Here is a 1,153,433-nt window from a genome sequence, read left to right on the forward strand (position 1 = left end):
ACATACTTTTCTTTATAGAATACTAACACAGTGCTCCTTTTACAGTTGTGGTAGTGAACTTCAGAGTGGTAAATGTGATGCAGCCCATAGGAACTGAATGGTCTGAGTCATATTTGCTGTGTGGAAATCACTACTGCAACTTTGTAAAAGGGACCCATAGCCAGGTAGAATACACATGCATACAGTTATGCTAGCCATAGAGCCAACATGTGTGCTTCTATATACCACAGATATGCATGTAGCTTTAGGGCCTGATTCTGTATAGGACGTCCAGTCTCAGCATCTGCCTAAGCAGCTTTTGAGAATTGCACATGGGTATCCTATATAGAATCACGTCTGTCCATTAACCCCACCTAACCAACCCGTTTTTCTAATCAGCATCCATGTCACAGATGCCATTTAGAGAATCGTGTTGCCGCTGAGCTGATTGTGTCAAGGGAATTTCCCTGCCACAATCAGCCGAGTGGCAGCCACAGGGAACCCTCGAACCCCCCTTCCTCCCCCCCACACACATATTGTCCGTGGCAGGAGGGATGACCACTCATCCTGCCGCAAACTGCAAAACAATCCCAAGCAGGAGAGATGCCCACTCCCTCCTAGCACCCCCCAACATCCCCAGCAGGTAGGATACCCACTCACTCCTGCCAGCACACCCCACCAGTACCTTTAAGAGGAAGGCTGGCCGGCCGGAGGAATGCCTACTCCCTCTGGCCGGCAGGGCCGCCTCTTCAGAAAAGTGAACCTTACCCTTCCCAGTGCATCCTGAGATGCATTGGGGAGGGGCCTAAAGCCCTGATTGGCCCAGGTGCTTAAGGCCCCTCCCATAGGAGGGGCTTTAGGCACCTGGGCCAACTAGAGTCTTAGGCCTCCTTTCCAGTGAATTCTGGGATGCACTGGGAATGGCCTAAGACTCCGATTGGCCAGATACCTAAAGCCACTTCCATGGGAGGGCTTAACTCAGCACTTAACTCAGTCAAACTCTTCCCCCAAATGCACCCCTCACTGTAGCTACTTTCCGGTGGACATCTCAGAAATGATAGGCGCCTACCGAGTTAGTTGCCTACCTGTAAATTATTTTTTAAATTGTTTTTTAATGATGCTTTCAGTTATCAGCAGCAATTAAGCCAATTAAAAAATTAAGTTAGGCACCTTGATTGGCTACATGCACCAATCTAGGTGTCTAACTTTAGGCATCTTATATTGAATCAGGGCCTTAGTGCCTCCTAAATAGGAGGGTGTAAGTGCTCCCACAGCCAGAAATAAACCAATAGAAAAAAAGCCCTTTTTGACAGCCATGTTAGGAATGTGCTTAGCACGTAAAAAAGGGTACTAAGCCTATTTCTCTGCACAGCTTAGTACAAGGGCCCTGAGGAAAGCAACTTCAATTGAGTTCTAAGGGTTACATGAAGCTAACGGCTTTCCATACGCAATAAAGCAAATGTGGTCATAATACTTAGCAGAGAGAAAAAAAGTAAACTAACTGCTATATTTTGAACAAGTTGCAACCTTTCCAACAAAGCTTGCTTAAGACCATTGCATAAAAAATAAGAGTAATCCCGAAAGTGGAATTATGAGAGCTTAAGAGTAATCAGTGCCTTTTTACCTGAAAAGACTTGAATAGACGTACCCCCTCTTTCTAGCGCAGAAAGCCGTGCTGAATGGCCCGTGCTGCTCCCGATACTCATAGGAACTTAGTGAGCATTGGAAGCAGAACGGGCCATTCAGTGCGGCTCCCTACGCTAGAAACTGCTATCGCAGTTTCATAAAAGGAGGCCTTAATCATTTGAAGAAAATAAAACAGGATTTGATTACTGAAGAGATATGAGCATCAAAACAACTAAGAGACCAGAAAACAACCTAGTACAGGGGTAGGCAATTCTGGTCCTCGAGAGCCGGAGCCAGGTCAGGTTTTCAGAATCTCCCACCATGAATATGTATGAGATGGATTTGCATGCACTACCTCCTTGAGATACAAATCTATCTCATGCATATTTATTGTGGATATCCTGAAAACCTGACCTGGCTCCGGCTCTCGAGGACCGGAATTGCCTACCCCTGACCTACTATCTTCAAGGAACTAGTGTAGGTTAGTTAGCTAGTGAAAAGGAACAAAGAAAGAGTGAGAGGCCACTTCATGAGCCACATGGCAGTAGATTTACTAGCATTTAAATGGTGTTTATTCTCTGATATCCAATTATATACAGCTGCTAAATAATCATTCGAGAGAAATAAGATCCAGCTCCATAGGATCCCCCAAATGAACTAGCTGATCGTCTAGGGCAGGGGTAGGCAATTCCGGTCCTCGAGAGCCGGAGCCAGGTAGGTTTTCAGGATATCCACAATAAATATGCATGAGATAGATTTGCATCTCAAGGAGGCAGTGAAAACCTGAACTGGCTCCGGCTCTTGAGGACTGGAATTGCCTACCCCTGGTCTAGGGTTACCATATGGCTCCAGAAAAAGGAGGACAGATTGAGAAATCTGTGTTTTACTTCCATTTTACTTCCCCGGATGCTAAGCTAAGACTTAACATGGCATTATTTAGGGTTTTTTAAATATATATTTTTTGGTCAATCCCGTGCTAATTTTTCCTATAGTGCTCCCATGTTAAATCTATGGTATCCAGATACCATACACTAATACAAACATGCTAGCAGGATAATATTTCCATGCCCATTCCCTGCCTATAACAAGCTTTTCCCAAAAATATTTACAAAAAACAAATAAATAACACACAATTAGCATTGCACAAACTGACAAATGACTGCAAAATGCTTTAGCACATTTTGTGGTGCCTTTTTCATGCATTAAATCTGCATTCGGCTTAACACGCTTCAGTTAAAAGCCCATAATTTTGGTACCTAGAAGCTGGGGCACGGGCAGTGTGTCTGGGAGGGAATGCATGGATGGGAGAACATCGCAGGGGAGGAGACATAGGCATCCTGGGACTGTCTGCCAAGTCTCTTCCCTGAAGAAGCCCTTTCTGGAAACGTCAATCGCTCCTCCTAAACTTACTTGCTCCACTTCATCACTGACGCTGAAACCGTGGATTGAAGACAAAGTTTTATTTTATTTTTCTTTCCAGCTTATGATTTATCTTTAATCTTACCTATTGTTTTGCCTTTTGTCTTTGTTTTGTTCTATTTCTATCATTTAAATTTCTCCAGAATTCTACTGTTCAACGGCTCCCCCTTCTGCTTCTATTCCTTTCTCTCCTCTCTTCTACCTTCCAAAGTATTTAGATCAATGCTGTCTTGTTAAAATGTTTATTTTATTTTTATTTTTCCTCTAACTCTACTTTTCACTTCTCTATTACCCTCCAGGTACTTTAGTTAGATTGTGAGCCTTCGGGACAGTAAGGGAATTTTTCAAGTACCTTTCTTATTTCTAATCTTAATGTATATTTTCTGTAAACCGCTTAGAACCTAACGGATGTAGCGCTATATAAGAAATAAATTACATTACATTACATAAATAGCAAACATACTAACATGAATGTTTGTGTACAGCACACATTTATATTCTTTTTCCTTGTTTCAACATAGAAAGATATTGTACATGAGAATGCCAAATTCCAGAATAATATTTAGCAGCAAATTCACTAGCTCTATTTTATTTTAGCCAGCTATCTCTTTTCACCGAAATAGTTGTCTAAGTATAACTGGCTAATGCTAAAGGCCCCCTTTTATCAAGCCACGTTAGGGTTTTTTTATCGCTTGTTGTGGTAAAAGCTCTGACGCTCATAGAAATTCTACGAGTGTCGGTGATTTTACCGCAGTGGCCGTCAATACAAAAAACCCTAATGCAGCTTGATAAAAGGGGGCCAAAATGTACTAACTGGCTAATTCTTTCCCTGCTTCCCCACCTTCCTCCAAGACCCAACCATGTGTCCTGGAATGAATAGTAGTTAAATACAATACCTCTTGAAATTAAACAGCTGTATTTGGCTATTCTTTACTAGAAACCTTTCAGCTGGCAGATCTAGTTGACCATTTTTGGCATCCTTAATGCAAAACTTACTATTCGTTTGGTGCTTTTAGTGTTAGTTTATAAAACTTATTAGGTGGCGGTATGATGGTTAATAATGTGCTATAAAAATGACCAAGTTCACACTATTCCTGTACAATCCCTACTCTGTTATGTTTACATAATTGAAATTTATTGTCAAAAATATATATATATCATACCTTGAATTCCTCCAGAATCTTGTAACTTTTCCCATGGTACTCACAAAAGTTTTTCACTTCTTTGCATTCCGGACAGCAACCATTATGTTCTACTTTGGTACACTTGGGATGGATTTTAGGGCATTCTGGTTGGTCACAAACAGGTCCATCCTCAGTACACACACATGGGCAATTAGAGTGCCCTGGGTAAAACTTTTCCCCCAGTTTGTATACAAAGCCACTGTCGTCCACGCACCCTTTTCCTCGATAGTCATCGAAGATCAGATTGTCATTACTGGAGGTCTGATCTCCCTCATCAGCGGGATAGTCTTCATGATTAATAGCAGCTGGGATGACCAAAGCAGATATTGCCAGCAAAAGCACGCATGATGTATCAATATGTAGAGCCATCCCCTAACACAAAGTCTTTGCAGTAGTTCTCCAACTTTAAAAGTCCTCCGCTGTTTCCATTTGTATACTGAAGTTGCTAGAAATAAAACATTGAAATATTAAAAGGAAACAGATTCAAACTTTTATCATATAAATTAATGGAGGTTAAACGGTATTTCAAAATGCATTAGTAGTAAGCAGTACTTTATTCTAGCACAAAAAAAAAAATGCTAGTACTTGCATACAGAGACATCCTTAAGGGCTGCAGAGACCACCGAGGTAGCACCCCCCGCAATACCCCCCCCTAGCAATTAGCCACAGAGTTAATAAAAGGACAACTCTGCAAATACTACAACGGTAGGGAAAGCATGTGGAACATGGCTCTTGAAGTTTTCAAACTCCTCTGCATGTAAACATATATGATATTTCTGGAATCCAGTGGATTACAGGACCCGAGGCAACATGGGTGATCAGAAAATTGGATAGAAGGAGAGTGCTAGATGTGGTGTATTTAGATTTTAGCAAAGCCTTTGACAGTGTTCCACACAGGCATCTAATAAGCTTCACAAAACAGTATAGGATGAAGTTAAGGAAATACATTTTTACAAAAAGGGTGGTAGACACTTGGCATAGTCTCATGGTAGAGGTGGTGGAGACAAAGACTGTGTCTGAATTCAAGAAAGAGTGAGATCTCTTAGGGAAAGGAGGAGATAGTGGATGCTGCAGATAGGTAGACTGGATGGGCCATTTGGTTTTTATCTGCCATCATATTTTTGTGTGTGTGTATCATGGGAAGGGGTCGGTGTGTGGGTGTGTACACATTTGTGTATGTCTGTGCATGTATGTGTGTATGTGATGGGTACAAGTCTGCTTGTGTCTATATATGTGTGTTGGTATGTCTGTGATCAAGAGAGGACATGAGAGAGAAAGGCAGTTTGCAATGTGCAAAATTCCCTAATCATATTCTAGTGAATCAGAGTATGTATATTTGTAGCTGTTAGAGCTGATGTGTCCATAGAAATGTATTATGGCATTTTATAGAGAGGGCTCATTTCTCTTCTACCTTCCACCAGATGCAAAAACTTCACCTGTACAGAATAGAAGCTTTCTCCAGATCACCTCTTTCCTTCCTGTGAGTAGATTTTACTTCCAATCCTCTGCACTAACTGGTTTTCTGTTGGCTGGATCCTACCTCGTAAAGAAAGTCTCTGCTGCTACTTAAAATGCACACAGGTAGGGCAGGATCACTCTTTCGGGAGAGGAACTAGATAACTGCAGATAGAGGTTTCAAAATGTCCAGATATATTACTTATCCTTTTTGCCACTAATATAAAATTATGCTGACTTCTGAAAAAAAGCCACACAGTTGGCAACCCTAATCTCCTGAGTCCTGAGAATATTTCACAGGACCCCACCCTAAGCATGTGCAAAGCTGCCTATGGGTTCAATATTTCTCTGCCCACTACAGTGGTGTACCCAGCTTTCTGGCTACCACGGGAGGAGCACTTCCTTCTCCGATCGGAGCACACTCTCCTTCAGGCAGTAGAAGGAGTATGTGGAACAGCATGGGGCTGCAGTCTGCAGGTCCCCTGCCTCAAAATAAGGAGTTTACGTCAGAGGAAGCAGGTGCCGGCAGAGTTGACGGCTGCACGCACGGAGACCATGACCTTGTGACTCCTCCAGCACCCCCAGATCCCTGCACCTGAAGTGGACTAGTCCCACTGCTTTGCTCTTGGGATGCTAGAGACCCTCTGTAACAGATATTACTTGGTAATACAGATAGCTCCAATAAGAAAACTGCCTGATTCTTGAAGTAATTTTCAGAGCAGAATCAAAGACAAAAAAATGAAATAAAATTATAAGGAATAATTTTTTTTTTTTTTGGAGCAGCTGAAAAGTCCTGTTTATTCTATACACTATCAGTGTCAATGTAGCCCAAGATGGATGGCATTTTCTTTACATTAAACCAGTACTTGTGCACTAGATCTTCACTTGACAAGATCCTTCAAGTAATTCCAGCCATCTTGGGTGTATTCAGTAATCTTAGCTGGAGCTAAATCAAGTGCTGACACAGTCTTGTCTACTCCCCAGTTCCAGGGATAGGGAATAATTAATATTCACATCTGTGGAATCTTCACTTGTAACATAGTAGAAGATGGCAGTTCATCCAGTCTGCCCAACAGTCACACTCATGATCAATTCATAATTATCGATCACCTAGAGTCTTCTTAAATGGCTAGAACAAGTTTATCTTAATTCTGATTAGGCTATATATTAAGGAATTTTGGTATGTATAATTTATACTTTCATTCTTTTTCATATTTATAGTATTTGTAAACGCATACCATCCATGCCTTGAAGAAGCTCTGTTTACAGCGTGAGAGCGAAACGGAGATCCTCCGTCACTGGTTTTGAGGCCGGGTAGAAAATCACACCCGAGCTAAGTATCTTATACAAATATTATGGCCCTGATAAGGGTTCATATACTTGCTTGCTAGTTGGGTAAAAGCCCTTAGGCATTTATTTATTTATATTTGAGAAAACAAGATTAAAAAATAAGTAATAAAATTAGAAATTAAGTAGCTCTCAACAAGAAACCCTTTGGATCGATGATAGCTCGCATTTAGGCTAGCAAGCCTAGACAAGTTCAAGTGGCTACTAGCTGTGAGCACTTGAGATCCATAGTCTCTAATAGAGTGCTAATGAGATTAGTTTGCTCTGGCATTAGCCTATGTCCAGGCAATTCATAATTAAACCAGGTGTGTCTATGTGTTGGCCATATGTTCCTATGGGCTAGGAAGCTTAGGTTGGAGGCACTTGTGGGGTGATAAATTTGATTGGAAGGACTAGTTTGAACCATGTAGGGGTAGTAGTTTACCCCAGACTCAGATTCGAAGATTACAAACTATTCAAAATAAAGCTATTTGTCTTCTTTTTAATGCGTCACGTTATCACCATCTTGCTCCTTTATATCTTCAATACCATTGGCTTCCAATTTAGTTTCATATTAAATTTAAAATTCTTATTTTAACTTTTAAATCAATTCATTGTAATAGTCCGTCTTATCTTTCTTTACTTATTCATCTTTATTGTCCAACAAGAGTTTTACATTCTTTGAATGATCAGCATCTTCATATCCCTTCTGCTCGTTCAGTTCATTATGAACTTACTAGAGAGAGCACAGTTGTTGTTTTTTGTCTTTCACTATCTCTCTGGAATTCTCCTCCATCTTCAGTATGTCTTGAATTTACATATTTAAGATTTAGAACTTTGTTAAAGACTTTTCTTTTTAAACAGGCTTTTCTATTCAGTTGGATGGCTCAGATTTACTAGCAATGCGGCCTGCAATTTTTATTTTTTTACTTGAAATGTAGCTAATTTTATTGTATGTTTTATTGATTATGTGAACCGCTCTGTTATTATATAAGGAAGGGTGGTATATTGAATAAAATAAACCATAAGTTATGGCTCTACCTAAACTCCTCCTCCAGACTATCTCTCACCCAACTGTTTAGAAAATTGCCAGTAAATAGCAATATTCAGCAGCAGTGCCTAATTAAGTGCTTCTGAATATCGGCAGTCAACCAGCTCAGCAAGGTTTAACCGGGCAGGAGCCTCTCCTACTCAGTTAAACCCATTTGAGCATTGACCCCTACTTGCTCACAAAATGCCTCACCTCAGCCACATATACACAACATGGATAAAGCCTCACTAAACACTAAGGGCTCCTTTTACTAAGTTGCTTCAGCGTTTTTAGTGCACGCAGGATTTTAGCGCACGCTAAACCTGCGCTACGCGGCTAGAACTAACGCCAGCTCAATGCTGGCATTAAGGTCTAGTGCGCGCGGCAATTCAGCGTGCGCTATTCCACGCGTTAAAGCCCTAATGCAGCTTTGTAAAAGGAGTCCTAAGGCTGGATTCTAGCAAGGAGTCCCAAAGAAAGGAGGTGGTAATCTAACTAATCAGATTGCACATATTTAAAAAAAAAAAAAATTGATGTGGCGAATGGCGCCTATGTTGAAGGCTCCGTTCTCATGCCTATGGAAGCATCTAAGCATGCCTAAGGATGTCTGAGGCTAGTGTGAGTGTGGTTTATGCTGGAAGAAGCCTTAGGTGTCCTTATGCGACTTTAGGCATTTCTGTGGGCGCAAGACAGGCACCTTAAATGTAGGCCTATAAAATGCTGGCCTACATTTAAGGCACCTGTTTTAAAAATAGCCGCAGCCGAAAGCCTGAAGTCATAATGCCGTTGTACAGGGCCATGGTGAGACCTCATCTGGAGTACTGTGTGCAATTCTGGAGGCCACATTACAGTAAAGATGTGCGCAGAATTGAATCGGTTCAGCGGACGGCCACCAGGATGATCTCGGGGCTCAAGGGTCTCTCGTATGAAGAGAGACTGAACAAATTGCAGCTCTACACTCGAGGAACATAGGAAGAAGGGAGACATGATCGAAACATTTAAGTACCTCCCGGGACGTGTCGAAGTGGAAGATGATATTTTCTTTCTCAAGGGACCCTCGGCCACAAGAGGGCACCCGCTCAAACTCAGGGGCGGAAAATTTCATGGCGACACCAGAAAGTATTTCTTCACAGAGAGAGTGGTTGATCATTGGAACAAGCTTCCAGTGCAGGTGATCGAGGCAGACAGCGTGCCAGACTTTAAGAATAAATGGGATACCCATGTGGGATCCCTACGAGGGTCAAGATAAGGAAATTGGGTCATTAGGGCATAGACAGGGGGTGGGTAAGCAGAGTGGGCAGACTTGATGGGCTGTAGCCCTTTTCTGCCGTCATCTTCTATGTTTCTATGTGATCGAGGCAGACAGCGTGCCAGACTTTAAGAATAAATGGGATACCCATGTGGGATCCCTACGAGGGTCAAGATAAGGAAATTGGGTCATTAGGGCATAGACAGGGGGTGGGTAAGCAGAGTGGGCAGACTTGATGGGCTGTAGCCCTTTTCTGCCATCATCTTCTATGTTTCTATGTTTCTATAAACAGCACTGATGTGTGATTGACACATGATCAGTAACCATTTTTAGGTGGCTGCCAATACTGGCACTGTTTATAGAATATGGGCCTAACAAAATTACCATAGATAGAAATGTGCAGATTATAACTAAACTGGACACTTCCAAAGACTCGGCAAGCAGTGCTACACTAAAGAAATAGAAACAGAAATGCATTTCTTATTGCACTGAGCAAAATGTAGAGAGAAAAGGGATGCTGCACATTCAGATTCCTAACGTTGACATATTCAAATAGCTAATTCAAGGCTGCCTTTATTATCTGGACAGCTCAGCCTCTGTTATTTTGTGCTGGCTGCAGAATGTGTGTCCATAGTCTCTCATGGGCTTGCGGAGGTTGGTTGATGACACCGATTCTCTCAATGTGAGGCAATGGGGCATTCTCTGTGCAGAGCTTGGGCTCTTTCATGAATACTCAAGGACCATGGATCAAATCTAGCATGTAATAGAAAAGGTGCCGGTAGTCAACACTATCAGGAACCCACTGAAAAAAAAAGCTCTGGTATTAGGCAGATATTTATTAGCCTCTTTCATCCTTCTTGCTGTAAAAAAAAAAAAGCCAATGGCCATGAAAGTAGAAAGGTCATAAGAACATAGGAATTACCATGCTGTAACAGACCAAAGGTCCATCAAGTCCAGTATCCTGTTTCCAATAGTGGCCAACCCAGGTCCCAAGTACCTAGCTAGATCCCAAGTAGTAAAACAGAATTTATGCTGTTTATCCAAGCAGTGGATTTCCCCAAGCCATCTCAGTAATGGCCTTTTTAAATCCCTGCTAAGCTAACTGATTTCACCACATTCTCTGACAACGAATTCCAGAGTTTAATTACACGTTGTGTGAAGATATATTTTCTCTGGTTTGTTTTAAATCTACTACTTAGTAGCTTCATCAAATGTCCCTTAGTTCTAGTATATTTTAGAAAGAGTGAACAAGCGATTCACATCTACCCTTTCTACTCCACACATTATTTTATAGACCTCTATCATATCACTCCTGAGCCATCTCTACTTCAAGCTGGAGAGCCCTAACTGCTTTAGCCTTTCCTCATAGGGAAGTCGTCTCATCCCTTTTATCATTTTTGTCGCCCTTCTCTGTACCTTTTTTAATTCTGCTATATCTTTTTTGAGATATGGTGACCAGAACTGCACAGCTTTTTATGTGGTCACAACATGCCCTATTAGTCTGCTTTGAGCATTTTGCTGCAGGTTAAACAAATCCATAAGCATTCACAGAGGTGTTCTTTATAAGTTATAGCCATGATGTTCTTTATTTTTTACTTTTTATTTCATTTTGTTCGTTGTTCCTCAATTTTCACATTCTTATTTAAATTTTTTTATTCAACATGTATTTTGCATTCAGTTTTATCATCATGTTTTTATACTATATTCCTGAATTCTTTAAGAATAAGATGTCTGGTTATCAACCAACAAGATCATTGTGATCTGAAAATTCTGCGTTGCTGAAGATAAGTGTCAACCCAAAATATGTGGAAACTAACAGCTTCTCCTACAAAGCCACACTAGCGGCTGCCCTAACGGCCCCAAAGCCCATAGAGATTTAAAGGGCTTCGGGGCTGTTGCCGTGCGGCTCTGTAAAAGAGGCTGTAAGGCAATGACCTTCTCATGTGCAGGAGTAAAATTGAGGAATCCCCTTGTTGGGCAAATTTGGAAGTGCAGTGATAGGGTGTTACTTAAAATACAATCGTTTGTTGATGCATTCCTTTGAATATTGATTACACTTGTTTGATGATTTGCTGCAACAATTGAATCCTGTTTTTATTTGTCTTAATTTGTTTTAACATTTTATGTATGTAATAGTTTTGTAAACCGTTTTGGCATAAAACGGTATACAAATTATTAAAATAAATAAATAAATATATTGTTTTATGAATTGTTTTGATGTCATCAGATTTATTATATAAATGTATTAAACCATATGCATGTGATATGATCTGTTTATACGATTGTTTATATGTTGTTTTTGTTTAATTTATCATTTTTAGTATCTCACTAGCCCCCTGAGAAAGGCTTGTGCCGAAACTGGGATCCTAACTGGGACCACAACAGATGAGAGTGTTTCTCTTTGTTGGACTAATAAATGTATCTCATTTGGTTGTTTTGAGACATCTCACTTGCCTCTTTTTTTGTGTTTTGGACCAGAACTGCACACAATATTTGAGGTGCGGCCGTACCATAGAGCAATACACATAGGTAAACAATATTTTTCATTTTATCAATAACTCTAACATATGATATATAAAATCACCCTTATTGTTATACTATAAAAATATTTATTAGTCATATTTATGAACACTAATAGATCAAACTAGAAATGTAAGTAGAATTTATGAGACTTACTATTAGCAAAGCTTGCACTGCTTAACTTGTATTGTAAAACACAATTGCATGGCAAGAATCCTATTTTTCTTTTTATATCACAGAACAAAAAGGCTACAGTGTTTCCAACTTGGTCTTAATGCAGAAAGCACGTTGAAGCTGCTGAGCTGAAAAATAGCCACAAGGACAGTAATATATCACTGTAGTACAATTGCCTTGATATCTCTGGACACTGGAGTTTTTCTAGATGTATTTTTACAATTGATTTATAAAGTGCTTTTCAAGTTTCTTAGTGAGGGTGATGATGGAAGTGGTTGAGGGATACTGGGAAAACAAGGCAAGCTTTGGCATCTAGTGGCAGAGTTCTTGATGTGTTAAACCAATTGACTGAAATATTCTTTTATTAAAGTATTACCTGATAGACAAGGCGGTATCAGATAAACACCTAGACATGGAAACCAACTGACATAACTAAGCATCTTACAACTGGAGTATGCTATTGCACAATGAGAAAACAAACAGTGCCATGCATGGGGATGATGAATTTTTATTCAATATGATTGTCATAACCAGACTACTAATTTATCATAGCGTGGGTAATTTTTAAATTCATTTCCATGGAAATGGGCTTTTCTAAAACTGTCTGCCCTGTATGAATTTAAAAGTATGCATACTACACCACTTTGCACGTGCTTTCACCCACTGTACTGGAGAGTGGTCATTTGTGTTTTTACCATTGTATTTGTTACAACTGTTGTGTTTGTTACAATTTAAGAAGCTTTTGAAAACTCACTTTTTATGCAAGCTTTTTCAGTATGATTATAGAATAACATTTTGTGTTGAGTTTTATATTGAATCAGAACATGTAACTGGAAAAACCAGATCAGAGTATCAGGAGATTAAAAGTGTGGCAGAAATTCCAACCTCGACTGGGGATGCTTCTGAGACCAGGCATCCTATACAGAATCTGGCCCATAGTGTCAAACTGATAAAACTATTCAGGCCTCTTTTGGCTACTTACATATACTACATTGTTTAAAGCCGATGCTAACACCTTTTGATTTTAGAACTGTAGTTCAGGAAATAGTTATCTCCAGATTGGACTACTGTAATGCACTGTACCGTGGAATAACTAAAACAAGAAGCAGTGCATTGCAGTTGGTCCAAAATGCAACAGCATGGTTTATGGGCGTTTTCAACATGTTTAAATGGATTTGCATATAAAATAATGTTAATATGTATTTTACACAATAAAACTAAAGTTGTTTTCCAAGATTTATTGTGGTTTTGGTTAATTTGTTTAGTTCTTTGGGAAGAAAATAACCTTAGTGATCGGTGTTGCGAAGAAAGAAGGTGGATACAAAATGGGAGTATCAGAGGAAGATTGGAAAAAGGACTTCAGAGGAAGGAAATGGGATACAACTTTAATTCAGAGTGGAGAGAATAAGAGGAGGAATAAAGGAGCCAATGAAGAAAGGATCATAAGGATTAGGAAGAAGAATGAAGGGAAAAATAAAAGGGAGATCCTGAATTGAGCAGGTGGATATCCTGAATCAAATGAGAGAAGGAAAGAGGATCCATTCTTACAAACCTCCTATAGCCAATATTTCTCTCAATTATTTCTTCAATGCCCTTCCTGGTTCCATCACTCTGCATCCCCTCACTCTAATCCAGTGGTCTCAAACTCAAACCCTTTGCAGAGCCACATTTTGGATTTGTATGTACTTGGAGGGCCTCATAAAAAAATAGAGGGGCATAATCGAAAGGGACGTCTAAGCCACAAGTTTTCATCTAAGTCACAAATCGTCCAAAGTAAAAAACAGCCTAGGACACATTTTCGAAAAATACGTCCAAATTTTTTTTTCTTTAGAAAATCGTCTAACTATATGTTCTGCCGATCTGATCGTCCAAGTCGCTAAATCGTCCATCTTTATACCACATTTTCGTCCAAGTCAAAAACACTTAAAACAAGCCTTGTTGGACGTGGTAGGGGTCTGTAAAGTGATGGACTGAACACCCAGACATGGCACCTAAATAGTGGGGTACTTTACAAGGCACTGCTGTGAAATTCACAAAAAGGATGCCATGTCTTCTCCTCACTACAGCTCCCTTATAGGTCATGGTGAGCCCCCCAAACTACCTCCAGAATCCCCTAGACCCACTTATCTACCACCCTAATAGCCACTTATATGCCAATACAAAAGGGTTTTGGGGGTGTATAATGAAGTGCGCATGTTTAAGTATCAATGCAGTGATTACAGGGGCTTATGGGCATGGGTCCTCCTCTCTATGGTTCCCTAACCCACCCCCAAGACGACTTAAGCTGCCTCTGTGCTGGACGACTAGGCTTTCCTAAGCCAGGCGGCCAGGTGATGATGGTCTGGAGGCTGAATTTTAAAGGTGTGATTAATATTTTTATGGGGGTGGGGGATCTGTGATCACTGGGGTAGTGTGTGGGGGTCTGTTTTATGTGTTTGCAGTGCTTATCTGGTGACTTTAGGTGGTTTTTTTTTGTGACTTAGACCATGTTTTACATCAGGGCTGCCCAAGTCCAGTCCTCGAGATCTACTGGCAAGCCAGGTTTTCAGGATATCCACAATGAATATGCATGACAGAGATTTGCATACCAAGAAGGCAGTGCAAGCAAATCTATCTCATGCATATTCATTGTGGATATCGTGAAAACCTGGCCTGCCAGTAGATCTCGAGGACTGGACTTGGGCAGCCCTTTTTTACATGGTCTAAGTCACAACATCCAAGTTCCGTTGATCCTGGGCTGTATAACTCGGTTATACATGCTGTACGACTAAGTCTAAGCCGGTCCATGTCCTGCCCAACTCCCGCCCTCGACACTCCTCCCGAAATGCCCCATTTAGCTTTGGTCGTTCAGCAGCACTATGAAGGCCTAGGTCATTTAGAAATACGTCCAAAACCCGTTTTTATTATCGGCACTTGGACGTATTTGGGAAATGTTCGTCCAAGTGACTTAGGCCAGTTTTTGGACGTTTTTCTCTTTTGATTATGAGCCCCTGAATGTCTTATTAAAGACATGACAATTTTGAATGAGGTGAAACTCTTTCCTTTTGGCTGTCTTAATAATAATATTGTAATTTATAGCTAAAGAGACATATGATCAAGAAACTGTTTTATTTTACTTTTGTGATTATGATAAACATACCAATGGCCTCAAAACAGTATCTGGTGGGCTGCATGTGGTCCTCGGGCCACAAGTTTGAGACCACTGCTCTAATCCCTTTATTCTAGCCCAATACTCCCTCCCATTCCCTCATTTATATTCCCTATATATTTCTTCCACATTCCTTTTCTCTACTGGGTCCCCTGATCTACTATTCACTCAATCATTATCCATAGCCTTTCCAATATTTACTGTATTTTCTCGCATATAACGCGCGCGTTATACGTGGTTTTTACATACCGCGCATATCCTTGCGCGTTATACGGGTGAGCGCATTGTACAAATTTTTTTTTACATAGTTCACCCCCCCCGCAGGACTGCTTGCACCCCCACCCCGAAGGACTGCTCGCACGCACCCACCCCCCCACCCCGAAGGACCGCTCGCACGCACTCCCACCTGCACCCGCACCCCCACCCTGAAGGACCGCTCGCATCCCCACAGCCTCCCGACCCCCCCATCATGTAGAAGCTCCTACCGGTGTCCTGCTGCTTCTTCTTGGCGGTCCCGACACCCGACACGATCGGGGCAAGAGGGAGCTCAAGCCCTCTTGCCCCAGCCAACCGCGGCACCCCCGACACGATCGGGGCAAGAGGGAGCTCAAGCCCTCTTGCCCCCCCAACTCCCCGACACGATCGGGGCAAAAGGGAGCCCAAGCCCTCTTGCCCCGCCGACTCCCCAACTCCCTGACAATATCGGGCCAGGAGGGAGCCCAAGTCCTCCTGGCCCTGGCGACCCCACCCCCTGCTAGTTGTTCGAGCCAGGAGGGAGCCCAAACCCTCCTGGCCACGGTGACCCCCTACCCCCACCCCGCACTACATTACAGGCAGGAGGGATCCCAGGCCCTCCTGCCCTCGACACAAACCCCCCTCCCCCCAACGACCGCCCCCCCCCAAGAACCTCCGACCACCCCCCCCAGCCGACCCGCGACCCCCCTGGCCGACCCCCACGACACCCCCACCCCCCTTCCCCGTACCTTTGTGTAGTTGACCGGACAGACGGGAGTCAAACTCGCCTGTCTGGCAGGCAGCCAACGACAGAATGAGGCCGGATTGGCCCATCCGTCCCAAAGCTCCGCCTACTGGTGGGACCTAAGGCGCCTGGCCAATCAGAATAGGCCCGGGAACCTTAGGTCCCAAATGGGGGCGGGGCCTGAGGCACATGGACCCAACCCGACCATGTGCCCAAGGCCCCGCCCCCAGGAGAGACCAAAGGCTCCCGGGCCTATTCTGATTGGCCCAAGCGCCTTAAGCTCCACCAATAGGTGGAGCTTTGGGATGGATGGGCCAATCCGGCCTCATTCCGTCGTTGGCTGCCTGCCGGACAGGCGGGTTTGGCTCCCGTCTGTCCGGCCAACTACACAAAGGTACGGGGAAGGGGGTGGGGGTGTCGTGGGGGTTGGCCAGGGGGTTGCGGGTCTGCTGGGGGGGCGGTCGGAGGTTCTTGGGGGGGGCGGTCATTGGGGGGAGGGGGGTTTGCATCGAGGGCAGGAGGGCCTGGGATCCCTCCTGCCCATAATGTAGTGCGGGGTGGGGGTAGGGGGTCGCCGTGACCAAGAGGGTTTGGGCTCCCTCCTGGCCCGATATTGTCGGGGAGTTGGCGGGGCAAGAGGGCTTGGGCTCCCTTTTGCCCCGATTGTGTCGGGGGGGGCAAGAGGGCTTGAGCTCCCTCTTGCCCCGATCGTGTCGGGGGTGCCGCGGTTGGCTGGGGCAAGAGGGCTTGAGCTCCCTCTTGCCCCGATCGTGTCGGGGGTGCCGCGGTTGGCTGGGGCAAGAGGGCTTGAGCTCCCTCTTGCCCCGATCATGTCAGGGAGTCGGGGAGTCGGCGGGGCAAGAGGGCTTGACGTTAGAGAAAGGGCGAACCGCTGGAAGAGGAAGCAGCGCAGGCGCAGGGCTCACGGAAGGGCCGGGACCGCCAAGAGAAAGCAGCAGGACACCGGTAGGAGCTTCTATATGATGGGGGGAGGCTGTGGGGGTGCGAGCGGTCCTTCAGGGTGGGGGTGCGGGTGGGAGTGCGTGCGAGCGGTCCTTCAGGGAGGGGGTGCGAGCGGTCCTGCGGGGGGGGGGGTGAATCGGACGTCGGGGGGGCATCAGGCTTTCAGGATGGGGACAGGACTTCAAGGGGGAGAGGAGAGTCGGGGCGGGCGAAAGGAGAGTCGTGCGGCGACGGGAGAGTTGGGCAGCATGCGCGGTATACGGGTGTGCGCGGTATATAAAAATTTCTGTACATAAATTTGTGTTTTCCGCACGCTATACCCGTGTGCGCGTTTTACACGGGGGCGCGTTATCTACGTGAAAATACGGTACTCTTATTTAAGATTTATATCCTGTTCTTTCACAGTTCCGGGAAAGGAACATTACTATATAACATCAATCATTCTTTCTATACCCTTTCTCTCTCCACCCAGAGCACAATACTGCAAGCTACATCCTTCTCTTCCGCTGTGTAATGGTGTAAATACATGATTCAAACTATGATACTCAATTCCTTAACTCCAAAAGAAGAGGAAGTGGCTCAAGGCACAACACTGCCACTGTTCTAGTCCCAAGTCAAAATGAAATGGGAAAGAAAGATACTGTACTTCACTACAAGTTACTTTAATCCAGACCCCAGTCTCCTACATAGATTCTGCTGAAGAGAAAATAATAACTGAAACTGCCGCATTTAGATTTAACAAGGGAAACCATGATCACTTGAGCAACTTAGGTATAATTTAAAAAAAAAGCTACAAGAGTTAAAAATATGCATACAGCATACAGTCTGCTTAAAAAGAAACCATCTTCTAAGTCCAGAGAAAATTATTCCAAATTTTATAAAAGCCCAAAATGAAAGACAATTTACTGGTGACATTAAAATCTGTAACAGTGCCTGAAGACTGGAAGGTGGTCTAGGGCACCAGTGATCTGAGATTCTATAGACCAAAGAATTTAAAGTCAGTGCTGAGCAAATTGATGGAAGGTATTCATAAAGGCAGAATTACTAGGCATATAGAGAAATATGACTTAATGAGACAGAGCCAGCATGGAATTAGCGAAGTGTAGTCATGCCTTACTAATCTAGTAGAATTCTTGGAAGGTATAAATAAGCATGTGGACAAGGACAAGCCAGTTGATATATCTGGATTTAGAAAGGTATTTTGAGAGACTACTGAGGAAATTTAACAGTTATAGGATAGGAGGCAACATGGAATGGTAACCGATCAAAGAATAGGAAACAAACAGTAGAACTAAAAAAAAAAAAAAAAAGCTGAATAGTGGAGTGCCTCAGTGATCTGAATTAGGACCAGTGTTGTTTAATTTATTCATTAATCAACTGGAAATGGAAGTAATGAGTGAGGTGACCAAACATACAGATGAAATAAATTATTCGCAGCCGTTAAAAAACATGCAGACTGTAAATTTTAAAATAAATAAAATAAATTTTAAAATAAATAAAAATAAAATAAACTGCACAAGGACTTTGACACACTGGAGAAATAGACATCTAAAAATAGCAGATGAAATCTAATACAGACAAGTGAACAACAAGGCACATGGTGAATAATTATCCTACATATGGGGACCGATTTATTAGTTTTTTGGCACGCTTTTGCCTCCAAAGACGCTGCTTCACTATCAGTACGTTTACCCATATTTACTGCCAGTTTGTATTCAGTCATCTACGGTAGTATATTTATCATTACACCGGAAGTTTGTGTGTTTGTGGGTGTTTTTTCACCTATAAGAATCTTAAGACTCCTGAGGCAGGCCGATTGATGTCGAAACATGTACATGTCGAGTCATTGAGTTTGAACTATATAGTTGATGAATAAAGGACTTTTATGTAACAAATAGTGTTCACCAATCTTATTAGGACATAGTCACTCTTTGTTTTGCGACCGATTTACTGAATCATATTAAAATTGAACATTCACTGTGATATTTAACACCTGATTTCTGAAAGGTGTTAAGCTTTTAGTAACTCTTACATTAAAACCAAATTAAATGCAGCTGTGTTATTACAAATTGTAATGCGAGTTCCTGTGGATGCTCCAATTTTTTCTCCATGCTTTAACCCCTTACCTACTTGATATCCCTGATGCACAATCATGGTTCATTGAATCTTATGTGTAACCACTCATCATCCGCAATTCATAATCAACACTTGATTGGGTAGATAGGAGACATCCTATCCAGAAACCAGAGAGAGGACCTGAGGTGTTTCATTGTCAAGTAAAGCCTTGATATATTTGGGACTAGTGGGGGGATTAAGGCCTTGGAGAGGCCTTGATTGTGTTTCTGATGAGACAATAGTCCGAAGGGGCCTCGATTGTGCAGCAGGACAGGTGATGGGTCAGGACTTTAAACATACACATTTATGGATTTTTAACCAGAAGGGCCTTATTGTTGACTAGATTCATAGTTAAAGTTTTGCATAATTGGCAATCCAACACAAATTCTTTTGATTAGCCTGCTTTGTAATATCCACTTTAATCAATTAGCTTTCATTAAAATAAGTTTTTGTCCTTTTTTTATATATTTATGATAATGCAGTTAATTCCACTATTGTATTAAATCATGGCACGCTTTTTCTCTTCCCTTTCATTTCCACTCATGTCCTCATTTTCTCAGTCCTCCCTTCTTTCCCCTTTTACTCACCTCACATGTCTTCCTGATCTTCCACTGATGACCCTGCCCATCCTAACAATCACTTTTTAATTGGCCCAAAAAATCTGTGTCAAGAATTATTTGGAAAGTTATAGAAAATAAGAATATCATAATGCCTCTCTATAGATCTACATTATGACCAAACCTTGAGTACTGTGTACAGCTTGGTCACCCTATCTCTAGGAAGTTACAGGATAAATAGGAAAAGTAAAGAGAAGAACATCAAAAATTTAAAAAGGGTATGGATAGCTTCCTAATACAGGAAGGTTTACTGTAAATGGTTAGGGCTCTTGAACTTGAAGAAGAGATAACCAAGAATAGTATAATAGTGTTATGCAGTGGCATAGCCAGATGACAAAGTCTGGGTAAGCCAATGGGTAAAATGGGTCAGTGTGACACATTTCCACTTTGCCCTCAGGATAACTTAAAATTTAAATACTGTCTCCAACCCCTGAAGCCTGCCATAATTCCTCTAAGACAATCATAGCAGTTAGCAGAAGCTCTATCAGCTAACACTGCCACAGGCATTCCTTGCATTTTAAGTTCTTGTAGTACAGAAAACAAGGCAAATCAACCCAGTCAGTATGCGATAAAAGGAAATTGGGAAAGAGAATATACACATCAACCTTGGGATATCATAAATTTTATTAGATAAAGTCAATTATTACAATATAAAATAACCAAACTCTCTTATGGATCCTTCCAGACCCGACACGGTCCGTGTTTCCGCTCCAAAGAGAAAGCCTGCCTCAGGGGTATGGATGGTCATCCAGTAGATGGCACAAAAGTACTTAAACATCTAAATATCATGTCGTGAGAAACTCCCAGGACAGCTCTGAATAAAAACTGTATCTGTAAACAGTGTATCACTTGAGTGCTACCTTGGTTCAAAACCAGAAACTGTGCATGAACTGAGCATGTATGAAAACTGAGCATATGCTGTGTGCTGGCTTCATTGGCCAAGGAACTGATGTTGACTGCTGAGGTTGGCTGAGAGGAGTTATGGTAGAATTCAGATGTGTTCATCTGGTGGGGTTTTGGGTTCCCAGTCAGTATACCAAGAGTACAGCACTGCTGGGTGGACCTAAGCCAAAAGTGGATAAGTCCAGGTCCTTCTGGTTATTGATTCTTTCAAATAGGTCCAAGATGTTCCATGGAACTAATGCAGAAGATTTAAATTTAAGAAACCACTTTTTTTTTCAGTCAATGCACAACTAAGTTGTTGAATGTGTTTCAAGTTTATTCAAAATTTTGATAAAACACAAATCAAGGCTTCTAAGCGTTTTACAATTCATATTAGGGAGACAATATTTGACCAACATAAAACAATGGGAAAACTTGGGAGAGCTACAAAATATGAGTAAAGAGTACGTAAAAGGTAAATTACAATATGGAAAATAGGGAATAAGAATTATTGAGCCACTCTGGCTGTAACCAAGTCTGTTTAACAGTCAAATGCATCTCTAGAATTCCCTTAAATTGATCTAAAATTTTTCCGCCAGGATGTAAAGAGGTATGGGATTCCATATCGTAGGTGCCGTTATTGTGAATGAGGTGGCCCGACGTGTGCTAATGATTTTTAGAGATGGTGTATGAAGAAGGTGCTAGGAAGAGGATCTTAAGGACTCTTGTAGGTTCATATGGAATAAGAAGTTTGTGGATAAGGGCCGGTTTTTCAGTAGGGGTGTGCAGCCAGAAAAGTTTTATTTTGTGTTGTTTCCCACATCATTTTTGGGAATAATCATTATTTTTCATATAGTCATCATGAGAGCAAAGTTATTAAGAGTGTGTACTCTTTTGGGAAGAATGTATGCTCTTTTGAAAGAATATGCAGTTGTTCTCGATAGCGCATGCACACACAAACTACTGTGCAAGCATGTGTGCATATGAATGAACTGTCAGTAAAGAGTGTACACCATAAGCTCTTGATGACATATGACAACAATTACATTTTAAGGGGGGGGGGGGGTGTTCCTGCTTGTTTTCATTTTCCAGAGACATGAAACGACATGGGATATGTCATTGACGTTTCCTGTGATTTCTCTAGGGATCTATTGCTAGAGACTATTGTCAAGGTTAGTAGTATAACTGTTTCAAAAAAAGGCTTGGAAAGTTTCTGGAGGATAGGTCCATTAGCAGCTATTAGCCAGTAAGACATGCTAATTGCCCCTTCTATGTATGAGCAACATGGAATGGATTACCCCTGCTTCCCCTCTGTCTCATGCTGCACATGGAATATATGGCAACAATCATTACTACTATGAGTCATTGCTTAAATAAAACAACATGATTCTTATCTGAAATAGTAATATTATATCGAAAAAGCAGTAGTAATAAGCTCAACCAGCTGTTTACATTAAAGGGTTCTTAGAACCGAGCACCATCACCTTCAAAATTCTAGATTTGCGAAGGAAGGTTTGTAAAAAGTACAATTTATATTATAGTACACATCAAACTGCATTTATGATAGAATCTGAGCCATTTGACTGGATGGGATACCTGGTTTTAATTTTCTAGAAAAGCCTGGCTTAATTGAAATGTTTGTTCAATCTCCCTTTAATAATAGTAATAATAATAAAACAAGTAATTTATAAGACCAATAGTTCTCAGTAGACTGGATATTCATTGTTAGTCAAAGTCTGTCTAGGGCAAAGACTCAAGAGTACAGTTCTAGACAGAGATTAACTGGTAATACATGCCCTGTCCATCAGAGATTATTGCTTAAACCATATAAAATCTCACTTGGGTGATGACATCATCCATTCTAAAACTATGCTGTGAATAGAGTACTACTGAAATTAATCAGCATGTTTACAGTAGTAAGGAGCAGCTCCTAGATGGTCCTGATGAGTGATGTTAAATGGGAGGAGGCATGTCTTGCATTCCCCCTACAAATTGGCAAATACAAGTTTGGAAAAAATACAATACGCCTTACAAACAGCACTGAGTGCCTGCCACAGTATAGCCATCAAAATATTTCTTTTTAACTCTTTCATTCTATATCTGCAATTTTAGGGCTCCTTTTACTAAGCTGCGATAGCGGTTTTAGCGCGTGCTTAGCACATGCAGAATTGCCACGCGCGCTAGGCGCTAATGCCAGCATTGAGCTGGCATTAGTTCTTGCCGCATAGCGAGGGTTTAGCGTGTGCTAAAATTCTGCGTGCACTAAAAACGCTATTGCAGCTTAGTAAAAGGAGCCCTTAGTCTTATTTTCTGAGGTCTAACAAAAAAAAAAAAAAGTAGTCTTCAGATTTTCATACCTTTTGAAAAGATTTCATGTACAGTGTTCTTAATGTACTTTTTGATAGTGGAAAAGGAATTTCTGCATGAAATTGTTGTACATGGATCTGGTTTACTACAACTTTAAGTAATATTGCGTTACCTTCTTTCCACAGCTATCTTGTTATTTTTATTTTATTTGATGTATAAGATTGATGGTTCTTCATACATGCGTATTAATATTCCCACAACTTACATATTCAACAATAATTCTATGTAGTTTTATTAGTTACCTTAGCAAATGTAAATTATTTTCCCTCACATAAGAAATGGGAACACCTGTAGTAATTCAGACCCCTCAGTTTTTAAACCAGGTATAAATCCTATTAAAATTATTGATATGACATGATTTTGCATTGAAACCCTAAAAATAGGATGCCACTTTAAATTCAGGTTCTGCACAGCATTAAACAAGCAAATAAGTATATCTGTACAAATAAGGCTATCAGTTTTATATTCTGGTTCAAATCACAGTGCATTAGAACCAAGAAATCACCTGACCCCAATGGTGGCATTATTCTTTTGCAGCTTGTGATGTTTTAAGTCAAATATTATTCATAAAATGCATACCCTGTAATAATCAATGTTCATGGTAAAGTAACTAAGAGGGGCATAATAAAAAAAAAAGCCTAAGTCCCCTTTTGGCCTAAGGCCCTAAACGTTGAAAGTAGAAGCAGGGAAAATGTCCATTATCCAAAAAAACATCCAAAAGGAGGTTTTTTTTTATAATGGCCTGCCTCTACGTTCAGCTGTTTAAACGCCCAGACCACCACTACATCTACACTAACAACATATAATCAATCAAAAAAAGCCTTCGCCTAAAAGCTGCATTCCGTAACTGGTGTCTGTCAAAAATAACACCGGTTACAGAATCCACCCCCATCAGGGTAGGAGGGAGCCCAAGCTCTCCTGCCCCGGGGAGCCGCGACCCCCCCCCCCGACGACATCAGGGCAAGAGGGAGCGCAAGCCCTCCTGCCCAGTTGAGCCGCGACCCCCCCCAATGACAGGGCAAGAGGGAGCCCAAGCCCTCCTGCCCCGGCAAGCTGCGACCCCCATGACGACATCGGGGCAAGAGGGAGCCCAAGCCCGCCTGCCCCAGTGAACAGCGACCCCCTCCCCCCCCCCACTGACATCGGGCCAGGAGGTAACACAAGCCCGCCTAGCCAGGCGATCCCCCTACCCTGCACAGGAGGGGCCCAAGGCTACTGGGCCTATTCTGGTTGGCCGAGGCACCTCAGGCCCCACTTCTGGGTGGGGTTTGAGCTGCCTGGGCCAATCAGGCCCTAAGGCCAGCCATTCGAGGGATGGCTAGCCTACCGGACGGATGGGCTTGGCAGGTACGGACGGCTGGACTGCCGGATGGATGGGCTTACAGGTACAGGGAGGGGGATTGGGGGTGGTTGAGGGGTCGGTGGGGGGGTCTCATGGGTCAGCAGGAGGGTGGCCGATCGGGGGTTTAGGGGGGCGATCGTGGGAGGGGGTGTGTCGAAGGCAGGAGGGCCTGGGATCTCTCCTGCCCGTATCTTAGTGGGGGTAGGGGGTAGGGGGGTCACCTGGCCAGGAGGGCTTGGGCTCCTTCCTGGCCCGATGTTGGCGGGGGACTCATGGTTCACTGGGGCAGGAGGGCTTGGGCTCCCTCTTGCCCCGATGTTGTCGGGGAGGGAGGTCGCGGCTCACCGGGACAGGAGGGCTTGGGCTCCCTTCTGCCCGGATCGTTGTCGGGGGGGGGGGGGGGGGGAAGCATCACGGCAGGAGAAATTGGCTATCTCCCCTGCCGTGATGCGATTACCCCTCTACTCCTGCTGCAGGATCACGGCAGTTCGGGTAGAGGGGTGATCGCATCGCGGCAGGGTAGATGAGCCATCTCTCTTGCTGCGATGGTTGCGGTGGGGGTGGGTATGTAGGTTGCTGGGCCACTGAGCTGATCGCGCCAACCACTATCAGCTTAGCGGGCCCTTTTTCGGCACTTATACCTGTTTTGACTTGGTCTATGTCAAAACGTATAAGTGCCGTCAAGGCAACCTGTCACAATGTTTGGTTATACCTGCTTTACTCCTAGGTGTAGAACGGCCCACCTCCTGCCTTTTCCCCTCCTGTAAAAATGCCTCTTTTCGCTCTATGCATTTAGAGGCAGTAGAAAGGCCTAAGCTGGTTTTAGATATGTCTAAAATCAGCTTTGGTTATGGGTACTTGGACGATCAGGCTTTTTGATCGTCCAAGTACCCATTTAGGCAGCTTTTTAGACTTTTTATTATTCTTATGAGCCCCTAAAAGATCACTTTTTGTGGAAGAAATAGTTTAAGCACAAACCATAAACCAAAAACACATTTCATAAGTTTCAAGCAAGACAGCTCATTAGAAGTGTACAAATCTTTTCCAATGGTAATGCTTAAACTAGGGGATGTAACACAGTTTGTACTATAAGGTGGGTGTAAAACTATGAGCTGCTAAAAACTGACACTTCCCCTTTTACTAAACCGCGATAGGGCTTTTTGGCGCAGGGAGCCATGCTGAATGCTCTGCGCTGCTCCCAATGCTCATAGGAACTCTCTGAGCATCAGGAACAGTACGTAGCATTCGGCATGACTCCCTATCGCGGCTAAGTTAAAGGGGGTGGGGGTGAGACTTGATACATATCTTTTTAAGGGGAAGGGGCAGAAAATAGAAAACACTGTGACTCATGAGAAAAGAAATAGAAAGCATTCAAGGCCTTATGCTCTAAGCATTTTCCCTCACATAAGAAATGGGAACACCTGTAGTAATCCAGGCCCCTCAGTTTTAAACCAGGTATAAATCCTATTGAAATACCAGCTGTGTATTCAGTTGCAGCAATGGAGAGGCTATGGATCCTTTAGTACACCTGCCATAGCAACATTAGCTGTTGTGGTCTTAAATTACTTGTATAAATGAGATTTTCTCCACTCAAGAGCTACAGCACTATAGTTCCCCCACCCTTTTTTGGGGGAAGGGGACATACAGCATCTACTACAAAAGTGTGTTTACAGCTATTACAGAGAACACATGCTATCAGCCTGAAGGATGAGAAAAGACTACCAGCCTGTATGCTACAGGTAGACTTTAGCTCACCATATCTAATATGCTGAAGTAGAAAGTGAAGACTACTGATATTCTGCAACTTACATCTTAAATTACTATCAGATTTTTTGGTGTATATTTCAAGATACAAAAATAACATTTTCTCAAAGTCAATAGTATTTCATTGCATAGTTTCTATCAGTTCTAAAGGTTTTATCCAATAAATTATATCTAATTAAATCAAAATATATTTTAACATTTTCAATATGTATTCAAGACTATAGATTACTTTTCAACCTTTTTTTTTTCTCCTAAAGCAAAACAATTGTATCAGATGCTTAGTGCAGTAACAATTTCCCACTTACCTAATCCGTGTCAGAGATCATGGGGAGTCACGGAACAATACGAAATAAAAGATTAGGTATGCTTTAATTAGCCACTCGTCTTAGTGACCCGAAGGAGACATTCACCAAGGAATGCTGGCTCTTCCTTTATGTCTACGTCCCATGTCAAAAACAGAGAAAGCCAGCACTCTTAGGAAAACACACACCAGAGTGAAAGAAATAGCGTTACATCCCAGCGTTCAGCATAAAGACATTCATTCAAAGCCTTACTGTCTTGAATAAATCCACAACTAAATGTTAGGAATCACATTGAACTTCTGATTTCCACAGACACGTTTTTCTGAATCATTTTCCTGGTTGCTTAGGATTTTTGAAAGCACAGATCCCTGAATGTTTGCAGCAGCAGTGGAGGCGTTCGCTAGGATTTCAGTAGCACGAACAGCATCAGTACGCTGGAGCTCAGTGCTAGCCCAGCTTGAAATGCATTCGGCACCATGACAATATGTTGCTTCAATAACCACCTATAAACAGAAAGGACCAGAGCATAATACTGGACAACATTTACCAAGAAGCTCTATTTTAAGTTTCATTGAGCTCCATTGTCACCAGCGCTGTGTTTCAGGGGGCGTTTTGGTGCTCATGCTTCATGAAAAATAGATCTCTTCAGCGTCAGGGATAAAGCCAACTGCAACCATCAGTGCCTTCGACAGAATAGCACAGAAAATGCAGGATCTCTTTCAGATTCAAAAGAAAATAATTCACAGGCACTCAGATTACAAACTGAGTCTTTTAATTATTATTGGAAAATATATAACAGAAGAAATTATAGCTTTCTAGTAAGTTTAGAAAGTAACTGCAAAATTAATTCTAATTTGAGCATAAAATTAAAACATAATAAACCTGAAATTTTGTATAAAATTATTATTGGTGCATAAAGTAAAAAACATTAAAAATGAATGAAGAAAAATCCTTCTATAAAAAATAATGCCACATCTCAAAAACGTAATTCTCCTTGCCAAAATTTCTATCATCTTCATGCTGGCAGCGATGGCCCTCCGAGCATGCCGCTGATAACATGGTGGCTGCTCGGAGGGAGCTCGGCCCTTCGCTCTGCCCCATTTCCCGACTTCCCATGAGTCTCTCGGACGTTACCCCTGACATCAGAGGCGAGGGCCGTGCCCTCATTGGATGAGTCGGGGAATGGGGGCGGAGCTTCCCCTTTGGCGGGGGATTCAAATACCGAGCGCCGGGAGCAGCAGAAGCTTTTTCCTTCGGGCTCCCCGGCACTCAGTCTGCCAAAAAAGCTCTTGTAAGAGCTCCTATTAGAGCAGTGTGCTGCTGCTTTCGCGGCCATAAAAGCTCTTGTAAGAGCTCCTACTAGAGGAAAACTCTCCTGCCTGCAGCCCAACAGCTCTTTTCAGAGCTACTCTCTCCCAGCGCTAAAAGGCTCCTTTATGAGCTTTTGCTGAGGCGGCTGCTTGGTGGCACAAAGGCTCTTTTAAGAGCCCCTATTTCTAACCAACAGCTCTGTTAAGAGCTTTCCCTCCCAGCAAATTAAGGCTCTTTTAAGAGTTCCGTAGAAGAGCTCAGTCTGTTGCTTTGCAGTTTAAAGGCTCTTTTAAGAGTTCTTTCATAGCTATAAAGGCTTCTTTTGAGCTAAGAGCTCCTTCTTTAAAAAAAAAAAAAAAAAAAGGGGTCTTTTCAGAAAAAGTAAGATGACCAGGCAACGCCAGACAGCGCAAGAGTCTCAAGATCTGACTAGAGTGGCTGCCGTGCCTCCTCGTTCTTCAGGGCGCTCCAAAAGGAAGCCAAGGAGGTATATCAATTCTGCAGATCTTCCTTTGCCTAGGCCCCCTTGCATGCCAGCACATGCCCTTCTGCACCATCCAGAGAGTCCCAAGGAAACAGCGCAGATCTGCTAAACAACAACTCCCCCTCCCCTCCCAGATGAAGATCGGGCATCCAGCATCATACAGAATGATCAGGCCTCACGACAAACTGACACTCAGCCTGATCTCTGCACCAACAATCTTATTCAAGGAGCACAACACTCAAGAGCTTCCCACTGGCAGTTCTCCGTTTCAGAGAATCACTGAGACACTGCTTCTTCATGACGGCAGAAACCGTTCCCCATTGTCCCATCAGGTGTCCTTGCTATGTGAACCAAGCGAATCCAGCGCTGGATCTACCTGCAGCAGGTCCAGATCTTGGAACAGATGGTGTTCCAGGAAGGGCTGCTCGCAGTATCGTCTTCCCAGGTCTCGTGACAAGCAACACCGACCCCCTTCTCACTCCAGGTGGTCGGGTCTGCTCCGCGATCTTATTGAAAGGGAAAGATCCAGATCTCGCTCTCATCATCGTTATGCAGAGGGCACAGGGAAAGGCATAACAATCATAAGTCAGAGCATCACATCTATGGACAGCGGGCTTGCCAGCCTGATCACGGATCAAAGACACGCTACAACCACAATCCCTATCGAAAACCTTGCAGATCATCTCCATCCCAGGATCCACAGAGATCTCCTCTTCCAAATCTCCTCTGGATGCAGCCATCGGTAAATGCAGAATCCACTGCATGCATGGGCAGGCAGTGCTCTCTTGACTTCCATGGTTGGGCCTCCCAACCACGAGCAAACCATGGCAGCCGAATGCCTACCCTGCCGGGCAGGTCAGACCAACACATCAGCTTGGAAGGTCCCGATGAAGTCAACCGCCTCCTCCCAAACATTCAAACCAGCGTTCCCAACTTGGTGACAGCGACAGCCGAGCCCTCGAGACACAGAAAAAGCAACACAACAGTGAAGAAGGGTAAGAAAAAATATAGGTGGGCGTCTTCTTCCTCCTCTTCCTCTTCTTCTTCCTCCCTTCCTCCTCCATGTGCCCCGCCCGCTGCTCTGGCCCTAACACCTGCTTATGGGATTCCCCCCGAGCGCCTGTGGCAGAAAGTCCCCAGGTCCCTCAGAAAAAAGGTGACCAGGCGGGAATATTTTGACATCTTCAAACTCACAGAAGGCAGACGCAGAAGAAACTTGAAGAAGCGTGCAAAGAAAGGTGACCTTCCTACAGACCACAGCAAGCTTGTTCCCCGAAATCTGGCAAGCTTGGTGATGTCGTACACACGTATGATGAGCATCACATGGTGAAAAAGACCTGATTTGATGGACGCCATGCTGAGATGGTGATCAGTATTTACAGGGAACACGAAGGAACTGCCTGATTCTCTTACGACGAGTAGTTCAGAGATAAAATGGAATCTTACCCACACCTACCGTGGGACATGGATGACGGGGGCCTCTGGCTGCGCAATGTCTTCAATCGCAGTACTATTGCTCCAACCTGTTCCCATTTCTAGCGAGCAGTTCCCGGTTCCAAGAACAGGAGGCCTGCCCCTTTGCTACGAGAAGTCTGCTGGAAATATAACAGATATTCATGTAATACTCAAGGATGCAAATACAAGTACCTGTGCGGCAGTTGTGGATCCCAGCACTCCTTATCCATATGCCCCAAGAAATCCCAACCTCAGCAAGGACCCAGCGGTAGGGCCTGATACTTTCAAGAAACCTTTTTCCCGATCCTCCTTCAAAATATGTTCTCCTGGTTGAACCAATACCCAAAACAACCAGAGGCACAGTTACTTGGCAAGGTTTCACTGAAGGTTTCTACATCCCTTTCAAGGGCGCCATTCCTCGGGCTTCCCCCCTATCCAACGTACCTCGCAGACTGTATCGACTTTCAGCGATTGCTGACAAGTTATCAACTGAGACTGAGGCGGGTCGAATAGCTGGACCTTTTACCAACCCCCCTTTCTCAAGAATGTTTGGCTCCGTGCTGTCTGCAATCCCAAAGAAAGAAAAAAGAAAGTTCCGGTTAATCCACAACCTGTCTCACCCCCCAGGCTCTTCTGTCAACGATAGCATTCCCGAAAGCGCCTCTGGCGTTTAGAACATGTCCTTCAACTCAGCAGTACAGGTGGTCAGAGAGGCCGGTCGAGGAGCTTGGATGGCTAAGGTCGACATTGAATCAGCCTTTCGGTTGCTACCCATTCATCCTTTCTGTTTTCCTCTACTTGGTTTCTCCTATGTGGGTTCTTACTTCTTTGACAAATGCATACCCATGGGATGTTCAGTTTCATGTAACCTGTTTGAAACCTTCAGCACCTTCCTGCACTGGGTAGTTGCCCAGCAATCACCAGCTACTAGCATCATGCATTACCTCGATGACTTTTTCTTTGTGGGCCCCCAAAACATGGGAATCTGCAAAGATATCTTGGACATTTTCATGGCAGTCGCCCGGGATTTTGGGGTCCCTATTGCAACCAGTAAGACCATTGGGCCTTCCCAGAGGATCACTTTTCTTGGAATTGAAATTGATTCCTCTCAGATGACCACCCGACTGCCCGAAGAAAAAGTAGACGACCTGAAAGAAAAAATTAGGAGGGTGGTTGCCTCGCACAAGCTCACTCTCTACCAGATGCAGTCCCTCATCGGATCCCTTAATTTTGCATGCCTTATCATACCTATGGGCAGAATTTTCTTATGCAGACTGGCAGCAGCAACAGCGGGCATCATCACCTGCGTATTTCCCAGCACCTGAAGTGCGACCTCTGAATTTGGCTCCAGTTTCTCATTGAATTTAATGGACTGTCACTCATCCAAGCCCCGCCGATAACCAGTGCGTACATCAATTTCACAGATGCGGCCGGCGCGGTTGGATGTAGTGCATACTGCAATGGAGCCTAGTTTGCCTCCCCCTGGCCCCAATCATAGAGAGATTCTGGCCTCACCAGAAACATCACCTTTCTTGAACTCTTCCCCTTAGTTGCAGCTTTGTACTTGTAGGCTCATCAGTTGGGGAACAGGAGGGTAGTCTTTTGGTTAGACAACGCAGCAGTAGTTGAAACCATCAACAGACAGTCAGCCCATTGCCTTCGTGTGGCAGAGCTAGTAAGGGCATTTGTGTTGCGCTGTCTACAAATAAATCTAACAGCACGAGCAAACCATGTGCCAGGAGTGGATAACCAAATAGCAGATGCTCTATCACGACAACAATTGCTTCTCTTTCGACAGCTTGCTCCAGCAGCAGAAGAGGAGCCGATGCAGATCCCTGAAGAGCTGTGGAAGCTAGGAGATGTTCGGCTGAACTGCTGATTTCTGGGTCACTTGCGCCAGTCACCTGGCGAGCATACAAAATGCTTACTAGAGAGTGGCTACACACCTACGCTCCCTGGTTGGATCTCCGGACTGGTGAGTGAGAGCCTCATCACACACTACATCACGGATGCGTTCAGCAGAGGCATCTCCAGATCAAGAGTCTCCTCCCTTCTGGCAGGCTTCACCTTTTTCTCCAAACTCTTGGGTTGGGGCAACCCGCGAGCCAGTTTCCTGGTAAAGACCCTGCTTAAAGGTTGGGCCAGGCAAATTCCAGTTCCTGCAGACTCCCGCCTGCCAGTTACCCATGCCTTGCTTCAGCTCCTCTGGAGTGCCTTAGGGGGTGTATGAAGTTGAAGTTGGCCTCTTCAGAACAGCTTTCTCCCTGGCTTTCTTTGCGTCCCTACGCATCAGCGAGTTGACCGTGCAATCAAGGCAGCGCCCGACGGGAGGTCTCTGTCTCCAGGATGTCACCTTCCTGGACAAAGCAATCTCCATTCACATCAGCAGGTCCAAGATGGACCAGAGGGGCACAGGGCAGATGATCATCTTGCACTGAGTCCCGGGACTGCGAACGTGCCCTCTTGATAATCTACGGAAGTTTATGGCAGTCCGCCCAACGGAAAGCCATATCTTGCTGATTCACCAGGATGCGAGCCCGCTCATGAAGTTTCAATTCACTGCTGTTTTTCGTAGGGCTCTATCAGCAGTGGGGCAGTGCCCTGAGGGCTTTGGTATGCACTCATTCCACATTGGAGCCTCCACATCTGCCTTCCCGAGGCAGCAATCAGAGGCCTGGGCCATTGGAAGACTTCAGCTTACCGCAGCTACATCAGGCCCCTACCTATAGGAGCTGCCTCCTCTACTCCACTTAACCAGTAGCTTCATCTCTTTCAGGAACTTGGATCATCGGACAAGATCACATTCTGAGAGCGCGGGAAAGGCTACTGGAATGTCCTAGCAACAAAAGCCTTGGATTTGACTCAGGAACGACGGACATCCTCTGGGTGGGTGCCCCCAGGATGAGATGGCATCAACTCTTCCCTTGCATTTGCAAGCTTCTAGAGGACAATCATCAGCCGCATGCTATGATAATACACCTAGGGGACCACGACATCGAATCGTCTTCCTGCTCATCTCCACAGCTAAAAGAGACTTATTCAGCCTAGTTCTCCTCCTTCAGGACACACAGATCCTCTGGTCAGACATCATTCCCCGTCCAAAACCAGGTGCTGCAAGGCTATGGGGCCGGAGGTTAAAGAAGGTAAATCGCCAGATAGGTCAATGGACTGAGCACCTGGGAGGAAGAAAGATCTGGCACGAATGGGACGTTCCCATCCTTGCAGGACATTACCTTTCAGACTGGACCCTATTGTCAGACATAGGTACCGATCAACTCATTAATGACTTCCAAGAGGCCTTGGAAAAATTCTTTCTGGGGGAGGGGTCAAGGGTGACTATGGGGACCTAAGACAATTGTCTTAGGTTGTGGCAGATGCATCCGAGCCCTGAAAATTCCGGCTAATTTTGAGAATGGACTCTCGCAGAGAAAGCATACTACGCCTACAGTCAAGGCATGTCCATCTCACTGGCTTGCATGGCAGGTGGACTGACGGAGTGAGGCAGTGGCCTTGCTGGAAAACGAGGAGGGCAGGTCACATAAGCAGCTAAATGTGGATGCTCCCCCCTGGAAGGCAGGGCGGGGAGCAGGCCTAGAGAGGGATTATGGCTCAGGTGCTTCCTAGGGAGTTATTTCCTACATAATGTTAATAAAGTTGTGGCCTATTATTCCCAATGCTATGTCTCTGTGACTTCTGTTATAGGCCTGTGGGCTGGCGTGAACGAGGTGGTGCAGCCTGCCTATGTTAATGCCGGCAGCAATGGCCATCCGAGCATGCCGCTGATAACACGGCAGTTGCCCGGAGAAAGCTCGGCCCTTCGCTCTGCCCCATTCCCCGACTTCCCACGGGTCTCTTGGACATCACCCTTGACGTCAGAGGCAAGGGCCGTGCCCTCATTGGATGAGTCGGGGAATGGGGGCAGAGCTTCCCCTCTGGTGGGGGATTCAAATACCAAGCGCCAGGAGCAGCAGAAGCCTTTTCCTTCAGGCTCCCGGCACTCAATCTGCATGGCTCCCTGCATTAATAACCGCTATCGTGGCTTAGTAAAACGGGGTGGGGTGAGACTTGATACATATCTTTTTAAGGGGAAGGAGCAGAAAATAGAAAACACTGTGACTCATGAGAAAAGAAATAGAAAGCATTCAGGGCCTTATGCTCTAAGCATTTTCCCTCACATAAGAAATGGGAACACCTGTAGTAATCCAGGCCCCTCAGTTTTAAACCAGGTATAAATCCTATTGAAATACCAGCGTGTGTTCAGTTGCAGCAATGGAGAGGCAATGGATCCTTTAGTACACCTGCCATAGCAACATTAGCTGTTGTGGTCTTAAATTACTTGTATAAATGAGATTTTCTCCACTCAAGAGCTACAGCACTATAGTTCCCCCACCCTTTTTTGGGGGAAGGGGACATACAGCATCTACTACAAAAGTGTGTTTACAGCTATTACAGAGAACACATGCTATCAGCCTGAAGGATGAGAAAAGACTACCAGCCTGTATGCTACAGGTAGACTTTAGCTCACCATATCTAATATGCTGAAGTAGAAAGTGAAGACTACTGATATTCTGCAACTTACATCTTAAATTACTAGCAGATTTTTTGTGTATATTTCAAGATACAAAAATAACATTTTCTCAAAGTCAATAGTATTTCATTGCATAGTTTCTATCAGTTCTAAAGGTTTTATCCAATAAATTATATCTAATTAAATCAAAATATATTTTAACATTTTCAATATGTATTCAAGACTATAGATTACTTTTCAACCTTTTTTTTTTCTCCTAATGCAAAACAATTGTATCAGATGCTTAGTGCAGTAACAATCTCCCACTTACCTAATCCGTGTCAGAGATCATGGGGAGTCATAGAACAATATGAAGTAAAAGATTAGGTATGCTTTAATTAGCCACTCGTCTTAGTGACCCGAAGGAGACATTCACCAAGGAATGCTGGCTCTTCCTTTATGTCTACGTCCCATGTCAAAAACAGAGAAAGCCAGCACTCTTAGGAAAACATACACCAGAGTGAAAGAAATAGCGTTACATCCCAGCGTTCAGCATAAAGACATTCATTCAAAGCCTTACTGTCTTGAACAAATCCACAACTAAATGTTGGGAATCACATTGAACTTCTGATTTCCACGGGCGCGTTTTTCTGAATCATTTTCCTGGTTGCTTAGGATTTTTGAAAGCACAGATCCATGAGTATTTGCAACAGCAGTGGAGGCATTCGCTAGGATTTCAGTAGCACGAACAGCATCAGTACGCTGGAGCTCAGTGCTAGCCCAGCTTGAAATGCATTCGGCACCATGACAATATGTTGCTTCAATAACCACCTATAAACAGAAAGGACCAGAGCATAATACTGGACAACATTTACCAAGAAGTGCAATTTTAGGTTTCATTGAGCTCCATTGTCACCAGCACTGTGTTTTCAGGGAGCGTTTTGAGCTCATGCTTCGTGAAAAATAGATCTCTTCAGCATCAGGGATAAAGCCAACTGCAACCTTCAGTGCCTTGGACAGAATAGCACAGAAAATGCAGGATCTCTTTCAGATTCAAAAGAAAGAAATTCACAGGCACTCAGTTTATAAACTGAGTCTTTTAATTATTATTGGAAAATATATAACAAAAGAAATTATAGCTTTCTAGTAAGTTTAGAAAGTAACTGCAAAATTAACTCTAATTTGAGCATATAATTAAAAACATATTCAACATAATAAACCAGAAATTTTGTATAAAATTATTATTGGTGCATAAAGTAAAAAGCATTAAAAATTAATGAAGAAAAATCCTTCTATAAAAAATAATGCCACATCTCAAAAATGTAATTCTCCTTGCCAAAATTTCTACCATCTTCTTACACAGATTCAGTTATCCCGGATCACAAGCTCCCAAATTCCCTTTAATAAGGCTCTTTAATGAGGCTCTGCAGAACTTGCCTCAACACCCTTCCTGATGTTTTTGTGAATCCTGTTTCCAAGTGTTTCCGAGCTTTTCTCAAGATGGGGTTTGCAAAATTTATTCAAGCTCTGAAACCCCACTGGAAAGAGTTCTTTAGGCTCTCTCTCAACCCAGTTTCCTGATGTTTGCCTGAATTCTATCCCCCATAGTTTCCACCAGTCTTTTAACATAAATTCAGCTGTCTAAAGTCACAAGCTTTCCCATTATAGAACTTCCAAAATCTAGCTAAGTTCTAAAACTCCCTCTCTGAATAAGCTTCTTTAAGGATGTGTTGGGCTATTGTGCACTCTGTTAGCTCACATGAAAAATCAGTTTCCTTGCAATTCATGTAGTCTGTCAATAGGCGTCATTGTACAGCTATGTATGTTATATATATATATATGTATATATATATATATACATATATATATATATGTATATATATATATATACATATACATATATATATATATATATATATATATATATATATATAACATATACACAGTATACAGCAGATAGATAGATAATTTTAAAAAGATCACAACACAACACAGTTATTTCACGATAAAGTTTAATTTTTATTCATAAAAATGAGTAGAGAATTAGTTCATGACATTATATCAGGAAATCTGAAAACTCAAACAAGCAATATATGTTAATTGTAGATGTACTCCTTTTAATATTTATATATTTGAAGCAAAATCAGACTAACACATGTTGTTTTTTAAAGCCATACTATAACTACTCCATCAGATCCCCCTGAGAACATATAATCCCCCTTTTGATCAAAAATCACACTCTGTACACTTTCTTCATGGCCTGTCATTTTGTCCATGTTGCCAGTTGCAATATCTAGACACTTTATCTCACCATCATTGCTTGCCATACATACCATCTGACCTGAAAAGGTTAAAAAAAAGAAAAAAACGAGTTATAAGGTAGTCATAGTTTGCAAGCATGCAATATGTTCTGTTTCTAGCTTGGGTTGATGAAGTTGATGAACTGAATTTTAATTTCAGTTAAGACAAGGTTTTGCATGCTGATGCATACAGACTCTCAACTATCACCAAAGATAGAATAAATGAATGGGAATAATATAGTTCTACCAGAACAATTAAGTAAATGGAGGATCTACCTTTATAGATGCTGCTTATAGGGAGATCCTTAACTTCTATGATGTAATATATTTATTTTGAAATTATTACGTGAACAATATTATTGTAATTACATTGCACATCGGCATAATAAAAATGATGAAAAATGGCCGACAATAAAACTTTATTGACTGGAAGGTTTATAGACTTTTTAAGACAGGTTTATAGACAGATTTAAGGTTTAGGGCTCCTTTTATGAAGGTGCGCTAGCGGTTTTATCGCATGCACCGGATTAGTGTGCGCTGTAGCGCGCTAGCCAACAAAAATCTACTGCCTGCTCAAAAGGAGGCGGTAGCGGTTAGTGCACGCGGCAATTTAGCGCGCGCTATTCCGCATGTTAAAGCCCTAGTGCACCTTCGTAAAAGGAGCCCTTATAGACATTTCGCTAGTTTTGTCTCATATGAAGGATAATTTTAGAGCTACTGTAGCTGAGTTAAGTGGATGTAACCAGCATTCATGTAAGTAGCAGCAGTTTTCAAAAAAGAAGGTACAAGAGTACATTACATTAAAAATACAAGGCCCAATATTCAAAGAGCTCTAAATTTTATATCTATATTGCCAATCACTCTTGGCATAATATCTCTTCATTAGTAATGTGATCACGGTAGTTAATACCTAGTATTCTCTGCAGGCTGCATTCATGAAATACACTTAGGGAGAATTATTTAAATTACACTCAAACCTTGTATATGTCCCAGCACCCAAGCTGGGCACAGAAATTCAACATTCACTAACAGTGCATGCAACTTTTTAGAATGCCCATGACTTACCCATGCCCCTCCCTTGACCATGCCCCTCCCATGACATACTCGCTTTTGAGTTGCACACTATGGGACTTAGAGGCACAACGTTATAGAATGGTGTGCAGCCAGGTGCACACATAAATCCTTATTTGTGCTAATTAACATCAATAGCTTCCAATTATTGATGGTTAACAGCTAGATTGATATTGGAGGAGAGCAAAGAACGTTAGGCTAACCTGGTGCTTACTTACACTGCGCACAAATTTGTAAATTCTGTAATTTTATTTGACAACATTTAAACAATACAATATTTTCGCTAATTATTATCCAGAATTTCAGTACAATTCGGTATTTTCATTAAATTATACTAGAAAAATCAAAGGGCCTTCAAGATTTTCTTGCTTAATGACTTTCTTCTAGCAGCACACCTTTGTAAAAACTCACTTTAGTGAAGTTTGGTTGGTTTGTTTTCATAGTACTTCACTTTGCCTTTATGTTGTTGAAAAAATGCTGACATATTTCAATAAACATTTTTCTCTATTTTGTTATCTGAGCAGTTTATTTTTCCATTCACTTAGGTCCCAGAGTCCCTTTTTCTGCTTTTCATAGTTTTTTCTTAACTGACTTCCCAGGATTGCCTGTCCATTTTACATTTGTCTCTATCTATCCTGTCCAGTATCTATCCCCCCGTCTCTGTCCTGAGCTTCTTCCCTATGTGTCCCTCTCCATTCCCCTCAGTCAGAATCACCCCTTTTCAAGTAATGTCCCTGTGTCTAGCAGTCTTTCTATGCTGCTGTCTCAATGCACTCTCACCATCATTTTTTTCAGTGGTGTAGTGAAGGTGGTGGCGCCCGAGGCAGTGGCACACCCACACTCTTTTCCACCCCATGCCGTACACCCCTTCCTTTTCCCCATACCTCTAACTTCCCCGGTGGAAGCAGCATCTCCAACTTGCTTCCTGCGCTGACCCAGATCTCTCTCTGATGTCAATTCCTGCTCGTGGGACCAGGACGTGTCATCAGATAGAGAGCCGAGGCCAGCACAAACAGCTTCTGGGAGTGATGCTCATGAAGGCAAAGAGCTGGAGGTACAGAGAAGTGAAGGTGCATTTGTGGTAGGGTAGGGGTGGAAAGTAGTGGGGGAAGGAAGAGAGGTGCCAGTGCCCCCACCAAGATGGCATCCAGGGTAGTCCACACCTTGCCCCCCTCCTTATTACACCACTGATTCTTCTTCATGTCTATCTCTCTTCCATGCCCAACACTGCTTCAGTGTCCCTATCTACGTTCAGTCCCTGTCAAGGATCTCTTATCTATGTTTCTGTGCCTTTCACTGTGCAGGATATTCCACCCCTGAGCCAGCTTCTCTCCCCTACCCCCTCAAGTCTGTCTCTCACTCACCCCTATCCCTTCCCAAGCCAGCATCTTTCTCACCCCTGTACCTCCAGTGAGCATCCCTCTCACCCCTGACACTCCCCAGACATCTATCACTCCTATTCCCCACATCCAACATCTCTCACCTCTGTCACCTCCAGCCAGCATCTCTCTTAACCCTGTCCCACTAGCGAACATCTCTTTCACTCCTGTCCCCCCAGCCAATATCTCTCATATTCCTGTCCATTCAACCATCATCTCTCTCATCCCTGGTCCCCTTCAGCCAGCATCTCACTTACCCTTGTCCCCCCCAGCCAACATCTCTCACTCTCTCGCCCCTGTCCCCCAGCTAATATATCTCTCACCCCTGTCCCCTTCATCCAGCATCTCTCACCCTTGTCCCCCAGCCAACATCTCTCACTCTCTCAGACCTGTCCCCCAGCCAATATCTCTCTCACCCCTATCCTCCCAGCCAGTATCTCTCTCACCCTTGTCCCCTTCAGCCAGCATCTCTCACCCCTGTCCCCCCAGCCAGCATCTCTCACTTTCTCTCCATTGTCCACCAGCGACACTGATTCCAGTCAATGGCAGCCTGCCGCAGGCTCTGCAGGCTTCCCTCTACTGCAGCATAAATAATTTGAAGTTCAAAATCTTTTGTTGAGCTTGTTTTAACTCTAGACATTTATTAACTTTTTTAATAAAAACTTTCAGCGTTTTAACATTTAATAATTTAAAAAAATGTTGCATTGTCTTTTAAGTGAGAACAGAATGTTTACGCTATCTGGGAAACTCATGCTCAAATTTCCTCTACTGCTTGAATTAGTATCCATAAAGGGCTAATTCTATATATGGCACTAAGAGCAATTCTATATAAGTTATGTGCACCTTATAAAATCATGCTTAGCACCAGTGTGTGTCATAACTTTTAGGTGGACCTATTTAGGCTAGCTAAAATCAGGCCTAAATGCCTGTGCCTAAGTTATGCACAAGTTGTTTGGTGCTTAGCTTTTAGAAACACCCACAATCTACCTATAATCCACCCTTGGCCATGCCTTCTTTTCGATTCATGCACTGGGCATGGCATATAACATTTTGTGCAATGTACCTACCAAGCTATGCGTGCAATTTCATAGGTACAGAATTTGGGGAAAATGTGTTTTAGTGCTGAATATGCTTAGTAGTGCTTTAGAAATGGTTATTAGTAGTAGTAGTACTACTATTATTTCAGAAGTTGAATGCAACACTGCCATCTTCTGCAGCTGTTGAAAGATAATTTTCATTCTTTATTTTCACTGCATAGACGGAATCAGAAGTGAGTCCCAGTAGGGCAAATGTGACATAGCCAATAGGAACTGAATGGGCTATGTTGCATTTGCCTCACAGGGATCGCTACCGCAGATTTGTAAAATGGGCCCTTACTGTAATATTTAATACTTATATTTTAAGTACCGTACTTCATCAAAAAAGTATTTACTTTGTATTTTAAATACTTTGAAGTTGTAGTTTAAATAATTTAAAAAAGTATTTTACTCAATACTGGTGGCCATGTAATTCAAATTTGTGTATCATATCTGCAGTTAAATAATACAACTACAGTACTATCAAGCATATTGATGTCAATCTGTTCTAGGAATTAAGTTCTATTTTTTGTAGTGACCCTGAAAAGGGTCATTTGAACAGTTTTGGCTTCTATTCCTTAATTGTCTAACCTTTGGTCTTTTTTTTATCTGTCAGCCTGGCATGGAGTGAACCATCTCTTAGCTATTGCTAGTGACATCTTATGTGAATTCTCACTTGGATTGAGATCTGGAGACTGTGCTGGCCATTGAGTAATCTTCACCCAATTCTTTTTCTTCCAGTCTGCTACTGCTTTTGCCTGAAGGATGGAACATTGTCATCCTGGAAGAATTAATCTCTGAAAAATGACTGCTGAGCTGATGGCAGCATGCACTTGGTGAGGATTTCAATGTATTTGCATGGGTTCATAGAAAAAACCGCGGAAGACAAAGGCGTGCGCCGACAGCTGAACGCAAGACGGAGGCGCGCGCTAAAGAAAATGACAGTTTTTAGGGGCTCTGATGGGGGGGTTTTGTTGGGGAGCCCCCCCACTTTACTTAATACAGATCGTGGCGGCATTGTGGGTGGTTTGGGGGGTTGTAACCCCCCTCATTATACTGTAAACTTAACTTTTTCCCTGTTTTTAGGGAAAAAGTGAAGTTTTCAGTAAAATGTGGGGGGTTACAACCCCCCAAACCCCCCACAATGCTCCCACAACGCGGCGCGATCTGTATAAAGTAAAGTTCCCCCCCACACACCCCTGTTGGACCCCACACACCCCCGTTGGAGCCCCTAAAAACAGTTATTTTCTTTGGCGCGCGCCTCCGCGCTGCGCTCAGTTGTCGGCGCACGCCTTTGTCTTCCGTGGTTTTGACCTGACACCATTTGCATGCACTGACTATACTACCAATGATGTGCAGTCTGCCAAACTCACTGGCTGCAATACCAGGCTTTACCAAGAGATTCAGCCACTCTGGTTTATATTTTTCTTCTGAGAACTTACTTTCTCACAAAATGTTTTTCCATGACTTCCAAGGATGTAGAAAGTGCTTTCACCACTTAATACACTTTCCTCCATGCCTTCTTGCTCCAATTTCTTTGCCCATGTCACATGCCTCTTTTTCTGGCCATCGTCAGCAGTGGCTTTGTCATCACTTTGCAACTTCTCAGCCCAAATTCCAAATATCATCTCCTTACAACTGAAGTGCAAACATCAACTGAGTATTTCTTTTCCCATCTTCTGAAAAACTGAGGCCTGATGAGCTTTCTGTTTCTCAAGGTTATCCAGAGGACAACATAAGCCTCTCTTTTTGTCAACTTCTTATGCTACCCACATCAATATCTGCTCTTCATGCTGTCAGTCTTTTTATGCTTTTGTATGAATTCTTAAGGCTGATTACATCTAACCTTTTTAGCAATCCCTCAACTGGAATATCCCTCCTCATACAAAATTACCACACAAACCTGGTCTTTCCGAGACAAATGCAGCCTGCACTTTGAATTTGTTTTCATCTTTGAACCACTTTCCAGACTGGCCAAAAAGCATTAAGGGACTGATATTCAAAGCAATTTAACCAGTCAGAAACTGCTCCTGGCCGGTTGAATCATCTGTTGATGTCTAACCACTAATTTTCTCTGTCACTTAACTGATTAGTGCTGCTGAAAATAACCAGTCACTGTCAAAATATTTTTTGGGGGGGGAGTTTTGGGGTGTTCTTGAGTCATCAGTTGGCCAGTTAAATGTCAATATTCAGCACCTAACAGGCCAGGTTAACCACAATAAAGTCAGTCCTATCTTTATGCAGTAACTCACAGAGAGTTAAGTTAGGGTTATTATATGGCTCCAGAAAAAGAAGGATGGATTGAGACATCCGGGTTTTATTTCCTTTTTCTTGGATTAATGCTAAAAAATAAGAAGGAGTGGAGGAATTGAACGGACACGTATCAGAACTTTAGTAAGTGTCCTTAGGCATATGTTGTTTAAAGATGCAAAGGTAGGCCCTGTTTATCTTTCCCTTCTTTGAAGATGGTATAAGGACATCTATGTTTGTCTTTCTTTCTTTGACATGAATGTTTAAACAGAGTTGTAGTGAAGTGAATTCAATTGTTTTGTTAAGCCGTATTTACAGACAGCTTTAGTTAAGAAGCTCTGCTGGTCAAGGCTTTTTCTTACCTTTTGGACTTCAATCTCTAGATAGGAAAAATGCTGATGTGTTTAAAGTTTCATGTGACCTTACGTCACATGCCATCACATGCTGGCAAACCTGATTCGTATAAATATGTGAAACTCATAATAAAAGACGGACATATTTGAAAGATGGTTTCTGGTCTTTAAGATGTGTCCCCAGGTACCTGACTTACATATGACAGAGACAGAGAAAGTATGGGGCAGGAATTGGGACCTGAATCCTTTTCAGGAATAAACTATCACTATTACACTACCAACTCCACTAAAGTAATAATTTCACTCGCAGCACTGCTCACAGGCAAAATAATTTTTTAACGGAGGAAAATAGCTCAGGTTTAAAGAGACCCAAACAATCAGCTCTACTTCACAGATCATAGGCCAGTGGTCTCAAACTCAAATCTTTGGCAGGACCACATTTTGGATTTGTAGGTACTTGGAGGGCCTCAGAAAAAATATTTAGGGCTCCTTTTACTAAGGTGCGCTAGCGTTTTTAGCGCACGCACAAAATTACCGCAAGTTACACCGCGTGGTACGCTTCTAGAATAACGCCAGCTCAATGCTGGCGTTAAGGTTTAGCGCGCACTATTCAGCGCATTAAGGCCCTAACGCACCTTAGTAAAAATAGTCCTTAATGTCTTATTACAGAAATGACAATTTTGCATGAGGTAAAACTCTTTATAGTTTATAAATCTTTCCTTTTGGCTAAGTCTTAATAATAATATTGTAATTTATAGCTAAAGAGACATATGATCAAGAAACTGTTTTATTTTACTTTTGTGATTATGATAAACATACTCAGGGCCTCAAAATAGTACCTGGCATGCCGCGAGCTTGAGACCACTATCATAGGCATTAAAAAACCATTGGAACGCTAAATAAATTGTGAACTTAAGGCAATGCAACCATGTGAACACCTCTTACACAAAACATCCCCCTACATGGACACGCATTTCATGGAAAAACTGCCACTTCTTGAGGACAATGGGGCAATAAGTGTGCAGCGTTATTGCTTCCCTCAGTCAGCTTCAACTCCTTTCTCTGGAGCCATACGTTAACCCTCAGTTAAGTGCCGAATATCACACTTAACTGGCTGTTAGTCAGATCCAGAAACCCGGAAATTCAATGGTGTTGCTCAGACATGGTTCGGCATTGAATTTCTGGATTAAACACAGGTGGTGGTCAGCAAAACATTGATTGCCGCCAGCTGAATATCAGGCCTTAAGGCCCACATTCTAGAAATGTCACTTTAACTTAGGTACCAGTAGACACCCTATCAGCACCTAGGTTAAGAGGGAAATGCTATTTAAAATGCTAATTAAAAAATATTTAAAGGAGCCAATAGGTGTCTCCGAAGGTGTGCTCCATGTTAAGAGTAGGCGCTGGAAATGTAGGCCTTGAAAATGCTGGCCTACATTTTCAGCGCCTACCTTTGCCAGAGGTGCGATTCTCTAAACGGCACCATAGTGTGATTTACATTGCCACCAACAATGGCACCATTTAGAGAATCCGAGCCTAAATGTTTTAGTAATACCACTACCACTTCCCAATTCCCCAAAGCAACCTCATCCACTCTTTATCTCCTCTAGAAATTACCAGATATCTTCTTCTTGTAATACGTTTTTTGTAATTCTTTTGTAATCCGCCTTGAACCGCAAGGCAATGGTGGAATAGAAATCTCTAATGCAATGTAATTCCCACCAAAATTTATACTCTCTGAGCTGTGCTTCTAGCTGCAGTGTGAGTGGCTAAATGTTCTGCATTTTTACTGGAAAACAATCCTATTATTTGATTAGTCCATTTCAATGTTGGTTTGGTGAGAACCCTTGCATTCTACAAACTCTGCAAATCATCTGACATAAAAGCACACAAAATGATTCATTTCTGAATGACATGTATACGTACAGTATATGTGAGTTAACGAAATATGTAAAGGTGACATTTTGCTTAGGTAATGCAAAACTTTTTCACAGCACTGCAAATATAGACTTAACCCAATTTAATTTGATCTTTAGGCAACAGAAGCTGTGAATCAGTACATACAGTAGCTGAAATGATACAAAAAGTGGACATGGCCCACTTGTGCTGTGAAGCACTCAATTTAAGTAGCATTGCGGTTTTAGGTGTGATTTCTTTGCTGTACTTTTAGTGACACGTCAGCTGTTAGCCACAAATAGCGACATATGAGTATATAGCTCTCTGTAGTCATTAGTGGCAATATGGTTTAGGAAAGGGGTGCAAGAGTTTCATTGATCAATTAAAGGGATGCAGGAACCCAAAAATTTAAGAACACCTGCTATACATGATGATATGTATTAATTACTAGGATATACCCTGAGTTAGTGTTTAAACCTCACTTTGACAGATGTTGAAAGTTTTCAAACAGTTTTTGTTTGGGACAGGAAAATGGATCTAGAAGGCAATTCTATAACTGGGTGCCACCATTTAGGAACCCTGATGCTGCATGATGACTTCCTATTCTATAACGGCATCTGGGTGCCTTGACTATGTTATAGAATACTAGTGTAACCTGGCAACTGCATGCATAACATTTATCCACCTTCAGCTACACCATAGACATAAATGCAAGCACCTAACTGCAGGAGATGCTCATGTGTATGACAGAATTTTGTAAGTTATGCATATAAGTGGGAGCCCACCCCATGTATGCCTACCCCTTTTTCATTTATGTTATTTGCTCATTAAAGGTGCACACTACTTGCACATTAGAAACATAGAAACATAGAAAAAAGCAGCAGAAAAGGGCTATAGCCCACCAAGTCTGCCCATTCCAAGTATCCCCTCCCCTGAATTTACTCCCTTAAAGATCCCACATGAGTATCCCATTTTCTCTTAAAATCCGTCACGCTGCTGGCCTTTATCACCTGGAGTGGGAGTCTGTTCCAATGATCCACTACTCTTTCGGTGAAGAAGTACTTCCTGGAGTCGCCATGAAACTTCCCTCCCCTGATTTTCAGCGGATGCCCTCTGGTGGTCGAGGGTCCCATGAGCCAGAAGATATCATCTTCTGACTCGATGCGTCCTGTGATATACTTATATGCTTCAATCATATCTCCCCGTTCTCTTCTTTCCTCAAGTGAGTACAGCCGCAATTTTTTAAATCTTTCTTCATACGTGAGATCCTTGAGCCCCAAGACCATCCTGGTGGCCGTTCGCTGAACCGACTCGATCCTCAGCACGTCCTTTCGGTAGTGTGGTCTCCAAAACTGAACACAGTACTCCAAGTGAGGCCTCACCATGGCTCTGTACAACGGCATCATAACTTCAGGTCTCCTGCATTCATTTATTATTCATGTTTTGATTTAAATGACATGAAATATGTTAGAGAGATATTTCTTATAATGCTTGGTTTTCATTGAATTGTGAATGTGTTACTTTGAATGGTTTATATGTTTATTCAAAATTCAATTAAAAAAACAAACAAACTTACATTGTGATCCCACTAGGGACAGACAAAGTATAGTGGAATGCCGATTATCCGGACTACTTTTTGCAGAGGGTAGTCCGGATAATCAAAAATCCGGATAATTGGATATTTATTTTGTCTTTTGTTTTTAATGTAAAAATATCTTCAGCGAACCCCCCCCCCCCCGACAAGAAAAGGCAGCATTGCCCCTCCCTCCCTGAACAGGCACTACCAACCCCCTCCTGGACCCAAAGGAAAGACCCCAAGCCTACCTTGTTTGCCGGTGGTCTAGAGACTATAGTCTTGCGATACTGCCCCTGGAAGTCTCAGCAGATATTTTTGTCGCTGACAGAACAGGAGTAGGATCGCTCCTGACCTAGCGCTGCCACTAGACCATCAGTGAAACAAGGTAGGCCTGGGGTCTTTCCTGTGGGTCTGGGAGGGGGTTGGTGGCGTCTGTTCAGGGAGGGAGGGGGAATGTTGCCTTTTCTTGTTGGGGGAGAGGGTGCACTGAAGGTATTTTTTATTAAAAACATAAGAATAGTTCTTTGGAATAGTATTTCAGGGGGAACTCAAATATAAACTGAGACCCCCTGAAACAATCCGGATAATTGGACATCCGGATAATCGGCGTTCCACTATACCTGCATATAAAGTGTATAATGCCCTGTATGTCCAGTATAGAAATTATTATTATTAGTAGTAGTAGTAAATTGAACATGGATCCCCTAAATTCTGTAACACTGACAAATCTAAGAAATGACCTTGACCCATGTATACCTCTCTAATGGCCATGCCCCTTTTTCAGATCCACTTTTACTCATATCGCTATAGAATAGCGACTGCAAAGACAAATGAATTCTAATTAGCACTTATTAGAACAAATAATTGTCAGCGCACAATTATCAGACTAAATGGTTCATAAAGCAATTAAATTGCACACACAATTTGGGCATGCACCCAATTATGCATGCATAATTTTTGAGTGCTATATATTAAGAATTAGGTAGTATATGCAAATAGTGTACATTATTAATGATATTCATCAAGAAAAACAAGATAAAACATTTCTGGCTATGCATCCCTGTGTATTAGCACTTACATGCATGATAGTATTCTTTACCTTCATACATGCAAGGGGATGTGTAAATACAGACACTAACTATGGAATTAGGAAACTAGTGTCTTTTTCACACTAGAAAGCAAATCTCTTCCATTTAAAACTGGATGAGCTCCTAGTGCAGTGATCTCCAATGTGTGGCCTCCAAAGACCTCCATTGCAGCCCCTCGAACAGTCAGCTGATATGCTTTTTAAATCCTTAATATGTATAAATTTCAGTCTTGCTTACTTGATATAGTAACTGCAAACATAACAACATAGTAAGTGACTTCATATAAAGACCCAAATGGTCCATCCAGTCTGCTCAATCATACATGCTCCATAAATTAATCATTTAATTTAAATGGTCCTTTTTCTTAGATATTTCTGGGCCAGAAGCCCAGAGCCCTGCCAAGTAGTGTGCTTAGAGTCTCCATCTAAGCTCACTCCAGCCCATCTTAACCATCCCAGCCATCAAAGCCCTCCCCAGCCCGTCCTTAACTGAATGTCCATATATGGGACACAGACCATGCAAGTCTGCCCAGTACTGGCCTTAGTTCCTTCAATGTATACCCATTATTTTCTGATTAGAGATCCTCTGTGTTCATCCCACGCTTGTATGAACTCTGTCAACGTTTTCTTCTTCACTACCTCCCTCGGAAGCGCATACCATGCATCAACCTCCCTCTTCATAAAGAAGAATTTCCTAACATTACTCTTGAATCTACCACCCCTCAATCTCAAATTATGTCCTCTGGTTTTACCATTTTCCTTTCTCTGGAATAGATTTTGTTCTACATTAATACCTTTCAAGTATTTGAGTGCCTGAATCATATCTCCCCTGTCCCTCCTTTCCTCTAGGGTATACATATTCAGGGCTTCCAATCTCTCCTCATACATCTTCTGGTGCAAACTTCTTAACATTTTCGTTACTTTCCTCTGGACCGCTTCAAGTCTTTTTATGTCCTTTGCCAGATACAGGCTCCAAAATTGAACACAATATTCCAAGTGGCGCCTCACCATCGACCTGTACAAGGGCATAAACACCTTTTTTCTTCTACTGGTCACGCCTTCCTCTATACAGTCTAGTATCCTTCTGGCAGTCTCTTAAGTGTGCTAACATTACTCAAGTGTCTCATTTATGGAATTTGCTACTGTTGACAATCCAAAATAAAGTGAGTTTTTAAAATATATCCTTAAGTGTTGAAGAATCAATATTAGTATGAATTTTTAATGTTTAATAATTAGTAGCATGTGTAAGCTTGAAATCTTTTGCTGGCCCTCAGAACTTTCTTGTATTCTCACTGCAGTCTTTTAAATGAAAGAGGTTGGAAACCAACTGTTCTAGTGGAATCTCTTCTGGAAGTGAAAGAAACTATCCAGAAGATTCAGGGAAGTCAAAGTTACCCTTCCAACATCCAAGCTATGAAGGCTAGGGGGGCTCAATTTTGGGATGCACCATTGTGTAATCCATGTTGTAAAAAACTCTGATCTCATAGGACTTCTAATGGGGAGTTTAAGGACAGAAGGGAACCAGATCTGCTTTGGACAAACAGAGACTATGAGAATCATGGTTCCCTGGCCTTGTTTGAGTTTCTAAAAAGTTCATGTTTTGAGAAATAAGGGAGGATACTTATACAACAGTCCCTCTCCACAATCTAGGAGGAAGACATCTATGACTAGATTGCCATGCGCTCCTATTCTGTGGCAGAACTTAGGGACTTTCTTGGTGAAAAGTATGGTAAAAAGGATCTATTGAGAGGGTGCCCCATCTTAAGATATGAATCACTTGTGCAGTTATAAAAATTGGTTCAGTTTGTCTGCCGGGTAGTTTTCTTTGGCAAAAACATATATGTGAGGGAATAGTCTTCTGTTACCAAATAGGGATTATAATTGAAAACTAAGAAATTAAACTAATAAACCCTCATGCACATGTAGAATTTTCACCATGCATTGAAAAAGTAATATGCTCAATATAATGCAGTTTTACATATGCTCAAAGACACGAAGCTCTTTTGGGAATGTAATCCCCTCTGAAGAACTTACGACCCAATCACTGCATATGAAAGTAATTGAATCTTCTTATATGATCAATCTTATTGAAAACCATAAAATAAAAAAATAAACAAACACTTATCTTAAGGACATTCAAAGGATCCTGATGCAGATCATGTTTCACTGTCTTCCTCAGGGAACCCAATAAAGGTTTTAATGTGATTATTACTCTCTATAGATGAATGAAGTTCAAAGCTCTGTGGATAAATGTTGATCAAAGCCCATCTAGAGGGTCTACAGTCGAATCCACCTAAGTACACATCGGTTAAGCGTACGCTTCGGTTATCCATAGCCTACCACCATGGTCCCGTTTTTTTTACATTAAACTCAATGGACGTAAACTCTGGATAATTGCAATTCTGATAAGCACACAAACCGTTTATGCGCACTGAAGTTATAGGTCCCACCTCTATGCATTCACGTTATGTTCACTCCGGTTAAAAGCAATCACATTCTCACGTTGATGAGCCACATATTTCGGATCAGCAGTCTAGACCTGGCCAGGTATTCGAACTTTCGAAACTGCACCATGGCGTCTCATGGAGGAAAATCTTTGTCTTTGGCTGGTCAAAAGTTATTGTCTCTGGCTGAACGTGTCCACCACGCTGGACAAAAGTCATTGTCTTTGGCTGAATGTGTCGATGTCTTAAAGAGACTTGACCAAAGGGAGAGTCAGGTCTCTATTGCAAAACATTACAGCGTTCATCCTAGCTAGATTTCTCATATTCACAAAAAAAAAGCAAGCCATATTGAAAGACTGGCAATACAACAGCAATCCTACCAGGAAACGGAAAAGAATTGGGAAGGCTGGAGACGTTGAACAGGCATTGCTGCGATGGTTTGCTGAAGCTAGAAGTTGTCAACTGTCAGTGGGCCTCTGCTGATGGAGAAAGCAGCACAGCTATCTGAAGAACTGGTGTAGAAGACTTCAAAGCAACCAACGGATGGCTAGAGAGGTGGAAAGTTCGTAATGGCATAAAATTTAAGAAGCAGCATCTGACAGCACTAATTCCGATTTCTGTACAGTCATAAAGGACACTGCAGACAACCAAGAGTCTGATGAGGACAGAGATACTGCTGCTGTCATCACTACTAATGAATCACCTGCAGAGATTGTTTCCTTCTCAGACGTGCTGAAGTCCCTACATACGCTGCATTGTTATCTGGAGATAAATGGATGTCATGACTATGGACATCATCTGACAGCACTAATTCCGATATCTGTACAGTCATAAAGGATACTGCAGACAACCAAGAGTCTGATGAGGACAGAGATACTGTTGCTGTCATCACAACTAATGAACCACCTGCAGAGATTGTTTCCTTCTCAGACGTGCTGAAGTCCCTACACACGCTGTTATCTGGAGATAAATGGATGTCACGACTATGGCCAGTTTTACAGCATCAGTAGTCAGACACACAGCCTGAATCGTGCAATCTGTGTGCAGAAAACGACTGATTATTTCAGTTGAATGTTGGCTTAAAAAAAAGGTTGACAGTATTTTGCATTAGATGGAACAGTGCTGATTCTAAAACTGAACCGTGTAGAATTGTTTTATGTGTATTTTTTTTTTTTTTTGCTGAATAAAAGTTTTATTGCATTTGACTACAGCCTACTGTGATTTTTCATGACTAAAGAGTGGTACTCCGATTAAGCGCACACTCTGTTTAAGCGCACTTGGCGGTCCGGTCCAGAGGCCTTACACTTAAGCAGAGTCGACTGTATAATTATATGTTATATGTATGTTATAATTCCCAGTATGATTCACAACTCATCTATGTGTTCTTGCAGTTCCCTTTAGCCAGTCTCTGTGAATAATACATTATCCAAATAAATATAATTGTTACTAAATTATAAACAATTCCTCATTTATAATCCTTATATATACTTTTAGCAATATCGAGTAGGTACCAGTGTTCCCGCTAAGCTGCGTTGGCCTGCGCTCGCGCACAAAATATTACATCGCAGCGCAAAGTTTCTCTTCACAGCGCACACACGCGTCGGTAAGGTAAGGGGACGCATTGGGGGGATTGCACTTCCCCACAATTGCCATGCTTCGGTTCCTCTTCTTCCTTCCTTCCTCCCCCCCCCCCCCGCGGGACCCTGCGGCACCATCAACTCTTACTCCCTCTAATGTCGGCCCTGCAGCTCCAGACTTCCTCGCACCTTCTCCCCTCCCCCTTTGGATCGCTATTATTTTAAATGTTATAGCCGCGGAGCTGTATCCATCAGTGGAGATGTCTAACCTCGGCCTGCCCCGGAACTCTTACTGCAGCAGACGCCCGTCTAGGCAGGAACAGGAAGTCACTGTTGCAGTAAGAGTTCCGGGGCAGGCCGAGGTTAGACATCTCCACTGATGGATACAGCTCCGCGGCTATAACATTTAAAATAATAGCGATCCAAAGGGGGAGGGGAGAAGGTGCGAGGAAGTCTGGAGCTGCAGGGCCGACATTAGAGGGAGTAAGAGTTGATGGTGCCGCAGGGTCCCGCGGGGGGGGGGGGGGAGGAAGGAAGGAAGAAGAGGAACCGAAGCATGGCAATTGTGGGGAAGTGCAGAGCTGCAGGGAAGAGTGTTGCGGTACCCAGCTGGAGGGAGAAGGAAGATGAGGGAGGGAATTAAAGGAGATGCCAGGGCTTGGAGCGTAGGAGGAAGGTATGCCAGTCTAAGGGAAAAGGAAGGGGGAGAGGTGAGAGCATGGAGGGGGAGCGAAAGATGGAAGAAAAGGAAAGGAGAGAGATGCCAGAGAATCAGGGAAGGGGAGATACCAGACTATGAGGAGAGGTGTGGGAGAGGGAAGGCGAGGAGAGAGATGCCAGACCAATGGGGTGAAAGGAGAGATGGAAGGGGGAGGCATACAGTTTCTGGAAGGGGCATAGAAGGAGAGAAGATGCCATATAGGGGAAGAGAGACGGCAGACAGTGGATGGAAGGAAGAGAGTTACAAGAAGATGAGGAAAGGAGAAACCACAGAAGACAAAGGTAGAAAAAAATTTCTATTTATTTATTGCTTTAGGAGACATGTGTCACTGTTTCTGTGAAGCATTGTATGCAGAGTCCAGCTTCTTGCTGGTTCAATTTAACCTTTGTCTATGTATTTTTATTTTATCCCCCCTTTTACAAAACTGTGAAGCGTTTTTAGCACCAGCCTTGGTGGTAGCAGCTCTGATGCTCAGAATTTTATGAGCATCAGAGCTGTTACCTCCGTAGCTAAAATCCACACTACAGTTTTGTAAAAGAGGGAGGGGTTAGTTTGTGATTACATATTCCTTACTAGGCGAAGGTGTTTTCTGTGTTCTATGTGTTCGAAAGACATGGTTTTCTGTTAGGATTGACGGTGTAGGATTGATCTGTGCTGGTCTGGCTTGTTTAGTTTTACAATGGGTGTATTGATGTACTGCTCACTGCAATATGTAAGATGCTGCCTTTTCCTAGGTACTCATGTGTGACGTGTGGTTTGTTACTAAAAATCATGTTTTTCTTACAGATGGGGGGGGGTGCCAAAAAATGATGGGCCCCGGATGTTACATATGCTAGGTACGCCACTGTATGTAAAGATACCAGAAAGCTGGCGTAGCAAAAACTTCTAAGTTTTGAGTATTTAACCCTCCCACAATCTCACGGGCACTCGTTTCAAGTTTATTGAGATTTTGATTTAAACGCAATATCAAATATTTTCAATGCGTATAACAAAAATAAATTTGGGGAAATAAATAAAACCATTTGAACCAGTGTTCCCGCTAAGCTGCGCTGGCGTGCGCTGGCGCACAAAATATTACATCGCAGCGCACACGTTTCTCGTCACAGCGCACGATCGGAAGAGGCGTACGGCAGATGGCAGGGCGGCGAGAGGAGAATCGGGCGAGTTGGCTCATAACTTGCTGGCGCCCGATATTTTTGGCTCACGGTGAAAAAAGTTTGCTCACAACACCCGCCCGCTTAGAGGGAACACTGGTAGGTACCTGTTATGAATACCAGATTATAAAGTTATTTCAAATTCTTCTGCTGTACCTCCAAAACTTTCAAACGCCAAAAAACGCCGTCAGTCTCCTTTGAAATGAGAAACCTCATCACGTGGGGAGATCGTACAGACATGGTGATGTCATGAATTAAAAGCCAGTAATATGCTATCAAAAGGAAAAAACCTTCACAAAGAAAACCAATATAAATGTTCAAGAAACCTTTACAAAAACGTGTGCTACTCAATTTCATTATTGAGGCCGCTTGGATAGAGAATGTTTAATGTGATTATCCATCACTGTTCATTAGTACACAATACTCACACTAAATCTTCTCCCCTTGGCATGTATGGAATGTCCAGGACAGAATATCGTATTTCTTCAAGTTTATGTTGTTTGCACTAGAGGCGCTTCCTTCACATTTGATTTGATTCTACTAATGTTCTCCCTGATCCATGTCTTAACATTCCTGAAGACATGCCCTACATATTGAAGAAAGCACAGACACTGTGTACATTATGTACATGCCACTGGAATGGCAGTCTGAAGTCATGTGTTTTCCCTTATTCCATACCCACATAGGTAAATTCAATTCATGGAAGGCTACACAAAATTGACACATTTTGCTGTGTCCGCAGGCATGATAACCATTCATAATGGGAGCGACATCGTCAGGGGTCACTGTGAATTGAGACCTTACTAGATGTTGCTTCAAATTCTGTCCTTTAAGCAAATGCAAAGTTAGGTGCTTCTTGGAACACAGAGTGGTATTGCAAAATATTCCACCGTGCCTTAATGATCCATTTAATCTGAAACATGTGCTGGGAATATGGCAAGATGCACACTAGTGATTTTTCTTCCTCTTTACCTTGAGGTTGATTGGCATATCTAAAAGCTCTTTTGTTTGCTTTGTTTATTACTGGACTGGGATAACCTCTCTCCTGAAATCTAAGTTTCATGTCCTTGGCTTTGGTCACAAAATCCTCCGTAGAGGAACACAGTCTTTTGAGTTTTAAAAATTGACCCATAGGGATGTTGTTTCTTAGGTGATGCAGATGGAAACTGTCATACTTCAACATATTGTTTTTGTCTGTACTTTTTCTGTAAACGGTAGTTGTTAATTTCCCATTCTCAAGTGTAATTAAAATGTCCAATAATGGTAGCTGTTTGTAACTTGTCTGAATAGAAAACTGTAAATTTGTATCACATTTATTGAGTCACTAAAAAAACTCATCCAGCTGTGTGCGAGTGCCAACCCAAAGGGCCAAAATGTCATCTATGTATCTCTTTCAAAATTCCAAATGCTTAAAAAATTCTGAAGAGTATAGAAATCTTTTTTCAAACCGAGATACATACAAACAGGCAATTGATGGGGCCATCTTGGCCCCCATCGCTGTACCCTTTATTTGTTTAAAAAAAAACATTTTGACCAAATTGAAAGTAATTCATTTTTAGAGCTACTGTGACCAATTGGACCAAAAATTCAACCTGAGTTGTGGATAGTTCCATCTGTTCCAATTGCTCTCTAACAATATCAATGCCTGCATGCTGTGGCATGTTTGTATATAACGCTGAAATGTCCATTATTGTCAGAATGGCATGGGAGGGAACCTCCTGTATTTCTACCAAAAAACTGATCATGCTGGCAGTGTCTTTCACATATGAAGTGATTTTAGAGACTTCATGCTTGAGAAACGAGTCAATGAATGCCAAAAAAGGCTCCAATACAGAACCAATGCTGGAAACAATTGTCTTTGCCTATCAGGTATGTGGCTCTGAGGGTCATCCCATGAAAAATGGCTTTGCTTCAAATGCTGATAATCTCCAAGCTCCCTACTTATTGATGTAATTCATGGCTACCTGATTGTTGGCTTGAATTAATAGAATTTTGTTGGCCAGTTGATCTTTGAAAGCCTTAGATCATTCCATATCACTCTCAATTCCAGGAAATTTATCTGATGGAGGTTCTCCTGGAAGAACCACATCCCTTGAGTGTGAAAACCATTCACATAGGCTCCCCAGCCCAGTTTGGATGCATCTGTCAGTAACCATGTTTGAATAGAGGAATTTTGAAGAGAATACCTTTCATTTGAATTGATTCCTCTACCAGGACAGTGAGTTCTGGAGATAAAAATTGGTGATAAAAATTATGTCTTGGAGCTGTTCAGTGGCCTGCATTCATTGAGTGTTGAAGATCTATTGAGTCTATTTCAAACTGAGATGTACCAGGGATGTTACATATACAGTTGAGGCCTTATGGCCCAACATCCTCAACTATGATGATATATGCTGATTTGTTTGGATTTCTTCCACTATACTGTAGATAAAGTGGTGATCTTCACTGAGGAAGAAAGGTTGTTGCCTGATTAGTAGGGCTCCTATGAATTCTAATTGCTGGGATGGGCTTAGATTATATTGGGGGGTAACTTATGACAAACCCTAGTAACTCCAGAAATTTCAGTAGTTGTGTACACTGAACCTTTTTCACCTTCTAGATATGCACTCTTGAATAACCCATATACCAAACAGGGAAACGTATGCACTCTCAGTCTGTGTAGATACACTGCTATAACCATAAGACATTTTTCTCCACTGAAAGCTGCACTCTGAATTTTGAGTACATGCCTAAGATGTGCATACAACTGAATTGATCAATGGGCCCTTAACTAGTAATAACTAGATACTAACAACCAATTATTGCAGTTAATTGGTTCTGATTAGTAGTAGTATGAGCATCTTGCTGCATGTTATACTGTAAAGATCTGAATGCAATTTTTATAGCTTGTGAAAAGGGGGAGTGGCCAGGGGTATAACGGAGGCCTTCCCAAAAATTTAAGGGCAGAATTTTAGAATTAGGTCAATCCATGCCAAAGTTATATGCTGATATTGACATCTGCTTTTAGCAGGCTTAAGTTCCAAGCCCTGTTAGGTGCACCTAAGCTCAATTCTATAGTATAAAACATGCATGCCCTTTACAGAATCATGTTTAGCACCAGTTTTTTGAGGCTCAGAATTATGAACATTATTTACTGAATTCCCTCCTTTATGACTTCCTAAGGAACTGATTTGAGACTATAAAGCAGGGTGGCATATTGGCAGAAGTGTAGTTCCATAACAGATCTGAAATAGTTCCTAATCTAATCTACAATTTATGAGTCACTCTATGCCTAATTAAGTTCAAGGCAACATATAATTCAAGAGAAATACAATAAGTATGGAAGAATACAGTAATTATAAGAACACAGTATACTGGTGGAGATAGAGGAAAATACAAAGGAATTGAGCCTATTACAAGGGGAGAAGACATTGAAAGTACAGTTTACGCTGATTGAAATTATGACGTTCATTGTTGATAAGCATAATACTGATTGTCAATGGAGTATATTGTATCAGAAAGAAGAGTTTTTAGTTTCTTCTGAAATCTAAGTTAATAGGGCTCTGCTTTGATACTTATCGGGAGGCCATTCCAAGTCTTTGTGCCGATGTAGGTGATAAGCGTGTTAAATATGTACTTGTATTTAACTCCTCTTGGCGATGGAAGGATCAGAAGAAGTTTCTTGATGTTTCTGGTCAAAGTAGACCAGGAATTGATGAAAAGATTTATGAGAAGTTCAACAGAGCTCACATATAAGATGTGATATATTATGCATTATATTTTGAAGTTAATGCATGCAGAGATGGGCAGCCAGTAAAGAATGCTGAAATAGGGTGATATGGATTCAATTTTTTTCAGTTTGAAGATATGTCATATTGCTGTGTATTGAATGTAGTTTGTGGATATACTGATTTTGCCAACATTTGCTTATTTCTGATCTGAGGAAGAAGGGGTTACCTTTGAAAGTTAATCATAAACTATATTAAAGCTAGTCCAATAAAAAAAGGTATTATTTTTTTTTCCTTTGTGTTTTTATTTTATTTCTACATATTACCTGGATGAGGGTGGTGTTTATACCTGCATAAAGGGATTTTCAGAATTCCAATTGAGACAGTACTAGCATTTGTGTCAATATAGAGAAGTGATGATTATGGAAGAAAGGTCTGGTCAGTCTGAGTTGTCTCATGCTATAGAAGGTTTTTCATCCATATATTGGAGATTTGGGGTTCATAAGAAAGGGTGGAGTCCAATGCGACTAAGAGTATTTTTGGAAAATTTGTCAATATCTAGTTTGGTTCCTGAGGGTAGGGTGATAGCTGTAGGGACTGTTTGCAGGGAACTATGAAACCATAATACGTTGGTCTTTGCTGTGTTCAGTTTGAGTTTTTTTAGTGTAGCCTATATATGTATCTTGTCTATGCTATTGGCTATTCTCAGAGGTATCACTATTGTTCCATTCAATTGAGATGAAAAGTAGTAGGTCATCTGCATAAAATAGTAGACACTCGTTGTTGAAGGTAATACTGCGTAGGGAACTCATGAATAGGTTATAGAGTGTCGGGGAGAGGGACGAACCCTCTGGAATGCTGCAGAATGCTTGCCAGCTTCTTGAGAATATCTCATTTTTTCAGACAAGGTAATTTCTGCTCTTTAGGGAGTCTTTGAACCAGATAAATATTGTGCCTATGATGTCTATTTCATTGAGTCTGGTTAGGAATAGGTGGTGGTTGACAGAGTTGAACACGGTTGAAATATCAAATTGAAGAATGACAGCTTGATGTTCTTTGCTTAATGCCTGTTTGATTTTGGTGGTTAAGGTTAGTAGAAGAAGTCCCTTGCTATGTTATGTGAGGAATTCAAACTGTGTAGGATGAAGACAGGAGTGTTTTTCAATATAGGTTGAGAGTTGTTTACCCACATGTTTCTAGAAGTTTGAGTATTGGGATGCCAGTGATAGCTCTGTAGCTTGAAGGAGTTGATAAATCAGCATTTGACTGAGATGTATCTCTATGTGATTGTAATTATCCTTTAAGTACAGAGAACGTAGCCAGTCTCCTTTCTAAAGAAATGGAATTAGGGTACTTAGAAAAATCATTCTGAACTTTTCTTTGAGAAGGAATTTCTTCAGGGCCTTTGGAATAGGATGGATGCAATTGCCTTGTCTTCACTGTGATTAAGAAATACTTACAATAAAATATCTGCCCTCTTTCCCCTGGTGAAACGGGTTCTACCACATTGACTTCCAAGAAGGAACAGTGTTCATATGTATGTCCTAATGCTGAGAACTTGACCAAGGAGCTCTCGGTAGGCAATTTGGAGGGAATTCAAATCAACAAAGATCGTATTCTAGTTGGATGACCTATAAAACCCACTGATTAGAAGTTATAAAAGACCTGAGCCACCCTCCTACTTGTTGGTCTCCACAGCAGAACCCTATCCCCCCTCGCCACCACTGGCTATGTTTCATGAAAGCAATCAAGGGTCCATCCCAAGCTTTGACAATGGAGCTGGTTGGGGCTTTGAATCCTCTGCTTTCTGGAGCAAGAGTAAGAATCTTGTCTTGCTTGGGATGAAATAGATAGAGAAGGATATCTACAGTTGCCTTTTCCTTCCACTTTGATATCTCCTAGAAGAGAAGGTCAGGTTGGAAGTGGGCCTAATGGAGGTTTTAAGAGTGCCACTAAGTTAGATCAAGGCAGTGGCGTACCTAGCATATGTGACACCGGGGGCCCATCATTTTTTGACACACACCCCCCCCATCTATATGAAAAATATGATTTTTAGTAACAATCTACATATCGCACAACAAGAGTGTACCTAGGAAAAGGCAGCATCTTAAACACTGCAGTGAGCACTAGAACACCAACACATACATTGTAAAACTAAACAAACCAGTCAATTGATCCTGTACAGTCGATGCTATCAGAAAGCCATGCCCCTTTTATACACACAGACAGATACACCCTTGCTCAATATGGAATAATCACAAACTAAAAATAGAAATATGTAGACAAAAGTTAAACTGAACTGCCAAGAAACCAGACTTTGCATACAATGCAACACCACAACACCACAAAAACAGTAATACATGTCCTCTAATACTGTGCAAAATATAAAGACAGTAGATGTAAATTTGAAAAAACTGATACATAACAATCACCACTTTACAAATTAACAAATAAAAATAAAACAAATAATGAGAAATAAGAAAATACCATTTTATTGGACTAATCCCCCTAAGCTTGGTCCCCATCCCAGCAAACCACCTGATTCCATCCACACAAGCCTTGAATTGTTTTATATTGAACTTATATTAAAGTATAAAAAGAAACAATATTCTGTACAATTGTCAATTTATAAATCAGCGTCTTCTCCTACTCTCTCTTCCCCATTTCCCTTCAGAGTCCTCAGTCCACTCTCTCTCCACTTTCCTTCAGCGCACACACATAAAAAAAAGCAAGTAATTTTATATCATTTTCATTCTATTCATTCATAGAAATTAAAGTCTAAATAATGCCAGTCACATAAAAAAACATGATTTTACAAAAATAATTCCCTGCACAGTCAAGCCTGCAAGGATTATTAGATGTCTTTCAGCAGCTCCCCTCTCTCCCTCCCCCTTACCGTCGTGGCCAAGTCAAAATGATCTATCAATAATAAAATTTTAAAAACACAAAGCACACTGTACGCAGAGAAAATGTTAATTATCATTTATATTCCATGGGTTTTCAAAGAGGTCAAGGCAGATGACTTTATGCAATGTCACCTCAGTAACAACTATACAAAAATAGACAAATATACCCCCTCCCTTTTTACTAAACTGCAATAGTGTTTTTTAGTGCAGGGAGCTGCGCTGAATGCCCCACGCTGCTCTCAACGCACATAGGCTCCCTGCGCTAAAAACTGCTATTGCGGTTTAGTAAAAGGGGCCCATAGTGCAAAATATAGAAAGCATACATAAATTCTCAAAACGAACACATTTTGATCACTATATTGAAAATAAAATCATTTTTCCTACCTTTGTTTGGTAATTTCATCAGTCTCTGGTTGCACTTTATTCTTCTGACTGTGCATCCAATATTTCCTCCCTTCTTTCAGCCTCCTGTATGCTTCCTCTTCTCCAGACTTCATTCCCTCCCCCAACTTTTTCTTTCTTTCACCCTGCCCCTTTCTTTCTTTCTCTCTCCATGCCCCCTTTCTTTCTCTATGTCTGTCTTTCTCTCTCTTTCCCCATGCCCTATTTTTTTTCTTTCTTCCCTGCCCCCTTTCTTTCTTTCTGGATCCCTGTCCTCCCCCCCTTGCTTTCTTTCTGGCTTCCTGGCTCCCCCCCCCCTCCTTTCTTTCTTTCTCCCTTCCCTCCCCTATGCCACCGCCGCTACCATCACCATGCTGCCACCACCGCTGGGGAAAGGCTGCACTGGCCATCGGAAACAGGCCGGCGCCAAATTTGCCCTCCTTCCTTTCCCATGGGCAGACCAACTCTGGCTGCCCTCCTCCCTCCATCCCCACCCCGCAGTGACTGTGCACAGAGAGAGCCGAGAGAGGGAGGGAAGAGCCGCACAAGAGGAGTACCATTAGCAGCAGCAGCCGCCCTGCCCCGCCGTCTCCTCCTTCTACCCTGCCCCATGTTCGAGCTGATATCGCAGTCCTAACATGGCCACTACCGCAACGTGCACCCGCTTCACCTACGACTACCAGCTCTACGAGGAGCTCGGCAAGTACGGGCCACGGGAAGCAGCGCCGCCAAGCTCCGTGTCCCGTGCACGATCCCCAACCTCCGGAGGATGTTCAGGGCCAGCCAGGCAGCGATTGGCTGGCCCAGAACGTCCTCTCCGATGTCAGAATTGACGTCGGAAGGCTAGAGTTACTCGGCTCGGGGAAAAGAAGCAGCAGGGAAGGAGAATTCGGCGCCGGCTTTCAGTTGACAGTAATGGCAGCCTTTCCCCGGCAGCAGCATATTGCCCGGTAAGTGGCCAGCTGAACCCCTCGGGCCATGCACCTGGGGCGGACCTCCCCCCCCCCCCCCCCCCCGCGGTACGCCACTGGATCAAGGTAGCAGCTTCTTTCTCCTTATAGTTGAAGAGATTCTCTCCATGACATAGCATGTCAGTAAGCTTTTCCTGCACATCATATTTTAGGTTCAAAGCTTAAAGCTAAATGAGTCTCTGGGTGCCAATCACTCAGACTATATATTTCTGCACTCCTTCCCTTTGCCTACTAGTGAACAGTGTCAGCCTTTACTTAAAATAGAGTGACAGCAAACTCAGCCACACTGCACACAATGTCTTGAAAGTACATACCCATGAAGAGCTGATAAGAAGCTATGCTGGGTGTCAACTTAGCATTCGGAATAAAATCTTCCTCCCAAAAGACTCTAATGTCTGAGAATATTTTCAGGAGCACTCAGAATCCAACCCAGAAAAATACGCCTTAGAAGTTAGGATTTCTGCCTGTCTTCATGTAGTAACATGAGTGTCAGACCTTGACCCTGGGAGTAGAGACACTGGGGTTCTCTGATGCACCAGTGAAGCCTCTTCTCTCGGACTGGCGAACAAAAACAGTTCAGTAGATCTTAATCACACAAGACCTTCAAGATCTCTGAGTTAATGTCTCCCTTGGGTGAGGGTCTAAGATAGTCACATGGTAAGAAGACAGAGCAGTTCTGTGTTTGAGTTACAGATTTACTTTAATTCTATTACCAGGTTTTGTTTTTATTTTATTATGCTGAAAAGGTGAGGTAAGCAGCAGACCTCTGCCTGTCTACAGACTACTCTCCAACAAGCCAAGATTATCGACTTTACCATAGCCATGTCTCAGGGTGTATCAGCTGATGCAGGCAACAGGCAAAGCCTGAACCTAGAAAGTGACATAACGCTCAGCCCTTTGGGTCCTTGGGCACCTTCAGCCTCTGGACTATCAACATTGATAGCATAGCAACATGAGGCTATAAAGAATCTGTTGCAGATTGTAGCAGCAGGTGGGGTCCAAACACCAATGGCTTGAATGAGAGAATCAGCAATGGAAGGGGCATCTCAGCCAGGTTTGTCAAATATTCTTCCCTAAATGGAGGTGACTGTTTCAGGGGGAGAACTAGGGCTGGAAGTGATTCTTTGCCCCCTGGTTAGACCATCTTTAATTACACTGAATTCAATTTGATGCTGTACCAAAGAGCGGTCTATAAATACAAATAAACATAAACAATGGACTCTATCTATAAGGTATGCACTGGACTGGCACCCTCTACTGCAGAAAAACTCCTCTGATATTTAAAAATTGAAACAAATCACCATCCAATATTCTCTTTAATTGTCTGAATTATCTGGACAAATTCAGCAAAATAAATCTGCTCAAACTTCAGTGTTTCAGTGAAAGCTGGTACTTTAAAGGAAAATATAAAATGTTGATAATTATGCAAGGCAATTGCATATAAGACTCTTGAACTTTCCTCCAGTTATAACAACTATACCTAAGGGAACTGTTTAATTGGTTTCTTAAGAAATGTTTTAAGAATTCTGTATCTACTTTAGTTCCATCGCATAAAATCTATTATATTCCTAATCCTCAAAGGACATAAGAACCACAATCTAGTTCTTTAGAGGAGGCTTCTTCTGATAGTCTTAATCTGAGTGATATTTTAGAAAGTTCTAGCGAGGAGGTCAAAGCACATTCCATTCTATAGGTCATTTTTGTGGGGGGGGGGTTGCACTATTGACTGTATATATATATATATATATATATATATTTTTTTTTTTTTTTTTTTTTTTTGTTGGGGGGTTATAATATCAAGTTTCAAGTTTTATTACCATTTGATGAATCGCTTATACAAAATTTCTAAGCGATGTACAATTTAAAAAGCCACTAGATAGTGGTCTCACATACAATTGGACAAAAAAAACCAAACAAAAAACAACATACAAATTAAATAAATCAACTAACATTTTTGAAGTCATATTAAAGACAGACATGATTGAAGAAGGAAGGGGGGGGGGAAGTTACAACTTCATTCTATATTGGAAATTACATAAAAGGAAAAAAACAAAAGGGAGGGAAAGGGGTTAATGTGGTTGATATCTGTAACAAAATGTGAAAGGTCCAAGATAAGGTATATTAAACATCAAAAGCGTCTTGAAACAAAAAAGTTTTTAATAATTTTTTAAAAGATGAAAGATCTTTTTCATTTCTAATATAATGTGGCAGTGAATTCCACAATTTAGGAGCCATAACAGAAAACATATCATTTCTTATTGTGCCAACGATTTTCAAAGAGGGAATTGTTAGTATGTTTGAAGAAGATGATCGTAGAGAACGCGTGGACATGTATCCGAGTGGACATGAAATAGGAGAAGGAAGTTTCTTTTCTATCATCAACATGTGTTGGCTCTTTGTGTCAAATTGCAACTTGTTTTTCCTACAGGTATGAGTATTACCATTGCTGAGACCATAGGCGTCGGAACGGGGGGGGGCCACAGGGGCCATGGCCTCCCCCAAAATTGCCCCTCCTCTAGGTGATACAGTGTGTGGGGGGGAACCCCCACTTCTTGCGAGGCTGGGAGTGTGCTACCGGTCAGCGTGCATCTCTAACGCACCCCTGCCGGCATCTACTTCACCCCCCTCCTCCCTCCCACCTGCTCACCTGCCAGTCGCGTTTAACTTTTTAGAAAAGCACTGTGCTGTGCTGCCGCTGGCCTCGGTATCTTCTCTCCACTGTGGCACGCCCTCTCTGACAACTTCCTGTTTCTGCTAGGACAGGCCACAGTGGAGAGAAGACGCCAAGACCAGCGGCGGCACAGCGCAGCGTTTTTCTATGAAGTTAAATGTGGCGGGCGGGTGAGCAGGTGGGAGGGAGAAGGGGAGGAGGAGTAAATGCTGGCAGGGGCATATTACAGAGTGCCGACCAGCAGGTACACTGGCCGATAGCTAGGTGTAGAAGGGAGGAGCATATGGGACTGGGGAAGGGGGAGATATGGACAGAGGAAGTAAGAGAGGGAGAGAAGGACATGAGGGAAGGCGGTGGGGAGTAGGGGGAAATGGATATGGAGGGGGAAAAATGGGGAGAGGGAGAGAGATTCATGGAGGGGACAGAGGGGGGAGGGAGTGATGAACAACTCGGGGAAAGCAGAGAAGGAAGAGAAGACATGGCTAGGAAAAGGCAGAGGCAATATGGACTGGGGAATGTAAGATGTGAGAGATGTCATAATTGGGAGCATACCAGGACCTCTGGCCATACTCTGCTGCTGCTGCCTTTGGTTTTATGAAAAAAAGAAGTGCAGCTGGAAAGAATGAGAAGGAAACCTACTTGGATGTTTTAGAGCGAGCCAGAACACAGGTACACACTCTTGGGAAGGGGCATGAACTTGAGGCACAGAAGGGAGGGAAGGAGGCATGAACTTGGGACAAAGGATGCGAGAAAGAGATGCTGAGGTAGGGGAGGGAATAGAAAGGGAGAATTGTTAAGCATGGGTGTGAGTAAGAGGGAAAGAGATGGTGTGGATGGGGAAAGGAAGAAAGAGGAAAATTATTGGACACGGTGATGGGAGAGGTGTGAGGTAGAGAGAGATAAGAAGGAGAAATGTTGGATGTGGTGATGGAGAGGAAACAGTGGGACAAATAGAAATGGATGCAAGAAGGAGGAATGTTGGCCATGGTGGTGGAGGGAATGGAGGAAGAAATGTGGCATGGAGCTGGAGAGGGGTGATAGAAGCAGAAATGTTAGACATGAGGCTGGTGCGAAAGATGCTGCACACAGTCCGGGGGATAAGAGGGAGAAATATTGGATGTGACAGTAGAGGGGGTGGGAGAGAGGCATCCTGGATCCCTTTCTCTCTCTCTTTCCCCACTCCTTTTGCAGCAAAGGAGGACATGAGAGAGAGAGAGAGAGAGAGAGAGAGAGAGAGAAAGACGTTGCACATGGGGATGGAGGAGAGAGGAAGAAATGCTATGCTGTGGTGGGGAGGGGAAAACGAGTACACTTTATATAGTTTAATTTTGTGGTTACCATTGTGTATTATTAATAAGATTATATTGTGTGTATATGAAAAATGAATGGAAGAAATGGTGTTTACAATTAGTACTATTATTATGGGGGTGAGGTCTGGAGAGGAGCTTGGGCAGGTCTGGGGTGGGGTCTAGGGTGGAGCTTTTGGGCCCCCCCCACAAAAATGCATTCCGCTGCCTATGGCTGATACTAATTATGAAGATCTGCTTCCTAGAACACAAGCCCATTTCTTAATGCATTTAGTAACTACCCCCCCCCTTTTACAAAACTGTAGTGTGTTTTTTAGCACTGGCCGCAGCAGTAACAGCTCTGTCGCTCATAGAATTCCTATGAACATCAGAGCTGTTACTGCCGTGGCCAACACTAAAAACCATGCTATGGTTTTGTAAAAGGGGGGGGGGGTATGTCTAAGTTTGCAGTATATTTAATGCTATGGAGATTAAGTGATTTTCCCAACATCACAAAGGGCAGTACTAAGATTTCGACTGGGCTTCCCTAGTTATCAGCTGGTGCTTTAACCACTAGGCTACTCATCCACTCAATATGCAGGAAAAAAAAAACAAAACACCCTAATTAAGATACTAGTGTTAAAGCCCGTTACATTAACAGGTGCTAGAAAGCAGCCCCCTTTCCCTCTCCCCCTCCAGTTCCTCCCTGTCTCTCCATGGCCCCCTTCTGTCTCCCCCTCCCCCAAGCAAAGCTGTCTGCCTCCCAACACACCCCTCCCCCCAAAGCAGCCTCCTTTCCCCCTCCTTTGAGAATTTTTACCTGCATGGGACACCTGCAGCACCAGCACCATACCCTCCAGCTATTCCTCTGAGCGAAACTGCCACCACCGCTCAAACTCCTTCACGCGCCGCCCACCTACATGCTGTTGAGGCTGCCGCGCACCGTCCCTGCAGTCTGGCTGGCTCCCTTAGTCCCTTGCCGCTCCCAGCCCCCTTTCCTTCCTGTGGTCCCGACAAACGTGCAGACTCCAGCAGCGGCTGCAGCACTCTAAACATGCTGCTTCGCGGCCTTCTACTGCCCTGACTTGCTCTGCCATGTGCCGGGGAGGGGGGCGAAGACGCCACCGATGAAGACGAACTATCTTACAGGGAGGGGGGAAAAACTCTAAGCGTGCATGCGCACTCCTGCAGCCACAGACCTACAGATCATGGAAGCACGAAGTTAAGAGTGCGCATGCGTGGCTAGGGTTTTATTATATAAGATGTATGTCTTTCTCTCTCCCTGGCCCTTTTCTTTCTGTCTCTTTCCCTTAACCACTGTCTGTCTTTTTTTTTTGTTTGTTTCTCTCTTTCTTTACTTGGCTTCTGGCTGTCTGTCTTTATTTCTGTCTGTCTCTCTCCCTTTCTTCTGTCTCTCTGTCCCCCTGTCTGCTGGCCGTCTGTATGTCTTTTTTTCTTTTTCTCTCTCTCCTTGGCCGCTGGCCGTCTGTATGTCTTTTTTTCTTTCTCTCTCTCTCCTTGGCCGCTGTCTGTCTCTCTGTATTTTTTTTTCTTTCTCTCTCTCTCTCCTTGGCTGCTGGCTGTCTGTTTTTCTGTCTGTCTGTCTTTCTGGCACCCTGTCTGTCTGTCATTGTTTCATTCTCTCTCTCTTCTTGGCCGCTGTCTGGATGGCTGTCTTTCTTTCTATCTGTCTCTCTGGCCCCTTGTCTGTTTGTCTTTCCTTCTGTCTGTCTTTCTCCTTTTCTGTCTGTCTCTCTGGCTCCTTGTTTGTTTGACTTTCTGTCTGTCTTTCTCCCTGTCTGTCTCTCTGGCCCTCTATCTGTCTGTCATTCTTTCTTTCTCCCTGTCTCCTTGTCCGCTGTCTATCTGTCTGGTTTTTTTTTTCTTTCTCTCTCTGTCCTTGGCTGCTGTCTGTCTGTCTGTCTTTCTAGCCCACTGTCTGTCTGTCATTCTTTCTTTCTTTCTCTCTTTCCTTGGCCACTGGGAGGATGGCTCTTTCTTTCTGTCTGTCTTTCTGCCTAGCCCCCTGTTTATCTTTCTGGCTGTCTCTCTGCCTGGCCCCCTGTCTCTCTCCCTGGCCCCCAGTTTTTGTTTGTCTATCTCTCTGTCTTTCTGCCTGGCTCCCTGTCTTTCTGTCTCTCTCTCTGCATGGCCCCCTGTCTCTGTCCTTGGCCCCCTGCCTGTATTTCTCTGTCTCTTCTGGCCCCCTTCTGTCTTGTCAGCCTTCAAGCACACCCCTCCCTCCAAAGCAACCCCCTTTCCCTTTCCCCCTCCACTTCCCTGAGCCGTATTTTTTTTTTTTACCTTGTAACAGCGGCTGCACACCCTTCTGCAAAGCAGCACCGGAACCGACACTCTCCACTAACAGGAGAGAAAATGCTGGTGCTGCCACTGTGAAACCGCAACCACCACTCTCCTGCCCTGACAAACTGCCAAACGCGCCTGAAGCCGAATGCGCTGACACACAGTCGCGCGCCTTCAGCCACCGCACGTGCCTCCAGCCCCTGCAAGCGCCGTGAGGTGTAATAGAATACTGCCACAGAAGCACACCTCACGGTGCCTGGACTCACGAAATTTCAAGAGCGCATGCGCGCTCTAGGGTTTTATTATTATAGATGGTTCATTTTACTATTGGTGTAACCTGCCTTGTACATTCCATTGAATTTAGAAGGTGGAATAAAAGTTGGTAATTAAATTAAATTAAAGTGTCCAGAAAACACATTAATGCAGAATATTTTGGTCTAAGAATTACAGATAATGACAAGTTACCTGTATAAAATTCAATAAATTAATTCAAAGGAGAGGTGATCCCGCCTACATTATTGCAACTTATAATCTTGGTAAAGCACCCTGCGATCAATTGAGAAGGTTAGTAAAATCTTGCAATTACAGCACCTAATTTTCTGTCAGACATTTTATTCTCATCAATGTAAATGCAAATCACCAGCAGCACCTGGATTAATGATAATGTTGTAGAAGTCAGAGAAATTCGTGAGGTGTAATAATTTACAGTGTAGATTAGAAAGAAATATTAGAAGAAATGGAATTCCCTCTGAATGACCTTTAAAAATATGTGAAATAACAAGATTTCTACTTGACTTCTGATTTTCAATTTCATCTGGCGTTAGTGCTGTCAGTCATTCCCACTTAATTGCTAGCAATAATGTTGATTATCTTACCTATCGTATAGGTATCCATAGATTCTTTTTAGAAGTGTCAGATAATATTTTGCACATCATTACTTACTGGAGATAAAATACACTTAAAATACAAGATAATTATTCTGAACATTTTATTTTTTTTAAATTCTTTATTTATTTTTAATCAAAAACAGTGTCATACAAATGAAAGAATAGTAGGTATTACACACATTACACTAATATCTGTACAGGTATCATAAATGTCATTCAATAATTTCATTTTCTTGCATATAATAATAGCACTATTAACCTAATATATAATACAAATGAAAAATAAAGTTACCCAAATATCACTATCAATATTTACTCCCCTCCCTTCAATCCCCCCCCCCCCCCGAACATTTTAAAGGAATGGGTGTTCTAGGAGAATTATAAGAATGAAGTCAGTACCTTATGAGAAGAAAGAGATACTTTCCAGAGCCAGTGTTAGGGTATTAGATACTCAAGATATACCTTCAGCCTTGTGTGCCCTCAACTTAACATTTAGGCTCCTTGTGCAACAATCATGACTAGCACACCCCTCCTAGAATAAGTAGGATAAATGGCATGCTTGAAAACTGCCCACTCTCCGTAATGGTAAAAGTACTTCCTATTAGTTCATTCAGTTTCTGTGGATCTCAGGATCTAATTTGCTTTGACTCCAGCTGCTCTTTGCATCCTCCTAAAAACAGCTGCCCTAGGTGATTGCCTATTCCTACTGACAGGTTGGGTTAACCCTTTTGCTTCCACCCTCCATTAGTCTGAGGTATGGATCTACATTATTGAAACTACATGGGAAAAACAAATGACACTACTCTTGTGGTTTATATAATTTCTAACTCAAAATAACAAGAATAAACCCCAAATTGACCGGTTTCTTTACACTGTTGTTAAATTTCAGCTTGACTTTCCCAGTGTTAATAGCTACAAAGTACCACCCAGCCTTCAACCTGTGATCTTTGAGTTGGAAAGTAGCTGCCTTCCAGGAACAGATATTTTGCTTTGAGAAACTACTCTAGACAGCCCATGCCTAGCTCTATTTTGAATGTATGCTAATTTTATTTCTTGTTTCTTGACTTGCTAGTTGCTTTCAGTAAGGGGCATTTTCAAACACTAAGATGTCCAAAAGATGGAACAAGTCTGCGCTTGGACGTTTTTCTCACCAAAATGTCCAAATGCCAATTTTCAAGGCTGATTATCTGGATGTTTTGCTAGGCTTCTTAGCTGCTATGCATCCAAAGTTTGAGGGGAAGTGTTGGAGGCATGTTATGGGCAGGCTTTGGGCATGTTTAGCACTTTGACGTCTTACAGTGATAACCAATCATTTCCCAGGACATCTAGAATGGAACTTAGACATCTGGAGCTAGACCTGTTTTAAAAGCGTCTTAAGTACCAAAAAGAATCCCAAGCTGACCAGATAACCACTGGTGAGATTAAGTAATGACCCCCCACATTCACCCAGTGAACACTAACCTCCTCCCACTGACAAAGATCTGAATAAAAGAGTACACACCTGTCTCTCAAATAGTAGCACCTGATACAGGAAAGCCTAGTAGAGTAGCACACAGGTGTCTTAAATAGCTGGAGGGTGGGCTAGTGAAGAATAGAGAGGAGGATCCAGACCCCATAAGTCACTCTAACCACTGCATTTATGGTGGAAAGTGTGAGGCCACCAAAACCCTACTATACTGCTATATAGGTGCCACCTGCAGCCATAAGGGCTACTGGGGTGGTAGACAGGTGGGTATAGTAGGTTTTGGGGGAGTTTTGGGGGGCTCACCATGAATTATAAGAGGTTATGTTGAGATGTATATCTGGCACCTTTTATGTAAAGTTCACAGCAATGTCTTCTAAGGTGCTCCACTGTTCTATTGGCATGTCTTTATGGCTAGAGCATTACAATGCTGGCCCCTCCCATGTCCAAATAGTCTGGAATTAGATGTTTTGAATTTGGACATTTTTGTTGTTGAAAATGGTGAAAAAAAACTAGGTATCCTAAGGTTGGACGTACTGATGGCCAAGACATCCAAATAGGCCATTAAAAAAAAAAAAATTGGATTTCTTGCGGTTTCAAAATTGGACGTTCCCCACCTCGACTTTTGGATATCTTGTGAGAAATGTCCAAAGTTAGACCTATTGAAAATGCCCCTGTTAACTTTTTTGAAAATGAGCCCTGTAGTTGCAGAGATGTACAACATAACATGCATTGTGTCGATAACAATATCCACAGAAAACAGGAGGTGTGAGTGTCTGCCATGGTCCCTATACTTTTCTCCTGTGTCTCTACCTAATTAATTTTAGTCTTTTTTTATCAACTGTTTATTCAATGCAATAATAACAGAAAACACACAAAGGCAGATACAAACTTCTTCACATTTTTAAAGAATATATCTAAAACAATCAAGGCCAATGGCCATACAAAAGAGAAGAGAAAATCCAGGTTTGGACACATGACCTGGATTCAATGAACAAAATAATACCCCCCCCCCCTCAGTGACTAAGCTCTGGTAACAGAGGAAGCACCGGTTTCTATAATCTATTTAAGATTTGACTCCTGAAGAAGTGGGCAGACAAAGATTCCCATGGCATCAAAGTATGGAATTTATTCCTCTGGTACCATATGGTAAATGGGGGAATCTTGCAGCCAATAGTTAAGAATACACTTATTCCCCAGAATATAACCTTTACTCAGAAGCAGGCTATCTTCTGAAGATTGTTCCCCCCCCCCACCAAATGACCCATGGAGAGAAAGATTATGCCTTCCAAAATTATGAGGGAGGCTGTATCCCAGTAAAGATTGTAAATAAGTTTGTATGTCTAGCCAAAAGGCTCTGATTTTTGTACAGAGCCAGATGATATGACAAAAGGGGTTATCTGTGGTTTGACATTTTAAAAAACAAATAGGTAGGTGATCTTCCAAAATGGAAGGCCTCTCAGAGATATATAGGCTCTATGTAGGATATGGAACTGGTATTCCTGGAGCTCCGCACTTTGGACCAAACAAGGAATAGCAACCACAAGAGAGAACAGGGAGGTAAGCCAAGGACGACTATCCAGGTCTTGCGCCCATTGATCTAAAAGTTCCTGAGAGGCTTTTCAGGGTGATAATTAGCACATAGGGCCAAAATCTGTATAGGACGCCTGGTGAACCCAATTCTCTTTTAAAATCTTTATTAACTTTCAAACAATCATAGTGCACAACAGATATTTACACAAATAGTGTTACAACAAAAGCACTTTTAACTAATAGATGTACCTAACAATCACTTTAACCGCCTACCCCCAAATTAATAATCTATTACACATAATCAGGTTAGAATTATCCTGTAAATCCCCCTCCCCCTACTCCCTGTGTATAATGAAATGACCAAATCAATCCTTACAATAACTTATCAATGGTTCCCAAATCCTCAAAATTTTTTTATAATTTCCTTGTTGTACAGCCAATACCCGCTCCATTTTAAAAATATGACACAACAATTCCCACCAAAAACTGTAGCTCAACCTGTCCCAGTTTTTCCAATTTCTCAAAATCAGTTGCATAGCAACCCCTGTCATTATCAAAAGAAGTTTATTGTTGTGAGAGGAAATTTGACTTTTAGCTCTTAACATTGTACCAAATAATACTGTGTCATATGTTAAAGCTACAGGATTCTTCAATAATTTATTTATTTGATTCCAAATAGATTTACAAAATTTTTGTATCAGTGGACAGTAAAACAGCAAATGATCCAATGTCCCTGCTTCAAGATGACAGTGCCAATATCTATTAGTTTTAGAACTATCCAACTTATGTAACTTAACACTATGCAACCAAGATTGTCTCATAGATGTTGACACCGTACATCTCATCCTCCAAGTCCAAATCTGTGGCCAAAATTTGTGCGTCCTATACAGAATTGCACCTACAGTGAACCCGATTCTCTAATCGACATCCATGTTACAGACGCCGGTTAGATAATCAGGTTCATTGTAGGTGTGGCCGCTGAGCTTATCGCGGCAAGGGATCTCCCTGCCATGATAAGCTTAGCGGCCGCCAATCCCTATCCATCAAACAAATACGGCAGGAGGGATGCCCAATATCTCCTGCCGGAACACCCCCCCCCCTTGAAGATCTTGGCAGGAGGGATGCCCAATCCCTAGCTAGAAACCCCCCCTTGAAGATCACGACAGGAGGGGTGCCCAATATCTCCTGCTGGAATACCACCCACCCTCCCACCCCTTGAAGATCGTGGCAGTAAAGATGCCCAATCCCTCCTGCTGGAACAACCCCAAACTTCTCCTACCTGAACAAAACTGGCAGGAGGGTGCCTAATCTCTCCTGCCGGAAACCCCCCACTATAGATATCCATCAAAATGAGGCAGGCCTGCCCATTCCCAGTGCAATGTGGGATATACCAGGGAGGGGCTAAAGCCTGATTGGCCCAGGCGCCTAAGGCCTGCCTATTGGCGGGGCCTTAGGCACATGGGCCAACCGGAATCTTAGGTTAGCTCATGTTTCAAAGGCCCTTCCCAAGTCCCACTCCTCTTTCATGCTGAAAGATCTTCACCCCTAAACTGTACTGTTCCCTTGGGTTTTTGCAGCCCAAATGTATGACCTTGCATTTCTTAGCTTTAAATCTTAGCTGCAAAATTTCAAAACCATTCTTCAGGTTTCGCTAGATCCTTCCTCATGGTATTCACACCACCATGGGTGTTTACTCTATTGCAGATTCGTTATCATCTACAAAGAGGCAAATCTTACCTGACAGCCCTTCAGCAATATCACCTACAAAAATGCCCAGGGTCACAAGGAGCAGCATGGGTTTGAATCCACAACCTCAGTGGAGTGCCGCAGGGTTCGGTGCTTGGGCCTGTGCTCTTCAACATATTTATAAACAATCTGGAAATTGAAACGACGAGCGAGGTGATTAAATTTGCAGATGATACGAAGTTATTCAGAGTAGTGAAGACGCAGGAGGATTGCGAAGACCTGCAACAGGACATAAACACGCTCGAGAAATGGGCCGCGACATGGCAAATGTAGTTTAATGTGGATTAGTGTAAGAAACCATGGAGAAAAGGGAGCGAGAGATCAGAATATAATCGATACAAGACATAGTAGCATGAGCCCTAGATATATGTGTAAAGTCCCTCTCTATTGGATGTAGAGCTCTCCAAGAGTCCACCAAATCCAATGAGGAACATAAGGTGGAAACTCCAGTGGTTGTTTTAGAAGACTCTCTCCCCACTCCTTTAGATCTATCCCTTGCCGGGTCGGCCACCTCATTAAGGTCTCCCCCCAATACCAATGCAATGTCCCCAATGGAGGTAAAAAGATCTGCCAAGCAATGAAAAAATTCCAAACCAGGGTTATTAGGGGCATATACATTATAAAGTACATATGGCTTAGAATTTAAACTCATTGAATCTATGATAAATTTTCCCTTAAGATTCTGGATAACACTATGCAGCTCTACCTGTATGGTTTTCTGAACCAAAATGATCACTCCCGTTTTCTTTCCTTGGGCTGGGGACTCAAAAGTTTCAAGTTTCAAGTTTAATAAAATTTTTGATTAATCGCTTAATCATATTTCTAAGCGATGAACATTTTAAAATTTTAAACATCCCCTATCCACCAAGTATGCAGTTTAGCATGTTCAATGGAATTTAGATGAGTTTCTTGCAGGAAAGCCAGGACAGCGTGATTCCTATTTAATAACTGGAGTATGTTCTGTCTTTTTATCGGTGAATGTAATCTCCCCACATTCCAGATCAGTTTAAGGGACATTAAAATGAAACAGATAGCTAATGCAGAAGACCAAAGTTCTAGCAAAAGGAAAGGGAAGAGGCGTACCAGCCTGCACCTCCTCCCAGATGAAAATGTGTATAGATTGTAGGTGTTGATATCCCCTCTCCCACCCCTCTGCTCCTCCTCCTTCTACTCAACCAGCCCCGAGCCCAAAGCATCTCAATGCACTCCTCAAGTGCCACTTCTTGGGAGCCAAGGGACCCCGCACTGAGACATTATAGAAAGACACATAATAATGGTCTTATGAAGAAACCAGTGGTTAACTAGGAAAGAAGAGGAAAAACCCTCTCGGCCACTATAAAATAAAGCTCCCCATTGCAGCAACCATAGAAAACAAAATAAAGGAGTTAACTGAGATGAGTAACAATAGCCCTTCAAGGTAATAACACAAACAAAATATACCATTTAATTCTTGGCTATAGAGTACAGAAAAACTGTACGGTTAGAAGATGACAATCTGGGCAAGACTCAGACAAAAGTTGTAGAAAAGAAGCATGAATGAGCTGCTTTAATGCCCAACCCATAGCCAAAAAAAGGGTAGAGAAAAGCAAGAAAAAGAAACAAGAAAAGAATAGGAATAAAAAGAGAAACATCACTCTCCACCACTGTGTAGTAACAGTATACACATCAATATCAGTTGGCCAGCACCACAGAGATAAACTATGAAAACTAGAAATAACTCAAGACACCATGCCGCCCAAAGCTAAATAAAGCCAAAAGAAATGTCAGCTCTAGTCAAGATGTAGGCAAAGTTTGCAAAAATGAGCTGGCAACAGCCGCATCCTCGAACAGGTGAGCAGAACCTCCATGAAAGATTTTCAGCCGAGCAGGGTACTTCAAATTAAAGTGTACTTTATCACAAAACATCTGTGAACCTAAAGGAGAGAATGCTTGTCTTGCTTGCATGACCTTGGGTGAATAATCCTGGAAGCATAATACAGGTTGATTCTCATATTGCAATGATGTCCCTGTTCTGATCACTCGAAGGATTGCTGTTTTATGTGTATAGTTGAGGACCTTAAAGATAACAACTTATGGCCTATCAGACGCATCATATTGCTGTCCCAACCTGTGTGTGGAGTGGGCCTGACAAGGAAGTGAGATGAAGGGCATCCACCAACCAGGTTTCCAAGAATGCGTACAGATTTTGCACTGGTACTGCCTCTGGAAGGCCAACCAGTCGAAGATTATTCTGGCTTGACCTGTTTTTCAGGTCTTCTAGTTTAGCCTCCAACTTGAGCAGATGAGATGTGCAGGATTGAGAACCTGTCATTAGCACTTGCACCGAGTCATCTACCAAGCTGACTCTTTGCTGCACTTCCTGCAGTTCTGTTTCCAACTTGTCTAAAATTAATTGGAGCTGCTTGCCAACCATATGTTCAAGGGTTGCTTGGATCTCATTCATGACTTCAGCTACCCACAATGAGCTTGGCGAATTCGGGGAGGGTGAAGATGGAATAACTGGATCTGCCATCTTGGCTTCCTGTTGCTTCCTCTTCTCCTGATCTTTGTGTGGCAATTTTGTAGCCATTAAGCAATGTTCTCAAGAGCTTCGATGGTAAGTAAGCAGCCGGGAAAATTGCCAAGCCATGTGTGAGTGAAGGACCAGCAAAAGACTGAGATTTAAGAAGTGTTCACTGCGAGGTCTTCTAGATCTGCTACAGCACACGTCTTCACAGCTCCATGGTTCCACCGGAAGTATCTAATTTTAATATTTTTTTATTCTACATTTTAAAGTACATTGTCTGGCATTTCACAGTCAGTGCAGCTAGTAGCCAATGACTAACAAATATGACAACTTTACAAAATTTGATTTGGTGAGCTTGAAAGGCTGAGAAGTACTGACCTAAAGTTTGAGTTCAATAAGGGTTCAAAAAACATTTACAACACACTGTGGGTTCTCTCTGCAATAGCCATGAATATTTACAGAACAGAAAAAACAATGGGAGCAGAGTTAACCATGATAAATCTCCTCTATTTGCAATTCTTTATAACTACCGGTTTCCTCATCTAGAACAAAGCCTGACACAGCAAAGATCTTTAGGATGGATTAGGGTGTCCAAAACAGCAGATGTGAATATTTATTATAAACTTGGTTCTAGAGATCCTTGCTGACAGAAGCATTACATTTGGATTTCACTTGCAGACACTCTCTGTAAGAATTAGTTGTTGCATCTTCCTTCAGCATCCAAAAATGACTTCTTGTGACTAGCAAATGGATTTGCGAAACAGATTTGAGCTGTTAATGGGCAATAAGCCTTCCTACATCTAAAATACTCTGGTGTCTGCTGTACTACTTATCATCAGAATGGTTCAAAAGCATAGCTGGAGGTTGATTAGTTAATATAATTTTCTTATCTTAAAACTATTTCATGTTTTAAAGCCAAAACCATAACCGGGTATTGAAAAGAAAGGATTTGCAAACTTACATTTACATATAGAAAATTATTGTCAGCTACTTACTATTTAACCATATTCACTTGATAAATTCATTAGCTAATGTACTATATAACATTGTCAGTAAATTAAGAGGCCCTTTTACTAAGCCACACCAAAAAGTGGCCTATGCTATTTTTTATTTTTTCTATCAATTTAGATTTACAATCACATCAATATATCTATGATAGAGAAATATTTGCAAATGAAATAGAAATTAAGATAAAAGGAAAAAACAAAATATTATAACAATCCACAATATAGAGAAAATAGGATCCAAGATACCAGGCAATGTCATTAAAATAGCACATAACTCCAACCACCCATCTTAGCCTGCCTTACTACAAGGAGTACACATTCTTTAAGAAAATCATACAGCCCCTTTAGGTTCCTCTTTAGCTGAAATAAACTTTAAAAGCTGTTTAGGGTCAAAGTAAGTCACTACTTCAAAGCAGTGGCATAGAAAGAGGGGAGGGGGGCAAGGGGGCAGTCCACCCTGGGTGCCATGTTGATGGGTGCACCGGCACCCCTCCTTCTCTCCGCCTCTTCCCATTCCTCCCCTCCATGTACGTGCCCCCTTCCCTTTCTCCATACCTCTGGTTGTTGTTGTTCACAGCAGTCAACAACATGCTCTTCGCAACCCCATTGGCTCTCCCACTGATGTCATTTCTGGGTGCCACGCATAGGAAGTAACATCAGAGGGAGAGCTGATGGGGGTCATGTTGTTGACTGCCGTAAGCAACAACTTCAACTAGAGGTATGGGGGAAGGGAAAAAGGGAAGGAAATGGAAGGGGAGGCACCCGCAGCAGGCGGGATCAGGGAAGGAGCAGGGGGCGATGAGGGTGGGGGAGGGGTGCCACACCCCGGGCGCCTCTCTCCCTCGCTACACCACTACTTCAAAGAGAATCACACATATACAAGGAAATTCAGTATGAAATTGGCTCCCAAAGCAGTCACCTTGGCTTATAGGCCAAGAATGCCTGGCACAACTTCTGTGTATCATGAGAAAGATCAGGAAATATACATATATTTGATCCCCATAAACTGCTGATTTATATTGCAGAAACACAAATGCAAAATATTATTGTGATTCAGTTCCAAGGCAAATGTAACAAATGTAAAGTCAACCTCTGTGTTACTATCTCATGTGAAGACTCAAGAAAACCAGTTAGGTCCATAACTGGAATAGTTCTTCCCAAAGTCTCAATTCTTCAAGTAGCTCTCCCAAACACATGTTGAGCTCTTATATTTGGTGGGAGAGATTGTTCTGGAATCTTGAGAACTTCCTTAAAGTAATGCCTCACCAAGTTCACTGAAAATTACATTGGGGTCTTGGGAAAATTCAGAAATTGCAAATTGTTCCTTCTTAACTGATTTTCTAGCTATTTTATCTTCCTTTAAATCATTTTTATCTTTCACCAAAGCCACTCCAAATCTTCAACTTCCCCAACCTTATGTTCCAACGAAATGGCCTTTTCAGGCTGTTGAACTAACTCTTCGAACTGGGAAGCATCTTTATCAGAAAAAAACCCTTGTCACCCTCCATTTTTAACACAGTTTAAGAAAAAGAGGAATTCAGGTTCTGTATAGCATCCCAGAGTACCTCTAAGGCAGTGATCTCAAACCCACAGCCCAGGGGCCACATGTTACCCGCCAGGTAATATTTTGAGGCCCTCGGTATGTTTATCATAATCATAAAAGTAAAATAAAACAGTTTCTTGATCATATGTCTCTTTAGCTACAAATTACAATATTATTAAGACTTAGCTAAAAGGAAAGATTTATAAACTATAAAGAATTTTACCTCAGGCAAAATTGTCATTTCTTTAATAAGACATTAACTATTTTTTCTGAGGCCCTCCAAGTACCTACAATTCCAAAATGTGGCCCTGCAAAGGGTATTTCCTCTCCGCTTTGTTTAAAATGTGGCCGGAACCCTAACACTTTTGTTCATTCTTTATATGATTGCTGGACTATTTGTTCCTTTTGGGGGTCTATCATGATTTACATACAACGCCTTTACTCATGCACCCTCTCAGGTACAATGGAGCAGTTGGTCCTGGACTTCCCAGGAGCTTTCAGAGGTTTTCCTAAAGGGGGTTCCCTCTGGTGTCATAAGGTGTGTCTCCTTGCTCATAAATGTATCTTGCAGTCTTGGACGATGTCCAAGCCGCCATCCTTTTGGGGATGGAGATCTATGGTGCATAACCTGGCCTTGTGAGAGGCCCGTGAGGCAATGGGCTGCCCACACAGGTGTAGTCATTTTTTACTCATTTGGAGAGCTTATTTAACTTCTTTATCCCTTAGAAGGCGTAGCATCCTGTTAAATCAGGGGTGTCGAACTCAATCAGAGAAGGGGCCAAAATCTAAAATCCAGCCTAAATCGCGGGCCGAATGGTTTACTGAACAGTCATAAACTGACAATGTTAACCAGAAATGTGAATTTAAAATGAGTGGAACAATCTTTTCCTTAACAGTGCTGTTAACCAACTCACATGCTATCAAGCAAAACAGTAATATTGGTATCAAGCAAAACAGTAATATTGGAATGTACCTAAAATGCTCATTGTTTTGTTTTCTAGCTAGATGTCTGACACCGTTTTCCCCGGATCAATGAGTCAATGTTCGGTTTTATTTCTTGGGCTGTAGCAACCCGCAAAACAGCATGGAGGTTGTCATCGGTAATGCGTGATCTGTGCTTGTTTTTGTTCAGATTCATTATTGAAAACATCTGTTCACAAAGATAGGTGCTCCCGAACATGGATAGAATACGGGCAGCATGAAGTCGGAGCTCTGGCATTGAGTCAGGGGGCAGTAGAGAGTAGAAGTCCTCAATTTCAACATCCTGAAACCTTGATTTCAGGCCACTGTCAGACTGAAGCTCTATTATCTCCATCTGAAGGTGATGGGGCACATTGTTGACATCAACTGTAAAAGGATTGGCAAAGATGTCAATGCCTGAGTGCTGTGTTCTAAAGTCAGAGAAGCGCCGCTCAAATTCACTTAGTAAACGGCTAACTTTGGTAGCCAGCCGACTGCAAGGAAAAGTACCAGAAATAGTGGTTGAGATACTCAAACAAACGGGAAAGTGGGCAAGATTGTCCTGTTCCAGTTGGGACTTCCATAGTTGAAGTTTACGCTGGAATGCTGTGATCATGTCAGACATCTTCGTGATGACTTGTTTGCGTCTCTGCAGCTTCAGATTCAGTTGGGCGAGATGCTCGCATATGTCACACATCATAGCAAAATCACATAGCCAGGCGGGATCCGACAGTTCAGGCAAGGGCTTTCCTTTACTTTCCATGAAAAGAGCAATTTGTTCTCTGAGCTCAAAAAATCTTTTGAGGACTGCGCTCTTGCTCAGCCATCTTACTTCTGTGTGGTATGGCACGTCTCCATGCTCTGCACCCACCTCCTGTAAAAACTGCTGGAACTGGCGATGATTCAGGCCACGTGCCCTTATAAAGTTAATAGTTTTAATGACTGTGGTCATTATGTCATTCATGTCCAGAACTTTTCCACACATAGCCTCTTGGTGGATAATGCAATGATAAGTAATCAAGGGTGTGTGGCAGTGACTTTTTTGCATTCTTTCCTTCATTAGTCCAACCAAGCCTTTCTTTTCTCTGCACATTGAAGGTGCGCCATCGGTAGTTAGCCCCACCAACTTTTCCCAGGGTAATTTAAAATTATTTATAGATTTCTCCACAGCCTCAAATATATCTCTACCAGTCGTCGTCCCATGCATGGCAGCTACATCCAAAAGTTCCTCAGTGACAGAGAGGTCGGTCTTCGTAGCACGTATAAAGATGGACAGCTGCGCTGTATCAGTGTTGTCTGTGCTTTCATCGATAGCAAGTGAAAAAGCGAGATAACTGCATGCCTGTTCGGCCAGCTGTGATGATAGATTTCCTGAGAGTTCTTGAACTCTGTCTGCAATGGTGTTTCTTGACAAACTGACAGTTTGAAAACTCTGTATCTGGTCTGGGCATACTTTCTCACACACTTTTAGCATGCATTGCTTCAAAAAGGCACCCTCTGAAAAACACCTTGAAGTACGGGCAATTTCTTCAGCCACTATAAAGCTTGCTTTCACTGCAGCATCATTTTTCGCTGTAGCCTTTGTAAACATTTGCTGCTGTGATTGTAGTTTGCCTTTTAGTTCTTTAACAATTTTATGCTTTTCTTCCAAAGTATATTTGCCATACTTAACATTATGTTTGGTGTCAAACTGACGACGTATATTGTACTCTTTCATCACCGACACTGTCTCATAACACAATATACACACTGGTTTGCCCTCACTAAGCACAAACATGTATTCATTTTCCCATTTGTCATTAAATTGTCTGCCTTCACCGTCAACTTTTCTTTTCCTGGACATTTTGGGATCAATATTGGCAGTAAAAGATGTAGTTTATTGGAAATCTGCGTTAGAATGAAAAAGTCAGTCAATAAATGCCTGGCTGGGTACAGATAGCAGATTCTGTTGCGATTTTTATGCCTACACTTTATGCCAGGAACTGGCAGCTTCTGCTGTGTATTTTTTTTACATAGTTCCCCCCCCCCCCCGACGTCCGATTCACCCCACGCAGGACCGCTCGCATGCACCTGCACCCCCACCCCGAAGGACCGCCGACTCCCCGACTCCCAACACGATCGGGGCAAGAGGGAGCTCAAGCCCTCTTGCCCCCCCCGACTCCCCGACACGATCGGGGCAAAAAGGAGCCCAAGCCCTCTTGCCCCGCCGATTCCCCAACTCCCCGACAATATCGGGCCAGGAGGGAGCCCAAGTCCTCCTGGCCCCGGCGCCCCCCCCCCCCCCCGCTAGTTGTTCGGGCCAGGAGGGAGCCCAAACCCTCCTGACCACGGCGACCCCCTACCCCCACCCCTCACTACATTACGGGCAGGAGGGATCCCAGGCCCTCCTGCCCTCGACGCAAACCCCCCTCCCCCCATCGACCGCCCCCCCAAGAACCTCCGACCCCCCTGGCCGACCCCCATGACACCCCCACCCCCCTTCCCCGTACCTTTCTGTAGTTGGCCGGACAGACCGGAGCCAAACCTGCCTGTCCGGCAGGCAGCCAACGACGGAATGAGGCCGGATTGGCCCATCCGTCTCAAAGCTCCGCCTACTGGTGGGGCTTAAGGCGCCTGGGCCAATCAGAATAGGCCCGGGAGCCTTTGGTCTCTCCTGGGGGCGGGGCCTTGGGCACATGGTTGGGTTGGGCCCATGTGCCTCAGGCCCCGCCCCCATTTGGGACCTAAGGCTCCCGGGTCTATTCTGATTGGCCCAGGCGCCTTAGGCCCCACCAGTAGGCGGAGCTTTGAGACGGATGGGCCAATCCGGCCTCATTCCGTCATTGGCTGCCTGCCGGACAGGCAGGTTTGGCTCCCGTCTGTCCGGCCAACTACAGAAAGGTACGGGGAAGGGGGGTGGGGGTGTCGTGGGGGTCGGCCAGGGGGGTGGTCGGAGGTTCTTGGGGGGGGGCGGTCGATGGGGGGAGATAGATAGCAAGTACGGCCGGCGAGATCACAAGCCTCCTATGTCACCGCGCGTCATTGTGATGGAACGCAGTGGCGTGCAGTGATGACAGCGCGGTGCGGGCCACATTGCAAGGCCTGGCGGGCCGGATTTGGCCCGCGGGCCTTGTGTTTGACACATGTGTGTTAAATACTATCTGATAGGCTGTCTGTTGGTTATTGAGCTCTAGTTTGGGACCAGACACAGCCCCTTCTATTTTTTTTTTTTTGAGACAACCTTTTGGATGACCAGGGGCCATAAAAGTACGGACCTCTGGCGTATCTGATGCCTATTGGTAGCCACCATTATTGACTTCATTGGGGGGTATTTTGTTTTCACGGGGTGGTTTTGGGAGGATATGGAAGGGTTGCATTGTACTGGAACTGTTATGCCTTGTTGATTGTTTCTTGTTGTTTGTATTTTCTATTTATGTTCATAATAAAAACAGATTTGAACATAAGATGCTGGGGGGTTGCTAGAGGTATCTGGAGTCAGCAGATTGCAGTGCATCTGACAGTTGCTGGTGGTGGATCCAGTCATCGAACATATCAATTGAGGTGGTTCCCTATGTGCTCAATTGGGTTAAGGTCTGGGGTATTCGGAGGAAGTAGCTGGAACCACTTGCAGATAATTCTGGTCATATGACAGTTGCATTGTCCTGTTGAAAGATCCTATTGGCCATAGAGAAGACTGTCAACATGTACGGGTGTACTTCAAAATGAATGGAAAAAAATTGCATTACAATTAGTAAAGGGGGCGGGATCTGTGGAGGAGCTTTGGAGGTCTGTGGTTGGGGGTACTCAGTTGATATTTGTTAGACTTCCCTGCTGGCACAACCTACTGGCATTTCAGAGCCTGTTTGGAGGGCCTCTGCGCATGCGTGGATGTCAATGTGATGATGTACACATGTGTGATGTCATCATGATGACGTCCATGCACTTCTGAGTGCCTCAAGCCGTGATCACTACCTTTAGTGTGCCCCAGCTTGAGAAAGTTTTGAGAGACACTGCTAAAATGCTAAAATGCAGCACAGCTATAAAAAAATTATCACAGAATACTAACCCATCCTACTCATAGGGAATATACTTTTTATTCTCTTCTCCTCACAAAACTTACACTAGAATTGATTATTTTCTAATATCCTCATGCTTCTCTTCTAACATTGTTCATACTACTATTCATCCCATAATTATATATGACCATGCTGGAATTTCTTTGTCTATAAATTTAACAAATTACCAACATAAAAAAAATACTTGGAAACTTAATAATTTTATATTAGTTGCTCATGATGACAGTTCATCCTAGGGGTCTCTGTCTTTTATATGGATACTCATACATACAGCATAACAGCACCAAAAACGTCATCGGTCATATTTTTAAACTTTTTTTTTTTAAGTTCAGTAAGTTTTATTAACTTTTTAAATTATTTAATGAAATAACTTTTTAGTAGTTTTCAAATAGAGTAAGTATTTTTAAGAGTGAAATAGTACTCATCTTAGTCTACGTGGAAGGGGGTCACTCCGACATAGCACTACGTTTCGCCTAAATAGGCTTTATCAAGGAAATCCCCCTTTAACTCGGCAAGTACAAGTCCCCCGTGCAAAATACCTTAGACCCACGGGGGGGTTCATAGTCAGTGGTGCGCATGACGCCAGCGCGGCGACAATCCAGCGCCAACAATTTGGCACAAGACAGAAGCGCGTGGGGGAAAAAGTAATTTTTAAAGAGCTCCGACGGGGTGTTTGGGGTGGCACCCCCCCCACTTTATTGGTTAGTGTTTGCGCTGCTGTTAGAGGGAGGTTCGGGGGGTTGGAAACCTCCATTATAGAAAAAACAGAACTTTTTCTGATTTTTTTCAGGAAAAGTTCCGTTTTCTCTATAATGTGGGGTGTTTCACCCCCCACACCCTCCCGCAACGGCAGCACAAACACTAACCAATAAAGTGGGGGGTTGCCACCCCAAACCCCCAGTTGGAGATCTTTAAAAATTATTTTTTTCCCCGCGCGCTTCTGTCCTGCACCAAATTGTCGGCGCACTGGCATCTGGCGCGCGATTATCCAGTCACCCAGAGGGACATGTTTTTATTGCTGTTGTTGCTACTTGTTTTGTAGTTTTATTTGAAACCTTATCCACCTGGGACCTCTGATGAAGGCATGTTTACCGAAACACAGACCGTGTCTGGTCCTTTGGTTTGGTACAAGGTGGTAACATTAACCACATTCATGATTCAGGGTTTAGTAAATTTAGCCTGAATCTTTGTACATCTGTCTGCAGTTCTCTTTGTTTTGGTATGTATGAAAGTATAATATGCATACTGGCTGCACCGCTGAGATCTAAAAATTACTCTAAGGCTTTCTCCTGTATGAGTGTGCACTTGTGTAGCCTTAGTAGACTATTTCAGTGAAGTGTTATAGCCGATTGGTGCTTGTTTTATATGGCAGAATTGTACATACATTCTCTATGCACTAAGTTTGCATGGTTGTTAATGCAGAAGCATAATGGGTTAGAGAGGATCCTGAAGAAATCCTTACAATTATTTTTTAAAATTTCTAGTTCTCTTTCAATGGACTACTATCATCTATTATCCAAAGAACAAATAATACGCATTCTGTATTTGATAGAAATGGAAGTACCATAGATGAATTTCAGTAATTTCTCACTGCAACTGCTTATAGTGGTCTGAAACTATTATGTATAAACACAATGAAATAACACCATAGAAAGAAAGTAAGAAAGCTTTGATCAATAGGGAAATGATTTTTATATGCATCAGAACCAATTTAAAGCAGTCCCCTCAATCAATATAGATAGAGAGAAATGCTTCTCAGCTTTTATTACTTGTGGAGGGAATTATTGATTTCTCTTATGCATGCGGAGAGGCATCTATTCTCCACAAAGAAACTTCAAAATGAAAGTATTTGCATTTTAAGAATCAGCACTAAGACTATGTTATTATCAGAGCAATTCTGTTTTACTGAATTTAAGGGGCTGTGATTAACCATATTATAAAATTTTTGACCCAGTAGTTTCCTCCTGCTCCTTTGGACTTTTACTGGGTTGCAAAATAACAAACGTTCAACTGCAGCTACTGGGGGTTTCCCCTATTTTTGTATCTCCTTCCCAATTTACTTAGGATGTATTTATTAATCCATGTTATGGTTTTGCATTTAACACACATTAACTGCAAAAGTTAACATGTAATAACAGCAAAAATTCCACGGTAATTATAGGAAGTGTTCCTGGAATGAGGGGAGAACAGAGAATAAAAGAAAGGCAAGATATAGCACACATGCAAGACTGACAGAAAAAAGTGTGCACTAAGGGCTCCTTTTACTAAGCTGCGATAGCGGTTTTAGCATGCGCTGAATTGCCACGCGTGCTAGACCTTAACACCAGCATTGAGCTGCCGTTAGTTCTAGCCATGCAGCGCGGGTTTAGCATGCGCTAAAATCCTGTATGTGCTAAAAACGCTATCGCAGCTTAGTAAAAAGAGCCCTAAGTTACAAGCAATTGCTAAAAAAACGGATTTAGGGGTGTTAAAATACTGTATAAATTTTCGCAATTACAAAAAAAAAAAAAAAATTATCAACATTAATCCTAAAAATCTTATGGCTGAGTCTTTTATTAAATAATTTACTTTAAATCATGATACATTCCAGATTAATTACTTGAATGAATGACAGACACACAACTGGAACTCTGAAATCTTTAGGGTGTAAAATCATTTGGCCCCATTAAGGACTCATTTATCTGCTAGAAAAAGGCATCAACAAGAGATTGTTGGGCTGGGGGGGTGTTTGGTCCTGAATTGCAACTTTTAAAACAACTTAGGGCTCCTTTTACTAAGTTGCGCTAGCGTTTTTAGCGCACACAGGAAATTACTGCGCGCTATGGGGCAACTAATCAAAAAAAAAAAAAGTCTAAAAAGTGACCTAAATGGGTACTTGGATGATCAAAAAGCCTGATCGTTCAAGTACCCATAATCAAAGCTGGTTTTAGATGTATTTAAAACCAGCTTAGGCCTTTCCCCTGCCTCTAAACGCACAGAGAGAAAAGAGGCATTTTTAGAGGAGGGGAAAGGGCGGGAGGTGGGCCGACCTAGACCTAGGCGTGCAGCAGGTATAACCAAAACTTTAGGCAGGTTGCCTAGTCGGCACTTATACGTTTTGACTTAGACCAAGTCAAAACAGGTATAAGTGCCGAAAAGGGGCCGCTGAGCTGATCGTGGCTGCTGTGATCAGCTCAGCAGCCCCAGCAACCTACCTATCCCCTACAGCAATGATCGCGGCAGGAGAGATGGCTCATCTCCCCTGCCGCGATCCACCCTTCCTCCCCCCCCCCCGACAACGATCAGGGCAGGAGAGAGCCCAAGCCCTCCTACCCCACGGCAGCCCCAAGCCCCCATTGAAGATTGGGGCAAGAGAGAGCCCAAGCCCGCTTGCCCCGCGGCACCTCCGAACTCCCCGACACTATCGGGGCAGGAGGGAGCCCAAGCCCTCCTGTCGGGGAGTTTGGGGGTGCAAAGGGCAGGAGGGCTTGGGCTCCCTCCTGCCCCGATTTTGTTGGGGAGTTCGGGGGTGCCCAGGGCAGGAGGGAGCCCAAGCCCTCTTGCCCTGGGCACCCCCGAACTCCCCAACAGGAGGGCTTGGGCTCCCTCCTGCCCCGATCCTGTCGGGGAGGTCGGGGGTGCTGTGGGGCAAGAGGGCTTGGGCTCCCTCTTGCCCCTATCTTCATCGGGGGTTCGGGTCTGCCGCGGGGCAGGAGGGCTTGGGCTCCCTCTTGTCCCGATGTCATCGGAGGGGAGGGGGGGTGTGGATTCTGTAACCGGTGTTGGTTTTGATAGATACCGGTTACAGAATCCAGCTTTTAGGCGAAGGACTGGCTCCTCCTTCGCCTAAAAGCCCTTGTTTTGGACGTTTGGGGCTTAGGCTTTTTCAAAGTTGATTATATGGTATAAGTTTAGACGTAGTGGTGGTCTGGGCGTTTAAACAGCTGAACGTAGAGGCAGGCCATTATAAAAAAAACCTCCTTTTGGACGTTTTTTTGATAATGGACATTTTCCCTGCTTCTACTTTCAACGTTTAAGGCCTTAGGCCAAAAGGGGACTTAGACGTTTTTTTTATTATGCCCCTCCACGCTTCTAGAACTAACATCAGCTCAATGCTGGCATTAAGGTCTAACGCGCGCAGCAATATAGTGCACACTATTCCACGCGTTAAAGCCCTAACGCAACTTAGTAAAAGGAGCCCTTAGACATAAAGGTCCCCATTTATGAAGCCGCAGTAGAGCATTTTACCACAAGCCAGCGAGGTAAATGTTCTGATGCTCATAGGAATTGAATGAGCATTGAAGCATTTACCTCTTGCCCCACAGTAAAATGCTCTACCATGGCTTCACAAAAGAGTCCCTTAGAACAAAAGGAGTGTCATGTCAAAAGCCCTCTATGCGACACCCCCCCAACTGATGCAGTGTGCTCCTGCCCTACCCACTTTGATGACATTAGTGCAAAGGAAAGCCAATAGACCAATGGTCTTCATCAATTTTTAAGCTGGGGCTACTTTAGATTCTAATGAGCTGAAGGAGAGCCACTAAATATTTTTCCATTTTGGGGGGAGGACACAACACTGCTGATATCTATCCCTACAGCCCACCTTCAGCCTTCATTTGGAAGTATTTTCAAAGCTGTGACCGTTTCCACAGGTATTCTCTTGTCTATTGAAAAATGCCTTGGTCTTCTTGCAGTGGCGTAGCGAGGCTGACTGCCGCCTAGGGTGGTGGTGCCCCTCTCCCACCCTCTTCCCCACGCGCTACGCCACTTCCACATACGTTTTTTACTTCAGCGCAAGCAGCAAGAACTTGCTGCCTGCATCAGCTTCAGAGCTCTCTCTGATGTCACTTCCTCCTGGAAGTAACGTCAGAGAGAGTGCCGAGGCCAACGCGAGCAGCAAGTTCTTCACTGCTTGCGCCAAAGTTAAAAAGTATGGGGAATGGATGTGGGTAGGCGCATGTGCTCAGCAGGGCAAGGAGTGATAAGGGGGGCAGAGAGGAGGAGGGGTGCCGGCACCCCAAGGAAGACCGTGCTCGGTGCAGACTGCCCCCCTCGCACCCCCCTTACTACACCACTGCCTTCAAGCATGTGATCTTGCCCCTATCTATTTTCCCTTTCTGTCCTGAGCCTGAATATAGAGGCAGAGTAGCAGAAAAGAAACAACCTGAAAGGCAATGAGGGCTGCCAAAGAGGTCTCTGGGGGGTGCCCATTGACCCCCATGGGCCTTGCAATGAAGAACACTGCAATAGATGTTTTCCCTGTGCTTTGAGCAGCTGCACAGGCTGCATATTACTTGCAGCCCTGGTTTTTGGCATAAGTATAACACTCTTATCTAAGCAGATAAAAATCCCAGGCTAAACTCTACAAGATTGCTATCCAGAACACTAAAAGGAAATATTGATCCCAAATAATACTGGCCCGTCATAAAGGAAAAATGTACCAGATCCTAAAATCTTTCACCTCACCACCCACCACTCTGCTGATGACCTGGAAAATTCTTTGCAATTGATCAACATTCCCTAACCAAGCTATTTCAAACGCCCTATCCTCCCAAATATCCCTGGCCTCTTATTGAGCAGTCAAATGGGAACATTCAACCTTCCCATGGTCCTTGCTGTTCTAGAAGCAATGAAGGCAGTTAAAGACACCACAGCTCCACATGACCCTATGCCAGGGGTGGGCAACCTGTGGCTTGCAAGCAGTATGCGGCTCTTCTCCCATGGCCTCCCAGATTTACTGAAGTACCTGATGGCCCAGCGGGGGTCTTCCTGGCAGGAGTACGGGCCTCTCGCTCCTGCTTTATTGCAGCCGCCTTCTAAAATGGCTGCTGCGACCTCTCATGGTAGCAAGCAGTACTACAGGAAATGCCACAAACAGCTATGAAAGGTCACAGCAGCCATATTAGAAGGCAGCCGCGAGGAGGCAGGAGCGAGAGGGCCATGATCCTGCCACAAAGAACCCTCTTGGACCCCCAGGTACCTTGGTAGGCCCTGGGGGGGGGGGGGGGCTACATATACATAGTGGAGTGGAGAGGGGCAGGGGCATTGTGGGATTGACCTGCCATGAGAGGACTATGCTCCTGCCTCAAAGAACCCCCGCTGGACCTGGTACCTAGGTAGGCCCTTTGGAGGAGATAAAATCATGGGGGAGGGGGAGGGATATCAAAGGGGATGGACCTGGAGAAAGGAGATAGCCTTGGCTATGGGTTGGGGCAGGGGCAAGGGAGTGAGGGATGAGAGGTACAGAGACCTACGAGGGGTTGGGGGGAGAAATAGGGAAGAGAAGCTAGACCTTGTGGAGGGAAGAGAGTGAGAGACCTGGAATATGTCAAACTCCCTTCTCTAACCATTGCGGCTCTTTGCAAACCTTGAGTCAAACATTTAGGATAAAATGGCTCTTTGCTTTAAAAAGGTTGCCCACACCTGCCCTATGTCATCTTGCTTCATATGACAATTTCAAGCAACTCTTATTTCTTTCTTACCTGCTAATGATAACATTGCATCTTTAACATGACACATTTCCCCACTCTGTATACTTGCTTATTTCTACTTCAAATTGAAGGGTCCCAAACTTGCAATATCTGTAATTACTAACTATTGTCCAATTGCCCAAGTCCTCTATATTTCCAAGATTAATGATCATATTGTATTAAATAAGCTAGGGAACTATTTAGAAAAAGCAAACATCTTCTACCCCAATCAGACTGGATTTAGAAAAATTACACAGTACAGAAACAATTCTATTTGGGATCACCACCTATATTTACCTGGTGTAGACCAAGACAGAACACCATTTTATCTATCTTTAGTCATTTCCTTGACATTTGACTTGCTAGATCATGGCCTTCTACTGGATAGGCTACACGACAGGCATCAGAGATATGACTGTTTTCACCCATCTCTCAAACAGAACTAATATTGTAAGCTGGATGAGTTCTACATCTCACTCTTATTCCCTTCCTTGTGGTGCCCCCTCGGGTTCTATCCTAGCCACCATACTTTTTAACATCTTTATCTCACCCTTACTAGCCCTCATTCAATTTCTAAGCTTAATACCATTCATATATACGGATGATATCCAAACTCTAGCAAGCTTAAACTGTGATGACAGGGAGGAAATAAAAAATTTTAATTGCAATCTTAATTGTAAAGTCCAGTGTTATAACTTATTGTCAGATGCCATGGCAATCCCACTCACCTAGCTCCAATCTTTCTGGTAGGAACACCCAAAACCTTTGGGCAGGAACACCCAAAACACCAAAATTCTGGGAGTTCTTCTAGACATCACTATGAGCTTCAAACCCTAAATCTCAAACAATATTAATACTGCTTCTTCAAATTAAAACATATTTATTCTGTTCACCATTTGTTCAATCAAACTACCCTCTGCATTCTCATTCATCCATTTGTCATAACTTGTTTTGACCACTGCAACTCCCTGCTATATGGTGCCAGAATAGAGACTATTTGTCGCCTCCAGACCATTCAAAACTCAGCCATAAAGCTTACCACAGCCTCTAAGAAATATGACCATGTTATTCCCCTCATCTATACAGAATACTGGCCACCAGTGTCCTATAGAATGACTTTTAATTCCATATTCTCCCACAAAGTCTCTCTGTTCATCAAATTCAAATTTATTTGTTGTCCCTTCACTTTGACAGTTTTGCTACAATTGCATTCATTCATGAATTTTTAGTACAATTGACTCTATTCTCTGGGATGCACTTCTAGTTCTTCATCTTCAAGTCTTCAACAGTGGAGCGGCCCTCCTACCTACCAGCTGCTGCTTCTTGCTTATTGGGGAGATGCCGACTCTAGCTGTAACGGCAGTTTGTCCTTTTTCAGAACCGGCGAAGCTCCGGTTTCACCTTGTATGCGAGCGGCAGCTGTCGGATGCTGTACTCAGAGGTCGGCGATGGTTGCGCGCTGCTTCCCTGTGGGTGGAGTCTGCATTGCTGGCAATGATCTGCCTCTTCTCCTCTCTGCCACTGTCTTTGGCCTGCTTTGCCGTGTTCCCCAGATGCCTGCGGCTATCTCTGCGGCTGTGAGCGGTTTGGGTGTCGGCTTCCTGCTTTGCCCGCTGGTGAGGGTCCTGTTTTCGGCCTGGGCCGCATCATGGAGAGATCTGCAGTCAATGGTGTCCCAACTGTTGGGAGTGGCTGACCATTGGGCCCTGTAGATGCTTTGGTGCCAAGGATTGCCCCCTCAATGTTGCTGGCTCACCTCATCTGTCTTGCTTGAACTGCTTTGGGACTTTGAAGTCGAACCCAAAAAACCAGTGAAGTTGAAAAAGAACTGAACTTTTATTTTGCATTTTTAAAATTTTTCCTTACACTCTGCTTCCCATTCTATTTATCTTTAATTGTAATCTAATACTATTTCTTTTCCCATCATTCTTGGAATTTTGCTGTATCTTCCTTTTTTTCTTTTTCTTTATATTAAGAATTGTTTGTCCTGGAAAGATGGTTGAAGCACTGATTAAAGACAGCATAGTCCGGCACTTGGATACACACGACCTGATGAGAGCCAGTCAACATGGCTTCAGGAAAGGGAAATCATGTTTGACGAATTTACTTCAATTTTTTGAGACCGTGAACAAACAAATTGATAGTGGAGAACCGGTGGACATAATATAGTTGAACTTCTAGAAAGCGTACGACAAGGTTCCACATAAAAGACTTCTCAGGAAACTACAAAGCCATGGAATAGAGGGGGATATAATAAGATGGATAGGCAAATGGCTGGAGAACACAAAACAGAGAGTGGGTATAAATGGGAAGTTCTCAGACTGGGAGAAAGTGACTAGTGGTGTGCTCCAGGGCTCGGTACTTGGGTCCATCTTATTTAATATTTTCATCAATGACCTAGAAGAAGGAACATCCAGTGAGATCATCAAGTTTGCAGACGACACAAAGCTATGCCGGGCAATCAGATCGCAAGAAGGATAGCGAGGAACTCCAGAGTGACTTGTGTCAGTTAGAGAAATGGGCGGAGAAATGGCAGATGAAGTTTAATGTGGAAAAGTGCAAAGTAATGCATTTAGGCAGAAAGAACAAGGAACACGAGTATAGAATGTCAGGTGCAACTCTGGGTAAGAGCGAACAAGAAAAAGACCTGGGTGTACTGATAGATAGGACCCTGAAACCGTCGGCACAATGGGCGACAGCGGCAAAAAAAGCAAATAGAATGTTAGGCATGATAAAGAAAGGAATCATGAGTAGATCGGAGAAAGTTATAATGCCGCTTTATAGAGCGATGATCAGACCACACTTGGAATACTGTGTCCAACACTGGTTTCCCAACCTAAAGAAGGATATAAAACTGCTGGAGAGGGTGCAGAGACGAGCAACGAAGCTAATAAAAGGTATGGAGAACTTGGAATACGAGGAACGACTTAAGAGACTGGGATTGTTCTCCCTTGAGAAAAGGAGACTGCAAGGAGATATGATTGAAACTTTCAAAATACTGAAAGGAATCGACTAAATAGAGCAGGAAAAAAAATTATTTACAATGTCCAATGTGACATGGATAAGAGGACATGGACTGAAGCTAAGGGGGGACAAGTCCAGGACAAATATCAGGAAGTTCTGCTTCATGCAACGAGTGGTGGACACCTGGAATGCTCTCCCAGAGGAGGTTATTGCGGAATCCACCGTTCTAGGAGTTAAAAGCAAACTAGATGCACATCTCCTTACGAGGCATAGAGGGATATGGGTGACTAAAATTACGCCAGGTGTACACCTGGCTGGGCCTCCGCGTGTGCGGATCGCCGGACTTGATGGACCGAAGGTCTGATCCGGAGATGGCAGTTCTTATGTTAGGGAAATTTTAAGTACCTGTATTTTATGGTAACCACTTTGATCTGTAATATGCCTAAGCGGTATATCAAATATTAATAAACTTAGACATACTAGATTTATGTTTAAATCATTTTTATTGAAAAGAATAAACAATTAAGGCTGGTGTTAGGGGAAAGAAAACTGGGCCCCACAGCCCCAGGGGGCCCAGGTGTGGCAGCCATTCTCACAAGTTGCCAGTGGCTGCCCCAAAGCTTTCCTTCTGTTGCAACTTCTTGTTTACACCTGGGCACATTGTAGCAGATGGAAAACTTTGGGGCAGCCACCACCAACTTGTGATAATGGCTGTTGCATCAGTGCATCTCTGAAAAGGAACATTTGGATGTTGAAAGGAGACTGATGTGAGGGGAAGTGAGGGAGATGGACAGAAGAGGACGAAATGTCCAGACCGTGGGATCTCCTGGAGCTGTTTTAAGTTGGCCCATGGGTGGGGGTGGGGAGGGATGAGAGAGATGAGAAAAGGCAGACCAGAGGTGGGGGGAGTAATAAGAAAAACAAATTAGAAAAGGGCGAGTGAGGAGAGAGAGATGGTGGACAATAAGAGGGAGGGATTACAAGGGCTTAGGCAGCCCTCAAATTTGGAGGGGGAGCAGGGGTAGATTGTGGGGTCCATACATTCCTCTCAGTGAGTTTTTTTCCTCTCTCATCTCCTATGATCCTTTGTTTCTCCCCTTTTCCTCCTCCCCATGGTCTGGCATGTATTTCCCTTTATGCATGGTCCAGTGTCATGCAGAGAGGAAGCTTCCGGGTCAGCTAAAGGAGAAGCCAGACCATGGGAAGGAGGGAAAAGAGAGAGATACTAGACTGCATAGTTTGTGGGGTGGGGGAATGCCAGACAGTATATGCACTGCCACTGGGGCAGCCTGAGCCAAGAATTGGGGGGGTGGGGGCTGGGTTCTCAACTTCTCAGCCTCTCCCATGGCTACACCCCTGGGATGGAACTGAATGGCAGATATGTTAAACCCATGGGAGACAGGCAGGTCTGGGAGGGGAAGATGCTGAATGGAAGGGTAGTCAGGAAGAACAAGAAATATGTTGGAGCAGGAGATGAGGAGGGAGAGAAGGGGAAATGTTGGGTGGGTGGAGGAGGGAGGGCGGCTGGATCATAGGGTGAGAGGAGGAAAGAAAAGAAAGGAAAGAGAGTAGGAGCAATGTTGGACCATGAGGGAGATTGAAGATAGAGAAGGTGATATGATGGATTATGGAGGGAGGGGCCAGGAGGGAATAGAATAAAGATAGGAAGATAGTAGAGGAAAAAGGACAGAAGAGATGTTGGGCTACAAAAATTGATGGAGGGGATATACTGGAAATTGTGGAATCATGTGGGAAAGACCAAGGGACGGGGGTAGTAAGGAGATTAATGAGAGGAGGATAATGAGTATAGAAGTAGAAATGTGGTAATGAGGAGTAGATGAAAGATAAACAGGTATAGGAGACTGGAGAAGATGTGGGATAGGAGAGCTACAGCATGAGAAAGGGAGATGGGAAGTTGGTAGGTAGCTGAAAAGAAGAATAGGGTGACATTTGAGTGGATGGAGATGCAGAAAAGAAAAAGAGAAGGGAAAGCAAAAAAGGAATGATCAGTGATGTATAGTGATGGAATGAAACAAGACAGGTCCCTGTAAGAAGAGAAAAGACATAGAAGTGAACACAACCACTGGAAAAAAAATTATCAGAAGACACAGGAAAGAAGAGACAAAATGGGTCCTGCATGATGGAAAAATAAACTGTCCAGACAACAAAGATAGAAAAAAAATGTTTTATTTTGAATGTATTACTTAGAATATGCTAGCTTTGGGATATGTGGATCACAGATGTTTGTATTGTGTCCAGTGGCTTACCAGACAGCTTATGGAGGAATGACGGAGAAGGGTGGGTAGTGGCCCTGAGGGGGAAGGGTGGGCACAAAATTTTCTTTCTGCCCTCTCTCATGCCCCCTGCCCAAATGCAAAATATATATACCTAAGCTGGTGACCATTCTTTTAAATTTTGGTTAAAAATATATTTTAACTAGGGATGTGCAATTAACGTGTTAATAATTTAACACCGTTAAAATTTTTAATGTGATTAACACTCCCCTCCCCCTACTTGCAATCTACATCTTTTTTTTCTCTCTCTCTTTTCTTTTTTCTATGGGCGCCTCTTCCTAATTCACCATGCACTCCAGCAGCTCCCTCTCTCTGCTGCTCCTTTTTTTCTGAGCCCCCCGTAGCTCCCTATCGAACACAGAATCACTTTTAAAATTATTTTACTTACATTCAAAACCATAACATGTAACCATAACATGTAACCAACTGGAATTCATAAACAGACATCTTTTTCCCTATACCCCCCTCGGGTCGCTCCGCTCTGCTAAACAACATCTTCTTAATATCTCCTCTCTGAAAAAGCAATGTTACTTACCGTAACAGTTGTTATCCAGGGACAGCAGGCAGCTATTCTCACTAGTGGGTGATGTCATCCGACAGAGCCCCGATACGGACATCTTGAAAGCATGTCTTGCTTGAAGAAACTTAGAAGTTTCGAGATGCCCGCACCGCGCATGCGCCAGTGCCTTCCCGCCCGATGTACCGGGCGTGTCTCCTCAGTTCAGGTAGCTAGCCTGAGAAGCCAACCCAGGGGAGGTGGGTGGGACGTGAGAATAGCTGCCTGCTGTCCCTGGATAACAACTGTTACGGTAAGTAACATTGCTTTATCCCAGGACAAGCAGGCAGGTATTCTCACTAGTGGGTGACCTCCAAGCTAACCCCAATGGGATGGTGGGAGAGTTGGCAACTTAAGAGAACAAATTTTGTAATACAGTTTGGCCAAACTGTCCATCCCGTCTGGAGAAAGTATCCAGACAATAATGAGAGGTGAAGGTATGAACCGAGGACCAAGTGGCAGCCTTACAAATCTCCTCAATCGGTGTCGATCTGAGGAAAGCTACAGAGGCTGCCATTGCTCTGACCTTGTGGGCTGTGACCTTACAGGGAAGGGATAATCCAGCCTGGGCATAGCAGGAAGAGATACAAGCTGCCATCCAGTTAGAGATGGTGCGCTTCGATACAGGTCGTCCCAACTTGTTTGGATCAAAGGAGACGAAAAGTTGATGTGCAGTTCTGTGTGGCTTTGTGCGATCCAAGTAGAAAGCCAGAGCACGTTTACAGTCCAGAGTGTGCAAAGCAGATTCCCCAGGATGAGAATGAGGCTTTGGAAAAAACACTGGAAGCACGATGGATTGATTGATGTGAAATTCAGAGACCACTTTAGGTAAGAATTTTGGATGAGTACGGAGAACCACCTTGTCATGATGGAATACAGTGAAGGGTGGATCCGCCACTAGGGCCTGAAGCTCACTGACTCAGCGAGCTGACGTGAGGGCCACCAGGAAAACCACCTTCCAGGTGAGATACTTAAGAGGAGCCGTTTTGAGAGGTTCAAACGGAGGCTTCATAAGATGAGACAGGACAACATTGAGATCCCAAACCACAGGAGGAGGTTTGATAGGAGGATTGACATGAAAAAGTCCTTTCATAAATTTGGAAACCACAGGATGAGCAGACAAAGGTTTCCCCTGTAGAGGCTGATGGAAAGCCGCAATAGCACTCAGGTGGACTCGTATAGAGGTAGACTTGAGACCAGACTGGGACAGGTGTAGAAGATAGTCCAATACAGACGATAGAGAAGCTTTCTGAGGTTCTGTAGCATTGGAAATTCACCAGGTCGAGAATCTCGTCCATTTTTGGGAATAGCATTGTCGAGTAGCAGGCTTCCTGGAAGCCTCCAAGACCTCCCTTACAGCTTGAGAGAACTGGTGAGGGGTTATGTTGAAAGGAACCAAGCTGTCAGGTGGAGAGACTGCAGGTTGGGATGAAGCAGTGAACCTTGATGTTGAGTAAGCAGTGAAGGAAACACTGGAAGAAGTATTGGCTCCCTGCTGCTGAGTTGAAGTAGAAGGGAGAACCAAGGTTGTCTGGGCCACCGAGGAGCAATCAGGATCATGGTGGCATGGTCTGATCTTAACTTGACCAGAGTCTTCTGAATGAGAGGAAAGGGAGGAAACGCATAAAGGAAGCGATTCCCCCACTCCAGTAGAAAAGCATCTGCCTCGAGGCGGAGAGGAGTGTAGATCCTGGAGCAAAACTGAGGCAGTTTGAAGTTGTGGGGCGCTGCAAAGAGGTCTATCTGAGGCGTTCCCCACTGAGCGAAGATCTGATGAAGGGGTTTGGAATGGAGCGTCCATTCGTGAGGCTGGAGAAGACGACTCAATTTGTCTGCCAAGACGTTGTCCTTCCCCTGAATGTAGACAGCTCTGAGGAAGGTGTTGTGGCGAACCGCCCAATCCCAGACTCGAAGAGCTTCCTGACAAAGAGGGACCGAGCCCGTGCCCCCTTGTTTGTTGACATAATACATGGCGACCTGATTGTCTGTGCGAATAAGGATCACCATGTCGTGAAGCAGATGCTGAAAGGCTTGGAGAGCATTGAAGATGGCTCTGAGCTCCAGAAGATTGATTTGATGGAGTCGTTCCGCAGTGGTCCAGAACCCCTGAGTGCGAAGACCATCCAGATGGGCCCCCCATGCATAGTTCGATGAATCGGTCGTGAGAACCTTCTGGTGGGGAGGAGAGTGAAACAGCAAACCTCTGGATAGATTCGAAGAGGTCATCCACCAGAGAAGAGACTGCCGTAGAGCAGGAGTGACGATAATGTGACGGGACAACGGGTCGGACACCTGAGTCCACTGAGATGCCAGGGTCCATTGAGGAATCCTGAGATGTAGTCTGGCAAAAGGCGTCACATGAACTGTAGATGCCATGTGGCCCAAGAGGACCATCATGTGTCTCGCCGAGATGGACTGGCGAGAAGACACCGACTGGCAGAGTAGAAGGAGAGCATCCATGCGTTGAGGAAGAAGGAATGCTCGAAGTTGAATGGTATCCAGAACAGCCCCGATAAAGGGGAGACACTGGGTGGGCTGAAGATGTGATTTGGGGAAGTTGATCTCGAAGCCCAGATTCTGCAGTAAAGAAATTGTGGACAAGGTCGCCGAAATGACCTCTGGGGCCGAAGGTGCCTTGATGAGCCAGTCGTCGAGGTATGGAAACACCTGGAGACCCATGTTCCGGAGTGCAGCGGCCACCACCACCAGACACTTCGTGAAGACTCTGGGAGACGAGGAAAGGCCGAATGGAAGCACTCGATACTGCAGATGGAGATGTCCCACCCGAAATCTGAGAAACTTGCGGGAGGCCGGATGTATCGGGATGTGAGTGTAGGCCTCCTTGAGATCCAGAGAGCATAACCAATCGTTCTGCTCGAGTAGGGGGTAAAGAGAAGCAAGGGTCAGCATGCGGAACCGCTCCTTGACCAAAAACTTGTTGAGGACTCGAAGGTCCAAAATGGGACGCAGATCGCCCGTCTTCTTCGGAACCAAGAAATACCGGGAGTAGAACCCCCGGTTTTGCTGATCTACTGGCACCGGCTCGACGGCTCGAAGCCGAAGCAGAGCCTGCGCCTCCTGTAGAAGAAGAGCGGTCTGCATCGAGTTGGAAGGATACTCTCTTGGCGGGTGGTCCGGGGGGACCCGTTGGAAATGAAGAGAGTATCCCTCTCTTACGATGGTAAGGACCCAAAGGTCCGAGGTGATCGACTCCCATTGATGATAAAAATGGTGGAGTCGACCCCCGATGGGGAAAACAAGGGAAGACAGAACGTCGGTTATGCTCCCTGGAAGAGAGTCAAAAGGGCTGAGTGGCCTTGGGCGCAGCCGGCATCTGAGGCTTCTGCTGAGACTTCTGTGGAGGCTGCCTCTTCGCAGGCTGTCTCGCTAGGGGAGCCTGTCTTGGTTGATAACGCCTCTGGTAGATTTGAGGCGGTCTAGATGGACGAGACTGTTGAGGCTTAGGCTTAGGACGCAGAATGGATTGAAAAGACTTCTCGTGGTCCGAAAGCTTTTTAGTGACAGTCTCGATAGACTCATCGAATAGATCCGCTCCCGCACAAGGCACATTAGCCAATCTGTCTTGGAGGTTCGGATCCATATCAATAGTGCGAAGCCAGGCCAGGCGACGCATGGCGACTGAGCAGGCCGCAGCACGTGCCGAGAGCTCGAAGGCATCGTAGGAGGATTGCATCAGCTGCAGCCGCAACTGGGACAGGGTTCCACCACCTCCTCAAACTGGAAACGAGCTTCAGCATCGATGAAAGGGACGAACTTGCGGAGGACCGGCAAGAAGAAATCCAAATAAGAAGAGAAGAAAAAATTGTAATTGAGCACTCGAGTCGCCATCATCGAATTTTGGTAAACTCGTCTACCAAACTTGTCCATCGTTCTCCCCTCCCTGCCTGGAGGCACAGAAGCGTAGACCTGGGAAGGGTGAGAACGCTTGAGAGAAGACTCGACCAGCAGAGACTGATGAGAAAGTTGAGCTCCCTCAAACCCCTTGTGGTGAATGATGCGGTATCGAGCATCCAGCTTGCTGGGAACCGCAGGGATAGAATACGGTGTCTCAAAACAGCGCATGAAAGTCTGGTCCAGCAATTTATGCAAAGGAAGCCGAAGAGTCTCCGCCGGAGGGTGAGGCAAATGCATCGTATCCAAATACTCTTTAGAATATTTAGATCCAGTATCCAAAGTCACATCTAAGTCATCCGCCATCTGTCGGAGAAAAGATGAGAAAGACAATTGGTCCGCCAAGGCCGGCCGCCGAGACGGACTAGACGAAGTGGAAGCCTCCGGGTCTAGGGAGAGCTGAGACCGGCATGGAGAATAAGAGGTAGATGGTTCCTCATACTCTGGTCCCTCCGGTTGGGAAACATCGGACGATGAGTATCCCAAACGTTGCATCTTTTTCTGTGGGGACACTTCCGAATGACGTGAGGAGTGTCGAGATGAATGACGAGAACGATGCCCCTCCCGGTGCCGGGATGGGGAGCGAGAACTTCTGTGCATCGCACGATCCCCCGAAGCCTCTAAGGAATGGATGGGGCTCGAAGCGGTGGATCGCAGAGGTGGCAAGGACGCGGACTCACGCAGCGCCACCCAAGTCTGGTATGGAGTGCGGAAGAACTCTTCCTGCGATGCAGTATGCCCAGGACTCCGAATATCAGGGACCGTCCCAGCGCCCTGTTGCCTTGGAGGAGTAATGGGCTCTAAAGGTGGCATATCAGGAAGGGAAGCCCTCCTGGAGGCATCCGCCGCCCTCCGCCGATCCCCCTCGTCGAGCAGCGAGATCGAACGGCGAGGGGGAGGGGGCGGACCGCCCTCAGGGACCGGTGCTCGGACTTCACCCTGAATGTTGGCGATAAGCCGGGGTCCCATAGTTTGCATAAGCTCGACAAACTGAGCTTCCAGCAGGGATCGAAGCGAAGCCGATATGGAGGGATCCGCACCGAAAGGGGGTCCTCCTGCACGGTCTTCGCGCTCCTTCGCGGCCAAGTGCTTCTGCTTAGTAGCTTTGGGCACCTTGATGACCACGGGAGGGACAGTGGAAGGCGGTACCTGAACCGAAGAGACAGAGGCAGGCGCCGCAGCGGAACTGGAAGCCGCAGCCGGTGTAAACGATGCTGGCTTCACGATGCCGGATGCGGAAGTCGTCGATGCAGGTTTCGAGCGGACCGGTGAAACCTCAGCAGATGTAGAAGCAGACAGATCCTTGGCAGTCTCCATCTTGAACATCGACTCCCAAAGTAAGCAACGCCGCTTGAACGAGCGCGCAGTGAGCGTGGAACAAGGCCTGCACGATTTCGGAACGTGGTCCGGACCAAGACACTGAAGGCAGCGTCGATGCGGGTCCGTTAACGAAATCGCACGCTGGCACTTGCTGCACTTTTTAAAACCGGTGATTGGCCGTGACATAGGCTGGAAAATCGACGCTGCAATGTCGAAAGAGGTAGGCCGCAGCCACGAGGCCGGGCCGGCCGAACCGCCGGAAGAAATAATTTAGAACTTTTTTTTTTTTTAAATAAAGTAAAGTAAAGTGAATTCAAAGAAATAAACCAAAACGCGGGTAAAGAAGGCAAAGAAAAACTGAAATTCAGTCAGGGCAGATTGAAGATAACTTCTCAGCTCCGCGGAAAGAAAAGAACTGAGGAGACACGCCCGGTACATCGGGCGGGAAGGCACTGGCGCATGCGCGGTGCGGGCATCTCGAAACTTCTAAGTTTCTTCAAGCAAGACATGCTTTCAAGATGTCCGTATCGGGGCTCTGTCGGATGACATCACCCACTAGTGAGAATACCTGCCTGCTTGTCCTGGGATAAATATTAATACCATGCGCTTAAACATCTTCTCGGTTACCGCACCTACCCTCTGGAACTTCATAAGTGAGGAAACAAACTTAAACCAGTTTAAATCCAAACTAAAAACCTTCTTATTCAAAGACGCCTTTGATTAGCCCTTCTCTTTTAAAATGCTGTTTAATAGCAACCGCCCTTCTAAGGACAATCTAAGCACAATTTGAGTCCCTTTCTTTTAGCCTCTCCCCAACCTTTTGTTCTCTCCTTCAGTGTTTCTTTCCTATAAGACTGTAGTTCGATCCCTTCTCTCCTTTTGTACAAGTCTGTCTGTTTAGTTAACTGTACCTCCAAATATGTTTGTTAACTTGAATGTTTTCATTGACTAATGTACACAACCTGGAAGCCTGATTAGGCGGTATAACAAATTTGAAAATAAACTTGAAACTTGCTTTGATGCAGTGGCATTGAAGGCAGGTTGTTACTTGTCAGACCCAAAACCTCTCTCTCTCTCGCTCACTATATTGGAAACAGGAAGTCGCAGAACCACTTTGGCACCACCATCATATTATTATTGCTATTTTTCCCAGTAAAGAGAGAGTGTAGGTTTTCCAAATATGTAATATGTAAGTTTTGTTTGCTATGGAATGGTCGATATTTAAAGAATATAAAAGAGACAGATCATGAGGAATCTTCACTCCTAAATGAAATAGTCTGATGCCCACTCCGAAGGGAACTGTCCCGCCCACTTATGCTTAACTTCTTATTGTAACTATAAAGCCGATGATTTTTGTTTGTTAAGGACTAACTTAGAGAACAGGCTAAACTCATCTATAGTTTTCAAAGCTCTAAAAAGTGATTTCTGAGGGTTAGCCAGGGAAAGAAAAAATGTCATCTGCAAAAGCTAACACTCGCTATTGTCCAGAACCTTCAGCTAAACTTTCCATCTTATCGTCCCTGGTAAAAGTTCTCAGGAGGTGTTCCAAATATAGTAAAAATAACATAGGAGACAGCGGATGTCATACCTCTAGCTATTGGGGGGATGGATAGGTGAGGCATTCCTGCATCTTCCAAATAATCATTTATATCTGGGAACCCGTCCCCTTAAAATATTATTTCATAGAGCTTCTTGCAGCCCTTCTAATGTCATAACAACCCTTCTATGGATTGTCTTAATTTTGTCTCTATCCCTTTTGATGTTTGATTTCCAGAATTGGGCACACTTCACCCCCAATAATTTGTGTGGGAATTTTATACCCGAAGTTAAAAATTTAGCATATTTGAAATTGATACACATTGTGACAATAATACTACAATCACTGTTCTGAGATTTTTTTTTTTTTTTTTTTTGCTATATTGTTGCTAAGAATGTGAACACACTACTAAAACTATCCATCTCCTGCTTAGACAACTTCAATTTGCTCCACACATTCAATACTACTGCTAGGGGACAGGTGCCATTTTGAAGGAGGTGCCATCCCATTGGCAGGGAAGAGGGACCACTGCTACCATGGCTGACATATCCATTGTACAGACCCCCGGTACAGATAGGGTAGGTTGTCTGTTATGGGGTGGGTTTATGTGGTGACAAGCAGGATTGGAGACTAGAGGTGAGGTACTTGTGAGGGGTTCCTGGATTTATGAGGGGGTCAGGGGATTTGACTGGCGGAGGAAGAGCGTGAGTTGATTTAATGAGTTCTGGCTTGCGGCTTGCCATGTCTTGTGCCAAAACTCATTTGGCCATTGACAGGGCTTGAGTTAGGAAGGGGGGGTTGACTTGGAAGGGGAATTGGAAAGTTGCGGAGTGCAATGCACTGCGAAACCTATTTTGGCAGCCATGCTAGTGGTAGTGCAGCTGCACTTAAGAACATAAGAACTGCCATCTCCGTATCAGACCTTTGGTCTATCAAGTCCGGCGATCCGCATACGCGGAGGCCCAGCCAGGTGTACACCTAGTGTAATTTTAGTCACCCATATCCCTCTATGCCTTTTCTACAGGAGTTCAGCTGCACTATCAGCAGTCATGACAGCTAGCAGGTGGCACTGACCCAAACACTAGCTGTCATACCTAGCCACACTTCTGCTTCCCCATTTTAATCTCATATCCCACCCACTACCACATTTCAGAATCTATATGGGCGACAAGTGAGGTAAACAACCTTTGTATTAGGCAGGCGGGCTATCAATTGATTTTCATGCCCACCAGACACCCATCTATTTTCCTAATGGTTAAATCACCAACTACAACATTTGTCCAAGTCCCAGGGCTATCTCAACAGAAGAGCTGACAGGCAAGCAGTGGCGTACCTAGGGTATGTGGCACCCGGGGCCCATCATTTTTTGACACCCCCCCCCCCATGTAAAAAAATTTTTTTTTTTTTTTTTTTTTTGCAATAACCATGAAATGGAATAAATGGTCAGAATAGAAACAGGCAGTGAAAATTTTCTTTTATTGAACCTCATATATGTAACCATTATTCCAAACATAACAAAACATAAATTATGTCTAAATTGTCATGACATTAGAAGTACATATGGAGTAGTTGCAGGCAGTGGCGTACTTAGGGTATGTGGCACCCAGGGCCCATCATTTTTTGACACCCCCCCCATCTATATGAAAAATATGATTTTTAGTACCAATCTACATATCGCACCACAAGAGTGTACCTAGGAAAAGGCTGCATCTTAAACACTGCAGTGAGCACTAGAACACCAACACATACATTGTAAAACTAAACAAGCCAGATCCCGCACAGTCAATTGGTCCTGTAGTCAATGCCAACTGAAAACTATGTCTTTTTCATACACACAGAACAGAGATACACCCTCGCCCAAAATGGAATAATCACAAACTAAAAATAGAAATATGTAGACAAAAGTTAAACTGATCCGCCAAGAAACCAGACCCTGGATACAATGCAACACCACAAAAAACAGTAACACATGTCCTCTAATACAGTGCAAAATATAAAGACAGTAGATGTAAATTTGAAAAAACTGATACATAACAATCACCACTTTATAAATTAACAAATAAAAATAAAACAAATAATGAGATATAAAAAAATACAATTTTATTGGACTAATCCCCGTAAGCTCGGTCCCCATCCCCGCAAACCACCTGATTCCATCCACACAAGCCTTGAATTGTTTATATTAAAGTATAAAAAGAAACAATATTCTGTACAATTGTCAATTTATAAATCAGCGTCTTCTCCCCACTCTCTTCCCCATTTCCCTTCAGCATCCTCAGCCCACTCTCTCTCCACTTTCCTTCAGCGCACGCACATAAAAACAAGCAAGTAATTTTATATCATTTTCATTCTATTCATTCATAGAAATTAAAGTCTAGATAATGCCAGTCACATAACAAAACATGATTTTACAAAAATAATTCCCTGCAGTCAAGCCTGCAAGGATTATTAGATGTCTTTCAGCAGTTCCCCTCCCTCCCTCCCCCTTACCTTTGTGGCCAAGTCAAAATGATCTACCAACAATAAAATTTTAAAAACACAAAGCACGCTGTACGCAGAGAAAATGTTAATTATCATTTATATTCTGCGGGTTTTCAAAGAGGTCAAGGCAGATGACTTTATGCAATGTCACCTCAGTAACAACTATACAAAAATAGACAAATATTCCCCCTCCCTTTTTACTAAACTGCGATAGCGGTTTTTAGCGTAGGGAGCTGCGCTGAATGCCCCACGCTGCTCTCGACGCTCATAGGCTCCCTGCGCTAAAAAACTCTATTGCGGTTTAGTAAAAGGGGGCCATAGTGCAAAATATAGACAGCAGATATAAATTTTCAAAACGGACACATTTTGATCACTAAGTTGAAAATAAAATCATTTTTCCTACTTTTTTGTCTGGTGATTTCATGAGTCTCTGGTCCTTCTTCTGATCCTTCTTCTTTCTCTCTCCCCCTGGCTCCCCTCTTTATTTCTGCCTTTCTTTCTCTCTCCTCCTGGCCCCCCTCTTTCTTTCTGCCTTTCTTTCTCTCCCCCTTGACCCCCCTCTTTATTTCTGCCTTTCTTTCTCTCCCCTTGGTCCCCCTCTTTCTTTCTGCCTTTCTTTCTCTCTCCCCCTGGCCCTCCTCTTTCTTTCTGCCTTTCTTTCTCTCCCCCTTGACCCCCTCTTTATTTCTGCCTTTCTTTCTCTCCCCTTGGTCCCCCTCTTTATTTCTGCCTTTCTTTCTCTCCCCTTGGTCCCCCTCTTTCTTTCTGCCTTTCTTTCTCTCTCCCCCTGGCCCCCCCTCTTTATTTTTTCCTTTCTTTCTCTCTCCCCCTAGCCTGCACAAAGCCATCGTGCCGATTTCTCCACTTCCACGATTCTTTCCCTACCCTCACCCCCAAGCCAGCAGCCGATTTCTCCCTGCTCCTTCCCCGATGTCCTGATGTCCTGAACTTCATCGGGCAGCAGCAGCATTCACAATTCACTGATGTTGCCCGCTTCAGGCCTTCCTCTCTGTCGGGTCCTGTCTTCATGAAAACTGGAAGTAGGCAGGACCCGGCAGAGAACAAGGCCTGAAGCCGGCAACAGCAGCGAATTGTAAACGCTGCTGCTGCCCGAAGAAGGTAATGGAGCACCGAGGCAGTCCGCTTCTCCCCCCTCCCAGCCGAACCCCCGCTGACCCTCCTATCTCCCCCCCCCCCGTGAACCTTTCCGACCTTCCCAGCGAGAGCAGCAAACCTCCTTCGCGGCTTTCTCCTCCCTCTGCCGCGTTACTGATGACGTCATCAGTGATGCGGCAGAGGGAGGATAAAGCCGACGCTACTGGAGGGAGGTTTGCTGCTTTCGCTGGGAGGGTCAGAAAGGTTCACTTGGGGGGGGGGAGAGAGATAGGATGGTCAGCGGGGTTTCGGCTGGGAGAGGGGAGAAGCGGTCTGCCTTGGTGCTCCAAGGCCTGGCGCCATTACCTTTTTCGATAATGGCGCCGATGCTGCTTTCGCTGGGAGGGTAGGAGCGCGATAGGGACCGGGCCAGCTGTGCACCCCCCCCTAAGGCGGCACCCGGGATGGACCTCCCCCTTGCCCCCCTTGGTACGCTACTGCCCTGGGGAAACAGCCTGCAACAAGATCGCGCGATGCCAGAGATCTTTGCCTGCTTCGGCTGTTTCCTCCGCCGCGGTCCCGCCCCTCCTCTGACATCAGAGGAGGGGCAGGACCGTGGCGGAGGAAACAGTCGAAGCAGGCAAAGATCTCTGGCATCGCGATCTTGCTGCAGGCTGTTTCCAGACGCGACACCCGGCGCAGGGGGGGTAACTGGACCGGACCGGGAGCACCCCCTCAGGGCTTGGTACCCGGGGCGGACCGCCCCCCCCCGCCCCCCCCCCCTTGGTACGCCACTGCAGGCAAGAAAAAACATATATTATTAGTGAATAGGTGATAATGTATCCCAAGATCTTTTACAATCTTACAAATTGGCTGAAAGTAAATATTAAAATTAACAGCAGAAAACACACAACCTTAAGGCACATCATTATCGAGAAGAAACCATAAAGAAAATTTTCTACCCATTCTAGTCTGCTCAGTGTGGTCATTCAGAAATGAACTGAACCAGGCCAAGACAATTGAGTCTATGCCATGACTGTACAGCAGAAAAGCGATATATCAAATCCCTTCCCCCTTTAAGCAACTTCAATTTGTTAAGCAAAATGTCATGATTAAGAGCGATGAATGGTAAGGACAAATCAAGAAAAATCATGATAAAGCCTATCTAAAAAAGAGGCTACGTACTGTGGAATCTAAGATTTCACTTTCATCCCAAAAATCCAGTAACTGTGCTGGCAGGACCACAACCAAAATAATTTTTGGCAAAAATTATTGATCAGGGGAGATGAGACAATTGCTACACTGATTGGGGATGTCTATATAGGCTTTAAAAAAAAAAAAATACCAGATACTTGAATGTTTAAGACAAGAGAGACAAGATAGCTGATTATACAGATGTTTTAAAATTTGAAGGGCCCATTTACTAAGCACAACTTAAGAATGGCCAGCTCTATCCCCAGAATGGGATTTTCCTGTGGGCTGAGGCCACTTTTCTATTATTCCTTTTAATGACCACACACTAATTTCCCCATTAGCACGTGAGCACACTAAGATCCATTTTCTAGGCAGTAAGGGCTCATACATTAATCACGTGCTATTCGGTTAGCATGTTGTGATGTAGCTGCATTAATCAATTAGCGCAGAACATATCTATTCTCTATCACCAGATATGCCCTCAATACTAAAATATAAATTCTATCTTTTTAGCACATGGGACATGCATGCTCATTTCTAAAACTACCGTGGGATGCCTGAGAGAGCCCTGCAGAAGCGGTTACTGCAGCTTAGTTCAAGGACCCCTAGGATTCCATGCTAAACAATTAAACTTCCTGAACCCTCAAAACAGTGATAGGTGGATACAGGTAAATAATCAACTTACTAGCTTTTTACCAAACAGGTTTTCAATAATCAAAGTAAAACTGCACAAGCATTTTTGCTAAAATTATTGCTTCTCTCCAAAGTGCCTGTAGAACTCTATGCTTGCTTTTTGTGTGAATGCTCTTATGGAAAACCAATGCATATGGTACTGAATATATAAAACTATGCCTGTGGTTTTGCCTTTCTTAACCAAAATTTGTCCTGTGAAGGCCTGCAAAAATATTCAGATGACAATACTGTATTATTGACATGCACATATATTTTTATCCATGGATGAGGTGAGCAACAGTTAAACAGTCCATTTACAGGGTGAAGCACTATGGTGTCATTATTGCCTGTATATAACTTACAATTAGAAATTTTATTCCAGGAAAATAAACACAAATTCATATGGGCTATGTTTTCAATTGGTATATAATCTCCCTATAAGCAACCACTACTGCTGTCAATAATGATATCTCTATTAGGTTTTTTTTACAACACAAACACTCCTATTACTGTCATCTTACTTGTTTGACATATCCAATAAACAGACAGCACAAACACTGTGCAGTAAAACCTGTCAAAGGCCCATAGCTTTCTTGCATTTTCTGACACTTGCGGCTTATTAATATGAGCCAGCAACAACACCTCAGAGAAAGGTAGGTGCTTACATATCTTAAAACATATCTTGTGATTTCTAGCTCACATCTACTTTCATCATTTAACTTTTGACTGTTAAAAATTCTGACTGCTTTTGAGTGTTATGCCTGAAAAAAGACATAGGAGCATTGCTTACAGAATGGAAAGTGATAGTCTGAATATACATTACAGAACTTATTTCTTGAATTTTTAGCTAAAAGCTTTCTGTTAGCTGAGTTGGTCATTTAATCCTAAGAAATTACCAAGATAATTCCTAAGTATATCCATTTAAGTGCCTTTAAATATGGATCTTTCTGTTGTAACTATTGCAAAAAAAAAAAAAAAAAAAAAAAAGGCTCTAGCATATGATCTAATCAAATACCATGACTCTGCTGTATACGGTATATTCTATCTATATTAATAGGAGTTGGAGGCATTACTAAATAGCAGTGATATTTAGATGCTATCCAGTTAAAATTATCTGGATAAATCAATTGCAGATGTAGCAGACCTAAGGTATCTATGGGGGTAATAATAAAAAAACAAACAAACGTCTAAAAAGTATCCTAAATGGCTACTTGGACGATCAAAAAGCCTGATCGTCCAAGTACCCATAACCAAAGCTGTTTATAGACGTATCTAAAAACAGCTTAGGCCTTTCCCCTGCCTCTAGATGCACAGAGAGAAAAGAGGTGTGTTTAGAGGAGGGGAAAGGGCGGGCAGTGGGCGGGAGGTGGGCCGACCTACACCTAGGTGTACAACAGGTATAACTAAAACATTTACATGTTGCCTAGTCGGCACTTAGACCTTTTTGACTTAGACGTAGTCAAACCAGGTCTAAGTGCCGAAAAAGGGGCCGCTGAGCTGATGGCCGCTGGCACCATCAGTTCAGCGGCCCGGCAACCTACCCACCGCAACCATCATGGCAAGAGAGATGCCTCATCTCCCCTACCGCGATGCCATCACTCCTCTACCCGAACTGCCGCGACCCGCGGCAGGAGAGATGCCCCAGTGACCACCCCCCCTCGCGACTCGTTCGGGCCAGGAGGGAGCCCAAGCCCTTCTGGCCCCGGTGACCACCCCCCTGCGACTCGTTCGGGCCAGGAGGGAGCCCAAGCCCTACTGGCCCCGGCGACCACCCCCCCATGACTCGTTCTGGCCCCGGCGACCCCCTACCCCCACCCCCCACTACAATACGGGCAGAAGGGATCCCAGGCCCTCCTGCCCTCGATGCAACCCCCTCCCCCAAATGACCGCCCCCCAGAACCCCCGATCGCCCCCCCCAGCTGACCCCCGACCCCCCCGACCCCCGACCCCATGGTCCCCCCACCCCCACCCCCCTTCCCCGTACCTTTTTTCAAGTTGGCCGGACAGACGGGTGCCAAACCCGCCTGTCCGGCAGGCAGCCAATGGCAGAATGGGGCCGGATTGGTCTAGCCGTCCCAAAGCCCCGCCCACAGGTGGGGCCTAAGGCGCCTGGGCCAATCAGAATAGGCCCGGGAGCCCTAGGCCCCTCCTATGGGCAGGGCCTTAGGCACATGGCCCGGGTTTCTGTGGACAACACTTATTCTCCTTGTCTTGTCTGCTCACAATCTCGGGGTCATCTTTGACTCATCTCTCTCCTTCTTCACCAGATACAACATATCGCTAAAACCTGCCGCTTCATCTAATATTGGTTCAAAGGGTATCAATACAAAAGAACTGTTCAATTTGGTTACAAATTTATTTGATACCACACTTTACACTCAGTTCATACATAATATTAAGTTACCTTCAGCAAATGATTTAGCACAGCATTTTGATTCATAAATTAAAAATGTAAGAAATAATTGTTCAATAAATGATACGTATGAATATCAAACACTTAGGGCTCCTTTTACTAAGGTGCACTAGCATTTTTAGCGTACGCACATGATTAGCATGTGCTATAGTGCGCGCTAGCTGAAAAATTACCGCCTGCTTAAAAGGAGGCGATAGCGGCTAGCGCGCATGGCAATTTAGCACGCACTATTCCACGCCTTAAGGCCCTAACGCACCTTTGTAAAAGGAGCCCTTAATATGCAAGGAAGTGTAATATAAGTAGACATGATTTGGAGTTCCTTTCATGATCTAGAATAGAATAATTATATTAAATTATATAGTAAGTATGCTAAATCATATTGTGTTTTGGACTCATCCTCCGGAAATTATGAAAGCAGCTCCATTAGATTTTAAACTAAATTTGCTGAATTATTTGACTGATAATTTAAAGAATGGAAAATTCATTACTAATAATGGTCACATTATAATAACTCTGATTCCAAAAAAATCATAAAGAATCATTAGCATTAATAACTAATTATAGACCAGTAGCATCCATTCTACTTTTTGTAAAAATTATGGAAGGATTGGTACATTTTCAACTAATGGAATATCTTGATCAGTTTTCTCTTTTGCATGGATCTCAATCTGGTTTTAGACAATTTGCGTTCTTTGTTCAGTAGGGGCCTTAATGTCTTGATCATGCAATTTGATATGAGTTCTGCATTTGATTTAGTGGACCATGGGAAACTGTTACAATGCTTGGATGCTTAGCATCTTTGCTAAGGAGTTTATCTGGTCATTAAAAGTAAGGGAGGAATCCAAATAATGCCCAAGACTCTAGATGTGAAATCAAGTTGTAATAAGATACCTGACTTCAGTAGGATTCTAGTCTTGGCCTGATCCACAGCAATTTAGTTTTTGAAGCATTTAATTTAATTTGGATGGAATTAGCCCACCTCTGAAGTTTGGAGATGCAATTGTCTATGCCTTTAACCAGGTCACAAAGATTGTGATTAACTTCTAATAGGATAAAAATATCATCTGCATAAGTATATATTGTCCCTACGGACAAGAGGCAAAAGTTTTTTAATGAGGTCATATAAATGCTAAACAGAATGGTGAGAGAGGGGAACCCTGTGGTACCTCACATGTGGGTGTCCATGAAGATGAAACCTCACCCTTTAAACATACCTCATAAGAACGTTGCGATAGAAATTTGGTAAACCAATCCAGGACCACATGATTCAGACCTATGTCAGCCAACATACGGATCAAAATATTCTGGTTGACCACATCGAATGCTGCCAACAGATCAAATTGTAACAATACTGCATATTTGTTCTGCAACTGTAAATTTTGAATCTTTGCAATTAATGAGTTTCTGTGCTGAAATTTGGTCCGAATCCATGTTGAAATGGTAATAAGATAGAAAATTTCTCTAAGAAGTTGGAAAGTTGACTAGAGATAATTGATTCCAACATTTTTGTCATTAGAGGAATATTCACAATAGGGCGATAATGAGAAGAAACTGAAGGATCTAAATCAGCACCTTTCAACAGGGGCATTAGGATTATATTACCCATTTTCAGTGAGAAATGACCATTACTAAGAAGATGGTTTAATAAAGAAGTCAGCCAAGTAATAGCCTGTGAAGGTAAAGTGTCATAAAGGTAGGAAGGAAAAGGATCCAAAGTGTAACTACACCTCTTCAGTTTTACACATAATTTTAGTACTTGAAGTTCTGATACAGGGTCACATACATTCCAAAAATGATCCACATGGGTTAATATAGACCTATTAGAGCCTAAGGAAAAGTCATCAGGATTGATGGCTGGAAAGGTATCTCTTATTGAACAGACTACAATCCATCGGCATTACGGAGCAAGCCCTACTTTGGTTTAGATCTTATTTGGACAATCGTTCTTCAATAGTTTCCTTTAATGATTCTACCTCTGCTAGTTTCTTAGTTACATATGTAATGTAATTTATTTCTTATATACCACTACATCCGTTAGGTTCTAAGCGGTTTGAAGAAAATATACATTAAGATTATAAATGAGAAGTAAGAAGGTACTTAAAAAATACATATGGTATTCCACAAGGCTCTATCCTCTCCCCACTTTTGTTTAATATATTTCTTGCTCCTTTTATGACTCTTTGCCAATCTATTGTCTTCTCCGTATTTGCCTATGCAGATGATATACAACTTTTGCATCCTCTGGACCCTAATAGTTCATCCGAAATTTCAGCTATCAATGAGAAATTAAATCAGATTCATTTATGGCTTGATAATAATAGATTATCCCTAAATATCAATAAAACAAATATCTTGCTCTTCCCTTGGAAAGACAATCATAAGCTCGCTGTTCCAATTTCCATCCAAGGGGTTACTCTTAAGCAGATAAATAAGATTCGAATTTTAGGTGTGATATTAGATGAAAATCTAACTTATCATGACTACGTTAGTTATGTGGTTAAAGCTACCTTTTACAGACTTCGCCAAATACGGGCCATTTCAAAATTTTTATGTCCAAAATCATTGAATATATTAATTTGTTCAATGATTATCTCAAAAATTGATTATTGTAATGCATTATTCAAGGAAATGGCTCAAAAAGAAATTAGAAGATTACAGATAATCCAGAATGCCTCTATCAAATTAATTATGGGAGCAAAGAAGTTTGACCATGTAACTCCTTTACATCAAAATGCACATTGGCTTCCGGTCTCCCATCGTATTCTATACAAATTATCTTTACTTACATTTAAATCTCTATTATATAAAACTCCAGCTTTTATTTATAAAGCATTGATACCTTATAATTCTCCCAAACTTCTGAGATCAAACGTCCAACTCTTGTTGGTCATCCCCTCTCTTAAAATTATCAATACTCGTAGGCAATTTATTTTTACTGTTACGGCGCCTCAGACTTGGAATTCACTCCCGCTATACTTAAGAGAGGAGAAGAATTTGGAAAAATTTAAGAGCCAACTTAAGAGCTTTCTTTTTAAAGATGCATTCAATACTTAATTGAAATATTAATTTGCTCTTTCGCTAATTGCTCTTTTGTTTACTTTTATCTTACTTATTTATTTGTCCTTCCATTCCTGTTGTGTTTAATCTTTAATTGTTGACTCTTTCTTTTCCAAGATTGTATTTTTATCCTACCTTCCCTATTGTATTCATGTCTTAACTTAATTAGTTTGTTTTTTTTTGTGACTTATCCCCTTGTTAATTATGTAGGTCTATTTTATGTATATTTTAGATAATGTATTTTACCAATTTGTACATCTCTTAGAATTTGGAATAGGCGATTAATCAAATAATAAATAAACTTGAAACTTAAAAAATGTTGCTAATTATTCAGCAATTGGAATACAGTCTTGCTTCAGTTTTATATTTACTGAAGATAATGAACGCTAAAGTAATTAGCTCATGCCACCCTTACAAATCTGTAGCTGATACATCAGTTCATAATTGTGAATAAGCTGAACAGAACTATTAGATCGACTATGGCACTTAAGCCATAAAGATCAAAAAGTTGACAACTATATGTAGTTTATATTTAAGATATCTGTCCTAGAAAAAATGTCATTACACAATGGATCTTCATGCTGAGGTTAATAGCATCTATAATAACCTACCTTCTATGAAGGATTTCTGTATCTCGGGTGTGGAGATTTCTTTATTGTAAGTGTGAAGATGGAGTAACAAAATAAAAGCAAAGGAAAAACAATTGGTACTGGTTTGATGAAAGATTGGCTTGAATTATTAGAAAGGAATTTTACTGACTAGAAACTATGGGACTGACATTGAGACCACAGAAGACTGCCCATGTTCAATGTTGGGACGTTTTTGGTGACTGGCATTGAATATTTAGTCTATCTTTGGCCAGCTCAAACTTAGCAAGCTATATCAATTTTAAGTACTGGCTGGCTAAGTTATAGAAGCCAAAGATAGACCTGCTTTTTGTATAGTTCAATTTGGCTATTAAACTTGGCTAGTCAGCACTTAAAATTGACATCTATCGTGCGATATAGTCAGCCACATTTAAGCTGCTAACTGCTAATATTAATGCAATAAAAAACTGACTTCAATAGAAAACAATTTATAGAGTGTGATCAATTAAATATATAAAATGCTCAGAGACATGAAACTCTGAAGGGAAGGCTGCTAAACCTCCCTAAAGAAAGAGTTCACCTTCCAGTCACTGCAGTCATTGCGCCTAATACCACTGTAGGCAAGTCTCTAACCAGCACCATCAATTGATTGACCCATGATCAGCAGCTGCCGACAATAGTGCCAGTTAGAAAATCTGGACTTTATTCCTTTTTCTGTATGCATCTCTGATTCTTTTATCCTCTTACTTACAGATAAGTTCCTGGCCTAGCTGACTAACCGCTAATATTCAGTTGAAGATAGCTAGCTATGTCTCCTTAATATTAGCAGTTCTTTCCTTATGAGTAGGTCAGGGTTATTGATTTTTATCCAAAAAGAAGCCAGAAAGGAATTTTAATGCATCCAAAAACTGACTTCAATAGAAAACAGTCTATAGAGTATGATCAATTAAATATATAAAATGCTCAGAGACATGAAACTCTGAAGGCAACGCTGCTAAACCTCCCTAAAGAAAGAGTTCACCTTCCAGTCATTGCAACTTCATAAGTCCATGATCACACCCTAAGATGCTTAAGAACAATTTGTGTGAGTTTCAAAATTCTTATAGTTCTTCAACTGTATTGAGAGTGATATCTTCTCTTCTTTTAACAAAAAACAGCCATCACTGTGTTCATGAGATGTATAAATATTCACTTAGCTTTTGAGTTTGATTCGAGGGGTCCCAACGTGGCCCCGTTTCGATCTCTACTTCAGGAGACCTGATTTCAGGTGTTCTAAAAGCTTAGTGCTGTGAGTTGTAATAATTCTCTAAACTTCGTGATGATCAGTCACATCGCTGCTGGATCTTAGTATTAGTTCTGAAAAGTTCCAACTGGAGTTCCAGTGGAGGAAGATGTACTAGCAACTCAGGCAATGCCCCTCACATAGCCTGGGACAGATGACAATGGGTTGCTTGTAGGAACAGCTAGGGAGGAAATGGCCAACACGGCCTAGGTGGGTTGTGAGCTGGGGTGGGCATAGGGCCCAAGGGTGGCCTGGTGGCCTCTGTGTGGAGCATTTGTATTGTTGGAAGTAGGTGGGGATGGTCATTCAGGACAGTCAAGTGAGGTTTGAGGTGGCTGACTGAACTGTAGTGACATAGCCCCAAGATTGCTCTGACTATGTGAGACAGGAGGGGGGATGGAAGGGGTCTTCTATCTGTGGAGCTCCTCATGTTAGCAGGGCAGAGGTGGGGCAACCCTTTGGGTTTTTCAAGTCTTATTGTGTGGATTGACCATGAGCATTACAATGATCCTAGGGGTCACAGATTCCCATTCACTTATATAGGTTGCTGCAGACGGCTCTCCATGCCCTCATGGACACTGATGGAGGGGTAGGTGGTGTTGGTGGTACTTGAATATGTGCCTTCTGTAGCAGAGGCACAAGAGCAATAGGGCTTCAGTTTCCTAGGAGAGTAGTTGGGCTCCGTCCTGATTGACATGCTTCTATTTGTTGTCCCTATCTCCCCTGTCTCTATCACCACCTCTCTCCTTCCTCCTCTTTCTCTCTTCTCTTCTTCTCTCCATCTCGATCTCTTCCTCCTTTTCTCTCCTCCTCTCTATCTTTCTCTCCTCTCACACCCTCTCCTACTTTCTCTTCTCCTACTCTCTCCCACTCTTTCTTACCCTCTCTCCTCTCACCCTCCTCCTTTCTCTCACTCTCTCTCTTCTCACTCTAGTTGCTTTCTCTCTCTATCTCTCCTCTACCTCCACTATCGCTCCTCTTCTCTATAACTCCTTACTCCCACAAAGAAATATTTCTTCACATGTAGCGCTATATATACACATTTAGCAAGGCACAATAACATTGTTTCGCCACCAAGGTACTATCTAGACATCATCGCTGATGTTCTCCATATCCGATCATACAAAAGATGCTTTGCATGGGGCATTTTCAATGTGTGGTGACATTTATCAGCAAAGTTATACTGTCTGTAGATGCCAATTTTCTAGATGTGTATCTTGCCAATTTTTAAACATACCATGGGCTCCTTTTACTAAGGTGCGCTAGCGTTATTTAGCACGCGCTGCATTGCCGCGAGCGCTAACCCCGTGCTACGCAACAAAAACTAACGCCAGCTCAATGCTGGCGTTAGCATCTAGCACACACGCTAAAACCGCTAGCGCACCTTAGTAAAAGGAACCCCATATATTTTTGCCGTTTTTTGATTATCACTGTTAGATATTAAATGTCTTCTGGGTGATGTCTATCTTTGGAGTAAGAGATTATATTGAAAATGGCCCTCCACATTAAAACCATGTATATCCACTTTTCAAACATGTAAACAGTGCAAACAGCTTCTAAAATTCACCTTTTAGGTTTATAGAGGCTCTATATCCAGAAACAAAGGAAATAAGCATCAGGCTGAAAAACTGCAACATTGCATTTACTAATGCACAGAAATTGTACCTGCAGGCTTTAGAATAGTTTCACATGAAATATGTATAAAGGCAGCCCTTCATTCTCATTGTACAGTTTATTCCTGGTTTTCTTCATAAATTGATAAAGCTTTGCCATGGTACTTGCTGTTATGTTCAGTACTGTAGTGATAATAATGTCTTAATGATTAAAATAAAGATTGCTCAAACTGATCATTCTAACAATTTTATTACTGCTTTGTATTAGAAATAATCTAAGGTCCTTATGTGCTTCCAATTACTATGCAACATGAATCTGAAGAAATGGACATCAATCAATTGACTGCATAACTAAATTGGATCTCCAAGCCATGGTCGGGATTCAGTCAGCTACAGATGATAAAGAATGCTATTAATCAGGGGAACTGAAAACCAGTATGACAATTTTTACTCCTTCCTAGTTTTGATTTAACTTGTATTTTTAAACTTGTTATTCTATGACACATATAAGCTTTATTTTCCCAGTTCCACATTGAGAGAAAAGTACAAAGCTAAAACGCTGCTGTTTTGCAGCTTGTTGGAAGCATGACTAGAATACTGCTAGAAATCCGTTGTTGTTAGAACTCATCTGCCCCCACCTGGTATCATAAAATGGGAAAACTCCTTTATATATGAGATTTCATACATGCATTTTCAGATTCTTTGAAGATAAAAGGCACAGTATAAAAATAAGACCAATAAAAATTTCATTCTACCATATATTATTCTTGCTAGGATTACTGTGCTAATTAAAAAACAAATCAGCATTTTTTTTTTTTGTAGAGCAATTTCCCACAAATAGATAAAGAGCAAGTAACGGTGTGTTGCACCAGCACTGTAAAATGGATGAATGTGAAAAAAAGCATGTGGGGAGTAGAAACAATTGTATAAAACATATTTTGCATGTAACATATACAAATCTGTGTCTAAATAAATGCATAGCTGATAAAATCACACATGCCTATGAGTGTGTACCAGGATATAGGTGTTCCTGTTGGCATAGTTTAGGGTACAGTAGGGAAAAAGTGTTTTTTTTTTTACATATTAGATAAAATACACAAATCCACTCAGAGAAAATATGCACAAATTCGTTTTCTTAGCAGGTATAGATTTGTACATGTAACTTTGTGTGCTACTAGGACTACTTCTGGGTTCCTATTTTATTAAAGGCATGCAGATGCCTATGTTGCATTTATAAAACAGATGTCTTTTTAGAAATTTGACACAGGTGCTTTTTTTTTTTAAGCATCCCTTATGAAGGGGTGCCTATTTTTAGAAGACCAGCATTTATATTTGTATATCCATACATACCAATAATTCAGCTATGTTATTCTAAAATGGCACCTAAATGCGATGGTCTAAACCAGTGTTCTTCAACCTTTTGACACTTATGGAACGGCAGAAAAAAATAATTATTTTGTGGACCGGCACCAGTTCACGAATCGGCAGTTGAAGAACACTGGGCTAAGTCGTGCCCATCTCCACCCAATCTCCACCCCAGACCCCGTCCCCATAATGGTACTAATTGTAACACCATTTTATCCATTCATTTTTCATATACACACACACACACACACACACACACACAATATAATCGTATTAACAACACATAATGGTTAACCACAAAATTAAAATACACAAAGCATACTTTATGCTTTTCAACTTTCATTCCTACCAAAAAACAGATAACCTCATGCAAATGCAGGACCAAAAACTAATATTTATAAACAAACCCTAAGATGCAAGACTCTGATGCAGTACAACCCCAGAGGAAAAGAAACAAATGCATTTCTTCCTGAACAGACAGCAGATGTAAATCAATCACTAAATAAAAAAAATAAGAGCATTCCCCCTACCGCTGTTGTCTCTCTCCCTCCATGCTGTGCCTTGCCTTCTGGCCTGTCCCCTGGTGTTATCTTCGGGCCGGTTCACGGTGTGATCAACGTGGCATCTTCGGTCCGACTCCCTGAGTGCTGCATTGCATAAAGCTGTGGGCAGCAGCTCCTCGCGCGCATCCCGTGCCTCATCTGGAAGCCTTCCCTCTGACGTTGCGATGTCAGAGAGAAGGCTTCCGGTTCAGGTGCAGGACGTGTGTAGGAGTCTTTTCCCACGGCTTTGTGCACTGCAGCACTCAGGGAGCCGGCCCGAAGACACCGCGTTGATCGCACCATGGACCGGCAATTGAAGAACACTGTCTTCTGCCCGATGGACGTGCCGGCCCTGTGGACCGGCAGAAAATTTCTGAGGACCGGCAGTTGAAGAACACTGGTCTAAAAAAAAAAGGATGGAAGAAACCACACAATATCTGGATGACAACAGGAATACTAAAAAAAAAAAAAAAAAAGTATATTTAAAAAAATCAAGTTAGCAAACCCACAAAGGTGAGGTAGCACGTCACATATAGCATGGTAACCAGTTGGACTCAACACATTCTGTGTTTTGGCAAGTTCTGCCTTCCTCAGCAGTCCTTGAAAACAAGACCACAGAGGTTATATTACACAAACAACTGTAAGAAAAAAGTCAAAAGTCTTGGAAGCTTCAGTATTGAAAGATGTAACTGTGTCGTGCAGTAAATTAAGGTGAAAGAAGGGAAAAAGACTGTGAAATTATGGGCTCCTTTTACAAAGGTGCAATAGCGTTTTTAGCGCACGCATCGGATTAGCACGCACTATAGAGCATGCTACCCGAAAACTAGCGCCTGCACAGAGGAGGCGGTAGTGGCTATCGTGCATGGCATTTTAGCACACGCTAAGCGCATGCTAAAACCGCTAGCCTTTGTAAAAGGAGCCCTATGTGTGGTGCATTTAAGGGAGATACTTTCATATGCAAATGAGTGAAAGCAGACAACCAATTGTGCTAGTGTTAACAACAAAGTAAAAAAAGTGATCTGAGTTGGTAAAAATAGAGTGCCGGCAAGAGACAGTGGTATCTATGCATATAGTCTGAAGGTATGTTAAAGCCTTAAATATATAAAGTCTCTATAGAAGGGTAAGTATTGCGCTGTAACCAAAAGGGCTGTTGTAGTTCAAACTTCCCTTGAATGCCTCCTATTCCAATGTGATTTATCAAGTTGTTTCCCAGGCCCTCAGAGGTGCCACCAACAGTTCAATATACTTTCATAACTATTGGATTTATGCCCCCAATCATCATTGGGTACCTAGTATTTTAAAGATATGATTTTTTGTATGTTTTCAATAAATAAGTTAGATAAGTTAAATAAATAGTGAAGATACTTAAATAGTAATGTGCACTTAGCTTGGGTGGTTAGCCAAGAGGGACAGAGTCGCCAACATGTTTCACCCTGTTAAGGTTTCCTCAGGGCACAATCCCTCACAACTATACATTCATCACGACGTGGCCATCCGTAATGTGATCAAATTATGGATGGCCACGTCGTGATGAATGTATAGTTGTGAGGGATTGTGCCCTGAGGAAACCTTAACAGGGTGAAACATTTGGCGACTCTGTCCCTCTTGGCTAACCACCCAAGCTAAGTGCACATTACTATTTAAGTATCTTCACTATTTATTTAACTTATCTAACTTATTTATTGAAAACATACAAAAAATCATATCTTTAAAATACCAGGTACCCGATGACGATTGGGGGCATAAATCCAATAGTTATGAAAGTATATTGAACTGTTGGTGGCACCTCTGAGGGCCTGGGAAACAACTTGATAAATCACATTGGAATAGGAGGCATTCAAGGGAAGTTTGAACTACAACAGCCCTTTTGGTTACAGTATAGTCTGAAGGTGGACATACACGAGTGGAGTCTGAGCAGAGTACACCATTATGTGCATAATTATATACATAGTAACATAGTAGATGACGGCAGATAATACTATAATTTAGGTTTATTTTTCGGTTTCAGGTTTATTTAAAATTTGATAGTATTAAAATTTCTAAGCGATGTACATAATAAAAATATAATCATTATATTACAGCTTAAAATTTTTTTGAGCTATCTAGGTGTGAACATTTATACCAGCTCTATGGCTGGTATAGGTAGTTGTCCCTAAACTATATGTATATATTTGCCTGCTGCATTAGTATTCTAGAAAAGGAAAGTAGACACTTAGGGACAAATTCTATAAATGGCGTCCTGATTTTTTTTTTTTTTTTTTTTTTTATATTGTCTTTATTAGCAATTGCAAAGGGAACATACGACCAGGATCAGAACAAGCAGAACAAATTCTGCCGGGGGATGCTTCGGAGGGGTGGTGGAAGGAGAGAGTGGGCATCCCTCTTGCCGCCTGACTTTGCCGGGGGTGAGGGGGTGAGAGTATGTTCCCTGCTGTGGCCACTCAGTTGATTGTGGCAGTGAGATTTCCTTACTGTGATCAGCATAGCGGCCATACCAACTATTAACCTGCAATCTAAGTTTAAATGTTTCAAAAAGGCCTAGAGACCTATCTATTTCAAGAATTTGTTACTAATAATTCCTAAATATTGTTATACTTATTTTTTTTTTTTTCAATATCTTTATTAGCAATTTGTGTTGGGCATCAAATCTCAATGCATTTATATAGTCATCTCCTTACTATAAGGAGTAAGGAGATGACTATATAAATGCATTGAGAGACTGAAAGTTTTTTTGAGCCGGTGATGATAAGACCACGTAAAGCTCACCGCGATGAAATATATTGAGGCGGTGAAGTGGTGGGGCTGAGGCTCAATAAATAATTAATTAACAAAAGTCTAAATAAAAGGGTTTTTTTGGGAGGTAATTTAGAAGATAAGACCTGCTTTTCTTAGGGCATGAAATGGGGACAATTTGCAGTTTATTATATCAGTCACCCAGTGACTTAATGACACAGTATGGGGCTCATAATCAAAAGAAAAAAAAAGTCTAAAAAGTGGCCTAAATGGCTACTTGGACGATCAAAAAGCCTGATCGTCCAAGTACCCATAATCAAAGCTGGTTTTAGACGTATCTAAAACTAGCTTAGGCCTTTCTCCTGCCTCTAAACGCACAGAGAGAAAAGAGGCGTTTTTAGAGGAGGGGAAAGGGCGGGCGGAGGGCGGGAGGTGGGCCGATCTAGACCTAGGCGTGCAGCAGGTATAACCAAAACTTTAGGCAGGTTGCCTAGTCGGCACTTATACATTTTGACTTAGACCAAGTCAAAACAGGTATAGGTGCCGAAAAGTGGCCGCTGAGCTGATCGTGGCTGGCGCGATCAGTTCAGCGGCCCGGCAACCTACTCCCCCCCTCATTGCAACCATCGCGGCAGGAGAGATGCCTCATCTTCCATACCGTGATGCAATCACCCCTCTACCCGAACTGCTGCGACCCGTGGCAGGAGAGATGCCCAATCTCTCCTGGCGTGGGTTGTGGCAATTCGGGTAGAGGAGTGATCGCATCGCGGCAGGGGAGAAGGCCAATCTCTCCTGCCGCGATACATCACCCCCCCCCCCACACACACACACACACACTATCGGGGCAGGAGGGAGCCCAAGCCCTCCTGCCCTGCGATCTCTAATCCCCCCCGAGTCTGATATGGCCAGGAGGGAGCCCAAGCCCTCCTGGCCACGCGAACCCCACCCCCTACAAGATTGGGTAGGAGATTCTGCCCAGGTGGACCTCCTACCCCCTACCCTCACTAAAATACGGGCTGGAGGGATCACAGGCCCTCCTGCCCTCGAATCGCCCCCCCACGACCACACCCCCCAAACCCCCGATCTGCCCCCTCCTGCCGACCCGAGACGCCCCGCCGACCCCATGGCACCCCTACCCCCAATCCCACCCTCCATACCTTGTCAACGTTGGCCGGATGGACGGGTGCCAAGCCCGCCCTTCAGGCAGGCCAGCCGGCTCCGGAATGGGGCCGGATTGGCCCAGGCAGCTTAAACCCTGCCCACAGGTGGGGCCTGAGGTGCCTGGGACAACCAGAATAGGCCCGGGAGCCTTAGGCTCCTCCTGTGGGCGGGGCCTTAGGCACAAGGGCTTGCCTAGATGGAACTTATAAGTTGTGATTTAGGCAATCTAAAAACAGGTCTAGGTGCCCAGAAGGTATCCAAAATGACCAGATAACCACTGCAGACACAAAGTACGGACCCTCACACATTCCCCCGGTGATCACTGACTCCCAACACTGCCATAAAAATCAGAATAAAAACATACATACCTGCCTTCAGAACATCAAAATCTGGCAGAGGAAAGCCTAGTATAGCTGCACAGAAGTGACTTACGTAGTTTTCGGGGTGGTCTAGTGAACCATAGAGAGCAGGATCCAGGCCCATAAGCCACTCTAACCACTGCATTCATGGTGAGAAATGTGAGTTCACACAAAAAACCCCAAACCCTACTCTACGGTCATATAGGTGGCAACTGCAGCCATAAGGGCTATTGGGGTTATAGACAGGTGGGTATAGTACATTTGGGGGGGGGAGGGGGCTCACCATGACCTGCAAGGGATTTGTGGTGAGATGTTTATGTGGCACCCTTTTTGTGAAATTCACAGCAGTGCCCTCCCTGTAAGGTGCCCCACTACTCTGTTGCCATGTCTGGGTGGTCAGTCCCTCACTTTGCTGGCCCCTCCTACATCTAAAAGCTCTTATTCTAAGCATTTGGGACTAGGACAATTTTTTTGGATGAGAATGTAGTGGTCTGGACGATCAAACAGCTGGACGTAGAAGTAGCCGATTTTTGAAAAAAAAAAATTGCGGGACGTATTTTTTGAGAATGACCTTTGGACGCTGCTGACTTTGAGCAACTATTGCCCTAGGCCCAAAACAGACTTAGACATTTGTTTTGATTATGTCCCTTCTCATCAAGTAAACATAAATAGTCAAATGACAATGGACTCCTTTTATAAAGGCACAGTAGAGGTTTCTAGCACGTGCCAGCGAGATAAATGCTCCAATGCTCATAGGAATTTTATGAGTGTCAGAGCATTTACCTCGATTGTGGGAGGTTGGGACTACACAAGTACCCAGCCCTCAGCACATCATCACAGGTTTATAAAAAAACTCCGTTTACGATTATATAAACAAAATTTTCATTCACTCAAGATCACTTTTTTCCATTTTTCAAATTATTTTTTTAGAAAAGGTCTCATTATAGGAGAAGCAACTGTCCGAATGTCAAAATCTTAATGATATGAACCCCAAACTTAACTAAATTAGTAATGAAGGCTACAGCTCAATTTCATTTGTGCAGGAATTTTCAGAGGCACAATATGCAACAAAACCACACTAAAGGGAAAAGAACACTCATCTGAAGAGGTGAAAAATTCCAAGGAGACCATCCGCTCCTAATCCCGACAGAAAAGACTTTCTGTTTCGCCTCAACTGGCTACTTCAGGGGATATCTGCCATCTTCAGGTGTCTCCTTCTTTCCTGCAATCCCTACAAACGCTGGCTCTTCTCAAAATGGAGTCGGGACTGTGAGACGCGCCCAGTTCGAATATCAAACGAACTGGGCGTCATGACGTCATCACAAAGCGTGATGCGTGATAGGCCAAACATCGGCAATTAAACAGACCACCCTGTCAGCTGTCATAACAAGAAATTTACTAGTTCAAAGGAACGGTTGCCACTCATAAGTTGTATTCAGCCCTAATGGTTCAATTGTCTGTAACCTGTTGATCCAACGTTGTTCTTTCTGCCATAATATTCTTCTAATGTCCCCTCTTCTTTGAGTCAAGGGCAGTTTTTCAATCACCCAACATCTCAAATTTTCAAATTTGTGATCGCACTGAATACAGTGAGCTACCATAGGCGCTGTTAACTTCCGGGTATTAATACAACTTTTATGTTCAGTCATTCTAACTGTTAGAGTCCGTGATGTCTGACCTATATATAAAAGGTCGCATGGACATTGAACTGTATAGATGATATTAGTAGATTGACATGAGGATATATGATATAGAGTATAATTTTTACCATCAGAAGGATTAATAAAAGAAGAAACCTCAGCCATTATCTTGCAATTTGAGCAATGGCCGCATGGCTTATGCCCCGGTGTGTTGCTAAGATCTTCTTCTATAAATTTCTCTTTAGCAGTATGACACAGCCAGTCACTTAAATTTTTATTCCTTGATTGAGAAAAAATAAATCGTTTATTCTCAAAACAGGGTAAAGTTTGAAGAAGAGGAAGATGTTTTTTATATCTTCTAATAATCTGAGGTGACATACGAGTTTGTTTAATCACACAAGGGATGATTGTTTCTTCAACTTGAGATTTCTTATAATCCAGCAATGTTTCTCTAGGATTGTGTAATGCTCGTTTTCTAGCTCTTTTAACTAACTTAGCAGGATAATCTCTTGATATCAATTTATGTTCTAATGTTTTTGCTTCTTGTATAAATCTTTCTTTAGTATTGCAAATCCTTCTGTATCTAAGAAATTGTGCAAAAGGAATGCTCGTTTTTAGGTGAACTGGATGCATACTATCAAATTTTAATAGTGTATTTCTATCAGTTTTTTTATGAAAAACCGAAGTCTCCAAACTGTTATTTTTCTTCTGAATGAGCACATCTAAAAAACTAATGCTCTCATTACTGTGTGACATAGTAAATTTGATAGATTGATGACATTGATTTATTTTTTCGGCAAATTCAAAAAGTTGTGGTAAAGTACCCGACCAAATGACAAAAATGTCATCTATGAAGCGCCACCATTTGGCAACATATCGAAATTCAGGCAGTGAATAGACAAAAACTTCTTCGAACCAGGACATATAAAGATTGGCTATTGTTGGTGCAAACGACGCACCCATTGCTATCCCTGTAAGTTGTTTAAAGAATTCTCCATTGAAAATAAAATAATTATTTTTCAACGCTACTGTACATAGATCTCTCAGAAAGATAGTATGTGTAGTATTATGAGAAGGTTGAGAGTTCCATAAATCTACAAGTACTGATAGAGCTTCTTCTTGCGGGATACTAGTATACAATGAGCAAACGTCGAAAGTTGCCAGTATGTAATTTGTAGATGTTCCAGATGTAAACTCATTCAGTAAACTCCTGAAGATGGCAGATATCCCCTGAAGTAGCCAGTTGAGGCGAAACAGAAAGTCTTTTCTGTCGGGATTAGGAGCGGATGGTCTCCTTGGAATTTTTCACCTCTTCAGATGAGTGTTCTTTTCCCTTTAGTGTGGTTTTGTTGCATATTGTGCCTCTGAAAATTCCTGCACAAATGAAATTGAGCTGTAGCCTTCATTACTAATTTAGTTAAGTTTGGGGTTCATATCATTAAGATTTTGACATTCGGACAGTTGCTTCTCCTATAATGAGACCTTTTCTAAAAAAATAATTTGAAAAATGGAAAAAAGTGATCTTGAGTGAATGAAAATTTTGTTTATATAATCGTAAACGGAGTTTTTTTATAAACCTGTGATGATGTGCTGAGGGCTGGGTACTTGTGTAGTCCCAACCTCCCACAATTGAGGTTTATTTTTCTCCGTATTCTTCTTATTATTATTATTATGATTTCCATATGTTCTCAGTGATATCAATGCTTCTGTCGGATGCAGTTTGAATGAGCCTCTGCTATTAACTATACTTTACAATACGTATAAAATATACATTTATTGATTATTACGATTGTATTCCAAAAAATTGCTAGTAGAGCATTTACCTCGCCAGCTTGCAGTAAAATCTCTACCACAGCTTTGTAAAAGCCAGCATATATTAACATTAAAATGTTTTTACATAAATAATTTTATTATGTTTCAATTGCTTCAGCAGAATATCATCTACTATAATAAAACGCTAAGCGCGCATGCGCACTCTTACCTGCGTGTTCCCTGATCCCTGATCTGTATGTCCATGGCAGGTAAGAGTATGCATGCGCGCTTAGGGTTCTATTCTAATGACTGGCGGCAGGTAACACACTGCGACTCCCCCCCCACCGGTGCCGGCGCGGCAGAGGAAATTAGGGCAGTAGAAGGACGCGAAGCAGCGTGTTTACTGTGCCTCAGACGCTGCTGGAGCCGGGAGGTTTGTCAGCTGTCTAGCTGTGGGAGGGTCGGCTGGGAGGGTCAACGAGGGTTTCGGGTGTCCCGGGTAGGGTTGGCGCGTGGGGGGGGGTTAAATGGAAACATGCTGCTCAGGGGGATGTGATGGAGGCAGGCAGGCTGGCATCGGGGTGTGTGGGAGAGGGACAAAATCTGGAAGATAGTGATGGGGACATAGGAAGGAGGCACTGGGGGCTCTAAGCAGGACAGAGGCACTGGGGGCACTAAGGACAGGGGAAGGAGGCACTAGGGCACTAAGGACACGGGAAGGAGGCACTGGGGGCACTAAGGACATAAAAAGGAGGCACTGGGGGCACTAAGGACGTAGGAAGGGGTACTAAGGACATGGGAAGGAGGCACTAGGGGTACTAAGGACATAGAAAGGGGCACTAAGGACATAGAAAGGGGCACTGAGGGCACTAAGGACATAGAAAGGGGCACTAAGGACATAGGAAGGAGGCACTGAGGGCACTAAGGACATAGGGAGAGACACAGACAGAAAAAATGACAGACAGATAGGCAGCGTCCAAGGTGAGAGAGAAAGAAAAAAACCCAAAACAGACAGACACACATCTACTCTAGCACCCGTTAATGTAATGGGCTTACACACTAGTTAAAATATATAATAATCTGACAATCAAATACATTTTAAAGTTGCCTTGTTTCTTATCTAATAAGATATGGTAGTTGCATTTCAAAAATTGCTTTTTTCCTCTTCTCAACACATTTAATCCTATACTGTAGCAACACATATGTACATTATCAGGCTGTACAATAGCTCTGTATCAGAATACCTATAGTCTTCATTTTCAAAAGTTGTGAAAAAATGAATTTTTTTTCACACTCCTTTTCCAATTACTTCTCAACACATATCCAGATAGAAAAGTGGAATTTCTTCAACTACTTTTTTTTTTTCTTTCAAAGATAAATTGCTTGTATGCTATCAAGGATACTTAGGATTTAAGAATAGAACATATTAGTCTGTCACTCTCCAAGACACGCAGGCCTTGAAGGGTCTGAAAAAGTAGTCTTTTAGTGACAGCATAATAAGGATGTCAACATTTTTTTATATTTTTGAATGGCACTTACCCTGTAGGGAAAATTAATATACTTCAAATGCTAAAACATGAAAACATATATCACTCATCAGTATATTCTCTTGAAATTGATTTGATAGGCAAGTTATACATATTTAATGACTTTGTAAAAATATATGTATATCAATATTTGAATTCTATTTATAGAAGTCAGCCTATATTATCTTAGCTGATAATGTAAAAAAGTTAAATTTTGTATTAGTATTTCTATTTCAATCTGATACAATGTGAATTCTGACTGGCTTATGTATTTTCCCATAGATTGGGTATGGTTTCTTATTATTGTAAATCAGCTTGAACCTATATGGTATAAGTATGAGTAACAAATCATGTATTAGATTAGATTAAATCCTGCCCTGTTAAACCCCATCAAGGCCTGTATCCTGTGTCCAACAGTGGATAAACAGTATATCTTCCCAGGTCCATTTGAATGATGGTTTATGAGCTTCTGGGTCTAAAACAGGTTTGTACAAACTTCTAACCTTTTTTAAAATCTTAAGTTAATTGCTTTTTCTGCACTCTCTGGCAATGCATTCTAGAGTTTAATAACATTGAGTGAAGAAATATTTTCTCCAATTTGTTCTTAATTTACTATTTAATAACTTTGGTTGTGTGCCCCCTAGTCCTTGAATACAGTGGTGCCTCGCATAACGAACGCCTCACACAACGAACGCTGCACACAACGAACTTCATGTCTTGATTCACACAACGAACTTCGTTTCACACAACGAACTTCACACAACGAACTTCGTTTCACACAACGAAGTCGCCCGAGCTGACGATGTATTGCATCCTTCCGCGCAGGCACTGCACTTAACTGCCCTCTCTCACTGTATACAGTCGTCTTTTTAAGATAAACTCAATATTTTTTATATATCATGAAGCAGGAAGGTGATTTCTGTTGAAATGAAGCGGGAAATAATTAGAAGGAGTGAATGTGGGGTAAAACAGTGTGACCTCGTCAAAGAGTTTGGCCTCAGCAAGACCACCATTTTCACCATTTTGACAAATTTATCTTTTTTTATGTCATCTTAGCATATTTTATGCTGCAGAACGAATTATTTTTTTTAACATGTATTGTTATGGGAAAACGCGTTTCACATAACGAACTTTTCGCATAACAAACTTGCTCCTGGAACGAATTAAGTTCGTTGTGTGAGGCACCACTGTATTTAGAAAATGTATACAAGTAATTGATGTCTATCTATTTCACTCCACTCAATATTTTACAGATCTGAGATACAGCGACCAGAATTGCACACTACATTTGAGAGTGTGATTGCACCATGGAGTGGTGCAAAGGCATTATAATATTCTCTGTGTTGTTGCCCATTCCTTTCCTAATAATTCCTAACATTCTATTTTCTTTCTCAGCTGTTACTATACACTGAAAAGAGGGTTTCAATCTATCATCAAAAATAGTGCCCTGTTACTAAAACTTAGCACACCCTAACAGAATTAAAGTGTGTTCAATTCTATGAAGTAGAGGTCTGCACGGGAATGGGGATCGCGGGAATCCCATGGGTCCTTCGGGAATCCCCCCTAACCCACGGGACTCCCACGGGGATCCCCTCTGGCCCACGGGACTTCCACAGGGACACCCCTCTAGCCAACGGGACTCCCATGGGGATGGAAGGCTTTGGAAGCAGGGTTCGTCCATATAATATAATGGACACGTCAGCCTTAGTAAAAGAGGGGGTTTATAAGTTAATTACCTGAACAGAAAACAAAGAAAGGGTTCCACCAAAGAGATTCCACAAGGAAAACAGCAGCGCAAACACAAAATAAACTGTGGAATTGATGATCCTGTCAGAAGTAATTGCTGCTTTTTATGGGGACGGGCGGGGATGGATGGGGACGGAGAGGATCCTAGCGGGGACGGGCGGAGATGGGTCGGATTTCTGTCCCCGCAAAACTCTCTACTAAGAAGCCCATTTTATACTTCATATAATTTAGGACCTAATTTTATAAATGATGCTGAAAAATCAGCACCAATACAATGCTGTGCTAAGCACTATTCTATAAACAACACTCAGAATTGGGTGCTGTTTATAGAACAATGTTTGGCACACCAAATACCTTGTGCAAATTCTTGTGCCTAAATTATGCGTGGATTTCCCTTATTCTATAAAACTACATGTAACTTCCAGGAAGGCCTCCAATCCGCCCAGGTCCCTCACATGGGTAAGCTTCCTTTTTGGAAAGAGGAGTGGACTAGTGGTTAGAATCCCTGCCTTAGCACCCTCAGGTTGTGAGTTCAATCCCATGTTGCTCCTTGTGACCCTGGGCAAATCAGTTAATCTTTCTTTGTACAGGTACCACAGTTAGATTGTGAGCCCCCCATGACAGCTAGGGAGAAATACTTCAGTACCTGAATATAAACAGCTTTAAATAGAAGCAGTACATAAGAAATGTAAAATAAATAAATAAAATACATGTGTATTACTGCTGATAATTATTAGCCCCCAATTATTGCTGTTAATTGGCTTGCTATTCAATTAAATTGTGCCCAGAAATTGGGCACACGCCCAAATTTCCATACAAATTTAAGCTTCAGTAAAAAGACTCCAGTGATACCTAAATTCTTTTCCTGGGCAGTGACTGCTAATGTGCAACCTTGCTATAGCTGGGTTCCTCTGTCCTATATGCATCACTTTCACTTGCTCACATTAAGGGGCTCATTTTCAAAAAGGATCATCATCCAAAAAGTGGCATAAAGGGACAGACAGACGTTTTTCTCGGTAAACCCTTCCAATTCACTATTTTTGAAAACTATATTTTAAATGGATATCTATGCTGTTCATCTGTAGTTTGCCTAAATCTCAAGAGGGCTTGTTAGAATTATGGTTTGCATGGGACTAGGGTGGGCTAAAGACTTGGACATTTTTCTGCCATTATTGAATATTTAAGAACATGTCCAGGGCACAAGTTAGACGTTTGGAGCTAGACCTATTTTAATTAATTAATCTATATATATAAAATCGGAGGTATGTATGTGTGTATTATTGCTGTTAATTGGCTTGCTATTCAATTAAATTGTGCCCAGAAATTGTGCACAGAAATTGTGCCCAGAAATTAAATTGTGTGTGTGTATGTGCCGCGATCACGCAAAAATGGCTTGACCGATTTGAACGAAACTTGGTATGCTGATCCCTCACTACCTGGGGTGATATGTTCTGGGGGTCTCGCGGCCCACCTACACACGTGGGAGGAGCTACAAACAGAAAATCTTATTTCACCCATTCATGTCAATGGAAAAAAATGTAAAAAGCTGCCATTCTCACAGTAATTCCAACTATAAAACACTTTCTATGACACTATAACCACTAGGGACATCGTTTCTATTCTACCATGGACACCATACATATAGAGTTTGTATGTTCTAACTGTGTTTGTAACTGTTTCCTTCATGCACCCCAGTTCATAATGTACATGAGTACTCACATATGCTGAACTAGGAACACAGGTTCCATTCTGAACCGGGAACAAACTACATGGAGTTTCTTTTCAACCTGAGTTTCCACATATTGAGTTGTTTAAATCAATACTGAAACTTTTGGATGCCACTTATTCCAACAGATCTTCCTTTTCAGTTTAAGAGATTGCAAATTCCAGTGAGACTTGCATTCTCTATCACAATCAACAAATCACAGGGACAGACTATTACATACTGTGGAGTGGATTTAAGATCCCCCTGTTTTTCCCATGGACAACTCTATGTTGCTTGATCAAGGGTGGGTTCACCCAAGAATTTATATGTTCTTGCTCCTGGAGGTGAAACTAAAATTGTTGTTTATAATCAAGTTTTGTGTTAGTTGTATTGTATTCATTTTGTCAAATATTTCACATTATAATTTGATTATTGTACTTTTTATAAAGCTGTAAAAAAATAATTTCATTCACCACTATAAAGTATCTTTATTTCAATCCATTTACTGTGTTATAGCTATAATTAAATACCCGTGCAACGCCGGGTCATCAGCTAGTAACAAATAAGTGCCAGAAAGGTGCCCTAATCAACCAGATGATCACTGGACGGATGCAAGAATGAACCACTCACACACACACACACACTACCCCACATGGCTCACCACTTTCAGAATCACCCTCCCTCTCTCCTTTGGTCAGGCTATAACTCCCTGTCCTTTCTTTCTATCTCCTAGCATCTTCTTAGCCCAGCTCTCTTCCCTCCTGCCATCCTATGGGTCCATTTCTGCTCCTCTATCCCCCATGGTCCAACATTTTGCTCCCTCTCTTTTCTGTGCGGGAATCTGTGGGACCGTTGGATGACCAAGGAGTGAAAGGGGTGCTCAGGGAAGATAAAGCCATAGCAGAAAAACTGAATGAATTCTTTGCTTCGGTCTTTACGGAAGAAGATATGAACTGGAAATGGTTTTCAAGGGTGATGATGCGGAAGAACTGAAAGAAATTTCAGTGAATCTGGAAGATGTACTGAGCCAAATCGACAAGTTAAAAAGTGATAAATCACCAGGACCAGATGGTATACATCCCAGGGTACTAAAAGAACTCAAACATGAAATTACTGACATGACGCTAAAATTGTCTGTAGTACCTAAAGATTGGAGGGTGGCCAATGTTACGCCGATTTTTAAAAAGGGCTCCAGGGGAGATCCGGGAAATTACAGACCGGTAAGCCTCACTTCGGTGCCAGGCAAAATGGTAGAAACGATTATAAAAAATAAAATTGTGGAACATGTAGACAAACATAATTTAATGAGATGGAGTCAGCATGGGTTCAGCTGAGGGAGATCTTGGAATATTGCTACACTTGGGTTTTGGCCAGGTACTAGTGATCTGGATTGGCAAATGTGAGAATGGACTACTGGGCTTGATGGACCATTGGTCTGACCCAGTAAGGCTATTCTTATGTTCTTACTATACTATACGCCATATTTACCATACTGTGTCTGTCACACTATGTCTACCTGCTACAATCTCTCATGCCATGTTTACCGCATAATGTTTCCTGTTCCATGTCCTTCATACTATGTTTCTTCATGCACACTTACCATTTTTTCCAAGTCGTGTCATCCTATATTAACCGTCCCCACAAGCTCAGTCCCCATCTCTGCACCGTCCCCACAATCTTGGTCTCTGTCCCCACAAACTATCTGATCCCATCTGCACAAGCCTCGAATAGTTTTATAGTGAACACAGCTACAATACTACTTTATCGTAAAGTACTATATATTCCATACTATATTAACCATACTTTGTAATATTATGTTTGCCATGCTATGTTTTGCCGAACTATACTCACCATGCTATGTTTCACCATATCATGTTTTATCATATTATGTTTTACCATGCTTTGTTAGCTATGTTTTGACATCTCTGTCAATGTTTGCCATGCTATCTTTTACCATACTATGTCTGAGAATGCAGCACTGTGGGTGGAGCTGCAGCCTCAGCACTCTGAAGTTGTAGATGCAGGCTCATGCTGCTCCTTATGACCCTGGGCAAGTCACCTGCTCCCCCATTGCCTCAGGCTAGACTGTGAGCCCACTGGACAGACAAGGAATACTGTTTGAGTACCTGAATAAATTCATGTAAACCGTTCTGAGCTCCCATACGAGAATAGTATAGAAAATTGAATAAATAAATGCATGTTAGCTTTGTCCTATTAACTATGCCTATATATATACTTAGTAGTTTTGTTTTTATAATGGTCTCTATCATTTTAACTGGTACTGACGTCAGACTCATCAATACATAATTTTGGGAGTTCCTCTGAAACCCCTTTTAAAAACCAACATTATACTGGCCACTTTCCAATCATCCAGTTGCTTGATTTTTAAAGATAAATTACAAATTATTCATAGTAGATATTTCTTTTTTTTTTAATCAGTACTCTAGGATGTAAACCATATGGTTCAGGTGGTGGTCTAGTGGGTACTCTGGGCTTCAATGAACCCCACTTGCTCTTGCCCATGAAGATTTTGGCTGAAAAATGGCAGCCACAATCTCTAGTGGTAGTTTTCTTATACTACCACCAGAGGTCAGCCTTTTTTATATCAGCCAGGTCATAACTAGATATTTAAAAGAGAATGACATAGGGAAAAAATTTGTCCCCCTCTCTGCCCCATCCACGCAAACTTGGTCCTGTCCCCACCCCGTCCCCGTGATTTCGGTCTCCATCCCCACCCCGTCCCCACAAGCTCGGTCCCCTTCTCCTCCCCATCCCCATGAGCTCGGTGCCTGTCCCTGCCCCGTCCACGCAAACCATCTGATCCCATCCACACAAGCCTCAAATAGTTTTACAGTGAACACAGCTACAATACTACTTTATCCTAATTGAAAAGAAATAGAAATTTTTTCTACCTTTGTTGTCTGGTTTCTGCTTTCCTCATCTTCTCGTCTTTCTCTTCCTTCCATCTACTTTCTGCCTTCTCTCTGCCTCTTCCTTATGGCATCTCCTCTATTTCTATGCCTCTACCACAAACTGTCTGTCTCTCCCTTCCACCCCTCCATCCCCCATTGGTCTGGCACCCATCTTCTTCCCTCTGCTCCCTCCATGATCTGGTATCTCTGTCTTATTTCCTTCCATCTCTCCCTCCCTCCTCCAGGTGGTTTTTGAGCATCTCTCTCTTCCTTTCCTCTCTTCAGATCTGGTATCTGTCTCCTCCCCTCCCCCAATACTCTGGTGTCTCTCTCTCCTTTCCCTTTCCCTTCCTTTTCTTTTCTGCTCTTCCTTCTCAAGTTGTTTTCTACTTCTTGTCTACTTACTTTCCAGTCCTCAATTTCCCTTTCCTTGTGTCTACCTACAGCTTGCAACCTCTTTCCCTCACCTCTTCCAGTATCTCACTAAATCTATCCTTTTACCCCAATCCCGCATGTGCTCTTTTCATTTATCCCCTCCTTCTATCCAGTATGTACTCGCTCTCTCCTCTCCACTTCCTTCCAGATTCTGCTCCCCACTCATAGAAACATAGAGTATGACGGCAGAAAAGGGCCGACAGCCCAACAAGTCTGCCCACTCAAGAACCATCCCTCCCTCCCACGAGAATCCGTCTATTAAGCATTCCTCTTGAGCAACTGTCTGTCCCATCGTCCCTTGAAGTCAAGCGTGTCACTGGCCTCGACTACCTGACGTGGAAGACCATTCCATCGATCAATTACCCTTTCAGTGAAGAAGTATTTCATGGTGTCCCCATGAAATCTTCCCCCTCTGAGCTTTAGCGGATGTCCTCTTGTCACCATGGGACCGGTAAGAAAAAAGATTTCTTCCTCCACCACATTGCAGCCTGTGATGTATTTGAATGTTTCTATCATGTCCCCCCTTTCTCTACGCTCTTCGAGAGAATACAGGCGTAGTCTGCTCAGACGTTCTTCATATGGGAGATCCTTAAGTCCAGAGACCATCCTAGTGGCCATTCGCTGAATCGACTACATTCTCTTCACATCCTTCAGATAATGTGGCCTCCAGAACTGAACACAATACTCCAGGTGAGGTCTTACCATGGATCTGAATAACGGCAGTATAACATCAGGCTTTCGGCTGATAAAGCTCCTTCCCAGGCAACCCAACATTTGTCTAGCCTTTGATGAAGCTTTCTCCACCTGATTGGCAGCTTTCATATCTTCCCGGATGATTACTCCCAAGTTCTTGTTAGGTTTTCACCATTCAGGGTGTATGTTCTGCATGGATTTATGTTCTGCATGGATTTCTGTTCCCCTCTCTCTCTCCCCTCCCATTCAGGGTCTGCTCCCCTTTCTCTCCTCCCCACTTCCTTTTAGCATCTGCTCCCTCTCTCTCCACTTTCAGCTTCTGTTCCCCACTTTCATTCTCCCATTCCAACCAGCATCTGCTCCTCTCTCTCTCTTCCCTCTTCACTTCCGTTCAACATCTGTTACCCTTCCCTCCACTTCCCTTCAGCGCCACTCTACCCCTTCCCCTCATCGGACCACCTTCCTCCCTTTCTCTCACGTTCGCAGGCGCTCTTCATAGTTTTCTCTTTCTGAGGTGTCTGGACACAGCAACATTCTCACTAAGTCCCACGCAACTGCCCCAAAACTTCTCCTCTGACACACTTCTTGTTTCCGCCTGGGTGACTTGTGTCAGAGGAAAAGCTTTGGGGAAGTCACGCAGGACTTGGTGAGAATGTTGCCGCGTCCAGACACCTCAGAAAGAGAAAACTATGAAGAGCGCCCACGAAGGTGAGGGGAAGGGAGGGAGTTGGCTAGGCGAAGGGAAGAGCTGCCTGGATGGGTTGTTTTGTGGGGGGTTTGCAGTTGGTGGGTGGGAGGGAGCGAGTGCTGCGATCAAGTACAGCTGGAAAGGGAAGCAACACAGCAGATTCTTTACTGCAGGGACAAGGCCATTCACCGCTCCACTCCCTGTAACTGCGGTGACCAGTTTTTTTCCTCCCTGTTTCGGTATGTTACCTATGGCTAGCCACAGGTAACAGTCACTGTGTCATTTTCTAATATTTATTGTTGGTGCCCAGACACGGTCTAAAACTGATATCTGAGTCTAATTTAACCAGTGAAGGTAAGTGCTTAAAACCCTACTGATTGCCACCTGCTAAATATTGACTGGAAAACTATGTATGTATTTATATTTTATGTGGGTCCTGGCTGAATATTGGATGGGACCCGCATAAGTCCTGGCTGGCAGGAGAAGTGATGCTTTCATATTAAGTACTATTGCCTGTCCATGGTCTGGCATTGAATATCCAGGCTAATTTAGTCAGTGATGGTCAGCTGAATATTGACTTGTTTGTATTTTGCAAATGATATGTGTAAACCATGAACTCTGTCCAACTATGCTCCAGCAACTTCCACTTAAAAATATTTAAAGGTATGCAAGTGATTTTTACCTATGGATATTTTTACACACATTATTTTAGAAATGGCGCTTTCCATTTTTTCAAGTGGAAAGCCTTTCTAAAATAATGTGTGTAAAAATATCCATTGGTAAAAATCATGTGAATACCTTTAAATATTTTTAAGTGGAAGTTGCTGGAGCATAGTTGGTCAGAGTTCATGGTTTACACATATCATTTGCAAAATACAAACAAGTCAATATTCAGACTAATTTTCAAGAGCTAACATTCCCTTCTTCCTCATCTTTTGCTCAATCTATTCTGAAATGAGAAAGGATATTAGCTTCTGAAAGCTAGTCAAGAAATGCATGAGCTAAGATAGTTCAATAAAAAGGTGTTATCATATTTTTAATCATTTTATAAGTCATTAAAGATAGATTGAGCCTTTGCTATTTTTTATATTCTCATTCTACAGTATTCTATGACTTACAGTCACATTTTAGTGTAAAAGCTGAAAAAACGTTAAAGAATGCAATTGAAATGAGTTCAAGTAATCTGTTCTTACTATAATTTTATTTGGTATTGGTTATCCTTGTTTTATGCTTACTGAATAAATTTGACCTCAAATGCCCCTGTTTTATTATGCAGGTATATTTGATGAAATAGGACTTGACAGTTTGAAGTTTTTATAGAAAAGCATCAATGCAATCTGGATTCATTTATGAAAAATTAACTTCTTCTGACCCTGATTTGCAAAATCTATATAATGTGATGCACTGGATTTAGAATATTTCCAATTTTCTTCTGAAATCAGCAAATCATGACTTTAAAATATATATAAGAACATAAAATAAGAACATAAGCAATGCCTCCACTGGGTCAGACCCGAGGTCCATCGTGCCCAGCAGTCCGCGCACGCGGCGGCCCAACAGGTCCAGGACCTGTGCAGTAATCCTCTATCTATACCCCTCTATCCCCTTTTCCAGCAGGAAGTTGTCCAATCTGCTCTGCCCTATTACGTCCTCTGGAAGCGCATTCCAGGTGTCCACCACATGTTGGGTAAAGAAGAACTTCCTGGCATTTGTTTTGAATCTGTCCCCTTTCAACTTTTCCGAATACCCTCTTGTTCTTTTATTCTTTGAAAGTTTGAAGAATCGGTCCTTCTCTACTCTCTCTATGCCCTTCATGATCTTGTAAGTTTCTTTCATATCCCCTCTAAGTCTCCTCTTCTTCAGGGAAAAGAGACCCAGTTTTTCCAATCTCTCAGCGTATGAAAGGATTTCCATCCTTTTTATCAGATGCGTCGCTCTCCTCTGAACCCTTTTGAGTAATGCTATATCCTTCTTAAGGTACGGCGACCAATACTGGATGCAGTACTCCAGATGCGGACGCACCATCGCCCGATACAACGGCAGGATAACTTCTTTCGTTCTGGTTGTAATACCCTTCTTGATTATGCCTAGCATTCTATTTGCTTTCTTAGCGGCCGCTGCGCACTGTGCCGTCGGCTTCATTATCATGTCCACCATTACCCCCAAGTCCCTTTCTTGGGTACTCTCATTCAATAACATCCCTCCCATCGTATAGTTGTATCTCGGGTTTCTGCTTCTCACATGTAATACTTTACATTTTTCAACGTTGAACTTCATCTGCCATCTCATTGCCCATTCCCCTAGTTTGTTCAAGCCCCTCTGCAATTCTTCGCAGTCCTCCTTAGTCCTAGCTCCACTAAATAGTTTGGTGTCGTCCGCAAATTTTATTATCTCACACTTCGTCCCTGTTTCTAGATCATTTATGAATATATTAAATAGCAGCGGCCCGAGCACCGAGCCCTGCGGAACACCACTCGTGACCCTCCTCCAGTCCGAGTAGTGGCCCTCCACCCCTACCCTCTGTTTCCTACCCGCCAACCAGTTTCTGATCCATCTATGTACGTCTCCATCCACTCCATGGTTCTTCAGTTTCCGGAGTAGACGTTCATGAGGCACCTTGTCAAAGGCTTTTTGGAAATCCAGGTATATGATGTCTATGGGGTTTCCTCTGTCCATCCGTTTGTTAATTCCTTCAAAAAAATGCAATAAGTTAGTTAGGCTTGATCTCCCCTTGCAGAAACCATGTTGGCTGGTTATCAGAAGTTTGTTTCTTTCAAAATGTTCATCGATGCTTTCTTTTATCAGTGCTTCCGCCATTTTCCCCGGAACCGAGGTCAAACTCACCGGTCTGTAATTTCCCGGGTCACCTCTTGATCCCTTTTTAAAAATGGGCGTAACGTTGGCTATCTTCCAATCTTCCGGGATCACACCTGTTTTCAGGGATAGGTTGCAAATTTGCCGCAGTAATTCCGCTATCTCCTCCTTTAATTCCTTCAGAACCCTTGGATGGATTCCATCCGGACCCGGAGATTTGTCAGTTTTTAGTTTTTCTATCTGCTTGCGCACATCTTCAAGGCTCACTTCCATGGATGTTAATTTTTCTGCTTGATCTCCATTGAAAAATTGCTCAGGTTCTGGTATGCTGGTTGTGTCTTCGTTTGTATATATAGACGAAAAAAACGTGTTTAGTCTTTCCGCAACTTCTTTCTCCTCCTTCACCACTCCCTTCCTTTCTCCGTTGTCCAGCAGCCCTACCTCCTCCCTAGCTGGCTGCTTCCCTTTAACATATCTAAAGAATGGTTTGAAATTTTGTGCTTTCCTGGCTAGTCTCTCTTCATACTCTCTTTTGGCTTTTTGAACCACACGGTGACATTCTTTTGATACTTCCTGTGCTCATTCCAGTTCCCCTCAGTTTTGTCCTTTTTCCATTTTCTGAATGAATTTTTCTTATTGCCTATCGCTTCCTTCACTATTTTAGTTATCCATGCCGGATCTTTTGTTCGACTCTTTTTGCACCCCTTTCTGAATCTGGGGATATACAGATTTTGCGCCTTGCTTACTGTGTCCTTGAAAAAAGACCAGGCATGTTCTACCATTTGCCATTTTTTGGAAGTTTTCCTAAGTTTCTTCCTTACCATATACCTCATTGCTTCGTAGTTTCCTTTCCTGAAGTTAAAAGTTGTCGCTATGGTTCTCTTCCCTTTCGGTATTCCTACCTCAACCTTGAACTTGATCATGTTATAATCACTGTTTCCCAATGGTCCCACTACTTCTACTTCCTTTGCAGGTCCCTCTAACCCATTTAGGATTAGATCCAGAGTGGCATTTCCTCTCGTCGGTTCCCTAACAAGCTGCTCCAAGAAGCAATCTTGTGTAGCCTCCAGGAATTCTGTCTCCCTAGCGCATTTTGATCTTCCAAGACTCCAGTCTATCCCGGGGTAGTTGAAGTCTCCCATAATAACCGTGTTACCGCTTTTGCATTCTCGCTTCATCTCGGCTTCCATTTCTTCATCGATATCTCCGGTTTGCCCGGGTGGATGATAGTATAGGCCCATCTTTATTTCAGGCCCTTTCCTTCCCGGTATTTTAACCCATAGTGATTCCAGCCTGTTTGTCTTCTCTGCTGTGTCCATTCTTGTCGATTGTATGCTTTCTTTTATGTATAGGGCTATTCCACCTCCTTTTTGCCCTGACCTATCCTGGCGATAGAGCTTGTACCCCAGCAGAGCTGTATCCCATTTGCTTTTCTCATTCCACCATGTTTCAGAGATTCCAATGATGTCTATGTCCTTTGCATTGGCCATGGCTTCTAATTCCCCCATTTTATTTCTTAGACTCCTTGCATTAGTATATATGCAATTTAGATCCTGGTATTTTGTTGTCTTCATTTCCTTTCCCTGTGCTGTGGTCTTTAGTGTCTTCTCTTTTACTACAATCTTTCTAACCTCTTCTTCTGGGTTAGTCGACTCCTGTTTCCCCTCAGACTCCTGTTTCCCCTCAGTATCTTCATGGGATACCTTCTTCCGAATCGTCGACGCTTGGTCGACTGTCAGCTTTCCCCTTTTTCTCAGTTTAAAGCCTGTTCTAGTCCTCTCCTGACGTTATTTGCTAGAAGTCTAGTTCCCGCCGCGCTCAGGTGTAGTCCATCTCTCCTGTAGAGCTTGCTCTTGCCCCAGAACACTGTCCAGTTCCTCACGAAGTGGAATCCTTCTTCCTCACACCATTTCCTCATCCACGCATTTATTGATTGTAGTTCCTCTTGCCTTTTCACATCTGCCCTCGGTACCGGTAGGATCTCTGAGAATGCTATCTTCTGGGTCCTCATCTTCAGCTTTCTTCCCAGAATCTTGAATTGTTCTATCAGTGTGCTTCTTCTGTAGTATCTCCTGATGACATAATTCGTCCCGATGTGGATCATTACTGTGGCCTCTTCCGTCTCTGCTCCTTCCAGGATCCTTCCAATGTGTCCACGATGTCCTTGGTTCTGCTATAATATAGGTGATAGTGTTGGAGGATCTTAAAGCAGAAAAACAATGTGACAAGGCAATGGCTGTAGCCAGAAAGATGACAGACTGCATAGAGAGAGGCATATCCAGTAGAAGAAAGGAGGTGCTAATGCCTTTGTGCAAGGCCCCATTTGGAATAATGTGTTCAATGATGGAGGCTGTATATAAGAGCATAAAATGACCTGAGGTGGCCTTAGAGGAAGATGAAAATAACTGATATAGAGCTTGTGCCAAAATATATATAAGAAGAGACTTGAATACCTGAATATGTATGCCCTAGACTGGAAGGGAGAGATGAAGGGATATGATTCAGATGTTAAATACTTTAAAGGTATTAATATGCAAAGTAGTCTTTTTCAGAGACAGGGAAGCGGAAGAGACAGAGTCATGAGCTGAGGTTGCAGGGTGTAAAACTTAGGAGCAATGTCAGGAAATACTTTTTCAAACAAAAGGTGTTTGATGCCTGGAATGAACTCCAGCAAGATGTTGTGAAGAGAGAAACATTGATGGAATTCAAGAATACATTGGATAAGCACAGAGTAACACTATATAGAAAAAGGATGAAATGTTACTATGTTATGTAATTAAAGCAAAACTTACATGACCTCATTACTGTCGTAAGTTTGGGGATTTTTTTTCTAACATTTCAAATTTACAATCACTTCAATATATCCAGGATAATAAAATTTCAGTAATATAACAAAAAGAAATCAAAATATCAGAAAAAATCATCGATTTATGACAATCCACAATTTATCGGAAATAGGATCCAAGATACATAGAAATAAAGAAGAAAAAAAAATACTTTCCCTGGAGGCTTCCCCACATAATTGTTTCAGCCTGATCACGGCATTTCCTTCCCATTGGAGAGTCATATGGTCACCTTAATCTCCTCTTTAGCTACAAGAAAATCCAATAGCTGTTTTGGGTCAAAACAAGTAAAAGAAGAACCCTCAAGCAATGCAATATAAATATAAGGAAACTTCAATACAAAATTGGTCACCAAAGCATTCACTCGTGGTCTATAGGTCAAGAATGACTGGTGCCTATTTTGTGTGTGTCTAGATAAATCAGGAAAAATCAGAATATTTGATCTCATAAACTGCTGATTAATATTACAGAAATATAAATGTAAAACATCATTGCAATCCAGCTCCAAAGCAAATGTTACAATTAGAGTCAGTCTCTGGGTAACTATTTCAAGAGATGATTTCAGAAAGTCAGTTAAGTTCACCATTGGATCTGGTCTTCCTGAGGTCCCAGCACCTCCCATTTCTGTCCCAGAAACATACTGAGCTTTCATAATCAGTGGAAGTGCTTCATCCAGTATCTTAAGGACCTCCTTCAAATATCGTCTCACCAAGTTCAAAGGGGACTTGGGAAAATTTAAAAATCTCAGATTATTCCTTCTTAACTGATTTTCCAAATATTCAGGGCTCCTTTTACTAAGCTGCGTTAGCGTTTTTAGCGTACGCAGCATTTTAGCGCACGCTAAACCCGCGCTATGCAGCTAGAACTAATGCAAGCTCAATTCTGGCATTAGCATCTAACGTGCACGGCAATTTAGCGTGCGCTATTCCGCACGTTAATGCCCTAACACGGCTTAGTAAAAGGAGCCCTCAATCTTTCATTGGGTTAAGGTCTTATCTTTCACCAAAGCTACTCCCAGATTCTGTATCTCCTCCACTTTCTGCTCCAAAGTTGTTACTTTCTCCAATTGCTGAACTATGTCTTGGGACTGAGAAGCAATTTGTTCAGAATCATTTTTCATTTCACCCTCCATTTTATCCACTCTTTTCAAAAAAGGGAATTTAAGTCCTGTATAAGCCTCCCAAAGTACCTCTAAGGTTATAATGGCTGGCTTATTATTTTTCACACCTTCAGAACTTTCAGATGGGTCTTTCCCCCCTCATGCCCCACTCATAGTTTCAGCTGGATACAAAGTCTGTGGAGTGGACACCTTCATCGACACATCTTGCTGTGGGGAATAAAACTCTATCGGGGAGAGATTCTCGGACAGCAATAGAGAAGTCTCAGTTCTCCCCAGGCTTCCACGCTGATGCTCTCGATCCAATAGACTCCTTCCAGGGTGCATGGGAGCTGTTCCATTCTCAGGACTCAATGAGATCCCACTGCTGCAACTCACACACGCATATTGCACTTGATCAGAAAAAACAACCGACATGGGTCAAGTCAGCATTCCATAATCCTCCAAGGTAGTTTATTTCATCGGCGGTATTTGGCTAACCGCCGGGACTCAGGCTTTTTCTGTTCCCTTTCTCTTGCCATTTTTCTGGCAAGAGAACCAACACACTCACCACCACGAAGCTCCAGAAAAACCGACCTCTCCAGCCTTTCAGCAAGACGCCATCTTGGATCGAAGAAATTACCTAACTGTAGTGAGTTTTGATGGCAGCTTCAAAAGTTGGGAGGTAAGACAAATGCTGGGCAGATTTCTATGGTCTAGGTCCCATAAATAAATGTTTCCCAACTTCTTCAAGTCAAGTACCCTCTAAGTCTACCAAATATCAACCAAGTAACCCTTCTCAAGCTCCAGCCAAGCTCTACCCTGACCCCACCCCCTTAATAATAGTACTAATTGTAATGCAATTTCTTCCATTCATTTTTCATATGCATACAATAAAATCTTATTAACAATACATAATGGTAACCACAAAATTAAAAAAAACAAAGCACGTTGTATGCAGAGAAAATGTTAATTATCATTTATATATGGGGGTTTTTCAAAGAAGTCAAGGCAGATGACTTTAAAATATGCAATGTCACCTCAACAACAGCTACAAAAAAATAGACAAATATAGACAGCAGATATAAATCCTCAAACTGACACATTTCAATCATTAAATTGAAATCATTTTCACTACCTTTGTTATCTGATGATTTTATTAGTCTCTGGTTGCACTTCTTTCTGACTGTGCATCCAACATTTCTTTCTTTCTCCCCCCTGCACGCTTCCTCTCCTCCAGACCTCATTCCTTTCCCCAACCAACATCCCTCTTTGTCCCTCCATGAGTCCAACTTTTCTTTCTCTCTTCTCTACCCCCATTGGCAACATGTCTCCCTCTCTTTCTCACTGTCCATCTGTCTTTCTCTTATTCCCTCCCTTGATGCAAAGGGAGTGGGGAAAGAGAGAGATCCATGATGCATCTCTCCCACCCCCTCTACTGCCACATCCAACATTTCTCCCTCTCTCATCCCCTGGACCATGTGCAGCATCTTTCACCAATGTCCACTAGCCTCATGCCAAACATTTCTCCTTCCATTACCCCTCTCCAGCACATGCCACATCTCTCCCTCCATGCCCTTAGCCACTATGTCTGTCCCACTGTTCCCTCTCCACAACCATATCCAACATTTCCCCCTCTCATCCTTCTCTTCTTCGTGCATCTCTACCTCACTCTTCTCTCTCTCTCTCTCTCTCTCTCTCTCTATGTCCAACAATTTTCCTCTTTCTTCCTTTCCCCATGTGCACCATCTCTTTCCTTCTCACTCACACACTTATGCCCAGCAATTCTCCCTTTCTATTCCCTCCCTCCCTTCTGTGTGCCAAGTTCATGACCCTCCCTTTCCTCCATCCATATGCATCTTTTCCCCTCTTCCTTTTCACTTCCAGCCATGTTTATCTCCTCTATTTCCTTCCATTCCACTTTATCCATGTGCACCTTCTTCCTCTCTCTTCTTTTCCTCTTCATCCATGTACATATCTTCCCTTTCTCTTCAGTTCCCCTTCCCTTTCCTCCATCCATGTGCATTTCTTCCTCTTTCTTCCCTTCCTCTCTATCCCATAAGAAGCATATCCCTTCTCCTCCATTCATGTCCAGCATTTCTCCACACCCATCTATTCAGCCAGCCAACCATCTAGCCTTACCAACTTTCTCCATTTCTCCACATCCCTCAGTGCAACATTGCTCCCTCTCTCCTCCCCCGCAGCAAGTCAAGCATTTTTCCTCCTCTAACTTCCCTTCTTCTGCTGCCCTAACACTGCTTGACCCAGAATCTGGACTCCACATAGGACCTGGCACTGGCGCTAACTTCAACGAAGAGCCTTAACATCCACGTAATCGGGAAGGCTCTGTCAGCTCCACCCACTTTGACAAGTTTGTGTCATATGGGAAGTACCAACAGGGCAGAAAACAGAAGACCAGAAAGTCAGCCAGTGTGGCCCCACAAACCGGGCAACACCATACTAACTCCAGCGATGAAAATCCCTCAGTCTTCTGCCACCTTCCCGCTGCCTGGTGCTAGCTTAACTGATGTAGAGCCTTCAGGTCTATCACTTGAGAGGTCCTGTTGGTACCGCCCCTGTGATGCAAAGTTGTCAAAGTGGGTGGAGCCAACGGAACCTTCCTGAGTGCGTGGACATGAAGGCTCGTTGGCAGAAGGGGGCATGCCATTGGAGGAAGGGTGGGTGCCATAAATGGTAAAAACAGATCAGAATCAAGGTTGGATTAGGCTTTAATGGCAACTCCAATAATGAAAGATTAGGTTCTTACCTGAATAATCTTCTTTCTGTTAACATACACAGGAGTCTGTATGTTAGGTGATCAGTCCGTGCTCGCGAATTGCTTTGCAGAAGGGTGTCAATCACATCTTTAAGCTCCTTCTCCTTCACCAGTGGAGTATAGTGACCTCTTTAATTTATACCAAAACAATCAATCTCCACTGTAACAGACCAAGGGAGACAGAGGGGCATGGGGAATTTCCCCAGAGATATCATATATATTCTATTCTGCTTTGTAACTCATGGAAAAAGAAGAATAATTAGCATGACCTTCCAACATTGATGTAACCATGAACCAACCTTCTGTATGCACTAACACATATGAAGCTCCAAAACTCAACAATTTTATTAATAATTTATGCATACAGGTTCATTCAATTGACTGGAGAAGAACTATAGAGTTGTCTGAGGCAGAAAGCAGGTGAATTGCAAAACCCACAGGGCGGGCCACACAGATTTCTGTGTGTATTAATAGAAAGAAGATTATCCAGGTAAGAACCCAATCTTTCGTTCTATTACATAAACACAGGAGTCTGTACATTAGATGATGTACCAAAGCAATGTCAGATGTCTGGGGTGGAACAAATGAGCCTGCCCACAAAACTGAGCACCCAAAAGTGGCATCCTCTTGAGCCATCACATCCACTCTGTAGAACCTTGTAAAGGTATGGAAAGTAAACCAAGTAGCTGCCATACAAATCTCCTTGGGCAGAACTGCCTGGGATTCTGCTCATGAGGATGCCACACTTGTAGTCAAATGAGCTTTGAGAGAAATAGGTGGCTGTTTGCCACAGCCAATGTAAGTCAATGAAATTGCCATGCAAATCCATCTGGTGACAGAAATCTTGGATGCTGGTCTGCCTTTTATGGGCTGACAGGTTAGAACAAAAAGATGGTTGGAATGCCAAGAATCATTGGTCTTTTCCAGGTAGTAGAGTAAAATTCTTCGCACATTCAGTCTCTGCAATATCTTATCTTGCTTAGTCAAACCTGTAGTCTGAAAGGTGGGAAAATGAACCTTTTGTTTGAGGTGGAAGGCAGACACTACCTTCAGTAGGAAGGATGGTACCGTATGCAGTGACACCCCCACCTCTGTGATCCTGAGGAAAGGGTTTCTGTAGGAAAGAGCCTGAAATTCTGAAATTTTTCTCGCTGAGACTATTGCCACCAGAAATATCATTTTCATCGTGAAATTCAGAAGGGACACCTCTTGTCTGAAAATAAAAAACAAAACAAATAGAGCAGAGCAGAACACGACTTCTCAGTTTGCTTGCAGAAGGAAAAACTGAAGAGGGCACTATACTTCACCGGTGAAGGAGGAGGAACTGAAAGATACGATTGACACCTTTCTGCAAGCAGTTCGCAAGCACGGATTGATCACCTAACATATAAATTCCTGTGTTTATATAACAGAATTGGGATGTAGGAGCGGGGCCAGGAAGACTTCTATGATCTGTGCCCCAAAATTGTCAGGAAGAGATGGAGATAAAGTATACCATTATTTACTCATGAAGAACTGAAATCTGTAGAGTGCCAGATTCTACTCGGGTCACCTTGATGGGCAGAATTGATGGACTTACTATGTTACTTTTTTTTTTTTTATAAATTCTTTATTCATTTTTAAACTTTCAACAAGTGATTAGAAATACAATCATATACATTTTAATATCACTTATTAATCAAACATATATTGAATCATAAAATAATTCCTCCCTCCCTCCCTTCTCCCATATAAACATCCTAGTTTCATATACCTTAAAATTAAACCCACCCTCCTCCTACCCTATGCTTCAATAATTAAAAGGGGAACAATTAAATTATTAGATATAATCAATCTTTACAATAATTTATTAATGGTTCCCAAACATCATTAAACTTTTTATAACTTACTATGTTACTTTTGGGTATATTAAAAAAAAAAAATTAAGACATCCCAAAAATGGCATACATTGGCACTCGGACGTCCTAATTGCCAGGATGTCCAAGTGCCAATTTTCAAAACCGTCTTTCTGGATGTCTTGTGAGGCATTCTACCTGTTGTGCATCTAAGACTAAAGGGGGGAGGGCATGTTGGAGATGTGTTCTAGGTGGGCTTTTGGTGGGCTTAGACTTGGATGTCTTGTGGTAATAATCAAATGTTTCCCAAGATGTCCTAGATGGAAGTTAGATGTCCTGGATGGAAGCTAGACCTATTTTAAAAGCATCTAAGTGCCAAAAAGGTACCCAAATGGACCACTGTATAAATTAAGTTATGACCACCAAAACTCCCCCAATGGTCACTGACCCCATCCCCACTCCCTGAAATCTGAATGAAACAGTGCATACCTGTCTCTAGTATGCACCTAGTATGGTAAATCCTAGTACAGCATTATACAGGTATTTTAAGTAGCGTGGTGAGTCAGCTAGTGAGCCATAGAAAGGACCCAGGCCTATAAGCCATTCTACTATACTGCCATATAGTAGGTGCTACCTGCATAAGAGCTATTGAGGTGGTAGACAGGTGGGTATAGTAGGTTTTGGGGGAATTTTGGAGGGCTCACCATACATTATAAGGGGGTTATGGTGAGATATACTTCTGGAACCCTTTATATGAAGTTCACAGCAGTGCCCTCTAAGGTGCCCAACTGCTCTATTGGCATGTCTATATGGCCAGTCTATTACAATGATGGCCCCTCCTATATCCAAATCATTTGGATTTGGATATTTTGAACTTGGACTGTCTGTGTTTGAAAATGACAAATAAAGTTGGATGTCCTAAAGTTGGACGTTCTGGTGACCAAGATGTCTAAGTAGGGGATTTAAAAATAATAACAATAATTTGATACGTCTAGTGGTTTTGCTGGTTTCAAAAAATAGCCATTTTTCCGCTTCTGACTTTGGATGTCTTGTGGGAAACGTCCTAAGTCAGCTACAAATCTCCTTAGACGTCCTATCAAAAATGCCCCTCCATGTAATCATCACTGGGGTCAATATTCAGAGTTCTTAAACTGGGTAGGAATGGCATCTATCCAGTTAACTCATGCTGGCAAGGTCCGGCCCAGATATTCAGTGGAACTTAACCAACTATAGCCGCTGAATATTTGCTCAAAATACCTTGGCACTATCCAGTTAGCTCCAGGATGGTCCAGGGACAGAGGCAGAGCTAGGATTTAACTGCAGTGGTGATTTTCAAACTAGAGACTACCTGGATAAAGTTAGGACTGCAGAAAGGCTGTCAACTTTATCTGGGCAGTTATTTGGATACTGGTATGAATACTGCTAATACGTGGATAAATGCTGAGGTTGCCCAATCCCAATCCCTGAATATTAATTTGGCATCTGAGGATGTCCTGGCTTTTGAATATTCAGGTATATAATACCTGTGGCAGTAAGCACAAAAATAATTACTGTATTTGCCGGTGTATAGGTCGTACTTTTTTCCCTCAAAATACGCTTAAAACATGGGGTGCGTCTTATGTGCCGGTAATCAAAATTATGAGTTGAAATTTCAGTCAGTCTAAAACTTCTGGTTTATATTAATAAACTGTCAGGTTGTTTCTGCTCTCTCTCGGATGCCTCAAGTTTCATAAGTACACAGTGTACACACACGTCACGTTGTTACTGCTCTCTCTCAGATGCGAGGTCTCACAAATACGCAAGTATGCACTGTTCACATGCCTTACATTGTTTTTGATCTCTCTCGGATGCTGCGAAGTCTCACAAGTATGCACCGTACACGCGCGTCACATTGTTTCTGCTCTCTCTCTCAAACTCTGTGAGGTCTCTCAAGTACGCACTGTATACACATGTCACAAGTACGCACTGCAAAAAGACCAGTAAAGGAACAAACGGAAGTACTTTAAATACCTTTTTAAACTTAAGTGGCGCTCAGAATCCAAGATGGAATGAAAAAACTCGATGTGGGGAACAAACCCCTAAAGAGCTTCTTACAGAATCTATCATTGCACCATTTTGAAGTAAAAGGTAATTAAAAGTGCTTGTTGAAAAACGCTCGTAAATATTTTTATGTCCATATAGTGAAATAAGTATTCAACTTCTAAGTGACTTCAAAAAACGTGAGTTCAAAAAAACTTAGCTTAAATGTTCAGTCAGCGTTGGTCCGGCGAGGTTCTGACGTGTTTCGCCAAACTGGCTTCTTCAGAGAACCCGCTATGCTGCTTATGAACTGCGATTTGAAATATATCCTGATCGAAAGGAAAAAATTTTTTTTCATTTCCTTTGGATCAGGATATATTTCAAATCGCAGTTCATAAGCAGCATAGCGGGTTCTCTGAAGAAGCCAGTTTGGCGAAACGCGTCAGAACCTCGCCGGACCAACGCTGACTGAACATTTAAGCTAAGTTTTTTTGAACTCACGTTTTTTGAAGTCACTTAGAAGTTGAATACTTATTTCACTATATGGACATAAAAATATTTACGAACGTTTTTCAACAAGCACTTTTAATTATCTTTTACTTCAAAATGGTGCAATGATAGATTCTGTAAGAAGCTCTTTAGGGGTTTGTTCCCCACATCGAGTTTTTTCATTCCATCTTGGATTCTGAGCGCCACTTAAGTTTAAAAAGGTATTTAAAGTACTTCCGTTTGTTCCTTTACTGGTCTTTTTGCAAATTACGGATTTTTAGGAACAATTCCTTGTTTGATTATTACCCAGTTGTTTGTATTGGACAAGTACGCACTGTACACAAGCATCATGTTGTTTCTGCTCTCTCTCGTATGCTGCAAGGTCTCACAAGCATGCACTGTACATGTGTGTCACATTGTTTCTGCTCTCTCTCGGACCTAAAAGGAACCTAACTACAGTGCTCCCTAGTTACATTTTTTGTAGACCTAAATAACTATAAAATTAGTACAGTAAATCATTATGGAAATTGATGAAAAAATGTAGAAAAGTATCCTTTTTTTCTTAAAAATGTGTATAAAAAAGGGGGTGCATCTTATATGCCACTGTGTCCTCTACGCCGGCAAATAAGGTTAATAAAAATGCTAACTGCAGGCTGAATACTGCCCAGACTGCTTTTAGTGATCAAAGTGGGTCTGCAAAAATGTTATAATAACAGGATTCATATATATTTATTTGCCAGGTATTTTTCTTGGGAGGCAGGAAGAATTTGAAACTCGATACCTCAGGACTCAACTTAATTCTATCATACATTCAGCTGCCAAAGATTCTTAATGCTTGAATAGCTCCATAACTCCCATCTGGGCCTTAAAAGCAAATCAATCAAACCTGACAGCTTCTACATTGAACACAGGCATTTAGCAAGGTGTCTAAAACTGGTGATGTTTTATCAATGTTTAATTTGTTTTGTCACCCATTGACACTTCACAACAATTTAACAAAGGCCTGGGCCTCCTATAGCATATCTGTTCTTAGGGAGACAGAATGAAGTAAATGGATGACATGACAATACAATCTAATATGATATGCCACAGAAGACTCTAAAGTATATTATTATAATGTCCAATTTATAAGGATTACCACCCTGGAGTATGATATTGTAAATTATGGTAATAGCCCATATATACTGACATTTCTGCTGGACATGACTATAAATAAACAAAAACCCTCTAAAGAACTTATCAAATATGTTCTCTGTTTATAGTGGATAGGAACTGTATTGTAATGGCTCTTCTGATCAAGTCTAACAATTTATTGATAATAGTATTAGGAATTTAAAGAAAAAGTAAAGCTGCACAATGGAAGAACAGAGTTCATATCAATTACTAATTACTAATCAATGTTAATACTAGGATGGTAACACATTTTAGCTAGGATATTTTAGGTATAAATTCTAGACCTAACTTGAAATGGCATGGTTCGCGTGGAATTCTGAAACTACTTTAGGGAGTGATTTTGGAAATGTTCAAAGGATTACCCTGTCGTGATGGAACGTTGTGTAGGGAAGATCTGATACAAAGGCTTGAATTTCACTCACTCAGCATGCAGACATGAGGGCTATGAGGAAAACAACTTTCCAAGTGAGTAGCAAAATGTAAGTGGCTCAAAGGGAGATTCCATAAGAACTACTTTAAGATTCCAAGTGACAGGAGAAGGTTTGATAGGTGGTTTTGTGTGAAATGGGCCTTTCATGAAACAGACTACTAAGGGATGTACAGAAAGTAGTTTGTTGTCCAGGTGGGAATGAAACGTACTGCTAGCACTGAGATGAACTCTAACTGAGTTGTATTTTAGACCAGAATTAGAGAGGTAGAGAAGATAGTCGAGGATGGACAGAAATGGACAAGAGTCATATGAGCTCCAGAGAATGCAATAAACACCAGGACGAGAAGAGTATCCACTTGAAGCGATAACAGTGCTAAATGAAAGGTTTCCTAGATGCTTCAATGGCAGTGGATACTGCTGCCAAAGGAAGAAAAGGGACTAAGTAGGGTTGGAAATTAAATGTTTTATAAGCAGTGTTAATTTAATTAAGAAACAAAGACTTTATTGGACATCTGGCTGTTGACCATGAAATGCCTCTATGCAAGTTGCAGTTCAGAATCCTCCATCACTCGTCATGAAGCCATCCTATGTGTTTACCTGCCTTCTAATTGGGGTACTAATTGATCACCAATGAACAGCAAAAAAATCTTGACTGTAAAGTGGTCAGTGACATACCGTGCTCCCATACCAGAAGGCATATTGCTCTATTAACATATCTGGGACCCAGAGTTCTTTGAAAACCAGTCAAACAAAAAAATCTCATTTGTTATGTAATTTGGTTTTATGGGACTAGAAAGGAAATAAAAAGAGGGCTGACTTGTTTGATTAGCACCATGTCAGATTTCAAATTGTCAGTAAAGTTTAAAAAATATTTTATAGCTAGTTCACAAGGCTCATAATGGGGGCTGAGATCATGTGATAAGGAGTGAGACTGTGCAGTCCATTCCTGTTTAGGAGAGATGATTAATTGCCAGAAAGCATTTACCTATTCGGTAAAGAAACCATGCTCTTAGTGCTAACAAGTATGTGTGTGTGTGTTGGGGGTGTGTGTGTGTGTGTGTGGAGGGGGGTTGGGATGAAGTCGGGACACTTCATTCTGGATTAACAATGTTAGAAATGCTTTTAGTTTCCATGGTTTCCTGATTAACTCTAGGAGGATTGGAAACCAAACCTGGCAAGGCCAAAGAGGTGCTATTAGAATAAAATTAGGTTTTTACCTCTGCTAATCTTCTTTCTTGTAAATCCTTACTTTATTCCAGGACCAGTGGGTTGTTTAGTTCCTCCTGTCAGGGATCTGTAGGAAGCTTCAAACATATGAAGCTTTTACCCCCTCCCTCTCACACTCTGCCACTGATCATGCTCCTTCTGTACCTTCAGTCAGTCTTTAAGCAGCCAGGAACATCTGTAGAGGAGAACAAATGAGAGAGAGAGAGGAACGGGGAACTCCACGAACAAGCAAATCAATTCTGCTCATATAACAAATGCAATAGCAATGTGAAAACAAAATAACAAGTTAGGAAACATTGAAAACATGAACGACAAAACAGTGCTAAGGGGAAACAACAGCCTGCACTTTTAGAAGGGGGCGCCTGAACTAGGTAGCCCCCCAAAATTAGTGCTAAACCTAGTCAGATGGCGCTCTTAAAAAGGCTGGTCAGGAAACAGAACTCCAGCCTACCAGTACTCGTAAAGCAGGCAAACAGAGAATCAGCAAGGCATAGGGCGGGTTCCCGGAATAAAGTGAGGATTTACAAGAAAGAAGATTAGCAGAGGTAAGAACCTAATCTTTCGATTTTGTACAATCCCACTTTATTCTGGAACCACTGGGATATAACAAAGCAGTCCCAAAAATTCAGGGTGGGACTGATGAGCCTGCTGCCAATGCAGAAAAACCAAAAACGTCATCCTGCTTGGCCGCCACATTGATCCTGTAAAACTTGGTGAAAGTGTGCAAGGTAGACCATATAGCAGCTCTGTAAATCTCATCCAGAGACACAGCTTCCCAAGAGGAGGAAACTCCTCTGATCGAATAAGCTCTGACTCCTTGGGCTGGCTTCTTCCCTGCTGCTACTTAAGCCGCGGAAATGGCTGAGCGAATCCACCTGGAAATGGTAGCCTTAGAGGCAGGCCTACCTTTGCAGGCAGGACCCGCCAGAACAAAAAGATGGTCCAAAAGATGAAACTCATTGGTAACTTCCAAGTACAGTAACAAAAGCCTGCGCATGTCTAGGGACCGCAGAACTCGGTCCTGGACCTTTGAGCCAGAGGAAGCAAACTCAGGGATCCAGACTTCCTGCAGGAAGGGATCCCTGCAGCAAAGAGCCTGGCACTCCAAAACCCTCCTGGCTGAAGTGAAAGCCACAAGGAAGACTGTCTTAACCATGAGATCCATTAAATACACCTGCTCCAAAGGCTCATATGGTAGATGAGCCAGAGAACACAGAACTAGATTTAGATTCCATGTCGGACAGGGAAGATGCAAAAGAGGCCTCAGCCAAACCACGCCACACAGAAAAAGGACCACATCCGGATGAACAGCCAAGCAGCCCCTCAATGCAAGAGGGCCCATACACGAAATACCTGCAAACTGACATGGAGTGAAGCTACTGCAAGGCCCTTTTTCAGGCCATCCTGCAGAATCTCCAGAACCTGAGGATTCGAAGGAAGAGAAGAATCCTTCTGCTGGAGCATGCACCATGCTTGGTAGCATCGCCAAGCCTTCATGTAGGCCGCCACCATGGACTTCCATTTACTGTGAAGCAATGTTGCAATCACTGCCAAAGAATAGCCCTGGCCCATCAAGGCAGCGCGCTCAAGAGCCATGCTGTAAGACCAAAGAAGTCCGAATACTATAGAGCGATTGGCCCCCTGCGTGAGGAGGTGAGAGTGACACAGCAACCGAAGCCCCGATCCTGCTGGAGTTGAACCACGTCGGCATACCACGATTGCCTCGGCCAATTAGAAGCCACCAGGATCACCGGCCACTCGTGATCTGCTATCTGTCTCAACAGACACCCTATCATGGGCCATAGAGGGAAGACATAAAGAAGACCCTCCCGGGGCCAGGGCTGAACCAGAACATCCAGGCCTATGCTACCAGCCTCTCTATGATGACTATAGAACCGATCGGCCTTCTTGTCTGCCACAGTCGTCACGAGATCAAACATGGGGAATCCTCACCAATCCACTATACAATTGAACGCTCTTCGAGAGAGTGACCACTGTCTGGAGTCCACTGTCTGATGACTGAGAAAATCTGCCTGAACTTTGTCCACACCTGTAACATGTGCAGTCAGTGCCACAAGGTGCTTCTCCCCCACCAAAACAGCAGCTGAGCCTCCACACAGAGAGAGACTCTTTGTGCCTCCCCTGACGAGTGACATAAACCACTGCTGTGAAACTGTCTGAGAACACCTGGACTGCTCAATGAGGGAGGCAACCTTGGAAATAGAGAAGGGCCAGCCGTATCACCCGCAGCTCCAGGTGATTGATCGACCACTTGTGCTCCAAGGGTGCCCACCAACCCTGCACTGAGACAGATATGAACAGTGCTCCCCAGCCCTTGGGGCTTGCATCCATCGAAAAGATCAACTAATCCGAGATCTGGAGCAGAAGGCCCCTGGACAGCGAGAGGGGATACAACTAACACTCCAGACTGTTGCATGCCACCACCGTCCAGGGCAAAGGTACAAGTATTGGGACCCGCTGCAGATTCCAATGCGACAGCAGAGCCTCCTGCAGTGGACACAGCCTAGCTCTGGCCCATGGGACCACATCGATCGTTGCCACCATGGTCCCCAAGACCTGGAGATACTGCCACAACTTCAGGGGTCAGAGTGTCCAGGGAATCTTTGATGACCTGGCAAAGCTTCTTCTGACGGGACACAGTTAGAAACACCTTGTTCTGACCCATGTGAAATTGAACTCTCAGATACTCCAAATCATGGATGGGCTCGATGTGACTCTTCCTGAGGTTTATCACCCAATCCAGATGTTGCAGCAATTGTACCACCTGCCGTACTGCCTGAAGCCCCTTGGACAGCGGGGGAGTTTTGATCAAGCAATTGTCCAGATACCAGTGAGCGAAGATGGGCTGCCACCACCATCATCACTTTGGTGAAGGTCCAGGGTGCCATCGCCAATTCAAAGGGGAGAGCTGCAAACTGAAAATGCTGCCTCAAGACATGGAACTGCAGAAACCTCTGGTGGTCCGGGAAAATGTGAATGTGGAGATATGCCTCTGTCAGATCTAGGGAGGCTAGAAACTCCCCTAGTGCCACTGATGCTATTACTGAGTGCACTGTCTCCTTGCGGAAGCAGGGCACTTTCAGAGCCGCATTGATCACCTTGAGGTCCAGAATTGGTCTTCAGTCATCGGCCTTTCTTTGGAACGATGAAGCATATCGAGTATCTCCCTGAGCTGAAGTTTCGCTCTGGCATTGGTTTGATTGTTGCATGATCCAAAAGTCTGTGGACTGTGGACTCTGTCCTGCACCTGAACCACCTTCTCGGAGTGGCCCGCAGAGGAATCCAGAAAATACTTGGTCAGAGGACACAGAAATTCCAATTTGTGGCCATAGCGGAGGACCTCCAGAACCCAGTGATCGGAGATGATGGTCTCCCATTCTGCCAGAAAAGCCAATAACCTCCCACTGATGCATGGAGGAGGAGACAGTGGCCTGGCGTCAGAACTGTTTCTTAGCAGAAGTTGCCAGCTGTCCTGTCACTGACTGCTGCCTGTTAGTCCCACTGAAGCGTGGTCTGGCAGACAAAGAGGACCACTGTCCTGAGGAAGAACAGAAGTAAGGACGGGAATGCCATAAGGGACAAAAACGAGAACACCCTAAACTCCTGGAAGGGCGGGACTGACTCCCAGGCAATGCCTTGGGTTTTCGATCTTGAACATTGGCCTTAGGTCATCCAGACCCTGGTTGAACAGAAGCTGGCCCTTAAAGGGCAAACTGCTCAATGTGGCCTTACAAGAAGAATTAGCAGACCACTGATGGAGCCAGAGCATCCTTTGTGCCAAAACTGAATAGGCGCCCAGCTTGGCGAATACTTTCAAAATGTCATACAAGGCATCGACCATGTAATCCACTCCAGAGATGAGAAAATCTAAATCATGAAGCACATTTCTTATTCTCCTTTGCTGTATTTGACTCCAATAATAAATCACGATCATTAAATAAAGCTCCTTTAAAGGCTTTATGAACATTCTTCTTCAGATACCCCCTATCTTCAATTTTTTTTCTTTAGGGCAACAGCCATGTCCTTATATTGTTAGGTGGAATCACATATAAGCCTATATCACAAACTGAGAGAAAAGAAGACTAGTTTTAATATGATGAGGATGCATACTTTCAAATGACAGAAGAGTGTTTCTATCAGTCAGCTTAACAAAAGCTGTAGAATGAAAATTATCTTCTTCATATGTAACAGCTACATCCAAAAAAGTCACAAAACATTTCTCCATTGTTAAATCAAACTTGATGGTAGCATGTTGACTATTAAGTTCATTCACAAACTGCTTCAACTCATACCCAGTTCCAGTCCAGATTGGCCTGCTTAGATGCTTTAGGATTATAAGACAACGTTCTCTCATGGTTTAAAGGGTTTCTTAAATCAAGACTCTATCAGGTTAGGTCTAAAAATCAGCTTTCTACTATTTGGAAAAATCCATTTGGAGTCCCTCAGGGCTCTCCACTTTCACATATATTATTTAATGTGTACCTTTCTTCTTTGGGTCTTCATTTGAGCAATTTGGGTATAAGACTGTTCAGCTATGCCAATGATATTACAATCATCATTCCTTGTAACACAGCTTTTTATCCAATAATACTCATATGATTGAGTCTGTATTGAAATTGATGGACTCATAGATGCAGGAATTTAAGCTCAAATTAAATCATGATAAGACTAAGTTTTTCTTCACGTCACTGCACAAAATTCTCTATGAACCATCAATTATTATAGAATCAACACTGTATACAATTCACCCGCCAATTAAAATATTGGGAGTTGTTATTGATCAACATCTGACTATGAAAAATCAGTTAGATGTTTTGTTACAAATGGGTTATTATACTTTATGGAAGTTGCGTACCATAAAACCGTATTTTGAGTTTTCTGCTTTCAAACTCCTAGTTCAGTCATTGTTGTTGAGTCTCCTTGATTACTGTAACATTGTTTATTTGACAAGTACTAAGAAAGAGATGGCTAGACTTAGATTAATTCAGAATACAGTGGTCAACGCAGCATGCCCTTCATATACTAGACGTAATCGCAGAGATTTCAATTAAAGACAGTCCACTCTTGTCCATTTGGAATAACCCCAAAATCCAAATCAATAGTAAATCTCTTTCATGGAAAAGGTGGCAGCGGGCTGGTTTGTGGTCTCTCCATCAGATAACCACTCTCACTTCGTTTGTTCCCTTTGTCACAATTTGCTCTACTTACTCATTGTCGGGAAGGGGTAAAACGCGGACCTCACGGACCTGACGGACCTCGCGGATCTAAACCCGTACGGCCTTAAAAATCTGAGGTCCGTGTCGGTCCGTGTCCCTGCCGCTTGTAGCTTCTGTCGCTGACAGACGTTGATTGAGATTTTAGCGCTGATGGATCCGTCTCAGCATAGGGAGGGAAAAGTGTTAGGATCCGTCGGCGCTAAAATCTCTTCGAGGTCTGTCAGAGCCAGAGACTAGTGCTGGAGTTCGGAGACTTCTTTTCCATAACGCACGTCCAAAACCTATGTCCCCGCTCTCTTGGCTTCTGCTCCGCCGCTCCAGCACTAGTCTCTGGCTCTGACAGACCTCGAAGAGATTTTTAGCGCTGACGGATCCTAACACTTTTCCCTCCCTATGCTGAGACGGATCCGTCAGCGCTCAAATCTCAATCAAGGTCTGTCAGCGACAGAAGCTACAAGCGGCAGGGACACGGACCGACACGGACCTCAGATTTTTAAGGCCGTACGGGTTTAGATCCGCGAGGTCCGTCAGGTCCGTGAGGTCCGCGTTTTACCCCTTCCCCTCATTGTCTCCTTCTGCTTACTCACAGTGGCTTTCTCTTACTAAGACGTTATCTTCTATGTCTATACGCTTTGATTATATGACATCCATTCACACTTTGTATCACTGGTCCACATTGGCTATATCAAAAGGTAAAGCGATATCTCTCTTTTATAGTATTCTAAGAGATCACTCTTTCACATTTTCCTCTCATTCCATGAAACATTGGGAATCTATGCTGACAACCTCACTTACTGATGTTGACTGGGAACTCTTCTGGTCATCGACAAACCGACCTCTTTTATCATCCAGAGTCTCACAATCAATGTTCTTCATTATGTGGAATGCGGTATGGACACCCTTTCGGATGTGGAAAGCTAACCTAAAACAAGACTCTATATGTTGGAATTGTATGAAAGAAGCTGGGACTCTTGATCACATGCTTTTCCACTGTGCTAAAGTTCGTTCCTTTTGGACATGCATTTGGGACACCATAAAGTCTATTACCAATTGTTCAGAAGAAATTTCCTTTGACATTATAATTCTCCGATCTCAACACCCTTGTTTTACACAGTCTAACTGTCCTCCTAAACTCATTGATGCAATGTTTGTGACTGCCCTTATGCACATCTTGAAAAATTGGAAGTCCTCTTCATTACTAAACTATACCTTTTGGTGGAATTCTTTGAGCATGTATCATAAATTTGAATCATATGCTTATGAAAAGAAAAATATAATTCGACTTTCCAAAAGTTTGACACAATGTAAATCACCCTGGAAATTCCTAGACTCATATGTTCAATCTATTTCATAGACACTCCTCTCTTCTTCTTCTTCTTTTTCTTTACCTTCATCTTTTTCCTCATTTTATTCTTTTTCTTTCTTCTTTCAATTTCTCTTTCCTCTTATCTTTTCTTTTATTATCTTTTCATGAACAGTCCTAGTACTTTAGATCTTTTAAAACGATTCAATTCTACATTGTACAATATAACTGAATATTTGTTATACTAAATGTTTTGTTTTATTTTTTGATACCCTGTACTTGAACTGTTTCTTATATTTTTTCAAAAAACTCAATAAAAAATATTGAACAGAATACAGTGGTCAAACTGATTTATGGCCTGAAGAAATATGACAATGTGACACTGTTCGACTGCGAGTTGCATTGGCTTCCAATGGAAGCTCACATTTTGTTTAAATTGGGTTGTCTTTTCTATAAAGTCGAGTATGGTACTGCTCAACTTTAATGGCTAACAGATTCCTTATTGCATCTTATAAGTATAGTAGAAGATCGCATGCCGCGTTCATTTTCCTATCTGTTCAGTGTTATAAAAGCAAGAAATTTTTGGATCATACACTAGCATTTTAGGCAGCTTCCTATGATAAAGAATTTCAATTGTTGTTGCATAGAGCTTGTTCTTATAAACATTTTAGAACCCAGTTGAAAACCTATCTTTTCTCAAAATATCTGGCCAAATAATTTTATGTATTTCTTATGTTATCTTTATTTTTAATCTTTTATTAACCACGTTGAACTTATGGTTACGCGGTTTAGAAGCACGATATTATGTTATAGCAAAAATATCATTAACATTAAAAATATTGAAATCCTTCTATTGAATACACATATTTACTTTACATTAGTGACTTATATTTTGCCAATACGTTGCAGTTCTAGGTGGATTACAAAAGAAGATAACTGGACATTTCTAGGAAAATTACAGATTAGGGTGCTAATTACATGTTTGAGATTTAGCTGGGAAATTTACAATATTGGGAATAGTCAAGGAGATATATTAGTTTTTCTTGATAAATTTTCTGAATAGCAGGGTTTTAATTTCCTTTCTCAAAATCTGCCATAAAGATATTAGCAACAGAGGGGGCAAATGATGCTTCCATTACCACACTCTTAGCTGCACATATATATTATGGTCAAATACAACATGATTATTAAGTAAAGGAGTTGCCGTACAGTGAGAGATAAGAGAAACTGGGCCTCTTCTCCCTTGAAAAGAGGAGACTGAGAGGGGACATGATCAAAACATTCAAGATAATGAAGGGAATAGACTTAGTAGATAAAAACAGGTTGTTCACCCTCTCCAAGGTAGAGAGAACGAGAGGGCACTCTCTAAAGTTAAAAGGGGATAGATTTCATATAAATGTAAAGAAGTTCTTCTTCACCCAGAGAGTGGTAGAAAACTGGAACGCTCTTCTGGAGGCTGTTATAGGGGAAAACACCCTCCAGGGATAAGTTCCTCTGAACTGGAACGTATGCAGGTAAGGCTAGTCTCAGTTAGGGCACTGGTCTTTGAACTAAGGGCCGCCGCGTGAGCAGACTGCTGGGCACGATGGACCACTAGTCTGACTCAGCAGTGGCAATTCTTATGTTATTATCCAAAAGTTGCACTAAAAAGTAGGTAGGTCTTGGACGATTTCCCAAAGCAGACACCATTGCATTCCAAGCTTCTCTCACAGGAATTGAAGTATACAAGGACTGCACTAAGGTTGCCATTAGCATGTGGCAATTAAAAATAATTACACGACGGACACCAAGCTCATTATCTACACCAGTGTTCTTCAACCACCGGTCCATGGACCAGTGCCGGTCCACAGAAATTTCCTGCAGATCCACAGGGCCAGCATGTGCATCAGGCCCAAAACAGTGTTCCTCAACTGTTGCAACGTCAGAGGGAAGGCTTCCAGATGAGGCACGGGACGTGCAAGGTGCAATTAGTACTATAATGGGGGCGGGGTCTGGGGTGGAGATTGGGTAGAGATGGGCTTGGTCTGGCCCACGACTTAGCCCAGTGTCCACAGAATAATTATTTTATTTCTGCCGGTCCATAGGTGTAAAAAGGTTGAAAAACACTGATCTACACTATGAAAGCTAAGTTGTGATTCACATGATTTATTGTATCATTTGAAAAAAGCATGGAATACCATCCAAGTAATGCAACAATAGAACTTAAGCTGATGTTTTTGTGATATTGAGGAGGTTTTTCTGACTGATTATAGCTTTAGGAATTAGTAACAGGATTTCTATAATTGTCAGCTAGCTCTGAGATGAATCATATATAGACTGTTGTTGATATTAATTTAAAAAAATATCAATAGAGCGCTTACTGCCACTCCTTTTAGAGGCAGTAAGGGCTCACACGATAATCTAGGGCTAACTAGTTAGCTACATTGATTAGCACAGGAATGCCTTTTGACATGCCCTCTCCCCCCAAAAATTGAAAAATGCTTTAGCACGTGGATTAGCGTATGCTAAAATGGCACTTACCATAAGTCTGAGAACATTCCATGGTATGCCATTTTAAAAAGCTTATAGCATGTGTTAGCACCTAAAGCCACTTAGGGCCTGTTTTGCAAAGCCGTAATGGCCCCGAAGCCCATAGAGATTTAAAGGGCTTCGGGGCTGTTGCCGCGTGGCAGACGCTAGCGCGGCTTTCTAAAATAGGCCCTTAGTAAAAGGACCCATTAAATAGTAAAGCAACAATATTATTCTTGTTGGAAGCAATGGAGTAGATACAGCAAAATAACATCCTAGAATTTCAGATTAAAAAAAAAAAAAAAAATTGTACAGAAATGGTTTTGTATTTGTTCAAATGCAGAGGCTTGCTAGAAAGAACAATATGGCTTACAATGGATCAGAATATGAGGAGGAAGTGAAAAACAGCCTATGGTATAACTAGCATTTCCTCTAGATGATAAACATTGTTTCTTTTATAAATAGCTATAGGACAAAATTATTCCAACAATGAAGCATGAGATAAAAATGTTGGTTAAGTAATGAATCTTCAAGTTTCCCAGCTGATTAACCTCTTGACTTTTAGAATTTAACAATGATTAAAAAAAAGTCATTTACAAAATAAGGGTGCATAGCAACCTACATTTACAGATGCATCTTATAATGCATCAGGGGTATTTAAATTTTATATGAGCAAGGCTCCATGCCTAGAAAAATCATTTTATACACATATGTTTAATATTTATGCAGTATTTAAAAATGGTGTAATAAATTTTGCATGCAACTGATTGTTTCTGCTGCCAGTTAATCAAGTTGTGGAATTGATTTACTTCAATATTCCTCAAAATTATTATAAACTATGAATTAAATATAGGCAAGATTAATCAAGCATTGTTGATCTCATACACTATTTTTTTTAGATGTACATGAGTGAAGCATTTTTTTTGTCATTTCTTCAGTTTCAAAAAATTAGAGCTATTTGTTCTACTTTTTTTTAACTGCACTGCATAACTACATATTTAAGAATAACCCAACCATTTTTTTTTCAATATGTATGCAGTGACAGTTTACTTGGAGTTGCAGATCCTTCTCTTACTGTCCATGCCTGCAATCATGGACAAAAGAATATGTAATCTGATAGCTAGCTGTGCTACAGCAGCTAGAAGCAAAATGGTATAAGTCTGGAACAACTTTGCAGTGCCTTCAATGAGCACTTTGGCCCAGATTCTATAAAAGATACCAATCTAGGCACCTAACGATTTTTTTAAATGGCACTGATAATTGAAAGCAACATTAAAAATCAATTTAAAATGATTTTTAAAAAATTGCCAGTAGGTACCTATTACTTTCATGTAGGCATCTACACTAAAATGCCTACTGGCAAGTAGGCATAGGGGCAGATTTAGGGCAGATCCAGAGCAGAGTCTGGGTGTAGATTGAGTTATGTGCATTCATTTAGGCCAAGAAAATCCTGGCCTAAGTGGCAGTGTGCCTAATGATTTAGGGGTCCTTTTATTAAGGTGCGCTAACTGATTTAGTGTGCGCTAAATGCTAAGGCGCCCATAGAATATAATGGATGCCTTTCCGATTAGCGCACCTTAATAAAAGGACCCCTTAATGCCTACTGGTGCCTAAGAATGCTTAGGCACTGCTTGGTGTGATTCTATAAACAGTGCCTAGTGGTTGATTGACAATGGTACTTAACAGCACCTAGGAGTTAGACACTATTTATAAAATCAGGGCTTTTGTATCAGAGATTCTGGAATGTCTACTCTCATTGGAATCCTTTTAATAAGCTGTGCTAATAAATAGGCTTAAACTGTACTTATGTGGGTCTTTTCTGTATGCTTAGCCAATTTCTAGAGTGGCTGTAAAATACTCCATACACTGTGAAGGAGTAGCCTAATGGTAAGTGCAATGGACTTTCAAACTGGCAAACTGGGTTTGATTTCCATTGCAGTTCCTTGTGACCTTGGGCAAGTCACATATCCCTCTATTGCACCAGGTACAAAACTTAGATTGTGAGTTAACTAGGGACAGGTACCTGTGTATAATGTGTACAGTGCTGCATATATCTAGTAGCAATGTAGAAATGATTAGCAGTAGTAGTATGTACCAATTTGAAAAAAATTACATTGCAGCCCTTACTGCTGCTTATTGTACACTTGAACTGAAGTGGTGGTTTTATCTAATCATTTTATTTAGTTTTAATTGTATTGTGGTATTTGCTTTATTTTATTGGGTATGTTATTTTGTACTCTGTCAAATATAGTTGATTGTGCTGGATATAAGTTTTATAAATAAATAAATAAAATCCCTATATAGAATCTCTGTCCTAACAGAATACCTGGTCTCTGTCATGCACTTAAAACATAAGATGGACCCTCAGAGAGTATAGAATAAGTGACCACAGATTTAATATACATAGTAACATAGTAAATGATGGCAGATAAAGACCCGAGTGCTCCATAAATTAATTATTTAGTTTAAATGGTCCTTTTTCTTACAATTTCTGGGCCAGAAACCCAGAGTCCTGCCTGGTAGTGTGCTTAGGTTCCATCTACTGGAGTCTCCATCAAAGCTCACTCCAGCCCATCTTAACCATCCCAGCCATCAAAGCCCTCCTCAGCCCATCCTCAACTGAATGTCCATAAACAGGACACAGACCGTACAAAGCCTGCCCAGTATTGTACTTAGTTCCTTCAATGTATTTCCATTATTTTTTGATTAGAAATCCTCTGTGTTCATCCCATGCTTGTTTGAACTCTGTCACCGTTTTCTTCTCCCCCACCTCCCTCGGGAGCCAATTCCACGTATCAACCACCCTCTCCGTAAAGAAGAATTTCCTAACATTACTCTTGAATCTATCACCCCTCAACTTCAAATTATGCCCTCAGGTTTTACCATTTTTCTTTCTCTGGAATAGATTTTGTTCTATGTTAATACCTTTCAAATATTTGAATGGCTGAATCATATCTTCCCTGTCCCTCCTTTCCTCTAGTCTAGGGTATACATATTCAGGGCTTCCAGTCTCTCCTCATACATCTTCTGGTGCAAACCTCCTACTATTTTTGTCGCCTTCTTCTGGACCGCTTCAAGTCTTTTTATGTCCTTCACCAGATACGGTCTCCAAAATTGAACACAATACTCCATGTGGAGCCTCACCATCAACCTGTACAGGAGCATCAATACCTTCTTTCTTCTACTGGTCACGCCTCTCTCTGTACAGCCTAGCATCCTTCTGGCAACAGCCACCGCCTTGTCACAGTGTTTCTTCACCTTTAGATCTTCAGACACTATTACCCCAAGGTCCCTCTCCCCATCCGTTCATATCAGCTTCTCACCTTCCAGCACAAACGGCTCCTTCCGATTTCTAATCCCCAAATGCATCACTCTACACTTCTTTACACTGAATTTTAGTTGCCAGATATTAAACCATTCCTCTAACTTTTGCAGTTTTCCACTCTCTCCTCGGTGTCTACTCTGTTACAAATCTTGGTAACATCTGCAAAAGGGCAAACTTTTCCTTCTAACCCTTCGACAATGTCACTCACAAACATATTGAACAGGATCAGCCTCAGCACCTATCTCTGAGGGACTCCACTACTCACCTTTCCTTCCTCCGAGCGAATTCCATTAACTACCACTCTCTGGCCATCAACTAATTTCTAATCCAGTTCACCACTTTGGGTCCTAACTTCAGCCCGTCAAGTTTGTTCAAGAGCCTTCTATGAGGAACCGTGTCAAAGGCTTTGCTGAAATCTAAGTAAATTACATCTAGCATATGCCCTTGATTCAATTCTCTGGTCACCCAATCAAAAAATTCAATCAGATTAGTCTGACACGATTTACCTTTAGTAAAATCATTTTGTCTCGGATCCTGTAACCCAGGGGTGTCAAAGTCCCTCCTTAAGGGCCGCAATCCAGTTGGGTTTTCAGGATTTCCCCAATGAATATGCATGAGATCTATTTACATGCACTGCTTTCATTGTATGCTAATAGATCTCATGCATATTCATTGGGGAAATCCTGAAAACCTGACTGGATTGTGGCCCTCGAGGAGGGACTTCGACACCCCTGCTGTAACTCATTTGATTCTAGGAATTTCACTAACCTTTCTTTCAGCACTGCTTCCATTATTTTTCCAATAACCGAATATACAGAAATTAAACTAAACCTCCAAGAAAACACACTCTACATGCAGTATAACACCAGAGAAATAGGAGCTGCAACTCCCTCTGTACTATTTAGGATTTAGGAGTCAATATTCAGCTGGTGGCACTTAATATTTTGTCAAGAAATTCAATGCTGGGCAATGTCAGGACTTTGACATTAAATTTTCAGAAATGGAGCTGGCTAACTCATAGCTGGTTAAGTGTGATATTCAGCACTTAATTGGCTATGGTTTACTGTGTAAAGATAGAACTGAATTTTATGTGGTCCTATTTATGTAGTAAATCTGGTTGATTCAGTGCTAAATATCAGCACTTTATTGGTCAAGTGGTGTCTCCATCCCTGGAACACCCCTGAATTAGCCAATTTTGAGTTCAGGTCTAAGGGGCATATTCTATAAACAGCGCCTGTAAGCACCATACTGGTGCCTAACTTCATTGAAAAAGTCATTAAAAAAGAATTTAAAAATTGTTTCCGGCATCTAAGGAGGTACTTTAGAAGCCTAAAATTTAAAGCTTGATTATATTTCTGAATTGATTGAATTTGTACTCTATCCCTGTTTATAACAGGGACGATTAAACATGTTGTTTAGACATGTCTATGTTATATGTGGTAATCGCAAGGAAACAAGATTTTAAGTATGTGATAAGGAAACTGCATAGTTGTATGTGGTATATAAATTTTTAAATAAATAAATAGGTGTTCTTAGGTGCCTCCATAGATGTGATTCATGTCAAACATAGGCACCAGAAATATAGGCCTTCAAATCCTTGGTCTACATTTCAAGTGCCTATGTTTGAGTAGCCACAATTCTACATATGGCACTGTTGCATGATTGACATGTGGTTAGCAGCTGTTTTTTAGGCAGCCACCGATACTGGAGCTGTTTGTAGAACCCGGCCCTAAATAGTTATGTTCAGTGGCACTAACTGAACATAACCTGACTACACGTTTGTACTGAGTCTATAGCGATAATAATCTATCTGCCAGTTGGGTAAACCCATGCGGAGTCCCGCAGGGCTCCCTCCATCCCCCACTCTGCTTAACATTTATCTAACCTCTTTGGGAAATCTGCTGCAAAGCTTAAAAGTCAAATTCTATATCTATGCTGATGACATCACCATAGTTCTTCCCCTAACAAGTCTGATTTCTGAGACCAAGAACCACCTGGTATCAACTTTAAAGCAAATCGAATCTTGGATGGCCGAATTCAAACTAAAACTCAACTCAGAAAAACCCAAATTCTTCCTGGCGAGTCCGAATGACAAAATAAAAGATAGATGAATTTCCTTCAACGGCCAGATCTTTCCTATTATTGACACCATAAAAATTCTGGGAGTGACGCTGGACCGCTACCTCACTCTAGATGCTCACACTGAGTTACTGGTTAGAAAAGACTTCTCGACATTGTGGAAACTAAGAACCATCAGAAAGTACTTTGATGCAGCATCATTCCACTTACATTTCGCATACATTCCGCTTACATTTTAAGCCTGTTTGACTATTGCAACATCATTTATCTAGGGTCCTTCAAGAAAACCATCCAAAGACTCCGAATCATACAAAATTCGGCATTTTGACTGATTTTTGGTATAAAAAAATAGGAACATATAACCCCCTAATACCAAAAACTTCACTGACTGCCCCTGGAAACAAGAGTACTGTTCAAATTTGCCTGTCTATGTTTCAAATCTATTCAAGGTTTGGCCCCCATTTATCTGGTTTCCCACTTCAACTTGGACTGTTCCACCAGGCCTACTCACAGGGTACACAAGTTTAGCCACCCAACATTAAAGGCCTGCCGATTCAAGAGATATCTGGGCAGAACTCTTGCCTTCCAGGCAGGCCAACAGAATGGTTGGCTGGGTAACATCATTAAGCATGCCTCATCCTATCTTAACTTTAGAAAACTAGTTAAAACAAACCTGTTCAACCGATTTGTAACCAAGAACTCTTAATGCCTTACCATGTACACTTCCTACATTTACGCGGCGCCTCTACTCTGTGTCTATCACTCTGACTTACTCCTACTCAACTTGTATCCACCCTCTCCACTTGTACTTGACAATGTCACTGTAATTATTTTTCGCTGATTGTCCAGCTCTTCTTGTTGTAAACCGCCTCGAACTACCATGGCTTTGGCGGTATATAAGAATAAAATTACTATTATTATTATTATTAACCCCCTCTTTTACTAAGGTGCGCTAACTGATTAATGCATGCTAATCAAATTAGCGTGTGATAAACACTAACACGTCCGTAGACTAACATGCATGCGTTAGCGATTAGCGCGCGATAATCGGTTAGCGCACCTTAGTAAAAGAGGGCCTCACTGAATAAGAATTATTGAAAATGGTCGATTACCTCTGACTAGGGTATTTAACTGTCCAAGAGCTGTTTCCGGCTAGTTAAATCAATTTGAATATCAACCCCTTAAATTCCAAAAATCAACATATTCAAATCATCAAACTGAAAATAATTTTTTTCTTCCTTTGTTGTTTGGCAATTTTTCTACATGTTGATTCCAGTTTCTGATTCCTGGTGTCCTATGTCTTCTTTTAACTCTTCTTCCAGGTTTACCAGTCCATCTGATAATTCTTCTCTCCCTCCATGGTCTCTTCACTTTCTTTCCAATATCTATCTTGGACACTGGTAACTACCTCTCAGTTTACTTTCATTTAATTTTTTTTTTCTCTCTCTATCCACTAAAATTTCACTCCTTCTCCTTATCATCCATTCCTTGGTCTCCCTCTTTTTATCTCTTTTCCTTATCCTAGCTACCATTCCCCATCTCTTTTACCTTAGCCTTTCATCTCTCTCCCTCTGTCCAAAATCTCCCCCTTACTTTCTATTCCATTAAGGGGGAAGTTATCAACATTGCTCAAGTCATGGTACATGGGCTTGTTGTGCCACTGGTAAGCATCTGATAAGCTGAAAGCTATGCCATCAGTAGTTTCACTACCAGCAAGTCCTCCCCAAGGTGGGCAGGTTTCAGCGGAGATGTCAAACTAACGATGTACCACCAATCTGGGCAGCAGCAGATGGACAGAGATGGAGGATTGCGTTTGATGTGACAATGACAACAAAATTGAATTTATACTGCACAGAAAAGAGGCCTGGCAATTTACTTCTGTACTCTGCCATGAAAACTTGATGATGTTCATCAAGTCACTGGGACTTAAACACAAGTCAATGGCTCCTAACCTGTCATCATTGGCTACTGTTATTTTACCTCAAATCATGCTATTATAGCACAGGGAGGTTTCGTCCAACAGACGCTGAAGGCCCAAGAAGCAACTGATAATGTGGAAGCCATGTGGTCAACCCTAAAATCGACCCTTCACGAGGCAACTGTCCGCTACATAAAATCGGCAAATAAACAACAAAGGAAAAAGAAACCCCGATGGTTCACTGATGAGGTCTCATACCTCGTCAAGGAGAAGAAAAGAGCGTTTCTTTCATACAAACGAACCGGGGCAAAAGAAGCTAACATCGAATACAGGACAAGGTCTGCAGCGATCAAAACAGAAGTCAGGGAGGCCAAAGTTCAAGTGGAAGAAACTCTAGCAAAGAACATTAAGAAAGGGGACAAATCCTTCTTCAGGTATATTAGTGACAGGAAAAAGAACACAAACGGGATAGTACGCCTTAGAACGCCAGACGGGAATTATGTGGAAACAGATTCTGATAAAGCCAGACTACTGAATGATTACTTCTGCTCAGTCTATACCTGCGAGGCACCAGGGCATGGGCCACAGCTGGAAGCAAAGCAAAGCAAGGAAGACCCATTTAAGAATTTTGAATTCACGACAGCTGAGGTTTACAGCAAACTGTTAAGACTCAAGGTGAGCAAAGCCATGGGACTGGACAAATTGCACCCAAGAGTGCTCAGAGAGCTGTGTGATGTACTGGCGGAACCGTTGGCCATGCTCTTCAATCTCTCCCTGAGTAAGGGAAGAGTCCCCCTGGACTGGAAAACAGCCAACGTCATTCCTCTGCACAAAAAGGGATGCAGAGCAGAGGCTGCGAATTACAGACCAGTGAGTCTTACATCAATAGTGTGTAAACTCAAGGAAACACTACTTAAAGGAAAATTAGACACGATTTTGGACGAGGGGAATCTAAGGGATCCCAGTCAACATGGATTCACTAAGGGTAGGTCATGCCAATCCAATCTTATCAGCTTCTTTGATTGGGTAACAGGGAAGCTAGACTCGGGAGAATCTCTGGACATAGTGTACTTGGATTTCAGTAAAGCTTTTGACAGCGTCCCACACCGTAGACTGTTAAGCAAGATGAAATCGATGGGGTTAGGTGAGACACTAATTGCATGGGTTAATGATTGGCTGAGTGGTAGACTTCAGAGGGTGGTGGTCAACGGCACCCTTTCTGAGACATCGGATGTGACCAGCGGAGTGCCACAGGGCTCAGTCCTGGGTCCATTCCTTTTTAACATATTTTAAAATGTATTCGTTGAATGTTAATGGACTCAATCACCCTATAAAGAAAAAGAAAGCCTTATCTTTTCTTAAAAGACAGGGGGCAGATATTTATTTCCTGCAAGAAACTCATTTATCTGCATTAGAATCAAGTAAGCTGGAAGGGGGTTGGGTTAAACAGTGTTTTTTTGCCCCTGCTGTAGGCAAAAAAGCTGGTGTGGCTATCTTGATACATAAAAAATGTATGGCTACTTTTACTATGTTATCTATGGATCCTTTCGGAAGATGGGTCCAAGTAAAAATGAGCTCAGGGAAAGATACCTTGATACTGTTCAATATCTATGCACCTAATTTGAATCAATCTGAGTTTTTTAAAAACCTTCAACAAATAATTTTACCATCATCTTCCTCCAATTTAATTTTGGCAGGGGACTTTAATGCAGTAATGGACCCTATTTTAGATAAAAAGCCTAGTAAAATTTTAAAATCTTTAGGATTAGATAATTTGATAAATTCTTGTGGTTTAAAAGATATTTGGAGGATTTTTCATTTCAATGATCAGGAATTTTCATTTTATTCCCATGTTCAGAAATCATTTTCTAGAATTGATTATTTTTTCGTTTCAGATAATTTAGTACAGAAGGTTAAGAAGGCGAATATAGATTCAATTATACTTTCAGATCATGGGGGTATTTGGATTGATTTTGAGATAGATGAACAAGAAAATAATAGACCTGTTTGGAGGTTTAATAATACATTGCTAGCAGATTCCAATTTTACAGAAAATTTTAAGTTAAAAATAAGTGAATTTTTTCAGTTTAATGAATCAGAAGAAATGTCTCAGGAAATTTTATGGGATGCCTTTAAAGCTACCTTGAGAGGACACATAATTTCGTACTCAGCATATGTTAGAAAACAACTAAATAAAGATTTTTTAATTTTAGAACAAAATATTAGAGAATTGGAAATTAAATTAAAGGAAAAATGGGAACAAAGTATTTATCAGAATTTGCTAAAAGTAAAATTTAGATACAATGAGATATCATCACAATTGGCTAGAAAGGAGTTTGTGTCCTATAAGGCATTGTATTATGGAACCTCAAATAAGGCGGGAAGATTACTAGCTAACTATTTAAAAGCAAAAAAAAAAGGAAAGCTAATATAATGGCTATTTCAGATGATAATGGAATAATTCATTCTCAAATTAAAAATATTTTACAACAATTTTTGAAATTTTATGAAAGCTTGTATTCTTCTGAGCATTATTTTAATAAAGAGAAAGATGGTTTTGAATTTTTAAAGTTGATTAATGGGCCTAAAGTTCCTGATCATATGAAAGAAAATCTCGAAGCACCTATAACACAAAAAGAAATTCAGAGGGCTTTAAAGTCCCTTAGAGTTGGATCCGCTCCAGGAAGTGATGGATATACGGTAGAATTTTTTAACTCTTTTCAAACTATTTTGTTACCCCATCTTTTCAAATTATATCAGTTTCAACTAAATAAAGGTTGTATTTCAGGTACTATGGCAGAAGCTTTAACAATAGTTTTGCCTAAGCCAAACAGAGATCCCATGTTGGTTTCAAACTATAGGCCTATTTCTTTGATTAATGTTGATGGGAAATTGTTAGCTAAAATATTGGCTTTGCGTTTGAATAAGGCTCTCCCTTATATTATTGGTATGCATCAAACAGGTTTTGTTGCTCAAAGACATTCTTCAAATAACACCAGATTAGCTTTTCATATTTTACATTTAACAAAGGATATGAAAGATCCGGCTTTCTCTGTTTCTTTAGATGCAGAGAAAGCATTTGATCGGGTAGAATGGACTTTTATGTATCAAGCAATGGATTGGTTTGGTATTGGTTCTCGATTTATACAAATGATTCAATCCCTGTATAGCTCCCCATCTGCTAGATTATATATAAATAATACTTTTTCAGAAAGGTTCTTTTTAGAAAGGGGAGTTAGACAGGGTTGTCAATTATCTCCTTTGTTATTTGATATTGTTTTGGAACCTCTACTTTTAGCTATTCAACAATCAAAGGAGATAGAAGGTATTCCTTATGCAGGTCGGGAATATAAAATTTCTGCTTATGCAGATGATATTTTGATTCATTTGAGAAATCCGGAGTCAACCATTCCACATTTATTGGATTTGATTGATAAATTTGGAAAATTTTCAGGTTATAAAATAAATTGGAATAAATCAGAAATTCTTCCACTAAATGTACATTGTATAAAAGGCTTATTTGATTCGTTTCAGTTTAGTTGGAAGAAAGATGGAATAAAATATTTAGGAATTTGGATAAAAAGTACATTGGAAGAAACAATGAAGGTAAATGAAAAATCCTTATTACTAAAAGTTACAGAATTGTGTGAGCAATGGAATCCTTTGCATATTTCTTGGTGGGGGAGAGTGCAAACAGTAAAGATGATGATTTTGCCTATAGTTTGTTACCAAATGAGTATGTTACCAGTTTATTTTCAAGAGTCCTTTTACAAAAAATTAAGTAATATTTTGACAAAATTTGTTTGGCTTGGGAAAAAACCAAGAATTGCTTTAGTATCGTTGCAAAAATCAATTGTGGAGGGTGGGGTAAATTTTCCAAACTTTTATAGGTACCATCAAGCCTATATATTGCATCAAGGTATGCATTGGATCCTCCCTGAGCTTATTGATCATCAACCAGATTGGTTATATTTGGAACGGAATTTGGTGTCCCCTATGAGACTTCCACATGTATTAAGTATCAGATTTCATAAATATGCTAAGGACAATATAATTTTATTAGATACTTGGAAAACTATTAAATTTATTGATAAATTAACAGAGGTACCAATAATGAAATCTACTTTACAGTCCTTATTGTTAAACTCCAAGATTCAAATAGGCGGTGCTGGAATCGCTTGGAAGAATTGGATGCAGGCAAATATTAGGACATTAGATGATCTTATTTCTAATGGTAATCTGCTTGAGTTTTCACAACTGCAGCATTCATTTGGTATTTCAAACACTCAACAATATAGGTGCTTGCAGTTGAAGCAGGCTATTCAGATGGGGTTCCCTGAATGGAAAAATTTGAAAACTTATTTTAGCTTGCAAATCCTTTGCTACCAAACAGATTTAATAGGACATCAGGCTGCCCAGTGGTATAAATTGATTTCTGGATTTTTAAATAAAAAACCAAAAAATAGTCTTAGAGATATTTGGAGTATCGAGTTAAAACAGCATATTTCTGTTTCTCGTTGGCCACGAATCTGGACTTGGAGATTAAGATGTACAATGTCAGCATCTATGAGACAAACATGGTTGTTTTTATTACATAGAATTTTTTGGACTCCAGTTCGGTTGAATAAAGTAGATAGTTCTAAATCTAATAGATGTTGGCATTGTCATATTGATATTGGGACTTTGGATCATCTTTTATTTTTTTGTCCATTGATACTTGGCTTTTGGAAGTCGATTTGGGGGCAAATTAATAATATTCTTCAATCCTCTATTCCTTTGACATATGAAGCAATAATTTTTGGAACGATTCTGCATGATAAACCCACTTTGAATAGAAATAATAGTCGCCTTTTCATGATCTTATCAGGAATAGGGGTTCAAATGATCACATCTAATTGGAAAAATCATGATAGGATTATTTTTAGTTTTTGGTGGGCAACTGTATGTGCAACATATAAATATGAAAAGATTATGGCAGAGCGTTTTGGGTTTGTTAAATCCTTTAAGGGGATTTGGGGTCCATTAACTAATTTTGTCACATTATAATTAAAGTGATTCCTTTTTCTTTATGTTAGATTCCTTTGCACATCCAGGGTGGGTGGGGGGGTGGGGGGTATTATTTATTTAGAGGTATAAATTTCATAATATTCTATAATATTGATGAGTATAATATAATATCATTACTGTTATAGGTTAAGAAGGGATTTAAAATTTTTATTGTAATATTTCTGATGTTAATAGTGTATTTTCATATAGTTTTTTTTTTTTGATTTTTCAAATGTATACATTGTCAAGTTTAAAATATCAATAAAGAAATTTTAAAAAAAACCATATTCATAAGGGACTTGACACAAGGGCTTCAGGGTAAAGTAACACTATTCGCTGATGACGCCAAAATATGTAATATAGTAAGTGAAAGCAATCGGCAGGATAGTATGACGCAGGATCTGCTAACGTTGGAAAACTGGTCCTCGACATAGCAGCTGGGCTTCAACGCTAAGAAATGTAAGGTCATGCATCTCGGCAGCGGAAATCCATGCAAAACTTACACCTTAAATGGAGAAACATTAGCTAGGACTTCAGAAGAACGAGACTTGGGAGTAATCATCAGTGCAGACATGAAGGCTGCCAAACAAGTAGAGAAGACCTCATCCAAGGCAAGGCAAATGATGGGATGTATCAGTAGAAGCTTCATCAGCCGCAAACCTGAAGTCATAATGCCACTATACAGAACCATGGTCAGACCTCATCTGGAATACTGTGTGCAATTCTGGAGGCCACATTACCATAAAGACGTGCTTAGAGTTGAGTTGGTTCAACGGATGGCCACTAGGATGATCTCCGGGTTTAAAGGTCTCCCGTACGAAGAAAGACTAAACAAATTGCAGCTCTACACTCTAGAGGAACGCAGGGAAAGGGGGGACATGATTGAGACATTTAAATACATCACAGGACGTGTCGAGGTGGAAGACGACATCTTCTTTCCCAAAGGACCCTCGGTCACAAGGGGGCATCCGCTCAAACTCAGAGGAGGGAAATTTAATGGTGACACCAGGAAGTATTTCTTCACAGAAAGGGTGGTAGATCACTGGAACAAGCTTCCAATGCAGGTGATCAAGGCCACCAGCGTGCTTGACTTTAAGAATAAATGGGACATACACGTGGGATCCCTACGAGGGTAGAGTTAAGGAACTAGGTCATTAGTACTCAGACTTAATGGGGTGGGTCAGAAGAGTGGGCAGACTTGATGGGCTATAGCCCTTTTCTGCCGTCAAATTTCTGTTTCTATGTTTCTATTTTGGTTTGGTTGTTTCTGTTTTAAGGAACTATTTTAAGGTACTATTCGGTTTAGCCCCTAAATACATAACGGACCTTTTCTCTTTCTCAGCCAACAGACATAAGAGAAGCTCACACTTGAATTTTGTTTCCCCTCTGGTTAGAGGATGTAAATTTAAAAGATATCATCAACATCTCCTCTCACATCAGGCAGCATTATGCGGTAAAGATCTAGAACAATTGCTTACGTCTACTACTTATGGGGAATTTAGGAAACGCCTAAAAACATATCTGTTCCTAAAGTTCTTAGGCAACTAATCTGCACAATCTCATTCCACAATAACTGATCCCTAGAGCTGTTAATCACTAGCTTCTAACTTTGTTAATTTGTAGCATCTTTCAATCAATGTTAACCGGCAGAACATTGTTAAATCCACTCAATCTGTAACATCTTTTAATTATTGTAAACCGCATAGAACTTCATGGTCCTGCGGTATATAAACTGTTATATTATTATTATATTTTATGCAAGAAGACCCTGTGTTAAAATAGAATAACTTGTGGTAAAATAACCCATTTTAACAGCAGCCTGATAGCATCTCCTCTATTTTGCTCTCTCTCCCTAACTTCCTCACCCTTGTGCACAGCATCTTACTTGCTATCCCTTCCCTGTATCCAGCATCTGTCTTCCTCCTTCTCTCCTTTCTGTATCCAGCATCTGCCCTCCATCTCCCTTTGCCCCCAAAGTCCAAGATCTTATCTGTCTCTCAATTCCAACCTCCCATGCCGAGCATCTGCTCTCTTTCTTTATCCCTCCCAATGTCTAGCATAACCTGTCCATTTTTCTATGCCCTCATGCCTAACATTCCCCTTTCACCCTTATGTCCCCTTATATCTCCCTGTCTTCATATGCTCTCCTATATCCAACCTTCCCCCATCTATGTGTATCATCTTCTTTGCCCATGGGGTCAACATCTCCCAATGCCCTCCTCATGTTCAGTATGTCTCCTTCATCTTCATATGCCCTCACGTCCCATAGCTTCTTTCCATCTTCCTATCTCACAATTCCCACCTCCCCATGTGTCCACTATCTGCACTTGCTCTCCTGATCTCTCCCCATACACGACATCTGCACTCTCTCCCATCTTTTCTCAGATACATCTTCTCCACATTTCCTTTTCTGTATCCAGAATCTTCCCTCCATCTCCCTATGTCTTCATGTCCATCTTCATTTACTACCTCCCCCTTCTTCATCTAGCATCTGTCCTCTGGCACCTTTGACTACTTTCTCCCCCATGTCCATCACTCTTCAGTCTCCCTATGTTCTCCCATGTCCAGCATCTTCTCTACCTCCCCTCTACCCCATGATCTAACATCACTTCATTCCCTCCCTCTCCCCCTCTCTTTTTTCCTCCTTCCACCCCATGATCTGACATTTCTCCTTCTCTCTTCCTTCCATCCCTCCCCTCTATCCCTCCACTCACTGTCCAAACCTCTTTACCCTCACTCCCATTGCCAGCATCTCTCTGTCTCTGCCCTGAGGTTCAACATTCGTCTCTCCTTCCCACTGTTTCCCCATGGATGGAGCTGAAAGAAGACATTGGGCCAGCCTGTGTAAATTCTGACACATGATACCACTACCAGTACTAAGTGACAGGGTGACAGAAGTGTTGAAAGGTGTACCAAGATCTCACACGAATGTGTACACATTGGGGTGAGGGGGGGGGGGGGCAGGTTTCAAGAGAGAGAGAGAGAAAGAGAGATTGTCCCCAGATCAGCAAAGAGAGATTCTATGGCAGCAAAGAGTTGGCCACTGGGGACCAGGTGAGGCAGGCTTGGCACCCTGAGCCAGTGTTCACCTGGTCCATGTCTTGAGCTGGCCCTGCAGAAATCAAGCCCATAAAGGCCATATATTTTACTTCACAGTTTCTAAGTGTAACCACAGTGCAATGGCAAAGCTAAATCTTCTATATGTCCTTGAAAGGTACTAGTCTAGTATAATTCTTGGCAAGTGATTTCTGGGTTTATTTATAGTAATATTTAAAAAATAATACATGGGAGTTTGCATGAGCACCTAAAGAGAGCATTAATCATTTGTAAGAATCTGTTAAGCTTTTTATTGCTGTTTATAGAGCCATTTTGAAGTATATTCAGTGGTGAATTTTAAAGCAGCACTAGTTTTTATAAAGGCCTCTTAACATAAATTACTTAATTTTCTCAACTCATATATATAAAAACTCTTATATAGTATTTATTGCAAAATTCGCTAACTGCAGTAAGTAGGTAAAGACATAAATAACCTGCAATTAAGAATTCACAGAAGATAATTAGGTGAATTATGCTGAGTCAGAGAACTAGTATGCAAATCCATAATCCTTACATATCTAGGGCCATGACATCTGTGTCACAGCACAAACAACTAAATTAGCATAGCAAGAATTAGCAATCAAACTGTAAGGATTAAGATCAGCAAAGAGAAAATAAATCATAACATAAAAATATACTCATACTGGGGGATGCACAAAACTTACCAATCATGTCCCGATCGTCGCTGAACCGGTTTCACCAGTTTAGCGATCGATTGGATCGGATTCCACGATGCACATAACTGCTCACCACATATTTTTCCCTTAAATCGCCCATTTTCCGATCTGATCCGATCCATGCAAATTAGTAAAATCCCATGCAAAATAGCCAAGTGACTGATGCACTAACATCGCTTGGCTATTTAGCATCGGGTTTTACTGATCGTAAAACCCGATTGCTCTAGACCTGCTGGTAACAGTCCTCCTGGTTTTTTTCCATTTTCTTTTTCAGTGGCACAGATATTTTACGTGTATTATGTATGTGTCAATAGTTCACTGAGCGATTGACTCTGTCGCGTTTGAATGCAAATCATTTGCATGCAAACTTTTTAGTGCAGCGATCGTTGTTGGGGAATCGTCCAGGGAATCGGTCAACAGCGATCCAGTCAGTAATACTGACTGACTTTTCTGCATCTAGGCCTTAGGGTCAATTTTCAAAGTGATTTAACTGGCCAGAAATGGCTCCTGGTGGTTAAATTGCCTATTCGGGGTTAAGTTCTCATTTTCAGTTGCGCTTAAGAAGTTAGTGCCGAAACACAAACTAGCTATTTTTGGGGTATTCTAGGGACAGAGTCAGCACATGGCCAGTTATGTACTGATATTCAGCACTTAATTGGCCAGGTTAATCACATAAACAGGGCCAGCGTTAAGGGAAGGCAAAGAGGGCAAATACCCTGGGCCCCACTCCAGGGAGCCCCATGGTCCAGGCATCCCTTCCCCTTGTTGGTTCAGCTCCCTCCCTTCCCCTCACCTTCACGGTCATCTTTGAAAACCAAAGTTTTCCTTTTCAAAGGGGTCCCGACACAGCAGTCATTCTCACAAGCAGCTGGAGGTTGGCCTGAAGCTTCCACTCTGACGCTACTTCCTGTTTCCGTCTGGGCAGATCGCAACAGAGGGAAAGCTTTGGGGCAGCTACTGGTAGCTTGTGAGAATGGCTGCTGCTCTGGGGCCCCTCTGAAAGGAAAACTTTGATTTTCAAAGGTGACTGCGAAGGTGATGGGAAGGGAGGGAGCTAGACCAACAAGGGGAAGAGATGCCCAGGCAGCGGGTTCCCCTGGAGCTACTTTAAGTTAGCCCAGGGGATATGAGATAGAGGGGGAAACGTGGACCAGAGGTGAGGGAGGGACTAGAAGAAAAACAAGTTATTAAAGGGGGGGGGGGTGCAATGAGGAAGAGAGGCCAAGAGATGGTGGGCAATTGGATGGAGGGAAGGATTTTATAGAGGCTTAGGCAGCCCTCCAATTTGAGGGGGGGCAGGGATAGACTGTGTGGGGCAGCACATTCCTCCTATCTTCTCTACTCCCCCTCCCGCGGGTGGTCATGCATTTTTCCCTCTCCCACCTCCTATATTCCTGTCTCTCTCCTTTACCTCCCTACAGTCTGGCGTCTCTTTACTCTCCCCCCACCCCATGCTGCCGCTTTAGTTCTATAGCCTCATCTCTTTCAAAGCAGCCTGCCTCTTGCCGATCTAGAAGCTATCTCTTTGCACAATCCTGAAGAGAAAGATTCTAGGTTGTCAAGAGGTGAAGCTGCCTTGAAAAAGCTGATTCTGGAGAACTGAAGTGGCAATGTGTGGGGGAGGGGAAAATGAAAGAGATGCCAAACCACGGGAAAGGGGAATGAAAAGAGAGAGACACTGGACTGCATAGTCTGTAGGGTTGAGACAGTCTTTAGGCTGGGCAGTACATGCACTGCCACTGGGGGTGGCAATGCATATACTGAGCTAAGAATGGGGAGGGGGGCTGGGCCCTTGAGGCCCCACCGTGGCTATACCCTTGGCAAGGGAAGATAATAGCAGAGACGTTGGACACAGGGAAGGCAGGCAGGCAGGACTTGGGAGGGGAAGATGCTAGGTGGAAGGGCAGTTGGGAAGAACAAGAAATGTGTTGGAGCAGGGAATGAGAAGGAAACACATTGGATGGTGGAGTGGGGTGGGAGTACTGATTTCTCATGGAGCATGAGGAGGGAAGAACGTCAGGAAAGAGCGGGAGTAATGTTAGACCATGAGGGGGAGGAGAGAGGATGTAAGATGATAGATCATGTGGGGGGGAGGGACAGGAAGGAAGAGTGATGGGATAGGAAGATGGTGGAGAAAAAAGGACATGGAGATGTTAGACCTTAAGGGGGAGAGGGACAGGAGAAGCTGGGTTACAATAACGGAGTGAGGGGACATACTGGAAATTGTGGAATCATGTGGGAGAGAACTGTATTACCTGGAATATGTTAGCTTTGGGATATGGGCATCACAGATACAGTATTCGTATTGTGCTTAGTGGCTTATCAGACAGCTGATATTTGGGGGGCGGGGGGCAGTGGCCCTGAGCCCAAAGTGGGTGGGTGCTAAATTTTCTTCCTGCCATGTCCCATACCTCCTGCCCAAATGCAAAATATAAATACTTAAGTTGGTGGTCTTTCTAATGCCCTGCTAACTGATGACCTCTTCCTCTAGTCTGCTGGCCAGAACTCTTCAAGCTCTGCAGCTAGTGGCAGCTCAGGGACACTGCCACTAGCTGCACAGCTTGGAGATTTCTGGCTGCCTGACCGGAGGAGATAGTCTTCAACTGGCTGAGTTTTAGGATAACCACCAGCCATAGCAAGGGAGGTGGCTAATATTTATTTGGTGGACCTGGGCCTGGGACCCCTTTGTGTTCAGTACAGTGTGTTTTTATTTCTCCAGAGTTGTAATACTTTATGAGTTTAATTTCTTGGGGTTTCCAGTTCAATTTCTATTTGTGATCCCTTGTTTTGTATTTAGTAAAGGTCTCTCTGTGTTTTGTGTGTGGTCGTAATGGGAGATGGAGATATCGGGAGAGGGTGCAGAGAGGAGAGGGGGTCAGGGGCCCCCCTCCTTAATTTCTGCCCTGTACCCCAGCCCTATACATAAAAGCAGTAAACTCATAGCCGGTTTAGTGGTGAGTATTGCAAATAACTGGTTATGTGTAAGCTTGCTTTGTAATTTAATGCCAGGGTGCTCGGACATGGCCTGACTTTGAATTTCCACATTGGGGGAGCAAACGGCTGATTCCACCGGCTGAATATCAGGCCCATAGGAACAGGATAAGAACACGTTTTCAGCGGAAAAGTAAATACACATCTTAAAAAAAAAAAAATAGCAATCAACAAAAAGTTAAGACATTGTCAGGCGCAGCAGAGAAAAAAGTGCACAGGCACTTTTAGGATATCTGCTTTTTACTACGCAATTTTCAAAGCGATGAGAGTAAAAGTGAAGGCATAAGACCCAGAGCCATATTTGCATTTATATATGTTAGATAAGCTACACTTTAGGGTCTCATATTTTAAGGGACTTCACACTTCACTAGCATGGGAACTATTAAACCTTACACCTACTTTATCAAAAGGATCTTTAAAATGCATAAATCCAGCCCTGATTAATTCTTTATGCATGCACTTTTAACCTCTTACTACTGCTACTACTACTTATCATTTCTATAGTGCTGCTAGCCACTCTTAGGAATAAAGAAGTGTTGTTTCTGTGCTGTACCTTTTTTATTGGACTAAAAATTCGTTTTTTTTTTTACTTATCTTTTGAAGAACAGAACCTTCTTCCTCAGATCAGGAACATATCAGGAGCACTGTTCATTCTAATGCAATAAACTGTAGTTCCCCACAGGCAGGATAAATCAGAGTGATGCCATCCAACAATTCTTTCTGAACTCAGAAAAGCCTTGAAGGCCTTCTCTAAAAATGTAGAAAACCTCCCATATAATCACCACCTCACAATTCCTCTCAGTCTGATGAGAAGTTTAGGAGTTATTCTCCAGGTCAGTGGGTATGTGTGTGTCTGATTTATCCTAGAATCCCTGTTACGTATAGGGGATGACTATGCTTTTTCTATTTTTTTTTTTTTAAGAATATAAATCAGCCATATAAGTGGGACCTTGCAAGCAGAAATAGCAGGGAGAAGTTGACCAATTAAAGAGCTCTTGTAGAACTGTTTGCTAACTCCACAGGTTTCTTAAGATTTTTGTCCATAGAGAAGTGGGATGTAAAGGTAAGAACAAATAACCACTTTAGACAAGTATTTCAGCATAAAAAGGGTAGCTTAGAACATTGTGCATTTGTACTACAAGTTGATAGTTTCTTTTTTTTAATCTTCTGGCCTTTGATCTTCCATCTGCTAGATGGATAATGCCCATTACAGAAACCTATTCCAAATGCTAAGATATGGCTTCAAGAGGGACTCTCTGTTTTATAGTCAGTCTGCTGCTACCAGAGCCTCCCACAGATTATATTATACACTCCTATGCTTCAGGCTGTTTCTTAATGGGGCCAGCAACTGCTGGGCACGATGGACCTCAGATCTGACCCAGCGGAGGCATTGCTTATGTTCTTATAGAATTGTAGTCTCTCACGTGCTACTCTTCCCCACAAAAGCTGTTATTGTAGTCCCTCAATTAAGCTCCCACAATAGTGCCCCACAACTAGATACCCTCACCCAAAGAGCCCCCGAAGTTACAAACTACCACCCAGAAGTACCATCCCAAGCCAATAATGCCCCTAAAGCCTTCGCTCCAACCATACCTTAAAAATTCCCTGGGTTCTAGTGAGCAGGCAACAGTGATTCCCAGTTGCTCCTGCCTTCACCAGTACCAGAATCTAAAATGGCACCAGCAAACTTTGCGGTACTCTCACAGTACTACTACTAGGGGTCATCTTTCCACCACAAAACCATAAGTCATGGTATAGGATTTACATAATAATGAGCAGCTTTATATATATTTTTATGTTTTGTATCTCATTACTATGTAATATGGAGTGACTTATTTAGCACAGTGTTAGGCCACTACAGGCAGTGTTAGAGCAAATAATAGAAACATAGAAAGATGACGGCAGAAAAGGGCTACAGCCCATCAAGTCTGCCCACTCTACTGACCCACCCCATAATGTGGGTTAGTGCCCTAATAATGCACCTTGATAACTTCTTCCATTCAATTCTGCCAACAACTTAGGGTGTTGCTAGAAAATATAAGATGAAGATATGAGAATGCATTAAAAAAATGAAGATCATCTAAACAGGATTTTATGCTTTATAAAGGACATGAAAACATGTTCACTGACCTAACACTGGCAAACTTAATGGGGTCAGCCATTATGCAGCAGTACTAAGCAAAACTATTTTATTTGGTCTCCCACACATAAGGAACAATTGCTGAGTTGTAAAATCTTGCTTTAGTTTTTTAAGGATATTCATCAGTGAACAGAGAAGGAGAGTAAACTCAAAATAATATTCATGGTCAATTTAGATAACAGATTTTCTTTTTTATATCTATAATATAATACCAGGAAGATCATATCACATCTTTAATTATAACTTAATTAACATCATTTATAACAAAAAGTTCAGCATGAACAGTATAAAAATACAAATTCAAATTAAATCATAAAATACAATAATACTAATAAACATGGATCACATAGAAAGGATCACATAATAGAAATTTATTTTTTGCAATCATCTGAATCTGAAATAATTTGTTTTATATTCAATAGAGGGTCCCTTTCACTAAGCTGCAGCAAAAAGTGGCCTTAGCACTCTTTTGCACAGGCTTTTCATGCAAGCTATGGCCAAGTTTGCTGATTTTCCATTTGTTGCTCTAATGCACTAATGTTGCCATTAGTATGCAACTGTTAAATAAAATTACTACCGTTTCCCCGAAAATAAGACCTACCCCTAAAATAAGACCTACCCCTAAAATCAACCCCCGAAGACCCCGCCCTAACACTCCCTGACTCCATCCTTGACACTAGTGCTGCCTGATTTGCAGAAAAAAATTGGCCTCGTCAATTCAGCATCCCCCACCCCTGCTGCTTTAGGAGGCCTCGGAGCGGAGGTATATCAATCTCACGGTGGGAGAGTCGGTGGGGTTCTGCTGCACAAGGGGATGGGTGAGAAGGGAGGAATGATGCTGCACGTGGGGGGGGGGGAGGAAAGAGGAAAAATTGGGGTAGAGGAGAGGAAGGGAAAGATGATTATTGTACATGAAAAAAATAAGACATCCCCGAAAAGAAGCCCTAGTGTGTTTTTTGGACCCAAAATTAATATAAGACACTGTCTTATTTTGGGGGAAACACGGTATGTGAGTACTTACCTCAACTAATTTTATAGGTGATAAGGGCTCATGCGATAATCCTGTGTTGACCAGTTAGTGTGCGGTAACATAGCTGGGCTAACTGATTAGCACAGGAAAGCCCTTGACATACTCCCTCCCAAAAAATAGAAAAATACATTAGCATGTGGATTAGTGCTCGCTAAAATGGCATGTATCACAGGACACTTTTCACAATTAAAACACCATTGTATATCTCACTGTTACCACCACTACTCCATGGATTATCAAAAAACGTTTTGGGTAGGGAAAGCCTCAGAAATAATCAAGGAACTGTTACTTGGTGCTTAATTGCACTCAAATGCCCCTTTCTTTCAGTCATTGGCATAAAAACCTCCCCAATCAGTTTCATCAATTTTTCAAAAAAGAAAAAAAATATATATTCTTCTTTTACCATAGGACGCCTGATATGATATGCAGCATATGCAGGAACAGAGTACAGCAAACACAATACAACAAAAAAAGCACAAAGGGCCTCAGTGAACAAGGACTTGTTTTTTTATTGACTGACACGACCTGTGTTTCGGCATGCAATGCCTGCATTAGAGGTCAGCCAAAGAGCAAAATGCAATTAACTCGGGAATCAGGATCAGCAGCCTCAACACCCATTTTTGCTTCAACAGGTGACTTAGGTGAAAGTAGGCATGGTTATGGGCAGAATTGACCTTAGGCACCTACGAGACGCAATTCTCTGTAAAACATAGGTGCCAAAAACGTAGGCCTTTAAAACCCTGACCTACATTACCAGTGCTTACGTTTTTACTTAGGCTTCGGTAGCTGCAATTCTGTTACTAGTGCCTAGGTGTGATCGACACAAGGCCACTCCCATTTTTGAAAGCACCAGTCGATTTAGGCACTGTTTACAGAATCCTGCCCTCTGTATTGAGTCAGGAAGTAGGCTGACTTGACTCCTGTGGTTGGCGAAGATTGTGGATATTCAAATCCAGGCTTTATTCAGTGACCAGCATTGAATATTCATTTTTGGGGGGAGGTCAGCTTAAACCTATCTGGCTATGTCAATATTCAGTGTTGGCCAGTTAAGTTATAGTGACCAAAGTTAGGACTGCTATTTGTACAGCTGGATTTGGCCACTAAACTTGGGACAGTCAATGCTGAAAATTGCCATTTATCACGTGATATAGTCAAATTTTAGCCTCTGCGTATATTCCGCAGAGATAGCAAAGTTACTTACCTGTAGCAGTTCTCCATATTCTCACATGTGGATGATGTCATCCATGGAACCCAGCACAGATAGTCAAAAAGTGTACTATCACTTTAAATTTTAAGGACCACACTCATTGCGAGCATGCTGGTGGGACCTGCAGTTCAGTAACAAAGCTAAGAAGTCAACTAGGAGAGGTGGGTGAGTAGTGAGAATATATGGCTGCTGTCCTCGGAGAACACCTGCTACAGGTAAGTAACTTTGCTTTCTCTGAGGACAAGCTTGTATATATTCTCATATGTGAGACTCCCAAGCTGCCAGGATCATGCCTCTATGACAAGGGCTACAGTTAACAACCATGAGCCTGGCAAGGTTGGAGGGAAGTTGGTATTTAGCCAGAGAACAAATTTTGCAGAACTGCTTCCTGAAACTGACTCATCTGGAATGATTCTCCAAACAGTAATGGAAGTGAAGGTATGGCTTGAGGACTAAGTGGCTGCCTTACAGATGTCCTCAATGAAAGTGGAGCGAAGATGGGCTACCGAAGTCATCATAGCCCGATCTTTATAAGCAATGACACATCTTTCAAGTGTCAGTCCAACCCAAGTACATGTGAATGAGATACAGTCCACTAACAATATGAGAAACTATCAAGGTGATTCTAAAACATGCAGATCTCTAGTGCCATTTTGACCCAAATTCTATAAACGGCGCCACAATTGGCAGCCATCCACAATAGTGGCGCCGATTATGCAATGGCACTGTTTATAGAATTGTGACTATATCACAGATAGATACCGGAAATATACATTGGGGGTTTTAAAGCATACATGTACAGTGCCTATCTGCGATGAGATTCGTGACCACGGAAGCTCCTACCGATGCCTAAGGGTACTTCCGGTGTTAATCACACCTATTTTACCCTTAGGCGTCGGTAGGTGCCTCCGTAGTTGCGGTTCCGGCACCATTTGTGGAGATGCCATCTTTTTAAATGAGCTTTTAATTGCTTTTAAATGACACAATCAATTATCACTTCAATTAAAAGACAATTAAACCAATTAAAAACGGTGCTGTTAAGGTGCCTAACAGCACCATTTATTCAATTGCACCAAATGCCACAGTAAAATATTTTCTTTTAGGAACTGGTACATGGTGTGTTGTATGTTAAGGGTTACCGTATGGCTCCAGAAAAAGGAGGACGCGGTGGTTAGAGCTACAGTCTTAGCACCCTGAGATTAAATCCCTTGCTGCACCTTGTGACCCTGGGCAAGTCACTTATTCCCCCTATTGTCCCAGGTACACAAGATAGAGTTTGAGTTCACTGGGACAGATAGGGAAATATGATAAATTACCTGAATGTAAACCACTTAGGATATAAGTAGTATATAAATAAATAAATAACAAAAAAAATTGCTTTCAATGAACATAAAACCCAGATGTCTCAATCCGTCCTCCTGTTTCTGGAGCTATGTTGTAACCCTATGTATGCTGGGAGTTTGCAAGAAGACTTTTTCCACTAGTCTAGGGCCATGAAAAAGACCAGACCACATGTCTGACTAAAGAGTGGAGCAATAACTACACAACAGTGATACTTTTCAACAGATTATTATTCTACCCTGTGTTCTCAGTCTGTGTATATTAGCTTCAAACATTTTCAGTGTCAGCAGCTCAATATTGGCTTAAACTGAGCAGTTGTAGCTGAGAAGATATAAGCTAATTTTGGACTAAGTTTAACATCTGTGCTTTTGTTTTAGCTGTTAAAGATGTTGGTCTATGAATGTACTTATTCATAATCATATCATTATATGAACTCAGATGCCAAAAGATTAAAACAAAAGTTGGCTAGATATCTATTTCTAACAATACTCGGCTAGGCAAACTTAAAACAAAGATATACAAATTCAGGCCCAATACTTTAAAAATAACAAAGAATTTGAAGCATTGCAAAACAACTCACTAAATTACTATAATTTAAGACATTTAAGGGAGGACTTCTCAACAGAGGTTGTTTACTTGTCTAAAAAGGAAACTGTGGGGGAAATCTGATTATGCTATATACAAGTATAAATAGTGTACTGTGACCAAAGGCTTTATCAGGCGCTTACAAAGTATGTAATGAAGGTAGCAAAATTTCATTAAAAATCTAAAGCCATTTAAAGATGACGTCAACATACATTCACTGGGATATTTAGGATCTACTGTAGACTAAAAAAAAAAAAAGCTTGAAGCATGTCCTTTCTAAAATCTGCTTCAATATAACAAAGACCACTGACCATTTTAGTAGCTGCCTTCTGGACTGACTATATGATCCAACAATTTTGATTGAGCTGTGCATAGCTCAATGAGACAGTTACACCTCAGTCTGACATGTTACAGCTCAGTTTAACTAAAATACCAGAAATACCCCAATCACTACCTGCTCCCTACCCCCAGGTCCCCAAATCTAAACTAAACTAAACCTTAAGTTTATATAGCTCATCCTTTCCATAAAGATAGAGCTCGGCATGGTTTACAGAAACTTTAATATAAGGAAGGAAAAACGTAATAAGAATTAGTGATTATAAAGAGGGTAGCGAGATTTACATTTTTGAGAATAGCCAAGTTTTCAGATGCTTACGGAATAATTGGAAGGAGCCCAGATTCCACAGCAGGACAGGAAGGTTATTCCAAAGCTCAGTGATTTTGAAGAAAGAGATTTCCCTAATTTTCCCTTTTAATGAGGGGAAAGATAGTTTAAGGTAGTGTCAGGTCTCGTAGAATTCCAAGATAGTGGAATTAGGGAGGGGGGGGAAGAATGCCATGCAGGATCTTGAATGTTAGGCAGGCACATTTAAAGTGAACCCTAGAAATTACTGGAAGCCAGTGACGTTTTGACAGACCTAGCCGCAGTATTCAGGATCTGCTGAAGTCTTTGAAGACTTTTCTTGGTTAGACTTAGATAGATGGAGTTACAAGTCACTGATGCCTCCGGGTAGTTCTTGGTTGTGTTGTGGCTTTATTGCTTGCCTTAATAAAGATATTATTAAAAAAAAAAGAATGATTGATTGTACAAGGAAAGAAAAATGTTGTTGGTGGAAGCAGGATTTCACTTTTCTCAACATGTGAAGACTAAAAAAACATTTTTTTTTTTTTTTTACCAGAGAGTTGAGATGGTCATTAAATGAAAGTGTAGAGTCAATAATGATGCCCAAAACTTTGCTTGACAATTCAATCTGCAGCGTGGGACCAGAAGATAATGAAACGAGCGTGGGTAGTGATCTAATTTTGGGCCAAGCCAAAGTAGTTTTGTTTTGGATTCATCCAGCTTCATTTGTACAGTGAGGGCCCAGGATTGGAGTTTCATTATGCATGCTATTATCATCAAATATATTTATTGAGCTTGGCAAAGAAAAAGAAAGATACAGCATAACACAGCAAGAAACAAGCTTACAATTTGGAAAATAGAACCTCAACACAACACCCCCTCCCCACATTCCTCCTTCAAGCTATAGGCCACAATGTGAACCACATGAGAAGGCATAGACGGAGTCTCTGACAAAGGCAATGAACACAAGAAGTTACAAAAAAACGCACATCAACAGTTCAATAAGCAGCTGCGAGCCATGGGGATCATAGTGTTCCAAAAAGGCTCCCAAATACGTTGAAAAAGCAGGTGGCCTTGTCCGCTGAGCCCTTAAGAAGGCTGGAAGGAAGGTGGACCGGGTAATGAGGGAAGTGGCCTGGTTCGCTGAGCCCTTAAGAGGGCTGGAAGGCGGACCAGGTGAAGAAACGGCTGCTGGGGGCGGGGCTTCCCGCCAAACGCGATTTGCCCTCTGGTGCAGTAAAGGGGGACAACTCGATCTCCCTTCCCTTTCACTGTGCTGCGAGTAAAGATGGCCTGGTCTGCTGAGCCCTTAAGAGGGCTGGAAGGCAGTCCAAATGAAGAAACAGCTGCTGGGGGTGGGGCTTCCCGCCGAATGCAATCTGCCCCTTCACTGTTTCACCTTAGAGTGCCGCACAACAAAGAAAAATGGGGAGACCCAATGGTCCACAGTGAAAACAATCCACCGATGAAAACAAAAACAAAAACTGTAGGATACAGATGTTCTAGAGATAATTTATTAAACACTTAGGACATGTAGTATTTCCTTTGAGCTTAATGAGATGGGCCTTACTAGAGGAGATATACAGGAGGAAATATTGGAACTACTACAGCAGATTTGTAATATATCCCTGAAAACAGGCGTGATCCCGGAGGATTGGAAGATAGCTAATGTTACACCCATCTTTAAAAAAGGGTCGAGAGGTGACCCGGGGAACTACAGTCTGGTGAGTTTGACTTCGGTTCTGGGGAAGATGGCGGAAGCGCTGATAAAAGACAGCATCGATGAGCATCTAGAAAGGACTAAACTGATGAAACCAAGCCAACATGGCTTCTGCAAGGGAAGATCGTGCCTAATGAACTTATTGCACTTCTTCGAAGGAATAAACAAACGGATGGACAAAGGGGACCCCATAGACATCATATACTTAGATTTCCAAAAAGCCTTTGACAAGGTACCCCATGAACGCCTACTACAGAAACTGAAGAACCATGGGGTGGAAGGAGACGTACACAGATGGATCAAAAATTGGTTGGCGGGTAGAAAGCAAAGGGTAGGAGTGAAGGGCCACTACTTGGACTAGAGGAGGGTCATGAGTGGTGTTCCACAGGGGTCAGTACTCGGACTGCTGCTGTTCAATGAAATGATCTAGAAACAGGGATGAAGTGCGAAATACTAAAATTCGCACACGACACCAAACTATTTAGTGGAGTTAGGACTAAAGAGGACTGCGAAGATTTACAAAGGGACCTGAACAAACTAGGAGAGTGGGCAACGAGATGGCAGATGAAATTTAATGTAGAGAAATGTAAAGTCTTGCATGTAGGAAACAGAAACTCGAGGTACAGCTATACGATGGGAGGGCTGGTAATGGGTGAAAGTACCCAAGAAAAGGACTTGGGGGTAATAGTGGACAAGATAATGAAGCCATCGGCACAGTGCGCAGTAGCCTCTAAGAAGGCGAATAGAATGCTAGGTACTATCAAGAAAGGTATTACTACCAGAACGAAAGAAGTTATCTTGCCGTTGTATCGGGCGATGGTGCGCCCGCATCTGGAGTACTGCGTCCAATATTGGTTGCCGTATCTTAAGAAGGATATGGTGATACTCGAGAGGGTTCAGAAAAGAGCGATACAATTGATAAAAGGTATGGAAAACCTTTCATATGCTGTAAGATTAGAGAAACTGGGGCTCTTTTCCCTGGAGAAGGGGAGACTTAGAGGGGACATGATAGAGACTTACAAGATCATGAAGGGCATAGAGAAAGTGGAGAGGGACAGATTCTTCAAACTTTCGAAAACCATAAGAATGAGAGGGCATTCGGAAAAGTTAAGAGGGGACATATTCAGAACCAATGCTAGGAAGTTCTTCTTTACCCAGAGGGTGGTGGACACCTGGAATGCGCTTCCAGAGGGTGTGATAGGACAGAGTATGGTATTGGGGTTCAAGAAGGGATTAGACAATTTCCTGAAGGAAAAGGGGATAGAAGGATATAGATAGAGGATTACTATACAGGTCCTAGATCTGATGGGCTGCCGCGTGAGCGGACTGCTGGGCATGATGGACCTCTGGTCTGACCCAGCAGAGGCACTGCTTATGTTCTTAACAAGATCTTATATTGCAGTTCCCAATAGTACAAATAAATGGGTAACAAAGATAGCTGTTTTATCGCAGTAAGAATAATGTCTTCTGGGAAGATACAATTTAAATCCCCAGACCAGGCTCCCTGAAGCTGTAAGTAATCAAGTGTAATTGTCCCACCCTTCAAAAACCTATGATGGAATCTTAGAGGCACCTTTATCTGGGAATCTAAGGTAAATGCTGTTGATATTAAATCTTGACGATCAAAGTCAAGATCAGCCGGGGACAGCCTGCGTATAATGGTGAATCTGAAGATAGGCAACACATCCCCCTGTGGCAAGTTAAATTGCCCCTGAGATGAAAAGGACAATGGTTACCATCCTCTATAATTAACTGAGAAAGAAACCATATCCCCTTAAGGTCCCAAGCCAAAAATGTAGGGCTATCCAAACCTGGCAGAAAATTATCATTATGAGCAGGAAAGGGGAAATATTTGTATTAATCCTAAGAAATATACAAACCCATCACCAGATCCATCTCAATGGCTTATAGAGTACATAGTGGTCAACTACAGAAGTTTTCAGGGAAGGCACTGCATGCAAATAGGCACTGAAGTGCTCTCTGTGGAAAATAGATAGTATTTGTAAAATCCTTGGTACTCCTAAACCACAGATGTGCACAGATGGATCAAGCACTGGTTGTCGGGTAGACTGCAGAGGGTCGGAGTGAAGGGCCAATATTCTGACTGGCGGGGAGTCACGAGCGGTGTGCCACAGGGATCGGTGCTGGGGCCGTTACTCTTCAACATATTTATCAATGACCTGGAAAAGGAGGCAAAGTGCGAGGTTATAAAATTTGCAGACGATACCAAACTGTGCGGTAGAGTTAGGTCCAGGGAGGAGTGTGAGGACCTGCAAAGGGACCTGGACAAGCTGGAAGACTGGGCAAACAAATGGCAAATGCGCTTTAACGTGGAAAAATGCAAGGTCATGCATATAGGGAAAAAGAACCCGTTGTTCAACTACAAATTGGGGGGGGCATTGTTGGGAGACAGCAGACTTGAGAGAGACTTGGGTGTGCTGGTGGATGCATCACTGAAGCCATCTGCACAGTGCGCAGCAGCCTCGAAAAAAGCCAACAGGATGCTGGGCATCATAAAGAGGGGCATAACAACCAGGACGCGGGAAGTCATCATGCCATTGTATCGAGCGATGGTGCGTCCACATCTGGAATACTGCGTTCAGTATTGGTCGCCACACCTCAAGAAGGACATGGCGGTACTTGAGAGAGTCCAAAGGAGAGCAACGAAACTGGTAAAAGGGCTAGAACACTGCCCATACGCCGAGAGGTTGGATAGGCTGGGGCTCTTCTCTCTGGAAAAAAGGAGGCTCAGGGGAGATATGATAGAGACCTTCAAGATCATGAGGGGCATAGAGAGGGTGGATAGGGACAGATTCTTCAGACTGAAGGGGACAACAAGTACGAGGGGGCATTCGGAGAAACTGAAGGGAGATAGGTTCAAAACAAATGCAAGGAAGTTTTTTTCACCCAAAGGGTCGTGGACACTTGGAATGCACTACCGGAGGAAGTGATCAGGCAGAGTACGGTACAGGGATTCAAACAGGGATTGGACGGATTCCTGAGGGATAAAGGGATCGTGGGATACTGAGAGAGGTGCTGGGATGTAACACAGGTATAGAAAGCTAACCAGGTAATAAGTATAGAAACCCAACAGGTCGTGCATGTGCAAGACTGGAGGGTTAGGACTACGATGGAAAGATAGGACTTCAATGAGAAACCAAGGTGGCAAGGGAGCCCCTTCTGGTAATTCAGACCTGTTTGGGCCGCCGCGGGAGCGGACTGCCGGGCAGGATGGACCTATGGTCTGACCCGGCGGAGGCACTGCTTATGATCTTAATCATTAATATATCTCATACCGCAACTGATTGACATGGATCGTAAATTCAACAGTCATAGAGGAGAGCCTGGCTCGTTTCACTTTCCACAAATAAAGTTGAACCATTTTAATGAGCTTACTACACTTGTCAGACTCTGTTAAATACAAGGGTAGCACCTGGAAGATGTAAAGCCAATGCAGTATTATTAGCATATTATAGAGGCTTATTCTGCCCATTAACAATAATGTACCTGCCATAGCTGTAGCAGTAAGCAAGTAAATGAATTTAGGGGAGACACATTAAGGGAGTACAAATGTGATAAATCAGACTGTATGTGAACCCCTAGATATTTGAAGGATTTCACTGCCCATTGCACTGTGTTTGTACTTCAGGTAAAGAGGGCAGAGCTACAGACTTCATAAGATTGAGCATAAATCCAGATAAGAAACTATATTCATCTATAAGTTCAAGAGATAATTTCAAAGAAAGCTCCAGCTCCAACAAGTAAGAGATCATCCACAAATACTAACGTTTTTATTTCTCCCATAGCCAAACGGAGTCCTCCAACTTCTGCAAATTGATGTAAAGTACTTAATAGAGACTCTAAAGTAAGAATGAATATCTCTGGCAGGTATCCTTTTCAATAGGGAATGAGTCAGTATGGATACCATTAATGAGCAATGATGTGCTGGGGGCAGAATATAGTGCCCTAATGGCCTCAAGGTACCATCCCTGCAGGCCAATGTATTGTCAAGTATGAGAAAGGAAGGACCAGTTGACATTATCAAACACTTTAATAGTGTCCGAGCTGGCTAATATGGCGGGAATGTGTGCATGCTGACAATGTGCTAATGCAAGCAAAACCTTATGAACATTACAAACAGATTGATGACCTTGACAAATCCCACATGATTTTCACCTACAAGGTCTGGAACATATGAGGCCAAACGATATGGGCCTATAAGAGTCTGAAGAATCAGCTGATTTTCCGGGTTTCAAAATCAGAGAAATCAAGGCCTCATTGGCGAAACATGGAAACGTTCCCTGTTTGATGGCCCCAATATAATAGGATAACAAGGGGGCACAAAGTCTAGTATCCAAAAGTTTTAGTACTCTCCTGTTAACCCATCCAAGCCAGGTGCCTTTTCAGTTTTAGTGCCTTTTATGGCTCTCAATAATTCTTTGGGTTGCAACGGAGCATTTAAACACTCAGTTGTATCAGGAGAAAGCTTGGGCATTTCAGAGGAATCAATATATAATCCAGAGTTAAACTACCAGAGACAGATTCCCTTTTTTTGTACATTTCTTGAAAGAAATTATAAAAGTACTGCACCACCTCCTCCACCCATGTTACCAATATCCCATTTGAATCTCAAATTGAGAGGATTGGACTCCTACTCTGCCAAGTAGCTGCAATTTTGGTCAATAGTCTGCCAGGTTTGTTACCATACCTGCAGAAGTGATATTTACGATAAGTAGCCATCTTCTGATATCTCTCATGGAACAGAGAATTCAAAGCAGCATGTGCAGCTAGATAATTTTCCCAGCAAGAGGAGGTGGGGTTATGAAGGTACATTCTTTTGGCTTTGCAAAGTGCTTTTTCCAAACTTATAATAACCTGAACTAGTCTGCAATTTCTAGCACTAGTGTAAGAGATAATATGTACCCTAAGTACTGCCTTGGCAGTCTCCCAAGGTGGTATATGGCCCTAACACCTCAGAGCTGACCTTCATACAGTAGTTGGCCACCCTCTGAGCCTGTTATCCTGATAAATCTGTACTGACAGTGGGAGATTTTAAATTGGTTCTGGACCCAAGTATAAATAGATCTAGCAAACGATCCTCCACTTTGGAGACCCTAGGCAAAATTTTTTCCACTTTCTGTTGTGCACTAGGAGGGGGTGGGGGGGTAGACCCCTGAAAGCTGCTATATCTTGAAGCATGGGACTATACTCATCTTTTCCGGGATCATGGCAGCTGGTCCCATATAGACTATATCTTTCTCTCTACATCCTTTTTTCCCTTAGTTCAGGCAGCTAAAATCGACTCCATGAGTATATCTGATCATGCCCCAATTTGGGTGGAACTACAGAAAGACCCCTATTAATGTCAGGCCCACCACTGGCGGTTTTCCAACTTATTTGCACCATGATCAAGAGTTTTGTAAATTTCTGATTACTCAGTGGGATGACTTTCTTCAGCATAATGTGCACTTTATTATATCTATTTGGATTAGACACTACGTGTTTCAGTCCTGTGGCCTGCTTTAGGAGTCTGAATGATATAACTGTGAAAGAAATTGAAAAGTGACAACTGATTGTTGCCTTTTAAAGAATGTCCTTGATACTGTAGATCCATCCAAATTGGGATATGAACAGATATACTCATGGGGCTGATTTCAGTTGCCTGGATTAAAGGAAAGAAGGATGTAGAGAGAAAGATCTGCTGTTAGGGCTTTTTTTGTTTTTAATGGCACAGATGTGTGCTTGTTATATACTCATAATCTGCCTCATAAAAAAAAGAAAAAAAGCCCCCACCCCCCACAAATTGGCACCCCATGGCAGTGAAAATAGCAGGAGGAATACTAACTCCCTCCTGCCAACAGAAGCCCTCCAAATCATCTCCTACCCACCCCCCTTTCCTCCTGAGAAAAAAAAAAGCAGGAGGGAAGCCCACTCCCTCCTGCCACAGGATGTTGCTTGCACAGAAGTAAAAGATTTCAAGGAGTGTCCCAGACAGTGGTGTAGTAAGGGTAGTAGGCGCCCCACCCCCTCCTCTCTACAATCCCGCTCCTTCCATGCCCCTTCCACTCCTTCCCATTCCCCACTCCAAACTTGTGCTTTCCCTTCCCCCCCATAACTCTACATCTTCGCCAGTGCAAGTGGCTTCTCCAGCATGCTCCTTGCGCCAGCGTGGGATCTCCCTATAATGTCTGATTTCAAGAAAGTCTGGGATAGGCATGTGGAATCTCTTAGAGAGAGTAAGAGATAATGGCTATTGTGGATAGGCAGACTGGATGGGCCTTTATCTGCTATCATGTTTCTATGTTACTTCTTGACCCCGTGACCTAGAGTGATTCAGAGGGGAACCAAGCTGGTGCGAACAATAGGCAGAAGTTGCTCATGCTAGCGAAGATCTACAGAGGTATGGGGTGGGAGTAGGGATGACGTGAGTATGGCATGGTGGGGAGGTGCCGGCGCCCCCACTGACACAGTGATCGGGGCGATCTGCCCCCTTTATTACACCCAGTGGCATAGGAAGGAGGGCGAGGGGGCAGTCTGCTCTGTGCACCATGTTGATGGGGGTGCCGGCACCACTCCTTCTCTCTGTCCCCTGCCTCTTCCTATTCCTCCTCTCCACATGTGGCCCCCTTCCCTTTCCCTATACCTCTAGTTGAAGTTGTTGTTCATGGCGGTCAACAATGTGCTCTATGCGACCTTATCAGCTCTCCCACTGCCATCACTTCCTAGTGACGTGCATAGGAGGTGATATCAAAGGGAGAGCCGGCAGGGTCGCGAGGAGCACTTTGTTGACCACTGCGACCAACAACTTCAACTAGAGATACAAAGGAAGGGAAGGGTGTGCACACGGCAAGCGAGATCAGGAAAGAAGTGGGGGTGGAGATGAGGGTGGGGGAGGGGAGCCACCACGCTGGGCACCTTTCACCCTCACTACACCACTGGCTATGCCACTGGTCCCAGATAAACTTTAAGCATGGCTGGATAGAGTAACAAAACTAATGTTCTTTTCACATAGTATGGCACACAAAGGAGTAAATCCTACACACAGAACAAGGAAAGCTCAAAGCCTATTCACATACCCCTCTTTCAAGGGTACCAGACGAAAGAAACTCTACGATAACCTTCTAGCGACACAGGCAGCGAAAACTGACCCAACAGTCTCCAAACTGCTGACCAAAACATCAGACATCAAAGTTCTCCGAAAAGAAATCAAAACGCTTCTATTTAAAAAACAACTACCATCACTCTAACCTCCTGCCTACACATACACAATTACTCCTTCATATTCATCATTCCTACAACATCCATCAACGCCATGTAAGCAACCTCCATATGTAACCAATATTTCTTCCTCAGCGCTATGTAATAATCTCCTTAACAGCTATCCTTACCTGTGATTTAAACCTGATATGTAAACATATTATATTCCTGATATGTAAACTTGTTATATTCCTGATATGTAAACTTCCTGGAAATGTCCAGTTCTCTTCCAATTTTGTAATCCGCTTAGAACCGAAAGGCACAAATAAAAATCTCTAATGTAATGTAATGTAATGTAAATTGTCTCCTGCGCACTTATAATGCCATTGAGTAATTTTGGAAAATTTTTATAGGAGATCCTTCATAGTTTAGGCTGTCATGTTTTTTGTGATATCATACCTTTCCTCTCAGAACACAATACCAAAATCCTTATCCATACCCTAATCACTTCTTGCCTAGATTACTGCAACTTGCTTCTCACAGGTCTTCATTTTAACCATATGTCTCCCCTTCAATTCTTTCAGAATTCTGCTGTGTGACTGATATTGCACAAGAGTCACTATGCTCATATCATCCCACTCCTTAAGTCACTTCATTGGCTCCCTATCCATTTCTGCATACAGTTCAAGCTTCTCTTACAGACTTACAAGTGCATTCACTCTGCAGCTCTGCAATAGCTCTCTTCTCTTATGTCTCCCTATACTCCTCCTCGGAAATTCTGCTCATTGGACAAGTCTCTTCTGTTTGTACCCTTCTCCTCTATTGTCAATTCCAGACTATGTCCCTTCTCTCTTGCTGTTCCTTATCGTTGGAACAGACTGCCTGAGTTAGTATGTTGGGGATGGGTGGAACTGGGCAGGTCTGTAGCATGATATGATTTTATAATTCTGCTTGGAATTAAAGTATAAAGTTATTGCCTGACCCAAGAAAGAATTTCTAAATTGGATTCTGAAAGATTGAGCCATTTGCCTTCAGACAGTGTTAAATGCACCTATTTAGGGATGACAAAGAAATGGCTAAGTGCAGCTCACTATCTTCTAAGACTAATCAGAAAAGCATGGCTAGGCGTGCCAGTAAAAGGAAATTCCCCCCAGTCTACATACCATTGTAAGCCACTCAAGTAGAGATAAGAAAATTCAATCAGATGATACCATCCACCTATTTAAATACTGCTCTATGCTAGCCTCAGGGATTGGACAATTGCCTCTGGATTCTGACGGCTCATGGGAACCAAACACATCTATAAAGCCAGAAGATTTACCCATGCTTCACCCTTTTCTTTTCTGCTGGGGATCATCGTGCTGCAACATCTCTCCTAGTACCACGTGCTTCCAGGCCATGTGCTCAGCTTCAAGACCAAGCGGTCTCTCCATCTAAGGACTTTTCTACCAGCAGTTGTAACTTTAATCAGTTGGCCTTGGGTAATATCTTGTAACACATTCTCCTTGCTTAAACGATCCTACTTGTTCTATCTGCCTGATCTTATAACTAATTCTGCTCTGTAAGAAATAAATTTTCAGTTTGCTTGTAAATGTTCTGAGTCTTAGTTCTTGAATAAATATTCACATATATTATATTTAATACATATTATAGAGCTAAGTTTGAAACAGGCAGAGCTATATATTCTTTCCCCAAATTAATATTTATTTATAAGATATTTTTCTCTCAGTCAGAGGGTGATATATTTTATTAGTAGAGATTCATCCTAATAAATCCATCCAATTAATAATAATAACAGGTCTAGGGGTCTGGATTTTCTGTTTGGAAAATATGGTAATCCTAATTAACCATTAGCATATACTAATGTGAATGTACTAGCTGGTTATCACTTCCACACCCATGCCATGCTTCCTCCCATAAATTAAAAAAAATATAGCTTGAGATTAGCACATGCAAACAGAAAAATACTGTAAGATTCTTTAGCACATTCTGCGGTAAGCTTTTTTCAGTGCGCTAAACCCATGTTAGATCCAGTGCCTCTTAGTAAAAGGGTCACTTATTTTGAATGCTGCTGCTTTGATTTTTTTGAAAAAGTGTGAACTTAAATTATGGAGATCTATTGAGTAATAATATTGTACCTAAATATTTTGTGTTTCTGATAAGCACAAAAAGAGCATTGAGGCTACAAGTTGTTTTCTACAATGCAATCAGTTTGACAATAAACAAGTTGAAAGATGATGTAAATCTTAATGAGATCAAATCTGTACATTAAAGACAAAATTTAACAATGTCAAGTACTTGCACAGTGGTGTAGGTATCTGCCATATAACAAAAAGACTCCTGGCAAAGCTTGGCTGTTACTGACATACAAAATTGCTTGAGTTCTGCATATAGTCAAGTGCATTCCATTCACGTGCATGTCAAATCTATACAGCATTTTCCTTTACTATCCACTTCATTTTGTATTGGTTATGTAAACACCATCTGCTAAAATGTGACTGTAATGAGCAATTTATACCACTTGACGCTGGAGATAGTTATAAATAATTATGATACAGTCATGGTCTATGACTGCAATTTGATAAAGTTCACCCTCAGGAAAACTCTTGGATTAACAGCAAAGTGTAGGATTCTGGTTCTAAATCTCATTTCGGTATCTATCTCTACTTAATATGCCTACAAATTACTATAGTCTGCAATTAACTTTATACTCATTAATATAATTCAAAGGCATATTGCTATCAATGGTCCACATGTACGAAAAGGATTTTCCCCATTTTGTGTCTATGGGAAATAATATATTTAGTACATCTGACCTAATGTACTGATCATAAATCCAAACTTATCTATGGGAATATCACAATTCTAACAGATTGGTCTTAAAATTAAATAATATGAAACATAATTAAAATTTGGAAGACACATTTATTGCACGCTTTCAAATTTCAGTGCCATATACATACACAATAATACAACACAGCAGCACAGTAAAAGGACATTTCTACAACAGCATGCTTAAAATTAGGCACTTACTTTCATTTATAGAATACCAGCCTGTCCAGTATATATGTGCTTAACATTTAGCAGTGAAAAGTGACTGTATTAGTTAAATATTGGGTAAAAATGTATACATCTAAGCAGCAATATTCGACTGTTTAGAGAATAGTTTTATAATGGATTGCTTAGGTTGAAAGGTGAAGTAGGCACCTATAATAAGCTTAATTTATAAAGATGTATAAGCAGTTATGTACCCTTTAAAAAACATCCTCACAAAATCTGCAGAAATTGTAGCTATAATGAAGCACTATTGAATTCTTTGGAGAGTTAGAAAAGATTTGGAAAAGAAACAAGGAAGACCGAAATGTGTGAGCTAAATCCAAATCCAGAACAATGGCAATATGTAGTAAAGTGATTTCCATAAAGAAGTCTAACTCATGCACTGGAAAGCCTATCTAGATTGAAGAGATTCCATAGGACTCAATCAACAGAGGTCTGTCATAAGGTAGCTGGGTTGGTATCAACAGACTGTACTGTAATACTCCAGGAAGAATTTATTAATCAAGAATATATAAATGGTTTCTACTTCTGTCATTCAAACTTTCAGTTTGCAATCATCTTATGCAACCTGCCAATTATGGCAGCCATGTAACTGATCCTTTTTTTAATTATTTCAATATGTCTGATACTGTATTAATGATCACTACTGGAAAATTTAGAATTTTTGTCAATGATTTTGATTTTGTTTAGCTGGAAAAATATTTGGGCTATGCATCATTTTGGCAGGTTTGGGGTTTTTTTTTTCCACTTTTTATATTTCCAGAGATGCTGCCTCTGTAAAGAATACAATATTTCAGAATAGATCTATTCATTTTAAGTGATACAACTGGCATCTGTAGCATTCATTAACACTGAAGCTGGCAGAGAAACTGAGAAGTGACTAACTAATTGGTATCAATCTTTTCAGTCTCATCCTGGCTGAAAGCTTTGGATGGTTGCTCATAGGTATAAAAATCATGTTAAGGTTTTTATTTTTGTGGCATAGTTTCCCAAGTTAATACAATTAGAAACCACTCCCAATCAAACACATAAACAATATAAGTTCTACAGCCATTGATAGCGGACAGAAAATTTTAAAATATATATCATAAAGATAATCCCCAAAACTTTTTTATTTATATAACAATGTCATCATATCATCAAGTATAAAATCCATAAATATTAGCATATACACATATAGGACAAAACATAAAACAAAGACAAGGGCTTCATGATCATGAGAAAAAAAGGTGGAACAATAAATGCAAAAAACTAGAGATCAAACCAAAAATAATTAAAGCAACAGCAAAAGTAAAAACTTGAAATCAGGTCAGAAGCTGACCAGAGCAGCAGCACAGGTGGAATTGAAGTTATTCAAAATTCAACAAAAAATATAAAAAAAAACAGGTCTAGATACATCCAAGTGTACAGAGAACCAGTGTAATCAATTGAACACCAGAAAAATCCAGGTGTGCAAAGAGCCAATTAGTCAGTGAAACAAAGGTGCAAAATAAAGTTCACAAAAAAGAACATCATCAAATCTTCACACAATCAGGAAACACAATCTGTGTCAAGGGAAGAAGGAAAGAGGAAAGTTGAGTTAAGAAGAGTACTAGGATCAGTATCCTATAATTTGTTGGGTTTCCTGATTGTGTGAAGATTTGATGATGTTCTTTTTTGTGAACTTTATTTTGCACCTTTGTTTCATTGACTACATTGGCTCTTTGCAAACCTGGATTTTTCTGGTGTTCAATTGATTACACTGGTTCTCTATACACTTGGATGTATCTGGACCTGTTTTTTATATATTTTTTGTTGAATAAAGATGTTGAAAAGCACGGATCCATGCACCGAGCCCTGCGGCACCCCGCTGGTGACACTCTTCCAGTCTGAGTATTGTCCATTTATCCCCACTCTCTGTTTCCTATGCTCCAGCCAGTTTTTAATCCACATGAGTATTTCACCCTCGATCCATGGTTCGCAATTTTCCGAAGTAGTCGTTCATGTGGAACCTTGTCAAATACCTTCTGAAAATCCAGATATACAATATTGACCGGGTCGCCCTAGTCTATCCGCCTATTTACTCCCTCAAAAAAAGTGCATCAAGTTAATCAGGCAAGATCTGCCTTAGCTGAAACCGTGCTGGCTGGTCCTCATTAAACCGTGTCTGTCAAGGTGATCAATGATGTGGTCCTTTATCAGCATCTCTACCATATTTCCCGGTACCAAGGTCAGACTCACTGGTCTGTAGTTTCCCGGATCTCCCCTAGAACCTTTTTTGAAGATCAGCGTAACATTCGCCACCTTCCAGTCTTCCGGAATCTTTCCCAATTTGATCGACAGATTGGCTATTAATTGAAGCAGTTTAGCTATAGTCCCTTTCAGTTCCTTGATGACCCTCGGATGAATGCCATCCGGTCCCGGGGATTTATCGCTCTTAAGCCTATCGATCTGCCTGCATATCTCTTCTAGACTGACCGTCAACCCTGTCAGTTTCCAGTCTTCTTTTCCAGCATATAGCCTGATGGGTTCTGGTATGCTGTGTATATCCTCTTCAGTAAATACAGATGCAAAAAAAATGTGTTCAGTTTGTCTGCAATTTCTTTGTCCTCCTTTAGCACTCCCTTTATTCCATGGTCATCCAACGGTCCCACCGCTTCCTTCGCAGGTCGTTTCCCTTTAATATATCGAAAGAACGTCTTGAAGTTTTTTGTCTCTTTAGCTATTTTTTCCTCATAGTCTCTTTTGGCCCCTTTTACCGCCTTATGGCACCTGTGTTGATGTTGTTTGTGATTATTCCAGTTTTCGTCCGTTTTTGACCTTTTCCATTCCTTAAACGAAGTTTTCTTGTCTCTGATTGCTTCCTTCACCTCTACAGTTAGCCACGCCGGTTCTTTGTTCTTTTTCTTCTTGGATCCTTTGTTGATACGCGGTATATATAGATTTTGCGCCTCGGTGACTGTGTCCTTAAAAAGGGACCAAGCTTGCTCTAGCGTTTTTACAGTGCTTATCCTCTTCTCAATCTTCTTCCCTACTATGAGTCTCATCCCTTCGTAATTCCCTTTTCGGAAGTTCAGCTCTGTGGCCATAGTTCTGGACCGATGTTTCTCCCCTGCATCCAGGTCGAAGTGGATCATATTGTGATCGCTGCCTCCAAGTGTCTTTTCTACTTGTACATCTTGTGCTGGTCCTCGCAGTCCATTTAGAATTAAGTCCAGAATTGCATTTCCTCTTGCATTTTCCTTTACAAGTTGTTCCATGAAGCAGTCGCCTACAGCATCCAGAGGTGCCTAGGTTCCAGTCTATCCTCGGATAATTGAAGTAACTCATGATAGCTGTGTTGCCTCCCTTGCAGTTGCGTTTAATTTCTTCCATCGTTTTCTTCGGACTGCCCTGGGGGTCGGTAGTAGATGCCAATCTTCGATTCCAGTCCATTTGTTCCTGGAATTTTGACCCATAGAGACTCTAACTTATCCGTCAGTTGTGGTGTAGTCTCTCCAGTAGATTCAATTCCCTCTTAGACATATATGGCAACGCCCCCACCTTTTTGAGTAACTCTGTCTCTGCGGTATAGTTTGTATCCCGGTAGCACAGTGTCCCAGACGTTTTCCTCAGTCCACCATGTTTCCGTGATGCCGATGATGTCCACATTATCTTTTTGTGACATAGCTTCTAATTCGCCCATCTTATTCCTTAGGATCCTTGTGTTCGTGAACATACACTTGAGTTTGCGGCCTGTTCTTTTCTTGCATTTTCTTCCCTCTTGAATTACTTTAATTGAAAAAAAAAAAAAAATCAACTCTTGAGATCCCAGTTTCAACATATCTGTGGATTTACATCTGCACATGGAAATTTGGGATCCCATGTCTAATATTCCATCATAACGTCACTTGGTTGTGTTCTCTAAAGTAGAGATCAATTAGTCTCACTTCTTTCCGTACAGTCCCCTAATAAGGAAGTCAGAGCTGTACCTGCCACCTTGTACAGGTTGTAGTAGGGTTAAACAGAAATACCTAAATCTGAAAAACTATGTGAATTTAAGTTTTTCATATGAATTTGATTGTGCTTGATCAGAAAATAATTGTTTAACATTTTTTGAAGCCACTGATTACATAAAAATCTGTTTTTCTTATAATTTGCTATTATTTCTGCTATTATTGGAGCAAATTTCTTGGTATAATAGCTGTAACTTTTATGTTTTTACATTCAGCAATGATACATTGATAAAAAGACATTTTGGCCCTGATTCTATAAAGCGCGTCTAAAGTTAGCTGCAGTTCAGGCGTCCAAGATAGGCATCCTTTGTTGAATTGCACTCAGTGACGCTCAGTACTGTTTAGACATCCAAATTTTGAGACGTCCTTTAGAGAATCGGGTTTTAGATGAGAGGTAAACATCCAAACAATGTACTTAATGTTATAATATTTTATTATTATGATGCTATTAGAATGGTTCCTCAGGCAGCAATGTCTCCTCTCTCACAGTCAGCTGTAGGAAGCGGCAAAATCTCATCTCTGGTGCTTGCCCCGCCCACTGGCATCAGCGAGGGGCCTCAGAAGCAGATGTTACACGCCAAACACAGCCACCGAATACCTCTTCTCCTTAGGCAGCAATGTCTCTCCTCTCTCATTATCTTCCAAGGGGCCAAACAGTTAATGCAGAATACTACTGTAACTTGCTGTGCTGATTAAAGGAGACATTGAAAGAAAAAAGGAAAGGGAAGCTGCGGAAAGGAGATCTCTTTTAGCAAGGCAATGCATCTACTCACAAAGCTGGCAAAACGATGAATGTTTTGATGCAGTAGGGGTTTCAATGCACAGACCATCCACCCTATTCACCAGATCTTACTCCATCTGACTATTTTCTGTTTCTAAACCTTAAAAAGAGTTTGAAAGGGTGATAAGATTTGTGATTGCAGCAGCAGAGCAGTATTTCAGTGATTAGACATCAGAGCATTTTTGGAAGAGTTACAGAAACCTCAGACACAATGTGCCAAAAATCGCAAATAATTTTTTGGGGCTGGCTCTGACCCAACCCTGCCTCCCTCCTGCGTACATGACCTTACCTGGTGATGCGGGGCAGAAGCGATCTTCCTATGCTCCTGCCCTGTGCAGAGCCATCATCAAAATGTCTGCCATGAGTTACCGTTGTAGTCTTCTTCCCAACGTTACCGCTAGACCACCAGGTAAGATCCAGGAGATTCGGGCAGCCTGCAAAAAGTAGTCCAGGGAGGTTCGTGCAGCCTGCAAGAATCGTGAATAATCGAATTCACGAGTAGTGAAACCGCAAATCCGGAGGGAGAGCTGTATTCATACAGGCACGTATTTTAGGAAAGAATCTACATTGGAAGACTCTTTACTAAAATACTTGCATAATTATAGACTTCCAAACCTGGGCATCTTAAATCCAATTTGTGTGTCCATTTCCATTTAATTTCACTGGAAAGATGATAAAACTGGGGGCTAGCTCCAATGGTATACTCTGAGGATGGCAAAGAGGGCAGATGCGTGGAATACCCTCCTGGACACAAAAATAACAACAGTATACTATAGATAAACATAGAAGACTCCAGTTATAAGATCAAGCACTGGATAAGCCTGTATGGGCTAATGATTCAACACAAAAGAGCAGTGATATGACTGTAATATGTTTCCAAGAAGAGAATTTTCATAGAAACATGATGGCTGGCAGTTAAAGGCCAAATGGCCCATCCAGTCTGCCCATCCATAGCATGCACTATCTCCTCCTCTCCCTAAGAAATCCCGTGTGCCTTTCCCATGCTTTTTTGAATTCATAGTTTTTTTTTTCTCCATCACTTCTACCAGGAGAATATTCCACACATCTACTACTCTTTCTGTAAAAAACGTATTTCCATAGATTACTCCTGAACCTATCACCCTCTTAATGTCATCTATGCCCTGTCATTCCAGAGCTTCCTTTCAAATGAAAGAGACTCACCTCGTGTGCATTTATGCCACATAGGTATTTAAACGTCTCTATCATATCTCCTCTCTCCCGCCTTTCCTCCAAAGTATACATATTCAGATCTTTAAGTCTGTTCCCATACGCCTTATGACGAAGACCACTGACCATTTTAGTAGACTTCCTCTTGATGAACTCCATCCTGTTTATATCTTTTTGAAGGTGCAACCTCCAGAATTGTACATAGTATTCTAAATGGAGTCTCACCAGAGTCTTATACAGGGACATCAATACTTCCTTTTTCCCACTGGTCATATCACTCCCTTTGCATTCTAGAATCTTTCTAGCTTTTGCCATCACCTTTTCAACCTGTTTGGCCACCTTAAGGTCATCACATACTATCCCATTCACTCCCTCTCTTCTTTTGTGCACAAAAGTTCTTCACCCCCTAAGCTGTAGTTTCAAGTTTTAAGTTTTATTTTAGTTTGATGAATCGCTTATTTAGTTTTACTAAGCGAGATACAACATTAATAATAATAAAAAAAGAAGGCATATATTTAAACATATCGTTTAAAATTTAAAACAATGGGTTAGACCGACAGACTTACAGACTAATCAATACACAAGGTAAAGAGGGACAGAACTACAATTCAATATTTTAAAGTACAGAAGAGAACCATAAAAGGAGAGAACATTAGGGAGGGTAAAATAGAAACCTGAAAGAAACTAATGTAAAATTTAGACATAATTTAAAGATTAAAAGCATCTTTAAAAAGGAAACTCTTTAAGTTACTTTTAAAACGACTCAAATTATTTTCCTTTCTTACTTGCTGAGGTAAAGTGTTCCAAAGTTGCGGAGCCATCACTGAAAACATATCATGTCGTCGAGTTCCAATAATTTTCAGAGAGGGGACTACCATGAGCTTTTGACTAGTGGACCGAAGAGAACGTGACGTATGATAAGGAATGAGTAAATTATTAATAAATTGGGGTTCGTTAGTGGAAAGGGTTTTAAATACTAGGAGTAAAATTTTAAAAGTAATACAGTGGTTAATTGGAAGCTAGTGAGATTTAGTCAGAAAAGGAATGACGGTCATATTTTTTAGCATTATGAATGAGTTTAACGGCACTGTTCTGGATTATCTGAAAACACTTCTTTTCGTGACATTTATTAATAAAGAATTACAGTAATCAAGTTTAGTGATAATTAAAGAGTAAATTAATATATTTAGTGATTTTGGTTCTAGAAAGAGATCGAGTGAATCATTCTCAGTCTATAAAAACAAGATTTTATGGTATTACTTATGTGCTCATGGTAAGAAAATTTATCATCGATGATGACACCCAATATTTTTAATGATGTTACCAACTCCAGATGAATGTTATCAAGGGTGAAAGGGGTACTCAAGTTTATTCCCTTTTTCCATGGGAAAAGAAGAGCTTTTGTTTTCTGTATGTTTAGAGCTAACATGTTACAACTAAGCCACTGTTTAACCCTCTCTAGCTTTTTATTAATCTCGAGTATTTCCTCCTTATTTTCTGGATTTAGAGGGTGTAAAAGTTGTATATCATCGGCGTATGTGAAGGTGATGAAGCCTATTGACTGACATAGACTTAATAGAGGAGACAGAAAAATATTGAACAATAATGGAGATAGGATGAATCCTTGAGGAATACCATAATTAAGAGTATAAGATTTAGAGACGGTGTCTCTAAAAGAGCTGAACCAATCAAGTATTTGGTCACAGACACCTATGAACTTCAGTCTCTCAAGAAGTAATACATGATCAATAGTGTCAAATGCTGCTGATAAATCTAAGGAAAAGGGAATGACAGAGTTATGATGATCTAAGTCATAAAGTATATTTGTGGTCAGACCGATCAGTGAGTACTCTGTAGAATGTTTTTTCCTAAACCCTTTCTGGTTTGGATGTACAGCATTAGTTGATTCGACAAAATCTGATAATTGATCAAATACTATTCTTTCTGTGAGTTTAGCTAAAAATGGAATATTAGCTATGGGGCGATAGTTTGAGGCATCCTCAAGGCTAGATTTATAATCCTTATTGAGAAGATTGTGGCAGTTTTCCATGAGGATGGTAATAAACTGGAGTTAAGGCTATTTAAGATAAGGGAATGTATAAAGGGACCGAAGCATGAAAACATTTTTTTAAAGATGAATGGAGGAATGATATCTAATTGAGAGCCCTTTAAATTGACTCTTTGAAAAAGATGCTCAATATCAGCTAGTGAAGGAAGATTAAAAGTAGAACATTTAGCAAGAGGTAGTTGGCAGTCATTTGGGATACTAGTGGGATCACTGGATACAATATAATCAAATTTTTTCCGTATATCTCAAATCTTTTTGCAAAAATAGTCAGCGAGAGTTTGGGCTGCTGGGCCAATCTTAAGGGTAGTATCTTGTTTCTGAGGGGAAGGGGGAAATAGATTTTAAAATAGAGTAGAGAATGGAAGGATTTTTTGCTTTTAAGATTTTAGTAGAATAATAATTTATTTTAGCACAGTTCCCTTGGATCTGTGCAGCCCAAATGTGAACATCCCAATGTTTAGAGAACAATACCATTATATCAGGATGCCAGTAAAACAAATGACTAGGCTCTTATTCTGTTCATTAAAGAGCAGGGAGCATAGGGAACCTGCTGGGAGACAAAAATTAACTCCTGCAAAGAATCAGTAACAACATTTAACAGAGCTGATGGTCTTAACAGTCAGCTGACCTTGAGGGCTGTCTGGCACATATGCACCTGAGCTCACTTTGTGGCCATAAAGGCATAGAAAAAGACATTTCATCCTCCCTTGTAAAGGTCCATCAGAATCTGGCCAGCCTCTGAACTTGAGGCAGATGCATCCTGGGAGTCCCAATCCCTTGCTCGCCTCCTGGATTGCTGCCAGACTCTCCCTGTGGAATTCAGCCATCCTGAAAGGCTCTCTAAACCAGATTTAAAAATTCCAGAGAAAATCTGTATTAGGCAGTGCGGAATCTCATTTAGAGAACTTCAGCTTGTGTCTCTTGGACTCTGCGGCCTCCCAAACCCTGTGTTCAGGACAACCATCATTCCAGGGCTGTTGAAAGAATTTGGCCCCAACCAATGGGCTGTCTGCCCTATCCTCGGCCTCAGAGAGCAAATGGGAGGCTAAGCCGACCACTCCTGCCCCTTCACGTGCTGCATGTCACAAGGTGCACTCATACAGTACAAACCTGACATAAATTAGGGGTAAAGGAGCCTGAGGACTCAATCCCTGCCAGTTTTGAGGCAAAACAAGGTGATCTGGAGCTTATGGAGAACTTTGAAAAAATATTTGGGAAATCCAAGATGGCCACTTTGGCAGCTAAAATAAAATGAAAAAAAAACCCAAAAAGCTCAAAACCTAGCGATTTTAGGATTTTAGAGAAGGAAAAAAACTGTATGGGGCAACAGAGCTCTCTGTGAAATAGGAGGGATTCAAAAAACAAAGAGGATTCCTTCTGCATACTTTGTGGGCACAGGGATATAACCCATTTGTCCAGCATGACACACCTATTGCATTAGAATGATACATAAGAACATAAGAATTGCCTGTCCTAGTATTTTGGGAAAGAGTGAAAAAGTGATTCACATCTACCCTTTCCACTCCACTTATTATTTTATAGATCTCTATCATATCACCCCTGAGCCGTCTCTTCTCCAAGCTGAAGAGCCTTAGCCGCTTTAGCCTCTCCTCATAGGGAAGTCTTCCCATCTCTTTTATCATTTTTGTCTAGTCTAATCTAGTCTAATCTAATCCTTAGGTTTGTATATCGCATCATCTCCACGTTCGTAGAGCTCGACGCGGTTTACAGTAGGAGAAATAGGAAGGAACTACAACAGAGGGTTAGAGGTAGAAGTGTGAAGAAAATTTACAGCACTTGGGATGCCAAGATATAAGAGTTTCCTTGATTCCTAAGTTGGAGGGAGACTTACATTTTTTGAGAAAAGCCAGGTTTTCAGATGTTTGTAAAAAAACTTGGAGAGAGCTCAAGTTCCGAAGAGGGGAGGTAAGGTTGTTCCAGAGCTCAGTGATTTTGAAGTGGAGGGAGTTCCCTAACTTTCCTGTGTGGGAAATGCCTTTTAGCGAGGGGAAGGATAGTTTTAATTTGTGGGAGGATCTGGTGGTATTAGGGTTTGAGGAATTCCAAGAAAGAGGGATAAAGGGAGGGAGGATACCATATAGGATTTTGAAAGTTAAACAGGCGCATTTATAGTGGACCCTGGCGATTATCGGAAGCCAGTGGAGCTTGGCCAAGAGCGGGGAGACATGGTCAAATTTACTTTTAGCGAAGATGAGCTTGGCTGCGGCATTCTGAATCCGTTGGAGTCTGTGGAGGTTTTTCTTAGTTAGGCTTAAGTAGATAGAGTTGCAATAGTTCAATCTTGAGAGGATGATGGATTGGACAAGGAGGGTAAAATGTTTTTGATGGAAGCAGGATTTTTGTCATCCTTCTCTGTACCTTTTCAAATTCCACTATATCTTTTTTGAAATATGGCAACCAGAACTGCACACAGTATTCAAGGTGCGGCTGTACTATAGAGTGATACAAGGACATTATAACATTTTCATCTTTGTTTTCCATTCTTTTCCTAACATTCTATTTGCTTTCATAGCCGCCGTACATTGAGCTGAGGGTTTCAACATATCCTCAATGATAACAACTAGATCATTTTCCTGGGCAGTGATTCCTAATGTGGAACCCAGCATCATGTAGCTATAGTTTGGGTTACTCTTTCCCACATGCATTACTTTGCAATTGCTTACATTAAACATCATCTGCCACTCAATCTCCAAGTCTCACAAGGTCATTTTGCAATTTTTCATAATCCTCTTGTGAACAACTTTGTTGTAGTTAATTACTTTTTCAGCTTTCTAACCATTCTGAGCTCCCCTGGTAGAACAGTATAGAACACTGAATAAATAAATCAGTCTAATTAGTTTAAGGAACTATAAATCAGTGATCAGGCCAGGGATGGGTTGGAGCTTGGGAGGGTCGGCAGGAGGTAAACACTAAACAAGACTTTCCTCAACTGTTATTTGTGCCCTAATCTGATTTTATCTTAAACTCTGAAATGCAATCTAAAATACTAATCTAGACCATTGTTCTTTAACCGCTGGTGTTGGTTGGCAAAAATTCCCTGCCAGGACATGCCTCGGGCCTGAGACAGTGTTCTTCAACTGCCAGTCTGCGGTGTGATCGATGCAGCATTATGTTCTGGCCGGCTCCCTCTTCCTCACTGCCGCAGTGCACAAAGCTGCGGGCAGCAGCTCCTACGTGCGTCCTGCGCCTAAACTGGAAACCTTCTCCCTGATGTTGCAACATCAGAGGGAAGGCTTTTGGATGAGGCATGGGATGCGCGAGGAGCCGCTGCACGCAGCTTTGTGCACTGCGGCAGTGAGGAAGAGGGAGCCAGCGGAAGATAACACCGGGGGCAGCATAAAATGGCCAGGTGGGAGCAGGTCAGAAGGTAAAGCACCTAATTGAGGCACAACATGGAGGGAGGGAGGGAGACAACAAAGGTAGGGGGAATGATTTTATTTTCAATTTAGTGATTGAATTGTGTCAATTTGGAGAATTTTCATCTGCTGTCTATATTTTACACTGTTCAGAAAGAAATGCATTTGTTTCTTTTTCTCTAGGGTTGTACTGCATACAGTCTTGAATCATAGGGCTCCTTTTCTCAAGCCGCGCTAGCAGTTTAACGCGCATTAAACCGCCAGCCGCGCTAGCCTCCTCTTGAGCAGGCGGTAGTTTTTAGGTCAGCGCGGGGGTTAATGCGTGATGAAAAGTTGTGCGTGTTAACCCCACTAGCGCGGCTTGATAAAAGGAGCCTTTAGGGTTTCGTTTGTACAGTATATATTAGTACTTTTGGTTTTTGGTCCCTTATTTGCATAGGGGTTATCTGTGTTGAAAAGCATACAGTGTGCTTTGTGTAGTTTAATTTTGTGGTTAACCATTATGTGTTGTTAATAAGATTATATTGTGTGTATATATGAAAAATGAATGGAAAAAATAGTGTTACACAGTACTATTATGGAGGCGGGGTCTGGCCCATGACTTAGCCTGTGTTTTGGATTTTGGCCCCTTAATGTGATTGAGTTTGATACCTCTGAAATAGACCTTACCAAAGTGGAGAATCTATGTCTGTGCAATACACCAGGAAGCTGAACAGTGTCTGAGGGGGGAGATTAAAGGAGATTTAAAGCGATTTTGTAGAATAGGATATTTGGTTGGTTTTGCTGTAATAAACTCTATAATTACTTTCAAATTTAAGTCTGCAAAGCAGGACTATGACAAAAGTTATGCTATATACCAGTGTTCTTCAACTGCCGGTCCACAAAATAATTATTTTATTTCCGTTGGTCCATAGGTATAAAAAGGTTGAAAAAACTGATCTAGACTAAAACACTTTTTATACAGAAACCCTAACAGAGACTCTAAAGGCTACACTTTTGCCTAAACTGATTTTGCTGTAAAAGCAGAGTACTGAACTATTTATATAGAAATTCTAACAGAGACTCTAAAGCAGTGTCCTGAAAACTTTCTCGAGCCGAGGCACACTAAAGGTAGTGGCCGTGGCTTGAGGCACCTAGAAGTGAGCGCATATCGCTGTGATGACATCCCACACATGCGTGACATCATCATGTCAATGTCCGTGTGTGTGTGAAGGCCCTCCAGGCGGGCCCTGAGACGCCACTGGGGAGTGCCAGAAGATGAAGAGGGCAAGAGAGAAGGATAGGTGCTGGCACCCACTGATTGCCTTCAGAACGTGCCTCTCGCCACAAGAGGCACGTCCTGTAGGCAGTCAGCTGGCGCCGGCGCCTTTCCTCCTCCCCAGTGTACCGCGGCACACCTGAAATCTCAGGAGGCACACAGTTTGAGATACACTGCTCTAAAGGCTACACTATTGCCTAAACTGATTTTGCTATAAAAGAAGAGTACTGAACTACAGTAAAACCTTGGATTGCAAGTAACTTGGTTTGCAAGTGTTTTGCAAGACAAGGAAAACATTTGATTAAATTTTAACTTGATATACAAGCAATGTCTTGCAATACAAGTACATACAGTATACACAGTATACACACACCACAACTGAGCCAATGGTTCTTCTCTCTGACGCTGCAGGAGTGTAGTGGCTGTGACCAGAAGGCCTTGAGCATGCGCAAATGCTCAAGGCCCAGTCCAGCCCAGCACAAGCAAGAGGAAGGATCGCCGATGCACTGCCCAGCTCAGCACAGAAGAGGGAGGATCTTCGGGCACCGGCACCGGCATGTCCTGTGCATTGGTTCTGGTGCCGGTGCCTAATTGGGGTACGGGATATCGTTTTATTGCTCGGGGGAGCATGTAAGATCGCCGGGGGGGGGGGGAAATGACTTGAGCGGGGGGGGGGGGGATGCCGGATCGCTGGAGGGGGGGTATGGAGCAGCACCGGTGGCCTCAAGGGGGGGATTGGAACAACGCCGGTAGCCTCGGGTGGGGGGGGGGGGGGGGGTTGGTGGAACGAATCAAAGCGAGTTTCCATTCATTCCTATGGGGAAACTCGCTTTGATATACGAGCAATTTGGTTTATGAGCATACTTCTGGAACAAATTATGCTCGTAAACCAAGGTTCCACTGTATTTTGTATTAAAGTTTTTGGATTGTGGAATGAATCTTCTGAGTTTCCATTATTTCTTATGGGGAAATTTGCTTTGATATACAAGTGCTTTGGATTACAAGCATGTTTCTGGAACAAATTATGCTCGCAAACCAAGGTTTGACTGTATTTATATAGAAACCCTACCAGAGACTCTAAAGGCTGCACTATTGCCTAAACTGATTTTGCTATAGAAGCAGAGTACTGAACTAAAAAGGAAAAAGAGAAGGACAATAAAATAACCTACTGAAGCACAAGTTTTACCTTTTCCCAAGTTCGAATGCTAGCAGGTAAGATATGCCTATGGGGTTTTTCTTCCCCTTAGCAGATCCTCACTCAGCACCTCTTCAGGACAAGGATCAGTTGATTATTACATGTCCCTCAGAGGAGTTTTCGTTCTGCTGAGGGGAACCTATAGTCTGTTCCAGCCTTGGCCATGGCATGTAAAGCAATAGCAAGAGTAGGGGCCTTCTATTACCTGGCACCGGGTTCTATGGAATGCTCTCCCTGCAACCTTAAGGGTGGAAGTTCCCATAAAGGTTTTCACAGATTGCTTTTTTTTACTGTGGAATTTGGTATACTCCTTCATGGTGGTGAGGTGATTATTGGCATTCTTTTTTACTTATTAATTTTATTCTGTACACCACATTATTTTTGCTAGAGGTTAAGTAATATTGCAAATTCATTAAACTGTAAACTGTAACTATATAAGATATGAACACCTTATAGTGCTTAGCGCTAAATTTTTTGGGCACATATGTTTCAGCACCATGTATTGAATTCTCTCTTAACTAATTAGCACAGTATTACTGCATGAATCCTTACCACCTGCAAAATGGGTGGCAGTAAGTGCTCATGTGTAATAGTTTGTAATGGCCGCACGCTAATGGCAACATTAGCACATGACCTTTAATACTGAAAATAGAAAATTGGCCATTTTACTGCTGTAGCATAAGGCTACTTTCTACTGCATCTTTTAAAAGGACACCTTAAGTCTTCACAGTAGCATTTTGTATTATGCAGGATGAGGGATAATTGACATCTAAGAAAATTGGCCATCTAAATCATTATGGTTCAGAAATATTATGGAAAAATGCTTTCTTAAACTCATCTTGACTGTCAGACCCATTCAATTAATTTTACCATTTATTTTCATTATTCTGCCTGCTTATTCCCAAGCCAAATTAAAATGTGAACAGAGAATATTATAAAAACTAGGGTTTGATAACAAGCAGTAAGACAAGAGAGGAATGGGATGAGTGAGACATTTGCCTGTTTAATGTGAATAAATCACAGTATAAAATATTATATATACATACACACACATGTACACTTGTAGACCCTTATTTTAGAATCAGCAGCAATAATGTGAAGACTGTACATATGTGCAAACAACAGTTTTAAATATCCACTGTATTTGGATGTAGATCCCTGAGATTCAATGTTTCTAGGGGGTGTGGTGGGGGCATAATTGGGTATGTTTTGGAATTCTGCTCTTTGGCCCCCTTTTATGAAACCGCAATAGACTTTTTTTTTATCATCAGCCACAGAGATATTAGCTCCGATGCTCATAGAATTCCTATGAGCATCAGAGCTACTACCACCATGGCTGGTGATAAAAAAGCCTAATGCGGCTTCTTAAAAGGAGGGTTTATTAGGTGGTTTGATCCCTAGTAGTTGTCCTGTAAGAATACAGCAAAACAGATCTCAATCTACCTAAAATGGAGAGAAAAAGCCTCAGAGGTCCAGAGGAGAATAGCTATAATAGCATATATAACAACACCACATGTGTGTTTTTCATAGGCACAAAAAAACCTCCATATAATTAATCTAAACTCAGCATTTGATGCAATATGTAAATATAAATAACAAATCAGCACTCCATCTTGTGGCATGAATCTTGAGTAAAAGAGACCAAGGACTCCATCCCAATCAATTTTGAGGCAGAAATTGAAGTTTTGGAAGTGCAGGGAACTTTTGAAAAAAAGATTGTTAAAATTTCAAGATAGCCATCGGCAAGCTTTTCACACCAACAAATGCTAAAAACTAACTAACTAAAGTCAAAATCCAGCAAATTTAGGATTTTTCAGGAGGGGGGAGGAAAAGCATTAATCCTTAAAAAAAACCTGTTTTTCAGAACTCCCTTATTCAACTCATAGGCTGTAACAGCCTTACTCATTGTGACCTGTGCTGGCAATGTGCTTCAGCCTGCCTCAGCTCTTTACAGTAGCTAGAAAGGAGATGAATCACTGCCTCATGCTGGAAATGCTTCTTCAATGCTGATCTTCGGGCTGCCAGACACGGTGATTGACCGCACCTCCACCCCCACGGTCCGACAGATCCACTACCAGAAGGAGGAAGGCAAAACATGCAGCTGGCACACTGCATGACACCACCTCCTACAGATGCTAAACAGCCTGCGCTCAAACCCCTGCTAAGCAGTAGGTGATAAGGTAAGCAGGTTGGCTCTGAGCTCCAAAATACTTGTGCATGCTGGCTAATAGGTACCACCAGGGAGTGACTTGTCAGCTGCAGACTAGAGAGTTGCGCGGGAACAGAAATCCCACCCGTCCCCGCCAAAATCCCACCCGTCCCCATCCATCCCCGTGAGGAATCCCTCTGTCCCCACCCATCCCCGTGAGGAATCCCTCCGTCCCCACCCGTCCCCGCGAGGAATCCCCTCTGTCCCCACCCGTCCCCGCGAGGAATCCCCTCCGTCACCATCCTTCCCTATAAACTTCAGAAATAGTTATTTTATTTAATTATGCTACTGAATTAAAGGCTCTGGTAGAGACCCATTTACAAATAAGCAAAGAGACTTTATTAATTTGGAAATATTAATTGGGAAGAATACATACTTTGTAAATGGGTTTCTACCAGAACCTCTAATGTAAATATAAAATATAAATACTCAGCTGATGAGAACCCACAAACTGTCAGCTGAGGACGTCCTTTGCAGTTGGCCGGGGGTCCCTTTTGCCAAGCTTGGCAGGCAGCAGTAGCGTCCCTGAGTCACAGATGCTGGCACCTCAGTGGCTCATGGATGCTGCCAGCGACTGCTGCGCTTGGTGGAGGGGAGTTCTCGCCATCTCTAGAGGAGGTTCTCTGCTGGCAGTGCTTGGGGATCCCCACCAGTCACAGCAAGGGTCAACAAGTACTTCAACACTGTAGAAATAAAACCAGAAATGCATTTCCTTTTCTTTTGAACACAAAACAAAGACATCTGCCATATACATTTCCCAAAGCTAACATATTTTAGTCAATAAATTCCGTTTTTTACCTTCGTTGTCTGGAGACTTATTTTTCCATAAAGTTGGTCCCAGTTTCTTTTTTCCGCTTTCCCATCTTCTGTAAATTCTTCTGTTGCTGTCCATTGGTTCCCCCTACCATGGTCCAGCATTTATCTCTTTCTCATCTTTCGTGCCTGCCCACCAGCCCCATGCCCAACATTTCTCCTTCTATCACCCCTCTCCAACACTATGCCACATCTCTCCCTCCATTCCCTTCACCACTGTCCAATATTCCTCCCTCTTGCATCCCTTTCAATCTGTCCCATTGTTCCCTTGCCACATTTCTCACTCTCATCTTTTTCTTCCCTATCACATTCTGTACCTTCCTCCCTACGACCAAAAATTCTCCTCTTTCTTCCATTTGCCGTGTGTGTGCCGTGAGGGAGGTCTGGTGCCCCAGAGTAAGAGCAGGGGTGCCCACACTTTATGGGCTTGCGAGCTACTTTATTATGACTAAGTCAAAATGATCTACCAACAATAAAATTTTAAAAAAACATAAAGCACAATGAAAGGCAGAGAAAATGTTAATTATTCATATTCCGGTTTTTTCAAAGAGGTCACGGCAGATGACTCTATGCAATGTCACCTCGGTAACAAAATACAAAAATAGACAAATACACCCCCTTCCTTTTTACTAAACCACAATAGTAGGTTTTAGCACAGGGAGTTACGCTGAATGCCTCGCGCTGCTCTCAATGCTCATAGGCTCCCTGCGCTAAAAAACGATATTGCGGTTTAGTAAAAGGGAGCCATAGTGCAAAATATAGACAGCAGATATAAATTCTCAAAACAGACACATTTTGATCACTAAATTAAAAATAAAATCATTTTTCCTACCTTTGCTGTTTGGTGATTTCATGAGTCTCTGGTTGCACTTTCTTGTTCTGACTGTACATCCAATCTTTCTTCCTTTCTTTCAGCCTTCCTTTGTTTCCTCTCCTCCAGACCTCATTCTCTCCCCCCAACTTTTTCTTTCTGTCTCCCTGTTCCCCCTTCTTTCTGTCTCCCTGTATGCCCCCTTTCTTTCTTTCTCCGTGCCCTCCCCCAAGCCACTCGGTTTGCTGCCACCGCCATCGGGGAATAGCCCCCAAGCCACCGCTGACCCCAGCTTTCCCTGCAGAAGCGTCGCGCTGACCAGCATTCCGCTCCCTGACGTCAATTCTGACGTAGGCGAGGAAGTTCTGGGCCAACAAGGCATTTCTCCTCATTCCATCCAGCCTGAGCCCCATCTCTCCTTGATCCAGCATTTCCCTTCTGTGTTTGTCAGAATTACCATTCCACCTATTTTCCAGCATCACCCTTCTTTGTGTCCATCTCACCTATATCCCTATCTCACCACTTTTTCAGAATATTCATTTGTCTCTGTCCTTGTCTTTACCCCATGTTCACCATTTGCCCTTTCAATGTCTTTATCTCCCCCCACACACTTTTTCAGCATTACTTCTATGTCTCTATTTCACCTCCTCTTCATGTCCCCTCTGTATCTCTATCCTTATTCAGTAGGTCCTGCTTACTCTTTCTCTTCTTTGTGTCACTATCTCCATTTTCAGCTTTCCCCCCTTTTCCTTTTTTACTGCACCCTGTAGCCAGAATCTTTCCACCCTCCCTCCACTCCGGCCCAGCCCAGTATGAAATATTTCCTTTTGTTTCCCTCCCCTCTCTCTTCTCCTCCCTCGCCCACGAGTCCTGCATCTGGCCCTCTCCCTTCTACCTGCACCTGGCAACACCCCCCTGCTCCGCGGCTCTCTTCAGCAACTCGTCAGCAGCGGTGATCAAGACAAGCTGCCGACATCGAGGCCTTCCCTCTACGAGTCCCACCTTTGTGGAAAAAGGAAGTTGAAACAAGCGGGACTCGCAAAGGGTAGGCCCCGACATCAGAAGCTTGTGTCGATCGCTGCTGCTGAGTTGCCGAAGAGAGCCGCGGAGCAGGGGGTGTGGCCGGAAGCAGGTAGAAGGGAGAGGGAGATAGGAAGGCTGTAGAAGCTCCGGAGCATGACACCGACCCCGGCCAGGATGATTTCTTTTTCAGGCGTGCAGCTTACAAGTCCGGCGTCGCGGCGGGAAATAGCCATGCTGAGCAGTGAGCTCAGCACGTACACAGATGAAAGCCTTGCTTGCTGATTGGTCCGGCGGCACGGTGGGGCGGGGCCGCCGGACCAATCAGCAAGCAAGGCTTTCATCTGTGTACGTGCTGAGCTCGCTGCTCAGCATGGCTATTTCCCGCCACGACGCCGGACTTGTAAGCTGCACGCCTGCATCGCCAGAATTTAGGTAGGCTGTTTTCATCCCCGTGGGAGTCCCGTGGGCCAGGGGGCGTCCCCGTGGGAGTCCCGTGGGTCAGGGGGGGCATCCCCGTGGGAGTCCCGTGGTCCAGGGGCCGTCCCCGTGGGAGTCCCGTGGGCCAGGGGGGGAACCCGCGGGATCCCCGCGATCCCCGTTCCCGTGCAGACCTCTACTGCAGACTTTAGTCTATTTCTTTATGCAGGCAGAGCTGACACTAAAGGTGAGAAGCTCTGAGCACTTAAAAACACCGAAAAAAATAAGAAAAAGGAGAGAGCAAAATAGAAACACTCCTTCCGGCTTGCGGGCAGAAGGAAAAGTCTGCAGGTGGCAGTAGAGCTCTCAGTGAAGTAGGAGGATTACAGATTCCTTCTACATGGTTCGCGGCTATGTGGAGATAACCTCCTGTCCAAAATGACATACCTATTGCACTGGAAATGGCCATTTTCAAAACAAGAAGATGGTCGTTTTTCTGTTTTAAAAATAATCATGTTTGCTACTGGATTTTTGTGCATGTTCCACAAAATGTCTAAACTTGGATTTAGATGTCATATTAAAAAATGTCCCTCCACATCAGCTTTCTGTATATTGACTTTGACACATCATCAATATGTTGTTAGATGTGGATTATTATTGTTATTATTATTATTTCTGTATAAGAAAAAAAATAGAGCCTTATCAAATGTATACATCTGGGTAATACTGAAAACATATATTTAAATTACAAGATCAGCACATTATGGGAAACATTATTTCTTCAGCAGCTTCATTTCCATGATAAATGCTTAAAAATGGCTATCAAGTAATTCACAGTTTAATGCACACCAGCATTTGTAGTTTGAAGTCCATCTATGCTCTGAAAGAGACAAGTATAACCTCCCTGACATGATGAATAACATGCATTCAGCTTTTAATGGCCTTTGTGATTTTCTTTATGTGAGCAGCATAAAGATGTCATAATTCCCCTCTGTCTCTGAGATCTGAAAGCTCTCCTATTATTATTCCACATTAGCTGCATTTGCTGATTTGCTGACTAGAGGCCGAGTGGCCAGATGCAAATATGCCTTTCTGATGTTAATCTAACAAGCAGAAAAGTCCTGAGCCTATCACTCTGCAGGCGAACAGTCTGAGCAGTCAGGGCAAATCAATAGATGAAGTATTATGCATTGTTAGATGCAATAACTTTTGGAAGGCTTGTATTTTTTCTAGGACAAAATAACCAGATGCATTCTCTTACTAGAGATGGGCAGCCAGAAAATGTTCATTTCTTGCCATTTCCCATATCATTTCTGAGAATGTTTATTTTTATCCAATTTCATTTGGCCATTTTGTTGTTATGGGAGCAAAGTACACACTCTTTCGTAAAAGTGCACAGTGAACTAAATTCTATAAATTTGGGCACTGAAAAAAATGCATGCTAAGCACTGTTCTATAAATGGCACTCCAAGTTGAGAATCATTTACAGAATAGCACTCCTAGTGCCAATTTCCATGCTCCCCCAAATCCCCCCTCCCCCCACATACATGCTGATCCATTAGCAGAAAGTTTTTCATGCCAATTTTCTGCATAGATATTTCTGTGCTAAGATCATTGCCAATGTTGATTCTTTATTTATTTATTTAAAAATTTATATACCGCATACAACTATGCGGTTTCCATATCACATACATAAAATCTTGTTTCCTTACAATTATCACATATAACATAGACATGTCTAAAAACATCATTAATCGTTCCTGTTATAGGGATAGAGCGCAAATTCAATCAATTCAGAAATACAAGGAAGCTTTAAATCATACATTGATATTAGGTGTGTGGAGACAGTAGGAAAATTGGCAACCACCTGAAGGAAGCTAACACCCACCTAATAGCCAGGATGATTCTAGAAAAGCCATCACCCCTGGCTATTGGAGGAGGTCCTATATGCAATACATGAGGGCCTGACAGAGGCTGGTCACCTCCTATAACCTGTGGCATCACTTCCTAGAGATTTAAGTGCAAGCAGAGTACAAGAAAACACTGTTTGCTTTTTTTTTTTTTTTTTAACTTAAGGCAAGACATAGTGAAATGAATAGCTCAGATAACAGGTAGGCAGTGGTGGGATTTGAACCAGTCATTCCTAAAATCAAGTTCACTGTTCTACTACCTCCACTCCATGCCACACTGTGCCAGGCATCATTACTGATCCATCAGGGGTGGAGCATGCTAATTTCAAAATTTAAGCTTGCCTTTGCTACATATGTTCTGACCAGGAAATAAGATTGCAGTGAACAGCAAGGCATCGTTGTGAAACATTTGTCATGTACCTAACAATCAATCTCCTTTTCTCTCTCCCTTCCCATCCCTTGTCTCCACACAGACTGAGGATTTGAAGAAATGGGCCCTTTACCTGCAGGTTATTTCGGGGGGGGGGGGGGGGGGGAAGAGGGGATGACACTACTGCAGCAGGCACAGACAGACAGTAATATTGCAGTAATATCTCTATGGCAACCAAATATGTGAAGGTAATCATCTATGATACCACAAAGTATAGGTGGTAATGTATAACCAATAGGCAAAGATTGGTCCCTAATTGATATACTGTGGTCAACTCCAAAACTACAATGCCCATCATAGAATATGTAACGGTCAAATACACAACTGATGAAAAGCATGACTGTAACCAATGTCCATGTTTCCCAACTTTGTAGCTCACCCACTAGCTGCAGCACCCTCCAGACCTGCTGCCACATGGCCATGCCCAGAAGTCCCTAGGGGGGTACAGGAAGAGGAGGGAGGGGGTGAAGAACAAGAAAAGGAAGGGGAGAACAGAAATCAGAAATAAAGGAGGAGAAGAAGAGGAGAAGCAACCACAGACAAACACATCATGTCCCCTCCTCTCTTGCCCATCCAGCTTTCCCCAACTCCCCCATTACAGAGAGCTGAGGCTCCTTGGCAATTCCAGGAGAAGGAGCAGGGACAGGTAAACCCACTTTGGCCTGTACCTGCCACTAGAACTGAAGCTGTGCTAGACAAGATGTGGTTAATGTGCAAGGCCATTGACAAGTATCTAAGTGTCCTGGAAGCTGCTATGGCCAGGATCGAGCATGCTCAAGGGCACATATCTGCCCTTGAGCATGCTGGAATCCTAGGACCTGACCTTTTCCAGGACTTTTAGTCTGTCCCAGTGGTGTACCAAGGGCGGGGAAGGGGGGGCAACCACCCCAAAGGGTGCCCAGCCAGACGGGTCTGGAACCTCCTGGGACCTGCACCTCAGTGTGGCTGCCTGTCCACCCCCGCCGCCTTACTTGGAAACTAATGTTTGTTTAGAATAAAAAACACAAGGAAGACAGGAACCTTTTCCCAGAGTGTCTGGAGCAGGCAAGCGATGAGCTAGCAGCCAATCAGTGGGTGGCATCTGCTGTAAATAGAGGGAGAAGCAGTTTCATTTCTGGGTTCTAAGGACCGCTGAGCTTTCGGGGGGGGGGTTGGGGGGAGGGGTTTGGGGGGAAGGCTTGGGTTCGAGCATGGCTGAGCAGCAGCTTCCGCCGCTGCGCCACCTCCTGCTCCAGGCATGGCCAAGAAAAGGGCTAGGAAGCCAGCTGGAGCGGCAAAAGCGTGCAAGGCATCAGGCCCCAGCATCTCCGCGCTGATCGTGAAGGTGGTATCTGCGTCAAAGGAGCACAGTGGCATGCCCTTGGGGCTGCCCTGAAGAAGGCTCTGGCGGGATCCGGCTACGATGTAGAGAAGAACAACAATTGCCTGAAGAGTCTGGTGAAGAAATCGAAAAAGGCAGCAAGGGCCAAAGTGATTCTCTCCCCTCCCACCCCGTTAAACCATTTTAAGGAAGCCTTTGAGATTGATCCAGTTCAAGATTCTCATGTACCAAGGGTGGGGCGGAGGAGGGGAGGCGTGTCAAAAAAATGATGGGCCGGGGGTAGGGTGGGGTGGTGTGTGTAAAAAAATGATGGGCCCAGGGTGTCACATACCCTAGGTATGCCACTGGTTTGTCCCATCTCCTGAAACAGTTTCTGCAGCTCTTGGAAGGCTCCCTCCCCCAACTCCTTCCCCTTTTCTTCATCATGTTTTAGTTTCACATTCATTTCTTACTTTCCCCTTCCTTAACCCCTCTGTAAATATGTCTTCTCACTTTTCATTTTAAAGATTGTGTTCTAAAAGATTTAATTGTATATAAAAGTTTGATTTTGATTCGGGTGTCTTGTGTTTTCATGTCAATGCCTATGGTTGCCCTATCTGATATCTAATCTAATCTTCTATTTGTGCGTCGCTCATCCCTATACAGGCTCAAGGCGACTGTAAAGAGAGGTAAGAGGGGAGAGAAAGAGGAAGGAGAATTATTCAAATATCACATGGAGCGTTGTGAGAGATATTCACATATCACACACACTTGGTGAAGGAATCCTGCGGAGCCACAACATATGACCACCCAAACTGGAGAGGATAAGATAAGTGCTATTACAACATTATTAAGAACATAGGAGTAAAAAGAGCTCCAGCCGAGGTGATAATGTACGAGGTTAAAATTAAGAAATAAGGTATATCAGCTAAAGGGACCTATAAGTATCATGATGGTCCCAAAATAATCTCGCTGTAAATATCATAAAATCACATAGTTTCACACACATGCTTTTTAAACAAATATTTATTTGATGAATCGCATAAATATTTTTACTAAACATAAATAAATAGTAAAATAAACCAGTGATTAGTCTTAAAAAGTTTGACATATATACACTGGTATTGAATATTTTGTACTCCTGACAATAATAAGTTTAAAGCTGCAAGAATCAGCCATTTTGATTCCTTTCAGGATGGCAGATCATGATACAGATGGAATCAAAAGTTAAGCTGCTGCAAGGATACCCTGATGCAGTGGGGAAGAAATCAATACCCAAGAAACGCAGGCCGCGTTGGTTGCTGGAAAGCGGCTTAAAAAGTATAAAGAGGAACTAAGGAACTAAGGAACATGATAAGCATAAGCTAAGTTACATTTTTCCTCTACGAATAGAGATTGAACTGCTGTCTCTGTGCTTAAAGTCATTTTCTCAACACAAGGGGTAATGAACTGGGAATTTTAGAATAGCACATAGATACATGGGTCATAGGAAAAGTATTTTTAAAGTTATGAAAAAAGTTAAGCAATAGTTGAAAAAATAAAAAAGAATACATAAACAAACAAACAAAAAAAAATACAATAAAGGATTTTTGCCTATGACTGCATTTAGAGCTGAGTGAATTATCACGTTTGGATTAATTGACTCTGACTCTGAGGCTTTTCCCTATTGAATTAGAAAAAAAATGAATATAACATACGTAGAATAACCCCTTTTGATTAATGACAATTTTTTAGTGGGTTTATTTATATGATTACTGTACAAGGTGCAAGAATCAGCACAGAATAGTACTCAACAGTGCTCCAAGTTGAGCACTATTTATAGAATAGCACATAATGCTGGGATCCATGCCTAATTTTGAGTATAAGGATTTTCACACCAACTGAAACTGATGTAAATCCTCATATTTAAACTAGGTGCAGATCTAACCTATTCTGTAACACTTTGTGCAAATTCTTGGAACATCCCTGATTTATCTATGCCCCATCCAATACCACACCCCTCCCCCCCCTTCAGGATACGCAAGTACAATTAAAGCAAACATTTTTATAAAACATCGCAAATGCAAATTGTTGCCAATTAGCACCAACAACACCAACTCAAATATTAGACCTGTTTTTGGGTATATTTGACCTGCTGATTCCAAAAATGGCACCAGTTTTTTCCTATCAGCTCTAGTTTTGAGATACAGATCATGTGCCATATACCACTCTTTACTCTGCTCGCCCATTAAAAAAATCAGAATATTTTAATGTAGTGTTTAAATTAATATCTTTTTAGCATGGAGGAAACATATTAAAAATTAAACGAAAAGTGTACATGAAAATCTACTTTATTTCATACCAAAAGCACAAGCTTATGATATAAACTTTCCAGTCATTCGACACACAAGAAGCTCCTTTTGTACAACTTCCGAGAGTGGGATCTGCCAGGACAATCCTGTATAAGATTCCAACAATAGTCCGACTGTGCAGATCATGGACTTTATCACTCATGTTACAGCCAAGCCTGTTGAAATGAAAGAACATATCCTCTACTAATTGTGTGTAGTTGTCTGCCTTTTTGTTGCCAAGAAAGATTTTCACAACAAGAACAAATGAAGACCAGGTACATGATTCAATTTCATTCATTGATGCTATGAAATGTGGGTCATTTATAAGTTGTCTGATCTATGGACCATCAAAAATTCCTGTCTTCAGTTTTTCCATGGTAAGTCCAGGTAACATATGTGCCATGTATTCAATGCACAAATCATCTTTATTCAAAGCCTTTACAAATTGTTTCATCAGGCCTAGCTTTATATGTAGTGGTAGCAGTATGATTCTATCTCATGCTACCAAATGTTCATTAATTACATTTTGTCATCCAACCACCATATATTCCCTCGGAGGACAATCTATTTTTTCATGTTTTCATGTCAATCTACAGTATATTTCATGTTTTCATGCCAATCTATATTTCATGTTTTCATGTCAATCTATTTTTCATGTTTTCATGTCAATCTATTTTTTCTATGTTCATGTTTGGCTCTACTATTCCAAACGTATAAAAAACAAGGATCTTTGTGTAGCCACTTTGTTGACCAGGAAGAAAATTAACCATCTTCAATTCTGTACAAATCACCCATTGATGTTCTTGGTAATGTATCTTTTCCAAGACTAAAAAAAGATGGCCTTGTACTCTTCTTTCATCTCGGTGGAGTGACTGATTGGAATAGAACCATATTTGTTGCTGTTATTTAAAAGAACACATTTCAAACTATGTTTTGAACTGTTGATGCAAAGACACCACTCACTTGGGTTGTATTCTGAAAGACCCATTTTCTTCAGAAGGTTAGGGCCTTAACACGTGGAATAGCGTGTGCTAAAATGCCACGCACGCTAGCCGCTACCACCTCATCTTGAACAGGCGGTAGTTTTTTGGCTAGCGCACACTAATCTGGTGCGTGCGCTAAAAACGCTAGCGCACCTTCGTAAAAGGAGTCCTAAGTTGTTGTCTTCAATAAAGAAAGGTAGCATACAATACAAACCAGGTCAACTCTTTTAGTTTCATGTATCAATGATAAGGCATTGATAATGAAATTATATTTTCAGAATAAACAAGCAATGTTCTGCAATGCTAGAATTCAAATATTTCCAGATGTGGCGAGATCAACACAGCTCAGACAAAAGGCTTTTTTGGCTCTTAAGTCTAAGGTTGTGGAATCTGGAGCCACTCTTTTTTTTAAATATCCATGTAAATGTTTAGTAACAGCTCGAGAAAAGGATTATGTGTTTTTCGATCTGCTTCAATTGGAACATTTCCTTGAACATTGAGTTTTTCTTTTGTTATGATGCTTGAATTGGAAGTTGTGATATTTCACTGAAATTAGTTCATAAATGCTAACCTTTCTTAAAGTAGAGGGTATATATCCTTTTTTGGATTTCCTTATTATTTCATTAAGATTTTTCTCTCCCCAAAATGTGGGCTTGATGGGATTTCTTTATTGACTATCTGTGATATAAGTTGTATACATAAGTTTGTTTTATTTCTTATTTTTGTACATTTACTTGGTTGATGTAAATTGATAAATCTGCAATTAATAAAAAAAGAAAGGTAGCAAGTTCTTTTCTCTTCTTTGATCAAATGTAATTTTCATTCCAAGCTGAAGTACATTATTTTCATTTAGTCTGGAGGCAAGCAATTTAGAAGACTCCTTGGAAAGATTTAAGTCCCTGATCAGATCACTCAATTCATTCTGGTCATAACATTCACTATGTGAAATTGTTTGGGAATCACTGTCACTGTTCCCATTTTCTTTACCTTGTGTGATATCAGACATGCAAGACTCATCTTCTGAGAGCTGTAGTAGTTCACAGAAAGGTGTAATAGGTACAAGATCCAAGTGTGGAACGGGTCTCCTGGCTGAAGGCAGATCAGGGTAAGAACAGTTCTCACAATTATTTTGATTGATGCCTATGATATTAACAATACAAAATAACAGTCATCGAAGTGGTTTTTCAGTTCCTCTCTAAACCATTGGTATTCCAAATTTCAGGCAGCTTCTCTTTCCATTTGTCCATGGCCGCAAATGCTCTGTACAAGTTTTGCATACAATACGAGAAGCCCATGGCTTATCTTGATATCCAAGCTTGACACCAAAATAACCTACATATGCTCTTTTTACAAACTTAGAAATAGGTTTCCTACTTGCTTTCAGTGTGTACTCCTCACAAATATAGCAAAATGCATTGGGATGATTCAAGCAGCTCAATCTTGAAGTATCCATAACCTCTACAGTGTTCAATCTACAAAAATGAAATGATATGAGTGGGAATACACAAACACACCTCCTATATGATCATAACTATTATACAGTTAAGTTACTTACCTTTTACAATCCAATGAAGGAGAAGGAGTGATGACTCTTGAGTGCTGAGTCATGGAGGTGTTCGATGGTCTAAACTAAACTAAACCTTAAGTTTGTATACCGCATCATCTCCATAATGATAGAGCTCGGCACAGTTTACAGGTAAATTCAATAAATGAGGGAAGGACATAATAAGAAATTAGAGGTTATGAAGAGGATAGATAGCTTTACATTTTAAATAGATAGCTTTACGTTTTGGAGAAAAGCCAGGTTTTCAGATGATTTCGGAATAATTGGAATGAACCTAGGTTCAGCAGCGGGGCAGGGAGGTTATTCCAAATCTCAGTGAATTTGAAGAAAAGGGGTTTCCCTAATTGAATTTGTGGGCGGATCTGGTACTGTCAGGTCTCGAAGAATTCCAGGATAGTGGAATTAGGGGAGGAAGAATGCCATGTAGGATCTTGAATAGTAGGCAGGTACATTTAAAGTGAATCCTAGAAATCACCGGAAGCCAGTGAAGTTTTGACAGGAGCGGGGAAACATGGTCAAATTTGCTTTTTGTGAAGATCAACCTAGCCGCAGTGTTCTGGATCCACTGAAGTCTTTGAAGATTTTTATTGGTTAGATTTAGATAGATGGAATTATAATAGTCCAGTCTGGAAAGAATAATTGATTGTACAAGGACAGCAAAATGTTGTTGGTGGAAGCAGGATCTTACTTTCCTCAACATGTGAAGACTAAAAAAACATTTTTTTACCAGAGTTGAGATGATCATTAAAGGAAAGTATAGAGTCAATAATGATGCCCAAAACTTTGCTTGAGAATTCGATCTGCAGTGTGGGATCAGAAGGTAGTGGAATGAGCGTGGGTAACTGATCTAATTTTGGGCCAAACCAGAGTAGTTTTGTTTTGGACTCATTCAGCTTCATTTGTACAGAGAAGACCCAGGATTGGAGTTTCGTTATGCAAGCTGTTATATTTTCGGTGAGGTTAGCGAGGTTCGAATCTATCTCGAGAAGGACAAGGATGTCATCTGCATATGTAAATAGAGTTTCAAAGAGAGATAGATGGAAGAATTTCAAAGAAGACATATAAATGTTGAAAAGAATAGGGGACAGAGGTGATCCCTGGGGAACACCACATAGTGGACTCCAAGGAGAAGACATGGTTCCATTCATGTTAACAGTGTAAGAGCGGGATCGTAAAAATTTTAAGAACCAGTCTAAGACTGTGGAATCAATGCCTATCTCAGAAAATTGGTAAATTAGGATATCGTGGTGGACAACATCAAAGGCCGCAGATAGATCTAATTGTAGTAGGATAGCAAACTTATTACGAGAATGAAGTTGTTGGATCTTTGAGATTAAAGAGGCCAGCAGGGATTCAGTGCTGAAATTGGGTCTAAAGCCATATTGGCAAGGTAATAGAATGGAGAATCTCTCTAAGTAAGATGAGAGCTGAGTGGATATAATAGCCTCGAGCATTTTAGTCAGGAGAGGAATATTTGCTATAGGACGATAGCTGGAAGGGGAGAATGGGTCTAGATCAGCTTTTTTCAGAAGTGGGGTCAGGGCAATGTGTCCCATTTGTATGGAAAATAGGCCAGATAGTAAGGTTGAGTTGATAAGTCTGGTGAGAGATGAAATAGCCTGCGCGGGAATTTTCTCATAAAGATAGGAAGGGAACGGGTCCAGGGCATATTTGCAGGATCTTAATTTGTGACACAGTTTAGAGACCTGGGCTTCGAATACATGCTCAAAGACTGTCCAGGATCAGTCTCCTGGGGTAGGGTTAGTGTCGTTGGGCACCAGAGAATTGTAAGTGACTGTTGATGGAAAATAACTTCTTATAGTAGCAACCTTTTAGTTGAAGAATTTTGCTAGCTCGTCCACTGCTAGAGAGGAGGGGAGAATAAAAGAGTCATTTTTAGAGGTTAAGGAGTGCCAGATGTTAAACAATGTGCTGCTCTGGTTATTGGATCTGGTGATTTTGTCACCGTAAAAATTCTTCCTTGGTCTGGTTTGTTTTATTTGGTTTATTGATGCCTGTTATTGAGGCATCTTGTATGACTTATAGAATTTTATATTTTGATGTATGTGTGGGTTTGGCCAGTTTTGGCCTTAAAAGATATCTGTCGTTGATGCGACATGTATGTTTTAATGTAATTTGATTTGATATGTAAGTATGTAATTTGTTACAGTGTGTCTCTAAAGCAGGGCTGCCCAAGTCCGGTCCTTGAGATCTACTGGCAGGCCAGGTTTTCAGGATATCCACAATGAACATGCATGAGAGAGATTTGTCTGCACTGCCTTCTTGGTATGCAAATCTCTCTCATGCATATTCATTGTGGATATCCTGAAAACCTTGCCTGCCAGTAGATCTTGAGGACCGGACTTGGGCAGCCCTGCTCTAAAGTGTTTTGTCGATAAATGTAAATCTTTTATTTTGTATGTTAATATGTAACTCGCCCTGGATAAGGGTGGGTGAGAAATAAACAAACAATGTTTCGGATGTAAAACTACAGTTGGAAATATGTAAACACTCTAACTATATATGCTAACTTGTACACAAAAACAAAACCAGGTAACAGAAGACAAAGTTGAAAAAACAGTTAGAATTTAAATCTATGTGTAATTGTTTTAAAAAGATCAGGCTGAGAAACCTTTGACATACAAACGTATGTAGTCTAAGAATATCATGTTTACCATCTAAACCTTTTGTACATAATTATGTAATATAACTGAACAAAGGTGATTTTTATGCCAGTGTGCATTATAGGAAAGAAAGTACCGTATTTGCCGGTGTATAAGACGACTTTTCAGTACCTTAAAATCCTCCCCAAAGTCGGGGGTCGTCTTATACGCCGGGTACTGTTTACATCACAGTTCTTCAACCGCTGGTGCCGGTCCGCAGAAAATTCCTGCCGGTCCGCACAGGACCGGCGAGATGGACCCGTTAAATTTTCTGCCCCGATGGTGTTTGCAGAAATCTTCTGTTCCTCCCAGCCTCGGGCGATCAAGACAGGCGGTCATTCCCTCTGTGAGTCTCGCCTATGCAGAAACAGGAAGTTGAAACAAAATAGGCGGGACTCAGAGAGGGAAGGTCCCGACGTTTGCAGCCTGTCTTGATCACTGCCCCTGCTGAGTCGCCGAAGAGGGCCCCGGGGAAGGTGCAGATAGAAGGGAGATGGTCAGCGTGCGTGGGGGGGGGTCAGCGTGTGGACTGGGGCCATCAGCAGCGTCTGTGCTGAGAGTCTGCCCACGTGCAGGATGCGGCGGGTAGGATGCCTCCGGCTCGTCTTGGGCGGCAGGGCCTGCGGTGCAAAGCTGTTTTTGCCGGCTTGGGGGGGGGGGTCGCGAATGTGCAGGGCACAGCAGGAGTAAGATCATGGGGAGCCTTCAACAGTGGCTGTCTCCTCTCCTAGCAGCTCTGTACTTACCAGGGCAGTGATTCACTTTGGCAACTTCCCCTTTCCTCAGAGGCGGCAACGGACCCAAGGCTGCCTAAGGAAATCACTGCTGCAGGCAAGTACTGAGAGCTGCTGGAAGGAGAGGAAGCCACTGTTGGAGGCTGGGAAGCTGATGGATAAAGGGAGAGCTGCTACTGCACCTGGAGAGAGGTAGAAAGAGAGATGCTGCTGGGAGGGGAAGAAGGGGTAGTCTTATACGGCGAGTATATAACAAACTCTATATTTTAACTGTAAAAGTTGGGGGGTCGTCTTATACGCCCAGTCGTCTTATACGCCGGCAAATATGGTAGATAAATAGTTGTGAAACAAGCTTCATTATACACCAAAAAATGTGGGTAATTTAAATATATAAATTTCCCATCCAAAAAAGAAAGCTTGTTATGACATCCCGATTCTGCAGAAGAGATCTTTCAAATAGTGGAAAAAAAATTAATAAATTCAACCATATCTAAGAAACTAGAGCTGATGTGATCTATCCCAGTGGTTCCCAACCCTGTCCTGGAGGACCAGCAGGCCAGTCAGGTTTTCAGGATAGCCCTAATGAATATGCGTGGAGCAGATTTGCATGCCTGGCACCTCCATTATATGCAGAGCTCTCTCATGCATATTCATTAGGGCTATACTGAAAACCTGACTGGCCTGGTGGTCCTCCAGGACAGGGTTGGGAACCACTGGTCTATCCAATGCAATTTTCTGAATTGGCACCCTATATAACTCAAGGAACAGGTCAAAAAACCTAAGGCACCAAGGAAAAATTTTTGTAATTGATTGTTAGCATCCAATTATCACCAATTAACTGATAATTTTTCAATTAAGTTGCATGCACGATTATAGAATACGCCCAGTGCATGCCAAATTTTGGCACACAGTTTTGGGTGCCATATATACATGGAGAGGCATAATCAAAAGAAACGTCTAAGTCCGATTTAGATGTAGGGCGCTAGTTGTCTAAAGTCGAAAGCGGCTTAATGTCCATTCTCAAAAAGTACATTCAAAATATTTTTTCCAAAAATCGTCTATCTATATGTCCAGGCATTTGATCGTCGATACCACCACTACATCTATCTTTATACCAAATTCTCGACCAAAAATTTGTCCAAGCCTGTAATGGCCAAAACAAGACATTTTGGACATGGGAGGGGCCAGCATTGTGATGGACTGGCCACCCAGACATGGCATCAGAGCAGTGGGGCACCTTACAGGGCACTGCTGTGAACTTCACAAAAAGGGTGCCACATAAACATCTCACCAGCACTTCCTTATAGGTCATGGTGAGCCCCCCAAAACCCACTATACTCACCTCTCTACAACCCCAATAGCCCTTATGACTGCAGGTGGCACCTATATGAGTACAGTAGAGTTTGGGTGATTTTTGTTGGGCTCACATTTTCTACCATTGATGTAGTGATTAAAGTGGCTTATGGGCCTGGTCCTCCTCTCTATGGTTTAGTAGCCCACCCCCCAGACTACTTAAGCCACCTCTGTGCAGTTCTACTAGGCTTTCCTATGCCAAGTGTTGATGTTCCGGAGGCAGGAATGTACATTTTTATTCTGAACTTTGTGGGGGTGCGACGGGGTCAGTGAACATATGAGGGGGAGGGTCTTTACTTTGTTCCTATAGTGGTTATCTGGTCACTCTGTATACTTTTTGGGCACTTATATGTGTCTTTACATCGTCTAAGTCACAATGTATAAGTTCCATCTAGGCTAGTGGTCTCAAACCCACATGCAGCCTGCCAGGTACTATTTTGAGGCCCTCAATATGTTTATTATAATCACAAAACTAAAATAAAATAGTTTCTTGATGATATGTCTCTTTAGCTATAAATTACAATATTATTATTAAGACTTAGCCAAAAGGAAAGATTTATAAATTATAAACAGTTTTACCTCATGCAAAATTGTCATTTCTTTAATAAAACATTAACTATTTTTTCTGACGCCCTACAAGTACCTACAAATCCAAAATGTGGCCCTGCAAAGGGTTTGAGTTTAAGACCACTGATCTAGGCAGCCTCGTTAAACCTTCGATTATCCCTGCAGGATGACTAAGTCTAGGTCCCGCCCTAACCACTCCTCCAAAAACACCCCTTTCAGTTCTGGGTGCACAGCGGGATTCAGAGGCCTAAAAAGTCCCTGGATACGTATAAAAAGCCATTTCGATTATTGGCACTTGGATGACCTGTCTTTTAGATCATCCAAGTGCCGACTTGGGCGGGTTTTTAGACATATTTCAGTTTCGATTATGAGCCCCATAGAATCCAGGAGTGTATGTCAAAGATAGCACACTCTTTTCCTGATGCGTGCATGTGCGATGGTTCATGAATATACAGTGGTTCGAATGTGTACACTATCAAAGAGAGTGCCCCTTTTTGTGCATAGTGCATACTCTTTTGAAAGAGTGTGCACTATTTCAATAAAACATGAATTGTCATGTTCTTTTCTGCTCATTTTTGTTCAATAACTACTGTATATGACATGACATGAGAAATCTCCTTGACATTTTTCATGTTGTTGCAAATGGCAGCCCATCCATGACTCTTAAAGACAAAATGCTTTCTATATGGTTGAGAGACTGAGGGGAGAAGCTTAAACATAAAAACAAAGAATATGATGTCGGATGAAGATTAGACATAGGCCTGGATTTAGTCACAGTTATCATAACTACCTGGAGCATCAAAATTTGAAAGCAGCAAATATTTGGGCTAAACAGAAATATAATTCTGTTTATTATAGGACTGTGTTCTCTGATTCCTGGAGGGGCTCTTATTCTCACCGCTTTCTGGTCTTTCTTGTACATACCAGCATCTTAAATATGGCCCTAAATTTAGTCTGCTCAATTCACTTCCTGGTGCAAACCACAGATGTCAGACAATCTCTGGCTTCAATTTAGTTTAATGGCACATTTGTATTTTGCCTAATCAAATCATTAATTGGCTCAAAATGGAGCACATTTCCCTAAGATTCTGTAATAGCATTATTACAAATCAATATGTTTCTAGGCATTTAAACTAGAAGATGGGGTGGCGTATGTATGAAGGACAATTATGGAGGCTACCCCAAACAAAAGACAAGTGATGGCAGTAAAGATAGCAACTCACTTCTTAGCGATGCAACAAGAAGCAAAACTAAACAAGAAACTATAGAAAAATGGAGTTTACCACTGAAAGATAGCTGGAAAGCAATGACCACAAATGCTCGCAACAAAGTTCATGATTGCAAGCCCTGGTGTTAAGAGGCAGACCTGGATATTGTTGCTATCACAGAGACATGGTTCAGTGAATCCCATGGATGTGATGCAAACATACCAGGATATAATCTTTTTAGGAAGGACAGAGATGGTCAAAAAGGTGGAGGGGTAGCTCTCTATGTAAAGATCAATATCCAAGCGACCGAAATGCAGAAGACCTGGGTAGAGGAAGAAGTGATATGGATTACTATGAAAAGAGAAGATGGAACTTCTATCTATGTGGGTGTAGTCAACAGACCTCTGTCTCAACCACAACAAATTGATAAAGTTCTGATTGCAGATATCAAAAAGGTTGGAAAGAAAGAGGAGGTGCTGCTATTGGGTGATTTCAATCTGCCGGATGCTGACTGGAAAGTTCCATCTGTGGAATTGGAAAGAAGTAGTGAGACTGTGGATGCCTTTCAAGAGGCTCTGCTCAGACACATGGTGATAGACCTACAAGGGAAACAGTGATACTGGATGATAGTAATTCTTAATGTTTGAGTGGGTGCCAACCTGGGAAGTAGCGATCATCAAACAGTTTGGTTCGATATGACATTTAAAGGGAAGGGTAGCCACACAAAACTCAAAGGCCTAGATTTCAAAAGTACAGACATTAGTAAAATGGGAGAGTACCTGAAGGAAGAGCTATTAGGAATGGAGGACATAAGAGAAGTGGAAAATCAGTGGCCTAAGCTGAAAGGAGCAATAAAAATGGCTACTGACCTTTATGTGAAGAAAATAAATAAAAACAAGAGAAAAAGGAAACCAATATGGTTCTCTAAAGTAGTGGCAGAGAAAATTAAGGCAAAAGAGTTGGCATTTGTGAAATATAGAAAAAACTCAAGAAGGGGTGTGCAGAAAGGACTACCGGGTGAAACTGAAAGAAGCCAAGAAAGAGATACGACTGTTGAAAGTGCAAGCAGAAGAACAAATGGCTAAAAATGTAAAAAAAAAAAAAAAAAGGGAGACAAAAATCACAATTAGACTATGCTAATTCACTTCATGTTTGTTTGAACAAATGTAACCTGAAAAGGTTACAGCTCATTCAGAATACTGTGGCAAAACTGATATTTGGCAAGCATAAATATGATCATGTCACCCCTTTATTTAAGGCACTTCATTGGCTTCCTGTCTTCTGGAGAATTCAATTTAAATGTGCTTGTGTGATATTTAAAATTCTCTATGGGATTTTTCCCCCTTTAGTTCCTGTCTTTCTCAATTCCTGAAATATTCAGAAATACAAACTTGGCTTTCTTACCGTAAAGAGAATAAAAGCTATATCCAATTTTTGTTGATCTTTTGCCTTCTCATTTGTAAAAATTTGGAATGAGCTTCCATCTGAGATTATATTACTCTCTAAATTACCAATTACCAATCTTTCGGAAAATGTTAAAAACTCATTTATTTCAGAAATCTTTAACAGATTTATCTATTTCAAATTAATGGTTGGATTAGAAATTATCTTTCATTCTCTACGTGATTTAAGGAAATCTTGTTAACCAAGTCGAGCCCTTTCTGAGGGATGAATTGGTATATAAAACTAAAGAGTGGATTGGATTGAAATATTTTTCTAGATATATTAGTGAAAAGAGGAAGATGAAGAATGGAATTGCGAGACTAAAAGATGCTATGAACCGATATGTGGAGAGTGATGAGGAAAAAGCAAACATGCTAAACAAATACTTCTATTCTGGAGTCACAGAAGAAAATCCTGGAGAAGGACTGAGATTGTCTGGCAAAGATACATACAAGAATGCTAAAGATACATACGAGAATGGAGTAGATACTGCATTGTTCACGGAAGTGTTTATGAACAACTTGAAAAATTGAAAGTGGACAAAGCGATGGGACTGGACGGGATCCATCCCAGGATATTGTGGGAGCTCAGAGAGGTTCTGGTGGGTCCTATTAAAGGTTTGTTCAATAAGTCTCTGGAGACAGGGGTGGTTCCTGGGGATTGGAGAAGAGTGGATGTAGTGCCAATTCACAAAAGTGGTTGCAGAGATGAAGCGGAAAACTACGGACTGGTAGGTCTCACTTTGGTTACTGGAAAAATAATGGAAGCGTTGCTGAAAGAAAGGATAGTGAAATTCCTAGAATCTAATGGATTACAGGATCTGAGACAACATGGCTTTACTAAAGGTAAATTGTGCCAAACGAATCTGATTGAATTTTTTGATTGGGTGACCAGAGAAATGGACCAAGGACATATGCTAGATGTCATTTACTTAGATTTTAGTAAAGCCTTTGGCATGGTTCCTCATAGGAGGCACTTGAACAAACTTGATGGGCTGAAGTTAGGACCCAAAGTGGTGAACTGGATTGGAAACTGGTTGATGGACAGACGCCAGAGGGTGGTGGTTAATGGAATTTGCTCAGAGGAAGGAAAGGTGAGTAGTAGAATCCCTCAAGGATTGGTGCTGGGGCCGATCCTTTTTAATATGTTTGTGAGCGACATTGCTAAAGGGTTAAAAGAAAAGATTTGCCTCTTTGTGGATGATACCAAGATTTGTAACAGAGTAGACACTGAGGAGAGAGTGGAAAACATGAAAAAGGATCTGCAAAAGTTAGAGGAATGGTTTACTATCTGGCAACTAAAATTCAATGCAAAGAATTGCAGAGTAATGCATTTGGAGTTTACAAATTGGAAGGAGCTGTATGTTTTGGGAGATGAGAGGCTGATATGCATGAATGGGGAGAGGGACCTTGGGGTGATAGTGTCCAAAGATTTAAAGGCAAAGAAACAGTGTGACAAGGTGGTGGCTGATGCTAGGCTGTATAAAAAGAGGTGTAGCCAGTAGAAGAAAGAAAGTATTGATGCTCCTGTAAGGCCCCACTTGGACTATTGTATTCAATTTTGGAGTCTCTATCTGGAAAAGGACATAAGAAGACTTGGTTCAATACAAATTATCAATAAAAGGCACCCCTGATCAAATTGTATGTTTCAATGAATACCTAACTGAATAAAAACTGGCAAAACCTCTACATGACACATAATTAAAAACAACTAAGCCAATATTCAAAGGGATTACTAAGGCAAGGGGGGGTCTATTTTGTATAGACACCTATGTATCTTTATAAAATTACTCCTGAAAGGTTTTAGAAATTGTAGCTAAAATGAAACCAAAGATACTGTATTTACACCTTATAGTGTAGCCTCAGAAGTCCCTTAGAACTAATTTGTTGAGTCTTCATGAGAGCCTGAGGGGTCTTTTTATCAAGCCGCACTAGTGGGGTTAGCGCGTCGGACATTTCTTCAAGCGCTAACCCCCGCGGCCGGCTAAACAACTAACGCCTGCTCAATGCAGGCGTTCGCGGCTAGCGCGGCAGGCGGTTTAACGCACGCTAAACCCCTACCGCAGCTTGATAAAAGGACCCCTGAGAGTCCTACTATACTAATAAATATTCAATTTAAAAGGTTATTCCTTTATAATCTATGCTTCAACTTAATTAAGGTTGCTGATTTAAAATGCCATAAGGTGGGGGGGGGGGGGGTTCCCCCAAAAAATTTATGTCTGCTGCCTCTGTTTCTTCTGCTGCTTAAGAGAAACTTATCTGCTGTAAACAAGTATTGAATTAGAACTTATAGAGAGAATAAAAGCAGCCTAAAAGCAGCACTTACTGCATCACTGTGATCAATCATGGGCATTATTGATTTTCTCTTACAATTTTTTAACAAACATGTAATGCAATGTCTCTTTAAAGGATAAAGCAAAGCTGTTTACCCATAACACGTAGTAGCTGAAGACTGCATTTCATCAGTCTTACAATTAGGACACGTGCATATACTTCCAATTGTTTTGCTGCTCATTTGATGCAGTCCCCTACACCTCACCCTCTTTGGGGGGGGGGGGGGAGAACAACTTCAAAGATGGAAGGGATTGTTGAATGGTGAACTGCTGTCTTTAAAGAACCCTTGCTACAGGTAAAAACTTTGCTGAACTCAAGCATGTTTATCATATCACAGAAAATTAAGGGCTCCTTTTACAAAGGTACGCTAGTGGTTTTAGCGCGCACTAGCTGCTACCATCTCCTTTTAAGCAGGCGGTAGTTTTTCGGCTAGCGCACCTTCGTAAAAGGAGCCCTAAAAGAGAATAGAGACAGCAACTTTCCACAGAGGCATAATGCAGTGGTGGCCATGATAGTCCATTTTCCAAGGTAATATATAGAAATAAAACAAAACCAAAGGAAATAAGGTAATACCTTTTTATTGGACTAACTCAAATGCATTTTAAGATGAACTTTCAAAGGTAACCTTCAGATCAGAAATAAGCAAATGTTGACAAATATCAATATACCGTATTTGCCGGCGTATAAGACGACTGGGCGTATAAGACAACCCCCCAACTTTTACAGTTAAAATATAGAGTTTGTTATATACTCGCCGTATAAGACTACCCCTTCTTCCGCACACCTTCTGCACAACAAATAAAACTTAAAAGAACATCAGAATTTATTTCAACAATTTTAATTAATTCACTAAAGCTGAATAGAACAATAAACCCATGGGAGCTGCCATGCTATTTGTTTTCTAAATTGTTAACCAAACTGAAACTGTCAATGATAGAAGGAAGATAACACATAGAGGGAGAGAGCAAGTGCCGGGCAAGTCCCTAGCAAGTTTGCTGGCATGACAGTTTCCCTTTAAAAGCCTTCAAAAGCCTCCTGTTCGCCCCCGCAACTTCCTTAAGGGCATCTTTATCCCTCTCTCATTTCTCTGCTGACCCCATTTCCAGCATCAATCTCTCTCTACTTTCTCATTCCTGTCTCTCTCCTTTCCCTCCTCTAATCTCCCTGCCAGCTGTTTCCTTCCTTTTTACCTTCTCCCTTCCCTCCTCCCCCCTATCCAACAGTAGCTCTCTTCCCAACTCTTTCCCTCTTCCCCTCCCAGCAGCATCTCTCTTTCTACCTCTCTCCAGGTGCAGTAGCAGCTCTCCCTTTATCCATCAGCTTCCCAGCCTCCAACAGTGGCTTCCTCTCCTTCCAGCAGCTCTCAGTACTTGCCTGCAGCAGTGATTTCCTTAGGCAGCCTTGGGTCCGTTGCCGCCTCTGAGGAAAGGGGAAGTTGCCAAAGTGAATCACTGCCCTGGTAAGTACAGAGCTGCTAGGAGAGGAGACAGCCACTGTTGAAGGCTCCCCATGATCTTACTCCTGCTGTGCCCTGCACATTCGCGACCCCCCCCCCCAAGCCGGCAAAAACAGCTTTGCACCGCAGGCCCAGCCGCCCAAGACGAGTCGGAGGCCCCTACCCGCCACATCCTGCACGTGGGCAGACTCAGCACAAACGCTGCTGATGGCCCCAATCGACACGCTGACCTCCCTGCGCACGCTGACCATCTTCTCTCTGCCTGCACTTTCCCCGCGGCCCTCTTTGGCGACTCAGCAGGGGCAGCGATCAAGACAGGCTGCAAACGTCGGGACCTTCCCTCTCTGAGTCCCGCCTATTTTGTTTCAACTTCCTGTTTCCGCATAGGCGAGACTCACAGAGGGAATGACTGCCTGTCTTGATCGCCCGAGGCTGGGAGGAACAGAAGATTTCTGCAAACACCATCGGGGCAGAAAATTTAACGGGTCCATCTCGCCGGTCCTGTGCGGACCGGCAGGAATTTTCTGCGGACCGGCACCGGTCCGCGGACCGGCAGTTGAAGAACTGTGATGTAAACAGTACCCGGCGTATAAGACGACCCCCGACTTTGGGGAGGATTTTAAGGTACTGAAAAGTCGTCTTATACGCCGGCAAATACGGTACTAGCTGATCACCTGGCGTTGCCCAGATATTTATTTATCCCTATCTTCCAGTATCGATAAACTTGTATTCAGTGATTACGCCTGGGAAAATGGGAAGTATTTGATTGTTTATTTCGTGGACATCTTCATTTTTAGCAGCAAGAATGGCCCTTTCTATGGGGCTGAACTTGGACTTAAATGGCATTGGGAGTGTGAGCATCCATCTCAGCGAGCCTGAAAACTATGGATAAGTTTTTGATAATTTTTACATGTCACCCCTTTCCCACCCCCATGGTATTTTTCTCCCAGATAGTAAGCTAAATAGCTCTTTGGGTTTTTATTTTTGCTTTATTAAGCTCAAAATACATTTAATAAGCCATCACATAAACAGGATACATCAATACAAAGATATTACATGCAAAACCTTCTATTTTTCTGGGCAACCATTAATGATATTTGCTAATTTAGAGGAAAAGATCCATTAACTGAAGAACAGCACATGAAAAAAACAGCTTTATGTTTCTTGCTAAAAGGCTACCCTTTTTTTTTCTCACTACAGATTGCTCCAATGAAACAAGTGGATTCAGCAAATAAAGCACTTGAAAAAATATATAGATTGCATACATAACTTCATTTGCAAAAGGTTAAAAACAAAACAAAAAAATAGATACAGACCTTAACATGGCATCTACTTCATTGCAAATGGAGATTTACAGCTGCACAATGGTGACCTCATTGTGAGATCAAGGTGCACCAGGATGTAATGGTGCTTAAATGTAGAGAATCTTATAAAAGATAACTCAGGTAATCCGTGAAAGACTTGCAATGTAATGCTCCTGTCCAGCCGCAACTTGCCAGGGGGGAGGGGGAGGGGAGAGATGGGTTTCCGCTAAACTTATTGTGTCACAATATAATAAACCCATGTGAATTAATTGTGATAAGGTGACATGTACATAAAACAATGCACTTGGGGGGAGGGGAGGGGGGTTTGGGGTTGGGATGGGTGGGGATTCTTGTTCTTGAATTTATTGTCTTGGTTGACCGTTGTCATTTTTCTTGAAACTAATACAAAGATTTGAAAAAAAAAAAATAAAACAATGCACTTACATTAATATTAGAAGTAATAATAGTGTACCCTCAGTGTGGTTTTACAAGCTAATAGGACGCTGGACACGGCCAGTGTTCCAGGCTTATAATTCAAGCCGACACTGTTTCATGCCACGCTACACACCATCATAGGTATACACGGTGTGCATCAAAATAAAGTGCAAAATACATTTAAAGTGATTGTGCTAATATTACTCTTAATTATATATCATTTGCCAGGGTAGCCAGAACGGGCTTGAGCGACTGGTCCTCAGCAGTCGCTTGGGAGTGATCGGCCAGCCCAGTCGGTGTTGTAGGGTTTTGGTTTGTGAATTGGGTCCCTGCCTACTGCCCTCATTTACATGCGCGGATCGGAGGATGCTCGGCAGAGAGGTAAGTGAATCGGGCCAGAGGGAAATGTGGTCGCTAAGGGGTCGCAAACCGATCGGTACACGATCGGTTTGCTTTGTGAATCTATCCCTTAATCACTTAAGTTGTGCGTGTACATGATAACCCTATGTTTTTATGTATTTCTGATAATCTATATAAAATCTAAATATTCTTCTGAAATGCCTTATATCTATTTATAGATTAAGGTAAAGTTAATCAATGGATTCCACTTTGCTGGAAAGTCTGCATTTTATCATCATTTTTTTAACTCAGAGCATTTGAAATTCATTTTAAACTCTAAAGAATATGATTATTAGCCACCTTGCTATTTCAGATATATTGTGAGGGAAGTTAATAGACCATGTACAATAACTGTTTTATTATACAATAGGCTTCTAACCAAAAAATATATAAACAGGAATTATTTCAGAACATTTTTTAAATATGTTATGAAATATGTAAATGAAAGCAAATATTGTGTGAAAAATAGTTTTCTACTATAAATATCCTTAGTTCCTTGTAAAATTTGTTCACCTAAGGTGTAGTACGCCTCTGAGAACAAGAAGGTACTAAAAACAGATGGGCTCATATAAGCAGAATAGACAGTTGCATAGGTAACTGGTTTTTATTATGTACAATGACTTGGGGGTCTACTGGGGCTTTCACTATCTCTTTACTTAATGCTTTCTGACATTTTGTCCACTTTGCAATTTCACAAATGCAAGGATGGACAAATCTGAAAAAAAAACCTAGCCCAAGGATTATTTAGAGGAAATGCTAAGAAAGACATTTCATACCCCCCCTGTTTGACCTGTAACTGGTGGCTTACTTCACCGGCCCGTGGTAGAAACCTCTAATGCAGCTTTGTAAAAGGAGCCCAAAGTGAGCTACCATTAAGGCATGTTATTTTACCACTAACTCATGCTATTTTAGCACAGGCCCCATGTTAAGCAATGATCTAGTTACTAAAAACAGAGGCTAACAGTAAAATAACACATCTTAACAGTTGCATACATTGATAACTTTCCCTTTATGTTATCTCTGTAAATTTAAAGTCATGTTTTCCTAGTTAATCAGTTGAGGCCTGATTTTATAACAGAATGCCTATATGAGAAGTTCAAAAGACCTCTATTTTAGTTATATTATTTTTAAGGGTTCTTTTTTTTTACTAAAGAGTTAATATTCGCTAACATAATTAGCATGCACTATGGGGCTCATAATCAAAACAAAAAAATGTCTAAAAAGTGGCCTTAATGGGTACTTGGACGATCAAAAAGCCTGCTCATCCAAGTACCCATAACCAAAGTTGGTTTTAGACCTATCTAAAACCAGCTTAGGCCTCTTCCCTGACTCTAAACGCATAGAGTGAAAAGAGGCATTTTTAGAAGAGGGGAAAGGGCGGGAGGTGGGTTGGAGGTGGGCCGACCTACACTTAGTCGTACAGCAGGTATAATCAAAGATTTAGGCAGGTTGCCTAGTCGGCACTTATACTTTTGACTTAGACCAAGTCAAAACAGTTATAAATGCTGAAAAATAATAATAATAATAACTTTATTCTTCTATACTGCCAATAATTGGTTCACATTGTAGAGAGCTGGACAAACAGCAAGTTACAGTATTGCCTCCAATCTTCAGAGTATCTCTTTGGTATGATGAAGTATATCGAATATCTCCCGGAGCTCGAGTCTTGTAGCGATGTTGCCATGGTAAATGCACTAAAGCCCATAGGAATTGAATGGGCTTTGGAGTGTTTATCGCAGCAGCATTGTTACCGCATTGTTACAAAGACTTTTGAAAATACATATAACTATAAAACTATTTCCTATAAAAGTCTTTGGTTCTAGATACTAGTTTCCAAAGGTCCAGAAGAGAAAAATTCTGTCTAATTGAAGAAGTCTCCTCCTTCACAGTAAAAGCTGTCAAAGGAGACACCATTTAGTATTAAACTAAGAACCTAGAGCAGTCGACATTCTATTAACTGCTAGATCCAGATGTCAAAGACTGATAAATAATATTTGCAGTAACTGGTTGGGGATGAGGAAGTAGGGCTCACAAGGCTCAAGAATGCCCTAGAATCAAAGGGGGTAGATGTAGTTCCCTGGCCTTTCTATTTAATTAATACATGTTGGTCCACTAATATGAACTGCTGCAGGTTTATTTTTTATTTTCCACGCTTTAGTACTAGCACTCTCCAAATCCTACTCAAAAAGGCACAACAATTTCCAGGCTGATATAATTGCACTCCACTGTGCTCTGCTAGTGCTTAGGGCATCAAAGGGGAAAGGTGTGCCCCTTTTGGACATACTCATTTGAGCACACAGCTGAGGCCACTTGCAATAACAGTGCTCATAATTTAAAGTGCCAGAAGTCAGAAGAGTATATGGGCCCAATAGTTATCCTGGTTGTCATGGGTTCACTCTGGGCACACAATATAGCATTCCTATTTACAGTAGTAGCAGAGGCGTACCTAGGGTATGTGGGCCCATTGTTTTTTAAAAAACCCCTGCCATCATTTTTGACACCCCCCAATGTAAAAAATATTTTTAGTAATGTTCCCCCCAGGTACCAGACACGAAGGGGTGTTCCCGGCCTAGGAGTCATGATCCGGGAACTTCCATTCTCACGGCCCGGTGCCAAGGCTCTGGATCGTCCCCGTGGCCCAGCATGTTCCCAGCCTTCTCTCCCTTTACCTTCCATGAAGCTGAAAAAACTGCTACGTCGCCTGCGGCTCCCCTTCCTGCTTTCTGTGTCTGCCTCTGCAATCCACCCGGGCGGAAACAGGAAGTTGTGTCATTGGCAGACCAGAAAGCAGGAAGGGGAGCTGTGAGCGACATAGCTGAATCACTGCCGAGGCCTGCAGCTTTTTCAGCTTCATGGAAGGTAAAGGGAGAGAAGGCTGGGAACATGCTGGGCTACGGGGACTATCCAGAGACTTGGCACCGGGCCGTGAGAAGGGAAGTTCCTGGATCATGACTCCTAGGTCGGGAACACCCCCCTCATGGCTGGCACCCGGGGCGGACCGACACCCCCCCTCCCTTGGTATGCCACTGAGTAGTAGACACCTCTATTTTATAAATACAACTTAGATGCCTATTGTGACACACTTATCTCTTGCTCTAACCAGCAGAGGGACTAAGTGTGCTGAGTTCTGGCCTGTCGGCGTGGCCTCCTCAGGTTGGAGGAAGGCTTTTCAGGGTAGAAAAGACCTAGGCGCCTACCTAGTCTGCCAGGCCACACTGAGAGTAACTTATAAAGAGAAGACCACACAGGTAAGTCTTGTTACAAAAGAATGTTCTTGAGCTTTATTGAACCCGGGGGTCTGAATACCATCAGCCACCCGTATGTCATGGCAAAAATTATAAAATACAAAATAACTTGCAGTTGTCAGAATGGCTTGCTATAAATGCCACATACAGTTCAATACCCTGGACTTTCCAGTTTAACTACAGTCCTCTTCACCAGGGAAAAAGGCAAATGAAAAATATCAGGAAAATAAAACTTTCAAACTTGGCACACCTTGTGACTACAGCCAGAGAAATTACAGTTTCAAAACCTAGTACTGAATTTCTTAAAGTTTCAGCTTACCTAGCTGAGACACGGACAGGCTTGCAGAGCAGGCTTCACAGCTCGTTATAATCAGCTGGGCTTCCTGACCGACGGAACACAGTAAGGCATTATATAAACTGTGAACTTTACTTGGGTTTTTCCCACGGAGCTTTCACACCCCTACAGATAAAGTTCTTTGAACAAACACAGCTCTCCCGGGCAGTCATACAGAGTAGTGGAGAGATTTTCCTGCTCTTCTCCTAAGCTCTGTCAGCTGGGCTTGGGTTACGGGAGACAGCACAAGCACAGCCTTGCTTCCTTCCCCTTAGTAACTAACCTCCATGTCAGTGGGGAAATGGCTAGCTTCCAGCAATGGCTCAGCGACGTCCATAGCCTCTGTCTGCTCAGCAGCCTCTGGGGTGGAGTTGAGGTAGTCCTCTGTCATCTCCACATCCTCACTGCTGCGGGCTGGGGGAGAGAGACTTCTCCTCTCATCTGACTCCAAGCTCTGCTGTCTCTCCTGCCGCTACCTGAGCTCGTTAGCCCTAGCTCCGTCCCGGCTTTCCCTGCTCTCCTTCCTCCTGCTGCTCTCCTTACTGAGATTTCATACTCTGTTTTTATGTTGGTTAAAGCCCCACCCCTCTCTCCTCAGAGCAGCTGTGTTAGGCAGGAAATCCCTAGGGACATAACTCAGGTTTCTCCTAGGCTGGTAATGAGCATATCTTTCAGCTCTAGGACTCCACTCCTCAATAAGAGTCCTCCCAGGCTTTCTAGGGTACCTGTCCTGAGATGGCGCTCTCTGCTAGATGTACCTATGTTCCTGCCTCTCTTGCTCTACCTCACTGTCTGAGGGGTAGTCAGCCAAAACCCAACTTTTACTTTTAACCTGGTCAGCCCTTCTGACCAGGGACCGTGTTTTGCTTTTATCCCTTACAGGGACAAAGCTGGCCACAGGTTTGTCACACTATGTGGCTTTATAAAATAAGCACCCAGAAGCAGCACTTGTAGAATGCACATACTTACCTTACTCCTGCTCCAAAGCTGATATAAATCTCTCTGTGTTTGCATATTCTATAATATATATATATGCACATTTCAACTCTGCTCCTGTTTTACTCAAACTACGCTGTTGGGAACATATAAACAAGTCATGCATTTGTGGCCACCCAATTTAATAAAACACTTTTTCTACATGTACAACAGATTATGTATAGATAATCCTTTATAATATTACCTCCTTAGGTTACAATAAATATTTGTTAATATCTGCTACTACAAATTCAAACATGTTGATAGAAACTGGCTGGATATCTTTTTCCTTTACATACACGATGATGAGTATTGATTTGGGATTCTGTTCATAATAATGCACAGAAAGAAGAAACAGCTATCGAAATTATAAGTAAAGCTGTACAAAAGTGTTTAAGTTTCCCATTCCAGCAGAAATTGTGGAAACATAAGATCCTGTCCACTAATAAATGGCAAAATGCAACAGTTAATTACTGTAACATTGTATGAAGAAACCAATCACTTATACCAGATTCCAGATAGTTAAACTGACAGACATTTATGCATTCATTTCATAAGTATGGAACATACAGATTGACCACATGTAGTTATGAATTGTTTATAAGGACAGGCAAAAATCATGAAAAATTATAAAAGACAAGCTCTTAAGTAAACATATTAAATCAGTGAATGCTTTCAGACATAAAACTGTGAAAATGTATGTTCTTTATTAATGAGATGAAAATATTTGCAGTTACCCAAGTTTTAATGTATTTCATTAAATCCATTGGCTGGCTTGGCACAATCTAAGAGCTCCTTTTACAAAGCCGCGCTAGCAGTTTTAATGCATATACTGGATTAGCGTGCACTAGCTGGAAATCTACCGCCTGCTCAAAAGGAGGCGGTAGCGGCTAGCGCGTGCGGCAATTTAACAAGTGCCATTCCGCGCATTAAGGCCCTAGCATGGCTTTGTAAAAGGAGCCCTAAGTCTACTAAAACATGCTTCAAACTGAGCAAATTATAACAAATTCGACACGATTATAAAAAGGCCATGGGCTCCTTTTACAAAGGCACGCTAGCGTTTTTAGCGCACACTATAGCGCGCAGCTAGCTGAAAAATTACTGCCTGCTTAAAAGGAGGCGGTAGCGGCTAGCGCGCGTGGCATTTTAGCGCGTGCTAAGCGCGCACTAAAACCGCTAGCGCACCTTTGTAAAAGGAGCCCCATGTTTGGAATTTTAGACAGTACAGTTTTCCACAATTTAAAGGGTTGTTTTCTTATTCAATGAGCAACTATTTGTTAACCCCATACTTACTTCTACTGAGAGCTTGTTATCAAGCACTAGACCTGAGGAACAAACAGATGCTCTTTCAGTTCTTGATTGTTTAACCAGAGCAGTTTTATCAGCATATGTGCAGTCATCTGAATAGTGACATCTGCTGTCTTATGGATATAAAGCAGTGTTCTCTCTCCCCCATCCCACCCCCAATTGTCCTTAATTTTTTAAAATTCTCTTGCAATGCTCAGAGTAATACTGAAAGAACAAACAGAACAATTAGTCAAAAAGTAGTGGGTGCTTTAAAAATAGGTTGACAAAATTTTGTGGAGATTTGGTTAGAATTTTTCCTGATGTCTCAAGAGCTACGCAACTAAGAAGGAAATAATTTTTGAAATTAAGAACAAGAGTTCTAGCTCTTGAGGCATCTTTTTATCTAAAATTTCCATGCAAATGTCTTGTTAAATTACAAGACATTGAATATGTATTTTGGGATCCTATTCAATTGCAACAATTTCTAATAGCTCAAGAACAGAAATGATTTTTCCTATTGTTTTAATGATTCATTACTGAGAAATTGGTGGATATAAGATTCCCAATAGTATTGAATGGTCAAGATTCATTATGAATCAAGAACCAATTCTTGTTTTCCTTATTTTTTGTTAGTTGGAAAATTGCATGTCTCCCCACTATTTATGGGCTTGAAAAGGAATGTTTGTGTTGTATAAATATTGTCAAAACTTGGTGTAAGAACCCTTTATCCTTGATATCTTTTAATATTGTTAATCATTAAATTTATTAAAAAAAAAAAAAAGTAGTGGGTGCAATTGGAAAAGGTGACATTTGCCTAGTTTTTACTTCTTCAGAGAAAATCACAGAGCACCTTATGTCACATCTTTCTTGAATAAATGTATTTTATATATACTGTATATACAAAATATCATACACTAATTGAAAAAATATCAGCAACACAATTTACAATAGAAATACTACAAAACAAAGTGCTTTCGATACGGGTTAGTAAGCAGGTTTTGGAAGGGATGCAATGTAGTATTCTTCGCTTTATTTGGGCTGGACGTCGGCCACGGGTGGGTCAGCAGGTTCTTCATTTGGGACGGAAAGAGGGGGGATTGGCAGTCCCTAATGTGCTGAAATATTATCAGGCTGCTCAGCTGCGTGCTCTTTTGGAATGGCAAGCACAGGACCCGAAACCGTGGGTGGTGATCGAGCAGGAATTGGTGGGGGGAGTGCTGTTGTTACATCGCCACTGGCTGCCTGGGAGGGTGAGGACGGAGGGGGGTTTGTCCTCTGTGGACACCTCTCTGAAGTTTGGTGGATGGCTCGGAAGGTGCTATTATCGGGACGGCACCACTCGTGGTATACCCCGTTGCGTTATAATACGGATTTTGTGCTTGGTAGGGGAGATGAAGTGTTTGCGCTCTGGGAGGCTGGGTTGGTGTGTGTGGGACAACTGTGTGATCTGGTTTCGCGCTGTGTACAGTCCTTCAGGGAACTTCAAACCCGCTATGGGCTGCCTTCTAGATATTTATTCCCCTATCTGCAAGTTCTTCACTATATACAGACATCGGGGATCTTGGGTCAGCTGACTGGGGGAAAGACATCTTTTGAGTCGTTGCTCGGTCCGGTGCTCCGGAATGGCGCATTGTCGGCCCTGTATAGATGCCTTAATGTTCGGGGAGCTGCCTTATATACAAGCCTGGGAAGGGGATTGGGGATCTGATATTTCTCCAGAAACTTGGGAAGTTATCTGGAGGGAGGTGTCCACAGCGGGTATAGTGGCCTTGCTGGTTGAAAATGGATATAAGGTCCTTTTTCGGTGGTATTATATCCCTCAAGTTTTCGCTAAATGGTGAGGGGATGGGGAGGGGGTACCTATCTCCATATGAGGTGCTCTTGTGGGAGGGTGCGGTGCTTTTGGACTGGGGTTTTTGCTCATATCTCTCAGATTATTCATAAGCCGGTCCCAGCTTCTTGGCGCCATGCCCTACTGTTTTGGCATCAGCTAGATCTAGAATGGGGAGAATCCCTGTTTTGCAAGCTGGCTATCACTGCTGCTCAGTTGGTTCTGGCTGCTGCCTGGAACCGGTCGGCACCTCTCATCTGGCAGTTGGTGGATCAGCGTCTGCAGAACTGGCAGCTTTTGTATCATCTTACGGCCTTGCAGCATGGCAAACAGCATGGGTATGCCTCTATTTGGCGAAACTTCCGGGGGAGCTCTGTGTAGAGTTCCATAGTAGGGTTGGGGATAGGTGGAATGTGTCTGGCCTACTGGGTTGTGGGAGTAGAGGGGAGATGCTCTTCCGCTGTTTTGGATCTTCTTTTTGTTTAAAGAGACTGCCTATTTGTCTGTGACTTGGGTTTTGTGATCTGTCCGGGTGGGGGGGGGGGATTGTTGTGGATTGGCTATTGTGGGATTTTCTCGGTACTGCTTTGTTCTTTTGAGTGTGTTGTGGCTGTTTTTACTGATTGTCATATTCTTCAAGTGCTGTACTCTTTTGTACACTGCATTAGTTTTGTTTCTAATTGATGCTGTTTCCTATTATATTTTCAATCAATAAAAAGCTTTTATTAAAAAAAGAAACACTACAAAACAAATAAAACAAGAAATGACTCTCTCTCACACACACTCAAACATCATACAATAAACAAACTAAAAAGATTGCAATCTGGTGTGAGGACAGTTCAAGAAACAAAAAACAAAACAAACATAAATCTCTCTGTAGAAGCCAAATTCACAGCAGTCTTGGTGACTTTCAAAGGCCTTTTATATAAGTAGCAGTTAGAGGAATTCAGCAGTGATTAGACTGCCTGAATCCTTGGTGCTGTTGTTATCACTATATTGCCATTGTCCTCAGTGCTGTTATTATAAGATTCAGTCCTGATAAGATAATCCACCAATAAGATAAATGTACGTATCTGTCTGACATCATCATCATCAGTCAGTCAAGCAAGCAGAATCTTTTGAGTTAACTTTCTTTGTGCCTTCCAGAGAGGGTAGAAAGTATAGGAAAGCCATAGAACCTGCAGAAAACTTGTAGAACAACAGGAGTGGCAGCAGATATCCTGTTCTGACTATAAAACAAGCATCTGTCAAGTAACAAGTGTCTTAGGTTTGAATCTCCCACCCCTGCTCAGGCAAGAAGGATAGAAAAAGCTTTTTATTCTGAATTTTACTGAAACATAATGTACCTCTGCACATCTACCTACATCCAATATCTGCTTTTTTGGATCTCCGCGTACATCTAGGCTGATACATACAAATAATTTCCTTAAAATATGTAGGCAAGTGACCATATATCCCCTGGTGTATCGATTTCATAATCTTAAATTTTATACAAAATTGCACTGGAAGTCAATGAAGTTTTTTCATTATAGGTGAGATATGATCAAAATGTGATACATTCATCAACATTTGTACAGCAGAATTCTGTATAACCTAAATATAAGGCATTACAATAATCTAATTTTTACAATACCATGCTTTACAGTACTTCCCGTAAATCCCATCCAGTTAGTACTGACTTCAGCTGATAACATTCTGAGAGCAAAGTATGTCTTCTGAACTACTTTCATCATCTGTGCACTCATTGTCAATTCTACGTCACGTATAATGCCCAACAAAATGATTTCCTTTTTCACCATAATTAAGTGGTCATTAACACGCATGTTGTTGGCCACAAATGTTCACTAATTTTCCCCACAATCATAACTCAGTCTTTGCTATATTTAGCACAAACCCATTTATACTCAGCCATCCAGTAATCTGACTCATGTAAAATAATTCAGTTGAGAGGCCAAATCTTCCCCCCAACCCTTTACTTCATAGAAAAACTGAACATCAACAGCATGCATACGAAAAAAAACCTCCCATATCTTGTAACAATTTCCTGATTGGTACCAAAAAGATGTTGAACAGCACTGCCGATAGTGAGGACCCTTGAGGCACCCCCCTTAGCACAGGTACCCTTGGCAAGATTACTCCTCTACTATGCACACACATTGATCTCCCCATCAAAGAACATAAGAACATAAGAAGCGCCATCTCCAGAATAGACCCTAGGTCCATCAAGTCCGGCGATCCGCACACGCGGAGGCCCTGCCAGGTGTACCCTGGCATAGTTTTAGTCCCCATATCGCTCTAAGCTTCTCATAAAGAGAAGTACATCTAGCTTACCCTTACCAGGGGTATCCAACCTGCGGCCCACAGTATTTTGTGTGGCCCCGGTCGAGGGCGATGCAGTGTTTTCCTCTGCTGCCCCCAGGTGTTTATCGTCTTGCCGGTTCCCTTCTCTGTCTTGCTGCAGTGTTTGCGCGTTTATGTGGCTCCAGAAACATTTTTTTCGCCCAATGCGGCCAGGGAAGCCAAAAGGTTGGACACCCCTGAATTCTAAACCATTTCAAGACAGTTTTTGTGACTCCCTGTATTCTCAACCTTACCAACAACAAGTTCAGTTCTACAGAATCAAATGCTGATGAAATATCTAAAGACACAAGACCAAAGCATTTACCTTGATCTACATTCACAGTAGATATTAAAAGTGTTTTCACACGGTGAGCTTCCCTAAATTCAAACTGATTGTTATCCAATCATTTGAATCTACAATCTCCCTTTATTGAGGGAGCACTGTCTTCTCAATTACCCTTGCTAGAAAAGGTAAAATTGAGATTGGTTTGAAGTTACATATCTGAGTATCATCCTTTTTTAAAACAGGCCTATTTTATACTTCTCAGGAAAAACACTAGTTTGTAGACTTATTCACAATCATCATCAAACTCTCATCAAACTTGGAGATATTTTATCTGATAACTGAAATAAAATATTGGAAGAACAAGGATCTGTATTTGCCCTTGCAACTGTCATAAGAACATAAGAACATAAGAACATAAGAACTGCCATCTCCGGATCAGACCTTCGGTCCATCAAGTCCGGCGATCCGCATACGCGGAGGCCCCGCCAGGTGTACACCTGGCGTAATTTATAGTCCACCATATCTTTATATGCCTCTCTTAAGGAGATATGCATCTAGTTTGCTCTTGAAGCCTAGGACGGTCGATTCCGCAATAATCTCCTCTGGGAGGGCATTCCAGGTGTCAACCACTCTCTGAGTGAAGCAGAACTTCCTGACATTAGTCCTGAACCTGTCCCCCCCCCAGCTTCATTCCATGTCCTCTAGTCCGTGTCAAATTGGACAGTGTAAATAATCTTCTCTGCTCTATTTTGTCGATTCCTTTCAGTATTTTGAAGGTCTCGATCATATCCCCACGCATTCTCCTTTTCTCAAGGGAGAACAATCCTAGTGTTATAAGTCTATCCTCATATTCCAGTCTCTCCATACCCTTCACCAGTTTTGTTGCTCGTCTCTGCACCCTCTCCAGTAGTTTTATATCCTTCTTTAGGTAGGGAGACCAATGTTGGACGCAGTATTCCAAGTGTGGTCTGACCATTGCCCTATAAAGCGGCATTATAACTTTCTCCGATCTACTCGAGATTCCTTTCTTTATCATGCCCAACATTCTATTTGCCTTCTTTGCCGCTGCCGCGCATTGTGCCGACGGCTTCAGGGTCCTATCTATCAGTACACCCAGGTCCCTTTCTTGTTCACTCTTCCCCAGAGTTGCACCTGACATTGTATACTCGTATTCCTTATTTTTATTGCCTAAATGCATTACCTTGCATTTCTCCACATTGAACTTCATCTGCCATTTCTCCGCCCATGTTTCTAACCGACACAAGTCGCTCTGGAGTTTCTCTCTATCCTCCTGCGATCTGATCGCCCGGCATAGTTTTGTATCGTCTGCAAACTTGATGATCTCACTGGATATTCCTTCCTCCAGGTCATTGATATAAATATTAAAAAGGATCGGCCCAAGTACCGAGCCCTGGGGTACACCACTAGTCACTTTCTCCCAGTCGGAGAACTTCCCATTTATGCCCACTCTCTGCTTTCGGTTTTCCAGCCATTTGCCTATCCATCTTTGTATATCTCCCTCTATGCCATGGCTTTGTAGTTTCCTGAGAAGTCTTTCGTGTGGAACTTTGTCGAACGCTTTCTGGAAGTCCAAGTATATTATGTCCACAGGCTTCCCACTATCAATTTGCTCGTTTACGGTCTCAAAAAATTGGAGTAAATTCGTCAAACATGATTTCCCTTTCCTGAATCCATGTTGACTGGGTTTCATCAAGTCGTGTGCGTCCAAGTGCCGGACTATGCTATCCTTGATCAGTGCTTCAACCATCTTTCCAGGGACAGACGTAAGGCTCACAGGTCTGTAGTTGCCCGGTTCCCCTCTCGATCCTTTTTTGAAAATTGGCGTGACGTTCGCTATCCTCCAGTCGTCCGGTATCTGTCCAGTTCTGATTGTCAGGTTTGCAAGTTTGTGCAATAACTCTCCGATTTCAACCTTCAATTCCTTTAAGACTCACTACATCCTTTTCTTATACATCTTTAAATTCAAGTCATATCTCCTTTTCTCTACCATACATACCATAATCTATATTGCAACAACAAGCAAATTTTGCAATTAATCACTCAGAAACTCAGCATATTGATCTGTATCCAGATCTTTTACCTTAAATCCAGTATCTGCTCTACCTGTCAATTTCTGAACTATTGAATACAGCTCTTGTGGGCAATTTAAATCCATTTTAATTCTCATTTGAAAGTACTTACATCTCTCATCCTCACATAATCTTAAATATTCATGCAAGCGCAACTCATTGCTCTCATAATCCACACTCTCTTTCATCTTTCTCCATTGCCTTTCAGCTCTGCACAACTCACGCCTTACCTGAAGTACAGGTGCAGTTCGCCAAGTCTTTACCTCAACCCCTTCATTCCTCCATACCTCCCTCTCTGGGGCTTCCACATCTAAAGCAAACTTTAAAGATGTAAACCAGTTCTTCACATCCTCACCCAGTGAACTATTCTCATCACATCTGAAATGTTTTTACCACTCTTCCCACAATTCCTTACATTCAAATTGTGGCCTTAACATCTGCTTAAATCTTTCAGCAGATCTAACATTTTGGGCTCCTTTTATCAAGCCGCGCTAGCAGGGTTAACGCGTGCGATGTTTCATCATGCGCTAACCCCCGCGCTGGCCAAAAACTATCGCCTGCTCAAGAGGAGGTGGTAGCGGCTAGCACGGCCGGCTGTTTAACGCGTGTTAAACTGCTAACGCAGCTTGATAAAAGGAGCCCTTTGTCTACAGTAAAAAAAAACAACTATCTTTATACTCATTAATCTATGATCTGACCATTTCACCTGCTCTGCAACTGCTCTCTCATTTAAAGATGGTATAATAGTAAGGGGGGCGAGGGGGTGGCCCATCCCAGGAGCCATCTTGCTCAGGGCGCCGGAATTCCTCCTCCTTTCTGCCCTTTTCCCACTCTTCCTCCTGCTGCATGCAAATCCTCTCCCTTCCCCCATACCTTTTTAACTTCAGCCCGAGCAGCCACCAACTTGCTGCCTGCTTCAGCTTCGGCGAGTTCTCTGATGTCACTTCCGGGACCCACACTAGGAAATGATGTCAGAGAAAGCACCGAAGCTGACATGGGCTGCTCACACCAAAATTAAAAAAGTATGGGGAAGGAGCACGCACATGCAGCGGGTGGGGGGGAATAGGGCAGGGAGGTGCGCCACTGCTCCTGGCACCGCTCACCCTTGCTATGCCACTGGTAGCAGCCTCAACAATCTGTTTTTAATCTGCAGAACTCAAAGACTAAAAAAGCAATTGGTCTTTCTCTGCCTGCAGTATATCTTCAGGAGACAATGGGATTTTAAAATCTCCTAATAAACATAAACTATTAAAATCTATCTGCAAATTCAATTTAAAAAAATCTAACAATGCGGACACATCCCTCACAATCCCTTACTTGCTAGTGGCCGATTATTGGTGCTGATTGGCTCATTAATCAAATAAGTTGCGGGTGGAAATTGGGCACATCCCTGCAGGAATACCACATGAACCCTTACTGCCTACAAAATGGGTAGTGGGAAGCGCTCACATAGTAATTTTTAAAAATGGCAACATTAGCATATGGCTATTAATATATAAAATATAAATCAGCCACACAAGAAAGATCCATGTAAAGGCATGCTGAAAGCCACTTTTTGTCGCAGCTTATTAAAAGATCTGTTAGTCTTTTGAAGGCTATTAACAGGTCTGGTTTTCATGGTAGCTAAACTTAACCGACTACATTGTTCAAATACATCTAATAAACATTCAGTGATTTAATCCTGAAAAAACAAACGACAACAACAAAAAAAGAATGGCATGCATTCCTCAGGGACTGGAGTTATCTACCTCTGTTCTACAGAATGACTCCAAGACAGCAATATCTTCTCATATTAAAGCCTGTAAATGATTAATAACCTGTCATAGTATTTACTTTTCAATATTCAAGTTCAATCTATGGTAAAGAATTTATCTGAGTGATATAGAGTAGCACTTGCTATTCATAGGGTAATGATATGAACTGATGACATTTATTTGCTAACCTACGAAGGCACTATTTTACAGATCAGCATGTAGGAAATCCAAATATACTGGGAATGGCAAACTTCCAGATTGTTATAGCAAGACAAGTCTGGCAGCAGTCCTGGGCTCCTTTTCATCTCTCCTCTTTCTCCTAGAACAAACGACTTGTCCATTTCCAAAGTAACTGATTTCATGCCAGTATCACTGTAACACCTGCTTTTTATTAGAGAAACCAGTGATGGAAGATTCAAACCAATGTTAACACAACAAACAGATTTTGTTTCTCTATAATGAAGCACTGCACTGGTCTCCAATACTTTGTTATGCATATACTGTACATGAGAAGGGAATATTTAATATCATGGATTCTGTTCAACAATGACCTGATTTGGGTAAATAGCTGTCCATCTTCTTTTACCCGTGGGAAGACAACAGGCATCTCTGACAAAGACGAAGAGAATATCAATAGGACTAATCTCTTCAAAAAGCTCAGAGCTCAAAGTAATTGTGTCCTGTGGTACACAGCTATCTCTGTCTCATTAATTCAACTCAAGGAATATGTTCACACATGCAATACATAAAAAGCACTGCTATGCATCCTGGGCATTATAAAAAAAAATATGAATGTTGGTCCTAACACTGCTTATCCACTATTTGTAAAACATTATCACAGAAACATAATGTGTACTCACAACAAATATTGTGCATTAGAATATATTCATTCTAATTAGGGATGTCTATTCATAAATGTTAGACACTGAAATAAGGGCCAATGCAGTGATTGATTCCTTTCTCCTCACTGTTGTGCCATCATCGACATTTCTTTTTTAAAGTACACACCAAACAAGAGGAGGAAAAAGGCACCAAGAACCAGATTCTGTATAGGATGCCTACATTAGGTGCCGCTAGGTGCCCTAATCAACGATGCTTATACATCGACCTGAAGAGGCTGACATGGTCAAGATTCTGCACGGGAGAAAGGAATTCTGTGTGACTGTGCAATTCTGCAGAAATTTTCCATTGTACAGTCACACAGAATTCTGCCAGGAGTAAACAATGGCCCACGCAGGTCCCAAGAACCGCGTTAGATCCCAAGTAGTAGTAGTCTGAAATTTGGCAGCTAAAATGTAATGCTAAGAAATGCAAGGTCATGCATTTCGGCTGCAAAAACCTGAGGGAACAGTACAGTTTAGGGGGTGAAGAATTTATGTGCACAACAGAAGAGCATGACTTGGGTGTGATTGTATATGATGATCTTAAGGTGGCCAAACAGGTTGAAAAGGTGACTATGAAAGCTAGAAAGTGCTATGTTGCATAGGGAGAGGTATGGCCAGTAGGAAAAAGGAGGTACTGATGTCCCTATATAAGACTTTGGTGAGACCTCATTTAGAATATTGTGTACAATTCTGGAGGCTGCACCTTCGAAAAGATATAAAAAGGATGGAGTCAGTCCAGAAGAAGGCTTCTAAAATGGTGTGTGGTCTTCATAATAAGGCATATGGGGACAGACTTAAAGATCTCAATCTGTATACTTTGGAGGAAAGACAGGAGAGGGGAGATATGATAGAGACATTTAAATACCTACACAATGTAAATGTGCATGAGTCAAGTCTCTTTCATTTGAAAGGAAACTCTGCAATGATAGGTGATAGGCTCCGGAGCAATCTAAGGAAATGCTTTTTTACAGTAAGGGTGGTAGATGCATGGAACAGTCTCCCGGAAGAGGTAAAGGAGACAGAGACTGTGTCTGAATTCAAGAGGGCCTGGGATAGGCACATGGGATCTCTCAGAGAGAGAAATAGATAATGGTTACTGTGGATGGGCAGACTAGAAAGGTTGTTTGGTCTTTGCCATCATGTTTCTATGCTTCTATCCTAGGAATAAGCAGTGGGTTTCCCCAAGCCATCTCAATAATGGCCTATGGACTTCTCTTTTAGGAAATTATCCAAACCTTTTTTAAACCCTGCTAAGTTAACTGATTTCACCACATTCTCTGGCAATGAATTCCAGAGTTTAATTATATGTTGTGTGAAGAAATATTTGCTCTGGTCTGTTTCAAATCTACTACTTAGTAGCTTCATCACAAGATCCCTAGTCCTAGTATTTTTGGAAAGAGTAAACAAGTGATTCATATCTACCCTTTCCACACCACTCAGCATTTTAGAGACCTCTCTCATATCACCCCTGAGCTGTTTCGTCTCTAAGCTGAAGAGCCCTAGCCGCTTTAGCCTTTTCTCATAGGGAAGTCATTCTATCCCTTTTATCATTTTTGTCGCTCTTCTCTGTACCTTTTCTATTTACAGTATATCTTTTTTGAGAACTGCACACAATATTTGAGGTGTGGCCGTACCATAGAGCGATACAAGGGCATTATAACATTTTCATCTTTGTTTTCCATTCCTTTCCTGATAATTCCCAACATTATATTTGATTTCTTAGCTGCCGTCATACATTGAACTGAGGGTTTCAATGTATCCTCAATGATGACACCTAGATCCTTTTCCTGGGTAGTGACTCCTAACACAGAACCCAGCATCACATAGCTATAGTGCAGATACCTCTTTCCCACATGTATCACTTTGCACTTGCTCACATTAAATGTCATCTGCCATTTTGACTCCCAGTCTTCCAGTCACAAGATCCTCTTGCAATTTTTCACAGCCTCTTGCAATTTAACAACTTTGAACAACTTTGTGTCATCAGCAAATTTAATTATCTCACTAGTTATTCCCATCTCTAGATCATTGATAAATATTTTATAAAGCAGCAGTCCCTGCAAAGACCCCTGGGGAACTTCACTATTTATAATCAAAACCAAAACCCTGTACCAACTAGAAATTATATCACTGAAAATATAAGCTGGATCTGTGAATTAGAACCAACAGAAGCAACACAGAAACAACTGTTAAAGAGGGAAAAGCCTCAGACCCCTGTGGGGAAAATCTCTTCCAACTTAAGAGGGTTGGTTAGCGTCACTGGCAAAAACCTCCTATCCACCTGTGTTACAGCTGCTGAATTTAAAGAGCTGCATTCATTACTGCAGTCATAATTATATTCTAAAGTGCATTGCTGAACACTTCTTAAAATGCTGGTATTTGTAAGTGCTTTCAAAGTGCTTCTCAACGTGCTGGTCAAATGTTCACATAACCAAATGTAAACGCTGCTTTCAAATGGCTCTTGAATGCTGATATGGAACATTGTGTCAACAAAACTACAAAAACTTATCTGTGGCTCTTATGCAGGCTGTGTCACAATCTTATCTCTTGCTCTATGCAAGCTTCTTTTCCTGCTCCATCCGAAGCTCGCCAAATAGCATTTTGCCAAAAGGCTGCTTCAGGGATTGGAAGGGATAGTTTCAAAAACGGCACCTGTAATGCTCAATGCCCACGCTAAGCTTTTTTTGTGAATATTGGGGTAGTTGAAATCACCCATTATTACTGTGTTACTCAGTTTGTCAGCCTCCCTAATTTCTGATAACATTTCAGCGGCGGACGGTAGTACATTCCTATCAATATCCTTTTCCCCCTTACACACAGAATTTCTACCCATAAGGATTCCGGGGTGCATTTCTGCTTCTGTAGAATTTTTAGTCTATTTGATTCAAGGCCCTCCTCAACATACAACGCTATGCCTCCACTGATTCGATCCATCCTTTCACTACGATATACCTTGTACTTCGGTATGACAGTGTCTCATTGGTTATCTTCCTTCCACCAGGTTTCAGAGATGCCCATCTTTTAATTTAGTGCAATATATTCTAACTCTCCCATCTTGTTTCTTAGGCTTCTGGCATTTGCATACAGACTTTTCAAGGTGTTGTTATAGCTATTTACAATTTGCTTAGCATTTGGCATATATAATTAGCAATTTTTAGAATAAGCCTGTTCTGAATTTCAGGAAACCTAGTCTACTTCGGCCTATATTGCAATCTCACTATCAGGATGCTCTGTCTTCCCTTTTATGATGATATATTTTAAGGATACCTTGTCCTGAACCAGGCTCTTTTGAGCAATTGTTGGCCTTCCCCCATTTTCTAGTTTAAAAGCTGCTCTATCTCCTTTTTAAATGTTGACACCAGCAGCCTAGTTCCACCCTGGTTAAGGTAGAACCCATCTTTGCGGAATAGAATCCCCCTTCCCCAGAATGATGTCCAGTTCCTAACAAATCTAAAACCCTCCTCCCTGCACCACTGCCTCATCCTTGCATTGAGATTCTGGAGCCCTGACTGTCTTTTAGGACCTGCGCATGAAACAGGGAGCACTTCTGAAAATGCTACCCTGGAGGTTATGGATTTTAACTTCCTATCTAAGAGCTTAAATTTGGCTTCCAGAACCTCCCTACCACATTTCCCTATGTCATTGGTACTCACATGTACCAAGATAGCAGGTTCCTCCCCAGCACTGTCTAAAATCTTATCAAAGTGACATGTGAGGCCCACCACCTTCACACCAGGCAGGCAAGTAACCAAGCAATCTTCACGTCCACCAGCTATCCAGCTATCTACATGCCTAATGATCGAATCTCCTCTCTTGGGCATCACTTTATACTTGCCCACATTAAAAGCTATCTGCCATTTTATGAGCTTGAGACATAGGACATGAATGACCATGTTACTGAGCCACTAAAAGGAACTCGTGGTGACCTTCATATTGAAGAGAGGTATGAAGGTCTAGAGCATGGATGTGGGGATCAGGAGGCATTCTTGGAGGGCTTGGGAGGGCGCGTGTGGGAGGGGGTCTTTGGGGGCAGCGAGTCACAGTCCCCTAGACATGCACACAAGAGTTGTGCCTACCACACAGCTCTTGTGGGCATGTTCCAAGAAATTCTGACACTTTAGCGATAGATGCTCAAAACCAACAGTGTGCATATAATTTGCTGTTAATATTGAGCTTCTGTCGCTAAAATTAGGCCAGTGTTTCTCCAGTGCTATAGCTTTACAGTGCTTGAGTTTTGTGCATCTGCCTCTAGGAGACAGGAAACTACTATAACGTTTATGGCTGTAGCCTTACAATTAGGAAATGAAAGACCTCTTATATCCTGCATGTCTACCAGGGCTCAACATCTGACATCCTTTTGAGATCTGCAGAACTGTAAGTCTGCTCCAATTTAACATCCAAATTGTGCTGGATGTATGTAAGACTTGACAGGAGAAGAAGAGGGATAGACTCTTCTTAGAGTCACACCTATTGAGAGTAAAATAAAACATTGTAAAGGAGACGTAAATATTTTCTAAAGCTTCTGCAATGTTACTGCCTTTGCTTAGTGTTCCAAGAATGTTTATGCTGTCAACACTAGGCAATTGCCTAAGCAGATACCAAAGGTCAGGGCTTACATATGATTAAGTTAATTATCAAAATCTCAGGGGGAGAGCTTATAGGCCAAGCCACAATTCTTTTACATACATAGAAATTCCAATGATCTGTTACATTTCTACCATCTAAAATGCCTTAATATTGAATACCAGTTTTCAAAGAGAGTATATTTTAAAGTTTGGCACATAGCACATATTTTCATCTCCCTGTTTTCTAAAAGGCAATATTTGCAAACATTTTTTGACTGTCCTTTGTTTTCAAATTGTGCTATAACTGAACATAAACACAAAACATGTCTTCTCTAGCTGCCTACATCTCTGAATAACACTATTTAACTATTGTCATATCTGGCAGGATAGCAATCATCATCCTTACACTGACCTTTTGCAATACAGTACATCAATTACTTTATGATCCTTAACTGGCAGAGACTCAGCTGTAAAACACTGACAACTTTTGAAAGATTTTCAACACAATTTGAGAACTGTAGCAGAGCTATTTATAAACAGCATATTTACAGACAGTAAATACAAACAGAACAGTTGGTAACAGTGAATTATATGAGTTGTAGTCTTAAAGAGGTTCTGATGACATCAACTGCTAAATGAATGTTTCCAGAACCAAGATAATGATTTGCAGCCTTGCCTACAATCAATTTGTCTTTTTGCAATTGTGTTTATTGAGTTTTGTGATATACTGGGCTATAACATTGTAGTAACATTTTTGGGTCAATATTTATACCCGGCAGTGAACTTTATTTTTTTTCTTTTTTCAAACATTAGCCACAATGTTTATAAAATACATATATTTAGCACTGCTGAATATACTGCACGTAGAAAATGCCCAACTTGTAACTATACTAAGCTGTGGTAATCATTAGCGAATGCTTGCCGCAGGTTAAAGTTTACTACTACAGGTTGTGTTAGGAATCCCTCAGTAGTTTTAAGATGTGTTTGTGCTTCGCATGTGCTAAAAGTGACATTTTATTTTTTAGCACTTGGGCATGTTTGGGAGCAGAGAATAGCCAGTACAAATTGGCTAGCATAGCTACAGCACTGCTCATTAACCGGACAGCGCATGGTTAGCTCAGGAGCCTTTACCAGTTAGAAAACAGACACATAAAAAAAAATTATGGCAGATAAAGGTCAAATGGCCTATCCAATCTGCCCATCCGCAGCATCCACTATCTCCTCCTCTCCCTAAGAGATCCAATGTGTCTGTCCCATGCTTTAATTCAGACACAGTCTTTGTCTCTACCACCTCTACTGGGAGACTACTCCATGCATCTATCATTCGCTCACTCTTGAGTTTCCTTTCAATTGAAAGAGATTTGCCTCATGCGTATTTATGTCATGTAGGTATTTAAATGTCTCTATCATATTTCCCCTCTCCTGCCTTTCCTACAAAGTATACATATTGAGATCTTTAAATCTGTCCCCATATGGCTTATGATAAATATGCACCATTTTAGTAGCCTTCCTCTAGACCAGTAGTCTTAAACACGTGGCCCATGGGCCGCATGTGGCCCCCCAGGGACTATTTTGCGGCCCGCGATCTGTCTTCTCCACTTCACAAGTTTTCCAATTGTGGAGAAGACAGTCGCGTACAGACCATGACTGCGGCTCGCCTAAAGCAGGAGTCCCTAATCTGCTTCCCTTCCCTTCTCACTGCCCTCCCTCAAACCACTGCAATCGGGGAACAGGCCAGCACCGAGATCTTAGCTCTCCCTGCTTATCTTCCCCAGCTCAGAGCCAACCAAATTTTGCCACCCGACGTCAATTCTAACATCGGGGAGGAAGTTCTGGGCCAGCCAATCGCTGCCTGGCTGGCCCGGAACTTCCTCTCCGACATTAGAATTGACATCGGGTGGCGAGAATTGGTCGGCCCTGTGCTGGGAAAGATAAGCAGGGAGAGCTAAGACCTCGGCGCTGGCCTGTTCCCCAATGGTGGTGGCTTGAGGGTGGGCAGGGAGAAAGAAAGAAAGAAAGAAGGGAGACAGGACACAGACAGAAAGGGGCATGGAGAGAGAAAGACAGAAAGAAAGTGGCATGGAGAAAGAAATAAAGAAAGAAAGGGGGCACGGAGAGAGAGAGAAAGAAGGAGGCAGGGTGAAAGAAATAAAAAGTTGGAGGAGGGAAGGAGACAGATGCCAGACCAGGGGAAAGGAAGGAAGGAAGGAGGGAGGGAGGGAGAGAAAGGAAAGAAAGAGATGTCAGACCATGGAAATAAGGACGGAAGAAGAGAGAGATAGAAGGAAAGGTAAGACATGGAAACGTAGATTTTGAAAAGAAAGCAGAAAGTGAAGACATAGAGAAAAACAGTCAAAGGACAAGAAGGCCCTGGAAACATAGTTAAAAGAACAGAAAAATATAGTCACCAGCCAATAAAGGTAGGGAAAATGATTTTATTTTCAATAGAGTGATTGAAATGTGTCAGTTTTGAGAAAGGAAAGATATTACACTTTAAATGTGAGGGCTGCAGAAAAAATAAGGTACTTGGAGGGCCTCAGAAAAAATAGTTAATGACAATTTTCCATAAGGTAAAACACTTCATAGTTTATAAATCTTTCCTTTAAGTGTTAAATGAAAGATTTATAAACTACAAAGAGTTTTACCTCATGCAAAGTTGTCATTTCTTTAATAAGACATTAACTATTTTTTCTGCGGCCCTCCAAGTACCTACAAATCCAAAATGTGGCCCCACTAAGGGTTTGAGTTTGAGACCACTGCTCTAGACCAACTCCATCCTGTTTATATCTTTTTTGAAGGTGCAGTCTCCAGAATTGTACCCAATATACTAAATGAGGTCTCACCAGAGTCATATAGAGGCATCAATACCTCCTTTTTTCTACTGGACATTCATTTCCCTATGCACCCTAGCATCCTTCTAGCTTTCACAGTCAACTTTTCAACCTTAAGATCATCAAACTCAAGTACCGCTCCTCTTTCGTACAGAAAAGATCTTCACCCCCTAAACTGTACCGTTCCCTCGGGCTTTTGCAGCCCAAATGTATGACCTTGCATTTTTTAGCTGCCAAATTTCAGACCAGTCCTCAAGCTTCACTAAGTCCTTCCTCATATTATCCATACCACCAGGGGTGTCTGCTCTATTGCAGATTTTGCTATCATCTGCTAAGAGGCAAATCTTACTAGATAGCCCTTCAGCAATATCGCTTACAAAAATGTTAAAAAAAAAACAGGCCCAAGAACTGAACCTTGAGACACACCACTGATAACATCTCTTTCCTCAGAGCAATCTCCATTGACCAATACCCTCTGTCGCTTACTACTTAACCAGTTTCTGACCCAGTCCATCACTTTGGGGCCCATCCCAAGGGCACTCAGTTTATTTATTAAACACCTATGTGGACACTGTCAAAGGCTTTGCTAAAGTCTAAATACACCACATCTAGCGTACTCCCTTTATTCAATTCTCTGGTCACCCAGACAAAGAAATTGAGCAGATTTGTCTGACATGACCTGCCTCTAGGGAATCCATGTTTATCTTATTTATTTATTTAATTTTCTTTACCATTCTCCCAGGGGAGCTCAGAACGGTTTACATGCATTTATTCAGGTACTCAAGCAGTTTTCCCTATCTGTCCAAGTAGGCTCACAATCTATGTAATGTACCTGGGGCAATGGGGGGATTAAGTGACTTGCCCAGGGTCGCAAGGAGCATCATGGGTTTGAACTCCCAACCTCAGGATGCTGAGATTGTAGCTTTAACCACTGCGCCACACTTTCTAGTCCTGCAATCAACTAGATTCCAGAAACTTCGCTATTATCTGTTTTAAAAGAGTTACCATTAATTTACTTAGCACATAAGTCAGACTTATGGGCCCTACTTCTTCCTTACTTCCACTTTTGTGGAGAGGGACCACATCCAACCTTCTCCAGTCTTCCAATACCACTCCTGATTCTAGAGAAACACTGAAAAGGTCAGCCAGCGGAGTTGCCAGAATTTCCCTAAGTTCCTTCAGTATCTTTGGATGTACACCATCTGGCCTCATTGATTTGTCCACCTTTAGTTTATCTAGCTCCTCATGAACTCAATCCTCTGAAAATCAATCAGCGTTTACCACACCTCCAGCCCTATTTGTCTTCTGCAGTCCCGCTCCCAGCATTTCAGCTCTAAACACAGAACAGAAATATTTGTCCAACAATTCAGCCTTATCTTTATCAGATTCTACTTATTCGACTTCCTCTCCTTCCAACTTCTGGTCCAATCACTAATCTTAAGCATCCTGCCATATTATATACCTAGGATCCTTTAAAAAAACCATCAAACGCCTAAGAATCATTCAGAATGCTGCAGTGCACCTCATCTACAACCTCAAAAAATCAGATCATGTAAGCCCTTATTACAAAAAACTACACTGGCTACCGATGGAGGCAAGGATCATCTTCAAATTTGCTTGCCTCTGCTTCAAAACCTTAACAGGCTCATCTCCAATCTACCTATCGGATCACTTTGAACGTTCAGGTCTCACCCGCACTCGTAATACTCACCTGTTTACCTTCCCGTCCCTAAAGGGCTGTGTCTATAAGAGGTTCCTCGATAGATCCCTGGCATTCCAAGCAGGCAAATAGAATAAATGTCTTACCACTTTCATCTCTAGCTCCTCCTACCAAACTTTCAGGAAATCAATCAAAACCTATCTCTTTGACAAATTCCTCTGACTCCCCCCACCCCGCCTTGTAACCCTGCCTTGTATCTCCGACATACCTCGGGATTTCCTGACCACTCCCGACTTGCTAAGCTAAGCTGATTGACTTATTTGTAACATCACTGTATATGTACAGTCTTTTACTCTGTTAACCGCTCTGAACTGTTATGGTACTGCGGTATACAAAAATAAATTTATTATTATTATTATTCCTCTCTTCATCTTTGAGTCTTACAATGCCATTTTTGCACTTTCTTCTTTCACTAATATACCTAAAAAATGTTATCCCCTTGTTTTACCGTGTAGGCTATTTTTACTTCAATTTCCATCTTTGCTTTCTTGACTACTTGACCAGCCTCTCTTAACTTTTCCAGATATTTTTGTCTGTTTTCCTCTTTCTGCAATCTTTTATACTTTTTGAAAGCTAACCTCTTTTTCCCTACCTTCTCAGCTAGTACTTTTGAGAACCAAAGGGGTCTTCTTTTACTTACTTTCCTTATAAAATGTCTTGTTGCCCTTTCAATAGCTTCTTTCAGTTTTGCCCACTGTTTTCCTACTTCTTCCAGATGTTCCCATTCAGACAATGCCTTGATATAAAAAAAACAACTAACTTTGTGTAGATGGAAGATTAAGTCTAGAACCTTCACTTTTGAATGAGCATTCTCTACACCAGTAGTCTCAAACTCAAACCCTTTGCAGGGTCACATTTTGGATTTGGCAGTACTTGGAGGGCCGCAGAAAAAAATAGTTAATGTCTTATTAAAGAAATGACAATTTTGCATGAGGTAAAACTCTTTATAGTTTATAAATCTTTCCTTTTGGCTGAGTCTTAATAATAATATTGTCATTTATAGTGAAAGACACATATGATCAAGAAACTGTTTTATTTTACTTTTGTGATTATGATAAACATACTGAGGGCCTCAAAATAGTACCTGGCGGGCTGCATGTGGCCCCCAGGCCGCGAGTTTGAGACCACTGCTCTACACCAAATATTAAACCCTATCATGTTTATGCTTAGAATCTTAATAGTCTCGATTTCGAGTACTTTCTCTTAATCCAGCACACATCCAGTAGAGAACACATTTTTGCAGTGATGGATAGTGATATACGAAAGTAGTATACTATCCTATTTTCAATGGTGTTCCTTTTTATATATGTTTTATTTGATGTATTTTATTGTAAACCACCTTGAATTGTGCTGTAACTAAGGTGGTATATCAAGTTTAATAAACGATAACTGATGTAGTGATCACTGGATGCCACATAATAACCTACTATAACTTTCCAGTATGGCCCCATCCCATGTGGGTTCCATTATCAATTGCTGGAACAGTTTTCCTGTAGAGAAACCAGGATCTCCCTACTTCTATGAGATCCTACAATAGGGATATCTCAATCAACGTCTGACACATTAAAATCACCTATTAGTAGTACTTCCCCTTTTACAGCTATATTTTGAATGTCTTCTATTTTCTAGTCACTCTTTTCAGAATGAGCCATAGTGTCTCTTCCTTACCATGTAGATCCTGCAATTGTGTGGCTTTAATATGATCTTTAACATATAACGCCACTTCCACTCCTTTTCTTCCTGCCCTGTCTTTCCTGAACAGATTATAGCCTGGTATAACTATATCCCAATCATGGTTTTCCATGAACCATGTCTCCATGATCACCATTAAATCCAACTCAGCTTCTGCCATCACAGCTTTTAGATCCAGAAACTTGTTTCCCATACTTTGAGCATTAATATATACTGCTTTCCAAACACTGACCCTATTTATCATTTGTGCAGAGGTAAAGCACAGTTGTTTACCATAACAGGGAGAGCAGACAGATATTCTCACATATAGGTGATGTCATCAACGTAGCCCCGGTAGTATCACTTTAAGTTTTTAGAAACTTCATGATTGCCCACACCGCGCAAGCGCGAGTGCCTTCCCGCCCAACGTAGGCTCGTGGTTCTTCAGTTCCATAAGCAAGCTAAGAAGCCAACCAGGGGAGGTGTGTGAATTTTGAGAATATTTGCCTGCTCTCCCTGGATAACACCTATTACGGTAAGTAATTGCTTTATTCCAGGACAAGCAGACAGCATATTCTCACATATGGGACTCCTTAGCTTACCTCAATGGGATGGAGGGAGAGTTGGCCATTAATAAAATAAATTTAGCAAAACTGCTTGGCTGAAGTGACCATCCCATCTGGAATAGGATTCCAGACAGTAGTGAGGTGTGAACTGAGGATCAAGTAGCAGCTTTACAGATCTTATCAATGAGAGTGGAACATAAGAAAGCAACTGAAGCTGCCATGTACTGTTACATGACCCCCAGTTGCAACCTAGCCTGAGCATAGCAGAAGGTAATACAAGTTGCCAACCATGAATAAATAGTTCTCTTGGATACAGGCCGACCCAACCTGATAGGATCAAAGGCGATGAACAGTTGAGAAGATGTTCTATGTGGTTTAGTCCACTGTAAGTAATAAGCCAAATCTCATTTGCAGTCCAAAGTATGAAGAGCCGTCTCTCCAGAGTAAGAATGAGGCTTTGGAAAAAACACTGGATGCACAATGGATTGATTCAAATGAAAATCTGTGACTACTTTTGGGAGGAATTTTGGATGAGTGCGAAGCACTACTTTATCATGGTAGAATACTGTAAAACAACAACGAAAAATGGGGAGATCCAATAATCCACAGTGAAAACAATCCACCGATGAAAACAAAAACAATACTGTAAAAGTCAGGTCTGCCACCAGTACTTGGAGCTTACTCACTCGATGAGCAGAAGTAATGAAGATTATAAATACCACTTTCTAAGTGAGACATCAGAGAAGAGTCTAAGACATTGGTTCAAAAGGCGGATTCATCAGTTGAGAAAGAACAATATTAATGTCCCAAACCACTGGAGGTGGTTTGAGAGGCGGTTTGATATTGAAGACCTTTTATGAATCTGGAAACAAGAGGATGAGCAGTCAAAGATTTACCATTGATTGGTCCATGAAAAGCATTGATAGCACTAAGATGGACTCTGACTGAAAAGGTTTTAAGACCTGAGTTGGATAAATGAAGAAGATAATCCAGTACTGAAAATATATAGGACGATGAAGCATCATGATGATGAAGAGTACACCATGTAGAAAAACATGTGCACTTTTGCAAGTAGCATTACTGTGCAGAAGGTTTTCCGGATGCATTTAAAAAGAGTCGGACAGGATTGGAAAGATCAGTGTCAGCTGAGGTCATCCCAAAAGTTACCAAGCTGTCAGGTGCAAGGGCTGTAGAATGGGATGTAAAAGAGATTCTTGACTCTGTGTGAGAAGAGATGGAAAGATCTGCAGAGGCATTGGTTCCTTGACATTGAGCTGAAGTAGAAGGGAGAACCAATGTTGTCTGGGCCACCGAGGGGCTATTAGGATCATGATGGCTGACTCTCGTTTGAGCTTAACTAGCGTCTTGAGAATGAGAGGAATCGGTGGAAATGCATAATAGAATTTGTGCATCCAATCCAAAAGAAAAGTATTCGCCTCCAGATATTGCAGAGTATTGTCTGGAACAAAATTGAAGGACCTTGTGATTTGGGGGGAACGCAAAGGAGTTCCTCAAAGAGAGACTATCTGACATAAGACCGTAGAATTGAGCATGCACTCATGTGGTTGGAGAAATCTGCTGAGTTTGTCGGTGAGAGAATTCTTCTCTCTTTGAATATAGACCACTTTGAGGAATATGTGAAGAGCAATAGTCCAGTTTCAAATCTTTTTGGCCCCTTGACATAGAATGAGAGAATCTGTTCCTCTTTGTTTGTTTATGTAATACATTGCCACTTGATTGTCCATGCATATTAGTAGGACTTGATTGGATATCATGTGCTGAAAAGTTTTCAGAGAATTGCGAATGGCCCTGAGTTCCAAGAGACTGATGTAGCATTGCTGCTCTTGGGCAGACCATCCAGATAAGCTCCCCAAGTGTATTTGGACAAGTTTGTGGTCAGAACTTTCTGATGTGGAGGGATCCGAAACAGCCTTTTGGAAAAATTTGAGGAATTCATCCACCACTGCAAGATTAACGAAGTGAAGATGTGACTAAAATCTCTTGCGAGAGTGGATCGAGATCTTGAGCCCATTGGGACGCTAGTGACCACTGAGGTGTCCTGAGGTGGAGTCACGCAAAGGGGGTAACATGGACTGTGAGTGCCATGTGACCCAATAGTATTATTATCTGTTTGGCTGAGATGGACAGAAGGTGATAAGCCTGGTTGCAAAGTTGAATCAAATTTTCTTGTCTTTGATGAGGTAAGAACGACCTGAGTTGAATGGTGTTGAGCAAGGCTCCTATGAATTGTAGAGTTTGAGAGGGTTGAAGTTTAGATTTGGGAATACTAACTTCAAACCCCAGCTGCTGAAGAAACAGGCCCCACACGTGAGAATATGCTGCTTGCACAGAATATGCAAAAAGCACAGAATATGATAAAGCACAGTTATTTACTGTAACAGGTATTATCCAGGGACAGCAGGAAAATATTCTCACATGTGTACTGTCACTTTAAGTTTTGAGAAACTTCGTGAGTGCCTTCCCACCTGATGCTAGCTCACAGTACCTCAGTTCCGTAAGCAAGCAAAGCAGCCAACCAGGGGAGGTGGACGGAGGGTGCCAGCAGGAGGGCTTCGGATCCCTCCTGCAGGTATTTGGGGGGGGGAGTGCGCCTTTGGCAGGAGAGATTGGGCATCTGTCCTGCCGGTATTGGGTTTGTTGTGGGAGAGATGCTAGCAGGAGAGATTGGTTATCTCTCCTGCCGCGATCGTTGCAGGGGTGGGTGGGCAGGATGCCGGGACTGTTAATGACGTATAAGTTCCAACTGGTCCATCTCCCTACACTTTTGGTTATACTTGCAGTATGACTAAGTCTAGGTCGGCCCACCTCCCGCCCTTTCCCCTCCTCTAAAAACACCTCTTTTGCTCTAGGCGTTCAGAAGCAGGATAAAGGCCTAAGCTGGTTTTAGATATGTCTAAAACCAGCTTTGATTATCGGTACTTGGACAATCTGTCTTTTTGATCGTCCAAGTACCAATTTAGGCCACTTTTTGAACGCTTTTTTAAAATTATTATTATGAGCACCCTAATGTCTTAAGATGCTGGCCAAAATATAGTCAAATAAAAACAATCAAGAACTTATTTCCATGTCAAGGTCCTCCTCTGCTGCTTTAGGACTGTTTTCTTCAATCCCTCACTCACAAGCCTTGTCTAAATCCATATCTTCAAGCCATTTCTCAGTGTTTTGGTTTTGAGTCTCTATTTTCATGGGCTGAGTTTCTTCCTCTGATTCTGCTTATCCTCACCCTTCCTCCTCCTTCTGGCTAGCTACATGTGTTTTCAATACACTCACCTGAGGCCACTCCTTCTTTTGATTAACATATAGAAGTTTAGGGAATCTGGAAACCCTACCCTTCAAACATGTTCCCTGTTTCCTAGGGGTCTTATCTTTGACTTCCTCACAATATCTTCATTTTTATTTAAATGAACCAGTTTATAGCATATTTGTAGGTGACTTAGTAACATAGTAGCTGACGGTAGATAAAGACCCGAATGGTCCATCCAGTCTGCCTAACCTGATTCAATTTAATTTTTTTTTCCTTTTTAGCTATTTCTGGGCAAGAATCCAAAGCTCTACCTGGTACTGTGCTTGGGTTCCAACTGCTGAAGTCTCTGTCAAAGCTCACTCCAGCCCATCTATACCCTCCCAGCCATTGAAGCCCTTCCCAGCCCATCCTCAACCAAAAGGCCATATACAGTTGATAAGTCTGAAAATCGAGCATTTTAGACCCTGAAGCCATATGAATTTTCAATGTGTTTAACATTTGAAGCTTACATTACTTTCTTAAACTTCTGGATAGACCTTGTTATTGCAGAATACAGTTGTCTGAAATAGTGTAGTTTAGGTAATAACACAGAAATAACATTTTGTGGCTGAATAATCATTTCTGTTAGATTAATTCTGCCAATAAATGTTGATGATAGAGCCAAATTACTATGCTTTACTGGGTTTTTATCCAGTATTCTATTTAAGATCACATTTTCAAGTCACTTTTATGCCAAGAAATATAAAATGTTTATATTGGACAGATTAGAAAATGCACTATTTACATTAGTTAGACCACGCATTCCCAAACCAGTCCTAGTAAGCCCACCACTAACATTTTCTCAGGATATACACAATGAAGTATATATATCCATGAGACAAGAAATAAGTTTACATATACTAGATTGCCAAAATATGCAAATTTTCTCATGCATTTCCATTATAGATATCCTGGGAAGGCAGGGAGGACAGATGTTCAGGGGGTTGGGAAAGACAGATACTGCACATACTGGGAGAGGGTTGGGAAGGACAAATGCATGGGCTGGGGGGGCGCTTAGGAAAAGAGGAAAAGAGGTAGAGTAGTGGGAAGGAAGATAAATAAATGCTGCCATGGGGGAGGGTAAAGGAACGGAGAACTACTGGACATAGTTGTGTGGCATGAGAGGGAAAGAGAGATGATGTATCTGGGGAAAGGAAGAATAAGGGAGAATTGTTAGCCATGATAGTGGTGGAGAGGGAGGGAGAAATGTTACACTGGGAGGGAGGAGAGATGACCCAAAGAAGGGAGAGATATCAGACCACTGGAATGGGAAGGGAAGAGAGAGAGATGCCAGACCACAGAATGGAAGGGAAAAAGGGGAGAGAGAAATGCCAGACCGCAGAAAGGAGGAGAGATGTTAGACCTTGGGAGGAGGGAGGGAAGGAGAGAGAGAGAGATGCCAGACCATGGGAGAGCAGAGAGATTCCAGGCTATGGGAAGGAGAGGAGAAAGATGCCAGGCCATATGAGGGGGGGGGGGGAGGGAAGACAGAGATGTCTGACCATAGGAGAGGGATGAGATGGTGTATAGGGATGGAGGGGAAGAGGAGACAGAAGGGAGTAGATGCTGCACAACGATGGGTACGACAGGGAACAGATAAGAAGAAATGCTTCTTATGAATAGATGGGAGTAGGGGAGAAGAAAGAGGGAGGAGATGGTACACATGGATAGATGGGAATGAAAGGTAGATTTTGAGAATAAGTAGAAAAATAGAAGAAAGTTGAATGTTTAAAGTTAATGTTAAAGACGGATGTATGGCAGAAAGTGAAAGAGAGAAAAACAGCAAATGGATAAGGTGGCCCTGGATACACAGTTAAGAGCATAGACAGAAGGACGTGCAGCCAGAGACTGGGAAAGATGGTTTGAAAACCAAAATCACCAGGCAACAAAGATAGGGGAAATGATTTTATTTTCAATTTAGTGATTGAATTGTTTCAGTTTTGAGAAATGACATTTGCTGTCTATATTTTGCACTGTTCAGGAAGAAATGAATCGTTTCTATTTCTCTGGGGGTTGTAGTGCATGCAGAGTCTTGCATCTTAGGGTTTTGTTTGTACATATTAATACTTTTAGTTTGTGGTCCTGTATTTGCATAGGGGTTATTTGTGTTCTGCATGTGTGACCAAGGCCAGGTGCTCTGGTAAGAATGAATGTTGAGAGACATACAATGTGCTTTGCGTAGTTTAATTTTGTGGTTAACCATTATGTATTGTTAATAAGATTATTTTGTGTGTATATATGAAAAATGAATGGAAAAATGGTATTACAATTAGTACTATTATGGGGGTGGGGTCTGGGGCGGAGATTGTGCAGGGTCTGGGGTGGAGCTTGCGGGCCCCCTCCAAACAAAAAAGCATTCTGCTGCCTATGACCTATTTAATCTACAAGTTTCCCTTATGATGGATAACATTGGCTTTTTGTGAAAGAGAAATTAAAATCAAAGGCTAGACTGGAGCTTAACAAAGCAAACTATTCAACTTGGTGAGAATGAACACATAGAGAAGATAATTAATCTTACCTGTTGGGCTGAAAGCCACTTGATTGCCAGGATGTGGTCCTGCATCGAAAGATAGTGTGACAGCTACTTTTCGAACATCCCACAGCTTCAATACCCCATAGGAATCACATGATACAATGGTGTCACCCTATGAAGCATCAAAGACCATAACTGAACAAACAAATGATCTCTGCAAAGTTTCAGACATTAATTTTTTAAAAAAGCAATATTTAAACCAAAAGTGCTTGAGTGTGAATGTTAACTGAACAAGTTTGTCCAGTTAGTGGATAAAAATTGTCTGAATAATTTTAAGATAGCTATCTAATTAAAAGTTACTTGGATAACTGTCTGGATAGTGTTGAATATTAATGCTGAACAAAGTGATACTACACCCCAGGAATATCCCCAAACTGCCTCTTTTTATTCATGGAAATCTGAAGGTGATTAAAGCTGTTAATGTGCAAATTTGCACACACTGATTGCTACCACACAAGTGTGCCAACTCTTAGGGCTCCTTTTACAAAGCTGCGCTAGCGATTTTATTGCACGCACCAGATTAGCGCACACTATAGCGCACGCTAGCCGGAAATCTACTGACTGCTGAAAAGGAGGAGGTAACGGCTAGCGCATGCAGCAATTTAGCGTGCGCTATTCCGCGTGTTAAGGCCCTAGTGCGGCTTTGTAAAAGGAATCCTTAGTGTAGTTTAGTGTTTCTTAATATGCGGTATGTGTACACTTAGGGCAGGGGTAGGGAACTTCGGTCCTCAAGAGCCATATTCCAGTCGGGTTTTCAGGATTTCCCCAATGAATATGCATTGAAAGCAGTGCATGCAAATAGATCTCATGCATATTCATTGGGGAAATCCTAAAAACCCGACTGGAATACCGCTCTCGAGGACATGAGTTCCCTACCCCTGCCTTAGGGGTACGCGAGCCGCTTGTTGGGGGTATGCGGCACTAGCCGCCGTTGAAGATATTGCCTGCCCACCCACCGAAATCGTCTCCCAGGATCCCTCCTTCCTGCCCTCCACCCTCCTGTTGGGGATCCCTCCTGTCAAGCCACTGCCGGGGATCCCTCCTTCCCACCCACCCCCTTCACCCAAAGCTGACACAGAGGGCTTCCTTCTGATGTCAGAGCTGACATCAGAGGAAACCTCTCCGACGTCAGAGTTGATGTCAGAGGGTAAGCTTGTGGGTCAGCCACATGCAGCATGTAAATCACTGCCTGCGCTTCCCTGCAATGAGTGCCGCTGATGGCAGAAGGAGCAAGTTCAGCTAGAGCAAGTAAGGGAGAGAGGGGACATGATCAGGGACACAGGGAGAAAGGAGGGGGGGAGGACACATTGGGACATGGGAGAAGCACGATTTGGGGACAAAGGCTGGAAGGCAGGGAGGGGGCACGAACTTGGAACACAGAGGAAGGGAGGGGGCATGAACATGGGACACAGAAGGGAGGGAGGAAGGGTGAACTAACTTGGGACATAGGAGGGAGGGACTAGAAAGGGAGAATTGTTGGGCATGAGTGTGTGGATGAGAGGGAAAGAGATGGTGCACACAGGGAAAGAAAGAAAGAGAAAAATTGGGCATATATAGAAAGAGGAGTGAGGTAGAGATGCATGGGGAACAGAAGGATGAGAGGGAGAAATGTTGGATATAGTGGTGAGGAGGGAACAGATTGAAGGTGATGCAAGGGGAGGAATGTTGGACATAGTGATGGAGGGAGAGATGTGACATTGTGCTGGAGAGGGGTGATAGAAGGAGAAATGGGCATGGGGCTGGTGGGCAGTGGTGAAAAATGCTGCACATGATCTAGGGCAGTGGTTCCCAACCCTGTCCTGGAGGACCACCAGCCAGTCGGGTTTTTGGGATAGCTATAATGAATATGAAAGAGAGAGATTTGCATATAATGGAGGTGACAGGCATGCAAATCTGCTCCATGCATATTCATTAGGGCTATCCTGAAAATCTGACTGGCTGGTGGTCCTCCAGGACAGGGTTGGGAACCACTGATCTAGGGGATAAGAGAGGGAAAAATGTTAGATGTGGCAGTAGAGGGGGTGTGAGAGATGCCTGGATCTCTCAAGACAGATGGACAGTGAGAGAGAGTGTTGCCAATAGGGGTAGAGGAGAGAGGAAGAACTAAACTGAGCCAAAGTAGGAGCCTGCCTTAACTCCATAGGAACAGCATTCCAGCAAACTAGACCCTGTATGGAAAACATAGTTTTATGAATTATGGATAGTTTCGCAAAGGTCAAAGATGGCACTTTCAAACTTGCCCCGTCTATGGAACCTAATGTGCATGATGGTATCTAGAAGCTACTGATCAGATGTTCAGGAGCAAAGCTAGATCAAGCATCCCAAGTTTGCCTTTATCGTGAAGATTTTCCTTACTGAATATGAGTTTTTACAGAAGAAATGCTGTAATCCCTTTGACAAGATAAACCATAATATAAACAGGCTTGGGAAACTGTGGAAAAGAAACCCACCTGTGGCTGTTGTTGCATGGCTATTGGGCATAGCCCCTATGGTGATGGGGATACTGGTTGCTCATTTGGAATTTGTAGTAGCAAAACCTCCATGGATCAATGCAACACTTATTTCATATACATTTTCTAGGCTTGTGATATGTTTATATCATGGGCTGTACACACAAAATACCCCACATTTTTAAGCAAATTTATATTTCAAAAGTGTTGCATTACAAAACAAATAAATATAAATCTTGTAGAGTAATATTCAGGCAGACTCATTTTTAAAAAAATAATTAACCCTAAAAATAAATAAATTTCAGCCCTTGTGTCAATGGTGCAAAATTGAATTGCTGCAAATTTGAGAGTGTAGTATTCTGTGCAAAGATAATCTATGAGAAAAATTTTATTCTGTATCTACTTTTGCTCTGTAACAAGTTTTAAGGCACACTTTGAGCAAAACTATTAAGCGGGCTTTTGTATCCATGATGCTCAAACTAGCATCGCTGAAACTAGCATTAAAAGTTGTGCTGGACTGCCAAAAATTAGTATTTTCATCAATTATTGTCATCTTTATGAACAGCTAAAAATGACATTTTATTCACTGCTGTGCATGATGCTACCAGCACACAGTAAAATAAGGGGGGTCTAGCTCAGTGACTACTTCAACTAAGGATCTAAGATTTTGGCAAACTTTTTTTTTAATGCTGTACTAGTTTTGCAAATAAATTTTAACAAAATCTGAGACATAATGGTGAGGAGCTTTTCTTTTAATTTATTTATTTAGCTAGTTAAAGGATCTTTTACTAAGGCGTGCTAGCCGATTTAGCACGTGCTAAATGCTAACACGTCCATAGAATATAACGGGCACGTTAGCATTTAGCGCACACTAAATCGGCTAGCGTGCCTTAGTAAAAGACCCCCTTAGTTAGCAAGCTAGCTAGTTAGTTCAATTTATATCCCGTCCTCTCTGAGGAGCCCAGAACAGATATGGTAACATACATAACAATTAACAACAAGGAACAGAAGGCTAAGGCGATACAGTGAGATGAGTCCAGTTCAGTTGTTCTGGATTAGTAGACACTTGGAGCCTGAAGCATGCACAGGAAGAGAGCCAGTGTGTGCAAAGGGAGAAAGTCAGTTGAATTTCTATTAAGAATAACGAGGTTTGGGAGTAACAGTCTGAATGCTAGTTTGTCCTGAGGAGTCAGGTGAAGAGGTAGGATTTTATTGCTTCCTAAAGCTCAAAAGTCCATTAAAAGATTTGATGTTAGGTGGTAGCTGATTCCAGTGCTTTGCTAAGAAGTGAGAGTATGACCTTCGTCTGACACTTTCTAGTTTGAGGCTCCGACCAGGGGGAATTTGAAGACGCATTTCCTCCTAGAAGCAGAGTGTCTATTTGGGACATAAGGCAGGAGTTTGGCTGATATGTAACCAGGCACCATGTCATGTAAGGACTTGAATGCAAGTACTAAGCCTTTGAAGATGCAACATTTGGCTACAGGTAGCCAATGGGCTGACGCTAGTGCTTGGGATACTGAATCACAGGCGTGAAGATTCTTCAGTAGTCTGATTTCTGCATTTTGTACACATTGGAGAGGCTTAATATTTTTTGCCTCAGTCCGTTTAATAATGCATTGCAGTAGTCCGTACGGGAGAGGATGGAAACATAGAGTTGTGAAAAGTCCAGTTCAGAGAAATAGTTTCTTATTTTCTGTAGTTGTAGATGTAGAATGAAGATAAGACCACTTGCGAGATATGGTCGGTAAGTGATAAGTTAAAGTTGAGAAGTATCCCTAGGCTGCGGATTTAGGGCTCCTTTTACAAAGACGCGCTAGCGGTTTTAGCGCTAAAATGTCGTACATGCTAGCTGCTACCGCCTCCTTTTAAGCAGGTGGTAATTTTTTGGCTAGCGCACTTGTGCGTGCACTAAAAACGCTAGCTTAACTTAGTAAAAGGAGCCCTTAGTCTTTGGTGGTTATGGTAGATGATTGTCCCGGACAGGCGTAATATAGAGATTCAAGTTTCAATTTTCTTTATTTTTGATATACCGTCTATCAAAACACATGTCTAGACAGTGTACATTATAAAAGATTATAGGAAACAATTAAAATAGGTAAATAAAAAACAATCAAATATTAAAAATACTAGACAAATTCAGATTAACGTACATGAAACGAAAGGAAAGTAGGGAAGGGAAAGGTTGTTTAAAATACATTTGAAGTAAAATTAATTAAAAAAGGACGGTAAATGGGGAGTGGCAAAAACATTAGGATGGGAATCACTTCAAAAGAAGTATTAGATGTTTCAAAGCTTCACATAGATCAGGGAATTAAGAGGCGGAGGCTAATACTAAAGAGTAAAAGCATCTTTAAAGAGGAAAGTTTTAAGTTTGGTTTTAAATTTTCCGAGTGAGTTCTCTAATCGAACGTCTAGTGCGGGGGTCGGCAACCCGCGGCTCCAGAGCCGCATGCGGCTCTTTTCCACCTTTGCCGCGGCTCCGGTAGTGTGTCACGCAGGCATGCAGCTTACAAGTCCGGCGTCGCGGCGGGAAATAGCCATGCTGAGCAGTGAGCTCAGCACGTACACAGATGAAAGCCTTGCTTGCTGATTGGTCCGGCGGCCCCGCACTTCCTGCAGTCCGCTAGGAAGATCAACTGCTTTAACACCTAAGTAGCAGCAAGACCAGCTGCCTATAATAGGAGCCCTTGCCCCGATCCAACCAGGCATGTGAGCTCCTCCCCTTATATCCCGTTTAAGAGATCAATCTACCTGCTTTAAATATCAGCAGCAGTAGAAAAACAACTGCTTTTACATACAAGCAGCAGCGAGACCTACCGCAACCACCAAGAGCCCACAGACCCGATCCTGCCAGGAGTGTGAACTCCTCCCCCTGCAGTCCATTGGAGAGATCAATCTGCCTGCTTTTAAATATCAGCAGCAGTGGAGATCAACTGCTTTTACACCTAAGCAGCAACGAGACCAGCCACAACCACCGAGAGCACACAGACCCGATCCTACCAAGAGTGTGAACTCTTCCCCCCATGCAATCCGCTAAGAAGATCGACTGTCGGCTCCGGGCGGCTTTCCCGCAGAGGAGAGAATCCTGCATTCACCGTGGGCCTCATCTGGGGCAGCCTCCTTGGAGTGGCTGGGGCACGGGCAGTGTGTCTGGGAGGGAATGCATGGATAGGAGAACATCGCAGGGGAGGAGACATAGGCATCCTGGGACTGTCTGCCAAGTCTCTTCCCTGAAGAAGCCCTTTCTGGAAACGTCAATCGCTCCTCCTAAACTTACTTGCTCCACTTCATCACTGACGCTGAAACCGTGGATTGAAGACAAAGTTTTATTTTCTTTTTCTTTCCAGCTTATGATTTATCTTTAATCTTATCTATTGTTTTGCCTTTTGTCTTTGTTTTGTTCTATTTCTATCATTTAAATTTCTCCAGAATTCTACTGTTCAACGGCTCCCCTTCTGCTTCTATTCCTTTCTCTCCTCTCTTCTACCTTCCAAAGTATTTAGATCAATGCTGTCTTCTTAAAATGTTTATTTTATTTTTATTTTTCCTCTAACTCTACTTTTCACTTCTCTATTACCCTCCAGGTACTTTAGTTAGATTGTGAGCCTTCGGGACAGTAAGGGAATTTTTCAAGTACCTTTCTTATTTCTAATCTTAATGTATATTTTCTGTAAACCGCTTAGAACCTAACGGATGTAGCGGTATATAAGAAATAAATTACATTACATTACATATAGTGAGATGGACACAAAGAAGGGTGATGCTGGAAAATAGGTGGAATGGTAATTCTGACAAACACAGAAGGGAAATGCTGGATCAAGGAGAGATGGGGCTCAGGCTGGATGGAATGAGGAGAAATGCCTTGTTGGCCCGGAACTTCCTCTCCTACGTCAGAATTGACGTCAGGGAGCGGAATGCTGGTCAGCGTGACGCTTCTGCAGGGAAAGCTTGGGACGGCGGTGGCTTGGGGGCTATTCCCCGATGGCGGTGGCAGCAAACCGAGTGGCTTGGGGGAGGGTATGGAGAAAGAAAGAAAGGGGGCTGACAGGGACTCAGAAAGAAGGCGGAACAGGGAGACAGAAAGAAAAAGTTGGGGGAGAGAATGAGGTCTGGAGGAAGAAAGATTGGATGCACAGTCAGAAGAAGAAAGTGCAACCAGAGACTCATGAAATCACCAAACAGCAAAGGTAGGCAAAATGATTTTATTTTCAATTTAGTGATCCTGTATATAGCATTAAGATAAGAAACAATATATGCAGTGTTAGATTTGTTTTATAATGGTTTTGCGGCTCCAAGTTTTTTTTTTTCTTTTCGAAAACGGGTCCAAGTGGCTCTTTATGTCTTAAAGGTTGCAGACCCCTGGTCTAGTGGAAGAGCATTCCACAAAGAGGGGGCAGTAACTGAAAAGATGGATTTGCTAAATTTAAAGAAACACTAAAGTTGGGTAAAATTAAAAAATTTAAGCACGATGAACGTGATTACCAACAAGATAGAGTATACACGTGGATGAAGAAAACAGTTAATAGAAATATGAATATGAAAGAAAGATCTGGCTCTAAAGCTGGAAATAAAATAGTGGCATTTGAAGGATCCTCAGGCACTACTGATGCTAGTAGTGATGAGGGAAGTGAATCATTAGGGGCTTAAGGGAATATAGACGGGTCAGGCAATTTAGCCCGATCGGTGGATCAATCAAAAGGGAGAGGGAGACAAACACAAAAATCAAAAGAAGCGCAAGGACCGACTGTAAGAACACGAACGAACCTACGATAATAATAAATATCTCATCAGGTACACTTTCAGCTGATCAGACCCAGGTTTTGCAGTATGGATTGGGGTTTGTCCCCACTACTACATATGATCCTTTCCGGATGGGAATCGCTTTCTTTAAATTTGAACTCAAGGTCTTTTTTGATGAGAACCCTCCTACTTTGGATATTTCTATTTTTAAAACTGAATCTAGATGATGCCCTCTGAGAGCTCTGCAATATTTCCTTAATACATATCGAGATCTGGTTTTGAAAGATTTGGATGCTATTGAGAAGCTATACTATTTACAGTATAGGAAATTTAACCTATCTAAAAATGAGGCTGCTGCTTTGAAAGAACTCCAAGAGAACTTTGACCTACTAATTATAAGAGCAGATAAAGGTGGTGCTATTACTATATGGGACCGTTCGGACTATCATAAGGAGGTTATGAGATAACTGGATGATACTACTGCATATTTGAGATTGGATGCAGATCTGGTTGATCAATTAAAAATGGAGATAAAATAAATAGTGGAGGAAGATTCTAAAAGGAAATTGATTACTAAAAAAGAGGCTCAATTTTTGATGGAGCTATATCCATCTACTCCTAAAATCTATTTGCTCCCGAAGCTCCACAAGAATCTCAATAAACCTCCGGGCGGCCTATTGTGTCTACAAGGAATTCAGCTTTAGAACTGTTATTTAAGTTTGTAGACTATTTTTTGAAATCGGAAGTAAAGAAAGCCCCATCTTATCTGAAAGACTCAGCTCATTTGCTAAGATTTTAGAGGCAGTAGAGAATACATCTGAGATCACTTTTTTTTTAACCCTTGATATTAAATCTCTGTATATTCAAATTCCCCAAACTGCTGCATTGGAGATAGTAGAAGAAACCCTAGGTCAGGGGTGCCCACACTTTATGGGTTTGCGAGCTATTTTTATAATGACTAAGTCAAAATGATCTACCAACAATAAAATTAAAAAAAAACACAAAGCACACTGAAAGGCAGAGAAAATGTTAATTATTCATATTCCGGGTTTTTTCAAAGAGGTCACGGCAGATGACTCTATGCAATGTCACCTCAGTAACAAAATACAAAAATAGACAAATACACCCCCTCCCTTTTTACTAAACCACAATAGTAGGTTTTAGCACAGGGAGTTACGCTGAATGCCTCGTGCTGCTCTCAATGCTCATAGGCTCCCTGCGCTAAAAAACGCTATTGCGGTTTAGTAAAAGGGAGCCATAGTGCAAAATATAGACAGCAGATATAAATTCTCAAAACCGACACATTTTGATCACTAAATTGAAAATAAAATCATTTTTCCAACCTTTGCTGTTTGGTGATTTCATGAGTCTCTGGTTGCACTTTCTTCTTCTGACTGTGCATTCAATCTTTCTTCTTTTCTTTCAGCCTCCTGTATGTTTCCTCTCCTCCAGACCTCATTCTCTCCCCCAACTTTTTCTTTCTGTCTCCCTGTTCCCCCTTCTTTCTGTCTCCCTATCTGCCCCCTTTCTTTCTTTCTCCGTGCCCTCCCCCAAGCCACTCGGTTTGCTGCCACCGCCATCGGAGAACAGCCCCCAAGCCACCGCCGTCCCAAGCTTTCCCTGCAGAAGCGTCGCGCTGACCAGCATTCCGCTCCCTGATGTCAATTCTGACGTAGGAGAGGAAGTTCCGGGCCAACAAGGCATTTCTCCTCATTCCATCCAGCCTGAGCCCCATCTCTCCTTGATCCAGCATTTCCCTTCTGTGTCTGTCAGAATTACCATTCCACCTATTTTCCAGCATCACCCTTCTTTGTGTCCATCTCACCTATATCCCTATCTCAACACTTTTTCAGAATCTTCATTTGTCTCTGTCCTTGTCTTTACCCCATGTTCACCATTTGCCCTTTCAATGTCTTTATCTCCCCCCCACACACACACTTTTTCAGCATTACTTCTATGTCTCTATTTCACCTCCTCTTCATGTCCCCTCTGTATCTCTATCCTTATTCAGTAGGTCCTGCTTACCCTTTCTCTTCTTTGTGTCACTATCTCCATTTTCAGCTTTCCCCCCTTTTCCTTTGTTACTGCACCCGGTAGCCAGAATCTTTCCACCCTCCCTCCACTCCGGCCCAGCCCAGTATGAAATATTTCCTTTTGTTTTCCTCCCCTCTCTCTTTCTCTCTCTCTTCTGCTCTCTCACCCACGAGTCCTGCATCTGGCCCTCTCCCTTCTTCCTGCAACTGGCAAAACCCCCCTGCTCCGCGGCTCTCTTAAGCAACTCGTCAGCAGCGGTGATCAAGACAAGCTGCCGACATCGAGGCCTTCCCTCTACGAGTCCCGCCTTTGTGGAAAAAGGAAGTTGAAACAAGCGGGACTCGCAGAGGGTAGGCCCCGACGTCAGAAGCTTGTGTCATCGCTGCTACTGAGTTGCCGAAGAGAGCCGCGGAGCAGGGGGTGTGGCCGGAAGCAGGGAGAAGGGGGATGGCTGCTGGAAGAGGTAGAAGTTCCGGAGTATGACACCGACCCGGGCCAGGATGATTTCTTTTTCAGGCTGTTGCTGCTGCCGCCGCCACGCCACCACGCCCCCCCCCCCCCAAAATGACTAAAACGTCCGGCGTCGGCGTCTTTTACGTCGGGGAGAGGAAGGCTGATAGGCCCGGTAGATCGGGACGGCAACACGAGTCTATCACAGAGTCCGGGATGGGCTCTGGGATCGACTCAAGTTGCCTTCCTGAGCTACCGGTAGATTGCGATCGACGCGTTGGGCACCCCTGCCCTAGGTAGTATAGATCTGGGTCGTTTAAAAAAAGATTGGCTTATGAAGCTAGCCACGTTAGTGGTAAAATCTAACTACTTTTGGTATCAAGATAACTTTTACTATCAGATTCAAGGAGTCTCGATGGGGGCGACGTTAGCCCCCTCAGTGGCCAATTTGTATGTCTCAAAATTTGAAGCAGATTATATATATTCAGCACCTATTTTTCAAAATGTGAAATTATAGAAAAGCCATCTGGACGATGTGTTGATCTTCTGTGGGGGGGATCATATGTGGAATTAGAAGACTTTCTATCATGGATTAATACCTTGGACCCACATCTCACCTTTACTATGACATATCACCCAAATAAGATCGCGTACCTGGATTTAATGATAATGAAAGATCAGTCAATTAGAACTACTCTGTATAGGAAAGAGGTTGAATGGAATAATTTTTTACATTTTTCAAGCTATCATCTGTATTTCTTAAAATACAATATACCAGTTAGTCAATTTTTGAGGATACGACGTATCTGTTCAGATCAAGCGGAATTTGATAAGCAGGCAAAAATTATGACTCAAAGGTTTCGAGAAAAAGAATATCCAACAAAATCTATTAGGAAAGCCTATTTTTGGGCTAAATTCGCACAGAGACCTTTACTTAATCAAGAGAAAACTATAAATGATATAAATGAAAACTTGATCTGTGTACTCCCCTATACAGATATAAGTGGTAAATTGTTTCAAAGCATAAAAAAGCACTGGTCAGTACTGCAACTTCATCCATGTTTTCACCAATATCCGATTGTATCCTATAAGAGAGGATGGACTATAGAGGAAATATTATCCCTGCAGAAATTTGAGAAAAGGAGTGCAGTAGATAAAGTTGATCAAATGTTTACTCATAAAACCTGCGCACAATGCCAATGGTGTAAACAAGCTATAGTGGGACCAGAATGGACCCATCCAGGTATGAGGAAGATTTTTAAATCTCGGTTGAATACCTCACGTGTGAGTACTCATGTAGTATATATTATCCAATGCCCATGTGATCTGGTATATGTAGGCAGAACAAGTAGGAAAATTAATGTTAGGCTTACCGAACATAAATCTAAAATTAATACTGGGAGTTTGGATGCGCCCCTTGTTCAACATTGGCAAGCGCTAAGGCATAAAATTACGGACTTGAAATGGAGAATTATAGACTATATTGAAGTAGGGTGGGAGGGTGGTAACGTTATAGAATGTCTAAACTTTAAAGAACAAAAATGGATTTTCCTATTGGATACGGTTAAACCATGGGGTCTTAATACGGAAGTGGAATGGATGACATTAGTCTAAACTTGCGATTGAAATAGCTCCGTGCCTGCCCTGAAACCGAATTGGCTACGTGTAAATGAGATCATTACGTATAAATATTTCCAAAAAAGCCGCAGCCATGTTTGCTGAAGAAACAGATTGTATAGCATTCATGGAACCGGCATAACAAAGGTATTTGGGAGAACTTTAAAATTTAATTAGATTACCTTTATAGATCTTAAGTTAAGTTTCTGTGAGGGTAGCTAAAAATTTGCTATGATTAGTTATGGCCAAATTATATTTACTGTTATTTTTCTCTTTTATCATCAGGGGGAAACACCTTGATAAAGCCCTATGGGCGAAACATAGCCTATGTTGGGAATGAAGAACCCCTGTTATGCTTTATGAAAGACATGAGTATTAAAATAAGATAAATATAGAGCTATAAAATTATAAATTATATATGGAAAATTACTAAAAAATAGACCGATGAAGACCTTGGTGCTAATGAAACTGTGAATGAAATGTACAGACAATATGCACCGCTGAGATCCTAAAGCGAGTTTAAACTGAAAAGTATCTAAGGTTGCCTGGGGTTTCTTGATATATTAGAAATAAAACCTTAGAAAAATACTGCTGTATTGCCGTATATAGTTGCATACTTCTTCAGGCCATAAATCAGTCTAACCGCTGTATTCTGAATCAGTAGTAATCTGGCCATGTCTTTCTTAGTAATTGTCAGATAAACAATGTTATAGTAGTCAAGAAGACTCAATAACAAAGACTGAACCAAAAGTCTAAAAGCAGAAAACTCAAAATATGGTTTGATAGTTCGCATGGTGGACAAGAAGAACTCAGACTTAATACCTGAACATTGATTCAGACTTAATACCTGAACATTGAGCCAGGCCCGCATAACTTTTTTTTTTTTTTTAATAAAATTTCAAAAACTCACTCTGGAAAGGGCAGCTCAAAAGCTGACCTAAATAAGGCCACTTAGCTATGTGAGTGTTGGCACTGAATATTTTGGACAGGCACCCACATAACATAAAAAAATATAAAGACTACTGTTCCTGACTCTCCCGACCATGCCTTGTTGCCCTCCCCCAGCCCATGACAAACCCCATCCCCCAAAGACACCCCCCCCCCACCATGTCTTGGTAAGATTTCCCAGGTATACTTTTGTCCCTGGTAATCCAGCGGGAGTTGGTGGGGGCAGGAGTGCAGTCTTTTCACTCCTGCTCCTTGTGACAGTTCCTTAAAATGGCTGCTATGAGAGACTGTTCCAGGTAGGAGATGTCACTGGCTGAGGGAGAGCAAGTGGGACATGGCCGGGAGGCTGGGAGTGGGTTTTTAAAATTTTATTTTAATTATTTATTTATATATTTATTTGGAAATAATAGCAAGCATTACACTTGTTCAGGTAACACGAAAGGAAATAATACAGCAAAATTTAAAATCTAATAAGTAACAGTATAACTTCTTCTTAGACTCCAATTAAAAGACCAAGGGGGGAGGGGGAATTGTCCTCAAACAGAGACAGGTTAATACAACCAAAGGTAACAAAAGAATGAAAGAATTGGCTTTAATGGATACAACTTCTCTTTTATACAATATCACCCATTCAGTCCCTAATGATCTTTTTCATGTCTAGAAAGCTCCTAAGATGTTTTGGAGCAAAAAAAGTATAATTCGTTCCCAAGTATTTGATGAGGCATTTGCAAGGATATGCCCGTTGGAAAGTGGCTCCTAAATCCTTCACTTCTTGTCTCATTACAAGAAATAATTTCCTCCTTTCATGTGTCTCTTTATTTATGTCGGGATATATCCAGATACGCTGTCTGATAAAAGGAGCCTGAGCTTTTCAAAAGTAAAGCTTTAAAACAGCGTTGCCGAAACACGAATGAAGTGAACAAAGTGGCTCTCTCCTCACTTGTCATAGCAGATGTTTCTAAAATTTCTGAAATATTTCCCAAGTCCAATGGTTGATTCAAAAGTTCTTGAATTACTCCTGGCGTTTTGCTCTGTTTTCTTTATGGTACCAGATAGATAACAAATTTTATTTAAAGGAGGAATAGCTTCGGGAACAAAACCTAATATTTTAACTAAGTAATTCGTAAACATTTCAACTGAAGAAATCCCCAGTAATCTTGGGATATTAAGTAATCTCAAATTTAATCGTCTATTATAGTTCTCTAATTGCTCTATTTTCTTATGAATTAAAATTGTATCTTTAATTAAACTTACATTAACCACTTTAAGAGCAATTATTTCTTCATTAACTGTGTGAAACCTGGTTTCATTCTCCATTTTGATATCCTCTACAGTTTTTGCAAGAGAGTCTACCTTTTTCACCAATGTCGATGTTTCTTCCGCTGTTTTCCGAACAGTTCCGTCCATCCTCTGGAGCATTTTCCAACACATCAACCAGGGTTATCTCCGGAGGGGTCAGGAGATTACCTTCCATCTCAAGTTGAATTTAACTCTCCGCTGCTCCTTCCTCCATGACCTCGGTTCCAGGGAAAATGGCGGAAGCGCTGATAAAAGATAGCATCGAGGAGCATCTAGAGAGGCATAAACTTATGAAAGCAAGCCAACATGGCTTCTGCAAGGGAAGATCGTGCTGACAAACTTATTGCACTTCTTCGAAGGAATTAACAAACGGATGGACAAAGGAGACACCATAGAAATTGTATACTTAGACTTCCAAAAAGCATTTGACAAGGTACCCCATAAACGTCTACTTCGGAAACTAAAGAACCATGGGGTGGAAGGAGACGTACACAGATGGATCAGGAATTGGTTGGCGGGCAGAAAACAGAGAGTAGGAGTAAAGGGCCACTACTCGGACTGGAGGAAGGTCACAAGTGGTGTTCCGCAGGGGTCAGTGCTTGGACAGCTGCTATTCAATGTATTTATAAATGATCTAGAAGAGCGAAGTAATAAAATTTGCAGATGACACCAAGCTATTTAATGGGGCTAGGACTAAAGAGGACAGTGAAGATTTACAAAGGGACCTAAACAAACTAGGGGAGTGGGCAACGAGATGGCAGATGAAGTTCAATGTAGAGAAATGTAAAGTCTTACACGTAGGAAACAGAAACCCGAGGTACAGCTACACGATAGGAGGGCTATTATTGAGTGAGAGTTCCCAAGAAAGGGACTTGGGGGTAATAGTGGACATGACAATGAAGCCGTCGGCACAATGCGCAGCGGCTGCTAAGAAAGCAAATAGAATGCTAGGAATAATCAAGAAGGGTATTACAAGTAGAACGAAAGAAGTTATCCTGCCATTGTATCGGGCGATGGTGCGCCCGCATCTAGAGTACTGTGTCCAATATTGGTCGCCGTACCTAAAGAAGGATATGGCGATACTCAAGAGGGTTACGAAGAGAGCGACACGTTTGATAAAAGGTATGGAAAACCTTTCATACGCTGAAAGATTAGAGAGACTGGGGCTTTTTTCGCTGGAGAAGCGGAGACTTAAAGGGGATATGATAGAGACTTATAAGATCACGAAGGGCATAGAGAAAGTGGAGAGGGACAAATTCTTCAAACTTTCGACAACTACAAGAATGAGAGGGCATTCCGAAAAATTAAAAGGGGACAGATTCAGAACTAATGCTAGGAAGTTCTTCTTCACCCAACGGGTGGCGGACACCTGGAATGCGCTTCCAGAGGGAGTGATAGGACAGAGTACGGTATTGTTGTTCAAGAAGGGATTGGACAATTTTCTGAAGGAAAAGGGGATAGAAGGTTATAGATAGAGGGCTAGTATACAGGTCCTGGACCTGATGGGCTGCCGCGTGAGCGGACTGCTGGGCATGATGGACCTCAGTTCTGACCCAGCAGAGGCATGGCTTATGTTCTTATCCTGCTCCCCTCATTAGAAAAGCCTCCCACAACCACCTCGGTATCGGAGTCTCTCTGTAGCACGAACGAGTCAGCAGCGAGACACGGAGGAACTACTGGATCTGGAGGCGAAAGAGAAACTTCTGGCTCTGGAGTGGTGCCTAAGTCCCAAGACGCCGACTCTTGCAAGCCTTGCGTTCCAGCCAGGAGAGTGGTTCTGGTGGTATAATCCAGCACAATCTGTCACAAAGGTGTAGAAGTTTCAGCTGACCGAACTGAGCTTTTCCGTTTGGTATGCGGCATAGCGTCTGGGGGAAAAACAAACAGGCTTACCAACAGCACACCAGTCACGTTGCCATATTGGACACTCACCCCCCCCCCCCTAAATTTTATTTTAAAAAAGTTATGCAGGCCCAACCCAATATTTAGCCGGGGCCGCAAAACTCTGGCCCGTCTGAATATCAACTGGGCCCACATATGCTCTGGGAGGCCAGCCTGCCCAGAAAATCATCCAATATTCAGTACTGGTGCCTGAACATGGCCCGGCACAGAATATCAGGGGATAAAGTAGCTGGCAGCAATTAATGCTAAAAAATAAACAAACTTGAGTGCCACCAGCTGAATATTGGGGGCTATATGTTTGTTATTCATCTTTCTTGTACTATCTCACTCTATTCCTAGGCAAGTGGGTAAAGCATCCCCAGTGGCACAATTGCTTTAGGAAGCTCATTTACATAATTTTTAAGTCCATCCCCTCTTACCTCAGGACAGCCTTCAGGGATTCAGTTGCTTTCCTACAAGTGGGAAAATTGGAGCTGGTCTTCTCTGCTCATGTTTATTTTTCTTTAAAGTTAATATTTTTTGCATTTCGCGCTTTCAGTGCTGCAGAGGTTCCCAGCAGGGACGGCTCTGGCTTTGGGAGATCACAGACTTTGAGGAAAAATCTGTTTCCAGGGGTTGGCTGCCTGGCAGTTCATCCTCTGGAGTCTGCACTTCAGATTGGGGCTTAGGGACTATTCCCTTGGGAGCTGGCTCACCCCAGGATCATCCATTTGTAGGTTTGAGCACAGGCTACGTGGTTCTATTGAGGCTTTTCCAGGATTGGGGCAGACCACGTGTCTCCACAAAGTCAAGTGCATGGCATGTTCTGTAGGTGGCGGAGGTCCTTGGTCATGGAGCTCAGACCAGAGGGGCAGTAAGAAAACTAGCAGTTCAGTTATACAGCTTGTTGAGGCCGAGGATCTCCCTGTAAGTTGTTTCAGCTTACTTTACTGCAGCTTCCAGCAAAGCATGGCACAGTGAGTACAGGCTGACAGCCTGTTTCAGCAATTTTTTTTTTTTTTGGGGGGGGGTGTCTTCAAAAGTTAGTTTTGCGCAGTTTGGGAGTTAGCCCTAGTAACCCCCCCCCTCTAAAATCCTAAAATGGTTGTGTTTGGGGGGGTTCCTGTGATTTTCACAGGCTGTTTTTTTCTGTAAATTACACCCAATGGTAGACATCTTGGATTTTCCTGATTTGAATTTAAAGTTATTTTTTGCCTCTACAAGCTTTGTTTTTGCAAGAAAACCACTCAGATGGATTCCCCATGGCATGATACTTCAGATTCATGCCCTGTTTGTGGTGGAAAGCTGTCCGGCAAGCGGCCAAGTTCCATATGCGATGCAGCATAAGAGGGGAGCAAAATATCATTGGACCAAGTTCTATTGACCCCTGAAGGGGGTCCTGTTGCTCTCTCTAGCTGGTAGCAGGCCAAAAAGTCAAAAGCAGGCCACGGAGACAGTACATTAGATAGATTGTAAGCCCACCGGGACAGATAGGGAAAATGCTTGAGTACCTGATTGTAAACCCCTTAGATAACCTTGATAGATGATATAAATACCTAAAATAAATAAATAAATACCCTTGCAGCCCTGATGAAACGCAGCCATGATTCAGTGTCTAAGGTGCACATGTCCTCCAAAATTTCTAAGAGGAGTTCCCAGGTGGCAGCTGCTGCCTCGAATGATAGATTTTCCCTGGACTTTATTAACATGAGTATCAGGTTTATTTGGCCAAGAGAAAGGTGTTTTTCACACCTCCTCTATCATCCTTGATGGATACAGGGGTTCCCCCTTCCCAGGACACGGGTCTTAAGTCCAGTCTTCCTGAGCTGCCCAAAGATGCTTTGCCGGTTGATGACACAGACAACCAGGATGACCTGACCATCTGTTTGCTTACGCAGTCTGGTACTACCACTGCAGGGGATGTTGTGGCACTCGCAGACCTCCTTGATCCAGATCTGGGTAAGATTCTGGATCTGAGAGAGGACCCCAGAGTGTGGAAATTTTTCAAAGCCACAGAGTTTAAAAATGCATGGGATAGACATAAAAGATCCCTAAATAGAAAGAGGATAGTACTGACACAAAACTCAACAGATCAAAAACTGAAACTTAATTTATGTTGCACAAGAATGGTGCTTAAATGGAAGCCCCAGTAGCAGGGAAGTGAAGATGATGGCAGATTGACTTCAATAGTCTGTGCTTCCTATTTGGCAAGACAGGTCAGGAGAGGCTGGAGTTAGCTTAGATGGCAACTCCAGAAGTGGGCCAATGTAGCCAATGCCAGACAAATTTCTATGGTCTCCTTCTCATATGTAGCAAGAAGGATTAGGATCCCTTCAAATCATCTAAGTACAGGTCTTACCTATCTTGGGGGTGGAAGAGGGGAAGACACCTAATACTGGAGCTTAGCAGCTAAAATGAATTATTACTGGGTTTTTTTCCTTCAACATTGCCTTGAGAATAAATGTGAATGTTACACAGACTAGATGGACCACACAGGTCTTTTATTTGCTGTCATTTACTATGTTTCTATGTGATTAACCTTGTGAAAATTTATCCAATAGATATAAGAACTGTGTTAGAATTTATTTTTACATGAATAATGAATTAATTTATTCCTATTTTGTTCAAATCACTTTCATAACTGAGGCAAGTTACATGCTGAAGAATAATTATGCACACCTGGGCCAATGAATGTGCTTAATTGCACATAATTACATTACAATGCAGGAAATGGATTGTCTTATTGAGGTAATGAAAGAAATGAACAGGAAAAAAAAGGTATAGAGGCCCAAATCAAGATTTGTAACTGTTTAAACACAGTTATTTCTACTGTGTTCATTTCTCAAGTCGCGTGCAGCTGCACTGAAACTTCTCTGACACAACTTCCTGTTTCTGGTTGCGTCAGATAAGAAGTTTCAGGCAGTCGCGTGTGACTTGTTTAAAGGCTTGTGTTGCTTGGAGGCAGAAAAATGAAAATTGCCAGTGAAGGTGAGGGGAAAGGAGAGAGGGAGATGTTCGGATTGCAGAGATTGGGAGGAAGGATATAGGGGGCTGCTGGACTGAGCGATCGCGAAGGGTGATAAGTGAGGCAACGCGCGCAAAATACTTAACTGCGGGAACAAGGCCATACCCGCGACAACCATTTTTCTTTTCCTCCCCGTTTCAGTGGGTTACCTGCGGTTAGCTGCAGGTAACAGTCACCATGTCATTCTCTAATTCAAGGTTGATATATTATTGCTAACATACAAGTATTTCATTAAAATATTTTTAAAATGTTATACCTTCAGAGCTTCCAGAAGCCATGGGCTAGAAATCAAACTGTTTTTGTTTCTTCTAAATAGGAGTATAGACTGCATATCAGAAAAGCATTCTATTGATGTAATAAAGGATGAATGCTGTTAATCTGTATACCAAATAGGCATTTCAATTTTATTTACTTCTCCTACAATCCAGCCTGGTGTCAGTTACCATCCAGCTATTCCAATAATGCTGAATATTTTATGTCAGTTCATATTCATTACTGTAGTCAGATGATAAAACACTCAAATCAGTATGAAATTCCCCATCAGTGAAGGAAATGAATAAAGAAGGACTACAATGGAACAAAAACAGCACAAAAAAGAATGCATTATAAAAATAAGAATTTACCATGATCCCACTAGATCCACAGTAGACATGGGAGAAGATCCTGAAAGTCCCATTAGAAACCCTGTTAGGAGAACTGTGAGATATCCTGAAGCTAAAGTAAATCCTGTGCACAGCCTTAGTTGGGAGCCTCCACCTTTAAGAAAGGGTGATGAATCAAAAGCGTACGGGACAATTGCGCGCCGACAAAGCTGCTTGGACATATGCGCACAGGACGTCAGCGTGACGATTAAAACTTAACATTAATTAATGGCCGCTGCCTATGCGATCGGGTAATGTGCATCCGATCTGAGCTCGCTGACTGTTTTATTTTATGCTGGTGATAGCTGTTTCCAGCTTAATTACATTCCTACCTGAACGCAATGCTGAAGAGGAGAAGCCGGAGCACTGCTGGTGCCTCGCTGCGCTCAGGAGGGCCGACTCTCGGCAACATTGAAGACTTGCTCTGGAGGATGCAGGGAGCTGCGTCTACAACTCCGGAGGTTGGCCCGCTGAGGACCCGGGTGTGGGCGAGACTGGCGGGATTTCTCTTGGGCCAGATACTACTCTCAGCCCAGAGATAAGAGCACCGCCTCCTCCACCACAGATAGCCAGTTCTCCCAGGGGCGAGGAAACCCCAAATGAAGAGGCGGTCCTATCCCCAAAGGCAGATTCAACACTAGGGAGCCTGGGAATGGAGATCTCGGTTCGGGTAATCTCTGAAGAGGACTCTGTGGAAATTAGAGCAGCAGGAGGTTTGACCCAGAAGGAACAGAGTCATGGATATCTTAAGGAAGGTGAGAGTCTATGCACTTCAATACAAGTTTCTTTTTGGGATAAGCCTGCTGAGGATGACCTTAGAAGCTCTTGAGACCTGGTAGCAAATTTTGGGAAGACAATTAGCTCCAATTTCCAACAAATTGAAAATAAACGGATTCACCATTCAGAAGAGCTAGAAAAATTAAAAATGGACATGACTTCTTCAAAAAATATACTTCAAAAGACTCAGCAAGACATGGCTTCAGTAAAACAACTTCAGGAAACTATAATTAAAGATAATTTAAATCTTAGAAGAAAAGTAGAGACATTAGAGAACCATGCGCGTATTAATAATTTGAGATTGATAAATTTTCCAAGAGTAATCATGGTTTCACCTAGAGACATGCTTAGGAGATATTTAACAGAAATTTTTGAAGTTCTGGAGGGAAATCTTCCACCATTCTCTCAGGTGTATTATCTCCCTAGCAAAATTCCGCATCAACAGCAACCTGTACCTACTCAAGGACAAACATTAAATATTACTGAAATTTTGGAGAAATCAGACACGGAGGTGGCAACACCAGCAACATTAGTTGTTACATTGGTTCTATCTATTGATAAGTCATGGTTATTGAGACTATTTCTTAAGAATAAACAGAAGGAATTTCTTGGTTGTAAAATTCAAATGTTCCCTGATGTTTTAAGGGAAACGCAAAAACGTAGGCGTGATTTCCTTTTTTTAAAACCAGGGGTCATCTCACTAGGAGCTACATTTTACTTAAGACATCCTTGTAAGTGCATTGTTCAGTATCACTCAACTAAATATGTATTTTTTGAACCTCAACAATTGACTAATTTTGTGGCTATGTCCCATCTGGACAAGGATAAAATTCAATCTTGAGCTCTAAAAAGGAAAATAGTAGCTTCGTTCCCAATGTATAGAACAGCATTACTTTGATGTATTGATTATATCTCTTCTTATTTCTTGCCAATATAATTCTTGGATCTAAAGAGGACTTGAGCTAATTTCACCATAATAATTCTTCTTGTAATTTTACTTAACTTTTGTTAAGTAAGGATTTATTTTTAATGATTAATATGCTTTGGTTAAATTTGCTTTCTGTACAAGTTATACTTGATAATATATTGAAATCAATAAAAATACTTAAATGTAAAACTTAAAATTAAAATGCTCTGACTTTTTTTTTGGGGGGGGAGGGGTAACCTACTCCTACAGGAGCATTGGTCCAGGACTTGGCAACTAAGTTTCAATGCCAAAAAATGTAGTCATGCACCTTGGCAGCCAAAATCCATGCAAGACTTACACCCTTAATGGTGAGATCCTAGCGAGGATAGTAGCAGAACGAGACTTAGGGGTGATCATCAGTGAGGACATGAAGACTGCCAAGCAAGTGGAGAAAGCTTCATCTAAGCATAGACAAATCGTAGGTTGTATACATAGGAGTTTCGTCAGCCCTAAGCCAGAATTCATTATGCCATTGTATAGATCCATGGTGAGAACACATCTGGAATACTGTGTACAATTCTGGAGGCCACATTACCGCAAAGATGTGCTGAGACTTGAGTCGGTCCAGCGAATGGCCACCCGGATGGTCTCGGGACTCAAGGATCTCCCGTATGAGGAACGGCTGGATAAATTGCAGCTATACTCACTCGAGGAATGCAGAGAGAAGGGAGACATGATAGAGACGTTCAAATATCTCACGGGTCGTATCGAGGATATCTTCTTTTTCAAAGGTCCCACAGCAACAAGAGGGCATCCGTGGAAAAGCAGGGGTGGGAAACTGCACGGTGACATCAGGAAATACTTCTTCATCGAAAGGGTGGTTGATCGCTGGAATAGTCTTCCACTACAGGTAATTGAGGCCAACAGCGTGCCTGATTTTAAGACAAAATGGGATCGTCACGTGGGATCTCTTCACAGAGAAAGGTAGGGGAGGGTTATTTGGGTGGGCAGACTGGATGGGCCGTGGCCCTTATCTGCCGTCTATTTCTATGTTTCTATGTTTCTATGTGTTGCTGCCATTGGGGGTGGGTGGGGTGAATCTTCAAAGCTCCTAAAAAACAGGGAAAAATTACACTTTCCTCTGTAATGGAGGGTGGTTCCCCCTCCAACGGCAGCGGCAACACTTCTAAGTAAAGTGGGGGGTTCCCCCAAAAAAAACCCTTGGAGCACTTTAATGTTAAGTTTTAATCTGGTGTGCTGACGTCCTGTGCACATTTGTCCGAGCGACTTTGTCAGCGCGCAATTGTCTTGCACATTTTAGTCTATGTACTTTAAGATAGCCTTTCTTGCGCGCTTTAGTCTATGTACTTTAAGAAAGCCTACAGCTCAAGCTGACAGCAGGAGTGCAGGGTTCTTTAAGAACTTCTTTGTCCCTACTAGGAGTAGGCGGGGCTTCATGCGGAGAATACCATTTCATGAACCTGCCTTGTCAGACAGGGGAGAGCACAGCTGGAGCAGGAAACAGAATGGAGCTTGGGAAGAAATCCTATCCTTCCAGCAGAGCATGGCACAGAACAAAGCAGTTATCCTGCAGAGTCCTCAGACTGGGACAAGAAAGAATTAGCTGATTGTGAAGCTAATCCAGCTGCAGAGGAGTTGGGGGAAGATTGGCCTATGGATTATGTACAGGATTCTGATCTGCCTGACTTTAAGGAAGAACACATGATATATGAGTAAGACTACAAAGCCATACAGTTTATTTTTGCCTTAAAGTTTTTTCTTTGTACTTGTCCTGCATGGGAGTTTGTGCAGGCAGCTTCAGTAGGGGTGTGGTAAGCCACCCATTCAACTGAGAAAAGAAACAGAGTTTTTGTTTTGTTTTTTTTGCTGCCATCCTGTTTAAGCAATGCACCAGCAAGAGCCTGGGACTGTGCTACAAAGGAAAGGAAAAAAAAAAGTTGGGCTTTTTTTTGTGTAGTTTAAATCCTATGAATGGACTGTACTTGCTTGGCAAGTTGACTGGTGCCAGAGGAAGTTTTACATTTCTCCTTCCGAATTTGCGAGGGTTAGGGGCAGAGCCTGCCCGTGAATTTGGAAAATCGTGAATAACTTTTAGGGCTGATTTTGACCCACCCCCGCCTACCTCCTGCATCCCGCATCTCCTCAGACCTTACCTAGAGTTCTAGCAGTGACACCCGGGGCAGGAGTGATCTTCCTACACTCCTTCCCCGTGCAGAGCTGTCAACAAAAATGGCTGCTGTGAGTTCCTGTGGTCTCACGAGACTACAACGGGAACTCACAACAGTCATTTTTGTTGATGGCTCTGCACAAGGCAGGAGCGTCATCACTAGACCACCAGGTAAGGTCTGGGGAGATCTGGGATGTAGGGATGGATCACAGGCAGCCTTTAAAAATTAGGAGGCAAAAAATCACGAATAACTGAATTTGTGAGTTCTAAAATCGCAAATTTGGAGGGAGAAGTGTATTTCTGAAATGAGTTGTCTATTACCACTAAGATAAGTGGCTTTTCATACATTTTCTAGTATTTAAATATTTAAATTGTAGATGGATTGTTTTATAACTATTTATACACATTGATTTGCATGAAATAGTGGAGGAGGACCAATGATTATAACCACAATATGTATCGGCTGAACGGCCATTGGCTGGTATTTGAAACAAAGATATGGTTTGAAGTCTTTTCAATCCTTTATCAAATTTATTGATTCATAACCATTTTTGGTAACACCAAATACAATATCAAATACTGAGGACACATTTTATACTTAGAATTGAGGTTTGAATTCCATTTTTGGTTTTGAATTTTGCCATTTTGGTTTGTGGAATTTGGAACATTGTGAAGTTGAGCCAGGTTTTTTTGGTTGACTGCCAGATGCACAATATTGCAATAGTCCAGAGTACTCAGGACAAAAGACTGAACCAACAGTCTAAACAATTTGTCATCAAAATATGCTATAATCCAGTGTTCTTCAACCATGGACCAGTGCCGGTCCACAGAAATTTCCTGCCGGTCCACAGGGCCAGCACATGCATCAGGCCCAAAACAGTGTTCTTCAACCGCTAGTCCACGGTGCGATCAATGCGGCGTTATCTTTGAGCCAGCACCTTCAGTGCACAAAGCCACGGGCAGTGGCTCCTACGGGCATCCTGCGCCTGAACCGGAAGCCTTCTCTCTGACGTTGCAACGTCCGTGGACCGGCGGTTGAAGAACACTGGGCTAAGTCGTGGGCCAGATCCCACCCATCTCTACCCAATCTCCACCCCAGACCCCGCCCCCATAATAGTACTAATTGCAACTTGCACGTCCCATGCCTTACCTGGAAGCCTTCCCTCTGACATTGCAACTTCTGAAGTGGCGTTAGACGATCTAAAGCGGCTAACCAGGCGTGAATCACACCAAGATATATGGCTGAAATGTAGGCCTGGGTAACCCTGGCCTATATTTCAGCTGCCTATCTTTGCCTAGACCGCAGCAGCCGATTGCGGCAGGGGAATTCCCTCCTGCCCCATCAACTGAATGTCAGAGAATTTCCAAAGCTGCGATTCTGTAACCGGCACCCAGGTTCTGGGGGCCAGTTACAGAATCACGGCTTTGGGGAGTCCCAGCTGCTCAGCTGATGGGGAGGGGGAATTTCCCTGCCTTGATTGGCTGAGTGGCTGCGACAGGGAACCCCCAAACCCCACCGCAAATCAGTCAGCAGAAGAGATGCCCACGCCCTCCTGCCGGCACCCCCCTCCCCGCTAACATCCCTGAGGGATGCCCAATCCCTCCTGCCCCCACCCCCGCAACACACCCAGCAGGAGGGATGTCCAATCTCTTCTGCTGGCAGCCCCCCTAACACAACCGGCAGGAGGGATGCCCAATCCCTCCTGCCGTCAACCCCTGCTAACATTCCTGGCAGGAGGGATGCCCAATTCTTCCTGCCAGCACCCATCCCAAACCCACCCACTCCCTGAAACTCACCTGTACCCTCCCCTGTACCTTTTTGTAGAAGGCCAGCCCGAGTGTTGCCCACTCCCTCTGACCAGCAGGCCCACCTCTTCCGAATGGTGGGCCTTCCAGTGCATTCTGAGAAAGTTCTTTTATTTATTTTAAAAACTTACAACAAATACAAGACAAAGCAGTACCAAAAGGAAGACCAATCAGAAATACAAATATAGAAGAACATAACCTATCCCATCCCCAACCTTCTACCTGCTAACAATCCCTCCCCAGCATAGCTAATACAAAGGAAACTAACCAATGAAAACCAAACTGCAACTAATACCAAAAAATGGTCTGACTAATCTAGACCCGGTTAGTCCAAGCATCAATCTAGCACCCTATTAAGGCGCACCACCATCCACAGAGTCTGTCATTGAGCTTCATAATACCTGGCTCACTCATCTTCTGCAACTTTATAGACATCCTCAATAATGTCAGAGCAAACAGTCTCTGGCATCAGGAACTGCTGTCGAATGGATACTTGACAACGTGACATCCATAAATAAAACTTCATGACAGCCAAAATCAAGAAAAATGTGTACACATGAACCCCCTCAAAAGACCTCCATCCATAGACCCAATCAGTGTAAGACAGTTGTCCAAAGCACCCATACCCAAACCCCAGCCTTCAAGCCACCCTCCTCCCCACCTCCAAAGTGAATGGACAAGAAAACAGGAAATGATCCATGGTTTCCAATTTCCCTTGGCATTCTCCCCTTGGGCAGTTCCTATCTGACAACGACCTGCACTTCAGATTAGCGTGAATGTACAGTCTACCCTGAAAGGTCAACCAAATGGTGCTGACAAATTGGGAGGGGGGAAGACGAAACATAGAGAGACACCAGAGCGCCTGCTGCCTCAAGGTCTTCGGACAATCCCTCAAGCTTGGAGCCATCCAAGTAGAACGGCCTTCCCTAACCTCTCCTGGAATCACCCCCTACCTCTTGACCAGCCTTACCAACCCTACGAAGTGAGAAACTCCCCGAGAGACCCCTAAATGTGAAATAGCTGACATATCTTAATTAAAGTGGACCTAGCACATCTGCGCTAATTTTATCTTTCAACTGCAAAAACATAGGAATAATTATTTTCTGTAATAATTTGACAGCTGACACATTTTTACCACAAGTTCTACTGCCTAGCTTGCTTAGTATATAGTTAATTAATATCTTTGCAATTATTGTTTTGAAAATTATTCTCCTTCCTCCATTTAATCAGCATCACCCTGGCTCTTCCTTTTCTATTAATTCACTCATTCAGTGTGTCAACCGATTTACTGAACTCACATTTTAATGCAAGTTGGAGTGCTACTTATTAAACCAATATTCTTATCTTGAGAATTCTCACCATGTCATGGTTCTCCCTTAATTAATTATAGTTTATTAAAGACATTCATTTTAATACATTATCTGAAAATAAACCGCACTGACATTTGTATCTTGATAGGCAAACTTATTTACCTATGCAAATGTTTTATAATAATTACCTCAAGCAGGACTAAATACAGCCATCATTATTTAGGTACACATTTTCAAAAAGTTCCAGCTTTCACAAGGTTTGGCAATTTTGGGATTTAGGAAGCTAAGCTTTACTAGTTATAAATATATCTACTACTACTGCTACTTATCATTTCTATAGCACTGCTAGACATACACATCACTGTAATTAAAACATCTCTGCTGGGTATCTAGCTGTCTGTTACTAACCTGCCATATTCAGCCACTCTAGAACTGATGCAACAGGCTGCATGCTAGAGCTGTGAACTAATCGTTAGAGTCTCAATGCATATGTAAAAATATGTTTACATCCAATGCAGCAAACAAATTATATGAAAATAATCTATGCAGGGAAAGTATACTTATACCAATTGCAATGGAAATGAGTATGATGGCCATGTGTGGTGGCATAATCAATACTTTGTGCAGAATTGTAGCAACACCTGGAGGAGCATGCATAGTATGAAGGTAATTTTATAAACCATTTTTTTCAAGATGCTGAATTACATGCGCAAATGGTCTCTTATAAAATTAGGTAACAACTGAAACAGAAATGGTCCTTGTATCTCTACTAGATGATCTAAACAGAAACCAAGACAGGGGATTTTCCTTGGTATTAATACAGTGGTACCTTGGATTATGAGCATAATCCGTTCCAGGAGCATGCTCGTAATCCAAAATGCTCATTTATCAAAGTGAGTTTCCCCATAGGAAATAATGGAAACTCGCTTTGATACGTTCCCCCCCCCCCCCGAGAACCGGCATTGCTCCCCCGATGGCTCCCCTGTGATCCGGCACCCTCTCCCCCACGATCCAGCACCCCCCCTCGTGGTTCGGCACCCCCCGCCGCGATTAGGCACCCCCCACCGCGATCCGGCACCCCCCCAACGCGATTGGCACCCCCCGCCGCAATCTGGCACCCCCCCACCGCAATTGGGCACCCCCTCGCCGCAATCCGACCCCCCCCCGATGTGATTGGGCACCCCCCCGCCGCTTCTTACCGTCATTTGGGCACTGGCACCGGCATGTCCTGTGCGTTGGTGCCAGTGCCCGAAGATCGGCCTCCTCTTCTGCTGGGCCTTGAGCATCTGCGCATGCTCAAGGCCTACGAGTTCACGTTCTATCTCGGAGAGAACGTGAACTCCCAGGCCTTGAGCATCCGCAGATGTTTCCTTTATTATTATCATGTTCATGAACGTAAAGCAAAATATGATTAATAATAGACTTCATTAAGAAGTAAAATCATGAGATGTTAGGTCAGGGCCTTTACTGGAAGAGGTAACTCATGGTAGCTGAGTATTCACCTCATGAAATAAGCTTGTCTTCTTTATTAGGAGGGCAAAGCATGGGTGTTTTATACTCAGCAAGAAGCAACCATAAAAACGGAGAAGCTTAGAATACAGGAAGGGAAACAGAAAGTAGAATCCTGGAAAGAATCATCAATATCAATAGTCCCCTACCCAGTGGTGTAGCGAGGGTGAGTGGTGCCCGGGGCGGTGGTGCCCCTCCCTTGCCCTCTTCTCTGTCCCCAATCCTTCCCGACCCTCACCCTATCCTGCAGCGCACACACCACCCTTCTCTTCTCCTGTACCTTTTTAATTTTCCAGGTGTAAGCAAAAGCACAAACTTATTGCCCGCATCATATCAGCTATCCCTCTGCCATCACTTCCTAGGCACGGGGCACGGAAGTGATGTCAGAGAATGGTGACACCAAAATGGGCATCTATACTAGTATTCTATAAAGAAAATTAGGCATCCTCTTTTCTTTATACAGTAAGGGGGAAATTCTGTATAGGACGTTGGTCTCAGCAGCCGCTTAAGAAGTAGCTGCGAATTGCAGACTGGCATCCTAACGGTGCCCATATCACAGGTCCTGGTTAGAGAATTGCGCTTGATCCCTTGCCATCAGCTGATCATGGCAAGGAAATATCCTTGCTGCGATTAGCTGAGCGGCCACAATATGCTGGCCTACATTTCAGGTATCTATAGCGGCCCTAGAGAGATGCCTAGGGCCACTTAAGCTTGCCCATGGGTAATTCTGGACAAAACCATGTCCACACCCACTCTTGGGCGAGCTTAAGTGTCCCAACGCGTCTCCCTGCACTCATGACAGACACTTACAGTGTAGGTGCCTGCCTCGGTGTTTGTTTTTTTTTTTTTAAGAAAATGTGCATCTTGATTGGCTGGTTAGACACCTACCACTGCCTACAATAGAGATGCCATTTACAGAATTTGCCTCTTAAGTCCAGATAGGTACCTTCATGGCACATAAGAATAGGGGACTTTTCATACTGTAGAATTGCCCTCCAAAAGGTCTATAATTTAAATTATAGCATGCGTGTAAGATATTTTGTGCATGCTAAAAAGTAAGAACTTTGCAGGACAGCCTTAATGATTTTTCTAGTGTCTTTAATATCGAATTACCATGTGAATGCAAATGTGTCCATGTCACACATGTAACTGGAGGAATGTCATAGGAAAATAATGTGAGCTCAATAACCCTTTATTTTCCTATGACATTGCAATATTTAATAATATGATTTTTCACCAAGTGATATAAACTATACATGCAGGAAAGATCTGTGGTAAATTTACTGAAAAAGATATTGAACATCCCATAAAGTCAGTAATGGAAATTGAAATTTATTTAAGATGTAAAAAGAAAGTAGAAAATAATTCATTCAGGAAACTTACCTTCAAATTAAATGTGGCATCGTTGCAGGAATGCATGTGACCGTAAAATGTCTGTGCACAGAGGCCCTGAAACAAATGAGTAAAACAATGAAACTGATCAACAACAACTAGCATATCCACAAAGCATTGTGGACCTTTTATCATGCTGCATAGTAAATGCACTGAAGCCATTTAAATCCCTATGGGCTTTGGTGCATTTACTGCACCAGCCCGCATTATTTGGCTTGATAAAAGAGGCCCTTTATGTAGCTATCATAAATCAATTAATTTGATATGTCTTTCAGCTGCAATCTGCTCCTAATAGATCAATGGAGATGCACTGATGTACTTGAAACTCATTTTAGATTTCACCAAAAATAATTTATTTTCCCAGTATTTGTTTAAATAACTAGGCACTCATGTTCAAAAGAAAAAGACGTCAAATGTGACACAAAGTGGCAGATGGAGGTTTTCAAGGGAAAACATCAAATTGCAATTTTCAAAACTCAGGTTTGGGATGGTTTCTCTGCATTTTGTCTAAATCACAAGAGGGTATGTTGGAGGCATGTTTTAGATGGTATCTGGATGGGCCCAGAATTTGGACATTTTTCCTGGATAATGAAACAAGATAAAAATGTCTGGCACAAAAACTGGGACATCAGTGAGCGTAGGAGCTAATACCACTGCAACTGGCGATAAAAATGCCTAACGCTGCTTCATAAAAGAGGGTGGGGGTAGGGTTATTTAGAAGAAATGTAATGAAACTTAGCTAGTACAATAATGAACTTAATAAATACCTCAGAATTATCTAGAATAAAAATTGTACAGATTCAAATTACAACAATTATTATTAAAACTGTCATATAGAATGTCTGCTAAATAATTCACCCTCAAAGTACCCCCTCCTGAGGGTTTATGTTCTCCTCCATGGAAGCATCTTCTAGTGCACATCACAAAGGAAGCCACATCTGCCACTTTCAGACTCAGAGGTAAAGCCTCAAACTGTCTTTTGAGGACCAAGTCTACCCTGCGATCCTGTGCATCCTTTATTATCATTCCTCCCTTACTAGGGAGTGAACTATGATTAGTGATTTGTGCTACTAATGAATCCACCTTGGGTGAGGCAAAAACTGTTGAAAATCAGGAGCCATTGGGTACAACTTTGTCACAGCCTTGGTAAACCACAGAGGGCCCTCTGGCATCTCCCAGTTCTCTATCAGCATCATGGTTATCTCTGGATGTGAAGGAAGAAATGTGGACTAGGTCTCAGAGCTGTTCATGAGCAAAATTTGAGCTGTGGAATTCTGCAGCAGTTCCAGCTTTAACTCTCTAAGAGATACTGTAATGACTTCCATTAAGTCAGCCAGTTTGAAAGGTCTGCACACCCTGGTCCTCTCCCTGGTCTAGAGCTGCCATAGACTTTTGGCAGTTATCACCTACCTGAGACCCAGAATCCTCCAAATCTGAGAATTTACTTTGAGGGAATAAAGGCATTGACCCTAATTCCCAGTCTTCCCCATTCCTTTATCAACTGGACCTCTGGTTCCTGCAGCAAAACTTTTCGCTGAGGAACTGCCCTTTGCAAAAGTTAAACCCCCATGTGCCACCACCGGTGATACTCCAGACTGTGCAGATGCTTTATACTTCACATAAGCTTCCAACATCAAACTTAAAAATTCAGAGTCAAACCCATGTCCTGGATCTCCTAAGGATCTCTGCAGGTGAACTTTTTGTGCCCTCATGGGTTCAGAGGTGTCTCTGCATTTGCGTTTCACTGCCAACATCGAGTCACCATTCAAGGACTCTATGGAGAATTTATGCCCCAACAAATGAGCTTACTGTGACTAAAAGACCCTAGAAGGACCAGAGGGGGCTGAACCCAATGCTCCTGCCCCCCTCACATGCCCTGTAGCATCTGGCACATGGATGCTTCTCAGCCAACCATCCAGTCCTAAGCTGGCACAATACAGGGGTAAGAAAGGGAAAGGCCTGGGGAGCCTATAAAAAATCATTTATTATAAAAAATAAGGTGTTTGGGGGGTAGATAGAGGCTTTTGAAAAAAACCTGGAAAATCAAGTATGGCTGTCATGGCAGTGTTTTGGTGCCTGAAAATGGCCTGGAAGAGCTATATAAAACTTCCAGAACTTAAGAAAAGTGATTCTGATAGAGGGGGAAGCCCCAGAAACCCTCAAAAGTCCAGTTCTTGAACCACCCCAAAGTCTCCCATAGACAGTACTCATAGAACTGCTTCGTGATGTGATTGTATCAGCTCACACTGCAGCTGAACAATGGAGATTTCTGCCTCAGACAAGCATAGATAATTTTTCAGCCACTTGTCTCTTTGGGCTTCCTTTTAGACAGGCTCTGAAAGCCTGAAACCCTCAATCTCATTAGCTCTTCACACATCTTCCGGGGGTGGGGGCGGTGCAGTAGGTACCCACTACAGCCTGCATTCAAGCACTTGATAAATCAGGGGTGAGCCGAGCTCCTAGGGAAACATGCCCCAAGCTATGATATGAATTAGTGCATGCCGGCTAGGTAGGTGCCTTGCACAAGGGTTGTTCCTCTACTCCCCTCCCGCCAACTATAGCCCTCTCAGAGACTATATCTTTTCCCAGGCAGAGCTATCCCAGAAATCTTGGGAACATCTGAAGCCTCAAACATCGGATAAAACCCCCCAAAAATCATAAATCAGATGCAAAGCAGAAGAAAAGACACCTTTTCTACTTGAATGGAGAAGGAAAAACTGAGGCTCTGCCCAGTAACATAAGGCGGCAGAATTGAAAACTGTAGATGATTCCTTCTGCAGTCTTCATGGGTGAATGGAAGAAAGCTACTTGTCAAGCCTACTATATGCTTTGCACTAGAAATACTGATACTTTCACATCTGGGGGGAGGGGCATGAGGGAGTCATTGACCACTGGGGAAGTGTGTAATTTTCATGACTTAATCCTTAGACGCGTTTAAAACAGGTCTAGATCAGGATGTCTAAATGGCATCTTGAACATCTTGGGAAATGTTTGATTATTGCAGCAAGACGTCCAAGTGCTAAGCATACCCAAATATCGCCCATAACATGCCTCCGAGTCCCCTTGAACTTTGGATGCACTTCAAACAAAAAGCCTAGCAAGATGTCTAGGAAGTTGGTTCTGAAAATCGTTACCTGAACGTTTTGGCAATTAAAATGTCCAAGTGCCAATTTATGTCATTTTTTGGATGTCTTTTTTTTTTTTTTTTTTTTAATGAACCCCTTAGCATACAATTAGGAGTTAATTCTGTAAATGGTGTTCAAAATTTGGAACCAAAAATAATTGGCACTGAACGGTATTCTATAACAGGCATTCTGGGATTGGTGCTTTTTAAAGAATAGCGCATAGCATCAGAATTCATGCTCAATTTTGGGTGCATGGAGTTACACCAACTGAAACCAGGCATAAGTTGGGTGCAGATCTCACAATTTGTAAAACACTTCATGTATTTTAAAGGAACACTCCTGACCTGTCCATTCAGATCTACACAAAAACACACACTATTCTATAAATGGGCATGTACAGTGTTTTCCTATGGATTTGATGGGTTTTGCCCTGTTTTGGCACCCTACATCTATTAGAATGCTTTTTCACGCAGAAAATTTGGCATGGAAGTAGCACCTAATGTTCAGCACCATATATAGAATTTCCCCCTCAATGCATGAATTAGGATATACTGTCATGTCTGCACAATAACAGTTACCATGCTCATGGTCTAACATTGCACATTAATTTGTGCAATAACTGATTATGGTACCTTAGCAAAAGGGTCCTCTAATGAACTATACACATATGTTATGCAATTAGCAAACAAAATACAGTGGTGCCTCGCATAACGGACGCCTCGCACAGCGAACGCTGCGCATAACGAACTTTTTGTCTTGCTCCCTATAACAAACTTCGTTTCACACAACGAAGTCGCCCGAGGGGCCCGGGGGGGGGGGGGGACGGAACTACTCTCGCCGCTTCCTAATGTGAGCCGGGAACAGCAGCACCCTCCTGTCTGAATGCAGTGTTCCATCATCTCCCTCCACCTTACCTTAAATGCCGAGTTTTCCGGCTTTCTTTTTCGGCCAGCCACACACTTTCAAAGAGCAGCACATGCGCGCATGCTCTGTTGTTCAATCTTCTCCTCTGACGCAACCGGAAACCGGAAGTTGCAGGAGAGGAGAACATTGATCAACTCCAGCAGCTGCGCGTGCACAGCTTTTTGAAAGCGTGCGGCTGGGTGAAAAAGAAAGCTGGCAAACTCTGCATATAAGGTGAGGTGGAGGGAGGGAAATGTAGGGCTGCAGAACGAATTATTTTGTTTTACATGTATTCTTATGGGAAAACAGGGCTGCAGAACAAATTATTTTGTTTTACATGTATTCTTATGGGAAAACGCGTTTCACACAACGAACTTTTCGCATAACAAACTTGCTCCTGGAACGAATTAAGTTCGTTGTGTGAGGCACCACTGTATTACCTAATCTTTTCAATGGATAATATTTGTTAACTGCTAGAGCAATATACCATACTTCTTTCTTTGAATGCTGATATTCAGGCCTGCCACTGAAAGTGCCTAACTATGTATTTCCATTCAATTTGGATATCTCCATGAGGGAGTATTCCTTGCTCCTGCGATCTAACAGATTGCACTGACTGGTACAATGGTACTAATAATGGTAGAGAAAATTGACAGTCTCCAATCTTCAGAGTTTGACATTCTCCAATCAAAATAGTGACCTAACATTTAAAAAGTCACTCACTGGGCATACTCTTATTCACGGCTCTAAATGACTGGGCTAATTCTCACAACCCTAAACTGAATGCATCAAAAATTACCCCCCACCCCTATCCTTTTACAAAAACATAATGCAGTTTTTAGCACCAGCTGGGCTGCAGTGGTAACAGCTCAAAAGCTCATAGAATTCCTATGATTATCAGAGCAATTACCGACGTGGCCGCATTAAAAACCATGCTACGGTTTTGTAAAAGGGCTGGGGGGTGATATTCTCTGCTTTAAAAAGAATGGACAATCAATTCCTGACAGTGTTGTGTTACAAACTGGGGAGATTATATTACATAGAAATTGACGGCAGAAAAGGGCCACGACCCATCTAGTCTGCCCATACCAATGTCCCACCTCCTAACTCCCTCCGTGAAGAGATCCCACATGCCAATCCCATTTTTTCTTAAAATCTGGCACGTTGCTGGCCTCAATTACCTCTAGTGGAAGACTATTCCAGCGATCAACCACTCTTTCGGTGAAGAAATATTTCTGGTGTCACCATGAAATTTCCCACCCCTGAGTTTCAATGGATACCCTCTTATTGCCGTGGGACCTTTAAGAAAAAAGATATCTTCCTCCACCTCGATACGGCCCATGACATATTTGAACGTCTCGATCATGTCTCCCCTCTCTCTGCGTTTCTCGAGTGAGTATAGCTGCAACTTATCCAGCCGTTCCTCATACGGGAGATCCTTGAGTCCTGAGACCATCCGGGTGGCCATTCTCTGAACCGACTCAACTCTCCGCACATCTTTTTGGTAATGTGGCCTCCAGAACTGTACACAGTATTCCAGATGGGGTCTCACCATGGATCTGTACAAAGGCATTATGACCTTGGGCTTACGGCTGACGAAGCTTCTACGGATACAACCTATGATTTGTCTAGCTTTGGATGAAGCTTTCTCCACTTGATTGGCAGACTTCATGTCTTCACTAATGATCACCCCCAAGTCTCGTTCTGCTACAGTCCTTGCTAGGGTCTCACCATTTAGGGTGTAAGACGTGCATGGATTTTTGCTGCCAAGGTGCATGACCTTGCAGTTTTTGGCATTGAAACTTAGTTGCCAGGTCCTGAACCAATGCTCCAGTAGGAGTAGGTCATGTTCAAAATCAGTTCAGAAATCAGCAAAAATATTAGGTATTGTGTTAGATTCTTTTTTGTTATTTGGTTTGCAGATTCAGAATTTGTGTAAAAAGGTATTTTTTACATTATATAAGCTGAGAGCAATCCAAATCTTATTTCATGAGGAAAGCTTTGCAAGGCTGACTCAACAGCTAATTCTGTTTCATTTACATTACTGTAACACTATATATACGAGTTTAACAAATAGGAACTATAAGAGATTTTAACTATTGTAGAATATCTCAGCTAACATGATCTTTAAGCAATCATGGTAATCGCATATGACTCCTATCCTGGTTTCTCTTCATTGGTTGCCAATTCATACACATATTGAATTTAAGATGACATCACATGTTTACTTTCAAACAATTTTATTGATAACAATACACACCACGGGGGGGGGGGTCACATGATGGCAGCGCTGTGAGCACACGTCTCGAGCTCGAGCTCCGCTTCTTCTCCGCCTACAACCCCGATTATCATTGCTTGTCAGCCATCTCTCTTTTTTCGGATGGTACTATTACCCCTTGCAGAGTCCCTGTTTACCTAAGAAGGATTCTCCAGAGCTCTTCGTGTCGGGGATAGGCAGTTATGCCTCTTAAAGCGACGCGCCCTGGTAAAGATAAGCCTGTCCAGACTTCCATCATGGTGGCATCCAATGCGGCGCCATGCAGCACACCCCAGCATGAGGACGATATGCAGGTGTCTGTCCGCCATTTATCTACATTGCTCGACGAAAAGCTGTCCAAACTCCATGCTGTCCTGGAAGAGGTAAAGGACAGTATAGCCGGCCATGCAGCGCGACTTGACCAGGCTGAGGACAGGATTTCGGCCCAGGAGGACTGGGCTGAATCGGCAGAGCAGCGTATTGCCCTGCTGGAGACCAAGGTAAAAACTTTGGCGGATCGGGCAGAGGACGCTGAAAATCACAGACGCCGGAAGAATCTCCGTCTGATCGGGCTACCAGAGACGGTTAAAGACGCAGAATTGGGACAGCTGCTAGAGACCTGATTACCGCAGACCCTGGGCTTAGCTGCCACGTTGGGTCAGGTGCAGGTGGAACGGGCCCATCGCATCGGAGCACCGCGGGCGGACGGCACACGACCTAGGCCAGTGATAGCATGCTTTCTCAATTATGCTACTAAGGCAAAAATCATGGACGCCTATCGCAAGACCCGCACTTTGGATTACCAAGGCTCTAAGCTCCTGCTGTTCCAGGATTTCTCCGCCCAGCTGTCCGAACGTCGACGAGCCCTTACTCCATACTGCACTCAATTACATTTGAGGGGGATTCGATTCGCACTTCAATACCCTGCCAAAGTTCGTATTCAGCATAACGGGACGGTTACCTTGGACACCCCTGCGGATCTTCAGTTCTTTCTGGCTAAGTTACCGGTGCCCTGACTGGGGACCCTCATACACGCCGTGGGTCTTGCACCTGGACTGGACCCGATTATCCTGGCATCAGCTTTCCTGGTGAAGCCTAGTTCTAGTTTTGGGCAGTTATTTTTTTAGCTGCCTGCTGCAGGCCTCTTTTTTTTCCTGTTTTTCTGTCTGGGGACAGTCCGGCCTGATGTCATCTTCAGTCCTCGTTTCTGGGGGGAGAACTTTGTTTGATCTGGCTATGGGTTTTTTTTTTTTGTTTTGTTTTTTTACCCTGATCCCCCCCCCCCCCCCCCGGATATCGTTCCGGTGCTGGACCTCTTGTATGCTGACAAGCTTGGACATCTTGCTCCTGATTTCTGTTGATGGGGGGAGAGGGGGGCTGGGGGGACTGTATGTACTATTTTGGTTCCTTAGGGTGGTCAGTGGGCTGTTTTGCTGATGTGTTTTTGGGAGGGGGTTGGGATTGAGGGTGGGTGGGGGGAGTGCGAAGGGGGGTATGCATGGGGCTGGGTGTATGTTAGTGTGCATGGGGGTTGTATGATGGCTAGCCTGAGAGTGTGAGGTTTGGTTTCCTTTCTGGATCTGCTTTGCAATTTTTTGGAAATCCCGGAGGGTATGATTCTCTATTGGTTTGTGGGGGAGGGACCTGACTGGGGGGGTCCATCCCCAATTTTTTGCGGGTTGGACGTGCATTTTCTCTCTCACCACCATGGGCTCGTAGAGTATGGTTCAATTGAAACTTTCCACCCTTAATGTGGATGGGATTCACTCCCCTATCAAAAGGAAGAAGGTGTTGACCTGGATGCGAAAGGCACGTGTAGATATAGCTTTCCTGCAGGAGACGTAGAGCATGAGAAATTAAGGGACTGGGTGGGTGAAGTCTATTATTCTTCGTACAGTAGCCGCCATCGGGGGGTTGCTATCTTGATCCACAGGCAGCTGCCCTTTCATTTGCTTAAGGTTGTCCAGGACGGGGAGGGTAGATTTGTGTTGGTATTGGGGGAGTTATGGGGACATAAATTGGTGCTTTGTAATATATATGCACCCAATATTTACTCTCATCTTTTTTTTTCGGGGTTGATGGCACAGCTGACACAGTACCCGGGCTACCAATTTGTGCTTGGTGGGGACTTTAATATCACTGCTGATCCCACCTTGGATAGTGCTCCCCCGAAGACTTTTCCGCGGGGCCATGGTGGTAAAGGGGTGAATTTTCTCACTCATCAACTCGGGCTATTGGACATCTGGCGGGTGTTACACCCTATAGAACACACTTATACTTTTTTTTCTAACCCCCATAATCTTTATACTCGTTTAGACTACTTTCTGCTGTCCTCCTCCCTACTCCCGGTGGTCGCCGATGTTGACATTGTAGACGCACCCTTGTCGGATCATTCCCCGGTATTGCTTTCTCTTCAGATTACGGCGGACCCCAAGGAACGCACCTGGTGATTCCCCTGTTATCTGTACAAGGACCTTACTTTTTGCAGGTATCTCCGCGATAGGTGGTTGGAGTACTATGATAATAATTTCCAGCCCGACATTGATCCGAGCCTCTTTTGGGAGGCCTCCAAAGCCGTTATTCGGGGCTTTATAATAGCCTATACTGCGGGCAGGAGGCGGCGACAAGAGCGGGAGTTGCTGGAGTTATCAGGCGAACTGCAAATGTTACGCCGCAGACATCAGAGTAGTTTGTCCCTTACAAATAAAGCTAGATTGAAGGAACTTCGGCAGCAAGTAGATCTTATTCTATCAGCTCAAACGGAACGGGATATCTACTTTCATCGCTATCGCCTTCACCGCTGGGGAGGCAAGGCGGGTAGCTTACTAGCACGCTTAATTCGACCATCCCGCAAGAAGCAGGTGATCACGTCCATTACAGATTTGCAGGGTCGGAGGCATTCCACAGAAGCTGCTATTCATCAACAATTTGTGAAGTATTATCGGGAGTTGTACGCCCATCGACCTTTCGAAGACGGGAAGAGAGATTTGTTCTTCCAGGACGTCATGCTTCCCCAACTCGCGCCCGCACAGATCCACCAGCTGAACACCCCTATCACCAGCTTGGAAGTGTCCATGGGTATCAAGGGGCTCAAACTTACCAAATCTCCGGGCCCAGATGGCTATTGGCCTGAATATTACAAGATTTTATCGGAAGTCATCGCGCCATCTCTTGGGGCGGCTTATAATAATTCACATTCCCAGAGAGCCCTCGACAGCTATAATATGGCCCATGTTGTTCTACTGCCCAAACCTGGAAAGGACTCCTCCCAGGTGGGATCCTATAGGCCCATCTCCCTTTTTAATCAAGACGCGAAACTGTTGGCCGCTATACTGGCGAAGCGTTTGAACAATTTTCTGCACCTACTCATCCATGAGGATCAGGTGGGCTTTGTGCCTGGTAGATACGCTTCTATGAACTTGACCCAAGCACTTATGGCTATTCACTCTCGGCGGGGGGGGAAATAGTAAAGCGGCTATAGTTGGCCTAGATATGGAAAAGGCGTTCAACAGCATTTCGTGGTCGTACCTTTTTTGGGTCATGGGCCGCTATGGCCTGGGCGGCGCCTTTTTGGAGTGGGTTCGTAGTCTCTATTTTTCTCCCTGAGCTCGACTTCTGGTAAATGGTCATCTCACCACCCCTTTCCCCCTGGAGAGAGGGATGCGTCAGGGCTGCCCGTTGTCGCCGCTTCTATTTCTCCTTGCTATTGAGCCTTTGGCGGTTAAAATTTGATCGGATCCAGTTATCCAGGGCATACGGATATGAGCGCGAGAGAGTCGCCTTAATCTTTTTGCGGATGACATTCTCCTCTATTTCGAGGATGCTTCGCTTCACCTGCCCAGGGCCCTACAGGTTGTTCAGGCCTTTGGGAATATTTCGGGCCTTCAAGTCAACTGTGCCAAATCTGAACTACTTCCTTTAGCGTCCGAGCGCCTGGAATGTTGGCATGCTGGGCTTCCCATTCCACCCGTACGGAAGCCGATGCGCTATTTGGGGGTTTATCTGAGCACACAACCCTCTCTTATATATCGCTATAATGTTCTTCGCCATCTCGAGGCTATCTGTGCCCTTTGCGTCAAGTGGAAAGATTTGCCCCTGACCTTATGGGGGCGGGTGGCTTTATTTAAGATGGTTTTGCTCCCTAAACTGTTGTATCCATTACAGACTATTCCTTTGTGGATCACTACCAAAGATGAGCGGGCTTTTAAATCTATCTTGAGCTCTTTTATTTGGCGGAACAAGGCAGCCAGAATTAGCTCCAGTACTCTATCCTTGGATGTCCGGATTGGGGGAGTTTGAATTTGCCGGATATTCGGCTGTATAATGTGGCGTCTTTGATACGGTTTGTGCATGAAGGTATTACGGGAGACTGTAGATTTTCCCCATCGGGCTGGATGTCCGCGTGGTGCGAACCCCACTCCTTTCTTTCCCTGCTGCATATGGAGTCGCGGAGGGTGATGGGGGCGGGTCCTCGGTTCGCTTTTTTGCGTCCCCTGCGCATGGCGTGGAGGTGGTGGCGCTGGAGACAATGCCGTACCCCTCAGGCTTCTCCTTTTCTTCCTTTGGTTGGTAATGCTGCCTTTCCCCCGGGGATGGGCGCCTCGGGATTTAAGCTGTGGGAGTTACGGGGCTGTGTCAGTTTACGCCATATTCATGAGACGGGCAGGGGGATTTTTCCTACCTTTGAACAGCTCAGGGCCAGATGGGACCTTCCCGCTACTCATTTTTGGGCCTATTTACAGGCGCGCCATTACTGCTCCTCACTGGAGCGCCAATGGGGGATGCAGTGGTCCTTGGGTAGATGGGATGCCCAATTGGTGATGGTACCAGAGCAGATGAACCGGCTAGCCACCTGGTACAGGGTCCTCAAGTTCGCCCCTACAATGCCTTATTTGGAGAGGGTAGCTGGCCTGTGGTCTCGGGATTTGGATGGTGACTACACGGGGGCCCAAGTGTTGGATCTTTTTGCCAACATTTTTCTCCTGGTGGGGCCTGTTGATCTTAAGGAAATGCAATTCAAAATTCTGCATCGTGCCTATATTTCTAGAACCAGGGGCAAGATTATGGGTCTCTGGGACGATGCTCTCTGTTCCCATTGCCGGAAGGCCCAGGGCACCCTAGTTCATATGTTTTTGGAATGTCCCCATGTGGCTCTTTGGCTCCAGGTCCTTCCTTTTTTGGACGACCTGATTGGGAGAGGGGTGCCTAGGGACTACGGCTTGTTGTTATTGGGGGACCATAGGGACCTTCTTCTTGGTGGGTTTACTCTCCCGCAACGGAAATTTCTATATACTGCGCTTTTGTTGGTGAAGAGACTGCTGTTGCACCACTGGGTGACGCCGACTCCGGCTTCTTTCCTCCAGTGGCTCCAGAGACTGTTGGAAGTTGCTTCCTTCGAAATCCATGCTTACCAGGATGCCCTCTCTGGTGATCACCAATCTTATGTTTTCTTGTGGAGAGCGGCCAAACTGGCGGCGGAGGCGGCGGTTTCTGCGGCCTCTTCTTGACTCAGTTTTTTGAATTTTAGGCAGTGGGGCTTTCGCCCCCCCCCCCCCTCTCTCTCAGGCTGGTTTGCGTGGATGGTATGTATGGGTTGGTACGACTGGGGCTGTGTGGGGTGTTGTATGGGTTTCCTCTGTGTTGCGATTAGTATGGTATGGTCTGTTGGGGTGGTGCATGCTGATGGTTTGGTTGTGTGGTGTGGCTGTTCTGGGGTTGATAAGTTAAATGTTTATTGCGGCTATGGCTTACTCTCCCACGGGAGGTTTTTTCTTTCCCTTGCTTTCACTGGTGGGAGACTTCTGCTTCTAGTGTCCGGGCTTTGCTGATATATTCTTCTTATCTTTTTTCTGAGAGTGTACCTGTTTGCCCTTGAATCTTTGTTCCTCATGTTTATTGGTAGTTTATGTCTGCCGCCTTCGTGGGCGTGCTATCTTGTTCTGGAACTTTTGTTTATTGCTTGTTACAGGGCTACTGGCTCTGAGTCTTGTATTGCTGTTGGCTGCTTTATCAATAAAAATTATTTACAAATAAAAATAATACACACCACAAGGATTAAAATATCCAACAGATAATACAATGCAGCATAGATGTAGAATAAGATCAGGAAAACACCAGGCATCAAAAACTACAACATATCCCACTATGGAATTGTGACACCTTGAGGTCCTATCAATACTTATTTTTATTTCTTTTTATCTTCTTTACAAAATAAACATCATCTAAGATAGCGTGCATTAAATAATTTAAGTTTTTGTACAATCCCACTTTATTTTACCTCTTCCCGCCAGGGATCTGTAGGAAGCATCAAACATTTGAAGCTTTTATCTCCTCCCTCTCATACCTTACCGCTGTATGAATTTATCTTTTCTGCTTGTGTTTCTTTTTGCATTTTTTTCAGTATTTTGGTACTTTTCAGTCATGGCTTCGCCCTCGTGCTGTGGAGGTTCCCTGCAGGGACATCCTTGCTGGGAACCAATATGTGGAAAGTGATGTGGAGAAAGCGAATGTGCTAAACAAATACTTCTGTTCTGTTGTCACAGAAGAAAATCCTGGAGAAGGACCGAGATTGTCTAGCAAAGTTACACGGGAAAATGGAGTAGATTCTGCGCCGTTCACGGAGGAGGGTGTTTATGAGCAACTTGAAAAACTGAAGGTGGACAAAGTGATGGGACTAGACGGGATCCATCCCAGGATACTAAGGGAGCTCAGAGAGGTTCTGGCGAGTCCTATTAAAGACTTGTTCAACAAATCTCTGGAGACGGGAGTGATTCCTGGGGATTGGAGGAGAGCGGATGTGGTCCCTATTCATAAAAGTGGTCACAGGGATGAAGCAGGAAACTACAGGCCGGTGAGCCTCACTTCAGTTGTTGGAAAAATAATGGAAGTTTTGCTGAAAGAAAGGATTGTGTACTTCCTTGAATCTAATGGGTTACAGGATCCGAGGCAACATGGCTTTACAAAAGATAAATCGTGCCAAACGAACCTGATTGAATTTTTTGATTGGGTGACCAGAGAGTTGGATCCAGGACATATGCTAGATGTAATTTACTTGGATTTCAGCAAAGCCTTTGATACAGTTCCTCATAGGAGGCTGTTGAACAAACTTGAAGGGCTGAAGTTAGGACCCAAAGTGGTGACCTGGGTCAGAAACTGGCTGTCGGACAGACGTCAAAGGGTGGTGGTTAATGGAAGTCGTTCGAAGGAAGGAAAGGTGAGTAGTGGAGTCCCTCAGGGATCAGTGCTGGGGCCAATCCTGTTCAATATGTTTGTGAGTGACATTGCTGAAGGGATAGAAGGAAAAGTGTGCCTTTTTGCAGATGATACCAAGATTTGTAACAGAGTAGACACCGAAGAGGGAGTGGAAAAGATGAGAGAGGATCTGCAAAAGTTAGAGGAATGGTCTAATGTCTGGCAACTAAAATTCAATGCAAAGAAATGCAGAGTAATGCATTTGGGGATTAATAATAGGAAGGAACCTTATATGTAGGGAGGAGAGAAGCTGATATGCACGGACGGGGAGAGGGACCTTGGGGTGATAGTGTCCGAAGATCTAAAGGTGAAAAAACAGTGTGACAAGGCAGTGGCTGCTGCCAGAAGGATGCTGGGCTGTATAAAGAGAGGCATAGTCAGTAGAAGGAAGAAGGTGTTGATGCCCCTGTACAGGTCATTGGTAAGGCCCCACTTGGAATATTGTGTTCAATTTTGGAGACCGTTTCTGGCGAAGGATGTAAGAAGACTTGAGGCAGTCCAGAGGAGGGCGACGAAAATGATAGGAGGCTTGCGCCAGAAGACGTATGAGGAGAGACTGGAAGCCCTGAATATGTATACCCTAGAGGAAAGGAGAGACAGGGGAGATATGATTCAGACGTTCAAATACTTGAAGGGTATTAACGTAGAACAAAATCTTTTTCAGAGAAAGGAAAATGGTAAAACCAGAGGACATAATTTGAGGTTGAGGGGTGGTAGATTCAAGAACAATGTTAGGTAATTCTACTTTACGGAGAGGGTGGTGGATGCCTGGAATACGCTCCCGAGAGAGGTGGTGGAGAGTAAAACTGTGACTGAGTTCAAAGAAGCGTGGGATGAACACAAAGAGTCTAGAATCAAAAAATAAGATTAAATATTGAACTAAGGCCAGTACTGGGCAGACTTGAACGGTTTGTGTCTGTATATGGCCGTTTGGTGGAGGATGGGCTGGGGAGGGCTTCAATGGCTGGGAGGGTATAGATGGGCTGGAGTAAGTTTTAACAGAGATTTCGGCAGTTGGAACCCAAGCACAGTACCGGGTAAAGCTTTGGATTCTTGCCCAGAAATAGCTAAGAAGAAAAAAAATTAAATTGAATCAGGTTGGGCAGACTGGATGGACCATTCGGGTCTTTATCTGCCATCATCTACTATGTTACTATGTTACTATGATGGCTGTCAGATGCGCAGCCATGCTTCATGTGCACTGCACAATGGGGCTGCAGTGCACATGCAGTGCCTTCTACCTCCCTGGAGGTCCTTCAAGTGCCTTCTGCCCCGATTCCCACAAAATTGGCATCTGGGAACCCTGGGGGGTATGATGGTGGTGTTTCAGCAAAATGCAAGCATGGATCTGGTGAAAAACTTTGCAAGTCTTCCAAGCATTCCAGAAGTTCCCCACCATGGGGGAACTTTTTCCTCCGGATTTTATGACTATGCTTTATCAGGCATACTTAGTTAAAGTCTATTCCTGTTTCCATTCCTCCAACATCTGGGCCGGTCTGCTCCACTGGACCAGGGTCTTTCCCCTTGTCTTCCTGTGGGGGCTCCGGAGTGCAAGACGGCGGTGCCTGCAGTTGTGGCGGGCAATCTTTCGATTCCACTGATTTCACCGGGTGGTACTGTGGTGGCCACGGATGTTGCAAATCTTGTGCATCTCCACGATCCAGATCTGTGTAGGACCTGTGATTTGGGGGATGACCCCACAGTGCGCAGATTTTTCAAGCCCACACACCTCATGGATTTAATTTCTGAATCTCTGCGGCAATTGAAGCTGCAGTCGGATCAGCCGGTCACTGCTGAATGCTCTCTCATGAGTGACCAGAGGCCACAATCTGCCTCTTTTCCTTGATAATCTTGATGTGGTTCATATCCTTTCAGATATCTGGGACAATCCGGACGGTCACTCTATACAATATGCAGGAATGAGAAACAATCGTGTTCACAAAAAATACCCCTTTGCTTCAGATTAAGGTCCGTCAAACAGCTTTGAAATATAAAGGGTGTTCTATGTCACTGCTACATTTATAATGCTGAACAAAATATGTTAAAGGAGGAAATTTTTCAGGAGGAAATACGTCAGATCCCCGTATGCTGCAAATGCCCAACTAAGCAAGCATACTAGAAAGGGAGATGATTTTTTCCCGGAACTGCACTTGCAAAGATTTAAAATAAATGGATATGTAAAACTGATAGCCCATAATTCTGTTCATATTCTGACTGGAATATGTGCTTCCTAAAATAATCTAATGTTCTGTCTTCTCTGCCTGGAAGAGCAGAAGCATAAAATCATGAGCTGCATGAACACTTGAGGGCAGATTCCACAACTAGTGAATGGTGTTGAAGCTGAGCTCTGTCAAATCATGAACATGTTTGAATTCTGTACATTGTGTCTATTTATCTAGGAGCTACTTGGACTGATAGGAAAGTCTCCCAGTTTTTGGACTAGAGTGACCTCTTTTGAATACTTTTAGAGGACACAGTTAATGACCAGATGATCAGGACCTTGGCGTTGGACACACCAATTATGCAGGTCAAAGCATGAAATGGTCCAATTACATCGAGAACATTTTTTAAAGCCTCTCGACTGATACAAAATTAAAGGGTTCATTGGCCCAGAAACTTGAGTAAAAATTATCCTGAAAACAATTGATGCTCCTGAGAAGAAAAGAAGGTCCGAGGTGGCCTTAAAGCCAAACACAAAAAAGTTGACAAAATAAAATCAAAATTAGTACAAATACAGGGACATGGTAAAAACAAAGAATTATGACCCAAAATACTAAAAAGAAAGATGGGAAGGAAAAAAATAAAATGAAATTTTGATGTGCTGAAGAGAACACTGAAGACACAACTTCTCAGCTCCAAGGAAAATGAAGAAGTGATGGTCTTGTGAGCAAACATTGAGCAGGAAAACCCTGACATGCACATGGTGTAGGTACTGCTTTAAAAAACTTAAAGTGACAATGCACTTGGTAGTGTCCATACCAGGTTCCATGGATAACATCACCCACATATGAGAATATAATGCCTGTTTGTCCTTGGAAAATGGGCTTACCTCAAATTGAGCTGAGTGCTCTGATCTAAGATGGCCTCAAAATCCATGAAAAAATAAACTTTAAAATAGTTGAAAATATTTTTAAGGTAAAAGGAATAGAATAAAATAAAACTATGTGAGAAAAACAAAAATAAACCCACATGTGAAGCCAAAGTACCCAAAGAGAACAGCCAGATGAAATATCCTAGCTCTGTTGGAAAAAACAGGACTTAGAGTTCCGCGCTTATGCATCAGCTAGGAAGGCACTCATGTATGTGTAGTGAGGCCTCCCTCTTAAAGCTATAGAGCGCTGGGTAGCATCCACACTGGGCTCCATTGGAATGATGTCACCCAGATGTAACGATAACTGTCCTGCTTTTCCTTGGAGAATACATTCTTTTTCACAGTAACCCACCTAGACTAGTAACTGTAACATATTCCTGTTTTCAAATGAAACTAGTGACATAGTAACATAGTAACATAGTAAATGACGGCAGATAAAGACCTGAACGGTCCACTGTATTATTAATTACTTTTGGAAAATATGAGACTTACCCAACACTGGTTACTCATTACTTTTAAAAGTAATATATTACCAGTGATAAGTTTCCAGTAATATATTACTGGTAATATTACGTTCTTACCCTTTCTTCAATTTCATTCCTTTGATAATTTTTTGCTTGCAGATTAGATTTATTGTCTATTGTAGAGGTCTGCATGGGAACGGGGATTGCGGGAATCTCGCGGGGATACCTCAGCTCTACAGGACTCCCACGGGGATCCCCCCCAAGCCTATGGGGATAGAAGGGTATAGATAGAGGATTACTATACAGGTACTGGACCTGATGGGCCGCCGCGTGAGCAGACTGCTGGGCATGATGGACCTCTGGTCTGACCCAGCAGAGCACTGCTTATGTTCTTACCTATGCCAGATGGTAGAACCAGATTTGTTTGCTCTACAGATATGAGCTTTATATTGCCAAAAAATCCAACTCTTTTATTTCTTTTAACAAGAAATGGTCAACCCTACTGTCACCTGACCTAATTTTTATTCTAATTCTTTTTGGTGATGTATGCATCTCTTATTTCTGTTCACTGTTATTTGTTTATATTGTTGGTTTAAATAAACTAAGACTTAAAAAAAAACCCTGTCAGAAGTAATTGCTGCTTTATATGGGGACAGATAACTTTTATGGGGGGATGGGTGGGGACAAAGGAGATTCCTTGCAGGGTTGGTCGGGGACAGGGCAGGATTTCTGTCCCCGCGCAACTCTCTAGTCTATTGTTCACTGCTTTATCTCCTGAGAAAAGATGGAATATTAAACCATAAGACTACTTAGTAATATATTACTTATTCAACACTGCCCAAGAAGGATTACAATCTACTGTAAATCATACGTGATCAGTAGAGGGAAACAGGATTTGAAATCTGACTTTGCCAGCTCACATTTTGCTGTTTCAAACACTAGCCATTCCATACAGAGCCCCAAATGAATTAACAGATAAACAACTGACTTACTCTCACATAACAGTTGGAAATATAATTGCATAAATATTTCTATACTTTGAATATTAAAATTTTCCAGAAATTATCTTAACCAGCAGAGGCCAGTTTAAAAGAGGCAATATGGTATCCAAACTATAAAAACAACCACTGGTGCAGAATATCCAATTTTATTCAGGTAATAATCAACTTATAAATGTTCCCATGTATACAATCATTACTAGTGCAATTGTTTTGAAATCAAACTTTTACTAACTCTGTCCTATTTTCACATTAACAATGCACACCATTTCAGATATTGCTTTTACCTTTATTCTTTTAGTGTGTGTTAAAGTTGTACTATTCTCTAAAAAAAAAAAAAATCTTCCCAGTTTAATGAATGAGGTGTCAGAGAACCATAAAAAGCCTAACTGATGGGACCATTGTTCTTAGGCTCTGATATGAATAATATTCTCATTAGGATTCTGCCTGGGAAGTAACGCAAGTCCATTAGTCTGGGAACTAATTTTCCTGGCTCTTCAGATATACAGTATGTGATGCATATTAAAAATTCAGTTTTCATAATTGCCAACCATCAACTACCTAGTTCTTAGAAGTTTTAATTATTTACTTCATTTGCATAGATGCTTCAATTTATGAACAGGCATTTGGTTATCAAGGGACAGCTTTAGCTATTTTTCTTCTAGATAGTTGTTTTTTTTTTTTCCACTTTTTATTGTAAGTAAACTTAACAGATACTTCTTGCCACATACTGAGCCTTGTTGGGAGTATATACAAAAACAATAATGATACAACTATGTAACAAAATTTTGTTTTATTTGTTCCTGGATAATAAGGGGCTCATAATCCAAAAACCGGCCTATGTCGGCACTTGGACGATCATAAACGAAAGATGTCTAAGTACCGATAATCAAAATGGATTTTGGACGTGTTTACAAACGACCTAGCCCTTCATAGAGCCGCTGAACGACCATAGCTAAATGGGGCATGTCAGGAGGAGTGTCGAGGGTGGGATTTGGGCGGGACGTGAGCAGGATTAGACTTAGTCGTACTGCATGTATAACCGAAAGTTATACAGCACAGGATAGACAGAACTTGGACGTTGTGACTTAGACCATTTAAAACATGGTCTAAGTCACAAAAACCATCTAAACTCACCAGATAAGGACTGCAAACACATAATACAGAACCCCACACACTACCCCAGTGATCACCGACCCCCCCAACCCCATAAAAATCATAATCACACCTTTAAATTTCAGCCTCCAGACCATAATCACCTGGCAGCCTGGCATAGGAAAGCCTAGTCATCCTGCACAGAGGCGTCTTAAGCCGTCTTGGGGGTGGGTTATTGACCCATGGAGAGGAGGCCCCCATGCCCATAAGCCCCTGAAATCCCTGCATTGATACTGAAACATGTGCACTCCCCTATACACTCTCAAAACCCTTTTGTACTGGCATATAAGTGGCTCCTGCAGCTATAAGGGCTATTAGGGTGGTAGATAAGTGGGTCTAGGGGATTCTGGAGGTGGTTTGGGGGGCTCACCGTGACCTATAAGGGAGCTGTAGTGAGATGATGACATGGCACCCTTTTTGTGAAGTTCACAGCAATGCCCAGTAAGGCACCCCACTATTTAGGTGCCATGTATGGGTTTCAATCCATCACTTTGCAGATCCCTCCCACGTCCAAGAGGGCTTGTTCTAGATGTTTTTGACTTGGACGAAAAGTTGGACGAAAATATAGTATAAAGATGGACGATTTAGTGACTTGGATGATCAGATCAGCAGGACGTATACTTGGACGATTTTCGAAAGGGGAAACAATTTGGACGTATTTTTCAAAAATGTGTCCTAAGCTGTTTTTTTTTTTTACTTTGGACAACTTGCGACTTGGACAAAAACGGACTTAGACGTTCCTTTTCTATTATGCCCCTCCACGTGTTCGTTCTTAATTACATATGCCACAAAAGTATAGAAAATGGTTATCATTCCTCTCAGACTTTGCTTTTGTGACCAGGACATTGATATTTTGAAATTTACCATTTTTGCAGAACATTCCAGATTGATTCCAAGCTGAATAAACTTAGGGGTCCTTTTACTAAGGCACAAACATCTGGCAGATGCATATTGCTATCTATACAGCCAATTTATCAAGACAAGAGAAAAAAAGTACTCCATAGAAGCATCTGCTAAGATGAGTGATGCCTACAAGGCATATTTCAGCATGCCTGTTAAGGATAAAGACAAACCTTGGGTACCTCACTTCACATGCAAGCATGACTAAAAAAACTCTACAAGGTAAGACAATTTTGTTTCTCACTAAGATGATGGAACTTTCTGCTGTAAAATTTTTTAGAATGTTTAATTTTTTTTTTCAATGTTATTTGAAAATATATTACATATGAAATATGTTGTGAGAATCTTGTACACATTAGTCATAGATGAAATAAATTTATTGTTTTCATTACCACAATTTCATTGTGTTCTTCTACAGGATGGTACAGAGAGGAAAAGAGAGCCATGGTTTTCTATCCCAAGAATTTGGAGAGAACCCACTGAACACTCCAGCAACTGCTACTTCTGCATGGTGGACTCTTCCAAAGATTAAACTGGCAAGCATGCATCTGCAATCACATATCCAGGCATTTTTTCATCCATCGCCCCAATGCCACATTGCTCTGAGCTCCCCATACCCTTCCCCAAAGATAGAGAGCAGCTGTCTTCAGAAGATATCAGCAAGTCAGAGATAAAGGGAAACATTGCAGATCCAGTGGCATAGTAAGGGGTGGGGTGGGGTGGGGCAGACCTCTCTGAGCACCATCATGGTGGGGGCGCAAGCACCTCTCTACCTCCCATGCCACACTCATGCCCTCCCTTCCCCCCTACACCCTCTTTAAATCTTCACCAGCATGAGCAGCTTCTCCAGCTTGTCGGATGAAAGTGTATAATTCACAAATCAGAAGAAGTATCACCAAACTTTTTTCCACCTTCTTAACCCATCACAATGGACTCTGCTTATGCTATAATGTGACCAGTCTGTTTGAAGGAATTGGAATTGCCTGTAACCTGAAAGAGTGGTGTCCCTTGACAGTTCATCCAGGAGCATCAAAACCATGCTGCTCCATAACGGAAACAAATACCTGTCTCTTCCACTGGCTCACTCAGTGCACCTCAAACAGGATTACACCAGCATCAAGACATTATTAGGTATCTTGAAGTATGATGAATATGGCTGGGAGGTCATCAGAAACTTCAAAATGGTGGCATTCCTAATGGGTCTCTAAGGCGGTTTTACCAAGTTTCCCTGCTATATCTGCCTTTAGAACAGCAGGGACACAAAGGTGCACTACCAAAGGTGGGATTGGCCACGGCAGACCAAGCTCTCTGTGGAGAAAAACATCAAATGAAGATAAACAACGTCAAATGGAAACTACTGGTGGACTCTCAGAAGGTGCTGAAGCCACCACTGCACAAAAAAATGGGCCTAATGAAACTATTTGTCAGAGCTCTAGATAAGGAGCAGGGCAGCCTTCAAGTAACTTTAAGACATCTTCTCTAATCTGTCTGAGGCAAAGGTCAAAGCTGGTATCTTTGTCAGACCACAGATAAAGAAGATCCTGGAGTGCAAGAAATTTCCCAAGAAGCTAACTAGGAAGAAGAAAGCAGCCTGGAACAGCTTTGTCACAGTGGTTTGGGGCTTCCTGGGCAATCACAATACTGAAAACTACATGGAGTTGGTTGAGAATCTGGTGAAGAATTACAGTAAAATGGGCTGTAGAATGTTTCTCAGAATCCATGTCCTTGATATTCATGTTGAGACATTCAAGAAGAACATGGGAGCATACCAGAAGAGCAAGGTGACCACTTTCACCTGGCTATACTGGACTTTGAATACCACTAGCAAGGATAATATAATGAGAACATTTATTTATAATATTTCTAATCCACTTATGTTTAAATGATTTTTATTATTCCAGCAGTAATAAGCAAATACAAACAGTAGTACCATTCAGGAAATAACATTTTCAACAATATAATCAGTTCCCCTCCCATCCCCCCTCCCCTCCCCAAGAGTCCATGGCCAGTCCCAGGGCCGCCATCAGGGCAGTACTACCAGTCCTGCATTCAGGGGCCCGGAGCTGACAGGGGGCCCGGGCTTCCCCAGGGTCGCAAGCATAGTCTCCTCTCCTTCTCCTTACCTGCCCTACCGCAGCACACAGCCAACCGGAAGTCTTCCCGATGTCAGCGCTGACGTCGGAGGGAGGGCTTAAGCAAAGCCCTCCCTTCCTCCGACGTCAGCGCTGACATCGGGAAGACTTCTGGTCAGCTACTTGCGGCAGGGCAGGTAGGGAAAAGGCAGTCGTGTACCGAAGGGGGGGGGCAGTCCGCCCCGGTGCAGCCATGGGGGGGAGTGTGCACAGCCGGTCAGGTCCCCTTAGCCTTGTGGCGCTTCCCCCGACCGACGGACAATAGGCCCGGCCGACAAACCTCCCTGCCCTGTAGCAGTGAATCTAAATTACCTTCTTACAGCAGCTCCAGCTGCTGTAAGAAGGTAATTTAGATTTGCGGCTACAGGGCAGGGAGGTTTGTCCGACCGGGCCTGTTCTGTTGTCAGTTGGGTGGGGAAGCGCCACAAAGGTAAGGGTCAGGGAGGGAGAAAGGAAGGAAAGGTGGATTGGAGAGGAAAAGACGCTTAAGGGAAATGGGTAAAACTGAGGGGGGAGAAGGCCGCTGAAAGCACTGGGGAAGACAAAGGGGTGGAGAAGGACGCTGAAAGGACATGGGGAGGACGGGAGGGGGGGAGAAGGACGCTGAAAGCACATGGGGAAGACAGAGGGGGAGAAGGACCCTGAAAGGACATGGGGAAGACAAAGGGGTGGAGAAAGACGCTGAAAGGACATGGGAAGACGGGGGGAGAAGAACGCTGAAAGCACTGGGGAAGACAAAGGGGTGGAGAAGGACACTGAAAGGACATGGGGAAGACGGGAGGGGGGGAGAAGGACGCTGAAAGCACATGGGGAAGACAGAGGGGGGAGAAGGACCCTGAAAGGACATGGGGAAGAAGGACGCTGAAAGGACATGGGGAAGACAGGGGGGGAGAAGGACGCTGAAAGGACATGGGGAAGACGGACGATGAAAGGACATGGGGAAGACAAAGGGGTGGAGAAGGACGCTGAAAGGACATGGGGAAGACAGGGGGAGAAGGACACTGAAAACACATGTGGAAGACAGAGGGGGGAGAAGGATGCTGACAGGACATGGGGAAGATGGGAGGGAGAAGGACGCTGAAAGGAAATGGGGAAGAGAGAGTGGGGAGAAGACGCTGGCAGGGAAGAAGACAGAGATGCCAGACTATGGGGGGAGCTGAGGGAAGAAGATGGGTGCCAGACCAATTTGGAATGGAGGAGAAAGGGAGAGGCACAGTAACAGAGCAAATGGAAGACACAGAAAGAAGAGAGACAGTGGATGGAAGGAATTAAATGAGAACATGAGGAAAGCAGAAACCAGGCAACAAAGGTAGGAAAAAAATTCTTTTTTTTTAATTTTTTTGCTTCAGTATAAAGTAGTATATTAGTTGTGTTGATAAAAATTTATAAACATTAGAGGCTCTGGTAGAAACCCGTTTACAAAGTATGTATTCTTCCCAATTAATATTTCCAAATTAATAAAGTCTTTTTGCTTATTTTTAAATGGGTTTCTACCAGAGCCTTTAATTCAGTAGCATAATTAAATGAAATAACTATTTCTGTAGTTTATAGGGATGGGCGGGGATGGAGGGGATTCCTCGCAGGGACGGGCGGGGACGGAGGGGATTCCTCGCGGGGACGAAGGGATTCCTCGCGGAGACGGGTGGGAGTCCTCACGGGGACGGGTGGGATTTCTGTCCCCGCGCAATTTAAACATGCACCTTTCTTCCTCCATCCCATGCACCTTTCTTCCTCCATCCCATAACACACACAGCCTGGTGGTGATGATTATCAGATTGATTCATGAATATATAATGATGTTATGAGTGTGCACCTCTTCCTTCCCATCCTCCTTAGCATGTCACATACAGCATGTTACATTACACAAAGTCTGTGTAATGTAACAAGCTGTATGTGAAATGCTGAGTAGGATGGGAAGGAAGAGGTGCACACTCATAACATCATTATATATTCATCCATAGCTGCATGTTAATGATGTGCTCATATGCACTTATTTATCATCATAACATATATATCATCATTAACATGCAGCTGTGGATGTGTAAGGACAGGCTGAGGAGGATGGATGGGAAGGAAGGAAGGTGCACTTATCAACATATCGTACATTTTTAACATGCATGATGCAGCTATAGGCAAGCTGAGGAGGATGGGATCATACAGATGTGTATGTTCAGATATGCGCTCAGATGTGTATGTTTAGATATGCGCTGACATATGCGGTCAGATGTGTATGTTCAGATATGCGCTCAGATGTGTATGTTAAGATATGCGCTCACATATACGGTCAGATGTGTATGTTCAGATATGCGCTCAGATGTGTATGTTTAGATATGCGGTCAGATATGTATGTTCAGATATGTGCTCGGTCAGATATGTAAGGGCTAGCAGACACATTAATTATTTTGTCAGATCAATCAGTTCTGATCAATTAAATAATCCATTGTAAATAATTTTGTACATTTTTATTAATCCGTTTGATCAATATCGATCGGAATTCTTTTTCTGTTCGATGGTATCCGATTAGAGCAGCTAATCCTGCAACAGAGACCTCCAGTGCAATTGTGATCTACTTCTGGCCTACAAAGATCAAAAGAAATCCTTAACTGAGATTTTACATTCAAAAGTGAATTATAGCTACTAGCACTATTATTTATTAGTTATTTATCATGCATATGTTTGTTAGTTTGTTATTAGTTCAGTATTAGACATATGTTAGTTTAGAATAGATAGGTATAGATTAGTTTAGTTTAGGTTAGGTTAGGGCCCTGCTGAAAGAGTCTACCTTGACGTGGTTGCAGGCTTATAAATCTTTTGGTCAAAGAGTGCGGCGACAGAGAAAAGTATGTGTGTATTCGGCCCATGGAAGAAGGGGGGGAGGGGGGGAGGGGTGCGTGGGGGGCCCAATAGGATTGCTAAGTAAGGGGCACAGAAATTTCTGATGGCGGCCCTGGCCAGTCCAACAGCTGGGAGTGGGAATAAAATCTTAAAGATTCAAAAGTCTACTGCGAGCACTCGGTGTGAGGTCCTGCCAGAAGTGCTCCCACACCTGACAAAATTTGCAACCTGGGCCAAGAGTCAAGTCTTCCACCATGCGTCTCTCCAGTGTTGCGTGCACTATCATTAGGGATCTCCATTGTGCATATGATGGGGGATCACAGGAGAGCCAGTTGGTGAGGATGGCTTTTTTTCCCATCAAAAGGGCTTTGGAGATAAATGCTGACATTCCCCTGGGTTTGGGCGAGGCTATATTATAAAATCCAAATAACGTCCTTGGTTGCGGAAGCCATCGCCTTCCCCAAAGCGATGTAGTATATAGGCCAAGATGTCTCCAAAACTGCTGGATTGCGGGGCAGGTCCAAAACATGTGACTCAAAGATGCGTGAGCCTGATTGCATTTCGGGCAAGAATGCAACACAGTAATCCCCATCCGGGCTGCACGTTCCGGTGGAATGTAAAGTCTAAGAACAATTTTCAATTGCATTTCCCAGTGAGTAATATTGGGTGACACCTTCTGAATGTTCTTCAGGACCCATTGTAACTGTTGAGCAGTCAACTGGCAATGCAAGTCCTCAGCCCACGCTGTCGTTAATATATCCAGATTCGTACTTGGTTGGCAATCCCGGATCCCCACAATATGAAATCGTAGAGGAATCCTCTGTTGGGCTGAAAGGCTGAAGAGTTCCGAAAGCGCCTCCCTGCAGACTTCAGTAAGGGCAGCCACTGGGAGGGACTGAACATAGTGACGGATCTGGTAATAGGCGAAGAGATCATTAGCCTGAAGGTCAAAAGTCCGTTGCAGCTCGGCAAATGTGACCAGGCTCCCCTCCTCTGAAAACAGGTGAAAAAGATATTGTAGACCTTGTGCTTGCCACCTAAGAAAGGTGGCATTTTGCATGCCCGGCTGGAAAGCTTTCTAATCCACTTAAAACTAAGCAGCTTACAAAAATACATTCATAATTATCAAACACACAACATATTTAAAACCAACAGTCTATAAATTCATTACAGAATTATACCTTAATTAAAAGCTTCTGTAAACAAAGTAGTTTTCAAAACCTTTTAAAATTTTTAGAAAATCTGAAAGTGAAACATGATGGGAGACTGCATCTGGGGGGCTGATTCGTGAAAGTGACTTACAATATAATTGCAAATCTCAAAAAACTACTCACCTAAATCTTCAGTGGTCATCTTTGTATAACTTTAATAAAAATACATGTTAATTGTGATTCATATGTTGCTTTTTATGACTATAAGAATGAAAAGATGAGAATTTTGCATTTTCACGTTTTAAATATCTAAATTACAAAATTTGACTATCCTGGTCACAAAAGCAAAATGTTATGGGAACAGACATTTTCTATACTATTTAGGCATGAGCAATTAGAAAATTACACTTATTTGCTAGGAACAAAATTCATATTACATAAGTGCATCTTTCGGCTTTGGCTTTAAATATGATACATAACAGTTTAAATAAGGGTGAGGTCCTAGAATGCTGGGAAAAGATAGGTATTAAACCTATTTTGAAGAACAAAGATCTAGATATATTTAATCCAGCTAGTTATAGGCCAGTTTCAAATCTTTGCTTTTTAGCAAAACTGACAGAGCGGATAGTTTTAGAGCAACTGGTCTCTTATATCGAGTCAAAGGTTCTAAATCCAAGACAAGCAGGATTTCAAACTATACACAGTACTGAGACAGTTTTAGCAGATTTCCTTAGTGAAGTTCACTCTATCTTGGATCACGGGAACTTTGCAATGGTAATATTTTTCGATCTGAGCTCAGCATTTGATCTAGTTAACCATGAACTTCTATTGAGATTGGTCCATGAGATAGGTTTAATAGTAATAGAATGGTTTGCAGCCTTTCTCTGGGATCGTATTTTAGAGTAGTTACGGATGGGTCAACATCCAGTGATAAATTATTGGACTGTGGGGTACCACAAGGCTCAGCCCTTTCACCTATTCTGTTTAAATATTTTTGAGTCCTCTTGCAAGACAAATTCAGGAATTAGGAATCAGTACATATATCTATGCAGATGATATTTTGTTGGTATATGATTTATCCCCTTCAACATTGGGTCTGAGCCCTCTTTTGAATGGTTTGGATAGGATAGAAGAATGGTTGGGGGAACATGGACTAGTATTGAAACTGTGAAAAACTGTAGCATGTAGTATTTCCGGTGACAAGGTAACACCATAACTAGATCTTTCACTACACCATTAGCATATAGAGATAGTAGAAAGTTTTAAGTATTTGGGAATTATAATTGACTGTCATTTGAATTTTGAGAAGCAGGTTTCATCTACAGTTGCGAAAGGATTTGGGGCATTAAGACAACTTAGAGCTATTTGAGATTTCCTAGATAAGAAATTGTTACATACTTTAATCCATGCTTTTGTTCTATATAAATTGGATTATGGCAACTTGGTATATGTAGGAATAACAGTAGGGCAACTGAAACATTTACAAACAGTACAAAATGCGGCAAATTGGCTGTTAGGTCGCGCACACATCTATGATCGTGTAACTCCATTATATTTGAAATTCCATTGGTTACCAATGGAATTTAGAATTAAATTTAAAATTCTGATGCTGGCATATAGGGCATTATTTGAGTTACACACCTAGTCACTCGTTGAGATCTTTAAATGACAATAGAGTAGCTGTTCCCCCATATCTCAAAGGCTCACCTTGCCTCAACCAGAAATGGTGCATTTTTCTACTTAGTTCCAATATTGTGGAACAATTTACTAGTACAGTTAAGGAAGGAAGAATCATTTCAAAATTTTAAGAGACATCTAAAAGCACATTTTTTCAAATGGCTCTCCCGAATTTAATGGAATGGGGACCGCAATCTGCCTTAATTTGTATTAATTTGTACTGATTCATGTTGATTTGGGTTTATTTATTTCATATAACAGTTTAGTGGATATATTTTAGAAATGTTAATTTCTTTGATGCTCTCAAGCTCTGCCAGTGACGGATCTGTGAAGTGTGCTAAGCTGGGAGTTGTATTAAGGCCTGCACTAAAATATGACTGTTTGTTATCAGGCCGCTTCAGACACTTTTCTATCTCTTAAATTTGTTTTATTTTATTTTTAATTTTTTATCTTCTTTCTTTATTTCTATTTTCTATCTCTTTGATTTTTGATCTTAGAAATGTATTATGGGCTCCTTTTACTAAGTTGCAATAGCGTTTTTAGCGCACACAGGGTTTTAGCGCGCGCTAAACCCGTGCTATGCGGCTAGAACTAACGCCAGCTCAATGCTGGCGTTAAGGTCTAGCAAGCGCTATAAAACTCTATCGCAGCTTAGTAAAAGGAGCCCTATATGTTGTTATTATATATTTTTAGTTTATCAAGTACTTTAGCTAGATTGTGACAGATAGGGTAGTTTTTCTCAAGTACCTAATTTCATTTTAGTTTGATACATTGTAAACTGCTCAGGTCAGTATAATGTGAGTGGTATATCAAATCTTAAATAAACATAAACATGTATGGATTAGCAAAATAATTCTACAATGTAACACAACTATGCTATTAATAGTCTCTCTCTGCATTTTGTTTGTTTTATTATAGGTTAATTTATCCAGTTAAGACATGATATACAGATACTATAAACTCATTTTACATGTAACATTTAGATTGAAATTGAGACATCCAGTTTGGGATGTGCTCAGTTCCAGCAGTATTTTAATAATAATAATAACAACTTTATTCTTTTATACCACCATAACCAAAAGTTCTAGGTGATTTACACTAAAAAGAGCTAGACAATCAGTGAAATACAATAATACAGTAAAAAATACAAATATTTGTAAAATAGAATTTCAATAATAAAACTCACTAAGTAATAAACTTATCGAACAAAGTGGTCTTAATTAATTTCCAAAAACTGCAATAGGATAACATAGCTTGCTGAATACATTTACCTAACCAAGATTGTTGCCCACCAGCTTGAAATGCTAGGGTCCTATCTAAGAAGGTCTTATATCTACAACCATTAATTTTTGGATAAGCAAATAAGTAGAAGTTTCTAGTTTCTCTTGATGGTCTATGCAACACAAAATGAGGAAAAAGGTAAGCTGGAGACAATCCCGATATTAGCTTAAAGCAGATACAGGAAATGCTTTGCCAGTATACAGTCTTTTCTAAAATACCTGCAGAAGCGCACAGGTATTTGCTGGCACACAGAACAGAAGCAGCCATTTTACAAACAAACATGGGGAAAAAATAGACAACACAGACACAGTAGCTTCCACATATGAGATCACAGTACTCCACATACCCTGGCATAGGAGTGAGGTTAATTACTGTCACTTTATACACAAAAAGAAGGAAAGAGGGGTAATTATTAGCAGGATATAAAAATAGATGCTTTTGTTAGGGCTAACCACTTAGTAGTTGACAGCTGTTATGAGTGTTGTGTCCTCCATCCTCTGAAGCATGACTACTGTATGCTAGAAACTGAGCATTTTCCTGGAATGAGGGAGAGGTCCAGCGGCTATGAGGAGAGGTGGCTATGGGCTGTGGGTGGGTCTCACTGTAAACAAAGATTGGGAGGGGGGGATCTGATCCACAAGGGGAGTGGTTTGGGAATCAGTGGGAAGGGGTAACTTTAAAGGATATAGTGGGATTGGAATCTAGGCATGGTGGGGGTAAATGAGTAGGAGAGACTGAAAGGGGAAAAGATTAGATGTAGGAGAGGCAATGGGAGAACTGGAACAGAGAGGTTGCTGATGCTTGTGAAGGAATGGGAGGACCAGAAAATGGGGAAGTCAATGGATCGGCTACCTGGTAGTCATATTCACTGCTGGGTATATGAGTTAGGACTGCTTTCTGTGCAGTTCCATATGTCAACTTAGCTATGTGGGCACCAGCAATGAATACTGTTAGCACTTGCATAACTACTGGCTCCTCCCTAACTCCACCCCTATGCAGCCCAGTTCTAAAATGGCTTGTTAGTGCTGCTATTCAGCAATACTGCCCAGTTAAGAGTAGCTGAATTTCAGTAGATAGCAGACCTCAAATGATTTTAGAATACAGGAACCTCTCCTGATCAAATCACTTTGAATATCATCCAGTAAGTTTCTGGGATATCCATGCTAGGTCTTTTTTTTTTTCCCAAGAAATTTCTTTATAAATTTTCAGAATAATACAGAAAAATTGAAACAGTCTGGATGTACCAAGAGAGCTATAAGAGAGCTATAAAAGGTACAAAAATACATAATAAACTTCAGTAGACATCAATTATTGCTGTAGAGCAAGGGTGCCAACCCACAGTCTGCCAAGGTGTTTTGTGCGCCCCGGCTTGAAATTAGTGCTGCCCGATTCACCGATTCACTTTGGTGAATCAATTTATTTTCTTAAAAAATCGGACTCACCGATTCAGTGAGTCCTGAGTCTCTTCTCCTAAAGCAGCAGCGGTGGTTGGTGAACAGGCTGCTCCTGGCCTGCCCGGAGAGCTTTCCCTCTGCCGCACCACTGATGACATCACTGATGACGTAGCAGAGGGAAGCCATAGTGGACAGGCCAAAAACAGACTGTTTACTGCTGCTGTTTTAGGAGGCCCAAAAGTTGTAGTCTAACCAAGGGGGGAGAGAGTCGATCGGGTAGTACTCCACAAGGGGATGGGAGGGAGAAATGAAAAACTTCTGCACAGGGGGATAGGAGGGAGGAAAGAATGGAATTCCCTTTTCACCCACCGAATTTCGCTGGCCGTGTCAGAATTGAATCTTGTCATCCTTTCACTTCTTCCCTTTCCCTGTGCCACCAACATTTATTCCTCTCCTCTCCTCCACTCCAAGGTTTGCTTCTTCAGGTTGTGGTATCAGCAGCAATTCCCATACGCTGCCTGTCGCTGACCCAGAAGTCTTTCAGCGGCAGAGGGGAGACTTCCAGGTTAGCAACAGGCAGCATGTGAGAGTCACTGACGATACCTCGACCTGAAGACAAATTTTTTTTCTTCCAATGCGGCCCAGGGAAGCCAAAAGGTTGGACACCCCTGCTGTAGAGCATTCAAAAGGCATAGTATATGAGAATAATATCTAAACAAATTAGTCTCATTACTTAAGAGGAAGGAGAACAGTAGGAATCCAGAAGATACAAGGATTCCTGAAAGAAGCTTGAGAACCTCTCTCAAAGGCTACAGTTTCCTTATATTTTCTGAAGGGGAGAGTGTGGCGCAGTGGTTAAAGTTTCAAGTGGTGGGCCTTCTCCTTCCCAGTGCATTCAGGGATGAACCGGGGAGGGGGCCTAAGGCCCTGATTGGCTCTGATGTCTAAGGACCCTCGGGTCTTAGGCACCTGGGCCAATTGGATAAAAAAAGTGCATCTCCCAAAACATGTAAAGTGACATACTACATTGACAAACATCAAAAATAATATGAGCAAGGGTGACTGACATCCTTTGGGACTAATGGATCACTTGCCTACTTATTTTCTGTGACCTTCCTCAATGGAAAACATTGGCATTATTATAATAACCATCAGAATTTCTATTCATCCATTTGCCAATTTTTAAAATTTTGCAGTTTTATGTCACTCTGCCTGGCAAATGTTTATCTAAATCATTCTAATATTTCTATTTTTTCTTTTACACACATTCAGTGTTAAGAAACTCCCTCCATAACAGTGCAATTATAAGTTAATTAAGAAATTAAAGGAACAGAAAAGTAATTACCTTATTTCAAAGGCATTTGTTTCTTTTTGGCATATTTACAAGACGAGGAATGGGATGAAACTACAGAAAAATGGCATATAAGAGAAACATAATACACCTTTGTTAGAGCTAGTCAGTTATTGAATGTGACGGGAAATGCCAATGAGATTAACAAAAGCTGTCCTTTTTCTAATGTGTCATTGAAAATGAGTTATGTAATCCTGTTGGCTTGTTGTGTGCAATTGATTATTTACAGCACAATTACTACTATTACGTCTTACTTCTATTGTGATTGCTATAACTCTGATTCTAAATTAAACAGAATGACTGCCAGCCACCTAAATACAACTACAATAACAGCAGTTTGTTCAGCACTTTGCTCTAAAAGAAAAAAAAGCTGAATTTGATCATGACCTGCTTCTATGATGTATAATTAAACTCTCTGGAATTCGATGCCAGAGAATTTGGTGAAAGTAGTTAGCTTAGTAGGTTTGGATAATTTTCTTTTAAAAAAGTCCATAATCCATTATTAAGATGGACTTGGGGAAATCCACTGCTTATTCCTAAAATAAACAGCATAAAATCTGTTTTGACTCTTGGGATTTTGCAAGGTACTCGTGACCTGGGTTGGCCACTGCTGGAAACAGGATACTGGGCTTGATGAACCTTTGGTCTGTTGTAGTATAGCAACTCTTAAGTTCTTATGATTTGTATGCATTACTTAACTAACTGGCCTAATTGGCGCCAATAATTTATGCTAATTCAACCTAAATAAACATTATGAGTCTCATAATCAAAACATTGAAGCGTTCAAAAACCTGCCTAAAAGTCAGCATTTGGACATCCTAATAGCAGTGCTGATAATAAAAAAACAACTTTCTGGACATTCAGCAGCACTTCTAAGCTGCTGTGCGTCCAGAGCTCAAAGGAGTGTGTTGGGAGGTGTGTTATGGGTGGGCATTGGGTGGGCTTAAAACTGGACATCCTGAAGCAATAATCAAAGCGCTCTCAGGATGTCACAGGTGAAACTTACACACCGAGATTTAGACGAATATAAAACAGGTCTAAGTGCCCCAAAGGTGCACAAACTGATAAGATGACCATTGGAGGGATTAAGGCATGACCCCCCCTTGTGGCTCTGTGGTTGAAGGCGCTGCTTCTATCTTCCCAATGTGATGGTCTCAAATCACCCCAGCACAAATTCCTATTTTTTTTTGTGACAATCTGCCATCTAGATGCATATTGATGATGTCACAATGATGTCAAGATTATGTGTCAAACATGTCCACTTGCCAAAGCCACTGTGAGTAGGGTTTCTCTTCTTATTTTCTTAAACTTTAGGAATGAGGTTTAGTATGCAATATATATATTTTTTTCATGTGCTTTGATTGAGTAATACATTTTTGAACATCTTAAGTTGAAGTTGAACTCTGACAAAACCAAATTCTTATTACTAGAGAAGGACAAAAAACCATCCCTAACAGAACTGGAAGTAAACTCAATCAAGTACCCTATACAGAACTCCCTTAAAATCCTAGGAATACATTTAGACAGATGCTGCACAATGCAAACACAAATCCTAAAAGTCACCCAAAAAGCATTCTTCACAATGCAAAATTTAAGAAAAATCAGGAAATTCTTTAACAAAGACCAATTCAGGATCATTGTCCAATCCCTTGTGCTAAGTATTGTCGACTATTGCAACAGCCTCTACCTACCTTGCCCGACCAACACAATAAAAAAACTACAGACCATCCAGAACACAGCCCTCAGACTCATATACTCACTCAGCAAATACGACCACATTACCAATGCATACCTAGAATCTCACTGGCTACCAATAAAAGCAAGAACACAATTCAAACTCTACTGTCTCATTTTCAAAGTAACCCATGGCACGGCACCCAGTTACCTAATTAATCGCTTCCATCACTATCAACCACCAAGAAGAAGGAGAACACAGAACCTTTTCACCTACCCACCACTCAACGGAACTTGTCGTAAGAAACTATACGACAACCTCCTGGGGACACAGGCAGCTAAAATAGACTCTGACATCTCAAAATTACTGACCAAAACAACAGACATAAAAGAGTTCCGCAAAGAAATAAAAACACTACTGTTCAAAAAATATCTCCCATCACTCTAACCACCACCCAATGAGTTCCCAACCAACGACTTCGGAAACACCCATCTATACTATCTCTTTGTCTGTGACCTAAAATGTAATGTAACTCTTCTACTTTACACCCGATTTAAACGATCGAGTTGCCATGTATTATCTCTGCAAAATGCACTATCTTCTGTTATATGTAATAACTTCTGTGACAAGTATTATCTTCTGTGAACTTGAAGTATCATAACTCTTTACTGTTACTGTAATATACTCCTATCCTGAAATGTAATTCTACTGGAACTATCCAGATATCTTCTATAATGTAATCCGCCTAGAACCGCAAGGCACAGGCGGAATAGAAATCCCTAATGTAATGTAATGTAATAATGAAAGAGGAGTCCTCGTTACACCAAAAAACAGAAGGTTTAGTATGCTATATATCCTATATAATAAAACGCTAGCCGCGCATGCGCACTCCTATCGGCATGCTTCCATGATCAGTAGGTCTGTGGCCGCTGGAGTGCGCATGAGCGAATCCCCAGCACCTACCTACACTTGCCGGAAGGACTGGACCCCAGCGCTGGACATCCTGCTCTCCTGTCGGCTCCTCTCACAAGCCGCACCAGCGTCGGAAAAGGCTTCCGACACTGGCGGGGATCGAGAGGAGCTGCGGCGACACCTCAAGGGGTGGGAAAGGAAGCGCCAAAAAAAGATTCCAGCCGCTACTTTCTTCGCGGTCCCGACTCCAAACGCCAATTCAAGCAGCGTGTGCAGCACTCTACACACGCTGCTTCGGGGCCTTCTACTGCCCTGATTTGCTCTGCCGCTTCTCTGAAGATGTCATCAGGGACGTGCCAGAGTAAATCAGGGCAGTAGAAGGCCCCGAAGCAGCGTGTGTAGAGTGCTGCACACGCTGCTGGAGTTGCAGGTTTGTCGGGAAAGGGGAGCAGGAGAGAAGACATTCACAGCCACTTGCAGCAGGAGCTTAGAGGGCAAGAGAGCTGCAATTGGACAGACTGAGGAAGGAAATGTTCAGATAAATAAGAGCTGAGACTGAAGAAGGAAAGAAAATTGGAGAGACTGAGGTAGGAAATGTTCAGATAAAGAAGGGCTGAGACTGAAGAAGGAAAGAAAATTGGAGAGACTGAGGTAGGAAATGTTCAGAGAAAGAAGAGCTGAGACTGAAGAAGGAAAAAAAATAGGAATAAATTCCCACAGGGAAACATAAGATCAGGAGCATACAGAGAAAAAAATACAGCAGAGGTTTGCAGGAATAAGGAACACATAGAGAAAGTAGAGCAGAGATTCCTGCAAGAAGAGAAAAAGAGCAAAGAGACTGGGGATGAGAAAGAGAGCAGACATGCTTGCAGGAGAAAAAGCGAGGCAGTAATGTTACAGCTGGAGAGTGCAAAGTGAGGAAGAAAGCAGAGACAGCGCTACACAGGGAAATGGAGGGGGAGAGAGACAGAAAGAAAAAAAAAAGACAGACATATATTCTAGCACCCGTTAATGTAACGGGATTAAAGACTAGTATATATATATATATATATATATATATATTTTTTTTTTTTTTAAATATATATATATATATCTTTTCATGTGCTTTGAGGAACGCAGAGGCCAAAGGAGTTTTTTTTTGGGGGGGGGTTTAAACAGCAGAGGAACTGGATAACTGTTGAATGTACGTGTTTGATATGTATCCTAGAGAAATGACTGCTTGTGAATCAAGAGGATATAAACTTGTTTTTTGAATTGACAAGCAGTTTAATATTGAGTGTGTGGCACAGTGGTTAGAGCTACAGCTTCAGCAACCCTGAGGTTGTGAGTTCAAATCCCTTACTGCTCCTGGTGACCCTGGGCAAGTCACTTAATCCTTTCATTGCCCCAGGTACACTAGATAAGAGTTTGAGCCCACCAGGACAGAAGGGAAATATGATAAAGTAGACGAATGTAAATACCACTTAGAATATAAGTTAGGACATTGGTCTTTGCCAAAGGGCCGCTGTGTGAGCGGACTGCTGGGCACGATGGACCACTGGTCTGATCCAGAAGCGGCAATTCTTATGTTCTTATAAGTGCTATATAAATAATTAAAAAATATATAAATAAAATATAATAGTGGTGCTTCCTGGGGAGATAGAGCTTGGATTCCCTCTCTGCAAAATTGGGCTGCCTTTTCCATGCAATTTTACTGCACACAATTTTAATGTAAAAAAATGGCAAAAAATTGCCATTCTAATGACATCATTATGCTAAAACACGATAACATTATAGATGTTGTCAGGACGTCTATGCGACACCTAAAAGGTGATTCTATAAAGGACACCTAACTATGTATACACGCTTAAATTCGCTGGACGCCGCTGAGTGCAATTCTCTACTTATGCGTCTATGCAAAATAGAATCGCACTGAGTGTTGTACTGCTGGACATCTAAATGTACTTCACTCTAATCAAACTGGCTTCCGTCACTGTCATTCTACAGAACTTTCTTTGCTAGGACTCACTACCAAAATACTAAACCATCTTGATCATCATCAATCAGTACTGCTTATTTCCCTAGATCTCTCCTCTGCCTTTGATACTGTAGATCACAGCCTGCTTTTAATGCGACTTCACAAAATTGGTCTGGCTGACCAGGTCATGGACTGGTTTGTTTCCTACTTTACTGATAGATCATCTAAGGTCATCTTTAATGGCATGTCGTCTGAACCTTTTTCCACTAAACATGGAATACTACAGGGATCCATTCTGTCACCATTGCTTTTCAATATCTTCCTGTCACCCCTTCTGACGGTGGGCCAATCTATTGGCTTTACCACATTTGCTTACGCGGATGATGTGCAATTAATCCATCCCATTGATCTTAACAATACGGAAAAGGTAGCTTCCATTAACCATAAATTAGGAAAAATCAAATCATAGTTAGACTCAAATAAATTGGCTCTCAATATCAACAAATCAAAACTCATGATTTTTCCTTTTAAAGAAGGAATAACACTTCAGGCTCCTCTGAAGCTCGAATCGTTCCCCATCAAAATTGTCCCTACTTTAAAACTATTAGGAGTTACTTTTGACAGTAAATTTTCTTATCATTTTCATATTAGCACGGTCGTTCAGAAATGTTTCTATCAACTCAGGATGATACATTCCCTTGCTAAGTTACTTGAACCGGCTTCCTTGAACACATTGATCCACTCCCTAGTAATCTCTTATATAGACTATTGTAATGCCCTGTATAAGGGCATTACAAAAAAGGAAATTAGATGGCTTCAGAATATACAAAATACAAAAACAATGAAACAAGTCCTCAAATATCTCGCGATCTAATTCAAAAAATAGACTTGTAAAAATTAGAAATATAAGACAATTCATTTACCAGTACTCTCAGACACCTGTTGTGGCTGATCATCAAAGATCTCAAACGCCAATATTACAGGTGAAGGTATCAATCATTGAGTACTGATTTGAAAAGTGCTCAAAGTGCTTGAAATAAATCAAAATAAATCAAAATAACTTATCTTAATATTGTTGCAGTGCTTTTAAAACCCGTTTTAAAAGCACTGCAACAATATTAAGATAAGTTATTTTGATTTATTTTGATTTATTTCAAGCACTTTGAGCACTTTTCAAATCAGTACTCAATGATTGATACCTTCACCTGTAATATTGGCGTTTGAGATCTTTGATGATCAGCCACAACAGGTGTCTGAGAGTACTGGTAAATGAATTGTCTTATATTTCTAATTTTCAGATTATACAAAACACAGCTAAGATCATTTGAGGCGCAAAGAAATACAATCACGTCTCTCCCCTTCTGATTAGTGCACATTGGTTACCAATTGAACATAGAATCAGTTATAAAATCCTACTTTTAACATTTACAACAAAATTAAACAACCAACCAGAGTTCATCAGCAGACTTTTAATTCCTTACAATACTTTAAAATCTCTTCGTTCAATGTCTCAGAATCTTCTTGTTATACCTTCTTTAAAATTGATTATTATGTTGCGCTCTACTCTCTGGAATTCGCTGCCCAACCATCTGCGCAATGAATCCGATTTAAAACAATTTAAAGCAAAACTAAAAACATTCTTGTTCCAGGACGCTTTTGGACAACTGTCCTCTTAAGGACAAAATTAAATCAAATTGTTACTTTTTACCCTAACCTACTGTGCTTTCACTTTATGTTGCACGCTTCTTTAATGATTGTAGTTCTTCCCCACTTTCCTATCGTTTGAAGTAGGTCCGTAAGTCTTATCTGTGCCTTATTATGACACTCGGATTTTATTCAGTATCCCCTGTTTTAATATGTTTTTATGTAATTTTATATTGTACACCGCTTAGAAACCTGATTAAGCGATTTAAAAGACTTTTTTAATAAACTTGAAACTTGATGATGCCTAACTTCTAGGCGTTCTTTATAGAATTTGCCCCTAAGAGTGTAGGAGCAATGTATAGAAATTCCCTGAATACTTCAATACCGTAACCAATGTCACTATTCTTGTTGAGGCTAGACCCAAGACCCAAGTCATTTGAATTTCAGGTCTCATTGAGGCAGGTAGCAGGCAAATTCTCCATTGACAGAACTGGCTTCAGGAATGGAGTGTATGTCTACTAGAAAGAAGATTATTGAGATAAGAACATAATCTCTCTTTCTAGTATGACAGATACTCTATTCCTGAAACTTTGGGAGGTAACAGAGCAATCCCTTAAAGATTAGGGTGAAACAATGAGCTTGCCATCAAAGTTGAACATCCAAATGTGGAATCCTGCTTGGCCATCACATCTACTCTGTAAAACTTCATGAACTAATGCAGAGGACCAAATGGCAGCTCTACAGATCTCTTCTGCGGAAACCGCATGAAAATTCTGTCCATGAGGAAGCAACTCCTCTCGCGGAATGCGCCTTCACAGAAACAAGTGGACATTTTCCACTGCTGACATAAGCGGACTAAATGGCCATAAGGATACATGTGGAAATACTAGCTTTTATGCTGGCCAGCCCTTACGGACTGTACCTGCCAGCACAAAGAGATGATCTAACAACCTAAATTCATTTGTAACTTTCTAGATACCAAAGAGTCCATGCACATCCAATGATCTTAACACTTTATCCTGTTTCTCAACCCTGAGGGTGTGAAGGCAGGCAAACGCACTTACTGGTTGATGTGGAAGCTGGAATTCACTTTTGACAGGAAGGAGGGTACTGTGCACAAAGTAACTCCTGCATCTGTAATCTTAAGAAAAGGATTTCTGCAGGACAAAGCCTCTTCGAGTGGAGGTGATACCACCAAAATACTATCTTGATGGTAGGGTCCATCAAGGAAGCTTGGACTATGAGGGACACTACCGTAAGTCCCCTTGTCAAGGCCAGCCTGGAGGAAAGCTATCCCCACAGGCTCCACCTTCTCTTTAATGCACCAGTGTTGAAATGTTTACCAACCCTTAGCATAAGCAGAGACCACTGTAGGTTTTTTGGCTCTGAACAGAGTAGTAATGACCACTTCTGAGAATCGCTTGCGCACTCAAGAGTCATGCTGTAAAAGCAAAGCAATCCAGATCTTCTATGACCACTGGTCCTTGAGAAAGAAGGTCTGGCTATATTCGCAGTCTGAGATTCACACCCCTCTGAAGACACACTAGGTCTGCATACCATGGTCTGCGGGGCCAATGTAGAGCCACAAAAATGACCTTTCCTTATGGCTTGCAATCCTGTGGAGTATCTGGCCTATCATGGACCATGGAGGAAACATGTGAAAGAGCTCACTCTTCAGCCATGGCTGGATCACAGCATCCAGCCCTGCACTTCAAGGCTTGAACCTTCAACTGAAAAATCAATCTGCCTTCTTGTTTCTTGCTGTCACCATCAGATCAAACTTTGGGAAACCCCTGTGCTAAACAATAGATTGGAAGGCTGCCACAGACAGTCCATTCTCCCAGATTCAGTGTATGTCTGCTGAGGAAATCAGCCTGGATAAAAACATAGAAACACAGAAATAGACGGCAGATAAGGGCCACGGCCCATCTAGTCTGCCCACGCCAATGACCCTCCCCTATCTTTCTCTGTGAATAGATCCCACGTGTCTATCCCATTTGGCCTTAAAATCAGGCACGCTGCTGGCCTCAATAACCTGAAGTGGAAGACTATTCCAGCGATCAACCACCCTTTCAGTGAAAAATAATTTCCTGGTGTCCCCGTGCAGTTTCCCGCCCCTGATTTTCCACAGATGCCCTCTTGTTGGCGCGGGACCCTTGAAAAAGAAGATATCTTCTTCCACCTCGATGCGGCCCGTGAGATACTTGAATGTCTCGATCATGTCACCCCTCTCTCTGCGTTCCTCGGGTGAGGAAAGCTGCAACTTATCCAGCCGTTCCTCGTACGGGAGATCCTTGAGTCCTGAGACCATCCGGGTGGCCATTCTCTGGACCGACTCCAGTCTCAGCACATCCTTACGGTAATGCGGCCTCCAGAATTGCACACAGTATTCTAGGTGGGGCCTCACCATGGATCTATACAATGGCATAATGACTTCAGGCTTACGGCTGACGAAACTCCTGCGTATGCAACCTATGATTTGCCTTGCCTTGGATGAAGCTTGCTCCACTTGATTGGCAGTCTTCATGTTCTCACTGACGATCACCCCTAAGTCTCGTTCTGCTTCAGTTCTTGTTAGGATCTCACCATTAAGGGTGTAAGTCTTGCATGGATTATGGCTGCCCAGGTGCATGACTTTGCATTTTTTGGCATTGAAGCTGAGTTGCTAGGACCTAGACCAGCGCTCCAGTAGAAGTAGGTCATGCATCATGTTGTCGGCCATTTAATTTATGTCTGTTGTGCTTTTGCCCACTACATTGCTTAGTTTGGTGTCATCGGCGAATAATGTTATTTTACCTCGCAGCCCTTCTGCCAAGTCTCTTATAAAGATGTTGAATAGGATCGGGCCCAGGACCGAGCCCTGCGGCACTCCACTGATTACCTCCGTCATTTCGGAGGGGGTGCCGCTATATGTGCCGCTAAAGGCACCTGAAGATGAAACTCGGCCCACCTGAATAGTAAGTGGGCCCCCAGACTCAATTACGCACGCTTGGTGCCTTCCTGGCAACTGATATATACCACTGCAGTAGCATTGTCCAAGAAGACTCAGACCGCTTGTCTCTCCAGACTCTTTTTCAGCCTTGCAATGTCAATAGAATGGCATGAAGTTCCAGTCTGTTGACTGACCATTTCCTTTGGTAGGCTGACCAACGACCCTGGATTGGCTGTCCATTGCAGACATGTGCAGGTGTTCTGATACAGGGGACCACCTCAACAGTAATGTGCTCTAGAGAGGATGCATGTGTAAAAAAAAGGTTTTAAAGATTTCCCTCCCCCCCTTTTTCCTCATAGACTAACAGCCTTACTTACTGTGACCTGTGCTGGAAATGTACTGCAGCCTGCTTCAGCTCCAAAGGTAGCTGGATCTTGGAGAAGAAGTCACTGCCTCAAACAGACAGCTCCTCCAATACTGAATTTTTGGGTTGCCAGTCATACTGGTATCTGACTGAGCCTCAAACTCCACAGACTCTCGGAAATGAAAGGGGGGGGGTGAAACGCAACCAAAACTTTCCGGAACCCTGCTGAGCCTGACAGCCTGCAACCAAGCTCCTGCAGCACAGTAGGTGAGCAATGCTACAAGGGGAAAGGATCCCAAGCTTCAAAAAGTTTCTGTACGCTGGCTAACAGGTACCACAGAGGGACCTGTCAGCTGCAGACCTCGATCTGCTTCTCCACCATGCAGGCAGAACTGAAAACAAACTGGCATTGAATAGTATTCTATAATGGGTGTTTCAAGATCAGTGCTCTTTATACAGTGGCATGTAGTACTGGGCATCTGCACCCAACTTTGGATGTGAGAATTGCACCAACTGAAACAGAGTGTAAATCCTGGCACATAAGTTAGGCACAAATCCCAGTATTCAGTCATATTGAGCAAATCTTTAGTGAATGCCCCTGACCCACACATGCCCCTCCCATGGCCACACCCCATTTTGAATTGCATACTAGCAAGATATGTACACAAATCCAAACTGTTACTAATTAATGCCAATAATTGATTGTTAGCACCCAATTATTTGTGCTAATTGATTCATTAGTCGATTTAGTTACATATGAATCACAGAATAGTGCACAATTTTATACGGCATTTATAGAATTCAACCCTTAATTCTCCATTGCTTATAGATTGCACACTCTCTGGAGACAATTAAATGCCTAGTATATCTATGTGAATGTAACTCACTTTGAGCTTCTACTGAGAAAGATGTGAGCTTAATCCAAGTAAATAAATAAATACCATTTGGGGGTAGAAAATGAACAGGGACTGCATTGTAACGTTAATATGCAGGTTCTCATAGCATATTAACTGAACTGCATCCTACAGCTGTACAGTTGATATGACTTTTCTCTTTTGCCGGAAATGCCTCAATCAGTTAACAGGTTTTTTTTTTTTCAATTATCACTTGTTAATTTTGGCTTTTACTGTACAATAATTGCAAAATCTTCGTACAAGGGTCTACAAATCCCAAGTATTATATTGCCACAGCAACTAGAAATTTCATGTTGAATCCTGCTATTTTTGTGCACACTACAGAATGACATGGGACACATTTTCCCGTCCTGTTCCCGCGAGTTCTTTTCCTGTCCCTGCCCCATTCCTACAAGTTCCATCCTCATCTGCAGAAGCCTCAAACACTTTAAAATCATAAGTGTCTGAGGCTTGTGCGGTTAAGGCAGAGCTTGCAGGAATGGGGCAGGGACAGGGACATCGACAAAACTTATGGGGAAAGGACGGGAAAATTGAGTTCCTGTGGGGACGGGGACAAATTTATTCCAGTTTCTTTCTCTAGTGCACACCCCACTAAAAAAAAAAAAGGGGGGGAGGAAAGCAGGCAGGCTGATTGGCTTGTAGGGATAAAGCATGGGGGTGGGGTTACTGACTGGCTTACTATGGTAGGGCCTCGGGGGTAGGAGTAAATGATTATCTTGCTGGGGTAGGGTCTGAGGGGGTGGATGAATAGCTTGCTGGGATAAGGGCTTGGGGTATGGCTGACTGGTTCACTGAGATAAGGTTGGGGGTAGCAGACTGGCTTGCTGGGTGATAAGAGCTAGCTTGTCTGGGAGGTAGATTTCATGAGCGCTGAAGGACAGTTGGGTTGGGAGTAGCTGATTGGTTTCCTTAGTGGTGAGGACTAGCCAAGAAAGGGCTGACTAGAATACTGGGTGATGAGGCCTAACTGGTTTGGAGGAGTGACTCATTGGTTACCTAGGTGGGTTACTCTGAGGAGTAACTGACTGGCTTACTGGGTGGTGAGGGGTCAGGAGTTAGGGGTTTGGGGCTATATGCTTTTTGATGCTGTTTTATGGTTTGCTTGGGGTTTTTTTTAAAACATTTTTTTGCCTTGTGATCTACCTTCAATAATGATTGGAAAGTTAGAGTGTAAATGGAAACAAATAAATGCAATTATATAATGACCCAATTTGGTTTTCTCCTCACCGTTCTGGCATCCCAAATGGACAGAGTCTTGTCTGCAGAGCTGGTAAGGATGATATTTGAAAACGGAAGAAATTCAATGCTGTTGACTGAATCCACATGACCACGCAAGGTGTATCTACATCTTTCACTGGAAAAAAATATAGGCATTGAGCATTCCTGAACCACTCTGATTATCTTTAGAAATCTGACATAGAAAAAAACAGAAAACTATGACAGTTTCCATAAATTTAAAAATTTGGTAAGTGTACTTAAATATAAATCTGAAAATCTTACTGGGAAGTGTTTGCACTCAAGGTGAGTAGTATAAAAGGTACAACTCATGTCAAAATGATTGACAGCTGTCAAAGATAAGGATCGACCAATCAGTGTTATTTTCCAGGTTAAACCATGCCCACTATTTGCCTACACCATACCCACTCTCCGCCCACACCACGCCCATTTTCTGCCCACTTTTACCTAAACCATGCCCCGCCCACACCATGCACACTTTTGCTTAAGCCCCGCCCATACCATGCCCACTCCTGTTCATGCTTGAGAAGGGAGGAGAGAGAGAGAGAGTGAGAGTCCTATACAGGTGACAGGTGAAGAGCCTCCCCTGAAATCCCCTAACATATTAGGCCAATAAACACAACTAAAGGCCTAAGATGGCTGAGAATGCTCTGACTAAAACTGTCAAGCCTTTGCACAATCTATGCTTGCTGAAATCAGTAAGCCAAGCGAAACTTATCCTAAAAATGAGCGAGTGAAATGAAACTTATTATTTTACATGGCAACTGGTGTCACATCTGCTGTAATGCCAGGGAAGTGAATCTAAGAAGGATGAGAACATGTCTTGATCAAGAATATAAAAGTACATTATTTTGCAAGAATACCTTGTGACAAACAGGCTTTTACTGGCCGATAGTTTTAAATTGCTGACATGATAATTAAAACGGCATATGCGGGAAAAGATAGATTTTCTGGTAAACAAGACATGCATATGGTATGACACAGATATTATGAACCAATTAATAAACTGATAAATGTAATGAAGTTATAAGTGACCAATAAAAACTAACAATATGATATGTGCCAACGTGGCCTCAAGCTGTCAAGAATTGTATAAGAGACGGCCTTTGTGATTATGAAAACAGGACAGACATCCAGGTATACTCAAGTGCTTGAGGCATACTATCTGTCAGCTCTATATGCTGTAAAGATTTGTTCTTGTAACTTGTTACTGATTGTTAATAAAATAAATATATATTAATTATAACAGCATATTGAGTTTCCATGAAGCCAGTGGTATTGAAAGGCCGTAAACGAGGCGGCTTTTCAGTGGTGACATTCCTGACTGTGAAATGGGGAACTGCGCTAGCCTTAGGCTTTATGTCTGCCTTTCAGATAGCCTCCCCGCTTGCGCCAGCGTTTGTTAACTGTTTTTATTCTGCTTTTTACAGATCTATCTTGATGCGCACATAGTTTTGTTTCACCCCCTTAACATTACTTCCTTTACTACAGATCGGCCAGAAGAACAGCCATTTGATAGTGGTGTCTAACAAGAGACCTATAGATTTGACAGCCATTTGTTAGCTGGTGCTAACAATAAGAGTTATCATTTTAGTTTAATAGTTTATTGTTAGCTGGTTCTAACTATATGAGTTACAGGCTTAGTTTGATGGTACATTGTTAGCTGGTGCTAACAATAAGAGTTATCAGTTTAGTTTAACAATTTATTGTTAGCTGTTTCTAACTACATGAGTTATAGGTTTAGTCTGATAGCACATTGTTAGCTGGTGCTAACAAGTGTCATTGGCTTCATTCGGCAGTACGATGTTAGCTGGTCCTAACACCCAGAATTGTATAATTAGTTTGTCAGTACGTTGTTAGCTGGCACTAACAGAAGTTATGGGGTCTATAGGATTAGGATTGACAGTCAGTTGTTAGCTCAGACCAACGACAGGGTCATACAAATGATAGGGTTTTGACTTTCATGATATTTAACCTTCCCTTTTCCTTTTAACATAGCATCAGCATCTAACAACTCACTACACAGGTACCTGTTCTTCTGTGATCACATTGCTTCATTTTGTAAGTATTCTTTCTTTTCTTACATTAGTTAGTAAAGGCCTTATTAGTTTTATTTTTAGACTCATTATTTTGTTAATCGTCAAATTTGTAGTTGGATATATTGCTTATTTCTCCCGTGTTGTCTGCTCCCGCAGTCTCCCGCCCAGCCTCAGTTCCTATGCTACATGATTGCATTGATACCACTATACTGGACCCACCCCCTTATTCTCACGCTTCTCCACTTTTGCTGCTAGTATCTCAGTCCTCCCGTTTGTACCCCTCTCTGCCACTGTCAACTGCCCCTTTGCTCTCCCCAGCGCATACTCCTGCACCATCTGTCTCTCTACCTACCTTTGCATGCCAAGTGCAATGGCAGGCAGATCGCACTCTTACAACACATACTGGTCGTTACTCTCCTGTCACATGGGCCACTATCTCTCAGGCATTAGATGATATCTGTGAAACCATTCAACAGCAATGCACCCCGTCCCCACCTTCCCCCACTTTACAGGAAACTGTGGTTAGGCAGTGTTCCTGTCTCGGGAACCCACATCTTGAACAGAAATGCCCGCTATGTCCGATTCCTCCCGCTACACTTGATGACATTATGAATCCCCTGTCTTATACTTCTCTGGCCGCCAGTGCTAGCCCTGATTATTTGTCCTGTGCCCCTAGCCTTTCTTTCTTTTGCCTGTTCCCTCCTGATTCCATCTGCCTCCCATCCCTTTTTCCTACTTCTTCTACTCCCGCATTTCAACCTTTGGTACTGCCTGCCCAAGGCCCATCCCTGATCTTGCACAGTGGAGTGCCGCAGGGCTCGGTGCTTGGACCCGTGCTCTTCAAAATCTTTATAAATGATCTGGACATAGGTACGACGAGCGAGGTAATTAAATTTGCGGATGATACGAAGTTATTCAGAGTAGTGAAGACGCAGGAGGATTGTGAAGATCTGCAACGTGACATAATCAGGCTCGAGGAATGGACATCAACATGGCAAATAAGATTCAACGTGGATAAGTGTAAAGTGATGCATGTAGATAACAAAAATCTCATGCACGAATACAGAATGTCTGGGGCGGTACTTGGAGAGACCTCCCAGGAAAGAGACTTGGGAGTTCTGATCGACAAATCAATGAAGCCGTCCGCGCAATGTGTGAACAGAATGCTAGGAATGATTAAAAAGGGGATCATGAACAGATCAGAGAAGGTTATCATGCCGCTGTACCGGGCCATGGTGTGCCCTCACCTGGAGTACTGCGTACAGCACGGACATGGTACTATTCGAAAGGGTCCAGAGAAGAGCAACTAAGATGGTTAAAGGGTTGGAGGAGCTGCCGTACAGCGAAAGATTAGAGAAACTGGGCCTCTTCTCCCTCAAACAGAGGAGATTAAGAGGGGACATGATTGAAACATTCATGGTACTGAAGGGGATAGACTTAGTAGACAAGGACAGGTTGTTTACCCTCTCCAAGGTAGGGAGAACGAGAGGGCACTCTCTAAAGTTGAAAGGGGATAGATTCCGTACTAACGTAAGGAAGTTCTTCTTCACCCAGAGAGTGGTGGAGAGCTGGAACGTTCTTCCGGAGTCTGTCATAGGGGAAAACACCCTCCAGGGGTTCAAGGCAAAGCTAGATAAGTTCCTGCTGAACACAGACGTATGCAGGTAGCAGTGGTGTACCTAGGGGAGGGGAGCGGGGGGGCAGTCCGCCCCAGGTGCACGCCCCAAGGGGGTGCACAGGAGAGAGCTGGACGTGGGACCTGCGGAGTTAAATACATCTCGAGCCGCGAAGCTCGTCTTCTGTTCCTACCTGCCCTGCCGCTCACATATAGCCGATCGGAAGTGTTCCCCAATGTCAGCGCTGACGTCAGAGGGAGGGCTTAAGCAAAGCCTGCCCTCCGACGTCAGCGCTTACGTCGGAGAATACTTCCGGTCGGCTATTTGTGTGCGGCAGGGCAGGCAGGAAACAGGAGACAAGCCTCTCAGCTCGAGCTTCGTTTTGCTGAGAAAGTTGCAAAGATGGGCTGGGAGGCAAACACGGAACACAAAAGGGGGGAGGGAGTGCGTTTTGGACACACACAAGTTCTCTCACAAGGCATGAACTTGGGAGAGAGGAAGGGAGGGAAAGAGATGCTGAGGTGGGGGATGGAATGGGTTTTTGGACACAGAAGGCATGGACTTGGGAGAGAGGAAGGGAGGGAAAGAGATGCTGAGGTGGGGGAGGGAATGAGTTTTTGGACACAGAAGGCATGGACTTGGGAGAGAGGAAGGGAGGGAAAGAGATGCTGAGGTGGGGGAGGGAATGTGTTTTTGGACACAGAAGGCATGAACTTGGGAGAGAGGAAGGGAGGGAAATAGAAGAAAGGAGAATTATTGGTCATAGGGAGGGAGTGAGGTACAGATAGTGGCATACCAAGGTGGGGGAGGGTGGGGGGGTGGTCCGCCCCGCCCCGCCCTGCCCCGGGTTTACGTCCCAAGGGGGTGCACAGCTGGCCACCCTCCAGTGTTCTCCCTAGGCCGGCAAACTGCGGCTCTTTAGCCACTTGAGTGCCACCGCCGCCATCGGGAACAGGCCGGCGCCAAGTTCTCCCTGCTTTTCCCTGTGGGGCCGACCAACTCTCGCCACTCGCGTCAATTCTGACATCGGAGAGGACATTCTGGGCCAGCCAATCGCTGCCTGGCTGGCCTAGAACATCCTCTCCGACATTAGAATTGACGTCGGGTGGCGAGAGTTGGTCGGCCCCGCGGGGAAGAGAAGTAGGGAGAACTTGATGCCGGCCTGTTCCCTATGGCAGCAGTGGCAGCCTATTCCCCAGTGGCGGTGGCAGCATTTTCCCAATGGTGGTGGCATAGGGGAGGGCAGGGAGAAAGAAAGAAAGGGGGGACAGGAAGCCAGAAAGAAAGAAAGGGGGCAGGGTGAAACAAAGAAAAATGGTGCACGGAGAGAGAAAGACAGACATACAGAACGAAAGAGGGTGTGGAGAGAGAAAGAAAGAAGGGGGTAGGGTGAAACAAAGAAAGAAATGGGGCACGGAGAGAGAAAAAACAGACATACAGAAAGAAACGGGGTACGGAGAGAGAGAAAAAGAAAGAAGGGGCAGGGTGAAACAAAGAAAAAGTTTGGGGAGGGAATGAGGTCTGGAGGAGAGGAAGCATACAGGAGGCTGAAAGAAGGGAAGAAATATTGGATGCACAGTCAGAAGAATAAAGTGCAACCAGAGACTGATGAAATTACCAAAGGTAGGAAAAATGATTTTATTTTCAATTTAGTGATCAAAATGTGTCTGCTTTGAGAATTTATATATGCTGTCTATATTTTGCACTATGGCCCCCTTTTACTAAACCGCAATAGTGTTTTTTAGCGTAGGGAGCCTATGAACGTTGATGAGCGTGGGGCATTCAGCGCAGCTCCCTGCGCTAAAAACCGCTAACGCGTTTTAGTAAAAAGGGAGGGGGAATATTTGTCTATTTTTGTATAGTTGTTACTGAGGTGACATTGCATAAAGTCATCTGCCTTGACCTCTTCGAAAACCCGCGGAATATAAATGATAATTAACATTTTCTCTGCGTACAGCATGCTTTGTGTTTTTAAAATTTTATTGTTGGTAGATCATTTTGACTTGGCCACAAAGGTAAGGGGGAGGGAGGGAGGGGAGCTGCTGAAAGACATCTAGTAATCCTTGCAGGCTTGACTGTGCAGGGAATTATTTTTCTAAAATCATGTTTTGTTATGTGACTGGCATTATTTAGACTTTAATTTCTATGAATGAATAGAATGAAAATGATATAAATTACTTGCTTGTTTTTATGTGTGTGCGCTGAAGGAAAGTGGAGAGAGAGTTGGCTGAGGACGCTGAAGGGAAATGGGGAAGAGAGAGTGGGGAGAAGACGCTGATTTATAAATTGATAATTATACAGAATATTGTTTCTTTTTATACTTTAATATAAACAATTCAAGGCTTGTGTGGATGGAATCAGGTGGTTTGCGTGGATGGGGACCAAGCTTACGGGGATTAGTCCAATAAAATGGTATTTTTTTATTTCTCATTATTTGTTTTATTTTTATTTGTTAATTTGTAAAGTGGTGATTGTTATGTATCAGTTTTTTCAAATTTACATCTACTGTTTTTATATTTTGCACTGTATTAGAGGACATGTGTTACTGTTTTTGTGGTGTTGCATTATATCCAGGGTCTGGTTTCTTGGCGGTTCAGTTTAACTTTTGTCTACATATTTCTATTTTTAGTTTGTGATTATTCCATATTGGGCGAGGGTGTATCTCTGTTCTGTGTGCATGAAAAGAACATAGTTTTCAGTTGGCATTGACTACAGGATCAATTGGCTGTGTGGGATCTGGCTTGTTTAGTTTTACAATGTATGTGTTGGTGTTCTAGTGCTCACTGCAGTGTTTAAGATGCTGCCTTTTCCTAGGTACATTCTTGTGCGATACGTGGATTGTTACTAAAAATCATATTTTTCATATAGATGTGGGGGTGTCAAAAAATGATGGGCCCCGGGTGCCACATACCCTAGGTACGCCACTGGCAGGTAGGGCTGGTCTCAGTTAGGGCGCTGGTCTTTGACCTGAGGGCCATCGCTTGAGTGGACTGCTGGGCATGATGGACCACTGGTCTGACCCAGCAGCGGCAATACTTATGTTCTTATGTTCTTACAATAAAACCTCTGTGAATGGATAAATTCTGTAGAGAGTTGTAAGTGTATAAAAATATGCCGTGACAAGACCAATGAGCGTTCTGGTTTTTGTGGATGTTACACTGGATACCCCCCCGGATACATCAACCGCTAACATGGTAAGTAGGAAAGGGGTTTTCTTTTATTTTTAGGAATTCCAATTTTTCTGTCACTGAATCTATTATTGTATTTAAAAACAGTAGTGAAAATCTGAATGTAGAAATCAACTATCTCTTACCAGAAAAAGACAACAGAGATTGTTAAAAAGTAAGTTAACAGTTGTATTTTCTGGCACGTATAGTGTTTGTTTTTTTTAAAAGCAGCATTTACAAAACATTCTTTATATGTTATGATTAGACCAAGAAACGGCTGGAGAATCAGCACCTTCTACAGCAACAAGTTCTAACCAACAGCTGGTTCCTTACCGGAAGCCAAAAGATAAACAAAATAGTAGGTATCCTGCTTTTGTAAGGAGACTAGTGTTAAAAGAAAATTTTTTATACTTTTATAATTGTTGATCAAGAAAATGTTAAGCACAGTCAGAACCCTGAAGAAAATGTGTATTAACGGTTATGCTATGTTATAAATTGTAGATCGGGAAAATGTTAGAAAGTCGCAAGCAGATACTGTGAACCCAACAGAAAAGTCCAACAGGAAAAGGTCACATAGTGAAAGCTTCTTAGATGGTGAACCAGAGTCCAAAGGTGCTTACCAGAAACCGAAAGATAATAGTAAGTATTCTGGTTTTGTAAGGAGACTAGTGTAAAAAGAAAATGTCATTACTTTTATAATTGTTGATCAAGAAAATGGTAGGCAGTCAGATCCCCAAAGGAAAAAAAAAGGTGTATTAACAACGATGCTGTTTTGTAAATTGTAGATCAAGAAAATGTAAGAAAGTCGCAAGCAGATACCGTGAACCCGACAGAAAAGTCTAACGGGAAAAAAGGCACACAGCGAAAGCGTCTCAGAGCTGGCCTGCACAGAAGATGGAGAGCGTTATGAAATTGATAATTATTATGATAGCAACAATGTGATAGAGAATGGGTCAAATAATGGTGCATTAGGCCCTTCTGAAGATTCAGAACCAATTAGCTTTGTCCAGTTTGTGAAAAGATGGGATCGTAAACTGGACAAGTTTCATAGAGTACTTTATTCAGAAGAATTTTGTTTCATTCATTTAGACAGGATAACTTCATTACTTGAGGCTCAAAATGCCATAAGCCAAGTTATTCAACATATCCTGGACGAAGTTAGCAACAGAGTTTCGCCCGGTGACTATGTACAGATGCATCCACATTCATCGCTTTTTCACAACTCCTTGCTTTCTGGTAAATTAAATCCCGAATTGCTAGATGCTGATGATGTCTTAGACCAGGTTGCTAAACTCCTTCAAAGTCACAGAGAAATACAGGTCTGTAATTTATTCCGTGTTGTTGCACTTGTAATAAGAAACAAGGGTGGTGGGGCCCGTAGGGTGTTAAATCTATATTGTTTAGCCAAATTTTACAGAAAAAATATGTATTTAATAGATTTGAATAACACAGGCAATAACCTGTGTTTTGCCGGTAGTCTTACAGCACTTATGTCTCCGGTAAAACTCGCAGATACTGAGCTGTTAACAGGTGCTGAAAAGCTACATAATGATTTGGGATGGTCATGCTCGATGATGTAGCAACAATTGACCACGTCTCCCCTCTACTTACCAATCTTCACTGGCTCCCAGTACTTTCCAGAATTCATTTCAAATGCTCTTGCCTGGCTTTCAAGATCATTCACGGCATCCTTCCGCCCCTAATCCCTCTATCCTTCCTCGCCCCGACACCAACTACCACCAGATCTGCCCACAGACATAAACTATCCTTCTCCTCTCTACACGGCATCCTCCACGCAGGTAAACTGGGTAGATCCCTCCTCTCCAAAATCACCGGCCTCTGGAACGACCTCATTGTCCCGCTGTGGAACCTGGACTCCCTCCAACTATTTCGAAAATAACTGAAAACCTGGCTTTTCTCTAGCATATAATAATCTCTTCTCCTGATTACATCCCCTCTTTTTATGCTTTGTAAACTCTTTCTCTTCTCTCTTCCCATATTTTTTAAACTCTGTAAACCGTGTTGAGCTCCACTTCAGTGGAGAAGATGCGGTATATAAACCTAAGGCTTAGTTTAGTTTAGTTTAAATATAAGAGTTGTGTTTTATACAAACTCGTAGAGTTGCTTTAAACATCAGATCAACCCGTGAATCCTAAAACTGTTTCCTTGTTGCTACTCGATGACTATTTCTACGGCATAACCGATCTCAAAAAAATTCTACGGGGAGCATAACTTCTGTACTTTTTGCCAGAAGCCTTTTAGTCACAACCACTCCTGTACATTATGGTGTCGTCTTTGTTTGATACAGACGTGTTTGAAGAATGTCGGTGTACAGCAGAGATGTCCTAAATGCAAGATGTGTTGTCGCTCTAAAGACTGTCTAGATCAGTGGTTCCCAAATCTGTCCTGGGGGACCCCCAGCCAGTCAGGTTTTCAAGATATCCCTAATGAATATGCATGAGAGAGATTTGCATACCTGTCACTTCCATTATATGCAAATCTCTCTCATGCATATTCATTAGGGATATCTTGAAAACCTGACTGGCTGGGGGTCCCCCAGGACAGGTTTGGGAACCACTGGTCTAGATAGACATATGCAGCTGGGAGTGGGCGAGGCATGGGCAGAGCTTAGGCAAAAGTAAGTGTGGTGTGGGTGGAGAGTTGGGGTGTGGGCAGAGAGTGGGCATGGCTTAACCCGGAAGTGAACACTGATTGGTTGATCTTTATCTTTGACAGCTGTCAATCATTTTGACATGAGGTGTACCCATTATACTACTAAGGTGTAATGGACTAACAGAAAAAAACTTTTAAGAGTCATGGTGACAGAGTTTGCAGAACTGAAGAACAGAAGTGATTCAAATCTTTGAAAAGAAAAAGGAAATACAATTTGATGTCTGGAAACTTTGGCTTACTATTTCCAGAATATGGCACATCTAGAAGAAGAAAAGTACTAAAGTAGAAACTCTACCACTCAAGAAGATATGCATTCTGTTTCAGCTAGAAAAGAGAGAGGATCTATAGCTTCGAAGACTTAAGCTTCAGGGAAGAAAGACCAAAGCTTCAGAAGAATCATAAAGAATATTGAGTGGGTATTACACTAGATTCTATGTTATCTTTTCGGCAACAGATAAATAATCTAGTTAGACAATATTTTCTAAGCTTACGTCACCTGAAGTTGGTACGAGCCCTATTTTATCAACATCATTTTGCCATGATTGTTCAGTCAACTGTATTAGCTCAGCTGGAGCATTGTAATTCAGTTTATTGTAGTATTAGTAAAGGTAATTTAAAATGTCTACAACTGATACAGAATACAGCAGCTCGGTTGATTGTTAACAAAATTAAATTTGAATATGCCATGCTCATCTTGAGATCATTACATTGGCTTCCTATTCAGTCAAGAATCAGATTCAAATGTGCCTGTCTAGTTTTTAAAATATTTTATGGACAATTAGGTGACTCAGTTGTACAGGTCTGCCATGGCAAAGTGGCCGTAGATCTTCTACTGCTTATAAGCTGTCTTTTCCATCGTTTAAATGTGTTCTGCCAAGGAGTCGTCTTCTGTTCTTGCTCTTTTCTACAGTATTTACTACTTTATGGAATGAATTACTCATCAGTCTGCAGTCATGCATTACTTATCAAATCTTTCAAAAAAAATTAAATAATTAATATACTGTGCAAATTCTTAATGTAAACCACATCGAGCAACACTTGCACAATAAATAGGATTTTCTAAACATTTCTAAAGAAATGCATCACTCAAATCCACGGTATTGGGGGAAGTATCACATATTCAAAGGAGATACGAACAACCTAAACAAAGCGAAAGAGGTCCCTGCTAACAAGCTGAGACGCCACTATGGACTCCTTTTACAAAGCTGCGCTATGTGTTTTAGCGTGCTAAACGCTAACACGTGCATGTTAGTCTATGGACGCATTAGTGGTTAGCGCGTGCATAATTTCAGCGCATGCTAAAATGTAAAGCGCACCTTAGTAAAACAGGAGGGAAATTTTGGGAGACTTGTATGGCATTAACAGGGGTTCTACTTGAAAATAGCACTGCTATCTGCCAGAAAAGTAGAAAAGAAAGAAATACATATTTCTGAAACAGATACTCAGGAACTTGTGGCTATATTACAAAAAGCACTCACAACGTATTTCAACAATAACTTACCCCCTCTTTTATAAAGGTGCGCTAAGCTTTTTAGCGTGTGCTAAATATTAGCATGTGCAAAATGCTAACATGTGCATGTTATCATATGGACGCATTAGCGGTTAGAACAGACATTGATTTAGCATGCGCTAAATCCACGCTAACATGCTTAGCGTGCCTTTGTAAAAGAGGGTCCTAGTGCTTATATAATTCACTTTTTTAAAATTTTTTCATTCAATATATTGAATATATTAAAGTATTATTTTAAAAACTTTTTATTTTAATAATGCGAGTGTGCTCAGTGCCCCAACACAACAGTCAAGTCGATATTAAGACCAATGAAAAAGAACCATCACTGCTCCACTCTTGTTCTCATTAATCCTCTATCCGTTTAAAGAAATGTTTATATATGATCAAAAATTTTAAAAAGTGAATTTTAAGAAGATTAACAAAACTTTTTATGGAAAAATTGAAAAAAAAAAAAACCTTATTCTGGAATGAAACAAATTCACTTATCTGTTAGTTGATGTTCATATATAACAAATAGTTTGGTCCTCCGCTGGTCTCGATCTTCCTTATCAACCAGCTTAGCGTGAAATCCCCATATCCAAGTGATTAACCACCTGTTTTACAAAGATGCACTATGCGTTTTAGCAAGCGCTAAATATATGCGTGCGCTAACCGCTAATGCATCCATAGACTAACATTACACATTAGCGTTTAGCACGTGGTTAGTGCGCACTAAACCGCTTAGCGCACCTTTGTAAAAGGAGCCCTAAGAGCTCCTTTACAAATCTGTGCTTGGGCCTTAACGTGCGGAATAGCGCACGCTAAATTGCCACGTGCGCTAGCCGCTACCGCCTCTTTGAAAAGGCGGTAGATTTTCAGCTAGCGCACGCTAATTTGGTGTGTGCGCTAAAACGCTTAGCGCACTTTCATAAAAGGAACCCTAAGTATCCAACAAAATAGTGACATTCCACCAACAATCACTATTGTCCATTCATATGTCCATTCATTATAACATTCTTAGTCTTGTTAACCATCCCTTTTTTAATAATTGCTGAAGTTACCCAGAAATAAAAGCCTATGAGTTGGGGCAATGAACTTAAGGAGGTCCAGAGAGGCAATGGTTTAAATGGTGTTGGTCTAAGACCATATTCCCAGACAAAGACCATATTCCCAGATTAAGCTGTGAAATAGTTGAAGTAGAAGTAAGGAAAAGGAGTTTTTTGTTTTTGAAGTGGGTTTTTTTTAACCTTTTCATGTGATGCACTGTTGTTTGACTGATACCAAAATAGTGAGCCTAAGTAGTACTGTATCAGAATTTGGTTGTGAACATCCTTTGACCAAGAATAAAAGAGTTTTTGTTCCTGACATGCATTATGACTGGTGAACATTATTTTTCCACAGTACCTCACTCTCTACCAACTTTAATAATTCACTTGGTCAGGTGTGTGTGTTGGGAATAGGGGCTTGACTCACACTATCAGGCTCACCCCCAGCCACAACTGTAAATTTCAAACAATATTCCATGCTATTACAATTCTGACTGATATAACAATAATATAAGGATTCAGTGCTGTTGAATATAGCTGGTCAGAGAAAGACTGCTGAGTAGCTCTTAACTGTGCTAAATGGAATTGCTTACAATATTCTCTTTAGGGGGCTGTCAACAAAGGAAATTATGGATTTGATTTTTGTTCTGATCCACAAAACGCTAGACAGCTCAAACAGCTCCTACAGCTTTTCTTATTAACTACACTGGAGCTCAGATGCAGGCCAGTAGAGCTGAGAAAATTTTTCTGGAGGCTAATACAGTTTTGAAAGAACTGGTGTATTATGAAGCTACTTAATCCATACTAAATAAATATTTTTTTAACTTCTACATAATAAAATTGTATAAAGCAAGCAAGGAAATGACAGTTACTTTTATAAATAATAATGACAAATTTTGATATACTGTATATTGTCGAATTTAAGTTGATCAGAATATAAGTTGAGGTACCCTTTTCCTCCAAAAGGGGAGGAAAAAAGGTTGACTTGAATACAAGCCATGTGTGTGTATGTGTCCTTCCAGGCTCTGCACCCAACCAATCTCACTCTCTGCCCTGCCAGGGTCCCACCCTGTCACCCCTCCCTCCCTGCCAGGTTCTGCACCCTGTCTCACCTCTCTGCCCTGTACCACCCTCTCTCACGATGTCCTGAAGGCCTCTACCGAACCTGCCGTATTGACCTGGTAGTCCAGCGGTAGGACAGGACAGGAAGGATCCCTCTTGTCTCCTGTCCCGGCCGACTCTGACAGTTTTTTTTACCTTCCTCCCGCCTCCCCCGTGTACCTTTTTGAATCCCTGGTGATCCAGCGGAGCACTGGGCAGAATTGAGCTTTTTGCACTCCTGCTCGGCGCTGAGCTGCTCCCAGTTCTCACAAGTTCCACGAGAACATTATGGTGGCAGACATTCAGTGAGCAACTCAGCCCCGGGCAGGAGCACAAAAAGCTCACTCCTGCCTGGTATACCGCTGGACCACAAGAACTCACAGCAGCCATTCAGAGGGGCTCAGCGTGGGGTAGGAGCACTGAAAGGTCGTTCCTACCCGGTACAACGTTGGACCACCAGAAATTCAAAAAGGTACTTGGGGGGAGGCGGGAGGAAAGTAAAAAAAAAATTGTCAGTCATCCGGGATAGGAGACAGGAGGGATCACTCCTGTCCCGGCCCACCAGGTCATATATCAGGCCGGCAGAAGCCTGCAACAAGTCTGGGGGGGGGAGCGGGTGGACACTGACCCAAATATAAGACAAGATCCCCATTTTGGGGCCTATTTTTGTCCCAAAAATCTCATTTTATATTACAGTATATACAGTAGGTCCTACAAATCTCAAACTTATATGAGTTAAGTCATAACAAGCAAAACAACCAACCAAAGGAGTAACGTATTTTCACGTAGATAACGCGCACCCGTGTAAAACGCGCACACGGGTATAGTGCGCGAAAAACACAAATCTATGTACAGAAATTTTTATATACCGCGCACACCCGTATACCGCGCATGCTGCCCGACTCTCCTGTCGCCGCCCGACTCTCCTTTCGCCCGCCCCGACTCTCCTCTGGCCACCCCGACTCTCCTTTCGCCCGCCCCGACTCTCCTCTCTCCCTTGAAGTCCTGTCCCCACCCTGAAAGCCTGATGCCCCCCCCGACGTCCGACTCACCCCTCCACCCACAGGACCGCACGCACCCCCACCACGAAGGACCGCTCGCATGCACCCGCACCCCGAATGACCGATCGCACGCACTCCCACCCGCACCCGCACCCCCACCCTGAAGGACCGCTTGCACCCCCACAGGCTCTCGACCCCCCCATCATGTAGAAGCTCCTACCGGTGTCCTGCTGCTTCCTCTTGGCGGTCCCGACTCCCCGACACGATCGGGGCAAAAGAGAACTCAAGCCCTCTTGCCCCAGCCAACCGCGGCACCCCCGACACGATCGGGGTAAGAGGGAGCTCAAGCCCTCTTGCCCCAGCCAACCGCGGCACCCCCGACACGATCGGGCAAGAGGGAGCTCAAGCCCTCTTGCCCCCCCGATTCCCCGACACGATCGGGGCAAGAGGGAGCTCAAGCCCTCTTGCCCCAGCCAACCGCGGCACACCCGACACGATCGGGGCAAGAGGGAGCTCAAGCCCTCTTGCCACAGCCAACCGCAGCACCCCCGACACAATCGGGGCAAGAGGGAGCTCAAGCCCCCTTGCCCTCCCAACTCCCCGACACGATCGGGGCAAAAGGGAGCCCAAGCCCTCTTGCCCCGCCGACTCCCCAACTTCCCGACAATATCGGGCCAGGAGGGAGCCCAAGTCCTCCTGGCCCTGACGACCCCCCCCCGCTAGTTGTTCGGGCCAGGAGGGAGCCCAAACCCTCCTGGCCGCGGCGACCCCCTACCCCCACCCCGCACTACATTACGGGCAGGAGGGATCTCAGGCCCTCCTGCCCTCGACGCAAACCCCCCTCCCCCCAACGACCGCCCCCCCCAAGAACCTCCGACCGCCCCCTCCAGCCGACCCACGACCCCCCTGGCCGACCCCCACGAAACCCCCACCCCCCTTCCCCGTACCTTTGTGTAGTTGGCCGGACAGACGGGAGTCAAACTCGCCTGTCCGGCAGGCAGCCAACGACGGAATGAGGCCGGATTGGCCCATCCATCCCAAAGCTCCACCTACTGGTGGGGCCTAAGGCACCTGGGCCAATCAGAATAGGCCCGGGAGCCTTAGGTTCCTCCTGGGGGCGGGGCCTTGGGCACATGGTCGGGTTGGGCCCATGTGCCTCAGGCCCCGCCCCCAGGTGGGACCTAAGGCTCCCGGGCCTATTCTTATTGGCCCAGGCGCCTTAGGCCCCACCAGTAGGGGGGAGGGGGGGTTTGCGTCGAGGGCAGGAGGGCTTGGGCTCCCTTTTGCCCCGATCGTGTCGGGGAGTCGGGGGGGAGCAAGAGGGCTTGAGCTCCCTCTTGCCCCGATCGTGTCGGGGGTGCCGCGGTTGGCTGGGGCAAGAGGGCTTGAGCTCCCTCTTGCCCCGATCATGTCGGGTGTGCCGCGGTTGGCTGGGGCAGGAGGGCTTGAGCTCCCTCTTGCCCCGATCGTGTCGGGTGTCGGGACCGCCAAGAGGAAGCAGCAGGACACCGGTAGGAGCTTCTACATGATGGGGGGGGGGGGGTCGGGAGGCTGTGGGGGTGCGGGTGCGGGTGGGAGTGCGTGCGAGCGGTCCTTCGGGGTGGGAGTGCGAGCGGTCCTGCGGGGGGTGAATCAGACGTCGGGGGGGGACTATGTAAAAAAAATTTTGTACAACGCGCTCACGCGTATAACGTGCGAGGGTATGCGCAGTACGTAAAAACCACGTATAACGCACGCGTTATATGCGAGAAAATACGGTAGATATTGGGATGGTGGCAGTGAGCAATTTTTTAGCCACTTCCAGCATTATTCCAGGATATTCAATGTCAGGTCATGTCCAGGCACTAGCACTGATATTCAGCACTGCATAAAGATAGGACTAAATTTTATGACATCCAATTTGGTCAATGAAGTTAGGTGGCTTAGTGATGAATATTGGCACTTTACTGTATAAGTGCCAACTCCTCCCTCAGACCACTCACAAAATAGCTCTCAGGTGATATTCAGTGGCACTAACAGTTAAGGGCTATTGAATATAATAATAATAATAATAATAATAACAGTTTATATACTGCAATACCGTTAAATTCTATGCGATTTACAATAGATTAAGCGAGGTACAAATTGATTGAATTTAAGAGGGGGGAAGAAGAGAGTTAATAGGACCGGAAATGCGTTGTTGAGGAAAAAGAGATTAATAGGACAGAGGAATCACTATGGAGGAGAAAGAAGATGAGTGGGTCAGTTGTCTAGATACTTTAGGAACAGTTGAGTTTTTAGACGTTTTCTGAATTCCTCATAAGTAGTGGGCAGTGGACATCCTCACACAAGCAATTTAATTGGCCTGGAGCCTTTTTCTTGCCAGTTAAATCATTTTGAATATTGAATCCAAAATCTCTAAGTAGCTATAATTCACTTTCATCATACATGATCTAAAATGGAGATAAGAGATAGGTCATAGCTAGTGCATCTCCTTTCTAAATACAATTTATCTTGAAAAAGATAATAACTTTAGGGGCCTTTTACTAAAGCCATAGCAAAAGTGGCATTATAATGTGCACCACTTATGTGTATCTTTCCTGTGTGTTGCTTACACATGTGTTTCCTACACACTAAGACCACTTGTGCAGCAGCTGGGTAATGACACATTTTCCCATTTTCTGAATTAATGACCACATCCTAATTTTAGGAGAAAAAAAAAGAAGGAATCTTGCCTCATATATATTACAGTACAACAAAAGATGCAAGCAAGATGTCTAAAATCAACCAACAGTTATATTTCTCATAAAACTAGTCCAAATAGACAAATGTTCTAACCAAAGTACTTGAACATATAGGTGTATATCAGGATGTATCCAGAAAAAGTCCCAACCTGGATCTGAGTTTCGGCAATGATATTGCCTTCTTCAGGGGACAAGTAGCTAAAATAATTATACAAAATAAAAACTTACAACATAAAAAATGAAAATAGAATACATTAAATATGAAACATAAAAACAAACCACATTACATTAAAATGAACACCTCAGTGGATTCACACATGTACATTTCTTTTGGAACATTCAGGGCTCCTTTTACTAAGGTGCGCTAGCGTTTTTAGCGCGTGCTACAATTCGCACGCTAACCCCCGCTTTGTGCCAAAAAATAACGCCAGCTCAATGGTGGCATTAGCATCTAGCGCATGCGTTATAACCGCTAGGGCAGCTTAGTAAAAGGAGCCCTCAGTTTCTGAAGACGCTGATACGGTAAGCCTTTGGCTGTCCTTTCTACCCCTTTTATGTAAAAATATTTAGCATTTTATCTCCTTTTATAGGTTGTTGATCATTATCTGGTATCTCCCTTCTTTTATACAGAATTATACTTTTAGCCTCTTTTTGCCAAAGGTAGGCGTTTTTTCTTATCCTTCGTTTCCTATCAAGTATCTCTGTCACCATCGTGCATTTTTATATACATCTATTTCAGTTTATGTTTAACAAATACTACATATCTAGAAGGTTAATAAGTTGGCGTCACTCACTGTTTTCTTTTACTCGTATTTTTTGTCTTTCATTTGCCACCCATTTACGGTACTGGTCCATTCATGCACTAAGATTACTAAGATTTTATTTTGTACAAAAGTTTAATGCATTTTGTTTGTCCTATAATATTTAATGCATTCCACTGAGTTGTTCATTTTAATATGTGGTTTGTTTTCATGCGTTTCATTATTTTATATAATTTGTTTAGTTACATGTTATCCCATGAAGAAGGCGATATCATTGTCAAAACTTGGATCCAAGTTGGGACTTTTTCTGGATACATCCTGATATTTATGGTATGTTTCTAGTACTTTGGTTGGAACATCTGTCTACTTGGACTAGTTGGTTGGTTTTAGACATCTAACTTGCCTCTTATGGTGTACTCACGTGCTAATTTTGCTATTGTCAGGCAGCCATTAAAAAAAGTTAATGCATGAGCCCATACTTCCTATTTTGTAGGCAGTAAGGACCTACATGCTAACCCCGCACTAATCAATTAGCATGTTTCAATGCCTCATGCAATAACTGATTAGCGCTGCCACATCCACATCCCAAGAAGAATTGGGAATTTGTTTTTAGCACATGGTGTACGCATGCAAAAGACAAATTTACCATGATATGCCAGTGCATGCCCCCTGGTAAGCCCTTTTATCGTGTGGTATGCGTGCACTAGTGCTTACTGCTGTTTAGTAAAAGGACCCCTTTGTAAGGCTTAATTATATAAGTTTTCTTATGTGAGTTATCATATTTCATAGTTTAATTGCTGAGATTTGTAATCAAGATGACAAGATTCAGCTATGGCTATAAAATGGAAGTAATTAGTAATTGGGTAGGAGGTTGCTATAACAACCTAATTGGCAATGTAAAATCTGTACAAAAAAACAATACTCAGCTCACTAAAGTCTTCCAGTGCCAAAAAAATTTTAAAGTACAGGTACAAGATCCTTTATCTGAAATCCTTGGGACCAGGCATAATTCAGTTTTTGGAATTTTTCTGTTTTTAGAATAGTAATGTTAAGTCAGAGAAAGACAGATCATAAGGCAGTGGCATACCTAGCATATGTGATACCCGTGGCCCATCATTTTTTCACCCTCCCCCCATCTGTATGAAAAACGATTTTTAGTAACAATCCACACGCCAGACCAGGAAAAGGCAGCATCTTACATACTGCAGTGAGCAGTACCTCAATACACCCATTGTAAAACTAAACAAAACCAGACTAGTACAGATCAATCTTGCACAGTCAATCCTAACAGAAAACTGTGTCTTTCGAACACACCTTCGCCTAGTATGGAATATATAGTCACAAACTAACCCCTCCCCCTTTTACAAAACTGTAGTGTGGTTTTTAGCCACAGTAGTAACAGCTCAAATGCTCATAGAATTCTGAGCATCAGAGCTATTACCACCACTAAAAAGCACTCTACAGTTTTGTAAAAGGGGGGATAAAATAGAAATACACAGACAAAGGTTAAATTAAACCACCAAGAAGCTGGACTCTGCATACAATGCAACTCCACAGAAACAGCAATGCATGTCCCCTTTCATCCACTGTCCAGCCTCTCTCTCCCCCTTCTATATGGCATCTTCTCTCCTATGCCCCTTCCGGAAACTGTATGCCTCCCCCTTCCATCTCTCCCTTCAACCCCCTTAGTCTGGCATCTATCTTCTTCACTTCCCTCCTCCAATGGTCTGGCATCTCTCTCCTCTTCTCTTCTTCCCTTCCCTTTCCCACACCCCCATGGTCTGGCATTTCACTCTCTCCTCTCCCTTCCCCCCACCCTCCCCTTTCCCTGCACATCAATTCCATCAGCATCTGCCCCCTTTCTCTCCCTCTGCCACCATTCCATACCACACTGCTCCCTTTCTCTTCCTCCACCGCCCTTCTATGCTCTTTTTTCTCAAGTCCCACAATGACTGCAACTGCCGGCTCTGCTCAGGAAGAAGTACATGATGTCGGATGGGGTGGACCGGCAGATGCAGGGAGTTGCGGCAAGGTCCCGGCTACCGGTCTACCCCCTCCAACATCATTTACTTCTTCTGGAGCAGAGTCGGGAGACACAGTCATCGCGGGACCTTCCTGCACTTCAGCACAACTGTCAACTCTGCTCCAGAATAAATAAGGCAGCCACGCTGAGGTGCAGGTCCCATTGAAGAGTAGGGTGGATGGATCCGGACTAGAGAATGACACGGTGACAAAATTAATCACTGTTCCCGTCCCCGCGGATAACCGCGGGACATAATCCCATGTCATTTTTTTATGTCTATTTCAACCTCAGTCCTTCTACATTAGCATTCTTCAAAGCAAAGCTTGAGGGTCAGTGGTTGTGGCGATTCATATTCTGATTCTTCCCTCTCTCCTTAAAGAATGACATGAAGATGGTTTCCCGCGGTTATCCGCGAGGACGGGGACGGTGATGAATTTTGTTACCGTGTCATTCTCTAATCCGGACCCAGCCAGCTGTGCACCCCCCAGGGCATGCATCCGGGGTGGTCCACACCCCCCCCCCAGCCCCTGGCAAGCCACTGCCATAAGGCCATAAAATCACCACCAAACTTTTTTTTAAAAAATTTCAAAATAAGACAAACACTAAACACTTCAAGCACTTCAAAAAACATACTTGTTCACCAAAGTGCTTTCAGTCTGTCATATGCCTGCACTGGCTGACATGTCCCTGCCTCAAATTTTCATGAGGGACAGATATAAAATAAAATATAGGAGTGCACATCCCAACATTTTTCCAACATTGACAACAGTTGAACAAGCAACATGTTGTTTATGGAAAGAGTGTGTGCACAACTGAGAAAAGAGTCGCACTATTCACAAAGAGCCCCTTTTAAAAAGCTGCTATCACAACTTTGTAAAAAGAGGCCGAAAGAGTGTACATTACTAGGAAAAGAGTCTCAAACACAAACTTGTTCCAAACATACCTCCCACACACACATACTTTTTTTTACTAAAAAGCGGTAGAGGTTTCTACCGTGACCCAGAGCGCTAAATGCTCCAACGCTCATATAATTCCTATGAGCGTTGAAGCATTTAGTGCCCCAGGTAGCAGTAGAAACCTCTACCATAGCTTAGTAAAAGAGGGCCATAGTCTTTAGACATAGGTGGTCTTTCTTAACCAAAAATATCAAATAAGCATCATCTTCTGTTTGTATTCGGCTATCTGATGATGGTGCAGGAACAGTGGCATTCTCTTTAAAGACTTCTTCCAGTGTCATCTGTCTAATTAACAAAGGTTTTTGTTTCAGTAGTCTCTCTTTGGATTGAGTAGACTGTCATAATCTCATACTCACTGATAAATGCAAGTTGTTCCATGCCAGCAATTAACTGGTCACACATTTTCACCATATCATCTCTAGAGGTTTTTTTCTCCAGTGTTCACAAGATCTTCATCATCATTACTATCCTCAAACTTTTCTTTGTTTAACACTATTTCAGCAATCTCACCATCACTGAAGGAATGCACAACAGGTGCATCTTTGTCAGTATTCAGCTCTTCATTAATATCAGCTGCCTCTAACTTTTCAGATGATAGACTTCTGGCATAATCAATGAGGTTTGATATCATCACTGACTCGGAAACTAGAGAATGACACGGGGAAAAAACCTGTACCCGTCATCGGACCACCGTCTCCTTCACTGCCCCATCCCCGCTGACCCCTTCATCGCCCCATCCCCATCCCTGCAGCATCCACCCTTCCCTCTCGCCACCTCACTGCCCTTCAGTGGCCCGAGAATCTCCCTCCCTCCCCCTTACCTTCACGGCGTAAAGAAACTTAAGGGAGGGAAGGCGCATGGTCACCGATCGCGCTTGTGGCCCTTTCCCTCACTCCAGCCAAATCTATCTCCCTCCCTCCCTCTCCCTTATCTTCACAGCGCTTTAGAAAAGAAACTGAAGCCGGCGAAGCCTGCCTGTGCTGCCCTGCAGTCGCGTGTGTGTGGGTGGAAGCTTCTTCTCTGACGCAACCGGGTTATTGCCTGCACTGCCTTCTTGGTATGCAAATCTCTCTCATGCATGTTCATTGTGGATATCCTGAAAACCTGAGAAAAGACTCAGGCTGCTGCTCGGAGACAGAAAAATGAAAAAATGAGGGGAAGGGAGATGCCCGGACTGTGGTGATCGGGAGGAGGTTGCTGGACTGCATGAAGGGCACTGAAGGGAAGTGTTAATATTGAGACTATCTTGTAGTACTGGTTAACATTGAACTTTGGAGGCAGTACTTATGTAATTCTGCATTAACTCCATGTTATATAAGCTTGTCACAATAAACCCCCAACACTGTTAAATCTTATAAAAATTTGTTTTATACATCCTCAGCTGGCTCTCCAGAGTTTGTGTTCATACATTCTTTGTATGAGTCGCTCTTGTAATTGGATCAGTTTTCCCTTTTAATTTAATTAATTTTACTTTATATTACTTTTATTCACTTTCACTGTATATTAATCAATTCCAAATATCAAAGTGACTTATCTGTTTAGAATTTTGGACTTTTTAATTGGAGTGTCTCTCCCAACACGATCGTGTTTCATTTACACTTCCTCAGGGTTGAGGCTTCTCCAGCGCTCTAAATTATTTTACTCTTTGAAGCTACCGCAGTGTCTGTTTCTTCTTTTCTGTATTTAATTATCACAGGTTAAATCCTCATTTCACGATGTTAAGCCATTTCTTCTTTAGGTTTAGGTGCTGGTAGACACTTACAAAGGTAGGTGTTGTAATCACATCTAAGCAGGTGCCTAGCGGCACCTAAGGCCAAAATAGGCATGGTTAGGGACGGAGATAACCTTAGGCGCTGTTAGACATGATTCTCAGAAGAACTTAGGTATTTGCAATGTAGGCCTACATTACAAGTTTTGTAACAAGTGCCATTAGCCACAATTCTTTAAATGGTGCCTAAGCGTGATTGGCATGCGGCTGGCACAGTTTTTGTAGGTGGCTGCCAATTTAGGCGTTGTTTATAGAATCTGGCCCTTAGCGCATTTTTTAATAAAAGAGCATATCTCGGTTCTAATACACAACCTATTATGCTATTACTTTGTTTCTGAAATCAAAAACATGTAGAATTACTTCCATAATATACACTATTCTATAATACACATACTATATTGTTTTCTTAATGCATGCTCAAATATGTTGTTACTTAGAGGGACATTCTCAGATGTTTGGTATATCTTCAGTCTTCAGGCAATTTTTATCAGTCTTAAAAGTGATTGTTCGAACCCATGTATTTTTACTTTGAAAAATCACAAAAGAGAAAAGTACCTACACACCCCTGAACTTATTTACTGAATGACAACTTTTCTAAAATAAAGAAAAACATGTACCTTTTTAAGCTCTACCCTTACAAATATCTCACCATTTTACCCTAGCTTTGAAAATTGTCCTCTAAAACGAACACCTCCAAATATGCTATTGCTTCCTCACACCCTCTCATAAAAACACTACTATGCTTTAATACTCCAAGAATGCATACTGCTTTGTGTGTTATTGCTTCCTTAATATCCATTGTATTCTGTTAATGCTTTCTTAAAGTACATCCTTTTGCACTATTGCTTCCTTAATGTACATCCTATTGTGTTATTGTTTCCTTAGCATGGGCCCTATTGTTTTATTGCTTCTTTAAGATATAGTCCATTCTATATCATTTGTCCTTAATGTGCATTGAACTGTCTGCTATTGCTTATACTTCTAGGAGATATATACTAAAAGTGCTTATTTATACAGTCCCAATAGAAATAAATTGCAAGATAAGGCAATTGAATCTTCTTGTGTTTGCTGTTTTAAAGGATCACATAGTGTATATATTACCATGTAAATTAAACTATTTTCATAAAGAAGGCTTGCTGTGTCACAAAAAAAAATCACTAAACATTGCATCTTCAAGGATGGAGGATGGGGGAATTTTTACTTCTTCCACGGGTGTCAAGTCCAATAGGACAAAACATCAATATAAATGAATTATTTTGGAAAGCAAAGTCACTACTCATTTGCAGGTAAGCATTTACTAAGTATTCATTCTAATAAGAAAGGCAATAACAAGCCTCTCTGTGGATTCTGTAGTCCCACAAGTACTTTGTACCCATGGGACTGAAAACTCATTTTCAAAAGTCAACTCTTAGCAGAGTTTCACTTTGAAAATCCATCTGATATGCAAATGTTGGTATAGAAAGTGCTAGATCAGAAATAATGAGATCATATTCAATGTTTTCAGCTTCTCAGAATAATATCACTGTTTCCAAACAAGGGTGAAAGCTCATCTGGTCCAGTTTCAGGTAAACCACCCTTCTTTAGGAGGTTAGGCAAGAAGAAACCTTCCTTGAGGAGGCAAGCTGCAGGTTTGTAAGATGCTGCTGGTGAGACCAAGTAAGGTTTCTTCTTGCCTAAGCTCCTGAAGAAGGGTGATTTACCTGAAACTGGACCAGATGAGCTTTCACTGGGCCTTCGGACCCTGTTTGGAAACAGTGATATTATTCTGAGAAGCTGAAAACGTTGAATTTGAATCAGACTGGCAGCCACTGCAGATAAGTTCTATTTTTCGCTGGTTTGAGTCCTAACTTTGAAATGTTGACAGCACTGTATTTTTACTAAGACTGTTTGATTTTTCTATCTATTCATTCATTATTGCACTTGCACTTAACATTCACTTTAAGTTGTGCACAGGTGAAGCTCATGATGGTGCACAGCGTGACTTGAGAAAGAGCCCCACTCTCAAATGGTAAGCCAGGAGCACTGGTAATCAGAGCACCATAGCTTTTACTATAGCACTGAGGCCTCACCTTTAATATTTAATTATATATATATTTATAGTTATATTGCCCTTATTTGGGGTTACGGCTGGTTGATATGCAGTGCTGTCTACCTTTCTTAGTTTATATTTGGGGATTCTAGCCTTTTATACAACAATCACAGCAGAGCCAATAAAGTCATACTGTATATATCATACAATAGAACAAATGGCGTTTTAACAATTTTTTTAAGGCCTGCAAACTCTTTTGTTGCTTAATGAAAGATGGAAGCTTATTCCATTCTTCTGGACCACTACATGAAAAAATCTTTTCTCTCATCGTCTGCAAACTTAGCTCCTTTCTAGATAGTATAGCTAAGTTGGGTTATTGGCAAATTTCTCTTACTGCCAGCGCCAAGCACAAAACAGCCTTCAACACCCCTCATAGCCTATACCAATTCAAGTGGATGCCATTTGGATTCCATGGGGCAGCCACTAATTGTTATAAAGGGGTCAATGAGGTCTTGCAGGATCACCATGCCTACGCCGAGGTGTACCTAGATGACATAGTAATATACTCTCAGTTGGGCACAACACCTAGAACACATAGCTGTTGTTATACAGTTGCTTAAGAAAGCAGGGTCTACGATCAACGCCATGAAATGCTTCTTAGATCAAAGGAAGGTGAAGTACCTAAGTTACATGGTAGGAAGGGACAAATAAAACCCCTAGTTCTTCTGCACCCTAGTTGATAAAGTGCAATGCATCAGGCCTTATCCTCAGCCCTCCACAATGAAACAATTATGTGGGTTCCTAGGCCTTATCAGGTACTACAGGAGGTTCATCCCTAACGTTGCCACTAGGGTGGAAATATTAACAGATATGTTGAAGAAATAAAGGTTGGACACCTTGTGGTGGGAGCTAGACAGCCGAAAAGCCCTAGAGGACCTTAGGTAGAGCCTCTGTACTCATCTCGTTCTGACAGCCATTGACTTCAGGAAACCCTTAATTCTGCAGACCGATGTGTTTGGTAGTGGGTTAGGGGCTATACTTAGTCAGAAGTACCAGTGGATAGAGCACCCTATATTATATCTCAGCCACAAGCTACACTCAAACAAAAAGAATTATGCCACGGTGGAACTGGAGAGTTTGTACATCAATAATGGACCACACAGCCTTCAAATGACTCAGTATCATGAGGAACAATAATGCCAGGTTGACACGTTTGTATCTGGCCTTTCATAAATTTCGTTTTAAAGTGTTAATCGCCCATGGTGACTTAATACTAATGTGGACATTCTCTCATGCATCCCAGAACACAGGAATAGTGAGGACACAGAAGGATTGAGAAGACCTACAACAAGACATAAACATGCTCGAGGAATGGGACGCAAAATGGCAAATGAGGTTTAACGTGGATAGGTGCAAGGTGATGCATGTTGGTAACAAAAATCTTATACATGAATACAGGATGTCCAGTGCAGTACTCGGAGAGACCCCCCGGGAAAGAGACTCGGGAGTACTTGTAGACAAGTCAATGAAGCCGTTCGTGCAATGTGCAGCGGCGGTGAAAAGGGTGAACAGAATGCTAGGAATGATTAAGAAGGGGATCACAAACAGATCGGAAAAGGTTATCATGCCGCTGTAGCGGGCCATGGTGTGCTCCCACCTGGAATACTGCGTCCAACACTGGTCACAGTACAAGAAAAAAGATATAGTACTACTCAAAAGGGTCCAGAGAAGAGCGACAAAAATGGTTAAGGGACTGGAAGAGTTGCCGTACAGTGAGAGATTAGAGAAACTTGGCCTCTTCTTCCTTGAAAAGAGGAGATTGAGAAGGGACATGATCAAAACATTCAAGATAATGAAGGAAATAGACTTAGTAGAGAAAGATAGATTGTTCACCCTCTCCAAGGTGGAGAGAACGAGAAGGCACTCTCTAAAGTTAAAAGGGGATAGATTCCGTACAAATGTAAGGAAGTTCTTCTTCACCCAGAGAGTGGTAGAAATCTGGAACACTCATCCAGAGACTGTTATAGGGGAAAGCACCCACCGGGGATTCAAGACAAGGTTAGACAAGTTCCTGATGAACCAGAACATATGCAGGTAAGGCTTGACTCAAATAGGGCACTGGTCTTTAACCTAAGGGCCGCCATGTGAGCGGACTGCTGGGTACGATGGACCATTGGACTGACCAAGCAGCGGCAATTCTTATGTTCTTATGTTCTTTAAGTGTGGAGGTACTGACCAACAAGGATCTGCTTCTGCTTTTAAAAGCCAAATGAAAACAAGTTCTAGGGTGGGAAAAGCTCACCAAAAAACAATCTCATGCTTGCTGACAAATTTGGCTGCCTATCCTGATATACCCACCCTAGAGCATGAGCCCTGGCAGTATGAGATCACTTATAGTGAGGGTAAAGATACTCCCAGGCAGAAAGAAGAAACATAAAGAACTTTGCCCAGAAAACAATAGCAACTCCTTGTAAGTAGAAAGTGTAAGGATTTGCAGAATGACCGGGGGGGAGCCCAAGAGAACCAAGTTTCAGACCAGTTCCACATGGGTTTTGGTGGGACTCATACACTCAAAAGGAGAGAGTTTTCACATCACAGGAGGCATAGGAGGAAGACTCACTGGGGAGTCAACTCAGTCCTGGGCAAGGTAATGAAGTAGAGATGTTAGAGGCTGAAGAAGCTGCTCAGCTATCTCAGACAGAAACCCTGAACCAGGAAGAACCAATGGAGGTTTCAGGTCAGCTTGCTGCAGAATATGAACTAATGGAGGCCATAGATGTGAGTTAAAGTGGGACAAGCTAATGCCTTTGCAAAGATCCCCCCTCACCATGCTGGCTTGTTTGCTTCACTTGCCGCTCATGGCTGAATGAGTGCTGTCCATTTAAAGTTACAGGTTCCTGAGGAAGGGACCTAGAGTCCCCGAAACCGGTCTGGTTGAACCCTAACCTGAATTTCATCTGACTTGGCAGTTTACTGTGTTGCCTTGCCTCTGTTTCCATCTTCGGACTATGCCTGCAAGCTAAGTTTTTCCGTTTTGATCCTGGGAGTCAGCTGGGGGGACCTTCAAAGTATTTTTCTCTGTTTCAGCACTGTGAATATGTGATTGATTATTATCACTGTTGAATTTCATGTTTTCACTTTATTTTGTGATTTGGTTGGTGGGTGCACACAGGAGGGACTCGATGATGGTGTGCAGGTGGAGGTTATTGGACCTTCACCTCAGTATGTGAGTGTTGGAGATTTTTTCTCCTTTCGCTGTTCCTTCACACTGAAACTCCCTCCCCCCTTCTTTAATTATTTAAATATATCTTATTGTATATGATTGTTAGTCCAGTGCCTGAAATAGAAGTTAGTTACTTTGAAGGTCCATTAGACCTTTTTTGCTGCTGTTTGTGGCTTCTATTTAGTATCGTGTGCAGCTTTTTTGTTACTAGTGGAGTTAGCTTTGTTTGCAAAGATCCTGCCTGAGCTATTAAGTGACTGTTATTGACTAAATGGTGTTGGCTGGAACTTGGGAGGTTTTCTGCTGTTTGCCAAACCTGAGGACAGGAGAAGCTATTCACTAAGTTCTGGTATTCTGGAAAGGAAGAGGACAGTAATAGCAATATCTGTTTGCACAGGTTGGGGGATGGGCTGCAGACCTGTGCTGAAAAGAGAACTGTTTTGAGTTTTTGAAGTTAAAAAGTTGTTGTTGTTTTTTTTGTTGTTGTTGCTGTTTGTTTTGGGCTCAGTGTTGAGCTGAGAATTGTTTGTGGAGGAATCTGCTATTCTACCTAGCATAGGGATTTGTGGAAGCTTTAAAGAAAAGCCATTGTATAAGCAGGTTCAACAATTCTCCCTGCCAAGTCTTAGGAGCTGGAGGCTCAAGCTGATTAAAAACAGACCCAATGAAATGAACTTTATAGTACAGCACTAATGAGCTGAATTGGAAGATATTCTGTTTTTTGTGGGTCTTATTGAAAGAATATATTTTTAAAGAAAGCCTGGACTAAAACTGGGACTTGGGCGGGACACTCCACCTATATTGAAGCCTAGCTTCAGTGTGCCATGTTTGATCTTATTTTTGCCTTTTTGGAGTATTGCTTGAATGCTGAAGGGCTTTACAACATTTGACATGAAAGCAGGCATCCAGCGCAGTGCCTACACAGATTTGCAAGGTTCCCAGCTGACTTTCTGACCATACTACAGACGTGACTTTCTGACCATACTACAGACCATACTACACCTTTTGAATGTTGAAAGGTTTCACAGAATCAGATGTGAAAGCAGGCATCCAGGGAAGTGCCTGTACAGTCTTGAGGAAATCAGCTGTGAACCCAGCAAGACTGTGCAGACACTGCCCTGGACACCTGCTCTCACATCTGACACTATGAAGCCCTTCAACATTCAAAAAGCACACCTTTCACATTCTGTTTGTGAATTAACTCTGAATAATTTTGTCTCTGCCCTAGTGAGGTTTAAACTGGAGTAGAATTTGCTTCTGAATCTGAAGAAGTCTTAGCTGATAGTGTCCAAATGCTTGGGAGGCAGAAAGCAGACAGGATGTGCCTGGCAGTTTGTAAAGTGAGAGATTGAGAGATGGGGTGGGGGATCTCAGGGCTTTAGAGGGAACTTTGTTTCTGTACTAGAAGGTATGTTTGTCCATGTTTCCTTAATCCTGCAAACTGCCCTAGTAAAGTTTAAGCAGGAGTAGAATTTGCTTCTGAATCTAAAGATGTCTTAGCTGGTAGTGTCCAAATGCTTAGTGCTATTCTATAAACTGCCTCCAGAGTTAGGCATGGTATATAGAATCACATGTAGTGTTCATCTGCATGAGTAAAATTTACGTGCAGGCATTTATGCCAATGAAAGCCAGGCCTAATTGCCTGCATTTATTTTGTCCGCGGATCGGGAATATTGTATAACAGTGCAGCTAACTTTTAGGAATGCCCATGACCTAACCATGCTCTTTCCCTGGCCATACCCTCTTTTGACATAAGCTAAGAAAGTTGTGCATATAAAATTAATATTATAAAAATTTTAATTAATGCCAATAATTGCTTGATAATTGGCAATTACTTGATAATTACTTGGCAATTGCTTGATAATTGGCAATTGGTTTCTTAATCAATTAAGTTGTATGCATAAATCTACAAAACGCACAGATATGCACATGCAACTTTGGTCACAGTATATAGAGTCAGGGGGCATGTGTGCAAACATTCTATTCATCCTAATAGTCCATATTTAGAATGTATTTAGAACATTTGTTTATGGAACTTGCAAATTGTTTTAACAGACAAATAAAAATGGGAAAATTACAGAAGTGATCAATCTGCAATAGTCTAGGTCAGTGTTCTACACACATTAGACATTAATGACATATTTTCATTTCAACCATTATTGTTTTGTGCACACAACACAGCACTGAAACAAAAATGACCCAAAAAAAGAAAATAAATAATTCCCTGCATATGGCTATTAGACACTACCACATAGGAAATTTAATTTGACTCTTGGCTTGAGATTCTATTCTACCAACTGGTACCTTTAACAATGATGACTCCAAAAAGAAGTCCTGGAGAAGCAATAGAGAGGGCAAGACAGATGTGCCTCTCCTAAGTCCCATCCAACTTTTACTTCTCTCCCCCCCTCAAACACACAGTGTTCAACTGCCATCTTTGATTAGTTGGTACAAAGGCAACTCCTTCTTATAGGGGACACATCATGCCATATGATTCAATCCTCTTCTCTTTGAATCACAAGGCTCTGTTTCTATGAAGACTTTTATGATTCAAACATCACTATTTTCAACCACACGATTTAAACAGATAATGTTCTAACTGTGCTGGGAGCCATATACATGGGGTCCTGTGATTCAGAGAGAATAGGATTGAATTTCACAGCCCAATCCTCTAGGACACAGTTCTTCAACCGCCGGTCCACGGACCAGTGCCGGTCCGCAAAAAAATCTTGCCGGTCCATGAAGGATTCGGGTCCCCGCTGCAACAAAAGGTGCCGGGTTCAGCTGAAATGCAACTTTCTGTTGCCGTCGCTGTGCCGGGACTCCTGCCTTCCACCACCAGGACTCCTGCCGCATATGTCTCTTGCTCCTGCCTTTGTCTCCACACCCCCAGACCAGCAGCGGCAGCTCTGTGTGCTTTTAACTTCGGCACACAGCTGCCCCTAAGCAGTATTTTAGCCGCGGTTTCATGAGACAGCCTCGGGGCCTTTGCTAGGCCGGCCCGCTTCAATGATGCGATGTGGGCCAGCCTACCAAAGGCCCCGAGGCTGCCTCATGAAACCGCAGCTAAAATACTGCTTAGGAGCAGGTGTGTGCCAAAGTTAAAAGCACACAGAGCTGCCGCTAGCCTACATAGAGGAAACATTTGCTGGAGAGGGAAGGGAGAAGGGGTACTCCTGGACAAGGGAGGGGAAGGGGATAGTGCTGACAGGGGAGAAGGGAAAGGGAAGGGACGAGAGTTACTGTTGGATAAGGGGAGGAGAAAAGAGAGAAGGTACTGCTGGACAGGGGAGGAGGAAAATTGGAAGGAAACAGCTGGCAGGGAGATTAGAGGAGGGGAAGGAGTCAGGATGGAATGGAGAGATCAGATGATGGAAAGGGGAGAGCAGTGGCGTACCAAGGGGGGGGCGGGAGGGGCGGTCCGCCCCGGGTGCCAGCCCTGAAGGGGTGCTCCCGGCCTGGCCGTTCAGTCCCCCCACACCCCCGAAGGACCGCTCGCCCCACTGACCTTCCTGCACCACCTGTGAAGCAGCAAGCAGCAGGATCGCGAGGTCAGCTATCCCTGAGCTGCTTGGGTGCTGCTTCCTGCGCCGCGGTCCCGCCCCTCCTCTGAGGGGGAGGGACAGGCCTTCAAGGGGGGGGGGCAGGCAGGCCTTCAAGGGGGGACAGGTCTACAAGGGGGTGGGCAGGCCTTCAGGGAGGGTGCAGGCCTTCAGGGGGGGTGCAGGACTTCGGGGGGGTGCAGGCCTTCAAGGGGGGGGCAGGCCTTCAAGGGGGGGACAGGCCTTCAAGAGGGGGGACAGGCCTTCAAGGGGGGGACAGGCCTACAAGGGGGGGACAGGCCTACAAGGGGGTGGGACAGGCCTTCAAGGGGGGGACAGGTCTTCAGGGGGTGCAGGCCTTCGGGGTGGTGCAGACCTTCAAGGGGGGGGGGACAGGCCTTCAAGGGGGGGACAGGCAGGCAGGTCTTCAAGGTGGGGGGACAGGCCTACAAGGGGGAGGGACAGGCCTTCAAGGGGGGGGACAGGCCTTCAAGGGGGGTGCAGGCCTTCAAGGGGGGACAGGCAGACCTTTAAGGGGGGACAGGCCTTTGGGGGGGGACCCTGGTTTAGAAGTACACGGAGGGAAGGGGGTGTTCAAAGAGACGTGCATATGCCAAACTTTGGGGGGGGGGGATGAAGAAATAATGGGTCTGAAAATAGAGGAGAGGGAGAGAAATGATGGACCATGGGATTTAGGGAGGGAAGGAACTGAAAGGGAGAGAAATTGGACACAAGGGATGGTGTGGAGGAGGGATAGAGATACTGGATAGGAGGGTAATTGGGAAAAGAAAGGGAGAGATGGTGGATTCTGGGGTGGTGGGGAAGGAGGGAGAGATGCCGGATGAAAGGGTAGTTAAGAAAAGGTGGATCTGTGGAGGGAGATGAAAAAATGGAAAGATACCAGACTTCCTGGGGAGGGAAGGGAAATGGAAAGGGAGGACAGAGTTGGCAGATGGATGGTTAGCACGCAGAAAGAAGAAAGAAGGAGACCCTGGCAAGCAAGTTATCAGAAGAAAACCAGAGCCTTGGACCAAAAAGATTTGAAATATAACCAGACAATAAAAGGTAGAAAAATTAATCTTATTTTCTGTTTTGTGATTATAATATGTCAGATTTGAAATGTGTATCCTGACAGAGCTGGTGTTGGACTGCAAACGTGAGCTAGGATTTAACAGAGAGAGGAAAAGTCCTTTTTGTTTCTTTATTTTATTTACACCACAGCGCCAGTGTGGTTAGGAGAAGCCAAAGGGGGTGAAAAAGCTATAAAACCCACCAGGAGTTTTGAAAAAAATCACCCAACTAGGCAGGAAAATCGAATTGAAAAACCAATTCAATAGGCTGAATCGAATCGAAAATTTTTTTCCTGAATCTGGCAGCATTAGTTTGCGCTACTGTCTTAGACTTTAGGACCTGGGATTGGGGAGAGATGGCATCCTCAGTACTTTATAATGCAAGTGAAATGAGGATTTGGTCAGACTTTTGAAGGGTCTGCAGAAAAAAAAATATTGTATAGGCCGGGGACATGAAACAGCAGGAAATGGGAACTTTTCTTCCTTCTATTTTTATGAATGGAAAGGCTGAGGATGTCAGAGAGTTCAGTTAAAATATGTGCTTTATAAGAAAATATAATAATGTGTTTTATAAAGTTTATAGCATAGCTGGCCTACCCAGTGAGGTGTTTCTAGTGGTGGTGGTGGCAGCGTGTCAATGTGTTGAGAGGAAGAGGTGGTCTGGGAAATTCTGCTGAGCAAACTCTGGGCCCATTTCCACCCCCCAGTTAGTCCACTCCACTCAACTGGTTCACACACTGAGTGGGTCTTTGGGTGTTGTGTTGGGATCTCTTCCAGTGGTTTATCAGTATCTCCTTCTGGTCCAAGGAAGGAAACTTTGTTATCCTTAGCATTGACCTACAGAATATGTTTGTAACAGCGCTGCTTGTGTGGCATTAGGCTATGTAGTGATCGAAAGAAAAAAACAGACCTTTGCACATTTTTGCACTATATGGTGGGTGTATGAGGAGATTCACATTTCCTGCACAGCTAAGTCCATGTGAAGTTACCTTGTGCTGTATTTGACATCTAGCAAGGTCTCTGTTTGAAAGGAAAGATCTAAACTTAAAAATGAAGTGGCCAGAAGTTATGGTAAAAGCAGATAGTGTAGCTGGTTTTAAGAAAGATTTGGACAAATTCCTGGAGGAAAAGTCCATAATCTGTTATTAAGACATGAGGGAAGTGTCTGCTTGCCCTGGATCGGTAGCATGGAATGTTGCTACTCTTTGGGTTTTGACCAGGTATTAGTATCCTGGATTGGCTACCATGAGAATGGGCTACTGGGCATGATGGACCATTGGTCTGACCCAGTTAGGCTATTCTTATGTTATGTTCTCATCTGTAGGGGCCTTTGTTTTCACTTCTTATTTTAATGTATTTTTTTTCTGGGAACTTATCAGTGTTTTTTATAATGGGAACAAAAATGGAAGAGAATTAATGTGTGTGGGATGAGGGGGTAACTAATTTCTTCAGCTAAATCCACTTCAAACAGACATAGGAGAACTCACGCACCATTCACACACCCTCCAACCAAAAACGTCAAAAGAAAAAAACTGTTCGACAACCTCCTAGCCATTCGAGCTGCAACACTCGACCCCCAACCCTACAACCAATTGACATCGACCACAGACTGCAAAACCTTCAAAAAGAAATAAAAACCATTCTATTCAAAAAACACATAAAACCGAACTAACACAATCAGAACTGTCCCAAGCATCACCTGCAACTACTCCATATGTACTTCTGATGTCATGACAATTCAGACATAATTTATGTTATGTTATGTTTGGAATATAAGAAAATTTTCACTGCCTGTTTCTATTCTGACCATTTATTCCGTTTCATGGTCATTACAAAAAATATTTTTTTACTTGGGGGGGTGTCAAAAAATGATGGGCCCCGGGTGCCACATACCCTAGGTACGCCACTGGGGGAGAGGCAGAGAAATGACAAAGTAGAGAGAGATTGATGCTGGGAAGGGAGGTCAGATGAGAAATAAGTTAAGAGGGACAATGATGCTAGATCTGGTGTAGGAGAGAGGGGCATAGAAAGAACGCAGATACCATATGGGAGGGGGAGAGGTAGAGGCAGACAGTGGGTGGAAGAGGCAGATGCTGGATTGAAGAGACAGAGGGCAGACGCTGGATGGAAGAGAGTGAAAAGACGATGAAAGCAGAAACCAGAGACGACAAAAGGTAGAAAAAAATAATTTTATTTCTATCTTGTGATTAGAATATATCAGATTTAAAATATGTATCCTGCTAGAGCTGATGCTAGACATAACTGGGGAGTGCAAAGTCCAGGCAGTGCATCTTTAGCTTCCAGCTGGCTTAGGGCTCTCTCTGACCAGGAGGCAGTTGCCCTAGTTGCACTCCCCCTAACACCATTCCTGCCATGTGCGACTGCAGTATTCTGTTAGCATGATATTTGTGTAACATTATGTAATAATTTGGCTTATTCAGTTTTCTTGATAGCAGAGGGGATATATGTGAAGGGGAGGGGAGATGGGGGTTTTGTTGATCCTTGCCCTGTATTATTTATATTTACAAAATGACAATTGTACAGAATATTGTTTCTTTTTATACTTTAATAAAATATGTTCAATATAAAATCATAACTATTTGAGGCATGTACGGATGGGATCAGATGGTTAACGGGACCGAGTTCGCGGGGATGGGGTGGTGATGGGGTTTTTCAAAATTTCAGTCTTATTAGTTTGCCAGTCCACGAAATAATTATTTTACTTCTGCCGGTCCATAGGTGTAAAAAGGTTGAAGAACACTGCTCTAGGAGCTGCAGCTCCAACCAGACCAGCTTTTAGATCTGGTCGGGTCCTTATAGGGGTAGCAAAGGGAAGGGGAGACAACTTTTGGGGGTGGTGTTTGCCACCCAAATGATCCCATAACAACATTTACAGACATATCCTCTATGCTTACTGTGCATTAGTTTTTGCTGTTACAGCCTGGTAGCTGCAAAAGCTTACTGCATTTTATAAACAGAACCCTTACTAATGCCAAAATATATGTTATTTGGAATCTTTTACCAAATAAAATCTGTTATTGCAGAATCTTAAAAAAAAAATTTAAAAAAATCATGCAGTCAATATCTGATGCTGTCCAGATAAGTGGTTTTGACTATTGTCCCCACTGTTTTTACAATAGTTTGTATTAAAATTGAAACAAGGTATCTTCAGAGAAGTGTAAAATGCTGCCAAGAGTACTTACCTATTAATATCCCAAATTTTGCTGGTTTTATCCATGGAACTGGAGGCCAAAAAATCACCACATGAGTGCCAAGAACAATCCCATACAGCATGACCATGTCCTTCTAGAGTCAGAATGCATTCTGCCTTTGCAAAATCCCAAATCCGTATAGTAGTATCACCACTTGAGGTGGCTAATTTGGTGCCTCTGTTATGAAGTTGAAGAAAAAAAGAATGTCTTAATCATTTACATAAAGAAAACTTATTACAAAAATTGGGCTGGTTTATTGTTGTAATCAGAATTTTCCAATCTTTTTTCATATCCATGTCCTTTGTTTTAGGTGCTATCAGACTGCTTGGCAAGCCCTATTTACACTTAGGGCCTCTTTTATGAAGCCAAGTAGCGCAGGCCGGTATGGTAAATGCACCAGTGCCCATAGGGACTGAATGGTCTTTGGTGCACTTGTTACCACAGCTTGATAAAAGAGGCCCTTATTTTCTGTTGCTACTATACCACTTTATAATAGCCACAAACATTTATAATATTTATGAGACGTTTATATTAATTCCTGAATAAAGTACTATTACTACTACTACTACTACTAACCATTCAGTCGTGTCCTACCCTTGGATACTTTATAGGTCAGTCCTCAACATGCTTCCCTGTTTTCCATGGCTTCTTTCAATTGCTTGATGTACTGTACAGTGGTTGAAAATTTAGTCCACTTGAAAACAGAGAAATTACAGCCACTGTAGACTGAGCAGAGGTTTTCAAAATATCATCAACGATGACACCTAGATCCTTTTATTGGGTGGTGACTTTTAATGTGGAACCTTCCATCACATACTGTAGCTATAGTTCAGTTTCCTCTTCTCCACATGTATTACTTTGTACTTGCTCACATTATACGTTAATTCCATTTTGATGCCCAGTTTCCTTGTCTCTCAAAGTGCTCTTGTAATTTTTCATAAACTCTTGCGAGTTAACAGCTTATGGAAGCTTTTCTTACTCTTTCTACCATGCTAAATGAAAATAAATTGGGTCCATGAAGTGTTGATAATTTTCAGAATCTTATTTAGGTACCACATTGATGCATGCAAGGTTTAAAAGCATAAACATAACAATGAACTTAGGAAACAAGCTTTTCAAATATAACCCTCCACCCCTCCATCCATTACAAAACCATGCAAGCGGCTGCTGCACAGCAAAAGCCCCACAGCCCTTTAAGTCAGTGGTTTCCAACCCTGTCCTGGAGGACCGCTAGACAGCTGGGTTTTTGGGATAGTCCTAATGAATATGCATGAGAGAGATATGCATATAATGGAAGTGACAGGCATGCAAATCTGCCCCAGGCATATTCATTGGGGCTATCCTGAAAACCAGACTGGCTGGTGGTCCTCCAGGACAGGGTTGGGAACCAATGCTTTTAATCTCTAAGGGCTTCAAGACAGTTACCGCAATGGCAGCCGCTAGCACAGCTTTGTAAAAGGGGGGAGGGGGAAAGAATGGGCCTATAATAAAAAGGTCATTGTTTTTATAAACACATAAGAAAACTGTATTAGGATATACTGTAATAGAAAGAGGAAGCCAGAAAATGACAAACAAACCAGATAACACAAAGTCATTAAATACCAAATGAATGCTTTCAAGAACAATCTAGTCAGCACTGATGCTTTAAAAAACCTATGCTGGAGATTTGAGGCAAGATGGCGTCCTGAGTAGAAGCAGTGTTGTGAGCTCCCGTTCTAATGGCAATTTTCTTTTTGAATTACTACCTTAGTAAATTGGTTTCTATGCCTAAAAGGGGAAAACAGAGGGGTCTTCCTCCACCTACCGCTGGCTCTTCAACACCCTGACAGAGTATAACAGCCTTTACAGTCTAACCCTACTCAGCAGGCATATCTGCTGCTGTGACTGGGGCAGAACACAGCTTGGACGGTGAGCTCTCGCTGAGCCCGCGAGGACCTCCCTCATCCCCAAAGCCTGGGGAAACATCGGGAGAGCAGACGATGCAGGAGGGCTTGCCGAGTATATCGAGCAGAGCACCCAAAATGAACCCAGAAGTGACTCTATCGATGCCAACTCTTGGACAAGAGCTGTTGCACTTTGGGAGCTTGGAACCTATAGGAGCCAGAGGTGGGGAGGCTGAGGGAGCCCGGAGTTTGCTCTCTGGGGAGCTAGCCCAAGGTAATCAGGCAGCCATCTCTCCCCTCAAGCCGCTTGAGAAACCACAGGCAGTGACACTTGACTCTATCTGGTCAGTGATTGAAAACCTACACTCGGTTTATACAAACTTTATTTCTATTACTTTAAACTCTTCATCCAGGATATCCCTTTTGGAGACTTCAGTTCAACAGCAGAAGGCTGAACTTTCTAAATTAGAAAAATTAACAACTAAGAATAAAAATTTGGTGACCAAACAAATGACTGATAAAATGATGTTTCTGAGGAAGATAGAAACCTGGAAAATCAACAGAAAAATTTAAATTTAAGAATTCTTAATTTTCTGATAGCCAGGTTTATGACTCTACAGGAACTTTGTAAGAACTTTTTGATAACAGTCTTAAAAGTTCCAGAATTGAACCTTCTCCCGACGCAGAAAATCTATTATCTAAAGAATGTGTAAAAAGAAAAAGTTTTAGAAGCTGAAACTATGCAATTAGATGTATCTACTATAGTGCAATCTTCTGAAATTGAAACATTGGGTTGGGTGACATTGTTAGTCTCTCTGGTATTCTTACAGGATAAAAAAATACTATTGAAATTGTACTTTAACTTAAAACAAGTCACCTTTTTAGGTAAAAGGGTATATATATTTCCAGACGTCTCGAAATGGACACAATCCAGGAGGAAAGAATTTTTGCAATTTCATCCTAAAGTGATTTCCTTGGGGGCAACTTTCCAGTTAAGGTTTCCCTGTAAATGTTTATTTCCTATCATGGGAATAAATATATATTTTTTGAACCTGCCCAATTAGGTTTTTTTGGGGGAGAGTAAAGGGACTCCAAAGCAGCCAGAATGAATCAAGTTGTTCAGTGTGGGCTTTAGTTAAATAGTAGGTTAACACCTAATTACTGCTCTTTTCTTTAATTATTTTTATTGTACTTGTATCCCCTCTCCCCAGGGGTTTTTCTGTTTGTATTTTGCCTTTCTCCTTCAATTGAGGACTATATGAGTTATATATTGCTTTGTATACTTTTCTTCAGTCAAGTTATTTCTTGTACAATTTTTGGTTGTATATAAATAAATGAGTTTAAGAAAACCATAAACCTTGCTGCCAGAAACTGGAAATAATATAATTTCTAAGTACAAGGATTAATGGCATAAACACCAATATGAAGGCAATATTAGAATGAATAATAAAACCATTTTAAACTAATTGATTTATTTGTCTTGCCATAATCTTTTAATAAAAAAAGGAAAAAATAGGGTACATACGTAGGTAGGGCTAAGAGTGAAGAATAGTAGATCTGAATGGAGAAGGGAAGTTAAGCTTTGTAAAGGTTAAAGAAAATGAAAAAAGTAAACATTTTAATAAAATCCATTACTAGGTTATTGATTTCTCTTTGGCAGACTGATCCAGCTCATGTAGGATACTTTTAGAGCTCCTGACATTGAGATGTTTAGTCAAATCTATTGGATTAGTCTAACTGAAACCCAGCTTCTGGTGTTATCTCGCCTATTTCATTTCTATGAGATTTGTTTCTTTGTCCATATCAGGCCCTAGTTATTGATAAGAAAGATGAAACAGAGACTCTCCAAAGGCAATTTGATGTGTGCAGGCTCAAAATAAGTTTTGAAATATGTTCTGAGTTTATTAGGCCTGAAAAAGAATGCTATTTTATAGTGCTCATTTGTATAGTAACACAATAAATGATAGCAGAAAAAAAAATTCATATTGCTTATCCAGTCTGCTCAGTTATTTTTATTTAAACTTCCAAGGATATATTTTAGCAAACTGAAGCATTTGGAAGGAGGCAATGTCATTTTGTATTGGTAACTAGCTGAAGGATAGGAAACAGAGTTGGACTCTACTGTTAGCATCATTGGTAGAAAACATAGTGCCTACAGAATCAACAATGCAAAGAGCATTGCTTAACTAAGTGATTCTCACCAGATCACATGATACACTAAGCTAATCAGGTTTCAGGATATCTATAGTGCATATGCACGAGGCAAAGGCAAATTTGCCTGCATTACTTCCATTATGGGGATAATTCTATAAGGAACTGCCTAATTTTAAGCATCAGATATGGACACAAAGTCCCGGATTCTATATAACACCCAACGGCCATCCTATATAGAATCGGGCCTAAGGCCACCTAAAGTAAACCCGATTCTCTAACCAATGTCCATGTTACAGATGATGGGTAGAGAATTGAGTTATTGTAGATGCGGCTGCTAGGCTTATTGTGATAACTTTAGCGACCAATCATTCCTGCCCAGAACACCCTCCACCCTCCCTGAAGATCACCGGCAGGAGGGTGCACAATCCTTCCTGCTGGAACAAACCCCCCCCCACCCCCCACCCCCAATGAACGTGGCAAGAAGGATAACCAATTTCTCCTGCCGGAATGCCCCCTACCTCCCCTGATGATTGTTGGCAGGAGGGTGCCTAATCCCTCCTGCTGGAAACTCCCCACCTCCCACCATAGATATTATGATGACCGCACCCCCATGCACAGACCCCCCCACCCCTTCTAACCCCCCTACCCTCCCTGGACCCCCCCCCCCCCCGCTAACCTTTAATGATGGCAGGACGGATGGGTCTTCTCAGCGTCCGGTCGGCAGGCCTGCCTCCGTCGAAATGAGGCAGGCCTGCCCCTTCTTGGTGTATTGTGTACCGGACAGGGGCCTTAGCCTGATTGGCCCAGGCACCTAAGGTCCCTCCTAAGGGTGGGAACCTTGGGCACATGGGCAAACCTAAGATTCCAGTAGCCCATATAACTAAGGCCCTGCCCATATTTTTGGCTAAGCTATTGAGCTTTATTGAATAAATAGCATAACAGGCAGGTTGGGACTGGAGAGATTGGAAGAGAGCATCCACCAGCGGAGAAAGTGTCTCAACGAAGGAATGATTGTAATGTGTCAAGAGAGTGGATCGCAAGCCTGCATCCACTGAGATGCCAGGGTCCACTGAGGAATTCTTGGGTGAAGTCTAGCAAAAGGAGTCACGTGAACTGTTGAGGCCATGTGACCTAGTAGGACCATCATGTGTCTTGCTGAGAGTGACACTTTGTGACAGAGCTGAAGACACTTTGTGACAGAGCTGAAGAAGAGCATCCATACGTTGTTGAGGAAGGAATGCTCTGAGTTGGACAGTGTCCAGAACAGCCCTGATGAACTATAGATTTTGAGAGGGCTGAAGTTGGGATTTTGAGAAAGGCATCTACACACTCGATGCAAGGAGTAAATTCTTTGTGAGTGTCTCGACAGGAATCATCACACTCCCATACAAGGAGCAGAATCTTTGGGAGTGCTTCAAGATTCCTCGATCCAAACCATTGAGTTTCGATCTACAGCTTCCAGCCCTATTCATTCACCAGCAACATTGCCTGTTTCCATACATAGGGCGAAGTCTCCTCGATCTTACTTGAGACCTGCTTCCAGGCATCACTCTCATCGTCGATCGAGGCCCTCATCGAGGCACAGGTCTCCTTCCAAAGAGCAGCCTTCCTCGTCTAGACCTCATTCCAGACCTTCCAGCTCCTCGAGGCCTCCAACTCCTCGATCGAGGTCACCGCTTCCAGACCTAGAGGAGTCAACTTCTTCCATTGCCTCCTCCAAGTCTCCATATTCTTTGGATTGCTACTTCTCCAGAGAGGCTTCGCCTTCGTTCTCCACTCGAGGCACCTCGAGGTCATCGAGTCCCTTTCAAGGCAGGGCCCTGGCGGATCAGCTCTCCTTCTCTTCCTTCCTTCGTCAGATGGCTGATGACCTGCAAATTCAATTAGATGCTGGTTCTAAATACTTTAAGGAGTATCTCAAGGTCACGCATCTGCCTCAACCTCCTGCAGAGTCACTTAAGCTTATTTTTCATAAGCTTTTGTCTCAAACATTTAAATGATGTCTGTAGACTCCTTATGCTATACCTGCTGTTCAAGGCAAGTTGGACTCGAGGTATAAACTCTACATTGCAAAGGGTTTGAGAATTCACAGTTATCTCACCAATCCTTCCTTATGGAGTCCTCGTTGAAAACAACCCATCCTTCCAGGGTCTATGCTACAGTTCCTCCTGGAAGAGAGGGTAAGACCATGGACAGTTTGGATGTCATCTTTATCAAAATGCTATGATGTCCTCCAAAGTCCTCAACTACAATTTTATATTCATTACTTATCTCAAGTTCCTCATTGATATTCTTCCAGGTTTTCTCCAGAACCTGGATCAACATAGGCATTTCGAGTTCAAAGAAGTCAAAGAAGCTGATTAGATTGGATTGGCAGGACCTTCCCTTTGTAAATCCATGTTGGTGGGGATCTCGTAGATTCTCATAGTTCAGGATCGTATCTAATTTGTGTTTGATTAATGTTTCCATAAGTTTACTCACTATTGATATGAGACTTACCGGTCTGTAATTTGCAGCCTCTGTCCTGTATCCCTTTTTGTGCAGTGGAATGATGTTAGCTGTTTTCCAGTCCAATGGGACTCTTCCTATACTTAGGGAAAGATTGAAGAGCGCAGATAACGGTTCCGCCAGGACATCTCTCAACTCCCTATGAACTCTGGGATATAGTTTATCCAGTCCCATGGCTTTGTTCACTTTGAGCCTTGATAGTTCATGGTAGACGCTGCTGGTCGTAAACTCAAAATTTCAAAACGGGTCTTCTGAGCTTCCCTTGTCTGCAGCTGTCGGCCGGATCCCGGCACCTCACAGGTAAAGACTGAGCAGAAGTATTCATTTAGTAGTTCGGTTTTATCAGAGTCCAATTCTACATAGTTCCCGTCTGGTTTCCTAAGACGCACTATCCCATCTGTGTTTCTTTTTGTCACTAATATACCTGAAGAAGAATTTATCCCCTTTTTTAATGTTCCCCTTTTTTAGATATATTCTAAATGTCTGTGAAGGAGGCCTCTATATTACACCAATGTAAATATATTTACCATTCCCTCTTTCCAAATTGATCCATAGTGCCTCTTTCTTGGCCTGCAGATCCTGCAATTGTGTGGCTTTAATATGATCTTTAACATATAACGCTACTCTCCCTCCTTTTCTTCTTACCCTGTCTTTCCTAAACAGATTATAGCCCGGTATAACTACATCCCAGTCATGGTTCTCCATGAAACACGTATATGGTTTCTTTTAATAAAGATTCCTGTCCTTGTACATTCCCATCTGCAGTTTCTTTCTTGTTTTTGAGTCTGTATTCCATGTATATGAGAGCCATTTTAAAAGGATTACAAATTTATATGGTTTTTTTTATAAAGATTCCTGTCCTTGTAAATTCCCATCTGCAGTTTCTTTCTTGTTTTTGGTGTTCGCTTTTTACTGCAGACTGTTTGGATTTTTCTTTGTTTTGTCACGTATTCATTTCCAGAATGCGTGCTTCTCTGACCTGGAAGATGGACGAGAATACCACCTGCGCACGTGACTGCTTTACCTTCTCTCCCAGAGCCACTAAGTCACTTTTTATACATTCACAGGGTACCTGGTAGTATCATTAGTGCCAATGTGGATGAGAAGAATCAGATAATAGTCATTAGGTTTGATGAGTCTAAGCAATCTCTCCATAACATCTTGGATTTTGGCACTAGGAAAACAGCATACCTCCCAGGACATCATATCTGGTCTGCAGATGGACGCTTCTGTATCCCTCAGAACGGAATTGCCAACCACTACTACATTACACCACCTAGTGGTCATGGATCCAGAAATTTGGAGGATTTTAAGTTTTGGTCCTGCCTCTCCCTGGGATTCTCTTAGCTGCTCCACTTCCAGGGCAGCATATCGGTTCTTCAGTTCAAGGGCAAGTAGAGTTACAGTACCAATCCTGCAGGGTTCCGTAATCTTTGTCCAGCTGTCTTCCCTCAGCACAGCCTCTTCTTCCCCACTGCTGGAAATCTTTGACACCTCATGAACCATTTCATTAATATATCTCTCATTCTCAAGGATGCTTCTCAGTCTTGCCATATCCTCTCTCAGTTCCTTTACTTCCTTCATGAGGGATTCAAACTGAAGATAGCTTGCACATGGAACTACTCCCTCTGCCTGGGTAACATTTTCTGTCTCCATAGAGACAGAAGTTGTAACCTGAGCAGCAGCTTTGGTGACACAATGTTTTCCAGCCATACTATGGTTGCAGAAGTACTTACACCTGGAAGAAAAAAGAAAGAGCAAAAAATCATACCAAAGCAATGCCCTGTTCCTGGTTGTCTGAAGAGCCAAAAAAGTTCCACCATGGGGTTGGTGGGAGGGAATTAACCTCAAGGGTCACCCACAATCCATACCCAGATATGCCCCATCCACAAAAAAATAAGATTTTTTTATAGCACATAGTATGCATGCACAGAGTGCAAAATTATCATGTGACCAAAAGTTAGGAGCATAAATCTTTGACTGTTGGCCTCTTAAATTTTTCTTTATCTAAAATTATCCTTTGGCATTGGACCAAGCATGTGATTTTAAGCATATTAAAATAAAATGCAGAGGAGAATGACATGTATGCATATAATTTTAGTCTCTTGTTTTAATCCAAATTAAACTTGGTCCAGTTTCCCAGACTAAAACTAGACATATGTGAAATTAAGAAGACACTTTTCAAATTCCCCACTTAAGTACAGAGTCCACTGATACAAAGTATTGTATAATAATTCTCTCAATGCCATGCAACTTGAGAGTAAATTTGTATTATGGCTGAATAATAATGTACCTCTCTTTCAATTTCAAAACCTGAATAGGAATAGGGGAGGAATTTTGAAAGGACAACATAACACTAATGAGAAAATCTTTTACAGCTTTTGAAGGCTGAGTCACCAGATGTCATGGTAACAATGAATTATCAAAATCTGATTAGTATGCCCAACAGCAGCATATGTGTTAGCATTTTCTTTTAATTCTATTTTCTAAGGGTAGAGAGATGAGTTTTCTCTTCATAAAAAGGTAAGTGCTCTATTTATGTGTGTTTTACATGAAATATTTTAACAACTTTGCAAATTTAATCAGGTTGAGCCAACAGTTGTGGGAAAAAATATCATCCAGAAGCCTCTAGGGGCTCCCAAATGAGAGATGACTTAAAATTAGAAAAGAGTATGAAAAAAATCCATCTAATCACTGATTCAAGGGATCACGGACTACTATGATACTAAATAATCAACACAACAACTATGAAAGCATTAGCCTTGATGACCTTATTGCACTGAACTGTGTATGTCGGTATTATAGCATAGCTAACTTTCAATCTAACTGGAATAATTTCAAAATAAAGCAATTGTACTTTTTCAGAAAGCCTGCACAGCTGCGAAGTATATAGGTACCTGGTATTTGCATGTATATCGTGAAAAAGATAATGTTAGGATGGAGTAAGGCACAATTTTAGAAAGGTAATTTTTCTTGAATAAATCAGCATCTTTTGGGGTAAATGGTTTTAAAGAATGTCTTCATTGTTCCAGAAGTGCTTAATTATTTTGTTATTTATTATTTTATGTTTATGGAAATTGCTTTTTAATTTTTCAGTGGAGAGGAAGTATATATGAATTGAAATTAATAAAAGGTTGTATATTAAAAGGTATATTGATAGTACCACCATTAAAAGAAATTTATTTTAACACTCATCTTCTGTCAAACTACTAAGGGCCTCTTTTATTAAACTGCGCTAGCAGTTTGTAGCATGGTGAGCCACGCTGAATGGCCCGTTCCTATGAGCGTCAGGAGCAGCGCGGGCCATTCAGCACGGCTCTCTGCGCTAAAAACTGCTAGCACAGTTTGATAGAAAAGGCCCTAAATTCTTTCTAATTTTATGAGTGGAATTATATGCAAGCTGAACAATATTCAAAGATATTTATGCAGGTAACACTGGGTATTGGTTCCATGTGTTTGCATGTCTATTTCTGAGTTACACACAGGTAAACTCATGATAGTTTCATATTTTCCATAACAAGGCTATAGAGATTAGATTCCTATATTAAAAATATTTTCACATACTTTGGATGGAAGGAGCAGCCAGAAATCCAATCTGTATGACCATCGCCTGTCATGATGAGCTCCCCTTTAATGATGGACCACATCCTCCACAAGTGGTCATCACTACCAGTGACTAGGATTTCTTTGCGTGGATGCAAGGCCAAGCTGCAAACAGAAAAGAAAGGATGGTATAAACAAGGGTATATAAAAGTAAATGATTTAAGTCATAATGATATTTTTTTTCAGTGCAGAGGAAAGCCAAACACAGATGGTTTGTGACATAGGCATTATGGATATTTTTTTTTAATGTAATATGACTGATCATGAGAGCTGAGAGAAAACAGATACTGCCAAATTTTAAGTAACAATGAAAAGGAAATAAAAAAGGCTTACAGTTTTACTATTGCAAGTAAAGTAGAAGAAATGAACAGACTAACTAATATCAGTCAATCAAGTGATTATTAAATAGGCATAGGCAGCACTTCAAACTCAAATAAATATTAAAGTGGCTAAATAAGAGAAATCAAAATACATATCAGCTTTTCAGGTACACCTATGGTTCTGAAAGAGGTAATTATTTCAATACAGTGTTTTTCAAGTAAACCTATATGACCTTTCTGAGCACAACATGGCACCAGGCTACATAACAACCAAGCTTCTTACATACTGAACAGGCCACTCCGCCCCCAGGGTGAAACGCCCCCTGGTCATGCCCTTCAACTGAAAACCGCTAAACAATATTCCTACTGCCACTTTATACCAAACCACTGGAATCAATTTCCCCCACAGATCAAATCCCTTGAAGGACTCCTGAAATTTAGGAAAGCAATAAAAACATACCTCTTCACTCAACTTCCCTGCCAATGGCTGGTGGATTACAAAGAAATGCATATTGGTACTAGATCCTCAGTATATGTCACGTTAGAATATAAACTTGTATTGAAAATCTTGCACTGTAGCTATGGCAAATTGTAACCCATTAACTGTATATTATGTATGTTAACCTGTAACCCGTTATGAGCTCGTTGGGGAGAACGGGATAGAAAATGAATTAAATAAATAAATAATAATTGTTTGCTTAGTTTGGACTGTTGACTGTGCTGCACCTATGCCCCTATTTACTAAAGCTCATAATTTAACATATCTTTGAGCCTTGCCTTGAACACAGTAGCTAGTAATGGTCATTGCTACATTAAAGCTTATGCTACCATTAGCATGTGGATGTTACAAATGGCACCAGTAAAGATAAAGTCCTCACCCATTATTTTTCTAAAAGGGCTAGCAGAGGCTTTAAAAGTAACTCCAAAAATAGAGGCAAAGTCTAAGAGAGTCCAATATAAAGTAATCTCAATTGTTCATCAAACGCTTTACCATCCAATACCTTTATATTTTAAGCAATTGCTGATGTTATACTGTCCCAGTAGAGCACTGCATTCAGAAAATGCCTTGTTCTTGTACAATCCTGCTCTATTCCTGGACAAATGGATTATTTTCCTATGGTTGCCAGACAGCTTGTAGAGAGCCTCAAGCAAACAATGTTTTGAGCCTTTCCTCTCTTACTTCAGGACTGCCCCCCAAGAATCCAGTTTCTTTTCTACAAGCCAGACTGTAGAAGCTTGTCTTTTCTGTTCACGTTTATTTTTCTTTAAACTCAGTATTTTTGTTTGCAAACTCCCCCCTTGTGCTGCAGAAGTTCCCCATGGGGACAGTCTGTTTCCAGGGAGTTGGCTGCCCATTAGTGCACCCTCTGGAGAGCCTGCACTGTTCAGGGACTGTTCCCTTGGGAGCTTGCTCACCCCAGGTTAATCCGATAGTGGGTCTAAGCACAGGCCGCATAGCTCCTTGGAGGTGTTCCTGGGATTAGGGCCAAAATTGCATTCCTCTGTAAGGTCACGTGTGCGATGCATCCAAGGGTAGTGGAGGTCCCTGGCTATTCGTGTCAGACCATGGGGGAGGGGGGGGGGCAGTCGGAAGACCAGCAGTCCAGTTGGCGTACTTGTAGAGGCAGAGGATCTCCCAGTAAGCTGTTTCAGCTTCCATTGCAGCAGTACACAGAACCACATCACAGTAAGTATGGGGCTGACAGCCTATATCAGCAATTTTGGGGGGTCTCTAAAAGTGGTTTTGAAAAGGTTTGGGAATTTGCCCTAGTCACCCTCCCCCCCTAAAATCCAAAAATTGCAGCATTTAAGGGTTTCTGTACTTTTCCTGGGCTGATTTATTCTAAAAATAATTTCTGCGGTGGCCATCTTGGATTTTCCCGATTTTAATTTGAAGTTATTTTTAGCCTCTACAAGCTTTGTTTTTGCAAGAAAAACACTCAGACTCCCCAGGGCAGGATTCTGTGGATTCACGCACTATTTGTGGTGGATGGCTATCTGGAGAGCGACCATGTTCTACATGTGCTGTGGCAAGGGAGGGAGTGAAATTTCAGCGGCCCAAGTACCCTTGACCGCTGAAGAGAGACCTGCCTCTGTTTCTGGCTAGGAGAGCCTGAAAAAGTCGACCACGAGCCCCAAGGATGGCGAAATTGCCGTTTCTGCTAAGTGCAGCTGTAATTCATCGGCCAAAGCTCATAAATTCTCCAAGCATACTAAGAACAGTCCGCAGGATGTGGCTCCTGCCACGGACAGGCTTTCCTCTGAATTTATTAACATGATGTATCAGGCTTATTTGGCAAAGAAACTGATGCCAGCCACCCCTCTGCCGGTGCCCTCACTTGCTGAGGGGACCCCACCTTCCCAGGACACAGGATTGTACCCAGCTGTCCCATGGTGGCCAAAGCTAGTGTGTCAGTAGTTGCAGTGGTTGACCAGGATGCCTTGACCACGTCCTTACTCACACTGGCTGACACTATCACCTCAGGGGATGTTGCAGCCCTCACGGATCTCCAAGATCACTATCCTTGTGGACCCCAGGATCTGGGTGAGGATTCCATAGTGCAGAGATTTTTTAAAACCGCTTATCTGGTTTATTTGATTTCTGAGTCCCTCCAGAAGTTGAAGCTGGAGATTGGTCCGTCCGTCACTGCCCTCTTATGAATAATGAGAGACCGCAGGCAGCTTCTTTTCCTGATCATCTGGACATAGTCAAGATGCTCAAGGACATTTTGGAGATGCCTGAGGACCCCTTGAAATGTGCCAGAGCCATGGCTCGGCTCTATCCGATGGTGGATGCCTTTAACCAGTGTTTTGCGTCTCCGAGAGTTGATTCCTTGATGGCAGCTAAATGTACTTCTCTCCTTAGTGATGGGGTGTGTGGTGCTGAAGGATGTTCAGGACTGTAGAGTGGATTTTATCCTCAAGTGACTCTTTGACAGCGACTGCCGGGCCAGAGCATGCCATTCTAAGCTCCGCCACGATCCAGACACTATTGTAATCTGGGATCTCGCCTTTCTAATCTCAGGGGTGGACTACAAGGCAGATGCCCTGTACGACATGTTCAAAGTCTTTAGCAAATTGTTGGCTAAAAGCGCAGAGGATGTTGTGGATCTAGCAGTGGTCCTGTGATTTATCCTTGAAGGTGACCTTAAGCAGGTTACTTTTTAAGGGACAACTTCTGTTTGGCAAAGGTCTGGATGACCTCATAGTGAGTGTGCTTGACCGCAAGCCCAAGTTCTTGCCAGATAACAGGCCCCAATCCTCCAGGGGATCGGAGCACCCTAGCTTTTGTCCCTTCAGATGTTCCATCAGTACTTTGGGGGCTCCTCTGGACCGCGCCCTTCCCAGTCTGCCACGCAGAGATTCACTAGATCCCGGTGCCAGCCATCAATGGGGAGCTATCTGATGGTGACCTCTAAGAAGCAATTTTGATGCCAGACCTCTTGCTGATTGTGGACAGCTCTCAGCCTTTCTGGCAGAATGACAGCCCATCACCTCAGACCGTTGGGTCTTGGAGGTTCTTCAGGATGGTTACAAGCTTGAGTTTCATTGCTCCAGGCAGATTATTTGCTGGATTCCCCTGCAGAGAAGATAGAAAATGCAGCCCAGGTGGAGTCCACGGTCTGCAGGCTGCTGGACATTGTGGCCATAGAGTCCATTCTGGAGCAAGTTTCAGGCTCCAGGAGATACTCAATATACTTCGTGCCAACGAGAGGCTCCGACACCTGAAGGATAATCCTGGACCTCAAAGTGATCAATGCGGAGCTGAGAGTGCCTCATTTCTTAATGGAGACCATGTGTTCAGTGATCACCTCGGTGGCTATGGGGGAATTCTTGGCTTACCTGGATCTGATAGAGGCATATTTCCATATTCCCATCTTTTGCGAACATAGGAAGTAACTGAGATTCCATGTTCTACAGCAGCGTTATCAGTTTGCGGTCTACCCTTTGGTTTGGCAATGGTGCCAAGGACCTTTACCAAAGTGATTATGATGGTGGAAGCTCATCTGCGCATCTTAGGAGTCACCTGGTACACTCATATCTGGACAACTGGATGATCAGGGCCTCATCGGATTCCAAGGGGCATCGAGTGGTCTGCCAAGTCGTTCAACACCTAGAATACTTAGGAGTTCGCTGCCACATGAGTCACAAGATGTTCCTGTCCAAGTCACGCTAGAACAAAAGAACATAAGAATAGCCTTACTGGGTCCATCAAGCCTAATAGCCCATTCTCATGGTGGCCAATCCAGGTCCCTAATACCTGGCCAAAACCCAAGGAGTAGCAACTTTCCATGCTACCGATCCAGGGCAAGCAGTGGCTTGCCCCATGTCTTTCTCAATAACAGACTACAGACTTTTCCTACACGCATATTTTTCATTCTATGTTAACCTTCCTAGGCATAAAAACTTGGAACGACCTCCCAGAAACAATCAGAATAGAAATATGCTACACCTTATTCCGTAATAAACTGAAAAAATCTTCTCTTTTGTACCTGAATCTACATGAAACTCTTATATTCTCTCCCTACAAGTCCTTTAAGTCCTCTCTTTTCCCCTACCTCCCTTACTCCATCCTTCTCCTCTTTCTACTTTCTTTCTGTAAGTCACCTTGAGCCTGCATAGGTATGCGCAACACACAAATAGAAGATTAGATTAGAAATTGTCCAAATCCTTTGTAAAACTAGCTACACTATCTGCTCTTACCACAACCTCTGGCAATGCATTCCAGAGCTTAACTATTATCTGAGTGAAAAAATATTTCCTCCTATTGGTTTTTAAAGTAACTTTGAGTGTCCCCTAGTCTTTATAATTTTTGATGGAGTGAAGAAACAATCTACATCTACCAGTTCTACTCCACTCAGGATTTTGTAGACTTCAATCATATCTCCCCTCATCTTCGCCAGTTGGTCAAGGACTTTCTGGACATTCCGGTCCCAATGGTCTGGCAGTATCTCCAGGTCCTAGGGCCCATAGTGGCGATGACTGAAGTGGTCCCTTAGGCCAGGGCACATTTGTGCCTGTTGCAGGATGCTCTGATTTTGTGCTGGAGTCCGCAAAGGGATCCTTTGCATGCCTCACTACCCTGGACGCCAGTGGCTTGGAGCAGTCTAGCCTGGTGGCTGAGTCCTCTTTCTCTATATAAGGGTCTCCCCCTACAGATTACAGAGTGGGTGATCTTGGTGACAGATTCCAGTCTCAAGGGCTGTGCTGCTGTTTGCATATATGCTCCAGTTCAGGGCCAGTGGGCCCTCTCAGAGTGACAGTGATTGATCAATTGTCTGGTGCTTCAGGCAATCTGACTGGCTCTCCTACACTTTGAGGTTCATCTCCAGCATCAAGTCATCCATGTCTTTTAAGACATCTCCAGGGAAGCACCAAAAGCGCCTCCATGAGAATGAAGGTCCAGCTTCTCTTTTGGTGGGCAGAGAGACACCTCATGTTGCTTTCAGCTGCTCATGTGGCAGGGGTGGACAATGTCCAGGCAGATTATCTCAGTCGTCCTCCCAGAAAAAGAATGTCTTCTTCCCTCTTTTCTCTCCTCTCAGAAAGAAGCAAGTTGTTGAGTGGTGCTTTTACAGGAAGAGATGCTTCACTCCAATAGTGGATGTAGATGAGAACCAGTTCTTTGATATCCTACCTTTCTTTGGCAGTAAGAGAGAACTGCTGCTGGAACAGAAATATCTTAAATACTGTAGATGGCCTATATAATAATAATAATAATTTTATTTCTTATATACCGCTATACCCTAAGTTCGAAGCGGTTTACAGTGGAGTCGTGTCTAGAGAGAGTACAGTGTTGACAGTAGGATACAGGATAATACAAAGTGAGCAGGTACTGGGGTGATTACAGTAAGGTACGAGATATTAACACGAAAAAACAGTTACAGTATGTTTACAATGAGGTACAGGGTACTGGGGTGTTTACAATAAGGTACAAGATATTAACAAGAGAGCAGTTACAGGATGTTTACAATAAGATACAGGAAGTACCAAGTACCAAATAAGGTACGAGATATTAACACGAAAAACAGTTACAGTATGTTTACAATGAGGTACAGGGTACTGGGGTGTTTACAATAAGGTACAAGATATTAACAAGAGAACAGTTATAGGATGTTTACAATGAGATACCGGAAGTACCAAGTGAGCGGGTACTGGGGTGATTACAGTAGGTTCAAGATAACAAGAGAATAGTTATAGGATGTTTACAATCAGATACAGGATGTTATACTAAGTTATAGGAGGATACAATATGAACAGTTACAAGGGCTCAGTGCTGTTTACAGCTAGATATATATGATGAGCGTAGGAGAGGTACAGCATTAAACGTTGGGGAAGGGGAAAAGGAGGGGGAGGACTTTCGAGGCGGTTTATAATTGGTAGGGGGGAGAGTTTAGGTGGTGTTGAAGAGGCGGGTCTTCAGAGATTTTCTGAAGTCCGCGTATGATGTGGTTTCGAGTATAGGTTTTGCTAGCCATGTGTTCAGTTGGGCTGCCTGGAAAGAGAGCATTCTGTTTAGGTACTTCTTGTAGTGACATGATTTCAGGGATGGGTAAGTAAAGAGGTTTGTTCTGCGGGAAGTCTTTTTTGGGCAGTAGGTGAGGAATTGGGAAGCTAGGTAAGTTGGTAGCATCCCGAAGATCGCTTTGAAGCTGATGCAGGCAAACTTGAAAAGTATTCTGGATTCTACTGGTAACCAGTGGAGTCTTTGGAGGTATGGAGAGACATGTTCCCATTTCTTGAGTCCGAAGATGACACGGACGGCAGTGTTTTGGATTAATCTTAGCTTTTGGAGGTACTTTTTGTATGTTCCCAAAAATATGATGTTGCAGTAGTCCAGAGTACTCAGGATGGAGGCTTGTACAAGTAGCGAAAGGATGTTTCGTCAAATAATTTTTTGATGGTGCAAAGTTTCCAAAGGGTAGAGATACATTTTTTGAACATTAGATCGGTGTGTTTTTCTAGTGTTAGGTGTCTGTCAAGGGTAACCCCTAGTATTTTAATAGATTGATCAATTTCATAATCTTTGCCATTCACGTGGATCTTGTTATCTTTTATCTGCTCGTTGGGAGAGGCTAGGAAAAATTTGTTTTTTTCTGTGTTCAGTTTGAGTTTGTAGGCCTTCATCCAGAGCTCTATTTGGTTTAGGATATTGGATAGGTAAGTGATGAAACTTGGAGAAATATCGGATAATGGAAGTACGACGGTGATATCGTCGGCGTAAATGTGGAAGGTGAGATTAAGCTCTGTAATAGGTGTCCCAATGAGATGAGGTAGATATTGAAGAGGGTCGGTGAGAGCGGGGAGCCTTGGGGGAGTCCACAGTTGTTGTTCCAGCTGAAGGAAAGATTATCATCTTTGAATACTTGATAAGACCTGAGTTCGAGAAATCCCCGGAACCAGGAAAGGGTGTTTCCTGAGATGCCTATTGACTCTAAACAGTTCAGCATGATGGAGTGGTCAACTAGGTCAAAGGCGCTGCTTAGATCCAGTTGGAGGATCAAGGCGTTGGAGCCTTGACTGAGAAGGGAGTGTAGGAAGTTTAGAAGGGAGGCCATTATAGTTTCGATGCTGAAGCCGGGTCTGAAACCAGATTGGTTGGTATGCAGTAGGTTGAATTTGTCTAAGTATTTGTTTAGGTCAGCATTTACCAGGCCTTCCATTAATTTGGCAGCCAGGGGGATATTTGCGACAGGTCTGTAGTTGGCGATGTTGTTGGTTGTTTCTTTTTTGTTCTTTTTTATTGGGGTAATAATAATTTGGCCTAGGTCTTCTGGGAATTTCCCAACGGATAGTTGAAGATTGACCCAGCTTAGAAGGTTGGTTTTGAAGCTAATGGGGGCTGATTTCATCACGTTGGGGGGGCAGGGGTCTAATTTGAAGTAAGATTTTGTATACTTATTGTAGTACTTGATGAACGATAGCCAGTCAGTTTCCTTGAAGTTGGACCAGTTCATGTCGGCTTTAGAAGAGGAGTCAGGATCCTGGAGGATGGTGTAGTTCCAGTGGGAGTCTTGAGTGTTTGGGAGGGCAAGTCTTGATTTAGATATTTTTGAGATGAAGAATTCAGCCAAGTCGTGTGCTGTGATCGTGGAATCTTCTACTGGGTTTGTGTAGGGGTGGGTGTCAAACAGGTCGTTGACAAGTTTGAATAGTTTGCTACTGTTTAAGGAGGTGTTGCCTATAATGTTGGCGTAGAAGGTTTTTTTCTTTTTAGAGATGGTGTTTTTGTAGTTAGCTAGCATTTGGCGCCAGGCGTCTCTATATCATCTATTGTATATGGTGGAAGGTCCTGGGTGCTCAGAATGATGGCTTCGTTTTATCTGCATCTGGGCAGCCACCAAGAAAAATTAAATAGAGCTCAAGCAGGGCTGTAGGTATAAAAGATATCATGATAGAACTTTTTCTTTTCAGATTGCATTGTGGGATAAAAATTTTAAGCGGCTCTTATCCTCATCTATTTCTTATCTTCACTATAGGAAACTCGACTTTCTTGTTCTCTAAGTTTCTTGGTTCTTAATATTAATGTATCCATCATTTTAAATAATATTTTGTAGTTAATCTTTTGTTAACCACATTGAACTTTAAGATAATTGTGGTTTAGAAATAAATTCTTATGTTATGTTATGTCTTCCCTTGTATATGATGAATTCATGGCTGTTCTGTAGAAAGTTGCAATTTCTTACTGAAGGACTGATGTGTCTGCATCAAATAAATCATCCACAGCAACCTCATCTGGTCTCTATATGGCCAATTTTGCTTAACATAGAGAAATGCAAGGTCATGCATGTAGGGAAAAAGAACCCGATGTTCTGCTACAAAATGGGGGGAACATTACTGGGAGAGAGTAAGCTTGAAAGAGACTTGGGTGTGCTGGTAGATACAACAATGAAATCATCGGCGGCCTCAAAGAAAGCAAACAGAATGCTGGGCATCATTAAGAAGGGTATCACAACCAGGACGAAGGAAGTCATCATGCCGCTGTATCGAGCGATGGTGCGCCCGCATCTGGAATACTGTGTCCAGTATTGGTTGCAGTACCTCAAGAAGGACATGGCGATACTTGAGCGGGTCCAGAGAAGAGCGACGAAAATGATAAAAGGTATGGAAGGCTGTTCATACGCTGACAGGCTGGACAAGCTGGGGCTCTTCTCCCTGGAGAAGCAGAGACTTAGAGGAGACATGATAGAAACTTTAAAGATCATGAATGGCGTAGAGAAGGTAGACAAGGAAAGATTCTTCAGACTACGGGGAATTACAAGTACAAGGGGGCACTCGGAGAAACTGAAAGGGGACAGGTTTAGAACTAATGCCAGGAAGTTCTTCTTCACTCAGCGGGTTGTGGACACATGGAACATACTTCCGGAGGATGTGATCGGGCAGAGTACACTACGGGGATTCAAAGAGGGATTGGATAGATTCCTGAAGGATAGGGGGATTGAAGGGTACAGATTGAGGTAGATAGGGATATAGGGCTAAATCAGGAAAACCTGACAGGTCATGGACCTGATGGGGCCGCCGCGGGTGCGGACTGCTGGGCGTGATGGACCTCTGGTCTGACCCAGTGGAGGCAACTTCTTATGTTCTTATTTTGAACACTGCAACAGCTGGTCCTCCACTAACTCTAAATAGTTGGGTGAAGAAACTTCCAAGCACCAGTTCTATCATATGATGTCAATAGGCAATCCATGCTAACTCTTGTCCTATTGATGATTCAATTAAGGTGCATGCACCATTCTTCAGGCCTGTATTACTCGCAGTGGTATCAAACAACATCTTCAAAGACTCCACTCATCCAGTACTATAAGACAAGCTTAAGTTTACTATTTCTCAGTGCCATGGCCAATTTTTGGAACTCCAAGTAACCTCTTCTCTGTTGCCAGTGACTGGTACTGCAGTTCTGTCAATCATTTCTATGCTTTCAGTAATGTCCAGGAGTTTTCTATCTCAGTGCAGCAGTAATGGAGTTTCTATTTTGTCAAGGGATTCATCCTTCAGAGTGATATCTCCTCCTGATTCTTGCACCATGAACATTTATTTAAATCATGGCCAAGTGCTTTGGCAAAAGCACCAATGACAAATGTGGCACCCGTGTCTGGCAAATTAACATGATCTAACACTCTGGCAACTTCAGGATGTGCAAAGATGTTTACCTTTGGCCATTATGCCTGAGCATTGGAACAAGGGATTCTGCCGACTTCAAAATCTGCATCTGAATTTGAACAACTGTCAGTGTCAACTTCATCAATATTCTTGGAATAAGATAATCCACTAGTCAGAGGGAGCGATGTAGTATACATTCCCCCTATTTGTCCTGTTTGTCACAATTAGATTCTAAGAGCAGGGACTGTCTTCTGTGTGTTAATGTACAGTGCTGCAAGTGTGTGGTAGTACTATAGAAAAGTCATTCTTAGTCATGAGAAACTTAAGACAAGTTCGGAAATTCTTTGAGAAAACTCAATTCCAGCTCATATTTCAGTCCTTAATACTAGGCCTACTTGACTACTGTAATATCCTCTACCTCCCATGCCCTACAACCATAACAAAACAACTACAAACTATCCAAAACACAGCACTAAGACTCATCTACTCATTAAAGAAACATGATCACATTACAGAAGCATATCTCCAATCGCACTGGCTTCCGATCCCAGCAAGAATACAATTTAAATTCTACTGCCTACTATTTAAGACTTTATACGGAGACAGTCCAAACTACCTGAATAACCGCCTCATCCACAACACCGCAACCAGACATAGGAAAACTCACACCCCATTCTCATACCCCCCAATTAAGGAGGTCAAACAGAAAAAACTATATGATGGCCTCCTGGCCACTCAAGCAGCCAAACTTGACAACCAAATCGCCAATCTACTGATGGCATCCATCGACTACAAGACTTTTAGAAAAGAAATAAAGACCATACTCTTCAAGAAAACTCTGAAAAAAGAAATAATACCGCAAGTCTCAAACTCCACCTCTCACTAAAGCCAACTACCCCAAACAAATAACCTTACCCATTTCTTACTCTTTTTGAAAATGACCAAATTTTTTTTTTTTTTTTTTGTAAGTTCTTGTTGTAATACATCTTGGATAATTCTTTTGTAATCCGCCTTGAACTGCAAGGTAATGGCGGAATAGAAATCCCTAATGTAATGTAATATAATGTAATATGTTGAAGTAGTAGTTGGCTGTGTAGAACTACTGACAATGACATTTTCTGCCTCTACTTTGCTTGCAAACTTACTAAACCATTCTTTTATGTTCTACAGTGTCAATGCTGCATGACAAAACATCTTGCTACTGCATGATTAGAAATTATCTGTCTTCTTCGATTTTCACTGTGTTTAATGCATCACTGGTAGCAACATCAAAAAGATGGGATGAGACATTCTTTGAAGGCTTCTTTATTCACCAGATCATGTTGATTGCATCTGTTCCAGTTCTTTTTTGGCTTCTTATATTCATCATAAAGTTTCTTCAATATGTGAATCCCTGAGTCTATTCGCTGATGTGATATTCTTACATGCTTTCAAATTTCCAAGATCTTGAACATGACTAAATGAGCAGCCTCTTTCAAAACAGCATTTTTGTCAGTGTGTAACTACATCATCACTCGAAAAACATCCCTATTGGTTAGAAGATATGAACTGAACAGTTCATCAGTGTCCTTCTCCAGGAGCCATACTTCAGCCCTACTTCTAGTCTTTGACATTCTTGCTTCTTAGTTTTTATCCTAAAATGTGACAGTTTTCAACTGTTTATGTATCACTAAACTTTCTACTTTGCAGCAGTACTAGTATTAACTTGTTATTATTTAAATAACAATAAAAAAGTTATCAATAACAACAGCTTTGAAGAATAGATATTTGGTATCCAAGCAATATTAAAGGGCTCCTTCTACTAAGCTGTGATTGCGGTTTTAAGCGCACGCTGAATTACTGCACGTGCTAGACTTAATGCCAGCATTGAGCTGGCATTAGTTCTAGCCTCATAGCGCGGGTTTAGCGCGCGCTAAAATCCTGCATGTGCTAAAAACACTATCGCAGCTTAGTAAATGGAGCCCTAAGTTTCTAACCACATTATTCAGACTTGTGGAGGCATGTTCTCATAAGGATGAATTTTTACCACAGTCTTATCAACCACCCTAGTACAAAGATTCGGAATATTTGGATTAAGAGGGTAGTAATAAGATTAGTTACAGAAATTAGGTGCATTATTTACCCTTTTATGCATGGTAAATAGCAATAACGTACACTGTATCACAAATTAAAGTTAGCCTGGAGCACTTAGTAATGATATACAAGGCATACAAAATATTTCATTACTATGAAAATTAAAAACATGACTTTCAGTGCATACAAGCTGTGTTATTTATGAGACAGGCACTAATGAGTAATCTCTTTCTTCCCCAGATGCCCCATCTCAAAATCTCCTCACAACACTTCCCCCCTCAAAACCCCCTAAATTACAAATCAGCCTGACCCCATTAGACCCCCAAGAACTTGTAAATATAGGTCCAAAGGGGCCTACAGGACAGTGGAAGGACTTTGGAAGAGATGAGAGTGTTTTTGGGGAGGGGCTGTGGGTCTCTTCTGGAGGGGATGTGATACATGGTGGCTTTGAGGGAGGAAGTATTCTGAAAGAAGCTTTGGAAGGATAGTTATGGGAGGCCTTGGTGGGGTTTGTGATCGGAGGAATATAATACAACAGAAATAATTTTTTTTTTAAATAATTTATTCTATATTGAATTTCAAATTTTTATGATCGCAAATCATATTGAAAATAACAGTATCACTGGAACTACATTCTTAATAAAATACATAGGAAAATATAATATGTTTCTAATGTACATTAGTCCACAATACATGGAGAAGGAGTTTACAAATAGTCAGATATTGTTACTTCATCATAATTGAAAAATCAAAGGAAAAAAGGGAGACAGGCTGAAGTGGACCCCAAAATTCCCAGTTACGAGCGTTACACTTGTCTATTGATAGGGGTACTCACTGTCACCACTGCATTATCTACAATAAATCTAGATAATTGTGTGGACTCAAAGAAAATATACCCAATTCCTTTACAATTAACCAAACATTTGCATGGAAATCTTAATACAAAAGTTGCTCCTAATTTTAAGACCTGGGGTCTCAAAAGCAAGAATTGTTTCCTCTTTTTTTGTGTTATTCTAGAAATATCTGGGTACATTCTAATTTTTTTATTTAGAAATGTAATATCTTTATATTAAAAAAAAAAACATTTTTAATAACCACTCTCTATCTGAATCAAGTGCTAATTGAACAAAGAGTGTTGCCACACTAATTTGATCTGACAGATGTTTCAAGTATATTTGTCAAATCCAATAAATCTAATTGTGTTTCTTGCTAGTCTTCTAGAGTCTTCTTCTTTCCCAAGGAAATATAATAAATTTTTGAAATGGGTGGAAAATAATTTTGTGGGACTTTCAGAATCTCCAGAAGATATCGTTTTATCATGTCTAATGCTGAAATTGCAGATAATTTAGGAAAATTAATCAATCTTAAATTTAGTTTTCTTTTCTTGTTATATTTTCCAACACGTCCATCTTAAAGTTGATCTTCCCATTTTATTTTATTAGGAGCTGATTTTGTGCTCCCAAAACCTCAAACTTTTTTTTCCTGGTCCAACACTTTATTTTCTAGTTTGTCCACTCTTTGTTGTAGCTTTAATGTCTCAGAAAGTACCCCAGAACAATTAGTTGTTAACATTTGCCTTCCCAGGGATAGTTGTAGGTTAGAAATAGCTTCCCAAATTGAATTTAAATCAATAACCGGTGGTTTAAGCAATGGAGTTAAAGAACATTTAAATTCAATATCTTTGAGTTCCACAGAACCTGAAGGAAATTTTTTCAGCGGTGATTTGTGAACCTCTCCTACCATTTCCAAGGTTCCCTGTGGCAGCAATGATGAAACAGAAGCAGCTGAAACTTTCCTCAACAAAAATAAAATTAAATATATACGTATATATTTAATTTTCTTTCTGTTGTATTATATTTATTTAAAAAACATCTTAGCTGTCTTTAAACATCTCCCCCATAACACCACAACAGGAAATATCAAAGATTTTGTCAGCTATTGAATATATGGACTGTTCAGAATTACTCATTTCATATTTGCTTGGTAAATGATTTTCAGTACGATCTACCTTCATTCTCATCTACTTTCTCATCTACTAAGAATAATTATGCTCTGTGAGAAAAGATGAAGCAAAAATCTATACAATATTGAATTGCCAAAAACAAAGACAAAGATACCTAATTAATGATGCTTCATGTACCTTCTGCATGAATGTACTCCCCTCTGAGAAGCTGCTCAGCAGTGGTTATGTTTTCTCATCATCTGTTATTTAAATGATGCTTTCTAAATTGCATGCCTCTGCAATTCCATGAATATGTTCCTTAGTAGCATTATTTATCTGAACATCATCAAAGCAGAAACTTAGGTGGCAATTCTAGAAGTTGGCACCATAAATTAGGTGCCACAACAAAACTCACACTTAGCACCAACTCTATAACAGTGCTTAGGTACATAAAACGGCATTGGTGCACTAAACATTATGCATGGTCACTCATGTCAACTTAATATTAGATTTAAGTAGATGTGCCTAAGAGTACCATTCTATGCACACAACATATATTATTCTATAAGTTGTATGTGTTGCTAGATGAAACACCCATACTCCGCCTATGTTAATGCCCTCATTCAGTTACATGCTAAGCAACTTAAACGTACATTTTTTAGAATAGTGCCTAGTGTGTAAATATATAACTGCCAATTGTAAATATAACTGCCAATATAACAACAATCATGCAAGTAAGTGCTATCTAATATAATAAAACGCTAGGCTGCGCATGCGCACTTCCTAAGTGTGCGCCGGTTTTCCGTGAGCTGTAGTGACACATAGGAAGTGCGCATGCGCGGCTTACGATCTGTCCTGCTCCCTGTTGAAAGACATGCACACTCGCGCCGCGTGTTCGCGCATCACAAAAGATTCCCTGCTCTCCACTTCACAATACGGCCCTACCGGCCGAAGAGCGAGGGAGCTGCGGAAGTGATGGTGGTGGTGGGCGCCCTCAGGTATTAGTTTGACGTTAGGATGGTGTGGTGGGGAGGCCTGCGGAGCCCAGCAACTTTCCGCTGCCCGGGACCCGAGTCATTTGCCGCCTCCCCCTTCCCTTCCCGTGGGCCCGACTGGCGATTTAAGCAGCGTGTGCAACAGTCTTCACACGCTGCTTCGGGCCCTTCTACTGCCCTGATTTGCTCTGGACGTGCCAGAGTAAATCAGGGCAGTAGAAGGACCCGAAGCAGGGTGTGAAGACTGCGGCACACGCTGCTTGAATCGCCATGTGTAGTCGGGCCCAAGGGAAGGGAAGGGAAGGGGGGGGCGGCAAAGGACTCGGGCCCGCGTTTGTAGTCGCCACTGTGGGAAGGGAAAGGGGGTAGAGGAAACGCTAATGCTGCTGCACAGGGAACTGGTGTGGGGGGAGGGAAATGGAAGGGGGAGGGAATGCTGCTTTGGACACACAGACAGAGGGAGGAAGGGAGACAGAAAGACACAGGGGCAGGTGCACAGGGAACTGGTGTGGGGGGAGGGAAATGGAGGGGGAGGGAATGCTGCTTTGGACAGACAGACAGAGGGAGGAAGGGAGACAGAAAGAAAAGAAGAAAGACACAGGGGCAGGGAGATATACAGAAAGACAAACAAACAAAGGGGGCCAGGGACAGAGACAGACAGAAAGAAAGACAGCGGGAATCGCATAAGGAGGGGTGCAGGATGGTAGTGGACAGCCAAGGAAAAAGAAAGAAAGAAAGAAAGAAATACAGAAAGCGGCTAAGGAGAGAGAAAGAAAGAAATAAAGACAGACACACACACATATATTCTAGCACCCGTTAATGTAACGGGCTATAAGACTAGTTATTCTATAAATATCTATGCATGATTGGCACCCAAATTTAAGCATCTCTAATAGGATTGTCCTTTTAGTTTTTGAATCAAATAGAATGCATATATACTTCAAGAAGTCATGGAAGAGGGTGTGCTTGTGAAAACATTGCAAGGGTAACTGCAGATCAGGAAACCAGAATAAAAGTGTTTAAAAATGTGTATTGTATGCCCATTTTATAAAAGCAACAGACAAGGCCTGTGCACCTTTATAAAATGGGTTTGTACAATGACTGCCAATACTGCATAAATACTCCTGGAAAAATTTTACACTCGATCTGAGACAGGTGTAATTGTAGGCATGTATGCTATGGGGGAATTTTATAAAGCTAAGGATTAAGAGAAGCCATTTTGAACATGGTTTTGAACATCTAGGGTCACTCCTGCTTCATTTGACCCGACACCAGGGATTGGCCAGATATATGTGTGGGAGGGGGGGGGGGGGGGCCTTTTCTAGGAGTTCTCCAGAATTGTCTTTTTAGAGGGGTCCTTACTGGAGGGAAGGAGGAACGTGCTTAAATATTAAACCTGCATCAACTACTTTAAGATGACACCTAGGAACATCACACAGTTTATTAGCAGCACAGTACTCCCTTCCAAATAGGAAAAATTACTCAAAGGGCTCGTTTTATCAAGCCGCACTGGCGGGGTTAACGTGTGTGATGTTTCATCATGCATTAACCCCCATGCTGGCCTAAAAACTAACGCCTGCTCAAGGGAGGCGTTAGCGGCTAGCACGGCTGGCGGTTTAGCGCGCGGTATTATGCGCGTTAAACTACTAATGCAGCTTATCAAGCCCAAAGTGTTTTATTAAATTTCCATAGTAATGAGGTACTTTTTATGCATTTGCATCTCATTATCATGTTATAGTAAAATAATGTACAATTTTGACTTTTATTGCATGTTGAGGCAAATATTGTTTACTATTCTCTCTCAGCTACAGCCTAGAATTTTGGAATGATAATTAGCAGCTCAATTTTCATGGGCAGTATGAATAATATTGATTGTAAGAGGCCAGGTATTAGTTTCCCCCTAATACCCAAGCTTGGAGCATGGTTTATGTCTTTAACCAAATAGCAACAATATTCAGTGCCTTTACTTAAAATAACCCAATTAAGACAGGACACCAATAAACATAAATTAATCAATCATCTTTATTTGGGAATATTCATTTATACCTCTGAAAATCCTGTAAACTTTAACTGGATAAAACACACTAAATATTGACTTCATATATTTTCATTTTATAAAACTTGCTGAGCTGAATATACAACTGGATTTTCAGCCAACTATAACTGGCTAGAATTCTGGTTGAAAATTTTATCCTAAATCTATTCTAGACAAAATTTGATCGGCTTGATTTAGGACTTCCATTTTTCCACTCATAATTAATTAGGTAATTTAAACAGTTAGCCATCCCATGATTTATGGCTCCTTTTACAAAGGTGCGCTAGCGTTTTTAACGCATGCACCAGATTAGTGCACGCTACTGGAAAAACTACCGCCTGCTCAAGAGGAGGTGGTAGTAGCTAGCGTGTGCGGCATTTTAGCGCATGCAATACCGCACATTAAAGCCCTAACGCACCTTTGTAAAAGGAGCCCTTAGCTGTGCTAGTAAGTTCAAAGGTCTTTTAAAAAGCTGGCTTTTTAAGGATGCTTTCAACTGAGCTGCTTGAATTCTATAAAACTCAAATATTCTACAGTGGACTAAAATCCTTTAAATGAAAATGGAGTAGGTAACAATTCCCCATCCTATTGTCTTAACCTCTATGTTATCTTTATTTTTTTATGCATTATAGTTAAACCTGTCCTCCTCTTGTTTCATGTAGTGTCACAGTTTTAAAGTAAGTGTGGTTTTTATTAAATCCCTGTTTTTACTATTATTTGTAAATCACATTGGAATATGATATTGCGATAAAATCAAATTTTTAAATAAACTTGAAAACTTGAAACTTTTGACATTGTTTCAATTTTTAACATGGTAAATTTACGAGGGGGTGCTGAAAAGTTCTAAGCACAACCAACTTTCTAAATTCTGAGCCTTTGATTAATTCAATTTGAATACCGTCGATACCAGGTGACTTATTTCTCAATAAAGCTTTAATTGCTGTTATGACTTCTTCTTTTAAAATATCTGGTTCCTCTTTGGAATCAGTTTCCTGTTCAATTTCCCCAATGTTATCCTCATTGCCTTTTTTTTTTTTTTTTTTTTTTAGTTCAATAAATTTTATTCAGTATTTTAAAAAATACAAGGAGCAATTCAAATACATAAAAGTAGTATAACATTTTGCATTAATATACAGTTAATTATAAAGGCCCATATTATTAAGAAAAGCTCAGAGTTGTTTTTGGATTTGTTTGTGGTGATGTATGACAATAGAAAGTGAAATAGGACAAAGTAAAAATTGAAAGAGAGAGGAAAAAAGAAGAGAGAAAGAAAAAAAAAATATATATATATATAATTTTTAAAGAGAGGAGAAGACAGGAGTGTCTACATAGTAGAATGTACATATGAATCTAAAAATGACCAGGGTGATTTTTTGTTTTTCCAATTCATGGATTTATGGAGTGAAATTTTATTTTCATATGCATATGATTCAAATCTGTGGTACATACATAGAGAGTTCCACCAAAAAGTATAATCTAATAACGAAGATGATTTCCAATTTTTCAGAATATGCATGAGAGCAGTCACAAACATGGTATCAATAAGTTTAGGAGGACAATTTGATTGCGCGAAACAGGGGTGTTGAGATCGAAGGATTATAATGTCCATAGAAATCTCTTCTGAGCAGTTGGTGATAGATTGTATGGTATTCCAGATTTTGGACCAAAAAGAACGGACCAGAGTACAATGGAAGAACATATGATCAAGAGTTCCTTCCTCTTTCAAACAGTTCCAGCAGATAGAATCTTGTTTTAATTTGGCTTTCCACATACGAAATGGGGTCCATATTGCATTCCACATTACAAAGAGCATTGACTGTGAAACTCTAGAAGATAAAAGTGGGCGATTTGTTGAAGACCAAAAGAGTTCCCAGTCAATGTCAGAAAGTGGAATGGTTATTATATTATCCCAGTGTTTCATAGCATGATATGAGAAAGTGAAGGATTGGTCTCTTAGAATATTATAAAAAAAAGATATAGCTTTCCCTTTTGATAGAGACCGTAAAGACCAATGGTAAATAGTATTGCCTTTTTAATATAAATTTTCTGTATATTATTTCCATCTCTTTTTAATGCTTTCTGGATCATTCAATTTCATTCCATTGGTATCTTTAAGCATCCCAATCGAGGCTGCCATAATCTCTTAACCTCCTGATACACTAATCTGGTTTTTCCATTTACATATTTCAATTCAATGTTCTGACAAATATTCTTTAGATATCATTCTTTGTCTTGCCAAACATGACGCTGAAAACACTCAGTACATTTGTGATACTTTTTCGGTCCTGAGGTATATTAACTGATATTATTATTATTATCACTGTAAAGTTTTGCATGTCTTCTTTGTTCTGCTACTTTTCTGCTTTCTTCTGAGATCTAATGCAATTTCTTGGCTCTCTCTCTCTTCTGGAGTGTTTATTTAGCTTTATTACTAATTACTTGTTTAGATGTCATTCCACAACTCTCTGTCTCCTGTATCAAGAGAGGCAAATCTGTTGTCTACTTCTATCCAATAGTTTGATGGAATATTTTCAAAGTCATGTTTTGGGAGGTCTCTAATGATCTTCTTGTGAAGCTTTACTTTGATCATGCATGTCAAAAGCTTGTGGTTGCTTCCACAATCAGCTCCTGGTTTACTCCTTGCAATCAAAACTGCAGATTTCCTTCTCTGTCCTATGCAGATGTAGTCAATTTGATTTTAATACTTGGCATTTGGAGAAGTCCATGAGTACACAATCAGAAATAGAACCACATATTGTAGGATTCCCAATTGTCTGGTGCTTGCCATGGCTACTATAGCACTTACCAAAAATTATTTCATGTTTCAGGATAAAATAAAACAACAGATAAAGGGCACCGCAATGGGTGCCACTATGGCACCCGATATTGCTAATTTGTATGTTGCCAATTTTGAATCTATTCATTTGCAAGACTACCCCTTTAAAGAGAATGTCCAATTCTATAAAAGATATATAGATGACATTTTTTATTATGGAAGGGATATTAACACTTTGAATGAGTTCTTAGTATGGCTTAATACGTGTGACTCTAATCTTAATTTTAAAATGCAACATGATCCCTCTTCAATATCTTTTTTAGATCTTATGGTCAAAAAAGGTGATCAGAACTTTATAACCACATTATATAGAAAACCAACAGACAAGAATGCATTTCTTCACTATTCAAGTTTCCATAATCAATCTCTGAAAAGGAATTTACCTTTTTCTCAGTTCCTAAGATAACATAAGAATATAAGAAATGCCTCTGCTGGGTCAGACCTGAGGTCTATCGTGCCCAGCAGTCCGCTCACGCGGTGGCCCAACAGGTCCAGGACCTGTGCAGTAATCCACTATCTATACCCCTCTATCCCTTTTCCAGCAGGAAATTGTCCAATCCTTTCTTGAACCCCAGTACTGTACTCTGCCCTATTACACCCTCTGGAAGCGCATTCCAGGTGTCCATCACACGTTGGGTAAAGAAGAACTTCCTAACATTCGTTTTGAATCTGTCCCCTTTCAACTTTTCCAAATGCCCTCTTGTTCTTTTATTTTTTGAAAGTTTGAAGAATCTGTCCCTCTCTACTCTCTCTATGCCCTTCATGATCTTGTAAGTCTCTATCATATCCCCTCTAAGTCTCCTCTTCTCCAGGGAAAAGAGTCCCAGTTTTCCCAATCTCTCAGCGTATGAAAGGTTTTCCAAACCTTTTATCAGACTTGTCGCTCTCCTCTGAACCCTCTCGAATATCGCCATATCCTTCTTAAGGTACGGTGACCAATACTGGACGCAGTACTCCAGATGCGGACGCACCATCGCCCGATACGGCAGAATAACTTCTTTCGTTCTGGTTGTAATACCCTTCTTGATTATGCCTAGCATTCTGTTTGCCTTCTTAGCAGCCGCTGCGCACTGTGCCGTCGGCTTCATTGTCATGTCCACCATTACCCCCAAGTCCCTTTCTTGGGTACTCTCATTCAATAAAATCCCTCCCATCGTATAGTTGTACCTCGGGTTTCTGTTTCCCACATGTAATACTTTACATTTCTCAACATTGAACTTCATCTGCCATCTTGTCGCCCATTCCCCTAGTTTGTTCAAGTCCGTTTGCAATTCTTTGCAGTCCTCTTTAGTCCGAGCTCCATTAAATAGTTTGGTGTCGTCCGCAAATTTTATTATCTCACACTTCATCTCTGTTTATAGATCATTTATGAATATATTAAATAGCAGCGGGACCCCATTCGTGACCCTCCTCCAGTCTGAGTAGTGGTCCTTCATTCCTACTCTCTGTTTCCTTCCCGCCAACCAGTTTCTGATCCATCTATGTACGTCTCCTTCCACCCCATGGTTCTTCAGTTTCCGGAGTAGGCGTTCATGGGGCACCTTGTGAAAGGCTTTTTGGAAATCTAGATATATGATGTCTATGGGGTCTCCTTTGTCCATCCGTTTGTTAATTCCTTCGAAGAAGTGCAATAAGTTTGTTAGGCACGATCTCCCCTTGCAGAAACCATGTTGGCTGGTTATCAGAAGTTTGTTTCTTTCAAAATGTTAATCGATGTTTTCTTTTATCAGTGCTTCCGCCATTTTCCCCGGAACTGAGGTCAGATAACTTCTAGCTCTGCCAAAGCTCCACCCACAGACCTGTATCCGCCATTTTCCCCGGAACTGAGGTCAGATAACTTCTAGCTCTGCCAAAGCTCCACCCACAGACCTGTATGATAGTGACAAGTGGTCAGACGAAATGTTCAGTGGCACTGTCCATATAGTGCTCATAAATAACATTTCATTGCCAGTTATCCAATTAGCAGTTTTTCTAACTAGGTAAGTGCCTTTGAAGAGCTACCCTGTACCTTTTATTAGATGATGCAGTTATGTGCTTGTTGACTATTTCACAGTACATAAAGAGAGTAGTTTTTAAGCATGCCAAAACCTAATCATATCTTTTTAAGAAAATTCTGCCAATTATTACCAAAGTGTTTTGACATTGTCTATAACAGTTTTAAGAGGGTATTATTTCCAACTTCATGAGAGGGATCCCCTCTATCTAGTATTCTTTGAGTTGCTTTCATCAAGGTGTCAAGGAGCTGACATATTAGCTTACTTTATAGATCTGGCCATAAATTTCTATAGCTGACAGTACTGAGGGCATTAAGTTTTGATTTAAACTCTGACACAGATAGTTGGCATTTAAGGCTGCCATCCTCAATTTTGAAATCTAGAGAAAGAGACAGAAATCCATAGCTTAAGTTATACAGACAGAAAAGGTTTTAAAATACAGCTTAAGTTATACAGACAGAAAAGGTTTTAAAATATTATAAAACTAAAATAGAAAGAAAATGACAGAGAAACTAGTGTTATAAACAGTTCTTGGTACAATATGTTTGAAAGGATCGTCCTTTCTACAGAAAAGCACAGTAAAGTTAATTTTTGTGGTCTAATTAGAAAGCAATTGCTATACAATCCCATGTTATGACTTTCAGCTTTGACTTTTCTCAGTAGATACAGCATGTCTTCTTTGCTGCTGGTGATGACCATTGTATAATCTGCATAGTGCAGGTTGTCCATATTTCGGCCACCAACTTTGAAACTAACGCTCACTTCTTCCAAATTTGCTTTTCTGAAAATGGCTTTGCCATAAAGGTTGAACAAGTAAGGTGACGATAAATCTTTGCCTGACAAATCAAATGGCCCCCGCCCCCCAAAAAATAAAATTTGATTTGATTTGATTTGATAGGGATCAGTGAACTCAAATGGACAGGACAGGGCTATTTTCAACCAAATAAGCATTGGATCTGCTACTCTGGTCATGAAACACACAGTTTGGCATCCATCCTCAACAATAAGCTTTCAAAGATGGTACTAAAGTACAATGTTATTAGTGAAAGCCATCTCCAGTGAAAGTGGATCAATGTCACCTAGATCCAAGTATATGCTCCAACAACAGAAGGAAAAGATGAGGATATAGAGTTGTTCTATGAACAACTTCAAAATGAAATAGATTAAACACTGAAACAAGATCATTTGGGGGATTTCAATGCAAAAGTAGGAAGTACACCTGAAGATGCAGTGGTTGGAAAGCACAGCATAGGAGAAAGAAATGGAGTTGGTGATAACTTAGTACAATTTTGCAAAATGAACCGTCAATCATGAATGCACATTTTCAATACCACAAATGTTACCAGGTCATGTGGACCTCTCCAAATGGAATGTATCGAAATCAAATTGACTACATCTGCATAGGCCAGAGATGGAAATCTGCAGTTTTGAATGTAAAGACTAAACAGGAGCTAATTGTAGAAGTGACCATGAACTTTTGGCATGCAAGATCAAAGTAAAGCTTTGCAAGAAAAAGATCATTAGATACCTCCCAAATTAAGGCATTGAAAATATTCCATCAGACTGTTGAATAAAACTAGACCAAAAAGACAAACAGGAGAAACTGCCTTCACAACAGTGAGTGGCACGAAAACAACAACGAAGGAGACCAGATGGTGCTCAATCCTTTTTATTATAAAATAGACTCGACACAATCATGTTTTGACCCAAGAAGGCCTGCCTCAGGAGTCTTGGTGTTGAATGATAAAATCAAATATGTGTTAATCCAAATGTCCAGCTTTCAACATATTTTTCTTCAGATAATTTGTAGCTCTCGGACTTGTTCTCCATTTCTCACTCTGTCTGGAGGGACAGAGAGAGAGATGTTGGTTGGGGAAGGGAATGAAGTCCAGAGGAGAGGAAGCATGCAGGAGGCAGAAAGAAAGAAAGAAAGATTGGATGCACAGTCAGAAGGAAGTGCAACCAGAGACTCATGAAATCACCAGCCAACAAAGGTAGAACAAATTATTTTATTTTCAATTTAGTTATTGAAATGTGTCCGTTTTGAGAATTTATATTTGCTGTCTATATTTTGCACTATATTTTTCTGTTTTTCTATAGTTGTTACTGATATGACATTAAATCTGCCTTGACTTCTTTGGAAAAAAAACCCCAGAATATAAATACCGTATTTGCCGGCGTATAAGACGACTGGGCGTATAAGACGACACCCCAACTTTTACAGTTAAAATATAGAGTTTGTTATATACTCGCCGTATAAGACTACCCCTTCTTCCGCACACCTTCTGCACAACCTTCTGCCTACCTGTCCCCCCCTTGAAGGTCTGCACCCCCCGAAGGCCTGCACCCCCCGAAGGCCTGTCCCCCCCCTTGTAGGCCTGTCCCCCCTTGAAGTCCTGCCTGCCTGCCTTTCCCCCCCTTGAAGGCCTGTCTCCCCCTTGAAGGCCTGCACCCCCCCTTGAAGGCCTGCACTCCCTTGAAAGTCTGCACCCCCCCCCCCCCGAAGGCCTGTCCCCCCTTGAAGGCCTGCCTGCCTGCCTGTCACCCCCTCCCCCTTGAAAGCCTGCCTGCCTGCCTGCCCGCCCACCCCACCCTGAAGGCCTGATGCCCCGACCCACCCCGAAGGACCGCTCGCCCCCCTGGCCTCCCCGCACCACCTATGAAGCAGCCGCAGCAGGATCGCGAAGTCAGCGTCAGCGATCCCTGCGCTGCTTCCTGCGCCACGGTCCCGCCCCTCCTCTGACGTCAGAGGAGGGGCGGGATCGCTGATGCTGACTTCGCGATCCTGCTGCGGACTGCTTCACAGGTGGTGCAGGAAGGTCAGTGGGGCGAGCGGTCCTTCGGGGGTGGGGGGGGATTGAACGGCAAGGCCGGGAGCACCCCCTTAGGGCTGGCACCCGGGGCGCACCGCCCCCTCCGCCCCCCCCTTGGTACGCCACTGCATGTAAACAGTACCCGGCGTATAAGACGACCCCCGACTTTGGGGAGGATTTTAAGGTACTGAAAAGTCGTCTTATACGCCGGCAAATACGGTAATTAACATTTTCTCTGCATATAGTGTACTTTGTTGTTTTTTTTTTTAATTTGTGGTTTACCATTATGTATTAAGATTGTATTGTGTGTGTATATGAAAAATAGATGGAAGATATTGCATTACAATTAGTACTATTATTATGGGGGTGGGGTCTGGGGCGGAGCCTGGGCGAGGTTACTCGGTTGATATTTTTTAGGCTTAGGGGGTACTTGGCTTGAAGAAGTTGAGAAACACTGCCATAGACAGTTGTAGACTGTACTCACAGAATTGCTTGGTGCTGTGACTGAATCAGCTCACAGTGCAGCTGGACAATAGAGAAGATGTCTGCCTCAGACAAGCCTCTAGGATTCTTCAGCCACTTGTCTCTATGGACTACCTTTTAGACAGGCTCTGAGAGCTTGAAACCCTCGATCCCACTAGCTCCTCATGCGTCTTGGGGGGGCGGGGAAGGGAGAGACACAGCCAGTATGCTCAACTGCTTAAAAAATCAGGGGTGAGCCGATCTCCCAGTGGAACATACCCGAGCTACCTATGAATTAGTGCAGGCAGGCTAGATAGGTGCCCTGCGAAAGGGTTGCACCCCCCAAAAAAACAAAACTACAGCCTCTTATCCAGAGACTGTATCTTTTCCCAGGCAAAGCTGTCCCAGAAATCCTGGGAACCTCTGTAATACCAGGAAGCCTTAAAAGTCGGATAAAAACTCCAAAATAATAAAACAAATGCAGAGCAAAAATAAAGACACCTTTTCTCACTTGCAGAAAGAAAAACTGAGGAGCTAAGGTACTGCCCAATGACACAAAGGGATGGAGATGAAAATGCAGCTGATGCCTTCTACAAACCTTGCGGGTGAAGGAAAGAAACCTACTAGTAAAGCCTTTGCACTAGAAATTAAAAAGAAAATTATTTTTTCTACCATTATTGTCTGGCCATTTCTTTTTTTCCTAATTGCATAGGTTGCAGTCTCTGGTTATTTCCAATCTTCTCTTAACTTATACAGGGTCTCATTCATGTAAACCGTTCTGAGCTCTCCTGGGAGACCGGTATAGAAAATTGAAAATATAAATATATAAATAAATTCATTTTACATTTTTTTATTTCCTCGGGTCTTCTTCATCTCTTCCACTAAATCCATCTTCGACAATGATTAGAAAATATCAGCTATCTTCTATTTTACTGACTCTGTCCACTCAGATATCATTCATTCTTAGTATCAAGTCTTTAGTCTCCTCTCTTTTTTCTGCTTTTTGTCTCTATCACCCAGGCCCTTCCATGCTGCTTCTCTGACTTCTTAGTCTTTCACTAACTCTTTGCTCTATTCCCCCCACCATGCAGCACCTCATGTCTATGTATCTCTGTTTCCTCTCATCCATTCAGCATATCCTCTATGACTCTTCCCTCTCCCCAGTCATACACAATCTCCTCTGTATTGGCGGACGGTATCCCGAATGATGAGAACAGGTTAAGGCAGTGGGGCTGGGGCATGATGTTGCGGAACTCTGTAGGCATGGGGGCGGGGTTATGGGTCTGGATTTTATTTAACAATAATCTGGAAACCCTAACCAGAGGGAACTTTAAAATGCCAACGTTTCACAGCACTAAGCCAATTCTTCAGGGCTAATATGGCGAAAAGGGCAAACAGAATGCTAGGAATGATTAAGAAGGGGATCACGAACAGAACGGAGAAGGTTATCATGCCGCTATACCAGGCCATGGTACGCCCTCACCTGGAATACTATGTCTAACATGGGTCGCCGTACATGAAGAAGGACACAGTACTACTCGAAAGAGTCCAGAAAAGAGCCACTAAAATGGTTAAGGGGCTGGAGGAGTTGCCATACAGCGAGAGATTAGAGAAACTGGATCTCTTTTCCCTTGAAAAGAGGAGACTGAGAGAGAACATGATAGAAACATTCAAGATACTGAAGGGAATAGACTTAGTAGATAAAGACAGGTTGTTCACCCTCTCCAAGGTAGGGAGAACGAGAGGGCACTCTCTAAAGTTAAAAGGGGATAGATTCCGTATAAACGTAAGGAAGTTCTTTTTCACCCAGAGAGTGGTGGAAAACTGTTGTAGGGGAAAACACCCTCCAGGGATTCAAGACAAAATTAGACAAGTTCCTGCTGAACTGGAACGTACGCAGGTAGGGCTGGTCTCAGGGCACTGGTCTTTGATCTAGGGGACGCCGTGGGAGTGGACAGCTGGCATGATGGACCATTGGTCTGACCCAGCAGTGGCAATTCTTGTTCTTATGTGTTGTGCTCATTATCTCACCAGTGTCCTGTAAGCTGAACTTCAGCTGAGACACTGAGGTTCAGCATGCAGGACACTGGTGAGATCGTGAGCACAACACTGTCACTCTGTGAAGATTCAAGCAAGGTCATATTAGCCCTGAAGAAATGGCTTAGTGTTGTGAAATGTTGGCATTTTAACAGACTGCTTTAAACACTCACAGTGATTTCAGTTGCAAAATATCTCAGTCCTCAATTATTTTAAACCTCAACAACGAGTTGTTACTCTATGGAAGTTTTTAGACAATCATGTGGAGGTGGTGGTTTGAGCTTGAGCTCTTCCAATAAAACGTGAGGCTTTTTCTTCCATTTGAGCAGACTCTCAGCTACCTTTAAGTGGAGTTTTTTTACACTACTAAATTTGTGTGAGAACATTTGTGCATTATTGGAAATAGTTCTATTTTGCCTTTATAAAATGGGAATACAAGCAGATGTATTTTTGGAAAATGTAGAAAGGGCAAGTGCAACTTCTGTAAGTTGCATGTGTAAGTGGTAGACCATGTCCCTCACAAGCTCAGCTCATGCATTATAGATCCATAAATTTATATGCATTATAGATCTCTAAATGTACTTTTACCTAGGATTCTACAGTAAATACTACCTCATAACAGTATAGGTACAAAGTATAAAAAAGCTTTTAATGGAAGTTTTAAAAGGAATTGAGTTTTTGAAGTAATTTTATCCAATGTTTAATCACTTAGAAGACAATTTAAAGCAGGTGTGCTTATGTGTTAAAATAAAACTTCATATCAACATGTGACTCAAATCATACAGTTCAAAGACTTAAGACATTTCATAATTAAGTCTAATTTATTCATGCCAAATCAGTGATGAATATTTCATAACATTTTTTGTGCTAGTATAAGAGGTACCATATTCTTATTGTTTTTTGGCTTGTTCCAGCTGTCAGATTTTGAGCATTGTGTGGGAGGAAAGAAATGAAGTCAGTAGTTAAAATGTTTAAACAATGAGGATCTATTATATTCTTCTCTAGTCCCAGATTACATTATGGAATATGGGTGTTTTTTCAACACAGAATGCCTCACTCATCTTAGTGGTGATTTCTATAGTGTTTCATGAGATAGGAAATCTATAGCACTAAGGGATTGGGTTTTGCCCTTGCTGTGCGTTAATACCAAAAACTAGTGTATCATAAGTGCAAAGCCTGTGTGGTAAATGCAGAAGTGGAGGTGTAAAGTATCTGCACTATATTTGCTGTAGGTACCTGTGTTATCTATTGCAGCAATGCTCTCCTACACACACAAACATCTGATCTCCCCAATGAATCCCACTTACATCCATTTCTACCCTTCTTGACATTCCCACCACCCCCTGACTGCACTGTCTGACCCTCTTAGTAGATGCCCTGATTCCTCCCAAATCCCACAAAACAATCGAACAGATGAGCTCTCCACTGAACCAAATCAATGCCCACAAGATGTCAAGGAAATATGCCCTCATCCCAGCCCCCAAACTACCCTAGTTACCTATCCGGATATGACCTCATATAGTTGAGTTGATTTGTGCTTTACGTTACTGAGGTTACAAACAACTAGAAAGGGCCACAACTGTCCTTTGCAAGACCCTTATGCCAGGAGCAAACGAATCTCACTCAACCATTCCAGAATAGACATAAGGATACATTTTTTATTTTTTTTTTAATTACAGCAGATGGGAATCTCAGCAAACAGGTAGATACTCAGGTATAATTAATTATTCAACAGCAATTAGATGAACAGGTGGACACAGCTATTTTCTAGGTAATTAGAGCAGGAGAAATCAGCACAATTAGAGGTTAATGATTATCAGAAGTTGTAGAAACAGCAGAGGCCTTCCTTTACCCCTGCCCTGGGCATCTGAAGGCAGCAATAGCAAATTACAGACACCAGATCTAAAGTCATGAGACCTCAAATAGGTCTTGGCACTAGCATTGGAAAAATTCTAACAGATTCCAGCAGCTGTTATTGGAGGCAAACTAAGATGGAATCCAGGTGAATGCCACAAGTGTCCCAATGAAAGACCTGACAAACAAAATCTTACAAGAGGCATGTGGTTCCTCTAACCCAGGGGTACCCACACTTTTTTGGCTTGTGAGCTACTCTTAAAATGACCAAGTAAAAATGATCTACCAACAATAAAAATTTAAAAAACACAGAGCACATTGTACGCATAGAAAATGTTAATTATCATTTACTAGTCTTTAAGCCCGTTACATTAACGGGTGCTAGATAGCAGCCCCCTTTCCCTGTCCCCCTCCAGTTCCTCCCTAACTGTCTCTCCATGGCCCTCCCTTCTGTCTTCCCCCGATAAGCAAAACGATCTGCCTCCCAGAACATCCCTCCCCCCGAAGCAGCCCCCTTTCCCCCTACCCCTCCAATTCCTCCCTGACAGTGTCTCCGTGGCCCCCCTTCTGTCTCCCCTCCCAAGCAAAGCTTTCTGCCTCCCAGCACACCCCTCCCCCCCAAAGCAGACCCCTTTCCCTCTACCCCTCCAATTCCTCCCTGACTGTCTTTCCATGGCCCCCCATTTTGTCTCCCCCCAAGAAAAGCTATCTACCTCCCAGCACACTCCTCCCCCAAAGCAGACCCCTTTCCCTCTGCCCCTCCAGTTCCTCCCTGACTGTGTCTCCGTGGCCCCCCTTCTGTCTCCCCCCCAAGCAAAGCTGTCCGCCTCCAAGCACACCCCTCCCCCAAAGCAGGCCCCTTTCCCTCTCCCGCTCCAGTTCCTCCCTGTCTCTCTGTGGCCCCCCTTCTGTCTCCCCCCCAAGCAAAGCTGTCTGCCTCCAAGCACAGGCCTTCCCCAAAGCAGGCCCCTTTCCCTCTCCAGCTCCAGTTCCTCCCTGTCTCTCGGTGCCCCCCCTTCTGTCTCCCCCCAAGCAAAGCTGTATGCCTCCAAGCACACCCCTCCCCCAAAGCAGGCCCCTTTCCCTCTTCTTCTCCAGTTCCTCCATGTCTCTTCGTGGCCCACCCGATTTTCTCTTCTCGCGGTCTGGCCAGCTCCCCTAGTCGCTTGCCGCCGCCGCCACCCCCTTCCCTTCCCGCGGTCGACAAACCTCTTGGCTCCAGCAGTGGCCGCAGCACTGTAAACACGCTGCTTCGCGGCCTCTACTGCCCCGATTTGCTCTTCCGTGTCCCTGATGATGTCATCAGAGACACGGAAGAGCAAATCAATGCAGTAGAGTAGTCTTGTGGCACTAACTCTAGGAAAAGCATCCTTCCATATAGAGATTCCTTATATGAGTAGATGTCCTCTAGTGGTAGTACCATGATACTACCATTAATAATAATAATAATAATTTTATTTCTTATATACCGCCAAAGCCATAGTAGTTCGAAGCGGTTTACAACGAAGAAGGACTGGACAATCAGCAAAAATGGTACAATGTTACAATCAGAGAAAAAAATGGTACAACAGAGAGATAAAATGGTACAAACAGAATCGGCGAAGGATGGTACAGTCAGCAAAGATGGATACAATTAGGGGTCATTGGGTTTATTTTGTTCAACAGAGATGGATGAGGAAGGAGATGAGGGGGCTTCTTTTGTCCTAACCCACTCAACTACCAGGAATCAACTCCTGGTAAGCCCTGGGGATGGCAGGTAACCATTCGGGGGAGGGGGGCAATGTACCCTTGATATCTTGTGGGTGTGAAGAAGGTGCTTATCTGTTAGATTGTTTCAGGATTAGGACGGGACCAGAGAAGATCAGTCCATGCAATCATGGGGGTGGGGTGTCAGAGATTAGATCAGGGGTTATCAGGGAGGGTGGTAATAGAGGTCAAAAGGGACCAGATTGGGGAAGGAGGAACTGAAGACCTGGATCATTCAGGCCATGTAGCTCAACTTAGAGCGTTCTCTTGGAGTGATGGCACATGCAGCTGCACTATTAGTAGTTTTGACTGATAGCAAAACAGTCCCAATCCACATGCTAGCTGTCACAGCTGGCCACTCCTCCAACCTGCCCATGTCCCACCAAGCTCCCACACCTACCCGTATTAGGCAACTAGTAAGGGTATTGTCATTTTATTGATGGCTTTAATGCACAGTAGCCATCTGCTAATTTCTACTGCTCAGTAAACCCCATGATAGCTGCTTAACACAGCTTAATAAAGGGTCCCTAAGCTCAAACTGACATGTAAAATCGTGATATTTTTCTTCTCTACTGAATGCTGAGTTTGTTGAATGAATAAAAGAATATTAAAAAGTACAGCTCAGAGCCAATAAGTATGGCTGCCAGAATCATGTAATTTTCATTGAACTTATATCAGAACAGAATTTGAAAAATCTGATTCACAGTTGCATTTTAAACTAAAACATAAGTAGACAAAAAATCTAAATGCTATGCATTTTACACCTAAAATAAACATTTTGTCATGCACCATTATGCTTCTTGTAATGTGGAGGATCTGCAGGGTTGCCAAGTACTTGTCAATTTAGAAACTACTCATAAAATATCCAGGCAAAAAAAGAACTGTCCTTTGATCATAGTAATATAGTAACATAGTAGATGATGGCAGATAAAGACCTGCATGGTCCACCTGTTTAACTAACAAGATAACTCATAGCATATGATATGGTAACATATGCATTCTTGATCTGTCCATGCCATTTTCAGGCTACAGATTGTAGCAGTCCACCTGGCACTGGCTTAATTTTCAACTATCTGAGTTGCCAGCAAAATTCACATTAGCCAGTGGTGTAGCAAGGGGGTTGCGGTCTGCCCCGGGCACAGATCTTCCTAAGGGTACGGCACACATCCTCCTCTGTGTTTCCCCCCCCCCCTCCTCTCCTTGCCATGCGCACGCACACCTTGCCTTCCTCCATCATCTTTTTTACTTACCTGGTGTGGGGTTGCTGCTTGCATTGGCATCGGCGCTCTCTCTGACCTCACTTCCGGGACTCATGTCTAGGAAGCGATGTCAAAGAGGGAGCCAACACTGATGTGGGCATGCTGTTCATGCTGGAGAAGTTAAGTTTGAAGTTTTATTTAAAATGTGATTGATCACTTAATCAAAATTCTACAATATTCAAGGGGAACCAACTGGCAGACTTACAAAATACGTTCAGGACTTACAGCGCCCAATGGGAGAGGAGGGTAAGAAATACAATAATGGATAGGAAAGAAAGACAGTAAAGGGAAAAACATCAGGATGGATAAGTAGAGAAGAAGCAAAAGTAAAGAGAGAGATAAATAGAAATAAGAGAGGAGGAATAGAGAAATAGATGAAAAATAAAACGGCAGGAAACACAGAAGGGAAGCAACTCTGCGGAAAAGCAAAGATGTGAGTAACCATTTGAGATCCTGACTTAAAAAGCTTAAAGATCAAAGGCATCTCTAAAAAGAAAGCATTTTAGATTACTTTTGAATCTATCTAGAAAGCGTTCTTCTCTTAAATGATTAGGAAGAGAGTTCCAAGTTTGTGGAGCCGTGACAGAAAAGATGTTTTGCCAACGGGTATTGATAATTTTAAGGGAGGGAACTGTCAATAAATGTTGATTATTGGATCTGAGTAACCTGGTGGTGGCATGCGGGATAAGGGGAAGGGAAGAGGGCCGCATGCGCAATAGGAGGGCACTGCTCACCCTTCCTAAGGCAGACTCTAGCCCAACCAGATCTGTCTGGCCCTAATTGAGACACAGATTTTATAAGTCTGCTTAGTACTAGCCTTACTTCTCAACTACCGTATTTGCTTTCTAGGCATGGTTAAGTTTTGTTTTGATTTCATTATGAAGTTAAGAACATAAGAATTGCCATACTGGGACAGACTGAAGGTCCATCAAGCCTAGTATCCTGTTTCCAACAGTGGCTAACCCAGGTCCCATGTCTCTTTCTATATAGAATCTTTCATCTTTATCTCAAACATTCTTTAAGCTCTGTTACTGTTTTTGCCTCTACCATCTCCCACAAAAAGACATTCCAAGCATTAACCACCCTCTCCATAACAAAGGACTTCCTAACATTACTACTGTAAGTTGACCTCTCCCCCTCCCGCAACATCAATTCATATCCTCTAGTTCTACTACTTTCCCTTCTCAGGAAAATATTTGTTTGCATATGATTATCTTTCAAATATTTAAACATCTGTGCCATATTATCCCTATCCCTCCCTGCTCTATCCCTCTCTTCCTCTAGGGCAGTGGTCTCATATCAGCCAAGTGTCCCCTGAAGAAGGCGTCCTCTATATGCCGAAACTAGGATCCTTATTGGGACTTACTGTTTTCTAATAAAGACTTGCTTTGGTTGTAAAGACATCCTCCTTGTCTTTCTTTGTTTTTTCTTAGTGCGATACGGGCTCCATCATTTAGATTAGACTGCATATAAGCACGGTATTCTGTTTCTCCTTTCCCAGCTACAGTGAAAAGCACAGGCTACAGTTTAACTACATGTGCTATCTAGTTTTCACTGATATCATCTATATGAGGTCTAAACTCGCATTTAAAAGGGACTATGGCCTCAAGTAGTAAAATGAGGGCTATCTAGTGTTATGCACTACGGGGAAAATTCTATAACAAGGAATCTGGTTCAGACCCTATTCTATAAAAGAGCATAACTACATTTCTTTATAGAAATACTAGCATAACCAGATATATATGCATCTAAAAAAGTTGAATATAAGAACTTATGCCAGCCATAGACCCAGTGTTAAATGTTAATGCCTGTGTTAGCGAAACATGCATAACTTTTAGTATGCTAGTATACGTATACCCCCTCTTTCTATAACAGGTCGCCTAAATTTAAGCACCTGTTGTGTGCTTGCATTTATAGAACATATTATATGTTGTGCGTCCTCGTATAATTTATAGAATAGTGCAATTTACATGAATAAGTGTACACTTAAAGGGAGTGTGTGGCGCAATGGTTAAAGAACATAAGAACTGCCACTGCTGGGTCAGACCAGTGGTCCATCGTGCCCAGCAGTCCACTCCTGTGGAGGCTCCTAGGTCAAAGACCTGAGCTCTAACTAAGTCTAGCCTTACCTGCATACATTCTGGTCTAGCAGGAACTTGTCTAACTTTGTCTTGAATCCCTGGAGGGTGTTTTCCCCTATGACAACCTCCAGGAGAGCGTTTCAGTTTTCCATCACTCTCTAGGTGAAAAAGGACTTCCTTACGTTTGTACGGAATCTATCCCCTTTTAACTTTAGAGAGTGCCCTCTTGTTCTTCCTACCTTGGAGAGGATGAACAACCTCTGTCTTTATCTACTAAGTCTATTCTCTTCATTATCTTGAACGTTTCAATCATGTCCCCTCTCAGTCTCCTCTTTTCAAGGGAGAAGAGGTCCAGTTTCTCTAATCTCTCTCTGTACAACAACTCCTCCAGCCCCTTCACCATTTTAGTCACTCTTCTTTGGACCCTTTCGAGTAGTACCGTGTCCTTCTTTAAGTACAGCGACCATTGCTGGACGCAGTATTCCAGGTGGGGTCGCACCATGGCCCGGTACAGCGGCATGATAACCTTCTCCAATCTGTTTGTGATCCCCTTCTTAATCATTCCAAGCATTCTGTTCACCCTTTCCACCACCGCCACACATTGCGCGGATGGCTTCATCCGCTTGTCGACCAGTATTCCCAAGTCTCTTTCCTGGGGGGTCTCTCCGAGTACTGCACCAGACATCCTGTATTCCTGTACAAGATTTTCGTTACCGACATGCATCACCTTACATTTATCCACATTAAACTTCATTTGCCACATTGTGGCCCATTTCTTGAGCATGTTTATGTCCTGTTGCAGGTCTTCGCAATCCTCCTGCGTCTTCACTACTCTGAATAACTTCCTATCATCTACAAATTTAATCACCTTGATCGTCGTTCCAATTTCCAGATTGTTTATAAATATGTTGAAGAGCACAGGCCCAAGCATCGAACTCTGCATCATTCCACTGAGGTTGTGGATTCAAACCCATGCTACTTCTTGTGACCCTGGGCAAATCACTTAATCCCCCCATTGCCCCAGGTACATTAGAAAGATTGTGAGCCCACCAGGACAGACAGATAAAAATGCTTGAGTATTTGAATAAATTCATGTAAACCAATCTGAGCTCCCCTGGGAAAATGGTAGATTGAACAAATAAATACATGGCAATTGGGTGCTCACCACTGTTCTATAATTACATGTTAAAATAGCTTAGTGCATAATTGTAAGAGGGCATGGGTGGGACAGAGGTGGGGGCTGACATTTTCAAACTTAAATTACAGAATACTGTAAGTTATATAACTGCTGTATTTAGATGCTAACATTAACATCAGCCATAAACCTGGCACCAGTGCCAATGTATTCTATAATAGTATCTTGTCACATAGATGATGTTATAGAATTGGCACTGGCAAATGTACAGTAAACGGAGGTGCCAAGTTACAGAATTGTCCCCATAGTGCCACTGAATCTTGACATAATATGAAATATCTAGAGCAGACATGTTCAATTATTTCCAATAAAATCAATTATTTAATGCAAAAACAGCTCAAAGAAGAGGTGAAATTCTTTGAAGCTAAGTTTGTTTTCATATTAAACTTTTGATTTCATTCCAAGTGGACATTGTAAAAAAATGTTTAAAATATTAACTTTGAACCAATTATCCCCAATACATTTTATTGAAAACTGACCCAAATAAGATATAGAGATTATACTGTGCACTGCACTGTACATCTTGGGAATAATCAGACATTAGACATTTCAAATTATGACTGCATTTTGTGGCATTAGCATTTTGCCCAGGCTGGACTGAATTACAGTAGTTATTTTTCCTTTGGGGATTAGATTGAACTAAGAATAAGTGTGACATTACAACTTTACTCATAGAAACTGCGCATATTGAAATGAATTCTTAAGTTGTTATATTGTGAAATTGAACAGGACTGATGTTAAATTATTTTTTTAAATGCATCTAAAGTAGCATTATCCTTGAGCACCAAATGTTTGGCACACTGAAAATAATGTCTAGTATAACAGATACATGCAATCAATGTTCCTGGTTTATTTTACAAAATGTACAGCCAGATTAAAAACTCAAGTATGATTTTTCTTGTAGCCTGCTTGCTTAGATTAAAAAAAGCTGGGTTTGGCAGAAGGTTTTATATTCAACTGTAATTGGATAATAAAATATTGGGAGCCAGTGAACCAAAGAGAATGATTAATGAATGCATGCATTAATTGATTGTTTTATATGGCAGCTTGCCCAGGAAACTCTATAGTGAAAAGCACAAGTATAAAAAAAAATAAAGGGAAAATTTAAGAAGATATAAAGAGTTACGTAAGTATTTGGATATGCACACTTTACAACTGTGGAAGCAAGTTCCAAAACTACCTGCGCTAATGTAATATCCCTAAGTATTTTACTAGTCAAGTTTGGAAAAAGCATCCACAAATATTTACACCTGTTTTTTTTTTTTTCTATGAAGGTTTTTCTTTTGAAAATAATGCATGTAGATTTGAAAATGTTTTTCATATGTATTATTTTCTTCCTCATCTTAAGCCATAAGAACACCTAGGGCTCCTTTTACAAAGGTGCGTTAGGGCCTTAACATGCGGAATAGCACGCGCTAAAATGCCACGCGTGCTAGCTGCTACCGCTTCCTCTTGAGCAGGTAGTAGTTTTTCGGGTAGCGTGCACTAATCCGGTGTGTGCGCTAAAAACGCTAGCGCACCTTTGTAAAAGGAGCCCCTATTTCTTACATAGTTAAACAGATTCACACATACTTTTGCATAAGTAAATGATGGACAATTGACTCAAGTAAATAGGTATTTTCTTATGCAAATTGCTTCTGAAAATTGTCTACTGCATTTTCAACAAGGAAACAGAGATAATAAGGAAATGTCTATAAGTTCAATGGATAATTTATCCAAAGAATGAGTATTGGAAAGAAGCCACAGAGGACAATATTCAACACACAGTCATTATTAAAAGTTATCTAGATAAGTTTATCTAGTTAGTCAGAAGATTTATTCAGTTGTGCTCTGCAGCTAAAAATAATTTACCCTGTTTTGACGGACTTGTTTTAAATAATTTAAATTTAGGGCTCCTTTTACAAAGGTGCACTAGCATTTTTAGCGCACGCACCGGAATAGCGCCCACTACCTGAAAAACTACCGCATGCTCAAGAGGAGGCAGTAGCGGCTAGCGCGCCTTGGTAAAATGCGCTAAATACCTTAGTAGAACAGCACTAAATACTCAGTTAAACTAAAACATGCCCTGGAACTTCCAAGTGCTGTCTTTATACAATCATTAGTAAACAGAATTTAATGAAGGAGAGAGAGGTCAATACTGGAGTATTTGAAAAATCAATCTTGTATAATATCTTTGTGATAAAACCATAGCGTTTTTTCACACCACTCCGTCTGCACAACAGTTATATTTGTGACCTGTTCAAGGACATGTATACCATTTTAGTCAACTTGTTTTTTTAATCTGTGATCTTTATACCCACTGGACCTCTGAGGAAGGCATGCTTGCTGAAACATGGACCGTGTAGGGTCCCGGTAGGACAAATTAATGTGGACTATTTACTTATATTTGTATTTGTTTTTATCCACAGTTTTTTTGGTTTTATCATTTGGATTGTTCTCACTGTGGAATATTGGGTCTTCTTTTTTTTTTTTGGGGGGGGGCAATATCTTTGTGAGCAATATTGCTTTGAATTTAGTGCAAGCAAGAGATTCTAATGAGGAACGATTTATATTTTTTAAGGGGGACATGCCTTGAGACAGCCTTTTAGTAAAACGTGATATCATGTTGCAGTCCCTACCGATTTGACTGAAGACTAAAAAAGTGATAAATTATTCATTAAAAAGATGAGTTTTAGACTAGTCTATTAAATAGTTAAATAATGTTAAAAACTTCATTTGTTTTTGGTTTTTTTTTTTTTAAAAAGCCTTTTTGAACTTGTGAAGAATCTGGCTTACTTTCACTCAGTTTGGACAAGCTTTTGTTCTCTCAGTGTAGCTGCTGAGGTCTGTGGTAAACATTTAAACTGATGAATGAGAGAAGTTTTTGTTGAATAATCAAAATCAGAAAGTGGCTGTGGGTTATCATGAAAAAAGGCTTCATTGACCTGGTACACAACTGAACTTTGTGAAAGAAGATGTTTTGGCTAAAACTGAAGATATCCATGGTGATCTCAATGAACTTGGCACACAGGTAGAGGAGATAAAGTTGAAAACAGAGGATCATGTTGAAATGCTTGCCTTGCTGCAGGCCAAACTCAAAATAATCCAAATTGCACACAAGAACCTAACATATAAAATTGATGTTATAGAGAATTGAGATAGAAGAAAACATTTAAGAATCAGAGGAAAACATTTAAGAATCAGAGGATTCCCTCAAGCACCACCAACTCAGAAGAAACTTTGATTACTGCACAAGAAATTTTCAGGGCAATGATAGCAAAGAAAAATGATTAAACATCACCCCCCACTCCCACCCCCACCCCCAAAATCTATATTTTGCATGGAAATTTGGGCTCCTGCTCAAATTCCATATATAATTTAGTTGAACACTGAGCCAATAATTGGGAGTTAATAACAATCAGCACTAACTGTTAGGCATATTCTGTTAGGCCACTAATTGTTAGGTATTTTCTATAAAAATAAGCACATAAATTCTAGAATGTGTATCTGAAAAGGGGTGTAGCCATGGGAAGGGCATGGGTGTGTCATGGGCATTACATGAATTTGCAATACTATCACAGAATATTCCTGATCCTTGCCTAATTTAGGTGTGGGGATTTATACCAGGTTTCAGTTGGTGTAAATCCTTGCATCTAAAACTTAAGTGTGGATCCTGGTGCTAAGTACTATTCCATAAACAGTGCCTAACTCAATGCTTACAATAAAAAAAATTCATAATCATAAAATGGACAAGAAACAATTGTCTAAACATAAACAATAACAATGGAGTTATTACAAAAAATTCCTCTCTTAAGCTGTTCCTATACATTATCATTTACATTTTATCTGAATGCAGAAAATCATCATTTCAGCCAAAGGCATGAACAAAAAAAATGTTTTAAAGCAATGTCCTAAATTGTAACACATTTTTACACAAACGTATTGTTCCAGGAATCTGATTCTTAACATGCAGGGTTAGTCCTGAACCGGGCAAGGCAAGGTACTTTAGGAAGTGCACTGGGAAGGTCAGAAACCAATAAGAAGCAGGAATTTCTTTGATGTATCTGGCAAGGGAGGAGCTGAGAGCCCACATGGGCTAGGGCTCAGCCCTGAAATGTTCCTGAGATACAGAGCAGGGTGTGCCTCTCAGCTGTTTGAATGGAAGGCTGCCCTAACTGCAGAGTCAACAGACACTTTTTTTTTTTTTTGAGATGTCATAAAACAACTAAAGAGCTACTTTCTTGAAACAAATGATAAAAGACCACTTCAAATCGATAATGTCTATGACAAAATGTCATCTGGATAAGGGTTAAAACTTGGTCTGAGTTACTTCTATATAGTCCCAACCAGGACCCAATTTTGGCATCCACAGACACCTTTAGAATCTTAATGTGAACTGTGTTAAAAAGTATGAACTTGGTTGGGAGAAGTCCATAGCAAGATAAAACCTGGACTGGATTGTTGGGAAGTTTTGCACCAGAAAGATGGTAGTTCTGGCTGCTTAAACTTTGAAACAGAGGGGACACTGTTTTGTCCGGAATCCCTCATTTGTAGAAAATTTGATGCAAGATGGCCACGCTGAGAGACCATTCGTGGGATTGAAGGAGTCTGCTCAATCTATATGCTCTCACAGGGAATCCTCCTGTGAGCCACAGTTCAAACACTGACGTGACAAATGTGAACAGTAATAAGCCTATTGCTAAGCCTAGTCACAAAGAAAGAAGCTGGAACTGGCAAACACCTATTTATTCGTTTCTAGAGAAGCTGCTAATAGGGCTGGCCAAGAAAACTAAACAAAGCACTTTTGTCCACTCTTGTTCCATAGCCTGAAAGCAGCTGCTAATAGGTGCACTCACTACGCCTCAGAAATCTCATCCAATGAGAGTAAAGCTTACACCTGAAGCCGAAACAAATTACCCTAGCAAAGTAAGCCAGAGAGGAGCAATTCAGTCCAGGAGTTGGAAGGAACAGCTCACTGAAGCCAAGCAAGTCTCACTGGAACAATACAAAAGATAAGGGAGAAAAGCTCACACAATCCAGGTATTTTCAAGAGCATGTGTGTTCTGGGACTGAATTAATTGAGGATAAAACAGAACCAATTGGGTGTAATGGGAGTGATATAGAATGCAACCCTATGGAAAGCTGATTTTAAAAAGAAAGGCTACAAGGTTAAAATAGAGTTTACCAGGATCAGTACATAATCTCTTTTTCCAGTGCAATAGGAGAGACATTCTAGACAGTAGGGATGTACAAAAGCAGTGCCCCCAAAAACTAGGGTGGGCTTCTTCCAAGGCTAGACAAATGATGGGTTGAATCCACAGAAGTTTCGTCAGCCGGAAGCCCGAAGTGATAATGCCATTGTACAGATCCATGGTGAGACCTCATCTGGAATATTGTGTACAATTCTGGAGGCCACATTACCAAAAAGATGTGCTGAGTTGAGTTGGTTCAACGAATGGCCACCAGGATGGTCTCGGGACTCAAGGATCTCCCATATGAGGAAAGGCTGAGTAAATTGCAGCTATACTCACTCGAGGAACATAGAGAGAGAGGAGACATGATTGAGACGTTTAAATATATCATGGGCCGTATCGAGGTGGAAGATGATATCTTCTTTCTTAAAGGTCCCACGGCCACAAGAGGGCATCCGCTGAAAATCAGGGGCGGGGAATTTCATGGTGACATCAGGAAGTATTTCTTCACCGAAAGGGTGGTTGATCATTGGAATGAACTTCCACTGCAGGTGATCGAGGCCAGCAGCGTACCAGATTTTAAGAGAAGATGGGATAGGCATGTGGGATATCTTGGGGGGTGAAGTTGGGGGGTGGGTCATTAGAGTGGGCAGACTTGATGGGCCGAGGCCCTTTTCTGCCGTCATTTTCTATGTTTCTAACCTGTAAGACCGAGGATCCAAAGGCGGAGTCTTGTCTTGCTGCCATGTTCACTCTGTAGAACTTGGCAGACATATGAAGAGAAGACCATGTTGCCAGCCCGCAAATCTCCACAAGATACAGCTCTAGCTGCGGCCCACAAAGAGGCCACACAACTGGCAGAATGTGCCTTGACTGAAACAGGAGACTGAGTCCATGCAAGAATGTGTGCTGACGAAATGGCCCTATGAAGCCATCTGGAAATCATGGCCTTGGATGTGGGAACACCCTGCTGAATGGAATGAGTCAGCACAAACAAATTGTCAGAGACAAAATTTGTTGGTGACCTCCAAGGAATACAGAAAAACTCTGTGCATATCCAATTTCTCCAACAGGCAATCCTGTGACTGGGAATCTGTCAGCTGAAGGTCAGGCAAACACACATCCAGACTGACCAGGAAAATGAAATTGTGTTTGGCAAGCAGGAAGGAACCATCCAAAGGAAAACCCCCATGTCCAAAATGTGGAGGAAAGGTCCCCTGAAAGACCAAGTCCTCAGTACCAATACCCGATGCGCCCATGTAATGGCCACCAGAAAAATGGTCTTGAGTGCCAAGGCCAAGAGGGTGGCATCTCAAAGGGGCTTAAAAGATGCATTAGCAAGGCTAGATAATATCCGGTTAAGGTCCATTAAAGGGAAAAGGTGCTTAACCGGTGGTCGATATGAAGAGCTCCCTTCAAGAGTCCAGTGACATCAGGATGAGACACCAAGGAAGACCGATGCTTCCCGGATCTAAAACAGGAGAGTCCGGCCACATGGACTTGAAGAGAAAGTACAATAAGGCCTGTATCCAAACCAGCCTGTATAAAAACGAAAATTAGTGAGATCAGCGCTGAATAAGGGTCTACCTGGACCTGTGCACACCAATTGTGGAAGGCCTTCCATGCATGCAGCATAAACCAACATCGCAGATGACTTTCTGGACTTCCAAAGAGTCTAAGGTTCTAAGGCTGCACACTGAAGAGTCAAGCTGGAAGAGCAAAGTGACCTGGATCCTCCATGAATACTGAATCTTGAATGAGAAAGACTGGAGAGAGGCTCAGCTAAAGGCTACGACCTCTGCCGGGCACAGCAAATCTGCATACTATGGACTGCGACGCCAATCTGGAGCCACCAGAATGATGCAGCCTGAAAGTGTGTGTGTTCTCTTACAGTTGGGCAGACTGGATGGACCACACAGGTCTTTATTTGCCGTCATTTACTATGTTACTATGAAAGCTACATAGATGCTATCCTGATAGAAAGGTGCTAAAGTGAATTAGGGGCCCATAATAAAAAAAAAACATAGATGTCCAAAAAGCATGCTAAATCAGCACTTGGACGTCCTAATCCCTAGGACATCCAAAGTGTTGATAATCAAAAACGTCTTTCTGTACATCTAGCAAGGTGTTCCAGCCTCTGTAAGTTCAGAGTACGGATGGGTGTGGTGGAGACATTATGGACAGGCTTTGAGCAGTCTCATGGGTGGGTTAGACATGGATGTCTTGCAGCAATAATCAAACATTTTGCAAGACATCCTGGTTATTGCTGCAGTACATCCTGGACAGAACTTATACATTTAGAACTAGACCTATATAGAAGGATCTAAGTTTATGTTTATTTACCGTATTTTTACATAGATAACGCGCACCCGTGTAAAACGCGCACATGGGTATAGCGCGCGGAAAACACAAATTTATGTACAGAAATTTTTATATACCGCGCACACCCGTATACCGCGCATGCTGCCCGACTCTCCTTTCGCCCGCCCCGACTCTCCTCTGGCCACCCCGACTCTCCTTTCGCCCGCCCCGACTCTCTTCTCCCCCTTGAAGTCCTGTCCCCACCCTGAAAGCCTGATGCCCCCCCCTGATGTCCGATTCACCGCCCCCCCCCCCGCAGGACCGATCACACCCCCACCCCGAAGGACCGCTCGCATGCACTCGCACCCGCACCCCAACCTTAAGGACCACTCGCACCCCCACAGCCTCCCGACCCCCCCCCCCCCATCATGTAGAAGCTCCTACCGGTGTCCTGCTGCTTTCTCTTGGCGGTCCCGGCCCTTCCGTGAGCCCTGCGCCTGCGCTGCTTCCTCTTCCAGCGGTTCGCCCTTTCTCTAACGTCAAGCCCTCTTGCCCCGCCGACTCCCCGACACGATCGGGACAAGAGGGAGCTCAAGCCCTCTTGCCCCAGCCAACCGCGGCACCCCCGACACGATCGGGGCAAGAGGGAGTTCAAGCCCTCTTGCCCCAGCCAACCGCGGCACCCCCGACACAATCGGGGCAAGAGGGAGCTCAAGCCCTCTTGCCCCCCCCCCCGACACGATCGGGGCAAAAGGGAGCCCAAGCCCTCTTGCCCCGCCAACTCCCCGACAATATCGGGCCAGGAGGGAGCCCAAACCCTCCTGGCCACAGCGACCCCCTACCCCCACCCCGCACTACATTACGGGCAGGAGGGATCCCAGGCCCTCCTGCCCTCGACGCAAACCCCCCTCCCCCCAACGACCGCCCCCTCAGCCGACCCGCGACCCCCCCTGGCCGACCCCCACGACACCCCCCTTCCCCATACCTTTGTGTAGTTGGCCGGACAGACGGGAGCCAAACCCGCCTGTCCGGCAGGCAGCCAACGACGGAATGAGGCCGGATTGGCCCATCCATCCCAAAGCTTCACCTACTGGTGGGACCTAAGGCGCCTGGGCCAATCAGAATAGGCCCGGGAGCCTTAGGTCCCTCCTGGGGGCGGGGCCTTGGGCACATGGTCGGGTTGGGCCCATGTGCCTCAGGCCCCGCCCCCAGGTGCCTGAGCTACAAACTGAATATCACCCCAGGTAGTGATGGATCTGCATACCAAGTTTCGTTCAAATCGGGCAAGCCGTTTTTGCGTTGGCAGCTTTTTACATTTTGTCCATTGACATGAATGGGTGAAATCTGATTTTCTGTTTGTAGCTCCGCCCATGTGTGCAGGTGGGCCGCTAGACTCCCAGAACATATCACCCCAGGTAGTGAGGGATCAGCATACCAAGTTTTGTTCAAATCGGGCAAGCCGTTTTTGCATTGGCAGCTTTTTACATTTTTTCCATTGACATGAATGGGTGAAATCTGATTTTCTGTTTGTAGCTCCGCCCACGTGTGCAGGTGGGCCGCGAGACCCCCAGAACATATCACCCCAGGTAGTGAGGGATCTGCATACCAAGTTTTGTTCAAATCGGTCAAGCCGTTTTTGCGTGATCGCGGCACATACACACACACATACATGCATACATACATACCTCCGATTTTATATATATAGATTTTGGTACTTTTCGGCTGCAGTTTCGCACTAGTGCTCTGGAGATTCCCTGCAGGGACATCCTTACAGTGGGAGATCGCAGACTGTTGGAGAACGTCTGCTTCTGGGGAGGTTCCCTTTTCTGCAATAAGTCCCCTGGATAGCCTGCACATCTGATCTGAGCTCCGGGACCTTTTCCTTGGGAGCTAGCTCACCCCAGATTCATCCATTAGTGGGTGTAGAGCAGGATGAGCGGTTCTGTGGAAGCGCAACCGGGATCAGAGCCAGACTGCGTTCCTCCGCCAGGCATTTGCGCAGCATGTCCACAGGTGGTCTCGCGGCCCACCTGCACACGTGGGCGGAGCTACAAACTGAAAATCAGATTTCTACCATTCATGTCAATGGCTAAAATGTAAAAAGCTGCCAACGCAAAAACGGCTTGCCCGTTTTGAACGAAACTTGGTATGCAGATCCCTCACTACCTGGGGTGATATGTTCTGGGGGTCTCGCATCCCTCCTGCACACGTGGGCGGAGCTACTAACTGAAAATCAGATTTCACCCATTCATATCAATGACAAAAATGTAAAAAGCTGTCAACGCAAAAACGGCTTGCCCGATTTGACCGAAACTTGGTATGCAGATTCCTCACTACCTGGGGTGATATGTTCTGGGGGTCTCGCCGCCCTCCTGCACACATGGGCGGAGCTACAAACAGACAATCAGATTTCACCTATTCATGTCAATGGCAAAAATGTAAAAAGCTGCCAATGCAAAAATGGCTTGCCCGATTTGAACGAAACTTGCTACACATCTTCCTTTTCAGTTTAAGAGATTGCAAATTCCAGTGATACTTGCATTCTCTATCACAATCAACAAATCACAGGGACAGACTATTACATACTGTGGAGTAGATTTAAGATCCCCCTGTTTTTCCCATGGTCAACTCTATGTTGCTTGCTCAAGGGTGGGTTCACCCAAGAATTTATATGTTCTTGCTCCTGGAGGTGAAACTAAAAATGTTGTTTATAATCAAGTTTTCTGTTAGTTGTATTGTATTCATTTTGTCAAATATTTCACATTATAATTTGAATATTGTACTTTTTATAAAGCTGTAAAAAAATAATTTCATTCACCACTATAAAGTATCTTTATTTGAATCCATTTACAGTGTTATTGCTATAATTAAATACCCGTGCTACGCCGGGGCATCAGCTAGTTACTGATAAAACCAGAAAATAAAACATGAGCAGAAAAGATAAGCTCCTATAGCTTGGCCTGTAGGAATTTAGACTGGAATTCAATGGAGCATGCTCAGTGGTAAGGTGTGTGAGGGAGAGGGTAAAAGCTTCAAATGTTTGAGGCTTCCTACAGATCCCTGGCGGGGGGAGGTAAACAACCCACTGTTCTCGGAATAAAGTGGGATTCTACAAGAATAGGATATTTTGCATGATAGGCCCTATGCCTTGGAATGCCCCACTGATGCTGCAGTTGGAAACTTTTCTGCCAACCTTTAAAGCTTATTTTAAAGCTTACATACTTACCAAGTCCTTCATTGCCAGACATTGCCTAAGCTAGTTCAAGCAAAGCCACATACAGCATTTTTCCCCACTCTCAGTAAGATCTTTGTAGTACCTATGCCTCCCTTGTTTCCCCACTTAGATATTTTATGTTCTCTTTATCATTCCTATCTTTATTGTAGCTTCTTTCTATCTAATTAATTTATTTGCTTTGTAAACCGCTTCAATATCAAGACTATGAATAAACTTGAAACTTAAACTTTAAAAGTGGTACCAACTGCCAGGCTTCTGGTGGAGGAGGGCTTCTATTGGCAGGAGATGGGGGACCCCTGTTTGCCAAAGCAGCAAACAGTGCCTCAATTTTTTTTTTCGGGGGGGGGGGGGGCAGGCCACCAAAGACACCCCCCCACACACACCCATGGATACACAACGTTCTTCAGCTCCTTTGGTTCAGGCTTCTTTGGACTTAATCTTTCATTTTTTTTTCTTCAAAAGAACAGCAATGGAGTTGATTTTATTATTGCTAGGAATATTGGCCAAGTACCATGCAGGGCATCATTGTCAGTAGAAAGGCAGCCAAACCATAAACATAAGCAGTAGATTTGCATGCATTACATATAAAAATACTACGAGCTACTAAATTCTTTGTTTAATACTCTTATTAATGTTTCATTTTTTTTCAAGGACACGTGGTGTTATATTTGACAGTGATTTCACTACTGCACAAATAGAGCTCTTAAACCTAATACCAAAGAACCAGATCTCTACAGAGCTTGAATGTCTAAAAAAAAAAAAATCCTTTTGTGTTTCTGTAAGTTGCTGGAGTTTAATAAATATTCATAGATAATCTTTGGCAGAATCTAAGAACAGAGCGAGAGAAAATATTTCTAAATGAATGCACTAGAGAAAGGAAACATGCAAGTCAGCAAAAATACATCTATGCTTTTTTCAGTTTTTTCCTCTCCCTAAGTTAAAGGGGCAAATTAAAGAGGAGAAAATGGCATAACAGCACATCTATTGATTTTGAATTAGGCACATGCTGTCATAAACCCGTGGAAGGGCATAATCAAAAGAAGCGTCTATGTCCATTTTGGCCTAAGTTGCAAGTCGCCCAAAGTCAGACACAGGAAAAGGTCCATTTTCGAAAAATATGTCCAGCATATATTTTTTTAAAAATCGTCCAACTATATGTCCAGCCGTCTGATCGCCCAGACCGCTGTTGTCCATCTTTATACCCCATTTTCGTCCAAAAATCCGTCCAAGACACAAACGCCTACGAAAAGACTTTTCGGGCGTGGGAGGGGCCAGAAAAGTGATGGACTGGACACCCAGACATGGCACCAGAGTAGTGGGGTAACTTGCAGGGCAATACTGTGAACTTCACAAAAAGGGTGCCACAGAAACATCTCACTACAGCTCCCTTATAGGTCATGGTGAGCCACCTAAACACCCCCAGAACCTACTAGACCCACCTATCTACCACCCCAATAGCCTTTATGGCTGCAGGAGCCACTTATATGGCAGTACAAAAGGGTTTGGGGGGAGGTTTAGGGGGTGCACATGTTTCACCATGCATGCAGTGATTAGAGTGGCTTATGGGCCTGGGTCCTCCTTCATGGTTCACTAACCCACCCCCAAGACCACTTAAGCCACCTCTGCAGCTCTACTAGGCTTTCCTATGCCAGGCTGCCAGGTGCTGATGTTCTGGAGGCAGATATGTAAAGTTGTTATTACGATTTTTATTGGGGGGGTTCATTGATCACTGAGGCAGTGTGTGGGGGTTTGTACTTTGTGTCTACAGTGGATATCTGGTCACTTTGGATACCTTCTGTGGACTTAGACCTGGTTCTGTGGACTTTAGACCTGGCCTAAGTCACAACGTCCAAGTTCTGTCTAGGAAGTGTTGTAAAACTTTTGGTTATATAAGCACTACGACTAAGTCTAGGACGGCCCACGTCCCGCCCAAATCCCGTCCTCACCACTTCTCCTAAATCTGACAGTCTCAGCAGTGATTCAGCAACGTTGTCCATGGCTCCCCTTTCTGCTTTCCATCTGCCGTGGTTCACCTGGGCGGAAACAGGAAGTTGCATTATTGGAGACAGATTACAGCAGATGGAAAGCAGGAAGGGGAGCCGCGGACAATGTTGCTGATTCACTGCCGAGGCTAGCAGATTTTTCAGCGTGATGGCGACATCGGACCGTGCAGGGGGAAGACATGCTGGGCCGAGGAAGCCTCCTGGACTAACTGGTTCTTTGGTTTGTATTTTTAAGTAGAAAAGGGGAGGGTATTAAAAGCAGTGCCAGATTGAGATTGGGGAAAGAGCTTATGGAGCCAGAAACAGAGGCCAGAGAGAGAGAGATGGTGGGCAATGATCTGAAGGGAGAGAATTTGGACCTGGGGTGGTGTGGAGGAAGAGGGAAAAGATACTTGAAGGGAGAACTGTTGAGAAGAGAAAGGGAGATATGGTGGACCTAGAGGGTGGGGGTGGGAGGAAGGGAGGTAGGCAGAGAGGGGGAGAGATGGGATTGGGGGCAGTTGGGAAGAGAAATGGAGAGAAGTTGGATCTGGGGATAGAAGAGAGGGAGAAATGTTAGACCTGGGATTGAAAGGGACAGAGAAATGGAGCATCTCTTTTTCCTTCCGTCTCATTGTTCAGCATCAAGGGAGGAGGGAAGAATAACACAGAAAAGAGAGGGAACAAAATGTTAGACCACAAAGAGAGAGAGATGTGGTAACGGGGAGAAGATAGAAGGAAATAGGAGGCTGGGAAATGAGTGAGATGGGAAATGGGAGAGCTAGAGAATGAGAGGAGAAGGAAAATTGAGAGGTAGCCAAAAATTTAAAAAAGAAGGGTGAGAAAGAGAGCAAGATTTGAGTGGACAGAGGCAAAAAAGAAAAGGAAAAAGTTAAGAAAGTTGGAGACAGGCATAAGGAAGGAAAGGAACAAGAGAGGAGAAAAATGGACAGCAGACACTGGAAAGAAAATTAGTAGAAGATAGAAAAAAAGCAGAAAGAGAAACTGGGGCCAAGATGATGGAAAAACAAAATGACCAGACAACAAAAGATAGAAAAAATAATTTTATTTTCTATTTTGTGATTACAATATGTCAGATTTGAAATATGTATCCTGTCAGAGCTGGTGTTAGACAGCAATCGTGAACTAAGATCTAAAAGGGAGAGGAAAAGTCTTTTTTATTTATTTTGTTTACAGCACAGAGACGGCATAGGATTGAAGAGGTTGTAACCCTATACTTCTACTAAGACTGATTTAGCAAGCGCTAAATGCTAAGATGCCCAAAGGAATATAATAGATGCCTCAGCATTTAGCGTGCGCTAAATTGGTTAGTGCACCTTAATAAAAGGACCCCTGAGTATCTTAGTAAAAATTCAGCCCGCAACATAGCCTGTATTTTAGATTCCAGCCCCTTATGTGATTGAGTTTGGCACCCCTGCTCTATGAAAATACACAATATGTAGCATTTTACAAAATATGTATATACTAGTCTTATAGCCCGTTACATTAACGGGTGCTAGAATATATGTGTGTATGTCTCTCTTTATTTCTTTCTCTCTCTCTCTCTCCTTAGCCGCTTTCTTTCTTTCTGTCTTTCTTTTTCCTTGGCTGTCCATCACCACCCCTTGCCTGCTCCCCCTGTCCATTCTCCCTTCCTTTTACCACCACCACCACCCCTTCACAGCTCTCCTTATGCAGCAGCAGCCCTTCTCCCTTTGTTTTACCTCCCCCCTGTCCAGCAGCACCTTCCTTCTCCCCCTGTCCAACATTAGGCCTCCGTTCCTTTTTCTTCACCCCCCCATCCATCAGCACCTCTTTCCTTCTCCCCCTGTCCAGCAGTAGGCGTCCCTTCCTTTTTCTCCCCCCTCCTCCTTCTTATCCCTATGATACACTTACCTTGCTCTGCCCCTGATCAGAGGCTCCGGACAGCCGCCCAGTTGCACCCATTGGAAAAGTTCCCTCTGCGGCATCCCGCACCCCTCCTGACGCGACATCCCCCCGGCTGTCTCTGTCCCTAGCCCCCTTTGTCTGTTTGTCTTTCTGTATATCTCCCTGCCCCTGTGTCTTTCTTCTTTTCTTTCTGTTTCCCTTCCTCCCTCTGTCTGTTTGTCCGAAGCAGCATTCCCTCCCCCCACACCAATTCCCTGTGCACCTGCCCCTGTGTCTTTCTTCTTGTCTTTCTGTCTCCCTTCCTCCCTCTGTCTGTCTGTCCAAAGCAGCATTCCCTCCCCCTTCCATTTCCCTCCCCCCACACCAGTTCCCTGTGCAGCAGCATTAGCGTTTCCTCTTCCCCCTTTCCCTTCCCACATTCGTGACTACAAACGCGGGCCCGAGTCCTTTGCCGCCCCCCTTCCCTTCCCTTCCCGCGGGCCCGACTACACATGGCGATTCAAGCAGCGTGTGCAGCAGTCTTCACACGCTGCTTCGGGTCCTTCTACTGCCCTGATTTACTCTGGCACGTCCGGAACAAATCAGGGCAGTAGAAGGGCCCGAAGCAGCGTGTGAAGACTGCTGCACACGCTGCTTAAATCGCCAGTCGGACCCGCGGTAAGGGAAGGGGAGGGCGGCAAATGACTCGGGTCCCGGGCAGTGGAAAGTTACAGGGCTCCTCGATGGGGGCGCTGAGTGGCTGCGATCCCTCTCCTCCCAGACCCCCCCCCCCGGAGGAACGGAGATCGGCCGCTACAGCCACTGGCTTCGGCGACTTCTATCCACTGCGGCCAACCCTAGCGGAAACAGGAAGTAGTCAGAGAGGGCGGGCCGCAGTGGACAGAAGACAGCAAAGCCAGCTTTAGAGCGGTGCAGCGCTTTTCTCTTCATTTAAAAGCGGGTGAGCCGGCGAGAAGGAGGAGGTGGTGGTTTTGGAAGTGAGTGAGGGAGTCGCCTGCTGTGCTGTGCTTTCCCGATCTGTCCGCAGTATACGCACTCTGGCCACGGACCTATGGATCACAGATCAGGGATTACAGATCACGCAGGTCTGAGTGCGCATGCGCGGCTAGCGTTATATTATATAGGATATCACAACTCCATCCTTGCTCTATCCAAACTATTCTCCCAGCAACACCTACACGCAGGTTTCAGAAACAGTAGATGCAATCTTGTGGTGTGCCTACATTTTATGCATTTATACCTGTGTGCTGTTTTATACTAGCCATTTTCCACATGTAAAACAATGCTTTACATGTGAAAAATGCTTCATAAAATTTCCAGCTTGAAAGCAAATTTTATCATATCTATGAAATATATCTATACTAGCTGATGCCCCAGCGTTGCATGGGTATTTAATTATAGCAATAACACTGTAAATGGAATCAAATAAAGATACTTTATAGTGGTGAATGAAATTATTTTTTAACAGCTTTATAAAAAGTACAATATTCAAATTATAATGTGAAATATTTGACAAAATGAATACAATACAACTAACACAAAACTTGATTATAAACAACATTTTTAGTTTCACCTCCAGGAGCAAGAACATATAAATTCTTGGGTGAACCCACCCTTGAGCAAGCAACATAGAGTTGTCCATGGGAAAAACAGGGGGATCTTAAATCCATTCCACAGTATGTAATAGTCTGTCCCTGTGATTTGTTGATTGTGATAGAGAATGCAAGTCTCAGTGGAATTTGCAATCTCTTAAACTGAAAAGGAAGATCTGTTGGAATAAGTGGCATCCAAAAGTTCCAGTATTGATTTAAACAACTCAATATGTGGAAACTCAGGTTGTAAAGAAACTCCATGCAGTTGTTTCCCGGTTCAGAATGGAACCTGTGTTCCTAGTTCAGCATATGTGAGTACTCATGTAATGTAATAACATTATGAACTGGGGTGCATGAAGGAAACAGTTACAAACACAGTTAGAACATACAAACTCTATATGTATGGTGTCCGTGGTAGAATAGAAACGATGTCCCTAGTGGTTATAGTGTCATAGAAAGTGTTTTATAGTTGGAATTACGGTGAGAATGGCAGCTTTTTACATCCTTTCTATTGACATGAATGGATGAAATCTGATTTTCTGTTTGTAGCTCCGCCCACGTGTGCAGGTGGGCAGCGAGACCCCCAGAACATATCACCCCAGGTAGTGAGGGATCTGCATACCAAGTTGCGTTCAAATCGGTCAAGCCGTTTTTGAATTACTGAGAGAATGGCAGCTTTTTACATTTTTTTCCATTGACATGAATGGGTGAAATCTGATGTTCTGTTTGTAGCTCCGCCCACGTGTGCAGGTGGGCCGCGAGACCCCCAGAACATATCACCCCAGGTAGTTGGAATTACTGTGAGAATGGCAGCTTTTTACATTTTTTCCATTGACATGAATGGGAGAAATCTGATTTTCTGTTTGTAGCTCCGCCCACGTGTGCAGGTGGGCCGCGAGACCCCCAGAACATATCACCCCAGGTAGTGAGGGATCTACATACCAAGTTTCGTTCAAATCGGTCAAGCCGTTTTTGAATTACTGTGAGAATGGCAGCTTTTTACATTTTTTCCATTGATATGAATGGGTGAAATCTGATGGTCTGTTTCTAGCTCCGCCCACGTGTGCTGGTGAGCCACGAGACCCCCAGAACATATCACCCCAGGTAGTTGAAATTACTGTGAGAATGGCAGCTTTTTACATTTTTTCCATTGACATGAATGGGTGAAATCAGATTTTCTGTTTGTAGCTCCGCCCACGTGTGCAGGTGGGCCGCGAGACCCCCAGAACATATCACCCCAGGTAGTGAGGGATCTGCATACCAAGTTTCGTTCAAATTGGTCAAGCCGTTTTTGCGTGATCGCGGCACATACATACATACACACATACATACCTCCGATTTTATATATATAGATTATCTATGAAAAGACAGCACTGTAGCTATTTCATTGGGTCCTATAGCACCAGTATACCACTTAGTGAGAAGAAAGAAGAAACAGGACTGCTACATATCTCTAAACAGAAACTATAGGCTAGCCAAATACTGAACCTTGTTCACAAGTGGAAAATAGACAGACTCTCAACAAATAAAAAACAACAGATCTCAGATCATTAATAAGAAATATGAAGACAAAATTTGAATTGGAAATCTCAAGAAGTCAGATTCTGCATGTGGAGAAATACTAAAGATATACAGTAGAAACTGAGATGCAAGATATCAAATATGCACATTTCTCAAAACTGAAACTTTCTAATTAATAAATTCAGAATAGAATACTTTTTTCTTTGTTGTCTCAGAATTTTATTTTTCAACTCACTTTGATCCCAATGTCTCTTTCTGCTTTTCTTTGTTTTTTCCCCCAACTCTCTTTCCAAGCCTCCTCTCCATTTGACATTTCCTTTCCATTTGACTGGAAAATAGCAAATGTCACGCCCATCTTCAAGAAAGGCTCAAGGGGAGACCCAGGAAACTACAGGCCGGTGAGCTTGACCTCGGTCCCGGGAAAGATGATGGAAGCACTGATTAAAGACAGCATCTGGGAACACATCGACAACTATGGGCAGCTAAAGTCGAGCCAGTATGGCTTCTGCAAGGGCAGGTCATGCCTCACAAACTTATTATACTTTTTTGAGGGGGTAACCAGCCAGGTGGATAAAGGGGAATCCATAGATATCATTTACCTTGACTTCCAAAAAGCCTTCGACAAGGTGCCACACGAAAGACTACTAAGGAAGCTATGGAACCATGGGGTGCAAGGGGAGGTCCACCGATAGATCAAAAACTGGCTGGCGGACAGGAAACAGAGGGTTGGAGTAAAGGGACATTACTCAGACTGGCAATGGGTCACGAGCGGAGTTCCACAGGGGTCGGTGCTGGGACCGCTCCTATTCAATATATTCATTAACGACCTGGAAGCAGGAACAAAATGCGAGGTTATTAAATTTGCGGATGACACCAAACTATATCGCAAGGTCAATAATATGGAGGACTGCGAAGATCTCCAAAAAGATCTGACAACACTGGAAAAATGGGCCAAAAAGTGGCAAATGAGTTTCAACATAGGGAAATGCAAGGTCATGCATATAGGGAAAAAAAACCCGATGTTCACTTACAAAATGGGGGGATCAGCGCTAGGGGTGAGCGACCTTGAAAGAGACCTGGGAGTGATGGTAGGCACAACATTGAAGGCGTTGGCGCAGTGTGCCAGGGCCTCAAGGAAAGCAAACAGAATGTTGGGTATCACTAAGAAGGGTATCACGACCAGGACAAAGGAAGTTATCCTGCCACTGTATCGTGCTATGGTGCGCCCGCACCTGGAGTACTGTGTTCAGTTCTGGTCGCCATACCTCAAGAAGGGCATGGAGGTACTTGAGAGGGTCCAGAGAAGAGCAACTAAGCTAATAAAGGGCATGGAGGACCTCTCATATACTGACAGACTGAAAAAGCTAGGGCTTTTCTCACTGGAAAAGCGGAGACTTAGAGGAGACATGATAGAAACCTTCAAGATCATGAAGGGCATAGAAAAAATAGACAGGGACAGATTTTTCAAATTAAGGGGATCAATAAGTACAAGGGGGCACTCAGAGAAATTGAAAGGGGAGAGGTTTAGAACAAATGCCAGGAAGTTCTTTTTCACACAAAGGGTGGTGGATACATGGAACGTGCTACCAGAGGATGTGATAAACAGGAGCACGCTACAGGGGTTCAAAGAAGCTTTGGATAGGTACTTGGAAGACAAAGGGATTGAAGGGTACAGATAAGAGTAAAGGAAGATTATAGGGATGGGATTAGAGGTAGGTTACAAAATTAATCAGGGACCACTGTTCAGGCACTAGGCCTGATGGGCCGCCGCGGGAGCGGACCGCTGAGCAAGATGGACCTCTGGTCTGACTCAGCGGGGGCAACTTCTTATGTTCTTATATCTAACAGCCGTCTTCTCTTTGCATCCCTATCCATCCTGTCCAGCAGTTCCCCATGTGTTTCTATCCTAATCCTCCTCCCATGTATAGTATCTGCCCTCTCAATTTCACTATTTTTCCACCATATTCAGCTTCTCCCCTCTGTGTTCCTGTTCCTCTCCCTAGGTCCAGCATTGAACTGTCATGTCCCCATCCCCTCCTTCTCCATTATTGTCCTACTATGTTCCTTTCTGAATTCTCCTTCCCCATCCAGCATTTCTTCTCTGTGTCTCATTCCTTCTCCATGTCCAGTTTCTCCCTTCACCTCCTCCTTTATCCTCCACCTTGGAACCAGCACCTCTCCCTCTCTTTATTCCACTTCCTCTCTCTTATTTCACTCCCCCCCCCCCTCACCACCATGTAAGTCCAGCAATATTTAAATAAATGCATCAATAAATAAAAGTTTGGAGAGCCACAGGGAAGGGAAGGAGGTAGGGAGATATGCTGGACCTGTGGGGAGGGAGAACAAGGGAAGGCAGAGTGCCAGAGTGAGACAGAGATGCCAACTACAGGAGCGAGAATGCATGAGAGGATGGCACATCTGTGTGTAAGCTGAAGGAGGGACAAAATTTGTATGTCATATGCCTAATGTATGTGGCTTTGTATGTCTGTGGCTTTGAAAGAAAAACTCCTTATGGAATTTGTCATCTGAAATCTGCTTCCAGGCACATGAATGAAAAGTACCTGTAAGTTTGCAAGCAAAGTGAAAGGGCTAAAACTTATTCTCCCCATAACCAATGTAAAAATGTATTAAGTATGAGGTAAGAGCACATATGTATATATGAGAACTGAAATATCTGTTATTATATATTCAAAATGCTTATAGATGTGTGGCATGTTGGTAATTTGGCCTGTATGTTTAAATGGCAAACTATTTTTAATGCAGTGAACTTTCCTTGCTTAGATGGAATGCAGTAAAATACTGTTCTGTATTATATACTATTATTGCACACAGCAGGTGCCTGAAGCATCTCTACCCATATTGTTCATTCGTAATTGTACTGAACACTAAAGATAAGTATACTTGATTTTACTCAGCACTGAGATCTTCATTTGGAAAGGGCTTTTTCACATTTTGTGTGTACAGGAAAAATCTTTATTAAGAAAGACCCTAAATCTTTTATGAGTCATTGACAAATAGTTTAATAAAACAAAGTTTAAAAAAAAATAAAAAATGGATAAACAGGAACCCAGATGCATAATTAATCCAAAACTTAATACATATACTTATTCTTAGCTGCTGAATCCTATATCTAACCTGTCGTAGTTGATAACTCACTCATTTCAGCTACGTTGCTTTACAAATGCATAAATTTACACAAAAATGCCAATACTGAGAACTTGGGAGGTAGCAATCCCAGATATTCAATGTTGGAGCCGTATCCGGTCAATGGCACTGAATATTTGGGACAAAGTTTGCCACTACAGACTTAGCTAGCCAAGCCAATTTTCATTGTCTGGCCAGCTAAGGTTAATAGCCAAAGACAGACATACTCTTTAGGCAATTCTATATGGCTATGTACTTTAACTAGCCAGTTGATGAAAATTGGTGGTGACCAGCTGTGTTGCTGGGCTAGACGGCAAGCTGGATATTCAGCGGGAGATAGCTGACTATCTTCCACTGAATATCAGTGGATAGTCAGCCAAATAGGACTTAGGAGCTATTCCTGGCCAGCTAAGTCCCATTGAATATCAGGAGATTTATCTTCACTTTGTGCCATACACTCCAACTCTTCAATGTTATTTGTCAGACTTCTTTCATTTGAACATACTGTAGATACTTAAATTTATTCTTTCTATTCCTTGTCACAATACAGTTATTAATAATTAAATATTTGACTCCTAATGTACTATTTATGTTCCTTTATACTTATCAACTCAAAAGGAAGGAGGCCTGGGAGTTCTTGAATAAAACCCCCTTCTAAAACTAACCCCCTCTTCTACAAAGCAACAGTCCCGAAGCCCTTTAAGTTTCTATGGGCTTCGGTGCCATTATAGAAACATAGAGTATGACGGCAGAAAAGGGCCATCTGCCCAACACGTCTGTCCACTCAAAAGAACCCTCCCCTTAAAAGAACACTCCCTCTAAGGCTTAGAGTCTAAGCAAATCCCCTGAGTGTACCCACATATTTATCCCTTCGTTTCTTGAAGTCGGGCACATTGCTGGCCTCAACTACCTGACGTGGAAGGCCATTTCAACGATTAACCACCCTTTCGGTGAAGAAGTACTTCCTGATGTTACCATGAAATCTTCCACCCTTGAGTTTGAGCGGATGCCCTCTTGTTGCCATAGGACCCGTAAGAAAAAGGATATTTTCCTCCACCTCGGTACGGCCTGTAAGATATTTGAACATCTCTATCATGTCTCCCCTCTCTCTGCGTTCTTCGAGAGAATATAATTGTAGCCTGCTTAGACATTCTTCATATGGGAGATCCTTGAGTCCTGAGACCATCTTAGTGGCTATTCGCTGAACCGACTCCATCCTCTTCACATCCTTCTGATAATGTGGCCTCCAAAACTGAATACAGTACTCCATATGAGGTCTCACCATGGTCCTGTACAACGGCATTATGACTTCAGGCTTTCGGCTAGTGCGGCTTTGTAGGAGAGGGGGTAAATCTACTTTATTATTTTTTAGCTTAACCTAGTTTTCTTATCAACAGTTTATGTTTTGACACTATAAGTAACATTTGCAGAAGAATAAACCTTCCAGCATTACAGGTTAATTTTATGCATGAAATGGACAGGAAATCTTCCAATAATGCAATGACGGTATACTCTGTCCTAAGACTGTGTTTGCCAGGAAAATGTAATCAAACATACCAGTGTGACTCCAGTAGCAAGCTGAGAGGTAATAAGAAGAATCAGGGGGGCCCTAATCAAGCACTATCAAATCTTCATTATTACTATTATTATTATTATTATTTGAACGAAAGATGGCCTCATTATAAAAAAGCACATACTTTAAATTTGAACTTCAGTGCACTAATGTGATTGAAAGCTACGTATACTGAGAATATTAATATATATTTACCGTATTTTTCGCTCCATAAGACATGCTTCTTCCTCCCAAAAAAGTGGATGGAAATAAGGGTGCATCTTATGGAGTGAATACTCTCCCCCCGTACCTTTTTTTTTTTTACTCCCAGTGGTCCAGCGCTGTGTCTGCAGGAGCTTCCCATGCTCCTGCCCCTCCCTCCTGCCGATACAGCGCTGGACCAACGGGAGTAAAAAAAAGGTACCGGGGATGGGCTGCCATCAGAGAGGGGACAGGATACAGTGCAGGGCGGTGGGCAGAATTTTTTTTTCCTTGGTTTTTCTCCTCTACAGGGGGGTGCATCTTATGGTCAGATGTGTCTTATAGAAAAAAAAAAATACGGTATTTTCCAGGAGTCAATGACTGCAATAAATATACCACTTAGGTGGTCATTCATTAACGTTTAGCAAACTATATTTTCTATAGTGTCTATAGTAATAAATGGGCGGTGTGGCGTATAATATTTTCTAATAGCATCAGTATACTAATCTTTAGTATACAATCCCCTTGATCAGAAAACTGTCAGGAGTTCTTATTTATGTAAATATAACATTACCTATGAATTAATATGCATTTAATTTCAGATTTTTAGCCACAGGCACCAGTGAAATGGGCTTATTGTTTAGAATGTTTGAATTTATGTAGCAATAAGTATGATAAGATATTAACAGTTACATACTGATTCAGTTCTATTTTATTCTTACTATATAGATACTGTATACTACACATTTTATTCATAATTTTTAAATATTTGTACTTTGATTGACAGAATTATACGCTATTGCAATTCACATCACTTACCCCCTCCTTTACAAAGCCATGCTAGCATTTTTAGTGCCAGCCATGGTGGTAACAGCTCGGACGCTCATAGGAAAGGAATACTGTGAGAGTCATTGTTGTTACCGCAGCAGCCAGTGCTAAAAATGCTAGCGCAGCTTTGTAGAGGGGGTTAATTTTCCCTATTAATTTCAGATTAAATAGTACAAGTTTCCCAATTGTAAATACATGTAACCTTATAGAAACAAAGATTTAAACAGTGTAAAGCAACAGCAAAATGGTGGGTCACTTTCATATCTACTATGTTTTGTCAATGAAGGTCGGCAAGAAACATACTAAAATGTCAAACTGAAATGGTACAATGTCTGAACAAAATTTTTTTTATTGAACTTAGATTTTAATCTTTAACCGTAAAGAATATTGGGATCTTGTTTAGAATGGTGTGACTACTGTTATTGTTAAAGAGCCCTCAATCAGGACCTGACTGCTATCATCTTCCCTCTGAAGATCAAGTAAAGATTAGGTACTTACCTCGATAATCTTCCTTCTGGAAGAAGGACATATGAGTCCTGACAGTAGGTTATATTCCCATACTTGTGAGTTGATTGCAGAAGGATGAAATTTACATTCTTCAGCTCTACCTCCTTCTCCTGTGCTGTACCAAAGCAATCTAACAGCACTAAAATAGAGAAATACGAAGGATGGGAACATAGAATTTCACTACAGAAATGTTTCTGTTCTGCTCTGTAAGAAATAATTAACAAAATTAAATATGATAAATAACATAGGTGGAATGAAAAACAACCACTGAAGAGAAAGCCCAAAAAGGCCTTGACGACCACAGAAGCACAGTACAACGGAGGAGTCGTGAGGATAAGATGTCAATAATTCAGCCACGGGTATACAGTTCAAAGTGTGTCAGAATCAATACCTTTGTCAAGAAACAACCACCCATCAAAATGCAACCAGCATTATGGGGCTCATAGAGTCGCCTTTATTTATTTATTTAAAAAATATTTAGACTGCTTAAATCTAAGCGGTTTACATAAGCACATACACAGTATTAAAACAAACAACATATAGCTCAGATATATCAACTGTAGTGCTTTGTGTTTCTCATTAACTTGATGTTATAAAGTTACTATATCAAAATCCAAGTCCTCCCTTTCTTTACATCTCTCGCAAACTTATTGTTAGTCACTATATCGAGATCAATGTCCTCCCATTATAAGTTACATAAAAGCATCCATGAATAATTGTCAAGTGATCCATACATAGCCTCAAGGTTCTGGGAACATAACTTTATGCTTTTTTCTCTTTCACCTTTTTTTTTTTTTTTTTTTGCATATATCTGATTGACAGAGGGAAATCTCCAGCTTTGGACAAACGTGTTTGTCAGAACATTAAGCAGATGAACTTCAGACTGAAAAGGCAGTGTGTCAGGACTCATGTCCTTTTTCCAGAAAGAATATTATTGAGGTAAGTACCTAATCTTCCCTTCTGGTACAAAGGACATACGAGTCCTGACAGTAGGTGACATACAAAAGTCTAGGGTGGAACATTTGAGCTTGCCCATAACACAAAGGACCCAAAAGTGGCATCCTCTATCACTGCCACATCTACCCTATAAACTTTGTAAATGTATGGAGCGTGGATCATGTAGCTGCTCTACAAACCTATTCAGGAGGAACTGACTTCATTTCTGCCCACAAAGCTACTACACTTCTAGTAGAGTCTGATCTCAAGGCAAATGTGGCTGTTTTCCACACCCATGTATGCTGATGAGAGAGCCTTATAAATCAATCTGAAGATGGTCACCTTAGATGCAGGCCTGCCTAGTCTCACCGCATTGGTTAAGACAAAAAAATGATCTGAAAGATGAAAGTCATTTGTTATTTCCAAGTATAGAAGAAGACTTCTCTGTACATCCAGCAAGTTTCAACACTTTGTCTTTCCTCTTGGAACCCGTGGTTTGAAAGGCAGGCAACCCGACTTCTTGATTGACCTGGAAAGATGACACCATCTTCAGCAAAAATGAAGGCACCGTACAAAGAGAAACTCCAGCTTCTGTAAACCTAAGAAACAGTTCTATAGATGAAAGCATTTTGCTGGCCTATATTGTACATGAATCCCACTGGCCTAGGGAGATGCTTAATGCCGCCTAGGTCCGCCTAAGGCTACTGCCGAGCCAAACCGCACCCACACCTAGCTTTAGGTGGACTTGCGGGCTTCTCTAGGCTCCTGGAGGCACCTCCAATGTAGGCGGCCTGCCTCGGGAGACTTTTTTTTTAGGAAGCGTGCATCCTAATTGGCTGGTTAGGCAGCAGTTGGCCACCTAAAATCAGGACACTGTTTATAGAATCCGGGCCATAGTATTCAAATAAGGTAACCAGCACAAATTAATTAAAGCACAGTGTCCTGGTACAAAGCTTGCCTAATCACCATGTATAAGAATGGGTAGGTAGGTTTCAATCTCCTTGCCAAAATGACTGCCGAAAGCTTAGCATCTTGATTAAGGAGTGATATGGGTCTAATGATCCCTCCTGTGAAGGACCTTTGCTTGGCTTATGCACCAAATTGTGATAATTCACTCCCACAGTTCTACATGACTCATTATAGGTATTACACAAGGATCCAGTTATTAAGTCTCCCTATAACTTATAATATTCCAGCCCCAAACCATTGAATCCAGGAAATTTAGTAAGTTTCACCTCTTTATCAGAAATAAGGGCATTAATCACCTCTAGCTGTTCTGGAGTGAGTTGTGGGATCTCTAATTTTGCAAAGAAACTATCTCTCTGTTTCGTTTAATTCCCTTTGATTATATAGTGCTTTATAATATTGGACAAAGTGGTCCAAATTTTGGTTTTCATTACTACAGGTGTTATCCCTGCCATCTTTCACAGATAATACCATTTGGCACTTCCAATATGGATGCACCAGGTTGGCCAATAACTTCCCTCTCCAATAATACAGCTTATAAAGTTGGTATTAGATATCCCTATTAGCTCTCTGGTTCAAGATTTCATCTATTCATCTCCTAGTTTCTAGTAAACACACTTTAGTAATCTCATTCAAATTTTGTTTATGATTTTTTCTAAGGGTTCCTTTTACTAAGGTGTGCTAGCGTTTTTAGTGCACGCATAAAATTACTGTGTGGTACGCTTCTAGAATAACGCCAGCTCAATGCTGGCGTTAAGGTCTAGCGCGTGCTATTCTGCGCGTTAAGGACCTAAAGCGGCTTAGTAAAAGAAGCCCTAAGTGTTTGTAGTTCACCAGGTAATTTAAGTAACTCAGCCACCTGACCACATAAACAATAATATTGCAGGGAAACTATTGGATAAAGTGTATGACAGAGAAATGGAGCAAAGTGCAACAGATCTAGAGAGTAAAACTGTTAACCTATGTCTTGATGGGTAGAGTAATGCCCACAATGATCCTGTTGTATGTGCTTGTATAACAACAGAAGAAGGGAATGTCTTTTTTTTTTTTGCAGAAACAATTGATAACTCAGGAACATAAGCAGTGCCTCTGCTGGGTCAGACCAGAGGTCCATCATGCCCAGCAGTCTGCTCACACGGCGGCTCATCAGGTTCAGGACCTGTATAGTAATCCTCTGTCTACCTTCTATCCCCTTTTCCTTCAGGAAATTGTCTAATCCCTTCTTGAACCCCAATACTGTACTCTTTCCTATCACACCCTCTGGAAGCGAATTCCAGATGTCCACCACCCTCTGGGTAAAGAAGAACTTCCTAGCTTTGGTTCTGAATCTGTCCCCTCTTAACTTTTCCGAATGCCCTCTCGTTCTTCTCGTTTTCGAAAGTTTGAATAATCTGTCCCTCTCCATTTTCTCTATGCCCTTCATGATCTTGTAAATCTCTATCATGTCCCCTCTAAGTCTCTGCTTTTCTAGGAAAAAGAGCCCCAGTTTCTCTAATCTTTCAGCATATGAAAGGTTTCCCATACCTTTTATCAATCATGTCGCTGTTTTCTGAACCCTCTCGAGTATCGCCATATCCTTCTTAAGGTACGGCGACCAGTATTGGACGCAGTACTCCAGATGCGGGCGCACCATCGCCCGATACAACGGCAGGATAACTTTTTTCATTCTGGTTGTAATGCCTTTCTTGATAGTACCTAGCATTCTATTTGCCTTCTTAGAGACCGCTGCGCACTGTGCCGACGGCTTCATTGTCTTGTCCACTATTACCCCCAAGTCCTTTTCTTGGGTACTTTCACCCATTACCAGCCCTCCCATTGTATAGCTGTACCTCGGGTTTCTGTTTCCTACATACAAGACTTTACATTTCTCTACATTAAACTTCATCTGCCATCTCGTCGCCCATTCTTCTAGTTTGTTTAGATCCCTTTGTAAATCTTCACAATCCTCTTTAGTCCTAACCCCACTAAATAGTTTGGTGTTGTCTGCGAATTTTATTATTTCGCACTTCGTCCCTGTTTCTATATCATTTATAAATACATTGAACAGCAACAGTCCGAGTACTGATCCCTGTGGAACACCACTCGTGACCCTCCTCCAGGCTGAGTAGTGGTCCTTCACTCCTGCCCTTTGCTTTCTACCCGCCAACCAATTTTTGATCCATCTGGGTACGTCTCCTTCCACCCCATAGTTCTTCAGTTTCTCTAGTAGGTGTTCATGGGGTACCTTGTGAAAGGCTTTTTGGAAATCTAAGTATACGATGTCTATGGGGTCCCCTTTGTCCATCCGTTTGTTTATTCCTTCAAAGAAGTGCAATAAGTTCGTTAGGCACGATCTTCCCTTGCAGAAGCCATGTTGGCTTGGTTTCATCAGTTTATTCCTTTCTAGATGCTCATCGATGCTGTCTTTTATCAGCGCTTCCACCATCTTCCCCGGAACCGAAGTCAAACTCACTGGTCTGTAGTTCCCCGGGTCACCTCTCGATCCTTTTTTAAAGATGGGCGTAACATTAGCTATCTTCCAATCCTCCGGGATCACGCCTGTTTTCAGGGATATATTACAAATCTGCTGTAGTAGTTCCGCTATTTCCTCCTTTAGTTCTTTCAGTACCCTAGGGTGGATTACGTCCGGGCCCGGAGATTTCTCAGTTTTTAATCTATCTATCTGCTTGTGTACGTCCTCAAGGCTAACCTCGATGGATGTTAGTTTTTCTGCTTGATCTCCTATGAAGATTTTTTCAGGTTCTGGCACGTTGGATGTGTCCTCTTTTGTAAATACTGATGAAAAGAACATGTTTAGTCCATCACTTCTTTTTCTTCCTTCACCACTCCTTTCCTATCTCTGTCATCCAGCGGTCCCATCTCCTCTCTTGCAGGCTGCTTCCCTTTAACATATCTGAAGAACGGTTTGAAATTTTGCGCTTCCCTGGCTAGCCTCTCTTCATATTCTCTTTTTGCTCTTCTCACCACGAGATGACATTCTTTTTGATGCTTCTTGTGCTCTTTCCAGTTCTCCCCGGTTTTGTCCTTTTTCCATTTCCGGAATGAATGTTTCTTATCTCCTATTGCTTTCTTCACTTCATTAGTTATCCACGCTGGGTCTTTTGTTCGGCTCTTTTTGCATCCTTTTCTAAATCTGGGGATATACAGATTTTGCGCCTCACTCACCATGTCCTTGAATAAAGACATTGCTTGCTCTACAGTCTGCAATTTCTTTGAACTGTTCCTAAGTTTCTTCCTTACCATTACTCTCATTGCTTCGTAGTTTCCTTTCTTGAAGTTAAAAGTTGTCGCTGTGGTTCTCTTTCCCTTTGATATTCCTATTTCAACTTTGAACTTGATCATATTGTGATCGCTGTTTCCCAACGGCCCCACTACTTCCACTTCCTTTGCAAGTCCTCTTAGCCCATTAAGGATTAGAGCTAGAATGGCATTCCCTCTCATCGGTTCTCTGACAAGCTGCTCCATGAAGCAGTCCTGTATAGCCTCCAGGAATCCAGTCTCCCTAGCGCATTTTGAGTTTCCAAGACTCCAGTCTATCCCGGGATAGTTGAAGTCTCCCATAACAATCGTGTTCCCGCTTTTGCATTCTCACTTCATCTCAGCTTTCTTCATCGTTTGCTTCGGTTTGCCCAGGTGGACGATAGTACAGGCCCATCCTTATCTCGGGCTCTTTCCTTCCCGGTATTTTAACCCATAGTGATTCTAATTTGTTGGTCGTTGCCGCTGTGTCCACTCTGGTCAAGTGTATGTTATCCTTTATGTATAGGGCTATTCCTCCTCCTTTTTGACCTGATCTATCTTTGCGATAGAGTTTGTACCCCGGCAGTGCTATGTCCCATCTGTTTTCTTCATTCCACCATGTTTCAGAGACGTCTAGGTTCTCTTTTTTGGCCATGACTTCTAATTCTCCCATTTTATTCCTTAGGCTCCTTGCGTTAGTATACATGCAATTTAAGTCCTGATATTTTTTTGTCTTCATTTTCTTTTCCTGTGCTATGATCTTCTTATCATCCTCTTCTTGATCTGTCAACTCTTGTTTTTTTGCCCATTGTATCTTTCCAGCATTTTTCCCACTCAGTATCCTCTCGGGATACCTTTTTCCGAATCGTCGACACTTGGTCGTCTGTCGGCTTTCCTCTTCTTTTTAGTTTAAAGCCTATTCTATTCCTCTCCCGACGTTGTTTGCTAGAAGTCTAGTTCCCGCCGTGCTCAGGTGCAGTCCATCTCTCCTGAAGAGCTTGCTCTTGCCCCAAAACGTTGTCCAGTTCTCACAAAGTGGAACCTCTCTTCCTTACACCATCTTCTCATCCATGCATTTATTGACTGTAGTTCCGTCTGCCTCTTCACATCTGCCCTCGGTACTGGTAGGATCTCTGAAAACGCTATCTTCTGAGTCCTCATCTTCAGCTTCCTTCCCAGAATCTTGAACTGTTCGATCAGTGCATTTCTAATGTAGTCTCTCCTGCTGACATCATTTGTCCCAATGTGGATCATCACTGTGGTCTTTTCTGTCTCTGCTCCTTCTAGGATCTTTTCAATTTTGTCGACGATGTCTTTTGCTCTTGCTCCTGAGAGGCAGGAAATGCACATACAGCAGAATACTTACAGGAAGTATCAGCAAATGCTATAATAAACTGTGAACAAAAATTCAAATGTCTCATACGCAGGCTAGTCACAGATAATGCTGCAAATGTATCCAAGATAAGGATAAATTTAGAGGAGTATGGTGGAATACCAGGCTAATAACATATGGTTGCAATGCTCATTTGCTGCACCTCCTAGTTCCACCTCCTTCAGTATCCCAGAAATAAAGACTAATGTCATTGAATAACAATCATTTTGCAGCAGCAGCTATGAAAAGAAAGGGTGAAACCAAGCTAACGCTCCCACAAAATGTTAGATAGAACTCTGTAGTGGACTGTTTTGAACAGTATATCAAGAACTGGCCTATTCTAATGACAGTTTGTGAACAGAACTGAGAAATAATATATGACACTGTTACAGCCAAAATCCTCAACATTGGGCTAAAGAGAAATGTTGACGATATGCTGAGAATCTTGAATCACATTTCTGAAGCTTTAAACAAAATACAGCTGTTTTATTACTGATGCTGTTAAAATTGCATCAAAATGCAACCAGCATTATGGAGCTCATAGAGTCTAACTTATTTATTTATTTTAAAAATATTTAGACCGCTTAAATCTAAGCGGAAATGAGTGAATACTTAAAAACAGAACTGCACAATGACAGAATTAAATTACAAGCATTAAAAAAATTAATGGCACAAATACAGCTCTTTTTCTTGCAAATATTGTCAGTATCCAAAACCAGGGTCATACCTTAAGTTCTGAAGAAGAGGGGATAGCTATTATAGGGGTATCCAGGAATCAACTATCTGTAATGTCAACTATAATATACTTCAGGGCTAAGGGGGAACCATTCAAGAAATATGTTTGCCAATGGTGTTTTAAAGAAAGTCACGCCAGTGAACTGGTAGAGGTCATTTATTAAGCAATTTAATTTAAAGGCTGTTGAAGTAATGATTTCACTTTTAACAGCAGTAGCTTCTTCTGATGGCATAGAAAGAATATTCTCTTCCTTTGGACTTATTCATTCCAAATTGAGAAATCATTTGGGACTCAATAAAGAAGGAAAGCTTGTTTTTCTTTTTCAGATTATGAGCAAACAAGAAGATGAAGATGAGTGAGCTACAGAAGACAGTATTTTCATGTTTGGCTTGACTGATTAAGCACATTAGTTAGCATGGAGGTTTAAGCAAATACAATAATACATATGCTATAAGGTTATTATTTTGGCTAAATGAAACTATTTAAATTGTTATTAAGGTAATGATTATTTTTTTCTCCTTTCAATACAGTATAGCAGAAAAGTTGTCCAAATATGAATAACCTATTAAACTGGATATAGTATATCTCATTATTTATCTAGGTATATCTAATAGTATAGTCAAAACAGTCATTTTATTATATAACTGTAAAACTAATCTGAAAAGTTATTTATCAAAAAATGAAATCGTCATCTGGTTGTAAATATTAAGATTATACCAGCAAGAATGAGTTTTTCTGTAGAAAACCATGATTTAAATAAAGTCTGACTAGTGATTTAAATTGATTTGATTTAATTTAAATCCACCCTGGATGCAACTCTATCAATAGTTGTGTATTCCTTATTTTTTCTGTTCCAGATTATTGTAATGTTTATTATATTGGTATTTTGACAAAATTTTAGAACAAATTACAAATGTTTAAAAATTTGGTTCTTCAGCTGATTTTTAGATTGATTAGGAGGGCAATCCTAATCAGTATTCAATTTGGTTACATTGGCTCCAAATACAGAAATATTGTAAACTTAAATTAATGACTATACTGTTTAAATTTGATAGATACTTTTAAACCATTTTCTCTTAGAGACTTGTTACATAGAACCATATATTCCAAAGAAAACCTTTTTTTTGAACTGCCAATTTGGAAGGACATGATATATGTACTATGGAAAAAGCGAGATTTAGGGTGAACTAAAAATTCAACAGTCCTTGTTATCTTTTAAGAAGGGACTGCAAACATTTTTTGAGGACTATAGCGGTTTGATAGGATGTTCAGTACTATGCCCTACTGCTGCCTAACTTAATTGGTTTTAATTGGCTTAATTGGCATACTTTTATTTATTTCATTTTCTATCATGTTCTCCCCAACTAATTGGTTGCGCTGATTAAAAAGCAATCCAATCACAATTTGAAAAAAAAATCGAAGCAACCAAAGGCACCTCCTAAAAAGCCACCGATATTCCATCTATGTAGGCGATTTATGATGCCTAATGTCATTGTAAGTGTAGTTAATGCCAGAAGTGACATTTTGCATCATAGAGCGCCTATGTGGATGTGATTCTCATGGAAGATAGGTGCCAGAAATGTAGGCCTTTAAAACCCTAGCCTACATTTCTGCCGCCTATATTCCACATAGCTGTGATTCTGTAAACGGTGCCATTGCATGATTGACACATGATAAGCTGCCATTTTTAAGGTGGCTGCCGATAACAGTGCTGCTTACAGAATCTGGGCCTTAACTCTTACTTTATTATATTTATTGTAAACTATTTTGAATGAATTTTGTCCATAAAATGGTAAAAAAAAAAAGTAGGCTAGGCTCCAAATAGATGCATTTTTGACACTTAAAAATATGTATCCCTTTGTAGAATTATCCTATGTAAAGGTGGCAATTCTATAAATGGTGGTAAAGGTTAGTGCCATAAAACTAGATGCAAAGCTAATATTCTATAACTGCAGTTATGTGTCAAACCTTTTATAGTATAGAATATTTGTGTAAGTCCACAGTACATATGTTAAATTTTAGGTGTGATCACTTACGCCATATCTATTGCCACTGTAAATGGTAGCACTTATATGTGGCAGTTGATCATGTAAATGCAACTATTCTATGAAGTATTTGCAAGCACAGTCAGAATGCCGCTGACATGTTAATGCCCTCTTTGTATTAGCACACAAGAGAAATTAGGTGTATTGTTTATGGAATAGGAGCATAAGTCCATTACATGAACAACTGCAAATATTTTTACATATTCATTAAACATATGCATCTTTTCCTGGAAAACATCTCTGTTTTCTTCTTACGTTAATAAGGAGCTCTGGTACTACTGAGATGTTAACTTGGTGATATTTCTTACACAGGGGAAGTAACAAACTAGAAAGGGCTAAATATTTCTAGTTATTAGCTTCACAATATTCTCTAGCCATCTCCTTTAATTATACCAGACAGATGAATCTCATCTTTAGATGACAATTCTCTTCACAATCCTGGATTGTAAATAAGTACTGCATTGTAAGAAAAACAGAACCTAAGGCTGATAAACATGTCAGGACTCAGCTGCTGCATTTCATAAACTAGACAAAAAAGCACAAAGGAGTGGAAGATGCAGGGATGACATTATGAGATGATGAGATGCGAGTGTATCTGTTTATTTGTTGGGATTTATTAACTGCTTTTCTCGTATTAAGAAATTCATCCAAGGTGGTGTATAGCAAGTATAGTTTAACATAAAACTCACAATTTTAACAGCATAAAAGTAATAGAATGAAAAATTATAAGCATAAATACAATCAATAAGGGGATTTGGGGAAATAGTAAATTGAGATCTAGTAATAGGACTAACATGAAACAGTATCAGAAATATACCCATTCAACAGCACTGTAGAAGAGTCATATAACAGAAATATGAATAATGTCAGTACAATACAAATGAGACCATATTAGACATCATGGAAGAACATTCAAATATCACAAATATAATACAAGGTCAGTATAATGGCAATGAAACACCTAATAGACACACATGAGAACATTCAAACAGCATTGATAAGATGCTAATGCAATTTCCACAGTGCAATGAAATATCTTACTATGTAGCCAAGGGACCAAGCGCAGATATATAGATGGGGACATTTTCAAAAATGATAGACATCCAAAAGACAGCATAAACCAGCACTCGGATGTCTTACTAGACAAAACGTCCAAGTGGGCATTCTCAAAGATGACTTTCTGGACATCTAGCAGAACTTCTAACCCACTGTAAGTCCAAAGTTGAAATGAGAGTGTTGGGAGGCAGGTTATGGGCGGGCTTAAGTTTGGACATCCTGCAGCTATAATCAAACCTTTCCTTGGCTGTCTTGGACGGAACTTTATAGACATTTTCACCTAGACCTGTTTTAAAAGCATCTAAGTGCCAAAAAGATACCAAACTGACCAGATGACCACTGGAGGGATTAAGTAATTACACACACACACTCCCCCAGTGGTCACAGAGCTTCTCCCACCCCACAAATTTTTGAATAAAACAGTACATACCTGGCTCTAGAACAGCAGCACTTGGTATGGGAAAGCCTAGTAGAGTATCACACAAGTGTCTTAAGTAGTCAGGTAGGTGGGCTAGTGAACCATAGGCAGGCCCATAACCTACTCTAACTATTACATCTATGATGGACAGTGTGAGCCCACTAAAACCCTACAATATGGCTGTATAGGTGCTACTTACAGCCATAAGGTCTATTGGGGTGGTGGATAGATGGGTATAGTAGGTTTTAGGGGAGTTTCACAGGGCTCACCATACATTAGAAGGGGGTTATGGCACTGTTTATGTAAAGTTCATTAAGATGTTTTCAACTTAAACGGTTTTGTGGTTGAAAATGAGGTATAAAGTTAGATGTCCTGGTGGACAAGATGTCCAACTAGACAGATTAAAAAAAAAAAAAATTAGACATCCAGCATTTTTGAAAATGGACACTTCTGAAAGTCTAATTTTGGATGTCTAGCGGGGAACGTCCAAAGATAGACTTAGATGCACTGTTGAAAATGCCCCTCTATGTGTATTACAAAGTCATTTAGGAGTAATAGATGAGTGGCTAAGCTGAAGGCAAATTATATGTACAGTTATAAAAGATAAGAGGAAGTGGTTGAAGTTACAGGGTGTGCAGCAAGCTAGTCCAGATGCAGAGTAAATCTAAGATTAGAATAAATATGTTGCCTTAAAATAGTGAAAGCCCTAAGATGTTCAAGTTAATTCTAGATAGGTCCATTGTCATGAGTTCAACTAAAAAAAGAGCCAAGGAAGATTAATTCTGCTCACTAGTCTGCACATCAACATTAATTTGCTTCTCATGCCATTAGACTCAGTGACTTAATACAACCTGCTCAATGACATGTAGCAGTCCCCAACTAATCAATGAGCTGTATGCTGCCTATTAAGCAAACTTCTGTTTCATGCTACTAACTGCTAGCATGATGTTCTCACAATATTGGGAAAATCAGCGAAACCCATATGTAAAGTTTTTCTGTTTGAGTCATCACTCAGGGGAGGAGTCAAGATGATGGTGTGACTCTCAAGGTGTTGCGAGTGTGTTGGCATCTGCTGTGAAGTTTCTTATTTCCTTCAACTTTGCATTATGCCTACAGATCCCTCCCCTCCCCCCTCCCATAGCAGGATACTGGGAAGAATGTCTTTGCTGTAGTTTTGGTTGGAGGAGAATCTGAAATCTTGGAGCGTGGTATCACTCTGTCTCCTCTGGTTACTAATCCACCACCACACCCACCTGACTACACACCCAAGAAAGACTACCCACAACAGAAGTCACTTGTGAGGAAGTCCTTATTGGGGCGAAGGAGCCGCAGTCTCAAAAGTGGAAGAAAATAATGCAGGAGCTGATGTTTCAGCAGTGAAACCACTAGAAACCAAGAATCATGTGATGGTTACTCGAGTGCATGTGGGATGCCCTTTAGAAGCTAGACCATAAGCAGTGGAATGCTCTTTTGTTTGTTGGGGGATGCACAAAAGCTCTGCCACAGACCCTGCACCCATAATAGTAGTAATAATAATTATTATTATTATTATTTATTTATAACCCACTATACCTTAACAGTTCAGAGCGGTTTACAACAAAGAAGTTCTGCCAGTCGCAGATGAAATACAATTGGAATTATATAACTAGCATGGTTGGGTTTCTTTAGCCATAATTGTCATACGAAAGAGATTTCAAAGGTTTCCTTAAACATAGAAACATGATGACAGATAAAGGCCAAATGACCCATCTAGTCAGACCATCCGTAGTAACCATTATCTCTTTCTCTCCCTGAGAGATCCCACGTGCCTATCCCAGGCCCTCTTGAATTCAGACACAGTCTCTGTTTCCTCCACCTCTTCTGGGAAGAATTCACAAAAGAGGTTTCTCAAACAAATTTGTCATATAAATAAGATTTCACAGTACTAAGTGTAATGCCATTTTTTTGTATATACACACAATATAATCTTATTAACAATACATAATGCTTAACCACAAAATTAAACTACATAAAACACGCTGTATGCTTCTCAACATTCATTCCTACCAGAATACCTGACCTTGGTCACACATGCAGAACACAGATAATCCCTATGCAAATACAGGACCACAAACTAAAAGTACTACTATACACTAACTAAATCCTAAGATGCTAGATTTTACAATATATGCAGTCCAACCGGAGAATTAGAAATAAATTTCTTCCTGAGCAGTGCAGAGCACAAATAGCAATCACTAAATTGAAAATAAAATCATTTTCCCTGCCTTTGTTGTCTGGGGTATTTTATTTTTCTAATCATCTTTTCCCAGTCTCTGGTTACGCTTCCTTCTGTCTGTGCTCTTAACTATGTTTTTTGTACAATCCCTCTGGAGCCTGAACTATCGGGTAGTGCATCCATTCCAGCCTTGGCTGCAGAACTTAAAAATAACACCAACTCCCTCTGCGAGGTCACCTGTGTGGCCACTCCCCTTGAAGTTCAGTAGGTAGCAAAGCCAGGAGTATCTAATACAAACAGGAAACACAAGAAAAAGAGAGGGGTGTGTGGGGACTCCCCGATACAAATCAATGCCGCTCATGATATCCAAATACATAATCAACAACCGCCAATAAAAGGCTAAGTTAGCATAATAAGAAACTGAAACATTTCACACCTGCAAAACTGAGGAACAGGTCATTAAAGAAGACCCAACCTAAAGAGCAGAAGGGGCACCATCCCAAGACCCCTAAAACCCCATAAGCTTAAATAAAAGGACACTCAGGGAAATGTTAGCGAGGCTGGTCAAAGAGAGAAAGCCAACTTACCAGTTACTGGCAGGCAACCTGCAAATTGGACAAAACAGATGGGCGAGAGTTCAGGCTCTAGAGAAGATATACAAGAAGGAAGATTAGCAGAGGTAAGAAACCTAATCTTTCACTCTTGTACAATCCCTCTGGAGCCTGAACTATCAGGACGTATCAAAGCAGTCCCAAATCTCAGAGGGACCCGCTGCAAGAACAGAAGGGCCAAAGGCTGCACCATCAAGGGCCATAGCTGCCACATCAAGCCAGTAAAACCCAGAAAAACAATATAAAGGGAAACCCACGTGGCCGCCCGACAAATCTCAGGCAAGACCACATGAGTCAACCCACGAGGAAGCCCTTCCTCCAGGAGAGTGAGCCCTCACTCCAAGGTGAGGCTGCTTCCCCGCCACCTCAAGGGCCGCGGAAATGCCTGCATGCAATCAACGCGAGAAGGTAGCCTCAGAAGCAGGCTGACTCCGACGTGCGGGGTCCACCAGGACAAACAGATGGTCCGACAGACGGAAGTCGTTAGCAGCCTCAAAGCATCTCAAAAGGAGACGCCACACTACTAGAGACTGCAAAACACGGGTCTTAGACTTGGAACCTGACAGAACAAAATTGGGTAGCCAAACTACCTGGGTGGCATGGACTGCTGACCCCATGTGCAGAAGAAAAGAAGACATGGTATACAAGATATACAAGAAGGAAGATTAGCAGAGGTAAGAAACCAAATCTTTCATTCCAGGCCTTCTTATCCATCTGCTCTTTTTCTCTCCTCCTCTACTTTCTGCCCTACATCCATCTTTGGAATTAAATTTTAACATTCAACATTCTTCCACTTTTCTGTTTTCTTCTCAAAATCTATCTACTTTTTGATGTTTTACCTTCCCTTCTCATCTATCCATGTGTACCATCTCCTCCTTCTTTCATCTCTCCTATTCCCATCTATCTATAAGAAGCATTTCTTCTATTTCTCTTCTTTTCCACACCCATCACTGTGCACAATCTCCTCCCATTCTCTCCCTCTCTCATTGTCTGACATCTCTATCTTCCCCTTTTCCCCCTCCTATGGTCTGGTATCTTTCTCTGTCCCACAGTCTGACATCTCTCTCCTCTCCTAAGGTCTGGCATCTCTTTCTCCTTCCTTCCCCCTTCCCATGGTCCAACATATTTCTCCTTCTCTTCCCGCAGTCTGTCATTTCTCTCTTCTCCTTTTTGCAGTCGGGCACTTCTCTTTCATCTTCTTTTCTTCCATTCTCTGGTCCAACATCTCTCTCTCCCTCATTCCATCACCTTTTTCCAGGATCTGACATTTCTCCATTGAGTCATCTCTCCTCCCTCCCTGTATAACATTCTCCCTCCCTCTTTTCTGCCCCCTGCAGTCCAACATCTCCATTCTGGCCCCTCTCCAAATCCAACATTTCTCCTCCTTTCCCTTCACCAGTCCAACATTTCTTTCTCTCTACCTCCTGCATGCTTCCTGTTCTCTGATCCTCAGCCCCTCCCTCAACCAACATCTCTCCCTCTATGAGTATAACTTTTCACTGTCTGTACTCTCCCTCTTCTCCTGAGTGTGACATTTCTCCTTCCCTCCTTTCTGCCTTCCCCATCCAGCATCTCGTGTTCTCTCTCCATGAGAACAACACTTTCTGCCTTCTGCACACTTTCTCTCTCCCTTTGCATCCTTCCCTCAAGCGTGACATTTCTTCCTCCACCCTTTTTTCTTGTGCGCTCTCTCTAATCCGGCTCTTCTCTACTTCGCCTCACAATCTACCTTCACTTGCTGTCCAAAGGACGTCACCGATGGCAGCCATTGGTGCCATACGCTACCCATCCACCAGTACTGGCATGTATTCTCTACTGTGGGCCCACCTCTGATGAAATGGAAGCTATGTCAGAGAGGGCAGGCCATAGTAGTGAGAAGACGCAAGTGCTGGCAGCATGGCAGTGTATGTCACTGGTTACCACCAGCTATGTCCTTAGTGCTGCAAATGAAGGTAGGACCGCCCCTGCTCCAAACGATGATCATGCCAATTTTTTTTTTTTGGGGGGGGGGGTCGCCCTGTATAACACTCTGGTCAGGACCTAACACAGAAATGTAGAAAATAAAAGCATATAAAGGTCATTTAGCCTATCCATTCTACCCTCCATGCCATCCTTTCCCTTAAAGATCTCATACGCATGTCCCATGCTTTCATGAGGTCAGATAAAGTCTTTGTCTCCACCAACTCTTCTGAGAGGTAATTCCACCCATTCACTGCCCTATCCATAAAGAAGTATTTCCTTAGAATTAGATTACTCCTTCAACCCATGTCTCTCATTCCAGGGCTTCCTTTCAGTTGAAAGAGACTTGCTTACTGTGCATTAATATCAAGGAGATATTTAGATATCTCTATCATATTTCCCCTCTTCCACCTTTCTTCCAAAATATACATATTGATTTCTGCTCAGTAGTAGTCATCATAAAGTGTATGGAGTCTGGCATCTCTCTATCCTTATCTTCCTCCTCCCAGTGGTCTGCCTTCTCTCTCTTTCTCTTCCCCCCTTCCCATTGTCTGGTATTTCTCTCCCCTGCTTCCCCCTTTCCTGTAGGGTCTGTAGTTCCCAACTTCCTCCTCATTTGTGGAAAGAAATCATAGTAGCTTTTCTCCAGTCTTCCAGGACCACTCCAGACTCCTAAGGAAACATTGTCTGTGAAAGAGTAAGGGGTTATCTTCCATTAATGCTACCATTCCACCTTCCATTCCTAGGTCTGGCATCTCTCTCTCTCCTTTCATCCCCCCTCTTATGGTCTGGCACCTCTGTCCTCTCCTTCCCTTCCTCAGGAGGTCTGGCATCTCTTCCTTACCCTTTCCGCCTTTCCTGGGGGATGGAGAAGGGAGTAGGATCTGGTATAGGCTGTATGGGCTGCCCAAGAAGTCTCAGAGGGCTCATGGGCCTTGCAATGAAGACCACTGTCCTAGACTGTACTTTGCATATTTTAGCATTAAATCATAGCTGCCCAAATCTAGACCATTCTTCAAACTTGCTAAATTACTCCTCATATGTTATCCACATCATTAAGGGTATCTACCCTATTGTGGATGTTGCCATCATCCCTAAAGATGCAAACCTTATCAGACAACCTTTCTGCAATATCACTTAGAAAAATGTTAAAAAGAACTAGACTGCATTAGAATTATGGTAACTCTCTGAATAACATTTATCACTACCCTTTGTTGCATTCCACTCAACAAGTTTCTAATCTAGTCATTTTAATGCCAATACCAAGAGAAGTTAGTTTGTTTGTAAATTACCTATGTGGACCTGTGTCAAAGACTTTGCTGAAATCTACGCACCCCCATCTAATTTTCTCTCTCGATCCAGCTGTCTGGTCACCCAATCAAATAAATTTATCAGATTCATCTGACAAGACTTGCCTCTAGTAAAACCATGCTGTCTTGGGTCTTGCAATCCATTGGATTTCAGAAACCTTACCACCCTCTGTTATAGAAGTGTTTCCATTATTTTACTTACCACAGAGGTCACACTAACTGATTGCAGCTATCAATATCAATACATGCATGAGATCAACAAAAATAATAGCCGATATGAAAAATACCCTCCAAGGGCCAAGGGCTGAATTTTTTAAACGGTGCTACTGTTGGTGGCTGCCTAAAAAACAGCCACTAATCACGTGTCCATCATGTAACAGTGCCTTTTCTAGAATTGTAGCTTCATGAAAGCTAGGTACAGGAAATGTAGTCCAGGGTTTTAAAGGCCTACACTCCCGGTGCCTACCTTTCACAAGAATTGCAGTTACAAAGGTGTTTTATGATGTCTAATGCCACTTCTGGCATCAGCCACGCCTACAGTGGTATTAGGCATTATAAAGAGCCTCCTTCTTACCCTTCCTGTTCCCAGCACTGTACACTTTCATGGGAGAATGGCTGTTATTTTGGAAATACTTTTCGGTACTTCCATTTTTTCAAAGTTGTTTTTTAATTGGTTTTAAATTACATATTTTCTAGGCATTATAATATTCTTGGTCTTATTTACCATTCTTTTCCTAATAATTAAATGCATCCTATTTGCTTTTTTGGAACCTCTCGTAGTATCTTTTATAGGTAATTTAAATATAGGAAAGAAATGTGACAGCTATGATGCAGGTGTGATGTGCTGAAATGTCATTTGGTTTGCCCCCTATACTTGCTGTTTAGTTAGAGAAACACCTGACTATACAGTACCATACCCATAGAGACACAATGGCCTTTCTTTTTTATGTATCAAGTTTCAAATATTTATCAAGCATTTATATCTTGTAAAGAAAGAATGGATCTGATCATATTCCTTACAAAAGTAATCCCAAAACAAAGGAAGAAAAGAAAAATAAGAAAAAAATGTTTAACTGAGCATTCTCAAGTCTACAAAACTTGAATCCAAAATTCCAACGAGTGGTTTAAAAAATTTCTTTAACTATTTTAAGGAAAAAATAAAGCAGATCGGTTGAAGCATTACAAGAGAGACATATTTATCAATAAGAGCTCAACATTCACTCTTCTTCAAGGCGTTTCAAAGATAAGAAAGTTTTCAACTGAGAAGGTTCAAAAAATACATATTTTACAGAATGATATTTTACAATACATTTATACAGATATCTAAGGAAAAAAGTCCCTCCCATAGAAGTGACTCCGGACTTCATAAGTAGGAACTGGCATCTCCGCTTCTGAGTCTCATGGGCCACATTAGGAAAAATTTGTACTTTTAGCCCTAAACATTCTTTGTACCTATTTTTAAAAACCAATCTCAGGATCCACATTTTATCTGGTAATAAAGCCACTGAAGTCAACGAGGTTGAAGGTTTGGCAATCTCTTTATTGGAAATCTCTAATATATCCGTTATATCTAAACGTTGAACTTCTTGGCCTTGTTCAGAAGTCTGTTGATCCTGTTGACACATAATAAACCTGAGCAAAAGGTGGAATTGAATTTTCAGGTGCCATCAAAACTTCTAAGAAATATCTTTTTAACATTTCTCTAGATGTTAGAGCATACACTCTAGGGAAATTCAAGAAATGTAAATTATTACTACTAAAGTTATTCTCCAAAACTTCTAATTTCTTAAGTAGGTATTATCTTTAATCATAGCCTCTTGCATTTATCAAATCTCCAATAATCTTTGTCCATTTTTCCAGCATGCACTTTAGAAGAATTCATTTCCCATTTTATTTCCTTTAATTCTTCCTTTTGCCCACTTAATATACCCTCTAAGGCCTGAATTTGAGGGCTTAAAGATTTTCCTAACTTTATCATCAAATCCCAAAGGGAATTTAATGTCACTTCGATGGGTTTCTTTACTATAAAAGAATGCAAATGCACAGTAGAAAATAGCTCACCGCTTTGTTCTCTATCTCGATGTTGTTCCCTTTCCACTGATGGAATCGCAGCAGATTCTCGGCTCTCCAACTTCTGTGGAGAGTCCACCACCAATTTCGGCAATAATAATGGACTAGCCTCCAGGATAAGGGATGCTTCCTCTTTGAAAGCGTCTCTATCCTGCGGCGAACTGATACTCTGTAGATGTTGAGGCATGGCTCAAGGTAGTATCGAGCCGTTGGAGTATCGCTTATGTGCTGCTCAACACTTGCATCTCCTGTGGGCTGGCCCCCAACAAAACTGAGTCTTTCTGGCAGACGCCGTAAGAGTTTGTCAATAATTACCTGAAGTTTCCGGGCGCCGCAAGACTCTGGCAGTGCTCCTGGCCCTTTTTTTTGGCATTTTCCAGGTAAATTTTTCTCCAATAAAAAACAGCAAGAAGTCAATAAAACAAATGCTTCAAGGCATCTGACAGCGTTCAATAGATCACCCTACAATGGCCTTTCTGATAACTTAAACTGCCTAGTCAATACATTACAATTATTGTTAATATACAGTGGTACCTCGGAATCCAAACGCCCCAGAACTCGAACGTTTTGGAATCCAAACTTTTTTTAGTAAATTTTGTCTCGGAATCCGAACGCTGCTTTGGAATCCGAACCCACGTTGTTCAGCCCAAAGCTTCCCCTCCAACGCAGCTTCCTGTTTCCGCCTGGGAGGAAAGCTTTTGGCTGAGCAATGGTTGCAGTTCCTATATGCTTGGATCTTGCTGCCTCTGCCACGTGGGACCGATCTTGCTACTTCTTCCAAGGGGACCCGATCATGAGGCCTAAGACAGATGGGCCCGATCTTGCTGCTTTTTCCAGGGGCCCGATCTTGCTGTGTCAGACAGGTGGGCCCGATCTTGCAGCCTCAGCCAGGGGGACCCGATCTTGCTATTTCAGCCACAGGGGACTCGATCTTGCAGCCTTAGCCAAGGGGACCCGATCTTGCTGCCTCTGCCAAGAGGATCTGATCTTGCTGCCTCTGCCAGAGGGACCCGATCTTGCTGCCTCTGCCAAGAGGTCCCATTCTTGCAGCCTCAGCCAGGGGGACCCGATCTTGCAGCTTCTGCCAAGAGGACCCAATCTTGCAGCCTTTACCAAGATAACCCAATCTTGCTGCCTCTGCCAAGGGGACCCAATCTTGCTGCCTCTGTCAAGGGGACCCAATCTTGCTGCCTCTGCCAGGGGGACCCGATCTTGCTGCCTTTGCCAAGAGGACCTGGTCTTGCTGTTTCTGCCACTAAGCCAATCTTGCTGCCTCTGCCAAGGGGACCTGGTCTTGCAGTTTCTGCCACTGAGCCAATCTTGCTGCCTCTGTCAAGGGGACATGGTCTTGCTGTTTCTGCCACTGAGCCAATCTTGCTACCTCTGCCAGGGGGACCTGGTCTTGCTGTTTCTGCTACTGAGCCAATCTTGTTGCCTCTGTCAAGGGGACTTGGTCTTGCTGATTCTGCCACTGAGCCAATCTTGCTGCCTCTGCAAGAGGGACCTGGTCTTGCTGTTTCTGCCACTGAGCCAATCTTGCTGCCTCTGCCAGGGGGACCTGGTCTTGCTGTTTCTGCCACTGAGCCAATCTTGCTGCCTCTGCCAAGGGGACCTGGTCTTGCTGTTTCTGCCACGTGGGTCCTATCTTGTTCCTGCACAGCCCTCAGGCCACCTATATTAGCCATGTGTCCAGCGGAAAATAAAAGCAAGAGGAAAGCTGTTAGAGCTACAATCGAAGTAAAGAAAGAGCTTATTGCTAAGCATGAAAGCAGTACATGTGTGGTTTATCTTGCTGCTATGCTTGGGATGCCTAAATCGACTGTTTGTACAATTTTGAAAAATAAAGAAGCTATCAAAGCAGCTAATGTGGCCAAAGGGGTTACAACACTGACCTCTAGGAGATCAAAAAGCACGGAAAAGATGGAAAAACTGCTCTCTATTTGGATTAATGAAAGACAGCTTGCTGGTGATGCGATTTCAGAGACAATCATTTGTGAGAAAGCCAATGTTCTTCATGAAAATCTGGTGAAAGGCCTGCCTGATACTACTGATGAAAAGGAGGAGTTTAAAGCCAGTAGAGGGTGGTTCGAGAACTTTAAGAAAAGGACTGGGATCCATAGCGTTGTTATACATGGGGAGGCAACCAGTTCTAATGTTGAAGCAGCTGAAGAGTTTGTAAAGGAATTTAAGGAGTTTGTGATCAGTGAGGGTTATGTTTTGAACCAAGTGTTCAATTGTGACGAAACTGGCTTCTGTATAAGGACGCTTTCAAAACATAGAAAGCATAACTTCCCAAGTACTAAATCTTTAGTTTTTAATGAGTCTTATGAGTAGGTCGCCAAATTATTCTTTTATATTCTGGTTATGTGCTCCCACCATATGTGTTCTTCCCTAAATGTTTCTTTTTCTTTCCTTAAAGATTGCAGTTCATCCCCTCTGCCTTTTGTACCTGTTTGTATTAGAACATAAATAATTTGTTTATAATGTCTTGTTTTGCCTTTCCCCTTTTTTTTATTTTTATTTTTATTTTTTTATTGAAGTATATGATATTGCGTATCTTAATAAACTTGAAACTTGAACTTCTTTTGGAAAAAGATGCCCAGACGAACATACATCTCAAAGGAAGAAAAGTCTGTACCTAGCCAAAAGCCAATGAAAGACTGCCTTACTCTTTTGGTGTGTTGTAATGCTAGTGGGGACTGCAAGATCAAACCTCTCCTTGTATACCATTCAGAAAACCCACGGATCTTTATGAAGAATAACATTATTAAGAGCAAACTTAATGTTATGTGAAGTTCGAATGTGAAAGCATGGGTTACCAGGCAGTTCTTCACTGAGTGGATACACGAGGAGTTTGTTTCTCATGTAAAGGCTTATCTGCGGGAGAAAACCTCCCGATCAAGGCTCTCCTTGTCCTCGACAATGGTCCTGCATATCCACCAGGGCTGGAGGATAATTTGGTTGGCGAATATAGCTTCATCAAGATCAAATTTTTGCCCCCCAATACCACTCCTCTTATACAGCCAATGGATCAGCAGGTGATCTCAAACTTCAAAAAAATTGTACACCAAGGCTATGTTCCAGAGATGTTTTGAAGTTACAAATGAAACGGAATTGACTCCGCGAGAGTTTTGGAAGGATCACTACAATATCCTCCATTGCCTAAGAATCATTGAGAAAGCATGGAGGGTAGTGTTTTTGAGAACATTGGTCTCTGCCTAGAAAAACCTCTGGCCAGAATGTGTTGCTGAAAGGAAAACTGAAGGCTTTGAAGAACCACCTGTTGTTCCTGACATTGTATCTCTGGGCAAGTCCATGGGTTTGGAAGTCAGCGAAGAGGATGTCAACGAGTTAGTGGCTGATCACAAGACAGAGCTGAAAACGGAAGAGCTTCAGCACCTCAATCAGCAGCAGCAGAAAGAAGTAGCCCAAGACATTTTTTCAGGGGAGGAAGAGGGAGACGCAGGTACCATACCCACAGCTGAAATCAAGGATATGCTCAGCATGTGGTCAAAAACAAAGGCAGTCGTAGAGAAGTGGCACCCCGATAAAGCCCTTGTTAACAGGTGTGTTAACTTATTCAATGATAATATCATTAAACATTTTAGAAAAGTTCAAAAAGGTCATCAGCATCATCAAACCACTTTGGAACGTTGGTTCGCAAAAGACACCACCAGAATACAGACACCAGAAGCATTTGAACCACTTGATGCCAACACAGAAGGTGATCCCAAGCCCTCTACAAGTGGTACTTGGCAAAGAGCCTAACAAGGAGCAGAATAGAGACACCAGAACCATCTGAAACACCTGATACCAACACAGGTGATCCCAAGCCCTCTACAAGTGGTACCTTGGTAAAGAGCATAAAAAGGAGCAAAATGAAGACACCTAAACCATCTGATGTCAACACAGAAGGTGATCCCAAGCCCTCTACAAGTGGTACTTTGTCAAGGAGCATAATACAGTGGTGCCTCACACAACGAACTTAATTGGTTCCAGGAGCAAGTTTGTTATGCGAAAAGTTCGTTATGTGAAACGCGTTTTCCCATAACAATACATGTTAAAAAAAATAATTCGTTCTGTAGCATAAAATATGCTAAGATGACATAAAAAAAGATAAATTTTTTGTTATTATTTTTATTTAGATACATCTAAAAACATACATCTCCCTGTCCTTTTACTTCCACTATCTTCCTATCCCATCTCTATTCCCTTTTGTCCCTCTCCCCATGATCAATCATCTCACCACCTCTCTCTTCCCTCACCCTCAGGGTTCAAGATTGCTTCCACTCTTTTTCCTGTTGTTCTCTCTGCCTGTCACCCTATGATTTAGCATCCCTTCTGCCCTTGTCCAATATTTCCCCTTCTCTCCCTCCCTCTCATCCCCTGCTCCAACATACCGTATTTCGACTGCCCTTCCATCCCCAGGCCTGCCAACTTCCACTCATTTACTGCTTTCTCCCACCTCTGCCAAAGCCCCCCCCCCCGCTGACTATGATACAAGCAGGAGGGATCCCACCCGCCCGCCGACCTGTGACTCCCTGCTGACCCCCCCCCCCCCCGTACCTATAAGGTCTTGGCTGGCAGTGGGAGGTGAAGATATGGGAAAGCTTCAAAAATGGTGCGCAGCTCAAAGAAAACGTCGCTAAGAGTTGAGAGATATTTTCCAAGATAAGGTGGGGGGGAGGGTCTTGAGTCATACGTGGTCACGCAGAGTGGGTGGAGTTTCTCCTGACGTTTCTGTTGCTCGGCGCGCAGTTGGTAGTGCGGAGTGTGTTGCTGGCGCGTGCTCTTAGAGTCGATTTTTCTGCCGGCTGTAAAGCAACCATGCTCGTTCTATTTTCTAAAGCGCTCGAGTTCCTCTGGCGGCGGCAAGAGAATGACGAGGCAGAGGCAAGACCTATGCAAGGTACTTCTGGGTAGATTGTTATTTCTGGGCAGAGTCTGAGAAGTAGACGGATGGATATATCAATGTTCTATCAAAAACTTATTGTACAAATAGGTACGCCAATTTCTGTTCATGTAGCAAATGTGCGTTGTCTTTGGGCCTTGATTAGTCGAAGCAACGGCCCGCTGACTTTAGTCCATGGATGCAGCTTGGGCGACTTCGTTGTGTGAAACGAAGTTCGTTGTACGGATCAAGACATAAAGTTCGTTGTGCGCAGCGTTCGCTGTGCGAGGCGTCCGTTATGCGAGGCACCACTGTACTGACACCAGATCCACCTGATGCCAACACAGAAGGTGATCCCAAGCCCTCTACAAGTTGTAATTTGTCAAAGAGCCTAAAAAGAAGCAGAATGAAGACACCTGCCTGGTAACACATGCTTTCACATTCTATCTCCACCTGAACCACCAGAGGCTAATCTGGAAAGTGACTTGCCTTCCTAACAATAATCTACCTCATGTTCCAGGTTCCAAATTATGATTGGTAATCATTGGTTACTTTAAATTACTGTACTGAACATTACTCTACTGCAGGGGTGCCCACACTTTTTTGACTCGCGAGCTACTTTTAAAATGACCAAGTCAAAATGACCTACCAACAATAAAATTTTAAAAAAACACATCGCACACTGTACACATAGAATTGTTAATTATCATTCCTATTCCGGGGTTTTTTTCAAAGAGGTCAAAGCAGATGACTCTATGCACTGTCACCTCGGTAACAACCATACAAAAATAGACAAATACTCACCCCCCTCCCTTTTTACTAAACCACAATAGCAGTTTTTAGCGCAGGGAGCTACGCAGAATGCCCAGCGCTGCTCTCGATGCTCATAGGCTCCCTGCGCTAAAAACCTCTATTGTGGTTTAGTAAAAGGGGACCATATTGTAAAATATAGACAACAGATATAAATTCAGACACATTTTGATCACTAAATTTAAAATAAAATCATTTTTCCTACCTTGTCTGGTGATTTCATGAGTTTCTGGTTGCACTTTCTTCTTCTGACTGTGCATCCAATCTTTCTTCCCTTCTATCAGCCTGTATGCTTTCTCTCCTCCACACCTCATTCCCTCACTCAACTTTTTCTTCCTCTCTCCCTGACCTTTCTTTCTTCATGCCCCCTTTCTTTTTTTCTGTTTCTCTTCTTTCCTTCTGTCTCCCTGCCTGCCCCCTTTCTTTCTTTCTCCCTGCCCTTCCCCAAGCCATTGCCACTACCGCTGCCATCGGGGAACAGGACCCAAACGCCAATGGATAACAGGCCCCAAAGCCGACGCCGACGCCGCCCCATGCTCTTTCTGCTTCGGGCCGATCAATCTTCCTCTCCCCGACATCAATTCTGCCATCGGAGAGGAAGTTCCGCCCAGCCAGGCAGCGATTGGCTGGCCCGAACTTCCTCTCCGACGGCAAAATTGACGTCGGGGAGAGGAAGATTGATCGGCCCGATAGGTCGCCAAGGCAAAGTGAGTCCTGGATGATCGACTCACTTTGCCTTGGCAAGCTACCGGTTGATCGCGATCGACCTATTGGACACCCCTGCTCTACTGTATTACAGTATCATTGGTTAAGAGTGTTATAAATAAAAAATTACAAAACAAGTTGGACTTATTTCACAGAGGCTTCAGTGTTGCCGGTCTTGTCCACTGCTTCTTATTGTTTTAAATGCTACAGCGCTGAAACTAGACGAAGGCCAACGTTTCACGATAAGATAATAATTTCTTCAGGGCTCTGGAATTGCGAGAACAGTAGGTGTTCCGCGTTCAGTTCTCTAGTTTCAGTGCTGTAGTGTCTAAAACAAGAAGCAGCGGACAAGACCGGCAACACAGAAGCCTTTGAAAAATAAGTCCAGCTTGCTTGCTTTTCTTTTTCACAGACTGGTTTCTTTACATTACTGTACTGAAAATTACTGTACTGTACTGTACTGTATTATCATTGGTTAATATCTGAGAGTGTTATGAATAAAACATTACAAAACAAAACTAGTGTGTTTACTGTTATATTTATTTGAAAATGCAGTTTCTATTGTTTACAATGGGAACTGAGTTCAGGAACAGATGAATGCTGTTTCTATTGTTTTCAATGGGAACAATTGTCTTGGAACTCGAACATTTCAGAACTCGAACTGAGTTCGGGAATGGATTATGTTCGGATTCTGAGGTACCAGAACGGATTAATGCCGTTTCTATTGTTTTCAATGGGAAAAATTATCTTGGAACTCGAACGTTTCAGAACTCGAACTGAATTCCGGAACGGATTAAGTTCGGATACCGAGGTACCACTGTATTCATTTTTAGTAAGTAAGAAACAAGTTCTATGAAATACTTGTATTTTCAGGTTTGTTTTTGCTATGTACTATATCCATTACATTATGGGGTTCATAATCGAAATGGAAATACATCTAAAAAACTGCCTAAATCAGCACTTAGACGATCAGTAAGACAAGTCATCCAAGTGCCGATAATCGAACTGGGTTTTAGACGTATCTAAAAACGACTTAGGCCTTTTCAATGCTGCTGTATGCCCAGAGCTAAAAGGGGCATGTTAGGAGAAGTGGTGAGGGAGGGATTTGGATGGGACGTGGTCTGACTTAGACTTAGTCATACTGCAGTATAACTGAAAGTTAACAAGCTACCTAGATAGAACTTATACAGAGCAACTTAGGCGATTTAAAACCAGGTCTAAGTGTCCAGGAGGTATCCAAAGGGACCATATAACCACTGTAAAGACAAAGTACAGGCTCCCACACATTCCCCCAGCGATCACTGACCCCCCTCCATAAAAATCATAATAAAAACTTCACATATCTGCCTCCAGAACATCAGTACCTGACATTTGAAAGCCTAGTAGAGCTGCACAGAGGTGGCTTAAGTAGTCTGGGGATGGGCTAGTGAACCCAGGAGGACTCAGGCCCATAAGTCACTCTAACCACTGTATTCATGGTGAAACATGTGCACCCCCTAAAACCCCCAAACCCTACTATAATGCCATATAGGTGCCACCTGCAGCCATAAGGGCTATTGTGATTGTAGATAGGTGTGTCTAGTAGGTTTGGGGGGCTCACCATGACCTATAAGGGAGTTCTGGAGAGATGGTTATGTGGTACCCTTATTGTGAAGTTCGCAGCAGTGCCCTGTAAGGTGCCCCACTACTCTGTTGCCATGTCTGGGTGTCTAGTCCATCACTTTTCTGGCCCCTCCCACATCCAGAATGTTTTGTTCTAGGTGTTTATCACTTGGATGAATTTTTGGAAGAGAATGGGCTTTTTGGTGGTTAGAGTGGGCTTAGCAGTCTGGACAATCAAACAGCTGGACGGGCAGGTAGATGATTCTCAAAAATAAAAATATTTTGGACTTATTTTTCGAGAATGGACTTTAGACACTGTCGACTTTTTTGCGACTAGCAACTTAGGCCCCAAACAGACTTAGATATATTTTTGGATTATGCCCCCCTCCCTATGTACCTTTAAAAATCCCACTAATTTTAAGTCTTTCTAGTTATATGAAACCAGTTTGCTAAGAAATTTAAAACATTGTTGTAGGAGTATAGAGGGGGAAAATATTTGAACACTTCAGCTAGTTTGACTAATTATGTCTAATAATTAACTTTTCGGTAAACATAATATGTAGTGTGCATCATCCACTTTAGAGAGTATATGCATGGGCTGAATTGCCTCATTAAGTTTTTTAATTATACACAAAATTCTAAAGGGATTCGCAAATCACTCAGTTGCACTGTATATGCCTCTTGTATAAGATAACTATGGCAAGATACAACAAAATATTTAATTGAATGTACCGGTATCTCTTGTTCTTTATACCTTTTCAATTCAATGTTAACAAACTAGGAGAAGAGAAAATATTCCCCTATAAATACATACTTTGATATACATATACATATTGGGAGGGAAATTCTACAAATGGTGCCTAAAAAGATAGGCACCTATCTCTTGTTAATCACACTTGGAGGACCATTTTTGATACAAAATCTATAGTAAATCCTACTGGACATTTCCCACAAAACATCCAAAGTTGTAGGCGGAGAAATGGCTATTTTGAACAGGATGTCCAAATTATTATTATTATTATTTTTTTTTTTTTTTTTTGAAAATCCCCTGTTTGGACATCTTGGCAGCCAAATCATCTAGGTGGAGGACCACCAGGCCAGTTGGGTTTTTGGGATAGCCCTAATGAATATGCATGAGAGAGATTTGCATATAATGGAGGTGACAGGCATGCAAATCTGCTCCATGCATATTCATTAGGGCTATCCCAAAAACCCGACTGGCCTGGTGGTCCTCCAGGACAGGGTTGGGAACCACTGATCTAGGTCACCAGGATGTCTAACTTTATTCACCATTTTCAACCAAAAAAAGGTCCAAGTTAGAAACGTCCAAATAAGCACCATTTAGATGTGGGACAGGTCAGCATTGTAATGGCCTGGCAACACATATATCCCAAAAAATAAAACTACAGACCCTGTACAAGATGCAGGTAATGGCTATTTCAATAAACAATTTGTTGCAAACAAATAAACCAACTTTTAATAGATGAAGGGACCCGACATGGTCCATGTTTCAATCAACATGTCTTCATCAGGGGTCCCTAAGATGGTCGAAAGAGATATATGCTCGCAACAATTTTGCCTGATCTATGGGCTTTGGTGTTTGTGGTGGCGTCACTGCTGTGTCAAGTTCCTTTACCTGTTAAAAGGTGATTTATTTGTGCGCAACAAATTGTTTAATGAAATAAACATTGCCTGCATCTTGTACAGTGGTCTGTAGTTTTCTTTTTTGTCTTGGATTCACTGTGCCTTCACTGCAGACATGTTGGATTTTGTTTCTTTATCTGATACCCTATAAGATTCTAGCCATCTCAACATTGAACATTGATGGTGCAGAGCCAAGATCTAGCTCTCAATGGCAGCTTGGAGTGTTGCTCAAACTGGTTTGGAACTGAATGTATCAAGGTAGGTACCTGCACTGGTTGTAACTGCAGCATCCCAGTCAACTCCAAATGTACTACTGTAATTTTCTAATCTGTTTTTTAGAGAAAGCACCGGTACCAAGGTAGAAATCAGTACAGAAGACGTAGAATGCATCAGGTGTCTAGGCATTGGTGACCTCAGTCAAGGTAGACACTAATTGGTGACCTCAGTCAACGGAGACACTAATTCTAGAGAAAGCAAACTTTTCTTAGTGTGTCGATGCTTGATACAATGCTGATGCATGTTTGGAGGGGGAAAGATGTTTGTGCCTTCTTAGTCTTTTTACATAACTCATCCAATGGAGGTAGGGCTGAAGATATAGATGTTGACCAAGGTGTCGATGTTGAAACCAGTATTGATGCTATAGTTAGTCCTTAGGCATCAGTATCTGAATCAGCAGTTTGCTAAGAAATTTAAAACATTGTTGTAGGAGTATAGAGGGGGAAAATATTTGAACACTTGATCCTCCTGAAATTGAGCCAAAAAGTTTTTCATATTGGAGCCATCTAGCCTTAAGTGCCCTCTTTTGTAATTTAGAGCTGCACTGACAAAAGTCAATATGATGGTCAGTACCAAGGTACTGAACACACCAGTTATGTGGGTCAGTGCTTGAAGCCACTAGAAGGTTTGGACATTAAGGAAAAAAATGCCAATGCAAAATCAAAGGACTAAATTGTCTGGGGAGGTCAAGTAGATGATATGCCAAAAAAAATCTTGATACTCCCAGACTGAAAACAGGCTGTAAGAAGCCCGAAGGCCCAAAATCAAAATCGGTCAAAAATTGAAATTTTTTAACTGGATGAAAGAAAAAGAAATAAAAACAAAATTATGAAAGGAAAAAATGTTGGAAAAATACATCTTCTCAGCTCTGCAGAAATCTGAGAACTGATGGCCCTGCGAGCTGACATAGGGTGGGAAGGCACCAGATATGGGCAATCTCAAGACGCTTCAGCCTTTTAAAGTGACAGTACTCTTTTGCACTGTCCGTATTGGGCTCCCTGGATGATATCACCAACATGTTAGAATATGCTGCCTGCTTGTCCTAGGATAAAATCTGACTACATAGGGATGGGAAGTCAAAGAAATCTTCTCCACCTCGAGCCCTAAAGCATGAAAGGCTTACCATCTGTACCTTGAAGGAACCAACAGCTTGAGCCCATCCTAAATAAATGCTAGGACCATGGACATCGGAACCTTCTGCTTAGCACACCAACACTGGAATATTTTCCAAGCTTTAGTATAGTCTACTACAGTTGCTGGTTTCTTAGATCTTAAAAGGGAAGCTATGACAACCCCCAAGTTGCCCATGCCATAACTCAAGAGCCATGCCATAACCCAAAGCTTTCTGGATACGCCAGGGCAAGTGGAACATGCGAGAAAAGAGTTGGATGAAGAGACAGTTTGAGAACCTTGTCCCTGTGTAGCCAAAACAGATCCGCATACCACGGTCGACACAGCTAATCTGATGCAGCCAGGATTACCAGTGCTGGGTGAACTGCTATTCTTCGAATGACCCAGCCTTTCATGGACCACAGGGGAACATGTACAACAGCTCTTTTGCTGGCCAACTTTGAACTAGAACATCCATACTGGTGCTTCCAGGCTCAAATCTTCGGCTTAAAAACGAAGAAATTTTTTCTGATGGCTGCTAATGCCATTGGATTGAACATTGGAAGACCCCAGCACCTCACAATGCTGTTGAAGGTCTTCTGGGACAAGGACCACTCCCCCGGATTCACAGTCTGCCGGCTGAGATAGTTGGCCTACACATTGTCCACTCCCACTACATGTGCTGCTGACAGAGTCTGCAGGTGGACTTCTGCCCAGCAAAACCACGACTGTGCCTCTAGACTCAAAGAAGCACTCTTGGTCTGTTGACAAAACCCACAGCTGTGGCATTGTCTGAGAAACCCTGACTGCTTTGCCTTCCAGGGCGTTCTCTGACTGTAGCGCTAGACAAATGGCTTGCAGCACCAATCTGTTGATGGACTAATTCCTCTGAGGAAGGACCCGTCCGACTGGTCATCTAAAAAAGGTTATGGGGGAGTCCGGGTGGGCTTGGGGGATTTGGGGGTGGGCGGTGGGGGTGGGCTACCTTTGGGGGTGTGGGGGCTGTCCGGCAGGAAAGATTGGGCATCTCTCCTGCTGGCCATCATTCGAAGGTTCAGGGGGGTCCGGAAGGAGAGATTGGGCATCTTTCCTGCTGGTGATTGTTGCATGGGGGTGGGGGGCTGTCTGGCAGGAGGGATTGGGCATCCCTCCTTCTGTAGTTTTCGGGGGGGGGACAGGTTCCCTGTTTCTCTAATTGGTGCTTATGACATATGCCGGTTAGAGAATCGTGCTGTTAGGCGAAGGACTGGCCTTTCCTATGCCTAAAAGGTCTTAGTTTGGACATTTGGGACTTGGGCAAATTTTTGGTCGTGAATATGTCTTAAAGATAGATGAAGTGGTGGTCTGGGCAATTAAACGCCTGAATGTACAGGTAGGCCATTCTCGAAAAAAATATATATATATTGGATTTTTTTTCGAGAATGGACATTTCTCTGCTGACGACTTTGGGCGCCTAGTGCCTTAGGCCAAAAAGGGACTTAGACTTTTTTTTATTATGCCCCTCCAAGTATCATATTGCTTGATTTTATCTTTATGGTTTCTGACTTTTATCCATTTTTATATCTCAGTCTTTTCTGTTGTGTTATATGCAAAAACATTTCTCAGTTTTTAAGGTTTATGTCAGGGAAGCAAAGAGGTTAAAAGGAGACAATATAAAGTTAAATGATGTATTAAAACTTATGACAAAAATGTCTAGTCTTTGTAGATTGGCTTACAGTGATAACCCAAGGTTCTAACCTCAGTTTAAATTTGAGTCAATCTTTTTCCCTTTTTTTTTTTGAAGGGGGGAAGGTTACTTCAGTTTATATTCGAGTATATACGGTAATGTGATCTTGCCATTTCAAAGGTGCCTTTGTTTTGTCAATAATTGATAACACTTGCAGATATCTCAATAGTTTAAGCACCATTGGCCTAGAGAATTTGGAGGTAAGTGGCGTACCCGAAGGCACCTGATGATGTCTCTCAATTTCCATTGTAGGATCAAAATTAATGTTTAGAAGCTCTGGGAGAAATTTAACAAAGAAACCAATTGGATCATTCATTTCAGCATTCTCCAGAATGCCTAGAATGCAGACATTATTTATTCTACTGTGGTTAGCCAAGTCCTCTATTTCAATTTGAAGTCGAGCGATCATTCAAGTGTGAGAATCCAATATGGTAGTGTGAGGAAATTTATAGGATGCTATCACGCTCCCTGCTGGATACTGCCTCACAATGTCAGAACAATCTTAATATAGGTAGCTCCTTCTTAGGGGGAAGTGACACGGGCAGGAGGAGTCAGGGAAGCAGCTACCAGGAAGTATATAAGGCAGCATCAGAGCTAGGTTAAGGAGGAAGAAGTCCCCGCATACTCCTTGACAACAACTTCTAGACATTCTGCTTGGCTGATGTAAGCCAACTTCTTGTACTAACTGCATGGGAGTCCTGTTCCAATGTCTGGATAGGACCAGACCTGCTATCTGTGTTTGGGACGTGGTGGTACTAGCTACAGGACAGCTCAGGACTTTTATTTATCAAAACAAAAGACTGTTGTCCTGTGTGCCTGATCCTGTGAGATAACAGGATTCAGGGAGTTTTGTTGAGTCAATAAAGAACTTTTCTAACATAGTAAAATAGTAGATGACGGCAGATAAAGACCCGAATGGTCCACCCAGTCTGCCCAACCTGATTCAATTTAAATTTTTTTAATTTTTTCTTCTTAGCTATTTCTGGGAAAGAATCCAAAGCTCTACTCGGTACTGTGCTTGGATTCCAACTGCTGAAATCTCCGTCAAAACCTACTCCAGTCCATCTACACCCTCCCAGCCATGGAAGCCCTCTCCAGCCCATCCTCCCCCAAACATATAGACACAGACCGTGCAATTCTGCCCAGTACTGACCTTAGTTCAATATTTAATATTATTTTCTGATTCTAGATCCTCATCCTACATTTCTTTGAACTCAGTCACCGTTTTCCTCTCCACCACCTCTCTCGGGAGCGCATTCCAGGCATCTACCACCCTCTCCGTAAAGTAGAATTTCCTAACATTGCTCTTGAATCTACCACCCCTCTACCTCAAATTATGTCCTCTGGTTTTATCATTTTCCTTTCTCTGGAATAGATTTTGTTCCACATTAATACCCTTCAACTATTTGAACGTCTTAATCATATCTCCCCTGTCCCTCCTTTCCTCTAGGGTATACATATTCAGGGCTTCCAGTCTCTCCTCATACGTCTTCTGGTGCGAGCCTCTTATCATTTTCATCGCCCTCCTCTGGAAGCTTCAAGTCTTCTTACGTCCTTCGCCAGATATGGTCTCCAAAACTGAACACAATACTCCAAGTGGGGCCTCACTAATGACCTGTACAGGGGCATCAACACCTTCTTCCTTCTACTGGCTATACCTCTCTTTATACAACCCAGCATCCTTCTGGCAGCAGCCACCGCCTTGTCACACTGTTTTTTTGCCTTTAGATCTTCGGACACTATCACCCCAAGGTCCATTTCCCCGTCCATGCATATCAGCTTCTCACCTCCCAGCATATACGGTTCCTTCCAATTATTAATCCCCAAATGCATTACTCTGCATTTCTTTGCATTGAATTTTAGTTGCCAGGCATTAGACCATTCCTCTAACTTTTGCAGATCCTTTATCATATTTTCCACTCCCTCTTCGGTGTCTACTGTTACAAATCTTGGTGTCATCTGCAAAAAGGCACATTTTTCCTTCTAACCCTTCAGCAATGTCACTCATAAACATATTGAACAGGATCGGCCCCAGCACCGAACCCTGAGGGACTCCACTACTCATCTTTCCTTCCTCCGAGTGACTTCCATTAACCACCACCTTCTGGCATCTGTCCAACAGCCAGTTTCTAACCCAGTTCACCACTATGGGTCCTAACTTCAGCCTTTCAAGTTTGTTCAAGAGCCTCCTATGAGGACCCATATCAAAGGTTTTGCTGAAATCTAAGTAAATTACATCTAGCATATGTCCTTGATCCAGGTCTCTGGTCACCCAATCAAAAAATTCAATCAGGTTCGTTTGGAACGATTTACCTTTTGTAAAGCCATATTGCCTCGGATCCTGCAATCCGCTAAGAAGATCGACTGTCGGCTCCGGGCGGCTTTCCCGCAGTGGAGAGAATCCTGCATTCACCGTGGGCCTCATCTGGGGCAGCCTCCTTGGAGCGGCTGAGGCATGGGCAGTGTGTCTGGGAGGGAATGCATGGATGGGAGAACATCGCAGGGAAGGAGACATAGGCATCCTGGGACTGTCTGCCAAGTCTCTTCCCTGAAGAAGCCCTTTCTGGAAACGTCAATCGCTCCTCCTAAATTTACTTGCTCCACTTCATCACTGACGCTGAAACCGTGGATTGAAGACAAAGTTTTATTTTATTTTTCTTTCCAGCTTATGATTTATCTTTAATCTTATCTATTGTTTTGCCTTTTGTCTTTGTTTTGTTCTATTTCTATCATTTAAATTTCTCCAGAATTCTACTGTGCAACGGCTCCCCCTTCTGCTTCTATTCCTTTCTCTCCTCTCTTCTACCTTCCAAAGTATTTAGATCAATGCTGTCTTGTTAAAATGTTTATTTTATTTTTCCTCTAACTCTACTTTTCACTTCTCTATTACCCTCCAAGTACTTTAGTTAGATTGTGAGCCTTCGGGACAGTAAGGGAATTTTTCAAGTACCTTTCTTATTTCTAATCTTAATGTATATTTTCTGTAAACCGCTTAGAACCTAACGGATGTAGCGGTATATAAGAAATAAATTACATTACATTACACATTACATATCCTGTAACCCATTAGATTCAAGGAAGTACACTATCCTTTCTTTCAGCAATACTTCCATTATTTTTCCAACAACCGAAGTGAGGCTCACCGGCCTGTAGTTTCCCGCTTCATCCCTGTGACCACCTTTGTGATTAGGGACCACATCCGCTCTCCTCAAATCCCAGGGAACCACTCCCATCCCCAAAGATTTGTTGAACAAGTCTTTAATAGGACCCACCAGAACCTCTCTGAGCTCCCTCAGTATCCTGGGATGGATCCCGTCTGGTCCCATCGCTTTGTCCATCTTCAGCTTTTCAAGTAGTTCATAAACACTCTCCTCCATGAACGGTGCAGAATCTACTCCATTTTCTCGTGTAATTTTGCCAGTCAATCTCGGTCCTTCTCCAGGATTTTCTTCTGTGAATACAGAACAGAAGTATTTGTTTAGCACATTTGCTTTTTCCTCATCACTCTTCACATATCGGTTCCCAGCATCTTTTAGTTTAGCAATTCCATTTTTCATCTTTCTCCTTTCACTAATATATCTGAAAAAATTTTGTCTCCCTTTTTTACATTTTTAGCCATTTGTTCTTCTGTCTGCACTTTCGCCAGACGTATCTCTCTCTTGGCTTCTTTCAGTTTCACCCTGTAGTCCTTTCTGCACTCCTCTTCTTGAGTTTTTTTTATATTTCACGAACGCCAACTCTTTTGCCTTTATTTTCTCTGCCACTAGTTTGGAAAACCATATCGGTTTCCTTTTTCTCTTGTTTTTATTTATTTTCTTCATATAAAAGTCCGTAGCCATTTTTATCGCTCCTTTCAGCTTAGACCACTGTCTTTCCACTTCTCTTATGTCCTCCCATCCTAACAGCTCTTTCTTCAGGTACTCTCCCATTTCATTAAAGTCCGTACATTTGAAATCTAGGACTTTAAGTATCGTGCAGCCGCTCTCCACTTTAGCCATTATATCAAACCAAACCGTTTGATGATCGCTACTTCCCAGGTGAGAACCCACTCGAACATTAGAGAGACTCTCTCCATTTGTGAGGACCAGATCCAATATCGCTTTTTCCCTTGTGGGTTCCGTCACCATTTGTCTGAGCAGAGCCTCTTGAAAGGCATCCACAATCTCCCTACTTCTTTCTGATTCCGCAGACGGAACATTCCAGTCCGCATCCGGCAGGTTGAAATCTCCCAACAGCAGCACCTCCTCTTTCCTTCCAAACTTTTGGATATCTACAATCAGATTCTTATCAATTTGTTGCGATTGAGTAGGAGGTCTGTAGACTACACCTACATAGATAGAAGTTCCATCTTCTCTTTTCAGAGCGATCCATATCGCTTCTTCTTCTCTCCAGATCCCTTGCATTTCAGTTGCTTGGATATCGATCTTTACATAGAGAGCTACTCCTCCACCTTTTTGACCATCTCTGTCCTTCCTAAAAAGATTATATCCTGGTATGTTTACATCCCATCCATGGGATTTACTGAATCACGTCTCTGTGATAGCAACAATATCGAAATCTGCCTCTAACATCAGGGCTTGCAGATCAAGAACTTTGTTGCTTAGACTGCGAGCATTTGTGGTCATCGCTTTCCAGCTATTTTTCAGCAGTAATCTCCTTTTTAGTATAGATTTTTGTTTCGTTTCTGCACTATTTCTGGTCGTGTCTGGTTATGTGTTCACTGGGCCAAAACCCAAATCCTGCTTGTGCTGTTACAGGCGGATTTAGCTTCAAGAGCTGTTGTATGGGAGTCTAGAATTTCAAATTTCTGACATAGCTGAATTTATTCCGTTTGAAATTCAATTCCGGCTTGCAGCTCCTTTATGGCTGAGTGATTATTTTGCAGGAGCACCTTTATTTCAGCATATTCCTCCAGCATCGTTGACGTGAGAATGGAAACCAATATTTCTTTACTTACACTTGCCTTCTGTGGAGATGGAGAATCAGTTTGGATCTTTTTGAGGATTGAGCTGCTGCAAATGCCACACTGATGTGCTGAAGTTTAGACTCAGCCATTCAGGATTGCACTAAAATATAAAATCAGGTCAGATTTTTATGATATAAGCTAATCATATCAAAATTAAGAGTAGGCTCCATGGGAGATCAACCGTACACGTCCTCTCACATGTTCAGTTAGACAGCGGCCCCCATCCATGGGCACTTTTATCCAGGAATTTCTCATCTGTCTGTACAGTTTTTAAACTTGTTCTAATCTTTTTTTCTAGTTCTGAATCAGTTTGTAAATTTATTTTGAAAAACATCATATTATTGCAGGAAATACACCGGGAATAAATAGAAATTATCCACTAAAGTGCATTTCTCATTTGCTGTGTGGTCCTGGCACAGTGCACAAGATTAATGTGTCTTGTAAGAGGGTACATTGTTATTTTATGCTCACAAAGAAGATGATATATATCTTAAATTAGGCATCAAAAATTGGTATTCCATCTTTAAAGGAAAAAAAAATTACCATAATGTAATTTGTTCAAGTACAAGGCACTTGCATTTGATGTGATGATAATCTAAACCTAGCACAGACACATTTTCAGTTTGTGTTCTCCCAGGCTCTAAATAACAAAATAACATTTCTAAGGAACTAGCCATATACTTTGTGCCACTTTTAACATGCCAAGTTTCCAAGTTTCCAAGTTTCCAAGTTTATTATAAGATTTGATAAATCGCTTATTCCATATTCTAAGCGATGTACATCTACAAATTTACAAAGTTAGGGTATACATACAAACTAAAATCACTTAAAATTAAACAGATTAAAATTACATAAAAATACTTAACATTAAATTGCATGATTAGACAAAGGCAACAAAACTGATTAACATGTTTGATCACAGAAGGGTAAAATTATGGGGAGAAATACAATTCAATATAAAAGTAACATTTAAGGTTAAAAACATTAGGGAACAGGGAGAAATTTAATATAAGATATAAAAAAAGAAAAAATTCAATTAGTCACTAAATGCGTCTTTGAAAAGGAATCCTTTAAGTTTACTCTTAAATTTATCTAGCATTTTTTCCTCTCTCAAATAAATTGGCAAAGCGTTCCAGGCTAGAGGGGCCGTAACTGAAAAAATGGAATGACGTCGTGTACCAATAACTTTTAACGACGGAACAACTAATAAGTGTTGTTCAGTTGAATCCAAAATCATCACTACAATTATAAATTGCTTATGTCCTGTTACACTGGCTATATACCATTGTATGTGAATTTCTTTAAAAAAAAGGTGATATATAAACTTTAATAGATTACCATTCAAATTGTTAAATACTGTAAACATCATTAATGCTATATGAGAAATACCGTATATACTGGAATATAATATGATCTGAAAATAAGTTAAGGTATGCTTTTCCTCCAAAAGTGGAAAAAAATGTTGACTCAAATATAATCTGGTGGGGGAGGGGAGAGTAAATATTCATGTGCTCTGCCCTGCCAGGATCTGCATCCAGCCCCCCTAACTCCCTGTCAGGCTCTTTTCACGCCCCCTCACTCCCTGCACTGCCAGGCTCTGCACCCTATCCCACCTCCCTGCCCTGTACCCCCTTTTCTCCTGATGTCCTGCAGGCCTCCACTGAGCCTGCCGTATGACCTGGTGGTAGGCCGGGACACAAAGGATCCCTCCTATCTCCTGTCCCGGTCAACTCTGACAATTTTTTAACCTCCCTCCCGCTTGCCCCTGTGTATCTTTTGGAATCCCTGGTGGTCCAGTGGTATACTAAGCAGGAGCGAGCTTTTATGCTTCTGCCCCATGCTGAGCCCCTCCCTGAATGGCTGCCTCAAGTTCTTGTGGCCCAGCGGTGTACCAGACATGAGCGAGCTTTTTGAGCTGCTGCCCAGCCCTGAGCTGCTCCCTGAATGGCTGCCACCAGTTCTCAAGTGTGCTGCGAGAACTGGTGGTAGCCATTTAGCGAGCAGTTCAGCACCAGGCAGGAGTGCCAAAAGCTCAAATCTGCCCGGTACACCACTGGATCATGAGAACTTGCAGCAGCCATTCAGAGGGGCTCAGCATGGGGCAGGAGTACAGAAAGCCCACTCCTGCCCGGTACATCGCTGGACCACCATGGATTCAAAAAGGTACACAGAGGCCTGCAACAAGTCCAGGAGGGGGGCAAGTGGGTGCTGACCCAAATATATGATGAGATCCCCATTTTTGTGTCATTTTTTGGCCCAAAAATCTCATCTTATATTCTCATCTTTCTTCAATAATTTAAAAGAACAGCATATATTTCTTATCATAAAGCTTGTTCTTCATAGTACAAAATAGACAGGCTTCTCTGCACTCCTTGACTGCCTCCAAAAAATCTTAACATTTTGCAATGTGATTTACTAACTGCACTACTAACCATCTAAAGATAGGTGCCAGGATGCTGCGCACTAGCCCCCAAATTCTATATAATAAGACTTGCCCCCTCTTTTACAAAGGTGTGCTAAGCATTTTTAGCGTTTGCTAAATCTACGCGTGCACTAAACGCTAATGCGTCCATAGACTAACATGCACGTTAGCATTTAGCACGTGGCTAGTGTACGTTAATATTTAGCGCACACTAAAACGCTTAGCACACCATTGTAAAAGGAGCCCTAAAATTGTGTGCATAGCCGATGTATGCATACAACTTAATTGATTAATTGGCTTTATCGGCGCTGATAGCTAGCAATCGGGGGGGTCGCGGCTTCAAAACCACAAAGACTCTACCTAAAATACCAATTATAATATAAACCATTACATCTTTTATGCAAATACCCCCCTTTTAAAAAACCATAGAATGATTTTGAGCACTGGCTCCATTGTTGTTAGGAATTCTATGAGCGTTGGAGCTGTTACCGCTTCGGCTGGCGCTAAAAACCACGCTATGGTTTTGTAAAAGGTGTGGGGTAAGTTAATAGGGTTTTATTTGATATGTTGTTTATTATGGGGCTCATAATCGCAAAAGAAAAACGTCCAAAAACCGGCCTGTCGGCACTTGGACGAACATTGTCCAAATATGTCCAAGTGCCGATAATAAAAATGGGTTTTGGACATATTTCTAAACGACCTTGGCCTTCATAGTGCCGCTGAACGACCAAAGCTAAATGGGGTGTTTCAGGAGGAGTGTCGAGGGCGGGAGTTGGGCGGGATGTGGGCCAGCTTAGACTTAGTCATACAGCATGTATAACCGAAAGTTATACAGCCCAGGATCGACGGAACTTAGACATTGTGACTTAGACCATTTAAAACATGATCTAAGTCACAAAAACCCACCTAAAGTCACCAGATAAGCACTGCGAACACATAAACAGACCCCCACACATTACTCCAGTGATCACTGACCCCCCCCAACCCCATAAAAATCGTAATCACACCTTTAAAATTCAGCCTCCAGACCATCATCACCTGGCAGCCTAGCATAGGAAAGCCTAGTCGCCCATTAGGAGGACCCATGCCCATAAGCCCCTGTATCACTGCATTGATACTTAAACATGTGCATTCCCCCAAACCCTTTTTTAATGGCATATAAGTGGCTCCTGCAGCCATAAGGACTATTAGGGTGGTAGATAAGTGGGTCTAGGGGATTCTGGAGGTGGTTTGGGAGGGCTCACCGTGACCTATAAGGGAGCTGTAGTGAGGAGAAGACATGGCACCCTTTTTGTGAAGTTCACAGCAGTGCCCTGTAAGGTACCCCACTATTTAGGTGCCATGTCTGGGTGTTCAGTCCATCAATTTTGCAGACCCCCTCCCATGCCCAACAGGGCTTGTTCTAGGCGTTTTTGACTTGGACGAAAAGTTGGACGAAAATGTGGTATTAAGATGGATGATTTAGCGACTTGGATGATCAGATCGGCAGGACGTATAATTAGACGATTTTCAAAAGAAAAAAATTTTGGACGTATTTTTCGAAAATGTGTCCTAAGCTGTTTTTTACTTTGGACGACTTGCGACTTAGACGAAGATGGACTTAGACGTTCCTTTCGATTATATTATTTTTTCATTTTTTTTTGTATTTAGATTTGTATGTAGAAGTGATGTCTTATTTATCATTATACAAACACATTTATACATTGCATTTGTTTAAAAGATTGTTTAATATTTTTTTATTATATTTTAATTTATATTATATTAATTATTTTATAATTCATATGTTTTAATGTATGGAATAATTGTATGTATATGTATTTATGTTTTCAGAACTATAGACTCCTGATGCAGGACACTTTGGCCGAATCACGTACATGTCAAGTCTCTGTTTGAATGAATAAAACACTGTAGCACCCAGAGGTCACCTTCACTATCCTTTTTGACTTTAAATTTTAAGACAGTGCCCATACTGCATGTGTGCCGTTGCATTCCTGCCTGATGTCAGCTTATGGGACTTGCATTTCAATAATAAAGCTAAAAAGTAAACTAGGGCAGGTGAGTTGTGACAATGTCCTCATGTCTTCAAAGAACACCTGCTATAGGTAAGTACCTTTGCTTTCTCTGAGGACAAGTAGATATAATATTCTCACATGTGGACTCCCATCCTGCCAGGATTATGACTCTGGAAGAGTTTTAACATTGAATGTACATGAGGCTGGTGAAACCCCAGAGGGCTGGATATAAAGTTGGCACTTAGGAAGTAAATAAATTTTGCAGAACTGTTTGCTTAAACTGTCTCTTCTGGAGTTTTTCTCTAAACAGTAGTGTGAAGTAAAAATATGAATTGAGAACAAAGTGGCTACTTTGCAGATGTCCTCAATAGAAGGGATGGCCCTGAGCCCTAGAGAAAACTATGCAGGCTGGCTAAAAGGTACCCAAACCAGAGTCTCAGCCTGCCTGGATGTCTCACCGCCATCTAAAATTGAATAAATTGAATATGGCTAAAACAGAGCTGCTCATCTTCACACCTAAACCCACCTAATTGCTTCCCTCATTCTCTGTCTCTCTGGACAACACTCTCATCCTTCCTGTTTTATCTGCTCATAATCTCAGGGTCATCTTTGACTCCTCTCTCTCCTTCACCGCCCAGATACATCATATTGCTTAAACCTACCTTCTTCCTCTATAACATTACCAAAATCTGACCCTTCCTCTCTGAGCACACTACCAAAACACTTATCCATGCCCTCATCACCTTGCACTTAGACTACTGCAACTCGCTACTCTCAAGCCTTCCACTTAACCTTCTCGCTCTCTTCCAATCCATTCAGAATTCGGCTGTATGACTCCTAAAGTCACTTCATTGGCTTCCCATCTGTTTCTGAATACAATTCAAACTCCTCTTACTGACCTTCACTATCTCTCTTCATTTATCTCCCCCTATGATCCCATGAGCTCCACTTAGCTGGTAAGTTCCTCCTATCTGTGCCCTTATCTAACCTAACCTGGTTTATCCTTCTTCCTTTCTCCATACCCTAGACTTCATTGTAACTAGCCTCTTCATTCTTTCCTCATGTTCCTACTTATGCCTGTAGACCTTGTCTTTAACGGTCTTAGATTGTTTCCCCACCCTTTTCTTTTATGATACTGTAAACTGCTTAGATTTTATCCCAGGTTTTATATTTGTGGTATACCAAATAAATTGAACTTCAACTGCCAACCCCAGACTCCGTCCCTTCTATCTTGCTATGCCATATGCTTGGAACAAGCTGCCCGAATGCCTATGATGGGCTCTGTTTCTGGCAGTGTTCAAGGCACAGTTAATAGCCCACCACTTCATGAGTGATTTCAACTCCTAACTCATCTCATCTCACATTGGGTTCTACATCTCTAACCCTATATGTTATGTCTGTCTGTCCAAGTTAGATTGAAAGCTCTTCTGAGAAAGAACCATCTATAAATGTCAAAATGTACAGCACTGTACGCCTTTTAGCGCTATATAAGTGATAAGTAATAGTAGCAGTAGGATCGGCCTGTCAGCTACAGGCCGAAGTCTGTGAATTCTCAAGTAGGCAGAGCTTCAAATTCACTCCAAGCACCAAGTTACCTGAAAAAGGTTCGAAATTACATCAAATTAAAAATAATAGAGCTAGAAGGATTATACTTTGAAGAAATTGTTCATTTCTGTATTTTTTCATTGTGTTTATCTTTATTCTTTACTGTTCTGTATGAACTGTATCAAGAAAAAATTATATATTAAAAAAATTTAATAATAATACTAATAAAATGAGGAGAGAAAACAAACACTCCTGCAGGTAAGTGTGCAGAAGGAAAGAACTGTAAGTGGAGCTAGAGAACACAGTGAAGCACAACAGAGGCAAAGTGAAAAATCCAGAGTGGATTTCTTCCACAGCAGCACGTGGCTATGGGGAAATAACCCATCTGTCTAGAATGTTTCACCTATTGCACTGGAAAAATGGGTTATTTTACCACAGATTGTGCTATTTTAGCACAAGGTTTCATTGGATTGGGGACCCTGTGCTATATCCTAAAATAGCATGACTTGTGGCGGGACCGCTGGATGAAAGAGATAGGAAAGAAGTGGTGAAGGAGGAAAAAGAAGTGGCGGATAGACTAAACATGTTCTTTTCGTTAGTATTCTCAAAAGAGGACATATCCAACATGCCGGAACCTGAAGACATCTTCAAAGGAGATCAAGCAGAAAAATTAACATCCATGGAAGTAAGCCTTGGAGATGTACACAAGCAGATAGACAGATTAAAAGCTGACAAATCTTCGGGCCCAGACCCTAGGGTATTGAAAGAACTAAAGGAGGAAATAGTGGAACTACTACAGCAGGTTTGTAATCTATCCCTGAAAACAGGCGTGATCAAGGAGGATTGGAAGATAGCTAATGTTACGCCCATCATTAAAAAAGGATCGAGAGGTGACCCGGGGAACTACATACCGGTAAGTTTGACTTCGGTTCCGGGAAGATGGCGGAAGCGCTGATAAAAGAAAGCATCGACGAGCATCTAGAAAGGAATAAACTGATGAAAACAAGCCAACATGGCTTCTGCAAGGGAAGATCGTGCCTAACAAACTTATTGCACTTCTTCAAAGGAATTAACAAACGGATGGACAAAGGGTACCCCATAGACATCGTATACTTAGATTTCCAAAAAGCCTTTGACAAGGTACCCCATGAACGCCTACTACGGAAACTGAAGAACCATGGGGTGGAAGGAGACGTACATAGATGGATCAAAATTTGGTTGGAAGCAAAGGGTAGGCGTGAAGGGCCACTACTCAGACTGGAGGAGGGTCATGAGGTGTTCCGCAGGGGTCGGTACTCGAACCGCTGCTGTTCAATGTATTTATAAATGATCTAGAAACAGGGACGAAGTGCGAAGTAATAAAATTTGCAGACGGCATCAAACTATTTAGTGGAGTTGGGACTACAGAGGACTGTGAAGATTTACAAAGGGACCTGAACAAACTAGAAGAGTGGGCAACAAGATTGCAGATGAAGTTTAATGTAGAGAAATGCAAAGTACAGCTATACGATGGGAGGGCTGGTAATGGGTGAAAGTACCCAAGAAAAGGACTTGGGGGTAATAGTGAACAACACAATGAAGCCGTTGGCACAGTGCGCAGCGGCCTCTAAGAAGGCGAATAGAATGCTGGGTACTATAAAGAAAGGTATTATAACTAGAACGAAAGAAGTTATCCTGCCATTGTATCGGGCGATGGTGCGCCCGCATCTGGAGTACTGTGTCCAATATTGGTCACCGTACCTTTAGAAGGATATGGCGATACTCGAGAGGGTTCAGAAAAGAGCGACACAATTGATAAAAGGTATGGAAAACCTTTCATATGCTGAAAGATTAGAGAAACTGGGGCTCTTTTCCCTGGAGAAGGGGAGACTTAGAGGAGACAGGATAGAGACTTACAAGATCATGAAGGGCATTGAGAAAGTGGAGAGGGACAGATTCTTCAAACTTTCGATAAATACAAGAACGAGAGCGCACTCAAAAAAATTAAGAGGGGACAGATTCAGAACCAATGCTAGGAAGTTCTTCTTCACCCAAAGGCTGGTGGACATCTGGAATGCACTTCCAGAGGGTGTGATTAGATAATTTCCTGAAGGAAAAGGGGATAGAAGGGTATAGATAGAGAATGACTAAACAGGTCCTGGACCTGATGGGCTGCCACATGAGCGGACGGCTGAGCGTGATGGATCTCTGGTCTGATCCAGCAGAGGCACTGCTTATGTTCTTATATTCTTATAACCTGTCTTAAGAGTAGCACACATTGATGAATTCCCTCCTAAGTTTTATTTTTTGTTTCACTGAAATATGATTTGATTGAAAGGGATGATTACAAGTTTTTAAATGGGTACACCAATCTTGTCATATCAATAATTTACTGAATCTCAAAATTGTATTATACCTCTCATTTATGCAGTGTTTCTCTTCTAAATATTCTCGTCTAATATTTTATTCACGGCAGTTTTTATATTATTTTATGAGACATTTTATAAGTATACCACATATGCATAAAAATGACTTTATAAAATCATCCTGTTAATGTGCATTATTTGGCAAATAATGGGGTACTTTTACTAAGCTGCAGTAAGCACTAATATATACTTACTGCAGATTTAAAAAGGCACTACCATAGAATGTACACAGGCATCCCGTGGTAGTTATGGAATCGACATATGCTACCCACACATTAAAAAATAGGTTTTATTATCACAGAGGGTGTGTTTAGAGGCAGAGAGGAGGCATCCGCTGCACTAATCAGCACATCTATATCACCTTCTTCTAATTAGAACATAGTTAGTGCGTGGGTGCTTAACGTATAGTAAATAAGTGGCAATAATGGTTATGAACTAATTAGGAAATCAGCATGTGGTTATAATAGGACAAATAGGAAATGTGACCATTTTACAGAAGTGCTAAAGGTGGCATTAGTGTGCGGGAAACCTATGCACTAATTGGAAAATTAGTGTGTGGCCATCAATAGGAAAAATGGAAAATGCAGTTACTTTATAGCTATGCCAAAAGAGGTCTCATAGTACAGGAAACCCATGCAGGCCTCTTTTTAGCATAGCTTAGTAAAAGGGCCCCAATATGTGTTATTTTATTAATACACCATAGCAACCCTACTAGTGAACAATTTTAATTATTGTATATTATATACCTTATTACTATATAGTTGTGTTTATGTTTTAATTTTGTAAACCAATTTGTTGGAATTTACACTGTAAACTACTTTAGATAATTTTTCAAAGTGGTGACACATTTTTAAATAAGCAAATCATAGATATACAAATGAGTAGAAAATTAAAAGATAATATGTAGCAGTCCAAAAGGGCTCTTCATGGGGCTTCATCTAGGTAACTGTCTGTTGTCTTGCTACAGAAAACATCCACAGTATAAAATATATATTAATCCTCTTCAGACTCCTGTATCTGTCCAATTAACTACCTGACTGGGAAATAAGTTGTATGGTAGTTATATTAACCCTTACCATATTCAGGCATCCTCCTAATTTCTCTGAATTCTTGATCTGTTGTGGGAACAACATCTGATAATGGCTTTTCCAAGCATTTTGATGTATCTGACATAATTGTGTTCTATCCTGTCCCAGAGAAGCTGCTTGAAATTACAGTATATTACCATTACAATATTAGGAGTTCATTCACTCACTGACCTTACAAGTGGGAATCAGATGAGAGTTGAACTTGAAGAGACAGCTTCATTTGGAAATCATGTCGATTATAATTCAGAAGTGATCCCCATAGTGTTGAAACTGTTAGATTGCTTTAGAAGAGATCAGCATAGAAGACTAGCACTAAGTTGAAAGAGACAGAATGAAATGTAGTATTTCTATTCCCCTGGCACTTGCATTCATGGTTTATGTGGTTAAACAGCAATCTGCAGGTGACAAAAGTGCCCTACAAACCCTCAGACATTCTACTTTCTCAAGATTTACATTTCACATAACTTCATCCTTTATATTGACTAAAAAATAGTTTGGGGGGATGTAAAGAAGTTTAAAATTCATGCTGTCCTTTCCTTTTCTACAGTCATTTGGTTCTGCATGTGATACTTTATTTATGAATAATGCACTGGTGCCTTGAGGGCAAAAAGGTTTAATAATTTTTAGATAAAATATTTCAAGATTTTTCAAGCAAGCAATAATCTCAAAAGATCCGTTATATGATGTTTATATGTGAAAATGATTAGAATAATGGCATATACGCATATACAAATTTGTAAGCACATAACTACAAATTGCAAAATTCCACTATGTGCTTATTCTGTAAATATGTGGATCTGCAAATACATGCATATCTTACATAGAGGGGCATAATCAAAACTTTAGAACATCCAAAAACCTGCCTAAGTCAGCACTTGGACGTTCTAATAGCAGGGACATCCAAGTGCCAACAAAACAAACTTTCTGGATGTCAGCAGCACTTCTAAGCTGCTGTGTGTCCAGAGCTCAAAGGGGCGTGTTTGGGAGGTGTATTATGGGCAGGTATCGGGCGGGCTTAAACCTGGACATCCTGAAGCAATAATCAAAGCTTTCCCAGGACATCATAAGAACATAAGAATAGCCTTACTGGGTCAGACCAATAGCCAATCTAGCCCAGTATCCCGTCTTCACGGAGGCCAATCCCAGTCATAAGTACCTGGCAAAAATCCAAATATTAGCAGCATTCTATGCTACTGATCCATGTATGTCTCAACAGCAGTCTATGGATTTTTCCTCCAGAAATTTGTCCTAACCTTTTTTAAAAACATCTACATTAACCATTCTTACCATATACTCTGGCAACGCATTCCACAGCTTAACTATTCTCTGAGTGAAAAAATATTTCCTCCTATTGGTTTTAAAAGTATTACATAGGAACATAAGAATTGCAGCTGCTGGATCAGTCCAGTGGTCCATCGTACCCCGCAGTCCGCTCCCGTGGCGGCCCTTAGGTCAAAGACCAATGCCCTAACTGAGTCTAGCCTTACTTTCGTACGTTCTGGTTCAGCAGGAACTTGTCTAACTTTGTCTTGAATCCCTGGAGGGTGTATGCACCTATAACAGCCTCCGGAAGAACATTTCAGATTTCTACCACTCTCTGGGTGAAGAAGAGCTTCCTTATGTTTGTACGGAATCTATCCCCTTTTAACTTTAGAGAGTGCCCTTAGTCTTTCTAAACTTTGATTCAGTAAAAAATCGATCCACTTGTACCCATTCTACACCACTTAGGATTTTGTAGACTTCAATCACATCTCCCCTTAGCCATCTCTTTTCCAAGCTGAAGACCCCTAACCTTTTTAGGCTTTCCTCATACGAGAGGAGTTCCATCCCCTTTACCATCTTGGTTGCTCTTCTTTAAACTTTTTCTAGTGTTGCTATATCTTTTTTGAGATAGACCAGAACTGAACGCACTACTCAAAGTGAGATCGCACCATTGAGCGATACAGAGGCATTATAACATTCTTAGTCTTGTTAACCATCCTTTTTCTAATAATTCCTAGTATTCTATTTGTCTTCTTGGTTGTTGTCATACATTGGGTGGAAGACATCAGCATATTATCTATGATGACACCCAGATCCTTTTCTTGAGCGCTGACACCCAAGGTAGTCCCTAGCATCCGATAACTATGATTTGGATTATTCTTCCCAATGTGCATCACTCTGTATTTGTTCACATTGAATTTCATCTGCCATTTGGACGCCCAGTCTTCCATTTTCCTAAGGTCCTCCTACAGTTTTTCACAGTCTGCATGTATTTTAAAAACTTTGAACAGTTTAGTGCCATCTGCAAATTTAATCACCTCACTTGTAGTTCCAATTTCTAGATCATTTATAAATAAGTTAAATAGCACCGGTCCCAGCACAGATCTCTGCGGCACACCACTATTTACCTCCTCCACTGAGAAAAATGACCATTCAACCCTACCCTCTGTTTTCTGTCCGATAACCAGTTCTTAATCCACAATTGAATATTGCTTCCTATCCCATGAGTCTTTAATTTTCTCAGGAGCCTCTCATGAGGAACTTTGTCAAAAGCCTTCTGGTAATCTAGAAACACTACATCAACTGGCTCACCTTTATCCACATGTTATTCATACCTTCAAAGAAGTCAAGCAAATTGTTGAGGCAAGACCTCCCTCGGCTGAACTCATACTGACTCTGTCTCATTAAATCATGTTTGTCTATGTGCTCCACAATTTTATTTTTTATAATTGTTTCCAATATTTTACCCAGCACTGAGGTCAGGCTTACCGGTCTGTAATTTTCCGAATCTCCCCTGGAACCCTTTTCAAAAATCAGCATAACATTGGCCACCCTCCAATCTTTAGGTACTATAGATGATTTTAACGACAGGTTACAGATCACTAACTGCAGATAAGCAATTTCATGTTTGAGTTCTTTCACTACCCAGGGACGTATACCATCCGGTCCAGATGATTTATCACTCTTTAACTTCTCGGTTTGGATTAGTATATTTTCCAGATTCACCGAGATTTCTTTCAATTCCTCCACCTCATCACCCTTGAAAACCATTTTTGATTCAGGTAGATTTCTTACATCTTATTCCGTAAAGACCGAAGCAAAGAATTCATTCAGTCTCTCTGCTATGGCTTTATCCACCCTGAGCGTACTTTTTACTCCTTGATCATCCAAAGGTCCCATGGATTCCCTCACAGGTTTTCTGCTTTTGCTGTACATAAAAAATTGTTTCTATGAGTTTTTGCCTCTTTGACAAGTTCTTCATATTCTTGTTTAGCTTTCTTTATCAATGCTTTACATCTAACTTACCAGTGCTCATGTCTCTTCTTATTTTATTCATTGGGATCCTTTTTCCATTCTTTAAAGTAGGGATCTCAAAGTCCCTCCTTGAGGGCCGTAATCCAGTCGGGTTTTCAGGATTTCCTTATGAATATGAATTGAAAGCAGTGCATGCACATAGATCTCATGCATATTTATTGAGGAAATCCTGAAAACCCGACTGGATTGCGGCCCTCGAGAAGGGACTTTGAGACCCCTGCTTTAAAGGATGTTTTCTTGACTGTAATAGCTCTTTCACTTCTCCTTTAAACCATGCCGGCTGACTTTTTCTCTTCTTTCCACCTTTGTTAATACATGGAATACATCTGGTCTGCGCTTCCATGATAGTATTTTTGAACAATATTCTTGCCTGGTTTACACTTCTGACCTTTGCACAGACCCTTTTAGTTTCTTTTTAATCATTTTCCTCATTTTATTGTAATCACCCTCATGAATATTAAATGTTGCTACAGTAGATTTCTTTAGCAATATCACTCCAGTTATCAGCTCAAATTTGATCATGTTATGATCACTGTTTCCCAGCGGGCTCAACACAGTTACCTCCCGTACTATGTCCTGCATTCCACTAAGAACCAAATCTAAAATAGCTCCTCCTCTTGTTAGTTCCTAGACCAGTTGCTCCAAGCAGCAGTCATTTATGACATCTAGGAATTTTACCTCCCTAGCACTCCCTGATAAAGTATTTATTCAGTCAATGTTGGGGCAATTGAAATCACTCACAATACTAGGATATATGTCCTATATAAAAAATGGAGGGGAACACCCAACACAACATGGCTTCACACCACCAGCCACACACCTGTCTCAGGAAAAAACAAACCATGAGATTGTTTCCAGTTATTGGGAGTGCCTTTGAGTGTTCTACATAGCAACTGGTATCCATAAATTATAACTGTGACAGTAGAAATCCACCCGACAGCTTTTGCAAAACGGCAATTTCACCATTGGGTTCTGTGGCCGCAGTGCTCCAGATTTGCAGATTTCAGTGTTTGGTCCCAGTGTGAGCTAACTGCAGCTAAGTGTGATTTCTTCTATTTTCCTACAATTTCTTTTGGGACTTGAAATAGTTTTCTGTAGTAGTGTGATGCTCACAATTTTTGCTTTTGGTGAGCTGGCATTACATCTAAAGAGGGGTGGTTCCCTCAGACTACAACAGTGCTTCACTTGTGTTCCAGCAATATTCAGGACATATTTTGAACATTTGATTGAAATGAAGCTATATGAGAAGTGGAGGGTTGTTGTTTTGTTGTTTTTGTTTTACCAATAAAGCCGAATTGAGGTTTTTTCTCTACTTCTCATAGCTTGTTTTTTTCCTGAGATAGGTGTGTGGCTGGTAGTGTGAAGCCATGTTGAGTTGGGAGGTTCCCCTCCATTTTCTACATAGGACATATATTCTAGTATTGTGAATGATTGTTTGTGTCCTTTCCTTAAATTAAGTTGGTAGTTGAAATCACCAATTATTATACTGCTGCCCAATTCGCCAGCTTCCCTAATCTCTGAAAACATTTCTTCATCTGTCTGCTCATTCTGTCCAAGAGGATGGGCAGCATAATCCCACACATATATTCCTTCCCTTCCCATATGGAATTTCTATCCATATGGATTCCATACTGCTATCTGTGTTGATCAGAATGTTTATTTTGTTTGATTCAATTCCCTCTTTCACATATAGCACAACACCCTCCTCCTCCAATTTGATCTATTCTATCATTGTGATATAATTTGTACCCAGGTAACACAGTGTCCCATTGATTGTCCTCCTTTCACCAAGTCTCTGAGATGCCTATTATAACTACCTCATTATTCAGTGCTATATACTCTAACTCCCCTACTTTATTTTTTAGACTTCTAGCATTTCACGCCGGAACTTAGAAAAATGTAAAACAGGTCTAAGTGCCCCAAAGATGACCAAACTGCCAAGATGAACACTGGGGGATTTAAGACATGATCCCCCCCCTCATTCCCCCAGTGGTCACCACCCAAAGAGTGGTAAAAAAACAGGCTTTCCATCAGCTGATCGCAGAGGAATCCTGCACTATGAGGGGCCTAAGGGTCCCTGATTGGCATAGGTACATAAGGCCCCTCCCATCATTCTTCAAACAGAGGTAAGAGAGATGAGAAAAAAAAACAAAAAACCACTGGCCAAGTGAGGTATTTCAGATAAGCTGAAGACATTGGTTCAAAAGAAGACTTCATAAGTGTAATGGAAGAGAAAACAACATTGAGATCTCAAACTACTGGAGGTGGTTTGAGAGGTGGCTTAACCTTAAAAAGGTCTGGCTTTTTACAAAAAAAATTGTTTGGTAGCAATGACAACACAGACTGTACAGTCAACCAACAATACAGATATAAACTTCATGGTACAGAGGAGAACAGGCATTAAGCAAGATACAACCAATACAAAACTCGAACAAGAGTCAGTCATCTGTTAATGAATCTGGACAAAACAGGATGAGCAGTTCGATGTTTAGTATCAGCTGGGGTGTGAAAAGCAGACCTAAATTGGAGAAATGTAGAAGAAATCCAATACTGTAGATATAGAGGAGGATACAGCATCATGACGATGAAAAGTACACCAAGTGGAAAACCACATCCATTTCTGCTGGTAACACTGCTGCGTAGATGGTTTTCATGACGCTTCTAAAATACGGCTGACAGGATGAGAAAGATAAAACTCAGTCCGAGAGGAACCAAGCTGTCAGGTATAAAGCCTGTAGATTGAGATGCAGAAGACATCCGTGACTCTGCATTAGACTCTGCATTAGAAGAGATGGAAAAGTCTGAAGAGGCATTGGTTCCTTAATACTGAGCTGAGGTACAAGGGAAAACCAAAGATGCCAGGAGCACCAAGGGATAACAGAATCATGGTGGCCTGACCTTGGAAAAAATAACTGTCATTTCTTGAGCACATCTGAATGTGTGTTGAGTGTCTTCATTTTAGTGTTATCTTTTTATATTTGAATGCACACCAGTCTGGAAAGCTACAAGAGAGTGTAGGTGTCTGAGTCTCCTGCCTGACCCCAGGTGAGAGGCCATGCCTAAGGACAGAATCCACGGTGATGGCATGAGGATGGAGCAGAGTTCATGGGCATAGGGCAAGGATAGGGACAGAGCATGGGGGGAAGGGGAGAAACTTTGTCCCTGTGTCATTCTCTTTGTGTCGTAGCATAGAAGGTAATGTTCTATTGTGGATTAAGAATTGGTTACTGGACAATAAAAACAGAGGGTAAGATTAAATGGCAATTTTTCTCAATGGAGGAGAGTAGTGAAGTGCCGCAGGGATCTGTATTGGGACAAGTACCATTTAACAAATTTATAAATGATCTGGAAATTGGAACAAGAGAGGTGATTAAATTTGCACTATTCACAGTTGTCAAAACACATGAGGACTATGAAAAATTGCAGGAAGACTTTTGGAAATTGGAAGTCTAGGCGTCCAAATGGCATTTGAAATTTAAGGCTCCTTTTACTAAGGTGCGCTAGAGGTTTTAGTGCGCGCGCTCACCGCACGCTACAATATCACACGCGCTAAATGCTAACGCCTCCATAGAGCTTGCGTTAGTATTTTTCATTTAGCACGTGGTTTGCAAGCGCTAATCTTTAGCGCGTGCTAAAAACATTAGCGCACCTTAGTAAAAGGAGCCCTTAATGTGGACAATTGAAAAGTGATGCACATTGGGAAGAATAATCCAAATCATAGTTACCTGCCCATCTTAAGGGTCAGCACCCAAATAAAAGTTCTGGATGTCATTGTACACACTATGCTGAAATCTTCTGCCCAATGTGTGGCTGAGGCAAAACAAAGTAAACAGGATGCTAAGAATTATTAGGAGAGGGATGGTAAATAAGACCAAGAATATTATAATGCCTCTGAATCACTCCATGGTGCATCCTCACCTTGAGTATTGTGCACAGTTCTGGTTGCTGTACCTCTAAAAAAAATATAGCAGAATTAGAAAAGGTTCAAAGATGAGCAAGATGGAACTCCTGTCATATGAGGAAAGACTAGAGAGATTGGGGATCTTCAGTTTGGAAAAGAGACAGCAGAGAAGAAATATGAATGAAATCTACAAAATCCTTAGTAGTGCAGAACAGGTAAAGTGAATCAATTTTTAATCCTTCCAAAAAGTACAAAAACAAGGGGACACTCAATGAAATTACATGGAAATACTTTTGTTTGTTTATTTCTCACCCGCCCTTATCCAAGATGAGTTACATATTAACATATAAAATAAAGAATTTACATTTATCATACAAAACACTTCAGAGACACGCTATAACAAATTACATTCTTACATATCAAATCAAATTACATATAACAAACACGTTGCATCAACAATGAATATCGTATAAGGCCAAAACTGGCCAAACCCACACATACATCAAAATATAAAATTCCATAAGTCATACAGGATGCCTCAATAACAGACATCAATAAACCAAATAAAACAAACCAGACCATTGAACACCTTTGGTTGGTTTCATGGCCCCAAGTAGGAAGATATTTGTTGATGCTCCTTCTCTTTTGAACCCAAAATAACCCAAATTTAAATTAGGAACCCCAGTCCGAATTAGCAAAGACCACTACAACTTTACAAGGTTAATGACTTTCTTTACCATTTTCTCACTTAAAAAATATAAGCAGTTAACAATGTTAAAAATCAAAAGAATAATTAAGAAAAAAAATACAATATTAAAATAGGAAAGCTCTTTCCCAAAGCCACCCAAAGGAAAAACAGCCATAAAAAAATTTTTATCAATTAAAAACAATTCATAGCAAGAAAGCTCTCCCCCCAAAAAAAACAATCAGAAATACTGAGCCTTGACACAATAATTCCAGCAAAATAGCAAGAAAAAAGTCATACTCGCAATAAAGGCAACTAACAAACATCCAGTAAAACCCCATAGGCTTGTTTAAAAAAAATCATGCTTTTAATAGTTTCCTAAATCTGGGGAACAAAAGTTCCTCCCTTAAATCTAATGGTAAAGAATTCCATGTAGAAGATCCAACAAAAAAGAATGCCCTCTTAGGGGTATATTCCAAAGTTGCAGATTTTAATTGGGGCACATTCAACAGGGAAACATGAGCCAAATGAAGATCCCTAGAGGGGGTGTAAAATTCTAAGATATTAAAAAATGGTCTGGGTATTCCTGAGTGCATCACCTTATACCATAGGTGCGTCTGAACAACAGGCCCTAAAATCCATAATGCTATTTAGCAACCCTTTTATACATAATTCCATAAGCTACAATTTGTAATAACTACCAATCAGAAGTAAATCAGTGTTACTTTTTATTTAAAGCAAGAATTATCTTAAAAGGAACTGTCAATAGAACCATAACTGATCCTTTTCCAACTTTTCTCCAAAGTTTCATGACATAGTTTGTTGACAGTTTGCTAGTGACACATTGACAGCATGTGCTTTCCTGGTTTATTCAAGTTGACAACATAATTCCACACTCTCTAAAAGTAAACTACTACAGCAGTCAGCATTTATGTTTTCATTTGTTTTTGTAAAAAAGAAAAAAAACCACACAGTTTTACATATTTGTAGCCTTCTTTTTCCCATGTTCTAAGCTGGGTACCTAGCATCTGAAATCACATACAGAAAAATATTATACTTATGAAAAAATACTAAGTTCCAAAGATACACTGAAATCATCCACATAAAATAATTTCATCTACATAAAAATTAATTCATCCACATAAAAATAAGCTATCCACATAAAAGCCTTAAAGGACCTAGTCCGCTGGGGATACAGGACCCAACACGGTCCGTGTTTCGACAAAAAGTCTTCTTCAGGGGTCCCTGGGGGTCCTATAAAGGTGAATATGTGGGAAACAATTGTGTGGTGAACAGGAAGTGAGACACTGCTTGTATTTGCAATAGAACTAAGTCCATTTTAGTTGCATCAGAAAAAAAATCAATTTTCCATATAAACAAATATTTTTTTCATTTTTCACAAGAGGTGGAATATACAGTACATTCAAAAAACTAAAATAGTTCAAGTTCATTGCATTTGCTATACCGCCTAAAGGCCCCTTTTCAAAGCTGCGCAAGTGCCTTAACGCACGGAATAGCGCGCGCTAAATTGCCACGCTAACTGCTACCGCCTCCTTTTGAGTAGGCGGTAAATTTTCAGCTAGCGCGCTATAGCATGCGCTAATCCTATGCATGCGCTAAAACCGCTAGCACAGCTTTGTAAAAGGAGTCCTAAGGCCCCGATTCTGTAAACTGCGCCTAACTTTAGGTGTGCTTTATGTGTCCTTGTGGCGCAACTGGCAATCAGCGTTATTTAGGCACTACATAGGCATCGTATAGACATCTCTAATGCACTAAGAGTATCTTAGGCATGTATTAGGCACGCGTTCCAAAAACCTCCATATAGACGCCAGATAGACATCCCTACGATGTTATATATAAAAAGGTGGTTTTTACTGATTTGTTGTCATTATTTCAGGACTGTAAGCTTTATCATAATTAACCCAAAGTATACCATCATTAAAAGGATAATAAAAACACAGTATACCATGTTTAAAAGGATATTTATAATATATTAGTTTCAGTGGGAGTTGATCTGGGAACATCAGTGTGCATATTGAAAAAATGTGACATGCTTACCTTCACTCTAATCTGCTATACTAGACAATGAGCTGTACAATAATAGCAATTCTGATTTGATTATACTACTCCTTATAGGTAGTGAATGGCAGTTAATTCTGCTAGGAGACAGAACAAGGTAGATCTCACTTTCCTGTTATATCCTTTTTCTTCATTATTTCAGAATTGTATACTTCAACAGTATAAAAACAAAAAAAGTCATAAAGTATGCCATGTTTAAAAGGAGAAATATAAGATTACTGTTTGACTGAGAGGTACTAAGTGGGAGTTGATCTGCAAACATCAGCATGGAAGGGGGAAAGTTTCACTCCTGTGCTATTCAGAAACCTATATAGCAATGATATCATTAGCTCCTATAAGAAGTGTAAAGCATAGGACTTTGAGCTCCCTATAGGCTTCAAATAGAGGTGGTTTAAGCTCCAGAAAGGCTTTAGCACAATACATGCTATTTAGGTCATCCAATCAGCTTTCTCTGGGCATCCCAAAGACGTTATTTGAGAGAGGTTTTTAAAAGCGATTCCTTACTCTAAATAACACTCTGTTTGTCATGAAACATTGCTACAATCAGCTCATTCTTCAAAGCAAACAGAAAGCCTATAACTTCAATTGGCCAAACTTAAAAACAGAATAAAACACAGAATAGACCTAAATGTGGCTTCTAGTTCATTGCAAATGAAGGTATGCAGCTGCACAATGATGACCTCATTGTGACATCATCAAAGTGCACCTGCAAAGTAGAATGCCACAAGTAAAAGACAAGCCAGGAATTGAACTCACAACCTCTGGAAGATCAGTGCAGCGCTTTTACTCATTGAGCTACAGCACCTTCCACTCCAGTTTCTCTGACTCTCCTGTCATATCATAGCTTAGTGATCTGCTAAGGTAAAATCTGCTTAGCTATCATCTCACAGTTAGCTGAGAAAAAAGACTGGTAGCTCAATGGCTTAAAGCACTGCTTTCATTGTCCCAAAATCCAGAATCTCAAGTCAGGTTCAATAAATGTGACATGGATTTATATACTGCCGTTTTTATCAAATGCAAACTCAACTTTTGGAATAGATTGTGCAGTTTGAGATGAAAATTAGATGTGATTGGTCTGTAGCTTGTCATTTTAATTAAAATGAGTATTTTGTCAGCTGAAGGACATGAGGGAGTTGAACCCAGACCAGGCTCACACCCCAACCTTCATCCTAACCGCTGTGCTACAGAATCAGCAATAAAAGCATAGCAATTCTAATTGGATTATACTGCTCTGTTTAGGCGTCCTTTGGGCAGTAGCATCGGTGTGCTTACAGCTCCATAACGGAGCACCCAAAGCATGCCAAATCGGCCGCAGTTCAGAATATCTCAAGCTGTCAGGGTAGGAAACTGATTGAAAGAAACCACCAACTTAAGGCACCTGGTTCATCCTCTCCACCTCTCATCTAATCTTATGTTCTCAAATATTATGCTGGTTGCAGGCTGTGAGGCAGGAGACATGCCAGCTAGTCTGTTTCCCCACCCCCCACCCCTCTGCAACCTGGGCCTCATGGAACACTAGATAAGACAAAGGTCAATGTGACTAAGTAGCTGAAGTGGTGCTTATTAAGGAAACACTAATGCCCGGCTGCTACTCAATATAAATAAGCACAAGGTGAAAAATGGTATAAGATTTTTATTGCACAGTCCAGGAAAGAAGCATGCAAGTGTAATATCAGGCAACAGCAGTTCGATGAGATGAATGATAGGTTTTTATGCCTGTCTACTGGAGATGTAGGAGATAACATTCCCACATATTGTCACTTTATATGACAGCGGAATCACAGTCTCCAGAATCAGATTAATATGTCCCCAAATAGATCTCCAGAAGTTAAGTATCAAAAGACAATAGAATAATAAATGATCCAGTGTCCCTATATCCAGGTGACAGTGCCAGCATCTATTTGACTTAAAACTATCTAATTTCTGCAAATGAACAGGGGGGTCTAAAAATTTCTATGCAACAAAAAAAACCCAAGTTTGTCTCATAGATGCTGACGCTGTACACCTCATCCTCCAAGACCAAATCCGTGGCCACTGAGTAGCAGAAATCTGCTGCTTAATCTCAATGCTCCAAATATCTCTCAAACTTGTTTTTGGTTTCTTATTCATATAACCAGATATTAATTTATACCACTGGGCGGCCTGGAAGCATAGGACCGGCAAGCTATACTGCTTTTTTAGATTTCGCCAATCAGGGAACCCCTTCTGAATGACTTGCTTCAACTGGAACCACTTATATATTTGAGATTTTGAAATACCAAATGATTGTTGCAGTCATGAAAAATCAAGCATTTTTCCATCAGATATCATATCATCTAGCACAGTGGTTCCCAACCCTGTCCTGGAGGAACACCAGGCCAATCTGGTTTTCAGGCTAGCCCTAATGAATATGCATGAAGCAAATTTGCATGCCTATCACTTCCATCATATGCAAATCTCTCTCATGCATATTCATTAGGGCTAGCCTGAAAACCAGATTGGCCTGGTGTTCCTTCAGGACAGGGTTGGGAATCACTGATCTAGCATACGTATATCTTCCTGCAAACAATGCTTCCAGAGGATCTTAGACTCGCCAATTTGAATCTTGGAGTTCAACCATAAGGACTAACACATGGATTTTTCTACTGGAATCTCTGTTAAGTTGTTAATAAATTTTAAGGTGCTCCATGTGGCAAATAAGGACATTGCTGAAACAAGGCTGCCCTGTGAACTTCTAAAAGCTAAGTTACTCAGCATTTCATATTCTGCTCTTTTCACTGGTTTTCAGCATTATATCTGCTTAATTTCTCTTCTCCTCCCTGTTTCTTACTAAAAAAAAATATAAAAAAGCACAAAAAAATCCTTCTCTTTCCTCTGTTAAATCTTATTTCCTCTTCCTGCAGTTTTGTTTAAAATACTGTGTTTTAGGTGGTATAGAGCCTATATTTCTGCCTTACTAGTAGTCTTACTTATAGTCCCACCAACCCCAGGGACCACTATTCATATATAGAGACCCATATAATCAGGACTTCACAACCAATCAAGATGACCTTTATTCTATGCAATCACTGTGGTGCTTTAATTCCAAGACATACTATTTGGAGGCTTAAGGCTTGCCCCATCTGTCTTCAACTTGCCAGTATTAAGGAGGAGCTCTGCAAACTTAAACAGGAATTGAATACAATTAAAGCAGCTTCCATTACTCCACAAAATCATACCAACTTACCACCTCTACCTCAAAGAATAAAACAGCCCAGGAATAAATGGGTCACAGTAGGCTCAGGAAGACTGCGACATGTAACACAGAAACATCCACCTTCACTAATATTACCTCTACAGAATTCCTTCGCTCCACTAGTGCACTGCGATACTCAGGAAAACAGAAGGGAGGTGGGACTGGAACCAATGAAGGTAACTCAAGAGAACAAGTGCACCCTAAGTACAAATAAAAAAGCCAAAAACAGAAAACTATTACTGTTGGGGGATTCCATCATCAGAGGCATTAACCTTGGAACACAGGGCGAGGAGTCCAAAATAGTGAAATGTCTTCCAGGATCCTCAGCTACCAGGAGTTCCAGGCAAATACTGACTATAATTAAGGAAGAAACTAAGGATTTTAACACTGATGTTGTTATCCATCTGGGAACAAATGACCTTGCCAACAACTCCACACTTGCAGCACAGAAAACTTTTCGGGAGCTTGGTGAGGGCGTGAAACCTTTTGTAAAGACTTTAGCTTTTTCTGAAATACTGCCTGCATATGGAAAAGGAGAGCAAAGAATGAAAAACACAGAGGACTTTAATAGATGGCTCAGAGCCTGGTGTCATCAAGAAGGCTTCAGGTACATAGGAGGATGGGGAAATACATGGAAGGACAAGAAGCTATATTGCACTGATGGGCTACATATTACTACAGCAGGAAAAAGAAACCTTGCAGAGAAATTTAGACAATATTTTTCTAGGCATTTAAACTAGAAGGTGGGGGTGGTGTATGTACGAAGGACAATTATAGAGACCACCCCCGGCAAAAGAAAAGATGTGATAGTAGTAAAGGCTGCAACATAAGCAATATCAGCAACTCATTTCTTAGTATTGCAATGGAAAGTGAAACGACACAAAAATCCATACAAAAAAGGAGATTATCGCTGAAAAATAGCTGGAAAGCGATGACCACAAATGCTCACAGTCTAAGCAACAAAGTTCATGATCTGCAAGCCCTGATATTAGAGGCAGATCTAGATATTGTTGCTATCACAGAGACATGGTTCAGTGAATCACATGGATGGGATGCAAACATACCAGGATATAATCTTTTTAGGAAGGACAGAGATGGTCATAAAGGTGGAGGAGTAGCTCTCTATGTAAAGATCAATATCCAAGCGACCGAAATGCAAGGGACCAGGGGAGAGGAAGAAGCGATATGGATTGCTCTGAAAAGAGAAGATGGAACTTCTATCTACGTGGGTGTAGTCTACAGACCTCCGACTCAATCGCAGCAAATTGATAAGGATCTGATTGTGGATATCCAAAAGTTTGGAAGGAAAGAGGAGGTTCTGCTATTGGGAGATTTCAACCTGCCGGATGCGGACTGGAATGTTCCGTCTGCGGAATCGGAAAGAAGTAGGGAGATTGTGGATGCCTTTCAAGAGGCTCTGCTCAGACAAATGGTGACGGAACCCACAAGGGAAAAAGCGATATTGGATCTGGTCCTCACAAATGGAGAGAGTATCTCTAATGTTCGAGTGGGTGCTCACCTGGGTAGTAGCGATCATCAAACGGTTTGGTTTGATATAACGGCTAAAGTGGAGAGCGGCCGCACGATACTTAAAGTCCTAGATTTCAAACGTACGGACTTTAATGCAATGGGAAAGTACCTGAAGAAAGATCTGTTAGGATGGGAGGACATAAGAGAAGTGGAAAGACAGTGGTCTAAGCTGAAAGGAGCGATAAAAATGGCTACGGACCTTTATGTGAAGAAAATCAATAAAAACAAGAGAAAAAGGAAGCCGATATGGTTCTCCAACCTAGTGGCTGAGAAAATAAAGGCGAAAGAGTTGGCGTTCATGAAATATAAAAAAACCCAAGAAGAGGAGAGCAGAAAGGACTACAGGGTGAAACTGAAAGAAGCCAAGAGAGAGATACGTTTGGCGAAGGCACAGGCGGAAGAACAAATGGCTAAAAATGTAAAAAAGGGAGATAAAAATTTTTTCAGATATATTAGTGAAAGGAGGAAGATAAAAAATGGAATTGCTAGGCTAAAAGATGCTGGGAACAAATATGTGGAGAGTGATGAGGAGAAAGCAAATGTGCTAAACAAATACTTCTGTTCTGTGTTCACAGAAGAAAATCCTGGAGAAGGACCGAGATTGTCCGGCAAAGTTACACGAGAAAATGGAGTAGATTCTGCGCCGTTCACGGAGGAGGGTGTTTATGAGCAACTTGAAAAACTGAAGGTGGACAAAGCGATGGGACCAGACGGAATCCATCCCAGGATACTAAGGGAACTCAGAGAGGTTCTGGCGAGTCCTATTAAAGACTTGTTCAACAAATCTCTGGAGACGGGAGTGATTCCTGGGGACTGGAGGAGAGCGGATGTGGTCCCTATTCATAAAAGTGGTCACAGGGATAAAGCAGGAAACTACAGGCCGGTGAGCCTCACTTCAGTTGTTGGAAAAATAATGGAAGTGTTGCTGAAAGAAAAGATAGTGTATTTCCTTGAATCTAATGGGTTACAGGATCCGAGGCAACATGGCTTTACAAAAGGTAAATCGTGCCAAACGAACCTGATTGAATTTTTTGATTGGGTGACCAGAGAGCTGGATCGAGGACATATGCTAGATGTAATTTACTTGGATTTCAGCAAAGCCTTTGATACAGTTCCTCATAGGAGGCTGTTGAACAAACTTGAAGGGCTGAAGTTAGGACCCAAAGTGGTGAACTGGGTCAGAAACTGGCTGTCGGACAGACGCCAGAGGGTGGTGGTTAATGGAAGTCGCTCGAAGGAAGGAAAGGTGACTAGTGGAGTCCCTCAGGGTTCGGTGCTGGGGCCAATCCTATTCAATATGTATGTAAGTGACATTGCTGAAGGGCTAGAAGGAAAAGTGTGCCTTTTTGCAGATGATACCAAGATTTGTAACAGAGTAGACACCTAAGAGGGAGTGGAAAATATGAAAAAGGATCTGCAAAAGTTAGAGGAATGGTCTAATGCCTGGCAACTAAAATTCAATGCAAAGAAATGCAGAGTAATGCATTTGGGGATTAATAATAGGAAGGAACTGTATATGCTGGGAAGAGAGAAGCTGATATGCACGGACGGGGAGAGGGACCTTGGGGTGATAGTGTCCAAAGATCTAAAGGCGAAAAAACAGTGTGACAAGGCAGTGGCTGCTGCCAGAAGGATTCTGGGCTGTATAAAGAGAGGCGTAGTCAGTAGAAGGAAGAAGGTGTTGATGCCCCTGTACAGGTCATTGGTGAGGCCCCACTTGGAGTATTGTGTTCAGTTTTGGAGACCGTATCTGGCGAAAGACGTAAGAAGACTTGAGGCGGTCCAGAGGAGGGCGACAAAAATGATAGGAGGCTTGTGCCAGAAGACGTATGAGGAGAGACTGGAAGCCCTGAATATGTATACCCTAGAGGAAAGGAGAGACAGGGGAGATATGATTCAGACGTTCAAATACTTAAAGGGTATTAACGTAGAACAAAATCTTTTCCAGAGAAAGGAAAATGGTAAAACCAGAGGACATAATTTGAGGTTGAGGGGTGGTAGATTCAGGGGCAATGTTAGGAAATTCTACTTTACGGAGAGGATGGTGGATGCCTGGAATGCGCTCCCAAGAGAGGTGGTGGAGAGTAAAACTGTGACTGAGTTCAAAGAAGCGTGGGATGAACACAGAAGATTTAGAATCAGAAAATAATATTAAAGATTGAACTAGGCCAGTTACTGGGCAGACTTGTACGGTCTGTGTCTGTGCATGGCCGTTTGGAGGAGGATGGTCTTAACAGAGATTTCGGCAGTTGGAACCCAAGCACAGTACCGGGTAAAGCTTTGGATTCTCGCCCAGAAATAGCTAAGAAGAAAAAAAAAAAAAAAAAAAAATTTAAATTGAATCAGGTTGGGCAGACTGGATGGACCATTCGGGTCTTTATCTGCCGTCATCTACTATGTTACTATGTTATGTTACTATGTATTGTCCTTATAAATTCTGGGTAATTTGATACTCACCTTATGACATAATCTTAATGGGGACATAAGTTGCCATTCTACGTAAAGCCAATCAGGGAGATGTTCCATGAGCTCAGGAAGGATTTAATACATACCCTGACGCAGTATATGGGCCTGATGATACCTATAAAAATTTGGGAAGCTTACCCCACCCGCCACAATTGGTTTTTGTAAAGATACTAAAGCAATTCTAGCAGTTTTGCCCAGCCAAATAAATTTTGTAAGAATATTATTTAATTTTTTATAAAAGGACCCCTGAAAATAAACTGGCAACATACCCATTTGGTAACAAACTACAGGCAAAATCATCATCATACCCATTTGGACTCTCTCCCACCAAGAAAGATGTAAAGGGTTCTATTGCTCACACATTTCTGTGACCTTCAGCAATAAAGATTTTTCATTTACTCTCTTTGTATTTTCCAGCGTTGTTTGAATCCAAATACCTAAATTCTTTATACCCTCTTCCTTCCAAAGGAAAGGGAATGAATCAAATAATCTTTTAGTACAATGTACATTTAATGGAAGAACCTCCGATTTGCTCCAATTTATTTTGTATCCAGAGAATTTACCAAATCTTTTTTTTTAAATTCTTTATTTATATTTTAATATTTGACATCATACAAGTAAAAAAAATAAAATAAAAAATAAGTAAATGAAATACAAAGAGCCAAATTCTTTAAAGGAAATCTCCTCAATACAAGATATAGGGCTCCTTTTACTAAGGTACGTTAGGGCCTTAACGTGCAGAATAGCGCACACTAAATTGCCGTGCAAGCTAGACCTAATGCCAGCATTGAGCTGGCGTTAGTCTAGAAGTGTACACTAGCGCGCCTTAGTAAAAGAAGCCCATAGTTAGTCCACTATAATTGAGGGCGTTAGCTTAAATATAACTGAAATTAAACATAGAAAATCGAATAATAGGAAACAAAAAATGGAGGCCTGACTTTTCTGAGCAAATATTCCTTGAACTATCTTAGAAACAGGAAAATTCAAGTAGTAGCAGTTAATTGCTCTCTAGCTGAAACAAATTTAGACAGCTGTTGCGGTTCAAATAAAACATATCTGTGATCCTTATAAATTATCACACACTTGCAGGGGTATCTTAAGACAAAAGTTGCCCCCAACTGAACTGCCCAAGGTCTCAAAATAAGAAATTGCTTCCTTCTCTTCTGGGTGGATCGAGAAACATCTGGATACATTCTTATAGTGTTCATCAGGAAAGGTATATCCTTATACTTAAAGAACATCTTAAGCATCCACTCCCTGTCAGAGTCAAGGAAATTTGTCAAATCCAAACTATCAGCAGAAACATTCTGCTGGTTAGGATTTTGAGATCTAGCATTCGTAGGAAGGTAATAAATCTTTGAAAGAGTGGGTATGAGGTCTCGGGGACTTTCAAAATTGCATTCATATATCTTTTAAACATCACTAAGGGTGGTATAAGATGGACTTTAGGAAAATTAATAATCCAGAGATTACTTCTGATAGAATTTTCCATCATTTCTTGTTTAAAGTGAAGACTAGCACTGTCCTTAGTCCAAGTTAGAGCTTGTACTTCCAGGGATTTTATCTTAGTCTCAAAGTCATTAGTTTTAAACTCTAAACTTGTTACCTTCATCTTCAATTCCAAATTTTCTGAAAGTGTAGTAGTACATTTAGTGGATAGTTGCTGTATTTGGTTCCCGAGAGAAGTCTGCATAGTTGAAATAGCCTCCCAAATAGATTCCATCGTAAAGACCTTGAGCCTCTGTAGAGGACCCTGCATCTGCTCCACCCTCCTCTCAGCCGGTTTGGTCTTTCCACTGTTTGCCTGAAATGACAACTTGTGACTTCTTCTCCTTTTTACTGGCAACGGGTTCCTGATGAAGGAACTTTGAGTCTCCGAAACCGGGCTTGGTTGAACCTGGTTATAAGGGGTTGCTGGATTATCACTCCATCCCTTATTTGACTGCAAGACCAACGAACATATTGTCAAGCTAAATCTGAATTTAACATTTTGGGAGCTGGATGGGGGGGTTCTCAGAGTGGCTTTTTCCTGTTTCATTGTTCACTTGTGTGATTGATAATTTAGTATTATTGTTTAAACGTTCACACTTTCAGTTGAGCACACATGAGGTATCCCAAGATGGTGTGCTGGCAGAGGTTTGCTAACCTTTGCCTTGCTGTGTAAAGCGCTGGAGAATTTTCTCTCTTCGCTGACCTCTAACACTGAGGATACCCCTTTCACAATAAATTTTATGATTTAGTTGATATCACTGTTTTGTGGTGTTTCACCCAGATACACAATTACCAGGTTGAACCCCTTAGAGAACCTATTGACTTTTTACAGCTTTTATGTTTTGAGTGTCTTCCGATGCTCCCTGCAGCTCCCTGAATGCCTTGAGCTGCCTCAGATGAAGAAATATCTCCTTGACTTTGCTGAATTCTTGACGCCTGCTGGGAAGGTGAAATTGCCTCCTCTCACCCCCTACCGGAGTCAGTCCTCTTGCTCCTTGGGACCAGCAAGTAGGAGACTCCCCCATCGCTCTTCGGAGGATAGAGTGACGCCCTCTAAAGAGAAATCTCGTGCCTCAGTTCGCACGGGCTGCAAAAACCCCAAGGAACGGAAGTTTAGGGGGTGAAGAACTTTTGTGCATGAAAGAGGAGTGGGACTTGGGTGTGATATTGTATGATAATCTTAAGGTGATCAAACAAGTTGAAAATGCAACAGCAAAAGTTAGAAGGATGATTGGGTGCAAAGGGAGAGGAATGGCCAGTAGGAAAAAGGAGGTACTGATGCTCTTGTATAAGACTCTGATGAAACCTCATTTAGAATATTATGTACAATTCAGGAGACCACACCTTCAAAAAGATATAAACAGGATAGAGTCGGTCCATAGAAAGGCTACCAAAATGGTTGCTGGTCTTCATCATAAGGAGTATCGGGACAGACTTAATGATCTTACTATGTATACTTTGGAGGAAAGGCAGGAAAGGGGAAATATGATAGAGATGTTTAAATACCTAGGTGGCATAAATGTGCATGAGTCAAATCTGTTTTATTTGAAAGGAAACTCCACAGTAAGAGGGCATAGAGGGAGGTTAAAAGGCGATAGGCTCAGGAGTAATCTAAGGAAAAATATATACTGTATATATATATTTTTTTTTTTAAACAAAGGGTGGTAGATGTATGGAATAAAGGTGGTGGAGAGAAAGACAGTGTCTGAATTCAAGAAAGCATGGGAAAGGCATGTGGGATCTCTTAGGAAGAGGAAGAGACAGTGGATGCTGCAGATGGAAACTAGATGGGCAATTTGGCCTTCCATCATCTTTCTATGTTTCCTCAAAAACAAACAAACAAAAAATATCTCTCTCCCTTTCTGCCTAGCTCTGATATGTAATGTACCTGGGGTAGTAAAGGATTAGATGACTTACCCAGAAACACAAGGAGCAGTGTGGGGTTTGAACCCATAATCTCAGAGCACTTAGACCATAGTTCTAATCACTACATCACACTCTCCTCTCTCTCTTTGGCTGTAAAAGGAAAATTTTAGATTCCAGCAGAATTTAATTGTGTTGCGGGGGCTTGCCCCTCCTCCAGTACTGTTTGATGAGGAACTTGGTTGACTCATTGAGAAATTCAGGCAATATATTTCTAGGCATTTAAATTAGAAGTAGGGGGGGTGGCATATGGATGCAGATCACCAAAAACAGTACTGAAGCCACCAAAAGAAATAAACTTATGCTGAAAATAAAATAAGCACAGCAGAGCAGAAACCCTTTTGCATGATTCACTTGCAGAAAGAAAAAACTGTAGGGGGCTCTGTGCTACTCAGCTATATAGGAGGAGCTGAAGACAATGTTTGTGGCTTTTTTGTAAGACCCGGTTCACGGGTATGGATTGAACATATTCATGTGATCGCTTTCTGAAATGAAGAACGCTCATGTAGATTTTAGTTGCATCAAAGCCCCATGCAAACTACACTCTCTTGCAATCAACATGTAATGCAGATTTACAAGTCTAAATACTGGTTTTCTAAAACTGAATTTTTATATGTGTATGAAATATATTTAAATTTCAATAGGGGGCCTCATAAATCCTGTATATTTGGACAAAAAAAAAAGACATAAGTTCCTACATAATTCACTATTTTCAAAGCCTATGATTAGGGATAACCAATTATTTATGCATTTTTTAAATGACATGGAAATTCAGGTTTTCAGCCATATGAATGAGCTGTTCCTGAAATACCTAAACAACTGACCTGCTCTTCCCTCTCTCCTCAATAACGGTCCTCCCGACTTCTTACCCTTTTCCTCTCTCCCCTCTTAAGTCCGCATAGAACTCTTGGTTCTATGATATATACAAATTGTTATTATTATCATATCGTAATTTTCACTGTCTTTCAGAATTGCACATAGAACTCTTAGTTCTGTGACATATATAAATTGTTATTATCGTAATTTTCGCTGTACTTTTTGAATTGCATGGCCTTCTCCTAACAGGCCCACTTGGAAATTTCCAATCTGTATACCTTATACTCTCGCTCAGCAAATTGTATATCTATAATTCTGCTTCCTAAATGTTTCTGCACTCTGTATTTCCTCTGACTATCTGTATATTGTAACTCGCTGAATGTCCAGCTCTCTTGATTGTAAACCGCCTAGAAGTCGCAAGATTGTGGTGGTATCTTAAATAATAAAATGCTAGCCCTGCATGCGCAGTAGCGAAACGTGTTCCCTGATCCCTTTTCTGTCAAGATGTGGCCGCACGACTGCGCATGCGCTAGATGGCGCGTTGAGGAGTCATAATGCAGACCCGGAAGAGCGAAGGAAGCCTCACACTGAGCAACTGTATTTACACTGTGCAACGAGCCTCTGCAACGTCCCGGGTTCCACTCAGCCCACCCTTCTCGCGGTCTGGCCGGCTACCTTAGTCCTTTGCCGCCGCCGTCACCCCCTTCCCTTCCCGCGGTCGACAAAACTCTTGCCTCCAGCAGCCGCCGCAGCACTGTAAACACGTTGTTTCGCGGCCTCTACTGCCTTCATTTGCTCTTCCGTTTCTCTGATGGCGTCATCAAGGACACGGAAGAGCAAATCGGGGCAGTAGAGGCCGCGAAGCAGCGTGTTTACAGTGCTGTGGCGGCTGCTGGAGGCAAGAGTTTTGTCGACCGCGGGAAGGGAAGGGGGTGGCGTCGGTGGCAAGGGACTAGGGGAGCTTGCCAGACCGCGAGAAGAGAAAATCGCATGAGCCACGAAGAGACAGGGAGGAACTGGGAAGAAGGAAGAGGAAGAGGGAAAGGGGCCTGCTTTGGGGTAAGGGTGTGCTTGGAGGCACACAACTTTGCTTGGGGGGGAGACAGAAGGGGGGCCACGGAGAGACAGGGAGGAACTGGAGCTGGAGAGGGAAAGGGGCCTGCTTTGGGGTAAGGGTGTGCTTGGAGGCACACAGCTTTGCTTGGGGGGGGTGACAGAAGGGAGGCCACGGAGAGACAGGGAGGAACTGGAGCTGGAGAGGGAAAGGGGCCTGCTTTGGGGAAGGGCTGTGCTTGGAGGCAGACAGCTTTGCTTGGGGGGGAGACAGAAGGGGGACCACAGAGAGACAGGGAGGAACTGGAGCGGGAGAGGGAAAGGGGCCTGCTTTGGGGGAGGGGTGTGCTTGGAGGCAGACAGCTTTGCTTGGGGGGGGGGGGAGACAGAAGGGGGGGCCATGGAAACACAGTCAGGGAGTAACTGGAGGGCCAGAGGGAAAGGGGTCTGCTTTGGGGGAGGGGTGTGCTGGGAGGTAGCTTTGCTTGGGGGGGAGACAAAATGGGGGGCCACGGAGAGACAGTCAGGGAGGAATTGGAGGGGTAGAGGGAAAGGGGTCTGCTTTGGGGGAGAGGGGTGTGCTGGGAGGCAGACAACTTTGCTTGGGAGGGGAGACAGAAGGGGGACCATGGAGACACTGTCAGGGAGGAATTGGAGGGGTAGAGGGAAAGGGGGCTGCTTCGGGGGGAGGGGTGTGCTGGGAGGCAGATCATTTTGCTTAGGGGGGGAAGACAGAAGGGGGGGCTACGGAGAGACAGTTAGGGAGGAACTGGAGGGGGAGAGGGAAAGGGGGCTGCTTTCTAGCACCCGTTAATGTAACGGGCTTAAAGACTAGTAGAAGAATAAAAGTTATTATTATTATTATTTCTGATTGCACAAATTACTGTTACTGTTGAAAAACAGGGCAAGAAATATATGGATCAAGGTGGGTTTTTTGTTGACATGGAGAAGTGTACTATCCTGATTCTTAGGCCCCAAAATAGATTTGATTTCCTGGTCATAACTAACATAGCCTGGTCTTTAGACTGAACCTCTCTTTTACAAAGGCGTTCTAACTGATTTAGCACACGCTAATCGCTAATGCGTCCATAGGATATAATGGACGTGTTAACGTTTAGCGCAGAGATAGGGAACTCCAGTCCTCGAGAGCCGTATTCCAGTTGGGTTTTCAGGATTTCCCCAATGAATATGCATTGAAAGCAGTGCATGAAAATAGATCTCATGCATATTCATTGAGGAAATCTTGAAAACCCGACTGGAATACAGCTCTCAAGGACCGGAGTTCCCTACCCCTGTAAAGTTAACATATCTATAAGTAATTACAAGTGCATTCATCCATACTCCTTAATTACATTATTTGCATACATTCTGAAGCTATGCCATATGGTTTTTCTTTCCATTAAACTGTGCTCATATGGGTGATCTAGAGCAGTGGTTCCCAACCCTGTCCTGGAGGACCACCAGGCCAGTTGGGTTTTCAGGATAGTCCAAATGAATATGTATGAGAGAGATCTGCATGTAATGGAAGTGCCAGGCATGCAAATCTGCTCCATGCATATTCATTAGGGCTATCCTGAAAACCTGACTGGCCTGGTGGTCCTCCAGGACAGGGTTGGGAACCACTGATCTAGAGCAAAGAAAAATTGCTGTCTAATGGATACAGTGGATTGTCTTCTTGACAACACAGGTTTTTTTTAAATTACAAACAATTTTTCAGAGTTTAGTAAAGAAAATTGAATGAATTAAGCAAAAATGGCTAGCAGTATATTTCTAGTTAAAAGTTTTGGAGCGAGGGTATCCTGAAAGACCAGCATAGTAAAAGAAAGAATCTATGGTACATCAGTAGTTTGAGAGAAGCCTCAGTCCAAGTAACATTATGCCTGTAACTTTACATGCATATTACACATGAATTTTATATGTGCTTATTTCTACACATAAAACATTGCTATATGCACTGAAATTACTTTTAAACTTAATGGTATGTGAATACTTACATTATAAAATACATAGTAAATGCCTAAGCTCAGTGAAAAATGCCATTTATACACCGGTTTTCACCAATTTCAAGGCGCATACAGGCGAATAAAAAAAAAGTCAGCACTGGAATCGCACCTCCATAGGCGCTTTATGGCGCCTAATACCAATGTGGGTGTAGCTAACACCTGAAAAAGTGTTAGGCAGTGTAAAGCCTACTGAGGCACAATTCACATCAAAGTTAAACACCATAAAAGTAGGTCTGAAAACCCCTGGCCTACATTTGCCAAAGGCGAGAGTCTCTAACTGGCACTACTGCATGATTGACGTGATCAGCAACCACTTTTAAGGTGGCTGCTGACAACGGCGCCAGTTAGAGAATCCGGCCCATATTGTTTCCTTTTAAAATTGCTCTACACATATAACCTTTCAAGAATGCATCTCTCCTACTTTTAAGTGCCAAAACACAATGTAAGTCTTTTATAATTAGCCTACATTTGGAGGCACTAATGAACCTGTCAAGATAGCAGATGCATGATTCTCCAGATTGCACTAAATCATCATGATTTTAAAATGATCTTCCTATGAGATTTTTGGTATTTTAGGAAGTTGTGCCCTACAAGGGGAACCCCACAGCAGCTTAGTGGCACAGGAAGAGCAGCACATAAAGAAACCTAAAGCTTGAACTGTGTTCTCAGGATTATAGAAACATGATGGCACATAAAGGTCAAAAGGCCCATACATTCTGCCCATCCACAGTAACCATTATCTCTTTCTCTCTCTAAAAGATCCCACGTGCCTATCCCACACTTACTTGAATTGAGACACAGTCTCTATCACCACCACCCATGCCGGAAGACTGTTCCACGCATCTACCACCCTTTCTGTAAAAAAGTATTTCTTTAGATTACTCCTCTTAACTTCATCCTCTGCCCTCTCATTCCAAGGCTTCCTTTCAAATGAAAGAGACTTGACTCATGCGCATTTATATCACTTAGGTATTTAAACGTCTCTAGCATATCTCCCCTCTCCCACCTTTCCTCCAAAGTATACAGATTGAAAGCTTTAAGTCTGTCCTCATATGCCTCATGACAAAAACCATGCACCATTTTAGTAGCCTTCCTTTGGATTGACTCCATCCTTTTTATATCTTTTTGAAGGTGCAGTCTCCAGAATTGTACACAATATTCTAAATGAGGTCTCACCAAAGTCTTATACAGGGGCATCAATACCTTCTTTTTCCTACTGGCCATACTTCTCCCTAAGCACCCTAGCATCCTTCTAGCTTTTGCCGTCACCTTTTAAACCTGTTTGGCCACCTTAAGATCATCAGATACAATCACACCCAAGTCCTGCTCTTATGTCATGCACATATGTTTTTTCACCCCATAAACTGTACTGTTCCTTCAGGGTTTTGCTGCCCAAATATAAATACACCACATCTATCTTTTTCCATCTATCCAATTATCTGGTCACCCAGTCAAAGAAATTGATCAGATTTGTCTGACAAGACCTACTTCTAGTGAATCCATGTTGCCTCTGGTCCTGTAATCCACCAGATTCCAGAAACTTCACCAATCTCTGTTTTAAAAGTGTTTTCATTAATTTGCTTACTATAGAAGTCAGACTTACTGGCCTGTAATTCCCTACTTCTTCCTTACTTCCACTTTTGTATAGATGGACCACATCTGCCCTTCTCCAGTCCTCTGCTACCACTCCTGACTCTAGAGAAGCATTGAAAAGGTCAGTCAGTGGAGCCAACACAACTTCCCTAAGTTCCTTCAGCACCCTCAGATGTACACCATCCAGCCCCATTGCTTTGTCTACTTTAATTTAGCTATCTCCTCCCGAACATAACCCTTTGGAAATCAATCAGGGTCTACCACTCCTCCATCCCTATTCGCATTTATCATCTGCAGTCCCACTCCCAGATCTTCAGCTGTGAACACAGAACAGAAATATTTTCTTTATCAATGTCTATATAGTCCTCCCCTTCACTTTTGAGTCTCACAATGCCACTTTTGCACTTCTTCCTATCACTGATGTATCTAAAAAATGTTTTTTCTCTCTGTTTTACCGTGTCAGTTATTTTTTTCTTCTATTTGTATCTTTGCTTTCCTGACTACTCAACCAGCCTCTCTTAACTTTTCCAGATATTTTTGCCTGCCTTCCACTTTCTACAATCTTTTGTACTTTATAAAAGCTAAGAACATAAGAATTGCCACTGCTGGGTCAGACCAGTGGTCTATCGTGCCCAGCAGTCCGCTCCCACGGTAGTCCCTAGGTCAAAGACCAGTGCCCTAACTGAGACTATCCCTACCTGTGTACTTTCCGGTTCAGCAGGAACTGGTCTAATTTTGTCTTGAATCCCTGGAGGGTGTTTTCCCTTATAACAGACTCCGGAAGAGCATTCCAGTTTTCCACTAGATTTTCTAACATGTGTTTCAATGGGGTTTTGAATATTTTGGCAGCTCAACCAGCAGGCCCTGGTGTAGAAGTACACAGAGGGAGGGAACCTCCTCCCGAATGCTTTCCTCTACAGCCCTCCACCATGCTTTCTAGCCCTCTCCCTCATGCTCTCCTTTATAGCCCCTCCATGTTCTCCAGCCCACTCTCCAATGTTCTCCCAATAAGCTACAGTGCAACATTGGAGAAAGAGAAAAAGTGATGCACATTCCCCTATACTATGCAAAATATAAAGATAGCAGAAGTAAATTTCTAAAACATATATTACAATCATTACACTCTAGGCTAAAAAAAATACAATTAAAACAACATTTAGGTAATATGATACCATTTCATTGGACTAAATAAATTTTTCAATTCGCTTTTAGAGGCAAATCTTTTTTTCTCAGGTCAGAACAGTATACAACAGTTATGGTACCTTGTTCTGACACGAGGAATAAGGGTCTGGTCTCCAAACATTAATCAAAAATGTTTTAAAATTAGTTCAATAAAAATATATCACTTTATTTCCATTTTCATTATTTATTAATGCTTATTAACACAGCTACCACACTACTTTATGCTAAACTAAAAATAAAATTCATTTTTTTTTCTATCTTTGTTGTCTGGTTATTTACTTTTTCTAAATATGCTTGTCTCTGGTCTCTGGTTTCTGCTTTTTCTTTTTTTCATCTTAACTCTCTTGCGAAGAATTCTTGTCAATTTGTCATTTTTCTCTTTTCCATTCAGCTTTCTTCAATCTATTTTTCTACCTCTGTCCTACTACAGTTTTTTGGTTTTTTTTTTAATGTGTCTACCTACAGCTTTCTGTCTCTTTCCCTCACTCTGGTTCTTCTATTTCATTTTCTATTCTCACTAATTCTATCCTCTTTCTTCTTACCATCAAGCATTTCATCCTGTCTCCAACTTCATCCAGCATTTGGCCCTCCTCTCTCTTTCCTTTACATCCATTGTCTGTTCCTTCCTCTACTCCCCCTTCCACCCAGCATCTTCACCCTCTCTCCCCCATCCAATATCTGCCCCATCCCTCTCTTCCCTTCCTTCAATATAGCATCTGCTTCTTCTCTCTCGTCCCCTAACATCCATAGCCTGACTTCCTCTATCCATCCAGAATCTGTTTCCTCTCCCCTTTTGTCCAATATCTGCCCCTATCTCTCCCTTCCATCCAGTGCTTGATTACCTCTCTTTCCTTTTCATCCAGCACTTGACCCCTCTCTCCCCCTCCCTTTCCAATCATTTTGACCTCTTCTCTACCCCTTCCATCCATCTGCCGCCTTTCTTCCCTTCCATTCGGAGTCTTTTTCTTCCACTTCTATCCAGCATCTATTCCCTCTCTCTTCTCTTTCCATCCATCTGCCCCTCTCTCTCCCCCTTCCATCCAGTGTCTGCATACTCTCTCTCTCCTCCCTTCCATCCAGTGTATGACCTTTCTCACTCCCTTCCCCTTCTATCCAGTGCCTGACCTACTCTCTCCACATTCCATCCAATATCTGACCCCCTCTCCCCCCTTTCCATTCAGCACCTGAATTCCTCTCTCCCCATTTCCCTTCTATCCAGCACCTGACCTCTTCTCTCCCCATTTCCATTCAGCACCTGACCCCCTCGCTCCCCCTTTTCATTCACTGCCTGATATCCTCCATCCCCTTACATCCAGTGAGTCTCTCCCTCTCTCTCCAGTGCCAGCAAAACAAAGATAAAGGCATAGTGTCCCTTAATTCATCCTCACAGTTGCCGACCATGCCCCCTTGGGACATCAATTTCAATTTCAATTCCAGAGCAGAGCTGGCAGCCCTGAGGATGAATAGAGCAGTCCTGAATGACTTTATCTTTGTTTTGCTGCTGCTAAAATATCAGCAGTAGTTGCAGGGTGTGGGAAGATTTTGATGGGGGTGCCATGCCATAGCACCCCTGTTCTGACACCCAAGCATAATGGTAAATCTGTGCATTGCTTAGAGTGTGAATCAGGTTATTATAAAGTAATGCACTGATTAATACATAAGAAACATAGATCCCATGGACCTATATTTCAAAATGCAGAGGTTTGAAATCTCTGTCATATTGACAGGAGACTTATGTGTTTTATGACTCTGTTGGCTGTCTAAAATGTAATAAGGTTAATAAATATAACATGGTTTAAAACTGCATTAATCTCAAGATGTATTATGATTAACTACAATGTCAGACTGACACTTAATGATTGAGAAGCGGCCTGTTCCTATTCTGCAATTAATACAGTGTTTTCTGCATTTCCTTTGAAGCTGTCAAGGCATTGAGAAACATTAACATATTAATGAAGATAACTTGTGAACAAGATAACTCCAATAGTCTGCATTTTTGCAACATCTGCATGAACTTTAGTATGGGTGGACCTGGTAGTTAATTTTAAATGAAAACTTTAAGCATTGATTTTCTTTAAAAATTACCCAGTGTACTGTACAGTCCAGCGGTCATGCACAAGTACAAGATGAACAAAAAGGGGAGGGAATGGGAATTTTATTTTTATTCAATTTTCTATACCATTCTCCCAGGAGAGCTCAGAACGGTTTACATGAATTTATTCAGGTACTCAAGCATTTTTCCCTATCTGTCCCGGCAGGCTCACAATCTAGCTAATGTACCTGGGGCAAAGAGGGGATTAAGTGACTTGCCCAGGGTCACAAGGATCAGCGTGGGTTTGAACCCACAACCCCAGGGTGATGAGGCTGTAGCTTTAACCACTGCGCCACACTCTCTCCTAATGGTCTGGAGTGACTAAAGGAGAGAAAATTGGCAGGTAAGATCTAATTTTCTCTCCCTTAGGGTCTGCTCCAGACCATTTGTAGCAAGTGGGAAGTGTCAAAGCAGTACCTAACAAGGGTGGGAACCAGCCAAGTCATGAGCCAGCTCTGCAGTTCCAAGGCCCACCTCTCTCTTGGCCTGCACATCCAAGCGGTATTGCTTCACAAAGGAATGCAGGAATGACCAAATGGCCACCCGACAAATGTCCATGATGGGAATGAAGGCATGTTCATCCCATCCCATGAAATAGCCAGAGACTTCATAGAATGTGCTCTCAACCCAGGTGGTAGCTATCTGCCATGTAGCAAGTATACAGAAGAAACAGCTTCCTTGATCCAAAGGGCAATCATGGTGTTAAAAGCCACCTCACCTCTCCTAAGCCCTTTAAATAAAACAAATAGGGATCCGACTTTTGAACCTCAGAAATCTGTCACAAGTAGCATCGAAGGGCCTCCTTGACATCAAATCATCAAGATCATCTGAAGAATTCTTCCTATGAAATACTGACAAGGTAATAGACTGATTCAGATGAAAAGAAGAAATTACCTTAGGCACAAATAATGGGACAAGTTATAACATTGCATGCTTCGCAATGAAGAAAAGAAATGGCTTCCTGCAGGACAGCGCCTACAGCTCTGACACTTGTCTAGCAGAAGTAATGGCCACTAAACAGGCTACCTTAAGAGAGAGATCCTTCAATGTGCTTGACCCCAAGAGCTCAAAGGAGCATCCACCAAGGCAGACAACACCAAGTTCAAATCCCAAGGTGGACTAATGTAATGTAATGCAATGGCAGGCACAAATGCTTCACTTTCTGAAGGAACATCAGGGGAGACATCAGCATGCCATATCAAAGAACGATCCCTTATTGAACCCTAAATGGCTGCCAGAGCTTTGTTTAACTGTATAAACAATTTGCCTTGAATTTAGTCTCCCATCAGTTTACCCCAATGCACACTGTACAACTGATCTTGTCCCCAACTAATATCTGCATTTGACCCCTCAGCTATAGGATAAGCTATATTACAGAAAAACAAAAGCAAAATATCTGTTATTTGAATGTTCTTATTTGTGCTTATTAGGTGCTTCATAAGTATTATATCTCCCTTTTAGTATGTATTATATCTCTCATATTTGAATTTCAGTACTGCTAAGTATATTTTTTGAACGGTTACATGGTAGTCCTATTAATAAGCTTCAATTTACTGATTTTGACTTTATCTCATTCATTGTATTTATGTTTATATTTGGTATTTTTACTACTGTTATGCAGTTAACAAAATTGTTAAGTTTTATGTTGAATTACATATACCTGCTGTACACTGCCTTGGGTGAATCTCTTTGGGCGGTTAATAAATCCCAATAAATAAATAAAGTGCACCTTCAAAGATGAAAGGGCCAAACCTTTTTTGAAACCATTCAGAAGGAAATAAGACATCCGGAATTGAAGAATGAAGAGGTAACACTTCCCTACTCTCACACCAGTTCTTGAAAATATGCCAAACACACATAAGCCAAGGAAGTAGAACACTTCCTAGAACTTGACAAGGTGGAAATGACACCTGCTGAATAGCCCTTCTTCAACAACCACAGCTGCTCAAGAGACACGCTGTAAATCAGAAGCGATCCACGCCTGGCATGATTACTGGGCCTTATTAAGGGAAAAAATCTGACTGAGCCCACCGTAGGGGCTCCCCTGCCATCAAATGCATCAGATCCCTAAAGGACAACTAAGACATTCCTTGGATGCCACATCTGCAAAGCCAAAGAAAATGTCACTTAGCCGGCAAAGCCAAGGACTTCGCCGAAGTCTGAACTAAATTGATTGAAAGTTTTCTCACTCCTCTCATGGAGCATCAGGCAAATGTTCTGCCCAGTGGAATCAAGCATGCATCACGTAGTCACCACAGATCACAGCTTGGACAGCCACAGCTGACACCTCAAATGATCTCTTAAGGTGTGCCTCAATATGACGATCCCAGGGCAGGATTAATTCTTCAAGGGCCCCTAGGCACCCAAGTACACTGGGCCCCCCCTGGCCCTGCCCCGCCCCTACCCTGCCCATGCCCCGCCCATTTGAGTCTGGATTAGTATTTTGATATGAATATTCAATCACACTCGGGTGGGAGAAGGACAATGAGGGAAGGGGGCAAGGAAAAATGGAAGGAAAAGAAGCAGCAAGGGCGAAGAGTAAATATATCCAGAAAAATACTGAAAAATGTTATTCTAAAAAAAAAAAAAAAGGAAATATGAAAAGCTAATTTGAGTTATAAAAAGTTATTAAAAGGTCTTAAATCTAATTCTGAATTAAGACCAGCTGGTATTACAGTATTTAATTAATAAATGTAACATTGTTCTTCTTTTAATAAAATCAAATTAACATATCCTCCTCACCAACTCCCTCTAGCTGGCAGGCCTGCCTCCACTGAATGGCGGGCCTTCTCCTTCCTGGTGCATCATGAGATGCACTGGGGAGGGGCCTAAGGCCCTGACTGACCCAGGCACTTAAGACCTCTCCCATAGAAAGGGTCTTAGGCACTTGTGCCTACCTTAGGCCTCTCTTGAAGTACATTTTGGGAGGCACTGGGAGTGGCCTAACATTCCAACTGGTCAGATCCCTTAGGCCACAATGGGAGTCACAAGTTTTATGCATGGAAAACTACAAGACCTTTTAAAGTACGAATGAGTGAAAATCACTCGTCTCATGTATAAAAGAAATAAGGCTCCACTGTGGCACATTGTTTAAAATTAGGGCATTGGTTTGAACAGTTGTAAAGTACTGAATGACAGGAGAGGGTGGGAGAACAGAATAAATTACTTCTCCACTGCGAGCAACCTCTTTAGGGGGAAAAGAATATAGAAACAAATGGGATAAATGTACATAAAGAAACAATAGGGATAAATGTATGTACTGAATGGAAAGAATTCTTTTAATTTTAATCACAACTGAGTATGAGATAGCTTGGTGAAAGCATTGTAAACACTTCCTTGTTAACATAGTAACATAGTAACATAGTAGATGACGGCAGATAAAGACCCAAATGGTCCATCCAGTCTGCCCAACCTGATTCAATTAAAATATTTTTTTTTTAAATTTTTCTTCTTAGCTATTTCTGGGCAAGAATCCAAAGCTTTACCCGATACTGTGCTTGGGTTCCAACTGCCAAAATCTACTTACTCCAGCCCATCTACACCCTCCCAGCCATTGAAGCCCTCCCCTGCCCATCCTCCACCAAACGGCCATACACAGACACAGACCATGCAAGTCTGCCCAGTAACTGGCCTAGTTCAATATGTAATATTATTTTCTGATTCTAAATCTTCTGTGTTCATCCCACGCTTCTTTGAACTCAGTCACAGTTTTACTCTCCACCACCTCTCTCGGGAGCGCATTCCAGGCATCCACTACCCTCTCCGTAAAGTAGAATTTCCTAAAATGGCTGCTGTGAGTTCCCGTGGTCTCACGAGACTACAACGGGAACTCACGGCAGCCATTTTTGATGACGGCTCTTCATGGAGCAGGAGTGTAGGAAGATCATTCCTGCCCTGTGTCACCGCTAGACCACCAGGTAAGGTCCAGGAGGCAGGAGGGAGTAGGTCAGAATCGGCCCAAAAGTTATTCACAAATTTTCAATATTCGTGGGCCAGCTCTGCCCCTAACCACCGCGAATACGGAGGAGGGAGTGTAATGTCTTGTTAAGGCACAAACAGCCACTGAGGTCTTTTCCCCTAAAGAAGTTAATTTGGTATTTAGCACATTTGCTAAGTAAGCTTATTATATTGTGTTGTTTGAACTATTAACTATCTTATATTAGTAAAGCTTTAACTAAACTATATTATATTAGTAAAGCTGTATTAATCTGATATCTACAATATTGTTCTATAAATTTTAAAAAGCTGTGTCAGCTTTCCATATTAAGTTTTCTACATTTTCCATATTAAGTTGTGCACAGAGTACAAATGGTGTTGTCCATTTTAATAACATCATAAAGGGATTCCAGGAGGATACTCTCTGTTGCTGGAAAGGAGTAAACATAGGTTTTCTTATAATGCTCCCTTTAAGCTCTAAGGGAGTCCTCCACCTATGTTCCTGCCAGTAGTAGTGATATTTCAATATCACATTTTCGATATTGAGGGACAGGCAAGTTCTGGAGCACTCCAAAAGACCTGCCTGTTCCTAGTGATTTAAAACATGATATCAAAGTATCACCTCCTTCCCTCCCCCCCCCCCCACACACACACACTCCCACTGGCAGGAATACAGTTGGAGGATACCTACACAGCTAAGAGGGAACATTGCTTCCTTACTCTAACTCCTCGTAACAAAGGCTCTTAGAAAGCCTCTAGAAATATGCCAACAATTCTGTTTTTAAAAATACTAGTTATGCTAAAATCTACATTACAATTAAATTACTAGGTTGCAAGTATCTTTCAGAAAATACAAAAATGAAGACGTTCTTCAAACTCCAATTCAGATGAACTACTAAGTATTTAATTAGTACTAATGAATGCTACCGCCATTTTGGATATATGTGGTGGCCTAAGAAGTGGCTAGCAAATGGCTAGGTAAGCTAAGAATGAATTATAAGTTTGTACTGTTTATATAGGATTGAATATTCAGCCAGGCTTAATGCTTAAACGAGCATGGTAGTAATGAATTCTGTACTGCTCTGCTTTGTAGGGATGGTGGCCTTGAGAAAACCTCACGGTGAAACATGTTGGCAAAGATCCCTAAACCAACAAGACCACAAAGCTAAGTACTAAGTTTAACAGTTTAAGTTACTGGTACAAAAGTTAGAGATAATATTACTTAAGAAGTAAAGATCCAGTGACAAATTAGCACATAAAGCTTAGGGCTATGAGAGTCTATCGAGCCCAGAGTAGTGCCACAGAGGATCTGTGGGTTAAAGCCTGAATGAAGAGGGTAAAAGAAGCACTAAAAGTAGTTCATCTGAACTGGAGGAGGAAAATCTATAGTACAACATATCTTTTTCTTAATCAGGCTTGCTCTATGTTTTTGAAATTCTAAGCTGGAAGAGGGCATAACAGAAAAGACAATGCTTGAAATAGAAAATTTACTACACAAGCATTTTGTGACATATAGAAACCTATTACAGATTGAAAATTGCACTCTGCATAATTTGTGATTTTATAGCTTTTTCTATTAAATCACTGTTACTCGGTATGCTTTATTTCTCATGCACAAAGTTTGATCATATCATTCTTCTTCTTATCTGCAATCACTGTCTATACCCTTCAGAATCCATTACAAAATACTCATCACGGCCTATAAAGTATTTCATTCTGGAATTCCTTTATATCTTTCCTCTTTGATTGTTCTCTTTGATTGTTCCTCAAAACCCTTCAGTCTATGTCAGCCCATCAGCTTTACACCCCTGTAGTCCACTGTTCATGGTTGCAGCTCCCTCATCAGTGCTCATTTTTTTGGGGTCTGCTCCACCTCTTTGGAACTTTCTTCCCTTGGATCTTTATGCAGAACAAACATTCCTAAGTTTAAGGGCACCTTTTACTAAGCTGCGATAGTGTTTTTAGCGCGCGGTAAATCCTCTAGCACGCTATGCGGCTAGAACTAACACCAGCTCAATGCTGGCGTTAGCGTCTAGCGCATGCGGCAATTTAGCGCACACTAAAACCGCTATCGTAGCTTAGTAAAAGGAGCCCTAAAACTACTCTCAGGCTCATCTATTCAGCCAGGATGGTGAGAGGCACCGCTGGTGGCAGCCATACCACACCTTTATGATTTTTTAAAAAATATGGCTTTACTCTCTGCTTCAATTGTTTTCCTCTCTTGTCATGAATTATAGTTCTTTTCTATTTCTTCCTCTTTCTAGTATGATTGTAAATCTATTTGATTTGCTCATGAAAGCCGATATATCAAAAGCATAGTAAACATAAACATTAAATAATCCGCTCAGACTGTACTGTCATACAGTGCATATCAATTTTTTTTGTATCTAAGGTAAAATTATTTGATTACTGCCCTCAGTATCACTGTTAAAATTCATATTTATCAAATACCTTTTGGAACAGGTCAAAAGAGAATCTTTTTAAAGTCAGAATTAGTCAGCAATGCCTTCATAAATTACATGACAAGAAGTATTAGTAAGATTTTGTATGCATCCTACCAGCTAACAGCCAGTTCATGTGCTTTTATTGTGGTGTTCTGTTGGTATGCTCCGAGTTTTATCTGAAGGTTGCCTTTTTTTTTCATATAAACAAGATATGGGTTCACTCTTGTATCTAGAGGGAATTCAGAATCCTAGAAAATAAAAAGTACAATAAGTTGCCAAATGGCTTTAAAAATTATGGTACCTTAAGCCACATTAATACATGGAGGTCTTTATCTGCTGTCATTTACTATGTGGCCCATAATGGTCGAAAAAGCATCTTAAATTAGCACTTGGATGTCCACCCAAAACCATCTTTCTGTACACTTAGCGAGGTGTTCTAGCCTCTGTACGTTCAGAGCACGAGATGGGCGTGGTGGAGGCATGTTATCGGTGGGGTTTGGGCAGTCTCAAAGGCAGGTTAGACATGGACATCTTGCTGTGATAATTATCAAACATTTTGCAAGATATCTTGGACTAGACCTGTTTTAGAAGAGTCTAACTGGCACAAAGTTGCCCAGATAGACCATATGACCACTGCATGCATCAAGGTAAGACACCTTGACGCTCCCCCAGTGCTCACTGTCCCCCTTCCATCACACAAAAATAAGAACAAAAAGGTACATACCTGTCTCTAAAACAGCAGCATCTGGTATGGGGAAGCCTAGTAGAGCTGCATACAGGTGTCTTAAGTAGCTTGGTGCGTGGGCTAGTGAATCATAGAGAGGAGGACCCAGGCCCATAAGCCATTTATGGTAGAATGTGTGAGCCCACCCAAACCCTACTATACTGCCATATAGGTACCACCTGCAGCCTTAAAGGCTATTGGGGCTGTAGAAAGGTGGGTATAGTGGGTTTTGGAGGTGTTTTGGGGGGTTCATCATAATCTATAAGGGAGTTCTGGTGAGATGTTTATCTGGCACTCTTTGTGTGAAGTTCGTAACAGTGCTCTCTAAGGTGTCCCACTTCTCTGCTGCCATGTCTGAGTGGCCAGTTCATTACAAATCCAAATGGTCTTGTTCTGGGCATTTGGGACTTACTTGAAAATGTGTTATAAAGATAGACATCCCAATGGCCTGAACGTCCAGTTAGAGAATAATTAAAAAAGAAATATTTCTAGATATATGGTGGTTTGCCTTTTGAAAATAGGCATTTTCTTACTGCTGACTCTGGATGTCTAAATCGGACTTAGACGTATGTTTTGAAAATGCCCCTCTATGTATTCATACTTATTTTGTTCCTGTATATCCCAGAACACTGTAAAAACTTGCCAACAACAAAAAAGGGACTTACACTGTATTAATGTGATAGACAAACTACATGTACTCTGAAGCTGTAGCAATATATTTCAGAAAGCAAATATATGGCTTTTTTTTTTTCTAGAGCCAAAAGCTCCACAGCCTTCAACACAAATGCTTGTAATTCTGATCATAAACCTGAACGTAATAACAATTAAGATTACTATAGAAAGTTGTTAAAACTTTCTCTTCTATCACCTTCATATATCCAGAAAGATATACTCAGAAAGATATAGTCAGTCTGCATTAAGTAGCAAAGCTTATAACCAAATCTGCCTTTGAAAATAGATAGCAACCTGCCATCCATGCTGCTGATATTCATTCAGCTCTTTATGGATATTGACAGTGAAGCTCAAGAGAACTGGGTATAACATAAAATTTAGTAGCAAGCTGATGAATTGCTCTGTATCTCTGTGGGGAACAGCATAAAATTTTCTTCTCAAGTATTTCTGAGTACCTTCACATGGTGACCCCATTTTATAAAATCCATACCAAATCTCTGCAAGGCACCACTACGGTAGAAGGATAGGAAAGAAAAGGATACATATAATGGCTATGTATTTCCTAGAATAAAAAGATGTTCACCAGTTGCTTACATACTAAGGTGGTAGTAATAGTGCAGAAGTTAGAATCCCTGATGCAGCACAGGACACAGGAGATAAACCACAGAAATTAATTAAAATATTAAGAAAATTAAAACTGTTATGTAGACTCCGAAAGATAAAGAGGTACGAGTAATGTACTATTATTATTATGCCATGAACTCTGTATTTGATTAAAGAAGGTATACAAAGAGTTTGCCTAGAAATGGGGAAAAAAGTATCAAAGTATCAAATTGGTAAAGGCAACCAGTGTAAATATAAATCATTGAGGGGCAAATTCTATAAGCATATTAGAACATAAGAATTGCCACTGCTGGGTCAGACCAGTGGTCCATCCTGCCCAGCAGTCCGCTCATATGGAGGCCCCTAGGTCAAGACCAGTGCTCCAAATGAGTCCAGTCACACCAGTTTAGCATGGACTTGTCCAGCTTTGTCTTGAAACCCTGGAGGGTGTTTTCCCCTATAACAGATTCGGGAAGCGCGTTCCAGTTTTCTACCTCTCTGGGTGAAGAAGAATTTCCTTACGTTTGTACGGAATCTATCCCCTTTCAACTTTAGAGAGTGTCCTCTCGTTCTCCCTACCTTGGAGAGGGTGAACAGTCTGTCTTTCTCTACTAAGTCTATTCCCTTCAGTATTTTGAATGTTTCGATCAAGTCCCCTTGCAGTCTCCTCTTTTCAAGAGAGAAGAGGCCCAGCTTCTCCAATCTCTCACTGAACGGCAACTTCTCCAACCTCTTAACCATTTTAGTTACTCTTCTCTGGACCCTTTCGAGTAGTACTGTGTTCTTCTTCATGTATGGCAACCAGTGCTGGATTCAGTACTCCAGGTGAGGGCGCACCATGGCCTGGTACAGCGGCATGAGAACCTTTTCCGATTTGTTCGTGATCCCCTTCTTGATCATTCCTAGCATTCTGTTCGCCCTTTTCGCCACCACAGCACATTGTGCAGATGGCTTCATGGACTTGTCGATCAGAACTCCCAAGTCCCTTTCCTGGGAGGTCTCTCCAAGTACCGCCCCAGACATACTGTATTCGTGCATGAGATTTTTGTTCCCGACATACATCACTTTGCACTTATCCACATTGAACCTCATTTGCCATGTCGATACCCATTTCTTGAGCTTGATTATGTCACATTGCAGATCTTCGTAATCCCCCTGTGTCTTCATTACTCTGAATAACTTCGTATCGTCTGCAAAATTTAATCACCTCACTTGTCATACCAATGTTCAGATCATTTATAAAGATGTTGAAGAGCACGGGTCCATGCACCGAACCCTGCGGCACCCCGCTGGTGACGCTCTTCCAGTCTGAGAATTGTCCATTTACCCCCACTCTCTGTTTCCTATGCTCCAGCCAGTTTTTAATTCATATTTCACCCTCAATTCCATGGCTTGAAATTTTCCAAAGTAGTCGTTCATGTGGAACTTTGTTGAACGCCTTCTGAAAATCCAGATATACAATGTCGACCGGGTTGCCCTTGCTATCCGCCTGTTTACTCCCTCAAAGAAGTGCAGCAAGTTTGTCAGGCAAGATCTGCCTTTACTGAAACCGTGCTGGCTGGTCCTCATCAGATCGTGTCTGTCAAGGTGATCAATGATGCGGTCCTTTATCAGCGCCTCTACCATCTTTCCTGGTACCAAGGTCAGACTTACCAGTCTGTAGTTTCCCCTCAAACCTTTTTTGAAGATCGGCGTAATGTTCGCCACCTTCTAGTCTTCTGGAATCTTTACAGATTTGATCGACAGATTGGCTATTAGCTGAAGCCGATGTATGCACCTAACTTAATTGATTAATAGGCTTTATCGGTGCTGATAATTGGCACGTAATACTTCATAATTGACATTAATTGGAATGAACAGACAGGCACCTAACTTGGTATGCGTGATTCTCAAAACGTTAGGCGCCTAGTCCAAATCTTTTACATAAAAGTGGATGTGTTTTAGTGGGCAGATTGTAGGCATGTTTTGGATTTAGGCACCTGTTTCTGACTTAGACCTAACTTAGGTGTGCGCATTTAGGCCAAGTAAATCTTGGCATAAATACAACGCATCTGAAAGTTAGAGCGCCTAATAATACCTACCTACAGCAGTAACAGCTCTGACATTCATAAGAATTCTATGAGCATTGGATCTGTTACCGCCACAGTCGGCACTAAAAATCACACTACGCTTTTGAAAAAGGGGGAGTATATGTTGAGTGAAAAAAAATATTTTCTCTAATTTGTTTTAAATGTACGAGTACTACTTAGCAACTTCATGGTATGTCCCCAAGCCTTTGTATTTTTGAAAAAGTAAACAGTTGATTGGCATTTACCCATTCCACATCACTTACATTTTATAAACATTTATCATATCGCCACCCCTCAGCCATCTCTTCTCCAGCTTTATGTTCAGTACCAGCCAATGAACTTGTATGCTATGTGGTCATTATATGCTCTTATTTTCTAAGTTTCTGTCTCAGGTTTTATTATGAGAAGAATGTAGAGAAAAGAGAAATTACATATCATATGGAAAATTCTATAAATGATGCAGAAAGTTAGTCACAGAAAAAACTTTAGCACTCGGCGCTATTCTATAAAGGGCACATGCCTTACGTAGAATAGTGTTTAGGCACAATTCCTGCACCTAACTTATAGGCACTGAACGTACGCCTGCTAAAACCAGGTATACATGCCAATAACAAAGTTAGATGCACTTAAGCCAAATTTTATAATTCCATGCACAACTTTTCAGAATGCTCCTGACATGTCCCTGGCCATACCCCCTTTTCAAATTTATGCTACGAGTCTTAGGTGCCAAATTTTATAGAATAGCACACAGGAAGTTGTGTGTGCAAATTCTAAATGATGCCAATTAACTGCAATACATTGGTTATTACTGCCCATCTATTGCTAGTGATAGTTTCTAGGACGCTCTGTATGCTGTTTTAATATTGTTCTTTTTTTAACAGCTTCCTTATGTAGTCATTCCCTCCCCCCCCCAAAAAAAAAAAAAGCACAAGCTTCCACCCTGCTGTTGGGTCGCTGTCTAGTTATTTCACAGTGTTATTGTTCTTGATGGATTGGACTTCCATTAATTTGTTCTTTTCCTCCTGTGAGCTGTCTCAGTCACATGCAATTATTGCTGAAGCCACTAGTATCCACAAGGCACCTCTTTTCCTGGCCAGAAAGTGGTTGGGAATTTACATATAGGTAGTGGTTATGTTGGTACGTTTTCTGTATATAAACTAAACTAAACTAAACCTTGGGTTTGTATACCGCACCATCTCCATAGTTGTGGGGCTCGGCACGGTTTACAGGAATTGTAAAGAGAAAGGAACTCCATGGAAAGGCTAGATGAAGATCAGAGGGGAGAAGAATGTTAGAGGGCTAGGATGTCAGAAGAGGGGGGAGTGTTAGGTCTTGGAGAAGAGCCAGGTTTTCAGATGTTTACGGAAGGGTTGAAGAGCACTCAGGTTTAGAAGAGGGGAGGTAATGTTGTTCCAGAGCTCGATGAATCTGAAGGGGAGGGAAGTCCCCAGTTTTCCTGGGTGGGAAATGCCTTATAATGAGGGGAAGGATAATTTCGATTTTGATGTGTCCCAGACTATCTTCTCTCTTCTGCTTTACCATACCATCTAGAAAGGGGAAACATCTGTCATTCTCAATCTCCATAGCAGTGGCGTGCGGTCAGGGTCTTCAGGGGATTGTGACATTTCCATTCCTATGGAGGAACCTGTTAGGGTTAAGTCCTGTACCAAATCCATTCCCCGAGGCAGGAATCCAGTTGAAAGTAGAGCCTCAGAGTTGTTGAGGACAGGGCTGCCTATCCTGAGGAGCATGAGCATGACCATGACCTAGAACCCATGCTAGAGCCAGAGCCTGCTAAGAGAGTAAGCTCCCTTAGAAGCAATATACCTAATGACCTGAGAGGGAGCCAGAGAGCATTCAAACCTGTGCCCTAGCCACGTAAGATAGGGAGTGGTTTTAACTCCTTAAAACAACTCTCAAAGTCTGTGAAGCAGGCAGCTCAAGAAGACCTAGCAGCTATGGCTCTTCTGGCCAGGCAAAGGCAAGGCACAGGCCAAGAACCCATGGAATGGGAAGGTCCTACATCCCAGGAAACTACAGAGCTGGCAGTTCCAGAGGAGTGCATGGACACAGCTAAATGTGAAATGCCTGAAGTTGAATGCTTGAAACCCATGGACGTGAGTTTGGCAGTTTCTTGCCAGTGATTCAATTTGCTCTTTTTGAATATTTGTGTTGGGACAATTTACCAAGGAACTGTTTGTTTTTGAAATTTTGTTTTTTGTGTTGCACTGCAGTGGGGGCTGGGCTGAAAGAAGTGCTGAAGTTGTGCACAGCACTAATTAAGCTGCTACACACCAGCTGTGACTGAGCCAGGAGAAAGCTGGTGTAGCTTTCTTTTGTTGGCTGCATTGCAACCTAATGACTTACAGGATTGTGGAGGGTTCCCCGAAGACCAAGGATTGGGATTTTGCAGGTGCTTGAAAAAGCTATTATTGAAAGGGGACCCAGCAATTCTGTTCCCAGTCTTCAGAGGCTGGAGAGTTGCTGCAGCCTAGAGAGGCAAAGGCTACAAACAACATTGCTTTAAAGTTTATTTTGTGGTGTATGGTGCAGGAGCCTGGTGAAGAACAGGACTGGATTACTAAAAGCCCAGGGCTCCAGGAAGACTTGGAAAAGTGTTTGCTTTATTTTCTGTTCTCTGGTTTGAAGCTGTGTGAAGCTGCCAGAAGGTTACCTGGAACTTTTAGTTACTTACCTGGGACTAAACTTAAGTTTATTCACTGGACTACAACTGATTTCTATGAAATATTTGGTGGAAGAAGAAAAGCCAGTGAAATAGTTTTGGTGTTTTTTGGGGGGTGAATTAAACCTGTTGCATTTGTCTGAGCTTGTGTTGGCTTATTATTATTATTGTGAAGCCAAGGAATTTAGGGTCTCCCCCTTTGGGAGCCGCGCCAGGGTCGTGCTGCCACCTGTCGGCGGTCCCCCGCAGTTTTCTCGCGGGCCCGGCAGGTGACAGGATTCATCCAAACCCTGAAGGCCCTGAGGTCACTGCTCTGAATTGGTTGAGCAGGCAATAGGCAGAAGCTGCTCAACCAATCAAATTCAGATCAGTAGTTAGGGCCTTCAGGGGGTTGGATGAATCCCCAGCCCTAGAGTCTTGCTTTTTTTGTTTGTTTACTTTTTGTTTCATGCAGTTTGACTGATTGAACATGCTGCCTGCTCAACAAATAATAATAATAAAAAAATTGTGTTTACATGTTTTTTTCCCATTTAAGTTGGGTACCGGTAGGGCACCTAATGGCATGTAACTTAAGGCACTACTTATAGAATATGGGTCTTAGTGCTAAATATATATCCTCTGTTTATAATGGAAAAAGTTTAGCTCCACACTGCACATGCACCTCCCATCCTGGCAATGACTTAGACTGCCCTGTGCCTGTGGGCTCCACTACCACCAAATATATACCGTGCCCACTAATGAGTTTTCGCATTCACATGCAAGATGGAAGCCAGGATGGAGAAAATCTTTAGTGACAATGTTCCCACTAGCTCACCTTTCCGGTCCTCCAAAATGTGGCAAAGTTATTCAGAAAAGGTAGGTGAACGGTGACCCAGATCACAGCTGCACAGGTGTGGCACAAGATCTGGTTCAGCCTGACAATGTGAACAAATAGAATCTGCAGAATAACACATATTCCTTGTTATCAACAGCAGATAAATCCAGAGACTAGTGGGATTACATCCATCAACCAGCAGGTGGAGATAGAGAGCACTCAGCTACAGTGGATGTACAGCCTCCTGCTCAACCAGTATACTCTATCTTCAGCAGGCTTATGGATGGGTTCCTCACAGCTCCTGGATTCTATGGTGGATTTCGAGCCGGGCCTGGATATTTGGAAAGAGGGGTGTTCCGGCTGAACAGTGCCAGCTTTAGAGGTTACAACTGCCTCCCCCTCCTCCAGCTCCCTGCCTCACCCTCTTTAGAGTAACACCTGCTCACCGCAGGCCCCTTTCCCTTGCTGACTTTGTGCCTGAGGAGCGTTCTCCTTTCCCATGTTATAAAAAAAGGGAAGCAGGCACGGTGGAATGGAGTACCGGTTGGATCTAGCAGTTTGCTCCATAAGAGGCTTGAGCTCTTTCGTTGATGGAGACATTTGTCTGCCTCCTTCAGTTAGCCGTCCCAGCTGGCTTGCAGGTGAGTATTGTTTTTTTACCTGTGCTGGTGGTCAGGGGATCCAGAGCTTCGCAGTTTCTGGCTGCAGGGGCTGAGATGGGTTCGATGGAGCCTATGCCCTGGTCCCAGCAAACTTCATTTGGGGTGCTCAGCTGATCGTTTTCAGGGGGCACCGGTGGGAGTGGTTCTGTTACTTTCCCATGTATTAGACTTAGGCAGGATTTTGCCTCGCAGCCATTTGGGTCGGCGGTAGCAGCTGTTTGATCTGCAAAATTTTGCACCTTTGAATGTCATTTGTGTTTGGTGCGTGCAGGAGAGTTCAGGCAGTTTATTCACAGCCGCTTACGGCCATGTTTGGGAGGCAGCGGCTATATGGGCCATGGGTTTTCAGCTGCTTGGTTTCAGTCAGCAGGCTGGAGCGGCCCTGGTGAGCACCAGCGGTTTGACTATGGTCGGCAGGCTGGGTAGGGGTCGACTTTTTAGGGCCGGGGTGCTAACGAAGTCAGTTTCGCAGCGGGCTCGCTGTATCGGGATGTTTTATGGAGGGCCCTAGTGCACCAGAGGTTGGCAGTTTTTTTCCTGGCGTCTGCTAGTTTGAAGCGCAGTTCAGCGACCAACGCGCTAATTTTCTGATTGCTAGTAGAGCAGGTAATTCCATGTCCACCTTCCCTACCTTCTAGCGTAAATGACATTCTTTTTCAGCTTAGGTTTTGGAGCAACATTTAAGAGAAGGGGCTGTGTGGAATAGTGGTTAGGGCTATAGCCTCACCTCCCTGCAGTTATGGGTTCAGAATCCATGCTGCTCCTTGTGACCCTGGGCAAGTTTCTCGTTCATGCTTTCATTTCCACATTTGTCCCAAGCACACAGGGTACCTGTGTAGTGCAAGTGCACTTCATTTGATTCTGTTCTTGGCTAGATGCTGCTCTCACCTTTATTCTGGTACACCCAGTTTGTGTGTACGAGTCCATTTGTGTGGCGTATCTCTGAAGAATGTCCGGGCTTTCTTCCTTAGGTTCTTCAGGAGCTGGTCATTGATGGTGCTCTGAGCTGCTTCCACATTATCTGTCTCAATGTAGCACCATTTCTCTAGCAACAGGGTATAGACTCCAGGACTTAGTGTTCTCTTTAGGGGATTTAGCGACCTCGGTTCATGGTACACTGACTCTTTCGGCTCCTATTCCTCTACGACAGTGGCTTTTGGGGCGCTGTCACTCTGTGCTTTCATCGCAACCATATTACCTCCTGTCTTTTGACAGTTCACTGTGGGTCATGATGACCATGGGGGGGGGAGGATTGGAGCTTCTTCTCGTTTCTCTCTTTGACACAAGTCAGGGTATTCTTTGGCAGGTCAGTGTCTTCGTTTTTTGCTGACTAGCGCCAGATTCATTCAGGGGCTTTTATGTTATTCATGCAGGTCTTCCTTCTGGGGGGGGGGGGTTTGGCTCTTCGTCCCTTCTTTTGGGCTTCAGATAGAACTAGGTATTTTTGGGTTCTCTGGTGGCTTTTCCCTTGTTTAATGCTCCTATATCACGTATTCTCATTTCCTTTCTTAGGTGAGGATTTCTACTTGAATTTCTTCATCAGTTTGCCTCTTTTGCGAGATCGGTTGACCTCCTACTGGGAATGGCATCTTCTTTAGGTGGTGTTCCATCGCGTATGCTTTTTGTTTTCTGAATGTCATGGCTTTGCCATAGGCTAAGGACCATTGCCAGATATAATGGATTCAGCCAACAGGAGTTATGTATGGAGCCTTGGACTCACGAAAGTCTGGTGCTCTGCAGTCATACTATTCATGAAGGAGCACTACAGTGGTGTTTTCTGCAGCATAGTACGCTCAGGCGATGATTGCTCCTGCTCACATGGACTTTGAGGGTTGGCCTCTGTATAATCGTGGGATGCATATACTCTGTGTTTTCATATCTCCTTGGACGTTTGCTGCAGGGCATGATTTGGAAGCGGAGGATTTCAGAATAGCTTGTTCTCTAAGTGTCCACAGTGGTAGTCTGAGTGTGAGGCTATTTATGGAGTGGCCGTCAGTGTGTTGGGCTTGGGAGAGTGGTGTTTATTTTCCTCCCTACGTTAGGACTGCTTTGGTACAACCCACTAGTCTCTGGATTCATCTGCTGTTGATGACAAGGAAGGAAAAATTATGTCCTTACCTGATAATTCTTTCCTTTAGTCACATCAGATGAATCCAGAGACCCACCCTGTTGCAATGATTGTCACTCTCATGCGTGGTTTCAGCATGCTTTTTCAGCTGGAGTTGCATTTAGTTGTTCATGTAGCACATGTGGGGGAAAGGAGTTTCATTTGTTTCATGTATTTTATGTGCTTTATTTCGACTGCTCTGAGACGACCTATACTGGTTGGCCAGGAGAATGCATCCAATATAGCTAAGGACAACTCAGTGCTCTCTATCTCCACCTGCTGGTTGATGAACATAATCCCATTAGTCTCTGGATTCATCTGCTGTAACTAAAGGAAAGAAAATTATCAGGTAAGTACATAATTTTTCCTTCACATCCCTGAACAGAACAAGCTACACAAGTACCACACATGATCATACACATGTACCCTGCTGCTCACAGTGTTGATCACATTACAGGATCCACAGGTACCACGGTACACATGCTGCCCGGCACACCTAAGAGGTACATAAATGGCACACTAGTGGACCCCCCACTCCCAAGAGGCATGTACCTGTCCCAGTGGCTAAAAATCCTGCCAGGGACTGTTTTGGGGGTGGCAGCAGGAGGGATTGGCTTTTGATTTAGCACTGTGCTAGTAGACTACCAATAACCAACCTTATTAAAAAGAACAAATTGGTTTGTCATCAAAATTTGCCTTCTAGCTTGCATAAATGCTTAATGTTGCAATTTTTAAAAAAATGAGTAAAAAAAATGATGGACTAGTTGGATAGCAAAAATTATAAGGTTAAAATCTAATAAGGATATACAGTATAAAATTTTGGTATAATGAAATTAGCTTTTATCCCTATAAAATATATCACATCTATGATAGTAGACCTCCTTTATAAATATTATCTGATCAATATTCAGACCGTGGGAGATTGCCAGTGATCTCCCGCAGTCAGTGGTGATACCAGAAATTCAATGCTGGTGCTGTGTCCAGTGACTGGCATTGAATTTTCAGTCTATTTTTGGCTAGCCAGATAGAGCTGGCTAGGCCAATAGTCAGCAGCTAGCTAGCTATGTCTCAATGACCAAAGATATACTGGCTTTTTAGGTGGCTCTACCTGGCTGTTGAACTTAGCCAGCAAGTCACAAAAAATTGGCAGTGACTGGCTGTGTCATGAGAGGACAGATAAACTGGCGATCCAATGTTCGCAACAGGATAGATCAATAGTGATATCAGATATCAACTTAATGATTCACAAGTCTACCGTTTTTTTTAGGAAGACTCCTCAGAAAGGATTACAGCTCAGATTGAACAGCTTATACAGAAAGATAAAGCCTGCAGTTATCTGACTTTAAGCAGAATACCAATATTTGAAATATAAATTTTATAAAATATCTTTGTTTTGTACTTTATCTACATGTAAGATCCATAAGAGTCTAACTGAACCTCCTAGATTCCTGATCATCTTGACTGGAAATACAGTACAGTATATTGATTGTTTTCTACAACCCCTTATATCCTCTATTTGTTCTTATATTAGAGATACAATTCATTTTTTTTAATTGTCATAAACATTGGATTGTATTCCTGGCAAAATACAAGTCTAAACTAAACTAAAACTTAACCTTATATACTGGGTCTTCAACCAAAGGAAGCTCAACACGGTTAACAATAAATTATAAAGTAAACTGAAATACAAGACTTAGTTTTCAAAATGTTTAGCGAATAAAAAACTTTTTAAAAGTTTACGAAAGAGTTGGAAGGAACTGGGACACCTCAAAATTGGGGGAAGTTCATTCCATAATTGGGGAAATTTAAATGCCAGAGAGCTGCTAAAATTCTTAACTCCTTGAATTCCTTTCCTAGAAGGAAGAGAAAGTTTAAATCGATGAATGCCTCTCGCATATGAAAATCTATAAACATTCCATAGCAAAGGAACAAGAGGAGCAAAATCTTAAAACAATACATAAACACTTAAACTGAATTCTAAAATAAACCGGGAGCGAATAGAGAGAGAAAAGCATAGGAGTCACATGGTCGAATTTGCTCTTTCCATAGATCAACTTTGCGGCGGTATTCTAAATCAGTTGTAGTCTTTGAAGGCAGTTCTTAGTGATGCCAAGATAAATAGTGTTGCAATAATCTAACCGGGATAATATAATAGATTGGACCAAAACAGAAAAATGATGTTGATGGAAAAGAGATCTGACCCTCCTCAACATTCGTAACCTGAAAAAGCATTTTTTAACCAGAGAGTTTATTTGATCTTTAAAAGTAAGAGAAGAATCAAAAAGTATTCATAAGAATATAAGAAGTGCCTCTGTTGGGTCAGACCAGAGGTCCATCGTGCCCAGCAGTCTGCTCACGCAGCGGCCCATCAGGTCTAGGACCTATGTAGTAGTCCTCTATCTGTACCCCTCTATCTCTTCAATCCTTATTTTTTTTTTTATCCTACCTTATCTATATCCTTCTAACTGTACCCTTCTTCATCCTATATCTTCCCTATCTATATAAGAACATAAGAACATAAGAAGTTGCCTCCGCTGAGGTAGACCAGAGGTCCATCTCGCCCAGCGGTCCGCTCTCGCGGTGGCCCATCAGGCCCACTGCCTGAACAGTGGTCTCTGACTAATTTTACAAATTACCTCTAATCCTATCCCTCAAACCTTACCTCTACTCTTATCTGTACCCCTCAATCCCTTTGTCCTCCAGGTACCTGTCCAGACCCTCCTTGAAGCCCTGTAGCATGCTTCTGCCTATCACATCCTCCGGTCGCGCGTTCCATGTATCCACCACCCTCTGGGTGAAAAAGAACTTCCTGTCATTTGTTCTAAACCTTTCCCCTCTCAATTTCTCTGAGTGCCCCCTATATCCTTCAATAACTTCTTCTTCCAAGAATTTATCCAATTTCTCTTTGAAACCTGTAAAGTAGTCTGTCCTATCACACCCTCCGGAAGCGCATTCCAGATATCCACCACCCTCTGAGTGAAGAAGTACTTCATGGCATTGGTTCTAAACCTGCCCCCTTTTAGTTTCTCCGAGTGCCCCCTTGTTCTTGTAGTTCCCCATAGGATGAAGAATCTGTCCCTCTCCACATTCTCAATGCCCTTCATGATCTTATATGTCTCTATCATGCCTCCGCTTTTCCAGGGAGAAGAGCCCCAGTTTCTCTAGCCTGTCTGCGTATGAAAGGTTTTCCATACCCTTTATCATACGTGTAGCTCTTCTCTGGACCCTCTCAAGTATCGCCATATCCTTCTTCAGGTACGGCGACTAGTACTGAACACAGTACTCCAGATGCGGTCGCACCATCGCTCGATACAGTGGCAGGATAACTTCCTTCGTTCTGGTCGTAATACCCTTTTTGATGATACCCAACATTCTGTTTGCTTTCCTTGAGGCCGCTGCGCATTGTGCTGATGGCTTCATTGTGGTGTCCACCAGCACTTCCAAGTCCCTTTCAAGGTTGCTTTCCCCCAGTACCAACCTCCCCCCCCCCCATTTTGTAGCAGAACCTCGGGTTCTTTTTCCCCACTTGCATGACCTTGCATTTCTCCACATTGAAGCTCATCTGCCATTTATTAGAACACTTCTCCAGCTTGTTCAGATCCCTTTGTAATTCTTTGCAGTCCTCTACTGTTCCTACCCTGCTACAGAGTTTTGTGTCATCCGCAAATTTTATAACTTCACACTTTGTCCCTTTTTCTAGGTCATTAATAAATACATTGAACAGCAGCGGTCCGAGTACTGACCCCTGCGGAACACCGCTTGTGACCTCTCTCCAGAATCCAAAAGTACAGTGGAAGGAAGATGATCCAATTTTGGGCCTAACTACAGAAGTTTAGTTTTAACTGCATTTAGCTTCATTTGGACAGACATAGCTCAAGTTTGAAGTTTAGAGATACAGTGATTTATTTTAAAAGTTAAATTGGTAATATTTGGATCAATCTCAATCAGTATAAAAATGTTATCCGCATAAGTAAAAAGTGTTTCCCACGCTGACAGCTTATAAATATTCAAAGTTGTCATATAAAGATTGAACAAAATTGGGGAAAGCGGAGAGTCCTGGGGAACTCCGCAAGGAGGTTGCCAGGAATTAGAAATATTACCATCAATATTAACTGAATAAGATCAGGACTATAAAATTTAGAAAACCAAACTAGAACAACCTGATTAAGACCGATATCTGAAAGTAACTGGAGCAAAATATCATGATGTACTACATTAAACATCGCGGACAAATCAAACTGAAGCAAAATTGAACATTTATTTAGAAGTCGTAGTTGTTGGATTTTAGAAAGAAGAGAGATCAATAAAGTTTCGGTACTAAAATTAGAATGAAACCCATATTGAAAAGGTTGAAGTAATGAAAATTTCTCCAGATAATTGGTAAGTTGACCCGTTACAATTGATTCTAACAACTTTGTCAATAATGGTATATTAGCAATTGTTCGATAATGTGAGGGGATAATGGGGTCTAGATCTGAGTCTCTTGGCCACTTTGATGTATGTAATTTGAATACAAATATACCAAAATCTGAATCACTGGAAGTGATGAAAGAGTTACTTCAATAAGCTCCTCAACAGTTTTTTGGTACCACCTCAGAATTTTTTTTGTTTGACCTTTTTATTAACAAATAAAGAGGTTCTCTGAATGGCGCACTTTAAAAACTCAGTATAGTTTGCTGGGCCTGTGTTTCCAGACTGATCTGCTAGGGCATCAGGCAGCCAAGTGATATAAATTAATATTTGAGCATCTGAATAAAAAACCAAAAACTAGTCTATGAGACTAGCATTGAGCATTGAAATAAAGCAGCAAATTTCTGCTACTCAATGGCCACAAATTTGGACTTGGAGGATGAGACGCACAGCATCAGCATCTATGAGACAAACTTGGTCATTTTTGTTATATAGAATTTTCTGGACCCCTGTTAGACTACAAAAGGTAGATATTTCTAAGTCTAATAGATGGTGGCATTGTCATCTGGATATAGAGACATTGGATCATCTCTTTTTTTTTGTCCCTTAATACTTAAATTTTGGCAATCCATTTGGAATCAAATTAATATGATACTGGAGGTCCCAATGGCATTGACATACGATGCAGTATTGTTTGGTACGTTATTATTGCCTAAGAGTCCGTTAAATTCTAATAGTAATAAATTATTTCTCATTATGACAGGAGTTTCCATACAACTTATCATAAAGAATTGGAAAAACTGGGACCGGCTAAACTATATATATATATAGGGCAATAAATAAGTAGATATATATATAATAATTCATAATAAGTAGATGTACATATAATAATTCATATAATAAATAAGTAGATGTACATATAATAATTCAAGAAATGCACATTCATCTTGCAGAAATACATAAGCAATAATTTTTACCCCTCCCGCCCACCCAAATGACTAATCAAGAAAAACAGGAATACGTAGATTCCTTCAATAACCTTTCCCAAGTTAAATTAATGGTATATCCCCACCCCCCTTGACATGTATACTCAAAAGGGCAAAAATTAAAATCAATAGTCACTCCTTACAGAATTTTATCAATGACTCCCAGACATCCTTAAATTTCCTATAATGTCCCTTGTAGTGCATTCATATGTTCCAGTTTAAAAGTGTGGCATAAAGATTCCCACCAGAAATTATAATTAAACCGGTCCCAGTTTTTCTAGTTTTTCCAAATAGGTTGTATGGCAACTCCTGTCATTATAAAGAGAAGTTTGTTGTTATAGAAAGTTATTGGGCTTTTAGCCAATAATACTGTGCCAAATAGCACCGCATCATATGTCAACTTCAATGGGACGTCCAGTATTCTATTAATTTGACCCTATATGGATCGCCAAAATCTAAGTATCAAGGGACAAAAGAAGAGCAGATGATGCAGTGTCTCTATATCGAGATGACAGTGTCAGCATCTATTTGACTTAGAACTATCTAATTTTTGTAATCTAACGGGTCCAAAAACTTCTTTGCAACAAAAAAATACAAACAAGTTTGCCTCATAGATGACGCTGTACATCAGGGGTGTCCAACCTTTTGGCTTCCCTGGGCCGCACTGACCAAAAAAAATGTTTCTGGGGCCGCGCAAATGCTGCAGCAAGACAGAGGAGGGAGCCAGCAAGATGGTAAATACCCGGGGGCAGCAGAGGAAAACACTGCATCGCCCTCGACCGGGGCCGCATAAAATACTTCACGGGGCCGCAGGTTGGACACCCCTGCTGTACAGCTCATCCTCCAAGTCCAAATCTGTGGCCATTGACACACAGAAATCTGCTGCTTAGTCTCAATGCTTCAAATGTCTTTAAGACCAGTTTTTGGTTTCTTATTCAAAAATTCCGATATTAATTTATACCACTTGGCTGCCTGATGCCCCAGGAAATCTATCTGGAAGCAAAGGCCCGGCAAGCTATACTGAGTTTTTAAGTTTTTCCATTCAGGAAACTCCTTTTGAATAGCCTGCTTCAACTGCAACCACTTATAACTTTGAGATTTAGCAATACCAAATGATTGCTGCAGTCATGAAAAGTCAACAACAACAAGACACTCCTGATTTGCCAAACAAATCCTAAACTAGAAAAAACAAGGAAGGCAACCAAGTCACATCAAGGTCTGCGTGGGGGAAGCCCACAGTGCCAAACTTGTCTCACAACTTATAAGCCAAATACAGAGTAACAAGTCAAAAAAGCATGTCACACTGTATAATGTTGTAGGGCGCTCTCAGTGTGAACCCTCAGTGATAGGAGCGCAGCTCCGACACTTCACTTCTGGGTCAAGGCAATAAGCCTCCACCCACACACCATCATCGAGCGCCCTGTGTGTGCAAGAATCAAAGCAATCAACAATCAAAGTGAGTAAATAAAACTCAACACAACACAAGCAACCTGAGCGACCCCCACACAAACCCTGCCAGCCAAACCCCCTCAAAAAGCACGCACAAAATCACAACGAAATCAAAAACCATACCAAAAAGTGAAAAACATATCCAAAAATAAACAATACTTATCCAAAATTCATAAAACTCTTAATGACCCCCCCCGGGTAGACCTATTGTGTCGCTCCGGGGTACCATCCTTGAACCCTTGTCTAAATTGGTTGACCATTTTTTGAAACCTCAGGTTGCTCAGGCACGGTCTTTTGTACTTGACACCACCAATTTTCTTAACAAAATTGATGCTATCCAGGTGCAGCAGTCCGATCTGCTGGTAACCATGGATTTGGAAGCTTTATATAGCAATATACCTCAGACTGAAGCCTTAAAGATTGTTGAACATCATCTATCAACGGAGCCTCACTATCGTATAACCAAAGCCTTCCTCATGCAATTGGCCACCTTGGTGTTACAAAAGAACTTTTTTGAAGTACGTGGTGAGTTTTATCTCCAAACTCACGGGGTAGCCATGGGCACAGCCATGGCCCCCAGTGTGGCTAATCTTTATGTCACAAATTTTGAGGAACGTCTGCTATATCCATCTGCATGGATGATTCATATTGCCACATGGCTCTGCTTCATTGACGATGTGTTCCTCATTTGGACAGACACCAAGGTCAGGTTTTATGAGTTTTTGACTTGGCTCAACACTCTTGATAGGCATTTAAAGTTTACTGCCACTGTCAATACAAGCAGTGTTACCTATCTGGATACCAGGGTTAGCAAAGAGCAGGGCAAACTGGTCACTACTGTGTTTCGCAAACCTACGGATCGGACTTCATATTTACATTATACCAGTTGCCATCCTGTCCGGTTGCGCCAGTCGGTGCCCGTGGGGCAATTCCTCAGGATTCGTCGGATCTGCTCAACATTGAGAGAGTATAAGACTCAGGCAAAGGCTCTGTCTCTGCGTTTTAAGGCTCGTGGCTATCCTGATTGGATTATCAGAAGAGCGTACCGCAAAGCCCGCTATGCCAACCCTGAATTGTTAAGGGCTCCTGCCATTCGGCCTCCTTTAGAGCAACAGGTGTGTGTTATATCATTTTCCAATCAAGCCCACCAGATAGCTAATATCGTGAGGAAGTATTGGCATGTTTTGGGACATCATACTATTTTTAAGGAGACCCCGTGTATTGCTTTTGCTCGGTCTAAGAACTTGAAAGACCTTCTGGCTACCAGGAGTCGGGCCCACAGTGGGGGCAGCCATCAACCATGTGGACATTGTGATATGTGTCATTTATCTCTGTCAATTTCCACCTGGCAACATCCCCGGACTCAACGCACTTACCATCTCAGAGCGCAAACTTCGTGTGATTCTAAATGGGTAGTTTATGTCATCATCTGCCCGTGCGGTTTGTGCTATGTGGGACGGACCAGCAGAAGTGTTAGGGTCAGACTGCAAGAACACAGAAGCCGGATCCGTACTGGATCTCAGTCTGCCCCTTTGGTACCCCACTGTGCTGATTTTGGTCACTGTTTTACTGACCTATCTTGGTTCGTGCTTGAGCAAGTCCCTTGGGACTTTAGGGGGGATCAACAGGCTCATCTGAATCTCAGGGAACAATATTGGATTTTTCAATTACAATCTGTTCAGCCGAATGGCCTTAACGAAAGTGTGGAATGGAATACCATTGTCTAATAGGGTTCTTGGCTTCTTTTAGATAATGGATTTTGGATACAGGGTATGGTGTGCTTGTGTACGTGTGGGTGTGTGTGGGGGAGGAACTTTTCTGATTGTGGTGTTTCTATTGGTGGGTGTTCTTTGTTCCCTCCCTCTTTCTTTCTCTGCTCCTTTTTGTAGTTATGATTGTGTTGAGTGCTGGCACAGCATGATTGGTTGGTTCGTGCATGATGTCACCTGTAGATCTGTTTTAGCTGGTGTGCTCTCCCTCCCGGGCACCCCGCCCTCCAGCCGTCCTCTCTGCTCGTGTTCTGTTGGAGGCTAGGTTCCTGAAGAAGGGCTCCTCCCGAAACCAGCGCGGTTGAACCTTTCCTCCTGGCGCGGTTTTCCGTCGGTGTGACAGTTTTGGATAAGTATTGTTTATTTTTGGATATGTTTTTCACTTTTTGGTATGGTTTTTGATTTCGTTGTGATTTTGTGCGTGCTTTTTGAGGGGGTTTGGCTGGCAGGGTTTGTGTGGGGGTCGCTCAGGTTGCTTGTGTTGTGTTGAGTTTTATTTACTCACTTTTGATTGTTGATTGCTTTGATTCTTGCACACACAGGGCGCTCGATGATGGTGTGTGGGTGGAGGCTTATTGCCTTGACCCAGAAGTGAAGTGTCGGAGCTGCGCTCCTATCACTGAGGGTTCACAATGAGAGCGCCCTACAACATTATACAGTGTGACATGCTTTTTTGACTTGTTACTCTGTATTTGGCTTATAAGTTGTGAGACAAGTTTGGCACTGTGGGCTTCCTCCACGCAGACCTTGATGTGACTTGGTTGCCTTCCTTGTTTTTTCTAGTCATGAAAAGTCAAGCAGTTTTCCATCTGATACTACATCATCCAGAGTACATATGCCCGCATGCAACCAATGCTTCCAGAGGATCTTAGACTCGCCAATTTGAATCTTGGAGATCAGCCATAGGGACTGACACGTGGATTTATGAATCGAAATAGGGGTTAAACTATTGCTTCTGGTGGGAAACCGTCACAGAGTGACAGTGTTGTGCTCACGATCTCACCAGTGACACTGGTGAGATTGTGAGCACAACACTGTCACTCCGTGAAAATTCAAGCAAGGTCATATTAGCCCTTAGTGCTTTGAAACATTGGCATTTTAACAGACTGCTTTAAACATTCACAGTGGTTTCAGTTGCAAAATATCTCAGTCCTCAATTATTTTAAACCTGAACAGCGAAGTTTTTTAGCCAATGATGTGGAGGAGGTGGTTTGAGCTTGAACTCTGCCAATAAAACCTGTGGCTTTTTCTTCCACTTGTTTAACTTGTAACCCATTCTGAGCTCTTTGGGGAAAATAGAATTGAAAACAAATTAAATAAATAAATAAATTTTGAAGATGTTTGCTAAATTTTTGGCTTGAGATTTTACTGACTTATTGTTTTGTATTTCCATATTGAATGAATGATTATATTTTATGAATAGGCTCACTGGTTTTTTTTTATTATCTGTTCCACGTTGAACTTATTGTAGCTACATGCAGAATATAAGAATAAATGCTATGCTATGTTCTGAGTCTATCCCTTTTCATCTTCATCCTTTGCCCCCTTAATCCAGAGCTTCCTTTCAATGAAAGGCTTACCTCCTGTGCATTTATGCCGCATAGGTATTTGAACAGTTCTATGAAATCTCTCCAATCCTGCCTCCCAATGCTTTGATGATTTCCAATACTTACTAAAGTATCAGATACAGCCCTCTATTTGAAGTGGGAATACAAATCAGTCATATTCACTGAAAGGGTGGTTGATCGCTGGAATAGTCTTCCACTGCAGGTGATTGAGGCCAGCAGCGTGCCTGATTTTAAGGCCAAATGGGATCGACACGTGGGCTCTATTCACTAGGCAAAGGTAGGGGAGGGTCATTAGGGTGGGCAGACTAGATGGGCCGTGGCCCTTATCTGCCGTCTATTTCTATGTTTCTATGTTTATTCAAATGTGGGCGATTGGAGGAACGCCCCTATTTGCGAGCACAAATGTGTGATCCCCGCTCATGTGCAGCCCCTGACAGTTAAAACCACGGGCTCGCAGTGCATGGAAGGGCAGGAGAGATTCAGGGTGGCAGGCAGGAAAAATCCAGGAACGAGCAGGGTGGCAATTCGGGGCAGAGCAGGCAGGAGAGATCGGGGAAGAACATCGGGCAGCAGGCAGGAGAGATTTGGGGCAACAGAGAGCAGGGCCGGCAGATAGCAGGGCTGTGAGCTGGGCTTCTATGGAGCAGGAGAGTAGGAAAGATGTTTGCGACTGGTCCCCAGCAGTCGCTTATTCCGAGCCCAGTCGGATTTGAAAAAATGGCTAGTGAATCGCATCCCTGCCCATTTTGCATGTAGTTCCCCTCATTTACATGCGCGGATCGGAAGAGGGTCGTTACACAGGTTAGTAAATCGTGTTGGGGAGAAATTGGGTCGCAAAGGCTCGCAAACCAATCGGTACACGATCGGTTTGCTTAGTAAATCTAGCCCAAGGTGTTTTAACTAGATGCAGCCCTCCACCATAATAGAAGCATAATTCGTTCCAAAAGTGTGCTTATAATCCAAAGCACTTGTATATTAAAGCGAATTTCCCCATAAGAAATAATGGAAACTCAGACGATTCGTTCCACAACCCAGAAACTTTAATACAAAATACTATACGTACTTGTATTGCAAGACCTTGCTTATTTAGAACAGTCACTACACTCCCGGAGTGTCAGAGAGAGATGAACCATCAGCTCAGTTGTGATGTGTGTATACTGTATGTACTTGTATTGCAAGACATTGCTTGTATATCAAGTTAAAATTTAATAAAATATGTTGCTTGCCTTGCAAACCAAATTACTTGCAATCCAAGGTTTTACTGTATATATAAAATTAGTTCCTTTCATGAAATATGCTTATTTTCCAAATATTGTAATGAACTAGCAAGTAAAACAAAAACTGATTTGAATAGAAAATGATAGCCTATAAGCAGTCAGGAAATCTGAGCTATTGATACTCTAGTAAGCATAATTCAATAACATTTTATTTGAATCTTTTGTATAATTATTAAAATAACACCATAATTACATTCTATGCCATCAACTCATATAATATATTAAGGAGGGTCACGAGTGTGGTCCCGCAGGGCTCGGAGCTCAGGCCGCTGCTATTTAATTTAATATATTCATAAATGATCTAGAAACAGGGATGAAGTGTGAAATAATAAAATTTGCAGACGACAGCAAACTATTTAGTGGAACTCAGACTAAAGAGGACTGCGAAGAATTGCAAAGGGACTTGAACAAACTAGGGGAATGAGCGACGAGATGGCAGATGAAGTTCAACGTTGAGAAATGTAAAGTATTACATGTGGGAAATAGAAACCCGAGGTACAACTATACGATGGGAGGGATGTTATTAAATGAGAGTACCCAAGAAAGGGACATGACAATGAAGCCGACGACACAGTGCGCAGCAGCCGCTAAGAAGGCAAACAGAATGCTAGGCATAATCAAGAAGGGTATTACAACCAGAACGAAAGAAGTTATCCTGCCATTGTATCGGGCGATGGTGCATCCGCATCTGGAGTACTGCGTCCAATATTGGCCGCCGTACCTTAAGAAGGACATGGCGTTACTCGAGAGGGTTCAGAGGAGAGCGACGCGTCTGATAAAGGGGATGGAAAACCTTTCATACGCTGAGAGATTGGAGAAACTGGGTCTCTTTTCCCTGGAGAAGAGGGGACTTAGAGGGGTTATGATAGAGACTTACAAGATCATGAAGGGCATAGAGAGAGTAGAGAGGGACAGATTCTTCAAACTTTCGAATAATAAAAGAAAAAGAGGGCATTCAGAAAAGTTGAAAGGGGACAGATTCAAAACGAATGCTAGGAAGTTCTTCTTTACCCAACATGTGGTGGACACCTGGAATGCGCTTCCAGAGAGCGTAATAGGGCAGAGTACGGTACTAGGGTTCAAGAAAGGATTGGACAATTTCCTGCTGGAAAAGGGGATAGAGGAGTATAGATAGAGGATTACTGCACAGGTCCTGGACCTGTTGGGCCGCCGCGTGAGCGGACTGCTGGGCACGATGGACCTGAGGTCTGACCCAGCAGAGGCATCGCTTATGTTCTTATGACTGAATTCTACAGTATAAATTGGTGCCAACTAGAACCCCCCCCCCCAAAAAAAAAAAAAAAAAAAAAACGCACTGAGCACGATCCTATAAACAGCATTCAGATAGGTGCCATAGAAAAGTGATTGGTGCTAGGAACCATGCCTAAGGACCATTTATACCAACTACACGCTCATGTAAATCTCCTTTATTCTATAACAGTGAGCACAAATTACAGGAATGCTCTCAATCCATTCATGACCCTCCTATGGCCATGACCACTTTTTCAGGGCCACATGTAAAATTCACGCATGGATTAGGGCGCATAAATATGTGTGTGTAACTTTTAATCAATTCCAATTAGCACTGATAATTCATTGTTAGAGCTCAATTATCAATGTTAATTAACTCATTATATAATTAAATTGAGCATGCATCTATATTTGCATGTGCAATTTTTGGTGCCATTTATAGAATTTGGGGCTAAATGTTACCATTTAGAAATATAAGGGTAAATATTCAGCCAGTGACAGAGAGTGATGTTTTTAATCACTACTGGCTTTATGCCCCAATATTCATTGCTGGGCCATGTCCTGGCAACGGCACTGAATATCCAGGAATGTGCAGACTGTCAGTACTCAACTGGATAGATGAAACTAGACAAAGATAGGACTGCGTTTTATGCAGTCTGATTTGTCTGGTTATCTTATCTGGTTAAGTGCTGAATTTCAGCAATTAACCAAATAAGTGCTGACTCTGCCTGTAGACTTCCCACAACATAACTGCTTTTGGCTTAGGCGGTTAGAGGGGATATTCAGCAGCAGTATTTGGTTAAGTGCTACTGAATATCCATGGATAGCCTAAAACCTCGCTCAGGTGATTTAGAGATAGACATCACCTGGAAGCCATCTAAAATCTTAACAGCGATAATCAAAAATGCCTAAAATGTTTGGCGTCTACAGACAGTATCACGGTTCGCTAATAAGCATTGCCACTTGTTGGAAACACCCCATGAAAACAGCTAATTTGTCAATACAGTACTGCAGTAGCAAAATGACATTCCTGCAACATGCTGAATATATAGAGAGAGCAAGAGACAGAGAGCAATATAAGTGGAGAAAAGTTTCTTTGTGGGAGTTAGGAGTTACAGAATGGAGGAGAAAGAGTGAAGGTAGAGGAGAGGGAGAGCGAGGAGAGAGAGAATGAAAGATAAATATAGAGGCAGAGATAGAAAGAAAAGGAGGGTAACAGTTACAAAGAGCGAAAGGAGAGGTAGAGGTAGAAACAGAAAAGAAAGAAACAAAAGATAAGAGCATGTTCATCAGGAGGTAGCCCAATTACCACCCTCCCCTCCATAAGACTGAGGTCTTGGTGTTCCTGTGCCTCTAATACAGGAGGTACATATTTAAATATCACCACCACCTACCCCCTCAGTGTGTCCATGAGTCAATGGAGAGCTATCAGGAGTAGCTTATACAGTTGAGTGTGAAACTGTGACATCCCCCCCCCCTCGGATCACTGCAACATTCATGTTCAATCAGTAGACACAGGCAAGGTGTGGCTCCAATACATAGAACTGCTCATGTCCTAACAAAGAAAAAACATCACCGTGCAAAGCGCAATCGACAGAATAAGGCATGAGAAGCTCACAGGGTCACTTCACTTGTGCCCTGATAATATGAGGGCTCCACAGATGTAATACCCCTTCCCTCCCCCCCCCATTTCTACATAGTCATAGTAATCTTGGGGCCAGCACACTAAAGTACAATGAGTCACCCTAAACCACACCTACCTGACCCCAATGACCATCTCCACCTACCCCCAACAGTGCAAATGCTCCCCACAGAGGCCACCAGACCACTCTGGGGCTCCAGGTCCATCTCAACTCACAACCTACCTGGTCCGCTGTCTACTGTCACAGACCATTTGAGGAGCACTGCATGGCATATCACTAATACTTAACCTTAGACTCAATATTTTTAGTTTTATTTTTTTTATAACAATTGAATTAACTTGTATATGGCAGATGCACTGATGGACAGAAACTAGGCTTTGATGTCTTGACAAATGACACTATTGCTCACAAGTTCCAAATTTTTACAGATTATCATTTTTGTATCTTTGTTATATGTTTGATATATGTTCTTATATCCTCAAAAATATTTCTTTCCAACAGACAAAAATTAGGAAAATATCTTTAATGATATGGCAAGAAGATGAAATATACTTTTTAATAGGTTAAAAATTAGGTTGAAAATACTGAGGCCTGGCAGAACAATAATTTATATAATCACAATGGGTCCATTTTATCAAGCTGCACTAGTGGTTTTTAGCTTGAGCTTGCGCAGTAAATGCTTCGACGTTCATAGAATTCTTATAAGCGTCAGAGCACTTACCTTGCCCACCTGAACTAAAAACCTCTAGTGCAGCTTGATAATAAATGGGGGGGGAATGTTAGGTAAGCAGGAGTGAAATGATGTTTCCTTCTTCACCTTTATAACAATAGTAAACAACTCCAATATCTAATAAAGTAATAAAACATTCCATACCTTTGGATAGCTCTTTCCTACTTGCTTAGTTGGATCTTTGGATGGATCATAGGGAGCAACTCCTTCTTGAAGGAGGTTTTTCTCTCTGGCTTCAAGAAGAGCTTGTTGGGTAGGACCTAATAAACTGTCCTCTCTTCTGTACTTGGTAACTGTGGATAGCATTTCAGATCAAATGTTATTTATTTATTTAAAATATTTATAGCCCACATATCCAACAATTCTAAGCGGGTACCAACTTTACATACATAATAAAATACAAATAAAAACAAACAATATACACAGACCTGTAACCTAACACATAAAACATACAGACAATATACATGCATTAATACAAAAGAAAATCAGATTCCATAACATTAAAAAATGAAAGTAGTCAAAAACTACTCCCCCATCAATTAACCACACTATACAAAATAACATTCAAATAAAACTGTTTTCAAACTTTTTCTAAACTGCAGCACCGTAGGGACTTGTCTTAACTTCAAGGGGAGAGCATTTCAACAAACTGGGCCCTGCGCAGATAGCATAGATCTATGTCAGAGTGCCTACCCCCACCCACGTAGATTAACATGAGTATTTATAATAAATAATAAAAGTTGAAAGTATATATAAAAAACATTTAAAAAAATAGTTGAAATATTGAGACCAATGAAGAACTTTGGTGCCTAGTTTCTGTATGTGTATAAAGTCTAATATACATAAAGCCCTTTGGGCGAAACATAGATCTATGTCGCAGTGCCTACCCCCACCCGCGTAGATTAAGATGAGTATTTATAATATTTATAAAAGTTGAAAGTATATATAAAAAACATTTTAAAAAATAGTTGAAATATTGAGACCAATGAAGAACTTTGGTGCCTAGTCTCTGTATGTGTATAAAGTCTAATATACATACGGGTGGTACTACTGAGATCTATAGTGATAAGACTGATATGGTGAAATTTTCTGTGCTTGAATGCATGAGTCTTATCGAAGATAGAGCTATATTTAGAGTTTGTATCTGACCCAGCTGTGGCAATTCTAATGTTCTTACCACCTCCACCAGGAGGCCATTCCACAAATTCATCACCCTTTCCATCAAGAAGTATTTTTTTCAGGTTACTTCTCAGTCTATCCTCTTTCACCTTCATCTTATGCTGCCTCATTTTAGAGTTTATTTTCAATTGAAAGAGACTCACCTCCTCTGCATTTATGTCTTGGAGGTATTTAAAAATCTCTATCATATCTCACCTCTACTGCCTTTCTTGCAAAGCAGCAGCACCACTAGAAGCGGCAGGAAATCCCCACAGAAGCAATCAAATCAACAAAACAAAGTGAGATGGTCAAGATGTTCCTAGGGGTCTTTATTGTCAGCAACATAAAAACTTTCAACGACGCAACACTGCATGCGTTTCGGTACTCAGGGTACCTTCCTCAGAAATTTGTTGTTTAAACACCAAACGGTTATGTTTTAAAGGTACGTTTTGAAAAAAAAGGTTCCTCTGTTATAAAGAAGATTTAGACTGCCTCTCCAACTCTGTCCCCATACACTTTATGATGAAGACCACTGACCATTTTAGTAGCCTCCCTCTGGACCAACTTTCTCATGTCCTCCCTCTTATTAATGTCTCACTTCAAACAGACACTGTACCTACAAGCTGTAAATCAGCAATCTTGAAGAAACAGAATTAAGGAACTGTGAACCGATGCCAAGTGGGAATGCACTCATGCATGCGCGAAGCGGGCAGTCTCAAAGTTTTTCACTGTCTGTACAAGGCTCCGTGGAATGTCACTCACATGTGAGAATATCTGCCTGCTGTCTCCAGATAACACCTGTTACGGTTAGTAACTGTGCTTTTACTCCCAACATTTATTTTTACTTAATTATCGCAAGAGCCATTTAACGCTGACTCAATCCCTGGAGTACCTGGGAGTCTTGTTCAACACTGCTGCCAGCCATGTCTATCTCCCAGAGGCACACAGACAGAAGCCTTGCTCACAGATATCATACCTTCGAGCCAAGTTTGCTCCATCAGCGTGGGACTATCTTCAGGTCCTGGGGTCCATGGCGGCCTCAATAGATGTGGTTCCTTGTGTGAGGGCCCACATGCATCCTCTCCCTGGGGGAGTCAGACTCTTTGCAGAAGTCTCTACCCTGGACACTGGAAGCTCGGGTCAGCATGGATTGGTGGCTCCGCTCTCACTCCCTAACCAAGGGCATGCCCCTTCAGATAGCTTTCTGTGTAGCTGTAATAACAGATGCCAGTCTCCTGGGCTGGGGGTCTCACTGCAACCATAGACCAATTTAAAAATACTTTTGCAGGCAGGCTAACAAGTATCATAAGGGGTTGTCCTGTGAGATGCAGACTTCAGTCTGTTTCTCCTCCATGCAGGCAGAGCTGACCTTGAAATTGGAAAGCTCCAAGCACTGAAACCGGCAAAAATTCCCTGAAAAATATTGAGTAAAAGAAAAAAGGAGAGCAGAAAAGAAACACTCTTTCAGGTTCACGTGCATAAGGAAAAGACTATAGGTTTCAGTAGAACACTCAGTGAAGTAAGAGAGTCAAAGTAAAAAATCCAGAGTAGATTCCTTCTGCAGAATTTGTGGGAAAGGGAAAAGGGGAAATGTCCAGAATGACAAACCTATTGCACTGGAAATTATTTTACTGTCTTTTATCTTTATGTTGCCTTTGGGCGATCATTTCTTCAAGGAAAATGTATACAAATTATGTGAAAGAATACAAACTAGTTATACTTGACACAAAAAAGATCTACTACTCCCAACTTCTAAAAAAAACCAACATTATCCATGAAGATATTTTTAGCACCACAAGGAGACAATCGATACCTGAACACCAGCCTCGACAGCGAATCTCTCTCTGACTACTTCACTGAAAAAATAGACCGACACAGCCCAAACAGAACCCCCAAACCCACAACTGAAAAACTAACCCACTTCAACAATGTCTCACTCAATCACCTTATCGAGATTATTGACTCCCTTCAGCCATCCGGCTCCATCCTAGATCCCTGCCCATCATGCCTCCTAGTTGAGATGAAGGACGCTTTTGCATGCCCAGTCCTCCCTCTTATCAATGCCTCATTACACACAAGCTTTGTACCTACAAGCTGGAAATCAGCAATCATTAGACCACTCTTGAAGAAACCTACACTTGACCCAGACACACCTAGCAACTTTAGGCCTGTCTCCAACTTACCTTTCATTTCAAAGATCCTGGAAAAAACAGTACTCAATCAACTACACTCATTTATTGACAACAAAAAAGTCCTTTCCACTTTCCAATTAGGTTTCCAGAAATTTCATAGCACTGTCCTCCTTGATATCATCGATGACTGCTGGAAGCGCTCGCTGAGCTCGGCCTCCAAGATACAGCACTACTCTGGTTCACATCCTTCCTAAGCAGCAGATCCCAAAGTGTACTACTCAATACTACCCTATCAAAGCCAAAGCCAAGCACTACTACAAGGACCGACTGTAGAACCAGAATATGTACCACAAGGAGAACTACAATCCTCTCTGCTGTTTAATCTCTACATTACACTTCTCCTGGATATAGCCCACAAACATCAAATCAAGATTCACTTCTTTGCCGACGACATCCAACTATACCTACCACAAAGAGAGAACCATCTGGATGTCCACAAACAAGTTCTAACTAAACACCACAAAAACTGAACTCCTTTGAATCCACAAAAAAAACTGTGCCTACAACCACCCTCTCTCCTCTGGGAATCATCTACCATAACCACGAAAGATCAAGTACACAGCCTAAGGGTACTTCTCAATTCTAACTTATCACATACTGACCATATCTCGCAAGTGGTCTCATCTTTGTTCTACTATCTACGACAACTACAGAAAATAAGAAACTATTTTTCTGAACCAGACTTTACATAACCTCTCTATGCCTTCATTCTCTCCTGATGGACTACTGCAATGCACTATTCAATGGACTGGTGGTAAAAAATATGAAGCATTTCCAACATGTACAAAACACAGCAATCAGACTACTGAAGAACCTTTGCATCCATGATTCAGTATCCCAAGTACTAGCATCAGCCCATTGGCTACCCGTAGCCAAACACTGCATCTTCAAAGGCTTGGTACTTGCGTTCAAGTCTTTATTCAACATGGCGCCCGGCTACATATCAACTAAATTCCCACTTAAATCCCAAACAGACCCCTCCGCTCCCAGGAGGAAATACGTCTTCAAATACCCCCTGGTCGGAGCCTCCAACTAGAAAGTGCCAGACGAAGGTCATACTCTCACTTCCTACTAAAGTACAGAAATCAACTACCTCCTAACATCAAATCCCTTAATGGACTTTTAAGCTTTAGAAAAGCAATAAAAAACCCTTTTCTTTTTTTTATTTTATTGTTTATCATTTCAATACATCCAATATACATAGATGATAAAAGAAATACAAAAGTGTAAACTCACTTAGGGCTCCATTTAGCAAGCTGTGGTAGACGGTTAACACGCGGAATACCGCGCGTTCAACCGCCTGCCGCGCTAGTCGCTAATGCCTCCATTGATGAGGCGTTAGTTTTTTGGTGTGCCGTGGGGGTTAGTGCGTGATGAAATGTCCGACGCGCTAACCCCTGTAGTGCACCATAATAAAAGGAGCCCTTAGTTGTTCGGACTAAGCACCAGAAATTAAACAATGAAATATTTGTCTAATACAGTCCACAATCTGAGGGTAAGAAGCAAAGTGAGAAAACCCCTCGGGAAAAGGGGAAATTCATATACAAAAAATAAGAATTAGAGCAATAATTAAGATATTAACCTATCCATTAATTAAATACCGCATTATAACCTGTTTCATTCTGGCTGTGTCAAGACTCCTTTACCTTCTAGGAAAAAACCTAATTGGGCAGGTTCAAAGAAAATATAATTACCCCCTTGATAGGACACAAAACATTTACATGGAAATCTCAACTGAAACACTGCCCCCAAAGCAATCACTAAAAACCCCTTTTCAACTGACTCCTCAGGACAAGCTTGCATTCAGACTGTTACTCCAGAACGACTGTATTCTTAATAGATGTTCAACCGACTCTCTCCTTGTGCACACACCGATTCTCTCTCCCTGTGCATGCTTCAGGCTCCAAGTGTCTGCTAATCCAGAACAATTGAACTAGACGCATCTCACGGTCTTATTGCCTTAGTCTTCTGTTCTTTGTTGTTAATTGTAATATGTCTTATTGCTAACTGTTAAGTATGTTACCATGTAACCCATTCTGGGCTCCTTGGGGAGGACGGGATATAAATTGAATCATATTAATTATTAATTAATTAATTAATTAATTAATTAAGAAAATAAACATGGGTATAGTTTTTTAGCCAGCGTGATGACTGTTGGAAGATTAGGTTTATAACTTCAATAATCTTCTTTCTGTTAGTCCCTGGAGGATTCCATACAGCAAACAACCTTAGTTCAGTCCCAAAGCCAAGCACATATCTGCAAATCCAGGACAAGGGGATACGGGGGAGAATCCCCATCAACACAAGTAAATCATGAGCTGGCTTGCTCTAAAAATATTAACAAGGGAGAAACAGGCACAAAAGTAACTCAAAATAAACATTGAGGAACAATGTAGTATTAACCTTCTGTGTGCAGTAAGCACCCCAAAAGGCAGGCTTTCGGTAATGTGTATACTCACAGAAACTCCCCACAGGATCTGCCAACTGGTAGGAAAAACTTCAAACCTGTAATGAGAATGACCAAGGCAGAAAGGAGCTGGCTACTCCAACAACTGAGTGAAAATATAGAGGGCGGGTCATATGGAATCCTCCAGGGACTAAAAGAAATAAGATTATCAAACGTATAAACCTAATCTTCTATTCTGTTACTTCCCTTCCAGATTCCACACACTAGGTGATGTACCAAAGCCATGGTAGCTAGGGAGGGACACAAGAGCCTGCCCTCAAACCGAGGTCCCGAAAAATGGCATCAGAATGCACTGCCACAACAACTCAGTAAAACCGGGCAAAAGTATGAAGAGAGGACTAAGAAACTGCCCTGCAAATTTCATCAGGATGAATCGTGCAAGATGCCCCCCACAACGCAGCCACAATTAAGAACATAAGAACATAAAAAGTTGCCTCCGCTGAGGCAGACCAGAGGTCCATCTTGCCCAGCGGTCCGCTCCCGCGGCGGCCAATCAAGCCCATTGCTTGAGCAGTGGTCCCGGACTATCCCTATAACCTACCTCTACTCCTATCTGTACCCCTCAATTCCTTTATCCTCTATGAACCTATCCAAACCTTCTTTGAAGCCTTGTAACGTGCTCCGGCCTATCATAGCCTCCGGAAGTGCGTTCCATGTATCCACCACTCTCTGGGTGAAAAAGAACTTCCTGGCATTTGTTCTAAACCTGTCCCCTTTTAATTTCTCTGAGTGCTCCCTTGTACTTGTGGTTCCCCATAATCTGAAAAATCTGTCCCTGTCTACCTTTTCTATACCCTTCAGGATCTTGAAGGTTTCTATCATGTCTCCTCTAAGTCTCCGCTTTTCCAGGAAATTCAGCCCCAGCTTTTTCAGTCTGTCAGTATATGAGAGGTTTTCCATACCCCTTATCAGTTTAGTTGCTCTTCTCTGGACTCCCTCAAGTACCGCCATGTCCTTCTTGAGGTACGGCGACCAGTACTGGACATAGTACTCTAGATGCGGTCGCACCATTGCACGATACAGTGGCAGGATGACCTCCTTCGTCCTGGTCGTGATACCCTTCTTAATGATACCCAACATTTTGTTTGCTTTTCTTGAGGCTGTGGCGCACTGTTCCGACGCCTTCAAAGTTGTGTCTACCATCACTCCCAGGTCTCTTTCAAGGTTACTTACCCCTAGCAGTGATCCCCCCATTTTGTAGCTGAACATCGGGTTCTTTTTCCCAACATGCATGACCTTGCATTTCCCTACGTTAAAGCTCATTTGCCACTTTTTGGCCCATTCTTCTAGTGTCGTTAGGTCCCTTTGCAGATCTTCACAGTCTTCCATGGTTTCGACCCTGCGGTAGAGTTTGGTGTCATCCACAAATTTAATAACTTTGCAATTTGTTCCCGCCTCCAGGTCATTAATAAATATATTGAACAGGAGCGGTCCCAGCTGTAAATGAGATTGGCGGCTGTTTGCCGCAGGCGATGGAAGTTGCAGAAATGGCCATTCTAATTCATTGAATGATCGTGGACTTGGACACCAGACTACCATGGTGAGGCACAGCAGTGAGAACAAAAATGTGATCAGACAGCCTGAACTCAATTGTCCTTTCCAAGTAAAGGAGCAAGACCCTCCAGTCATCCAAATTGCAGAAGATCTGATCTGTGCCATTCCAAACCTTTTGAATGAAATTCTGGCAACCTAACCTCCTAATGGACTTGGAATGCTGAGACTACCTGCGGCAAGAAGGAAGTTACAGTACAGAGAGAATCACCTACATCCGAAACAAGGAGAAAGGTTTCCCTGCACGAAAGAGCAGAAACTCCAAAATATACCATGCTGAGACAACGATGAACAGCAAAATTATCTTTCAAAGGGGGCCTCACCAAGGCCCTATAAAACGATGTTAAGATTCCACAAAAGGAAAGGAAGACACAAGGGAGGACACAGACGAAGCGCCCCCCCTCATACACCTGGTCACATCTGAAAGAGCAGTAAGTGAACTAGTGCCTCAGCACTAGTGCCTCAGCTCAAAAACACGCAAAGTCTGGAATCTGAACTTTCAGGGAGGCCACTGCTAGACTTCTGTTTAATCTCTCCAAAAGAAAAATCAAGACTACCTAACTGGGTACCTTCTCAGGCTCCACCTGATTCCTAGCATTCCACTGTGAGAAAGCCTACCAGGCAGAAGAAGCCATAGTAGAGGGAACTTCAAGCACAAAAGAGTTGAGAAAACTACCTCCAAATAACCAATCATCAAGGCTGAGCATTCAAAAGCCATGCCATAAGACCAAAACACAGAGGGTTCTCCATGGACACCGTTCCCTGACTGAGAAGTTATCGAAGAAAAGGGAGTCAGAGCCTCTTGTCCCACTAAAGACATAAGAGAACCGCATACCATGGGCGGCGAGGTCAATCCTGAGCCACAAGAGATACCAGGCCAGGATGTGTCGCTATCCGGCGGAAGACCCAACCAACCAGAGGCCATGGAGGGAACATCATACCTGAATTTGTAAGCCAGCCAGGGCCAAACCAAGGCATCCAGCCCCAGCTTCCGTGCTGTTCGTCGATCGAAAAGGCACCTGACCTTCGAGATCTCGCCAAAACCAAAAAGATCCTCTGGGGCAAACTCCAGTTCTTGTAAGAACAGACAGAATGTCTCCTATGAGAGGAATCATGCTCCTGAGACCAGGAACTATTGGCTGAGGAAGACTGCCGGAATGTTGTCGACTCCAGCCCCATGGGCCGTCAAGAGAGACAGAAGAAGCACTTCCATCCAGAGGAACGCTGCCGAGCTTTCTGTTCCAAGAGAAAGAGAGAGCACTAGAGCTCCTTCATGAAGTACATATGCTACTGCCGTGGCATCACAGAACTTGTACCACTGGTCTTTCTGAAGGGACTGGGGAGCGAGTAGCACCATCCAAATTTCTCAAAGCTCCAGACTATAGGCCAACCAACTTTGCAGACCAAGGAGTCCACTACCCCTGAATGATATGGGCCCCACAATGAGCCCACAACCCAACAGGCTGGCATCCATGTGAAGTTATCCACTCGGAAATCCGAAGAAGCTAGCCCTGGCCAAGAGCCACCCCCTAAAGCCACCAGCTCAAATTTCTGCTAGCTGGCTCCATCCAGTAGAGCCCAGCCTCTGAAGGGGGAAAACAACGGAGATCACCAACATAGGAGGGACTCCCTTTAAGGATGCATGGGTGCTCTGACCCAGGGGATCACCTCCAAAGAGGCTGTCCAAGTCCCAGAACCTGCAGATAAAACCAGGCCGAGAGAGCCGGACAGTTCAATAGAATTCTAACTGTTGACAAAGATTCTGTTTACTTGTCCTGAGAAGAAACATACGACCCTGTCTGGAGATGAAGAAAAGCCCCAGAATCTCCAGGGACTGGGAGGATGGCAAGTATATCTTCCTGAACTTAACAATGTCTGCAGCAGAGACACTACCGTCCCACTATGGCATGTGGTATGCAATCACTGATTCGGCACCCATCAGGCACAATCAATGTCCACCTTCAATAGATTAGGGGCTGGGGAGTCCATCCCAATTGATTTAGAGGTAAACCGTGGGGTTTTTGAGGCAGAAATCAAAGTTAGAAATAAAGATCGTTTTTAAAATCCAAGATGGCCGCCGTCACAAATTTGCATCAAAAACAGCAAAACTAAACAAAAACTGAAAATAAAAAATAGTGATTTGGGGTCTGGGGAGGTGGTGGACCTGAACCCTACCCACAGAAACTGTGAAAAACAAAGTATAAATCAATGCACAAGCCACCCCCAAAGTTCCCATAGAAAATAATGGCGGTACTCAGTCTCTGTAGTGCCTTTGAGTGTCAGCATTTTTAAAGCAGCTGAGTGGGAAAAAAATGACTTTCTGCCTCAGAAACAGCTCCAAATTCACAGGAATGAAGATCTTCGAAATGCCAGCCGGCCAGAGACCAGGGGCAGAGGTGGGAAAGGCAGCCTGCGCCTTGAAACCCGGATGGATTTCCATCCAGATACAGCCTGCACTAGAAACCTGTGACAGACCTCCATGGGAAAGGATCCCGGGCACTTGAAGAGGGTGGCACACAGGAGGCTAGCTCTACAGATCCACCAGAGTTTCTCTGTGAAACTACAGCCAAGCTCTAACTGCATCATTTTCTCTAACGGGGACCACTGGGGAGGGATCTCAAGTCACTGAAGCCACCAAAAAACAAACTTTAAGCAAATAAATAAGAAACAGATACAGAGCAACAACAAAAGCTTCTGCTCGGACTGCTTGCAGAAATTGAAACTAAGGTTGTTTGTTGACTCTCAACCTAGTGGGGTGGAGCATGTGTTCAGAAAATATGTGGATTTCTGCAGCACCCGGACTGTGGTTTGGGATTGAACACCTAGCAAATAGAATCCAGAAGGGTCATAACAGAATCTAAGTTTTGGTCTAGCAATAAATCTACTAGATATATTTAGCACCATTTTCTGCACATGTAGCAGCAATGAATACACTGATAGGGTAGTCACTGTTCCGGCAATATTGTTTTAGTAGAGGCCTTCGCAATTAATCTACTAGATATATTTAGCACCATTTTCTGCACATGTAGCAGCAATGAATACACTGATAGGGTAGTCACTGTTCCGGCAATATTGTTTTAGTAGAGGCCTTCTATACCACATGCTAATAAATATATAACTTGCTCTGAATACTGGCCTAAGGGGGGAAAAAAACAAAGAAAAGGAGAATATGAGGAAACCAAATATTTGACACAAAGTCATATAGATTGGTGAGAAGGAATTTAACCAGGTAATCTGCAGCATTATATTGCATATAGCAGTACAATACCTATGAGTACATCACTAGCTTTAGTTATCTTAAATGGTAAGTTTTGATTAAATGTTTTACCTGGAGCATCAGAGACCTTAAAGCCACGGCCAGATTCTATACTTCGTAAAGTTGCTTGAAGGCCAGTTATCTAAAGTTTACAAAAAGCAATTTTAAAACAACAGATCTATATATAACATCTATAAGTACTTATATGCTGTACATCAAATGGAAAACTACAGTACATACATAAATTTGCATCTACTATTTGTCTGAGTACTTTTCCTGAGAAAACTTATATCCATACTTTTGGATTTGCAAAAATATTAATGTAAGTGCACTGCCCACCCCAGGCCTCTGCCCCTCTCCCCCATCCATCCACCCACACACACACATACACAAAGGAATGCCCTAATTTGTGGGTACAATTATGAATGTATTGTTTATATGTAAATAATTGAACCCTAGTATGGTATGTGATTTTAGAAACATAGAAACGTGATGGCAGATAAAGGCCAAATGGCCCATCTAATCTTCCCATCCATAGTAACCATTATCTCTTTCACTCTCCGAGAGATCCCACATGTCTATCCCAGGCCTTTTTTAATTCAGTCAGTCTCTGTCTCCACCACCTCTTCTGAGAGACTGTTCCATGCATCTACCACCCTTTCTGTAAATAAGTATTTCCTTTGATTACTCCAGAGCCTATCACCTCTTAACTTCATCCTGTGCCCTCTCATTTCAGAGTTTCCTTTCAAATGAAAGAGACTTGACTCATGTACATTTAGGTATTTAAACGACAGAAGTAAGCAATAGGTATCTTACAGAAAATATTGGCTTTGAAGAAGCAACCTAAAATCTTAAATTTACTATATTGAATAAACCATAGGCTTTTAATGAATCCATGACTGTGTTCATACTGCTATGGTTTTTGCATTATTTAGGTGCATGTCTAGTGAACCACTCAAACTGCACAATCTAAATGTCAATTATACTGTATTATTCTTTTTCTCAAAACTTGAAAATAAAAAGATAAAGCATATCACTGTTAATGTGCATCTTTAACCCTATATGTCATGGTTGTCTGCCTGTCCAAGTTAGATTGTAAGCTCTTCTAAGCAGGGATCATCTATTAAATGTCAAAGTGTACAGTGCTGCATACGCCTTTCAATGTTATATAAGTGATAAATAGTAGTAGTAATAAACATTATTGTGAAACAAAGCTGCTTACCTGTAACAGATATTTTCTGAGGACAGCAAGATAACAAGTCCCAAACATGGTTGATGCCATCAAATGGTACCAATACACAATATCGTTCAAAGTCTTTTAGAAAAATTTTTCCAAGCATGTATCGGAATTCCTATATGACTGCAGCCTCACTGAGCCTTTTAAGTTTTTATATATAGTAATAGCATAAAATTTAAACTGGCCATTTTTCCAAAGGACAGTGGACAGTGACACAGTGGACAGTGACACAGACTAGCCCGCCTACTTTGAAGGGCTTTAAACTAGGTAAGTCGGGGGTGGGTACCCACTTTTACACCGGAGCAGTAAGTAACAATCCTGATGTAGCGAACCAACATTACGCTTCTAGGTCTGAGGTAAGTACCCTTACTGCAAACGAATCGCTAGTAGACAATTTGACTCAAATGGGTGGCTCACAACAGGAGCTTAGCAAACAGAAAGAGTGGAGAGCTATGTATGTTAACGCACACAGCCTAGGGAATAAAATTCTAGAACTAGAAACAGAAATAGTTAATGCAGACATAGACATAGTAGCAATATCCGAAACATGGTTCACAGAATCTCATGGGTGGGATATAACCATACCGGGATACAACCTGATTAGACAAGATAGAGAGGGTAAATTAGGTGGTAGGGTAGCACTTTATATCAAAGAGAACATTAAAACAACCAGGATCAAAGATGTCAAGTATACTGGGGAATCCATCTGGGTAAACTTGGCCAGAGGTGGAGAAAAATGCCTGTACCTTGGTGTGGTATACAGACCTCCAAGACAATCGGAGGAAAAGGATGCAAAATTAATTGAAGACATTGAGAATATCACCTTACGGGGGGAGGCTGTTCTATTAGGAGACTTCAACATGCCTGATGTAGACTGGAACACACTATCAGCGACAACTTGTGATAGCAGGAGGATATTAACGTCCATGAAGGGAGTACGGCTCAAACAAATGGTAGTAGAACCCACTAGGGCCCAGGTCATCCTGGACCTGGTACTTACGAATGGGGAAAGCGTCTCGGATGTCTCGGTGGGAGAGACGCTAGCCACCAGTGACCATAACATGGTATGGTTTAACCTTAAGAAAGGCTTCCCTAGATCACAAACAAAAACAAGGGTACTCAATTTCAGGGGCACTGACTTCGCATGCATGGGAGATTTCGTCTACCAGACGCTACAGGTTCAAGAAGTAACTGATAATGTGGAAGCTATGTGGATAACCTTGAAATCGATCCTTCATGAGGCAACTATCCGCTACATAAAATCGGTAACCAAACAACAAAGAAAAAGGAAACCCCAATGGTTCACAGATGAGGTATCACACCTCGTCAAGGAGAAGAAAAGAGCATTTCTCTCATACAAACGCACCGGGGAAAAAGAAGCAAACATTGAATACAGGACAAAGTCAGCAGCGGTCAAAACAGCAGTCAGGGAAGCCAAACTTCGTATGGAAGAAACTCTAGCGAAGAACATCAATAAAGGGGACAAATCCTTCTTCAGATACATTAGCGACAGGAAAAAGAACACAAACGGGATAGTACGACTTAGAACGCCAGACGGGAATTGTGTGGAAACTGACTCCGATAAAGCCAAACTACTGAATGATTACTTCTGTTCAGTCTTTACCTGCGAGGCACCAGGGCACGGGCCTCGGCTGAATGCTAAGCAAAGCATGGATGACCCATTTCAGAAGTTTGAGTTCACACCAGCTGATGTTTACAGAGAACTGTCAAGACTCAAGGTGAACAAAGCCATGGGACCGGACAATCTGCACCCAAGAGTGCTCAGAGAGTTATGCGATGTATTGGCGGAACCGTTAGCCATGCTCTTCAATCTCTCCCTAAGTACGGGGAGAGTCCCCCTGGACTGGAAAACTGCCAATGTTGTTCCTCTGCACAAAAAGGGTTGCAGAGCGGAGGCTGAGAATTACAGACCAGTAAGTCTCACATCACTAGTGTGTAAACTCATGGAAACTCTACTTAAAGGGAAATTAGACACGATATTGGATGAGTGGAATCTGAGGGATCCCTGTCAACATGGATTCACTAGGGGCAGGTCATGCCAATCCAATCTTATCAGCTTCTTTGACTGGGTGACAGGAAAGCTAGACTCGGGAGAGTCTCTGGACATAGTGTACTTGGATTTCAGAAAAGCGTTTGACAGTGTCCCACACCGTAGAAATCGATGGGATTAGGTGAGAAACTAACGGCATGGGTCAATGATTGGCTGAGTGGAAGACTTCAGAGGGTGGTGGTCAATGGCACCCTCTCTAAGACATCGGAGGTGACTAACGGAGTGCCGCAGGGCTCAGTCCTGGGACCATCCCTTTTTAACATATTCATAAGGGACTTGACCCGAGGGCTTCAGGGTAAAGTAGCGCTGTTTGCCGATGATGCCAAACTGTGTAATATAGTAGGTGAAAGCGATCTCACGGATGGTATGGCGCAGGATCTGATCAAGTTGAAAAACTGGTCTTCAACATGGCAGCTGGGCTTCAACGCAAAGAAGTGTAAGAAATCGGCAGCATAAATCCATGCAGAACATACACCTTGAATGGAGAAACACTAGCTACGACCTCAGAAGAACGGGACTTGGGAGTAATCATCAGTGCAGACATGAAGGCTGCCAAACAAGTAGAGAAGGCCTCATCCAAGGCAAGGCGGATGATGGGATGTATCAATAGAAGCTTCGTCAGCCGTAAACCTGAAGTCATAATGCCACTGTACAGAACCATGGTGAGACCTCATCTGGAGTACTGTGTGCAATTCTGGAGGCCACATTACCGTAAAGATGTACTTCGAGCTGAGTCAGTCCAGCGAATGGCCACTAGGATGGTCTCCGGACTCAAGGGTCTCTCATACGAGGAAAGACTGGGCAAGTTGCAGCTCTACTCTCTAGAGGAGCGCAGGGAGAGGGGTGACATGATTGAGACATTTAAGTACGTCACAGGTCGTGTCGAGGTGGAAAACGACATATTCTTTCCTAAGGGACCTTCAGTCACAAGGGGGCACCCGCTCAAACTCAGAGGAGGGAGATTTGGTGGTAACACCAGGAAGTATTTCTTTACAGAAAGGGTGGTGGATCACTGGAACAAACTACCGGTGCAAGTGATCAAAGCCACTAGCGTGCTCGACTTTAAGAATAAATGGGACATCCGGGGGGCGCTAGAGAGGCCGATCAAGATGGAGGCTTGAGTCACGAGCTCCCGCCGCTAACTCCGCTATTTTAAACATATCACTATACTTATCGGCATAAAAGTCGTTTTTCTGCACGTCAGCGATGCCTCTCCCCAAGCAGGGTAAGATTGAGGCTGCCTTTGCCGGCACTTCGGGAGCCAAACGACAAAAACAGGATCCCCCGACGCCCACGAAAGGCGAGTCGAATAGGCCACGTGAGGACTCAGAACAAACAATTTCCGATCAACTGCAGCAGATCTCCAACATGATGTCAGAAAGTAAGGATGACATCAAAGATATTAAATATGAGATTATGAACCTAACCGAAAAAATTTCGGCAATGGATGCTAAAATGATTGTGCTGGAGCGCAAAACTCAATTAATTGATGAAATCGCCATGAATCAAAAGACGGACCGAAGAGCTATACATGCCTTGGAAGCCCAACTGGAAGATCTGGGAAACCGAGGGCATCGTCAGAACTTACGTATAAGTGGCCTAAATGAGGGTGCTGAGGGTTCAGATACCTGTAAGTTCCTTGAAGAATGGCTTCCCAAAGTGCTTTCCCTTAGGTTCACCAGGCCTTTAGAGGTCGAGAGAGCTCATAGGGTACCGAAGAAATCACAATCCGGTTCTCAAAGAGCGAGACCGATAGTGCTGAAGCTGCTCCGCTTCCCCCACGTGGCAGCGATTCTGGAAAGAATGCGAACGCTTCACAAGATTGAGTGGCAAGGCCAGACCATCTACATCTCAGCCGATTTTACAAAAGCTACAGCCGACAAGCGGCGAAGATTTCTTGTCTACGCCCTCGTCTTAGAGCTTTAGAAGCCCGATTTGGTCTCCTATCGCCGGCCCGCTTCAAAATAACTTTTCAAAACAAAACCAAAACCTACACCGAGTCGGACGAGGTGGAGAAATTTCTCAAGGAGCAAGAAGCGCTACTTCGTATGGAAACGTGACTATATTTTTCTGCTCACTCCCTTAAAGGGGTGGTTAATAATGCTACTATACTCTTACATTGAATTTGAGTGATATGTTTTCTGTCACAAGATTTGTATTTCAATATTGTTCTTTCTGCGGGGTTGGTGGGGGAGGGAGTTGACTCGAGGCCTCCATGTTGTTATGTCTCTCCCCCTCCATAGGCCCTAGGGGCGCCGGTTGGGCGGGTTGATTGCAAGGCTACTGTCTTGCGGGATGGGGGGAGTTTGAATGCTTGTGGGGAGGGTGGGGGGATGTGTGCAAGTGTGTATGTGTGGGGTTTGTTTCTTTTTCATGCAGAGCGAGGCAATTTTGATCTGGTTTTATATTTACAGTACTGACTGCAATGTATACATGAGAAGCTTCATTTATCCTTCAGTCACTGCTTCCTTGTTAATCCCTGATGGCTAAGTGTAATGTGTTAACTTTGAATATCAGAGGCCTAAATCACCCTATCAAACGAAAAAGGGCACTTCTGTATTGTAAACATCATTCAGCTCAGATAGTCTTTCTGCAAGAAACTAAATTGAATTCCATAGAATCAGCTAAACTAAAACATGACTGGGTCTCTCAGTGCTTCTTCTCTCCCGCAGTGAATACTAAAGGAGGGGTGGCTATATTACTGTCTAAACATCTTAATTATACTATTGTGCACTCTTCCCATGACTCGCAGGGTCGGTGGGTCACAGTTACAATAGAAATCAATGCTGTCCGATACACTTTATTTACACTTTATGGCCCCAATGTTCCCGACACTGCATTTTTTAATACATTAAATAAGGAGTTAGCTGCTATAACCACTGATTATTACATCATGGGAGGGGATTGGAATGTAGTTATTGATGCACATCTTGATCGCAGATCTCAATCTCCTTTTCGCCCTCCTCCAACACTACCAATATTAACTCACCTTATTCATTCGTATGGACTGATTGATGTCTGGCGTCTTTACCACCCGAAAGATCTTGAATATACATTTTGGTCCGCACCTCATGCTTCTGCCATGCGATTGGATTATTTTCTTATATCTCAATCTTTCCTGCCATCTGTACGTTCCACTTCTATTATCTCTTGCCCTCTCACTGACCACTCAGCAGTTTTTGTCTCTTTTTCACTGTCTGCTCTTCTGTCACCTACGCCTACCTGGCGTCTTAATACTGCTTTACTAGCGGACAAAAACTTTATACATCAAGTTGAAGAATGGACGGAAGAATACTTTACACAAAATGATACTCAGGAATTGGCATTTCAAATTGTCTGGGATGCTTATAAAGCTTATTTGAGGGGAAGAATCATAGCTTTCTCGGCCCATCTAAATAAGAAAAGAAAAAGTGAGCTCAATGAACTAGAAATTCAAATAAAATTGTTAGAGACAGAGTATCATTTGTCCCCATCCACTCCAGTTTTGATCCAGCTACGTAAGCTTAAATTTAAGTATAACACCATCCTTTCTGAACATGCTGGGGTCTTATTGTTACAAGAAGGGGCACTTTATTATGAGCACCGTAACAAGGCGGGGACGATGTTGGCCAATTACCTCAAACAGAAGAAGAGAGCTGGACACATTAAAGCTCTTAAATCGGCTGGATCTCTTATCACAGATCCCACAGAAATAACCAATCATTTTAAAACTTTTTATGAGCACTTATACACCTCGGGGGTAGATCCGACTGAAGCAGACTTTGATGATTTCTTTAAAGGTATGACCCCTCCTATGTTGCCATCTAAATTGCTGGATAACCTTAACAAACCCATTTCTGAAGTTGAAATAGGTGAGGCCATTGATGGTCTGAAACCTGGTAAGGCGCCGGTGGGGGATGGCCTATCCCTAGGGTTCTATAAGGTTTTCGGAAAATTATTCTCCCCAAATTATTTACATTATACTCAGATTTCTTGACTAATGCTACTAGCGGAGGCACCTTTGCTGAAGCTGATATAGTAGTATTTCCTAAGCCTGGTCGTGATCCTTTGCTCCCGAAAAACTATAGACCCATATCCTTACTCAATTATGATTGTAAAATTTATGCGAAACTTCTTGCAGATAGACTTGCTAAAGTTCTCCCTTTACTGATACATCCTACTCGATGTGGTTTTGTAAAAGGCCGACTGACGGCGGATAATTCTAGAGTTTTCTGTCATGTTCTGCAGGCGGCTCGTGATATTTCCACTCCGACATGCGTGATGTCATTAGACGCAGAAAAAGCGTTCGATTATGTAGAGTGGAAATATTTATTCTATGCATTAAAGTGGTTCCAATTGGGACAGGTTTTCACAGATATGATCCATAAACTTTATGCTAACCCCAGGGCCAGATTGAATGTGGAGGGGTATTTATCTCCATATTTTCCCTATTTCGGGGAACTAGGCAAGGATGCCCATTGTCCCCTCTCCTATTCAATCTGGCCCTGGAACCTTTGTTGCGCAGACTTGACTCAGATTCTACCATCACAGGAATACTGGTGGGTCCAACCGAGGTACGTCTATCAGCTTTCGCTGATGACGTGCTACTATATGTCTCCAACCCAGCTGACTCCCTTCCCGGCATTCTTGATCTTCTCTCCAAATTTGGACGCCTTTCTGGCTATACTATTAATTGGGACAAGACTGAAGTGTTGCCACTGAATGTTTATTGTACACAGGATATGATTGCACCATATGGCTTTACCTGGTGTTCCCAGTCCATTAAATACTTAGGAATCCATTTTTGCAATACATGGCAAGATACGGTGACTCATAATGTAAAACTTTTACTTTCTAAACTTCAAACGTTATGTCACCAGTGGTCTCCACTACATTTAACCTGGTGGGGCAAGCTGGAGACCATTCGAATGATGTTGACCCCACAAATACTTTATGTACTTCAAATGTTACCTTTACCCCTCCCTTCCATGCTGTTTAAACAAATAGACCAGATCTTAACAATATTCCTGTGGTCTGGAAAACCATCTCGTATTGCGTTGTCTACCCTTAAGAGACCATGGTCTCAGGGTGGGGTCAACTTTCCTCATTATAAACGCTACGCTTTGGCAGTCATTTTGAGAGGTGCCAGCACATGGTTTTTGCCTCCTACCTGCCCTACTTTGCCCTACTGGGGACTATTGGAGAATGCATTAGTAAGACCCTCCACATTGATTGAAGTTTGTTACTCCAAAACAATTCCTTGTATTAACCATTGGAAGGTATTGCACAACACCCAACAAGCGATCCTTGAACTGGGTCGTACCCTAAAACATTCGATTTTTATCAATATACAGTCCCCATTATGGGGTAACCCTAAAATTACTATTGGCTCCCGTTTGGTGTATTGGTCTTCCTGGATTAATAATGGTATATGGTCTATTCGAGATGTTCTCGACAATCACTCTTTAATGTCCTTTGCTCATTTACAGCTCAAATATAACCTACCTTCCCATCAGGCTTATAAATATCTCCAATTGTGTCATAGCTTGCATGCAGCTTTTGGACCTGCTCTAGACTCGATTATTAAGGGGCTCTTTTACTATGTCTTCATTGATGTCTACCTGGAGTACTAAACCTCATCTGATTTCTAGGATTTATGATGTTATACAAGGTGCTGACCCAGACGTTCTTCTCCCAGTTCAACGACAGTGGACCCATGAACTTCTCTGTCCTGTATCTGAGCAACAGTGGGCTCAGGTGTGGGATCATTGTAACAGACCCTTGCACTCAGCGTCTCTCAGACAATCATTGTTCTTTGTTCTTCATAAATCGCTATGGACTCCTATTAAACAACAGCGAGTCTCCCCGTCATCATCCAATAGTTGCTGGAGGTGTGAAACTCATTTGGGAACTTTCCAACACATGCTCTTCGATTGTCCTCTTGTAGCCGCATTCTGGACTGAGGTGGGAGACCTAACAGGTCAGATTCTCTCTTCATCGAAGACCCTTTCTTACCGTCAGGTCATACTACGTTCAGCCATACTGGATCCTCCACTCTCGCGGTCATATTCTATTCTTTATGACATTCTACTGGGACTAGCGATAAAGACTGTTCTTCTCCATTGGAAATGTAAATCCCCAGTACTTACGACTCACTGGTGGAATATGGTACTTCTATGCTATAAGTATGAGTTCCGCTTGGCAGAGTGTAGAGGCTCCCAAGGTTCTTTCCATGGTATTTGGTCTCCTTTGAAGCATTATTGTGATAGTGATACTTGACATGTATGCATTCATATGTCTTACACATATTTGTACTGCTATGATGTGTATCATTTTTTGGATGCTTTGCTCTGCTGTTGTTTTTGTTTCTTTTTGTTTGCTCTTATGTTTTCTTATATTTTTCAATAAAAATGATTTGACTTAAAAAAAAATAAATGGGACATCCACGTGGGATCTCTACATGGGTCGAGCAGCACTCTGACTTAATGGGGTGGGACAGTAGAGTGGGCAGACTTGATGGGCTATAGCCCTTTTCTGCCGTCATCTTTCTATGTTTCTCTAATATTAATCTTCTATCCACCAATATTCAATATGCTATGAGGGAAATTGCTGCCTAAGTTGAGAGGCTAGGAAGGTACCTATTTTTAGCCTGTTTTATAAAGTCAGATAGACACTTACGAAGGGTGTTCAATAATCTATCTACCTCAGTAGGAAAGAAAAGAATTTTCAAAAATTTTTGTTTTATTTTTCAATATAGTCCCCTGATAGCTCCATACACTTCACCCACTTTTCCTATAATGACTAGCCCCTTTGAGAATAATTTTTCTGTATGACCTTCAAACCAGGATGTTACAGCTTCCTTAATGTTTTCATCACTTGAAAACCGTTGTCCATTGAGAAATTTCTTCAAAACTCGGAATAGGAAATAATCTGAAGGAGCCAGGTCAGGATTTATTCATGAATTATTTTCCAAACTGTACCTGCCAAGATGCCTATTTCTTAAGCTATTCGGGAAACCTTAATTCGTCAGTCTGACAAAATGAAATCCTTGACTTTCTTGCACATTTCTGTGGAAGTTGTTTCCATAGGTCATCTAGTGTAAGGGTCATCTTCAATGGACTCTCTACCCCACTTAAACTGCTTGCTCCAAAATTTTACTTTGTAGAATGATGGGACAGACTCACCATAAACAGCTGTCATGTGTTCATAGATCTCCTTTGGCTTTTTCCCTTCTTTTGTGAGAAATGTTATAAGAATATAAGAATTGCCATACTGGGACAGACCAAAGATCCATCAAGCCCAGTATCCTGTTTCCAACAGTGGCCAACCCAGGTCCCAAGCACCTAGCTAAATCACAAGTAGCAAAACAGATTCTATGCTGCTTATCCCAGGAATAAGCAGTGGATTTCCCCAAGCCATCTCAATAATGGCCTATGGATTTCTCTTTTAGGAAATTATCCAAACCTTTTTTAAACCCCACTACACTAACTGATTTCACCACATTCTCTGGAAACGAATTTCAGAGTTTAATTAGATGTTGTGTGAAGAAATATTTTCTCCGATTTGTTTTAAATCTATTAATACTACTAATAATTATTTCTATAGTGCTATCAGATACGCGCAGCGCTGCACAGAGCCACAAAGAAGACTCTACTACTTAGTGGCTTCATCGCATGCCTCCTAGTCTTAGTATTTTTGGAAAGCGTGAACAAGCGATTCACATCTACTCTTTCTACTCCACTCATTATTTTATAGACCTTTATCATATCATCCCTGAGCCGTCTCTTTTCCAAGCTGAAGAGCCCTAGCTGCTTTAGCCTTTTCCATAGAGAAGTCGTTCCATCCCTTTTATAATTTTTGTCGCCCTTCTCTACCTTTTCTAATTCCGCTATATCTTTTTTGAGATATGGTGACCAGAACTGTACACAGTATTCGAGGTGAGGCTATACCATAGAGCGATACAAGGGCATTATAACATTTTCATCTTTGTTTTCCAATCCTTTCCTGATAATTCCTAATATTCTATTTGCTTTCTTAGCAGTTGTCGCACATTGAGCTGAGAGTTTCAACGTATCCTCAACAATGACACCTAGATCATTTTTATGGGCAGTGACTCTTAACACAGAACCCAGCATCACATAACTATAGTTCAGGTTCCTTTTTCTCACATGCATCATTTTGCACTTGCTCACATTAAACGTCCATTTTGACGTCCAGTTTCCAGTATCACAAGGTCCTCCTGAAATTTTTCACAATCCTCTCATGATTTAACAACTTTGAACAACTTTATGTCATCAGCAAATTTAATCATCTCACTAGTTATTCCCATCTCTAGATCACTGATAAATATGTTAAAAAAACAGCAGTCCCAGCATAGACCTCTGGGGAACCCCACTATTTACCTTTCTCCATTGAAAATATTGACCATTTAAACCCACTCTCTCTTTTCTGTCTTTCATCTAGTGCTCAATCCACAAAAGGATATTATCTCCTATCCCATGACTTTCTAATTTCCTCAGAAGTCTTTCATGAGGTACTTTGTCTTTTGAAAATCCAAATACATAATCTCAAATGGTTCATTCTCCCCTTCAAAGAAATGCAGTAGATTGGTGAAGCAAGATTTCCCTTGACTAAAATCATGTTGGCTTTCACTCATTAATGCCCCCTGTATATGTCCTTATAAAACTGCTCCAGTAAAGCCCCAGAAACTCCAGGGACTGGAAGGACACCAAGCGCCTTTTCCTGAACTTGCCAATGTCTGCAGCAGAGACAATACCATCTCCATCGCTTTTTCATACACCCAAGATGGAGCCCGATCACCAGCTGCCCCAGGAAGGGTGGACGTGGACCACAGGCTGGCAGAAAGCTGCTACAGCTACCATCACTTTGATGAAAGTGCGGGAACCATCGCAAGGACAAGGGCAGAGCTGTGACCTGGAAATGCTGTTTCAGTACATGGAAATGCAGAAACATGCGATGCTCTAGGCAGATTGTAATAGAAACATAGAAAGAAACATAGAAAAAGCAGCAGGAAAGGGCTATAGCCCACCAAGTCTGCCCATTCCAAGTATCCCCCCCCCCTGAATTTACTCCCTTAAAGATCCCACGTGTATCCCATTTTTTCTTAAAATCCGTTACGCTGCTGGCCTTTATCACCTGGGGTGGGAGTCTGTTCTAATGATCCACCACTCTTTCGGTGAAGAAGTACTTCCTGGGATCGCCATGAAACTTCCCTCCCCTGATTTTCAGCGGATGCCCTCTGGTGGTCGAGGGTCCCATGAGCCTCTGTGAGATTCATGGACACTAGAAACTTTCCTGGAGAGACAGCAGTTATCACTGTAGACTCCGTTATCCATTCAGAAAAAGGGAATTCGCAAGAAGCGGGTGACCGACTTTAGATCCAAAATGGTTCTCCAATCCTCCAAGCCTGGCACAATAAAGTATGAGGAGTATCCGCCTAAGCCCCTATTCATGTTCTGAACAGGTTCAGCATCCCAATGTCTAAGGGGCGTTGCAGAGTATTGCGGACCCTGGATTCTGTTCCTATTGACTTGCCAGGGTCCAGAAACCAAGCCAGAGGTGGGCAAAGGAGGACTAACAAGTATCTGATGAAAGTCAAGTCCACTCCTAACAAAACTGAGAAGTCAGCTGTTGAGATCAGGAAGCAATGCCCGATCCCTGGTGGCATTGGCACTTCTTTTTTTAGGAGCAGCCACTGCACAGGAACCTGAGGACGCTGGAATTGGAACCATTGTAACATGGGCGTAGCCCTGTGAAAGTCTCTGGGAGGAAAAACTTTATGCATTCCTAATGATACCTTTGGGAGGAAGAAAGAGTACTGCGACCCCCTCCCAATGTCTAGTGAAACTTGTGCACAGGGAGCGACTCAGGGCAGCGCTTGACAACACCTGTGTAGAGGTCATCCAGACCTATACCAACAAAAAGCTGGCCCTTGAAAAGACATCCACTGAAGGTGATCCTTGAGGCAGCGTCCTCAATCCAAAGATGGATCCAAAGAGTCTAGCATGCAGACACTGCACCAGCAGAGAATGTACTAAGAACTCGAAAGAGATCATAAAAGGCACCTGGAACCTAATTACATCAACCATCACCAGCAAACAGGCATACACCTCCACAAAGTACGCGTTGCGCAGGCTGGAATGACAGGCATGTGCCATAAAGGAGTGGCCACCGCTGCTCGGATACCTGAGGATTCCACTAGAAAACATCCACCCTGCGATCTTGAGAGTCCTTAAGCCTCACTCCCCTATCACTAGGAAGGGCTACGCACTGGATAACCTGTGCCACGACGGCATCTACCTCAGGCTGTTCAAACCTGCCGAAAATCAGGATCCAGGTGATAAAGCATAGACATAGCTTTAAAAAGTCGGAAAGAGCTTTCCGGGGTATCACATTGTTCTGAAACCAGACCAAGGAGCTGTGGACTGAATGGAAAAAGAGGGCAAATGAAAAAGAGGGCACAGGACTGAAGCCTGAGAAATGAGGCGGGCAGAAGCCTGCTTAAAAATCTGCAAAGAAGGATCAGTACCCCAAATCCAGATGTTCAGGGCGGCCAAGGAGACCAGTCTCAACAATTGCATCAGCCTGATCCAAAATAAAGACAGTGGCAGGAGACAAAAGAATCATAATATCTGCATGACAACTACTGCAATCGAGGTCTGGTACAGCCAGACGAGAGGGCTCCCGAACAGGAAGCTTCACCACAAGTGCAACAGACCGAAAAAGCCTTGACGTGCCCACTGGCTGCGTCAAATGAGCGGGGTCTGAGAAATACACCTTTCAGAGGAGTTAAATAAAATCTGATGAAAAGGCTCGTTCCACAACCGTGGCAGGACACTGATGAGGTACATGCACCACACCAAAAGAGTCCCCAGACTCGGAACGCAGGTGTTTTGCACCAGACTCCAGGACAGCCTCTGGGCGAGATTTTCTTCAGAAGGCACAGACCCAGGCTGGCTCCCCAGCCCAAGATTACGCAGAGAAGGCAAAGTCCAAAGCTCCTGCACACTCCCCCAGTGTGCTACTACTGCACATGGTACACAATCGCTTATCTGGAGCAATCAATGTCCACATTCAACAGATTAGAAGCTAGGGAGTCCATCCCAAATGATTTTGTGTCAAATCGAGAAGTTTTTGAGGCAGAAATAAAAGAAAAAAGATCAATTTTTAAATCCAAGATAGCCGCTGTCACGGATTCGCGTTAAAAACATCAAAAATAAACAAAATCCAAAAATATAAAATAGTGATTTGGGGGCTGGGGAGGTGGAGGACCTGAATCCTACCCTCAGAAACTGTGAAAATGATTTAAAAGTCATTTTATAAGCCACCCCCGAAGTTCCCATAGGAGATAATGGAGGTTTACTCACAGTATGTAGTACCAGACTGTCAGTAGCTGTAAACAGCATTTGAATGGAGGAGAAGGATTTTCTGCCTCAGTAACAGCTCAATATGGATCCAGACTTGAAATCTTTGGCCTTCCAGCTGGTCAGAGACCGACTATGACTTCCGCCCCCAAGAATCCTCTTCCATGCGGTTGGAGGCAGGAAAGGCAACCTGCGCTTGAAACCCATAACAAGGTAACAGGCAAGCAGACTCCCAGAGGAAGGGACCACAAATCTAGGAATGGTGGCACACAGCAGACTAGTTCCACAGATCCACCAGAGTTTCTCTGTGAAGCAAAAGTCCGGCACCATGGGACTGCATCCTTTCCTCTGACAGGTGATCACCGGGAAGGGTTCTCAAGGCACTGAAGCCACTGAGAATGAACTTTAAGAATAAAAAGTAAAAGAAGCAATGCAACTACAAAAGACTTCTGCACGGATTGCTTGCAGAAATTGTAACTGGATATGTTTACTGATTCTCAGGCTAAGGGGGTCGAGCATGTGCTCAGAAATGTTGTGGATTTCTGTAACTCCCGGATTGCAGGTTGGGATTGAATACCTACCGTATGGAATCCGGAAAGGACATAACAGAATGTACCCTACGTTCATAACGAACTTCATAAGCATCCAGGTCAAACTATAATTTACTACCTCTGTTCATAAAAAAAAAAAGCAATATGACTCATATACTCTATAGCAGTTTTCTTCAACCTTTTTACACCTATGGACCGGCGGAAATAAAATAATTATTTCATGGAGCGGCAAACTAATAAGACTGAAATTTTTAAAAACCCCATTGCTGCCCTGTCCCCGCGAGCTCGGTCCCGTTAACCATCTGATCCCATCCGCCCAAGCCTCAAATAGTTATGATTTTATATTGAACATATTTTATTAAAGTATAAAAAGAAACAATATTCTGTACAATTGTCATTTTATAAATATAAATAATACAGGGCAAGGATCAACAAAACCCCTGTCTCCCCTCCCCTTCACATATTTCCCCTCTACTATCAAGAAAACTGAATAAGCCAAATTATTACAGAATGCTACACAAATATCATGCTAACAGAATACCGCAGTCACACATGGCAGGAATGGTGTTAGGGGGAGTGCAACTACGGCAACTGCCTCCTGGTCAGAGAGAGCTCTAAGCCAGCTGGAAGCTAAAGACGCATTGCCTGGGCTTTGCACTCCCCAGTTAAGTCTAACATCAGCTCTAGCAGGACACATATTTTAAATCTGATATATTCTAATCACAAGATAGAAATAAAATTATTTTTTTCTACCTTTTGTCGTCTCTGGTTTCTGCTTTCATCGTCTTTTCACTCTCTTCCATCCAGCGTCTGCCCTCTGTCTCTTCAATCCAGCATCTGCCTCTTCCATCCACTGTCTGCCCTCTACCTCTCCCCCTCCCATATGGTATCTGCGTTCTTTCTAAGCCCCTCTCTCCTACACCAGATCTAGCATCTTTGTCCCTCTTTCCTTATTTTTCATCTGACCTCCCTTCCCAGCATCAATCTCTCTCTACCTTGTCATTCCTCTGTCTCTCCCCTTTCCCTCATCTGATCTCTCCATTCCACCCTGACTCCTTCCCCTCCTCTAATCTCCCTGCCAGCTGTTTCCTTCCAATGTTCCTCCTCCCCTGTCCAGCAGTACCTTCTCCCTTTCTTCCTCCCCTTATCCAACAGTAATTCTCATCCCTTCCCTTTCCCTTCTCCCCTGTCAGCAGTAGCCCCTTCCCCTCCCTTGTCCAGGAGTACCCCTTCTCCCTTTCCTCCTCCCCTTATCCAACAGTAATTCTCATCCCTTCCCTTTCCCTTCTCCCCTGTCAGCAGTAGCCCCTTCCCCTCCCTTGTCCAGGAGTACCCCTTCTCCCTTCCCTCCTTCCCTCTCCATCAAATATTTCCTCTATGTAGGCTAGCGGCAGCTCTGTGTGCTTTTAACTTCGGCACACAGCTGCCCCTAAGCAGCATTTTAGTGCGGTTTCATGAGGCAGCCTCGGGGCCTTTGGTAGGCCGGCCTGCTTCGATGATGCAATGTGGGCCGGCCTACCAAAGGCCCCGAGCTGCCTCATGAAACCACGCTAAAATACTGCCTAGGGGCAGCTGTGTGCCGAAGTTAAAAGCACACAGACCTGCTGCTGCTTTCCTGGGGGTGCGGAGACATACGCGGCAGGAGTCAGTGGTGGCAGGCAAGAGTGACGGCATAGTGACGGCAACAGGAAGTTGCACATCAGCTGACGCCGGCACCTTTTGCTGCGGCGGGGTCCTGAATCCTTCGCAGACCGGCGAGATTTTTTTGCAGACCATGAAGAACTGTGCTCTATAGATACTAGTTTTCAATTCCAGTACAAGCCAGGACCTGCACCCTTCACACTTCCAGTTGCTGTATAATACCCCAGCTCTATAATCACTGGACCTTCCACCTCCTGCTCACACAACAGGCTGCACAAGACAACAGATGCAAAAGCAAAGAGATACTAAAGCCACACACAAACACACAACCTTCCTTGTGAGAAAATGGGTTCCAGATAAGAATCAGATTAGTAAAAGTCAAACCTATCAAAAATATAAAAAGAAACTTGAATCTTGAAGCTTGAACTTGAAGAAAAACTAAATGTTATTAGTCATATTTGTACCTGTCCAACTACTCTGTCCCTCTCAAGGCTGGTCAGCATTTTCTGTCTCAACAACATCTCGTATTTTTCATGCAGCTGTCTTAGTAAAGGCTCATATGATGCATAATGTGTCTTCAGTCTAGAAATAGCAAAAGAAGGTTAACTGATCGTTAAATAATAACTGCTGATGGTTTTCATTTATGGAATTGTTTTTTTCAAAGTATCAATTAACTGTGAAAATCACTACATAGGATTTCAACTATTATTTTCTATGTTACATCTCTACTACCATACCAAAGAATGTTTACTGTTGGATAAAATTATCATTTTCTTCCATCCAAATTTTTAGGGTTAGCTTCTAAACGGTATGTTGAGTTTTTAATGACTCTTAAACACCTTCAAAATATTTAAACTGACCTATTTTAAATCCTCCTTCTATACCAGAGGTTCTCAACCCTGTCCTCAGGATATATTCAGCCATTTTGGTTTTCAGGATCTCCACTATGAATAAGCATGAGATAGATTTGCATACAATGGTGGCAGTGCATAAAAATCTACTTCATGTATAGTATATTCATTGTGGATAGCCTAAAAATTCTGTCCGGGTGGGTGGGTTCTGAGGAATGGGTTGGAAGTCACTGTTCTAGATGCATTTTCTCTTCAAAAACAAGAAAGAAAAATGTGCACATTGCTTGAAATTCCAAGACACTAAGGCCCTGATTCTACATAGTGTGTCCCGAATTTAGGCAGCTGTACGCGTCCTACAAACGGGATAGTACGCCTTAGAATGCCAGATGGGAATTATGTGGAAACTGACTCCGATAAAGCCAAACTACTGAATGATTACTTCTGTTCAGTCTTTACCTGCGAGGCACCAGGGCACGGGTCTCGGCTGGATGCAAAGCAAAGCATGGATAATCCATTTCAGAAGTTTGAGTTCACACCAGCTGATGTTTACCAAGAACTGTCAAGACTCAAGGTGAACAAAGCCATGGGACCGGACAATCTGCATCCAAGAGTGCTCAGAGAGCTATGCGATGTTTTGGCGGAACCGTTAGCTATGCTCTTCAATCTCTCCCTAAGTACGGGGAGAGTCCCCCTGGACTGGAAAACTGCCAATGTTGTTCCTCTGCACAAAAAGGGTTGCAGAGCGGAGGCTGAGAATTACAGACCAGTAAGTCTCACATCAATAGTGTGTAAACTCATGGAAACTCTACTTAAAGGGAAATTGGATGCGATATTGGATGAGGAGAATCTGAGGGATTCCTGTCAACATGGATTCACTAGAGGCAGGTCATGCCAATCCAATCTTATCAGCTTCTTGACTGGGTGACAGGAAAGCTAGACTCGGGAGAGTCTCTGGACATAGTGTACTTGGATTTCAGTAAAGCGTTTGACAGTGTCCCACACGTAGACTATTAAACAAGATGAAATCGATGGGGTTAGGTGAGTAACTAACGGCATGGGTCAATGATTGGCTGAGTGGAAGACTTCAGAGGATGGTGGTCAATGGCACCCTCTCTAAGACATCGGAGATGACTAGCGGAGTGCCGCAGGGCTCAGTCCTGGGACCATCCCTTTTTAACATATTCATAAGGGACTTGACCCGAGGGCTTCAGGGAAAAGTAGCGCTTTTTGCCGACGACGCCAAACTGTGTAATATAGTAGGTGAAAGCGATCTCACGGATGGTATGGCGCAGGATCTGATCAAGTTGGAAAACTGGTCCTCGAAATGGCAGCTGGGCTTCAATGCAAAGAAGTGTAAGGTGATGCATCTCGGCAGCAGAAATCCATGCAGAACATACACCTTGAATGGAGAAACACTAGCTACGACCTCAGAAGAACGAGACTTGGGAGTAATCATCAGTGCAGACATGAAGGCTGCCAAACAAGTAGAGAAGGCCTCATCCAAGGCAAGGCGGATGATGGGATGTATCAATAGAAGCTTCGTCAGCCGTAAACCCGAAGTCATAATGCCACTGTACAGAACCATGGTGAGACCTCATCTGGAGTACTGTGTGCAATTCTGAAGGCCACATTACCGTAAAGATGTACTTCGAGCTGAGTCAGTCCAGCGAATGGCCACTAGGATGGTCTCCGGACTCAAGGGTCTCTCATACGAGGAAAGACTGGGAAAGTTGCAGCTCTACTCTCTAGAAGAGCGCAGGGAGAGGGGTGACATGATTGAGACATTTAAGTACGTCACAGGTCGTGTCGAGGTGGAAAACGACATATTCTTTCCTAAGGGACCTTCAGTCACAAGGGGGCACCCACTCAAACTCAGAGGAGGGAGATTTGGTGGTGACACCAGGAAGTATTTATTTACAGAAAGGGTGGTGGATCACTGGAACAAACTACCGGTGCAGGTGATCAAGGCCACTAGCGTGCTCGACTTTAAGAATAAATGGGACATCCAGTGGGATCTCTACGTGGATCGAGCAGCACTCTGACTTAATGGGGTGGGACAGTAGAGTGGGAAGACTTGATGGGCTATAGCCCTTTTCTGCCGTCATCTTTCTATGTTTCTATGTTTCTATGTTACAGCTGTCTAATCAGCCAATCAGAATGCACGTTTTTTTAAAAAAAATGCTCCCCAGGCAGGGTTTCTATATTGAAGGCGAGGCCCGCTAGGGTGCCCAATCCCTCCTGCTATAAGTATACCGACCCCCCCCCCCCTGACACTACCGATCGCTGGCAGGAGGGTGCCCAATCCCTCCTGCCAGAAGATGCCCCCCCCGACACTACTGACCGCCCCCCCCGACACTACCGATCGCTGGCAGGAGGGTGACCAAACCCTCCTGCCGGAAGACGCACCCCCTCCGCGCTAACAGCCCTCAAACCTCCCCCCAACCAAACTAACCTTTCCTTGTTGGCCAGACGGGATTTGCCCGTCTCATCGAAATGAGGCGGGCCCACCCCTTCCCAGCCCATCCTTCCGAAGTCTAAGGCCTGATTGGCCCAGGCTCTAGAAGCCTGGACCAATCAGGCCTTAGGCATAGCGGGTCCGCCCATCCCCACTAAGTCTAAGGCTGATTGGCCCAGGCGCCTTAGAGCATGGCATGTGGTAGGTGCCCGTTTTGTAGGTGGTGTTTCCAGAATCAGGCCTGAATCTATCAGGAATATCTCCTCTTTTGTGATTAGCAATTACAGTTACTTTACGATTAATTCTGGTAAAGGTTGATAGTTCAATAACATGTATAACCATTGTTATTATAAATCTGTGCACTACATGATTGAGATTTATTATACTTCACAATATGGCTGGCAAGCTAAAAGCAACATATATGAATACCCAACAAATATTGAATAAATTGTTGTCTTGGTATTAATAAATAAATATGTTCCCATTCTAGGACTTGTAATAAGATAAAAATAAGAAATCTTAATTTTCTAAAATATGTAGTGGGGCATTTTTGATATGACATCCAAATCAGAGTTTGGATATTTTGTGGAACATGCACAAAAATAGAGTGCGCATTCCAGTAGTGAACAAGATCATTTTTGAAACAGTGTTGAATCTAGTTCAGCCCTCTTAGCTTATTAACGAGTCTTCTATGAGGAATCATATCAAAGGCTTTGTTGGAATCCAAGTAAATTACATTTAGCATATGTCTTTTATCCAGTTCTTTGCTCGCCCAGTCAAAGAAATCAATCAGATTCGTATGACAGGATTTTTCTTTGGTAAAAACCATGTTGCCTTGGATCACACAACCCAACGGATTCTAGAAAATTAATTTATCTTCTTCCAGTAGCGACTCCATTATTTTTCCTACCATTAACATGAAGCTTATTGGCCTGTAGTTTTCCATTACTCCCTGTCCCTGCTTTTGTGAAGAGGGACCACATCTGTTTGTCTTCAATCCTGTGGAACCTCTCCTGTCTCTAAAAAGAGATTAGGTTCTTACTTTGATAATATATTTTCCAGTAGACAGGGATGACACAAGAACATAAGAATTGCCGCTGCTGGGTCAGACCAGTGGTCCATTGTGTCCAGCAGTCCGCTCACGCAGCAGCCCTTAGGTCAAAGATCAGTGCCCTAACTGAGACTAGCCTTACCTGCGTATATTCTGGTTCAGCAGGAACTTGTCTAACTTTGTTTTGAATCCCTGGAGGGTGTTTTTCCCTATAACAGCCTCCGGAAGAGCGTTCCAGTTTTTTACCACTCTCTCGGTGAAGAGCTTCCTTATGTTCGTATGGAATCTATCCCCTTTTAACTTTAGAGAGTGCCCTCTCGTTCTCTCTACCTTGGAGAGGGTGAACAACCTGTCTTTATCTACTAGGTCTTTTCCCTTCATTATCTTGAATGTTTCGATAATGTCCCCTCTCAGTCTCCTCTTTTCAAGGGAGACGAGGCCCGGTTTCTGTAATCTCTCACTGTATGGCAACTCCTCCAGCCCCTTAACCATTTTAGTTGCTCTCCTCTGGACCCTTTCGAGTAGTACTATGTCCATAGGATCATCCATGCGTGATCAAAGCACTGTGAAGAAGATGTCAATCACAGCTTTTCACTCTTCCTCATCCACCCTGGACTGTGCAGCTCCCATCAGTTTGTACCAAACTGGCAACAGCCCTAAATGAAAAGACAGAAGAAGGGACACTGGGAAATTCCCTGAACACATATTTCTGATCTGCTCAAACGTAGCTAAATAACAACAAAGTTTAGAGAACAACATAGTGCAACATCTTTTCAAGAAAGTTCAACAAATTTCAATAAAGAAACTTATCAGCCTGAATATTTATGGAGCTCAAACATTCCTCCTCATAACTATATATGCAGACTCTTCCCAGATCTAAAGTCTGACAGAAAAACTGAGCTAGAGAGCTGATCCTTGAGTTTAAGCATTGAAACAGGAAGCAGATGCATCAAAAACTGACAGGATGGGGGGTTCAGCATGACATCCCTATCTACTGGAAAAGAAATTATCAAGGTAAGAACCTAATCTCTTTGTCCAGTGTAATAGGGATGGCATACTGAACCATAGGGATGTAAATAAGCAGTTTCCAAAGTGTAGGGCAAGCTTGATAAGCTACATCCTGCTACATCCACTCTGTAGAAATTGGTGAAAGTATGCAGAGTGGCTCAAGTCACTGATCTACAAATCTCCTCAGGGGGGATTGCTTGAGATTCTGCCTAGGAGGAGGCCTCGCCCCATTTTGAATGTGCCTTGAACAATAAAGGAGGTTGTTTTCTGCAACTGATATATGCAGAGGATATCGCTCTACATACTCACATACTCAGAGGGCATCACTCTAGATACTCACTTAACCATGACTGACCATACAAACTTACTGGTGAAGAAATGCTTTTACATGCTGTGGAAGCTAAGGACTATTAAAAAATACTTTGACACAACATCATTCAGATTACTGGCGCAGTCGCTGATCCTATCTACCCTAGATTACTGCAACATCGCCTACCTGGGTATCCCCAAAAAAACAGTACAAAACTTAAGATTAGTGCAAAACACTGCAGTTCTCTTGATCTTCGGACTGAGAAAAAAAGACCACATTAGCCCCTATTACAAGAAATTACACTGGCTACCTGTGGAGGCGCGAATACTGTTCAAATTTGCTTGTATCTGCTTCAAACAAGTCTGGGGCCTAGCACCTTCCCACCTGCAAACACACTTCACTCTACACAACCCCACACGTACAACCAGAAACAAAAACATCTTTGCATACCCAAAGATCACAGGCTGCAAATACAAATCCTTCCTAGACAGAACCTTCATGTTCCAAGCAAACAGACAGCAATCACATAAATAAACCACAAAAATAAAGGCAGACAGACCTACAACACATTCCGAAAATCAATTAAAACCGTTCTATTTGGTAAATTCCTTGCTTAATCAGATCACCTCTCTCAGGTATTTTTTTTTCTTCCCCTTATAACCCCATTGTATTATGTAACATCTTTCTTCTCTCATGTATTCTTTCCCCATGCTTCTCCAATTCATGATGTAACTTCCATCTTCTTGCATTTTGTAATTCGCTGATAGTCCAACCTTCTTTCTATGTGAACCGCCTAGAAATCAGTTTGACTATGGCGGTATAGAAAAATAAAGTTATTATTATTATTATTACATATCCATCTGAAAATGGTAGCCTGGGAAGTGGGAATGCCCTTTCTCACCTGGTTTGTCAGGACAAAAAGATGATCCAAGAAGCAAATTCATTAGTGACCTCCAGATAGTGCAAAACAACTCTTTGGACATCCAAGTCCTTCAAGGCCTTGTCCATCTTCTTAGACCCTGTGGGGTTAAACACTGGCAGTCTAACTTCTTGGTTGACATGAAATACTTGGCCTCCATGAAGATGGGATACTAGGCTAGATGAACCATTGGTCTGACCCAGTAAGGCTATCCTTATGTTCTTATGACCTTCGGCAAGGAGAGAACTGTACACAAAGTTATTCCCGCTTCTGTGATCCTGAGGAAAAGTTATCTGCATGAAAGCACTTGCAATTCTAAAGTTTTTCTGGCAGAAGACTCCTTTGACCGATAGTTTTAAAAAAGAGGTTTCCTGCAAAGGCTCATATGGAGCCCTACTAAGCCCTTCCAACACTATATTAAGATTCTAAGACAGATAGGGACTCCAAATCAGTGGCCTCACTCAGGGCCCCCTTCTGAAACTGGACGATATCCAGGTAGGCTGCTAAGGAGAACCTTCATTCTTGACCTCGGAAGCAGGAGAACCCTGCTACCTGGACTTTAAGGGATGCCATACCATTCCTGTACCCTCTTACTTTGCTATAGAAGAGGAATCATGGGTAATTAGAGCATAGCCATGTGATACCCCCCAAAATTGAAGAAATTATTCCTGAGCCAGAAGCATCAACTGAATGTAAGGAGATATTGTACAGTTGAGAGTGACCTAACTAAACAAAAAGCGGCATTGTGCCTGTAGAGTTGAGGTGCTAAATAGAATCTTCTTGGGAAGCAAAAGAGGTACTTCAAGAAAAGAGGTCACAAGTAGCAGAAAACACGAGACAAAATGGGCAACCAGAAGGAGAAAATATCAGTGCTGCACAGAGAAGTAAGCAATAGAAAAAACCAAAACGAGGAGAACTAAAATTGCTGGAGCAGAAGCATAATAAGAGGTCCAGCAATAAATCAACATAGACTCAGAATAAGGTCTTGTGTGTGAATTTTAGAAATAGAAACCAGCACTCAAACCCATTGAAAGAACTACAAGTAGAATGAAATGCACACTATGATATTTCCTACACTCAAACTCATTGAAAGAACTACAAGTAGAATGAAATGCACACTATGATACAGAAAAAAGTCAAACAGACAAACCACTGTGCCCCTCCCGCACTCAAACCCAGTGAAAGAACTACAAGTAGAATGAAATGCACACTATGATATTTCCTACAGAAAAAAAGTCAAACAGACCAACCACTCTGCCCCTCCACATCAGCACCAAGCTCTTCTTTCTCTAGGTAAAAGCAAGAAGTAAATTGATCCTGCTAGACCATTAGGAAATGGTTGTAACAAGAGATCACACAAGGTCATCAACTAAGAATTTATTTATTTTTTTTTAATTAATGACCTCCAGGTCATTTAAAATGATTCTGATGGTGGATCGAGATCACAGGCTTTCGGTGTCACCATGGAGGGGTTCTGAGTCTTCTCATGAGGAATAGAGAAAATTGAAAAACAGGAATGAGTCCTACAAATAGACGTGACTGTACTAAGAACATAAGAATAGCCTTACTGGGTCAGACCAATGGTCCTTCAAGCCCAGTAGCTTGTTCTCACGATGGCTAGCCAAAACCCATGCTACCGATCTAGGGCAAGCAGTAGTTTTGTCCATGTTTTTCTCAACAGACTATGGACTTTTACTCTAGGAAATTGTCCAAACCCTTTTAAAACCAGCTATGCTATCCACTCTTACCAAAAACTCTGGCAATGCGTTCCAGAGCTTAACTATTTTCTGAGTGAAAAAATATTTCCTCCTACCGGTTTTAAAAAAGTATTTCCCTGTAACTTCATCGAGTGTCCTCTAGTCTGTAATTTTTGACGGAAAAATCGATCCACTTATACCCGTTCTACTCCACTCAGGATTTTGTAGACTTCAATCATATCATAGCAGCCATTTTTGATGAGTGATCTGCATGGGGCAGGAGCTTAGGAAGATCTCTCCTGCCCCGAAAGACCACTAGACCACCAGGTAAGGTCTGGGATGCCGGGAGGGAGGCGGGGTAGGTCAGAGTTGGCCCAAAAGTTATTCGCAAATTTTCAATATTCGCGGGCCGGCTCTGCCCCTAACCCCCATGAATATTGAGGGAAGAGTGTATTCAGAACATTGCCTTCCTAGATGTGGATCTTATCTTGCAAATGTTGGTTTGACTGCATCACCATTTTACTCATTCACTAACTACCATTGGCTTCTAGCTACTTTTTGGATCCAGCACAAACTATTACCCCTGACTTACAAAGTACTTCAATACTGGTACTTGTCCTTATCTTTCTTCCCTTGTCATCCCCTATACTCCTTCTAGAGTCCTTCATTCTCTCAATAACCAGTGTTTTCAAATACCTTCCTTAAAGTTAGACTACTAACGGTCAACAAGGAATCGTGCCTTTTTTTGGCTAATTCCTTCTCTTTAAAATTGTTTATCCTCCTATGTTCTGTCTTGAGCCTTCCTACCCTAAATTCAGAACATCTCTGAAAACACACTTTATTTGAGCAAGTCTTTGTTTATACCCTGATACTGACAGTTGTCTGAGGGTTCACTAACTTCTGCAGTTTCTACTCCCCTTTTCTCTCTCTCTCTTCCTTTATAGTTCCTGTCCTTTCCTACTGCAACTTAATATTTTTATTGTACACCACTTTATTATATTTGAGGAAAAGAGGTATATAAAATATATAAAACATACATGTAATCAATCTCCTTACCTTTTGATATCATTAATGAGCCTGTTCTTTTCTTGGGCCACCCGTTTATGATGCATTCGATGAAAGTCACGTTCTTTCTGTAGTTTCAAGATAATATGTCCAGCTTTACTATATGAAAGAAACATATAAATTATAGCTACAAAATCTTTAAGGCATGGCCTTTCCTCAGTCTATTGATCTTTAACCACCTCTCAAAATTATTTTATACAAAGAACCAAAGTTAAAGACAGTCTACATTGATAAAGGAGATACATAACTAACTTTACGCAACATTATAAACATAAGGGATTGTGCTTGCCAGTTGCTGAAGTATTGATACAGACAGGCAATGCACTACATCAACAAGCTGTGTCAGGAGACTGCAAAAACTCAGGTTTTTATGATCTCTCACACACATATTCCACCTGCCCTTCTTTTTCACACACACATATAACCCACCTGCCCTCAACCATTCTGCCTTTCTCTCTCTCTCTCTCTCTCTCTCTCTGTCATGCACAAATATCCACTTGCTCTCAGCCACTCTGCCCTTTTCTCTCTAATCACAAACATCCCACCTGCCCTTTTCTCTGTCTGTCTGTCTCTCTCTCTCACACACACATCCCACCTGCCCTCCGTTTCTTTGCCCTTATCTCTCTCAAAAAGCTTGTTGATTTTGCTGTCTCATGAGATCGGGAGTTATAAGATCAACAGTCTCTTCTTGCACTTCAAAACATATCAGTTACTGCAAAATGTCTGATGTTATAACAAACTTTAAAAGTTTTGATATTACCTTGGTAAGGCCAATACACAATCCTTTCTCTGCAAAACACTATGCACAAACTTGTACAAAAGAGTTGGAATCTTACCATATCATAACATCACTAACTCACAGAACTCAAACAACAACCTTATATGTGAAAAAAACACACCATAAATATTACAAGTCCTAAAACACTAATAAAATACCAAGTGAAAAAAACAGAACAATGGAACTGCTGCAAGATTTCTGCATAGAACCATTCCAATTAATAAACTCAGAATGAAATACTTTTTTCTACCTTTTTTGTCTGAGCACAGTACTTTATTTTTCCATTCAATTTGATCACGGTGTCTCTTTGTTTTTTCTCTAATTTTTTCTTCTATCTTTGCAGGTTGTCCTGTCCATTTGACATACAGACTGCTGAACAAGATGGAATCAATGGGGTTAGGAGTAACACTAATTGCATGGGTTAAAGATTGGTTAAGTGGCAGACTTCAGAGGGTGATGGTTAACGGCACCCTCTCCAAAACGTCGGAAGTGACCAGTGGAGTGCCGCAGGGCTCAGTCCTGGGTCCACTCCTCTTCAACATATTCATTAGGGATTTGACTCAAGGGCTTCAAGGTAAGGTAACCTTATTCGCTGATGATGCCAAACTATGCAATATCATAAACGGCTACAATCTGCAGAATACTATGGAACAGGACCTCCGTACTTTAGAAAGCTGGTCCTCTGTCTGGCAGCTGGGCTTCAACGCCAAGAAATGTAAGGTCATGCATCTCGGAAATGGAAATCCATGCAGAACTTACACCTTGAATGGAGAAACTTTGACCAAGACTACAGCAGAACGAGACCTGGGAGTGATCATCAGTGCAGACATGAAGACTGCTACTCAAATGGAGAAGGCTTCATCTAAGGCATGGCAGATGATGGGTTGTATCAAGAGAAGTTTCGTCAACAGGAAGCCTGAGGTCATGATGCCATTGTACAGAGCCATGGTGAGACCTCATCTGGAATACTGTGTGCAATTTTGGAGGCCACATTACCGTAAAGATGTGCTCAGAATTGAGTCGGTTCAGCGGATGGCCACCAGGATGGTCTCGGGGATAAAAGGTCTCTCGTACGAAGAGAGACTGAACAAATTGCAGCTCTATACTCTCGAGGAGCGTAGGGAGAGGGGAGACATGATTGAGACATTTAAGTACATCACGGGACGGGTCGAGGTGGAAGATGATATCTTTCTTCTCAAAGGACCCTCGAACACAAGAGGACATCCGCTCAAACTCAGGGGAGGGAAGTTTCGTGGAGACGTCAGGAAGTACTTCTTCACGGAACGAATGATAGAGCATTGGAACAAGCTTCCAGTACAGGTGATCGAGGCCTGCAGTATCCCAGACTTCAAGAATAAATGGGATACCTATGTGGGATCACTGCGAGAGTCATACCAATGAATAGGGTCGCTAGGATATAGACTTAATAGAGCAGGTCAGTAGAGTTAAGGGGGCCAGTAGACTTAAAAGGGGGTCAATGGTATGGGCAGACTTGATGGGCTGTAGCCCTTATCTGCCGTCATCTTTCTATGTTTCTATGTTTCTATATATATAGTCTCTCTCCATGTCCGACTTCCATCTTCCTCTGCATTCCTATCTATCTTGTCCAGCATCTACCCTTAGTGTCCTTGTCCTTTTGTACCCTTGTGATCAGTATTGCTTTTCTTTGTCCCATTACCCTCTTTACCCAGCATTCCCCTTCTGTGTCTCCGTCCCTATCCTCCCTCCATGCCAAGCATCTCTTCTCTGTGCATCACCTCTCTATTCTTTTTTGCCTAGACCCCCCCCCCCCCATCCAGTGGCTTGCATGTCTCCCTCCCTTTTCCTTGCTCTCCGCATCTCTCCCTCCCTGAATTCAGTGTTTACCCCTCAATCCAGTCTCTTTCTCTCTCCTTCCCTCTTCACTGATCTTCCCCCAGTCCAGCAAGCACCTCTCCTTCTCCCTCCTTCACTCCCAGTCCAGTAGCACCTTTTTCCTCATCTGCTCCCAGTCCAGTAGCACCTCTCCTTCTCCCAGTCCAGTAGCACCTCTCCTTCTCCCTCCTCTGCCCCCAGTCCAGCAGCACCTCTCCTTCTCACCTTTCCCCACCACCAAGGTCCAGCAGCACCTCTCCTTCTCACCTTCCCTCACCATCCAGGTCCAGCAGCATCTCTCCATCTTCTTCCTCTACTACCAATCCAACAGCACCTCTTACCTCCTGCACTACCCAGAAGCACCTCCCCCACTACCTAGAAGCATCTCTCCTTCTCCCTCTTCCACTCCCAGTCCAGCAGCATCTCTCCCTTTTACCTCCACCCTTCAGTTCCAGCAGCACCTCTCAGTTCCCTTCCTGGGTCCTGCAGCACCACCTCCCCTCCCTCATGTCAGTAGCAACTATCCCCCTCCCCCAACTAGAAGCAGTAGCAGCTCACTCTTTTTTTTTTTCTTCCTTGCACAGCTGCCAATAATGTTAGCTTAGCAATTCTCTCAGGCAGCCTCAGTGCTTTTGTTAGGCTGGGCCCACCTCCGAGGAAAGAGAAAGTTGCATCTTTGGAAGTGGACCTGGCCTAGCAAAGGCCCAGAGGCTGCCAGGGAATGGTTAAGCTAACACTACCGACAGCTGTGCAGGAAAGTGAAAGCATAGAGTGAGCTGCTGCTGCTGCTAGTCCATGGGGTAGGGGAGGAACAATAGCGATGGTGGTGGTGGCAGCAGGAGGGCAAGAGACATGTAACAGTGACAGTGGCAGCAGGAGAAGGGTGGGAGACAAGCTGTGCCACATACCCCCCTGCCAATGGTACACATACCTCCTAGGGTTTGCGTACTGTGGGTTGGGAACACTGGCCTATCCTATTCCCCAACCCCTCCCCCAATAAACCAATTGCATCAGTTGCCTTCAATTTCTGAACTCACCATAGCCATTGGCACAAGGAAAGAGATACATACATAGAAACATGATGGCAGATAAAGGCCAAATGGTTCATCTAGTCTGCCCATCCTCAGTAACCAGTATCTCTTTTTTTCTCTGAGAGATCCCACATGCCTATCCCAGGCCCTCTTGAATTCAGACACAAGCTCTGTCTCCACCACCTCTTCTGGGAGACTGTTCCATGCATCTACCAACCTTTCTCTAAAAAAGTATTTCCTCAGATTACTCCAGAGCCTATCACCTCTTAACTTCATCCTATGTCCTCTCATTGCAGACTTTCCTTTTAAATGAAAGAGACTCAACTCATGCACATTTATATTACATAGATATTTAAACATCTCTATCATATCTCCTCTCTACCGTCTTTCCTCCAAAGTATACAGATTGAGATCTTTAAGTCTGTCACTATACGCCTTATCACGAAGACCACACACCATTTTAGTGGCCTTCCTCTGGACCAACTCCATCCTTTTTGAAGGTGCAGCCTCCAGAATTGTACACAATATTCTAAATGAGATCTCACCAGAGGCATCAATATCTCCTTTTTCATACTAGCCACACCTCTTCCTATGCAACCTAGCATCCTTCTAGCTTTCGTCATCACCTTTTCAACCTGTTTGGCCACCTTAAGATCATCACATATAATCACACCCAAGTCCCGATCTTCCGTCGTGCACATTAGTTCTTCACCCCCTATACAGTACCGTTCCTTCAGGTTTTTGCACCCAAATACATGAGCTTGCATTTCTTAGCATTAAATTTTTGCTGCCAAATTTCAGACCATTCTTCAAGCTTCGCCAGGTCTTTCTTCATGTTATTCACACCATCCGGCGTGTCTACTCTATTGTAGATTTTGGTATCATCCGCAAAGAGGCAACTCTTACCCGACAACCCTTCAGCAATATCATTTATAAAAAGAACAGGCCCAAGAACAGAACCTTGAGGCACACCACTGGTAACATCCCTTTCCTCCGAGTGATCTCCATTGATCACTACCCTTTGTCACCTTGCACTCAACCAGTTCCTCACCCAGCCCATCACTTTGGAACCCATCCCAAGGGCACTCAGTTTATTTATTAGACGTCTGTGTGGAACACTGTTAAAGGCTTTGCTAAAATCTAAATACACCACATCTAGTGCACATCCTCTATCCAATTCTCTGGTCACCCAGTCAAAGAAATTGATCAAATTTGTCTGATAAGACCTACCTCTAGTGAATGCATGTTGCCTCCAGTCCTGTAATCCACAGTATTCCAGAAACTTCACCATTCTCTGTTTTAAAAGCGTTTCCATTCATTTGCTTACTACAGAAGTCAGACTTACCGGCCTGTAATTTTCTACTTCTTCCTTACTTCCACTTTTGTGGAGAGAGACCACATATGCCCTTCTTCAGTCTTCCGGTACCACTCCCAACTCTAGAGACTCGTTGAAAAGGTCACTCAGCGGAGATACCAGAACTTCCCTAAGTTCCTTCAGCACTATGTTTACTGATCTTATCTATATTTCTTCCCAACACTAGGTCAAAATCCGAGTGATATTTCCAAACTAAGACATCTAGGACTAAATTCTATAAATGGTGTCTAAATCTGGATGTATAAAAAATAGTAAGTGCTATTTTATTTAAAAATGTTGTTTATAGAATAGCACTTAATACTGGTATCTATACCCAATTTTAGGTGTGAGGATTTATACCAGCCTAGTGTAAATTCTCGTGCCTAAATTATGTGCATATCTGCCTTATTCTATAACACTGTGCACAGATTCTAGGAAAGTCCCTGACCTATCTATGCCCCTTCCACAGCTATGCCTCCTTTTTGGATCCACACGGAAAAATTTATGCATCAATCTTTATAGAATACCAACTACAAAGATGCATGGATTAATTCAAATTGATGACAATTACCATCAATAATTGATTATTGGTACCCAATTATTGTTGATAATTGGTTCATTATTCAATTAAATTACATTCGCAAATTAGATGCGCGTCCAAATTTGCACATGCAATGTTGAGCGCCATATATAGAATTATGAGACTAGTTCATAAGTATCGTAAGTGCTGATTCTTAGTAATGGATTCATTTTCTAGTTAGGTTCTCTTTATTTATCTAAATGCAGTACTTTTAATCCAAGAGAATCCACAAAAGTTTTTAATGTAGCAACTTATTTGAACACAAAAATTGCTCTTTGACATTCATGTGCAGTTTATTTGGGAACTGAAATGTAAATCTTATCTTGCAGTTGTTCATTTCAGCATACACTGGCGAACATTTTGGCAGTTTTTCCACAAGCCGCTCAGAGTAATCTTGAAATATCAGTATACGAGAATCCTGGTAATAGTGACCAATAGGCTTGAAGAATGTAGGATTTGTGTATTAGACTTGGGACCGAGACCATAATTATCCTTGGCTTGCCTACTGTGTGTCATGGTCAGATTAACCACCATGATGAAACCTGAAGACCTTGGGCTATGTTTTGTGTTTTTTATCTATAGCATCCTCCTTTTCCTTCTGGTTGAACCTTCAAGTACTTAGAGACTGCATGACTTGGAACATGAATCCTATGTGTTTTTCACAGAGGCAGAGTTCACCCCAGTCACCAAATGGAAGGAGGAAAGAGAAGGCCTAGTGAGAAGAAACACTGTGGTTATACTTAACAAGCTAGTCTTGCAGAACAGGATTACCACCAAACAGCAGGCAGAAGAATGATTGGGAAAAGGCTGATTCAAGGGCTGGCATAGCAGCCGTTAAATCAGGTAGGCAAGGTTGAGATACCGAAGATCAGCAGAAGCAATATAGCACTCAGGAGTTCACAAATGGGACCTATCTGAGGAAAAGGTAGAAGGAGAACTCCTGGGTTTACATATGTATAGAAAGTCAATCAGAGAAAATGCATTCCTTAGAACCAATCAAATACAACCTCAGTAGGCCAAATGGGGTGACCCACATCATGAGGCTGTGACTAGGAACAGTAGTATAAAGGCAGGAAGAGGCCACAGCTCACTTACTATGTAAGGGGAGCTTCCTGAGTAGTAAGTACATAACACTGTGTTTAAGTTTTGGCCAAGTCTATACACCTTCTCCAAATAAATGTGGCCTGAATGATCTTCCAGGCCAAGCTCATTAATAAGCCATTTCTCCAGGATATCAACAACATTATCTGGCAGCAATTCCACAAAGTCAAGCAAACCTAAGCCGTTCCACCTATATCTATTTTCTAGATCATCGACTTTATCCTACAATAATTATGCCATTTTGCAATTTTCTTGTGGTCTGCCACCTATTTCTCTATATTGGAAACTCTGTTCCAAACTATCATTGTGTTTCCTCATACTTGTTAAATTTGAGTGGCAGTATCAAGTTTAGAACTATCTCAAACCTTTCCTCTAAAACCTCAACCATTATCTTAGAAAATTCTACATGACTGAATAACAACTCGAGGTTAGTGAGGCGTTATCTACTGGATTCATCATCTTGGCTTCAGGACCTTTTTCTGTCTTTTGTAAATGTCTTGATGGCTATCACTGCTCTATACACTATTGTGGATGAGCCAGTCACAATGTTGTCCAAGTGACAAAAAGCAAAGATACTGTAAAAGGTATTCTCTGAAGGTTGCAGGCATATATGCTCACATGTGGATGACATCAAAAAGTAACCTAAACCCATTTAATCAACCTGAAACCTAATATCTCCCACCTGAAACCAATGTAATGAAACCGGATATTTTTCAATGCAACGTAACCTGAATTATTTTCCAATGTAATGTAATCTGAATCCTCAATACGTAACCTGTACCAGCAATTTTCCAATGTAATGCAACCTCCTGGAAATGTCCAGCTCTCTTCCAATGTAATCCGCTTTGAACCGCAAGGTACAAGCGGAATAGAAATCACTAATGTAATGTAATGTAATCATTCACAGACCCCGATAGGGGCACTATCAAGAGTATTTTCACTTTAAATCTTTAGGTAATGCCCATACCATGCATGTGCCAGTGCTTTCCCATTCAATGTTAGCTCACGGAACCATCAATTCAGTAACAAAGCTAAGACCCCTTCATTCAAAGTTAGAAATGTTGGAAATAGTTGCAGTTTCCATGGATTCCTGACAGAGAGCTCTAGGAGGAGTGGTAACCAAACCTGTCATGGCCAAAGAGGTGCTATAAAAATCACGATGATTCAATCATGGCAAAGTTTGAGTGCAATTTTCCTTATAAGGGTAATTGGAGAAAATGCATAGAGAAACTTGTCCTCCCAGTCAAGTAGAAAGGCATCCAATGCAATGTGATTGGGGGCATAGAACCTTGCTTTTTTGAGGGGAAGTGAAGAGGTTTATGTCCAGCGATCCCCATTGAAAGAAAATCAGATATAAGACTGTCGTGCTGAGATATCATTTGTGAGGCTGAAGAAGCTTTTTCAACTTGTCTGCCAACACATTCTGCTTCCCTGCTAAGTGAACTGCCCAATTCCAAATCTCAATTGCCTTCAGACAAAGGGGATAATCTCCTAGGCTCCTTGTTTGTTCAAATACTGTGTTTCCCCGAAAATACGACCTACCCCGAAAATAAGCCCTAGCATGATTTTCAGGGTAGGTCCTACTATAAGCCCTACCCCCAAAATAATCCCTAGTTGGATCGACCCCCCCCAAAGCCGCTCCAGAATGTCCCCGACACTCCCTAATTCGCTGTCGGCAGCGCATTCTTCCCCCCCTCAATGCAACATCTTTCTTCCCCTCTCACCTATCCCCTTGCACAGCATCTTTCCATCCCTCCTTCCCATCCCGCGCAGCAGAACCCCGTTGGCCCTCCCACTGCGAGGCTGACATACCTCCATTCCAAACAGCGGCAGCAGCAGCACTAAACAGGCTGCTTCATGGCCTTCCCCGCCAGGGCCTTCCCATCCGTCTGCCAGTCATGAAGCTGCTCAGTGCCTAGCAGCAGCGCCAAAGCGTACTCCTGCTCAGTGCCGCTCAGCGGCTAAAGAAACCTGATCATGCGGCAGCCACCACTGACCAGGTTAGAGGTGGGGTAAGAGCGTGGAAAGCTCGCTCCTGCCTGCTGCACCTCTGGACCACCAGGGATTAGCAGAGGAGGTAAGAGGATAGGGCAGGGAGGGGGGACAGGGTGCAGAACCTGGGAAGGAGGGGGACTGGGTGTAGAGCCTGACAGGGGTTCGGAGGGAAGGGGGCTGGATGAAGAGTTTGACAGGGATGAAGGGAAGAGGGTTGGGTGCAGTGCCTGACGGGAGGGAGGGAGGGAAGGCGGCTGGGTGAAATGCCTGACAGGAAGGGGGCTGGGTGCAGTGCCTGACAGGGAAGGGAGGGAAGTGGGCTGGGTACAGTGCTTGATAGGGGAGGGCACTTGAATATTAAGCCACCAGACATATTCAAGTCAACCATTTTTCCTCCTTTTGAGGGGGGGGGAATGGGGGTCTCGACTTATATTCTGACCAACTTATATTCAAGTATATGCAGTATTCGGGTTTTTGCTTGTGACTTGGCTTGGCCTCCGTGAAGATTGGATTTAGGGCTAAATGAACCATTAGTCTGATCCAGTAAGGCTATTCTTATGTTCTTATGCTCTCTCTTGGCTTCCTTTAGCTTCATCTGATATTTCTTTCTGTACTGTTATCGAGTATTTTTATATTTCATGAATGCTAACTCTTTTGCCTTTAGTTTCTCCAACATTCCTTTGGAGAAGCATATTGATTTCTTTTTTCTCTTGTTTTTAGCTATTTTTATTGTTCCTTTCAGCTTGGATCACTGCTTTTCCACTTCTCTTATGTCCTCTTATCCTATCGGTTCTTTCTTCAGGTACTCCCCCATTCTGAATATTTGAAATCCAGGACTTGGAGTTTTGTGTGGCTGCTTTACACTTTAGCTGTTTTATCAAGCCAAACAATTTGATGATTTCTACTTCCCAGGTGGGCGCTCACTTGGATATTAGAGATACTCTCCCCATTAGTGAATAAAACATCCAGTATCGCTTTTTCCCTCGTGGGTTCCATCACCATTTGTCTGAGCACAACCCCTTGAAAGGCATCCATTATCTCTCTACTTCTTTCCAATTCCACAGACAGAACTTCCCAGTCCACATCTAGCAGGTTGAAATCACTCAGCAACAGTACCTCTCCTTTATTTCCCAACTTTTGGAAATTTGCAACTAGATCATTATCAATTTGCTGTAATTGAGTTGGAGGTCTGTAGACAACACTTATGTAGATAGAAATTCCATCTTTTCTTTTCAAAGCGATCCATATTGCTTCTTTCTTTCCCCAGGATTCTGCATTTCAGTCACTTGGATATTGGTCTTTACATAGAGAGCTACTCCTCCACTATTTTGCCCATCTCTATCCTTTCTAAAAATATTATAGTTTGGTATATTTGCATTCCATCTATGGTAATCACTGAACTATGTCTCTGTTATAGCAACAATATCCAAGTCTGTCTCTTAACAACAGGGCTTGTAGATCCTGATTTTTGTTGCTTAGTCTTTGAGCATTTGTAGTCATTGCTTTCCAGCTTCCATCCTATAATGTCACCTACAAGGGACCGCTGAAAACTTTTCAGCCCAACCAACAAAGCTGGGGCTGTCTTCATCGAGGGCTATATACTTAGTCCACCGATTTTCCACTTTTTTGTTCCGTTAGAAAAATAAGGAATGAAAAAAGTGGAAAATTGCTGGACTAAGTGTATAGCCCTTGACGGAGACTGTCCCAACTTTGTTGGTTGGGTTGAGAAATTTTCAGCAGTTCCTCATACATGTGAAATATTATGCTTGCTTGTCCTTGGAGAACTTGAAAATATAATCTATTGTGGAATGTGGAGGCCTTCATTCCCTCTCAACTGTATTCCTTCCAATGGGAATGGGTGGTGGAAGGAATTCAATATTGTGTTTTCAATCGCTAGTGACAGGCAAGAGTCCTGCAGAGCTTTCCTTTCTCTTACTATAGATCAGTGTATCACAAACTGTGTGCCGTGGCACACTGGTGTGCCTCCTGAGATTTCAAGTGTGCCGCGGCACTCTGAGGAGAAAGAGAAGCGCTGGACAGCTGACTTGACTCTCTCCGCGAGACGCACCTCCTGTAGGGCCAGAGGTTCACGTGCCGATGATGCAAGTTTCTAATGGCATCGGGCTTCTGTCTACCTCTGGTTGGTCAAGCTCTCTCCTCTCTTCACTGATTTACATTTTAAAAACCAACAGAAGAAGAGCAGAATATTCACGGGTAAAGAAGAGTATAATAGCTTTCACTGTAGTTTAGAAAGCAGCGCCAGCAACTATAACCCAGAAGGAAGTTTCTTATTTCTTTCCTGCTCCTGCACAAACCGCGAAGGACGGAAGTTTGCAGCTTTCACTTTGCGCTGAAAATCCAGTGAAGCAGGCGCACAGACAGACGTCGCAGATAGCTCCCTCCCCCCAAGGCCCTGACTCGGTACTGCAAGGGGAGGGTAGCCAACAATTGTGGGAATCAAAAAGCCAGCAGAATCAACAGGCAGAAATAAATCTAAACTCCCAATGCTGGAATGCTGCCCCACACCATCACCACCGGCATCAGCATCAACTATACAAAGGAGGGAAAGGGAAGGGAGAAGGGTTTTTTCTGGAAAGGGGAAAGGGATACTGCTGGATATGGGGAGAGGAAGAGGTGCTGCTGGACAGGGGGCAGGGAAAGGGGAGAAGAGGTGCTGCTGGACTTGGCAGAAAGGGGGGAAAGGAAAGATGCTACACACTGGAGGGGAGGGTGAGATGGTGGATGGGGAGAAAGCATATTAGCTGTAAGTGGGGTTGGGGGAGGGAAGGAAGGAAAATTGTTACAGGAGGAGTGAGAGTGATGAAAGAAGGAGAAATGGGCATGGGGTGGAGGAGAGGGAGAAATAGTGCATGGGGAGAGAACATGGATTGGGGAGTAGGAAGGAAGGATGTCACTCAAGAGAAGAGGGAGAGGGCAGAGAGTGAAAAGTTGGACTTGTGGAGGGAGAGAGAGCGATGTTGGTTAGGGGAGGGAAGGAGGAGTGGAGGAGAAGAAGAATACAGGAGGAAGAGAGACAGAAATGTTGGACTGGATGAGGGGCCAGAAAGGAGGAAGGGAGAGAAAAATGTTACATTGGGGGGTGTGAGGGAGATGACTAAAGGAAGGGAGAGATACTAGACTAGGGAATGGAAAGGAAGGAGAGGAGTCTGGTGGCGCTATAGAAATAATAATAGTAGTAGTAGTAGTAGTAGTAGTAGAGAGATATGCCAGATTATGGGAAGGAGAAGAGAGAGATGCCAGACTGGAAGGGGGGAAAGGAAGGAGAGAGATGTTGGACTATTGGGGGGGGGAGGGAAGGCGAGAGAGATAGGAAGGGAAGGTAAGACATGGAAAAGTAGATTTTGAGAAGAAAGCAGAAAAATGGAAAAAATTGAATGTTAAGTTAATGCCAAAGATGGATGCAGAACACCGAAGAGAACTGGCCTGTATAGATAACTAGCCTATGAAGGGTGATCAAACAAATTTATAAAAAAGCTCAAAGATACGAAACTCTGAAGGGAAGGTTATAAGACCTCCCTTGGAGAAAGAGTTTACCTTCCAGTCATAGTCCTTTTATGAAAAATCTTTGATCACTTCCTTCAAAGGTGTATATGAAAAAAATCATCTCTAAAAACTTCAAAAAATTGTCCAAACAAGGTACTGCCTTTAAAATTGCAAATGTCACTGCACCTGTGGCAAATTCTAAAAGATTTACTTAGCTTGTAGGCAGGATTAAGGGGGTCCCAACACGGCCCCGTTTCGATCCCTGCTTCAGGGGACCCAATTATAGATACTCTAAACAGGTTCCTATAACAAATTCATGCTGGAAAAGTTTTCTGTCGTGACATGCAGCTGAAGATTCTAAAACAAACATATAAACATGCCACGTGTGAGTAAATTCCTGTAGCAAACCCACACTGGCAAAAAAATGGTACGTTTTAAGGCATACACAGGGCACAAGATGCAATACTCTCAAATAAAACGTACATACCGCTGCTGAAACGTGGTAACTTCTAAGTCTTCAAACCGCCAGACCAACGCGATTTTCCTGGCTTGTTAAATACTGAATTTCATGCAAACGCTGAAGAACGTGATGACGTCATGACGTTTGAAAACGAGTCCTTAAGCAAAAAATAGCAGAATCCTTCCACTGCTCTAATTTTAAGCTGCTAAAATGTGAATAAGGGCTAAAAAAACCCAACTAAAGATGAACAGAGTCCTTTGAAGGAAGTGATCAAAGATTTTTCATAAAAGGACTATGACTGGAAGGTAAACTCTTTCTCCAAGGGAGGTCTTATAACCTTCCCTTCAGAATTTTGTATCTCTGAGCTTTTTTATAAATTTGTTTGATCACCCTTCATAGGCTAGTTATCTATAAAGGCCAGTTCTCTTCGGTGTTTATCATAGTTTTTCTGGCTTTGTGTCTATTAACTTTATATCCCTGAATGCACTTTAGTAAAGATGGATGCAGGGCAGAAAGTGAAGAAAGAGAAAATCAATCAATGGATAAGAAGGCCCTGAAAACATAGTTAAAAGCACAGAATAAAGTCACCAGACGACAAAGGTAAGGAAAATGATTTTATTTTCAATATAGTGATTGAAATGTGTCAGTTTTGAGAATTTATATCTGCTGTGTATGATGTGTGTGTATATGAAAAATGAATGGAAAAAATTGCATTACAATTAGTAAAGGAGGCAGGATCTGGGGAAGAGCTTGGGTGGGTTTAGGGTGGAGCTTAGGAGGTCTGTGGTTGGGGGTACTCAGTTGATATTTGTTAGACTTCCCTGATGGCACGCCCTACTGGCATTTCAGGGCCTGTCTAGAGGGCCTCTGTGCATGCGTGGATGTCGATGTGATGATGTCACACATGTGTGTGATGTCATCACAGCGACGTCTGCGCACTTCCGGGTGCCTCAAGCTATGGCCACTACCTTTAGTGTGCTCTGGCTTGAGAAACTTTGAGAGACAATGCTATAGATAATGTAATACTGAAACAGCAGCGCCTACTGGCAGCAACATAGGTGAAAAACACCCACTTCAGTTAAAAGCAACATTGGTGGTGCAAATACTCAGAGCTCAAGTACATCTTCTTTGCTCCCAGCATCACATGACCTATCAACTCAAGCAATGGTTCTTAAACCTGTCCTAGAGGACTCCCAGCCAGTTTGGTTTTCAAGATATCCCTAATGAATATGCATATGGTTTCATCACAGCAGCAAAGAGGGGCCACTCTAACGCTGTCCTCTAGTGCCAAGACACTTGAGAAAAAACACACCGGGCTCTGAGGGAACTGTGTTTTCTTTCATCTCTCCTAACTGCTGCTCTTCCTGAGGATTCTATCAGCTGGTTTCAACACAGCAGCAAAGAGGGGCCACTCTAACGCTGTCCTCTAGTGCAGTGTTCTTCAACCTTTTTACACCTATGGACCGGCGGAAATAAAATAATTTTGTGGACCGGCAAACTAATAATACTGAAATTTTTAAAAACCCCATTGCCGCCCTGTCCCCGCGAGCTCGGTCCCATTAACTATCTGATCCCATCCGCACAAGCCTCAAATAGTTATGATTTTATATTGAACATATTTTATAAAAGTATAAAAAGAAACAATATTCTGTACAATTGTCATTTTATAAATATAAATAATACAGGGCAAGGATCAACAAAACCCCTGTCTCCCCTCCCCTTCACATATATCCCCTCTACTATCAAGAAAATTGAATAAGCCAAATTATTACAGAATGCTACACAAATATCATGCTAACAGAATACCGCAGTCACACATGGCAGGAATGGTGTTAGAGGGAGTGCAACTAGGGCAACTGCCTCCTGGTCAGAGAGAGCCCTAAGCCAGCTGGAAGCTAAAGACGCACTGCCTGGGCTTTGCACTCCCCAGTTATGTCTAACATCAGCTCTAGCAGGATACATATTTTAAATCTGATATATTCTAATCACAAGATATAAATAAAATTATTTTTTTCTACATTTTGTCGTCTCTGGTTTCTGCTTTCATCGTCTTTTCACTCTCTTCCATCCAGCGTCTGCCCTCTGTCTCTTCAATCCAGCATCTGCCTCTTCCATCGACTGTCTGCCATCACCCCTCCCCCTCCCATATGGTATCTGCGTTCTTTCTATGCCCCTCTCTCCTACACCAGATCTAGCATCTTTGTCCCCCTTTCCTTATTTTTCATCTGACCCCCCTTCCCAGCATCAATCTCTCTCTACCTTGTCATTCCTCTGCCTCTCCCCTTTCCCTCATCTGATCTCTCCATTCCACCCTGACTCCTTCCCCTCCTCTAATCTCCCTGCCAGCTGTTTCCTTCCAATGTTCCTCCTCCCCTGACCAGCAGTACCTTCTCCCTTTCTTCCTCCCCTTATCCAACAGTAATTCTCGTCCCTTCCCTTTCCCTTCTCCCCTGTCAGAAGTAGCCCCTTCCCCTCCCTTGTCCAGGAGTACCCCTTCTCCCTTTCCTCCTCCTATTATCCAACAGTAACTCTCGTCCCTTCCCTTTCCCTTCTCCCCTGTCAGCAGTAGCCCCTTCTCCTCCCTTGTCCAGGAGTACCCCTTCTCCCTTTCCTCCTCCCCTTATCCAACAGTAATTCTCATCCCTTCCCTTTCCCTTCTCCCCTGTCAGAAGTAGCCCCTTCCCCTCCCTTGTCCAGGAGTACCCCTTCTCCCTTTCCTCCTCCTATTATCCAACAGTAACTCTCGTCCCTTCCCTTTCCCTTCTCCCCTGTCAGCAGTAGTCCCTTCTCCTCCCTTGTCAAGGAGTACCCCTTCTCCCTTTCCTCCTCCCCTTATCCAACGGTAATTCTCATCCCTTCCCTTTGCCTTCTCCCCTGTCAGCAATAGCATCTTCCCCTCCCTTGTCCAGGAGTACCCCTTCTCCCTTCCCTACTTCCCTCTCCAGAAAATGTTCCCTCTATGTAGGCTAGCAGCAGCTCTGTGTGCTTTTAACTTCGGCACACAGCTGCCCCTAAGCAGTATTTTAGCGCGGTTTCATGAGGCAGCCTCGGGGCCTTTGGTAGGCCGGCCCACTTCGATGATGCGATGTGGGCCGGCCTACCAAAGGCCCCGAGGCTGCCTCATGAAACCGCGCTAAAATACTGCCTAGGGGCAGCTGTGTGCCGAAGTTAAAAGCACACAGACCTGCCGCTGCTTTTCTGGGGGTGCGGAGACATACGTGGCAAGAGTCCGTGGTGGCAAGCAGGAGTGCTGGCATAGCGACGGCAACAGGAAGTTGCACGTCTGCTGACGCCGGCACCTTCTGCTGCGGTGGGGTCCTGAATCCTTCGCGGGCTGGCAAGATTTTTTTTGCGGACCGGCGGTTGAAGAACTGTGCTCTAGTGCCAAGTCACTTGTGAAAAAGCACACCAGGCTCTGAGGGAACTGTGTTTTCTTTCATCTTTCCTAACTGCTGCTCTTCCTGAGGATTCTATCAGCTGGTTTCAACACAGCAGCAAAGAGGGGCCACTCTAACGCTGTCCTCTAGTGCCAAGTCACTTGTGAAAAAGCACACCAGGCTCTGAGGGAACTGCTGCTCCTAACTGCTGCTCCTAACTGCTGCTCTTCCTGGGGATTCTATCAGCTGGTTCAACACAGCTTTCCCTGTCCCTATATAACCTATATAGCTTGTATAGCCTGCTTATTTAACTTGTACAAACTGCATGTCCAGCATGTCATAGATTGTTATAAACTGCACCTATAGCCTGTTACCGCATGTAAAACCACATGTATAGCCAATATACACCTGACCCTGACCCTGTTCTAAGTTCTCCTATAGGACACTATTCAGTTGCTAAGTGCCTGACCTTGTTCAAAGTTTCTTATTTGACACTATTCAGTTGCTAAGTGCCTGTCCTTGTCCACAGCTTCTTATAGGACACCATCCAGTTGCTAAGTGCTTTCAATGTTAAGGGACGAGCGCAATATTTAAGCCCTCTCCTTTACCTCTATACTAGTTCCATCAAGGTATGCTAAGTCTGTCTAGTCCTCTCTCTATCTAGTTGTCTAGATCCTCTTCTTGCTTAGATACCAAGTTGCCTAGCTTTTCCCAAAAAAACAAACAAACAAACAAACAAAAAAAATATATATATATATTTTCACAACCCAGAAGCTCAACAAAGGCTCACCAACCTCTCACCATGAAGCCACCCTCGTGGCCCTTTCTCCTCCTACTTTGCTTTTCCCTCAACTCCACCCTCTGCGTAATACCTCCTTCTCCCGATCTTCTCAATTCCACAAATACCAATAATATCTGCCCTGGCCTCAAAATCCCCACGCTGATTCACACCAGACCACATCCTCCCCAAAAAAACCCCCGAAGAATCAACCATGCTTCTTTAAAGTCTGTTTCCCTTGCCAATCTCCCCAACCTTGCCTCTGACTCGCTCACCCCAGTCCCAATGCTATATTAAAACGCAAGATCTGCTTGCAACAAGATTCAAATAGATTCTGACCCTGGTTTCCTATGCATCACAGAATCATGGATTAAAAAAGAAGACCTATTTACACAAAATGAACTCTGCTCCCATGGCTACCAAGGTCTCTTTTCACCTAGATCTAACTGTAAAGGAGGTGGCCTGGCAATTCTCTACAAATCCTTTTTCGATGTTCAGCTCCTCGAAAGGGGTTGCCACACCTCACTAGAATACATGCTTGCTTCCGTCAACGATGAACTTCACCCTCACCCACTGGGCATCCTGCTTCTATACCGCCCACCTACCCCTTGGAACAACTCCTCCGAACTCCTTGAGACTATAACAAACGCCTTTCTCAAGTTCCAAATTTGCTGTTCTCCTACAATTCGACCTCTCCGCAGCTTTCGACGTCGTCCATCACAATATCCTAATCTTCCAACTCTCCAAAATAGGCATAAGCTCCACAGTCCTAGATTGGCTCTCGAAATTCCTACGCTTCCGCTCCTACACCGTTAACTTAAACGGTACTTCATCCCCCCCCTGGAAACCGAAATGTGGAGTCCCGCAAGGCTCCCCCCTCTCTCCTATCCTTTTCAACATCTACATGTCCTCTCTGATACTCCTTCATCTATCCCCCCTAGAAACTCTCTACACCTACGCCGATGACATCCTCATCTTCCTCAAGACCGACTCGAACCTCTCTAACCTCGCTGAGAACATATCCACTTGTATTACGAATCTCCAATCCTGGGCCCAATCTGTACAAATGAAACTGAATGAGTCCAAAACAAAACTACTTTGGCTCGGCCCAACATTAGATCACTTACCCACCTCCATCCCATTACCTTCTGGCCCCACTCTTCAGCTTGAGTTTTCAAGCAAAGTCCTAGGCATCGTCATAGACTCCTCCCTCTCCTTCAATGATCACCTCAACTCTTTGATAAAAAAATGCTTCTTTTGCCTTCATATGTTGAGGAAAGTGAGATCCTGCTTTTATCATTCTCACTTTATCGTCCTCGTTCAATCTACTATCCTCTCTAGACTGGACTACTGCAACTCCATCTATATAAGCCTAACTAAGAAAAACCTCCATAGACTTCAGCTAATTCAGAACGCCGCGGCTAAGCTTATTTTCGCAAAAGGCAAGTTCGATCATGTCTCCCCATTCCTCTCCAAGCTTCACTGGCTCCCAGTATACTCCAGAGTCCTCTTTAAATGTGCCTGCTTAGCCTTCAAGATCCTACATGGCGTTCTTCCTCCCGTTATCCCACTCTTTTGGAATTCCTCAAAACCACACTCCACCAGACCCTCCCAAAAACTGAAACTATCATTCCCCTCTATAAAAGGTATATCCCGCGCAGGAAAACTTGGAACATCTCTCCCCTTTAGAACCACAGAACTCTGGAACAACCTCTTATCCCCACTCAGAAACTCAAGCTCCTTCCAATCCTTCCGCAAACACTTGAAAACTTGGCTCTTTGAAAAAATCTAATCACCTCCCATTCTCCAGTATTCTGTCCCTCTCTCTCCTCTTAATCCCTCTCCTTTATCCTTCACTGTAGTTCCTTTCCTCTTAATTCTGGCACCAGAATCCCCACCCTGACGCGCCCAAGGAATCACCCCACCAGAAAAAACCCACGCAAAGTCAATCCCACCTCTCTAAAGCCTGTCCCCCATGCTAACCTCCCCTGCCATGCCTCTAACTCTCTCACCCCTGTCCCGACCCTTTACTGCAACGCCAGATCCGCATGCAATAAAATTCAAATTCTGAAGGACCTCCTTGAGGACCTCGATCCTGGATTCCTGTGCATCACAGAATCATGGATCTCAAAAGAAGACCTCTTCACACAAAACGAACTCTGCACCCATGGCTACCAAGGCCTCTTTTCACCCAGAATCAACCGCAAAGGAGGTGGCCTGGCACTCCTCTACAAATCCTTCTTTGATGTCCAGCTCCTCGAGAGAGGCACCCACGCTTCATTAGAATATATGCTAGCCTCAATCAATGATGAGCTCCGTCCTCACCCACTGGGCATCCTGTTACTATACCGTCCACCTATCCCTTGGTCCAATTCCTCTAACCTTGTCTTCGAGACCATAACTAATGCCTTTCTCAAATTCCAAAGATTACTAATCATCGGAGACGTTAATCTCCACCTTGACGACTCCACCAGCAAGGACACGATAGAATTCAATGACTTCCTCATCTCCCTAGGTTTCTCCCCCCCCCCCCACATCCGCTCCTACCCATGAAAAAGGGCACGCCCTAGACCTCATCCAGTTCCTCGACCTCACCGCTTATAAAACGTCTGCCGAAGACACCCGTTGGGAACACATCCCGTGGTCAGACCATCTCCTAAGGGCCTTCTGCCTCCCCATCTTCATGTCTCATCTCGGATCCCCACCCCGATCCCCCAATTCTATTACCTTCCGGAAAAAAATTTTGAGCGATCTGTTCTGGACCAAATTCCTCAACCTCCTCCCCTCCATTCCCAAGCTTGCAGACTCTGAAAACAATTGGCACAACTGGATCGCCCTTTCCAAGTCCACCTACCACTCCCTCGCCCCCCAAACCACTAAATCCATCACCTATCCCCATAAAGCCCCTTGGTACCTTCCACTCCATAGAGACCTGAAACAAAAATGTCGAGCCTTAGAGCGAAAATGGAAAAAATCCAAATCTTCATCTGACAGACAGGCCTGGAGAATCAATATCAAACTCTACAACTCAATATTAAAAAAAGCAAGGAAGAACTTCTATGGAGACAAGATCTCCAAATCCAAAAACCAGAATGGCACATTGTTCAACATTTGGCGCTCCCTAACCACTAAAAATGACTCCACCCTTCTTCCCTCATCTCCTTCAGCCGAGGTCCTAGCAAAATTCTTCAATGATAAGATCTCTACCTTAAGGCGCTCCTTCCCGCCCGCAATCTCCTACAATTCTCTGGTGCCCCCCGAACCCAACCCCACCCTAGCTGCCGACAGATCCTGGACTGTCTTAGAGCTCATATCTGATTCTCAGACCCTTAAGCTCTGCCTCAAGTTAAAATCATGCAACTGCATCCTGGACCCATTTCCCTCCTACCTATTTGAGAAAATCCCTGCACAGGCCATCACATCTCTTACCAAACTCATAAATTCTGCCCTATTATCAGGCCTATTCTCCACTGAAATGGGACACATCGCATTGACCCCTTTACTGAAAAAAGCTGACCTAGACCCCTCCATACCATCCAACTACCGTCCAATAGCAAATATCCCTCTCCTCACCAAACTGCTCGAGTCTATCATATCTACCCAGCTCTCTTCCTACTTAGAAAGATTCTCCATCCTCTTACCTCACCAATATGGCTTCAGACCCAACTTCTGCACTGAATCCCTATTGGCCTCTCTAATCTCTAAAGTTCAGCAACTGCATTCTCGTAACAAGTTTGCTGTCCTTCTACAATTCGACCTCTCCGCAGCTTTTGACGTTGTCCACCACGACATTCTAATTTTCCAACTCTCCGAGATAGGCATTAGCTCCATAGTTCTTGATTGGTTCTCCAAATTCTTGCGCTCCCGCTCTTACATGGTTAACATGAGCGGCACCTCATCCTCCCCCTGGACCCCGACTTGTGGTGTCCCACAAGGCTCACCCCTCTCCCCAATCCTCTTTAACATTTACATGTCCTCCCTGAAACTACTCCAACTATCCCCCCTTGAAACTCTTTACACTTACGCTGATGACATCCTCGTCCTCCTTGAGACCGACTCGAACCTCACTAACCTCTCCACGAACATATCCTCATGCATAAAGAACCTCCAATCCTGGGCATTCACAATGCATATGAAACTAAACAAGTCCAAAACAAAACTCCTTTGGCTCGGCCCAAAATTAGACCATCTACCTTCCTCCATCCCATTGTCCTCCGGCCCCCCATTACAGCTCGAGTTCTCAAGCAAAGTTCTGGGTGTCACCTTAGACTCTTCTCTATCCTTCAACGAACATCTCCAATCCCTGGTGAAGAAATGCTTCTTCAGCCTTCACATGCTAAGGAAAGTCAGATCCTATTTTCACCAAAAACACTTTGCAGTCCTAGTACAATCCATCATCCTCTCCAGATTGGATTATTGCAATTCTATCTACCTCAGCCTAACCAAGAAAAGCCTCCACAGACTTCAGCGGATTCAGAACGCCGCAGCTAAGCTTGTTTTCGCGAAAAGCAAATTTAATCACGTCTCACCACTCCTGTCTAAGCTCCATTGGCTCCCAGTAATCCCCAGGATCCACTTCAAATGTGCGTGTCTGGCCTACAAGATCCTACATGGCATCCTTCCTGCCGTTATCCCTCTATCCTGGAACTCCCCAACCCCTACTTCCTCCAGATCCTCCCAAATTTTTAAACTATCCTTCCCTTCCATAAAAGGTATTTCCCATGTAGGCAAACTTGGGTCATCCCTCCCCTTTAGAATCACTGAGATCTGGAATAACCTCACCTTCCCTCTCCGAACCTCAAGCTCCCTCCAACTCTTCCGCAAACACCTAAAAACCTGGCTATTCTCAAAACTGTAACACTTCCCCCCTCTTAGGCCTCTCACCTTCCCCCTTTACACCTAACTCTTTAATCTCTCCACTGTAGTTCCTCTCTCATCTTTCTTCCTGTAAACCGTGCCGAGCTCCGCATTCGTGGAGATGGTGCGATATATAAACCCAAGGTTTAGTTTAGTTTAGTTTAATTCTGTAAACCATGCCGAGCTCTGCGCTTGCGGAGATGGCGCGGTATACAAACCTAAGGTTTAGTTTAGTTTAGTTTAGATTATTGATCATCGGAGACATCAATCTCCACCTAGACGACATCACCAGCAAGGATACGATTGAACTTATTAGCTTCCTCACCTCCCTTGGCCTCACCCCCCCTGCACCATCCCCAACCCATGAAAAGGGGCACACACTAGACCTCATTAGCTTCCTCGACCTTACCGCTCACAAGACGACAATTGACGACACTCGCTAGGAACATGTCCCCTGGTCTGACCACTTCCTAGGGGCTTTCTGTCTCCCCATTTTTATGTCGCACCTTGGGGCTCCACCCCGCACTTCCAACCCCATTACCTTCCGCAAAAAAATCACAAGCGACCTGTTCTGGTCTAAATTTCTCAATCTATTCTCCTCTGCCCCTAAGCCTGCAGATTCAGGTACTAATTGGCATAACTGGGTCGCTCTCTCCAAATCCACCTATCTTTCCCTCGCCCCCCTTTCCACTAAATCCATCTCCTATCCCCGCAAGGCCCCTTGGTTCCTCCCATATCACAGAGAGCTAAAACAGAAATGTCAAGCTCTGGAGCGCATATGGAAAAAATCAAAATGTCCTATAAACAGACAGTCCTGGAGAGTCAATATCAAGCTGTACAATACAGCATTAAAAAAGCAAGAAAGAACTTCTATGGTGACAAAATCTCCAGGTCCAACAATCAAAGCAGTACTCTATTCAACATCTGGTGCTCCCTAACCTCCAAAAGAGACCCCATCATGCTCCCCTCCTCTCCCTCAGCCGATGTTCTAGCAAAATTCTTCAACGATAAAGTTTCTTCCTTGAGATGCTCTTTCCCTCCTTCAGTCTCTTACAACTCCCTAGTGCCCTCCGATTCCACTCCCACCATAATGGTCTCCAACCCTATCCCAGCTGACAGATCCTGGACCACCTTTGAGCGCTTATCTGAATCCCTGGTCCTCAATCTCAGCCTCAAACTGAAATCCTGTAATTGCTCCTTGGACCCATTCCCCTCCTACCTATACGAGAACATTCCCACTCAGGCTATTTCTTCTATCACCATTCTCATAAACTCCGCCCTTCAGTCGGGCCATTTCTCCCCAGAAATGGGTCATATCACCTTGACCCCACTACTGAAAAAATCTGACCTTGATCCTTCCATACCATCCAGCTATCGCCCAATTGCAAATATCCCTCTCCTAACCAAGATGCTAGAGTCCATCATTTCTTCCCAACTCTCATCATACTTAGAGAGATTCTCTATTCTTTTACCCTATCAATATGGCTTTCGTCCTAACTTCAGCACCGAATCCCTACTGTCTTCCCTGATTTCAAGGGTTCAACAACTTCACTCTCGAAACAAGTTCGCCGTCCTCCTACAATTTGACCTTTCCGCTGCTTTCGACGTTGTTCACCATGATATTCTTGTTTACCAACTCTCTGAGATAGGTATCAACTCCACAGTCCTAGGTTGGTTCTCTAAATTCCTCCGCTCTCGTTCTTACATTGTTAACATGAGTAGCACCTCATCCTCCCCCTGGAAACCGAATTGTGGAGTCCCGCAAGGCTTTCCACTATCCCCTATCCTTTTCAACATCTATATGTCCTCCCTAAAACTCCTCCACCTATCCCCCCTTGAAACAATTTACACTTATGCAGACGACATCCTCGTCTTCCTTGAGACCGATTCGAACCTCACCGACCTGTCTAAGAACATATCCTCTTGTATAATGAACCTACAATCCTGGGCCCACACTGTGCAAATTAAATTGAATGAGTCCAAAACAAGACTTCTTTGGCTCGGTCCAAAACTAGATCACCTACCCACCTTAATCCCACTACCCTCTGGCTCCTCTCTGCAGCTTGAATTCTCGAGCAAGGTCTTGGGCATCATCATTGATTCCACATTGTCCTTCAATGACCACCTCCAATTCTTGGTAAAAAAAAAAAAATGCTTTTTCAGCCTTCACATGCTGAGGAAAGTTAGATCCTGCTTCCATCAAAAACATTTTACCCTCCTTGTCCAATCCATCATCCTCTCCAGATTGGACTATTGCAACTCTATCTACTTAAGCCTAAGAAAAACCTCCACAGACTCCAACGGATTCAGAATGCTGCGGTCAAGCTCATCTTCGCTAAAAGTAAATTTTACCATGTCTCCCCGCTCCTGGCCAAGCTCCACTGGCTTCCGATAATCGCCAGGGTCCACTATAAATGCGCCTGTTTAACTTTCAAAATCCTATATGGTATCCTCCCTCCCTTTATCCCTCTTTCTTGGAATTCCTCAAACCCTAATACCACCAGATCCTCCCACAAATTAAAACTATCCTTCCCCTCGCTAAAAGGCATTTCCCACACAGGAAAGCTAGGGACCTCCCTTCACTACAAAATTACTGAGCTCTGGAACAATCTTACCTCCCCTCTTCGGAACTTGAGCTCTCTTCAAGTTTTCCGCAAACATCTGAAAACCTGGCTTTTCTCAAAAAATGTAAGTCTCCCTCCAACTTAGGAATCAGGGAAACTCATATCTTGGCATCCCAAGTCCTCTAAATTTTCTTCACACTTCTACCTCTAACCCTCTGTTGTAGTTCCTTCCTATTTCTCCTACTGTAAACCGTGTTGAGCTCTACGAACGTGGAGATGATGCGGTACACAATCCTAAGGATTAGATTAGATGAGCAAGATTTGCCTATAAAGTAAGTAGCAGGCAAGCAAATTTTCTCGCATAAATTGTTATGATACAGTAAATGATACAAAGTAAGCATTATGGTACTTTAGATCAACAAAATGTGAAGCTGTTGTTGTGCAAAAGTGTAGAGGAAAATTCTAGGATGCAAGTTCAAAGCAACTAGCTCTGTACAAATTATTAAAAATTATTAATAACAATTATTTTCACTCCAAAGCAAATAGAACTTTGAAGTGGCTATATACACCCAAGAAAACAGTGTCATAGAATCAGGACATTTTTGCTATAGTGAACTATTTTCTAGAGCTTTTCCTTCCACAAGCTTTAAGAGATTCAATTCAATTACAATAATGGTTACAGATCTCTAATTAATTACCACTGTGTAATTAATTACAAAATTAAAACCATGAACATTTAGCTTTTCATGTTTTAATTTGTTTTAGAAAATAATACAAAGCAGATGACTACAGTTATTAACAGGCCCCCATTCAATGAAATCAGCAATGATTCTTCAGTCTATAAACAGTAAATCTTTTAACAAGGAAAAAATTAGCAGCAAGAGCACTAGAAAAGAACATCAAAAAGAACATCAAATTGCCAGTTCAAGAGAAAACAGTTCCTTCAGCTAAAGCCTAAGGTTTTGGCAGTCGGAGCTACTTTCTTTTTGAAATTTCCGTGTAAATGCTTGATTTCATATGGAAGTGATAAATATGTGTTTTTTGATCCAGCCCAGGTGGAAGATTTTATTAAAGATAAACCTTTGTTGAAAGTTTAATTTTTATTATTGAGTTTACTTTTGGAGGATGAGGTATAATATATATAAAAGCCTGTTCCTAGATAGTACATATAAAGATTTGATGTTTTAATTTAAAATACTGGCTACCAGTAATAATGTGGACTAGGATATGGTTGATTAGTTTCCTCATATATTTTTGTTGTTCCTTGAATGGAATTTACATTTGCAATTTTTGTGTTCATTCATGAATGTTTGTTACTAAGGTATTGTAATGAATAATCCAATAAATAAAGAATTTAAAAAAAAAAAAAAATTGCCAATGTTAGCACCCTATGGAGTACTAAGCTTTGAACATAAGAACATAAGAAAATAAGCAGTGCCTCCGCTGGGTCAGACCAGAGGGCCATTGTGCCCAGCAGTCCGCACACTCGGTGGCCCATCAGGTCCAGGACCTGAACTGTAATCCTCTATCTATACCCCTCTATCCCCTTTTCCAACAGGAAATTGTCCAATCCTTTCTTGAAGCCCAGTACCGTACTCTGCCCTATTACGTCCTCTGGAAGCGCATTCCAGGTGTCCACCACACGTTGGGTAAAGAAGAACTTCCTAGCATTCGTTCTGAATCTGTCCCCTTTCAACTTTTCCGAGTGCCCTCTTGTTCTTTTATTATTCGAAAGTTTGAAGAATCTGTCCCTCTCCACTCTCTCTATGCCCTTCATGATCTTGTAAGTCTCTATCATATCCCCTCTAAGTCTCCTCTTCTCCAGGGAAAAGAGTCCCAGTTTTTCTAATCTCTCAGCGTATGAAAGGTTTTCTATCCCTTTTATTAGACGTGTCGCTCTTCTCTGAACCCTCTCGAGTAATGCCATATCTTTCTTAAGGTACGGCGACCAATATTGGACACAGTACTCCAGATGAGGACGCACCATCGCCCGATACAACGGCAGGATAACTTCTTTTGTTCTGGTTGTAATACCCTTCTTGATTATGCCTAGCATTCTATTCGCCTTCTTAGCGGCCGCTGCGCACTGTGCCGTCGGCTTCATTGTCATGTCCACCATTACCCCCAAGTCCCTTTCTTGGGTACTCTCCTTCAATAATATCCCTCCCATCGTATAGCTGCACCTTGGGTTTCTGCTACCCACATGTAGTACTTTACATTTCTCAACGTTGAACTTCATCTGCCATCTCGTCGCCCATTCCCCTAGTTTGTTCAAGTCTCTTTGCAATTCTTCGCAGTCATCTTTAGTCCGAGCTCCACTAAATAGTTTTGTGTCGTCCGCAAATTTAATTATCTCACACTTCGTCCCTGTTTCTAGATCATTTATGAATATATTAAATAGCAACGGCCCAAGCACCGAGCCCTGCGGGACACCACTCGTGACCCTCCTCCAGTCCGAGTAGTGGCCCTTCACTCCCACCCTCTGTTTCCTACCCGCTAACCAGTTTCTGATCCATCTATGTACATCTCCTTCCACCCCATGGTTCTTCAGTTTTCGAAGTAGGCGTTCGTGGGGTACTTTGTCAAAGGCTTTTTGGAAGTCTAGATATATGATGTCTATGGGGTCACCTCTGTCCATCTGTTTGTTAATTCCTTCGAAGAAGTGCAATAAGTTAGTTAGGCACGATCTCCCCTTGCTGAAACCATGTTGACTGGTTGTCAGAAGTTTGTTTCTTTCAAAATGTTCATCAATGTTGTCTTTTATAAGTGCTTCCACCATTTTACCTGGAACTGAGGTCAGACTCACCGGTCTGTAGTTGCCCGGGTCACCTCTTGATCCCTTTTTAAAGATGGGCGTAACATTGGCTATCTTCCAGTCCTCTGGGATCACGCCTGTTTTCAGGGATAGATTGCAAATTTGCTGCAGTAGTTCCGCTATCTCCTCCTTTAGTTCCTTCAGAACCCTTGGATGGATTCCGTCCGGACCCGGGGATTTGTCAGTTTTTAGTTTTTCTAGCTGCCTGCGTACGTCTTACAGGCTCACTTCCATGGATGTTAATTTTTCTGCTTGATCTCCCTTGAAGATTTGCTCAGGTTCCGGTATGTTGGATGTGTCTTCATTTGTAAACACAGACGAAAAGAACATGTTAAGTCTTTCTACTACTTCTTTCTCTTCCTTCACCACTCCCTTCCTGTCTCCATCGTCCAGCGGTCCCACCTCTTCCCTGGCTGGCTGCTTCCCTCTAACATATCTAAAGAAAGGTTTGAAATTTCGAGCTTCCCTGGCTAGCCTCTCTTCATACTCTCTTTTGGCTTTTCGAACCACACGGTGACATTCTTTTTGATACTTCCTGTGCTCTTTCCAGTTGTCCTCAGTTTTGTCCTTTTTCCATTTCCTGAATGAATATTTCTTATTGCCTATCGCTTCCTTCACTATTTTAGTTATCCATGCCGGGTCTTTTGTTTGACTCTTTTTGCACCCCTTTCTGAATCTGGGGATATACAGATTTTGCGCCTCGCTCACTGTGTCCTTGAAAAAAGACCAGGCATGTTCTACCGTTTGCCATTTCTTGGAAGTGTTCCTAAGTTTCTTCCTTACCATTATCCTCATTGCTTCATAGTTTCCTTTCTTGAAGTTGAAAGTTTTCACAATGGTTCTATTTCCTTTCGGTATTCCTACTTCGACCTTGAACTTGATCATATTATGATCGCTGTTTCCCAACGGTCCTACTATTTCCACTTCCTTTGCAGGTCCCTTTAACCCATTTAGGATTAGATCCAGAGTGGCATTTCCTCTCGTCGGTTCTCTTACAAGCTGCTCCATGAAGCAATCTTGTATAACCTCTAGGAATTCTGTCTCCCTAGCGCATTTTGAGCTTCCAAGACTCCAGTCTATCCCTGGATAGTTGAAGTCTCCCATAATAACCGTGTTACCACTTTTGCATTCACGCTTCATCTCGTCTTCCATTTCTTCATTTATATCTCTGGTTTGCCCGGGTGGACGATAGTATAGACCCATCTTTATTTCAGGCCCTTTCCTTCCAGGTATTTTAACCCATAGCGATTCCAGGTTGTTGGTCGTCTCTGCTTTGTCCATTTTTGTCGATTGTATGCTTTCTTTTATGTATAGGGCTATTCCACCTCCTTTCTGTCCTGACCTGTCCTGGCGATAGAGCTTGTACCCTGGCAGTGCTGTATCCCATTTATTTTCTTCATTCCACCATGTTTCAGAGACTCCAATGATGTCTATGTCTTCTGCATTGGCCATGGATTCCAATTCCCCCATTTTGTTTCTTAGGCTCCTTGCATTAGTATATATACAATTTAGATCCTGGTATTTTCTTGTCTTCATTTCCTTTCCCTGTGCTTCGGTCTTTAGTTTATTCTCTTGTGCTACAATACTTCTAACCTCCTCTTCTGTGTTAGTCAACTCCTGTAATTTGACCATTGTTTCTTCCCAGCCTTTTTTCCCTCTAGTATCTTCATGGGATACCTTCTTCCGAATCGTCGACGCTTGGTCGACTGTCGGCTTTCCCCTTCTTCTTAGTTTAAAGCCTGTTCTATTCCTCTCTTGACGTTGTTTGCTAGAAGTCTAGTTCCCGCCGTGCTCAGATGCAGTCCATCTCTCCTGTAGAGCTTGCTCTTGCCCCAGAACGTTGTCCAGTTCCTCACGAAGTGGAATCCTTCTTCCTCGCACCATTTCCTCATCCACGCATTTATTGATTGTAGTTCCTCCTGTCTTTTCACATCTGCCCTCGGTACCGGTAGGATCTCTGAGAACGCTATCTTCTGAGTCCTCATCTTCAGCTTCCTTCCCAGAATCTTGAACTGTTCAATCAGCGCGCTTCTTCTATAGTCTCTCCTGCTGACATCATTCGTCCCGACGTGGATCAATACTGTGGTCTCTTCCGTCTCCGCTCCGTCCAGGATCTTTTCAATTTTGTCTATGATGTCCTTGGTTCTTGCTCCTGGGAGACAGGTCACCAGTCGATCATCTCTCCCTCCTGCTACGTGGCTGTCCACATGCCTCAGGATCGAGTCTCCCACTAGGATCGCTGACTTTCCCTTCTTTAGTTTTCGCTTCGGTCTCAGGTCAATGTCCTTGGAGTACTTCGCTGCTTCTTCTTCTATGTCTTCGATGTACTTCACTGTTTCTTCTTCTAGGCATCGACTAGCCATTTTCTCCCCCTCGTGTGATGTTCCTCTGTGGGCGTCTTCTTTGAGGTCATCTGCTTCTTCTTCTCCCTTCCATGTTGGTGTTGGTGTAACTTCGTCTTCCATCTGAAGTTCATTCTCTTCCACCCTCCTCCTGTAGGCTTCCTCAATGAATTTCTCGAGTTCCCTGACTTCCTCCTCAATGTGTCTCTCGTTCATGAAGTCTTCAGCTGTCCTGACTGGGTCCTCAGTAGTGTAGAGTCCTTCTAGCACCTGTATCTTGTCCTCTAGTCGCTTTACTTCCTTCTTCAAGCTTTTCAGCTCCTGACACCGACCGCATACATATGACTGTCTCCCCGAGGGGAGGTAGTCATACATATGACAGTCTGTGCAGAACACTGGAAAGCTCATCTTCTGGTTTCCCTCTACTTCCATTGTTGTTCCTGCTGTAAGATAACAGTTAGTAGTTTACGTGTGACCTGCTGATGTTATGTATGGTAGTGCCTTCTGTGTCTGCTTTGTGTCCTCTCTCTCACTCTCTCTGCTTGTTGCTGGTGTCCTCTCTGCCTTTTGCTTGTGTGTGCTGTCTTGGCTTTACCTTACCTGTTTATGTGTGTTCCTTTTGTGCCTGTCTCCCCTTTACCTTCTGTGCCTGCCGATTCTTTACCTTGCAGGCTTTCCCTGGTGTCCTTGCTTGTGGTGACTTTGTCCCTTCTTGAGGCCCTTCGCAAAGGCGCTCTCGCTAAGGCGAGCGCCTTTGCTGCTCGCCTTCGCCGCGCGCCGAATGGCTGAGCGCCGTTAGCTCCTCCCCTTTTAAGGGGTAGCTCTTCTGGATGACGTCGGGGGTGGGCGGAGCTAACTCTCACCGCTGCCCCAGTCGATCCTGCCTCCTCCGCTCCTTCTGTTCACCTCCGGTTCTGTTTCTCTTTGCTCCCCTGTTCTCCTCCTCTGCTTCTCTGCTTCCTCTCTGCTTCTACAAAGCCGAACGGCTGAGCGCCGTTAGCTCCTCCCCTTTTAAGGGGTAGCTCTTCTGGATGATGTCGGGGGTGGGCGGAGCTAACTCTCGCCGCTGCCCCAGTCGATCCTGCCTCCTCCGCTCCTTCTGTTCACCTCCGGTTCTGTTTCTCTTTGCTCCCCTGTTCTCCTCCTCTGCTTCTCTGCTTCCTCTCTGCTTCTACAAAGCCGAACGGCTGAGCGCCGTTAGCTCCTCCCCTTTTAAGGGGTAGCTCTTCTGGATGACGTCGGGGGTGGGCGGAGCTAACTCTTGCCGCTGCCCCAGTCGATCCTGCCTCCTCCGCTCCTTCTGTTCACCTCCGGTTCTGTTTCTCTTTGCTCCCCTGTTCTCCTCCTCTGCTTCTCTGCTTCCTCTCTGCTTCTACAAAGCCGAACGGCTGAGCGCCGTTAGCTCCTCCCCTTTTAAGGGGTAGCTCTTCTGGATGACGTCGGGGGTGGGCGGAGCTAACTCTCGCCGCTGCCCCAGTCGATCCTGCCTCCTCCGCTCCTTCTGTTCACCTCCGGTTCTGTTTCTCTTTGCTCCCCTGTTCTCCTCCTCTGCTTCTCTGCTTCCTCTCTGCTTCTACAAAGCCGAACGACTGAGCGCCGTTAGCTCCTCCCCTTTTAAGGGGTAGCTCTTCTGGATGACGTCGGGGGTGGGCGGAGCTAACTCTCGCCGCTGCCCCAGTCGATCCTGCCTCCTCCGCTCCTTCTGTTCACCTCCGGTTCTGTTTCTCTTTGCTCCCCTGTTCTCCTCCTCTGCTTCTCTGCTTCCTCTCTGCTTCTACAAAGAATTTGTAGTTTAAGCGTCCCTGTGTTTCTCACTAGGTATCAACATATATTAGGAATGGACCATTCAGCTTTCTGTTTAGATACGGAAAAGCCCTGTCAAGTGAAAAAAACAAACAAATGAACACTGCAGCTTTATACATTTTTCAATGTAGTATGTAATACCTCCAATTTATTTCCGTGATAACGTACACTTAAAATAACGGTTCTTTATGAGTTTATTTTAAATTGTAAGGGTCCATTTCACACAGCTCCAGTAAGCACTAACATGTACTTACTACAGCAAATATCGCTTACAAAGGGTCACGCTGAGTTCCACAGTAATTTGGGGATGTGCATGCTACTACCCATGCAACATGGACATTGTTGCATGCTAACCGATACAGTAACATAGCAAATAATGGCAGATAAAGACCTGAATGGTCGGTCCATCTAGTCTGCCCAATGGTCATGCTCATTATTAATTCATGATTAAATTTTCTCTCTTTGACATTTCTGGGACATAGACCATAGAAGTTCGCCCAGCACTGTCCTTAAGTTCAAACTACTGAAGTTGCCATCAAAGCCCACTCCAGCCTATCCAAACCATCTTGTCTTTAATGGAGCACAAACCATAAAAGTCTGCCTGGCCTGGTCCTCACATTTCAAATTACTGGAGTTCCCGACGAAGTGCTCTCCAACCCACCCTAAACTGAATTGCCACATACGAGATACAAACTGTTCAAATCTTGCATATAGGAAAATTAGTAGTGGCCATTAATACTAAGTACTAGAAAATCAGTCATTTTATTCTAATGACAAAAAATAGAATTAGCGCCCAGGAATGACTTGTGTACGGGCACAGTAAGTTATTTCTGTATGGGTTTTTTCCTCCTTAATGTGGGTTGGTCTGTTACTAAAGTGATGGTTTAGTGTTTCCTAATTTTCTACTGTGAAGTTTGAAAATTTTCCAATTAAAAAAGTATATTAACATAGAAACATGATGGCAGATAAAGGCCAAATGGCCCATCTAGTCTGCACATCCTCAATAACCATTATCTCTCTCTCTGAGAGATCCCATGTGCCTATCCCACGCCTTCTTGAATTCAGTCAGTCTCTGTCTCCACCACTTCTTCCGGGAGACTGTTCCACACATCTACCACCCTTTCTGTAAAAAAGTATTTCCTTTGATTACTCTTGAGCCCATCACCTTTTAACTTCATCCTATGCCCTCTCATTCCAGAGCTTCCTTCAATTAAGAGACTCGACTCATGCGCATGTACTCCACATAGATATTTAAACGTCTCTATCATATCTCCTCTCTCCCTTTCCTCTAAAGTATACATATTGAGATATTTAAGTCTGTCCCCCCATACACCTTATGATAAAGAACATTTTAGTAGCCTTCCTCTGGACCAACTCCATTCTTTTTATATCTTTCTGAAGATGCGGTCTCCAGAATTGTACACAATATTCTAAATGAGGTCTCACCAGAGTCTTATACAGGGGAATCAATACCTCCTTTTTCCTACTGGCCATACCTCTACCTATGCACCCTAGCATCCTTCTAGCTTTCACTGTCACCTTTTCAACCTATTTGGCCACCTTAAGATCATCACATACAATCACACCCAAATCTCACTCTTTTGTCGTGCACAAAAGTTCTTCAGACCCTAAAATGTACTGTTCCTTCGGGATTTTGCTGCCCAAATGCATGATCTTGCATTTCTTAGCATTAAATTTTAGCTGCCAAATTTCAGACCATTCTTTAAGCTATGATAGGTCTTTCTTCATGTCATTCACACCATCCAGAGTGTCTACTCTATTGCAGATTTTGGTATCATCTGCAAAGAGGCAAATCTTAACTTACAGCTTTTCAGCAATATCACTTATAAAAATGTTAAAAAGAACATGCTCAAGAACAGAACTTTGAGGCACACCACTGGTAACATCCCTTTCCTCAGAGAAATCTCCATTGACCACTACCCTCTGTCATCTTCTACTTAACCAGTTCCTCACCCAGCTTGTCACTTTGGGGCCCATCCCAAGAGCACTCAGTTTATTTATAAGCCGTCTGTGTTGTACACTGTCAAAGGTTTTGCTAAAATCTAAATACATCACATCTAGCGCACTTCCTCTATCCAATTCTCTGGCCACCCAGTCAAAGAAATTGATCAAATTTGTCTGACAAGATCTACTTCTAATGAATCCATGTTGCCTCTGTTCCTATAATCCACTGGATTCCAGAAACTTTATCATTCTCTGTTTTAAAAGTGTTTACATTAATTTGCTTACCACAGAAGTCAGACAAGGCCTGTAATTCCCTACGTTTTCCTTACTTCCAAATTTTGTGTAGAGGGACCACATCTGCCCTTCTCCAGTCCTCCAGTACCACTCCTGACTCTAGAGAAGCATTGAAAAGATCAGTCAGCAGAGCCACCGGTATTTCCCTAAGTTTCTGCAGCACCCTCGAATGTACACCATCCGGCCCCATCACTTTGTCTACCTTTGATTTAGCTAGCTCCTCACGAACACAACCCTCTGAAAATCGATCGGGGTCTACCACTCCACCATCCCTATTCGCATTTGTCTTCTGCGGTCCCGCTCCTGGAACTACAGCCGTGAACACAGAACAGAAATATTTGTTAAACAATTCAGCCTTTTCTTTATCAGCTTCTACATATTCCTCCCCTTCACTTTTGAGTCTCACAATGCCACTTTTGTACTTCTTTCTATCACTGATATATCTAAAAAATGTTTTGTCTCCTCGTTTTACCGTGTCAGCTATTTTTTCTTCCATTTGTACCTTTGCTTTCCTGACTTCTCGATCAGCCTCTTTTAACTTTTCCAGATATTTTTGCCTGTCTTCCTCTTTCTGCAATCTTTTGTAGTTTATGAAAGCTATCCTCATATTCCTTACCTTCTCAGTTACTACTTTTGAGAACCAAAGCAGCCTTCTTTTCCTCTTACTTTTATTTATTTGCCTCACAAAAATATTTGTCCCCCTCACAATAACTCCTTTCAGTTTTGCCCACTGCATATCTACTTCTTCTAGACGTTCCCATCCAGAGAACAATTCTTTGACCTAATCCTCCATCCGAACAAAGTTAGTTTTTTAAAATCTAGAACCTTTACTTTTGAATGAGCCCACTCTATACTCATCTTAATATTAAACCGTACCATGCAGTGATCATTGGATGTCAGATGATCACCCACTGTAACATCAGTTTGTTTGTGTGATAGTGTGATAGCAAAGTTGCTTACCTGTAACAGGGATTCTCTGTAGACAGCAGGAGAATGCTGCCACACTAGCTGGTGAGGTCCTCTGACTAAGCCTGCATGCAGGTGCTCTTTCCTTGGTACAGTAGGTTTTTTTTTTGGGGGGGGGTTTCACTACTGAGCATGTACGGGCACCTTGCCTCCCAAGCTCTACCCCCTAGTTCACACATGTCAAACACAAGGCCCAGGGGCCAAATCCGCCCACCTGGCCATTTTATGTGGCCCGTGGTGACTGTGCTGCATTTAAGCGCCTGAATGTACAGCCCAAGTCCCAGTGGCGCTTCAAGCACCTGAATGTGCTGCCCCAATCCCAGTGGCACTCCAAGCTCCTCACCACGCTGCCTCAGTATCCATTTGCAGGCAGAAGAACCCAGTCCCAGTGTAAAAGCTAGGTTGGAGCAAGGCACTCCACACAAGTACCTGACTGCGCCACAGGTGTCTGAAGTTGAGGAAGGATCTATACTTCTACTAAAACTAAGTATCTTAATAAAAAATTTGGCCCGCAACTTAGCCTGTGTTTTAGATTTCAGCCCCTTATGTGATTGAGTTTGATACCCCTGCCCTAGTTGTTCACTCCTCAATGTTGAAGCACCTCCAGTGACTGATGTAGCTCCAGGAGTCATTGAGATCAATGCCTCTGAAGCTGAAGTTGATGGGCTAGACTTCTCAGCACAATAACTAAAGGCAATGATCTGCCACTTGATCAGAAAAAACATAGCAAGCAGTTCAAAATGAAGAGAAATGTGGTTTATAATAACATACAACCCAATGTGGCCACTTTTCACCTGGATGGATGCATCAGGGAAAAAACTATAGGGGTTTTATTAAGAACATAATCTGTATGAGTAAACTTCTAAATATAGCAACACAGCAGTTTTTCTCTTCTATGTAGCAACAGCTCCACCGCATTAAACAGCAGAGTTGTATCTACTATAATAAAATGCTAAGCGCGCATGCACACTCTTACTGCCGTGTTCCCTGATCCCTGATCTGTAGTTCTGTGGTCAGCAGAGTGCGCATGCGTGCTTAGCTTTCCAGTGACCGCATTTCCTCCCCTCTTTATTTACACGGCCGAAGTTCAAAGCCGCAACGGCGACTCTCTTTCGAGCCACACTTGCATCGGAGAAGGCTTCCGAAGCAGGCAGAGATCGAGAGAGAAGCTGCCGCCGCGGCTTTGAACTTAAAAATAAACTTCAAAAAAGAACCATTCGAACCCCCGTTGATCCTCCCATCGCGGTCTGACACTCCCATCCCTTCCCGCCGTCTGACCGGCTCACTTAGTCCCTTGCCTCCCCCCTTTCCGCGGTCCCGACAAACTTGCCGACTCCTGCAGACTCCGTAGCACTCTACACATGCTGCTTCGGGGCCTTCTACTGCCATGATTTGCTCTGCCGCATCTCTGATGATGTCATCAGGGATGTGCCAGAGTACATCAGGGCAGTAGAAGGCCCCGAAGCAGCATGTATAGAGTGCTGCACGATGCTGGAGTCAGCAGGTTTGTTGGGACCGCGGGAAGGGGAGGGGCGGCAAGCGACTAAGGGAGCAGGCCAGACCGCGGGAAGGGAAAGGGGGGTAGGGGAAAAGTGGTGTGGGCGGAGGGAAATGGAGGGGGAGGGAATGATTCTGTACAGGGAAGTGGGGGGAGGGAAATGCTGTTGTTGCTGCACAGGGAAATGGAGGGGGAGGGAATGATGCTGCGGCTGCTGTACAGGGAAGTGGGGGGAGGGAAATGCTGTTGATGCTGCACAGAGAAGTTGTATGGGCGGAGGGAAATGGAGGGGGAGGGAAAGATGCTGCGGCTACTGTACAGGGAAGTGGGGGGGAGGGAAATGGAGGGGGAGGGAATGCTGCTGTAGCTGCTGTACAGGCAAGTGGGGGAAGGGAAATGCTGTTGCTGCATCACAGGGAAGTGGGGTGGGGGAGGGAAATGGAGGGGGAAGGGAATGCTGTAGCAGCTGCTGTACAAGGAAGTGGGGGAGAGGGAAATGCTGTTTTTGCTGCACAGAAAAATGGAGGGGGAGGGAATGCTGCTGCTTTGGCTGCTGCACAGGGAAGTGTGGGGGGATCGAAATGTTGCTGCTGCACAAGTGGGGTGGGGGAAATGCTGCACAGGGAAATGTAGGTGGGAGAGAAATGCTGCTGCATAGGGGGCAGGGAGAGAGACAGATAGAAAGAAAGACAGAAGAGAGGGAGACAGAAAGACAAAGGGGGCCAGGGAGAGAGACAGACAGAAAGAAAGACAGCGGGAGGAAGAGAGACAGATGAGAGAGACAGACAGAAAGAAAGACAGCGGGAGGAAGAGAGACAGAAATAAAGAAAGACAGAGACATATATTCTAGCACCCGTTAATGTAACAGGCTTAAATACTAGTGTTGTAATAAACTGCATCTCTTCATTTTAATCTGCTTGGTGTGTTTCACCTGACTTCTCAGCACCACAAGGACATTTGCACTGCTTCTGACAATCCATAATACAGTCAAACCTTGGTTTGTAAGCAACGCGGTTTGCGAGTGTTTTGCAAGATGAGCAAAACACTCCCGCAAACCTTAACTCGCAAAATGAGTTCTGACTCGTTAAAGAAGCTCTCAGCTATGGTGGCCCAGGGGTGGGTGCTGCAGCCCTTTCAGCGTGGTGGCTTCCTTTCCTCGGGGTCCCCATGCCCTCCCACTTTGGCTGATGCCTCTGCCATCCACCAGCGCCTCCCGGCTTCCGATTCAAGCTGGCCACCATCCTGCAGAAGAAGCATGCACAGGACCTCTCAACTCCAGAGTCAAGCCGGCCACCGCTCCAACACGTGTACCACGTACAAGCACGAATGACGTCCTGCGTGCTTGTACGTGGTGCGCGTGTTGTCGGGGTGGCAGCCAGCTTGACTCGGGAGTTGAGAGGTCCTGCGCATGCTTCTGCAGGATGGTGGCCGGCTTGAATCGGAAGCCGGGAGGCGCTGGTGGACGGCCGAGGCATCGGCCGAAGCGGAAGGGCAGCCGCATGGGGACTCCGAGGGAAGGAAGCTACCACGCTGAAAGGGCTGCAGCACCCACAGGCAGGTACCCACCCCTGGACCACCATAGCAAACTTTGGTTGTAGAACAAATCTTCTGAGTTTGCATTATGGCCTATGGGGAACTTTGCTTTGATATGAGTGCTTTGACTTACGAGCATGCTTCTTGAATGAATTATGCTCGTAAACCAAGGTACCATTGTACTTTTCATCTTGGGATGCACTGGGGAGGGGAAGGCCCATTTTGGAAGATGCGGGCCAGCTGGGCGTAGGGAGTCTGCGTCCCTCAGGTCACAGATCTACATGGAGATAAAGGGGAAGCATCGGAGAAAGGGATGTTGTATGGCAGCAGGAGAGAGTGGGCATCTCTCCCGCTACAGGGGGTTCCTGGGCAGCGGGGCAGAGTGGGTATATCTCCTACCGCGGGGGGGGTGGGGGCAGCAGCCGGGTAGTGGTGGTGGTTTCTTAGCAGTGGGAGAGAGTGGCCATCTCTCCCTCTGCAGGAAGTGGGACAGCAGCTGGGAAGTGGCGGTGGTTTCACTTGGAAGTGGGAGAGAACTGGCATCATTCCTGCTGCAAAGGGGGGTGGGATTCAGCGCCAGCTTGACCCGAATGTTCTTATACATTTGAGTGATTTTTGGATGCACGTTCATATAATGCTGACTAACCAGTCACAAAATGTAATTAAATTTACTCGGCTGATAACCAAATATAAAGCCAAAATGAGTAAACAGCATGCTTATTTCAAAAATAGGAGAATATATTAAAACTAAGACAACATACCTAGCAGCTTCTTTATATTGCTCTAATTCTTTCCTTAAGCTTTTGATCTCAACATCCAGAATCTGATTGTGAGAGTAAATATCAGGAACAAATTCAACATCTTCAGAGGAAAGCAAGCCCTTGTGAAGCATTTCATACCTACAATGTTACAAATGGCAAATTAACACAAACAAATATTTTAATTGGTATATTACATGTAGCTTTTGCTATTAGAGTAACTTATACTTCCCTCCAACCCACCCAGATAACCTAGATTTCATTCTAAATTAACTGGGATTCTCAGTTAGCACAGCACATTGAATTATCTCATATTCTCTATCCTCACCAATCTGAATTCCAACATGGACATAGTACAGTGATATCCCTCATCAACAATCTACACTATTTTTGAAAGAGGGAGAGAAGAATTGCTTTTGTAATATCAGATTTGAGTGCTGTCTTCGACCTTATATATAGACCATGACATCTCATATTAGTATCTGGAAAACAACTTTTCACTGGTTCTCCCCATTTCTATCAGGCTTATTGACATACCCTTAACCCCAGGGATCAGGATCGATACCTGTTCTATTTAACATTTTCCTTACTCCTCTTGCAACTCTTATTCAGGAGATTTCAAACACCGCTTACTTCTATGCTAATTACATCATCCTGATCTCCCAACAAGACACAGACAGCCCAGATCTTTCCTCCATTCAAACCTGTCTTGATTCTATCTCAGACCAGTTTTCCTCTCACCCCTTTATTCTAATTCCCAGTAAATCAATTAAGTCCTGGATCACTGAACAGACTTTTCACCTTTCTTTACTCTTTAAGCTACACTGTTAGTGTACTGCAGTGGTGAGCTAGAGTTGGCTCATAAGAGACGTTTGTTAAGCTTTTAAGAATGTGGGAGCCAGTTACTAAAGTAGGACCACTTATGATTACTTTAACAACTGGCTCCCAAAATTTGGGCTCAGGACCTCTCCTGAAGACCCATTTTCCTTTGCTAATGGGGATGCTGAGTACTACCAGCTAAATAAATAAGATCATATTTGGTTGCCCTAACCAATGTAAGCAAAGGCCTATGGGAGATCATATCATTCATGTCTGACCTTAGGGAATGTCATTGCAGACAGCCTAAATTAAATCAGTGCTTAGAGGACCTGGCAGTAAATAGGTGTGAAGCGGTGTTAAGAAGATGTGTTAATGTCTGGTGCTTAAGATGGACAGCTTAGGATGTACAATGAGTCCAGGTGCACAGATAACTAAGATTAATCAGAAACTATTGTCAGAGGCATACTGGAAAGTACATTTGACTCCAGTCTATTCTTCTCCAGTCTAGCACACTTCACTCACCTTCCTGATCAGTGAAACTAACCATTGTTTCAGACAGTTTATTAAGGATGGGGATACTTAACTTCAATAGATTCTATTGAAGTTCAATAGATTCTATTTGTTATATAAAGCCTCCTCTCTATAACACCCCTCTCTCTATCTCTGGAACCTGAAGCTTAGAACATCAACCCTCCTTCTTGCTCTACCTGGAACTTCACGCTTCTCTTTCCTGTCTCTCTTGGATTCTTTCTTTGTCTGCCCTCTCTCATTCACAGGAGCACAGAAGCAGTCTCTGTATTCACTTTGTATTTGTAAAGCTTATGTGTCTTTTTAAAAATTTCCTTTCTGTATTTCTATATTATATTCTTTATGTAATCACTTCTGGTTGTGCTTGTCATTTGATTCTATTTCCTAATGAAACCTCTGTGAAGGCATTGAACCCAGAACCTGGTGAATTGTAAGGCCACTTCACATAACCCCTCAAACCTTACAATAAGAATAGCCTTACTGGGTCAGACCAATGGTCCATCAAGCCCAGTAGCTCATTCTCATCCAGATCCCTAGTACCTGTCCAAAACCCAAGGAGTTGAAACATTCCAGGGCAAGCAGTGGCTTCCCCCATGTCTTTCTCAATAACAGACTATGGACTTTTCCTCCAGGAAATTGTCCAAACCTTTCTTAAAACCAGCTATGCTATCCGCTTATACCACAAACTCTGGCAATGCATTTCAAACCTTAACTATTCTCTGAGTGAAAAAATATTTCCTCCTTTTGGTTTTAAAAGTATTTCCCTATAACTTCGTCAGGTATCCCCTAGTCTTTCTAATTTTTGATGGAGTGAAAAATTGGTCCACTTGTACCCATTCTACTCCACTCAGGATTTTGCAGACTTCAATCATATCTCCCCTCAGCTGTCTCTTTTCCAAGCTGAATAGCCCTAACTTTTTTAGTCTTTCCTGATACGAGGAGAGTTCCATCCCTTTTATCATCTTGGTCACTCTTCTTTGAACCTTTTCTAGTGCCGCTATATCTTTCTTGAGATTTTGAGACCAGAATTGAATGCAATACTCTAGGTGAGGTTGCACCATGGAGCGATACAAAGGCATTATAACATTCATAGTCTTGTTAACCATCCCTTTTTAATAATTCCTAGCATCCTGCTTGCTTTCTTGGCCACCGCCACACATTGGGCAGGTTTCATCATATTGTACACGATGACACCCAGATCCTTTTCTTGGGCACTAACCACCAAGGTGGACCCTAGCATTCGGTAACTGTGATTTGGGTTATTCACTTTGCATTTGTTCACATTAAATTTCATTTACCACTTGGACGCTCAGTCTTCCAATTTCCAAAGGTCTGCAATTTTTCACAATCCACATGCATTTTAACAACTTTGAACAGTTTAGTGTCATCTGCAAATTTAATCACCTCACTCGTCGTTCCAATTTCCATATCATTTATAAATAAGTTAAATAGCACCGGCCCCAATACAGATCCCTGCGGCTCCTCCATTAAGAAAAATTACTATTTAACCCTACCCTCTGTTTTCTATCCGATAACCAGTTCCTAATCCACAACTGAACTTTGCCATCTATCCCATAACTCTTTAATTTTCTCAGGAGCCTCTCATGAGGAAAACTGTCAAAATCTGGATACACTACATCAACCGGCTCACCTTTATCAACATGTTATTCACACCTTCAAAGAAGTCAAGCAAATTGGTGAGGCAAGATCTCCCTTGGCTAAACCCAAGCTGAATCTGTCCCATTAAATCATGTTGGTCTACGTGTTCCACAATTTTATTTTTTTATAATTGTTTCTACCATTTGGCCAGGCTTACCAGTCTGTAATTTCCTGGATCTCCCCTGGTACCCTTTTTAAAAAGTGGTGTAACATTGGCCACCCTCCAATCTTCAGATACTAAAGATGATTTTAGCGACAGGATACAGATCACTAACAACAGGTCAGCAATTTCATGTTTGAGTTCTTTTAATACCCTGGGATGTATACCATTCAGTCCAGGCCATTTATTACTTTTTAACTTGTTGATTTGGCTTAGTACATCTTTCAGATTCACCAAGATTTCTTTCAGATCCTCTGCCTCATCACCCTTAAAAAACCATTTCTGGTTCAGGTAGATCTCTTACATCTTCTTCCGTAAAGGCTGAAGCAAAGAATTTATTCAGTCTCTCCGCTATGGCCTTATCCGCCCTGAGTGCCCCTTTTGCTCCTTGATCATCCAATGGTCCCACGGATTCCCTCACAGGTTTTCTGCTTCTGATGTACCTTAAAAAACTGTTATGAGATTTTGCCTCTTTGGCAAGTTTCTCTTCATATTCTTTCTTAGCTTTCTTTATCAGTGCTTTGCATCTAACTTGCCAGTGCTTGTCTCTCTTCTTATTTTCTTCATTCGGATCCTTTTTCCATTCTTTAAAGGATTTTTTTTTGGCTCTTTCACTTCACTTTTTAACCACACTGGTTCTCATTTCCTCTTCTTTCCACCTTTGTTAATACGTGGAATACATCTGGTCTGGACATCCACGATGGTATTTTTAAATAAAATCCACACCTGGTTTACAGTCCTAAGCTTTGCAATTGATCCTTTTAGCTTTTTTTTTTACCATTTTCCTCATTTTATCATAGTTGCCCTTTCAAAAATTAAATGCCTCTACAGTAGATTTCTTCTGCAACGTAACTCCTGGTTTTAGTTCAAATTTGATCACGTTATGATCACTGTTTCCTAGTGGATCAAACACAGTTAACTCCTGTACTATGCCTTGCATTTCACTAAGGACCAAATCTAAAACAGTTCCCCTTTTGTCAGTTCCCGGACCAGTTGCTCCAAGAAGCAGTCATTTATGACGTCTAGGAATTTTACTTCCCTAGCACTCCCCGATGTAACATTTAACCAGTCAATGTTGGAGACTTCTACGATGGAAGGGTCCCACAGCCATTTTTAATGTGGCCACTGTGTAGCTTGCCCAATGATGATAGAGGAAAGCCATTTTTTTGACCAACACAAAAATAGATCTTTTAAACTAAACTAAACCTTGGGTTTGTATACCGCACCATCTCCATAGTTGTGGAGCTCGCCACGGTTTACAGGAATTGTAATGAGAAAGGAACTCCAAGGAAGGGCTAGAAGAAGATTAGAGGAGAGAAGAATGTTAGAGGGCTAGGATGTCAGAAGAGGTTTTAGAGAAAAGCCAGGTTTTCAGATGTTTACGGAAGGGTTAGAGAGCACTCAGGTTTCGAAGAGGGGAGGTAAGGTTGTTCCAGAGCTCGATGAATCTGAAGGGGAGGGAAGTCCCCAGTTTTCCTGGGTGGGAAATGCCTTTTAATGAGGGGAAGGATAATTTCGATTTTTGGGTAGGTCTGGTGGAATTAAGATTTGAGGAATTCCAAGAAAGTGGAATTAATGGAGGAAGGATGCCGTGGAGGATCTGACGTCATGTTCTTCAATGAATGTTATATATGTGTTGATTTGTCCTTGCAACTTGTGCTATGTAGGACAAACATCTCGTCCTTTGAAAATTTGCCTGACCGAACACAGACATTGTATCTCTGCTGGAAAACCCATGGAGCCTCTAGTCGAACATTGTATTCAGTATCAGCATTATTTTGCTTCATTTAAATGCCATGAATTGGAGCAAGCTCGTTTGACAGCTTGATGCAGTGACGTCCGATGTGAGTTACGTTGGACATGAGCAACATTGGATTTTCATACTTGACACTGTGTCTCCAGCTGGTCTCAATTTTGCTGTGGAGTGGAAGGCGTTTATGAGAGAAAGCTCCGTGAGTATTTATGTAGCTTTCAGTTCTCTGTGAATTACTTGATTGTCTCCGAGATGTGCTGCTGATATGTGTTAGTTGAATATCCAGTCCCCTGTTTGGAGGAGTCGATTGTGGATTACAAAAATTTATGTTCCAGTTCCAGCTACAGAAGTGTCTGTTTTCTGAATAAGTACTTGATTTTTATACTTTCCTTGCTGTCTTCATGCTTCAATTTTTGAGGAAGTTTGTTGTTTAATGTGGCATGGACTGTGTGGTCTTTTTCATGCTGGAACTTATACTGTCTACCTCACACTTGACTGTTACTTATTCGCACTAACACGTCTCATAAAGAGCATACATTTTGATCTGCCCCCTTTCCTTTCTTGTGCATTCCTGCTGTGGATTGGGAAGGGATATTGCTTACTTGTTGAAGGAGTTTTTGAATGACTTATGATATTTTGAGGGCTCAGTCTTTTTACAGCTTAGTTATGTTAATAATGAGTACCTTGATGGAATTGAGGTCTTTTTCTCCTTCATATTTATTTGCAGCAATTTCGCTTCCCTCTCGCCAGTAGAAGGAGATTAAATATTTAGTGTTTTTTGTGGGTAATTGAAATCACCCATTATTATAGTTCTGTTGCTCCCTGCTGCCTGTTTCCGGCTCTAAGCAGCATGCCGGGACTTCTTGTGCATGCTCTGAGCTTGCATGGAAAGTCATGATTTAGAACCAGAAACAAACAGCAAGGATCTGTAGCAGTTCATTTATTTGGCTGGCAATGCTCAGCATCCCTACATGGGGGAAGGGGAGGAAAGAAAGGAATACCTTACCCCAAGATCACCCCTCCCCCCCTCAAAAAAAAACAAAAATCAGGGCTGGCTATGCCCAGAGAGAGAGAGTCAGCTGTTAAAACTTTGCCAGCAAAATAATGTTGCAGTGGGTTATAACTTGTGGAACTGGGTTCAATTCTCACTAGCAAGCCACTTAACCGTTCATTGCTTCACGTAGAAAAATTAAATTATGAGACTATTAGGGACAGGGAAAGTACCTGCATATAATATAGGTAAACTGCTTTGGATGTACCACAGAAAGGTGGTATATCAACTCCATTACCCTTTACCACCACCTCTCCCAATCCCTAGCTCCAACTCCCAATGGCCTGTCAATAACTCTGGTGGACTCTTTTTGATTCGTCATAATCCATCTAGACTACCAGCTCTTCTTCCATGCTCATGCTTCTGTTGTATCCAAATCATGCTTCAATACATTTTGTCTTATCCATTCAGTTCAAAGCTGCCTGGATGAATTAGCTTGTGCCACTTTCCTATACACCCTAATAGCCAATATATAAGTATATTGCACTCAGTTCTATTCTTCTGAAAAGATTACAATTCATTCAATATATATCCATTAGACAATTGGCACACAGTAACCATTTTGATCATGTAAGCCCTCTTTTTACTTTAGCCTTTAATTGACATCATGTTCCTATGTTTTTACCACTGACTCCCACTCTCTTTTAGAATCCAACATAAAATACTAATTGTAATCCACAAGGCATTTCACACAGGATCACCTTCTTACCTGGTCTCGGTCATCTCAGCATATATCCCTTTCAGAACCCTCTGTTCTATGTCAGAAAATCATCTTTCTATCCACTCAGTCTTCCAATTCTATTTTGAATCTACCATCCAATTCTATTTTGAATCTGTCTCTCACCCTCTTTATGGAAAGCGCTCACCTCTCTTACACAGTGAATGATCCTATATAAGGTATGAATCCTGTAAACCCATCTTTTCTTCCTGGCTTTCCTGTGAATGACAAGTTTACTGTGGCAGTGACTTTTAGTGACTGGGAGATAGCCTAGACCCCCTCTCTTCATTTCTCTATATTCTCCACCACTACACTAAAATCCTCTCTCCCCTATTTATTGATTGTAGTTCCTTTCTGTCTGTGAAACTAGTCTGTTGCTCTGATTGCACTTATTGACGGGTGATTTTGCAAGAAACTAAGGACTCAAAATTCAGCTAGCAGTCATTTGATGGTAGTCAAAAAGTTCAAAAAAGCTCAAAGTGAGGTTTTTCCTCTGCCTCCATTTTAATGGGAAGAGCTTGATCCATTTACCTTAGAAAGCCAGTAAAGGATATGCTCTCTGGTGGAGAATTAAGTCTTTGAGGTACAGAAGGATCAAAGGGTACGTCATAGGATTCATCTGCTGAATATTCTGGTAAATCCTCACCTGAATGGTTAGAAATATCTGAGTCAGACTTCTTAATATATTCTCTTCTAGGAGAATCAGGGTGTGTGTTGAGAGGAACTATGCATCGATGTGCGTCGAAGCATGGGTCAATGCTCTGACCCAGGAGATAATTCTTCTGCTGATGAAGCAGGTATGGAATACATCCATGCCAACCCTGATGCTCGATCTAGAGCAGGGGTGCATGACCTAATCCTCAAATGACACCTCGACTTATCCTTGTGCAAGTCTGAGGCAGGCATGAACGCCTTTAAAGCCTGTGTAGACTGAATCTGCAATAGCCCCTAAAGCACTTGTTTGAGCATAGTCTGGATCTTATTCCGGAGAGTCGGTGTCTGCACTGGAAAAGATATCGGTGTGGAAGCAGTCTGCAGTGAAAGTTGTCTGGGCATGGAAGACCTCAATGTTGAAGCACATCTGGGAAGAGACATGATTGGCAGTGAGAGAGTGGTCCACGGTGCATCGAGGCACTGAGGAGGTGGATGTCAGCGACGACGCCATGCCATGCCTAGAAAGGGATAAATGTTCTTGTTTCTTAGCTTTCTTACATAATGTCTCCCCCGATGGGCGAGGCATGGACAAAGATAATGTTGAATCTTGTCTCTGCAGAGAGCCCAATGTTCAACAATTTCTATTCAGCATCTGTGCATGCGGTGTCGATACCAATATCGGTGTTGATGATGTTCAGCATCTAGTCCCAAATCTCCCACCATGCTTGATGTTGATGCCAAACCAAAAAGTTTATCACACTGGATTTGTCTGGATTTCAGTGACCTCTTTTGCAAACACAGAGTTCACAACAAATGTTCCAATGATCAGAACCCAAACACTGAACACACCAATAATGGGGCTTAGAGCCTGAAAAGGTCAATTACTTGAAGTACATTTCTTGAAGCCGCATGGCACCTTCTTTGACATCGATGAAAAAATGGCTGATGTAAAGTCAAAAGGCTTGATGATCCAATGAGCTTGAGTGACAAGTATACTGATAAACATTGATGCTCCCTGGGACACAATAGGGCCTCAAGGTGGCCAAAAGGCTAAAACTAGAAAGTTGACTGAATTCAATCAAAGTTAAAGAAATTGATAAAAAATGAAAAAATAAAGAATTATGAAGAAAATAACAAAATACTAACCCCCTCTTCTACAAAGCCGCGCAACAACAGCCCCAAAGCCCTTTAAATCTCTATGGACATCAGGGACATTACCGCGCGGCTTTGTAGAAGAGGGGGTAAAATCACTTTTAAATTTGATGCATTGAGGAGATACCAAAGATACAGCTTCTCCAAGCCACGAAAAAAATAAGAATTGATGGACCCGTAAGCTGACACTGGGCGGGAAGGCACAAGAACGCATGCAGTATGGGCACTATCTAAAAATTTTTAATGACAGTGCACTTGGCAGTGTCCGTACTAGGTAGTAGTAAGAAGTAAGTTATGGATTGAGGACCAAGTGGCCACCTTGCAAATGTTCTCAACTGATACAGAGCGGAAATGAGCTTCCGAAGCAGTCATAGCTAGGACACTGTGGGTTGTTACCATGCTTCCCTGAAAATAAGACAGTGTCTTATATTTATTTTGGGCCCAAAAAACGCACTAGGTCTTATTTTCGGGGTAGGGCTTATTTTCTTTCATGTACACGATCATCTCTCCCTTCATCTCCTTCACCCCAATTCTTCCTCTTTCTTTTCTCTCCCCCACATGTGCATCATCTTTCCTCCCCTCTCACCCATACCCTTGTGCCTTCCCTCTGGAGCAGCTTTCAATCCCTCCCTCCAATCCCCCTGTGCAGCAGAACCCTTACCCAGCTTCTATCCCTCCCTCCCATCCCTCGTGCAGCAGAACCCTTGCTCAGTTTCCATCCTTCCCTCCCTCCCATCCCTCATGCAGAAGAACCCTTGCCCAGCTTCTATCCTTCCCTCTATCCTATCCTTTGTGCAGCAGAACCCTTGAGAACTCACCCACCCTCGCCATGCAGCCGAACCCCCACCGACCCTCCTATCTGAATCCCGCTGACCGCAAATCCTACATATCTCCCTCTAGAGCAGCATCGGGCCGGAAGCACTCTAAAAAGGCTGCTTCACAGCTTTCTCCTGCTGGGGAATTCCCTCTGCTGCATCACTGATGATGTCATCAGTAATGGGGCAAATGGAAGGCCCCAGCAGGAGAAAGCCATGAAGCAGCCTGTTTACAGTGCTGCCGGCCCGATGCTGCTCTGGTGGGAAGTATGTAGGACTCGTGGTCGACTGGGTTCAGATGGGAGGTCAGCGGGGATTTGGCTGCGTGGCAGGGTGATGGCAGGGGGCGGAGCGGCAAGAAGAAGCACTGCTGCTGGCAAATCCAGGGACTAGGGCTTATTGTTGGGGTAGAGCTTATATTAAGACCTATCCCGAAAATCATGCTAGGGATTATTTTCAGGGTAGGACTTATTTTTGGGGAAACATGGTACATGGCCCTGCAGCATCAGCCCAGCCTGAGTATACTTGAAGGAGATACAGTCCACCAGTCAAGTGGAGATATTATTTTAGAACTAGGAACTCCAAATATGTTAAGAGTCAAAAGCCATAAAGAACTGAAAGAATCTTTTATGAGTTTTAATGCATTCTAGGTAATATGCCAGAGCATATTTGCAGTCCAAGGTGTGCAGTGCTGTCTCTCCAGGATGCAAATGAGGCTTTGGGAGGAAAACAGGGAAAACAATGTATTTGTTGAAGTGACATTCTGAGATGACCTTGAGTAAGTGTGAAGTACTACTCTTACAATGATTTTTTATTGTCAGCAGCTACATGAGAAGATCCACTAAGGAAGCATTATTCTGAAACAGACAGATCTGTTGAGTGGAACTGCAGTGAGTGCAGAATTTGAAGTGCTGATTTTTGACATTATTACAAATGTAAAATTATTCATTGGAGAAAAGATTAGACGAGGCAACAGGTGGAAAGACTGAGAATGTGGTGAGAGAGTTGGTAGGGCTAAGTGAAGCCTAATATACTAAGGAACACTGACATTACTGAAGTCAACCCCATGATTTATACTCCATATTATTGTGATATTATGTAACCAAGTGTTTTTATCTGATTGGACTTTGGGCTGTTATTATTTAAAGGGATTTTGTAGAGACTAGATGATTCTGTGTTGGTAAAACAAATTTTATACATTTCCTTTAAATATAATATTTATATAATCTGAATTGACCAAAATGTTCTATGTAAAGTTAAGACTCATAACTTATCAGTCATTTAACAGTAAATACAAATCTATTGGACCCTTTTACAAATGTGCGCTGCTGAGCAGTACATGCTAAATGCCAAGCCACCCATTCTATTTCTATGGGCAGCTTAGCAGCGCACCTTATTAAAAGCCTGCCTATGTGAGCAAAAATAAGTCACACCACAAATGTAACAATCATTTACACAGATGTCTCAAATACATTATTATGTGATATTCTTCAGAAAAATAATTGACCAAATTCAAATGTCTTTTAAAAGAGACATAAATGTTATATTTGCTTTTAACAACAGCCTTTATCATTTTTTCCTAAAATGAATAAGCAAACTTCCAGAAAGTACAAGCATATTTAGAAAAGTTTACCATTCTGTTTGGAAACACTCAAGGGTTTGCGTCATCCCCTTTTTAATAAGAAAATTGCGTACAAAGTCATCCATCACTTCAGGTTTATGTGGTATAGGCTGTTTTGAAGTCAATATTGATCTCTGAGAGTGCAACTTGAATGTAAAAAAAAAAAGATTTTGAATTAACATCAAGCATAATATGGTCATAACATAATCAAACAGTATTTTATGCTCCTGTCAGAAAATGTATATAGGTCAAACTAAAAGGGCAGTAAAATTACGTATTGCAAAACACCTGAGTTGCATATGTCATGGGAGACTAGAAGCCCCATCAGTAGCCCATTGGCAGGAGAAACATCACTTTTTTCCCAGGTGTAGCCTTATACCCCTTGATTCAGCTTCAGACTTCAAGCAATACCTGTCTCTCTCTCCAGGCAGACAGTTAACAAGCTTTCTAATTTCTCTAGGCTACTGGAAGAAGCTGGGGGAAAATAGAAACTCTGTAAGGATAGAAGGATATGCTTGTTGTTAAGCTGCCCATCTGAGTGATATGCTTTGTTAAAAGAATAACAAGCTACTCCAGTTTTAATTTCACGCATAGATTGCAATGCCCTTTATAAGAACATAACAAAAAAGAAATGACACCTCCAGATAGTGCAAAACATTGCAATAAAAATTATATACAATGTAAAAAAATACAACAATGTTTCCCCCCTCCTATGCAAAGCACACTGGCTGCCAGTAGAACACAGAATAAGCAACAAAATCCTTCTACGTATGTTCAAAACCCATCTAAGCAATCAACCAGAATTCATCAATAATCTTCTCATTCTCTACAATCCTTCTAGGTCAGGACAGGATACCATAACTGTACTGACCAGAAGAATGAGGTTTTGGCCTCTGAAAGCTAATTTAAAAATGGATTAGTCCAATAAAATGGTATTTCTTATTTTCCATTTCTGTTTTATTTTTATTTGTTACTTTGTAAAGTGGTGATTGTTATTTGTCAGATTTTTCAAATTTACGTCTGCTATCTTTTTTATATTTTGCACAGTATCAGGGAACATGTGTTACTGTTTCTGTCATGTTGCATTGTATGCAGAGTCTGGTTTATTGACTGTTTAGTTTAACTTTTGTCTACATATTTCTATCTTTAGTATGTGATTACTTATTCCATACTAGGCGAGGGTATATCTGTGTTCTGTGTATATGAAAAGGACAAGGTTTTTTGTTAGCATTGACAGGGCAGGATTGATTTGTATTAATCTGGCTTGTTTAATTTTACAAAATTGATTCAACTTCAAACTTAAAAAGGTGTGTCATTGAAAGCAACATCAAAAAATCAATTCAACAGGCCAAATTGAATCAAAATGAAATATTTTTCCCTGAATCGGGCAGCTCTACTCTGCAGCCTTCTAGTTTGAATATTTGCAATAAAGGTTCATAAGCATTTTGAAATAAAAAGTTTTAATATTTGCATACTAAAATAATCACTTTTAAATAATAAAGTACTGTATAAAGAGAACCAGCATATATTCTCTCTGATAATGTACAGAATCTACCCATCAGGATCTATCAAGAACTTTTTCCCAGTGATATGGATTAATCACTTTTAGTCAGAAGATTGATCTGAATGGGCTATTGGTCTGACCTACTATGGCTTTTTATGTTCTTATAACAACTAAAAAAACAGGTGGAACAGAGATTTAACAAGGATTTATTGACTAATTTTATTTCAAATTAACAAGTAAATTTTTGTTACAGTACCATTTGATAGTTTCTAATTTAGAATTTCTAATTTTACATGTGGTGTTCTCTTTTGCTTTAAAAGCAATTTTAGTTTGAAATTCAGACCATTCTTCTCCTTCTATTGTGCATTTGCACCATTGGCATCTGCCACATTTTTTATGTGAACCAGTGCCCTCCAATTGAAAAAAAGCTATCTAAAAAGCTAGGGGATGGGACAAGACATCTTCCATAGAGGGTGAACATTTAGAAAAACTATGGGGGAAATTGCAAAAAGTACCCCGGCCCATATATTCAAAAAGAGGTATCTGAATGCTCTATTTACAAGCATTTCAGTGTGTTAAATAATGTCCTCTTATTTTAACAAAAAGAGGCTCCAATATTATTCTTTTTCATGTAAAAAGCATGTGTCACACCTATATCTTTTAGCAAAATATAACCTAGTATGCGATGTTTCATCTAAACTCATGACTACAGCAGCATTGTGAGACAAAAATTCAACTCTCTAAAAAGAGTTAATAAGATCTATAATTAGGTAATTAACAAGTCATCCTTGATGGTACCAATTTGCAGAGTTTAACACTAGTAAATTAGCTCTAAACCCAGTAGTTACTGCTTATAAAATTAGGTAGTAAAACATTTTGTTTAAATTATAAAAGCAGTAAGAAAAATAAAAAGTTTGCTGGTATGATACATTTTCCTGACCTTATAGAGCCTCAATGCTGAAATGTTACAATAATAAGTAACAATGGATATTAAGTAAATCAGACCACTAAATTTAACAAAACATCTATTAATATAATTTAAAACGATTGCCTTAAATTTTCTTAAGACAAAAATTCTGAATTAAGAAGGTAAGAACAAAAACACACTTTTAGATCATCCTCTAAATGTGCAGCTGTTATATTTTTCACAGATTTCCACCACATCTAGCAATACAGCACAGTTACTTACCGTAACAGGTGTTATCCAGGGACAGCAGGCAGATATTCTTGACTGATGGGTAACGGCACCGACGGAGCCCCGGTACGGACAATTTTAGAGTGATTGCACTCTAAGAACTTGGAAAGTTCTGGCATGCTGCACCGCGCACGCGCGAGTGCCTTCCCGCCCGACAGAGGCGCGCGGTCCCCAATTATGATAAGCCAGCTAAGAAGCCAACCCGGGGAGGTGGGAGGGACGCAAGAATATCTGCCTGCTGTCCCTGGATAACACCTGTTACGGTAAGTAACTGTGCTTTATCCCAGGACAAGCAGGCAGCATATTCTTGACTGATGGGTGACCTCCAAGCTAACAAAAAGAGGGATGGAGGGAAGGTTGGCCATTAGGAAAACAAATTTTGCAAAACAGATTGGCCGAAGTGTCCATCCCGTCTGGAGAATGCATCCAGACAATAATGAGATGTAAAAGTATGAACTGAGGACCAAGTAGCAGCCTTGCAGATTTCCTCAATAGGAGTGGAACGGAGGAAAGCTACAGATGCTGCCATTGCTCGGACTTTATGGGCCGTGACAGAACCTTCCAGTGTCAGTCCGGTCTGAGCATAACAAAATGAAATGCACGCTGCCAGCCAATTAGACAACGTACGTTTAGAAACAGGACGTCCCAATTTATTCGGATCAAAGGACAGAAAGAGTTGGGGAACTGATCTGTGGGGTTTCGTACGCTCTAGATAGTAAGCTAGAGCCCTTTTACAATCCAAAGTATGTAGAGCTTGTTCCCCAGAATGAGAATGAGGTTTTGGAAAGAAAACAGGCAGAACAATGGATTGGTTGAGATGGAATTCAGAGACAACCTTAGGGAGAAACTTTGGATGTGTACGCAGAACCACCTTGCCATGGTGAAAGACCGTAAAAGGTGGATCTGCAACCAGTGCATGAAGCTCACTGACCCTCCTGGCAGAGGTAAGAGCAATAAGGAAAAGTACCTTCCAAGTGAGAAACTTGAAAGAAGCGGTAGCCAAAGGTTCAAATGGAGGCTTCATTAAGGCGGAAAGAACCACATTGAGATCCCAGATAACAGGAGGGGCTTTAATAGGTGGTTTCACATTGAAAAGACCCCGCATGAACCTGGACACCAGGGGATGAGCTGATAGAAGTTTTCCATGGATCGGCTCATGAAAAGCAGCAATGGCACTGAGGTGGACTCTGATGGAAGAAGACTTAAGGCCAGAGTCAGACAAAGAAAGCAAATAATCCAACAACGTCTCCACTGCCAGGGAAGTTGGATCAAGATGATGAAGAAGACACCAGGAAGAAAATCTCGTCCACTTCTGATGGTAACATTGCAGAGTGGCTGGTTTCCTGGAGGCATCTAGAATGGAACGAACAGGCTGAGACAAAAGTGTATCATGAGAAGTCAGCCCGAGAGATACCAAGCCGTCAGGTGCAGAGACTGTAGGTTGGGATGTAGAAGGGTTTCCTGATGCTGTGTAAGCAGAGAAGGATATAGTGGAAGAAGAAAAGGTTCCCTGGAACTGAGTTGAAGTAGAAGGGAGAACCAATGTTGTCTGGGCCACCTCGGAGCAATCAGAATCATGGTGGCTCGTTCCCTCTTGAGCTTGAATAAGGTTCTCAACATGAGAGGCAGAGGAGGGAAAGCGTTCAGGAACAGATTTGACCAGTCGAGGAGAAATGCATCCGCTGCCAGACGGAGAGGGGAGTAGAGTCTGGAGCAGAAAAGGGGCAGCTGGTGATTGTGAGGAGCTGCAAAGAGGTCTATCTGAGGAGTGCCCCATTGAGCGAAGATAGACTGTAGAGTTACAGGATCGAGTGTCCACTCGTGAGGTTGGAGAATTCTGCTGAGCTTGTCCGCTAAGGAATTCTGTTCTCCCTGAATATAGATAGCTTTCAGGAAGAGATGGTGATCTATGGCCCAAGTCCAGATCTTCTGTGCTTCCTGGCACAGGAGGCGAGAGCCTGTCCCCCCTTGCTTGTTGATGTAGTACATGGCCACTTGATTGTCCATGCACAGCAGAAGGACCTGAGGAAAGAGAAGATGTTGGAAGGCCTTGAGGGCATAAAACATCGCTCTGAGTTCCAGGAAATTGATGTGATGCTTCTTTTCCTGGGATGTCCAAAGACCTTGAGTCTGGAACTCGTTCAAATGAGCTCCCCATGCATAAGGAGAGGCGTCGGTGGTGATGACTAGTTGATGAGGAGGTTGATGGAACAGAAGACCTCTGGATAGATTTGAGGATACCAACCACCATTGTAGAGATTGACGAAGAGATGATGTCACAGAGATGTGTCGTGAGCAAGGATCCGTCGCTTGGGACCACTGAGTAGCAAGGGTCCATTGAGGAGTTCGCAGGTGAAGACGTACGAGGGGTGCAACATGAACCGTGGATGCCATGTGACCCAAGAGTATCATCATTTGTTTGGCAGAGATGGAATGTTGAGGAAGTACCTGCTGACATAGAGACTGAAGAGTCTGAAGACGGTTGGATGGTAGGAATGCTCTCATGAGGAGTGTGTCCAATATCGCTCCAATGAATTGGAGTCTTTGAGTGGGAATGAGATGAGACTTGGGTAGATTGATCTCGAATCCCAATATTTGTAGAAACTGGATGGTTTGGTTGGTGGCCAGGAGAACTGCTGGAGCAGATGTGGCCTTGATTAACCAGTCGTCCAGATAAGGAAATACCTGAAGGTGGTGAGAGCGCAGAAAAGCAGCTACCACGATGAGACATTTGGTGAACACCCTTGGAGAGGAAGCAAGACCGAAGGGCAGCACCTTGTACTGGTAATGACACTGATTGATCATGAAACGGAGATACTGTCTTGAGGTTACATTGATTGGTATGTGAGTGTATGCTTCTTTGAGATCGAGGGAGCATAGCCAGTCGTCTTGGTTGAGAAGAGGATAAAGAATGGCTAAGGAAAGCATCTTGAATTTTTCCTTTACCAGATGTTTGTTGAGATCGCGAAGATCTAGAATTGGTCTGAGATCTCCTGTTTTTTTTGGGAACTAGAAAATAACGGGAGTAGAATCCCTGCCCCTTTTGATCTAGAGGAACTTCTTCTATAGCGTTTAGAAGAAGGAGGGATTGAACTTCCTGAATGAGGAGGGCAGATTGAGGACTGTTCAAAGCAGACTCTTTTGGCAGGTTTTGGGACGGAAGAGTCTGAAAGTTGAGAGAGTAGCCGTGGCGGATGATATTGAGGACCCATTGGTCCGAAGTGATAACTTCCCACCGGCTGAGGAATAGGGAGAGACGACCTCCTATAGGTTGAGGCAGGAGAGCAGATATAGGAGTACTGGCTATACTTTGGAGAAGTAAGTCAAAAGGGCTGTGTCTTCCGCTGTGGAGTTGGCTTTACAGGCTGCTGTTGCTGTTGTTGCCTGGGAGGCTGACGCTGTTGCTGCCGTTGACGCCTGGGTTGCTGAGCAGTTGTTGGCAATGGCCGAGCTGTGAAACGGCGTTGATAGGCTGACTGTTGTCTAAAAGGCCTTGTTGGGGGAGGCTTTTTCTTATTTTTAAGAAGGGTATCCCAACGTGTTTCATGAGCCGACAGCTTTTGAGTAGTCGAATCCATGGATTCCCCAAAAAGCTCATCCCCTAGGCACGGGGTGTTGGCTAACCGATCTTGATGATTAACATCAAGTTCAGATACCCGAAGCCAGGCCAGGCGACGCATTGCCACAGACATTGCTATCGCTCTGGATGTAAGTTCGAAGGTGTCATAAATGGACCTAACCATGAACTTACGCAACTGAAACAGAGAAGACAAGCAATGGTGGAAAGATTGTTGTTTCCGTTGAGGAAGGTATTTCTCAAAGGAAGCCATGGTGGTAAGGAGATGTTTCAGATAGAAAGAAAAATGAAAGCCATAATTTCCAGCTCTATTTGCCAACATTGCATTTTGGTAGAGCCTCTTACCAAATTTGTCCATGGCTTTACCCTCTCTGCCAGGAGGAACGGAAGCATATACACTGGCTCCTGCAGATTTTTTAAGGGTGGATTCGACAAGTAAAGATTCATGAGGAAGTTGTGGTTTGTCGAACCCAGGAATGGGAATTACTTTGTACAGAGAGTCTAACTTACGTGGGGCCCCTGGAACCGTTAAGGGAGTCTCTAAATTCTTGTAAAAAGTCTCCCTCAAGATGTCGTGAAGAGGGAGCTTCAAATATTCCTTTGGAGGTTGGTCAAAGTCTAGGGCGTCCAAAAAAGCTTTAGACTTTTTGGACTCAGCCTCCAAAGGAATAGACAGAGAATCACACATATCTTTCAGGAAACTGGAGAAAGATGATGAGGAACATTCTCCTTCAGAGAGAAAAGGCTCTTCTGAATCTCCCCACAGATCAGGATCCCTGATATGGGGAGAACGATCCCGAGACTCAGGGGTAGATGGTTCTACATGCCGGGTCTTGCGCACCGACTTACCCGATCTCATCGATACCGACCCAGGCGATGTAATCGGTTGTACCGGAGCCGAAGTCTGCACCGACTGATGTTGAGCTCTCGGCTCCGGCGCAAGGACTGGCATCGATGCCGATGAGGTGGAGTGAATCGGTACCGAGGGAGTGGATACCGACAACACAGGTTGTTCCACTATCGGTACCGGCTCAGTGCAGACCGGCACCGGAAGGTTCGGTGCCAGGATAGTTGGAAGGAGCTCTTGCAATTGCTGCTTGAGCTGTGCCTGGAGAATGGCCGTAATACGGTCATCAAGGGATGGCACCGGTACCGCTTTTTTCTTCTGCGGTACCTGCGGTGCCGCTCGACGCCCCGGAGATGAGGAGCCCGATGTCGAGGGACTCACCTCAATAGGGGCGGAGCGCTTCCGCTGGCGCCTCACAGTCGGCAGGATTGGACTCACTGCACTCGAGACCGGAGGACGTTCCAGCGGGGAAGGCTTCTTAGCCGGCTTACCTGCATGTTGGGACGCCGGCGCGGAATCTCGCGGCGTCGAAGAAGAGGGTGCCGACTGAACCGGTGCTGAAGTCGGAGTCGATGGAACGGGATCGGACATCTCGGCACCGAACAGTAATCGCTGTTGTATTTGGCGATTTTTTAATGTTCTTTTTTTCAGTGTGGCACAGCGGGTGCAGGTGGAGGCCTGATGCTCAGGACCCAAACACTGTAAGCACCAGTTGTGTGGGTCCGTGAGAGATATGGGCCGAGCACACCGCTGGCACTTTTTAAAACCTGGCTGAGGGGGCATGAACGTGAACACCGCTTCAGCCAAATCGAAGGCCGAGGCTTCGATGGTGGCAGAAGGCCCCGCAGGGGAAAAGCCAAATTGAATGAAAAACAAAAAGTTTTTTTTTTTTTTTTTTACAAAAAATGAAAGAAAAAAGAAAGAGGCAAAAGCCAAAAAGGTTTACGCGAGCGGGAAGGCAATTCAAAAAATTTTCAACAGCCGTTGAAAAAACGCGTCTTCTTAGCTCCGCGGAAACTAAGAAACTAAGAAACTGGGGACCGCGCGCCTCTGTCGGGCGGGAAGGCACTCGCGCGTGCGCGGTGCGGCATGCCAGAACTTTCCAAGTTCTTAGAGTGCAATCACTCTAAAATTGTCCGTACCGGGGCTCCGTCGGTGCCGTCACCCATCAGTCAAGAATATGCTGCCTGCTTGTCCTGGGATAATGATTCAACTACTGTATATAACATGACCAAGACCTAAAGAGGGTCATTTTTGGTTAGACATTAAAATCCGAGTTTGGATGTTTTGCAGAACATGCACAAAAATCCAGTAGTGAACATGACCGTTTTCAAAAATGGTTATTTCTCAGATGTGCTTGTCCTCAGTGTGTTTTTTTGAACTATATCCAAAGAAAACACATCCAAAAGAACGCACAAACAAGCCATGGGATGTAGGAGAGGTCAGCATTTTTTTAAATATATACAGTGTTCTCCCCAGAAATTTTTTCCAGCCGGGTGGCACAAAAAAGTAGCCGGGTAAGGCGGGGCAGGGAAATTTGGTGGTGGGGGAAAATTAAATGTGCACTATTTTTATTAGCCCATAGGAATTGAATGGACTTTGGTGCATATGCCATGTGGGAATCGCTACTGTGGCTTTGTAAAAGGGGCCCTTATTGAGTGAACTCCATAGTCACCTAGACCAGTGTTTCTCCACTTCTTCAAGCCAAGTACCCCCTAACTCTAACAAATACCAACTGAGTACCCCAGCCCAAGCTCTGTCCCTGACCCCACCCCCATTATAATAGTACTAATTGTAATGCAATTTCTTCCATTCATTTTTCATGTACACACAATATAATCATATTAATTCACAATGGTAACCACAAAATTTTAAAAAACACAAAGCACACTGTATGCAGAGAATATGATAATTATTATTTATATTTGTTTTATTTTTCAAAGAGGTCAAGGCAGATGACTTTAAAATATGCAATGTCACCTCAGTAACAACTATAGAAAAATAGACAAATATAGTTCAAAATATAGACAGCAGATATAAATTCTCAAAACTGACACATTTTGATCCCTAAATTGAAAAGAAAATCATTTTTCCTACCTTTGTTGTCTGGTGATTTCATGAATTTCTGGTTGCACTTCCTTCAGACTGTGCATCCAATATTTCTTTCTTTTTTTCTTCCTCCTGCATGCTTCTTCTCTTCCAAACCTCATTCCATTCCCCAGCTAACATCTCTCTGTCCCTCCATGAGCCCAACTTTTCTCCTCCACCCCCACTGACAACATGTCTCCCTCTCATTCCCTCCCCTGCTGCAAAGGGAGTGGAGAAAGAGATCCAGAGTACATCTCTCCCACTCCCTCTACTGCCACATCCAACATTTCTCCCTCCTTTCCACCAGTCCAACTTCTCTTTCTCTCTGCCTCCTGAATGCTTCCTTTCCTCCAGTCCTCATTCCTTCCCCCAACCAACATCTCTCTCTCCCTCCATATGAGTTCAACTTTTTACTCTCTGCCCTCTCCCCCTTCCCCTGAGTGTGAAGTTTCTCATTCCCTCCCCATTCATCTCACTCTCTCTCCTTGAGCCTAACACTTTTTTCCTCCTGCATGCTTCCTCTCCTCCAAACTTCAATCCATTCCCCAACCAACATCTCTCTATCCCCCAATGAGTCCAACTTTTCTTACTCTCTCTCTTCCACCCCTATTGGCAACATGTCTCCCTTTCTCTCCCTCCTCTGTTATGATCTTACATCTCTCTGTTCTTCCTCAGGGTCTCTCCCCCCCCCCCACCCCCCGGCTCTTCTGTCTGCACCTTCCATAGTGCAGCATCTGCCTCATGTCTTAGAAATATGATGGCAGATAAAGACTAAATGGCCCATCCAGTCTGCTCCTTTGGTCTAAGCCTCTGTCTTTCTTCTGATTACACCCCCCCCCCCCCCCAGCATTTGCTATCCTTTCTTCCAGGTCTTTCTCTGCCTCTCTCTCCTTCCTTCCTCCCTGCCTCCTTGGTCCAGAATCTTTCCACCTCTCTGCAGTCTCTTTCTCTCTCTTCCCTCTATATACCCTTAAGTTCAACATCTGCCCCCTCTCTTCTGCCTCCCCTTTGTTTCAGGTTTCTCCCTCTCTATCTTCCTTCTTCTAACATTTTGAGTCCTCCCACCTTTGTTCCAAGTCTCTCTTACTCTCTTTGACAATGTAACATTATGTCTCACTGTGTCCTTGTTACAAGCCCCAGAATTGCACTAAGGTCACTCTCTCAATTCATATAGGCTAGGCACCTTCCTTAGCTAGTAACAGAAGATGAGACTAAGAAAAAACAAAACTATAATGCAGTGAACCATTCAATCCCCCCCCTCAAAAAAAAAAGCAAAAGATAGAAATATTCAAGAAGGTATGCCACAAGCACAGAAAATCTCAAATCATAGGATAACTGAAAATCAACTGGAGTTTATGGCACGGTATCAATAATCAAACTGAATAAATAGGTCTTCATATTCTCTGTTTCAAATGAGAACATTCAGATTAACATTAACAATACAAGATATTTTATGAAAGATACCAAGTCATATTCATTCGGGGACCGTATTCCCCTCCCCGGGAGCCCTGCCAACTCTAGCTACTCTAGACCAATCCCACAAGTTGGCACGTCAATTGAGCGCAGGACAAAAGCGCTACGATAAAGCTTCGCTGACAATTCCTTCGTTTGGAAGGACAAAACTGCTCAGGATAACTGTGCGCAGGACCGGACCTTGCGGCGGTGGATTATGTTTTTGTCCCTGACCTTGTGACAGCGGCAGTGGATGTTGTTTTTAGTTACGGAACCATCCAGCAACTTTCCTTCTCCGGCAGCCCTTCAGCCATACCACAATTTCTCTCCTGCTGAGGCGTCCCGCCTTGCCGGAAACAGGAACTAGCATTAAAGGAGGGAAGGTCACCGGACCAGAAAAGCGGTGGGGCATGTCGCGGGCGAGGAGCACTAAGGGTCACCTGATCAACTGGCGCATGCCTTTGGCAACCTCCACCTGTAGTCAGATGCTTCTCGTAACAGTCGCCAGCCACACCCACGTGCAAGAAAATAGCTGATGACTTTTGATGTCACTGCATCAGTCCGGGCAGAGATACAATACCGAGATGACAGTCAGGCGCTCACCTAAATTAAAGATCCACTTTCCGGGAAAGAATAGTCCAGGTATTCAACGAAGATATATAATAACCTCTGCGCTTGGCCACATACAATTCCATTTTCCCCATCAGGAATAATTTCACCCTCCAGTCATTCACAGAAGGCACCAGGATCTGTTTCCAATGAGCTGCAATAAGACATTTGACTGCTGCCAGACCCAACCTCAATAATTTGGTCTGCCATTTGGTCACACAAATGTTGGTCAACCCCAATAAACAACTTTGAAGAATAAGAGGGACAGCAACCCCCAACATGTGGGATAAAGTTTGAATCACTTGAGTCCAAAAGGGGACCAAGTCTGCGCACTGCCACCAGATATGGAGAAATGACCCTATGGCAGCACTAACACTGATCGGAGGACTGTGGATACATCTTGTGGAGTCTCTTAGGGGTATAATACCAATGGCTCAACACTTTGTAGGCATTTTCCTGAATCAAAGCACATGTGGCAGCCCGTCCCACCTCCTCACAAATAGTATCCCACTCTTTGGTGGTAAAGGTACAGTGCAACTCCCTTTCCCAATGTCTGCGAAAGATGCACTGTGGCACCACACAACCCTTCAGGCATTGGTACATAACTGATATGGGCCGGGGTACTTTCTGCAATATCCCCCATAGTTTTTCTAAATGTTCACCCTCTATGGGAGATGTCTTGTCCCATCCCCTAGCTTTTTAGATAGCTTTTTTCAATTGGAGGACACTGGTTCACATAAAAAATGTGGCAGATGCCAATGGTGCAAATGCACAATAGAAGGAGAAGAATGGTCTGAATTTCAAACTAATATAGCTTTTAAAGCAAAAGAGAACACCACATGTAAAACGGCAGGAATCATTTACATTATAACCTGTCCCTGTAAAATGGTATACGTTGGACGTACTAAACGCCTGATACAATTGAGACTAAATTAACATAAGTCTCGTATCACTACTGAGAACATACAAGCACCAATTGTGCAACATTGGATGCTAAAAAACATAATATTTGTGATATTAGATGGAGGATTATAGATAACATACAGGAGAGGAAAGAGGGGAACACTGAAGAAATTTTAAACTTTAGAGAACAACGGTGGATCTACCGGCTGAACATGATAGTTCCCCATGGACTAAATGAAGAACTAGAATGGGGTTCTTTGATCTAACCTTAGGAGATAGGAATTATCTAAACCATCTTGAGAACACCTTGAGAGTAATACGATGTTTAATTTGTTTACATGCTTAATATGGGAAGGTTCTCTCTTTTTTATCTGGTAAAGCAGTATTAGTATTTTTATAAAAAGTTTCCTCTGCGGACTAGCGAGTAAATTTGAGTGATGACATCACTATGTTAGGCACATCTCACTCAGCTGATCCGGTATGTGAGGTATGAAAAAGGAGAGTTAACCAAACCGCCACCATCTTCATCTACTGAGAAGTGTGGTCGAGACTGATGGCGTGTTACTATTAGGTAAAGAATTCATTAGGTGATAATATTAATGATTAGTTCATTAGGTGATGTGTATTTTGCTAAAATACTGTGTTTCCATACAGGGACCTAGCCTTGAAAAAGCTTTTTGTAGCGAAACATGTTGGCGAAAGAAAGTCCCTAACAGAGAGAGACCACAACATAAAAGCTAAGTTATATATTTATATACAGTGGTACCTTGGTTTACGAGCATAATTCATTCCAGAAGCATGCTCGTAAACCAAAATACTCGTATATCAAAGCGAGTTTCCCCATAAGAAATAATGGAAACTTGCTTTGATACGTTCCCACCCCCCGAGGCCAGCGGCGCTGCTCTATCCCCCCCCCCCATGAGAACCGGCACCCCCCCCCCGTGATCTGGCACCCCCACGCCATGATTCAGCACCCCCGCCACGATTCGGCACCCCCGCCACAATCTGGGGGGGTGCCGAATTGCGGTGGGGGGGTGCCAGATCGCAGGGTGAAGGGTGCCTGTTCACTGGGGGCGCCACTCGCAAATCGAGGCACGCTCGATGCACTCATAAACTGAGGTACCACTGTATTTATAAAATATTTAAAACATTGAAAATATTTAAAAATATTTTAAAATGATAATAGATTAAGAAGAAGAATAGTAATAACTTTATTTTTGTATACCGCAGTACCACAGTTCAGAGCAGTTTACAGAGGAAGAGACTGTACACAGACAGCAATGATATAGAAAGACTTTCAGGTTACCTTGGCAAGTCAAGAGTAGTCAGGTATATCCGGAGCCGTATCAGAGATACAAGGCAGGAAGGGAGTCAGAGAAATTTATCAAAAAGATAGGTTTTGATTGATTTATTAAAGGTTTGGTAGGAGGGTGCATTTGAAATGAGGGTGGTTAGATATTTATTCCATTTGCCTGCTGGGAATGAGAGAGATCTATCAAGGAATCTCTTGTAGATACAGCCCTTTAAGGACGAGAAGGCAAACAGGTAGGCCCTATGTGTGCGGGTGGGGCCTGGAAATTCAAAATGGTGCAACGGGTAGATTGGGGATGAACCTATTAAGGTTTTGAAGCAGAGGCAAGCAAACTTAAAGATGATCCTTGCCTCCATTGGCAGCCAATGCAGTTTTCTATAGTATGGGCTTACATTATCCGACTTTTTGAGACCGTAGATGAGGCAGACGGCAGCATTCTGGATGACTCTCAAATGTTTAATGGTTTTCTTAAAGGATCCCAGGTATATAATGTTGCAGTAATCTAAGATTCTTAAGATTAGAGATTGAACCAGCAGTCGAAAAGAGAAGAAGTCAAAATAGTGTTTGATGGTGCAAAGTTTCCAGAGGGTGCAAAAGCATTTTTTAACCTGAGCATGTGTGGCGCAGTGGTTGAAGCTACAGCCTCAACACCCTGGGGTTGTGGGTTCATACCCTGCGCTGCTCCTTGTGATCCTGGGCAAGTCACTTAATCCTCCATAGCCCCAGGTACGTTAGATAGATTGTGAGCCCACCAGGACAGATAGGGAAAATGCTTGAGTACCTGATTGTAAAACCGCTTAGATAACCTTGATGGGTGGTATATAAAAAAAAATCCTAATAATAATAATAATAAAGTCAGGCATCGGTCCAGGATGATTACAAGGATTTTGATAGTAGGATTAATTGGGTAATTTAACCCATTTAATTTCAAAGAGGTATTTGTTAACTTGTAGTTAGGACTTGCCAAGAAAATCTTGGTTTTTTTCTGGCTTCAGTTTTAATTTGAATTGTGTAGCCCATTGTTCCGGTGAAGATAATGCACATCAAGCTTAACATGATGAAAAAAGTTTGAACGTGGAGTAGTGCATCTGAGGATCGAGTTAGCATTCTAATGACTGGTTTCTAAAGTGGAACGAGTTAAATAGAAGGTCACTTGAAGATAGGCCAGGCTGTCCCCATCCCTTACCCCAAAAGAGCATTGCAGAACCTCAAAGGAGACCAATCGCCCACCCTTCAATAAATCACGGAATGTGGTTAAACCCAAGGAACCCCATCTTTCAAAGACCGGGTTAGTTTTGCCTACTAAAAATTGAGGTTCATCCAGTAAACCTGCTAATGTGGAGACTGTCAACCCCTGATTACACTCTTGTTTCAGGCTACCCCATTCCCTAATCAGGTGCAGTATATAAGGATTGTTAGTATCCCGGGCCCATTGTCTCTCTGTAAATGAGGACCAGAGCCGAGCAGTCAACCGACATTGAGGACATTGCTCCATCACCCCCACTTGTTTGTCCCCACTTCCCATTCCAATATCAACTGCACTGCTTGGTAGTACCAGTATAGATTAGGGACCCCCCTACCACCCCGAGCTCCATCTTCCCACATCACGATCTGCAAAATGCAAGGGGCTCTATTTTGCCATATAAACCTCCAAAATTCCGCTTGCCACAATTTAAACATCCGAGGAGGGATGGGAATCGGTAAGGTTTGGAACAAAAATAACAATCGTGGGAGCACATTCATTTTGAGAACTGCGATAGCGCCCCCCTCCCTCTCCCCCCACCCCCCGAAAAGCCAGAGGTCATGCCAGTGTTGAAGATCAGCCCTAATTTTCCACATGACTGGACCATAATTAGCCTCATATAAACAATTCAAATCACCAGGAAGATAGATACCTAAATATTTAATACCCTTACGCGCCCATTTAAAAGGTAACTGTTGTTGAAGGGCATGGACCATGCACTCATCAAGAGTAAGATTCAGCATTTCAGTCTTATCCAAGTTTATCTTGAAGCCCGAGACTTTCCCATAAGCTTCAAAGATGTCTAACAACTGGGGCACCGACTTGTCAGGATCCACAAGATACAACAAAATATCATCCGCAAATAAGGCTATATGATGTTCTATGTCATCTACCTCTATCCCCTCAACTGTAAATGATTGTGAATCAATATCGCCAATGGCTCAATCGAAAGCACAAAAAGCAAGGGGGAGAGCAGGCACCCCTGACGAGTTCCTCTCGCAATAGGGAAAAACTCCGTATAAGGCTGATTGATCTTAACATAAGCTCTGGGCTCCCGATATAACGCCCGGACCCACTCACCAAACGGACCCCCCAGCTCCATTTTCCCCATCACTGCCCACATAAACTCCCAGAACACCTGGTCGAAAGCTTTTTCGGCATCTACTGCCAACAGAACCGCCTTTTCTGGACCCTGCTTCACTTTCCACATCAAATGTAAGGTACGCCTGATGTTATCACAGACCTGCCTCCTCTGGATAAAACCCGATTGATCTTTATGGATCTTTAAGGAGCCTCCCCAATCGCAGGGTCAGAACTTTAGCTAGTATTTTGGCATCTACATTCAAAAGGGAAATAGGCCGATATGATGAAATAGGCCGATATGATCCACAATTTAACGGGTCTCTGCCCGGTTTCAATAAAACCGTAATACCAGCCTCTCCCATAGTTCCCGGTAAGCAAGTACCCCTCTGCACCCCATTCACCACATGAACCAACAGGGGCCCCACTTGTTCACCAAAGGTTTTGTAAAATCAGCTAGTATACCCATCCAAACCCGGTGACTTCCCAGCCATCCAAATAATCTCCAAAGCCTCCCCCGGCATGACCGGCTCATGCAAGAAAACCTGATCCTCAGGTGAAAGGCTAGGTAAACACAACCTGTCCAAGTATTGGGCCACCGCACGCCCTACTTCCTCCCCTTCAGCACTATACAGGTGATGGTAGTATTCCAAAAATGAACTACCAATAGCCCCATCAGTAACCTGCAAGTTACCCCCCCCCCCCCCATCACAGACTGAGGTGATGGTCCCCTTAGCCTGTTTGATTTTAATGTGGGGCCAGCATTTTTAGTAGACTGGCCACACAGATATTCCAGGGTGCACTGCAGTGAACTACCCTAGGGGGCACTGCAGTGGGCTACCCTAGGGGGCACTGCAGTGAACTTCACATAAACAGGCCTAGGTACATATCTCAACAAAACTCCCTTGTAGTGTATGATCAGCCCTACGAAACCCACCCAAAATCTACTGGACCTGCTTTTTCACCACACCAATAGCCCTTATACTAGCAGGTGTCACCTATTTGTAGGTACAGTGGGATCTAGGTGGGTTTTGGAAGGCTCACATATTCTACCATAAGTGGAATAGAGTGGAATATATGCCTGAGTCTCCTTCTCTCTAGTTCATAACACTGACCACCAGGCTACTCCAGGAACCAGCTTGCTGCTCTACTAGGACTGGTCATAACATTTGAAACTATCATACAGGCAAGTATGTACTGTTTCATTCACATCTTTGTGGGGTGGAGTGGGGGCAGTGACCACTGGGGGAATATGGTGGGGGTCATGCCTTCATCCCTACAGTTGTCATCTGGTCAATTTGAGCATCTTTTTGGCACTTATTGATTGTTAAAACAAATCTAGCCCCAAATATCCAAATTGTGCCCTGGAGATTTTCTAAAATGTTTGATTACTGTAGAAAAACATCCAAATTATAAGTCTGCCCAAACCATACTTCCAACATGCTCCCTTCAGATTCAGATATACTGCAGACAACCTTCATAGAAATCCATCTACAAAATGGGTCTCAAAAACAGCAAATTAGAAGGGTTTGATGAAAAAAACATCCATCTGTCCCTTTTGAAAAGTCCCCAAAGTACAATAGACTGATCCACAAGAGGAATTATTATCATGAAAAATTTAATCCTCACAGTTTGGCTAGGGTACAGTTTCATATCCCTAATGAGTCTAGTGATAGGGCATTATCACCCATATATTAAAGGCTCACATTTTGAAACAAATGATTTACTTTAAAAGGGTAAAGGGGATGGGGCTTTATATAATGCTTTTTCTGAGTGGCTATAATCAAAGTGGTTTACATATTTTTGACAGATACTTATTTATACCTGGAACAATGAAGTATTAAGTGACTTGACGAGTATCACAAGGAGTTGCATTAAGAATCAAACACACAACCTCAGGGTGTTAAGGCAGCTGTTCTAACCACTAAGCTACTCCTCTACTAAATATGGAAAAATCTTCAGCCACATGGCTTTCACACTGATACAATGCCCTGAAAGTTTTGACAATTTTAAGTGGTCAACCTTTACTGCTCGAGTTCGATATGATAGTGTTTTGACCTTTAAATCACAGATAAAAACAGGATTTGACAACCTGACCTATTATTTGTGCATACTGTGACAATTGATGTCTATACTGACTAAGAAAAACCTGCTAAAATTAGTGCATGCTTTCATCACCAGCAGGCTAGAATATTGGAATTCTTTACTGATTGGTTTTAGCAAAGCGAGTTTACAGAGACTGCAGCTAGTGCAAAATACAGCTGCATGGCTCATTACTGGAGCAAAAAAAATATTAAAACAGAGCATATCACTCCAATTTTGTATGAATTACATTGTTTGCCAGTCTCAAAGCATATGGATTTCAAGATGTTGTGCCTTGCATATAAAGCTTTGAATTTATTTGTTTGGTTCTATATCCTATCCTCCCCAGAGAGCTCAGAACAGGTTACAAATTAACATACACAGTTGTAAAGTAATTACATTACATAGGGGTATAGTTGGCATTCCTATTTATCCTTCAAGGAAAGTGTTAAGGTATTCTCCTTTACGGACACTGCGCTCCTCACATAAAGGACTTCTTAAATTACCTGGTCTTGATGTTATTAGATTATCATCTACCAGGAAGAAAGCTTTTTTATAAGTTGGACCTTTTTTATGAAATTCCTGGTTGGAAAGCTTTGGGACCTTTCTTCTTATTGTGCTTTGTGGAAAGTTCTTAAAACACTATTGTTTCAGCAATTTTATAAATAATAATGATTATACAGTATGATGTAAGAGCTCTGAATATCTTAGGGAGTATATTATCTGTCTGTAATTTCTGTTAAAAGCATGAATTTATTATATATTGGTTATATTTTTAGTTGTACTATTATTATAAACCGCTTAGACACTGATATACAGGCAGTCCCCAAGTTACAGATGTCTGACTTAAGTATGATTCGTACTTAAGAACACGGTTGTGGCTTCATTTGATTTCACTGAGCAGTATTTCCAGTGACATGAATGATGCAGAACCACATTAAGAACAGTGTGTGGTTGTACACTAGTAGGGACAGTTGGCCCTTTTGTCAGCTGGGGTCAGAAGTAAGCAGGAAGAATCTTAAAATCTATAAGTTCTGAGTTACATACAAATCCGACTTAAGAACAGCTTTAAAAATGTAACTCGTTTTTAACCCAGGGACTGCCTGCTTATCAAATGAATAGGAGGGAGTAGAACAAATACACTCCTGCTGGCACGCGTGCACAAGGAAACCCTGTAGGTGGAGCTAGAGATCACACTGAAGTAGAGCAGAATCACAGAGAAAAAAATCCAGATTGGATTCCTTCTGCATCTGGCACGCAGGCATTGAGATACTGCCCACGTGTCCATAATGTTTCCCCTATTGCACTGGAATAAGATTTAGATCAAGTTCTTGAGGTTACATTGTTAGAAGGATGGATAAGAGAGTGGCTATAGAGAGAAGAGATAGGTCTTAAGTTTCTTCCAGAAGTCAAGGTAAGTGGTGGGTTGTCTTAGGTATGTTGGCAGTTTGTTCCAAATGAGAGATCATTGGTATTCAAAGTTAGTCTCAAACATCTTCTTCCACCAAACTTGTTGAGGTGATGGGAAGTATAGTCTGAAGCATTGCGATACAAGTGAATTGAACAAGGAGTGTGGGACTTTAATATTAGAAGTTAGTTTGTCCAAGTTTTCTCCATAAATCGCTTTGTGAACCAAGCAAGGTATCTTGAACTGGATTTGCTTTTTCATCAGCAGCCAGTGCAGTTATTCTAATAGTGGACTTGCTCTCACGTATCAATTCCTTTTGAGAATTAGTCTTGCGGCCATGTTTTATAGCAGTTGTAGTCTCTTGTGTTCTTTTTCTGTAATGCCACAATATAATGAGTTACAAAAGTCCAGATATGGTATTAGGACAGATTGTGCTACTGTTATGAAACTGGTCTAGGTCAGGACTAGTCTAATTGTCCTTAATTGTCTCATCTTAAAGAATAATTTTTTAACTAGAGAGGCGATATATGTGTCTTGAAAGTTAAATTTGAATCTAGTGTAACTCCCAATGCTTTAGAGCAGGGCTGCCCAAGTCCAGTCCTCGAGATCTACTGGCAGGCCAGGATTTAGAATATCCACAATGAATATGCATGAGGGAGATTTGCCTGCACTGCCTTCTTGGTATGAAAATCTCTCTCATGCATGTTCATTGTGGATATCCTGAAAACCTGGCTCACCAGTAGATCTCGAGGATCGGACTTGGGCAGCCCTGCTTTAGAGGAATTTTCTATCTTTAGTCTCTCACCTATGGACAGTTCTAGTTCTTTGCTAGGTAGTGAGTTATAGTCTCCGAACCATAATATTCTTGTTTCTGATTTGTTTAGTTTGAGGAAATTTTTCATTGTGTATGCACTTAGGTCATTGATAGTATTTTTCAAGTAATTTAGGGTGTTATTGAAGGATTCTATGGCTATATAGAAATGAATATATCATCTGCATGAGAGAGGATGTGATCCTGGGTCAAGGGCAGATTATTTCTTCTTTGGTGCAAGCTTGCAATGGAGTGCCAATGTTTCTGACTTCGTGGCTGCCACACGACTAAAGGCCAAGCACCGAACTCTGCATGGACAAATTATCCTATAGGCAATGTATGAGTACATATGTTGCATTTTGCTAGCTCTGTTCCGGTTATTGCAAAATTTAGTAATTACCTTTAATTTTTGATTCATGCTTGGCCTTTACTCATGTGGATGCTCCAATGCAAGATTGCACTATTGAAGAACAACGTGCAATAAAGCACAGTTACTTACCGTAACAGGTGTTATCCAGGGACAGCAGGCAGATATTCTTGACTGATGGGTGACGGCACCGACGGAGCCCCGGTACGGACACTTTTAGAGTGATTGCACTCTAAGAACTTGGAAAGTTCTGGTAGGCCGCACCGCGCACGCGCGAGTGCCTTCCTGCCCGACAGAGGCGCGCGGTCCCCAGTTATGATAAGCCAGCTAAGAAGCCAACCCGGGGAGGTGGGTGGGACGCAAGAATATCTGCCTGCTGTCCCTGGATAACACCTGTTACGGTAAGTAACTGTGCTTTATCCCAGGACAAGCAGGCAGCTATTCTTGACTGATGGGTGACCTCCAAGCTAACAAAAAGAGGGATGGAGGAAAGGTTGGCCATTAGGAAAACAAATTTTGCAAAACAGATTGGCCGAAGTGTCCATCCCGTCTGGAAAATGCGTCCAGACAATAATGAGATGTAAAAGTATGAACTGAGGACCAAGTGGCAGCCTTGCAGATTTCCTCAATGGGCGTGGACCGGAGGAAAGCTACAGACGCTGCCATAGCTCGGACTTTATTGGCTGTTACAGAACCTTCCAGTGTCAGTCCGGTCTGAGCATAACAGAATGAAATGCACGCTGCCAGCCAATTAGACAACGTACGTTTAGAAACAGGACGTCCTAATTTATTCGGATCAAAGGACAGAAATAGCTGAGGAGCTGATCTGTGGGGTTTTGTACGCTCAAGATAGTAAGCAAGAGCCCTCTTACAGTCCAAAGTATGCAGAGCCTGTTCTCCAGAATGAGAGTGAGGTTTCGGAAAGAAGACAGGCAGAACAATGGATTGGTTGAGATGGAATTCAGAGACAACCTTAGGGAGAAACTTTGGATGAGTACGCAGAACCACCTTGTCATGATGAAAGACCGTAAAAGGTGGATCTGCAACTAGTGCATGTAGCTCACTGACCCTCCTGGCAGAGGTAAGGGCGATGAGGAAAAGTACCTTCCAAGTGAGAAACTTGAAAGTGGTAGTAGCCAAAGGTTCAAATGGAGGCTTCATTAAGACGGAAAGAACCACATTAAGATCCCAGATAACAGGAGGGGCTTTAATAGGTGGTTTCACATTGAAAAGACCCCGCATGAACCTGGACACCAGGGGATGAGCTGATAGAAGTTTTCCATGGATCGGCTCATGAAAAGCAGCAATGGCACTGAGGTGGACTCTGATGGAAGAAGACTTAAGGCCAGAGTCAGACAAAAAAAGCAAATAATCCAACAATGTCTCCACTGCCAGGGAAGTGGGATTATGTTGATGGAGGAAACACCAGGAAGAAAAACGTGTCCACTTCTGATGGTAACATTGCAGAGTGGCAGGTTTCCTGGAGGCATCCAAAATGGAACGAACAGGCTGAGATAAAAGTGTATTATGAGAAGTCAGCCCGAGAGATACCAAGCTGTCAGGTGCAGAGACTGGAGGTTGGGATGTAGAAGGGTCTCCTGCTGTTGTGTAAGCAGAGAAGGAAATAGTGGAAGCAGAAAAGGTTCCCTGGAACTGAGTTGAAGTAGAAGGGAGAACCAATGTTGCCTGGGCCACCTCGGAGCAATCAGAATCATGGTGGCTCGTTCCCTCTTGAGCTTGAACAAGGTTCTCAACATGAGAGGCAGAGGAGGGAAAGCATACAGAAACAGATTGGACCAGTCGAGGAGAAATGCATCCGCTGCCAGACGGTGAGGAGTGTAGAGTCTGGAGCAGAAGAGGGGCAGCTGGTGATTGTGAGGGGCTGCAAAGAGGTCTATCTGAGGAGTGCCCCACTGAGTGAAGATGGATTGCAGAGTGAGAGGATCGAGTGTCCACTCGTGAGGCTGTAGAACTCTGCTGAGCTTGTCCGCCAAGCAATTCTGTTCTCCCTGAATGTAGATAGCTTTCAGGAATAGATGGTGATTTATGGCCCAAGACCAGATCTTCTGAGCTTCCTGGCACAAGAGGCGAGAGCCCGTCCCACCCTGCTTGTTGATGTAGTACATCGCAACCTGATTGTCTGTGCACAGCAAGAGAACTTGAGGAAAGAGGAGATGTTGGAAGGCCTTGAGGGCATAAAACATCGCTCTGAGTTCCAGGAAATTGATGTGATGCTTCTTTTCCTGGGCTGTCCAAAGTCCCTGAGTTTGGAACTCGTTCAAATGAGCCCCCCAGGCGTAAGGGGAGGCGTCGGTGGTGAGAACCAGTTGATGGGGAGGTAGATGGAACAGAAGACCTCTGGATAGATTTGAGGATATCAACCACCATTGTAGAGACTGACGAAGAGATGATGTTACAGATATGTGTCGTGAGCAGGGATCCAACGCTTGGGACCACTGGTTGGCTAGGGTCCATTGAGGGGTGCGTAGGTGAAGACGTGCAAAAGGGGTGACATGAACTGTAGACGCCATGTGACCCAAGAGAACCATCATGCGCTTGGCAGAGATGGACGTCTGTAGAAGCACCTATTGACATAGAAATTGAAGCATGAGAAGACGGTTGGACGGTAAGAACGCTCTCATGAGGACTGTGTCTAAGACTGCTCCAATGAATTGAAGTCGCTGAGTGGGGATGAGATGAGACTTGGGTAGATTGATCTCGAATCCCAGCAAACGGAGAAACAGAATGGTCTGGTTGGTGGCCGTGAGAACTGTCTGAGGTGAATTGGCCTTGATCAACCAATCGTCCAGATAAGGAAACACCTGAAGGTGGTGGGTACGAAGAAAAGCAGCCACCACAATCAGGCATATGGTGAACACCCTCGGAGAGGAGGCAAGACCGAAGGGCAGTACCTTGTACTGGTAGTGACAACGATTGATCATGAAGCGGAGATACTTCCTGGAGGCTAGATCGATCGGTATGTGAGTGTATGCTTCTTTGAGATCAAGGGAGCATAGCCAGTCGCCTTGATTGAGAAGGGGGTAAAGAGTGGCCAGAGACAACATTTTGAATTTCTCTTTGACCAAGCATTTGTTGAGGTCCCGAAGATCTAGAATGGGTCTGAGATCTCCTGTTTTTTTGGGGACTAGGAAATAACGTGAGTAGAATCCCTGCCCCTTTTGATCTAGAGGAACTTCCTCTATGGCATTCAGAAGGAGGAGGGATTGAACTTCCTGAAGAAGGAGGGAGGGCTGAGGGGAGTTCAAAGCAGACTCTTTTGGAATACTGTGGTCTGGAAGAGTCTGAAAGTTGAGAGAGTAGCCGTGGCGGACGATGTTGAGGACCCACTGGTCCGAGGTGATGGATTCCCAACGGCTTATGAAGAGAGTAAGGCGTCCTCCTATGGGCTGCGGAAGAAGGGCAGCAGGATGGAGACCGGCTATGTCCTGGAGAACTAAGTCAAAAGGGTTGAGTGGATTTTTGTGAAGGGGGAGGCTTCACCTGTTGTTGCTGCTGTGCTGATCTAGCAGCTGGCCTCTGTTGTTGCCGCTGACGTCTAGGTTGTTGCGGGGCTTGTGGTAAAGGACGAGCAACAAATCTACGTTGGTAGGCTGACTGCTGGCGAAAAGGCCTGGAAGGTGGGGTTTTCTTTTTGGTTTTGAGTAGAGTATCCCACCTAGTTTCATGTGCCGACAACTTTTGAGTGGTGGAGTCCATGGATTCTCCAAACAGCTCATCCCCCAGGCACGGTGCATTAGCCAGTCGATCTTGATGATTGACATCCAGTTCTGACACTCTGAGCCACGCCAGTCGACGCATAGCCACCGACATAGCTGTGGCCCGAGAGGTCAGCTCGAAGGTGTCATATATCGACCTGACCATGAATTTCCTAAGCTGCAACAGTGATGAAGTAGTGTGGCGAAAAGCAGATTTTTTACGGTCAGGGAGGTACTTCTCAAAAGCAGTTAGATCTTGAACGAGATGTTTAAGATAAAAGGAGAAGTGGAATGCATAATTCCCTGACCTGTTGGCTAACATGGCATTTTGGTATAGCCGTTTGCCAAATTTGTCCATGGCCTTTCCCTCTCTGCCAGGAGGGACTGAGGCGTACACACTAGCTCCCGTGGATTTTTTTAGAGTGGATTCAACCAATAGGGACTCATGTGGGAGCTGTGGTTTGTCAAACCCAGGAATTGGGATGACCTTGTATAAGGAGTCTAATTTGCGAGGTGCTCCAGGGATGGTCAAGGGTGTCTCCAAATTCTTGTAAAAAGTCTCTCTCAAGATATCATGGAGAGGTAACTTGAGATATTCCCTTGGAGGTTGGTCAAAATCCAGTGCTTCAAGAAAAGCTTTGGATTTTTTTCGACTCAGCCTCCAAGGGAATAGAGAGAGAGTCACACATCTCTTTTAAAAAGTATGAAAATGAAGTTACATCTGGTCTAGAGGATGGATCTATAGTAGAAGGATCCTCATCACCAGATGAACATTCACCTTCAGAGAGCATAGGGTCTTCTGAATCACCCCACAGATCAGGGTCTCGAATTTGAAAACTGCGTCGAGATTCCGGAGTGGAGGGATCGAGGTGTCGGGATTTGCGTACCGACTTCCCTGATCTCATAGAGACGGTACCGGGAGATTGCAGTTGCACCGGTGCCGACGTTTGAACAGCTTGATGCTGAGAAGTCGACTCCGGTGCTAGGACTGGCATGGAAGTAGACTGTGTCGGTGCCGACAAAGAGGAAGCCGAGAGCGTGGGCTGTGAAACTATCGGCACCGATGGCTCAGACCGGACCGGTACCGGAAGGTTCGGTACCAGGAGTGCAGGAAGGAGTTGCTTTAACTGATTCTCCAATTGCACTTGTAAGACGGCAGCAATGCGCTCGTCTAAAGAAGGCACCGGTACCGCTTTTCTCTTCTGCGGTACCTTGGGTGCCGCTCTACACTCCGAAGAGGAACCCGATGTCGAGGGGCTTACCTCTATCGGAGCGGAGCGCTTCCGTGGGCGCCTCGCGGTCGGCAGGATTGGGCTCTCTGCTACTTTGACCGGAGGACGCTCCAGCGGGGAAGGCTTCTTAGCCGGCTTACCTGACTGATGCGACGCCGACGTGGTATCGCACGGCGTCGACGAGACGGGTGCCGACTGCGTCGGGGTCGAAGTAGGGACCGGTGCCGCCGAGTCCGACATTTCGGTACCGAATAATAACCGTTGCTGAATTTGACGGTTTTTAAGGGTTCTTTTCTGAAGAGTGGCACAGCTTGTGCAGGTGGACGCCCGATGGTCAGGTCCGAGGCACTGCAAACACCAGTTGTGCGGGTCAGAGTTAGAAATAGGCCTCGAGCACCGCTGGCACTTTTTAAAGCCGGGTTGGGGGGGCATGAACGTAAACACGGCTTCTGCCAAATCGAAGGCCGAGGCCTCGATGGTGGCAGCAGGCCCCGCCGGGGCGAAACGAAAAAAATTGAAGAAAAACCAAAATTCGTTTTTTTTTTTACAAGAAAAATAAATAAAAAGAGGGAAACAATATTTCCCAAGGAGTTTACGCGAGCGGGAAGGCGAAAAAATTAGAAAAAAATCAACAGCCGTTGAAACGTGCGTCTTCTTAGCTCCGCGGAAACTAGAAAACTGGGGACCGCGCGCCTCTGTCGGGCGGGAAGGCACTCGCGCGTGCGCGGTGCGGCCTACCAGAACTTTCCAAGTTCTTAGAGTGCAATCACTCTAAAAGTGTCCGTACCGGGGCTCCGTCGGTGCCGTCACCCATCAGTCAAGAATAGCTGCCTGCTTGTCCTGGGATAATGCGTTTTCTTTGGACAGAGGGAGTGAATCCTGTAGAAATTTACCATTGGATATTGACTCAGTATGGATATAGCACCATGAATCAATGAAAGGTTTATGAGTGGGAGGAACAGGTGTAGCCAATGAAGGTATATTTGCGAAAGAAGGAAGGTGAAAAATGAAATTGCGAGACTGAAAGAAGCTAGGAACTGCTATGTGGAGAATGATGAGGAAAAAGCAAACGTGCTAAACAAATAATTCAGTTCTGTGTTCATGAAAGAAAAGCCTGGAAAAGGACCATGATTGGATGGCAAAATTACATATGAGAATGGTGTGGATACTGCACCATTCATGGAAGAAAGTTTTTATGAACAACTTGAAAAATTGAAGGTTGACAAAGTCATTGGACTGGACAGCATCAATCCAAGGATACTGAGGGAGCAAAGAGTGTTCTGGAGACTCCACTTAAAGATTTGGATTGGAGAAGAGCGGATATAATTCCTCTTTACAAAAGAGGTCACAGAGATGAAGCAGGAAACTACAGACCTGTAAGCCTCACTTTGGTTATTGGAAAAATAATGGAAGCGTTGCTGAAGGAGAGGATAGTGCAGTGGTTCCCAACCCTGTCCTGGAGGAACACCAGGCCAATTGGGTTTTCAGGCTAGCCCTAATGAATATGCATGAAGCAAATTTGCATGCCTATCACTTCCATCATATGCAAATCTCTCTCATGAATATTCATTAGGGCTAGCCTGAAAACCCGATTGGCCTGGTGTTCCTCCAGGACAGGGTTGGGAATCACTGGGATAGTGAAATGGGTTACAAGATCCGAGACAATATAGCTTTATTTAAGGTAAATCATTGCAAATGAATCTGATTGAATTATTTGACTGGATAATCAGAGAATTAGATTTGTGAAGTGTGCTAGGTATAATTTACTTAGATTTCAGCAAAGCCTTTGACACAGTTCCTCATAGGAGGCTCTTGAACAAACTTGACTGGCTGAAGTTAGGACCCAAAGTGGTGAACTGGATTAGAAACTGGTTAATGGACAGACACCAAAGAGTGATGGTTAATGAAATTTGCTCAGAGGAAGGAAAAGTGAGCAGTGGACTGCCACAAGGATCAGTGTTGGGGACGATTCTGTTCAATATATTTTTTGAGCGACATTGATGAAGCTAGTGAAAGGTATGGAGAACCTGGACTACGAGGAACGACTTAGGAGACTGGGGTTGTTCTCCCTTGAGAAGAGGAGACTACGAGGGGATCTGATCGAGACTTTCAAAATACTGAAAGGATTCGACAAATTGGAGTAGGGAAAGCAGTTATTTATAATGACCAATGTGACACAGACAAGAGGACATAGAATGAAGCTGGGGAGGGGGACAGGTCCAGGACGAATATCAGGAAGTTCTGTTTCACGCAGCAAGTGGTGGACACCTGGAATGCTGTCCCAGAGGAAGTAATTGCAGAATCCACCGTTCTAGGATTTAAGGGTAAACTAGATGCATATCTCCTTAAGAGTGGCATAGAGTGATACAGGTAGGGGTAAATTAGATGCATATATACCTTGAGAAGCATACAGTGATATGGGGACTAAAACTATGCCAGGGTACACCTGGCGGGGCCTCCGCATGTGCGGATCACCGGACTTGATGGACCCAGGGTCTGATCCGGAGATGGCAATTCTTATGTTCTTATGTGTTAGAAGGTAAGGTTTGCCTTTTTGTGGATGATACCAATATTTGTAACAGAGTAGACACCCCAGAAGGAGTGGAAAACTTGGAAAATGATCTGCAAAAGTTAGAAGAATGTTCTAATGTTTGGCAACTAAAATTCGATACAAAGAAGTACAAAATGATGCATTTGGGCAGTAGAAATCCAAGGGAACAGTATGTGCTGAGAAGTGAGGGATGGGGAGAGGGACCTTGGAGTGATAGTGTCTGAGGATCTGAAGGCAACAAAGCAGTGTGACAAGGCAGTGGCTGTAGACAGAAGGATGCTGAGCTGTATAGAAAGCACAGTTACTTACCGTAACAGGTGTTATCCGGAAACAGCAGGCAGATATTCTCACACGTGGGTAACGTCATCCACAGAGCTCGGCATGGACAGTGAAAAGTGCATTGCCACTTTAAGAGCTTAAAAACTTTCAATCTGCCCACACCACGCATGCATGAGTGCCTTCCCCTCTGAGGAGGGCTCGAGGTACCTCAGTTATGTAAGCAAGCTAAGAAGCCAACCAGGGGAGGTGGGAGGGATGTGAGAATATCTGCCTGCTATCTACAGATAACACCTGTTATGGTAACTGTGCTTTATCCCAGGACAAGCAGGCAGCATATTCTCACATTTGGGACTCCCTAAATTAATGCAATGGAATGAAGGGAGAGTTAGCCATTAAGAAGAAAATTAATTTTCTAATACTGCTTGGCTGAAATTACCATCTCATCTGGAATAGGATTCTAGACAGTAGAGAGATGTGAATGTGTGAATTGAGGACCAAGTGGCTGCTTTGCAAATTTCATCAATGGGAGTGGTTTGTAAGAAAGCCAGTGAAGCTGCCACTGCTCAAACTTTGTGTGCCATAACACGTCCATTGAGTTGCAACCCAGCCCGAGTACAGCAGAAGGAAATTCAGGCCACTAGCCATGTAGAAATAGTTCTCTTGATGACAGGTCGGCCTAGTTTGTTAGGATCAAGAAGATGAACAGTTGAGGTGAAGTCCTGTGTGGCTTAGTCCTTTGTAAATAGTACACCAGGGCACACTTACAGTCCAATGTATGATGAGCTGCTTCTCCTGGATAAGAATGAGGCTTTGGAAAGAAGACTGGAAGCAAAATGATGAAAGATGAGATTTTGTGACAAAGTTTTAAAGAAATTTAAGACAAGTGCGAAACATCACCTTATCATGGTGAAATACTGTATATGGTGGGTCAGAAACTAATGCCTGGAATTCACTGACTCGACAAGCAGATGTGACAGCGATCAAGAAAACCACTTTCAAAGTGAGAAGATGAATAGTTGCCAGTGGTTCTAATGGTGGCTTCATCAACTTGGTGAGCACTACATTAAGATCCCAGACAACTGGAGGCGGTTCAGCAGAGGTTTGGAATTGAAAAGTCCTTTCATAAACCTAGAAACCAGTGGATGAATGGCTAGAGGTTTATCATTGACAGGAACATGGAAAGCACAAATATCACTGAGGTGGACTCTGACTGAAATGGTCTTGAGGCCAGAAGTAGAACGATATAGAAGGCAATCCAGAACTGAAGGAAGAGGAAGCATCTTGGTGATGAAGAAAACACCAGGAAGTAAAACGTGTCCATTGCTGTTTTTAGCATTGCTGGACGCAGCAATAATGGCTTGAACAGGATCACAGAGATGAAAATTTGTAAAAGTTATACTGCAAGGTACCAAGCTGTTAAATGAAGATATTGCAGATTGGGATGTAACATGGATCTGTGACTGAGTGAGTAGAAATGGAAAGATCTGTAATGGAAGTGGATCCTTGACAGTCAGCTGAAGTAGAAGGGAGAACCAAGTTTGTCTGGGCCCAAGGAGCTATCAGGATCATGGTGGCCGATTCTCTCGAGTTTCACAAGGTTTTCAAAATAAAAGGAATTGGTGGAAATGCATATAGGAACTTGTTTGTTCAGCCCAGAAGGAATGCATCTGCCTCGAGATGTTGTGGAGAATATTGTCTGGAGCAAAATTGAGGCAGCTTGTGATTGAGGGGAGATGCAAACAGGTCTATCTGAGGAGTTTCCCATAGCAGGAAAATGTGACGGAGTACTTTGGAGTTGAGAGTCCATTCGTGTGGCTGGAGGAATCTGCTGAGTTTGTCAGCTAGGACATTCTGTTTCCCTTGTATATATATAGCCTTTAGAAATATGTTGCGAGGAATTTTCCATTTCCAGATGTGTTGGGTTTCTTGACATAGGAGAGAGCCCGTAACTCCCTGTTTGTTGATGTAATACATCGCAACTTGGTTGTCCGTTCAAACTAGAACAATGTGGTTTGACAGAGTATTCTGAAAAGTGATGAGAGTATTTTGAATGGCTTTTAATTCTAGAAGGTTGTTGTGCAATGATTTTTCTTGCAAATTCCAATAACCTTGTGTCTTGAAACCATCCAGGTGAGGCACCCGAGCATACATGGATGCATCTGTGGTAAGGACTTTTTGATGCAGGGGAACCTGAAAAAGGAGACCCCCTGGAAAGATTGACAGGGTTCATCCACCACTGAAGAGAATTTTGAAGTGATGAAATGACGTTGATTTTCTTGGATAAGGGGTCGAAGGCTTGAGATCATTGAGATGCTAGGGACCACTGGGGCACTCTGACATGTAGGCAAGTGAATGGTTTAACATGGACTATGGATGCCATGTGGCCTAAGGGTCGCATCATCTGGCTGGATGGAATTGTTTGCAGAGTTGAGACTTGATTGCAAAGATGAATTAAAATGTCTGCCTCTGTTGAGGAAGATAAGCTTGTAACTGATTGGTATCTATTATAGTTCCTATAAACTGAGACACTGTGAGGGTTGAAGTTGAGACTTTGGAAAATTGGCTTAGAATCCCAGTTGCTGAAGAAAATATATGTTTAGTTTGGTTGCCAAGCAAACTGCCTGAGGAGCTGTGGCTTTTATTAGCCAATCATCTAGATAGGAAAACACTTGGAGACCATAAGTACGGAGAGTTGCTGCTATGACCACTAGGCATTTTGTGAATACTCTTGGAGAGGCAACTAGGCCAAAAGGCAAAACTTTGTAATGATAATGCTGGTGAACTATCCGGAAGCGGAGAAATTTCCTGTGGTCTGGATGGATGGAAATGTGTGTGTAAGCCTCTTTGAGGTCTACAGAGCACAGCCATTCATTTTGATCTAGAAGGGGATATAATGTCACGAGGGATAACATACGGAACTTTTTCCTGACTAGATATTTGTTGAGATTTCGGAGGTTGAGAGTGGCATGCAGACCTCCTGTCTTCTTTGGAATTAGGAAGTATCTGGAGTAGAACCCCTGATTTTTCAGAGTAGGGGGAACTTCCTCTATGGAGTTGAGTTGAAGTAAAGCGTCTATTTCCTGAAGAAGAAGAAGAAGAAGGGACATCTCCTGAGATGTAAAAGAGGACTCTCTTGGAGGGTGGTTTGGAGGAATGGATTTGAAATGAAGAGAGTAACCCTCCTTTATGACTTTTAAGACCCACGCATCATTGGTGAGAGTCCATTGTGGGTAGAATGATTGGAGATGTCCTCCAATGGGAAGAGGAAGAGGCTTTAAAGTTGTTTTATGGACTATGCTCTCTAGAATTAGGTCAAAAAGACTGAGCTGGCTTCTGAATAGTTGATGGTTGTTGTTTCTGAGAATTTTGCTGTCTCTGTTTCTTCTGAGGTGGTGGTTTAGCAGAAGAAGAAGATGCAGGATATTGTCTCTTATAAGTGTAAGAAGATGACTTCTGAGCAAGGTTAGCAGATTGAGACTTCTTGGTTTTGTTGAGAGTATTCCAATTCTGCTCATGCTGGGTAGTTTCTGTATGGCAGTTTTGATTTTCTCACCAAAAAAACTCTTCTCTCACACATGGTAAGTTGGCCAAGCAGTCTTGAAAGTTTATATTCATATCAGAGACCCATACCCAGCAAGTCTCCTCATAGGTATAGCCATGGCAGAAGCTCTGGATGAAAGCTCGAATGCATCGAAATCAGTATGAGCCATATACTTCCTGGTTTGCAGTAGACTCTTCTCTATAAAACTCCCGCCTTTTTTCATAGACTATTGATTCCCTATACATCAACATGATTACTCAGGTCTACAGACCAACATGTTTTAATAGTTCCCTCATTTAAAACCATAAATACATGGCGGCAATTTATTTTCTCCATCACAGCACCCCAAACATGGAATTTACTCCCAATTCATGTACGGGAAGAACATAATTTAGATAGATTTAAAAGCAAATTAAAATGCTTTGGGTTTCATAATCAAAAAAAAAAAAAAAGTCTAAAAAATGTCCTAAATGACTACTTGGACGATCAAAAAGCCTAATCGTCCAAGTACCCATAGCCAAAGCTGGTTTTTAGACGTATCTAAAAACAGCTTAGGCCTTTCCCCTGCCACTAAACGCATAGAGAGAAAAGAGGTGTGTTTAGAGGAGGGGAAAGGGCAGGCAGTGGGTGGGAGGTGGGCCGACCTACACCTAGGCGTACAACAGGTATAACCAAAACATTAACAGGTTGCCTAGTCGGCACTTAGACCTTTTTGACTTAGACAAAGTCAAACCAGGTCTAAGTGCCGAAAAAGGGGACGCTGAGCTGATGGCCGCTGGCACTATTAGTTCAGCGGCCGGCAACCTACCCACCGCAAGCATCGCGGCAGGAGAGATTCCAGGCCCTCCTGCCCTCGACGCAACCCCCCTCCCCCAATGACCACCCCCCCGAACCCCCGATCGCCCCCCCCCGCCGACCCATGACCCCCCCGGCCGACCCCACGACCCCCCCAACCCCAACCCCCTTCCCCATATCTCTTAAAGTTGGCCGGACAGACGGGTGCAGATTGGCCCAGCTGTCCCAAAGCCCCGCCCACAGGTGGGGTCTAAGGCGCCTGGGCCAATCAGAATAGGCCCGGGAGCCTTAGGCCCCTCCTGTGGGTGGGGTCTTAGGCACATGGGCCGGGTTGGGCTTGGGCTCCCTCTTGCCCCGATATCGTCGGTGAGTCGGTGGGGCAAGAGGGCTTGAGCTCCCTCTTGCCCCGATGTTGTCGGGGGGGGGTCGCGGTTCGACATTGCAGGAGGGCTTGGGGCACCCTCCTGCCTGGATCGTTGGGGGGGGGTTCTGTAACCGGTGTTGTTTATGACAGACACCAGTTACAGAATCCAGCTTTTAGGCAAAGTACTGGCTCCTCCTTCACCTAAAAGCCCTTCTGTTGGATGTTTGGGGCTTAGGCGTTTTTTTGGTTCATTATGGCCAAAAAGTGTAGACGTCCTGGGGGTGTACTTTTAGACGTAGTGGTGTTCTGGGCGTTTAGTAGAGGCAGGCCATAATCAAAACAAGGATGTTTGTTTTGGTTATGGACACTTTCCCTGCTTCTGCTTTGAACGTTTAAGGACTTAGGCCAAAAGGGGACTTCAACGTTTTTTTTTTATTATGCCCCTCTTTTTAAAGATGCATTTGACAACTAGTAAATTAGGTTAGGTATATCAACTAGAAAATCAGATTAAGTACATCAACTGAACCTTAGTCCTTAATTTCTTTGAAGCTCACCGTTCCCCCCCCCCCCTTAAGAACATAAGAACATAAGAAGTTGCCTCCGCTGGGGCAGACCAGAGGTCCATCCTGCCCAGTGGTCCGCTCACGTGGCGGCCCATCAGGCCTAATTGCCTGAACAGTGATCCTGACTAATTTTGTAACTGCCTCTAATCCTATCCCTAATACCTACCTCTACTTCTATCTGTACCCCTCAATCCCTTTGTCCTCCAGGTATCTGTCCAGACCCTCTTTGAAGCCCTGTAGCGTGCTCCTGCTTATCACATCCTCCGGTAGCGCGTTCCATGTATCTACCACCCTCTGAGTGAAGAAGAACTTCCTGGCGTTTGTTCTAAACCTTTCCCCTTTCAATTTCTCTGAGTGCCCCCTTGTACTTGTGGTTCCCCGTAATTTGAAAAATCTGTCCCTGTCTACTCTTTCTATGCCCTTCATGATCTTGAAGGTTTCTATCATGTCTCCTCTAAGTCTCCGCTTTTCCAGGGAGAAAAGCCCCAGCTTCTTCAGTCTGTCACTATATGAGAGGTCTTCCATACCCTTTATTAGCTTAGTTGCTCTTCTCTGGACTCTCTCAAGTACCGCCATGTCCTTCTTGAGGTACGGCGACCAGTACTGGACACAGTACTCCAGGTGCGGGCGCACCATTGCACGATACAGTGGCAGGATGACTTCCTTCGTCCTGGTCGTGATACCCTTCTTAATGATGCCCAACATTCTGTTTGCCTTCCTTGAGGCTGTGGCGCACTGCGCCGACGCCTTCAATGATGTGTCTACCATCACTCCCAGGTCTCTTTCAAGGTTACTCACCCCTAGCGGTGATCTCCCCATTTTGTAAGTGAACATCGGGTTCTTTTTCCCTACATGCATGACCTTGCATTTCCCTATGTTGAAGCTCATTTGCCACTTTTTGGCCCACTCTTCCAGCGCTGTCAGATCTTTTTGGAGATTTTTGCAGTCCTCCTTGCTTTCAACCCTGCTGTATAATTTGGTATCATCCGCAAATTTAATAACCTCACATTTTGTTCCTGTTTCCAGGTCGTTAATGAATATATTGAACAGGAGCGGTCCCAGCACCGACCCCTGCGGAACTCCGCTCGTGACCCATTGCCAGTCTGAGTAATGGCCCTTTATTCCAACCCTCTGTTTCCTGTCCGCCAGCCAGTTTTTGATCCATCGGTGGACCTCCCCTTGCACCCCGTGGTTCCATAGCTTCCTTAGTAGTCTTTCATGTGGTACTTTGTCGAAGGCTTTTTGGAAGTCAAGGTAAATGATGTCTATAGATTCCCCTTTATCCACCTGGCTGTTTACCCCCTCAAAGAAGTATAATAAGTTAGTGAGGCATGACCTGCCCTTGCAGAAGCCATGCTGGCTCGGCTTTAGCTGCCCAGTGTTTTCGATGTGCTCCCAGATGCAGTCTTTAATCAGCGCTTCCATCATCTTTCCCGGGACCGAGGTCAAACTCACCGGCCTGTAGTTTCCTGGGTCTCCCCTTGAGCCTTTCTTGAAGATGGGCGTGACATTTGCTATTTTCCAGTCTTCCGGAATCTCTCCAGTTTTTAAGGATAGGTTGCATATTTGTCTAAGTGGCTCAGCTATTTCATTCCTTAGTTCCTTGAGTACCCTTGGGTGAATGCCGTCCGGACCTGGTGATTTGTCGCTCTTTAGCCTGTCTATCTGCCTGAGGACATCCACTTTGCTTACCTCTAGTTGGACCAGATTTTCATCCTGATCTCCTTTTACGATCTCCTCGGGTTCCGGAATGTTAGTTGTGTCCTCCCTCGTGAAGACTGAAGTGAAGAACTCATTTAGCCTGTCAGCTATCTCCTTCTCCTCTTTTACCACTCCCTTTCTGTCTCCATCATCCAAGAGTCCCACTTCCTCCCTTGCCGGTTGCTTCCCCTTGACGTACCTGAAGAATGATTTGAAGTTTGTTGCTTCCCCCGCCAGTCTTTCTTCATAATCTCTTTTTGCTTTCCTAACCACTCGGTGACACTCCTTTTGGTGCTTTTTGTGCTCCTTTTGGTTGTCCTCTGATTTGTCCTTTTTCCATTTTTTGAATGAGGCCTTCTTGTCCCTTATCGCCCTTTTCACTGCATTTGTTATCCACACTGGGTTTTTTGTTCTATTTTTTTTGCACCCTTTCCTGAACTTGGGGATGCACAGGTTTTGTGCTTCGTGCACTGTGCCCTTGAGTAGGGTCCAGGCTTTTTCTACGGACTCCATCTTCCTTGCGGTGTCGTTGAGTTTCTTTCCCACCATTTTCCTCATGGCCTCATAATTCCCTTTTTTGAAGTTCAGTGCTGTCGTTGTAGTTCTTTTCAACTTTGATGATCCAATTTCTAGCCTGTACTGGATCGTGTTGTGATCGCTGTTTCCTAGTGGGGCTAGTACCACCACCTCTTTAGCGGGTCCCCCATGTCCGGTGAAGATTAGGTCAAGAGTGGCATCTCCCCGCGTTGGTTCCGTGACGAGTTGTTCCATGAAACAGTCCCTCGTGACCTCCAGAAATTTGGTCTCCCTCATGCTGTTTGAGTGCCCTATACTCCAGTCTATTCCCGGGTAGTTGAAGTCCCCCATCACCACCACACTTCCGCTTTTGCATACCTGCCCCAGTTCAGCCTCCAGATCCTGGTCGATTTCTTCCGTTTGTCCCGGTGGGCGATAGTACAGACCCAATTTTATGTCTGCTCCAGTTCCTCCGGATAGCTTAACCCATAGTGATTCCAAGTCATCCGCCCTTGCTGTTGTTTCCATCCTGGTTGAATGTATGGAATCCTTTATATATAGCGCTATTCCTCCACCTTTTTTGTGTGGCCTATCTCTCCTATAGAGTTTGAACCCTGGTAAAGCCACATCCCATTTATTGTCCTCAGCCCTTCCTATTGTTTTTTCCCTTACTCGTCTTACTTACTATCATTAACTTGTATTTCTTTCCCTATTTTTTCCTTTTGTACCATATGTTTTGACAAGTCAGTCATATTTATCTGGTTGGTTTCCCCTTGATAATTGTAATTCATTATTTTACTCCTTTGTACATCGCCCTAAGTTAAAGTAGAGTAGCAATGGGGCATTCTTGAGTTCAACCAGATCAGCCTATTTCTTATTTCCTTTTTCTTCTTTCTTTAATTCCATTATAATAAGTCTTGGATCTTGTTTGCTTGAGGACTTGAGCTGAATTTAAGCATGTATTTTTTTTCTGTTATTGTTTCAAAAATTATATTTTCTGTCTAAAGATTTTCATGCTTAAATTTGCTTTCTGTACAAATTTATACTTGATTGTGTTAATTGAAAATTATAAATAAATAATAAAAAAAAGAAAAATTAAAGTTATATATAATTATTTTTTTTTCAAACGAATATAGAAATTGAAAAGAAAGATAAAGGTCTGAAAAAGAATTCAGAAAATTCACGCGCTGGAAGGATGGTAACACAGCACAAGAAAACAATTTATTCGCCCCATGGAAAACAAAGAACTGAGACCGCGAGCCCTCATCAGTTGGGAAGGTACTCGCACATGTGCGGTGTGGGCAGACAGAAAGCTTTTAAGCTCTTAAAGTACAGGTGCACTTTTCACTGTCCATGCCAGGCTCCGTGGATGACATCACCTACATGTGAGAATATGCTGCCTGCTTGTCCTGGGATAAAGAGGTATAACCAGCAGGAGGTGTTGATGCCCCTGTACAGGTTGTTGGTGAGGCCCTCACCTGGAGTACTGTGTTCAGTTTTGGAGGCTGTATCTGGCTAAGGATGTAAAAAGACTTGAAGTGGTCCATAGAAAAGTGACAAAAATGGTATGGCGCTTGCACCAAAAGATGTACAAGAGATTTGAAGATCTCAATATGTATACTCTAGAGGACAGGAGGGACAAGGGAGATATGATACAGGCATTTAAATATTTGAAAGGTATCAATATAGAAACAAATAAGTTCCAGAGAAAGGAAAATGGTAAAACTAGAGTGCATGAATTGAAGTTGCAGGGTGGCAGACTTAGGAGTAATGTTAGGAAATTCTTTTTCACGGAGAGGGTGGAATTAAAAAAAGTGTGGGATGAGCACAAAGGATCTCTAATTAGAATATGAATGGTATAATACAAACTAAGGCTGGCATCCTGCATGTTCTGTGTTCAATATATGGTGATTTGGTTTAGGATGAGCTGGGGAGGGCTTTGATAGAAGTTCAGTGACAGGATGGTTAGACTAGGCTGGAGTGGGCTACAATGGCAATTCCGGGAATGGGAACCTAAAGACCGTACCGGGCGGACTTCTATGGTTTATTATCCAGAAATGTTAAAGAAAAGATCATTTAACTATGAATATACTGTATAATGAGTGTGACTTGGCCAGACTAGATAGACTATGATGAGGTAAAAGAAGCAGTGCTCACCTAGCTTCAGGAATAGCTGAAAAACTTCTCTGCAGGAATGCAGAAGCTAGTTGAATAATACAACCAATGCATCATCTTGCATGGGGACTATGTGGAAAAGTGATATGTTCAATTGCTCATAGTTACTTCTATTAAAGCTGTTAAATGTATCTTGCCTTTACATTTGAATTTTCCTCTCCCCCAGTACCTTTTGTATCAATTTTGTCCATATCTTTGTCTTGGTCCTGTCATTATATTGCTCCATTTTACTTTTTTTTTTTTTTTTAATTCTAATTTTAGCAACTGTAAACCGTCCAGATGTCTGTTTGATGGTCAGTATATTAAAATGTAAATAAACTTGGAAACTTTTGGGTAGCCTGGCATTTAGTTCACACTGCTCAACAGCGCAGCTTTGCAAGGGCGGGGGGAGGGGGTAAGATTCCTCTCAATTCCTCATGACCCCTATCATGGGAGCTCCACTGAACAACATTCTCTAGGTGTAAATAACTTTCTCTTTAAAGCTCTACATTTTTAGCTGGTTCTTTCAAAATTAACAGTTTATAAAGATTCCAGTTGCATAATGACTGTTACGTATGACTATTAGAATTTTACAGGAAGCATAAATACAAATTTTAATAATTTTATAAAGAAACTTGATAGCAAACATATTATAGAAATAAAATTAAAGGAAAAGATGAGTTTTGCCAAATTCTTTCAAATGCTTAATTTTCATATTAAAAAAATTAATCTGCATTTGGTTTCTTATACACCAAAAAATTCTGCTGCTTAAAAGCTGTTATAGTTCTTCCCTTGATGTCTTAAAGAGAATGAATACTGCTAACTCTTAGTAATTTATTATTTCTGGAAATAGAGCCACTTTTATCAAGCCATGGTAGAGCATTGAATTCCTATGAGCATTGGAGCATTTACCTCACCAGCCCACGCTAAAACGCTCTACTATGGCTTGATAAAAGGGGGACAAAGACATTTACCTGTAGATCTTCAGTCTTTTGTTGAACAGTCTTCATTGCCTTCTCCAAATCCTCATCACCCTCTGGAAGACTAAAATCATCATCTGCAGGTACCTAAAAAGAAAACATACAGGTACATTTTCTAAAATATACATACAAAAAGCAATTTTGGTTATTTACTCTTGGATTATAATCAATATAACAATGAATCTCTGAAGATGTACTATGTGCTTGATTTTACAATTGCTCAACAATTTCCAATTTTTATTTCTTTATTTAAAAAATTTATATATCGCCTAAAGTCTAGGCAGTTTATAAAACAACATACAAAAATAATAACAATACAACATATACTCATAAACTCTCCTACATCCTCCACTACAAACATACTCTTCACGAGTTTTTAAAAGTATCACAGAATTACAGTAAAACCTTGGTACGCAAGTGTCTTACAAGACAAGCAAACATTTTATTAAATTTTAACTTGATATACAAGCAAGGTCTTGCAATACAAGTACATACAGTATACACACATCACAACTGAGCCGATGGTTCTTCTCTCTCTGACACTGCAAGAGTGTACTGACTGTTCTAAACAAGCAAAGTCTTGCAATACGAGTACATACCGTATACACACATCACATCATCACAACTGAGCCAATAGTTCTTCTCTCTCTGACGCTGCGGGAGTGTAGTGACTCTTCTAAACGAGCGATGTCAAGCAATACGAGTACATAAAGTATATGGTATTAAAGTTTTTGGCTTGTGGAACGAATCAGAGTTTCCATTATTTTTTATGAGGAAATTCGCTTTCATATACGAGTTTTTTGGATTACAAGCAAGTTTTTGTACTTACTGTATTTTTTAGTTATTGCAACAAGCATATAGCACAGTTACTTACCGTAATGGGTGTTATCCAGGGACAGTAGGTAGATATTCTCACATGTGGGTGACGTCACCAATGGAGCCCCGGTATTGACACTTTAAAAGTGTATCGCAACTTTAAGAGTTTATAAAGTTCATGATTAGCCTGCATCGTGTATGCGCGAGTGCCTTCACGCCCGATGTAGGTGCACGGTTCCTCAGTTAAGATAAGCCAACTAGGGGAGGAGGGTGGGTTGTGAGAATATCTGCCTGCTGTCCTAGATAACACCCCTTACAGTAAGTAACTGTGCTTTATCCCAGGACAAGCAGGCAGCATATTCTCACATGTGGATGACGTCTAAGCTAACTAGACTAGGATGGTGGAAGTGTTGGCCTTTAGGTAAATAAATTTTGTAAAGCAGAACTTGGAATGATAAATACATCATAAGAGGGTCTGAAGACTGATGTCTGTATAGTTATGATATGCCCACCACAAGTTTGATTGTGCATAGAGAGAATGAGAAGAACATCAAAAGAGATATTTAGAAAAGTGAAAATTAGGAATTGATGACAATAGTTTATTTGTTATCATAACAATCAAAATTTGTTGGAAATTTGTTACCAAAATTGTTTATTTGTACCATTTGGATACCCCATTTTTACTATAAATAAAATGATGTAATAGGCCAAAGCACACTTACAGAGTCATTTTTCCTGTGTGAGAATGAGGCTTGGGGAAAAAACTGGAAGAATCGACTGATTGAGATGAAACTCCATGGAAACTTTCAGAAGAAACTTTATCATGGTGAAACTTTCAGAAGAAACTCTATCATGGTGAAACAATGTGAAAGGTGGATCTGCCACCAATGCTTGCAACTCACTGACTCTCCTGGCAGAGGTGAACGAGATAACAAAGACAACTTTCCAGGTGAGAAACTTGAGATGAGCTGTGGCCATTGGTTCAAATGGAGGCTTCATTAACCTGAAAAGAACCACATTAAGGTCCCAGACCACTGGAGGGGGTTTGAGAGGTGATTTCATGATTCTGGAGACCAAAAGATAAGCCATAAGAGGCTTTCCCTCGACTGGCATGTGAAAAGCTATAATAACACTGAGATGGACTCTAATAGATGTAGATTTGAGACCAGAGTCAGACAGATGAAGTAGATAATCCAACACCAATTCCACTGACAAGGAAGTTGGATCGTGATGAAGGAGACACCAGGTAGAAAACCAAGTCCACTTTTGCTGATAGCATTGCTGAGTGGCTGGTTTCATGGAGGTGTCAATAATATTGTGGACAGGCTGAGAGAGATATAATTCAGATGGATTCAGCCCAAGAGAAACCAAGCTTTTAGGTATAACGATTGCAGGTTGGGATGTAGAAGATATCCTTGATTCTGAATAAGCAGAGTAGGAAAAATTGGTAGAAGTATTATTTCCTGGTGCTGAGCTGAAGTAGAAGGGAGAACCAATGTTGTCTGAGCCATTGAGAAGCTGTGAGAAACATGGTGGCTGACTCCCATTTGAGTTTGAACAGAGTCTTTAACATGAGAGGAGTTGGAGGGAATGCATAGAGAAACAGGCCTGCCCAATCCAGCAGAAACACATTGGCTTCCAAACGGTGCGAAGAGTAAAGTCTGGAGCAAAACTGGGGCAACTTGTGATTGTGGGGAGCCACAAATATGTTCAAAGATGGGATGGAGAGCTGCAGAGCTGAGAGTCCATTCGTGAGGCTGAAGAATTCTGCTGAGATTGTCTGCTAGGGAATTCTTCTCCCCTTGAATGTAGACAGCCTTTAAGAAAAGGTTGCGAGCAGTTGCCCAAAGCCAGATTTTCTGAGCTTCCTGGCATAACAAGAGAGACCCCATGCCTCCTTGCTTATTTATGTAATACATTGCTACTTGATCATCTATGTGAAGGAAGAAGACTTGAGGACTTAAAAGATGTTGAAAAGCCTTGAGGGCATAATACATTGCTCTGAGCTCTAGGAAACTGATCTGAAATTTTCATTCCCTGGTGGACCAATGACCTTGGGTTTGAAGGCCGTCCAGGTGCGCCCTCCAGGCATAAGGACATGCATCCGTCATTATCATCTTTTGATAAGGAGGCAAGTAAAAAAGGAGACCTCTGGATAGATTGGAGGAGGTCATCCACCACTGAAGTGACTGCTGAAGAGATGATGTTACAGAGATATGCTGTGATAGACGATTTGTCGCTTGAGACCACTGAGAAGCAAGGGTCCACTGAGGAGTGTGAAGATACAGTCTTGCTAGTGGTGTCACATGTACTATGAAAGCCATGTGGCCCAGAAGAACCATCATTCGCCTCGCAGAGCTGGTTTGAATATTCAAGAACTGTTGACAGAGGACGAGGAGAATGTTCATGCGATCTGGAGGGAGAAATGCTCTCAAAATAGTGTCTAGGATAACCCCAATGAATGAAGACATTGAGACGGAATGAGGTTTGATTTGGGGAAATTGACTTCGAAAGCTTATAGGAAGGAAATGGTCTGAGATATTGCTATAGCCACTTCCTGAGATGAAGAAGTTTTGATCAACCAGTTGTCCAGGTAAGGAAAGACTTGCAGACCATGGGATCGGAGAGATGCAGGCCACTACAATCAGGCACTCCGTGAAGACTCTGGGAGAAATTGCAAGGCCGAAAGGAAGGACCTTCTACTGGTAATGGTGCTGATTTACTTGAAAGCGAAGATATTTTCAGGAAGCCAGATGGATTGGAATATGAGTATAGGCTTCTTTGAGATCCAGAAAGCATAGCCAGTCGTTCTGATCCAGAAGTGGATAAAGAAGGGCGAGGGAGAGCATTCAGAATTTTTATTTTACTAGAAATTTGTTGAGATCTCTGAGATCCAGAATGGGTCGCAGTCCTCCCGTCTTCTTTGGAATTAAGAAATAATGGGAGTAGAATACCTGATGTTGCTGAGATAGAGGAACTTCTTCGATGGCATTCAGAAGAAAAAAAGGATTGAACCTCCTGAAGAAGGAGAGAGGACTGTGCAGGGTTCAAAACAGACTCTCTTGGAGGATGATCTGGAGGCAGGGTGTGCAAGTGGAGAGCGTAACCCAGAAGAATGATGTCTAGAACCCAGATATCTGTAGTGATGAGCTCCCAACGATCAATGTAATGCTGAAGCCGCCCTCCAATCGGCTGAGGCAGAGGTTGAAGAATGGGAACTGTGGCTATGCTCATAAGGAACACGTGAAAAAGGCTATGTAGATTTTTGTTGAGCAGCCGGTTGTTTAGGTTGCTGACGTGGTTGCTGCTTTTGCTTCCTAGGTTGAGAAGGAGCAGGAGGCACAGCCTTAGCAGTATGCCTACATTGGTAAGAAGAAGCTGGCTTGAAAGCACGAGGAGCTTGAGGCTTCTTCTTGGGTTTGACCAATGTGTCCCAATGGGTCTCATGGGCAGAGACCTTCTGGTGGCAGTGTCCACAGAAGGTCCAAAGAGTTCATCGCCATGACACGGAGCATTGGCTAACCGATCCTGGTGGTTGACATCCAACGCCACGCCAACTGCCGTATAGCCACCAACATGGCTGCTGCTCGTGAGGTTTTACCAAATTTATCAATTGTTCTACCCTCTTTACCAGGAGGTATGGAAGCATAGACACTAGCTCCTGAAGACTTTTTAATAATAATTATAATAATAACTTTATTTTTATATACCGTCAAAGCCATAGTAGTTCGAGGCGGTTTATAACAAGAAGAGCTGGACAGTCAGTGAAGGAAAAATAACAATGGAGATTTTGGATACAGCGAAGAAGAAAAAAGAAATAACAGTGAGGATTTTGGTTGCATAAAGTCACAATGTGGGGAAGCAGGAAGATGTGAAAAGGAGTACAGTAGAGGGTTTAAGGGTTCTTGGTTACAAATCGGTTGAACAGGTTTGTTTTTATTAGTTTTCTGAAGTTAAGGTAGGATGAGGAGAGGTAGATTAAGGTAGATTCTACCATCAGAGACTCATGGAGGAGTTGAGGTTTATCAAAACCTGTAAGAGGAACCACCCTGTACAAAGATTCCAACATTTTAGCAGCCACTGGAATGGAGAGAGGTGTTTCTAGATTCTTGTTGTAGAAAGTCTCCCTCAAGATGTCATGGAGCGGGAGCTTCAGCAATTCCTTAGGAGGTTGGTCGTACTCTAAAGCCTCCAAGAACTCCTTACTATGTTTAGAGTCCACTTCCAGGGGAATCGAAAGGACCTCTGACATTTGAAGAAGAAATCTGAAAAAGGAGGACCACTCAGAAAGGGAAGCAGTTTCCGGAGGAGAACACTGTGGTGAAGCTGAAGCAGAGGAATCCTCATCGGTAGAAGAGAGTGGTTCCTGCTCATAGTCTCTGAACAACTCTGAATCCTGGATGGAATGAGGACAGTGCCGGAGACTTAGTGTCAAAGCCTCGAGATGCTTAGTCTTGCGAGAGGCCTTTCTGTAAACCCCAAGAACTACCTTAAGACTGTACTCCAGACATGGCTTCTTAACAGGTGAATGAATATGCTTTACTACTCCTTTTAGGAACTGAACTACATAAGACTGAGAAGCAAAGAAAAAATGAGACACCTGGCCCTTATAAGAAGCCCTGATTGTCACCTGAAGCTGAAGGGAATTAAACGCTATGACCTTGGCTATACCCCTATGCCAAAAAAGAATACAATTGATTTCTGCTCCCTCAAATTGTTCCCCTTGACGCTGAGGAAAATTTCTTGGTGAAACATGCATGTCGAGAGAGGTGGTACCGAAGAAATTTGAACCTCTATGTTGAGCTAAGTAGCCAGTTATTTAAGAATAATAGAGGAATAAAAATGAATGAAATGAAACAAATGAAATGAAAAGAAATAAATGAATACAGAAATAAGAAAGTTATGAAATGACAAGGAGTGAAGCTATCAGCTTTTTTAATGAAATTTAATAAAAGATTGGACTCATGAAGAGTGTGTGTAGCTAGGAGTATGAAATGCCTAGCTACATTCTGAAGGTCCATACATATATATATATATAAAGAAATTTCTTATCTTTATACGTGGGGCTGCTCTTTATGTGCACACCACACATAGCTCTATTGATGAAATTTAATAAGTTTACAACTGATATTATTAGTGCAGTTAAGTGTGGAAAAAAGAATACAAGACACAGAAGTCTGAAAGGATGACATACCTTGAGAACTACCCAAGAATCAAAAAACCCTCCAGATGCTAGCATAATCCGGAGAAGAAGATGTCTGTATTGTCTGGAGAAGAGTAAAAATAACCTGCTCCTAACACCTCAGCCGTGACTCGTCAAAAGCTAGGCCAAAAGAGGGACAAATTTCTATTTTAATTGGACCCTGGGTGAGTAAATCTGGAGTAACCGGGAATCTTGACTGTTCGCCTGTTGAAAGACCCATCAGATCTGCATACCATGGACAACATGTTCAAACCGGAGATACCATGATCACCGTTCGCAAAAATTGGCCTATAGGAATGGCAGCTTTAAGTCGTCTAGGATGACTTGTCCTAGACGACTTAAAGCTGCCATTCCTATAGGCCAATTTTTGCGTGTTAGGAGAATTTGCGCTACTATTACTGATTTTCAAGTGGAGGCTAAAATCTTATGGGACAAATTTCTTAAAAGAGGATATCCGGTTTCGGTGATTCGTAAAGCTTATTTACGGACATGCTATGCCAATCGTGATCTACTCCTTACTCAAAATAGGAAGGAAACATCCACTAATCATATTTGTGTAATTTCTCATTCCACCCAATCTGCGGCTGTGGCCCGCAGCTTACACAAACATTGACATGTTCTTCAATTACATCCTACGTTTAAAGAACACCCGTGTATTGCCTTTACCAGGGGGAAAAACTTGTCTGAACATTTGGTGTGTTCCGATTTTTCCTCTCAGCATACTCCCATATCCACTGTGGGTTGTCATAAACCTTGTGGTCACTGCTCTGTATGTGCCACTTCCCTGCAAGGTAATTCATGGATTCACCCTAAGACTAAATGCATTTATCCCCTCAGAGCTACCACATCATGCGATTCTGCCAATGTGGTTTATGTCATCTCTTGTCCCTGCGGGCTTATTTATGTAGGGTGTACTAGTAGAGCTATAAGGATTAGACTGATTGAACATCGGAGCTGTCTTAATACTAGTAAACATACAGCTCCGATAGTCACTCATAATCTTAATCATCATCATTCATTTGCTCATCTTAATTGGTGTATTTTAGAACAAATACCCAATACTTTCAGGGGTGACATACAGGCTCAGCTACTGGTTCGGGAAAACTTTTGGATTTTTAATCTTCAGGCGTTTTCCCCTCATGGTTTGAATGAAAATGTGGATAAGTGCTTTACTTGATTAAACTTTTTTGGTTCCCAGGACTCTGTTGTTTGGCTCCCCGTATTCTCTGACATAAGTGCGTTGCGGTGGGAGGGGCCTCCATGGCAATTTTAAAGAGGGCCCTTCCTTTCAACATTTTTGTGAAAGCAGCGTGATTGTGCCGCTGCCTGTGGTCTGTTGGAACCCGTGTTTCAGCTCGGGTTCTTTTGGACTTTCATTCATTGAAAATTTTCCTTCGGTTACTATTCCTCCCTCCTGATGAGGATATTGAAACAGGACCTGTCGAGTGGAATGAATGATCAACAACAACACACTCCTGATTTGCCAAACAAATCCTAAACTAGAAAAAACAAGGAAGGCAACCAAGTCACATCAAGGTCTGCGTGGGGGAAGCTCAAAGTGCCAAACTTGGCTCACAACTTACAAACCAAATACAGTGTAACATGTCAAAAAGCATGTCACACTGTATAATGTTGTAGGGCGCTCTCAGTGTGAACCCTCAGTGATAGGAGCACAGCTCCGACACTTCACTTCTGGGTCAAGGCGATAAGCCTCCACCCGCACACCATCATCGAGCGCCCCTGTGTGTGCAAGAATCAAACCAATCAACAATCAAAGTGAGTAAATGAAACTCAACACAAACAACCTGAGCGATCCCCACACAAACCCTGCCAGCCAAACCCCCACAAAAAGCACGCACAAAATCACAAACAAAATCAAAAACCATACCAAAAAGTGAAAAACATATCCAAAAATAAGCAATACTTATCCAAAACTGTCACACAAACGGAAAGAAACCTTTCCTCCTGGCGCGGTTTTTCCGTTTGTGTGACAGTTTTGGATAAGTATTGCTTATTTTTGGATATGTTTTTCACTTTTTGGTATGGTTTTTGATTTTGTTTGTGATTTTGTGCGTGCTTTTTGTGGGGGTTTGGCTGGCAGGGTTTGTGTGGGGGTCGCTCAGGTTGTTTGTGTTAAGTTTCATTTACTCACTTTGATTGTTGATTGGTTTGATTCTTGCACACACAGGGGCGCTCGATGATGGTGTGCGGGTGGAGGCTTATCGCCTTGACCCAGAAGTGAAGTGTCGGAGCTGTGCTCCTATCACTGAGGGTTCACACTGAGAGCGCCCTACAACATTATACAGTGTGACATGCTTTTTGACATGTTACACTGTATTTAGTTTGTAAGTTGTGAGCCAAGTTTGGCACTTTGAGCTTCCCCCACGCAGACCTTGATGTGACTTGAGTGGAGTGAATGAGCAGAGTGAGTGAATTACAGTGTGGATTTCATGACTGCAGTTGAAGATAGTAGGACGCAGCGGAAACCCGAGGTGGATTTACTATTGCATTTGAATCTTTTTGGACAGTGGTTACACTGGCATTGGCCTTGGACTTGGACTAATTCTCCAGCTGTTTGAGCTAAGTATTTGTGTTACTCTTTGAAGTTTGGAGTTTTTTGGGGGGCGTTTCATTCTGCTCTCCCTTAGAGTTAATCTTTGATTAGCCCTAGATCAATTGACTGAATGTTGGGGCTTTTTCATCTGGGGTAATAGGCTTTTGCACCTTTTAGCTTTTTTAGCTTTTGTGTTTTTGTTTTTCACGGTACTCACTGACTCATATATATTTTTGATTGCATATATTTTTTTTTACTTCTTTTTTCTGGGGGAGTTTTTGGCCCCAGTTTCACTGCACTTTGGTGTTTTTTGGACTTATTTATTTGAGTATTACATATGTGTTTGTGAGGTAGGGCTCTATTTATTATCTCCTCATTTTTTGATATATTTTTTCCTCTTTATACACCTTTTTGGTTTATTGATTTATGCACTGATTTTTTGGACCAGTTTATTTCTACACATCATATAATTTATCTTATAAGTGGCATGATGATGTAAGGGGCAGGATTTATCTAGATTTGTTATCTATGAGTGTGTGTCACTGCATAAATACCTGCCCGAGCCATTGGTTATTCTAAGGGTTCTCCCAGGCTCGAACTGATTAGTGCTTCCTTTTTGATGTATAGGAATTTTCCTACTTATTTGTAGGTTTCTTTTCTCTGGCAGTGCATTTATTTATACCTTTGTTGGTATAGAACCGGTGGGAAATTATATCTTTCTCATACCAATTTTTTGTGTTATATTTCAATTGTTTATTGGTATATATTTTGGTTTTTGTTGGCCTTATTTTGGTCACACCATCAGAAGAGAGAGATCACAAGAGGAGGACATCCCCAAGCCATTATTGAGATGGCTTGGGGAAATCCACTAATTATTCCTAGGATAAGCAGCATAAAATCTTGTTTTACTACTTCGAATCTAGCTAGGTACTTGGGACCTGGGTTGGCCACTGTTGGAAACAGGATATTGATCTTGAAGTACCTTTGGTCTTTCCCAGTATGGCAATTCTTATGTTTGGGAAGATCAAGGGAACCCGGCAAAGAAGGCAACCTGCAATCAGTTGACTAGACACGTTGGAAAACAACCATGGGGATGATGCTGGAGGAACTTACCAGACTAGCACAAAACTGATTTCTTTTTAGATCTGTAATTCATCAAGTCACTAGGACTCGAACACAAGTCAATGGCACCTAACACAAACAGTTCTCCGCATTGACTCCTGAGCACTATTCTTTCAACAGGCCTCTGCTCCATGCGGTCTAATGGTCCCAATGCTGGTGCATACATCAATTTTGATACAGGAGCAGACTTCAATATCAACAGTTCAGACCTGGCTCCAAAAATGTTCTGTTTCTGAGCCTCTATATTTTTGCATCCTTTTCTGCACATGGAAAGATAACAGTTTCTCATATTCTGGCTCCAAACACTGAATGCATCAGGAATGGGTGTCAGAAACAGAGATGATCCAACTGCATCGGGTGCAATGTTTGAAGCCACTGTGTACCTTCAGTGACATGGAAGGAAATAAGTTATTTCCTGCTCTTGAGGAACAATGCCTTCCAGAGTTCAAAAGGATTCTCCAAACTGTCACAAATCCGCCTGTTCATGCTGCAAGCCATGACTAAATCAAACAACTTGATGGTGAAAAAAGGGGCACTCGTATAAAAAAGAAAGGAAAGTTCCTGACTGATGCTCAGATTTTAAAAAAACCCCAACAACTTACTAAAATGGCCAAAAAAGACTAAAACTGTAAGAGAAAGGGAGAAAAATCAACTCAAAGGCCAAATAGGAGAAAAAAAAATCCCCAGAGAAGGACCCACACAACAAAACCAGCAAACTCCAAACCAAGGTTGAGAGAAACAATGAAAACACACATCTTCCTTTCAATGTGGATAGAAAAAGACTGTTGGACCCGCGCTTGTGAGGCTGGTGAGAAAGCACCCATACATAGGCAGTGGGACACTGTCTTACAGTTTTAAAGATATATACAGGCTTTTTATGCATCCTCACTCAGAGCTCCATGGATATGTCACCCCATATGTGAGATTATACTGGCCTGTACCGGTATGTCCTTGGAGAAATCTGTCTACAAAATGGATTTCAAAAATAGTGATTTGGAAGGCTGAGTGAGAGAAATGTCCATCTACCCCTTTATGCCACTTTTTGGACATTTTTCTTTTTTGAAAATGAGCCCCACAACTAGTTAACATTAACTGGATATCTTACCTGATTAATTTAGACTTGCTATTTGTGTAGTCCAACATAATTGCCTATCTTTATCCATACTTATAAGCTGATTAAAAGAAAAACCAAGCCCCCATCATGCTTCCAATCCTGCCTCATCTTAACTGCTTAACTTTTAGCTTGAGATCGATTTGTCCAGTTGACTGCTAACTAGACTCAAATCTGGAAATAGCACAATTTATCCAGTTAACTCCAAAAGTTAACCAAATAAAACACTTTGAATATCAACCCCTTTATTGATTCTGCAATAAAAAATAACTGAACATTTCCATTTTATGTCAAGCCTGCAATAAAAACTTTTACAAATTTTTTGAATAGTACCTCTTCATACTGATAATCATCTTCAGATCCATCTGTTATTGTAACCTCTGAGGCTTCTGTTAAGTTCATAACTGAAACAATACATGCTGATCACAGAAAAAAATATTTAGAATCATGTGAAAAAGAACATAAGGCCCAATATATTAAAAAATGTTGTCTCGTTCTATATCAATGAAAATTTTTTTTTAAACAGTCATACAGCTTTGCTTTAGGCTACAGCAAAGATTACCTTAACTTATTTTTCAGGCATATTTTTGATGGCTTGCTACTATTTCTAATTTATGGCATCATTGCTCTAATTAAGGGCTCCTTTTACAAAGCCGCGTTAAGACTTTTTCAATTGCCAGTCACGGCAGTATTAGCTCCGACCCTCAAATAATTCCTATGAATGTCGGAACTTATACCTCTGTGAACGACAATAAAAAAGCCTAATGCGGTTTTGTAAAATAGGTAGTCATTGTTCAGACATCATTAACTGAAGTAATACTTATTAAAAATTTATAATCCATTTTTAAAATTAGAAACAAAAATAACTTTAGAATAATTTTGAACTATATAATTTGGGAGTAATATTATACAGGATTTTCTGCAGGTAAAGTCCATTTTACCTACAGAAAAGGGCATTTATAAAATTGTTCAGTCACATGTACAAATAAGCATTCTCAAGGATATAGCCTGGATAGAGGGGAAGGAGCTGTAACGTATATGTTTATTTTATTTAAAAAATGCCAATAGAGTACAGACACGCATTAATATCTTCTTTAGAACAGATGTAAATTTGTGCATAAAGAATTTATGCATCTATGTTGCTTTTATAAAATAGGGTGAGCACCTCTATAAAGAGTACCAAAACTTAGCAACAACAACAATTTATATACTGCAGGGCCGTGAAGTTCTTTGCGGTTTACTATGATTAAAGATGTTACAGATTGAGTGGAATAAACAAAGTTCAGAATTAGTGCTGAAGTAAAAGCTGCTTTGTTTACCTCACTGGAATAACTACAAGACGGCATTGTATCTTCCAAAACAGACAATATTTGTTTATTGTTAGTATAAATACTTACAAAAGTACAGCAGCAAAGGCATAGAAGAAAAATGTATTGTCAGTTCAGAATATGCAATGGAGAGAAGAACTTACACCATATGCCTAGCAGGGGGCTAGCATGTCCCTGCTGGCATACCCAACTGAATTTCTCTCTGGTTATACCTGATGCACGTGTTTTTTATACAGAGAAATTCTTCCTTTGTTCCAAAAAGTCCATCCCCGAATTCTGGTCATGTGACTCCCTATTGGTACAAAAAAAAATGTATACCTAACTATTCCTCCTCTCAGTCCACGCCTCTCTCACTCCCCCCCCCCCCCCAGGAGGGCCCTTGCAAAAACAGAGAATTCTTGGTGAACTTTCTTCCTCCAGCTCTGAGATCCTTATCATTTTGCAGATGCTAATTAGTGGTTTTACAATTCTGTGCATCTTCAGAATGGTGTCCTTGTATGCTGAAAGTTGGCAAAGGTGACCTTTCAACAATCCAGCTGCTTGGTTCCCATAACTCGGTTCAGAGACAGGGAGCAAATGTTTTGGTACCAAGTTCTCTCATCTCGCTACACCCACATCGTCCTGCAGGGATCCTTGCTCGTTATAAATGTTTTATGGTTTTCCAGGGTGCCTGGCATATGAAGTCATACAGCACTGATAACAGTTCAGCAGAACCTTGGAGAAATATCCTCCCAGCAGGGAATGGAGACAAAAACTTTGTAGCAGAGGTCAGCTGGGTTAGCATTGCAAAGGATACATGTGTTCACAGACAGCAAGGTACAGGCTGGGCCTGGCTATGGGAAAATATAGGTCTGTAGTGTCCAGCATACACAAGTGAGGCCTGTATGTTCAGTTTATTCATCTCAGTGCTTAACAGTTCTAGAGATCATTTGTTGAGGACTAAGATTGTATATGTTGTAGAACGATAATTGTTAAAAGGTCCTACATTCCTAGGAACCTTACCAGTGAACAAAATCAGGCTTTAAGTATATTAAAACAAGATTCTGGTTTCATTATACGAGCGGCAGACAAAGGGGGAGCAGTGGTGGTTTTGAATCAAGAACAATATAGGGAACAAGTTAATATGCATTTAGCTAACCGTGAATAGTACCAGATTCTGGAGGAAGATCCCACTACGGCACTTCAAGAACAGATTAGTGCCCTAGTATATAGACCAAGAGAAGAAGGACAATGGACCTCAGGTGAGGCAAAATTTCTTACCCAGGAACCTACAAGAAAGCACAGTTATTTACCGTAACAGGTGTTATCCAGGGACAGCAGGCAGCTATTATCACATGTGGGTGATGTCATCCATGGAGCCTGGATGCGGACAGCCCCGCAAGCAGACCCGCCCAAAGAAACTCAGAAGTCTGAGTCTGTCAGCCACCAAATGCTGGGCACTAAGGGCCAGACTTTTCAAATTGTGCTGTAATCGGTGGCTGTCTACAAAAACAGCACCAATCATGTGTCAAACATGTTACGGAACCATTTGCAGAATAGCAGCTTCCATTAAACACAGGCAACAGTAATTTAGGCCAGGGTTTAAAGGTCTACATTACCAGTGCCTACATTGGACGGAGAATCATGCCTAGCAGGGCCTAAGGTCATTTGCAGCCCAAACCATGCCTATTTTGAGCTTAGGCACTACTAGGCGCCTCTATAGACATAATTCTGGTGCCTACATTTTTTTAATGAGATTTTAATTGGTTTTTAATAGGTACAATTAGTGCATCGATTAAACCAATTAAAACAAGTTAGGCAGTAGTAGGGCACCTACTGCTGCCTAACGTACGACGCCATTTGCAGAATCTGCCCTTAAGGGCCTGATTCTATAAATGGTGCCTGGCTTGGTAGGCATCTAGGAAAATGGTACCTACCTCATGTCATTCAAAGTTAAGCGCCATTTGCAGAATCACATCTAGTGGTACATAAATTGAGTTAGGCACCGGTAGGCTTCTAAAACTTAGGTGCCAGTATATTGGGTCATGGTTTCCTTGGCCTACAATACCCGCACCAAACTCAATTTATTTATTCATTACTTGTTGGAATATTTCATTTCTATCTCTATCTCTACCTCTGCTTTTTATTTTTATTTTCATACTGTTTCTTCAGGTACTTTAGTTAGATTGTGAGCCTTTGGGACAGTTAGGGAATTTCCAAGTACCTATCTTATTTATTTAGTTTTTAATTATTGTATCTTTAATGCATCATTTTTGTAAACCGCTTAGAAACCTCACAGTTATTAGCGGTATATAAGAATTAAATTAAATTTAAATTAAATTAAATTAAATCCATGCCCAAACTTCACCCCTAACCATGCCTACTTTCCAAGTAGGCACCTCAGTGTAGACGCCTATATCACATCTGCCGAGTTAGGCACCAATAGGTAAATTATTTTTTTAATTGGTTTTTAATGGCACTTTTCAATTAACAGCACCAATTGAACCAATTAAAAAAATTAAGTCAAGCACCGTGCCTGTTGTATCTTTTCAAGAGGAAGCAGCCTTGTCCTTCAAGCTAAGTTCTAACTCAAGTTCATTTTGGGAGTTGGCTGGGGGGTTCTCAGAGAGTTCTCTATGTGATTTCACTCGTGTGACAATTTAATGACTTCACATATTTTTCATGTTATCTTCACTAATGGTCATGCACTAATTTTGCTATTTGCACATAATTATTAATAAGAAAACAGCCTTGTATAACATCACAGAGCCATGCTAAAAAGAGGCCTTAGCCTATGTGCTAAAAACAGCACCGGCCACTTTTGGCACAGCTTCCGTAGAGACCCTTTTATTATAAGCTATGCTAAAAAGTGGTCGGCGCTGTTTTTAGCATGTGGGTTTTCCGTATGCTGTGGTCACTTCTAATGTGGCTGTAACATGGCTGCAACTTCTGTTTTCCCATTAATGACCAAGTGCTAATTTCCCAAGTAGCACACGAGCCCTTACTGCCATCTATTTTGCAGACAGTAGGGTCTCCTTCCCTAATCCTATACTAATTAGTTAGCATGCAGCAATGCCCATGCATTAACCGATTAACACAGGGGATGCCTACTCTCTGCCTTCAAAGCCACCCCTCATGCTAACAAATAAAATCCACGTTTTTGCACATGGGTAGTGTGCGCCAATCCTAGAACTACTGCAGGACACCCAAGTGAGTTCCATAGTAGTGCCTTTTTAAACTACAGTAAACATGCGTTAATGCTTACTGCAGCTGAGTTAAAGGGCTCCATAATTATTGGAATGCGACAAAAAAAGTAACAAATTATTTTTAAAATTATTGGGAATGCATGAGCAAAATATGGAAACATCAAGCCAGTTATTAGCAGCTTCAGAGCATTCAGAGCTCTGGGCTGCTGTAGAAGCTTCTACCGCAGCTTAGTAAAAGGGAGGGTTAATGGAGAAGCACTTAACACCTCCTATTAGGGGGCTCTAAGTGCTCCCACATTAGCTCCCTTAGGCCCCCTTTTATCAAGCCAGAGTAGAGTGTTTTAGTGCGGACCTGCAAGATAAGTGCTCATCCAATTCCTATGACTGTTGAAACATTTACGTCGTCAGCCCACGCTAAAATGTTCTACTGCATCTTGATAAAAGGGGGCCTTAACCAGATAGGGGCAGATTCTGCAAACTGTGCCGTGACCGGAAACCACCCCCAAAAGCGGCACACACACTAATTTTAGGCGCCAGACTTACACCTGCTGAAATCTGGTGTAAACATTGGCACCCAAGTTAGCCCACTTTATTGAAACTGCTTTCAACTCTTAACTCCCACTCACTGCTGTCAGATACCTATATCCACTGTATCATTTCCTCTACCATTATCTCCCCAACTCTGAAATGTCCTGTCTAAATTAGATTGTAAGCTCTTCTGAGCAGGTACTGTCTATTATATGTTAAAATGTACAGCACTGCGTACACCTTTTAGCGCTATAGAAATAATAAATAGTAGTAGATGCTCTGTCTTAACAATTCACTCAACTTTTCAGAATGCCACTGAAACACTCATGTCCTTTCCATGGTTACACCTCTTTTTGAGTTGCACACTGTGAGATTTGGGTGGCCAGCATTACAGAATAGCACACAAACAAATGCAAGTACAAATCCCAATTGATGCTAATTAACATCAATAATTGATTGATAACATCCAATTATTGCTTGTTAATGAATTGTTAGCCAATTAAGTTACACATGCCTGTTGGAAGCACACCCAAATTTAGGCACCATATACAGAATCTGAGGTGTAAGTATATATTAGGACTGACCGTAACACCTTTAGTAAAAAGGCTTCTAAATCAGGGGCAATCTTACTTATTTTTAAGTGTTCTTGTTGTCAGCTGAGCATTGGGAGAGGACCCCCTGCCCCCCCCCCCCCCAATCTTTCATGGAGAGATGGGGGCAGATTTTCAGAAGAAATATGCGCATAGCCTTATTAAATGGCAAGTTTTCAACACATGTTGGCATATATTCGAAACTAAGCAATCAAACGGTTTCAGTTCACTTTGTTTCAAGGAGTTAATATCACATGCCTTCCAAAATGTATTGATAGTAGAAAATGCTAAGAAAGATAGGAAACTCGAAAAAAATCAGTGTCCAAAAAACGTGTGTATAACTACAGGCAGGTCAATATGTTTATTTATATACAGTAAGTACAGTTTATTGATTTGTCTACACTCATTGTCTCATACACCCTGTGAACAGCTGAGAGCTCAGCTCACAGAATGACAAAATTCCAGAACCTCAAGAGAGCTCTGAAAGGAACAGGAGAGTGACTGTGACCGGCATTCCACTAACCCCTGTCCGGCACCACTGCCGCCACCCCTACCGAAGAGAGGGGAAGCACTTCAAACATTAACGCAGTACACAAATATAACCACATATATGCCTAACGCGGGTTACACACACACACCAAAAAAAAAAAAAAAAGAAAAGGATACGCTCCAGGTAAAAACTTTCAGCATCGGCCGCCATGGCGCTTCGGATTTGTTTGATGCCCGCCTCTCTTTTCGTTGCTACAGAGACCAGCTTTCCCCTGCCCCTTTCCCCTGCAAATCGCGCGACAGCTGAGGTTTGCCTTGCTTCCTGTCAGGTGGAGCGTCTGTGATCTCCTTGACGACCGTTGCCTATGGTCATCTCTGTCGCACTGTTTCTGGGGGCTACAAACCACCACAATGCTGGGATATTCGTAGCACAAACCTGGTGTTTTGTACGGCTTTGAAAGAAATATCAAATAGCGTGGGCAACCCCTAGTTGATTTTAAGTCATTTAGATTGGGCAAATCCCTCAGGGGGTTTCTGTTAAGCCACTTGCACTATTTGCAGCGCCCACTGTCATCATCCGTGTCTGGCAAGCCAAAGTGCCCAACTCTTAGAAAACAGGCACTGACAGTCTGACATTTTTAATCATACCACAACTTTACTACTGATACAAATTGTACGCAGTGTAGTAAGGTACAAAAAGAAAGGGGAAATATAAAAATCTATGAGGAGGGGGTCCATACAAGGTCAGGAGAGAAGGGAATTAATTGAGAGCCATTATTATAAGAAAAAAGGGTCTACGGATATTCCCAAACAACCACATTTGCCTTTACAATACAATTTAATGCCAAAAAGTTTTTTTTTAAACAATTACAACCCCATATACAAATTATATGATATATCACTCTTCTAGTCTATCACTTGGGAAACAATAAATACATGTGTTTGTTCTTAGTGTTTTTTTACAAGATATACATTAAAAAAATTTGGTTGTAATTGTTTTAAATATCTTTTTGGCATTAAATTGCTTTTGATATTGTAAGGCAAATGTGGTTGTTTGAGAATATCCACAGACCCTTTTTCTTATAATAGTTTATATAAGGATTGGATACTAATTATAAAGATCCGCTTTCTAGCCCATTAATTGAGACCTATGGCATTTTCAGGAACATGAGAATAAAACAGTCACACCATGGAGTGATACAAAGGCATTATAACATTCTCGGGTTTTGTTTTCCATTTCTTTCCTAATAATTCTTAACATTCTATCTGTTTTCTTTACCACCACAGCACACCTAGATCTTTTTCCTGGGCAGTGACACCTAATATGGAACCTTGCATCAGGTCAGTGGCGTACCTAGGGGGGGGCGGGGGGGCGGGCCGCCCCGGGTACCAGCCCTAAGGGGGTGTTCCCGGCCTTGCCGTTCAGTCCCCCGCCACCCCCGAAGGACCGCTCGCCCCCCTGGCCTCCCCGCACCACCTATGAACAGCCGCAGCAGGATCGCGAAGTCAGCGTCAGCATCCCTGCGCTGCTTCCTACGACGCGATCCCGCCCCTCCTCTGACGTCAGAGGAGGGGCGGGACCGTGGCGCAGGAAGCAGCAGGGATCGCTGACGCTGACTTCGCGATCCTGCTGCGGCTGCTCATAGGTGGTGCGGGGAGGCCAGGGGGGCGAGCGGCCCTTCGGGGGTGGCGGGGGACTGAACGGCAAGGCCGGGAACACCCCCTTAGGGCTGGTACCCGACGCTGACTTCGCGATCCTGCTGCGGCTGTTCATAGGTGGTGCGGGGAGGCCAGGGGGGCGAGCGGTCCTTCGGGGTGGGTCGGGGCATCAGGCCTTCAAGGGGGGGACAGGCCTACAAGGGGGGGGGACAGGCCTACAAGGGGGGGGACAGGCCTTCAAGGGGGGTGCAGGCCTTCAAGGGGGGGTGCAGGCCTTCAAGGGGGGAAAGGCAGGCAGGCCTTCAAGGGGGGGACAGGCCTACAAGGGGGGGGGGACAGGCCTACAAGGGGGGGGGACAGGCCTACAAGGGGGGGACAGGCCTTCAAGGGGGGGTGCAGGCCTTCAAGGGGGGGTGCAGGCCTTCAAGGGGGGTGCAGGCCTTCAAGGGGGGAAAGGAAGGCAGGCCTTCAAGGGGGGGACAGGCCTACAAGGGGGGGGACAGGCCTACAAGGGGGGGGACAGGCCTACAGGGGGGGGACAGGCCTTCAAGGGGGGGTGCAGGCCTTCAAGGGGGGGTGCAGGCCTTCAAGGGGGGTGCAGGCCTTCAAGGGGGAGACAGGCCTTCAAGGGGGGGAAAGGCAGGCAGGCCTTAAAGGGGGGACAGGCCTACAAGGGGGTGGGACAGGCCTTCAAGGGGGGGACAGGCCTTCGGGGGGGTGCAGACCTTCAAGGGAGTGCAGGCCTTCGGGGGGGGGGTGCAGTCCTTCAGGGGGGGGGTTTAGGCCTTCAGAGGGGGACAGACCTTCGGGTGGGAGGTAAAGTCCTTCGGGGGGTGCAGGTCTTCAGGGGTGGGGTGTAGCCCTTCGGAGGGGGGACAGACCTTCGGGGGGGGGGGGGTCCTGGTGTAAAAGTACACAGAGGGAGAGAGGGAAGGGGGGGTTCAAAGATACATGCATATGCCAGACTTTGGGGGTTAGAAATAATGGGTCTAAAAACAGAGGAGTGGGAGAGAGATGGTGCATAATGGGATTTAGGGAGGGAAGGAACAGAAAGGGAGAGAACTTGGAAACAGGGGATGGTGTGGAGGGGGGATAGAGATACTGGATAGGAGGATAGTTGGGAACAGAAAGGGAGAGATGGTGGATCCTGGGGTGGTGGGGAGTTGAGAAAAGGTGAATCTGTGGATGGAGACAAAAAAAAGGAAAGATGCCAGATCTCCGGGAGAGGGAAGGGAAACGGAAGGGGAGAACAGAGATGGCAGACGGATGGTTAGCACGGAGAAAGGAGACCCTGGCAAGCAAGACAACAAGAGCCTGGGACCAACAAGATTTGAATATTGATCAGAGAACAAAAGGTAGAAAAAATAATTTTATTTTCTGTTTTGTGATTACAATATGTTAGATTTGAAAAGTGTACATGAGACAGCTTGAAATGGGAACTTTTCTATTTTTGTGAATGGCAAGGCTGAGTTCAGTTAAAATATATGCTTTATAAGAAAATATAATAATGTGTTTTATAAAGTTTATAAGCATTGCTGGCATACTCGGTGAGGTGTTCCTAGTGTTGGTGGTGGTGGTAGCATGTCAGTGTGTTGAGAGGAAGAGGTAGTCTGGGAAATTCTGCTGAGCAAACTCTGGGCCCATTTCCACCCCCAGTTAGTCCACTCCACTCAACTGGTTCACACACTGAGTGGGTCTTTGGGTGTTATTTCTGGGTAGTTGTTTTAGAATCTCTTCCAGTGGTTTGTCAGTATCTCCTTCTGGTCCAAGGAAGGAAACTTTGTCAACCTTAGCATTGACCTTCAGAATATGTTTGTAACAGCGCTGCTTGTGTGGCATTAGGCTATGTAGTGATCGAAAGAAAAAAACAGACCTTTGCACATTTTTGCACTATATGGTGGGTGTATGAGGAGATTCATTTCCTGCACAGTTAAGTCCATTTTTTCTACTGAATAATAGTATAGGTACAATGAAAGTAAATAGCAAAAATGTTTGAGTAGATAATTAAGGAAATCTTTTTCATATTGCTTGCTTATGGACTGGGAAAAAAGACTGTTCAAGCAAATGTCTCCAGAACTGCTTTAATGGAAAAATGTGATTTTTTTTTTTTTAAGTACTTTGTGAAATTTATTGTTGTTGTGAAATTTATTGTTATACTTTGTTTAAACTTAAAAAGCGGTGTCATTAACAGTGAATCTAATCGAAAAATCGATTCAACAGGGTGAATCGGATCGAATGAAATATTTTTCTCTGAATCGGGCAGCACTATTGGCTACCATGAGAATGGGCTACTGGGCATGATGGACCATTGGTGTGACCCAGTTAGGCTATTCTTATGTTATGTTCTCATCTGTAGGGGCCTTTGTTTTCACTTCTTATTTTAATGTATTTTTTTCCTGGGAACTTATCAGTGTTTTTTTATAATGGGAACAAAAATGGAAGAGAATTAATGTGTGTGGAATGGGGGGGGGTAACTAATTTCTTCAGCTAAATAATTCAATCCACTTCAAACAGACATAGGAGAACTCACGCACCATTCACACACCCTCCAACCAAAAACGTCAAAAGAAAAAAACTGTTCGACAACCTCCTAGCCATTCGAGCTGCAACACTTGACCCCCAACTCTACAACCTATTGACCTCGACCACAAACTACAAAACCTTAAAAAAAGAAATAAAAACCCTTCTATTAAAAAAACACATAAAACCAAACTAACATAATCAGAACTGTCCCAAGCATCACCTGCAACTACTCCATATGTACTTCTGATGTCATGACAATTCAGACATAATTTATGTTATGTTATGTTTGGAATAATGGTTACATAAATGAGGTTCAATAAAAGAAAATTTTCTGTGGGAGCATTTGTTGGAACTTCTGTTATCCTGATTTCTTCTATCTGTGGGCTTTCTTTAGCTAACCTACTTATCTGGGGCTTTCCACTTCTGCAGCTGCCCTTTTCACGGTCCACTTTGCGCTTGCACTCTCTGGGGAGGGGGGGTTGGGTCTGGGCTTGGTGGGGTAGGTGTGTCTGGTAGTTTTGTCTGGGTGGTGGCTGGGTGTTTCTTGGGTGCTTGTTGTGCGGATTGGTGTGTCTGGTGAGCGGTCTGGGTGTTGTTGCTTGTGGGGGTTTTTTTCATTATAAAATATGGCTGAGGGTCTAGTCCGGCTTATTATTCTTGTGGGTTCTGGGGTGGGATTTGTTTGCTTGCCCCAAGTTTTGGCCTTTTGTTGTGTATTGCTATGCCTCTCATTGGCAATTTTCTCTTGGGAGAGGCTTGTTCATGCTTGTTGTTGCTGTTACTCTCATTCTGTGTTCTTTTTGATAATGTATAAGTTTCTGTACAGACCATGGTTGCTTGTCTGGACCTTTTGCCATTCTCAATAAAAATACTTTGGAAAAAAAAAAAAAGAAAATTTTCACTGCCTGTTTCTATTCTGACCATTTATTCCATTTCATGGTTATTGCAAAAAAAAAAAAAAAAAAAATTTTACATGAGGGGGGGGGGGGGTGTCAAAAAATGATGGGCCCCGGGTGCCACATACCCTAGGTACGCCACTGCATCAGGTAGCTATAGTTTAGATTCCTATTACCCACATGCATCAATTTGCACTTGCTCATATTAAATATCATCTGATATTTTAATGCCCTCTCATCCGCGCAGAGTTACATCTAAATCCACGAGCTTCTGTATCAGGACCATTAGGGACCCCTGATGAAGACAGCATCGTCAAAACACGGACCGTGTTGGGTCCATAAATCCCAATGTTTTGGGTCCTAGATATATTTTTTATGTGGATTATTAAACTGTAATTTTAATAAGAGCCTGCATCTTGAATATCACCTTCTCCACAAAGTTTTTTGCTTTTGTCAGACTTCCATTTTTGTGGAATATTAAGGGTCAACCTCTTGTTTGCGCTTCTGTGACTATTTATAAAATATGTACATATGTCACAATCCCACCTCCACCTGACCAATGCTACATTTGGCCATACAGAGTTCTTCTCCTCAAAATAATTCAACTGAGGGTCTTTTTGTCAATAATATTTTTTTTTATTTTTCCATTTCTTTGCTAAATCAAAATTTTAAAGTGAATATAAAATTAATACATACATGTAGCTGTGCCTCTTACAACAATTTTGGTACAAAACAAAATAAAATTTCTTTAAAAAAAACAAGAATCCTGAGTTGGAGAGAGAGACAGCATTCCAAAGTCATCCAGTCACTTTTCTCTCTGGTCAAAAAACAGACTGCTAGTCCTGCCTGTTAATTTTATACAACTTTTCTGCACTAATCCTAATGTGAAATATCTGCTGATTCTCAAAGGGAATTTATTACCCTGTTACTATGGAAATCCTCATTCATTCCCAGGTTTCTTATCTCTAGGTGGTCTGCACAAACATGTACCAGTCATAAATCACCTCTCTCATGCATCAAACTCCCAGTGCTATTTTATCCTCACATACATATCACAACCTTTCCTTGAGGCCTGGTTAGGATGGACCATATTCCATAACTCTTGTTCAAAGCCTGTTCAAGACAGGCATGGCTACAGTGCTTATAATATCTATAATTTTTTTTTATAACTCACACCCAAACTCTGCACCTGGGAACACCTATCCATAAATCACATAACAGTAGATGCACATTGTCAAATGCAGTTCCTCAATTTTATACAAACCCCTTTTCTGCATGTAAAACATGCTTTACAGAAACAAAATAATTTTATAAAATTACCCCATTAAGTAGTTAATGCTATAAAGTGGATGCTAACATTTATGTGCCGATTGCATACATAAATGATTAGAATTATGGCACATACACTTATGTGTGCAAATAGGAATGTAAATGACAAAATTCCACCTAAGTGCTTTTCTGTAAATACATGCATAGCTTGCATAGCACACACTTGACAAAACATTGGCAGATTCTGGATGGGACATATGAACTCAAGTTATAGAATTCTCTAAGTTTATTGCATATCTCCAGTATTAAACCCGAGCACTTATACCAGTTCTATAGAAGGTGTACGTGCTTGTGTCAAACTACATGGGCATATATAGCCAGTTATGTACTTCCCTTTTAACTTTTGTAAACCATGTCGAGCGCTATATTTATAGAGAAGATGCGATATATAAGCTTAAAGTTTAGTTTAGTTTGGTTTACTTACACATGAAAATGTTGCATTTACTTGTTTGTTAGTTAGGCACCAAGGGGGAGATTCTAGAAACTGCACCTAAATTTAAGCACTGGTAGGCACCCTACTGGCACCTAAGTTAAGTAATAAATGCCGTTTAAAATGGCATGAAATGGCACCATTAAAGTGCCTACTGGCGCCTAAATAATATGCGCTGGAATTGTGCCCCGTGTTTTTTCATATGCTCAGCTTCAGTTAGTGGATGTTTTCTTCTAATTAGCAAATAACATCGCTGTTTGTCCACAAAAATATAAGGTTAATCATGCAATTTATCCTTTTGATGTGCCCTGTTTATGTCTTATTAAATGTATTTTGTACTTATTAAATGTATTTTGAGCTTAATAAAGCAAAAATAAAAACCCAGAGAGCTATTTAGCAGATCGCATTAAGGACATCCAAACTATGCCTAAGTTCCATCCATAGAAATCACATCTATCTGAAGCCCAAACTATGCTCAAAAGTAGACATGGTTTTCATTCATCTACAATGTAGGCATGAGATAGATACCCTAGGTCGTTCAGCGTTATGCAAATGAATCGAAGGATGCCCATATTGAAGCCTTGTCCAGACCACGCCCATTCCACACCCATGCTTATTCCATTAGGTGTGAGTTTTCCAATGGGTGTCCATGAAATTGTGGATGTGCCAACAAAGTGACATCCACATCCTTTGGACACTTACGTCCCGCTCAACGTTAGGTGTGATTTAGGTGCTCTTTATAGAATTGGGGCCTTTATGTATGGTGAGTTTTAAGAGGGATAGGTCCATTTTGGGAAATATGGAGTTTGTAATATAGCCTTGGACCTTTAAGTTTATGTAGAGATTCTGACCAATCCTGTAGAGAATCCAGACCAGAATTCAGAATTTGTTGAATAATGCTATTAGTTATAATACTAATTTAAAAAGATGGGGAGGGGGTGAAAGAGGGGTATAATAGGCAAAAATGTCACTTTGACTTGCTCCCACCCTTCACACACACACATATATACAATACCCCAGCTTAGCTTGCCCTCATGGTGCTGCCCCAAATATTTCTGTCTAGACATGCCGCTGGTGGGTGTTCACTAGACTACCTGGGATTTATTTTTGGTAGGTTAGGAGACTGGGGGATGTGAGGTCCACTAGCCTACCAAGGAGTTTTCAGGTAGTGGGTAGATAAGGTGATAGAAGGATTGAAGTTTCATCTCAGGAGGGTGAAGGGATTGGAGGATCAGAATTCATCTAAAGAGGTGGGGTATTGGGTGTTTTTTGGGGGCGGGGGTACCCCTCACATCTTGGTTTCTATATCATCAACCCTATATGTCATGTCTGTCTGTGCAAGTTAAATTGTAAGCTCTTCCGAACAGGGATCATCTATAAATGTCAAAATGTACAGCACTGTGTATGCCTTTCAGCATTATATAAGTGATAAGAAGTAGTAGTAGTAGACATGGTTTAAATGTCTCCCATCCTGTCAGCATGTGAGCCATCACTCCTCATGCATTGATAGGATGGAAGACATTTCTTTGATTTTTTTGCAGCAAAGGTAGCATACAACAGTCATAGTGTGTGTTATTTTTTCTGACAGCACATACTTTTTTTTAACATGGTGGTAATTTGCATACCATTAGTTTGCTTTATCACAGTGCATATTTTATGCATTAGAAAATGCACACATGACTCTAAAATGAGGCTTTCTGCATTGGCTCATCTGTGCCTCTTTTTTTCCTTTCCTTTTTCTCTTCTTTCTTTTTTTAGATTCCCCGCCCTATCGTTTTTACCATATATATCTCTCCTCTGAATTTAAAAAATACTTAATTGTAGTTCTATCCCCTCTCCCTTTTTGTATTAGTTGGTCTGTATGTCTAAATGTCTACCCCATTATTTTAAATTTAAAATTGTGTGTAAAAATATATGTTTATATTTTATTAATTTTTGTATCTCGCATAGTAAAACTAAATAAGCGATTCATCAAATTTGAATAAAACTTGAAATGTGCTAAAATGGCAAACCCTGATTCTCCTTATTCACATGTAGGAACTGGCTATTCATTACTTCTATAAAACCTAAGGGACAGCTGTCAGACTGGCAACCCTTGTGTTTTCTCTATCTTTCTTTAGCCCCTAGAGCAGAGAATCAAGGCTTAGATGGGCCCTAGTGGAGAACTGACCCTGAGTGGATTTACAACCTACCCCCCCCCCCATACTGGACTCCTCTGGGAGTGGAAAAAAAATCTAACCTTTAACTTTATATATACAGTTTATATATACAGTTTTTCCCTCCAGGACCAGGACCTGATGTCAGAAGGGAGTTGAGGCCGGCATGTAGAAGATGCTGCTTGCGCCGTCAAACATTTCAAGAGGTACGCAGGGGTGGGGCATTCAAGCAGCGGGAAAGAGTGGGGGGGTGTATGGTGATGCTGGGCACCACCCTCCCTCACTATGCCACTGACACTATGGCACTCCTAGACAGAGGACCAGCAAGGAGGGGTTCTCACAGAAATTGGATAGTGAGGGATAGTTTTTGGGTGCTTTGGAAGAAAAATGTATAAAGTTATATTCATGCATATACGTATACACAAATAATGCAGCTTATAAAATTAAGCCATACCTAAATGTACACATGATGGATGATTGTGCATTCAGTGCAGGCATTTTTTGGAAACAGATTTTGGATGGAATGTGCTTATAATCTTTATGCACATTCTTTATAAAATACATGTAATCGTGCATATTGTACACATGCACATTTATACCTACTCATCAAGGTAGGATGAATTGTTCTTTTGGCTTTTATCTGTTATTAGATCTTAGTTTGAGTGTTAAAGTCATAATTGTATAACTGCACACATGTTTAAAAAGCATGTATGTTCTTTCACATTCAGAACTTTTCCAGAGAAACTATGAGTTTAACATTTACACTTGTTCTTTAGATAAGTCTCTCTTGGCAGTACCCTTCTCCTCTACAGCCAACTCCAGCCTCTATCCCTTCTACATTGCTTCTACATTGCCTGGAACAACCTACCTGACTCAGTACTTCAGGCTCCATCTCTGACGGTATTCAAATCCAGGCTGAAAGCCCACTTTTTTGAAGCTGCATTTAGGTCCTAACCCAACCAACTTGTAAAGCACCCAGTTCTGCTGGTCAGTCCCTCCATAGTCCCCCACCCTATCCACCTCATCATTCCCCATCTAAGTCCCTAAATGAGCAGTGTATATAGATTCACCCTTTTGCCATGTGTGTCTGTCATAATTAGATTATAAATTGTATCAGGCAGGGACTGACTCTTGCATGTTTAATGTATAACGCTGCGTGCATCTGGTAGAGCTATAGAAATAATAAATTGTTGTTGTTATTGTTCTTTGACATTCATGAATATTCCCCCTGACTCTGTATACTGTGGCCAAAGTTGTGCATGCAAATCAGAGCACTGCTGATTTGCATGTGCAATTTAATTAACAAGCCAATCCATGCTGATACTTGCCAATTAACAAGCAATTATTGGCACTAATTAGCCTTAATTCAAATTTAGATGCACAACTTTCTTAGCATATTCTATAAAGTGGTGTGTGTAAATTCTAATGCAAGGATATCAAAATGCGGCATGTCCAGGGGAGGAACATTGTAGGTCATGGGCCTTTTTAAAAGTTAAGCACTGTGTTATAGAATACACTCGATCAGTGTACAACTTCGCCACAGGCATTTAAGCCTGGTTTCATTGGCATAAAAGCCTGCTCCTAAATGTTAGTTGCAAGGATGGGTGCTACCTGTGATTCTGTAAACCATTAGAACCTGGCTAGTGCACAAGTCCACATACAACCCACAATAGGTTGTTATGAGATGTACTTAGGGTCTCAAGCGCTCACAGACCCTAAGTACCTCTCATAACAACCTATTGTGGGTTGTATGTGGACTTGTGCACTAGCCAGGTTCTAAGGATTTTAGTGTGTTTCACAAGATTTAAAAGGATTGTGTAATTCTATAAACCATGCCTAACTCTGGAGCCAACCTTTTCAGTACTGATATTTTTTTTAGGTGACATATATAGAATTTAATGTTTTACATACAGTACACAGATAGGTTGTGGAATCTAATGCCAGAAGATATGGCCAAAGTGACTAATATACCAGAGTTCCTGACAGGTTTGGACAAGTTCCTGGAGGAAAAACCCATAGAATTTCATTAGCCACACAGATTTAGGAAAGCCTCCACTTAACCTTGGAAATGAGCTATAAGAAATAGATCTACTTTTGAGAGCTATGAGAAACTAGTTACCCAGATTCACCATTATCAGAAATAAGATGCTGGGATTGATGGACTTTGGTCTGACTCATCATGGCTTATCTTTTTGTGACTCCCAATTCAATTTTGATAGGCAGGGGCACCACCAGCCCTGAAAGTTATCTAAAACTAAATTTTATTTGAGAAATTTTCTACTTGGTTCTCAATTTGGACAGCTAGGGTAGGAGTTTGATGAGGTAACAGCATACATAAAATGAAGAATTTTTGGAGAGAATAAAGGGCATAAATGCTTAATATACCTGGATGTACACTGCTTTCAGTTTGCAGGAAGTATATAAGAAATCAAATAAACACTGGAATTCTTGAGCCTGTTAGGAGTTGTGGCACTGACTTAGGCCCAAGATATAAAGGAAAAAGAGTGTACAGATTTTCCCTCCTTTCGATTGTCAATGGAGATTGCTCTGAGGAAAGGGATGTTGCCAATGGTGTGCCTCAAGGTTCTGATCTTTTGAACATTTTTAGAAACGATATTGCTGAAGGGCTGTCAGGTAAGATTTGCCTCTTTGTGGATGATACCAAAATCTGCAATAGGGTAAACATCCTGGATGATGTGAATAACATGAAGAAAGACCTAGTGAAGCTTGAAGAATGGTTTGAAATTTGGCAGCTAAAATTTAATACTAAGAAATGCAAGGTCATGCATTTGGGCTGCAAAAACCTGAAGGAACGGTACAGTTTAGAGGGCGAAGAACTTATATGCACAACAGAAGAGAAGGCTTGGGTGTGATTGTATGTGATGGTCTTAAGGTGGTTGAAAAGGTGATGGCGAAAGCTAGAAGGATGCTAGGATACATAGGAAGAGTAGGGAAAAGAAGGTATGATGCCCCTGTATAAGACTTAGGTGAGACCTCATTTAGAATATTAAATATAATTCTGGAGACTGCACCTTCAAAAAGATATAAAAAGAATGGAATCAGTCCAGAGGAAAGCTACTAAAATGGTGCGTGGTCTTCGTCATAAGACATATGGGGACAGACTTAAAGATCTCAATCTGTATACTTTAGAGGAAAGGCAGGAAAGGGGTGATATGATAGAGACGTTTAAATACCTACGTGATGTAAATGCCATGAGTCGAGTCTCTTTCATTTGAAAGGAAGCTCTGGAATGAGAGGGCATAGGATGAAGTTAAGAGGTGACAGGCTCAGAAGTAATCTAAGGAAATACTTTTTTACAGATAGGGTGGTAGATGCATGGAACAGTCTCCCGGAAGAGATGGTGGAGACAGAGACTGTGTCTGAATTCAAGAAAGCATGGGATAGGCACATGGGTTCTCTTAGAGAGAAGAGATAATGGTTACTGCGGATGGGCAGACTGGATGGGCTATTTGGCCTTTATCTTCCATCAAGTTTCTATGTAAAGAAAGTTGAAGTTTTCCCTTTTTGGGACAAGTTGTTTTCTTCACCTGTATGAAAATGCTCATCTTTTGAGTCTACTGTGAAGCCTATGATTGATAGGGGGAGGATTACAGTGCATTGACCAAAGAGTTGAAAGTAATTTCCCTGGGTTCAGGAAGCCTGTTATAGGAAAGAGGGAACGTTGATTGTGTTTTTTCATGACCTTGCAGAGTAGTATGCTTGGAAAGAAGAAACCTCAACAGAAGTTCTGAATTGGAAGAGAAGATGCTATATGAGGACATTCACCTTGAAGGTTAATACTTAAAAATATTACAGCGTAATCAGTGCCTCGGTGTTTAGTCTTTTTGTTTTACTATCCTGTTTATGAGGTGTAACTGATGAACTGCTTTGTTTCCTATCAATTTACCTCCCAGTAAATTATATTTGTAATAATAGTTGAACAAAAGGTGTGGAAATGAACTTTTTTTTCAAGAATGAATGCTAAGTGAAAAAGAGAGCTGCAAGGTAAGATTAAGTGATGTCCCCTGATAGTAGGGTAAGGCCTTGAAATAAATATTTTCCCCATGCTCCTTGGGACCCACAGGCGCATAAATAATATTCTGTAACTCTCAGAACTAGTATCCTGAGGGACTTACTATATTATGTTATGTTCTTATCTTAAGGGAAAATTCTGTTTCAGTATCACCCTCAGAAATGACTGCTGCTCAGTCTAGGTAACCTCAAGTACATTCAAATAGTATATGCATAATTTGCCTACATATCAGACAGGCAACAGCCTATTTCCATGGATTAGCATTGTTTTATCTACCAAGGTGCTTTTTAAAAATCATCCACTCTGTGCAATCCATAAAAATGCAAGTTCAAGCCAATTTCCATACCACTAGACTGACCCTGCATACATCTGAATTATTACACAAAAATCACAGAAGAAAGCAAAATGTCTGGACATAAATAGACAAAGCCAGAGTGAAATCTGCCATTCTTGAGTTGCGTTTTATTGTGTTCTTTGAATCAATTGAGTAATGAAAACTTTTGTTTTGCTGCTAGCAGGCGATTGCTGGAAGAGTAGCTGAGCAGTGTGTCTGTTAATCTGTGGTTTTTGAAGCACAGGATGTAATCATACTGTTGACATTTACAAAAAGCCAAATAACAGTTTGAGTGTATTTTTTCTACTTTTCTTGAAAGTTGCCATTTGAATTCATTACCCATTTGCTAGACCTTAATGCCAGCATTATGCTGGCATTAGTTCTAGAAGCGTAGTGTGCGGTGTAGCACGTGGTAATTTCCTGCGTGCGCTAAAAATGCTAGCGCATCTTAGTAAAAGGAGCCCCAAGTGCGTAGCCTAGGAATACTCCTTGATTTAAACCTATTGCTTTCCAACCATATCTCTCAGGTGGTATCTTCCTCATTTTACTAACTGCTACAACTCCGGAAAATAAGGAACTATTTTTCTGAAACTGACTTCACCCAACTACTTTATGCCTTAGTCCTCTCTCGCATGGATTACCGCAATTTCACTATTCAACGGTCTCACTGCGAAGAATGTACGACATCTCCAACATGTACAAAATGCGGCAGACTACTAAATAACCTCCATGCCCATGACCCTGTCTCCCAGACTTTATCGACAGCTCACTGGCTGCCCGTAGCCAAATGTTGTGGGGCTCATAATCAAAACGGAAATACATCTAAAATCCCGCCTAAATCTGTACTTGGACAATCAAAACGATAGGTCCTCCAAGTGCCGATAATCAAAATGGGTATTAGACATATCTAAAAGCAGCTTAGGCCTTTTCATTTCCGCTGTATGCCCAGAGTAAAAAGGGGCATTTTAGGAGGAGTGGTGAGGGCGGAATGTGGGCTGACCTAGACTTAGTCGTACTGCAAGTATAACCAAGAGTTTTACGAGACTGCCTAGATTGAACTTGTACGTAGTGACTTAGGCAATCTAAAAACAGGTCTAAATGCCCAGAAGGTATCCAAAGTGATCAGATAACCATTGCAGACACAAAGTACAGACCCCCACACACTCCCCCAATGATCACTGACCCCCCATAAAAAATGACCATAAAAATTGGAATAAAAACGTACTTACCAGCCTCCTGAACATCAGCATCTGGCATAGGAAAGCCTAGCAGAGCTGCACAGAGGTGGCTTAAGTAGTCTAGGGGGTGGGCTAGTGAACCATAGAGAGGAGGACCCAGGCCCATAAGCCACTTTAACCACTGCATTCATGGAGAAACATGTGCACTCCCCAAAACCTTATTGTATTGCCATATAGGTGACATCTGCAGCCATAAGGGCTATTGGGGTGGAAGACATGTAGGTCTAGTAAGTTTTGGGGGTGTTTTGGGGGACTTACCATGACCTATAAGGGAGTTGTAGTGAGATGTTTATGTTGCATTCTTTTTGTGAAGTTCGCAGCAGTGCCCTGTAAGGTGCCCCACTACTCTGTTGCCATGTCTGGGTGGCCAGTCCATCACTTTGCTGGCCCATCCCAAGTCCAAAAGGTCTTGTTGTAGGTGTTTTGACTTGGACAAATTTTTGGATGAGAATGGGGTATAAAGATAGACGACTTAGCAGTCTGGACGATCAAACGGCTGAATATATAAGTAGATGATTCTCGAAAAAAATATATATATTTTGGACATATTTTTCGAGAATGGACTTTGGACCTTTCCGACTTTGGGTGACTAGCAACTTAGGCCCAAAATGGACTTAGACATATTTTTTGATTATGCCCCTCTTGTGTGTTCAAGGGCATGATCAGGGCCGCCATCAGGGCAGTACCACCAGTCCTGCATTCAGGGGCCCGGAGCTGACAGGGGGCCCGGGCTCCCCCAGGGTCCTAGGCCACAGTCTAGGGGGAGGGGCGGTCCGCCCCTCGTGGACAGGAGAGAGCTGGACGGGGGACCTGCGGAATTCAATACATCTTGAGCCGCGAGGCTCGTCTTCTGTTCCTGCCTGCCCTGCCGCTCACATATTGCCGATCGCAAGTGTTCCCCGATGTCAGCGCTGATGTCGGAGGGAGGGCTTAAGCAAAGCCTGCCCTCCGACGTCAGCGCTGACGTCGGAGAATACTTCCGGTCGGCTATTTGTGCGCGACAGGGCAGGCAGGAAACAGAAGACAAGCCTCGCGGCTTGAGCTTCTTTTTGCTGAGAAAGTTGCAAAGATGGGCTGGGAGGCAAACGCGGAACACAAAAGGGGGGAGGGAGTGCGTTTTGGACACAAGGCATGAACTTGGGAGAGAGGAAGGGAGGGAAAGAGATGCTGAGGTGGGGGAGGGAATGGGTTTTTGGACACAGAAGGCATGGACTTGGGAGAGAGGAAGGGAGGGAAAGAGATGCTGAGGTGGGGAGGGAATGGGTTTTTGGACACAGAAGGCATGGACTTGGGAGAGAGGAAGGGAGGGAAAGAGATGCTGAGGTGGGGGAGGGAATGAGTTTTTGGACACAGAAGGCATGGACTTGGGAGAGAGGAAGGAAGGGACAGAGATGGTTGTGTACACGGGGAATAGAAGAAAGGAGAATTTTTGGTCATAGGGAGGGAGTGAGGTACAGATAGTGGCATACCAGGGTGGGGGAGGCGGTCTGCCCCACCCCGCCCCGGGTTTACGTCCCAAGGGGGTTCACAGCTGGCCACCCTCCAGTGTTTTTCCTAGGCCGGCAAACTGCGGCTCTTTAGCCACTTGAGTGCCACTGCCGCCATCGGGAACAGGCTGGTGCCAAGTTCTCCCTGCTTTTCCCTGTGGGGCCGACCAACTCTCGCCACTCGCGTCAATTCTGACGTCGGAGAGGACGTTCTGGGCCAGCCAATCGCTGCCTGGCTGGCCTAGAACGTCCTCTCTGACGTTAGAATTGACGTCGAGTGGCGAGAGTTGGTCAGCCCTGCGGGGAAGAGAAGCAGGGCGAACTCAGCTCCGGCCTGTTCCCGATGGCGGCAGTGGCAGCCTATTCCCCAGTGGCGGTGGCAGCATTTTCCCAAAGGTGGTGGCATAGGGGAGGGCAGGGAGAAAGAAAGAAAGAAAGGGGGGACAGGAAACCAGAAAGAAAGAAAGGGGGCAGGGTTGAACAAAGAAAAATGGGGCACGGAAAGAGAGAGAGAGAAAGACAGACATACAGAGCGAAAGAGGGTGTGGAGAGAGAAAGAAGGGGGCAGGGTGAGAGAGAGAAAAACAGACATACAGAAAGAAAGGGGGTATGGAGAGAGAGAAAAAGAAAGAAGGGGCAGGGTGAACAAAGAAAAAGTTTGGGGAGGGAATGAGGTCTGGAGGAGAGGAAGCATACAGGAGGCTGAAAGAAGGGAAGAAATATAAGAAATATTGGATGCACAGTCAGAAGAATAAAGTGCAACCAGAGACTGATGAAATTATCAAAGGTAAGAAAAATGGTTTTATTTTCAATTTAGTGATCAAAATGTGTCTGCTTTGAGAATTTATATATGCTGTCTATATTTTGCACTATGGCCCCCTTTTACTAAACCGCAATAGCGTTTTTTAGCGCAGGGAGCCTATGAGCGTTGAGAGCAGTGTGGGGCATTCAGCACAGCTCCCTTCGCTAAAAACCGCTATCGCGTTTTAGTAAAAAGGGAGGGGGAATATTTGTCTATTTTTGTATAGTTGTTACTGAGGTGACATTGCATAAAGTCATCTGCCTTGACCTCTTTGAAAACCCGCGGAATATAAATGATAATTAACATTTTCTCTGCGTACAGTGTGCTTTGTGTTTTTTAAAATTTTATTGTTGGTAGATCATTTTGACTTGGCCACAAAGGTAAAGGGGAGGGAGGGAGGGGAACTGCTGAAAGACATCTAGTAATCCTTGAAGGCTTGACTGTGCAGGGAATTATTTTTGTAAAATCATGTTTTGTTATGTGACTGGCATTATTTAGACTTTAATTTCTATGAATGAATAGAATGAAAATGTTATAAATTACTTGCTTGTTTTTATGTGCGTGTGCTGAAGGAAAGTGGAGAGAGAGTGGGCTGAGGACGCTGAAGGGAAATGGGGAAGAGAGAATGGGGAGAAGACGCTGATTTATAAATTGACAATTGTACAGAATATTGTTTCTTTTTTATATTCATCCATAGCTGCATGTTAATGATGTGCTCATATGCACTTATTTATCATCATAACATATACATCATCATTAACATGCAGCTGTGGATGTGTAAGGACAGACTGAGGAGGATGGATTGGAAGGAAGGAAGGTGCACATATCAACATATCGTACATTTTTAACATGCATGATGCAGCTATAGGCAAGCAGAGGAGGATGGGATCATACAGATGTGTATGTTCAGATATGCGCTCAGATGTGTAGTTTTTTCTGATATATTTATTAAGCTTACAGTATTTATAAAAACACATTTAATACTTGTTACAAAAAATATTGTGCAATTGTGATCTACTTCTGGCCTACAAAGTTCAAAAGAAATCCTTAACTGAGATTTTACATTCAAAAGTGAATTATAGCTACTAGCACTATTATTTTAGTTATTTATTATGCAGATGTTTGTTAGTTTGTTATTAGTTCAGTATTAGACATATGTTAGTTTAGAATAGATAGGTATAGATTAGTTTAGTTTAGGTTAGGTTAGGGCCCTGCTGAAAGAGTCTACCTTGACGTGGTTGCAGGGTTACAAATCTTTTGGTCAAAGAGTGCGGCGACAGAGAAAAGTATGTGTGTATTCGGCCCAAGGAAGAAGGGGGGGTTGGGGGGGAAGGGGTGCGTGGGGGGCCCAATAGGATTGCTCAGTAAGGGGCCCAGAAATTTCTGATGGCGGCCCTGGGCCTGATGCGTTCAAATTGTTGCACGCCAGGCTACATGACAGCCAAGCTTTCCTAGTATGTGCCAAACAGGTCCATCCACTCTCAGGATGAAATACGCCTCAAAACGCCTCCTGGTCGTGCCCTTCAACTGCAAACTGCCAAATGATGTTCTTACTCCCACTTCATACCGAGCCACTGGAATCGACTGCTCCCGCAGATCAGATCCCTTGAAGAATTCCTCAACTTTAGGAAAGCAATAAAAACATACCTCTTCACCTAACTCTTCCCACCACGACCAATGGATCAAAAAGAAATGTACTGTAAATTGGTATTAGATCCTCGGTATATGTTACATTATGATAAAACTTCTATTGAAATATCCTGAACTATAACTATAGTAAATTTAACCTGTAAACTGTATATCACATATATTGATATTAAATCCCTAGTATGTATCAAGTTAGGATAAAAACTTGTATCAACTATGGTAAATTGATGGTAAACTATGGTAAAAACTTGTTCTGTAACTATGGTAAATTGTTAATTGTATATTATGTATGTTAACCTGTAACTCTTTGAGGAAAACAGGATAGAAAATTAATTAAATAAATAAATAAAATATATTTTCAGAGCACAAATCATATGTCTGTCCAGCACTGACCTTGTTCTCAGACTATTGAAGCTATCATCAAAGCCCCATTTCAGCCCTCCAAATATGCCCAGCTACAATAAAGGCACAGACTGCAGAAATCTGCCCGGCACTGGTTTTGTTTCCCAATTATTGGAGTTGCCATCTAAGCACTGCTAAGTTTCTTTGGTTCCATTTTCTTTCCATACAAGAATCCTTTCTGTTTTCCCATGGATTTTTTGAATTCCATTACCATATCCATCTCTACCACCTCCCATGGGAGGGTGTTCCAGCTATCCACCGCCCACTCTGTGAAAAAGGACTTCCTTATGTTATTACTGAGTGCCCCCCCCCCCCAACCTAGACACATGAAAAGATTGCAGGAGGCTGACACAGGAATGACAGAGCAGGAGAAACTCCTTCCTGGTTAAATTGTGCTGGCCAGTCCAACTTCTAATATTTAGCGGCACTTGACAGGATAGTGCTACTGAATATTAGCACCGACTGCCGTGGTACTATCCGGTTAGAAATTCAGTGCCTGTGATCTATATAGTGTAGTCCTAACTATGGGACCCTTTTACTAAGGTGAGCTACGAAATGGGTTAGCATGACCTAACGGGAGACTTTCACTCACACTAAGCCTATTTCTAATGCATCCATAAAATAAGGCATTTTTTATTTTTGTCATTTGCAGGTCATGTATCCTGGCCATCAGAGCTACCGATGTACTGCAAGTGATTGCAACAGCAGTTTTGTGCAGGCCGTCACTAGGGGCAGGAACAAGTGGGCATTGCCTCCTCCCCCAGCACCCCTAGTGGATCACCAGGAATATACTATAGGTAAGTCTGTGTTGGGCCTATGGTGTCTGTGGGCTTGGGAATTGCTGTTGCAGGGGGTTATTTCAGGGAGCGGGAGAGGAGGAAAAGACTTCCAGTTTCAGGAGGGAAGATTGGAAGAAGAATCTGGGGGCCAGGGGCCTGGAAGGGAATTGTAAGTCAAGTGAGTGCTGGTCGATATTCAGTTTCGACACCTGCTGAAAATTTGCAATTGAGTGGTCCCAGGCAATTTAAGCAGACAGGAGCCTCTGCTGCCCACTTAAATCACTTTGAATATTGGCCGATAGATATTCAGTGCCAGTGCCCGATAGGTGCCAGCACTGAATATTGAGCCTAATTCTGCCCAAAATGCTGACCACTGTGGGCTGAATATATCAGCCCCTATATTCTAATCCAAAATTCATCCCATTGCCTCTGCTTGACTCTCTGATTATCCCAGACTTCATATCTTCTTTGTATCTCTATGCTCCCATAGGGATTGATTTATCTAGATTCAGAACATTTACAACCAAAATGTATTCAGAGCCCAACAATTAAAATTAATTGCATTCTAGGTGCAAAATAATTGCAGCTTGCAAACTCTGCTTATCTTGGGGAAAAAAACTAAAAACCCTTCTTCATGTGCCTTTTTTTCAGACTCGTCACCACATAGAATTAATGAAGAGAAAGCAAATTTACAAGATAGATAAAAAAATCAATCATTCCTGATGAAAAAAACTCTATCCTAATTAGATGGAAGTTAGAGATAATGTTTTACAGAATTAGAGAAGGCTTAGATGTAGGGAAAAAAAATCCAATAATTTCATGAAAATGTCCTATCAGTAGCACTGCACTTGGGAAAGGAACAATCACTTCATATATACCTTATGCATGCTTTTACTGCTGTAAAACTCCACTCCATCCCTGCTGGGATGCCAGATGCCCACATCTATACGAGTATACTGCACAATGTACAGCAAACTGGATTGATCAATATGCTATTGTATAAGACTCAAGAACATCCATAGGCTTACAATTAGTGGAGGAAGACACCTGGGTCATGTAAGTACACTGGCACCTACAGTTGTGTGCAAAGGTTTAGGCACCCTTGGTTAAATTATAGGTTTTAATAAACATAGGGGGCAATTCTGTAACTGAGTGCCCCCTTTTAGGAGCACTGAGCAAGAAACGCCTATTCTAAAACATCATCTGGGTGCCCAGATTTTGTTATACAATACCTGCTGTACGTAAACTCGCATTGGTGCCCTAAAATTAAGTGCACCCAGTAATGCAAAGCCAATGGCAGCCATAAATGGGCACGCCTAAATGCGGCAGACTTTAAATGTAACTTACAGTATTCTGTATGCATGTGTCAGCCCTGGCAATACCCTTTCTATGCTGTGCCCATATATATGCCTACCATGTAGTTTCATGCTATAGCACTTATGCATGACTTTATAGAATAGCATGTAATGCAATTATACATACTTTCTGTGCACATACCTGCATAAGGTGCACATAACTGCACACACTTAGTAATATTACAGAATTGCCATTCCCATGGGATTTTAATGCTTAATTACTATCTATATAAAGGGTTTTTTTAGGCCTGCAGGAAAATTAAAAATTTTAATCACCATTAGTTGCATTGTACTTATTCACTACTCAAGTAACTGTAATTAATTACTTTTGCAGAGTAACTAGCACAACAGGACATGATATGGCAGAGGATGTGGTTGGCATGGGTTGGCCAAACATCCATGAAATAAGCATCCAGACAAATGGAAAGGAGAGAGGGTGGGAGGTGGGGTTTGGATAAGAGAGGGATAGGAGATAAGATATTGATGTATTATTATTAATAATTTCCTATTATAAGTATAAATATATGATATAATATTTGCTTGTTTATTTTGTAACGTGCTAAAATTTAATAAAGATTGAACTACAAAATAAAAAAAAAAGAGATGGATATTTTACTTCAAATACTATAATGTACTATGATTTCACAAATAACACAAGTGGTATAGTTACCTTTTTTAAAATTACACTTGTTGAAGGGATTGAAACTGTGGATACAGATGTTCTGGAGATAATTTATTAAACATTGACATATAAAAACATGAAAATTCAATTTAAAAAGTACAATGATAAAAAACACAGTGATAAAAATCCAACCGGACCCTACACGGTCCGTGTTTCGGCGAACACGCCTTCCTCAGGGGTCCAATGGTTTGCAAACTGACATGTTTAAAGACAATAGACTGTTTTCAGTCCAATTCTTTATATGTGAGTTTGCAAACCAATGTTTGAAAGCAATGGAAGTAAAACCCGGATGTCTCAATATGTCCTCCTTTTTCTGGAAACAGATATGAACTAATGTGCACACAGGTGATTATAACACACACCTTCTAACACTTCTCAGTGCTCAGAGAACCGTTTTTAGCTTATGAGACCACTGGGTGAAGCAAAATTTTAGCCCATTACTGATACGGCTCAATTCTCAATCATTGCATTGGTCCCTGTAGTATCTTAAAGATAATACTCTCACTTTTTAAAATACAGTGGTGCCTCGCATAAAGAACGCCTCGCACAGCGAACGCTGCACACAACGAACTTCATTTCATGATTCATACAACGAACTTCGTTTCACACAACGAAGTTGCCCGAGCTTCCACGATCGCTGCCGATGTATTGCATCCTTCCGCGCAGGCACTGCAGGCAGTCGTTAGTCACTGCGCTTAACGCGTTTCACATAACGAACTTTTCGCATAACTAACTTGCTCCTGGAACGAATTAAGTTCGTTGTGTGAGGCACCACTGTACTTTTTGTCTTTTTAAATGCTCAACTTCAAACAGACTTAGCTTTTAATGTAGGGGTTCAACGGGTTCTGACGCGTTTCGCCATGCTGCCTCAGAGAACCCGCATCAACATGAACTTAATTCTGCCCCCACCATGTCTGTTTTTGCTTCAACCAAGAAAAGAATGATGTGAATATGGTTCAATCAACGATCTGAAACAATGTTAAAACAGAGAATTTTGTTTCTGCAAATTCTGCATAGAATTTTGTTTCTGCAATCTTAATGAAATAAGATTACACTATTTTTAGCTACAATGGCAAAATAATGCTCAGAATTTAAGAAGTTGGTGGATTGGGCTGAGAACTTTTCAGCACCCCTTTGTACTAGCTATATATTATTCAGGATAGCTCATAGCTTACATAATAGGGCTGAAGATGTTGGTAGCATTAGTGCAGACAAAGCAGATAAAGGTATTACTCCAGCTGCAGAAAGCTTATTATCCTTAAACATTCAAAATTGCTTAGGGTCAAAAATATATCTATTACCAGAATATTTAACTGAACAGGAAACCTCAGTAAACAGTTGTCACTCACAATGAGGACTTCTTGCCAGATCTGCAGAAACAGGTGTCATTTGTTCTGTGCTTACTTAAAAAATCAGGAACTACCCAAACCTGCTAATAAAACAAGAAGGTATTCCTAGCCTCAAAGAAAAGCCATATAACAAAGACTTTGTCAGACTCAAAAGCAGAAGTGATCAGAAAAAGTAGATTATCTCCACCACCATCAGATTGATCCACCATGTTTGTGAGATCCAAACTGTCTACTGACACTAGAAACTGATTACTCCATTGCAACATGTCCCTGTCTTTAATTGACACTGGAATATAGTTGTCCACAGGTTCAATGTAAAGTATTACTGCATGGGAGAGTTGTCAGATGGAAGCCTTTTCTATGATTTTATCTGAAAAGAATTGTTGGCCAGAGACTCAGATCTTTGGGGAGGCTAAGGTGAGGGAGGGGCTAAGGCAGGTGCATAGCCAGACTTTAGGGTTTTTTTTGGGGGGGGGCTGAGCTCAAAGTGTTTTCTTTCCCCGCCCCCCTCCCCCCGCATGACCCTACAAACTCGTACTTTTTAAATTGAATTTTCATGTTTTATATGTCAATGTTTAATAAATTATCTCCAGAACATCTGTATGCACAGTTTTTTGTTTTTGTTTTCATCGGTGGATTGTTTTCACTGTGGATTATTGGGTCTCCCCATTTTTCTTTGTTGTGCTGAAAATGCTACTGACATGGAAAGAACAGGGTCAGTATTAAATGGTCTGACTAATGCATAAAATGATATGGATAATTTATTTGTATATTTTATGTACTGTATATTTTAAGTCAAGTTATCAATTTAAGAGTAATTCTTTAAAATGCTAACATAACTTTATAAATGTATAATTAATCTATATACACACATAGGCTTGCTAGGCCCAATATAAGAGGAGGGGTTTGGGGAAACAGAATAATCCTCTGGCTAAAATAAGCTGTTTGGGAAAGAAAAGGAACATTAAAACTGAAATTGTCTGCTCTGCAAAAGCAGCTATTTTATTTGCAGATTGATACATCAGTAAGGGAGTAGGTTAAAGGTGACAGCAGGGTAGAACATGCAGATTGCTAGGTTCACCATAAAGAAAGGAACACTAATAATTATCATTTGCACACTTTAAGGATAATTAGCTGCTAAAATCAGTGGATATAAGTATGTATAACAAACATTAAACAGAGGTAACAGGATTATACTAGGAGGTCAGTGAAAACTCCTCACCACAACTAACCAAGGAGAGGATTTTCAGGACCTCAGTAGTGTCTAGCACGGGGGTCGGCAACCTGCGGCTCCAGAGCCGCATGCGGCTCTTTTCCACCTTTGCTGCGGCTCCGGTAGTGTGTCACGCAGGTATGCACCTTACAAGTCCAGGGTCGCGGCGGGAAATAGCCATGCTGAGCAGTGAGCTCAGCACATACACAGATGAAAGCCTTGCTTGCTGATTGGTCCGGCGGCCCCGCCCCGCCGTGCCGCCGGACCAATCAGCAAGCAAGGCTTTCATCTGTGTAGTGCTGAGCTCACTGCTCAGCATGGCTATTTCCCGCCGCGACGCTGGACTTGTAATGTGCCTGAAAAAGAAATCATCCTGGCCGGGGTCGGTGTCATGCTCCGGAGATCTACAGCCTTCCTATCTCCCTCTCCCTTCTACCTACTTCCGGCCACATCCCCTGCTCCGCGGCTCTCTTCGGCAACTCAGCAGCAGCTTCTGACGTCGGGGCCTACCCTCTGCGAGTCCCGCTTGTTTCAACTTCCTTTTTCCACAAAGGCGGGACTCGTAGAGGGAAGGCCTCGATGTCGGCAGCTTGTCTTGATCACTGCTGCTGACGAGTTGCTGAAGAGAGCCGCGGAGCAGGGGGGTGTTGCCAGGTGCAGGTAGAAGGGAGAGGGCCAGATGCAGGACTCGTGGGTGAGGGAGGAGAAGAGAGAGAGAAAGAGAGAGGGGAGGGAAACAAAAGGAAATCTTTCATACTGGGCTGGGCCGGAGTGGAGGGAGGGTGGAAAGATTCTAGCTACAGGGTGCAGTAACAAAGGAAAAGGGGAGAAAGCTGAAAATGAAGATAGTGACACAAAGAAGAGAAAGAGTAAGCAGGACCTACTGAATAAGGATAGAGATACAGAGGGGACATGAAGAGGAGGTGAAATAGAGACATAGAAGTAATGCTGAAAAAGTGGGGGGGGGGGGAGATAAAGACATTGAAAGGGCAAATGGTGAACATGGCGTAAAGATAAGGACAGAGACAAATGAAGATTCTGAAAAAGTGGTGAGATAGGGATATAGGTGAGATGGACACAAAGAAGGTGATGCTGGAAAATAGGTGGAATGGTAATTCTGACAGACACAGAAGGGAAATGCTGGATCAAGGAGAGATGGGGCTCAGGCTGGATGGAATGAGGAGAAATGCCTTGTTGGCCCGGAACTTCCTCTCCTACGTCAGAATTGACGTCAGGGAGCGGAATGCTGGTCAGCGCAACACTTCTGCAGGGAAAGCTTGGGACGGCGGTGGCTTGGGGGCTGTTTCCCGATTGCGGTGGCAGCAAACCGAGTGGCTTGGGGGAGGGCACGGAGACAGAAAGAAGGGGGAACAGGGAGACAGAAAGAGGAGAGAATGAGGTCTGGAGGAGAGGAAACATACAGGAGGCTGAAAGAAAGGAAGAAAGATTGGATGCACAGTCAGAAGAAGAAAGTGCAACCAGAGACTCATGAAATCACCAAATAGCAAAGGTAGGAAAAATGATTTTATTTTCAATTTAGTGATCCTGTATATAGCATTAAGATAAGAAACAATATATGCAGTGTTAAATTTGTTTTATAATGGTTTTGCGGCTCCAAGTTTTTTTTTCTTTTCGAAAACGGGTCCAAGTGGCTCTTTATGTCTTAAAGGTTGCAGACCCCTGGTCTAGCAGATTGATTTAAGGTAGAGGTTCTGAATGTGTCTCTTGGTGTTTGGATGGGGAGGGGGGGCTCTTTCAAGAGGGAAAAGCCTAAATTGAAGACCCCAGGATCCAGAGAGCTGTAATCAGAAAGATATAGTCTCACAAAAAAACTTGAGAGCTGTGGGCCTGGTACAGAGATGATCCCTGGAATGCAAGCTTCGCCTGAAGAAAAATTCTGGTCCACGCAATAAGAGAAAGGAGTTTGGTGACAGGAGATGTTGACAGCCTGAGGTAACACAGGTGAGGCTGTGAGCCCAGAGGATGGATGGCCCCCTGGCATCATGGTCAGTGCTAGGCGTTTGAGTAGCTTGAGAGGAGCCCTGTGACAGGGAGAGGATGAAAAATGCACTTCACTACAAGGATGGGGAGGCGACGGGAATGAAAATGCGGGATGGTGAGGACACAGGGATGAATTTTTGTCCCCGTGTCACTCTCTAGTCTGAGGTGATGTTGGTTGGGAGAGGTTGTATGGAATTTTGGCCACAAAGTATGTATGTGGGGGGAGGGGGAATCTACTGTATGTTTAAGGGTGAAGAAGGAAAGAACTCTGTTGGGGGTAAAGCTTGATCATTGTCTTAATATACCAGATGTAGGGTTCCACCAAAGAGATTCCATAAGGAAAACAGCAGCGCAAACACAAAAGAAATTGTGGAATTGATGATCCTGTCAGAACTTAAGTAATTGCTGCTTTTTATGGGGATGGAGGGGATTCCTCGCGGGGATGGGTGGGGACAGAGGGGATCCTGGTGGGGACAGAAAGGATCCTGGCAGGGACGGGCGGGGATGGAGGGGATTCTGTCGGGGATGGGTGGGATTTCTGTCCCCGCGCAACTCTCTATTGTGAACTGCTCAGATGGATGTGCTGATGGGTGGTATATCAAATACAAAAGAAACTGGGAAACTGGATGACACACCCATGCTCCTCCTCTGTTAACACCCCCTTGGAGTAGTGGGCCATGCAAAATAGATGCACTGTTTCTAGAATAGTGCCTAGCATCTAAGCACATAAATGCCAATTAGTGATATCATTTACTTGCATAGATATGCCTATTCTCCACATTAGTGCATGCAAATGACATCTAAATTTAGGCACTCCTTATGGACTTGCCCTTATAGTGGCCTCAGTCAGTCTATGAATTCTAATGCATATTTTATCACTGATTTGTGGTAAGCAGAGAGCAGAAACTGCCTGTCCAGAGTGTATGTATTTAAAATATATGTAAATGATCCAAGCTTTTACCAGGTGTCTCCTAGGATTTGTGGTGCTGCATCAGTTTGAAATTTGACATGTGCGATGTTTCAGCTGTATTTGCATAAACTATGTTTCATGCTTGCAGGGAAAACGTTAACTCCCTAATATTCATCCTGTGATGATCAGTGTTTTTCTAAATGCTAGTTGCTGTGGTTAAAAGAAAAGAAAGAAAACAGATAATAAGTACTTCTAGGCATATACCTGCTGGCAATGAATATCCACAATCAGCACTTTCTGGCAGTGCTATCTGATTAGCAATAATATTCAGACTGCCAATTGGATAGCTAACTGGATATAGTTGGGCTGTCTTTTTGCTGTTCTAATTTTATTCCGTTAGGGCTCTATCATAGTTAACCCCATAACTACTGCCTTCATCCAAACCCCACCCACGAACCGCCCCCAGCACTTTCTAGATAGTGCTGAGCAGGGTTGCCATATGGCTCCAGAAAAAGCAGGACAGATCCGGGTTGTACGTTCACTGAAAGCAATGGATGTAAAACCCAAATGATTCAATCCATCCTCCTTTTTTTGGAGCCATATAGTAACCCTGGTGCTGGGGCAGTCTGAGGAAATATTTAGTGGTACTATTCAGTTACTGCTGCTGAATACCCCTCTCAATGGCACTTATCTGCAGGGCCAGTGTTAGACATGCTGGAACCCTAGGCAGAAATTAAGGAAGGGTCCCCAGTTCCTCTCCACCCTGCCCCCTTCCCAATTTTCCCACACACCAAATGTCCACTCATCCAGCATCTCTCTCTTCCTTCCTTCTCTCCCTCCCCACCCCCATCCCAGGATCTGCCACATGCTCTCCCATCCAGTATCCATCTCTTCATTAAAAAATCAGCTGCTCCAAGGGGCCCCCGAGATCCGGAATGTCATCCCTTCTCCACACTGTTCCAAAAGTCCCCTCATCTTTTAAAATGCAAAGGGATTGCCGGTGTGGCAGTGATTTTCTACCACTGCTTGTAGCTTACTTGGTGCTGTTCCCTTGCCACAGTTCGGTCAAGTGGAACCCGGAAGTTGCATCAGAGGTGGAGGGCCATGACAGGGAAACAACACTGGATCGCTGCCACGACGGTGATCCCTTTGCATTTTAAAAGGTAAAAGGGGCTTTGGAACAGGGTGGGGAGAAAGAAGGGAAACCTCGGTCCACAGGAGCCCCCTGGAGCTGTGGAATCCAGGGCAATTGCCCTGTTTGTCCCCCTCCCCTCCCCCCAATGCCAGCCCTGCTTATCTGGTTAGTGGTTCCTAATATTCCCTGCCAAAGTTCTTGTAGTCTTGACAGGCCAAGTTAACATACTACTGGTAAAGATGTTTGACACTGTCAGCTGGGAAAGGAATATATGGTTGAATTGTTTAATTTAGATGTATAAATTCTATTCTGTTTGTGCTGAACAGCCTTTCTCAGCAAAAAAATGAGCTTTTAGTAAATAATTAAAATTGGGGTTTAATTAAATTAGAGTTAGACCAGAGAACAAATTTAATCTTGCTGCTTCTTCACTGGTGCGCCTTGTTCAGCAAAAGTTTTGTTAATTGACTTTTATTTTCAACAGTAATAAATCTATTTTACATGAAATATAAATAATTTATGGCACATAACCTGTCCAGTTCATGCTACAGTGAAAAGCAACGTTTATTTTTCTACAGTTAATCCAAGTAATACAAGGTAATATAAGGTTTGTTTGTTTACTTTGCTACATTTATGTATTGTAGAATTTACATGAATTCAGAGAGCAATTTTTAAAAGCTTGCAGTGCTTGTAGGCCTGTGGGTACGTTTTACTTACAGGTCTGCAAACACATTTTCAAAGTACAGTTGAAAATTAGGCCAGCAAAGAGAACAAAGCAACATTCTCAATACATCAATTCACACTTAGAAGTAGCTGTAAGTATTTAAGCAGAAATTCCACACGGACCTTCCATGCCCTTTTCCAATCTCTTTTCAAACAGAGATAAAGAGGGACATTTTTGAAAGGACATCCAAGTCAGAATAGGGACTTTCAAGTCAAAACATCTCAAATTAACATCCATCTCACATATATTTTCAAACAGGATAGAGCCTGTTTGAAAACACGCAAGATGGACATGCATGTGCTTGAACATCCATTTAACAAACTGAAAGGTCCAAATTATGACCGGGATAAAACAAGGGACGTCTTTATAGCAGCATTCTTAGAAAATGGTCATGCAGATATCCATACAGAGCAGAGGGTCAGCCTAGTGATTAGTTCTGTGAACCAAGGGACCCAGGTTTAAATCCTACTTTATCTCTGGTTTTTATTGTGAACCCTCCAGGAACAGAAAAATATCTACTGTACCTGAATGTATGTTACTTCAGTAGCCTTCAGGCTTGCAGGTACGTATCTTATATATTTAGGTATAGCGGGTGTTTTTCTGTTTCTGTAGGGCTCACAACTTAAAAAGAGTTGAAGTGAGATTTGAACCTAGGCCCCTCAGTTTAAAGTCACAGCACATATCGCTAGGCTGCTCTTCAGACCCACTTCCTTCTCTGTTAAGGAAGCCCATAATAACTGAAATAGAACTTGGTATCCCCTTCAGATTTTACTTTCAGGATAGAGGGAAGGGGAAAGCAACCACAGGACGATTAAGGAGGTTTCAAACTTTAAGCCCTCCAGTGGACAGCTGCTCAGTAAGAGCACCTTCCTTTAACCTGGACGTTCCTAAAACAGGTCTTAATAACATAGTACAAATAAAATATAAGGGAACTTCTTTCTTCAAAGGTGATAGCAATATAACATTCACAAAATAATCACCTTATCCCCACATAAATAAATGGATACTTTCATAGTCACTACAGTGACTCTAGACTTCAAAGTGAACGCTCAGACCCATAACCAAACTCTAGTGAAAAATCACGGAGCCAGTTATAAAAGAGACCATCACAGCGAGTTCACTGTCTCTGCCACCTGCTAGTAAACACCTCCATTTACTTCGAATCTTGATTTAACATACAAGAAAAAATGGGTGACTTATCTGAATGCAGGATGGCACTGCTGCTGCTCTTTAACTGCTCCGGGTACATATTTACATAAGAACATAAGAAATGCCTTCACCGGATCAGACCTTAGGTCCATCTTGTCCGGCGACCCGCACACGCGGAAGCTAAGCTAGGTGTTCCCTGATGGACACCGTGTTCACCCGTATCTCTCAATGTGATTTGCAACTGCTATGAGCTGTTAGTAACATAGTAAATGACAGCAAATAAAGACCTGAATGGTCCATCTAGTCTGCCCAACCATACATGCTCCATAAATTAATCATTTAATTTTTTTTAGATATTTCTGGCCAGAAACCCAGAGCCCTGCCCAATAGTGTGCTTAGGTTCTATCTACTGGAGCCTCCATCAAAGCTCACTCTAGCCATCTTAACCATCCCAGCTATCGAAGCTCTCTCACAACCTGATCTCAACTAAATGTCCATATATGGGACACAGACCGTGCAACCTGATTTCAAGCTCTCCCTAGTCCTGCCCAAAAAACATGCCCAGAACACACCCCATTGCTATTTGGATGTACTGCAGTGTTGGACATCCCTATTCTGCCTTTGTAAAATTGTGATTTGGATGTTTCAAGCACATGGATGTTCATTTTGGCCTTGTGAGAGGTTCATATGCTTTTGTAATGAGCATCAAAGACTTGGGTTGTGCAAATTGCCGGTACCTTTACTCCCAGAGGAGAGTGGACAATTTCCAGTGGGTCTTTTGTTATAAGTAAAAAAATTTTTACCCACAGAAAAATCTTTGAAAATTGCCTCCTTGTTTATTTTATAAGAGTGAATAAAAGTTTAAAGGCAATAGTTAAATTATGCGAAAACCAGAACAGAGCTAGCAAAATGCAAAATATGTACTCACTAATTTTTTAGCCCGTTACATTAACGGCTGCTAGCAGCTCACCTTCCTTACTTTTTTCTCTCCCCCCTCCCCATCCAGCAACACCTCCCCCTTATCTGCTCCCACTATCTAGCAGTAGGCCTTTTCCCTTACTTTTCCCTCTCCCCTGTCTAGCAGCACCCCTTCACTGATCCCCCTGTTCAGCAGTAGCCCTTCTCCATTGGTTTTACCTCCCCCCTGATCAACAGCACTCCTTCCCTGCTCCCCCTGTCCAACAGTAGCCATTATCCATTCCTTTTACCTTCCCACTGTCCATCAGCACCATTTGTTCCAAATTCCAGTGGTCTCTCCCTATCATCTGGATCATTGGGCCCTCTCCTCCTCTTCCTGTTGCTGGGGTGCCTGCAGCGGCGTCTTATGTGGAGCTAACTCCAACGCTCACACTCTCCCTGTCCTCCTGCTCCAGGGTGCTTGATTTCCCCCCCCCCTCCCTGAAACGGACGGGGGTGAGTGAAGGAGAAGAGGGAGTCTGGGACACCAGTGTGAAGAGGAGGAGGGAGGGATAATGAGTTACAGTTGATTGCGCAATTGCGTGCAGTGGTCCTTCGCTTCCTGTTCATCGCCATGGGCAGCGTTTTTTTTTTTCGTGTAGGTCGGCATTGTTTATTTTTTTTTCACTGAGGCCGGCTTACAACCGCCGCTGAAACTGCCACGTGCGCTGCGTGCTGCAAACAGCCGCATGCGCCACAAATGGAACATGGCCATGGAGACACAAATCACAGAGGCAGGGATCACAGCGTTGTAAGTGCACATGTGTGTTTAGGGTTTTATTATATAGGATACATTGCCTGTTTAATAGTTCATCCACGCACAGTGCAGCACTCAACCTTTAGTTGTGTGGCAACCACGAGGTCAAAAACATTGACGTTCCATTGCAAAATTGCACTATCGAAGAACAATGTGCAGTAGAGCGCTTTCTTTTGCAAGGGGCAGGCTACTTAGACCCTTATCATAAAGGGAGTGAAACCTGTGGAAATTCACCATTGAATATTGTCTCAGTATGGAAATAAACCTTTCATCGATTCATGGAGCTATCAGTGGGTATAAAGGTTTAAAGCGGGAAGAACAGGTGTAACCAACAAAGGTCATTCTGATCGCCCATCAACATTGTGCACACAAGAGCACACTGACAGGGTGGATGCCTTAATTAGAGAAGACTGACAGATAACGGTGTCTCAATTGGCTGCAAATTTGGTTATCAGCTATAGAGATCTGCATTTGCCATAACACACGATGACTTGGGATAAAGAAAATGCTGCTCACGATGGGGTCCCACACAGCTTACTATCTGCACAAGCAAAAGCATGTGGAGGTTGCGGACCAGTTCCTGAGATGGTATGAAGAGATTGGAGTATTCTGGAGAGAATTGTCATCGGCGACAAGACATGGGTGCATCACTGTGACCTGGAGAGCAAAAGACAAATCATAATAAAGTAAAGAAAGCGGTGCTCACCTGGCTTTGGGAGTAGCCGAAAAACTTCTCTGCAGGAATGCAGAAGCTAGTTGAATGATACAACAAATGTGTCATTTAGCATGGGGACTATGTGGACAAGTGATGTTAAACTGCTCACAGCTACTTCTATTAAAGCCATTACATTTATTTTGCCTTTACTTTTTGATTTACCCTCTTATTTTATATCTTTAAGGGCTCCTTTTACTAAGGTGTGCTAGCGGTTTTAGAGTGCGCTTAGTGCACGCTACAATGCCACGCACGCTAAACGCTAATGCCTCCATAGAGCTTGCGTTACTATTTTTTGTTTAGCGCGGGGTTTGCGCGCACTAATCTTTTGCGCACGCTAAAAACGCTAGTGCACCTTAGCAAAAGGAGCCCTAGATGCACGTGGAAGACCCTTTTGCATTTATTGCATAACTTAATGTGACTATCTGTGTTTCCTCTAAGCTGAGCACATAAGCGATCTACTCCTAGCGGAAATCTGCACAAAATTATTGAAAATTCTGCACACCATATTTCAATCTTCTGCAAAGGTTCCTTTTTTTTAATTAATTCTTTATTGATTTTTAATCAAAAACAGTGTCATACAAATTAAAGAACAGTAGGTATTACATACATTACACCAATATCTGTACAGGTAACATAAATGTCATTATGCAAAGTTTTATTTTGCGTAGAATTCCCCTATCTTAAGGCCTGAAATTCCTTCCTACCTTTTTCTTTCTCAGGTTCCAGCCTCCCCTCTCTCACGCCAACTGCAGTTTTGTCTCCCTATAAATCCTACCTCTCTTAATTACACCGTGAATCCCCTCCCTGGCCCCCATGGTGTGGCATCTCCCTTGTCACTTGCTAATAATCTCTTCCTCTCTTCTCACCCCTTTTCTGGTCTAGGTCACACTCTTCCTCTCTCTACCATCCCCCCACCCAATACTTTTTCCCTAGCTTCCTACTACTTGTTTTTCTTCCCCTTTATTGATTTTATTCCTAGTATTGCATACCACTTAAGACAAATTTGTGTAGGTGTTATATCACATAAATTAACCCCCTCTTTTACAAAGGTGTGCTAAGCTTTTTAGCGTGCGCTAAATATTAGTGCACGCTAAACACATTCTAAACGCTAACGTGTGCATGTTATCCTACGGAAGCGTTAGCGGTTAGCGCACGCATTGATTTAGCATGCGCTAAAATTCATAGCGCGCCTTTGTAAATTTTCAAGTTTCAAGTTTTATTTGAGTTTGATGGTACAAAATCGATATAAACATATATTTAGACATACAATTTAAAATTTAAAATAATGGGTTAGACAAATAGACTTACAGACCAACTAATACAAAAGGTAAGAGGGAACAGAACTACAATTCAGTATTTTTAAAGTATAGAGGAGAACCATATATGGAAAAAACAATAGGAAGAGAAAAGTGCAATCAAAGAAAGAAACAAATATAAAGATTAAACGTAATTTAATTTAAAGGCTAAAAGCGTCTTTAAAAAGAAAACTATTTAAATTACGGTGTGGGTGGATGGGGGGAGATATATTTTTTGGTTTATTTCTTGATCAAATTGTTGGATGGGAGGGGAGGGATATTTATTATCTTCTTTGTTATTGATAGAATTTAAGTGCTTATTTTGTAACAAATGTATGTATAATTTATGGCACTTTGTATTAGTTTTGAAAATTAATAAAGATCTATTTTAAAACGACTCAAATCGTTCTCCACTCTTAAATGTTGTGGCATGGTGTTCCAAAGCTGCCTAAACCTTCTGTGAATCTCAAACTGCTGTGCTGATGGCAGCTTGGAACCTTTGGTAGGCTTGATGGAAAAGTAAAAATTGAGCTGATATTCAAGGCAAGTTATGCATTCATTGAGGAATGAAAAATGTATAACTGCTTATCTGTATATTTTCAAAAATTAGACAGATAATATTGGGTCATTAACACCCCCCCCCCCATTTTTATTTTTTTTCAAAATTGTGAAAGCAGTTTGTAGCACGGACCAGCACACTGAATGCTCTGTGCTGCTCCCGACACTCAAAGGAACTCTATGAGCGTCGGGAGCAGTGCAGAGCATTCAGCGCACTGGCCTGCGCTAAAAAACACTTTCACGGTTTTGTAAAAGGGGAATAAAGCTGTTAAATAGCCAGATATTATCACTATAATGAAGTTATGGAATAGATAGAAGAGGTACCAGAAATTGTCCATTTAGTGGCAATATTCAGATGCTAAACCCCCCCAAAAAATCAATTTAATTTATGAATAGCAGATCTAAACCTAAGGGGGGAAGCTATCAATGAGGGCTACCAATAAGATGTGTTACTTTACTGTTAACCCCAAGCACTGCTGCATATATGTATTAAATATCTGGACTGACCTTAAGACTGTAACATGTCAAGCCTTCTTTGGATAAATATAAAAGTCAACTTTTTATGATAATGACGGGAATAGCTATCCAATTGATTACGCATAATTGGAAGAGGTATGACAGACTAAGGGGTCCTTTTATCAAGGCATGGTAAGGGTTTAACGCGTGGAATACCGCGTGTTAAACCACCTGCTGCGCTAGTTGCTAACGCCTCCATTGATGAGGCATTAGTATTTTGGCTTGCCGCGGGGGTTAGTGCGTGATGAAATGTCCGACGAGCTAACCCCGCTAGCGCACCTTGATAAAAGGAGCCCTAAATTACACATTTTGGTGGACAAATGTTTGTACCACGTATAAATATGAAAAAATTAATGCAGAGTGTTTGGGGTTTAGCAGTACATTTAATAGAGTGTGAAGTCCATTGACTATATTTCTAACATCAAAATAATAGTAATGTATTTATTTATTTATTTATTTTTGAGGTTGGTAGAATTCCTTACATATCTAGGGGAGGGAAAGATATTTTGTTTATTAAAATAATTAATTATAATATTATAATTACATAATTTGTCTTATTGTAGTAATTTGGTAAGGGGGGAGAAAATGATTGATCTAAGTATAAATTGTATGTTTAATAATGCGTTTTTATAAAATATTTATGTTCAGATAATTGTATTGCATTGTCAAAGTTTAAAAATCAATAAAGATTTTTTTTAAAAAAGACTGTAACCATGCCAGCTCAATATTAGAACCAATATTTTAAAATTGTTTCTTTATCAAGCTGCATCTCCAGTTTCTATTTCTTCATTCCAGTAAACATTCTAGTGCAAGGTGCATAAAATGGACTTTTATCAGCCATAGAGCTTTTCTATATGAAGATTTAGAGGATACCCACTCTACCAATTTCCTGCCTAGTGATGATGAAGAGGTTATGCTATAGACGGTGGTAGAGCAGGGAAACCTAGCTTAAAAAACCACAGTAGATCTTGTAAAATCCATGGTTAAATAAAAAATGCAATCTCCATGTAATGCTTCCATGTATCTTGTTAGTTAAAGCTTGTGTAGGTGTCAGAAGCACCAGTGGTTTCAGCTTTTCATTTTTCCCTGTTGAAAACTTACATAATATTGATAATGCATTCTTGTTAAATGTCAAACCTCTGATCTGTGGTTTCTTCATTAGACTTTCTTCTATGTACCAGAGTGGCATGAAACATGGAAATCTTTACACATTGATGTTGCAGCTTGTTTTTATTTTGTTCAAGATTAGTTTTCTTTCTCAGCCTTTACATTTTTTCATTGTACAAATCTATATAGACATATGTACGTAGATAATCTTGTGTGTTACATAATTTGGCATCTCATTATTTCTATTTATAATACTGTATGTGAAATTATGTTGTAAACTGCTTTGAACTAAATTTGGAAAGGCAGCCTAGAAAGTTTTATAAAAATATTACTTCAGGGATTTTGCCGTCTAAAAATTGTGGGCCAGCCAAACAATCTATGAAAAAGTTTTGGTTGGTTTTAAATGGTGCTTTTAATAGCAAGCACATAGCATGTCTCTTGGTAACTGCCTTGTACATTAATCATCAGAGTGATCCATGTCTATAATTAATCTAGGAAGCAGTTTGACAGTGAGACTTTCATATGATCCCTGATCCAGGAAATTCACTGTTCAGCCCAACTAAAATTTGTTTCCTCTACCAGATTTTTGCTGTACTCTTTGCTTCGTGTGGCTGACTACACTACTTTTTCGTTTTCTCTGATTGAAATATAGAAAATGACAGTAGATAAAGACCATGTGGCCTATCAAGTCTGCCCATCCATAATGTCTACTACATGCTTGTTCCATGATCTCTTGAATTCAGATACAGGTCCATATTCTATAAAAGACACCTAAAGTTAGGTGCCTAGATTAGTATGCCTAGATGATCTTGGCACTTAACTTAGACCATCTTTTACTAAGCTGCAACAGAGGTTTCTACTGAGGCCCAGAGCACGAAATGCTCTGACACTCATAGGAATTCTATGAGCTTCAGAGCAGTATCAAAGCATGCAACACTCCAGACCGCAGTAGAAATCTCTACCACAGCTTAGTGAAGGGGGATGGGAGATAATTATTTAAAAAGCGTAATCGGTGCTGATAACAAGCAATTAGCAGCTCATAATTAGCTTAAATTAAAATTAATTGGATGGTAGGCATATAGATCCATAGACGTCTACCACTTTCAGGTTGATACCTAGTTCAAGGTACCTATCAGAAAGTTCACTGCTGAAGATCCGGGAGTGGGACCGCAGAAGACAAATGCAAATAGGGATGGTGGAGTGTTAGAACCTGATCAATTTTCAGAGGGTTGTGTTCATGAGGAGCCAGCTAAATTAAAAGTAGATAAAGTGATCGGGCTCGATGGTGTACATCCAAAGGTGCTGATGGAATTTACGGAAGTTCTGGTGGTTCTGCTGACTGACATTTTCAGTTCTTCTCTAGAGTCGGGAGTGGTACCAGAGGACTGGAGAAGGGCGGATGTGGTCCCTCTACACAAAAGTGGAAGTAAAAAAGAAGTAGGGAATTACAGGCCAGTAAGTCTGACTTACGAGGTAAGCAAATTAATGGAAATGCTTCTAAAACAGAGAATGGTGAAGTTTCTGGAACACATGGATTCACTAGAGGTAGGTCTTGTGAGACAAATCTGATCAATTTCTTTGACTTGGTGACCAGAAAATTGGGTAGAGGGAGTGCACTAGATGTGATGTATTTAGATTTTAGTAAATCCTTTGACAGTGTACCACACAGGCATCTAATAAATAAACTGAGTGCTCTTGGGATGGGCCCCAAAGTGATGGGCTGGGTCAGGAATTGGTTAAGTGGAAGACAACAGAGGATAATGATCAATGGAGATTGCTCTGAGAAAAGGGATGTTACAAGTGGTGTACCTCAAAGTTATATTCTTGGGCCTGTTCTTTTTAACATTTTTATAAGCAATATTGCTGAAGGACTGGCAGGCATGATTTGCCTCTGCAGAATTTACCAAAATCTGCAATAGAGTAGACATCCTGGATGGTGTGAATAACATGAAGTAAAACCTGGCAAAGCTTGAAGAATGGTCTGAAATTTGGCAGCTAAAATTTAATGCTAAGAAATGCAAGGTCATGCATTTGGGCTGCAAAAACCCAAAGGAACAGTACAGTTTATGGGGTGAAGAACTTATGTGCATGACAGAAGAGCAGGACTTGGGTGTGATTGTCTATGATGATCTTAAGGTGGCCAAGCAGTTTGAAAAGGTGATAGCAAAAGCTAGAAGGATACTAGGGTATATAGGAAGAGGTATGGCTAGTAGGAAAAAAGAGGTATTGATGCCCCTGTATAAGACTCTAGTGAAACCTCATTTAGAATATTGTGTACAATTCTGGAGATCACATCTTCAAAAAGATATAAAAAGGATGGAGTTGGTCCAGAGCAAGGCTACTAAAATGGTGTGTGGTCTTCGTAATAAGGTGTATGGGGAAAGACTTAAAGATCTCAATATGTATACTTTAGACTAGAGGAAAGGCAGGAGAGGGGAGATATGATAGAGACATTTAAATACCTACGAGGCATAAATGTGCATGAGTCGAGTCTCTTTCAATTGAAGCACTTGAATGAGAGGGCATAAGATGAAGTTAAGAGGTGTTAGGCTCCAGAGTAATCTAAGGAAATACTTTTTTACAGAAAGGGTAGTAGATACATGGAACAGTCTCATGGAAGAAGTGGTGGAGAAAGAGACTGTGTCTGAATTCAAGAAGGCATGGGATAGGCATGTGGGATCTCTCAGAGAGAGAAAGAGATAATGGTTATTGCAGATTGGTAGACTATTTGGCCTTTATCTGCCATCATGTTTCTATGTTTCCATCTATGTTAGGGGCTGATCATGTGTGTACGTTTCATGTAGGTGCCTGTTTTTGACTTAGGTGCCAGTATTTAGGCCACGAAAACTCAGGCATAAATAGGGTGCTCATAAGGATTGGATGCCTACTAGTGCCTAAGTCCAATTTAGTCATCCCTAGGCACAATTCTATAAACAGTGCCTAACATAAGATTGACATGTGCCATATGCCAGGTTCCTCTGTGCTTATGTTTTAGGCACTGTTTATAGAATGGGGCCATAGTTTTTGTCTCTACTACCTCTATCAGGAGGCCATTCCACACATATATCACCCTCTACATGGAGAAGTATTTCCTTAGGTTATGCCTGAGTCTGTCCCCTTTCACCTTCATCTTATGCTCCCTCATTCCAGAGCTTCCTTTCAACTAGTTAGGTACTCAAATTTATCTCGCTTTTCTTCCAAAGTATATTGAGATCTTTAAGTCTAGTCTTATATGCTTTTGGATGAAGACCACTGACCATTTTTAGTAGCTGCTCTCTGGACCAGTTCCATCCTGTTTATATATTTATGAAAGTGCAGTCACCAGAACTGTACACAATACTCCAAATGAGGTCTCATCAGAAACTTATACAGAGGCACTCTCACCTCATTTTTCCTGCTGGCTATTCTTCTCTTTATGCATCCAAGCAACTCTTTGGATTTTGCCATTTCTTTGTCTACCTATTTGGTCACCTCCAAGATCATCCCCTATAATATACTGCTCCTTCAGTTTTATCTAGCTCAAATACATGAACTTGCATGATTATCTGGAAATGTGTTCATTGAAGGTATAAAAAAATTATCTTCTGCCTAATTTTGCCTTACCTGCCATTGAAATCCCAGCAATAAATCCTTAACCAGTAGTTTCTGTATCAATAAAATATAGGGGTCCTTTTATTAATGTGCGCTAACCGATTTGGCGCATACTATAGATTAACGTGTGCTAAATGCTAAGGCATCCATTATATTCTATGGGCGCCTCAGTATTTAGCATGTGTTAATCTTTAGCATGCGCTAAATCGGTTAGTACCCCTTAATAAAAGGACACCATAGTTAAGTATAATATCAGTGGTGATTCACAAGTTTTTCTAGTATACATTACATATACAGTGTGGTGGCCCTTTTGATGACATAATACAAAGGAGGGGAAAAATACGAGGTATTGAACTCCACCGAGAATTTACACAGTTAACTCGGGTGGGTCTCTTTAATCTCGGGCAGGCTCCATGGAAGAAAACTACAAACTAACAAATATACTTTTGTTTTCTTTGCTGCAATAATATCTAAGCTTCTCAGTAAATATTTCCCTCCATCTGTAAAACTTAGCATGCTTTTTATGTATCCCAAACAATTTATAACCACAGTTTTGACAGCAGAACAGCCTGAAGACTATTTCAAATCTGTCATACTTATCTTTGCCTTGAGAGATTTTTTTTCTCTTACCATCCTATCCCCCTTCTCCCCTCTTTCCTTAGGGAAATTCCCTCAGAGCTCTTTTTCTGAGCTTCCTCAGAATTTCTCTTCTGCCCAGTTTTGTCACAAATTTACCCAACGGGTAATTAATTACTACACTTTAACAAACAATTTTGAATTTATTACAGGACAGAGAAAATCAAGGCTCTCCTAAGCTTCGAGTTGGCCACTTGGGATTCTGGTAACTTTTTAAGCAACAAGGGTAAAATGCAAGTAGCATGAAGATGTATGGAATATTTTCCACAAATTGAATCATAGCAAAGTATGCTCATGGCAGTGTACATCAAGCCAAAACAAAAAAGTGTCCAACAGCTCTGCAGTAGGAGTCGAACAGCAAAACAAGAAAAGAGACTGCAGAAATGATGTACAGGATTCAGAAACTTTATTAAAGACAAACAAATGTGTTGCTTTCAAAAGAGTAGTTCACATTGATTAGAAACCGGGATTGACATGGTCCATGTTTCGGTTACTGGAGCCTCTGCTGCCTGATTTCTACACATTTTATGTGATTCAATTATACTCCAAATTGGCTCCTGGTACACCAGATACCCAACATCTTGGACCCCTGAAGAAGAAGTGTTTTTCGAAACATGGACCATGTCGGGTCCTAGTTTCTAATCAATGTGAACCACTCTTTGGAAAGCAACACATTTGTTTGTCTTCAATAAGTTCCTGAATCCTGTACATTATCTCTGCAGTCTTTTTTCTTGTTTTAGGGTACATCAAGCTGCAGGCGAATGATACCCAAGCTTTTTGGCAAGATTCAAGGCATCTAAAGAGTCTGTTGTGTCATATAAAGATTGCTCTCTGTTGATGCATTTTCCCCATTTTGCAAAGTGGTATTCACTTCCAATCATTGAAGACTGCTAACGGGTCAGGTTTTCAGGATATATCTAATCAATTTGCATAGAGTGGAGGTGGTAGGCTTTCAAATCTTTCTCGTGCATATTCATTGAGGATATCTTGAAAATCTGTCCCAGTGATGAATCCCAAGGATTTATGACATGCCACATCATTAGGTGTGTTCAACCAAAGGGCAAATGCCTCCTGATCTCTCCTGTACTCTATGGCTTTGCTGCAGCTCACTGGTATTTTTCTTCTAGATTCACTGCTTCAAGCCCTATCAACCTTGGTAGCATGGAATTATGCACTCAGCGTCAAGACTAGCCTTGAACTGGGGCAGAGTTTGTTTAGATGAGATGTGGGAACCCTGTCCTTTTCTGACCAGGTTTGGGAAAGCCTGGTGTAAGCTGCCCAGATACCCTTTCTCTCTTTTCAGGCCCAAATTTGTAATGAAGGAAATGTGGTTTAAAGGGCCTTCTATGTCACAGGAAAATATCATTCTTACCTACAGAGTGGGTATAGTCACATCTGAAACTTGTATCCCTGAAAGACAATAAGAACCTGCTCTTTGTGGTGAACACTAACTGGAGATTCTCAGTTACAATAGAGACTGCACCACATGAAGAAGCTAAGGAGAGCATAGGAAAAATTCAGGGAAAAAAGGAAAGAGGAGAATGGAAATCATCTTTACCAAATTAGCCTCAGCAGCAGTTAGTTCTACGTTTTGAGGTATGATTAGCAGCACCGTGTTATCTGCCACATTAACAGTTAATGCTTAGTAAAGACCTTCAGATAAGTGCAAGGCATAGTCCTCACCTATTCCCTCTCCTCAAATTTTCCACATTAGTTGTTTAATATGGCAATTAGTATTCATTAACATTAATGCAGTACTGAGCTTTCAGGAGTCCTTTTCATTAAACTGCAGTAGGTGCTACTGCACGTCTACCACAGCTTAAAATGGCTTACCATGGAATGCGCTCTGACATGAGAACATAAGAAAAAAAGAATAGTCATTCTGGGCCATACCAATTATCCATATAGCCCAATATCCCGTTTCCACAGTGGCCAATCCAGGTCACAAGTATCTGGCAGAAACCCAAATAGTGTCAACATACCATGCTACTGATCCTTGGGCAAGCAGTGGCCTCCCCCGTGTCTGTGGTATCCTATGGTAGATCCTTAATCTGTGTGTACTACCTGCACAATAACAATATTTTATATTTTTGCCCAAATGGAAGCACAGAGGGTGCCATCAAGCTCACCAAAGTTTAGTTAGTCAAGAAAGCAACGGCGTCCATTTACTCCATTTAAAAAGACTCTCACACAGCTGACTCATTACCCAATCACTCGTCCCAGTTCAGAAAAGAGACGCCCATCCTAATTCATTCTTTAACCGTCCCCCCAGTTCTATTGTTTTTAAAACATAAATCCACCTTTGTTCTTTCCAATTTAGAAAAGTTTCAGAATTACCACCCACCCTTCCTTCTACCTAATCAATAATCCGCCATTGTAAATCTATCACCTGATGTTTGTTTTATACCCAATGCTATCCCATAGGTGCCTGCAATGTCCCAGAAGAGATCCTTGATTTAAGTTCATTTAGACGAAGCTTTATAGGCCTATTAGTGCGTCCAATATAAACTAAATTCAGGGGCATACTATCACGTACACTACTGACTTGCTGTTGCAGTCAGTAATCATTCTTGATTTTAATATCTGCCTTTTGCCTGGTAACTTGCCACTTACTTCCTATTATACTTAAAGGGCACCATTGGCATTTACCACATGATTTATGTATTCCCTGACTGCTGTCATTGCCCTTGACCAATAGTTATCCCTCGGCTATATGCTATCATTGGAAATTCTTTTAAGCTAGGGTGTAAATGCAACATTGATCAGTATGATCGCATACATTGTGTTAATTTATTGACTGACCTAGAGAAAGGTAAAACACATGTCATTCTTTTATTATTATTTTCTTTCAAACTAGAGGATGTGGTCAACAGCAGGTCTCGGACAAACCTTGCTCTCAAAAAGGCTTGTCTAATAGATTTTTTTGATACCATCTATCAAAAAACCGTTGTTCCAGCAATCATGATTGGATTTTAAACTCATCCAAAGATGAACAGATCCTTCTCAGTGAAGAAATTGGCTAATAGGAAGGTTGAATCACAATTTATAAGGGTGAAAACTCTTAAAATGTAGTATGGTGTTTCAAGCGACTTTCTTCCTACACGGTGTAGTAGAAAAACGGGAATCCTCTTTAATAATTTCCACATCTAGAAACTCAATTTGTTTCTGATGACATTGCATAGTAAACTGTAAATGTGGATCCAAACTGTTCATCCAATTCACAAATAATTCCAACTGATCCAGCAAGCCTTTCCAAAGGAAAAATGTATATTGTCCAAAAAACTGACCCATAAAAGAATATTTTCAAACTGGGCTGCTGGGTATATATATAAATCTTCAAATTTTGCCACAAAGAAGGTAGCCACCAAGGGAGCCAGGGTAGCCCCCATGGCTACCCCTTGTACCTGTTGATAGAACACTTCCTGGTATTCAAAATAATTAAATTGAATAACCTATCTAGATAACTACAGCGAGCAGTGGAAGTGACTACTTAAAAGATTGACTATATGAAGGTTCAATGGACCTGAGGATGTGGTGGTTTAAGCCATGAAACAATCATTGGCCATATAAAGTGGAACCTCTCTGTTGCTTACAAAATAAGCTTATAGTATATATTTTTTCCTCATACAATCATAAAGACAAAAGTTGTTTATGCCTATGATGCTTGATTGCTATGGTTCCAAGCAGCGTGTTCTTCATGATTCTCCACATACTTGTTATTCCACGTATCTACTACCATAGGACTTTCAGGACTTTCAGCACCCTGAGGTTGTGGGTTGAAACCCACACTACTCCTTGTGACACTGGGCAAGTCACTTAATCCCCCCCCCCCCATTGCCCCAGGTACATTAGATAGAGCGTGAGCCCACCAGGACAGATAGGCAAAAATGCTTGAGTATCTGACTGTGAACCACAAATAAGTCATGCAGCAGCATTTTATATCATCTGCAATGCTTTAAACCTTGAGGATGCCAATTCCCAGGTATAGAGCAGTGTTCTTCAACCACCGGTCCGTGGACTGGTGCCAGTCCACAGAAATTTCCTGCCGGTCCATAGGGCCGGCACGTGCATCAGGCCCAAAACAGTGTTCTTTAACCGCTGGTCCACGGTGCGCTCAGTGCGGCGTTATGTTCAAGATGGCTCCCTCTTCCTCACTGATTCAGTGCACAAAGCCACAGGCAGCGGCTCTTACGTGTGTCCTGCGCATGAACCGGAAGCCTTCTCTCTGACGTTGCAACGTCAGAGGGAAAGCTTCCAGATGAGGTGTGAGATGTGCAAGTTGCCGCTGCCCGTAGCTTTGTGCACTGCATCCATGAGGAAGAGGGAACAGGCATGAAGATAACACTAGGGGCGGCATAAAATGGCCAGGCGGGAGCAGGCCAGAAGGTAAGGCATAGCATAGAGGGAGGGAGACAACAAAGGTAGGGAGGGGAATGATTTTATTTTTGAATTTAGTGATTGAATTATGTCAGTTTTGAGAATTGACATTTGCTGTCAGTGTGCTTTGTGTAGTTTAATTTTGTGTTGTTAATAAGATTATATTGTGTGTATCTATGAAAAATGAATGGAAAAAATAGTGTTACAATTAGTACTATTATGGGACGGGGTCTGGGGTGGAGATTGGGTAGAGATGGGTGGGGTCTGGCCCATGACTTAGCCCGGTGTTCTTCAACCGCCGGTCCGCAGACCGATGCCGGTCCACAAAATAATTATTTTATTTCTACCGGTCCATAGGTGTAAAAAGGTTGAAGAACACTGGTATAGAACATTGCAGTAATCCAATCTTTATAGTATCATTCTTTGAACCACAGTTCATTAATTATATCTTCATAAGGCCAGTATTAATTTACTTACAAGCTGCATTTGAAAAAAATGATGACTTAACTACAGACAAAACTTGATCTCACATGGATAAAGTTGACTCTAACCAGACACCCAAGATTATGATTTTCCTCTTCAGTGGAATTTTCATGTCATCTCCTTCAATTTCCTCTAGCCATGCAGGGTCATCTACTCTCTCTACCATTAGCAGTTCTGTTTTGGCTAAGTTTAGAGACACTTTTTGGTGTAACATCCACACGTTCACAGTTCTTAAACAAAGGCCCTCTTGTACTAAGGTGCGTTAACCGATTAGCGCAGGCTAATCGAATTGCATGTTAGTCTATGGACACGTTAGCGTTTAGCATGTGCTAATCGGTGAGCGCACCTTAGCAAAAGAGGGGGAAAGTGTCAACTTTATTCTTCAATTCATTCTGCTAATCAAACATAGAAAAAAAAGAATTGGATATCTTCTGCATATAATCCTTGAAAACATTACTTAGAGATGCCAGGTATAGATTAAAGAGTAATGTCGAAAGTGCCTATCTCTGCGGTTGATTTGTTAACACATTTTTATAGACTTACCTATACCCTGTTTTATATAGTTTTTTTTTGCGGTCTCCTAAGGAAGGCTATCATTGTTGAAACATGGATCGTTGGCTCCTAACTTTCTACTGCATGTTGCTATATTTGGATTTTTGTAATAAACCTTTTACATTTTTCTGTTTTCATCTGGGTATAGCATGATTTTTGTTCCACTTTCTTTTGCATCTTTTGTGGAATAGCAATATTCAGCCGTTATCCTTAGCTATGCAGTGTAAGTTGATAGCCTTCTTGATGACCTGAATTAATCCACATAGATATACATATAAGAATGAATTCAGTAAATGGCACTCAAATTTGCGCCCTGAAAAAAATCTGCGTAGAGCACACCATTTATAGAATACCACTTAGAACCAATTTCTATGCCACCTATGGGCACAAGGATTTACACTAACTGAAACCTGGTGCAAATCCTGGCATGAAAATTAGGCACAGATCCCCATTATTCGGTAATTCTACATGCATCTTTACTAAATGCCACTGATCCGCCTGTGCCCCTCCCATGTTCAAGCCCCCTTTTGAGTTATGTGCTAAAACTTTGCACGTACTGTAGATCTTTCTAGAACAGTGCTTAACAAGATGTGTGCACAAATCCAAATTGTTGCCAATTGTCAATAACTGATTGATAGCTACCAATTATTGGTGCTAATTGGCTCATTTGCTAATTTAGTTGCGTACACATCTCAGAATAGTGTGCAAAATTGCATGTGTAAATTTGCATGTCATTTATAGAATCCGAGGGATAGCAGGTGAATATCACTGACAATCTGTAGGGTTAGTCGGAGCACCCGCACACCACCATTGCTCTGCCCCTGTACTATCTGGATGATGTCAGATGGTTTGTACGAATTTTCAGAGCCACGGATCCTGCCACTGAAAATTAAAGGATAGGGCACTTATCTGTATAGTGGCTATTGCTCTCCAGATAAGTGCTTTTGAATATCGCTATGAAATATATACACTGCTTAGTGTATGCATTTCCATCTTTAATATCATTATTTATTTATTCAATTTTCTATACCATTCTCCCAGGGGAACTCAGAACGGTTTACATGAATTTATTCATGTAGTCAAGCATTTTTCCTTGTCTGTCCTGGCGGGCTCACAATCTATCTAATGTACCTAGGGCAATAGTTCTTCCATTTTTTATTGTATTTCTCTTTCCATATCATATTACCTTCCTTCCTCCTGGTTCTCTAATTTTCATGGAAAAAAAAAAGGAAAAGCCTTGTCATTAATTAATCTTTGATTACTATCACGGTGTTTTCAATCCCTCCTTCCCTAGAGTCTTTGTTCCTTATTGTCTTGTTGTTCTGCTTCAAACTCTTACGTGTTGTCACTGTCTTTCCTTCTGACATTCTCTCTCCTTTAATTGAATTGATTGATTTTTTTTAACCAGTCTACACAGCCTAGCTGTATAAGATACGTTGTCCAGATGCTTTAGAGATCTCTACAGACTCCTGTACTGCCCATTTTTTAGTTTTAATAATAGAATGTGCCAAGTTACAGTGGCTAAGTTGCAATCAGATTAATTTTTCAAGCAAGAGGTTATCGTAACTATTATTCTTTAAAGTAACCTGAACAATTAATTACTGTAGATGATTTTCCAGGAGCAAGATTAGTCAGGTGAATTTTCAAAACATCTTAAACACATGAAGGGTTAATTTTACGAAGGCATTTCCATGTATATATGCCAGGATGAAACAGAGAAAAATGAAGGCAGATAAAGACCTTATGGCCTATTGAGTCTGCCTGTCTATGCCATCTCCTATCCATTCTTCTCTCTTAGAGATATGTGCATTAAAAGCCTCTTAGAAAACTACCTTGTATCCAGTATGACAAGAACGTATATTTGTACATGACTTTGGTATAGATATGTTAAAGGGTGAAATTTGGCCAGAGCATGGCGGAGTTGTGACTTTCATGTATACTTTATAAAGTATGCTTGATTGTTTATACTGTATGTGTGTACATTTATACCTGTTCTCATGCAGATGTACCTTGGTTCTTTTTATCTGCAATTTTTACAGGATTGGTGATCATATTTTGTAAAGATAGATAGGTGCCTACCTGTCTTTATAACAGAGCTTCCCAAACTGCATCCCTTCAGAGAAGAAGTTTCTCAGGGCTGTGGTTCACTGGTTGAGCTGCTGCCTCTGCACCCAGAGGTTGTGAGATCAAATCCCAGGGTTGCTCCTTGTGACCATGGGCAAGTCACTTAATCCTCCAGTGCCCACCACTTTGAATGTCAGCTTTGAAATGCCAAAGCAACAAAAATGTGGTGTACAAGTCCCCATTCCCTTCCCCTGCTCCCAAAGCCAGGTAGGCACCACTTCCTTTACTTCATCATGCTCTCTGGGTCACATTGATGCACCCATGTCTTTTCACCGGTGACAATTCTTTCCAGAATACTCCGATCTTCTTCATACTGTCTCAGAAACTGGGTCGCAACCTCTACAAGCTGCTGCTTGTGCAGATCAGTAAGCTGTTTGGGAACCCATTGTGTGCAGACTTTCCTATATCTCAAGCCATCATGCATTATGGCAAATGCAGATCCATAGCTGATATTCAAATTTGCAGACAATTGAGACATTGTTATCCATCGGTCTTCTCTAATCAAGGCATCCACCCTGTCAATGTGTTCTTGTGTGCACAATGTTGATGGGCAACCAGAACGATCTTTGTCAGTTACACCTGTTCTTCCTGCTTTAAACCTATTTACACACTTAATTCCATTAATTCATGGTGATATATGTCCATACTGAGTCAATATCCGATGGTGAATTGCCATGGGTTTCACTCCCTCTGTTCAAAGAAAGTGCACTACTGCACATTGCTCTTTGATGGTGCAATCTTGCAATGAACTATCCAACAGGCAATGAATGAGTACATATGTTGCATTTCGCTAGCTCTGTTCCAGTTATTGTGCAATTTAACAATTGCCTTTAATTTTTTTATTCACCCTTGTTCATATTTTTTCAGACACTGCAGATGCACTGGCAATCACCACTTGGACTGAACATTGACCCTCCTATGTATTGCTTGTATTATGTATCTTAGTTACTTTTCTGCATATGTTGGTCCCTTTTTCACTGCAAATGGCATCACCCCAATTCTCTTGCACCAAATCCATAGTAAACCCGATTCGAATAGGGTCTATAGTTAAATATCATTTGGAAAACAAGGTTATCAGTGACTTTGATAAATGAATGCAATGACACTTTTCTGCTTTACAATTCAGAAAGATGAAAAAAAATATTGATGCTAATGCAGTCAAAAAGTATTTGCTAATAGATCCATCACTGAGGATAGAAATCTAATCTGTAACTGATTATTTTTGTGAGTCAGGTAATCTACAATGTGATTACCTTTCTGTAAACATCACAGTTCTCAGATTCTAAGAGATACCACTGCTGAATAGATATATTAAGCAGTTTGCAGTGAGAAGTGTTGCTCTCTTATGTGTACATTAATCTTTCAGCCATCCATGCTAAAAGAAAATCTTAGCTTAAAAAAAAATGTACTCAGCTCATTTGAAACATATGGTCAGGTGATGGAGCTATACTCTCAAGAAGAACCTGATTCTCCCAGTCTGGTTCACACTCTTCTGGCAAACAAAGCCCCTGAGTGTGGTTGCCTGTCTGCAGAATAAATACGGCAAGGTTAAATTATGCCTCGTGACTAATCTTCGGACTCCCCTGGCCAGCTGTTGCTTGGATGCACATATCTTCAAGTAACATCATTCACTAATATTGATGTGCTATGTTACAGTACTATTTGTATCTTACAGTGCTGTGAATATAGTATATCAAGGATATGTGCTGTGTTTCCCATTTTATGTATTCAATGAAGTGGACTCTTGTCCTTGAAAGCTCATGGCACAATGAATTATTTAGACTACTAGAAGGTCCCACCGGCCTCCTTGCTATTTTTGCTGCTATGCACTAAGATGGCTGCCTCTCTGGAAGATTCCATCAGTTAGACATAGAACATGATGGCAGGCAAAGATTGCAAGACCATGATTTAATTTAATTAGTGTGTGGCGCAGTGGTTGGATCTACAGCCTCAGCACCATGGGGTTGTGGGTTCAAACCCCACGCTGCTCCTTGTGACCCTGGGCAAGTCACTTAATTCTCCATAGCTCCAGTTACGTTAGATAGATTGTGAGCCCACCGGGACAGAGAGGGAAAATGCTTGAGTGCCTGATTGTAAAAACCGCTTAGATAACCTTGATAAGCGGTATATAAAATCCTAATAAACTTGAAACTTTATTCTCTTATCATCTCATATACAGTATATATGGAATTATATTGTTCTTTCCCTCACACAATATTTAAACATTTTGAGATCATTTTCTTTCACTGAGTCACTGAGTCCTTTTGATTATCCAATGATAAGCCAATAACTAAAATACAAATGAACAGGAAGGAGAGGGAGACAGTTGCAATCTGTCCTAGATAAACAAGATACAAATACTCAAAAGCAAACAAGAAACAAATGTCATCATATTAAGTCATCCCTCAACAATGGGATCTCAAGAAAATGACAATGTACAAAAGAATGTGCCCCAGTAGAGAAACAGGAGGGATAAGTGGGGAATGCACAGAAAAAGGGTCTTCTTATAAAGATTTTTATACATGTAAAGACTGTTTTACACAAAGAAAATAGTTCTTATATTATTGCCCTGTAGTATACGTATACATGTATGTATAAATACAGTATGTACACTGACAAGATAACATGCACTTATATGCATATTGTGGCAATTCTACAACAGGGCACTACAAATTATAGGGTCAAGGTTAAGAACAATTTAATCAGCCAGTAATGGCTCTTTGCCAATTAAATAGTATATTCAGGGCTAACCAGTCATTTTCAGTGGCACTTAACTGGTTAGTGTGGAGAGTGTGGCGCAGTGGTTAAAGCTACAGCCTCAGCATCCTGGGGTTGTGGGTTTAAACCCATGCTGCTCTTAGTGACTCTGGGCAAGTCACTTAATCCCCCCATTGCCCCAGGTACATTAGATAGATTGTGAGACTGCCGGGACAGAAAGGGAAAAATGCTTGAGTACCTGAATAAATTCATGTAAAATCATTCTGGGCTCCATTGGGAGAACAGTATAAATAAAACCTGAAAACTGGCTATTTTGGGGATGTTTCGGGGTGGATTCAGCACTTGGACTGGTTAAGAACCAATATTCAGCACCTAACTGGCCAGTTACTAATTTTGTAGTATCCCCCCTCCTCTCTTCTGCTACGTCTGTCTTTTCATAAGTTTCAATTTAGCCCATAAACTGTCCAAATGATTTCACTTATGGGTGGGATAGTAAATTAAAATAAACGTGAAACTTGAAAACATTTAGAGAAAAATGGACTGGTGCTGAGAGCAAATATCCTCTTCAGTCTTCTTAAAATTTCAGAATATGACCTATATAAATCCCTTCCCCCTCCAGAGTCAGAACTGTTCCAATGAATTTCTAGCCTCCGTTCCCACCAGAATTTATAATTGTGACTAACAAACTTTCCCAACAAATTTCAGATTTGTAACCAATGGACTTTCCCACCTCAGTTCCCAGTGAAATCTCCTGCCTTCCTGAGGAAACCATCTATCTCAAATCCCAAGCAATCAGACTTGAGAACCTAGTATATAAAGACAAACTGTAGATCTCACAGCATACCCTGAAGAGAGCCACAGCATGATGGCTGAAATATTGGTTCTTCTTAGTCATGGCAAGACACAGAAACCACAATAAGTATTATGCATGTGGAGGGGCGAATAGAATGCTAGGTATAATCAAGAAGGGTATTACAACCAGAACGAAATAAGTTATCCTGCCATTGTATCGGACGAAGGTGTGCCCGCAGCTGGAGTACTGTGTCCAATATTGGTCGCCGTACCTAAAGAAGGATATGGCGATACTCGAGAGGGTTCAGAAGAGAACGACACATTTGATAAAAGGTATGGAAAACCTTTCATACACTGAAAGACTGGAGAAACTGGGGCTCTTTTCCCTGGAGAAGCGGAGACTTAGAGTGGATATGATAGAGACTTACAAGATCATGAAGGGCATAGAGAAAGTGGAGAGGGACAGATTCGTCAAACTTTCGAAAACTACAAGAACGAGAGGGCATTCGGAAAAATTAAAAGGGGACAGATTCAGAAGCAATGCTAGGAAGTTCTTCTTCACCCAACGGGTGGTGGACACCTGGAATGCGCTTCCAAAGGGCGTGATAGGACAGGGTACGGTATTGGAGTTCAAGAAGGGTTTGGACAATTTTCTGAAGGAAAAGGGACTAGAAGGGTATAGATAGAGGGTTAAATACAGGTTTCTAGATCTGAAGGGCCACCACGTGAGTGGACTGCTGGGCATGATAGACCTCTGGTCTGACCCAGCAGAGGCACTGATTTTGTTCTTATGTTCTTAATATGCCACCTAAATCCAATTTTGGCCGTTTTGGGAAAACCATTCAAAGATCTAGTAAGAAAATGACCATTTTCAAACCAGAAAAAACATCTTTTTTTCTCCCCAAAATAGTCTTTTCCAGATGTGTTTGTTCTCAGTGTGTCTATCTTTTTGAACCAAATGAAAAACACTTAAGAACCAACCATTGGGCCCAACATTCTTAGAAGACTGGCCATACAGACATCTCAGAAGAGTATTGGGGCACCCTAGGGGGCACTGAAGTAAACTTCACATAAAAGGTACCGGGCACACATCTCCCCTTACATTGTGTTGTGAATCCCTCAAAACTTCCCCACAACTTACTGTATACCTCCCCAATAGTCCTTAGGGGATGGCCTAAGGGATCTGGCCAATTGGAATCTTAGGCCACTCCCAGTGCATCCCAGAATGCACTGCAAATGGGGCATAAGATTCCGTTTGGCCCAGGGAGGGGCCTTAAGTCCCTGGGCCAATTAGTGCCTAAGGCCCCTCCCTCATCCATAACTGGGATGCTATTTATAGAATTTGCCCCTATGTCCCTAGTGGGCTCAAAATCTAAGGGATTTTTTTAAATACTTGGGGCATGATTTGAACCACTGCTACTACTATTTATTATTTCTATAGTGCTACCAACCCCTATATGTCATGTCTGTCTGTCCAAGTTAGAGTGTATGCTCTTCTGAGCAGCGACTGTCGATTAAGTGTCAAAATGTACAGCACTGTATAATCCTTTCAGCGCTATATAAGTGATAAATAGTAGTAGTAGCAATAATACCAGACGCACACAATGTTGTACATTAAATACTCAAGAGACGGTCCCTGCTCGAAAGAACTTACAATCTAATTAAGACAGACACATAAGACAAAAGGTGAATCTATGCATGTTAATCAGGTAGGGATTTACAAGGGGACTGATGAGATGGATAGGGTAGGGAACTATAGAGGGAATGACACAGATATTGGCAGTTTACAGGTTGGTAGGGTTAAGACGTAAACAGAGCTTCAAAAAAGTGGGTCTTCAACCTGGATTCGAATACTGCCGGAGAGGGAGCCCGACAGGTTGTTCCAGGCATATAAAGCAGCAAGGTAGAAGGGATGGAGTCAGGAGTTGGCAGTAGAGGACAAGAGAGACACATCTAACGAACCGAGTTCTCATGCAGAGTATAGGGAGAGATCAGAGAGGAGCTGCAGAGTAAATGCATTTGTAGGTCAGGATCTCACTCTGCTGCACTAAACATTAGGCTATTCCTCCACTATAAACTGCACCAGCACCAGTGAGCATTTTTGTTTCCGGCACCGTATATAGAATTAAGGTCCTGCCGTTTTACACAAGACTACCAAATGAGTCCTTACCACCTACGAAATGGGTGGCGGTAAGGCCACTTTTTGTTACACCTTAGTCAAAGAGCCCCTTAATTGGTTAAGGGCTGAATATTGGCACTTATGCGGTGACATGCCGAATTCAAACCCAGAACACCCACACAATAACCGGTTTTGGTTTTAGCAGTTAGAGGGGATAGTCAACTGCAGTATCCAGATTTGTGCCACTGACTATTTCCTCTGGGCCCACTCAGCAATAGTTAACTGTGCAAGATTGGCATTGACTATCCACTCCTTACTGAAATTTTGAGTATACATTTAGGCACTGTTGAGACTGGTAAAATGACGTTTTTGTTGTGCAGGAGTTAAGTTATGGAACTCCCTGGTGGGTCAGATATGAAATTGCCGTGAAAAGGGCATGTTCAGAAAATTACTTAAGCAGTTATTTGTCGATGCCTTTCTCTAGCCAATAATTTTCCTCTTTGGCAGAGCTGATGAACTATTCATGATCTTTATTATGCAAGCTATGGTATTATTTTGTAGTCATGATTTCTGAGGATTGTTTGTATGTTTATTTTATCATGTTTTTGTTTAAAAATTATGTATGTAAATTCTGTAAACCGTTTAGGGCTCCTTTTACTAAGCTGCGATAGCGGTTTTAGCGCACGCATAGCGCGCGCTGAATTGCCACACGTGCTAGACCCTAACGCCAGCATTGAGCTGGCGTTAGTTCTAGCCACGTAGACCTGGTTTACTGCACGCTAAAATTCTGCGCGCGCTAAAAACACTATCGCAGCTTAGTAAAAGGAGCCCTTAGTTTTAAATTGTACAGAAATTTTTTAAATAAATAAAATACTAAGGGCTCCTTTTACTTAGCTGCAATAGCATTTTTAGCGCACGCAGGATTTTAGCGTGCGCTAAACCCATGCTACGCAGCTAGAACTAGCTCCAGCTCAATGCTGGTGTTAAGGTCTAGCGTTTGTGGCAATTCAGCGTACTAAAACCGCTATCGCAGTTTAGTAAAAGGAACCCTAAATTTTCTATGAGGCCAATTTAGGTGCATAACTGAAAGTTAGTAACATAAATCGTTGTCTTTATTTATTTATAAAATTTATACACCACCTAAAACCTAGGCGGTTTCCAAAAAACATTCATAAGATAATTAAAACAAACAATACATAATACAGTACTTATATTAACAACTGCCTTAAATCCTGCACTTCTGTTCAACCTATCACTACATTCGCATAAATGCACCATGAAACACTTAACTGTATTTTAATAATTTTTAAAAACTGATTCGTTCTGCACGTAAACGTAATTGACCGGGCAAGGCATTCCAGAGCCTAACCCCTGCTATGGGAAACACAGAGGCTCTGGTGTCTGCGTAATGTACTTTCATCTCTCTGCAGACTGACTCGATATCTCTCTCTCTAGTAATTGCTGAAAACATGCAGGAGCTGAATGATGTGAGACTCCCCCCCCTTCCTTTTTACAAAACCGCAAAAGTGGCTTTTAGTGCCGGCCGGCACTCAATGCTCCGTGTTGCTCCTGATGCTCACAGAGTTCCTATGAGCGTTCGGAGCAGTGCAGAGCATTCAGTGTGCTGACTGGCGCTAAAAAACGCTTTTGCGGTTTTCTTTGTTTTATGGGAAGATGGTGCAATTGTTTAAAAATAAGCATTATATGTTCTGAACATGAAACACCAATGATCAACCTAGCTGCAGAATTCATTAATAACCACAAGGCCCTACTCTTTGTATTAGCTACACAATGAAATAAAGCATTACAGTAATCCAATCTAGCCTTTGAATATCAGGCCCCTCCCCACATTTAAATGACACAGTTAGCATTTTTTTGAATCTGATTACTGCCACACATGAAAATTTACCCTACTACATCTACCTGTTTGCTATTTACTGTTATCAAATGCCTTTGTATAATCCATAAAGCAAAGGCATAAGTAGTTTTCTTTTGCATCATTTTTTTCACCTGTCATTTTTAATAAGTACCAAATATAATCTCTTCCTTCTACATTCTGGTTTTTATCTTATCTAGATCCTGTTCATCAACTGATGTGATTCTGTTTTTAATGACTCGATAAAGGCATAGAGGTAAGCTTTGTTAAAGATAAGACAAATTATATACATGTTGCTGATGATTCGTTAGCTGTTAGAGTAGCCCACAGAGATCTGTTCAAGGTTAATGCTGTCATCTCTGGCAAGCTTTTCATGATAAAGTTTGGAAGTTTAAAAAGTAGGTTAGTTATATAATAGATTCAAACAGTGCCTTAGCTAAGACTGAATGAGCCCCAGGAGGAAAAATTAAGATGGGCCCCCTATGGCACTTTCTCTTCCAAGGTAAGGGCCTGATGGGGGGAACAGGACAGGGAAGGAGCCTGTTCAGTTGCAGTAAACAAATTATGCAAAAAAGAAACACAATTCTAGTCCTATACAGTATAGAAAACTCACAGTGATAGGAACTGAAACAGATATCAGAGAAGCACATTTCGCAAAGCTGACATGTCACATTTAAGTTGTTATTGATCAACATCTAACCATGAAAAAGCAAATAGATGCTATGGTACAAAAGGGCTATTATACATTATGGAAGTTGCGTACCATAAAACCATATTTTGAGTTTTCTGCTTTCAAACTTCTAGTTCAATCATTGTTGTTGAGTCTTCTTGACTCTCTGAAATACTTAACAAACTGTTTATTGTAATTCTCTGCATTCACTGTAATTTCACTGACTATCTGCATACTGTAACTCGCTGTTTGTCCAGCTCTCTTCAATGTGAACCGCCTAGAAGTCGCACGATTATTGGTGGTATAGAATAATAAAGTTATTATTATTATTATTATTATTATTGTAATATAGTCTACTAGTGTTTAAGCCCGTTACATTAACGGGTGCTAGAATATATGTCTGTCTGTCTTTCTTTCTTTCTGTGTCTCTCCCTGCCCCTGTCTCTCTCTTCCTTTCTTTCTTTCTCCCTCCCGCTGTCTGTCCTTCTTTCTTTCTGTGTCTCTCCCTGGCACCCTGTCTGTCTTTCTTTCTTTCTGTCTCTCTCCCTGCCCGCTGTCTTTCTGTGTGTCTGTCTTTCATTCTAATGCGCTGCCTGCCTGCCTGTCTTTCTGTCTCTCCATGGCCCCCTTTTGTCTCTCCTCCCCCAAAGCAAACAAAGATTGCTCCCAGATCCCCTTTCCCTCTCCGTCCCCTCCACTTCCCTGTGCAGCAGTAGCAGCAGCATTTCCCTCCCACCCTTCCCTGTGCAGCAGCAGCATTTCTCCTTCCCTGTGCAGCAGCAGCATATCCCGGCCTTCCCTGTGCAGAAGTAGCATTTCCCACACACACACACACACACACTTCCCTGTGCAGCAGCAGCATTTCCCACCCTTTCCTGTGCAGCAGCAGCATTTTCAGGCCTCCCCTGTGCAGAAGCAGCATTTCCCCCCACACACACACTTCCCTGTGCAGCAGCAGCATTTCCCACCCTTCCCTGTGCAGAAGCAGCATTTCCCAGCCTTCCCTGTGCAGAAGAAGCATTTGCCCCCCCCAAACACACTTCCCTGTGCAGCAGCAACATTTCCCATCCTTCCCTGTACAGCAGCAGCATTTCCCCCCACACACACACTTCCCTGTGCAGCAGCAGAATTTCCCACCCTTCCCTGTGCAGCAGCAGCATTTCCAACACTTCCCTGTGCAGAAGCAGCATTTCCCGGCCTTCCCTGTGCAGAAGCAGCATTTCCCCCCCACACACACACTTCCCTGTGCAGCAGCAGCATTTCCCACCCCTCCCTGTGCAGAAGCAGCACTTCCCACACACACACACACTTCCCTGTGCAGCAGCAGCATTTCCCACCCTTCCCTGTGCAGCAGCAGCAGCATTTCCCACCCTTCCCTGTGCAGAAGCAGCATTTCCCGGCCTTCCCTGTGCAGAAGCAGCATTTCCTGGCCTTTCTTGTGCAGTAGCAGCATTTCCCCCACACACACACACACTTCCCTGTGCAGCAGCAGCATTTCCTGGCCTTTCTTGTGCAGTAGCAGCATTTCCCGCAGCCTCCTTCCCAGCTGCTGCATTTAAATTAACAGAAAAGCGCTACGCCGCGCTACAGCTGTTTTCGGCATCTTCGTTCCACTGCAGCCAACCCTAGCGGAAACAGGAAGTAGTCAGAGAGGGCGGGCCGCAGTGGACAGAAGATGGCGAGGCCAGCGGTAGCGCTATGAATTGTCTATGAATTTAAACGCGGCGGCTGGGAAGGGGGCTGCGGGAAGGTTTTTACGGTGAGTGAACCGGCGAAAAGGTTTTGGCTGTGAGTGAGGGCGGGAGGGGGGAGTCGCCGGCTGTGCTATGGCGCATGCGCCTCAAGCCGCTGCCACGGACGGACACAGCACATGTCAGGTCCCCACATCCTCCTAAGTGCGCATGACCGCTTAGAGGATTATTATTATAGATTTAACATGCACCAAGAAAGAAATGGCTAGACTTAGATTAACTATCAATTCAAACAATGTCAGAACTAATCTAACATTTGTGCAGCACTTCATTAATCAAAAACTCCAAGCTGTCTTATTGATCCTCAGCAGGCCACCAGGCACTCAAACTGCTTTCATAGTGCCGGGCTTTATGCGTCATTGGATCCGATTCTATTAAATTATTTAAAAATACTTATATATTAATACTTTTATGTTGAATCTTAAATACAAGGTAGTACTCATCTGTGCCCCTTCTTTCTCAATTAATATATCTAAAAACTCTATTTTTTGTCTACTGTATGTTGCTGTAAATTGGAGATTGGGATTCCTGGTATTAATCCAGAGGATAAAGCTTTCAAGATCTCTTTCCGTCCCTTTCCATAGGAAAAAAAATGTCATCCAGGAACCTCTTCCACAGAGAAATTTGGTGGAAGAACTTCTTCCCTCTCAAATTTACCCATGTAGATTAATTAAGAATATGGCAATGAAATTGATTTCTGGTTTGAAGAAATATGTCCATGTGACTCCCTTCTATTGCGAGTTGCACTGGCTTCCGGTGGAGGCTCGCATTTTGTTTAAGTTGGGTAGTCTTTGGTATGGTATTGCTCCGATTTATATAACTGACAGATTCCTTATAGCATCTTATAAACATAGAAGAGGATCATATGCTTTGTTTATTTTTCCAGCTGTTTAGGGTTGTGAAAGCAAGAAATCTTTGGATCATACATTAGCATTCCAGGCTGCTTCCTACGATAAGGAATTTCAACCTTTGTTGAGTAGCGCTTGTTCATACAAACATTTTAGAACTCAATTGAAAACTTATCTTTTTTCAAAGTACCTGGTGAATTAATTTATATGTTTCTTATGTCATTTTATTATTAATCTTTTGTTAATCGCATTGAACTTACGGTTACGCGGTTTATAAGTACAATGTTATGTTATGTTTTTCCCTTTGTTGTCTGAGCATTACTTTAGTCCCGGTGTCTCTTTTCTGCTTTTTTCTATTGCTTTCTTAACTCTCTTTCTGAGGGGAGAGTGGGCTTGTGAACCCGTGCAGTTGCTATTCTATGATGAATTGAAGAAGTAATGAAGTTGAAAACCTGCTACAACTTCAGCTTCTGATGACGCTGTAATAGCGAAACGTGGTGCTACATCAGGCTGGCTGGATACAGTCTGAATTGAAATAAGAAGGCATATTATTATCTTTGTCTAAGAACCAGCAAACGCTTATTAGAACATTGGAGAAATGCAATAAAACACACAGACTATGAGGTGGAACTGCTTTACTTTATTCAGACAAGGTCTTGGAATGAAATGAGTACAAGCTCCAGGTTTTCTTCCACCAGGCTTCTGCCCAGGTGAACAATACAGATGTTATCATGTGGAAGTGAAAGATGGATTCATTCATTTTATTTAATATGTAAAATGGTGCTATGATTTGAGTTATTTAATAAATATAGTGTTTTTAATTAGAAAGCCTGTCTAGTTATTTTATATATATCAAATACTTTTTGGAAAGGTAGTTTAATTGTACCCTAATTTGTAGTGTTGGAATAACATATATAGCAGAGATTCCGAGTACATAACTGCTATCCATTTTAGATCATTGTTGAACAACCTGGAATTTGACTCATTCACTGACATTGGATATTGTACCCTGGTGCAGGCAATTGCCAAAACAAAGCTATGACAGGTTTGATCTTTGCTGCTCTTCCTCATTTGGTCTTCAGGGTGTTTTTGGCCAGGTTGGACTTTACATTATGTCTACAAACTTGTGCCTCTTGGAGTGGAGGAGTGATCTAGTGGTTAGTGCTTTGGCTTGGGGAGCTGGATTTGATTCTGGGTAAGTGGCTAAACCCTCCATTGTTTCAGATACAAAATAAGTACCTATATAAAACACTTTAGGGCTCATAATCGAAAGAGAAAAACGTCCAAAAACCGGCCTAAATCGGCATTTGGATGAACATTTCCCAAATATGTCCAAGTGCCGATACTAAAAACGGGTTTTGGATATATTTCTAAATGACCTAGGCCTTCATAGTGCCGCTGAACGACCAAAGCTAAACAGGGCATTTCAGGAGGAGTGTCGAGGGCGAGAGTTGGGCGGGACATGGGCCGGCATAGACTTAGTCGTACAGCATGTATAACCGAAAGTTATACAGCCCACGATCGACGGAACTTGGACGTTATGACTTAGACCATCTAAAACATTGTCTAAGTCACAAAAAACCACCTAAACTCACCAGATAAGCACTGAAAACACATAATATAGACCCCCACACACACTAACCCAGTGATCACTGACCCCCTCACCCCCATAAAAATATTAATCACACCTATAAAATTCAGCCTCCAGACCATCATCACCTAGCTGCCTGGCATAGGAAAGCCTAGACGTCCAGCACAGAGGCAGCTTAAGCCATCTTGGGGGTGGATTAGGGACCCATGGAGAGGAGGACCCATGCCTATAAGCCCCTGTAATCACTGCATTGATACATAAACATGTGCACTCCCCTATACACCCCCAAAACCCTTTTTTACTGGCATATAAGTGGCTCCTGCAGCCATAAGGGCTATTGGGGTGGTAGATAAGTGGGTTTAGGGAATTCTAGAGATGTTTTGGGGGGCTCACCATAACCTATAAGGGAGCTATAGGAAGGAGAAGACATGGCACCCTTTTTGTGAAGTTCACAGCAGTGACCTGTAAAGTACCCCACTATTTAGGCATGTCTGGGTGTGCAGTCCATCACTTTGCAGACCCCTCCCACATCCAACAGGGCTTGTTCTAAGCATTTTGGACTTGGACGAAAAGTTGGACGAAAATGTGGTATAAAGATGGACGATTTAGCGGCTTGGACGATCAGATCGGCAGGACGTATAATTAGACAATTTTTGAAATGAAAAAAAAGTTGGACGTATTTTTCAAAAATGTGTCTTAAACTGTTTTTTACTTTGGACGACTTGCGAGATGGACATAAACAGACTTAGACGTCCCTTTCGATTATGCCCCTCTTTGATTATAGCCACATAATGGCTAAATATATCAAGTCCCTTCCCCATCTCCTTTTCCTTTTGCCTTTGCTCCCTACCTCTGATGCCAATGCTTCCCTTGCCTCCACCCCTCATGTCTGTATCTCACCCTGACCCTCCCCTCCCCCCTGTTGTCCAGCATCTCTTTCTCTCTCCATCCATTTATTGGTCCAGCATCTCTCCCCCTTGGTCCAGTCCCTCTCCCCCTTGGTCCAGTTACTCTCCCCTTCTCTTCCCCCCATTTTGATCTGTATCTCTCTCTGTTTCTCTTCCCTACACTTGTTCCCAGGTCTAGCCTCTATCTCCCTTTTTCCCTCCCAGAGGAAGAGAATGGACATCATTCCTGCTTCATTCAAGAGATAGGGTTGTGGAGGGCTAAGATTGAGATTGTGAAGTAGGTGGGTGGGAGGTCCACTGGACTACCAGGGAATTTGTGTGTGGGATGGGAAGGAGGGAGAAGGGGAACCATGGGACCACTAGACCACCAGGGCATTAATATTAGGGGAAGGGGGGATCAGGTCAGGAGGGCACCATAAGACCACCTAGAAAACAATCAGGGGAGGGGCTGCCACTAGACTACAAAGGGAGAATTTTTAAGCTGGGGGAGAGTGTTTGGTTAAGGTTGGGTTGGGGAGATAGAGTGAGGCTGCCAGGGGTTGGTGCTAGAAGTAATCTGGGGCAGAGTGGTCAGGTTGGAGAGAAAGAAAGAGTGTTGCTAGACACTTCCTCTCAACCAACCCTTCTATCCTGCTTTGGACCTGGTGAAAACTTTTCAACGCACAACACACATAAGAAACATTATCTTTTTTGGGCATGGCCAGGGAATACCAAATGACTACATTGACATGAATTTAAATGCATTTTAATGTGGTCTGCAACAGTGAAGTAACCAGAAGGCAATTTTTGGGTGGGCCAACTGGTTGAATGTATGGGCACTAGGGCTGCCAAATTTTGAAAGAGAAAAACCCACCATCTGATGCACCCATGCCCTGCCCCTGCCCCACCCTGTACTCCACCACTACCCTTCTTTTGATACCTTCAAAATAACAATAGCAATGCAGACTTCAGTGGCTTCACGTCACATTGAGGGCTAAGGGAAATGTAAGAGAGATCATTCTTCAGCCCCCATTGAGCCTTGGCCCCCCAATGTATAAACTTCGTGTCCAATCTGCCTCCCCTTGCAGGCCTTGCCTCAAGCCCCCCACCCCTCTTGCAGGTCAAGCACTTCTCTCCCTTCCCTCCAGCCACCAATCCTCTTCAGGTCCCATAACCTTTGTACCTTTCCTGTAGGCCCTCCTGCAGATCCAGCACCTTTCTCCCTTTCCTCCAGCCACCTCTGGTAAATACAGCACCTCTTTCCCTTCCCTCCAGCCCCCCCCCCCTCTCACCCCCATGCAGATCTAGTACTTCACCCTTTTCCCTTCCTCAGCCCACTGCAATGCTTGAAGATTAAATTGGTGCCAGGCTGGCCAGCAGCAATTCACACAGGTCTGTTCTGGGGCCTTCCCTCTGCTGCAATCCACCCTCTCTGCTGCAACCTCCTGTTTCTGAGAAGGTGGATCACAACCGACAAAAGGCCTGGAGTGAACTTCTATGAATTGCTGCCAGATGGCCCGGTGCCCATAATTAGAACTCCAAGCACCGTGGCAGGAGTAAGAGAGGGAAAGGCTACACCCCTAATCTATGGTAATAATTTCCATACAAATTAATACCTGCACTGAAACCATTTGAGCATTGCTTGGCCAGTTGACTTGTAAAACCTCAGTGCTGAAAAGGCCCCCATCTTGTGGATTTCTTCTGACCTAAGTGGAGGTAAGGTTCCTGGGGAGATGGATGGCTGGGGGGGGAGGGGTAGCAAGAGTGATGAGATGCTAGACAAAGGGAGGGGGCAGCGGGCACTGATTTAAATGTTGCAGGGGAATGCTACAAACCGTCTCTGTTCCTGTTTCTTGACCTTTATTTCTAGGTCAAAAGTGACAGAAATCACAAGGGAAATTAAATCCTAGGCATTTTGAATAAGCATTAATACCCAGTTGCAATATTGTTATTTTTAAGCATCCCAAACAGAATTTTAATGACTCCTTTCATCCCCATGTGCACTAAATGCTGGAAAAGAAACATGTTCCTGCAGCTCTTTTTAACACTTTCAGGATATAATTCATTAAATACAGTATGTTTTCCCATGTTGTCCCTAAAGAAAATTTTTGAAGATTCAGGCCCTATATATGTGTATCACAAAACTTTGCAAATAATAATAGAGCTGTCCCCCCCCCCCCAACACACACAATCAAATAAAACCTGTCTGTATAGCTTATAAAAATGAAAGAATTTGGTACAGATCTCTTAACCATTTAGAGATGTGGCAACATTGCCATCTACTGTTCATAGCCTAAGATAATTTCTCTATTTATTAATCTCAATGTTCCACCCTACAAGTTTATTTTACTTTTATTTATGTAATTTCTTTTATACTTTCTGAAACCTAAAAGCTGTGAAATAATGTAAATTCATGTACCTGGAGACCTTACAGTTTGGATGTGATGCAATGGAGGATTAAGAACATAAGAACATAAGAAGTTGCCTCCACTGGGTCAGACCAGAGGTCCATCTCGCCCAGCGGTCCGCACCCGCGGCGGCCCATCAGGTCCACGACCTGTGAAGTGGTTTCTGAACACCTCTACAACCTACCTCAAGTTCTATCTGTACCCCTCTATCCCCTTATCCTCCAAGATTAAAGGGCCATTTTATTAAACAGGAGTAAAAAGTGGCCTTAGCTTGCTCTTACATGGATCATTCCCTTGCGCAAAGGCCATGTTTACTGCTGGGGTAAAAGGGCTGATTTTCTGAAATTTACAATAATATCCATATGCTAATGTTCACATTAGTGTGTGAGCCCCTACTGCTAAACCTACAGTATACTAATTGGTTAGTATGCGACAACCAATTAGCGCAGAACTTGCCCACTGTCTTCCCCCAGACAAATCCCCTGTGCCAAAAAATAAAAAAATAGCTTTTAGCGCATGTGTAGCGCATGTACAAGGCAAAATTACTGCAGGATGCTTCAACGCACCCCGAAGTACACCATTTTTTGCTGCAGTAAGCACGTTATTGCTTACCGCTGCTTTGTAAAAGAGCTCCTAAGTGATTTCCCCAAGATGACAAGGAGATTCAGAGGGATTTGAACTGGGTTCCCCTGGTTCTAAGACTGCTACTCTAGTAAGACTCTTTATTGCACACACAGAAGCAACAGGCTTGTTGCTTTTACAATAAATCCTGAAATGTAACAAAAAGCAGCCAAACTACAGTAATGAACACGATGATCACTTCTTCTAAGGGTCTGACATCTTCATTAAAAATATTTTTGATGCATCAAAGCTAGCTTACACGTGCAGGTTGTAAAATCGGCAATTACACGTGTCAGAGTTGGTACTTAGAAGAGCAAAATCCCAAGCAATGCTGCTCTGTTTGACTGCGTTCTTACTAAAATGGCTGTTCTTATATGACATGCCAGTAATTGCACCTCTGTTTCTTGGCATCCTTATCTCTTCCTTCTATAATTGTGTTCTAGAGGAATTAAGTTTAGATGATACTAAATAATGAGCCAGCAATGGAGTCATACCCCTTGTGGTAAATATAGTGTTTGTATTACAGTGTGATAAGGCAGTGGCTATAGCCAAAAGGATGCTAGCCTGTATAGAAAGAAGAATAACCCACAGAAGAAGGGAGGGGTTGATGCCCCCGTATAGGTCATTAGTGAGGCAGCACCTGGAGTATTGTGTTCAGTTTTGGAAGCAGTATCTGATGAAGGATATATAAAACTTGAAGCGGTCCAAAAGAAGGTGACAAAAATGGTAAAGGGTTTGAACTAAAAGAAATATGAGAAGAGACTGGATTACCTAAATATGTATACTCTGGAGGACAGGAGGGACAGGGGAGATATGATACAACCGTTTAAATACTTGAAAGGTATTAATATGGAACCAAGTCTTTTCCAGAGAAGAGAAAATGGTAAAACTAGAGGGCATAATTTGAGGCTATAGGGAGGAAGACTCAGGAGCAAAGCTAAGAAATTATTTTTCACGGAGAGGTGTGGTGAACGCCTGGAAAGTCCTCCCGAGGGAGGTGATGAAGAGGAAAATGGTGATGGAATTCAAAAAAGCATGAGATAAACATAGAGGATCTCTAATTAGAAAACAAAGGATGTAAATTAAAGAGCTAAGGCTGATACTGGACAGACTTGCACGGTCTGTGTCCCATATGTGGTGATTTGGTGTAGGATGGGCTGGGGAGGGCATCAATGGGAATTCCACTAACTTGGAACATGAGGATGTTACTGGCCAGACTTTATGCAAGCAGGATGGTTGGATAGGCTGGAGTGAGCTTGGATGGCAAATTCAGTATTTGGAACCTAGGACAATATAAGGTAGACTTTACAGTCTATGATCCAGAAATATCAAAGAAGAGACAAGTTAATTTAATCATGTATTTTTAACGGATATAACTAATGGGCAGATTGGATTTGCTATGTTGCTATGTTACCTCATTGTCTCTTTCTGAATGAGAATATCCTGAGACTGGACACATTTATTTTTTCAACTATAACTTCTTCTGAATCAACATTCGCTGTATTTTGTCATCATGTGCCCATGCAATAGATTGTATGTTGGCTGTACTACTAGAGCAATTAAATTGAACATCAGAGTAGGGTTACCAGATTTGTTGAAGAAGAAAAAAAAGAGGACACGTGGCATCGCCCTGCCCCCTTTGGTTATGCCTGGAACAGAAGCTTCGGGCAGCAGTGCAGACAGCGCATCTTTAAGTCCCGTTCAATGTGTAGCTCCCCCTCAGTCAGGAAGTGACTTGACCATCGATCAGCGCAAGATAGGGGAGTTCCTAATTCATGTTACCCCCGTGTGCAAGGGGGGGCAGATGACGGAAACAGTGGGCTTAATTCAAAAAGAAGAACTGTCTACACAGGTGGCCTCTAAGATCCTGGGACAAGAAATTGTGAGTCAGTGGCGAAGTGAGGGTGAGCAGCCCCTCCCCACTTCCCATGCTGTGCATGCCCCTTCCCCGTACCTTTTTAACATTGGCGTGAGCAGCCATCAATGTACTGCCCGCTCTCTGATGTCACTTCCTAGGCGTGGGTCCTGGAAATGATGTCAGTGAAAGCGCCAAAGCTGACACGGGCAGCCAGTTGGTGGCTGTTCATGCTGAAGTTAAAAAGGTATTGGGGGAAGGGACACATGTGCGACAGGGGGAGGAGTGGGAAGGGGGGCAGAGAGGAAGAGAGGTACTGGCGTCCTGAGCAAGATGGCTCCCGGGGCAAACCGCCCCCTCGCCTCCCCCTTACTATGACACTGTGTGCAGAAGGGGGAGGCAGAGAGGAGGAGGGGACCGCCCCCTCACCCCCCCCTTTACTACGCCACTGCTGTGAGTACTTCGTTGTGAGTTAAAGACCAAGCCCTTCCTGATTTTGAATGGAGGAAAATTATAAAGGCCGTAGTGACGTTGGAGTCACTTTGGGAGGCTGTTAGTGGCATGTACCTTTTCTGCACTGGGAAAACTTAAGCAGAATACTTTTGATTCGAAAGTTATTTCACAAGCAGTTCTTTTTCAGGCACAGGTCTCTTCAGAATTGAAGTTTTTGAATTTTCGCACCTTTATTGACGTCATGAGGGTTAGTTTTAAAGTGTTCCGCCTCCCCTACTCTGTGCAGTCATTAATGGAGAGGTTCGTTCATCCTGACGCAGCAACTACTATGCGAAACAAGGTTCTCTTGTTGATTTTAAATATTTCCGGGAGGTGGCAGTTCAAGGCATTTTGAATATCCTTCAACGCTTGGACTGTGGTGAAAGGTAGAAAGACTACATTACACAGACAGCAACAGGGAAATGATCCGAACCTGCAGCTAAGAGCTAAGTTAATGTTTTCAAACATCTGCTTGTTTTCTAAAGCTTAACGCTGCTTGAAAATATGCCTCCTTGGTTTTATGACCTACCTCTTGATTCACACTTCCCCTCACTGTGGGGTGCCCCCATGAAGAACTAAGCTTTAACTATTTTTGCCCGGTTTTTGAGCTTTTTTCCCAGAGCTGGACCCATGATAAGGCTAGATTTATAAAACAAACCGATCGGTCGTTGTGTACTGATGGTTTGCGAGCCCTTTGCGACCCGATTTCCTTCCGACCTGATTCACTATCTTGCGTAGTGATCCCATCCCGATCCGTGCATGCAAATGAGGGGAATCAGTATGCAAAGCAAGACGGACGCGATTACCTATCCTTTTCTCCTGACACACCGACTGGCTGGTTGATCAAGAACAAGCGACTAATGAGGACCAGTCGCTTGTGTAAAAAAACTCCACTCAGAATACTGCCTGCCCCGACTCTTCTCTCTATGGCTCCCCGGCTCTCCTGCTCTCTCTGCCTCTCATGACTCTCCTGCACTCTGTCGCAACCTGCTTTCTGCCTGCTCCAACTCTCTCTGGCTCCCCCGACTCTCCTGCTCTCTGCCGGCCTTCCCCGCAGTGCGAGCCCGTGGTTTTAAAGGGTGCCAGAGAGCAGGAGAGTCAAAAATTGCCCCGGCCCGACCAGATACCCCCCTGTGATGCACAGGGAGGAGCCTAAGGCCCTGATTGGCTCCTTGGGAGGGGCCTGAACCAATCATGGATTTCCTTAGGGTGCTTAAGAGACATAATTTGAGACTTTTACATTTTCCTAAGTCTCCATTGGTGTCTGCTATAGATATGTTTAAAAAATATCTTATTGAGGTCCTAAAAATGCCAGCTGATTCATTGCCTCTGATCACGAGAGCTATATACTGTATTTTCAGGGTATCAGAAGATCCGAAGATATTAACCTTGTGATTTCTTGTGTGAATGGAGAATTACGAACCTGACAACTTTTCTGGAGTCTACCTTTGAAGTGATTACTCAAAGAACTACACGTGCATTACTGGTCTCCTTTGCTTTTGAGTTGGACAGTAATACAGTATTGAAATTTTCCTTTAGACATTTGGAATCAAACTTTTTAGGATCTAAAGTAAAAATATTTCCTCATTTAGCAAGAGATACACAAATACGATGTAAAGCTTTCTTGACATTGAGGGCCAGGCAGCAGGCTTTACCTGCTAACTTTGTTGTATTGGTTTTGAGGGTAAACAATTTAAATTTTAGGATCAATCCCTTTGCCTTTTTACTAAACTGTATTGAGCACTAATTTGCACTTAATGCAGGAAAAATGTCCTAACACAGGACATGCTAAAGTGTTCTGGTTAGTTTTGCTATTTATGTGCACGTTCTAAGCGAGCTGTATTTATTTTTTGGGGTGGAGGTATTTAGGGGCAGAGAATAAGCATGCAAGTTCTATTGAGCTCGCACACTGACATGACCACAATAATAACTGGTTAGCACATCCATAAGGTAGCACCCCCTAAATAGGACGTGGTAAATGCGCCTAATTTAAATGTTTTAAAATGGCTGAATGCTAATGCTAACATTGACATGCTGTCTCCTTTGCAGCACAGAATGCATATTAAAATGATGACAGTAGTGGCGTAGCAAGGGTGAGAGGTGCCTGTGGTGATGGCACCCCTCCCCTCCCCTTTTCTCTGCACCCCACCCCATCCGCTCTTTCCCTGCCCGCTCCTGCCACGTGTGGGCGCCCCGTCCCTCTTTAACATTCCCGGTGTGAGCAGCAACCCCTACCTGCTGCTCGCTCCGGCGCTGGCTCTTCCTCTGACATCACTTCCTGGGCACGGGTCCGGGAAGTGATGTCAGAGAAAGAGCCAATGCTGGCGCGAGCAGCAGGTTGGGGGGTTTCTGCTCGCACCAAGAACGTTAAAGAAGTACAGGAGAAAGGAAGGGGCGCGTGCATGCGGTAGTGGAGGGTGCAGTGAAGGACGGGTGCTGGCACCCCCACCAAGAAGGCGCCCGGAGCGGACTGCCCCCTCCCGCCACCTTTACTGTGCCACTGAATGACAGTAATATTTACTGGTACATTCAACCACATAAAGATATAGAGAGAATTTAACTGTACATTTTATGTATCTTTTCAGCAATGATATATTTTTAAGTCTTATCACTGAATATGCCAGCATGAGAGGCAATTGCACATGAGCACATGAACATAAGCACTTTCTAAATACATTTTTAGACAGACAGATGATAAATATAAAGGGCCGCTACTGGTTATAAATGCTCTTGAGGCAAATTAAGCCACCTTCAATGTCTGTCATGTAAATTTTATAAGGAATTCTTTATGGTATTTTTGTAAGTGGTAAAATGATTATTTGTTTGTCCTGGCTTTTGGATGATTATTTAGATATATTTTATAAGGGCAGCACATAATTATCCCTAGTAACAACAAATGCTCTTGCACACATTTACACTTGCTTTGAGGCAAATGCAAATATGTGCATGCTGTTTAAGTTTAATTACAAATGTAATAAAATATCTTTTGAATACATCAACAAAACAGTGTACAATAGAATAAAAAAAAATAAAAATGTGCACAATAAAGAATAAAAATTAACTGTCTCCCTTGGAGAGCTAAAAGCTCTGATGCTCACAGAATTCCTATGAGTATTGGAGCATTTAGCGCTCTAGGCCAAGGTAGAAACCTCTACCATGGTTTAGTAAAGGGGGACGAGGGCGGGGTATATAAGAAAAATAAAACATATATAAAAACAAAAACAGAAATGCACTTATAAATAATAAAAGAAATGCAACAATACTATTTGATTTTTTTTGTAGGACAGAAATTACAAAAGAGATTGTGTCAATCCCTGATAAGAAGGGTGGTGGGTAATGCTTCCCAATTCACCGGAGAATAGGCTGCTCCTGGCCTGCCCACCGAGGCCTTCCCTCTGCCGCATCACTGATGATGTAACAGAGGGAAGCACTGGCGGTCAGGCCACGAGCAGCCTGTTCACCGCTGCTGCTGCTGCTTTAGGAGGCCCAAAAGTTGAAGTCTCATGGGGAGGGGTGTGGTGTCGATTGGAAAGTGCTGTACAGGGGGATAGGAGTGAGAGATAGAAAACTATTTCACATGGGGATAAGAGGGAGGAATGGAATTCCCTTTTCCCGCACAGAATCTCACCGTACAGGCCGTGTCGGCATCGAATCTTGCCATGTCATGGAAGAGACAGCAACTCTCACATGCTGCCTGCCTCTGACCCAGAAGACTCTCCACGACAGGCAGCATGTGAGAGTCACTGCCGATACCGAGACCCGAAGAAGCAAGCCTTGAGGAATGCAGAGGTTTGGGGTGGAGAGGGAGAATGGGTAAGTTAGTATCAGGAGAAGAAGGGGTAATGGAGCCATAAACTAGAGGGAAATGACACCTGGGGTGAGATTGATCTGGATGGGCAAGGGAGTCACCCTGGGGAATTCTAGGACTCTGCAGTTGGATTGCAAGGTCGCTTTTGTAAGGGAGGTGGATGTGGTAGGCAGGTTTCCTTATATTAGCATTATAACTAATGAGGCACTAAATTGTGGGTTAGTTTCTAAGTATAAAGAAAGGATGCCTCAGTAATAGTCAAGAGGGTCACCTGATGAAAGGTTTAGATATAGAAGCCTCAATTAGTATGATTTTCCCTTGCCAGGATAAGCTGGAGGATTGTTAAGAGTAATTAAGAGGAGTATAAAGGTAATGTGAACCTAGGGGTGTAACCTCTTCTTCCTTTTCCATCTATGTCCTTGCCATTGATCTTTCTTGGCTTTAATAATATTCTTCTTTCCCATGTGATCCACTCTCATCTTTAACCTCATCTGCATCTTTGTAGCACCCCATCTGCCTCGTGCCTATTGCTCCAACTCCCTGTTTCCCCTTTCCAAATTTCCATTGTTAACTCTTAGTCCTCCTTCTCCATCATAAGAACAAAAGAATTGCCGCTGCTGGGTCAGACCAGTGGTCCATCATGCCCAGCAGTCCGCTCACGCGGTGGCCCCTAGGTCAAAGACCAGTGCTCTAAATGATTTCAGCCTCACTTGCGTACATTCTGGTTCAGCAGTAACTTGTCTAACTTTGTCTTGAATCCCTGGAGGGTGTTTTCCCCTATAACTGCCTCCGGAAGAGCGTTCCAGGTTTCCACCACTCTCTGGGTGAAGGAGAACTTCCGTTTGTACGGAATCTATCCCCTTTTAACTTTAGATTGCCCTCTTGTTCTCCCTACCTTGGAGAGGGTGAACAACCTGTCTTTATCTACTAAGTCTATTCCCTTCAGTATCATGTCCCCTCTCAGTCTCCTTTATCCTATCTATCATTGTCCACCTTCCACTGTTCATTTCCTCTCCATCCAATTTTGAATCTCTAATCAAACAGGTTTACCGCTCTGTTTCTCTTAGTAGTCCTCCTTCTCTGTCTTTTCCCATGAGCTTCCTTTCCATCAACCAATCCACTGAAATGATAAAAGGGATGGAACAGCTTACCTATGAAATATGTGAAACAGGTTAGGATTTTTCAGTTTGGAGAAGAGATGGCTGAAAGGAGGTGTGATAGAAATCCATACAATCATGAGTAGGTTGGTATGGACAAATAAGGAATGGTTGTGTATTCTTTACAATAATAGCATATTTTAAACAAATTGAAACCCACATTTTCACTGAATGTACAGTTAAGCTGCATTTTAAGTCATAGACCTGGAGGGAAAAGTCTATAAAACATTATTAGCCATGTAAGCTTGGGAAAGGCACTGCATTCCTTTGAGTATGACCAATAAGAAATGCATCTACTTGCGATTCTGCCAAGTACTTGTGACCTGGGTTGGTCGCTGTTAGAGACAGGATGATAAGCTTGATGAATTTTTGGACTGACCCTGTTTGGTATACTGATATTCTTATGTTTATATTCTCCTACACCCCTTGTTCTTCTCTTTCCACAACACATTTAGAGCCATATTCTATAAATGGCATTCCAATTGTAGGTGGTGGTAGGTGTCCTACCACTGTCTAACCAGCCAATTAGGATGCACGTTAAAAAAAAAAACCCACAAGGAGGCCGCCTACACTGGAGACATCTGTCACAGTTCAGGGAGATGCATAGGGACACTTAAGCTTACCTGAGGCTGGGCATGGGCATGGTTTTGCCCAGAAGTAAACTTAGGCGAGCTTAAGTGGCCCTAGGAGTCTCCCTATGGCCATGATAGGTGCCTAAAATGAGTTGCCTACATTTCAATTAGACATGGCTGCTACACTGATCATGGCAAGGAAATCTCCCTGTCGCAATCAGCTAAGTAGCCTCTGCAGGGAACCCCTAAGCCCCACCGCAAGTCAGCCAGCCACCCTGAAAGCCCCCCCTGCCCCCCCTCTTACTTTTAATAGGAAGACCGTCCAGTTGGATGCCTACTTCTCTGGATGGCAGGCCCACCTCTTCAGAATGACGGGCCTTCCCCTCCCCGGTGCATCCTGCTGCTGCTGCTCAATTGATAGTGGCAGGGAAATTCCCTTGCTGCAATCAGCTCTCTAAATGATCAGCGATTCTCTAAACTGCATCTGTGACATGGATGCCGGAGATTCTGTATAGGATGCCCATGTGCGATTCTCAAAAGCCGCTTAGGTGACTGCTGAGACTGTGCGTCCTATACCGTATCAAGACCTTATTGAATAGCACTACATGGGGGCGGGAGGGGAGGGGGGGTCAGTGCTGGGTTTTTTTTTAGCCATAAACATAATCTAGTTCCAGATATAGAGTAAGATTCAATTACACTGCATAGGATCCATACACCATAATCCAGAATATACAGTACATGAGACATGAACACCACTGCAATGAGACTATGACCTACGAGCATTTATTTAGTTCATTGCCAGTTTCTTCAGAGTAACAGGTCAAATTTCTTAAGTAAAAGTAAAAATAAATGTATATTTTAATATTTAAGTAAATGTACAGGGAAGAACACATTAAAAATGTATTTAAATTAAAGTAAAAAAAAGTTATTGCCTAAAATAATACTTTTTGGATAAAAAGTAAAAGTAACACAACTTTATTGCTCTACAATTCAATCCACTTTACTATGAGTAAAACTAAATTCTGAAAATAACTATCAATCATGTGAGTATGCTTGTGAGTCATTAATCCGGCACAGCTAAAAGGGTTCAATGACTGCACTAGCAGAAAATGGATTGTGAAAAGTCTGATTTTTTTTTTTTTTTTTAAGTTATTTTAAATCAGGTGAGGCTGCAATATTACTGATGTCTTGGATCAAGGGAGTCTGAAACACTTGATTTGTGCATAGCAAAAAATACCTTATCATCATCATCCTTATCATCGTTATCATTTGCATTAGAAATAGTGTTTGTCTAATTCAACACTTGCATCTTCATTTTTGTCTTCTTTATCATTGCCATGCTATCTAATTATAGAGAATGCTTCCACAACCCTGGAATCACTGCTCCAACAATTTTTCATCTGATTGCAAACTCTGAATATCTTTAAGAAATGATGCAAGAAAATTAAGGCCCTCTTTTACAAAGGTGCACTAAGCGTTTTAGCACGCTTTTAACTCATGCTAAATCAATGCGTGTGCTAATCGCTAATGCATCCATAGGATAACATGCATGCGTTAGCATTTAACGCGTGCTAAAAAGCATAGCGCACCTTACTAAAAGAGGGGGGGGGGGGTAAATGTGTGGGAACCCTAGACAGATAAGTAGACTTCCTCTCTAAAGACTATCAATCCAGTGGACAGTCACTCAAATCTTCTTTGGTTTGGCCAGCAGTCTGTCATGATAGATAAATATGTCTGATCACCAAGAATTGCAATCAATTTCAGCTTAACCTCCACTTCAAAGTGACTCAATTCATTGCTTTTCTATTGGGCTAGAAGACTAGTAACCAGTTCAACAAACACAGGCAACCCCACTGTTCTCATAGATTATATTCACTGAAGAGCAAAATTTAAGATGAGATATCCACTGTTTGCATGACAAGGTTTGCAACAGCAAAATCTTGTTCCACTGTTTTGCTGTTTCATTTGGTTTCCTGAGGAATCATCATTTACGTCTTGCTTCCACATTTACTTTTTACTTTTAACTGCAAGCATCGGATGTAACTGAGTAAAATTAGTAAAAATTGATGAAATTATTACTTCTGTAAATGTTTCCTGGAACAGATCATATGAAAAAATAATAGCTTTAATTAGTATACTCCCAGGAAGTGGTGCCCAACATGGAAGTTGTTTTTTGTCATCAGCTGATGTTTTGCCCCGACGCGTCCAAGTCTGGCGAAATGCAGCCACATTATGCACCACTTCCTGGGAGCGGTGGTGCAGAAAGGGTGAGAGGCGCCCCACCCCGCCCTCTTCTTCGCCCCAACCCCATCTGCTCCTACCATGCCCCCTCTTGCCCTGCATGGGTGCCCCTTCCCTTCCTCTGTACCTCTTTAATGTTCCTGGCAAGAGCAGCTCTTCCTCTGATGTCACTTCCTAGGTGTGGGTCCAGGAAATGACATCAGAGAAAGAGCCGACGCTGGTGTGAGCAGCAGGTTGGGGTTGCTGCTCGCGCTGGGAATGTTAAAGCGCTACGGGGGAAGGGAAGGGGCATGTGCATGGTATTGGGGGGCAGGGAAGGAGCAGGGAGGGCGAAGTGGAGGATGGGTGCAGGCACCCCCACCAAGATGGCGCCCAGGGTAGACTGCCCCCCTGCCCCCCCCTTACTATGACATTTCTGCGGAGTATACTAATTAAAGCTATTATTCTTCATATGGTCTGCTGCTTCTTTTCTTTCTACCTCAGATTTAGTAGATCTGCTGCTTTACAGTTTTCTTACAAAGGTTTCCTGTACTTCTTTACAAGTAAAAGTGTCAAAACATTCACTTAAATACAGTAACATTTACTTAGTTACTGTACAATACTGTTCATCACAGCAATCAGTTGCAATAAATCTGACTCTTGTTTAAATTATAAATCTTGCAATCAGCTTGTAATCCAAAACTGAGACAAAAAAATTAGATAAAACAAGACCCTTATAGCTATTTTTGACAAATTAAAGTGCTCCTTTGTTCATGTTTAGGGTTCATAGACAACCCCGCGAAAGACAAAGGCTCGCGCTGACAACTGAGTGCAAGACGGAGGCGCGTGCCGAAGAAAATTACAGTTTTTAGGGGCTCCGACGGGGGTTTTTATTGGGGAGCCCCCCCCAGTTTACTTAATAGAGATCGCGCCGGCGTTGTGGGGGGTTTGAGGGGTTGTAACCCTCCACATTTTACTGTAAACTTAACTTTTTCCCTAAAAACAGGGAAAAAGTGAAGTTTTCAGTAAAATGTGGGGGGTTACAACCCCCCACACCCCCCACAACGAGGCGCGATCTCTATTAAGTAAAGTGGGGGAACGCCCCCCCCCATTGGAGCCATAAAAACAGTAATTTTCACGGCGTGCACCTCCGCGCTGCGCTCAATTGTCTGGGCGCGCCTTTGTCCCGGCGCGCTTCTGACCTGACACCCATGTTTAGTCAACTATAAAAGTACAGTGTGACTTTGTACTTGTTACAAAGAACAGTAAGATATGTAAAATCTACATATGCTTAAAAGTTTAAATTCAGTAACAGTCTGAAAGCTTTTCACTCAAATTGCTCATTTTTAGAAATGTGATCCATAACAATCATGCTTCCATTTTCCTTTTACGGTATGTTTTACACAGCCCCGGCCCTACTAATAAACAGAGAAACATGATGGCAGATAAATCCCAAATGGCCCATCCAGTCTGCCCATCCGCAGGAACCATTATCTCTTTCTCTCTCTAAAAGATCTCACATGACTATCCTAGGCTTTCTTGAAATCAGACACAGTATCTGTCTCCACCACCTCTACCGGGAGACTATTCCATTCATCTACCTCCCTTTCTGTACAAATGTATCTCCTTAGATTACTCCTGAGCCTAATCACCTCTTAACTTCATCCTATGCCCTCTCATTCCAGAGCTTCTTTTCAAACGAAGGAGACTCGACTCATGCGCATTTACATCAAGGGATTACCCGTTTCACAGATGGCCCCAATTTTTAGTGTCTCTTTTCAACTCCTACTGAATGACACCAATGAGGCTCTGCAATGAATCTCTTCTGCACCTGGTCTCACACATCCTTCTGCATCCCCCACAGACTGCCTCTGGTTTGGGTGCAGGCAGACACAGAGCTGACAAGTCTCTCTTGTTAGGAGTGTTTCACACTCCTTTTAAAGCTTTCTCACTCATAAGACCTTCAGTTCCAGTACACTGATCTTGATCACTGATTTCATGAGAGGGAAGCCTTAGAAAAGTAAACCAAGTGGGCCAACGAGTAGGAAGAAATCTGAGCACACCTGACCTTTTCACTTTACTGCAAGTACATGTGTTCTGAAACTGATGTACAGTACATACTTTTAACTACTGGGTGGAGGCCAATTTTCAGCTCAAAAAAAATGACTCAGATTGCCCCCTACTTTGTCTTTGTTCTTCCAAAGACTCCAAGAAAAAAAAGCCAATAACACTTATAGCTGCCTTGATTCATTTGTAAAGTGATACTAAACTTAAATCATTTTAGATGTGTACTCTAGGTGTACGAGTGTGAAATATCTCACTCTGTGGTCTTCAGTCTCACTCCTTGGCATGGTATGAGTAAATCTCAATTTTTGGTATAGTTCAATCATCTCTGCAAACAAACTACTATGGGCTAGATTCACTAAGGCCATGGATCGAATCTGATCCGTGAGCGATCTGATCCACGGCCGGGGGCTGATTTATGAAGCACCCTCGTACAAATGAGGGCAATCGGAATCACACCCCCAACTGACTACACAGATCACTCTCCAGTCATTCCTATGCATGTGCAGGCCCTCCGTGCCCGGCAGCAGGAAACAAAACTTTTTTTTTAAACTTTAGTAAACACTTTTTTTGCGAGCCCTATTTTTTTGCGAGCCCATGGTTTTAACCAGCTTTAAATCCGTGGGTTAAAACCACAGGCTTGCACTGCAGGGAAGGGCAGGAGAGTTGGGGGGAATCGAGCAGGATAATCGGGGCAGAGAGTCGGGGCAGAGATCAGGAGATTCAGGGCAGAGCAGGGCGGCAGGAAAATTGCGGCAGAGAGTCAGGGCAGAAAGCAGAAGATTCAGGGCAGAGCAGGGTGGCAGGAGAATCACAGCAGAGAGTCGGGGCAGAAGAGAGCAGGGTGACAAGAGAGCTGGAGAACTGGTGCAGAGTCAGGGCAGAGAGCAGGAGATTTAGTCGAAAAGGACGTGAGCGACTGGTCCCCAGCAGTCGCTTGTTTCTTGATCAGCCAGCCCAATCAGTGTTCCAGTTTTGGTTTAGTGAATCACTGCCTGTGGCCCTATTGAGACAAAATTTGTTAGATCTCTCCCCGCTGAGTTCCTCACACAGAAGATCCTGAATCTATGTGAGTGGGAAGGGGTAATAGGCTTCTGTGTCACACAGTAAATATATATTTTCCAACCTATTTTGGTTTCATTTCAGAAATAATAATTACTATGGGTTCGATAGCTTAACAACTGTCAGCAATTTTTAAGGCTGAATTTGACCAATCCAGGCACCAGCGCTGTGTAACTAGGTCTTTGCCTAGCAATGGAAGTTATTCAGCTACCAGCCAATATTCAACACCAATACTGGAAGTTAGGACAGTTATTTGTGTAGTTCTACATGCCAGAATAGTTATTCAGGCACTGGCACTGAATATTGATATTTTCTGGATAATTTCTGGGTCCACCCTGACTCCACCCCCCAAACCACTAGTCACAGGTTTGGCGGTGAAATTTATAGGGGTAAAGCCTTGATAAAGCTCAAGCAGCGAAACATGTCGGCGTGATGTTTCCCCTAGCCAGAGACCACAAGTTGAAAGCTAAGTACATACTTAAAAACTAATATAAAATAGAGTATAACAAAAGCAAATATTTAAACGTATAAGGTTGAAATTAAATTAAGGGAACCGATGAGGAGCTGGCACATAAAGCTTAGAGCAATGAAATCGAATTGAGCTCTGAGTGGTGGCACTGAGGGTCCCAAAAAAAGAAAAAAAAGTGAAAAAAGTGAAGGGATGCAACACAGCTGATAGAAAATTGTACTATCAGGTGGAGAAATTGTCATACATTGTAAGACATCATGAGATATCTACTTATATCTATGTGTGACAGCTACACATATCTATACGTATATTTGTTTATTTCATGCCTTCCCATTTGTAGCTCAAGGTGAATTACATACAGGTACAGCAAACAGATGTTTTGTATGTTGTACTATTTGTTTGCCAGGGAACTTAGAGGAAGGTAGAAAACCCAGATATGCATTGCCCAGCCAGGATCTGCTGATTTGTTCCACTAAATGTAAATCTTCTTTTACTAAGACACTGTATGAAAAAGCTATTTTAAAATACAGTTGCATGGAAAAAAAAAACAAACAGACCACAGGGTGAAGACAGGCTCCTGCAGAGAGAGGGAGGTTTATAACGGCTCTCTCCATCTTCAAACATTTCAGAAAAAGAGAGAAAGTGAAAAAAGTACAGCGATCATGCAACGGAAACTTTTCTAGCTGATAACCATCTACCAGAAAGACTCATGCTGAGAACCAGCCTTTCCTCTCTCCCCTTCAGTGTGAGGGTTCCATCCATACCTTCTTTATTCCAGAGAAAAAAATACCATAGGCATTCAGAGAAAACTGGAATATGCCACTTGAGACAGGTAATGGTATAGAATGGCCAAGGAGACTGGAAAATATAAGGCTGCTTGTGACCTTCAGAAATCATGGTTAATAAAAACAAATAAAAAATATGAGGATACCTTTTTATTGGACTAACTTAATAAAATTTTTGACTAGTCTTTGAAACCTAAAATCTTCTTCCTTGGGTCAGGATAGAATAAGCAAAAGATATCAATACCCAGAAAATACAAACACGAATCATAACAGCATTACAATGATGGCTTGGAGAGGAGGAGGTTGCCAGGATGGGGGGCAGGGTCAGCTCAACCTATAGACCAGGTGAGCACTGGCTTAGGGTGCTTGGGTGATAAAAGGGCTCTAAAATCCCAGTCCAGCATTTCTTTCTCCACTGCTACCCCCCATCAGCCTGCAATCCAGTGTCTCCTCTTCTTTTTCAAAACCCCTCTCCACTCTATCTTCACACTCTAGAGGACGCCAACAGCGGCAGCAGCGATATACACACACTGCCTGTGCCCAGTATGGAGCATTCCATCTGTTTCTTCCTATCCCTTGTGATGCAATTTCCTGTTTCCAGAAGTGTGGTATATGGAAGGTTCTGTGCTGGGTGCAGACAGCATATGTGGATTGTTGCTGTTACAGCCAGCGCCATAGACTGTGAAGCTATATGAGAGGGGGAGGGGGTTGAGAAAGAAGAGGGTATACTGGAATGTTGGGGGGGGAGGGAGGAGGAAGTAGAGAGAGAGATACTGGATCATGGATGGGTAGGGGGAATGCTAATGGAAATGTTGGCTCAGGATGCCACAGTCCCTTGATCTGGATCTGATGGTGAGGGAGATGGATAGGTGATCTGCGGTACAAAGGATTCCAAATTAATCACTGAATCTCAAACCATCTCAGCTGCATGGAATGCTGTCTTCTGCATCCAGAGGTGAAAACAGATAAGACCACAGCTAAATGACAGCTCTGCTCCCCCAATACATGAATTCATCTTAGCTCACTTCATTTACTGTAATGCACTGTCAGTTTAGATTTTTATTTTAAATGCCAACTGCACTATGTAAATAAATCACAGATATTCAACGCTTCTACTTGTGAAGGGTGAGCTGCGTCACCATTATCTGGAAAGTACCAAGGCGGATGTGAGGATATTCAGTGACACTATTTGAATAGATCTGCTGAATACCCGTAAATAATAGTGGCCCACACCAATATTCATATAAAAAGCAATTCTATAACTGGGTGCCTCTATTTAGGTATCCCAAGGATGTATAGTGGGATCCTATTCTATTCTATAATGGAATAATAGTGTAACTTGATATCCGCATGCCTAACCTTTAGGTGCTCACAGTTGCACCAGCCACAGAGGTGACATTAAGGATGTCGGTGGCGGGGGATTTTTTTTTTCACATCCATGCAAATCATTTGCATGCAAACTTAATAGTAAATCAATCGCTGTTGGAAAATCAGCCAGAGAATTGGCCAACAGCGATTGAGTTGCTATTGTTAGTGAATCTAGCCCTAAGTGTGGATACTTAAATATGGAAGCTACCCTTGTAACTTGTAAATTATGCAAAGCTCAGGTTTCACCCGTGTACTATCCCTTGCATTTATGCATTAGCTAGGTGTACCATTACAGAATAGTGCATAAATATTTATGCAGATAATACATACATACACATGTTAAGGTGAGCTTTCTAGACATTTTAAGCATTCAAAGGGAATATAAATGTAGGAGGCTGGATTATAGAATTACCCTTATAGAAGCTACTGTTATATGAACATGACTGAATTTAAGGGCCAATATGTGCATTACAGCAATCCAGGCAACACTGAACACCTAGAGGGGAGAGTGTGGCGCAGTGGCTAAAGCTCCCTGAGGTTGTGGGTTCAAACCCATGCTGCTCCTTGTGACCCTGGGCAAGTCACTTAATCCCCCATTGCGCCAGGTACATTAAATAGATTGTAAGCCCACCGGGAAAAATGCTTGAATACCTGAATAAATTCATGTAAACTGTTCTGAGCTGCCCTGGGAGAACAGTATTGAAAGAAACCTATAATTCTTATTCAAAGATTGTACATTTATAAGACCCATAGCTATTCTCCTCTCCTTTGGATTCAAAGTAAGAGTACCTGTCACAGCAGACTGGCTTAGAAATGTATCTGCTTCCTATTGACAGTAGTGTTCCTGTTGCAGCCTCTCTTCCTCACTCATTTGGCACTGCTGTGAGTTATCATTTGTCTTCCAGAATAATGGAAGAGGCTATCTATTGATGAAAACGAGGGGGGTAGGGGAGTGAAAAAGAAGGAAAAGATAGAGTAGAAGGAGGGAAAGGTTGGACTTGAAGGAATGGCGAAGAGAGTGAAAAGGGGAAGGAAGATGTAGAGTAGAGGGTGAGAATGGCAATGGGAGAAGGGCAAGGGAATTAGAGTGCAAAGGGCAGAGTAGAAGGGATAGGCAGAGGGGACGAGCCTCTATCTCTGCTGTATTCTCCCTCCCTCCCCCCATAAACACGCAGAGCCCACTCCTCACATGCACACATACATATATCCATCTTACACTCCTCACATATCCACATTACCCCACACATATATACTGTATATACTCCACCCCCACCCCTACATACATTCTTCCAACTCACCCCACATGCACATACACTCTCTCAATTCCCACTCCTTGTCCAGATACACACACATACTCTTGTGTAGTCCTGTGTTATGTCTGATTTCTGTTGAGTCATTGGTAAATCTTGTCACAATTGCAAAATAATGGATTGTTATTATAACTTAGAAATAATTAGTACATTTCTCTGTGTATCCACACTAGAGATTAAAATGCCTGAGTAGAATACAAAAACTAACTTTGAAGGTAACATATCCTACCTTTGTGCTTATATATGCACAGAAAATAGAATTTAACATTGCACACAGAAGAACGCTTTGAGAATGTATTGAGCATGAATCATGGAGGTATATAATAAACACCTACACATCTCCTGAAATAACATTAGCATCTCTTTTGTTAAACGTGTCATTGTATCCTTACAATGCAATAACCTCTGTTGTGCAACCATGAGAATCAGGGATTACGATGGATTTATTCCTAAGGAAATGAACCAAATATAATCCATAATGCAAGCTGTGTGTGTATTGTATAAGAATGAATATTTCTACCACCTTTTCATGATGCAATTTATCTGTACAATAGAGCAAGTGAGTAGGACTACCAAATTTTGGTCACCTAAGACAGGCTTCTATTGTCCTACTACTCTAGTTTCATGGCAAAGCATTCTCGGGTTTATAGGCATGTTTGGAAGTAAAACTGGGAGAACAATGCCAAGACTAGATTCAAAAGGACATTTGTGGAAGGTAAAGCAATTTTTACCCGTAAAATAAACTTCTTTATTTTTGAAACTCTACATTTGGAAATTTTTGGACTACGGGGCTATACATGTTGAATTTCTCTAAAGAGTAGGAAAATTAATTTCTTTAGAACATTTATTATACATTATTCTGAGTCTAACTCTTGTAAATAATTTTATTTTTTATGAAAGGAGGGAAGAATTGAAAAGAAGGGAATAGAATTCAGGACATCAGCTGTTGCAAAAGTGCCTCTGATCCCTTTAAGCTTTTCATGTCAGTCTTATACTCCCAGACACAGCCAGTGTTTGAATAGATTCTGCTTCATAGATAAATGGAAGCATAGAAGAATGAAGGCAGCTAAAGACCATATGACTATTTTATTTGCCTAACCATGCCATCTACTATCCCTTCCTCTCCCTTAGAGATCCAATGAAATTATTTATTTATTTTAAAAAAATTATATACCGTATATACTCGAATAGAGGAGATTTTTGGGCCAAAAAAATGGGGATCTCGTCCTATATTAGGGTCATCACCTGACCCTCCTCCCCAACGATGCAGGCCTCTGATAGACTGGGACAGGAGAGATCCCTCATGTGTCCCGTCCCGGACGATAAAAATATTTTTTTTACCCCCTCCCCCCATGTACCTTTTCTGTTACCTCCCCCCCACATACCTTTTCAATTAACCCTGGTGGTCCAGTGGTGTATGGGCAGGACCAAGCTCCTGCCCTGCGCATCTCCTTCTGGACCAATCAGGGATCGTGGCCACAGGCACGCAGGAGTGAGCTTCTCAAGCTCCCACATGGCCCTGTGCCGCTAGCTGAATGGCTGGTGCTAGTTCTCGTGAGACTTGTGGGACATGGTGGCAGCCATTCACCTAGTGGTGCAGGGCTGCGCGGGAGATCAAGTAGCTCACTCCTATGTGCCTGTGTGCTGCGAGCCCTGATTGGCAAGCCCCGAGCCCGGAAGGAGGTAGGGCAAGAGTGCAGTCCTGCCCAAACACCACTGGACCACCAGGAATAACTGAAATGGTACGTGGGGAGGGAAGGGGGCTGGTTGCAGAGCCTGGTAGGGAAGGGGGCTGGTTGCAGAGCCTTGCAGGGCAGAAAGGGAAGGAGGCTGGATGCAAAACCTGGCAGGGAGGGGTGCTGAGTGAAGAGCCTAGCAAGGGAGGGCATAAGGGAAAGGACACTGGGTGCAGGGCATGGCACTTGAATATTAAGCCCGCATCTTATATTCAAGTCAACCATTTTTCCTCCTTTTGGGGGGGGGGGGGAGAAATGGGGGTCTCGGCTAATATTTGGATCGACTTATATTAGAGTATATATGGTACCACCTAAAGACTAGGCAGTTTACAAAACAATATGCAAAATAAATAATAACAATACAATATAAACTCATAGACTCTCCTATATCCTCCACTAGCTGATGCCCCGGCGTTGCACGGGTATTTAATTATAGCAATAACACAGTAAATGGATTGAAATAAAGATACTTTATAGTGGTGAATGAAATTATTTTTTTACAGCTTTATAAAAAGTACAATATTCAAATTATAATGTGAAATATATGACAAAATGAATACAATACAACTAACACAAAACTTGATTATAAACAACAATTTTAGTTTCACCTCCAGGAGCAAGAACATATAAATTCTTGGGTGAACCAACCCTTGATCAAGCAACATAGAGTTGTCCATGGGATAGAGCCTTGCAGGGCAGAAAGGGAAGGAGGCTGGATGCAAAACCTGGCAGGGAGGGGTGCTGAGTGAAGAGCCTAGCAAGGGAGGGCATAAGGGAGAGGACACTGGGTGCAGGGCATGGCACTTGAATATTAAGCCCGCATCTTATATTCAAGTCAACCATTTTTCCTCCTTTTGGGGGGGGAGAGAAATGGGGGTCTCGGCTAATATTTGGATCGACTTATATTAGAGTATATATGGTACCACCTAAAGACTAGGCAGTTTACAAAACAATATACAAAATAAATAATAACAATACAATATAAACTCATAGACTCTCCTATATCCTCCACTAGCTGATGCCCCGGCGTTGCACGGGTATTTAATTATAGCAATAACACAGTAAATGGATTGAAATAAAGATACTTTATAGTGGTGAATGAAATTATTTTTTTACAGCTTTATAAAAAGTACAATATTCAAATTATAATCTGAAATATATGACAAAATGAATACAATACAACTAACACAAAACTTGATTATAAACAACAATTTTAGTTTCACCTCCAGGAGCAAGAACATATAAATTCTTGGGTGAACCCACCCTTGAGCAAGCAACATAGAGTTGTCCATGGGAAAAACAGGGGGATCTTAAATCCACTCCACAGTATGTAATAGTCTGTCCCTGTGATTTGTTGATTGTGATAGAGAATGCAAGTCTCACTGGAATTTGCAATCTCATAAAATGAAAAGGAAGATCTGTTGGAATAAGTGGCATCCAAAAGTTTCAGTATTGATTTAAACAACTCAATATGTGGAAACTCAGGTTGAAAAGAAACTCCATGCAGTTTGTTCCCGGTTCAGAATGGAACCTGTGTTCCTAGTTCAAGATATGTGATTACTCATGTAATGTAATAACATTATGAACTGGGGTGCATGAAGGAAACAGTTACAAACACAGTTAGAACATACAAACTCTATATGTATGGTTTCCGTGGTAGAATAGAAACGATGTCCCTAGTGGTTATAGTGTCATAGAAAGTGTTTTATAGTTGGAATTACTGTGAGAATGGCAGGTTTTTACATTTTTTCCATTGACAAGAATGGGTGAAATCTGATTTTCTGTTTGTAGCTCCGCACACGTGTGCAGGTGGGCTGCGAGACTCCCAGAACATATCACCCCAGGTAGTGAGGGATCTGCATACCAAGTTTAGTTCAAATCGGGCAAGCCGTTTTTGCGTTGGCAGCTTTTTACATTTTTGCCATTGACATGAATGGTTGAAATATGATTTTCAGTTTGTAGCTCCGCCCACGTGTGCAGGTGGGCCGCGAGACTCCCAGAACATATCACCCCAGGTAGTGAGGGATCTGCATACCAAGTTTCGTTCAAATCGGGCAAGCCGTTTTTGCGGTGGCAGGTTTTTACATTTTTTCCATTGACATGAATGGGTGAAATCTGATTTTCTGTTTGTAGCTCCGCCCACGTGTGCAGGAGGGCCGCGAGACCCCCAGAACATATCACCCCAGGTAGTGAGGGATCTGCATACCAAGTTTCGTTCAAATCGGGCAAGCCGTTTTTGCGGTGGCAGGTTTTTACATTTTTTCCATTGACATGAATGGGTGAAATCTGATTTTCTGTTTGTAGCTCCGCCCACGTGTGCAGGTGGGCCGCTAGACCCCCAGAACATATCACCCCAGGTAGTGAGGGATCAGCATACCAAGTTTTGTTCAAATCGGGCAAGCCGTTTTTGCGTTGGCAGCTTTTTACATTTTTTCCATTGACATGAATGGGTGAAATCTGATTTTCTGTTTGTAGCTCCGCCCACGTGTGCAGGTGGGCCACGAGACCCCCAGAACATATCATCCCAGGTAGTGAGGGATCAGCATACCAAGTTTTGTTCAAATCGGTCAAGCCGTTTTTGCGTGATCGCGGCACATACACACACACATACATACATACACACATACATACCTCCGATTTTATATATATAGATTATGAACATACTCTTTTCATTCACATAAATGCAATGTCCTATAACTAAATCTTCATGAGTTTTTAAAAGTATCACAGAAATACTTACTGAATTTTTGTTCACATAATTACATTGACAAATAATTGTGTCTTCAAAAGTTTCTTAAAAGTATCCATAGGTGGGGGGCGCTAGAGAGCCCGAACAAGATGGAGGCTTAGGTCCCGAGCTCCCGCCAGTGATCCCGCTGCCCCGTGCATTTCACCCACTCTCACCTGCTAACACATCGTATTTTCTCCCTGCGACGATGCCTCATCCTAAACAGGGTAAAATAGAGGCTGCTTTCGCCGGCACTTCAAGCGCTAAGAGGCCAAAACAGGACCCGCCGACGCCTACAAAGGGAGAAGCGGCCCGATCACGTGTCGACCCCGACCTCACGATCTCCGAACAACTTCAATTAATTTCTAACATGATGTCGGAAAGCAAAGATGACATCAAAGACATTAAGCACGAGATAATCAACCTAACTGAAAAGTTTTCGGCGATGGATGCCAGACTGCTCACTCTGGAGCGTAAAACCCAGGCCGTAGATGAGCTTGCCTCTAATCAAAAAATGGACAGGCGGGCCCTGCATGCGCTAGAGAGTCTGATGGAGGACCTTGGTAATTGTGGTCAGAGACAGAACCTTCGAATCAATGGATTACATGAAGGGGCAGAAGGGTCGGATGCCTGCAAATTTTTTGAGGACTGGCTCCCCAAATTGCTTTCCCTCAAATTTGATCATGCACTGGAGGTGGAAGGAGCCCATAGAGTGCCGACTAAGGCTCCATCGGCTCCCAACGTGCACGTCCGGTGGTGATGAAATTATTACGCTTCCCACATGTCGCCATGATCCTGGATAAAATGCGATGTCTGAAAAAAGTTGAATGGCAGGGGCAGACGATTTATATCTCTGCAGATTACACGAAGGACACGGCTGAGAAGTGGCGCAAGTTTTTGGCCCTGTGTCCTCGCCTGCGTGCTATTGAGGCCCATTTTGATCTTTTGGCTCCTGCACGCTTCAAGATAACCTATCAAAACAGAACTAAAACTTACACTGATCCTGATGAAGTTGATCGGTTCCTGAAGGAACAGGAGGACCTTTCGCGCATGGATACTTGAATATCCTTCCTTTTTTGCTCAATTTCTCTTCTATCACACTATACTGAGGTGATCAGTGTGCAGTTTACTACAACTTTGTACTGATAATATTGTTCCACTACGGTGGTTCTGGGCAGAGCCATCAGAAATTTCTGGGCCCCTTACTGAGCAATCCTATTGGGCCCCCCACGCACCCCTTCCCCCCCGACCCCCCCCTTCTTCCATGGGCCGAATACACACATACTTTTCTCTGTCGCCGCACTCTTTGACCAAAAGATTTGTAAGCCTGCAACCACGTCAAGGTAGACTCTTTCAGCAGGGCCCTAACCTAACCTAAACTAAACTAATCTATACCTATCTATTCTAAACTAACATATGTCTAATACTGAGCTAATAACAAACTAACAAACATCAGCATAATAAATAACTAATAAATAATAGTGCTAGTAGCTATAATTCACTTTTGAATGTAAAATCTCAATTAAGGATTTCTTTTGACCTTTGTAGGCTAGAAGTAGATCACAATTGCACAATATTTTTTGTAACAAGTATTAAATGTATTTTTATAAATACTGTAAGCTTAATAAATATATCAGAAAAAACTACACATCTGAGCGCATATCTGAACATACACATCTGTATGATCCCATCCTCAGCTTGCCTATAGCTGCATCATGCATGTTAAAAATGTACGATATGTTGATATGTGCACCTTCCTTCCTTCCCATCCATCCTCCTCAGCCTGTCCTTACACATCCACAGCTGCATGTTAATGATGATGTATATGTTATGATGATAAATAAGTGCATATGAGCACATCATTAACATGCAGCTATGGATGAATATAAAAAGAAAAAATATTCTGTACAACTGTTAATTTATAAATCAGTGTCTTCTCCCCACTCTCTCTTCCCCATTTCCTTTCAGCGTCCTCAGCCCACTCTCTCTCCACTTTCCTTCAGCGCACGCACATAAAAACAAGCAAGTAATTTATATCATTTTCATTCTATTCATTCATAGAAATTAAAGTCTAAATAATGCCAGTCACATAACAAAACATGATTTTACAAAAATAATTCCCTGCACAGTCAAGCCTGCAAGAATTACTAGATGTCTTTCAGCAGCTCCCCTCCCTCCCTCCCCCTTACCTTTGTGGCCAAGTCAAAATGATCTACGAACAATAAAATTTTAAAAACACAAAGCACGCTGTACGCAGAGAAAATGTTAATTATCATTTATATTCCGCGGGTTTTCAAAGAGGTCAAGGCAGATGACTTTATGCAATGTCACCTCGGTAACAACTATACAAAAAGAGACAAATATTCACCCTCCCTTTTTACTAAAACACGATAGCGGTTTTTAGCGCAGGGAGCTGCGCTGAATGCCCCACGCTGCTCTCAATGCTCATAGGCTCCCTGCGCTAAAAAACGCTATTGCGGTTTAGTAAAAGGGGGCCATAGTGCAAAATATAGACAACATATATAAATTCTCAAAGCAGACACATTTTGATCACTAAATTGAAAATAAAATCATTTTTCCTACCTTTGGTAATTTCATCAGTCTCTGGTTGCACTTTATTCTTCTGACTGTGCATCCAATATTTCTTCCCTTCTTTCAGCCTCCTGTATGCTTCCTCTCCTCCAGACCTCATTCCCTCTCCCAAACTTTTTCTTTGTTTCACCTTGCCCCTTCTTTCTTTTTCTCTCTCTCCATACCCCCTTTATTTCTGTATGTCTGTTTTTCTCTCTCTCACCCTGCCCCCTTCTTTCTCTCTCCACACCCTCTTTCGTTCTGTATGTCTGTCTTTCTCTCTCTCTCTTTCCGTGCCCCATTTTTCTTTGTTTCACCCTGCCCCCTTTCTTTCTTTCTGGCTTCCTGTCCCCCCCTTTCTTTCTTTCTCCCTGCCCTCCCCTATGCCACCACCATTGGGAAAATGCTGCCACCGCCACTGGGGAATAGGCTGCCACTGCTGCCATCAGGAACAGGCCGGCGCCGAGTTCGCCCTGCTTCTCTTCCCCGCGGGGCCGACCAACTCTCGCCACCAGACGTCAATTCTAATGTCGGAGAGGACGTTCTAGGCCAGCCAGGCAGCGATTGGCTGCCCCAGAACGTCCTCTCCAACGTCAGAATTGACGCGAGTGGCGAGAGTTGGTCGGCCCCCACAGGGAAAAGCAGGGATGGCGGCGGTGGCACTCAAGTGGCTAAAGAGCCGCAGTTTTCCGGCCTAGGGAGAACACTGTGCACCCCCTTGGGACGTAAATCCGGGGTGTGGCAGGGCGGACTGCCCCCCCACCCTCCCCCACCTTGGTATGCCACTATCTGTACCTCACTCTCTCCCTATGACCAAAAATTCTCCTTTCTTCTATTCCCCGTGTACACACCCATCTCTTTCCCTCCCTTCCTCTCTCCCAAGTCCATGCCTTCTATGTCCAAAAACACATTCCCTCCCCCACCTCAGCATCTCTTTCCCTCCCTTCCTCTCTCCCAAGTCCATGCCTTCTGTGTCCAAAAACCCATTCCCTCCCCCACCTCAGCATCTCTTTCCCTCCCTTCCTCTCTCCCAAGTCTATGCCTTCTGTGTCCAAAAACCCATTCCCTCCCCCACCTCAGCATCTCTTTCCCTCCCTTCCTTTCTCCCAAGTCCATGCCTTCTGTGTCCAAAAACACATTCTATCCCCCACCTCGGCATCTCTTTCCCTCCCTTCCTCTCTCCCAAGTTCATGCCTTGTGTCCAAAACACACTCCCTCCCCCCTTTTGTGTTCCACGTTTGCCTCCCAGCCCATCTTTGCAACTTTCTCAGCAAAACGGAGCTCGAGCCGAGAGGCTTGTTTCCTGTTTCCTGCCTGCCCTGCTGCGCACAAATAGCCAACTGGAAGTATTCTCCGACGTCAGCGCTGACGTCGGAGGGCAGGCTTTGCTTAAGCCCTCCCTCTGACGTCAGCGCTGACATCGGGGAAGACTTCCCATCAGCTATATGTGAGCGGCAGGGCAGGAAGGAACAGAAGACGAGCCTCGTGGCTCGAGATGTATTTAATTCCGCGGGTCCCCCGTCCAGCTCTCTCCTGTGCACCTGGGGCAGACCTTCCTCCCCTAGGTATGCCACTGGGACCGGCGGTTGAAGAACTGTGGCCTAGGACCCTGGGGGAGCCCGGGCCCCCTGTCAGCTCTGGGTCCCCGAATTCAGGACTGGTAGTACTGCCCTGATGGCGGCCCTGGTTCTGGGTGAACTGTTTCTACCAGTACTATTAGCTGTGTCACTCAATATGTGTTCAGTGGGGTCGCTGGGGGAGTGAGGTGACTTTGAGCCTCCATGTTGTTATGCCTCTTCCCCTCCATAGGCCTATGGGTCGCCTTATGGGCGGGTTGGTTACAAGGCTTCTGTCTTGTGGGCGGGTGGGAGTTAGGGTGACTGTTGGGGGGGTGGTGGGTTGTATGAGCGTGTGTATGTATGGGGTTTTTCTTTATAGGTTTAGTTTAAGGCAGCTGATTCTCTGTATTGGATTTCTATGGCAAAGGGTTACATTTGACGGTGCTGTACAGATACTGCTCTTGGTAATGCTTTCTACTGATGGTGTTATGTAATGTGTTATCTTTGAATATTAGAGGCTTAAATCATCCTATTAAGAGAAAAAAAATGTTGTTGTTCTGTAAACATCACTCTGCACAGGTGGTTTTTTTTTACAAGAAACTAAGCTGAATATAAATGAATCTGCCAAATTAAAGAGGGATTGGATATCCCATTGTTTCTTTTCTCCAGCTGTTTCCACCAAGGGTGGGGTGGCTATTCTACTGTCTAAACACCTTCAATATACTAACATAGAAACATAGAAAGTGATGTCAGATAAGGGCCAAGGCCCATCAAGTCTGCCCACACCAATGACCCTCCCTTACCTCCCTCTGTGAAGAGATCCCACCTGTCGATCCCATTTAGCTTTAAAATCAGGCACACTGCTGGCCTCAATTACCTGTATCGGAAGACCATTCCATCGATCCACTACCCTTTCGGTGAAGAAGTATTTCCTGGTGTCGCTATGCAATGTCTCTCCCTTGATTTTCCACGGATGCCCTCGTGTTGACGTGGGTTCCTTGAATAAGAAGATATCCTCCCCCACCTCGATACGGCGCGTGAGGTATTTGAATGTTTCAATCATGTCTCCCCTCTCCCTGCGTTCCTCTAGTGAGTAGAGCTGCAATTTATTCAGCCGTTCCTCATACGGGAGATCCCTGAGCCCTGTGACCATCCGTGTGGCCATTCGCTGGACCGATTCAAATCTCAGCACATCTTTGCAGTAATGTGGTCTCCAGAATTGTACACAGTATTCCAGATGGGGTCTCACCATGGACCTATATAATGGCATTATGACTTCGGGCTTACGGCTAACGAAACTCCTGCGTATGCAACCTATGATTTGTCTGGCCTTAAATGAAGCTTTCTCCACTTGAGTAGCAGTCTTCATGTCCTCACTGATGATTACCCCTAAGTCTCGTTCCGCTACAGTTCTCTCTAGGATCTCACCATTAAGAGTGTAAGTCTTACATGGATTTTTGTTGCCAAGGTGCATGACCTTGCATTTTTTGGCGTTGAAACTTAGTTACCATGTCTTGGACCAATTCTCCAGTAGGAGGAGGTCGTGCGTCATACTATCAGTCTTGGATTTGATGTCAGGTCCTGTTGTGTTCTTGCCTACTATATTGCATAGTTTGGCGTCATCGGCGAATAAGGTTAATTTACCCTGAAGCCCCTCAGCCAAGTCCCTTATGAAGATGTTGAATAAGATTGGGCCCAAGACCGAACCCTGCGTTACTCCACTGATCACCTCTGTCGTTTCGGAGGGGGAGCCATTCACCACCACCCTCTGAAGTCTACCTCCTAGCCAGTCCCCCACCCATGTAATCAAGGTATCACCCAAACCTATAGAGCTCATCTTGCTCAACAACCTGCGGTGTGGTACGCTATCAAATGCTTTGCTGAAATCCAAGTACACGACGTCCAGGGACTCCCCAATATCCAGCTTCCTCGTCACCCAGTCAAAGATACTGATCAGGTTGGATTGACAAGACCTCCCCTTTGTGAACCCATGTTGACGGAGATCTCGCAGATTCCCCTCGTTCAGGATCGTATCCAATTGGTGTTTGATTAGAGTTTCCATTAGTTTGCTCACTATTGATGTGAGACTCACTGGTCTGTTGTTCGTAGCTTCCGTCCTGCATCCTTTTTTGTGGAGTGGAATGACATTAGCCGTTTTCCAGTCTAGCGGGACTCTTCCTGTGCTAAGGGAGAGATTGAAGAGTGTGGATAGCGGTTTTGCCAAGGTGTCACTTAACTCCCTGAGTACTCTGGGGTGTAGGTTGTCAACCTTGAGTTTGGATAGTTCACTGTAGACACTACTGGGCGTAAACTCGAAGTTGCAAAATGGGTCTATCGAGCTATCCCCTGTCGGTAGCTGAGGGACGGATCCCGGCGCCTCATGGGTGAAGACTGAGCAAAAGTATTCATTTAACAGTTTAGCTTTTTCGGAGTCCGATTCTACATAGTTCCCGTCTGGTTTCCTAAGGCGTACTATCCCTCCTGTGTTCCTGTTTCTATCACTAATATACCTAAAGAATGCTTTATCGGTAAGTATTAGTATTAGTATTAGGTTGGTAAGTATTAGGTTGGTAAGTATTAGTATTAGTATAGTACGCTCTTCCCATGATTCCCAGGGTCGATGGGTATCAGTCACTCTTGATATAGCCTCTAGTAGATACACATTCCTTTCTCTATATGGACCTAACACTACCGACCCAAAGTTCTTTCACGAGGTGACCAAATAACTGGCTTCCCTCTCCACGGACTATATCATAGTGGGTGGCGATTGGAATCTAGTCCTCGACGCACATCTAGATCGTAAATCTCACTCATCCTATCGCCCTCCACCAACACACCCACTCTTGATGAATATTCTCCAGTCCTACGACCTGGCCGATGTTTGGCGTCTATTTCACCCTAAAGATCTAGAATATACTTTTTGGTCTGCGCCCCACGCGTCTGCTATGCGGTTGGATTATTTCCTTCTATCTAATTCTCTACTACATTCTGTTCAGTCCTCTTCTATACTCTCCTGCCCTCTTTCGGACCACTCTGCTATATCAGTATCTTATATTCTTTCTGCCTCCTCGTCTCCTGCATCTTCTTGGCGTCTGAATGCTGCTCTTCTGGCGGACCCAGCGTTCGTATCCCAAATTGAGACATGGACTGCTGACTACCTTTTGTACAATGATACGCCGCTTGTTTCCTACCAGACTATCTGGGACGCCTACAAGGCATATCTGAGGGGTCGAATCATAGCGTATTCGACTCATCTTTACAAAATCCGTAAACAACAACTCCTTGATCTCGATGTTAAGATAAAATCTTTGGAAATTCGTTATCATATATCAGCTGTTGCCTCAGATCTGCTGCAGCTTCGTAAGCTCAAATTCCAATATAATACCATTCTGTCTGAGCAAGCTGGTGTATTGTTGCTACACGAGGGGGCATTGTATTACGAACATCGAAATAAAGCAGGTACCTTATTAGCTAACTACCTCAAACAGAAAAAAAGAGGTCGTCATATTACCGCCCTTAAGCCGGCGGGCTCTCTCATCACTGACCCTGCTGCCATCACTGCCCAGTTTTGATCCTTCTATGAGAAACTGTATACCTCGGGGGTTACTCCCTCCGAGAATGACTTTGCCGAATTCTTCCGGGATCTGCTTCCTCCCTCACTTCCTCCCAAACTTCGAGCGGAGCTCAATCAACCTTTGTCTGCCTCGGACGTAAATGTTGCCATTGCTGGTCTGCGCTCAGGTAAGGCTCCGGGAGGAGATGGTCTTCCCTTGGGTTTTTATAAAACTTTCCAGACCACTTTGACTCCTTTACTTCTTCGGCTTTATGCTGACTTCATGGCTAAGGGTTCTAGTGGGGGTACTTTGCTGAAGCGGATATTGTGGTCTTTCCCAAACCTGGTCGGGATCCCTTGCTACCTAAAAATTATAGGCCAATCTCTTTACTCAACTATGATTGTAAAATCTATGCGAAGATTCTTGCAGACAGACTTGCCAAAGCTTTACCTTTGCTAATCCATCCTACTCAATGTGGTTTTGTTAAGGGACGGCTCACTGCCGATAATTCCAGAGTGTTTTGCCATGTGTTGCAGGCCGCCCATACTGTCTCCATTCCTCAATGTGTGATGTCTTTAGATGCCGAAAAGGCTTTTGACTATGTGGAATGGAGATATTTATTCTATACCTTACATTGGTTCCAACTGGGTGATGTCTTTATTGATATGGTGCGTCTTCTGTACTTTAACCCTAGGGCCAGATTGAATGTGGACGGTCATTTATCTCCTTACTTCTCCTTGTCCCGAGGAACTCGCCAGGGATGTCCCCTATTGCCCCTCCTGTTCAATCTGGCCCTAGAGCCCTTGCTGAGGCATTTGGATTCCTCTGCTAATATCCAAGGTATAAGGGTGGGCCCCCGTGAGGTGCATCTTTCTGCTTTCGCGGATGATGTGCTTCTCTATGTCTCTAATCCGGAGGGTACTCTACCGGCTGTGTTCACTCTTCTCTCAAGTTTTGGTAATATATCCGGATATACTATCAATTGGGATAAGACTGAGGTGCTACCTTTGAACTCGTACTGTACTCAAGCGATGGTATCCCCATTTGGTCTTACGTGGTGCCCTCATGATCTTAAATATCTGGGCATCCGCTTCTGCAGCACTTGGCAGGATACGATGGATTTGAATGTTAAGATACTGTTGACCAAGATCCAAACATTATGCTCTCAGTGGTCCCCTTTGCATTTGACTTGGTGGGGCAGACTGGAGTCCATCCGTATGATGTTGACCCTCCAAATATTATATGTATTGCAAATGCTTCCTCTTCCGTTTCCCCCTACTTTTTTCAAGCAATTAGATAGGATTCTTGTCAAATTTCTTTGGAATGGGAAACCGCCTCGCATAGCACTATCTACCCTTAAAAAGCCATGGAACCAAGGAGGGGTGAATTTCCCACGTTTTTCTGTATATGCCACTGTGGCACTCCTTCGAGGTGTTAGTAAATGGTTTCTGCCTCTGGGGAGTGCTGCTCTGCCCTATTGGGGGGAGCTTGAGAGGGATTTGGTGACTCCTTGCTCTCTAGATCGGGTCTGCTTTTCCACTGGAGCTCCCTGTCTGCGGGGATGGGCGGTACTGATTGACTTCTTTGACTGGGTGACCAGTCATCTGGATGCCGGGGAGTCCCTGGATGTGATATATTTGGACTTCAGCAAATCTTTTGATAGCGTCCCACACCGCAGGCTGTTGAACAAACTAAAATCGATGGGATTAGGGGATACATTCACTACATGGGTAAGGGATTGGCTAGATGGTAGGCTTCAAAGGGTGATGGTAAACGGTACCCCCTCCAAAACGTCAGCAGTGATGAGTGGAGTACCTCAGGGCTCCGTCTTAGGGCCGATTCTATTCAATTTATTCATAGGAGATTTGACCCAAGGGCTTAGAGGAAAAGTATCACTGTTTGCCGACGATGCCAAACTATGCAACATAGTAGGCAAAAGCAGTGTGCCTGACTTTATAATGCAGGACCTACGACAGCTGGAACAGTGGTCATCAACTTGGCAACTAGGCTTCAATGCTAAAAAATGTAAAGTAATGCACCTAGGCAAAAAAAATCCACACAGAACTTACACACTAAATGGTGAAACCTTGTCCAGGACCACGGTGGAATGTGATTTAGGAGTGATCATTAGCGATGATATGAAGGCTGCCAATCAAGTAGAGAAGGCTTCGTCCAAGGCAAGACAAATGATGGGTTGCATCCGTAGGGGTTTTGTCAGCAGAAAACCTGAAGTCATAATGCCACTGTACAGATCCATGGTGAGACCTCATCTCGAGTATTGTGTTCAATTCTGGAGACCACACTACCGGAAAGATGTGTTGAGAATTGAGTCAGTTCAGCGAATGGCTACCAGGATGGTCTTGGGGCTCAGGGATCTCACGTATGAAGAAAGGTTAAAAAAACTGCGGATGTACTCACTGGAGGAGTGAAGAGAGAGGGGGGACATGATTGAGACCTTTAAGTATATCACGGGGCGTATAGAGGTGAAAGATGATATCTTCAGTCTTACAGGGCCCTCGGTAACCAGAGGACACTCGCTGAAAATCAGGGGAGGGAAATTTCAAGGTGATGCTAGGAAGTACTTCTTCACCGAAAGGGTAGTCGATCATTGGAACGAGCTGCCTCAGCAGGTGATTGAGGCCAACAGCATGTCAGATTTTAAAAGAAAATGGGATATTCATGTGGGATCTATAGGGGAGTAAGAATCAGGGAGTGGGTCATTGGTATGGGCAGACTCGATGGGCTATGGCCCTTTTCTGCCGTCAATTTCTATGTTTCTATGTTTCTACTTTCTGTATCTCAGAAGGCGATTTTGGGTCTTGGGCAGTCTTTACAATATCCCCTCTATCTATCTCTCCATTCCCCTCTTTGGGGTAACCCCCAGATCACTGTTGGCTCCCGAATGGTCTATTGGTCTGCATGGATTGCATGTGGGGTCTGGTATATACGTGACCTCCTGCGAGCAGGTACATTGATGACATTCAATCAGCTGCAATCCATATACGAGCTGCCTCCCGATCAGGCCTATCGATACATACAACTTTGCCATAGCATCTATGCTGCCTTTGGCGCTGACTTGCGACGCCTCCATCGAACTCCTTCTCCTCCCAATATCCCAATGTTGTCCTCCTGGAGTATTAGGCCTCATGTCATGTCTGTGATATATGATGCTTTCCTGAATACGGATCCGATCGGGTCTCTACCTATTCAGAGACTGTGGGAGCAGGACCTCTCCACTTCCATTTATGAAAGTCAATGGACCCAGATATGGCGCTACTGTAATAGACCCCTGCATTCGGCCTCTATTAGACAATCTTTGTTTTTTGTTCTACATAAATCACTTTGGACTCCAGTTAAACAACAACGAGCTGTATCCACTTCCTCAAATATGTGTTGGAGATGTCTAACATCTACTGGTACTTTTCAGCATATGCTTTTCGACTGCTCCTTCGTATCTGGCTTCTGGGTGGAGGTTGGCGACATTGTGAGCCACATTCTTCCATCTCCTGCAGTTTTGACTTATGGACTGGTGATACTGTGCTCCGCTGACCTGGAGCCTCCCTTTACTCGACATCAAGTGGCCCTATTTGAGATTCTCCTCGGTCTGGCCATTAAGACTGTGTTTCTCCACTGGAAGAAGCAATGTCCGGTGTCTACTTCTCGTTGGTGGTCTCTGGTTCTTTCTGCCTATAAGTATGAATTCAGATTTGCCGAATGCAGGGGTTCTCAGTCAACATTTTGCAATATTTGGTCTCCATTGATGTCCTATTGTGACTGTGAAGTCTGACCGGTTAGTTAGCATCATATTCTGTATAGTACTGTATTTGTGCTGTTATTGTATCTGTGTTAATGGATATGCCATTCTTATGTGAGCTCTTGAGGATGAAACCTTTGTCTTTCCTCTCGGAATGTTTTGTTTTGCTGCCTTTTGTTGAATTTTGTTTTGTGTGTTTCTCTTCTTAATAAAAACTGATTGACTTTAAAAAAGTATCCATAGGTTTACATAATCGTAACTGACCTGTCAATGAGTTCCAAACTTTTACCCCTACTATTGAAAACAGAGAATTCCTGACCCTGGTATGTATCACATTTCTCTTTCATTAATAACAATCTCCTATCCTGTGCAGATCTTAATTCCGTTCTTGGACAATACAACTCCAACAAATTTCGAAAACAACCAGGGGCTCTATGATATAAAACCTGATGTACAAGCTTTCTTAAATTCAGATACATTTTTTTGTCTCTACCACCGCCACTGGATGGTCATTCCACACATTCACCACTCTTTCTGTGAAAAAGTATTTTCTGAGGTTACTTAGGGCCTCTTCTATCAAACTGCGCTAGCAGTTTGTAGCGTGGTGAGCCGCACTGTATGGCCCGCGCTGTTCCCGACGCTCATAGAGTTCCTATGAGCGTCAGGAGCAATGCGGGCCATTCAATGCGGCTTTCTGCGCTAAAAACTGCTAGTGCAGTTTGATAGAAGAGGCCCTTAGTCTATCCCCTTTCACCTCCATCCTAGACCTCCTCATTCCAGAGCTTTGGGGGGAATACTTCATTTGAAATATCTCTGGAGTCTCAGCATTGATCAACTGCTTCTGAAATAAAAGAATCAAGGTTTTCCATTTAAATGCAATATCTCCAATCAAAAACTGTTACATCACCAATGATTCAGCCAATCAGATTGCTCTACGTAATGCTAAAGGGGGAGAGGGGAAGTTATCAATGTGGGGTCACTGTTAAGATGAATTAACTTACTGTTAACCTGAGTTATTAATAACTAGGTCTAATGGCAGAAAATGGGACAAATCTAAAATATAAGTTGTGACAAAATAACTCATTTTAATAGTAACCCACATAGAACACTCTCCTCCTAAATGTCAAAATTGAGTTCTCAGTGAATTAAACTTAACCTTTCAACTTCAGTATTTAAATCCTGTGATACACTAGCATGTAACTTATAAATCCAAAATTGTTCTCAATAATTATGTTGGGTCGACTTAAATCCCACTGAATTCTTGTCTATTGGAGTTCTAAGCGAGTTACAATTATCACATATTACAAAAGCTTATATGCATTATGCATACAAAGACTGGACAAAACATGTTACATCTCTGACAATTATTACAGGCAATGGTGGATTAACAGATATCAGTTCTTAGGTAGTAAGTTGTAGACTGCACAGTCCTTGCACTAAGTAGATTTATGGTGAGAAAGCTAGATTGCGGTGTGCAATCCCCCCCCCAAATTACCACTCTGATTTTTCTCCTGAACTTTCTCAATGATACTCCAAATTATGCTTTCAGATATGATAAAAACTAACACAGGGGGGTTACTACTGGAGCTTTGCAAATTTCTTGTTTAACTGGCTGCAAAATTCTGCCAGGAGAATTTGAATCTTTCTCTGAGTGCATCCTTCATAAATTTTAGGGCGTGGGCAAATCGACATATAAATCACTGCAGATGTCTCACATGTACAGCTGCTTCAGATTTCAAAGGTCCTGCCATTATTAGGATGAGACCATTCAGATTTATTCCCTGTCTGGGCATGAAAAGAACAATTCCTACATGGGTCATGCTGGTCTGAAAACAAAAATAATCTTGCATCTCAGTTGTAGGATTCAATGCATGCATCAAATGATCTCTAATTTAGGTGTACATGTTTAGGCAATAGTAGGAACTTGAACAACTGAGTGAATAGACAATGAGAACCAATATTTAAAAATTACACACACACCTTTTACTAAGCTGTGGTAGATATTTCCTTTAGTGCCCCAGGCCGCAGTAGAAACCTCTACCATGGCTTAGTAAAAGAGGGTCTAACTTAGCACTTGATGATGTTAAATGAGAACCTGAGGTAGATCCTGGAGAGAATCCTCTCATTTCAAGTCGCCAAATTGAATTCATGGGTTGGAAAAATTATTCCAGAGGTCTCGTCTTACTTTGCTTTTAGAAAATTGTTTACAAACACAACGTTCTGATAGGTTGGTATCTTAACGCATCGCTATTTTTTAACAAGTCTTTTTAGATCTATCTGATGCATTTCTGTCTGTACTATATGCATCAATTTGTTGGTTAGGCTAGTTTTTAACTGCATTCTTTCTTAAACTCTTAACTAGTTTAGATTCAGCTGACATTTTACTTGCATTATATGCATCATTTTCTTGCCTGTTAGTGGGTATTTTATCTGCAGTCTTTTTATTCTTAATGTATTTTACTGGTATTATATTGTATATGTATTCTGATTATTTCAATTATTGTTAAGTTCTATTATTCCAATTTGTCTTATTTCATCTGTATTTTATGTACTTGTCCAGTTGTTGTGAACCGCCTAGAACTTTTTCGGTATGGCGGTATATAAGAATAAATTATTATTATTATCCCCATAACATAACAACAAATCCTAGTTAATATATTAAGGGCTCCTTTTATCAAGCTGCGGTAGGCAGTTAACACGCGGAATACCGCGCGTTCAACCGCCTGCCGTGCTAGTCGCTAAACGCCTCCATTGAAGAGGCGTAAGTTTTTTGGTATGCCGCAGGGGTTTGCGCGTGATGAAATGTCCGACGCGCTAACCCCCGTAGCGCACCTTGATAAAAGGAGCCCTAAGCCTCTTTGAAGCAGTCTTGATGAATCTCAAAGGATAGCTTCTATGCAGGACCTGCTGTGCCACAATGATCACTTGCTCCTTAAATTCAGTTACTATGGTGCACAAACTGCATATACAGAAAAACTAATCAGCAAACCTTGATGCAACCTTAATGGATGAAAAGACTCATATTGCAAATAATTGTTACAATCTGTAAATTTCCAATAAAAATAGTGAAATCAGTTTTAATAATCTGAGGGCTTGATTCTATAAACAGCACCCTAATCAGGCACTCCTGGTCTCACCTAACTAAGGCCCCCTTTTATCAAGCTGTGTTAGGGGTGTTTTTTGCTGGCCGCTGCGGTAAAAGCTCTGACGCTCATAGAATTCCTTTAAGCATCAGAGCTTTTCTCGCAGCGGCCGGTGATTAAAAAAAACAACACCCTAATGTGGCTTGTAAAAGGGGGCCTAAAATTTGCATGCAATTTTTAAAATTGTCTTAATTGGTGTGGTGATTGATGATGCCATTAAAAACGGATTTTTGAATAATTTAAAAATCAGTTAATTAAGGTTGGCTGCGGAATACTATGTGGCACCTAGCGATGATAAAGCTGAGACCCTAACAACACCTATCTGAAAAGTAGGCATGGTTAGGGATGGAGAATAGGCATGGTTTACTTAGGCTTCACTAGGCATCTGTGTTAGGCACTGGTAAATTAGGCCATGGAAAACCTGGCCTAATTTGCCAGTGCCTACCACAGGGATCCCTGGCAACCCCTAAACATGCCTAGGCACGGCTGTGCAATTCTATAAGGGGTGCCTAGCAGCTGATTGACAACAACATTGACCGGCGTCTATAAGTTAGGATCTGTTAGGTGCTGTTTATAGAATCAGGCCCAAAATGTCCAAAAAGAAATTGTCAAGAACCAACTGGACAGAAATTTAGTTCTTATGGAAAAAATGTTAAGAAAATATATATAGAAAGCTGAAAAGTTAACCTTAAATAATGGACATCAGTATGAGCCTGTGATGTTTGATTTTTGATGTTTTATAGCTTGATCGTTTTTATATATATTTTTATATTCACTGGTTTTATGGTAGGAAGACACAATGAATGGACTGGGTTTGAATGGATAATTAGTTAAGTGTTTGCACTTGCACCTTACATATTTCTCAGCTTTTTTGAGTATTTTGAAGCATTTTATTTTTCATCACTTTAGCACTTTACAATTTTTTGGGTCTTGGGAGACTAATAAGGGTTAGTTCTACTGGAGAAAATGTTATGTTATAGTTGATATATATATGGACAACGTGATGTATGAGGCAGTCCTTATTTAGACCTATGGTCTAGTGCTAGTCATTTATGAGTTTCTGCCTGAGCCAATTACTCTCTCGTGTGGCATCACAGGCTCATACTGATGTCCATTATTTAAGGTTAACTTTACTGTTTTTTCAGCTTTATATATATATTTTCTTAACATTTTTTTCCATAAGAACTAAAGTTCTGTCCAGTTGGTTCTTGTGAATTTATATATATATTTTTACTGGCAGACCATTTTTTCAGGGTTATAGTTGTTGAGCTATTCAAAAAGAAATTGTGCATCCTATATGTGCTTTACTACCACAGATGTCCTCTTTTTTAAGAGAATAGAATTTATCTCTAGGTAAGTGAACAATATTTGCTTTGTTTTGGTAACTTAAAAGATTGAGATAGAATAAATTTTTATGTAAAGTCATCAAACAAATTTTAATAAAACTTGAAACTTGTACGTTTATTTATAAAGAGTTTGAGTTTCATGAAAAAGCAAATTTTATTAATTTGTTAATAGTGTACAACTCTTTTCCCCTTATATTAAATTTAAAACTCTCTGCCAGAAGTTTAAAACTTAACTGGTACAGCCTAGAGCATTAACAGTCTATAGAAAACAGAGCAGGGCCGAGTTCACTCTTCTTTCCCACTGAACCGCCCCAAGTTTCATCCAGCCCTGGCACGTCTCTTAATTCATAATCTTAATTTGTAATCAATTATTCCAATTAAGAGAACAAGCGGGAGGCTTAACATTACAGAGAATTTTCATCTGCAAGTGATTGCCCTAGACAATTTATACTTGCTGAGAAGCAAACACTCCTTTTACTAAGCTGCGCTAGCATTTTTAACATGCGCAGAGAAAAATGCCTGTATCTAGGTGTGGTATACAGACCCCCAAGACAACTGGAAGACATGGACGCAGAATTAATTGAAGACATAGAGAATATCACTCTACGAGGAGAAGCTGCTAGGGGACTTCAATATGCCTGATGCAGACTGGAACTCATTTTCAGCGACAACCAGCGGTAGCAGGAGGCTCTTAACCTCCATAAAGGAAGCACGTCTCAAACAAATGGTAATGGAGCCCACTAGGGCCCAGGCGATCCTCGACCTGGTACTCACCAACGGGGAAAGCGTCTCAGAGGTCTCAGTAGGATATACGCTAGCCTCCAGCGACCACAACATAGTATGGTTCAACCTTAGGAAAGGCTTCCCTAGATCAAACACGAAAACAAAGGTACTCAATTTCCGGGGCACAGACTTCGCACGCATGGGAGATTTTGTCCATCAGACGCTGCAGGACCAAGCGGAGACCAATGATGTAGAAGCTAAGTGGTTAACACTGAAATCAACCATACATGAAGCAACTAGCCGCTTCATAAAATCAGTAAATAAACGACAAAGAAACAATAAACCCCAATGGTTCACCGCGGAGATCTCGCATCTCATTAAGGAGAAGAAAAAAGCGTTTCTCTCCTACAAGCGCACGGAGAAAAGAGAGGCAAAAGTAGAATATAGGACCAGGTCTACAGCGGTCAAAATGGCAGTTAGAGAGGCAAAACTTTGAGTGGAAGAAATTCTGGCAAAAAACATTAAAAAGGGGGACAAATCCTTCTTCAGGTATATTAGTGACAGAAAAAGGAACACAGGCGGGATAGTACGCCTTAGAAGACCGGACGGAAGTTACGTGGAAGCAGATTCCGATAAAGCCGAACTACTGAATGAATACTTCTGCTCAGTCTTCACCTGTGAGGCACCGGGACACGGTCCGCAGTTGAAGGCAACACAAAGCACAGAAGACCCGTTTCAGAATTTTGAGTTCACACCAGATGAAGTTTACAGTGAACTGGCAAGACTCAAGGTGAACAAAGCCATGGGACCAGACAATTTGCACCCAAGAGTGCTCAGAGAATTGAGCGATGTCCTGGCGAAACCATTGGCTGAGCTATTCAATCTCTCCCTAAGTAAGGGGAAAGTTCCCCTGGACTGGAAATTAGCTAATGTCGTTCCTCTGCATAAAAAGGGTTGCAGGGCAGAGGCTGCGAATTATAGACCGATGAGTCTCACATCAATAGTGTGCAAACTCATGGAAACACTAATTAAAAGCAAATTGGACATGATCTTGAATGAAGGGAATCTTCGGGATCCCAGTCAGCATGAATTCACCAAGGGTAGGTCCTGCCAATCCAATCTCATCAGCTTCTTTGACTGGGTAACAAGAAAGTTGGACTTGGGAGAGTCTTTGGACGTCGTGTACCTGGACTTCAGTAAAGCTTTTGACAGTGTCCCACACCGCAGGCTGCTAAGCAAGATGGAATCGATGGGGTTAGGAGAGACACTAACTGCATGGGTCAATGATTGGCTGAGTGGCAGACTTCAGAGGGTGGTGGTTAATGGTACCCTCTCTAAAACATCGGAGGTGACCAGTGGAGTGCTGCAGGGCTCGGTCCTGGGTCCACTCCTTTTCAACATATTCATAGGGGATCTGACTCAAGGGTTCAAGGTAAAATAACACTATTCGCCGATGACGCCAAACTATGTAATATAGTAAGTGAATGCAGTTTACAGAATTATATGGCGCAGGACCTGCTTACATTGGAAAGTTGGTCCTCAACCTGGCAGCTAGGCTTCAATGCTAAGAAATGTAAGGTCATGCACCTCGGAAGCGGAAATCCATGCAGGACGTACTTCTTGAACGGAGAAACTTTAACTAGGACTTCAGCAGAACGAGATTTAGGAGTAATCATCAGTGCAGACATGAAAACTGCCAATCAAGTGGAGAAGGCTTCATCTAAGGCAAGGCAGATATTGATTTGTATCAATAGAAGTTTCGTCAGCCGAAAGCCTGAAGTCATAATGCCGTTGTACAGGGCCATGGTGAGACCTCATCTGGAGTACTGTGTGCAATTCTGGAGGCCACATTACAATAAAGATGTGCGCAGAATTGAATCGGTTCAACGGACGGCCACCAGGATGATCTCGGGGCTCAAGGGTCTCTCGTACGAAGAGAGACTGAACAAATTGCAGCTCTACACTCTTGAGGAATGTAGGGAGAGGGGAGACATGATCGAAACATTTAAGTACCTCACGGGACGTGTCGAAGTGGAAGATGATATTTTCTTTCTCAAGGGACCCTTGGCCACAAGAGGGCACCCGCTCAAACTCAGGGGCGGAAAATTTCATGGCGACACCAGAAAGTATTTCTCCACAGAGAGAGTGGTTGATCATTGGAACAAGCTTCCAGTGCAGGTGATCGAGGCAGACAGCGTGCCAGACTTTAAGAATAAATGGGATACCCATGTGGGATCCCTACGAGGGTCAAGATAAGGAAATTGGGTCATTAGGGCATAGACAGGGGGTGGGTAAGCAGAGTGGGCAGACTTGATGGGCTGTAGCCCTTTTCTGCCGTCATCTTCTATGTTTCTATGTTTCTATATTAAATGTTAACATGCGCTAAGCCCCGCGCTATGCGACAAAACTAACGCCGGCTCAATGGAGGCGTTAGCCTCTAGCGTGCGCTAAGCGTACCCTAAAACCACTAGTGCAGATTAGTAAAAGGAGCCCTAAATAAATCATTCAGTATACCAGGCTTATCCAACCCACGGCCCACAGGCCAGAACCTGTTTTTTTTTCTGGCCCTTGAAAGCTTGGCAGTTCTTGGTGTGTTTACAGGAGGATTCCTTTTTCCATACCTTTACTTGTCTCTCTCTAAGCATGAGCTGTGCAGGGCCAGAAGTTTAGGCTGACCTTGTGGTTTCATTTCTCATGCAGCAGGAAAGGAAAAGGGAATGTAAATAAATGGGGTGTCATGTGTGGAACGCCCAGTTGACCACAATAAGGATTTTGAATGTAAGCTGGGATGAAACCGAAAGCCAGTGATGCTCTTATAGCAGAGGGGGTGACATGATCATGTCTCTTCACATCATAAATCCAATCAAAACCTTAGGGCTCTTTTTACAAAGCCTTGCTAGGGCCTTAACGCGCGGAATAGCGCACGTTAAATTGCTGTGTGCACTAGCCACTACCGCCTCTTTTTGAGCAGGCGATAGATTTTCGGCTATAGCATGTGCTAATCCGGTGTGTGTGCTTCTTCGTAAAAGGAGCCCTTAGTCTTACTTACCGGGTCATTCCCACTAGGGACTCAATTTGGTTCACACAATTAATTAAAAAGACAAAGGAAAACAATCATTGGACAAAAAATTCATCTGTTACAGTCCCTTATTTATCAGTTAAAAATTTCTGGAAAATATACGTCTTCAAAGTTTTCCTATAAAATGTCAAAGAAGGAAGAAGTCTAATTTCTGAAGGGAGATCATTCCAGATTTTTACCAAGGCAAATGTCAAAGAGTGAGAAAGCCTTCCTAAGGTTTTAATATCCCTAATGGAAGGGAATACTAATTTAAATTTATGTATTCCTCTAGAAGAAAGGGGTTGTTGGGAATTGAGAGATAAAATAAGCAATGGGGAAATATCTCATATAAAATTTTAAATACAACATTGGCACACTTAGGGCTCCTTTTACAAAGGTGCGTTAGGGCCTTAATGTGCGGAATAGCGCACGCTAAAATGCCATGTGTACTAGCCGCTACCGCCTCCTCTTGAGCAGGCAGTAGTTTTTCGGGTAGCGTGCGCTAATCCAGTGCATGCGCTAAAAACGCTAGCCCTTAAATTGAAGCCTCCAATAAACCGGAAGCCAATGCAGTGCCTTCAGTAATGGAGTAACATGATCGTGTTTGCTCTTACCAAATATTAATTTAGCAGCCGTGTTCTGAATAAGCTGCAATCTCTTTAAATTGCACTTATGTAAACTGATATAAAGAGAGTTTACATAATCCAGATGAGCTAATATAAAAGCCTGGACCAACACGGCAAAATGCCTATCAGGATACCAAGTGCTAGCTTGCTTGTACACAGACACTAGAAGAGGAGGTATAGCCACCATCATTAAATTCAACCACAATCCAAAACTAATAGATGCTATCACTCTAAATGCCTTATCTTCTCAGCGGGTCATAACAGAGATCTTACCTTTGCCCTGATATACAGAACATCCTACTCATCAATGGCTGTGTTAGATGACTTGCTATCCATCCTTAGCAAAGTGGTCAACACTTACAACCAGATCATCATACTAAGAGGCTTCAACTTCACAAACTACCCAAAATAGACTGAGTCCTCAGAAGACTTCATCACATCACTTTCAGACTTAGGCCTCCATCAAATAGTGCCCTCACCAACTCATTCTGTGGGCCAAATCCTAGACATAATATTTACTCAATAAGACGTATTGTGTAACACAGGAACTTCTAGCTGTACCATCAAACTAGTACCCTGGTCTGACTTCCATCTGATCAGATTCAACCATACTCACACAATGAAACAACTATCAACCAGAAAGCAAACCCAACCTAAGAAAATATATGACAATGACACTATTGACTTAGGGGATCTCTCCATAGGTCTTTCCAATCTAGCAGGAACATTAAAACCCAATTCCAAATCCATTGATGAGGCTGTCATGGACTGGCATACTGAAGTAAGAGCCCTCTACATAGGCCTAGCACCAGTCAAAGATATCAAATACTATCCCCACAAATGCTCCTCCTCCTGTTTTACTGACCACAAGAACCAATAAAAGAGAGCTAAGGAAAGCAGAAAGGAAATGATACACATCCAGGCTCAATGGTGACAAAACCAGCTGGAAGAAACTGCATGAAGAATATAAACAAGCTATCCTAGATGTAAAAAAGGTATACTACTCCAAACAACTACTAAAGACCCCCAATAGATCAAAGAACCTTTTTTAACTAACAAAAAAGCTATTCACAACATTACAAGAAGAAAGCCAAAGCCTTAACACCGAACTTGACAAAGTAGACAAAATACGGTCTAATCTCAACATCACCGCTCTACCAATACCATCTTCCCACAACCCAGGCAGGTATGTAACATAGTAAGTAAACACAATCTGTCCGACAGTATGACACAGGACCTGCTTTTGTTGGAACATTGGTCCTCGACCTGTCAGCTGGGCTTCAATGCCAAAAAATGTAAGGTCATGCACCTTGGCAGCAAAAATCCGTGCAGAACTTACACCTTGAATGGTGAGACCTTAGCTAGGACTACAGCAGAATGAGATTTAGGAGTTATCATTAGTGAAGACATGAAAACTGCCAATCAAGTGGAGAAGGCTTCATCCCAAGCAAGACAAATGTTGGGTTGTATCCACAGAAGCTTCGTCAGCCGGAAGCCCGAGGTCATTATGCCATTGTACAGAGCCATGGTGAGACCTCATCTGGAATACTGTGTACAATTCTGGAGGCCACATTACTGTAAAGATGTGCTGAGAATCGAGTCAGTTCAACGGATGGCCACCAGGATGGTCTCGGGGCTCAGGGATTTCGCATACGAGGAGAGGCTGAATATATTGCGGCTATACTCTCTCGAAGAATGTAGGGAGAGAGATGACATGATTGAGACTTTTAAATATATCACCGGTCGCATCGAGTTGGAAGATGATATATTCTTTCTCAAAGGACCCTCGGCCACAAGAGGGCATCCGCTAAAGCTTAGGGGCGGGAGATTTCATGGCGACACCAGGAAGTATTTCTTCACTGAAAGAGTGGTTGCTCATTGGAATGAACTTCCTGTGCAGGTAATCGAGGCCAGCGGCGTTCCTGATTTTAAGTGTAAATGGTATGCCCAAGTGGGATCTCTAAGAGGGCAGGGTTAAGGGGATGGATCATTAGGGGAGGAATAGGTTAAGGGATGGGTCATTAGGGCATGGATCTCTAGGAGGGTAGAATTAGGGGGGTGGGGAAGTAGAGTGGGCAGACTTGATGGTCTATGGCCCTTTTCTGCCGTCATTTTTCTATGTTTCTATGATATTTAAACCTACAACTGGGAACCTAACTCACTTTGAAACTGTCTCTCACAATGACCTCACCAAGATACTAGACTCTATTTGCCCTTCCGACTCCATCCTAGACCCCTGCCCTCCACATCCAAGGGGCCATGAAAGACAACTTTGTAAACCCCATCCTTCCTCTCATCAATACCTCTCCACAATCAGGCTTAGTGCCCACAAACAGGAAATCAACAATCATCAGACTAATCCAAAAAAAAAAAAAAAAAACCCACACTTGACCCTAGCATATCCAGCAACTTTAGACCTGTCTCCAACCTATCCTTTATCTCCAAGATGCTGGAAAAAAACTGTTCTCAACTAATTACACTCCTTCATTGACAAACAAGGAGTCCTATCCACCTACCAATTGGGATTCAGGAGATTCCAAAGTAATAAAATCATCCTCAACATCATCGACAACTGCTGGATACTCATGGATAAGGATAATTATGTCCTTCTGGTGCTACTAGATCTCAGCGCAGTGTTCAACACCATCAACCATCCTCTCCTCATAACATGACTCTCTGAAATTGGCATCCAAGATACTGTATTACACTGGTTCACTTCCTTCCTGAGTAACAGATTCCAAAATGTACAGCTCAACACAGCCCTATAGAAATCAAAACCAATCAAATATAGTATTCCCCAAGGGGCTCTACTATCCCATCTACTTATTTAATCTCTACATTAGATCTGTCCTAGACATAGCCCACAAACACTAAATTCAGATTCACTCCTTCCAACTATATCTACCAATGGGAGAAATACATGACTCCCAGATCACAAAACTTCTAAACTGCCTCTCAGAAATAAAAATTGGGTGTCCATCAACAAACTGCAACTAAATGCCTCCAAAACAGATCTCCTTTGAATCTGCAAAGAACACTGTACCTGCACCCATCCCTCTCTGCTCTGGGAATCAATTACCATAACTGCAAAAGACCACGTACACAGCTTAGGGATATTTCTCGACTCCAACTTATCACTTTCCAAACATTTCTCTCAGGTGGTCTCTTCCTCATTCTACTACCGGCAACAACTCCAAAAATTAAAGAATTACTTCTCTGAATCTGACTTCACCCAACTTCTCTATGCCTTCGTTCTCTCTCGCATGGACTACTGCAATGCGTAATTCATCAGACTCACAGCAAAGGATATACAGCCAGTGGTGTAGTAAGAGGGGAGCGGATGTAGGGGCGTGGCACCAATCCTTCTCTCTGACCCCTGCTCCTTCCCTGCCTCTCACTGCCACACACGCACTCTGCTTCCCTTCCTTCATACCCCTGTTACGTTCCTGTCATGAGCAGAAACCCCAACCTGCTGCTGTGCTTGTGTTGGTTCTTCTGATGTCACTTCCTGGACCCTCTGCTGTGTCACTGATGATGTCATCAGTGATGCTTCACCGGCAGGAGAAAGCTGCGAAGCAGCCGACGCTACTGGAGGGAGGTTTGCTGCTCTCACTGGGAGGGTCGGAAAGGTTCACTTGGGGGGGGAGAGATAGGAGGGTCAGCGGGGGTTCAGCTGGGAGGGGGGAGAAGCGGTCTGCCTCGGTGCTCCAAGGACTGGCGCCATTACCTTCTTCGGGCAGCAGCAACTTTTACAATTCGCTGCTGTTGCCGGCTTCAGGCCTTCCTCTCTGCCGGGTCCTGCCTACTTCCTGTTTTCATGAAGACAGGACCCGACAGAGAGGAAGGCCTGAAGCCGGCAACAGCAGTGAATTGTGAATGCTGCTGCTGCCCGATGAAGTTCAGGACACCAGGCCTTGGGTGACAGAAGGAGGAAAGGCAGCAGAGGGGGAGAGAATTGGGGAGAGTGTTGCTGTATTCAACTGGAGGGAATGAAAGAAGATGCCAGGGCTTGGAGGGAAGAAGAGACACCAGGGCATGGAGGGAAGGAGGAAGGTATGCCAGATCAAGGGAAAAGGAAGGGGGAAAGGAAGGAGGAGATGTCAGAGCATGGAGGGGAAGGGAGAGATGGAAGAAAAGGAAAGGAGAGAGATGCCTGGAATTAGGGAAGGGATGATGGTAGACCGTGAGGTGGGAAGGAAAGAAAGGAGAAGAAAGAGATGCCAAAGCATAGGAGAGGGGGTGGTGACAGAGGTGACAGAGTTGAAATCAATCATGTACAAAGGAGAGAAGGGGCACAGGATAGATAGTTTATGGAAGGAGCATAGAAAGAGGGAAGATGCCATATGGAAGAGAGAGAGAGGGTGGACACTGGATGGAAAGAGCACAGAGGGCAGTGAATGGAAGGGGCGAGATAGAGGGTGAACAGTAGATGGAAGGGGTAGAGAGAGGGAAACAGACACTGGATGGAAGTGTGGGGGAGAGGAGGGACAGCTGCTGAATGGAAGTGTGAGGGAAAGGGGGCGCAGATGCTGGAAGGAAGTGGGGAGGAGAAAGAAAAAAAAGGGCACATGCAGGATTGAGGGAAGAGGATAGAGTTAGTTATTGGAAGGGGTAAGGGAAAGAGGGGGACACAGTGAAAAAGGGAAATTGAGGACTGAATAGTAAAAAAGAATTTAGATAGAGGCAGAAAATAAATTGAGAAGGAAGACCAGGGAAGAACAGGCGGAAGGGAGCGGAGAGAGAGATGCCAGAGCAGGGGGTAAGGAGAAGAGACAGATACCAGACCAATGGGGGGTGAAAGGAGAGATGGAATGGGGAGGCATAGAAGGAGAGAAGATGCCATATAGGGGCAGAGAGATGGCAGACAGTGGATGGAAGGAAGAGAGTAACAAGAAGATGAGGAAAGCAGAAACCAGAGAAGACAAAGGTAGAACAAAAATTTTCTATTTATTTATTGCTTTAGGAGACATGTGTCACTGTTTCTGTGGTATTGCATTGTATGCAGAGTCCAACTTCTTGCTGGTTCAATTTAACCTTTGTCTATGTATTTCTATTTTATCCCCCCCTTTTACAAAACTATGGAGCGTTTTTTAATGCCAACCATGGTGGTAGCAGCTCTGATGTTCAGAATTCTATGGACGTTTGGGGCTTAGGCGTTTTTTTGTTTCATTATGGCTAAAAAGTGTGGACGTCGTGTAGGTGTACTTGTAGACGTAGTGGAGATTGGGCGTTTAGGCAGAGGAAGGCCATAATCAAAACAAGGACGTTTGTTTTGGTTATGGACACTTTCCCTGCTTCTGCGTTGAACATTTAAGGACTTAAGCCAAAAGGGGACTTAGACGCTTTTTTTGATTATGCCCCTCCACGTGTCTTGATATGCCACAGTGCATTGAGAAATAAAGAAGTAAGAAAGTAAAAACAAAAACATAAAAAAAGAGATATTAATGAAATAAATATATGAGATATTTTCACAAGTGGCATTTACAGAAGGTCCTCGTGAACAGGATCAAAACTTAGGGCTCCTTTACTAAGGTGTGCTAGCATTTTTAGCACATGCAGGAAATTACTGCATGCTACATCGCGTGCTACGCTTCTAGAACTAACGCCTGCTCAATGCTGGCATTAAGGTCTTGTAACGCAGCTTAGCAAAAGGAGCCCTTAGTAATAATAAGTTTAAAAAATCTTTTGGTTGGGTATTTTTTGGATTATAGGGTGTATTAGATAAAATTGTCCACTTTAGCTGCTGATGCTTGTTACTTGCCTGAAAGCTAAACTACCAAGAGATACCAGGGTCTGACACAGCTTCAGGATATACATGTTTATGCTTCTAAAATGGCTAAGATGAAGATAAATGTTTATGTAGTTATTTCACAGCAGAAAACAAAAGAGAGGACCAGCACACTCCCTCAAAAAACAAACAAACACTATCCAAGAGTCAAAAGAGAGGATGGGAGGTGACCAGAAAAATGGACCTGGAAACTATTTTAAAAACTTTCTTATTTAAAGACGCTTTTAACGTTTAAAAATGCATCATATTTAATTTTTTATTTTTTTAAAAAAATTACTATTTATCCAATTTTTCACATTCCCTTTCCGTATGTTTTTTCCTACCCCCTCTTTTTCCATTTTTTGATTAAATATTGTAACTATTCCCTTCCATTTTTTTTCCTTCCTTATGTATCATGTTAGTCTATTTTGTCTGTTTGTATCTGAACCTCATTTACTGTTTTACTTTTAAAATCCTACTTATTTTATATAAACTGTTAATCGCTTAGCTTGTAATAAGCGATCAATCAAATTTTAATAAACTTGAAACTTGATTTGATCAACAGTTTTATTGAATTCTAAAACAAAGAGACAACACAGTCCACATTTCCACTATTATGCCTTCATCAAGGGTCCATTTGATTCAAATTTGAGACATCAAGTTGACTAAAACAAGTACAGTAAACAGCAGAATCAATGAGTCATATAAAAAATAACCATGAGCAATTCTGATGCAAATGATCAACAGCACTAAGCAAGATTAGCTTAGTGCAGTTGATGGTTTGCATCAACATTGGTCACTTTTTTTTAATGTAAGTACCTCTTAAAGATTTCTCCTATACAACTATAAACTTTTATTCTGGGTCTTTAATAACCTATTTTCCCCAAGAATGGTGTGTTTATGTCTAGAAATAGGTGTCAAGCCATGGAAAAGTTTATCGCTTGCCAACCCATTCCCTATCTAACGTTTCATGTTCTATTACATCACTGAGATGAATTTCTTGCAAAATGACTCTCGCTTTTTTTTTTTTTTTCCCTTAAGTATGTAAACACTTTTTTTTCCTATCCTATTTGCATTCCAAGTTACATTCTTTTGATCCCTCTAAATCAATTACTGGTATATTGATAATGGCATTGGACTGGATTATGTATTTGAGGCCTTTCCCATTGCACATACAAGCTTGCATATGTTATTTCACACCCATACATTGGCAGACATACCAGAAAGCTTTCTTCCTTGCTTTCACCTTTCTTCCCTATCCCCCACCCCCAACCACCACAAAAACATTTTCTCCCATCATCCATCCTTTCTCTCTCATTCAACCCTAGAACTACAACAAATGTTGAAGATTGTGATTATGAAAACCTGTAGCACAAATGAGTATTGGGTCTCCTTGACCACAACAATATTGGTGTTCCTTGAGTGGAAGAACAGTTAAGTTATGCAGCCATCTTGTCAATGACATCACCAGACCACTAATAATACTTTCTGCCTGTATTATTGTCCCATGCCATCCAGACCACATCCCAGGCATTATTTTCCCCAAATATGGTTTAGTGTACATGGATATGGCTCCTTGATTGAACAAGGTCAATTTTCAGGCAGCCATTTTTCCAAATAATTTGCTCTTAACTAAATCAATGGCTTCAAAATTGCCCTACTCAATAGATACAAGCTTTTCTCTTTCCTACTGAAATTAACATTGCAAGGATTTTACACTTCTGCACCTAATTCTAAATCAGACCCATTATCTCTTGTCTTCAGAGTGACACTGTCACTCTGTATGAGCAATTAGCTGGGCTACATACAATGAAGACAAAGATAGCCACAAGTTATTTGTCTCCTTTCTGTTTCAGCATTTGGGTCATGTAATATTTGGGTCCTATTCGTATGTAGAAAACCGCCACTTTTCTTTAAAAATTCTATTCCTTCAAACACCTCTCTAAGCATCTCTAACTCAGTTATTAGGAATCATCTGAGCTTTTTAGACATAATCGGTATGATAACAATGTAATTGTATTTTCTGATATCCATTATGCAATTCCCAGGATACAGGAGACAGTGTCTGCATTACAGACATTCATTTTAGTTATAGAGGTATTTTAAGGGCACAGAGAAGGGAACATTTATTGCAGCAAATCTTATAGACTAAACACTGTAGATATTAAATTTTACTTTTTCCCTGACACCACAGATAATGGAGTTTTATCAACTTCATTTTATTATGGCCATCAAAAAATTTATCTGGTAATAGGATCATAAATATTTAATGTAAGTCAGCACTGGGCTGAATGGAAAAATGAATTTTCATCTTGAGGTGGACAAGCAGTGAGAGTGGAAAAAAATAATCAAAGAAAATTCCAAAACATATCACAGGCTGAAAACAGCTGACAGGAATATCACATGCTGAACAATCATAGTTTATCGCATGCTACATCTTTTATATTAGATTTTTTTTTTAGATTTCTTCCTTAAGGGCCCTTTTACAAAAAATGGTAAAAAGTGACCTTAACACACCCTTAAGTGGTTCATTCCCACACACTAAAGCCATTTTTACCTCTGGAGTAAATTGACCAATCTTTATATTTTTCCTGTTAATGGCCATGCTCAAATTTTCTCATTAGCGTGTGGTCATTAGCGCATGACCTCCTACCACATCACCACAGCCCATAGGAAGCCATATTTTTTTGCTGTAGTAAGCACATATTGGTGCTTAGCACAGCTTTGTAAAAGGGCCCCTAAATGGCATAAAGGGATACTTTTAACAAATCATGTTAAGCAGTGATAGGAGAATTCTATATATGGTGTTGAATGTTAGGCACAGAAAACTATTCTCATGGATACAAGACGCCAAAACAAGGCAGGCCTGTGCAAAAACACACTAATGCACCCATTTCTAGAATATCACCTAGTGTTTCCAGGAGGATCTGCAAAGAGGACATAATGATAGGAGGGACATGGGTGGGTCAGGGGTTTTCCCTTAAAATGCACACAGTGTTATAGAATAACGTGGATCTGCACCCCATTTGTACATTGGGATTTATACTTGGTGTAACTCCTTGTACACAACGTTGTGTGTGGATCCCAGCGCTACACATTATTCTCTAAAGGGCATCTATTCTGGAATGCCCATTTAGTTCCAATTTTTGTCAGCACTGAATATTGAGAATCATTTACTGAATCCAGCCCTTTAATGCCTGGTTACCACATTAAAAAGTTTTGTGGTATTTTTGCAGTTAGCGCATGTAAATCATACATTAAGTGTGATTTGCGGGAGAGAGGAAGTCATGGATGAAGAATGGATATGAAAGGTATTTTGTCATTAGCATTCTATAAATACCACACACTAAACAAAAAGCAGGCCATGCCAGCGAGAAATGAGTGGGCAGTAGATCTGGTGGGCATCTGGGTGGGGTTAGAGCAGGCTTCAATTTTCTTCCAGGTATGGGTGGGAGGGGTATATTAATGGGGGGGGGGGTGTTCTGAAGTTACCAAAAATACTGGATGAGATAATCAGTCACTCATATACACAAAAACTTTATCTCCTTCTGCTGAGGAGGAAACAAAAAATAACAATCAAAGAAATATAGGGCTCCTTTTACTAAGCTGCAATGGTAGTTTTAGCGCGCGCTTAGTGCACACTGAGTTGCCGTGTGCACTAGACCTTAACGCCAACATTGAGCTGGTGTTAGTTCTAGCCGCGGGACGTGGTTTTAGCGCATGCTAAAATCCTGCGTGCACTAAAAACGCTATTGCAGCTTAGTAAAAGGAGCCCCTAGTGGAGAAAAAGGTCTCACAACCAATCAAGGGACTCATCAAACAGCACAAGGCTGCCTAGTGAATAAGTCCTTAGTTCATCATTAGCCAGAAAAAACTTCACTGACATAAATTGTATTTATTATTCCCTCCAACAGCAGGGGTAGCAGAATTAGAACTGTCCAGAAAATATTTGTAGAGATGTCAAAGCAACATGGGAAGGCAAACACTGAAAAAATATAGCAGTCCCAATATATCAAACCTTAAAGTGTAGAAAAATACAATGAAAATGTCCACAAAAAGAACAAAATTACTTATCACAATCCACACGAGAAGGTAGAGTCCAGATTCAGTTGTAAATGTCCATTCCACAGGAGCACAAACTCTGCGCTACTCAAAAGTGCAGAGAATATAATCCCTGACATTCCAAGGAGGTGGTGGCAGTGTGTGTGTATGGGTGAGGGTGTGGGGGTCAGAAGGGGAGCCAATGAATCTTATCGGCTGCTATCCAGAGGTTAACTGAGAACCGACCAATATTCAGACCAATGCCCAGTTAACCTCGGCATATAAAGTTAGAACAGCCTTTTTCTGTCCTAACTTTATGCAGCAACATAGCTAGTTAGCCGACTGAATATCGTTGCTAACTGGCTAGGTTGTTACTCTATATAAACTCCACCCTCAGCATGCCCTTAGCCTTGCTGGTTAGGGGATGGCTGGCTAGCAGAATATTCAGATCCTCCTCTGGCAGTTTATATCACTTTGAATATCTGCCTCGTAGATTATAGAATCTGGCATGTGTGACACCCGGGGCCCATCATTTTTTGGCACCCCCCCCCCCATCTGTACGAAAACATGATTTTTAGTAACAAGCTACACGTCACACATACGTACCTAGGAAAAGGCTAAGAAGCCTCCTTGAGCTACAGCTTCAGCACCCCTTTGCTGCTCCTTGTGATCCTGGGCAAGTCACTTAAGGGCAAATTCTATAAGACGCGCCCAAAAGGTAGGCGCCTAATTAGGCACTGTTCAGCGTGATTCAAGTAAAATTGGGCACTGTTTAATGAATCAAGCTGAGCGTAACCTATTTTGGAGGCGCCCAAGAAATAGGCCAGCTCTAGGCACAACTAAAAGTTAGGCGCCTAGCTGAGCGCTTAAGCACACATAAGATCAGCGATTCTGCAACAAAGCGCCTAACAAGTAGCCATGCCCACACCTAACGTGCATAGCGCCTATTTTTTTAAAGGCCACCTAAATTTTTAGAGGCGCCTTGTTGCAAAATCACTTTTTCTTGATAGGCACCTAAGTTTCAATTATTGCTGATTAAAAAGTTTAATTGAGCTTGTTACTCAATTTAGATAGGCGCCTATCTAGATCCAAAATAAGTGCCAAACATTAAGCGCCAGTTACAGAATTTGGTCCTTAATCCTCCACTGCCCCAAATACATTAAACAGATTGTGAGCCCGTTGAGACATATAGGGAAAATGCTTGAGTACCTGATTCTAAACCACTTAATACACCTTGTCCAGGCAGTACTGTATATCAAATCCCAATCCCTTTTCCTTTCCTTAGATAACATCTCTTACAGGTAAGTAACTTCACTTTAACCCAGGACAAGCAGGCAGCATATTCTCACATGTGCTAACTGCCAGGATCATGTCATTAGAAGAGGGAATTGACAGTGGCGTAGCGAGGGTAGAAGATGCCCAGGGCAGTGTGCCCCTTGTGCCCTCCTCTACAGCCCCCACTCCTTCTGCACCTCCCCGATCCTTTCCGTTCTTCTATGCCACATTAGTGCTCTCCCTTCCTCCCGAAACTTTTTAAATCTTAGCTAGCGTGAGCAGTTTCTCTGGCCTGCTGCTCACACCAGCATTGGCTTTCCCTCTGACATCACTTCCTGGCCCTGTGACCCAGAAGTGATTTCAGAGGGGAGCCAGGCTGGCATGAACAGCAGGCCAGAGAAGTTGCTCACATGGACGAAAATTTAAAGAGGTATGGTGACAGGAAAGGGAGGATGCAAGTGTGGCGTGGGGGTGGGTGGTGAAAAGGTACTAGCACCCCCACAAAGACGGCATCTGGGGCAGTCTGCCCCCTGCCCCCCCCCCCCCTTACTACACCACTGGTTATTGAGAACTACCATGAGCCTAGCAAAACTAACAGGGTTGGAGGGAAGTTGGCTTCTAATTGGTGAATAAATTCTGTAGAACTGCTTAGCCGAACTGGCTATCTTGTCTGGAATGATTCTCCAAAGAGTAATGGGATGTGAAGGAATGCAATGGAGACCAGGTGGCTGCTTTACAGATGTTCTCAATGGGAGTGGAACATAGATGGGCTACTGAAGTGGCCATTGCTCAAACTTTAAGGGCTAGATTCACTAAACCTGATTCTGTCTCCGATCTATTCCCGATTGCATGCTGGCTGACAAATTTACAAAAGGCCTGCATGCATGAGAGAGGGACACTGTTGGGTTAAAATCACGGGCTTGCAATACGTTTTGCTGAATATATAAAAAAGGAAAAATTCATTTTTTATATATTCTGCTTAAAGCATTGCAAGCCCGTGATTTTAAAGGGCAGGAGAGTCAGCCAGGATAGAAGCGACTGGTCTTCAGCAGTCGCTTCTTTTCTGATAGGCAAGCCCAATCGGTTTAGCATAAATTGTTTAGTGAATCGCTGCCTTACAAAATGTGCATGCTATTTCCCTCATTTGCATGCGCTGATCGGATCAGGTGTTGATCGGGTCGGGAGGAGGGTTAGTGAATCAGGTCGGGGAATAAGCGGGTCACAAACCGATTGGTACACAATCAGTTTGCTTAGTGAATCTAGGCCTAAGTGCTGTGACACAGCCCTCTAGTATAAGCATAGCCCGAGCATAGCAAAAGGAGATACAGTCCGTCAGCCATAGTAACAGAGTAACATAGTAGATGACGGCAGATAAAGACCCGAATGGTCCATCCAGTCTGCCCAACCTGATTCAATTTTAATTTTTTAATTTTTTCTTCTTAGCTATTTCTGGGCAAGAATCCAAAGCTTTACCCTGTACTGTGCTTGGGTTCCAACTGCCATGTGGAGATGGTTCTCTTGGTGACTAGAGCACCAAGTCTGTTTGGATTGAATGACAGGAAAAGCTGAATGGAAGTCCTGTAAGATTTAGTTTGATCCAAGTAAGAAGCAAGAGCCCAGTGTGTGGAATGCTGCTTCACCAGGATGTAAATGTGGTTCTGGAAAGAAGACGGGGAGAACTATAGACTGGTTCAGATGATATTCCAAAACAACTTTCAGGAGGAATTTTGGATGAGTATGAAGGATTACCTTGTCATGATAAAATGTTGTATAAAGTGAATCTGATACAAGTGCTTGAAGTTTACTGATTCTTCTTGAAGATGTAAGAGCTAGGAGGAAGACTACTTTCCAGATGAGATGTTTGGGAGATGAAGTTGAGATTGGTTCACTTACTAACTACTAAAGGTGGGGGGAGGGGGGATTCGGGTGGGTTGATCTGGCTGGGCTAGGCGGGGGGGGGGGGAGGGTTCTGGCTGGGCTGGAGGGGTTCCTGCTGGGGGTTGGTGGCCTACCTTTGTGGAAGGGGTCCCTCCTGGGTGTGGTCATTATGGAGGTGGGTGTGTCTGGCAGGAGGGACTGGGCATCCCTCCTGCCGAAGTCATTATGGGGTGGTAGGGGTTGTCTGGCAGGATAGACTGGACATCCCTCTTGCCACAGTCATTATGGGGGGTGGGGGTATCTGGAAGGAGGGACTAGACATCCCTCCTGCCATAATCATTACAGGGGGATGGGTGTCCAGCAGGTGGGACTGGGCATCCCTCCTGCTGGAGGATGTGTCAGCAGGAGTGGCGGCAGGAGGAATTTGACACTCCTCCTGCTGTGGACATTTGGGAGTGGGGAGGGGGCAGATTTTGGGGTCCCGACAGGAGGGACTGGGCATTCCTCCTGCCAGTAGTCTTCGTGGGGGGGGGAGAATGGTCCCTACCACGGCTACTTAAATGATCGCAGCAGGGAGGTTCCCTTGCCAATCAATTTAGCGGCTGCATTTACTTGAAGGTGCCAGAAATGTAGGCCAGCATTTTGCTAATCTACATTTCTGGTGCTTTCCACTGGCCCAGGGAAGCGCCTAGGGTTGCCTAGGGCCACCTAAGCTTGCCTAAGGCCACTTCCGGGTGAAGCCATGTCCACGCCTAGCCTTAGGCGAGGTTAGGCGGCCATACGCACCTCACTAGGTTCCTGGAGGTGCCTAAAATGTAGGCAGCCTGCTTTGGGAGTTTTTTTCAAAAACGTGTCCCGATTGGCTTTTAGGCAGCGGTATTATTTTTCCTGAGTTACACAACTCAAGACAGATGGCCTTTTTTGTTCTGAAATCTAGAATCTCAGCTCTTGGAGCTACATTTTTTCTTAAAATATCCTTGTAAATGTTTAATTACCTTTCAGAGAAGGCATTTTTAGTTTGGGATTAATTACAATTAGAGCATTTTCTTCAAGGTCATGAAATATAATTAGGTCTATTTGTTAGATTCTATTATGCTCGGGAATTTGTTTTTTAATATACTATATATAATATTTCCTTTTAATAAGTGAGATACTGTATATTTTTTTCTTTTCCTACCATCTTTGTGCTTTATTCAGTTATTCAAATATTTTTGAGCTGTACTAATTAAAAATTAATTTAAAAAGAATTACTGGAGATGCGTTTTTCTTGGTTTTTCTTTATATATGTTTCTTTTTCTATTGCAGCTGTTATTTTTATTCTGAGTTTTATTTTTCTGGCAATAATATGCTAGACTTATAAAAGTAATAAAAAATAGAAATAAATAGTTGTTTGTTAAACTGTACTTAACTGGATATGACAATGAAGTTAATTTTAACCATGAAAACGTGTCTGCAGTTTCTATGCTAAGTGAATATTTTCTTTTTCATAGAAAAATCACCATTTCTGTATGTTTATCAAGTTTCTGTCAGAGCTAAAGGGTGGATAAGTAGTAGTAGTACTTGTAGGATTAGGGGTTCCCTCAAACTAATCAGAGCCTGCAGGAGTAACCCCCCTCACAGAGGTCGCCTAAAGGGCAGGGAGACCAAGCCCCTACCTAAATCCACTCATCTCCTGGTGTCTCCCCATCTCCATACCTCTGCTACTTGTCCTGTAGAGTAGCCCAGACTTGTCCCCAAAGCAGCAACTCCATCTTCAGTCAGAATATTGATAGGAGGGCCTGCACACTCTTATCAACTGACAGGCCCCAAAGCCTCATATGAGAGGTAGGGCATGACATCTCTAGGCACAACAATTTGCAAGCCCCATTCTACAATTTCCTGCTGAAGTTGCTGCAGTGGCAGGGCCAGGGCCCAGCTACTCTATAAATGGTGGCATGGAGATAGGTCTGGATGAAGGCTTGACCACATTGTGAGATGCACCAGGGAGGAGCTTAGGGCCTTATTGGCACAGTTGCCTAAGGCCCCTCCCATGGGTGGGCCTTAGGTGTCTGGGCCAATCAGACCCTAGGCCCCTCCCCAGTGCATCCCACAATGCACTGGGAAGGGGCAGGCCTGCCATTCTGAGGATGGTGGGCCTGCCGGCTGGCCGGACTGGGGACCCGTCCTTCCATCCAACCTTAAGGGGGTGGTGAGGGGGTACAGGGTGGAGAGGGGTTGTTTTTGGGGTGGGGGGCTCATAGGGGTGTGTTCACTTTCCAACAGGAGGGCTTGGGCTTCCTCCTGCTGGTTCGGGATGGTTCACCTTCCAGAAGGAGGGCTTGGCCTCCCTACTGCCAGTTCGGGGAGGGTTCGTGGGGGGGGGGGTGTTCGCCTTCTGGCAGAAGGGCTTGTGCTCCCTCCTGCCGGTTCGGGGGGTGGGGTTTACCTTCTGACAGGAGGGCTTGGGCTCTTTCCTGCTGGTTCAGGGAGGGGGTTCGGGGTGGGGTTTGTTTTCCAGCAGGAGGGCTTGCACTCCCTCCTGCAGGTTCAAGGGTTGGGGTGCCGCCGTTTTCAGCAGTAGGGCTGGGGCTCCCTCCTGCTGGTATTTGGGGGTGGTTGGGGTGCCGGTAGGAGGGCTTGGGAACTCTCCTGCCAGCAGTCGCGGGGGGGGAGGGGGGCAGGGTGCACTGTGCCTTCAGCAGGAGAGATTGGGAATCTTTCCTGCCAGTATTGGGTTTATTGGGGGCAGTGAGATTGGGCATCTCTCCTACCACAGTTCACGGCAGTTTGGGGGGGGATCGCGATCGCGGCAGGAGAGATTAGGCATCGCTCCTGCTACAATAGTTGGGGGGGGGGATTGTGTAACCAGTGTTGTTTTTGACAGACACCAGTTACAGAATCCAGCTTTTAGGCACAGGACTGGCCCCTCCTCCTTTCCTCTCCCACTTTCATCTGTCTGGTAAGTCATTGAACGTAATAGAAAGATCTGTGATGCACATATCCCAAAACTACGTAACATATTCACGTTAATAAATTTAAAATAAAACACTTTTATTCTACCTTTTATGTCTGGACATTTTATTTTTCCACCATAATGGTTCCATTTTATCTCTTCTGCTTTCCACTGTCTTCTGATAATCCCCTTTCTAGTGGCTGTTGTCCATATGTCTTTTCTCCTCTCTCCTGTCTTGTTTCATTCCCTCACTACACTTGGTTTTGATATACTGGTCTTTCTTTTTAGCTCTTCCCACACTTTTCTTTTCTGCCCCTCTCTCCACTCAAATTTAACCCTTCTCCTTTTTACTACCAACTTTCCATCTCCCTTTCTCATGCTCTGGCGCTTCCATTTCCCATCTGACACCTTTCCTCCTATTCCCTTCTATCTTTCATCTATTCCTCATTACCACATTTCTACATCTGTACTCACTATCCTCATTATCACATTTCTACCTCAGTACTTACTATCCTCTTCCCATTCTCCTCCTAACCACATCCTCTCCCACATGATTCCACAATTTCCAGGATATTCTCTCCTTCCATTCTTGTAACATAGCATCTCTTGTCCCTCTTCTCCTCATGGTCTGACATCTTCTGTCCTATTTTCTCCTGTTCCATCTGTCTTCCCTCCTGCCCCTCCTCCCACAGTCCATCATCTCACCTCCTCTCTCTCTTCTCCCCATCATGATCCAACATTACTCCCGCTCTCTTTCCTGCTGTTCTTCCCTCCTCTTGTCCCATGATCAAGCATCTTTCTTGCCTGCCCCATGTCCAACATCTCTTTTTCTCTATCTCCCTCTCATCACCTGCTCCAACATATTTCTCATTCTTTCCGACTGCCTTTCCATCCAGTATCTTCCTCTCTCTGGGCCTGCCTGCCTTTCTCTCTCCCTCCCTCCCCTTCTGTTTCTGGGCCCATAATTTATTTTTCTAGCCCCCTCCCCCCACCTCTAGTCCAGCATTCCCCCCTCTCTCTCATCCCTTCCCGCCCCACATCTGGGCTAATTTAAAACAGCTCTAGGACATCCCACAGTGTTGGCATTCTTTCCCTTCTCCCCACCATGGTCCATCTATCTCCCTCCCTCTCTCCTTCCTTGTCTTCTTTCAAAATCAGTTTTCCTTTTTAGAGGGGCCTGGTATAGCAGTCATTCTCACAAGCTGATGGAAGCTTCCCCAAAGCTTTCCTTCTGCTATGATCTGCACCCTAACACAACTTCCTGTTTCTGGCTGGGCAGATCACAGCAAAGGGAAAGCTTGGGGAAGCTGCACTGGGGCCCCTCTAAAAAGGGAAACTGATTTTGAAAAAAGACTGGGAAGTGAGGGAGATGAACCGTGGTGGGGAGAAAGAAAAGAGATGTCTGCACTGTGGGGCCCATTGGAGCTGAAGGACCTAAGGCAGCTGACCTGTTTGTCCCCTCCCCTAGTGCCAGCCCTAGATGTATCTGCTCTTTGTGCAGGTGACTGAGTGGGAAGAAGAGCGATAAAATATAGTACAATACTTGTGGAAATCCTACGAATGCAAGCTGTTTTACTCCACCCCACCTAAGCACACCCTTTGGAATGCCTTTCTTAAAATTTGTATTTTGGTTTTCACAAGATATTACCAGAGAGGCTGATTTTCTGAGCAAGGTATGTGCTTGGCAGCAGGGGAAATGGAGCCAAACACATAACTTGCCTATCCATGCACTTTGAAATCTATATGGATAAAATCTAGCCATTCAACTCAATAAATGGAGATGTTATCAAGGTGCAGTAAAAGGCAAGCTTTTACTGCACCTTTATTTACCAGGGGAGACAACAGCCTGTGGTATAATAGTCTATCAGGTTGCTGACTACAGTGGTAAATGAATAACCCTATTTGTGAGCTAACTTACAAGTAGCACTATTCCAGCAGCCCCCGAGCATCGGATTGTAAAGTCTTGGACCAATGCTCCTGGACAGGTGTTTACTGGGGCTGGTGCTGTTCTAATCCTCAATCCCATTTTCCTAATCAAGGCCCTTTGACCAAAACCCCCACATCCCTTTTTTATTTTGGTTTAACAAGAGTCTTTATTGAGTTGTTCAAAGTACATATAAGGTATGAAATTAACAGCACGAAGCACATCTGAGCATTTTAGAAACATAATAAAAGTAATCATATAAATTCTCATGTTACAATTCCCCCCTTATTGTAGTAGCACAAGACTACCTCTAGGGGTCCCATTTTGGAGATGGTGCAAACAAGGCAGAAGCAATTTGAGATCACTCTTGCCGAAAGACCACTGGACCACCCCCAGGGCTTCCCACTAAGATAATAGGGGTGGGGGATATAATTGTGGGGTAGGAGCTTTGAGGTCTCATGCTCCTGGCATTGTAAAATAATTCAAGCTTTTGGATGAGGTTATTTTACCATCATATTATACCCACAATTGTTCTGGGTTTTACATAGTAATGAGCTACTTTACATGCATTTGTCCTTACACAGTTTGATCATTTCCCCCTTAAATGGCACAAAGAGTATTTTCTATTATTGGTGAATATTTCCTCACAAACAACAGCCCATCTCTACTTCCCACTGCTTAAAAATATTGACCATCCAGTCATCATGGTGCATCAGTGATTTTATATGCTCCTAGCTGAACACTGAAGACACTGAATGGATGATATTGCATTGAAAGCTTTATTGGCAGAAACAAAACAAAAACCATTTTGCTTGTCACAAGTAAACAACTTTTGATGACATTTTTCTAGCGAGGGGCAATTCTACAACTAAGTGCTTGTGAGTATATGCATAAAAGCCAACCTTTGAAAATGATTGGGGGTGCTCAACTTATAACTCACAGCTTATGCTTGCATTCTATAATGGAATCTGGGCACCTAGATGGAATAGGTCGTCGCTTCTCTGCACTGGGAGGCCTAACAGAAGGCACTCAGGTATATAAATTGCTCCAACAGTGTCAACATTCAGCACTTTCTGATTAAAGATAACTGGTTATTTTTTTTTATTTGATATTTCAAAATATTATAAGCAAGATAAACAGTACTTGTCCAGAAAATAGGATCAAGTGGATCAATTTTTCGCTCCATCAAAAATTACAAAGACTAGGGAACACTCAAAGTTACAGGGAAATACTTTTAAAAACCAATAGGAGGAAATATTTTTTCACTCAGAGAATAGTTAAGCTCTGGAACACATTGCCAGCGTTTGTGGTAAGAGTGGATAATATAGCTGGTTTTAAGAAAGATTTGGACAATTTCCTGGAGGAAAAGTTCACAGTCTGTTATTGAGAAAGACATGGGGGAAGCCACTTCTTGCCCTGGATCGGTAGCATGGAATGTTACTACTCTTTGGGTTTTGAAAACCAAAGATGCAGTAAGCGGATCTTCCTAAATAAAATCCAACCCAATAAATGAAATTTGACAAACTGATAGGGTTCACGGATTTTTAATAATAAACTAAGCTATTCATACAATTAAAATTGGCTTCCTCATGCCTAACAACACAGGTTATGGGAGGTCCTATGCACTGAGAGTTATCAACAATATATGATATACCCTCCTCTTAGTTTTTTCACCTAAGTTATTAGGATAGGTTCTGTGTTATATTTAGGGTAAGATAAAATTATCAGTGGGATAATTAAATTTTCTTATGAATTGTTAGGAATGAGGAAGCCAATTTTAATTGTATGAATAGCTTAGTTTATTATTTAAAAAAAAAAATAAAAAAATCCGGGAACCCTATCAGTTTGTCAAACTCTTTGGGTTTTGGCCAGGTACTAGTGACCTGGATTAGCCACCGTGAGAATAGGCTTCTGGACTTGATGGCCCATTCATCTGACCCAGTAAGGCAATTCTTATGTTCTTAAATAAGAAATCCTTCCAAGAAAAATAAGCAATAATCTTTACAGCAATTACCAATTATCCTTTCTTAATCCCCAATTATCGGGATCCATAAAAAATTACAAAGAGATTACAAAGAAAAAGAAACATTTTATATCTAAAAAGGCCTAATGTATTTACTATATTGATGCCTGAATACTCTAAGGGCTCCTTTTACTAAGCTATGATAGCATTTTTAGCACGCGCAGAATTGCTGTGTGCGCTAAACCCACGCTACGTGGCTAGAACTAACAATAACAACTCCTAATTCAGTCCCTTTTTGCCCCCTCCTCTGATTCAACAATTCCACTTCCTTTATTGTCTACAAATTAAGCCCTGCATGAATGAAATAGACAATGTAGCCATACTGAGGGGTATTTTTGATATGGCATCTAAATCTGAGTTTAGACGTTTTGCAGAAAATGTCCAAAAGTCTAGTAGGGAAAATGACCATTTCCCAAACAGATAAACATCTTTTTGTTTCAAAAATTACCATTTCTTAGATGTGTTTGTCCTCAGTGCATCTTTTTTTGGAAAAAAAAAATTACAATGAAAAATGCTGAAAAACCTGCTATTGTCATCCCAGCAGAACAGTAGGGCGCCCTAGTGGGCACTGCAGTGAACTTCACATAAAATGTCCCAGGTATACATCTCCCCATAACCCCCTTACATTGGTGACCCCTCCATAACTCAACAAAAATTGTATATCACTCCAATTCCTGCAGGTGTCACCTATATGCCAGTACAGCAGTGGCGTACCTAGGGTATGTGGCACCCGGGGCCCATCATTTTTTGACACCCCCCCCCCCCCATGTAAAAATTTTTTTTTTTTTTTTTTTGCAATAACCATGAAATGGAATAAATGGTCAGAATAGAAACAGGCAGTGAAAATTTTCTTTTATTGAACCTCATATATGTAACCATTATTCCAAACATAACATTTGCTTGAACAGTCTTTTTTCCCAGTCCATAAGCAAGCAATATGAAAAAGATTTCCTTAATTATCTACTCAAACATTTTTGCTATTTACTTTCATTGTACCTAGACTATTATTCAGTAGAAAAAATTTAGTTTGTTCAATCAAGCAGAACATTCACTCATAGAAGTCCAATGTCCACACAGGATTTGATTGAACAAACCAAATTTTTCTACTGAATAATAGTTTAGGTATACTGAATAGCAAAAATGTTAAAGCCACACAGAAAAGCAGTAAAAGTCAATAGGTTCTCCAAGTGGGAACAACCTGATGTCTCAACACTTGAGGAAAAGACCACGTAATAATGTTTATAAGATAAATCATAAAAATGATTATACTGAAGCAGGGTGTCCTCAGTGTGAGAGGTAAGCGAGAGGAGAGAATTCTCCAGCCCTTTACACAATAAGGCACAGGTTAATCACCCTCTGCCTGCAGTGCACACCATCATAGGACACCTCAGGTGTGCTCAAATTAATCAATGTGATAAATTAAACAGTGATAAACAATTGGTCAATCACAAGAGTGCAAGATCAAACAGGTTGTTCCCACTCAGAGAACCTATTGACTTTACTGCTTTTCTGTGTGAGTAGATAATTAAGCAAATTTCTGATAGCCTACAGAACTGATTCTCACCTTCCATCCCCAGCCCCCAAGACTTACCAGACCCCCCCCCTGCCGATGTATTTACTTACTGCCTGAACTGGATATTAAATCGTGGGGAAGAGAGGAGAAATGCGGGGAAAGAGCCAGCCAAAACTAATATTTGTTGCTGCTGAGTGCACCAATCCAGGGCAAGCAGACGCTTCCCCCATGTCTTAATAACAGACAATGGACTTTTCCTCCAGGAATTTGTCCAAACCTTTCTTAAAACCAGCTACGCTATCTACTTTTAACATAACTTCTGACCACTTCATTTTTAAGCTTAGATCTTTCCTTCCAAACAGAGACCTTGCTAGATGTCAAATACAGCACAAGGTAACTTCACACGGACTTAACTGTGCAGGAAATGAATCTCCTCATACACCCACCATATAGTGCAAAAATGTGCAAAGGTTTGTTTTTTTCTTTCGATCACTACATAGCCTAATGCCACACAAGCAGCGCTGTTACAAACATATTCTGAAGGTCAATGCTAAGGTTGACAAATTTTCCTTCCTTGGACCAGAAGGAGATACTGACAAACCACTGAAAGAGATTCTAAAACAACTACCCAGAAATAATACCCAAAGACCCACTCAGTGTGTGAACCAGTTGAGTGGAGTGGACTAACTGGGGGTGGAAATGGGCCCAGAGTTTGCTCAGCAGAATTTCCCAGACTACCTCTTCCTCTCAACACACTGACATGCTACCACCACCACCAACACTAGGAACACCTCACCGAGTATGCCAGCAATGCTTATAAACTTTATAAAACACATTATTATATTTTCTTATAAAGCATATATTTTAACTGAGCTCAGCCTTGCCATTCACAAAAATAGAAAAGTTCCCATTTCAAGCTGTCTCATGTACACTTTTCAAATCTAACATATTGTAATCACAAAACAGAAAATAAAATTATTTTTTCTACCTTTTGTTCTCTGGTCAATATTCAAATCTTGTTGGTCCCAGGCTCTTGTTGTCTTGCTTGCCAGGGTCTCCTTTCTCCGTGCTAACCATCCGTCTGCCATCTCTGTCCTCCCCTTCCGTTTCCCTTCCCTCTCCCGGAGATCTGGCATCTTTCCTTTTTTTTGTCTCCATCCACAGATTCACCTTTTCTCAACTCCCCACCACCCCAGGATCCACCATCTCTCCCTTTCTGTTCCCAACTATCCTCCTATCCAGTATCTCTATCCCCCCTCCACACCATCCCCTGTTTCCAAGTTCTCTCCCTTTCTGTTCTTTCCCTCCCTAAATCCCATTATGCACCATCTCTCTCCCACTCCCCTGTTTTTAGACCCATTATTTCTAACCCCCAAAGTCTGGCATATGCACGTATCTTTGAACCCCCCCTTCCCTCTCTCCCTCTGTGTACTTTTACACCAGGACCCCCCTCCCCCGAAGGTCTGTCCCCCCTCCGAAGGGCTACACCCCACCCCTGAAGGCCTGCACCCCCCCCGAAGGACTTTACCTCCCACCCGAAGGTCTGTCCCCCTCTGAATGCCTAAACCCCACCCCTAAAGGCCTGCACCCTCCCCGAAGGATTGTACCCCCCACTCGAAGGTCTGTCCCCCCCTGAAGGCCTGCACCCATCCCGAATGCCTGCACCCCCCCCGAAGGTCTGTACCTCTTGAAGGCCTGCACCCCCCTGAAGGCCTGCACCCCCCCTGAAGGCCTGCACCCCCCTGAAGGCCTGCACCTCCCTGAAGGCCTGCACCCCCCCGAAGGTCTGTACCTCCTGAAGGCCTGCACCCCCCTGAAGGCCTGCACCCCCCTGAAGGCCTGCACCCCCCCTGGAGGCCTGCACCCCCTGAAGGTCTGTACCTCCTGAAGGCCTGCACCCCCCTGAAGGCCTGCAGCCCCCCTGAAGGCCTGCACCCCCCCTGAAGGCCTGCACCCCCCTGAAGGTCTGTACCTCCTGAAGGTCTGCACCCCCCTGAAGGCCTGCACCCCCCTGAAGGCCTGCACCCCCCCACCCGAAGATCTGTCCCCCCCTGAAAGCCTACACCCCCCCCCCCGAAGGTCTTTACCTCCCACCCAAAGGTCTGTCCCCCCCTTAAGGCCTACACCTCCCTCTTAAGGCCTACACCCCACCCCTTAAGGCCTACACCCCCCATCTAGTACTGTCTAATGCAATTAGGTACGGGTCAGGAGGCCAGAGGGGAAGCAGGACATTGCAGCAATTCCCAACTGACCCTCCCCCCTCGCCCTCTAAAGCAGGAGCCGGCTAGCAAGAGGAAGTTGCTGATCCTGCTTTAGGGGGGGAGGGTCAGTTGATGATTCGGGAGGCCGATTTTGGGGTTTTTAAAAAATTGATTCGGGCAGAAAAAAAAAATAACATTAAAACCACCGCCAAGCAGCCCAGCGATACTCACCCTCAGTTCCTGCCTTAATTGCAGTGTCCCACGCGGCTCGGGCTCCCTTTCTTGCTTCCACCCAGCCGGAAACCGGAAGTTGCTGACCAAGCTCCGACGGCGACGGGGGGTGTGGCCGTGGGGGAATGGAAGTTAAAGAGAGGGCTCAGGCAGGATCACTTCGGGGACTCGCGGAAGCCTTGGAGTCGGGCCATAGCAGGGAAGTTCCCGGGCCATGACTCCAAGGCTCGAGCACCCCTAATGAGCTGGTACCCGGGGCGGCCCGCCCCCCCCCCCGCCCCCCCTAGGTACGCCACTGCAGTACAGTAAGTTTTGGAGGGCTAACACTTTTCACCACAAGGTTACTACGTAGACTGGGATATGGGCCTTGGACCCCTTCTCTGCAGTACACTGCACTGACCACCAGGCTACTCCAGACACCTGCTCATAACATCTGAAGCTGTCATACAGGCTGTTTCATTCACATTTTTCGGGGGTGGGAGGAGGTCAGCAACTACTGGGGGAGTAAAGAGGGGGCATGCCTCCAGTGGTCATCTGGTCAGTTTGGGCACTCTTTTAGCACTTATTCATTATTAAAATAGGTCTAGCCTCAAACATCCAAGTTTTGTCCTGGATGTTTTCTGCAATGTTCCATTATTGCAGAAAAATGTACAAATCATAAGTCTGTCCTAATCCCGCCCAAAACATGCTCCAACATGCTCCCTTGAGATTTAGACACACTAAAGACAAACAGCATAGAAAACCATGCAAAAATGTGTTGCAAAAATGGCAATTTGAATGTTATAGCAAACAAAATGTCCAAATGCCACATTATGTCATTTTTTTAGATGTTTTTCTTTTGAAAATGAGCTGGTGCTATAAGCAAAATTTTACTCTAGTAGTCAGATACACACAGCAATTAAAACATTTGATACAATTAAAACAATCACCAGGGCCGTATTAATGAATAGGCCCAGTAGGCACGTGCCTAGGGCCCGAAACTGTGAGGGGGGCCCGCTGAAGGAGGATGACTCACCCTTGCCATTTTTTTATAACAGAAACGCCCCCCCACCCCGGCATCGACGGCAACGACCCCCTCCCAGCATCTCTCCCTCCACCACCCTTCTCACAACCCTTCCATACCACCATGCCCCCTTTCTTTCCCTCCTCCACCCTTCCATGCTCCTTTCTCTCTCCACCCTCCAAACATTGCAGCTGCTGCTCTGCCCTCTGAGTTCCTTTGCAAAAGGCAGCCCGAAAGCAGAATTAGAACAGCTGATGGCAACGGGCCCCCCCTGCATCAACGGCAACGCCTCCCCCCCCCCATCAACAGCAGCGGGCCCCCCCGCATCAACAGCAATGCCTGCCCCCCACATCAATGGCAACGCGGCCAGATCTGTTACAGGAAGGTCCCGCGATGACTGCATCTGCCGGTCCATCCCCCTCCGACGTCACTTCTTCCGGAACACGTAAGTGACATCGGAAGGGAATGGACTGGCAGATGTAGTCATCGCAGGACCTTCCTGTAACAGAGCTGGCCACGTTGCCGTCGATGGGGGGGCCCATTACCGTTGATGCTGGGAGGGGGCCTTTGCTGTCGATGCTGGGGGAGGGGGCCATTGCTGTTTAAAAAAAAATGGCAAGGTGAGTCGTCCTGCTTCAGCGGGCCCCACTCACAGTTTCAGGCCCTAGACATGTGCCAACTGGGCCTATTCATTAATCCGGCCCTGGTGCTATTCTATAAACAGCGTTGTGTAGCCCTTTATTTGGCATTGTTGCTCAGAAAGAATATGCATTTCTATGGCTCTTATGGGAGATCTGCATCTCCAAGTGACTGTTTTCTTAGCACTGTTGTTCTCGTTCAACATCAAGTTACATATAGCAGCCATTTCATCATCTGCCAATTAAAATGTTAAAGAATAGTGCTGTGAGCGGATTTTTTCTTTGATGCCCAGATCTGAGGGCCACTTACTAAAATTGGTCCTATGTGCATAAGTGGAAGCCTTACCTATGTCCCATCCATGCTCTACCTCTGTGTAAGCCCACCCCCCTCCCTTGCAAATACATACCATATTAGCTAAGCAGGTATTTCCACAATAGCACGGACTATCCAGTTTCATGGCTGGTATTATGCCTAAACATTGACTGCTAGGGTTAAATATCGGATGGTATGTTTCTAAAATATGCACATACTTTACAACTTTACCTTTTCGTTGCTCCAGGTACAAACATAAGGAGCTGTGGAAGAGTAGCCTAGCGGTTAGAGCACTGGGCTTGACATCCAGGGCTGCCTGTTTCCAGTTTCATAGCGAGGGTAAGTGGTGCCCAGGTCAGTGATGCCCCTTACCCACCCTCTTCTCTGCCTCCTGCTCCTTCCTGACCCCCCCCCCCCCGGCTGCACGCATGCCCCCTTCTGTTCTCCCGTACCTTTTTTATTTTTCCAGGCTAATGTAGCAGCATGAAATCGCTGTCTGCGTCGTGTCGGATACCCCTATGACGTCACTTCCTTGGCACGGGGCCCTGAAGTGGTGTCAAAGGAAGGCGACACTGACGCGGGCAGCAAGTTCATAATGCTGCTCGCACAGGAAAATTTAAAGAAGTACGAGGGAAGACAAAGGAAAGGGCAACACACGCGGCGGAGAGGGTGGGGGGTGTAGAGGAGGATGGGTGCCTCTGCCCATTAGAAAGACCGCGCCTCAGGCAGACTCCCCCCCACACCCACACCCCTTACTACACCAGTGCCTGCTTCAAATCCCACTGCTGCTCCTTGTGTTCTTAGGCAAGTCAATTAACCCTCCGCTGCCGCAGGTACAAAATTAAATTATGAGCCCTCCAGAGACAGGGACATACCCCAGTGCACCTGAATGTAACTCACCTTGAGCTACTACTGATAAAGCTGTGAGCAAAATTCAAATAAATAAATTAAACCACTTTAACTATAACCACATAAAGGATGTACATCAAATCCCATCCCCTCGTAATTTGCTGCTGCACAAAGCCTCCTTGTTGGCTAGAAAATGTATCCTTGTGTTGTGGTGCAAAGCTTAGGTGCCCACTGTTACTATGTGGAGAAATGAACTGTTTATTAAAATTTGATTATTTGGATATCCCAGGGGTGGCCCCGGTCAATGGCAGAAATTTAGAAGAATCTGGGCCCCTGTTTGGAAGCTAGGAGTTCTCTTTTGAACTTTTGACACAGGGGTGCTTGGGTGGGGGAGGAGTGGGGGGTTCGGGAGGGGAGGGTCTTTTGGTGGGGGGGAGAGGGGTTTGGGTCTCTTAGGTCTCCGTGAAGGATTAACACAAATGTCCTTGCACAGTCTGCTGTTGTATTCTGTATTGTTGAGTTCGGTGTGCAAACATATGACATGAAAAATTTCAATAAAATTAAAATAATAAAAATAAAAATCCCATCCCCTCTCCATCTGTTTCACCCAACCTATGCACCTCGGAATGCCTTTGCATAGTTCACATAAAAGTAGATACACACTTGGTGTATACTGTTATGCAATGGTGTAGAAGCCTGGATGGGATCACTGGGTTTGCACTGTTTAACTCCCCCCCTCCCCTAATTCCCTAAGAGGCAAAACAGCAGCCTCCAAGTCAAGAAGACATTGCTCTAGGCAAGCCCAGACACCTCTGGTCTTACAACTGGTTGTTCATCCACCCTGTGCCTAGGGCAGTAATAGTTTAGGCAGGTGTACTGAGTTGTTCCAGTAGGTGGCAGTCTAACCATTAGAGAGGCATTGTAGAATCTAAAGGTAGTTTAATGGGCTGGAGCAGCTCTCTTTATGTCTGAGTCTGACACATCTAGCAAGGACTTAAGCTACAGGGAAGTGACTAGATGGATAACCTCATTTAGATGTGCCAGAGTGGAGGTCTCAGTTGCAAGTAGAAATGTGGGTACTGAATCTTTTGCATGCAACACAGCACAGTTATGCTGCCAGGAGGTTACGTACCATGTGAACAGCATCACTAGTTACAACAGTTGAAGAAATTAACATTAATGCCCATATTCTATAAACGGCCCATATTCTATATTGCCCATATTCTATAAACCCTTATATTAGGTGCCAGTAGGCGCTCTACCGGCGCCGAACTTAAGTGCTCAACATCATTTAATGACGATTACAAGTGGTTTTAAAAGAAAAATGTAGGCACTTATCGGTGCCTACAAAAACAGCACGTGCATCGAGATTACAGAAGCGCTTTACGACACCTAATGCCACTGTAGGCATGGCTAACACTGGAGGTGGCATTGAGCGTCGTAAAGTGCCTCTGTAGCCACAATTCACACGAAAGGTAGGTGGCGGAAATGTAGGCCTTGAAAACCCCAGCCTGCATTTTCAGCGCCTACCTTCAAAGAAGGCATGATTCTATAAACGCAGCCTTTGCATGGTTGACGTGATCGGTAGCCATTTCTTAGGTGGGTGTCCCCGACAGCGCCGTTTATTGAATCCGGGCTTAAGTGTCTTTTCTGCAGCCTATGGACTCTAGTGTTTATACGAGTATGAGTCATAGCTGAACAAAACAAAACAGTTGAAACTTATGAGAAGGATACATTGCTGCTGATTGGTTTCATTGAACAAATACATGACCACCGCATAAAGGGAAGAGTTGCCCTACAAGAAGGAAGAACAGATGTCACGTCCAATTCCAGATGACATCACAATGGGCTCAGAGCTCCCTGAGGTTACAACAGAACTGAACAAGCCTGTTTCTCTATTGGAAACTAGGGTAAAAAAACAAAAACAAACATCAGTTTGAAGTGCAGGGAAATCAGGAGCCTTAGGGTCACTGGGTGCTCTACATAGTAACAGAATACACAGCAAGGAATTCAGCTGCAAATGAGAGGGATTTCCAGAATCAGAAGACATGTGAAGGGCAATTCTATAGGACTGGCGCCATTATTTATGAGGATTTATTAACCGCCTATATGAAAATGTACTGTATACCCAAGGCGAAGTTTAACATAAAGTTCACAATTTTGTTAATAGTCTACTTATGCCTGCTGAAACCTGGTGTAAATGCTGGCATCCAAGTTAAAGATGGAAAAACGTGTACTTTAATAGCTGTATTTCACTATATCACGCAGAGAGAGGGGAGACATGATCGAGACGTTCAAATATGTCACGGGCCGTATCGAGGTGGAAGAGGATCTCTTTTTCCTTAAAGGACCCACGGCAACAAGAGGGCATCCGTTGAAAATCAGGGGTGGGAAATTTCATGGTGACACCAGAAAATATTTCTTCACCGAAAGGGTGGTTGACCGCTGGAATAATCTTTCACAACAGGTAATTGAGGCCAGCAGCGTGCCAGATTTTAAGAAAAGATGGGATTGGCATGTGGGATCTCTTCATGGAGGTAGTTAGGGGGTGGGCCATTAGTGTGGGCAGACTAGATGGGCCGTGGCCCTTTTCTGCCATCATTTTCTATGTTTCTATTTTAACACACGTGGGGAATCTCAGAACGCTACCTGTATAATAAAATGCACTACAATACAGTGTGGCAGCACTCGTCACAGGCTCACCCAATCGTGTGTAATCTAAGTTCTTTTTAATAAAATTATTTCTTTTAATCATTTATAAATATTGTTTCCTACTTCTATTTTCCTATTTAATAAATATTTTAAGAATACAATACCAGTTCATATTCACTCACATTCAATATTCTTCAAAGGATTCAATTCATCACTTCATCATAAATTTCATTAATGCCTTTTATCATTTTCAAATTCATTTTCTTATAATTTCATTGATTTTCATTAATTTTCATTCCCCTGAATATCAAACACCTAGCTTGTTTGTTCAATGTCGCTGTTACACTAAGCCCCACCAACGCGTTTCGTATCTTCATCAGGACGGGGAAGTGCTTTAACTAGAACAAAAAGCAAATTTTAATTAACAGGGAACATTCAAACCTCTTACACCCCTCTTCAAATATATTAAAAACTCACCAACTACATTTCATTCTCTCACTCGAGTAACGCCCAGTCAATCTTGAAAAGATGGCTGCGGCGTTCCCTTCCTGCACTCCCCCTTACAACATCATCCACAGGTTACCCAATCATACCCAGCGATTCCAAAGAAACCTGAAGCTTTATCGAACAAGCAATCACAGACATTCAAACCACACATAACCAATCTTTTGCCAAGCTTAACATAAATTTACTGTCTGCACTGTTTATTCAGATAAAGTCAGCCAGTCACTCGTTTCATTGAGTCCTGAAGGCTGCATACCTTGTAGTTCATACATCCATCGAAGCTCTTTTAAATTCAAAGTTCGATTGATGTTACCTCCCTCCCCCCCTATCTCCACTGAATCAAGTATTCGCCATTTAAGATCTTTAATCGAATGCTTAAACAATTTCCAATGGCGGACAAAGGGAGCAGTTTCATTTTGGGTATGAACACGTGATTTGTGTTCAGTCAAGCGCACCTTAATCGGGTGAATTGTTTTGCCCACATAAAGTTTAGGGCAAGGGCATTGTATGACATATATCACATAAGTTGAATTACAAGTTGTGATGCTGAGGCAGTATTCTATGACTATACATGCAACTTTTCAGAATGCCCTTGACTTGTTCATGGCGACACCCCCTTTTGAGTTTTGCGCTAGTAGCTGGTTTTAAGAAAGGTTTGGACAATTTCCTGAAGGAAAAGTCCGTAGTCTATTATTGAGACAGACATGGGAGAAGCATGGAATGTTGCTACTGTTTGGGTTTTTGCCAGGTACTTGTGACCTGGATTGGCCACCATGAGGACGGGCTACTGAGCTAGAGGGACCATTGGTCTGACCTAGTAAGGCTATTCTTATGTTCTTAGGCCTTATACGCGCAAATTCTAAGGAGTGCCTACTATCATCAATAAGTGGTTGTTAACACCCAATTTGGTAGTCGAGAGTTTGTTATTCCATTAATCTGCACACACATCTTGGGAGCATGCACAAATTTGGACACATAGGGGCCCATAATCAAAAAACATAGACGCCCAAAAAGCATCCTAAATCAGCACTTGGAAGTCCTAATTGCCAGGACGTCCAAGTGTCAATAATCAAAACCATCTTTCTGTATGTCTACCAAGGTGTTCCATCTATCTTTCTCATGTGCCTCTCTATCCATCTTGTCCAGCTTCTCCCCTCTGTGTCCCTGATCCTATTCTCATTTCAGCCCTAACATCTCTTTTAGGTCCCTGTCCCTCCCCATGTACAGATTCTCTCCTTGATGACTACAGACCCAAGCCTGCTTCTTCTCCATGCAGGCAGAGCTTTCCCCTGTATTGGGGAGCTCAAGTACACCGATAACCTCAAAAAAACATGAAAAATACCAAAAATAATAAAGAAATATACAGAGCAGATCAGAAAAACACTTTTCGGCTCACAAGTAGAAGGAAAAAATGAAGGGGCAGCAGAACCCCCTGGAGGAGGAGGAGTTAAAAAGCTGGGATGGATTCCTTCTGAACTGCTTGCAAGCATGGGAAGAATACCCTATTGTCCAGAATGACACACCTATTGCACTAGAATAAGGATTAGTGCATAACTCTAGTCAACAGTGCAAGTGTAGTACTGAAAGAATCATGCCTTGTACAGGAAAGATCATACAGAATCAGACAGAGTGGGGGGTGGGGTGGGGGAGGAGAGACTCTGTAAGCAAAAGCCATATTTGGAACAAAGCTGGTTGGCCTTAGGCTTTCTTTTCTCCACAGATAAGCTGAAATATCCCCTGATATATCTTTCTTTTTTTTTTTTTTTTTTTTAAATATGTTTATTAAAGGATCAATGCATACGAGAATATACAGAGTATGACCATACAATAGGGACATCATGTACAATAATCAAAGGTGCAGGCAGAGAATGAACAAACATGAATAAATCCACAACATATCAACTCCCATGCAGATCCAATTTTGAAATGAAACCCTCCCTTCCAACCCCTCCCCCCCACCCTGTGCACCCGGGATCTCTAACCAGCCCTAAAAGGAGCTCCAATAATCCAAATAGGTTCTAGATTTCCAGCTCGCTGCCCCCCGACGATGCTGCCGTTCCCACCCAGCCATCAGAGACATATGAGCCCGCCACTGTTGCACTGTTGGCCGCGTTGTACCAATCCAGTGGCGAAGAATTAGTTTCTTTGTGATTCCTAAGGCCACTAAAAGAAAGCGCCATCCAGGGTCGCTAACACCCGCTTCCACCAGGGGACCTGTGACGAGAATTATGTTAACAAAATGGGCACGAAAGGATCCTGACAAGTGATGCTCTTTTGACTGGGATGTGCATGAACAGAGCAAACACATTTGGTTTGTTTGGCCTTTTCCCTCAATTTTTTAGATATTTTTTCAGTTTGTTTGCGTTAAAATTTTAATGGCTGCATGCTAATGCACTATTCCAACCACTTCTTGTTATGCCTAGGCTATTCAGAAATACATCATTCCATCTCATTAATTCCCACAGTGAAGCCCTTACAGGATTGTATTAATTATACTTTATTTTAGATGTTTACTTTATATATATATTTTTTTTAATTCTTTTAATTTTATAATTAAGGAGGAGTGTTGCTGAAACTCTTGCATATGTAAGATAAGTTATAATTTCTTAACATAAAAAAATATTTGAAAGCTACATGTAGGGGAAATCAGAAGAAATGTTTTTGAGAAGCTATTAAGGACCAATGAAGAGTGGAGCTGTGCTTGAGTAATATATTCTAACAGCTGTCTGAAGATCCTAATGATAAAATTTAATGAATAAAAAAAATATATATAAAAAGTAAACATTTAAAATAAGAGTATAATTAATACATTCCTGTAAGGAAGGGCTTCACTGTGGGAATTAATGAGATGGAGTGATGCTTGCTAATGCAGGCATATATTCAGGAAATAGAAAAAAAATGCCCTTTTTAATGGCCATATTAGAAATGGGCTTAGCACACAGGAAAGGCTCATTTAAGGGTATGCTAATCCCATTTCATAGCACCATTTGGGGGGAGGGGATTTATCAATGGGTGCTAACCATGTTAGCACAAGCTAAACGCTAAAAAAGTCCATATACTCTTTTTTTAATTTAATAATTTCAATTATACATATCAAGTATAGATATACAAGAAAAGAATAATATTGGTGAAACATTTTACAAGAAATATTACAAAAAGAAATAAATTATTTCTAAAATCCACTTCAAGGAGAGTATTTATGAGGGTAAACTAAAAGTAAATAATTCCTGATAGAAATCCGGTTATCATCCTAACTATAAACACTGAGATCCATTTCCTTTTTTTAGCCCTTCTACCACTACTACTACTATTTATTATTTCTATTGCACTGAAAAAGCTTATGCAGCGCTGTACATTTTAACATACAATAGACAGTCTCTGCTCAGAAGAGCTTACAATCTACTTTAGGCAGGACATTACAGGGTTGGGGAGATTATGGTAGAGGAAATGATACAGTGGGTATAAGTATCTGACAGCAGTGAGTGGGAGTTAAGAGTTGAAAGCAGTTTCAAAAAAGTGGGTCTTTAGCTTGGATTTGACATATTGATTCAGGCAGCCTGTTCCAGGCATACGGTGCCGCAAGAAGGCACGGAGTCTGGAGTTGTCAGTGAAAGAGAAGGGTACAGATAAGAGGAGCTTGCCCGATGAGTGGAGATCAATGGGGGGGGGGGGGGTGCATTGGGAGAGATAAGTGAGGAGAGATATTGGGGGCTTTAGAACGAATGCACTTGTAAGTCAGCAAGAGGAGTTTAAACTGTATTCGGAACTGTATTCAGAAATGGACGGAGAGCCAATGAAGCGACTTGAGGAGAGGGGTAATGTGAGAATAGCGGCTCTCATGGAATACAAGTCACGAAGCAGAATTTTGAACGGATTGAAGAGGTGAGAGATGGGTGTGCGGGAGGCCCGAGAGAGGTATGTTGCAGTAGTCTAAGCATGAAGTGATGAGAGTGTGGCTAAGGGTTTTGGTCATGTGTTCAGAGAAGAGGACAGAGTTTGGCAATATTATAGAGGAGGAAGTGACAGGATTTGGCGGTTTGTTGAATCTGATCAGAGAAGGAGAGAGAGGAGTCAAAGATCACCCCAAGGTTGCGAGCCGACGAGACAGGGAGGAGGATAGTGTTATTCACAGAAAACAGCAAGAGGGGGGAGGTGAGTTTAGGCGGGAAGATAAGTTCAGGTTTAGCCATATTCAGTTTGAGACGGCAGTGATTTTAATTACCCTTTTTACCATGTTCCAATAGAAATCTCTCCAAAAGAGAATGATCAAAAAATATATATTGTTTACCCTGATAATGTAAAATATATCTACAGGGAAAACGCAGGAAAAATATTGCTCTAATAGCCCAAACCCCGGATTTCAGGGCCAAGAACTGAGTGGCTCTTGTTATTTCTGGAAAAATCTGAATTGGCTGCCCGCAAAAAGCATCTTTTTTATATTTAAAGTAATTCTTTAAAACTAGCAGTTTATCTCTCTCTGTCAAGAGAGTTACCAACAAAGTTGAATGAGTGGAAATTATATCTTGAGTGTCCTCTAAGAAGGCAGAGAGTTCCCCGGCTGCTAATGCTGGGGCTACATCCACTGCTCCTCTAGTTGGCTTTGCTGGTGCTTCCACCAGCAGGTACATAACATTCTGAAATACAATTGGCTCAGATATTTCCAGTTTTAAAATTTCCCTAAGATATTTTATAAGCAATATTTCAGCTGAAAGCAAAGGCGAACAAGGGAATTTTTAAAAGTGTAGGTTATTAACCAATTTATTTTCCAATTATTCCAATTTATGATGCTAAATCAGATTCTCTTTCACAGCTGAGATACTAACTGATTGAAGTACTTTCACTTGATTTTGGATCTCCTCATTAGCAGATTTAATTTTTGTAACACCATCTTGTAATACAGAGATAGAAGACACAACTTGACTAGAAAAAGTACATAATTGAGCTAAGAACATAAGAATAGCCTTATTGGGTCAGACCAATGGTCCATCAAGCTCAGTAGTCCGTTCTCACGGTGGCCAATCCAGGTCATTAGTACCTGGCCAAAACCCAAGGAGTAGCAATATTCCATACTACCAATCCAGGGCAAGCAGTGGCTTCCTCCCTTTCTTTGTCAATAACAGACTATGGACTTTTTCTCCAGGAACTTGTCCAAACCTTTCTTAAAATCAGCTACGCTATCTGCTCTTACCACAACCTCTTGCAATACATTCCAGAGCTTAACTATTCTCAGGTGACAACTCGCCAAATATCTTTTAAGGAAATATCACCCTCAGGAACATCTTGAGTAGAAACCATCTCACCTATAACAAAACTGACCGGTTGCAATTTAGCATAGTTATCAATCCCTTGAGATGCTACAATGGGATTTTGTACTAGTTCAGGTTTGTCCTGCAACCCATTAGGTATGGACTCCACTTGAATATTTACATCTGCAGGCAGGGGTGGATAGGATCTTGTGACCGGGCGTGGCTGAACTGGACGCATCCGGAGACGAGGCTCGGGGTCACACAAACCTCGGCCAAGTATAGATGAGGTATTTGGGGTAGCTTGGGTAACTACAGGAAAAAGATCAGGAGTCCAAAACTCCAGTAGGCAGTCAATGTACCATTTATTCAGCTCATCATATAGGCATTGTTGCAAAAATCTCAAACAAGAGCTTGAGCCATCATAATAACTTCTCTTTCAGTTCAGAGCTGGTATAGCAATATCTGATCACACTTCACATACATTTGCTTTATGTCCCAGAGTACTTTCCCTTTCTTTGATACTTCTGGCCTCTATGAAATGCTTATATAACCAAAGTTACTTGACCCTAAATTTTCCATTGGTGAAACAAATTAAGCTGAAAACGCATTTCCCTACGAGGCCACTAACTGGAACACACTTCCAGTAGAAGTAAGGCAGGAAACAAATTGCATGATATATTGAAACAAGTTTAAATATATATTTAAACTTGTTTATATATATATATATATATATATATATATATATAAATACGAGTCTTTTAATTTACTGATTATTGGGTATACTATCTCTGTTATCTGTAAATCCTAGTATTTGTGCTAGCTCTTATTTCTGTACCCTGCATTGAACCAATGCCATTGGGTAATAGCGGTATATAAGAACTAATGTATTGTATTCTATAAATGAGATCTGTATATTGACTTCCCTAATTCTCTGTGTACTATTTTAATCATTAGTCTACTTCTTTACTTGACCAGTATGAATTATTAAGAACATAATTGAAGGCTAGCGTGATAACAAAGGGGGTAATTTTCAGTCTGTGGTGTTTAGCAGTTTTTAAGTTGCTGACCGCCACAGTCAAAATTAATCCTGGATATTCAATGCCAGACCTGTGTCCAGGATCTACCATTGAATATCTGGGCATGTGTAAGTACCGTGCGCCACTCTCTGCAAGAAAGGCAGCTGCATCCAGCGAGGGAGGGCGCCAGAATTAAAAAAAGGTATGGGGGGGGGGGGGGGTTTGGAGCCTGAGCAAAAATAGGTACCATGGGGGGGGGGGGGGGGGGAAAGAGGCCGGGGCCTGCCTGCCTTGCTGAATTAAAATAAGGGTGGGAGGAGGGATTGGCTAGGGCCGGTCTGCCTGTCTGGGGGGGAGGCCTGGGGGGATGCCTGCCTGCCCTGCCTGTCAGCCACTAGGCCTGCCCTGTCCCTACCTGCCTGCCAGCTACTAGGCCTGCCTGCCCTGGCCTACCACTAGACCACCAGAGGGGGACAGAGTACAGAGCCTGGCAGGGAGGGTGAACAGGGTGCAGAGCTTGGCAAGGAGTGTGGGATTGGGTGCAGAGCCTGGCAGGTAGAATTTGGTTCAGAATGTTTTTTTTCTTGTTTTCCTCCTCTAAATCTAGGGTGTGTCTTATAGTCAGGTTTGTCTTGTGGAGCGAAAAATACGGTACTTGGAAAATAAATGGGCACCAGCTGATATTCAGACCAGTGCCTGGTTAGCTCGATGGATAAAGTTAGTACATCCTTTTTGCTGTCCTAAATTTATCCCTTTACTTAAGCAGGTAGTGATCTGAATAATGCTGCTAACCAGTTAAGCAGCAGCTCTGTCCAGACTCTGTTCATAGATTGCCTCTTGGCCAGCCAGTTTGCAAGAAACTTGTTAGAGCCCATATTTATACGTGCTTCTGAATATCAGTGACTGGCCAGCTCTGTGAGGTTTAACCAGGCAAGAACCTTCCTTCCCAGTTAAACCCCTTTGATTTCAAAGTGACTATTAGCATTGTACACTTCATAGGCCAGTCAGAGCAGACAATGTTGAATCCACATTTCAGCAGTGGAAGAGGAGGGAGTAGGCTGCATTCCTCTGCAATACATTCTGCTGAGTAGTCAAGAACAGCATTATTGCTTGGAGACCCTCTTGGTCACCAAGTTACATACGTGGACTCTGAATTATGTGAGGAAAAGGAGGGTGCTAAGTAGCATTTTAAATAAAAATTGGTTTTACTTCCACGTTCATGGAGACAAAATAATGCTATATGCTTTCATCAATGCATTTCAGCTCAGTTCACTTTTGAATATACTGTAGTTCTAAGTATTTTGTTCCTACTCAAAAGCTATTTTGCTTTTCACATAATGGCCAGCATTTCTAAGTAGTAGAGAAAAGGTTACAAATAGTGGGTCAGAACTGAGAAAGTATTGAATATTGTGTTGTATATAGAATAGTGTATTGGGGAGGGGAGGGGGGAGATAATCTGTGTTGTTTAATCTGCATTTAGTACCATCTTGATTATATAACAATCAAAGATTTAATTTTTATGGTTACAAGAAAAGACAGAGGAAAAAATTGCTTCTTAAAGCCAAAATGATATTACATTAGTCTAAGTCAGGGGTGTCCAATGTCGGTCCTCGAGGGCCGCAATCCAGTCGGGTTTTCAGGATTTCCCCAATAAATATGCATGAGATCTCTATATATGCTAATAGATCTCATGCATATTCATTGGGGAAATCCTAAAAACCCGACTGGATTGCGGCCCTCAAGGACCGACATTGGACAACCCTGGTCTAAGTGGATCAACACAGGTCTGTGCAATGAAAGCAACATGTCTAATGTAGCACAGTGGTTAAAGCTACATACAGCCTCAGTACCCTGAGGTATGGGTTCAAATCCATGCTGCTCCTTGTGACCCTGGGCAAGTCACTTAATCCCCCCATCGCCCCAGGTACATTAGGTAGGTTGTGAGCCTGCTGGGACATGAAAAAATGCTTGAGTACCTGAATAAATTCATATAAACCAAAGATCTCAAAGTCCCTCCTTGAGGGCCGGAATCCAGTCGGGTTTTCAGGATTTCCCCAATGAATATGCATTGAAAGCAATGCATGCACATAGATCTCATGCATATTCATTGGGGAAATCCTGAAAACCTGACTGGATTGCGGCCCTCAAGGAGGGACTTTGAGACCCCTGATATAAAACATTCTAAGCTCCCCTGGGAAAAGGGTATATAAAATTGAATAAATAAATAAATGTGTTTGACCTGTTCAAAGAATTTCCTTTCTGACCCTTAAATATTTGTTCTCTTAACCTGACAGTATTCAGTGAGGAGTGGCCTAGTGGTAGAGCTGTTGCTTCTGCATCCAGAGATTATGAGATTGAATCCCAGTGCTGTTCCTTGTGACATTGTGCAACTCACTCAATTCTCCATTGCCCCTGGTACAATATAAGTAGCTGGATATATGTAAACTGCTTTGAATGTGTAACCACAAAAAAGGCAGTATCCAAGCACCATTTTTTCTCTATGTACTATGTAGCACTGTTTCATATCTCAGGGGAGGATACCCTTCCTTTGCAGGGAATTTAGGCACAGCTAATCCATATCTCCCTAATGTATTCAAAGGATTAGGACATACGTTTAAAAAAAAAAAATTGCAAATTGCAGTCACCTTAAATATCACCTTGTAATTAGTTTCTCATTAGACACTATCCTTGAAATTATTGGCAGAGAATGCACTGACAGCATTTAGCTTAGTAGCTAGTAACATCAAGTAGCCTGATAATGTCCCACCACATATACTGTCCATATGTCCTGATGAAATGCAGTTGGTAAAGTCCACATGATATGGGAAGGATAGGCCTAATAATGTCCTATTCAGTCACTGGGATGTTTCCAGCTACTTGTGAGCTGGATTAGCCACAGTTGGAAACAGGATCTGGCCCTCGATGGACTGTTGACCTATCCACTGGTGTGCCCCTCTGGCCATTCTCTTACAGAAGCTGCTGGAATATCTCCAGCATCTGCTGCAAGAACTCTATATGGGGCTTATGAAAGTTGGGTGCTGTAGGGGGCACTACTACAGTATCAGGTCCTTGGGGCTGGGTGGGTGGCCCTTGATGCTCCTCCCTCTCCAAGGGTGGCATATCTGCCCATTGGTCCTCAGTGTCTTGGAGTGGCACCTCCCAGGCCCCCTGGTCCATCTCCACCTCCTTTCCCTTAGCCTACTGGCCCTCCTCCTCAGCCTCCTGGCCTGCCTCTTTGCTCTCCTGGGCCACCTCCTCAGCATCCTGGCCCACCTCCTTTGCCTGCTCACATTGGCCTATGTGTGGTAAAGACATAGAGTTAAGGTGACTATGTCATACATGGTTTGCATGGTAGTACTGCTGAGAGTCAAGGAATGGCACAGGTGGGTTTTTTTTCTGGCACCAGGATGTCAGTTTGAGGGGGTGGCACCAATGAGATGACATATCATAGAACCTTGATGGGTAGCCTGGTAGTGTGTGACAGAAGGTGGGGTGGTCCAGCAGTGATGCATAGATGGGACCATTTTGTGTGGACAGGGCTATGGGAGCAGGCGTGTTGGGAATCATATATATTTCAATGCTGTCTGAAGCCCACCAGGGAAGTTTGTGCTACTGCCTGAGCGTTGCCCCAACTGTGGCAGCCCCCCTTAAAGATGGCAAGGTTGTGCTTTGAGGGTAGGGGGGTGTGACCTTTGGGTACCTGTGTGTTGAAGTAATGCTGTTGGCCAGTTTAGTAGTGTTTAGTTTGGCAATGTAACCCTACTGAGAATCTTTGGAGGTAAATAGGGAGGGATAGGAGCACATAAGGATAGATAGGGTTCTGTGAGGTATGGGGAAGAGAGAGAAAGAGGAGTGATTTTAGGGGAGGACCTGTGCTAAGAATATGTACAGGGCTGCTGGTTTTAGACTTTCAGGTATATCTTACAAGGCTGCATCCTAACCTATAGTATATGCAATGAGTGTCATTTGGGTGTGTGTGTGTGTGTGTGTGTGTGAAGGGTTGTCAGTTTGAGGAGCTAGGGATATAGTGAATGCCCACTGTCATTGTACTGTCCTTCATCCTTTTCTCTTAATTGATTGTGTGGTGTAGTGGTTTGGGCTATGTTGCAGTGCCAAGATTTGGGGGTTCAATACCAGGTGTTTGTGGTGAATTTTATTTTGGGGGGGTGCCCCCCACCATTGCAGCAATGTAAAATATGAGTGTGTGCGATAATGTATCTTTTAGAACTGAAGAATATTGGTGCATATATGTCTTAAACTTATCACAATGGAAACAGGTAAAAGATATCAACCGATATAACAAAGCCAAAACCTGTTTAGTGCATCATCTTAACACAAAGAGCACTTAGTGGATTATATGTGCTCGTAAGACCAAACTCTCAGATACCTGCACTGTACATTCATAAGAGATTAATTTAACAGCTTAAGCAGGACCGAGGTATCTTTCATTGAGCTTGGTCTTATTTTATAACGTGAAATTGCTTTAAACTTAAATTAGTGAAAAAACGGCACTTATCTTTTAAGTTAGATTGGATGCCGCTACTTCAGTTGTATTATAATCAACTGAGAGAATTTTTCCTCACAGCATTTCTCCTTCATTCACACGTGTAGTTAATCATTCACTGTTCCTCAGCGGGCCACCATGCGCTCAAACAATCTCATTGAGCATGGCTTTACGCCCCCCCTCCTCATCGGAACCAGCGTGTTTTACTCTTATTTTAAATTTATTTAAAGTTTATAGTTAAAGTTTCAATACTTAAAGTACTTAGCTTTGTGCTAGATGTTAAACCGGGGAGTTCTAATATGTACCACCGACATGTTTCGCCCGTATAAGTTGCTGGGCTTTATCAAGGTTCATGCTCCCTGCAAAATATAAAACGGAAAAGCTAAGTTCCCACAAATAACTTTCCTAATTACGTATAAAGTGATTTAAAAACCATTAAACCCCTACCTTACCTCACTTAACTTTCACCACCATAGCGTCCAAAACGGAATGGCGGTCTAATGTGTTATCATGTGATTTATAGGATCCCGCCCCCAACGTCATCCGCCTTTCTTTATGTGGGGGGAGACGTCAGGGCACGGGTATCCCAACCAAGTTTTTACAATAATCCAATACACTGAAATGTAAGTATCGTATGGAGGACATACCCTGCCAACCCAGATGTAAAGAAGTCTTATATAACAGGAGTTTATATTAAAGAAGCCCATTCAAGTTCATTATTTAGTCCATAAGGGGTTACTGAATTTAACCGATAAATCCAGCGTTGTTCCAGCATATTTAATTTCTGTTCCCAATTTCCCACCAGCTCACATGTATCAATGTGATCAATAATTCTCCATTTCAACTGGAAGACCTCATGAGCTTTATCTATGCAGTGTTGAACAATCGGGGCTTGTTCGACTCCTGTGTTAATCCTTGACTCCTGTGTTAATCCTTGATTTGTGGAAGAAATGAAGGAATGAAGGAGAAATGCTGTGAGGAAAAATTCTCTCAGTTGATTATAATACTAATGTGGGCTTCATTCTAAGTTACCTAGTAAATAGTGCTGAAAGTTACATTTATGGCAACAATGGCACAGGACGAAGCAGAATTCATAGGATACACTGAGGAGCAGTTTAGGTCTATAGTTTCTAGACCAGCGCTGCTAGACGATATGGAGGACTCCCCGGGCCATTCTACCTGGCAAGAATGGGAACAGGCACAGAAAAGATTAATTCGGGCGGAGCTGCACGGAAGCACGCTCGTTCAATACCTAAAAAGGGCTATGATACCTCGAGGCTTAAGAATTCTTAAAGAACCCATGTTGATGGGCATGGATAAGCCTTTTATGGATAAGTGGATAGCTATCCTTAATAGATGTTCCCGTGACCTGATGTTATTACTTGTTGAGACTACTACTTCTATTGAACAAGATTTGAAAGTCAAGGTTGTGGACATCGAACAGGAGCTTCAGAGGACGATGGAGAGGGATGAATATGACAATAAACGGAAAGAATTGGAAGATACATTACAAACTCTACGTGAATCAGTTAAACAAACAAAAATCAAAAAGTGGAAACGTGATGAAAAGGATTATATGGCAGGGAAGGTATACACCTGGAATAAAAAGAATATCCCTATACAAATTAAGAAGAAAGTGGCATTTGATGCGTCTTCCGAAGAATCAGAAGGATTGAGTGGGGATTCAGGGGATTCCTCAGTCTCTAAGACGTCGGGGGACGAGGGCCAACGGTTGCCCACCAGCACTTCGAATGTGAAGACAAGAAACAGAGGACGAGGCCAAGTCCGGGGAAGAACAGTACGGATGAAATAAAGCCTTTAGTGATTAACATATCTTCTTCGGTGGTCCTAACACCAGACCAGTTGTCAGCATTACAGTTGGGATTGGGATACGTCATCCAGGAAAGACCTGACTTTTTCACTTTAAAAATAGCTTTTCATAAATTTATCAGAAAGCTTCAGATTAAATTATTCTTCCAAACTCAGACTGATATCCTGAATCGAGAAGATCCTTCCATCGTCAAGAATGAATCTAGATGGATTCCTCCGGGACAGATGGACCCAGCATTAAGTACTTTTAAAGATTTGGTACTTAATGGGTTAACTGAGTTTGAGAGAACATTTAAAACCTCTGATATTCAATACAATCTTTCATACCATCAGTATCAGGCACTCCACCAACTCAGAGACATGGACAATATTAAGATTTCCAAAGCCGATAAAGGGGGAGCAATAGTCATTCAAGACATAATACAATATCAAGAGGAGGCTGATAGACAATTGTCTGATTTAAAAGCTTATAAGATTTTGCCAGAAAACCCTACAGGCCCCTTGATGAAGAGTATTTATACCTACATCACCCAATATTATGAACAAGGCCATATTACATACAAAGAATATCAGTTCCTGCTTGAGAAATACCCTAAGACTCCCACTATTCGTTTTGTGCCCAAAATTCATAAAAGTATCACCAGCCCTCCAGGAAGGCCTATTGTTAACACCAGGGCGAGTCTTCTTGAACCACTCTCGAAGTTCCTGGACACGTTCTTGAGGTTTGAAGCAGCGAAGGTCAAATCATATCTGAAGGATTCCTCGCACTTTCTCAGGTCCCTTCAAGAGATAACCCCCCTTAATGGCACAATTTTTGTTACATTGGACGTGGTCTCCCTTTACACGAAGATCCCCCAAAATGAAGCTTTATCTATCATTGAAAACACACTAGCAAAGAGGACTGAGCACTTGAGAATTTCCAACCCTTTCCTCTATAGATTAGCAGAATGGGTCCTCAGGGATAGTTTTTTCGAATACAAGGGGATCATTTACCAACAAATAGAGGGGGTGGCTATGGGAGTAACAGTGGCCCCGTCCATAGCCACCCTGTATATGGACAAATTTGAAACAGATATGATATATCCTTCTGAATTCTTCCAGTCGATCCAGATTTGGTAACGGTTTTTAGATGATATTTTTCTGTTATGGAATGGTTCAGAAGATGATCTTAATAAATTTTGTGTATGGATTAATACCATCAATCCTAACCTTCAATTTGTAGCCCACTCCAGTAGTACTAAGATTGAGTTTTTAGATATACTTTTAAATAAAGATGATACAGGGATCCACACCACTTTATATAGAAAAACAGTGGCAAGGAATACCCTGCTCCACTTCAATAGCTACCACCCATATCATTTAAGATACAATTTACCGGTTAGCCAGTACTTGAGAGTACGAAGGATATGTTCCACTCTATCTGAATTTAAAAGAGTAGCAAAAGATCTGGAGGTTAGGTTTCTAGAAAGGGGGTATCCTATAAGATCTATTAGACAAGCTTACATCAGAGCGCGGTATGCGCATAGGGAGCTTTTGTTACAAGATAAAATAAGTGCTGAAGAGGAAGAACGACTGATATGCGTTTTACCTTACTCCAAAGCTTCAGGAGTTTTAATTTCTCAGATCAAACGATTTTGGCCCATACTTAGTCTACATGAGGGCTTTGCAGAACTCCCCTTGTTTTCCCACCGTAAAGGAAGGACTATTGGTCAAGTTTTGAGTAAGCCAGTTAGAACACCTATGAACCCCAGCATGATTAAAGGCCATGAAAAATGCCAACATTGCCAGTGGTGCAACTCCACCCTGGAGGGCCCTGAGTGGAAGGACCCCCAATCGGGATATGTAGTAAGAGCTAGGACAAATACCAACTGCAGGACTCCTAGGGTAGTTTACATAATTACTTGCCCTTGTAACCTTGTGTATGTGGGGCGGACCAAGAGAGCAATATCTGTTCGCCTGAATGAACACAAATCAAGGATTAACACAGGAGTCGAACAAGCCCCGATTGTTCAACACTGCATAGATAAAGCTCATGAGGTCTTCCAGTTGAAATGGAGAATTATTGATCACATTGATACATGTGAGCTGGTGGGAAATTGGGAACAGAAATTAAATATGCTGGAACAACGCTGGATTTATCGGTTAAATTCAGTAACCCCTTATGGACTAAATAATGAACTTGAATGGGCTTCTTTAATATAAACTCCTGTTATATAAGACTTCTTTACATCTGGGTTGGCAGGGTATGTCCTCCATACGATACTTACATTTCAGTGTATTGGATTATTGTAAAAACTTGGTTGGGATACCCATGCCCTGACGTCTCCCCCCACATAAAGAAAGGCGGATGACGTTGGGGGCGGGATCCTATAAATCACATGATAACACATTAGACCGCCATTCCGTTTTGGACGCTATGGTGGTGAAAGTTAAGTGAGGTAAGGTAGGGGTTTAATGGTTTTTAAATCACTTTATACGTAATTAGGAAAGTTATTTGTGGGAACTTAGCTTTTCCGTTTTATATTTTGCAGGGAGCATGAACCTTGATAAAGCCCAGCAACTTATACGGGCGAAACATGTCGGTGGTACATATTAGAACTCCCCGGTTTAACATCTAGCACAAAGCTAAGTACTTTAAGTATTGAAACTTTAACTATAAACTTTAAATAAATTTAAAATAAGAGTAAAACACGCTGGTTCCGATGAGGAGGGGGGGCGTAAAGCCATGCTCAATGAGATTGTTTGAGCGCATGGTGGCCCGCTGAGGAACAGTGAATGATTAACTACACGTGTGAATGAAGGAGAAATGCTGTGAGGAAAAATTCTCTCAGTTGATTATAATACTAATGTGGGCTTCATTCTAAGTTACCTAGTAAATAGTGCTGAAAGTTACATTTATGGCTACTTCAGTTGTAGCACGCTGTGTAAATGATGATTAATATGAAACTTGATTTAAAAACACTGCTTCACAAAAATGCTCTCCAGTTCATGGACACGTTTAGGCCACTCGGTTTTTAGAGACTTCAATCTCTAAATCTGACACATTTTTGAAACCTGAAGTGTTAAAAATTCATTCATATATACGTGATTCCAAAGATCTCATGGTAAAACTCAATGACATTTCCTCTGAATCTTTTCCTTTCATTTTGGCATCATTTGACATCACATCTCTGTATACCATGATACCCCAAGATGAAGCGTTGGCAATTATCCATAAAATTTTGAACAACAGAATAAGACCGCATGCAATTCCAACGGATTTCTTATTGAAAGTAGCAACAATCACTATGAAAGATAATTTTTTCTTATATAAAGAAACGTTGTATAAACAAAAAACAGGAGTAGCCATGTGGGCGGCGTTTGCCCCCTCAGTGGCCAACTTATATGTCTCTGAGTTTGAGCCCCTTTGGATTTATAATTCTCCTTTTGAAAGTTGCATGAGTTGTTGGTACAGGTATATATTCTGGTGTCGCCATGAAATTTCCCACCCCTGATTTTCAACAGATGCCCTCTTGTTGCCGTGGGTCCTTTAAGGAAAAAGAGATCCTCTTCCACCTCGACCCGGCCCGCGACACACCCGAACGTCTCGACCATGTCTGGTCGAGATGTTCGGGTGTGTCATGGGCTGTGTCAAGGTGGAAGAGGATCTCTTTTTCCTTAAAGGACCCACGGCAACAAGAGGGCATCCGTTGAAAATCAGGGGTGGGAAATTTCATGGCGACACCAGAAAATATTTCTTCACCGAAAGGGTGGTTGACTGCTGGAATAATCTTCCACAACAGGTAATTGAGGCCAGCAGTGTGCCAGATTTTAAGAAAAGATGGGATTGGCATGTGGGATCTCTTCATGGAGGTAGTTAGGGGGTGGGCTATTAGTGTGGGCAGACTAGATGGGCCGTGGCCCTTTTCTGCCGTCATATTCTATGTTTCTGTGTTTCTATAGATGACGTGTTCATGCTGTGGAGGGGCACAGAAGACGAATTACATCTCTTCCACAAATGGTTGACGAGCTGTGACATTAATTTGCAGTTCAGCATGCATTACTCCACACAACAATTAGAATTTTTAGATCTGAAAATCATTCAGAGGGATGACCATTTCGAGTTTGACATTTACATGAAATCTACAGACAGGAACACTTTTTTAAATTTCTGGAGTTGTCATCCAATGAGCCTAAAGAAAAATCTGCCATTCTCTGTTTTTACGTTTGAAGCGTAATTGTTCCACAAAGAAAAGGTTTAAACATCAAGCCCAGATTTTGTTTAAAAAACTTGCAAATCGGGGCTATCCAGAGAACATCTTAAAGAAAGCCTATAAAAGAGCAAGATACAGTCATAGAGAATGGCTGTTACAAACTAAAGTCTACAATAAGGAGGATTCAGCAGTAGATCTATTGACTTGCATTATGAAATATTCTTCCTGTGTTAACGATATGTGCTTGGATTTTGAAAGTAAATTTGAACATTATTACCACTCACCCGATTTTTGAAAATTTAGACTTGCAGATTGCATTTTCACGGGATAAAAACCTAAAGGACATTTTATCTCCTGCCATGTACCAATCAGATAGACAGGTTCCAAGAAACATGTTACCAATAGGCTTTTATAAATGTGGCAAATGTAGCATCTGTGATATTACTTTGTCTTTGAAGAAGTTTCAAAATCCTGTTGATGGGAGAACTTATGCAATCAAACAGTTTCTTACTTGTTCTTCCAATTTTATCATTTATGCCATCATTTGTCCCTGCAAGAAGATCTACGTGGGGATGTCGACAAGATCCTTCAAAATAAGAATGTCTGAACACAAATCTAATATTAAAAATGAAAAACTGAATGCTCCATTATCTGATCATTGCAAAGCTCTTAAACATAAATTTTCGGAACTGAGATGTTTCTGTATTGACCACGAACTAACATGGGTGCGGGGAGGTAATAGACAGAAGAAATTGCTGCAGAGGGAAGCACGGTGGATATTCAGATTGAAGTCTCTAAAACCGAGTGGCCTAAACGTGTCCATGGACTGGAGAGCATTTTTGTGAAGCAGTGTTTTTAAATCAAGTTTCATATTAATCATCAGTAGCTCAAGTTACCAAATGGTATATATTCCAGTCAGCGAAATTACAGTTGAGCTACATAGTTCACGAGCATGCGCCAGAAGAGCCTATGACATCATGGCTCTTGTATTAGTTTAAAAGCGCATGCGCTGGTAAACTGTCAGCGCCATTTTTGCTCGTGAACCAGAGTATAGCTGTACAGTAAGCAACCTCATGTTTGAATTTCTATATTTTCTTATGACACATTAGTATTTGTTACTTTTATGTATTTCATAAATTTGTTCACTTGTCTTCTGGTTGTAGAAATTGTTATGACCTGAAGAAGCCTCTATTAGGTGAAACGGGTCACTGTTGGGCATTTACACAGAGTGCTACAACTGAAGTAGCGGCATCCAATCTAACTTAAAAGATAAGTGCCGTTTTTTCACTAATTTAAGTTTAAAGCAATTTCACTTTATAAAATAAGACCAAGCTCAATGAAAGATACCTCGGTCCTGCTTAAGCTGTTAAATTAATCTCTTATGATTGTACATTGCAGGCATCTGAGAGTTTGGTCTTACGAGCACATATAATCCACTAAGTGCTCTTTGTATTAAGATGATGCACTAAACAGGTTTTGGCTTTGTTATATCGGTTGATATCTTTTACCTGTTTCCATTGTGATAAGTTTAAGACATATATGCACCAATATTCTTCAGTTCTAAAAGATACATTATCGCACACACTCATATTTTACATTGCTGCAATGGTGGGGGGCACCCCCCCAAAATAACATTCACCACAAACACCTGGTATTGAACCCCCAAATCTTGGCACTGCAACATAGCCCAAACCACTACACCACACAATCAATTAAGAGAAAAGGATGAAGGACAGTACAATGACAGTGGGCATTCACTATATCCCTAGCTCCTCAAACTGACAACCCTTCACACACATGTTTCCTACCCCTGGTCTAAGACATGAACCAACTGAATGTCATCGGAAAAGGTGTATAAACGAGAAACCGATTGATTTTCCTAATGTTAAGAGAGGTGCAAGAAAGATGTTAAATAGAAAAGGGGAAAGAATTGATCTTTGAGGAATCCCAAATGAATTTAGAAACTGCTTAGATGATGTTTTGTTAAAGGTAACTGTTGAGTAGCGATCCGCAAGATAAGAGGTGAACCAATTCAAAATATGCTCAGTTATGCCAATTGATTCAAGTTTCAAGTTTATTAGGATTTTATATATTGCCTATCAAGGTTATCTAAGCGGTTTTAACAATCAGGCACTCAAGGATTTTCCCTATCTGTCCCGGTGGGCTCACAATCTATCTAATGTACCTGGGGCTATGGAGGATTAAGTGATTTGCCCAGGGTCACAAGGAGCAGCGCGGGGTTTGAACCCACAACCCCAGGGTGCGGAGGCTGTAGATCCAACCCCTGTGCCACACACTCCTCCTATTGTAGTGATTGATCGTATCAAATGCTGCAGAAAGATCTAGTGAGATTAGAAGAACCAACTTGATATAGAAACATAGAAACATAGAAATAGACGGCAGATAAGGGCCCACGGCCCATCTAGTCTGCCCACCCTAATGTCCCTCCCCTACCTTTGCCCTGTGAATAGATCCCATGTGCCGATCCCATTTTGCCTTAAAATCAGGCACGCTGCTGGCCTCAATCACCTGTAGTGGAAGACTATTCCAGCGATCAACCACTCTTTCAGTGAAAAAGAATTTCCTAGTGTCACCTCGTAGTTTCCCGCCCCTGATTTTCAACGGATGTCCTCTTGTTGTTGTGGGACCCTTGAAAAAGAAGATATCTTCCTCCGCCTCGATGCGGCCCGTAAGATACTTGAACGTCTCGATCATGTCCCCCCTCTCTCTGCGCTCCTCGAGCGAGTATAGCTGTAATTTGTCAAGCCGTTTTTCGTATGGTAGCTCCTTGAGTCCCGAGACCATCCGGGTGGCCATTCTTTGCACCGACTCCAGTCTCAGCACATCCTTGCGATAATGCGGCCTCCAGAATTGCACACAGTATTCCAGGTGGGGCCTCACCATGGATCTATACAATGGCATAATGACTTCCGCCTTACGACTGACGAAACCCCTTCGTATGCAGCCCATGATTTGTCTTGCCTTGGACGAAGCCTGCTCCACTTGATTGGCAGACTTCATGTCCTCACTGACGATTACCCCCAAGTCTCATTCTGCTTCCGTTTTTGCTAGGATCTCGCCATTAAGGGTATAAGACTTGCATGGATTCTGGTTGCCCAGGTGCATAACTTTGCATTTTTTGGCATTGAAGTTGAGTTGCCATGTCCTAGACCGGGGGTCGGCAACCTGCGGCTCCAGAGCCGCATGCGGCTCTTTTCCACCTTTGCTGCGGCTCCGGTAGTGTGTCACGCAAGCATGCAGCTTACAAGTCCGGCGTCGCGGCGGGAAATAGCCATGCTGAGCAGTGAGCTCAGCACATACACAGATGAAAGCCTTGCTTGCTGATTGGTCCGGCGGCCCTGCCCCGCCGTGCCGCCGGACCAATCAGCAAGCAAGGCTTTCATCTGTGTAGTGCTGAGCTCACTGCTCAGCATGGCTATTTCCCGCCGCGACGCTGGACTTGTAAGGTGCACGTCTGAAAAAGAAATCATCCTGGCCGGGGTCGGTGTCATGCTCCGGAGATCTACAGCCTTCCTATCTCCCTCTCCCTTCTCCCTGCTTCCGGCCACATCCCCTGCTCCGCGGCTCTCTTCGGCAACTCAGCAGCAGCGATCGACACAAGCTTCTGACGTCGGGGCCTACCCTCTGCGAGTCCCGCTTGTTTCAACTTCCTTTTTCCACAAAGGCGGGACTCGTAGAGGGAAGGCCTCGATGTCGGCAGCTTGTCTTGATCACTGCTGCTGACGAGTTGCTGAAGAGAGCCGCGGAGCAGGGGGGTGTTGCCAGGTGCAGGTAGAAGGGAGAGGGCCAGATGCAGGACTCGTGGGTGAGGGAGGAGAAGAGAGAGAGAAAGAGAGAGGGGAGGGAAACAAAAGGAAATATTTCATACTGGTCTGGACCGGAGTGGAGGGAGGGTGGAAAGATTCTAGCTACAGGGTGCATTAACAAAGGAAAAGGGGGGAGAGCTGAAAATGGAGATAGTGACACAAAGAAAAGAAAGAGTAAGCAGGACCTACTGAATAAGGATAGAGATACAGAGGGGACATGAAGAGGAGGTGAAATAGAGACATAGAAGTAATGCTGAAAAAGTGTGTGGGGGGGAGATAAAGACATTGAAAGGGCAAATGGTGAACATGGGGTAAAGACAAGGACAGAGACAAATGAAGATTCTGAAAAAGTGGTGAGATAGGGATATAGGTGAGATGGACACAAAGAAGGGTGATGCTGGAAAATAGGTGGAATGGTAATTCTGACAGACACAGAAGGGAAATGCTGGATCAAGGAGAGATGGGGCTCAGGCTGGATGGAATGAGGAGAAATGCCTTGTTGGCCCGGAACTTCCTCTCCTACGTCAGAATTGACGTCAGGGAGCGGAATGCTGGTCAGCGCAACACTTCTGCAGGGAAAGCTTGGGATGGCGGTGGCTTGGGGGCTGTTCCCCGATTGCGGTGGCAGCAAACCGAGTGGCTTGGGGGACGGCACGGAGACAGAAAGAAGGGGGAACAGGGAGACAGAAAGAAAAAGTTGGGGGAGAGAATGAGGTCTGGAGGAGAGGAAACATACAGGAGGCTGAAAGAAAGGAAGAAAGATTGGATGCACAGTCAGAAGAAGAAAGTGCAACCAGAGACTCATGAAATCACCAAATAGCAAAGGTAGGAAAAATGATTTTATTTTCAATTTAGTGATCCTGTATATAGCATTAAGATAAGAAACAATATATGCAGTGTTAGATTTGTTTTATAATGGTTTTGCGGCTCCAAGTTTTTTTTTCTTTTCGAAAACGGGTCCAAGTGGCTCTTTATGTCTTAAAGGTTGCAGACCCCTGTCCTAGACCATCGCTCCAGTAGGAATAGGTCGTGCATCATGTTGTCGGGCACTGAATCTTCGTCTGTTGTGCATTTGCCCACTACATTACTCAGTTTGGCGTCATCGGCGAATAATGTTATTTTACCTCGAAGCCCTTCTGCCAAGTCTCTTATAAAGATGTTGAATAGGATTGGGCCCAAGACTGAGCCCTGTGGTACTCCACTAATCACCTCCGTCATTTCGGAGGGGGTGCCATTCACCACCACCCTTTGGAGCCTACCTCCAAGCCAGCTCCCAACCCATTTCGTCAATGTGTCACCTAATCCTATAGAACTCATCTTGCTCAGTAACCTGCGGTGCGGTACGCTATCGAATGCTTTGCTAAAGTCCAGGTACACGATGTCCAGGGACTCCCCAATATCCAGCTTCCCCGTCACCCAGTCAAAGAAGCTGATCAGGTTGGATTGGCAGGATCTCCCCTTAGTAAATCCATGTTGTCGGGGATCCCGTAGATTCTCCTCATCCAGGATCTTATCTAATTGGTGTTTGATTAGAGTTTCCATTAGTTTGCTCACTATCGATGTTAGACTCACTGGTCTGTAGTTTGCTGTCTCCATCTTGGAGCCTTTCTTGTGGAGTGGAATGACGTTAGCTGTCCTCCAGTCCAACGGGACGCTGCCTGTACTAAGGGAGAGGTTAAAGAGCGCAGACAGTGGCTCCGCCAAGACATCACTCAGCTCCCTTAGCGATGATACAGAATGGAAGTTGTCAAACCTATAAGGGAGTACTCAGTTGAATGGTGCTGTCTAAAACTACTGCAATCAAGGTCTGCTACATCCGGACGAGAAGGCTTCCTTATGAGAAAAAAATATGACGTGCCTGCCAGCTGCGTCAAACGAGCGGGGACTGAATATGCTATCCAGAGAAGCCAAATAAAATCTGGTAAAAAAACACACTCACCAATCATGGCAAGACTCTGTTGAGGCAAATGTGCTGTGCCAAAAGTCCCGAGACTTGGAACACAGGCATTTTGCGCCAGACTCCAGAACGGCCTCTGGGTGAGATTTTTTTCTGAAATCACAGACCCAGGCCAGCTCCCAAGCCCTAGAGTACCCAGAGGAGGTAAAGTACAAAGCTCCCACCCCATCCCTCAGCATGCTATGAAATGCAGTGCACGGTCGCTGATTAGGTGCCTGTCTAGTGCAATCAATGCACACATCCAGCAGATTAGGGGCTGGGGAGTCCATCCCAAACAATTTTTAAACAAATTGAGGGGTTTTGAAAAGGTCGATGAAAATCTAAGATTGCCGTCGCACCAAATCTGCACCAAAAACGGTAAAAATAAACAAGACCCAAAAATAAAAAATAGCGATTTGGGGTCTGGGGAGGTGGGGGGAGCCTATTGCTTAATTAAGTCAGGTGCTGATATTGGTGCCTAACTTGGCGGACTTTATATAATCAGGGCCTATCTATATAAAATGTTGGAAATGCTCCTTGATGCCAGCAACAATGGATGAATCTATTGCAGTAACAGTAAGATTCAGCAACTGGGCACATGATGGAAGGATGTTGCAGATGGTAGGAGTCTTATCAGCAGACAAGACTCATAGCTACATCAAAGGCAGACAAGACACAAATGTTTATTTTATTTATTTATTTTAAAACTTCTATTTCACTTAAAACCTAAGTGGGTTACAATAAAACATACATAAATCCTATAAATAAGACATCAATACATCACAAACTTCAAACCATCACAGAATTACAATCCTCAAATAGTCTGTCATACAAATCTGCTGCAAAAACCATCCATTCTAATGAAATGCCATAACAAATCATTTAACAGTACTTCATTTAAATCCAAAAGCAGCTTCTCCAGTTAAAAGGAGGCATTGAAAGAAAAAAGGAGAGATGTAACCACAAAAAGGCAGTATATCACGTCCCAAACCTATCCAAATTCAAGAAAGCATGGAACAGGCATGTGGGATCTCTTAGGGGAGGAAGATAGCAGATGAAGTGGATGGGCCACATTGGCTTTATCTGTCATAATTTTCTATGTTTCTGTTCTTTTAGTCAGAAGGTTGTCCTTCTGAAACTGATACATGTGTACTGAGTCTGGCCACTAGCCCCCCTTAGGCACCAGTTACTGCTTAGCTTCTGTGTTAAAAAAGCAGTTATGCAACTAAAATGGTGGGAAAATGGCAGTTAATGCATATAATTTTGAACCTAAGAAGGCATGGGAGGCCCATGGATTTGACCAGCAATTACACGCTAATTATACTGCTACTACCCTGTTTCCACGAAAATAAGACCTACCCCGAAAATAAGCCCTAGTATGATTTTCAGGGTAGGTCCTAATATAAGCCCTACCCCAAAAATAAACCCTTAGTACACTGGAACCTCACCGACCTTCCCACCGTAAGTCTTACATACCCCCAAAGCCTCCACAACAGCAGTGCTCTGAACAGGCTGTGGCCTTTCCTCTGCTACATCATCAGTGACACGGCAGAGGGAAGGCCCCGGCGGGGAAGGCCATGAAGCAGCCCATTCAGAGTGCTGCCACCGCTGCTTGTTTGTAGGCTTTGGAGGTATGTCAGGGATGCAATACTTTAAGCTTCTACAGTATGTAAAAGCCAGATGACTAACTGGATCATATCCCCATCTCTCTAAAGGGCCCTCAACTCCCAAAAGGACCTACTGTATAACCGATCCCTGAATGCCCCCACCCCCAGTAGGATTACTATGCCTGTCCCAGATTTCTGCCAGTTTTTGTAAACTTAGGCCTCGTTTAGTGGTAAAATACTGAAATGGGGAAGTCTAAAACCTTGTTTCTTGTTTAGAGTTTACAAAAACGCCAAACCAACGCAATCAGTTAAGGGTTATCAGAACGTGAAAGATCAAGAAAAGTCATTCCTTACAAAAGAAAAAAGCAAAATCAGTCTGAACTCAGGACGTGTCGGGGCCAAACCTACCATGTTTCCCCAAAAATAAGACATTCCTGGTAAATAAGCGCTAGCGCATTTTTTGGAGCAAAAATTAATATAAGACCCTGTCTTATTTTCAGGGAAACACGGTACTACTTATTTCTGTAAACCTCATTGGTTATCGCAGAATACAATAATATTTTGAATTGTATTGCACTGTATTGTATAGTTATGCTAATATTTTATAATGTCCATTATATAATTGCCATTATGTGTGCTTAGTGCCTGAACTCTTATGATGCTAATTCTAGAAATGGTGCCTAAAGTTAGGTACCTAAATCGGTGGTGCCTAGCCAATGTAGGTGCCTAACTTAATTAATAGGCTTAATTGGTGCTGAAAATGACAATCTGCACCTCAATTGCACTTAATTGGTTGTTAGGTGCCTATCTTAGTAGGCGCCTAATCCAAGATGCCTACCACAAAGTAGGCATGGTTAGGGGCAGATCATGGACGTGTTTTGCATATAGGTACCTGTTTTGGACTTAGGCGCTGAGAGGCACCTAACTTAGGCACACTCATTTAGGCCAAGAAAACCCTGACATAAATAGGGTGCACCTAATGTTACTTCACTTATCGACACCTAAGCCCATTTAAGCGTGATTCTATAAAGTGTACCTAACTTTGGGCTAGATTCACTAAGCAAACCGACCCAATTCACTAACCTTCTGACCGCACCCGAACCGATCCACACATGCAAATTAAGGAAATGGCATGCAAATCTAGAAAGACAGTGATTCACCAACATTTTTCAGGCACACCGACTGAGCTGGACAATCACAAAAAAAGCGACTGCTGGGGACCAGTCGCTCAAGCCCTTTCTGGCTGCCCTGCCTTCTGCCGCCATGCTCTCTGCCCTGTCAGCCCCGATTTCTTGCTGCCCCGAACGCCTCTCGCTGTCCAGATCTGCCTCCTGTTGCCCCAATCTGCCTCCCATTGTCCCAATCTGCCTCCCGCTGCTCCAATCTGCCTCCCACTGTCCAGATCTGCCTCCCGTTGCCCCAATCTGCCTCCCGTTGTCCCGATCTGCCTCCCGCTGCCCCAATTTGCCTGCCCCGCAGTACTAGCCAGTGGTTTTAACCCGGGGGTTTCTAGCGGGTTAAAACCAAGGGCAAAAGAAAAATAAAACAGCCGGCCCAGAGGTCCAGTAAAAAAATAAAAATAAAAAGATAACAGCTCCGACGGGCATGCGCAGACCATCTACAGATGGTCTGCACATGTGCGCGGATCGCACAACAGCGATCCGTGCAGGCAGATGGGGGCGTTCCTCCGATTGCCCCCATCTGAATTTGTCAGACCTGCCTGGATCGGGCCCGATTGGGCAGGTTAGTGAATCTGAGTCTTTTATAGAATTGTGCTTAAGCGCCACACTAATTGGCTCCTAATTTGTAGGCGCCATTTATAGAATTGCCTCCTAGGTTTCACCAGAGATTTCCTCTTAATTGGGCTGTTAATGCGGTCTCTACGAGAACAGAAGCAACTCACCCCAGGCAGTTAATCTAGGTTGCCTACAAGGCAAGTAAGGGTAAAGAGTCATGGGTTTGATACACAGTCCATTCTCGTAATTCAGGGTAGTATGGTTCCTGAAAATGTTCGCGAAATCACAAATAACGAAATGCTGAGTCTGTGGGAAAATAGAGTTTGGGTTCCAGCAGTACACATTGTGCCTCAAAACCACAGAAAGTGAATATTGGATTCTGATGGGAAAATAGGGTTAGATACCTGCATAGGACAGCACTTGAAGTATCTATAATTCACTCACTGGGTGCTTGAGGGCCATACCTGGAAGCAAACATCTGACTGCGTGGTGAAAGTGAAAGAAAGCTGTTTTCTTAAAATAGCTGGTCCACGAATACAACAGCACAAATGGGGAATATTGGTAGCAATTGATGCAACCGCGGATATGCAAAATTGCACATCGGGAACAAGCGAATAACAAGAATGGACTGCTATGTCTTTCTATGATGTCCTGCTACTGAGACATCTGGATGGCCCATGTATCTGAAAAGGCTAAGATACAAGTATGCTGCTGCACAGATCTTTATGGAGGCGATTTTCAAAATGTTAACAATGGGACAAAGATTGTGCTTTTTTTTTAACCTAGTTTCTACGTCAACTCTGTACACACATATTTCTGCTTAGAAATTTACTGTGGCTAGAAAGAATGCTAAGCCACATGCACTTGCTCTTTCTGCAGGCAGATTTTTGCTGGAAAAGTAGGTGAGAGTTTGGAAAAGACTTTACTTGCTCCCACCAAAACAGGCCCCTGGCAATGCCTCTTCTCAGTATGGCTATAGAAGCAGTCTCAAACTCAAACCCTTTGCAGGGCCACATTTTGGATTTGTAAGTACTTGGAGGGCTGCAGAAAAAAATGTTAATGTCTTATTAAAGAAATGACAACTTTGCATGAGGTAAAACTCGTTATAATTTATACATCTTTCCTTAATTGCTTCTGATAATTTCAGCTATGCACAGCTGAAAGCAGTGCAACATGCATAAAGTGAAAAACTATCAAAGTATCAACTGCAAGAGACAAGATTTTGAACCAACTATTTTGAGGCCCTCGGTATTATAAAGAATGATTCTTTATAGAAAACTTGTGCCTTAAATGTGTGGCGGTCGTGTCCGCAACTGCCTTCAGCTCTCACCTCCTCCAGCACCGGAGACACGCACAAGCTGCACTGCCTCCAATGGTCACCTTACGTTCTGGAATGGTCACCTTACGTTCTAGAACGTTGCCTGCCTCACTGCTGTAACCTCACGCAAGCAGACTCCACTTCACAATCGCGTACAGACGCAGGAAAGCGCTTGCATGAGGTTACAGCGACCACTGGACACTTAAGGCACAAGTTTTCCATAAAGAATCATTCTTTATAATACCGAGGGCCTCAAAATAGTACCTGGTGGGCCGCGAGTTTGAGACCACTGGCCTATAGGGACACACCCACAGAGGAAGGACAGCTTTCAAAGAGATTAACTCACCTAAACTGTTTTGAAATTTATCCTTTATATAAACATACTAATTATTCAAATTTTGCATGAACTTCAGAATAGATCACACAGCACCAAAACTATGATCATTATAGCATTCACTTTCCTTATTCTTAAAACAGGCGAAAAAAAGCCACAATAGTTTTTAAATGTCTTTCTTAGCTTTTTACTCGCAAATTCTCTTTTCTTGAATAGCATAATGGCCTTTCCTTCCAAGCACATGTACAGTGTCTGTGCACCTGTCTGCCAGAGTACCAAATAAATAAAGCCGTAATAAAACAAATTATATTTGCTATCACTTCAGGACACAGTCCTACCTAGTTAACAGGCCGAGTCACCCTAAGCTCTGTGCCAAAAAACTCTCCTTGCTTGGTATTTGCAATCCTCCTAGAGATTCTGGGGGGGAGGGAGGGGGAATAAATCAGCGTTGTGATATAGAGAACCTTCAAGCATGTGGGAGTCGGGATAGGGAGAGGGCTCACGATCCTAGGCACCAACGGTGCCAAATACAATGACCCTTCTGTGAACACAATGAAGGAGCTTACTATCATCCACTGACATCAACAGAAGTGACTCCACTGCTCGCGACACCCCAAATCCTGGTCGCCTGTCACACCCCACTCATAACCTCGGTCATCAAGCATCTCGTCAAAACCGCGCATCACCCTTTCCCCCCCCCCCGCCTCTCCTTCCAGTCGTAAAGCCACAAGAAAGAGCCCCCCCCCCCCCTCGGCCGCTGCGGGCCGTCTGGGACAGAGCGCGATCGGCGACCTGCCGCTACCGTGCAAGCGCGAGAACAGCGAGGAACCCTCGGCTGCTCCCGCCTCCCCGGCGCAGGGGCCGAGGCAGGGGCGGACCGTCCTGTAATCGATTGCCGAGTGCCTTGAGCGGCTCGCGCGCCTTCGCCAGTCCTGGCTGCCGGGGAAGGAAGGTGTCTGGGGAGGGGGAGGGGGAGGCCATCCGAGGGATCCGTTTCTCGGGGTTTGACCAGAGTCTGCTGAAGATGGAGGAAGTGCAGGCAGGATTACCCTTAGCTACAGCTTCCCTGCCTTAGTTTCCACAATCAGCTGCAGTGCACAACACACACAGACTAAAGGAGGAAAAGAGAGAAAAAAAATACAGATCTATGTGTGAGGGAAAGAAAGAAAGCACAGCATTTAATCTGTTAGAAAGGGGGAAGACATAAAAGGAAGGGGTGATGGAATTATTGCACTGTTAAGGTAATTAATGGCTTGCTTTATTCCTTTTTCTTTTTGAATATTCAACTGTGCCTTTATGTTTGATTTGGTGTGCTTACTGTCTGAGGATTTTTTTTTGAGGGGTGGGGGAAGGCACTGTTTGAAAGTTAAGTGTAATAACGTACCGTCTCTGGAGGTGGGTGAGGATCAAATGACTTGTTGCTAAGCAAAAATAATCCTTTGGAAAAAAGGGGAAATCCTGGATGTAGAGTACAGTCATATTGTTAGATCCGTCCTAGCTCTCTCCCTCTGTTCTGGCTGTGACAATGTCTGCTCTGTGAGGTGTTAGACTGGGTTAAAGAAAAACACCTATCGTCTTCTTTAAAAATAACATTTTTGCTGTTGACAAGGGGGGTACTGACCCTATCTGATCAGGGAGAAAATGCTGCATGGGGATTAAATCTTGCGAAAATAGCTACCCTGTAAAGGAGAGGGTCCGGTTTGGAGCAAAATAAAAATAATCTTGCATTGACACCTGTTTACAAGGCATGAATTTATTTCTGGAAGATTGAATGAAGAGTGAATTGGGGGGGGGGGGGAGGGAGCGCTGAATAATATGAATATTAAAGCATGGATATACAGTATATATATTTTTTGTAATAGACATGTGCTTATGTATTTGCCAAAGGCCAGAGCAGATCCTGAGAAGTTGGCCTGCATTTCTGTTCTGTTGCCTGTCCTTGTTTTCCATCCCCCCTTCTTCTTCCTTTTTTTTTTTTTTTTCGCTTTGCTTCTCCTGGTTTCTTTCTCGGCTTCTTTGGAAAGAACCGGTGGATCCAGTTTTTTTTCTTCTAGTTAATCGCTTTACTGGAGTAGTGACCTCTCTGTCTCTTTCTTTCCTGAAAGTACGTGACATTCCTGAGTAACTTTCCCTGCCAGACCATCCCTAGGTTATGTGTATGTGGATTTTTTTATTTGTTCTTTTTCCTGTTAGAAAAGGTGTGTGCTAGGTTGTTGTTTTTTTTTCTCTAACCAGTGTGAAAAAGAATCCAGGTACAGTTGTCTTTCTGCTTTGAGAGCCTGGCAGGGGAACTTCCACTTGCTCGGGTGTCTTTAATTGTTTGATTTCATTTGCCCCTTTGTGACAACTTAACACGGAGACTGTCAAATCCTTAGGACTGGAAACTTGGAGCTGCTGTCACAGGCTTGGCATGGTGGTCACTTTTATTTTAATTATTTCTTTTTAATTAACTTTCTTTCGGGGGGGGGGGAGGGTTAACTGTTTCATTGGTGGGAGGTTTCTTCCTGTTACTTCTGAAGTTTTTTGTTTTGAAGATAAGAAAATTTCAGTCAGCCAATAATCTCCTGGGTGATCTTGAGGAAACCTCACCTCACATAACAAGTTGAGGTACCAAAAGTTGAAATTTCTTACTAGTGTTTTCACACTTAGTAGCACTTTGGAAACCTTGCTGGTAATCAACAGCAGGTTGAAACTTATGTGTTATCATCTTGTCTCTGTTGGGAATTTGATCTGCCTACCATACATGAGAGAAAGAAAAGAGGAACACAGAACCTACCCATGCATGTATTTTTTGTAATTTATTTTTTTGGGAAGTGGTTTGGAGACAAGAACTGAAGCTGCCTGTTTTCCAGTAAGTAATGTAGAAATTCCAGGAGCCAGAGCTAAATATACTTGGCAGATCAATACAGAAATGTCTCATTGTGAATAATTTAACTGCTAGTGCTGGGAGAGTTTTGAAACTACAAGCAAAAGGCAAAGGAAAAAATGTAGATTTTCATGCCAATTATTTTAACTTTTATTTACTTAAAATAAAAAGACTACAATTATTAGTTCATTTACAGTAAAAAGCAGTGGCAGAGATTTTATAAGCTCCTTGGGAAAGGAGTCTTTCAGTTTTTTTAATTTGAACTGTTGACCAACATACCGTATATGATGGTATTCTTATCAGGTTTTCAATATCCAGTGATTTAAAAATATTAGTCCTTATGTTATACTACAGCATACCCAGAAGCATTGTTAATGTAAACATAAAACATTTAAAAAAAAGACTTCAACAACTGTACTCAATCACAGGAAAGTTCATGGATAGGGGAAGCTTAAAGCAGGTGCACCAATGAAGGATGTAATGAAGAACTAAGTGGTCAGAATGCTAAGTGAGGATCTGATGAATAATATCTCTGTTTAATAAGGTGCCGAACTTTCACATAAGGTTTCATCCAGTGAGAAGAAATAGAGGCAGGTGTCTTCTCTGCAAACTGTTTCAAGTCAACTGTTTGCTTGTTGAGCTGTGAAATATCTCTTTAAGAGAGAATCATCTTGTTTTTCAGCTCTGCACTTTGATTATGGACACAGAGGCTACTGATGGCTACATTACCAGTGAGTACCATACTAAACTTCTTTCATTTCTAGAATTTGGGTTGAATTTTGTAGCGCAACTTTGATATATGCCCCAAACCACTGTATTGGCAACTGTCATTTGCAGGAAATCATGCCGCCCTGCATACTGATTAAAAATGTGACTGGCCTTCCACTTTTCCCAAACTCCTGTCATTGGTCAGAAATCCTGTACTAGCAAATACAGAAACTTACAAAGTTTCCCCTTCTAAGTGAAGAGTGTAAGTGTTCAGCTCATAGTTGCCTTCCTAGGATGACTATGGAGGACAAAATGGTTATTGTACTTTCCAGCTCTGGTTCTGGTATTATGTGGTGGGCATTGAAAGAAGCAAACTTCAACTGAGGGTTAGTTAGTATGCTTTTATAACCATATATGCCTGTTGTAACTATAGCAAGTAGCTCTTTATTATTAGGCTTTCTTAGCATTAAGTGGCATGCTGTGCATGGCTTTGGTTCTGGGCCAGCCCAAGAAGGCAACGTACAATGTCATGGTAATACTTATTAAGCCCTTGGGCTGCAACTAAAAGGGTGTGTTTTCTGAAAGCAGGTGACAGTGAGCTTTTGACCGAAAGGGAGCACTCCAGTATGGCAATTGATCTCACCTCCAGCACACCCAATGGGCAGCATGCTTCCCCGGGTCACATGACGAGCAGTAAGTCTTTTTTTTTCTCCATCCACCCTTTTCTATCCAATTCCCTGGTGTGGTCTATGTGTGGGCTTCTTTTGTCTCTGGGATCCTCTCACTGACTAAAGGCGAACCACAGCAGAAGGCTTTACTGAGGAAAGCAGGGAAGTGCACATTGCCAACTATTTCCTGTTTTGCTAAGTGCTTCACCTAAATATGAACCTGCTTACTGGTCTGAACTACTCCAGGGTGGCATATGACAGCTGGTGTTTACCTGTACCAGGTAGGAAACATTAGACATTCCTAGTAATCGAGTGAGTCCAACAGTTATTAAGAATCAGAGCAAGGATTTTTCTTTACCACCATGATTTTCAAATTATTTGCTTACTTACGGAACGGGAGGGGGATTGACAAAAATTACAGTTTTAAAAAATTCATTTTGTTAATACAGTGTGACCCAAAACTAACAAGTTCTTTTGTTGACTGAAAACAGTTAACTTGTGCTTGCCCATTGAAAAGTATTTTGTTCTGAACTGTAACAGTAACTGAAAATGACCGTTTTCTGTATATTAAACTAATTTAAAAGATTATGCTTAATTTTTTTATGGGAAGGCAGTAGACCGGTTAATTATGGTTTAAAAATGCAATCTAGGGAGTACCACTTTTAAATGCCATGTATTATAGCTTATGATATGGTTTAGTGGATCTTACAAGAGCAATGTGGGCGCGTTTGGTTGGTATGTGCAATATATTTTGGGCACAAAGAAATTAGCTTCTTGCAATGTTATACTTTCTTTGTTATATAACTGAATTTGCTATGTATATAAACTTGTAACCCGTTCTGAGCTTTCCTGGGAGGACCAAATAAATAAATAAATAAATAAATAAATAATGGCTGATTTTCAGGGGTCAGTCTGTCTACTCACTACCTCCATCTGTAAAGTAGCTTTGTAGAGTATAATACCATTTTCTGTATAATTTGAGAAAATAATTAAAGGAATAAGATTTAAAGGTTAGATCTTTAGTATTTTAGTTGTTTTTTTTTTAAATTATTTATTTATAATTTTTCACAAATTGTTTAACAACAATCTAAAGAAATTAACAATTGAAAAAGAAAATAATTATATTAAATTATATATAATAATTCCACATATACGACTAATCAGAGTCCACATATTGAATAGTATTTTGGTTTTTAATTTTTTTGTCTGCAAACTTGTAAAATATAGAGTTTTTATGTAGATGGATAATTCAGTACACCTGGTTCCAGGCTCTAATTTTGGGTAGACTTCGCTGAACCTTTGTGACAACCTATGCATTACCTGTTCAGATCTTTTAAAGCTGGCATTTTGAAAGTTTCTATTACCATACCATTTAGTTTCTTATATCCTGCAATTTTCAGCAAGGAATCGTTGTGGCTTACAATAAGATTGGGATCAGTTATTATATTAGCAATTAATATTAACCAGATGAATTAAACATTTTCCTGATTATTTTCTTTTTACTCAGTTTTTTTTTTAAATTTATGTGGAAAAGGTTTTGAATGGAATGGCTTTCTTAAACATGTATTAGAAGTGCATTATGGTCAAAGTTGATGACACCTAATTTATTTAAAATGGTTTTACTTATATATTTATTTTTGTTAAGGCGATATAGCTCATTTTTTGACCAAAGCCCAGATTCTCTAAATGGTGCCGTTGTCAGCGGCTGCCGATCACATGTCATTTATGCGACAGTGCCATTTAGAGAATTGCGACTCCGGTAAAGGTAGGTGTCGGAAATGTAGGCCAGGGGTTTCAAAGCCTAGATTTGTGGCGCCTACCTTTGACATGAATTGTTTATGGCACCTAATGCCACTTTCGGCATTATCCACGTCTACAGTGGCCTTAGGCATCGTAAAGCACCTCTGGTAGGCACCTGAAAATATCTTTTAAAAGAACTTTTAAATGGCGTTTTCCTCTTAACTTAGGTGCCTACAGGCACTTAAGTTAAGGTGCTGTTTATAGAATATGGGCCTAAGTTCATTGGCTACCAGTACAGTAGAGCTTCCAGGTTTGGAAGAAATTAAATGTAAAATCTAAGGTTCTTATATTGGGTAACAGTGAAAAGATAAGCTTCAGCCCTCTTAACAGTATTCTCAGTTGTTAGCATTGCAGGGAATAGTGTACATACTTATTCTGTTAAGATAATATAGTTGTACAGTATAACTAGAAGAAACCAAAAGAAACTCTGTGGAGTGACGATGTTCCTTAAATGGACTTTATTTGAAAATGTCAAAGTTCCAAAGGTGCACTAAAATCATCCACATAAAAGTAAAGTAATCCACATAAAAGCCTTAGAGGACCTAGTCCGCTAGGGATGCAGGACTAGGTCCTTTAAGGCTTTTATGTGGATTACTTTACTTTTATGTGGATGATTTTAGTGTACCTTTGGAACTTTGACATTTTCAAATAAAGTCCATTTAAGGAACATCGTCACTCCACAGAGTTTCTTTTGGTTTCTTCTGGATTTTCTTCTCTGTGGATATTTTGGGGTCATTTTCTTAGGTTTGTGCTTGGTACAGTATAACTATACATCTTTCTTTTTGATACAGTGTGTATGGAATGCTTTTGGAGCAATACAGCATATTTACAGTACTTATTAATATTGTATTTGGATGGTGTAACGGCTAGATTTACTAAAAGGTGCTACTGTACACTTTAGTATCAAGGGGGGAGGTTATTAACGTAGGCTATCTTAAGACAGGGTATTATATTTATTTTCAGTATTTATATACCACCCATCAAAGTTATCTAAGTGGTTTACAATCAGGTACTCAAGGATTTTCCCTGTCTATCTCGGTGGGCTCACAATCCACCTAATGTACCTACCTAATGTTTTACCATAGGTCGTGCTATTTTAGCACTGGGCCCTATTTTATGCAATGAGACCCTATGCTAAAATAGAATGACCTGTGGTAAAATAATCTGTCTTAATGGTAGTTACATTGATAACTTTTCCCTAAATAGGTCCCAGTGTGGTAACTGATGCACATTAATGCATATTGATGCCCGGTAATGAGATAGTGCCTTTTGGTAAAGAAACCTCAGTAGTTGTGTAAGTAACCCTTTCATGTCTTCTGTGACAGGATCTGAAATTTCCAGAGTAGTTTATAAAGTTAGAGGATGAATATCAAGAAGTAAAATTCTCGGGCTACCATCTTTTATGGGTTGTGCTATGATTTTTGGTTAGGATAGGAAAGGGATAGGCAATTCCGGTCCTCGAAAGCCGGAGGCAGGTCAGGTTTTCAGGATATCCACAATAAATATGCATGAAATAGATTTGCATCTCAAGGAGGCAGTGCATGCAAATCCATCTCATCCATATTCATTGTGGATATCCTGAAAACCTGACCTGGCTCCGGCTCTCGAGGACCAGAATTGCCTACCCCTGGGATAGGAGACTGACATTTTGCTAAAACCAAGAGCCCAAGGAAAGGATTAAATATATATATATATGTCTACCTTATTGTCACAACTAATTTCGGATATTGAAAGCAAGAGATGGCAGGCAGCAGACACCAAGAAATTGAGTCGTGATTTGCATCTGACTCTTAAATGCATGGAAACGACATGACATCTTGCTGTCCCAAAGTACCTCATCAGAATTAAGCATAAAAATGCCATGGTTTTTATTCATTTGCAAGATATCTCTATATTAAAGCATATATTAGATTATCCGAAACAGTGTGTATTGATAAATACTGTATACAGTATACAGAAGGAACAAAAGAGGAAGATGGGGGGAGGGAAGCTTGGCTGGTTTGTGAGAAAGTTACAAGTTCAGGTTGCCATGGAGGTAGGTTGAACTGATAAAGATTGTGGTTTGTCACTCATGTCCAGTTCCTTCAAATGAATGTGAAACTGTGTTAAAATGTCTAAAAGGAAAACAGGTCTCTGAATTAGTAGATGCGCAGTAATTATCAGATGTTTTTAGAGCTTCTGGCTATTAGGAATTAGTAGTATGATTAGGATGATGAAATAGTAGGCCCTTAGTTCAGCACATGAACATAATGACTATGGATAGCAGTAATACAGACATCTCAATGATATTTCATCAGTATGCTTCAGGCCTGTTAGCAGGACCAAGTCTTTGGCACTGTACTCTGTGCCGTTTGTGATAGTAGCTGTTGTGCAGAGACCACACAGTCCCATGTCACATACAACACAGCCCACTACAACATTCTGGACTCTGGTAGAAATGAAGGCCAATAATAGACTAACTTAATACATGTGATTAGCTTTTAAGAACTAGTGGGATGATGTCAAGACCACGGCATTCAGCACTTATTAAACTTCTGACAGTCATGGGCTGCATCAGGGATCTGGGCTGGGCTGAGAGCTTGTTTGTAACGCACGCCATAAGATAAGTTAAAATTTATTTTGCTATTTAATAAAACCTAAGACACTATTGTTTAAGTGCTTTACTATGGAGGTTTTTATGCCTATGAAGTTACCGGCCCTCTTGAGTTAGTGGATATGTTTATCCCTGATGAGGATCTGAGGCGTTACTTCCATTTAGCAGTTCCTGTCCTGTATCATTATTGCACAGCTTTTTGTTGATTTTGGATGTTTAAATAGTGGGATTCCCCGGGGGTCTATCCTGGATTGCTGTTTTTTTTAAAACATATTTATCAGTGATCTAGAGATAGGAATAACTAGTGAGGTAATTAAATTTGCTGATGACTCAAAGTTGTTCAAAACTGTTAAATCGCAAGAGGATTGTGAAAAATTGCAAGAGGACCTTTTGAGACTGGGAGACTGGCTATCAAAATGGCAGATGACGTTTAATGTGAGCAAGTGCAAAAATGATGCATGTGGGAAAGAGGAGCCTGAACTATAGCTACGTGATGCAGGGCTCCACGTTAGGAATTACCACCCAGGAAAAAGACCTAGATGTCATCGTTGAGGATACTTGAAGCCCTCAGCTCAGTGTGCGGCAGCGGTGGCAGCTAAGAAAGCAAATAGAATATTAGAAATTATTGGGAAAGGAATGGAAAACACAGATGAAAATGTTATCATATCTTTGTATTGTTCTATGGTGCGGCTGGCCGCACCTTGAATACTGTGTTCAGTTCTGGTTGCCACATCTCAAAAAACATATAGCAGAATTAGAAAAGGTACAGAGAAGGGCAGCAAAAATGATAAAAGAGATGCTACGACTTCCCCTTGAGGAAAGGCTAAAGTTGCTAGGGATCTTCAGCCTGGAGAAGAGACAGCTCAGGGGAGATATGATGGAGGCCTATAAAATACTAAGTAGAGTGGAACGAGTAGATGTGAGTTGCTTGTTTACTCTTTCCAAAAATACTAGGACTTGTGAGTATGTGATGAAACTACTGTGTTAGGTGCTATCGACTCATGTTTGAGTCTTAGCGACTTGATGAGTTACATATCTAAAAAGAAATTGGTTTGCTAGTTCTTGCTTATTCTCAATGTGTCCAGTCCTCTGGTTGCAGGTAGCCCTCTTTGCCTGATTCCTTTGATCTTCCCAAATATGATTTCCTTCTCCAATGATCTCTCTCTTCTGATGTTGTGACCAAAATAAGACAGTTGTGATTTCATCATTTGGGCTTCGAGTGACATAGCTGGTTGATCTCTTCCAGAATCAATTTGTTAGTTTTTCTGGCAGTCCACAGCATGTATAAAACCTTTTTCCAGCACCAAAGCTCAAATGAGTAAATCTTCTTTCTGTCTTGTTTTCATAGTGTCTAGTTTTCACATTCGTAATTGACCACTGAGAAAACGAGTGCATGGATAAGTCTGATCTTTTTAGTGTTATTTCCTTGCTTTTGAATACTTTGTCAAGAGCCTTCATTGAAGAACAAATGCTCTTCTACAGAGTTTTTTTTCCCTTCTAGTTGCTTTTTTGTTTATGAAAAAGCCCAGAAGATTGAAATCTTTTGTAATTTCTATTTTATCCCCTTCGAGCTCAAAATCATCATCATTTTTCAAGTTCATGATCTTGGTCTTGTTTATGTTCAGTTCTAATTCCATGTTATGACTTTCAACTTTGACTTTTCTCAGTAGATATAGCTGCTGGTAATGAGCGTTGTATCATCTACATAGCACAGGACATTCTCTTCTTCCAATTTGCTTTTCTGAAGATGGTTTTGCCATAAAGGTTGAACAGGTAAGGTGACAAAATGCATCCTTGCCTGATCACAGCATTTTATTGGAAGCCAATCAATGTTGCCATATTCAGTTCTCACTGGAGCTTCTTGATTTTTGTAGAGGCTCTTTATCAGCTGAGTTATGTGTTTGGGTATTCCCATTTGTTCTAGAGTTCTCCATAGTTTATCATGATCCACACAGTCAAAAGCTTTGCTTTAGTCGATGTAGCAAAAGTATAGGCACTTTTGGTATTTTTTACTCTTTTCCAATATCCATCTAGCATTGGCAATAATGTCTCTTGTTCCTCAATCTTTCTGAAACCAGCCTGAACTTCAAGTATTCTTGCTCAGCATATGATTGTAGCCTTTGGTGTATTATTTTCAGCAATATTGTGCTGGTGTTTGGAATTGATACAATCATTCAGTAGTTGTTAAAGTCCTTGGCGTCACCTTTCTTCGGCATAGGTATGAGCAGAGATCTTCTTCAATCATTTGGTCATGTATTTTCCTGCTGAGCCTTGGATTAATTCATTTGGAATACCATCAATACCAGGTGACTTGTTTTCTGATAAAGCTTCAATTGCTGCTATGACTTCTTCTTTTATGCCTATGAAGTTACTGGTTCTATCAGTTTCCAGTTCAATTTCCCCAATTTTATCCTCATTACCTTTTTTGTATAAATTTTCCCTACATTCTTTCTATCTCTTTTTAATGCTTTCTGTATCATTAAGTATCATTCTATTGGCGTCTTTAAGCATCCCCAAACAAGGTTGGAATTTCTGCTACAACCTGTTAACATCCTGATATGCTAATCTGGTTTTTCCGTTTACATGTTCCAATTCAATTTTCTGACAAATATCCTTGAGGTATTGTTCTTTGTCTTGTCGAACTTGACATTGGAACACTCGGTTCCATCAGACTATTGGATAAAACTAGACAACAGATTTGCCTTTCTTGATACAGGAGATAATCTGAAGAGTTATGGAATGACATCAAAACCGTAATTAATGATGAAGCTAAAAAAAAAAAAAAAAAAACCAAACCACTCCAGAAGAGAAAGAAAGCCAAGAAATTGCCTTGGATATGAGAAAAAACCAGAAAAGTAGCAGAACAAAGAAGACAAGCAAAATATTCCTGTGATAAAACTTCTAAGTTGTAGATTTTAAACAAATCAGAGAAAATATTTCTTCAATTAAATTCTGGGAATTTGTGACTGGAGAATGTAGTGAAAGTGGTTAGCTTAGCAGCGTTTAAGAAGGGTTTGAATAATTTCCTAAAAGAAAAGTCCATAAGCCATTATTAAGATAGCTTGGGGAAATCCACTTCTTATTCCTAGGATAAGTAGCATAAAATCTGTTTTTCTCCTTGGGATCATGCCAGGTACTTGTGACCTGGGTTGGTCACTGTTAGAAACAGGATACTGGCTTTGATAGACCTTCGGTCTGTCGCTGTAAATATGGTTGCCTAGTTGTAGAAAGGGTGTAAATGCCAGTCCTTCTCTTAATCTACTTATTTTCTGTCTTTGGAATTAACCTTGCAATTGTTGCCTATATTTTGCTCTTACTGTATATACTTCCTGGCAATTTTATAAGATCCTATTCAGCCATGTTGAACACCATTATACATGCTTTCAAGTCCCTTTCTTATTTACTTTTCTTGGGAATCTTTGGAAAAATGTTAAGTGAAATTTAATCTTCTATTTATGTGTTGTTCATACCTATACACGCGCATACCTATACAGGCTCAAGGCGACTTACAAAGGGAAGTAAAAGAGAGAGGGGGAGAGGTAGGGAAGAGGAGCTGTTTTCATATGTTAACGATAAAGACTTCTCTCATATTTTAATCTTTATTTCTATAGTGATCTGGAAAATATTATGACTCTGATATGGGCTCTTATGAAATGCAACAAGAGACCCTTTTTCAAAATATATGTGCAAAAAAGGTATGCATGGGAGTAAATCCCTTTATAGTATCGCACTTAGCGCCAATTTCTGCAGGTGTCAGCATATAATCTGCTGAAATCAGGTATAAATGCTGGCGCCCAAGTTAGGTACGCTGAGGCCATCTTCTATAATTAAGCATACAACTTTACAGAATGCCCTGATATGCCCATGGCCATGCCCCTTTTTGAGTTATGCGCTAATAGAGCTAGGCGCTATGCCTTATAGAATAGTGCGCATGTGCAAATTTGCGTGTGCAAATTTTAATGAGTGTCAATTAACCAGTAATTGGTTATCAGCGTCCAATTATTGATAGTTAAGGGCTCTTTACTCAGTTTACACGCAGCTCTGTGCACCGTACATACTGTAGAATCCAGGGTAAAGAGTGCGTACTCGGGTTTGCACTGTTTTTCAGTAGTGTGCACATGTATGCACTATTGGTGCATCTATGATGCATAGGAAAGATAGTGCACTGATATGAAAGAGTGCATAATCTATGCCAACAGCGTGTGCTCTTTTGAAAGAGTGCATGCTCTTTCAGAAGAGTGTGCATTATTGACAGCATGTGAAAAATACAGCTTTTCTTTTTCCTGCTCATATTCATGTGCCAACTCCAAGAGATGGTAAAGGGGATGTTGTTATATTTCCTTTGTTGTTTCAAACAATTTGGATAAAATAGCATTTAGTCTTTCATAAAATTTTCCAGAGTTTATACTTCTAAACATGCGCGCAGTCAGAACGTGCATAGATTTATCTGACCTGGGTGGTGCTATTCCTAGTGATAGTGATACGGAGGAGTTATCCTCTATAAGAAAACATTTTCCCGCGCATGCGCAATTGAAATGGCATGATCCCTGCCGCTCTGATTTGTGCTTCCATGCCATGTTCCATTTGCGGCGTGTGCGGCGGTGAGAGCAACGGCAGGAGGGTGTCCTTCGAGGTGCTGCGAGGCGTCCGGCTGCTACTGCTGCACAGGGAAGTGGAGGGGGAGAGGGAAAAGGGGCTGCTTTGGGGAAGGGGTGTGCTGGGGGCAGGCAGCAATCTTGGTTTGCTCGGGGGCAGAGAGAGATAGGCAGGGGGCCAGGGAGAGAGACAGACAGAAAAAAATGACAAACAGACGGGGGGGGGGGGGGTGCATAGAGACAGACAGACAGCGGCCAAGGAGACAAAGAGACAGAAAGAAAGACAGACAGACAGCGGCCAAGGAGACAAAGAGACAGAAAGAAAGACAGACAGACAGCGGCCAAGGAGACAAAGAGACAGAAAGAAAGACAGACAGACAGCGGCTAAGGAGACAAAGAGACAGAAAGAAAGACAGACAGACACATCTATTCTGTCCGTTAATGTAACAGGCTTAAAATAGTACATGTATAATAAACCAAGGAAGTTGTAAATATTAAATAACATGTCCAAATTTGTGTGTGTACCTTCTATGGGGTAATTTTCAAATATTAATTATTCACGCCCTTAGAAAATTGGGGTAACTTATGTGCATTCCTGCTGTCTAAGTTAGACAACTTACTGAAGATTACTCTCTCTTTGTTTGTTTAGTGATGTACACATTTTGATAATCTTAATATAGCTAGGCACCAGATATAAGAGGCCAGTTCAGAAGGACTACATAGCATTTACATGTGCAAATACCCTGCATGTTTAAATAGATGTTTTAGAAAGCTGCACCTTTCAGTTGCAGATGTGTTTGGGGTGGCCCGCAAAAGTCTGTATGTACTGCTGCTTAAAAACTAGACGTTGCCGTTTACACTTGCTCTAAGGCATGCATAAATGGCAGCTGGTTTGCATGAGGCTTACGTCTCTGGTGTTTAACATCAGACTTTTTTTTTTTTTTAAAATCTCAGCCTCTTAATTGGCTTTTCTGTAAAATCTGACAGTTTAGAGTTGAAAACCCTGAAAGTCGCTACTCTCTTTTTTGAATGTGTTCCTTTGTGTGATGGCTGTTCTTGCTGTCTGCGCAAAGCTGGTGCAAGGGCAGTGAGCTCCCTAGGCAACCTTTAGCCTTATAGCCCCCCTCCCATTAATTTTCATGTCCCTAGCCTGAAACCCCTCCCCAAGAGGTTGATAAATTCAACAATCATGATCATCACATAAATATCCTAGGAAATGTAGATTAATTTTGTTTTGATTGTTCCTTGAGTTTATATAGCTTCTAAGTTGAGACCTGTTGTTATGCTTTGACTGCAACTTCTCTTTGTTGCCTTAAAAAATGCCTCCCTAGGCAACTGCCCAGTCATGCCTAATGGCCAGGCTGAACTTGTACCCATGTATTTTTCATTGTTCTTTTATGTCACAAAAAAACTCTGCCTTCAGTGAATCTTTTGTAAAATACTAGGAGGTAAAAATGCATATCCTCACCTGGATATCTAAATGTCTTTGATATCCCATCTGAGCCCATTCCACTACATTTTGACACAAATTCCTGCTTTGGCAACTTTTGCAACCATGTGTTGCAAGCACTGTAAAAGTTGGAATTGTCAATGCTATCATGATTAAATTGGTAATTTATTGTTCATGAATACAAATTCTGAGTAGCTCTATTACCAAAGTACTCAGAGTGGAGCTCTGAGACAAAATGAACTGTTCTACCTCCACAATTTCTATGTAGCTTTATAAAACGAGATCAAAGTTTTCAGCAGTCTGAGTAAGCTGATGAGTATGTAACTGTAGTAGGACCAGTGTTCCCGCTAAGCTGCGTTGGCCTGCGCTCACGCACAAATATTACATCGCAGCGCAAAGTTTCTCTTCACAGCGCACACACGCGTCGGTAAGGTAAGGGGACGCATTGGGGGGATTGCACTTCCCCACAATTGCCATGCTTCGGTTCCTCTTCTTCCTTCCTTCCTCCCCCCCCCCCCCCGCGGGACCCTGCGGCACCATCAACTCTTACTCCCTCTAATGTCGGCCCTGCAGCTCCAGACTTCCTCGCACCTTCTCCCCTCCCCCTTTGGATCGCTATTATTTTAAATGTTATAGCCGCGGAGCTGTATCCATCAGTTGAGATGTCTAACCTCGGCCTGCCCCGGAACTCTTACTGCAGCAGCCGCCCGTCTAGGCAGGAACAGGAAGTAACTGTTGCAGTAAGAGTTCCGGGGCAGGCCGAGGTTAGACATCTCCACTGATGGATACAGCTCCGCGGCTATAACATTTAAAATAATAGCGATCCAAAGGGGGAGGGGAGAAGGTGCGAGGAAGTCTGGAGCTGCAGGGCCGACATTAGAGGGAGTAAGAGTTGATGGTGCCGCAGGGTCCCGCGGGGGGGGGGGAGGAAGGAAGGAAGAAGAGGAACCGAAGCATGGCAATTGTGGGGAAGTGTAGAGCTGCAGGGAAGAGTGTTGCGGTACCCAGCTGGAGGGAGAAGGAAGATGAGGGAGGGAATTAAAGGAGATGCCAGGGCTTGGAGCGTAGGAGGAAGGTATGCCAGTCTAAGGGAAAAGGAAGGGGGAGATGTGAGAGCATGGAGGGGGAGCGAAAGATGGAAGAAAAGGAAAGGAGAGAGATGCCAGAGAATCAGGGAAGGGGAGATACCAGACTATGAGGAGAGGTGTGGGAGAGGGAAGGCGAGGAGAGAGATGCCAGACCAATGGGGTGAAAGGAGAGATGGAAGGGGGAGGCATACAGTTTCTGGAAGGGGCATAGAAGGAGAGAAGATGCCATATAGGGGAAGAGAGACGGCAGACAGTGGATGGAAGGAAGAGAGTTACAAGAAGATGAGGAAAGGAGAAACCACAGAAGACAAAGGTAGAAAAAAATTTCTATTTATTTATTGCTTTAGGAGACATGTGTCACTGTTTCTGTGAAGCATTGTATGCAGAGTCCAGCTTCTTGCTGGTTCAATTTAACCTTTGTCTATGTATTTTTATTTTATCCCCCCTTTTACAAAACTGTGAAGCGTTTTTAGCACCAGCCTTGGTGGTAGCAGCTCTGATGCTCAGAATTTTATGAGCATCAGAGCTGTTACCTCCGTAGCTAAAATCCACACTACAGTTTTGTAAAAGAGGGAGGGGTTAGTTTGTGATTACATATTCCTTACTAGGCGAAGGTGTTTTCTGTGTTCTGTGTGTTCGAAAGACATGGTTTTCTGTTAGGATTGACGGTGTAGGATTGATCTGTGCTGGTCTGGCTTGTTTAGTTTTACAATGGGTGTATTGATGTACTGCTCACTGCAATATGTAAGATGCTGCCTTTTCCTAGGTACTCATGTGTGACGTGTGGTTTGTTACTAAAAATCATGTTTTTCTTACAGATGGGGGGGGGGTGCCAAAAAATGATGGGCCCCGGATGTTACATATGCTAGGTACGCCACTGTATGTAAAGATACCAGAAAGCTGGCGTAGCAAAAACTTCTAAGTTTTGAGTATTTAACCCTCCCACAATCTCACGGGCACTCGTTTCAAGTTTATTGAGATTTTGATTTAAACGCAATATCAAATATTTTCAATGCGTATAACAAAAATAAATTTGGGGAAATAAATAAAACCATTTGAACCAGTGTTCCCGCTAAGCTGCGCTGGCGTGCGCTGGCGCACAAAATATTACATCGCAGCGCACACGTTTCTCGTCACAGCGCACGATCGGAAGAGGCGTACGGCAGATGGCAGGGCGGCGAGAGGAGAATCGGGCGAGTTGGCTCATAACTTGCTGGCGCCCGATATTTTTGGCTCACGGTGAAAAAAGTTTGCTCACAACACCCGCCCGCTTAGAGGGAACACTGGTAGGGACATATTTTAGTTTGCTTCAAAAAAAGATTAGTGTTTTCTTTATACAAATAAGGAAAGGATTAATTTCTGTCTTTAATACAGGCTTCATATACCAATTTGTGTTGTTTTTTTGGTAATCCATATTCACCTAAAAATGGTGTGAGATAACAAGGAGATATGTCGTTTTCACTATTCCAGTGTTCATGCAAAAATAGGAATTAGTTTTATACTGAAACTATCAAATAGACAGTGCATTTTTCTAGCATTAAAAGGTGCTGGCACTCAAATGCCAAGCCATTCTTATGGAGTGGGGTGATCAGTGAGGGACCCACTCCACAGTAAACAGGTTCCCTGCATCCAGCTGCAGAATCCACGAATAGACAGCACTGAGTATGCAGAACCTGAGCTCTTTTCTTAATATTTGGGGACCATGGGCCATTTTTATCAAGGAATGGAAAAGGTGCCAGTACTCAGTACTCTGAATACCTCTTTAGAAAAAAAAGCCCTGCGTAAAGGCAAGCCCAGTGGAAAACTGACTTGTATGAATTTCCTGTGGACAGTTTCACAAAAAAAGAGAAAAGTACGTCTATGGAGATGTGGGAAAGCCAGTGTGTGAAGATGTTCATGCACTTCAGTTTTCAACAGTTTTGCATGCTTTTGCAGTGCATTAGTTCAATATCTAGGAATTTGTTTAAAACCTTTATGTGTAGTGAACTATGCACAAAATTCTACTGCGAAAATAAGCTAAATTCTACAGTATGTATCTTGTGTAAATGGAGTGTCTGCTTTATTAAAAAAACGTAAACAAAATTAAAACTACAGTGAGGGTCCGATTCTGTATAGGATGGCAATATCTGCGGACGCCTATCTTATATCAATCATGCATCAGCGTCCTGTTCAGAATCGTGTCTATACTCCTGGACAGATGTCTTAAATGTAGCCCAGCATTTTGCAGGCCTACATTTAAGGTGTCTGTGTCATGTCTATGGAGACGCATACTGATGCTTAAGTCCAGGGCCGCCATCAGAAATTTCTGGGCCCCTTACTGAGCAATCCTATTGGGCCCCCCACGCACCCCTTCCCCCCCACCCCGACCCCCCCTTCTTCCATGGGCCGAATACACACATACTTTTCTCTGTCGCCGCACTCTTTGACCAAAAGATTTGTAAGCCTGCAACCACGTCAAGGTAGACTCTTTCAGCAGGGCCCTAACCTAACCTAAACTAAACTAATCTATACCTATCTATTCTAAACTAACATATGTCTAATACTGAACTAATAACAAACTAACAAACATCTGCATAATAAATAACTAATAAATAATAGTGCTAGTAGCTATAATTCACTTTTGAATGTAAAATCTCAGTTAAGGATTTCTTTTGACCTTTGTAGGCCAGAAGTAGATCACAATTGCACTGGAGGTCTCTGTTGCAGGATTAGCTGCTCTAATCAGATACCATCGAACAGAAAAAGAATTCCGATCGATATTGATCAAACGGATTAATAAAAATGTACAAAATTATTTACAATCGATTATTTAATTGATCAGAACTGATTGATCTGACAAAATAATTAATGTGTCTGCTAGCCCTTACATATCTGACCGAGCACATATCTGAACATACACATCTGTATGATCCCATCCTCCTCTGCTTGCCTATAGCTGCATCATGCATGTTAAAAATGTACGATATGTTGATATGTGTACCTTCCTTCCTTCCCATCCATTCTCCTCAGCCTGTCCTTACACATCCACAGCTGAATGTTAATGATGATGTATATGTTATGATGATAAATAAGTGCATATGAGCCCATCATTAACATGCAGCTATGGATGAATATAAAAAAGAAACAATATTCTGTACAATTGTCAATTTATAAATCAGCGTCTTCTCCTCATTCTCTCTTCCCCATTTCCCTTCAGCGTCCTCAGCCCACTCTCTCTCCACTTTCCTTCAGCACACGCACATAAAAACAAGCAGGTAATTTATATCATTTTCATTCTATTCATTCATAGAAATTAAAGTCTAAATAATGCCAGTCACATAACAAAACATGATTTTACAAAAATAATTCCCTGCACAGTCAAGCCTTCAAGGATTACTAGATGTCTTTCAGCAGTTCCCCTCCCTCCCTCCCCCTTACCTTTGTGGCCAAGTCAAAATGATCTACCAACAATAAAATTTTAAAAACACAAAGCACGCTGTACGCAGAGAAAATGTTAATTATCATTTATATTCCGCAGGTTTTCAAAGAGGTCAAGGCAGATGACTTTATGCAATGTCACCTCAGTAACAACTATACAAAAATAGACAAATATTCCCCTCCCTTTTTACTAAAACGCGATAGCGGTTTTTAGCACAGGGAGCTGCGCTGAATGCCCCACGCTGCTCTCAACGCTCATAGGCTCCCTGCGCTAAAAAACGCTATTGCGGTTTAGTAAAAGGGGGCCATAGTGCAAAATATAGACAGCATGTATAAATTCTCAAAGCAGACACATTTTGATCACTAAATTGAAAATAAAACCATTTTTCCTACCTTTGGTAATTTCATCAGTCTCTGGTTGCACTTTATTCTTCTGACTGTGCATCCAATATTTCTTCACTTCTTTCAGCCTCCTGTATGCTTCCTCTCCTCCAGACCTCATTCCCTCCCCAAACTTTTTCTTTGTTTCACCCTGCCCCTTCTTTCTTTTTCTCTCTCTCCATACCCCCTTTCTTTCTGTATGTCTGTTTTTCTCTCTCTCACCCTGCCCCCTTCTTTCTCTCTCCACACCCTCTTTCGTTCTGTATGTCTGTCTTTCTCTCTCTCTCTTTCCGTGCCCCATTTTTCTTTGTTTCACCCTGCCCCCTTTCTTTCTTTCTGGTTTCCTGTCCCCCCTTTCTTTCTTTCTCCCTGCCCTCCCCTATGCCACCACCATTGGGAAAATACTGCCACCACCACTGGGGAATAGGCTGCCACTGCCGCCATCGGGAACAGGCCAGCGCCGAGTTCGCCCTGCTTCTCTTCCCCGCGGGGCCGACCAACTCTCACCACCCGACGTCAATTCTAACGTCGGAGAGGACGTTCTAGGCCAGCCAGGCAGCGATTGGCTGGCTCAGAACGTCCTCTCTGACGTCAGAATTGACGCAAGTGGCGAGAGTTGGCCGGCCCCACAGGGAAAAGCAGGGAGAACTTGGCGCCGGCCTGTTCCCGATGGCGGCGGTGGCACTCAAGTGGCTAAAGAGCCGCAGTTTGCCGGCCTAGGGAGAACACTGGAGGGTGGCCAGCTGTGCACCCCCTTGGGACGTAAACCAGGGGCGGGGCGGACCGCCCCCCCACCCTAGTATGCCACTATCTGTACCTCACTCCCTCCCTGTGACCAAAAATTCTCCTTCTATTCACCTGTGTACACAACCATCTCTTTCCCTCCCTTCCTCTCTCCCAAGTTCATGCCTTCTGTGTCCAAAAACTCATTCCCTCCCCCACCTCAGCATCTCTTTACCTCCCTTCCTCTCTCCCAAGTCCATGCCCTCTGTGTCCAAAAACTCATCCCCTCCCCCACCTCAGCATCTCTTTCCCTCCCTTCTTCTCTCCCAAGTCCATGCCTTCTGTGTCCTAAAATCCATTCCCTCCCCCCACCTCAGCATCTCTTTCCCTCCCTTCCTCTCTCCCAAGTCCATGCCTTCTGTGTCCAAAAACCCATTCCCTCCCCCACCTCAGCATCTCTTTCCCTCCCTTCCTCTCTCCCAAGTCCATGCCTTCTGTGTCCAAAAACCCATTCCCTCCCCCACCTCAGCATCTCTTTCCCTCCCTTCCTCTCTCCCAAGTTCATGCCTTGTGTCCAAAACGCACTCCCTCCCCCCTTTTGTGTTCCGCGTTTGCCTCCCAGCCCATCTTTGCAACTTTCTCAGCAAAACGAAGCTCAAGCCGCGAGGCTTGTCTTCTGTTTCCTGCCTGCCCTGCCGCGCACAAATAGCCGACCGGAAGTATTCTCCGACGTCAGCGCTGACGTCGGAGGGCAGGCTTTGCTTAAGATGTATTGAATTCCGCGGGTCCCCCGTCCAGCTCTCTCCTGTCCACGTGCGGCGGACTGCCCCTCCCCCTAGACTGTGGCCTAGGATCCTGGGGGAGCCCGGGCCCCCTGTCAGCTCCGGCCCCTGAATGCAGGACTGGTGGTACTGCCCTGATGGCGGCCCTACTTAAGTCCGCTTAAGGCCACTTCTGGGCAAAACCATGTCCACACTCTACCTTGGGGGTGCTTAAGTGTGGGTACACGTCTCTGTAGACAGGCTAGAGAGGCCTACAATGTAGGCATCCTGCCTCAGACGCTTTTTTTAAAACATGTGTCCCAATTGGCTGCCAGATGGCAGTAAGATGCCTACCGCTGCCTTCAATCGGGATGTGCGTTTCGAGAAACAGACCCTGAGTGTTTCTTGTTATAATGCCATAGAATGACCACTGCTTGGATCTTCTAAGTCTCATTTTCACATAGTGGTTGATGACAAAAAACAGAAGTAATAGTCCATAAGGAAGACACCGAACCAGACAGTAAACCTTCTTGGAGAAACATCAGTCCAACATGTTTATTGATCCAACAAAAAAGAAAGCTGACATGGATGGCCAGGTTTTATCAGGGCTGTGAAATTGTAAAAACGAAATAAAATTATACAATTAAATATTTCCTACGATTCAAATTATTGCATAAAAATGGGAAAAAAATGATAGAAAATATAGGATCCACAAGCTGCACCACAGTCTAAACAAGTGTTTTTCAACCTTTTTACACCTATGGACGGGCAGAAATAAAATAATTATTCTGTGGACCGGCATCGGTCCGTGGACTGGCGGTTGAAGAACACAGGGCTAAGTCGTGGGTCAGACCCTGCCCATCTCTACCCAATCTCCACCCCAGACCCCGCCCCCATAATAGTACTATTCCTCTAATTCCACTAGTACAAATTCCTCTAATTCATCCACCTTCTTCCTTGCCTCCTCCTCTGACCTCGACTCACGCCCAGACTCATCACCGTCGTATGTAACACTGCTATTTGTAACACCACTGTACGTAACTTACAGCAAATGTAACTACTCTGTATATGTAACCTAGCTGCAAAAATAACTTCACTGTAAATGTATCGTCTAAAATGTAAATGTAACATTACTGAAAATGTATCGTCTAAAATGTAAATGTAACATTACTGAAAATGTAACTTTGCTGTAAATGTACAGTCTCTTCATCTGTTAACCACATAGAACTTCCATGGTAATGCGGTATACAAGAATAAAGTTATTATTATTATTACTAATTGCATGCTGCACGTCCCTTGCCTCATCTGGAAGCCTTCCCTCTGACGTTGCAACGTCAGAGAGAAGGCTTCCGGTTCAGGCGCAGGATGCCCGTAGGAGCCGCTGCCCGTGGCTTTGTGCACTGAGTCAGTTAGGAAGAGGGAGCTGGCTCGAAGATATCGCCGCATCGATCGCACCGTGGACCGGCGGTTGAAGAACACTGTTTTGGGCCTGATGCATGTGTTGGCCCTGTGGACCGGCAGGAAATTTCTGTGGACCGGCACTGGTCCATGGACCGGTGGTTGAAGAACACTGGTCTAAACCGTGGAAGAGCTTTTTACTGTGGGCTGGTGAGGTAAATGCTCCAGTGCTCATTCAATTCCTATGAGCATTGGAGCATTTACCTCACCAGCCCAAAGTAAAAAGCTCTACCACGGTTTAGTAAAAGCCAGCATATTATTATTATTATTATCATCAAATATATTTTATTGAGCACCAAGAGAAACAACAATCAGAATCAAAAACAAAGAACAACAAGGCAGCTCTAAATTTCACACAAAAATCATCAAACCCACCCCACCAACCCAACCTATCCCCCCCACCCTCCCCCTCTCAATGATGCCAAACAAAGTGAGGTAAATTAAGGGATAATACCAAGGTCCTAGCAGTTCAAAAGGCAACTACGAGCCACCGGAGATAGTGTGGACCAAAAGGGCTCCCAAATTCGTTGGAAGGCCCGTCCAGGCAAGGAAGAAATGGCCTGAACTCCTCTCTGTTCCCAAGAAAGCAACGCAATCATGTGACTACGCCAAAGGGAATAGTCAGGAGCCTCCACTTCCATCCACTTAAGCAAAATGCATTTGATAGCAATCACTGCCGTTCAACGAAGGAAAGCGGAGGCCCCAGGCCGACGGGGATGAAAATGCATATTATTATTATTATAAAAGACAATAGAACTAATGATTATGCCCATTCTATAACAAAATCCAAATATAAGGAGGTGCTGAAAAGTTCTCAGCCCAACCAAGAAGAGAATGACGTGGATCTGGTTCAATCAGTGATCTGAAACAATGTCAAAACATTCTTTTCAGCTACAGTGGCAAAATAATGCCCAGAATTTAGGAAGTTTTCAGCACCCCCCTCCTATATACTATAGAACAAAAATGCACTGACTTGTAGAATTGTGTGCTTTTCTGGGGGTGAATATTTCAGTGTGCATCTGGACAAAGATCACACATACTTTTTCCGGAGGACTTGTCATCACTTTCAGGGTGAAAGTATGTGCGTATTTTTGCTGCAGGTCCAAACTGCATGCATTCATTATAGGAAAGGTAGATGACAGAATTCAAAATCATCAGCTTTGCATCTACTTCCTGCCTTTGACTTAAACACAGATCTGGCAACACTACCTTTCCGTGAGACTAAATGTTTGTGTGGATTTTTAGATGCTTTGAGGGAGGGAAATTTTGAAACAAAAGGGAGCAAGCCATTTTTGTATCAATGTAAAGCTTTCAGGAAATTGCTTTCTGATGTCTACAGTATGATGAAGTTTTACTCAATTGACAGATCTGATGCCGTTATACATTTCTAACTGATATAGGGGAGAAGTTATCAATATGGGCTACTGTTAACTCAGGATTTTGTTTTGTTTTTTCACTACTAACTCATAGCACAAGTTCAATTTTCTGCAATGAGACCTAGTAATTATTAACCTGAGTTAACAGCAAAATAACTCATCTTAACAATAGCCCAAGTTGATAACTTCCCCCTTTAGTTTTTCCTCTTTTGAATGTGAGCTATTACGTTTTCATGATGGAGAAAGGTAGCATAGAGTAAAGATAAAGAAAAGGTGAAGAAATAATGGAAAAGGTTTGGTGTGAATAAAAGCTCAGTATACACAGATCTGTGCCTTTTTGAGGCTTTGATGTCATTAATCACACAGCACTGTAAAGTGATGACAGACTAATAAAGCTTTTCTGTTTTGAAAGTAAGAGAATAGCTGATCTCCACACATCCATGTTGCCCTAAATGTGTTGATTTCAAGGCAGCATGTAATCTGTTACTTGATCCTGAAGTTACCAACTAGTGATTTGTGGGGGTTTTTTTGTTGGGAAGTTGCTGTTTCAGATAACAGTTCATACATATTGAGCCCAAATATTTCTTTACTTTCAATTCTTTCTATTTTTGTCGGTACAGTAAAACTTATACAAAATGTTGCCCTGCTGCCAGTCTTAGCCGCGCTAGTGGGGTTAGCGCTCGGGACTTTTCATCACGCGCTAACTCCTGCGCTGGCCAAAAAATTACCGTCTGCTCAAGGGAGGCGTTAGCGGCTAGTGCGGCCGGCAGTTTAACGCGTGCTATTACGCGCATTAAACCGCTAGCGCGGCTTGATAAAAGGAGCCCTTAGTTAACCACATTCTCTTCTGTGAGTGGCATTTTCTCAACCGAATGATCACCAGTTGGCAGGAATTTGATTCTTTTTTTTTTGTGTTTGTTTTTAGTTCTATCGTAAAATAGGAAATTGCTGGTTTTGTTGGACTCTTGCATTTTCTTTGCAGTTTGCTTGCCTGTTGCTGCTGCTTGTGTTCTTGTGGCTTTTTAAGTAAGGATTAGTGTTCATTAGCATACCTTTAATTTAGTGCATGCTAAATCTATTTAATGTGTGCTAACCTATTAATTGAATGCATTTCAAGTGAATTAGTGGTTATCAAAGTTTTAATGTGCACTAATTTTTTTTCTGGAATAGACTTGAGAAACAAACTATAAAAACATCTAAAAATTTGAAAAAGGCCAAACTGAAAATTTTAGTTCTGTGCACATTTCTAGTTTTTAGATCTGGTTTCCCCCATGCTTATCTCATTTGCTTCTATTCCTTTCTCTCCTCTCTTCTACCTTCCAAAGTATTTAGATCAATGCTGTCTTGTTAAAATGTTTATTTTATTTTTATTTTTCCTCTAACTCTACTTTTCACTTCTCTATTACCCTCCAGGTACTTTAGTTAGATTGTGAGCCTTCGGGACAGTAAGGGAATTTTTCAAGTACCTTTCTTATTTCTAATCTTAATGTATATTTTCTGTAAACCGCTTAGAACCTAACGGATGTAGCGGAATATAAGAAATAAATTACATTACATTTGATTTATTACTGAACTATGTACACTGTTATGTAATTAGCATGCAAGTGGTTAATCAAATAAGCATAGAGTAGCTTTAAAATGTTGAGCTGCTGAGTTGGTGTGCAACTGTGTATTATCTGCTATTAGCAGCTAAGGGGGGAAATCATTAACATGGACTGCTGTTAAGACGGGTTAGTTTACTCTTAACCTGGGTTACTAGTAACTAGGTCTCATTGCATGAAATTGGATAGGTGCTAAAATAGCACAAGTTGTGGTAAAATAACCCATCTTAACAGTTGCCCACATTGATAACTTCCCCCCATAAATTTCAAATTCAACTTTGATCACCAAAATGAGTATAAGTATATACGGTACTCCGGCAGCTAATTGCACAAGAGACAAAATGCAGTAAGTGTTGTGCTCTGACTGCAATGTGTAGTTTATTCCCATTCTCTACTCATGACTTGCCCAGTTCCTACCCATAAATCAGCATGGATTAGCTCCTGCTTTCAAGTCACTTTTGATTAAGTTAACCATGCTCAAGCAGAGTGGCGTAGTGAGGGTAGGAGGCCCCCATGCGCCCTCCTCTCCAACCCCCTGCTCCTTCCACACTCCACACTAGCGCTCTCCCTTCCCACCCCTGTACCCATGCCGGCGTTGGCTTTCCCTCTGATGTCACTTCCTGGCCCCATGACCCGGAAGTGATTTCAGAGGGAGCCAGGCCAGAGTAATTGCTTGCACTGGCAAAGATTTAAAGAGGTACAGGAGGGGCAGGAAAGGGAGGGCATGAGCATGGCATGGGGGACGGAGAGATGCTGGCACCCCCACCAAGACGGCACCCAGGGCGGTCCACCCCCCCTTACTATGCAACACATGCTAATTCCTGTGTTAACTGCTTAATGCACTTTAGTGAAAGGGAGCCTATGGGCCCAATATTCAGCCAGTGGTGTCAGAATTTTGCTGACTGCTGCCAGCGTTAAAGACAGAAATACAATGGCAGACCATGTCCTTGCACTGGCATTGAATTTCCAGGTTTCCAGAGCCAACGAATGCATAGCCAATTAAGGCTAGGACTGACTTTTATGCGGTTAACTTGGCAAGTTAAGTGCTAAAATATTGGTATTTACAACTCTACACCTGGAATGTCCCCAAAATAGTTGGTTTTCATTTTGGCGCTGGTTATTTTCAGTAGCACTCACCAGTTAAGTGCCACTAAAAATTAGCGGCTAGCCCTGAACAGGCAATTTAACCGGCCTGGAGCCATTTGCTTTGAATATCGACCCCTCTATCTTTAAACCTAATGTTAACTGCATTCCTATTATCTAGTGTGGCATTAACACTAGTTAGCAATTTCTCTCACATATTAACACTATGGCTGACTCCCCCCCCCCGCCAATTCTGACCAGTCTCCCGGGTTTTTTACAGTTAACACATATTCAAAATTGCCGTTAAGATGTTAGACTTACCCCCTCTTCTACGAAACTGCAATAGCAGTTTCTAGAACGGGGAGCCACGCTGAATGGCCAGCGCTGCTTCCGATGCTCATAGAGCTCCTATGAGCGTCGGGAGCAACGCAGGCCATTCAGCGCGGCTCTCTGCGCTAGAAACTGCTATCGCAGTTTCGTAGAAGAGGGGATTAATGTACAGACAAAACAAAAAATACAGAAAAATGCAAAGCAGAAAACAAAACCAGAACTGCAGTATAATGTACAAGGTGCAGGAATTTTAATAAAAAAAGCATCAAAACATGTATAACATACGTAAAATAAATATAATAAAAAATCCAAAAACTGGACCACATGAATACTAGGACCAGTTTTTGGATTTTTTATATTTATTTTACGTATGTTATACATATTTCTATGCTTTTTTGTTAAATTCCTGCACCTTGTACATTATACTGCAATTCTGGTTTTGTTTTTTAGACTTAATTTACATTAACATTTTGTGGTAAATAGGCCCTAAAACTGAAGGAAATGATGGGAATATTGGGAAAATTTGTGTGTTTTAGAGCTCAGGTGAATCATCAGACCAATGTAGAGCCCTAGGTCTAGGATAGCTTGGAGAAAGCTTTAAACCAAAGATGAAAAAGATACAGCTTTAGTGGTCTCCAGTAATAGGTTACCAAGGAGGGCTAAAAACATAGTTGAAAAAAAAATCAGCCTGTTCTGGAGAAGAGAGAACAAGTGACTGACCTGGATTGGCAGTTTTCTGATGCAGGACGAGTTCACCCTGGAATGCAAAGCATCATGGATTCAGAGTAAAGTGGATTAAGTTTTGTACGAGTATGTATCCAGCGCTGGAATGATCCCCTGTGTTCTGGGTTTGAACAGAGATGTATTAACAGACTATTTGTGCTACCCCAGATTATTTTATTTATTTATTTTAAAATTTCTATTCCGCTTAAAACCTATGCGGATTACATTAAAAGCACATGCAATAAGCTCTTACATATAACAGTTGTGAGACCTAAAACTGGCTGTTCACCTCTTCCCTCCCACTTGTTTGGACATAGAATCAGACTTAGTCCCCTTAATTTCTGTCTTTTCTTTATGCACGGGCGCACCTTTTCTGTGTGAAATCGCCTTCCTGTTTCTAGAATAATTGCTAATGGAAACAACAACTTTTGCAACCATCGGCTCAGATGCTTATGCGGATGGTGGACTTCCGGAGTGACTCTGAAGATCATGTGGCATTTTACAGTTTGGTCTGTGACCATTTTTTTCCAGCGTTGTACATAAGAGAAGGTTCAGTTAGCAGCAGCATGCCTCCCTCAGAGGCTGGGGTTTCATTAGCTTTCATTTTATTTACCTTTGATTTCGAAGCCGCTGTTTGCTTAGAAGAGTTCCTAGTGGGTGCCTTTCTAGAGGGATGCCAATGAGCAGTTTGCTGCTTAGTAAAGTTTTGTTTCTGAATAAACATTTCACTCTTCTGCAAAGTTGCTTCACTTGCATATAGGACACAATGAATAATAAATATATAGCTGGTCTGTTCTGTTAAAATCCAGAAGGTGTTTGGTACAATGCCAGCTGCTGAGAAATACCAGTAATCCCCAGCCTCTCTTGATAGACTCCATTAATTTTCATTTTAATGGAGTAGCAGAAAACTGTTGTGGGAAGTCATGGCATTTTTTATGGTTGGACTGCCTATTACCAGCTCTTTTTGGCTAGTAGCAGGTCATAGTGGTGTTTGTCCTTAATATTAAAATGGAGCTCTTATGTTGCCACTTCTTTCAGGAGGTGATGACTTTGTACAATAATTGCTGCTTCTGAAAGACTTGTCCAGAGTTATAACATAGTTTTACTTTTTAGCTACTGAACATGTAATAATTAGACTTTCATCTAGGAAGCTGAGCAAGTATTATTATTAATATCAATTGTATAGTACCAAAGGGGGCACTTAGTACATTACAGATATACAGTTAACTGGAATTCAAGCAACCAAGAAAAAAAAATCTAAGAAGTAGTGTAATACTTTAAATAAAAATGAAAATAAAATCAATTTCTGGTGGAAATTACCAGAGTACGCCAATGCTTTGCAAGATACTTGCTCTTCAGATGGGGACTATTTAAGCTAACCGAGTAAGGAGATCATTCTAGAAGGCTTGTGTGGCAAGTAGATAAAACATCTAAAGTTTGGGGTATTCTTCTAGACTCTTCTCTTATATTTGAAGAACAAATTTCTAATTTATGGAGGAAAATTTTAGGTACTTAGGTATAACTTAGGTTAGTGAAATTGTGCTTTTTTGAACATCATTTTGTACTGTTGGCTCAAGATGTTAGTGCTACTTCAACTTGATTACTGTAATTCTTTATATTTAAACATAACATTAAAACTGATCAAAAAATTGCAGTTGCTCCAGAATACTGCAGTTAGATTAATTTTTGGTCTACAAAGATATGAAAGTATTGCATTAGCGTATAAGAATCTTCATTGGTTATCAGTTGAGAGGTGAATTAAGTTTAAATCAGCTTGCATAGTTCATCGTATATTACAGATTGACTCTTCAGATAATCTGATTTTGCTTTTTTCTCATTTGCATTATTCTTCCACCAGATTATGTGGTACTTTATTACTATGGATTAGAGGAGCATGGTATAAATGACAGCTCAATTCCTCTTTTGCTTACGCTTCTATTACAATTTGGAATAATCTTCCTGTTCACATTAGGACTGATATTAATTACTTAAGGTTTCGTATAAATTTGAAAACTTTTTTATATTATTTGTTGTAATATTCATAGTATGATGATATTTTAATTATTGATTGCTTTTGTATTCTTTGGATGTAAATTGCCTTGAACCGTTTTGGTATTGTGCGATTAATAAGTTGTCCATTAGATTAGATTAGATTTACACATGTAAAACAAAGCATTTACAAAGCCTTATGTGTCTAACTTTTATAACAAAGCTTTTAACTTTGCTGAAATTTTAGATGATTTCAATTTTAAATATCTATTTGTACTGTATGTATAATGATTGATTGATGTGAACCGCCTAGAACTCCCGGGTACGGCGGTATATAAAAATATATTATTATTATTAGATCTGCAGCAGGCTGTTTTTGCAGAGGGTGAGTTGTAAGCATGTTTTTAGCAGGTCTAATAAGCAATAGCATAGACGAAAGGCAATGTTTGCATGGGCTAGTGGGTTGGATGGGAGGGAATGCATTTCTCTATTTCCTCTTCAATTTCCCCTTCTCTGCCCTCCCCCAGCCACATTTCCCTACCAAATTTAAAAATTAAATGCAGTAGCTAGCAAGGATCCCCAAGACCCACCAGTTGAAGATATCCATAGTTTACTGTCTCATTAGAAAACCATGCAGCAGTTCTCTGAGCCACTTTGGGCAAGCTCAGTTCTTGCACATGAACAGAACATGTGCCTACAATGTGGTTTCAGCAACTTGGAGTGCTGCCACTGACTGACATGGTTTTCATATAGGGTTTCAATGGTTTATAGATGTCTTCGGACATCCCTGCTAGCTACACAAATGGTATGCCTCTGCTGGGTGGGTCTGAAGTGAAAGTGGATGGGTCTAGGCCCTCCTAGGCCCACCAGTGCCTATTCCCCTCCTGAAAAGCAGACATGCATGTCCAATTTTGCAAAAGCATCATGTCTAGATGTCGGAACATACAACTGATCCAAGTGTAAGTTAATTGTTCGTTTGGACCAATTATTTGAAAGACTGAGAAGCTCATTTTCAAAGCATTTAGACACACAAAGTTCCATAGGTTTCTATGTGCTTTGAAAATGAGTCCCTAATTTTCTTATGTTTATAAACCACTTCTAACATCCTAAATTTAGCATGTTGTACTGTAGATTCCTCTTGGACAAACAGTTTTGTAAAATCTACCATTTACACATCCAATCACTGGCACTTACATGCATAAGTCGCAAATTTACCATTTACTTGTTTAAGAACTAGCATTTACAAGTTTGAAGGCCTGAATAATCTCTCTCTTTTTTCTTGCATGTGTTCCTTTCTGACATGATTTCTCTCACTGTACAAACTGCAAACTAAGGCCTCTATATTAAAATGCATATCCACCTGTAAATAGAAACAGTAATGTAAATGGCACTTTAGGAAACTGCTATTTAAAGGTGTAGATCACAGAGATTGCAAGGGGCATGGAGTGGCATGGGCAGGCTAAAAATCTACACGTATATTCTCCATCTTACATAGAAAATACACATCTATATTAAAACATTTCCCCATTGGGTTTTTCACTAGTTTAGAGGCATGCACAGATTTTTTTTTTCTAGGGCTGTACATGAAGGATACTGGAGTAAGAAGGGAAGTTATCAAGCTGTGTTAGAGCTTTAAGTTGTGTGTTTTGTCCCTTAACATGTGTTAAACAGCTCCAACATGTCTTAAATTACCACAATATAGCTTGATACAAGTCAAGCAGGGTACATAAACATGCAAACATATGTAAAGTACTTCATTACTATGAAAATACTATATTGTGGTTTGCAATGTGCATCCAGCATGCACAAAAAGCCACGGTATAGCCTTTAAAATAACACCAGCTTTTAGTGTCAGGCTTTGAAGCCATGGGGCTGCTATTTAAAGGGCATTCAGAATTGGTAAGCTCCCCCCAATTCTAATCTTCCCATCCCTGATCTTCATCTGACCCTTAGATCTTTAATCCCATCACCCTTAATCTTCTCTTGACCTTGAAATCTTCACCCGCCTCAAACTTCAATCCCAGCGCCCTTGATCTTCATCTTGCTCCCAATCATCAGTCCCTTGCTCCTGATCATCACTCAATTGCCCCCCCACCCCCCCAGTTCTTAATGATAGTCTTGTGCTACTACTGTTTGGGATCATGTTTCCACAAAGGACTGATGATCAAAGTGGGTTAGATGAAAATCAGGGTAATGGTGGGGATTGAGGATTGAAGGGTTGGGTGAAGATTGGAGAGATAATGGAATTGGGGATGAGGGAGTCGCTTGCTGATTGGGAGAGAGGGAAAGGGTAGTGAGATTGAATGTTGTCTTCAGTTGGTTATTCCTGTACGATTTGCATCTTGTATTGCATATTGCTTTGATGACAATGCTCTGTTTGAATTATAATATATATCAAATACTCAAATAAATATATTAACATTCATTTCTGATAGAAATATGCAATCTTATCATAACATTTTTCAATTTCTTTCCTCCCTCCACCCTATCCATGAACTACATACACTCCATGCCAAATGTTAAATATTAAATCAGAGTACCAGCTTTAGTATCACTTTCAAAGACATAGTAAATAAATCCCAAATTTGTTCGATTTTTTTTTTCCAACTAAATATTAGTAATGTGACTGCTTATGGTTGTAAACAGTGTTCCATGAAGGTTTTCTTAGTGCTCTTAGGATTGTAATTAGATTATTGCTCTGTCCAAGTGACTTCAGGCTTTTTGGAAATCTTCTACCTAAAGCCCAAATCCACCCTAGTGAAGAAGAAAATGTAAATCTTCAAGCAACTCCACTAATACAGTATACACCACTAATGTAGTATAATTACTATGGAGATTATTCTGAGTTGTGACCAACAAATCATATTGTTCACGTTATACTTGAAACTGCCTTGCTATCACAGCCTGCAACATTTTTTATAAAAAGGGCAGCTTGTCATTGCTCTATAACTGGCACAGCTACTAAAGTCCCCCTATAAGACCACTGGGGTAAACATCTGTTCTGATATTTTTCCACACGTTAGAATAGAAGGTAGGTGCAGTTTATTATATAACATATACAGCAGAACACTAAAAAAAAAAAAAAAAAGAGGAGCCTCACTTATGGCTTCATAGTTTTAAGCAGTAACATTTACATACGTGAGCAGCAGATTTTGCCATTTACACATATGTGTGCTGCCACTTGCACGTCTAAGCACTGGATTTTGCAAAGCTACAAGTACAAGCCGAGCCAATTAGGGAAGAGAACTGCAAGCTGTTGGAGGTGGCTTGAATCACTGAGGGGGAATTTGTGTTTACCTCTTTTCACCCCTTCCCGCCCTAGATCCAAAACAACCAGTAAGTTGACAATTTGTGTACATCTCAGCAGGAAATTTTGAAATATGCTTGGATTGCCATTACAAAATATGAAAAATCCATATTAATTTAAGATTCATCCACATCATACCCTCTTGAAATCTTTGTGTGCCTGATGCATAAATATATAATTAGCACTATAGATACACAGATATATAAATTAAGGGCTCCTTTTACTAAGGTGCACTAGCGTTTTTAATGCACAAAGCCGAAAAATTACCGCCTGCTTAAAAGGAGGTGGTAGCAGCTAGCATGTGCTCATGCCTTTGTAAAAGGAGCCCTAAGATTTTAGAAGATGCACTGTACATGCTGTTTAGAAAAAACAGGATCCCTAACGTTTTACAAAGAACTCAAAAACAAATGCACCAGTATTAAAAAAAAAATTATTAATATTATTGACAGAAGTTACTGCAAGATGCTGTAAAAACTGAATGGTTTCCGTTTTCAAAATGATGTCATTCAGGAAGTGACCGTTAAGATCTGTTTTAGTTAAATGGCTGTTTAGCGAAGAAAATAAAGCTGCAATTAAATTTTTGGAGACAAAATAAGGTATATGGTGCAAAGCATTTGCTAAGGAAGTTTCCTAATAAAGGTTGGACTGACATATTTTTAAAGGTCATACTAAGGCCCTGATTCTATAAAATGTGCCTATAGTTAGGTGTCTAGGTCTGCACGCCTAGCCAATCTAGGCACCTAACTTAGGTCCCTTTTTACGAAGTCATGTTAGGTTGTTTTTTTTCTCCAGCCGTGGTGGTATTAACTCCGACGTTCACCGAATTCCTATGAGTGTCGGAGCTAATACCGCTGCATCTGGCAATAAAAAAGCCTAACGCGTCGTCGTAAAAGTGGGGTTAATTTTTTGGTGTCAGGTCAAAAGCGGGCCGGGACAAAGGCACATGCAGACAACTGAGCGCAACGCGGAGGCGCGCGCCGAAGAAAATGACTATTTTAAAGGGCTCCGATGGGGTTGTTGGGGGGGAACCCCCGCTTTACTTTATACAGATCGCGCCGTGTTGTAGGGGCATTGTGGGGGGTTTGGGGGGTTGTAACCCCCCACATTTTACTGAAAACTTCACTTTTTTTCCTAAAAAACAGGAAAACAGTGAAGTTTCCAGTATAATGATGGCGGTTACAACCCCCCAAACCCCTTACAACGCCGCCGCAATCTGTATTAAGTAAAGTGGGGGGGGGGGTTCCCCAACAAAAAACCCCATCGGAGCTCCTAAAAACACTCTTTTTCTTTGGCGTGCGCTTCCGTCTTGCGCTCAGTTGTCGTTGTGCGCCTTTGTCTTCGGCGGTTTTGTCTATGAACCAATTTTTTAATTGATTCAATCAGCACCATTATAAACCAATGAAAAGAAAGTAATTTGCTGGTAGGCGCCTATCACTTCACAGCGCCTCTCATTTTAGACTCCATTTACAGAATTCCCCCCCTAAATGTTTAAACAATTGCAATGAGTTTTTTTTTTCTGGACACCAGCTAGATAGATGTATATGACTATCTCTTGGAAAAGGTGACAAAAGCCTCCAAAATCAAAAAGTGAGGCTTTAATGAATTCTGTTAGAGCAGTGTATTGCAAACTGTGTGCCGCCCGAGATTCCAGGTCGCCGCCCGAGATTCCAGGTCTGCCGCGAGATGCCGGGGAGGAGGAGAGGTGCTGGTGCCAGCTGACTGACTACAGCAAGAGGCACATTCTGTAGGCAGTCAGCTAGCGCCATCACCTATCCTTCTTTCCGTGCCTCTTCCCTTCCAGCACCCCCCACTGGCGGCTCAGGACCCTATCTGGTGGGTCTTCGTGCATGATGTCATCGCATCGGCATCCGTGCACTTCTGAATGCCCTTGAGTCGTGGCCACCACATTTAGGGCTCCTTATCCTAAGCTGCGTTAGCGGTTTTAGCGCGTTGAGCTGGCATTAGTTTTTGGCGTGTAGCGCAAGGTTAGCACACGGGGCAATGCAGCGCCTGCTAAAAATGCTAGCGCACCTTGACAAAAGGAGCCCTTAGTGTGCCGCAGCTTCACAAAGTTTGCGAGACACTGTGTTAGAGCAAAAAATTTGTATTACATCAGTCCAAACCTCATCCTTCTATGTGAAAAAATAAAAAAGTTACAGAAGTTCAAATATGTAACTTTTTCAGATTGCCTATGGACCCATGACATGAAATAAATGGCCATTATCTTTTTGGATCTGACACATTAGTCACCTTTTCCTAGAGACGGTCACATACATGTAATAAAATTTTAGAAGAGCACTAATTATGTGTGTATGCACATGTATAAATAGTATTTTTTACACTTGCAAACCTAAACAAAATTCAATTGTAAAGTATTCAATTTATGGCTAGTTTTCAAATGAATGATGCTTCTTGATCAGAGTGCAAATGGGAGAGAAGACCATCAAACTAAACTAAACTAACCCCTTGTTTTACTAACGTGCGCTATGCGTTTTAGCACGAGTTTAGCGTGTGCTAAATATTAGCGCACTAACTGCTAACACATCCATGGACAAACATACATGCGTAAGCATTTAGCGCGTGGTGCTAAAAAGCATAGCACACCTTAGTAAAAGGAGCCCTAAATCTTGGACTTGTAAACTGAGGCGGCCCTGAGAAACAAGGCTCGAATCAGCAATAGTTGTAGTAAATAAAAAGAGTTCATGTCATGGAAACTTATCTGCTAGAAAACGCTGAAACAGAGCCATATATACTCAAATATAAGACAAGATTTTTGGGCCAAAAAAATGGCTCTAAAATGGGGGTCTCAGCTTATATTCTGGCCATTGCCTACCCACCCTTTCCTGGACCTATTAACGGCCTCCACAGGGCCTGCCGCAAGACCTGGTGGTCCAACAGTGGACTGGAACATGAGGAAACCCCCGTGTCTTATCCTGACCGAATCTAAAACTCCGCCTCCCCATGAACCCCCCCGCCTCCTCGGTGGCCTCGCAGTGGATGGGATAGGAGGAATCCATTCTGTCTGCTATGCCTACCGAAATTGATAACTACACCTCCCATCTCCCCATCTCCCCATGTACCTTTCAGGTCCCTGGCAGCCAGCCGGTGCACGGAGCAGGAGCGATCTTCCTGTCTTCCTGCTCTGTGCACTGGCTGGCTACCAGGAACCTGAAAGGTACATAGGGGAGGTGGGAGAGAGGTGTGGTTGTCAATTTCAGCAGGCACAAGAGGCAGAAGGGGTTCCTCCTGTCCTGCCTACCGCGAGAACGCTGAGGAGTCGGGGGGGGGGCATGGGGAGAGGGGGGAGGGTGCGCGGGTTTTTAAAAAATTCAGCTGGGACGAGAGATGAGTGATCCCTAATATCCCTGCTCATTGCTGGACCACCAGGTCATGCAGCAGGCCCGGTGGAGGCTCGCAAGGCATTGGAAGGGAGGGAGATGGTACAGGGCAGTGAGAAAGGGAGGGAGGTGGGACAGGGTGTAGAGCTTGGCGGGGAGTGAGGGGGGATGGGTGCAGAGCCTGTAAGGGAGTGGAACAAGGTGCAGAGCCTGGCAGGGGAGGGAGTGAAGGAGGGGGCGCTGGGTGCATATCCTGGCAGGGCCCTTGAATATTATGCCCCTGTCTTGTATTCAAGTCAACCATTTTTCCTCTTTTCGGGAGGGGGGAGGGAAATGGGGGGGTCTCAACTTATATTTGGATCGACTTATATTCGAGTATACTGTTTATGGTAGTTTTCAGAATTTTTTGAAAAACTTGACAGGATGGACTGGATCTTATTTGAGAAGGTAGGTTGTTCCAAATTGCTGTTAGTAAATAGGGGAAGGTATGAACAATTTTACTGATAGATCTGGCACCTTTCACAATGGGGAAAGAAAGTTTAAATACATGGATAGTTCTGCAACTTGAAGATCTTGAAGAATTTAAAGCTAGAGGGACCAACAAATCAAAGATACCATGTAAGATTTTAAAAACTATGCAGGCACATTTAAAATGAACTCTCAATCGAAAAGGAAGCTAATGTAAACTCCTTAACAATGGAAGCTGCACAGGCATTTTCCTCCATATACTTAAAATTGTTTTAAGTGCTTTCTCTCTGAATTCTAAATATGGTGCTTTGAGTTGCATGTGCAAATTTGGGTGCATGCCTAATTTGCACATACCAGTTGATTGAATAACAAGCTAATTAGCGCTGATAATGGCTTCTTAACAAGCGTTAAATGTACTTAATTTGAATTTATGTACATAAATTTAGGTATATGATCCACATAAAATTTATGCATGATGCCAAAATGGGAGTGCGGAAATTGGAGGATCATGGGCAGACTGGAGGCGTTCCTTAAATTTATATGCGTAAAGATTTATACCATGTTTCAGTTGGTACGAATGGATGTGCCTAAAGTTAGGCACCGGTCCCAGGCATAAGCATTAGTCTATAAACCGCGCCTATCTTTAAGCACGGTTTATAGAATATCACTCAGCATTTTTTGGGGGGTGCTGATTTTTTAGGCACCATATACAGAATTTACCCCTTTATGTGCAATACTTGAACACATATCCTTCAAAGCAGTAATATCTTTCTAATATACTAAACAAAAGGAATCTTGATGTTGAGAATAAGGGTTGGGACAAGGACAAACTTAAACAAGAAGAAGACGTAATTCAAAATTAATGCAAAGACAAACTGGAGGGGTGTTAAAACAAGTGTAGACAAAGACTGAATGGAAAGATTAGACATGAAACAGGATCACAGGAACCAACAGAAGATGAACTGGCATTAGGGTAATTGTAATATGAACCAACAAGAATTGGTACTGAACTAGAAGTCACTAAAGAGAATATGATTAGTGTTTCAGCTGGTAGCTCATAATCAAATGAACATTTTAATTAAACATGAGTGGTTCTCTGCCTGTCTATACTCTTCACCTTGCAAGTGCAAGGGTCATAGTCAGTTGTCCAGTGTACGCTGTTGGTGTTAACAATGCATATTCACTCTGTGTAAAGCTTCATAGCTGCAGAAACCAGCAAAACCATGAGGCACTGCAGAGCACGGCTGGAGGAAGACAAAGAGACTGGTGAGATGGAAGTAAGAAGACACCACTTTGGTGGAGGACTCAACCTGTGGCTTTTGAAGCAGGGCAGGCTCAGGAAAGACAGCCTTACAAGGAATGGAGAGGATGTGAACCTTCAGGGTCAGACACTGGAGGGAAAGAAAAGTAGTGTTGTGTCTGGTGGAGGGAAGAGCTTTGGGGCTGTGACAAAGGCACAAGGGAAGAATTTTATAGTTAGAGAGAGAGAGTGAAGAGGAGGGCTGGTAGAGATGCAACAGTAATGGTGGAGGTTCAGAAGACAGATTGCTAGTGTTAGATTAGCAAGCAATGCTCTCTTTAAGCTGTACAGGAGTCCTCCACCTATATTACTGCCAATGGGGGTGTTGTTCCAATTTAATAGTGAGGGACAGGCAAGTTCTGCAGAACTCCAGAGCACCTGCCTTTCCTTAGCTATTGAAAACACAATAGTGAAGCTTAGAGGGAACATTGCTAGGGAGGGAGGACCCCAAATATCCTCCATTAAATTTTCAACAGGTCGCACTTAGGGCTCTTTTTACTAAGGTGCACTATGGATAAACACGTGCTAAATGCAACCCCGTACATGTTAGTCTATGGACGCGTTAGCGGTTAGCGTGCGCTAAACGCGTGCTAAAACGCATAGTGCACCTTAGTAAAACAGAGGGTTAGTCTGTTTTATTTCTTATTCTGATATTTTTACTCATTTTGGAATAGAAGATAGGTGTCTTTATTATAGCCTTATCCTCTAATTTTAAATAACTTTCATTCAGACTTTTCAACAAATGTTTATTCACTATGATGACCTATTGAGGGTCAGCAGAATAAAGATGGATGAAATGTCTAAAAAAGAGAACATAAAAAAAATTTAAACTCGAATTAATCATCCCAGGAAAAAAGTTAAAAACAGAATAGGAAGACCTTAATGATTTTGTTTTCTTTTAAGTATAAACTAATTAATTAAAAAATGCATGCAAATATGAAACAGCAAAGAGTATGCACTGAAACCAATTTAAAAAACCCACAATTTTTCTCCACACAGCCCTACAATGTAAGAACATAAGAGGGTTAGATCAATGATCCATCTTGCCCAGTATCCTGTTTCCAACAGTGGTCAATCCAGGTCACAAGTACCTGGCAGAAAGCACTGGGTTGAGTTGTTCCATATAATTTTGTAACAGGCTCTCTATGTGTGAAAGCCAAATAGGTGCATATTTTAAGCTTATTTTATAAAGATAGAGAGGCACCTGGGGATCAGGCATTTTTATGAACAAACACTGAGCAAAGCAGTACCAGAAGCAGGGTTACAAATAATAGAGGGTTTTAGAAGTTTGGAGGGGTAAATTTGAGGAACTTTCATTTTTGAAATTTGATCACAGTTTATTCAAAACATAATCCAAATTTTAGCTGTAACTTCCTATAGATTTAGGCAGTGTATCTCAAACTGTGTGCCTCCTGAGATTCCAAGTGTGCCGCGGCACAGTGAGGAGGAAGAGAGGCGCCTGTCAGCTGACTTCCCTACGAGGTACAGCGCCAGCGCTGCCCAATTTGCTGAAGGCCTGCATGTTTCCCCCTTCTCTCTAGCATCATCCGGCTTCCCCCCCCTGGCCTCCTGATCTCATCTTTTAAGCTAATTACAGCAGCTTGCAGAGGATCACAGGTAGGTAAAATGATTTTATTTTCAATAGTGATTGAAATGTGTCAGTTTTGAGAATTTATATCTGTTGTGTATATAGTACTCCCCCAAAATTTGCAGGGGTTACGTTCCAGGAACCCCTGTGAATTTTGAAAAACCGCGAATACGGTTTTTAGGCAGGGGAGACAGGAGAGGGCAGCTGGAGAGGCAGGAGAGGGCAGCCGGAGTGCCGGCGAGTGAAGGAAATCACTCGCTGTATGCTCCGACTGCCTCTTCCTGTTCTAAAGTCGGGCCTCACCAATCAGGAGCTGCTTTGACATGGAGCTCCTGAATGGTAAGGCCCTACTTTAGTAAAGAAAGGCGGTCGGACCATACAGCGATTGATTTCCTTCATTCACCAGCCCTCTCCTTCCCGGTCATTTGCGGTCAGAAAATACCGCAAATGACCGGGACCGCAAACCGCTGAGCGCAAATTTGCGGGGGAGCACTGAATTGTGTGTATATGAAAAAATGAAAAAATTGCATTACAATTAGTAAAGAGGATGGGATCTGGGGCAGAGCTTGGTTGGGCCTAGGGAGGTCTGTGGTTGGGGTACTCAGTTGATATTTGTTAGGTTTAGGGGGTATTTAGCTTGAAGTAGTTGAGAAACACTGCTGTAGGCAATCAGTTGGCGCCAATGCCTCTCCTCTCCAGCCCTCTTCCCTGCTGGCACCCCTTACTGGCGTCTCAGGGCCATCTGGAGGGCCTCTGCACATGCATGGATGTCGACATGATGATGTCATGAATATGCATGATGTCATCCACACTCTTCTAGTGCCTCAAGCCGTAGCCACTATCTTTAGTGTGTCCCGGCTCGAGAAAGTTTGAGAGACACTGGATTAAGGGATCTAGATGTTTGAAGTTTGCCATTTTTCAAATGTGTTTTTCTAAAAAGCGGACTTTTTTTAAATTGATAAAGCTTTCTAATTTTTTAAAAGATGTAAATAGCCCATACCTGAGGATGAAATTTTGCAGAATTATGCAGTTGATATCCCTCTATCTTGTGGTATAAATAAGTCGCATACCCCACTTTTGATATATTTTAGCTCAGCAGGTCACATTTGTCAATTGCAACACTACCCTTGAACATGGGTCATTGAAAAGTATGCAACCTTTTGACACTGCACATACTTTTAACTGAGTAATGCCTAGGGTAAGTCTAGAACAGCCCTTTCACATGCATAGAAAGGTTTTATGTGCAAAAAAAATCCTTTATTAAATTACCTCTTAAAATAGCATGTGAAAAACTTTACAGATAGCCTGTGAAGAAAGTGACTATACTTATGGTAAGAGTAGCTAGGGGATAACAGAAAACAAAATGGTGAGGGTTTGAGAGTTTGCTCAAACATTTAAAACTTCAGAGGACCACACAGAGGAATATGCCAGTGGGCAAAGAGTGAATCTAGGCCTCTGCCGTCTTCAGTTTGGTGCTCTATGATATTTTGTTGTTGAAATTTTCTGTACTGGGCCTATTGAAACAAGTTTTAGTTGTTTCTTTTTTATTTGTAGAAGTATTATTTTAAAGAGTAGAAAATGTAGGGTGAAAGTGAGAGATAGTTACTCAAAACTGGAAAATTGTGGTATCGTACTACTTTCTATATCCATTTTGTTTATATGTAGTCGTTGGGAATTTTGATGGAGGATTCATATGCTACTGATTTTCAATTGGTTAGTCTGCTACATGGTATGATATGTGGTGTTCACAAATTTTTAAGCAGTATGTTTCAAAAACTTTTAAAAACTGCTGCTCCCTCTAGAACTGCAGGGGCAGGGATGTGCAGCCATGCTTCTATTTTATAAAAGGCTTTCATTTGCAGAGCCTCTTATAAACAGAATGGGAATTCCACATATCCTGACTTGGACCTGGGAATTCCCCTCTCCATATCCTTTCTAAAATCAGCTTCTATATAAAGAGAATTTGGGAAAGAGAAATTTCAGGCCAGAGTGATGTGGAATTTCTCCCTTTAAATGTTCCTGTTTGCATTTTGATTTTTATCTCACCCTTAAGACAATATTTCCTAAAGAAATATGTAATCCTCCTCCATAGCCCTCATGATGTTATTGCATCTACTGTATATTCATCTGGGCGCTGCTATGCTGATCTTTATCACAGACCCATACAGTCAACACACAGATATATATATGTAAAGAACAAATACAGTACTCTAAAAATCCAAATAAACAATATCCTCCCCCAATACATCTTTATAAAATTATAGTAGACCAGTTATGTCTGTCTATATGCTCAGTAATTGTAGTCTTAAGAATAGCTTCTTTTGCCTAGTTCTGACCTCAGGTCCATTGGTCTCTTTCATCCTGAATCTGTTTTTTAAAATTTAGTATTACACTGACCATCCCACGTCTTTAGGCACAAGACTGTTTACAGAAAAAAAAAATAACAGGGCTGCAATCTCATATTTGAGCTCTTTTAGAAGTCAGCACTAGTTTGTCAAGTAACTCTGTTACATCATAGTTACGTGTTTAAGTTCTTCTAAATAATTTTCAGAGATCATTCCAGTATAAGTTGCTCCCCAACATCCTCCTCAATAAAGGTGTCATTCAGGGACTGATTCATTAAAGAAAGTAACCCTTACTACCAATAATGCAGGCTATTGTGTAATGTTTAGTAAATCAACTCGAATGAAAAGAATAGAACCAGTGGTAATTAGCAAGCAAATTTTTCTGCTATGGTCCTGTCCTCCCTACGTTTCCCTTTTACTCTCTGGTCAACCAGTGGTCAAAGCAAACAATGAATGGACTCACAACTGAACAATTTTTTTTTTTTTTTTAAAAGGGCATGGTGGTCATATTAAAAAGTGCTATTAAAATAATACTTTCTAATTGGAAATATTTTTCAAAATTAGATTATAATAATTTGTGGAATATGTTATGCCTATATGCTAAGTTTGAGAAAATTTTAGCTCTAACATCTAGTAATGTAAGAAAGTTTGAAAAAAATGTGGGAACCTTTATGAAACTTCGTGAACTTAGACTAAGGGCCTCTTCTATCAAACTGCGCTAGCAGTTTTTAGTGCAGAGAGCTACGCTGAATGGCCCACGCTGCTTCCGATGCTCATAGGAACTCTATGAGCATTGGGAGCAGCGCGAGCCATTCAGCGCGACTCACCGTGCTGAAAACTGCTAGCGCAGTTTGATAGAAGAGGCCCCAAGTATAATCTAATATAGAATGAATTTCTGTAATAAGATTGTTCAGGAGTTACAGTTAACACTGTAATATATATGGGCTCCTTTTACAAAGGTGCGCTAGCAGTTTTAGAGCATGCTTAGCGCATGCTAAAATGCCAAACGCGCTAGCCGCTATCGCCTCCTTTTAAGCAGGCGGTAGTTTTTCAGCTAGTGCACGCTATAGTGTGCACTAATCTTGTGCGTGCACTAAAAACGCTAGCGCACCTTCGTAAAAGGAGCCCATAGAGTAGAGATGATTGCAATACCCAGGATCAAGTTAGGTTTTTGTTTTAATATAGGATAAATATGATCTGTATAATTTTGTATTGTTTAACTTTTTTGTTATATGACGAAATTCATTAAAAAATATATTAAATAGAAAAAAAGTGCTCTCAAGTTGTTTAAAGAAAATGATAAGAAGTAAAATGTAACAGGAAATAAAAGAAAGGGGATGTAGGTGCAATATCTAAAAACAGAAAGCAGTGAAACAGACTGACATTCTGAACATATTAGAAGTCAGATGAAATATTCACCAAAAAGAATTAATATGTAGACTCATGTTTTTTTTGCCCTGATTGCAAAATACCTCTGCCCTAAAATTAAAAAGTTAAGCATTATCAAATTATGGAAGGCTCCGATATATTAATTTTCGCTGCCGCAAACATATAGTCCTTTAGTAGCGACCTCAGTACCACATTTGTTTTAGAAGGTACAACTGATGCTTTACCTTTGCCTATCATGTCACCACATATTGCCAATTTTCTCCTACACTTGCCTTTACAACAGCCCTCTATATCTGTCTCGTATGTGCTTGAATTCAAATGTAGATCTGTGAAGGAACAAATCTCCATAAACAAAACTATCAAACTCCTTCCTCCTAGTCATACGACCATTTCCTCTGGCAACTGTATGACCCTGGCAGTGTCCCATCAAAGAGTTAGATCAGTCACTGGATGAGGTGGGAAAATTTGATACAAGACATGATGAAATTTCCTGTGGTCTTTTTAAAATATTTTGTAAGATAATCACCTTTTCTCAAAAAGAGTAAACAAGCTGTATGCCTAGAGATGTACTATGGGCCAGCATGAAAATTCACAGTAACATCTTTCAGTTACAATTCGCCCATTCCTTTCCACAACCTCTTATTTAGAGACATCAAAGACATCAACTGTTATAAGAAATGCTTTCTCGCAATGTCTGTTGAACTGATAACCAAAAGCTAATTTAAAACCTTGAAAAATGGAAAATAATGTTTCATGTGATCATAATTTTGGCAATCTGGTTTTGCAACACAAGTAATCACAGACTGCAAAAATAAAAAGCTATGATTCTTTAGGGCATCTTCCTAAACTGAACACTTTTTTCAAAATTACTACTCAGAGGATGGGGTGTAGTTCCTTTAGGAAGTTTGTTACATCCTAACCAGTGGTGTAGCCATGAGGGGGCCTCAGGGACCCCTCACATTTGACTTGGGACCCCTCTGCTTTCATGGCTAGAAGGGATCCCAAGCCCAACCAGCCGAAGATGTTGCCTACCTGAGTCATGCCTGTAGTGACAATTCGCTCAGGCATTCTTCGGTTGCTAATCCTGGCTCTTTCACACATGCTCAGTAGATCTGACATCTGTGTGAATTAAGTGCTGCTGCAGGCACCAACCCAGGTGAGAGATGGCTTCAGTTGGTGGGGCTTGGCATCCCAGCAGTAAAGGTAATATTGCAGCAGGTGGCAGGCGGCTGGGAAGAGGGAGAGAGAGGAAAGAATATTGGGACCCTTCCCAGTCCATTTTTGGGAACCCCCAAAATGGACTTCTGGCCATGCCCCTGATCTCAGCAATTTTTGTACCTAACTTATTAAATTGGATCATCACTATGAAAAACATTGAACCACTGTTAAAATTATCTTGTTTTAAAGTGAAGGATATGTATGTGGGGCAATTTGCCTACTGAGTCTAGAAGTGTATTTTCAAAAGAAAGCTCTCCTTTGAAAACTGGACCTGCAAAGTACCTGTGTGTGTTAGGTATATATGGAAAAATGTACCTGGCCCACCATTGGTCTCTCCCAAAATTTATTTCTATATTAATACCTTTCAAGTATTTAAGAACATAAGAATTGCCGCTGCTAGGTCCATCGTGCCCAGCAGTCTGCTCACTTGGTGGCCTTCTGGTCAAAGACTAGCACCCTGAGACTAGCCCTACCTGCGTACGTTCCGGTTCAGCTGGAACTTGTCTAACTTTGTCTTGAATCCCTGGAGGGTGTTTTCCCCTATGACAGACTCCGGAAGAGCGTTCCAGTTTTCCACCACTCTCTGGGTGAAGAAGAACTTCCCTACGTTCATACGAAATCTATCCCCTTTCAATTTTAGAGAGTGCCCTCTCGTTCTCCCTACCTTGGAGAGGGTGAACAACCTGTCCTTATCCACTAAGTCTATTCCCTTCAGTACCTTGAATGTTTCGATCATGTCCCCTCTCAATCTCCTCTGTTCGAGGGAGAAGAGGCCCAGTTTCTCTAATCTTTCACTGTACGGCAACTCCTCCAGCCCCTTAACCATCTTAGTCGCTCTTCTCTAGACCCTTTCAAGTAGTACCGTGTCCTTCATTTAGGCGACCAGTGCTGGACGCAGTTCTCCAGGTGTGGGTGCACCATGCCCAGTACAGCGGCATGATAACCCTCTCTGATCTGTTCATGATCCCCTTCTTTATCATTCCTAGCATTCTGTTCGCCCTTTTCGCTGCTGCCGCATATTGCGCGGACGGCTTCATTGTCTTGTCAATCAAAACTCCCAAGTCTCTTTCCTGGGAGTACTGCCCCAGACATCCTGTATCATATCTCTCATGTCCCTCCTCTCCTCTAGAGTATATACTGTATATTCAGGTCTTCCAATCTCTTCTATTACGTCTTTTGGTGTAAGCCCATACAAGTTTTGCCACTTTTCTCTGGATGGCTTCAAGTCTTTTTATATCCTTAACCAAAAACGGCCTCTGAAACTTAACACAGTTCTTCAGGTGTGGCCTCACCAACAATCTGTACAGGGGTTTCAACACCTCCTTTCTTCTGCTGATTATGCCTCTTTCTATACAGCCCAGCATCCTTCTGGCTACAGCCATCACCTTGTCACACTGTTTCATTGCCTTCAGATCCTCAGACACTATCACCCCAAAGTCCCTCTCCCCATCTGTACATATCAGTCTCTCACCTCTCCCCCAAGTGCACCACTCTGCACTTCTTTGCATTGAATTTTAGTTGCCAAACATTAGACCATTCTTCTAACTTTTGCATATCCTTTTTCATGTTTTCCACTCTCTCCGGGTTATCCACTCTGTTACATATCTTGGTATCATCCACAAAAAGGCAAACCTTACCGTCTAACCCTTCAGCAATGTCGCTCACAAATATATTGAACTGCATGTAAATGCTCCTACAGTCATTTTCTTCCTTGGCTATGGAACCAGCTGCATGCACAGATAAGATCATGGAACTCAGTGATAGCCTTCCGAAGAGCAGTGAAGACTTTCTTCTTCAGCTGAAACTGATACCAGCAGACAGACTCCTCTATATGCTCCTTGTTTGCAACCATGAAAACAAAAACTGTGGATACAGATGTTCTGGAGATAATGTATTAAACACTGACATATAAAAACATGAAAATTCAATTAAAAAAGTACAATGATAAAAATTACCGTGGATTTTTATCACAGTATTTTTTATCATTGTACTTTTTTAATTGAATTTTCATGGTTTTATATGTCAGTGTTTAATAAATTATCTCCAGAACATCTGTATCCACAGTTTTTGTTTTCATCAGCGGATTGTTTTCACTGTGGATCATTGGGTCTCCCCATTTTTCTTCCTTGTTTGCAACCAGTCATGTCCTTAAATTTACTTGTGAATGTCCTATTGTAACCTGTTCTGAGCTTCTGGGAGGACGAGATAGAAATCAAAATAAATAAACACCGATCCATGTGGCACTCCACCACTCACCTTTCCTTCCTCTGAGCAAATTCCATTAACCACCACCTTCTGGCATCTCCATCAACCAGTTTCTAATCCAGTTCACCACTTTGGGTCCTAACTTCAGCTGGTCAGGTTTGTTCAAGAGCCTTCTATGAGGAGCTCTGTCAAAGATGTTGCTGAAATCTAAGTAAATTATATCTAGCAAACTTTCTCGATCTAATTCTCTGGTTACCCAGTCGAAGAATTCAATCAGATTTGTTTGGCACGATTTACCTTTACTTAACCCATGTTGTCTCGGATCTTGTAACTCATTAGATTCTAGGAATTTCACTATCCTCTCCTTCAGCAATGCTTCTATTATTTTTCCAATAATTGATGTGAGACTTACAGGCCTGTAGTTTCCCGCTTTATCTCTGTGATCACTTTTGTGAAGAGGAAACACATCCACTCTTCTCCAATCCCACCCTAATCCCATGGAACCACTCCCGTCTCCAGTGATTTATTGAACAAATCTATAAGTGGAGCCACCAGAACCTCTCTGAGCTCCCTCAATATTCTGGGATGGATGCCGCCCAGTCCCATGGCTTTGTTCACCTTCAGTTTTTCATGAACACTTTTTCCATGACTGGTTTTAACCAGTCTTAATTGCAAGGAATCTCTCCTCCTAATGCTCAAAAGGGTTCTTTGTGGCTGCTACCAATCGTCATAGCAAATGCGTTACAAGGAGCTCATTAATATTATAATGAGCACTCTGTGTAATGCTCAAAACTTTTTGTTCATATTTTATGGACAAAATATTTCGGCTGGGTCTGAGATGTCATAGCCTTACTTTCCTGTTAGTTCTTGAGGGCTGATTAGCTCAGGCACTGACAGGAAAATAAGAATTGACAGCTCAAGACCCCCCTTCAAATGCCTCCGATCCCTCCGCCAGCTGTACCTGGTCCCCTGATTGTGCTGGGTCCCCCGTGCTGAAACCCCCCCTCCCTGTGCCCCCACTCCTTGACTCCCACATGTAAAAAAAAATCGGCAGGAGGGATTTCTACTCCTGCCACAGGGCCGGGACATGCCCCTCGACACTCCCTACCTCACCCCATCCTTTACCTTTTTTGTGAAGTTTGCTAGGAGGGATGTCCACTCCCTCATGCTAGCAGGCCTGTTTCTTCAAAATGGTGGGCCTTCCTGGAATGCAGTGGGAGGGGCCTAAGGCCCTGATTGGCTCAGATGCCTCCTCTGGGATTTAACAGCTTTGAACAGTGGCCATATTTCTGAGCTGGGGACATGAGGTGGGAGCTAGTGGACATTGTTAGACGTCAAAAACCCTTGTGAGATGAGTGCTAGGGGTCACAGAGGCCATTTTGTATCCCATGGACTCCCAGGTATTCCCAGGTTGCCTCTTGGGTACCTCTAGACCTCCAAGGAAGACCCCAGTTGGTCCTGGGGTGAGGTATTAGGAGAGGAGGTGGGACAGGCTATCAAGGGCGAAGATGCTTGTCGATGGGGTTGCTGGATTTAGGAGGGGGAAGCTGAAGCGATTGAACTTGGGGGAGAGAAGTCGGTGGTGTAATCTATCATATTTGGGGTGTCTGGAGGAGGATCATGGTTTTGCCTCTGTTTTGGGATTGCTTTGGGGTATTGGGAGGAGATAAGGATTGAAGGCAGTTCAGTTCTGAGGAATTGGGAGGAGATTGGAATTGATGGCAGTTCTGCTTGGGGTGTCAGGAGGGGGAAATCAGATGTGTGGGAGGTCACTGCTTCCAGTTTGTTGGTAGTACAGCTGCACTTATCTCTTCTTGAGGTGCCAGTAAGTTCAGCTGTGCTATTGACAGATGTGACAAATAGCACACAATACTGAGCCAAGCACTAGCTGTTGCAATTGGCTGCACCTTCACTCCCCCATGCCATGCCTAGGTCCCTCCCAATCCCGCATTAGGTTGCTAAAGCAGGATTTTTAATGCAAAGCCTCTCTTTTTAGCTCGGTTGACAGTAGTGCTGGCCTGCACTACTGTCTACCATGCTGAAAATCCTGCATTTGTTGCTTAACGCAGCTTAATAAAAGGGTCCCTTAAACTGTAAACCCTCTGGGGACAGGAAGAGTACCTACTGTATCTGAACATAACTCATTTTGCGCTACAACTGAAAAAAATGCATAAGCTAAATCCCCAAATCACTTCCTTGCTCCTGTTGATATGCATGGCTGATATTCACAGATATTCACAGAGAGAGAAAGAAAAGGCACAGTTGCAGGCAAAATTCCCAGCAAATGTGAAATTTTATAGGGGGATTCTAGCATCTTCTTCCTCTGTTCATTTGTTATTGTATGTTGGCCCTATTGTTCACTTCACACTGTATTTTCCCAATATCCCTGCTTATTTGCAAGGCAAGTAGATAAGAGCAGGATGAAACGCTCCAAATGCTATTTTTTCAAGCAGACACTAGTTACCAGAATAGAAACGCTGTACCTATTCAGGGACCTATGTTCCAATCATCAGAACTCAGCTTAAGGGAGAGAAGTTAGAAATTAAGAGGTTTACCAAACTGTGGTAGAAGGTGGCCTCAAGTACATCCTTAAGCGGGTCTTTCCCTCACGCTGAGGCCACTTTTACTGCAGCAATAAAATAACCGATAATCCTATTTTCTATGTTAATGGCCACACGCTAATGTTCCCACTAGTGTGTGGCTATTAGCACGTGAGCTATTTTATAGGCAGTAAGGGGTCACATGCTAACCCCAAGCTAACTGATTAATACAGAACAAGCTTACTTTTTGCCCCCTAACCCACCCCCAGAGTGCAAGATTACTGCAGGGCACGCCCTGCTGTAAGCATTTTTATTACTGTGGTAAGCATACTCTAGTGAGAAATGTACAGTTTTTTAGACTGATTAATGGTTTAGGGGAGTTTCTGTGTGTGATTGTATCAGGATTTGAAAAAGAATAGGGTGAAGCAGGAGCTGCACTAGAAACCTGATATTATATCCATATAAGCCGATCCTCACGGATGTGACCTTGGGAGGGTTTTCTCTTTTACTTCATAAGAAAATGTGGAAAAACCAGTAACCTGTTTTGCTGGGATGAATAAACCTTAGTAGGAGCAAAAAAAAAAAAAAAACAACCCACCACACACACAAAAAGTAACCTTTTTTTTATTTTTTTTGTATTATGAGAGTAAAATGACACTTTTGGCTTGTGGCCAGTGAAACCTGCGGTTGCTGGGAAGATGCCAACAACTCAGAGTGAGATTGCTCAGGAATGGATTGGATGGGAGCCTCCACCTCCATACTTCGCCTCTAGTACGCAAGCTTTTTTTTTTTCATTTTTCTTGAAGAAAGAGACATAAGCAAAAAAGTTAATTTAAAAAAATGACTTCAGTGTAGCAGATATAAAAAGAAAGCCTACAGTTTATGATACTTTGCTTGGCTATCTTCTTGAAATATCTGCATAACAATACAGTTGAAAGGGAGCGCCCACATACTTATTAGACTGCATAGTAAACCCAAATGATTGCTATGTAATTCTATAAGAATTTTATCACAACAAATATGAAAAAATAGTGTCTTTTGAATATTGCAATTATTGGAATCATATTTGGCTATTCTCCATAACTCTCGAGGTTGCTATGTATTCATCTGTGATTTATAATATTAATGCAGCCATTTGTATTTGTTTTCTTTGTTTTGTTAACTATTTGTTGGAAATTTATAAATTTTTAAAAAAAGAATATTTAGTACAATTCTGGAGACCACTCCTTCAAAAAGATATAAACAGGGTAGAGTCAGTTCAGAGGAATGCTACTAAAATGGTCATTGGTCTTCATTATAAGGCATATATAGGGTCTTTTACTGAGGTGCGCTAGCCGATTTTGCGCGCTAAATGCTAATGCGCCAATTATATTCTATGGACGCGTTAGCATTTAGCGTGCGCTAAATTGGCTTGCGTGCCTTAGTAAAAGAGGGGGACAGGGACAGACTACACTTTGGAGGAAAGGCGGAAGAGGAGAGATATGATAGAGAAATTTAAATGCCTACATGGCATAAATGCACACGAGGCAAGTCTCTCATTTGAAAGGAAGTTCCGGAATGAGAGGGCATAGGATGAAGTTAAAAGGTGATAGGCTCGGGAGTAATCTAAGAAACTACCGTATTTTTACGCATATAACGCGCGCGTTACACATGATTTTTACAAACCGTGCATAACCTTGCGCGTTATACGCGTGAGCGCGTTTTACGTTTTTTTTACATAGTTCCCCCCCCGACGTCCGATTCACCCCCCCCCCCGCAGGACCGCTCGCACCTCCACCGCCTCCCCACCCCACCCCCATCATGGAGAAGCTCCTACCATTCTCCTGCTGCTTCCTCTTCCGGCGGTCCCGGCCCTTCTGTGAGCCCTGCTCTGAAATGCTTCCTCTTCCGGCGGTCCCGGCCCTTCTGTGAGCCCTGCGTCTGTGCTGCTTCCTCTTCCGGCGGTCCTGCCCTTTCTCTGATGTCAGAGGATCTGGGTGAAAATGGTTAGTTGTAGTCGTAGCATACTATGCAGACTAGGAATTAATGTGTTTCCTTACCTGTATGATTGGCTGGTCAAGAGCATATCAAAGGAAGGTGCTCAGTTATAGTGGCTGACCGAACCTAAATCTGCTACTGAAATCCACTGCTCAGTTTTGGCCAGAACCACAGCTGAAACAGAAAACACTTTTCCCTCCCCTCCTTCTCCCATTCCAGCAGGAGCCAGCTGGTCAAACAACCAGATGCCTGCAGTAAAATGAGTCTCTCCTGGTCTCTGGACCAAGCCTCCTACACCTTCCGCCTCCCCCACAAATATTTGACTCCTTCTGGGCTGCTAGGCCTACCTTAACAAGTTCTCTTAACATAGTGGTCTAGTGGCCTCTTTGGGGCAGAAGTGAAGCCCACTCATTTCCGCCGGTGCCGCTGTTGAATTAAAATTGCTGTGTTACCATTATTGAGAACTAGATCTCATCACATTGTCTTAAGTTGAATCGGGATAAAATGACTTTTTATGGCTAGGTCCATTAGATAGTCCTTTGAGAAGTTAGAAATTTATGGTAAGCTTGGGTCAGTTTTCGTTTATTACCTGCTCAAAGATTTTCAGAGTTAAACAGATAGAGTAGTTCTCTATGAATTACCGGTACATTGCATTACATTACATTAGTGATTTCTATTCCGCTTGTGCCTTGCGGTTCTAAGCGGATTACAAATTAGAAGATATCTGGACATTACCGAGAGAATTATATAACAAAGATTCAAGTACATTACATGATACAGTTGAGAGTTACAAATTAGAGGATATCTGAAGTTATCCGATGGAATTATATAACAAAGATTCAAGTACATTACAGGTACCGAGAGAATTATATAACAAAGATTCAAGTACATTACATGATACAGTTGAGAGTTACAAATTAGAGGATATCTGAAGTTATCCGATGGAATTACATAGTAAAGATTCAAGTACTTACAGGAAACAGTGGAGAATAACAATATATTCGGGTAACTCAAGAGGATTACCTAACATTGAAGGGATAAGTTTATTGGATACATGTGGTAGATGCTTGTTTAGCGGTCTGGATATTTTTTTGGTAGGTATGATTCGAGGAATTGACTAGTGTGTTATTCACGGGGGAGAAAGCATGTACGAGTGGGAGGAGATTAGTAAGTAAGGACGTGTTTTTTGAATAGAACTGTTTTGATTTCTTTTCGAAACACTTTGATGTCTGTTGTTTCGATCATCAGTTTGGTGATGGTGGGGTCAATTTTCGCTGCCTGTGTCGCCAGAAGGCTGTCGTAAAGTTTCTTACATCGGATACCATTATGTGGGGGGAAGGTGAATAGGTTCTGAGTTCTCCTTGATCTGGGTGAATGGTAGCAGTGTAGGCGGTTGTTTAGGTAGCTGGGGGCAGTACCATAGGTTACTTTAAATAGTAGACAATAGAATTTGAATTGAGTTCTTGCTTTTATCGGAAGCCAGTGCGCGTCTACATAGGCGGGAGTGATGTTGTCAAATTTGCTAAGTGAGTAGATGAGTCTGATGGCTGTGTTTTGAACAGTCTGTAGTTGTTTTATCATGTTGTTTGGGCAAGGTAGATAGAGGCTGTTGCAGTAATCTAAGGTACTAAGTATGAGGGATTGAACAATGAGCTTGTAGTATTCTTTGGTAAGGAATTTTCTTATTTTTCTTAGGTTTCGCATGGTGAAGAATGCTTTTTGTATGATTTTGTGGATTTGTGTCTGCATTGTGCAGCATCTGTCTAATTGTATTCCTAGAATTTTGAGAGTGCTCTGTATTGGATATTTGGTTGCGTTTACTTCCAGTTCTGTTAGGGATGGTTTTTGTTCCTTCTCTAGTAGTAGGAATTTGGTTTTCTCTGCATTCAGTTTCAGCTTATGGTTCTTCATCCATTTTTCTACAGTTTCCAGTGTTGTTTCAGGCGTCCGTTGGAGATGGGGTCTTGGATGTCGAAGGGGAGTAGGATGGTTATGTCATCCGCGTAGCTGAAATATGTTATATTTAGGGCGTCTAGGGCAGTGCCTAAGGAAGCTATGAAGAGGTTGAAAAGTATGGGCGAAAGAGGGGATCCTTGTGGTACTCCACATGGGTTTGTCCAGGGGTCGGATATAAGATCCTTTGACTTAACTCTGTATGATCTATTTTTAAGGAATCCTTTGAACCAGTTGTGGACTTTACCTGATATTCCTATGGCATCTAGTGTCTGGAGTAGTATTGGATGGTCAACTAAGTCGAATGCTGCTGAAAGATCGAGTTGGATGACTAGTAACTTGTTTCCTTTGCTGAGGTGCTGTCTGGCTATATCTAGTAAAGATACCAGTAGTGTTTCTGTGCTGTGATTAGCTCTGAAACCAGATTGAGTTGGATGCAGAATGTGGTGGTCTTCTAGGTAGTTGCTGAGATATTGTGCTACTATACCCTCTATGAGTTTGACATATAGTGGGATAGAAGCGATTGGTCTGTAGTTTGTTGGGTTGTCTATTGGTCCTTTGAGGTCTTTTAGTATGGGAGTGATTATGATTTTGCTAAGATCCTGAGGGAACTGACCTTCCCTGAGGGTGGTTTGCAGCCATAGCGTGAGACCTGCTATGAATTTAGTGGACGCTGTGGCTAGTAGATAGGGAGGACAGTTGTTCAGATCACAAGAAGATTTGCTGTATTGTTTGTACAGTCGGTCGAGGTCTGACCATTGTGTCGTTGGGAAGTTGTTCCAGGTCCTATCTGCTGAGATGGCTTCGTCTATTGTGGGATTTATTAGTATCTCTTCTATGATGCTTTGAGAGTTATTGAATGTGGATCTGATTGTGGTGATTTTATTTTTGAAGTGGTCCGCTAGTTGAGAAGCTGTTGGAGTCTGGGTTCCTTGGGTGGCGAGGAAGGGTTTGGTATCAGTGAGGTTTTTTACAATGCTGAAAAGTTTTTTGGTGTCCGGTTTTTCGGTGCCAATGAGTTTGGAGTAGTAGTCTTTGCGTTTATCCTTCAGTTTGATTTTGTATTGTTTGATTTGGGATCTCCATTCTGTTTTATTGTGGTCTTGTTTCTGTTTTTTCCATGTCCTTTCTAATTGTCTGCATTGCCTTTTTAGGTGTAGGAGTTCGGCGTCAAACCATTTGTCTGATGGTCTGCATACTTTGTTTTTTGTTTTTAGTGGTGCTAGTTTGTTCAAAGTGGATTCACTTGTGGAACGCCAGATGTTTATGAATTCTTTGGGGTTGTTTAAGTCTAATGCTGGATCTACTGTGTTCCAGAATGTATTAGGTTTGATTTTCTGTCTGGACTTCAAGCTTGATTTGCGTGGAGTAGGTTTGATGCTATTATGCTCCCAGTTGATGGTGAAGGTGTACTTGTAGTGGTCGGACCATAAGGTAGGATGCCATGAGCCGTTGGTGATATGGATGTTTTGTGTGTTGAGGTTGGGAGATGTGTAGGCGGCAATATCGAGTTGATGGCCCTTTTCATGCGTGGGTTCTGGGTTGAGTATTTGGTATGATAGGGTGTTGAGGAATGTAAGAATATCCATTACTTGTTTGGAGGTATTATCTTCTAAGTGGAGATTAATGTCTCCTAAGATCAGGTTGTGTGAGGATGAGAGGGAATTCTGGAAGATAAATTCTTCAAGTTCTTGTTTAGAGATATTCCATTTTCTCAAGTAAATTCAATAGTATCTAAATCATTCTATTTACTTAAAAAATTAAGAACCATATGAAAATATTTTGACCAATCTGCTTTCCGTAAAACAAAATATAATACATGTACTATCGAGTAGTATTCGCAAGGTGCTCTGTATTAACTAAAAAAAAAGGCTGCAGGTTGTACAGAATATAGCTACAAGATTGATTTATTCATCTCATAAATATAACTGTGTAACTTAGTTTATTATTATTTGTAACTTCATTAGCTCTCAGTAGAAGCCAGGGTTCAATTTAAGATATGTACTTTGGTTTTTAAAATGCTTTATGAAGAAGTTCCATCTTATATGTTGGGGATCATAAATTTATTGTTAGGTTTTTTTGATTTATGAATCCCCTAATTCCTTATTACTGAATTTTCCCACTCCCAAAAATATTAGATTTCAAGGAATGTTTTCTTCCTCTTTCCATTATTAGGCTGCTTCAGTCTGAAACTCATTTCTTCAGTTGTTGAGCTCTATATAAAACTACTTAAATTTAAATAAAATGTTGAAGACTTTTCTGTTTAGAAAATTTTAGCTAGGTAATTGTTTCTTTATAATCTGAATTGTTTCTTTATAATCTTAATTGTGTTGTATAATTCTGAGGTGCTATGTCCCTGACTCTTGGTCTCTGTAATCTGCAATTAATTTCTGGTATTTGTGGAATATAAATAAGTACCTTTAATGTAATGAGTAATCCTTCACATCCGTCTTAAGTCTTAAGGGATAAAGCTTTGGTATATTCCATTGGTCTGGACTGATCTGTCATGATGATAAGAAAGGCAAAATTTGTTCTTAGCTGGTAATATACTTCCCTTAAGTCCTGTTAGACCAGCCTAGCATACCTTCTGGAAAGACTCTAGACCTGGGATATCTTTCCGAGCATTCTCTAGCTTGTTTTACTGAAGTTTGGCTACTTTCAGATTTCCTCGGTGGATATCTGTTTTTTTTTTTTGTTTGTTTGATTCTAATTGTCTATTAGATTTTGGCTTTGGCATACTAAAGTACTCCAGGTTACATTAGTCCTTGTATCAATGATGTCACTGGAATATGCAGATTGTCTCTGGTATGGGGCACAACCTATTGGTCTTGGCAAGTCTCACGTAGAGGAAATTAACAGGTAAGAATAATTTCACTGTATCGCTGGCTCAATGTCTCCTCCAGTCTAAGTGTATTGAAATTTTTACTTAGTGCTGTTGAATAGGCCTGATACACAGTAATTAGAGTTCTAAAGAAGCAGTAATAAAAATAAAATGGTTCTCTTTCAGTGAGTTTTATTAAAATAAAGCATAATGCATTCTATTCACAGCATCATTTAAATTGACTTGATCCCTATCAAGTCAAAATTGGCTAATACACTGTAATTTATTTATTTATTAGGACTTATTTGCAGCTTTTTTGAAGAAATATATCCAAGGCAATGTAAGCTGGACATAGGCAACAGACAATTACTGCAGTAAAAATATTGAAATAATAGTCCACAATATGGCTTAGTATGCTACTTATAATATCAACACAGTATACATAAAAGCATCTCAATAGACAGCATAGGGTATAAGCAGAGGTGAAACAGACAGATAAGAGAGAAGAACAGGGGTGATTGACTTAAAGAAAAATTGCATGAAAAATGATCTCAGCTACAGAAGAAGTGGATAAGCAAGTTGTCAGCATTACATTACTATATGTACAGAGTGCAAGCAAAGGATTCTGGGATATTAAACAAATCTGACCCTGGGAATGTTAGTACAGATAGACTGAATAGCCCCTGCCCATTCAGTATAACAAAAGATCTTTTACTTAGAATGCCACTAAATGACTCCTAAAAGACCAGTACTTAAGATTAATAAAAAAAACCTTTTGCATAGTACTGGGCAGTATTCTGCAGAGCCATGGACTTTCAAGAGATGTGATAAGGACAGGTGCTTAAAGAATTCAGACACAGAATGGCTCCAGCTACCAGAGCCATTGTTTCAACCGGATACCAAATTGTGACAGAAGAAGATACTGGAAGATACTATTTTAGAACAAACTCAAATCTATATAAACAGACTTCAAACCTCCTGCCCCTCTCTTTTTCTCTTCTCTCTCCTTTAAGCTGTTAACACCTATAAACCCACCATTCAAACACACTCATACCATTCATTCAGGCAGGGTACATGTCCATGTTAGTTCTCCCTCTTTCAGATTAATTTTTTTAACTATATTTTTAAATAAACCGCTTAGGATTGATTTTTAGCAGTATATCAAATCAAAATAAAACTTGAAGCTTGAAACTACAGGCTCTTTCTGCTGTGCTCTCTCATATACCCACACACAGACATACACCCTTCCTCGGTGACGGATCAAAAGTGCGCGAGGACAGAGGCGCGCCGACAACCGAGCGCGGACAACTGAGCGCAGAGTTTAATCGCGCCAAAGAAAACCCATATTTTAAAGGGCTCTGATGGGGGGGGTGTGGGGGGAACCCCCCACTCTACTTAATAGGGATTGCACTGCCTCACGCTGCCATGTTGGGGGGGGCATGGGGGGGTGTAACCCACCATTATACTGAAAACTTAACTTTTTCCCTAAAAAACAGGGAAAAAGTTAAGTTTCCAGTATAATGAGGGGGGTTATAACCCCTAAACCCCCCACAATGCCAGTGCAATCTCTATTAAGTAAAGTGGGGGGGGGGTTCCTCACCAACACCCCATGTCGGAGCCCTTTAAAATACGTTTTTTCTTCGGCGCGATGAAGTCCTGCGCTGAGTTGTCCGTGCTCGGTTGTCAGCGCGCCTTTGTCCTCGCGCGCTTTAGACTATGAACCCCCTTCCTCAGCCATTATCAGAAGGACAGCCACATTTTCTTATACATCCACAGAAGCAGCTCTAAATCTAATTTATACTCTATATATGTAAAAGCCTGTTCTTACACAATATACTTTTTATGTACCACCTGTGCTCTTGCCTCATCATCTAACTTCCCACTGCCGCTGAAGCCTGAACCTGGAACCCAAAATAGTCTAGACCAGTGGTCTCAAACTCTCGGCCCATAGTCCACATGAGGCCCGCCAGGTACTATTTTGAGGTCCTCGGTATATTACCATTGTACTGGAACGTTGCCCTCCTCACTCCTGTAACTTCACACAAGCGCTTTCCTGCGTCTGTATGCGATTGTGAGGTGGAGTGGAGAGAACAATCGCATATAGACGCAGGAAAGCGCTTGTGTGAGGTTACAGCAGTGAGGCGGGCAACGTTTCAGAAAGTAAGATAACCATTTGGAGGCAGTGCAGCTTGTGCGTGTGTACGTAATCTCATGAATTCTCATGAAATTTGGCACCTCTCATGGTGGTGACTGCTTGATGTAAGATGGCAGTTGTGTTGGAGGAGGTGAGAGCTGAAGGCGGTTACGGACACGACTACCAGACACTTAAGGCATAAGTTTTCCAGGCACAAGTCAGATAGTGATTCTCCCCTCTACAAAAAAGCCTAGAGGACTACACCAAAATCTTCTCTCTTGCAGTTGATACTATTTAATCTGTGGCTCTCCAAGTACCTACCAATCCAAAATGTGGCCCTGCAAAGGGTTTGAGTTTGAGACCGCTGGTCTAGACAATACAAAAAGACAAAACATAAAACATTACATGAGTATGTGCAGCCGATGTTAGTCCGCATGGTATAGAGTGTTGAAAGAGCACAACCATGAAATTGCTGACCTGCAGTTAGTAATCTGTAACCTGTCTCTAAAATCATCCCTAGTGCCTGAAGATTGGAGAGTGGCCAATGTAAGGCCAGTTTTTATATTTCAACATTTTTATTGATGACCACTTCAAGGTACAAATAAAAACATGAAAAATCTTATAAAAACTGCATCATCAACACTTATAACATTATAGCAATGACGCATACCTCCCCCAATACTACCCCACAATATAAAGAAAGAACAGGCACCCTTGAATCTTACCCAACATCCATGTCCTGACCTACAAAAGAGACAAACGCTGCTCTTAGGCCCTGATTCTACAAAGTGCGTCCCGATTTTAGGCAGCTGTAGGCGTCCTACAGCTGTCTAATCAGCCAATCGGGATGCACGTTTTTTTAAAAAATGCTCCCCAGGCAGGCCGCCTATATTGAAGGAGCCTCCGGGAGCCTAGGGAGGCCCGCAAGACGCCTAAGCTCGCCTAAGGGCCTTAGGCGGGACTTAGGCGAACCTAGGCGGCCCTACGCGTCTCCCTAGTAGAGGAAGAGACGCTTAAAATGTAGGCCAGCAAAATGCTGGTCTACATTGTAAGTAGACGCGGCCACTATACTTATCGCGGCAAGAGATCTCCCTGCTGCAATAAGTATAGCGGCCGCGGCCGCCTGTCCCATCACCGGCAGGAGGATGCCCATCAAGCCTTAGGATTAGTGGGGATGGGCGGACCCGCTATGCCTAAGGCCTGATTGGTCCAGGCTTCTAGAGCCTGGGCCAATCAGGCCTTAGATTTAGCGGGGATGGGCCGGGAAGGGGTGGGCCCGTCTCATTTCCACGAGGCGGGCCTGTCGGCTGGACAGCAGTTCAAGTTCAAGTTCAATTTTATTTTGATGAATCGCCTATAACAATTTCTAAGCGATATACAATAAAAATATCATATATGATAACAAATAGTATTAAAAACTAAACTTCTTAACAAATTTTTGAAAGGCAAAAATTTATGACATACAATGTTAGAGCTTTAAGGAGTTACAACACAAACTAGATACCTTAGGGAAAAAAAGGGAAAAAGTGGTCCAGCCGACCAACATTTAAAGGTTAGTTGGGGAAGGGAGGTTAGTTGGGGGGGGTCGTCGTTAGCATGGGGGGTCTGGAGGGGGTCCGGCTTTCCTGCAGGAGGAGTTGAGCATCCTTCTGCTGGCGATTACCAATTTAGGGGGGAGGGGGGGTCCGGCAGGAGGAGATGGGCATCCTCCTGCCGGCGATTACCAGTTTGGGGGGGGCGGGGTTCCGGCAGGAGGAGTTGGGCATCCTCCTGCCGGTGATTACCAGTTTGGGGGGAAAGGAGGGTCCGGGCTTCCGACAGGAGGAGTTGGGCATCCTCCTGCCAGCGATTGAACAGGCGGCCGCTATACATATCCCTTGCCGCGATAAGTGTAGCGGCCGTGTCTAATCTAACTCGATTCTCTAACCAGCGTCTGTAACATGGACGCCGGTTACAGAATCGGGGTTTAGTGTAGGCCCGATTCTGTATAGGACACCTCTCCCAGGCGTCCTATACAGAATTTGGGCCTTACTGTCTAAACCAGGGCTGAACATAGCCTCCTTAATAAACAAGGAAAATGTAAAAGCAGAACTATAGGAGGGCAACTTACAGAACTGTAATAAATCCCCATGAGTAAATATTGGCATGATAAGGAAAATAAAATAAATCATCAAAACAATAGTCCCACAAAACCCCCTAGAGCCCCCCTCTTCTTTACATTAAAATAAAAATTGATTGGGTTATTCATTTAACAAATAAAATTATGCTTTCAACTCCTAACTCCTACTCACTGTATGATACCTGTGTCCATTCTATCATTTTATCTGCAAGAAACTCCCCAACCCTCTATGTCTGGCTGTCCAAATTACATTGTAAGCTTTTCTGAGCAGGGACCATCTATTTTATGTTAAATGTACATCACTGCTTACGCCTTTCAGTGCTATAGAAATTATAAATAGTAGTAATATACCTTACTGGAGGAGTTGTATCTGATCTCACTCCAGCACTAACTTTTAGAGATGCCCTACCTCAGAATACTTAATCAAAATCTTAAATTCCTATATTAAAAAAACAAACAAACCCCAAAACAGCGGAGTTAGATGTGGGCTATCTTATGAAACGGATCCCTGAATTCTCTGTGAGTGAGTGAGAATTTGCAGGAATGTCAATTTCGTGTTTTACATCAGGCTTACTTTATCCAGAGTAGCTGTTTAAATCTTGGATGGTCAACTTGCCTCAATGTGAGAAGTGTAAGCAAGGAGTGAAGTCCTTTTTTCATGCTTTTTGGAGTTGTTCTGTGGCTAAAGTGTTTTGGAAATGAGTAGTCCAAAACTTAAAAGCCATTTTGGAATGCAGGGATGATGGCTAAACATGTCATTTGAGGAATTTGAACCACCGCTGATTCTCTTCATTTTGGGCTTAAAATATGGGGAGTTTATACAATCACTACCACATCAGGCTCGGGTCCTAGAACTTAATTAATTTTGATTTGTTTTGATCCTATCTTCATGGGGTGAAGGGGTTTGGCCATAATGCCAGTTTTTTGAAAGGGTTCCAGAGGTGATCTGGTAAATTATAGACTAGTAAACATGACTTAGGTGCCAGGCAAAATAGTGGAAACAATTATAAAGGATAAAATTATGGAACACATAGGCAAACATGGCTTAATGGGACAAAGTCAGCATGGATTCAGCCATGGAAACTCTTGCCTCAACAATTTGCTTCATTTCTTTGAAAGCATGAATAAAAGTAGATAAAAGTAATCCAGTTGATGTAGTGTATTTAGATTTTCAGAAATCTTTTGACAAAGTTCCTTGAGAGATTCCTGAGAAAATTAAAGAGTCATGAGATAGGAGGCAATGTTCCATTGGGGATTAGGAATTAGATATTGGACAGAAGACAGGGTGGGGTTACTGTATGCATATCCTCGAATATAAACTGATCTGAATATAAACCGAGATAATATTTTCCTCCCTTTTTAAGGGAAAAATGTTAACTTGAATATAAACCAAGAGTTTATATTCAAGTGCCACCCAGCTGTACACCTACCCGCATCCCTCCCGAACATAGTGCTGGCCTCTCCCAGGGTCCACCTTAAATGCTGGAACTCGTGGCAGCCATTTTTTCAGTGAGACTGAGTGGGCAGGAGCGTAAGAGAATCGCTCCTGCCCCGACTCACCCCACTGGACCACCAGTGATTAAGTTAGATCTGGAAGGAGTCCTATGCTGCTTTTCCGAGGCAGGGAGGAAGGGAGGTGGCCCATGGTGATTCTACAGTAGGGGGGGAGGGAAGAAAGGGGCATGCGATGATTCTGTAGCTGACTGACAACCGGGACAGAACCAGACACCTCACCTTGGGAGAGGGAGGAATCATTCCCGTCCCAGCTTGGCTCACCACACCACTGGACCACCAGAATTTAAGGTGGACTCGAATATAAACCTAGACGCCCATTTATGGACCATTTTTGGGCCCAAAAATCTAAGTTTATATTTTTCTCAATGGAGGAGGGCAGATCGTGGAGTTACTAGGGTTTTGTACTAGAATCAGTGCTACTTAACATATTTATAAATGTTCTGGGAATTGGAACAAGTGAAGTAATTAAATTTGCAAGTGACACAAAACTATTCAAAATTGTCAAAACATGTGGAAAATTGAGGGAAGACCTTAGGAAATTGGATGAGTGGGCATCCAAATGGTACATGAAATTTAATGTGGACAAATGCACTTAAGAAAATATGCAAATACATGTGTAGAGTTCATGCACACATTTACAAATGGCTCGGAAGAGGAGCAAACATGCATCAGCATTTCTGCTCTGTATGGCTGGATCTGGTACCTCACCACAATTGGAGTTTATCACCTTGCAGTCTCAGCCTTAAGTTTAAGTTTATTAAGATTTTATATACCGCCTATCAAGGTTATCTAAGTGGTTTTACAATCAGGTACTCAAGCATTTTCCCTATCTGTCCCGGTGGGCTCACAATTTATCTACAGTGTTATGGAATCTCTACTGTCGAAAGCTCTTTTTGAGCTGCTGGATACCTCTCACCTGAAATATCTGACCTGGAAAGTCTTATGTTTGGTGGTGGTCACTTCAGCTTACAGGATCAGTGAGCTCCAGACCTTCCAAACAGAGTGGTCTTGCACATGTATTCTGTGGGGTCAGAGTTCCATCAATCAGTCAGCTATTCTGCCAACATTTTCCCCAAGCCTCTTCCCATCAAAGTGGAAGACCATAGAAAGTCCACCCAACCTTTTGTTTCTTTTGGCTCCAACAGGATGGGGGTTGGCATCAGAAAATATGCTTTTTTTAAATGGCTCACAGACTACATCTGCTTTACTTCTTTCCAGACTGTGCTTACTCTGGAGGGCCATACTATGGCTCACAATATCAGAATCTTGGCCATATTGGTAGCCCACATGAGATAATCTGCCATAGAGCAGTCTATATATTCACCTTTCGTCATTGTCTGGAACAGGACTCTCAACATGACATCTGGTTTGGTCAGTAGCCTTTCAGAATTTATTCGAACTAGTATCGAATTCCACTTCCTTAGGTCCATTTTTGTTCATTCTAGGCTATCCAATATAATAATAATAATAAATAAAATAAAAAAAACAAAGGTCCCCTTTTATCAAGCTGTGTTAGGGTTTTTTTTAAATCACAGACCTCTGCCATAAAAGCTCAGCCGCTCATAGGAATTCTATGAGTGTCAAAGCTTTTACCGCAGCACTATCACTCTATCGCCCTACCACCCTATCACCCTATTGCCCTACCACAGCACTATCACTCTATTGCCCGCCCTATTTCCTTAGATTACTCCTGAGCCTATCACCTCTTAACTTCATCCTATGCCCGTTCATTCCAGAGCTTCCTTTCGAATGAAAGAGACTCGACTCATACGCATGTATGCCGTGTAGGTATTTAAACATCTCTTATAACTCCCCTATCCCACCTTTCCCAGTCTAAAGTATACATATTGAGATCTTTAAGTCTGTCCCTATACACCTTATGATGAAGACCATTTTAGTAGCCTTCCTCCATTTTTTTATATCTTTTTGTAGGTGCAGTCTCCAGAATTGTACTCAATATTCTAAATGAGGCATCAATACTTCCTTTTAACTACTGGTCATACCTCTTCCTATGCACCCTAGAATCTTTCTAGCTTTCGCCAACACCTTTTCAACCTGTTTGGCCACTTTAAGATCATCAAATACAATCACACCCAGGTCTCTTTCTTCTGTTGTGCACATAAGTTCTTCACCCCCTAAAATGTACCATTCTTTCAGGATTTTGCAGCCCACATGCATGACCTTGCATTTCTTAGCATTAAATTTTAGCTGCCAAATTTCAGACCATTCTTCAAGCTTCACTAGGACTTTCTTCATGTTATTCACACCATCTGGGGTGTCTATTCTATTGCAGATTTGGGTATCATTTGCAAAGCCTTCAGCAATATCACTTATAAAAATGTTAAAAAGAACAGGCCCAAGAAAGGCACACCACTAGTAATATCCCTTTCCTCAGAGCAATCTCCATTAACCACTACCCTCTGTCATCTTCCACTTAACCAGTTCTTGACCCAGCCCATCACTTTGGGGCCCATCCTGAAGGCACTCAGTTTATTTATTAGACGTCTGTGTGGAACACTGTCAAAGGCTTTGCTAAAATCTAAATATACCACATCTGGCACACTCCCTCTACCCAATTCTCTTGTCACCCAGTCAAAGAAATTGATCAGATTTTTCTGACAAGACCTACCTCTAATGAATCCATGTTGCCTCTGGTCCTGTAATCCACCGGTTTCCAGAAACTTATCGTTCTATTTTAAAAGCTTCTATTAATTTGCTTACCACAGAAGCCAGACTTACCGGTCTGTAATTCCCTACTTCTTCCTTCCACTTTTGTGTAGAGGGACTACATCCGCCATTCTCTAGTCCTCTGGTACCAATCCTGATTCTAGAGAAGCATTGAAAAGGCCACCTTCAGCATCCTCGGATGCACACAATTTGATCTCATTGCTTTGTCTACCTTTAATTTAGCTAGCTCCTCATGAAAACAGCTCTCTTAAAATTGATCAGGGTCTATCACTCCTCCATCCCTATTCGCATTTGTCTTCTGAAGTCCCGCTCACAGTGCTTCAGCCATGAACACAGAACAGAAATATTTGTTAAGCAATTCAGCCATTCTTTATCAGCTTCTACATATTCCTCCCTTTCACTTTTGAGTCTTAATGCCATTTTTGCTCTTCTTCCTATCACTGATATAACTAAAAAATGTCTTGTCTCCCCGTTTTATCATACCAGCCATTTTTTCTTCCATTTGCTTTCCTGACTACTCGACCAGCCTTTCTTAATTTTTCCAGATATTTTTGCATGCCTTCCTCTTTCCGTGATCTTTTGTAGTTTATGAAAGCTAACTTCTTATTCCTTACCTTCTCAGCTACCACTTTTGAGAACCAAAGCGGCCTTCTTTTCCTCTAACTTTTACTTACTTGCCTCACAAAAATATTTGTCGCCCTTACAAGAACTCCTTTCAATTTTGCTCACTGCATTTCTACTCCTTCCAGATGTTCCCATCCAGACAATTCCTTGACGTAATCCCCCATCCATTCAAAGTTAGTTTTCTTAAAGTCTAGAACCTTTACTTTTGAATGAGCCTTCTCTATATCCGTCTTAATATTAAACCGTACCATGCAGTGGTTTCCAGATGATCATCCACTGTAACATCAGAAACACTTTCCCTGTTTGAAAGCACTAAGTCCAGTATGACCCCATCCCATGTGGGTTTCATGACCAACTGCTGGAACAGTTCTTCATTGTAGAGAATCTAGTATCTCCCTACTTACATTACATTACATTAGGGATTTCTATTCCGCCATTACCTGACAGTTCAAGGTGGATTACAAATGGATTGTCCAGAGATTAGAAGTATTTAGGGAGTAGTTTGTACATTTCTTTGAGTTGCTAAGGATTGCATCTGAGTTGTCATAATATTGGAGTAGTAGTTGTGGGTGATGCTTGGGACATTCTTGATTGTGTTAGTTCGGCTTTATGTGTTTTTTTTTAAATAGAAGGGTTTTTTACTTCTAGAAGACCTCACAATAGGGATACCCCAATCAACATTCGGCATGTTAAAATAACCTATCAGTAAAACTTCCCCTGTTTTAGAGCACTTTTAAAATCTTTGTATAACTTTGAGCTGGTATCACCCATCAATCAGAATATGCATCCTGCTGTCCTTGGAGAACGCCTGCTGCTGATGAATAACTTTGTACCCACAAGGGGGTCTTCCAGCTTATCCCAAGTGGTGTAGTGTCTATGTTCAATCATTCTTGTTTTAATGTGTGTCCCATGTAACATAAATTATAAAGGTGCTGCACAAGTAAATCACATTTATACTGCAGACGGCCAATTAGTGGTTTGCCTAAAAGTGGATATGTGGTAGGCTTACAATCTGTTCACTGTGTTCATTCCTTTGTTACCATATAAATAGAATAATGTCCACTGTTACTATGACCAAGACTCATGGAATATCCAGTGTACCATACATTCAGTTTGCATAATGCATTGCTTAGGTCTATTAAATGCCTCTATATAGCATGTAGATGCAAAGCAAAGATGGACTTTCAAACTTTTCCAGTTTGTCTTAATGATACATGCGTGCTAGTCTGTCAGATATACAAGTGTATATCATTGTTAAAAGCAGAGCATCACTCTCAATAATTTTAACTTTATTCTTTAATAAGCTTTCACGATGTTCTTGAACCCTAGCTGAATTGTCAAATGTGCCAATACAAGAGCTTTTTTATAATGATTGTGACAATTTAAAAATACAGCTGAAACTAATGAAAATGATGCTCTGATTTGTACAATGAACTGCACTTGTACGTTTGACAAACTGGCTCTGTTTTAAAATAAAGTGTTGTAGAATCGATATTGTTATTTAGTTTTAATGTTTAATACCCAGTTTGAACAAGCAGGTCAAGGTGGTTTACAAAATTAGTAGTATGGTTAAGCTTGAAATCTTTTGGTGGCCCTAAGCGCTTTCTTGTATTCACACTGCAGCCCTTTACATGAAAAAGGGTGGAGACCACTGCTTTACTGTCTCTTTTCGATGTTGATATTTATTTTTCATTTGATATCCCGCTTAAATTCTAAAGGTCAATGTGGCTTACAAAATAAAATGTGCAATCCAGCTCACAGTCAGCAGCTGCTGGGGTTTATTTCTTTTCTTTACATTTTGATCACCAATTAAAACCCCAAAAACTACACATGGGTTGTCATTAAGTAGAGAGACCACAGTTTTGACTTGGTTTCAATCTGGAGGCAGAGGTAAACTATAAGGGATTAGGGAAAATGACTTTCTTAATATTTTTTGCAAAGCTCTGGCTGAAATGAGCACTTTTAAAATCTTTGTATACCTTTGAGCTGGTGTAAAATCCAACATGGATATTTTCCCCAATACACATGTATTTTCTTTGTAAAATGGGAATACACATGTAGCACTTAATCCCTTCCAAGCCATGCCCAAATCAAGCCCTTTGAGATCTTAGCAAGGTGTGAATCTTCACCTGTGAGTGGCAGCTTTTATGAAGTCAGTTTTTAACATATTTTGGCAGTAGAACAGGGCAAACTGAAATAAATTAATTTATACCTATTCCAAAAGAGCTGTAATAGAGGGAATTCAATAAACAGCGTTGAAAAAATTCAGCACTAAGCACTATTCTATAAAGGGTGCGTGCTTTATGTAGAATAGCATTTTAGTGCAGCTCATGCATCTAACATATGGGCTTATGCCTCCTAAAACCTGGTATAAATGCTGATGCCTAAGTTAGATGCAGTTAGGTAGTATGCTGTAATTCCATATGTAGCTTTTCGGACCACCCCTCGACATGTCCATAGTCAAGCCCCCTTTTGAGATGCACACTCTATTGCTTCTAGTTCTGGAAGAATATTATATAAATGCACATAGACACTTTTTCTTGGCATCAGCAGCAGATGAATCCAGAAACTAGTAGGTTGTGCCCATCTATCAGCAGGTAAAGACAGAATTCAGACTTTGCACTCTGGGTTATTGGATGTCAAGCCTGGTCAATTCTTCAGCAGGTGGATGGATGTGCTGTTATGAGACCCTAGTTTTTGCAGCTCTGCTTCTGGACTGGCCTAGTTCAGTTGAACTGAGGGGTGCTGTGGCTGAGTGGTTCCAGGTTTAGGGGTTCCACCTGGTCCTCCCAGGTCCCTTCCCCACCCTCCGAGGGATATACCTGGTCACCCCAGATCCCTATTTCACCTTCCCAGTGCATTTAAGCTCAGGTTCTCCTTTTCCACATTAAAAAAAAGTGCTTTGTGGTAAGTGTTTTCATGTTGAAATATAGAAACATGACGGCAGATAAAGGCCAAATGGCTCATCCAGTCTGTTCGTCTGCAGCATCCACTATCTCCTTGTCTCTCATAAGAGATCCCACGTGCCTGTCCCATGCTTTCTTGAATTCAGACACAGTCTTTGGTCTCCATCACCTCTGCTGGGAGACTATTCCAAACGCTTGATAGTCAAATGCACGCAAGACGTCTTGTGCGCATTTGACTCGCCACCATTCCAAACATCTACCACCCTTTTTGTAAAAAAAGTATTTTATTAGATTACTCCTAAGCTTATAACCTCAACTTCAAAACACGCCCTCTCACTCTGGAGTTTTCTTTCAATTGCAAGAGACTCACCTTATGCGAATTTATGCCACATAGGTATTTAAATGTCTCTATCATATCTCTCCTATCCTGCCTTTCCTCGAAAGTATACATTTTGAGATCTTTGAGTCTGTCCCCATATGCCGTATGATGTAGTTGCCTTCCTCTGTACTGACTCCATCCTGTTCATATCTTTTTGAAGGTGCGTTCTCCAGAATTGTCTCACCAAAGTCTTAAACAGGGAAGCACTTGTATCAGATCTAGCGAGTGGAGATTTCAACATATAGTGAAGCAAGCTCATTTGAAACTAACTGCTGTGTGGAAGGTTTTCTGGAAGCTTCTAAAATGGCTGAAACTGGTGCAAATAGTGTGAAAGCATCTGCTTGTTGGGAGAGAGATACCATGCTGTGAGTGCTAATGAGCATAGATTGGGATGAAGGAGAGAGCCTTAGTTCTGTGTCAGCAATGTTGAAAACAGCTGGAGTGCGATGGGTTCCTGTCATATTAAGGCTTAATGCCCTTTAGAAGGCATACTTCATAAATGGTTTTGGTAGCCATTTTAGAAATATAGATGTTTATTTTTCCCAAAGCTGTCACAAAACCCATTATACTTTGCCAGAGTTACTTTTAAGGGGGCCACCAGCCACTGAGGGATGAAAGAGGAGATCTCCCCTAATCCTTCCCTAAAAACATCATGACGGCTCAGAGTTCCAAACTTGAAAATTCCACACTTTTTGTTGACGTGGTTCAATCAGTGGTCTGAAACAACGTCAAACCATAGCATTATGATTCTGCAAATTGGCACTTTGTCAAATAAAATAACACTCTTTTCAGTTACAGTGGCAAAATAATGCTCAGAATTTAGGAAGTTAGTTAGGCTGAGAACCTTTTTGCCACCCCCTTGTGTATGTGCAAAATTGACTTTATAAAATGTTCTCCTTAATGCCCAACATAAATCAGGCATGTCTTCCTCTGAAATGTACTGTGAAAGATAAGAGCTACCCCAGGGCTTGAACCACAAGGCCGCTACTACTAATCTGTGGGTATGTGGCCTACTCATTGGAGATAGTATATAACCTCACTTAACTTATAAAGCTCATTACTGAAGTGCGCACACTACTGCGAATTTGCCATTTTTAAGCAGAAACAAGAAACCAAACCATGTTTAAGAATTTACTGGGGCCTGACAGAGTGGAATTGCATTAAGAAGGTAGATGTTAATAGAAATGTCAGTATGTAAAGAGTCATTGATTGCTTTTTTATGTTAAAAATATCTTTTATTGATAGGCTAAGAGAAATGGAAAGAAGTAGCATTTGTCTCCAAAAGCAAACCATTGTACTTTTTTTTTTTTATTAGTTCTTGGGGTGGGGGGTAAAGAAACACCTTATTTTTTTAAGTGGCTAATTTGATGCTTTTGCTTTTTAAAGGATTTATATCAAGGATGCAGTATTTAAAAAAAATTCAATTGCATAGTATGTGGAACTACTGCTGAGTTTATTTAATAAAACGGCTGTCTAGAAGGACAAGATTGATGCAAACATGATACAAATTCTCATTATAAAATGTAGAGTAATCATTAAGGATGAAAGAAGACATTTATTTAGCAAAACCAGAGGGAAGTTCTCAAAGATCATTTAGTGCCAGAGGAAAGACATTTGTAAGTGACCATGCATTAAATTAAAAGAACAACTAGCACCTGCATAGGTGTTAATTAAAAGTCACTCTGAGACTTCATAAAATGGTAGTACGATCTTGCTTGTTAATATTTAAAGCATAAATCAATCCCACCCAAAATATTGTTCAATAATTAGAAAAAATGAAAATAAGGAAAATTTTCAACAGATTTGGCACTAGGGGGCCCTTTTACTATGCTTTATTAAACAGCTATCATGGGTTTTTACCATAAGGTAGCCAGACTAATAGTAACCATGTGTTATAAACCAGCTAGCACAGTAAAAACCAACCAACCATGCTAGCTGTTTAACGCAGGTGGGGTGGGCCATCATGGGCAGCATGACCAGCAGTGGCAACTAGGGTATGGGTTCATGTTGTGCTAGCCATCAGAGCTGTCAATTGCTCTTAATGATTTTTCAAGAGAGCATTAAGTGGAGTTGCACTACTGACAGTCTGGTAGTAGGGTTGCGTCCCTGGGAAGCATAACTCCCAACACTCCTAAGTTCAAGCAACCCTCAATCATATCCCGCTCTCTGACCACAGACCTCGGGAGCAAGATCTCCCTTGCCACATGCCCTCAGGAGGAAAGCTCTTTCCCCCACTGGCAATGGCCCTGCTATTCTATTGTACGGAGCAGGTGAGGTCCCTCTCTCTGTGTGTTCCGGTCTAGTCCCCGGTTCAAAATGGCAGAGCTAACCCCTAGCAAAAAGAGATAAATTGGTTGTATAAGACAGATTGACTCCTAGTGGTTGTACCGTGAGGCTACTGCTAGAGGTCTTCTCTGCCATTTTGAATTAGGGACTAGACTGGAACAGGTGGAGAGAGAGACCACTCCTGCCCTATAGACCAATGTTTCTCAACTCGGTCCTGGAGTACCCCCTTGCCAGTCAGGTTTTCAAGATAGCCACAATGAATATGCATGAAAAATTTTTGCATATAATGGAGGCAGTATATGCAAATTCAATGTGGATATCCTGAAAACCTAACTGGCAAGGGGGTACTCCAGGACCGAGTTCAGAAACACTGGACTAGACTATCAGAGAATGTGTGAAGAAGCAAGTCATTGACTTTGGGGGTGAGGCTTTCTTACAGGGACAGATTTGGCAAGGGGTGCTCTCATGGCGAAGGTTGCGGTCATAAAATGTGAGATGGGAGGGAATTATCCTGGGTGCTACGATCTTAGGGAAGGGTTGCCTAATCAAGGAGGGTTTTGCTCATTTTTTTTAGAGGGGGGGGGAACATAGCAGGTGGGCTGCTGTGGCAGATCATTTTCTTTTTTCACTTTGGGCTAGCCTTGTGTTCTATGCATTTGGTAGATCTGTCAGTGCATGTAATATGATGCCTATGTGGTGTCTCTCTGTGCTAAATGCAGGGCAGATTGTGGATATACACCCTGAAATTTCAGCACTTAACGCACTTTAACTCTAGCAGTTAAAGTGCAGTGAGTTCAAAATCTTCTCACGCTTCAGTAAAATGACCCCTAATTGATGATTTTAGATGATGCAAAAGAAAGAAAAAAAATCCAAATTATGAGGCTCATGGGAGTGGAAAGAAGTTACATGTGTGGAACCAAATGCTATAACAATATGGAGGGACATAGTCTGACAAGAAACTTAAAATATTTTCTTATTACACTGGAAAAAACCCCAACATAATTGTAAATCACCATTGAATTTGATCACTGACTGGTGATGCTAATGGCAGATTTTCTAATTAATGAGAAAACTTCATAGCCCTTTTTAAAAAAAAATCTTTATTGATTTTTCAATCTTCAATAGTGCAATACATAAATATATCATATATAATAAGTCAATCTAAGCACATTTAACTTTCAAATATACATAACCAATCATTTTCTCCCACCAACCCGCCTAATGATAATTTAATAAAACACAAAAGCATATATTTCCCCAATAACCTTATCCTAATCAATTAGCCATATCCTTCCATCCTCCCACCCAACCCAAGTATAGATATTTCAGGATCAAATTATGACAGAAATACCCCCCCTTCCCTGAATGTGTACCAAAATAAACAAAAATTGACTCACAAATCAAAAACCTGTTATAATGAGGTAATATAAGATATCAATGAGCCCCATACCAACTTAAATATATTACCATGCCCCAAACTATCAGTGTTCATCCTTTCAAATCTATAACTGGAGCAAAGATTTGCCCACCAGAAAGGAAAATTTAAACGATCGTAGTTCTTCCAATTACTTCATAGCCCTTGTTACCTGCAAAATGGTATTCTCGTTATTGCCCAACTTATTCAGTGCTAGAACTTTGCACACATGTCACCAACATGTATATTTTAGAAGACATTTCCGGGGCGAGGTTACGTTGGGGGGAGAAAACTATCCTGCAGTTTTGTCTTGGAAAAATTCCCACACAAAAAGCAGGTGCATTTTTGTGCCAGTATGAGTACTTTTTTTTCTTCATTATTATAGCAAACTCCCACAGGTAAAAGCTACAGATGGAGCTTGTAGACTTTGAAACTGTTTCTGCGCTTAGAGTATTTCACTTGTTATAATAGCAGTTGACTCTGCAGGAATAGCTGTAGGTGGTTAGATCAAGCACACACATGTTCATCGTAATGTTGGGAGATAAAGAAACATGCATTTATTTCTTCTGCTGTGCCTTAGTTTTTGCAAAAATGAGAAACGGCCTGTGTTTTTTGCAGGGGAGGCACATTACCTTCAGAATGAGTTGGATTTTTATAGTTGAACATTCCTTCATATGCGATTTTTACATATTTTGTAACACAAAACAGTGGCTAGTAATATATTTTCCATTTCCATAAAGCATAACGATGACAAGGAATGCCATGGAAGTTGGGTGTTTTCTTGTCCAAATCATTTTACACTGTAAGGTATTATCAGCGGAAGAAAAAGGGCGGGACAGATTGTAATCTGTATGATTGCATTATAAAAAATGATAAATTGACAGCAGTATTTCATATGGGCCACTGGATAGGGGATGGATAGAGGAATCATTGATTTCTCTTTACTGGATTTGTTTTGTTAACACAAAGATGAAAGGTTTGTATTCCAACATCTAACCATTCAAATATCCTAGTCCTCTCTCTAATGTGAATATTTTACTGTCTTTTATTTGCTTATCTTCTGCTTTGTTGATAGATTTGATTGTCCTAGGACAAGTAGGCAGCATATTCTCACATGTGCGGTGACGTCATCCATGGAGTGGACAGTGGTAAAAATGTACTTGCACTTTAAGTTTTTAAAAACTTCTTGACTGCCTGCACCGCGCATGCATGAGTACCTTCCCATCCAACGCCAGCTCACAGAGCAAAGAAGTTCTATTTTTCTGGACTCTGTCCAATGTGTGTTGCCTTCCCATCAATGTTCTTCTATTTTGGGCCCTTTAGTCATCTTTCTTGTTTTCTTTTTTATATTCTTCTTCGGTCTGTACAAAAAAAAAAATTTTATATATATATATATATATATATATATATATATATATATATATACAGTGGAACCTTGGTTTATGAGCATAATTTGTTCCAGAAGCATGCTCGTAAACCAAATTGCTCGTATATCAAAGCGAGTTTCCCCATAGGAAGTAAGGGAAACTTGATTGATTTGTTCCTCCCCCCACGAGGCCACTGGCGATGCTCCACCCGCCCCCCCCCCGAGAACCGGCATCAATCCCCCTTCAGCCCGCAAATGCTCCCTCTGAGAACCGGCATCGCTCTCCCCCCACCCGTGAACATCCCCCCCTGCTCGCGAACGGACCCCCCCCACGCGAACTGGCATCCCCCGCCTGTCCTAACAGAAGCCTTACCCCCATCTGACACCAGCACTGGCACGTAGCCCACAGGACATGACGGTGCCGGTGAACGAAGATCCTGCCTCTTGCCTGGGCCTTGAGCATCTGCGCAGATGCTCAAGGCCCAGGCAAGAGGCAGGATTTTCGTGCACTGGCACGTCCTGTGGGCTGCATGCCGGTGCTAGATGGGGTAAGATTTCTGTTTTGGCGGGTGGGGGATGCCGGTTCGCATGGGGGGGAGCGTTCACGAGTGGGGGGGGGCTTTAGCAGGTGGGTGGGGGGAGCGATGCTTACAAATCGAGTCAATGCTCGGTTTGCGAGTCACAATTTGCCAGAATGTTTTGCTCGAACACTCGCAAACCGCGTTACTCGCAAACCGAGGTTTGACTGTATATATATATATTTTCCCTTTTTATTTTCTTTGGACCTCAGTTGGGTCTTTCGGCCCTCTTTTTCCTGTGGCATTTTTTTCCTTCTCATTTGTCATCATTGAGTTTGACCTCGCCGCCAAGATTTTTCCATCCATGTCAAAACTATCAAGCGGTTTTAAGAAGTGTTATTGGTTCAAGCGCCGTATCTGAATCACTGATCTGCATGGTTGGTGTTTGGACCCTGAGCATCAAGTAGACACCTGTACTCGTTCCACCTTGCAGAAACACTCGTTGAAGGCTTGTTGCATCCAGCAGGAGAAGCTGTTCGGCTCAACCATGGACTCTGGTGGTAAATCCAAGCCCTAAGTACTGGCATTGACATTGGCATCAGATGTGATTCCTGCATCGGGCAAACCTGCTAAGAAGCCATCCCCTTCCCAGAAAGCATCGCAGGCTTCTATGGCATTGAATCCCTTGATATAGGCATTCAGTGCAGGCTGTGTCTCCTTCTGGGCGTGCATTCTCATTGAGATCTCCCACCCCTCAATGACATGCTGCACAGATGGTACTGGTTGTTGAGCTAAGGGTATCTGTACTAATCTTCAGGGAACAACTCAATGAGTTTTTCTGAAGGGAGATTGGTTTCATGTTCAAGTTGCACTTGATACCAGCGCCTACATCGACTCCCTTGGTACTGGCCCAGGCTAAGCATAGCACTCCAAGGCTGCATAGTACCAATTCCAGGTCTACAGTGAGATGTCAATCTACTTCCTATTGGTGTTCTTCCAGTAGACATCGATGCTCTCCATCGATAACGCTCTTCTTCAAAGAATAGACACTTTACATTGAAGCATCGACATTCTCAATCACATCAACATGCATCCCATGCTTCTATATCCAAAAGATGTTTGCATCATTTGTCCTCATCATCTTCATTGAATCAGTACCGACGACATCGAGGAAGCTCCTTTCGACTCTCTCACTGGTCTCCTTCAAAATCTTCATCTTACAGAGAGTCACATGGGGTTCATGAAGTTGATTCTGACCTCTCTCATCACCATAGTGAGTGTGAGCCTACTTATCTGCTCCTGAATCATATGGTATTCCTTCAGATCCGCCTCCTCCTCCTAGAAGAAGGTCTCCTCCTGAAGGACTTAGTTGGGGAAAACATTCCCTGTCAAATTGGAAGCTGACACTGAACCTAGAGCAGAGCTCCTCGATGCTTTAGATTACGATGAGCCTCCTAAAGAGCTTCTTAAGTTGCCTTTTGACAAAGTTCCTTATGAGAGGCTCCTGAGAAAATTAAATAGTCATGGGATAGGTGGCAAAGTTCAGTTGTGGATTAGGAATTGGTTATCAGATAGAAAACAGAGGGTAGGGTTAAATGGTCATTTTTCTCAATGGAGGAGAGTAAACAGTGGAGTGCCGCAGGGATCTGTACTGGGACCGGTGCTATTTAACTTATTTATAGATGATCTGAAAATTTGAACGACGAGTGAGGTAATTAAATTTGTAGATGACACTAAACTATTCAAAGTTGTTAAAATGCATGCAGATTGTGAAAAATTACAGGAAGACCTTAGGAAATTGGAAGACTGGGCATCCAAGTGGCAGATGAAATTTAATGTGGACAAATGCAAAGTGATGTACATTGGGAAGAATAACCCAAATCACAGTTACCGGATGCTAGGTTCCACCTTGGGGGTTAGCACCCAAGAAAAGGATCTCGGTGACATTGTAGACAATACAATGAAATCTTCCGCCCAATGTGCGATGGTGGCCAAGAAATCAAACAGGATTCTAGGAATTATTAAAAAGTGATGGTTAACAAGACTAAGAATGTCATATTGCCTCTGTATCGCTCCATGGTGCGACCTCACCTGGAGTATTGCGTCAATTCTGGTTTCCTTATTTCAAGAAAGATATAGCGGCACTAGAAAAGGTTCAAAGAAGAGCGACCAAGATGATAAAGGGGATGGAACGCCTCTCGTATGAAGAAAGATTAAAAAGGTTAGGGCTTTTCAGCTTGGAAAAGGCTGATATGACTGAAGTCTACAAAATCCTGAGTGGAGTAGAACTGATACAAATGGATGAATTTTTCAGTCCATCAAAAAATTACAAAGATTAGGGTACACTCGATGAAGTACTTTTAAAACCAATCGGAGGAAATATTTTTTTACTCAGAGAATAGTTAAGCTCTGGAACGCATTGCCAGAGGTTGTGGTAAGAGCGGATTTCGTAGCTAGTTTTAAGAAGGGTATGTTTTTGGGAAAGACATGGAGGAAGCCACTGCTTGTCCTGGATCAGTAGCAAGGAATGTTGCTACTCTTTGGGTTTTGGCCAGGTACTAGTGACTTGGATTGGCCACCATGAGTACGGACTACTGGGCTTGATGGACCTTTGCTCTGACCTAGAAAGGCTATTCTTATGTTCTTTACATAATCTCTTCAAAATCTCTTTAAAAACTGGGAGACTCCTCTTTCTGTCACTATGGCTCCAAAAAAAATTGACTTACTCTACAAAATAATATCTTGTTCTGGCTTTGACAAACTGCAACTACCACATCAATCATTGCTTGTGGAATCGACCCTTAAAAATCTTCCAGCTCCAGGGCATGAGGGTCGTACTATGAATAAATTTGATCGCCGTCATTAACAGAACTCTATGTTGGCCAACAGAGTTCTTAATTACAACTTCTATGTCTTTTTACCTTAAACATCTTGTAAAGATATCCATACATCCTAATCATAGTAACACAGTAAATGATGGCAGATAAAGATCTGAATGGGCCGTCCAGTCTGCCTAATCATACATGTTCCATAAATTAATCATTTAATTTAAATGGTCCTTTTTCTTAGATATTTCTGGGCCAGAAACCCAGAGCCCTGCCTGGTAGCGTGCTTAGGTTCTATCTACTGGAGTCTCCATCTAAGCTCACTCCAGCACATCTGAACCATCCCAGCCATTGAAGCCCTCCCCAGCCTGTCCTCAACTGAATGTCCATATATAGGACACAGACCATGCAATCCTGCCCAGTACTGGCCTTAGTTCCTTCAGTGTATACCCATTATTTTCTGATTAGAGCTCCTCTGTGTTCATCCCACACTTGTTTGAACTCTGTCACTGTTTTCTTCTTCACCACCTGCGTTTTCAGATAGCTCCTCAATACTTCCAGTACAAAGTTCTGCCATTCGACCTAGCTTCTTCTCTAAGAGTATTCATCGAGTGCCTAGTGGTCATGGCAGTGACCCTATGTTTTCATGGGTTTTAAGTGTTTCCTTATCTCGACAATTGGCTGATAAAAAATATATCACCTCAAGCAGTACACTCATCAACACAGCTTCAAGGGTTCAAAGTCAGCTTCCCAAAGTCCCAGCTTCAACCTTTTCAACTACTGCAATTCATAGGAGCCCTACTCAACACCATTCATCTACGGGCATTTCTACCTCAACAAAGACAAGACACCACTCAGGACTCCACTCTACAAACCATCTCAGTAAGACAGATGATGCAACTCATAGGTCATATGGCATCCACAGTTCATGTTACCTTCTTCGCATGACTTCATCTCAGATCAGCTCAGTGGACCCTAGCATCTCAATGGTCTCAATCTCTCGATACTTTATCCCGAAGAATCACAGTCACCTCCCTTCTTCGTCAATCTCTTCAGTGGTAGATGGATCCGTCAAATCTTTCCAGGGGTCTGCTGTTTCACGTCCCCCCACATCAGAGAGTGCTCACCGATGGACACATCCATGTATGCTTGGAGTGCTTACCAGGATGGTCTCAGTTCCATTTGCAAAATGCATGACTATGACATTTCCAGGTTATTTGCATGAGCTCAGTTTATAGTTGAGTGGGGTCACATTCCATTTTTGAAGTCTGGTTATTCCACTATAGGAGGGGAGAACAGAAAGGTTGGTGTGACTTCGTTCAGATACAAATGCACATAAGGTCCTGGCATCTGGAAGAACATCTGGAGTTTCACTCCTGAAATATATAACTTAAAAAAGTTAGATAAACTAAATCTTAAACATATCTGGTCACTTCATCCCAGGATGAAAATGAAGCAGTTGCATCTGTTGTTTGGTTCTCATACAAGTATGATTTGGTAGCTAACCATTTGAGTATTTTACTTAGGAACTAGGGGGGAAATTCTATAAACAGTGCTAACTTAATTAGTAAATTGACTTCAATAGTGAGCTTTTTAACAAGCTCATAATTGAAAAAAAATAAAATTGGGGATATTCGCCATTCTACAAAAGATAGGTGCCTATCGCATGATGCCTAGTGGCACCTAACACCAAAGGAGGCATTTTGGGAGGTGGAGAAAGACTTAGGCGCTGCTAGGTGCGATTCTCTAAAAGATTTGGAGGTCCTTAAAACCCTGGCCTACATTACAGGTGCCAAAGCTTTAAGTTAAGCGTGATTCTGTAATGGGTGCCTAAGTGTGATTTACATGCAATAAGAACCTAACTTTAGATGCCTATCTTTTTAGGTGCCAATTACAGACTCTGGCCCTAGGTGCCTAGTATACTTTTTTTATTGGCTTTCAGATTTCTCCACACAGACTGCAAACTTGTTGTTTATTAACCTGAAACTTATGTAATTAGATTATAAATTGAAAACACCAATACCTTTAAAGGCTTTATATCCACATTACAGTTCAGTTGTTGTCATTTACTAGTGACCCATCTTGTTGGCTGATTTGGGGTACCAGGATTCTCATCAGCAGATCCTGTATCTTGCTGAACATTTCAGTGTGAGCCCGGATCTAAGTGCTTTCTGTTCTACAAGGCACACCATGGGAGAGAAAGCCTTTTCTGATGAAGGCCCTTAGGGCTGCTATAAAGATCCTGTGTGAGTCGTCTTCTTTTTCTTTTCCCTGCCCTCCTGTTTCCTTGGAGTTGTCTCTCCCAGGGGATGGGAAAACACAGGGTGGTGTTTTTTCATTACCTCAGCTGAGTACAAGAACATGTCTCTAGCAAGGCTAGTGGCAGATTTAACCAGGCTCAGCTGTAGGAAAATTGCACAACAGTCCTCCTCATTAGATCTGACTATGAAGAGAAGACATGGAGGGAACAGAGAAGACAGAGACACTTAAGACAATGTGGTGAGACTCTGTTTTTGCTGAAGTATGCATGTCATTTGTTACTGTTGGATCTGAAGTCCTTGAATGGCATGAGGCCAGTTTTTGAAACATGCTGTGTTCCTAAAATTTAGGCTTCTAAATTTAGGTAGGTTTATAGCTAAATATAGCCTGCTAAATTTTCAGCTGAAAATTCACTTAGGGGCTTAAATTTAGAAGTGCAATTCATTTGCCTAGATTGAGGAACTTACAATAGGTACCTAGTACTGAAAATCCATGATGTGCTTTTTTTTTTTTTTCTTTTACTTTAACTAGACTCCCCCTGTTGCCCACAATTTAGTAGGGATGGGGAGATGTTTCAAAACAATGTCATTCACCGATAAGAATGCACACTATGCATACATAATGTACTGTTTTCTTAAAGAGTTTGCACTATCTGCACTTGTGTGTACTCTTTCCTGATAGTGCACACATGTGGGCATGTGTGATGGTTTGTGGATTGCGGTGGTTCATGTATTCATATAATATTGGTAAAGAGTGCATACTCCCCCGAATGCTGCCAAGATGTCTGTTCAAATTAATTGGTTAACAAACTTTTAACCACCATTGGATGCCAGCAACCAACTATTGCTATTAATTGGTACTTGTTAAAATCTGCGAATGCATTTGGCTTCCTGCTATTCTGTAATACAGGGCATCTAACTCAGTGTTCTTCAACCTATTGACACCTATGGACCAGCGGAAATAAAATAATTATTTTGTGGACCGGCACCAGTCCGTGGACTGGCAGTTGAAGAACACTGGGCTAAGTCGTGGGCCAGACCCCGCCCATCTCCACCCAATCTCCGCCCCAGACCCTGCCCCCATAATAGTACTAATTGTAACACCATTTTTTCCATTCATTTTTCATATATATATATATATATATATATATATATATACACACATACACACCCACAGTATAATCGTATTAACAACACATAATGGTTAACCACAAAATTAAACTACACAAAGCACACTGTATGCTTCTCAATATTTATTCCTACCAGAACACAGATAACCCTGTGCAAATACGGGACCAAAAACTAAAAGTACTAATATATACAAACAAACCCTAAGATGCAAGACTCTGCATGCTGTACAACCCCAGAGGAAAAGAAACAAATGCATTTCTTCCTGAACATACAGCAGATGTAAATCAATCACTAAATTCAAAATAAAATCATTCCCCTAACTCTGTTGTCTCCCTCCCTTCATACTGTGCCTTAACTTCTGGCCTGCTCCCACCTGGCCATTTTATGCCGTCCCTGGTGTTGTCTTCGGGCCTGCTTCCTCTTCCTCAGTGCTGTAGTGCAAAAAAACACAGACAGTGGCTCCTCGTAAGTCCCGCGCCTCATTCGGAAGCCTTTTCTCTGGCGTTGCAACGTTAAAGATAAGGCTTCTGGTTCAGGTGCAGGAAGCGTGTAGGAGCCGCTGCCCGTGTCTTTGTGCACTGCAGCACTGAGGAAGAGGAAGCCGGCCAGAAGACAGCGCCACGTTGATCGCACTGTGGACTAGTGGCTGAACAACTCAGTCTTGGGCCCGATGCATGTGCCGGCCCTGTGGACCGGCAAGAAATTTATACGGACTGGCGGTTGAAGAACACTGGTCTAACTTATATAAGAACATAAGAATAGCCTTACTGGGTCAGACCAATGGTCCATCAAGCCCAGTAGCCCGTTCTCACGGTGGCCAATCCAGGTCCTTAGTACCTGGCCAAAATCCAAGGAGTAGCAATATTCCATCCTACCGATCCAGGACAAGTAGTGGCTTCCCCCTTGTCTTTCTCAATATGGACTTTTCCTCCAGGAAATTGTCCAGATCTTTCTTAAAATCAGCTATGCTATCCGCTCTTACCGCAACCTCTGACAACATATTCCAGAGCTTAACTATTCTCTGACTGAAAAATATTTCCTCCTGTGGAGGGGCATAATCAAAAAAAGCGTCTAAGTCCCCTTTTGGCCTAAGTCCTTAAACGTTCAACCCAGAAGCAAGGAAAGTGTCCATAACCAAAACAAACGTCCTTGTTTTGATTATGGCCTTCCTCTGCCTAAACGCCCAATCACCACTACGTCTAAAAGTACACCCACACCACGTCAACACTTTTCAGCCATAATGAAACAAAAAAACGCCTAAGCCACAAACGTCCAACAGAAGGGCTTTTAGGCGAAGGAGGAGCCAGTCCTTCGCCTAAAAGCTGGATTCTGTAACTGGTGTCTGTCAAAAACAACATCGGTTACAGAATCCCCCCCACAACCATCCAGGCAGGAGGGTGCCCAAGCCCTCCTGCCATGTCAAACACGACCCCCCTCCTACAACATCGGGGCAAGAGGGAGCTCAAGCCCTCTTGCCCTGGCCAACCGCGGCACCCCCAACGATATCGGGACAAGAGGGAGCCCAAGCCCTCCTGCCCCGCCAATTAACATCGGGCCAGGAGAGAGACCAAGCTCTACTGGCCCCAGTGACCACCCCCCCCCACGACTGGCTTAGGCCAGGAGGGAGCCCAAGCCCTCCTGGCCCCGGCGACCACCCCGTCGCTACTCGATCGGGCCAGGAGGAAGCCCAAACCCTCCTGGCCCTGGCGACCTCCCTGCCGCTACTCGATTGGGCAACCTGGGCATGTGCCTAAGGCCCCGCCCACAGGAGGGGCTTAAGGCTCCCGGGCCTATTCTGATTGGCACAGGTGCCTTAGGTCCCACCTGTAGGCAGGGCTTTTGGAGGGCTGGGCCAATGCTGCACAATGCGGCCCCATTCTGCTGTGGGCTGCCTGCCGGACGGACGGGTTTGGCACCTGTCTGTCCGGCCAACGTTAAAGAGGTAAGGGGAAGGGGGGTGGGGGTGGGGGGGTTGTGGGGTCAGCCGGGGGGTTGCGTGTCGGCTGGGGGGGCGATCGGGGGTTCATGGGGGGGGTGGACGTTGGGGGGAGGGGGGTTCGTCGAGGGCAGGAGGGGCTTGGATCCCTCCTGCCCATAATGTAGTGGGGGGTGGGGGTAGGGGGTCGCCTGGGGCAGGAGGACTTGGGCTCCCTCCTAGCCCGATCGAGTCAGGGGGGTGGTCACCGGGGCCAGGAAGGCTTCGGCTCCCTCCTGGCCTGTTTGTTCTCGGCGGGGGGGGGGGGGGCATGATCGCCTTGGGGCAAGAGGGCTTGGGCTCCCTCTTGCCCCAATATCGGCGGGGAGTCGGGGAGTCGGCGGGGCAAGAGGACTTGGGCTTCCTCTTGCCCCGATGTCATCGGGGGGGGGGGGTGCAGCTGCCGCGGGGCAAGAGGGCTTGGGCGCCCTCTTGCCCCGATGTTGTATGTGTGTGTGGGGGGGTGATGCATCTTGGCAGGAGAGATGCCTCATCTCCCCTACCGCGATGCCATCACTCCTCTACCAGAACTGCCGCGACCCGCGGCAGGAGAGATAGGGCATCTCTCCTGCTGCGGGTCGCAGCAGTTCGGGTAGAGGAGTGAGGCATCTCTCCTGCCGTGATGGTTGCGGTAGGTCGGTTGCCGGACAGCTGAACTGATCGCGGCAGCGGCCATCAGCTCAGCGGCCCCTTTTTCTGCACTTAGACCTGGTTTGACTACGTCTAAGTCAAAAAGGTCTAAGTGCCGACTAGGCAACCTGTAACTGTTTTGGTTATACCTGTTGTACGCCTAGGTGTAGGTCGGCCCACCTCCCACCCACTGCCCACCTTTCCCCTCCTCTAAACACACCTCTTTTCTCTCTGTGCATCTAAAGGCATGGGAAAGGCCTAAGCTGTTTTTAGATACATCTAAAAACCAGCTTTGGTTATGGGTACTTGGACGATCAGGCTTTTTGATCGTCCAAGTAGCCATTTAGGACACTTTTTTAGACGTTTTTAAAAAATTATTATTACCCCCATTAGCTTTAAAAGTATTTCCCTGTAACTTCATCAAATGTCTCCTAGTCTTTGTACCTGTTCTACTCCGCTTAGGATTTTGTAGACTTCAATCATATCTCCCCTCAACCGTCTCTTTTCCATAGTATGTATCCCAAAAGAGGACATGACTATAGGAGGGGTATGGGCATGTCAAATGTGTTCTGAAAAAATACGTACATAGTTATAGAATACTGAGTAAGTGTGCCTAACTTGGGTGTCTCCAGTCTGGCCCCCAAAGTTAGGTGTGGGATTAAATGCTACCCACTATTCTATAAAGGGCATGTGCCTATTATCGAATAACACTTCGCACTGACTTTTCTCAGCGCTCATTTTTGAGCACTATTTGTAGAATTTCCCCCATTATTTGCAAATATTGAGCACTCATTAAGAATAGTGGACATTCGCTTCCAACCAGAAAACAAACAAATTCAGAATGAAAATTTTCTGGGTGCCCATCCCTAAAATTTAGGTGCCAAGTTAGAAAGGAACCCAAATACTATGAAAATGAATCACTTTTCTTACTGTGTTTCCCCAAAATAAGACCTACCCTGAAAATAAGCCTTAGCATGATTTTCAGAGTAGGTCATAATATAAGCCCTAGTTGTAGGCAGCTGTGCATCCCTCTGCCCCGCCCCTTCTGCGCAGCTGAACAATTGATCCCTGCCAACCACGACCATAAATACCTTCCGGCAGAGGAGCATTGAGCCAACAGCACTCACAGGCTGCTTCGCGGCCTTCTCGCTGGGGCTTTCTATGTACTGACAGAAAATCAGTATACTAACAGAAAATCTAACAAGAAAAGTTAAATAACCCAACAAAATATACCCATAAATACATATTCTCACCATTTAGATCAGACCATCACACTCTCCGTGCTGTTCTAATATGGCGTCGTCGTCAGCCCCATAGGGGATTTTTGAGTTAAGAGCTGTCAGCCCGACAGGGCTGAACGCTGATATAGAATGGATGATATTGCTTTGAATGTGTGAGGGCTGTACATGGAGGCTCTGTGATTGGATGAATGTGTGCTGACATCATATTTAACTGTTGTACTGAGATGCCGCTGCCATATTAGAACAGCATGGAGAGTATGGTGGTCTGCTCTAAATGGTGAGAATATGTATTTATGGTTATATTTTGTTGGGTTATTTAACTTTTCTTGTTAGATTTTCTGTTAGATTTTTTTCTAATAGCATTTCATATTTATTATAGGGGACTTTCCTTAATACAGCTAATAGCGAAACGCAAATTCATGTTGGAGTCCCTCCTTGCTGCTAACTAAGATAAGTGTTTTCTGGCATGATACTATTATTTATAAAATAAAATAATAAATTTGACTGCTGAGGAGGCTCGCTACAGTATACTCGAATCTTACATGAAATAGAAAATTCGAGTGTGGCCCTGAGGTCATGACTGAAGAATATAAGAAAATCTCAAGACTGGAATGAGTAATGAAGTTATTTATTGAAGTGTATTAGAAGTCTGAAGTAAACCTGAAAAATTTTGCAATCTACTTTAGGAGTGTTGCTATTTTTGAGAACTACGTTATTCGCTTCACTCAGTAGTTATTAACTTTATATAGTAGGCTAAGTATTTGGTGACTTCTTATGCCATCTGGTTGATCTGTTGTCCCCTTGGATTACATTCGCCTTATTTTCCTGAAGTAAATTTTATGGAGAACCTTTCTTAGAATGTTGAGGTTCATATACAGCAGGATGGTCTCTACATAAAGATAAGCAGATGACTTAAGAGCCATTTTACTAAAACTTAGGGCTCCTTTTATCAAGCCGTGCTAGCAGGGTTAGCGCGTCGGACATTTCATCATGCGCTAACCCCCGCTGCTGGCTAAAAAACTAACACCTGCTCAATGCAGGCGTTAGCGGCTAGCACGGGTGGTTTAACACGTGGTATTACGCGTGTTAAACCCCTACCGCAGCTTGATAAAAGGACCCCTTAGTGTGTGGTAACAGACACTAGCATGTGCTATGTGCCATGTGGCCCATAGATATGATTTGGCTGTGCAGCATTTAGTGCACACTAATTTTCTGTAGCGTGTTAAAAGCTTTAGTAAAAGGGCCCCTTAGCTGCTTATTTTTCTTCTGATTTTCAGAATATTATAAATTCAGAATATTATAAATATTACTACTGAATCTATGGTCCAAGACTTAAACAGGTAGCTTTGTAAGCAGGGCTGTGGAGTCGGTAGATAAATGTTCTGACTCCGACTCCTCAGTTTTTTGTACTTCAAACTCTGACTCCGACTCCAGTACCCGAAATTTCCTCCGACTCCGACTCCTTGACTCCAACTCCAACTCCACAGCACTGGTTAATTTTCAGATCGTTAAAATGGAATGTCAAGTTGAGAGAAATGAGCATTTTTGACACCACCTTCTTTTTGCTTTTAATCAAGGTTCTAAGGCCGCAGAAGCTGCTCGCAACATTTGTGCTGTGTATATAGTGGGTGCTATAGCTGAAAGAATCGCTCGTGATTGGTATGCCAAGTTCAAAAATGGAGTCAGTAGATAAATGTTCCGACTCCGACTCCTCAGTTTTTTGTACTTCTGACTCCGACTCCGACTCCAGGTACCCGAAATTTCCTCCGACTCCTCGACTCCGACTCCTACTCCACAGCCCTGTTTGTAAGGGAGAACATCCATTTATGCATTCCTACTTAAATGGATAAAAACTGTACAGTAGCTGATTATTGCCACTCTCTGGTTAAATTTAAGACATGACACTAGAATGCCTCTGGAGCAGTCTCTTTTTATGCAGATAACATTGGGACAGGCATCAAGATGTTTAGACCAAAGTTAGGCCCCAAATGAGTAATGCAACTAGTGATTTACGCTGCTTTATTCTTCTCCTCAGGAGCGTTCTTAAAGGAGATAGTGATTATTAGTGATGTACTTGCCCTCACCCCCTCACCCCCAAATCAACCCCCATATCTCTGCACTGAAAGAAGTCTGTTCCTACTCCCCCTCCCTTGAATACCTTTTTTTTTTTTTGGGGGGGGGAGGTTTCAGGAAGTGACCCCTAGTCTCTCCTGCTCTCTCTGGCACCTGTTGACTCTATCAGTAATCTTAAAGTACAACCACTAGGGGTCGTTATATAGTCTGCATTGCTTGATGGTCCTATGCCAGTGGTTCTCAACCTTTCTAATGCCGTGACCCTTTAATACAGTTCCTCATGTTATGGTGACCCCCCAACCATAAAATTATTTTCATTGCTACTTCATAACTGTAATTTTGCTACTGTTATGAATCGTAATGTAAATATCTGATATGCAGGATGTATTTTCATTCTTACAAATTGAACATAATTAAAGCATAGTGATTAATCACAAAAATAATATATAATTATATATTGTGAAATATTTATTTCTAATTACAAATAAATGTATGTGGGCTTATCTGCATGTGGGCGGACCCGCCTGGAGACGGATAGAGGAGTGGTGTCTCGGTTCCTAAGACCATCGGAAATATGTGTTTTCCGATGGTCTTAGGCGACCCCTATGAAAGGATCATTTGACCCCCAAAGGGGTCACGACCCACAGGTTGAGAACCGCTGTCCTATGTACTTTGATAAATGGCACACAATTTGCCTAAATTTGTAAATATCAAACTGTTTAGCCATTGCTACTACTCCATTTTGGCAAAAGAGTTAAACCTAATAATTTTAATGCTTCTCAGAATTTTCCTTACCGTAGCTGAGAAGTTGTGCCCTATTTTCAGATATTTGTGTTTCTGTGAAAGAAGGAAATCAGGTTACACAAATGGTTTCTGTCATAATCGCCCAATGCCAATTAGAAATTTTCAGTAGCTTTCTAAGAAAATGTGCATTTGTGGCAAGTACAAGCACAGTCATTCAATATGTTTCAGTTCATTTTTCTCCACATCTAATCTAATCTAATCCCTAGGTTTGTATACCGCATCATCTCCACGTTTGTAGAGCTCGACGCGGTTTACAGTAGGAGAAATAGGAAGGAACTACTACAGAGGGTTAGAGGTAGAAATGTGAAGAAAATTTAGAGGACTTGGGATGCCACATGGTGGAATGAACTTTTCCTCTTAGAGAAACAGCTCTGTTTGACATTTTATTTAGCCTCTGTTGAGATTTTATTTAGCCTGCAGTGTGCCTTAGCATTAATTTTGGACTCTTTGTTTTTCGCTTATTGAGAAAACTTTCAAGTGCTGCAAAACCTGCCTTTTCAATGATCTTGTCAGTAAGTTTGCAGTAATCAAAGGCTTCCCGTGACAAGACGTTTGGCTGTATTCTGCCTTTCTTTGGTTGTTTTTACTGAGAAATATTCATTTTTGGTTTCATGTTATTTTTCATACCACATCAGAGAAGCAGGCCAGCAGATTAAACCTTAGTCTCCAGTGAAGACTGCAGATGTCCATTATGGACCTTCACATTGCCCTTCAACTGCTTGGCAAGAGAATGTGACTAAGCCTTCTGTAGCCATCTGTTAAATGATGTCACCAAGGACAATTCAGTACCATAGCATTAAGCTTGAAGCTTTCTCACAGACCTAAAGATCATATCAGCTAAATAGGTACTGATGATCAAACTGAAGGACCAAAGAGCTGCACTGAGAGTTGGTGGCAAAGATTTTCCACTTCTGTGCTCCAGAGCCAAAAGGACAAATGTCTCACTCCTATCTTGTGTCACACTGTGTTTGAACATGGTGCCTAAGAGACACTGCCGAGAGTCCAGTGAAGGCTAGGGATGGACTGTAAGCAACAAAATATTATTCAACAATAATAATGTCCAGAACATTCTTGTTAAAGATTGTGCAGTATGTGTAAGGAGGGTGCAATTTTATTAAAGAGTGAACATTATATGTAGAGAAAAGTGCACCCCTTTCACATAGTGCACGCTGTTTAAGAAAAGGGCACCCACCTTACATGTAGCACACACTTCTTTGCAAAGAATACACTCTTGATGACATCCATTCTGGAACTCAAAAATAAAAACCAGAAAAAAATAACCTGAAAAGTTTTTGTCTGCCCATCCCTAGTGAAAGCACTGAAGCACTGGTGATGTTACCCCATTGCATGCTTGAAGAGCAGATGAATTCTGGAGGCTACTCTCAGAACTTTTGGTGAAAGTCACTAGCTGGGACCCACCACTTTTTCACTGTCATCTTTGAGCTAGAGCTTCAGAGGACAGCATCAAGAGGTAGTAACTCAGTAACTGAAAAGTGCAACAAAGCAGGTGCCATCAACTCCACTCTGCCTGGCATGTAGAATGATCTACCTTTTGTCTGCTAGCCCCTATGGCACTAAGCATTATGGCACTTACACTGGAATTTTTGTAACAAGAGTCTGGTTCAGTTTCGAGTAGACCAAGTAGAGAATTGAATGTCTTCTGAGGTTTCAGGATCAATCAACTCCAAGAAAATATGTCTTCATGTCTTTGTGGTTGACTGGTTCTGAAATCCAAGAGCTGATAATCTGCCTAAAAAAACAGTCAGTTGAAAGGTTGACTCTGACTCAGGAGAGTGAGATTGAGACAAGAGAAAGAGATAATGGTTACTGCAGATGGGCCATTTAGCCTTTATCTGCCATCATGTTTCTATGTTTTTATCATGGGGTTCCTCTTAAAAATCAGAGGAGTGAAGTTCCCAATAAGAATACTTATCTGACCTCCTTTTGAGACTCACACTTTCACAAACAAGGAATAAATCATCACCTGAAAACTCTTACTTTTTTGGATTTTGTGTATGTGATGGCTAAGGCCATCCTTATTTATTTGAAGATCAAAGGAGAACCCAGGATACTTCTTTCTGATCTCTTGGAATTATCTGTTTAGTTTGTGGCAATATCCACTCACTCACTCTTAGCAGAACATTCAAAGGAGGTTGTGAGAATCCTCAGAATCAGTACTCAAAAGAAAAGCGTATGAACACCGAGTACACTGTCCCAATGACTGAGTGATCTACCAGTCTGCTACAGTCAATTCCACTCAAAATAGTCCATAAGTTTAAAGCACTTGATGACCCAAGGATGTGAGTGTGAGCCCTTGAACTGTTTTGGGAAGAGGCATTTGCAGAATGATGGGCTTCAACCCTACTGAGCATTCTACCAGATCTTATAATGTAATATTTGCATGCCATTTATTGAAAGTTGCTCAAGAAATTTTGTTTATTTTTGGAAGATAGTGAGGAGTGCTGAGAAAAAGTTTAGAAACTGAAATATCCACAGAACCCCAATTTTAACATCTACAGATTTATGGGATTTTCTTGCTATAGCTGATGAGAAAGAAGGTTCATGTGTCAACAACCAGAAAAAAAACTGAATAGAAATGGTATTCACGGGAGGATAACTAGGAAAAAAAAACCTCACCTGTTGTCTGAAAAGAACATCTTTAGACACAGTAATTACTGACTTTGCAAATTTAATAGTGAAATGTCAGAGTTAATAGTGCACTCATTGCCTAATGGACTCCAGGGCTCTGGTCTCTAGGATAAAATGTTCCACATCACTCTCCTGAAGTTAGGGGTTTGTATGCTATGGGGTTAATAATAATAATAAAAAAAAAACAACGTCTAAAAAGTGTCCTAAATGGCTACTTGGACGATCAAAAAGCCTGATCGTCCAAGTACCCATAACCAAAGCTGGTTTTTAGACATATCTATAAACAGCTTAGGCCTTTCCCCTGCCATTAAATGCACAGAGAGAAAAGAGGTGTGTTTAGAGGAGGGGAAAGGGCAGGCAGTGGGCGGGAGATGGGCCGACCTACACCTAGATGTACAACACATATAACCAAAACAGTTGACAGGTTGCCTAGTCGGCACTTAGACCTTTTTGACTTAGACGTAGTCAAACCAGGTCTAAGTGCCGAAAAAGGGGCCGCTGAGCTGATGGCCGCTGGCGCCATCAGTTCAGCGGCCCGGGAACCTACCCACCGCAAGTATCGCGGCAGGAGAGATGCCTCATCTCCCCTACTACGATGCCATCACTCCTCTACCTGAACTGCCACGACCCGCGGCAGGAGAGATGCCCTATCTCTCTTGCCGTGGGTCGCGGCAGCTTGGATAGAGGAGTGATGGTATCGCGGTAGGGGAGATGAGGCATCTCTCCTGTCGCGATGCATCACCCCCCCCACAACATCGGGGCAAGAGGAAGCCCAAGCCCTCTTGCCCCACCGACTCCCCACCGATATCAGGGGAAGAGGGAGCCCAAGCCCTCTTGCCCCAGCGATCGTGCCCGCCCCCGACTCGATCTGGCCAGGAGGGAGCCCAAGCCATCCTGGCCCCGGCGCCCCTCCCCTCCGATTTAATGGGCTAGGAGAGAGCCCAAGCTCTCCTGGCCTCGGCGACCCCCCCCCCTCCGATTTAACGGGCCAGGAGAGAGCCCAAGCTCTCCTGGCCCCGGCGACCCCACCTACTGGATTGGAGCTTGGGCTCTCTCCTGCCTGGATCGTTGTGTGTGTGTGTGTGTGTGGGGGGGGGGAGTTCTGTAACTGGTGTTGTTTTTGACAGACACCGGTTACAGAATCCAGCTTTTAGGCGAAGGACTGGCTCTTCCTTCGCCTAAAAGCCCTTCTATTTTACGTTTGGGGCTTAGGTGTTTTTTTGGTTCATTATGGCCAAAAAGTGTAGATATTATGGGGGTGTACTTTTAGACGTAGTGGTGATCTGGACGTTTAGTAGAGGCAGGCCATAATCAAAACAAGGACGTTTTTCATTTGGTTATGGACACTTTCCCTGCTTCTGCTTTGAACGTTTAAAGACTTAGGCCAAAAGGGGACTTAGATGTTTTTTTTAATTATGCCCCTCCACGCTATTTTCAGAAGTGGCCAATGAAAATACCCTTATTCAGACAATCAAGTAGTTATGTTTTGCCACCAAAAATGGATACCAGCAGCATCAGGGACTGAAGATGTTAGAATGAAGTTCTGAAAATCAAAATAATCTTTGGAACAGAATGATTCCTTCCTATTGAGAATTAGCAGCAATAAATAGGAGCACAGAATATGAGGTTTCTCCATTTCTCAAAAAGTTTGGAGCCTGAGATGTTTTTCTTGCTTTTAACATTTTTATCAAAATACAGCAGAACTCCCTATGAAAGTGTTTCAAACATATAATTTACTTTATCCCAGGACAAGCAGGCAGCATATTCTCTACATGTGGGTGACATCATCCACGGAGCCCCGTCGCGGACAGCTTTTCAAGAAAACTTGATTGAAGATCTTAAAGTTTGCTAGTGCTGCACCACACATGCGTGTGCCTTCCCGCCCCACTAGAGGGCGCGTCTCCTCAATGTGGTCCTCAGCCTTTCCATAGTATCTGGTATGGGTTCCATATTGGAATCTACCTAATTCTCTTAAAGCCCAGTGTGTTACAGAGTGTGGCTTAAATTCAAGACACAGTCCATTTTGTACAATAACTTTATTGGCGACCCTAGATATAGATTTTTGGGGAGGAATCTTGGACCCTTTGATAGCCAATTTTTATATGTCATCTTTTGAATAGGAGGTGCTGTATCACTTTATTAAATTGTATGACATCAATGACATCTTTTTTTGTCTGGACTTTTTTTGTCTGTAGACAACTTGCAAATGTTTATTTTATAGTTAAATGCTCAAAATTGTCATATTTCAAAGCTCAGTGGGAAATTCAGTCCTATCTTCACCGCTGTATATTATAAGCCAATGAAGAAGCAGTCTAATAGTTTAGTGCAGTGGCTTGAAAACCACAGAAACACTACAGTTCTTTGTGACTCTGTGTATGGCCATTTAAAATAGATTAGCGTAAGAACCCTTAACGCCACCCATTATGAATGTGGTAAGGGCTCACGTGTTAAGCAAACAATAATTGGTTAGCGCATGGCAATGTAACTAAGCTAACTGATTTATTGCAGAACATTCCCTGTCTCTGTCCCCAGACAGATTTTATTCTTTAGCACATGGATAGCACCGAGTGTCTCTTGGTATTTCAATTTTTGCAGTGATAAGCATGTGTTAGTGCTTACTGCAGCTTTGTAAAAGGGCCCCTACATTCTTAAATATGATAATGTACTTGCTGATTTTCTGACAGGTCAGCAAGTTTGACTTGGAACCTTTTTGAACTTTTTTTATTTTTAATAAAACTGGAGTGAAAAATGGAAGCTGCTGCTAGCCTCAACCTGGTAAATTTTTTTAGGACCATTTATATGTTGTTCATTTATTTATTTACTTCTCCCCTAATGATTTATTATACTGCCTTTATGACAGGATTCAGTGATTGAAGTGCTTGTGCAGGAAGATCTATATTATATATTGATACTTGGAGCATTTCTCATATATTTTCTGCAATTTTCTTTCAAGTTTCAAGTTTATTCAAAAATTTTATAAACCGCCCAATCGGCCTTCTAGGAGGTGAACATTATGTTAAAATCATATATGGGGTAACTATACATCCTTTAAAACAATAATCATAATTCAAAACATTTAAAAACAATACCAAAACAAACAGGAACAAAAAAGGGAAGAAGGATAGAACTACAATTTATCAAGTAAGAAAGAGAACATATGTTTTTGTTAATTGTAAGCACCGTTGCATGCAGAGCATGAGTTATTTTCCCTCCACTCCTGTTTTTGATAATGCGCTGTAAATCTAGAGACATTTAGTGATGGTTTTTCTGCTCTTTTTGTTGCAGTTCCTCAGTCTTTGAAACTTTTGTACAACAGCAGGCAGCTTCTAAATTGATATTTCTTAATTTTTGTATTGTGTGGTTGCTGTTCTAATTTTAAAATTTATGTTAAAAACAGAAACAGCAGAGCAGATTAGACTAAAGTTTACTGTTTCTAATAATGTGGAAGCTATGATGTAGTTTAAGGTGGACCCTCACTTCTCTCTTACCCTATTCGCCCCCAAAGGGTGGTATTTATGCAAGCATTTATAGATCCCTCCAGAGTTCCTCCATAAATAAATTATGCATTGTTTATTTTTCATAAACCTTTGGTAGAAAAATAGTATACTTATCTAACGCCTTAGTTAAAAATCTCCCTCTCTCAATTTTATCTAGTTATATTTATCAGTGTACTGATTTTTTTATGAAAAGGATGGTCGCATCAACATCTCAGTTCTTTTAGATCCACAAAAGTGAAAAGGGCCTTTGTGAGTAAATATGGCCCCACAAACTGAAAATAAAATTAGTGCAAGGGACCTAAATTATTTTGTTTTTGTTGAATTGCAAACAATTTTTTCCTGCTGTTTTGTCTTGTTAGAAAGCATATTAACTTTTATTTCGTATGTAGATGCTTCAGACCAGTCTTATTTTTCTTAAATAATTGCCAAGTTTCCAAGTTTCCAAGTTTATTAGTTTTTAATATCCCGATCATAAAATGAATATCTGACCGGTTTACAATTATAAAAAAAATTTAATATAGAGTAGAGAGAAATAAAAAAGAGTGTAAAAAAGTAGATAGAGTGAACAAATATGACATTTACAGACAAACTAGAAAGTGAGGAAAGATGGGGAGGTGGGAAAAGTTACATAATTATAGAAGAAAAAAGGATATAGAGGAAAAAGGGGATGACACATAAGGGGTGGGGGCATAATAAAGAAGAAGGTGGACTGCTCTAAAAAAAATAAAAATAAAAAAGATAATTTTAAGATTAGGATTTATCGTATGCATCTTGAAAAAGGAAAGTTTTGAGATTGACCTTAAATTTTGGTAGTTGTAGTTCATCACGAAGATATTGAGGGAGAGAATTCCATAAGGTGGGTGCTGTTATTGCGAAATTAGTTTTTCTAGTGTAATAGGATTCTTTTAAGGATGGTATATAGAAAAGTTTTTGATCAGTAGATCTTAAAGAACGAGGTGAACTTTGGGGTATTAATAATTTATCAAGAAATAAAGGTAAGTGAGAGATTTTAATTTTGAAAGAGAGGAGAATAATTTTATAAGTTATACGGTGAGTGATAGGAAGCCAGTGAGCCTCTTTAAGGAGAGGAGTGACATGTTCGAATTTGCCTTTTTTATTTATTAATTTGATTGCTGTATGTTGTATGAGTTGTAAACGTCGAATTTCTTTTTGAGGTAGACCATTAAGAAGAGAATTACAATAGTCTAAATGTGAAATGACTAAGGAGTGGATTAGAATATTAATTGCGTCTGTGTTTAAAATAGAACTGAGAGAGCGGATGATACGTAATTTGTTCTGAGATATGTAATTATGTGCATATTGAGCACAGAAAAAAACAAGCAAATAATGTTCTAATGTTCCAATGTTCTGACTAGCTTTTGTGCATTTATTCATTGGCATAAGAGGATACTTTATTAGAGGATTCAAAAATAACTGGGAGGATAGCTATTTTGAAGGGACTAGAAGTTAAGACGGGATGGTGAAGGCTGACTAGTGAGAATTGGATGGGAATAGGGATTGGGTGTGTGTATGGGGGAGGGGATGAAGTTAAGGAAAGAGAAAGTGTGTGTGAGTTGTGTGTGTGTGTGTGTATGGGGGGGGGGGGTGAGGTTAAGGAAAGAGAAAGTGTGTGTGTGGGGAGGGTAGACTTTATTTTATTTAGACAAATTACTCAGAATATACCTCAGCAGTCAGGTCCCCTGTGCTAGGCCAGATGTATCATAGGAGGAAAACCCCTCCCCCTGGCCAGTATGCCATCTCACAGTGAAGATTTTTGGCAATTTGGCTCCTGCTAGAAAAACAGTGAAGATCACTCATGTAGGTCTGTCTTCTATATAAACACAAGCTTTTAGACACTAATACCAATATATTTGCTCCACAGGCTTGTTGGCAGTTCCATCTCTGAAACAACTATTCTGTTTTCTTCTGGTAGCACATGACTCTCAGCGGATTTGAGTTGTTCATTGCCTGATCTCCTGTACTGCTCTCTTTTATGTGAATAGTTAAGAAGTTTAGGCAACACCAGGACTGACATTAGGAAGGTGCAAACAGGATAATTACCCTGAGTTCCAATGCACAGGTAATCTCCAAAGCTTGCTCAAAGCAGAAGGTGGCACAGGCTATTGTCAGGCTTTTGGGGCCCTGTTCTAAATTCTACCCTAAACCTCAGCATGTCTAACACCAGCCCTGTGTAACCCATGACTGAAATTTAGTGAGAGCGGAATGATGAATGTAGAAAACAGAACAACTGATATGAAAGTGTCACTAGCAAGATTGGGGTGGGGTACACTAAGAGTTAATGGAGACTGCCAGAAATTTACAGGCTTTGCAATGAAGAATACTGTTCTGTTTCCAGAAATGTGGATGCAGTTGCCAATTTTTATCACTGTAATGTCTTTTTTTGTGATAGCACACTCTAAGAAAAGGATTTTATAATTAATTTTTTAGCTTTCCCAATTAGAGCTGAGTTACAGGAAGATATTTTGTATAAGATAACAAGACCTGATTGGCTTATATGCTATTCATAATCTTTCATATACACATCTACAGGAACTGAGATAGAATGAGAAGAATTAATACATGAAAGTTAGAATTGTGGACAGTAAAGGAACAATTTCTGGTACTCAGTCTAGGTGCAAGTCTCATGGAAAATTGTAAACCTATGAACCTGATAAATTATTTTAAAGAAGAACTATGTGCATAGTTTTTCTTTCAGAATTTGCTTATACTCATACATGAATATAAAAGTCCCTGCAGATTTATGCACCTGTTTTTCTGTGACAATACAATGCAATTTTTTTTTTCACTCAGAGAATAGTTAAGCTCTGGAATGCTTTGCCAAAGGATGTGGCAAGAGCGGATAGCGTAGCTGTTTTTAAGAAAGGTATGGACAAGTTCTTGGAGGAAAAGTCCATAGTCTATTATTGAGAAAGACATGGGGCAAGCCACTGCTTTCCCTGTATCGGTAGCGTGGAATATTGCTACATCTTGGGTTTTGGCCAGGTACTGGTGACCTGGATTGACCACCGTGAGAATGGGCTACTGGGCTTGATGGACCATTGGTTTGACCCAGTGAGGCTATTCTTATGTTCTTAACCTACCTATTTATATTCCACCAAATCCCTTCCCAGGGGAGAATGAATCCCAGGAAGTACCCCCAAAAATGTTGTAAATGTATGTGTGGAGCTCTGAAAAACACTAGTACTACTATTGTTTATCACTTATATAGTGCTGAAAGGCATACACAGCGCTGTACGTTTTGACATTTAATAGACGGTCCCTGCTCAGAAAAGTTTACAATCTAACTTGGACAGTTTTTAGTTGCTCTAATATGGTTAATTTCCAAATAGACCTATTTTTCGAGGTAATTTTTTATTTATTAAAAAATAGCTTTGAAACGTCCTCTAATTGTTAGATTGACAGTTGTTTTATTTGCATTGTGATATCTTTTAAGATTATAATATGGGACAGTTTGGAAGATGGAATTGGGCAAGATGGCAAATTTTTGAGTAGATCACCTGGTCTGGATGGTATGCACCCCACAGAACTGACAAAATTCAAAAATGAAATTGTAGACCTGTTAATGATTTGTGACCTAACATTAAAATAATCTATAGTATGCAAAGATTGGAGGGTGATCAATATAAATCCAATTTTTCAAAATGACTCCAGCGGCGATAGGAAAACTGTAGGCCAGTGAGCCTGATGTCAGTGCTGGCAAAATGATACACACTATTCCAAAGAACAAAATTATAGATAATTCTGCCTCATTAAACCACAATTAATATTAATTTAGCTAAGGGAAGCACTCACTTGGTAGCCTCTTTTGTCTGGTTTTCACTGTGGATATAGTACTGAGACAATATTGCTTTCAATAATGGATAGATATAAGTATTATGAGGGTAATTTTATACAAGTGCCTATTTCCAGCCTATTATATGAAGACACATAGGTGCCTGAGTGCTTTATAAAGTACTAGGGATAGCAGACATAAATATTACCATGTAAGTACAGGCATAAACTGTGCATGTGAACCATGATTCTGCCCAAACTGTTTCTGACACACTTACACACTTTCTTGGCACCATGAGTTGTATTTATACATGTAACCAGTAGTTTAATAGTTTAAAAGAAAATAGCAATCTGCAAAGAAAAAGATCTCAGAAATTCACACAGATAAAATATAACTTATTTTATCTGTGACTTAAAGGTTCCAAATATTTCATTGGTCCTAAAAAAATGTCTTTTAAATTGAATTGTCTTTTTTCTTTGATATTTCTGGGCCAGTAGACCAGTAGAAGTCAGCCCGGTATTGTCTTTAGGTTCCAACTACTGGAGTTGCCATCAAAGTTCACTCCAGTCTATCCAAACCATCTTTTCATTTGCAGGATACAGTCCATAAAAGTCTGTCCAGCACTCTCCTCATGTTCCAAATTACTAGAGTTCCCGTCAAAGCCCTCCCTAGCCCATCCTAAACTGAGTTGCTGTACATAGGACACAGACTGTGCAAGTCTGCCCAGTACTGACCTTAGTTTTTCAATTTATACCATTCATTTTTCTAATTAGAGATTCTCTATGTTCATCTCACGTTTTTTTGAATTCTGTAATCATTTTCAGTGCCTATGAGTGCCAGTTAGCTCTAGTTATCACTGATAATTGGTTGTTATCATATTTTTTTCTCTCTCTCCTTAAGACGCACCTGACCATAAGACACACCCACCTGTAGAGGAGGAAAAACCAGGAAAAAATAATTCTGAACTAAATGGTGTGCCCTGTACCCTGTCCCTCCTCTGGTGGCCTAGTGGTAGGCCGGGACAGGGCAGAGGGCACATCTAGTGGTGGGCAAGTCTAATGGTAGGCAGCCCCAAGCCAGCCTGTTCCTAGCCAGCCCACCCCAAGCCAGCCCTCCAGCCCCAGGCCAGCCAGCCAACCCCAAACCATCCAGCCAGCCCCAGGCCGGCCAGCCAGCTCCAGGCCAACCAGCTAGCACCAAGCCAGCTCCAGGCCAACCAGCCAACCCCAGGCCAACCAGCCAGCCAGCCCCAAGCCAGCCAGCCAGCTCCAGGCCAACCAGCCAGCCCCAAGCCAACCAGCCAGCCCCAAGCCAGCCAGCCAGCTCTAGGCCAACCAGCCAATCCCAGGCCAGCCAGCCAGCTCCAGGCCAACCAGCCAGCCCCAGGCCAGCCAGCCAGCCCCAAGCCAGCCAGCCAGCTCCAGGCCAACCAGCCAGCCCCAGGCCAGCCAGCCAGCCCCAAGCCAGCCAACTAGCCCAAGGCCAACCAGCCAGCTCCAGGCAAGCCCCCCGTACCTTTTAAAATTTTTCCTAAAGCTCCAGCCGGCTTCACTCCCTCCCTGCCTGCCGTGGCAGCCTTCGCTCTTCCAGGCTCCTCACAGCAGTGAAACAAAGCAGCACAGCCATCAGGAGCAAGCTTTACGCTCTCCTACTCTGCCTCACGCTGCTCTCTGAATGGCTGCTGTAGGTTCTTGCGAGATTTGATTATTCTATAATCTACATGAGCAAGATGTAGAATTTTGGGGAATGTGTATTTTATGTAATCAGTGGTTGACAAAAATATTCAAATAAATAAGAAATACCATAAGAGTACCCTTAGGGGACTGAGGCTGCCATTTTACCAATTACACATATAAATGGTGCCTACGTCTTATAAAATTGCCTCAAATGTTTAATTTAGGGGTCCTTTTATTAAAACGCGCTAACCGATTATAGAATATAATGGATGCCTTAGCATTTAGCGCATGCCAATCATTAGTGCGTACTAAATCAGTTACTATATGCTAAATCGGTCAGCCTTCCTTAATAAAAGGACCCCTTAATGAGTTAGGCATTTCTAACAGTTCATAAACAGTATTTTAAATACAGTGAATTGTGTGTGCACTCATCTTTCCCCCCTTGAGACTCCAATATGTTGGTATAACAGTCCTTGACACTTGTTTTAAAGAAGTCTAGAAGCAGTTCATGATCCTTATTCAGTAAAGTGGCCAGACTGTGGAGTTTCTCGTCAACTTTTGAGATCTCATCAGTTTGAAGTTTGATACACAAACCCCTGAAGCTCTTCTTGAATTCTAAAAAGCCAAAAAAGTACCCATTTTCACATATTTCAGGTGCATTGCTGATTTATATTCTCAGCAAACACAAAATGAATTTCTTGCGTACAATGACTAGATACCCTTTGTCATTCTTGATATTCTGCTTCCCTTAAGTGTCCTGAAGCAGATTACAATTTTTTTTTAAATTGTTCACCTAGCAATTATTTTTGCAATAGTGAGTGTCAGCCATATAAGCGTTGTTTGGGGTTTTTTTAATTCTAAAAATTGATGACACTGCTGCCGATTCATTAATCCAGCCAAAATGGTGTGAGGTAGGAGTGGGGGATAAAGTTACGGTATATGGTTGGTGGCATTATTCAGCTGCTATCCATATACCTTAAGAGGGCAATTCTATAAAGGGATACCCATTTTTAGGGCCTATTGTCTAAAGGAAAGTAGGCACCTATGTTCCTTTAGAGAATACTACAAGTAGTGTAACTGGGTATTTATTTTAAAAGCTTTTAGCCCGCTTAAACCTAAGCGGGCTATGTATGCACATTAGTGTTTAGACTTGAGCACTTACATTGAGCCTAGATTGGGAGCAAACCTATATAACATCCCATTCCATACGTTACATCCATAAGTTTGTGTCTTACCTGTATTCTGCTTAGACTCTGTCCTTTGAAGATAAGCACATATTTGCTGGATTGTTGTCAGTTATGCACATATGTCAAAATATACCCATAAATAACAAGAATGACAGAATTACTCCCTATGAATATAACTTTGAATGCAGATGTAGAAAGCATAATTTTATATGGGTAACTCCTATCCTCAGCATTGAATTTGAATGTGTATCCCAACTGAAAAACCGCATAGAATTGTAACTATATCCACTGGCTTTCACTCTGAAAATTTAATGCAATAAAAACAATCATACAAATCAAAACTATTTACGATCTTACATTGACATGGTTTAGTAAAGTTGCCTAATGAATAGTGAAGAAAAGAAATACGTTTGGGAGATAGGGTCTGTATGTTTTTGTAGATCTTTAATGCGGCTTTCGAATTCAGCCAAATGTATTAAAAGTGCACACATAAGCTTCTTTAATGGTGTGGGCATATTACATTAAAATTCTTCCTCCGAAAGCCTGAAATCAAGTATTGGTTCAATAGAGTTATGGGAGAGAGCATTAATCAGAAGAGGTTAAGGGTGAGTGGAGGAGTCAAACTGTACTCAGCTTTTTCTGTATATAAAATGTCTTTATATATGAAAAAAGCCTTTATAAAATTACCTCCTACAGTGCCATATGTATGTATGTACTGTATGTTTACCCTTTATAGGGAAGGCATTTTTGGCATAGGGGTTGGAACTATGTACACACTTAAGAATTTTGAAAAGTATGTGCTTATTTTTTGTCAGAAAAAAATATCCACAGTAGCTGGCTATTGTAAGCTGTTTTGAGCAGGGACTATCTTTTCTGTATTTTGATGTACAGCGCTGCATGTGTCTAGTAGCTCTATAGAAATGATTAATAGTAGTAACTTCACTGTGAATATTCACTTGCTAGCTGGTTAAATTTAGTGTCATAAGAACATAAGAATTGGCGCTGCTGGGTCAGACCAGTGTCCATTGTGCCCAACAGTCCGCTCACGCGGCGGCCCCCAGGTCAAAGACCAGTGCTCTAAATGAGTCCAGCTTCACCTGTGTATGTCCCAGTTTAGCAGGAACTATAGCAGTGGTGCACATTTTGGCCCTAAAATGCTTCCCATTTTCTGTTTTAATGAAATAAAATCAGGATCTTTGCAACTGCAACAAGGTACATAAACATATTACAGAAGTGGAGACCTAAACTGTCAAAACCATTGGACCATGTAACTAGGCCTATCTTTGGCCTCTATTGACTTAACTGGCTAGTGCTGAATATGAATTTAACCGGTTAAGTTAGCGCTGGCCAAAAAACCTCCATGGATATTCAATGCTGGTCACTAGAAACAGCCCAGAATTGAATATCCAGGGTCAGTATCAACTGCGGGAGTTAGCCGGACTGCTTTCCGCAATCTGATTTTGGCCCCCGTGTATGTAAATAACAGGTTTTCTAAATTTACTGCTTACACATATAAATCAGATCATTGGGTTATTGTGAGGAAATATAATTAGTGGGGATGGAGGTAGGAGGGTCTGGGTGGGGGTGGCCCTCGGGGGTCTGGTGGGGGTGGCCTTGAGGGGTCCAAGTGGGCAACCTTTGGGGGTGGGGAGTGTCATCTGGGGGGACTGGGAACCCTCCTGCCACGATGCTTGCGTGGGGGAGGGGGTTCGTGGGTGTTGACAGGAGGGACTGGGCATCTCTCCTGCCACAATGGTTGCCGGGGGGGAGGTTCACGGGTGTCAGCAGGAGAGATTGGGTATCTCTCCTGCCAGCAATTATTTGGGAGGGTTGCGGCAGGTTCCAGGAGGTTCCGGCTGGAGAAATTGGGCACACTGAAGTGTCTCATAATTTTGCCATGTGTGTGTGCGCTTCCCATGTGTTAAAATTAAAATGGTTTTTTTTTGGTATGGGGGTGTCTGGTAGCAAAGGGTGGGTGTGTTCTGTGCTATTAGCACAACATTGCTGCACGCTAACCGATTAACGCATACTTAGCAAATGAGCCCTACCCCCTATATAACAGGTGGCGTTAAGGGTTCATGCACTAATCTATTTTAATGACCATATGCTAGTTACAAAATTAGTGTGTGGTTATTAATACCAAAAAAAGGAATTTCAGTCTTTTAACCCCAGTAAGTAAGGCCACTTTTTACTGCTGTTTGGTAAAAGGGCCCCTAAATGCATTCCAGTGAGATAGTTACAGTCATTTCAACAGAGCTTGTTGAGACTGTCTCCACTACCGGCTATTTATCTGACCTCTTCAAGGGAAAGAGCTTTTTCTTAATGGGCTATGGTTTGGGAGCCAGTTTTTAATTGATTTGTGAGAGAAGGCAAATTGCCTGTAGGTTCTTGAAAAAGCTGAAGGATTGGTTTTACATACAAGATTTGGTAGCTAACAGTAATGTGGAGACATATCTGTTTGAAGATGTAATTTGGTTGATTTGTTGTTATGTGTTGTGGTATATTGTATATTGTGTTAATTTATTGTGAACTGCTTTGAAGCATTTGGTAAAGTACAAACATATTAAATAAGAATCGATCAGTCAAATCAAAATAGACTTGACTGATTTTTATGGATTTGAAAGATGAATACACTTAAGGCACATTTCTCTCACAAAAATTATTCCCAATTTACCAGGGGGAAACACCATTTGTAGTATCACATATTACTCTGTGGCCTGTCTTCAGCCCTGCTGGTGTTCAGGAAATTTCTAGCTATTGTCACAGCCTTTTCTTGTTAACAAGGGTGTTCATGTGTTTCCTTATGTGGATAATTGTCTGATCAAGGACATTGGCAGAAGTGAATATACGCATGCCCAAATCACCCGGGTTCTAGAGCCGCTCATGTTTGTCATCAATTACACCAAATCAGGTCTTAGACTAACATTACAATTAGAATTCATATGGTCCTGGCTAGTCAACACTGAAGCCAAAACCTTTTCTCCCCTGCCATCAGAATCTTAATTGCAATAAAACTTGAAGTTAAAAAATGCATACAATACATGGTAAAAACACCACTTAACGTGATTTTCAAAAAGTTTTGTTGAAGATAATAAAGTTCTGTTAGCAAGAATGTTGTTTCATTAGAAGCCAACCCTTAGCTAGGGAGTCCTATTTATATGATTTTGAGGAACTGTCTTCTATGAAGACAGCAGTTCACCGGTCACACAGTCCATCCTTCTGCACCCTCTAGAGCAGCGCTTCCCAATCTTTGGGGGATGTGGCGCCAGTATTGCAGCCTAATAAAATTGTGTGACCCCCCCCTGGAGGTGAAGAATAATGATGCAACTATGGAGAACCCACCTTGGTTGTGATCCCAAAGGCAGGTTTTCTGACTCCATTTGGGCTTCTAACCCACTGTTTGGGAAGCTCTGCTCTAGAACCTATTATATATATATATATATAGAATGGAAGTTTACTGCCTGAGCATGGGGATGCAGAAACTGCCACACATGTTCAGAGGGATTTTGAATATTTCATAGAAAACTCTGAAAAGGTCTTTCATTTCAGCAGCATCAGATAACATCGCCCCATCAGTTGTACTGATGAATTACTACTTTCCAAGAATATCTATTACAATAATCCGCTTTGCATTCTAAGTAAAAAAAATTCTTGTAAATTTTCACTGATGCCAATGACAAAATGCAAATGAAAGAGCTATGTGACTTCAACTATGATAGAGAATTGTAATACCAAGACGACCTTTATTTTTTCTGCTTAGAGGTCGGATAAGAAGCTTAGTCTGGTTTTTTTTTTTTTCATGAGACAGTTTTCTGTTCAGTCAGAATCAACCTCATTTGGGCACAGCCTCATGAGCCTTCCCTTACGTCCAGACATTTTGTCACCCTTTCTGGTTTGCATCTCTTCTCAACTTATCAAGCCTAGCTTGTGAAGAAGCTGCACTTACCCGGGTACCACAGACTTTGCCTTCCTCAGACGCACAATAACATGGACTATGTTTTTGGCTGCATCAGCATTGATAATAACTGGATCCCCTTGCCTTTTATCCTCAGCTTTATGCTGCTCTGAAGGGTTTGTTTATATGTGTGCTCAAAGATATTGGCAAATGATGAAATACAATTTGGAGATTCAGTGGATTGACTTTGCAAGGTTGCGTAGTAGCTCAAGAGCATTTATACTTTATCTTTTGAAAATGGCTGTGCTTTGAGGTGCACAATACATTACTGGTGCCATCACACTTAGGGAGGAAATTATCAACTTTGTCTACTGTTAAAATGGATTATTTTACTGTTAACCCGGGTTAATAGTAACTAGGTCTCATTGCATAAAATGGGACTTATGCTAAAATAACATGAGTTAGTGGTAAAATAGCCTATCTTAACAGTAGCCCACATTGTTAACTTACTGCCTCAGCCTCATAATGGTTTTTTCCAGATGTACAAAATTGCTATGATGCTGTCTTTTCCTATACAAAAAGGTAGAGAAACTTAACCGAGGAAAGTTTCAAGTTTATTCATATTATTTGATTGAACGCTTTTCCAAATTACAAAGCGTTGTACAAAAGGTAAAAATATGATTTTAAAGAAATCACATATGCATAATACATTAACCAGACCTACATGGGTAATTGCTTTTTAAAACCACGGGAAACAATAGGAAAGAGGGGAGGAATACAATTTTAAAGAAAAAGTACATAAAAGGGAAGTACATAAGGAGGGTAGGAAGAAGAGGATTGCTAGCGGAAGTGGGATCGAATAAGAGAGCTATTAGAAATCTTGATTTGGAGATGGCTGAAATCTTAAGGTATTACCTCTTGAATGGACATTGTATTTTCAGTTAAGGGCCATGATATAAATGTAAACAAGGGTCATTATGTGAAAAGTGCTTGCTCGAGGTTGAGTTGCACCCTCATCTCATTGCAGACTCTATCTGACATTTGCTTTACCTGAATCCAAAAGATAAAATAGTGGGAAAGGATTTGATCAGGGAAGCAAAAAAAAGATGAACTAGAATGAGGTCTGGTAGTAGAACAAAGGTTTCCGAGTTTATCTTGTTGTTCATTTTAGATTTTTTACATGAAAAAAAAATATACGTAGGATCTGGTGGTTTTATTTTCCCGCAGCGAAAGCTCGCCGCTTTAAGAAATTCTTGGATAGAACTCTGGCGCTTCAAGCAGGAGTAATGAATTCATGTTTGAATGCTCTTATTTCTCCATCCCTTACTTATTGTCAATTTCGTAAAGATCTTAAAACTTATTTATTTAAACAATCCAAAATTTAATCGATTTTAAAATTATCATGATAAGTGGATTTTTATTATTTTATGGAATAATTTTCATAGTTTCATACCTATTTTAGTATAAATAATTTGTATTGTGCATATATTACTCTGAATAAGTTAAGGTTGCATTTTGTTAGTTAGTATCTTTTTTGAATTGTGTTACTTTCTTTTATAAGACACTGTTATTTGGATCTGTATTTTAATTACATGTAGTAATTACTATTGTGTAAACCGGCAAGAACTGATGGTTTGGCGGTATATAAAAATAAACTATTATTATTCTTCACTATTTGATATACTGACCATTGACTAGTATCAGTCGATTTACAATGCTAAAATTAGGATAAAAATAAAAAAAACAAAAGGGGATTATAACATAGGTATTAGATGAGACATAGACAAGTTTGATACGAGAAGGACTGGGGTAAGGGTAAAAGTTAAAATTATATTGAAGTTAAAATAAAATATAAAAGGGAGGTAAGATGGGGAAGGGGATGAAAGTAAGGGAGGGGAAATCGCTTCTTATGGTCAAACAATTTTATTGATGAGAATAATCATAAACAGAAGAACAGCATACAAAAAACACAATAACAACGGTAACAGAATCCAAAAAAGGAACAATCATAAAATCATCAATTTTTTTGATGGAACAACTACAATAGCTCCTAACCCCCAAAATCAATTAAAAAAAAAAAATCTCCCCCATTACTACCCCTCCACCCTCATAGCAACAAAACATTAATACTGCAGCAATGCGGGAATTAGCTAAGGCCCTGGTTTCTGATAGACCCCTGCCCTTGGGGGAAGGAAAACGAGAAGCACAGAACCCCAGACTCAAACATAAAAGGGAAAAGGAAAGAAATAAGGGGGGCGGGAAAGGGAGGGGGTAGAAAGGTCCCTCTTCCACAGGAACAGCCCCAACGTCAGGATGGGCAGAAAAAAATTTCCCACCTCCGTGTCAAAGATGGCATTAAGCGCCCAGCAGGCCATCCAAGATCAAAAGGAATTGAGTACCAAACTGCATGCTCTATGTAGTAAGGAAGATAAATAGGGCTCCCAGATTTTCAGAAAAAGTTTTGTTTTTTTTGTTTAAAGGACGTACGCATCTGTTCTCTTTCCAGCAACATGAGAGCATATAGGCGATTCCGCCAAGCCCAATAGGAGGGGGGTTCAGCAGAAGTCCAAACCTGCAGGATCACTCTCTTAGCCAACATCCCCGCCTTATGAACCAAAACCCTCTAAAAACAATTAGAAATATGAAAGGCCTCATACTTGTCTAGCAGAAATGCAGCTGGTGAAAACACCAAAGGCACCCCTAAAAGACCCTCCAGATAGCAGATCATGTGCCTCCAGAAACAACACACCACCGAACAGCTCCAAAAGGCATGGAAAAAGGACTTCACTCCTTGCTCACATTTTTCACAATCTGTCTGGGGAAACAGCAAAACCCGCCCGGTGAAATAAACCCGATGAATCAATCGGAATTGGCACTCCCATAACTCCGCACTCGCTGATAAAGTAGGGATTCTCTTAATAAGACTACCCAGATCCAAATCTTGTGGAGAGATGCCCACCTCAAGGCTCCACTTAACAATCAATCCCTTCCATGGATGAACCGTGGAATGAGCATGTAATTCCTGGTAAAACCAAGACACAGAGAGGCCTGTCAGCTTGGACCGCTCAAAAAAAGAATATAATTTTACCCCTAAATGGAGACGAAGAGCATGGGCATCCAACGATTGAATATAATGCTGCAACTGGAGATAAGCAAAATAATCTCCATTAACAATTCCTTCCCGCTGACAAAATATCCACCATGGTTCTAGGGATCAATCGGCTTGCAAGACAAGGGAGTGAAATCTTAAAAGACTGAGTACAGGAGCAAGGCAAGCTGAAGAAAGCTTCTAAGACTTTTTATTGCATTTGTGTCTGGTGTGGGCTTAAAAGCTTCATGCAGTCTGTATGTGTCCCTGTTCCACCACTTGTTTTTTATCCGAGTCGTTCTGTATTAAATGACAGGCGAGCTAAGTAGACTAGGACTGAGAAAGGGAAAGAGTCTGTTTTTACTCCTTGAGATCTTGCCAGGATACTGGGCTTGATGGACCTTCGGTCTGTCCCAGTGTGACAATTCTTATGTTCTCCTCTAGCTGGTTCATCTAATGTCTGATCCCAAGGTTGCTATTTTGAGCCCAGATTGGACTTAAAACACAGGAGAAAACTGCTGAACAAAGGCTCTGTTGGTAACTCTAGTCTGCATTATGAGATAAGTGAATTCATCTCATACACAGTTTTGACATGAGGTTTTCATACTTATTGATGGGTGATCGCTCATGAGTTGTCATCCTCCCCCACCCACATAGCACATTGGATTAACCAGGGATATATTTTTATTCCTGTAGTATATACCTGGTTTTTGGTTGTAGTGGCTGTAATTGCTGCACATACTACTGCCATGAATTTTCTCATTAACACAGCTTGATGGCAGACTATGGCAAAAGAGGTCAATTTCAACAAAGTGAACTTCTCAATATAATGAATGCTACTGTCCCAGCATTTGTTGTTGTTTCTACACAATTTTTTTCCCCATGCTGCATCTTTTCTTGGAATCTGTTTTGCTGTAAAGAAAATGGAAATGTGGTGATGTCCCACAAGTTCAGTAGGAAGTACTGTGTACTGCTTGGCTGAAGATGTGGGTTTGAATCCTGCTTCCCTAATATTGTACTCAATGTCAATATTAGGGCAAACCCAGACACCAATTAATATATAATTTTTTTTTGATCCTCTGTAGGCTTGATATTCTCTTTATGCATTTCATTTAGAGATCACATAAGCCATTTTCTTCATTGGATCGTTTTTTTTATACCTTTTATGTAATGATAAGAATCTTAAAGCGAATCCTTAAAATATTAACTTAGCTTTTTTGTAGACAATTCTAATTAGGGATCGCTTAATGACCATGACCATTTTTCTTTTTCTTTTTTTAATTTATTGATTTTTCCAAACGTCAATAGTGCAAGACATAAGTATATAACATATAATAAGTCAATAAAAGCACATTCATCTTACAAATATACATGACCAACCATTTTATTCCACCCACCCACCCATCCAATGATTAATCAATAAAACACAGAAACAAAGATTTTTCCAATAACCTTTCCCTATTCAGATTAATAATATCCTCCCACCCTCCCCCCACCAACCCCAGGTGTAAACACTCAAAGGTCAAACTTTTTCATTATTTATTTTCTTCAGGGTCGAGGCTCCCGTTACAGCATTTGACTTGTTGCTTTTACACTGCACTCCACAGAAGTTAATTCAGAACTGGCCCTAATAGTGTAAACATCTAATTACTTACAACAACGTTGCTTCCATAGCATAACGGGAATTAAATAATCTGATAAAATAATAAAACTAGCCTGATTGGCCTCCAACTAGTATGCAGTTAAATGACTTTGGTCAGCCAAGTTAAAGATATGAACAACAGCCTGTTTTGTAAGAGAAAGCTGTACATTGATTTGGAAAGGAAAACAGGAAAGCTGAAACTTGATTATTCCAAGATCTATTAAGAAATATATTAAAAGATATAAACATCATACTGGGCTGGACATATTGACCTCAAAAGCTGAGAATCCTGGTAAGTGAACTAGGTACTTTGCTATAGAGCATGTACCATGATCAACAGAACATCACTATATCACTTTGACCGAGAGTAAGAGTTAACATAGTTATTGTACGTATTGACCCTGATACAGGCCCTGAATCCTTTATCATGAAATGGAAACACTCATATTCCAATACGATTGACAGTCAATAACCAAACTTCTTAAAGTTAGCGTGGGAGTTCATTATCTGTCCACATATTCAACATCACTTTTCCCATCTCAGAAGTCTTGTTTTCTTTCTCTGAATGATAGTTTTTGTTACTCTTTCCTATGATATGTACATTACATTACATTACATTACAGATTTCTATTCCGCCATTACCTTTCGATTCAAAGCGGATTACAAAAAGAGTTATGGAAGAAGGGTTACAACTAAACTAAACTAAACTAAACCTTAAGTTTATATACCGCATCATCCCCACGGAAGTAGAGCTCGGCACGGTTTACAAGAACTTAAAATGAGAAAGGGTAGGAAAAGGTTTACATAAGTTTGTAAATCGAGTGGAGAAGTAAGGGAAAAGAAATTACATGTTAGAGAAGAGCCAGGTTTTTAGTTGCTTGCGGAATAAATGGATGGAGCTCAGGTTCCGCAGCGGGATAGTAAGGTCATTCCAGAGACTGTGATTTTGAAAAGAAGTGATTTTCCTAGTTTACCTGCATGGAGAATACCATGAAGGGAGGGGAAGGATAGTTTTAATTTATGGGCGGTCCTGGTGAAGTAAGGGCACGAGGAGTTAAAAGAAAGTGGGATTAGAGAAGGAAGGATGCCGTGAATAATCTTAAAAGCCAGGCAAGAGATGGTTTCCAAGAGAGGAAAAAGTAGGATCTGGGGTTAGGGAGGGGATGGTAAGAGGGGGGTTAAGCTTTATCATCAGAGATGCGGCAGAGGAAATCGGCAGTAGAAGGGCGCGAAGCAGCGTGTTTATAGTGCTACCTACGCCGCTGGAGCCGGGAGGTTTGTGGAGGGTCAATGGCCGGAGCGGGGCTGCTGTCCACCACTCAGTTTCTGCCACTGGTGCTGCCTACGCCGCTGGAGCCGGGAGGTTTGGAGAGAGCACAGTCGCGCGCCCGCGCCTCCAGCCCCTGCAAACGCTGTGAGGTGTAAATTAGAATGTTGCCACAGAAGCACACCTCACGGCGCCAGGACTCATGAATTTTTGAGAGCGCATATGCGCTCTAGCGTTTTATTATTATTGATGATCTATAAGAAATTAACATAATAAAAGGACCTAAATTAAAAAGAAAAATGCAGATAAGAAAGCATAAGTTCTAAATTGACAAAATAATATAAGAAGTATAAAGTCTGAATGTCAACCAAGACATGCTATGAAGTCTTCTAATGATTGCCTTTTAATTGTACAAAATTTATTGCTTTTTTCTGAGAACTTACATTCATATTTATACACAGACAGAAGGAAGTTCAACCAGAGTCTGGGGAAAGATAATTAAAAAATAAAATCACCAGATGATAACAGAGCGAAAAATGATTTTATTTTTAATTTAGTGATTGAAACAAGGTGGTTTTGAGAATTTACATCTGCTGTCTAGAAGAAATGCATTTGTTTCTATTTCTATGCAGTTGAATTGCATGCAGAGTCCGGCATCTTAGGGTTTTGTGTATATTAGGACTTTTAGGGCTCCTTTTACAAAGGCGCGCTAGCGTTTTTAATGCATGCACCGGATTAGCGTGCGCTATAGCGTGCTCTAGTCGAAAAGCTACTGCCTGCTCAAGAGGAGGCGGTAGCGGCTAGTGCGTGTGCTATTTTAGTGCGCGCTATTCCGCGCGTTAGGGCCCTAACGCGCCTTCGTAAAAGGAGCCCTTAGTTTATGGTGCTGCATTTGCGTAGCATTTATCTGTCTTCTGCATGTGTGACCAAGGCCAGGTGTTCTGGTAGGAATAAATGTTGAGAAGCGCCATAGAGTGTGCTTTGTGTAGTTTAATTTTGTGGTTAAGCATTATGTATTGTTAATATGATTATATTGTGTGTACTGTATATATGAAAGTGAATGGAAAAATGACATTACAATTAGTATTATTATTATGGGGTGGGGCGGAGCTTGGGTGGGGTTCTGGGGCAGAGCTTGAGCACCCCCAATCATTTTGAAACGTTGGCTCCTATGGGAAGGAGTGTAATTGGAGCAGACATTTCAGACCAAAGAAGACTCTCATATTTTCCTTCACCAACACTTTTCCCTTCTGTCCTAGATGTAGGAAAAACACATTTCATTTTCAGATTAGTGATTGTAATGTGTGATCTAGTAGCTGTATGTTTCCTAAGCTGGATGTTCTGCAACCCTGTACAGAATCTCTAAATTAAACATATTTCCCACATAAAATTAGCATATTGGAAATTGTTTGATTGTGTTGGTTAATTTGATTAGTGCATAACTGAGTATTTTGCATACAGGACATACCTGGCAGCGTTGAAACTTTTGTACTCACTTTTTGATATACAGTATTCTTAGTATAGATTACTACACTTTTTCATGAGGAGAGACCACTGGACCCCCCCTCCCCTCCAATCCTCTCCATAAAACTGAACTGATTGGTCACTGCTAACAATAGAGCAGGGGTGCCCACACTTTTTGGGCTTGCAAGCTACTTTTAAAATGACCAAGTCAAAATGATCTACCAACAATAAAATTTTAAAAAAGCACAACACACACTGTACGCATACAATTGTTAATTATCATTCCTATTCCGGGGTTTTTTCAAAGAGGTCAAAGCAGATGACTCTATGCACTGTCACCTCAGTAACAACCATACAAAAATAGACAAATACCCACCTCCTCCCTTTTTACTAAACCACGATAGCAGTTTTTAGCGCAGGGAGCTGCGCTGAATGCCCAGCGCTGCTCTTGACGCTCATAGGCTCCCTGCGCTAAAAACCACTATTGCGGTTTAGTAAAAGGGGACCATTTTGTAAAATATAGAGAGCAGATATAAATTCAGACACATTTTGATCATTAAATTTAAAATAAAATCATTTTTCCTACCTTGTCTGGTGATTTCATGAGTCTCTGGTTGCACTTTCTTCTTCTGACTGTGCATCCAATCTTTCTTCCCTTTCTTCCCTTCTTTTAGCCTGTATGCTTCCTCTCTTCCTGACCTCATTCCCCCCCCCAACATTTTCTTCTTCTCTCCCTGCCCTCTCTTTCTTTCTCTCTTCATGCCCCCTTTCTTTTTTTCTGTTTCTCTTCTTTCTTTCTGTCTCCCTGCCTGTCCTCTTTCTCCCTCCCTGCCCTCCCCCAAGCCACTGCCACTGCCGCTGCCATCGGATAACAGGCCCCCAAAGCCGCCGGCCAAGCTCTCCCTGCTTCGGACCCACCAGCATTCCTCTCCCCGACGTCAATTCTGCCCAGCGGAACTTCCTCTTCGACGGCAGAATTGACGTCGGGGAGAGAAAGGCTGATCGGCCCAAGATCGACCTATTGGGAGAAATGCTGCCGGGTCCTGCCTTTGAGGAAACAGAAAGTAGGCAGGACCTGGCAGCAAGAAGAGCAAATCGCAAGCTTAACTGACCTGTCTCCCGCTTTAGCCCGCGAACGGGGCTCTAACATGTGCGTGCCGGCTTCCCTTCTCTCCCCCTCCCCCCCCCGGTCATAACTTCCGGTTTCAGAGGGAAGCGAAGGGAAGCCGGTACAAGCACACGTTAGCCCCCGGAGCATAAGTTCTCCAAGCCGTTTGTTTTTTTTTTAATGGTGAGCAGCGGAGGCAGCAGCAGAATTCAGGAGCAGGCCAGTCAGGAGGGGAAAAAGAAGGGAAGAAGGGAACCCGCTCAGCGATCGACTGGGGTCGCCTGAGCGAGCGACCTGTCGATCGCGATCGACGCATTGGGCACCCCTGCAATAGAGGGATCTAAAATACAGGTAAATATAGTTATATTTACTAAAGTACTGGTATAACTTAAATTTATCAGTATTTTAGTAAATATAACTACCAGTACTTTGGATTTAGAACAAAAAAATTTTAAGCCCAATATCAGTAGGAGATGAAGCTGGAGCTGAAATCGAAGTCAGACAATAGAAAAATAGAGGAGTCGGAGTCGAAGTTTTGGTGTATCTACTCTATAACCTTGCTTCTTACACATATGCCTCCTCAGAACTCTGTCCTCTGGAATGATTTTCTGGTTTCACATGTATCAATGTCAGATTGAAGTCAGCAGAATGAGGCATAAACAGGTAAAAATGCTGCTCTCCTGCTGATGGAAGGGATTGGGTAGTGAGGATCATGCCAAATTTGGTTTGTGTGCCATGAGGACTGAGCAAACTGAAGCAAAATCAAAAGCTTGGAAAGTGGAAGCGCTTTGCAAACTGTCTGCATTGAGCAAAGACTATGCATGTTTTTACCTCCCTATATTTTCACTAATTCTCAAAGTGAAAGTACATGTAGCCCTGCTTTTGAAACTCGTTGCATGCACAAACTGCTCTGTCTGTGGATAGAATTTTGTTGGAAAAGTAGACATGTAGAGTTGAATGTAATTTATGTGCGTGCTTTCTCACCTGACCTAAATTCCCCCTCCTTGGAACACCCACACAAATTTTCTGCTGCACGAAAGGAGGTCTGCTTTCAACAGTCAATTAACACAAAAATTGTCCTTTGTATGATCATCGATATGTGGCAAATAGCAATATGCAGTCAAGATTCATTGCCTATCGACTTTGTGAGGGCCAAAACCTCCAGAGGGTGAATGAGGTCCTCCGAAACTAATAGACATTTCTTTTCCATAGTTTTTTTTTTTCATTTATGATGCAAATTAATAATTTGAAGTTTCAAACTATTCCTACTATGTGCGTTAAACCGCTTGCGCGGCTTGATAAAAGGAGCCCTAAGTGTTATTAGGTACCTAACTGCCATGTACCCCCATTTAGGTACCTAACTTGAAATGTCGTTAACATTGCTCATGCCTTTGCAAACAATTACACACCCCTAACACATGCAGACATTTGGATAATCCTATCAGTATATAAATACATATAATAATATAATTAAAAGAAAGAAGCCTTCCATGAGACCCAACAGAAGAATGGAACAGAAGAATGAATTGAAGAAACCAGTCATTTTGATATTTCTAAGCTACACGAGGACTGCTGCTGCTTTGAAGTACAGTTGAATGCAAACTGGAAGGTGCTAGTCAGAGAGGGAGAGAAAGAGCAGCTGGTTTCGGAGTGTGCTAAGCACGTACAGTAATGTGAACTTAAAAGCAGGCTATCCACAGGTGGCCATGGCTGTGGTTTGTGTTAGTCTTGTTTTGTCTCTGGAAAGTGTTGCTACAATGTGGCGGTGCTGTACAATACTATGTGGAAAAATGGAAGAAACTAACAGAAAGATGCGAAACCTTTTGATACTGCTTCCTTTTCAAGGAGGTCTCAGTTCAGACCCACTCTCATCCTGTACTGCTTGCACAAGTGGGATTTCTTTATCAAACAAAATGAAAATGGTTAATTTGATAACTGCTGTGGATGACGTTTAGCCCAAAAGGCAGTATATAAAAATTCCAAATAAATAAAAAAAGTAGCCTACTCTTTCCTTTCATTTTTCTGCCTCTGGGTTGTGAATCAAATCCTGTGTATTTTAAGCATACTATTCCAGTGAATAAAACCAAAGGTCTTTTCCAATTCATTGAACATTTTATAGGGCCCTTTCACTAAAGCTTATACCTGTGGGCAAAGATAAAGGTGCCCCTTTACTGTTCTCATAGGGGAGCTCAGAATGGTTTACATGAATTTTTATTCAGATACTTAAGCATTTTTCCCTGTCTGTTCTGGTGGGTGTACCTGAGGCAAGTGATTTGCCCAGGGTCACAAGGAACAGTGTGGGTTTGAACCCACAACCCCAGGGTGCTGAGGCTGTAGCTTTAACCACTGCACCACACTCTCCCCCTTTAACTAGAGTTGATGAATTACCTAAGATTTTTATTATCTTAATCATGATATTTTTCTGAGGATTGTTTGTATGCTAATTAGAGAATGGCACGGTGACAACATTCATCACCGTTCCCGTCCCCGCGGATAACTGCGGGAAACCATCTTCATGTCATTCTTTAAGGAGAGAGGGAAGAATCAGAGTATAATAGGGCACAACCACTGACCCACAAGCTTTGCTTTGAAGAATGCTGGTGTAGAAGGATCGAAGTTGAAATAGACACTAGAAAATGACATGGGATTATTTCCCGCGGTTATCTGCGGGGACGGGAACTGTGATGAATTTTGTCACCGTGTCATTCTCTAATGCTAATTTTATCGCATGCTTGTTTTATTATGTATTTGTTTTACTATCTGTCTATTTTAAATATTATGTATGTAAATTATGTAAACCGTTTAGTTTTCGGTTGACCCAGGCGCCTAAGGCCCCTCCTGTGGGCAGGCCTTGAGGCACCTGGGCCAATCAGGCCCTAAGGCCCGCCATTCTGAAGATGGCGGGCCTGCCGGATGGACGGGCTTGGGCCCCGTCTATCCAGCCAACTTGTTCTAATGTAAAAGGGGGTGTCGGGGATGGGTGGGGTGGTGTCACGGGGTCAGCAGGTGGGGGGGGGAGTTCAGTGGGCCAATCAGGGATTTGGGGGGGCGATCATAGGGGGGTATGTCGAGGGCAGGAGGGCCTGGGTTCCCTCCTGCCCATATCTTAGTGGTGGTGGGGGGGGGGGGTAGGGGGTTATGGCGGGGCAGAAGGGCTAGGGCTCCCTCCTGCCATGATCTTGTTGGGCGGGTGTGGTTTCGGCAGGGCAGGAGGGCTTGGGCTCCCTCCTGCCTGATCCGATCACGGGGGGTCGCTGAGGCAGGAGGGCTTGGGCTCCCTCCTGCCCGATCCGATTGGAGGGGGGTGTGGATCGCGGCAGGAGAGATTGGCTATCTCTCCTGCCGCGATAGCGATCCCAAGTGCCGCATTTGGCGGCACTTGGTGGTATCGCTATCGCGGCAGGAGAGATGAGCCATCTCTCCTGCTGCTATGTTTGAGGTGGGGGGTGGGCAGGTTGCCCGGGCCACTGAGCTCATTGTGGCAGCTGCGATCAGCTGAGCAGCCCCTTTTTCAGCATTTATACCTGTTTTGACTTGGTCTAAGTTAAAACGTATAAGTGCTGACTAGGCAACTGCCTAAACTTTTGGTTATACCTGCTGTACGCCTATGTCTAGGTCGGCCCACCTCCTGCCCACCTGCCGCCCTTTCCCCTCCTCTAAAAATGCCTCTTTTCGCTGTATGTGTTTAGAGGCAGGGGAAAGGCCTAAGCTGGTTTTAGATACGTCTAAAACCAGCTTTGGTTATGGGTGCTTGGACGATCAGGCTTTTTAATTGTCCAAATACCCATTCAGGCCACTTTTTAAACATTATTTTATTATTATTATTATTATTATGAGCCCCACAGTCTTTTTCTGTACCTGATCATTAAAGAAAGACACCAGTTATAAGACCAAAAAAGATGAATGCTATGCAGACAATTCTAGTGAACTAAAAAAAAACCACAAATCTTTTTTTGTAAGTTGCAGCTTATCAGAACTGTTATCAAAAGTCTGCATAACATAAATCTTAATGAAACCGGTAAAACATTAAGCTAGTTTCTTATAAAATCCCAGATAAGGAAATACCATGGTATTCAGTCAAATTCTGTTTATTCTCTCAAACCCAAAGCTGGTAAAGGTGATGGACTTTTAAGGGCCCATGATTCAAAAAGAAACTGGTGTAGTCATACCATGAACTCTGTCTCCTTGGTGATATCAAAGCACCTCTATTGCTTTGCTGCTGCACTGATGGTATCTAGGAGAATTTGCCATTTTGCCCTGATTTCTTGAGTTTATATCATCATACTCAGCAATTACAATTGCATACTTGTGATCCTGATTGCAAATTTGTCAGCTCCTCTCTAATTTTCTAGTCCTGTGATTATTCACTTGGTGGTGCATCATTTGGAAAAGTATTTCTACGATTGTGCTTGATTTTGTTTTTGTGTTTCCAGTTTGCATTTGCTTTATGAGTTTCTAGTTTCACTTATTTATTAAGAGGGGTAGTTCTATAATTAGGCATCTCAGTTTAGATGCCCTGATCCTATTGGGCTCCCAGATACTGTTACAGAATGCTAGTGTAATCCAATATTGGTAGGCCTAACATTTAGGTGCCCACTGTAATACCAGCCATAGACCTGGCATGAATGTAGTTGTGTAAATGCAGCAGGGACACATGGAACTAACAATATTTGCTGTGTAAGTTATGCACGTGAGTGGCAGTCCTGCACTTGTCCTACCTATTTATATGCAGATATTTCATAGATACCTTTCAGGTACTTTTGTAGGTAAGTGTGTACTTTTGTCTCGTAAGTGTCTTTTTATGATTGGGATTTATTGCTACAAGTAGTATTCTGTACATTAATGTGTGCAAGGGGTGTGCAATTGAAGGTGCTCAGTGATAGAATTCCTTTTAACTGTGCATTTTAAAAATATTAGAGTTTCTAATAGGGTTGAATATTGGGGGAAGGGGTAATTTAATAACAGATTGTCTAGTTTTGGAGGGTAAGCAGGTATCTGTTTTTAACCTATTTTATAGAGACACATAGGTGCCTATCTGTCTTTATAAAATACTGAGGGTAAACTAGCAGAAATATGGGCATTTATGCTGTCAGACAGAAATTCTCTGAGGTTTGGAGGTCCTGAATTGCCTATGGTGAAATGAAAGGTTCACATCATAAGGTAATGTTGGTTCATAGACAACTCGGCGAAAGACAAAGGCGTGCGCCGACAACTGAGCGCAAGATGGAGGCACGCGCCGAAGAAAATTACAGTTTTTAGGGGCTCCGACGGGGGGTTTTGTTGGGGAGCCCCCCCCAGTTTACTTGATAGAGATCGTGCCAGCGTTGTGGGGGGTTTGGGGGGTTGTAACCCTCCACATTTTACTGTAAACTTAACTTTCTCCCTAAAAACAGGGAAAAAGTGAAGTTTTCAGTAAAATGTGGGAGGTTACAACCCCCCACACCCTCCACAACGCCCCCACAATGCGGCGCGATCTCTATTAAGTAAAGTTCCCCCTCACGCCCCCCCGTCGGAGCCATAAAAACAGTAATTTTCTGCGGCGCGCACCTCCGCGCTGCGCTCAATTGTCTGCGCGCGCCTTTGTCCCGGCGCGCTTTTGACCTGACACCGGTAATGTTTTGTCCCTCTGTGGAGTGACGATTTTCCTAAATGGACTTTATTTGAAAGTGTCAAAGTTCCAAAGGTACACTGAAATCATCCACTTCCGGCTCACCACACAATTGTTTCCCACGTACTCACCTTTATAGGACCCCCAGGGACCCCTGAAGAATACTTTTTGCCGAAACGCGGACCGTGTTGGGTCCTGTATCCCTAGCGGACTAGGTCCTTTAAGGCTCTTATGTGGATGATTTACTTTTATGTGGATGGAATTATTTTATGTGGATGATTTCAGTGTACCTTTGGAACTTTGACACTTTCAAATAAAGTCCATTTAGGAGCATCGTCACTCCACAGAGGTTGTTTTTTTTTTTTTTTCTGGATTTTCTTCTTTGTGGATATTTGGGGTCAATTCCTTCTGTTTTTTGCTTGTCCCTGAAGCAGCCCTTGCTGGGAAAAACATGACTGCCTGATTTTGTACACGATTCTCTGAAAAAAATATTTTTTATCCTCCATTAACCATATCAGCTTCTATGTCTACCATCCTTTTGGGACTACGGTAGTGGACCGCTTGCCTGCTTGTTTCCTTGAAATGTTAAGTTGCAAAATGTAAGATTAAATCTTGACATTGCTGGCATTTTGCTGCAGAACATGCTCTTATGTGGGTATGTAAACTTATGTAAACTTTTTCCTACCCTTTCTCATTTTTAAGTTTTTGTAAACCGTGCCGAGCTCTACTTCCGTGGAGATGATGCGGTATATAAACTTAAGGTTTAGTTTAGTTTACTTTAGTATGTAGAAGTACACACACTCTTGGCAATACATATACACATATGCATATACCCCTGGATTCTATATAAGTCGCCCAAAGTCGGAATTTGCACACAGATCCAACTAAGTGAGGGGATGGGCACCAACTAGCTACTTATACTTGCACACAGATCTCTCCTGCACACTATTGATTCCTAACGTTTCCCATGCCCAACCCAAAGGGTCACATGGGCATTCCCAAAAGTTAGCTGCCAAATTATGGAATTATGCCATTCTACGTCTGACTTTGGGTGCCAGACTTACACCTGCTTCTGTCAGGTGTAAGTCCTGTGCCCAAAGCTAGGCATGACCCGCATGCCATGCCAGTATTCTATAAAGATTAGGTGCCCTTTTTAGAATAGGGCAACATCCAACTTTTGGCACTCTATATAGAATCACCCTCATAACCCTCTGGGACAGTTGCCTAAAATCCCTTTTACATTCATAATAGGCCTTTACCTGCAAACAAAACAAAAATCATTTTTAGAATTATCCACTTTGCTTACTCTCTTAGATAATCCTATATTTAAATATTTCTCTTATTAGACTTTTTTTTTTAAATAAAATTGTTCTACTGTAATGCTTTAATTTTTATAATCCTGATTTGAAAATAAATATCATGGAAAAACAAGTTAAATATGCAAAATAAACAATCAGGAGAAAATTAACATTTGATTATTATTTTTTTTTTTTTTAGTTTAAGGTGATGAGCTCTTTGTCCCTGAAAATATAATATATTTGTATTCACTGTTGGCAGTATGCAAGATTTGTAGCCTGTGGGCAAAAAAAATCAGCCCAAATGGAATGAAAGAAAAAAAAAAAAAAATAAAGTTAATAATCAGGGTTTGAACATTGTCAAAACGCGTTGAAAAGAATTCAAGGTTCAGGATTATATTATGGGACAGTCAAGAAACCCTATGTCCAGATTTGTTATACTATAATATAGTACCCTTTTGCAGAAAAAAAGAAACCAGCAAACAATTTATTTTTAATACAGAGTTGTAATGAGTAGATTTGGAGATACCTATGCTGTAACCCAGGAAGGCCATCTACATTAACACAGCCAGTTTATGCACTGAGGATGGGGGAGATCCCTTCTGTAGCAGCATCCCTCTTCCCCAGGGAAGGGCTCACTTCTCACATTTTGGTCTCCGAGGGAGAGGAAAGCTGCACACAACAAGCACTGTTGGCTGGATCAGAAAGTGCATGAATCAGACTGGAAAACTGGGACACACTGAGCAAATACACAGCAGCTTTGGAGGTCAAACTGCTTAAAAGTAACAAAACGTGTGGTTCTCAGTTGCCAGCCGTAAAGCAGCCATGCTAATAACTACATCCAGGCTTTAAGAAGCTGGGTGATTAGAAATTTTAAGCAAACGCTGTCAGAGCAAACAACATGCTTTTGTTTTGCTGCTTTTTGTATTGGGTGCCAGCCAGCATTCAGCAGGCAGGTACACCGGGGTATGAAAAAAGAAATAGATGCCAATAGCAACAGCACTGTTTCTAAGCATTTAGCACTCTGGGTGTGAGAGAGTGAGGCATGTTGAATGTTTGGATCTAATGTAGTCTTTCAGACACTTGAGCTGTACAATAATTTGTTGAATGAATGGTGACAGTGACTGATAAAGAAGGTATTTAGACGAATCAATCATCATTATTCTGTTTTTTTTTCAGTTGACAAAGCAGTCTATATGCATCTCATTTTCACATTAAGTTCTATAGGCACCTACATCAGAATGCATGGTAGTAAACCAACCATGGGTTTTAGGCTAGTTACTCCCTTTTTAGTGCACCACAGAATGACCAGAATGTACTGTATCGGCTGCTTTCTCTGTATGTGCCAGATGCTACAGTAAATTGTGGACACCCAGCAAATATTACAGGGCTCCTTTTACTAAGCTGCATTAGGGCTTTGACGCGGGAATAGAAGCGTAGCGTGCGGTAATTTCCTGCGTGCGCTAAAAACGCTAGCGCACCTTAGTAAAAGGAGCCCGAAGTATGTGACCATCTGGGAAAGTGACTAAATAGCAGATCCATAATGATAATAATAATAACTTTATTCTTGTATACCGCATTACCATGGAAGTTCTATGCGGTTAACAGAAGAAGAGACTGTACAATTACAGCGAAGATACAATTTCGTTAGTGTTACATTAACATTTTAGACTATGCATTTTTCAATCAAATTTGATTTACATTTACATTTTGGGCGATACATTTACGGAGAGGTTAATTTTTGCAGGTAAGTAGTATATTCGGAGTAGTTATGTTTGCTATGAGTTATATACAGCAGAGTTACAAATAGAAGTGTTGCATACGGCGGTAAAGAGTCTGGGGAGGGTCGAGGTCAGAGGAGGGGGAGGGAGGAGAGGGGAACGTTCAGAGGAATTTGTCAAAAAGGTAGGATATAGTTAATTTCCTGAAGGTTTGATAGGGGGGGGAATTGGAGATGAGAGTGGAGAGGCATTTGTTTCATTTGCCCGCTTGGAATGCTAGGGATCGGTCGAGGAATTTTTTGTAGAGGCAGCCCTTCGGGGAGGGAAAAGAAAACAGGTAGGTGCTTCGAGTACGAGAGGGGCCTGCAATTTCGAGGTGCTCAGATATGTAGGTTGGAGAAGAGCCTGCTAGCGTTTTGAAGCTAGGGTCACTAAACAGTCTGAAACAGTTACATGTTTGAACTTCTGCAGCATTTTTATATTTTTTTCACCTAAAAAGACGGGGTTAGAACTGTTGCATTAGAAATTGTTTGCTCTAACAGAATTAATTAAAACCTCATATTTTCTGGTTACTGAAGCTAGATCCTTGAGGTACAGCCTTCTCTGCTAAGAAATGGTGGGACACACTGGAAATACCAGTACCACCCACGGCTGGGGGGGTCTCACCATTTTCAGCAGTCTGAGATGTAAAAAAAAATATATATATACAGTGGGAACCTTAGTTTACGAGCATAATTTGTTCCAGAAGCATGCTCGCAAACCAAATTACTCGTATATCAAAGCGAGTTTCCCCATAGGAAGTAAGGGAAACTCGCTTGATACGTTCCCACCCACCCTCCGAGGCCAGCGGCGCTGCTCTGCCCCCCCCCGCGCAAACCGGCACCGCCCACCCGAACAGCATTCAGCCTTACCCCATCTGGCACCGGCACGCAGCCCACAGGACCTGCTGGTGCCGGTGAAAGAAGTTCCTGCCTCTTGCCTGGGCCTTGAGCATCGGCGCATGCTCGAGGCCTTCTGGTTCTCGCTCTCTCGGAGATTCCCCATCTGGCACCAGCACGCAGCCCACAGCGAGATTCCTTTTAAGAAAAGAGTATCAGTGGCTGTGTCCTGCTGGATGGCTGGAGTTAGGCCATTTTTCTAATTTTCCACAGTTAATAGTTTAGTAGGTGAATATCTGTTTTAGCATGCCCAAAGCTGTGAATGATTTAGGCAGTACACACCTTTAATAGGAATGCATATGAATTGTTATGGTCCATTATTCCACAAAATAATGAGACCCTGGTTTTGATGGCTGACGGTGCCCAGGATACATCTATCAGTTTAGCAGAAACTGATACAGTTACACTACACATAAACTATAAGTATTTGACTACCAGGAGATAGTGATCAATGAATTGGGTTCAGTTTTGAAAAGAAGTAGGTAATCGGTAATAACAGCCAGATACATTGAGAACCACTTATTACTCCAATTAAAGATTTCAGCAGAGTAATTATCACAGAGAATATAACTTTCGGTTTTCTTTTTGTTCTGTTCTTATAAAGCCTCAGGGAGCTCTTTAGTATAGAGCCAATGTGGGGGAGATTAGTGCTGCTACTGCTGGTCCTCTCTGTTTTTATAGACATAGGAAGGGCTTCCTGCGTTTGCTGTCACTTTAACAGCATGCTAGGCTCAATGAATATTTTTTTTCCTTAACCTCCTTGCAGTTCTTGATGCAGAATATGGAGTAATTAAAATTTCCAGATAATCAGGAACACCCGAATATAATGTTTTATGGGTCAAAGTTAGGATTTTAAACTGTATCTGAAAATAAATAGGAAACCAATGTAATTGTTTTAATAAAGGTATTACATGATAGTATTTATGAGCATTACTTAATATTCTCACTGTCATATTTTGTAATATTTGAAGACATTTTAAATGTGATTTGGGCAAACCTGCATGGATCACATTACAATAATCCAATTTTGAATTTATAAACACATAGAAGAAAGTATGAGAAGATATGAGAGGAAAAAGGTTTTCTTGTAACTAAATAAAAAAGAAAGTAGAAGTTTTTGGGTCATTATTGGCATCTTTTATAAATCTGCGGTTGCAAGTCCAGGTATGGCATAGCAATGGCGACACCGGGACTCGCTACCGCAGCTTTGTAAAAAAGGCCCTATATGTTGATTGAGGCTTGAGAGGTTTTATGGGTTTTCTTATTGTAAATTGTTATTGATATTGTTTTATAAATTTTATTTAGTTAATTTTGAATTGTAACTTTTGAATTAAAAGAATACACATATTCAAACAGGGATAGAGAATCACACATAGGGCTATGTTTACTAAGCTGCGATAGCGTTTTTAGCGTGCACTGCCCCCCGCGCTATGCTCCAAAAACTAATGCCAGCTCAATGGTGGCGTTAGCTTCTAGCACGCGGGGTAATTCAGCGTGCGCAAAGTGCACGCTAAAACCACTAGCGCAGCTTAGTAAAAGGAACCCATAATTTACAGAAGCCTGCACAGATAAAAGTTCTAAACAAAAAGCATGTGCACACTTCTGGTTTGAATATTACCCGGGGAATTTATGTGCAGATATTTATTCTTGCTGTTTGTGCTCAATTTTAGGTACATAGGGGGCAGACAGTTTTATTACAACCTATTTCTGTGCATAAAGCACTGCTTTATTTATAGCAATGCTTTTGAAAATCATTTTATTATTCCTTTAAGGCCTACAGATTCCTTTAAGGCCTACAGATTCTGAAGTTTTACTCTTAGATGCAATGCATTATTTTGTTTTTAAATTCAGTCTAATACTGTATGATTCGAGTCACTAGAAGATTTAAAGAGAGAATATTTGATCCTTTAACTTTTGCAGTGCACAGTATGTCATATTGCTATGTACCTAAAATATAGATGGGCTGCATAAGAATTCCAGTTAGAATTGCTATCCAGAACCCATCCGATAATCATTCATTATTTTTCACAAGTGGGGGGAGTAGATTGCAAACATATTGCATTCTAGATGATGATAATTGATCCCTGAAGTTGACAGGGTGAAGGAAAGACATGATACCTTCCCCAATGGCAGTAAAATCCTCCACATTATTGTGGGGTTTGGGGTCTTTGTTCTAGATCTGTTTTTAGCCCACTTTTCATAAAATAACCATTTGTTGGTTCCTTTTTTTTCTGTGAAGAAATTGAATATAGGAGATGATAATTATTATATAGGTTGATAAAATTTTGTGGAGCTTTGGTCAGAATTTTTCCTGATGTCTCAAGAGCTACACAACTAAGAAGGAAAGAATTTTTGAAATTAAGAACTAGAGTCTTAGCTCTTGAGGCATCTTTTTACCTTAAATTCCCAAGTAAATGTCTTGTTAAATTACAAGACATTGAATATGTGTTTTGGGATCCTATTCAATTGCAACAATTTATATTAGCCTGAGAACAGAAATGATTTTTTCCTTATTGTTTTAAAATGATTCATTACTGAGAAATTGGTGGATGTAAGATTCCCAAATAGAAGTGAATGGTCATGATTCATATGAATCAAGAACCATTTTTTTGTTTTCTTTATCTTTGTTGGTAAGTTGCATGTCTCCCCAGTATTTGTGGGCCTGAAAAGGAATGTTTGTGTTGTTTAAGTATTGTTAAAACTTGGTGTAAGTAACCTTTATCCTTGATATCTTTTGATATTGCAAATCACTAAATTTATAAATAAATTAAAAAAAAAAATTATTCTTTTTCATGTATTTGCAGCAAATTCTGTGAAACTGGAAATGCAAAGTGATGAGGAATTGGACAAAAAAACCCTGAGCCAAGAGGATGGGATTATGATTCATGATGAAGGAAGTGGCTTGGAAGCACCCCTCCTAGAGAGCAACGGGGTAGCAGAGGGCAGACACAACCAGGAGCTGTCCATGGATGGAGGAATCCGACTTCCCAATGGTAAACTGAAATGTGACGTCTGTGGCATGGTTTGCATTGGGCCCAATGTACTTATGGTACATAAAAGGAGCCATACTGGTAAGCAGTTTAGGGTAAAACTGATGACTGCCTGTTGCATCTGATGTTGATATTACCTGATACTATTTTCCTGCCTTCAACGTTTTGCTGTTGTTGTTGAGGAGATGACCAGAAAGCTGAGAGCACTGTTTGTCATAACATTGCAGCTCAAGTGGCTGTAGTTGCAGGATTCAAGTCCTGGTGTGCTTTCTCACTTTGGGAAGTTAAGCTACACTCCTCCACAATAAGAGGAGACGTTATCAACTTGGGCTACCGTCAAGTGGGTTATTTTATTATTAACCTGGGTTATTAGTAATTAGATCTCACAAAAAATTGGATCTGTGCCAAAATATCATGAATTATGGTAAAATAACCTGTCTCAAGAATAGTACACATTGATAACTCCTCCCCCCAAAAAATTTGGATGTTTGCTTTCCATTTGTTATGTTTTGGTATAGGTTATTTTTGTTCTCCAGTCTTTTTTATCCCATTTTTTAAAAGTATATCACAGAGTCAAAAACATTGTGTGGTCATTAACAATGAACAAAGCAGAAAATGAGATCATATCTTAAATGAAAGAAGGCACATATCAAATCTATATTTGTTTTCCAAAGTAGAAAGGGATTCCCACTCTCTTTGAATTTCACCTTACAATTTTTCAGGTCAGACGTGAATTTTTCCAACCTGTAAATTATCCAGTGGGGGAACGTGTGGTACCATTTTTAGCAAACAATCACCCACTCAGTTAGGGCCGGGGTGTGTGCTGGGACCTGAGGCAGGGTTGTGCCTTCTTCAGCTTTAGGTAGGCTTGGAGTTCCCTTTGGCATAGAGGCTGATGGTAATTGCCCATGTTGCCCTCTCCTAATGCCAGACCTGCGTACATTTGAAAAACTTGGCCTAAACAACATGGGCCATTGTTTCTCATTGGATCATGCTGTCTGCTATCAGTAGAGATCTTGATATGCCATGTCCTGATTTTCAGAGCTCAGGCATAAATAATGTCAAATTCGTACGTAGAATGTTAACTTTAACACACACAATTATTCCTTTTTATCAGTTCTGGAAGATTCTTATTGAAAAGAAGGAAAAATTAAGACAAGCAATTGATGTCATTGCTCTTGCCATTCTAAAATTTTATTTTTACCACGTGTGGTGAAAATATCCAGGCTCAGCTATAAGTTTTGAATGTGTGAAAGAGTGGGTCAGGGGGCGGGGGAGAAGAGGGGATGAAGAGTGGGGGCGGAAGAGAGACCGAATGACTCATATTTGCCTTAACCATATCCCCTAGAGCAGCCTGCTCTGTTGTCTATACCATATCATGTTCAGAATTCAGTAAGACAGTAGAAACCATGTCATATCTGCTCCTTGCTGGTTACCAGTCTCGAGAGTTATTTAGGCATACCTAGTAGAGGAAAAAAATTATTTGATTGTGCAAGTCACCTGACCAGTAAATTACCTGTGAATTTGCCAAGATCCAAATAAATAATTTCAGAGTTTCTAAAATCTAATATGCTGGTCATTTCAGGAGCTTTTTCCCAGTACAAATTAAAAATGTGACTTTGTAAGATATGTACTGGAATTGTGTGCAGTGTTTATTAGCGTCAGTTTATATAGACACTAACATCTATTAACATATGCACACATGAATATATTTCTAAGGGGTAATTCATCAATATGTGCTACTGTAAAGACCGGTTATTTTACCTCAAATCTTACTATTTTAGCACAGGGGTCCATTTTATCCAATGAGAGAGACCTTGTGCTAAAATAGCACAACATCTGTTAAAATAAAACATCTTACTAGTACCACATATTGATGAATTCCCCCTTAAGTATGCTGTGCTAAGAACTTATGCTTTTTATAATGCAGGGGCAGAGACAACTTAACAATATATTTATGCATAAGCCTCACAGTTCAACACGGTTTACAATAAAAAGGAACCAGACATACCAGTGAAATACAATTACACGACAACATTAAAAAAACTTACAATATATCAAGAGCCAAAAGGTTTGCCAAAATAAATAATTCTTTAAACTATGCCTAGACCCCCAAATTCTCTAACGGTGCCAAAGTTGGCAGCTGCCAATCGCATGTCAATCATGCAACAGCATCTGCTAGAGAATTGTGCCAGGGCCCTGCCATCAGCTAATCGCGGGAGGGGAACCCCCGATTAGCTGAGCCAGCAGGATACCCCGAAACCGTGGTACTCTGTGCCTACATATCATTAGTGCCACTTTTTCAGTTTGTGCAGGGTGACTACACCGGGACTCTCTGTGGACTTGGCAAAAGCTGCCAGCTGCACAGGAAATGGAAGTTTTATCTGGGGTTTAGGAAGATCTGTTCTTCAGCAATAAAAGTAGGCTGCAATTCACAGGACAAACCACACCGTATTTTGAAAATTTATTTCTTTTATCATATTTTTTGCACTATAATATGCACCCTAGATTTAAGTGAGGAACCCCCTCCCCCCCAAAAAAAATTCTGAACCAAATGGTGTATCCTGTCCCCTCTATGGTGGTCTAGTGGTAGGCCGGGACAGGGTACAGGGCAGGTATAATGTTAGTTAGGCAGGCAGGCAGTTCCACCACCGCCGGGCAGATTTAGTAGTGTACTTGTATCTTGGTCATGTTATTTAAAGTTCACTGCACTGACTATTAGACAAGGACATCACTGGCTTTCAGTACACTTTTGGATCCAATACAACATCTTATGTTTGACCAACAAGGCTGTTCATATTGGCAAAACATCATATCTATTTAGATTGACCATTCCCTACGCCCTCTAATCACACCCTTCATTCTCATGACTCCCACTCTTTTAATTTAAAACAGTTTTTGAGTCTTTAGACGGGAACCTGTCAATGCTGTTATGTAGACTATGGCCTGCAAATTTTGGTCAATCTTGCCTCCCTCCTTTTTGAGAATGTGTCTCATCTTTGTTTAAATAGATAGGGTTTTTTTCCTTTCCTGACTTGGAAATGGTGTTCCTTTCTAGCTTTAATAATAGCCACCCCCCAGGTACATTTTTAAAATTTTTGTGGTCCAGCTTTACCGTGCTCCTGACCCTCCCTCGCTGGACGGCTGCTTCCTCATGTGACAGAGCGGCGCACAAGGCAGGCGTAAGCTTTTAGTGCTCCTTCCTGGTCCCGCGCCGCTCCCTGAATGGTTGCCATCAGTTCTCACAAGGGAGGGGCAGGAGCTATACCAATAACCCTTATGCCTATATGATAGTAAAATGGGTTTTTGATAGGTTTTGGTGGGTTCACACTTTCCACCACAAGTCTTCTAGTTAGGGTGGCATATGGGCCTGGATCCCCTTCTCTACAGTCAACTGCACTAGAGAGTTGCGTAGGGACAGAAATCAACTCCCCCCCCCCCTCCATCCATGCTGGAATCAAACTGATCCCCACCAGAAATCTCTTTCGTCCCTGCCCGTCCCCATAAGTAATCTCTTCCACTCCATAAGCAATCTCTTCCATCCCCACCTGTCCCCATACACTTCAGAAATAGTTATTTCATTTAATTATGCTACTGAATTAAGGATTTTGATGGAGACCCACTTACAAGTAAGCGAAGACACTTTATTAATTTGGAAATATTAATTGGGAAGAATACATACTTTGTAAATGGGTTTCTGCCAGAGCCTCTTATGTAAATATAAAATATAAATACTCCAGCTGATAAGGACCCTCAAGCTTTTGTCAGCTGAAGACTTCTTCTGAAGATGGCCAGGGGTCCCTTTTGCCAAGCTTGGCAGGCAGCAACGGCGTCCCTGTGTCATAGATGTTGGCACCTCAGTTGCTCAGGGATGCTTCCAGTGACTGCTGCGCTTGATGGAGTGCAGTTCTGGTTGGAGGAGGTCCTCAGCTGGCGGTGCTTGGGGATCCCCACCAGCCACAGCGAGTGTCAGCAAGTACTTCAGCAGTGGAAAAATAAAACCAGAAATGCATTTCCTTTTCTTTTGAACAAAATAGGAAGACACCTGCTATACACATTTCCCAATACTAACATAATTCAGGCAATATATTCCTTTTTTTACCTTTGTTGTCTGGAGATTTATTTTTCCATCAAATTGGTTCCAGTTTCTCTTTTTTTCTGCTTTCCTGTCTTCTGCAAATTCTTCTTCAAGTGGTTGATGTTCATTGGTTCTTCCTACCATGGTTCAGCATTTCTCTCTTCACTCCCTCCCATTGAACAGCATCCTCACTCCTTTCTATCCTGGATCATTCTCCCTCTTTTTCCCCTCCCCACTCTTGCACAGCATTTCTTCTTCTCCCCTCCACCCCCATATGCAACATGCCTCCCTCTCTCTCTCACTGTCCACAATCTCTCTTTCTTTCTCTTCCTCCTTTCCTGAAAAGAGAGTAGGGAAATGAGAGAGAGAGGGATCCAGGGGTGAACCCCATGGTATCCTTGTCGGCCCTGTTCCCATACAGCTCTCTACACTGCATTTCCTACCAGGCTACTCAAGAGATCTGCTTGCAGAAGTATTAGGACTGGCCATAGTATTTGCAGCTGTCATAGAGACAGATATGTACTATTTCATGCAGATATTTGGGGGGGTGAGAGGGGTTCAGGGACGACTGGGGGAATGTGTGGGGCCATATTTTCAGCAGCAGCCACGATCAGTTCAGCCGACCCTATTCGGAACTTATAACTGTTTTGATTTGGTCTAAGTCAAAACATATAAGTTCCGACTGGGTGATCTCCTAGCCTTTTGGTTATACTTGCAGTACGACTAAGTCTAGGTCTGCCCTTTCCCCTCCTCTAAAAATGCCTCTTTTCAGTCTAGGCATTCAGAGGCAGGGTAAAGACCTAAGCCAGTTTTAGATACGTCTAAAACCAGCTTTGATTATTGGTATTTGTACGATCTGTCTTTTTGATCGTTCAAATACCGATTTAGGCCACTTTTTGAATGTTTTTTTGGGTTTCTATGTGAGGTAGAGAATGAGTTAAGAATGGGTGGGCACTGCTCTTTACATTTTATATGAGGGTTTTCTCTGCATAGTAATTCTGTGAGTTACATGGTACAATTAATGCCACCTCCAGTAGGTGTAGCTAACTGGACTGAGTATCTGAAATGCAATAAATATATGATAAAGAATTCCTCGTGAGAACTGAAAGCACCATTTGGAGGGCAGCGCTAGCTCAGGCAGGTGGGTAGAAAGTTCGCGCCTGCTGGCTGACACACCGCTGGACCATCAGGCAATGGGAGACATTTACAGAGGTGTGGAACAGGATGGGAAGAGGCGGCGCAGGCCCAGGCAGGCAGGCAGAGGGCTTGCGCCTGCCGGCCGATGCACCGCTGGACCACCAGGCAATGGGGGAGATTTGAAGAGGGATGGGATGGGGGCGTAAAAGGGACAAGGGTTAGAAAAGGTATTAGGGGTGTTTTTAAAAGGCCCGACCGGTGAGGGAGGTGTTAAAAATTTATATCTTTGCTGCATAAGACGCACCGACTTTTCTACTTACTTTTGGGTGGGAAAAAAAAAAGCATCTTATGGAGCGAAAAATACGGTATATTCAGTGCTATTTAGTTAAGCTGTTTAAAGAGACAATTTTTGAACGATTTATATTATTTTTACACAGGTAAATAGCAGCATATACTTGTGGAGTGAAGGAGTAGCCTATTAATAATAAAAGCAGGTTGAGAATTGGAAGAGCCCACTTCAAATTCCACTATGGCGCCTAGTAATCTTGGGCAAGACACTTAATCCTCCATTGTCTCAGGTACAAAGAGAAATTATAAGCCCTCCTGGGACAGAACAATGCATATTGTTACCATTTCAATAACTTTCAGGCTTGCAGAGCTTCCTTTCAAATGAAAGAGACTCGACTCACACATTTACATTTGATATACCGCTTAGACAATTTTTTTAAGCGGTATAGCAAATTTTAAATAAAACTTGAAAACTTAAATAAAACATTACGTTTAAATACCTACATAATGTAAATATGCGTGAGTTGAGTCTCTTTCATTTGAAAGGAAACTGCAATGAGAGAGCATAGGATGAAGTTAAGAGGTGATAGGCTCCGGAGTAATCTAAGAAAATACTTTTTTACAGAAAGGGTGGTAGATGCATGGAACAGTCTCCCAGAAGAGGTGGTGGAGACAGAGACTGTCTGAATTCAAAAGGACCTGGGATAGGCATGTAGGATCTCTCAGAGAGAGAAAGAGATAATGGTTACTGCAGGTGGGCAGAGTAGATGGGCCATTTGGCCTTTATCTGCCATCATGTTTCTATGTTTTTAAGAGGTCCTTTTACTTATCTCTACTAAAATATGGCTTTAGCGCACCATTATGCGGGTCTTTCCTGCATATTAAGGGGCTCATTTCCAAAAAAGATAGATGTCCAAAAGAAAGCATAAACTGGCACTTGGATGTCTTACTAGTCAAAACGTCCAAGTGGGCATTTTCAAAACTGACTTTCCAGATGTCTTTCTGGTTGTTTTGTCTCCAGTGTGTCTAAATCTGAAGGGGCCGTGTTAGAGGCATGTTTTTTGAGGGCTTGGGACTTGGAAGTTCTGTAGGGATAATCAAACCTGTAACAAATCATCTAGGGCTTTTTAAAAAAATATTTGGAACTAGACCTGTTTTAAAAACCAAATAAGGGTCAAAAAGGTGCCCAAACTGACCATTGGAAATATTTCCCTTTCTCTCCCAAGTTGTCACTGTCACTGACCCCCCTCCCACCACCCAAAGATGTGAAAGAAGCAATACATTCTAGCCTGTATTATGAGGGGGTGCTGAATAGTTCTCATCCCAAGCAACCAACTTCCTAAATTCAGAGCATTATTTTGCCACTGTGCCAATTTGCAGAAACAAAATTCTATGTTTTGATATTGTTTCAGATCATTGATTGAACCATATCCACGTCATTCTCTTCTTGGTTGGGCTGAGAACTTTTCAGCACCCCCTCCTACAGCTTCAGATGGCCACACAGACAGTTGGGCCCAGCAGAGCAAAGCAGAGGGGTGCTCTAGGGGGTACTGTGAATGTCATATTTAAAAGTTCCAGATACACATTACTATAACCTGCTTATATTCTAAAACCTATTGTACCTACATAAAGATGACACCTGGAGGCATAAGGACTATTGTTGTGGTGTACAGGTGGGTACAGTAAGTTTTGGGTAGGTTTTGGAGGGCTCACCATATAATATAAGCAGGTTCTAGTGACTGGTGTACCTGGGACTTTTAGATGCTCAGATGTCTTTGTGGCAAGTTTGCTAAGAATGCTGGCTTCTTTGACCTCCCAATAGCTTGTGTTTGTGGGTTTTTATTTGGACATTTTTGTATTTGAAAATGGCCAAAAAAGATAGATGTACTAAGGGTCAAAATGTCTAGATAGGTCATTAAAAAAAAGAAAAGATAGATGTCTTGCTATTTTGAAAATGGACATTTTGGAGGCAAATTCAATAAACGGCGTCCCGATTGTAGGTAGAAGTAGACGTCCTACCACTGTCTAACTAGCCAATTAAGACGCACATTTAAAAAAAACAACAACAACCGAGGTGTTTGTTGCGAGTGCAGGGAGATGAGACTTAAGCTCGCCCAAGGCTGGGTGTGGGCATGGTTTCAACCAGAAGTGTCTTTAGGCGAGCTTAAGCAGCCCTAGACATCTCTCCAGGGCCATAATAGACACTTGAAATGTAGGCCAGCAAAATGCTGGCCTACACTTCAAATAAATGTGGCGATTGAGCTCATTGTGGCAAGGGAATCTCCCTGCTGCGATCAGCTGAACGGCAGTGGCTGCGGCAGAAAACCCATCCCCAAGACTGTCCGCCGCAGGAGAAATGTCCAGTTCTTTTTGCTGCCAGCCCAGAACTTCCCCCCCCTCCCCCCAGACTTCCATAGCATTGATCTTCTGGTAAATTTGGTGATTTAAGTTTGGGGAATACAGTTGCAAGTTTCTAGGATTTAGGAATGGTGTCGGTAATTAGACTGGTACTGATCATAGAGTGGATAAATGGTCTAAGAGCTGAAAACATTTTTTGAGAGTAAGTGGGGTTAGAGGATCTGATGGGTTGGCTGAAGTGTTCATAGATTGTAGAGTACGGCGAGAATATCTTCTAGAGAGGGAGTAATGAAATCTGTAAGGGTACTGAATGACAGGGATGTACGATCTCTTGGGGGGGAGGATGGACATGGATTAAGAATTTGGGTAAGAGTGTCGCGGACCTGTGAAACTTTATGCAGCCATATAGGTCATAGATTATGTCACCTCATCCCCCTTGCAACACCTGCACTCTCCCACCCCGTTAATACACAAGATCTCAATGTCTCACTAACAACCCCAGCCTCCCAATGCAGTAGATGAAGACACTTCACCCAGGAAGTAAAGGGCTAGAGTGATCTGCAGTTGCTCCTGCCCTCTCAAACATCAGGTTAAAAATAGCAGCTGTGATCCCTTTGTACTTTTTATAAAGCTGTAAAAATATAATTTCATTCACCACTATAAAGTATCTTTATTTGAATCCATTTACTGTGTTATTGCTATAATTAAATACCCGTGCAACGCCGGGTCATCAGCTAGTACTCTATAACTTATCGCCTAACTTTTCCCACACATAACCCAAAAGAAGCAATGTCCATGGGACGGACATAGGGGGTCATCGGCATTCTCAAGGGTTAGGCACAAAGTTATTATAGAACAGCACGCAGGGGAGATCTGCATGAAACTTTAATTAGGCACCAATTATGTAGCCAACTGGTGTCCACTTTCTGTTATTTGTGCATGGATCTTAGATCTGCATGCAAATTTTGGCATACAACTTTGGGCAACCTATACATAACCCAAGGTGTGCAGGTGGGCCGCGAGACCCCCAGAACATATCACCCCAGGTAGTGAGGGATCTGCATACCAAGTTTCGTTCAAATCGGTAAAGCCGGTTTTGATTTACTGTGAGAATGGCAGCTGTTTACATTTTTTCCATTGACATGAATGGGTGAAATCTGATTTTCTGTTTGTAGCTCCGCCCACGTGTGCAGGTGGGCCGCGAGACCCCCAGAACATATCACCCCAGGTAGTGAGGGATATGCATACCAAGTTTCGTTGAAATCGGTCAAGCCGTTTTTGAAGTACGGTGAGAATGGAAGCTTTTTACTATTTATCCATTGACATGAATGGGTGAAATCTGATGTTATGTTTGTAACTCCGCCCACGTGTGCAGGTGGGCCGAGAGACCCCCAGAACATATCACCCCAGGTAGTTGGAATTACTGTGAGAATGGCAGCTTTTTACTATTTATCCATTGACATGAATGGGTGATATCAGATTTTCTGTTTGTAGCTCCGCCCATGTGTGCAGGTGGGCCGAGAGACCCCCAAAACATATCACCCCAGGTAGTGAGGGATCTGCATACCAAGTTTCGTTCAAATCGGTCAAGCCGTTTTTGAATTACTGTGAGAATGGCAGCTTTTTACATTTTTTCCATTGACATGAATGGGTGAAATCTGATTTTATGTTTGTAGCTCCGCCCACGTGTGCAGGTGGGCCACGAGACCCCCAGAACATATCATCCCAGGTAGTGAGGGATCTGCATACCAAGTTTCGTTCAAATCGGTCAAGCCGTTTTTGCGTGATCGCGGCACATACACACACACACACATACATACACACATACATACCTCCAATTTTATATATATAGATTGCTGTTGCTGATTTGTGCCTAACTATGGGCTCTGGACTTACTGTATACCTGTTTCTATCAGACAGTAGTCTAGCCCCCAGAGTTAGACATAATCTGCACACTCTGCCAATCTATAATAATAAAACCCTAAGTGCGCATGCGCACTCCTAGTTGTGTGTTCCTTGTTCCCTGATCTGTAGGTCCTTGGCCGCAGGAGTGCGCATGTGTGCTTAGGGTTCTTTTTTTCTGTAAGACAGTTTATTGTTGTCGTCTTCGCCCCCTCCCCGGCGCACCCGAACCCCCGTTGAGCCTCCCATCCGACCCTCCCACCACGGTCTAACCCTCCCATCCGACCCTCCCTTCCCCCGGTCTGGCCGGCTCCCTTAGTCCCTTGCCGCCACTTCCCTTCCCTTCCCGCGGTCCCGCCAAACCTGACTCCAGCAGTGGCCGCAGCACTCTAAACAGGCTGCTTCGCGGCCTTCTACTGACTTGATTTGCTCTGCCGTGTCCCTGATGACATCATCAGAGATGCGGCAGAGCAAATCAGGGTAGTAGAAGGCTGCGAAGCAGCCTGTTTAGAGTGCTGCGGCCGCTGCTGGAGTCAGGTTTGACGGGACCGCGGGAAGGGAAGGGGCGGCGGCAAGGGACTAAAGGAGCCGGCCAGACCACGGGGACAGCACACGGCAGCTTCAACAGCGTGTAGGCAGACGGCGTGTGAAGGAGTTTGAACAGGTGGTGGCAGTTTTGCTCAGAGGAACAGCTGGAGGGTGTCATACCGGTGCTGCAGGTGTCCCATTCAGGTAAAAATTCTCAAAGGAGGGGGAGAGGGAAAAGGGGCTGCTTTGGGGGGAGGGGTGTGCTGGGAGGCAGAAAGCTTTGCTTGGGGAGGGGAAGACAGAAGGGAGGCCACGGAGAGACAGTCAGGGAGGAACTGGAGGGGAAGAGGGAAAGGGGCTGCTTTGGGGGAGGGTGTGCTGGGAGGCAGACAGCTTTGCTTGGGGGAGGGAAGATAGGGGGGCCACGGAGAGATAGTCAGGGAGGAACTGGAGGGGGAGAGGGAAGGGGCTGCTTTGGGGGAGGGGTGTGCTGGGAGGCAGACAGCTTTGCTGGGGGGGGGGGAGACAGAAGGGAGCCATGGAGAGACAGGGAGGAACTGGAGTGTGTAAAGGGCTTAAACACTAGTTTTTTATAAAGGTCTGAAACCTTTTATGGGGCTTAGCATGGATCTTTTCAGCGCCTAACTTTCAGCGCTATATATAGAATTCCTCAAGTACCGCCACCTTAACTAGGAGCAAGTATTACACTTTAGTGTGAATGTTAATATATGACTTGCATAGAAAATATTGGGCACACCCCTCCAATAGTGGCTGTATTAAATTTTCAGCCACTGTAGGGTAAAGTCCCACATCAAGCCACTATAACAGCAAATTTTGTTACTTGATGGTCATCGCAGATCAGGCAGATAAGAGTTCAATCCCTGTGGATAGAGCAGGTAATAAATATTTTAAATAAATTATATAAATAAGGACCAGGGAATTTCTTCCTTAGATGTTTTCTCTAATGACTTCTTCTCCAATTAGTGAAAGATTATCTAAAAAGGGCTTTAATAACTTTTCTAAACCCCCTGGTCATTGTTATAATCAAAAGTATGCTATAGAAAGTCAATAATTTTATTAGGAGCTGTCTAATCTCTTCATATTCTGAGTTATTGTTAGGAGTTCTCAGGGGCCTATTTATTGAGCTGTGCTAAGGTTCGACTGTTATTTTGTAGCAATTGCCTAAATAAAGTTGCAGGTCTGCCCAGCACTGTCCTATTCAGATAACACAGAAAAAGATTTTTTAACATGCATTACAGATACCTATTTAGGTAGCATTAATTGCACTGCATTATCTCTGCACTATTAATATATGGTAACTAGCTCTGTATTAACTATAAGGTGCAGGCTCTGCCAATTCTCCACCCTTTATTGGGCTAATCCATTAGCTGTTAATGTAGAAATTGGCACACATTAATTGCTAAGATTCTACATTAACTGTTAGTGTGTGTTAATCACCACATTACCTGATAACTGCTAATGCAGCTTAGTAAATAGGGCCCTTTTGTCCGCCATATTCCAATAGGGACCATATTCAATAAGAAAAAGGCCATTTGTTTGCCAATCAGCAATTGAATTTGCAGCATTTTGAGTTTCTAATAAATTTTGCATTGATTGCAGCTCTTTTATTATGCCGTGTTCAGGTAATATTGCCATCGGATACTTCAGGCACTCTTCAGTGTGATATCTGTCAGAAACAAAAATAGGACTAGTTAAATGTTCTGATATTTTTCCTTTGGTATTTTAACAGATTTTCAATTTTTTGGCAAGGACTGTTTTTATTAATTGTACTTGACAACTTCTATAACTATTCTGTTTCATTGTTCCTGCTTGCTTCTCAAAATGGGTCTCCATACATTTTTCTCCAGTATTTTAGGTTACCATCAGGTTTTTAGAGAAACCTAGGAAGAAATGAAATAAAATGTTTTTTTTATCTGTCTGAGTTAAGTGTTTGGAAGAAATCCAGCTCATGAATGTGCTATGATCATTACAGTCATTAATTTTAAAATTCTTTAAAATGTTCCTTATATTTTACTTAACACTAAAGGAAGTGCCATTTTTTAATTGTGTCATAATTTACTTTTCAAAAAATGGCATCTGATTGGTCGAGACAGCCTGTATAAACCTTTTTAGGTATCATAGTCAGTAGAAACCGGTTAGATCTTGTTGTATAATGTGAAAAATTCTTGCTAACTTAGCAGCTTCCGGAGAAATGAAGGAAGTTGGAGCGAAGCTAGGATTTAAAAAAATAAAAAATAAAAAAATTCAGCAGACAATTACACTTCTCCCTCCGTATTCGTGGCTTCTGCACTCGTGGTTTCGCTTATTCACGATTTTTTGGATGCTGACTCCGCCCCCCCCAATTAAATCATGAGTAAAGTTCCTTTTCTTTTACTGTACTGATAAAAAAGTTTAGCGCTTACCAACAGTCACTCTGAAAATCATTGCTTCCATGCTTTCTCACACAAAATCGCTGCTTAAAATCTTTCACCCTCATAATCACTCCTTCCCAGCTTCCCAGTGTGCACAGAGTAAAACGCGCTTCCCAGCATTCATGGAGAAAATTGCTATTACCCTGCAAATCGCTCGGGATCGCTGGGAATCACTACTTGCCTGCTATACTGTACAGTAAGCCGAAAATCGCTGGGAATCGCTGCTTGCCTGCTATTAGCCCTAAATTCGCTGGGAATCACTGCATGCCTGCTACAAGCCCTAAAATTGCTGGGATATTGCCTCTCCTTCAAGCTTTTTTCAAAAACTGCGAATAACAGTTGAAAAGTTATTCGCGGTTTCAATAGTAAAAACGATGGCTTTTACACAAAACAACGAATAACATATAAAAAGTTATTCATGGTTTTTCTGTATTTGCGGCTATGTTCTGCCCGCATCCACTGCGAATATGGAGGGAGAAGTGTACTAGATAACAAATTACAAGGGAGTGCTGAAAAGTTCTCAGCCCAACCAAGAAGAGAATGATATAGATATGGTTCAATCAATGATCTGAAACAATGTCAAAACATAGAATTTTGTTTCTTTAAATTGGCACTTAATGAAATATGAGACACTCTTTTCAGCTACAGGGACAAAATGACACTTAGAATTTAGGAAGATGGTTGGCTGGGCTGAGAATTTTTAACACCCTCTCATAAGATTTCCCCTTTTTCTTTGTAATTTTTGTTCCATTTTAAATGCAATATCAATGCTTGATAGTTTTTCAAGTTCCTCATACCATAATGAATTTGAATAAATCCATAATGCTGCTGGTCTAATCATTATCAGAACCACAAGCAAGCAATGCCTAGATACTGTATATGTAAAACAAAGTATGTGCAAAGCTGAATAATTACCCTGGAGTACTCCTGCTAGATTCAGGGAAAAATTTTTCGATTCGATTTGATTTGGCCTTTTGAATTGATTTTTCAATTTGATTTGATTCACTTTTCTCTCCCATTTGGGCATTTTTCAAATGACCTGGTGGGTTTATTTTGTCGCCCCACTCTCCTTTGCCCTCTCCAAACCCATGCTGGTGTTGTGGTGTAAACAAAGCAAAAAAAGACTTTTTCTCTCTCTGTTACGTCCTAGCTCACGTTCGATGTCTAACACTAGCTCTGGCAGGATACACATTTCAAATCTGATATACTGAAATCACAAAATTGAAAATAAAATTATTTTTTCTACCTTTTGTTGTCTGGTCATTTTATTATTCAAATCATGTTGATCCCAGGCTCTGGTTTCTATTTGTCTTCTGTTAACTTGTTCACAAGGGTCTCCTGCCCATTTGACATTTTCTTCTTTTTTTATGCTCACCATTCATCTTCCATCTCTATCTTCCCTTCCACTGCCATATCCAGCATTTCTATTTTTCCCCCACTATCTAACATCTCTCTTTTTCTCTCTCTCGCTGCCTTGTGCCCTAGGTCAAACCTCTCTATTCCCCTCCATGCAACATCTCTCCCCTCTTCCCCTCCATTATCATATGCAACATTTCTTTCGCTCTCCCCGTGCATCATCTCTCCTTGCCCTCCACCCTATGTCCACCATTTCTCTCTCCTCTCCTTCATGCATGTCTCCCTCCCCTCCACCACATGCAGGATTTCTACCTGTCACCTCTTTCTACCTCTTTGTTGCATCTTTCCCTTTTATCTCCTCCATCCCATGTCCAATAATTCTTCCTTTCTCCTCTGTCCCCCCCCCCCATATTCAACAGTTTTCCATCTTTCCCTCCCATCCCTCTTTGTAGTAGCTTTCTATCCTTCCCTCCCATCCCCCTGTGCAATAGCCTTCCATTCCTCCTATCCCCCTGTGCAGTGCTTCTCGATTGACCCTCTCCCCCCCCCCACCACTACCACCATGAGACCTGAAATAATTTTGGGCCTCCTAAAGCACCAGCAGCGGTGGCAGAAGCAGAGCTCTGAACATGGCCTGACCTTCCAGGGCTTCACTCTGTTCCATCATCAATGTTATTATCAGTGACACAGCAGAGGGAAGGCCCCAACAGGGCAGGCCAGGAGTAGCCTGCTCACTGTGCTGCCTCTGTCCGCTGGCCACTGCCACCGCTGCTGCTGCTTCAAGAGACCCTGACATATGTCAGGAGGCTCAAGATTCACCGGATTGGAGAAGTCTGATTTTTTTTTTTAGAAATGAATCGGTGAATCAGGCAGCACTACCCCTGGACAAGAAGGTTAATTGTCTGTGGTATAGTCATAATAAAAGGTCCATGCACACTTATCTCCCACCCCCACAAAAGTATAAAAATGTAAGAAAAAATTAGGATTCAAAAGAAGTTGTAAGAATCTAAATAACAGAAAAGTTAATTTCACTAATCTAATAATACTTGTCTAAAAACCACTATGAGAATGAGTTAATGATAGATTTTAACTGATACAATAAATGTTTTGGGTTTTTTTCATTTGTAAGGCCAGGTGAAAAGGTGGCCCTGCTGGACATATGCTTGTGGTATATATATATATGTATTTTTTTAGCTATCAAAAAAGTTATTTTGTGTCCAGCTTTTATTAGGCTGTAGTACTATGAATTTTCACTGACAACTACTTGAGTTTTTATTCTCTCATTATTCCCATCAATTCACCAGCCTTCTGTGGCCCACAGTCCAGCCATTGGGTATCAATTTTAATGTGTGGGCTGAAGCATTCTGTCGTTCCTTCCCTTACAGGGGCTGTGATTGCAGCATAGGAAACAGAAAACCTGTCTTGGGATTCAAATTCAGGTCATATGTATGGCAAGACATAGCACTGTCACTGAGGGTCAGATGCACAGAACTCTGACAACCCAGTGGAAAACACCGGGTTGGAAGCAATTTTCATTTGCCGGGCGATGCTCAACACAAATAGTATGCAAATTATATGCACGCTGTTTGTGCTGAGTACTGTGGTGAAAGTGGGAAGAACTATACCTGATGCTTGTGCACCAGAGCTGAATAGTAGTATTCTCAGTGGCTGCTACTGCAAACAGTAAAAGCCCTCAAGAACTCTTTTATGCATCAGAGGCTAAGCTATCTTGCAAGTAAGACTGGCTAAAACCAGTCTTACTTCCAGGGTAAGTTTTTGAGCATTGGGACCTGAGCCTTCAAATGTTGAAACTACAACACTAGTTACATATGCAAATATTTTCCTGCTTTGCTCTGTTTCCTGATTTACTCTCCTTTCTTTTCTTATCTTACTACTTTCTTTCTTTTTTTTTTTTAAATAGATTAATGCCTTATTTTCATAATAAATGGAATGGCCTCACATTCCATACCAAAGTCTCTTCTTTAGCCATCCATTCTCTATTGATACTATACATATATTGTACCATTATGATTGCTGTAAGGCCAGTATATGAGTTTTACATAGATTCATGATGGTGGGAAGAATGAAAAGGAATGAGTTTTCCAAACTCATAAATATTATTCTAGTGCAATGTGTCTAGTGGTCCTGAACGCTAGGGTCTTGAATCTGAACCAGTAAGTTGCTTGCAGAAAACTGTCAATCATGTTTTCCAACTCCACCTCCTTCCCAGAGAGCTGCTCCTGCCCCTTCAGTTTGTTTTCTGCAAGCAGGTTGCTCAGAAGTGTTTTTGATCAGCTCTGATAAAGGACAGCATCATTGATCACCTTGACGGACACGGGCTGATGAGGACCAGTCAGCACGGTTTTAGCAAAGGCAGATCGTGTTTGACGAACTTGCTGCACTTCTTTGAGGGAGTAAACAGACTGATAGATGAGGGCGATCCGGTTGACATTGTATATCTGGATTTTCAGAAGGCGTTCGACAAGGTTCCGCATGAACGACTACTTCGGAAAATTGCAAGCCATGGAATCGAGGGTAAAATACTCACGTGGATTAAAAACTGGCTGGAGCATAGGAAACAGAGAGTGGGGGTAAGTGGACAATACTCGGACTGGAAGAGCGTCACCAGTGGGGTGCCGCAGGGCTCGGTGCTTGGACCCATGCTCTTTAACATCTTTATAAATGATCTGGACATAGGTACGACGAGCGAGATGATTAAATTTGCGGACGATACAAAGTTATTCAGAGTATTGAAGATGCAGGGGGATTGCGAAGATCTGCAACGTGACATAATCAGGCTCGAGGAATAGGCATCGACATGGCAGATGAGGTTCAAAGTGGATAAGTGTAAAGTGATGCATGTCGGTAACAAAAATCTCATGCACAAATACAGGATATCCGGGGCGGTACTTGGAGAGACCTCCTAGGGAAGGGACTTGGGAGTTCTGATCGACAAGTCGATGAAGTCGTCCACGCAATGTGTGGCGGCTGCAAATAGGGCAAACAGAATGCTAGGAATGAAGGAGATCACGAACAGATCAGAGAAGGTTATCATGCCGATGTACTGGGCCATGGTGCGCCCTCACCTGGAGTACTGCATCTAGCACTGGTCGCCGTACATGAAGAAGGACACGGTACTACTCGAAAGGGTCCAGAGAAGAGCGACTAAGATGGTTAAGGGGTTGGAGGAGCTGCTGTACAGCGAAAGATTAGAGAAACTGGGCCTCTTCTCCCTCGAACAGGGGAGATTGAGAGGGGACATGATCGAAACATTCAAGGTACTGAAGGGGATAGACTTAGTAGATAAGGACAGGTTGTTCATCCTCTCCAAGGTAGGGAGAACGAGAGGGCACTCTCTAAAGTTGAAAGGGGATAGATTCCGTACAAACATAAGGAAGTTCTTCTTCACCCAGAGAGTGGTAGAAAGCTGGAACGCTCTTCCGGAGGTTGTTATAGGGGAAAACACCCTCCAGGGATTCAAGACAAAGTTAGACAAGTTCCTACTGAACAAGAACGTGCGCTGGTAGGGTGCTGGTCTTTGACCAGAGGGCCGCCGCTTGAGCGGACTGCTGGGCATGATGGACCACTGGTCTGACCCAGCAGCGGCAATTCTTATGTTCTTATTATTTGGGGGATATTTTTGCACAGTGATCTTTGGAGATTTGGTGCCCAGAGGTTCCCATTTGGTGGGACCTATGCCTGGGAAAAGATGCAGACAGTGCGAAAGTCTGCTGCTAGCAGGATCAGCCACTCAGAGACACCTAGCTAACCAGCCTGATGGTATTTTTTAGAGCTCAGGAATTGTCCCCTACGTAGGTGCTTGCAGCCCTGATTTAGTCAGGAGCTGTGTGGGCTGTTTCCTGGCACAGTGAGCCGACTACGTGGTCCTCCCCCCTTTCGTGGCGCGCTTTTCCAGGGGTTGGGGTTCAGTCTAACTGGCAGCCATAAGACCAGGTTTGTCCAGTGAATCTATAAGTCATGAGTCTTCTCCCTTTGATTCCAGCTGAAATCTTATTCTGAAACAGGCAGGCACCACATGACACAGTGAATAAGGTTATTGAAGCTTATGGGGAAAATTGGAGTGAGTCTCTAAAAGTTGATTTTGAGGGTTTATAATCCCAGAGCCCAGGTCTCCCTCCTCCAAAACCCTTTTCCCTGTGATTTTTTTTCCTTCAGGGAGGTCTCCATGTGCAATTTTATGGCACAAATTTTCTGGCATTGACCATCTTGTATTTTAAAAAAATATTTTTTTCTTTTGCCTCCATCTGCCTCAAAACCCCTCGATTTTGCTCAAAATCGACTGGGATGTACTCCTCAGACCTTTTTGCCCCATATCATGCCAGTTTGCACTGTATAGCCAGCCAAGCAGCATCCATGTCCCGCATGCAACGGAGTGCATGGGGGAGAGGTGGGAACCTTGGGCTAAGCCACTTCTGAGTCTTCCAGGGCAGGAGGCATGTCCCTAGGGGAACAGACCCCTTCTAGGACCCTCTGAATCTGTATTGGTCAAGTGCAGTCATGTGGGGGCTGCAGAGTCCAGGAGGACCAGCAGGGGATCCCTTCTGGGGTCAGAGAGACCCCTCCCCTAGAACAAGGCTTCACAACGGATTATGTGAGCCTTATGTTGAATGATTTGAACTATTGAGGGTCCTCAGCGGCTGTTAGCAGCGCACCAATGGCAGTAGCAAAGGGGTTTCCCCCTCGGCATGTACTCCAACCAGACGAGGATGCAGACTTGGACCAGGATAGTTGGTCTTTCATGGACTGGGAGAATAGCATTTCCAATTCCATGCCACTTTTATCCCAGAATGAAGTCTCCCTGGCAGAATCTGCTTCCATACAAGAGGACAGCAATCAAGAGGTGGTGGTGACACTGAATGAGGGGGAAGACCCCACAGTGTGCCAGTTGTTCAGGGCCTCTCTGCTTTTCAACATTATTTTCACTTTTCTGCAGGAGTTAAAGCTGGAAGTCCTTCCAGTTTCTTCTCAACACTCAGTTATGAGCAGTTCTGTGGAGGCGGTCCGGCCTAGCAAAGGCCCCGAGCCTGCCAGATGGAACTGCGACTAAACTAACACTAGCGACAGCTGTGTGGGGAAGTTAAAAGCAAGCAGTGAGCTGCCACAGCTGTTCCGGGAGGGGGGGAGGGGGAGGGAGGCTGAAGAGAGAAGACAAGGAAGGCGAGAAATACATGACGGCAGAAGGAAGGGAGTCATACAGCGTCAGTGCTGCGTACCCCTCATAAGCGGCTCGTGTGTTGAGAAACACTTCTAAAATAATAGTGAAACTTGACACACTGACCTGCACATCTTAATGCCTACTTCTATGACCTGTCTAAAATGGGGTCCCCTGTATAAGGGTCAAAAATCCATAGATAGGCAAGTTATACTTTTAACTGCTACCATTGAATGTATAACTTGATTGAACTTTGTCTCAGTATTTTTATTTTTTATTTTTTTTAATTACAGTTCTTGTTATTACAGTTCTGAGCATACTAGAAGCAGCTTAGGTATAGTGGTGCGATCAGGTTAATGTGAAGGGAACGTTTTGCTTATTAAAACTGCCAAACATTGAAAAAAAAACCTAGATAGCTGCAGATGATGACTGGGCTGGTTCTGAAGGGGTAGAAGTGAAAAAAAGCAAGAAAACTCAGCTGGACCAAAACATTTTATAAAAAACTGACTAGTTCTGAGAAGCACAAAAGCAACATTAGCAAAAGATATGGCTTCCAGACTGTCTCTTTTCAGTTGATCAAATCTGCATATTAAAAATGTGAATTCCATAATTCATGCTGTGGTAAACATTTCTGTGTATAAAAGTGGATGACAACTGTAAACTCATAACTGATAAGGGAAATTAGTTTTTAAGAGAGCTCCCTGGATGAGGGTTAAACGGTGTTCTTTGTGATGGTTATAGAGTGATTAAGTGTCTTTGCTTTCTTGAAGACCTCCATTTTAGCATTTAAACTATCTATTAGTTTGTTAAAATGTGCCCCTATCTTGAGCTGTATTCTTTTCTGAACTAACATTGACATATAGTTATCACTTCTGAATGGCTATCTGTTGGCTTTAGCTCAAGGAAGAGCACAGCCTGACGTTTGTAACCTGTATTCACTATGCACCCACAGCTTTTAAGAAATGCTTTTAATGGATGCACTGAAAAGATAAAAGCTTGCTGTTCAAAGCAAGAACTCATAGGTAACCTAGGAAGTCATCTTCAAAGTGGCCCATAAGTGAAAAACACTAGTTGAATGTTGACATTATATTTAGGACTCCTATGTAAGGTGCTTAATTTCTACTTAAGTAGGGATTTTTAAAGAATACTAGAAATCTGTGAATGATGGAGTTTTCAAGATATTACATTACATTACTGATTTCTATTCCGCCTCAACCTTGCAGTTCTGGGCGGATTACAAAAGAGACAACTGGACATTTCCAGGATAATTACAGAGAGAATTCTGGTCATTTCCAGGAGAAGTTATAAGAATAATGGAGCTGTATATTTCAAGAGCTACAAGATGCTGTACAAATAGGAAATAGGTCAGATCCAGTTAGGGAAGCAGTTGACATGCTTGAGGCTAAAGAGAAGGGAACTGGTGAAGGGGGGAGGAGGGGGGAGTTGCGTTGAGGGGGGTCTGTTTGGGGTTAAGCCATCTGTATAAATTTAGATTGTGGTGCTGCGTATGTACCTTTTCTAGTTACGATAACTGAAGTCCCCCATAGCCTGACCTCTCTCAGCAGCCTCAGCACTTACACACCCTCAACAGCTGTAGTGTTCCCCCCCCCCCATCAAGAGCCTCAGCTCCCATATCCCGATAGCCTTTGCCTCCTAAACAGTTTCAATGTTCACTGTACTCCAGTTTTCAGGACGTAGGGAATCTAAAAGTGAATCCTCCCTTCCAATGTGATCTGGTTCGAGTCCAAAGAGTAAATCCATTCCTTCCCTCCAATAAAGCCTGTGGCGTCAAAGAACAGTGGTGCTCTCCTCGTGCTGTAGCTTGAAGGGCCTGAAGGGTGAATTTGCTGTATCCCTGCTGAGTAGGGCTGGCATAAGAAAGAAAAAAGTAGCAGTTCCTTGGGGGTTGTTTCTCCTCTCACAGCTCAAGGCCTGACTCATGCCTTAGTGCAGTGGTCTCAAACTCAAACCCTTAGTGGGGCCACATTTTGGATTTGTAGGTACTTGGAGGGCCGCAGAAAAAATAATTAATGTCTTATTAAAGAAATTACAACTTTGCATGAGGTAAAACTCTTTATAGATTATAAATCTTTCCTTTAACAGTTAAAGGAAAAATTTATAAACTATAAAGAGTTTTACCTTATACAAAATTGTCATTAACTATTTTTTCTAAGGCCCTCCAAGTACCCTATTTTTTCTGCAGCCCTCACATTTAAAGTTTAATATCTTTCCTTTCTCAAAGCTGACACATTTCTATCATTATATTGAAAATAAAATCATTTTCCCTTTGTTGGCTGGTGACTTTATTTTTCTGTGCATTTAACTGTTTCCAGGGTCTTCTTGTCCTTTGACTGGTTTTCTCTCCGTCTTCACTTTCTGCCTTGCATCCATCTTTGGCCTTAACTTAATATTAAATTTTTCTGCTTTCTTTTCAAAATCTATGTTTCCATGTCTTTCCTTCCCTTCTATCTCTCTCTTCTTCTGTCCCTATTTCCATGGTCTGTCATCTCTTTCTTTCCTTTCTCTCCCTCCCTCCTTCCTTCCTTCCTTTCCCCTGGTCTGGCATCGGTCTCCTTCCCTCCCCCAACTTTTTATTTCTTTCACACTGCCCCCTTCTTTCTTTCTCTCTCTATCCATGCCCCCATTCTTTCTATGTCTGTCTTTCTCTCTCTCTCCGTACCCCCTTTCTTTCTTTTTTTCTTTCTCCATGCCCTTTCTTTCTTTCTGTCTTTCTCTCTCCATGCCCCTTTCTGTCTGTGTCCCATTTCCCTTCTTTCTTTCTGTCTCCCTGACCCCCTTTCTTTCTTTACTTCTCCCTGCCCTCCCTCAAGCCACCACCATTGGGGAACAGGCCGCCACTGCCGCAATCGGGGAACAGGCCGCCACCGCCGCAATCGAGGAGCATGCTGCCGCCACCACAATCGGGGAACAGGCCAGCGCCGAGGTCTTAACTCTCCCTGCTTATCTTCTCCAGCGCGAGGCCGACCAATTCACGCCACCCGACGTCAATTCTAACGTCAGGGAGGAACTTCCGGGCCAGCCAGGCAGCGATTGGCTGGCCCGGAACTTCCTCCCCGACATTAGAATTGACGTCGGGTGGCGAGAATTGGTCGGCTCTGAGCTGAGGAAGATAAGCAGGAAGAGTTAAGACCTCGGCGCTGGCCTGTTCCCTGATTGTGGCGGCGGCAGCCTGTTCCCAGATTGCAGCGGTAGGATCTTAGGGCTCTAGCAGGATCGTACGGGATAAGAAGCTTATGAATGAAAGCAGTTTATTTGGTGTTTTGGGTTTTGAATGAGAGGACAGCTATTTTATATAATATTCGGTGTGGTATTGGCAGCCAATGTGCACTTTTAAGCAGGGAGATAACGTGATCATATTTCTTCGTGTTTGTGATGATTTTAATAGCGGTGTTTTATATCAGTTGGAGACTGCTGCCTATTTAGACCTAGCCTAACTTCCAGGCACCTACCTCCAACACCTAGCAACTAGTGCTGCCCGATTCAGGGAAAATAGTTTAGATTCAATTCAGCCTACTGAATCGATTTTTCGATTCGATTTTCCTACCCAATTGGGTGTATTTTTCAAACATCCTGGTGGGTTTATTTTATAGCCTCTTCATCCCCTTTGCCCTCTCCTACCCACACTGGCGTTGTGGTATACACAAAATAAACAAACAAAAAAGACTTTTCCTCTCTCTGTTAAATCCTAGCTCACGTTCGCAGTCTAACACCAGCTCTGGCAGGATACACATTTCAAATCTGACATATTGTAATCACAAAACAGAAAATAAAATTATTTTCTCTACTTTTTGTTGTCTGGTCATTATTCAAATCATGTTGGTCCCATGCTTTAGTTGTCTTCTGATAACTTGCCCATTTGTCATTTTCTTCTTTCTCGGTGCTAACCATCCATCTTCCATTTCTGTTCTCCCCTTCCATTTCCCTTCCCTCTCCCGGAGGTCTGGCATCTTTCCTTTTTGTCTCCATCCCGGTAGCCTCAGCGATGGACCCCACCATCCCCAGATCCACCATCTCTCCTTTTCTTTACCCTTTCATCCAGCATCTCTCCCTCCTTCTCCACCACCCCAGGATCCATCAGCTCTCCCTTTCTCTTCCCAACTACCTTCCTATCCAGTATCTCTATCCCCCCTCCCCCTCCACACCATCCCTTGTGTCCAACTTCTCTCCCTTTCTGTTCCTTCCCTCCATAAATCCCATTGTCCACATCTATATCCCTCTCCTCTGTTTTTAGATCCATTATTTCTTCGCCCTCCCCCCCCGGTCTGGTATATGCACGTCTCTTTGAACCGCCTTCCCTCCCTACGTGTACTTTACACCAAGGCCCCCTCCCCCAAAGGACTGTCACCCCAAAGGCCTGTTCCCCCTGAAGACTGCACCCCCCCTGAAGGCCTGCACCCCCCTGAAGGCTGTACTCCCCTTGAAGAGATAAGTTTAGAGATAAGTGTTGAGGTAGGCATAAAATTAGTCAAGGACCGCAGATCAGGCAATATGCCTGATGGGCCACCGCGTGAGCGGACCGCCGGGCTAGATGGACCTCTGGTCTGCCCCGGCGGAGGCGACTACTTATGTACTTAAGGCTGTACCCCCCTGAAGGCTGCATTCCCCCTGAAGGCCTGGCCCCCCCCAAAGGCCTGCATGTTCCCCCCTGGCCTCCCGCTGTTACCTAAAGATAATCGTCAGCCTGCAGAGAGGATCACAGTGATGTAGCGATCCTTGTAGGCTGCTGTCTTCCTCAGCATCACACTGCCGTGGTCCCGCCAATCCTCTGACGTCAGGGGCAGGATCGCAGCAGAGCCAACATGGTGTTGAGGATGATGGCAGCCTGCAAAGATCGCTACAGCACCGTGATCCTCTCTGCAGGCTGCCGATTATCTTAAGGTAAGAGCGGGAGGCCAGGGGGAAGCCGGAGGACGCTGCAAAGGACCAAGGCAGCATTTCCCGACTGACCCTCACCCCTTTAAACAGCAGCGGCAATCCATCAAGAGGCAGCGCTGCCGCTCCTGCTTTAGGGGGCAAGGGAGGAGGATTGGTAACTGAATCGGCGAGGCTGATTTTTTTTTTAAACTAATCGATTCAAATCAATTCACCCAATTCAAAATCGGTGAATTGATTTGAATCGGAAATCAGGCAGCACTACTAGCAACACCTAAGTCAACCATTGCTTTGGTAGGTTTTTTCTGTTCTTTCTTTTTTCTTCCAGGTGTAAATACTTCTGCAACCACAGTATGGCTGGGAAACATTGTGTCACCAAAGCTGCTGCTCAGGTTATAGCATCTGTCTCTGTGCAGCAGAAAATGCTACCCAGGCAGAAGGAGTGGTTCCATGTGCAAGCTGTCTTCAGCTTGAATTCCTTATGAAGGAAGTAAAAGAACTGATAGAGGAGGTGACAAGACTGAGAAGCATCCATGAGAATGAGAGGTACATCGATGAAATGGTTCATGAGGTGTCAAAGATTTCCAGCAGTGGGGAAGAAGAGGCTGTGCTGAGGGAAGACAGCTGGACCCAGATTACGGAACCCTGCATGATTGGTACTGTGACTTCAACTGCCCTTGAACTGAAGAACCAGTATTCTGCCCTAGAAGTGGAGGAGATGAGAGTATCCCAGGGAAAGGAAGGACCAAAGCTTGAAATCCCCAAAATTGCTGGATCCATGACCACTAGGAGACATAAGGTAGTGGTGGTTGGCAATTCCCTTCTGAGAGGTACAGAAGTGTCCATCTGAAGACCAGACATGATGTCCCGGGAGGTATGCTGTCTGCCTGGTGCTAAAATCCAAGGTGTTATGGAGAGATTGCCAAGACTCATCAAGCCTAATGACTATTATCCAATGCTGCTCATCCACGTTCACATTAATGACACTGCCAGGTACCCCTGTGAATGTATCAAAAGTTACTTTGTGGCTCTGGGAGAGAAGGTGGAACAGTCAGGTGCGCAGGTGGTTTTCTCGCCATCCTCCCTGTTGAGGGTAAAGGCCAAGTCAGAGAAGCACGCATTCTGGAGATGAATATGTGGCTAAATGGATGATGCCATCGAGAGCATTTTGGCTACCTGGGATCATTTCCAAGCCCCAGACTGGCAACAGTTTTTAAAGTTGTTCAATAAATATGTCAAATCGAACTGTTTGCTGGACGATTGTCCCCCCCAACGTAATGAAAAATGCTTCATCTACTTTTAAAGCGGATTTATGGTGGTATAAAAGAATAAAGTTATTATAATTATTATTACCTGGACCATGGAATTATTTTCCAAGGGCTGCTGAGCAGGGATGGTATACATCTATTAAAGAAGGGCAGGAGTATCTGGCTAATCTACTGAAGGGGACTTTAAACTAGAAGTGATGGGACAGGATGATCAAAGTCCCCAGGTGAGTATTAGCCCTCAGGTAAGTAAATCACTGAATATCTCTGCACAGATGGGAAAAGGGGGCAATGCCTGGAAAACAGTATATACTAATGCTCGAAGTATGGGAAACAAGATTCTGGATCTAGAAACTGTGATGGAAGATGAGTTGGAAATAGTGGCGATCACAGAGACATGGTTCATGGAGAACCATGACTGGGATGTAGTTATATCGGGCAATAATCTGTTTAGAAAAGACAGGATGGGAAGAAAAGGTAGGGGAATAGTGTTATATGTTAAAGAACATATTAAAGTCGCACAATTGCAAGATTTACAGGGCAAGGAAGAGGCACTGTGGATCAATTTGGAAAAAGGGAATGGTAAATATATTTACATTGGTGTGATATACAAGCCTCTGTCACAGATTGAAGAACTGGACAGAGATTTAATAGGAGACATTCAGAATATATCTAAAAAAGGGACAGCTTTACTAAAAGGGTAAAGGCTGAGAGCACAGCAGAAGCACAGGGAACAGGAGAACTGCCCGAAATTCAAGGGGAGGCGGCCCAGGTAAATACAGAGGTGGAGGAAAAACGACGGGACCTACGGTGCTTATACGCAAATGCAAGAAGCCTCATGGCTAAGATGGGTGAACTAGAGGTCATGGCCAAGGGGGAGGACCTGGATATAATTGGAATTACAGAAACATGGTGGACAGAGGAGAATCAATGGGATGTGGCGCTGACGGGGTACAAGCTCTACAGGAGGGACAGGACCCACAAGAAGGGGGGAGGCATAGCACTATATATAAAGGACTCTATCTACTCAGTTGGGATGGATATGGCAACGAAGGCAGAGGGGCTGGAATCACTATGGGTCAAATTGCCGGGAAACAAGGGAGCAGGCATAAAACTGGGGCTGTACTATCGCCCACCTGGTACCCCGGAAGGAGTCGGACACGACTTGGAAGCTGAACTGAGACAAGAATGCAGGACTGGAAGTGTAACAGTGATGGGGGACTTCAACTACCCGGGGATTGACTGGAGTACGGGTCACTCCAACTGCGCTAGGGAAACGGGATTTGTAGAAGCTGTGAGGGACTGCTTCATGGAGCAACTAGTCAGGGAACCGACGCGAGGGAGTGCTACTCTTGACCTCATCCTAAACGGACTAGGGGGGCCTGCGAGAGGGGTAGAAGTGGGAGGACCACTAGGCAACAGTGACCACAATGCGATCAGATTCACATTAGAAAGGGGGACACCCACAGTAAGGAGGACCGCAACAACTGCGCTCAACTTCAGGAAAGGGAACTATGCTGCTATGAGGGAAATGGTGGGGAGGAAGCTCAAAAACATCCTTATGATGGAGACTGTAGGAAGCGCCTGGACCCTATTCAGGGACACCCTGCAGGAAGCACAAAGAATGTATGTCCCCAGTTTCAAGAAAGGCGGCAAGAACAAGCGATCAAAGGACCCGGTTTGGATCTCAACAGAAGCAAAGAGGGCAATAAATGACAAAAAAGTATCCTTCCGGAGATGGAAAAAGGACCCAACGGAGGAAAATCACCAGGCGCACAGGAAATGCCAAAAGGAATGCCACCGGGAGGTTAGAAAAGCAAAAGGGAACTACGAAGAGGGGCTGGCCAGGGAGGCGAAGAACTTCAAGGCATTCTTCAGTTACGTAAAGGGGAAGCGACCAGCGAGAGAGGAGGTGGGGCCGTTGGACGATGGGGATAAGAAGGGAGTGATTAAGGAGGATAAAGAGGTAGCTTAGAGGTTGAACACGTTCTTCTCGTCGGTTTTCACGAGAGAAGACACATCTAACATACCGGATTCAGAGGAACTCATAAGTGGGGAACAGGCTGAAAAATTGGAACACATAGAGGTAAGTAAGGAGGATGTCCTCAAAAAGATAGACAGGTTAAAATGCGGCAAATCGCCGGGCCCAGACGGGATCCACCCAAGGGTTCTGAAAGAACTAAAACAAGAAATAGCGGGCACAATCCAGCATGTTTGCAACCTATCCTTGAAAACTGGAGAGGTACCAGAGGACTGGAAACTGGCGAATGTCACACCTATCTTCAAGAAGGGATCGAGGGGTGACCCCGGCAACTACAGGCCGGTGAGCCTGACTTCAATTGTAGGGAAGATGGTGGAAACTATGATCAAGGATGGTATTTGCGAGCACATCGAGAGAAATGGCCTACTGAGAACAAGCTAGCACGGATTCTGTAAGGGAAGGTCATGCTTAACGAAACTTTTGTACTTCTTTGAGGGAATAAGCAGTCGGGTGGACAATGGGGAACCTATAGACATCATTTACCTCGATTTTCAAAAGGCTTTCGACAAGCTGCCACATGAAAGGCTGCTTAGAAAGCTGTGGAACCACGGGGTGGGAGGGGATGTGCACAGATGGATTAAGCACTGGTTGTCGGGTAGACTGCAGAGGGTCGGAGTAAAGGGACAATATTCTGACTGGCGGGGAGTCACGAGCGGTGTACCACAGGGATCGGTGCTGGGGCCGTTACTCTTCAACATATTTATCAATGACCTGGAAAAGGAGGCAAAGTGCGAGGTTATAAAATTTGCAGACGACACCAAACTGTGCGGCAGAGTTAGATCCAGGGAGGAGTGTGAGGACCTGCAAAGGGACCTGGACAAGCTGGAAGACTGGGCAAACAAATGGCAAATGCGCTTTAACGTGGAAAAATGCAAGGTCATGCATATAGGGAAAAAGAACCCGTTGTTCAACTACAAATTGGGGGGGGGCATTGCTGGGAGACAGCAGTCTAGAGAGAGACTTGGGTGTGCTTGTGGATGCATCACTGAAGCCATCTGCGCAGTGCGCAGCAGCCTCGAAAAAAGCCAACAGGATGCTGGGCATCATAAAGAGGGGCATAACAACCAGGACGCGGGAAGTCATCATGCCATTGTATCGAGCGATGGTGCGTCCACATCTGGAATACTGCGTTCAGTATTGGTCGCCACACCTCAAGAAGGACATGGCGATACTTGAGAGAGTCCAAAGGAGAGCAACGAAACTGGTAAAAGGGCTGGAACACTGCCCATACGCCGAGAGGTTGGATAGGCTGGGGCTCTTCTCTCTGGAAAAGAGGAGGCTCAGGGGAGATATGATAGAGACCTTCAAGATCATGAGGGGCATAGAGAGGGTGGATAGGGACAGATTCTTCAGATTGAAGGGGACAACAGGTACGAGGGGGCATTCGGAGAAACTGAAGGGAGATAGGTTCAAAACAAATGCAAGGAAGTTTTTTTTCACCCAAAGGGTCGTGGACACTTGGAATGCGCTACCGGAGGAAGTGATCAGGCAGAGTACGGTACAGGGATTCAAACAGGGATTGGACGGATTCCTGAGGGATAAAGGGATTGTGGGATACTGAGAGAGGTGCTGGGATGTAATACAAGTATAGAAAGCTAACCAGGTAATAAGTATGGAAACCCAACCAAGTCGTGAATGTGCAAGACCGGAGGGTTAGGACTTCGATGGGAAGATAGTACTTAAATGGGAAACCAAGGTGGCAAGGGGGCCCCTTCTGGTTATTCAGACAGGTCGAGACCTGTTTGGGCCGCCGCGGGAGCGGACTGCTGGGCGGGATGGACCTGTGGTCTGACCCGGCGGAGGCACTGCTTATGTTCTTATGTTCTTATGTTATGTGATTGGGGAATCCCTATTGCGGGGTCTTCTAGAAATAGGGAGATCCTGGATTCTCCACAAGAAGAACTGTTCCAGCAGTTGGTAATGAAACCCACATTGTTAGGGGTCATACTGGACATAGTGCCTACAAATGGGGAAAGTGTTTCTGATGTTACAGTGGGTGATCATCTGACATCCAGTGATCACTTTATGGTACAGTTTAATATTAAGACAGGTATAGAGAGGGCTCATTCAAAAGTAAAGGTTATAGATTTTTAAAAAAATCTAACTTTGAATGGATGGAGGATTACGTCAAGGAATTGTTTGGCTGGGAACGTCTGGAAGGAGTAGAAATGCAGTGGGCAAAACTGAAAGGAGTTATTGTAAGGTGACAAACTTTTTTGTGAGGCAAGTAAGTAAAAGTAAGACCGCTTTGGTTCTCAAAAGTAGTAGCTGAGAAGGTAAGGAATAAGAAGCCAGCTTTCATAAACTATAAAAGATTGCAGAAAGAGGAAGACAGGCAAAAATATCTGGAAAAGTTAAGAGAGACTAGTTGAGGAATCAGGAAAGAAAAGATACAAATGGAAGAAAAATTAGCAGACACGGTAAAATGGGAGAAGACATTTTTTAGATATATCAGTGATAAAAAGATGCGAAAGTAGCATTGTGAGACTCAAAAGTGAATGGGAGAATTATGTAGAAGCTGATAAAGAAAAGACTGAATTGCTTAACAAATATTTAGGTTCTGTGTTCTCAGCGGAAGCGCCGGGAACAGGACCACAGAAGGCAAACACGAGTAGGGATAGAGGAGTGGTATACCCTGATCAATTTTCAGAGGGTTGTGTTACTGAGGAGCTAACTAAATTAATGGTAGACAAAGTAATGGGGCCGGATGGTGTACATCCGAGAGTGCTGAAGAAACTTAGGGAAGTTCTGGTTGCTCCGCTTACTGACATTTTCAATGCTTCTCTAGAGTCAGGAATGGTACTGGAGAAGGGTGGATGTGGTCCCGCTACAGACAGGTGGAAATAAGGAAGAAATAGGGAATTGCAGGCCAGTAAGTCTGACTTCTGTGGTAAGCAAATTAATGGAAACACTTTTAAGACAGAGAATAGTGAAGTTTCTGGAATCTGGTGGATTATAGGACCAGAAGCAACATGGATTCACTAGAAGTAGGTCTTGTCAAATAAATCTGATCAATTTCTTTGACTGGGTGACCAGAGAATTGGGTAGAGGGAGTGCACTAGATGTGGTGTATTTAGATTTTAGCAAAGCATTTGACAGTATTCCACACAGACATCTAATATATAAACCGAGTGCTCTCGGGATGGGTCCCAAAGAGACAGGCTGGGTCAAGAACTGGTTGAGTAATAGACGACAGAGGGTAATAGTTAATGGAGATCACTCTGAGGAAAAGGATGTTACCAGTGGTGTGCCTTAAGGTTCTGTTCTTGGGCCTGTTCTTTTTAACATTTTTATAAGCAATATTGCTGAAGGGCTGTCACATAAGATTTATCTCTTTGCGGATGATACCAAAATATGCAATAGAGTAGACACCCCGGATGGGGTGAATAACATGAAGAAAGACTTAGTGAAGCTTGAAGAATGGTCTAAAATTTGGCAGCTTAAAATTAATGCCAAGAAATGCAGGGTCATGCATTTGTGCTGCAAAAACCCGAAGAACCTATGTGCATGATAGAAGAGTGGGACTTGGGTGTGATTGTATGTGATGATCTTAAGGTGGCTAAGCAGGTTGAAAAGGTGACGGCGAAAGCTAGAAGGATGCTAGGGTGCATAGGAAGTGGTATGACCAGTAGGAAAAAGGAGGTATTGATGCCCCTGTATAAGACTTTGGTGAGACCTCATTTAGAATATTATATACAATTCTGGAGACTGTACCTTCAAAAAGCTATAAAAAGGATGGAGTCAGTCCAGAGGAAGGCTACTAAAATGGTGCGTGGTCTTCGTCATAAGGCGTATGGGGACAGACTTAAAGAGCTCATTATGTATTCTTTGGAGAAAAGACGCTCTGATTTCTTCCCATGATTTTCAATACCACCTCTATGCTGACAACTCCCAAGTCTACCTCTTCACACCGGAAATCTCTACAGGTATCCAGACCCGTGTCCGGTGGCGTACCTAGCATATGTGACACCCGGGGCCCATCATTTTTTGACAGCCCACCCATCTGTACGAAAAACATGATTATTAGTAACAAGCCACATGTCACACATGAGTACCTAGGAAAAGGCAGCATCTTACATACTGCAGTGAGCAGTACAACATCAATACACTCATTGTAAAACTAAACAAGCCAGATTGGTACATATCAATCCTGCCGTTATCTTAACAAAAAACCATGTCTTTCAAACACACAGAACACAGAAAACACCTTCGCCTAGTATGGAATATGTAATCACAAACTAACCCCTCCCTCTTTTACAAAACTGTAGTGTGGATTTTAGCCACGGTGGTAACAGCTCTGACGCTCATAGAATTCTGAGCATCAGAACTGCTACCACCACGGCTGGTGCTAAAAAACACTCCACAGTTTTGTAAAAGGGGAGATAGAATAGAAATACATAGACAAAGGTTAAATTGAACCATTAAGAAGCTGGACTCTGCATACAGTGCACCACAGAAACAGTGACACATGTCTCCTAAAGCAAAAAATAAATAGAAATTTTTTTTCTACCTTTGTCTTCTGCGGTTTCTGTTTTCCTCATCTTCTTGTAACTCTCTTCCTTCCATCCACTGTCTGCCATCTCTCTTCCCCTATATGGCATCTTCTCTCCTTCTATGCCCCTTCCAGAAACTGTATGCCTCCCCCTTCCTTCTCTCCTTTCACCCCCATTGGTCTGGCATCTCTCTCCTCTCCTTCCCTCTCCCACACCTTTCCTCTGCAATTCCTTTCCCTTTTTTCCCTCATTTTCCTTTTCTGCATCTGTCTAGATTACGTTCTTACTACCTTCTCATCAGTCATTTTTTACTGTCTACCTAAAGCTTGCCACCTCTTTCCCTCACCCCTCCAGTGTTTCCCTAACTCAATCCTTTTCTCCCAATCATGTGCCCTCCTTTTATTTATCCCCTCCTTCCATCATGTACCCTCTTTCTCCAACCCTTCCATCTAGTACCTTCTCCTCTCTCTGTCCACTTCCATCCAGCGTCTGATCCCCTGTCTCTCCTCCCATTTCCTTCCTGCATTTTCTCCCTTATCTCTTCCATCTGCACTTCCATCCAGCATAGGCTCCCCACTACCATCCAATGTCTGCCCTTTCTCTCGCCATCCACCCCTCTTCAATCAGCATCTGCCTCCTTTCTTTCCCCCTTATGTCTCTCCCCTTTCTCTGTACATCAATTCTATCAGCACCATCCTTCCATACCACCCTGCCCCCTTTCTTTCCCTCCACCACTCTTCCATTCCAGAAATCCTTCTCCTTTTTCTCCCTTCATGCAGCAAAGTCCCACGATGACTGTAGCTGCCGGCTGCCAGTCCATCCCACTCCGATGTACTTGCTCTGGAGCGGACTCGGCAGCTGCATGCTGGAAGATCCTGCGATGACTCGTCTGCTGGCTCTGCTCGGATGAAGTAAGTTACGTCGGAGGGCGTTGGCCCGGCAGACACAGGGAGTTGTGGCAAAGTCTCACACTGACTGCGTCTGCCGGGTCCACCCCCTCCGACATAACTTACTTCTTCCGGAGCAGAGCCGGCAGACGAGTCATCGCGGGACCTTCCTGCACCTCAGCGCGGCTGCCGACTCTGCTGCAGAGAAAGTAAGTCAGAGGTAACGTGACCATTTTTTTTCATCAAAGGGGGACATCTATTAATTGATTGTGTATCCTTTCTTTCATTTCTTTCTTTCTGCACTCAGGCCTAACAGTTGTCCCTTTCTATTCCCTCCCTCCTTCCTTCCCATGTCCATGTCCATAGTGCCCCCAGTGCCTCCGTCCTGTGTCCTTAGTGCCCCCAATGCCTCCTTCTCATGTCCTTAGTGCCTCCGTCCTGTGTCCATAGTGCCCACGTCCTGTGTCCTTAGTACCCCCAGTGCCTCCGTCCCGTGTCCATGATGCCCCCAGTGCCTCCTTCCCGTGTCCATGGTGCCCCCAGTGCCTCCGTCCCATGTCCATGGTGCCCCAGTGCCTCCTTCCTGTGTCCATAATGCCCCCAGTGCCCCCTTCCCGTGTTCTTAGTGCCTCCAGTGCCTCCTTATGTCCCCCCACTACCTTCCAGATTTTGTCCACCCCCAAAGACAGCCTGCCTGCCTACCTATCTCCCTCCCTCCCTGCTGCTCTAAAGCCAGCCAACTTGCCTACCTACATCCTTCCCTCCCTGCCGCAGAAAAAAGAAAGCGCCTCTCCCCTTCCTTTCCTCCGGCCCGCGTCTGCAATCTTACCTTCCCCCACCGACAAGAAGTCTTTCCGACGTCAATTCTCACGTCGGAGAGGACGTTCTGGGCCAACCAATCACTGCCTGGCTCGCCTGGAATGTCCTCTCCGATGTCAAAATTGATGTCGGAAAGACTTCTTGTCAGCGGAGGAAGATAAGGAAGGGCCAGAAGAAAGGAAGGGCAGAAGGACCTGGACCTGGCCGGTTGTGCACCCCCCCAAGCCATGCACCCGGGGAGGACCGCCCCCCCCCCTTGGTACACCACTGCTCGTTTCTCTGTCTGTCTATCTGACATCATTTCCTGGATGTCTCACTGCCATTTAAAGCTGAATATGACCTCTCTTCTCTCCCTACTTTCTGTTTCAGTGGATGGTGCTCTCATCCTCATCAGCTCGAAATCTCAGGGTCATCTTTGACTGCTCTTTCTCCTTCTTTGCACAAATCCAGTAAATCCATCAAAACTGTCACTTCTTTATCTATAATATCACTAAAATCCGATCATTCCTCTCGGAGAACACTACCAAAACCTTTATCTATGCCCTTATCATCTCTTGCCTCGACTACTGCAACTGCTTCTCACAGGTCTTCCTCGTAACCACCTCTATCCCCTTCAATCCTTCCAAAAATCTTCTGTACAACTTATTTTTCGACAGCACATTATACTCATATCACTCCTCTCCTCAAATCATTCCATTGACTCCCTATCCAATGCTGCATATAATTCAAACTCCTCTTACTGACTTACAAATGCATTCACTCTGAAGCTCCTCAATATTTCTCCTCTCTTATCTTTCCTTATACTCCTCCCTAGGAATTCCATTTATTTGTTAAGTCTTTCCTACCAATGCCTTTCTCCACTAATGCCAACTCTATACTCTGTTCCTTCTCTCTTGCTAAGCTTTATGCCTGGAACAAACTCCCTGAATCACTACATTAAGCTCCGTTCCTGGCTGTATTCAAACCCAGACCCAAGGCCCACTTCTTTGAGGTTGCTTTTAACTCCTTAGCCCCATTTGCTTTAGGGCTACTTGTCGTATTTGTCTATTGATTAGATTGTAAGTTCTTCTGAGCAGGGACTGTGTCTTGAATGTTTTAATGTACAGCACTGCATACGTCAAGCAGCTCTATAGAAACGATAAGTAGTAGGCATCGCAGGGCATCTTGAATTAGGTATCATTAGGTGCCACACAGATATCCACATGCAACCTAAATTGATAATTAAAATAATGTTTTAAATTGGGTTTTATGGCATGGTCAATTGCCACACTATTTAAACCAATTAAAAACAGTTAAGTTGCATGCGGAACTAAGTTAAGTGTCGTTAGGTGTCCATGATTATGATGCCTAGGAGCGCTTAACCTAGGTGCCATGTATAGAATCAGACCCTATAGAGAATCACGCTCAGCAGTGCTGAGCAAATCTAAGCACATCTATATTGTTAGACGTCCTTTGCAGAATTGCCTTTTAGGCGTCCAAATAACGTCTATAATAGGGGCCCACACTTTTTTGGCTTGCGAGTTACTTTTAAAATGACCAAGCCAAAATGACCTAATAACAATAAAATTTTAAAAAACACAAAGCACACTGTTCGCTGAGAAAATGTTATCATTTATATTCGGGGGGGGGGGGGGGTTTCAAGGAGGTCAAGGCAGATTACTTTAAAATATGCAATGTCACCTCAGTAACAACTATACAAAAATAGACAAATATACCCCCTCCCCTTTTACTAAACCGTGATAACGGTTTTTAGTGCAGGAAGCTGCGCTGAATGCCCTGCACTGCTCCCAAAGCTCATAGGCTCCCTGCACTAAAAACTACAGCAGATATAAATTCTCAAAACGGACACATTTTGATCACTAAATTGAAAATAAAATCATTTTTCCTACCTTTGTTGTTTGGTGATTTCATGAGTCTCTGGTTGCACTTCCTTCTTCTGACTGTGGATCCAATATTTCATCCTTCTTTCTGCCTCCTGCATTCTTTCTCTCCTCCAGACCTCATTCAATTTCCCAACCAACATCTCTCTCTATCCCTCCATGAGTCCAACTTTTTCTTCCTCTCTCCTTCCTCCTCCTTCCTCTTTCTTTCTTTCTTTCTTTCTTTCTTTCTTTCTTTCTTTCTTTCTTTCTTTCTTTCTTTCTTTCTTTCTTTCTTTCTTTCTTTCTTTCTGTCTCCCTGCCTCACTTTCTTTCTGTCTGTCTTTCTCTCTCTCTCTCCCTGCCCTCCAAGCCACCACCACCGATTTTTCACTGCTTCCCCGATGCCACAACAGAACAGCGCGTGCAGCGACTGCAAAAGCGCCAGGCCCAGAAGCCTTCCCCTCCCCCCAAAATCAATTCTGACGTTGGAGAGGACGTTCCGGGCCAGCCAATCACTGCCTAGCTGGCCCGGAACATCCTGTCCAACATCAGAATTTACGTCGGAGGGGGGAAAAGCTTGTGGGCCCGGCGCTTGTGCAATGGCTGCATGCGCCTAGCCTGTTGCTGCATCGACATCAGGGAAGCAGAGAGAACGCAAAAGCAACGAGAGTCTATCATGGAGCCCGGGATGGGCTCCGCGATCGACTTGCATTGTCTTTGCGATCTACTGTTAGATTGTGATCGACCTTTTGGGCACCCCTGCCTTAGGACATCATAACCATCTCAGGGTAAAAATAAGTTTCCCTCTGGACCCTGGAAAGGACAGAGTGATAAATGATAAAGTTCACAATCCATACTCTCTTATGAGACCAAAAAGAAGCTGTTAAAGTACTGGGGGGGAGGGAATTTGAACCCATGACATGGGGAAAGATGGAAGAGTGCCATTAACCACTGAGCCACAGGAGCTTTTGTTTAAGCAGGAGGGTTCCTATTATTTTTTAGTGGCATTCTGCCATCTAGGTTTATATCGATGATATCACAATGATGTCAAGATTGTGCATTAGACACGTCAACTTGCTGTGAAGTATCTCTTTTTATTTTTTTAACCTTTTGGAAATGAGGTTTAGTATGCAATATATATATATTTTTCATGTGCATTACTTGAGTAATGCGTTATTAAACATATTTTGACCTTAATATCAACATGGAGTCCTCTATACCCCAAAAATAAAAGTCTCGTTCACCTTTAAGCGGATGCCTACAGCACGCCTAAGTGCTGCCTAAGTTGCGTCTACCTAACTCGCCCCTACCTAGCGCATGCTCAAAAGTAGACCTGGTTTTGCAACGCCTATATTTTAAGCGTTGCAATCTGGACGTCCATGGGAAAAAACTGCGCCTAAAAAACAGACCTACAGCACGCCTAAGTGCTGCCTAAGTTGTGTCTACCTAACTCGCCCCTACCTAGCGCATGCTCAAAAGTAGATCTGGTTTTGCAATGCCTACATTTTAAGCGTTGCAATCTGGACGTCCATGGGAAAAAACTGCGCCTAAAAAACAGGCGTTGGCATGGCGTGACTTTGATTTGGACATCCATTTAAAGAATCGCATGCCGCTCAGCGTCCGAATGCTTCTACGATTGTGGACACCTAAAATTAGACGTCCTTTACAGAATCTGAACCTAACTGCCCATCTGTAAAATCCCTTTGTCATCCTCAGAGATCCTTGGTGCTTGTTTTATACGTTGTTTAATTCTGATACTGTTCTATGTATTCACCAACCTGTTCCAAAAATAAATATTTCCTTAGGTAACTCCTGAGTCTATCCCCTTTCACCCTCACCCTATGTCCCCTTGTTCTAGAGCAGGGATAGGCAATTCTGGTCCTCGAGAGCCACAGGCAGGTCAGATATTTAGGAACTCCACAATGAATATGTATGAGATGGATTTGCATGCACTGCCTCCTTGAGGTGCAAATCTATCTCATGGATATATATTGTGGATATCCTGAAAGCCCGATCTGTCCATGGCTCTCGAGGACCAGAATTGCCTACCCCTATTCTAGAGCTTTCTTCCTATTGAAGGTTAACAATAATTTCACACTTGCAAATGCACAGCTTGGAAAACAGATAACTGAGGGAAGATATGATAGAAATCTACAAAATTCTGAGTGGAATACAGCAGGTAAATGTGAATCAATTGTTTACTCTTTCAAAATGTACAAAGACTAGGAGACACTCCGTGAAGTTAGGAGAAAATATTTTTCACTCAATGAATAGTTAAGCACTGGAACTGATTACCAGAGGATTACCTGAATGTAAAAAACTCTTGATGGTATTAGTTTTACTGCTGTATTTTATAAAATCTTCAGTCCTCTCAAGAACTTGACTAGTAGCCCCAAACACATGAGGTTACAATAATCCAGGGGTGTCCAATGTCGGTCCTCGAGGGCCGCAATCCAGTCGGGTTTTCAGGATTTCCCCAATGAATATGCATGAGATCTATTAGCATACAATGAAAGCAGTGCATGCAAATAGACCTCATGTATATTCATTGGGGAAATCCTGAAAATCCGACTGGACTGCGGCCCTCGAGGACCGACATTGGACACCCCTGCAATAATCAAAATTTAACAGAACTAATGCCATACTAATGTCATACTTAGTACTATCTGGTGGATGTTTAATGTGCCTTCACCATCCCTCTAGTCCTTTTTTCTGGATAACGGTCTTCAAAAAAAAAATTGGCCAGACAAATTTACCAGGCAAAGAGGGGAAGAGGGGGATACATTTTTAAGGGACTAGATTTATATGGGTAAAACCTATTTAATCTGCATACTTTTTGGTGGTATTATTTTCAGTCTTATTCTTAAGAAAGACACACTAGATCCTAGTTTCCCCTCCAGTTTTAGACTGTTGGCTAGTATCTCTCTTATATCAAAAATTTCTGAAACTATACCAGCTGATCAATTAACTATATATCTAGATCATCACAATTGCCTTAGCTCAAACAGTTTGGATTTAGGACATACCATAGCATAGAAGCTGCATTATTGGTCTTAGTTTCAGATGGTAGAGACTTTCTTTCCAAAGGTCAACCTCTTATTTTGCTACGGTTTGATCTTACTGCTGCATATGATACCATAGATTATGAGATCCTTTTATTTAAAATGAGCTCCTTAGGAATTGGACAAGAGTCCTTTCATGGTTCAAAGAATTTCTGTTCAAAAGAATTTCTGTTCAACAGACATTATATAGTAAAAATGAAGGAAGTTTTCAGAAAGTTGGACCTCCCTCCCTTGCAGGGTTCCTCAGGGCATACTCTTTCCCCCATTTTATTTATTCTCTACATCAGTGTTCTTCAACCACTGGTCCATGAACCTGTGCTGGTCCACAGAAATTTCCTGCCGGTCCATAGGGCCAGCACGTGCCTCAGGCCCAAAACAATGTTCTTCAACTGTCTGTCCACGGTACGATTGATGCGGCGTTATCTTCGAGCCAGCTCCCTCTTCCTAACTGATTCAGTGCACAAAGCCACGGGCAGTGGCTCCTACGGGCATCTTGCGCCTAAACCAGAAGCCTTCTCTCTGACATTGCAACGTTAGAGGGAAGGCTTCCAGATGAGGCACGGGACGTGCAAGGTGCAATTAGTACTATTAGGGGGTCGGGGTCTGGGGTGGAGATTGGGTAGAGATGAGCGGGGTCTGGCCCACGACTTAGCCCAGTGTTCTTCAACTGCCGGTCTACAGACCGATGCCGGTCCACAGAATAATTCTTTTATTTCTGCCGGTCCATAGGTGTAAAAAGGTTGAAAAACACTGCTCTATATGTCTTCATTTGACCTAGAATTTTCATCTTTAGGAGTAAATTTTTTCTCTTATGTGGACAACATGCTTCGGTTAATCGCTGTGGATAAGGACCAATCTCTTACTTTTAATAATTGGTTAATAATTGCATCATTATAATTGAGAAATACAATTCAATAAAGATAAGACTAAACTGCTCTGGTTGAATTGCTCTATCAAAACAATACTGGCGGAATTGTCTATAACTAAAGATTTATCTTTAAATGTTGAGCACACTTTGAAAGTGTTAGGCATCATTCTGGATCCTACACTGTCTTTTGAACCACAGACTAATCATGTAGTTAAAACCTTAGAGGACATAATAAAAAAAAACAAGTACCCTTTTGGCCTAAGGCCTTAAACGTTGAAAGTAGAAGCAGGGAAAATGACCATTTTTAAAAAAATTATCCAAAAGGAGGTTTTTTTTGTTAATGGCCTGCCTCTACGTTCAGCTGTTTAAACGCCCAGACCACCACTATGTCTACACTAACACCATATAATCAACCTTAAAAAAGCCTAACGCCCAAATGCCCAAAGCAAGAGCTTTTAGGCGAAGGAGGAGCCAGTCCTTTACCTAAAAGCTGGATTCTGTAACTGGTGTCTGTCAAAAACAACACCGGTTACAGAATCCCCCCAAGCCCTCCTGCCCCGCTGAAAACCCACCTGCCCGACACGATCAGGGCAGGAGGGAGCCCAAGCCCTCCTGCCCTGCCGAATCCCCCTACCCCCACCCCTCACTAAAATATGGGCAGGAGGGATCCCAGGCCCTCCTAGCCTCGACGCAACCCCCCAACTACCACCCCCCCGAACCCCTGTTCGGCTCCCCCACTCCCCCTCTCCATACCTGAAAATCATTGGTTGGATGGACGGGTGCCAAGCCTGTCCATCCGACAGGCCAGCCATCCCCAGCCTGAGGCACCTGGGCCAACCAGAATAGGCCTAGTAGCCTTAGGCCCCTCCTGTAGGCGGGGCCTTAAGCACATGGGCCCAACTCGGTGGGGGTTGGGGGCGATCGGGGGTTCAGGGGGGCGGTCTTGGGGGGGTTGCATCGAGGGCTGGAGGGCCTGGGATTCCTCCTGCCTGTATTTTTTTTTTTTTTTTTTAAAGTCAAGCATTTTATTGAGAAAATAAAACTAAACAAATTATACATAATAGCAACAGAAAGACAACGAAAAGATAATCATCAGATCTAAGCATCCAGAGTACAATATCAAGGAGCAGTAGCGATGCATTCAGTGTCATAAGGTAGGTTGCCGGGCTGCTGAGCTGATTGGAGCAGCCGCCATCAGCTCAGCGGCCCCTTTTTTGGCACTTATACCTGTTTTGACTTGGTCTAAGTCAAAACGTATAAGTGCCGACTAGGCAAGCTGTCAAAAGTTTTGGTTATACCTGCTGTATGCCTAGGTATAGGTCAGCCCACCTCCCGCTCATCGCCCTCCCTGTCCCCCCCTCTAAAAACGCCTCTTTTCGCTCTATGTGTTTAGAGGCAGGGGAAAGGCCAAAGCTGGTTTTAGATACATCTAAAACCAACTTTGATTAGGCCACTTTTTTGATTTTTTTTATTTTTTTATTATGAGCCCCATATTGTTCAGGCTTCATCAGTTTCACAATGTGAGTATTTTGATGACAAACATTTTATATCTCTTGTTCAGGCTTTTGTTGTGCCTTTTCTAGATTATTGTAACAGTCTTTATTCTTCACTCACATTCAAATTACATACAAAGCCTCAAATACTCCAAATTATAGCTGCCAAATTTATATACCATCTTAAAAAGTTTGATATGGCATCTCTGGGGCTAAGCAGCCTTAACTAGCTTCCTGTTTAGACCCATATGTTTTTTAAGTTAGCTTGTATAGTATTTAAGATGTTTGAGGGATCTACCACAGAATATCTACTGGGATTTCTTTCATTCCTAGGGGTTTTTTTTGGTTTTTTTTTTTGGGGGGGGTCATCTTTTTCAGGGATACCTTTTAAGAAAATTGTGGGAGACACCTTTAGCCATCAGGTCATTTGCTTTTGGCTATCTCTTCCTCCTGCGTTGCAGGCATCATCATCTTATGCTATTTTTCATAAGAATTTGAAGACTCATTTATTTAGGAAATATTTTGTATTACACATTTCTTTCTTTTCTGTTTTGTTATCTGCTTTGAATCATCATTTGTTGGGATTTAACAGAATACTACTATCCATTCAGTTGTGTCTGACCCTTGGATACTCTGTAGTCCAGTCCTCGCCATGCTTCCCTGTTTCCAAGGCTTTTTTCAATCGCTTGATGTTTATTCCTGTGTCATTCTTGATGGTATCCACTGACCATTCTGATTAGCACCTTCTTTTCTAATGAATTTGCCCTCATCACATGCCCAAAATAGGTCAGTTTCTGTCTGGTAATCTTGCCTTCCAGGGACAACTCTGGGTTTATATGATCAAGAAAATCTTTGTTGGTGATCCATGAGATTCATAGAAGTCTTCTCCAGCACCACACCTCAAAGGCGTCAATTTTTCTTCTACCTGCTTTCAGGAATGTCCATGTGTTGCAGCCATATGTCATGATTGGGGACACAATGACAGTGATAGTCTTTGTTTGATGGTGACTGAGACATTCCTGCACTTCTATATTTGGTCCATGCTCACCATGGCTGCACGTCCCAGTGCTAATCGACGCTTGACCTCTGCTGTCGATCCGCCACTGTGATCAATGAGGGACCCAAAGAAAACAAAGCTGTCATCCACTTCTATTTAGCAGGATACAAGAGTCTTATTATTATTATGCTTCTCAAGATTTTATAAATGTAAAGAAACTCATGTCTCAACTTGAGGTAGAGACTGAAATGGCTAGTTTACTGTCTGAATTAGGATGTTTCCTCTTACCGGTCATATACAAAAAACTTTTTTGATTCCTTTATTATCTCAGTGATAGTGACACAAGCCCCACAAATATGAAATTGCCATACTCTTGTTCTCAAAATTCATACCTTAGTATGAAATGCCACAAGCCTCTATCGTTTTGGCTGCCCTACCTATGAAATGACAGCAATGCAAATAATATACCAGGCCCTAAACAAACATTATTGTTCTTCCCAGCAAAGAAAAAGAGTGACCTAGTATTTAAGCCAGGGACCTGAAAACCAAGGAAACCCATTTGATGCATTCCAACTCTGAAAGTCTACGTTTTTTTTCAATGGATTTAATAATTCTAGAAATCCATCACCTCGTAATGGAGATTTCTGAAGATGCTTGTTAAGTAAGGAATGAATCTTGGACAACAGAGCATTATTGCTTCATACTCTTGCCATTTCTAGGGCCTGCCCTCTGTAAATCCAGAGTTCTTAAGACCATATTGGTATTATTTCCCTTGGGATTCGATACTTAATGTAATAATAGAAACACTGAAAATCAGTGCTTTTGGCATAGTACAAAGCATAATTTCTAACAGTGCAAGAAGATAAAATGGCTTCCAGAGGTCAGTAAACGTAATGTGGAGAACTTTGATTGTTTCATTTAAAAACAATTTTCTCAACTTATTAAAAAAAAAAAAAAAAAAGTAATTGTTTTCAAAATATATATCATAAAATATAGAAGAAGACATATTTATTTTCTTAAAACAGCATGCTTTATTCACAAGCACACATGCATATTTTTTATTTAGGTTTTGGGTGAGTCTGATCTGTACATAAGAAATAAGGAATAAAATGCTTCTCCCCTGGCCACACCCCCTTTTGAGATTAATGCACTATAATTTTCACGCACCACTTTATAGAATGCATTAGATTATAATTAGTGTTGATTATTACATGTTAATTACCAATTATCAGCCTTGATTAGATTGTTAAACAATTAAGTTGTGCGTGCAACTTTAGGTCCCAATTTTTCCAGTTGCGCGTAATCAACTGTACAGCTGTACCCGTCTTAATTAAGAAGAGCCGTCCTTTATATTTATCTAGCGGGTCCTTAACATGCAACACAATAAAAGGAAATTAAGACAAAAAACACGGATCCAGCATTCATCTCCCATCTCCTGCCCTTCATCCTGCAGGTCGAGCATCCATGTCCCTTCCCCCCAACACATTTGGTCCACCTCCCACCCTGGGTCTGCCTTCCCTCCCTCCGGGGAAGGTGGTGGGAAAGGGGTGGGTCTGGCTCTGAAGGACACCCACCCCCTTCCCGTAGAGCTGACATCTCTTACCTTTGACTCTCCCAAAGCAGCAGCGGCAGAGCTGTAAACAGGCTGCTTGTGGCCAGTCCCAGCATGGCCTTTCCTCTACCTCATTGGAAGTGACATAGCAGAAGAAAGGGGGAGTGGTTGTTTGGTCAGGAGTGCAGGAGACAATTTTTTTTTTAACAGCAATTTTTTTGTCCTGGTTGGTTGAGTGCTGGTTAATTGTGATTCTACTGTATTCTATGAGAATACTTAGGGTTCCTTATTCAAAGCTGTGGTAAAAATTGCCCATAATGCACCCTTATGCAGGTCTTTCCCATATGGTCAGACCATTTTTAACATGACTATAAACAAAAAAAAATTTGATTTATTTCATTAATGGCTGTATATTGATGTTGCCATTAGTGCGTGACCATTTAAAAAAAATTAACATGGAAGCTCTTATTGCCACTTATTTTATAGGTGGTAATAGCTCCTGCTTTACCTATGATCTAACCAGTAATTATGCTGTTAATGTATTTGTGCTAACTGGTTAATGCAGGAATGTCCACTGTCTGCCCCTAACATCACCTAAAAAAAATAGAAAAACATATTCTCTGTGTAGTTAGCACATGGCAAAACTAACGCTGAATTCTTTAGAATGTCCCACTTTTGACTATTTTTGCTGTGTTATACGTATGTTAATGCTTAGTGTAGATTAAGAAAAGGACCCTTTAACGCTCCCAAAAGTTCTATAGACAAGCTTACTACCTGCGTTTTTTGAGTGCCTAAATGATAGCACCCTGTTATTGAACTGTCTTCATAGAATGTACCCTTTTTCTTAAATGCAGGATGCATGCCATATTTTAATCAGGTATATGCAACATCAGTTCTCAAGGGTCACAAGCCGGTCTAGTTTTCAAGGTCACCATAATATGCAAAACATATGAAAATTAGATCTGTACGTTGATTAAAAATTTTAATCACACGATTAATCATGATTGAAATTTTTAATAACATGATTAATCACATAAAATGCCCCCTGTACAGTGCAAAATAGAGATAGCAGATGTAAATTCTCAAAATTGACATATTTCAAATACTAAGCTAAAAATAAAATTATTTATCTTACCTTTGTGGTCTGGTGACTTTCTTTCTAATCTTCTCATTCCCTGATTGTGATGCTGCTGCCTTGTGCTCCAGGCCTCCTCTCTAATCACTATTTCTTTTTTATCTATCAGCTCTCCAGGGAGATAGGGGGCAGCAGCACCAGCAGCTCTCCGGGGGGAGGAGCAGCGGCACCAGCAGAGGGAGCAGGAATCTTAGGCAGGGCTGGTGTTAGACCTGCTGCAGAACTCAGTTAAAGAGGGGGGGCACTGAATAATGAGCCAATTAACATTAATAATTGGGTGCTAATAAACCAATTATTGATATTAATTGGCACCGCACCTCTGGCTCCATGCTATTTTATAAGATATGGGCCTGGATTCTATAACCAGCACCTAAATTTAGGCATCGGTAGGCGACCTGCCAATGGTCAGAAATGGCAGGGTTGAAGTGCCTACCAAAGCCTAAATTAAAGGTAGCTAAAATGGCCACTGGAATCGCAGCTAGGTTGGTGCTTTAGATCGCCTAACGCCAAAGTAGGCATGGCCAAAGCCCAAAGTGGCGTTAGGCGATCTATAGCGCCAACCTAGCCGTGAATCACACCAAGATAGGTGGCTGAAATGTAGGCCCAGGTAACCCAGACCTACATTTTAGCAGCCTATCTTTTCCTAGACCTCAGCAGCCAATTGCGGTAGGAGAATTCCTCCCTCACCCATCAGCAGAGCAGCAGGAATTCCACAAAGCTACAATTCTTGGCCGCCAGTAATAGAATCGCAACTGTAGGAAGCCCCTGCTGCTCAGCTGATTTTGGAGGGGGAAATTCCCCTGCCACAATTGGCTGAGAGCAGTCATGGCAGGGAACCCCTGTACCCAACCTCAAATCAGCCGGCAGGAGAGATGCCCACTCCCTCCTGCCGGTGCCCCCACCCCCCACTAACATCCCTGGCAGATGATGTCACACGTGCGCATGACATCATCATGTCAATGTCTGCACATTCCCGGAGGCCCTGCAGACGCAGCTCCGAGTTTAATGTGCTGTGGCTTGAAAAAGTTTGCGAGACACTGAGATGAGTGATTTTGCACAGGTCTTTATAGAAAAAAGAGTGATATCACTTAGCAGCCATCTCTTATCAGTGCTGGCACTTATATACAGAAGGGATAATTTTGTAACCTCCATGTGTAGGTACACATATACAATACAATAATATAATACAATCTTTATTTGTATACCACCAATACCTCCATGAAGTTCACAGCAGTTTACATGAGTAATTATGGTGATACAAATTAAAAACAAATATTTAGGAATCATTCGTAACAAATTCTGTATTTTAGAAGCATCCACATGTGTAAAAGGTAGCTTTTCAACATGTAGATTGACATACTGTGCCAGAAAGTGTGGTGGGGCAGAGAGAAGGAATGGTTTAGATGGACATAACATATCAAGATGATATATCAAGAATCTAATAAATATAAACATATCGACATTGGTTCCTCATCAAGGGGAATCTACGTACATAAAAATGATATTGGCATTTACACTTACCCCCAGGCACACATAAGTGCCTGTTTTAAAGGGCAGATTCCAAAACAAAGGTCAAACTCCCTCCACCAAATCAACCTCTTCCCCAGGCATTATCCCCCTCCCCCATGATCACCTCTGTTTGTCTCTGACACCACTTGGAGGGCATCCATTTCCCTCCTCCCCCCTCCCCAACACATCTGATCCTCCTCTCCCCTTCCAACAGATCCAGATACCCCCAGGAGCCTCTGTACACATTAAAAAGACCCTCCTGGCAATGATGACTCCCGCATGAGCAACCTTTCTTGGCTCTGTTTGGCAGTGTGACACTTAGAGTACTGTGAGTTTAGTGCTAGGGGTCACAAAGCTATTTTTACCAGGACTGAAAGAGCAGGAGCACATAGAGAATGTTCTTGTTCTCGCTAGACATCAAGACTAGGGTGAAGGATCAGAGGTGGTAGGATGGTGGGGGATGCCTGTCTAGTGGTCAAAGAATCGGGTCTTCTTCCAAATTTCAGTAACTCTAGATTGTTAAGTCACATGGGGAGGAGGAGAATGAAGCCAAGTTTAGAGGAATCATATCTTTCCTTCAATTGCTGCTTAGGTAAAATGGTCTGTGGTTCATTGTATTCCTGGTGTCAGTAGATGTCATACTAAAACTTTCACTGCTTGTCAAGAAGGTCTAGAAAGGTTTGATGTCAAATAGCAGTGTGTCTCATTTTTATATGAAGTAGACAAGAAACGAGGTGCCAAATGATTCAGTCTGAGAATCAAGCAATGTTTAATCCCTAATTTTGTGGCACATATCTAAGGACTCGATGTGGCTGTGTTATTCTCTTTTGCTGCATCAGGTTGAAGTTCTATAACAGCAGTGATACATATCTAACCCATTATAGAATAAGGGCCAAATTCTATATATGTACCAAAATATTTGGTGCCGATAAAAATGGCATTTAACATAAGAACATAAGAAGTTGCCTCTGCTGAGGCAGACCAGAGGTCCATCTCGCCCAGCGGTCCGCTCCCATGGCGGCCCATCAGGCTCATTGCCTGAGCAGTGGTCCGAGACTATCCCTATAACCTACCTCTACTCCTATCTGTACCCCTCAATTCCTTTATCCTCTAGGAACCTATCCAAACCTTCTTTGAAGCCTTGTAACGTGCTCCGGCCTATCACAGCCTCCGGAAGCGCGTTCCATGTATCCACCACCCTCTGGGTGAAAAAGAACTTTCTGGCATTTGTTCTAAACCTGTCCCCTTTTAATTTCTCCGAGTGCCCCCTTGTACTTGTGGTTCCCCATAATCTGAAAAATCTGTCCCTGTCTACCTTTTCTATACCCTTCAGGATCTTGAAGGTTTCTATCATGTCTCCTCTAAATCTCCGCTTTTCCAGGGAGAACAGCCCCAGTTTTTTCAGTCTGTCAGTATATGAGAGGTTTTCCATACCCCTTATCAGTTTAGTTGCTCTTCTCTAGACTCCCTCAAGTACTGCCATATCCTTCTTGAGGTACGGCGATCAGTACTGGACACAGTACTCCAGATGCTGTCGCACCATTGCACGATACAGTGGCAGGATGACCTCCTTCGTCCTGGTCGTGATACCCTTCTTAATGATACCCAACATTTTGTTTACTTTTCTTGAGGCTGTGGCGCACTGTGCTGACGCCTTCAAAGTTGTGTCTACCATCACTCCCAGGTCTCTTTCAAGGTTACTTACCCTTAGCAGTGATCCCCCCATTTTGTAGCTGAACATCGGGTTCTTTTTCCCTACATGCATGACCTTGCATTTCCCTATGTTAAAGTTCATTTGCCACTTTTTGGCCCATTCTTCTAGTGTCGTTAGGTCCCTTTGCAGATCTTCGCAGTCTTCCATGGTTTCAACCCTGCGGTAGAGTTTGGTGTCATCCGCAAATTTAATAACTTCGCAATTTGTTCCCGCCTCCAGGTCATTAATAAATATATTGAACAGGAGCGGTCCCAGCACCGACCCCTGCGGAACTCCGCTCGTGACCCATTGCCAGTCTGAGTAATGGCCCTTTACTCCTACCCTCTGTTTCCTGTCCGCCAGCCAGTTTTTGATCCATTGGTGGACCTCCCCTTGCACCCCGTGTTTCCACAGCTTTTTAAGCAGTCTTTCGTGCGGTACCTTGTCGAAGGCATTTTGAAAGTCAAGGTAAATGATGTCAATGGATTCCCCTTTATCCACCTGGCTGTTTACCCCCTCAAAGAAGTACAATAAGTTTGTGAGGCATGACCTACCCTTGCAGAAGCCGTGCTGACTTGACTTTAGCTGTCCATTGTTTTCTATGTGTTCACAGATGCTGTCCTTAATCATCTTTCCCGGGACCGAGGTCAAGCTCACCGGCATGTAGTTTCCCGGGTCCCCCCTTGAACCCTTCTTGAAGATGGGCGTGACATTTGCAATTTTCCAGTCCTCCGGGATCTCTCCAGTTTTTAAGGATAGGTTACATGATTCTATAAAAGGCACACACCATATATAGATCACACTTAGCAGCTGTACCCAGGGCAGGATTAATTTGTCACGGGCCCCTAGGCACACAAGTCCACTGGCCCCCTGCCCCACCTCGCCATGCCCCGCCCCCATTTATTTACCCATTTTCTTATTTACTTTTTAATTTCCACTTTATTTCTTTTATTTTAAAATTCAAAATGAACTACAAAGATTACCATACCAGTGCCAGTGTACAGTTTTTCTTCTATGCAACCTCCAAATATCTCTGAACAAATCCCCCCTTCCTTCCTAGAGGAAGAGATCTTCAGCTGGCAGGGTTTTGGGAAGCCCACCAATTTATATTTTGCATTTGGGTAGGAGGCATGGGGCATGGCGGAAAGAAAATTTAGTGCCCATCATTTTATTGGACTAATACATTTCTCATTTACCTTTCAGGGGTTAAAACTATACTACTGTTACAGTATCCCTGTCCTGACCTGAGGAAAAGAGTTATGGTCTCTGAATTAGTAAAAAATGTATTAAAATTAGTCCGATAAACAGGATCACCTTATTTCCATTTTCTATTAATAAAAGATTATCAACACAGCTAAAATAATACTTTATCCTAACGCAAAAACAAATAAATAAAACACATATAATTTTTTTTTCTACCTTTGTTGTCTGGTTTCTGCTTTCTTCATCTTCTTTCTTCCATCCACTGGCTGCCCTCTCTCTGCCTTTTCCATATGTCATCTGCTCTCTTTCTATGCCTCTTTCAGAAACTGTCTGCCTCTCCCTTCCATCTCTCCTTCCTCCCCATTGGTGTGGCATCCATCTATTTTTCTCTGCTCCCCCCATGGTGTGGCATCTGTCTTCTTCCCTTCCGTCAGATTTTAGCATCCCTCCTTTCCTCCCATCAGATCTGGTATCTGCCTCCTTCCTCCTCCCAGGTTTGGTATCTATTTCCTCCCCTTCCCCCTGCTCTGGCATCTCTCTCTCTTCACTCCCTTCCTCTTGTTCTTCCCTGGTCTTCCTTCTCAATTTATTTTCTGCCTCTGTCTAAATTCTTTCTTACTATTCAGTTCTCAATCTCCCTCTTTCATTGTGTCTACCTATAGCTTGCCACCTCTTTCCCTTACCCCTTCCAGTATCTAACTCTATCCTTGTCCCGCAATCCAGCATGTACCCTTTTTTTCCTTTCTCCTCCCCACTTCCTTCCAGCGTCTGCTCCCCTCTCTCACCCCCCTTCCATTCAATGTCTGTCCCCCCTCCCCCACACTTCCATTCAGCATCTGTCCCTCTTCCATCCACTGCCCTCTCTACCTGTTCTATCTAGTATCTGCCCTCTCTCACTCTCTCTCTTCCATTTGGCATCTTCCCTCTTTCTTTGTCCCTTCAATAAACTGTCTGTCCTGTACCCCTTCTCTCCTTTGTACATGATTCATTTCAGCTTCACCCCCTCTCCATTTTTCTGTCTCCACCCCTTCCCCTAAGCTCTGGCATCTCTCTCTTCTCCTTTCCTTCCTTCCTTCCCACTCAACCCCATGGCCTAGCATCTCCCACTCCCCCTCCATGCTCTGGCATTTCCTCTTCTTCCTTTCCCTCTGGTCTGGCATCTGTCTCCTTAGTTTCCCTTCCCTCCCCCATGGCCTGGCATCTTTCTGCTCTCCTTCTCTTCTATCTCTCCTTCCCCCTCCATTATCTGGCATTTTCTCTCCTTCCTTTCTCTCCCTCTCTCCTTCCTTGCCCTGATCTGGCACCTGTCTCCTTCCCTTCCCTCCCCCTTCCTGGTCTGGTATCTCCTTTCCTTCCCCTCCCTCTTATGGTCTTGACATCTCTATTTCTTCTCCTCTCCCTTCCCTGGCCTTCCTTCTCCCTCCTTTCCTCTCGCTCCCCAATTGGGTTTAGCAGCATTTCTCACCCCACCCCACCCCTGACTGCCTGGTGAGGTGAGGTCAGCTTCCCTCCCTTCCACTCCCTCGCTGCCCTCTTGCCTACTGCCCGTAAGCGAACTGAACCCAGGCCGCGGAACTTAACGTCATTCCTGTTTCGGAGAAGAAGGGAAGCCAGCACGCACAGTGATAGAGCGAACTGGGGCTCTAATACTGTGCATGCCAGCCTCCTTTCTCCGAAGAAACAGGAATGATCTAACTTCCTGTTTCGGAGGAGAAGGAAAGCCAGTGCATGAAATGTTAGAGCCCCGCGGCCAGGGTTCATGTCTTTTGCAGACAAGAGGGCAGCAAGAGAGTGGACAGGAAGGACACTGACATCACCTGGCAGTCGGGAGCCCCCTGCCCTGTTTGCTTCCCCCCTAATGCCGGCCCTGGAAGCCCCCTGATATTTTCAGGACCAAGGCACGTGCCTAATGGACCTACCCTTTAATATGGCCCTGGGCACACCCATTTAAAACAATAAAATCAGGCCTAAATTGTGTGTGGATTGGGCATATCCTATATCAGTGTGCTTAAGTTTTAGGAATGCCCATGACCCGCCCTATCTCCTCCCCTGGCCACACCCCCTTTTGAGATTCACACAGAACTGTCACATACCACTTTATAGAATTTGCCTCCCAAGTTGTGCACGTAACTTCTAATTAGTGCCAATTAGCATCAGTTAATAGGTGTTAATTGCCTATTATCAGCGATATTAGCTTTTCAAACAAATAAGGGGTGTGGTTATCAATGTGGACTACCATTAAGGTGTTATTTAACCACTAACTCATGTTATTTTAGGGCAGGTCTCATTTTATGAAGTGAAATCTAGTTACTAATAACCAGCTTAATGGTAGCCCATATTCACAACTCCCTCCCCCACTCCTCAGTGGTTCTATGCCATGAAAAGGCTTCTCCTACCCATAACAAATTTGTTTTTGCTATTAGGAGGAAACTGATGAAGATATATCATGCAGTAGTTTCTTTTGCCTGGGAATTATGGAATATGAAAGTTTTCTGAGGCATTCATAGCATGAATGGTGTTAAGTGTGAGTAAGGAGAGAGCAAGTTGGTTGTGGCAGATTGTAAAGGTTCTAAGTTGCTTCCAAATGATGTCATATTTGCTGAATATGTTCTTGTTTTCTTTCTGCCGTAGGTGAGCGGCCCTTCCATTGCAACCAGTGCGGAGCATCCTTTACACAGAAGGGCAATCTACTGAGGCACATTAAACTGCACTCGGGGGAGAAACCCTTCAAGTGCCCCTTCTGTAGCTATGCCTGCCGCAGAAGGGATGCCCTCACAGGTCACCTCAGAACACATTCGGGTGAGTCTTCTTGATGCCTCAGTGTGCTGCATTTTCTCTTGTACATTTTTCCATTAAAAAAAAGCCATGTTTACATTTTAGGGGCAATAACCTTTAAGCAATAAGGAACCATTATTAATGGCCTGTTATTTATTGATGCCATATAGAATATGCTTCAAAACCAGCTCCCTAGCATTAGGGCATGTGATGGGGCCTTATGTTACCATACCAGCAGCAGTCAGGGAGATCTAGTAGAATGCAGAAATTGACTCCTCCCTGCTGGCTGCAATTGGATATCCTGTTAGCCAAGCTACCAGAAACCCCATTCCTCAGAAGGGTGCCAGTGCATCCCAATTACTCTTTGGATGAATATGATCATTTCTGAGAGAAAAAAAAACAAGGTGATTTAAAGAACAAGCCCTGGTGTAGGCAAAAAAAATAGCCTGCTCACTTTAAAGACTGCACATTTTAGAAGTAGTTCTATAAATTGGCACCTCAAATTAGGTGCCACAGTGAGGCACAATGAGTGCCAACTCTTTATTGTCATTTAGGCACACCTAAGACATTATAAAATAGTAATGTAAACATACTTTGGTGCATTAAAAGTTAAGTGTGATGGCTGGTGTAAGTTATCATCTTTGGATGGTAGTTGTGGTCAAATAATTATGGCTGTGATGAATTATTGCCTTGACGCAACCGTAAACATGTTGGCCTAATATACCTGTAACAGACCACCAAGCTAAGTATTTATAAAAAAAAAAAAAAAAGAATAGTTGATTAAAGTTTAGGGTCCAATGAAGAGTTGACACATAAAGCCAGAGACTAAGAAAATTGATTGAGTCCTTGGTGGTGCCGCTGAGGACCGATGAGAAATTTGTCATTGAGAAGCCTAAGGGATACAGCTTGAACTTTACTAGCTGAGTCCTGTGGATTTGATTCTAATAGTTTCTCTAAACGTTTTGATCTGAGATTGAGGTGCCTGGTATACAATTGGTGTAAGTTGGCATGCTTAACCAAATAAATGTCACAAGCACAACTGATAATATTCTGCAAGTTATGCATATCGCTTGCCATCATGGCCCGCCCATGTGTATGCTTCCCCCTTGCAATTAGCACCATAACACTTGTGCAGTATTTTATAGAATAGCACGTAGTGTATTTTGCCATGTATCTGCCATTTATGGAAGCATTTGCATTCCCATTTATAGATATGTCTCCTCCATTACACAGCATTAACAGATCCAAAGCATGGACAGGTCCTGTAGAAAATACCAGCATCAAATTGTCCTTTAGCTCTCCTTGTTTTTCTTCATTGATTTTGGATCTAAGTAGGTATTTTTGTTGATTTTATTTTTTTAATCATTTTTGTCTCCTGCGTTTGATCCTTGGTTTGTTTCCTTGTCTTTCAATTATTCTGACTAATTCAGTGATCTGCTAGGACTAGATGCTATTGTAAGGAGACTGTGTGTTGAACTGAACAGTAAGCACCAAGCTGTGGATTTTCCCTGATCTCCAGATGTGTAAGTAAGTCACCCTTTCTCTGCTGTAGGTGGATTTCATTTTGTTCCAGAGGGGACACTGAAAGAAGAAAATAATAGGAAGGAAAGGAACCTGTGTATACTGAGCACTTTTTAGAGACTAAAGCATTGATACAGTCAATACACTTGTAATAAGAAGGAGAAAATGTTTGTACATTTGAGTTTACTTTATTTTAATATGAGAGCATGTGGAGTATCATGATGGCAAAACTGTGCTAAAGTTCCTGTGCCAGTCTGCTATATAGCTGATGACTAAGATGATTATTCAAAAATCTTGAGTACCGAACAGAAATAAGATATATTTCAGCATGAAAATAGGGAACTAGTGATGGTTATGTTTGCTTTAAATTAGAATTGGGCTGATGATAAGTAGGAATCTTTTTTGTTGAGGAGTGGTGTCTTTGAGGACACAAAGTAGGGGGAATTAGAATGGGAACTGAAGGGGAAATTTGGGGATGCCTTTCAGGGAAAACAGGAGGAGGACTGTGCTTGATGTCCATTCCCCTGTGATCTAATGCTTTTCTAAATTGGGCAGAAGAATCATTAAAATATTTGCTCAATACAGCAGTCATATTGATGCTTTTTCATGAAGCATCTTGACCCTTCTCAGAGCATTAAATGATTATTTTCTCAGCACTTCCACTTTAGGACTGATAGAAGCTTGGTGATCTAAATCTGTCTTGGTACTGTTTGTGTCAGCTGTAAGTGAAGTGGGTCCATGATTGGAAGCTTTTTCTGGATACTCATTTCCACTTAGGTTTTAAATTATAGAGGACTTAGACTCCAGGGTTGTCTAATCTTAGACTACTGTAATTTGTAGAGTTATCAGAGTCCTGGGGCTCTGCGTACGTATCAGCTCAGTTTTGACCTGAAGAGGAATGCTACCTTAGGAATAGGTCTAATGAAGATCTATCATTCTAGGACTTTGTACAAAGGACGACTTGGGCTGATCCCTTTCAGTTTCAAGTTGAAAGTGAAATCAGGGCACCTCTACTTAGTCTCCTGAAATGTCTGGATTGCCCCAATGCAATGCTTCTCAACATTTTCCTAGAGGTACACCTAACCAATTAGGTTTTCAAAATTACCATAATGAATATGCATGAGATGTTATCTACATGTAATGGAGACCCATTGTATGCAAGTTCATCTTATGAATATTCATTGTGGTAATCCTGAAAAGTTAATCATCTAGGTGCACCTCTAGGAAGGAAAGAGAACACTGTCCTGGTAAGTTGGTAGTACCGCCCATCCAGCCTCTTTTCTAGGATGTATAGTGTGGAGGACTCCATCTAATTTACTTCCTGTGATTCATAAGGTAAACAGAAAGAAGCAGGTCTAGGAGATGAAAGATTTGAAAAGCCTCAGTTGCCACATAACATAGAAATAGAGAAACAGAAGCAATGATGGCAGATAGAGACCATGGCCCTGATTCTCCAAAGTGCCGTCCCGATTTTAGGCAGCTGTAGGCGTCCTACAGCTGTCTAATCAGCCAATCGGGATGCACGTTTTTAAAAAAAAAATGCTCCCCAGGCAGGCCTGAAGGCACCTCCGGGAGCCTAGGGAGATCCGCAAGATGCCTAAGCTCGTCTAAGGGCCTTAGGCGGGCCTTAGGCGGCCCTACGCATCTCCCTAGTAGAGGAGAAGCTTAAAATGTAGGCCAGCAAAATGCTGGTCTACATTGTAAGTAGACGCGGCCGCTATACTTATCGCGGCAAGGGATCTCTCTGCCGCGATAAGTATAGCGGGCCGCAGCCTGTCCGATCGCTGGCATGAGGGTGCCCAAACCCTCCTGCCAGAAGATGCCCCCCCCGACACTACCGACCGCCCCCCCACACTACCGACCGCCCCCCCCCGACATTACCGATCTCCCCCCCCGACAATATCGATCGCTGGCAGGAGGGTGCCCAATCCCTCCTGCCCGAAGACGCACCCCCCCGGCGCTAACAACCCCCAAACCTCCACTCCACCAAACCTGTTCTTACTGCCAGATGGGTCTTGCACGTCCAGCCGGCAGGCACCGCCTCGTCGAAATGAGGCGGGCCCGCCCTTCCTGGCCCATCCCGCCAAAGCCTAAGGCCTGATTGGCCCAGGCTCTAGACCTTAGACTTAGTGGGGATGGTCGGACCCGCTATGCCTAAGGCCTGATTGGTCCAGGCTTCTAGAGCCTGGACCAATCAGGCCTTAGGCTTCGGCGGGATGGGCCGGGAAGGGGCGGGCCCGCCTTATTTCTACGAGGCGGTGCCTGCCGGCTGGACGTGCAAGACCCATCTGGCCGTAAGAACAGGTTTGGTGGAGTGGAGGTTTGGGGGTTGTTAGCGCCGGGGGGGTGCGTCTTCGGGCAGGAGGGATTGGGCACCCTCCTGCCAGCGATCGATATTGTCGGGGGGGGGAGATCAGTAATGTCGGGGGGGATGGTCGGTAGTGTCAGGGGGGGCGGTCGGTAGTGTGTGGGGGGCATCTTCTGGCAGGAGGGTTTGGGCACCCTCCTGCCAGCGATCGGTCAGGGGGCCGCGGCCTGCTATACTTATAGCGGCAGAGAGATCCCTTGCCGCGATAAGTGTAGCGGGCCGTGTCTAATCTAACCCGATTCTCTAACCAGCGTCTGTAACATGGATGCCGGTTACAGAATCGGGGTTTAGTTTAGGCCGATTCTGAATAGGACGCCTCTCCCGGACGTCCTATACAGAATCAGGGCCTAGGTGTCTTGCGGGCCTCGCCTTCAATATAGGCGGCCTGCCTGTGGAGCATTTTTTTAAAAAAACGTGCATCCCGATTGGCTGATTAGACAGCTGTGGGACGCCTACAGCTGCCTAAAATCGGGACGCACTTTTGGAGAATCAGGGCCCATAAGTCTATCCAGTGTGCCCATCTATAACAACTACTACACCCTACAATCCCTTCTCTCATACACAGAAGGTTGCCTAAGCTTTTCATTTACAAAATAAACTTCAAGTCCCATGATACTGTTAACTTGTTATTACATAGTTTATGAATTTCTAAATTATGCCCCATCCCAAACACACAGATGAGACTCTTTTGGAGGGAAGGGTTTCTAACATTGTTAAGGTTCCCCTTAGTGTAATTGGTGCTTATGATAAATTTGGAAGGAAATCCTTTCTTTCTATTCAGTCTCTAGTTCTCAGGCTCATGTGGGGCTTGCTTCAGTCTAAGCTTTCCATCAAGCCTTTTCTAATTTCATAAGACATCAAAGTGGTTCTAACTCATCTGATGACAAGCTTTCTTCAAATTTGTAGTGAGCTCATGTTCATGACCTGGATAGTTGCATTTTTGATGGTAGTCTTTGCAGCTGTAGAGTCAGTTAGTTCCAGGTTTTAGTGTCTTATTTACTTTATTCTAGCCTTCTTCATAAGATGATAGTGTTCTGCATATATCCTAAATTACTGCCTATGGTTGTTTTGGAATTCCACTGTGATTAGTCAGTTATCTTGCCAACATTTCTCCTTAGGGTGCATATATTATGCTCAAAAGCCCTTATTTCTCTAGATAGCACGAGAACTGTAGACCTGGAATGGAGATGAGCTCAATTTGGGGATAATTTTATTAAGCATTTTCTATATGTAAAGTATATTTTATTTGCAAAAGTGGCATGACCCTTAAAGTAAGCATTTTCTAGTGAGGAGGTCATGATGTGAGGCTGAATGCAAGTGGATTCAGGAGTAGCCTAAGGAAGAATCTCTTTGCAGAGGGTCATGGATTGTGACTGCGAAGTCTATTCAGAAAATATGTCATTGACCTTTCCATATTTCACAACATCCAGCATACCATCTTACTTCAGAGCATCTATTATGGAGAAACATGGAATGCTTCAATATGACAGATGAGTGGAGAAAGAAAAGGAAGTTGATGCCTGTGGTCAATTCAACTTTTGTGGGTGACCCTACTGTTCAAAAGAATACAAGAGAATTGACCCAATGATCTTCAAAGACAAATACAAAAAGAAACAAAAAACAATGTGGAGAAATGATGTTCTTGAGATGGACTTTATTAATATTAAAACTTGGCAAACCACATAAAAACCTATAGGACACAGTCCGTTGAAAAGCTTTGGACCCTGGACCCAACACAGTCTGTGTTTTGACAGAATGTCTTCTTCAGGGTCCCTAAGAAGACCTATGGTAAAGATACGTGGATAAAAATGCCAGTTGGAAATAAACTGATCCGTAAAAGTTGTGGGCAGGACAGGGGCTCAAAGAGCCGAGTGAAAAGCTTTTGACATGGGTTGCATGTAATTATAGCAACATGCATACAGTTTCCCAGTGGTGGAGGTGGTAGAGCCTAAAGCAGTAACAGAATTTAAGAAAGTATGATAAGAGTATGCAAGACTAATGCCTGAGGTTTGCTGATCTTTGAGATGTTGGATCAAGAATGGGCAGTGAAGATAGGACATGCCTTCCTTGTTGGTAGGTGATAATGGAAAAGTGTGCTTGATGACAGCACTAGGCAGTCATTTGTGTGCAAATATGAACACGGTGTTGTGATGCTACTGGGCAAATATATTTTTTTAATTTTCTATCCCATCCTCCCTAAGGAGCTCAGAACGGGTTACAGGCTAACATACATAATTTACAGTTAACAGGTTACAATTTGCCATAGTTATAGTACAGGTTTTTCCAGTACAAATTTTTATCCTAACTCAACGCATGCTAGGGATTTACTACCAATATACATAATATACAGTTTGGAATTTGCCATAGTTACAGTGCAAGGTTTTTCAATGCAAGTTTTTATCCTATTCGACACATACCGAGGATCTTGTATCAATACATATTTCTTTGTAATTTATTGGTCATAGGCAGGGGAGTTAGGTGAAGAGGTAAGTTTTTACTGCTTTCCTAAAATTGAGGAGTCCTTCAAGGGATCTAATCGGTGGGGGCAGTCGATTCCAGTGGCTCGGTATGAAGTGGGAGTAGGAACGTCATTTTGTGGTTTGCAGTTGAAGGGCAGTTCCTTCCATTTGGACCTGTCACTGTTAAGCCTGGATTTGTACAATTTCCTTTCTGCTTTCCTTAGTTCTCTTTTTTTTGTTCTTAAGTCATCAGTAAACCAGGGGGATGAATATTTGCGGGGTCAATATTTGATCTCTTTGACTAGCACTAGCCCTTCATATAGGATTTTTACCTCAGTGTACCAGTCCACGTTAGCCTCGTCAACAGATTCAGAATCGGATTTTAATGTTCCCACTAGGTTGGAAAGGCCTATGGAGAGATCATCTAAGTTGATAGCATTGTTATATATTTTCTTATGCTGGGTTTGCTTCCTGGTAGACGGTTGAGTCATTGTGTAGGTGTGGTTGAATGTAATCAAATGGTGATCAGACCAGGGTATTGGTAGTACAGCCAGGAGTTCCTGTGATGAATGGAGTATCTTTGTGAATAAAGATTAGGTCTAGGATATGGCCCACAGAATGAGTTGGCGAGAGGACCAAGTGCTTCTTTATTTCTATCTATAGAACAAATAATGTGTTATACTAGGATTTAATGGCAGTATGTCACATGACAATAATGTTGCATGTACTTGGGGGTAGAAAGAAGAATGAGGAAATATTTAAAACTTACTGTAGGCTGCTAAATGGTACATTAATTCACGGTGCATCATACAGGAGCTTCAGTGTGACTGAACTGTAGCAAAGGGCTCCTTTTGAATGCCAGAAAACTTCCAGTATGTAAAGGTGCTTATTTCCCCCCCCCCTACCCCCCCCCATTAAACCACATCACAGAGTATTAATCTGCTGGTTTGTGAACATAATCTTCACAATATTTTTCTGGGCATTTTTTTTTTCACATTTGTTTCCTGTGTGAAAAACCAGTAGCTTTTCCTGACATTTTTGTCAGAGACGAGAAGTACTTATATTCAGAGGTTCTGCTGCTACTAAGAAATTGTCATCAAAGTTGTATTGCCAAAAACATGTTCAGAATTAGCTGCTGAAAAGCACAATCCCTTGTAGCAGTCTGATGAGGTGGAGTACAGGGTGTTAATTGATGATAATTGCCCTGTTTCACTTTCAGTGCCTTAGTACTACTTCGAGTTAGTGCCAGTATGTTGTAAATGCCTGAAGCATAGGAACACTTCCAGCCCCTGCATGAACTGCCAACAAATACGCTTGGCAGCAAGAATGATTATTTAAATGATACAAAAGGCGAAATAAAACAGCGAGCCTGGATCTCACATTCTGCATAACCTTGTAACAGATATCTTATTTGATAGAATGTATGCCAACATTTGCTTTTTGAAAATTATATCCTTTTGGTGGCATTCTGCAGCTGTTTCAGCTCCCTGATTTTCTTAGACGATCGCTTACTCTGACCTATACAGTGGTAGCTCCAGGTCAATGTAGATAAGTTTTCACAGGAATGGGAGTTATAGGTTTTTAAATATATGCACAGGTATGCAAATTTTGTTCCTTCCCCCCACACAAATATTTTTTAGTTTTGGCAATATTTTTGGTTAGTTTCACTTATTCATTTTAGTAGGGATTTTCAGTGTGTACTAAATGATTTAACATGTACTAACTGATAAATTGAGATACGCTAAGGGCTCCTTTTACGAAGGTGCGCTAAGCGTTTTAGTGCACGCACTGGATTAGCGTGCGCTAGCCGAAAATCTACCGTCTGCTCAAAAGGAGGCAGTAGCAGCTAGCACACGCGGCAATTTAGCGCGCTCTATTCCGCGCATTAAGGCCCTAATGCACTTTCGTAAAAGGAGCCCTAAATTCATTGGTATGTGTTAAATCAGTTTAGGTTCAATATCCAGCTCTTAAATTTTTACTATTTTGTTCACTCATCAAATCCAGCGGACAACAAATATGAATAAATGTGAAGCAATATAAATCATATATGTCATATTAGCACTAATTAATGCTACATAAGGGCTAGTATTGGTGTTTAATGCTAATTGGCATCCTATTTAGAGGAAAATTATTTAATTGTCATTCTAAAAGCAAACAATACATATCAGCAGTATACATACAATATTAAAAAGTCAAACAACTATACACATATTAAGAATGATCACAGGTATTTTACCCTCTTTCTCCAAAAAGAATTCTTTAGGAAAATAGTTCTAAAATGATCGCATTCTGTTGATAAAATTTCCAGCAAAATGAAAAGGTCCCTGATTCAGTAACACACAGTCTGAAAACATCATACGATGTTCAAAAAGTTCCAGGACAATTTGAATTGTGCACCAATGCAACGTTCTTTGATACAAGCTAGGCGGTGTTGAGTAGCTTGAAACCTCATGAGTAACCTCCTTTTTTCCGTTTGTTGATATCTGTTTTCATCTCCGAGCTACAGCAGTTTTTGTGACAGTGTTTTTGTGATCAGCTATTTTTCATCATGTGCGACCTCAACGAGCAGCGCTACAACGCGAAGTTCTGTTTTAAATTGGGTAAGACCGCTAAAGAAAATTATGAAATGTTGAAAGTGGCTTATGAGGAACATGTCATGAGTCGGGGAAGGTGTTTTGAATGCGTCAAAATTCATGAATTTTGTGCAAAAACATGATGACAGTTCTTCCCCAGCCACCTTACTCTCCTGACTTGTCCCCTGCTGACTTCTTCTTGTTTCTTAAACTTAAATCCACTCTGAAAGGAAAGTGATTTGACACCATTGAAGACATAAAGCAAAATTCGATGCAGCAGCTTTTGGCGATTCCTTGAAAATGAATTTAAGGACTGTTTCTAGAAGTGTACACAACATTGGGAAAAGTGTATACATAGGGAAGGGAACCCAATGGAATAAGTTATAAGATTGTTTAATAATTTTTTATAAAATCAGTCCTGGAACATTTTGAACAGACCTTGTACATTTAAATTAGGGGTCTCCAAAATACGGCCCGTGATATGATTTTATCCAGCCTGCGGAAGAATTGTGCAGACATGCGCAAATTGGACTAATTTTCCAATAAAAATCCATTTGTTGATAGATTCCAAATGCATTCATTAAAATTGTGTTCAAAATATATCGGAAACTATTATAAAGAATAAAATTGCAGAACACTTAGGGCTCCTTTTCCTAAGGTGTGCTAGCGGTTTTAGCGCACATTTAGCGTGCGCTATAATGCCCCCATAGAGCTTGCGCTAGTATTTTTCATTTAGCGCATGGTTTGATTGAGGCATTTTGAATAGGCTGTGAGCATCTAATTTCTTTCAGGGGAATTCCTATGAACAAGGCATTACAGTAGTCAATTCTAGAAATGGCCAATGAATGGATTAATATATTAAGAGATTTGGGTTCCAACCATTTTGATACTGAACGGATTTGTCTTAGTCTGAAGAATGTGGATTTGACTACACTGCTAATATGTTCATGAAAAGATAGTTTCTGGTCAAAAATGACTCCCAGTATCTTGATGGAAGTAACTGTTAGGAGCAATAAGAATAATCCCTTCTTTCCAAGGAAAAAGCATTATGTTAGTTTTATTGATGTTGAGCGCCAACCGATTTATGTCAAGCCAGTGGTGAATTTGACTAAGTTTTTCATTGATGGAATGAATTTCTGCGGGGTTATCAGGATCAAGAGGATGTATGTCATCTGCATAAGCAAACACACTGAATCCTATAGACTGGCAGAGGGTCATCAGGGGAGCAAGAAAGATGTTAAACAAGAGGGATGAAAGAATTGATCCTTGGAGAATACCAAAATTAGTAGTGAGATTTTCTGAAATACTATTATTAAATGAAACTGTTGAAAAGTGGTCGGTAAAATATGAGTGAAACCAGGCCAAGACCTGATCGGTGATACCTATAGCTTCAAGTTGTCCAGGGAGAAGATTATGATCTACGCAGGGGTGTCAAAGTCCCTCCTCGAGGGCCGTAATCCAGTCGGGTTTTCAGGATTTCCCCAATGAATATGCATTGAAAGCAGTGCATGCACATAGATCTCATGCATATTCATTGGGAAAATCCTGAAAACCCGACTGGATTCCAGCCCTCGAGGACCGACTTTGACACCTGTGATCTACAGTGTCAAATGCTGACAAAAGATCAAGGAATATTAAAAGAATGGAATTATGGTGATCCAGATGGTAGTGAATGACTGTTGATATGCCTATTAATGAGTGCTCCGTCAAATGATGTTGTCTAAAGCCTGTCTGGTTAGAGTGTAGAATGTTTGTTTTTTTAATGAATTCTGAGTTTTGAAAAAATACAATTTTTTTCTGTTAATTTTGCCAAAAATGGAATATTGGCTATGGGCCTGTAGTTTGATTTGTCATCTGGGCTGTTTTTGTGATCTGTAATGACTGGTCTAATGTTTGATGTTTTCCATGAATTGTTGAACACTTTCTGTTACCAAGGTATGAATGAAAGGACCAAAGACAGAAAAAAAATCGTTACATTGGCTTCCCATCCATTTTTGAATACAATTCAAACTCCTCTTACTGATCTACAAATGTACTCACTCAGCTGGCCCTCACTATCTCTCTTTACTTATCTCCTTTGTCCCCTCCTCACCCCGTGAGCTGGTAAGTGCCCTTCTCTTCAACTGCCAACTCCAGACTCCATCCCTTCTACCTATTTGTGCCTTATGCTTGGAACAAGCTGCCGAAATCCCTACAGCAGACTCCATCTCTGGCAGTGTTCAAGGTCCAGTTAAAAGCCCACCTTTTCGAGAGTGCTTCTTAACAAGCAATTATTAGCGTTAATTGGTTTTTAAATTTAGGCATGGCATTTGTGCCTAAAATTTATGTGTGGTGTCTAAAAGGGGACATGGAAATGGGGTCATGGGTAGATAGGGATCGTTCCTCAAAGTTATGCATGTAATTATGGAATAAGGTGCACTCATGCCTAACTTTAGGTACAAGGGTATGCACCCCATTTTGTTAGAACAAATATACATGCATAAAGTTAGGCATGAGTCCCAGACATAAGCGCTGTTCTATAACTGCATTAACTTTAAGCACAGTTTATGGAATACTGCCAGTGAATTTTTTCAGTGTCTATTTTTTTTTGCTTCGTAAATAGAATTTAGACCAAGATGCTTAAATCTTTTGCCCAGTGTGCAGGAGCAGCCATTAAAGCAAACAGGATGCTAGGAATTATTAGGAAAGAGATGAAAAATAAGACCAAGAATATTATAACACCTCTTTATCGCTACATGACGCGACCTTACCTAGAGTATAGTGCTCAGTTCTGGTCATCGTATCTCAAAAGAGATATAGCGAAATTAGAAAAGGTTCAAAGAAGGACAACTAAAATGATGGTGATGGAACTCCTCCTGCATGAAAAAAAGCTTAAGAGTTTAGGGCTCTTCATCTTGGAAAAGAGACAGCTGAGGTGGAATATATCACTGAGGTCTACAAAATCCCAAGTCTTGTAGAACTGGTAAAAATTTATTGATTTTTTTACTCTTTCAAAAAGTGCAAAGGCTAGATGATACTCAATGAAGTTACATGGAAATACTTTTAAAACAAATAGGAGGAAATATTTTTTTCACTTGATGAATAGTTAAGCTCTGGATCTGGATTTAAAAAAGGTTTGAACAAGTTCCTGGAGGAAAAGTCAATAGTTGCTACTGAGATAGACATAGGGAAGCCACTGCTTGCCCTGGGATTGGTAGCATGGAGTGTTGCTACTATTTGGGTTTCTGCCAGGTATTTGTGATCTGGATTGACCGCTGTTGGAAGCAGGATACTGGGCCACATTAGCCATTGGTCTGATACAGTATGGCTATTATTATGTTCTTATGTCCTGTCAGAACTTTCTAGCCTATGAAGCAGAGCAGATAAAGAAAAGGTACCATTTTCTTTCTTGTTTTATATACAGAGAAACTGTGTGAAATTCATAACAAAGCCTAGGTTCAGTACTTAGCCTATTGTAGCTGTAAAATATATAATGTGATTTAAATGCACTTCAGTGTCACTCTTAACAACCAGTCACTACTATTTGGTGTTCTGTGGTAAAACACAAGATTTTTTTTAAAGAATGAAACCATGCATGGCACATGCATACAAAGATACATGGTTTTTGAAGTAGGATAACTATATATGCAAAATGCGTGGAGCTGCATAATCTCTCCTTTAAGCCATTACTTAACCTAGGGCCCCTTTTATCAAACTGCAGTAGAGCTTTTTTTGCTGTGGGCCGGTGAAGTAAATGCTCCGATGCTCATAGGAATTGATTGAGCATTGGAGCATTTACCTCGCCAGTCCACAGTGTAAAGCTCTACCACAGTTTGATAAAAGAGGTCCCTAGTTACGCCCTGCAGTTGCCTCATCAAACTGTACTGCTATTGTAAATTGAAAGTTAATTTCTGCTATTGTAAGCTACCAAGCTATAGTTTTTATTTTCAGTATACTCTTGTCATATTGGTTTGGATTTGCGGTTTAGTTAACCACAGCAGTTTGTTGGGTCATAGTTTTAATTTTCTGTATGGCTGGTCTCCATAACATTATATCGTGTTGCTCGTGGGCTACATAATGAAGTTGCCCAAGACACTGTGGGAGGTTTGAGAGGGGGCTTTCGTCAACATCAAACAACTAGAAGCTGTACAGAGATATAAGGATACCTGTCCTGCTGCCCTCGGAGAACACCTGCTACCAGTAAGTAACTTCACTATACTGTTGATAATTATTGCAATATAGCTTGCAGGGATGGAAGAGCTTGAAGGCACTGGAGAATAATGGATTGCCAGTTAGAACTCCGTTCCAAATAGAGTTTGGGCAAAGATCTTTAATTAAAAAAAAAAATGTAACAATTGTGCTGAGTTTGGATGTATTGCTTTACTATGCCTGATGGCTTCCATTGGGCTCCGAAACTACATCTGCTACTGGCTTTTCTTTCCGTTGTCATTTTTGAAAGTAGAAAGAGGGAGTTTTATTTAAATGAAGTGGTTGGACACCTGTTTGCATTTGCTTTGTGAGTGTCAGCAAGTGATATGAAGATAGCAGTATTGGGTAGCAGCTGGGTACCTATGTAATCATAGTAAATGCTTCTAATTTGACATTTTTGTGTTTCTGCATTGTGCCCCTTCTTTAGGAAAGGGGGATAATGGTGTTCAAGAGCTTGGTTTGCTAGGTAGTACAAAGACTGGTTTGGTGCAAGGTTGTCTGGAATTCTGCTTTTGATAACAAGGTAGATCGAAACCAGTAATTAATGCTAGTTGACAGAATAAGAACTGATGAGTCTATCACTGAGTCTTTGAGGACTCAAGAGAAGAATTTGGGCTTTTATTTGAGGCTCCTAATTTACTAACAAATATCATGTACTGTTTTGTCTCTTGTCTTTTAAACCCCCAATGTTTTTGGAGTCCCATTTTCTGAGCTGTGATAAGCACTAATGCCTGCTTACCGCAGCAAAAAATAACTTTCTTTAGGGTGTGCCAAAGCATCCTGCAGTAATTTTTGAATGTATGTACGCTACCCATGTGCTAAAAATAATTGTTTTTTAGCCCTAGAGGTGGAGAAGTGGGTATGTTCTCCACTAACTGATTAGCGCAGTTACATTGAAACATAGAAACATAGAAACATAGAAAGATGACGGCAGATAAGGGCCATAGCCCATCAAGTCTGCCCACACTATTTACCCACCCTCTTAAGTCTACTGACCCCCTAAAGAATAATTGTAATTATACTGTCACTCTACTGACCCGCTCATTCAGTCCTAGTGACCCTATCCCTTGGCATGACCTCGTAGGGATCCCACATAGGTATCCCATTTGTTCTTGAAGTCTGAGATGCTGCGTGCCTTGACCACCTGCACTGGAAGCTCGTTCCAATGCTCAATCACTCTCTCCGTGAAGAAGTATTTCCTGGTGTCTCCACGAAACTTCCCTCCCCTGAGCTTGAGTGGATGTCCTCTTGTGGTCGAGGGTCCCCTGAGAAGAAAGATATCATCTTCCACCTCTACCCGTCCCGTAATGTACTTAAATGTCTCAATCATGTCTCCCCTCTCCCTACGCTCCTCGAGAGTGTAGAGCTGCAATTTGCTCAGTCTTTCTTCGTACGGGAGACCCTTTAGCCCCGAGACCATCCTGGTGGCCATCCGCTGAACCGATTCAACTCTGAGCACATCCTTACGGTAATGTGGCCTCCAGAATTGAACACAGTATTCCAGATGCGGTCTCACCATGGCTCTGTACAGTGGCATCATGACTTCAGGTTTCCTGTTGACGAAGCTTCTCTTGATACAACCTATCATTTGCCGTGCTTTAGATGAAGCCTTCTCCACTTGAGTGGCTGCTTTCATGTCAGCACTGATGATTACTCCTAAGTCTCGTTCTGCCGTAGTCCTGGCTAAAGTTTCTCCATTCAGGGTGTAAGTTCTGCAAGGATTTCCGTTGCCGAGATGCATGACCTTACATTTCTTGGCGTTGAAGCCCAGCTGCCAGATCAAGGACCAACTTTCTAAAGTACGCAGGTCTTGCTCCATAGCATCCTGAAGATTACAGCCGTTTACTACATTGCATAGTTTGGCGTCATCAGCGAATAAGGTTACCTTGCCTTGGAGCCCTTGAGTCAGATCCCTAATGAATATGTTGAAGAGGAGTGGGCCCAGGACCGAACCCTGTGGCACTCCGCTGGTCACCTCCGACATTTTAGAAAGGGTACCGTTGACCACCACCCTCTGAAGTCTGCCACTAAGCCAATCTTTAACCCATGCAGTTAGAGTCTCTCCTAATCCCATAGATTTCATCTTGTTCAGCAGCCTGCGGTGTGGGACGCTGTCAAACGCTTTGCTGAAGTCCAGGTACACGACGTCCAAGGACTCTCCTGAGTCTAGTCTTCTTGTTACCCAGTCAAAGAAGCTTATTAGATTGGACTGGCATGACCTACCCTTGGTGAATCCATGTTGGCTGGGATCCCGGAGATTACCCTCGTTCAGGATCGTATCTAATTTGTACTTAATTAGTGTTTCCATGAGTTTGCACACTATTGAGGTGAGGCTTACCGGTCTATAGTTCGCAGCCTCAGCCTTGCAACCCTTTTTATGTAGAGGAACGACGTTGGCTGTTTTCCAGTCCAACGGAACTTTCCCCGTACTTAGTGAGAGATTGAAGAGCACCGCCAACGGTTCTGCCAGGACATCTCTCAATTCTCTGAGCACTCTTGGGTGTAAATTGTCCGGTCCCATGGCCTTGTTTACCTTTAGCCTTGCCAGTTCGTTGTAGACGTCCCCAGGAGTGAACTCAAAATTCTGAAACAGGTCATCCACGTCTTGTATTATCATCAATTGTGGTCCGTGTCCCGGTGCTTCGCAGGTGAAGACTGAGCAGAAATATTCATTTAGTAGTTCTGCTTTTTCTGAATCCGCCACCGCGTAGTTTCCGTCCGGTTGTCTAAGGCGTACTATACCGTCTGTGTTCCTTTTCCTATCGCTGATATACCTAAAGAAGGATTTGTCCCCTTTTTAATGTTTTTTGCCAGAGTTTCTTCCACTCGACGTTTGGCCTCCCTAACTGCTGTTTTGACCGCTGCAGATCTGGTCTTATATTCTACTTTAGTTTCTCTTCTCTGGGTGCGTTTGTAGGAAAGAAATGCTTTTTTCTGCTCCTTAATGAGGAGTGAGATCTCTTCAGTGAACCATTGGGGTTTGTTGTTTCTTTGCCGTTTATCTACTGATTTTATGTAGCGATTAGTTGCTTCGTGTATGGATGATTTCAGGTACGACCACATAGTTTCCACATTGCCGGTCTCTGCTTGGTCCTGTAGCGTCTGATGAACGTGATCTCCCATACGTGCGAAGTCGGCGCCCCGAAATTTGAGCACCTTTGTTTTTGTAATTGATTTAGGGGATCCTTTCCCAATGTTGAACCATACCATGTTATGGTCGCTGGAGGCTAGCGTATCTCCTACCGAGACCTCTGAGATGCTTTCCCCGTTTGTGAGTACCAGGTCTAGGATCGTCTGGGCCCTAGTGGGCTCCGTTACCATCTGTCTGAGATGTACTCCTTTTATGGAGTTCAGAAGCCTCCTGCTGCTGCTGGTTGCTGCTGAAAATGTCTTCCAGTCTGCATCAGGCATGTTGAAGTCCCCTAGCAGCACAGTGTCACCCCGTAGAGTTATATTCTCTATGTCTTCAATTAATTCTGCGTCCATGTTTTCCGGTTGTCTTGGAGGTCTGTATACCACACCAAGATACAGGCATTTTTTACTACCTCGTGCCAGGTTAACCCAGAGGGACTCCCCGGTATACTTGACATCAGTGATCCTGGTAGTTTTGATGTCTTCTTTAATGTATAGTGCTACCCCTCCACCTAACCTGCCCTCTCTGTCCTGACGAAGTAGATTGTACCCCGGTATAGCCATATCCCACCCATGTGCGTCAGTGAACCAAGTCTCGGATATTGCCACCACGTCCAGGTTGGCATCCCTTATTTCAGTTTCTAGTTCTAGAATTTTATTGCCTAAACTGTGTGCATTAACATACATGGCCCTCCACACTTTGTGTTTGCTGAGTCCCTGTAAGGCTATTCCTGACTGAGTCTGTGTGGCTCCAAGAGAACTGTTTGCATATTGGGTCCTTACCTCGGAATCTGAGTGTCGACTCGTCCCATCAGGATAGTTCCTTTCCACCCCAGTATATGAGTAGGCCCCCTCCCCCAACTTACCTAGTTTAAAGCCCTGCGAAGTAGGCGGGCTAGTCGGTGTCCGAAGATGTTCTTACCTCTGCTGGTCAAATGGAGTCCGTCTGGTCCCTGTAGTCCTTGCAGCGCCTCTCTATGATCCAGGAATCCGAAGTTCATATCTCGACACCATCCTCGTAGCCATTCGTTCGTTCTCAGGATGCATTCATCTCTGGCTCTTCCCTTGCCTCTAACTGGTAGGATTGATGAGAAGACTACCTGCGCACTTGTCTGCTTCAGCCTCTCACCCAAGGCTCCGAAGTCTCTGGTGATGGTTTCTGGGGTGTTCCTGGCAGTGTCATTCGTACCTATATGGATAAGAAGCATAGGAAAATGGTCATGAGGTGTAAGTAATTTCCCTAGGCTGGTGGTGATGTCCCGTGTGCTAACCAATTGGTGAGTTCTTTATGCAAGATGGGTGGCAGTAGGGGCTCACACACTAATGGGAAAATTAGCATGTAAGCATTAATATGGAAAATAGAAAAATCGGCCATTTTACCCTGGTGGAAAAAATGACCTCAGTGTGTGGTAATGACCCAAGTATAGATGCACTAAGTCCACTTTTTACCACAGTTCGATATAAGAACCCTTTGGATTGTAAACCATTCAGGAAGGGAATTTTCAACATGGACTATCATTAAGACATGTCATTATATTATAAACCTCAGTACAAAATACAGTAAAACATTGGATTGTGAGTAACTTGGTGTGCGAGTGTTTTGCAAAATATGTTATTCAATTTTAACTTGATAAACTAGCGAGGTCTTGCAATATGAGGTCATACAGTATACATGCATGACAACTGAGCCGATGGTTCGTCTCTCTCTGACCCTGCAGGACCATAGTGACTATTCTAAATGAGCGAGATCTTGCAATACAAGTACATACAGTATACGCGCATGACAACTGAGCCGATGGTTCTTCTCTCTCTGACGCTGTGGAAGTGTAGTGACTATTCTAAACAAGCGAGGTCTTGCAATACGCTCGTCACATCATAGTGAAAGACGTCCTACACAATAACCCTCATCCTCTTCTCTCTCTCGTCTCCCTCACACCAGCCATGATTATTTTCAAAAGTAAAGTGCAGGTTAATATATTTTTGACTTTATACAGTACAGTATTTTGTATTAAAGATTTTGGGTTGTGGAATGAATTGTTTGAGTTTCCATTATTTCTTATGGGGAAATTTGCTTTGATATACGAGTGTTTTGGATTACAAGCATGTTTCCGGAACAAATTATGCCCACAAACCAAGGTTTTACTGTAATATTCATTAGTATGGTTTATTGTTTATTGAAAGCTTCTAATGACTGGGGAGTCAATTCAGAGCAGTTTACATGAGCTTCTATAAAAGTGTTACAATACAGAGTTAGCGTTTTCTGAGATGATTTTCAATACATACAAATTTATACCATAATCAATCATCCTATGTATATGTACACATTTATACCATAATCATCCTAGGTATATACACATATAATAATAATATCCCATACTATGTTCATACTAAATCCTACTTATTTGCACACATAATACCTGTATTGTGTTCTATGTTCATCTTAGATTTACATACATTCTGATAATTCTAGTTATCTGTTCTTTGTTTATCATATCCTCAGCAATTCTGGGTATCTCTACTGTGTTCATTCTACCATGTTCCTAGTGGGGACTAGCATTAGTAGTAAGATAACATGTCTTAACAGTAGCCAATATTAATAACTATCAGGCTCATAATCAAAAAACATAGATGTCCAAAAAGCATCCTAAATTGGCACTTGGACGTCCTAATCACCAGAACGTCCAAGTGCCGATTATCAAAACCGTCTTCCTGTACATCTACCAAGTTGTTCCAGCCTCTGTATGTTCAGAGCACAAGATGAGCATGGTGGAGGAGTGTTATGGGCGGGCTTTGGGCGGTCTGAAGGGTGGATTAAACATAGACATCTTGCAGCGATAATCAAACATTTTGCAAGACATCATGGACAGAACTTATATGTTTGGAACTAGACCTGTTTTAGAAGGGTCTAAGTGCCACAAAGGTGCCCAAACTGACCAGATGTACTGCATGTACTGCATGCATCAAGGTAAGACACCCCCACACTCCCCCAGTGCTCACTGACTCACTCACACCCACAAAGATCAGAATACAAACATACATACCTGTCCCCGAACATTAGCACCTGGTAGAGGAAAGCATAGTAGAGCTGCACAGAGGTGTCTTAATTAGCCTAGGGGGTAGGCTAGTGAACCATAGAGAGGAGTAGCAAGTTCCATAAGCCACTCTAACCATTAAAAATGTGAGCCCACTAAATCCCCCCTATGCCCTATTAAGCAGGCAGGGCATGTATCAAGGAGTTCATGGTACCCAGACCCCAGCTCCAATTACATTACATTTGTGATTTTTATTGTTCCATTACCTTGCCCTACTCTACTACCATATAGGTGCTTCCTACAGCCATAAGGGCTATTGGGGTTGTAGACAGGTGGGTAAAATGGGTTTTGGGGGGCTCACCATAACTTATAAGGGAGTGCTGGTGAGATGTTTATCTGGCACTCTTTATGAAGTTCACAGCCGTTCCCTCTAAGGTGCCCCACTGCTCTGTTGCCGTGTCTGGGTAGCCGGTTCACTACAGCAGTGTTCTTCAACCTTTTTACACCCATGGAACGGCAGAAATAAAAGAATTATTTTGTGGACTTCTCCACGAGCTCAGTCCCCGCAAACCATCTGATCCCATCTGCACAAACCGCAGTTATGATTTTATATTGAATGTATTTTATTAAAGTATAAAAAGAAACAATATTCTGTACAATTGTCATTTTATAAATACAAATATACAGAGCAAGGACCAACAAAACCCTTGTCTCCCCTCCCCTTCACATATATCCCCTCTACTATCAAGAAACTGAACAAGCCAAGTTATTACAGAATGCTACTCAGAAATATCATGCTAACTGTATATTGAAGTCACACATGACAGGAATAATGTTAGGGGAGTGCCCCCTGGTCAGAGAGAGCCCTAAGCCAGCTGGAAGCTAAAGAAGCACTGCCTGGGCTTTGCAGTCCCAAGTTATATCTAACACCAGCTCTAGAAGGATATATATTTCAAATCTGATATATTCTAATCATAAAATAGAAATAAAATTATTATTTTCTACCTTTTGTTGTCTCTGGTTTCTGCTTTCACCTTCTTTTCACTCTTTTCCTTCCAGCGTCTGCCCTGTCTCTTCAGTCCAGCGTCTGCCTGTTCTATCCACTGTCTGCCCTCTCCCCCTTTCATATGTATCTGACTTCTTTCTATGCCCCTCTCCCCTTTCCATTCAGCCTCTGCCTCCTCTCTCCTTTTTACATCATTCATTCCAGCTTCACTGCTTTCTTCATTTTTATCTCTCCTACACCAGATCTAGCATCGTTGTCGCTCTTTGCTTATTTCTCTGATGACTCTCTCCCATCATCAATCTCTCTATTTTCTCATGCCTGTCTCTCCCCTTCCCCTTCTCTAATCTCCCTGCCAGCTGTTTCCTTACTTTTTTCCTTCTCCCTTCTCACCTCCCCCTGTCCAGCAGTAACTCTCTTCCCTTCCCTTTCCCTCCTCCCCTCCCAGCAGCATCTCTCCTTCTCCCTCTCCAGGTCCAGTAGCAGCTGTCCCTTTTTTATCCTTGCCCAGTAGCTTTCCAGCCTCCAACAGTGGCTTTCTCCCCTCCCAGCAGCTCTCCTTACTTGCCAGTGCAACGATTCAGGAGGCAGCCTCGGGTCCTTTGTTTGGGTCGCGCTGCCTCTGAGGAAAGAGGAAGTTGCATCCACAGAGACTGCCGCGACTCAGCAAAAGCCCCAAGGCTGCCTTCGTGAATCGCAGCTCTGGTAAGTAAGGAGAGCTGCTGAGAGGGGAGAAAGCTGAGAATCTCGGAGAGAGTGAGACCAAAAGGCTTTGAGCATGCGCAAATGCTCAAAGCCAGTCCAGACCAGAAGAGGGAGGATCTCCGACGCACTGCCCAGCCCAGGCCGCGCCAGAAGAGGGAGGATCTTTGGGCACTGGCACCGGTGCTGGTGCCGGTGCCCAGTCGGGGTAAGGGATGTCATTGCCATGCTCGAGGGGGGGGGGATGTAGGATTGCGGTGGAGGGGGGCAACGTGAGTGGGGGGAGGATGCCGGTTCGCAGGGGGGATGCCGGATCGCAGGGAGGGGTATGGAGCAGCATCAGTGGCCTCAAGGGGGGGGAATGGAGCAGCGCCGGTAGCCTCGGGGGGGGGGGGGGGGGAACCAATCAAAGCGAGTTTCCCTTACTTCCTATGGGGAAACTTGCTTTGATATATGAGCAATTTGGTTTACGAGCATGCTTCTGGAACGAATTATGCTCGTAAACCAAGGTTCCACTGTACTTCTAACTCCTTTATCTCTCCCCATTTCTGTACTAAGAGCTAGATTCACTAAACAAACCGATCATGTATCGATCAGTTTGTGACCCGATTTTCCTCCGACCCGATTCACTAACCTCATGGCCGATCATCCTCCGATCCGATCTGATCCACGCATGCAAATGAGGGGGGAACGGCATGCAAATGTAGGCAGGCAGCAATTCACTAAAAATTTTCAGGAACACCGACTGGGCTGGCTGATCCAAAAATAAGCGACTGCTGACCTGAGCATTTCCCCTGAAAAGTAGCAACCACAGCTGAGGCACATCTCCTGCTATTGCCGTGGGGCTGCACTGCAGCCTTATCCCTCCTACTCTCCGCCGGCTCCGATCCTATTAAGCAGGCAGGGCATGTATCAGGGAGTGCATGGTACCCAGACCCCAGCTCCAATTACATTACATTTGTGATTTTTATTGTTCCATTACCTTGCGGTTCAAGGCGGATTACAGAAGAGGATTTATGGACATGTCCAGAGGTGTTACAGAGTAGAGCGGGTTGCTTCAGAGGATTAAAATGTTTCATACGGTGTTAGTCTTCATGGATTTCTTGAATAGCAGGGTTTTTATTTCTTTTCTGAAAGTTTTGTAGATTGGGGTTGCGATTAGTAGATTGGAGAGTTGGTGGTCTAGTTTTGCTGCCTGTGTGGCTAGAAGGCCTCGCAAAAAAAATAAAACACCACAGCTTTCCCAGCAGAAGCAGCACTCTGGGGGCGAAGCCAAGACAGAGCAGATTCGACTCTCCTGCTCTTGCTACCTCAACTCTCCTGCTCTCTGCCACCCTTCCTCGCAGTGCGAACCTGTGGTTTTAACCCGCGGGTTAAAAGCGGGGCTGCACTGTGGGGAAGGGCGGCAGAGAGCAGGAGAGTCAGGGCATCAAAACCCATCCTTCCACAAAGAGACCAGAGGGGTCCCGGACCGGCACCGGTCTCCTTTAAAGTTTCTGCAGCAGTTCTTTGTATTGCGGCCTCTCGTTCCTTTGGTTGAGTGCAAGCATGCTTAAGTCGCCAGCACGGAGAGCATGCGCAGACCATCTACAGGCAAAAAAGATGGTCTGCGCATGCTCAAGTCGGTTGGGAGCGTGCAGTCGGTTGGGAGCGTGATTCTGATTGCCCTCATTTGCTTCGGATCCGATCCATGGCCTTAGTGAATCTAGCCCTAACTCTCCTGTTCTTTGTTGTTGACTCCCTTTCTCTACATCAGGGGTGTCAAAGTCCCTCCTCGAGAGCCGCAATCCAGTCGGGTTTTCAGGATTTTCCCAGTGAATATGCATGAGATCTATTAGTATACAATGAAAGCAGTGCATGCAAATAGATCTCATGCATATTCTTTGGGGGGAAATCCTGAAAACCCGACTGGATTGCGGCCCTCGAGAAGGAACTTTGACACCCCTGCTCTCCATGCATATCACCAATTCATCTCTCTCTTTGCTTCTGGCTTCACAATAGCTCTGAAATACATTCTTCTTTCACTTTTTTGATGCATATCTTCTCCTCCATGCTGTTTTTCTCTAGTTACAATTACTTGCATCTCCTTATCAATGCCATTGTTCCTCCTTCTGCACTCTCCAGCTCCTCCAAAATGTTTGCATTCTCTTTTACATCATTCTCATGTAATTCTGCTGTTTTAGTTTCTGCACTCACTTCTGATAGTCTTGTGCTATTTTCAAGCTGCTTGTCTTTATCTACAAATGCAGTTATAATCTCTGTTCCTTATTGTCTCACAATACTTCAGCTCATGCTCTCTGCCTTTTGTTTCTTGGTTTTCTTTTTACTTCCTACACTAAACAGACTTCCTCTAATTTTCATGCCTTCTTTTCTGTCTTTATCTCTTGTATAAATGAAAAAAAAGGGAAATGTAGTATACAAGTCCAAAAATGCAGAAAACAATGGACAGAAACAAAGTATGCTCATGGAAATTTCCACCTAAGGAAAATTTAATTTAAACTGAAATACTTTAAAATGTAAGGATTTAAAAATATATATTTTTTATGACTTTACACATTTACATTGAAGAAAAGAATTGCTTGAATGAAAGAAAACCAAGAAGTGTATATTCAAAATACTGTAAATAGGAAAATCCATGTGTGAAATGAAGAACTTCTCTGCGATCATTAAAAGAAGACCAACTTGGGCCTTCGAATCTGCCAAGCAAGTTTGTTAAGCCTTTACATACCACACAGTGCAGGTTACTTTTCTCATGATTTCTTGGAAGTGCAAATCATTTGGTTCTCTTGGTGACAGGAGCTCCCAGTCTGTTAGGATCAAATGACAGGAACAGCCGAGTGGAAGTTCTGTGAGGCTTGGTCCAATCCAAGTAATAAGCAGTGCAGCTTCACCGGGGTGAGAGAAGGCAGGAATCACTATAAATTGGTTGAGATGAAATTCCAAGAGGACTTTCAGGAGGAATTTGGGATAAGTGTGAAGAACCACCCTATCGTGGTAGAATGTTTTATATGGTAGATCTGACACAAGTGCTTCACTGACTCTGCGTGCAGATATGAGAGACATGAGAAATTCTACTTTCCAAATGAAATGTTTGAGAGATGAAGACACTAGTGTTTCAAAGGAAAGCTTCATTAGAATGGAAAGGATAGCACTGAGATCCCAAGCAACTGGAGGAGGTTTGATTGGTGGTTTTGTATGATAAAGGCCTTTCATGAATCTGGAAACCAGAGAATGTACTGATAATGTCTTTTTGTCCAGAAGTGTATGGAAAACACATATAGCAATGAGATGAACTCCAAATGAAATAATTTTGAGACCAGAGGTACAGAGGTACAGAAGATAGTCCAGATAACCGATGGGAGGTGACAAGTGTTCAGATCCAATACTGCTTTTGTGCCATATATTGGGATTTTGATACAATTTTTTTGCATTATTTTTATTAAAGACATTTTTTATTCTTATACATGTTGGCCTCTTTCATTTTTTCTGCATCCATCCAGGTATTATATATTATTCAAATGTTGAACCTCTCATCCCTCTTTAATGATAAACTACAATCAAATAGTAATGCATGAACAAAGCACAACACTTATTCTCTTGTCTGAGGGAATTGTTTCCATATAAACTGCAGTCCTGGCTTTTTTCCATACTTCTGTTTGATCTCCTAAGTGTGAACTCTCTTCACCCTCACTGCCTCCTTTCTTCCTGAAGGTGGGGATTCTGCTCAGGTGATTTCAGATGAAGTTGAACAATGTTTTCCAGTGCCAGAAAAAGAGGGAGAGATTTACATCTTGACTGAGAGTAAAGCCAAAGCAGGCCCTGCCCACTGAAACTAAATAGGGAATGAAACTTGGTGTTGTCCTTCTGAAATTTGCTTCATACTGTGATGTAGGATTTAAGAAGAGGTAGAGGTTAAGGAGTTAATATGTGTGTGGGGGGGGGGAGGGGGGAGGCAGACCCTATACCCTTTAGAAAGAGTGCTGACATATATAAGAAAGGGGAATAATGTGGAAAAGAGAAAGAAAACAATGGCAACAGCCTAAAAGGAAAAAAAAAAATCAGGACAAGATGAGAATCATTTGACATGTCTAATTTAGTATTCTTATTTGAATTGTCTAATTTAGATGTATTCTGTATTTTCAACAATGCTATACGTGTACTAAGTGCTACTGAATATACTAATATATGTGCCGGGCAATAGCTTGCGGCAAGCAGTGTTTATTTAAAAGCTGGCTGCTGTGGGCCAAATTAAACCCATATATTCAATGCCAACCCTTATCCAGCAGTTCTAGGTATTGCCAAAGTCCAATACCTGGCTAGCTTTCCAGGCAAGTTAGGACAGCTTTTTTTCTTTCCTACTTTTGGATAGTTTTCTAGGCACTGGTACTGAAGTTCCTCAGCACCAGGATAACTCCCAGCTCTATCTGCCCCTACACTGCCCAGCACCAACCAGACAGTAGTGAGGTAGTCTGTGCACACTCCGGTTAGATGAATATCAGCATTGGACTCATCAGCCTTATTTAACCAGGTTAACTGAGCTCATGAATGCTCCACTATCCTTATGGATTATAGGTATAGATGCTGAATGGTGCTTCTACAAGTAGATTATATACAGAAGTTCCAAATATTGGTATTTATGCACATAGGCCACACACCTCACTATGAGGTTCTTTTACTAAAGATTAGCAGGGTCCACAGGAATCAGAGGTGTAGCTAGGGAGGTTGGTGCCTGGAGTGGAGGCATCCAACATCGCTGCCCTATGTGCACCCCCAATGCGCTCCTCCCTTCCACCCTGACATCGCTGTGCCTCCTGGTACCTCTTCACATTTTCACTGGCAACAAGAAGGCTGTTATACCCATTGCTTGCACCAGCTAAGCCTTCCTTCTGACATCACTTCCTGGTCCCACAAACAGGATGTGACATCAGAAAGAGGAACAAGGTCGATGCAAGCAGCGCATAAGACAGCCTGCTTACTGCCAGCAAAGATTTGAAGAGGAAGTAGGAGGGGAGTGCTTTTCAGAGACCTGTCCCATCATCGGGAGGAAGGAAAGAGCAGAGGTGTGCACAAGGCATTCCCCCTCCCTCTTATTACACCACAGAAAGGAATAAAATGGGCCCTGTGGCAGAGTGTGATGCAGTGGTTAAAGCTACAGCCTGTGGGTTCAAACCCATGCTGCTCCTTGTGACCCTGGGCATGTCACTTAATCCCCCCATTGCCCCAGGTACATTAGATAGATTGTGAGCCCGCTAGGACAGACAGGGAAAATGCTTGAGTACCTGAATAAACTCATGTAAACCGTTCTGAGCTCTCCTGGGAGAACAGTATAGAAAATTGAATAAATAAAATAATTGCTAACCTTTAGTAAAAGACCCCCTGTGTTGTCCAGTTTATACCTGTTTTTTTTTTTTTGTCATAGTGAGACATATACCCTCTGAGTTTCAAAATTAACTGGGAACAGCTCTTTTCCGGTTAAATGGCATATTGGCATCTAACCGCAGATATTTATGGAGAGATAACTGGCTATCTCTCGCTGAATATTTGCAGTTCGTGGATAGCCACAATGCGACTATATTGCGAGAAATAGCCAGCTAAGCATGGATATTCGGTGCCAAACTAGCTATGCTCAGCAGCTAAAATAGGCCACATAAATAACAGACCTATTTTAAACCAATAAGCACTTAACAGGTTAGCGGTGAATATTGTTGTAACTAGTTAAGTTGCCACAGCTAAAAATCAACCAGATTTTCGATGCCAGTCCCATTGATGGCTTAACACTGGCAGTGGACAGCAAAGTGCTGCCTGCTGCCGGTTGAGCATTTTGTCCATAGTCTGTGCATGTGGGGGGTAATTTTTACATCATTATATGATGTAAAATGCTGATTTACATGTGTTAATGGGGGTCTTTTACCAGCATAAAAGTACATGAAATGATATAATGTCATCCACTTTGCCAGTGGGTGGTATTTAGATGAGGTTCTTAAAGGTGATGAAAATGATAAAAGGAATGAGACAACTTCCCTATGAGGAAAAACTAAAGCAGCTAGAGCTTCTCAGCCTGGAGAAGAGATGGCTCAGGGGAAATATGATAGAGGTCTATAAAATACTAATGGCTAGATTCACTAAGCTTGCTAATCGTGTCCCGACCAGTTTGCGAGCCTTTTCTGACCCTGACCCGATTCACTAACCTTCTACCCGATCTGATCCGCGCCCGATCCGCACATGCAAATGAGGGGAAATGGCATGCATAAGTAGGAAGGCAGCAATTCACTAAACTGAAGATGGAACACCGATTGGGCTTGCCAATCCAAAATTAAGCGACTGCTGAGGCCAGTTGCTCACATCCTTGCTGATTGTCCTGCTCTCTGCCGCATTGTTGAAATCCCTGAAATCTTCCTGCTCTCTGCCGCCCTGCATCTACGAGCCTGTAGTTTTAACCCGCGGGTTTAAAGTGGGGCTGCACTACGGCATGTTCTGTTCCGTGTTGTTCCAGTCTGGCTACAAAGCGTGTTCTGTTCTATTGAAATGATTCCTGAAGTCCACCCCTCCCCCTTTCGTTTTGACCTCAAGCTTGTGCGGAGAGCAAGCGCATGCGCGGATCACATCTACAGGCAAAAAGGATGATCTGCGCATGCGTCTGGATCACTCTGCAGCGATCCATGGGGTTGTTAAGGGGCGTGCGTCCGAACACTTCATTTGGATGAGGACTCTGTAGTGAATTGGTTGTCTGGCAAGACTCGGCTACGGATCGCTCAGATCGGTGAGTTTTAGTGAATCTAGGCCTAAGTGGAGTAGAAAGGGTAGATGTGAATTGCTTGTTTACTTTTTCCAAAAATACTAGGATTAGGGGACATGCGATGAAGCTACAAAGTAGAAGATTTAAAACAAACTGGAGAAAATATTTCTTCATACAATGTGCAATTAAACTCTGGAATTCATTGCCAGAGAATGTGGTGAAATCAGTTAGCTCTGACCAGCTACATTAACCGCTCTTACCACATCCTCTGGCATTATGTTCCAGAGGTTAACTATTCTCTGAGTGAAAAAATTATTTCCTCCTATTCTTTTTAAAAGTATTTTTCTGTAACTTCATCAAGTGTCCTGTAGTATTTGTAATTTTTGATGGAGTATAAAAATCGATCCACTTGTACCCATTCTGCACCGCTCAGGATTTCAATCATATCTCCCCTCAGCCATCTTTTTTCCAAGCTCACATTAAAAAAAACAAAAAAAAAACAGTTTGCCTTGATCTCATTGCCATATATGCCTGCTGAGATTAAAAGGGAATTCCTAAATTATGTCATTTCCTCACATAAATAATTTTTATTTGTCTTCAACTTCAGCAAAATATCAGGCACTTGTTAAACATCATTAGCAGGATGCTAAAATATAGAAGGCTAAAGGCTCCTTTTACAAAGGCGTGTTAGGGCCTTAACGCGCAGAATAGTGCGCACTAGCCGCTACCGCCTCCTCTTGAGCAGGCGGTAGTTTTTCGGGTAGCACGTGCTATAGCGCGCGCTTATCTGGTGCTTGCGCTAAAAACGCTAGCGCACCTTTGTAAAAGGAGCCCTAAAACTGGTTGAAGTAAAATAAAGTAATCCTCACTGCTTTGCTTTTCACCAGGGGAATGTGAAAGTTCTCCTTCGCAGTGTGGTAGAATGGCATTCCAGCCTAGTAACTCACTCAGGACCTAAAGGTGCAATGTCAGGCCTCTATTTCTTTCTAGACACCACCTTCTTTCCCTTCCTTTATCTTTCCCCATTGGTCTGTACAAATGAGTCAGTGAAACATGCTTGTTCCTGGCCTCTTCCTCCCTCCAAACCTTGGGAAAGGATTTGAGTATATCAAGTAGGATTGGGTAGATACCAGGGATGGGTAGATTTCTAAAACAAAAGGAGATTAGGAAGAAACAACAAGGACACCAGGAATGTCAAAGCAATGGAAACTTTCTGTGAGGATTATCAAAGCTGGTATTGGGTGTGGTTTATAGAACTGAAAAAATGAGATGCCACTAAATGCATGGATTATTTTACTCATTCATCTCATATATTAATGTTTGTTAAGGCATTATGCTATTGTACAGTCTGTACACAAGAGGTTAGATGACATCAAGTGAGGAGTTTCTACGGAGGGAAAAAAAAAATGTATCCAGAAGAAAAATGGTGCACTTTCTTGAATGCTGCACTTTTTTGACCAGATGTGTGAAATTTTCTACACAGTGTATAGTTGTGTCATTTCTATCAGGCCAAACTAAGTAGGAAAGAAAGCATGCATAGAGGGAAAAAAAGCACGCTTTCAAAGTGTTGCTATGCCATCCAGTTACTTCATAATCACAAACTTAGAGCCTGTTTTACAGAGCCGCGCTAGCGGCTGCCGTGCGGCAACAGCCCCGAAACCCTTTAAATCTCTATGGGCTTCGGGGCTGTGACCGCGCTGCAGCCGCTAGCGCGGTTTTGTAAAACAGGCCCTTAATTTTCAGATTCCAATTCCATATTTGGAAAGAAATTCTGAAACAATATAAACAGAAAATATCTAACGTATACTTTTAACTTTTGTTTCATCATAAAAATCCTCCTTCTATAAATATAAAGAGAAAAATGGAAATAAGAAGTATATGAGATCATGAGCTGGCAACTTAAGGGTGATATATTGAAATGTAATATAACACTAAGCATTTGTCTAGTGACCATAAACTAAACTAAGAACATAAGAACATAAGAACATAAGAAGTTGCCTCCGCTGAGGCAGACCATAGGTCCATCCTGCCCAGCGGTCCGCTCCCGCGGCGGCCCATCAGGCCCATTGCCTGAGTAGTGGTCTATACCTATCTATACCCTTCAATCCCTTTTTCTTCTAGGAATCTATCCAAACTTTCTTTGAAACCATTTAATGTTTTCTTGTCTACAACAGCCTCTGGAAGCACGTTCCATGTATCCACCACCCTCTGAGTGAAAAAGAACTTCCTAGCGTTTGTTCTAAACCTGTCCCCTTTCAATTTCTCCGAGTGCCCCCTTGTACTTGTGGTGGTCCTTAATTTGAAAAATCTGTCCCTGTCTACTTTTTCTATGCCCTTCAGGATCTTGAAGGTTTCTATCATGTCTCCTCTAAGTCTCCGCTTTTCCAGTGAGAAAAGTCCCAACTGCTTCAACCTGTCGGTATATGGGAGATTTTCCATTCCCTTTATCAGTTTAGTTGCTCTTCTCTGTACTCCCTCAAGTACTGCCATGTCCTTCTTGAGGTACGGCGACCAGTACTGGACACAGTACTCCAGATGCGGCCGCACCATTGCACGATACAGCGGCATGATGACTTCCTTCGTCCTGGTCGTAATACCCTTCTTAATGATACCCAACATTCTGTTAGCTTTCTTTGAGGCTGTAGCGCACTGCGCTGATGCCTTCAGTGTTGCGTCTACCATCACTCCCAGGTCTCTCTCCAGGTTACTGACCCCTAGCGGTGTTCCCCCCATTCTGTATGTGAACATCGGGTTCTTTTTCCCCACGTGCATGACCTTGCATTTCCCTATGTTGAAGCTCATTTGCCATTTTTCGGCCCACTTTTCCAGCTGCGTTAGATCCTTTTGGAGATTTTCGCAGTCTCCCCTGGTTTGAGCCCTGCTGTATAGTTTGGTGTCATCTGCAAATTTAATAACCTCACACTTGGTTCCCGCCTCTAGGTCGTTTATGTAGATATTGAACAGGAGCGGTCCCAGCACCGACCCCTGCGGAACTCCGCTCGTGACCCCTTTCCAGTCTGAGTAAACTAAACTAAAGCTTAACTTTGTAAACCGAGTCATCATTCTGAGAAGGTTCGACTCGGTTTACAGTAATTAAATAAACAGGGAATGATTTACAAATGATAAATGGAAGATAATAGCAAAATTTCAAAATAATTAATTTTCAAAATGTTTGGCAAATAGTCCCTGTTTCTAGATCATTTATAAATATATTTGATACTTCTTTTGAAATGATTCCCCTTCTAATGTTTTACCATCCCCCCATTTACCGTCCTTTTATATTAATTCTACTTTGATGTATTTTAAACAAACTTTCCCTCCGTCTCATATACGGTAATCCAAATTCATCTAGTTTTTTTAATATTTGATAAAATATTGCTTTTATTTTCCTATTTTAATTGTCCCTTACAATTTTCTATATTGTACACCGTCTAGACATTTGTTTTGATAGACGGTATATCAAAAATAAAGAAACCTGAAACCATATATTCATCATCCCAGCCTCCCCCAGGACATTGACAATATCTACATGTTTTCATGCATCTTATTGCAGACCAAACTTTCTTTTTTCTTTTTATGTATGAAAGTCTTCACTCCCATAGACCAGTGTTTCTCATCCTTTTCAACACAAGGTACATGTGAAATATTGTGTAACACCCAACCTCTGTGGAGCAGGCAATGCAAATAGAAGAGGCAGGGAACAACCCCACCAGTCTATCTCTTCCAAATAAAAAAAGGAGAAAATGGGGTACAGAGCCATATGGATCTCTCACAGTGGAGCAGCATTCAGCGGGTTTTCAAATTAATTGATGTACGTGTGTCAGACTAGGATGTTTTGATGGATCACTACACTATCAGATTTAAATGTACAGTATATACCATATATATTCAAATGTAAACTTATATTTTAGGGCCCAAAAACGGGGGTCTCAGTTTATAAGTCAGGTCCTCAAGTCTGCATGCTCCCCTGCCCCTCACCTGGGCCCGTTTCAAGCCTGTGAGCCTCCCTTAAGCCCTGGTGGTCCAGCGGTGAGTTGGGACAGGAGCAATCTTTCCCGTGTCCTGTCCCGGCCAGCTGTTCACTACCCCGCATCCCTCCCGCTTCCTGGAACCATTGCAGGCTTCCCATGGGCCTGCCTCCCGTGGTGATCCAGCGATGTGCTGAGACAGGAGCGATCCTTTCCGCATCCAGTTCCAACCAACTGTTAACCACCCCGCTTCCCTCCCAGACCCATTGCAGGCCTCCCACAGGCCTGCCTTAAACTCTGGTGGTCCCTTAAGCCCTGGTGGTTCAGTGGTGAGCCGGGACAGGAGCAATCCTTCCCACATCCTGTTCAGCCAATTGTTAACCACCCTGCTTCCCTTCTGCCTCCTGGATCATTCTAAGAACATAAGAAATGCCTTCACCGGATCAGACCCTAGGTCCATCTAGTCCGGCGACCCGCACACACGGAGGCCAAGCTAGGTGTTCTCTACTGGACACCTTGTTCACCCGTGTCCCTCAATGTGATTTGCATGAAGATATGCATCCAACTTGCCCTTGAATCCCAGAATGGTGGTCTCTGTCACAACTCTACAATATACTTTTTGAACCCTGGTGGTCTAGCAGGGGCAGGAGTGATATTACTTCGCAACCTCAGGGTGCTGAGGCAGTAGTTCTAACCACTAGGCCACTCACTCCCACAGTAACCTTGCAAGACTGACGTGAGTTTGGTTTATATTCGAGTCAACCTTTTTTGGGGGGAAGGGGGGAAAAGCTTACCGCAGTTTATATTCGGATGGGTTTATATTCGAGTATATATGGTAGGTATGGTTGCATACACGTGCAGATAATACATGTGTGTGTATGTGTGTAGCCCAGTAAATTAAATGTATATACAGCACCACTATTTGTCTAGACCAGTGTATCGCAAACTGTGTGCTGCGGCACACTAGTGTGCCTCCTGAGTTTTCAGGTGTGCTGCGACCCATTGGTGAAGAGGAGAGTCAGCCGGCGTGGACGACTCTCCTCCTTGCCAGTGTGCCTCGGCACGCCTGAAGAAAGTCAGCTGGCGCAGATGACTCTCCTCCTGGCCGGCGTCTCCTCTCCTCTCCCCACAACTCCCGGATCCTTCCACCGAAGTGGGTTGTGGCCAGATGGGCCTCCGCACACTTCCAGGTGCCTTCCGTCTGGGACAATGGATTTAGTGTGACACCAGCTAGAAAGTTTGCGAGACACTGGTCTAGACAGTGGTGCTGTACAGTATATCCGTCTTGCTGATTGATCACTGTTGTCACCGTCTATTTAGTTTAAGCTTGCTATTTTCATATTTTATAAAGGGTAAGTAAGATAGAATAAGAAAATTAGAAAGAAACTGCAAGCTTAAATGTTTACATGTGGCATGGACATATTTTAAAATGATGACTAATCATTCCTAGCTATTCCGGCACCAACCTCAAAATGGCACACCTAATGGTAGTCACACAAGACTGCTGCAAGGGATGCCATCTTGAGGTTGGTGCTGGAGTGGCCAGGAGTGATTGGGCATCACTCTTGGGTGATGCCCCAGGACCCATCAGATGCCCTCCAGGACCCCACTTGAGGCCCCCAGGATCACCAATGAGTTGGCAGGTATCTACTAAGGGGGTTGAGCTGGCTGGTGGAGGCATTCATGGGGATTGGGTCCAGGGGAGAACTCACTTCTGCAACCCAGGAGCATTGGCTTTGTGCAGTACAATGCTCCTAAGCCACAGGAATAATGCTGCTTGTGAGGTGGCTCACAAGCAGTGCTATTCATGTAAGATGGGATTCAGTAACCTACAGTACTGGGATGCCCATTGCTGAATTCCGCAGGACATCAAGGAGCCATAAAGGGCGAACCTATACTGAATCTTGATGAATCCCCCCCCCCCCCTTTTTGATGGTAGGCAGAAAAGACTGTGGAAAACCAAAACATTTTAAGCATGGCTTGGTGAGGTTGAAAAAGTCCAAAAAATGGAAAAGGAATCCAAATGAAGAAAATTGGAAAAAGCATTAAAGGTTAGTTTTACTAAAATGTATGATTGCATTAATATGGGCTAACACGCCTTAACATGACTGCAGGCCCCATTTTAGGAAGTACAACCTTTTTACAACTAATGTATATGAAAAGTCTTAGCATACTAATATGGTAGTACATTTTAGCAAATCTAGCCCTAAGAAGGGCAAGTTAGAATAGGTTTATTAAGGTTATCCAAAGGAAATTTTTTTTTGTAAAGAATCTTGCTATAGAAGTATATTTACAGCTGGACATTAGATGAATGAAAGATTAAAAGGGGCATTCAGTTGAAAGCTGTAGCAAAAAAAAATCCACCCTAAATGAATTCTTTTCATCTGTTTTTCCTGAAGAGGATGTTGGGAAGTTTCCCTCATGGGAAGCCCTCTTTAACAGTGATGGCTCACTGGAATTGAAACACATCACATGTGGAAGATGTAATGGATCAAATAGGCAAACTAAAGATAAATCACCAGGATTGTGTAGTCATTAAGGAAATCAGTGCTAGCAATTAACTTTCAAAAGAGAGACTCTGGTATAATGAGGAAAACAGTGTGAAAAAACCCCACTAACAGGCACAGCTGCAATTCAAAGGTTAAGATTCTGCTATAGTTAAATTTTTTTAAAAAAGAAAAAAGGCTCTGAATGAAAGCATAGGCACTGATAAATTAGATCCAAAGAATTGAAAAGGAAAACAAAATGAGAATTTGAAAAGAAGTCTGCCATAGGTGCAAAACCTCGTAACAAAATCTTTTTGGATACATTTGAATCAGAAACCTCCGAGGGAAATAGTTGGACCATTAGATGATCACAGGGTAAAATGGACACTCAGGAAGGACAAGGCCATATCAGAGAGACTAAGGGGTCCTTTTACTAACTTGCGGTAACTGCCAGCGTACACTTACTGCAGCTTAAAATGGCTTATAAGGTGCAGGCAAAACATCCAAGTGCAGGCAAAACATTATCAAAACATCCAAGTGCAGGCAAATAAATATTTTTTAAAAAAATTTTTGATTGAAGGAGGCATATTTAGGGAGGAGAGCAGGTGTTTCTACATTGATCAGATAGCACAGCTACATTATTGTGCAATAATAGATTATCTCTAGATTACTGTCCTTAATTTAAGGACACATTCTGAAAATGGCACCTAAATCAGTAGCCATCTTCAAAAACGGCGCCAGCTGCATGTCAGTCATGCTGAGGCGCCATTTAAAGAATCACAGTAAATGGCACCTAGCACAAAACTTAGGCGTCTGCAATATAGGCCCGGGTTTTACTGGCTTCCATTGCAAACACCTACACTAGTGGTCAAAATTGTGGAAACACTGAGGCCCAAATTCTGTAACCAGCGCTTAAAGTTAGGCACCTATTTCGGAGGTGCCTAACTAGATAGGCGCCTATCTAAATTGAATAACAAGCTCAATGAAGCTTTTTAATCAGCACTGATTGAAACATAGGCGCCTAGCAAGAAAGCGCAATTCTGTAACAAGGCGCCTCTAAAAATTTAGGCAGCCTTCAAAAAAATATGCTCTATGCATGTTAGGCGTGGATGTGGCTACATGTTAGGCCCCCTGTTGCAGAATCACTGCTCTTAAGCGTGCTGAAGCGCTCAGCTAGGTGCCTAACTTTTAGTTGTGCCTAGAGCTGGCCTATTTCTTGGGCACCTTCAAAATAGCTTCTGCTCAGTGTGATTCATTAAACAGCGCCCAATTTTACTTGAATCACGCTGAACAGTGCCTAATTAGGTGCCTAACTTTTGGGCGCTTCTTATAGAACTTGCCCTTGAGTTTTTCAAAATTGCAGTTACTTACTTAATCCTGCAACGTATGATATTCATAAACATTCTTTACTTGTTTATTAATACTACTGATAATACTGTATTTGTGTAGTAATTTTGTTAATTTTGTGGTTAGGAATGACTTAGTGATGACATCAAAAAGGCAAGCAATCAGTCGTGTTTCTTTTGATATGTATTGCTTAGGTTTTGAGCCATACAGTACAGTAGGTTATTTATGTGTTTCATTTTGATGTTATGATGTTGTCACAGATTGTGGATGTTGTCTAAAAGCCCGTTGTGCAATATGACAAAATTGAATTTGCTGGTTTTCATTAATTGCGATTTAATTGAGTTGAATGAATTTTAATTGTATAAACACACTAAAATTATAGCTGTATGCTAAATTTTGCAGAAGAGACTTGACTGGTCACCTAAAAAGAGAGCAACAGCTATAACCTTAAGAAAAGAAGACTTCAATTACTGAGAGACTGGAGGCAAAATTGGTCAAGTTGTGTCACTGGCTGGGGTACTGAAATTCTGCAAGCATTTTGAAAAAACTAGAAGCATCAAAAACAAGGCTGGAAGGGGCTTGGAAAAGGTCAGTCTGATAGAAGTATAGTGAGAATGGCTCTACAGAATCAGAAATTAACTGCCGCTGACATCAATAAGTCACTGACTGAAACAAGAGTGTTGGTGTCAGGTCGGATAGTTCACCAAAGACTGGTGAAGTAGGCCTGCGAGCAAGAATTCCCAGGAAAAAGCCCTTCCTCAATGCAGTTCTGTATTGCAAACATTAGAACTAGTCTAAAGCATTCCAGCTGGACCACAGAGCAGTGGAAGAAGGTGTGTAACGATGAGACCCGAATCTCCATATTTGGCAGTGATGGTGTTTGCTATGTTTGTCAGTACCGGGTAAAGATTACTTGCCAGAGTGTACTTCTGCCACCACGAAGAAACCTGTGACTGTGATGGTGTGGAGCTGCATGTCTAGAGATGATGTGAGTCGATTTCAGGTGCTTGATGGAGTGATAAATGCTGACAAATGCAAAAAGGAGGTCCTTCAGCCCAAGGTCCTGCCCTCAGCCAGTAACATCTTTGGTGCCAGTCGACCATTAATTTTTCAGAAGAATGGTGCCCCATGCCACACAGCCAATAAATGTCTCACCTTGTTCAAAGGGAACAAGGTTGAGTTGCTGGACTGGCCAGGAAACAGCCCAGATCCCAACTTCATTGAGAGTGGTAGAAGACTGGAAAACTGTTCTGGAGTCTGTCATAGAGGAAAACACCCTCCATGGATTCAAGGCAAAGTTAAACAAGTTCCTGCTAAATAAGGGTGTACGCTGGTAGGGCTAGTCTCAGTTGGGCGCTGGTCTATGACCAGAGGGCCGCCGTGTGAGCAGACTGCTGGGCATGATGGACCACTGATCTGACCCAGCAGCGGCAACTCTTATGTTCTTATGTTCTCTGGGCCAGATTAAAGAGAGCAGTAGCAGCAAACAACTGTCCAACAAACATTGGTCTCCAAAGACTTATGGACAGTATGCCAAGAAGATGTAAGGCAGTAATCAAGGTTGAATGATATCAAATGCACTACTAGTGAGACTGATAGTCATCGGGTAACTGGACAAATTTTCATTATTAGACTTGGTAGCTTATGAACAGCATTATTTTTATGAAATGTGCCAAATATTATGCTAGTCTGGTTAAGTGATTACAGAGCTTCTGTTATTAGTCAAATATATGCATTAAATACAATTATGATGTTATAGTTATGTTTTTTAAAAAGTGTAAGAGACTTGACTGGTTACCTAAAAAGAGTTTGGATTTTAGCAATGTTGTAGAGAAAGAAGCGACAAGTTTTGGTGGCCTGTTGGATATGAGAAGGAAAGAGATGAGTCAAAGATGACCCCCAAGGTTGCTAGACATCGAGACAGGGAGGATGAGAGAGTTATCCACCAAGATGGAGAATGGAGGAAGTGGAGAGGAGTGTATAGGAGGAAAGTTAAGGAGTTCGGTCTTGGTCACATTTAATTTTAGATGGCAGTGAGATATCCAGTTAGCAATGTGAGCCAGGCAGGCCGAGACTAGGGCCTGGATTGCTGAAGAAATTTCAGGCATAGAGAGGTAGATTTGTGAGTCTTCTGCATAGTGGTGGAGATCAGAGCACCAAGGGAAGAACTGTAGATGGAGAAAAGAAGAGTTCCCATGACAGAGCCCTGAGGTATGCTGACCGATAGTGGAATGGCAGCGGAGGACGCTCCGCCAGAGCATACACTAAAAGTGTGAAGGGAAAGATGGGATGAAACCTATGAGATAACAGAGCCCTGAAACCCAAGCAAGGACAGCATATCAATGAGTAGGTGATGATCTACAGTGTCAAAAGCCATGGATAGATCAAGGAGAATGAGGACAGAGTAGAGGCCTTTGGATTTAGCCAGGAGCAGGTCATTGGAGAGACTAGCAAGGGCAGTTTTCGTAGAATGAAGAGGGCAAAAGCCGGATTGAAGTGGGTCAAGGATAGTTCGAGACGAAAGAGAATAGGGACTAGTATACCGCCTTTTAGTGACTTTGGCATTTCAAAGCTGACATTCAAGTGGTGGGCACTGGAGGATTAAGTGACTTGCCCATGGTCACAAGGAGCAGCACTGGGATTTGATCTCACAACCTCTGGGTGCAAAGGCAGCAGCTCTGCCAGTGAGTCAAGACAACGGTGGTGAACAGCATGTTTGAGTAGCTTGGATGAGATGGGACGATAATTGGAGGGGAAGAAAGGGCTGAGCAAAGGTTTTTTGAGGAGCGGCATAACCAAAGCATGTTTGAAGACATCGGATACAGTCACAGTGGAGAACGATAGGTTGAGGATATGGCAGATAGCAGGAATGACTAGGAGAGATGGTGATCAGTAGTTGGGTGGGGATGGGATCAGAGGAACAGGTAGTGAGTTTGGAGGAAGAGAGAAAATATGCAGTTTTCTCATTGATTTCTGAGAAGCAAAAAAGACGGCAGGGGTTGACGGAGGGTAAGCAGTGCATACAGGAGGAGTGAGAGGTGGAGGAGATATGGTCACGAACTGAAGGGTAATCTTGTGAACCTTGTCATGGAAGTACTCAACTATAGTCTGTAGTGAGGGCACTTTGTGTAAATAGTTGAGCGTGAACAAAGAGACTGCAAGGTTTGGATCCAAGAGAATCAGTCAAATGGGTGTTGTAGTCTTCTTTTACAAGCAATAGGGCAGTTTGGAAAGAAGTTAGTAGAAATTTGAAATGCAGAAAGTCAGTGTGAGTGCAGGATTTCAGCCGGTGACATTCTGCATACGAGGCACAGGAACGTAAGCATCGGATCTTAGAGATCAGCCAGGGCTCAGGATTTATTCAAAATCTAGGTTGGCTCTCACGGATTACATTAGAAGGTTGAACACTGATGGTGAATGTGGGGATCCTTGGGGGATCCTTGGGAGACCCTGCTGAGAGGTTGACAGCTGTCAAAAAGTTCACCATCCTTATGTACAGCATAGTGCTGAGTAAGCCTTGGAACTAGGAAAGGACTTGGCCACTGAATCTGAAATCACTGAAGATCTTGGACATTTGATTGAAGTCTACTAGGTCAAATGCACAGCTTAGGTCATATTGGATTATGATTACTGTGACACTTGCTTAGTAGTTACTTGTGCAATAACCACCATTATTTATTTAATTTTCTATACTGTTCTCCCAAGGGAGCTTAGAACAGTTTACATGAATTTATTCAGGTACTCAAGCATTTTTCCCTATCTGTCCTGGTGGGCTCACAATCTAACTAATGTACCTGGGGCAATGCGGGGATGAAGTGCCTTGCCCAGGGTCACAAGGAGTAGCGTGGGTTTGAACCCACAACCACAGGGTGCCGAGGCTATAGCTTTAACTGCTGCACCACACTCTCCCCTCGATGTTGTGATTTTTCCTTAATTCTGATTATGAAGGGTGGAGGATGTTGTAGTGTAAGTAGCATTCAGGTTGTTCTGTGATATTTCCTTCCATCATTTTTAATAACTAGGGGGGATGGAAGCTACTGGCCAATAATTAGTCACATCAGAAGGGCTGAGTTTTAGGTTCTTGGCAATGGGTATTAAGATAATTCCTCCTCCAGATTTGGGGAAAAGGCAAGTTTCTAGGTGATAATTGAGCCAATGGGTTATTTTTCCTATGGTTGTTGGGGTGGCTGCTTTGATCCAGTAAGGTGTGCAGATGTCGAGGCTATAATGTCAATTTCTGTTGCGTTCCTTCCAGATTCCATATGCTAGGGGGCTCATAATAATAATAATTTTAAAAAACATCTAAAAAGTGGCCTAAATGGGTACTTGGACGATTAAAAAAGCCTGATCGTCCAGGTACCCATAACCAAATCTGGTTTTAGACGTATCTAAAACCAGCTTAGACCTTTCCCCTGCCTCTATATGCATAGAGTGAAAAGAGGCATTTGTAAAGGAGGGGAAAGGGTGGGAGGTGGGCGTACCTACACCTAGGCATACAGCAGGTATAACCAAACCTTTAGACAGGTTGCCTAGTCGGCACTTATACGTTTTGACTTAGACCAAGTCAAAACAGGTATAAGTGGCGAAAAGGGCCCCGCTGAGCTGATGGCGGCTGGCGCGATCAGCTCAGTAGGCCAGCAACCTATCCACCCCCCACTGCAACCATCGCAGCAGGAGAGATGGCTCATCTCCCCTGCTGCAATGCGATCACCCCTCTACCCGAACTGCCATAACCCGTGGCTGGAGAGATGCCCAATTTCTCCTGCCGTGTTTTATTGCAATTCAGGTAGATGGGTGATCGCATCGCGGCAGGGGAGATAGCTAATCTCTCCTGCCCGATGCATCACCCCCCTGACAAAATCGGGGCAAGAGGGAGCCCAAACCCTCTTGCCCGGTGAGCCGCGACCCCCCCACAACAATTGGGGCAAGAGGGAGCCCAAGCCCTCTTACCCCGGCGAATTGTGACTCCCCCCCACAACAATCGGGGCAAGAGGGAGTCCAAGCCCTCTTGCCCCGGTGAGCCGCGACACCCTCCCCCCTCCCCCCCCCGCTGATTACGATCGGGCCAGGAGGGAGCCCAAGCCCTCTTGGCCAGGCGAGCCGTGACCTCCCCACAATGATCGGGGCAAGAGGGAGCCCAAGCCCTCCTGACCTGGCGAGCCATGACCCCTCCGCTGATTATGATTGGGCCAGGAGGGAGCCCAAACCCTCCTGGCCAGGTGAACCCCCTACCCCCCACCCCCACTAAGATACTGGCAGGAGGGATCCTAGGCCCTCCTGCCCTTGATGCACCCCCTCCCACGATCGTCTCCCCGAACCCCTGATCGGCCCTGACCTGCGAGACCCCCCCCTGCCGACTCCTCGACTCCCCCTCCCCCAATCCCCCTCCCCGTACCTGTAGAAGCTGGCCGGACAGAAGGGTGCCAAGTCCGTCCGTCCGGCAGGCCAGCCATCCCTTGTATGGCTGGCCTTATGGCCTGATTGGCCCAGGTGGCTCAAACCCCGCCCACAAGTGGGGCCTGAGGCGCCTGGGCCAACCAGAATCGGGTTTTTGACAGACACTGGTTACAGAATTCAGCTTTTAGGTGAAGGACTGGCTCCTCCTTCGCCTAAAAGCCCATGTTTTGGGCGTTTGAGACTTAGGGCTCCTTTTATCAAGCCGTGCTAATGGTTTAACGCACGTAATAGTGCGTGTTAAACCACTGGCTGCGCTAGCTGCTAACGCCTGCCTTGAACAGGTGGTAGTTTATTGGCCAGCACAGGGGTTAGCGCGTGATTAAAAGTCGCGCGCGCTAACCCCGCTAATGCGGCTTGATAAAAGGAGCCCTTAGGCTTTTTTTAGGTTGATGATATGGTGTAAGTTTAGACGTAGTGATAGTCTCGGCGTTTAAACAGCTGAACGTAGAGGCAGGTCATTATCTAAAAAACCTTTTTGACGCTTTTTTTGATAATGGACATTTTTCTTGCTTCTACTTTCAACGTTTAGGGCCTTAGGCCAAAAGGGGACTTAGACTTTTTTTTGATTATGCCCCTCTAGGTGTTGAATCCCAACCCGCAATCCAGGAGTTGCAGAAATCCAACACTTTTCTGAGCACATGCTCCTTCCCCTTAGACTGAGAATTGGAAACATATCCATTTACAATTTCTGCAAGCAATCCATGCAGAAGCCTTTTGCAGTTGATCTGCTTCTTTTTCTTGGTGGTTTTTTGTGGGGGGTTTTTTTTACTTAAAGTTCGCTTTTCAGTGATCCAAGAAAATACAGACCAGTGAACCTAACATCAGTGTCGAGCAAAATATTTGAAACTATTGTAAAAGACAAAATTACTGAACATATAGATATATTTTAATGGGACATAGCATGGATTTAGCCAAGAGAAGTCTTGCTTCACCAGTGTGCTACATTTTTTTAAAAGTAAAAATAAATATGTGTGCCAGAGAGAGTCGGTTGATATAGGTGGCTGCATGGCTGACCAAATCCTGATTTTACAAAGGCAGAATATAGACATCTAACATAGCAGTATGTCCATGTGGAAAGGGGGTTGTTGTCTGAGTGTGGTTTGGGAAGGACTAGGAAAGGCCCAAGGATGTCCAACTCCGATCACAGAAGGGGAAGGGACATTCAAGTCTGAAAAGATGATCATTCAAATTAAAACCTGGTATTTCTCATGAGAAGTTCCCTACTGAATGGAGATAGAGGAAGTCTTAAAAAAATAAATATAAAGAAATAAAAATTACAAAAAGCTGCAGTGGGACTTGAGTCAGCAACCTCTGGATTCCTGCTTTAGTGCACTGCTGGCTGTTTTAACCATTAGGCTGTTTCTCCAAATGGAGGGGGAAGGGAGGCTTAAATAGCTTGAAATCTGACTACTTTTGAGGAACCTGCCAGGTATTTGTGACATGGATTGGCCACTGCTGGAAACAGGATACAGGACTTAATGGATCTTTGGTCTGACTCAGTATGGCGATTCTTGTGTTCTTACATTCATATTGCATCAAGATAGATAATATGTCAGAATCCTGAGGTCACTGTGTGGCTGTAGTCAGAAAAAGAAACAGAATGCCAGAAAGGAACGGGGAGTACAACAGATAATATCATAGTCACTCTCTATCAAAACGCGACCTCCCCGCCCCCATACTTTTAAAAATCCCTGGGATCTAGTGGATGGGCTGACGCGACCGCAAGTTACTCCTACCCTTGCTGGTACTGGGATTGAAAATGATGCTGGTGGCCCCTAGTAGTAAGCAAAAAACAAAAGGAATTGACCCTAAAATATCCACAGAAGAAAATCCAGAGAAAACAAAAAAAAACTCTGTGGAGTGACAATGTTCCTAAATGGACTTTATTTGAAAGTGTCAAAGTTCCAAAGGTACACTGAAATCATCCACATAAAATAATTCCATCCACATAAAAGTAAATCATCCACATAAGAGCCTTAAAGGACCTAGTCCGCTAGGGATACAGGACCCAACACGGTCCGCGTTTCGACAAAAAGTCTTCTTCAGGGGTCCCTGGGGGTCCTATAAAGGTGAGTACGTGGGAAACAATTGTGTGGTGAGCCAGAAGTGAGACACTGCTTGCAGAGAAGGACATCCAACATTTATAAGGAGTATGATACAACTTGCCTGTAAAGAAAGGAGAAACATGTTTGTGTTCATTAGCTTCTTTGACTGGGTGACCAGAGAATTGGATAGAGGATGTGTGCTAGATGTGGTGCATTTAGATTTTAGCAAAGCCTTTTACAGTGTTCCACACAGACATCTAATAAATAAACTGAGTGCCCTTGGGATGGGTCCCAAAGTGACGGGCTGGGTCAAGAACTAGTTGAGTGAAAGGCGACAGAGGGTAATGATCAATGGAGATCACTCTGAGGAAAGGGATGTTACCAGTGGTGTGCCTCAAGGTTCTGTTCTTGGGCCTGTTCTTTTTAACATTTTTATAAATGATACTGCTGAAGGGTTGTTGGGTAAGATTTGCCTATTTGTGGATACCAAAATCTGCAATTGAGTGGACACACCAGATGGTGTGAATATCATGAACAAAGACCTGGCAAAAATTGAAGAATGGTCTGAAATTTGGCAGCTAAGAAATGCAAGGTCATGCACTTGGGCTGCAAAAACCCGAGGGAATGGGACAGTTTAGGGGGTGAAGAACTTATGTGCATGACGGAAGAGCGGGACTTGGATGTAATTGTATGTGATGATCTTAAGGTGGTCAAACAGGTTGCATAGGGAGAGGTAAAGCCAGTAGGAAAAAGGAGGTATTGATGCCTCTGTATAACTCTGGTGAGACCTCATTTAGAATAAATACTGTGTACAATTCTGGAGGCCACACCTTCAAAAAGATATAAAAAGTTTGGAGTCGGTCCAGAGGAAGGCTACTAAGATAGTGTGTGGTCTTCATGATAAGGTGTATGTGGACAGATTTAAAGATCTCATCCTATATACTTTGGAGGAAAGGCGGGAGAGGGGAGATATTATAGAGATGTTTGCATACCTACGTAATATAAATGTGCATGAGTCGAGTCTCTTTCATTTGAAAGGAAACTCTGCAATGAGAAGGCATAGGATGAAGTTAAGAGGTGATAGGCTCCGGAATAATCTAAGGAAATACTTTTTTACAGAAAGGGTGGTAGATGCGTGGAACAGTCTCCCAGAAGAGGTGGTGGAAACAGAGACTGTGTCTGAATTCAGGAGGTCCTGGGATAAACACATGGGATCTCTCGGAGAGAGAAAGAGATAATGGTTACTGTGGATGGGCAGACTAGATGGGCCATTTGGCCTTTATCTACCATCATGTTTCTATGGGTAAGGAATGTCAGAGAGGAGATATAAAATGAGTGAAAGAGTAGCCCAGTGTTTCGAGCAGGGATGGTGATAAATAAGTAAAACTTTAACTAAAAATGATGGAAATAAACTGATAGACTGGTTATTATTAAAATCTTTGTGAAATACAGTATTTAAAATCATTGAAACTTTAGTGAACAAAGTTTTCTGTGCATAAAATTCAGTGGTGGGCTGCATTCAACCGATCAGCTACAGGTTGCCCACCACTGGTTTAGGGCATGAAGCCAAGAATCAGGAAAGCCAGAGTTCAAATCTTGAGACCTTGGGCAAGTCTCTTCAGCCTCAGTTGTCTCAAGTAGTTTGTAAGTCCTCTGGGAGCAGGAAAATACCTACTGTACCTGAATATAACTCACCTTGTGCTACTACTAAAAAGTTGTGAGCTAAAGCCCAAAAAAGGAAAGTCTATAAAATCATGGATAGAGTTGAATAGGTAGATACTACATGAAACTAATAGCACATTTAAAACAATGTGTAATTAAATTCTGGAATTTGTTGGCAGAGAATGTGGTGAAATCAGCTTAGCAGGGTTTTAAAAATGGTTGGAAAATTTCCTAAAATAAAAGTCCATAAGCCATTATTGAGATGGCTTAGGGACATTCATTGCTTAATCCTAGGATAAATCACATAAAATCTCTTTGGGATCTTTCCAGGTACTTATGACCTGGGTTGGCCACTATTGGAAACTGGATACTATGCTTGATGGACCTTCAGTCTGACCCAGTATGGCAACTCTTATGTTCTAAGGCAGTGTCTCTCAAACTGTGTGCCATGACAGATTTCTGAATTTTACTTTATTAAAAAAAATTCCCTTCATAAGTATACACTAGAATAGACGACATGTATGTTGCATATGCAAGAGTCTGTCAATGTAATGAGCATCTGTGTGATAAGGATACAACCACCCAGATAAGCATCATTTTTTTACATGATCGGTCTCTAACGACAAGTAATTTTAGTTATATTTTTGTATACAGTAGTTATCCTAACTTGAGCAACAAAGCAATCAAGGCTTTGTTACCATTTGGATCTTTTTATCTTTGCGAACTTGGATTTTCAGCTCTGACAGAAATTAAAAATAAAAAAAAGAGAATGACTGCAGATAGTGGATGATGAAATGTGAGTTTGCTTGTCGACTATAGAGCTGTGTTTTGAGTTCATTTGCACTCAAAAACAAGCACACCATCACATTGATTAGCAATTCTATTCTATCTGCTTTAGTTTCGACACATTGATTAGCAATTCCATTCTATCTGCTTTAGTTTCCCTGGAAAAGCGGAGACTTAGAGGAGACATGATAGAAACCTTCAAGATCATGAAGGGCATCGAAAAAATAGACAGGGACAGATTTTTCAAATTAAGGGGATCAATAAGTACAAGGGGGCACTCAGAGAAATTGAAAGGGGAGAGGTTTAGAACAAACGCCAGGAAGTTCTTTTTCACAGAGAGGGTGGTGGATACATGGAACGCGCTACCGGAGGATGTGATAAACAGGAGCACGCTACAGGAGTTCAAAGAAGCTTTGGATAGGTACTTGGAAGACAAAGGGATTGAGGGGTACAGATAAGAGTAGAGGTAGATTATAGGGATGGGATTAGAGGTAAATTACAAAATTAATCAGGGATCACTGTTCAGGCACTAGGCCTGATGGGCCGCGGCGGGAGCGGACCGCTGAGCAAGCTGGACCTCTGGTCTGACTCAGCGGGGGCAACTTCATATGTTCTTATGTTCCAATTACCCATACCTAGCTTAAAGAACTTTAAATAAATTGCTCTCAAATTTAACTTTTTGCTGATTTACAATTTTAGAATTTCAGTTATAATGTGCTGCAAAAAAACATTTGTCCCTTTAGTGTGCCACGGAAAATATTTGCTCCGTTTAGTGTGCTGGAGCTAAAAAAGTTTGAGAGACACTGTTCTAAGGTAATATTTACTCAGTATACAGTTAAGCTTTGGTATTTGTTGTCAAAAGATGTGGCCAAAGCAACTAGCATAGGCAGGCTTCAAAAAGACTTAACAAATTTCTGGAGGAAAAGTCCATAAAAATTATTAACCATATATGTTTGAGAAAGCCAGGTCTTATCTCTGGGTATGAAGATTAAGTAATAAATCTTTTCCTTAGGCTCCTGTCAGTTGCTAGTGACACAGTTTGGCCACTGTTGGCGACAGGATGTTAAGAACATAAGAATTTGCCTCCGCTGGGTCAGACCAGAGGTCCATCGCACCCAGCAGTCCGCACCCGCGGTGGCCCATCAGGCCCACAGCCTGTCAGGTTATCTTGATTTAGCCCTATAGCCCCCTTGTTTTTATCTATACTCTTTCCATTCTCATATCTTGATGAACTTTTGTCTGACCCAGTATGACAAATCTTATGTCGTTATGATATCCTATCTACAGTAATCTGTGGCTCTATTTTGGCTTTCTTAATTTTCTTTTAGATATTTAACTTTTGTCTTCTTCAGGTACCTTATATTCTGTTATCTCATTTTAAGTAGCTTTTTACTTTGAAATGCAGGGTCAATCTATAGTTTAAGGTGACATCTCCAGATATATGGATTAACACTGACATACATATGGAATTATCCAAACAGACCGGGGATTTTGAATTACAAGCCACTTGAGGGGGGCAATACTTTCAAAATGGAACATATACATATGGAATTGGCAGTAATTCATCCTGCAGAATTTATTATTAGATTGACACAAACCTCCACCTTTTACCTTTGTTGATCATTCTGCATGAGTCACAGAAACCTGCTCTTCCACAGCCTAGCCCTTCTTGCAGAAGCTAAAGACATAGCTGTCAACTATCATAGGAATCAAGTACAGTGTCAGGTGAAAAGCAGATATCTGTATTCTGTGTTCAATGTAAGACAATTCCAGGGAAATGGGAGCTGATGAAAACTGTGCTACCATTTGTCTCAATTTTGTTCTAAAATAAGAGCATATTTAAACTCGGATAAATTGTAAGACAGGCTTAGAATTGATGATAGATAAAGACCATATGACCTATCCAGTCTGCTCATCCATAGCAGCTGCAAAACTTTATAATCCCTTTCTGTCCCTTAGAGATTCTCTGTGCTTGTCTCATGCTTTCTTTAATTCAGATACCTTTCTTGTCTCTGCCACCTCTACTGGGAGACTGATCTATACATCCACCGCCCTTTTTGTAAAGAAATATTTTCTGGAAACAGGACACCAGACATAATGGGTCTTTGGTCTGACAGAGTTTGGCAGTTCTTTGAAATTAGAATAATTTAGATCTTTAAGTCTGTCACCTCACCTGTACTTTATTACAAAGAGCACTGACAATTTTAGTACATGAGAACATAAGAATTGCTATACTGGGTCAGACTGAAGGCCCATCAAGTCTGCCAATCTGAAACTTAAGTACAGTAAAACCTTGGATTGCAAGTAACTTGGTTTGCAAGTGTTTTGCAAGACAAGCAAAACATTTGATTAAATTTTAACTTGATATACAAGCAATGTCTTGCAATACAAGTACATGCACATCACAACTGAGCCAATGGTTCTTCTCTCTCTGATGCTGAAGGAGTGTAGTGACTCTTCTAAACAAGCAAAGTCTTGCAATTCGAGTACATACAGTATACACGCGTCACATCATTACAACTGAGCCAATGGCTCTTCTCTCTCTGATGCTGTAGTGTAGTGACTGTTACATAGTAACATCGTAAATGACAGCAGATAAAAAGACCTAAACGGTCCATCCAGTCTGCCCATTAGTTATATCCATTAAAAATACATGATTAAATTAACTTCTCTTCTTTGATATTTCTGGGTCATAGACTGTAAAGTCCACCTGGTATTGTCCTTGGTTCCAAATGCTGAAGTTGCCATCCAAGCTCACTCCAGCCTATCCAACCATCCTGTTTGACGGATATATACCATAAAGTCTGGCCAGTAACATCCTCATGTTCCAAGTGAGTGCGGTCTTGCAATACAAGTACATACGGTATACACACGTCACATCATCACAACTGAGCTGATGGTTCTAAACGAGCGAAGTCTTGCAATACGAGTACATATAATACTATATTAAAGTTTTTGGGTTGTGGAACGAATTGTCTGAGTTTCCATTATTTCCTATGGGGAAATGTGCTTTGATATACGAGTGCTTTGGATTACAAGCATGCTTCTGGAACGAATTATGCTCGCAAACCAAGGTTTGATTGTACTTGTTAGGACACCAAATAGTAGCTAGATTCCATTCTCCTTCCAGGAATTTGTCCAAATCTTTTAAAAATCCCACTATGCTTCATCCTCTGGCAAAAAGTTCCAGATTTTCTTCAATTTGTTTTAAATGTATTACTTAGGGCTCCTTTTACGAAGGAACGTTAGGGTCTTAACGCGCGGAATAGCGCACACTAAAATGCCACGCACGCTAGTCGCTACCGCCTCCTCTTGAGCAGGTGGTAGTTTTTCAGCTAGAGTGCGCTATATCATGCGCTAATCCAGTGCATGCGCTAAAAACGCTAGCGCACCTTCGTAAAAGGAGCCCTTAGTAATTTCATGGCATATCTTCTAGTTCTTTTGAATGGTATACCGTCAAAGTTTGTGCATACCCTTTCTACTCCATTTCAGGATTTTACAGACCTTTATTTATTTAGATTTATATCCCGTCCTCCCCAAAGAGCTCATATCTCGCCTCAGCCATCTCTTGTCTGAACTTATAGCCACCCCTATGCTTTTGCTCTCCCTCGATGCAGAGAAAGCATTTGATAAAATTCATTAGTCTTTTCTATTTGTCAGTCTTCAGAGGCTTGGCCTGAAGGAACTTTCTTTGCAGTGGCTCCATCTTATTTATTGGAGTCCCTTGGGCTCGCAATATCAAATACTTCAATGCGTATGACAATTTAAAATTAGGAGACAAAAATAAAACAATTTATACAAATAAACATACAATGTATGTACACAAGTAATTAGCGATACAAAAGGGAGGAGGGGTGAACTACAATCTTTGAAGAAAGTAAGAGTATATTTAGGGAAAAAAACAACATCAGGAGGGTGATGAAGAATGTTTTAAAAATATGGCTAAGCCTAAAAAAGAGGATAGGTGAGATTATGTCCTTTACATAAGGTCGTGGCAGTTCGGGTAGAGGAGTGATGGCATCGCGGTAGGGGAGATGAGGCATCTCTCCTGCCGCAATGCTTGCGGTGAAGGGGTAGGCAGGTTGCTGGGGCCGCTGAGCTGATCGCAGGAGCCACAATCAGCTCAGCGGCCCCTTTATCGGCACTTAGAACTGGTTTGACTTCATCTAAGTCAAAAAGGTCTAAGTGCCGACTAGGCAACCTGCCTACGGTTTTGGTTATACCTGTTGTACGCCTAGGTGTAGGTCGGCCACACAGACAGCTGAGCAGAGCAGAGGGGCACTCTAGGAGGTACTGCAGTTAAAGTCATATTAAAAATTCTCATGCCACTATAACCTGCTTATATTGTATGGTGAGCACTCCAAAACCCAACCAAAACTTATTGTACCCACCTTGTATACTACAACAGTAGCCCTTATGCCTGCAGGTGCCATCTTTATGTAGGTACAGTAGATTTTGGGTGGGTTTTGGAGGGCTCATCATACAATATAAGCAGGTTATAGTGAGATATGTACCTGGGACTTTTTAATGTGATATTCACTACAGTACCCCTTAGAGAAGGGCAACGAAAATGATAAAAGGTTTGGGACGACTTCCCTATGAGGAGAGGCTAAAGTGGCTAGGACTCTTCAGCTTGGAGAAGAGATAGCTCAGAGGTGATATGATAGAGGTCTATAAAATACTGAGTTGAGTGGAAAGGCTAGATGTGAATCACTTGTTCACTCTTTCCAAAAATACTAGGACTAGGGGACATGCGATGAAGCTACTAAGCAGTAGATTTAAAACAAACCAGAGAAAATATTTCTTCACACAACATGTTATGAAACTCTGGAATTCGTTGCTGAAGAATGTGGTGAAATCAGCTAGTTTAGCGGGATTTTAAAAAGGCTTGTATAATTTCCTAAAAAAGAAGTCCATAGGCCGTTATTGAGATGGCTTGTGGAAATCCACTGCTCATTCCTAAGATAAGCAGCATAAAATCTGTTTTACTACTTGGGATCTAGCTAGGTACTTGGGACCTGAATTGGCCACTGTTGGAAACAGGTTACTAGGCTTGATGGATCTTCGGTCTGTTTCAGTATTACAATTCTTATGTTCTTATTTGCTGAGCTGTGTCTGCGTGGCCTTCTGAAGTTGTAATATTGGCTGGAATGCACTGTCTCCCATCTTTGGGTGATTCGAGGGGGTCATTAACCACTGTGGAAGTAAGAGGGCTCATGATTTAATCCTTCCAGTGGTCATCTGGTCAGTTTGGGCATATTTTTGACCCTTATTCATTTTTAAAACAGGTCTTGCCCTGGACATTTTGTTAAAAGTTTGATTATCTCTGTAGAACGTCCAAGGCAGAACATCCAAGGCCTAAGCCCACACAGAACACACCTCTAACATGCCCTCTTAAGATTTAGACGCACGGGAGACAAAATGACCAAAACAATGTCAGGAAAGTCAGTTTCAAAAATGGCCACGTTTCAGGTTTTAAAATTAATATGCATAAATTGGAAATTTTAAATATTCAGTAGATCCCTTGGAGGTACAGTCATTACCAAATCTACTACTTGGGAGTCAACCTTACTAGTACTATAGAGGGATTATACACCGCTAATTTTCCCACTAAATTGAAAGAACGTTTTGAAGATTTAGATTGATGAGAGGGACTTACTTAGTTGGGTTCAGGCTCCTAAGATGATGATTCTTCCTAAGTTATATCCTTTTCTTTCATTCCCAGATTGTTTTTTCTTCTCACTTTGCAATCGGGCTTTTGCCTATATCTGGAGGAAGCACCCTCCTAAGGTCAGACAATCTGTTTATATCAACCTAAATTACTAGATGGCAGGAGTGGGGAACAAAGGCTGCAATCCAGTTGGGGGTTTCAGTATTTACCCAATGAATACGCATGTGATCTGTGGAGGCAGTGCATGCAAATAGGTCTCATGCATATTCATTGGGGAAATCCTGAAAACCTAACTGGATTGCGGCTTTCGTTCCCCACCCCTGCTAGATAGTATGGGGGTTCCTAACTTTAAAATTTATTTTCAACTAGCTCAGCTCCGTATATTATCTGAGTGGATGTCGAACTCTTCTAAGATTGGGTTCATCTGGAACAACCTTAGGTAGAAAAAGTGGGGCTCATTTTCAAAAATGATAGACTTCCAAAGGATAAAACCAGCACTTGGATGTCTTACTAGTCAAAACGTCCAAGTAGGCATTCACAAAACAGACTTTCCAGATGTCTTTCTGTTTGTTTTGTCTCCTGTGCTTCTAAATCTTAAGGGTGCATGTTAGAGGCATGTTTTGGGTGGGCTTAGGATGGACTTAGGACTTAGACATCCTGCAGAGATAATCAGACTTTTAACAAAACATCAAGGGCACCATTTAGACATTTGGGGCTAGACCTTTTTTAAAAACAAGGATCAAAAAGGTGCCCAAACTGACCAGGTGACCGCTGGAGGGATTAAGGCATGACCCCCTTACTTCCCCAGTGGTCATCAACATCTCTCCCACCAACCAAAGATGTGAAAAAAATTAGTACTTTCCAGCGTGTATGAAAGATTCACATGGCTCTCATTTATCTGAACAGCAGAGCTGAGGGGCTCTGAAGAAAGCCACAACATGTTGGCTGAGACGTCGGTTCTTTCTACTCAGATGCGGCAAGACCCAGAAAACTGCTACAATCATGACGCCAGCCGCGGAAGCCTAAGAGAACAAACTTATCTAGATGCTTTGGCTCTTAGTACGTCTATCTTTTGTGGTCATTCTCGGATATAAAGATGTCCACATGAAAAAAGATAAACGTCTTGCAGTTTAGAAAATTAACATTTTCTCTACTGGATTTCTGGATGTCTTTCCCAAAACCTCCAAACTTAGACGTCCTATTGAAAATGCCCCTCAGTGCCTCTTTGGGTGCTGGTCTGGTTCCCAAAGACAGAACTGTTAAAAATAACTAGAATAATCCCTTTGGGAGTGGGGTTCCCTTTATAGACATGGTATAAATTGTGCCAATAATTGTTCCTGGAAAAACATTATGGATTCCTTTTACTACGCTGCGCTAGCAGTTTTAGCACACGCTAAAATGCCACGCGTGCTAGATGCTAATGCTTCCATAGAACTGGCGTTAGTTTTTCTGCGTAGCACGGGGGTTAGCGTGCGCTAATCTTCAGCACGCGCTAAAAACACTACTGCAGCTTAGTAAAAGGACCCCTATATTTTACACATGACTATACGTAATGCTCTTTTTTTTTTTGCCAGGATGTGTGGATCTTATATACTGCTTCTAGGAACAGCAGTGGCTTGTTGCTCTCAATCAGGTGTGGGAAGATTGAGCCATGTTCTCATTTGCTGATTTGCAGGAGGATTATGGGCTCCACTTGCACCAGATCTTTCAGTATAGTCAATTATTTATTTAGATTTTTATCCCGTCCTCCCAGAAGCTCAGAACGGTCTACAAGCAAACATTCACATTGGAGTATATTTGGACATAAAAGACTATACAGTAGTTTTAAATACTTGGACATACAAGACTATACAGTAGTTTAAGTACAGGGACTATACAGCAATTTAAGAATGGTAGTTTAAATACAATGACTATACAGTAAATTAAGTACAAGTTAAGAGTGGACTATACAGTAATTTAAGTAGAAGATTAGAATGGGGAAGGGAGGGTAGAGGGAGAGTTTAAGGGGGTGAGGTATAGACTGAGGATGAATTTTAGTTGAAGAGGAGGGTCTTTACCATTTTCCGGTAGATCATTAATGAGTTCTTTAGTCTGATTTGTGGGGGGAGTTGGTTCCAGAGTTGGGGGATGAAGTGGCTGTAGGAGCGTTTGTGGGCGGTTTCTAAGAGGAGGAACCTTCCTGGGGGGATGCATAGGCGTTTCTCCATTAAGGGACTAAATTCTCTGTAGTGCTAAAGGTTGGTCCAAAGAAAGGCAACAAAAATGATGTGTGAGTTATACTAAAATCCATAAGAGGTGAGACCAGCACCTACATATTTTTACCCCAAAAAGAGGAGGATTGGGAGATAAAATAAATAAATAATTTATTTATTTATTTAAGGGTCCTTTTTATTAAGGCGTGCTAATCGTTTTAGCACATGCTAAGGTGCCCATTATATTCTATGGGCGCATATAGCGCGCCTTAATAAAAGGACCCCTTATTTATTTATTTATATTATTATAGACTGCACAATGTATAATAAAACATTCATAACAGAAAGCATAAAAATAGGCTAAAAAACTATAAAGACAGAATATCCTCAGACATATATATACATTTTTTTGCATTATCATTTCTGTATCTGTGTCAAACAAAAATCATCATGTACTTCATACATAAGTTTAGTTGAATTTACAACCTGTAGTGCCTTCCAAGCTGGCACAGAGAGGTCTAGAAATAAGGCATTACAATAATCATAGTATGGAATAATGAGACTTTGAGCAACCAATCTGAAATTAGAAGATAAATAATCCCTTTACCATCTGATCAATATTAGACCCGTCTTTTATCAAGCCACATTAATGTATTTTATTGTTGGCCCCTGTGGTAAAAGCTCTGATGCTCATAGAATTCCTATGAGTGTCAGAGCTTTTACTGCAGCAGCTGGCGACCCCCCCCCTCCCCCAACAGCAAATTTGTAGAAGATTATTTATATAAGTCTCCAGAAATGAGTTGCATAGTTAGAGAAGAATCAAGTGTAACACCTAAATATTGAATTTCTCGTACAACAGGAATCGAGTAAGATATGATCTGGGAAGTCAGAAGAGTAAAAAGCCTGATAAAGCAAGAACCTGAGTCTTAGCTATATATATATTTTTTAAATTCAATTTTCTATACCATTCTCCCAGGAAAGCTCAGAACGGTTTACATGAATTTATTCAGGTACTGAAGCATTTTTCCCTGACTGTCCCAGCAGGCTCACAATCTAGCTAATGTACCTGGGGCAATGGGGGGATTAAGTGACTTGCCCAATGTCACAAGGAGCAGCGTGGGTTTGAACCCACAACCCCAGGGTGCTGAGGCTGTCGCTTTAATCACTGCGTCACACTTTCATGGATTATTCTCAAACAAATTTTCAGAAATTCAATGGCATCTTTCACAGTATTTTTCTATAAGAAAACAGAATTGTATATAATCAATGTAGATCCTAAAATGGGCTCCCAGACATGCCAATAATTTTTAAAGGTGTCATAAACATATTGAACAGTAGAGCAGAAAGAACAGATCCTTGTGGAATTCCCAATGGAGCATCATATTTGATTAAGGGTTGATATTGTAAGAATTATAGAAAAAGATGACAAGGCATAAAATGATCTACCAGTGGAGATGGTGAAGACCAGTAAGTAGGAAAATGATTGATATAGGGGAGGGAGGAGACTGCTGGATTGAATATGAAGGTTGTATACTTATTTCACAAAAGTGGAAGAATATGAACTAGGCAGACTAGATGGAACAATTCCATCTTATTTTTTCTTTGTTGTTTTCAGCAGTAGCATTGTTACCTGTGTACTTTGGATATATGAAATGTCTGATATTTATTTTGGTTGTCCCTTAGATAGAAATTGGCAGCCTTGTCTCCTTGCAACCTTTTAACCTTATCAGAGCACTGCCAAAAAAATTTTTTATAGGCAATATAATATTTTGTAGGTGCTGCAGCTAGGTTTAAAAACTGCCAGAGTGATTCAACAAGATCCACAAGGGATTATGATATGCACGCATACACACACAAAAAAGCCAATATCATGGGAGTGTTTGTCCAACAGCATTCCTGATGTGAACTGAGGATTACACACCCATGTATACATGTGGAGTTAGTTCCTCTTTGCCTGGGAAGACTCTAGTGCAGAACCATGTTTTAGATGATACAACACACTCATAATTTTATTTCAGTTGGATAAACATTACTTTATACAAGAAAACTTTTAAAATTAAAATAAACATTAGTTTGGTAGCCATAATAATTAGGCCATTTCAATTTGGACTGCAGTTTATCAATATAGGTAAAACAAAATGAATGACTGTACCAAAAATAATGCCAACAATTTAAATCTGGGAACAATGAGGCAGCTTTGTTTGGAAAGTTACCAGCATATATTTTTAGAAACTTTTTACCAGTGTTATTATTAACAGCTTTCTGTACATTGAACTAATGAGCTGTTATCCTAGAACAAGCAGGCAGCATATTCTCTCACATGTGGGTGACTTCATCCACAGAGCCCAGTACGGACAGTGAAAAGTGCACCAGCACTTTAAGAATTCAAAAGTTTTAAGATTGCCCACTACCGCACATGCACAAATGCCTTCCTGCCTGAGGGCTCGTGGTACCTTAGTTTTTCATTTTCCGTGGAGCGAAGAAGTTGTGTTTCTAGAAGCTGCGTTGCCTTCCCTCAGCGCTTTCGTTTGTCAACTTTAATTGATTTGTTTCTTCAATCTTTGTGACTAAAAAAAAAAAAGACTTTTTTTCTTTAATTTTTTTCTTCCCCCTTTTCCCTCTTTGAGGGAAATTTTTTTCTTCCCTCCCTGATTATCGTTGTGATCGGTGAGTTTTCTTTTGTTAAACAAAATTGAGTTTAATTTAGCCGATCAAGTTTTTCTGTCCATGTCGAAGCCATTGACAGGATTCAAGAAGTGCTATCGGTATCAGCAGCATGTTTGAATCACTGACCCGCATAACTGGTGTATCGAATATTTGGGGCCTGAATAATGGGTGGAATCCTGGATTCGTTGTTCTACTCTTCAAAAATGTTCACTTAAGACCCGGTGACTTCAGCAGGAGAAACTGTTTAGTCTCAGTATGCCGGATAAATCCTTGTTATCAGTATCACTGGTTCCTGCATCATCTTCAGCATCGATGTCAGACCTCATTTTGTCCGGGAAGCCTGCTAAGAAGTCTTCTACTTCCCAACCAGCATCGCCAACCTCATCAGAATCAAGTCCCTCGATGCAGGCCAAGGCTCAGCATCAACACTCTTCGTCTATGCAGGTGGTGTCTCTTATGGGACATGCATCCTCCTTGAGGTCTCCTACCCCCAGACACCCTGCAGTACCATTGATACCCGCTCAGTCTCAGATATTGGTACAGGGTTTCCGATGACTTTCTGTGCAGAGTGTTTGGTAATATGTTCAAACTAATCTCCATGACAGTGTCAACACTGACTTCATCAGTACCAACCCAGCCTGAGCATTGTTCTCATAGGTCACAGAGTACAGCTTCTGAGTCCGCTTCCAAATGTCGCTCTGCTTCGCATCGACGTTCTTCAAGTCATCGTCGACGTTCTTCTTCAGAGCATCAGTTTATATCATAATTAAACGTCTAAACTGAAAAGTTCTTACTCAGATTTTGGTACAGATTTTCCCCAGAAGTACATTAACCCCCAGATTCTAAATATGGCACTCAAAAATTGTGCACACAGATTTGGATGTGTTCCTAATTTGCTTGCACAATTTAATAATGAGCCAACTAGCAACAATTAGCAGCAATTTGGATTTATGCATGCATTTTGCTAAGCACTATTATAAAGATGCATGTATAAATAAGCACCCAGCTGAAAAGAGGGCTTGAAGATGGAAGGAGCATTGGTGTAGGTCAGGGGTGTTCATTAAAGATGCATGCATTATTATATAATTTTTTTTTTTTACTTTATCTTTATTCAAATTTTAAGTATTATAAACAAATAATAAAACTTGCATAAGGATTAGAAATTATCATCTTAAAATCACATTGATTAAATTCAGACTTAAGAAAAGAAGAAAAACAACAATATTATTTAGTCCACAATATCTAAGAACATAAGTAATGCCTCTGCTGGGTCAGACAAGAGATCCATCATGCCCAGCAGTCTGCTCATGCGGTGGCCCATCAGATCCAGGACCTGTATAGTAATCCTCTATCTATACCCTTCTATTCCCTTTTCCTTCAGGAAATCATCCAATCCCTTCTTGAACCCCAAAAACCGTACTCTGTCCTATCACACTCTCTGGAAGTGCATTCCAGGTGTCCACCACACGTTGGGTGAAGAAGAACTTCCTAGCATTGGTTCTGAATCTGTCCCCTTTTAATTTTTCCGAATGCCCTCTCGTTCTTGTAATTTTCAAAAGTTTGACGAATCTGTCCCTCTCCACTTTCTCTATGCCCTTCATGATCTTGTAAGTCTCTATCATATACCCTCTAAGTCTCCGCTTTTCCAGGGAAAAGAGCCACAGATTCCCCAATCTTTCAGCGTATGAAAGGTTTTCCATACCTTTTATCAAGCGTGTCGCTCTCTTCTGAACCCTGATCCAAGAACAGATATTGTTAAACTACGGAAGGAGATATTGAACCAATAATCACCCCTCCCCCTTCTCTAGCTGTCATAAATTCTGATAATTGTTTTGGTTCAAAAAACAGAAAGTTCTTCCCATCAATAGAGACACAACATTTAGCCAGAAATTTCAACAAAAAAGATGCACCAAGGGTTATTATCCTTGGTCTGGAACAAAGGAAATCTTTTTTTGTGTGTGTGTCTCTTTAGAAATATCTGAAAACATTCTCACTGTTGAACCCAGAAAAGTATCATTCAAGTGCCGGAAATAAGTACGGAAGATTAAGGGCCTCTTCTATCAAACTGTGCTAGCAGTTTGTAGCGTGGTAAGCCATGCTGAATGGCCCGTGCTGTTCCTGACGCTCATAGAGTTCCTATGAGCGTCAGGAGCAGCACGGGCCATTCAGCGTGGCTCTCTGCGCTAAAAACTGCTAGCGCAGTTTGATAGAAGAGGCCTTACGTCTCTATCAAACTCCAAGCCAAATGTCATTATAAGAGTAGATCTTTCAGTGATTATTTCTAAAGAGCTCTCCAAAAAAGATCTAATTTATTTTCTTGTTTTTTTCGGTTCTCCTTTTGGGGTAGAAGCAGATGATTTCTTCAAACCCACTGAAATACTTTGGACTATGGTTATAGGTGGTAAGCTTTCCTCAGTTATTAACAATATCTCTTTTAGATATTTCCGCATCATTTCCAAAGGAGAAATTACAGGAGATTTTGGAAAATTTAACAACATCAGTTTATTTCTTCTTTGTTCTCCATAAATTCTAGTTTCTTCTGAATAAAGGATCTTTCTTTAATCATTTCTGACTCCAAAGATTTTATTTGGGATATTTGCTCTTCATGCTTTTTAATAATCTCACTTTGTTCATTTATGGTAATTCCTTGCACTTCCACCTGGGTGCTAATAAGGGCACAGTCCGAACAAACTATAGATACGGCTTTCCTAAGGTTGGAGTCCATAGTGGTAATAGCCTTCCATAGATTGTCCATAATGACATTCTCAGGCTTACTTATCTCTCCAAACTGTTCACATGGAATGGAAAAGGTCTCACCAATTTCTACCTCAGGCACCATTGGTCAGGCTTCAATGGGGGTTAAACTCTCTGTCTCCACTACCTCCATCATTCCTCTGGGGCATAACAGTGTTGTTCTTCCATGGGTTAGCTGTTTCACCTCCTCTGGGGCAGCTATCCAATTCCCAGGCTGGAGAGGTGCCTGCCTCTGGATCGGGCTCAGCGAAGCCCAATCTCCACTAAGGCCGTTTCACTCGGCATTCCTCCAAAAGTCTGAGGAGTCCTCGCTGGCTGATGCTTCGTTCCGACGTCCAGCGTTGTCTGGATCAGCTGTCTGGAGCTTGCGGCCACTGGAGGTCCTGGCCGCTGAGTTCCCTTTCTCTTTCCCATCACGTCCAAAGTACAGACGCGGTCCCACTGCACAATGCTGAAAAAACTTAAGGGGGAAATATAAAAAGTAGTATACGGCAGGAGAGATTGCCAAGCCGATGCTAATGTAATTTTGCAATGAGGAGAGGGCCAAGACAAACTCTTGTGCGGAGCTCAGCGTTGCACTTCTGCCTCAATCGCCATCTTGGATTGTCCTTCATTATTATAGAATTTAGGGGCCTAATTTATGTGCAAGGATTTATACTAGGTCTCAGCTGGTGTAAACCCTTGCACCTAAAGTTGAGCATGGATCGCAGCGCTATTCTATGAAAGGCACCCAACTTGGATCACTATTTATGGAATAGCTCTCGGAGCTCATTTTTTGGGAACCCAAATTTGGATCCCGTTTATTAGGACTTCTAGCTTTCAACAATTTAATTTCAGTAATTCACTGAGTTGACTGGGAGCTCTGAATTGACTTCCTATTGGGCTCTGTAAATTGCCAAATGAAAATACATGAAATCCTGAAATCCGGTTGTACTCATAGATCACTTCTCCCCCTACCTACACACAAACATATATGTACACTGTCCTCCACCTTCACACTGCCTCTCTCCATCATATTGCACCTGAGCACTCTCTTCTACTTCAACTCATCTCTGTGGCTCACTGGGAGAAAGGGCTGTGGCTCTGCACCCAGTGGTTATGAGATCAAATCCTGGTGCTGCTCTGTGTGACCCTGGGCAGGTCACTTAATCCTCTAGTGCCCACCACTTTAAATGTCAGCTTTGAAATGCCAAAGCAACAAAAACGTGGTATACAAGTTCCTTTCCCATTCTCTCAGGTCATCTCCCCCCTGTGCACATCATGTTACCTCCCTCAATTCTTCACAGCATACCACATGACCCTTATGCAGTCTCTACCCAGTTCATGATGCTATTTTACCAAAAAGTTGGGTTATTTTAGCATAATGTCCCATTTTATGCAATCCAGTTTAACAGTAGCCCACATTGATAACTTTCACCCTTAGTATACTTGAAGATAGCGCACCTTGAGCTGCTATTGAGAAATGCATGAACTAAATCCAAGCAAACCAATGTGTTTTGCTTTATGTGTTTGCCATTTTTTTTGAATATTGATCTCCTTCTGTATTGTATCTCTTCTAATAAAGCTAATCATTAGAAGACCATGGGCTCCTTTTACTAAGCTGCGCTAGCGTTTTTAGCGCATGCAGCATTTTAGCGTGCGCTAAGCCTGCGCTACCTGGTTAGAACTAACGCCAGCTCAATGCTGGCGTTAGCGTCTAGCGCTTGCGGCATTTTAGCACGCGTTATTCCGTGCGTTAATGCCCTAACGCAGCTTAGTAAAAGGAGCCCCGTGTTTGGAATTTTTTGGTAAAAGAAAAAAAATTAAAAGCAGTGTTAAGTACTTGAGTTAATGATGCTTGGATTCAGTCTTTGTGGTTTCGTAATTATACGCTGTGAAAGGGAAGCACTTTACATGCATCTGATGCCAACTCTTCATGTTTCATGGATTCTGCCAATTCCTTACATCCACGCGGGTGTACCTTGCATAGTTGGAGACACGGATTTTTACAACACAGTTGGCTGTCTGTTGAGCATTTCCCTCCAGGGGGAATTGGGAAAACATGGCATGTGTACTGAAAGGTTACCAAATTTTCTCAGGACTAGGCAAACATGAGAGCTGAAAAGCCATTTCATTAAATTGGTGGAACTTTCAAGCATGTAAGGCTCAATTAATTAAGGTGTATAATATAAAAGATCTCTGACCTGGGAATAGCTAGTAGGCATAATTGTGACTTCTTTTCGTTTGAATGTAGAACCATGAAAATGAGTCTTGCTTACATGGTATAAAAATGTCCAAGTACAAAGACCCTTGCAAAGATAAATCACAGGATTACAAGGTCATAGAATAGAGGCAGTTTCACATTTCTGTCAGTTAACTATGATAATAGATTGCCAGCTTCATGTCCCGAAAAAGGCTTTCTTCTTTATGAAGAAAAGTGAATGCAAAATTTTCTCATCAGTGGATACGTTAAACTCTGCAAACATTAGAAAATAAAAATAAGTGTAAGTTCATGCTTCAAGATTTTTTTTAAGCTTGAAAGCTTGCTGCCTGGTCGAATGTATCTTTTTCAATATTGATTTCTGTGCTTGGTGATAAAGATCCGATCTGCATTGCCTTTATAAATTGACTGCATCCAAAAATTAAGAATTTGTGTGTGGTAGAGTATAATAAATGTTTTCCAGTTGCTCTCCGATGGCTTCCTTTAATATATAGGTTAGCAAAAGGGTTACTGTATGAATTTCATTCTTCAGTATAGCATCCTCAACTGTGCTGATACACTTCCCAAAGGTGTATAGCATGAAAAATATAACGCCATATACTTTTTCGAAGGTAAAACTGAAAATTAAGGGCTCCTTTTAATAAGGTGCGCTAGCGTTTTTAGCACACGCAGGAAAATGGCGCGCGCTACACTGCGTGCTATGCTTCTAGAACTAACGCCAGCTCAATGCTGGCGTTAAGGTCTAGCATGCGCGGCAATGTAGCGCGCGTTATTCCGGACATTAAAGCCCTAACGCGGCTTAGTAAAAGGAGCCCTAAAAGTTTGATAGTAACATAGTAACATAGTAGATGACAGCAGATAAAGACCCGAATGGTCCATCCAGTCTGCCCAACCTTATTCAATTTAAATTTTTTATTTTTTCTTCTTAGCTATTTCTTATAATTAAGGGGTTAGTGTCAAGTGTCGTATTCCTAGCTAATCTTTCCTGTTTTCTGGGCTGCATGAGAGTGCCTTTTATAAATTTTCAGGAAATATGGTTGATTCCCCATCCAGATTAACACCAAATTTTGCAGATGTACAGTGCCTAATTTTGTTCATAACTTCATTTTAACTTTTCATGCTTTTCAATCTAAAATATCCTAGGTGTTATTTTGTATGTAGTGAATACCTTTTTAATATGTAATATTGACAATGTACTAACAAACAACCCTCCCCCCCCTCCTTTTACTAAGCCGCATTAGGCTTTTTTATCACCAACTATGGCAGTATTAGCTCCGATACTCATAGGAATTCTATGAGCGTCGGAGCTAATACCACCACAGCCGGCAATAAAAAAGCCTACAGGGGTGACACGGGGGAAAGAATGGTGTAAATAGGGTGTTACATTCTAAAATGCAAAATAATGCGTTACGCACAATGACTTGCATTATTTTATTGATTTATATTATTGAATTTATGAATCACACTGCTCTTCAAAGTACTACAGGTGATCTTTTAGCATAGAAAGCACCATTGATTAAATTTTTCACATTGACACCGAATACAATTTCACATATAGATTTCTTTATATGAAATTTAATTCAAATTGTATTTTATAGATTAAGATCTGTTGCAATGCAGATTAGCTCACTGAGGACTTCTTTTAGAGAGCCATGCCAGCGATTCCCAATGCAACAAAGTTTATTTTAATTTCTGTGAGCTTCATCGCATTTGCCATGCAGAAATCACTAGCACGGCTTAGTAAAAAGAGCCCTAAGTATTTGCATTTAGTAGTACTAAGTGCAAAAATAGTTTTGAAGTTCAGATATTTTGAAGAAAAGAAAAAAACAAGCAAATTCTGCTTCCATACAGTTAACTTTTTCTGAAATTTCCTATTTGCAAAATTTTGCATGTTTTTCTACCAGTCTTATTTGCATATAAATCCCAGAAGCAGAATGACACACATTAAGTTCTATTTTGGGTAGGATGTTTATATCAGAAATGGATGTACAAGTCAGGGCATTCAGAATTTCCCAGGTATTTTGCAAAAAGCTTGCTGAATGTTGAGCACTTTTGGAAAATACGTATGAGGATGTGTAGAAATGCATGTGTACTTGCTGGCATATCCAGTGGGAGCAGCCATTTTACCAAAAAAAGAAAAAAGATATGGAGTATTAATATTTAACTCTCTTCATAAAGGCAGTTAATAAATCCCAATACATAAATAAATAACTGGTGGTACTAACACATGTAAATGCTGAATTTCATTATACCATGCATGCAAGAGTAGCCAATGAAGGAACTGCATTCTACACCTCAAAATTTTGACATTTTGATGGGTTTTCTTAAGGTCACAAAGAAACACAACTTCCCTTCACCAACTCCTTGAAAAGGATCACACTCATGTGATCCACAAGCAGTGTAAATTCCAATGGGGATTTTTTTTTTAATATGTGCCCCTTATAAAACATAAAGTACAAGTCATTTTTTTCAAAGTCTGCCTAGTCCATGCCTTCTTCCTACATGTATGAGTGATTGCTTTTCTAAAATCACTTCTTGCATGTTTATGTTTATTGTGGACTTATTATACTGCCTATTCCGACAAACAGATCAAGGTGGTTTACAAATATCTAATCCCACTGCCCCCCCCCCCCTCAAAAATAACCACACACAGGAAAGGGATGCCAAAAAAAAAAAGAAAAGAAAAAATAACCTCTCACATACTAAGAAACAAATAACATCATGTGCACATAGGTAGACATAGCCAGTCCATCCAACTGACTAGCCACCACCAAAGGCCAAATTAAAGAACTAGGTTTTATGGCCTTTCAAAATCTTGGGTGTGATTACTCTACACCAGTGGTCTTCACTAATTTTTTAGTCAGGGCCACTATGAATCCAAATGATCTGAAGAGAGCCACCAAATATCATCCCATATGAGGACGAGACACTACTAAGCAGTGCGTGTCAGTGACATTCATCCCCACCAGTCTACCTTCAAACATTTCATTGGGGATATCCTCAAAGAGATGGGCATCTCCAAATGCATTCTGTTTTTGCCTTGTCCTTCAAGCATGCAGCTTTTCCTCCTCATCCAATTTCCCCTTTCCATGAGGAGCTTGCATAGAGAAGCACATTGTAGTTGATAAGAGCCACCCTAGAGGTCTCCAAGGGCCACCACTGGCCCCTGGGCCTTGCATTGAAGAACACCGCTCTACATGAATATACCACAGCTACATATGAAAGATGTCTTGTGGTTTCATAGTGTACAAGTTTTGGACCAGGTGAAACCAAGCAGTGGGCAACTAAAGATCCTAAGACGCTATTGGGGGTATATGGTATAGTCAGTGTAGAAAGATATAAAGATTGGTGAACATAGTAAGCTCTGTTAGACAAAATATTTTAAAGAAAACATGATAATAGGTAACCAGCATAGGGCCCATTTTATCAAGCTGCGCTAGAGGTTTTCAGCACGAGCCAGCATGGTAAATGCTCCGACGCTCATGGAATTCCTATGAGCATTGGGGCAGTTACCTCGCTGGCCTGCGCTAAAAACCTCTAGCGCAGCTTGATAAAGGGGGGTGATAATTTGGTAAATAAAGGTGTTAAATTATCATATTTTTAGTGCAGCAAAGGTCGCTGTACCTTAAGAAAGATATTGCGTTACTCGAGAGGGTTCAGAGGAGAGCGACACATCTGATAAAAGAGATGGAAAACCTTTCATACGCTAAGAGATTGGAAAAACTGGAACTCTTTTCCCTGGAGAAGAGGAGACTTAGAGGGGATATGATAGAGACTTACAAGATCATGAAAGGCATAGAGAGAGTGGAGAGGGACAGATTCTTCAAACTTTCGAAAAATAAAAGAACAAGAAGGCATTCGGAAAAGTTGAAAGGGGACAGATTCAAAACAAATGCTAGGAAGTTCTTCTTCACCCAACGTGTGATGGACACCTGGAATGCGCTTCCAGAGGACGTAATAGGGCAGCATACGGTACTGGGGTTCAAGAAAGGATTGGAAAATTTCCTGCTGGAAAAGGGGATAGAGGGGCATAGATAGAGGATTACAGTTCTGGTCCTGGACCTGTTGGGCCACCGCGTGTACGGACTGCTGGGCACGATGGACTTCTGGTCTGGCCCAGCGGAGGCACTGTTTATGTTCTTATGTCTTTCTGCTATATTGTGGGGAGAGTGTGGCACAGTGGTTAAAGCTACAGCCTCAGCACCCCGAGGTTGTGGGTTCAAACCCACGCTGCTCCTTGTGGCCCTGGGCAAGTCACTTAATCCCCCCATTGCCCCAAATACGTTAGATAGATTGTGAGCCTGCCGGGACAGGGAGGGAAAACTGCTTGAGTACCTGAATAAATGCATTGTAAACCATTCTGAGCTCCCCTGGGAGAGCGGTACAGAAAATTGAATAAATAAATATTGTGGAAAGTCTATATATAGGAATACCAGCATATGTGGAATTACAATAATCAAGTCATGATATTGAAAATGCTTGGATTAAGGTATGAAAGGCAGAGAAGGGGATCGAAGTATGCACAATGTTGAAAATCCTAATCTAACTAAAGCAGAAATCTGAGCCTGGAAATTAAGATTAGAATTTAAAATCATGTCTAAATAGCAAAAGGAGGACATTGAGCTGATAGGGAGATCTAACAGAACTGCAATCAGAGAGAACTGTGGAAGTGAACCTGTTACCCAACAAGCCACTGTTTTGTCCAAATTAAGGACCAGTTTATAAGTTGCCATTGCAAAAGTAATTTCAAACAGAGCTGTAGATTAAGAACAATATTAATAGGTGAAGTAGGGAAGACCAAAAGGATGTCCTCTGCATTGAAAAGGCTTTGTTACTATGTGATTAGAAGAGTGTGGCTAAAGGGCTGAGGAATATGCCATGTATACCTGTAGCTTTTTACATGTGTCAGTGCCATCTAATCATTATTAAGACCTCCACTATTTTAAAAATAATGTATGCATTAGTCTGAGAGACATAGCCATGGGTGGGTTTGGGCTGGCACCCAGACACTCTTTCTGTAGCTGGCAAATATCCCCAAGTCCCACCAGCTGTAGAAATCTAGAGCCTTTCTGGAACACCTAAAGCACAGTCATCAGCGGTAACATTTTGAGCCACTGACAACTGTGTTTTACGTTTTCCAGGTGGCCTCTGGATTTCTGCAGCCGGTGGGGCTTGGGGAACCCTGCTAGCTAAGGCAGTTTTAATTTGGGAAGGGGGGAAGAAGTGAAGAATAAAGGGGAGGAAGAGAAGTGGGGTGCTTAGTGCCCACTCATGGTCACCATTGACCCCCAATAATGTTGTTCTAGCTATACTACTAATTAATACATTGCTGTCTTGCAAGCAATTGCTCTCACTCGGATTTTAAAAAAATTATTATGCCTTTCCTATTTTGTTTCTTTGATTTGGAGGGGGGGATTTTGTTTTGCTTTTTTGAAAGTTCATGAGTACTATTCTGTGTTCTTATACTGCACACAGAGCAATTTACATTATGATTTCTCATTTTATTAGCTTGATTTTTTTTATTGTTAAAATAACCTTTTTTATGGAATGAAAGGAAATCTCCTTGTCATAATAGAACTGCTGTTCCCCTTGTTAACACTTGAACTGAGGACAACAGGGCTCCACTTTACAAAGTCAGATGATGACGTTACGGATAAATTTTGACAGCAACCTTCCCACCACAAGGCGATGAGACAGTGATAGCCTCAATATGGATTTCCATTGGTGCAGCATCCTCAGCTGTTTTTATGAACGAGTCACCCTCTCCATGGTTGAGATTGTCATTTCACCCCATATTTTTTTCAGAGAGTGAACACATCATTAGTGTCTGAGAGACAGAAAAGGATTAGGATTAGGTGTGTGAGAAATATTTTGGGTTGAAAAATCCCTTAAAACTCTATTTCATTCTCACCCACCTCAATTGTTGCTGTTAACAAAAAGGATGCTATGATTGTTGACTATAAGTGATTCATGAAATAACTCTGTTTCTATTTCTTCCACAGTGGGTAAACCTCACAAGTGCAACTACTGTGGACGGAGCTACAAGCAACGAAGTTCACTGGAGGAGCACAAGGAACGCTGTCATAACTATCTGCAGAATGTCAGTATGGAAACTTCCGGGCAGACCATGACTCACCATGGTAAGTGCAGGTGACAACTGGAATCTCCACGATTTTCCAGAAACTGTCAAATTTCTTTCCTTTTTTTTCTTTTCTACAGACACTCTGTACTTTTCATACAGTATTTCAGGTATTGACTGACTAGAATGCTCTATAATTTTTTTTTTTTACAGATGGTCATCAGAAAGGAAGGGGGGGAGGTTACTAGAGCTGTTCATCAGAGGAGGGGGGTGGAGAACAGAAGCTCCGGTCATGGGGGAGGGAAAAGACAGCAGCATCAGTCATTGGTAGAGGAGGGGAAAGGATAACAGTAGCTTCAGTCATGGGAGAAGGGAAGGACAGCAGCTGCATCAGCCATTTTTTTTTTTTTTGGGGGGGGGGAAGACAAAGGACAACAGCACCAGTCATTGGGAGGAGATAGTAGGGGATGGACACCAGCTGCATCAGTCATTGGGAGAGGGGACGGAAGGTAAAGGTGAATATTTGAAAACATATGGCAAGGACTTCCAGGGCTCCTTAATGCCTCCATAGAGCTGGTGTTAGTATTTTCCGTGTAGCGTGGGGCTAGCGCACGCGGCTTTGTAGCGTGTGCTAAAAACGCTAGTGCACTTTAGTAAAAGGAGCCCCTAGTCTTTTTAGATTGGTTCACCATGATGACCCAAATGTCTGACCTTGGTTAATATTCAAGTCATCCTTTTTCCCCCATTTTTGGAGGAAGAAAAGGTTACCTTGGTTTATTTTCAGTTTGGTTTGTATTCGAGTATATAAGGTAAACAGATAATGCATGAATTAGTGTGTATTAATTTCTACCATAAGAGCACACTAACTGATGGTTTAGCAGTTTGTGCATACTAATTCACATGTTACATGCATTTTGTGTTCAGGGTAGGAATTTGGGGGTGGAGTATGGGTGGAGCGTGAGTAAGAATAATGAACTGCAGTTAGCGCAAGGTTCATACCATGCTTTGTCACTTATGCCGTTAACATGGGTTCCCTTAGTGCCTCCTAAATAGAAGGGTGCCTAAGGAGCTCATAATCAAAACTTTGAAATGTCCAAAAGTCCACCTAAATCGGCAATTGGACGTCCTAATAGCCAGGAAGTCCAAGTGACATTAATTAAAACCAACTTTCTAGATGTTCTAAGCTGCTGAATGTCCAGAGCTCAAAGGGGCGTGTTGGGAGGTGTGTTATGGATGGGCATCGGGAAGGCTTAGACCAGGATGTCCTGCAGGGATAACCAAAGCCTTCCCAGGACTATCCTAGGCAGAACTTAGATGCAGGGAGTTAGACTTGTTTTAGTTGCGTTTAGGTTCCACAAAGGTGTCCAATCTGCCAAGAAGACAACCGGAGGGTTTAAGACATGATTCCCTTATTCCCCCAGTGGTCATGACCCCTTCCCTCTACCCAAAGAGGGGGGAAAACAGTAGGCTTTCCATCAGCTGATCACAGCAGGGGAATCCTCATCAGCTGAGTCGATTTTGGTGCAGTACAGCCAGCTCACCTGATCATGGATTCCCCTGCCAGGATCAGCTGAATCAGCAGGGAGAAAAAAATTGTCTCTCACTCCCTCACACCCACCAATCCCCTACACCCCTCCTGACATTACCCCAACATCTCTGGAACCCCCCTAACATTTCCCGACCTCCCCTAATATCTCTGGACCCCTCGACATCCCCAGACCCCCCCCCCTCAACATCCCCCCTACACCCCATACCTTCCACTGACAAATCAGCAGTAGGGAGGACCACTGCCTCCTGCCTATAGGGCCAAGTGCTCAGAATGACAGGCCTTCCCCTCCCAATGCATCTTGGGATGCAGTGGGAGGGACCTATGACCCTGATTGGCTCAAAGTCAAGGGTTGAGTGTGATCCCAAGAGCAAGTGACTATGAAATCAAAATCTCTACCAAAATCCTCTCCCTAAGCACAGAATACGTATAAAGTAAGGCTGCATTTCAATTAAAATTTTAATTGTGATTAATTGTGTGGTAAAAATGTCTAATTTTGTGATCAATTGCATGATTAAAACTATAGGAAGCCATAATGTTGTTTTTCTTAATCATAAGAAGAATAACTAAAACACATTCAGCATATGTATTGTATTAATATATATTATCTTAGTGTTTCAGCCAACTGCTGAGGTACATGCATTTTTCAGCATTGCCTGGCGAAAGAGCTACATGGTTTATATTGACTAAGGGAGGAATTCATCAAGGGGCACTAACCGATTTACCGTGCGTTAAATGCTAAGACGTCCATTATATTCCTTTGGATGTCTTAGCATTTATCACATACTAAATCATCCTGTGTCCTGATAATGAGAATAAGCATTCACAAGGAACTGTTGTAGCTGATGTTTCTACGTGTATTTCATAGCCAGTCTAGCAATGACCGTATGTGATGCTTCATGTTTCTTCCAGCACTGAAGTAGGCATAATTTTTTATCTATCTGAGGTTCGGCAGTGTAACGGTCAACAGCCTTGTTACTACATGTTGCCAGTAATATATCATTGTTGGAATCTGATAAATAAGCAATCCTTCTTTCTTAGTGGTTCTCTAAAATGGCGTTAGCATTTGTTTCTTCACATGACACTAGACTCTGCAACTCCATTCAGACATTGCTTCACTGCTCCAATGCACATGAGGAGTTTGAAGCAGGGGTCCAATGCAGCTGGTGTTCAACCAGGACCAGTTTAGTTGTCAGCCTCTTAGATCAGTACTAAATGCTTCTTTGAAGCAAACCAGGCTCATCGTTGGACATCATCATAGCAGTATCATCATCAGTATCACCGAGCATGGGATATATCGATCACCACCCATTGCATATTTGTAGGGTTCAAGAATGGTCTGCGTCGCATGGAGCTTATCCCACTTAGAGGCCATTAGCAGGCTCAATGTATGTTTATGCCGAGGATAATAATAATAACTTTATTTTTGTATACTGCAATACCACAAGCAGTTCAGAGCGGTTTACAGAGGAAGAGACTGTACATATACAGTGATGTTACAAAAAGTATTGTCAAGTACATTGGTAACAAATTTCAAATTAATTTGGTGAGCCAAGAGAGGTTAGGAATAGACGGAAATATGTCAGAGGTACAGCAGGTAATTTCAGTGGTAAGCAAGGTGGGGAGGGTTCAGAGAAATTTATCAAAGAGATAGGTTTTAATAGATTTCCTGAGGGATTGGTAGGAGGGTGCACTTGAAATGAAGGTAGTGTAATCCCACCACCAACAACACACACACAGTGAGATCTGGTGCTTGCTCACTGTTCTTGTTCCCAGCAGCACTGTTCTTACTCTTTAGGTCACTGGCAGTAGCAGAGAGAAAACTTCCAGGCCACCAAAGGCAGCGTGTTTACTTCACTTACACTGCCGGCGGCCCTGAAGAGTAGGAGCAGCGCTGCTGGGAACAAGAATGGTGAGCAATTACCGGATCTTGCTGGGGGGGCAGGGGAACTCTGGATAGGTACATGGGCCACCCAGAAGGTCTCTGTGGGTCACCATTGGCTCATGGGCCTTGCATTAAAGACCACTGGCAAAGAGCATCATTTTAGAAAGTATGTCCAAATTGGCAGTAGGTTTCTAGCAGTAGGGTAGGATTTTATGTGCACAGTTTCTCTGAGCATTGGTAGGGAATAGCTAATAACCTCATTTATATCTGTTTGCTTACATTTAAAATAATAATTTGCACTAATCTTTGGTGTGCACATTGTTTCCTATACTACAGCCTTTGACCATTCTGTGTACATTGTCAGTGCCAGTCCGGTACTATTTGCCTAACCCTAGTGTTTGATTTTGAGAATTGGCCTGTAAATGACGAGGTAGATGTAATAGGCATCTTTGAGACTTGGTAGAGGGACCTGGGCCACTATATTTATTACCAGGATTCAAATTATATTGTTATGATAGGGTGGATAAAATTGGAGAGGGAGAGTGCTATATGTTAAAGGAATTTGAGTCTAAGAATAAAAATTCAACAGGAAACAGTAATGTGAAATTCCTTTGGATAGAAATTCCATGTAGGGACTACTGGTACGACTATACTACCATCTACCAGACCAGAATGAAAAAGTAGATGATAAATGCTAACAGAAATTAAAGAAATTAGCAAATTTAGCAATACTAATAATGATCATAATAATCACTAATAGTGATTCTGAATACTTTTCCCTCCCATAAAACAGCTTCTGAATGCCAGTGAAACAGTGAACCCCTATTAGGATTGTACAGTTTAACTCCTGTGAATGTGCTGATTTCTTTACAGATAACGCTTCTTTAAAATTGACATTGGAATTAATTGACTTTATGGCTTCAAATTTGAGAGAGTAATAGTGAATGTTTTCAATTTCAGTATCTGTCTTATCACTCCCTCTGTAATTCTCCCACCTGAGCACTGTGTAAGGATGCACTTTCTTGTCCAGTTTGTCTATCTTGACTAGATTGTAAGCTCTTTTGAGCAGGGACTCTCTCTCTCTCTCTGTATTTTGATATACAGTGCTGTATAGGTCTAGTAGCGCTATAGAAATGATAACTACTAGTAGTAGTAAGTCCTGGCTGGGATATCACAAGTTCCACTAGTATTTTAGAACAGGATCTGTTGACATAAATCCACTCCTAAAATACATGGTGAAATGGATGTTTATGCGCTGGTTAGGTATGGCACGAACATCAATGTTAGAAAAATAAACAGCACATAAACTTTCATGGGAAGGGTTTTAGGTATCTGGCCAATCGATTGGGGAGGGGCCGTAAGCTTCTGAGCCAATCAGGGTCTTATGCCCTTCTCTGATGCATCCCAGAATGTACCAGGAAGGGGAAGGCCCGCCATTATGTAGTAGCGGACCTGCTGGCAGGAGGAAGTGAGCATCCCTCTTGCTGGCCTTCAGATAAATGTATGGGGGGCATTTGGAAGGGTTTGGAGTGTCAGGGGGATCTTCAGGGGTGTCTGGGAGTGTCAGGGGAGATCTTGGGGGTGTCAGGGTGGAGTCGGGGAGTGTCAGGGGGATCTTGGGGTGTCAGGGGTGGAGTCAGGGAGTATCGGGATGGAGTCGGGGAGTGTTTGGTGGGGTTTGGGGGATGATGAGGCCAACAGCATGATGGAGTGGGCACTCCTCCTGCCACAGACATTTGGTGGGGCTGGAGGGCTTCAAGGGTTCTAGCAGGAGGGTGTGGGCGGGGGACAGGTTCCCTAATGCGGCTGCTAAACTGATCACGGCAAGAAGATTTCCTTGCCACGATCAGCTCAGCGGCCGCATATATTTGAAATGTAGACTAGCATTTTGCTGGCCTACATTTCAGGCAGCACAGAAAAGAAGTTCAACAGAACTGCATTAAGAGTCAAATAATAAGAACATAAGAAATGCCTGCACCGGATCAGACCTGGGGTCCATCCTGTCCGGTGATCTGCACACGCGGAGGCTCAGCCAGGCGTACCCTGGCGAATACATTAGTCACTCGTATCCCTCAATGTCTCCTGCAAAAAGGTGTGTCTCCTGCAAAAAGATGTGCGTCCAATTTTCCCTTAAATCCTAGAATGGTGGTTTCCTCCTCCAGCTCTTTCGGGAGAGAGTTCCAGGCATTCACCACTCGCTGTGTGAAGCAGAATTTTCTGACGTTTGTCCTGGCCGTGTCCCCTCTCAGCTTCAGGCCATGACCTCTGGTCCGAGTCTGGGTTACATTTGCCAATGTGAATAACGCTGTTTCTTGCTCACCATCCTTTCCCCCTGCTAGTGAGTGAGCTTGCTCCATTTTGTCGATTCCTTTTAGCAATTTAAAAGTCTCTATCAGATCCCCTCTCAGTCTTCTCTTCTCAAGGGTGAATAATCCCAGTTTTCTGAGGCGATCTTTGTAGTGCAGAAACGATGCACTTGATGACAGGTCTTTATTTCAGTCAATTAACGTTGTTGAAATGTGGCCTATTTGTATGATGAAGGAACAGGAACCTGACACGGTCCGTGTTTTGATTTACACATCTTCCTCAGGGGTCCAATGAGTTCTTAAGTGGGCCACAATATTTCAGGCGCCTATCGTGGCCCTAGGGAGATGCCTGGGGCCGCCTGAGCTAAGGCCACTTCTGGGCAAAACCATGCCTACGTCTAGCCTTGGACGAGCTTAAGTGGCCCTTTGCATCTCCCTAGGCTTGTAAAAATGCCTACAGTATAGGCGGCCTGCCTCAGGTTTTTTTTTTTTTTTTTAATGAGCGTCCCAATTGGCTGGTTAGATTGTAGGACACCTACCGCCGCCTTCAGTCAGGACACTGTTTATAGAATTTGGCCCTAAAGGTGTAATTGCCAGATTTCATAAAACTGCACACACAAGAGGAGATTATTTAAGGACAGGAGTATAATAACTCTTGATTTTTTTGTGTGTTAGAAACCACTGAGATAAGCACAATCGCCCTACATAAGCAAGTAGTTGATACTTGGAACACTTGTTTCAGAGCAGGTATAAATGCCAATGGGGAAATTTTTACAAATACCGTATTTCTTGCTCCATAAGACGCATCCCCCCCCCCCAAAAAAAAAAGTGGGTGGAAATGTCTGTGCGTCTTATGGAGCAAATATAACATTTTTTTTACCACTCCCCACCCCATCGTACCTTTTTAAATCCCCTGTCATACTTTTTTTAATACCCCTTAAAGCCTGATAGTCCAGCGGTGTATCAACAGGCACGAGCTTCCCGCGCTTCTGCCCCTCCCTCACTAAACAGCTGCCTCATTATCTCAGGGTCTGCGGCGCACAAGGCAGGAGCGAGATTTTCGCACTCCAGCCTTGGCCCGCGCCGCTCCCTGAATGTCTGCTCTCTCCTACCTTGTGTGCCACTGGCCCGAGATAATGAAGCAGCTGTCCAGCAAGGGAGGGGCAGGAGCATGGAAAGCATACTCCTGCCGATACACCGCTGGACCACCAGGATTTAATGGGGATTGAAAAAGGTATGGGGGGATTTAAAAAGGTATGGGGCGGATTTAAAAAGGTATGGGGAAGGATTTAAAAAGGTATGGAGGGTGTAAAAAATTGTTAGTCGACTGGGACAAATCCCTCCTGTCCCGGCCTACCATTAGACCATCAGAAAGGGGACAGGGGACAGGGCAGGGTAGAGGGACAGGGTACAGAGCCTGGAAGGGAGAGGGGAGAGGGTGCAGAGCCTGGCAAGGAGTGTGGGGTTAGGTACAGAGCCTGGTATATTTTATTAAATATACTAGTTTTTTAGCCCATTACATTAACGGGTGCTAGAATAGATGTGTAGACTTAGGCATTTCTTTCTTTCTTTCTTTCTTTCTATATGTCTGTCCTTCTTTCTCTCTCCCTGCCCCCTTTCTTTCTTTCTGTCTCTCTCCCTGGCCCCCTGTCTGTCTGTCTTACTTTTTTGTCTCTCTCCCTGCCCCCGGCCGGCTGTCTGTCTTTCTTTCTTTCTGTCTTTCTCCCCCTGTCTGTCTTTCTTTCTGTCTCTCTCCCTGGTCCCCTGTCTGTCTGTCTTTCTTTCTGTCTCTCTCCCTGTCCGCTGCCTGTCTGTCTTTCTTTCTGTCTCTCCCTCCTGTCCAGCAGTACCCCATCCCTGCTCCCCCTGTCAAGCAGTAGCCCTTCTCCCTTACTTTGACCTCCCTCCTGTCCAGAAGCACCCCTTCCCTGCTCCCCCTGTTCAGCAGTAGCCCTTCTCTCTTCCTTTGACCTCCCCCCTGTCCAGCAGCACCCGTTCCCTACTTCCCCTGTCCAGCATCCGCTAGCCCGGGCAGCCTCGGGGCTTTTGCTAAGCCGGCCCGTCTCGCATTATTGAAGTGGGCTGGCCTAGCAAATGCCCTGCGCGTGCTTGATGAAACTGCGACTGCAGCTGCTACTGCTGCTGGTCCGGGGGTGAGAAGAAGAGGCATTGCGGCAGCATAGTCAGAAGGCAGGAAGTCAGCCGGCATCGGAGATCGGGGCAGGAAATCAGCTGAGTGCGCATGCGGTTTTATTATAGCAGATTAGTACACCATTTGGCTCAGAATATTTTTTTTCTTGTTTTCCTCCTCTAAACCTAGGTGCGTCTTATGGTCAGGTGTGTCTTATAGTGCGAAAAATACGGTATATTTGTATTCCTATTGTAAAATGGGAAATATCTGTATATTTTTTGACTGCTCAGAAAATCCCCAGAACATACTTCCCTTTGAATCTGTGTGTCCTGCAGCAATCCCTTATACAAATATCTGCATTCTGAAATGGACATTTCCTTGTAATGTGGCTTCTTAGATGTAGAATGTAACACAATGCTTCTAAATTGACCTCCACTATTTCACAGTGGATTCAGTTATTAGCTCATTCATACATTGCTCTTTAATTTCTTTCTTTTGCTACGTCTTTTTTATTTTCGTTCTTTTTATTATGCTTTTTCATCTTTATTTCTTGGAAACATTTTATTTTCTTCTGAAGCTTCTAAAGAATGTTTGATATCATCATTCTGCATATAGAGTAATTTGCATTATGCTTACTCCTTTTTTTTCTCCTGATAGAAAATAGTCCTCTTTACAGAATGAATGGAAACCTCCCTTTACTACTTTACTAACAGAACTGCTTTGTCGTTGCTTTACACTTGAACTGAGGACAACAGGCCTCCACTTTGCAGAGTCAGGCAAAATTAGAAATTTTTTTGATATGTTTGGCATTGTTCCTTCATGGTATAAACATTTATTTCAACATAGTTTTCATTGTCCATACCTTAAGCACATTGGACAAATATTTCTAGCTTGTTCTAAAATGTAGTTTACTGTTAGTTGTGGGAAGGGTATTGTAGAATAGTTCAAATATGGTGCAGCAAGTTCAGCTGTTATGTTCCAACCGTAAAAAAACATAAGGTGATAACGTTTATCTGTGGCAGATGGGATGAGCCAACATGATTTTTTTTACCACCTTGGGTTTTTGCCAGTTACAGAATAAGAGAAACTGTTTAAGATAAAAATCACCACCTTCTTCCAGTTTGTCACATTTTCCTCAGGCTCCAAATCTTTTTTGGTTTTTTTTTGCCCTGTTCTTTTATGTAAAACAGTGAATTACTCCTTAAGTAAAAAAGTATTACATATGGTCTGGCCTGCCATTTAACTTTATACTAATGTAGATTTAAAACAAACGGGAGAAAATATTTCTTCACATAACATGTAATTAAACTCTGGAATTTGTTGCCGGAGAATGTGGTGAAATCAGTTAGCTTAGCTGGATTTAAAAAAAGGTTTGGATAATTTCCTTAAAGAGAAGTCCATAAGCCATTATTGAGATGGCTTGGGGAAATCCACTGCTTATTCCTAGGATAAGCAACATAAAATCTGTTTTGCTGGTTCATAGTCTTAAGTGCGCGAGACAAACGCGCACCGACAAACGCACGCTGATAATTCAGCGCAAGACTTCAGCGCGCCGCAGGAAAACCTTCTTTTAAAGGGCTCCGACAGGGGGTGTTGGTGGAGAACCCCCACACACACTTTACTTAATAGGGATTGCGCTGACGTTGGGGGGGGGGGTTTGGAAGGTTGTAACCTCACATTATACTGGAAATTTAACTTTTTCCCTATTTTTTAGGCACCCCCCTTCGGAGCCCTTTAAAAGAAGGTTTTTCTGCGGCGTGCTGAAGTCTTGCACTGAATTGTCAGCGCTCGTTTGTCAGCGCGCATTTGACTCGCGCGCTTCTGTCCTGTCACCGTTTTGCTATTTGGGATCTAGCTAGGTACTTGAGACTCGGGTTGCTCACTGTTGGAAACAGGATACTGGGCTTGATGGACCTTCGGCCTGTACCAGTATGGCAGTTCTTATGTTCTATAAAGGGGACCCCAATATTTAGGCACAAAGAACCAGATTTAGTAAATAGCACTCAAAATTGGGCACTGAAAAAATTGACACTAAGCATGATTCTATAAAGGGCACTCACCATTTAAAGAATCGCTCAGCACTGATTCCCACATCTAGTTGTGGGCACCAGACTTAATGCCTGCTGAAACCTGCTATAAATGCTGGTGCCCAAATTAGGCATACTAAAGACATATTCTAATTGCATGTGTAACCTTGTGGAACACCCATGACAGGTCCATGGGCACACCCCTTTTGATTTACTCACTAATAGAGTTAGGCCTTATAGACTAGCATACAAGCAGATGCACATGCAAATTTTAATGCATGCCAATTAATTTCAATAATTGGTTATTATCACCCAATTATTGATAGGTAAAGGTTTCTTACTCAATTAAATTGTGTGTGTATCTTGGGCATGCAAATCTGGTTAATGTAATGCATGGCGCTGCGTGCGTCTGGCAGTGCTGTAGAAATGATAAGTAGTAGCCCAATGTGGGCCCACTCTCATAACCTCACGCTTAGATTACTGCAATCTACTAACTGGTCTCCCGCTGTGTCACCTCTCCCCCCTGAAATCTGTGCAAAACTCTGCTGCACGACTCATCTTCTACCAACCTCGCTACGCTCATGCTACCCCCTCTCCTTAAATCACTTCACTGGCTCCCTATCTTTCTTTGCATACAGTTCAAGCTCCTACTGCTGACCTACAAGTGTGTTCATTCTGCTGCCCCTCAATATCTCTCCTCGCTTCCCTCTCCTTATACACCTCCCAGAGAACTCCGTTCCTCAGATAAGCTGCTCTTAGCTTTACCCTTCTCCTTCACTGCCAATTCCAGACTTTGTTCCTTTCATCTAGCTGCCCCCTATACCTGGAATAAATGACCTTACTTTGTCCACCACGCCCCTTCCCTGTACTTCCCACTGCCCACCAACCTATCCAGCAGAATAACCATTCCCCTTAACTATATCCACAGTATCTTGTTTGACTGTCTTGTCTGTTTAGATTGTAAGCTCCTTTGAGCAGGGACTGTCTCCTTCGTGAATTAGTGCTACTTATGCCTGGTAGCGCTATAGAAATAATAGTAGTAGTATAAGCTATAAAATTGCTTACAAATTTTAGAGATGCCCCTTAACTGCCCATAGACCACCCGTGGCCACACTCCCTTTTGGATTGCAAGTGATGGGATTTCGGCACATTGTTAGAGAACACCATGTAGAAACACATGCGCCCAATTCTAAAATGGTGTCAATTACCACCCAATTATTACCCTTAATAATAATAATAACTTTATTCTTCTATACCGCCATAGTCGAAAGACTTCTAGGCGGTTCACATTCGAAGGAGGCTGGACAATCAGCGAAATACAGGATGTAAGAAGAGAGGGTTACATAATTAGCTTTAGCCTCTTTAGCTGGTCACACATTTTTGATCAGTTCCCATTTTTGGGCTCCATATACAGGATCAGGGGGATAATGTGCAGTAAAATGTGTTTTCTCTGGGTTAACTGCATGGCAGTTGCTGGTAATGTCTGCAGAGGATCTGGATTTACTACAAGGTAATTTGTGCAATTACTGCACAATATCTGCAAACCTTTGCTGCACTTTAGTAATAGGGCCCCTAAGTTCCATCAGATGAAGACTATTTTAAGTCTCCTGTAAAAGCAAAGTTTCCACCATCTTCCGTTGGGTATCTTTATCAGAAGTGAGTGATGAATAGCAGGCAGTGGTATATTTCAAAAATCAGCATAGGTAGGAGGGTCATCAATCGCGCATTTTATTGGGAAGAGAAAATGAAGGGAGAATGGACTACTCACCACTGTTTACTTCTCTGACTGCAGTGGTATGTAGCACTAGATCTAGGTGCTGTGGCAGCAGGGCAGAGTCACAGGAAACACAGCAACTCAAGGCCCCTCCCCTTCCCGCAAAACATCGAAGAAAATGGTGCCCAAGGCTACGCCTTAGTCACCCTTCCCTTGTTTCAGTGATTGTGTATATTGCCAAACGTCAAATCTTTTATCTTTTCACAGTGAAATAAATAGGCATTATAAACAGTTATAAAATATGTAAACATAAAGAAAACTGCCTAAAATCTTTACTGATAAGATATTAACAATAAATAAAAAGTAAGTATAAAATCCAAAGGAATTCTAAACATGGCATTGTATGTGGGCTAAATTCTAGTCATGCTTCTGCTAGCGCCTACACCAGAACTTAATATTCTGATTAATGTGAGAGATTTCAGGAATGAGTAGTAAGTAGAAAGTTTTTTCTAGCGATAGGTCTCAATATGATCCCAAAGTTTTAAGGTGTGCCCTTATGTCAGTCTACAAGCAATTGGTCTTTTTAAACCTAGCTGCAAGTGTCAACAGCTCGGTCTGATGTCACATTTTGGTTCTGTATAGCACCTCCTATGGACGAATGCAAGGATCAAGAGACCAGGATGGACAACAATATTTCTCTGATGCCTTTTGAGAGACCTGCTGTCATAGAGAGATTGACCGGCAACATTGGGAAACGTAAAAGCACCACCCCACAGAAGTTTGTGGGTAAGCATGTGTTTGTTTCTTAATATTCCCACGGTAAATAGCATCTCGTATGCACACTGGGTCTCACCAGTTTGCTAGCTATACAGATGCATAGATTTAGAGTGCTTTTCAACTTTACTGTCTTGAAAATGATCTGAATCTTATTGGATCCAGGTCATTTTCACATTGCTTTCCCATCCACATTGTAGCCTAGTTGGTTCACTGGTAGGCAGTTGATCATTCATAGTGACAGACACATCTAACCAAACCTTTAATGTTTTCCAGCTTTGTTAAAGAGTACAAAAATAATGTTATTAACAGTTTGGATTTTATATTCTGCAGCAAGGGTAATTACGATTTTTCTTTATTTACTGGTTGTAGTTTGAAATTGATCATTAGATGGTTTATGTGGCCTCTAGTCACACTCTTCCCCTTTCCTCCTTTATTGGATAATCTACTAGTCTTGCTATTGTCACATATAGTGCTACACAAGGGGACAGGAAATACAGCCTAAGACTTCTAAGATATTTATAGCAAGCAGTGAAACAACATAAAATAAGTAATTTTATCAAAATAGATCTGAGAAAAAGAAGTAGACCTACGTAAGCAATCCAGAGAGCAAATTTCTACAAACCATTTTAACATGTATAGCTGAAAAATAGATTTAAAGAAAGAAAAAAAAATCAAATCAAATTCCTCTGCTCCCAAATAAATAGAATACCTTAAATCCCAAGTGCACTTTACTGTCATTATCACTCTGGTGCCATCTATTGACTGGCTTTTATGATTTCAAAAAACCTAGACTGCCTCCGTTTTCTGGTCCTTCTTTGAGGATGCATCCTATGTCAGAATTAGTATAAATATGTTTTTTTGCTCATTAGTGGAAAGGGATTATGGTTTATACCATCGTGTATTGAAGAACTGGTAGCTTCAAAGCTGTTATTGAGATTGATGTTGATTTAGGGGGTTATTTTATATTTGGATGTCTTTTAAAAATTGCAATCCAACTTGAGCTATTCCAGTGCAAAGCAAGACAGCCCTCCAACTACTACAGGTGATGCTTTCATCATGGGACCTGCACTTTGGCATGTAAAATCCTGGTATTTTCTGACTTGTACATCCCTTGCTTGTTTTACTGAGTTGCATAGAGAAGATCACAATCATTGTTCACTTTAGGGCCAATATTCAACAGGAGTTACGTGCTGTTGAATGGCAAACACATAACTCCCTTGTCTGTATATTTTGAAGAACTAGAAAGATGTTATTAAGCTGTGGTAAAATATCACTAACCTGCAGTAACTCAATACTACAGATTCATAACTTTCACAGTAAATAGATAATGCAATATGTGAGTGACCTCACAAGCTGTATTGTTTTGCTCTCCAGAGGCATTGTGCCACTAACATGGCCCAGTACTCCCAGTGGCATCTGTAAGTCATGTTTGAACCCTGAAGATCCCAAGCTAATACCTTCCACCCCCAGACTTAACCAGGAGTTTTTCTGGTGTCTATTGTCTGGGGTAGGATTGATTCCCAGTCACTTCTGTCACTTTGAGTTGTGGGTACAAAATGGCACTGGTTGACCCTGCAGTACTGTTGCTGAACACCAGCCCCTGGTAGGGCCTCATGGAGTTGGTGTGTGTGGGGGGGGGGGATTCTACATAACACTTGATAAACTCCAGCCTCTGTTGCTGAACACCAGCCCCTGGTAGGGCCTCATGGAGTTGGTGTGTGTGGGGGGGGGGGGGGATTCTACATAACACTTGATAAACTCCAGCCTCTTTAAGATGTTAAGGTGGCATTTGGGAGCACTAAACATGAATTAAGGATTTCATACCCCTAGGAGGAAAATAATGCCTACTCTAAGCTGGCATTATTTTTCCATGAATAATGCATCTTGCAAATCTATGATATGCATAATAGTGAGATACTTTTGATGCATCTGCCTGGTTTTGTATCTCATTATATAGTAATGAGCACTGTGGTAGATTAACGTGCATTAATGGCCTCTTTTATCAAGCTGCGCTAGAGGTTTTTAGTGCAGGCCAGCACGGTAAATGCTCCAATACTCATAGAATTCCTACGAGCATTGGAGGACTTACCTTGTCAACCCACACTAAAAACCTCTGGGGGGTAAGTAACAAATAACATGCATTATTCTCTTAATTCATTGGTAACTACCCCTCTCAAGTAGAAGATATCATATCATTTTAGCCACTTAAAGGACCAAAATAATTACCAGTAGGTGCTAGCCTTGGATAGAATGAAGGCAGTGCCAGCAATATTCAGCCACTAAATATGTAAACTACTTTGGTTGTACCATAGAAAGGTGGTATATCAAATACATGACCCATACCCATAACGTATCCATTTAATTTAGGTCTCTCAAATAGTAGGCCTAAATCAAGTGAATGGTGGTGGATCAAGTTAGCACTAATACACATATTCAGCTTCATCAATTAAACAGATAGTGGTGCTGGCACTTAAATTAATGCTGTGACCGCATAAGCTCAGTATTCGGCTCTTGCTTGCTATTATAGTTGTTTTAGGCCATGTTATGGTTGTTGAATTCATACTACCATTTATATGTAAAGAAGGACAATAAATTAAGAAATCAGATTCCTATAATAAATAGAAATAAAACAAAACAAAGAAGATAGATTTTTGGTGGACCAGCTTAATAAAAAAAGGTATCATTATTTTCTTTGCTTTGTTTTATTTCTATTTATTATCTTTAAAAGCGGATTGATGTGGTTATCACACCACTTCACTCACTGATTCTTGGTGAAAAAGGTGAGCTGACTGACAGCTTACTGAAATTATTGACTGGTGACCCCAGTCATCACAGAAATAGCTAAGAAGAAAAAATTTAAAAATTTAAATTGAATCAGGTTGGGCAGACTGGATGGACCATTCGGGTCTTTATCTGCCGTCATCTACTATGTTACTTGTAAATGATCATAATGAAGAATGGATACATACTCTACTTTGCATGCTCATTTTTTCATATGGTCTAGCCATCTTTTTATTGATTATATCTCAAATTTACTTGAAGAATCCTCTACAATTTCAAGTGCTTTTTCTGGAATTTTACATCATATTGGAAGACGTAGTGTTCAGAGTTCCTACCAATTAGTAATACACCAGAATATGGAGATTATACCAGCATTTAGATGAAGTTCAGTACAGTGCCCTCAAGTTAGTTTGCAATATGTTCTGATGAAAGTTTGAACATGTTAAATAAAATGTGTTTCAAACCCAGATAAAATTAAATTCAGATTCAGTTATAGTTAAGTACTTTGAGGCCGATATTCTATACAGGACGTGCTGCAGTTAGGTGGCAATAGGCGTCCTACTGCCGTTTAACTGACAAATCAGGGGGCACATTTCTAAATTAAAATTGAGGGCACAAGTCTTGTGCCTATGGAGGTGCATAAGGATGCCTACAGATATCTAAGGCCGGCGAGGGGCATGGTTTATGCCAGAAGTGGCCTTAGGCATCTGTAGGCATCGCTATGCACCTCCTTAGGTGCAAGACCAGCACCTTAAATGTAGATGCTTAAAATGCTGGTGTACATTTAAGGCAGCTGTGTTTAAAAAACAGCTGCGATCCTACAAACAGCGCCAGTGCATGATTGACACACAATCTGCGGCCATTTCATAGCCGGCGGCACCATTTATAGAATCTGGGCCTAAGTATATAAACAAAGGACTTGATATTCAAAATTACTTATGTAGTCAGTGGTAGTGTTGGCCACATTTTCACCAAGTTGCTGCTTATGTGTGTGCATACAGTGATACTAATTAAATGTATAGAGCTGCTGAACATACAAATAAATAAAACTGCCTCTGTATGATTAAAAAAAAATTGAAAAGCTTAAAATTTTATCAAGATTGGATAAATCAAGTAAGGAAAGATTTGCGGACCAATTCTTTTGAAGTGCCTTTTTTTCTCACAACACTTGTTATGAATGCAAGTTGCCATCTACCTGTATAGGCTGCTGTATTCACAGAGGCAACAAGTCAGTATTATTTATTGTAATAATAGGATATTGCCACCTATTGACCTGTATTGATATTGCAGCTAAAAAGTAATTTACCCCCAATTTTTGGCTCCATAGGTTTTCTAGTAAAATATTACTGTACCTTTAGTTTTCATTTCATTTTCCTTAGCTTGAAAATTTGGTTACTGTAGGTCCAAATGTTCAGAAGATAGTGTATAAAACAAAAATATTTTCTCCAATTTTCAATCAGATTTCTAAATTTTCAGAGAAAATACTATTCCAGTTTCTAGCTTTTATAATTTAGTTGCTGTAGGTGGAGTGATTGAAGAGAAAAAGAGCACAGTGACAGAAGGCAAAATTATTAGCAATTGCGTTAAAAAAAGAAAGCACCAAACAAGAGATGCTTACTCTTCTGCTATGTTTCGACAAAAGAACCAAGTTAAATAATCACTGACCTATTAGAATGAATAAAATATACCCATAATTAACAGGTGAATGAATGTGCCATTGACAATAATCTTAAAAGAAAAAGAGAGGGTCCAACCATTCAATGAAAGATAAGGGGTCATTAGGTACAAATGAAGGGATATGTCTTTCATAACATGCAACTGGTTTACAAAACATATTGAGACAGACATACTGATGGGATAATTATAAGGCAATGACGAATGAGTATGCAGTTGAATTCTGTTGTGTATTCAGCATACTGTGGCACTGAAGGAACATGTGCTTCCTATAAGAACCTCAGGGTTATAAGTACATGGAATAGGGAGAGGCACCCTGCCTACAGCTAAAGTGTCAGTTCAGAAAAGCTTTAGTAAACATGAAAATTGTTCAAATAGCAACCAGCAAACATAAAAAAGAAATTCAGACAAGGTTTCCCATTGTCTTCACACACTCATTCCAGTTGTTCTTCTAGTTTCAGTGGGTTTTCCCTTCTGCATTGCTTCTTATGAAAGTTAAGATCCTTAGGCAAAATCCACAGTGCATGTGATGGCAAGATGGACACAGTCCCCCCCGATATTTAGCCGGTGACAGTCAGCATTTTTGTAAACACTGCCCGTCACCAGCTAAATTAGCCCCTAATCTAATCTAATCTAAACCTTAGGTTTGTATATCGCATCATCTCTACATTCGTAAAGCTCGACACGGTTAACAAGAGTTAGGGTAGAAAGGAACTCTAGTGGAGGGAAGAGGCAAAATGAAGAGAAAATTTAGAGGACTAGAATAACCAGAGAGGGAGGAGGAGTTACATTTTTGAGAATAACCAGGTTTTCAGATGTTTACGGAAGAGTTGGAGGGAGCTCAGATTCCTAAGAGGGGAGGTAAGGTTGTTCTAGAGCTAATATTCAGTATTGAGGTAGGTTCAGGCATCAGCACTGAATATTGGGGGCTAAATGTGAGCAGGATAGGCACCATAGTTTAATTGGGCCAGCTGATATTTAGTCGGGGCCCACATAAGTGTTACGCAGCACTGGCTGATTATCAGACTGGCATCTGCTTAATTTTTTTATTAAGCAAAATCCCCGAGTCCATTCCCACCCCCTCAACAATGCCCCTACCTTTCCTCCCCCTCCCTCCAGCCTGCTTTAATAAGAAACTCCCCCCCCCAGCCATCCAGGTAGGCCCCCTGGGGGGCAGGAGTGCTGCGCCTTCGCTCCTGCCCTTTGCAGGGCCTTTCCAAAATTTCTACTAAGGATGCCTAGACAAAAAGTCCAAAATGTTACCTATTTTGTAAATGTAAGATAACAGACATTTGTGTGTTTTAAGCTCCCAGACACTGCACTAATAGCTCACAAATATACACGGACAAATTTGCATGTTATATATATATATATACCTGCATATTAAATACACATGTCCATAGCTACTTTACTTGTGCTTCTCCCAAACTTTGTTTTCTGGAATGATTATGAGCAATCTGGATAAAACTACATGCAATTTTTCAGTGTATGTACGTTTCTACCTGGATAGTTTGATAAGCTCCTTTTCTGTGTATTAAAGCCGACAGTCGATGATTCGGAAGAAGGTATCCCGAGAAGATACTTACTGGGAAAAATGCTGGGAAGACACAACGGGCAAACAACAGGAGTTGATGGAACAAGAGGATGATAAGAGGAACGTAGCGAAGGGGGAAGACAAAATGGGCAATAAACATGAGGACAAGAAAAGGATGAGTTGACAGGACAAGAAAAGGATGATAAGAATAATGTAGCACAGGAAAAGAAAATGAAGACAAGAAAATACCAGGTCTTAAATTGCATGTATACTAATGCAAGGAGCCTAAGGAACAAAATGGGAGAATTAGAAGTCATGGCCAAAAAAGAGAGCCTAAACATCATTGGGGGTCTCTGAAACATGGTGGAATGAAGAAAACAAATGGGACATAGTACTACCGGGGTACAAACTGTATCGCAAAGACAGGTCAGATCAGAAAGGAGGAGGAATAGCCCTATACATAAAGGATGACATACACTCGACCAGAGTAGACACAGCGGCGACGACCGCCAAATTGGAATCACTATGGGTTAAAATACCAGGAAGAAATGGGCCTGAGATAAAGATGGGCCTGTACTATCGTCCACCTGGGCAAACCGAAGTAATGGATGAAGAAATGGAAGCCGAGATGAGGCAGGAATGCAAAAATGGTAACATCATTGTTATGGGAGACTTCTACTATCCAGGGATAGACTGGAGTCTTGGAAATTCAAAATGCGCTAGTGAAACCGGATTCCTGGAGGCTATACAAGACTGCTTCATGGAGCAGCTTGTCAGAGAACCGACGAGAGGAAATGCCACTCTGGACCTAATTCTCAATGGGCTAAGAGGATCTGCAAAGGAGGTGGAAGTAGTGGAACCATTGGGAAACAGCGGTCACAATATGATCAAGTTCAAAGTTGAAGTAGGAATATCAAAGGGGAAGAGAACCACAGCACAACTTTTAACTTCAAGAAAGGAAACTACGAAGAGATGAGAGTAATGGTACGAAATAATCTTAGAAATAGCTCAAAGAAATCGCAGACTGTGGAACAAGCCTGGTCTTTATTTAAGGACATGGTGAACGAAGCGCAAAATCAGTATATCCCCAGATTTAGAAAAGGATGCAAAAAGAACCAAACAAAAGACCCGGCGTGGATAACTAAAGAAGTGAAGAAAGCGATAGGAGATAAGAAAAAAATCATTCCGGATGTGGAAAAGGACAAAACTGTGGAAAACTGGAAAGAGGGTGTCAGGTCAAAAGCGCGCCGGGACAAAGGCGCACCCAGACAATTGAGCGCAGCGCGCGCCGCCGCACTGCTCTAAATTATTGTTTTTAGGGCTCCGACGGGGGGGGGCATGGGGGGGTACCCCCCACTTTTCTTAATAGACATCGCGCCGCGTTGTGGGGGCGTTGTGGGGGATGTGGGGGGTTGTAACCCCCCACATTTTACTGAAAACTTCACTTTTTCCCTGTTTTTTGGGAAAAAGTTCAGTTTACAGTAAAATGTGGAGGGTTACAACCCCCCAAACCCCCCATAACGCCGGCGCGATGTCTATTAAGTAAACTGGAGGGGTTCCCCAACAAAACCCCCTGTAGGAGCCCCTAAAAACTGTAATTTAGAGTGGCGCGGCGGCGCGTGCTGCGCTCAATTGTCGGTGCGCACTTTTGTCTTTCGCGCCTTTGTCTATGAACCGGAAAGAGCACAGGAAACATCAAAAAGAATGTCACCGAGTGATTAGAAGAGCAAAAAAGAGAATATGAAGAGAGGCTAGCCAGGGAAGTACGAAATTTCAAGCTGTTCTTCAGATATGTTAAAGGGAAGTAGCCGGCAAGGGAGGAGGTGGGACCGCTGGATGAAGGAGATAGGAAGGGAGTGGTGAAGGAGGAAAAAGAAGTGGTGGATAGACTAAATATGTTCTTTTCATCAGTATTTACAAGAGAGGACACATCCAATGTGCCGGAACCTGAAAAAATCTTCAAAGGAGATCAAGCAGAAAAATTAACATCCATAGAGGTAAGCCTCGAAGACATACTCAAGCAGATAGATAGATTAAAAACTGACAAATCTCCGGGCCCAGACGGAATCCACCCTAGGGTACTGAAAGAACTAAAGGAGGAAATAGCAGAACTTCTACAGCAGGTTTATAATCTATCCCTGAAAACAGGCGTGATCCCGGAGGACTGGAAGATAGCAAATGTTATGCCCATCTTTAAAAAAGGATCGAGAGGTGACCCGGGGAACTATAGACCGGTAAGTTTGACTTCGGTTCCGGGGAAGATGACGGAAGCGCTGATAAAAGACAGCATCAACGAGCATCTAGAAAGGAATAAACTGATGAAAACAAGCCAACATGGTTTTTGCAAGGGAAGATCGTGCCTAACGAACTTACTGCACTTCTTCGAAGGAATTAACAAACAAAGGGACGAAGGGGTCCCCATAGACATCGTATACTTGGTTTTCATAAAGCCTTTGATAAGGTACCTCATGAACGCCTACTACGGAAACGGAAGAACCATGGGGTGGAAGGAGATGTACATAGATGGATCAAAAATTGGTTGGCGGGTAGGAAGCAAAGGGTAGGAGTGAAGGGACACTACTCGGACTGGAGAAGGGTCACGAGTGGTGTACCGTAGGGGTCGGTACTCAGACCGCTGTTGTTCAATGTATTTATCAATGACCTAGAAATAGGGACAAAGTGCGAGGTTATAAAATTCGCAGATGACACAAAACTTTTTAGTGGGGTTAGGACTACAAAGGACCTTGAAGATCTACAAAGGGACCTGAACAAACTGGGAGAGTGGGCAAAAAAATGGCAGATGAATTTTAATGTAGAGAAATGTAAAGTCTTGCATATAGGAAACAGAAACCCGATATACAGCTATACAATGGGAAGGCTGGTAATGGGTGAAAGTAGCCTAGAGAAAGACGTGGGGATACTGATTGATAAAATGATGAAACCATCAGCACAGTGCGCAGCAGCCTCAAAGAAGGCGAACAGAATGCTAGCTATTATCAAGAAAGGTATAACAACCAGAACGAAGAATGTTATCCTGCCATTGTATGAGGCGATGGTGCGCCCGCATCTGGAGTACTGTGTCCAGTACTGGTCGCCGTACCTAAAGAAGGATATGGCGATATTCGAGAAGGTGCAGAGGATAAAGGGTATGGAAAACCTTTCATATGCTGAAAGATTATAGAGACTGGGGCTCTTCTCCCTGGAGAAACGGAAGCTTAGAGGGGACATGATAGAGACTTATAAGATCATGAAGGGCATAGAGAAAGTGGAGAGGGACATATTCTTCAAACTTTCGAAAACTACAAGAACGAGAGGGCATTCGGAAAAATTAAGAGGAGACAGATTCAAAACCAATTCTAGAAAGTTCTTTTTCACCCAAAGGGTGATGGACACCTGGAACGTGCTTCCAGAGGGTGTGATAGGACAGAGTACGGTATTGTGGTTCAAGAAGGGATTGGATGATTTTCTGAAGGAAAAGGGGATTGAAGGGTATAGATAGAGAACTACTATACAGGTCCTGGACCTGATAGGCCGCCGTTTGAGTGGACTGCTGGGCACTATGGACCTCTGGTCTGACCCAGCAGAGGCATTGCTTATATTCTTATGTTCCACATGCAGATAATAATTTAAGAGGGTAGATTTATAAAAATTTAACTAAAGGGGGGCTTGGCGATACCGCTTATATTTTTTCCTTAATGAATCTGAAAAGCATAAAAGATGTGCATTTCTTCTTTTTTTTCATGCTGGTAACTACTATATGATCAGCAGATGCATTTTGATGTCATGTACTGCTCTCTAAAAATGCCCTCTCTTGGATCGGACCAATGAATTATTGCTAGTACAAGCAGTCTGAATTTGATTTTCAAGTCCAGATGTATAGGCCAGTGAGCTGGATTGTTTTGGATGATGTGTTAGTCCTCCAAGAAGAGTTCCATCTGTTGTTCAATGTACTACATGTAGTGCAATGTACTCAATGTACTACATGTACTACAGCAGGGCTCTCAAAGTCCCTCCTTCAGGGCCGCAATCCAGTAGGGTTTTCAGGATTTCTCCAATGAATATGCATTGAAAGCAGTGCATGCACATAGATGTCGTGCATATTCATTGTGGAAATCCTGAAAACCCGACTGGATTGTGGCCCTCAAGGAGGGACTTTGAGACCCCTGTACTACAGTGATTCCCAAACTTATTATGGTGACGGAATCCCCCAAATATTTTTTCATACATTGAGGAAACCTCAATTTATGAAAACATATATATGTTCATACAAACAGATTCAGCAATCTAATTTCTTAAAGAGAATTCAAGGAGCCCAGTTTGAGAATCACTGACCTAGTCTCTGGCTTAGAATATGCTTGTCTTAGGTCTTGAGGGAGCCTTAATTTATGTAGTTCAGCTGGTAAATTGTCACTGCGATGGAAGTAAATTTAAAATTTTGGTTTCAGAATTCCTATGTATTTTTGAACCCTCCCAGTTGCAATTTTTTTCTTGAAGGAAAGGGGGCCTCAATGCAGAACGCCTCTTAGAGAGGCAAGAACCTAATTGACTTCAAATAGATACAAAGGTCCATTTATAATTTTGAGGAAGTAATGCTACTATTTGATTTTCATTAGTTTCTTATGTTGTAATTCTCTCTAGGATATGAATTATCTCCTTCTCATATGTGTTTTGAGCATTTTTAATTTCTCTGGGACCTTTTAGGTACCCGTTTTTGTTTTTTATTTTTTTCTTGAAGTAATTTGTTGGCCAGGCTCTTTTCTTAATACATAATGAATCATGTATTGATAAAAAACTAATAAATATCTATATACTGTATATATATATATATAAAAGAATATGCTTGTCTCAGGTCTTGAGGGAGCCATAATTTATGTAGTTCAGCTGGTAAATTGTCACTGCGATGGAAGCAAATTTAAAATAGGAAATAGCGGGTCAGCTGGGGGGGCAGTCGGGGGTTCTGGGGGTGCGAACGTTGGGGGGAGGGGGGTTCATCCCTCCTGCCCGTAATTTAGTGGGGGGTGGGAGTAGGGGGATCACCTGGGCCAGGAGGGCTTGGGCTCCCTCCTGGCCCGATCGAGTCGGGTGGTAGGGAGGTCGCCTGGGCCAGGAGGGCTTGGGCTCCCTCTTGCCCCGATCGTGTCGGGGGGGTCGCGGCTGCCGCGGGGCAAGAAGGCTTGGGCTCCCTCTTGCCCCGATCATGTCGGGGGGGGGGGGTCGCGGCTGCTGTGGGGCAAGAGGGCTTGGGCTCCCTCTTGCCCCAATGTTGTGTGTGGGGGGGAGTGATCCATCGTGGCAGGAGAGATGCCTCATCTCCCCTACCCCGATGCCATCACTCCTCTACCGGAACTGCTGCGGGTCGCACTTTTTCGGCACTTAGACCTGGTTTTATTTCGTCTAAGTGAAAAAGGTCTAAGTGATGACTAGGCAACCTTTAACTGTTTTGGTTATACCTGTTGTACGCCTAGGTGTAGGTCGGCCCACCTCCCGCCCACTGCCCGCCCTTTCCCCTCCTCTAAACACACCTCTTGTCTCTCTGTGCGTTTAGTGGCAGGGGAAAGGCCTAAGATGTTTTTAGATACGTCTAAAAACCAGCTTTGGTTATGGGTATTTGGACGATCAGGCATTTTGATCGTCCAAGTAGCCATTTAGGACACTTTTTAGATGTTTTTTTTATTTTTTTATTATTATTACCCCCTTAAGGTTTAGTTAAGTTTATGTCTGTGCTGTGGGGGATCCTGAGCGCAGCACTGGAGAAAATCAGTGGAACTTGCACAGCCAAACTTGATGTGAAATCTGAAAGGATTGATTTGTGGACAATCTAATTTCTTTTCCAGATTTTTTTTTTTTTCATTGTTGGACTAATATATATTAAAGTCTTCTTTGTACTGATCCCTGAAACAGGCATCTGTGCTGAAACATGGCCCATGTCAGGTCTGTTATTAAAGAAAAATTATTTTGTCCCATTCTATGAACACTTGTTGCTTTTTTTTTTCATTTCTTTCTTTGTCATGTACTTTGATTCCTACCACATTCATATTTTCTGGGCATAGTAAATCCAAACCCCTCTCCTTCCCCAGCCTCAGGAATGCCTCTGCTCAGTCTGAGGCAAAGAATGGGCATGGAAATGCTAACGCATATTACTGTTCACGAACTGGTTAGTGCAGGATTGGCAAAGAAGCATTTGCCACCTTACGGGCCCAGCAAAAAAAATACAATAAAAATGGAATAAGCTCTTTTTTATTGCCTTGGTAAAAATGGTCTTACTATGTGGGAAAGTCCCACATTAGGACACACTAAGCCAATGTTGGATGGATATTGGAAAAGAGCAAAGATTACCAAAAGCTGCTATACTTTTGCTTCATTGACTACAGCAAAACTTTTGACTGTGTAGATCATGATAAACTATGGAGAACTCTAGCATAAATTGGAATACCCAATCACATAACTCAGCTGATAAAGAGCTTCTATGAAAATCAAGAAGCTGCAGTGAGAACTGAATATGGCAACAGTGATTGATTTCCAATAAAACACAGCATCAAGTAAGGATGCATCTTATCATCTTACCTGTTCAACCTTTACGGCAAAGCCATCTTCAGAAAAGCAAATTTGGAAGAAGCAGAGAGTATTGGGGTTAAAGTTGGTGGCCGAAATCTAAACAACATGTGCTATACAGATGATACAACACTCACCAGCAGCAGCAAAGAAGACATGCTGTATTTGCTGAGAAAAGTCAAAGCCAAAAGTCATAACATGGGATTAGAACGGAATATAAACAAGGCTGTTTTGTCCCCATATTCATGAACAGAGTACTGTTTAAGATGTAAATAGCATACAGTGTTGAGGGCTGAGGAAGTGGAGCCCCCGGCTCTCGGTGCGTAAGCTGCAGAGGGCTTATCTTATGTAAACAGTGAGAGTGAGAGTGTGTGTCTTCAAGTCAAACTCCCAGAATGCATTAGGGAAGCATGTGACAGTAGTCTTTCTCTCTCTCTTCTTTTCTACAAAGAAGCAGGCTGCATCTTTAGCCACCACATGCTGTACAGCAGGGGTGCCCAAAAGGTCGATCGCGAAGGCAAAGCGAGTTGATCGCGGAGCCCATCCCGGGCTCTGTGATCGACTCGTGTTACCTTCGCGTTCTACCTGCTTCCCGACATAAAGAGGATGCAGAAGCGCTGGGCCGACCAGTCTTCCTCACCTGACGTCAATTCTGACGTCAGAGAGGATGTTCTAGGCCAGCCAATCACTGCCTGGCTGGCCCGGAACTTCCTCTCTGAAGTTAGAATTGACGGCGGGTGGGGAAGGCTGGTTGGCCCGGCACTTCTGCGTCTTTACGGCATCGGGAAACAGGGAGAGCTCAGAACTCAGCGGCGGTGGCTTGGGGGCCTGTTCCCCGATGGCGGTGGCTTGGGGGAGGGCAGGGAGAAAGAAAGACAAAGAAAGAAAGGGGGCAGGCAGGAAGACACAAAGAAAGGGAGGTCAGGGAGACAGAAAGAAAGAAGGGAAACAGAAAGGGGGGACAGAAAGAAAGGGGGCATGGAGTGAGAAAGACAGACAGAAAGAAAGGGGGCGTGGAGAGAGAAAGACAGACAGAAAAAAAGAAAGGGGTGCAGGGAGACAGAAAGAAAGAAAGAAAGAAAGGGGGCAGGGAGACAGAAAGAAAGAAGGGGCAGGGAGAAAGAAAGAAATAAATGGGAGGGTGCAGGGTCCAGGGTGCAGGGTGAGAGGAAGAAAAAGTTGGGAGAGGGAATGAGGTCTGGAGGAGAGGAAGCATACAGGAGGCTGAAAGAAGGGAAGAAATATTGGATGCACAGTCAGAAGAAGAAAGTGCAACCAGAGACTCATGAAATCACCAGACAACAAAAGTAGGAAAAATGATTTTATATTCAATTTAGTGATCAAAATGTGTCCGCTTTTGAGAATTTATATTTGCTGTCTATATTTTGCACTATGGCCCCCTTTTACTAAACCACAATAGCAGTTTTTAGCGCAGGGAGCCTTTGAGCATCGAGAGCAGTGCAGGGCATTCAGCGCAGCTCCAGCTTAGTAAAAAGGGAGGGGGTATATTTGTCTATTTTTGTATAGTTGTTACTGAGGTGACATTGGATAAAGTCATCTGCCTTGACCTCTTTGAAAAAACACCAGAATATAAATGATAATTAACATTTTCTCTGCGTACAGTGTGCTTTGTGTTTTTTTAAATTTTATTGTTGGTAGATCATTTTGACTTGGTCATTTTAAAAGTAGCTTGCAAGCCCAAAAAGTGCGAGCATCCCTGCTGTAGAGAAAGCATAGAGAGGGTATTGTTTCCCCAATCTCTATCTACACTTTGTATTTGCTAACCTCCCAATGTGAAGTTATTAGAGAAATATAGCTTGTGAGAGAAGCTAAGTACGTATTACCCCTAGCACAGAATCTGTGCTGAAAATCATTCCTGGCTTTCCCTATATCTAGGATGTGCCTCTAGAAGTTTTGATTTTGTGAGAGAATCTGTCTTGAGATCTGCAGAGCAGTGAGTGTATTTATTCCTTGTTTTAAGTTTGATATTAAAGAAATCTATTCAAAAGCCTCAGAGTCCAGCCTGGTAATATTTAGGCTGCATATTCAAAGAGTTAAACTGACTAACTAGCACCTAGTGTAGTTTGAGGTCAGTAACAAAAACAAAGATCATAAACATGGAAAATGATGAAGATTTTGAGCTTGAAAGCGATAGCAGGATTTCAATCTCATGGGTTCTTTCATAAACACAGATGCAACTAGTAGGGAAAAAATACTCCTCAGAAGAGTACTTGGTCACTCTTCAATGAAGGCACTCAACAAAGTATTCAAAGGCAAGGAAATAATGCTCCAAACTAAGATCAGACTTGACCATATATTCATTTTCTCAGTGGTCAATTACGGATGCAAAAGCTGCACACTATGGAAACAAGAAAGAAAGAAGATTGACTCTCTTGAGCTTTGGTGGTGGAGAAGAATTTTATGTGTGCCGTGGACCGCCAGAAAAACTAACAAATTGATTCTGGAAGAGATCACACTGGATATGTCACTCAAAGCCTAAATGATGAAGTTATGACTGTCTTATTTTGGTCATACTGTTAGAAGAGAGAGATCACTGGAGAAGGATATCATGTTTGGGAAGATCAAAGGAACCAGACAACAAGGATGACCTGCAATCAGATGGCTGGACATGTTGTAAAGAACCATGGGGATGATGCTGGAGGACCTTACCACATTAGCACAAAACCGATTTCTTTTTAGATCTTTTAATTCATCAAATCGCTAAAACTCGAACACAAGTCGATGGCACCTAACAAACCTGTTTTTTACCACTGCTTAGTAAAAAGGCCCCTTAATTTGTTCAGCTCAAGTGTTCATTTTAATAAAACTTTTTGAGGTACAGTAGAACTTTTTAACATGCACAGCATATTAATTCTAGGTTATAACAATTTTGAATGCACTAATTTTTTTAAGGCATAAATGAACCAAATGTATGCTAACAACTGCACAGTCATAGCATTTATGAATGAAATATATTAAGAGATTGATACTTGAATTAATGCTATACTTATTGCCCCAGAGGTTACACTAGCCAGTAATTGATGTTTAGGAGAAATACTGAGTCTTGAGTTCATTTTCTCTAACTGCACAGCAGCAGAACCTCAAGAAATATTTTCCACATCATGCTATAAATATCTGTTGAAATATATGACTTCTGGGTAGCTCTTTGGGAGTGGTTGGTCTCGGTGTGTTATGTGAAAGAAGAGAATGCTTGTGTGTGTGTATATATTTATATATATATGTATGTGAAACTGAGGCTGGGTGTCTTTAAGAGACCTTGAATTTATTTGCATGTGTGTGTTTGTGTGCGTTGATGAAAGAGTTAATGGTGTGTATGGTGGAGTAAGGGTGTGAAATAGAGGATGTCTGTGTGTGTCAAGACAGAAGAGAAATGGACTACGTGTATGTTTACATTTCAGCTTCTGTCTCCATTTTTTCAAATTATATGTGTAACTTTACATCATTGTTCAATTTACATGGTTTGGTGAACTCTCCATCTTGCTATATCTAAGACATTCAAAATATGTATCATGGAAATCAAACATGTAATTTTGAAAGTTATGGGCATAAGTTGAAAAAAGGCATGGATGGACATTGGCATCAATATAAGGCATTTTTCAGAACATCCTATAGAGGTTGCCTAAAAAGGAATTAATTTTAAAATGGATCTATTGCCCCCCACCCCCACCTCCCCCCCAAAAGAAAATGAAAATAGAATTCATTTAACTTAATGTTCCTTTATGGTGTAATACTAAGGCAAGACAAATGATGGGCTGTATCCGTAGGGGTTTTGTCAGCAGAAAACCTGAGGTCATAATGCCACTGTACAGATCCATGGTGAGACCTCATCTCGAGTATTGTGTTCAATTCTGGAGACCACACTACCGAAAAGATGTGTTGAGAATTGAGTCAGTTCAGCGAATGGCTACCAGAATGGTCTTGGGGCTCAGGGATCTCACGTATGAAGAAAGGTTAAAAAAACTGCGGTTGTACTCGCTGGAGGAGCGAAGAGAGAGAGGGGACATGATTGAGACCTTTAAGTATATTACTGGGCGTATAGAGGTGAAAGATGATATCTTCAGTCTTACAGGACCCTCGGTAACCAGAGGACACTCGCTGAAAATCAGGGGAGGGAAATTTCGGGGTGATGCTAGGAAGTACTTCTTCACCGAAAGGGTGGTCGATCATTGGAACGAGCTGCCTCAGCGGGTGATTGAGGCCAGCAGCGTGTTAGATTTCAAGAGAAAATGGGATATTCATGTGGGATCTCTAGGAGAGTAAGAATCAGGGAGTGGGTCATTGGTATGGGCAGACTCGATGGGCTATGGCCCTTTTCTGCCGTCAATTTCTATATTTCTATGTTTCTATGTTTGTTGATTCTATATGATAAATTACACTATTACTGTCATTTTACAAGCCTGTTCAAGTTTGAATGTGCAGAAATCTGCACTTAGTTGTATACATCGCATGCATGTCTGAATCCTGATTTTAGAAAGCTGGAATATACATACCCAAAACATGATTGCATGCATATGGCAAGGGATCCATGCATATTTTGGGCAGGACTAGAGCAGCTCAAAAAGATGTACATGCATTCAGAATTTCAGAAAGGGAATGTGTATAAATTCCATTGACATGAATGTTAGGGTTTTCACCTGCTCCCGGGGATGTATAGGTTTTTAGAAAGTCACTCATTGTATGCAGCATTCTACTAGATGAATTAGGAATAGTTTACGCGTAATCTCCCAGTGGTTTTAGTCCCCTCCCCTACCTGCCCCTTTACTCCCCTCCCCTCAAAAGTGATATCTGGCAAAGAGCTATACAGATTCAGAAAAACAGAAATGTATGTTTTTGAAATGGGTGACATATATACTGTATATGTGTGTGTGTGTTCTGAAATAGCAATATATACACATATGTGTTAGCACATAATGTATATGTTTCCTTGTCTATCACATTGATTATTTTAGGTGCTGTTGCTTGTAAAATTGATGTTCTTGCCTCATGTAACTGACTCATACACATCCGATCTTGGATGTACATATTTTAGAATAGACTCTATGTTAGCATAATCTTGTTCTGACATACTAATGGAACTTGATATCTCCCAACCAGGACATCTCAATTTCAGTCTCAATTTGTATGACCTTGCTAAATCCGCCTCCACATAAATCAAAATTTAATAACATTGTTTTCTTAATTTTTTTAGGGGAGAAACTAATGAGATATGGCTATCCTGACTTTCATTTTGATATGAATCTAGCCTATGAGAAAGAAGCTGAGTTGATGCAGTCTCAGATGGTGGACCAAGCGATCAACAATGCAATCACCTACCTTGGAGCTGAGGCACTGCGTCCCCTGATGCAGCACACATCAAGCACAATTGCAGAGGTGGCTCCAGTAATTAGTTCAGCTTACTCTCAGGTCTATCATCCAAACAGGATAGAAAGACCCACCAGCAGGGAAACGGCTGACAGTAATGATAACAATATAGATGGTCCTATATCTCTCATCAGACCAAAGAGTCATCTACAAGAAAGAGAGGTCTCCCCTAGTAATAGCTGCTTGGATACTACTGACTCAGAAAGCAGCCATGAAGATCGCCAGTCCATTCATGGAAACCCTGCCTTAAACTCCAAGAGAAAGCAAAGCCCAGCTTACATGAAGGAGGATGCCAAGGCTTTGGATCCTTCTAGAGCTTCAGTGGGCTCCTCAAAAGACATCTACAAAGTCTTCAACGGGGAAGGGGAGCAAATTAGGGCCTTTAAGTGTGATCACTGTCGTGTTCTTTTCCTAGATCACGTCATGTACACCATTCATATGGGTTGTCATGGATACCGGGACCCATTAGAATGCAACATCTGTGGATATACAAGCCAGGATCGCTATGAATTCTCCTCACACATTGTTCGAGGTGAACACACATTCCATTAGGCCTAGTCATCCAAAGCGGACTCCTATGAAGTGAAAGAACTGCACATGAAGAAGTACTGCACTTACCAATCCCACCTTTTCCCAGATATTTACCAATGGTGGTACACCTTTTGGTGTGTGTATTGTTAGATTTTATTTGACAGACTGTTATTTTAATTGTAAAATTTAGTTTATGGTACGTATTGACTTTTCTACCTAATTGTAAAGAAAGAAGATGGTGGTCTTCTTGTGGGAATAAATGAGCAGTTCAGTTTTATCTCAACTAGTTGTAGGTCACGTTACACTCAGGAGGACATTACTGAGCTTTCAGATGGGTCACGATATCACACATGCTAAATAGTTACTTATTTATAGAGGCATGGGTTAATCTGAAATGGAAAATCCTAAAACATATTAACAGTGGTAAATTATAGGAAGGATTTTTCTCAATGAAATAGCTATTTTTGTCTCAAACTAATTTTACAGCAAGGCTGTATGAGTTTTGAAACAACAAACAAGTTTTTTTTGTATACGTTCAATTCTACAATATTTTGAAAAATTAGCATCCCCTTCTTCAAAGCTTATGCTCTACATTTTATGATAAGCTTGAATAATTGCACAGGCTAGCTGATAAATTGAGTCCATGATATAGTATTGTAATGTAAAAGGTGCTATGGTTATTTGAATTGCTTGGAAAAGAGGCAATTGCAGGAACTTGTTAAGTTGTCTGAGCAGAAGTAAACTTGCTCTGTAAAATTTTCTCTGAATATAGATCCAACTAATCAAAATGCACAGCTCTGTCTCCTAAGGTTGCAGACAAATTTGATATGAAAGTCATAGCTAAGCTGGAGGTAATTAATAGTAAGACCCTGGTTTTAATCCCACTTCAGCTCTTTGTGACTTTTTTTTAAATTATGAGCCCTCCAGGGACAGAAAAATACCTGAATGAACATTGCTTTAATAGCCTTTGGGGTTACAGATTTCTATTGAGGTGGTATACATTCAGGTACTGTAGGTATGTTTTCTCTCTGTAAGGCTAAACATTAAAATTTAAAAAATTTTTTTTACAAAGAGCTGAAGTGGCTATTCCTCCAAGCTGCCTAGATGTCTATATGTCAATAGAGAAACTCTGTAAGGAATTCAAAAATATATTTCACATAGGTTTAATATTTTTTGTAAGGTATATTTCAAAAGTATATGCTCAGGGACTTGAAGGCAAAAACAAGGAACAAACCCCAATGAGATTGAGTGGCATGCATTTTTATAGTTTTGTTTTGTAATTTAGCCCTCAGCACTTATTTTTAGCGGGTTAGATTTTTTACGTTCATGCTGTTTCCCGATTGGTCTGTGCTTTGATAGCTATGATGTCATCACGTTGGCACGTGATGATGCTAAATTATTTTGCCGGTATTTGAATCATAGCTAAGGTGTTTTTTAGCCGTTAGCGATTTGTGAAGAGAACTTTTGCTATTGAATCGCTCTGAAAATCTAAGCAGGTACCCTCTGTTCAGCCTACCATTGATTTTAAAGTTTCTATAAGAATACATGCAAGTAAGTTTGATAAATTTAAGAGTTTACAATAAAAGTTTAACATTTTTATGCTTATGCTTTCAGAGACTGAGCCACCATTTCAGCTAACGGTTCCCTGACGCAGGATCAAAATGGGCTACGTCTGTCGGAACCTTTGATAAAGATAAGTGTTTTGCCACTTAAGCATATGAATAGTATAAAATAAGTCGACTGTGTGATGCAGCGAAGAAAAAGTCTTTTATGCTATTTAAACATATGCGATGACTGGGTGGTGAGGCGATATTCTTGGGGTTTGCCCCTTGTTTTTGCCTTCAAGTCTCTGAACATATATTTTTAAAATATACCTTACAAAAAATTTGAAGCCTATATAAAATATTTTTTTAAATTCTTTACAGAGTGACTTTCTCTATTGATATATCACTATTTTTGTTCACCCTCATTTATATATTTTACCATTGATTTGGTTTCCCCACTAATGGATTGACTTAGATTTCTATATGGCCATTTTATAACATGGCATCTGTGCTTCCACAAAGATGTCCGTGTTCTTTGTTTTGCCTTGTTCATAATTGGGACATTTCAGTTTGTAAAATGGTGTTCATGCCAGATGTCTGTCTACCAACAAAACTCTTCCAATGTCATAAAAAAAGCAAGCTAAACAGGGTTTATTAATTTCCCAGCATTCATTATGCTCAATACAACAATGCAGAGACAGAGCTACAGTAAAAATTAAACAATAAAACAGATGAAAAGCCCCAGAGCCCCATCTCCAGCAGTATTTTAGAACTTGCTACATATTGGCAGATCCTGCTCTAAAATACTAGCACTACCAGCAAGATACTGACCTGGATACCCTTAATCAGAGTTGGATGTGCTTTTTAAAATGCCATTCTAAGCGGTTTTATAAAATACTAGTGCACATACCTATCTTGAGGATATGGAGAGATGCACCTGCTCTTGAGCAGGTGTGAATGTTCACGCATAGATTATTCATGTATAGTCCAGCACAGTACTCTGAAATCCAGTTTAGACCTCAGCTGGTGCCGCTGCATAAACCAAACTTTATATATGCAATCTAACACACCAAACTCTTCATCGGTCAGATATTTTAAACTTTGATTCTATCCTAGTTCATCTTAATTTTAATCCCAGCTTATGTTTTAAATATTATATAACAATTCAAAAAATAATCACCTTATTTCCACATAAATAAACATATATAAAAATACTCATCTGTATATAATATTTAAAACAAAAGAAGGAATTAAAATTAAGATGAACTAAAATAGAATTAAAGTTGAAAGTATTTGACCGATGAAGAGTTTGGAGTGTTGGACTGCATATATAAAGTTTGGTTTATGTAGCGGCACCAGCTGAGGTCTAAACCTGATTAATTCAGAATACTGTGCTGGACTATATTAAGTAGAGTCTCTGAATAAAGTGTTGAGTGTTGTTTGAATTTCTGTTAGATTATTCATATATGCTCATGGGTTAGAATATTTTATAATCTATTGGCCCAGTATTCAAAGCCCTATAACCAGTTGGCGGCAGCCACTGACAGCTAAATCGCAGTTAGCTACTAACTATTTCTGAATATTCAGTGGGAGATCACTGGTTATCTCCTGCCGGATATTTGTGTTTAGTGCATAACTGTGAGCCAGCTATTACAGGGGTGGGTCAAAGTTATGCTCTGATATTCAGTGCTGACTGAGCAAGGTTAGCGCATGACTAAGACCACAAAAATAGTTGTCCTATCTTTATACACTAGCTGATGTCCAGTTAGTGCCAAATATCAGTTTAACAGTGAAAATCTGGACATTCAATGCCACTTGCGAGAAATAGCCCACCATTGAATATCCAGGGTCAGCGCCAGCAGCAGGTGATCACTGCTCTGCCCGCCAGTGGCTGAAGATTGCTTGGCATGTGTATACTTGTGAACTCTGCCCACGCTTCCCCCAAACTCTACCCTTGTACACACTTAACCTGCAATGTGGCACATACTTATATGCTTGTTGGTGTTTTATAAGAGGCAATTTACATATGAATTTATAAAATTATCCCTGTGAGTGTGCAGTAGTTTAAAATGGGGCATGTGGTTTAAACGATAATGTATACATCTAATTTGGTGTTATTTTAATCATATATGCATGAATGTGGACTTATTTGTGCATAAATGAAAAAGTTCCTGCTTTGAAGTGATGGCATCTACTGTGCTGTGTACGTGCACAGGGATGGAGTTTGGGTTGAATATAAGCAGATCACATGGGCATACACATATATTACATAGAACTATGATTTATGCGTGTACTTGACAAATATTGATGTGAACATTTCCACTACTTCAGGGCTGGTGTAAGTGGCTGCACCTATTGCTAGTATATTATAAAGACAAGTAGGTACCCACATGTTGTTAGAGGCCCCTTAAAAGGCATTTTAACTAGACACTCCCTTATAAAATTTCCTCCATGTGTATGATACCTGCCGTCACTTGTTTTATGAACTCTTTTAACAATTTTTGAAGACTGGAACTTGTGTCTTGGTTGGATATAATAGTTCATGGAATTATGGTCATGTACTATTATTTCACAACCCCTTTTATCATGCTGCGCTTGAAGTTTTTAGCCCAGGCCCGCACAACTTGATAAAAGGGGGGTGGGGGAGGTTAGTCTCAAATAGAACCCTTCAGTGATAATATATCTATCTATCTGCAGATAGGTTTGTATCTATAATGCATAGTGCAGCCCGGTTACTGTCACCATTTGTCATTACACCCCCCCCCCAACCTTTAGATCAAATTGTTTCCAAAGCATGTAATACCAAGCTAATGGAAATCAGCTTTGTTAGCATTAAATAACCTAGTCTATTGCTAACAAATGTAGCTATTTTGGTCAAGTAATTGCTCTGAAATTTACTGAAAATGTAGCTGAATGTTTAGCTATTGTGACCAAATTTATTGAAAATGTAGCTGAATGTTTAGCTATTATGACCAAGGCAACATTTCTCTGATTTTTCTCTATATACCCTCTCCTCAAATAGCAAGCCCAAGTGATAACATGCCCTCACTGTCCAGAAGGGTTGGTGGGAGTCTCTTCTGACCCCCTTGGCACTATTTATCAGGGTCCAAATGTAGCATTTTGTTAAATTACCAGTAGCAGCCCTATCATGCATTGCTAGGCATTCCTTGTCTCACTGTTTGAAGAATCCAAATAACTATCAATCTAGTTTGGCTGAGAACTTTCAAACATGATGGATTCTGCTAAACCAGAGAAAACATATATATATTATATAAGAGAAACTGCATAACCCAGTACCTGCAGTATAAAGATACACATTTAGGAGTAAATTCCATACACGGCACCTTAATAAAATGGTGCTGAAATGAAAACACTGAGTGAGCCACATCTCGAGTTTTACGTGGTTTATAGAATTGCGCATACGCCTGGGATCTGCACCTAACTTTAGGCGCGGACGTTTGCATTAACTGAAACATGGTGCAAATCTTCACACCTGACTCAGACATGGATGCCTCTTATTCTCTAATTTGATTTGGTTTATTATATTTGATATACCACTAGCACATATATATTAAGCAGTTTTCAATAGTAATACAATAGAAATGAGGGAGTATCCATATAAATTTTAGGAATGCCCCTGATCCACCCATGAACCTCCCATTTTTGGCACTCATTTGTGAGTTTTAGGCATTGATCCCATACCTAAATGTATATGCATACATTTAAATTAAATCCAATTAATACTAATGTGTAATTGCTTGTTAAGAAGCCAGTTATCACTGCTAATTGGCTTGTTATTCAATTAAGTTGCATGTACAAACTGCACATGCAACTCAGAACACTATTTATATAATTAGGGGGATAACCTGTTTATAGTATGACCCTTTAAAAATGCCTTCCCAGTAAGTACATGAACCCAGCATCAGTATTTAATAATATAATAACAGATGTGTTTCCAGCAGAAAAAAAGTTAACTCTACCCATCCCATCATGTCTGAACTCCTGATCTCATACTAGTTAAGACCTGATTGTCATTTTTTCCCATAAACACAGAGTAAGAGAAAAGCATTAGTGATTCATGACTTTAAGATGCATCTTAATTGCTAACCAGTGGGGTATACCATATGTCTATGGCTAGTGTATGAATAGCAACTATAGGGCCTGATTTACTAATATGTATTAATATGGTAACATGTGTTTACTGTGCATTAACTCCCCCCCCCAAAATAGAGGTTTCTACCACGACCCGGAGCACTAAATGCTCTGATGCTCATAGAATTCCAATGAGCATTGGAGCATTTAGCACCCCTGACCGCGGTAGAGACCTATACCCCAGATTAGTAAAAGAGGGCCTAAGTCATGGAACTGATGTGCATTAACTGCAAATTTCTACCAGCCTTCAGTAAAAGAGAATCTAAAGTACCTATGTGAGTTTATAAAATAGAGATCTATTTGGCCTTCCCACCTAGATAACTTTATAATATTACTCTATATACAGTGTTTCCCTGCTCATTTGCGGTTCGCGAATCACAGAATCACTCATTCACGGTCTGCTCTGACCGGCTCTTCCTGTAGTACAGTTGAGTTTCACCAATCAGGAGCTGCGTTTTAAGCAGCTCCTGATTGGTGTAGCCCGACTTTATTACAGGAAGAGGCGGTCGGAGCAGACCGCGAGTGATTTTCTTCAACCACCCTTTCCTGCCTCCCTATGCGTTTTTTTGAAATTTGCGGGGGCTTCCTGGAACGGAACCCCCGTGAATTTCGGGGGAGTACTGTATGTTAGTAAAGAGGCCCCCATTAACCATAATGGGACATGTACTAAATAATTTGCATTAAATCCCATGAACATGCATTCATGCATATAAAATCCTATTAATATGTATTAATGAACATTACATCCCTTCAACATGCATCAATCTGTATTAGTAAATCTAGTCCCATGGACTAATAGAAAAGTCATTAATTCAGAATAGCAATGTGACTCTGTCCTCCAGAGAGGCCACTTTTTCTTTCACTATTGAGTAGAAGTGGCTCTCTGTTTATTCTAAAATAATTTTTCTAAAAGAATATAACACAATGACATTTGTGGAGAAATTCTATAACTTGGGGCCAATTTGGCAGGCTTAGTTCCAGTTGTATAACAGCTTCATGGTGTGCCTAAGCCATTATAACAATGTAGTGTAAAGCCGTGTTGGTACATCAAAATATAGGCATGTTGTCTTCTGACAGACCAATAGCTGGTATAAGTTGGCATGCCTAAGTGCACACTGCATTGCACATGTCATGTGATGACTCATCCACGCTCTGCCCACATGTATACCCAGTGATGTATTAAGGGGGGGCGGACTGCCCAAGACACTTTTTTGGGGGCATTGGTACCCTTTCTCCTCTCTGTTCCCCCGCTCCTTCCCACTCCACCCCCCTCACACGCGTGCCGTGAATTCCCCGCTGCTGTACCTCTAGCTCTTGGCCAGCATGAGCAGCAGCTCCAACCTGCTGCTTGTGCCAGCAACCGCGCTCCCCGCTGATGTTACTTTCAGATCCCACGACTAGGAAGTGATGTCAAAGGGAGAGCCGACACTGGCATGGGCAGCGAGTTAGAGATGATGATGTTCATGCCCGGGAAGCTAAACAGGTATGGGGAAGGGAAGGGGAGCACGCAAGACAGAGGGAGTGGAGAAGAAGTGGTGCAGAGAATAGGGCGAGGGGGGTGCCACCGCTCAGGGCACCTCCCACCCTTGCTATGCCACTGTGTATACCCCTTCGCAGCTATGAGTGAAGCTATTTTGGCACATATTTTATAGACTAGCCCCTAGCACTTAAGATGCCAATGACATGTATTGAGTGCTAGTACAGTACTCCCCCAAGATACACGGGGGTTCTGTTCCAGGAACCCCTGCGAATCTCGAAAAACCGCGAATACGGTTTTTCATGGGGGAGCCTTAAGAGGGCAGCGGGAGAGGGCAGCAGGAGAGCAGCCTGAGTGCTGCGAGTGCAGGAAATCACTCGCGGTACGCTCCGACCACCTCTTCCTTCACTAAGTTGGGCCTTAGCCAATCAGGAGCTGCTTTGACACGCAGCTCCTGATTGGATAAGGCCCGACTTAGTGCAGGAAGAGGCGGTTGGAGTGTACTGCGAGTGATTTTCTGCACTTGCAGCGCTCCGGCTGCTATCTCCTGCCTCTCCCGCTGACCTCTCCTTGTCAGCGGTTCGCCGTCAGAAAATACCACGAATGACCTGGACCGCCAACCGCGAACCACTGGTGGAACACTGTATTCTAAAACCTAAGGGTGTTTATGGGAGCGAGCTTACAAAATTGCCCTATATTGTCCAGATTCTATATATGATGACTAAAATTGTGCATGCAGCTTAATTGTTTAATGAGCCAATTGGCAATGATGATTGACCACTAACAAGCAATTATCATCACCAATTGGCTCTAATTAGAATGTACAGGCACAACTTTCTAACCATATTCTAGAAAGTGGTGCACACAAATTCTCATGCACAGATTGGGTGGGCCATGGGCATTCCAATAAATTGCACTCACTGTTATAGAATACGCCCAATCAGTGCAGAATTAGGCATGGGCATTTACACCAGGTTTTAATTGGTGTAAATGCTAACTCCTAAATTTTAGGCATGATGTCGGCCACTACACATATTCTATGTCTTCCTATTGCTTTCTAGTTGAATTGGTCAATGTTCCATTTTATATTAATTCATGTAATCCTAGCTGAATCAATGTGAAGAGGTCTGAATTTTAAGCATATTATAGGTCTGCTTCAATGATTATGGTACAGAATTGAACATTAGATCCTTTAGGCCAGGGATTTCAAAGTCCCTCCTTGAGGGCCGCAAACCAGTCAGGTTTTCAGGATTTCCCCAATGAATATGCATTGAAAGCCGTGCATGCACATAGATCTCATGCATATTCATTGGGGAAATCCTGGAAACCCGACTGGATTGCAGCCCTCAAGGAGGGACTTTGAGATCCCTGCTTTAGGCCCCCTTTTTATCAATCCATGTTAGGGTTTTTATCGCCGGCCACAGTGGTAAAAGCTCCAGCGCTCATAGAATTCCGATGAGCGTAGAAGCTTTTACTGCAGCAGACTGCAATAAAAAAAAATTCCTAATATGGCTTGATAAAAGGGGGCCTTAATGTTTTTTTTAATATCCACAAAATCAGGTAAATAATGATTCTCTATTACATAGTCGTCTTGGAAAATATACTGTAAAATAGATGTACATCGTTGATGAGTTGAATGTTTTGTCTACAGTGATAACACTGGGTTTTATGTTTTATTAAAGATTTTTGGGAGACGAAAGTGTCAGTGTAATCTGCAGGGGAAAAAAATGATAAACTAGAGGATTATTCATACAGAAATAGTTGTTCATTGCCCTGCAGATGGAAAACTACAAGTTCTAGGTTTAGGTTAAGCACAGCCAGTTTACCTCTTAACTGTATTTTAATACTGCATTTCAAGTGTAATTTTAATTGATTCCCATGATTTTGCATATCACAAAGTAATAAACATATTTTTGTTTAAAGCAATGATGGCTAAAAACAGAAACAGTCTACTGGGAACTTTTTTCAAAAATAGAAACAAGATTATTATTATATTTTGTATTTAAACTTGGAAAATTTTTTACCAGGGAAATTTAAATCTGGTTCTAGCACACAACGAAAATGTTGATTCATTATATAACTATAACATCACTTTGATTCCTTTTGATTTTATAGTTTCTTCCTCATAACTACAAAACATTTTATAACTACATTAAAGTAAAACCAAAAAAGTACACAAATATGGCTCCCTTTAAAAATTCACCAAGAATGTACTCGTGTTTAATATACTCCTCATAACAAATACTTTATTCCCAGATCCTCAGAAGTACCACCTAGGACTTAACTGTATTCATTGTCCCAGAATTTAAGTACTATTTCCTCATTGAATCTTACTTTTATAATTATAGTGATGCTAGTATTTTTAAATTTTGAACACCATTTCAGCGCTTTTATATGTTAGAAGTACTTAGTTTTGAGTATGGTCTTCCTTTCAGGGATAGTAAATCCAACATGTTTCACCCAAAAGTTTTTTCAAGGCAAATCATCCCTTTATAAGCTTTGCACCATTGTAACAGACCGCTGAATCTACCATTGACCGGCAAGAAAAATGCTCCGACGCTCATAGGAATTCTATGAGCGTCGGAACATTTCCCTCGCCAGCTCATGGTGGAAACCTCTACCACGGCTTTGTAAAATACAGCGTTATTAGGTTGGACCAAAAAGTCACATTGTGGCGCACTAATACCTGTTTTAAGGGCATAGTTATTAACTTAGGCTACCATGAAGGATGCATGTTATCAAAGTGACTACCATTAGCCAGTGTTGGGTAATTAAAATATTACTAAGTAAAATTTTATGGTTTATTATTTATTATAGTTTAATATGCTGCCTTTCTTGAGGAAATAAAGCAGTGAACAATAGTCAATAATCCTAAAACTGAGAGGGAACAATGCCAATTGGCAAATGAAAGGAAATAAATTGAAGGAAAGGGTAAGAAAAGTAATAGTACCATAATATATTACTTGCAACAGATTACTAGTAATATGTTACTTTTAAAAATAACAAGTAACCACTGTTGAGTGAGCTACTTTCTAAAAGTAATATAAAACAGTCGGGAAATTTTTTTTTTACTCAGAGAATAGTTAAGCTTTGGAATGTGTTGCCAGAGGATGTGGTAAGAGTAGCTGGTTTTAAGAAAGGTTTGGACAAGTTCCTGGAGGAAAAGTCCATAGTCTGTTATTGAGAAAGACATGGGGGAAGCCACTGCTTGCCCTGTATCGGTAGCATGAAATATTGCTACACCTTGGGTTTTGTTCAGGTACTAGTGACCTGGATTGGCCACCATGAGAACGGGCTACTGGGCTTGATGGACCATTGGTCTGACCCAGTATGGCTATTCTTATGTTATTAATTTCATTAGAAACATAGAAATAGACGGCAGATAAGGGCCACGGCCCATCCAGTCTGCCCACCCTAATGACCCTCCCCCCCCCCAAGAATCTAAACTAAACCTTAAGCTTATATACCGCATCTTTTCTGTAGAGATAGAGCTGGGCACGGTTTACAAGAGTTTTAAAGAAAGGAAAATTTAATAAGAATTAGTGATTAAATAGAGGGCAGCGGAATTTACATTTTTGAAAATAGTCACATTTTCAGATGTTTTCGAAATAATTGGAAAGAGCCCAAGTTACTAGTCTAGGTAGGTTACTGTAAAAAAAAAATAATAATAATGCATTATTTATAAAAGTAATATATTACACCCAACTCTGCCGTTAAGATGCATTATTTTACTCTTAATCCCAGGTATTAGTCATTAGGTCTGATTACATAAAATAGGACCTGTTCTAAAATTGTACAAGTTAGTGCTAAAACAACACATCTTAACAACAACCCACCCTGATGTGATATTTTACCACTGTCCAGGCCTATTTTAGCACAGACCCTATTTTATGCCATTAGATCTAGTTACCAATAATTGGGGTTAACAGTGAAATAACACATCTTAACGGTAGCCCAAGCTGATAACATCCCCTCTACATAAATATACAGGATACAAATATAGACCCCTATTTAATAAAACATTTTAGTGTGCAGTAATAGCATTATCATGTCACCTGCTGCAAAGCCCATTGCATAAAATTAGTATATGAGTGTTGAACAAATTTCTCTAATTAAAATGCTTTTTATATCACTGTTTTAATTGAAAAAAAAAAGCGAACATTTTTTATATTGTCAATGAAGACTTCAGTGTCAGTCTGTTAAAACATCTAGAATAACTGACCCAGTTATTACTCTGTCAGATGATAAAAGGCCATTGTGGTAGTCTTTTTTAGCTTAGGTCTTAATATTTCCTTTATTGGAATTGTGGCCTAGTCTCTCATATGTCTATCATTTGTCTACTCAATTTGTATGGTAGAATTGGAAAAGCACGAGTAATAGCTCAGCAATCTTACCTAGGTAACTTCTAGAATCAAATTAATGGGCCTTTGTAATAATGCTGAACTTTCATGATGAGGTTGTATGTAAAAGATGACATGGAATACAATAAGGTGTGCTTTGCACATTAAACTAGTCATGAGATATGAGCATTGCATGTGTTGTTATGTTACCCAGAGAGTAAACCACTGGGACCAGGTTTAGCCAGTGCCCTAGTACTACAGGGATTTTTTTTTTTTTGAGAGTGGATGATCAGGTGCAGGTTTCCTTTGGAAGCAGGGCCAGATGATTTTCCTCCTTGGAATGGGGGGCACTTGATGACATTATATGGGGATACTTTTAATACAAATAGGAGGAAATATTTTTTACTGAAAGAATAGTTAAGCTCTGGAACTCATTGCAGGATGAGGTAGTTATAATGGTTAGTGTAGCTGAGTTTAAGAAAGGTTTGGACAAGTTCCTGGAGGATAAGTCCAAAGTCTGCTATTGAGACAGACATGGGGGAAGGCACTGCTTATCATGGATCGGTAACTATTTGGGTTTTTGCCAAGTACTGTGATCTGGATTGGCTTCTGTTGGAAATAGGAGCCTGGGCTAGATGGACCATTGGTCTGACCCAGTATGGCTGTTCTTATAGAAAAGAGATGGAGATGTGGCTGCTCCGACAGGAAAAGTTAGGAGAGCTGTGATGTAGAGATCCAGGAGAGAACAAGATAAAAAGAGGGCAGCATACTTTGGCACTTCAAAATATATATTTTATTTGCACAATAAAATTTTATTTCCATGCACTTAATTAACATAGGACAAAAGTGTTTATCATAGCTCTTTAGCACACCTAAAGACCACAGGAGGTAGAGGCATTAATGTGGGCTTCAAAAACTTTTTTCTGTATCAATTATTTTGTTTTGAGTACAGAGCGCTTCTCTTTCACTTTTGAGATCCTAGCAGTCTTTATCATTCTTGTAGGCTGGAGAATGGTACCTTATGGAGTCAGAGCAGCCAGATTCCTCCCATTCTTCATTCTTTGAAGACCCAAACTGACAAAAACACATACTTCTGGTTTGTCCTCTCCTGCATATCTCTGTTCTTCAATCCTATTTCTGTGGTCCAGTAGATCTCGTTCACTTGCATTTGTAATGTTTTAGCATTTGCATTACATTATCAAATTATAGGCTAGAAATTTTAGTATGATTTTTTTCTTACATAGGCCCCTTTGTATTATATTTCTTTTGGGGGGAGGGGTTCTTCATATAATGTGTTACTTTTTAAATGTCAATGGCTATCTGTCAACAAATCTTGTTTGCTTTTACACTAACAAGTGAAGCAGTACAAAATCCCTTTTGCAGACAGCTAAAATGTTGACAATTTTGCCATAGCTTTGTATGAAATCTCCACAAAAATATGTCCATTTCCAGTGCTATTTCTCTCTTGTGTATGTATTCATTACATATATAATTGGGATTTTTAATATTTGAAATTTGATAGGCTAAGTAGCCAAGTAAATCTGTACTACTAATCATTTCTGTGGTGCTACTTGACATTCGTACACATTGTGGGGGAAATTCTGTAAGAGGTGCCTCTAACTTACCCCCCCCCCCCCTTTCCCCCTTTTATAAAGCCTCATTAGGCTTTTATTTATGGCTGACCGCAGCGGTAAAAACTCTGATGCTCATAGAATTCTTCATAAAAGAGGGGGGGGGGGCTGATAATTAGTAAACTGGATTAAATTATGAGTTTTAACAAGCTTTAACAAGGTCATAATTTAAAAATAATAATTAATTGGGTGATAGGCGTGATTTTACAAAAGATAGGCACCTAACTCCAAAGTAGGCATATTTAGTGGTGGAGAAGGACTTAGGCGCCTACAATGTCGGCCTTTAAAACTCTGGCCTACATTCCAGTGCCTAAGTTTTAAGTTATTTTATTAAAAATGTTTCTACGGTGTTCATCAAACTCCCCTTCCTAATTTAGTGAATGATTCAACCACTCCTCCGTCCCACCAAGGTGTTTCAACGGGAAGATTCAAGTGGTGAAATCCTCACCGGTCTACTGATTCTATGACTTTGTTCAACTTCTTTTGGTTCTTAAGTAGAATGATCAGGAAGAAAGATGTAAAACTCAGACGATCAAAAGTTTTAACATGATAGGAGTGTCATGACCCAACTTCAACTGAGTAGCATTAAAGGGGAGGCAGAAACAGTTTGCTTACTGAGGTATGGTGGGCTGCAATGACTAACACTGTCAATTCCATCAGTTTTAAGTTTGATTGAATTATTTTTTTGAGCTTCAAATGCCCGCTGTTTTAACTGTACTGTTGGTTGCTGTAAATATTGCCAGGTACTGGTGTAATATATTTGAAAATTACACTATTCATTGTGACATGTTAGTGGTAAACAAAATTATTGCAGAAGAATAATCCAATGAATATAATAGGCACTTTGTACCAGTATATGCTTTCACCCAAAAGTACATGCAAAATTTTTTAATAACATTTGAAATTTGCAAAGTAACCTTAAACCTTTCACATGTGCTTTGTGATCATTGCATTGCCAGATTTTTATTTTCATTGTGGATAATATATTCAGGGTCTTATTTATTAACTCGTGCTAAGGTTTTGCATATAACATACAGTATTGCCTAATGTAATATCTTTTCATTAACTGGTGTGGGCGTTTCTTGCATTTGGAGGGAAAGCATCCGTGCAATAAATGCAGAAAAATAGTCACCACCAAGCATTTATGGCTAATAATAAAGAACATAGGGCTCCTTTTACAAAGCGGTAATCGCTCCGACACCCATAGAGATTTAATGGGTGTTAGAGCATTTGCCAGGCGACAGCTGTGGCTTTGTAAAAAGGGGGATAGTTAGCTACACCTTTGGAGGTGTTGCTGTTCCATGTTATCTATGGCATTAGCAGTTAATTTGTAGTAAAGACCTCCATGTTGATTGCAAAATGTAATCTCCACCCATTCCCTGCCCTCTAATTGGAATTACTACATTAGATATTTATCCCCCAATTCTATAAAAACTTGAAATTTACATGCAGAAATGTGGCCATGTGCCCAATTTATTGCACAATTTAACTGAATAATGAGCCAATTAATGCCAATAATTGGGATCTTACCCCAAAATTATTGGTGCTAATTGAAAAGTTTTGTGTGTAGATTTAGGAACAGGATCTGCGCCAATTTTTACATGCAAAAAGTGGAGTATGGAAAAGGAAGAGTCATGGGCAAATTAGGGCATTCTTTGGGATTTACGCATGTAGTTATAGAATAAGAAGGATCCACCGCGCCCAATTTAGGCATGAGGATTTATTTTGCACCACATTTCAGTTTCTGCAAATGGAGGCGCCTAAAGTTAGGCGCAGTTCTTGGGCAGAATCACTATTCTAAAAACCATGCTTAACTTTAAGCACCATTTATAGAACAGAGCTCAGCGTTTCTTTCGGTGCCAATTTTCTTAGGCATCATATACAAGTATAGAATCTAGCCTGAAAGGTTAGCAAATAGGTCCCTTTTTAAGCACAATATGTCCCAAGGAAATTATGCTCGGATTCTCATTGGGATGCCAAAAGATAGGTGGCGGTAAGCTTCCTAACGCCACCTAACTTAATTGTTTTAATTGTTGCTAAACAATGCAGTAATTGACTGTGTTGTTTAAAACCAATTAAAAAGTAATTGCCCCTGAAAAAGAGACCGCTATGCAGCCTCTGTGATCGACACCTAGGTCCCTGGTGGCTAGCGGGGCCTAGTGATGCCAAGCCCAGAAGTGGACATAGTTAGGGAATGGCACCGGACTTTGGCATCACTATGTGCCACCGGCTGCGATTCTGACAGGCCCTTAAGCACCGGAAATGTAGGCCTGTGAAACCCTGGCCTACATTTCCGGCATCTAGGGTCCCGTCAAGCCGCTGTTCTGGAAGCAGCGCCTGCATTGATTG

At 42.3% G+C, this 1,153,433-nt stretch overlaps 2 protein-coding genes across 9 annotated transcripts; one reads left to right on the forward strand and one right to left on the reverse strand.

Annotated features, from left to right (window-relative positions):
• Positions 1 to 4,550: 4,550 nt before the first annotated feature.
• SPAG16 (sperm associated antigen 16) lies at positions 4,551 to 700,370 on the reverse strand. Of its 4 annotated transcripts, XM_033946736.1 has the most exons (17): positions 700,258 to 700,368; positions 694,294 to 694,340; positions 683,149 to 683,241; positions 644,297 to 644,430; positions 633,358 to 633,495; positions 595,139 to 595,246; positions 586,256 to 586,373; positions 569,001 to 569,070; positions 558,449 to 558,597; positions 533,002 to 533,135; positions 391,338 to 391,481; positions 381,220 to 381,405; positions 345,781 to 345,907; positions 302,182 to 302,247; positions 273,199 to 273,325; positions 36,532 to 36,539; positions 4,551 to 4,653 (listed from the first exon to the last, which is right to left on the reverse strand). In XM_033946736.1, exons 1-17 carry the CDS (start codon positions 700,289 to 700,291, stop codon positions 4,561 to 4,563), a joined length of 1,776 nt encoding a protein of 591 aa, XP_033802627.1. In that variant the 5' UTR covers positions 700,292 to 700,368; the 3' UTR covers positions 4,551 to 4,560. The 4 variants fall into 4 exon arrangements, with proteins under 4 accessions (XP_033802627.1, XP_033802626.1, XP_033802628.1 ...); XM_033946735.1 differs by lacking the exon at positions 4,551 to 4,653 and having other exon boundaries at positions 36,200 to 36,539; positions 700,258 to 700,365; XM_033946737.1 differs by lacking the exons at positions 4,551 to 4,653; positions 36,532 to 36,539 and adding an exon at positions 260,388 to 260,490.
• A 164,168-nt stretch (positions 700,371 to 864,538) lies between these two features.
• IKZF2 (IKAROS family zinc finger 2) lies at positions 864,539 to 1,138,057 on the forward strand. 5 transcript variants are annotated; one of them, XM_033944155.1, is made up of 8 exons: positions 864,539 to 864,751; positions 867,059 to 867,107; positions 867,670 to 867,777; positions 988,088 to 988,276; positions 1,039,929 to 1,040,096; positions 1,107,024 to 1,107,161; positions 1,119,352 to 1,119,495; positions 1,137,237 to 1,138,057. In XM_033944155.1, the coding sequence occupies exons 2-8, from the start codon at positions 867,074 to 867,076 to the stop codon at positions 1,137,959 to 1,137,961; spliced, it is 1,506 nt and encodes a 501-aa protein (XP_033800046.1). In that variant the 5' UTR covers positions 864,539 to 864,751; positions 867,059 to 867,073; the 3' UTR covers positions 1,137,962 to 1,138,057. The 5 variants fall into 5 exon arrangements, with proteins under 5 accessions (XP_033800046.1, XP_033800045.1, XP_033800047.1 ...); XM_033944154.1 differs by having other exon boundaries at positions 867,673 to 867,777; positions 988,088 to 988,354; XM_033944156.1 differs by having other exon boundaries at positions 867,673 to 867,777.
• The last annotated feature ends 15,376 nt before the right edge of the window (positions 1,138,058 to 1,153,433 follow it).

This window comes from Geotrypetes seraphini, chromosome 5 (genome assembly GCF_902459505.1).
Source record: "Geotrypetes seraphini chromosome 5, aGeoSer1.1, whole genome shotgun sequence".
Classification (NCBI taxonomy): domain Eukaryota; kingdom Metazoa; phylum Chordata; class Amphibia; order Gymnophiona; family Dermophiidae; genus Geotrypetes; species Geotrypetes seraphini.

Excerpts from the sequence above, each read along its gene's own strand:
- SPAG16 (XM_033946735.1), bottom strand. The coding sequence starts at position 700,291 with ATGGCGGCCGATGCTGAAAGTTTTTACCTGGAGC. Across the intron at positions 533,136-558,448 it reads TAGGAAAGAGCTATCCAAAG|GATTCTGAATTCCCTCTAGA; the intron begins GTATGGAATGTT and ends TTTATTTTCTAG. Across the intron at positions 345,908-381,219 it reads AAAATTTGGGATATTAATAG|TGAAAGATGTAGATACACCT; the intron begins GTAAGTACTCTT and ends ATTTTTTTCCAG.
- IKZF2 (XM_033944154.1), top strand. The coding sequence starts at position 867,074 with ATGGACACAGAGGCTACTGATGGCTACATTACCA. Across the intron at positions 867,778-988,087 it reads CCCGGGTCACATGACGAGCA|CAAATTCTGTGAAACTGGAA; the intron begins GTAAGTCTTTTT and ends ATGTATTTGCAG. Across the intron at positions 988,355-1,039,928 it reads ACATAAAAGGAGCCATACTG|GTGAGCGGCCCTTCCATTGC; the intron begins GTAAGCAGTTTA and ends TTTCTGCCGTAG.